General features: G+C 38.7%; 6 protein-coding genes, 6 long non-coding RNA genes and 5 pseudogenes across 43 annotated transcripts in view, besides 26 other annotated features; 6 read left to right on the forward strand and 11 right to left on the reverse strand.

Annotated features, from left to right (window-relative positions):
• PDE4D (phosphodiesterase 4D) overlaps positions 1-202988 on the reverse strand; it is a 1553091-nt gene extending 1350103 nt beyond the window's left edge. For 5 of the 12 annotated variants that reach the window (NM_001165899.2, NM_001349243.2, NM_001349241.2 and 2 more), the window contains exon 1: positions 168802-168925. The gene's annotated coding sequence lies outside the window, so the exon portion shown is untranslated. Of the gene's footprint in view, positions 1-15941; positions 15991-53393; positions 53524-129496; positions 129553-155340; positions 155591-168801; positions 168926-176998; positions 177147-202910 lie in introns of those variants that run through there. The other 7 variants (XM_024446112.2, XM_024446110.2, XM_017009566.1 and 4 more) reach the window with 6 other exon arrangements.
• Positions 42367-42868: an enhancer, noted in NCBI's record as "NANOG hESC enhancer chr5:59657334-59657835 (GRCh37/hg19 assembly coordinates)". NCBI's record gives its function as "activates a minimal SCP1, AML or CMV promoter by ChIP-STARR-seq in naive H9 embryonic stem cells {active_cell/tissue: H9 hESC(naive)}" and the evidence as "EXISTENCE:reporter gene assay evidence [ECO:0000049][PMID:30033119]".
• Positions 51268-52467: an enhancer, noted in NCBI's record as "MED14-independent group 3 enhancer chr5:59666235-59667434 (GRCh37/hg19 assembly coordinates)". NCBI's record gives its function as "activates an origin of replication core promoter dependent on BRD2, BRD4, P300/CBP and CDK7 cofactors, and independent of MED14, by STARR-seq in HCT116 cells {active_cell/tissue: HCT116}" and the evidence as "EXISTENCE:reporter gene assay evidence [ECO:0000049][PMID:35650434]".
• Positions 60808-60857: an enhancer, noted in NCBI's record as "active region_22584". NCBI's record gives its function as "activates an Ori minimal core promoter by ATAC-STARR-seq in GM12878 lymphoblastoid cells {active_cell/tissue: GM12878}" and the evidence as "EXISTENCE:reporter gene assay evidence [ECO:0000049][PMID:35858748]".
• Positions 95741-96399: an enhancer, noted in NCBI's record as "H3K4me1 hESC enhancer chr5:59710708-59711366 (GRCh37/hg19 assembly coordinates)". NCBI's record gives its function as "activates a minimal SCP1, AML or CMV promoter by ChIP-STARR-seq in naive H9 embryonic stem cells {active_cell/tissue: H9 hESC(naive)}" and the evidence as "EXISTENCE:reporter gene assay evidence [ECO:0000049][PMID:30033119]".
• Positions 97399-97508: an enhancer, noted in NCBI's record as "active region_22585". NCBI's record gives its function as "activates an Ori minimal core promoter by ATAC-STARR-seq in GM12878 lymphoblastoid cells {active_cell/tissue: GM12878}" and the evidence as "EXISTENCE:reporter gene assay evidence [ECO:0000049][PMID:35858748]".
• Positions 110792-111162, reverse strand: RPL31P8 (ribosomal protein L31 pseudogene 8; annotated as a pseudogene).
• Positions 140529-141665, reverse strand: SETP21 (SET pseudogene 21; annotated as a pseudogene).
• PART1 (prostate androgen-regulated transcript 1) lies at positions 168573-228517 on the forward strand. Of its 3 annotated transcripts, NR_024617.1 has the most exons (4): positions 168573-169283; positions 210264-210403; positions 214792-214879; positions 226962-228517. It is a non-coding gene; the product is annotated as a prostate androgen-regulated transcript 1 (long non-coding RNA). The 3 variants fall into 3 exon arrangements; NR_028509.1 differs by lacking the exons at positions 210264-210403; positions 214792-214879; positions 226962-228517 and adding an exon at positions 201880-207278 and having other exon boundaries at positions 168792-169283; NR_028508.1 differs by lacking the exons at positions 210264-210403; positions 214792-214879; positions 226962-228517 and adding an exon at positions 170521-172125 and having other exon boundaries at positions 168792-169283.
• Positions 203282-203351: an enhancer, noted in NCBI's record as "active region_22586". NCBI's record gives its function as "activates an Ori minimal core promoter by ATAC-STARR-seq in GM12878 lymphoblastoid cells {active_cell/tissue: GM12878}" and the evidence as "EXISTENCE:reporter gene assay evidence [ECO:0000049][PMID:35858748]".
• Positions 203502-203761: an enhancer, noted in NCBI's record as "active region_22587". NCBI's record gives its function as "activates an Ori minimal core promoter by ATAC-STARR-seq in GM12878 lymphoblastoid cells {active_cell/tissue: GM12878}" and the evidence as "EXISTENCE:reporter gene assay evidence [ECO:0000049][PMID:35858748]".
• Positions 209002-209296: a silencer, noted in NCBI's record as "tiled region #9229; K562 Repressive non-DNase unmatched - State 24:Quies". NCBI's record gives its function as "represses a minimal TATA promoter and a strong SV40 promoter by Sharpr-MPRA in K562 cells {active_cell/tissue: K562}" and the evidence as "EXISTENCE:reporter gene assay evidence [ECO:0000049][PMID:27701403]".
• A 49254-nt stretch (positions 228518-277771) lies between the features above and the next one.
• Positions 277772-381026, reverse strand: DEPDC1B (DEP domain containing 1B). Of its 8 annotated transcripts, none has more exons than NM_018369.3 (11): positions 380906-381026; positions 367822-368087; positions 328258-328393; positions 326352-326479; positions 325605-325735; positions 323672-323719; positions 319610-319750; positions 286550-286716; positions 284251-284427; positions 279935-280120; positions 277772-278774 (listed from the first exon to the last, which is right to left on the reverse strand). In NM_018369.3, exons 1-11 carry the CDS (start codon positions 380951-380953, stop codon positions 278613-278615), a joined length of 1590 nt encoding a protein of 529 aa, NP_060839.2. In that variant the 5' UTR covers positions 380954-381026; the 3' UTR covers positions 277772-278612. The 8 variants fall into 8 exon arrangements, 6 of the variants coding, with proteins under 6 accessions (NP_060839.2, XP_011541811.1, NP_001138680.1 ...); XM_011543509.3 differs by lacking the exon at positions 380906-381026 and adding an exon at positions 368585-368699; NM_001145208.2 differs by lacking the exon at positions 279935-280120.
• On the forward strand, positions 311374-311833 carry CAB39P1 (calcium binding protein 39 pseudogene 1; annotated as a pseudogene).
• Positions 332962-333256: a silencer, noted in NCBI's record as "tiled region #1909; HepG2 Repressive non-DNase unmatched - State 23:Low, and K562 Repressive non-DNase unmatched - State 9:DNaseU". NCBI's record gives its function as "represses a minimal TATA promoter and a strong SV40 promoter by Sharpr-MPRA in HepG2 and K562 cells {active_cell/tissue: HepG2 | K562}" and the evidence as "EXISTENCE:reporter gene assay evidence [ECO:0000049][PMID:27701403]".
• Positions 369194-369323: a silencer, noted in NCBI's record as "silent region_16038". NCBI's record gives its function as "represses an Ori minimal core promoter by ATAC-STARR-seq in GM12878 lymphoblastoid cells {active_cell/tissue: GM12878}" and the evidence as "EXISTENCE:reporter gene assay evidence [ECO:0000049][PMID:35858748]".
• A 73-nt stretch (positions 381027-381099) lies between the features above and the next one.
• Positions 381100-382947, forward strand: LOC124900982 (uncharacterized). The gene is made up of 2 exons (XR_007058779.1): positions 381100-381201; positions 382514-382947. It is a non-coding gene; the product is annotated as an uncharacterized LOC124900982 (long non-coding RNA).
• Positions 424177-425904, reverse strand: KRT8P31 (keratin 8 pseudogene 31; annotated as a pseudogene).
• On the reverse strand, positions 432651-525129 carry ELOVL7 (ELOVL fatty acid elongase 7). Of its 9 annotated transcripts, NM_001297617.2 has the most exons (11): positions 525020-525129; positions 480040-480090; positions 468194-468291; positions 466684-466911; positions 464954-465072; positions 452763-452953; positions 448683-448763; positions 447434-447490; positions 445087-445192; positions 438369-438505; positions 432651-435693 (listed from the first exon to the last, which is right to left on the reverse strand). In NM_001297617.2, the coding sequence occupies exons 5-11, from the start codon at positions 464976-464978 to the stop codon at positions 435484-435486; spliced, it is 807 nt and encodes a 268-aa protein (NP_001284546.1). In that variant the 5' UTR covers positions 464979-465072; positions 466684-466911; positions 468194-468291; positions 480040-480090; positions 525020-525129; the 3' UTR covers positions 432651-435483. The 9 variants fall into 9 exon arrangements, with proteins under 9 accessions (NP_001284546.1, XP_006714758.1, XP_011541953.1 ...); XM_006714695.5 differs by lacking the exons at positions 464954-465072; positions 466684-466911 and adding an exon at positions 483487-483525; XM_011543651.4 differs by lacking the exons at positions 464954-465072; positions 466684-466911; positions 525020-525129 and adding exons at positions 483487-483525; positions 524282-524422.
• Positions 450254-450755: an enhancer, noted in NCBI's record as "NANOG hESC enhancer chr5:60065221-60065722 (GRCh37/hg19 assembly coordinates)". NCBI's record gives its function as "activates a minimal SCP1, AML or CMV promoter by ChIP-STARR-seq in primed H9 embryonic stem cells {active_cell/tissue: H9 hESC(primed)}" and the evidence as "EXISTENCE:reporter gene assay evidence [ECO:0000049][PMID:30033119]".
• Positions 503189-503248: a silencer, noted in NCBI's record as "silent region_16039". NCBI's record gives its function as "represses an Ori minimal core promoter by ATAC-STARR-seq in GM12878 lymphoblastoid cells {active_cell/tissue: GM12878}" and the evidence as "EXISTENCE:reporter gene assay evidence [ECO:0000049][PMID:35858748]".
• Positions 524801-524860: a silencer, noted in NCBI's record as "silent region_16040". NCBI's record gives its function as "represses an Ori minimal core promoter by ATAC-STARR-seq in GM12878 lymphoblastoid cells {active_cell/tissue: GM12878}" and the evidence as "EXISTENCE:reporter gene assay evidence [ECO:0000049][PMID:35858748]".
• Positions 524871-525030: a silencer, noted in NCBI's record as "silent region_16041". NCBI's record gives its function as "represses an Ori minimal core promoter by ATAC-STARR-seq in GM12878 lymphoblastoid cells {active_cell/tissue: GM12878}" and the evidence as "EXISTENCE:reporter gene assay evidence [ECO:0000049][PMID:35858748]".
• Positions 525051-525350: a silencer, noted in NCBI's record as "silent region_16042". NCBI's record gives its function as "represses an Ori minimal core promoter by ATAC-STARR-seq in GM12878 lymphoblastoid cells {active_cell/tissue: GM12878}" and the evidence as "EXISTENCE:reporter gene assay evidence [ECO:0000049][PMID:35858748]".
• ERCC8 (ERCC excision repair 8, CSA ubiquitin ligase complex subunit) lies at positions 547314-625930 on the reverse strand. Of its 4 annotated transcripts, NM_001007233.3 has the most exons (13): positions 625792-625930; positions 609724-609819; positions 605151-605368; positions 602914-603015; positions 599125-599248; positions 585652-585733; positions 584508-584576; positions 583302-583368; positions 580487-580587; positions 579136-579260; positions 571749-571946; positions 568300-568380; positions 547314-555543 (listed from the first exon to the last, which is right to left on the reverse strand). In NM_001007233.3, the coding sequence occupies exons 4-13, from the start codon at positions 603012-603014 to the stop codon at positions 555475-555477; spliced, it is 1017 nt and encodes a 338-aa protein (NP_001007234.1). In that variant the 5' UTR covers position 603015; positions 605151-605368; positions 609724-609819; positions 625792-625930; the 3' UTR covers positions 547314-555474. The 4 variants fall into 4 exon arrangements, with proteins under 4 accessions (NP_001007234.1, NP_000073.1, NP_001277214.1 ...); NM_000082.4 differs by lacking the exon at positions 605151-605368; NM_001290285.2 differs by lacking the exons at positions 585652-585733; positions 605151-605368.
• Positions 572536-574522, reverse strand: GNL3LP1 (G protein nucleolar 3 like pseudogene 1; annotated as a pseudogene).
• On the forward strand, positions 598049-600433 carry ERCC8-AS1 (ERCC8 antisense RNA 1). Its single transcript, NR_183288.1, has 3 exons — positions 598049-598427; positions 599155-599287; positions 600237-600433. It is a non-coding gene; the product is annotated as an ERCC8 antisense RNA 1 (long non-coding RNA).
• Positions 626065-833886, forward strand: NDUFAF2 (NADH:ubiquinone oxidoreductase complex assembly factor 2). The gene is made up of 4 exons (NM_174889.5): positions 626065-626242; positions 753985-754074; positions 779852-779892; positions 833564-833886. Exons 1-4 carry the CDS (start codon positions 626116-626118, stop codon positions 833813-833815), a joined length of 510 nt encoding a protein of 169 aa, NP_777549.1. The 5' UTR covers positions 626065-626115; the 3' UTR covers positions 833816-833886.
• Positions 626701-626830: an enhancer, noted in NCBI's record as "active region_22588". NCBI's record gives its function as "activates an Ori minimal core promoter by ATAC-STARR-seq in GM12878 lymphoblastoid cells {active_cell/tissue: GM12878}" and the evidence as "EXISTENCE:reporter gene assay evidence [ECO:0000049][PMID:35858748]".
• On the reverse strand, positions 838564-843328 carry SMIM15 (small integral membrane protein 15). The gene is made up of 3 exons (NM_001048249.4): positions 843077-843328; positions 841948-842087; positions 838564-841059 (listed from the first exon to the last, which is right to left on the reverse strand). Exon 3 carries the CDS (start codon positions 841029-841031, stop codon positions 840807-840809), a length of 225 nt encoding a protein of 74 aa, NP_001041714.1. The 5' UTR covers positions 841032-841059; positions 841948-842087; positions 843077-843328; the 3' UTR covers positions 838564-840806.
• Positions 842495-843391: an enhancer, noted in NCBI's record as "NANOG-H3K27ac-H3K4me1 hESC enhancer chr5:60457462-60458358 (GRCh37/hg19 assembly coordinates)". NCBI's record gives its function as "activates a minimal SCP1, AML or CMV promoter by ChIP-STARR-seq in naive H9 embryonic stem cells {active_cell/tissue: H9 hESC(naive)}" and the evidence as "EXISTENCE:reporter gene assay evidence [ECO:0000049][PMID:30033119]".
• Positions 842877-842956: an enhancer, noted in NCBI's record as "active region_22589". NCBI's record gives its function as "activates an Ori minimal core promoter by ATAC-STARR-seq in GM12878 lymphoblastoid cells {active_cell/tissue: GM12878}" and the evidence as "EXISTENCE:reporter gene assay evidence [ECO:0000049][PMID:35858748]".
• Positions 843027-843286: an enhancer, noted in NCBI's record as "active region_22590". NCBI's record gives its function as "activates an Ori minimal core promoter by ATAC-STARR-seq in GM12878 lymphoblastoid cells {active_cell/tissue: GM12878}" and the evidence as "EXISTENCE:reporter gene assay evidence [ECO:0000049][PMID:35858748]".
• On the forward strand, positions 843176-912940 carry SMIM15-AS1 (SMIM15 antisense RNA 1). The gene is made up of 4 exons (NR_109908.1): positions 843176-843386; positions 860564-860687; positions 861212-861298; positions 912773-912940. It is a non-coding gene; the product is annotated as an SMIM15 antisense RNA 1 (long non-coding RNA).
• Positions 843467-843576: a silencer, noted in NCBI's record as "silent region_16043". NCBI's record gives its function as "represses an Ori minimal core promoter by ATAC-STARR-seq in GM12878 lymphoblastoid cells {active_cell/tissue: GM12878}" and the evidence as "EXISTENCE:reporter gene assay evidence [ECO:0000049][PMID:35858748]".
• Positions 843817-843916: an enhancer, noted in NCBI's record as "active region_22591". NCBI's record gives its function as "activates an Ori minimal core promoter by ATAC-STARR-seq in GM12878 lymphoblastoid cells {active_cell/tissue: GM12878}" and the evidence as "EXISTENCE:reporter gene assay evidence [ECO:0000049][PMID:35858748]".
• Positions 843957-844016: an enhancer, noted in NCBI's record as "active region_22592". NCBI's record gives its function as "activates an Ori minimal core promoter by ATAC-STARR-seq in GM12878 lymphoblastoid cells {active_cell/tissue: GM12878}" and the evidence as "EXISTENCE:reporter gene assay evidence [ECO:0000049][PMID:35858748]".
• Positions 868560-869075: an enhancer, noted in NCBI's record as "NANOG hESC enhancer chr5:60483527-60484042 (GRCh37/hg19 assembly coordinates)". NCBI's record gives its function as "activates a minimal SCP1, AML or CMV promoter by ChIP-STARR-seq in primed H9 embryonic stem cells {active_cell/tissue: H9 hESC(primed)}" and the evidence as "EXISTENCE:reporter gene assay evidence [ECO:0000049][PMID:30033119]".
• Positions 908568-908768: a silencer, noted in NCBI's record as "peak5262 fragment used in MPRA reporter construct". NCBI's record gives its function as "represses an SCP1 promoter by STARR-seq MPRAs in K562 erythroleukemia cells {active_cell/tissue: K562}" and the evidence as "EXISTENCE:reporter gene assay evidence [ECO:0000049][PMID:32103011]".
• An 18476-nt stretch (positions 912941-931416) lies between the features above and the next one.
• Positions 931417-945789, reverse strand: LINC02057 (long intergenic non-protein coding RNA 2057). The gene is made up of 3 exons (NR_146624.1): positions 945637-945789; positions 933569-933749; positions 931417-931722 (listed from the first exon to the last, which is right to left on the reverse strand). It is a non-coding gene; the product is annotated as a long intergenic non-protein coding RNA 2057 (long non-coding RNA).
• Positions 970059-970595: an enhancer, noted in NCBI's record as "NANOG-H3K27ac hESC enhancer chr5:60585026-60585562 (GRCh37/hg19 assembly coordinates)". NCBI's record gives its function as "activates a minimal SCP1, AML or CMV promoter by ChIP-STARR-seq in primed H9 embryonic stem cells {active_cell/tissue: H9 hESC(primed)}" and the evidence as "EXISTENCE:reporter gene assay evidence [ECO:0000049][PMID:30033119]".
• Positions 970596-971130: an enhancer, noted in NCBI's record as "H3K27ac hESC enhancer chr5:60585563-60586097 (GRCh37/hg19 assembly coordinates)". NCBI's record gives its function as "activates a minimal SCP1, AML or CMV promoter by ChIP-STARR-seq in primed H9 embryonic stem cells {active_cell/tissue: H9 hESC(primed)}" and the evidence as "EXISTENCE:reporter gene assay evidence [ECO:0000049][PMID:30033119]".
• LOC105378993 (uncharacterized) lies at positions 986776-990351 on the reverse strand. The gene is made up of 3 exons (XR_948365.2): positions 990067-990351; positions 989254-989417; positions 986776-986843 (listed from the first exon to the last, which is right to left on the reverse strand). It is a non-coding gene; the product is annotated as an uncharacterized LOC105378993 (long non-coding RNA).
• Positions 990352-1002044: the final 11693 nt, after the last annotated feature.

The raw sequence follows: 1002044 nt of genomic DNA on the forward strand, positions 1-1002044 counted from the left end.
TCTTTTCACATAGTCCCATACTTCTTGGAGGCTTTGTTTGTTTCTGTTTATTCTTTTTTCTCTAAACTTCTCTTCTCACTTCATTTCATTCATTTGATCTTCCATCACTGATACCCTTTCTTCCAGTTGATCAAATCGGCTACTGAGGCTTGTGCATTGGTCACGTAGTTCTCATGCCTTGGTTTTCACCTCCATCAGGTCCTTTAAGGACTTCTCTGCATTGGTTATTCTAGTTAGCCATTCGTCTTATCGTTTTTCAAGGTTTTTAACTTCTTTGCCATGGCTTCGAACTTCCTCCTTTAGCTCAGAGTAGTTTGATTGTCTGAAGCCTTCTTCTCTCAACTCGTCAAAGTCATTCTCCATCCAGCTTTGTTCCGTTGCTGATGAGGAGCTGCGTTCCTTTGGAGAAGGAGAGGTGCTCTGATTTTTAGTTTCCAGTTTTTCTGCTCTGTTTTTTCCCTATCTTTGTGGTTTTATCTACCTTTGGTCTTTGATGATGGTGACGTACACATGAGGTTTTGGTGTGGATGTCCTTTCTGTTTGTTAGTTTTCCTTCTAACAGTTAGGACCCTCAGCTTCAGGTCTGTTGGAGTTTGCTGGAGGTCCACTCCAGACCCTGTTTCCCTGGGTATCAGCAGCAGAGGCTGCAGAACAGTGGATATTGGTGAGCAGCAAATGTTGCTGCCTGATCGTTCCTCTGGAAGTTTTGTCTAAGAGGAGTACCCAGCCGTGTGAGGTGTCAGTCTGCCCCTACTGGGGGGTACCTCCCAGTTAGGCTACTGGGGGTCAGGGACCCAGTTGCGGAGGCAGTCTGTCCGTTCTCAGATCTCCAGCTGCGTGCTGGGAGAACCACTACTCTCTTCAAAGCTGTCAGACAGGGACATTTAAGTCTGCAGAGGATTCTGCTGCCTTTTGTTTGGCTATGCCCTGCCCCCAGAGGTGTAGTCTACAGAGGCAGGCAGGCCTCCTTGAGCTGTAGTGGGCTCCACCCAGTTCGAGCTTCCCAGCCGCTTTGTTTACCTACTCAAGCCTGGGCAATGGCGGGAGCCCCTCCCCCAGCCTTGCTGCCGCCTTGCAGTTTGAACTCAGACTGCTGTGCTGGCAATGAGCAAGGCTCCGTGGGCATAGGACCCTCTGAGCCATGCACGGGATATAATCTCCTGGTGTGCCATTTGCTAAGACTGTTGGAAAAGTGCAGTATTACGGTGGGAGTGACCTGATTTTCCGGATGCCGTCTGTCACCCCTTTCTTTGACTAGGAAAGGGAATTCCCTGACCCCTTATGCTTCCTGGGTGAGGTGATGCCTCGCCCTGCTTTGGCTCACACTCGGTGCACTGCACCCACTGTCCTGCACCCACTTTCCGACACTCCCCAGTGAGATGAACCTGGTACCTCTGTTGGAAATGCAGAAATCACCCATCTTCTGCATCGCTCACGCTGGGAGCTTTAGACTGGAGCTGTTCCTATTCAGCCATCTTGGCTCCACCAGTCAGTATGATTTTATACCTAGAAAACCCCATAGTCTCTGCCCAAAACCTCCTAGATCTGATAAACAACTTCAGCAAAGTTTCAGTATACAAAATCAATATTCAAAAATCGGTAGCATTTCTATGCACCAATAACATCCAAGCTGAGAACCAAATCAAGAACACAATCCTACAATAGCCACAAAATAAATAAAATACTTAGGAATACAGCTAACCAGGGAGGTGAAAAATCTCTACAATGAGAATTACAAAACAATGCTCAAAGAAATCGGAAATAACACAATCCAATAAAAAAAATTCAACCATCATGTGTAGGAAGAATCAATGTTGTTAAAACGGTCATATTGCCCAAAGCAATTTACGGATTCAATGCCATTCCTGTCAAACTACCAATGACATTTTCCAAAAAATTTGAAAAACCCATTTTAAAATTCATATGGAACCAAAAAAGAGCCTGAATAGCTAAGGTAATCCTCAGCAAATGAATAAAGCTAGAGGCATCGTATTATCTGACTTCAAACTATACAAGTCAACAGTAACCAAAACAGCATGATACAGGTACAAAAACAGACATATAGACCAATGGAACAGACTAGAGAGCCCAGAAATAATACCACCCACGTAAAATCATCTGATCTTTGACAAAGTCAACAAAGACAAGCAATGGGGAAAGGATTCCCTGTTCAATAAATGGTGCTAGGATAACTAACTAGCCAAATGCAGATTGATGCTGGACCTCTTTTTTATATCATATACAACAATTAACCCAAGATGAATTAAAGCCTTAAATGTAAAACCTAAAACTATACAAATGCTGGAAGATAACCAACAAAATACCATTCTGGACTTTGGTCTTGGCAAAGATTTCATGACAAAGATGCCAAAAGCAATTGCAACAAAAATAAAACATTGACAAATGGTATCTAATTAAACTAATGAGCTTTTGCACAGCAAAAGAAACTATCAATATACTAAACAGACAACCTGCAGAATGGGAGAAAATATTTGCAAACTATGCATCTGACAAAGGTCTAATATCCAGCATCTATAAGGAACTTATACAAATTAACAAGCAAAAAACAGCCCCATCACAAAGTGAGCAAAGGACATGAACAGACATTTTTCAGAAGAAGACATACACACAACCAACAAATATGTAAAAATGTTCAACATCAGTAATCATTAGGCCAATGCAAATCAAAACCACAATAAGATACTATCTCACACCAGTCAGAATGGCTATGATTAAAAAGTCAAAAAATACTGTTTTTTTTTTTAATTTGCTGGCAAGGTTGCAGATAAAAGGGAACGCTTACACACTGCTTGTGAGAATGTAATTTAGTTCAGCCATTGTGGAAAGCAGTTTGGTAATTTCTCCGAGAAATTAAGTCAGAACTACCATTTAACCCAGCAACCCCATTATTGGGTTTATACCCAAAGGAATATAAATAATTCTACCATAAAGACACATGTATGCATATGTTCATCACAGCACTATTCACAATAGCAAAGACATGGACTCAACCTAAATGTCCATCAGTGGTGGACTGCATAAAGAAAATGTGCTATATATACACCATGGAATACTATGCAGCCATAAAAAATGAGATCATGTCCTTTGCAGCAACATGGTTGAAGCTGGAGGCCATTATGCTAAGTGAACAAATGTAGGAACAGAAAACCAAATGCTGCATGTTCTCACAAGTGGGAGCTAAACATTGAATATATATGGACACACATACACACACACACACACACACACACACACACACACACACACACACACACAAAACCCTAACATATTTCAAACTTTTTCAGCTCTTTTCACACCTTTACCTCTCTTTCTTGTCCCCTCACCTTCAGCCAATAATACTGTCTCCAACCTTACAGGAAGATATAATTCCCAGTAGGTGAATTCTCTTATCTTTCTCATACCAACCATGCAATTAAGGGCACTTCCGCAAATCCCTTTCTGCTTATTCCCCTTCTCATGAGCTAACACTACCCGTTACCTATTTTCTCTCTGAAATAGCTGTCAGAGCCCTGTCAATTAAGTCTTTACCAATGGCTTTTAAGCATACTCAAGTCTCTTCCATCTTATCTAGAAAGTCTTCCCCAAATCCTACATGTCCTGTTCTTCTCTTCTTATAAGTTTTGTCTCTCTGTTCTCATTGCATCCAATTTTCCAGTCCTCACTCACTCTTCACTCCAGTCTACCTTTTTCCTCATAAAATAGCTTTCGCTAAAGTTGCCAATGACTTCCATGTCAATAACTCCAAAGAACTGGTTTAAACCTGTTATTTGAGCAGCATTTTATATTGCTGACCATCCGATCTTTATCAAAATATATCATCCTTTCATTTTTGTAACTCTACCTATCTTTGTGATATTCTTCCATCTCCTCTGTAGGTTGATCTTCGTTCACATAGATGTGAGATTAAGTTCCTTAAAGCTTGGTTCCAGACTCTCCTTTCTTCTCACTCTTTTGTGTATCTCTAGGCAGTGGCATCTATGGCCATGATGTCATGTACCACCTGTACACTTATGATACACACGGGTGTATCTCCAGTGTGGACCTCCACTCTAGGCTCCAGACACAGACTTAAGTGTCTACTTGATGTTTCTTTTCTCCCTCTCAAAGTCACCCTAAACCAAACATATCCAAAATTGAATTCAAAATCTGCCTTCCAAATCTGATCTGCTTCCAATGTCCCTATCCCAGTAAATGGTACCACCAACTGTCAGATAAACTTAGTATCAACCTTACTCTTTTGTTCCCCTGGCTTTTGTTTAATCTATCACTGATTTCTTCCCTTACCTCCCAACTACATCTGATACCCCTCCACTTCCCTCCATCCTTATACCACAGCTCTAGCCAAAGCTCTATCATATCTGGCCTTGTAACTTCAGCAATTCTCTGCTGGTCTTTCCCCAGCATACCTTGGCTTCTCACCAATACTTATGTGCCAAGCTAAAAAGAGCTGTCTAAATAACAAATATGACTTTGTCACTCAGTTATTTTCAGTGACTTTCCTTTGTTCTTGGGATTAAATATCCTTACTACCACCCCAAAGCCTTGCTTTGTCTGGCCTCTGGATGTCTCTTGGGCTTCAATTAGCATGATTACCACCCTCCACCCCCCACCCGCAGCCTCTCTCTCCTGAGGTCTCTCTGGCATTCTTTCAGTTCTCGGAATTTCAGTGCCCTGATCTGCTACAGGGTTTTGTCTCCTCTGCCCCCTGCTCCCATTCTTTACCTAGTTAATGCCTATTTACTTCTGAGCTATTCCCTCTGAGGTAATATGGCCCCAACAAGAACTAACTCTCTCATTAATTTCCTCTGGTAGCACCATGTGTCTGTCTTTGACGGTGCTTGTCAGCTCCAATTTTCTGTTTATTTCTATGAACGTTTGATTAAGTAAATGCCTCACTAAAAGGTAAATAAGCTCTATAAGGGCAGGACCTCATCTGTTTCCTTTACCACTCTATCTCCAAGACTTAGCTTAGCACCCAACATATTGCAAACACTCAAAAGAATTTTTGTTGGGTGAATGAACAAATGAATAAATTGACTATTTACTATTTTGTTCTCAGGGATGTGCTGTCTCTAAAATAGTCTGAATTTGAATATTTTCGAGACTGTAAGAGATTGTTTGTCTAACATTTTATTTTTCACACTGCACCTAACATCTGTCCTTATAATAAACTAGGAGCATCTCTGTTACAGGAATCATGTTCAGTAGTTTTTTATCCATAGGACCCAGCACAGTGCCTAAAAGATGACAGGTCTCAAAAAGTGTCTCTTGAAAGAACAGAACTGTCAATCCCAACTCAAAGATGCTGTATTGTATAAAGAGAGGCTAACTCCAGGCATGGTACTGTGCACCTGTAGTCCCAGCTATCAGGGAGGCTGAGGCGGGAGAATCACTTGAACCCAGGAAGCAGAGGTTGCAGTGAGCAAAGATGGTGCCACTGCACTCCAGCATGGATGACAGAGCGAGACTCCGTCTCAAAACAAAGACAAAAACAAAAATAAAGAGAGGCTAACTGTGTAGACTGTGAAGTTAGCTTTCTGAACTCAAATTCTGGTTCTGTCACATACATGACCAGGGACAAATTACTTAGCTTCCTTAAGTCTGTATAAAATGGAGGTGATAATACCTACGCCTCATATGGTTACTGTGAACCTCATATGGTTTCACCGTAGGATTTGTGAGATAATCCTATGAAACAACAGAAAACAAAGTATAGTCAACTATAGCTCTCAGAAAAATATGATTTCTAAAGAGATCTTATTCAGACTAGAAAACTCAAAGACATGGTAACCCAAAAGCTGGAAGATCCTGTGCACAATGACATAGAAGAGGAAAAAACTAAAAGAACATGGTGAGGCTCCCCAGGCTATAAGTTACAGCATTTCAAAAAGAATTGCATTGGGGCAGTCATGGAACTAGAGAATGGATATTATATTCTAAGCCTTAAAAACAAACCAAAATTCTCAATCACTTTATTCCCACTAAGATTCATTACATTGCCTCTATTATTCCCTAAGCTGATCCCTGAACCACCTAAGCCAAATGAGAACTAAACAATAGCTTAATGACTGGTCTGACAGGTTCTTCTGGGACAGAAGAAAAGCAATTATAGGGGGAAAATAACCTCAACCAACCTCCCACTTATTTAAGCAGCAGTTCAGCTATACTGCTTCTTAAAGATCTAAGATTTGTGCCTGATTGTATATATCCCTACAGGTAAAATAATATGATCTAATGGTCCCCTGAAAGTCTGCATGAAGAATTTCAGAAACTTTGTAGATGTCTTTGATGATTGATATTGTCCTTAATGGAAAGCAGAGGCAGTGGCCTTCCTTTAATAACAATCCATAAGATTTAAGAAACGGATGGGTAACTGTTTAAAAAATAAAAACTGATCTAAGAGAAACTACATAGAACTTTCCCTGACTCTCTTGTACTTTATTTTTTATTTTTTTATTTTGAGATAATTGTAGATTCACATGCAGTTATAAAAAATAATACAAAATCAGTGTATCTTTTACCCAGTTTTCCCCCATGGTAATAATATCACAACCAATATATTGACATTGATATGGTCAAGATATAAAACAGTTCCATTATCAGCAGGATCTCCCATGTTGCCCCTCTAATAGCCACACCCAGTTTCCTCCTATTCCTTCCCTTCTTAATCCCTAGCAACTACTAATCTACACTAATCTGTTTTCCATTTCATAATTTTGTCATTTCAACAATGTTATATAATTTGAATCATATAGTATGCAACCCTTGGGGATTGGCTTTTTCCATTCAGCATAATTCTCTCAAGATTCATCTAGATCATTGTATGTATCAGTAGTTTGTTTCTTTTATTGCTGAGTAGTATTCCGTGGTGTAGATGTACCACAGTTTGTTTAATCATTCACCCACTGAAGGACATCTGTGTTGCTTCCAGTTTTAGGCGATTATAAATAAGACTGCTATAAACACTTACATACAGGTTTTTCTGTGAACACAGAAGTCTTTATTTCTCTGGGATAAATGCCCAGGAGTGCATTTACTGGATAGTGTAGTACTTACATGTTTAGTTTTTTAAGAAACTGCCAAACTCTTTTCCAGAGTGCCTGTACTATTTTACATTCCCATTATCCATGTATGAGTGGCCCAGTTTCTCCACAACCTTGCAAGCATTTGCTCTTGTCATTACTTTTTATTTAACCATTCTGCTAGGTATCTCTGACTCTCCTTTAAAGGTAAAAGATAAGTATAAGGACTTGCCTAAAATCAGGGATAACACTAGACACTTTAATTCAGCAACTTAAATTTTGTCCTGTGTTTTTCCTAAAATATGATCAGCTAAATTCAGAAACTTTCACTCTTAGGCCATCAGAAAATTTTAAGAATTAAGTAAGGATGAACAACCAGTCGAGTGACCCAATTTCACCTGAAACATTCCATCAGGTACATAATGTTTCTTATGACTTTTTATCTCATTTAGAACTACTATTTGTTACTGTGATTCTCTTAAGCAAATGGTTTTGCCCACACAGAGCTATTCGCTCACTGACACAGGTTTAACTGGTTAAAGAACTCACAGATTGTTTCTCACTATTAACAGATATTATATTGTTTTACCATCAGTTATACCTTACTTCTGCTTCTATCTTTAGAACTGCAGGCTTCGGTCATTTTTAAAGTCGTTCAAGTTTAGATTGCATTGACATTAAATCAAATTATAGAGGACAAACAACTATGTATTTTCACTGAGGTAGACACAGTAAAAAGTTCCCAGGCTTTCTCTCCTACTTTTAGATAGGTCTTTTTCAGAAGCTTCCTAACTCCCTAAGAAGTCTGAGAGTTATTACAATTTCTTTATCCCCTGCTTACATATCCCATGCCATAGAAAACCGTTTAATAGAACCTACTGTAGCAGAGGCAAAATTTCACCTCTGCTCTCTTAGAGTCCCAGGTAGACCTGATAATGAAATTGACATAAGATAGATTAATAGGAGAAAAGCACATAACTTTTACATGACACAGGAGCCCTCATAAGGAAATGAAGACCCAAACAAGTGGCCAAACCTAAATGCTGTTATACTTGGTTGAACAAAGAGAGGCAATTGTGGAAAAGTAACTAAATTACGTGTGAAGACTAAAGGAAGATCAATAAGAATATTTTAACAAGGTCTGTGTGTACAGGATTCTTCTGGCTATGACTCCTTGTCAAAGAATGTTTCTTTTCTCTTGGTAGTAGGAGAGCAACTTTCACATGTGAGTTTTTATCTCCTGTTTTCAGGGGGAAGAAAAAGAAAATGATTAGACTGCCCTTTTTGCATCTGCTGTTATTCAAGTGCCCTTAGTTCAAACTAATCCTTATACCAAAATGGCATATTCTGGGGTGCATATTCTGCCATCCTTCAATATTAAATAACAGAACATATGCTTACCTATGTACCAGCTATTTAATTTCTGGTATATGCCAAACAGAAACGTGTATGTGCGAGCCAAAACAAATCTACAAAAATGTTTCTACCAGCATTATTTGTAATAGTCCAAATGGAAAACAGTCCAAGTTTCCATCAACAGAAGAATGCATACCTAAACTGCCATATAGCAAACATATAGTGAAATATTATACAGCAATGAAAATGAAACAGTAGTTTTACTGTTACAGGCAACAATATAGATGAGTATCGCAAACATTTATGTGGAAGTTACATGGATATATTCAGTATATGAAAATTCATCACACTGAGCAAATGATTTTTATGTTTTTTCTACATTTCTATTAAACCTAACATAATAGCTTCTACAAATATAATTTTTAAAAACATGAGTAAAGAAACCAAAATAAGAATTATGATCATGACAATGATGATGACAGAATCTTTCCTCTGACCTCAGATAATTGTCACCAGCCTATTTTCACAAAAGTACAACCCTCCTTATTGGGCATTAGAATTCAGAGTCCTGGTTTTAACAAACTGTTCATATGGCTGGATATCTAGCTCTAGTCACTGGGAGACTAAGGCATTTGACCTCCTTCCATACAATGACTAAAGGGACACAATGGGGTGTGGTTGGCAGCACCTAGGTAAGTAAATAATAATGTTCTGGGGAAAGGAGATTTTATGAAGTTTTGGTCACCTTTCTGAGAAGAGTCCATTCTTCTAGCTCTCCAAGGGAAAAAGACAGGATCCCAGTTATTATCTCCCAAATGGCAATATTATCTGACCAATTTTTGAACTTTATACAAATGGAATCAAGTCATTCAGTATGTACTCTTTTTTAATTGATTTAGTCAACATTATGTTTATTATATTCATCTATATTGTTGCCTATAGCAGTAAAACTACTGTTTCATTTTCATTGCTGTATAATATTTCACTATATATTTGCTATATGGCAGTTTAGGTATGCATTCTTCTGTTGATGGAAACTTGGACTGTTTTCCATTTGGATTATTACAAATAATGCTGGTATAAAGATTTTGTAGATTTTTTTGGGCTCATGCATATATGTTTCTGTTTGGCACATACCAGAAATGAAATAGCTAGTACATAGGTAAGCATATGTTCTGTTATTTAGTAGTGAAGAATGGCAGAATATGTACCCCAGAATATGCCATTTTGGTATAAGGATTAGTTTGAACTAAGGGCACTTGAATAACAGCAGATGCAAAAAGCGCACCCTAATCTTTTCCCTTTTTTCCCTGAAAACAGGAGATAAAATCTCACATGTGAAAGTTGCTGTCTTTCTGCCAGGAGAAAAGAAACATTCTTTGATGGGGAGTCACAACTAAGAGAATTCTGTACACACAGACCTTGTTAAAATAATTCTTATTGATCTTCCTTTAGTCTTCCCACATAATTTAGTTACTTTTTCACAGTCGTCTCTCTTTGTTCAACCAAGTATAAAAGCATTTAGGTTTGGCCACTTGTTTGGGTCTTCATTTCCTTATGAGGGCTCCTGTGTTATGTAAAACTTACATGCTTTTATCCTATTAATGTGGTTTAGTGGTGTCCCCACCCAAATCTCATCTTAAACTGTAGTTCCCATAATCCCCATGTGTCATGAGAGGGACCCAGTAGGAGGTCATTGAATCATGGGTGGGGGGTTACTTCCATGCAGTTCTTATAATGGTGAGTGAGTTCTCATGAGATCTGATGGTTTTACAAAGGGCACTTCCCCTGCTTCGCTCAGCACTTCTCCTTGCTGCCACCATGTAAAGAAGGACATGTTTGCTTCCCCTTCCACCATGATTGTAGGTTTCCTGAGTCCTCCTCAGACCTTCAGAACTGTGAGTCAATTAAACCTCTTTCCTTTATACATTACCCAGTCTCAGGTATGTCTTTATTAGCAGCATGAGAATGGACTAATGTACCTATTAATCTACCTTATGTCAATTTCACCATCAGTTCTACCTGGGACTCTATGAGAGCAGAGGTAAAGTTCTGCCTCTGCTACAATAGATTCTATTAAATGGTTTTCTATGTGATGGGATATGTAAGCAAAGGGTAAAGAAATTGTAATAACTCTCAGACTTCTTAGGGAGATAGGAAGCTTCTGAAAAAGACCTATCTAAAAGTCGGAGAGAAAGCCTGGGAACTCTTTACTGTGCCCACTCTCGGTGAAAATATATAGTTGTTTGTCCTCTATGATTTGATTTAATGTCAATGCAATCTAAACTTGAACGACTTTAAAAATGACCAAAGCCTGCAGTTGTAAAGATAGAAGCAGAAATGAGGTATAACTGATGGTAAAATAACATAATAGCCATTAATGGTGAGAAACAACCTGTGAGTTCTTTAACCAGTTAAGCCTGTGTCAGTGAGCAAACAGCTCTGCGTGGGCAAAACCATTTGCTTAAGAGAATCACAGTAACAAATAGTTCTAAATGAGATAAAAAAAGTCACTCTGGGAGGGTACACAGTGACTACACTCTTGGTGAGTCTCCAAGCAGGTAGATACAATTACAGTATAGAGGAAAATGTAAGATTTTTGTGAAAGGAAACTTTGATCTGATACCTTAATGCTAGAACTTTTTTGAAAAAGTAGTTAATGACTCAATTATGATGGCAGTCCATTGTCATTCTGTAAAAATTCATTAAGTATTCTATGTACCAGGCATTGTGTTAGATGTGATGATATAATGGTAAACAAGAGAGACACAAAGCCTGTGCGCAAATGAGCCTACAGTTTAGCAAGGAAGACAGACAAATAAGCCCAAACAATTAAGTGTACAAATGGGAGCACATGGGGAAAATACCAAATGAGCCTATAGCAGGAATTAGGGAAGTATGTTCCATGGCTTTCTGCCAACAGCAGAGAATGGTCTTGGCATCCATGATAAGTGGGGGTGAGCGGAGGGAAAGACCAAGCCCCAGGACAGCACACTGACCATTCCAGGAGCCAGCATGGGTGGCCCACACACATGGAAGAACTACAGCCCAGACAAGCAGGGCCGCACCAACAGAGGGACCCTGCCAATCAACTCCTGAGAAACAGGCATTCTCACAACTTCTTGAATCACCTTAATACTCAGAGTTTGTGCCATTTTTAAGTAAGAAAAGAAAAACATTTTGGACTACAGAAGCATATATGGTGTTTATTAATATTTTCTTTGAGCAAAAGTTTGTTCTGGGACATTTGAGTCCTTGCTAGCCAGAACATTTGCAGCAATTTACTAAACTGACAAATGGAGAGATAAGCCCAAAAGCTACATGGCCACAGGGAGATCAACACATCCATCCAGTACAGATGGATCAGGAGTGAACTGTCCCTTTCAGTATATTTGACATGAAATTCCTCACCTACACCACTGTTGTATTGTATATACCATTAATAGTAAAGGTGAATAAATACATAAATAATAAATAACTAGTAAAGGTGAATAAATGGTCTGTTTTGTTAGTTACTCAGCAAATATTTATTGCATGTCACCAAGTGCAAGGACCAGGCTAGGTTCTGGAAAGAACTGGGAAATTATAAAAGCAAAGATACTGATCACAGGCAGCATAACAAGGTAGAAAAATACATGCACTTTAGAGCTCAATCACCTAAGGTTTAATCTCAGCTCAACTTCTTACCAAGTCAGTTGCCTTGGGTCTGTTACTTAACTCCCCTGAGCCTCATTTCCCTGTCCCATAATGTGACAGTAGAACACTACCCTGAAGTGTTCTGCAGGATTAAATGAGGTAACATATGCAACGCACCTAAGAAAAGCCCTGCACCAGAATTTACTTATTCAGAAGAAGCTGGCCCCCAGGCTCTCTCCTACCCCTCCTTCTCTTCATGCCAACTTATTCTTTCACTGAGATTTGCAAACTTATGTATGGACGCCATGGTTTCTCATTCATTCACATTCCCTGCCCCTTGGCCTCCCTTTGTGTGGAACGCAAACTTCCCCCTGAAGGATAGACCTGTGTCTTGGTTTTGGACTACCCTGGCAGGAAATTCTAGAGTCCAGATACCCAGACCATGGCTTACATGGGAGGGTTAGGGGATATGATTACTTGGACTTACAGAATGCTCACCCTGTGGGGAAGGGGAAGGCAAGAGGAGGGTTTAATTAGGATCCTCTGAAATGCAGGGCTGGGCAGGGAATATTGTTGCTCAAGTCTAAGGGCAGTATGGTTTAGAAGTAAATTCTATGGGAGTATAAGAATTTTAAGGAATAGTCTTTCTACCAGACTATTTCACTGATTGTGTTTCTACAACAATCATCTTTCCTTAGCTACTCTGCTTCAGTAGCTATTTTATAGGAATGCTACTCATGTTCCTGCCTTTTCTTGCTTTGAAACTCACTCTGAATCTCTAACAAGTCCAAGGTCTTGAGGTGCTTGTTCATTGTTCTGTGCATCTCACTCTAGCTGTTGGATAAAAGAAAATATTACCTAAACCGTATTCACTGTGGTTGCTGTTAGTGTGTGGATTTAAATAACTCTTCCAGCTACTATTAAACATACTTTGTATAATGACAACTTAGAGGTGGAAAAAGTTCTAGAAATTTAAGCCTAAGTCCAAACATTGAATTTTTTTTAAAATTTAAATTTAAAGTTTAGATTCAGCGAGTACATATGCAGGTTTGTTACAGGGATACACTGCATGATGCTAAGGTTTGGGCTTCTATTGATCCTGTTGTCCAGATAGTGAACATAGTATCCAAAAGGAAGTTGTTTAGCCCTTGCCCCCCTCCCTCTCTGTTTTCGGAGTCCCCAGTATCTATTGTTTCCATCTTTATGTCTGTGTGTGTCCAGTTACTTATAAGCAGCTACCACTAATAAGTGAAAAGATGGGACATTTGGTTTTCTGTTTTTCACATTAATTCATTTATGATAATGGGTTCCAGCTGCATCCATGCTGCTACAAAGGACATGATTTTATTGTTTTTATGTCTGCATAGTATTCCACACTGCATATGTACCACAGGGAAATGGAAGTTATAAAATTACAAGAAAAAAATCAACAGTATCCAAATTCTAATAAAGATTATTAGCTATCTTTATAGCCACAACCACATAATTGACCAAAATATATTCACTCAAATTTATAACAACAGAATTATTAATCACTCAATTCAGTGGCCATATGTAGCTATGGCTATGAGTTATTTATCACTCAGTGGTTATATATAGATATGGCTATGAGTCATTTTAAAAAAAAGAGCCTTCTCTCTGTCAAGGAGACATGATTCATCGAAAAGTCAGAAGCAGAAGAGTCAAAATCCCTAACAGAGAAGTCAAAGGGTAGAATATGCTGAGATCAGGAATTATAATTCATGCTCTGTGCCAGGATAATCCAGGTATAGCATCCTGACATCCAAGGGGCATATGCAAAGCTTGGTGCAAGCTGCCCAGGCCAAGGCTGGCTCTAAGGCAGATGCAGGAAGGTCAACCAGCTGGCTGGTTAAAAGGAAACGATGACCTTCCTCTAGGTCTCTTCATTACCCTGATATATTCTCCTTGTTCAGGGATAACTAGATCCACTTAACTCTTCTCCTACAAAGATTCATTCATCTCTTCTCCTAGTTCAGGTATGACTCGCTCCCCTCACTGATTCACTCCAGGGCTCATCTTTAAAATACAGATGCAAACAGGCTGAAATATCCCCAAGGCTAACAGCTTAAAATATATTAAAGATGAATAAGTGCACCTGGGGCTTCAAGGACTAATGCCATAAAACTGTCATCATTTCCCACCAAACGTTATTTCACCCACTCACTTGATGTACATCTGTGGCCTGTTCACACTGCATATGGCTGTGGACAGAAAATGCCTCAGTTCAAAACTGACACAGTGGGTCTGGAAGAGGCTTCTGCTGTGGCTTTCTCTCTCTGGTTTTAGCTCCGAACCTTGTCACCCTAACATAAGGACGATGAACAAGCCCACGTGGAGGCTCAGAAGGTTCCAAATATGGTTCCAACTCTGTGTCTGACTAACTAATGTGTGGCCTGAACAAAGTATTATTTAAAAATCTAAAATGCCAAAAGCAACTACTCTATTTCTGCTACATTTAAACCTGTCAATCACGCCCCAAACTTCTACCAGCTTCCTCAATTCACCACATGCATTATGTGTGAGCTGCATCCATCCACACCTGTTGTTACAACTTTCCATTTGATTGCAAATAATTCCAATTCATCATAACTCACAAATCTCACCCATTTCCACAAGCAAACTTCAGGTTTTTTTTCAACATGAGGTTGAAAGAGAAGAGGGAAAGAGTGGAGGAAAAGGAGAGAAAAGAGAGAAAAAATACGGAAATACACAACGGGTCAATATCAAGTCCAGATAAGCTTTCTTCATGGCTGTCACACACAAAAGCACTGTGGCTCTCAGGGTCACCCTTTCTGTCCTAGCCACAGTGCCCAATCACTGATTCATTCTCACAATATCAATCAACACACAGCTTTGCTGCCATAACTGGATGTAGTCATTCCTTCCCAATGTCAATGTCTATGTGTTTTTTCTTTCTCAATCATAATATGATATCAAGGTCTCTCCACATTTCTGTTATCTGGATGTCTTCCTAATTTTATCTTCTTGAAGACCTGGTTATGTAAACAAGTCCTGTATACATCATGAAAAGGCAAATTCTGGTAGCCCACATTCAATCATTATTGATTACTAGTGCCCTACTGATAACTCCTTCTGATTTGATAACAACTCACCCCAGCCTGACTCCCAATGGACCCACCTAATAATTATCATCTTCCAATTTGAGAAGCTAATAACATTAACTTGTTCATCTTGTCAAGCTAGTGAGTAAGGGAATAGAATAATTATTGTAAATCACATTACAGACCTCAGGCAAAGTTCATCGCAGTGATCCCAGTAGCCACAGGGTAATGTCTCTAAGCATCAGGATTTCTGAGTCATCTCCTGCTCTGACTTCATGCCTAGCCCTTCTGCCAGAATTACACAAGATGTGTCCTCTAATTCCCCAGTTATAGAGTCCCTGTGGGTCCTTTATCCCATTGTGGGTAGTATTTCCTATTTAGGAGACACAAGCCCAGCACACTCAAGCCACTGCCCCCGAGAGCTGCTGAGTCCATTCAGCTGCCAGGATGGAAAGAACTCTGAAAGGGAGGAAACTAGTTTTCTTGTAAACTTGTGTTTTACCCTCCCAGTTGTTCTTAATGAGGCTAAGACTCCCCAAATAAGTATAAAGAGAAAAGAAGGAATAAATACGATTCTAGATTTCCTACCCCTGTTTCCATAAGAGTAATTTTGCCTTCACCTGCTTTATTTTGTGCATTCCATATAATTTTTTAATGGATTCCATTTACAACCTAATGATAGTCTGAAAACAGCTGAACAGGGTGACCTTCTAGTCCCAGTCTCCTATATATAGCAAAATACACCAAAGGCCTGTTCTAGGAGTATGAGCAGAAGAGACAGCCACCTGTATGCAATGTGATTTAAAAAATAAAAGATGCCTACCCCAAATCATCTCCTTCCCATGCTCCTTGCAATTTCCAAATTCTTCACACTGTCAGAGATAAAGGAAGCCAGACACTAGTTAAAGTGGGGAGGACAGATTTGAACCACTAATACGCTATTGCAATAGGGAAGGGAGTGCAGTGTGAACTGAACTCAACCTTGATTTGCACAGAGGAGACTGTGTATTTCAGAAGAGGAATGAGAGAGTAGAAAAGGGAAGGGGTGAGAGCAGGCTCAGTGAAGTCAGAGAGTGAAAAATTACAAAGGGTTGGTCAACATTAAAGTTGATTAGACAATTATGGGAGTTAGGATTCTATCTGCCCAGATACCAAAAGACAGAGGCCCTCTCTCTCCTGATGGTTACTTTTTAGAAGAATGGCTCTTGGGTCCTTGAGAAAGACACTCTTGAGCAGTAGGAAGTGCATATATTTATCAAAGGTTACAGGGCAAGGATTCACAATTGTAAGCCCTTTTTAGTAAATGCTCTAAGAAAGGGTGGTTGGGCCTAGCTCCAGGGTGTTGGCTAGAAGAAATAGTAAACTCTCCTGGCAACCTTGAGCTTCCTCAGGCAGGCATCCTAAGTGGGGTAGGGTAGTCCTAGGGATGTGGCCTTGAGCTGTTAGAAATTATTCTAGTGTTTGTGTAAGTCTTTTAATGTGGGGCACGAGTGGATGAAATCATTGGTGTTGAGAATCTGTAGTTGTGATAGGAAGTTAAGGCCTAGTCAAGAAGGGGGTTCAGAGGAGCATGGCTAAAGTTTGGTAAGTTAGAGAATCTTTGTCAACACCTAGAAACCAAAGATGCTATTTTTAAGTCATTAACTGATAGCACTAATATGTCAAATAATTTTAAACTTGTGTCCCTTTACTGATATTAAACTATTATCAAGCAGCTTAGCAGCATGGTCACTTGGTCAGGGCTCTGGGGTTGGAGACAGCCTCACAGGGTAGGTTATTGGAGAGCGAGGAAAAGAATGAAGAATTCCAGACACAACTGCTACCACTCCGACCAAACACTGACAACTTATTTCCAAGTAACTGTCCTGCCAAGCTTGCTTTAAAACAGAAAGGTAAGACTTATGGTAGTATAAACAGTGGACTTGCCAAAAGTCTTTTAAAATAGTTTATTCTTTTATGTAGAGTAAGAAGAACCCACTTGGAAGTTTCTTTCCTTGGCATTGCTCAGTAAGCCCTTTTGTTCCAATAATATATAGATAAACTAGAGGTCAGTCATTTTAATTGTTACCAACTTGAATTTTACTGTAAATATGTGTTTGTGGCATGGCTATCCTGAGAAATAGCAAGTACTCACTTTGATAACTCAGCAAAGGTTCATTTTCTTAAGGGTAGAACCCTAGTGTGTGCTTCCACCTTTTCCACAGACCACATCCACCTATTTCAGGGTGCCCGTGCTTCCTGAGTCCCATTCCTCCACAACACAATTTGGCTGCAAGCTGCCCAGATAGAACTGGTTTATAAACTGGAAAGCCAAGAACTTCAGTCTTCAAAGCAGGCTAGCATATGCTGTTCATGTACAAACAAGTGAATTCTTACTTCATACAAAAATCTCACTCCCTCCTCTCTTTTTAGGTTGTCACAAAGTGTCTGAATGGCTGAATGATTCTGTTGATAGGATCCATGGTCTCTTCTTGCAGTTTCCTTCTCTGTCTGCCAATTTCACACTTACCCTCAATTCTAACAGTTCCCACACTGGCAATACCCATCCAGTGGGGTTGGGTTGGGTTGCCAGATAAAATACAGGATGCCCAATTACACTGAATTTTATATAAGTAATGGATAATTTTTAGTATAAATACATGTTATTTTAATTTCCTAATTTCAGCAACTCTATTCCTAGACAAAAATCCACTATCCAATTATTTTATCTTCCTGGTGTATAAAACATTATTCTGGAAAGTTGTAGAACTATGATAACTGCTTAAAATATAAATTGATAGGCTGGATGTGGTGGCTTATGCTTGTAATCTCAGCACTTTGGGATGCCAAGGCCGGTGGATCACCTGAGGTCAGGAGTTTGAGACCAGCCTGGCCGACATGGTGAACCCTGTCTCTACTGAAAATACAAAAAAAAAAAAAAAAAATTTAGCTGGGCATGGTGGCAGGCACCTATAATCGTAGCTACTTGGGAGGCTGAGGCAGGAGAATCACTTGAACCCGGGGGGTAGAGGTTGTAGTAAGCTGAGATTGTGCTGCTGCACTCAAGCCTGGGCAACAGAGAGAGACTTTGTCTCAAAAAACAAACAAACAAACTATATATATATATATATATATATATATATATATATATACACACACACACACACACATATATCAATTCATAGATCAGTTGTTTCCAGGAGCTGAAGATGTGGGGAGACACTGGCTATAAGAAGGAGGGAGAGCTTTTGAGGGGAGGTGATCAAACTGTTCTATACATTAATTCTGGTGGTATACACATGACTATATGCATCTGTCAAAACTTATAGAACTCTACAATAAAAGGGATGGATTTTACTGTAAATAAATAATACCTAAATAAACCAGACTTTTTTAAGTGGAAAATAAATGTACACTACTCGGTATCAGACGGCCCTCACACATTTCAGACACCATTTTATTCCTCCCTTAGTATCACCAGAGTAAATGCCTCACAACAGCTATTCTATTTTTTTCATTCTCCATAGGTTCACAATTCCAACACCACATCTCTCCCTGCAAACAGATTTGTTCAGTCACGCAACCAGAGTGTAATCTTAGCTGGATCTGGAACTATAAAGATGAAAATAGAGTTCCTACCAAAAAACATTCCTCATGGGCTAGTAGGCAAACAGAAACAAATAATAATAAAAAAAAAGACATACAATGTAAAAAAAATCTGTATAATGGGCAATTATAAGATGTTGTACTGTACAGAGGAATAGTAAACAGTAAAGTCTCTTCAATAACTCAGGAAAAGTTAAAAATGCTGGAGTTCAGCCTTCAAAGCAGGGAGTTATATAGGTAGATAAAGGAAGGTGAGTAGCCGGAGAAAAAAGGCAGACGATCAGCTGCACAGGTGGGTCAGCACAAACGATGAAAGCCGTTGACACTCAGGTGCTGTGGGAATTCTTGCTTGCCGTAACAGAAACCGGCCTTGGCTAGCTGGAGGAGAAAAAAGTAGACTCCATTGGAAGGACATGCAGGTTCAGACTCAGTAGAAGTCTTCATCACTAAGGACAGAAAATGAGCAAAAACCCAGGCGCGCAAGATGCCAAGGAGCAAGAATCACGACCACTATCCTGTAGCAAGAATTACAGCCAGGACACTGCTGCTGCCGCCGCCACTGAAAGCCAATGGGCGCCACCACTGACACCAACAATAAGTTCTAACAGCCTCTTGACCTTTAACCCATTCGCTCTAGAGTCAGAGTCCCAGCCTGAGTCACATGGCTATCTATGAGCAGTGCCAGGGGCTGCCAGAATGCACAGGGAGGTAAGGACAGCCTCTTTCCAAGGTTCCATACACACGACATGTCCATGTGACTCGCCCGGAGGTCCCTTAGTAGCCGTCTCTTTGGCAGATCCACCTTCGAGGTATGGAAGTGCTTGTGTTCAAGGAACTCTTAGTTTACTTAATAATGGCCCAAAGTGCAGGAGTGGGGATGCTGGCAATTTGAATATCCCTAAAGTGCTTCCTTTAAGCTAAAAGGTGAAAGTTTGAACCTAATAAGGAAAGAACAAAAATTATATGCTGAGGTTGCCCCTTCCCAAAATAGGAGAGGGGCCTGAATCCCTAGCACCATTAGTATCCAGGGGCTCTATACGACAGTCCCCCATTATCTGCAGGGCATATGTTCCAGGACCCCCAGTGTAGGCCTGAAACTGCACTGATAGTACCAAACCTAATTGCGGTCAATCAGAACACATTTCTGTTTATGTCTTCCGCCCACAAATTCAATGCCTTTTTTATCTTAGCTAAGCACTTATTGCACACTGTGGCCATAACCTTTGCAGATCAAGGTGCAACAGCAAAACTGGCATGAATTTCTTTTTCCCTCTTCACATCTTCATGGATAGAAGATTCATTTTTAGCATAAACCTTGGCAACCTCAGCATATAATTTTTGTTTTTTTCCTTATTAGGTTCAAACTTTCACCTTTTAGCTTAAAGGAAGCACTTTAGGGATATTCAAATTGCCAGCATCCCCACTCCTGCACTTTGGGCCATTATTAAGTAAACTAAGAGTTCCTTGAACACAAGCACTTCCATACCTCGAAGGTGGATCTGCTAATGAGACGGCTACTAAGGGACCTCCAGGCGAGTCACATGGACAGCATGGACATGCTGGACAAAGGGATGCTACACACCCCAGGCAGGATGGCATGAAATTTCATCACACTACTCAGAACAGAATGCAAATTAAAACTTACGAATTGTGTATCTCTTAAATGTTCCACTCAATATTTTCGGACACGGTTGACTGCAGGTAACCGAAACCACAAAAAGCCAAACTTGAAATAAAGGGTGCCTCCGGTAATATGGCCTGTCTGGTCTTTCTAACCTGGATTTTCCCCACTGGAAAGAAAATCTCTTCTCCAACTCTGTGGGTCTCATACTAGCACGCTTTCGGGACGTCACATTTTAGGCTGAGTAATATTCTCTGTGTGTCTTCTGGCTCATCCTTCCAACTCGACATGTGCTTTCTGGAAGCAGTTATTTCACGGCAGCCATGTGTCTTTCTATTCCCCCTTGTGCTCAGCACACTGCCTTCCACAAACTAGCTGCCTAATGCATGTCTGTGTTCTGCATGGATGTGTTCCGAGGCAACTCAGCATGTGCAGTTGGAAATGTGCCGCTTTTATTTGGCAGAGTCAAATCTCCTCCAAACCAGACCCTTTTATTTCAGCTCACAGAAGATCCCTGCCCTAAAGGCCTCTGCCTTGAACCAAACCTCAATAAGCCAGATTATAAACCAGCCAAAACCACCGGAGATTATGTCAATGTGCATGTGGCTTTGGAGCGCCTAAAAACTGGCACAAAGCATCAGGGAGGCTGCCAGTGAGCTCTCTGAAGAAAGCAAAACAGGGATCCGGGCCCACGGCGCGATGTTCAGGGAATCCCTGCTTACAGCGCCTTTTCAGACATTGCATAAGCTACAGAAAAGCAAAATCTGTGAATTATCTGTCTTTTAACAAGCCAAAAGAACCTGTACAGCATCCTATTTTTTTTTTTTTATCTAGGGAAAAGAAACAATAAGTTTCACTAGGCTGAGGAAGAAAAGGGATTACATTTGTGGAGTGGATAGTCTTCTCATCCCATTTAAACACAGAAATATTTAAAGAGATTGTAATGGGAATTTTATCTCAGGCCTCAGATGTTACCCTGGTATAATAGTTTCTCCTTTCATCCATGACTAGGACATGGTGATGCCACAATCCTCCCACATCTCCAAGAAATCATAATAGCCTTCTTTCCTGACAAAGTTGTTGAAGAGGAATAGAAGAGAACACAGACTCATTATGTCCCTTCACAAAGCAGTCACATCATTTAAAAAAAAAAAAAAAAAAACCACAAGTACTCTCATTTGCGGCCAAGTTCAGGCCTTAAATAAAATTTACAGAATAAAGTGGCTATTTAAGTGGAGTTTTATTAATATTCCAGCAAAAGAGATATAATGAAAAAGCTACAAAGTTCAGAGAAGAGTTTAAACAATCCAATTACATATAAAGACAAATAATAATAATATGGATTTTCAAGGACATTGTCCTCAGAAAGGGGCATAAACACAAATATCAGCCTTTGTTCCTCTGTATGTAATAGAAAAAAGAAAAAATAATTTCCCAGTCTTCCATTTCTATGAGTTTTTATTCGGAACTTCTGTTATCTCTCAGTAAGTAAATGTAAGAGTATTCTCTAGAGAGCTGTTTTATTATACAACAAGTACACCATAAAGAGCCATGCTGGCCAAAAGTAATGCAAAATGGAAGTCGAGTCAGACTTCCCTTTCACTATGATTTGCCATCCAGTGAGTCAGAGCAATATCTTGAAACTGTTCTGAATGAAAAATGTTTGGTTTTTTTTTCTTCTGTTGAATTAATGTTCATGCTTCAAAGAACAGTAGAAACTACAAAACTCTAGAGCCACAGAGATCATTAAACCCCTATTGCATTACAGGAGAGTCAACTTGGTTTAAAGTAGTCAAGTGGCCTACCCAAGGCATGGCACAGAGCCCAGGCAGGCATCCAGGCCTCCTCTCTCTATCCCTGGGCTCCTCCTGCTGCTCTCCAGTTTTCTATCCATGCCACGGTGACTGTGACCATGCCCTTTCACAGAAGTGGCCACAGGCAGATTCTGAAGCACCTTTGTGTAGAGCCTGAGAGCAGGTTACAGTGGTCAGTTCATGCTAACCCAGAAGTGGAGCTGGAGGGGTAAGGAAGAGCTATGGTCACCACTCCCCAGGTGTGTGACTCAAATCTGAATATCAGGATTAAAATTCCTGAAAGATTGTAGACAAGCCAAATGCCAAGTCCATTTAAAGACTCCAAACACAGCACCTTTCATACTTACTACCTTGTTAATACTTAAAACCAAGAGAAGAAGCCCATACACAGAGCGTTTCCCAAGCAAAAACACTGTGTTGCTATTACCCTGCCTTTAAAAGGGCACCATCCAAGGCCAAAATTAACCTCAAAGAGTGTAGAGCCACATAAGGATGTACAAAACTCAGAACTATGCACCAGATTGAAAATGTAGTAATTATAGGATGCTGGAGTTAGCTTGCCAACCAAACACAGACCCATCAGCCCTCCACCCCACCACTGTCTAATCAACATGAATTTACAGGCAAAGAAGAGCAATAAGCAATCCACTCACTTAAGTTAAGGAGAGAAGACTCCATGAGGCTTAACTTCTGCAAACCTCTTGCAAAGCAAATGCAAGAGAAACAGTTTCAAACTATAAAATGTTTGCTTCCTTGGAACAAGTAAAGGACGAATGTCATTTTCAATCTCTGCTTGAGAGTGACACAGGACATGGTCAGAACTCTGTGATCATGGAAGACAGAGAAGAATAAGTGAGATGACTTGATACTTGTTAGGCAGTCTGCTTTATAATCAAAAGGCTCATTTCTTTTTTCTAGAGATTGGTTTTCTCAGCTGTAAAAGGGGAGACTGAACCAGATGCTCTTTAAAATCATCTCCTGCTTTGACCATTTTTTTGCATTTACTTCTTTCCCTTTACGCTTTATTGTTTAACATTTACAATAAGATGTCAACATTACCATGTATTAATAGTAGTGGAAGGTGCGAGCTCAGTCCAGCAGCATGATTTTGTGACCGTGGGGGAGGTTTATAACCTCTGCGTCAGTATCTTAGTCTTTAAAGTGAAGCACCTGTCTCATAGGGTTGTTACAAGTTCCTATATCACATCAAATGAGAGAATGAAACCAAAGTGCTGGGAACAATAACTGACGTGGAGGAAAGCTCAAAAACTCTTAGCCATTATTATCTTTTATTATTACTTAGTTGGGATCTGGTCTTAAAGGTGAAGAATACAGAACCAGAGAAAACAAGACAATGTTTAACTCCTTGAGATCAATAAATGTTATTTCTGAGAATAGGATAATCGGAAAACCAATGAAAAAAAAAAGACTGACAATATTCCAAAACTTAGAAAAGCTGCTATTTTTCATACTGGTAAAAGTCTCTCAGAAGAGAAATTCCCAAGGGCTCAGCAAAATGCTACAATAAATAGTGCATTCTCAAAAGGGGAGCAATTTAAGAGGGCACTTTGGCAAAGCCTCGTGACTTATCTGGATGGAATTTTTTAATTTTATGTCTATGCTTCAAAATAGGCAACTATGTGATTATTCCTGGTGGGCCTATTAAGGCATCTTGTCAAGCTTCTATTCCTTTAAATTTATTAATTTTAATGCCATGCTACAGAAAATACCAAAAAAATTAAATATGTATTCTTTCAGTTTTGCAGGACAAAGCTAAGCTCAACTCTAAAGGGACTAGGATATGTAAGGAAATCCTAATTTTAAAATCATTAATTTTAAAGTTAACTTCCAAGGGTCATTTCCCACAGGGTTGTGAATTTTTATCATGCTCCTAAAACTGCCTGGATTCTTTAGAACATTGCGTGGCTCAGTTCTTGTCATCAATGAACTAGGTCTGCTGACTCTAAATGTAATCAACGCAGGGTAGATGAGAATGGAAGGTGGAACACCCCTGCCTCACCAAACACTAAAAATGCTGAAATGACTAGCAACCTGACCACAGCAGGGCCCGGAAAAGGGCTGTAATTAGAAACAATCTCATAGCATCCAACCTGTAAAGTACATTCACAAAGAGATGTTGCTACTCTGCAAATGGCACCAATGATGATAACAATGATGATGATGATGACGATGATAATGGTAGTGTCTATTAAGCACATATCTTCCAGGCACTGTTCTAAATGCTTTAGGCATAATACCTCTGAGGTAGGAATTGTTGCCTGTCACACATCCATTCTTCACCTTTCTCCTTCTCTGCTCTGTATTAAAGAGAGGCAATGCAGAGTCCCTTGTCAGTTGACTTCTGGCTGTGTTTGGCTACAAGACTGGAGGGTCGAAAGATGGGAACACCAAGATATTTCTCTCCTCTCTCGGTGCCTTGAGCAGAATCTCTACCATCAAAAAGCTTTCTCCCATGCCTCCTCCAGTTACACCATAATTCCAGTGACCTCAGTCTGTGGACCCAGTAACACTGTCTCCAACATATTGTCCCTTCAAATTAGAATTAGTGGATGCTTCCTGCTATTGCTAATATTCGGGTTGTTTAATGACCCCATTTGGCTTTTCAGCTCTTCCCTCAGCTGCATAGCCAATTAAATTCTCTCTGGTTCAAATACTTAAGATGACTCATCTTTTTTTTTTTTTTGGACCATTATCATCCACATTTTCCAAATTAGAAAATTGGGAGTAGTTTGTCCAGGATTACAGAGTTATAAACTGGCAAATTTTGAGTCCAGTGATTCTTAAGTCATACCTCTTGGCCACTACATTATATTGCCTCTTCTTAATGAGACAACATAACAATAGGTTAGACAATAAAAAAGGTTAGAAGTATATGAAAAGGCTCCTATCTACCCCTGCTTCATGAACAATGATCCTCCACATACTTGCTATCTTGCTGCCAATCCTTCTCCAACGGACATAGCAAGGGGTTTTGTATGGACTGTGAGTTTCGCTTTGCTAAGGGATCTAAGTTTATACTTCAGTCAATAACAATAGAGCTCTCTATTCGTTAGTTTTGGTTCTTGATTTTTTTTTTCTGGGCACCTTAAATTTCCTGTAACAAAGTGAATATATCATGACCTTCCTTAACTAGGTATCAATCTCTTATAGAGTAGAAAGTTATATCAATGGTCTATTAGACAAAGGTATAACAGTGACCAAAATGAAGGACCCATAAAGCCTTTCTGATTCTCTACTAAGTACTCTTTCCACAAAACATTTCTCTTGCATTTTATCCTATAACCTATGCAATAAAATCTTTATGCAAGAATTGTTCAAATTTTCACCAACTACCTCAGTCTTATTACGAAAGCAATACAGGAGCTAAGTAGCACACAAGAGATAAATAGTTTAAACACACACACGCAAACAGATGAATTTACTCAATTTTAATTGATCTTATTATCTATCCAAAGATTTTTTAGAAAAACACTCATCTATATAGTCTTCTGTAAAGAAGTTCAACAAAATTCCAACCGCATTTTGACATAGTTCATTCACTATGTTCATCTGCCAAGATTTAAAATAAATTATATTGATTTTCTGATTATTAAAATAATAGACATATTGTGGAAAAAGTGAAAATACGAAGAGTATAAAGGAGAAAATAGCAATAATTATTCAAATCCTAGAGATAATATTTATTAATACTTTGACTTTTTTTGCAATCTTTTAATTTTTTGTCTTTTTTTATGTAGTTGAGATTATACTATATACGTATTACATACACGTATATATAGTTTTAGGTCTTACTCTCTAAAAAATTAACATTATATTATAAAAAAGGGTGAGTTCATGTCCTTTCTAGGGACATGGATGAAGCTGGAAACCATCATTCTCAGCAAACTATCGCAAGAACAAAAAACCAAACACCACATATTCTCACTCATAGGTGGGAATTGAACAATGAGAACACTTGGACACAGGAAGGGGAACATCACACACTGGGGCCTGTCGTGGGGTGGGGGAAGGGGGAGAGGGAAAACATTAGGAGATATACCTAATGTAAATGACGAGTTAATGGGTGCAGCACACCAACATGGCACATGTATACATATGTAACAAACCTGCATGTTGTGCACATGTACCCTAGAACGTAAAGTATAATAATAAATAAATAAATAAATAAAGGGAGAGAAAAGTAAGAAGCAATGAAAAGAAAATTAACTATTTGATGAGCATCTAAAATGTGTCAGGAATTACTAAATAAAAGAGCTCTTCCCTCTCCAAAAAAAAAAAAAAATTAACATTATATTGAAAGAGTTTTCCTTCATCATTTAAATAATCTTACTTATATTTGTTAAATAGTTGCATAAAACTATAGCAAATGAACCTGCCACAAATTATTTATACCTCTACTTGAATATTAGGTACTATTCAACTTTTTATTATTAATAGTATTTCTGCAACCATCCTTATGCCAAGATGACTGAATTTCAGATTTTTCTCTAGGCTAGATTCCTAAAATAGGATAAATTTCTAAAACTGCAATTACTGGGCCAGGAGAGTAAATATGTTCAAATGCCTGAAACATATTATCAAACTGTTTTCCAGAATAATCCAAATTTCTATTTAAATGATAAAATCACTGAAGCATTTCTAAAATATGTTCATAGTCTCTTAACAAACCTGTTTTCTTTTTTATAAAAAAAACCAAAGCTTATATCCGTTGAGTAAAATTCAAAGCTACTCATTCAGTTAAGAACTTTAAATTTATCACTACTGTTTTCTTCTACTTATTTTATTTGGGTTTGTAAAAATCTTTAAAAATACATATGCAACATGCATGAGTTTGTAATCGATTTTGAATTTGCCAGGATGAACTTTTCCACTTTCACAAGGATTATGGTAATGATGAATAAGTTTTTCGTTTATCTTATTCCTACTGACCTTCTTAAGAGAAATTCAACTGGAAAGTTCTCCTAGTGCTGAGTGGCTCTGACAGTCCAGAGCATGTCAGATGTGGGTCCTGCTGGTGACATTCTAACATAAGCTGAAGAAAGCAATCTGTTGACATTCAGAAAGCAATAGGCAGAAAGGAAAGCTACAATTTTCTATGTTCACCTTGTAGAATTTTAGAAAAAGTATTCAGATGCTGTTCTCTAATACTCAAATTACCATTATTTACTGCCTCTTACAAAAATGACAGGAAAATTTGTTCAATCCATTTCCCATGGTTTTGCAAAATCTCTAGCAAATTGCCAGTCTAATATTCATGGTTGTGCCCAATCTACTGGGCAGTAGCCATGACTCATGGTGAGATATTAAGCAACAGCCATGATGCAGGAATCAGAATGTGCATCCCCTGGCCTCAGCTCTGCCACTAATTGTGGGGTCTGAGCCACTCACAGCAACCCAGAGTCTCGGTTTTTATATCTATAAAATAGAGTCTGGAATAAAGGGGATAAACACTCCTATTTGCTCTTACATTTCATGATTTTGATTCCTTAGTAAAGCATTGTTTTTCAATGCTAATTAAGTATTCTTCCCACATTTCTATAACCCAGTTCCCCTTAAGAACAAAATTCCAATGATGATATTCTGCCAACTTTGGAAATGACACTATATAGGCTAATTATTTAAATCATTAATTCATTCCACAAACAATGCATTGTTCTTAGTAATGGGCTTGAAGTGATGAACTAGAGAGAAGAGTTTCCTGCTCCTACAGAGCTTATATTCTGAATTGTAAACATGTGAACAAATAGACAAACAAAACAATTTAAGGCAGACAATTAAACAGGGTGATGGGTTAGAATGATTGGGTGATAGCAAATTTGCTATTTTCAGTAGGGTGGACAGGGTAGGTCCTTCTGAGGAGGACACTTAAGCTGTGAACTGAATGATGCATAAGAGCCAGTGTGTCCAGGACATGGGCAGAAAGAATGTCAAGTGCAAAGGCCCCAAGCAGGAATGAGCTCCATTAGTTCAAAAAACAGAGAGGGCCAGTGTGGCTGGAAGTTAAGGAGCAGGAGAAAGAGTGGGTAAGAAAGAAGATTCTTAGGAGCCAGATCATGCAGACATTTGTAGAAAACATAAAGGGTTTTGCTTTTAATCTAAGAGCAATGAAAAGCTGTGGAAGGTCTTAAGTAGGGGACTGACATGATCTAAAGTATACTTTAAAAGATCACCCTGACTGTTGTGTAGAGAATAGGTTGCATATTTTATTTCCAGCAATATACTAGAAAGGACTCCCTGTTCTCTCACAGAAATATTGAAAATACTAGTTTTGGGGAAAAACAACAAAAAATGCTGGATAAAATATTCTAAAATATTTAAATGCAGACATGATTTAGAAAGTAAAGGACATGCCCAGACACCAAAATCAATGAGAAAGCACAAGTCTAGACAGCTAAAAGCACTACTGAAGCCAGCTGCTATCCCGATAGCTTCAGCCCACCTCTCATACCCTGGAAGAGTCAGCTACATATAATTCCTTGCACACTGAGAAGTTCACCTGCCATGATGGGAAAAAGTAGAACAGAGGAAAGAAAATACAAAAGCTATCATGGTGCCAAATTGCAAAGCGAAAACTCAGGATTACACAAAACCTCCATAGAACTGTAACCTGGACCTGGTATTCCCTTCTCAGTTGTTTTCTGCCGTTTTTGGAGTAATCACAATCAGCCCAAAAGATTAAAGCTGGCCTTTGAAATTAAATGGGCATGACCTAAATTATTGCCCGCCTACTTTGCTGAGGTATATGCCCATAAGCCCTACAAAGGACACAATAAACACTCAAGTGTTTCTTAATTTGACTTGTCTCAGTGAAACAACAGAAGTCTTGATACTGTCCCTTGGCCATGGGGAGAGAATTCAGGGTGAATATAGGGTGAATAAAAGTGTTCAACATGTCTTCCCTTCAGCCAGCAAATTCCTTTCAGTTAGCAAACAAGAACCTGGGGAGCAACACTCAGCAATGATTCTATGATTCCTTCTTCTTTTTCCATTGTTTCTCCTCACAACTTCTCATCTGATGCTCCAAACACAGAAAAAAAAATCCAGGCAGAGTATTAGGAAACATGGATTTATGGATTGCTCCCTGCAAACTAATATTAAGTTTAAAAAATGTCTCTTGAACCAGTAAATCTACCTCTGAGAACTCAAATTTTAAAAAAAACTCAAGTATGGAAATGGTCTATATATAAAAGTATTCCACACAGTATTAATTAGTCTTAGTAGAAAAAAATATTTGAAACAGCTAAGTGAACTATGACACACTTGGTAGAATCATTATATATACATTAGAGTTGAAAATTCTTATGAAATAATGTGAAGTCCAACTGCTTAAAATTTCATTTTTAATATGATGACTTTCATGGAACTCTAGAATATTTGTTCTTTTTTTGCGGCTTGCCTGTATATTACAAAAATTATTTAAGGAATTGATATTACTTTTATAACTGAACATATATTTTAAAGACAAAATATATAAAAACAGAAAATGCATACTTTAACTTCAGTATCCTAACATTAGATAAGGAATGGAAAGAAATCCCATATACAAATTTTCTTTGAAAACAGAATCTGTAATTTTATTTTGCTAAGAATGAAATTGGGGACCACTAGGAAAAAGAGGTTAATGCTTTTAATATTAATACAAATAGTGTCAATTATCATGTAGATACAAAGCAATATCTTCAAGGAATCACTTTTCCAAGCTGTATGTAAATTACTAAATTAAAACCTAATACCACAAAGTAAATTTGGAATCAAATAGGTAAAATGTGATATACAGTGGAGCATAGCACAATAGGAAAATGTTGAATGCATTAGGATAGAGCAATGACAAATACTAGTGAAAAGCCAATTGCTGTTTTTCTCACATGCAGACTATAGTTAATGCACTGCCCCAGCCACTGAACACATCTGACTTAAGCTGAAGGAACTCTTGCATGGATATTTTCGTATTAAATACATGAAAGAAAAAAATTCTAACTGAAATAAAACTAATGTAATTTATATTACTATTGTTAATTAAAATGTTGAGGCTTTCCTAGTTACGATGAATAAAAACAGATCTTACAATTACAGACCCCCACATCTAAGGAAAATCAAATAGAGACTGAGTGTATTTCTCAAGGTAGCAAATACTTTTTATTTTCCTTTTTCCTATTTGCACCATTCATCAGTAGGGCAAATTTAAAGATCGAATCATGCCACTTTAAACTGTTGGCATTTACTATCTAAGGCAGAATTAAAAGATTTCATTTCAAGCCAAAGTCCATGAATACAAACGTCAATCCAATCACTTACTTGGGCTGGAAGAAGGTAAGAGGACTCTTTCTGAAATTTATAAACACAATCCCAAAATAAAAGTTTCAAATGATGAAAGCAGAGTTTTCTCAAGCCATTCTTTCCAACAGAGCTGATAGACCCTGATTTTTTTTATATAGCAGGTAAGTAAATCCTAAATCCTAAATCTTTTTGAGGTTTTCGTGTCTCTTTTCTACATTAACATTAAAGTAATTACAAAGTGAATTTTTAAGGGTGGCAAAAATATACATGCATGTATCAGTACATGTTTTGAGAGGAGAGTGGATTGGGAAGCAATTGTGTATACTTCTTGTTTAAAACAATGTAATGCCCACTTCATGAATTCAGATAACAACATCAATGAACAGATTGCCAACCAGTTGGAATACAGGCCTAGGTTTTGAACCACTTGAATAAGCCTCCTAAGTAGGTTACAGAGTCATTCATGGAGATTATAGGGAAGGATTTCAAATAGCACCATCTGTTAGAACCAGCACCCTGAAAATATTACCCTAGCCAATTATCACTTCAAAATACCACAGGAGTTCACTCCACCTGTGTTGGAACAACTTGGCTACAACCCATAGTTACATCCTGGTGTCAGCTTTGTAAACCATGGCTCAGGTTCGAGCCTATCAGTCAGTCTTGAGACACCAGCTGCTCCTAGGTGCACTTCCGTGTCTTCCCACAGATGACTCCTGGCAACCTCATACTGGACAAGCCTTCAGGCTTTCCTTGTCAAGATCTTTTCTTCTAGGACCTCAACTTTAACCTACATCCTTTCTCATCTCTCCAGGCTAGGAGTTCTCCACATACTCTGCCCACCCTGATAGCAACTGAGGTAGGCCAGAAACTTCTCATGCACTGGTTACCTCCTGAGCCATCCACAGAAAGGGTCACAGCCTAGATGCTTACAGGTATTCAGCAGGTTACATTCAATGAGTGAAAAGTAGGCCAAACACAAGATATCAGAAATGCGTCGATGGTTGGGGGCCAGCAAATGCAGGCCCCACCTAAGGATGACAACTATTGCTCAGTCCCAGGATGTTGTCAACACGCAGGATGCAGGACAGGTGTGGCCAAATGGCCTAACTATTCAATATATATGAAATAAACTAATTTTCAGATTTGGCTCACTTTTTTCTAAAACTGTTTGGGCCAAACAAAACATCTTATTTTAGATTTTTTATGGTAATCAAAGGGTCTTGATTCGAGTTTGAGTGGCTCTAAAAACACCTAGACTGTGACCCCAAAAAGATCCCTACTCTGTTTCCTCCTCTTAAATTTTTTTCAAGAGCTTCAGCTGCTATAGGCATTTATCTGAGAACATGAGCCAAGGTTCAGAGGCTGTGTGCCAAAGAATTCCAGCTTACACCTGCTATTGTTTCAGTGGATTAAAAACTACAACAAGCAGATAAAAAGGTCTCAGGTGCCGTTGCTGATCTCACAGAGCTGAGCATGTGCTCAGGCATTTTTGGCAGTATTCTCTGAAAACCAGTTTAGTTTCCTGGATCATCCAGAAGTAAATGTGAGAAACTCCGTTTGTGGCCCTAGAAAAGAAAGCCTCAGCACAGAGCCAAAAGGCCACAGTCAACAACAGCATAGTATAATCCCCGTCTAGCTCAGTCTTATGACAGAGATCACCTACTTTATGGCAGAGATTAGAGTTGCCCACTAAATATCCACTCATCTTCTTCTCCTTTCATAACAGAATCCCATTTTTTTGCTAGGTATATTTCTGCTTGGCCAAATAGCCTAAATTTACAGGCTCCCTTGCAGCTTAGTGAGGCCATGTGACAAAATTCTGGCCAAAGAGATGTAAGAGGAAATATTGCATGGGCCTCTGGGGAAGGAGAGTACTTCTCCCTTTTCTGCTGGCTGGAAATCAGAGATGATATCTAGTTCTTTAGCAGCTATCTTGGATCATGAGTTGATCTTGAGAATGTGAGCCATGTGCTTAGAAAATGGATAACAGAACAAGAAGGAAATTGGGTCCATGATGACCTTGCAGAATTGCCATGCCAGCCCCAAACTGCCTACTTTCAGACTTCTTTTAACATAATAAACACGTATGTCTGTATTTAATTCACTATTTGGAAAGGAATCAGTATTATTATAGCTGAATATAATTATGAAGCAATGAATAGTCTCTCACTTTGCTGGGTCATCTTTCTTCCACCTAATTATTTTATTTATTTATTTATTTATTTATTTATTTATTTATTTTTAGAGACAGGGTCTCATTCCATCACCCAGGCTAGAGTGCAGTGGCATGATCACAGCTCACTACAGCCTTGAACTCTTGGGGTCAAGCGATCCTCCCACCTCAGCCTCCTGAGTAGCTAGGACTACAGGCGTGCACCACCACACCCGGCTTTTTTTTTTTTTTCTGTAGACATGTGGTCTCTCTGTGTTGTCCAGGTTGGTTTCAAACTCCTGGCCTCAAGTCAACCCTCCGCTTTGGCCTTCCAAAGTGCTGGGATTACAGGTATGAGCCACAGTACTTGGCCTTTTTTATCTTTTTAAACTCCTATTGTGAACTAAATTCTCCTATATACTCAAAATGTTTCTATCACACCTCCACCTTAACCAATACATACCATTCTCCCTGATAATACAAATTTCCTCCCAAGGCACAGTAGTGAGCCTCCTTTTTGCCTGTCTATTCAGCTTAGCATGGCTCACAGTTACTGGACAGTTTGCATTTCTCTCTTCTCTCTGGAGACTGACTAGGATGCACAGTCCTTCTAGAAGATGATGCTCCTGACCCATCATTACTAAAGAATTTTGAGAAAGTATTTTCTGCCACTTTTCTACACTTTCTCTCTGCTCAAAAGCAGGTAGTATGATGAGGTAAGACCAAGAGCGAAAGCTGAGGCCACAAAAGAGAGTAAAACTAAATGGCTTACCTGGTGATAGGACCCACTGCTTTGGCCTCTAATTGGCCCTGTGCCTTCAGCCATAGAAATAAGCAGCCTTAGACATTAGCTAGAATATTGGTATTTTCAATCTCTAGTTTGAATGACAGGACCCTGAAGGCAAAACATTTCCTGTGGAGATTCTGCATTTCTGCCTGCTCTTGCTTTTATAGCTCAAACAACTCAATTTTGTTGGGCTTCAAAGTACAGTTCAAGGGATATTTTATAAGGAAAATTAATGGGCCTGGGGATATCACCAGTGTAACTCATTGATTAGAGGGAAAATATGGAGTACGTGTAAATATTCTGTGATGGATTTGAAAAAGACACAATTATAATTATATTTGTGATTATTTCTAGTGGTACTCCCACAAATGTCCATGAAATAACATAATGCTCAATGACTTGACATTGAAACAATATGTAGGAAGCATGTGTTCCAATGGGATATTGATTATGGCTCAACTAAAGATAACAGAATCTACTGTAGCTATTTTAAGAAGAAAAACATTTAAGACATATAATTAAATGGCTTAGAGAATCACTGGGGAGGGCTGAATACATCTAAGTTGAGCCTTCAGAAATAGTTCCCAAGCAACACCACAGAAATGGGCTGCTGGAGGAACTGCTGCCTCTTCTGGGATCAGGAAGCTACCTGCCACCTTGGGTCACTGCCAGTTCCATAACCACAGTGCTTTGCCACAGTTAGAAAGCAAACACCAGCAAGGAAGCCAGCGGATCACTAACCACTTTGATCCTGGGACCACCCAATCAGGAAGCTGCTGACCCCACTGCTACTGCTCTCAGCTCCCAAATCATACACTCCTCACTGTGTTCCTCACCAGCACAGGTGATACCTTACATCCTGCCTCTTAACACCCACACTGCTAGCAAATGGGCCCTGGACTTGTGCCAGTGCTGAAAGCAAAGCAACAAGATATCCCCATAACCCTCTGCATGGTAGATGAAATAGCAGAAGTTAGTCTCTGCTTTCCTTCCACCTACTAAATCTCATAAATCAGTACCTCTGAACTCATGTCAACTAAAGGATGCTTCACAAGGGTTCTGGTGAGCAGAATTCCCCCAACAGACTAGCACTTTCATGGATTCAGTACCTTATCTCCAGGGAAGACTAAGAGATGGTTCCAGCTTTCACAGGGCCAGGGGTACACTAGTAAGAAATTGGAATGGATGTTGAGAGATAATCCATAACATATATCACAGAATAGTTTACTTTTAATGTGTCATATTAATATATTAATAAGTATGTGCCAAATACTTTATATGCATACAACACTATATATTGACCAGGCGGCCAATAACATTTGCTGAGAAATTCACTGGGCCAGGGTCTTCAATTTCCATCTCCTAGAGCACATAGTGTCTAATCCACTATGTTTTTTATACCACCATTCACGGGATCATATTTAAGCAGCTACTGCATGAATGCTTACTTATAAGAATGAACATCATGGTAACTATTCTGGAAAGCTTTATAAAAAGATATATACTCTCCCAAGAATCTTAATAACTGATAAGATAATACAGTAGAAATATGAACATCTATGAACTAAGTGACAGAAATATGAAAAATGTTCCAAATCAAACCTTGAAACTTAGTTATAATTACCTTAGAGGTGAATAATTTAGAAAGAAAATGGGGGAAAGGAGGTATATTTGAATCATCACTCTCATTTGACTATTTAAGAAACATTATTTAAGTTATACTGACTACTTTTATTCCAAAGTAGCAGATACAGAAATAGTGCAAAGTAAACAGAAGTTCATACAGGGAACAAAGTGTGTAACAGAAAATGGCAAGGCACACTATCAAATACTGTGAACTGATTTTCAGACCAATGCTGAGATGTGTTAAAGTTAAGTTTGGCACACAGCAGATTCTTTACTTGGTAGTAAAGTTTGGCTCAAAGCAGTCTCCATACATAGCAAGCTGTAATCTAGGAGTATACCCTTGTTACCAAGCAACTGTTTCTCCGCCAATCATAGCAGCCAAATCCTCAGTCAATTCCCAGGCTGAAAGCTGCCAAATTATGCCCACATAAGGCAAACATTGAATTGCACCAACAAGGTAATCTCTATATGTTATTTCCTGTTTTCTGGTTATAAATCTAAGTCACCACAATTGGAGGTTGGGGCATTCTGAACCATTTTTAGTCTGGGATGTTGCCCAGTACTAGGACGTTTTTCTGGCTCAAATAAATTTTTTTCAATGTAATTGGTCTCTGGGTTAGTTTTCATTTTTTAATGTCATTGAAAAAATAGTCCAAGACATTTATTTCATTCTGTTGGACACTGAAATTAATACGCTTGATAATAAATCACTAGAGAAAACAACAATTTGACTACTAATTAGGCTACCCATTTGGCAGAATCCACTCTCCAATATAACCAATTTGCAATAAATCATGTGAGAAGGCAGTGCTGGTGGTAAGGGCTATATACTATGATTGCCATTCCCACAGCAAACTTAATACAGATGAGAATTATGGAAATGCCATGTAACATAGGAGGAATAACTAATAAGTTTCCTGGAAGCTGTTTCTTTGTTACTGTTTATATTTGTTTTTATTTTTACCGTAACAGAAACACACAAGATCAAGAAATTATGTGCCACTACTGCACTGTAAAAATCCTGTAAAAAGTAAAAACAAGTCAAGGTGTAATAGTCAGGAGACCAAACCTAAGGAAGGTCACTGTGACCTTTGGTCACCTGACTATTATACTTTCCCTGCACTTTGCAAATGTATCTTGTTGCACATTAGACTAGTACTCTAGTATTCATAGGTAAATATTCACATTGTCAGCAAGAATATCTGGCTGCACAACTGGACAAGTTGGATGATGATAATCTACTTTCCCTACAGTCTCCTGGCAGAGGGCCATGTACACCTGGATATCAAACCATTAGTACCTTCACTCCTTGGAATTCAGATTGACCTCTAAGTTCCTTGAACCAGTCCAGGAATAGAGAATCTTTCCAGACATGAAAAACCTTTTAATCTACTACAGCTGACCCTTGAACAAGGTGGGGGTTGGGGGCATTAACCCACGTGTAGTCAAAAATTTGAGTATAACTTTTGACTCCCAAAAAACTTAACTACTAATAGGCTACTGTTGAGCAATACTATAAACAGCCAATTAACACGTATTTTGTATATTATATATATATTATATACTGTATTCTTACAATAAAGTAAGCTAGAGGAAAGAAAATGTTATTAAGAAAATCATAAGGAAAAGAAAATATATTTACTATATATTAAGTGGAACCATATCATTCAAAAGGTCTTCATCCTCATCATCTTTGCATTGAGTAGGCTCAGGAGGAAGAAGAAGAGAAGGGGTTGGTCTTACTGTCTCAGGGGTAGCAGAGCCAGAAGAAAATCCAAGTATAAGCAGACCCACACATTCCAGACTTGTGCTGTTCAAAGATCAACTGTACTTCACTTTATCCCTACATCTAGTCTGGTTCTCAATTCAGAGGAATTTGAAAATAAGTTCTCTCTCACATTTAGTAAGAAATGCCTCAGGAGGGGTCCTGGGAATGCTCCCAAGAGAGTGAAAAAAACTGCAGGGGGTCCATAATTAACTGGTCAGGAACCCCCAGAGCCGCGTGTCAGTCTCACAGATCTAGAGCTGCCCTTTTATCAATCCCCAGGAACTTCAGCATTACATTCCCATTAATATTAACAGTGTTCTCACTGACAAAACAGAGTGATTATTATGTTCTCACTGGCTCTGCTTATTGAACAGCCCCAATAATTACCTTGAACATTTTATTATCAAGATGAAAATGTAGCATTTTACCTAACCAAGTTGTCAATGCTTTTCTCCGAATACCATTTGCCTTACTCCTCACGCATTTAAATAGACTGCCTTGGGCTGCAGTTGTTATTTTTATATAATTTATGAATCTGGAGAAATCCAGATAGTAATATTACTATCAGCATATTCACATCTGAATGATAATTTTTATGAATACTGTGTTTTTCTCTGGCTACACCAATATCTACCTATGATTAAAAATGTCTGAATTGAAGCCATTTGACATGGCTTCAACCTTCTTCTAATTTATTTCTTTTGAGAAATTTACTAGTTTTCCTTCTTTTCCCCCCACTTTAAAAAGTTATTTTCTCATCATTTACTATTGGAAAAATAGTACTGAATATTCAAGTGAACCAAAATGAGTGAGTAAATAAATGATGTTGATATTGATGCCACACACTAAATTTGCTTCATTTAGCTTTCATCACACTTGTTTGATTAACGGTATATATCACCAGGGGCCCCATGGCTTGGAAGCACCAGAAGCAAGGAAACTGGCATGTTAGTGCATCATGTCTGGCTGTGCTGGCAGGGCCTCTGTAGCTCTATTACTGCTATTCATCTGGCATGCAGCTATGGAACTGGACACTCACGTCCATCAACACAGCTACTAGCTCCAATGTCATAAATTCACTGGTGATGTTTTTACAGGTTAGGGAAAAAATGAGCTTGATAAAGAAAAATACTGCAACTAGAAACAGAGGTGGAGGAAAGAAAAGCATTTCAATCCCAGTGGAAAGCAGACAGAAAGGGCAAGGAGAGGGTACCAGGAGACAGATGTGTTGCAGCAATACCAAAAAAAAAAAAGCAGGGAATAATTGAAATCAGAGGCCCGAGAGCTGTCCCACAGGTTAGGTGAGGCCCCAAAAATCTAACTTTATCATGTTGCTGCTCCACAGAACCAAGCTCTTCTCATAAGCCTCTGCTACTAAATAATTTTTTGAGCTTCATTGTATTTATGAATGCAGAACCAAGCTGTGCAGTGAATTCACTTTTAAACTCTCTGGCTTATTTTCTGAGTTGTCTTTGTAAAAAAAAAATCACTCTTACTCTTTTAACATCTGTTATGAATAAACCATGCCATGCCTTCTTTCAATTCATTTATCTGTATATTCAACTTTCTATTAGCTACAATTTCAACTCATTAAAAAATTATCTTATCCTGGGACTAGAGCCTGATTTTTATTTTTTATGCCAGACCAACTGCATTTCAAAGACTAAACTTTTATGTCTTTCTACTTGGAATTTTTACTAGATTTCTATCTTTTGGCTTCTGCTACCTCTCAGTAAAGTTGAGAACAAAAACATTTGAAAGACTGAAGCAATGAGAATTAAAAGCTTTGGGTTATATTATTCTCCTCATAAGTGAAGTAGGATCCATAGTGCATATAGAAATATTTTTAACATCTGCTTGGTAATAACATCAGTAGTAATGGTAACAACACAAGTAATAATAATATGTTTTTATTCAACTAGCGTTTCTCATACATCCTCAAATACTGAACTTAGGTGGCCAGTTATACATATTTCACATCTCCACTTACCACATATATGCAGTTGTCCTGACCCTGCCTTTATTAACAAAAGCCATACAATACATAGTAAGTACACAGTATCTCATTTAATCTTCACTACAACCCTATGAGATAACATTTTTATTACTTTCTCTATTTTATAGATCAAAACCCTGTGGCACTGAGGGTTTAGTAACTATCAAGGTAATAAGTGATAGAAAAGGAAGGGGAACCCAGGCAGTCTGGCAACAGAGCCTGCAGATTTGACCACTCTGCTATACTGTGGTGTTCCCTTGACCGCTTCCTAGTGACTGATGTGGTTGAGAATGTGAGGACTCAGGTGCAGTAAGGGAGTAGCCCTTCTGCCTGCAGAGAAGACGGATTATATAGAGATAGATGCTCATACACTGCTGATTCCCAGGGAATGAGATAGAAGCAAAACATGGGTTCCTGGCTGGTTTTTCTTCATCCTTTTGCCTTTTACTTCTTCAGCAGTCTTTTTGATCACTGCATTTGGCTTTTGGTTCTCTTAACCATCTTGGGTAGCTGGCAGAGGCATTGATAAATAATCTTGTTTTGGCTGACTGTATCAGACATGTTATGGTATGGTATGTGAAGCCAATAAAATATCTCATTCTGATAGATATTCCCTGGGTGGTACCAAGCACTGCCTTTGGCTTCACACTCATAAGGCACTTTACAGGACAGCCAGCCATCTTTCCCAACCCATGTCACCCATTGTGACATAGGCCTGTCATCCCAGGGCCTGAGTCTTCCAGACCAGCGACATAATTTACCAAAGCAAAATGCCAAAGCCCCTTAGCAGCAAAATATAATAGTTAATTTTGCGCATTATTTAATAAGGTTTCATTCAAGTTCAGTGTTGAGATATTACAAGAAAAAACTACCTATGTTTTTCCCTGAATTTAAATAACAGACATAAATGAAATCAAATCACTAGCAAACAAGATATGTGTGCTGGTATTATATGTGATATTTAGGAAATCTTTTCACTGTAGAAGGACAAACAGAAGCAAGTTTTTATTCTTTTTCTATCAGGAGTCCTAGGTCTGTCTTCATTCACTAATTAATTCATTTAATTAATCAAAAGACATCAATTGGGCACTTATTATGTGTGGGTGACAAGGGTGAAGATATAACCTCTGTCTTCAGGTGGCTTCCATTCTAAGTGCTTAAGTAAGAATATATGTGGTCTTCCATAGCCTAAACAGAATATTGTTATATTGTTATAGGCAGGGCACTGTGGCTCACGCCTGTAGTCCCAGCACTTTGAGAGGCCAAGGAGGGCTGATTGCTAGAGTTCAGGAGTTCGAGACCAGCCTGGGCAACATGACAAAACCCCATCTCCACCAAAAACACAAAAAATTGGCCGGGCATGGTGGCACAAGCCTGTGATCCCAGCTACTCAGGAAGCTGAGGTGGGAGGATCACTTGAGCCCCGGAGGTAGAGGCTACAGTGAGCTGGGATCGCACCACTGCACTCCAGCCTAGGTGTCAGAGTGAGACCCCATCTCAATAAAATAAATAAATAAACAAACATAGAAGAAAATATTGTTATAAGAACAAGGCACCTTGGAAAAATAATGAGTTTCAAAGGTGGGTCTTATAAAGAAGTAGTAGCCGATTTTCCCCTATAAATATTTGAATAGAACAAATAAAAGGATGGAACTTCCTATTTATGTCTTATTCTTAGAAAGGGCAACAAAAAGGAAAATTGCTTGTTCCCTAAAGACTTCTTAAAATATTTGCTCAAAACCTCTTCACAAGGACAACACTTTCAGTAAAACACATCTTATAAAATGTCTTCTGACCTTTATAGACAGTCAGTTTGCCTTTCCCAAAGCTGTTGTTGCACACTATCTGTGCATTATCTGTGCACTAATATTATGGAATCATTTGGTAAATTGGTGTCTGATCCACCTGTTCTCTTTCTTATCCATCTACCCCCACAAAACACACGCCTTCTCCCATGTTTCTAGTGCCATATTTTCTTACCCAACATGACATGCTCCTTCCTCACATTCATCCTCTCATGCTTTTGTAAATACCTTTTGTTAAGGTATTTCATAATTATGCTGCAAGTTGCAGCACTGTGCCAGTGCTAAGCACTTTGAAAACACAATCTCGAACACCGCCAATACCCTACAAAGTGGGTAAGCCCCAACAAGAACCTTGTTGTTGAAATGTCCCCATAGAGCTAAAGTGGATGTGATTTGTTGCTAGGGCACAAGGTCTCCTCTATCTGTGACCTGGGAGCAGGGGTGAGATCAGACAGGTGGGATTGCTCACACAAAAATCAGGCAAAGCAGACTTGGCTTTTTGAAGTCATGTACCAAAAACATACTCATATTACATTCTTTCTCAGACAAAGCTGTAAAACACTGACCAGAAGCCCTAAATTCCAAGATCTTTGCAGAAGGAAGCATTACCCCATTAACATGATGACAGCATTAATCTGAGAAAATCATCAAGAGTAAATTTTCACATTCAACTAAAATGCAATTGCTTTTGAAAAAAGCTAAAGAAGAATGTGTAACACAAAAATAACTTACAATCCTCATTCAGAATATCTGCCTTTTCACACAGCAATGGCAGAAAACCAGCTTACCACCACACACATCTGCTATTTACTGAAGGGAAAACGTGGGGAACTGTGGTCAGCGAAGAAAATCCCTTCTGTGGCTGGAGACCGAAGAGGCCAACTTCAAAGCACCAGAGAGTAGAATATAGGAGTTAAGGATTTACACCTAATTAAGCTTAAATTTAAGTACCTTCATCCATACCTAATGCTATATGTGGGTCTTCTTTTGTCATTTTATAGGGACAGTGCTGAATCATCAAGTCTTCTCCCAGAAACTATCACATGCATGGTTGGCATCTGTGCTCTTGTTATCATCAGAAATAAATCCTATGTAAGTGTCCCAACTCAGGAGACCACTGTTAGAGAATGAATGGTGAGCTTCACAACGCAGTCTTCACTCCACGACTAATCATCAAGTGAGCAGTGTTTACTTGAATTATTAGTTGAATAAAAATTATTTTAGGAAATGAACTATCAAATCCTAGTCAACTTGCAACATCATTATGAACATCACTATCGCCAGTGCTAAGCACTTTGAAAACACAATCTCAAACGCCACCAACACCCTACAAAGTGAGTAAGCCTCAATAAGAACCTTCTCTGCATGCATTGAGATGTATTCATTTCTGAGCTCAGCTAAGTGAGTGAAGACTTAACAATAATTCAGCAAAGCCATACAATGTAGTATCTAGCATAGTGATCAAGCACATAGTAGATGATCAAGCACATGAGACCCACCTTCCCTATGTCTGATCTGTTCCCATGGACTGGTTCCCAATAAATGTTGGATACATTCAAGGATTGAATTTAGTTTGTAATATTATTTAATTTGTAGAATTTAATAATTGATTAGTAAATCAATAATTAGTTACTTGATGTAGCTGTGAAAATTAATCAATCATTGATGCAAAATATATTAAAGAATGAAATCATGATTCAATAAATCAATGGTAACTACATGAGGAAAATAAGACATTCTTTGATAATCAGCTTACCTTCTCCACTCTAATAAATCAGTCTGTGCCAAAAATCAAGCAGACAAATACTAAGTAAATATCATTAGTTCTGTTCACAATTAGACTTTCTGCCCTCCCTTGTGGATGGTTTTGGTGGGGCCAGGCACACTGAGTTCTGTTCAATGAGTTTTGAGTTGAAGTGTCACATTCCATTTCTACATGAGCTTATTTAACCACCTGGGGTAACATCCTTTAGAGTTTCCTTTCTTCCCAAGCATGGTAATTAACAACGTTTGAGATGGTGGATGCTCCATCAACCCATGCCTGAGTGACAAGAATGAACAGAGCACTCAGCTGACCCACAATGGACAGACAGCATGAGCAAGAAATAAATTGTTGTTGTTTAATCCACATCACAGTCGCACATCTTAGTCCACAGTAATTGATAAAGCAAATAAAACGCCAAGATCCTAAAACTTGTAAAAAAATAATAGTGAGCCAGGACCATGTCACAGCCCAGACTCACAGTTACTGATTTTGCTCACCTAAATTACAGGCTATGTCCTTGTCTCCCCCTAAATACCTTTACTCTTATCTATTTATTAATTCCACAAGAATTTAAAACTCTGCTTTCTGCTGAAGCTTGTAATCAGTGCTGGGAATAGTGAGGAGAGAAGGCAATTTATGTCCTACAGAAATGCAATACACATTCTTGTTGAGGAGATTATACTGAGAGCTCTGCTCAAGAGATGTGAAATAAACCAAAAAGTGTCATGAGACCCACCTTCCCTATGTCTGATCTGTTCCCATGGACTGGTGTTGATGAAATTCTTTTGGCCACAGAAACCCATTTGCTTTCTTTTGTTTCATGTCTTAAAAAGATGAGTAGAAGGTCAGATGAGTCATCTTTTGGGAACCTGAGAATTTCAAGCTTTATTTACAAGGATTTCATATTTTTCCATCAAGATGAAGCATTTAACAGAATTTCACATTTTTCTGCCACATGGTAACAATAAGGATGATGATTGATGAGGATTAAATCTCAATGGATTATTTACTGCATTAGTTAAAATTTCATCAGCTTCATGGGACATCTCCTGTCCAACATGTCTTAGGGTACAGATAAGAAATATTATTTTATTTCTGGCTAGGCACAGTGGCTCACGCCTGTAATCCCAGCACTTTGGGAGACTGAGGTGGGTGGATCACCTAAGGTCAGGAGTTTGAGACCAGCCTGGGCCAACATGGCAAAACTCCATCTCTACTAAAAATACAAAAATTAGCCAGGTATGGCGGCAGGCATTTGTAGTCCCAGCTACTCAGGAGGCTGAGGCAGAAGAATCGCTTGAACCTGGGAAGTGAAAGTTGCAGTGAGCTGAGATCATGCCACTGCACTCCAGCCCCCTGGGTGAAGAACAAGACTCCATCTCAAGAAAAAAAAAAAAAAAGAAATATTATTTTATTTCTGTTTGATGTTTAAAAGATTAATTCTGTTTACCTTGGTTCCCAATGAGCCACTTATAAACAATTATATGAGTAACCACAGAGTTTCAGGGTTTAAAAACTGTCTCTAGCTGTGCTTATCACCGGTTGCTTATCACCTTGAATGCATGTTTTCCCTTCTTTCTATTGGAAAAGCATTTATCAGCCATGCAGATAGGCTCAAAGCAAACTAGAAGTTCACTACATTTATTTAATGGTCTGCAAAAATGTCATCAGCCTTCCCATTCTTATCAGAATTATAGAGGTAAAGCTTTGAGTGTGTATGATTTATATAACTATATCTACCATTAGATTATCATACAGTCTGACTTTCAAGTAGTATATATTTGCTTCTTTTTCTGTTTTAAGGCCGTACTTGGAATTTGCTGCTCAAATCATGTAGCTAATTCCAACAGTACCATCTTTTACTATTTCCTCACTACCCTCGAACCCTATTCTTTCCATCCCTTCCATATAATAAAATTACATACCAATCAAGAGTCAAACAGATTACAAGTAAAGCCACTGAATGTGGGCAAATTGTAATTCGTCCATCTAACAAATACTTTTGAGCACTCACTTCATGCCAGATACTGTCCTTGATTCTGAAAATATAGCAATAAAGTACAACAGAGAAGGTACTGCTTTCACAAGGCTTACATTTTAATGAGAGGCAAATAATAAGTAAGATAAGTTCAAATAAGGGCTATGAAGAAAATAAAACAGAGTGATGGGATACTGTGATAGGAGAAGTGGCATCACCAGAGGAGACCTCTCTAAGAAGGTCATATTTGACTTGAGACCCAAATGAAAAGAAGCCAATGATCTGGAGAAAGAGCCATATAGAAACAGGGACTAGCAGGTTCAACAAAGAGCTTGAAGTGAGAAAGAGCTTAGTCTATTTGAAGAAGAGAAAGAAGGCCAGTGTCACTGGAGATGATGTTGGAGAGAAAGGCAGAGGCCAGCCCGTGTAATTCAAGAGCTTCAGTAGTTCAAGATCTTGTAGCTCAAGATCTTTACCTTATGTGGAATAAAATCCAAGATCTTTACCTTGAACTACATGGGCTGGCCCAAGTAGGTGGAAGTTACTGGTGAGTGTTAAGTAGAAAAGTGATATTAAGTTGTAACTATGCAAATATCACTCCAGAAGCCTGATAAAATTGGTCAAACTTCTCAATATTCATAATAGAAAGCTAGTTCTACCAGCTCTACCAGGAATTCACCCAGGCCTTCCTGAGTTTGAAACAGAGAATACCTGAGTTCCAGGTTCTCCTCAGGCTGCTCACACTTGTCTTTTCAGAAAGACCAGCCAAACTGAGGGATCCTGTTGAGCTATTTTCTGAATTCTTACTCTGCCAGTGTAATGTATTACCCAAGCCAGGATCTATCAGAAGATCATTGTCAACTACTTTAGAGGGTAGACAGTAAGGAAAAATTGAAGATAGGGGAAATTACATGCTTTATCACTGGTCTAGCAATTATGTGGATCTTTACAGAATTTCTTTAGGAAAGCATTAGAAAAATAATCAACTCTATTGTAAAATATTAAGTTATTTGTATTAAATAACTTATTTAATTGTAAATTAATACATTGTAAAATATTAAATACTATCATAAAATATTGAATTCTGATCTTAATAGTCTTTGATAAAAACTTAAAGGTTTTCTTACACAGAATCAGTAAAATGTCATTTTTTTCTCAAGCAAAAAAATAAACTTTATGAACCATGCTTGCACCAGTTCTGTGAAATGCCAGCCCAATTTAAATTTACCTAGATTTGTTTTCAACTTGGCAGAGTGCCATTGGTGCTTAGTCGTTAAAACAGGTGGCATTTCTATCAAGAAGTTTCCTATTTCTTCTTAGAAATGTAGATTAATGTGCCTAAAAGATTAAATATCTGTTTTTAAAACCAAAATATACAGATTACCTCTATCCCAAGAAGCAGAAATGTAAGTGTCCTTCCCATTCTTCTCTTTCTTTTCACTGCCAATCCTAAACCTCCTTGGAAGTCCATGAAGAACCACATTTTAAAAACCTTGATAGACTCGCTTCAGAAAATAAATTTTTTTTAAATAACCCACAACAATGTTTATTTGTATAATCCAAGTGACATAACTAGCCTATCCTCCAAATGATAGAGGGATAAGTAGATGACATCTCTCCTTTAAAACTCATTAAAAGTAGAGAAGCTTCCCACTCAACTTTAAAATAATACAGGAACATATTTCTAAGGGCAAACTTATATACCAGAGCAGAGGTCACAAACTGACACATAAATACCTAACGTGCCCAACATATTTTCTCCATCTTGGCATGCAACAACATGAGGAGAAGTCTTGCAATGTTAGCACAAACATTTGAATTAATTGTCAATATTAAATAATCTGATTTCACATCTTGATTTCCAGCTCCTTTTGAAATGTCAGAAGATATGGACCCCCCTAAAGCTGCATGTTTGCCTTTCTGCAAGACAAGAATCCCAAGATTGACAGTGGCCACTCCCTATAAATAGGGAAATACTCTATTTGTCAAGTCCCTACCACTCCTTACGGTTTTTTAAATCTCTCTCTGCATCATTCATTTACAACACCTGCCCAACCTGTGCAAGCAAGCCTTTTTTGGTACTAAAGAAATAGCACAGATAAATAGATGGATGGATGAATCAATAGATAGATAAATATATCACACCTAAATTATCAAGTTTCCCTGAACAGCAAAGGCTTAGAGCAGGCACTCTTGTACCAAGGGCGCTGAGATTACAACATTTCTTGAACTTTGTATTCCTCAGATTAACCAAATCAAACAACAGACTTACATAGTTCAGGCCATCTAAGAATCTGGCCATTTCGGCCAGGCGTGGTGGCTCACCCCCGTAATCTCAGCATTTTGGGAGGCTGAGGCGGGTGGGTTACCTGAGTTCAGGAGTTAGAGACCAGCCTGGCCAACATGGTGAAACCCCATCTCTACTAAAAATACAAAAATTATTCGTGCATGATGGCACATGCCTATAATCCCAGCTACTCGGGAGGCTGAGGCAGGAGAATTGCTTTAACCCAGGAGGCAGAGGTTGCAGTGAGCCAAGATCATGCCCCTATGCTCCAGCCTGGGTGACAGAGTAAGACTCTGTCTCAAAAAAAAAAAAAAAAAAATCTGGCCATTTCCAGAACTCTAAATCCCAAATCCCACTATTTCTGCTTGTTCTTCAACAAAACAAGAACCAGGACTTGAGGAGCTGAGCAGGAAAGGAATCACAGCATCTTCCATGGACTTCCATCCTGTTCCTGCCTACTGCCTTTCCCCTTGTTTGTGCAGATAGCATGCTTTTTTTCCCCATTTCTCAGGGTTTTTATATCTAAGCTAAGCTCTTTATGTTTATTTGTAGGACACCAAGCAATTTGAGGCCTATTTACCCTCAAGTATAACTGCCCCAAAGATCAAGAGAAGAAGAAAGTCAGATCATACACCAAGTGTCTTCAAAGGCTAAAACACCACTATTGTTTCAAGCATAAGGCACTTGGGGTGAAGTTCTCCCTAAGTAAAACACATATAATGTTCCCACTGAATTGAAATATATGTAGGACCATCATCAAAAGCATTTACCAGATAACAATGTGCATGAAGCACTGTACCAGGCACATCTCAGGGTAGCCATGATGTCAATGAACCTTAGTGGCAATCAAGGCCACTTACTAGCCCTTTGTGTGAAAGAGAAAAAGATATCCCTCCCTCTGGGCTGGCACAGACTCACATCACACTGCATGGCTTGGCCAAGCCAAGTGTGGCTGCCGTTCTGCACTTACTCACCCCCTGCAGCCCAGCCAACTTGTGCAGTGAAGAATCTGCAAAAATAGTTGCAGCCGTACAGCCCTGGGAGAATTTAAACTTCATGCAAATGAAATAAACATGCACATGAAATTCAACCAGGAGATTTACCTGGCAAGTCAAGAGATTAAAAGGGCATGAATATCTGAATTTTTTTATCAGTTACTTGTTTTTTAATCTCTTAAATGAAACAGATTCTAGAACTTTTGAAAAAGGGAAATAAGTGAGTGTCACACCAGACCAAGAGAGGAGAAAATTAAATCCAAGCTCCAACCACTCATCCTAATCTTTGAGATCACTCTGTCCTGGTGAACATGCCTTCCGGGTGGGTGGATACACAGTCTCTTTGGAGAACCAATTTTTTTTTGTTGTTGTTGGGAGATAAAAAGCAATTTACAAGAAGAATTTTTTGTCAATAAAATTTCTACAACGGCCAGGCATGGTGGCTCATGCCTGTAATCTCAGCACTTTGGGAGGGCGAGGTGGGCAGATCACCTGGAGTCAGGAGTTCGAGACCAGCCTGACCAACATGTAGAAACCCCATCTCTACTAAAAATACAAAATTAGCCAGGCATGGTGGTGCATGCCTGTAATCCCAGCTACTCAGGAGACTGAGGCAGGAGAATCACTTGAACCCAGGAGGAGGTGGAGGTTGCAGTGAGCTGAGATCACGCCATTGCACTCCAGCGTGGACAACAAGAGCGAAACTCCATATCAAAAAAAAAAAAAAATTATACACCAAATGGAAACTTTGAAAAAACATTTTCTTTTCTTTTTTTTCATCCTAATAGCCCAAACTAGGTCATCTTTCCTACTCCTTAATAGAATATGAGTTTCCACAAGCTGCCCAGTCATACTAATCTGAAATTTCTCCTGTCCTATCTCACAGTTCAATTTCATGTTTCTCCCTCCTGCTGGGACCTGGCTACTCTGGGCCTTCCAGTGGGAGTCCTGATGCCCTGGCTCAGTATGCTTGTCATTATAGTCTTCTGTACTATTTGAATCTGAAGAATAAGCACTGAATACTAAATTAATTTTTTCTGAGCCCATCAGAAGGACACAGCTCAAGTGCTCCTATGACTCTTTTGGAGGAATCACCAGGGCTAAGTCCCCAGACTCTAACATGATCCCCTGCTTCCCCTTGGACTGAAATAGCTGCCTGTCCTGTCCAGCCCTGACCTGTCCTGTTCTGCCCTGCCCTCTCCAGAGAAAGCACATTCTGTACGTCATTACTGAGCGTTCTTTTTCAGATCTTATAGACAGTGAATATGAAAGAAGCATTATGGAGAAGGAGATTTATTGTGATTCATTGAAATGTTTTTGATGCTCTACAATTCCCTGGTTTTGTCCAAGCTGCAAATATTTCAAAGAACAGATCTCCATTATGCTCATAAACTTACCCATTTTATAAAATAACAACGATAAGTTTTCTTTATTTAAAATAGGAAAAGTCGTACCCTCCTCCTGCAGACAGAAGGCTTGTGTTCTGCAGTTTACAGGTAACAACGATGTGGCTTCACATTCCTCAGCAACAATGTTAGAAAGGCATTGCAGTTGTCTAGGAATGCCATTGCAACCCCTAGGGCACTGTGCATGAAATGGCTGAATAGTAACATTCTGGCAGTCACGATATTAAGTTTCACTGGGAATATCGTGACCTGTGTTCTGGGGCAGGGAGGTTGGCAGGATGTGGGGGTTAGGGGGACCCTTTTCTCCCTCTGGCCACATTTTGCTTTAATGCATGAAACAGGAATTACCATCAACACCTGTTGGTATTGAGAAAGCAGTGCTTTCCTTTGCTCTAGCATTCATTCATTTTCCGTGAGGGCCAGAAGAGGGAATTATTTGATCCTTGAGAAAATTCTGATACGGTTTGGCTCTATGTCCCCACCCAAATCTCATGTTGAATTGTAATCCCCAGTGTTAGAGGAGGGGCCTGGTGGAATGTGATTGCATCATGGGGGCGGGATGTCCCCCTTGCAGTTCTCGTGATAGACTTCTCAGAAGACTTGGTTGTTGAAAGTGTGTACCAGCTCCCCCTTCTCTCTCTCTTCTTCCTGCTCCATCCAAGTGAAGATGTGCCTGCTTCCCCTTGCCTTCCACTATGATTGTAAGTTTCCTGAGGCCTCCCCAGAAGCAGAAGCCTGGACAGCCCGCAGAACCATGAGCCAATTAAACCTCTTTTCTTAATAAAATACCCTGTCTCAGGTATGTCTTTATAGCAGTGTGAGAATGGACTAATATTTCAAATATTTCATTACACACCCATAACCCAGCCATGGTGCTGGCAGCCTCTCTCAGTTTCTTGCTGTCCCACTCCTTCTCTCCTCTGTGTTCTGCTTGTTTGAACCCCACTCTCCCTCACCCTGTCTGTCTTCCTCTCTCCTCTCCTGCTTTCTATGCCTTTTTTTTTCTCTTCTTACCTGTCTTCCTCCCCTTTTCCACTCTCCCTCCACTCTGGCCACCAGCCTGACAGCACAGATGTTTTTCTGTCCTCCTTGTTTGAAGCCACCAGGGCAGGTGCTGCTGCTTTGTTTGTGACTGAAGAGGTGAGTTCAGCACAGAGGGGAATGGTGGGCAGCCCAGGGAAACCGCCACCAGAACAAGGGGTACCATTAGCAGAGAGGACATTTTGATCCTCTTCTGACTTCCACGTCTTTATTTCCCCATGGGTTCAGAACCCACAGAAAGATGAGGCAGGCATTAAGCCTCTTCAATACCCAATAACTCCCACAGCTAGGAACAGAGTGCACAGGACAGAACAGTGAGTCAACTGACCAGAGCACCAAGGCAGAGAGAGGCGGGATGCAGACAGGGGTTGAGTGGGAGTGAAACCTCATGAGCCAGGCCCAGGGACAAGCCACGAGGAGCATGCGCACCATGGTCCATGTCATAGGGACTTCCTTACCTTGCCTTTAGAAAAACCAACAAAAACCTTGTGTTTAATGAGATTGAGGCTTGTCTGCTTCTATTCATAAGACCCCAACATATGAAAGCCACACCCCAGAACAAGGCAGAGTAGGACGAAGACCATATAAGACTAAGTGTGGGGTCTGCAGGAACAAAGCTCACATGAGAAGTCAACATGCACACACAAAAAAAAATCAGACCAGACGTGAATCGAGGTCATTCTGTGAGTGATATTCATTCATGAGTTTTTAACCAGACTCTTAGTAAGAAAGAACTGGTAAATCATATCCAAAACCTTTCATGTAGTATCCACAGATGTCATTTGTAATTAGGCCTTATCATGAGCATTCCTAGCATTAGTTTCATTTTTTTTCAATTAGTGCCTCTGTAAAGTCCTAAATTAGAGAACCCCTGCAGGATTTATCACAGAGAGAAAACCTAGCTGAGTGAACACCTGTGAATTTACTCAGTCCAGAGTGGCTAGGCCAGAAAGCAGCTCCCCTAACAGGACAGAGCCTTCACAAGGCCAGCTCCTGCCCCAGAGGCCTCTGGGTAGAGTACCCATACATCCCAGTTTGCCCAAGTAGTGCTGGTTCACAGCCATTGCCCTGGTGTTCATAGCACCCCCTTTCGTTCTTAAAAGGCCCCAACTTGCATGTTCAATCAGAAGGTCTCTTTGGTATGCGCTATATAATGGACTATTTATAATTCATTAGAGGTGTTGTAACAACATATCATCGACTACATTCAACAGAATCTCTGGAACTAAGGAAAAATTAGAAATGAAACTTACTTAAAAATTATCTTCATGAAATTTGTGGGAAGATAAGCAATATATAAGGAAAGGCAAGAATACAAATCAACCTAGAAGAGAAGGAAGTAATAAGAAGAAAGAAAATGCAAACCTGACCTTAATTTTCCATCATTCTCATTAACGATGACTGCTAAAAGCTGGTCAGCCACGCTATTTGAAAGCAATTTTGGAAATTAATCCTTTAAGAACATTTTTTAACCTTTGATTCATGAGACAAATGGCCTTTCTATTTTAACCAAGATACCCAGATAGTGATTAGTCATTACTAAAACAAGGATCCCAAATCTAGTTTTGTGTATATGTGTGTGTGTGTGTGTGCGTGCGTGCATGCCCACTTGTGTGTAAGAGAGAGGGAGGGAGAGAGAAAATGAGAGAGAGAGAGGGAAGGAGAGAGAAACTGAGAGAGAGAAGGCGATTTTAGTAAATACACAAAATGAGTGAATTGTCCCTTTCCCTTTAAAGCCACCCAGGGAACTTAGCTGTTCACATTATCATCAACCTGCTGCATTTCTCTCCCTAGGAGACCACAAACCAGGAGAAACCATATGTGAGCTCACAACTCTAGCAAAAGCTTTGTTTTCATTGCATATGATTTGATTAAAATGATATTGCAGCCTTAAATTTTTTTGTACAGAGTTCTAGTGCTGAACTAACAGGCAAAAATTAAACAAGGTCAAGAAGTGAGCTATCAGGATCTACTCTGTATCCACCTTAAACAACCAACTCCTTCCCAGGTTGCACTACGCGAATGGCCTTTGCTGACGTCTTCTGAAACAGGATTAGATATAGCCATGCAGCTGATGTAATATTGTATCATCATTCCCATGACAGGTACATGGTGGACTTTGTCACAGCAAGATGCTGCTCCCCGTTCAGTCCGCCATGTGGTGATTCTCTTTCTCCTGTCACCATCGTTGTGTCCCTAATTTCCCCCAGCTCCCTTTACCCAATATAATCGGAGATGCATTAAACAACTCAGCCTTTTTTTCCTAGCTGCACTTGTCAACAATTTCAACACTGCCCTGTCACAATCCTAGACTCCAACCTGGGCCTTATATTTTTTTATCTTAATTCTCTATTGAAATATAATATATGCACAGAAAGTACACAAATCATAAAGGCAGTGGATTTTCACAAAGTGAACACAGTCAGGTAATAAAATTTAAAAAATTAGAACATTGCAGGACCCTAGAAGCCCACTTATGTTCTATCTCAGGCACCTTCTCCCCTGAAATATAACCACCATTCTGACTTCTAACACCAGAGCTCTGATTCTAAGCTTTATGTAAATGAAATCATGGCATGCACTCTTTTGTATCTGGATGCTTTGATCAACATTTTATTTTTTAGATTCATCCATATTGTATGTATTGAAGCTCATTCTTCTTTATTGCTACTGCGTGTTTCATTTTGTCAGTACACCAAACATTAGTGAGTTGTTTGCATTTTTCACCATTATAAATAATGCTACTATATGCATATGTCTTTCAGTACAGAAATGTACACATTTCCACTGGACTATAAAAACGGAATTGCTAGGCTATAGGATATTACATAGGTTCAGCCTTCGTAGATACTGAAAATGGTTTTCATAGATACTGAATCTACCCATTTACACTCTCACCAGCAGTCTAGGAGCATACCAGCTGCCCCACCGTCTCACAACACACAGCATTGTCAGTCTTTTTTATTTTAGCCATCCTGATGGATGTCAGATGGTATTGATGTGGTACTGTAGATTTCATTTGCATTTCCTGCTGGCTAATGAAGTTGAGCCACCCTGCTTTCTTAAGGTTTCAACTTTTACCAAGCCAATGGCCAGTCCTGGCACTCAGCTCCTCTCTGGTTACCACCTGCAAGGAATGCTGAGGAAAGAAGCAAGGGTCTGTACATTCTTTCCACTCAAAGCCTTCCTGTCTGTTGGCCTTTCTCAATGGTCCACCAATTGATTCCAAATCATGTCTCCATCTCCTGTACAGGTCACCCTGGTGGCAGCCTCTTTTCTCCTGCAATATCCAGTCTGACACCTGCTTCCCCCTTATAAACTATTCTTAAGCTTACCAGATAGCCTTACCTCCCACTTGCACCAAGACAGACAAGCTCCTGTAGTGTGAAACCTGCATGTTCCCTTGCAGCCCTTATTTCATTCTTTTCTTCAGGCTCAGAGGAAGCATTGTTCCTCTTCTCTAAAACCTGTAATCACTGAGAAAATGTGTTCTTTTGAGTTTCCTTTGACACGTACTCTCTGTGTGACCAAGTACAAGTTACTTGACCTCTCCCGGACTCAGGTTTCTTCCCTGGAAAATTAGAATATTTCTTACCTCTTAAAATTGTTGTGAGACTTAAAGGATAATGTGCTTAAAATCCCTGGTTCAATGCCTGGTAGATATTTTGTGCTTAGTAAATATTAAACTCTTTCCTTCCATTTCTCCTTTTATCTCTCCATTATTAATCTCCTCCTTTGCCTTAGAGGCAGTGAGATGGAAAAAAACTTGGCGTTCACAATCAGACACACCGCAATTTGAAACCTTATGTTTACCATTGACTAGCTCAATTATTAACTCCCCTACGTCAGTTTCTTCAACTCTAAAGTGGAACTGTGGGTGTTACACTCAGAACCGTGAAAATACAAGTCACTCCGGCTGACTGCAATTCTAGATTAGCTGTCTCAGACTGGTGGCCCACGGGCCATACCCGTCCTGTGTTGAGGTTCATTTGGTTGGTTGTTGGTTTTTACTTAAATTGTCTAGAGTTAAATATTAGGATAATTTACATTACATTTCAAAATGCGGGCATCTTTTGAAAAAACTAGATCTAGCAAAAGTGGTCACATTTCCTCACGGCAACAATCACCATGAGGAGCTGGCCATGTACTCTCTGGTCAGCCACACTCCCCTGCCCCTCTATTCTCTTCCAACCAGGCTAGTCTCCTTCATTTACTCTACGTGTATAGACCTTGATGGGTTTTCTATTATGTTTAGTTGCTACCTCTTTCTCTAGAGTCTTATTGAACTCAATGATGACTTGCCTGAGAGTTGCAAACCACTTCTAAAATGTTTAATATCACTTATTTTACAAATATAGACTACCTGATCTCCAGATTCTTACAGCTTACAACTGTCAGGCTCTTCAGAAAGCTCCTATATTGGTTTCCTGTTGCTATTGTAACTACCTAATGGAAAACCTAGTGAGAAAAGAATAGAAATTTATGATCTTACAGTTATGGATATCAGAGGCCAAGAAGGGATCTTTTTGGCCTAATCAACAGGGCTGCATTAGTTTCTGGGAGGCTCCAGAGGAGAATCTATTTTCCTGCTTTTTCTGGCTTCCAAGGGCCGTCCTTATTCCTTGGCTCATGGCCCCTTCCTCTGTCTTCAAAGCCAGCAATGACTGGGTGATGCTTGACTTTCTCATGCTGCGTCACTCTGACACTTACTCTATTGCCTCATTCTTCCATCTTGAGGACCCTTGTGATTACACTGGGCCCACCCAGATAATCCAGGGTAATCTCCCCATCTCATATTCAGTTGATTGATGAACTTATTCCCCCCTTGTCAAAATATATTCATGGGTTCCAGAGACATTTTTGAGTGGCTGTTATTGTGACTACCACAGCCCTCAACACTGTCACCAAGCCTTCCTTTCCTTGAAAGATACAGGTGAGCCAGGATTGCTGATTTATCCAATAGTGCTGCTACACATTTTCCTTCAGTTCAAAAACAATCCCCCAAAATGACAACTGAGTGTTGGCATCATAATGTTGTATGGGAAAGCAGTTTTCTCCTACATGCCTATAAATTCCAATGGACACTTTTTGCCATCTCTCTCCCCCCAAAAAAACACCATCAACATTTTGAATTGTTAGAAAGAAGGGAGGAGAAAAAGGAGAGCAAAAAAGAATGGCACTAGCTACAGTTTCAGGTGCAAATCCTCTTGGGGATTCTTTAAAAAGAAGAAATACTGAGGAGCATATCAAAGAAACGTTTATATTGCCTAGGGTACTCTAAGCCCTCAGCAAAGCTCCGAAGAATAATTCGGTCTGAGAGTAATCCTGAACTACTGAAGTCGCCCATGAATATTCCACCATGTTCTGTTCTCTATTCAACAGTGCTTTCATAAATTGCTCCAGGGAAGGTCATCTCACTTATCCACAACACCATCAGAATTAAACAGGAAACAGCAAACAGAATAGAGCAAGCACAGGTCACGTAAGATACTATCATATCTCTTCTCCAAATAGATCATCAGGGCATTGTTCCCAGTTCAAAAGGGAAAAAAGATGATAAATTAAATCCAATCCTGAAATATCTGTAATGAGCTAGGATCCAGACTTCATTTGCTACTTCATAATTTTAAGTAAGAAATCTTTCATGTTATATAATATGCTTAAAAATCGGTGAAATATGCACATATACATATATATGTATACGTATATTTTTTTTCTTTATAACCTTTAGGGAATTTTACAGTGCAACAAATAAATGCTAAATATATTATTGCATGTTTTAATTTCTATCCCAGTTCATTTCTTAAGTCATAGACAAAGTTAGCTAGGTAATCTGGTTCTAGCTCTGAAGGTGGGCAACATGGCCAACCTTGCCCTCCTTCTTGAAACCTTTCCAATCTTTCTGGAATCAGCTTCTTTAATCAGAGTCTTGTTCTTTCTACTTCTAAACTTTCTCAAATATTCCTCATTGTCTACATTTCCTAGAATTCATTTTTATAACACATCACAGCTTTAAATCATTATCAGGGTAAATTTTTGTTTACCCTATGAGGACAGGGACATATCTGTCTCTTTCTCCCCAGCTACAGCCCTGTGCTTCTGCATAGCTGGCTCTCAAACATTGTTGAATGAATGAATGCTCCCTACCCCTATTTGTCTTTTTGGCATGCCTTATTTGTACCAGGCACTATTTTAAGTGTTTTGCATATATTAATATAATTCTTATAACCAATTTTATTATGTAGGGATCATTATTTTACAGATAAGAAAATGGGCATAGAAAGGTTCAGTAATTTTCACATACAACAGTTAGTAACAGATATCATTTATTGAGTACTTAATTTGTGCCAGGCAGGGCTGCCATTAGCTACCCAAAGTGACTATGTGTAAATTTGAAAAAGATGCCCCTTTTACATGGATAAATTACAAAAGGAGTCTCTTCCCTAGGCACAGGGCTTATCAGTGAAAGCCAGTTCCTACCTGTACTGGCCCCTCAACCATGAGCATTTTTGGAGGGCACAGGCTACACAAAATACAGTGTATCTAATATCATTTCTTTTATAATATACTACCAGCTGGGCATGGTGGCTCATGCCTGTAATCCCAGCACTTTGGGAGGCTAAGGTGGGCAGATCATGAGGTCAAGAGATTGAGACCATCCTGGCCAACATGGTGAAACCTCATCTCTACTAAAAATACAACAATTAGCTGGGTGTGGTGGTACGCGCCTGTAGTCCCAGCTACTTGGGAGGCTGAGGCAGGAGAATCACTTGAACCTGGGAGGCGGAGGTTGCAGTGAGCTGAGATCGCGCCACTGCACTCCAGCCTGGTGACAAAGCAAGACTCCATCTAAACATACGTATATATATCTCCTGATTCCCAGATTTTTACAGCTTACAACTGTCAGGCCTCGTCAGAAAGTCCTGTATTAGTTTCTTATTGCTGCTTAACAAATTGTCACCAATTTAGTAACTTGAAGCAATACAAATTTATTATCTTATAGTTATGAATATCAGAGTCCCAGAATGGGCCACAAACTGCTCTGAGCACTAAATGGTGATAAACCCACAGCAACCCTATGAGATAAGCATCATTGTTATCATCATCCTTATTTAACAGAAGCAAAAAACAAAGGCCAGAGAAGAAAAGTAATGGCTCAGAGCTTCCCAGCTATTGAGTGACACAGGTAAGACTAAGCCCAAACATTGTGGCCCCAGAGCTCACACTCCCAGCATTACTCTATAGTGAACTGTTTAGCCGGGGTTCCTGTAACAGCCTCCTACTCCCTAGTCTCCAGGCCTCCTAACGCATCCCACACTTCAATCTACTACAGAAGCCACAGCGAATTTCCAAAGATATCAATCTGCTCATATGTCCTTCATGTTTAAAACACTCAGTAGCTCTTCCATTCCCCTCCAGGTAAAGTCAAGACACTTGCCTGTGGTTGAATAGGCTCTGGTGATGTGATCCTGGTCACTCTTCATCGGCATCTCTGGTCCTTCCCTCTGCCTCTACCCCTCACTGCACACAATGACATAACCATAGCAAACATTCTGCTCAATACATTCTCCCATTCCCACTTGTCCCAGGCCTTAGCAAGTGATGTTCTTTCCACCTGGAAACTTTCTCTTCCGCCTCTTTGTTGACTATCTCCAAATGATAAGTCTCAGCCTAAATGTCTCAACCTCTGATCCATGGTCCTTCAACACTCAGTCTAAATTGGAACCCTTGATAGAGCCTTTCATCACAACTTGTGTTTTCCTTTATAGCAACATCGTACGTATGCATGTATGTAATTATTCAGTCAACACTGACTTTCACCAATAGTAAGTTTCACGATGGCAAGGACAGTGTCTATTTTGTTAGTTAACTGTAAACTCAGCTTTTAGCACACTTCCTGGTAAACACAGGCAACCAAATATTGTCCATGTGCCTCCTGTGAGCTCACTGTGCTTCTCGCCTATAGCATTCCTCACAATACAGTTTATTGTCACTGCCTATTTCTGTATTCCCCATTAGATTTCACTATTTTACACACTATGAGGACAAAGACTATATCTGACTTGGACCTCACTACTGAACCCCCAGTATCTAGCACAGAGTCAGCATATCGTGGACACTCAAACATTCCAGAATAAATGAATAAACAAGCATAAACAACTGGCCCATTTGGGGTAACAATCCTCTTTATTACTACTGCCATAAATCAGATCAAGGGATTGAAGGATTGTTCTACTTTAACCACTTTAAAGGAATAGAATCTATTTAGAACATTGAGAGAAAGCTATCAGCTTCAAATTCTGACCAAATATTGTTTATTAGCCAAAACAGACAACAGGGCCAACTCAGGCCTCGATAAGAAACAATCCATGAGTTTAGTCAAAGATCTCATGAGTGACCACTCAGACAGAAAATTTGGCATCTACCTGCCAACTCCTACAGAAACCAAGAGCCAAGAACTGCAAAGAATGATCCCAGAGGTAACTGACTGACTGACTGTACCTACCAGTAGTCATTATATTACTCCCCGTTAAAGGCTTAAAGGGAGGTCTTGAAGACAAAAATTTATAATTAAATGACGTTTCATCATGCTGAAAGGAGAAAAAGATATATTCAAATGGAAAAAAAAGCAAAGGCAAAGTAAAATATATTAACAGGATCTGATGAGACTACAGATGAAAAACAATTCCTGAAAAAGATGATCCATCTTCTCAATGGGAAATACATAGGTCTTTTCTACACATAGTATTTAAATGAAGACAACATTAATGTCTCTTTCTGACCTGGCTCCAGAAAGTCTGCTCACTCTTGGAAGTGATGACTACATCCTTTGAGTGCTAGAATAGAACTATATTGTTTTGTCCAATGGGTGAATCATAATTGCCCAGTTGGATATGAAGGAATTTTAGAGCAATCTTGGAGCGCATAAATATGAAGCAAGAACAGTTCTGTTATGGTAATGATAGTAATCCCAAAATGCCACAAATACACTGGTATTTCAATAAATTAATAAGAATATTTCATGGTGACATGAATGCCCTTGTGTCTTCCCACTAGTAAAGGGGACACATGTTGGGTTGATCAAACTTCATCTTCTCTATAATTTAAAACCCTTTCCAACCACAGTGCAATTAGCTCCATACTCTACTCCTAATACCAGGATTCCGAACATAAGGATCCAAGTTTACCTACTTAATTTACCTTCGTTCAATATCCTCTAATCACCTTTGCCATGTTTTTCAACATCTCATTAGTGCTGAAATTAATACCTTAATATGAGTGACACAAATTTTGCTCTGTTTGGCTTATTCCCTCAGTAATCTAGGAACCAGCCCCCTTGACACAAAATAGAAACATAAGTAAAATACTTTTAAAAGAAAAAAAAGGGCCAGGCATGGTGGCTCATACCTGTAATCCCAGCACTTTGGGAGGCCAAGGTGGGTGGATCACGATGTCAGGAGTTCAAGACCAGCCTGACCAACATGGTGAAACCCCATCTCTACTAAAAATACAAAAATTAGCCAGGGCATGGTGGTGCCCATCTGTAATCCCAGCTACTCAGGAGGCTGAGGCAGGAGAATCACTTGAACCCGGAAGGCAGAGATTGCAGTGAGCCTAGAGAGCACCACTGCACTCCAGCCTGGGCGACAGAGCGACACTCCGACTCAAAAACTAAAAAGAAAAAGAAAGAAAGAAAGAGAGAGAGAGAGAGAAAGAAAGAAAGAAAGAAAGCAGTATGTTGCTGACAACATGCACAGTGGTTCCACTTGCTTTAAAGCTGTTATGCCAAATTTGACTGAGCATTTACTCCCCACACTGAAGCACCTCCCAGGCAGCAATAAAGGTCCTACATACATGGTTACCCTGCCTTGGACAATCAAAGCCCTATTGCATGCCTTTCTGCTCTTAACTATTGTGTGCCTGCTAATAGGCAATGCTCCCTATTGGCACTGAATTTGGAAGAAATTTCTTGTGGAGCAGTTTTTAAAACTGTAACCAGGAAAAGAAAAAAAAAAAAACATTAAAACCAATCAACCAAAGAAGTCGTTTTGGCTATTTGCTGCATTGCCAGGGACTAGTTTTTATTTTTAGAAACACTTTCATGAAACAGAGCTTTAGGTATTTTTACCAAGTATAGCTGATCCAGTTACTTTTCTTCATTCTTATTTCCGGTATATTTTTAGCCGCAAGAGTTACTTTCTCTGGTAAAAGAGGTGCTGTCCCAAAAATAAATAAAACTTGGGTGGACAAAAAGGACATGGTCCACAGGTCTATTCTTGGGAAGTGCAAAGCAGCTCTGAGGACCCAATCTCATGAAGCTGTCCTCAGCCACAGACATCTAAAGGATGCAGAGGAGCTAGTTGACTTGGTAGCCCAGCACTTGAAAATTTCTAGAAAGCAGAACCAAAATAGCATTTTTCTCCTGCTGCCCTACAATAATGTCCATGCATATGATCTTTGTGGGGCCTACAGGTTCTTTGTAGGAAGTCTTTTAGTAAACAAAACCCCAGAAGAAAAGCCCCCACCACACTACTCAGTGCTTTAATGAGATTAGAAAAAGACACCTCTTTCTCCTCATCCCATCTCAGGACTTGGCTTGTGAGCAAAGCATGGACTGGGTTTCAGCCTCCCTTCACCCCCTTGGCCTGACGTCTCACTGTCATTGAATAGCACCTGGATTTCTTTGAAACACTGGGACAATACTTCTTCTTACATTAATTGATTACATGTTTCAGCCATGACCACAGGTAAGGTACCTGGGCTCTGGAGAATTCAAAGGTGAATGAAATGGTAACTATCTTCAAAAAAGAGCCCTCAATCTCAGTGAAAGTATGAGCAAAGGTATAAAAGGTGCTAAGATAAAATGTGCCCGATGCTGGTTAATTTTATGGTTTCACTTGCGTATAGGAAAGTCATGGGTGATTGAGCTTAAAAATGAGCTTACGTGACTAATCAAGAGAAGACCATGATACGGCAGTTATAGAGAACAGAAATGGTTTGTCAACACTGAACTTTGAGGATGTGAACTTAGTGATGGTCAGCAGGATAGATTAGTGTATCCTAGCTGGCCTCTCTGCTTCCAGCCTCTTTAGATACTCTAATGATCATTTAACACAGAGGCTAGCTAGGAAGTTGATAGATTATATTACTGCTCAAACATTCCAAGGGAATAGTATACATCCCTAATCCAATAACCTCAGGCTGGGATGTGTCACTTACTTTAGACAATAAAATGGGAATACATAGTATATGCACCACTTTCAAGCAAAATTTTAAGAGCCATTTTATGGTTCTATAATACGCTCTTTTCTTTTTGCCCCAATGTCCCGATCAGGGCTGTTCCTTCAGTCGGGGTCCCAGAATGATTATACTTTGGAGCAGAGCTGCAGTCAACTCATAATAGACAAACGGCAGCATCAAGAAATAACTCTCTTGTTTTAGCAAGTGATACCAATTTGGAGATTGTTTGTTAGCGCAGCGTAACATCCTAAGTTCACTGATATGGGAAGCTAGTGCACCTTGAAGGTGAACACAATAAGGTCTTAGGCTAAACATAAGAAGTGATATTGGATAGAAAAGGGCAGAGATAATAAAAATCACAACAACGAGAAATCGACATCACTTAGTATTTATGTGTCCAGCAGTATGTTAATCACATCTCATTTAATCGTCTCAAAGGCAGAACTCAAACACATATCTAACACCACAGTATGTGCTCTGAATTTTCCCAGTAACCAACAAAGCTTGGTGATTTTTCGTGCATGTGTAGTAAGATTAACTCAGCAAATCTAGGTGGCTCAAGCCCTGCACATGCCCAAGAAAAACCTCTCTTCAAGACTGAACTTAGGCCAGCTCCTGAGAGTAAGCCTTGAGCCACAGGTATATTCTGCCTGGTAAGAGTGTTGTATGCCTCAGGCCTTGGAGCATGTGGTACCAGTTTGATCAGATAGTTTATGCTAACAATGTGATGCATGATGGCTGCCTGTTCCTTCTCTGAGGAGCTGAAGTCTGAGTAGCTGAGGTAAGTCATACAGGTGCTGCATGACTATGTGGCTGGCCTCCATTAAAAACATCAAAGCTCAAGTGTTTCCCTGGTTGACAACACTTTGCATATGTCACACGGTATTGCTTGCAGAATTAAGTGCATCTGTGCAATTCTACTGGAAAAAAACTTTTAGAAGCTTGCACCTAATTTCTCCTGGACTTTTCCCCACATATCTTTTGCTTTTCAGATTTTAGTCTGTATTCTTTCACTAAGTAAAACATAATTGTGACTATAACAACTTTTCTGAGTCCCATGCATCCTTTTAGCAAGTCTGAGGGTGGCCTTGGGAACCCCTGATACAGTAGTGTACATGAGACAGGTTAATGTCAAAGATGACACCAAATTTCCAAGGCCAGGTGATTCAGAAAATGGTAGTTTAGTGAACAGATACGGGAAAGTCAGAAGGAACTGGTGAGCTGGGAGGGTGGGTAAAGAAAGAAGCCGAGGAAGCAAGTGGAGGATGGAAGGTAAATTTGGTAGCTGACATTCAATTTGACTTCCATATCCAGGTAGGAACATCCAATGGGCAATAGAAAATGTACAACTGGAATCTGTGATGAAAGCCCAGAATGGGAATATAGTTAATGGTTAAAACCATGAGAATGAATAAGGCACTGAGGAAAAGATTAGAGAAAAAAACAGCAAGGAGTTGAACACAAACTGTGAAGGATGAAACTTGGCTGTCTACATATGAAAAAACAATGAGAAGGAAAACAAATTTTACCTATTTTCAATTCATCATGAAAGATTCTGTTTAATTTTATATATTAAGCTAGTTATACTGTATACTTTTCACAGGAAATATTTGCTAAAGAGTTTTTTCTTGATACTAAATAACATTTTAAAATCAGCTGTATTTATTTCCTCATTGAAGCCTCATTTTAAGGGCATTTAGAAGTTTGTCTTATGAGCAAAATATTCAGATGTAATTATGATAAGCATTGAAATATATATATATTTATATATGAAATAGTTTGGAGTTATTTCCAAATAAACTGGGGCAGAGAAAAGCCCCAGTCATTCCTGATGCTACTTCATGTATCTATGTGGCTAACACCAGGTCTATTTCTATATGTTTATTTGCGGTTTTAGCTACCCCAAAAATTAGGGTCAAAAGAAAGATAACAATAAAGTCAGTCAAGGTCCTATGGGGTTTCATTTCACTTAACACATTTCTATTTTTCTGCATTTTCTTTAAATGGCAAACAGAGCTAGACACCAAGAGCATCGGACTCAACTCAAGCCACTCACTTTTGTTTCTGCTTCCTCCAGAGGTGATTTTTTAAAAATATTCTCATGTGCTTTTAGACTTTTATTCTTCTATGGAAGAACATGTTTGATCATTTCAGAAACTCCTTTAAATAATGTTGCTGTCAAAATCAGAGTTTCTGGCTGACTTCCCCCATTTCACCGGAAGAGGCAGCCCCCCAAGTTTATGACCTCAGGTACTTCTTACTGAAGTTTTAGAAAATACTGGATCTGCCTTCACTTTTCGTTTTCATTTTCTTAGCCCTACTCTTTTGTGTGAGAGAATACATGTTTATGGCTATCTTTCAAAGAGATTTATGAATTGGTTCTAGGGCTGCATATGAGACAGTGAGCGCTAGGGAAGTCAGTTCTACAGCCAGTTGCACCCTGCTACACTTCCTTCAATGAAGAGTTCCAGTCCATCATCTTAGGGTCAAGTTGTTGAGAAAGTCTTCAAAGTGTAACATTCAAACTAGTGTCTCAAAAGCTCCCCCATGTGTGCGCATGAAAAATAACTCATCAAGGGAAAGTTTCACTGGAGTACATGCAGAATAAGAACAGGGACCAATTTTCAGATCTAAAAAATGTAAGATACAAGAAAACACCACATTCTATAATTATCATTTTATTTACATGTGTCATGTTTAACATCTAAAAGAATAATTAGGTGGGCTGTTTTGTACAGATTATAACATTAGCAAATGAAATGAATGCACTAAAAACAATTATTTTTCTGTAAAAGGTATGAAAAAACAGGGCAAAAAAATGAAAAACACTTGGAATTTTTCCAACCATAAGTATACTCAAAAAAGAAATGATAAGCCCTCTGAATATAGTAACTGATTTATGTTTTAGCCCAAGAAATGAATTCTATGAAAATAAACCAACCAAAACATTAGTTGTACTTTCCAGAAAGCAATTGCCTAATGGAAATGCCTTCCATTTCTCCTTTTAGCCCATTTATCTTTCCCTTAGGGGAAAACACACTACAGCTAAGACTACTGTGTAAATCAGCTACTTCCAAGCAAAAGGTGTGCTTCCCAGAATATTAAAACTAAGGCTGGCTTGAAAGATGTTCTATTCTAACCTCCCTCTTTTATAGGTGAAGAATGTGAACTCAGAGAGGTGAATGGACTTGTCCCAGTTCAGAGAGTTGGCGGAAAATTTGAGAGCAGAACCCTAATCTGTTTTATAGTTCAATCATTATCACTTTATACTATTCTGCCTCCCAGTTTTTAGTAATAGTAACAAATTATAAATAGAAAAAATACTAACAAATATTTCTAACGCTAAAATGTGCTGATCATTTACTCTGTGCCATTTAAAATGCCTTTAAATACATTATATGAATTAGCTCATTTGGTACTAAGAATTAACTTCTGAAAAAAAGTTGTATTCTCTCCATTTTACAGATGAGGAAATCAAGGCACAGAGAAGCACAGTACCTACCCAGGGATCTTAAAGAGTAAGTGTTGAAGCTACTGTAATAGCTAAGCAGTCTAACTCTACAGACCAGATTCTTAACCACAAATAACTAAATAGTATAAAGAAAATAGAATTGTTATTCAAAATTCAAAGGGGCATCAGCTATGGTATTAAATCTTATCTTTTGGCAACATAAAATTGAAACCTGTGATAATTCAAACAGAAATAGGGACCAACTTGAAACTAAAAAACAGCAACTAGCTTAAAAGAAAAACCCTTACCTAATTAGGTGAACAAACTTGAAGCTTTCCAAGTACTGAACTTCATACAAATCATACAAATAGAGGGGCAGCATTTTTCAGTATGGTAACGCAAATCATGCCACCCTATAATTAGAAATTATTCTTACCTATTCATTAAAGCAATCCCTGTCCTAGGCAATTATTGGTTAGCCTAGTTTTCAAGTAATAAAACTAAATGTCTTAAGTGGAGGTAATCTCTACTACTTTTCTAATTGATCCAAATTAGTATGAACTTCTTAAATAAACAATGACCACTCAACTTCCAAATCCAATGGGAGCCTGAAGTCTGACCTTGCCAAGCCTCTCTGCAGTCTTTGACTCTGTTTGCTTCCTCTCTCCTCCTGACATGATTTCCTTTCTTGGCTTCTACGACATCACTCCCCTGGCCCTTGCCTGGTGCTACAGATCACTCCTTCACTGTAGCAAGTTCCTCCTCATCTATTTGATTGTTAAAGGTTGGTACTCCCAGAAGTTTGTTTCTGTTGGGTTCTTCCTACTCCCCATCCCCACACTCAGCTTGAGTGACCACAGCCACACCCACTTCTTCTACTACTACTCAGGGGCTGATGCTCAGCTTCCAAACTGGGGTGTCGCAACTAGTCCTCTTCCCCAATGCCTACACTGTCCATGGAAATACCTCAAATTCAGCATAATCAAATCCAAATCCCACACATTTCACCAAAAATCCTATTCCTCTTCTTGTATTCCTTATTTTGCTTAATGGATCCCACCAGTCAACAAACCTAAACCTTGAATCATCGAAAAGTCCTTCCCTGTCTCCCAGAATACATACAGCTTGGCCATAATTGCAACGAACTGTGCTTTCTAAATTGAACCAGAGTCTTCCACTCTCTCTTGCATTCTCATGAAAATCATCCAGACTCCGCCTTCATTGCCACTGTTCCTCCACAAGCCAAAAACCTGTCCCAGATTGGATTCCACCAGAAGTAGAGCCTGAGCTAAGAATTTAAGCATGAGTAGTTTTTCGAGAAGGGATTCCAGGAAGCAAAATGTAGGAGGGTATGGAAGAATGGCAAGTATGGGAAGGAACAATACTGGTGTGTAAATGACCAGACAACTGCTGTGATCAGGTGAGACTCAATGTCACCGGGAACCTCCAAGATATTATACAAAACCTGCTGCAGACTCATCCTCACCAGGGGTGAAGAATCTGAGCTATTCATGCATCATTGTCTGAGCGATGCTCTCAAGGATGTTAACTTCTGGTGCTTTGGGCCTGCCTCATTACAGTCTTGCAAACTTGTAGTCTCTGAGACTTGTAGCTGTTGTCTTGTACAGTAACAGTGACTGCCAAGGGAATATGAGAGGGGCACTGGCAACACTTGCCACAGAAACCTTCCAAGGCTCTCATAAAATCCAAGTGCCTCTGGTGCAGCCTGCAAGTCATTCCATGACCTGTGTCCTACTTTCTTCTCCAGCATCATTTCTCAGTCTTTCTGGTCTAATATTTATGTGCTATAATCCTATCAACCTACTAACGGTCCCCAAGTCCATAATGCTATTGCCACCTCTGTTTTGTACTTACTACTCCCCCTTCTCAGAATGTCCACCTCTGTCTCCCAATCCTATTTTCATCTACCTGGAATACACCAACTTTTTAGGAAGATACAGCTCTCAGATCTCTTTCTCTCTCAAGAGCCTTCCCTCAATTCCTTGTACCCTAGCTGGGCACTTCCACCTGTGCCACTGCCCTGCCTTCTGTCTCTCTCATCAAATTGCACAGTAGTTGTTTGTGCACATGGCTACACCAGGCTGCCAGAGTGTGAATTCCCAACAAGAAAGGACTCTGCATAATTTGTCTCTGTTTCCCCAGCACCAAGCCCAATGCAAAAAAAAGAGGAAAAATTAAATAATAATAATTCCTGAGTTATATATTATACAAAATAAATAATAAATCTGTAATTAAAATGGCAAACAACAGCCAGACCAAGGAAACTTTGGAAAAAAATATATAGTAATTTTCCCTTTAGTACGTGCTTTAAAAAAAAATGACTAATTAGGAATTTTGCTTTCTCTACCTATGAGCTATAAATCAATTTTTTTCACTCTGCTTCAGCTTCTCAAGCTGTGTGCCTCTTTATTAGCAGTGATTTCCTTAAAGGGAATCAAATGCTTAAGAGCCCCTAATAAATCCTTATGGATTTAATACATTCATGGATATTTTGTGACCACATTTCAACCTCTCTAACTCAGAGTCTCTTCTATGTGCCTGACAGTGAGCTGCCTTCACATTGAACCCAATTAGATACTCCTAAAAGGAAGAAACACGTGTTGTAATTGCCCTCCTAAGACTCTTTGCAGGCCCCTCTAGGTCACTTGCTTCCGTTCCTCTGCAGGGGGGTTCTGCCAGCTCCAGCACTGATGGGCAGAAAGCCAGTGCAGCATTGGGCAGGGGCAGCCCTGCGCATGAACTTTCACTGGATCCATCACAAGCAATGCATTTATATGCAAATATACCCAAACCTGAATAATGATTAAATTCGGATTCTGGGAACTTCCTGGAGACAAAAGAGGATGAAAAAGGAGAAAGAAGTAATGAACTGTATATCTAAAGGCTTCTAGTTCAAAACTGACTTGATGTACATTGATGTGAAAGCTAAACATATGGTAGATATCTTTGATCTGGGATCTGTGACACAGTTTGTGCTTGGCATCTGTTGTTTGTGATTTTGTGATGCATTGATCACTGTCACCATGTCTGATAGAAACTAAATTGCCTTCAGTCCATGCAGACGTGATTGCTGCTTTTACTCTCCTGCCCATTTGCATCCTTATAGTTTCCCAATGGGAAAGAAAAATAACCACAGTGGATCAGGTTTTAACATTGGGTGTTGCCTCTCATCACCTGTGTTTTGGATTTGCCCTGGCCAACACTAGGATTCTTTCATCTGAGATGATAAAAATCTACCAATGCAGTAACAAGGACAAGGTGATCTGTTACAGAAAAAGCAAAGAAGGAAACTTGGAACGTCCTGCTCATAAGTCAGGTCTGCAGTTCATGTTTTATTTCACATTTGCAGACCCACTGCAGGCAGCCAAGGAGTTGCTATTTGAAATGTTTTGCTGACCTCATAAGAAACAATGTAAATAGACTTTGTATCCCAATGACGTCAATGTTAGAGCCAGTATCCATGTTCTTTTCTATTTTGTGAGACTTTTGTGTATATTGTTTCCAACTCCCTGTGCTCACCAGCAGTGTGTTCTGTTTTGGTGTAAACTGATACCAATCTTTGCGTGTTACCATTTCTCCTAGTTCCCCTACACTGACTATAAAATGAAGGATAACAGAGGGTAAAATGTAACATGGGTGACAGGGGCAGAGATGCCTGTACTGACCCCCTCTTTCCACTCCTATACCCTTTGGTGCTTTTTCCCTGGGGACCTTGTTCTAGGGTTGTTTTATGGACAAAACTTTGCCCTTAAAGGTCTGGGCTTCTGTGTCAGGAAAAGCTCTCTCAAACCGTGTTTTTCCTCTACTCTCACGCCACCACAACAACAGTCATCAACACAGAAGAAGCCTTCTGTTACCCGAAGTGTGGAGTTTTGCCCCCACACATCAAGCAGTGGACACCAACTGGGGGTCCTCTAATTCAATTCTGCCACTATCTACCTGGAGATAGCATCAGATCCCATAGGTTGAGGGCTCAGTCCCAAAGATGCTTCCACCTGTAGACACCAGTCAGAAGTCTGGTGTCTTTTGACCAACCAACTTCAAGTTGGGGTTTCCATGACCCCTTCTTTGGGTTTGATTAACTGGAATTGGAAGCAGCTCACAGAACTCAGGGGAACACTTTTACCCTTACCAGTTTATTATAAAGTATATTACAAAGGATACAGATGTGTAGGGTGAGGTATGAGGGAAGATGCATGAGCTTCTGCGTCCTCCGTAGATGCACCACCCTCCAAGAACCTTCACGTGTTCAGCTATCTGGAAGCTCCCCAAACCCAATCCTCTTGGGTTGTTATGGAGGCTTCATTACATAAACATGATTGACAACCCTGTAGAAATGTGATTGGACAAAAAGTGCATGATCTAAACCCATCAATGCCTATCTACTCAGACTTTTCTTGGCCTCTCTGTGTAGCATTCATTCCTCTTAGGTATAGAGCAGGACTCTTTCTGGAATGAGGGTATTTTGGTTTTTTGGGGTTTTTTCTTTATTTTTTCTAAAAAAAAAATGGGATAAATATGCAGAACGTGCAGGTTTGTTACACAGGTATACATGTGCCATGGTGGTTTGCTGCACCTATTGACCCATCCTCTAAGTTCCCTCCCCTCACTGGTGTATATTGTTCCCCTCTCTGTGTCCATGTGTTCTCAGTGTTCAACTCCCACTTGTGAGTGAGAACATGCGGTGCTTGGTTTTCTGTTTCTGTGTTAGTTTGCTGAGGATGATGGCTTCCAGCTTCATCCATGTGCCTGCATAGGACAGGATCTGGAATGAGGGTATTTTGACCGACAATCAGATTAGAGTCCTGCCTTGGGCAAGTGAAAGGAGGACAGGAGAAGGTTAGAGGGAAAGATTCCGTTTCCTGAGGCCTAAAGTGCCCCAACATTATAACAAGGATTATGGGAGCTAGAAGCCAGGAACCATGGATGAAAACAAGTATCTATATCATAACACCACAGCGACCTAATTAAGTAATCCATTATCAATAACGACAGCTAAAAATTCAACAAATATTCATTGTGTACCTCTTATGGGCAAGTTATGGCTTTTCTAAGCATATTCACTTCTTTTTTCTTTTTTTTAATTTCAACATTCCTTTGAGGAAAGAAAGGACAGAATTTTAATCCACATTTTGCCATCCAAGAAATTATGATATAGAATATCATATAGATATAGAATATGATATAGAGAGGTTTTACACTTTATCTCCAATCAAAGAGCAAATCTATGAAAGGATTGGAATAAAATACAAGTCTAACAATAGAAAGTCCAGTGTCTTCTCCCTCTTCCTTCCCTAAGCTTACACCAAATTGCACTTTATAACACAGTAGTGAGAAGAAATTCTGACCACAGAGGTTCTCAGCTTGGAGTCTATGCCCATGGATGGATGTAGAAGGTATTCAGACTCTTGAAACTGTATTCAAAAGGTTGGCATATGTGCATTTTTCGAAGGAGAGAATAAAAAAACTCTAAATGATTAAAAAATTTTAATCATATGATTTATATTTTATATACTTGAATAACAAAGCAACCTCAATATTGCATGAAACCTGGTATTTCTCTTTCCTAGTCACCTAAAATGCACCCTGTTACAATCGTTCACATATAACAAGCTACCTTAAAACTTAGTAGCTGAAAGTAACAACAGTGATTTCATTTTCTCACAAATCTACAATTTGGGGAAGGCTCAGAAGGCACAGCTCATCTCTGTGCCATGTAATGTCGGCTGGAATTGCTTGACAGGCTGAAGGATCTGCTTCAAAGATGACTCTCACACATGGCTGACTGCAGTTTCCTCTCCATACGGGCCTTTCTATGGGCTTCTTCACAACATGTTGGCTGGGTTCTGGGAGCAAGCCTCTCAGGATACACAAAGTAGAAGCGACCCATTTCTGAAGGTCTGCACCAGAAACTGACACCTCTACCCCATCCCATTGGTCAAGCAGTCACAAGAGGATACAAGGGGAAGAGACATAGACCCCATTTCTTGATGGAAGGAGTGTCAAAGGATTTTGAGGCCATGTTTTAAAGCTGCCATATCCCTCTGGAGGCATCTTATTTCTTCCTTTGGTTTACTCCATTACTATTCTCTCTCGCTCTCATAGATCTTTGCCATGTTAGAAACCAAGCTCTAGCATCCCTCCTATTTCCCACTTCCCGGGGCAAGTGTGTGGCTGTTGCAGCCTACTGCTGCCAATTGGCTGGCCCTTCTACCTACATCTCTCTACTTCTTAGCTCTGGGTGTCCAACCCATGCAACTTCCTCCCTTCCTCCCCTGCTGGAGTCACATGAGGAGCTCTGTGCAGCCTGCTTGTTTAAAGAAATGCTAGCCAATAGCTTTAGGGGGATAGTGGTGGTGACTTCTGTCTAAAGGCAGAGAGATCAAAGTTATTCTGCAGTAGTATATTAAATACGAGCCACGTGCAGCAAGAAAAAGAGGCCAACCTTTGCCAACAGTACTCTGTGACCTCTGGTTGAGTTTAGCGCAACCCCAATTCTGCCTGTTTCCAGTCACTAACCAAATTCCTTACCCTTTGAAAAGTAAGAGGTATTCAACATTCAAGGAAATGCCAACCAGGACTTACATTGTTTGCATCACTTTCCCCCATTCTCCTTATTAATTAAAATGACTGATCCATAAAATTGGTTATCAGCACTGAAACACTCTCTGATACTCTCTGCCTCCAGCTCCCTTAGGCTGCCCTTTGGAAATGGTCTGCTTTTTCTCTGCAGTAGAAATGATAATTTAAAAAAAAAAAAAAAACAAGAACCACCAGCTGAGGAGAAAATCTCCAAGGCTTGGCCTGAGGGGGAATATAAGCTACTATTAAAAAAATCAACCTGGCACCTTGGAAGTTTTACCTACATTCTCACCTATTCACCATCTCCCATCCCTCCCGTGCCAGGAACCCTCTGCCCTCAGAGCCTTTGCATTTCCTTTGCTTGGGATAGAAAGTCACTGGCTGTTTCTTCCTTCCTAAAAGAAGTCCTCGGGTCTTTATTTACATATCACCTTCTCAGTGAACCTGCCCTAGAAGCCCCATCTAAAATTTACAAACCTAATATAAACATGCACACATATACACATGCATATTCACACACACACACTGCTTCCTATCACTGTTACCTCCTCACAGTTTCCTCATCACTTATCGCTATCTAATATATGATGCATTTTACTTATTTATTATCTTTCCCCTTCTACAATGATAGCTTCATGAAGGCAAGATTTTTTATGTCTTGTTTACTGTTTGGCCTAGAACAGTGACTTGTACCAAGTAGATGTGCAATAAATGTTTATTAATAAATAATTGAATAAATGATTGATCTAACCTATAACATCCCCACATGGTGATCACAGGGGGCTCCCAGTCACACTGTCTGCTCTGAAGGTAGATAGCTATAAATCAGGCTCTAACAGCCACCCCGCAGATTAGTTTCCTACTGCTACTTTAACAAATTACCATTAGTGGCATAAAACAACAAAAGTTTATCATGCCACAGTTCCATAGGACAGAAGTCCTATGAGTCTCAGTGGGCTAAAACCAAGAGGTTCATAGGGCTGAGTTTCTTTCTGGATGCTCTAGGGGAAATTCTCTTTCCTCGCCTTTTCCAGCTCTAGAGATCATCCACATTCTGTGGCTTGTGGCCCTTTTTTCCATTTTTAAAGAACGCAATGTTATATCCCTCTGACTACTGCCCCTTAGTTTCCTTAGTCACAATTCCCTCTCTTTTCCTGCCTACCTTTTAAAATATTGAATTGGGCCCACCAGGATAATCCAGGATAATCTCCCTATTATAAGATCATCTGATTAGTAATCTTAATTCCATCCACAATCTTAACTCTCCTTTGTCCTATAACGTATTCAAAGATTCCAGAGATGAGAACATAAACCTCTTTGGGGGCCATTATTCTGCTCACATCATCCTCTTGAGCAACCTAAGAAGTGATAAGGCCTCTCTCATCAATTTGATAGCTGTGATGTTCCATGTTTAGCCCTTACCTTTAGTCCTTGTTGAGGTATAGTACAAACTTCCCTGGATTGAAAGGCAGAAGATATTTCATTCAAGACCCTTCTGAAACTGTTGGTTTTATAACCTGGGATGACTAACTCAATCACAATTACTGAGACTCCATATTTTCAACAGAAAAGTAGAGTTAATAAAACCTACTGACAGGACTATTATAAAATGAATTGTGGAGAAATCTTTTTATAGAACTTTCATACTTCACACAGTGTAAGGAATCATTGTGAATAGAGATCTCTAGGACCAAAGATACCCTGAGTTTGTACTGATGGTTTTTATTGTTTTGCTCCTCAAAATAAAGTACCACATTATCACTTGCAAGTTTGAACAAATTACAAACTGAAATTGGCAATGTCACACTCAGTCCAAGTCCTATAATACCATTACATGATTTACTGATGACAATATTGTACAGACAATCCAACTGTGAATATGATTTTTGTTTTTTCTAGTTGAAGTTTCTTCATTTATTTGTCCTCAGAAAAACGACATTGAGAAACAGGTAAGCCTCACCTCTTTCATTTGGTAGTGTGAGAAACAATGACTGTAGTTAATTGTATATTTCCTTCTAGGCTCCCTCAGGAAGAAAAATGTGCCTCATTCACTTTTGTAACTCTGGTGCCCAGATTCTTGCCTGGCAGAGATACTCAATGAATATTTGTTGAAGTAATTAATAAGCTAATACACCAATATTTAATTAGAGATGCACATTAGGAAATTGTCCATGCTGCTGCTATGTAGCTATAAATCCCTTTCCATCTTCATTTTCTAGCCTTTTGTTAATCCCACCCTGAAATTCCCAATATCAAGGGGAAACTGGCCTTTGCCTGACCTCTGGAAAGCCATTTAAAAAAAAATTTAAGCAAAATTTCTTTAAATGGGGAACACCGTACTCCAGTTCATGCTTCCAGTTACCACTCTCATGATCAAACATTTCTTCCTAGAGTTCCCCTAAGAAGGATACCACAGGGAAGATTGTAAACTTCTTATTCAAGTAAAAGAGGTGAAGATGTGCAACACATTTAAACGGGTTCTTCCCCTAAGGAAGGTGTAACTATTGCTTCTACAGGGAGCCAGGGAAGATTTCCTTGAGGCTGAAAAATATGCCCAGTAAACAAAGCTTTGATTGTGAAACTTCAAGTCTCTGATGGACTTTTTTTGAAGGAAAGCTTATAACAGAGGGGTCAGTCAATGACACACCACCAGATATGTTCAAATAAATCAAATGCTTATACCAATTCCACAACCTGCTTTTGTGAGCCTCAAGACACAACCAACTTAAACCTCCATAAGGTGGATGTGTCACACATCGGAACAACTTCATAGGAAAACAGTGAGAACTGGGCCCTTACTGATTTCACATTGCCTGATTTGCCAAGAGAGGAGAAAGGCTTTTCTAAGCCAAGAGAGTCTTTAAGCATCGCACATTGTGTCCAATACTTGAGGTGTGACAGTAAGGGTCTAAGAGGAAATAAGTTTCTTTTTTCCTTTTTTTCCCCTTGAAGCTGCAAGATTTATGAAGAAGAACCTTCAAGTTTTATGAAAAAGAACTCTATAAGTAGCCTACTACAAATAAAAAACACTACCAATTTAATCAAGAAGTTCAAGGAATAAGATATGTTTGTATTGCATTTCACTTAAAATACTCTTCAATTTAAAAGGAGGACTTGGCAATGTGAATTTTGCCAGCAACAAAAAATTCAAATTCAACAACCAATTCCACAATAATCATTTTGCCACACTCACAGCAAATATCCCTGGATTCACTCAAACTTAATACTGCAAAGGTAGCACTTAAAACTCTTTTCACTTTAGGTACCCACTGAACACTGAGGTGGCCAGAGTAAGTAATAAACTCTTGGTGATAATGAATGGCTAGTCCATTTTTCTTTGCCAACATACAATAGATTCTGGTGTGGAAGAAAATAGTTTCACAGTAAAACACTAATTTAACTCTCTTAGGGTACTAATCTATGTGTTGAAAAAGAGGTTTCATTGAATGTTTTCCTGAGTTATATTCCAATTATCTACAGATTTACCTAAATTTTCTAAATCCATGTGTATTTTCTACTAATATAACCTCTTATTTTTTGCAGCTTAAGTGCTCAATAAAGCTCTAATTAGCAAAAGATGAAATATGTTTCAGTCATCTGGATTTTTATTCAATCTTATTTACATGAATTCAAATCTATATTCTCCCCAAAATTTCGACAAAATTCACCTTTGTCAAGTAGGTCTGTCCTATACTTTTAACATGAAGACTCCAAAATATGCACACAAACTAACACATACAAAGAATTTTTTGGCACAAATGCTAATTTTTCCTACACAAGGTCACCGTTAATGAACTGCTTTCAAGAATATGTAAAAAGAGTGGAGAACAATATATTTTAAATTATAGTGGCAGCTCTTGCCTCCTTTTAAAGTTTTCTCCCCATAACTTGGGTTTGTAGCACTGAAATGGGGATAAGAATGCTCACAGTTATTGTAAAGTTAATTTAGGAATTGTGTTTTTATGAAGAACTTTGAACTCGAGGTTTGATATGTTGAAAATAAAATGTATACATTTCAATTGCCTATCGATTTGTCTATATTTTCTGAATCCATTTGTATTTTCCACTAATATAACATTTTATTTACTGCAGTTTTAAGAGCTAAACAGAACTCTAATCAACAAAAGCTAAGTTTCATCATCTAGACTTTTATCCTATTTTATTGACTTCAACTCAAATCTGTGACCTCCAAAATTTTCCTTAGTAAATTCAGGTAATCACTCAGTACAAATGAAGTAAAGACTTTCAGTTACCAGATACTAAATTACAATTTATAACTTGTCTTGTCTATTTACATATGTTTAAGATCTTTCTTCAGGGATGGAGCAGCAGTAATGACATTACTTTGGCAGAGCTCATGAATCTACATTAATATCCTCTCATCTGGGGTTTTCCACATCTTGCTCCGGTACAAACATTTTCTTGATGGCAAGAACCAAAACTCAGCAACCCAAGGAATTCTTGCAGAGAAATATTAGCTGTCTCACATTTTCGCCTTCAGGGTAGTTCCAAGAGCTAATGTCTAAGGCTATACTAATACTCCTAAAGTGACCCACCCGAGCCTAGATTTTCTTCAAATGGCTCGGTCCCAAGACCTTCCTCATGCTCCATCTTAATGTACAGGTGCGGTGGGATTCTCTTAAACCAAATCCAATTCAACAAAGAGGTGATGCTGAGTTGCATAAACCACCCCCCTCCACCACTGAGTTACAAAAATAATCGTACCAGCAGAAATCTGACAGCCTCCATCTGCTGAATAACTTGTTGAAAACCAATCAACCAGAGACCACTAATTATTCTGAGGTCTTTTTAAAATGTAAGGTTTTTTTTTTAATTTCTGGAAACTTGACTGCTATTATTTAAGATGGCCCATTCAACAACAATGGTTCATAATTATATCTATTTATTTTGACAGTCCATAGCTCCTGATAAAAGGCCATCTGCAACATTTTCAAATTAAGGATTTTTTCCTACAAAGAACATTATTATTAACAATGTGAAATATTGAAGCTTTGGAAGGGAAGTGTAATCAAAGACCACAACATAAAATTCCATTATCACAGTGTCTGGTTTTGCCTCTGCTTTTTCAATTTAAAGAGGAAGAACTAGAAGTAAATGTAATAAGTAGTGAGGCAGAAAGGATGAGGGAAAGGAATTGCTGAGTTAGACTGAAAACATCTCAAAAGCAAAGATTACGCCTTTTATTTCTCTTTCTTTTTCAAAATACAATGCATAATCTACACTGTGTTCTGTTAATAAAGGGTGCCAAGATAGAAGAAAAAAAAAAAAAGCAAACAAGCCAAACTCCCCTTCAGAACTCCTCCCTCCCCGCTCTGCATCTCTCTACCTTGCTTAGGTGCCCATTCCATGAGTTGTTTGAGCCCCCTAACCAATATCACACCGCTTAAGCCTGCCCATTACCACCACCAGGGGACCATGTAGAGTGGTCCAGGTTGTTTACCACACAAAGGTACTCCGCTCAAGCAGGCATGTGATAGCTAAAACCCAGCCCACGGTTACCAAGAGAATCAGCTACTAGTGCCCAGCTGGAACAGCCTCCTTGGTTGTTTTGTGGGCTTCTTTGAGAATACCAAGCTGTGTGCACTGGTACAGGGCTACATCCACCCAAAGGGGGCACTGCTCTTTTCTGTTTTGCATAAAATAACAGCTTTATCCACTGCGCATGTTCCCAAATTTTCACACTCACTCTTCCCACAAAGGAGCAGATATGTTAAAATAGATGATCCTGAGAGTTTATTATTAGACAACATTTTGCAGATGGTGGAGTCTAATGAGAGGAGTAAAAATAAGAAAAGCCTCCTGTGTCTTCCTTTATGAAGTCAGGAAGGTGAACTGGGTTGGGCTGCTGCCACCTGGGAAAGACCCTGCCACATATTTCTTTGGCTTCTTCCCTTATTTTCTTACGGGTCTTCTTCTCATGGGGCTAGAAGGAAAGTCAAACCAGGGATTACCCCATCTGAGAAGACCTGTTCCCTCTCTCTCTGGTTCTATATTAACTTTTAACTCCTTTTTTTTATTCTTTTCTCTTTTTAGAGACAGGGTCTTGCTCTGTTGTCGAGGCTAGAGTGCAGTAGTGTGATCATAGTTCACTGCAGCCTCAAACTCCTGGGCTCAAGGGATCCTGCCTCAAGGGAGCCTGCCTCAGCCTCGTGAGTAGATGGGACTTCAGGTGAAAGCCACCATAACAGGTCTGACTCCTATTCAAGGCTGGAGATTTTGCCCCCAGACAGAGAAGACCCAGAGTTAGGTATCTATGCCAGCTTGGCCTTAGACAACAGGTAGATCTGTGTTTCCTTAGTCTTAGGCTTGCTTCTGCTGACTTGCTGGCCGACTTATCCCAGGCAGACCTTTCCTTTCCTTGAAAATTAAAGCCTTCAACAGCCAAATTCAGACGTGGACCTCAAGGTAGGTTGGGAATTGTATGGAAACAAAGACGAACACTAGGTCATTCTGACTCTTAGCCCATTTTCCGGCCTCACAAAAGAAATTCTTCACGTGGTCCAATGCAAATTTTTAGGATCCCACATTTACTACTAGCACTCACAGTATTTTTAAATGTGCATTTCCCTTACAAATTAAAACTGCAATGAGCTATCACCTCATATCTGTTAAAACAGCTATCATCAAAAGACAAAAGTTAGCAAGTGTTAGCAAGAATATGGAAAAAAGGGAACATCTGCACACTGTTCATGGGAATGTAAATTAGTGCAGCCATTATGGGAAGCAATATGGAGGTTTCTCAAAAAATTAAAAATAGAACTACCATATGATCCAGGAATCCCATGACTAGGTAGATTTCTAAAGGAAATGAAATCATTTTGAAGAGATAGCTACACTCCCATGTTCATTGCAGCATTATTCACAATAGCCAAGATATGGAATCAACCTAAGTTTCCATCAATGGATGAATGGTAAATAAAATATGGTATATATACACAATGGAATCCTGTTCAGCCTTAAAAGAAGGAAATCATGTCATGTGCAACAACATTACTGAATCTGGAGGACATCATATTAAGTGAAATAAGCCAAGCACAGAAAAACAAACACTATACCACATGGTTTCACTCATATGTGAAAATTTTAAAAGTCAAACCTACAAAAGCAGAGAGTAGAATGGTGTTTACTGGGGGCTAGGGACAGAGAGTTGTAAGTGGGAGAGATATTGGTCAAAGGATAGGAAACTTCAGTTAGCTAGGAGAAATAAGTTCAAGGGATCTATTACACAAGGTGTTGACTATAGTTAAGAACAGTGTATTATGTACTTGAAAATCATGAGTAGATCTATAATCTCATCCTTTGTGCTATTCTGCCTGAGCTCTCATGTTGGAAAACCATCAGATAAAATAATTCCTTATAGTATAATTTAATCACATTATAGGCAATAACTTACCCTAATCAATTTGTTCATAGAGTTTAGACCTTGAAATTCTTGCACTGTAGCAAAACTAGGTGAGCACTCTTACAGTTATTCACAGCACAGGCTCTACTGGAATGGACAAGATTTCTCAGGATTACCCCAGAAGATATAATTAGGATAGACCATGAATCCAAGAGGTTTTGCTTTGGGAGGAGAAAATGCCATTCTTTTTTGTTTTTTAATCTTCTATGGTTGAATGCAATAAAAAAAATTGCCCAAGAGAATTAGCTCTTAGTGCCCAGCTGGGAAGACCTCCTATTTTTGAACTGATTTGCAAATGATAGTGGTACCTCACCATTATTGAAGAAGGCCATAGCTGTATTAGCTTCTTCCATCCACCACTCACACAACACATTGGCCAAATCAAGTCAGGGAAAGTGGTCAGAGCTATAATGATGGTGGTAAAAGTGGCTGTCACTTTTACGGATCTGTTACTAGTTGGACAGACCAACAGGCTTCTACCTTGGCCTGGTCAGTTCATTTCCAGATTAGGGTTGACATTGATGGACACTGCCTGAGTGGCTGGTGTTTCACCATCAACATCAGGAGTAGCCCAGCTGAGAGGACTAATCCTTGTCTGAGTTCTCAAGAGAGTTACTGTACCATAGAGTTAGCTATCGAAGGGAACCTGGGACATCCCTCAGTCCACCACACTTACTCCCCAGTGCTAGATCTTCCTCTACAACACCCATTGCATTGTCAACTGACCTCTGCTTGACATTTCCTCCAAAAGCAACCCATTTTTACTTTAAGAGAACCAACTTCTCCTCTATTCTCCTATAACAGGAATTAGAATGAGAATAGCTATTTACTAAATACTTAATATGGGATTTACATATATGAATTTATTCAATTCCCATACCAACTCTGTGAGATAAAGATTACCACTGCCCTTTTTCAAATGAGAAACAGACTCAGAGGGTGAAGAAATGTGCCCCAAGTCACACAGCTGAACAAGGACTTGCACCCAGGTCTGTCCAACCCCAACACCCTGTTTGTAATCACTAAACTCTACTTCCTCATGTTAAGCACCCACCTATCTTTGAATTGCAATGAGGCATACATCCCAAAATTAACATTTTAGGTCCCTGGAGATCTATAATTTGATTATTTATAGAGGAGGAAAAGCCAAGTTTAAGCAACATCTAAGCCCCACTTAAATAATTGCTTTTTATTTCCTTTCATCTGATCCATTCTAGGCCTATTTTATAGTTGCACTCTCAGAAGGTGTGTTCACTTCTCCAATCCAATTTCTTGGGGTGGGGGTGTGACAGAGGCTATATTACCTCTTAGTATTGCTTATAGAAACTTCAAGAAAGCTATAAAGAAAAGGAACTGAAGGATATCTCTTTATATTTTCTTCTCCTACTTGAAATACAGACTATTAATAAGGGGCTTAAAAGAATAAAGATGTCAGCAAGAAGGAAAATTAAAGGTTCAAAAGAATGCCTTTAGATAAAATGAGTTGATTATGTATTGTCAGACTGTGGCCTTCTGGTATCTGAAACCCTTCCTATATTTGATGAATTTCCTGCCATGTGAATCTTAGTGGGAAACAAAGCCCCTTCCATTACAGCAGTCAAGATAGCCAGATTCTTTCTTTTTCAGACTCTCTGGCAGTCATGGCACAGATCATGGTCATAGACAATGATATACATCCATCCTGGGGCTTCAAATCCGGGGCCAGTGGCTCAGAGAACAGAGAAACTTCATCCTGGCAACTGTGGTGGCAGCAGCCAGTTGCCAGGCCAGTAGGTCCAGCAGCACCAAGCAACCGTATCCAAGGCCAACACCAGCAGTGGCCGTGCCGGCCCCATGCCCAGTGTTCAGCAGGAGCAGCAGTGATGGCTCCCCAAGCTGGCTCTCTGGTGTGACTTTTAATTTGGCTCTGGCTTCCCTTTTTCCCCACCCATATTCTAAGTCTGGTTCCTACAACTTTACAGTGAGTCCACCAGATAACCTGGTATCTCTCAAGAAGTTACTTTTATGCCTAAGCCAGCCAAAGTCTGTTTCAATTGCTTGCCTTGAAGATCTCAAGTGGATATATGATATAAAAGGACACATTTGTGCTCAACCAGAGTAACAGCAAGGGCATCAGGCCATATCAGGACCCCTCACTAAATTCACATCAGCATCTGAGGCTTATCCTACCTTTGGATCTGGAAAAACACAAGTATGGCCAGATTCTCTCCTATTTATTTCATGACTGCATCACAAAGTGACCACTGCCTCAGAACCATACTCACTACACAAGAATGTGGAATGGTAAAACAGAAGTGGATGGGACTGGGGTTCGAAAGTTTTCATTAGTTTTCTGCTATATTGAAATATAAATTCTCGCCTGTAATCCCAGCACTTTGGGAGGCTGAGGCGGACGGATCATGAGGTCAGGAGATCGAGACCATCCTGGCTAACATGGTGAAACCCTGTCTCTACTAAAAATACAAAAAATTAGCCAGGCGTGGTGGCAGGCGCCTGTAGTCCCAGCTACTCGGGAGGCTGAGGCAGGAGAATGGCGTGAACCCGGAAGGCAGAGCTTGCAGTGAGCCAAGATCTCACCACTGCACTCCAGCCTGGGTAACAGAGCAAGACTCCATCTCAAAAAAAAAAAAAAAAAAAAAAAGAAATATAAATTCTTATCAATCCCCAAGTATATGTAATGACATATAAATTTCTTGTCCTAACATCCTACTATAAAATCCATTAATTTATAGAATTAAAACTGAGGGGCTGGGTGCGATGGCTCACGCCTGTTATCCTAGCACTTTGGGAGGCCGAGTTGGGTGGATCACTTGAGGTCAGGAGTTCAAGACCAGGCTGACCAACATGGTGAAACTCCATCTCTAACAAAAATACAAAAATTAGCCGGGCGTGGTGGCAGGCACCTGTAATCCTAGCTACTTGGGAGGCTGAGACAGGAGAATTGTTTGAACCTGGGAGGCACAGGTTGCAGTGAGCCGAGATCATGTGGTATTGGGGGATACAGAGGTGAAGTTTGCTTCGTGCACAAATTTCTTCATTTAATTCTGCATCAGAGAATAATCAAAACACAAGCACTTGGGATAAAGGCCATCTAAGCTATTTTAAAACAGAGCCAGTTTTTGCAAACAGGGGTACTGTTTACAAAACCGTGGTACTGGGGTAGTTTTGTAAACTTGGTACTGCTATGGAGTCCACAGGGCTTTATTACACAAAAGCCACATTTTAAATACGGGGAAGATGTTTAGCAAACTATCTTATGTGGTAAAACTGTCCAGAAAAGTCAGGACATGATAAGCCCAAATTTCAAGGAGTGGTTCCAACAAGGAGACTGCACAAAAAGCCGGCTTCATGCTCCATACAGTACAGTGGGCATACTCAAGACTTATTTTATGGTTAGGCTTTTGATGACATGATATAAAGTCTTGAATATATAACACACTTCACAATGAAAAATCTAGAAAAAGGGCAAATGATGATAAAAAGAAAAGTCCACCTTTCACGAACATCTTTCTTCAGTCTACTCAATTGCTGAAGCTGCAAAGAGTAAATGACACACATCTCTGGAGTGTGCACACCCTCCTGCCCTTATGTTAAAAAAGAGGATGGAGCCTCCCTCTCACGGCAAGCCCACGGGGCAGGGGGAGGCTTTGAACTGATAATGATGTACAGGTGAAAGTGATCACACGTCAGTGATCCGCACCAATGTTGATCAGCACTCTGTGGCATCTCCCTCCAGGCCGCATCTCAGGAGTCTACGTGTTAAACGTGAGCACTGGCTAATTCTTCATCTTAATAGGCACTTCCCAGGAAACTCCAACCCTGCTGAGACCCCTCCAGTTTGCCCAGTCCTGATTAATGTGCTACTTATTACAGAACATTGAAATGGTTCCCAGAACATGTTTGCAGCATCTGCGTCAATCAACAGATATGTCTAGCCCAATAAACTGAAACACTCTGTCTTCTTCCCTGCTGCATCTTAATAAGAAACCCAGAGAGTTTCAGGCTTCTTGTTAACCTTTTAAAGCACTATGAAATGAATCTCAATAAAATCTAAATGTGAATACCCAAAAATGGGAAAGAAAACACAGATTATAACTCCAATCAACCAAGAGTAAAGAGAAAAAGATCCAACATAAAACTTAAATTGGAACCCTGACAGCTGGAAAATACGACTGATGACTTCAAACGCTCTCTCTCAGAGTAGATGGGGCCACTGGTGGTGATTGTTTCTTTGTTCCAGCAATGCCTGAAATAGCAATAATGTGAGAACAATAATTCCACCCTAAATGCCCATGGGTAGAGAACATTGAACTATAACAGCAAGTGATATCTGCAGAACATCCTGGAGGTTGTGCGACATACATGGGAAGACATGCGAATTTTGGCATCCAAAAATCTTCTCAAATCTCACCTCTACTTCTTTCCTCTCTGAGTTGCAGTTCCCCATTTGTGTTGTGAAGGCAGTAATGTCTACTACATGGAACAGCTGTGAGTTTACATGAGACAATGTGTGTGAAATGCCCACTATGGTGCCTGGCATGTGGGAGGTGTTCAGTAATTGGCTCTACCCTTGTTCCGTGGGACACCTACAGCCACGAAGAGCTGCTTCATTCCTGCTTTCTATGGGCTAGGCCAGTTGCTCCAGGCCAGTAGCTTCTGGCAGTCCGTGGTTGCACCACCGAGTGGACAGTCACGCTTCAGAATGTCCTGGAGCAGTTTTCCACAATACACACAAGCCTTGCTGCATAAGGGCACCCAGTTTTGAAGATCACGTTTGGAGCAGTCAACTGGCTTCATTCCAGGTGATCTTATGTTGATGCTTAATATCCAGGAAGACTCCTAAGGGATGTTTATAAACCAGGTTGGTATCTAACAAAGCTGTGAAACAGTCCTAAAACTGTCATTGTTGATCCCCTGTTCCTTCATGGTATGTCCCTTATGCTCTTATTATCAGGCACCCTGTAACCACATTGGACAGAAGCTCCCTGTCCTTGCAGGGCTATAATCCCCACATTGCCACCTTCCAAAGCCATCCAACCCAGGCATTGCCCCATGCCTCAACATGAAAACTCACTTGCCTGGTAACCCACTTATAAAACCAGAAACCAAACCATTTACAGAAGATCTAGTCTAATCCTCCATTTAATTAATAGGAAATCTGAGGTCAAGGCCCAGGAAAGGCCAGATGCTAGCACAGCCAGGTCTGGAGGCCAGAATATCCAGCTCCCAGATCAGAGGTGTTTCCACTCCACAGTGCTGTCTTAGGAGGCTCGGCAGGTGGACCAAAACCATGGCACACAATAGCTTAGTGTGTTCCTTCTCTAAAGTAATATTTGCTTTTAACAGGGACATATAACTGAATAGAATGAAGAATACTTAAATTTCAAAATAGCAGCCAGAGCCAGTGGGATGATGTTTGAGGTTGAATAAGAGACTTTTGGCCTCCCCAAATCATTGTACTTAGGCAACCACCTACACTCTCAGGAAATGTTCTGCAGATGAAGAATGTTTTGTAGATGTGACTTCCACCCTTCCATCCACCTATCTATTCAACAAATACTTGCTGAGTGTCCAATATATACAAGGTACAATTCAGTAGGGACAGAAAAGATGACCTCTTCCCCTGTATTCATGTTCTGTGTGCCAGGTCTTGCACCAAGCACTTCCTTTGCCTTGTCTGACTTAATCATCACAACAATCACATGAAGCAGGTATCATGTCCCCCATTTTACAGACAGGGAAACTAGAGCTAATAGAAGTTAAGTAAATGCCCAAAGTCTTGAAGTTTAGTAAGTAACACAGCTGAAATTTAAGCCCAGTCTGCTGTACTCCACAACCTCTGCTTTCCCTCCTTCCTGATGCTGTCTCTCCAGCAGGTAGGTGCACAGCTGACCTTTGTCAAGAAAGTATTGTGAAACCCACATTAGAAAATGCACGTGAAGCAGGCAGCACAATGCTTGGCATATAGTAAATGCCTTCTCTTTTTAAGGTTGGACAGGACAAACTGTTTCATAAAACTTTTGTTTAGTTTGGAACTCAATGACTCTTTGGTTTGCAATATTGCAACAAATGCCAATATTTTATATAAATGACAAGCATTTTAGTGTAAACTGGCCACTTTGTTAAAACTGAGCGATTCTCCTCAGAAAGGAAGATCTAGGAAAAAGGAAGTTCTAGAAAAAAGATCTAGAGAGATTTTCTGATCCTACAGCCTAACCAAGTTATTTTGTGTACCCAGCACCCCGAGTCAGCCAATTCTTTTTTTTTTTTTTTTTTTGTCTCTCTCTCTATTCATTTATCTGGAGACAGAGCCACATTCATTCCTCATTTAACTAGTACACAATTAGTGGGTGGTATTTAATGAAACTATGTTGACTGCTTGGATAAAAAAAATCATCAGAATGGAATGTTGAGCAACTATTATTTTGGTTGGAACAATGGGCTTTGTTAACCTGAATGTAATTGAAACTGGAAGTCTTCCCCAGGGATTGCATTACCTCTGCTCAAGTGACTACAAAAACTCTCTGATGTCAGGTCGCTGAATACAACTTCAGTGGCCTAAAGCTTCTAGAGCAGCACTCTCTACAAGAGTAGAATTTCTGTGATGATGAAAATGTTCTTTCTGTGTCTCCTCTGCCAAGTAGCTACTAGCCACATGTGGCTATTGAGCCCTGGAAATGAGATTGTGTGGCCCAGGAACAGGATATTTTATTTTCTTTTATTTTCATTAATGTGGAAAGCCACATGTACCCTGTGGTCAGCATAGTAGATAACATAGTTACAGAAGAATTGACAACAGGAAAGTTGTTTTATAGAGGAGGGAATAAGGGCTCCGTAACATGACATCATAATTTCTAGACAAACGCTTAACTTCCCTGAAGCAGATTCCGCCAAGAGGGATTGGGCCATGTTGGAAAGAGACCAGTTTGCCTGTAATATTCTTCCTTTCTCTAATCCTGGGCTCCCTTCAGGTAGAACCCAGATCACCATCAGGAACCAGAGAATGAGAAAAAGTAGAGAGATTGTGGAACCTCTAAGCCATCTTCTCACAGAGGAGGAAACTAGAGTTCAAAGATGCAGCCACCTGCCCTACCTCATATAATGAAAGAACAATAGAGCCTTCTGACATACAGACTACCCGCTTTCAACTAAATTTGGCTGACATCTGTCAGTTCTCTTCTCTAATTAACTGTGGGCAAATAAGTTTTCAGGTGTTGCAAGGGCCAGGAAAACAGTGAAAATGTCTAAAGAATGCCAAGAGTAAGGTGAAAGGGATCAGTATCCTATCAGGAGTGGGCATCCCATCAAAACTGGGCAGCTGCCCCTTGCAGCCAATTGCAGCCAGGCAATAATGTGTCATCTGACTGTCCAGTTTTCCCAAGAGGAGCAAGGAATGAGTTTGCAACCTGTAGCTTAACCTATTTCACCTCACTCTCATAACTCTCCTCCATTCTCAACTACCAAGAATACTTGCATTATAATAGAAGATCTGGCATTTTGGAAGTTTGTTCAAAACTCAGGGGACTGAATCTGTAACTGGCGCAATTTTTGGCTCTATGAAGGACAATGAGGTCACTGGCCCTGTCGAGGACTCTTCAAACCATTCCACATAGGTGGGCACCGCTATGCTATATCCAGCCCAAAGCTAGTCAGGAGTTTCACTCCCCCAACTAAGAAAATTTAACAAAAGACAGCAAATAGGTCATTGTGCAGAAACATTCAAATGCTTATGGTATTGCTTATTAATTATAACATAGTGGCCTACATCTATTTGAAAAGGAATATTTGCTGGGTATAAAGCAGATACTTCTACTGAGTATAAGCCAGATACTTTACCAAGGTTATTATAATATGTTAATCTCTAAAACACCATTTCTAGATAGTGATTATTATTCCCAATGTATAGATCATAGATTATTGAAGTTAAGTATCTTGCTCAAGAACACAAAGGAAAAACATAGAACGTGGACTCAAAAACAAGTTGGGCTTCAAAACCCAAGCACTTTCCACCATATCCTGCCCCTTCTTCCTGCCCCAATTACACCCACAGGGGTTCCTTATTCTATCCAACAGATGGGCTCTGGGTGGCTCTCTGTGCAATAGATCATCTTGCACTTTTTTTTTTCTTTCCTAAATCATAGTTTCAGACTTAACTAATTACAACATTTCCATTCTCATCATTGGAAAAAAAATAATAAAGATATTTCCTGCTAAATCAAAACAACAATAAGACAAAATTTCATATCTGCAGTGACATAGAATGGATAAGCATCTCCTATCCAAATTTACCCCATTCCTGATGCCTGTCAGCAGTGGATGAGAAGTATGTGCCCTACATATCTTCTTTTTAAAACTTGCCATGTCTAAATATTTAAAGTACAGGATTCTGAAATGCACAATTAATTTTTAAAACTAAAAGGAGGAACCAGAGACAATACATCTGCTATCCCAAACTCTTTCAACTGTTTTCTCTATCTAAAGTAAAAAACAACTCTCAGTGCACGATTTATAACCGCCATAACTCTCTTCTGTTTGAGATGCCACATCTACAATGATTAATGGGAAGAGTCCAGGGTTTCTAATACTGTCTACTCTGATGGCAAATTGATATATAGTCCTCAGCAAATTCCATTTGAGTCTATGATTTTCCTGTAAATGTGCCCCAGAGTTGCTGCCACATTCCTAAATTCCAGCTAAAATTTATGATCACACTTCCACCTTTGATTATTGTGTAGGAGTTTAATGTAAAACTCCCAAAATAGTAATATTACAATTGTGTTTCTTTATTTTATTCCAGGCTGCCTGGTACTCTCAGTTTTACATTAGCAAGCTTTTTGATGAAAATTTGCCTCATTTTCTATCAGCTGCATTAATAAAAATAAGTATTGCTGAGAAAATAGGACCACGTGGCACAATTAGCTAATACACATTCCTTCTATTTCTTGTAAATTATGTTGAAAAAAAAATGGCAGTAAAAATGAGTGTGGGGAGTTCCATGTGCTTCCCAATGGCTGGTTGAAAAAGTACTATAAATTCAACACAACTAGCCTTCCTTGCTGTAAGCACCAAGAGCAGTGTGTTCACCGAAATGTGACTGAAATTGGAAATAAGGTAGGGATGAGGAATGAAAAAGGCCAGGAGATGAGATGTGACGGAAAAAGCGGAGGCCAAGCAAGATGAGCTGGAGGTGGAAAGGAGAGAGTGTATGTTTGGAGAAGTTCTGATGAGGAGCTGCTTGGTGACAAGAGGGTCGTTGAGTACCTGAGAGTACCTTTACCTATTTTATTATGACCACCAAAGATTTCAAATGATTTTCTGCAGCTCTTAGCTCCCGAGCACACTGGAGCTGAGGAAGGAGACGTTTCTCTCAGAAGATCATCAAAACACTCTAGCTGCAAAAAAAGCAGGGCACATGTGCAGTAAATGTAACCTGGATCCGCGCAGTCACAAGCCTATCTCCCTTTCCAGAATACAAGACCCCTCTCTTCCCCTCTGCTTGCTTCTTTCATCCTTACATTTGTATTACATTTTTTCTTTTTCCTTTTTTTTTTTTTTTTTTTTTTTTTTTGAGACGGAGTCTCACTCTGTCACCCAGGCTGGAGTGCAGTGGCACGATCTCGGCTCACTGCAACCTTCGCCTCCCAGGTTCAAGCGATTCTCCTGCCTCGGCCTCTGAGTAGCTGGGACTGCAGGCGCACGGCACCACACCCAGCTAATTTTTGTATTTTTAGTAGAGATGGGGTTTCACCACATTGGCCAGGCTGGTCATAAACTCCTGACCTCAGGTGATCCATCCACCTCAGCCTCCCAAAGTGCTGAGATTACAGGCGTGAGCCACCACGCTTGGCCCCTTATATTACTTTTAATGGCAAAAACCGCAATTACTTTTGCACCAACCTAATATTAGTTTAAAACATGGCTGCAAAATTCTTAGACCCTCCTCCCATTTAGAAGGGCGGTCTATGTCATCTCCCTTGAACTCGGTGGGTTTTGTGACTATTGCAACCAAGAGAAGACAGTGGAAGTGAGGCCGTGTGATTTCCAAGGTTGGACATGAAAAGCAGTGTAGCTTCCGTCTTCTTTACTGGAACTCGTATGCTTGGAGTCCTGAGCTCCACACCCAGTGTCTGACAACATGCAACCACCAGGCTGTAAGGACACTAAGCCACACGGAGCCATCCTGATCACCAGACATGTGAGGGAAGGTGTCTTTATGTGACCCCATCCTGGCATCCGGTCTCCCCTGCCCTTCAAGTCTGCACAGCTGGAGCAGAGACAACCTATTCCCGCTGTGCCTTCACTGACTTCTTGACCTGTAGCTTCCTGCGTGAGCATAAAAAAAATGGTTGTTCTCAGCTGCTAAGTTCTAAGATAATTTGTTACACAGCAGCAGTCTCTGGAACTATTTCTTGTTTCATTCCCACCTCTGATCTTTCTCTGTGGAGGCTCCAATCCTGAAATAAGTAGTTTCCACTTGGGTGTGGCCCTAAAACTCTCTGTTCAAATGAAAATTTCCACATAAGCCATTGCCAACTGAGGCTCTGAGGCTCCTCAGCACACAACTTGACAATTACTCTTCTTCTAGAAAGTACATATGTGACCTTCCTTCTGTCAATCACATAATTTCTGAAGCACTGCTTTGCCTGGAAAGTCTTGCCAGTTTAATCATATGCAAATGGAGGGCCTGTAATTTTCCCTCACCCACTCCCCACTCCCTCCACCAATGATCACCAACATGTTTGTATTGAGCAGCTAAATATCAAAAAAAGTGTGAAAGAAATACGAGCATGATGTCTTCCTTCAAAGGACTTCTTATCATTTTTAAGAGGCAGTGCTAGCCCACTCTACCACCACCATCACTATAGAACAAAATAATAAAGGGAGAGAGATATTCTCGCCATTACTATGGTTCATAATAAATATAATATAGAAAATCCTTATTTCTGTGCTTATGCAAGGTACTTTTGCTCCATGCACATCCATGTCACCAATGTTAATAATCATAATGATTCTTTTTATCTGAAATAAGATAGCATTCAGTCACTTATCATGTATTCAATAACTATGTATTGAGCTCTTTTTTGTGCCAGGTCCTCTGCCAGCCCAGTGGGGAATAAAGCGGACACAGCCCCTGTCCTCTTGAGGCTTACATTCTAGTGGAGTAGAAAGACAAAAAAATGTGTAAACATAAAATAGTGACTTATGCAGAAAAGAAAAGAAAAAGGAGGATGTGGTATGGAGAGTAACTGGAAGTGGGGATGGCTACTTCGGTTAGGGTGGCCAGAAAAGATCCAGGAAAATCGAGGTGGCAGCTTTTAAGGCAGGGACTGAAAATGAGAAGTCAGTTAAGAAAAGATATGGGAAACAGGGCTTCAGGTGACAGAGTAGTAATTATTACATACCCCAAAGCAGGAAAAATCATTTCATGTTCCAGGAGCAGAAAGTCTTGTGTGGCCAGAGAGATGGGGAGGGGGCAGAGGGGGTGAGAATTGTGAGAGGCGGAGCAATTACGTGTCATGATGCCAAGTGCACAAGTGCTCTGAAGTTATGGTCTCTTCCCTAAAACCAGAAGCTATCCAAGGGTAAAAACAATCTATATAGCAATTATCCTGTGCTAATGGTTACTTTATCATCATCATCATCATCATCATTATAAAGCTTGTATTGATTATGCGCTTACTTTGGATTAATATTTTGGAAAACATCACTGTGCTCTTCCTTGCTTTTCAAATTTATAAAACATTCTTAAGACAGATAAAGGAAGAAGGAGTTAATATTCAGCATCTGGCATTCAAAACAGGCCATTTGCCAAGTCTTACTGACATATTGTCTTGAGGAAGAATGTTTAAATGTCTGTATTGCTTTTCACATATCCAAATGATTTGGCTCAAAGAGTTCTTCCATGGTGAAATGAAGATTTGGCCTAGAAGAGTGTAGAGGAAACTGTCATCTCTCTTTCTCATCCCAGGAGTGTGAGAAGGAAAAGCAGGGAAGAACAAAGCAGTCAGATGTGTGTGCCTTAAAGACTCTTGTGTGGATAGAGGAGAGCCCGAGGGATGAAGGATTTCTGCCCCATTCCTGTTCAGGGCTCTAGAAAGATATGCCCTCTCAGGCTGCCCCATACCAAGGACATTTGGAGGGAGTTAGGCAGAGGGAGGCCTCGATGTTTAGCTTTTCTGAGCAGCTCTTTGTTCCCTATGGCAACCTTTGAGGTAGGGCTGGGAGTCCAGGTGTTTAAGGGGGAAATTAGAAAGTGACTAGCTGAGAGCTAGAACACAAGCCTGGCAAATAATGTGATGGCACCCTAGCAAAGGCTGGGTGTGGAGAGTCCATCCAGAGGCATTGGTCTCTGTTCCTGAAGTGCGATCAGTGGACACCATGACTATGCCTATGGGTCCAGACTTTTCTCTCCCACCAAGAGGCTGCCTAAGCCCCTCCCCTCCCCTACATACCAGACATCATCTTGGAGAGAAACCTGGAAAATCCTGGAACACAGAGATCTGAAAGTCTGAGCACCTTTTCCTAGAGACAGAGCATTATCTAAAATCAATACATCAGACTAAGACAGCTTAGACATTTAATTTATTTTTCCTTCTAATCAGCAGTGGTTTGCTCAGGAGGAAGATCACATTAGTTAAAATCAAAACTAAGAAGCTACCTCTTCTCCGCCCATCTGGATGAGATGTCAGTGAACTTTGTGACTCACCACAAGTCTTGACAAATATCATCTCATTTAATCCTCAGCAACCACACAAAGCAGACACTATGACTGACTTCCATTTTACAATGAGGAGAGCTAGTCTAAGGTTAAGCAACTTTCCAAAGCTCTTACAGCTGTCAAGTAACAGAACTGTCAAAGATTTTCATGCTTGGCCACTGCAGGTATTGCCTCCATGTCCTTGATACAGGCTCTGTGATAATATGATGGCAATGAGCCTCAGACATTTATATTTATTTTAAAAACATAAGGCACTTGCCATGGGAGAGACACTGTTCTTACTGCTTCTAACAGGAATTCATTTAAACTTCTCAATAATCATATGAAGTAGGTACCATTACCCCATTTTACGTATGAGAATAGTGAACTAAAAAAGCTGCATACTTTTCCCCAGGTCAGTTTTGCAGCTAATACATGGAAGAACTGACATTTGAACATAGGCTGACTGGCCCTAGAGAATGGGAGATGAGATATTAACTGCTGCACTGGACAAAGAGGGAGTCAAGCAACTTGGTAAGTTCTAATTTTTTCAAGTCACACTCATTCTAGGTTGTAATAAAGCATGCACTGGTATAATTTTCATTGCTGATAAAAAGGATAACTTCCAGAAGGGTTCATTTTCCATTAACTGTAAAAATCTATGTGAAAATAGTTACAACTGGTAGCTATAACCAAAATAGGTTATGATGTTTAAAGGAAAAACGGACTAAAAGACTAGCTTAAGTATAAAGCAAACTTATGTAAGGGCTAGAACTATCCTGGCCTTTCACGTGTATTATTACCACCACTGTATGACATAACCAGAAGAAATTCAGACATGTCACAAAGGGAAGTATCACATAAGTGTTAGCTAATCTCATTATCATCATCATCATCATTGCAATTATTATATAAAACCAAGGCATCACAATATATGAAAGTAATCACCATGTAAAAAGAATTTTTCAATGCATACATTTATTTTATACTAAAAGCAACGAATTTCACATTTTAACATTATTTCCGAATATTTAAGTCCAATTCAAACCATTTAGCTCTAAAAAAGTAAAATGACAATTTAAAAGATCGGCTCTAAATCAGGGATTAAAAACCAGATCTAAATGAAGGAAAACGTGAGTGAAATTAACCCTAAAGTTAGAAATATATTTTTCTTATTGCTGCAATAACTAAGCTATGATCCAATGGTGTTCCCCAGATATTTTCCACCTTTCCTAGAAATCTCAATTTACATACTAGTTTGTTCCACTGCTACTGACCCAACCACCCGCAAAAAAGGTGGCTAGATAGGTGTTATATTGACCACAATCTTTATCTTCCCAAAGATTCCCCATGCCAAATTATATTCAAAAAGATTAATATTTTAAGTCACTAACTTAATAAAACAGTACAATTCTTAGAGTAACTATCTCTTTTTAGCTGAGGGTTTTTATCCCAGTGAAGGAGCTGTTGGCTTGTTTTTGTTTCTTTCACTTTTCTTGAGGTTTTCTCCATTCATGGCTGGGTTCATCTGTACATTCAGTCTCAGGACAATAGGACTACAATTATACGTGTCTTCAAAAGAACACTAGGAAAATGTTATCTCCACTATTCCATCTTGCAAGTAGATCAACTAAAACACAAAGAAATTAGGGGAAAAAACAGCCAAGGGAGACTGAGACCAATAATTTTGTTGCCGTTACCCAACACTGCATCGTTTTTATAGACATATTTACACATTCACTTGAAAGAGCAATCCAGAAGAGATAGAAAAACCAGTCAATATCTTTTTAGAGAGCCTTACTCCATCTGGAGGTATTTGGGCAGTCTCAAATAATTTAGTGTAGTATTCTACCACATTCCACCTTGTTTTTGTCTTTTTTCTGCATGTCTGGATCACTGATTTGTATTATTCCCAAGGAGACAGAACTTTTTCTCAAATCATCCTCGTTCTTCGATGCTTAGTTCAAACCCTGCATGTTTTGTGTATTCACATAGATACTTATAGCAAAAGGATTCCATCACCCAGAATTATGTTATTGGTTCTAGAAAAGTACAATACTCCTTATGTTTCCAATGATGACTATGAGGCACTCCAAGATCTTAAGTTATTTACTAAATCATTTTGTTAAGTTTTTCTGTTAATTTTATGTCAATTATTTTGGTTATTTAAAAATATGTAACCACTGTAAGGTAATAACAGCCAGCTGATTGTTTTTTATTTGCCAAAGCCTATAGCATTATTTCCTATAACCCTTACAACAAATCCTTAAGGTAGGTTTTAATCAAATACTTTTTATAGATAAGGAAACTAAGGCTAGGCTAGAGGTGGAGTCATTTGCTAATGACTAGGTGAATATTAAGTCATAATACCAGGATTTAGATCCACTTCAGTCTGATTCTAAAATGATGACTTTAACTACAACATTATATAGTTGAAGTCATGGAATATATGTATAATTCATTTAACTAAGCTATTTAATAAATGCAAGCTCCTTCATCCCCTCACTAGCTGAGCTCACAAGCACATAACGTTCATGCTATCAACAGTTTTATTTATCCCAGGACATACTTCCTAGATTATATTCCTACTGACTACTGTAGCTTACTTTCATTACATCATTCACTCAAAAACCCTCAGGATTTTTAGAGAGCAATATACTTTATAACATTACCTCATCAAACCTATAGGCAGAAAAAGGTATATTGTCAGGTCTGTTTTCATTTAAATCCACTTTTTTTCCAATCTGAAGGAGAAGCATCCCTTGCATGCATATTGCTCTATGTTTTACATTGGTCCCAAAGGTACTCACACACAATAGACTTCCAGAGCCTTTCATTTTCTGAAGATGAGAGGAGGAAGGAGGAAGGAGAAGGAGGAAGAAACGAAAGGAGAAATAGATGGGAAGACTACACAGACTCAGGAACGCAGTGGTGCACACTTGGTAAAAGGGCATAAGGTACTTTTAATATTTTGCACTAAGCCTTGTCATTCCTTCCACCTTCATAAAACCAGATTCTAAAAGGGCCAAAGCCTATCCTTATAAATTCAGAATGCCATGGATGTAAGAGAATTTGGGAGTGGTTTGTTTTAATTTTGAATTTCTTTTTTCGTTTATTTTTTTTTTTTTTGGAAAAACAGCTTAGAAACTTCAATCTGGTGAAAGTATCATTGACTTACATTGGGTTGTTTCAGCCCTGCATCAGATCCCAAAGTAACAAATAATCTTAATGTAACTACTATTTCCATCCAACCAGTTATAAGCATCTCCTAACCCAAAGAACACTTCCAGATTTTTCTTGCTGCTTTATCAGAGTTCAGGTTCACTTTGTCAAACTTTTTACAGTTCTAAAATAGAAAACAGAACCGATGCCCTATGTCTTACAATTAATTGCATGCACTTCTGTTTGTTCCACCAAGTTTCTCGACAGATACAATTTCTCCCCTTTCGAAGGTAAGCAGAAGGGGTCATGTATTCCTTAGTACATGCTGTGATAACAGTCCTTGTCTGTCATACACAGTAGGGCCGATGCTAAGACGAATCTCCTCAAATAAACAAACCAAAGCTTCTGTGCACTAGCAGTCCTTGGTTTTGTACTTTATACCAATTATATACCATTTCTGCCATATTATCCATACATTGTTTTTATATTCTTTAGGTAGTTTTTATGTGTTAATCTGCCTCCCTAGAGAATGCAAATAATAGTCATAAAAACAAAAATTGATATTATTGAGTATTTTTATGGGTCATAAAACTCTATTAAGATTTTTTATCTTAACTGTTTTTGATCACACTATTAAGATATGCATTGCCCATCCAGAGATAAAGCTACTTAAAAATAAAATCAAATTAAAAAGTTAAATATACATACACACACAAAGACAGGCAACTATAATTTGGACCTATTATAAAAATTCTCCCTGGCATCATTCCAAGGGACATATATAAGTTAAAGATCAGCAAAGTATTGCTTTCAAGGAGAAAGAAAAGACAGAATATGCAACCTACTTCTGTTGGTACACACAAGGCTACAAAGCAGTTTGCTGGTTAACACTCCAGGTATCTGGAGTAAACCAATCCTAGCTATTTTCTGAACTCTTTCTTTTAAGTGTTATAAATATGGTAATAAGGAATAACCAAGAAACAAAGTTGTGCCTCTTATGTAAACCTACTTGTAATGGAATTACATTAAATCTGGGAGTCATTCCACATGACAGCCTTCACTTACCTATCTAAGGTCATAACATCCCCAAACCAAGAAGCACCTACCCGGACAAATTCAAAGTGCCTCTTCGTCTCTGGTATACGTTTTAAAATCTCTCCTTGGTTAAGACACAGGAAGAAGGGAAATGAAATTTGAGTCTTAGGGTAATCATTTGCCATTGGGCAGACCCACATCAAGCTAGATGCCAGTACCTTGTCACATGGTAGGAATGCCTAAGTGGTTGCACTCAACCTGGGTGAGACAACTGGAAGTCCAAACCTTTAAAGTGCCACTGAAAGGGAGCAATCAATGGTACTCATTAATGTGCATGGGTTCCCTTCTTTCAGCACCTATTTCCTAGACCCTCTGCATCTGATCAGGCTATGAGACAAGTTCTAGCCAATAGAATGTGAATGTAAGTCATATGTACCCCATCCAGACCTGGTTCCTAAAACCTCCAAACCACCTATTAAGAGGTGACAGCATGCTGACAGCCCTCACAGCCCTTGCTGGCTCTCAGCGCCTCCTTGGCCTTGGCGCCCACTCTGGCCGTGCTTGAGGAGCCCTTCAGCCCTCCCCTGCACTGTGGGAGCCCCTTTCTCGGCTGGCCAAGGCCGGAGCCGGCGCCCTCAGCTTGCGGGGAGGTGTGGAGGGAGAGGTGCAGGCGGGAACCGGGGCTGCGCGGCAGGCACTTGAAGGCCAGTGCGAGTTCCGGTGGGCGTGGGCTTGGTGGGCCCGCACTGGGAGCGGCAGGCCGGCCCCGCCACCCCGGGCAGTGAGGGGCTTAGCACCTGGGCCAGCAGCTGCTGCACTCAATTTCTCACCAGGCCTTAGTTGCCTCCCCACGGGGCAGGGCTCGGGACCTGCAGTGCGGCCACGCCTGAGTCTCCCCACACCCCCACCATGGGCTCCTGTGCAGCCCGAGCCTCCCTGACAAGCGCTGCCCCCTGCTCCAGGGCGCCCAGTCCCATCCACTGCCAAAGGGCTGAGGAGTGCAGGCGTAGGGCGCGGGACTGGCAGGAATCTCCACCTGCCGCCCGGTGCGGGACCCACTGGGTGAAGCCATCTGGGCTCCTGAGTCTGGTGGGGACTTGGAGAATCTTTATGTCTAGCTAAGGGATTGTAAATGCACCAATCAGCACTCTGTATGTAGCTCAAGGTTTGTAAACACACCAATCAGCACCCTGTGTCTATCTCAGGGTTTGTGAATGCACCAATCAGCACTCTGTATCTAGCCCAAGGTTTGTAAATGCACCAATCAGCACTCTGTGTCTAGCTCAGGGTTTGTAAATACACCAATCGACACTCTGTATCTAGCTAATCTAGTGTGGACATGGAGAACTTTTGTGTCTAGCTCAAGGATTGTAAATGCACCAATCAGCACACTGTCAAAACAGACCAATCAGCTCTCTGTAAAACAGACCAATCAGCTCTCTGTAAAATGGACCAATCAGCAGGATGTGGGTGGGGCCAGATAAGAGAATAAAAGCAGGCTGCCTGAGCCACCAGTGGCAACCTGCTGGGGTCCCCTTCCACACTGTAGAAGCTTTGTTTTTTCACTCTTTGCAATAAATCTTGCTGCTGCTCACTCTTTGGGTCCACACTGTCTTTATGAGCTGTAACACTCACTGCAAAGGTCTGCAGCTTCACTCCGGAAGCCAGCGAGACCACAAACCCACTGGGAGGAACGAACAACTCCAGACACCCTGACTTAAGAGCTGTAACACTCACCGCGAAGGTCTGCAGCTTCACTCCTGAGCCAGCAAGACCACGAACCCACCAGAAGGAGGAAACTCCGAACACATCCGAACATCAGAAGGAACAAACTCTGGACACACTGCCTTTAAGAACTGTAACACTCACCATGAGCGTCCGCGGCTTCATTCTTGAAGTCAGTGAGACCAAGAGCCCACCAATTCTGGACACACTATCATACACTCTTCCTTCAGAGAAATTAATATCCAAGACTCTGGGGCTTTAGAGGATAATGAACTAGGTAAAAACAGCTTGGGAATCTGAATAACTTTGTGGAACATGCTGTGTCCCACTTTACCCCCAATCCACATTGTAATGTGATACGAACAAGAAATAAATATGTAATATATAAAGCCATTGAGATGTAGGGATTGGCCTGTTAAAGTCTTCATGCTACCATGACTAATCACACTGTGCGATTCCATCTACAAATGGCCTACATGGTTATTAATTAATCAAACATCCAATTTACCTGAAGTAGATGTCCAGACTCATTTGTACTGCCAGAACAGCCAGAACATGAAGTAGTCATGGTAATAGCCACAATGGTGTTTGGGCAACCAGATTTTAAAAACTGATTGACAGCAATTGAAAAGACCACATAAAGCAAGTGTGCCCAGAGAACAGCCTCTCTCAATTCTGGGGCGGATTCTCCCCACAGATTTATCTTGTTTAATCTGTGAGATGAGTACAATTGTATCACGGATGAGAGAACTGAGATTTAGTGTACCTCACCCAAGATCATCCAGCCTACATCTGTCTGCTTGAGTTCAGATCCTACACTCACAACCATTGCACTCCTGGAGGGCAAAAACCAGACTTCTGCATATCTTTGTTCTGTTTTTTGTTTCCCTCACACAGTTCTAAGCCTAGAGCTTAGTAGTGCCAGTAGTACCAGTTAATACATTCTCCAAAGAAGCTAACACACTTGTTTCTCAGAGGAAAAATCAACTACATTCGCAACATCTTTTCAAGCCATTCAGTTACAGTGTTTTATAATAAGTTGGAACAATAGGCCAGGAAGGGTATTTGACAGGAGGACATAGAAGAGTCAAAGGCAGGTGGCAACAGGAATCTCAACATGGGAGGATGGGGCTTGGGGGCTTAGAGCTTTAGAATATAAAGAAGAATTTTTTTTAGAAAGCAGTTACCAAGAAGAAGAAAAAAAACTCTTCTGAATGGGCTCTTTTGAGTGTTGATTCCACAAGTATAGTACAACATCGTGTTGGGACCACACAGTTTAAAGTACTAACAGATTTAGAGAAAGACAAACACATGAGAAATGTCCTTGTCTATAATGTTTAAATGGTCAGGGTTTAAAGGGAATGCAAGAGAGAGGGAAAAAAAAAACACTCTAAGCTAACATTAAAGATAAACACTTCCAAATTTCATAACAATGAGTTCACAATTCACTTTTCAGTATACTGCAGACAAGAACCTGAAAAAGAGACTCCTGAATTACCTAGTGACAATTTAATGTTCCAGGAAGTGGAGAAGATTCCATCAGAGTCACTGTTTCCACAGGAAAACATTGATTCGGAATGTTCATTGAGTAGCTAAGTCTTGTCACAAATATCTTTAGCTCCTCAAATTCAGAAGAGCAAGTGAGGTAAAGGGAAAAAAAACAAGAAAGAAAGAAAAGCTAGAAAGCTCACAGGACATGATTCCATACAGAATTAATAAAGTTAGACTGTGCATTTGAAAGACACGAGTTCAAATTGGGAACAGGCTAGCATATGTTATATCCCTATTTTTAAAGCACAAAAAGGGGAGAATAATTTGAAAATCAGACTGACTAAAATGGAAATAAAATTGCACTTTTAAAATGGATATTATCAGCTGATTCGTGCCCTGGAATATTAGGAAAATCAACCACAGCAACCACAGTAATAATAATAACTCTAATTTATATAAATCGCTGCTGCTTATCTTATTTGTTTTTTTGTTTTGTTTTTTATCCTTCTATAGACTATTTTCCTTTATTTTCTGTGTGACTCTTTTTGTCTTTTTTTGTACTTTAAATTTTTTTATTTTTAATTGTTCTGGGTACATAGTAGGTATAATATATTTATGGGGTACATGAGATGTTTACACAGAGACATGCAATGTGAAATAATCACATCATAGAGAATGGAGTATCCATTCCCTCAAGCATTTATCACTTGTGTTACAAACAATCCAGTTACACTCTCGGTTATTTTTAATTGTAGAAATAAGTTACTAACTCTAGTCACCCTGTTGTGCTATCAAATAGTAGGTCTTATTCATTCTTTCTATTTTTTCCTCATTAACCATCCCCCTCCCCCTTAGCCCCCTTATTTGTTATAACAAGAAACTTGTAAGTTAATCAGGGAAAGATTATTAAAAGATTAAGATAAACATAAGAATAAAAAATAGAAGCCAATTTTGTAGATGTACCATGGAGAAAATGGATACTGCAGGTAAAACAAAAAAGTCAGCATTCCTCCCATACATTTTTAACGAGGCTACAGCCACTAACACAGCTGCTGGAGGGAAATTTGGCAACATTTAACTAAGTAACAAATGTGCATACATTTTCAGGTAGCAATTGCACTTTTATGAATGTATCCTACAGATATACTGGCATATACCAAATGGTTTACCCAAAGTAGTTCATGAAGCATTGTTTATAATAACCAAAAAGTATGAGTAAAAATAGGAATCTGGTGAGATAATTCATGGTATTTCATAAAACTGAGTATCATGTAGCCCAAAAAAGAATGTAGAAATTCTTTATATATTAATATGTATAGCCTCCAAGATATGTCATTAAGTAGAAAAAAGACAAAACACAAAAAAATATAAAGTATGCACATCATGCTATCATTTATGTGAGGAAAATAAGAAGAGGGAGAGGATTTCATATATATCTAAAATATGTCTGAAAGGGAACAAAAAGAACTGGTAATATCTATCACCTCTGAGGAGAAGAATTAGGCTACTAGATTAGAAGAGAGATTTTTTGCTACATATTCTTCTATAGCCTTTGAATTTTATTCATGTGAATCAATAAATACATTCCCTGATCAAAAATAAAATGATTAGAATTACAAATTTTTTAAGATAGGCAGAATGCATTGTAAACTAGAAACAATTGCAAATCAAATTGATACCTATATATTTCTGCTTCCAGCTATGATAGAGTAACTAGTAACAGATTATCTGTCTCACAGAAAATACTTACAAAACTAAGTAAAATATATGAGGCAACCGTTTTCAAACAGTGGCTAACAAGCCAATCCAGAACTGAAATCCCTCTGCCCACGAATGTCCACCTCTGTGAATAAGGATATTTTCCTAAACATGACAAAAAGAGCTGGAGTCTGAGGCAGCTGGCATGGCTGGCATCTATAAAGCAGAGTCTTAGAGAGTAAAGACTTTAACACAGAGAAGTCTCAGAAGTTTTGCAGAGATTTGTCCCAGACATGGGACAAATCTGTGACTGAGATCACCACCATACATTTGCAGAGTGAGAATACTGGAGGCTTAACAGAGAGAAAATGTTATCAGGTTGAGAGAACAGAAATAGTGGAGGTCAAGTAATGCTGGAAGAAGAATAGTACTAGACATCATTGCAGTTCAGGTCCTATGGGTTTGAGAGAGCTCATAAATAAATACTACTTTGACACCCCTGGGATCTACCTGAGAAACAGAAAGTTGGTACCTCTCTACAAGTAAAGACTATGTCCTAAAGTAAGTCCTATGACTCCAGTAAAGTCTAAAACAAAGCCTATCATCAAGAAAAACATCCTCTATCAACACTGAATACTGCCAGGTTGAATAGGTTGGGAAAGCACCTGGGATTTCTCAAAGATTTGGACTAACAAAGCCTAAAACCATGCTTAAACATGTTCAACGTGATCAGCCAATTGAACAGCATGCTAAGATAACAAGCAAAATTCTTCAGAAGAAAATAACACAATCCAGAGGCATGATAACACATTGTCCAAAATGTCCAGTATGCAATAAAAAATCACCAGATAAAGAAATAAGATCTCCATTCCAAGATGGCCAAATAGGAACAACTCCAGTCTGCACCTCCCAGCGTCATCGATGCAGAAGATGGGTGATTTCTGCATTTCCAACTGAGGTACTTGGTTCATCTCATTGGGACTGATTGGACAGTGGGTGCAGCCCATGGAGCGGGAGCCAGCGCAGGGTGGGGCATCGCCTCACCTGGGAAGTGCAAGGGGTTGGGGGATTTCCCTTTTCTAGCAAAGGGAAGCCATGACAAACAGGACACTCCCGCCCAAATACTGCGCTTTTCCCACTGTCTTAGCAACCAGCAGACCAGGAGATTCTCTCCTGTGCCTGGCTTAGCAGGTCCCACACCCATGGAGACTTGCTCATTGCTAGCAGAGCAATCTGAGATTGACCTGCGAGGCAGCAGCCTGGTGGGGGGAGGGGTGTTCACCATTGCTGAGGCTTAAGTAGGTAAACAAAGTGGCCAGGAAGCTGGAACTGGGCAGAGCCCACCACAGCTCAGCAAAGCCTACTGCCTCTATAGACTCCACCTCTGTGGGCAGGGCATAGCTGAACAAAAGGCAGCAGAAGCTTCTGCAGACTTAAACATCCCTGTCTGACAGCTCTGAAGAGAGCAGTGGTTCTCCCAGCATGGCGTTTGAGCTTTGAGAACGGACAGACTGCCTCCTCAAGTGGGTCCCTGACCCCCACATAGCTTAACTGGGAGACACCTCCCAGTAGGGGCTGACAGACATCTCACACAGGCAGGTGCCCCTCTAGCACGAAGCTTATGGAGGAAGGATCAGGCAGCAATATTTGCTGTTCTGCAGCCTCCACTGGTGATACCCAGGCAAATAGGATCTGGAGTGGACCTCCAGCAAAATCCAACAGACCTGCAGCTGAGGGACCTGACTGTTAGGAGGAAAACTAACAAACAGAAAGGAATAGCATCAACATCAACAAAAAGGACATCCACACCAAAACCCCATCTGTAGGTCACCAACATGAAAGACCAAAGGTTGATAAAACCAAAAAGATGGAGAGAAACCAGTGCAGAAAATTTAAAAATTCTAAAAACCAGAGTGCCTCTTCTCTTCCAAAGGATCACAGCTCCTCACGAGCTATGGAACAAAGCTGGACGGAGAATGACTTTGACAAGTTGACAGAAGTAGGCTTCAGAAGGATGGTAATAACAAACTTCTCCAAGCTAAAGGGGCATGTTCTAACCCATTGAAGGAAGCTGAAAATCTTTAAAAAATGTTGGACGAATGGCAAATTAGAATAAACAGTGTAGAGAAGACTTTAAATGACCTGATGGAGCTGAAAACCACGGCACGAGAACTTCGTGATGCATGCACAAGCTTCAATAGCCTGTTAGATCAAGTCGAAGAAAGGATATCACTGACTGAAGATCAAATGAATGAAATAAAGCAAGAAGACAAGTTTAGAGAAAAAAGAGTAAAAAGAAACAAACAAAGCCTCCAAGAAATATGGGACTATGTGAAAAGACCAAATCTACGTCTGATTGATGTACCTGAAAGTGACGGGGAGAATGGAACCAAGTTGGAAAACACTCTGGAGGATATTATCCACAAGAACTTCCCCAAACTAGCAAGGCAGGCCAACATTCAAATTCAGGAAATACAGAGAACATCACAAAGATACTCCTCAAGAAGAGCAACCCCAAGACACATAATTTTCAGATTCACCAAGGTTGAAATGAAGGAAAAAATGTTAAGGGCAGCCAGAGAGAAAGGTCGGGTTGTCCACAAAGGGAAGCCCATCAGACAAACAGCAGCTCTCTCAGCAGAAACCTTATAAGACAGAAAAGAGTGGGGGCCAATATTCGACATTCTTAAAGAAAAAAATTTTCAACCCAGAATTTCATATCCAGCCAAACTAAGCTTTGTAAGTGAAGGAGAAATAAAATCCTTTACAGACAAGCAAATGCTGAGAGATTTTGTCACCACAAGGCCTGCCCTAAAAGAGCTCCTGAGGGAAGCACTAAACATGGAAAGGAACAACTGGTACCAGCCACTGCAAAAACATGCCAAATTGTAAAGACCATCGACACCATGAAGAAACTGCATCAACTAATGGGCAAAATAACCAGCTAACATCATAATGACAGGATCAAATTCACACATAACAATATTAACCTTAAATGTAAATGGGCTAAATGCTCCAATTAAAAGACACAGACTGGCAAATTGGATAAAGAGTCAAGACTCATCAGTGTGCTGTATTCAGGAGACCCATCTCACATGCAGAGAAACATATAGGTTCAAAATAAAGGGATGTAAGAAGATCTACCAAGCAAATGGAAAGCAAAAAGAAGCAGGGGTTGCAATCCTGGTCTCTGACAAAACAGACTTTAAGCCAACAAAGATCAGAAGAGACAAAGAAAGGCATTACATAATGGTAAAGAGATAATTCAACAAGAAGATCTAACTAACCTAAATATATATGTACCCAATACAGGAGCATCCAGATTCATAAAGCAAGTCCTTAGAGACCTAAAAAGAGACTTAGATTCCCACATAATAATAATGGGACACTTTAACACCCCATTGTCAATATTAGACCGATCAACCAGAGAGAAGGTTAACAAGGAAATCCAGGACTTGAACTCAGCTCCGCAACAAGCGGGCCTAATAGACATCTACAGAACTCTCCACCCCAAATCTACAGAATATACATTCTTCTCAGGACCACATCACACTTATTCTAAAATTGACCACATAATTGGAAGTAAAGCACTACTCAGCAAATGTAAAAGAACAGAAATTACAAAAAACTGTCTCTCAGACCACAATGCAATCAAATTAGAACTCAGGATTAAGAAACTCACTCAAAACTGCTCAACTAAATGGAAACTGAACAACCTACTCCTGAATGACTACTGGGTACATAATGAAATGAAGGCAAAAATAAAGATGTTCTTTGAAACCAACGAGAACAAAGACACAACATACCAGAATCTCTGGGACACATTTAAAGCACTGTGTAGAGGGAAATTTATAGCACTAAATGCACACAAGAGAAAGCAGGAAAGATCTAAAATCGACACCTTAACATCACAATTAAAAGAACTAGAGAAGCAAGAGCAAACAAATTCAAAAGCTAGCAGAAGACAAGAAATAACTAAGATCAGAGGAGAACTGAAGGAGATAGAGACACACAAAAAACCCTTCAAAAAATCAATGAATCCAGAAGTTGGTTTTTTGAAAAGATCAAAAAAATAGACTGCTAGCAAGACTAATAAAAAAGAGAGAAGAATCAAATAGATGCAATAAAAAATGATAAAGGTGATATCACCACTGATCCACAGAAATACAAACTACCATCAGAGAATACTATAAACACCTCTACACAAATAAACTAGAAAATCTAGAAGAAATGGATAAATTCCTGGACACATACACCCTCCCAAGAATAAACCAGGAAGAAGTTGAATTCCTGAATAGATCAATAACAGGCTCTGAAATTAAGGCAATAATTAATAGCCTACCAACCAAAAAAAGTCCAGGACCCGATGGATTCACAGCTGAATTCTACCAGAGGTACAAAGAGGAGCTGGTAACATTCCTTCTGAAACTAATCCAATCAAAAGAAAAAGAGGGAATCCTCCCTAACTCATTTTATGAGCATCATTCTGATACCAAAGCCTGGCAGAGACACAACAAAAAAAGAGAATTTTAGACCATTATCCCTGATGAACATCGATGAGAAAATCCTCAATAAAATACTGGCAAACTGAAACCAGCAGCACATCAAAAAGTTTATCTGCCACAATCAAGTCAGCTTCATCCCAGGGATGCAAGGCTGGTTCAACATGCTCAAATCAATAAACCTAATCCATCACGTCAACAGAACCAATGACAAAAACCACATGATTATCTCAATAGATGCAGAAAAGGCCTTCAACAAAATTCGATAGCCCTTCATGCTAAAAACTCTCAATAAACTACATAATGATGGAATGTATCTCCAAATAGTAAGAGCAATTTTTGACAAACCCACAGCCAATATCATACTGAATGGGCAAAAACTAGAAGCATTCCCTTTGAAAACCAGCACAAGACAAGGATGCCCTCTCTCACCACCCCTATGCAACTTAGTGTTGGAAGTTCTGGCTGGGGCAATCAGGCAAGAGAAAGAAATAAAGGGAATTCAATTAGCAAAAGAGGAAGTCAAACTGTCCCTGTTTGCAGATGACATGATTGTATATTTAGAAAACCCCATCATCTCAGCCCAAAATCTCCTTAAGCTGATAAGCAACTTCAGCGAAGTCTCAGGATACAAAATCAATGTGCAAAAATCACAAGCATTCTGATATACAAATAACAGACAAATAGAGAGCCAAATCATGAGTGAACTCTCATTCACAATTGCTACAAAGAGAATAAAATACCTAGGAATCCAACTTACAAGGGATGTGAAGGACCTCTTCAAGAAGAACTACAAACCATTGCTCAACGAAATAAAAGAGGACACAAACAAATGGAAGAACGTTCCATGCTTATGGATGGGAAGAATCAATATTGTGAAAACGGCCACACTGCCCAAGGTAATTTATAGATTCAATGCCATCCCCATCAAGCCACCAATGACTTTCTTCACAGAAATGGAAAAAACTACTTTAAAGTTCATATGGAACCAAAAAAGAGCCCACGTTGCCAAGACAATCCTAAGCCAACAGAAGAAAGCTGGAAGCATCACGCTACCTGACTTCAAACTATACTACAAGGCTACAGTAACCAAAACAGCATGGTACTGGTACCAAAACAGAGATATAGACCAAGAAATAGAACAGAGGCCTCAGAAATAACACCACACATCTACAACCATCTGGTCTTTGACAAACCTGACAAAAACAAGAAATGGGGAAAGGATTCCCTATTTAATAAATGGTGCTGGGAAAACTGGCTAGCCATATGTAGAAAGCTGAAACTGGATCCCTTCCTTACACCTTATACAAAAATTAATTCAAGATGGATTAAAGACTTAAATGTTAGACATAAAACCATAAAAACCCTAGAAGAAACCTAGGCAATACCATTCAGGACACAGGCATGGGCAAGGACTTCATGACTAAAACACCAAAAAGCAATGGCAACAAAAGCCAACATAGACAAATAGTATCTAATCAAACTAAAGAGCTTCGGCATGGCAAAAGAAACTACCATCAGAGTGAACAGGCAACCTACAGAATGGGAGAAAATTTTTGCAATCTACCCATCTGATAAAGTGCTAGTATCCAGAATCTACAAAGAACTTAAACAAGTTTACAAGAAAAAAACAAACAACCCCATCAAAAAGTGGGCGAAGGATATGAACAGACACTTCTCAAAAGAAGACATTTATGCAGCCAACAGACACATGAAAAAATGCTCATCATCACTGGTCATCAGAGAAATGCAAATCAAAACCACAGTGAGATATCATCTCACACCAGTTAGAATGGCAATTATTAAAAAGTCAGGAAACAACAGATGCTGGAGAGGATGTGGAGAAATAGGAATGCCTTTACACTTGGTGGGAGTGTAAATTAGTTCAACCATTGTGGAAGACAGTGTGGCGTTTCCTCAAGGATCTGGAACTAGAAATACCATTTGACCCAGCCATCCCATTACTGGGTATATACCCAAAGGATTATAAATCATTCTACTATAAAGACATGCACACGTATGTCTATTGCGGCACTATTCACAATAGCAAAGACTTGGAACCAACCCAAATGTCCATCATTGATAGGCTGGATTAAGAAAATGTGGCACATATATACCATGGAATACTATGTAGCCATGAAAAAGGATGAGTTCATGTCCTTTTCAGGGACATGGATGAAGCTGGAAACCATCATTCTCAGCAAACTATCACAATGACAGAAAACCAAATACCACATGTTCTCACTCATAGGTGGGAATTGAACAATGAGAACACTTGGACACAGGGTGGCGAACATCACACACCAGGGCCTGTTGGGGGGTGTGGGGGGTGGGGGATGGATAGCATTAGGAGAGATACCTAATGTAAATGATGAGTTGATGGGTGAAGCAAACCAACATGGCACATGTATACATATGTAACAAACCTGCACGCTGTGCGCATGTACCCTAGAACTTAAAGCATAATTTAAAAAAATGAAAATATGATACATAGGCAAGCAAAAAAGCAGTAAATACAAACAAATCTCAAAATTACCCAGATATGTCCAAACAAAGAATCTAAAGCAGCTTTTGTAAATATGTTAAAGAATTTTAAATATATATGTCCAAAGAATGACAGGAAATATGATCTCAAGGAGTGAATAGAGGAGTCTAGGCAGAGAAAATAACCAAATGAAAATTCTAGAACTAAAAAAAAATAAAAATGAACAATTTAGTGGACAGGTCTGAATAGCTGATTAGAGATGGCAGAAGAAAAGAGAACCTAAAACAGATCAGTAGAAATTATTTAATCTTAGAAAGGAAGAGTGGGGAAAATAATCAGGAAGATGAACTAAGATTTAGGAATAGGTAGGACAATACCAAATAGTCTTAACGTAAATGTAATTGGAATCCTAGAAAGAAAAGCGAGTGAGAATGGGCCAGAAAAAAATATTTGAAGGAATAACAGCTGAAAACTTTTCAAAACGATCAAACAGATCCAAGAAGTTTAGCAAACCCCAAGAAGAATAAATATAAAGAAAACCACACCCAGGCACATTGTAGTAAAACTGCAGCACATCCAAGATAAAGAGGAAATATTAAGGGCATCCAGAGGAAAGACACACATTACGTACAGTTGAACAAGGATAAGAATGATCATGGGCTTATGAGAAACAGTGGGGACTGAAAACCCCAATGGCATGGAATTTTTAAATCGCTGAAAGGAAAAACGAAAACAAAGCTGTTAACTCAGAACTCTACAACCAACAAAAATATTCTTCAAAAATGGGAAGAAAATAAAGGCACTTTCAGATAAATAAAAGCTGAGAAAATTAATCACCAGCAGACCTACACTATAAGAAATACAAAAAGTTGAAGATAACTGATACCAGATGGAAATTCAGATCTACAGTAAGAAAGAAAAAGAGCACTGGAAATGTTAAGTAAATTACTAAATATAAAGTAGTATGTTTTCTTTCTTAGAATTTCCTTAAAGACTACTATTTAAGGCAAAAGTGAAAACACTCTAAGGTTGGGGTTATGACATGTTAAAATAATGAATATGACAATAACCATACAAAGAAAGGGAGATGAGGCCAGGTGTTGTGGCTCATGCCTGTGATCCCAGCACTTTGGGAGGCAGAGCAGGGAGGATCATTTGAGCCCAGGAGTTTGAGACCAGCCTGGGCAATATAGTGAGACTTCATGTCTACTAAAAATAAAAATAAAAAATTAACTAGGTGTGGTGGCACATGACTGAGTCCCAGCTACTCAGGAGGCCGAGGCAGGAGGACTGCTTGAGCCCCAGAGTTTGAGGCTACAGTAAGCCATGATTGTGCCATTGCACTCCAGCCTGGGTGAGAGCAAGACCCTGTCTCAAAAAAATAAAAAGAAAATAAAAGAAAGAGGATGACTAAATTGAAATAAAATGTTGTAAGTTTACTACATTTGTCAAATGTTAAGTGTGAAATGTGGAGAGGTACAATACTGAGTATGAATAGATTCTAATGCATAGGGGCTGCATATTTTTAGCCCTTGAGCAATCAAGAAAATTAAATTAAAAAGGAAGATAAATGATAAACAGAGAGATAAGGGGGTATAACTAAAAGCCAATAGAAAAAATAAAATGGCACACTAAAAAATATTCAAATGCTCTGAAAAGAGCAGGAAAGAAACAACAGAGGAACAAAAAACAGAAGAGATAATGAGAAAAAAAAAAAGTTTGATACCTGGTGTTTAGTGGAATTCACTCAATAAATTCATTCATGCAATGAGAGGCTACTATACTGATGCCTGAAGGTATGTAAATGTTCATAAGCCTTGCCTCCTACTCTCAAAAACCTTACAATTATACATGCGACTATGCAACAAAATGGCATATGAAAAATACAAATAAAATTATAGTTATCACTGAGGACTTCCTATATACTGAAAATCCTACTAAATGCTTCACAAATAGTATTTACTTCTCACGATGATATAAAGAATTTTCATAATGTAGGTATCCTTGGCCCCACTTTGTAGATAAAGTTGGATGTAAGCTTCATGACAGCACAAACCATAAATATTATTTACCATTGTGTTACCAATGCCTTACAATTTGCACACATCTAATACAAGCTTAGTAAGAAGCTATAAAAAGAATAAGTGAATGGCAAAGGATATAATAATCTACTCAAAGTCATGCTGAGAACCAGAATTTGGAACCAGACAGACTTCGGTCCAAAGTCCTTGATACTAACAGTTAGGATCCCAAAAGGCAATAACTTGGGTGACAATACATCCAGTTTACACAGGATAGTTCCAGTTTATGATTATTGTCCCAATGTGACTACTAATAGTTCTCCCATTCATTCACCCTCAAAAAATGCCAAATTTGTATGATAAATGTTATGGTTTCTCTAGCTATAAGATTTCAGAGGAGATTCTTCCTATCCATGAGCATGGAATGTTTTTCCATTTGTTTATGTCATCTCTGATTTCTTTCAGCAGTGTTTTGTAATTCTCATTGGAGAGCTCTTTCACTTCACTGGTTAGCTATATTTCTAGATATGTTATTTTTTGTGGCTATTGTGAATAGGATTATGCTCTTGATTTGGCACTCAGCTTGGACATTATCGGTGTAGAGAAATGCTACTGATTTTTGTATCCAGAAACTTTGCTGAAGTTATCTAGGAGCTTTTGGGCAAAACTATGGGGTTTTCTAGGTAGTTTGACAGAGGTAGTTTGATTTTCTCTCTTCCTATTTGGATGCCTCTTATTTCTTTCTCTTCCCTTATTGCTCTGGCTAGGACTTCCAATACTATGTTAAATAGGAGCAGTGAGAGTGGGCATCCTTGTCTTGTTCCAGTTCTCAAGAGGAATACTCCCAGCTTTTGCCCATTCAGTGTGATGTTGGCTGTGGGTTTTGTTGTGGATGGCTTACTATTTTGAGGTATGTCCTTCAATGCCTAGTTTTTTGAAGGTTTTTAACATGAAGGTTGCTGAATTTTATCAAAAGCCTTTTCTGCATCTATTGAGATGATCATGTGTTTTTTGTTTTTATTCCGTTCATGTGGTGAATCACATTTATTGATTTGCATATGTTGAAATCAGTCTTGCATCCTAGGGATAAAGCCTGCTCAATGGTGGTGGATTAGTTTTTTTTTTTTTGTTTTTTTTTTTAAACAATTTTATAACTTTATTTGGTATATTTGATGATTAGCAGTTAGTTCACATTCACACCGACTGTAGATTTTTTTAAAGTGGTAACAGGTACGTAGGCAACCAAAGTATAGAGCTTGTTTGGTAAATCTTTATCTTCATTACATTTTCTGGACAACCGAACATGGATACAGTATGAGACGTTGCTTATTCCTTTGGCCCAGACAGCTTTGTTGAGCCTGGTATCAAAGTGTGCATCTGGAGTTCCCATCTCCTTCAGGGCAAGTTTCCGGAGCTCTTTGAGTGCCTGAGGGGCACGCTTCTTGAAGCCCACTCCATGAATGCACTTATGAATGTTGATGGGATATTCTCGGGTCACCATCTCGTTGATGGCGAATGACCCTTCTTCTTCTCATCACCCTTCTTTGCAGGAGCCATTCTGCCGGGCCCAAGTTGGAAAGGAAACTGGCCACTATTCTTACATCATAATCAGTAGTAAAGCTAGTCTCATCTTCCACTACTTCCCCTCTTCCTCCCTCTACTCCAGCCCCTTGGCCTTGCTTCTTTCCCTGAGGGCCTCGACCCTAGCTTTCCCTTCTGCCTCGCATGCCATTCCCCCAGATATCCTTCTGCTTGACTAATTTCCTTGTCTCCTGCAAGTTCTTAGCTCAAACCTTTCTTTTTTGTTTGTGTTTTGTTTTTTTTTGTTTGTTTTTTTTTTTTATTGATCATTCTTGGGTGTTTCTCGCAGAGGGGGATTTGGCAGGGTCATAGGACAATAGTGGAGGGAAGGTCAGCAGATAAACAAGTGAACAAAGGTCTCTGGTTTTCCTAGGCAGAGGTCCCTGCGGCCTTCCGCAGTGTTTGCGTCCCTGGGTACTTGAGATTAGGGAGTGGTGATGACTCTTAACGAGCATGCCGCCTTCAAGCATCTGTTTAACAAAGCACATCTTGCACCGCCCTTAATCCATTTAACCCTGAGTGGACACAGCACATGTTTCAGAGAGCACAGGGTTGGGGGTAAGGTCACAGATCAACAGGATCCCAAGGCAGAAGAATTTTTCTTAGTACAGAACAAAATGAAAAGTCTCCCATGTCTACCTCTTTCTACACAGACACAGCAACCATCCGATTTCTCAATCTTTTCCCCACCTTTCCCCCCTTTCTATTCCACAAAACCGCCATTGTCATCATGGCCCGTTCTCAATGAGCTGTTGGGTACACCTCCCAGATGGGGTGGTGGCCGGGCAGAGGGGCTCCTCACTTCCCAGTAGGGGCGGCCGGGCAGAGGCACCCCTCCCTCCCGGATGGGGTGGCTGGCCGGGCGGGGGGCTGACCCCCCCACCTCCCTCCCAGACAGGGTGGCTGCTGGGCGGAGACGCTCCTCACTTCCCAGACGGGGTGGCTGCCAGGCGGAGGGGCTCCTCACTTCTCAGACGGGGCAGCTGCCGGGCGGAGGGGCTCCTCACTTCTCAGACGGGGCGGTTGCCAGGCAGAGGGTCTCCTCACTTCTCAGATGGGGCGGCCGGGCAGAGACGCTCCTCACCTCCCAGACGGGTTCGCGGCCGGGTAGAGGCGCTCCTCACATCCCAGACGGGGCGGCGGGGCAGAGGCTCTCCCCACATCTCAGACGATGGGCGGCCGGGCAGAGACGCTCCTCACTTCCTAGATGGGATGGAGGTCGGGAAGAGGCGCTCCTCACTTCCTAGATGGGATGGCGGCCGGGCAGAGACGCTCCTCACTTTCCAGAGTGGGCAGCCAGGCAGAGGGGCTCCTCACGTCCCAGACGATGGGCGGCCAGGCAGAGACGCTCCTCACTTCCCAGACGGGGTGGCAGCCGGGCAGAGGCTGCAATCTCGACACTTTGGGAGGCCAAGGCAGGCGGCTGGGAGGTGGAGGTTGTAGCGAGCCGAGATCACACCGCTGCACTCCAGCCTGGGCACCACTGAGCACTGAGTGAACCAGACTCCATCTGCAATCCCAGCACCTCGGGAGGCCGAGGCTGGCAGATCACTCGCGGTTAGGAGCTGGAGACCAGCCCGGCCAACACAGCGAAACCCCGTCTCCACCAAAAAAATACGAAAACCTGTCAGGTGTGGCGGCGCAGGCCTGCAATCGCAGGCACTCGCAGGCTGAGGCAGGAGAATCAGGCAGGGAGGTTGCAGTGAGCCGAGGTGGCAGCAGTACAGTCCAGCTTCAGCTCGGCATCAGAGGGAGACCGTGGAAAGAGAGGGAGACGGAGACCGTGGGGAGAAGGAGAGGGAGAGGGAGAGGGAGAGGGGATTAGTTTTTTTTATGTGCTGCTGGATTCAGTTTGCTAGTATTTTGTTAAGGATTTTTGCATCTATGTTCATCAAGGATATTGGTCTGAAGTTTTTACGTTGTTGTTATGTCTTTGCTTTGTCTTTGCCAGGATGATGCTGGCCTCATAGAATGAGTTAGGGAAGAGTTCCTCCTCCTCAATTTTTTGGAATAGTTTCAGTAGGAATGGTACCAGCTCTACTTTATATGTCTGGTAGAATTTTGCTGTGAATCTGTGTGGTCCAAGGCTTTTTCTGGCTGGTAGCCTTTTTATTACTGATTCAATTTTGGAACTTGCTATTGGTCTGATCAGGGTTTAAATTTCTTCCTGGTTCAGTCTCGAGAGGTTGAATGTTTTCAGGAATTTATCAATTTACATATGCAATGCTATTCCTGTCAAATGAACAATGATATTCTTTACAGAACTAGAAAAAACTATTCTAAAATTCATATGCAACCCAAAAAGAGCCCAAATGGCCAAAGCAATTCTAAGCAAAAAAGAATAAAGCTGGAGGAATCACATCACTTAACTTCAAACTATACTTCAATGCTACAGTAACCAAGACAGCATGGTATAGGTACAAAAATAGATACATAGACCACTGGAACAGAATAGGGAGCCCAGATATAAACCCACACACTTACAACCATCTGATCTTCAACAAAGTTGACAAAAACAAGCAATGGGGAAAGGACTCCCTATTCGATAAATGGTTCTGGGACAACTGGCTAATCATATGCCAAAGACTGAAACTGGACAGCTTCCTTAGATCATATACAAAAATCAACTCAAGATGGATTAGACACTTAAATGTAAAATGTAAAATTATAAAAACCATTGAAGAAAACCTAGGAAATACCATTCTAAACATAGGCCCTGGCAAAGATTTTATGATGAATATGCCAAAAGCAATTGCAACAAAAACAAAAATTGACAAGTGGGACCTAATTAAACTAAAGAGCTTCTGCACAGCAAAGGAAACTATCAACAAAGTAAATAGACAACCTACAGGATGGGAGAAAATATTTACAAATTGTGCATCTGGCAAAGGTTTAATATCCAGAATCTATAAGGAACTTAGACAAATTGACAAGCAAAAAAACAAACAAGCCCATTAAAAAGTGGGCAAAGACACTTTTCAAAATAAGACATTTACACGGCCAACAAGCATATGAAAAAATACTCATCATCACTAATCATTAGGGAAATGCAAATCAAAACCACAATGAGATATCATCTCACACCAGTCAGAATGGCTATTATTAAGAAGTCAAAAAGTAACAGTTGTTGGTGATACTGCAAAGAAAAGGGAATATTTATACACTGCTAGTGGGAATGTAAATTAGTCCAGCCACTGTGGAAAGCAGTTTGGCAATTTCTCGAAGAACTTAAAACAGAACCACCATTTGACCCAGCAGTCCTATTATTGGGTATGTACCCAAAGGAATATAAATCATTCTACCATAATGATACACACATGCATATGTTCATTGCAGCTCTATTCACAATAACAAAGACAAGGTATCAACCAAAATGGTCAACAACATTAGACTGAATAAAGAAAATGTGGTACATATACATTATGGAATACTATGCAACCATAAAAAAGAATGAGATCATGTCCTTTGCAGCAACATGTATGCGGCTGGAGGCCATTATCCTAAGAGAACTAACACAGGAACAGAAAACCAAATACTGCATGTTCTCATTTATAATTGGGAGCTAAACATTGAGTTACATGGACACAACGAAGAGAAGGACAGACAGCGGGGCCTATTTGAGGGTGGAGGGTAGGAGGAAGGTGATGATCAGAAGACTACATATTGGGTACTATGCTCATTACCTGGGTGACGAAATAATATGTACACCAAACCCCCAAAACACACCATTTATCTATTAGAGCAAACTTAAACATGTGCCCCTGAAACTAATATTTAAAAAAAAAAGATTTCAGAGGAGAAAGCTCTCTTTGATTGACATGATCAGGAATCTTCATTTAAGAGATGACACTTGAATTCAGCTTTTTAAAAAATAAATAGGATTTGCTATGCAGACAAGAGGTTAAGGCTTAAAAATTGAAAAGAGTTCTGTAACTTTAAGAAAACATGACATGAATTTATAAATGGTTGTAAGATTCGGCACTGTAAGAAATCTTTAAATAAAAATTATTGTTCACAGACTTTCATAAGTGATGGGGATTGAAAGCTTTCTAAATTATCAGAAACCAAAGGCTGATAACAAAGACTACTGTGTAACACATCTCACTGGGCTGAGGGGAAGACACCAGAACATGTCTCTTTTTTTTTTAATATTTGTGTGTTTTAAAAGGCAGAGTCAGTAGCATGAATTGTATAGATTACTCTAATTTTAAAGGCAAAAGTAAGAAAGATTTAATGGATTTAAATGGACACAAAAAGAGGTAACATTAACCAAAGTGGTTTTCAATTAGTCGGACACAACTTAGTTTTACTTGTTAAATACAATTTGTAATTCAGATATTATGCAGAAAACAAAGCTCATAGGCATCCTAATGGTTTTTAGTTGTAGAATCTGAATCCATTCCTAAATCTCTCTGATTCCATCTCTCACTCAAACCTCCAGATTTCAATGCACCAACAATGATGAGTTTGAATGGAAAAAATCAAGGTACAAAAAGAAAGGCCAGGGCTTTCCTCTCTCTCCCTTGCTCTCAGGGATGGGTCTGTATGTCAAATTAAGAGTATTGAACCCTGCAAAGAAAATGCTGATGGAGATACAGAAATGAAAAAGGGAGTTAGAGATTAACTGCTTGGAAAAAATAATGATTTATAAATATGTTCAGAGTATACTTTGTCAAGAGCACTGACTTATGGCATGAAATTAAAGGGAAGTAAACATGGGTCAAGAAACTGGAAGGACAATTATGAGATGTGTTTGCCATTAGCCTGTAAACTTCTATAACAGAATTGTTGTCTAAGAGATACAAAAGTAGTTCCTTTATGTCTGCAATGTAAAACCGAACTTGAAAAACTATCTAAGAATATTCAGTACAGATGGTTCCTTTTGAATGATGGGAATTACTAGAACAATGTGTTATGCATTTTTCAACTCTGATTACTAAATCTCTATCCTGAATTTCTTTGGCACAAAAAGCATTTTAAATCAAACAACTAGAGCATATATTTAAATTGTTTAAATCTTCCCTTTTTCTAAAGTACCTGCTTGATAGACACAACTTAACATATAACTTAAATGTTTAAATTTCCAGAGAATCTTTAAGATGTTTTAGAAAGTTCACAGCTTTTCATTTGTTTGGCTTTTTTATTTTTACTCCTAACAAAAAGTTTAGGTTTACATTTGGAAGCTTTATGACAATTGGTGTTAGTTATGAAGATGATTGTCTCTTGACTCTCTTTGCTTAGAAGTCTATGGAGCATGTAGCTTTCAAGATTTTTTTTTGAAACTGAAGCCCAATATTTTATTTCTAATTGGGGAATACCTCTTTCTATTTGCAACTTGAATAAATGAGAGAATTATTTAGGACGTGAAGATTAATGAAGATTCAAGAAGATGAATGTCTCTTGACTCTCTTTGCTTAGAAGTCTATGGAGTATGTAGCTTTCAAGATTTTTTTTTAGAAATTAAAGTCCAATATTTTATTGCAAATTGGGAAATACCTCTTTCTATTTGCAACCTGAATAAATGAGAGAATCATTTAGGACAAGTTGAGTGTTCTTCCATTGCAGACTTTCTTAAGCTAACATTTATTAAACAGAACAAAAAAGACAGATCTTTAATTTTTCAGAGCCTCCAGGGCTGGTTTATAGGTTTCAGGACAATTCAGCTAAGAAGCCTACCAAGGCTAGTAGGGAAAAGGAACACAGCAGAAATGATTGCTATGTAAACAAAAGTTCAGAGTAGATAATGAAACTCTGGAGAAGCCTGCCAGAGAAGCTTTTCAGGTAGCATTTCTTTAGGTAGGCAAATTCATCTGAATTTATCAAAGTGCTGAATATTGATAATTTGTGAATTAGTTTTCTGGTTCTGCTGTTAAAAAATCTTTTGGGGAATGACAACAATCATCCATTGATCCCAAGTAGTACCAATTTATTAGGAACAAGAAATGTGGCCATATTATTTGTTCTGAAATTACTAATAGTGTCTTATATGAAACCAATAGCCCAGAAACAAAGTCAAAAATCAGTTAGACTGTACAGCAAGTTTCTAATATTAATCCTCAATAAAGATTTTTAGAAATCCACCAGCTTTCATTTATTTCCCTGAGCTCTCCTTTGAATGTTTTCAAGACATTCAAATTTTCTCCTACACAAAATCCTATGCTTTCAATACAAGAGCACTGTATTTGTATTTAAAAATTAATAGTAAGCCAAAACAACTCATGATGTGTTCCAAGTAGAGTTCAAAGTAGATTAAGATCAAGAATTCATTTAATCTAGCTTGAGCTTCAAACAGAAAATACTCATCCCTTCCACACCCTTTAGAATTGAAGTATGATTGCCCACTGCCTAAGCTACTTGCAGGTGGCAACCATTATTCATACATGTTTAGAAGCAGTAGGAGTCTTCTCAGGCCACTAGGATGCATTCGGTTCACTGAAGCATACTGAACACTACCCACAGAACTTATGCTGTTTTTAGAAGCATGAAATTAGGCTCAATGAAGTAATGGGCTAAATAACGGGAAAATTCAGCACTGTTTTTAAGTGCTGATATTTGACACTTTTCTGCAAGGAATCTCTGCTAATTATCCCTTTACCTAAAGGGAGCAGGCAACTGGCAGAAAAAATATTATGAACATTGTACAGAGAATAGACTATAGTCATGTTTTAAAAACAAAATTCATAGGTTTGGAGCTAGAGGTCTTGAGTTCACACATATTCTGACTCGACCACTCTAGATGTGTGACCTCAACACAATCACTTTTTCTCCCCCACACAATCACTTTTTCTCCCCCACATCATTTCCTCATCTTCAACAGAATATCTACTCTATCTGGTTGTTGTGATAGTTGAACATATGTGAACCTATTTCAAACTGTTGCTTGGCTCTTTGGAAGGTACTCAATAAACACTGGTTGGGCACAAGCTTTGGAATCAGACAAATCTAAGTTTAAATCCCAATTCCATTTATTAACTGGTTGTTTTGGGCAGGCTATTTGACCGGTCTCTAAGTCTAAGTTTATTCATCTGTAAGGTACAATGAAATTACTACCCTTCAGGCTCACTATGAGGATGAGACAATATATAATGTACTGAGCAAAGTGCCTTATACAAAGTATTAAATAAATAAAGCCTATTGTTTCACATTTGACTCTACAGCACAAGAAAAGCTAAGTGGCCAGCTTGTGGTTTCATTGAAAGTTAGTGGTGGGTATCCTCTCCTATCTTTGGACTCCAAGGTTCTCTCTGTTTCCCAATAACCTACTGGTAGACTTTTCCACTGCAATTTGCATGGCAGGCCTTGAATAGTCTTAATACACTTGGGCTTTGTCTTATTTTACTTTATGTTTATATTAATACCCTTTCTTTGAACATAAATTCAGAAAGAATATGTAAATTGAGGATATTCTTTAGATCTTTGAATCCATTATGGAAATTCAGTTGCCAGTGCTTCCATGGTGAAAGTCTTTCTTTCTAGCTTCAGAAGCATCCAGATAAACAAATTAATAAAAGCTTATGTTTCCATATCAATCCTGCTGTAGACATTTTATGTCTGGCCATAGAAGCTATGATGAATTTTTATTTCTACTTTCCTTCATTAGAACAACTTTTGCAAAAGAAGACTGACTTTGTCTTAAGGAAAAAAGTCATAAACCAGCCTCATTAAGAAGCCATCTCTTTTGTGATTGACAGCAGGCAAATGCAGGACAGTGGGCACTATCTGAGAATGGAGTGAAGTGACCCTTGGTGAGGGCTGGAATATGCCCTATAAATTTAACAGATTTTAAAAAGCCTTTAGATAGCATTCGTCTGTTCTGACATGTCAGATAATTCATAGTGGAGAGAAATCATTTTAATGCAATTATTACGGGAAAGCCATTAACCAAATGCTAACCATGTTCTGCATTAGGGAATTTACACTTGCAAGTAATAATAGGGATCAAACAAGGGAGGGAGAGTAAAACTAGAGCACACAGATGAGAAAGAAGCAGGGAGAAGTACTTGGAAATGCCTTTCCTGTTAACCTCATGTAAAAGAGCAGCTCTCCTATCTTCACCATCTAAACCCTTACTCTGCTTTATTCTTCTGTGTGGTACTATTACCACTTGATATTTATATTTTTAGCTAATTTATTTTTTGTATGCTTCCCCCTTTAAAATGTAAGCTCTATGAGGGTAGAATATTGTGTGTATTTTGTTCATTGACTGTACCCCTTGTGTCTAGTACTGAGCCTGGCATATACATGCTTCAATACGTGTGTTCATCAACAGAAGAGAGGCCATTACCTGAGTAACCCAAGTCAGTCTACACAGACCTGGAAATTAGGACGTCTATTCAGGGCCTTGAAAGATGTCAGAAAAAATGAGCAATTTTTTTTTTGACAGTCATTACTTTCTCATAATTGTAGAGGTTGAAGAATGGTTAAAAGTGAGAAGAGGAAATAAACATATTAATAGGAGGAAGGTGCTTGATTGTACTCCTGACAAAAGAAACATGAATTAAAATTAAAACAAAGTAGCATTTTTTTTCCTATGAGATTAGCACCTGTGTTGGTAGGGTGGTAAGAAAAGCAGTCATTCCCAGACAATCTTCTGGAAAGGAAGATTGGTAAATTTGGTAACTGCTTTTATCTAATAATTCTACCCTTAAGATTTTGTCCTACGGATATACTTGCACAAGCATGCACTGTTGGAGATAGGAAAAGGTTGAGACAACCTAAATGTCCACCAGGAAGGAACTGGCTATGTACATGATATGACATATAAGTAGAACACCGTGTGGCCTTTAAAAAGAACAATGCGTCCCCGATACAATATTTCACCTCTCCAGAAGTTCCCAGTTGATAACCACCAAACATTTGTTTAAATTCCCAAAATACCTTATGGCTTAATTAGGGACCATTGTTTTCACACCAATATCAAAGCTCTTATAACTGCGGAAATACATGTTTTTTACAGGATAATAGACATCCCAGAAAATTGATACAAATGGACTGTGGATAATGAATATAAACTTCATTCCATCCTTAATAATTTTAAATTTAGCTTGATATTCATTCTAGATCCACCTCAAGATATATCTTCTCCATGAAGCTATCCTCCTACACCTCAGTGAGTACTGCATGACAAGCACCCACAATGACTCAGTCTCTGGAAGTCATATAGGAACAATTCATTCTATCCCAAATGGCATCAGAGTTTTGTATTGTCAGGTAAATTGATGCCTAAGAATTGTTGGAAATTATCTGCTATATGAAACCTTCTTTCATCCATAAGTTAAATAAGAAATATGGCCACAACATCCATGTAGATGTTTGAGTGAGAAACTGAGACATCATATCAAATTGCTTTCTTTCTTTTCCCTAACATTTCTTCAGCAAATCCTGTCCATTCTACTTTCAAAATAAATCTCAATTCCACCCACCTCTCTCCATCTCCACTGTTGCCAGTTGAGCCCCGGCCATGCAGTCTCTCACCTACAAGAGTGCCCAACTGTTTTCTCTGCTTTCACTCATCTTCCCACTCTCTGTCTTCCATCCATCCTGGGTGCAATTTTAAAAGTAAAGTATTATCTTTTTATTCCCCAGCTTAAAACCCTTCAAAGGCTTTCCATTGTTTAAAAAAAAAAACAAAAAAAAAAAACCCTAAACTGCATAACTTGGCCTGAAAGTTCCAGTGACCTATCCTATCTCTCTCCAACTCTCTAACTTCAACCCATGGTACTTTCTCCCTCCTTCACTTCACTACAGCATTGATGATCTGTGAGTTTCTAAATGTGCCAAGCTCTTTCCTACTTCAGAGTCTTTGCGAGGTAACAGCCAGAGCCCAGTTAGCAGCAAGCTAACGACAAAAACGTCTTAGTGGGGGATGAGTGAGAGGTACTAATTCTATACTTATGCATCCAAAACAATACTCTTGTCATTTTTGACTAGTTTGATAATGATGATTTCTTATCCAAAACCTACACCCTTCCTTCTATATTCATTCAACAAATACCTATTACATTTATGTTTGGAGAACTTTCCTTGTTACTTTAGAATACAAAAAAAATAAACACAAACCCTGTTTTCAAGGAGTTTACAGTCCATCAGGCAACACAAGATTTCTTCGTGTGTAATTAAACTAAGCCAACATGAATCAAGTAAACAGGAAAAGTATAAGATAGGCTGTGAAATTTCAGAAACATAAACAATCCTGGTATGATAGGTGAAGGATCGTGGAGGAAGTCTATTTGAGGTTCATTTGAAGAACTGATAGAATTTCTAAAGACACAGGAGAGATAGGGCGTAGAAAAGGGTATTACAGGCAGAGGAAGCAAAAGATAGATATTGAAATGCATATATATTGAAAAATGCACAATGTGTTTAGAAATAGTGAGTAAAGAGAAGGTTGGATTTGAGACAAAATATGAAAGCCCACAAATAGCAGACTAATAATAATAGCATAAATTCATTGACTGTTTACTATGTGCAGGATAATCATTTAATTATTACAACAACCCTATAAGGCAGCACTATGATTATCCCCATTTTTCACCGAGGCAACTAAAGCACAAAGGAGTTGAATAATTTTTCCAAGGTTACAAAACTAGGAAGTAGTGGGACCAGGATCAAAATCCTGGCAGTCTAGCTTCAGAGTACATGTTAAACATGTAGGAAATTAACCATTATCACATAGAAATCAAGATTCATTGAAGATCTTTGAGCAAGAATGTGGCATAATTGGACCTTTGATGACTTATTCTGGTTGCGATGTAAAGAATATCCTAGAGAAGAAACAACTAAAGCCAGGAAAAGCATCTTTATGGAACCAAAAAAGAGCCTGTATAGCCAAGACAATCCTAAGCAAAAAGAACAAACTGGAGGCATCACGCTACCTGACTTCAAACTATACTACAAGGCTACAGTAACCAAAATAGCACGGTACTGGCACCAAAACAGATATATAGACCAATGGAACAGAACAGAGGCTCAGAAATAACACCACACATCTACAACCATCTGATCTTTGACAAACCTGACAAAAACAAGCAATGGGGAAAGGATTCCCTATTTAATAAATGGTGTTGGGAAAACTGGCTAGCCATAAGCAGAAAACTGAAACTGGACCCCTTCCTTACCCCTTATCAAAAATTAATTCAAAATGGATTGAAGACCTACACGTAAGACCTAAAACCATAAAAAGCCTAGAAGAAAACCTAGGCAATACCATTGAGGATATAGGCATGGGCAAAGATTTCATGACTAAAACACCAAAAGCAATGGCAACAAAAGCCAAAATAGACAAATGGGATCTAATTAAACTAAAGAGCTTCTGCACAGCAAAAGAAACTATCATCAGAGTGAACAGGCACCCTACAGAGTGGGAGAAAATTTTTGCAATCTATCCATCTGACAAAGGACTAATATTCAGAATCTACAAGGAACTTAAACAAATTTACAAGAAAGAAACCAAACAACCCCATCAAAAAGAGGGTGAAGAATATGAACAGACACTTCTCAAAAGAAGACATTTATGCCCCCTGCAAACGTATGAAAAAAAAGCTCATCATCACTGGTCATTAGAGAAACGCAAATCAAAACCACAATGAGATACCATCTCATGCCAATTAGAATAGCAATCATTAAAAAGTCAGGAAACAGCAGATGCTGGAGAGGATGTGGAGAAATAGGAATGCTTTTACACTGTTGGTGGGAGTGTAAATTAGTTCAATCATTGTGGAAGACAGTGTGGTGATCCCTCAAGGATCTAGAACCAGATACACCATTTGACCCAGCATTCCTATTACTGGGTATATACCCAAAGGACTATAAATCATGCTGCTATAAAGACACATGCACGCGTATGTTTATTGTGGCACTGTTCACAATAGCAAAGACTTGGAACCAACCCAAATGCCCATCAATGATAGACTGGATAAAGAAAATGTGGCACATATATACCATGGAATACTATGCGGTCATAAAAAAGGATGAGTTCATGTCCTTTTCAGGGACACGGATGAAGCTGGACACCATCATTCTCAACAAACTAACATAAGAACAGAAAACCAAACACCACGTGTTTTCACTCATAAGTGGGAGTTGAACGATGAGAACACATGGACACAGGGAGGGGACCATCACACACCAGGGCCTGTCAGGGGGTGGGGGGACTAGGGGAGGGATAGAGGAAATACCTAATGTAGATGACGGTTGATAGGTGCAGCAAACCACCACAACACGTGTATACCTATGTAACAAACCTGCACGTTCTGCACATGTATCCCAGAAATTAAAGTATAATAATAAAATAATAAATAAATAGCCAATACAATATTAAAGGCCAAAAGTAAGGGTTTAGATAAGCACTATAAAAGTGGGAATGTAAAGCAAAGCCTGGGTAACAGTAGAAATCAGAGAACATTGAAATGGTTGGCTATGAGAGAAGAATCAGCAAACAACTCATTCTTAGGTCTCAAGTTTGGGTGGATAGAAAAATGGTTGCATCATTAATGTAAATATTTCAAATTAAACATTTATTTGAAAGAAAATATAGGTGGAATTTTGTTTTAAATTATACGGAATTTCTATTAATGTTGAAGCTTTTGTGGGGCAGATGGTAGAGCTTTCCAGAAACAGTAGATCTGAACATAGGAAAGAGGCCTGACTTGAAGGTTAGGGTTGGGGTGTCATCCCTGCAGACATGGTGCAACTTAATATCCACTCTCAGGACATCAGAAAGAGGACCACGGAAGAAACAGAAAATAAAACAGAAAGATACGAGCAAATAGACAGTTGAGTGTGATAGACATTAAGAAAGAGCCCATTCAAAATAAAGGGGAATTTTAATGGTTTCAAGTGTTATCAAGAGGTGAAGAAAAATGAAAACTGAGAAATTGACTTTTTAATAATTTGGAGACTGAGAGAAGAAACCAGGTAATAAAGATTTCCAGACCTCAGTGTATGAAGAAAAGGTGTAGATAGTGGTCATAGGTCATTCAAGAAGTTTGGAGGTAAAAAGAAAAGTGAACGTTAAGGTATTCAACTAGTAAAGTCAAGCAAAATTTTTGTTTATTGAGCTGTTTCAAGGATGGAGATTCTAATGATGTCTGCAAACAAAGAAAGAGGTAAATGGACAATGAGAGATTAAAAGTTAAAAAGTTGCTTAGGCAATATTTAAGAAGAAGAGAAAGCACACTTAAATGAGGAGGTTCTTTTTCCCCAGGGTAGAGAAAAGAATGCTGATGTAGAAGAATTTGAGGAGTGAAATTGAGCGGCTTATGTCAGATGAACTTAACATTCTCAAAAAAACAAGGTTCATTTGCCCAGAGTAAGACAGTGGGTGACACCACAGGTAATGCGATAAAGAATCCAAGAAGTAAACAAAGCAAGTAATAATAAGAACTAGCTAAAATTAGGCAGTATGAACAGAGGGAACCAAGTAAAACAGTGATGCTACTTTCTCCAGCAAAATTAGCATTGCCATCTCAGAGAGCTGAGAAAGTAGACATGACAGTTAGCTGGCTGTCATACCCCCAGCTACACACTCAGCATTCAATTACTCACAAAATATTTACTCAACATCCACTGGGTGCTAGAATCATGAAAACAATGGCTACACATCAATGTGGACAGCTTTGGTCCAAAACATGGCATATCCCACCTCACCCACCCTACCCACCCACTCACCCAAAGCCATGCTTTCATTACTTGTGATTACTGATAACTCTTGGTGACCAACTCATAATTAGGTATGTGTTAGGACTCTGGTAGCTCAGGAAATAGGTCCTCCATGTTATAAACACCCCAGGAAATTTAGAAAAGTATTTGGTGAAAAGCGCCTTCATTTAAGGATCCTAGAACTTCAAATGTGGTTTCTTAATAAATGGTGATATTTCAAAGTTGACATTATGGCTTCACCCATTCTGTCCTTACTTCTGTTAAACTCAAAGCTGGTCCCTTCACCTCTAACAGCATGCTGTTTTTTTCTTATGCAGTTACTTCACACAAGCCCCTGCCAGTGATTTCACCAGGGCTATGTCCTGCCATACATTCATTGTTTGCATCCATTCTTCTGTTCATCAAGCATTCACTGAGTGCCTATGCTATGCCAGGCAGTGGGCTCTGTGGTTACAAAAACACAGTCCTTATTCCCAAAGATATTATAGTACCAGTAGAGGAGGAAGAGTAGAAGAGTCACGGTAAAATACAGATTAAGTACAGTGGTTAAAAATAAAGGAGAGAGATCAGCATTGCTTAAGGGGATCAGACAAAGTTTCATAGAGGAGGAGGCTCTTTGATTGTTGTTTGAAGGACAAGGAACCATTTTCCAGATGGGCGAGGTATGTGTGGGAGAACACTTTGGCAGAAGGAATAACATGTAAAAAGGCACTGGGGTGTGAAACAGCAGACTGGATAGACAATTGCAAGCAGTCCAGGAGGGGAAGGGTGGGGATGTGGAAGAGTGGTCAGGGAGAGGGCAGGCAGGTAAGAAAGAAATGTCAACCAGGGGAGGACCTGCTACTGACAAGCCGTTCTGGGGGGTCTGACTTTCTTCCTGTGGCACAGAGGTTATTAATGCTTTGGAGTCATGGCTCTTTCAAAATCTATGATGCTATCAATCCTCTACTCAGAAAAAAAAAAAAAAAATCACCGAAATGGTGTCTACAAACACTCTGAAGTTCAGAAATTGCTTGGACTTCAGGTTAAAATCTTGTTATAGGCAAAGGGCTCATTTTTAGTTGATAAAAATAGCTGGAAGTATGTATACACAACAAGCAGGGCGTAACGTGATCCAATTTGTGTTTTAGAACAACAATTCAGCCAACTTTGTTGTGAATGGATTAGAAGCAAGTGAGACCAATGGTAGAATGAGCAATTAAGACATTATGACGACCATCTGGTCAGGAGATGATGAAAGAAACTGCCAAGAAATGTTTGAAAAAGATAAGAATGATTCAAGCTATCAGATGTTTAACTGCATTACAGTAATTAAAACAATGTTATGCTGTCCAACAAAAAGAGAAATCAATGAATTATATTAAAAAACTAGATCCAAAATTTTATATTATGTTTTTTCAAGGTAAAACTTAAAAAGCAAAGGATAGATTATTCAACAAATCATTATTCCACTGGCAAGTGGAAAACTATCTGAGAAAAATATAAAGTTAAATTCTTGCACTCCTATACAACAAAATAAATTCCAGATGGATTAAGATTTGCATGTAAAATAAAGAAACTGGAAGAAAATGTAGGAAAAGTGTGTGTGATCTTGGGATGATGAAGTCATTTCTAAACTAACTCCAAAGGCAGAAACTTTAAAAGGAAAACATCAAAGACTCAACCACTGCCCAGGGGCTGGGGAAGGGGGAAATGGGGATTTGCTATTCAGAGGGTATAAAGTTCCAGTTATGTAAAATGATTAAGTCCTAGAGATTTGCTGGGCAACATTATGCCCATAGTTAATAATACTGTATTATAGACATAAACACATTTTAAAGGGCAAGTCTCATGTTAAATGTTCTTACCACAATTAAAAAAGACTCAATCACATGCACAAAAACTTCTCATGTAAAAATATACCCAAGGGAAAAAGTCAAAAAGTGACTAAGAAACTTGGAAAAAAATATTTACATTATAAACAACCTATAGACACATGGATTACTATCTGTACTATATAAAAATTGTCAGTAAAATTAATTGGAAAATAAGCATCTCAAAAGAAAAATAAGTAAGGAACATTGATAGGCAATTTGCAAAGGATAAAACTACCCAACCTCACTAGTGACTTAACAAACACAGAAAAACCACAGTGAAATGCCATTTTCCCCATATCAGATTGGCAACATTTTTAGAAAACAACACTACTTAAGATACGGGAAAATGTGCCCTCTCATGCACTGCTGGTAGGAGAATAAACTGAAGGGGAAAAAAACTTTCTGGAGAGCAATTTGGCCAAAAAAATCAAACCTTTATGAATAACTATACTCCTTAACATACAAGCTCTGCATCCTAAGGAAATAATCCTGATTTAACTACCAGGAGATACACAATAATTTTTACAGTAGCAAAATATTTTAAATTTCATTGGCTAAGTTAATGTTATTTAACCATTAAAAAACTATAAAAAATTATCTTGGAGAAAAGTGTTTAAAAGGCATGGATAGATGTTCACACTAGTTCGTTAAATGGGGGGGAAAACAGACTTCAAAATCATATTATCATATACTAGCCTGAGACAACACCACTACCACCCCATACTACCTACCATAGCTAGACAAGAAATTCTAGGTTGGTTGAGATATTAATTTGAAGTACAAGTCAGTTGCATTGATACAACAAATGATACCAATATCGTTAGCAGTAACAGAAGTAACAAAGGGAAAAAATACACAACACCGAAAGCAGCAGGCTGATTCACAGTGATGTGTTAATAAGAGAATTCAGATGGAGAGCTAAGTTTCTATAATCCCTTCATTAGTCTAATGTAACACCTCTGGTATAGCACAATGGACCTTGGTATGCCTGCTCATACTGGCCTCTTCAACCTAATTCTGCGCCTGCCCCCTGCCAAGCTTTGGCCCAGAAATTAGAGAGGAAAACTACAGGTAGTTAGACCTGAAAATGTTGAAGGGACAGAAAAAGAGATTTGTGGGGGGCGCTGGAGGCCTCAGCACTGCCCTGGGGGCCTTGGCAAATTCTCCAGGAATGATAAAGATTGAAACAAGAAGGAAAACCCTACCTCAGATGGACGGCCTGATGGCAATGTGGTGATTGTTCTGGTGTCACTTCAGCACAGGAGCACTTGCACACCATACCGTGGCCTCCAGCTCTCTAACATGTGCTGATTGCTAGGAATCAAAGTTTGTATGGAGCAGGGCAAGTGGCATGTTCTCATCCATTGCCAATATAACATTTTCATTTCAAATGGTCCATATGGGGCCTCTGAAAATCTACAACTATCATCATATGGATAAATTTATCAATCAATAAAACCATATCACATGCTTCAGAATAGCATCTCAAGCAACTTACATTTTATTCTGAGATATGTCAGCATAGGGATTACAGCCTATAGTAGTTAAGCATAATTTGCAACGGAAAAACATGTTTCTACTTAGTTTGCCTTTGCAGGTTTATCTTTGTGATTGCTAATTCCTTTGCTTCTCCCCTCCTTTCAAAACTACAGACAAGAGATTCATCAGAAGACTTTACTCTGTGTTGAAAGCAACTGAATATAAAGTAGAAAAGAAGGAATAGCTTTTGAAAAAAAAAAGAAAGAAAACAAATACCCACACAAATCAGTGTGTGTTTAACAAGGGAAGTTATCTCAAAGGTCACAGATCTGCAGAGGAAACGTGCTATTTACCAATGGCGGGGAAGGAAAAATCCCAAAGACACATAAAACTCACTCTAAATATTTGCCACTCTGTTTTATTTAAGACCAGTGTGTATTAGCAGGGGCAAGCTGAGTACACACTGAGGACTTGACAAGGACACCAAGCTACAGGATCCAGTCCCTTCATCGGCAGCGAGAAGTTGCTTTCAACAGTGCCTAATTGGTTTCAGCAGAATTACCGTTACTATACTAGGAGGGTAGCCTCAGAGAGTATCTATCTTACTGGCCACAGTTCTTTGAGGATATATGTTTTTAAATTTACTTTGTTTATAGTATAGTCTAACTCAATTATTTGGGTTGGGTTTTCTCATGATTTTGCTTATTATCATTCATCTGTAATCTCACTCATAAAACTTGCTTGAATCTATTTTGTTGATTCAAAATAGATTCATTTTAAATCTATTTGATTCAAAATTCATTTGAATCCAAAATAGATTGGAACATTTACATCTGTTCCAAATAGAAGAAAATAATGAATGATATTTTGTTAAAATAAAATGCAATCAGTCAATTCTTAAAGTTTTCATTGATGATAAAGGCATCCTCTCCATACATTAAACCATATGTGACTTTATATTTAAAAATTCAAAAAATAATTACTTAAAAGCAAAATCATTCATTTACCAGAATAACTCAGAACAAAATGGTACCGTTAAAGACCTGACAGGATTTCTTGGAACAGAATGTTATTAGTTCATAAATTTAAGGCAGGCACACAGATGTCTGCCCTGCACATAACATAAAGCATTTTGCAACAGAAAAACCTTCATTCATATTTTGGCCATCAACACTACTCAATAATCACACCAGCAGGAGGTTTAGACTGTGTTCAGTGTTCTTCTTTCTCACACATTCAGACAGACAAAGACGTACACTTTCATTCTGAAGATGTCCATTTGGTTTTCCCCCACGTTTCATCAACAAACTCATGCCTCACCGAAATTCCTTTTCTGACTTACCTCAAGCATACAAATCTGGAACAGGAGTGTTGCTTCAGGGAAGCCAGCATCAGAATGGGATGAAGGAAAATGAAATCTCAGTTTCTACCAAGAATACAAATCTCTGACATTTGATAGCATCCCATCTAATCTCAGTGCTTTCATAGCAGATATTTTAATGAAAACAATTCAAGCTCCTGACGCAACAGAGGGTAGCCTTTGCATAATGTTTAGTTTCTAATGCCTCCAAAAGGTATCTGATATTTATTTATGATCCAAATATATTAAGCCTGAAATGGAAACACTTCTAGAATTTCCAAAGAGCTTTCATAAAGCTGCCTGAATAATTATTAGCAAATAAGTTAGTAGAAAATATTTTTAAGTTCCACTATTGTTTCTTTGGTTATTGTTTGTTCTCCCCATATCCCCCTTCACCCACCCCCCCAACTGCCCGCGCACACACACACACACACACACACACACACGATCATGAAAATATGTTTTAAAAGAGTTAAACACAGAAACCATTAATTTGCTAAAATCTCCCTAGATCCCATTTTTAAAGATCACCTGGAAAAATCTTAGGATTTTAAAATGTCCCAAATTCAGAAACCAGAGATTCAAGTGCAAAGGTCCTATAGGATGGCCACTGAGAAAGCTTCATTTGGTGTTCTGAAAGAAACAACCTCCTTCTAAATGGAATTGAAAAGTGAGAAACCATTATTCTCTCTCTTCATAATAATTGGAAATCATCATTCTCAGTAAACTATCGCAAGAACAAAAAACCAAACACCGCATATTCTCACTCATAGGTGGGAATTGAACAATGAGAACACATGGACACAGGAAGGGGAACATCACACTCTGGGGACTGTTGTGGGGTGGGGGGAGGGGGGAGGGATAGCACTGGGAGATATACCTAATGCTAGATGACGAGTTAGTGGGTGCAGCGCACCAGCATGGCACATGTATACATATGTAACTAACCTGCACATTGTGCACATGTACCCTAAAACTTAAAGTATAATAATAATAAATAAAATAAAAAATAAATAAAATAAAAAATAAAATTAGGGATAAGCTCTTGCTATATTGCCAAGCTTGGTCTTAAACTCCTGGGCTCAAGAAATTCTCCTGGCTTTATGGCAGTATGATTTGTAGTCCTTTGGGTATATACCCAGTGACGGGATGGCTGCGTCAAATGGTATGTATACATATGTAACTAACCTGCACATTGTGCACATGTACCCTAAAACTTAAAGTATGATAATAATAAATAAATAAAAAGAAAAAAAAAGAAGTCATATGTGGGAGTTTGAGGGTTTATAAAAGAGTTTTCATATGATTGTGGTGATGGTTATATGAATGTATACATGTGTTAAAATATATAGAACTATATACACCAAAAAACAAGTCAATAAAATTTTTTTTCAGTAAAAAAAAAAAAAGAAACTAAAGTAAAATCCTGTTTAACTGGAATCTAAATAATCAGAAGTTCACATACCATAATTTTATTGTCATTTTTATGAGAAAGAGACAAATAAAATAAAGCAGCTGATTCAGATACTTACCTTTTTAAAAAAATCTGTTAAGATATGATTGGTGGGGATTCAACCCCATATTTAGCTCATATATATCAAAAGACTTCTAAACCTGTGATTGATATTCATGACAATGTTAGTATTAAGTACATTTCACTATCTTCTAGGTATTCAAAAGGTGGTTTTGCCCCAATCTGACATAAATTCTAACCCCATGTTAATCACTATATAATTATTTAATTAACCTATCCCCAGCCTAGTTTGGACAAACTGAATTCACAACAAACTGAAAAATAGGGGTTAGTTGTTTTACTTGGAGAAGGGAGGGACAAAAGGGCTGAGTGAGCCATTTAAAACCATAATTTTAATATGCAGCATTTCTTTGTGGAACAATTAAATAACACAAGGTTAGAGACCAAAAAACTTGTATCTGCAATTTACTTTATATCAAAATAAATTTGGGAAAATCACTTAACCTCAATTTTACCAAAAGTAAATTAGGGCCACTATTATACTTCTTCTATCTCCCATGACACAAGAGTATGACATAAATACAAGTTTCATTGACCTGGCCAAATTGAACTGGATAAAGATAATTGGCCATATACATGGTGATATCTATCTTCAACTGCAGAAAATAGGATGAACCAATGATTTGACTACAAATATATAAATGCTATCTTTATGTCTTTATATGGGTATATTAGAATAAGATGCTTCCCCACCATCAACCTGCAGTTCCCTGTAAGGTTACCAGGCCATTACTATTACTGTCGCCTACATATAAATGACAAAGCAGAAGCAAAAATCATAAAAATAAATGGCCCAACATAGAAGATGGGTCAAAAATAGAACTTATAATCTTCAAAGCATTAAAGATAGTGCTCTGCATTAAGTAAGCACTTAATGTATTCTTGGAGCAGACTCTTGAACTGACACCCCACAGTTCTGGAGATCACTAGGCCTCCTAAGCACCCTATGGTAGACGGAAGCCCAGTGTCTTGTCAAAAATCCTAGATGCTCAAATGCGATGAAAATTACATAAGGAATATATTTCTGCTACTGTTTTTGATCACTTTTTAAACTGTTTTTATTGACATGTAATAGTTGTACATATTTGGGAGGTACATGTGATATTTTAATACCTGTACACAATGTATAATGATCAAGTCAGGAAAATTGGGATATCCATCAGCTCAAACATTTATCTTTTCTTTGTGATGATCATGTCTTTTTGCCCCTGTCTCTTTTTTGGCCTCTTTGCTACTTCTATAATAACACAAGTTTACTCCAAGTGAGTTCACAGCAAGCAATATATTCATAATAGCAGAGGCCCAAGTTATAATTCTAGTCTTGGCCGCTCTCTCAATAACTACAGGCCTTTAGGACGTCATAATAGATGTCTTTATTTTCCCATTCTTAGAAGGGATTAAAGGTGGAATTTGACCAAAAGGCAACTGATATTAAGGATGTTGGAACCACTCCATATCTCCCAAGGAGGAAAACTTGCAGAAGTTTGAATGGAGTTGAGAGATTTTTAAAAGCCAAAGAAGAATTCCCTTTTATCCCTACTTCCATGGGACCCTCTGCTATGCTGCCGAACTCTCTACAGAGACAAAAGGGGGAAACTGGACCAGTTACATTATCGGCTCAATAATGTCTTACAGCACAACTGATACAGGATCTTTACTGACCAGAATGCCTGGATGATGTTTTGCCAGGTTTGTTGAAAAGTTATGCTACGTAAAAGTGAAACAGAAATATTATTATGAACTATGTAATGACAATAATAAAGACCTCTTCTACCTGGACTCTCAAAAAAACAGGAAAAGTGACCAAATAGTTTTTCTCAATAGCCCAAAAGACAGTCCAAACAGTTTTAAGGGATGGTTCAATTAACAGCAAAAATTCATGTTTCTTATTCCTTCTCTTGGAAAGAATTAATAAGCAGTTAAATGAGAAATGATAAGAAGAAAAGCCTCAGGATTTGGATGTCCTATAGGCAAGAATACACAGCCCCTGGAATTTTGTAAATCTCTGAGAAAACACTAAAAGTTTACTTATCCAAAGAACCAAGGGCAAAATCCACAATTGTCTTCAACTAATTTAAGTGTCATCTCATTTCTCAATTATTTTCAATGTAATTGATCACATTGAATTACATTTTGAATAACATTGGGAAAAGGTTGGACTGCAGATGCATGTTTTCACTTCATTTTCCATCAAAGAACCAAATTAATCTGCAGGATATTATGAGCACATTATCCAGCAATAGCCCGCCACATGTCTGCCCACTCTCAGAAGACAATGTATGTCTTATCTTCATTCACCGATTCCACAAACATTTCACCAACCCAGTGAAAAGCCCAGGGTAAAGAAGACAATGATATGAACCCTGTCCTCAAAGAGTTTAAAATTTGGTACAAAAGATATGTTTGCATGCCAAATTACCATAACATGAAGCAAAACGTAATAACTGCCACAAATGAGGATTTAAAAAATGCAAACACCTATGGCATTTCAGAGGCAACAGCTACATTATGGAAAAGGGAACATTTCTTGCCATTTTAAAAATCACTCGAAAAAGTATTCCAGGTGATTAAACAGATCTGAGACAATAAAGCATCATAGCTGAAGGAAGAAAAAACAAAATTAAAAAATTGTTTAAAAGTAGCATCTTCATGTTTTCATTCAACTATACACACCCCAGAAAAACGTAAAATGTGGCCAGATTTCTCCAGTCAAACTTCTTCCATTCTCTGTGAGAAAGCTAGGTTCAAATGCCTCCACAATCCTGAGATTAAAATGGAAAGTGAGAGAACCTTACATCATTGTACATGTGCATTGGTCAAATTACCTTTAGGATTAAAAATCATATTTTTATTTTTTCAATTAACACTGTAAACATGGGCAGTCAGAAGCCTCTTACCTTTGCTGTTTAATTATCCATCTGATTGCAGCTCAGATCAGCTCTTTATAATCCAATTTTGAGAAAATGATACATCTATTTAAAAGCACATATAGCTTGTTTTGTTCAAGTAGAAAGTGACCAAATTCTCCTAGACTGAGAAAAGATTGGCATGTTTGCTTGTGCATATCAGATTGTGTAGTCGCAAACCTGGGAATTATTCCACAGATGTGAATGGATTTCTAATTTATGTCACAAAGGAGAGATTATACTCTTAGGATAAGTTATTTACTTACTCATTTTCCTAATTCGATTTCAACACACATGAGAACTTCAAGTCAGGAAAGCATTGCCAACAATGCTTCAACAGAGACAACCAAAAAGAGATCATAAATGTCTTATTAGCTGTAAATAATGATAAAAATCAAATCTTTGGGAATATAATTACAGCTGGTCTAGCTTAAAGGGTTTTACATTTATATTAGCCCAAGTAAATCACAGTATACTAATTTTAATTTATACATTCAAATAGGTTTGTTGTACTGGTTGCCATAAATTTCAAAACAAGAAAAATCAAGAAGGATCAGCTTCGTTATTTTTTTTTTAATCACATTTTCCAATTGTAAGGTCCATAGCTCCTCCTTTTCTGCCTGTTGACAAGTGTACTTCTCCCGCTTTCTAACTTTAAGTACACTCCTCTCTGCAGTAACTTGTCTGAGCTTGTTTGTCATAGTTCTTACTGGCAATTTCTAAGCTATCCTTTCATGATCTTTTGAAGAAACAATGTATAAGTGCACCTGTGTTATTTTATGTTCATGCCTTCCCCTTGTTTTCTTTCCTTGGCACCATAGAAGCAGACATACATGTCTGTAACTTATGATGGCTTATTTATTATTTTTACCTGCATATATTCAGAAACTATTTTTAAGAAAAGGACTGGACTGATAAATCAGGGCTAGGAAGCCTGGTCATTGTGTGGGCTTGGACAAGTGATATAATTCACTAGAACTATATTTTCAGGTACAAAATGAGGACGACCCTGCCAGAGAATCAATCATCAAAACTGCGACAACTCTGAAACTGTATGACTCTCTAGCTCTTTGACTTCGGACTTCACACTTAGATGTCATTTGTTACTTTAAAAGATGGTTGGTTCCATTGTGGAAGACAGTGTGGTGATTCCTCAAGGATCTAGAACCTGAAATACCATTTGACCCAGCAATCCCATTACTGGGTATATACCCAAAGGATTATAAATCATTCTATTATAAAGATACACGCATGCGTATGTTTATTGCAGCACTATTCACAATAGCAAAGACATGGAATCAACCCAAATGCCGATCAATGATAGACTGAATAAAGAAAATGTGGTACATATATACCATGGAATACTATGCAGCCATAAAAAGGAATGAGATAATGTCCTTTGCAGGGACATGGATGAAGCCAGAAGCCATCATCCTCAGCAAACTAACACAGGAACAGATAACCAAACACCACATGTTTTCACTCGTAAGTGGGAGCTAAACAATGAGAACACATGACACAGGGAAGGGAACAATACACACCAGGGCATGTTGGGAGGCAGTGAGGGGAAGGAGAGCATCAGGATAAATAGCTAACGCATGCGGGGCTTAATACCTAGGTAATGGGCTGATAGGTGCACCAAACCACCATGGCACACATTTACCTATGTAACAAACCTGCACATTCTGCACATGTATCCCAGAACTTAAAGTAAAATAAAATTTAAAAATAAAGATGGTTGGTCTTTCCCCTGGTAGATATAAACACAAAGACGAAGCGGCACATACATGAGCGGGGAGTGTAAACAAGAGAGAAGGGGTGGGGGAAGAAAGTGAGAGAGAAAGAAGGAAAAATGAGGCAAGAGAGACAAAAACCCAGAGACAAGGCAGGGAAAGGGTGGGGAACAGGGTGAGGAATTTAGAGAAAGAGGAGAGAATTTGGGAAAACAGAAGAGTGTATACAGTAAGAGAGCTAAAGAAGAGGTCTAATTAATAGTATACAACCAATTATAGGGTATAAAATTTTAAAATTCTTGCATGCATTTTTTGCATGTCAACAAATACCTACAGGTGTTAGTTTCTCTCCAGAAAAGAAAAAGCAAAATACTTGGATATTGAAGTGCTAATTTTAAATGTCTGTAAAAATTTGTGAGGGAACAAAGTTATTTTCTATTATGAATTTACTAAACACTAGATGACATTTTAAGCCATCATATGTTATCAATAAAAATTAGCACAAGAGAAATTCCAGCACAGGGCACAGGATATAGTAGGCAATAATATACCTTAGAGAGAGAGAAGAAGGAAAATGAGAGACAGAGGAAGGCTCTATTTTAAAATGACATAAATCATTTTCCTGATCTTGAAGACTAATGGAGATAGGGAGAAAGGATAAAATAAGCCCATGTAAAATTGCCTAGACTCTGAACAAGCAACAAGTACAAACTACAGTAAAAAGTTAAATAACCAGAACTCAATTAACTACAATTCTCAATTTGCTAGAACACATCCACACACCTTTACAGTCCAGTATTCAAGGAGACAACTTTACAAAAAAATAAAAGATTTCAATGTTCATGAAATAATAATAGCAATTACCACCACCACCATTAGCAACTCCCTAGGAATGTCTCTGGAGAACAGTCACATCTAGTACCTACAGCATTAGAGTCCAGAGAACAATAACCACTGTTGTTACACATGCAGACCAGGAGGCCATTCAAGGACCTCTGCGATCAAGTCTAGTTACTCAAAGTAGTGCCTGCACTTCGTAGTCAATGTGTTGACTGCTTTAAATGGTTTCCCACTGGAGAGTTAGAAATGTCAGCCCATGCCTAAAATTTTTGGAGCCAGGGTTCTCCAGCCAGTAGCCCACTCCCTTCTCTTCTCTTCCCCACCTTCAGTTCTTTTCTGCAGTGAGGGGCCTTGCACACACCCCCAAGGACATCTCAGCCCAAACATCTAAGATTCATGCACAGCCCCACACTCTTTGGTCCTAGGAGTGCTCAACACAAGTGGTACAGTTCACCTTCGGGAGATGAGAACTCAAGAGAGACCCACGTAGGCCCTGGAAGTCATCTTGGGATCACTTAGGTAGGAATTGTGGGGTACCAAGTGGTTTAGAAGAGGGAATGGGGTGCTTTGGATTGACAATATCCACATGGCTCTGCAGAATCGTCTCCCCATAAGGCATGGCACAGTGGAGGAAGACCAGTAGGGCCCTCTAAAGCAAGTGACACGAGGCAAGAGCCTCTTTCCCCAGGTTTAAGGGTGCTACTGTTAACATGGCATTTCTGCCTTAACCTGGGTTAGCCAGGAAATCTAATTAGCCATATCTCATTCCATGCAGCCAGACTGAATAGTATTTGGTTGTGCTATACAGTGAAAATAAACAACCTAAGCTCTAAAATTACTGTAACTCAGGTGGTCAAATGATTTTGGTTTTAATCCCTTGGAATCCCTGCCCAATTAGCACAAGAGGATGAATTTTCTTCAGCAATAAACCCCTAAATGCCTCATGCATACTGCTTAAGAATAAGCTAGCACAAAGAGAACCTTTACTCTCAGTGACCAAACAGAGAGTAAAGTTTTTGTCTCAACTTCTCCTTCCTTACTCTCAGTCTACAAAACATCATGCAAGGCTGACCCAAGGCCAGAAGCCAAATTTAATGGTGAGCCTCCCCTCTTGTTCTCTCTTCTTGTAATACCTCATCCTGACACGCCCGAGTTATCCTCTGTAGGAACACAAGAAGATCCACTTTCCCAAAACAGTGTCCTATACCTCTGTTCCCCACTCTCTACCACCTGATTTTTTTTCTTGTCTTTTTGGGCTTTAATCTGGTCACGGTCAACTAACTAAGAGAATAAACTACTTACCATATACTAGTGAGCTAGTGAGTGTTATCAGTCGAATAGGTCATCTACCCAACTTAATTAACATTGCAAAAATGAGGTCAGAGCAGTGGAGGCACACAAGCTCCTTGGAACACTTCGAATAAACTGTACAGCCTGCTCGACTGAGAGACCACCACATATAGACACAGTAGAAGGAATACATAAAAGAGACGAGACTTGTCCTAATAGATTTGCAGTACAGCTGAGAGACAGAATCTATATAACATGGAAAGAGCTTTAATAATATTATAAAATAACACAAGGATACAAATCAGTGAGTAATAAGGCCTTTTTCCCTCCTGTTTTCTAATGTACTCCCAAAAGTCTCATCTGCCATAAGCTTTCCCTGAAATTTTGATTTAAGAGATAGAAGGCTTGGCCTGAATAGTAAAAGAAACAGCTTGGAAGAATTTAGACACATTTCCTTCCTTCTCTGCTTCCTCATGTTTCCTGTCCTTAGAAGTTAGGCCTTTTGAAGGATGTTTGGAAGTGTTCCCTGCATGTCCATGTGCTTCTGCTACCTCAGTCTTGTTTTTATTACTATAATATATCAGGGCCCTCAAGAGTTATCTTTATTCTTCCTATGTAAGAGTGAATAGTAATTTCATTTCAGTTTTTCCAGCTGTTCCTTTATATTGTTCTGCCCCATGACTTCAAAAAGATAGGAAACCCTTGAAGTCCTAGAATCCTAGACTCAGAGTCAGAAAGCACACATTCTTATTCTAGTTCTAGTGCTTAGTAGCTGTGAGGAAATTATTTAACTCTTCCGAGTCTCAATGCCGTCTGTAAGATGGGGGCCTGTTTCAGCAAATGCCAAATCAAATCCCTTTCTGCGAGAGCAAACAACATGGTGCTGCTTAATAGGCATGGTTGATGTGAGCACTTGTGGCAGATATTCTCTGCTTTGGAATTTCTCTGAACAAGATCCGATTGATTTGTTTATTCAGTTAACAAATATTTTCTTGAGCACCTAATATGTATCAGACTCTCCACTGAGCGCTTATTAGAACCACTGGAGCTATGAGCCATCCAGTTGCTACTGGACAGTTTCTATTTTCAAATTACCACTTTTCTAGTGTTCTCCCTTTTGGAGAATAGCTAAGAATATGTGTCATGGCCAGGTGCAGTGGCTTACACCTGTAATCCCAGCACTTTGGGAGGCCAAGGCGGGTGGATCACTTGAGGCCAGGATTTTGAGACCAGCCTGGCCAACACAGTGAAACCCCATCTCTACTAAAAGTACAAAAAAATTAGCTGGGCATGGTGTCACATGCTTGTAGTCCCAGCTACTCAGGAGGCTGAGGCAGGAGAATCACTTGAACCCAGGAGGCAGAGATGGCAGTGAGCCGAGATGACACCACTGCACTCCAGCTTGGGCAACAGGGTGAGACTTCATTGCAAAAAAAAAAAAAAAAAAAAAAGCAAAAGAAACAAAGAATGTGTGTCATGTTGCTTGCTTAAATTCTATTCGCAGCATTTTGGAATGACACGTCTCCCTCTCCTGGCTTCATTATACATCAAAATTCCCAAAGTTAAAGTTTTTTCAAGACATAAGTCAGCATAGTCGCTAAGAAATTCTCCCTTGGGCTTGATAGAAGAGAATTAAAATATATCTGGACTTCATCAAGTCTGGTTTTTTAGTCTGTCATGGGAGGCTGGAGTCACTAGGGATAAATTAAATTATTAAGAATGAAAGTTTCCAATAGTGTAAAGGAGAGACGTGGTAGTGAGCAGCACATCAAGATAATGAGTGAGCACACGCACCACACCCGGACTCATGGATACTTATGCTGCAATCCATAAGTGCACCTCCTCAATATGCCACCTCTGAAAACCAAAAATGTAACAAGCAAATATCAGAATAGTCATTCCTGCTCAGTGGAGTCCCTAGCGACAGTCAAATAAAAGAAGACGAGCTTCTTTGAAGCTCGAAAACAAAGAGCACCTTTCCAGTGGACAACTAACTAAAGTGGTGTGATTTTGGTATAAGTTTGTGTGTGTGTGTGTGTGTGTGTTGTGTGTGTGTGTATGTGTATACATTTAGTTTTATTGTAACAAAGCAACTTGTACTTTTCACGTTTAAAACTGAGCATCATCTTTCCTTTACAGTGAAACAAAAAGAAAACTTAAAAATAAGCAGGAACAAAATTACAATAGAGAAAGTCAATTCCAAATAAGATCCTACAGGTTCTTCTGATTCTCCCTTTGAGTGGCAGGGCTCAAGTCATCATTAGGAGATAATTTATTTTAAAAGTGTCATCTTAAACTACAAAGATGCCTGTTAAATATCACAATAAACATGCCAAAGGAGAAGCCATGTTGTCAAAATGCCCACTTAACCTACCCAAACATCTCAGATCCACCCTTTGCTGACCTTCTATAATCCCATTTTGTTTTTTAGTTTTTTTCTTTTTTTAAACAAGAGAAAATAGACAGATACATGTTGGTAAATGCTAACTGTCCATATTCACATAGAGACACCGTGTACTCTCTAAGCCCAAGATACAGAGAAAGGAGGGAAAAAGCTAGAATTCTATGCACTACTACACAGGGGCCTAGCACCCTCCAGCTTCCAGCAGAATGAAAGGAGCAGGTTTTTCTTTTTTCCCACAGAGCTCGGTGGTGTTGATTCCATACAGTTTTTGTTCAGACAGAAAGGGATAAAAATGAATTTCAAACAGAAAGGCGTAGAGACACTTTTCCCATTGTATTCTGCAATAAGTTGAGAACCATGGTGTAGAGCAAAGAGACCTCAACAACAGGGCAACAGAGCACAAGAGGAAAAAGAAAAGACTGGAACTTGCTCCCAGGGACTGGAGAAAAATTTTTAAACAGGAAAGTTGGAACCTATCAGTGTTCTAGTAATCTTTTCCTTCATCCTTCTCTCCTTCCTCCCCTTCATCATCATCTTCATCTTCACCTTCATCTTCATTGTCTTCTTCATTAGTATCTTTTTATCCTTCCTCCTCTTCATCATCATCATCATCTTCTTCTCATTCTGCTTCTTCATCATCCATATCGGGAACCAAGTAGTACTGTAATGAGTTTGACCAAATATCATCTTTGGTGACCTCTCATAACTCATCAGCACCTGCATCAGAATGGTCAGTAAACCAGGTAAAGAAGCTCTCTGGTTCCTCATGCTGCCTCTTCCTGCTGGCTTTATTCTGCATTTGACTTGAACATTTCATCAAATCCTTTCCAGATGAACATTTCATCAAATCCTTTCCAGATTTCCATTTCATTTCAGTGGACTTTGAAGATGGATCACCACTCTCATTCAGATGAAATTCTTTGGATAGAAGTTTATTTTCAAAGTAAAGATTTTCATCAAAATAAAAATCTATTCTGTAACCTGATTTAATATCTTCAAATTCTGTCATTTCAACTCTGCTCAAATAATGCAGTGCCTCTTCATCCTCCTCCAGCAGGGCAGACACTTGTGGATGCTTGACAAATGTTGTTACCCCAAAATTTGGGATTTTGGCGATCAATTCTGACATCTTCTGAAAAAATGGTTGGCAGAGTTTGTCATATTTCTGTTCTACTTTCAAAATCTCCTCACTGGCTTCTTCATTAAGTCTGTCTATTTCATTTTGTACTTCATCAATGCATTCAATTGCTTCTTGCTGTTCTTTTTCTCCCTTCCTCAGCAAGCCTGCAGAGGCCAATGTCTCCTCCGGTCCCAGAGCAGGAGGCATTCTTGGTTTCTTCTTTTGAGGCAGGAGTGGAGACTGGCATTTGGGGGCCATGCTGCTAGGGAAGTCCAAGAACCAGACCACAAGTCTCCTTGCTCATCCGGAAGCAGGCAGAACACTCTGGTATAAGATTTATTGGTTAAAATTGAGCAATAACACATGGGTATTTGAAGGATCCCTTTACACTATTAATTCCATTCTTAATTAATAGCATAAATGTCCATTCTTAATTTTATAAATGCAGAACCATTTATAAAAATGGAAAAGCCATAGCTGTTTGGACCCCCCAAGGAAGCTAATCAACCCACCAAGATAGAACAGGAGTTTGTAAACATACCTTTGGCGTAATTGTTTGATAATTTATTATATAATAGTTAGTTCTTTAACAAATGGCTTTTATTTTCCCTGATCTAAATTAATATTAGAAGGAGAATGAGTGCTCTCAAAAAATGGGAGAAAATGCAGAAAATAACATTATTTTCCCTTCAAACATCCATCTTCTCCATATGCTTATGATGGGTGACAGAAAGAGGAGGAAAATCAGGCCTCCCAGGAAATACACAGTTGGGGGGAATCCCTGCCCCAAACATGCATAGGCAGGGCTACCATTTTGCACAATCCCACTTATACTCTTGGTGAAATTTACCTCCAGGACTATGCGGTGCACAATCTGCCTGCTGTGCACAGGGACTCTATCTACAGGCACCCAATAGTCCACGAAGAGGAAAGTGCACCTAGCCCAGGGAAATAATATTGTGTTGCCCTGCGGGCTAGTTCAATCCAAAGGGAGTCAAGGAAAAGAAAGAGAAAGTGTTCACTGACTTTAATAATTATTCAAGATTCAGAAGTATCTGGGAATTATAAAATATTTGATTCTGTAATCACATCAGAGGAAAGCCTTTCCATTTGACTGATTCTCCAACAAACCAAACCACAGAGGGAATGGCTGAGCAAACAGTTTTCCTACCTTCATGCTCACACACATGGTGGAACATACCAGCAAACAAAAAAACATTCACCAGATTTCAATTGATGAAACACACTGGGAAGAGGTGCCTTCCCTTTGGTTGACTTTAAAAACATTAACTGATACAGTTTAAGTTTTTGTTTCAACCTACAAAATAGAGTTGTTACCTTAAATATATGACATTTAAAGACAAGGGATTTCTATCAGACCAGATGAAGAATACGCTGGACCTCAGTCTGGTGACCAAGCATTATTCACATGAGAAACGTTCTTAACCCAAACACTTCAGAATGGCATAGGAAGCTTGCTTTACTGAGATGCTCAAGGATGTGTTAGAAGCAGGATCTCTGAAAAGCAGGAGTGAAAAGGCCAGGACCACTCTAGGGCCAGGTATCCCTAATCAGGGGGCTGATGCTTCAGAATGCCCTCTCCTGCCCTTCTCCAGCCATGCCTCTCCATGGAACCAGCAGTCTGCAGGGCTGTGATACATACCCACCTGCAGGGACAACTTCCCTTCTAGACTCTTCCCCAAGTACTCATGACCCTTGAATTTCCTGCCCCAAGTGGTCCGAAACCAGCTTCCAGGGCCTGGGTGTGTCTTCACCCTCCCGAAGCAGATCAACTCACAGGTGTGCGCACCCCTAGGCCTGAGGGGTGTTCATGGGCAGCTAGTGGATGTGGGTGTGAATAAAGTTGAATGAGCAGGCTGGCTCACCCACACACATTCTTACAAGGATCCTCCAGTTGCACAGTGGAGCCAGGGCAAGAAGAGAAGGAATAGGTTGTGGAATAGGGGGGTCTTGTCCTGGGCCCTCAAATGTTAGGGGTGAGCCTGGAATGGGATAAATCATATAATGAAATGAGTACTATTCAGTGATCCAAAGAAAAATCTCCTCTCTCTGTTTCCTATCCTCACGGTGACCACATAAACGGAGTATCTCAACCAGGACACTGGGGAGCATGAAAGGTATCTTAACTAGATGGGACACCAGCTCAACAGGTGAGGCCAGGACTGTCTTGCAAACTAGGATATAAAGTCATCCCAGCTACACCGAACTGTAGAATAGTGTCTTCCCTTAAGATGATCATTCACTACCACTGAGCCCAGAGTTCCATAAATCATTGCCATCCATTGGCATCCAGCATTTTCCCCCTCATTGGGTTCTTTTCCTCATTAGAGAGTGTTTGTGTTTGGTGTACCAAGAAGTAAATAAAACCTCATTTTCATCATATACAACAGACTTTGGGCATATAATAGAAAGCATCATATGTGGTTCCAACTTCTGTAGTTTTCCTACAAAGTTTGCTCAATCTTTTAAGTTTGTAGGTTGACATTCCAAATAAAAGGAGTAGAAAATAAGAAGGAAACCCGTGAAACAAGAGAACCATCAGAAACCCCTGCAAACTCACCAAAGAAAGTTGGATCTAGGGATTCCTGCAGGAGGTAGAAAATCAAAGATAAATAGTATATGGAATTTTAAAAGAAAACATTGTGGATGGCCTTTTCTGGAGCCCAGCCTGCACTGAGCCTATGCATACAGGATTTAATCAGGACTAGTCAGTGCAATCCAGACGTGCACACCCTAGATGAGGGAGTTTCTAGGAAAGTCTATGGCCACATCCTTGGCGTCTAGTTAATGTGTCTCCCGTGCTGCTTCTTGGCAAATTCCAGTAGCCTGATCTTATCTCATAGCTCTTGCACAATACACACAGACACACACAGACACACACACACACACAATTTCTACAGTGCTTCCAGCCAGTGCTACTGTTCACCATTATTTACACTAGCAGCTCTTAAACATGACCACACATCACAATTATCCTGGGAGCTTCTCTAACATACAGATTCCCAAGCAGCTCCCCACAGAGACTGAATCGGGAGGTCTTGGGTGAGGCTGGGACCTTTCTACCCTTAGTAAACAAACAATCCAGATGACTATAAAAGCAAAACATTCTAACCCCTGGAGAAGCTCTGCTAGAGCAGTACAGGCTGAATTCCATCTGACCAGCATGCAGTCATGCCCTCTTGCTGTTTTTCTTGGTCTATTCCTACTTTGAGGTCTTCCCAGAAAGAGCTGAAGATGTGCTGCCCAACACCATGGAGACAAGGCCCCACAACAAACAGCTGTCCTTTCCTGCCATGGCCAAACTCCAACCAACTGCCAATTCAAACACGTCCTGAAATGGCTCTCTATCCATTGACTTTCATGAGAAACTACTTGAGCTTTATTAAGAAATAAAATACACACATACAGCAAGTTATGAAAATTTTAGAATGGTTCCTCTTTTTTATGGACAGTCTTTAGTTTCTAATCCAACAATAAAATGATTCCTTAAAATGAAATTTTAACCCATTTCTTTCCTTCTTTCTCTCTCTCCCCCTCCCCATCCCACACACACTCATACAATGATCTGTGGGCTTTTTGTTAAATTAGTGATTCTCAATGGAGGTCCAACCCTTCCAGAAGAACAAATCAATGTCTCCAGGAAGCCATGTAATTTTTCTGTTTGTGAAAATGAACCAAGTGTTTTCAAAGGGAAAGAAACACTGCCAGCCTCATCTTTGATTCATCCAGAATATGGATGGGAGAAAATTATAGCAATCAATCAACTTGAATTTCATGTTTTACAAATGGTATAGTGTGATCAGAAATAAGCCAAAATTTATAAGTAATTGGCATAGAAGAATTAATAAAATAAGTAAAATTAGAGAAATGCTATCAGGTAAAAATCCCTCCTTAACAGTAGAGAAGCAGATTATGAGAATCCAGTCATCACTCTGGATATTATCATCACAGGCAAAAATCAGCTAAGTCAGCTGTTGACAGAGCAGAGGAAGTTAAAAAAACTCTACTCCTCTGGCACTGTTTTGAAGTTCAGCGATACTCAGCTTGGTAAGGCATTCAGTGCACTGATTGTTGCTTCCCCTGGAAGCAGTCAGTGCCTGTCTCCTGTGTTATTCCCACAGATCTCAGGGATGGGGCCATTACAAGACAGTCCCTCTGATCTTGGCTGCCAAAAACTCAACATAGCGTGATAGTGGTGCCTCCTCGCCAAGAGAGAAAATCAGTGCTAAACATGGTACCCAAATTTCCACTCATCATACTGTGGTGGCATTAGAGGATATGGAGCTATAAAAGCTAAAAAATAAAAAAGCAAGGCCAGGCCAGGCATGGCAGCTCACACCTGTAATCCCAGTACTTTCGGAGGTCAAGGTGGGAGGATGGTGGGAAGCCAGGATTTCAATACCAGCCTAGACAATAAAGTGAGATCCCATCTCTATAAACTTTTTTTTGTTTTTTCATTAGCTAGGCATGGTGGCACATGCCTGTAGTCCCAGCTATTTGGGAGGCTGAGGCGGGAGGATTGTTTGAACTCAGGAGTTCAAGGTTGCAGTGAGTTATAATCGCACCACTGCACTCCAGCCTAAGTGACAGCACAACTTCATCTTTAAAAAAATAAATAAATAAAAATAAATAATTAAATAAAAATTTAATTTATTAAATGCACCCGCTTGCTTCCTGAAATATGCCAAGCTAAAGAAATATCTCTTCAATATATTAGTCCTTGGCATTATTTCACTAAACTATTTCATTAAACTAACACCTCATTCCTCTTGCTCTATTGTTCTTTTCACTATGCTTTAGATCATTTTCCTAAGTTAGTTTAAAAGTGAGACTAAATGCTCACCCTCCATAAGTCAAGACTTCCTTAAAACATAAGACATAACATACATATTATTCCACTTGTATAAGCATAAATTTGACATGAAATAGCTTGAAACAAAGTTTGGAAGGATGTGCATGGTGACATTCCCATTGGTTCATTTAAGATGGTCCAAGATTTCTGTTCCTGTTACTTACCTCTTTTCTACTAGAAACATTAATTATTTATTATTTGTATGCTCGTCAAGCTTTTAAAAAAAGAGTGGGAAATATTGAAGTTACTTACCAATGGAAGCTATCAATATCTGATATTATAATTACAGAAGCTCCTCAACTTACAGTGGGATTATGTCCTAATAAACCCATTGTAAGTTGAAATATCATTAATTCAAAAATGCATTTAATATACCTATCCTACCAAGAATCATAGCTTAGCCTAGCCTACCTAAACATGCTCCAAACTCACATTAGCCTACAGTTGGGCAAAATCATCTAACACAAAACCTACTTTATAATAAAGTACTGAATATCTCTTGTAATTTTAAATGCTGCAGTGAAAGTGAAAAAAAAAAAAAGAAAAGGAAGAGCAAAATCAACTGCACCGAACAATGAAGGGACAGAGTAATTCAACAGGAAGGGAACAGTTTCTACTGAATGCATGTAATTTCACACCATCATAAAAATAGTTGAAAAATTCTAAGTCGAACCATCATGAGTTGGGAACTGACTGTATTTCGAAACTCTAGGAACAAATGGCTAACATTAGACTTCTGACTATATCATTTCTTTTGCTATTGTTATCCATTGTTTGGGTGATCTGCCATTGCCAAAATGCATCTACTAGGTTGAATGGAAGTATTTGTCCACAATCTTATTTTAAAACATAGGAACGAGATGGTCATAAATGAGAGGTTACTTACCCTCCTGAAACAGCCACTAATTCCACAAATTGGCTGCTTGTTGTTCAAGACAGAGACCCTCACGGATAAAGTAAATAAGGATTTATCCTATCAATGAATTGAAAGATGCATTCATTTAAAAATTACTTGATATCACAATTGGCATTTCAATTTTATAGTTCTTCTTGCTCTCACTTTTCTTAGAGATTGTACAACAGGAGGCAGATACCAAATATGTTCCCTAAGAAAATTTAGAATGGCTCTATTAATCTCTCTCTGACTTCAAGACAATGTTTAAAAATAAATGTCTGGCTTAACATTTTACAAATGCATCTTTTTAAACATTAATATTTTTTCTGTGCACCACAAGAGAGAAATTTTGTATTGAATCTAAGTCAGGAGCAATTCAATGAGATTGAAATCACCCAAGACAGCCTCCATCTCTTTATCTCCATCACTTGGAAGATTTCTTGATTACACTTTGGAGCTCATTATCAACTAGGATTGTCTCATTTTCAAGATCTGCCAGTCTCAAATTTTTCAACATTTCCTACTCTTTCCCTCCTGTTGAATTTATCCTGCCCCTTCGTTGTTCTCAGTAGTTGATTTTGCCCTTACTTTTCTTTGTTCTTCCAGTCTTCTTAAACTGGGATACAAATTCCCAGCCCACCCCCACCCAGTATAGGCCCTTGTCATGGAAAAATATGGCATATATATTTTAGGTGTCTATTTACTGAGAAATCAATCACCTACTAGCATCTACTACTTTATTTTAACAGATCTGCACTGGAATTTTAAATATTTTTTTATTTTATTTTATTTTATTTTATTTATTTTTGAGATGGATTTTTGCTTTGTTGCCCAGGCTGGAGTGCAGTGGCGTGATCTCTGCTCACTGCAACCTCCACCTCCTGGGTTCAAGCTATTCTCCTGCCTCAGCCTCCCGAGTAGTTGTGATTACAGGCACACACCACCACACCCAGCTAATTTTTGTATTCTTAGTAGAGACGGGGTTTCACCATGTTCGCCAGGCTGGTCTTGAACTCTTTACCTTGTGATCTGCCTGCCTTAGCCTCCCAAAGTGCTGGGATTACAGGCATGAGCCACCAGGCCCAGCCCTGGAATTTTAAATATTTTAAAGTTAAAACTTAAGACTTGAGAATTTTCCAACTTCTAAGAGGCTACTTGGAGCCCCAGAAATGTGCTTTCCTTCTTCTCTGTCATTATGGATATTTCACAGGAACCTTGTTCAGCCTCCTCTTGCCTTCACAGCCTATGGTCAACCATCTCCAACTGAATTCTCTCTGAACTCTGAGATTTCCTAGTATTCTTAACCTTTCACTAAAAGCCATGCTTACACTGGCCCAATCCATTTCTTCTGCCTTAATTCTGGGGTGTCACATTTTCTCTATTAGTCCGTTTTCACACTGCTATAAAGAACTACCTGAGACTGGGTAATTTATGAAGAAAAGAGGTCCGATTAACTCCCAGCTCCCCAGGCTTAACAGGAAGCATGACTTGGGGGTCTCAGGAAACTTATGATTGTGATGGAAGGTGAAGGGGAAGCAAGCACGTCTTGGCATGGCAGAGCAGGAGAGAGAGAAAGGGGATGTGCTACACATTTTTAAATACTCAGATCTCGTGAGAACTCACTCATTATCACAAGAACAACAAGGGGGAAATCCACCCCCAAGATCCAATCACCTCCCACCAGGCTCCTCCTCTGACACATAGGGATTACAATTTGATGTGAGATTTGGGTGGGAACCCAGAGCCAAACCATATCAGTCACTAAGGAAAGTCCTATGATAATACCTTGTAGAACCAAGCCACTCAACCAGTCCAAATGCTGGTCCTCCCTCACTGGACAGTCCCCTTTTTCATCTCTAATACACATCCTAACTTTCTTTCTTTTTTCTTTTTTTTTTGTTTTTTTTGAGACAAGGTCCTGCTCTGTCATCCAGGCTGGAGTGCAATGGTATGATTTCTGCTTACTGCAGCCTCTGCCTCCTGGGCTCAAGAAATTCTCCCACCTCAGCCTCCTGAGTACCTGGAACCACAGGTGAGTGCCACCACACCTGGCTAATTTCTATATTTTTAATAAAGATGGGATTTTACCATGTTGCCCAGGATGGTCTTGAACTCCTGAGTTCAAACAACCCACCTGCCTCAGCATCCCAAAATGCAGGGATTACAGGCATGAGCCACCATGCCCAGTCTACATCCTAACTTTTCAAGCCCTTTCAGATTCTCAAATATACTTCTAACTTTCTCAACAAACAGCTTCATTGCCCACTCAACAAAAATTGAGGCAATTCTAGGTGAATTATCTCAATTTTTCCTTCCTTCATATGAAATGTCATAGGTCATCACACACAGTCTCTTTCTTGCCTTCAGTTTTTTTTTTTAAGAGTCAGGGTTACTTTTTAAGTAGCTGGAAGTATAAACATGTGCCACCATGTCTGGCTAACTTTTTTTTCCTTTTTGCAAAGATGGGGATCTTACTATGTTGCCCAGGCTGATCTTGAACTCCTGGACTCAAGCAATCCTCCTACTTCAGCCTCCAAAATTGCTGGGACTACAGGCATGAGCCACCCACTGTGCCCAGCCTTCCCTCCAATCTTGAAGCAGTGTCTCTATTTCTTCCTGAGACCAATCCCTCCAGCCATGCTCCTGATTCTATCCCTGCCAGCTCTCTCCATCGTCCCCACCATTTCCTGCATCTTCAAGCCTTTGCCTTTACCTCCTGGATGACCAAGACAATTGCCTCTTTTGGAGACAGATCATTTCTTTACCCTGTTTCTTTCAAAGTTTTCCTTCCTTTTATTGCCAATCTGCTTAAGGGAATAGCACACATTTATAAAATCCACGTCTTTCTTCCCATTCTTCCTGAGCCCCATAAATAAGCATCTGTCCTCACCAAGCCAATGAACCATTCTCACTATGGTCACTAAGAAACCCACTCATCACTATCCCAGGTCTCTGCTCTGAATTTGTCTGCCTTGTTTGTGTAAAGAATGGCCAAGTCCTTCTTAAGCCCTTACTTTTCTTCCTTTCCTTCACTCCACCCCCTCCTGTTCTGTCTCCTACCTCTCTGACTGCTCCTACCCAGTCTCAGTCACCAGCTCCCCTTCATCTTCATACCCCATAGGCAACATTCTCCAACACTCAGCTTTTTCTTCTACAGCTTCTCTCTTAGTGACTGCATACATCACATGTCTTCAATGATCATCTCCATGTAGAGGGCTTTCAACTCCAGAGCCTCCAGCCCTTATCTGTTTTATTGCACTTTGCTTTATTGCACTTTGCGGATACTGTGTTTTGTTACACATCACAGGTTTGTGGCAACCCTGGTTGAGCAAGTCTATCAGCACCATTTTTCCAACAATGTGTGCTCATTTCATGTCTCTGTCACATTTTGGTAATTCTTATAATATTTAAAATTTTTCATTGTTATTATATTTGTTAGGGTGATATGTGATCAGTGATCTCAGATGCTACTGTTGTAATTGTTTTGGTATGCCACAAACCATGCCCATATAGGACGGCGAACTTAATCAATGAATAATGTGTATTCTCTAACTGCTTCACTGACTGGCTTTTCCCAGAAATCTCTCCTCTCCTCAGGTCTCCTTCTCCCTGAGACACAACAATATTAAAAGTTAGGCCAATTAATAACCCTACAATTTCCTTGAAGTGTTGAAGTGAAATAAACAGTTACATATCTCACTTTAAATCAAAAGCTCGGAATGAATAAGCTTAGTGAGGAGGGCAGGTTAAAAGCCAAGAACAGCCAAAAGCTCCTGTGCAAGTTAGCCAAGGTGTGAATGTAAGAGAAAAGTTCTGAAAGAAATTAAAAGTGCTACTCCAGTGAATACATGAATGATAAGAAAGCAAAACAGCCTTATTGCTCATATAGGGAAAGTTTGGGCGGTCTGAATAGAAGATCAAACCAGTGACAACATTTCCTTAAACCACAGCTTAATCCAGAGCAAGGCCCTAACTCTTCAATTCTACAAGGGCTGAGAGAGGTAAGGAAGATGTAGAAGAAAAGTTTGAAGCTAACAGAGATTGATTCATGAAGTTTAATAAAATAAACTGTTTCCATAACAGAAAAGTACAAGGTGAAGCAGCAAATGCTGAGGAAGAAGTTGCAGCAGGTGAACTGGATAATATAGCTAAGATAACAAATGAAGGTAGCTACACTGAACAACAGATTTTCAATGAAGGTAGCTACACTAAACAACAGATCTTCAATCTAGACAAAACAGTCTTATATTGGAAGATGCCACCTAGGACTTGCATTGCTAAAGAGAAGTCAATTCCTAGTTTCAAAGCCTCAAAAGACAGGCTAACTCTCTTGTTAAGGACCAATACAGGTGGTAGCTTTAAATTGAAGCCAATTCTCATTTACAATTCCAAAAATCCTTAAGCCCTTAAGAATTACGCTATATCAACTCTGCCTGTGCTCCATAAATAGAGCCACAAGGACTAGATGACAGCACATCTGTTTAATTATGGTTTACCGAATTTTTTAAGCCTTCTGTTGAGATCTACTGCTCCAAAAAAAAAAGATTCCTTTCAAAATATTACTGCTCATTGACAATGCACCTAGTCACTCAAGAGATCTGATGAAGAACTACGAGGAGATTAACATTGTTTTCATGCCTTTAACAAAATATTCATTCTGCAGTTCATAGATCAAGGAGTAATTTTGACTTTCAAGGCTTATTATTTAAGAAATATATTTTTGTAAGGCTGTAGCTGCCATAAACAGTGATTCCTCTAATGGATATGAGCAATGTCAGTTGAAAGCCTTCTGGAAAGAATTCACCATTCTAGATGCCATTAAAAACATTCATGACTCATGGGAGGAGGCCAAAATGCCAATATTAACAGAAGTTTGGAAGAAGTGATTCCACTTCTCATGGATGGCTTTGAGTGGTTCAAGATTTTAGGGGAGGAAGTCACTGCAGATGTGGTGGAAATAGCAAGAGAACTAGAATTAGAAGTGGAGCCTGAAGATGTGATTGAATTTCTGCAATCCCATGATAAAATTTGAAGATTTGAGGAGCTGCTTCTTACACATAAGCCAAGAAAGTGGTTTCCTGAGATGGAATCTACTCCTGGTGAAGATGCTGTGAACATTGTGGAAGTAACAACTAAGGATTTAGAATATTACATTAACTTAGTTGATAAAAAGCAGCAACTGGGTTTGAGAGGACTGACAGCAATTTTGAAAAGTTCTGTGAATAAAATGCTATCAAACAGCACTGCATGTTACATAAAAATATTTCATGAAAGGAAGAGTCGATTGATGTAGCAAATTTCATTGTTGTCTTATTTCATGCAATTGTCACAACCACCCCAACATTCAGAAACCACCATCCTGATCATTCAGCAGCCATCAATGTCAAGGCAAGACTCTCCACCAGCAAAAAAATTACAACTTGCTGCAGGCTCAGTGATCATTAGCATTTTTTAACAACCAGTATTTTTAAATTAAGGTATGTACTTTTTTTAGATATAATGCTATTTGCACACTTAATCAACTACAGTATACTAGAAATGTAACTTACATACATTGGGAAACCAAAATGTTTGCATGGCTTGCCCTATTGCAATATTCACTTTATTGCAGTGGTCTGAAACTGAACCCACAATACTCCCAAAGTATGCCTATGCTGAGACACTAGCCCATTACTATGGCCTATTAGGTATCCCCATGTAGCGAGCCCGGGGATAGTCTGGTAGGTGGAACAGAATGAGCATTTTTACCGATAGTTATATGGTTTTGGGCAAACCATGTAACACCTGAGTCCCAATTAGCAATAATAATAATAGTACCTTCCTCACAGATTTGCTGGTGAGGATTCAGTAATATGGGAAAATAAGTTTATTTATATTGATTCAGCAAACACATACAGTGCTTACTATATGTCAGAATGGCTTATAATACTTTATAAATAATAACACTTTACAAATAATAACTAATCTAATCTTCACAATGATCCTGTGAGGGAAACGATGTTAAAATTCCCATTTCACAGATAAGAAAACTGAGGCACAGCCAACTTAGGTCATTTTTCCCAGGTCACACAGCTAATAAGCAGCAAAGCCTGATTCCAACCCAGACAGTCTAGCACCGGAGTTCCTACTCTTGATCACTGCCATAAGCTGCCTCCAATCATACTGCCTTTCTGCCTTTGAAAGCACTATAGAAATCTAATTATTATTATTAAATGAAAAATCTGAAACATAAGCACACCCTTGCACTTCGATTCTCTTTCCTGAGATCCTTGTTGGTTAAGGACATCAATCCTGTAAACTACAACCTCATTACCAGCTTTACTCCCTCTCTTACCCTAAAGCCCATTGTTGCCAAATCTTATTGTGTTCAACTCTGAAATGGCTGTCTTATTCTCACTGTCAGTGCTTCCACTCAAGCCTATTTCATTGTCACCTAGGCTACAAATGGTCTCTGACTTAGGATGGTTCAACTTAGGATTTTTCAACTTTGTGATGCTGCAAAAGTAAACACATTTGGTAGAAACCATATTTTGGATACTTTTTTCACTTTCAGTACAGTATTCAATAAATTACATGAAATATTTATGTAATTTACTTTATTACATGATTTACATTAGGTGATTTTCCCCAACTGCAAGCTAATGTAAGTGCTCTGAACACATTCGAGGTAGGCTAGGCTAAGCTATGACATTTGATAGGTTAGGCATATTAAATGCATTTTCAACTTATGATTAGTTTATTGGGACATAACCCTATCATAAGCTGAGGAGCATCTGAAGAAAGACAGACAGACAGAAGGAAGGAAGGAAGGAAGGAGGGAGGGAGAGACAGAGAGAGAGAGATGAAAGAAAGAAAGAAAGAGAGAGAGAGAAAGAAAGGAAGGAAGGAAGGAAGGAAGGAAGGAAGGAAGGAAGGAAGGAAGGAAGGAAGGAAAAAGAAAGAAAAAAGAAAGAAAGAAAAGAAAGAGAAAGAAAGAAGGAAAGAAGGAAGGAAGGAAAGGAAGGAAGGAAGGGAAGGAAGGGAGGCAGAGAAGCAAGGGAGGAAGGAAGAAAGAAAGGGAGAAAGAGACCTCCTATATTTTGGGACAACTGGTGAAATTTGAATAAAGTTTGGAGATCAGACTTCAGATATTAGATATTACCACATAGGGGTAATGGGGTATGATGTCTGCAACTTACTTTCAAATGGTTTAGAAAAGTGCTCTTAATAATATGTATATGTTAAAGAACAAGAGAATGATAAAGTAAATGTGGCAAAATGTTAACAATTGGTAAATTCAGATGAAGAATATCCTAAAACTTTTTGACAATTCTTGCAACTTCCTCTAAATTAAAATTATTTCAAAAAGTTTTTTTAAGCTAACAAATCTTGCTGCCCTGGCACACACAGAGCTGATGATGGCCTTCCCCTGCCACTCCACTCCTCAGATCCTCTCACCAAAGTGTCAATGGCTCCCCATGCCAACCCAAAAAGTCCAAAGAGCTCATCTGGCATGCAAACCATACTACCATATGCTTTCACCTCTGTCATTCCAATTTCATGGTGTTCTTCCCAACACTATGCACTCTACACCCTCCCCACTGTTTGATGTACCATGCCCCCTGACCCCACCCCAGCCCCCGCCCGCCGCATTATTCTGCTTCAAAGCCTTTGAAGAGGCTACTTCCTTTACCTAGAGTAAAACAACCTTTTTTTCCTAAAGATAAGCATCAGTCACATCCTTGCCTCAAGGCCTAATTTGAATCCTATTCTTTCCAAGTCATCACTCAGATCCACCCAGTTGGAATTTTTTTATCTTCCCAAGGCAGGTGTTGACCTCTGTGTCTGGCTTACTGTCTCAGTCCCTTTGAGCTGCCATATATATATATATATATATATATATATATATATATATATATATAACAAAAACCTTAGACTGGGCAATTTATAAACAACAGAAATTTATTGCTTATAGTTCTGAGAGCTGTGAAGTTCAAAATCAAGGCACCAGCAGATTAAATGTCTGGTGAGGGCTCATACCTTATAGACAGCACCTTCTATGTGTCCTCACATGATGGAAGGGGCAAACAGGCTCCCTCAAGACTCTTTATAAGGGCACTAATTCATTCATGGAGAGAGAGCCCTCACAACCTAATCACCTCCCAAACCCCCTCTTAATACCACCACTTTGGTGATTAGGTTTCAGCATATGAATTTGAGAGGGATACAAAAATTCAGACTATAGCACTTACCTCCACTCCTTATACTGGAAATTTCATTGATGTGTCCTTCACCCACCAAATTAGGAGTTTGCAGAGGCTGGTAAAAATGTGGTTTTCATCTTTATAACCCTTGTCCCTTTTTAAATAATTTAAAAAACGTGTGCTGCCAGGGCTGATCAGCAGATTCAAGGCAACAGGGGAAGTCGCAGTTCTGGCAATGAGCTTCACTAAACATGCGAAGTCATTCAGACACACTTTCCACTCTCCACAGCTCCCAGCTCTGCAAGGAAAGGCAGAGAGGAGAGACATCCTCCACAGGCTCACCTTACCCCCAACAATGTTCCTGTATGGAGCTCCTCCCCTTTCCAGAAGCCCCTTCATTCAGTCAGGTCAGTTTGTCACACCCTGCCTCAGACCTTCCAGCAAGCTCTGTGCAGCTGCTGCTGGCAGCGAAAGGATGTGTGTGAAGCTGCTCTAGCTGCAGGTTAGAGCTTCTCCAGGACTCTAAATGCTTGAATGGCTTTATTTTCAATACTTTACCTTTTTTTAAGAAAAAATAAATTTAAGCCTTTTGAAAAAACTTATGTAAAAGAGTCTTTTTTTAACTCCTTAGAAAGTTCTAGATAGAAAACAAAATAAGGGTGCTCAAAAGGAATAGAAATTCAATTGTTTGCTTTCTAGGTCTTCTCCCCCCTAATGTTATGCTCCCTAAGCACCCTGTCTTTCTTTCTTCTAGTGCCCATAGGTTTTGTTCAAATCAAGGCTCAGTTTCTTCTTCCATCTCTTCCTTCTACTGACAGAGACTAAGGCTCAAGGGCAATTAAGTCACTTGGCCAAGGTTATGTTGCCCTAAAGTGGCTCTAGGCTTGTTAGTGGGTTTATACATCCTACAACTGGAGCTTAGGATCAAACACTGAGATTTGGGGATTGCACATGTAGTTATAGCCAGAAGAGCCAGGTCCTTCAAGGAGAATAAGGAGAAAAATATAAGGCCAAGGTCTGGACATTGGGAAACCTGCACTTAGGGGACACAGGAAGTCATCCTATGACGAAAATGGCTTTCCATTAAACTCCAAGAGATTACTTCCTAAACCTCATTCTATAATAAGGAAAACAAAATATACCACTCTTGAGTAAGATCTAAATACAAGAACCATTCTTTTTCCTTTCATTCATTTAGCAAGTATTGATTAATGTCTATTATATACTAGAAATGTTTCTATGTTCTAAGGAGACAGTAGTGTACAAAACAGACTAAGTTCCTGTTTGCAGAGAATTTACCAGAGCTAATCTTGTAATATCTGAAAAATCAGAGACTTCCTAAAACAAGCTATTTATTCTCTATGAACTTCACTTCTCTCATCTGTTAAATGAAAAAAAAAAAAAAAAAAAGACAATTACCACCCGCATCACATAGCGTTGCAGGGAAAGCTGAGTGAAATGTCATATAGAAGGTGCCTAACATAGAGTGACATTCAGTAGATAATCAATAAGGGGTAATAACTAAATCTGATTACATACTTACCAGAGTTATCCTTCACTATCCCTCAGGACTCAATCTAACAAATAATCCTGTCAGCATGTTCTAAATCCAATCATTCAGATATAACCCTAGAGATTTTTGCTATTTCTGCATTCAAGTCTGCACTACACTCAATACTTTTTCCTCATTCCAAGTAATAACTGTAAAATCATAGTTTTCACATGCAAGTTTTATATATTTCTAATCCACATTAAAATCATCAGTAACTATTAAAATTTAAAAGTTCATGCATGTGACATAGCACCTAAAAGTAACTGAGATGTCACCGGAAGTCTGTTGGGTCTACTTTGGGAGATACTTCTCCACAGGCTCGACTTGGCAGAACTGATCACAGTATCTAAATTTGGCTTCTTTAAATGAAACACATTTTGGAGAGCTCCACAGTCTGCCATCCTCTCACAATCTCCACTGTTACTCTCCTAACACAGCCCCTGCCATGACTGTCATAGCCTCCCAACTTCCACCCTTGCTCCCTATAGCCTGTGCCCCACGCAGCAGCCAGAATCAGACCATGTCTCTCCCCTGCCCCAAATCCACCAATGGATTGCCATGGCACTTAGAAAGAATGTAACGAGCTTACTGTTGTCTACAAAGGCCTTGCGTGATCTGGTCCCTTGTTGTCTCCCCCACCTCATTTCCTACCCTTCTTTCCATTGGAAGTACAGCTGCTGCAGCACCAAACGTCATTCAGACAGCCTTGCATCCACTAATGCCCCTGCGTGCAGCACACTTTGCCCAGATTGTCATGGCTCACTCCCTCACTTCAGAAGCCTTCCCTCAACACTAATCAAAAAAAGCACCTCCGCCATCATTCCCTTTCTGCTCACCTTGCTTTATTTTCTCAATAACCCTTATCACGGCCAAGCATTAAATTATGTATTCACACATTTGTTTAATGTCTGTCAATCCCCATTAGATTATAAACTCTAGGATGGCCTCCATTTTGTCTACTTTTACACTAGTATATTACTAATGCCTGAAATAGTATGGAAGTCACTCAACAAATATATATTTGTTGGTTGAAGGTATGTGTGACTGGGCAAAGTGGATAACCAGTATTCTTTAAAATACGTCCAGTTTGAAGTTCCTCTATGACATGTAGAATAGGCAGGAAGAAATGCAAACCTGGAGTTAAGGAGAGAGGAAATCAAACAGCAAGAACATATGAAAGCATGATCAAAACCCCACGGACTCACCCAGCAAATGCTATAGTAATAGCGGCTCCAAAATACAGAAATTGATTAGAGGCAGAATAGAGCTCAGGGATAGATATGAATAAAACTGAAAAAGAACCAACTTCATTATTCAACAGTTTGTGGCTTAAACTCAATTTGCTTTAAAAAGGAGGAGTTAGGGGAGAAGTGTGTAAGTAAATAAGCAAAATTTTAATTTTAGCCTGTAATAACAACTTACTCCCTGACCAAGCTTTAAAAACAGTGCTGAAAAGTAACCAGGTAAGTTGAGATTTTTCTGTTTGTTTGGTTTGATTTTACACAGTATGTAAAAGTTAAATTTCCAAAAGGGAGGCTGTTAAGATGGAGGAAAAAAGGTGAAATGACTTCTGGTAGACTGAGTGTATTAATGGCCCAACTCATGGCCTTCCTATGTATGCACACTTTGACTCATAACTTTACAATCCTCCACTCGGACTCGGAGTTCCACCACAAACTGCTTTGGCCAGTGGGGTGTTAGCAAATGTGACACACAAAGAGACTTGAAAAGTGCATGTGTGTTGCCAACTACCATTTTACACAACTGGACTTGCCCATGCTTCGACCCCAGACACCACTGTGAAAACATCCCTGAGCTAGCCTGTTGGAGGGATATGAGAGACATGGGAAGGAGCATTGACTTTACCAAGGAAGGTCATCTTGGCTTGCCAGCTAACTCCTAATGCATGAGTAAGGCTTGCTAAAATAATCAGAATCTGCTTAGATAACCAGAACTCCCCAGCCAACTGGTAGACTCATGAAAATCTTCCATGATTATCCTTTTAATCATTTATCCATTTAATCCAAAACTATGTTTTGGAACTGTTTGTTACACAACAATAGCTAACTGATACAACTTGGATAATTCCCTCCAAATAACAAAGGAGATTAAAAGAGGAGGTTGAAGGAGTCCCTTAAATTCAAATTCAAGGTCATAATTCTAAAATATTTTATCTAAAGCATTTAAAAAACAAATTCAGCAAAAGAATTCTGGATTTTCTGGTTAAATCTTTTTAAAACATTTGAAAACAAGTTTATGAGAAAATACATTTAATGTAATTGCAATCCAAAGCTGAACCGTTAGCATCCCCTTAAATTATAAAAATGGGGTGATTTTTTTTACAAGTATAAATAACTTACACTGAGTAAGCTGTCTGGTTTTCTTTATGGCCTCCAAGAAAAACAAAATGGAGCCACGTACGTTCACTTCATCCTTCAGTAATTCTCCTCTAGCCTCATCACAGGGGACTTCTCATTTCCGTAGCACTAGAGTCTATTTTCATTAAAAGAAACTATTCCTTCCTTCATCTTTAAAACATTAACTACCTTCTTGTATATATACCAGATTCACTTAAAGAACTACAGCTAAAAGAAACCAGCAACTATTTGCTTCTATTCATGCTTTTGTATTGGCATAAGCACTACCTCTTTTCCCCTCCAAGGTTATCTTTTCTTTTTTCTTTGCATATTTCCCAGGAGCTCTGCACTAAAGCATAAACTTTCACATTAGAGAAGTGAATAATAAAGCAGACACCAGAGGAATACATATGCTGTTTGAAGAGGCTTTCTCACCCAGCCTCCTTCATGCTTGCAGACTCATACCCAGTGCAGTTGACAATTTTAGTTCACTCAGAATCCATTGTATATTCTTTTCCATAAACATACACATCTTTGTATGAGGAGAAAGTGAACCAAATCGAGAACATTATTAAAGACACAGGTAATAATATGCGCTGTAGAGCCTTCTAGTATGCTGAGTCTCATTTGGTCCTCCTTTTGTGGCAAGCATAGCCTGGATTCCCACCTCTGTTTTACAGGCAAGGAAACTGAGGCTGGCGGTGGCAATGTAACTTGATGTTTCTCCTTTATAAAGTGACTAAGTCAGGATTCAAACCCAAGTTCAAGATCCTTTTCTGTACACTATGCTTCTGAATCTTACAGCGTTGGGGAGGGGGGAAGTTTTCATGTAAAAGAAAAGGACAACAGACATATTTACATTTACTTTGAATAATTGCATGAAAAAAGGAGCTACCAACTGGTAGTATCTCTAGAACAACATTCTACAGCACACAACAGAAAGCTATATAATTTTGCATCATGTTATGTACTGATCACACTAGAGCAACAAATACTAAAATGAAGATTCCCAAACAACTTGGCTTGACAATCACAGCTTCACCACCTCTTAATATTCACAATGTGCTACTGAGGGCTGTTTGTTCTTTATCCAACATAGCCTACTGCAATAAATTCTTGTTTCTCCAAAATACATTTAAGGGATGTGGTGCTGCAAATAATTGAATAGGCAGGTTAGTGGAGACTACTAAATGTAGTAACATCTCATTTATTTCTGTCTCTGTCCAATTTTAAAGCTCTAGAACAGAGTTTGGTAAACTCTTTTGTAAAAGGTCAGATATTAAATACTTTAGGCTATACAGACCATATGGTCTCTGCGGGAACCACTCAATTCTGCCCTTACAGTGTGTGAAAGCAGCAGTAGATGACATATAAACAAATGAGCATGGCTGTGTTACAATAAAACTTTATTTACAAAAAACAGATTTGGCCTACAGGAAGTAGTAGTTTGCCAACCCTTGCTCTAAAACATAACCCTCACCCAGAAGGAAAAAATGCAGTCACGTCTTATTTACTCTCAGGGGAGAACTGACACCCTGAGTGACACCTATTCTCTCATTTTATACATAGGTTTTAGAAACTAGGCTATTTTCTTGCTTACAGCCTATAGCAAAATAGGAGCAGGAATTTTAAAGCAAGGGTACTAGTATAGGCAGTAGACTGAAGTCCAAACCCTTAGAACATCGCCAGAGGGCTGATGCAGTAGAGCAGTCTGGGCCAGTTAGTGCAGGGGCAAACACTCTTCCTAAATCCCTTCATGTCCTCTTAATTATCTCAGTATCACCTCAATCAGTATCACCAAAGGAAGATTCCATTTAATCTCTCTAAAACAGAAGAAACAAAGATACAGGGATCCTTTTGTAAAGACCCATGAAAACTGGCTATATCTAGAAGTTTTGAAACTGACTGAATAAACTTCAGCTATCTAGAAAATATATTTTGTGAAATAATCAGTTCCCCAAATAATAATAAGATGACAAACATTTATAAAGCACTATGAGATATGCATCATTCGAAGCAATTTTGAAATTAATATACGTAAAATGTAAAGCATTTTACGTATATTAATTTACTTAATCTCTACAACAACCCAACCAGATAGGTACTATTGTTATCCCATTTTCCAGATAATTAAATGGAGGTACATGAAGATTAATTAGTTTGTCCAGAGTAACTCAGGTACTAAGTGGCAGAGCTGGGATCTGAACCCAGGCAGTCTGGCTCCAGAGACCACAGAGTTATGGGTTGATGCAAAAGTAATTGCAGTTCTTGCCATTTTCATGACAAAAACCACAATTACTTTTGCACCAACCTTTTGCACCAATAATTGCTACACTATGCTGAGGCATTACTTTATACCTATATGTGGACTGCCTTAGTTCAAAGACTAGAAATATAATACATATACTTAAAATATCTATTAAATAGAATATAATCTTCAGAATCTTAAAACTGAGACATATCAGTGTTTTCAGTGCCTCAGGGTGAAGAATGCAAGTGCCTATTATTATTGTTCAGTTTCACCAAAATAAAAAGATTGCTAGGATGTCAGATTGAGGATATTTTACTCTTTTGGTGTTGTATTTTAAATTGCTTTTGGAATGAGCTAGGGAAATAAACAACAAGTAAATGGAGTTATGGGAAAATTCTTTTTAGGCATTCCTAGTCTAATCAGATAAATATGAGAATGTGACATGAGTTCGTGCTTCTATTTTTTAGGTCAGGATATGAAGATTAAAACAGTTTCTATTTGTTGTCTTTATTTCTTAAGTAGCTTGATTGTAAATTTGGTTTATAGGAGGAAAATAATTTGGTTGTTAAAATAGCTGAGTTTATTATTGGCTTAACACCCAACAAAAATATTTTAACCTACTATATCCAAGATAAAGGACTAAAATTGGTTTGACAGGCTTATGACTTTTATTGAAACTGATGTTTTATTAACAGAAAATTAACAGATTTGGAGAGATTTTTTAAATAGAATAATCTGAAAAAAAATTGTTTACTGAGAGGTAACTGTGTTTTTTTTTATTTGTGATATAAATACTTTTGTTGATCCCTAGAAGTTCAGAGTGGAGAAAAATCTTCTAGCTTCTGAAAAACAGAAACTATAAACCAAGCTTATGTTAGATGCACCATTTGCTCAACTCCATGCAAGAAAAATTTCTCCAAAACCTACCTGTACACTTACTTTATAGCAGTTTTCCCCAATAAGAAGTTAGCATTTACTGCAAAGTTTATAAAATACCCAAGGAACTATGGAGAATGAATGAATTTTGATTAGCCATTTCATCTTCCTTGACAATTGTTCATTTTCTCCCCACCTTTTTATAAAACTACAAAGCAAGGGATTCAAATACCTGACATAGAAGAGGATGGGTGAGGTAAAGAGAGAAAAATATCCCAGGACTACTTTTTCACTATAAGACATAAGTATTAAATCATAGCAATCTCTATAATCACAATGTTCAGTGATATTTTAATAGCCTTGGAAATTTTTTAACATATGGATCAAGAATTTAAAAGTAAAATCATTTTCCTAATTTCTTCCAGATGGTAAATATTATAATTTTTTTCATTACCTTATTGGTTACAAGGCATAGATTCTACATAGACATACTGAAGAACAGTAAGGAAAGAAAAGAGAAAAGAAAAAAAGGTATGGCAGAAATAGCTTAGTGGATCATTGTTGTGGACTGAATGTTCATATCGTCCCAAAATTCATATGCTGAGATCTAATTCCCAATGTGTTGGTGCTTGGAGATGGTATCTTTGGAAGATAATTAGGTCATGAGAGTGGAGCCATCAGGAATGGGGTTCGTGCCTTTACAAAAAGAAGCCAGAGAGCTAGCTCACCCTCTTTCTGCCATGTGAAGATAATAGGAGAAGTCAGCCACTTGCAACCCAAAAGACAGCCCTCACCAGAACCTGACCAGGCTGGCACACTAATCTCAGAATTCTAGCCTCCAGAACTGTAAAAAAAAAATAAATTTCTGTTGTTTATAAGACACCCAGTTGATGATACTTTGTTACAGCAGCCTGAACTAAGACAATCACCAAACCAACTTTTTATTCTTCCCAGACACAAATAGGACTATAGCCCCAGCTTCCCTTTCACTATATGGGGCCATGTGACCAAGCTCTGGCCAATAGAAGGTGAGCAGACTTCTATGAGTTTTCTCCTTTGCCAAAGCACAGACACCAGGAAGCTGGTCGTGACAACAAGGTGATAAGAGTGGAGTCACAAGAACACTGCTTGAATGAATGAGAAGAATCTGCCCATCAAGAATACTCACTTTAGGCTTTGATTGAGTGAGAAATAAACTTCTCAGTTAAGTCAACAAGATTTCAGATTTTATATGTTATGGCAGTTAACATCACCAAAACTAACATGTAGAATCTAATAAGGATATCTAAAGCTCTGGAAATGTATTTCCTGGAATGGTACAACTTTATTCCTTTCTTGTTGATTTTAGATTTTATAACATAATTGTATATCTCAGATGTTATTACCATATCTTCCATTAAATATCATGTTTGTAGATAATTGTCCTAGCTGCAAAATATATAGATGCTTATAAATTTTGTTTTAGCAATTTTAAGTAGCAATATATATTGTCAGTACATCCTAAACTGAAAGGGCAGAGATCTGGATTCTAGTTCCAGGTACTCTAGGTTCCTGTCACAGTTCTACTGTATATGAAACTTAAACCTGGTAACATCTTGGTTCCACCATTTATTTGTCAAATATGGTAACTGAATTAAATAAGGCTGGAGACTCTAAAAAGTAAAATTTTATAAGAAAATTTTTATGTTTCTTTTCTGGGGGTGGGTGGGGGACAGAGTTTCACTCTGTTGCCTGCCCAGGCTGGAATGCAGTGATATAATCATGACTCAACTGCAGCATGGAACTGACAGGCTTAAGTGATCCTCCCACCTCAGCATCCCAAGTAGCTGGGACCACAGATGTGAGCCACCACACCCAGCCAAGAAAATTAATATATTTCTACCCAGTACTTTTTGCATATACTACAGATTGGTCATTCCTTCATTATTAACATAGAAAATATTTTGAGGAGAAAAGTAGCAACCTCATAATAACCCTTTTTCTTTGAGAATTATCCTAAAAGTTCTGCCAACATGAAATAAATGTCTAGTAGGTTATAAGCTCCTTGAGGAAACCATGTATTGTTCATCTTTGTGTTTCTAGCACCTAACTCCTGATTTTTGCTGAATAAATAAATTCCTATTGAGAAGTTAAAAAAAAACATTATTTCACTATAGTTTTAAATTACTGAAGAAGTGTTCTTATCCAATCACCAAAGGCACAAAAAAGTCAGGTCAATGGCCCTAGATCCAGTTTTCAAATACTACTACAAATGAAATTGTTTCATTCCTAGAAAGTTCTCTCATGAATTTCTGGGTGAGCTGTGTGAGATAAAAGTGGAGATAATCCACTCCATTTTAATACGTTTTACTTATTGTGATTCCTCTATAATTTCTTCTATCTTTTAAAAAGGGTTCAACAGGTGAAATGGGGAACTGCTTTAGCATAACCAATATTGCTGTTAGGAAATCATCAAACTATAACAGCAGTGAGCTGAAACCACTGAAATGTAGGATGCAGCTATGGACATTATTCCAAAAAGCATAATGATTTTCTGAAGCAGAACCACCTAAAAATTTGGGATTCAAAACTGCTAATTGATCTTTCAAATCATTCAGAAGGTCATTTTGACCATTCATTGCATCCCTGAGATGAAAAGACTACTAGGAATAAGCATCACCTCAAAACCTACATAATTATTTCCTTAGCAAAATTTAATAATGAGAGTCAAGACAGGAATTAAAAAAAAAAAAAAAACCCAAGAACATCTGTCAGTCTAAATTTCCTAACCCACTTTTTCCTGTGAGGAAAATATGTCCTCTAAAACTTCGTCATTGGCAGCTCCAAATGTAGGCTGTGAAGGAATGCTTATCTAACTATTGGCTTAGTGCTGTATCTAAGTGGAAAGAAAGCTTAACCAACAGGAACATTCATCCTGTTTGAGGGAAGCAAACATAGCTTAGAAAGTTAGTCAATCCAATCAATAAGAAATATATCTGATACTTTCCATTTTAAAAATTGAAAATTTGCAAAGAATTTTTATTAATATACTGATAATTGTTGCAATATGTAATATTTATACGACTATGGCACATGGAAGTTTACTAAATATGTTTTCACATACAATGCCACATTCGTTTATCACAGTAAACCTATCGGTATTTTTAATACTCAAGTAATAGATGGATCAGCATTGAAGCTCCAATGGGAGCTTCAATGGGAGCTTAAACAAATGTAAGGTCCAAAAGCCTTCATAACATTAGGATCAAACAGTGAAGATTTTCTTTGCTTCAAAAGTTTTGTCCATTACTGGGAATATGTTTTAGAAGTAAAGAGTCCTAACCCTAGCGTGATGAGCTACAGTCATAATAATAGTGTACATGTACAGCACATTACAAATTACACATTACAATGTTCTTTTGACAAGCACTTTCTCATTGTGATGTGGATATTCACCAATCTAGTAAAATACCAGAACATATATCATTATTTTCATTTTAAAGACATAGAGACTGAGGCTTAGAAAACGTTTCATGGCCTGAGCGTGGTCCCGTTGACTCTAAGATTAATTCACCAAAATGTTCTGCTTCTTGAAATCAGATATTAGAGGAACACAGTTATAGTTAAGTTGGAATCACTGATTGTCTTGAAATTAAATGAAAGCTCCTCTTCTACCAGTGTCTAGCTCCACAAAAGGAGGGACTTAAAGAAATGTAGGGCATTTAACTCCTTGGTGGTGTGCTTTTTCTGTGGGAAGAGGGACATTTGTTTCATTCGTTTTGTTCTGCTTTTTTAAAAACATGCTCAAGGTAGACAGCAACTCTTTTGAAAACACAAAGTAAGAATTATTAAATTCTTGGGCAAGCTGAAGAAATCAAATCAGTCCTATATATAACACAGGAAAAACGTTGGAGGGAAGAGCAAATTTTTCCAAAAACAAAATTCACCAAAAAAAAAAAAACCCACTGGAAAATGTAATTCAATCAAAAAATTATATTTTCTTCAATTTGGATTTATGTCTTTGCTTCAGTAGGTAGTGTTAATAGTCTCCAAATGCCAGTGTGTATTCATGAACACTTAGCAAGTTCATGATGTGATACATTCCTTTTTGGATACATCTTTCGTCAAATCCATCTGTCTATGGCAGATATGCATAGTTTTACAGAACCTTATCTGCAAAAGAACTTCCACAGTTAGACAAAAATGGTTTTAGAAAATTGAGAGGAGTGGATAGAAGAAAGATCAACTATTGCTGTTTGGGAGATTTTTTTTGCTTTCCCCACCATGCCTTGCCCCCAGCCCACTGTCCACTGGGCACCTGGCACCTCTAGACTCCATTTCTTAAAGCTCTGTTCTTTCACAAGTAAGAGATATGACTCTGGCATCTCAGGAAGAACTGAAGTGATGGAAGTCCCAGAGGAAAGTACCGATGCAAGACGTAAATACTCCTAGTATACACCCACCAGAATTTCCTTGAGCCTTGGTTTTAAACATCCTCTGAATTATATAGGCAGCTGATTAATGTTTGATAATTAAGCATTTTTATGTGATTCATCTCAATAAGAGCCCAAGCAAGGTAATGTAAACAATGAAGGCATAAAAAGGTGGAAGGAGATGTGAATACTACACCAAGTGGGCCACATGGACCTAAGGAAAAAGAGGAGCTGAGTTGAAGTCAGGAGCTGATTCAGATAAAGCAGCTTCAACTCTACTACTTCTTACTCTTAGATGGGCTCCAGACCACCTTGAGGGATGGGATTATATTTATTTTATAGATGCACTCCTTTCTCCCACTAATACAGTCAGTTAGGAATGTATAGCTAAGAATGAGCCAACCATTACTATTCGTGTCTATGGCTACAGAAACTCAATAAATCAACTCACTATTCTGGGTCAATAAATGAACTCATTATACTGTTTCTTCATGAAGTAAATGTGTTTCTAAAGGAATGTATTAAAATTACATTTTTAAAAATCTATGTATTTTGCATATATTTGATTGATACAGAAAAGGAGTCTACGTTGGCTACTTTTCTTTCTTTCTACAAACTTCATTCATTGGTGTGATCTGAAAGGGGATAATATTTCAGAAAGCAAAAATATTTTTAACAACAAAACTTTGTATTTCCAGTGTGATCTAAACACAAAATTATGCAAAACACAACTAATATTTCTCTCCTACTGGCTAAATCATGCCAGTTGTTTAGGTGCAATCAAAAATAAGCCACTAATGTTATTTTTATAGGAATTGGCAAGTAATTGCCAACTATAGCTATTAAAAGTTTATATTTGCCACAGGAGCCTGTGATTTTAAATACTGTTCAAATGATTTATGCTTGAGAGTTATACATAGCACAAATACATACATTTGTATCTACAGGTCTAAAGAGGAAAAATTAGACAAAAAGCAACTTGAAAAGGAACCCCTTTATTTTTAATGACCTACCTTTGTGCTGTATTGAGAAAAAGTATAAAAATTATTTGGGAGGAAGAAAAATATTTCTAAGCACTAATTTCATAGGCAAAAGCCCTATTATTTTTTATGATAGGCTAGGGGAAATCAATAATGATTTAAAAGCAAACAGTAAACTGCTCACATTTACCAGTCTATACTCAGTATTAATTCTACCCTGCAGTGTATGCTATAGAAGGTAATGAAATGCTGATGTTTTCTGGTTTTCCACTTCAATCTGCTCCAGCTTTATCCTAAACCTTGTCAGCAACAGAAGTTACCCCCCAGCAATCATACAAACCTAATAACGGCTTCCCTGGCTTAATTTGATCTGCTCCAATCACAAATTCCAATCCACATACTTTCTTCTGTTATGGTTGTGTCTGTATGTGTTTAATGTACTTTTTATAAGGCTTTTTTACAACAAGCGCATGGTTTTTCATTCAGCCCTCTACCACATAAACAGAACCACTGAAGAGCATTTTTGTTCATATAAAAATGTTTTAGTTATTCATAGTGTATGTCTTCAATTGGCTGCAGATTACAGTGAACAAAAGTATTGCTGCCATCATTTTACATTTCTCCTGTTACTGTGCCCTATCTGCTGTGTACCCCTGTCCCCAAAGCATTTATTATAATATTTGCTGCTTGCTCTCAGTTTTGGACTGAGATGCTTGGGGGTGGGAAAACTTAAAACTTGCCTGACTCAAGTGCTCTCTAAGCTTTGATCCCAGCATCCTGCTTTAACCTGCTCCTGTTGGACCTCTGCCACTTTACTGACCCCATAAAACAAACAGAGCTAGCAAATGCATCAAACAGCCTCCTTCAAAATGCAGCTTGACTGTGATTCATGGCACAAAGCTGGAATAACCCTGCCAGTTCTTAGAAGCTTTAAGATTCATCGTCTTGAACTTGATACACATAGTATAGCACCTTAAAAACGAATCATCTGCTAGTTCAGTATTTTCTACTTACAATCACTCCCTCCCAGGGCATGTAATTAATTTACTGAGCTTAAAAAAAAAATATCAGGATTACTCACACAGTCTTGAAGATGCAATGTCAGCTATTTAGGACAGAAACATCCAAGGCCGTGTCAGAACTCAATTACGACTACATATGCATTAAGGCAGGAACTGGCAGGCCTCAGGGTACGCCAACTATAGGACTCGTGCTTCTCGTACGCTGGGCTATAATCTATGAAACTGAGCTCCAGAGCCAGCCAATCACTTAGCTCCTCATAACAAGTCTAACTGGCTCTGGAAAGCTGAAAGGGCTGCACTGGAACAACACAGATGAGATATTCTACACATTAATCTACTTATCTGGAATCACTTTGCCTCTAAAGGCCAGAGAAAAATCACAGCTTCCTTGTCGGAGGGGAAAAGGACAGGTGATCTGGGGAAAACGCAGCTACACCTGGAGCAAGGTCTCTTCCCGGCTTGGCAATCTCAGCTGTGCCGGCGCTACGGGACCCGAGCCGTCCCAGAAACCAAAGGGCAGGCACGGCAGCAAACGCCTGAGGTAATTTTCATCTTTCTTTTTATTTTTAGTAGAATAATGCAGACTGAAAGTGATAAGCATAAAGTCGCTGAGGCAACTAGATATGCTTCGATTTTATTTTACATTTTCCTATTCTAATCGTGTGCAGGATCATTTGTTATGAAGTCTGAGGAGGGGGAGAATTAATGTACCTGAAATAAACTTGAAACTAAAACGATCATTTGTGGAGGAAAATACAGGATTTTCCAGAACAGTTTCAGAGCTACCTTTGCAGATGGGTAGGCTTTTCACCCACCCACAGAAAGAAGAGTCAACGGGGCTGAGACAGGACAGGGATGGGTTTCAGGAGCACAATTAAAAGTTTTTCGTATCTTAAAGAAAATATCTATGTTCAGAGAGAAAATTGAGAAGATAAGTTACTGCCCAGTTCCTCTGGTCTTTGACACTTAGACCACATAAGAATGTTCCATGGTAGAAGGGTTGGGACAGAGAATCTTAGGAATCCTAAGAGAGAATCAATACTGCTCCCCTACCCCAGGTTTTTCTTGTTTTCTTTACAATAGTATCCTTATTTCCCATTACATTTTAGTGTTAGTCATACCAATTACTTGTTACACCATACTTCTACATTTGCAGTTATTAAAGGATCTGCAGAAAACATTTTAAAGTCAAAATGATTATAGAGGCAACTAAAATAAGAAAGCAAAAAAATATGTGAAACTGACATACACATAACCAGAACACCACACCCCTTAGATACTTAATGTACTTAACCCAATGACAAATCCTTCCAAATCCTTAGCAAATTGTCTGTTTCTTTAATACATTTTGTAGCAAGTGTAACATTAGCAACGAAGAAAAACTTTGGCAATAAACTTGTACATAACTAAATCAATCCTTATGCTTTCATAGTGACGATAGAATATACATAATATTTTATTTGTTTTGTTGGACTTATAAAATCCTAAGGCAAGAAGCTGAGAAGAAAATTTTGCTTTATTTAGTGGTGACATATAAACAGTAACAGAAGAGACATTTATGCACTTTTTTTGGCTGTAGATAATTGACTGAATTCAACTTGAGATTTGACACCAGAAAGAAAAACGTTGCAATAGACAGAAAACAGAAAAAGTAATCCATTGGCAATTTCCCCCCAGGGTTTGTTCTTTGAATTGTCCAATCTGTGACTAGCCAGGGAAGAATATTTCTGCTCTGTTTAAATAGTTTTTATTTAATTAAACCTTTGTTTATTTGACAGTGCTGCTGCCTTCGGTGACTATATGAGAATGGAAACTTCTAAGGAAGCCAGGTTGTTAGAATTGTTACCCCCTTTACTCAGAGATAACATAGATTATCCAGGCTGAGATGGAAAACAAGCCCTTTATTGAATTTTCAACACAGACTCCCTGCTTCTCATCTCCTTAATAAAATTTCATTAAAATCCCCTTGAACTCCCATGTTCAAATCTCCATTTGTTGACAGACAAAGCCAACAATACTCTAAACTGAGGCCTGCAAGTCATTTCATTTGTATTTTTGTCCAGAAATTTCCCATAGGAAGACTTCACCTCCTACAACTCCGAAGAAAACCCTTACTGTCCAAGACCGTCACCAGCAACCATCCGCAGTCATTCAAGTGGAAGCTTTCACAGCTTTTGTACATTCTCTGTGTCAATATACAACTGAGTTACAGACTGTCCCCTGGCTCCCTGACCCTTACAAACACTAAAAGTTTTGTTTGACTCAACTTCAAGCTGCTCATCTGTTAGTAAGTGATGTTCACTCCAGAACACATTCATGATGAGAACTTTCTAAAAGACCAGCACTGCTCTTCCCCTCCTATAATCATAATAATCATGATAACCTGAAACATGTTACTGGGACTCGACATTTTTCTGGGGATTGAAATCTTTAGTCCTTGGAGCTGTCACATAGCAGGGGCAACCTCACACTGAAACAAAGGAAGTGATGTCCCATTATTATCCACCCTGAGCCACCATAATATGCTGTTTACATTTATTTTCTTCAGCCTGTGCAAAACAAAGCAATGGAAAAGGAAACTAAAAAATATACATACTAGTACCATTATCTTCTTTTGCCTAAAATTACTAATGCACCACGTCAGTCTGCTTCCTTCAGGCATCATTCTCAATTCATCAGGACTTGTATTAGCAGGTTCTGGCTAGAGAGACTATCTCCTGTCATCACGATCAATTAATGTTTTCTGGTGATCACATCAGGCCCTATCTAAGAAGCTCATGGTATACAAGGGTCACCCAAATAGCTGAGTGCAGTCCTTGCTCATATTTCCTTCATCTTAACCCCGCAAACAAGAATTAAGATGATCCCAATAAAAGAAAAATTGCTCAGGAAACTGAACCTTTTTCTGAACCAAGCACTGTCAGCAAATCTCAGGTATTAGAGCAACTATGGTTGATTGAAAAGTGTCTCAAAATCTGGGCCAAGAATGATTGCTAGGTCCATAAGCTAATTTGTCTGGCCTTGCCATTTACGTAAGCCAAAGAAAGTCACTCATGAGTAAACTATAGAAAACGTTCAGACCCATCCTGTTAGTATGTCAAATCAACTAAGACTGGCAGGGTATTAACTCCATTCCAGGTGACATGGATAAAGAGCCCCATTATTTTCACAGTGCCAGCCTCTACCTAAGGAAACCCTAGACCTTGGAACCAGTTTCCTGGTAGGGAACTGCTGACAGTTTCAATGCTGACAGTTGGAGCCAATGCCTCATAGTGTAAACTGAAAGAAAAATAGTTGCTTTTTAAAATGTCAGCAAGAAGGCCTGCCTCATCTTAACAAAGCAAAAAAAAATGCTTTAATTCAAATTAAAAATCATGATACTAGAGATGGGAGTCTGTGGTCACTATAAAGATAAAGTTCATGTTCTTGGTTCAGATAACAAAACACTTTATCTGGATAAATGGACCTCAAAATTTGCTCTTGGCACATGGGGGAAATTTTTTGTTGTATTTTGTTGTTGTTGTTGTTCTTGTTGTTATTGTTTAAATTAATCTTCCTAAGGCCATGAATATGAAATCATATTAATAATGCATGTGACAAAATTCTAAAATATATTACACTTAAAATTAGCATAAACCATCAACTTTTAGTACTCATATATTGCAGTCAAAACTCTTCTAGGTAATGAGACCTGAACAGAAGGATCCATTTATCTGTGGTCTTGCTCTTTGTCTAAGTTTCTCGAAAGCATTAGGACAATGACATATACAAAAACTGGCAATTACATTTAATAAGAAAAATGTGGGGAGTGCATTCTTAATATTTGATGCTAAAACCATATCTTTGCTTTAAACATGTAAAGCAGTATAACATGGTGGTTGGTAGAAACTCTGGAGTCAGGCCACCTGGGTTCACATCCCAGCTCTGACTCTTAATTGTTAGACCCTGAGCAAGCTACTTAACAGCATTATGCCTCAGTTTCCTCCTATATAAAAGGGTGCCACACACAGTAACTACCTCCTAGGCTGGTGTGAAGATTAAATGGGCAAATACATGCTTAGAACTGAGCCTATTATATGGTGACTGCTCATTAAAAGAAAATTGTCGGGAGGGATAGCATTGGGAGATATACCTAATGCTAGATGACGCGTTAGTGGGTGCAGCGCACCAGCATGGCACATGTATACATATGTAACTAACCTGCACAATGTGCACATGTACCCTAAAACTTAAAGTATAATTAAAAAAAAAAAAAAAAGAAAATTGTCAGCTAGAAATGGTGGCTCGCCCCTTTAGTAATCCCAGCCCTTTAGAAGGCCAAGGATCACTTGAATCCAGGAGTTTGAGACCACCCTGAGCAACACAGCAAGACCCCATCTCTGCAAAAAAGAGAAACAAATAAATAAATAGCTGGGCATGGTAGCACACACCTGTAGTCCCAGCTACTTGGGAGGCCAAGGTGGGAGGATCACTTAAGTCCAGGAGTTGGAGGCTGCAGTGAGCTATGGTTGTGCTATTGCACTCCAGCCTCAGTGACAGAGTGAGATCCTGTCTCAAAGAAAAAATTGAAAAAACATAAATAAATAGAAATAAAATTGTTTTTATTAGGATTAAGCTCACTGCAATAAATATACACAATATTGAAAATGAAGGTGAATTCCATGGAATACTATGCAGCCATAAAAAAGGATGAGATCATGTCCTTTGCAGGGAGATGGATGAAGCTGGAAACCATCATTCTCAGCAAACTATCACAAGGACAGAAAACCAAACACCGCATGTTCTCACTCATAGGTGGGAACTGAACAATGAGAACACTTGGACACAGGGCAGGGAACATCACACACGAGGGCCTGTCAGTGGGTAGGGGGCTGAGGGAGGGATAGCATTAGGAGAAATACCTAATATAAATGACGAGTTGATGGGTGCAGCAAACCAACATGGCACATGTATGCCTATGTAACAAATCTGCACATTGTGCACATGTACCCTAGTACTTAAAGTATAAAAAAAAAAGATTAAAAAAAAGAAGAAAAGAAAAAAAAAATGAAGGTGAATTAATGAACTGCCAGATGTGGTGAAATGTGTCTACTAACATCACATATTGCATTTCAACTAATATTTGTAAGTAAGATTTTGCCTTAAGGCCTCTAAGATAACAGCACAGTGAAGTGTGTTGGTCACTATTAATCATCAGTTTTTTGCCTGGTTCTCAATTGACACTTTTAACCCTGCCCTGTATTTTGCTGTGTCATGCAAGGACACTAACCCAGGACATGACACACAAGGGGTAACAGTAGTAGACATGATTCATATGATAGTTGGTACAAAGTTTAGACTAGTTTAAACATTCCTGCATGAGGGAAAAAAAATAATGGAAGTCATTAATCTTCAGTCATGGTAACCTAACCAAAAACGATTTGAAGGAGGAGAAAAAAGAGGGTTACCGATCATGAACAGCTATGCTGATTATCCAAAATACATGAACCATGTCTGGAATTCATGCTGAATTCTCAGCTTAAATATGAGCTATGTTGAAGCGAATTATATTTTCTCCTCCCATTGATGAGAAATTTCTCAGAGCAAGAGAATATCAACTGAGACTTAGACGTGCTCACTAAGAAGCAGCAGAAGAAAGAACAGAGTCTGCTTGGTGAAGGAATAGCCACCCCAGAGAAGGAGTATGGACTTCTATACACAATCATTCATTCATTCATTCATTCATTCATTCATTCATTCATTCACTACTCATGCATGATCTTTGTCCTTATCTTCCTCCACTGTCACATGAATACCCACCCACTGCACCTACCTGCTTCCTATTCCTGAGAACCCAGGCTCACACACAGAGCCATGTTTCTGCAAATGCAGCCCCTCTGACTGCACACCCTTCCCCAGCACCCACCATGAAGACCAAGAAAAATGAATTCCTTCACTAGAAACCCCTTCCTAGCCACCCCTTCTCCATGAAAGGTGGTTACACCCTCCTGAGTAAATTAATGAACCAGTACCACTTACCACATAAATTAGCACTAGAGGACAAACGAACATTGGAAAAATTGAGGGATGTTTTCAGTTTAACAAAAAAAATGCTTTAAAATTGAAACATAGGGTACTTTCTGCAAGATTAAAATTCCAATAAAATCAAATGTGAGGCTTATCGGACCCACAGACAAACTCTTGGCTAAAGTTAGGCATCATCTCTGGTCCTTCTCAACAAATGGATAAAGAAATGCAGGGGATCCCAACATAGTCTCTAGAAATGATCGTATATTTGAAAGTTTGAAAGCTTTGCATGGGGCCTGGCAAGGAGTTGAATGAGCTAAGCTAAGTCTCACTTATTCTAATGATCCTGCTCCTGGCAGAAGAATGCACTGGGGGTAGGGGGATCTCAGACTCAGAGGTGGGTAATTATCTCCCTCTTCCCCCTCTGCTGGTGCAGCTACAGAATCCGACATCAAGATTCCCTCCCAGAGCCACTTGTGCCACTGAGCCTCACCACCTGCAGCACTGCTGCAGTCCAGTCCTGTGACTAAGGGGGCAGTTATTCAGCACTGGACATTCACTGAGAGGAAAATGATGGAAGGGGCTGGAGAATTTCAGGAAAACAATGTATTCTGGAGGACAGCCCTCGGAACTGTGACATAGGTCCAGTTTGTCTTTAGAGCCTTTCCTCCTCACTTCTACCCCCAGAATAGTCTCCCTGGGCTCCCCAGATTCTTCTTTGTGGCCCACAAAGGGGCCTAACCTCCCTCCCATCAACTAAATCTTTTTGTGTGCCATCCCCAGAGTAGCAGATTAAAGCAGTCTGTGAAAATATAAGTAAATGGTCCTGCTATCTTCCAAGTGGCATGTCATTTCAATAGGGGCTTTCTAGAGCTAAAGCTGAGAACCAGAGAAATAACCACCAGTGAACATTTCAGGCCTCATGAAGCATGACAACAAAGGCAGAAGGCAGGCAGGTCTTTCTGGGCCCTAGGGAATCACACCTGCATATCAGCTACCTTCCCCTCTCAGAAATGGGCCAGCCCTATTTGCATAGCCCTGAGCCAAGGAAAAGGTCAAGCTTTCCCTTCTCCATGCAGGGTCACCATCATGATTATACAACCTGTACCACACCTGTAAGTCCCACCTCCATGGCCCCTGTGTCTTCCTCTCTACCTCCAGAGCACAGGCCACCACTAAGCAAGGAAAGAGTTCTCACTTCTTTAACCTTCCCACAATACAGATAAATATCACATATAGTGCCTCAAAAGCAATTTGGCCATGGAGATACATTTGCAATCACCAGCAACTAAAAGAGACATGAGTTGCTCTATATCTAACTTCAGTCCATGGTATTTTGTCTAACTTTTGTCATGAAAATTTACACACAGAAATCAGAGGAGTGGAAAGAAAGCAGATTACACTGAGTCACAGTTGCACTAGGAAATAACACAGTGGCTCTCGAATGTCATGTGCATAAGGATGATGACCCAAGGCACCTGCTAAAATGGTAGATCCCTGGCTCCCACTACAGGATGCTGATCCCATGGATCTAGAGTAGAATCTAGGAATCTGCCTTTTCATTGCCCACACCCACCACCATGCGTCAATGTTTGTAAAGCCAGTGATCTATGGACCACTCCTTAAGAATCATTGAGATAGTGCATGCAGACTACTTAACAGAAAACCTGGTACAAATTTTCAATGCTTGCTAGCTAGCATTATTACCAATCAGAATCAATCCCAACTTCATAGATTCTACTTAGACTTGACCTTTTGCTAAGTGAAAATTGCACATGGGTGCGGAAGTATGGTAGCAAGCCAGGAGTTGTTTTAGTGCAGGAAGAGAAATAAGAAGAGGGATACAGTACGTGTCCTTCTAATGATCCTTTAACCATTAATGAAATCTCTTGAGCCCTAATTATCCCCTATTCCACAGTTTTCAACAGCTCTGAAAAGATTACACAGGGGTATCTGAAATAATTATCTATGGACCAGAAATTCCCAATGTAAAAACACTCAAAATATTGCCATTTTTATTTTTCTGCCTCAGACATGGAAAGCAAAACAGGGCTATTTGTTTTGTTGTGCAAAGCAGGCCCCAAGTGAACAGTGAGTTTCAGAATGGCTGAGTCCACCAACTTTGGCACAGTATCAGAGAAGTGAATCCCAAACCTGACTGGCTGTTGTGCTCCTGTGAGTCTTGGCTATTTCCTTTTGCTGCCAATGTGGGCCCTCTGCAGATGGTTGCAGCTGAGTATGTCTACTTACCTCTTGGACTGACTCCTCACCATAAATGGGATGGCCGTTCAGGAAATCTTCTGTTTGCTTTGCACGCTCCTGAGTATAGGACAAAGCGCTGTTGTTTAAGAACATAAATAACAAAAGCTTTGTTCTTCCAAACCGAGAGGGAAACTGTAGATCTATCCAAAATGACTTGGTCTTAAACTGCCTAAGGATGACAAGAATGAAATATTATTTTAGGCTGCCCATCAGCATCCGTCTCTCAATCTCCTGTCTTGGCTTCAGAAAACAATGACTCAATATGGTCTTTTTCTGACACATTGCAGCCTTAGGAAAATACTGTTCCACATATTTGGAACTAGAGCTTTCCCTGCATTAAAATAAGTGGAAGTTATTCAAAAGCCCACTTAGCTTTCTCTCTTTGAATCTGGGCATAGGAACACAGCTGTTTGTACTCACATAATGAAAGAAAAAAAGGAAACTGTGTATGACAAAAAAAAATCAAAATACATTTTTTACTAGGTGCTTGACATGTATTTTATTGCTTGATTCTCACAACAACCTCTAAGAGTTTGGTATTATCTCCATTTTCACCAAGAGTGAGAAAGGTTAAATAAGTTTCCCTAAGGACATAGAGTTGATAGGTGGGAGAGGAAACAGTTAAATAGCAAAGGAAGTAAAGGTAGCCTGAAATTCTAACTGTTCAGATTTAAATTAACAACTTCCCATATTTCTAGTAATATGACTGTATAGAAATGTGATTGTTGTGTTTCATAACCTGTTTTGTACCATTAAATAATTTTTCACATTAATATATGAAGCTTTACACCATCATTTTATTGACTATGCAGGATTTCACAGTAGGTATTTATCATAATTTACTATACCAGTTCTCTATTGATAAACATTAAAGTTATTTCTCATTTTCCCCATGAATATGCTTTTGCAAACATACTACATAAATGTATTTTTACATTTGTATAGTTGTCTTCTTAGGATAAGTCCTAGACCCAGAATTTCTGGGCAAGAAGATTATACATTTCACATTTCAGTAAGTATCAGCCACCTGCCCTCCAAAAGGTTGTATCAGGTAGTTGTATGAGCACATCCATTTCATCAAACTCACAGGCACACCGAGTTTAACCATCCATTCACATTTCTGCCAAAATGATGTGGGGAAATGATAGCATTGTTATCTTTATAATCACAATGCTAATTGGGGGGTTAGGTGTTAGGCATCTTCTCTTATGTATTGGCCGCTTGCAATTCTTTTTTGTCTTTCTTTTTTTTTGTTTTTGTTTTTGTTTTTGAGGCAGGATCTTGCTCTGTTGTCCAGGCTGGAGTGCAGTGGTGTGAACACGGTTCACTGCAGCCTCAACCTCCCAGTTGCAAGTGATCCTCCCACCTCAACCTCCCAAGCAGCTGGGATCATAGGCACATGCCACTAAGCCTGGCTAATTTTTTTTATTTTTTGTAGAGACAGGGTCTCACTATGTTCCCCAGGCTGATCTCAAACCCCTGGCCTCATGAGACCCTCCCACCTTGGCCTCCCAAAGTATTTAGATTACAGTGTGAGTCATGGGGCACACCAGCCACCTGTAATTCTTTCAGAAGTCAATTAGTCCTATCCTCTTTCTACTTTTCTATCAAAATCTGACTCCAAAATTAATTGCAAGTGCTTTCTCCCACCCCTACCTGTTTTCTCATTGTCTGAGCTCTGCAAAGCTGATGTGCTGGTATATTACAGACTTTGATCTATTGCCAGGAAAACTTTGGCAACATATTGCCAGGGCGATTAGTCAAGTTCCATAACATATGTTCCAAGAAGGAACACTGGTTAAGTCTAAAGAATAGAAATCCATAAATTTCTCCTTGGTCGTCTGCTTCAGAAATAGGTCATCCTCTGACTATCAGCAGTTGTTTAGCCGAAAAGAAACAATGATCCATTCAAACTTAAATCTTGTTCTTCTGCACAGAAAAGTTTGGATAACAGAAAGAAGGCAAGAACAGTTTGGAGGAACATCCCCAGAACCAGTGACTGGAGACACACACATGCACACACACACACACACACACACACACACACAATTTTCCATGCCCCAGACAGAGTCAGACCACAAAGATTGTGCTGTGACTCAGGTTAGAGATGTCTTTGCTCAGAGGAAAATGAGGCCCACAAACATAAAGTAACTTGTCTAAAATCAACCAGCAAACAGCAGTCCACTGACTCCCTGGGCAGAGTCCATTCCACTAAAGGACCCTTGCCAAAGGTGAATCCGAGCACAAGTTGAGTCCCCAGAGTGTAAAACATTGACTCTCTCTCCCAAAAGGCCAGAATTGTGTTAAAAAGGCATTATAACAAGAATACCTTCACCCCAGTCCCAGAACTTGTACAAATGGGGCCTGGGCCACAGGGATGGCCAGCATCCTAGCTGCTAAGGTTGGACATGGATCTGACTGGCTGTGGGCAGAGGGCTTCAGGGACAATGTTAGGCTGCCCTCTTGTTCCTGTACTCAAGAGAGTATGATCAAATCCAAACAGCAACACTGGGCTGGTATCCAGCTCTTATGGTATCTAGCTTTTTCTTTACAATATCACTTGTATAATCAGCTTGTTTTTTTTAATCTTGTCTGTTCAAATTTAGCCAATTCCAGGCTCTGAGCTAAAGAAAACCAAGCCTGGCCAGGTAGTGGTCCTATCCTCCTATAAGGGCTTCTGCCTTAGCCCAGCAGAGACTCAAATGTGACCAAGATCTCTGACAGAAGAACTGTACAAGGGCTACCTATCCCATCTCACCTGCAGAAAAATGCATGGATGAGTGGCCCCACATTCATTCCACCTAGGTGATCAGCCACCCAATGGCATTAGCTCCCTCTCTATAAAATCCTGCATCATGAAACTCTTACCAAACCCAAACAAAGATTCTATTCCACCCAACGCAGATCCTTGATGAAGACTAGAAAAGCGGCTTCCTCCATATTTTATCAATTTGAAAGCATTTTTGTGAACCCTTTAGATATCCACATGGGCCAAACAGAATAAACAGTTCACACTGAGACTTAAAAAACAACTGGATCTGTGTATTTAGGAAACTGGCTTAGAACACAACAGTGGTGATTAGTTTGTGCCAGGAGATGTGCATGCATTATGCCATTTAATCTCACAATGACTTTCCAAGGTGCTTCTTTTTACCCACTCTTTATATATAAGGAAACAGAGGAAACAATAAGGAACAGCTTATTTCTAGACTCAGCTGATTCCTCTACAGAATTTCATGAACTTTCATTGAGATTTCAGCAGTTCTTCCAAAAGACCAAGGGAAAAGTCTGCCTTGAATGTTAAAACTGTCATGAAAGTTGATTCCTGGCTGCTTCACAGACTGACTCCCCTCAGCTTTCTCCTTGGGTTGGGGGCGGTTAAAAAGAAAAAAAAGCAATCTCATGCTGATGGCTCTCTTTGGAAATGGATGTTTTCCACAAGAGAAAATTCTTTCCAAAACTTGGTGCTTATTTTAGGAGAGTTGTGTGGATTCCCAGCCATCTTCACACAGAAAATCTTATACCTCAGAATCAAGAATAAACTCTTCAAGTAAATTTCAGCAACCCGATTGGTCATTAAAGACTCCAAAAAATAAACAACAAAGAGCGAGACAGGGAGAGTTGCACTGCTGGCCCAGACCATTTATAAATACAAGAATTTGAAGCAGAGGTTTGAAAATGCTTATGGTATATTTCTCTCCTCTCCTTCAGTTTTCCTGTTAGCCCTCTTGGCTTCAGAGGTTTTTACTTGCTGATTCTCAAGGTTGGACTACATTTAATTGGTTTTGTTTCTTGAAACATTCACTCAATTTTGATTAGCAAATTTGCTTCTTTTCTTTTTTTCTCCAAATATGATCAAAAAGAAACTAAAACCCAGGCTGGGTGTGGTGGCTCATACCTCTAATCCCAGCACTTAGGGAGATTGAAACAGGATAACTTGAGCCCAGGAGTTTGAGATCAGCCTAGGCAACATAGTGAGACACCATCTCTAGAAAAATAAAAAAATTAGCTGGGTGTGGTGGCCATACCTGTGGTCCCAGCTACTGGAGAGGCTGAGGAGAAAGGATCACTTGAACCCAAAAGGTCGAGGCTGCAGTGAGCCATCCATGATTGTGCCACTGCATCCCAGACTGGGTGACAGAGACCCAGTCTCAAAAAAATAAAAATAAAAAAGAAGAAGAAGGAGAAGAAGGAAGAACCTGGTCCCAAGGATGGAAGAAATTTCCACTTGAAAATATTTAAGATTTATTTATAATGCATCTTATGTAATACTACATTAGAGAAATAACTAATTCCATAGATTGTCCAAAATGAAAACTGACTCAGTGCTAAATATCTATAAGGAACTTGGTAAATAGATGTTAAGTAATTTATATTCATCAGTATGATAATAATAACATGCATTTACAAGGAACTTTGCTATTTTCAAAACACTTTCACACATGTCATTTTAAATAACTCTAAAAATTCCATGGAGGACTAAGCGGGGACTTTGTGAACATACATATGAAGTTTATATCCTGGCTTTGCCACTTAGCTGCATGACTTCAGGCAGCTTACTGAAATAATCTGAGCCTCAGCTTTCTCAGCTGTAAACTGTGAATGACAATTGTTCCTTCCTTGCAGAGTTGATGAGACTTAAAGATAATATGTGCCAAAGACATAGCAAGAACCTGACCCATGGCAGGCATTTGGAAATGGGAATTATTGCTATGATTATAAGGCAGGACTGATATAATTAACTCCTCTAACAGCTGAGGCAACTGAGGCTGAAATAGATTAAATCATTCAACCAGTCACTACAGCCACTATGATACCAGAGCTACAGGTTTTCTTTTTTTTTTTAATTTAATTTTATTATTATTAAACTTTAAGTTTTAGGGTACATGTGCACAATGTGCAGGTTAGTTACATATGTATACATGTGCCATGCTGGTGTGCTGCACCCATTAACTCATCATTTAGCATTAGGTATATCTCCTAATACTATCCCTCCCCGCTTCCCCCACCCCACAACAGTCCCCAGAGTGTGATGTTCCCCTTCCTGTGTCCATGTGTTCTCATTGTTCAATTCCCACCTATGAGTAAGAATATGAGGTGTTTGGTTTTTTGTTCTTGCGATAGTTTACTGAGAATGATGATTTCCAATTTCATCCATGTCCCTACAAAGGACATGAACTCATCATGTTTTATGGCTGCATAGTATTCCATGGTGTATATGTGCCACATTTTCTTAATCCAGTCTATCATTGTTGGACATTTGGGTTGGTTCCAAGTCTTTGCTATTGTGAATAGAGCCGCAATAAACATACGTGTGCATGTGTCTTTATAGCAGCATGATTTATAGTCCTTTGGGTATATACCCAGTAATGGGATGGCTGGGTCAAATGGTATTTCTAGTTCTAGATCCCTGAGGAATCGCCACACTGACTTCCACAATGGTTGAACTGGTTTACAGTCCCACCAACAGTGTAAAAGTGTTCCTATTTCTCCACATCCTCTCCAGCACCTGTTGTTTCCTGACTTTTTAATGATCGCCATTCTAACTGGTGTGAGATGGTATCTCATTGTGGTTTTGATTTGCATTTCTCTGATGGCCAGTGATGGTGAGCATTTTTTCATGTGTTTTTTTGGTGGCATAAATGTCTTCTTTTGAGAAGTGTCTGTTCGTGTCCTTCGCCCACTTTTTGATGGGGTTGTTTGTTTTTTTCTTGTAAATTTGTTCGAGTTCATTGTAGATTCTGGATATTAGCCCTTTGTCAGATGAATAGATTGTGAAAATTTTCTCCCATCCTGTAGGTTGCTTGTTCACTCTGATGGTAGTTTCTTTTGCTGTGCAGAAGCTCTTTAGTTTAATTAGATCCCATTTGTCAATTTTGGCTTTGGTTGCCATTGCTTTTGGTGTTTTAGACATGAAGTCCTTGCCCATGCCTATGTCCTGAATGGTAATGCCTAGGTTTTCTTCTAGGGTTTTTATGGTTTTAGGTCTAACGTTTAAGTCTTTAATCCATCTTGAATTAATTTTTGTATAAGGTGTAAGGAAGGGATCCAGTTTCAGCTTTCTACATATGGCTAGCCAGTTTTCCCAGGACCATTTATTAAATAGGGAATCCTTTCCCCATTGCTTGTTTTTCTCAGATTTGTCAAAGATCAGATAGTTGTAGATATGTGGCATTATTTCTGAGGGCTCTGTTCTGTTCCATTGATCTATATCTCTGTTTTGGTAGCAGTACCATGCTGTTTTGGTTACTGTAGCCTTGTAGTATAGTTTGAAGTCAGGTAGTGTGATGCCTCCAGCTTTGTTCTTTTGGCTTAGGATTGACTTGGCAATGCGGGATCTTTTTTGGTGCCATATGAACTTTAAAGTAGTTTTTTCCAATTCTGTGAAGAAAGTCATTGGTAGCTTGATGGAAGCTGTAGACCAGAGCTGTTCCTATTCGGCCATCTTGGCTGTCCCCCTGCTACAGGTTTTCAATCTGACAAAGGAGAGAGTTTTCTGTGCTGATCCAGAACTGAAAGTATGAAGGTAGAATTATTGCCAAAACAGCAGTGTCAATCTCTAAATCTCTAAAATAGTTGATCCATGCTTTTGGAGGGAGCTTATCCCTTCAAAGCAGTAATAAAAGTGTTTTAGGGATCTCTTGTAGCCTCTAGCACATGACAGGCAGAACTTTTCTATCTGTATTTTTTTCAGTTCTAGATTTAATATCAGTTCTATAACATAGTTGATATGTCTTATTTTCTTAGAATTTCTTTATAATAAGTTACTATATTCAGCATTATAGACAATAATTTTAGACCTGCCTCCTAAGGTTAGGAAATTTTTAGAACCTTACAACAAGGGCAAAATTCACTTATGCTCTCAGCAGCAAGCCTAACTGAGCTTTTGTGAAATCACTGAACTAAGCTACTGAAGTTGAGTATCACTCAAACGTCCATATCTTTTTGATGATGTGGATTGACTATCTGGAGTAAAGATAGCCATACTAGTATCAATATTAACCATCACGAATAAAAATGGAAGAGAAAGAAAGTGAGGGAATCCACGATACTCCTTTCCCTAATAACTCAGCAGAAAACAAGACAAAACATAAACAGGGCAGAATACCCTATAGACAGAATACTCTGTCTATAGAATATCCTAGAGTATTCTGTCTATAGGATATTCTACTCACTACAAGAACACCAACATTGTCAATATTTATTTGATACTCTGCTATGTGTGCTGTTTAGCCAACAACTGTTCCAAGTTATTAGTAAGTTCTCCCTCAATTTCTTTATTCTTGGCTATTATTTTCTTTGTCTTGCTTTGGTCCTCTTGCTTTTTCATGTCTACATTCCTTTGGTATTCCTTGCATTTATATTTACTCCTCCCTTTATCCCTCTGTCCTTTATTATATGAAAGTGCTTTTAGAGGAATCAAGAATCTATGGAAACGTAAGGTTGTTGTATCTTTATTACTGGTATGTTTATTATTCATGTCAAGGCATTATTAAATGCCTTTTACACGCTCACTATTGTATCTACAACTTGTTTCTCCTGCTTTTGTCTTATCTGGTCTTCTACGGGTTTATCAGAATATAGCACATAAATATTAACAATGGAAGCAGAGTTGAAGATCATTCTGTTAACTTTTTTTAAAATCTGGAAGTATCCAGTGAGCCAGGCAACATTTGTTAAACACCATCTGCAAACACAATCAGGGTATCAAAATTACAGAGGAAATTCCAAAGATATGAAAGATGTGTTTCTTGACCTTTGTAAGCTTCAAACCCAGTCAGAATGACAAGTCACATGATAAGCAACTGAAGGGGACAGCTGTAAGATATACAGATAACTAGAGTTCAAACCGAGAACCAAATTTGAGTCAGCCAGGTAGAGTTGATCATGTAACTATTTCCTGAAAGTGAATTTTAAAAAGAAAAGAAAGATGATAAGTCAAAGGGAATAAGGGCTTCCTATCCGACCCATCAATGTTATTAAATCCATTTCAAAGCCTTCTGCAGTCTCCTGGGGACTATGCAATTCTCTGATGACTTTCCCATTTATGTTTTGAATGTATTATCAAAAGCTCCCTTGGAACTTAAGAAAGCTCTAATATGTCTTTATGCATTTTTTTTTTGCTTCCATGATCTTGCATATAGCTTTTGTATAACTACAGCCTGCTTCTCTAGTTCTTTTAAGGTTTTTTTTTTTAGGTCTTTTTAGGTATATATTTTTAGCATGACATGTGAAAGGCAACATTTTTTTAAAAGCAGTTCTGTAACATCTGCTGTTTGAGGTAGGTGGTATAGTACAAGCAGCTCTTGAGACTTTATTTCATCCCTCTCCAGTGCACTGTATTGTCCCTCAGGCAGTTTCATTCTCTCTACAAAAAAAGATCAGGTAACAAAACAGCCTCTGCTACACTAAAATGGGGAAACTAAAGCAAAACCATCTAAGTGCAGTCGGAACTGCAGCAAGCTCCAGGTTGAAGTTGATTGACTTCAGTAAGCTCCAAGCTTAGGTTGTAATCATTTCCACCATCTTTTCAACAGTCTGCATCTTCTTTTTAAAATGTATTTGACATTAAAATTGACGTAATGGCTTTTACTTGAAAATTAAAATTTATTATGGTTAGAAAAATGGGGATATTCTTTTAAATGAGAAGCCAGATTCCCAATCCCAGAAGAGTTTCTGTCTGTTTAATTGATTTCTTCATGCCACGTGGGGTTTAAAGCCGGGTTGCAAATGGGAGAGCTCCCCTAAACCTATCCTCCCCCAACAAAAGCATAAAATGCCTCATCTGTCTGCATGTAGGTGACATTCATTTTGTTCCAAAATAAAGGATACAATGTCAAAATCAAATATCTAAATAGAATGAACATAAATCTTACATTTGCTCAAAGGTGTGCTTGATTGATTATTCCTGAAAGCTAGCATTTCTTGTGAAGGGGGCTTTGGATAACTCCCTAGAGGGAGAAAAAGAGAGGAAACACTGTAAGACTATACAGACAGAATAGAAAAGGTTGACTTTTTCACAATATTTCCAAAGGTCAATGAAGGCAAGGGGCACTGTTAGGACATAAGCATTACTCACTATTCTCCATGCTCGTCAGGGCTCTCTCCTTGCCATTTTGGCACATTTAGGAATCTTGTACAATTTGCATGTTTGTTTCCAATCAGGCAAATTTAATAAAGTCCCATTTTCACCATATCTCTTTGAGTTTTAAACATATAATATTGGGATAAAGCCTTTGTCTTGCTGGTTATCCTTTTCTCTACCCAGCTCTGTCTTCTGGATGAAGAAGGAAGAGCTCTCAAACCCAGAAAGCATATCAACGTACGTTCTTCTCCACTGTGAAACACTGAGCTGAGCACTCTATAATACAGCCACGGGACTTGCACACTGCAAGACAGTGTTATTTGCCTGGTTCTTTTCATCATAGGTTTGATTTAGCAGGCAAATTTACAAGGCTCAGTGCTGACGGATATACCCTGAGGCCACTTCGAAGCCAGACCTTAGGTTTATGGAAATAAAATAAGCATAGTACTTCAATTACAAATACCTACTTTACATTCTAATGTACACTTAAAAATGTTCATCCTATAAATCCTGGCCTTGATTTCTGACTCAGTTAGAGGGTCTCCTGATTTGGTCCTTGGCTTCTCCCTTAGGGTGCCATTTTAATTCAGTCTGCATTCATACATATATAAATCGAGATCCACCATCTTATCTAATACATGTATCTCTTTGCCAGTTGGCAGGCTTTTGGAGAGATTAAAAGTTATGCTGCCTGTCTCTAGCCCAGTCAGGAAGCAGCTGAAAAGCCCACACAGCCAACACAATTTGCATCTTCTTCATCAAAGCTTTCAAAGTACAGATGCCAGCCTGTTGGTACCAGGGTGGATTAGAACATTCCTCTCCTCTGCATACTGTCTGAGATCCAGATGGCAAGCTCTGAAAGGTGGCTATACAGAGACAGGCAAACAGGCAGTCAGCATCATTGCAGTGTCTACTTGCGTAGGGCATATAGGAAAGGACACAGTTCCTGTTCTGGAAGAACTGGAACATGTATTCACTCACAAGTGCACACCAACTTGCACATGTATGCACCAACATGCACACAAACATGAATGCATACATGCACACGTGAATACACTCATTCTCATGCATACCCTATGTATGCACATATACACATGTGTTCCTGATATAATGGGAAAATACTTTGGGAAATCCCAAAAAGAATACATACTTTTTAATTAATGCAAAAGCACTACTGAGGCTCTGAGGTTTGGAACAGACTATTCCATGAATGCTTCCTCTACCTTACAAAATTAAAAACCAGGATAAAGAAACAAAGGGAACAGTGGTAAATATTTGAAAAACTGAATAGCAAAAATTATATTCTGAGCAGAGGAGAAAAAAGGCTAATGCTGTCAAAGAAAAGCAGACAGAATTTAGTATTTTTTTTTAATCAGAGAAAGAACAAAAAGGAATGGAAAGCAAGAGAGGCCAGAGTTGCAAAGGAGGCTGAGTATGAAGGTTTAAGATGAAATGATACTGTGGGAAGAGAAGGGCTTGTAATTGAATTAACGTGAAATAACTGAGATTGCATTTTAACTTTCAGCCAAAATGAATGATGAGACATTTTAAAATGTAGAAACTAAGAAACAAGGATAGGACTTCCCGTAAGTAAATCATAGTTCAACTGGGACAAAATATGGTTGCAATATTTCTTCTGATTATAAAAATATATAGTCTTTTAGACAATTTGAAAAATACAAAAAGAAAAAATAAAAAGGAAAAGAAACACCTCTAGTCCTATTAGCAAAAGATAACCTCTGTTAACATGTTATTCTGTTCACACATAAACAAATTGTGATTATGCTATATATGCCATGATTATTTTCACATCATGTCTTGTCATAAACAGTTTTTCATAATATTAAGTGATTTTTTTTTTTTACATGGAGTTTCACCCTGTCGCCCAGGCTGGAGTGCAGTGGCACAATCTCGGCTCAACCTCTGCCTCCCATGTTGAAGCTATTCTCCTGCCTCAGCCTCCTGAGTAGCTGGGACTACAGGCACCCGCCACTATGCCTAGCTGATTTTTGTATTTTTAGTAGAGACAGGGTTTTGCCATGTTGGCCAGGCTGGTCTCGAACTCCTGACCTCAGGCGATCCACCTGCCTCAGCCTTCCAAAGTGCTGGGATTACAGGCTTGAGCCACCGCACCCGGCCTAAGTGATATTTTAAAACTGTAATTCTTAGACACTTTGATTCCTAGTTTTCATATTATGAACAAAAATGCTATAAATATCTTTATACATAATTTCTAATTACTTCCTTTTTCTTATTGCTTTCTTAGAATATATTATTGAAAGACAAATTTGGTATCTGGTGCAAAAAGTGGAAAATGTCTTTTTAGAAAATTCATACCAATTTATACTGCCACTGACAATATAGGAAGTTTTGTTTCACCACATCCTAGCCAAGAGTGAGCATTTTCTTTATTTAAAAAAAAAAATCTTCTGCTAGATTGATAGGGATACAAAATACAATGTCAAGACACCACCCCAAATAGAATTTAGTATTTGTGGTGCACAGTTAACCTCAGAATAAGCACAGAAGTTCTTAGACTTTTTGGAATCATGAACTCCTTTGAGAATCACATGAAAATTTATGAGCTTCCTTCTATAAAAATATTCATATACAGCAAAACAGACCCCTTGGAGCTCATCCTGGAACAACCTCAGACTGACTTATAAACATCTGACCTAAGTGGAATTTCTGGAACATGAGCTCATTTTAAGCCGGGACTCCAATAACTAGTTCGAGCGCATAGAGCCTGTATGGTTTAGTGGGAAAGGATTCAGTTTCAGCCATGAGGCTTGGTTTTCAGTTCTAGCTCTACATCTAAACATGCTCAGGTCCTTGTCACATACTGGGCCTGTAGGATCCCTTCCATCTATAAATCCCCGAAGCTCTAAGATAATGTCAACCTTCACTAGCATGTTGTAGACACCTACTCTATGGACAATATGTGGTTATTTTGTGAACCTACGTTGGGTTCCTTGTTGTTCAGGACCAGCCAAAACCTTCTTTGACTCTAGTCGATACCTGTTCCAGGAATACAAATTAATGTCAATACTGTTGATTACACACATCTCCTGTCTTCCATGATCAATTGAGAATTCCTTGGGAGCAAAAACTGTGTCTAGGTCAACTTTACCTAACTTACTCAACACATTTGCCAGTAAACACCAGTAAACATCTGCTAAAATAAACCAGAACAAAAGAGGATTTTATTTAGAGTTTTGTTTGAAACAGAAGAGAATAGAGCAACTTCCCAAGTCAAATAAAAGGAGTTCCATTTCACTTGGGTTGACTATAATTCTACAAAATGTCTAAACATGCATATCCATTGACCAACAAAAATGTTTACAGAGTTGATTCTTGTTATTTGTGGCAGTTACATTCTATAAAGTCACTGAGAACACTGAATTAGCAAATACTGAACCATTGCTCCCAGGGGAAATGTAAGATCAGGTTTCTGCAAGTTCTGGTCACAATATTTTCATCACCTAATCAATACATAACTTTGTTTTTTGTGTGTTTCTATTTAAAGATAGCTTATTTTAATATATATTGTTAATTCATTAACACTAAACACCCTGCCAGCAGCTCTATAACTCATGTTTGAACAAAGTTTATCCAACATGCAGATTTCTCTTTTTTTTTCTTTCTTTCTTTTCTTTTATTTATTTATTTATTTATTTATTTTGAGACACAGTCTTGCTCTGTCATCCAGGCTGGAGTGCAGTGGCATGATCTCGGTTCACTGCAACCTCCGCCTCTCGGGTTCAAGCTATTCTCATGCCTCAGCCTCCCGAGTAGCTAGGATTACAGGTGCACACCACCAGGCCCAGCTGATTTTTATGTTTTTAGTAGAGATGGGGTTGCACCATGTTGGCCAGGCTGGTCTCATGCACCAGGGCACCTGGCCAGATTTCTTCTTATTACAGCCTTCTTGTGCTTAGGAGCACTGGAGAGCACTTCAGCACTATGCTTGGAAGCCATTTCACATGACAAAATCACCAGTGAAAAACACAAGAATTCAAAAACACAGCATTAAACGTATCATGGAAAGGACCCTCGCTTACAGCATGAGGGCTGAAACACGATGGCTGAGCATCCCTTGTTCACCCTCAGCTGGAAATACACATGTGGCACTGCTTAAATTTTTCACTGCTTCACGCTCGTCCACAAATGACTGCAGAAGCGCCGCAAGGATTGCTTTTGGGATTACAGATAAATTTTAGCAAGTAGGTGGATTTGCAAACACATAATCTGTGATAATGAAGATTGACCATACATTGATTTTCTCTCCATTCAACTATTATTAGATCATTTCTCGCACCTGAGTTCCCCCTCCAATGCTAAGACTCCTAGGATTTTTTCTCTCATTTCATCTTTCTTTCCCTTCATCCACCTTTGACTTCACCTCCTGCTTCTTGGCTACACTTCTGGCCTTGCATGCCCACAGCTTCTGCATTTTTCTCTCCCAGTTGTACCTGACCTTTTCTTGCAGTCTTCTTTCATACTCTGTCCTGCTCCACCCCTTTCTTTTTTTTGTACTCAGTCTCCTAGAAGGCTACACTCTTTGGAGATATTTCTTTTAAAATTAGGTTATATTTATTAACATTTGTGATGAATACTTGGCCCAGTGAGCCTCCCTGGTCCAAGACAGGACCTTTGGGTATGGAGGACGATGAAAGGGAATTAATCGGGTCAGGGCTGGTGCCAGTGGGACCAGTATAAGGGCTGAGGAACCAACCCATAGGTGAAGCAGGAAGAAGAGAAACATCACAGCTAGTTCCAGCACAACAGATCCCATCAGAAGTCAAACTCTGAGGAGAGATAAGGAGAGGCCAGGCCTTGAGCTAAGGGGAAGACAACGTATAGGGAAGGTCCAGACAATAAATGGCTCTGCAGGAGACCAGGGAATCAAAAAAGAGTGGAGTAAGAGAGCCCTAAGCAGCAGCTGCTGGGAGAACAGTGAGACATTCTCTGGCTTCCTACATGCAATAATTCTCAGCAGCCCATCAGAGAAAGAGAACACAGAAAGGAAGAACCACTTCCAGCTGAAAGACAGGGCAGGCAGCCCACAGAGACAGCATTCTGCAAAAGTTTCTCTGTCCTTGGTTTCCATCTCAAGGTTTCTTTCTATACCTAGTCTCCCTACCTTAGAACACTACAACGCCCACCTCTTGCTTTTAACACTCGAATTCATCCTCTACATCTAGGGAGACTATAGATAAGATGGTGTTTCTCTTATATCTTAAAGAATGAGTACAATTTTGAGAGGCAAGAAATGGCTAAAAAAACATGTCTAGCTAAAATAACAGCTGGGAAGGACACGGTACTAATGGAGATTTGCAATTAGTCCTATGGCCGGAGTATAGGCTGCAGGAAAGGAAACAGGAGGTGATACAGCTGGAAGGGCAAGAGTACGGAGGGCCTTACATCTTAATGAGGCTGAAGTGTTTTCCACAGACAACAGCTGTCTATGAATGTGTGAATGATGATGGCATGATTTTGTTTTAGAAAGATAATTTCTGGAAAAAGTATAAAGGATGGATTGGAGAGACAATAAATGGGAGTTAAGTGGTAAGGCAGCTACTGTGAAAACCCAGACAAGTGATACTGTGTGGGTTCCAGCACTGACAGCAGAGATGGGGAGAGGCAGACACCTGTGATGGAGGCACAATTATCCTTGGTAACAGCTTTCACATGCTTGAAATTCCTCCTGCCGTGGTAGTTTTTTTGTTTTGTTTTGTTTTGTTTTGTTTCTTTGAGACAGTCTTGCACTGTCGCCCAGGCTGGAGTGGAGTGCAGTGGCGAGTTCTTACTGCAACCTCCACCTCCCTGATCCAAGCAATTCTCCTGCCTCAACCTCCCAAGTAGCTGGGATTATAGGTGCTTGCCACCATGCCGAGATAATTTTTGTATTTTCAGTAGAGACGATGCTTTGCTATGTTGACCACACTGGTCTCGAACTCCTGACCTCAAGTGATCCTCCCACCTTGGCCTCCCAAAGTGAGGGATTACAGGCATAAGCCACCATGCCCAGCCCTGCCATGGTGTTTTAAACACTGCTAAGCTTGTTGTTAGAGACTCAATAAATGCTTGTTAAATTAAGAATACAGAATTTATTATAAGCTGTTGACTCCCATGTTCACTAAATATACCTATCTTGGTAAACTCTAAAGAATAAAGTAAGTTACTTTAATTTATTTTATAAGAATAATTCTCCTACTGGAATATTATTTGCCAATACATTATTCTATGAACAAACTTAGGCAATAACATACTATAGAAATTTAATAATAATAATAATAATAATAATAATAATGGCTGCCATATATGAATATGATACTAACTCATTTCCCACTTCGTTTATTCTTAAAACAGCATTGTAAGGTAGAAATTATGGACCCTGTGTTACAGATAAGGAAACTAATGCTTAGAAAGTTGGAGTTGTTTTTCCAAGGATACACAACTAGTAAGGAACAGAGCTACTATTCCAGCCCAGGTTTGTCTTAATCTAAAATCCATATTCATAATTGTCACATTATATTGTAGTGCATTTTAGTACAGAAAAAATATTTTAAAATATCAAATTTTTAAATATCAAAATTTTAAAATATTTTAAAAGTAAAAGCACTAAGTTCATATTTCAAGCACTCTATTAATGCTAAAAGAATTTAATATTGTATCCAAAATATTTTTTAGGTGAAAATATAAGTCGTAAGTCAAATGCACACGTATAGACCCAATATGCTCAGTAGGAAGGTGTCACATTTAGTTGTTTTGCTGAAAACTGATACCCAAAACTGAGAATATTCAATGAAACACAGCTAATCAACATCTATGTAAAAATAAAAGTGTAAATTATCTGGAAAACACATACAAGGCAGGATCTCTTGAATGACTTCACAAATGAGAAAGATATAAAATAATATGACATGAGATTCTTAGAGAATGAACTACTCCAAGTCAGTGGAAATCAAGTTCAAGCAAAATATATGCATATATGCTTTTTGCATTATTTTTAACATACTTTTACATACTTCTTTTAACTTAGGTTTATGTACATTTTATGCTCCCTCTCTCTCTCTTCAAGAGTTAGAAAAATACTTCCTAGAATTGTTTTGATAGTCCTGGACCAACCCTTAGTCTATATGTAAAACAAAGGTCTCTATTTTGAATCATCAAATACTTGATTCCTTTGATCATCTGCATTCAATCTGCAGATGTAAAAATACTTTATACTAAATATCTATAAACTTTAAATCCCATTAAAAAAAGAAGTATGGGTTTGTGGATACATTTTTATTCATCCTTTGAGTTAAATATTTCTACCTACCTACCTAGGGAAGTTTTAGAAGACTTTGGATGGCAATGGAAGCAGAAAACAATGAAACATCTTCAAATGCCTAAGGAAAAGGAAATTCAACCTAGAATTCTATACCAAGTGAAAATGTATTTCAGAAACAAAGCTAAAATAAAGACATTTTCAGAAAAATAAAAGCTGAGAGATTCCTCAGCAGCTTTCACGTACTCAAGGAAGCACTGCAGGTACTCTTCAGGCAGACAGAAATGATCGCAGCTGGGAAACTGAGATACAGAAAAAACGAGGAGTCAAAAAGGGGGCTAACTATGTGGGTATATCTAAATAGATATTGACTGTCTTTGATAATAATGTCCTGAGGGGGTTAATATTGATGCCAAATGAAAACACATAAACAGAAGTGTATAAGTTGGGAGTGGTGGAAGTCAACAGAGCAGGAAAAGTGGAAAATAATAATAAATTTTCTAAACCTCAAGACAAAGAAAGTAAAAAAGATTTTAAAAAAGGGGAAACAAAAGATGAGACAAATGGAGAGCAAATAATAATGATAGATTTAAACAAAACACAAATATAATAATTACATAAATCACAAACATTAAGATTTTATTCAAAAGACGAAATTTGCCAGGCTGTATTAAACAAAGCTATATGTTTCTTACAAGAGACATTTCTTAAATATATAAGATTGAAGGTGAAAAGAATAGAAAGAGGTCGCTATGCAGGCACTACCCCAGAATAAAGCTGAAGTAGCCATGTTCACACCATACAAAGTAGATTTTAAGACAAAACATTAATAGATAAAGAGGAGGAAATACATGGCTGAATTTACTAGGAAGATATAATAATTTTAAAAGTATATGCTCCTAATAACAGAGGCTTAAATTATTTAAAGCAAAAATGAACAGAATTACAAAAACTGATAATCCCACAAATCATAAGACATTTTAACACACCTCTTGTAACAGACTAATAAGTGGGAAAATAGTCACCAGTTATAGAGAAAATGGGAACAACATGATTTTAAAACTTCAACATATATAGAACACAGCCCTAGTAATGGCAGAATTCAAATTCTCTTAAAGTGACCAAAGTGGAATTAAACTAGATATCAATAACAAAAAGACAACTGGAAAATCCCCATATATTTAGAAATTAGGTAATATATTTATAAAGAACATGTAGCTCAAAGAAGAAATCAAAACAGATATTGGAAAACATTTTGAACTGAATAAAAGTGAAAATCCTACAGTAGAAAATTTGTGCCATATAGCTAAATCCAGCCTTTGAGGGAGATGTATAGTCTTAAATGTAAATATTAAGTGAGAATAAAGCCTAAAAATCAATTATCTTAACATATATTTCAATAAATTATATAATTATAATTATATAAGAACAGCAAATTAAGTCCAAAGAAAAAGAAGAAATGAAATGATAATATAAGAATAGAAATCAATGAAAATTTTAAAAACATACAATAAAGAATATCAATAAAAAGCCAACAGATGGTTCTTTGAAATGACTAATAAAACTGATAAGCCCCTAGTGAGACTGACTGATAAAGGAGGAAATAACAAAAGGTACAAATATCCAATATCTGAAATGAAAAAGGGACATTAACTGAAGATCCTTCAGATATATTAAAATTATATTCTGAGTAACCTTAAGCAAATAAACTTGTTTATATGAAATGGACGATTCACTGTTGAATTCTGCCAAACAGATAAGGAAGAATTAACAGTAATCTTACATAAACTCTACAGAGAAGAGAAAAACAGGAACCACTCCCAACTTGTATTATGAAGTCAGCATATCCTTTACACCAAAACCCAACAAAGTTATTAAAAGAAAAGAAAAGTCAAGCCAGAACTCTCTTACATGTGACAGTGCAAAATCTTAAATGTTAACCACCTGAATCCAGTAATGAAACACAGTGTAACTAAATTCAGTTTAGTTACTACAAGGTTGGAGACTAATACAGTTGGTTTAACATTCAAAATATCAATTTAATATAGTTAACCAGATTAACAGAATGAGGGAGAAATTTCTATTATATCAACAGATTCAGAAATGCCATTTGATAAAATTTAACGTCTAACAAGAAAACTCTTAGCAAACTAGAAACAGAAGAAAACTCTTTAAATGTAATAAAAGGTGTTTACAAAAAAAATTGTTAACACCACAAAAAAAATAACTCAATATTGAAATGCTACAAGCTTTTCTTCTGAAATCAGGAATGAGAAAAAAATGCTTACCATCAACATTTCTATTTGACACTGGAAATCTCAGCCAAAGCAATAAAGCAAGGGGGGGAAAACAAGAAAAGGCATAGGATTGAAAAAGAATAAGCAAAATAAAAATATTCTTAGACAATGTGATTGTGTTATTGAAAAGAATCTATAGCTGAAGTGTTTCCATTAACCACAAAGTTTAGCAAGTTTGCTGGATAGAAAAATCAACTGTATTTCTGATACTTGCAACAGGGTAAAAATTACAAAACAATAAAATTTGCAACAGCATCAAAAATATCAAATACATACAAATACATCTAACAAAAGATGTATATGATCACTGCAGTGAACCATTTTTCTTTGTGTCAGTACCACACTTAAGTATTGTACTTTATAGTAAGTATTGATATCAGATAGTTTTAAGTTTTTCCTCCGTGTTCTTTTACTTTAGGGCTATATTGCCTCTTCTTGGCTACTTGCATTTCCATATAAATTTTGGAATAAGATTGTGAGTCTCCATTATAAAATAAAGACTGTTGACCCTTTTATTGAAATATCATTGATTTTATGGGAGAACTGATGTCATTATAATAAATAGTCTTTCTATCCATGCATAATTTAGTCCCCCCATTAATTTACATCTTTACTGTCTTTCAAAAATGGTTTCTAAATTTCTAATACATGGTGTTATAAGTTATTAGAGTGGTTTCTTTTGGACAATCGAAAAAGAATAGTTATTAGGAAAGAGCATAAGGTAAAGGAGAGATTATATGTTTTAAGATAAGGTGTTAGTTCTTGATCTGAGCTTTCTTTCCTTTTCTTTTTCTTTTTTTTTTTTTTTTTTCTGTCAGGATGAGAAGAGGCAGTGCCTCAAAATAAAACTGAGATGGCCACAACCCATTATGTATGATACGGATGATATGTGGATAGTGCGTAAGAACTCAAGAGGCACCCACTGGATGTTCCTCTAGATCAGGGTTTTTCAAACTGTAGGTTATGTGTTTACTGGGTTACAAACCAGACTCATTTTCAATAAAAAAGAAGAGAATACAAATCATGAAAGTACATTGTGTGCAATAGGTTGAACATTGTTTCATGACACTTTTGCTTAAGCTATGCCTACATACATACATATAAATAAATGTACATCTGTATAGACTGTGATGTGAAATCTATCTCTTATTGATTACAGCCAAAATATTTGAAAAACTATGCTCTAAGTGTCTATAAATTCTAAGTGTCATCATGTTATAACACCTAGTACCTACCACTGCCAGGTATTTCGCAGCTATACCATTTCACTTGTGCTCAGATTAAGCCTGTTTTGTGAATATTAAGTTTGCGATGGAATAGAAATGAACAAAAGTTAATGGTGAAAGATTCATAATCAATATATCAATGTAATAAGAAACTGTAGGTTATGAGTGAGTTAACTTGAGAAAAATATGAGAACAACAATGTAATGAAGGTTACCAGGGCTCAGTGTCTTTGAAAGAGGATGTTTGAGAACTACTGGGCTTTAGCTCAGGAAGGGCATTAGAGGCAACATACATTCGCTTTCTGAAGGAGGCAGCAGGAGCTGCAGAGGCAGTGAGTGAATGATAAAGGACAGCTGTCTGGAGGACACCTGTCTCTGTCTGGCTCTCCATCCCTACCCTCAAGAACCACCTTAGCAATTTGCTCTCCCATCTCTCTGGTTCAGGACCACCCTTTCCCATATGATGTCTCTAGCCATCCTTAACTGGAATTTAGGCAAAAGACAGTAGGGTATTGAGAGGTGAGGAGAGCCACTTTACCCTGAGCTATGCCACTCAGAAGAAACCCTGTAGGTCAAAAACCTCCATATGTCACAACAATATGTAAAAGATTCAAATTATAGCAAAAATGATACCAACAATAATGAGAATTAATATTTATTGAGCTTCTATGTTATGCCAGACATTGTTCCCAGCATTTTACATGGATTAACTCATTTAATTTTCACAATAACACTAAGGTAGGTAATGTAATTGATGACAGTGGTGGCCCATCTGGAGTGGCTGCTGAGAAGACGCCAGCTGCAGCAGGCAAGGCGCAGCCAGGGCTGCACATTCCATGGAGCTGTTGGGAGCTGGGAACAGGCAGAAGCCCCACCCACTTCTGAGTGTGAGGGGTGGGAGTCCTGCCCTCCTGGGCACAGCTGCAGCCACCCAGCTGTGGGTGCAGACCCAGGCATCCCTGTACTCTCAGAAGCCCAGGAAACCCCCCTACCCCCACAGGCTCAGAAATGCCTGCTCCCACTGCCCAGCCTCTCCCCACTCCTAGCTCCCACTCCAATTTCAGAGCAAAGTTAAGTGCAAGCTGGGGCACTGTCACGACCCAGCTGTGTATGCCCGTGCTCAGAGTACCACTGACACACCAGCCCCCTGTTGCCTCGGCCCCCTCCAGACTCTGTGCACCAAGGAGCATGGGAGGGGGGCCAAGGGGGAGCTGAGAGTGGCTCAGTATGGGCTGCAGGTGCCCCTTGGCATGAACAGCCTGGGTGCCAGTGCAGCAGGTTGATGGCAGCGGGAGGCAGACGGACTCCTGGACAGAAAGGGGCAGTTTCCGTGAAGCCCCACCGTTAGGCCTGGGATGGCCTGAAGCCTGGGGGCCAGGCTGCTAGTTCCACAGACTGGAGTGAGAACTTACGCTGCCCACAGCTGTCCATAGACCAATTAGCACTCACTTCCCCTTCTCTGAAGCCCATAAAACTCCCTGGACTCAGCCAGACTGGGCAGAGGTTGGAACAACTGGCCTGCAGAGAGGAGCTACCCACTGTAGGTCTTCTCTCTCCTGAGAGCTGCACATTTGAAGGGATGACCTGCCTGCAGAGAGGAGCTACCCACTGTGGGTCTCCTCTCTCTTGAGAGCTGCAGGCTTGACAGGACAACCTGCCTGCAGAGAGGAGCTACCCACTTCAGGTCTCCTGGGAGCTGTACCGTCGCTCAATAAAGTTCCTCTCTGCCTTGCTCACCCTCCAGTTGTCCCTGTACCTCATTCTTCCAGGACACAGGACAAGAACTTGGGACCCACTAAATGGTGGGACTGAAAGAGCTGTAACACAAACAGGGCTGAAACACACCCCTTGCTTGCCATGTTGCAGGTGAGAAGAGGGAGAGAAGAGAGAAGAAGAGAGGAACTGCAGCCCTTCAGGGAGCCCAGACCTGGGAGCTCCCCAAGCCAGGGATGTGACACCCTCTTTGGGGCTCTGTAGTTCCTGGCGTCTCCAAGCTTCCAGGCACCACCACATTCCCGGGTGCCAGCAGTGGAAGCCATCTGTGGTACACCTGGTCCAGCCACAGCCTCACAGGGAGCTAGCACTTGTGTCGGCATCTGGAGCTGCCTGCCCTGCTTCAGCTGGCATGACTGGCTGTGCACAATGGGCAGCTCCCTTGTTCACATACCCCTTGCCTTTTTGTGCCTGGCTCACCCTTGGCAGGCATAAGATCTGGGCCAGTAGCGTGAGCCCAGCACAGCCTGCCCAGGCTGAGTGGGCAGAACCAGCCCAGTGGGCCCGAGCAAAACTCAGGCAAAGGCACCATTAGCCACAAAGGTTTCTGGCTGGCAAAGCAACACCCCAAGGATCCTGTGACATTTTCCCCATTTTGCAAGTGAAGCAGATGAGGCACAGAATTTTTAAGCAACGAATACACAGCCTCACAGCTAAAAATTGTAGGAAATATAGAAAGAGAACAACTAAGAGTGGGCTATAAAGCAACCAGGAAAGAAGAGGATACTGAATTGTCAGCTTGACAAAATGGGACTCTATACAGTTTCCATTTGCCTTTAGTTAGAACTACAAGAGTTCATACACACACTCAAGGTAAACAGATGCGTGAACTCCCACAGCCTTTACCTGACCACTTGTGTATGGTATTTGTGGAAATGCCTGGTGTTATTTTTTTTTCTTCAAGAAAGATACTGCCTTTGAGGCTTCCAAACTAGTCTTCATAATGTTGAAAGTTGCTAGGGGCTCATCAGGACACTAATGCACAACCCAAGAAACTATCATCAGATGACTAAATTTCACCCTGCTTATTTGAGACACATCAGTCTCCTACCTTATTTTGGGAAATACAGCAAAATGGCTGGTAGACAGATGGTATTTTGCAGACCAACAAATTTAATCCATGCATCCACAGTCACTGGGGAGAAAACGTCATCAAAACCCCAAAGCCCAGTGAAATACCCATTCCAGAAACGGGGCTAACGTCAACCAACTGGGTTAAATATTGATCATTACATGGTGGTTTCTCCACAGAGCTGTTAAAGGAACTTAAAAAGTTGCTCAAAGGTGAGAGGAGAAGCAAGAAAGAGACAGAGGGCTAGCTATTACTAACGAACTTGAAGTACTTATTTAAAAGAGAGAGAACATTCAGCCTGACATTTAGACATTGCTTATGTGATGTGCACAGTCGTATTAAAGCCCTGACCTAAATTTAGCAGTTTAAAAAGAACTCAGTTTCTACTTCCACCCTTTTCCAAATGCCAGCTGAGAACTGATTTCTCAGACCCTTTCCATCCATAGGAAATCCCTGAGAACTTTACAAAAAATTTAAGAACAAAAAGGTCAGAAAGTTAAAACACAGTATGCAGTCTCTCTCCTTCCTAAAATGGCCATTTGGTTAAAATCCATTATAATGAAAGAGTTAAAATTCTGCACAGTTTAAGAACAACCAGTTGACCTTTAAATGTGCTGGTTTGAATCCAATCACCTTTCAACAAGCATGAAATCTGGCACAAGGTGTACTAATGCACACCAATTATTTTCATAGTGTACATGACTGATCTCACAGCGTCCTGTTTGGAAAAAAAAGAATAGTGTTCATTTTCCAAAAGCCAAACTTAGAGGCTGAGTGTCTCTGTTGGTGGGTGGGATTTTCCTTTGGTAACTGTCTCCAAAAGTGCCTTTGGAGGAGGCTTTTCCTTGAAAAAGCACAGCAGAATACCTTAAGGAAAATAACTTTTTCATTTTGTTTAAATTCTGTTAAATGAAATAGTTTCCTCCAACTTTTAATACGTCAAAGGTAAAAATAGCTGGGAAATAATTAATTACTATCCTTTGTTAAGAGCTTTCAAGCCATATATGTAGGAGAAAAAACAATCCACTGCCAGTGAAAGAGTGAAATACTGAATCCTACTTGGAGTAAATGGATTTAAAACCCAGAGATTCAAAACCAATCGTTGAGAGACTTTCTATTCCCTAAAATGATTATTTTCTTTTTAAAAAGTAATTCCCATGAGATTCTTCTAAATGATAGGATCCTCTGATATCTTCAAAATATAGTTCAAATTACAATGTACCTTCACAGGACTTTTAAGAACACACTGGATGGTTGTTTTTGTGCAATGTACAGACATAGGTGCCCTGTTATGGGGACTACACCATACAGCCAGATACACTCTGGTCAACTGCCAGACTATGTTCCTTCTCACCTCCTTTCTCTTCTACCTCTATGGTTCCTCCTGTACCCCAACCCACCCCATTTCCATCACAGTGGAATGCTCTCCCATGTCAGACAGTAACATGGACTACTAACCCCACACCTGGACCATATTCAAGCCAGAGTCGGATTTTCCTTTGTTGAATCCTTTGCCTGGGAGTGAGACTTCTGACATTCCCTCCCCAAATCCTTCTCTCAGCTCCTCACTTTGGTGGGAGACTTCTGTTGGCCATGCCTGTGTTTGTCAGCCCCTCCCTGCCACAATATTTGATTTTCCTCCTCATTCACTCTCTTTATCTTGTGAGTCCAGAAAAGAGAAAGGTCAGGATCTCACAGCAATATGGGTAGTGGCCCATGGCTTGTGGCCCCGGGCCAGCACTCAGATCTTCACCCACCCAGCCACTTCTGCTTTGGCACTGAGGAGGAAAGGGCTTGATTCAGGAAAAGAAGGCACCGCCTAGGTTGGGCACTATTCACAGACCATGTTAGGAAGACACCTGCTGGCCCACGGCCCTGGCCCAGGAGGCCCCCTTGGAGATTCCCATCAGGAAAGTCTGGTTATGTGCATAGTCCTAAAGATTCCCCCAAAATCAAAGGCTTCCTCCCAGAGTCCTGGCAGAGCAAGGTCATTCCACAGACATGCCAGGAAAGACAGGCAGCCAGAGTCTCTGTGGGCCTCCCTCACTGCCCCTGTCCTAATCTGCACTCATTCCTAAGCAGACCTCCATCACCAGCTTCTTCTAAACAGCACTAATTCTGTTCCTTTTTCCCTACTCCAGGACTGAGAAGACGTCAAGGTCCAGACACTCGTCATTAACACCTACTCACAACCGATTCCCCCACCCACTTTGGCCTCACCAAGATTTGGCAAGCAGGAGAATTAAATGTCACTTTGCTACCATCCTCTGCTGAACCTCCAACAGAAAAACCCATATTGCCCAAGTACAAAGCATGAAATACTGCTGGCCTACCCTGACTTTTCAGCTATTCTCCTTGCATATAGTAAATGACTCCCCAGGAGACATCATCTTAAAGTCTGAGACACAAAAAAGGACCCAAAGTCCTATATGCTTGAAGAATTGCATGGCAATATATTTAGTTAACATTTTCTATTTTATTAGAAAAAACAGACAATTCAATTGTCGATGTGATCGTTTCAGGCTTCCCAGCCTCTCCTTTCTGACATCATCCTATATACTACAACCTCCACCAGAAAAGCAGTATGGTACTGGGAAAAAGAGATCTAAAGGCAGAACACTAGGGCTTCACTCTCAGCACTGTTAACTGAGTGACTTGACTAAGTCACTGAAATTCACTGAAACTGCAGTTTCCCCTTCTGTCAAAGGGGGATAACAATATCAGCTTCACAGGGTGCTGTGAAGGAAGCAAATGAGAAAATGAAAGTGAGCATCCTTTTAAATTATAAACAGAGAATAAGGGAGAGGGGAGGGGGAAGGGGAGAGGAGGAAGAAAGGAAACAATCTGCCCTCCCTCACCCCTTCACACTAGGTAAAATAAAATGTTTAGACAGAAAAACCTAAAGAAAAGGATCCAAATAAAATATTCTTAGGAACTGTCAAAGGGAGAAGACATTGGAATCTCCAAATCTGGCCAAGAGCTCAGCCTAAGCAGCATGTTTTGAACTCCTGAGTCCTTGGAACCCTGCACTAAAGCTTTGGGACTCTGACCTGCAGGAAAAAAAAAAAAAAAATGCTTCCCTCAGTTCATTCCCTGTAGTTTAAAAACAAGAGCAACTAAAGGGCAAGCTTCGGGGGCAAGGGGAGACAAACACCTCAGACCATTAACTTACTTTATCCCCATTGGAAATCAACTTCTGGAGAACATTTCAGCTTTGTATGCTCTTCTTGGTCCCACTCAAATGGGAAGTTCTGCTCGAGGCCAGAAATAGAAAACAGGAAGTCAACAGAACTGATTTTCCTAACTGCCCAAATGCAAATCACCACACTCCGTTATGGATGAGAATTAGAGTAAAATGTAAACTTCTTTTTAAAAAGAAGTTCACATGCTAACTGTGTACAGAAAACATCCTACTCCAGGGAAGAAAGAAAGAAAGAAAGAAAGGAAAGATCCATCAGCTTCCTTCCTTAATAAAGGAGGATTGACAGAGCTGGACTGACAGTGAAGTAAAGGTTACCGACGGTGTGCTCATCAGAACCATGCTGCCACTAAAAATAATGAAGTGTCCCACTTTGATGCGACACTATTCTCCAAGTTGGTTCCTCTAAAGGTGCTTTTCTTCAAGGGAAGCAGATACTAAAGTGACAACTTTCTCATTACCATTCAGACTATTTTCTTAGAGTCCCAGGTTTGAAACTTTCAAGTTGAAACTCTAAGCTGCACCCACTGCATACAGACTTCTTAGTCAGTTTCTGTCACGTACCATCATATCTACCTTATTTGCATCAGTCATAAATTCTGCTCATTCTTCTATCACAGCTCCTCTGACATTTGCCAGACCTCACCATTTCCTCAGCCATTTCTGGTCTGAATCATCAGCCCCCCATGCCTGCTGCCTGCTCTCTTCTATAAACATACCAGATGAATCTTTCCAGCATGCTGCTTCCCCTGCCCCCAAGTCAGCCACAGTTCCCTACTACCTATTGATCACATCTGAGTTGCCTCAGCCAGTGGTCTTGCCATATCTACCTAGCTTAGGCTGAGTGTTATAGGAGAAAGTGCACTAGCCCGGGCACCAGATGGATCAGGTAAGACTCTAGCTTAGGTAAGCTTTATCACATCATATAGTGGCTGTGTGGATTGAGGAAAATTATGAAACTTCTTTGCACTTCAGTTTTCTCATTTGCAGAATGAAGATAATAACACCTACCTATACAGTTACTAAGGATTAAATAGGATAATATGCACAAAGTGACCCTAGTGAGTTTCAGTAAGAAGAATTAATGCTTATGAAGTGCTTATCACATTCCAGCTTCTGTTCTGTGTGCTGTGCATGTGTTTATGCAGGTATTATTATTAACCTCATTTTGCAGAAGAGGAACTTGAGGCAAGAGAGAGCGTGTAAAGTCACATAACAAATCCACAGAAGAGCTAGCCTTTGAACTCCAACAGCCTGACTCCAGTGCCTGCATATGTAACTCCATGCTCTACTGCCTCCCATTTCCCTTTCCCTCCAACTTTCACCGGCTAACACAGCCCACAGGTCCACCTCAGTCCTTCTCATCCTTCCAGTCTTCCCTCCACATTCCAACTACCTGTGACAAATGCTATCCTGCATTTTCTCTCCAATCTTACCTGACATCTTGAAGGGAGCAGTTCAGTTACAGCATTCTCTCCATACCCAACTATACCATCTCTCTACTCTTTATCTTGCCCTCACATACACATAAGTTTGTCATTGTTCTTCAGTTCTTTGGGTAATCTCTTCCTAGAAACTGCATCTAACAAATAGACCACATCCCCAAATTCCATCATGTCCAAAAAGAAGCACGGTATTTCCATCAACACCCCAGCTGCCATCACCAAGCCAACTCGCCTGACTTCCATTCACTTACTAGCAAACATTTACCAAGTATCTGCCATGTTCATTTTGTCAATGAGAATGACATGGGACTTGTTCCTCTAGGAGATCACAGTCTAATGAGATCAATGTTTATATAGAAAATGTAAATAGGTTGTGATAAGTACTAAATGCACGCTGCTAATGGCATCATCACCTCTGGCTCTTCTCAATCCTGCGTTTCCCATGTTGTGTCATGCAACAGAGCTGTCACACTGCCTCTTCCTCTTCATCTCTGGTGCCACCTGTGATTTACTTGCACACTACCTTGTTTCTGAACTATTGCAGCCCCTCCCAACTTATCTCACTGCCTCATTCACCTGCCTTTCAAAACTGGCCCACCTCCTGCTGCCCAATAACCTGATGTTGTCACTCTCATATTTAAAACCCATAAGTGCTGCCGGGAGCGGTGGCTCACGCCTGTAATCCCAGCACTTTGGGAGGCCGAGGCGGGCGGATCACAAGGTCAAGAGATCGAGACCATCCTGGCCAACGTGGTGAAGCCCAGCCTCTACTAAAAATACAAAAATTAGCTGGGCGGGGTGGCACACACCTGTAGTCCCAGCTACTTGGCAGGCTGAGGCAGGAGAATTGCTTGAACCCGGAGGCAGAGGTTGCAGTGAGCCGAGATTGCACTACTGCACTCCAGACTGGTGACGGAGCGAGACGCTGTCAAAAAAACAAAACAAAACAAAAAACATATCAATGCTGATGAACCAAGTGCAAAGCCCTGAGCTTGGCCAGGCAACATAGCCTGGAAACCTGACTTTTAATCCTTACTTTGCTCTATTCCCCCAACATACACACACTTCATACACCACACCTAAAAGAGACTTCCCACAGTTTTCCAAAAATGACTCACATTTATATTTCCTGTTTTTCCCTTTGCCCACCCTGCCCTCTCTCCCTCTGCCTTCATTTTTTTAATTAACCTCTGGAACTCAGGTGCTCCTGCTCCAAGGTTTAGGTCAAAAGTTACCTCCTCCATGAAGCTTTCTCTCATTCTCCCACAATGTGTGAAAGCCCCATTCTCAGATTTGCTTAGTTGTGCATTTGTATATTCTACCTTGCACTACAGTCATTTGTATATTTATCTTATGGTTTCTGTGCCTTAGGAAAGGTACACTGTCTTAATCATCTTTGTTCAATACAGTGCCTAGCAGAGTGCCTCAAGTATAATATGTGCTCAATAAATAATAGATGCATTTTTCCATGCATATTTTCTACTATATCGAAGTGGAAAATATATCCATGTGATATAGTGAAAAATATCTCATGAAGAGAGATACAGTGAGGAAAATATCTCATGAAGACCAAAAAGCAGAAATCCAAGTTTTTTCTTTTCATTACTATCATCAGTGATTATTAATTTTATGTGTCAACTTGGTTGGGCTTAGGGATGCTCAGATAGCTGGTAAAATATTATTTCTGGATGTGTCTCTCAGGGTGTTTCTGGGGGAAATTAGCATTTGAATCAGTAGACTAAATAAAGAAAATCTGCCCTCACAAATGTGAGCCAGCATCATCCAATTTATTGACAGTTTAGATACAACAATAAGGCAGAAGAAGGTGAACTCTCTTTCCTTGAGCTGGGACATCCATCTTCTCCTGCTCTGACATTGGAGTTTCTAGTTCTTGGGACTTCAGATTCTCCCCTGAAGTTTCTCAGGCCTTTTGGCATCAGACTGGAAGTTATGCCATTGGCTCCCCTGGTTCTCAGACCTTTGGACTCAGACTGAATTATACCACTGGCTTTCCTGGTTCTCCAGCTTCAAGATGACATATTGTGAGACTTTTCAACCTCCATAATTGCATGAGCCAATTTCCACAATATATCTCCTCTTATGTATCTATATATTTCCTATTGGTTTTGTTTCTCTACAGAATCCTAATAGATCATCTAATTGTTTATCTAACAAGTATTTTCCTCCCTAGACAATATGTTGGGCACTAGGGACACAAAAATAAAAACACAGACATCTGCACTCAATAAACTTACATTCAATATCAGAGAGATTGGCACAGAATACAAATAAAATGAGATACATGCAAAATAATATGAATTGCAAAATTACGGCAATTCACCACCAACTAGGTGTGTGACCGTGGGAAAATCACACTGTGAGCTAAATATTAGCAAGTTTAAAATGCAAAATCAGAGGCAGTCTATGAATTGGACTTTGCTAATGGCCTCCTTTGCTGATGGATGGCACATTGGTGTTAGAAAGTGCTTATTTTTGCAAAGGTCCATTATTGATGCTTTAATTCTAAGGAAATTATGTAGGCAGAAACTAAAGAAAGGTTAAAAAAACAGCAGCTAAAATTGATACTTAGACAATAAAAAACTAATTATAAGTGATTTATCAGCACCACTAGATAACTACATTGGTGAAATTTAAGGCCATGAAATGCAGGACAAGCCTCGTAGGAAGCAAGGTCCCAGTGGATGAGATGCTGTCCTCTGGGCTCCTAACCTTCCACCACTAGTATTCACCATATCTGATTGGAAATGTGTGCATGTGAGTCGGCCTCCCCTCTATGATGTGAGTAGGGACCTATTTTTGCTCATCTCTGTATCCTCTACACACGATGCTTGGCACACAGCAAGTATTCAATAAATGTTTATGAATGAAGCAATCAGTCATTGTCACCAAGAATTTACTGGGAATTTCACATGCTAAATCTAGAACAAATGATGTGGTTCCTACCATCAAATAAAATCTGTGAAAACCCTAAGACGTAAACTGCAAACCATGACTTGGTATTAGAGAGGGGTCGTTATCAAATGAAAACAACTCAGCCGCCAGGAAGTCATTTCAAAATAACAAATTCTCTTTCTGTTATTTCTCAAATGCTGTGAAAAGGAATCTCAGTCTGCCGCAACAATTCACAAAGCCCCTTCCTTTCATGTGGTCACGTCACATCACACAAGCCCTGTCATGCGCCTCTCTCCTTCATACCCTCCCACCAAAACTGATCTCCCAGACCTAGTCCTCAAACCTGTGCCCTTCTAACCCTCTACCTTTTCCAGTGATTCTGTATCACAAAAGCCCAAAAGAACTGCTCTGGCAAGATCTAACAGTGTCTGAAATATCGGGAAGTAAAAGAAAATAAATAGGCAAAACTAGAACAATTCTTTGTAGGCAGTAAAACAACATCTCAGATCTACCATATGTTATAAATGTTGGCCTGATGGCATATAAAAAAAAACTTAAAGGTGCCCAAAAAATCAAAAATGGTAAAAAGAAACAAAAGTGTTTAAATGTTTTAAGCATCTACAATGTTTGGGAGATTTGAGATGCTCAATCACAAAATATTTATTAAGAACCTACTCTAAGAATTTGTTTTGAAAGAGATACTGTGTCAGGGGTACCCAAGACCCCTGCCCCCTACATTTGGACATCACTAGAAGGACCCATGGGACTCAGTGTATGGCAGTACTTAAAGCTAAGATTTATTCTAGTGATGTAATAAGGATACACAGCCAGATCATAAGGGAGAGCCACAGGCAGCGTCTGAATGATTTTACGTGCAGATTTCCTTATGCTTCTGCCTACCACGGGAGATCACATAGAGTACAGCAAGGAAAATGTAGCAACTTGTATATGACGTTTCAGCCCACAGAAGCTTCTTTTTAGAAACTCGGTGCCCAAGGTTTTTCATGGAGCTGATCACATAGGCACCCTCTGCCTAGCACATCAAAATATTCCAGACTCCAAACAGGGGAGCAGGTGTTCAAGCATAAACTGTGTTGTTTGCACAAAAGTCTAGGCACAGTGAACCACACTTATCAATTGACTGTTGACTGAGAGCCCTCCAAGGGCTCAGTTCCCAGTTACCAACCAAAGGCTAACCTGGCAAGCAGGCCTTTCTAAGGGTAGCAGTGTCAAGCCTTTGTAGCCTGCACAGATACAAAGGCCCAGTTTTTGTTTCAAGGCAACTAACATAGACAGAAATAAGATTTATACATAAAAATATGCATTGTATACAGTACTATCCTAGATAACACTAAAGAAAAAATTCCCAAAATGTCCTTGAGCACTTTTATCAGCATCATCAGGATGCTCGTCAAGAGGATGCTCGTCAACCTAGTGGCTACAGCCCAAAGCACCCTGAGCAATAGAAGAATGGGGCATCAGTAAGAGCCACAGGCTGAGGGGAGATTACAGAAGACCTTGAATACCACGATGAGACTTTGAATTTGATTTCATCGTCTTAGAAAGCCACTGAAGGTTTTATTTTTTCTTCACCAGATGACAAGATCAAAACAGCATTGTTTGAAGGTGAATCTGATTACCTATGTAGAATATGTTGAAAGAGGCTAAGGCCAGAGGCCAAGAAACCAGAAGCTCAAAAGGAAAGAAAATGATCCTAATATGTAAGGACCACTCATTAGGAATTAGACTCTGCTCAGGGTGCTTCCCGTGAATCCTGTCAGCCTTCTAAGGCAGTTGCTATTGTTCCCATTTTGTAGCTTGCCAGTGTCATGCAAGTCAGGACAATAGGAAAGGAGCAGGGAATAGAAAAGTAAATAGATAAAGAACTGAGAATAGAAAAAGGAGTGGTGGGCCAGTGCCCGAGGCAAGGGAGAGGAAGTCATCACAGGTAACTCCTGAGCATATCTTGTTCTTTTCTTCCTTTGGACCTTTTATTCTAAGAAGACAGGGAGAAAGTCATCTTCCAAAAATGGTGGACCGTAAAAAGGGAGCTAAAAGAAGAAATAGTCAAAATTTTCTAAATGAGGTAATAGAGGTGAAGAAGGAATAGGATGTTCCACCTTCTTCCTGACTCAGACAGTAAGGAGTGGGTAAACTGGTAGCATTCTTTTATCTTCACTATCTCAGAGAAATTTATGCTATTAAAATAGTTTCTTCTTGATTGTTTCCCTGACATGATGCAACCCCAAAATCACTTAATAACTGAGCTACTCTTGAGACTAATTATTAAGGTATCTAAAATGAACACCCAGAAGCATCACAGTCTCATGAGGACACATTTATTAATCACTTGATTCCATAAAAGGTGTTAGTGATGCTACAGTGAGACACTGACCCCAAGGGCTTTAGAGGACACAACACAGAAATCTGCTCGATTGATAAATATCCATCTTAGTTCTTACTTTATAAAACCCAGAACTAAGTAACAAGACATGACAGGCCACTATTTAAGGGGAATTAATCTGTTGCCTCAATTGACATTTAAGCAGGAGGCCAAAGACCATTAGAACAAACTGAAATTAATTAATGTAGCAAAATAACTCAATACCAGGATGCTGATCTTATCTTGTTGAAAATCACTCCAAGATCTTTATTAGTCCTTAACGTAACTTCCAAGTGAGCTGCCTGTATCTTTCTTATTCAGAATCCCTATTAGCCAATTGAAGTGCTGGGCAGTGTGGCCAGGAAACAAGAAGGAGGAACTTGAACAAAATCCTTAAAATAGACCTCACTCCAAAGGCTTATGGAATGTCCCCCGTGATTGGGGAGAATTCATTCTGATTTTGGTAACCAGCTCAGTTACAGCTTGCTTGAGAATTCTTTTCCCCTAAGAGGTAATGCCAGGAAAAAGTTATATGAAAGGATTTGCTCTTCCTCAGTGTAATTTATGTATTTCTTTACATTTCAGCCTGCCTTGTACTTCATGCAGGTTGAACAGAAATGTTTTCTGAGCATGTATTGTTACAGCCCTCTGAGATGGTATAAAAGAATGAAAGAAGACACGACCTGCCTTCCAGGAGTTTCACAAAAAAGATGGGATGAACACAGGTAAAAGCAAGATGAACATATGCAGGTGACTATTTATGAACAGCAACTAAATGCATAGGTTATGGGATGTTGAAGAGCCAAGGTTTAAATCCTCTCTCCACTAGTTACCACTTGGAGCAAGTTGTATATTCTTTATAAGCCTCAGTTTCCCCTTCTGAGAAACTGGGTTGATAGTACCCACCTCATAAGGTCCTTGTCAAGGGTGGTAAGATAATAAACATAAAATGCTTGGCACATAAAAGGAGTTCAACAAATGTTAGCTACTATTATCATAAAAATTATTATTCTTGTTTGTACTGCTATTACTACTACTCCTAATGCCTTGCTACTCTCATCTATATTTTGTCCGATACCTTAAAGACAGGGAGGCTCCCAAGCTGCATGCAGTGGTCCAGGTCAGAGAGACTATAATGCGTCTCAGGCAGGGAGGCCAGGAGGCTCAGGGTCTGTCAAAAATGGCAGGGAAAAGCATTTCTAATGGAGGAGATGGCTGTGGAGAGGAGAGGAGTAAGCAGAGCCTGGATAAAGTAAATAAGTACATTTGCTCTAAATGGCTTTCTGAACTGAGAAAGGGCACATGTTCACAGATCGTATTGAGAGGTGACAGCGTGCTGGCAGCCCTTGCAGCCCTCGCTCACTCTCGGTGCCTCCTCGGCCTTGGCGCCCACTCTGGCCGTGCTTGAGGAGCCCTTCAGCCCGCCACTGCACTGTGGGAGCCCCTTTCTGGGCTGGCCAAGGTCGGAGCCAGCTCCCTCAGCTTGCAGGGAGGTGTGGAGGGAGAGGCGCTGGCGGGAACCAGGGCTGGGCACGGCGCTTGTTCTGGGTGGGCCCGAGTTCTGGGCTGGGCATGAGTTCTGGGTGGGCGTGGGCTCAGCAGGCTCTGCCCACAAGGCCCAGGAAGTGAGGGGTTTAGCACCTGGGCCAGCAGCTGCTGTGCTCAATTTCTCACCAGGCCTTAGCTGCCTCCCCGCAGGGCAGGGCTCGGGACCTGCAGCCTGCCATGCCTGAGCCTCCCCTCCTCCCACCCCCGCCCGCCCGCCCCTGCCATGGGCTCCTGCGCGCCGGAGCCTCCACGAGGAGCGCCACTCCCTGCTACATGGCGCCCAGTCCCATCGACCGCCCAAAGGCTGAGGTGTGCGGGCACACAGCGCAGGACTGGCAGGCAGCTCCACCTGCGGCCCCCGTGCGGGATCCACTGGGTGAAGCCAGCTGGGCTCCTGAGTCTGGTGGGTACTTGGAGAATCTTTATGTCTAGCTAAGGGATTGTAAATACACCAATCAGCACTCTGTATCTAGCTCAAGGTTTGTAAACATACCAATCAGCACTCTGTGTCTAGCTCAGGGTTTGTAAATACACCAATGGATGCTGTTATCTAGCTAATCTGGTGGGGAGGTAGAGAACTTTTGTGTCTAGCTCGGGGATTGTAAACGCACCAATCAGCACCCTGTCAAAACAGACCAATCAGCTCTCTGTAAAACAGACCAATCGGCTCTCTTTAAAATGGACCAATCAGCAGGACGTGGGTGGGGCCAGATAAGAGAATAAAAGCAGGCTGCCCAAGCCAGCAGTGGGAACCTGCTGAGGTTCCCTTTCATGCTGTGGTAGCTTTGTTCTTTCACTCTTTGCAATAAATCTTGTTGTTGCTCACTCTTTGGGTCCACACTGCCTTTATGAGCTGTAACACTCACTATGAAGGTCTGCAGCTTCACCCCTGAAGCTAGCAAAACCGCGAACCCGCCGGGAGGAACGAACAACTCCCGACATGTGGCCTTAAGAGCTGTAACACTCACTGCGAAGGTTTGCAGCTTCATTCCTGAGCCAGCGAGACCGTGAACCCACCAGAAGAAAGAAACTCCGAACACATCCAAACATCAGAAGGAACAAACTCCAGACACGCTGGCTTTAAGAACTGTAACATTCACTGAGAGGGTCTGCGGCTTCATTCTTGAAATCAGTAAGACCAAGAACCCACCAACTCAGGACACAGTGTGATTTTCACAGCCGGAAATTGACTTGGAAATCCTTAAGTTTTTTTTAATGCAGCTTTTGGATAGCCATAAAAATCTTATACCTTCCTTTAATGTTATTTAAATTTTTGAAATAAGTTCAGTAACAAGAAAACAAGATGGACACAACAGTAACTTTAAAACGATTTTCTTTAGATCTTAAAAGATACGTATTTCAGCCAGGCATGGTGGCTCACGCCTGTAATCCCAGCACTTTGGGAGGCTGAGGCGGGCAGATCACGAGGTCAGGAGATTGAGACCATCCTGGCTAACACGGTGAAACCCCGCCTCTAGTAAAAATACAAAAAAAAAAAAAAAAATTAGCCCGGAGTGGGGGCAGGCGCCTGTAGTCCTGGCTACTCGGGAGGCTGAGGCAGGAGAATAGCATGAACCCAGGAGGCGGAGCTTGCAATAAGCCGAGATTGTGCCATTGCACTCCAGCCTGGGTGACAGTGTGAGACTCCATCTCAAAAAAAAAAAGATATGTATTTCTTCCTTTGATTATGTGGCTACAATGTGAGCACTGAATCTGCTTGCTGACGGCCAGCTTTTCACTCCTAAGGAAATGGAGAAAACAGAGCCAGAGGTAGGCTACTCTCCATGTCAAGCTTATCTGCTGCTTTATTTTCAAATACCTTAAGACCCTTTCACCCTGACTCTGATACACCCCATAGCAGGCCAGGACCCTTCTTATTCCAAAACCATAGTTTTACAGACAAAGGGACAGTGAGACTCCAGTGACTTACTCTTAGCCACACAGCTAGTTGGCAAAGAAAGAAAACAGAAATCGTGCTGATGGAGAGGAAGATTCAGAGGAGGAGGAGAAACAGGATAATGCAGGCTTATAATAATTTGCTGTGGGAAATCAAATGATGTGGGCAGCAACAAAGGGACTTAAGCAAAAAGATTTTTTAGGAAAAGAGACATAAGCAAAAAAGGGACTTCAGCAAAAAGAATTTTTAGGAAAAGCATTCTTGCTGCTGTATGCAGAGTGCAATAAATAACCCATGTCATTAACCCATGTCCTTATCTCTGCACCTTTTGCTACCAGAACCTAAAATAATACCAAGAAAATATATTTAAAGGTAAAATCTGGTGGTGGTTTGTTTTCATTTGAGTAAATTTTCTATGTATAATCAGTGATTAACCCATTTTAGGAATGAAGTAGAAATGAAGGGTTTTCTCCCCAGTGGTTATAACAAACTTGAAGGCTCTATGGCTAAAAGTACAAATTCCCTTTTGTTGCTTCTTTGTTGTTGTTGTTGTTTCTGAGATAGGGTCTTTGTGTTGTCCAGGTTGGAGTACAGTGGTGCCATCACGGATCACTGTAGCCTCAATCTCCCAGCCTCAATCAATCCCCTCACCTGAGCCTCCCGAGTAGCTGGCATGCAGGAATGCATCACCACACCTGGCTAATTTTTGTATTTTTAGTGGAGACGGGGTTTCGCCATGTTGCCCAGGCTGATCTTGAATTCCTGGGCTCAAGTGATCCACCCACCTTGGCCTCCCAAAGTGCTGGGATTACAGGTGTAACTGCACCCGCCTATAGTTTTTTCAAGGGCAAAAAATTACAAGTTGAGCACTCATGAGCTTAGAGTCTTTTGAATGTTCTCCAAATCAAAAGTCAAGTTTTAGTCCTACTTCCCCTAAGCAGAGAGTTCTTCCCAGCTTAGAGTTTCATTTCAAAGAACTGATGGCAAAGATTTTTCAGGTACAGTTCTCATATTTGAAAGCTTCATTCCTTCCCAGCACAACTGTGTGCATATTGACCTAATACAGACCTGTGTTTTTGGTAGATTCTCAGAAAATGTTTGATGGTGACCTTGGCCTTTGGGACTTGGCCACCACCCTTAGCTTTCATAGCCTTTTCCCAGAGGGAACCAGATGAAAAAGGAACTTCAAGCCTGGAATTATTCTGTTTAGCCACTTCTGTTGCTTACCAAAGGCTTTGCCAATGATAATACTGATAAAGGGCAACATAAACACATCTATGTGTGAGTTGCCATCTGAAACTGAAGTTAAACACACTTGGTGCTGACCAATAAACTGTAGTGCTTTTTCAGAAGAAAAGAGAATATTCCTTTTCTCTTGGAGCCATGGAAAACAGGCAATAGTATGAGGTAGGGGAAACTCCAGAGTTTCTATATAGGAAGGGACTGAAGCAGGAATCTACCTAGAAGAGAAGCCTAGGGGACTTGACTTTTTTTTTTCTTGATATGATTTGAATGCCCCCTTCAAAACTCATGTGGAAATTTAATTGCTAATGTAATGGTATTGGGAGGTGGGCCCTTTAAGAGGTGATTAGATCACGAGGGCAGAGCCCCATGAGTGGGTTCCTGATAAAAGGATAAGTTCAGCCTCCATTTGCTCTCTGTTTCTAGTGTTCACTTCCACCTTCCACCCTTTCACTATGAAGGACCCTCACCAGATGGTGGCACCATGCTCTCGGACTTCCCAGCCTCCAGAACTGTAAGCCAAATAAACTTCTTTCTGTATAAATTGCCGTTTGTGGTATTCTGTTATAGCAACAGAAAACAGACTAAGACAATACCTAACACGATGTTTTGATATACATATTGTCAAAAGGCAAAACTATAACAAATTTAGTTTTAAGATCTAATTGGCTTCTATTTGTGATTCTAGAATTCAGCAGTATTGTATTCTATAAATAGAATGAATGCTCCACTGGGCATGGCAGAACAATTGGTTTTTGTAAAGTGGGAACAAGGAAACAGAATAATAGAAAAAGGCAGATCGGTTAACATCAGATTACTTCAGGTTACTTTTCTTATAAGGGTTAAAACTGTGGAGATTTCCTTATTATACTGACTTAGGCTGACTGGGCCCTTTCTAATTGGTTTCTGTGAATCTTCTGTTTTCAAAAATATCTGGTCTGTTTGGAAATTTACCTGCTTTCTTAAAATTTCAGTTTAATCATGTGGCACTTAGCGTGTGGGACTCCATTTTGCTTTGGTTTGTTGGGATCTAGAATGAGAGCTTCCATAAATTTTATTTAACAATATGCATAATGACATGATTACCACATCAAGCAAATTAGCATATCTATCATGTTACACAGTTACCTTTTCTGTGTGCGTGTGTGTGTGTGTAGTAGAATTACCTAAAATCCACTCTGTTAGCAAATTCCCTTATGAAATAAAATATTATTAACTACAGTCTTCATGCTATACATTAGATCTCTAGGCTTATTTATTCTACATAAATGAAACTTTATACCCTTTGACCTCCATCTCCCCACTCCCCCACTTTTCCTACCCCTGGTAACCACCTTTTTACTCTGTTTCTACATCTTTGAATTTTGTTTCTTTTTTTTTTTAATTTCGCATATAAGTGAGACCATGTAGTATTTTTCTTTCTGTGTCTGGCTTATTTCACATATTATAATTTTCCTCTTGGTCCATTCATGTTGACACAAATGGCAGGATGTCCTTTTTTAAGACTGAATAATATTCCATTGTGTATGTGTGTACACACACACACACACACACACACACACACACAATTTCTTTATCCATTCATCTATTGACAGCCAAAGGTTGTTTCCATATCTTGGCTATTGTGAATAATGCTTTGAAACATGGGGGCACAGATATCTCTATGAGGTGATTTCATTTTCTTTGGATCTACACTAAGAAACAGGATTGCTGGCTCATATAAGAATTTTATTTTTAATTTTTTGTAGAACCTCCATATTATTTTCCACAATGGCCTCTGTATTCCCACCAACAGTATACAAGGTTCCCTTTTATGCATATTCTGGCTAACACTTGTTATCTCTTGTGTTTTTTATAATAGTCATTCTCACAGGTGTGAGGTAATACTGTGGTTTTGATTTGCATCTGCCTGATTAGTGATATTGAGCACCTTTTTATATACTTGCTGTAGGAGGCTTTTCTTGCAGCTGTGTTTGCAAACACACTGCTTTTACAGAGATTGCATATGTATTGGGAAGCTCCTGGGATCTTTTCAGAAGAACAGCAACAGCTTCAGCTGAATGGAGCTGATGAAGATGGAGGTGGTTAAGCCCCTAAATCCAAGCCATCCCCTGGTCTCTCTACTGAAGACTAAATGAATAAATGAAAGGCCAGAGGGGAAAAAATCTTGAAAAATGAGGAAAATCAAATGTTTGTGAGTCTGATCTGGTATAAATCTCCGAAATCTTACAGTGTTTAGACCCTGGGAGCTTCCAAACACAACCATGTGAATAGTTCAGATGCCTTGCTTGGAGTGATCCAAGCAAATCATTCCATATCCATCCTATGTATTATCTACTTTGTTAATATTCTGTGCTGGGTTTGAAAAAAATAATAAAATAAATTGCCTTTTTAAAGAAATAATACCACAAATAGTGCAAAATTCAAAGGTACACAAAAAATATAGTGAAACATAACACTACTTCCTACCCCATCACCCAACAACTGTTACATTTCTTGAATATACTTCCAAAGCTGTTCTATGTATATGCAAGTATATACGTGCATGTATTTTTATGTAAAATTTACATATGACATACATAGGAAAGTGGTTTTTCAAGCTATTTTTTACTGTGATCTGCAAAAAAAAATGAATTTTCTCCTCTGTTCCATTGATGTAGCTATCTGTGCACCACTACCATAGTGCTGTAACGATTATAACTCTATAATATGTGTTCATCAGAGCATTCATGCTTCTCATTACTATTCTGATTCAAGATGTTTCCTAGCTATTCTTGCTTTTTTCATTTTTCCATATAATCTGTAGAATTAGCTTCTCTGGGCATACAGTCCTTTCTTGCATATCTTAGCACCAATTGTTGTTTATGTGTGTAAAGACTATTCTAGCCACACTACTCAATTCTCTTATTTTTTTTTTCTTTTACTATTGTTGGCAGTGATCTTTCAGTTAATTTTCTTGGGTTTTCAAGGCACAGAGTTACATTATTTGCAAATATGATTATCTTACCTCCTCCTTTCCAACTTGTACATACCACTCTTCTTTATCTTATCTAAAAGTTTGTTAGCACCTCAAGACCAATGTTCAATAATGTTGTGGTAATGGCATCTTTGTCCCAATTTAATGTGAGTGTATGGTTTGCTAGTTAAACATGACCTGGCTTTTGAGGTAAGACAAATATATTTTACTAATGTGATAAATTTAGTTCTATTTGATGAGGTGTTTTTTCATAATCAATAATGGATTTTAATTTTATAGCAAACATTTTCAGCAACCATGAGTGCGGGCATATGGTTTTACTGTTTTTTACATATACTAGGATGTTAAACAATATCAATAGATTTCCTAATATTAAACTATCCTTCCTTTCCTGAAAGGAAGGACATTCTACTGTCCTCCTGGAATATGTTTGCTAGTATTCTATTGAAGATGTTTGTATTGATAGTCACAAGAGACATTAGACTTTCTTTTTATTATTTTTGTTGTTCTGTGGCATACTGACACCAGTGTAACCTCCACTTTATAAAAAGTAACTAGAGTCTTTTCTTCTAGAAGAATTTTAAAAGCTTTAGAGTGATTGAGTCATTAAGGTTATGAAGAGCTCACCTGTAAAAATATCTGTGCCTGGTAGTTTGGAAGACGGATAGCCTGACTTTCCTGTTTTTTCTATTGTAATTGGTCTCTTTAGATTTTCGAACTCTTCTGGGGCCAGCCTTAGAACTTTATCGTTTCTAGAAATTACATATTTTATCCAGGTTTTTACATTTATTTGCTTATGGTACATATAAGTCCTATAATCTCCTTTAATTTTCTCTATCTATAATTATTTCTCAATTCTTGTTTTCTTATATCATCTATTTCTGCTTTTTCCCTTTAAAAAAAAGATGGGTGTTGCACCATTATTCACAATAGCTAAAAGGTAGAACCATCCAAGAGCACATAACAAAATCAATTGTATAAACAGAATGTGGTATGTTATGTACAACAGAATATTATTCATACATAAAAAGGAATGAAGTTCTGATACATGCTAAGTGAAATAAGCCAAACAAAAAATGACAAATATTATATTATTCCACTTATATGAAACATCTAGAATAGGCTTCATAGACACAAAATGTAGACTGAAGGTTACCAGGGGCTAGGGGGTAGGGAGAATGGGGAGTTACTGCTTAGAGGACACAGAGTTGCTGGGGTGATGAAAAAGTTCAGAAATCAGTACTGGTGATGATTGTACAACATTTGCATATAATTAATGCCATTGATTTGTATATTTTTAAATAGCTAAAATAGCAAATTTAGGTTTATATTTTTAACCACAATTAAAAAGTTATCATTTCAAAAAAAGAGCATAGCACACATTTTTACTTAAAAATTTTTCAAACACAACTCATAGACTTTATTTTGGCATTTTTTAAATTTTCCAAATTAATTAATTTCTGTTTTTATCTTTACTAATTTCTATTCTGCCTTGTCTTTATTTTACTTAATACATTCTGATATTGGATGCTTAATTCATTTAATTCTTATTTGTTACAAGTATTTAAAGTTATGAACTTTCCTCTAAGTACTGCTGTAACAAGATCTCATAGTCTCTAATATACAGTGTTTTAATTCGTGTTGCTTTCCAAATATTCTGCATTTTTAGCGATGACTTTCTCTATGAGACTGAAAAATTATATAGAGAGTGTTCTTTAATTTCCAGGAGGTAAAGTTATTTTTTTTTCTCTCTTTAACATTTGAAGTTTTGCGTTGGCATGACATAATGTCTGTACTATTTCTATGTGATCGACTGCATTGCAGTTTTCTTTGTGGCTTCATATGTAGTTAATTTTTGTAACTGCTCCATTAATACTTGAAAGGAAAGTGTAATCTGTCTTCATAGTATATAGTTTGTTGTAAAGCTATTAAAACTATCCTTGCTTTTTTTCCATATGATTTCTCCATAGTTAAAAGATAAGCGTTAAAGTTTTCTACTGCTAAAGGATTTCTGCCTATTCCTATTTTCTGTAGCTTTGACACCATGTTTTCCATGCCAATTTATTTATCATATTGAACTGCATTGTGAGTTACATCCTTTATTATTATCAAGTTCCCCTTTTGTCTTATTTCATGTTTTTTGTTTTGAATGCAACCATAGTTATGACAGCTGCTCTTTTTTTTTTTGCATTTGCTTTGCATGTCTTTGCCTAATTTTTATCTTTATTATCCTTTCTGAGTTTCGTTGTTTTAGATGCATCTCACATATTACAAATAATTTGATTTCCCTTTTTTGTAAATTTGAGTCAATAGGTGAATTAGACAATTTAAACTTTTTATGGTAATATGTTGAAATGTTGTACTCTCATTTATGTTAGGATTCCTTTCTCTTACTTTTGATATTCCACTACATAGTCTATTTTGTTATCATGCCAACTTAATTTTTCACTCTTATTTTTTATTTTTGCCTGGATTCTAAAATTTTTCATTGGCCTTGAGGGCCAGTATGTTTACTTGGATACCTCTCAATGTTGATCATTCTGTATCAATTTTTTCTGAGCTACAGTATGCCCTTTCCATTTGTAGATTCAAGTCTTATTTTATTTCTAAAGAGTTTTACTGAGTAATATCTCCAGACTTCTTCTTAAAAGATACAAATAATGCATATGTTGCAATTCTTTTGTTTTCTGTATCTTTCATGTTCTCTCTAGTTCACTCTAACTTTGTTCATTTCTGGTTATTTTGCTTATATCTTTTGTTTATGTGTCTTAATGTTGCCCTCCTATTCCTCACTGTGATGTCAGCAGTGTTTCTTCTTAGTGTTTATTACAGTATGCTTGCATTTCCATGGTAGCTTTATTTTTCTCTTCTGCTTCCTTCCTGACCTTCAGAAGTTCTTGTTTCATTTCCTCCTGTGGTGGTGCTAGTATTTCCCCTGATCTCTCAATTGCTCTGCTTCCAGCCTCTTCATTGTTTCATTAAATTCATTGTTCATAGACATTTATTTTGTCATAATTTTCTACTTAATGGCAACTTGTTATTGGTGAGGATTCTTTATGTTCCCCTGTCCTCTTCCTCCTTTTGTCTTGTAAGTTATTTGTATAGATCCTGTGCTAGTTGCCTTTTTGTTACTCATCTTTAAATGAAGTGTGTTCTTCCTGATGTTGGAAGTGATCCAGGGTCTTGTTGAGAAGGGGATGAGCAGTTCCAGGCTAGCAAGAATTCTCCCTGGTTCAGGGACAAACTCATGATGACAAGACTATATGTGCGGGTTGTTTGAATTTTTACCTCTCTCCAGCCAACAGGCATTGGCAGCTACAGAGCAGGAGGCAATTCAGCCTCTCTCCTCCACCCTGCCTCACTAGGACACAGACTGATTGCAGCATTTCTGCACATTTTCTGCAGTTCTGCTTGCTCCACTTTCCTGTGAGGTCAAATGCGGTAAAGGGATGCTCCAACCCTACCCTCCATGTACCTGCCTTTCCTGTGATTCCGAAGAAGGGGTGGTTGGTTTTGCCCTCAAAGTGCCATCTACTTAAGAAAACAGTTTCCTGCCAGCTTTATCTGAGACCTGTGTTCCCAAGCACTCCCTCCAGGAGCCTTTGTGCACCCATATTTGATCTTCACTGCATTGAGAGCCTCTCCAAATATTATCTTTTGGGAGTTAGTCTTCAAGGTTTATCAAATATGAAATTCATATTTCTGTCCCTGTTTTCTGGCAAATTCTAAGGAGAAGGGTAGAAGACATATCTTTTGTCTGACCTTTTAAATGGAAATCCCAATATTTACAAGAGGTAAAAGGAATTTTGAAGTAAACATAAAGAGCAGCCTTAAAGTTGGGAAATGTCCTATCAGGGGAACATATATCCTGCCAATTAGTCATGGAAGAAGGTAGAACAATTACTTGACCTTTGCTTCAGTGGTTAGGGACCAGAAGAGCACCATGCAGACTATGTTCTTGCTGTGTATAACTGTTCCCTCCCTGTGAAACTTATTTCCCCCAACCCCTGCTTTCCGTTATGTTTGTCCTTTAGAATCTTTGGTACCAGCAGCATCAGCATCACATGGCAGCTTATTAGAGATGCAGAATTTTAGGCTCCTCCCCAAGCCCCAGAAGCAGCACAGGAATCTGCATTTAACAAGATCCCCAGATATTCATATGCACATAAAATTTGGGAAGCACCACTGTGGATCTCAGTTCAAGCACCAATTTGCTTCACTGATCAATCACATCAGGTTCCTGTTACGCATACTCATAAAATGATCCTTCAGAGCTCTCGCTCTGTAGCTGTGCATTTATTATGATAATTTTTTTCCTATTCCTGTGTATCTCTCTCACTAAACTAGTGTCAGGCTCTATGGCTTATCCCACAACCAATCAATAAATATTTGCCAAATGACTAAATGGATGTGCAAAATTCATATTTGTATCTGAGTATTTTTAAAGCCAGTTGGCACTGCCCATTCTCCTGCTAGTGGTCTCCCTGCCTCAGACTCATCCATGACTGCATCAGCCTTGGACTCCTCAGCCCAGCTCTCAGACTGGCCCTTCCAGAAGTGAGTGAGTAAATGAAGGAAAAAATGACATTGCTGAAAAATCCAAGAAATTTCATCATTCAGACCGCAGTTCCTCAACATCTCACATATCTGTAAATGCCACAGAGAGATTGTTTCCTGAGTGCTATTTTGGAAAATATAATCACGATTTTTGTGTGGGAAGAAAAGACACTCCCCACAGACATCAGAGCAGACACATCCCCCCAGCCCTAGTCCACAGAGGGTATATTGCAGGAAAGTCTTACTGAAAGAAAGAGGGGCTACAACAGGGCTGGATGGGTGCTGAAGATGCTGAACTCAGGCAATGGAATTGCTTTTGTCAGTTGCCCTCACCAGGTGTGGCTGTATGACTGAAATTGCCAGTCTCCCCTGCTGGTGGTAGGGACTGTTTTGATTAACCAAGTAGAAGGTGACGGTTTAAAACTAGTTTCCCAATTTGGGTAATTAAACCTCTGCTAAATATAGTAGGTTTAAAATGAATGTTCACAACATTGAAACAGAACATGCTAATTCTAAAAATACAGACTCCCTTGCTGTGAAAGACCTCTCAGGGGAGAACCGACATTGAAGCAAAACAATGATTTCATCCCTCCCGCCCACCATCCCCCAGCCTGTGAACCAATTTGTTTGAAGAGATGAGGCTCACCACACTACAGCAAAGGAACCAGAGCTGTTACCAGACACTAAGGAAACTAATCACAGAAAGTCAAAGGAAGAAAGGTTACAAGGCTGAAATTTCTTTTTGTGGGATCCTGTCCTGCACCAAAACAGGCCAACCAGCACTTCTTATGTCTACTCCATACAAGGTATATAAAACTCAAGTTAGTGGGGAAAGGAATTTTCATTAAGTCACTTAGAAATGAGAGACATGCAAATGAGAGAAACTGACTTTCTTTGAAGAAAGTGTAAACTTTCTAGGAAGCCTCTTTCCTGAATAATTAAATCACAGAGAACCTTGACTCTCTGTGGACTCAAAAGCAATTACACCCAGTTCTTAAACAGAGCTGTTCCCTCATCATAAAATCCCCTGTGCATTTCCCTCTGTATAACAACAAATGGTCCACAAACCTCCTTCAAAGAGTTGTCCTCACTTGGTGACTCCACTTCTCTCCCTGTTCTCTTTTATCTCATTCCAACCACAGAAAAAGCTTGTATTGAGGTCACATGCCTTCATGTTGCTCAATCCAGTGGTCAGTCCTTTCATATCAGCAGCATGTGACAAGACTAATGACTCCCTGCCTGAAAAATCTTCCCTTTTCATTCATTTGGCGTTTAGCCTACCATCCCCTCTTCTTTGTACTCTGACCTCAGTAGGGACGACTTTGCTGGAAAAGAAATTTAGAATTTGATTATGTGTGACCTAATCTCCAGTACCCATGTATTCTATTTTTGAAAGACTTGAATTTTCAATTATATTTGTAACAAAACCGTGTATGTGGAAATGATGGAATAACAGCCTCTTTTTTTCCAAGATGATATGTGCATCTTCAGACCTTTATACAGATGAGCTCTTTACCTCCATCTTCTAAAACTATTAATTAATCCAGAGAAGTGTGTTGCTATAAAATATTCTGTGAAGCATTTTCACTTATTTTTCTTTTCTTTCAAAGAAAACAATATGGCCCAGTTCCTGGCTTTTGAAGAACTAGAGAAAATCATCATCATTGGTGCCTCCAAGGCTCTTTGGTTGGTTCTGCAATCATAGGAACCCTTACCTGGTCTCCTGAGACATTCTCCTCTCTCCACACCATAGTACAACACCACCCACACACCTGATGGCAGAGCTTTTAGGTGAGCTTCTCCATCTTCTGGCTTAGAGTTACCCAGGAATAAAGAATAGCTCCTGTAGCTCTGAATCCTTCAAATCCCCCGATTGGCCCTTAACTGACTTCCTTAGTGAATCTGCAGACTTTTGGATGGGAGACAAATATGCACAAACTATACCTACAATTCAATGTAGGACAAAGGCTACCTGGTACAATATTAATATGTGCCTGCATTGGAGATTTTGGAATCTTAGGACTTAAAGAAGGGTCTAATTCGATTACCTCAGTTCCAGATGAGAAAATGAAGGCCCAGAAAAGCAAGTGATTTGCCTAAGATCTCACAGTGACCAGTGAAGGACCAGAGCTGGACTAGGCTCTCCCGTCAGCAGTTAGGGCTCTTCCCAGTGTCCTTCCTCTTCCACATGCTACTTGCCCTTCACTTTATAGAGTCCTATCTTCTGCAGGGAAATGCATTGATACAGTCCCCTGTGCTTTGATCTTGGTGTTACAGTTACATCTCTAGAGGATTCTTATATAGCATAGTATGTTTCACAGTTGGTCATCATTGGAACTCTCTGTTTTTCTGTGCTCTTGCCTGGACTTCTTTCAAAAGGAATCCATTCATTAACAAATCTTTCAGAAAAAAAAATGTCTGCAGCATTATCAGAAGTTAATCATTTAAATCTAAAGGAGAGAGTAAAAGGTTAGGTATAGTGGATTAAAGAGTTCTTTTTTCGAATGGGCACGGTGGCTCACGCCTGTAATCCCAGCATTTTGGGAGGCTGCGGTGGGTGGATCATCTGAGGTCAGGAGTTCGAGACCAGCCTGACTAACATGGTGAAAGCCTGTCTCTACTGAAAAATGCAAAAATTAGCCGGGCGTGGTGGTGCACGCCTGTAATCCCAGCCACTCGGGAGGCTGAGGCAGGAGAATTGCCTGAACCCGGGAGGCAGAGGTTGCAGTGAGCTGAGATTGTGCCATTGCACTCCAGGCTGGGCAACAAGAGTGAAACTCCGTCACAGAAAAAAAAAAAAAAAGAGTTCTTTTTTCCAGCTGAAGATAGTCAAGCGGGTTATTTTCTACTGTCTTCCTCGGAAAGGTGAGCATTCATTTGTTTCTCTGGCACATTAACATTCTCAACTAAGGTCAGTTGACTGGTTAGAACTACAGGTCTGATTTTCTTCGAGAGAACCCTCAAGATTTCTGATTTTACTTTCTTCCAAAGGAAATGTGTATTTTTTCTTCAAGTAATGATATTCAGGGGTATATTCCCCCTAAGTAATAGGTTAGCAAATTCTGTGAGCTTCAGGACTGAAGACTAATTCTTTTGCAATGCTGAGGTGGGCCTTCCAGCCCCAGACCTGGCCACACCCATCATAAAGATTTTTACTGATGTAATTAATAATTTGTATATGTATGAATTCTTTGGATTATTTCTGCTTTCTCAAGGGATATGTCACATTTATTTCCTCATACTCCCAGACCTGGCATAGAATAGTTAGTCGGTAAACATTTCTTGTGTTAAATTGTTGACTTTTCTTCACTTTTTATGGAACTTAATCTTCTGGCTCAAATCATACTGGCTTAATCATACTGTTCCATACTATACGTGTAGAGTAGATAAAGGCAGAAGGCAGGGCCTATTTATGCTTTTGAAACAAATGTAGTGAGCATGAATTTGTTTCACAATCCACAGGTACATGAAATAACACATTTCTTTACCTTTTACATATCTAATTCCAACTGAAGGAGCCTCTCCCATTCGAGTTGACAGAAAACCCAATCTCAGTCATTCTCTGGCCACCATCTACCCCACCCACCAACATAAGAAGGCTGAGGCTTGTGAAATCTATTTATGGAAGGGCCGCTGGTGTGTCCCACAATCTTTAATCACAGAACCTTGAAATACATTGTCCACCCCAACCTGATTTATTCCATGGTGGGTGACGCTGTTGCTCACTGAATAACAGACTCCACTGGAGTCTTTGCTCTGCGTCTCAAAGTCACTGTATTTATCTACAGGTACCACATTCAGGGATCTTAGCACTCCAACATCCTCCATGATTCAACTTCTCCCCTTCAACTTTCTAGTCCTCCCTAAACATCAATCCAGTGAAGTAGCTCCAGAAGCACAGATCTAGGTAACAAAAGCATCTCCTGGCACAAGGGACACTCAGACTTCTGCACAAAACCATCTAGCTACCCTTCAGTTGATGTGGATGGAGAATAAAAACAGAAAAAAAAAAGAGAAAATATATTTATTTTTTCATCATTTCATGCCACCACAGATTAAGCTGTTTTCACCAGTTACCACATTCATGCTTAAACATTTGGTAAATACAACTATGAAATTATTTTATAATAGAAAAAAATGTAGGAAGGTTTTTTTTTTCTTTTGTAAGGAATTGGAGACAATTAATGAGGAAGATGTGTGGCCAGGAAAATTATATTTCAGCAGTATGAAAGGTTGGTCTGCTTCTCCCACTCCACAATTCTCAAAACAATGTAAACTATCATCTTTTTTTAGATGGGAAAAAGTCATGTTCACAATAAGCCGACTTCATTTCCTCCTGTTTCAGCGTCTGCTTTCTTGACCTGTCCTCCAATTCTGCATATTTGAACCAGATTGATTGAGGGACACTGGGATGATTTTGAAAGTCCTCCTGCATGTCATCTCACAATTTCTCAGATAAATTACTCAGGAAGTTAGACTTGAAAGAAAACTCTGATTGTTTCAAAAAGCCTTTCACCTTTGTGTATAAATTCTTGAACCTGCCAGTTGCTCTGTTGCCATCTCCAAATGACCATAACTCATTCATAATCTAAAAGTTTATATAACTTGAGGATTTTTCTAGGATAAACTACATAAAGCACATTCTTAACTTCTAAAAATTGATGAGTGTTTTATGCTGTGTTTACTTTTTCCATGGGAGCGAGAAAGAAATCTAGCATGTCTGACACTTTTAAGAGTTGTGCTTGTTCCGTGTTCTGAATCCAATTCAAATGTCGAAAGTTCAAGAGAAAATGCTTAAAAGGAAGTGATTAGGAATGTCTATTTATACCACAGATAATTAGATTTATAGTACATGTGATATATAATAAATATCTCATGTATAACTGCTAGAATGTAATTACTTAGTAAATTTTCAAATAGGCATCATTTTCAATCTTAGCTATTTTAAGTCTATCACTATTTATTAAAAGATGGGAAATGAGTTGTGAGATATATTTTCTTCATTTTTTACTATACTACCCTTTTATAAGCAGAATGCCATCTCTTTGTTTATTGTCTTCAGGGACGGGTAAATTGAAGCAAAAAGCAGACAAGTTCTATGGGATTTGCTGGCATTGATTTCCCAGGATGGCAAAGTGCTAAGAACTAAACCTTTAAAGCTAACAAAATGTACTGATGTCTTTGCAAAGTATCCAAGACCAACAAGAAAGTAATTTCCCACCTCACCCTACCACCACCCAGAAAAGGAGCACAGAGATGGGGAAGAGAGTGGCTGCATCTGGCATCCAGCCAGAGGAGTCCGTGCAGGGATTCTGGATCCCTCTTCCCCCACCCCACTGCCCTTCCCCCTCCACCCCAGCGTTTTGGAGAAGCAAGAAACTGTGATGATGCAGCTCCCTCAAGTATCACATGAAGATAGTGGAAAGAGCCTCCTGAGGTAAATATGCCATGTAGACAGAAACAAGCAATGGCTCAACAGCAATGTATGAGGTCCAAGGACCAGGACCAAAGGGAAAAACAGCCATCTCACCAGACACCTGCCTACGACCAGATGCGTCATCTCCAATATTAGCTAACTCCCTGGAACCTGGACTCAAGGTGTGAAATAAAGGTTAATGGGAAACCGCAGGAGTCAAAAGGAGGGGGCAGGATTATTGAGGATTCAGGCTGTTGAGAAATGAAAGTTTGGATCACTCCCCAGATAAAGAACCTTGACCATTTAAGGGCAATGGAAATACAGAATAGGCAGTAGAAGAAGGAAGCCATAGATACCAACTATGGCCTCTCAATCAATTACAAAACTGAGAATTCTGACAGTTTTGTGTATTTCCTCTTTGCATGTGATGTATATGTGTGTATTTGTATATATTAACCATTTTCCTTTTTCTCTCTTCATTATTTTATGAAAGTTGTTGAATATAAACTCTACAATTTAGCCTTTAGGTAAGAGAATATTCAGTGGGACTTTGATTTGAGGAGTATTTAAGACAGCCAGATGAGACTACGATAACTGTTGGAACTGTGTGTCTCCTCATTTGGGGAAAGGGGTGAGAACTCTGCATTTCTCTGAAGAACAGAGTTGACTTTGTGTTATACAGAGTTCAAATATATATATAAAATGGTGCATGTGGAAGCTAAGAAGCCAAAGGAGTTCACCAAGACAGTTATCAATATATTGCCTCTCCGCTCCAAATCCACCCTTCTTTGCCCTGTTCCACGATACTAATCTGGCTCCTCGGTCAGCCAGTGCAATGTCATCTGTTGCTGGTAGAGTGTAGGGGAGACACTACAAGGTATAGTAAAGGGGTCAGATGCGGTGTCTCATGCCTGTAATCACAGCCCTTTGGGAGGCAGAGGCAGGAGGATCACCTGAGGCCAGGAGTTTGAGACCAGCCTGGACAACATGGTAAAACCCCATCTCTACTGAAAATACAAAATTAGCACGCACCTGTAATCCCAGCTACTCGGGAGGCTGAGGCAGGAGAATCACTTGAACCTGGGAGGTGGAGGTTGCAGTGAGCCAAGATCGCATCATTGCACTCCAGCCAGGGAAAAAAGGCAAAACTCTGTCTCAAAAAAATAAATAAATAAAATAAAATAAAACAAGGTATAGCAAATAAAGGAGCATTCCTTCTTGATTCTTCCTGGTTCTTGTTACCTGTGGCCGCCACCAGTGGTGTATGGGAGAGTCACCCTACAGTGAGTTCCACCAGCACCTAGTGAGGGCTTCCTACTGAGTTTTATTGTCACCCGAGCAGGCAATTTCCTTGCCAGCAGTATGCAGGAGACCCAATGGTGACCACCTTCCAGTGGGTTTTTCCAGCACCCTAGAAGGCACTTTTTTGACCACAGTGCTGATCCACTGGCACCCAACAGCCAGTACCCTACTCACCAGGCCTGGCCTGTGGCACCTCAAAGAACTTTTCTATCCTGCGGGCCACAGCACCACCCTCTCCAACAAGGTCTGAATCTCAGCCTTCAGGTGTGAAAGACCCTTCCATGTTTGTTCTTTTCTTGGGTATCCTCCCTCAGTCCTAGAAGTAGCAGCTCTTCCCTATGTTTGCTATTTCTGTGTTATTTAGCATACAATTTACCCCTTTTGTAGTTTATCACATTTTGCCAGTTAATAATTCTTTATAGTAAATGTTCCCTCTTCAAATTACTATCTCTCACCAAACACTGACTTCTATATCCTCATCAGACACTGAGTGACACAACCTCCTTCAGAAAAGAATCCCTTTCACCCTGCCCTTCATGATGAACACTCTCAACAAATTAGGTATAGCAGGAACATACCTTGACATAATAAAGGCCATATATGACGAGCCCACAGCTAACATCATACTGAATGGGGAATAACTGAAAGCCTTTCCTCTAAGAACTAGAATAAGACAAGGACACCTACTCTAAGCACTCTTATTCGGCATTATACTGGAAGTCCTAGCCAGACTTTCTCTTTCCGGAAAGAGAAAGAAATGAAAGGCATCCAAACTGGAAAACAGGATGCCAGCCAGTTGTGGTGGCTCAAGCCTGTAATCCCAGCACTTCGGGAGGCTGAGGTGGGCAGATTGCTTGAACCCAGGAGTTCAAATCCAGACTAGACAACATGATGAAACCCTGTCTCTATGAAAAATACAAAAATTAGCCAGGTGTGGTGGCACACACCTGTAGTCCCAACTACTCAGGAGGCTGAGGTGGGAGGATCACTTGAGCCTGGGAAATAGAGGATGCAGTGAGTCAAGATCACACCAGAGCACTCCAGCCTGGATGACAGAGAGAGATTCCAATTCAAAAAAAAAAAAAAGGAAGAAGCCAAATTGTCTCTACTTCAGATGACATGATTTTACAAATTCAGTAATGTTACAAGACACAAAATCAATATAAAAAATCGGTTGTGTTTTTATACACCAATAACCAACTATCTGAAAAAGAAACCAAGAAAGCAACCTCATTTATAACTTCAAAAAAGTCTCAGGGATAAATTTAGCCAAGGAGGTGAAAGATTTCTATGAAAGCCAAAACAAAACAAAACAAAAAACACTACACCCTGATGAACAAAATTGAAGAGGATACCAAAAATAGAAAGACATATTATGCTCATGAATTGGAACAATTAATATTGTTAAAAATGACTATACTACCCAAGGTAAGCTATAGATTTAATGCAATTCCTATCAAGATACTAATGACATTCTTTGAATCAATAGAAAAAACAATCCTAGAATTCACATAGAACCATAGAAGAGCCCAAATAGCAGCAATACTCAGCAAAAAGAACAAAGCTGAAGGCAATCACACTAACACATTTCAGAATATACTACAAAGCTATAGCAACCAAAACACTATGCTATTGGTATAAAAACAGATACACAGACCAGTGGAACAGAACAGAGAATCCAGAAATAAATTCACATATTTACAGCCAGCCAATTTTTGACAAAGTTGCCAGGAACATACACTGAGGAAAGGACATTCTTTTCAATAAATTGTGCTAAGAAAACTGGATATTCACATGCAGAAGAATGAAACTAGACCTCTATCTCTCACAATGTATAAAAATCAATTCAAAATGGATTAAAGACTTAAATACAAGACCTGAAACTATAAAACTACTAAAAGAAAACATAGAGGAAATGCTTCAAGATATTGATCTAGGCAAAGATTTTATGGCTAAGATCTCAAAAGCAGGGGCAACCAAAACAAAAATAGACAAATGGAACGACATTAAACTAAAAAGCTTCTGCGCAGGAAAGGAAACAATCAACAGAGTGAAGAGATAACATGAACAATGGAGAAAAAATTGCTAACTATTCATCCAACAAGGGACTAATATCCAGAATATACATAGAACTCAAAACAATTCGACAGCAAAGAATCAAATAATCTCACTAAAAAGTGAGCAAAGGACATGAATAGACATTTCTAAAAAGACAAATGGCTAACAGGTTTAGGAAAAACTGCTCAACATCACGGATCATCAGGAAAATACAGATCAAAACCACAATGAGATACCATCTCACCCCAGTTAGAATGGTTATTATCAAAGTCAAAAAATAACACATGCTGGTGATTATGTGGAGAAAAGGGAACTCTTTATGCATTGTTGGGAATGTAGATTAGTACAACGACTATGGAAAACAGTATGAAAGTGTCTTTAAAAACTAAAAATAGAACTACCATCTGACCCAGCAATCCCACTACTGTCTCTCTGTCCAAAGGAAAGGAAATCAATAAATCAAAGGGACAACTGTACCCCCATATTTATTGCTGCTCTATTCACAACAGCCAAGGTATGAAATCAACCTAAGTGTCCATCAACAGATGAATGAATAAAGAAAATATGGTATATATACACAACAAAATACTATTCAGCCATTAAAAATGAAATCTCATCATATGCGGCAACAGGGATGGAATTGCAAGTCATTATGTTTAGTGAAATAAACCAGGCACAGAAAAACAAGTATCACATGTTCCCACTCATATGTGGGAGCTAAAAAGTTGACCTCATGGAGGTAGGGAATAGAATGATAGATACCAGAGGCTGGGAAAGGGCTGGGGGGATGAGGACAGATTGGTTAATGGGTACAAACATACAGTTATGTGGAAGAAATAAGTTCTAGTGTTTAATAGCACAATAGAGTGTCTATAGTTAACAAAAAATATATTGCATATTTCAAAATAGCTGAAAGAGAAGTTCTGAAATGTTCCAAACACAAAGAAATAAATGCTTGAGGTAATGGATTTTCTAAATATGCTGATTTGATCATTATATACTGTATGCATGTATCAAACTATCACATGTACCTGATACATAGCAATATTATGTATTAATAAAAATTAATAAATAATAAGTAATAAACTTTAAAAATAATGTCCTTTAGAAAAGTTCTAATTTTTTCCACAAAAATTGATAGTGTTAAAAAATTATAGCACCTCAAAAAAGACCTTTCACAAAATAGATGCTCAAAAAATTCATTGAATTTTTGCCAAATAATTATAATTGTAAAATTTTCCTTTTTACAAGGCTGTGAAGAAATTGGAATCCTCATGCCATACTTACTGGTGAGATTGTAAGATGATGCAGTCACTTTGCAAACAGTCTGGGAATTCCTCAAAATATTAAACATAGAGTCACCCTATGACCCAGTAATTCTATTTCTAGATATGTACCCAAAAGAAATGGAAACATAATGCCACACTAAAACTTGTTCACAAATGTTCATGGCAGCATTGTTCATAGTAGCCAAAAAGTGAAAACCATCCAAATATTCATCAAGTGATGAATGGATAAATAAAGATGTGGAATACACATACAATGGAATATTACTCAGCTATAAAAGGGAAAGACACTTACAAATGCTACATGATAAATGTGAAAGCATTATACTAAGTGAAAGAAGCCAGAGCCAGTCACAAAATACCACATATCGTATGATGCCATTTATAGGAAATGTCTAGAATAGACAAGTCTATGAGGACAGAAAGTTGTTTAGTGGTTGCCTAGGACTGAGGGTACAGGGTGGCAAGAGGGAGCTGCCAGGAATGCAACATGCTAATGAATATGAAGTTTCTTTTGGGGTTCTAACATGTTCTAGAATTAGATGGTGGTGATGTTTGCACAACTCTGTGGTTATACTAAATAAATGAACTGTACACTTTAAATATATCTAAATGTATGTAAATTATATCATAATGTCTGGGTTTTATTAATTGCCTTTTAAATGTGGCTTTAGTTCTGTCTGTATACTTCATGAAATGTATCAAAGTAATGCTAAAATAAAACCAATAATTAAACCCAATGAATCACAAAATCTTTATTTTAAAAAGTTTACCTGGCATTTTCTGTTTCATTTTATTAGCTCTTAATACAAATTGTTTTGAGAACATCTGAAAGGATAGTGGATGGTTTTTCTCGGATGTCTTATAATAGACTGTTACATCAGACTGCCTGAAGGGTAGGCCTTGATGAATGCAATGTAATGTGCAATAATTCTAATTCAGTGTTAAAGACAAGCTCATGCCACATAATAAGCAGGAAAATGTGGTGGGAAATGCCAAGGGCTGTCCTGGTTCCATGTCTAGAAACAAGTGCTAGAGCTTTGGAAGGCGTCCTCACCTCTCTGGGCTTCTCTCATCTATGAATGAGGCTGTTGAGGCAGAGGGTCTCAGAGCACCTTCGTGGCTCAAACATTCTGTGAGTGAGATTCTGTTATGTAGATGTTAATATTATCTTATAAGTCATAAGAGGAAAGGTAAATATAGGTGAGTTCTAAGCAAATTTTGCAAATGGAAATAAATCTTTGACATTGAATACTGAAGTATGATGGCTTTGAAGGCCATCAATTATGCCGAGGAGAACAGTCTCTCAGTGGTCAGGAGTGCTACCATTTTTCAGGGAACAAGATAAATAGATATATATTTTTTTTACTATCGCCTTTAAAATCAAGACTTTTGAATGAGTTTATAAAATTATAATTACCGTTATTAACTATATTTACTGCCACTTTTCCTAAGAATAGTAACCATTCCTTTAAAAATAAATAAATAAAAGTTTCTACAGTTATTCCTGCTTGAAAAAAAAAGCAGGCACTAAAAAAACACCCAGGCAATTTGGAAATAATTAAATCCTTTATATAGTTTTCTTTCATATTACTCATGTATTCTCTTTCTTTCTGAGGATGTTGCAAAGCATTTCACTTCTGGAAAAATGCAGAAAAATGCAACTCATTTTTCTTTCTCATGTTTCTCTTGGTGTGCAATAAAAGAGTCCTCACCAGAGTTTTCCATTATACCTCCAAATATATAAGCTAAATCTCATTCTAACTGCTACTTACATTAGCTAATTTCACATTTAAATCATGTTGATGACCTCTTATCAAGGTTTTAAAAACTGCTTAAGCAATTTTTGTTTTCTTCAATGGATTGTATGCACTTAAGAATTTTTAAAACTTAATCTTAGTTCTTCAAATTTCATATTTATTTGACTAGGTATGTAAAATGATCAGGTACTCAGTGAATTAAAATCCTCTACCTGAAAAATAAAAAGGAAACTAGAGATTTAGCCTTTAAGAAATAGAAAAATTAATATAAAATGAATAAAATTATAAATATAATTATATATTCTTACAAATTAAGGTAAAATGGGGCTGGATGTGGTGGCTCATATCTGTAATTCCAGCACTTTGGGAAGCCAAGGGGGGCAGATCACTTGAGGTCAGGAGTTTGAGACCAGCCTGGTCAACATGGCAAAACCCATCTCTACTAAAAATACAAAAATTACCTGGACATGGTAGCGTGTGCCTGTAACCCCAGCTACTCAGGAGGCTGAGGCAGGGTAATTGCTTGAACCCGGGAGGTGGAGGTTGTGGTGAGCCAAGATTGTGCTACTGCACTCCAGCCTGGAAGACAGAGTAAGACTCTGTCTAAAATAAATAAATAAATAAATAAATAAATAAATAAATAAAATAAGATAAAATGAATATGAAGTACATACAGAATATTTGATACAGATATAGAATATTAGATACTATTACATAAAGACACAGAATGATAGATACAAAATGGACATTTATTTAAAAATTTTAAAAGTGACAATAAAATGCAAACTTTTAAAAGGTGATAAAGATGACAAACACTGCAAGATCTTTAGAAAAATAAAATATTGTGTTAATTAGCTGTCTGACACATTTTTAGAATACTTCATTTCTATAGGTTTAGCTGACTACTCTTTGGTTGTCTTGTCACACGACAATGATTTTTTTCCAAAATATCTAATTAAGAAGTATCTCTTTTTTCTATTGTAAGTTCTGTTTGATTCTCAGTAAATATTATGGAGTAATGATTTGGAAAAAAGTCATTAAACACTGTTGAATGAAATATGGCTCATAACAAAAGATGACAGTACTTACCAAAATAAATAATGTGGTAGAAATGCAGCTGTGTTGGCCCTCCTGCCCACCCCCCCGTTGACTGTGTGCAAATTAAGTTCTTCTTCACTGCCATGCACATCTTCTCACTCCTTTTTCACCCCCTGTTTGAAAGGACCCTGGTTCTCATAAACATCTTGATGTCTTCTGTCTTCATTTTTATTAACCATATTTTTTGGTTGTCTTGATTCTTTTTCCTATCTTCATGATTTTGAGCATCAGTTTTTAGTTTATATTGCCACACAGTAAGAGAGTTTTTGATATTTTGAAGCTTCTGCTAGCCTTCTTTCTTTCCATGTTTGTTTTTGGCTTTCCCTAGAGATACTTCTTTTGTATCTACAGTTTGTGGCATAGTGAATAATTCTTAAATATATAACATATTAGATATATATGTGTATATCATATATGTATCATAAATAACATAAGATATAATTAATATGAAATCAAAGCATACACAAGGACAGGAGTTAGCAAACGCTTTTGTAAAGGATCAGATAGTAAATATTTTTGACATTGGGGGTCTTATATTACAGTCTTTTTTTTTTTCTTTTTTTTGGAGATAGGATCTCACTTTGTCACTCAGGCTGGAGTGCAGTGGCATGATCTCAGTTCACTGCAGCCTTACTTGACCTCCCAGGCTCAGGTCATCCTCCCACCTCAGCCTCCCCAGTAGCTGGGACTACAGGTTCACACCACCACTCCCGGCTAATTTTTGTACTTTTTGTAGAAACAGGGTTTCACCATGTGGCCCAGGCTGGTCACTAACACCTGGGCTAAAGTAATCCACCCACTTGAGCCCAAGAGTTAGTGACCAGTTAGTGATCCACCTTGGCCTCCCAAAGTGCTGGGATTATGGTATGAGACATTGTGCCTGGCCACAGTCTTTTTTTCAACTACTCAACTCTGCTTTTCTAGAACAAAAGCAGTGATAAACAGTAAGTTAATAAATGGGTAGGACTGTGTTCAAATGTAATTTTTTACAAATAAAACAGTAGGCTGGATTTGGTTTCCAGGTCAGAATTTGCTAACCCTCACCCATGAGAAATGCAAATGCATTTAAAAGTGATACTTTACTGTGTTAAGCTACAGACTTACTCATATTAATTACTCTTAGCTACTCTTGTAATAACTATTTTACTGCATATATTGACTTATTGGTGAATTTTATGAATCGGGTCACTTGAACACTTTCTTTGGTTGTTTTATCACATTGCTGGAAATAATGTTTGCCATTTCATCTGGAAACACAGGATTTTAGCAGGACACAGTGCCTCTGAAATGCTAAAACATAATCTGATATATAGGAAAGCATAAAACATATGACTTCACACATACATACACACACACACAGAAAGAGAGACGGAGATGTAGGCATATTGTTTCTATTATGACAGCATGTTTCAGCCCTACATGGAAATTCAGATATATTCTATTTTATACATGTTCCAGCAAAAAAGAAAAAAATGGTATAGTGAATTTGTAGCTCATATTAGGCATCATCAAACATGTTGACGACAGGAAAGAATTTCAAATTTGAGTAGAAATCAATGAAAACAATTTTACAAGCTTGAAAATTGGAATTGCTTTCCCCCAGACTGACTTCTGGCTATCTACATTTCAAACTTTGCTACACTGCAGGGTGCAGGACAGTGGGTGCAGTGCACCGAGTGTGAGCTGAAGCAGGGTGAGGCATCGCCTCACCTGCGAAGCACAAGGGGTCAGGGAATTCCCTTTCCTAGCCAAGCGAAGCTGTGACAGACGGCACCTGGAAAATCAGGTCACTCCGACTCTAATACTGCACTTTTCCAATGGTCTTAGCAAACGGCATATCAGGAGATTATATCCCGTGCCTGGCTCGGAGAGTCCCACGCCCACGGAGCCTCGCTCATTGCTAGCACAGCAGTCTGAGATCGAACTGCAAGGCAGCAGCAAGGTTGGGGGAGGGGCGCCCCACCATTGCTGAGGCTTGAGTAGGTAAACAAAGTGGCTGGGAAGCTCGAACTGGGTGGAGCCCATCTCAGCTCAAGGAGGCCTGCCTGCGTCTATAGACTCCAACTCTGGGGGCAGGGCATAGCCAAACAAAAGGCAGCAGAAACCTCTGCAGACTTAAATGTCCCTGTCTGACAGCTTTGAAGAGAGTAGTGGTTCTCCCAGCAAGGAGTCTGAGATCTGAGAACGGACAGACTGCATCCTCAAGTGGGTCCCTGACACCCAAGTAGCCTAACTGGGAGGCACCCCCAAGTAGGGACAGACTGACACCTCACATGGCCAGGTACCCACCTGAGATGAGGCTTCCAGAGGAACTACCAGACAGCAATATTTGCTGTTCAGGAATATTCGCTGTTCAGCAATATTCGCTGTTCTGCAGCCTCTGCTGGTAATATCAGGCAAACAGGGTCCAGAGTGGACCTCCAGCAAACTCCAACAGACCTGCCGCTGAGGGTCCTCACTGTTAAAAGGAAAACTAACAAACAGAAAGGACATCCACAACAAAACCCCCATCTGTACGTAACCATCATCAAAGACCAAAGGTAAATAAAACCACAAAGATGGGGAAAAAACAGAGCAGAAAAGCTGAAAATTCTAAAAATCACAGCACCTCTCCCCCTGCAAAGGAATGCAGCTCCTCACCAGCAATAGAACAAAGCTGGATGGAGATTGACTTTGACAAGTTGAGAGAAGAAGGCTTCACATGATCAAACTTCTCCAAGCTAAAGAAGGAAGTTCGAACACATCGCAAAGAAGCTAAAAACCTTGAAAACAGATTAGACGAATGGCTAACTAGAATAACCAGTGTAGAAAAGTCCTTAAATGAACTGATGGAGCTGAAAACCATGGCACGAGAACTAAGTGATGCATCCACAAGCTTCAGTAGCCGATTCGATCAACTGGAAGAAAGGGTATCAGTAATGGAAGATGAAATGAATGAAATGAATTGAGAAGTTTAGAGAAAAAAGAGTAAAAGGAAATGAACAAAGCCTCCAAGAAATATGAGACTATGTGAAAAGACCAAATCTACGTCTCATTGGTGTACCTGAAAGTGACGGGGAGAATGGAACCAAGTTGGAAAGCACTCTGCAGAATATTATCCAGGAGAACTTCCCCAATCTAGCAAGGCAGGCCAACATTCAAATTCAGGAAATACAGAGAATGCCACAAAGATACTCCTCGAGAAGAGCAACTCCAAGACACATAGTTGTCAGATTCACCAAAGTTGAAATGAAGGAAAAAATGTTAAGGGTAGCCAGAGACAAACATCGGGTTACCCACAAAGGGAAGCCCATCAGACTAATAGCGGATATCTCTGCAGAAACTCTACAACCCAGAAGAGAGTGGGGGCCAATATTGAACATTCTTAAAGAAAAGGATTTTCAACCCAGAATTTCATATCCAGCCAAACTAAGCTTCATAAGTGAAGGAGAAATAAAATACTTTACATATAAGCAAATGCTGAGAGATTTTGTCACCACCAGTCCTGCCCTAAAAGAGCTCCTGAAGGAAGCACTAAACATGGAAAGGAACAACCGGTACCAGCCACTGCAAAAACATGCCAAATTGTAAAGACCATCAAGGCTAGGAAGAAACTGCATCAACTAACGAGCAAAATAACCAGGTGACATCATAATGATAGGATCAAATTCACACATAACAATATTAACCTTAAATGTAAATGGGCTAAGTGCTCCAATTAAAAGACACAGACTGGCAAATTGGAAAAAGAGTCAAGACCCATCAGTGTGCTGTATTCAGGAGACCCATCTCATGTGCAGAGACACACATAGGCTCAAAATAAGGGATGGAGGAAGATCTACCAAGCACATGGAAAACAAAAACAGTCACAGGTTGCAACCCTAGTCTCTGATAAAACAGACTTTAAACCAACAAAGACCAAAAGAGACAAAGAAGGCCATTACATAATGGTAAAGGGATCAATTCAACAAGAAAAGCTAACTATCCTAAATATATATGCACCCAATACAGGAGCACCCAGATTCATAAAACAAGTCCTTAGAGACCTACAAACAGACTAAGACTCCCACACAATAATAATGGGAGACTTTAACACCCCACTGTCAACATTAGACAGATCCATGAGACAGAAAGTTAACAAGGATACCCAGGAAGTGAACTCAGCTCTGCACCAAGCAGACCTAATAGACATCTACAGAACTCTCCACCCCAAATCAAAAGAATATACATTCTTCTCAGCACCACATCACACCTATTCCAAAATTGACCACATAGTTGGAAGTAAAGCTCTCCTCAGCAAATGTAAAAGAACAGAAATTATGACAAACTGTCTCTCAGACCGCAGTGCAATCAAACTAGAACTCAGGATTAAGAAACTCACCCAAAACCGCTCAACTACATGGAAACTGAACAACCTGCTCCTGAATGACTACTGAGTACATAACAAAATGAAGGCAGAAATAAAGATGTTCTTTGAAACCAATAAGAACAAAGACACAACATACCAGAATCTCTGTGACACATTCAAAGCAGTGTGTAGAGGGAAATTTATAGCACTAAATGCCCACAAGAGAAAGCAGGAAAGATCTAAAATTGACACCCTAACATCACAATTAAAAGAACTAGAGAAGCAAGAGCAAACACATTCAAAAGCTAGCAGAAGGCAAGAAATAACTAAGATCAGAGCAGAACTGAAGGAAATAGCGACACAAAAAACCCTTCAAAAAATCAATGAATCCAGAGGCTGGTTTTTTGAAAAGATCAACAAATTGATAGACCGCTAGCAAGACTAATAAAGAAGAAAAGAGAGAAGAATCAAATAGATGCAATAAAAAATGACAAAGGGGATATCACCACCGATCCCACATAAATACAAACTACCATCAGAGAATACTATAAACACCTCTACACAAATAAACTAGAAAATCTAGAAAAAAATGGATAAATTCCTGGACACATACACCCTCCCAAGACTAAATCAGGAAGAAGTTGAATCTCTGAAAAGACCAAAAACAGACTCTGATATTGAGGCAATAATAATAGCTTACCAACCAAAAAAAGTCCAGGACCAGACGCATTCACAGCCGAATTCTACCAGAGGTACAAGGAGGAGCTGGTACCATTCCTTCTGAAAATATTCCAATCAATAGAAAAAGAGGGCATCCTCCCTAACTCATTTTATGAGGCCAGCATCATCCTGATACCAAAGCCTGGCAGAGACACAACAAAAAAAGAGAATTTTACACCAATATCCTTGATGAACACTGATGCAAAAATCCTCAATAAAATGCTGGCAAACCGAATCAAGCAGCACATCAAAAAGCTTATCCACCATGATCAAGTGGGCTTCATCCCTGGGATGCAAGGCTGGTTCAACATATGAAAATCAATAAACGTAATCCAGCATATAAACAGAATCAAAGACAAAAACCACATGATTATCTCAATAGATGCAGAAAAGGCCTTTGACAGAATTCAACAACCCTTCATGCTAAAAACTCTCAATAAATTAGGTATTGATGGGACGTATCTCAAAATAATAAGAGCTATGTATGACAAACCCACAGCCAATATCATACCGAATGGACAAAAACTGGAAGCATTCCCTTTGAAAACTGGCACAAGACAGAGGGATGCCCTCTCTCACCACTCCTATTCAACATAGTGTTGGAAGTTCTAGCCATGGCAATCAGGCAGGAGAAGGAAATAAAGGGCATTCAATTAGGAAAAGAGGAAGTCAAATTGTCCCTGTTAGCAGATGACATGATTGTATATCTAGAAAACCCCATCGTCTCAGACCAAAATCTCCTTAAGCTCATAAACAACTTCAGAAAAGTCTCAGGATACAAAATCAATGTGCAAAAATCACAGGCATTCTTATACACCAATAACAAACGGAGAGCCAAATCATCAGTGAACTCCCATTCACAATTGCTTCAAAGAGAATAAAATACCTAGGAATTCAACTGACAAGGGATGTGAAGGACCTCTTCAAGGAGAACTACAAACCACTGCTCAATGAAATAAAAGAGGATACAAACAAATGGAAGAACATTCCATGCTCATGGGTGGGAAGAATCGATATCGTGAAAACGGCCACACTGCCGAAGGTAATTTATAGATTCAATGCCATCCCCATCGAGCTACCAATGACTTTCCTCACAGAAATGGAAAAAACTACTTTAAAGTTCATATGGAACCAAAAAAGAGCCTGCATCACCAAGTCAATCCTAAGCCAAAAGAACAAAGCTGGAGGCATCATGCTACCTGACTTCAAACTATACTACAAGGCTACAGTAACCAAAATAGCATGGTATTGGTACCAAAACAGAGATATAGACCAATGGAACAGAACAGAGCCCTCAGAAATAATGCTGCATATCTACAACTTTCTGATCTTTGACAAACCTGAGAAAAACAAGAAATGGGGAAAGGATTCCCTATTTAATAAATGGTGCTGGGAAAACGGGCTAGCCATATGTAGAAAGCTGAAACTGGATGCCTTCCTTACACCTTACACATAAATTAATTCAAGATGGATTAAAGACTTAAATGCTAGACCTAAAACCATAAAAGCCCTAGAAGAAAACCTAGGCAATACCATTCAGGACATAGGCATGGGCAAGGACGTCATGTCTAAAACACCAAGAGCAATGGCAACAAAAGCCAAAATAGACAAATGAGATCTAATTAAAGAGCTTCTGCACAGCAAAAGAAACTACCATCAGAGTCAACAGGCAACCTACTGAATGGGAGAAAATTTTTGCAACCCACTCATCTGACAAAGGGCTAATATCCACAATCTACAATGAACTCAAACAAATTTACAAGAAAAAAACAAACAACCCCATCAGAAAGTGGGCGAAGGACATGAACAGACACTTCTCAAAAGAAGACATTTATGCAGCCAAAAAACACATGAAAAAATGCTCACCATCACTGGCCATCAGAGAAATGCAAATCAAAACCACAATGAGATACCATCTCACACCAGTTAGAATGGCAATCATTAAAAAGTCAGGAAACAACAGGTGCTGGAGAGGATGTGGAGAAATAGAAACACTTTCACACTGTTGGTGGGACTGTAAACTAGTTCAACCATTGTGGAAATCAGTGTGGCGATTCCTTAAGGATCTAGAACTAGAAATGCCATTTGACCCAGCCATCCCATTACTGGGTATATACCCAAAGGATTATAAATCATGCTGCTATAAAGACACATGCACACATATGTTTATTGCAGCACTATTCACAATAGCAAAGACTTCGAACCAAGCCAAATGTCCAAAAGTGATAGACTGGATTAAGAAAATGTGGCACATATACACCATGGAATACTATACACCATGGAATACTATACAGCCATAAAAAATGATGAGTTCATGTCCTTTGTAGGGACATGGATGAAGCTGGAAACCATCATTCTCAGCAAACTATTGCAAGGACAAAAAACCAAACACCGCATGTTCTCACTCATAGGTGGGAACTGAACAATGAGAACACATGGACACAGGAAGGGGAACATCACACACCAGGGAGTGTTGTGGCGTAGGGGGAGAGAGGAGGGATAGCATTAGGAGATATACCTAATGCTAAATGACGAGTTAATGGGTGCAGCACACCATCATGGCACATGTATACATATGTAACAAACCTGCACATTGTGCACATGTACCCTAAAACTTAAAGTATAATAATAAAAAATAAATAAATAAAATAAAATAGGAAATCTGCGGCTTAGAGACATCAAATAATCCCCATATGTTTACAATTTAAGAAATATATTTCTATATAATCCATAGGCTCAAGAAATCATAATAAAATTAGAATATATATTTCAAACTGATTTATAATAAAAACACAGCACATCAAAATTTGTTGGAGGCTACTAAAGCTGTGCTAAGGGGAAAATGTATAGCCTTATCATATATATATTATATATATATTAGAATAGACACAATTTTGATAATCAATGATCTAAGCATTTATCTCACAAGCTTCAAAGAAAACTAGCAAATTAAAGTCAAAGAAAACAGAATGAATGAAATAATGCAAATAAATAAAAAACAAATATACATACGTAGATCAACAAAGCCTAAGGCTGGTTCTTTGCAGAAAATAAACAATTTGCCTAAATGACAGAGCTGAGACGCCAGTTCAAAGAGCTGTTTGACTCTCTAGGCTAAGCTCTGAAGCCTTAAAGAGCTGCTTATAACCTCCATCTGGTCCTCAGGTCACTGAGTGTATGATCTTAATAAAAGCAAATCTGAGCATTTTATAGAAGGCAGGACCCAAAATATAAGCAAAGCCTGCTTTCACAAATGGATTTCAACACTGAAATCATTCGTATTATTGCAACATATTTGCAAAGCTTTTTTTGAAGCCCACATCTTTTCTATTTTAAAATAACTTTCCCTTAGATTATAGGGGGAAAATCTGAAAAAATAGCTGCTTGCTGCTTGTGTAAAATAAGATTTCATTTTTATATTAAACAAGAAACTATTAGATTGATATTATATACAAAAAGGAAGAGGATCTACAGGATCATTAAAATTACTTGGAAAACAAAAATACTGTCTTATAGTTACTATGAACATCCTAGGTGGCAAGAGTTATATATACTTACCTAAAATATTCCCCAAAGCCCTTATGTAATACTATGCTCTCTGTGATATTGAACAAATAGTAATTCAATCACTCACTGCACTGGTTTTTCCATTTTCTTTAGGATGTTTACTTCACTATTTGAGCTGTAGATCGCAGGTCAGCTCTTAATCCAAGGCAGTTCTTAATCTCAAAATATAGTCTCAAAACCAGCAACATCAGCATCACCTGGGAACTGGTTAGACATGCACATTCTCAGGCTTCACCCCAGACTTGACTCTGACACCCTGGAGGTGGATCCCAGCAATGTGTGTCTTAACGAGCAATTCCAGGTGATCCTCCAGTGCTGAAGCTTGAGAACCTCTACGCCAAGATAAGTGGGTAAGACTTCAGAAGCATCTGAAAATTTTACTTGCAATAGTAGCTATAGGAAGCTTACGGGGTTCTGCACATCCACAAAGTGTTGGCAGCTTATATGGAGTTCTTAATGGCACTGCCTAAAGCAAGAGACTAATTATCAAATAAGGAACTTCCATGGCTCTCACAAAAGAGAGGTTCTACATTGCAAAAACGGGCCACAAACAGCACTTCCCAGCACACTGCAAGAAATGACAAGAAATTTAATGAGCTTATAACACCAGGATATATTTGCCTAAACATTTGATCGTTCCCCAGGGTAGAGTTGCCCTGCCCCCAAAACAGGATAGTAGCAAGAAAATAGGAGTGAACAAGTACAAGCAATGAGCCACTGTTTCAAGAACATCCAATTAGAAAACGACTTGATAGAATGAAAATAAGATGCACCTGCACTTTATCACCAATTATTCCAAGGTAACAAGGATTATATTTACTCATTTATATTTTTCCATGCCTTATTCCTACCTCTATTTTGAGAAGTAAATGAGGAAAAATGTTTCCCCTGGGTTTCCGTACACTCACAGTTCTCAACCTTGTAACAATGGTCCCAGCGACCAGGAGAGGTTCCTAGAGAGTCAGCCTCCTAATGAAATGGAACAGAACACTTGCCTTCCCAACTTTTGTTTCGTTTTTGCTTTTTAACTTTTTTTAAAAATGTAGTTTGGATGGGCGCGGTGGCTCACGCCTGTAATCCCAGTACTTTGGGAGGCCAAGGAGGGCAGATCACCTTAGGTCAGGAGTTCGTGACCATCCTGGCCAACATGGTGAAATCCCGTCTCTACTAAAAATACAAAAATTAACCGGGTGTGGTGGCGGGCACCTGTAATCCCAGCTACTCAGGAGGCTGAGGCAGGAGAATCACTTGAACCTGGGAGGGAGGATGCAGTGAGCCGAGATCGCACCAGTGCACTCCAGCCTGGGTGACAGAGCAAGACTCCGTCTCAAAACAAAAAAACGTAGTTTTCCCTTTCCAAACCAGAAAAAGGTGAAACTTAAGTTGAGGTAAAGAGTGCCCAATGGAGCATCACTTATGATTGGAGGGGCGGGTGGGGGCGAAGAGGAAATGTGTGGGCATTTTATGGCCATTTCTTTCCTCTTCTTACTTGATTTCTCCTACCAGCTTACACTGCATACAGGTTATTGCACCATTAAGTGGAATGTTCTAAAGGTCAAGGTTCTATGCTCCCTGCTGGGAGAGTGTGGAGCAATGAACTGAGGTGTACAACCCTCTCTAGTGTACCCTATATCGAAGCAAAGAGACTATCTCTGTACCTGAAACTTGAAAGAATAAAAATCTCTCTTTTATAATTATTATGTACTCGACTTAAAATTACAAACGTAATATATGCTCACCTTAACTAATAAAAGAATCCAAAGACACTTCTATAATGTCAGTAATGCTTAATGTAAAAGATTTTTAATGGGCAATTGTGGGGAAATGCTACATTGTGTATATTTTGGTGGCAAACTGTGCTCTGCTACCTAACAGATTCACACACCCCCATCCACTGACATCTGGTGCATGGCACATAAGCTTGGCTTGCACGAACACTCCCACCTGGGATGACTGCATCTAAAGGAAGTGGTACAACACTCCATTGCCAATTGGTGCTAGTGAGGATAAAGTCTAATGGTGGCCATGCCAGTGAGACATGCTACACCAGATTGCTTTGTGGTGTGACCTGAACTGTGTCACCTACTGCCAAGATTCATGCCAAATTTCTGAGCCTAGATCTTCAGTCTCAGTCTTCCAATCAGTTCTGTGATCCCCATTAGGCCCATTCTTTGGAATATTCTCAATTGTGTGAATTTTTTTTTCCTTTAATGGTAGATTTGAGTTTTGAAACAGACAAAAGGCATTTGGAAACAAGCAATGATGCTAATTAATACTTTATGTGGACACATACACACAGAAATAAGACATGATTATAAAGTTTTGACACTGGTTTTCCTGCCTGAAAAAGACAAATAATGCCAAAAATGTTTTGCACAATGGAAACATTGTTAAAATGAGTGCATTTTAACATTTCTTAATCTCACTCTTTAAAATAATGGAATTAATTTGAATGTTTACTTATATATTTACAGATTAAAAGCAGTCTCATTACTGCCTGCCTTGTGTGCCTCATACGTGAGCCCAGACATAACAGGACTTCACAGAGTCCCTGGGAATACTTTATAATTAATAAGAAAAATTATAACTTATAAAAATTATTTGGGCTTGCAGATCCATAATTTAATTACTTTAAACCTAGAAAATACAACTCTATGCTAGACATGGTGGCTCATCCCTCTAACCCCAGCACATTGAGAGGCTGAGATGGGCAGATGGCTTGAGTCAAGGAGTGCAAGGCCAGCCTGGACAACATGATAAAACTCCATCTCTACAAAAAAAAAAAAAAAAAAATTAGCCAGGCATGGTGGTGCATGCCTGTAGTCCCAGCTACTCCGAAGGCTGGGGTGGGAGGAGCCCTTGAGCTCCTTTGGCAAAGGCTGCAATAGGCCATGATCAGGCCATTGCACTACAGCCTGGGTGACAGAGCTGTTTTAGGTTGCTGTGCACTTTTGATTTTGATACTCATATATCTGTCCATTTGTAAGTTTCTAGTACACAGTAGGCACTGAACATCAATTTTTCTTTTTCATTATATACCATTAACTCGGTACGATTTTTTTTCTCCTGTGATTTTCTTGGGGTGTCAGCTTTATTAAGATGTATTTTACATACCATGCAACTCACCCAATTAAGTGCACAATTCAGTGGCTTTTCATATATTCATAGAGCTGTTCAACCAACACAACTGTGATTTAAGAGGCATTGCCAAAGGAAGAAGGGACAGGAGAAGAACTCCTTCCCAAATTATGTACAAACCCATATTGTGGTTATTTTGCCTGACCCATTGTAGATAGCTTTGAGGTGGCAAATTCATTCACCCTACATTAAGGTGGCAGGAGAGAAAAGAGAAGGAAAGACAAAAAAAAAAAAAAAAAGCTAGTTATGTTTGCTAGTCCAAGCTTCTGAGCAAGCCTCTACCCTGCTGGGCAATAAAAAAGTTGAGATTTTTCAATTAACAAAACTTAATACACCAGATGCCTTCTTATCTGATGAAATCAAGACATATTTAATTAAAAAGTCAAAGTGAGAAATAAAGTATATAACACAAATACTATATTTTCATTTAAACTAAATGTATATACATTTAATAAAAATGAGTTCAAGTTGTTAAGATGATAGATTTTTTTCACAGCATAGTCCTTCCACCTTTTTAATTATATTCTTGACAGTTGATTCCATCTGATGTTTAATATATGGTAATATTTAGGTAGTTATTGGCCACTTTTGGCTCTAGATTTGATTATATCTCTTCATTGTTTTCTGTTTTCCAAATTGAGATCAATAAGTTTAATTCAGAGTATATATTATTCTGCATTATTCATAATTTTCTAGTAAATCAAATTAAATATTCTATTGTTTGATGTCTTATAAATCATTAGTGCTGTCAATTTTCTGAGAACGATTAACAAATTATGTTCATGATTAGTCTTAAAATTCAGGATTTCCTATAACAGAATTTAGCAAAATTTTTCTGTAAAAGGCCAGATAATAAATATTTTAGGCCTTATGGGCCATATGATCATAGTTGCAACTACTCAATTCTGCTATAGCAGAACAAAACCCATAGACAAGACATAATCAATGAGTGTGTCTATGTTCCAATAAAACGTTCTTACAAGTGCATTTGACCCATGGGGCCATAGTCTGTCAACTCTTGTTTTATAGTATTATCAGCCCCAGGCCATCCCTTTTTTCAAGATGTAGTACATGTTCACTGAGGACTTTCATTTGTCAAAGTATAATTTTAAAAACCTGACTCTCATATAAAATAAAGTAAGCATGTATCAAAGATTTATTTAACTCATTATTATGGGAACCAATAAAATAGAAAAGGTGAGAAAAAAGAATACAGCAGAAGCAGAAGTATTTATAGTTATTGAAAAAAGATGACTGAATAAAAAATGCTAAAAGAGATATAAAACTGGTTAATGTCTTGCATTAACTATATCCCCTGGAGTGTTCTTTTCTACTGGGAAGAATTTATTTGCACCACTCTCAGTTTTCATAAGTCACCATCTATGCATAGAGTTGTAAATATCCCAATCAATAGCGTTAAATCAAAGTTAACAGCCTTAAATAATTAAATCATCAATGATGGATCTGTTGCACATTTCTCCAATATGGCTATTTCCAAGTTTAGGAAATCTTTTTCTTAACACATTTCACTCCAGTACTGCACTGTGAATAGTGACCTTTGATGTTAGTCTTTTCTTACATTACTATAAAGAACTACCTGAGACTGAGCAATTTACAAGGAAATGAGTTTTTTGTTTGTTTGTTTGATTTCTTCTAAAAAATGGGATACATGTGCAGAATGTCCAGGTTCCTTACATAGGTACACATGTGCCATGGTGGTTTGCTGCACCTATTGACCTATCCTCTAAGTTCCCTCCCCTCACCCCCCACATCCCAACAGGCCTGGATGTGTGTTTTTCCGCTCTCTGTGTCCATGTGTTCTCATTGTTCAACTCCCACTTATGAGTGAGAACATGCGATATTTGGTTTTCTGTTCCTGTGTTAGTTTGGTGAGGATTATGCCTTCTAGCTTCATCCATGTCCCTGCAAAGGACATGATCTCATTCATTTTTATGGCTGCATAGTATTCCATGGTGTATGTGTACCACATTTTCTTTATCCAGTCTATCATTGATGGGCATTTAGGTTGGTTCCATGTCTCTGCTATTGTAAATAGTGTTGCAATAAACATACGTATGCATGTGTCTTTATAGTAGAATGATTTATAATCCTTTGGGTATATACCCAGTAATGAGATTGCTGGATCAAATGGTATAAGAAGAAAGTTTTAATTGACTCACAGTCCTGCAGGCTGTACAGGAAGCATGGCTGGGAGGCCTCAGGAAACTTATAATCATGGCAGAGGTAAAGGGGAAGCAAGCATGTCTTACCATAGTGGAGCAGGAGAGTGAGCAAAGGGGGAAGTGCTACATACTTTTAAACAACCAGGTCTCATGAGAATGGCAAGGGGGAAATCAGCCCCCATGATCTAATTACCTCCCACAAGGCCCCACCTCCAACACTTAAGATCACAATTAAACATGAGATTTGGGTGGGGACACAAAGCCAAACCATATAATTCTGTCCTGGCCCCTCCCAAATCACATATCCTTCTTATATTTCAAAACACAATTATGCCTTCCCAACAGTCTTAACTCATTCTAGCATTAACTCAAAAGTGTAGGTCCAAAGTCTCATCTTTTATGAGAGACAAAGATGAGACTCTTTGAAGAGACAAGGCAAGTCCCTTCTGCCTATAAGCCTGTAAAATCAAAAACAAGTTAGTTACTTCCAAGATACAATGAGAGTACAGGCATTGAGTAAGTTCTCCCATTCCAAAAGAAAGAAATTGACCAAAACAAAGGGGCTACAGGCTCCATGTAAGTCCAAAACCCAGCAGGGGAGTCATTAAATCTCAAAGCTTCAAAATTATCTCCTTTGACTTCATGTCTCACATCCAGGTTATACTGATGCAAGCAGTGGGCTCAAGTCCTTGGGCAGCTCCACCCCTGTGGCTCTGCATAATACAGCCCCCATGGCTGCTTTCACAGGCTGGTGTTGAGTGCCTACAGCTTTTCCAGGCACACAGAGCAAGCTGTCAGTGGATCTGCCATTCTGAGGTCTGAAGTATGGTGGCCCCGTTCTCACAGCTCCATTAGGCAGTGCCCTAGGAGGGACTCTGTGTGGGGGCTCCAACCCCACATTTCCCATTTCCCCTCTGCACTGCCCTAGAAGAGGGTCTCCATGAGGGCTCCACCCCTGCAGCACACTTCTGCCTGGACATCCAGGAGTTTCCATACATCCTCTGAAATCTAGGCAAAGGTTCCCAAACCTCAACGCTTACCTTTTGCACACTCACAGGCCCAATACACTTGGAAGCCACCAAGGCTTGGAGCTTGCACTCTCTGAAGAAACAGCCCAAGCTATACCTTGGCCCCTTTTAGCCACAGCTGGAACTGGAGCAGCTGCGATGCAGGGCACCATGTCCCAAGGCTGCAGAGAGCAGCGGGGTCTTGGGCCTGGTCCATGAAACCATTTTTCCCTGCTAGACCTCCAGGACTATGATTGGAGGGGCTGCCACAAAGGCCTCTGAAATGCCTTGGAGGCATTTTCCCCATTGTTTTTGCTATTAACATTCGACTCCTTGTTACTTATGCTTATTTCTGCAGCCCTGAATTCCTCCCTAGAAAATTGTTTTTCTTTTCTACTGCATGGTCTGGCTGAAAATTTTCCAAACTTTTATGCTCTGCTTCCCTTTTAAATACAAGTTCTAGTTTCAGGTCATTTCTTTGTTTATGCAAATGAATTAGGCTTTTAGAGGCAGTCAGGCCATCTCTTGAATGCTTTGCTGCTTAGAAATTTCTTCCACCAGATACCCTAAATTATCTCTCTCAAGTTCAAAATTCCACAGATCTTTACATATGTATTTATTTTTATATGTAAAACTTCTTTTTTTTTTATTTTACTTTATTATTATACTTTAAGTTTTAGGGTACATGTGCATAATGTGCAGGTTAGTTACATATGTATACATGTGCCATGCTGGTGTGCTGCACCTATTAACTCATCATTTAGCATTAGGTATATCTCCTAAAGCTATCCCTCCCCCATCCCTCCACCCCACAACAGTCCCCAGAGTGTGATGTTCCCCTTTCTGTGTTCATGTGTTCTCATTGTTCAATTCCCACCTATGAGTTAGAATATGCGGTGTTTGGTTTTTCGTTCTTGTGATAGTTTACTGAGAATGATGATTTCCAATTTCATCCATGTCCCTACAAAGGACATGAACTCATCATTTTTTGTGGCTGCATAGTATTCCATGGTATATATGTGCCACGTTTTCTTAATCCAGTCTATCATTGTTGGACATTTGGGTTGGTTCCAAGTCTTTGCTATTGTGAATAGTGCTGCAATAAACATACATGTGCATGTGTCTTTATAGCAGCATGATTTATAATCCTTTGGGTATATACCCAGTAATGGGATGGCTGGGTCAAATGGTATTTCTAGTTCTAGATCCCTGAAGAATCGCCACACTGACTTCCACAATGGTTGAACTAGTTTACAGTGCCACCAACAGTATAAAACTTTTCCTATTTCTCCACATCCTCCCCAGCACCTGTTGTTTCCTGACTTTTTAATGATCGCCATTCTAACTGGTGTGAGATGGTATCTCATTGTGGTTTTGATTTGCATTTCTCTGATGGCCAGTGATGGTGAGCATTTTTTCATGTGTTTTTTGGCTGCATAAATGTCTTCTTTTGAGAAGTGTCTGTTCATGTCCTTCACCCACTTTTTGATGGGGTCGCTTGTTTTTTTCTTGTAAATTTGTTTGAGTTCATTGTAGATACTGGATATTAGCCCTTTGTCAGATGAGTAGGTTGCAAAAATTTTCTCCCATTTTGTAGGTTGCCTGTTGACTCTGATGGTAGTTTCTTTTGCTGTGCAGAAGCTCTTTAGTTTAATTAGATCCCATTTGTCAATTTTGGCTTTTGTTTTTGATGGGGTCGCTTGTTTTTTTCTTGTAAATTTGTTTGAGTTCATTGTAGATTCTGGATATTAGCCCTTTGTCAGATGAGTAGGTTGCAAAAATTTTCTCCCATTTTGTAGGTTGCCTGTTGACTCTGATGGTAGTTTCTTTTGCTGTGCAGAAGCTCTTTAGTTTAATTAGATCCCATTTGTCAATTTTGGCTTTTGTTTTTGATGGGGTCGCTTGTTTTTTTCTTGTAAATTTGTTTGAGTTCATTGTAGATTCTGGATATTAGCCCTTTGTCAGATGAGTAGGTTGCAAAAATTTTCTCCCATTTTGTAGGTTGCCTGTTGACTCTGATGGTAGTTTCTTTTGCTGTGCAGAAGCTCTTTAGTTTAATTAGATCCCATTTGTCAATTTTGGCTTTTGTTGCCATTGCTTTTGGTGTTTTAGACATGAAGTCCTTGCCCATGCCTATGTCCTGAATGGTAATGCCTAGGTTTTCTTCTAGGATTTTTATGGTTTTAGGTCTAGCATTTAAGTCTTTAATCCATCTTGAATTAATTTTTGTATAAGCTGTAAGGAAGGGATCCAGTTTCAGCTTTCTACATATGGTTAGCCAGTTTTCCCAGCACCATTTATTAAATAGGGAATCCTTTCCCCATTGCTTGTTTTTCTCAGGTTTGTCAAAGATCAGATACTTGTAGATATGTGGCATTATTTCTGAGGGCTCTGTTCTGTTCCATTGATCTATATCTCTGTTTTGGTACCAGTACCATGCTGTTTTGGTTACTGTAGCCTTGTAGTATAGTTTGAAGTCAGGTACCGTGATGCCTCCAGCTTTGTTCTTTTGGCTTAGGATTGACTTGGCAATGCGGGCTCTTTTTTGGTTCCACATGAACTTTAAAGTAGTTTTTTCCAATTCTGTGAAGAAAGTCATTGGTAGCTTGATGGGGATGGCACTGAATCTATAAATTACCTTGGGCAGTATAGCCATTTTCATGATATTGATTCTTCCTACCCATGAGCATGGAATGTTCCTCCATTTGTTTGTATCCTCTTTTATTTCATTGAGCAGTGGTTTATAGTTCTCCTTGAAGAGGTCCTTCACGTCCCTTGTAAGTTGGATTCCTAGGTATTTTATTCTCTTTGAAGCAATTGTGAATGGGAGTTCACTCATGATTTGGCTCTCTGTTTGTCTGTTATTTGTGTATAAGAATGCTTGTGACTTTTGTACATTGATTTTGTATCCTGAGACTTTGCTGAAGTTGCTTATGAGCTTAAGGAGATTTTGGGCTGAGACAATGGGGTTTTCTAGATATACAATCATGTCATCTGCAAACAGGGACAATTTGACTTCCTCTTTTCCTAATTGAATACCCTTTATTTCCTTCTCCTGCCTAATTGCCCTGGCCAGAACTTCCAACACTATGTTGACTAGGAGTGGTGAGAGAGGGCATCCCTGTCTTGTGCCAGTTTTCAAAGGGAATGCTTCCAGTTTTTGCCCATTCAGTATGATATTGGCTGTGGGTTTGTCATAGATAGCTCTTATTATTTTGAGATACGTCCCATCAATACCTAATTTATTGAGAGTTTTTAGCATGAAGGGTTGTTGAATTCTATCAAAGGCCTTTTCTGCATCTATTGAGATAATCATGTGGTTTTTGTCTTTGGTTCTGTTTATATGCTGGATTACATTTATTGATTTGCATATATTGAACCAGCCTTGCATCCCAGGGATGAAGCCCACTTGATCATGGTGGATAAGCTTTTTGATGTGCTGCTGGATTTGGTTTGCCAGTACTTTATTGAGGATTTTTGCATCAATGTTCATCAAGGATATTGGTCTAAAATTCTCTTTTTGGTTGTGTCTCTGCCAGGCTTTGGTATCAGGATGATGCTGGCCTCATCAAATGAGTTAGGGAGGATTCCCTCTTTTTCTATTGATTGGAATAGTTTCAGAAGGAATGGTACCAGTTCCTCCTTGTACCTCTGGTAGAATTCGGCTGTGAATTCATCTGGTCCTGGACTTTTTTTGGTTGGTAAGCTATTGATTATCGCCACAATTTCAGATCCTGTTATTGGTCTATTCAGAGAGTCAACTTCTTCCTGGTTTAGTCTTGGGAGGGTGTATGTGTCCAGGAATTTATCCATTTCTTCTAGATTTTCTAGTTTATTTGTGTAGAGGTGTTTGTAGTATCCTCTGATGGTAATTTGTATTTATGTGGGATTGGTGGTGATATCCCCTTTATCATTTTTTATTGCATCTATTTGATACTTCTCTCTTTTCTTCTTTATTAGTCTTGCTAGCGGTCTATCAATTTTGTTGATCTCTTCAAAAAACCAGCTCCTGGATTCATTAATTTTTTGAAGGGTTTTTTGTGTCTCTATTTCCTTCAGGTCTGCTCTGATCTTAGTTATTTCTTGCCTTCTGCTAGCTTTTGAATGTGTTTGCTCTTGCTTTTCTAGTTCTTTTAATTGTGATGTTAGGGTGTAAATTTTGGATCTTTCCTGCTTTCTCTTGTGGGCATTTAGTGCTATAAATTTCCCTCTACACACTGCTTTGAATGTGTCACAGAGATTCTGGTATGTTGTGTCTTTGTTCTCATTGGTATCAAATAACATCTTTATTTCTGCTTTCATTTCGTTATGTACCCAGTAGTCATTCAGGAGCAGGTTGCTCAGTTTCCATGTAGTTGAGCAGTTTTGAGTGAGTTTCTTAATCCTGAGTTCTAGTTTGATTGCACTGTGGTCTGAGAGACAGTTTGTTATAATTTCTGATCTTTTACATTTGCTGAGGAGAGCTTTACTTCCAACTATGTGGTCAATTTTGGAATAGGTGTGGTGTGGTGCTGAAAAAAAAAATGTATATTCTTTTGATTTGGGGTGGAGAGTTCTGTAGATGTCTATTGGGTCCGCTTGGTGCAGAGCTGAGTTCAATTCCTGGACATCCTTGTTAATTTTCTGTCTCATGGATCTGTCTAATGTTGACAGTGGGGTGTTAAAGTCTCCCATTATTATTGTGTGGGAGTCTAAGTCTCTTTGTAGGTCACTCAGGACTTGCTTTATGAATCTGGCTGCTCCTGTATTGGGTGCATATATATTTAGGATAGTTAGCTCTTCTGGTAGAATTGATCCCTTTGACATTATGTAATGGCCTTCTTTGTCTCTTCTGATCTTTGTTGGTTTAAAGTCTGTTTTATCAGAGACTAGGATTGCAACTCTTGCTTTTTTTTGCTTTCCATTTGCTTGGTAGATCTTCCTCCATCCCTTTATTTTGAGCCTACGTGTGTCTTTGCACATGAGATGGGTCTCCTGAATACAGCACACTGATGAGTCTTGACTCTTTATCCAATTTGCCAGTCTGTGTCTTTTAATTGGAGCATTTAGTCCATTTCCATTTAAGGTTAATATTGTTATGTGTGAATTCGATCCTGTCATTATGATGTTAGCTGGTTATTTTGCTTGTTAGTTGATGCAGTTTCTTCCTAGCCTTGATGGTCTTTACAATTTGGCATGATTTTGCAGTGGCTGGTACCGGTTGTTTCTCTCCATGTTTAGTGCTTCCTTCAGGAGCTCTTTTAGGGCAGGCCTGGTGGTGATGAAATCTCTCAGCATTTGCTTGTCTGTAAAGTATTTTATTTCTCCTTCACTTATGAAGCTTAGTTTGGCTGGATATGAAATTCTGGGTTGAAAATTCTTTTCTTTAAGAATGTTGAATATTTGTCCCCACTCTCTTCTGGCTTGTAGAGTTTCTGCCGAGAGATCTGCTGTTAGTCTGATGGGCTTCCCTTTGTGGGTAACCCAACCTTTCTCTCTGGCTGCCGTTAACATTTTCTCCTTCATTTCAACTTTGGTGAATCTGACAATTATGTCTTGGAGTTGCTCTTCTCGAGGAGTATCTTTGTGGCGTTCTCTGCATTTCCCAAATTTGAGTGTTGGCCTGCCTTGCTAGATTGGGGAAGTTCTCCTGGATAATATCCTGCAGAATGTTTTCCAACTTGGTTCCATTCTCCCTGTCACTTTCAGGTACACCAATCAGACGTAGATTTGGTCTTTTCACATAGTCCCATATTTCTTGGAGGCTTTGTTCATTTCTTTTTATTCTTTTTTCTCCAAACTTCCCTTCTCACTTCATTTCATTATTTCATCTTCCATCACTGATACCCTTTCTTCCAGTTGATAGCATAGGCTCCTGAGGCTTCTGCATTCTTCACGTAGTTCTCGAGCCTTGGCTTTCAGCTCCATCAGCTCCTTTAAGCACTTCTCTGTATTGGTTATTCTAGTTATACATTCGTCTAAATTTTTTTCAAAGTTTTCAACTTCTTTGCCTTTGGTTTGAATTTCCTCCTGTAGCTCAGAGTAGTTTGATCGTCTGAAGCCTTCTTCTCTCAACTCGTCAAAGTCATTCTCCATACAGCTTTGTTCCGTTGCTGGTGAGGAGCTGTGTTCCTTTGGAGGAGGAGAGGCGCTCTGCTTTTTAGAGTTTCCTGTTTTTCTGCTCTGTTTTTTCCCCATCTTTGTGGTTTTATCTACTTTTGGTCTTTGATGATGGTGATGTACAGATGGGTTTTTGGTGTGGATGTCCTTTCTGTTTGTTAGTTTTCCTTCTAACAGACAGGACCCTCAGTTGCAGGTCTGTTGGAGTCTGCTAGAGGTCCACTCCAGACCCTGTTTACCTGGGTACCAGCAGTGGTGGCTGCAGAACAGCGGATTTTTGTGAACTGCGAATGCTGCTGTCTGATCGTTCCTCTGGAAGTTTTGTCTCAGAGGAGTACCCGGCCGTGTGAAGTGTCAGTCTGCCCCTGCTGGGGAGTACCTCCCAGTTAGGCTGCTCGGGGGTCAGGGGTCAGGGACCCACTTGAGGAGGCAGTCTGCCCGTTCTCAGATCTCCAGCTGCGTGCTGGGAGAACCACTGCTCTCTTCAAAGCTGTCAGACAGGGACATTTAAGTCTGCAGAGTTACTGCTGTCTTTTTGTTTGTCTGTGCCCTGCCCCCAGAGGTGGAGCCTACAGAGGCAGGCAGGCCTCCTTGAGCTGTGGTGGGCTCCACCCAGTTCGAGCTTCCTGGCTGCTTTGTTTACCTAAGCAAGCCTGGGCAATGGCGGGCTCCCCTCCCCCAGCCTCACTGCCACCTTGCCGTTTGATCTCAGACTGCTGTGCTAGCATTCAGTGAGACTCCATGGGCGTAGGACCCTCCGAGCCAGGTGCGGGATATAATCTCCTGGTGTGCCATTTTTTAAGCCCATCTGAAAAGCACTGTATTGGGGTGGAAGTGACCCGCTTTTCCAGGTGCCATCTGTCACCCCTTTCTTTGACTAGGAAAGGGAACTCCCTGACCCCTTCCACTTCCCAAGTAAGGCAATGCCTCACCCTGCTTCAGCTCGCACACGGTGTGCTGCACCCACTGACCTGCGCCCACTGTCTGGCACTCCCTAGTGAGATGAACCCAGTACCTCAGATGGAAATGCAGAAATCACCTGTCTTCTGCATCGCTCACACTGGGAGCTGTAGACCGGAGCTGTTCCTATTCTGCCATCTTGGCTCCAGCCGCTCCACTGATCTTTAGAGCAGGGGCACAATGCTGCCAGTCTCTTTGCTGAAGCATTGCAAGAGTGACCTTTATTCCAGTTCCCAACAAGTTCATCTCCATCTGAGACCACCTCAGCCTGGACTTCACTGTCCATATCACTATCAGCATTTTGGTCATAACCATTCACCAAGTCCCCAGGAAGTTCCAAACTTTCCCATCTTCCTGTCTTCTTCTGAGCCTTCCAAACTCTTCTAACCTCTGCCCATTACCCAGTTCCAAAGTCACTTCCACATTTTCAGGTATCTTTATAGCAATGCCCCACTTCTCTGGTACCAACTTTCTGTATTAGTTCTCAACTAAACTAAAAAGAACCACCTGAAACTTGGTAATTTATGAAGAAAAGAGGTTTCATTGACTCATAGTTCTTCAGGCTGCACAGGAAGCATGGCTGGGAGGCCTCAGGAAACTTACAGTCATGATAGAAGGCGAAGGGGAAGCAAGCATGACTTACCATGGTGGAGCAGGAGACAGAGAGTGAGAGAATGGGGAAGTGCCACACTTTTAAACAACCAGGTCTCATGAGAACTCACTATCATGAGAACAGCAAGGGGGAAATCTGCCTCCATGATCTAATCACCTCCCACCAAGCCCCTCCTCCAACACTCAGGATCACAATTCAACATGAGATTTGGATGGGCACACAGAGCCAAACCATATCAACGAGGAATTTTATCAATTCTATAAACTCATCTTCTCATATTCCATCTTTTCAAAATGGAACTAAAACACTTTCTCATGATATTCAGTGGTAAAAATATGGCCTTTACATATCTTCATCCTTAAGGTTCATACAGTTAGGAAGTAAGATTGTTCCCAGTGTGTGTGTGTGTGTATGTGCACAGATTGCAGTTTCCAAGACTGCCACAATAGTATTTCCCATCCTGCATGACCATCTTACAGTGTGACTTTGATACCCACCCTCCTATCAAGATGTGGTGTATATGGTCCCTCCACCTGAATCTGAGCAAGATGGAGCCTACAAAGGGAGTAAAGCTGTGAGACTTCCAAAGGCAAGGTCCTAAATGGCAATACAGCTTTCTTCTGGTTTTCTCAGTGATGTTTATTCTTGTAAGGCACCCACCCTGCTGTAAGGAAGCCCAAACAAACACAGAGGTCACATGGAAGAGCCATGTGTATGTGCTTTAGCAAGACCAGCTGGAATTCCAAATGATAAGCAGAATCAACTGCAATACAAGTGAATGTAGATTCCACCAGATGATTCCAGACCCCCAACTGTTGAGTCATTCCCAGCCTACAAGTCTTCCTAGATGAGGCTCTATACACAGTGGGAAAATAACCCATCATCCCTACTGTACTCTGTCTGAATTCCTGACTCACAGAGAGCCCGAGAGATAATAATATGATTGTTGTATAAACCATTTATTTAAACTACTAAATTTTAGGGTGATTTTGGTTAAGCTACAATTGAAAACTGATATAGGCACCATGGCTTGGGTGGTTGTTTTTTGATTTTTTTTTAATCTCTACTGTCATGATAGATGAAAACTTCAGTATTCTTCCAAATTTATTTTTGGTACTGTAGTTAGATTAATAATATATTTTTTATTTCTAAAACCTCTTTTGTCAATTTGCCAATAACAGCAATTTTTTACTCTAGTTGCATTGCTGCAAATATTACTGATTGTTGTAAAATATTATTTATTAAAACCTCATACCTATGCTCTTATTACCATTTTTGTAGATAATAGCTTATGATGTGGTATTGTAGACTTGTTCTTCAATCAAATGTTATCTCTCAAGAATTGACATTAACTTCATTACTCTTTAGAACAGCAAGATAATTTCTCCCTAATGGTGCTTAGTATATGGGTATCATGCTGGGTTGGGTATTTTTTTCCCTTAACATTCAAGCCATTTATTACTCCAAAACTTTTTGCATCACCAATTAATTTCTTTAAAGTGGAATAAAAAAAGTTCATGTCACTTGCAAAGTTACTTGGGAGCAGAATCCATCCAGATTTTTACAAAATATCCTCAATTTCTTAGTTGTCTTAGCCTCATTTTATACAACAGATTTTTTTATACTTTAAGAAGTTTTTTGAAAGCACTTAGTTTTTATAAAAAAATACTTTTATATTCATATTTCAATTGTTTTTATGGTATTTAATTAAATTTTGTGATTACAATAACAGATATTAGTGTGGTAGCCAGTAGCCAAGACAGCTTCCAGTGGCCTCTCCTGGTATTAACACTTTTGTGTGGTCCTCTTCTACATTAAAAAGGGTGAGCTGTGTAACCAACAGGATATTGCAGAAATGACACTTCGTGACTTCTTGAGACTGTTATAAAAGGCATTGTGGCTTCTGCCTCACTATCTTTAAGATCACCCAACTTGGGGTAAGCCAACTGTCATGTCATGAGGGTACTCAGTTAGTGGAGATATCTCCATGGCAACAAACTGACGCTCCTGGCAACAGCCCTCATCAGCTTGTCAACCACATGAGTGAGCCATTTTGGAATTCCTTCCTACAACTGCAGTCAAGTCTTCAGATGACTGCAGGCCCATCCAGTAACTCGAATGCAACATCTGAGAAACCCCCAAGTCAGAACTACCCAGATTATGCAAAACAGAATTCAAGATTTGCAGAAACTGTGGCAGACTAAATGTCCACTGTTGTTATTGTTGTTTTAAGTCACTAAGTTTTCAGATTATCTGTTATAAAATAGAAATAAAAATATGTTAGAAAATAGAAAACTAATACAACTACTATAAATAGACTTGGAATAAATAGATACTTAATACAACTAGTATAAACATATGGAGAATAAACACAGCTCCCAAATGGTATGGAAACATAGGTACAATGGTATACTAGAGCACAGCCAACTGGCTATGAGTCAACACCACACAGTGGACATGAATCTATATACAATTTTATGGAGGATACAGAATGCATTGGTTAATCCAACAACTCTGTTCATTGGAAGCCCATTAAAAGAGTGCCAGCTGTTAGAATTTCTTTTGGATGATTTAGTCTCTTCTGAATAAAGATTTATTGTGCCAGTTATCAACTTACCACCTTTCAGTTCCAAATTCACCATTCAATACATGCTCTGTGATAATGAACAGAATTCCTTTAAGCATTTCTCCTTTATAGTGTGTATGATACTAAACTCTCACAGTTAAAGGTGCTGGAGGGGCAATGCCGGAGGAAATGACTCTTCTGCTGTTTCTTGCTGCTGCACAGTGGGCCAGCGGTGTGGGTGTGAGGACTCCAGTGGTGTTCTGCCTCAGCCATTAGTCCAGAAGGTGCAGTCCCTTGGCCACCTTACAGCGTAGGCCAGGACTCCTGATCACCTTCCCACACCCTCACAATCTGCATACTGCACACTCTAGGCCTCTTGCCTACACTGGTACCCCCAAACCCTCAGCACACTCCTCTTACACAGCCATGGGTAACTGAAAACTGCCACTCCCCAGAGGGTTGCCACCAGCATCCCCATTCTCTCTACATGCGTACCCACCCAGCCACCAGCTGCAGCTCACCTGTGCCCCACCTGCACTCCAGAGGATTACTTCTGCTTGCCCAGTGACTACAGACCAGCTCTGGCATGGGCAAACCAGGGAAACTCCTCTAACATCCAGAGATCTGCATCTCGTGTTCTCCAGTGAGGTCTGAACTCCAGCCTCAAGAAGAGGGCTCTCCTTCCGAGTTTGTCTTTCCTGACTACTCTCATTCAGTCACAGGGTACAATAATGTGTTTTCTTACATCTTATAGCTACTCTTTTATTTTTGTTTAGTAATTATATTTATATTAATAGTTATCTTTATATTAAAATTCCCCTGTTCAGATTACTGTATGTTCTCTATCTTCTGATTGAACCCAAACAGATACACTTGCATTTCAGAGTTCTGTCCCTACCCTCTTCTCCTCCCAAAGATGGCATCTAGGTATGTGAAGACATTTACTTTATTCTTTTTGGAAGGAGACAGAGACAGAGTAAGGGAGAGACAGAGAGAGAGAGAGACAGAGACAGAGAGAGGCAGACCTCAGATTCAAGAGATGTTCTCTGAATCTCCACTGTATTCTACTGCAGGTAGGTAAGTTGCTCAGCTCCCTGGACCAGTTACAATGAGTAAAACTGTTCACACTTGGTTTGGGGTGGAAAATGCTGACAAACACTACTAGAAACTGATCCTGGCCTCTAGTCTTAAAGGCTCCTTCTATTACAGTCTCTTCACTCTGATACAGCCTTTTCTGATCTGTTGGCCTCAGAGGTCCCTGAGGCAGTAGAAAAGCTCCAGGCATGGAAACCCACACAATACCCTGCACACCAAGCGCAGGCCCTGGAGAGCCAGGAGCACATCCTCAGTCTCAATCCTTCTAGCTGTCTCCAAGGTTACCTCCATGTCATTGCTCTCTCACTATTGATTGTGTCCCAGACCTGAAGCCTGAAGTGGAGCCAACTAATGTCTGTGTGCTCCCTCATGCTTTGACAGAGGAGCAGACCACTAGCTCAAATGTTCTCAGACTCCTCCATGCCTTTCCTGATGTTTCTACATTCACCCCATTTGAGACACAGTCCTAAGAAGGGGAAAAGCAAGGACCTTAAGGAAAAAACAGGGACTCTTATTCCATGAGACCAAAAGGGGAGGGCATCTACTTGCTCTAATCCAAATCATTCTTTCTAGATAAACCAGTACCTTGAGACTCTGGAAGAAATTCTAGAAATTTTTCTTTTACTACATATCTGAGCTTTAAAGAAATTTAGAAAATCCTTCCTTCTCCTGACAAAGTCAAGCTTTCCTCATTGCCAGCATTATTAGAAACATCCTACAGTAATTAAAAGCTGAACACTGGTTCTTCTTTGCATTCTTGTTATAAAAGTCCTAATCCCACCACTATTCCCATAATTTCTCCTTCTCCCATCCCCTGCTACACAAAAATTCTTTGGCCTGACCAGGTATAAAGTCATATGCATAGAAATTTAGGAGAGCAGAGTAAAAAAATTTCAAATGTTTTTACCTTCTGTTAAATACTTCTACTAATTGCAGAGAATGAATAAATAAATGAACAAGATAGAAGATAGACTTGCATAGAAAAGATTGGGACAGAAAAGAAGCTCAGAGAATACTCAGGAATGCTTACTCAAAGCATAAACAAATGAACCACCTTCCATTATCTGTCCTTGGAAAATAAAAATAAAATGCCACATTTTATTAAATCTAGGACACAACTAATTTTTCTACCACTACAAAAAAAATGCTTCCAATTAAACTGTGATACATCCTTAATTGAAAGATGCATTCTAGTTTCAGAGATGCTAAAATGTGGAGAAAAAAAATATGTCTTCGAAATAATTTAATATGGTAGTAAAGATGACTGAATCCAGAAAACAAAAATTAACTGATTATTTTAAATTATACTGGAGATATACCCCCCAAAAAAGCCACACAGATAAAAAAATTACTGTAAGAGCTTATTGGGATAATGAAATAATATATTTTTAGCATTTCTTTTTTTGCCATTCCAACTTTTATTTTAGGTTCGGGGGGTACATGTGCAGGTTTGTTTTATGGGTAAACTGCATGTCATAGGAGTTTGGGGTACAGATTACTTCATCACCCAGAAAATGAGCATAGTACTCCATAGGTAGTTTTCAATCCTCACCCTCCTCCCACCCTCCACCCTCAACTAGGTCTCAGTGTCTCTTGTTCCCTTTTTTGTGTCCATGTGTACTCAATGTTTAGCTTCCACTTATGAGAACATGTGGTATTTGGTTTTCTGCTCCCATATTAATTTGCTTAGGTTAATGGCCTCCAGCTCCATCTATCTTCCAGCAGAGGACATGATCTCTCATTCTTTTTTATGGCTGCATAGTATTCTGTGGTATATATGAACCACATTTCCTTTATCTAGTCCATCACTGACGGTCATCTAAGTTGAGTCCATGTCTTTGCTACTGCGAATAGTGCTGCAATGAACATAAGCATGTATGTGTCTATATGGTAGAACAATTTCTATTCCTTTGGGCATATACCCAGTAATGGGATTGCTGGATTGAATGGTAGTTCTGTTTTAAGTTCTTTGAGAAATAGCCAAACTGCTTTCCACTGTGGCTGAACTAATTTACCTCCCACCAGCAGTTGTATAAGCATTCCCTTTTCTCTGCAACCTGACCAGCATGTTATTTTTTTACTTTTATTTAAGAATAGTCATTCTGACTGGTATGAGCGGTATCTCACTGTGGTTTTAATTTAAACTTCTCTAATGATTAGTGATGTGGAGCATTTTTATATGCTTATTGGCCATTCATCCATTCATCTCTCTTCTTTTGATGAGTGTTCATGTCCTTTGCCTACTTTTAATGGGTTGTTTTTTTGCTTGTTGATTTGTTTAAGTTACTTATAGATTCTGGATATTTGACCTTTGTCAGATGCATAGTTTGCAAATATTTTCTCCTATTCTGTTGGTTGTCTGTTTATTCTGTTTAGAGTTTCTTTTGCTGTGCAGAAGCTCTTTTGTTTAATTAGGTCCCTCTTGTCAATTTGTGGTTTTGGTGCAATTGCTTTTAGAATCTTCATCATAAAACCTTTGCCAGGTCTGATGTCCAGAAGGGTATTTCCTGGGTTTCTTCTAGGATTCTTATAGTTTTAGGTTTTATATTTAAATCCTTAATCCATCTTGAGTTGATTTTGCTATATGGTGAAAGAAAGGGGTCCAGTTTCAATGTTCCACATTTAACTACCCAGTTATCCCAGCACCATTTATTTTCAGCATTTCTAACAACCACAAGTTACTATAGAAAAATACCACAAAGATGTGAAGTTTTGAAGTAAATGTTTAAGTGCTCCCAAAATGTCACAATATTTAAGTGGCATAGGTAAGAAACAAAAAAGCATATGCAACTAGAATTATGGAAATAGCACTAATATCTGAAGAGGCCACTGAGCAGTGAAAATGGGTGGCAATAGGAAAGCACAGGCCTCTGTTGCAGCAGAATGACTGGTTCCAGGGGTCTGAGCACACAGAGCTACTTCTGAAAGATATTTTCTGAGAGGCCTTCCACAAGCTAGAAAAAGTTTGATTAGGTTGACCAGTTTGCTTTTGCCTAAAGAACAGCAATACAAGTCCTGCCAGTGATATTCTTCCCAACAATCTGCAAACCAATGACATGCACAGTGATAGGAAAAAATTAACTTATATTAAAAGAATATAAATGAAATATTAAAATAATAATTTTAAAATGACATCATTGTAGACTCTGTTAAAATAAATTGAGCTATCAGAAAGCAATAGCATCTAAGAATGATCAATATGAACTGTATATAACTCAGTTCCCTGTTTATTTCTACTAGGAGCTATACAAGTTTATAACATTGAACTGACTATGAATAGTCAACAATGTAATTGGAATATTTTACATCTTTCAGTGCACAAAAGGGCTATCAAATCAAGAACATTTTAATGAAATTGGGAATAATTTAGAGATGCTTATTTAATACTCTCATTTTATATTGAGGCAATTAAGGAAAAAAACCCATATAACTTTGGTCTTGACTTAATGATAAAGCTTGAAACCAGGCATCATGACATGAGTCATTTGAAAACTTGCAGCTCTGTGCCAACTCTCATACCCAGCTCCCCAAGCTACTGAAAATTGCCATGAACATTGATAATACTATAAAAAGGAAGTCTGGTTTATATAAATGCAAGTCAATACAAATGAGAAAAGGACCATTTATTGTGATGGATGTGTTCACTGAATGCAAAAGCAAATTATTGAAGATAGAGTGAAAGGGAAAAATCTATAAATATCCAGGCTCCCTGCAGTAGTGACATTAACCACATGGAAATTAAAGAAAACCTAAAGGAAAACACTGAGTTCACATGTGGAGAAAATATTAAAAGCATCTCACTGCAGGCAACAAGATTAAGGCAATGCATTTGCAGAGCCACTTCTAACATTCATTAAATGTTATGAAATGGAACAGTATGGACCCAGAGGCATGGAATATCAGGCTGTTGATGGAAAAATAGAAACTGGCAATAAAAGGATCACTCTTTTACATAAAGTGCAAGGAAGGTTCATCAACACCAACAATTATTGCAACCATTGTAAACTCATCAGTACAGACTAATGCAGGAATGCCCTGTGAAAATGTGGAAAGAGAAACCATGGTGTAGCAGCAACCTACTAAGAATCCAAAAATTGCAAAGAGCATTGAGATCTGGATCAACTGACCTGGAATATGTAAAGGAAGCCATCTCGGAGATGTTATTTGACAGGTGCCAAAAAACTCCTTACTTAAAAATAAGTCCGCTGCCTGCCTGGCCACAGTTCATGAAATCCCCTTATTACTCAGTCCTTTACAGAGAGCCATGTCAGACTTTATATTGAAGTATTAGCATTACCTGGACCACATGGAATGGTAAGTCATTTCTAGTTGTCACCAGATCCTATTTCATGCTATTTCCTCTGAGAAAATGCCTCTGCCCTGCCTTCCTCACTAGTGGACACATTCTTCAGGGTTCAGCTTGAATATTAGCTCCTCAGTAACACCTTGCATATCCCTCCACTGCCCTGGAAAAATTATCTCTCCTCTGTGTACCCTGCACACTACAGGGGTCTGATTTCATCATCTAGAGTTACACGTAGACATATTGCTTTCCTCATTGGGCTGAGGCTCCTTCAGAGTTAAAGCCGTCTTTCTCCCTTCATCATTGCCCAGCCTAGCATCTGCAGTATTAAGGCTCTACAATAAACTGAATGAATGAAAGGGCTCTAAGTACTTGCTTAGCTAACTAGTCTTCATGAAGAAACATAATGCAGCCTGGTATAAGCTCTGTGGAGGGCAAATGTCAACATCATAGTGGGGAGCCTGAAAAGAGAGGTGGGGTCTGGGCTGTTTCAGCTCCTGAAATGTGTCGCCTACAAAGCTCATGCTCAGGAAACACCTGAGCACAACTAAGGATGTAGTGGATAAAGAGAAAGGGACCCAAAAAATAAAGAAGGGGCATAGATGGAGGATAAAGGGAACCAAATATAAGCCCTCTCTTTCAGAGATTTGCTTAGATCAAGCCCACACACTCCTGTCAGCGACAAGACTTAGTGTGGCGAAGTGGGAAGAACTCCAGATCATCGGACAGAAGACCAGAGTTGAAGTTTTGCATTTGTAACTGGGCACCTCTCTCCCAGTTTTCTTACCTGCATCTGTCTGCCCACCTCTACATAAAGCATAAGTTTGGCCAACATAGAGCATTCAACACTTTGTTTCTATCAGATACCTTATTGTAAGGTCTGCACACTCCATTTCTCCACTGACCCCTCCATTCTCAGCAACTTCTAATATCTTCCTGTCCTGGAAAACACTGGAGTTTGTTCCTTCCATATCCAATCCCTTCACTTTACTGAGAAAAAGACAAATCTCAGAGAGGTTGTGACTTGCTCAAGGTCACTTGCCCAACTGGCAGTGCCACAAGTTAAAATCCAAATATTCTGATTTCTAACTAATATTGGTGCTACAAATTCTAATAGGAAGGACCGTTGGGTAATAATTTAGTTCGAAAGAAGGAACTAGGAGTCTTGCTTTTAGACTGTATTTGCATAGCAAACACAGTTTACTTAATTATGTTTATTTAAGGTGTGGGAAATTAAAGCCTCCTCAAGCTATCTGGTGGCAGAACCACTGCTGCTAACACACTGCTCTTTCCATCACACCATCTACCTGCAGTAAAGTCATTTATCATCTCAGTAACCTCAAAGATGTTTCCTGGGCTATGCTGGTTTGACTGCTTATTGTATTTTGGCATCAACAACTCCAAAGGCATTACTTGTAAACATATGCTTTATCTCCGATTGCCATCTCCGCATTTATTATAAAATTCTCGGTTTATAGACCAAAACATTAGTCTGAGGAATAAAACAAGATTTATCTGAGGGAAAGAGAACAAGCACAGTTGTCCCCATATTGCAGAGAAGACAGCTAAGGTGAGGGGCTGATGCGTGAAATTATCCTACCTCTGTGTTTCTCTTCTCAAACTGAAATTTGCAAGAAATATTTTCAGTTTCAAATCCAATAATCTGACATTTATCCCAAATTATCTGTTGCTACGTTTAGATAATTGTTCATTTCTACCATTGGTAAGTTCCTTTTAGGGAGTATTTAGCAAGCAGTTAAGCTTTCTGGGGTTTTGAGGAAAACATATGGTAATAAAGGACCCAAAATATTACCCACAGTAATTTTTGTTACAATAAAGATGACCAATCTTTAAGTTTCTTTCTTCCACAATTAATGGCTTACTACCTATATCAAATATACTGGACTTAAACATAAAATCCCTAGTTTTTCCTTTATGATACAATAACTATCAACACAAGACTGACCTCTACTGGGAACATCTGTCCTTGTTAGATGGATTGTGACTTGTGAAAATAGTCAAATATGCTAAATCAGACACCTGTTGTGCCTTAATAGATCATCAAATTAAATTCTCTGTGAAAAGGTAAGAGTGATGAACTTTCTGAAATCAAAACCTTCATCATCTTTAAGCAGTAATTGTGTATAATTATATTTGGCATTTTGATAAGTAGAAAGTAGAAAAAAATTCAGAAATGATGTCACTGCATGTTTTAAATGTTAATTATTGCCTTAGACAATTATTAACTTAGAACACTGATGCATTATTATCCAATCAGATTGTACCATCTTGTATATTCTATTTAGAAAAGTCTTAAATTTTTTTTTCTAAGTATCAAAACGCTTTCAAAAGATGGAAATTTTTAGGACAAATTTGCATATGGACAAAAACCCAAATTTAATTTTTAAAATTATGCAGAATCAGTAGGCAAGAAGGCTGATTTCATTTGTTATATTTCCTCTGTGCTTCTTATCATGGTCTAATAACGCATGTGAATCAGCTACATGATTCTAATCTTCAAAACATCACTCCCATCATTTGACTGAATTTTTAATAACTTCTGAGTCCAAAACACACCTGATTAAAAAATATACAAACATAGATATGGATATTAGTAATTGGAGGTAAACTAGAATCACAGGTTCTCATAAAATTATAGATTGCATTTTATCCTGCATAACTATTTTTAGCAACAAACAGTTCTGCTATCTTGGTAAATTATCACTGAAATGTCTGTTGTCAGGACCCTTCAAAGGTCTTGAGTTCTTAGTGGGAAGAGTGAGCAAAAGGCCTCTACATTCGCATGTTGTATTAGTCTACACTAATCAAAACTGAAGTACTTCAATTTTAAATATTGATGTGGTTGGCTGTGTCCCCACCCAAATCTCATCTTGAGTTGTAGTTCCCATAATTCCCACGTGTCGTGAGAGGAGCCCAGTGGGAGGTAATCAAATCATGGGGGCAGTTATCCCCATGCTGTTCTCATGATAGTGGGTTCTCACAAGATCTGATGGTTATATAAGGGGCTTTTCCCCCTTTGCTCGGCGCTTCTTCTCCTGTCGCCTTGTGAAAAAGGATGTGTTTGCTTCACCTTCCACCATGATTGTAAGTTTCCTAAGGCCTCCCCAGCCATGCAGAACTGTGAGTCAGTTAAACCTCTTCTCTTTATGAATCTCCCAGTCTCAGGTATTTCTTCATAGTACCATGAGAATGGACTAATACAAATATCAATTATATTTTACTTAGTTCTCATGAAAATAATTTTTAGTCCTCTAGTTTTTTTAAAAATTAAGTTTCATTTGCTTTATTAAACATAGAAAGAAATCCATTATAAACTACTCAAGAAGACTACCTTGTTATTATTTTGAAAGATACGCTGGCAGCAAGATGTAAAATTTGTGGGGGCTAGAAGAGGGAGAAAAGCTTTTGTTATATTCCCTAGAAAAGGCTCTAGATACTGTAAGTGTCCTCAGTTCTGACAGAAGAGCCCCAAAAGAGGTATTACAAAGTGAGTAGACCTAGCCACATACATAATTATTTTTTGTTTGGAAATAAGCACTGTTGGTGACATTTTATGGAAAATATAATTTATTCTACATCCTCAAATGAAGCAAACAATTCACTCAACAATTCTCCAAGGTGAAATTTGCAAAAACTGTAAACAGAATTTTAACTTAGATTCACTACTTAATTATGAAACTTACATTGCAACATAAATATGCACTAACAAACTGAAAGTGACTTTTTTTATTGGGTTAGCACCCTGTTGTCCCATTACTGTTCCCAGTTTATTTCTTCAAATTGAAAATTTAAACGTTAAGTTAACTAGACACTGAAAAAATTCATCAGAGGGTACTTAATATATCCTCCACTTATCCCAGGAAGTATATTTGTTCTACAAAATTAAATAAGAAATATATTTCCAAGTTGATACAAAGTAGCAAATTCTGTTCATTAACGTGGTCTTAGATCCCAACTTTCAAATCACTTGAGTACCCATGAGCAAATAATTTCTTTAAGACTCAATAATCATAGTTTATGTTTTACGGCAACTTGTTTGGAAGACCCAGTGATGTCAAGGTATTACACTCTGCAGGTTATATTGTCTTAAGCAAGAAAACGCACGATCGCAAATGCTGTAAAATTGGAATTTCCTATGTTTCATGCTGAAGTGAGTACTTCAAAATACTATGATGATGAATATAAATACAGTTGAATCTCTCCTAAATACTGATTTTTGATAGGTAATAAAACTCTTACTTTTCCCTAGGTCTTTGACATATATAGGGTTTTGTTCTTGAGGGTAAAAGTAATGATTTACCACAGCCACACCCATATAACTAGGGACCATTTTAACTGATTCCTCTTTTAATCATGATTTAAGATTTGTGTGACTTTCCAAACATAAGACATTTTTAGTTTCTTCTTCCTGTACACAAGCAGCTCACAAACATCAGCTTTTTAAAAGTTATATTTCCTATAACAATGTGCAGAAACTCTTCTATATGTGGGAATCAAAACCAAACTCTTGGATAACATAAGTGCTAAGTCGTGACCCATATGTCTATTAAATTTGCTAGACTCCCAGACACGACTTCCCTGAAGGCAGATGCAGGAACACAAAGACGTGTGAGAAATAAAAATGAGAAATGGCTGAATTCCATCACCCTGCTCATACAGAGTGTCTTCAACCTTGAAAATTTGCTGTAGTACTCTTTCAAAATTTTCTGTATGGAACATTCATTTGATAAATTTCTTACCAGAGTCTCTTAGGGCAATGATACTCCCTATGACATTTTTGACTTATCATACCTAAAAATAAAAGCAATTATACATAAAAATGAAAAATACTATAAAAATCATACCTAAAAATAAAACAAATACATGCTTATGTCTATAGAGCATCAAAGAAAGACTTTGTTTTCATCACTGTTGCAGTATCTTTTGTGGGAATTTGTGGAAAATTCGATGAAAAATCTTTAGCATATATTTGTAGAAAGAGACCAAAAGAAATTGGAAATGAATTTGGCAAAGCTGGTTAAGACAATGAAAATGCTGCAAATCAAAAAGAAATTTGAGATCTTAAATTTTTTAAAGTATAGGTTGAAAAATGACAAATGAGCTTATACATAAGTATCCAAAGTAAATGTGCTAAAAACCATAAAACATTGCTCACTGGAAACACATTAGTCAGGAGCCTGGGGTTTGCAGTTAGACAGTGCTTGTTTTGACTGCCATCTATTTTACTTGCAAGCTGAGTAATCTTAGGGATATTACACAACCTGACTGAGCCTCAGTTTCCTGAGCTGTAAAATGGACAGTAAAATGAATGTAAAATCCATAATAGTGGATATATGAATTGAACAGGAGACTAGAAGTGCTGAAATATAAGAACATTCTGAAGAAATTATCCAGAAAGCAGCATAGAAACACCAAAATACAGACATACATTGAGATTAAGAGACAGAGTGAGAGCTAACATATATTTAATTAAAGATTCAAAAGCAGAGGAGAGATTGTGACAAAGGCAATATTTAAACTGACAAAAGACCTCAAACTTCTGATTCAAGAAGCTCAAGAAATCCCAAGCAGGATAATTATTTAAAAAGTACACACCAAGATATAGCAACATCAATGAAAGACCACGAAAGACAGAGAGAAAAGCAGCCTGCCAAGAAAGGGGCACATTATTGATAAAGAAGTGATATCTAGAGTGGCAGCTGACTTTTAAACAGCAGTAATGGAAGCCAGCTAACAAAGGCATAACTGCAGTATATGGAAATAAAATAGCTATCAACCTAGAATTCTATACACAGTGTATTAGTCAGTTCAGGCTGCTATAACAAGTACCATACACTGGGTGGCTTATAAATAGAAATTTATTTCTCATAATCCTGGAGGCTGGAAGTCCAAGATCAAGGTGTGAGCATGGTCCATTTCTGGTGAGGGCTCTCTTCCATGTTGTAGACTACTGACTTCTTATTGTATCCCCACACGATAGAAAGAGGGCAAGAGAGCTCTGTGGGTTCTCTTTTATAAGGGCACTCATTCTATTCATGGTCTACTCTCTTGGCCTAATCACCTCCCAAAGGCCTCATCTCCTAATACCATCACTTTGGGGGTTAGGATTTCAACACATGAGTTTTCTGGGGAGACAAATATTTAGTCCATAACTTACAGTTAAACTATCTTTAAACAATGATGGCATTCTTTACACTAAATTGTACACTGAATGGCTAAAACACAAATTTTCTGCCATATATATTTTACCACAACTTAAAAAAAAAGTAACATACCCCAAATCACTGAATTATACATTGTAAGTGGGTGAATTGTATGGTTATGTGACTTATATCTCAATAAAGCTGTTAAAAAGAATAAGGGCAAAATTTAAAAAGTTTTCAGACAAAAACAAAGCAATCCCTTACTGCAGATAAATTCTAAAGAATTTACTTTAAGAAGAAAAAAAGTGGTAAAATGCATGGGTAAGTCTAGTAAACAAAGACTATATAAAATAACAACAATATATTATGAAGTTTAAAAAGCAATAAAGCATAATACATTATAATAATATCTAATTGGAAGGGTGTTCTTACTGCATTAAGGTCCCTAAATAGTCTGGGATGAGGGAAAAGATACTGACTAACTTTAAACTTTGATATGTTAGTATAAAAGACATAATTCCTAGGGAATCCAACAAGAAGACTGGAAACAGTGCATAAGTTTCAAAATTAGCAGGAGAAACCATGAAATTATTTCCAAAATCCAAACAAAGGCAAGAAAGTGAAGATAATGTTAGAAAGCATCAGTAAAGGTGCTTTTACCCAAAATTAGAGTAGATTTATACCCAAAATTAGAGTAATCGTATTAAATATAAACTGTCTAAATGCTACAATTAAAAATAAAGACTGTGAAGCTGGCTTCTTAAAACATAAACTACATGCTGTTTATAAGAGATACACCTAAAATATAATACAGAAAGACTACAGACAAACACATTACTAATGATAAAGAATGACATTTTATAATGATAAATAAAAAGGTCAGTCCACCAGATAAATATGAAAATTCAAAATGAATTTAATCAGAAATCTATAATAATTCTCTCAATAATAAATATAAATGCAGCCAAGGTGGGAAGATCACTTAGGACTAGGAGTTTGGGACCAGTCTGGGTAACAAGCACAGCAAGACAAAATCTCTAAAAAATTTGAATAAAATTAGCTGAGCATAATTAGTCCTAGCTACTTGGGAGGCTGAGACAGGAGCATCACTTGAGCCCAGGAGGCCAAGGCTGCTGTGAGCTATGACTGCACCACTGCACTCCAGCTTAGGCAACAGAGTGAAACCCTGTCTCTAAAAAGAAAAGGGGGAAAAAAACATACACACACACACACACACACACACACACACACACACACACACACACATATATATGCAGGCAAAATAAATCAGTAAAATTGTAGGAAATTTAAACAAGATTTTATAGAGAGAGAAAAAAACTGTAATCAATGCAAAATTCATATTCTTTTCATGTGTACAGAATATTAACAAAAATTGACCATATACTAGGCTATGCAACAAGTCTCAACAAATTTCAAAGACTTGAAATTATACAAACCATTTTTCTGACTTCGGTGTAATTACATTATTTATTTTTTAAAAGTTAACTAAGTTTCACCCAAGATTCAAGAAAGAAATAATTCCAACCATATATAGAAAAAGAGAGTAATTTTCAGCTTAATTTATAACCTTGATCAGAAAGTCAACAAAGATAGTAAGAGAAGGAAATTTTCAGGCCAATTTTACTCATGAACATAGATACAAGAACTATAAACTAAATATTAGCAACAGAATCTAGATATATATATTCAAATGATAATACATCATAATTAGATTTATGCCACTCCTAGAATGCAAAGTGGCTTAATATTAGTAATCAATTAATGTAATATAACCCCAATGATAGACTAAAAGATAGAACTTATAAAATCCTCAAATGTAGGAAAGGTAGTTGATTAAGATTCAACATCAACTTATGGTTAAAACGAGCAATAAAAATTTTTTGACAATAGAATAGAAATAGAAAATAACTTCTTTTAAAATTATAAAAGGGTATCTACAAATACTCTAATGCTAAAAACCTCCTCTTTGAAATTAGGAGCAAGATGATGCTGCTGCGATCCCCACTCTATTCCACATTAAACAGTAACTCCCCCTTATCTGCTAGGGATATGTCAGACCTCCATAGGTGCCTGAAACCATATAGTTTTGTTTTGTTTTGTTGATACAGGGTCTCACTCTGTCACCCAGGCTGGAGTGCAGTGGTGTGATCTGGGCTCACTGCAACCTCTGCCTCCCAGGTTCAAGTGATTCTCGTGCCTCAGCCTCCAGAGTAGCTGGGACTAGAAGCGCCCGCCACCACACCTGGCTAATTTTTAAATTTTTAGTAGTGACAGAATTTCACCAGGTTGGCCAGGCTGGTCTCAAACTCCTGGCTTCAAGCAGTCTGCCTGCCTTGGCCTCCCAAAGTGTTAGGATTACAGGCATGAGCCACCATGCCTGGCCCTGAAACCATATAGTATTGAACACTATATACACAGGCATATCTGGTTTCATTGCACTTCACAGATTATATTGTATATTGTATCCAGATCACTGCATATTTTACAAATTGAAGGTTTGTGGCAACCCTGCATTGAGAAAGTCTCTTGGTGCCATTTTTCCAACAGTAATGTGCTCACTTCATGTCTTTGAGTCACATTTTGGTAATTCTCACAATACTCAAAGGTTTTTCATTATTATTACATCTGTTACGGTGATCTGTGATCAGTGAACTTGATGTTACTATTGTAATTGTTTGTTGGTGTCACAATCCATGCCCATATAAGGCTGAGAACTTAATCGATAAATGTTGTGTGTTCTGACTGCTCTACCCACCAGCCATTCCCCCATCACTCTCCCTCTCCTTGGGCTTCACTATTCCCAGAGACACAACAATATTGAAGTCAGGCCAATTAATAACCCTACAATGGCCTCTGTTCAGGTGAAACAGAGTTGCACGCCTCTCACTTTAAATCGAAAGCTATAAATGATTGAGCTTAATGAGAAAGGTATGTTGAAAGCCAAGATAGAAGGAAAGTTTAGGTCTCTTGTGCCAAACAGTTAGTCAAGTTGTGAGTGGAAAGGAATAGTTCTTGAAGGAAATTAAAAGCACCACTCCAGTAAACACACACGATACAAAAGCTAAGCAGCCTTATTGCTGAAATGGAGAACATTTGAGTGGTCAGGACAGAAGATAAAACCAGCGACAATATTCCCTTAAGCCAAAGCCTACTATAGAGCAAGGCCCTAACTCCTCAATTCTATAAAGACTGAGAGAGGTGAGGAAACTGCAGAAGAAAAGTTGAAAGCAAGCAAAGCCTGGTTCATGAGGTTTAAGGAAAGAAGCCATCTCCATTAACTGAAAAGTGCAAGGTGAAGCAACAAAGGCTGGAGAAGCTGCAGCAAGTTATCCAGAAAATCTAGCTAAGATCAATGATGAAGGTGGTTGCACTAAACAATAGCTTTTCACTGTAGATAAAACAGCGTTCTATTGGCAGAAGATGTCATCTAGGACTTTCATAGCTATAAAGAAGCCAATGCCTGGCTTCAAAACTTCAAAGGACAAGCTGACTCTCCTGTTAGCAGCTGGTGACCTGAAGCTGAAGCTAATGCTCATCTATCATTCAAAAAATCCTTGGGCCCTTAAAAAATACACTATATCTACTCTGCCTGTGCTCTGCAAAGCCTGGATAACAGTACATCTGTTTACAGCATAGTTTACTCAATATTTTAAGCCCACTATTGAGATCTGCTGCTCAAAAAAAAAAAAAAAAAAAAAAAGATTCCTTTCAAAATATTACTGCTCATTAACAATGTACCTGGTCTACCAGGCATGGATCCATGAAACAAAGGGATAAGTCATTTTCAGAGTGGACAAAGCAGGACAGTCCAAGATTTCATCATGCTATAAGAACAGCACACAATTTAAAACTTGTTTATTTCTGGAAATTTCCATTTAATATTTTCTGACTGTGGTTGAGCGTGGCTTACTGAAACTGTACAAAGTGAAACAGCAGATAAATGGGAACCAGGGAACTGCTGTACTGAAGATCTCCAGTGTCCTGAGACAAAAAAGAAGGAAAGGATGGAGGGAGCCAGGGAAAGGAAGGAAGGAAAGGAAGGAAAGGAAAGAAAAGAAGGAAAGGAAGGGAGGGAAGGGAGGGAAGGGAGGAAAGGAAGGGAAGGGAAGGGAGAGAAGGGAGGGAAGGGACGGAAGGGAAGGGAGGGAAGGGTATGGAGATTGGAAAGTATATTGTATCTAGGTCACTTTATAACAAGTTATTCTTCAACTAAGTGGGTTAAAACAATAAACATTTATTATATCACAGTTTCTGTGAATAAGGAATCCAGGCACAGCTTTGCTAAGTCCTCTGGCTTAGAGTTTCTCAAAAGTCTCCAATCAAGGTGTCAGCTAGGGTAGAGTCACCTCAAGGTTTGACCAAGGGAAGATCCACTTCCAAGATCACTCGTAAAGCTGTTGGCAGGCTTCATGTCCACGCTGGCTGTTGGCCAGAGACATCAGTTCCTTGCCTGGTGGGCCTCTGAAAGGGCAGCTCACAACATGACAGCTGGCTTTCCTCAGAGCAAGCCAGGGAGAGAATAAGAAGGAAGACAAGCAAGATGGAAGCCAGAGTTTTGGAATCTAATCTGAGAAGTGATACCCCATCACTGATGATATATTCTATTATTTAGAAATGTGTCATTTTAGCTCCACCCACACTCAAGGACAGGAAATTACACAAGGCATTAAATACCAGGAGGCAAGGATCACTGAGGACAATATAGATGCTGTCTACCATGGAACGGAAAAGCAAAAGCTGTTTTTTTCCTAATACGTAGACAATGCCAAAGAATCATACTAAATGTTTAGAATTAACAAGTCTAGCAAGGTTCACTGTAAACAAAACTCAGGAAAAATCAGTTTTATACCATACAGAAGCAACAAACACTATAAGGAAATTTACAACACCAGCATTTACAAAAGAATTAAACGTCAACATTGATCAGCTGAGTAACTGTTGAAACAGGAAATGGGTACTACAGTCTTTGAAAATTTTGATACTTTTTTTAAAGTATCAAATACTTGGGAACAAATCTAACAAAAGATTTGTAAATCTTCACAGAAAAAAGCAACTTTTTTTCTCATTTATTTCAAATAAAATGGAAAGGTAAACCATGGTCATGGACTAGAAGACCTAATATTGTAGACAGCAATTCTCTGCAAATTGATTTATACATATAATACAATCAAAATTAAAAAAAAAAACTCAACAGGGTGAGTGTGTGTCTCTGCATGTGTGTGTGTGTGTATGCAGGCTTGACAATCTGATACCAAAATTTGTACAAAGACGAAAAAGTCAAAAAAATGGAAAAAAATGTTCAGCCATATTAATAATCATGGAAATGCAAAATAAAACCATAATCAGACACTATTAATAACCACCACATTGACAACATTTCAAACTCTGACGATAGCAAGTTTCGGTGAGGATATTAAACAAAAGGAGTTCTCATACACTGTTAATGGGAGCGTTAATTGGGACAACCACTTTGGATAACTGCTATTATCTATTCATCAATTTCACACTTAATTGGTGCTTATGTTTTATGATCTCTCCATAAATATGTTATATTTTTTTAAAAAAGTAATCTTAAAAAAAAAAGGAAAGAAAACAACCACATATACTTCCAAAGACAAGCAACAGGAAAAGAGATTCTGAAAAATAAACTCTACCTCGGAGTGAAAATAGAGCAGAAAGAAGAATTATTCTTGGCTCTAAACAGAATGCCAAAGTCTGAGAATGAATCCTGAAACACTAAAAATCTCCCATTACATTATGTATTTGGAATGTAAGGTGGTACCCAAACCAATAGGAATACTTTGGTCCATTTTTAAAAGCAAAATCTGCATCAGATGTAGGAGGTATTTTGCTACAAGAGAACAGGAGCAAATCTTAAGTGCAAGGAAAAATCAGTCCAAGGAGTACTGTAAGCCAATTAGTGGGTGTTGCTCTCAGCTTTCTGGGTAATTGCGCTCAGAGGAAGACTTTCAGATGCTCCATAATCCAAGTGCACCACAATTTTACAAAAGGACAAAGCAATGCTAAAAAATTGGCAAAGTGCTCACCTAAAGACCAGTCAGTACAAAAGCCCAAATCTTACTTTTCATTTTCTCATAGAAATAAATGACTGATGAAGACCATTGGCAAAGGCATTTGAGGATGCTCTCTAACTGATCTAAATAAATGCCAAAAAAGAAACACGAGGTATGGCATTTTTAAAAAAAATAAGTTTATTTACATTTCACTTACTTTCAAAAGGATGAAAATATATTTATAAAGGAAGTAGTCTCATTTTATTTAACCCATTTGCATTTGACTTAGAATCAGAGGTCTAAGGGTACCCAAAGAATTTATCCAGTTCAACTTTCCATTTTTAGCTAAGACTGAAATTATACCATTGCAGGCAGATGAAAATCTACTCCACTTATAGGTAAACATCAACTAATATATATGTTATAAAAACACTAGCTTTAGTAAAATCTGTCATAACATCCAATAAATCTGCAATAAAAGACATAGCTATCACAATATAAGACATTAAAAAATTTATGTGCAGCAATAAAAACTGGAATTTATACAGGAGAAATGATAATTGGCTACTAAGTCAATAGCATCACAGTAACAGTACCCAGTGTCTTTCTTATTCAAGTATACACGCTATTTTTAAGACTTAAAATTAAGTCTTAAGGCTATAATAAAGATATCAGTAGCTAGGATGTATATACACAATTATTTAATAAACACCATGAAAAAGAAAGCACAGAGATAAAAATACCCTTAAATTCTGTAGCAATTACAAACATGTTAACATTATCACTATATATTTGACTCATAAATTTTAACCAATTTATACACTTTAAAACTAGCATTGAGTTTTATAAAAATACTAATGGCCAAACATTTTTAAAAACTAAGGCAATCTTTATCTATATTTCAGTAGTCTTTGTTTTATGCTTTTCTTTCTTCCACCACCAAAGTCTTTCTCCTAACCACCATTCACTCAAAACAACAACAGTGGTCTCTAGCACCTGTTGCTGTGGAAGTATTATTACATTCGAAAACTTCTAGTTCTTTGAAATGGTTGGAAAGGCTTCTTTAGTGCCCACATTAGCAGCTGTGGTTTCGGTTTGGGTTTTTCAGGAAACAGAAGTGCTGCACTTTCTGGTGTAGGAAATCGTTCTTGATAGACTTCAGGATAGGATTTCTGAAACTAAAAAAATGAATGGTCCAAGAAGAGTAAAAAAAGACACATAAAAGCCAATAAAATTTGGCAGCCAAATTTTAAGAGTTTCTGAGCCTGTATTTTCCTGTTTTTGTTTATTTTTGTTAAAACATTTCATTCCAATTTCTATAGAGCTAATCCATCTTTCCTTTGATCTAAGCTTCAAATAAGTTCCCCTTTTAATCATGTTTCTGAAAATTCCCCCCACTGCCAACTATAAATAGACCTCACTTTTTATATATTCACAAGTAACTCTGACTTCAAAATAACTTCTGTTCTACACAGTTAAATAAAATTTTGGCCCAATTACATTTCATCATTTCTCTGTTTCTCCAACTCAGCCCCACCAGCTTCTGCTCAAATGGAAGAGGGAATATTCTGGTGTATATTACTTTGTGAAAAGCTTAAAAGAGAGGCAGTATACTTTCTGTTGATCTTTACCACTAAACTCTCCTCCAAAATTACTCTGAGAATAATATGATCAGAAGCCCAGAACTCTGGTGCTCTGTGTGTAATCCCACATGTACGGTGTTCCCTGAATCCAACTATGTAGAGTTCAGTCTTTAAAAACAAAAACCACTCACCTGATCATGGATCAACCTTTATGAATAGTCAAAAGTAACATATTGTGAGTTAAAAACGATTCGCTGGAACCCTAAGCTGTGTTCCCTAACATAAGAGGAACTAAAAACTTGTACTGATACCTGAGGCAAGAAACTAATTTGATAGTGGCTATCTAAAACCAACGGCTTTTAAACTCTAAACATTTTACACCTGTGAATTCCATCTGATTTGCCTTTTGAAAACATGAAAAGAAATCCACCCTCACTGATAGCTTCTCTGAGATTAAAGCAGATGCTCTGCTAATTCACATCATGCCACATACCAAAACAAAGGACAAATATTAGAGAATAGCTCCAAAAATGAAGAGTTTGGCAATGGTAACAGATTTACACTGAAGAATAAAGATCTAGGATACTGACCACAAGTGTGTAAATCAGTGAGACTTCTAGAATGTATGAACTAATATACTTAGAAAACTGCTATGGCTCAGAAGATGAGATTTACATGAAGCCTATTAAAATAAAAAAAAAAACATAAAAACAGTAGGGAGGAGAAAAAATGGCTTATAAAGAATATCCTTTTACCTGCTTCAGTTTCTTCTTTTTCTCTTTGTTGGAGAGTTTGGCATCTGTTATGACTTCCTCCAACAAGGCTGCCAGAGGTTCCTGAGAGCCATATGATCTTTGATATTCAAATTCCTCTGGACTAATTTGACGGCAAAATGATGGAGCAGATAAAGTGATATCCATATCAGCTCCTGGGTATTTTATCTGAGGCAAAAGGATTAGTAGTGAAAGAATATAGCATATTTTCAAATAAATTATAAGAATTAGTTTAGATCAAATACAGGATATCTCCTTGTACCGTAGCAATGCCATGTTAGTCCTCAAAATTTGATTGGGGGAAACTCTATATTGAAAAGTAAAAGTATTTCCATAACTTCAAAATATTATTATTTAAAGCCACGGTTTTAAATTGGATTTTTACCTTTGTAAACCCAAGAGCCATTTCAATAACAAAAAAAGCTTGTGCCCTCGTTGGGAACAGGCCCCAAAACTGGCCATAAACAAAATCTCTGCAGCACTGTGACATGCTCGTGATGGCCTTGATGCCCATGCTGGAAGGTTGTCCGTTTACAGGAATGAGGGCAAGGAACACCTGGCCCACCCAGGGCGGAAAACCGCTTAAGGCATTCTTAAACCACAAACAATAGCATGAGCGATCTGTGCCTTAAAGACATGTTCATGCTGCAGATAACTAGCCAGAGCTCTTCCCTTTATTTCACCCACCCCTTTATTTCCCATAAGGAATACTTTTAGTAAATCTTATGACTGGCTTGCTGTCAATAAATATGTGGGTAAATCTCTGTTCAAAGCTCTCAGCTCTGAAGGCTGTAAGACCCCTGATTTCCCACTCCACATTCTATATTTGTGTGTGTGTGTGTGTGTGTCTTTAATTCCTCTAGGGCCACTGGGTTAGGGTCTCCACGACCGAGCTGGTCTCGGCATTCCCTCTTTTAACAAGATCTGAAATTCAAGCATAAATTAAACACATTGACTAAAATGATTCAAAACATTGATAATGTTGGATATCCACTGGAACTATCCAGGCGCATTCCCACATCTGAAGAGTGTGATTCTCAATGCCTTGGGGATGGTAGTGGCATGCATTTAGCTAAGCTTTTAGGAAGAGAGGGGTACTACAATCATTTCCTAACATCTTACCCATGAGAATCAAGTAAAACAACAAAGGTGCAGACATTGCAGAAGGGATAAGGGAGAAGAGAGAAATAAGAGGAAAAAGGAAACCAAGGCCTGTGAATAAATGAACATACATTAAAAATATTTAATTTCAGAGCCTGGAGTCCTTTGAAATAGAAGGTTGCAGATGAGGATCATAGAAGGCTTGTGTCAAAAACATTGCCTACCTAATAATGTATCCCAGGGTCAGCCCTGAAACTGTCCTAAAACAATCACTGGAATAATCCAAGCAACACTGCATTTTCAGAGAAGCACTCCCCTAAATGTGATACAGTGTAGAGGCTTAGGAGCCTAATCAAAAGAACAAAGATCTATAGGTTCTGAGGGCTGAATGGAACAGGTGCTTGGCAATTCTAATATGTACTTGCAAGAGAGAAAAGGTAACTGGACAAATGAATCACTACTGATTTTATTCAGAGCACACTGCAGTGTCTCTTAACAAGATCATGTTTACCTGCAGTTAAATTAATCACCATAGCTCAGCCTTCTGAACTTCAAGTAATAGCAAAGGGCTCACAAGGCTAAGTTACTACAATATATGCCTGTGCTATGCATGTGAATACACAAACCTAGCAAGTATACAGGGCAACACAGTTATTGCTTGATATTGTTTGGCTGTGTCCTCACCCAAATCTCATCTTGAAATGTAGTTCCCATAATCCCCTTGCTGTGGGAGATGGGAGGTAACTGAATCACAGGGTGGTTCCCCCCATGCTGTTCTTATGATAGTGAGTGAGTTCTCATGAGATCTGATGGTTTTATGAGGGGCTTTTCTCCCTTTTGCTCGGTGCTTCTCTCTCCTGCTGCCTCATGAAGGATGTGTTTGCTTCCCCTTCTGCCATGATTGTAAGTTTCCTGGGGCCTCCCCAGCCATGCTGAACTCTGAGTCAATGAAACCTCTTTCCTTTACAAATTACCCAGTCTTGGGTATGTCTTTATTAGCAGCATGAGAGCAGACTAATACACTGCTATAACATTTCCTTGCAGAAACTTGGTGAAGTATTTCTGTTCATTTTTATTTTCTTTAGGGTTGGCTCATAAAAATATCAGAGGAAAAAATTAAACTAAAACAGCAGTTAAAATTACACTTTTCACCCATGCAAGTGGCAAAGATATATACAAGTGTTAATGATAATATCCAAAGTAGGCAAAGGGGCAAAGAAATGAACACTCTCTTATACCACTGACAGAAATGTAAATTGAAATGATCATTCTAAATTTGGCAATATGCTATAGATACTTAAAATATGTTCATGGCCTTTGGCCAAGCAATGCTGCCCCTAGGAGTTTATTCTTAAAAAATAATCACAGATTAGCCAAAAAAAATCTACCTTTAAAAATATTTACTGCTATATTGCTTCCAAAATGGGGGAAAGCATGAAAACAATCTAAATACCAACCAAAAAGTATCATTTAAATAAATTATGGTATATCCATATTATGGAATACTATGTTGCCAATAATATTATTATGGAATAATATAACAATAATGATGATACCAACAACAAAGGCAGCTACTAATTGTAGGTTTACAATGTGATAAACATTATTGTGAGCATTTCACATGTATTAAGCCCACATGTATTTTAATCACATGTTTTAATTCCCCAGAAAAACTCTATGAGGTAAATATTAACTACTATTATTCCCATTTTACAGATGAGAAAAAGAAATGTTGGGACAGATGTTGAAGCACAGACATGTTATATAATTTGCCTAAGGTGACACAGCTAACAAAAGGCATGTCATGAATTCAAAGGCTCCTGAGTCTGTGCTCTTGGCCATTCTCATGCCAATCAACAATATTTAATGATGGGGGAATTTTTTTCTCATTGTTAACAGAATGTAAGTGGCAGGAAGGGAGGCAGGCAGGAAGGGAGGCAGGCAAGAAGGAAGCAGGGAAGGTGGGAAGGAGGGAAGGAAGGAAGGGAGGGTGGGGAGGGAAGAGAGAGGGAAGAAAGTAAGGTAGGCATGGACATAGACAGCAGACAGACACAGAAAAAAAAATCTGAAAGACTATATTACTGACTATGAACATTTTAGTGTAACTCTGATACTTTTTGGTGTGTTTTTTCTATATTTCCCAAGTTTCTTCAATGTGTTAGGTTGATAATTGCAAAAAAATAGAAAAAATTTTAATTTTAAAATTGCCTTCTAGAAACAGCTGGACAATTAATTATTTTTGTAATACCTCAGAAGGAGGCAGTTCACTGGTCCTTGATTGTGGTGCCTCAAAAAGATCTCAAATGAGAAGAGGTCCAATCAGTCAGAAGGAGTCAAGTGGACCTTCTGCCTGCCTTTACCAGGTTTCTGCTCCCACAGGCTGACATACAAACCCCACTTTGGGGTCCACACGATAATAATATATTATATTTCTTTTGCATTGTTTTTATATAACCACCATGACAACAGCAGCAGCTACCTTTCAAAGAATACCTGACATATGTCAGAAATTCATCCTAGGAATTGTAAAGTACAGTGTTCTAATCTTCACAACTTTATAAAGAAAGAATAGCCCATTTTAACGCCTGAGGAAAGAAAGTAAAATCCAAAGCGGTTAAGGGACTTGCCCAGAGTCACACGACAGAAAGGATACAGCTAGGAATTTGGCCAGGGATTCATGGCTCTCATGCCAGTGTTCTTCTACTGTACTATGATTTTTAGACAGGCAATATGGAATGATAGTTTAGAGCACTGATTACAGAGGCTGACTGCAACAGTCAGAATTCTGGCTCTGTGGCCTTAAGCGAAGTTATTTAAGTTCTTTGTGCCTTAGCTTTTTCATGCAAAAAGTGGGAATATTAAACTAGGTCACAGGGCAATTATGAATCAAGACACTTACTGCACATAAAATCATTTCCATCAGTAGGTGTATGTAGATTCTAAACAAACTCATTCAAGGAATTAGCAATAAAAAATATGCCACATGGATTGATACACAAAACCAAATGTGCATTCTGTAAACTTTTCAATGATAATACAAACACATGCAGGGGATTACTATGTGCCAAGACCTGTTGTAAGTACTTTATAAACATTAATTCACTTAATCCTCATAATAAAATGCCCCAAGAAGCCTAGCAAGCTTACGTGACTTTATATTGCCAATTTCATAGAACTGATAATATCCTCTCCTTTACCTGGACTCTTCGTAGATGAGCCACACGCTCCTCTATAGAGGTCTGCAAGGCCAAAGGGACTTTCAGAATTTCCTGGTAATTGTCCATCAGAAACGTTACCAATCTAGCAGCTAATAACTCATCCAAGTCCACTTCATCCTTGGAACACAAGATGCAACGGGAAAATGTCTGAACCATCTAAAAAAAGAGCGGGGTGGGGGGTAAACGCAGATGAGTATTTTTCTGAACTGAGTGCAATCTAATTTGCAAAAGGCAAATATGAGAAATGGTCTAAGGCACAGGGTGCATATTCTACCAAGAGTACCCAGCCATCTCAGATGGGTTGACGGTCTCAACAACCAGAACAAACAAAATGTGCATCTTCCTGTTAAGAGACTGCAGAGAGATGCTTATCTGAGCAATTTTTAAACCTCCTTTTACACGATTTTAAATATACATATATATATATATATATATACACACACATACACACATATAAATATATGAAAACAAATTTTGAAAATCATTATCACCATGACTTGAATCATGTAGCACTACTAAGTTCAAAGCACTTTATAGCCATTTAGTCAATTATTATTTATCCTAATTTCATTATTGATTTGTTTTAAACCGCTAACACAGTCCACATGCCTCAACCATTACATCTTTTCCTAGTTAGCTTATTTTCTCTAGGATTTTCGATGTATATTTGACAATCATCTTTGAACAAAGCCATGGGACTTTTCAAGAAGTACATTAAGTGATGAGACTCTCTTTGAGGCAAGCAGAAATGCAAAATATATTATAGCATCAATGTAATAATTTCCATAGAATTGAAATTAACTATTCTTTTTTTTTTTTTTTTTTTTTTTACGGAGTCTCGCTCTGTAACCTATGCTGGAGTGCAATGGTGTGATCTTGGCTCACTGTAACCTCCGCCTCCCAGGTTCAAGCAATTCTCCTGCCCCAGCCTCCCGAGTAGCTGGGATTACAGGCGCCTGCCACCATGCCCAGCTAATTTTTGTAATTTTAATAGAGACGGGGTTTCACCATGTTGGTCAGGCTGGTCTAGAACTCCTGACCTCAGGTGATCCACCTGCCTCGGCCTCCCAAAGTGCTGGGATTACAGGAGTGAGCCACCACGCCCAGCCTAACTACTCCATTCTTAATACTGTTCTTTGGACTGGCTTTTGTTTTGTTTTGTTTTTTCCTACTACTTTTATCGCTGACAATCTTCCTTCAAAATCTTTAAGCAAAAAATCATGTAATTCTGCTTAGTAACACTTCATTAACACACTGCAAATGATCTTCACTTACATTTACATGTACAGAGAGACACACAGGCAGAGAATTTTTTGCCTGGAGACCATGGACCCCAGGGACTCTGTGATCGCCTTGAAACTGCATGCAAAGTTTTGCATGTGTATTTTATATGCAGAATAGATATAAAGTTTTCTTCAGCTTTTCAAAAAGGTCTATTAGCCTCTCTAACCATCCACTCACTCCAAAAAAATATAGAGATCAAGAATCCTACTGGGCACTAAGTGCTCCTCTGATCTCACTCTATTACTTCTAAAACTGGGCCAGTGAATCCCCAGGGAGTACACGGTGTTTTAACAGGATATGGAAAGCACATACATTCCACTGAAGCACCAGTTTTGCTCAAAGACATTTTTTGAGGAAAATCAAGAGATTTTGCTAGTAAGTAAATTCTAAAATAAACTCTCTTTAAAAACATATGCCAATAGAAGCAGAGATTAGATGGTAGGTACCACAGGCTGGGGGATACAGGGACATGGAAATAGATGTTGGTCAAAGGGTACAAAGATCCAGTGAGACAGGAGGATCAAGTCTTAATGCTCTAGTGCACAGCACGGTGACGACAATTATAATAATATATTGTATATTTCAAAATTGAGAAAAGAATAGATTTTTAATGATCTCATTACAAAAAAATGATAAGTTGGTATGGTAATGAATCTGTTAATTAGCTTGATTGACTCTATAATGTATACATGAATTAAAACATCACATATGCAATTATTAGTTGTCAATTAAGAATAAATTTAAAATAATTTTAAGTGGGAGAACAGGATGTAGCAGATCTCTCTACAGAGTCTGCCCCTACTCAAGTCTCCATTTCTCATTATGTTCTTTAAGACACTTAGAACAAAAGCACGACACAAGTCTGGGTGGACACTGACTGTGGCTCTTTTAAGCAAGTCTGCTTTGTACTTCCCTCTGATCACCCAAACTAATACACCTTACTCAGTCGACTTTCATTCCAAAAAGTCATACCTGATGTTAAAAATCAACCTACCAGTGTTCGGGTACCAAAGCCATCACACAGGGGTGGCATCTCTTTGTTTAAGCAAATCCTTGCCATCATCCTCATCAATAGCTGTAACTTTCTCCTATTTTCAGGAGGTAGGAGAAGGCAGCAAATCTGAAATGCTTCAACTGCCACTTTCTCCTTCTGTAACAAACCTGATTTAGAAAAAAAAAAATGTTATCTTTCAACACCTATAGCCTAGTAGATTCTATATGGTTGTATTTTAACAAAATATATATTAGTAAAATTACATAAAATATTTTCACATATTCAACTATACTGGGTCAATTGAATATAGATCCATTGTCACTCACAAATCACTATAGAAAATACAAACCATCAACCAGGCATGACAAATATATAGAACCAAATACAGCCATTTTCTCCTCCCATACACTAGACAGATATATCTCAATTTTCATAGCACTCTTTCCCGAACCAGGAGCAGCCAGGCTAACACTATCATAACCCTCAACACTCACGTTGTTAATAAGTCCAAAATAGCAAGAACGTGAACGTGTCATCACTCCCCTGAATTCTCCCCTCTGTATTATTTCCTCATTATCAGCAGGCTCACCACCTTGCATGACTCTCAGTGACTAAATAAAGGACTGATGCCCACATAGTCAGTCCACTGCCAAATGGCTCCCCTTCTTTCTAAATAATGCCTTTCAAATAACCCTTCTTTCCACTTAGGCTATCTTTCTTAGTTAAGTGTGCTGATTCAATCATGTTATATGCCATCCTTCCTCATCTCAGGTATGATTTTGCTAAAAGTTAGGATATTCTAGCCAGGCACAGTGGCTCACGCCTGTAATCTCAGCACTTTGAGATGCTGAGATGGGAGGATCACTTGAGGCCAGGAATTTGAGACCAGCCTGGGCAACATAGTGAGAACCCATTTCTACAAAAAAAAAAAAAAAAAAAAAAAAAAAAAATTTAATTAGCCGCCATGGTGGCACACACCAGTAGTCCTAGCTATTCAGGAAGCTGAAGGAGGAGAACTGTTTGAGCCCAGGAGTTTGAGGTTACAGTGAGCCATAATGGCACCAGCCTGGGCAACACAGCAAGACCTGTCTCTTTTTTTTTTTTTAAAGGATATTATAATATTGCTCTCTTTTTTACTATATTTGTCCCTGGACATACTTATATCCAAGCCCTCTAATGAGGTAAAACTGCTTCTATCAGTTTATCTGTCCTATATCCAACCATTTCAAGTTACCACTAGTCTTTGGAAGGCAAAAAACATCTTTTACATTGAATAAGTATTTACTGACCATCTACAATATACAAGAACTGCGCTAGATCCCAGAAATACAAAGATATACCAGGCCTCTTCCTTTGAAGAGCTTATGCACTGTGAGGAGAAACCCATAAACAAATAAGTGACAAATGAAAAGCAATGCAAGAAATATCTGCAAGGGCCACAGGAGGGGAACTATAAGCCACTCAGTATGACATGCAGTTATGAGGGGAATGACTTGGTAGAAGTAAAGCTAGAAAGATCAACAGAGATGAGGTCTCAGAAGGCCCTGACTGCCAGAGGAAGGAGATTGGGTTTGATCCCAAAGGCAGTGGATGTGCATGGACGGGAAAGGAGGGCAGAAGACAGATCTTTTCTAGACCAAGTGCTGATCCTAGACGTACTCAGGAATGCTGTTGATTATATCACTATCATCTATGTAGACCTGTTTTCAATTCCACATCATCAAATCATGGAAAGAAAAAAGGTTTATGATAATATTTTAATATATTCTTTCATTTACCCAACAAATATTTATGAACCCCCACCTGTATTCCAGGAACTGTATTAGGAGGGGACATGCAGTGAGGAATAAAGCAAAATCCCTGTGTGATCTCATGGAGCTTGTTTTCCAGAAGATAAAAAGCAAAAAGATATAGAAATACAAGGTCAGGCAGAAAGATGCTATGGAGAAAAATACACTGGAGAGGAGCTGGGGAGTGAGGGGATGTGCTCCAAAAAAAACACTTCTATCATTTTCAGGAAGGCCCTCTCTAAGGAGGTAACATGTGAGCAGAGATCCAAAGGAAATGAGAGCAAGCCAGGGAAATACTGCAGAGACAAACTTTCAAGGTGGAGGGAATGGCAATTACAAACATTGTAATGTGAGAGCATGCTGGGAGTGTGTGACGTACAGGAATGCGTCCAGCATCAAGAGACAGTGTGTGTAAGGAAAACACAAGTCAGAAATCAGGTTAGAGAGGCAGCCAAGGGGGCAGATCATGCAGAACTTTGTAGGCTATATCATTAAAGACTGAGGGGTTCATTATAAATGACCTGAGAAACCACTGGTGGGTTCTGAACAGAGGAGTCACTTGATCTGAATTGCTTTTTACTGTGGCACCTGTATAGCAAATAGATTGCAAGGGGAAAGCAGGGAAAAAGGAAGACACACAGTATGCTGATGGTCTGAATGGGGACGTAGCGGTTGAACTGGTAATAACTAGTTAAATTCTCTTTCTCCACAAAGCCATCTAGTTTTTCTGTAAAGCCTTCTATCTCATTGTCCCACAAATCCCTTCTTTTTCCAAATTAAAAATCCCTTTGCAAAGGCAGATTTCACCTTATCCTTACTGCATTGTATCTACATTGCTTTATGAATGAGACTACAAGCTAACCGAAAGCATAATGCATTTATTTTGGCAAGCCACATTTCCTAGTATAATACAAGGCAAACAGATAAACACTCAAATACCTATTTATCAATAGACTATATATTATATTATATTATATTTATTATATTATATTATGTTAATTATTAGCCAGTATTATATGGCTACTAAATGATAATTTTTGAAGTTATGCAACAATATTAGTAGTACAATATTTTTAAAAAATAAAAGCATGCTGATTATAAAGCCTTTATGAAAAATAATGTATTAAAAAAGAAATATATTTTAAAATTAAGAGTACCTCAGGGCTGTAAAATATCAGAATTCTATAAAAGAAATTTAAAAATTTCTTTGTGAGGATGCTATTAAACAAATATGTAAAAATTATATCCATTATATCTTTTCAAAAAATTATTACTAAACTCTAAACAACCAGTTGCTTGCCAAACTTAGAGTAGATAATAATTTCAGACTTTATGAAAATTAAATGAGGCTAGGCATGGTGGCTTACACCTATAATCTCAGCATTTTGGGAGGCCAAGATGGAAGGATCACCTGAGGCCAGGAGCTTAAGACCAGCCTGGACAACATAGCAAAATCCCATCCCTACAAAAACATTAAAAAATTAGATAGGCATAGTGGTGCATGCTTGTGGTCCTAGCTACTCAGAAGACTGAGGCAAGAGGATCACTTGAGCCTATGAGTTTGAGTCTGCAGTGAGCTATAATTGCACACTGCACTCCAGCCTGGGCAAAAGAGCAATACCCTGGGAAAGGAAAAGGAAAGGGAAAGGGAGAAAGAAAGAAAAAGCAAAAAAGAAATCAAGCAAGAAGGCATAGGTAAATTCATCTCAGGAATTTATCTACAGAAACCTACATACTGGGTGATAAGCGACCATCCTTGACTCATAAACATCCCAATAACTCAACCTTCCTGTGAGACCAGGGCCTCCCTTTTCCTCCCTCCTGTCACTGATCCCAGCTGGGACTCCTCTACGATTTCTTCCAACTGTCAACCTTCCTATTTCCTGTGAAAACAGAAGCCTATGCTACTATCTCTTCCTCCTTTAAATCCATAATCATTCCCCAAGATCATCCTCCTGCTTCTAGCAGTGGAGGAGCCACTATCAGTATCTTTAATGGAAGCAAGTCTCTGCCGCACAATATTGGATAATGTGGAAGGAGAGGGAGTTGCTTACTCCCAAAGCTAAAAGAGCAGCATGAAAGGATGAGGTTCCTGTCACCTGCAGCTGGAGCATGGAATACAGTTTACCAGACTGGGGAGAAAACCCACTGTAAGGACTGGTTAGGTCTATAACACTACTAGATTTGAACCACAGTTGAGCTACATAATGAATTAAGTAGGACTCTGTAAGTTGATCTTGTAATTTAGCTATCTTTTATAGCAATGTTCTGAGTAGTGGGGAGAGAGGAGAAGAGCAGAACACTTGTTCCAGGCTACCTGCTTGGAAAGGCTTGGGACAAAACCTATTATTTTGACATAATTTATGAGATAAAATTGAAAAATTAATTCATATCTCCCTCCAAAGAGGTATAAAATTGGTATGCCCAATTCCATTTACCTGCTTACTTTTTTCCAAGTATACATTACTACCACTTAATATACTACAGAATTTACTTATTATGTTATCTGCCATTGTTTCCCCTCTGCCCTACTGGAATGTAAGCTCCACAGGGTAGGGGTTCTTATCATTTTCATTTGTTGATATGCCTCCCATGGCTAGAAAAATACCTGGTACATCATAGGTACCAACACATTTCTGTGTAAAGAATGAATGAATGAATGATATGAATGAATGAATACATGAATGAAGGATAAGAATGACCCATCTCTTATTGGGATTGTAGCCAGAATATCTGGATTAAATCCCAGCTCTCACCGATTGTGGACAAGTCAACCTTCATAAATCAGAAAATGGTGTCAATAGTCATAAAACCAAATCAATGTACTACACTGGGTATCCATGGGCTATATAGAGGAGTCAAGTGAACTAAAAGTTTCAGTGGCATCAATCATAGCTACTACTATCTTAAAGCATTAAAACTAACATCAGGAGGAAGATACAACATGAATCACATACAACTTTGGCTAGATTTTCTTTAAAATCTGGTTAAGAAATATATTGTGCACTAATAGATAAGATTAAATTTGGCTCCGGGCCTCACAACAATAGCAGGTAAAATTCCACAATGTCCCAACACAAGCATATTATTGAATAATAAATCATTTAATTATACCCTCCTAAACCCTAATTACCTAAACATTTGTAGAACCACATTACATAGTATGGAAGAAGATATAAACTTATGTAAACATCATCCACATATTATGTTTTTGTAAAATTCACCATGTGTAATTCAGAAAGCCTCTGTCACAGTTATTACTCTGTGAGTCACTGGAAGATTTTCAGGCTTGCATTATTATTACATACAAAAAGATATGTCTCATTCCCTGGTGTTAGAATGTCCTATACAACTCAAACTTTTTTGATTTTTCAGCTGAAAGTTTGTAGATGTTTTTGTTAGCTTCAGTGAGAGAACTATCTTTGCAGTTGCCATTTGATAGTTGGCTCCTTGTTATAGATTACCGAAGTCTTTATTGGAGTCACCTATTAATATACAGGTATAACCTCGTTTTACTGCACTTCACTTTAGTTGCTTTGCAGGTATTATGTTTTTTACAAATTGAAGTTTTGTGGCAACCCTGTGTTAATCAAGGCTATCACCACCATTTTTCCAACAACATGGGCTCACACCATGTCTCTGTATCACATTTTGGTAATTCAGAATATTTCAATTTTTTAATTATTATTTTATCTATTATTATGACCTATGATCAATAAGTAATCTTTGCTGTTACTACTGTAAGTGTTTGGGGGAACCACACAATATGCCCATAAGACTGTGAACTTAATCAACCAATGTGTGTGTTCTGACTGCTCCACCAACAGGTGGTTCCCCTGTCTCTCTCCCTCCCTTTGGGCCTCTCTATTCCCTCAGACACAACAATATTGAAATTGGGCCAATTAATAACCCTACAATGGCCTCTAAGTGTTCAAGTGAAAGAAGAGTCACACATCTGTCACCTTAAATCAAAAGAAACTATTGACCTTAGTAAGGGTGGCAGGTCAAAAGCTGAGAGAAGTCACAAGCTAGGCCTCTGGTGCCAAACAGCCAAGTTATGAATGCAAAGAAAAGTTCTTGAAAGAGACTAAAGTGCCACTCCAGTGAGCACACAAATGATAAAGCAGTGAAACAGCTGTGTTGCTGATAGGGAGAAAGTTTGAGTGGCCTAGATAGAAGATCCAACCAATCACAACATTTCTTTAAGCCCCACCCTAACCTAGAGAAAAGTCCTAACTCTTCAATTCTATAAAGGCTGAGGGAGGTGGGGAAACTACAGAAGAAAACCTGGAATCTAGCAGAGGCTGGTTTATGAGGTTTGAGGAAAGAGGCTGTCTTCATAACATAAAAGTGCAAGGTGAAGCAGCAAGGGTTAATGTAGAAGCTGCAGCAAGTTATCTAGAAAATCTAGCTAAGATCATAATGAAAGTGGCTACATTAAACAACAGATTTCCAATGTAGACAAAAACAGCCTTTAATGGGAGAAGATGCCATCTAGGACATTTGTAACTAGAAGGGAGAAGTCGATATTTGGCTTCAAAGCTTGAAAGGACAGCCTGGCTCTCTTGTTAGGGGCTAATACAGCTGGTGACTTGAAGTTGAAACCAGTGCTCCTTTACCATTCCAAAAATCCTAGGGCCCTTAAGAATTATGCTACATCTGGCTGGGTGCAGTGGCTTATGCCTGTAATCCTAGCACTTTGGGAGGCTGAGGTGAGTGGATCACCTGAGGTCTGGAGCTCAAGTCCAGCCTGGCCAACATGGTGAAACCTTATCTCTACTAAAAATACAAAAATTAGCCAGGCATGGTGGCATGTGCCTGTCGTCCCAGCTATTTGGGAGGCTGAGGCAGGAGAATTGCTTGAGCCCAGGAAGTGGAGGTTGCAATGAGCCAAGATTGTGCCGCTGCACTCCAGCCTGGGCAACAGCACAAGACTCCACCTAAAAAAAAAAAAAAAAATAGAATTATGCTACATCTATTCTACCTGTGTTCCAGAAATGACAACACATGGTTTAGTGAAGATTTTAAGCCCACTGTTGAGATCTGCTCAAAAAAAAAAAAAAAAAAAAGAATAGTAAGTAATAGTAAGTAATCAGTGTTACTTTCCTGATTTTTATGCTTGTCTGAGGGTCCTGCAGGGAAGTGACCTAGTTTGTAGGAAAAACACACAGAAGTATTTATAGGTGATAGAACATTTGATTAGCAATTTACTTTCAAATGGTTCAGAAAAAAAAAAAAAAAAAAGGTCTTTGGACTGTGCTATAGCCGTTCTTGTAAACTGGAGATTGTTAGAAAATTTAAAAATTTGTTTAAAAGAGAAATGGTGAAAGGTCTGAGGGAATGCAAGGTCACATGCGAGCTAAGAATAGTGTTATGAATACTCTAAGGATGTCAATCATATTGTTCTGGTTTCCATCATTGCCACAAATAACTGAAGGATATAAAATAAAAGTGTGACAGCTGGGAGATATCGTCACTCTTCTAAGCTTCTCTTGTGCTATACACACACAGGAGCAACATGCTACTTTTTAAATGCATTGCTTTTTTGTAGTCTTCATTATGCTTCTCTTCTCATGAGATATTCATTGCGAGATTTCAATTTCTCTAAATCGATTTGAAGGCCATGATTTGACCCTTACAAAGTCTGCATAACAAAAACACATTTTAAAATAGGGTGCTAAGATAGGGCAACTATGGACAAATAAACTGTGAATCTTCAGCTTTAAGGGGGCCTACTTCAAAAACAGTGGAGCCAGAAGGGGCTGCTGATTTGTCACGGAAGAGAAGCAGTTTGGGTTTGTGAAAGATAGTAGACTCATGGAAATATTCAACAGGAAGATGATGATAGCAGCTCTGGAATTTAGGGGACAGGTCAACACTTGAAATATATACTTGAGAATCATTAATGTATTCATTCAACGAAGGTTTGAAAAGAGCATAAAATGTTCTAGGACTGTGCTAAGATCTGAGAATCCCAAAACAGTGAGACAAAGATCTTGTTATCAAGAAGCTCACAGTCTGGAGAAGAAGATGAACGAACAGAAGCCATCACAAAGCAATGTGGAAGACAACAATAGAGATGTGTCAAGGGGATATCATGGAAACCCCAAGGAGACTGACAGGTAATCGATAATGATCTGCCTCAGGAATATTAAAATATAATAGCCATAAGAGGAAGTTACTTTTTTAAGTCTGTATTTGAATACTTAATACAATGTCACAGAAACACACAGAAGTCATTCAACAACTATTTCCTCAAAATGAGATGAACTAAGACAGTCCATGAAAAAAGGTTGTTACATATGTATTTGTGTGTGTGTGTGTGTGTGTGTGTGTGTGTGTGTGTGTGTATACATAAAAAACAGATGTAGGGTCATTGTTTTGCCATTAATTGGGTCTGAGGTTTTAAGCATTCCTGTATGACCACCCAAGAGATTACTTATTGATATATTTCAATCAGTTAAGTTCTTTGTACCAGTGATACTTAGTCACAAATTGCACCTATGTTGTACTTTCAGTTTTCAAGTCTTACAGGAACCATTCTCTGCTACACCTCTGTGGTCCAGGGGATGAAAGGGATTTACACCTTTGTAAATCTTTCCTTCCTTTCTCTTTCACTCCTATAAAAGAGGGCAACAGAAGTCTGAACTTGTTTGTTTAAACTCCACCAAATCTTTCTGAGCATGGTTCTAAAAGCAGCACCATGCGTTTCCCCATCTGAGCCTTGATTTTATCTTTTCTGACTGTAGAGCGGTCATGCTCATAGTTAACAAATAAACAACCCAACTTTTAAAAATCACTTTAATTTCTGTGAGTTTTGGGGTGTTTTTATTTTTTTACACTTTCTTTCTAGTTTCTGTCTTCCTCCAATTGTCTCTGTTTTGTTTTGTGTTTTGTTTTGTTTAAGAGACAGGGTCTTGCTTTATTGCCTGGGCTAGGTTCAAGGGATCCTTCTGCTTCAGCCTTCCAAGGAGATGGAACTACAAGCATGTGCCCCAACACCCTGCTAATCCATTCAGTTTTGTAAAGTTTGTTTATATTTGTTTATGTTTCTAAGCCCCTGCTTAATCTCTTCTCTTTTTTTTAATTTATCATATGATAGGAATTTTTTAATATTTAGATGTAATATGTTTATTAAATAATGTTGTATTTCCCTTTCAACTGGATATGAGTACTGCATTTATTTATCAAAATATGAAATGTTAGGTTTTTTAAAGTTATTATTAGCAGGCCAGGCATGGTGGCTGATGCCTGTAATCCCAGCACTTTGGGCAGCCAAGGCGGGTGGATCACCTGAGGTCAGGAGTTCGAGACCAGCCTGGCCAACATGGCAAAACCCTGTCTCTACTAAAAATACAAAACATAGCCAGGCATGGTGGCACATGCCTGTAATTCCAGCTACTCAGGAGGCAGAGACAGGAGAATCACTTGAACCTGGGAAGCAGAGGTTGCTGTCAGCCAAGATCATGTCACTGCACTACAGCCTGGGTGACAGAGCAAGACCCTGTCTCAAAAATAAATAAATGAATAAATAAATAAACAAAGCTATTATGAGCAAAGTTATGAAGAACAAAACCACCACTGCAGCTAATACTTCATGCACATACATGACTTTTTACTCAAATTAATACTTGAATAAAATGAATCAAAGGCATCCCAAGTTTAAAATCTCAAAAGTAGGGGGGATGGAACCAAGATGGCCAAATAGGAACAGCTCCAGTCTACAGTGCCCAGCGTGAGCAACGCAGAAGACGGGTGATTTCTGCATTTCCAACTGACATAACGGGTTCATCTCACTGGGGAGTGTCGGACAGTGGGTGCAGGACAGTGGGTGCAGCACACCAAGCGTGAGCCAAAGAATGGTGACGCATCGCCTCACCTGGGAAGCACAAGGGGTCAGGGAATTCCCTTTCCTAGTCAAAGAAAGGGGTGACAGACGGCACCTGGAAAATCGGGTCACTCTCACCCTAATACTGCACTTTTCCAACAGTCTTAGCAAATGGCACACCAGGAGATTATATCCCGTGCCTGGCTCGGAGGGTCCTACGCCCACGGAGCCTTGCTCATTGCTAGCACAGCAGTCTGAGATCAAACTGCAAGGTGGCAGCCAGGCTGGGGGAGGGGCGCCCACCATTGCCCAGGCTTGAGTAGGTAAAGCAGCCGGGAAGCTTGAACTGGGTGGAGCCCACTGCAGCTCAAGGAGGCCTGCCTGCCTCTGTAGACTCCACCTCTGGGGGCAGGGCATAGCCAAACAAAAGGGAGCAATAACCTCTGCAGACTTAAATGTCACTGTCTGACAGCCTTGAAGAGAGTAGTGGTTCTCCCAGCACGCAGCTTGAGATCTGAGAATGGACAGACTGCCTCCTCAAGTGGGTCCCTGACTCCCGAGTAGCTTAACTGGGAGGCACCCCGCAGTAGGGGCTGAATGACACCTCACATGGCCGGGTACTCCTCTGAGAAAAAACTTCCAAAGGAACGATCAGGCAGCAACATTTGCTGTTCACCAATATCTGCTGTTCTGCAGCCTCTGCTGCTGATACCCAGGCAAACAGGGTCTGGAGTGGACCTCCAGCAAACACCAACAGACCTGCAGCTGAGGGTCCTAACTGTTAGAAGGAAAACTAACAAACAGAAAGGACATCCACACCAAAACCCCATCTGTACGTCACCATCATCAAAGACCAAAGGTAAATAAAACCACAAAGATGGGGGAAAAACAGAGCAGAAAAACTGGAAACTCTAAAAATCAGAGCACCTCTCCTCCTCCAAAGGAACGCAGCTCCTCAGCAGCAACAGAACAAAGCTGGATGGAGAATGACTTTGACGAGTTGAGAGCAGAAGGCTTCAGATGATCAAACTACTCTGAGGTAAAGGAGGAAGTTCGAACCCATGGCAAAGAAGTTAAAAACCTTGAAAAAAAATCAGACGAACGGCTAACTAGAATAACCAATGCAGAGAAGTCCTTAAAGGACCAGATGAAGCTGAAAACCACAGCACAAGAACTACATGATGAATGCACAAGCCTCAGTTGCTGATTCGATCAAATGGAAGGAAGGGTATCAGTGATGGAAGATCAAATGAATGAAATGAAGCGAGAAGTTTACAGAAAAAAGAATAAAAAGAAACGAACAAAGCCTCCAAGAAATATGGGACTATGTGAAAAGACCAAATCTATATCTGATTGGTGTACCTGAAAGTGACGGGGAGAATGGAACCAAGTTGGAAAAAACTCTTCAGGATATTATCCAGGAGAACTTCTCCAATCTAGCAAGGCAGGCCAACATTCAAATTCAGGAAATACAGAGAACGCCACAAAGATACTCCTCAAGAAGAGCAACTCCAAGACACATAATTGTCAGATTCACCAAAGTTGAAATGAAGGAAAAAATGTTAAGGGCAGCCAGAGAGAAAGGTCAGGTTACCCACAAAGGGAAGCCCATTAGACTAACAGCTGATCTCTCGGCAGAAACCCTACAAGCCGGAAGAGAGTGGGGACCAATATTCAACATTCCTGAAGGAAAGAATTTTCAACCCAGAATTTCATATCCAGCCAAACTAAGCTTCATAAGTGAAGGAGAAATAAAATCCTTTACAGACAAGCAAATGCTGAGAGATTTTGTCACCACCAGGCCTGCCCTAAAAGAGCTCCTGAAGGAAGCACTAAACATGGAAAGGAACATACGGTACCAGCCACTGCAAAATCATGCCAAATTGTAAAGACCATCGAGGCTAGGAAGAAACTGCATCAACTAACAGGCAAATTAACCAGCTAACATCATAATGACAGGATCAAATTCACACGTAACAATATTAACCTTAAATGTAAATGGGCTAAATGCTCCAATTAAAAGACCCAAACTGGCAAATTGGATAAAGAGTCAAGACTCATCAGTGTGCTGTATTCAGGAAACCCATCTCACATGCAGAGACACACATAGGCTCAAATTAAAGGGATGGAGGAAGATCTGCGAAGCAAATGGAAAACAAAATAAGGCAGGGGTTGCAATCCTAGTCTCTGATAAAACAGACTTTAAACCAACAAAGGTCAAAAGAGACAAAGAAGGCCATTACATAATGATAAAGGGATCAATTCAACAAGAAGAGCTAACTATCCTAAATATATATGCACCCAATACAGGAGCAGCCAGATTCATAAAGCAAGTCCTTAGAGACCTACTAAGAGACGTAGACTCCCACACAATAATAATGGGAGACTTCAACACCCCACTGTCAACATTAGACAGATCCACATGACAGAAAGTTAACAAGGATATCCAGGAACTGAACTCAGCTCTGCACCAAGTGGACCTAATAGACATCTACAGAACTCTCCACCCCAAAGCAACAGAATATACATTCTTCTCAGCACCACACCACTCCTATTCCAAAACTGACCACATAGTTGGAAGTAAAGCACTCCTCAGCAAATGTAAAAGAACAGAAATTATGACAGACTGTCTCTTAGACCACAGTGCAATCAAACTAGAACTCAGGATTAAGAAACTCACTCAAAACCGCTCGACTACATGGAAATTGAACAACCTGCTCCTAAATGACTACTGGGTACATAACAAAATGAAGGCAGAAATAAAGATATTCTTTGAAACCAATGAGAACAAAGACAAAACATACCAGAATCTCTGGGACACATTCAAAGTAGTTTGTAGTGGGAAATTTATTGCACTGAATGTCCACAAGAGAAAGCAGGAAAGATCTAAAATGACACCCTAACATCACAATTAAAAGAACTAGAGAAGCAAGAGCAAACACATTCAAAAGCCAACAGAAGGCAAGAAATAACTAAGATCAGAGCAGAACTGAAGGAAATAGAGACACAAAAAACCCTTCAAAAAATCAATGAATCCAGGAGCTGGTTTCTTGAAAAGATCAACAAAATTGATAGACTGCTAGCAAGACTAATAAAGAAGAAAAGAGAGAAGAATCAAATAGATGCAATAAAAAATGATAAAGGGGATATCACCACCTATCCCACAGAAATACAAACTACCATCAGAGAATACTATAAACACCTCTATGAAAATGAACTAGAAAATCTGGAAGAAATGGATAAATTCCTCGATACATACACTCTCCCAAAACTAAACCAGGAAGAAGTTGAATCTCTGAATAGACCAATAACAGGCTCTGAAATTGAGGCAATAATTAATAGCTTACCAACCAATAAAAGTCCAGGACCAGACGGATTCACAGCCAAATTCTACCACAGGTACAAGGAGGAGCTGGTACCATTCCTTCTGAAACTATTCCAATCAATAGAAAAAGAGGGAATCCTCCCTAACTCATTTGATGAGGCCAGCATCATCCTGATACCAAAGCCTGGCAGAGACACAACAAAAAAAGAGAATTTTACACTAATATCCCTGATGTACATCAATGAACAAATCCTCAATAAAGTACTGGCAAACCGAATCCAGCAGCACATCAAAAAGCTGATCCACCATAATCAAGTGGGCTTCATCCCTGGGATGCAAGGCTGGTTCAACATATGAAAATCAATAAACGTAATCCAGCATATAAACAGAACCAAAGACAAAAACCACATGATTATCTCAATACATGCAGAAAAGGCCTTTGACAAATTTCAACAGCCCTTCATGCTAAAAACTCTCAATAAATTAGGTATTCATGGGATGTATCTCCAAATAATAAGAGCTATTTATGACAAACCCACAGCCAATATCATACTGAATGGGCAAAAACTGGAAGCATTCCCTTTGAAAACTGGCACAAGACAGGGATGTCCTCTCTCACCACTCCTATTCAACATAGTGTTGGAAGTTCTTGCCAAGGCAATCAGGAAGGAGAAGGAAATAAAGGGTATTCGATTAGGAAAAGAGGAAGTCAAATTGTCCCTGTTTGCAGATGACATGATTGTATATCTAGAAAACCCCATCGTCTCAGCCCAAAATCTCCTTAAGCTCATAAGCAACTTCAGCAAAGTCTCAGGATACAAAATCAATGTGCAAAAATCACAAGCATTCTTATACACCAATAACAGACAAACAGAGAGCCAAATCACGAGTGAACTCCCATTCACAATTGCTTCAAACAGAATAAAATACCTAGGAATCCAACTTACAAGGGATGTGAAGGACCTCTTCAAGGAGAACTACAAACCACTGCTCAAGGAAATAAAAGAGGATACAAACAAATGGAGGAACATTCCATGCTCATGGGTAGGAAGAATCAATATTGTGAAAATGGCCATACTGCCCAAGGTAATTTATAGATTCAATGCCATCCCCATCAAGCTACCAATGACTTTCTTTACAGAATTGGAAAAAACTACTTTAAAGTTCATATGGAACCAAACAAGAGCCCGCATTACCAAATCAATCCTAAGCCAAAAGAACAAAGCTGGAGGCATCACGGTACCTGACTTCAAACTATACTACAAGGCTACAGTCACCAAAACAGCATGGTACTGGTACCAAAACAGAGATATAGACCAATGGAACAGAACAGAGCCCTCAGAAATAATGCCACATATCTACAACTACCTGATCTTTGACAAACCTGACAAAAACAAGAAATGGGGAAATGATTCCCTATTTAATAAATGGTGCTGGGAAAACTGGCTAGCCATATGTAGAAAGCTGAAACTAGATCCCTTCCTTACACCTTATACAAAAATTAATTCAAGATGGATTAAAGACTTAAATGCTAGACCTAAAACCATAAAAACCCTAGAAGAAAACCTAGGCAATACCATTCAGGACATAGGCATGGGCAAGGACTTCATGTCTAAAACACCAAAAGCAAGGCAACAAAAGCCAAAATTGACAAACAGGATCTAATTAAACTAAAGAGCTTCTGCACAGCAAAAGCAACTACCATCAGAGTGAACAAGCAACCTACAGGATGGGAGAAAATTTTCACAATCTATTCATCTGACAAAGGGCTAATATCCAGAATCTACAATGAACTCGAACAAATTTACAAGAAAAAAACAAACAACCCCATCAACAAGTAGGCGAAGGATATGAACAGACACTTCTCAAAAGAAGACATTTATGCAGCCAAAAGACACATGAAAAAATGCTCACCATCACTGGCCATCAGAGAAATGCAAATCAAAACCACAATGAGATACCATCTCACACCAGTTAGAATGGCGATCATTAAAAAGTCAGGAAACAACAGGTGCTGGAGAGGATGTGGAGAAATAGGAATGCTTTTACACTGTTGGTGGGACTGTAAACTGGTTCAACCATTGTGGAAGACAGTGTGGCGATTCCTCAAGGATCTAGAACTAGAAATACCATTTGACCCAGCCATCCCATTACTGGGTATATACACAAAGGATTATAAATCATGCTGCTATAAAGACACATGCACACGTATGTTTATTGAGGCACTATTCACAATAGCAAAGACTTGGAACCAACCCAAATGTCCATCAGTGATAGACTGGATTAAGAAAATGTGGCACTATACACCACGGAATACTATGCAGCCATGAAAAATAATGAGTTCATGTGCTTTGTAGGGACATGGATGAAACTGGAAACCATCATTCTCAGCAAACTATCTCAAGGACAAAAAACCAAACACCACATGTTGCCACTCATAGGTGGGAATTGAACAATGAGAACACATTGACACAGGAAGGGGAACATCACACACCGGGGACTGTTGTGGGGTGGGGGTAGGGGGAGGGATAGCATTAGGAGATATATCTAATGTTAAATGACGAGTTAATGGGTGCAGCACACCAACATGGCACATATATACATATGTAACAAACCTGCATGTTGTGCACATGTACACTAACTTAAAGTATAATAATAAAATTTTAAAAATAAAAATAATAAAAATAAAAATAAAATGTGGCACATATACACCATGGAATACTATGCAGCCATAAAAAAGGATGAGTTCATGTCCTTTGTAGGGACATGGATGAAGCTGGAAACCATTATTCTCAGCAAACTATCGCAGGGACAAAAAACCAAACACCTCATATTCTCACTCATTGAACAATGAGAACACTTGAACACAGAAAGGGGAATATAACACACCGGGGCCTGTCCTGGGGTAGGGGGAGTGGGGAGGGATAGCATTAGGAGACACACCTAATGTAAATGTCGACTTAATGGGTGCAGCACACCAACATGGCTCATGTATACATATGTAACAAATCTGCATGTTGTGCACATGTACCCTAGAACTTAAAGTATACCCTAGAACTTAAAGTATTAAAAGAAAAAAAGAAAGAAATGGCTTTCAGGAAAAACAAACATGCATTAAAGAACAGTTTTTGGTTATTACTCATCTTTGTATAATTATATACTACTTTCTTTTCTTAGTAATTCAAGTCTTGAGCCTAAGCTCTTTCAGACAATGAATTCAAATGTTTTCTGAACGTTTTTGGTGAATAGCAACTATGCTTACCGTCATATGATATACTGATTTTCACAAATAGTGCTTTTGACTTCTTTATTACCTTTAGGATATTGGCAATGTAATTTATGAGTTATATTAAATAAAACCCTTGTCTGCAAAAAATAAAAATAAAACATGATGCTTTAAAAAAAAAAGTCCTCAAATAACATGTGTTACTTTTTTGTTCAATTTTGATTTATAATTAAAATACTACAAAAATGTACCCATTTTAAATGTAGAGCTCAGTGAGTTTTGACAAATGCATATCCCCATGTAAACAGCACAACAATGAAAATATAAAACTCTTCCGCCCCCCCAAAGAATCTACTGGTGCTGTTTGGCAGTAAGGCCTCTCGATCCCCTAGACCAAAGCAACCTCTGACCTGCTTTCTGCCTCCATAGATTCCCCTTTCCTAGAATTTCATGTAAATGGAACCAGAATGGCTTTTATCACTCGGCATATTTTTGAGATTCATTTATATTGTTGTATGTACCCATAGTTTATTTTTATTGCTGGGTAATATTTCATTGCATGGATATACTACAAAATATTTTTCCATTCACTTGCTGATAGACATGTAGATTGTTTCCAATGTTTTGATATTATGAATAAAGCTGCTATGAACACCACACAATTTGTGTGAACACATGTGTTCTTATCCCTTAGATAAATACCTAGGAATGAAATTAAGGTATGTGTATGTTTAACTTAGTTAGAAATGATGAACTCATTTTCCAAAGTGGCTGTGTCATTTCACAGTCCTATCAGCAATGTCTGAGGGCTCCAGGAGCCCCACACTCACCAAAAATTTATGTCAGTGTCTTTGGCTTTAGCCATTTTAGTGTGTACATGGTAGTATCTCATTGTGGTTTTAATCTGCATTTCCTGTATGATTAATGATGTTAATAATCTTTTCATGTGCTTATGAGTATTTCATATATATTCTTGTTGTGTCCAGTTTTTTTGTTTTTTTATTGCATTGTCTTAGTATTGAAGTGTTCTCTACATATCCTAGTTATAAGTATTTTGTGAGCTATGTAATGGGAATTTTCTTGTCTTTTCATTTTCTTAACAGTATATTTCAAAGAGCAGAAATTTCCAATTTTGATGAAGTCTATTTGATGTAATTTTTATTTTATGGTTATGTTTTCTAGGAACTAAGATATCTTTGTCTATGCAAAATTGCAAGAATTTTTCTCCTATACTTTCTTTTGGAAGGTTTTTAGATATCTCTATTATATTTGAATCTGTGATCCAGTCCAAAGTAAAATTTGAGTGCATACAGTATACAGTATAAAGGTTCACTTTTTCCATAATAGATATCCAGTTGTTCCAACACTACCCTGAAAAGATGATCCCTTCCCTTGGCTTCTTTGCTGAAAATCACTTGACTACAGATACATGAATCTACTATTGGACCCTCTATTCTATTCCATAGGCCTAAATATCTATCCTTATGCCAACACCACACTAAATATCAATATACTTTACAGGAAGACTTTACAGTAAGATACCAATACCACACCTGAAAGTAAGATTTTATAGTAAGTCTTAAAAACAGGTAATGTAAGTTCTCTAATTTTTTCTCCTTTTCTCCACATTGTTTTGGCTATTCAGATTATTTGTATTTCCAAATAAATTTTACAAAATGCTTGAAAACTCTACAAAAAAAAGCTTGGATTTTTACCAAGCTAAATAATCCATGTATCAATTTTGGAAGAATTGACATCTTATCAATATTGCATATCTTTCAGTCCATGAACATAGTATGTCTCTCCAGTTATTTAAGTCATCCTTAGTTCCTCTCAACAACATTTAATAGTTTTCATTGTCAGGTCTTGCACACACCTTGTTTATCCCTACTTATAATTCATCCCTGAGTATTCCATGTTTTTTGGTGTTATTGGAAACAGATTATTAGGTTGGGTTTTTTGGGGTTTTGTTTTAGTTTTCCAATTGATTTTTATACAGTGGTCTTATATCCTGCTTCCTTGTTAAGTTTAATTATTAATTCATAAGTGCTTTTTGGGGGCAGATTTCTTGGGATTTTTGATATCAGCAAACGTAGTTTTAGTTCTTCTTTCCAATCTTAAATCACTTATTTCATTTTCATGCCTTTAAGGCATGAAAGCACTGCTGACCTCTCATGAAATGTTGTATAGCAGTGATGAGTTTTGTCTTTTTCTGACCATAGGGGAAAGCATTCAGTCTACCACCATTAAGAAAAATGTTATCCATAATTTTCTCACAGGTACCCTTGATAAGGCTGAGGAAGTTTTCTTCTATTGTAATGTATTTAACATTTTTATCATTAATGGGTGTTGAATATTGTCACATACATTTTCTGCAATCGTTGAGATGGTCACATGAGTTTTTTTCCTTCATCCTATCGATATGATGAATTATACTGATTGATTTTAGATGTTAAACCAGTCTTACCTTGCTGGGATAAACCCTACTTGGCCATGATGTATTATTGTCCTTTTTATCTACTGCTGCATTCAATTTGCAAATTTAATGTATTTTTGCATTTGGTTTTATCAGGGATATCATGTGCTACAATTTTTTTGTGTAATGTATTTGTTGGTTTTATTACCCATGTCAATACTGGCCTCATAAAATGGTTCAGGAAATATTCCCTCATCTTCTATTTTCTGAAAGGACTTTCATACAAATGTCATTATTCATTCCAAAGTGTTGGGTAAAATTGATCAGTAAGCCATCTGGACCTGGAGTTCTAGCTTAATTCTAGCGTGGTCAGAAAACTTAGTACAATTTCAATCATTTTAAATTTACTGAGCTTTGCTTAATTACATGTCACCCTTGACATACATGTTATTTTATTATTATTATACTTTAAGTTCTGGGGTACATGTACAGAACGTGCAGGTTTGTAACACAGGTATACATGTGCCATGGTGGTTTGTGGCACCCACAAACCAAAGTAATGTCAAACCAAAGTAATGTCAACTACATTAGGTATTTCTCCTAATGCTATCCCTCCCCCTGCCCCCGACCCCCCACACAGGCCCCGGTGTGTGATGTTCCCTGCCTTGTGTCCATGTGTTCTCATTGTTCAACTGCCACTTATGAGTGAGAAGATGTGGTGTTTGGTTTTCTGTTCTTGTGATAGTTTGCTGAGAATGATGGTTTCCAGCTTCATCCATGTCCCTGCAAAGGACATGAACTCGTCATTTTTTATAGCTGCATAGTATTCCCTGGTGTATATGTGCTACATTGTCTTCATCCAGTCTATCACTGATGGACATTTGGGTTGGTTCCGAGTCTTTGCTATTGTGAACAGTGCCGCAATAAACATACGTGTGCATGTGTCTTTATAGTAGAATGATTTATAATCCTCTGGTTATATACCCAGTAACGGGATGGCTGGGTCAAATGGTATTTCTAGTTCTAGATCCTTGAGGAATTGCCACTGTCTTCCACAATGGCTGAGCTAATTTACACTTCCACCAACAGTGTAAAAGCGTTCCTATTTTTCCACATCCTCTCCAGCATCCGTTGTTTCCTGACTTTTTAATAATCACCATTCTAACTGGTGTGAGATTTTATTGGTTAGAAGCAAGTAACAGGTCCCACATATACTCAAGGGTACAAGGTAGCAGGAAAATTGGGGGCCATCTTAGATTCTGTGCATCCATAAGTACTTTCAAGTATTCTATTTTAGCTCCACCATTGGTTGATAAGCTATACCTCTGTTTAAACAACCACACCAAGATATAATGCAATTCCTAAAAATCAATAATAAAATCTTAACAGCAGTCATAGGGGACAAAAAAAGATACATTCTACCCCCCTCCTCCTTCAGGGATTCCAATTACATGTATATTAGACTGCTAAATATTTCCCATAGGTCATTGAGGCTGTATTTTTGGTTGGCTTTTGTTTTGTTTTGTTGTGGGAGGTTTGTTTTGTTCTTTTTTCTCTCTGTGCTTTGTTTAGACTAGCTTCTATTGTGTGTATTCAAGCTCACTGATCTTTAACTTCTGGAGTGTCTAATCTACCCCTAATCCTATCCAGCAAAATTTTCATTTGAGATACTATATTCTTTTTAACTCCTAAAGTCAAATTTAGTTATTTTTTCTTGCTTGTTCTTTTTTTTATGGGAATATCTTTTTTAAAGTATATGATTCTAGTGATTTTTTTTGTATAGTCACTAAGTTATACCCATCCCTATTATCTAATCCAGAACATTTTGTCACCTTCCCATTCTCTCCTCCCCACAACCCCTGGAAACCACTTATCTTTGTCTCTATAGATTTGCCTATTCTGGACATTTCATAAAAATGGAATCTTTTACTTAGAATAATGTTTCCAAGATTCATCCAAGTTGTTGTAGCATGCAACAACATTGCATTCCTTTTTATGGCTGAATATTTCATTGTACGGATATACTACATTTTACTGCTTCATCACTTGATGGACATTTCAGTTGTTTCCACTTTTTGGCTCTTCTGAGTAATGCTGCTATGAACATTTGTGTACAAGTTGCTGTGTGAACATATGTTCTCAATTCTTTTGGGTGTACATCTAAAAGTGAAATTTCTATATCACATGTTAACTGTATGTTTAACTTTTTGAGGAACTGCCAAACTGTTTTACCAAACGGCAGTGCCATTTTATAGTCCCACCAGTAATGTACAAGAGTTCCAATTTATCCACATCCTCACTAACACTTATCCAAATTAAGAAATACATTTTACACTGCAATAATAAATATATATGTGTTTAATTAAAACAAAAAGTTTACGAAAATACCTACTCTTGCTACATACAATGCACTCTGATATTTTGCATACTATTCTTTCTTTTTTTAATGTTATTCTACAATACAGATTTCACATCCAACATAAAGTTTCAAAAACAATGGTTTAGGGAATACTGAGTTTGAGCTGAGGTTCTTGTATAACATCCAGAAATACACAGTCAGAAGTCAGAAAGATATTCTGATCTTGAGTTCAGGAGATCTAGAATGAACATACAGAACTGAAAGTCTTCAGCACATGGGTGATCTATGAGGTAGGGATGTGATCAAAGAGATACATGGGAAAAGGGCTGAGGTTGGGGGTATCTATAATACTTGTGAAGTCCTTCTTTACATACAGTTCCAAGGATGTTAATTATTTTTCAATTCATTCAAATATCAAAGCAGTATTCCACTTTTAGTTTTGCATCAAATGTTGGAGTGCTACATTTTGTTTTCCATGATTCAAATTCATGCAGAAATGCTTAGATTCTAAAAACTAGTTTAATCTGAGCTCTTTGTTCCTTAACTTCTTCCCCATTGCTGGATGATTACCTAATCTTTTTTATTTCATCACTAAGAGGTTACTGACAAAGGTATAGAAAAAAATGATTACAAGATAACTTAGCTTTTAAATACACAAGAAGACCTACAAATAAATTCAAAAGACATCTTCATCAAATACTTTTAAACCCTTCAAGATCATAAACTATTATGATTTTTTAAAAGCTTCTCTTTTTTTTAAGGTTCTGGTTTAAGAAGTTCTGAAGGACATTAGCATTCTATCTTTTTTTTTTCTCCCAAAGAGATTCAATGTTGTAACTGTTTTATTATTTGGGTTCATTTCATTTTGCTAAACATAAGCTAGAATAACTTTTTCACCTTCATCATTTCTACAATCTCAACATCATCATCAAAATGCTGATGCTTCCTTCTTTTGAGAAAATGACAAGGGCCTCTGTTGCCCCAAAGGTAACTTGTTTCTTGCATTTCCAAATGATATAATAGTGCTTTCTCTAACTACAAATTGTTAAGATCTCTCACAAGTAGTTTCACATAAAAATCTTCCTATCATTTGAGAGAAGAAATGGCTGGATATCAACATATGATTATTCCATCTTAACTAATACATTATGCCAATTTTTTATCTTTTTCAAAATAAAAAAAAGATAGGAGGAAAGTATTACCCAATACTTTAACTTTCATGTTTTTATATCTGTAAGTATGACAGGTTATCACTGCCACTTAATGAGAAAACTGGGTCCAGAAAGGCAGTGATTTGTCAAAGTAGGTACAATCAGGTCAACAAACCAAAGAACTTAGTGATATTTTCATTGGTGAAATAAGAATAAATAATAAAAAGAGCATAAACAATCCAACCAAATAAACTGTGCAATCAATCTGAGACTTTTGCCATCAGGGAAACAATCATTTAGCTGGCTTGAAGTGGAATAAGTGAATAAATAATTTAACACTCAAGGAAACCCAACTGTTCCTATGATACACATAAATGCAATCAAGTACAGAATTATTCAGAATTGTTAAGTGCTTTCGGTGATACCTACCTTCGTCACCTTCTTTCCCAATATCTAATAGTTACATCAGATTTCTATTTTCAAATCACTAGAAACACAAATTTTTCATCTTTGCAAAGTAGTCCTGATCATTCCACTAACATGTACAACGTCAAGAGCAAGCTATTCTTTTTGGGAGCTCTGAAAAGAAATGAAACATGAAGGTTTTTGAGACGGCCTGGAGTTCCCTGAAAGGCCAATGGGACCATTGTTTGTTCAGCCAGAGAAGAAACTCAGAAGAGTTAATTGTAGTTTTTGACCAACAAAAGGAATTAAAAAAAAAGTCACAGTTTCATTTTCACTAAGAACAGGTATAAAAAATAAAAGGTTTATACTTAGCCAGGATTCAGACTACACATCAATTAGTAAAAATTCTTGCCTAAAGAAAGACACAGCAAGAGGAACTATTTCTCCAGAGATTTTCAAAGAAAAGGAAACAGGCACCATTGGAAATTGTTTAAAATTAGATACAGATTCATCCATGCACGTGATGATGCCCTTTCCTGCATAGAGTCTCAAACTGCTATAGCATTTTTATGACTTTTTTTTGCTTTTATGCTTAGAAAGTCCTTTAGACACCTAAACACCAGGCAAATATCAACTGTATTTTATATACAGATATAAATATGTACTTATTTGCATTATTAACATTTCATTTTCTAATCCAGTTGGAATTTATCCTGCTGAAATGGTGGGAGAAAGGTCTTAAACTTCTTTCCCAAAAGTTCTATGGATTATCCTAGTGATCACTGATATAAGTAGCTTGTGTAGGATTCCTCAGGACCCGACTGAGGGGGTGCCATGGCAGCTCTGGGATGACTTGGGGCCGGCCCTGTCCTGGGGTAAAAACAGCTCCGGTACCTGGCCCTGACTGCTGAGGAGGCAGCTTCTGTACAGCTTCTCCGGGGAGCTTTTCTTACATTGTCCACCATGTTGCTGCAATGACATGATTCCGTGAATTTTTTATGGTGAAGAGCATTCCACTGTGTATACACACTGCATTTTCTTTATCTCTTCATCTGTTCCTGGACAGGTAGGTTGATTCCACATCTTGAGTGCTGTGAATAATGTGTCAAGAAATGTAGGATTTCACGTATCTCTTCAATATACTGATTTCATTTTCTTAAAATGTATATTCAGTGGTGGGATTACTACAGCAAATGATAGTTGTATTTTATTTTTTGAGCAAACTCCAACTATTTTTCATAGTGTGTATACTGACTTAAATTCCACCCTACACTGTGTAGTAGTGTAATAGTACCCCTTCATCCAACTCCACACTGATCATTTCATTGTAAAAAATTTGTTTCTTTTTTGTAACATTAATTCCAATTAGAGTGGAGAAGATATCTCAGTGAGTTTTAATGTACATTTTCTTGATGATTAGGTATGTTGAGAACCTTTTCTTTTACCTGGTAGTCAAATTCATGTCTTCTATTCAGAAACATCTATTCAGGTTCTTTGCCCAATTTCCATCTGGTTATTTGTTGTTTTGTGTTGTTGTTTTTCCTACTTAGTAGTGGTAATTTCTTATACATGTTAGATAACAACCCTTTCAGATATATAATCCCCCATAATTTTGTCCCAATCTACTGGATGCCTTCTGTATTGGTTCATTCTTTTCTTTCCTATGCAGAAGCTCATCAGTTTTCTATAGTCCCACACTTGTTTTTGCTTTTGTTAGCAATGATTTTTGTGAAAACAGAAAAATTATTTCCAACTCACTTTATTGGCAGAATCATTTTCCTCTATGTTTTTCTCATATTTTTCTTTTTGCAACCTGTGAACATAAATTTGAGTTTCCCTAAACATACATTCACCCTATGTTTTCTTTTAAAAGTTTCATCATTTCTGATATTAAGTTTAGGTCATTAATTTATTTTGAGTTGATTTTTGTGTATTGTGCAACATAACAGTCCTCTTTATACTTCTTTATATGAATATCCAGTTTTCTCAAAATGGTTTATTAGACAGACTCGCCATTCCCCATTTTGTCTTTCAGATGTTCTTTCAAAAAATGTGTTGACTATCCATTTGTGTTTATTATTTGGTTGCCTCAATTTGTCCACTGCCGAGTCAGCTCCTTGCCCAGAGTAGGAGCTATCAGGAGATGTGCGCTCGGCACGGCTGCAAGGACCAACGGAGCAGCCCAAGCCAGTGACGGCCTTGGACGGGGAAAGGGAGGACATGGAGACCAAGAGCAGGCAACCTGGCCCCACCAAGCAGTGAGGGCTTTGCTTCCTCTTGGGATGCCTTGCACATCTGCAACAGGCACTGTGCAGGCCCTGAAAAGCATGGCTGTTCTGGAAAGAAAGGCATTTCTAACCAAAAACCAAAACAAAACAAAACAAAGAAGCAGAAAAGCCTTTAGAAGTTTCCAAAACTCTGGTTGCCATGAAAGAAATTCTGCAAGCACAAATAAAAACCAGCCACAGACTGAAACTGCACTCAACCCACTCAGGAACTCTGCAACTGTGGGCTCTTTAGCACTTAGGAGCTGATCCACAGCTTGCTGACTTTGAGAATCAAAAAGACATGTTCAAATTTTCAACAATATTCTCAGAAGACAAATGAGCGCAAGAACTCCTACTGCTGAAGACATCTGTACCTAGCAGAATATTGTGCTCCTGTTATTGAAAGGGTGTGAACCTCCAGAAATACCTCTACATTGTGGATAATGTTAGAAGAATGCATCAGACATGAACCACCTACAAAGAACATTTTGTGGTGGGAACAGTTTTATGATTTCTTCAGAATTTTGCCTTGAGAATATGAGAATGTGTCTTCAGTGGTCCAGAAGATCCGCTGCCCACGCCAAGCAGTGGGTGAAAAAAATCCACATCTGGTCACATAACAGAATACACCCTGGGGAACAATTCATTGAAGCTCAGGCTGAAGACCTGGTGGAGGAGCCTCCAGATGACAGGTCAGAGGAGGAGACCTTATTTGAGGTCAAGGTAGACTCAAAAGCAAGTGAAAACCTTCCCATTGAGGAAATATTGGAACAGCTTCCTCATTACTGGGCATTGGAAAAGGTCCCATGAAAGACAATGGCAGCCTCAAGAATCAATGAATATGATTAGCCCCTGGACATCATCTATGAGGGCAGCTGTAACGACGAAGACTCATCAGCTGCTCCTGAGGATCTTCTCAGCAGAAATGAGGAAGATTTCTTCTCAGGGAAATGACATGTTCCCACACGTTGTCAACTTCATGTGACCCAGAGTGGATTCTGGAGAGCATAAGTGATGGGGAGGACTCTCCAGCTCCCTGCAAGGACCATGTGGAAACCAGATCTGAAAAGGAAGAAGGCACTGGCAATATATCATCAACTGCCAGGGAAAGCAAGTGGATTCTGGAAAGGATAAGTGATGAGGAGGACTCTCCAGGTTATTTCTCATCCTGATAAGTCTCATTTGCATCATATGGGTCCTATTAGCACAGATATCTCCAAATGGGCCACTCTTCTATTACATAGAATAAATTGCTCAGTACAGGGCCTCCAATTATAGCTATTTTCCTCCTTGCCATCTACTATAAAATAGTCAATCAACACAGGGTTCTAGGGTCTCACTGAAATTGTGGTCAGCCTTATTCATAGGATCACAGAGTTCATCCACAGAACAGAAAACTGGTTGGTGGCTAGTGGCTGTCCTAAGTTAATAAGTGGGGCACACTATCTGAACTTTGCCATTTTTCTAACCATTCTGGCTATCCTGGGAATCTCCCCATACACTAAACCCATTCCTGGTGTACGTAATGTCAAAACTGTTCAACATGAATGATGTCCTGTGCTGATGAGGATGAAGAGACACCCTCACTCTCCAAAGCTGTTGGAAATAACCTATATAAAGGACCAGTGGAACAATTTGTCTATTTTGTTGCTGTTTCATTAATTCACTATGAGACTGCATGCCTGGGCACTGTGCCCTCTGCCTGAACCTGGGGCACCAGGGGCACTAAAAGGCCATCTGTCGGGGCAGCCCAGGCCACTCAGAGCACACAGGGCCACGGCGATGGCAATGCTTGGCTGGAGCACTCCATGCCCGTGTCCTGGAAGCCACTCCTCACCCCAAATCGGCTGCCAGGCATCATCCCAGGTGCTAGGATCATTGATGCCACCACCACAGGCACGCTGGGGAAAGGCGGCTGCTGCAAACTGAGCAGCAAGCCAGGCCACCTGCCTTGATTGGAGCCTGGTCCCACTCAGCCCCAAATCCTGCAACCTCCACCCATCTGGCCAGAGCGCCCCCTCTGCGAAGTCAGGCCCAGCGGCCACACGGAACTTTGCCCAGAATATCCAGCTCCTGCCTAAGAGCCATGGGTGCATCTGCCCCCACAAGACCAAAGCTGGACAGCAGTGGCTACTCCGACCTGGCCTCTGCCTTCTGCAGTGCCCAGCACAGGCCTTGCTTCAAGGGCCCATGGCCTCCGAAGTGCTCAGCACCCAGGGCCTTGGACATGTGACCACCAGGGACCACTGGCAAACTAGCAGGGGTCCCTCTAGGCTGGGTCCCTGGTACCACTTTATATAAGCCAGCCTGGGGAATGGAGACCTCCACAGCTGTGGGGATAATGCAGCATCCAGGTCTGGGATTTTAGGTGGCTGTGGTGGTGTTGGGGACAGGAGACTGAGGCAAGTTGCCAGTGGACTTCTGGAAGTGAAGAGAAGTCAGGGGAAATGTCTGTCCCTGTCCTTGTCCTGACGCCAGCAGAATAAGCCACAGGCTGGGAGATTCCTTTTAAAACCTGCATTATGCCCTCACCTAAGTACTACCACAATCATTTCCTTGAGTGCCTGCTGTGTGCCAGCTGCTGTGCCAAGCTCTTTGTGTGTATCTGAACTTCACAAAGGCCTTAAGGCAATAGTTAATAGCATTATGCCATTTCACTTCTGAAGAATCTGAGGCTAGGGGATAACTTGCCCACAGTGAGTGCAGAAGCCAGGACTGGAATCCATGTCTGCTTCTCTCTAGAGCCTGGACTCCTTACCCCTGAAGTTACTCTCCTGCCTTCTCTATGGTAGGTACTGTTCAGTTAGTGTTCACACTTTAACAAGAGGAGCTGGCCCTGCTGCCTTCCTTGCCTCTTCTCTCCTTCCTTACTCTGGTGACTTCCTCTGGCCAAGGAGAGGATCTGCAAGACTCTCTCTCTACTCCATGTAAAATGACTGGATTCTTGTGGAGAAACTGTGAAGTAGACTTGGGAAGCACACAAGAAAGCTATGCTGGAGGCTTGGGAAAAAAGAGTAGCTGTAGGCAAGTACTCCAATAGAAGCTCTGCCTTCACCGTGAGAACATGCCAGGGTTGGCCTGCTGGAGGGAGACATGTGGAGCAGAACTGAGTCACCCCAGCCAACCTCCAGACCTGGGAGGCCCCTACCAATAGCCTGCAGTCCTGGGAGTGAGCCCAGCTGAGACCTGAAGAGCTGCCCAGGCTAAATCACCAGCCTGTAGATTTGTGAGCTGAAAAGAGAAATGATAAAGAAAGTGTTCTTGGAATTCATTTCTGGCAGAGACTTGTGAGCTTTGCTTTCATTTGTTAGTGAAATGCTTGACATTTTTCCTTCACTTTACAAACATTATGTGTAAATTACTCAGAATCCTAATTGAAAGTAATTTCACATTAATGCAGGCTATAAAATACCATTTTATTTGAAACTATGCCTCAGAAATAGATAGTACAGGGCACCCCTTTACATTCGCAAATTATACCCACAAATCCAGGAAGCACAATGTTGGGTGTGTGAGACAGAGACTTAAAGCTACTACCAAGGAAAATGCAGAAGAGGCAACCATGGACAGGTATAGGCAAATGGCAGAGAGTGGCATGCAGTAGAGTCTGCAGCAGTGAAAAATCCAATTATGGGACGCTAAACTTTAAAAGCCAACTTTTGCACATCTGCAATCTCTGGGTGACCAGTACCCTTCTAAGAATTTAATCTGCCTAGACACCAAGCAAGGGCCAAGAAGGAGGAAACAGAAGCACTGGCATGCATGGTCTGAATGAGGAAGCCAAAGAACCCACTGTCTTATCAGTGTTTTTTCCTTCCAAGTCAGACACATACAGCAGACTTCCTTTGCAACCACTTGCTGACCATACATTATCTGCAATCGTGAATCTTGGAAATAAATCATTCCAAATGCTCTTAAAAAATAAAAACAAATAGGCCGGGCACAGTGGCTCATGCCTGTAATCCCAGCATTTTGGGAGGCCGAGGCGGGCGGATCACGAGATTAGGAGATCGAGACCATCCTGGCTAACACGGTGAAACCCCGCCTCTACTAAAAATACAAAAAATTAGCTGGGCATGGTGGTGGGTGCCTGTAGTCCCAGCTACTCGAGAGGCTGAGGCAGGAGAATGGTGTGAACCCAGGAGAGGGAGCTTGCAGTGAGCCGAGATCATGCCACTGCACTCCAGCCTGGGCAACACAGTGAGACTCTGTCTCAAAAAAATAAATAAATAAATAAATAAATAAATATAAAAATAAATAAATAAATAGCTTGTGTATTTAGTTACAGCCAGGTAATACCTAGGCATTTCCCTAAATTTCCACCTTTAATGAGTACCTAACTCCACTTTATTCTGACAATCTTGGTAGGCAGCAACAGTCATTATGTTTTGAGGTAATTCAACATCCTTACCTTGGCCCATCTGCATCTTTAAAAGCTCCAGCCAATACAAAATTAGCTGGGCATGGTGGTGCATGCCTGTAATCCCAGCTACTCAGGAGGCTGAGGCAAAAGAATCACTTGAACCCAGAAGATGGAGGTTGCGGTGAGCTGAGATTGCGCCATTGCACTCCAGCCTGGGCAACAAGAGCGAAACTCCATCTCAAGAGAAAAAAAAAAAAAAAAACTCCGGCCATAAGCCCTGGGCTCTGAGAGCAGATAGCACCATTGGCAAGAACTTTGGACTAACATGGGCAAAAGCCCTCTGTCTGGTCAAGCACACAAACTAGGCACTCTCTGCAAAAAAACAAAACAAAAAAAAATTGTTTTCCCTTAAGAATTACCATGGGATAGGGACCCTGACATAACTTGAAGAACATAAGGGCAGAGAGGTAATAAGGCAAAGATTTCACTGCTCCAGAGGGTCTCCTTGAAGTCACTAGACAAAAGAACCAATGAATGGAAACCCTAACCTTAAGGATGTTTCTAGGTTAAAAATCACAGGCGAAGATCTCAACCTATTGAGTTAAATGATCCAGTGCATAATCAATCTAGTGAATGTCTATGGCATTTTCTATATTTAACATTTAGGAGAAAGGGAACAGCAAAGAGCTATTATCTCAGTATTCCAGCCTCCTAACAAATAAACCAGGAGTTGCAAGCTCAACTGCCTACGGGAGCAGACAAATGAAATAAATAAGTGAAGAGAGTCAAGTGAACTTGGCTTCAGAGTCTGAGAAGCATGAGGAGTATTAGAGATTTGGCAAATTGGAGTTCACGCTCCTTGAACACTTGCTGCTTCTAGTGGGAGCACTCACTATGCAGCTGCAGCAGTTTGTATCACCAAAAATTCAAGCCCAGGGCTGCCAGATCTTCTAAATTTTTTTTAAAAAAACAGAAATATGAATTCTGATGTGAATCTCCCATTTCTTAAGGATTGGCAATTTAATTAAATTCTCTTTTTAAAAACACAGGTCAAATCAGACGTTTTCATGGTGAATTTATGTGGGCCATATTTGGCCTACAGATGAACAGTGTGGGTTCTCAGATTATACAGCCTACAAGTCACTCAATTTTCCAAAACAGTCTACCCTGCTCCTGTAGCCTTTTCTGCTTCCTATCTGCCTCCCTCCTTTCCTCAATATGCCAAATTATTGCATGCTACACATCTCAACAGACTCTAGGTTGGGTATGGAGTGTGAGTAAAGAATGCTACTCTATCTCAATCACCACATTCAAGAGTCAGCTGAGCTCTGATCTCACTACAAGGAATTGCTATTTTGGAAATGAAGATCAACTACAATGGAGTCATACTTGCAGGTCAGACAGCTGGGCCAAATTAAATAATTTTTTTAATATAAGTAACAAATAAGTCTTTCATCTCCAAAACTGCCAAGTCTTTTTTAAAGAATCTTTAGATGTCCTATCTCATGTATCAGTGATGACTAACTGCTCTCATACAGCTTTGCCACCAAGCCCAACCGTGCCACAAGCAAAGGAAGAAACCTCAAAAGAAGTTTATTAACTAAGCTGAACATCACTTCCATTGAAAACACTGTAGAATTTTTAGCTTCTCCGCAAAGTAGACTTATTATTTACTTTAAAATACTTTAATGATATCCTATTCCAATCAAAGTAAGTAAAAGGTTTAAAGGATGGGTCAGCCCCACTGGGATCCAACCTACATATGTAGATATTTACCTTTTCCCACAGAATCTAACAGGATTGCTATGTTAGATACTTTGTTAAACAGATAAACTGTGGTCTTCCGTATCTAGAAGGCCTTCTTCTTTCTTCTTCCACTATGAAAGGATCTAAGAAAATAGTTTTCGATGTAAGATATCTCAAATATATTCACTTGAACAGGACTGGATGAGGCAAGGTTAATGTATTACCATCCATATGCATTAGTGCATTCCTGCTGATACCTAAAGGCAATAAATTCCCCCAATCTGCCCATCCTTTTCCACCCTGAAGCCACTAAAGATGATATATTAGAGGGCAGCTGACTCCGATACTAATTTAGAAGCAGCTTTCATGCCTAGCTGAGATCAAAATGAATAATTGTGATAAAATAGAGCAGTGACATCGTAAATATAACTGATACAAATTGGAATTTGTTTTTGAAAAAGTTTCCAAAACAGATACTTTTACTATAGAACATTATAAAAATAGAAAATGAGAATGAAATCTAAGAAGTTATTTTTAATACAATCTTTAAAACTCTTATTTTGCCAGTGGCATAAAGGCAGTAAGTGGCTGGTATGGTTTGGATCTGCATCCCCGCCCAAATCTCATGTTGAAAGGTAATCTCCAGTGTTCGAGGTGGGGCATGGTGGGAGGTGATTGGATCATGGGGGCAGTTTCTAATGGCTTAGCACCATCCCCCTTGGTGACACTGTTGCAACTGTGAGTTCTCCCAAGATCTAGTTATTTTAAAGTGTGTAGCACCTCCCCTAATCCTTTTGGTCCTGCTCCCGCCATGTAAGATGCCTGCTCCCGTTTTGCCTTCTGCCATGAGTAAAAGCTCCCTTAGGACTCCCCAGAGGCAGACACTGCCATGCTTCTTGAACAGTCTGCAGAACCATGAGCCAATTAAACCTCTTTTCTTTATACATTACCAAGTCTCAGGTATTTCTCTATAGCAATGCAATTCCTAATACAGTTGCTGTAATAGGAATCTACCCAATTAGTCCATAAGCATACTAAGCAACAGCAAATATTCATCATTAGCCATGATGCTCACAAGTCCATGGGCCCCCAATTCTCCTCAGTTGGAGCCAAAATACCAAGAAGGTCCAGTAGTCTCAAAACCCAGTAATAGGCCTACTCTTTTAATTTGTTCCAATGTTGTTCTGTGGGAAAACACTGACTCTTATTTACATGATTGATAATTGTTGTATTTTGTTATTATCAGGAAATCTATAAAAGCATAAAATCCAAAGTATTTCTCATGAGATCAAGTAACTTATTTACATATTGCTGATACTTTGTTACAATACAATGGCAGCATCCATAGTTTCCAAAATGAAAGAACGACATAGAGAAGGAGGAGGAGGAAGAGTAAGCAAGTGAAAAGAAGGGAAAGGGAAAGATGGCTAAACCCAACAACAATCAAAAACAAAAGTGTGCTAATTCCTACAACTTTACCTAACAGAATATGATACCCACACAATAATTTCATCCTTAAAGCTCTTTTGACAAGAAAACAATAATACTTAATGAACAATTACAAGAACAAGAAAATCTGATTTCCAAGAAGAAAGGAATATCGGAACGAACTATAACAATATTGTTGATTTTTTTCCTTTCTACCATGTTCCTTTCAGTGTAAATTCTAAAGTATAAATCTATATGAGGAATAGCTACATGTTTTAATTAATGATAAAGTCACTATATTTATTTCATGTCTCAAATTACAAAATACTACAAAAAACCTGTTTCTTCTATAAAAAGAAATTAGATTTCTAAATGAAAATATACCTCCCACACTTGACTATTCATGAAGTCATAGCCAGAATAACAGATTTAACCAGGAATAGTAAATGTCAAACTTACATTCTCCTCTGCCAATAAAGTTATAGTCTTTTGAATAAAAGTGACATACAACATATTATATTCTTTCTTAAGAAACAAAAACTACTGGTCCTTGCTTTGAGTTTCTTAATAGAGCTTAACCACTTTCTTTTACTTCTTCACAGAGCAACAGAGCAAGACTCTAGCTATGCCAAATACTCTATCAGTTTTTATTTTTAAAATGGCATGAGTTTTGGCTAATGGAAGTCTCAAAATAGTGAAAAATGAAACGATTCAATATCAGTGATGTAGATATATGTTCATTATATTCCAACTTACCCAGTACACTGACAAAAGCATCAAAAAGATGAAATGTAAGTAGAGGCTCTTTCAAGTGACCATAGTAATCAGCTATGGTTTTAAAGACATCTTTTTCAAATCCCAAGTACATAGGCTGCTTCAAATCAGAACAGTTGGGCCCTATTTTCAAAAAGAGAGTGAAAGAGAAACATTAATGGAGTAATTACCTCTAAGTATTATTCTCTGTGAATATGTGTGGCGTGTACAGATATTCAGATATTTGACATATACAGAAAAGTTTTTATGGGGAAAATTGACATTAATTAAATAGGCATTCTACACTGATATTAATTAAATAGGCATTTTACATTTTGCCTACACAAATATGCTTTATGTCTAAATTGAAATCTATTATAAAACAATGAAGAAAATCACTGGCTTACTTCCATTTTAAAAGAAACCTTTCTTTAAGAAAAAAACATTCTTCTGAAAGGCATTTTTATTAAATGTAAACAATAATTTTCTTTGAAATACTCAACATTATCCTAGTCTTAATAAAGTTGACCGAGATAACAATTAGCTCACATATGTAACAGACAAGTTATAAAGCAATTTTTAAAGACTTTCATTATTTCATTCTTGTTATATTATAAAATCCTACAGTCATAGAGTTGAGCAAAATAATTTCTGCCTCTATTTCAGACTAATAAATATTTAAACTTAAAAAAATCCTTAAAAGGGGATTTTATATTTTGTCTTAATTCACTCTGATTATAAACTCTTTATTTGATCACTGACCAACCATCAAAAGACAGTTTATCAAGCAAAGTCATACTGCAAAGTTGAAGCAACCACTGAAACCCTGAAACAGCCTGCTCCCAACCATATCCTACTCCATCAACAAGCAAGGAAAACATCCACTTGTGTCTGGCCCAAAGAGGAACAAGAAATGTTCTCTACAGAGTTGGCAACAACTGCTCCACCAATCCATCCACAGACCACAGATTTACACTGCCAAGTTGAGAGATGAACTGGAGCTGCCTGTACCTTGAGGAAAATAGCAAGTCGTCCCATGAGGAACAGTGTAGCCAGCCTTCTCTATTTCCATTACAGCATGGAAGAAAGGACCACATCCTCATTGCCTAGCTCTGGCTCAGCAGAAGACTAAACAACTGTACCCAAATAGACCTCTACCCCCAGAGGATCAAAAGCAGCAGCCAAGATAAATTGAAAGGAAATTCTTCCTACAGAATCTCTATAACTAAAGAAAGGGGATCAAGCTAAAAAGGACATTAAAGCATTCTGGGTCTTTACATTTCAAGGTCACTGTGACATGATCAAATGGCCTTTTCGGCCTCCTTAAAGACTCTCTTACCTTTCAATATTCTGTTCTCTTCTTATAAAATAATTTGATTGGCTAAAATAATGAAAATTGTGAAATATCTATGTGTGTGGTACAGCATGAATCCAGCAGCAAAGGTAGCTGCCATTTTGCTTGCCTCCTGCTCTGACATATCCCAAGCTTAATCAATTAAAATAATTAGGTTGATATGTCTCAGCAAGCAATACACATTGCCTAGAATTACTCCCTGTCAGGATAAGTATACGGTTCATTCTAAGCAGTTGTACCCCTTTGTGAACATCTCATCATCCTTCTTAAAAATATGCAAAAAAATTTTAAAGGTTTCCCTAAAAAAAATCAGTGCATGGTGAGCCCTATGAGAGGAAGCCATATTTTTATGACCTTTTCTTTCTCAGTCATCTTGAACTTTAATAATATTTAAAAATTTTTTTTATAAATGTTATTCCTGACAGATTCTGGAAAAGAAATGCTTTGACTTTTTTGTGTCTATTTTTTATTGAATCCTGGACATGCGCAAAGAAGAAAAACACAGTTAACTTGGTTTTGCATTTATGTAGCCAGCATTGAGGCTGGCCAACAATGAATGTATACAGGCCCATGTGCACACGGGTGTGACAATAAACACAGATGGGCTGAAGAGAAAGAGGTGAGCAGCACCTCCTTCAGAAAAGGAGGCAATAGGCCTTCAAAATACCATACAATCAGCCTATCCTTTCTGTTCCCTTTTAGATGACTGAAACATGAATTGGGACTTATTAAGGATAGGATGGACAAGAAACAGGTTGTGACTTTGGTGGACTCAAAGTAGATTCTGAGGGTCAACAGGAATTTCAGAAAACATTGTGACTTTATAAAGCTACTCAAAAGGTTAATCTTGCCCTTTGGCCACCTTTATTTGTTTGACACATAAATAAACATCTTTACAGATATGCCAGCCACTCATAAAGCATAGTACTTGATACATATGAGACAAGTTCCCTTTTCCCAGCACTTGCCACCTAGTATCATGCCACCTCACACACATGAAGATCATTAGTAATTCACCCCTCACATCTTTGCTCTCCACTGATAAGAAATTCCAGTTATTCTAAGCTTTCTGCAGAAATTTTTTGGCTTTCGGTGCACATGCTGCTTGAGGGAAAATTATGTTCTTTACTACATTTCAGTAATCATTGAAAATTCAACATCATAAACATCTTACTATATATTTTACAACATATTACAGACTAGATTGGTTATACTAGCTTCCTATGTTCATTCCTAGCTGATCAACTTCTTTTTTTTTTTTTTTTTGAGACGGAGTCTTGCTCTGTCACCCAGGCTGGAGTGCAGTGGCACAATCTCGGGTTCATGCCATTCTCCTGCCTCAGCCTCCCAAGTAGCTGGGACTACAGGCGCCCGCCACCAAGCCCAGCTAATTTTTTTTGTATTTTTAGTAGAGACGGAGTTTCACCATGTTAGCCAGGATGGTCTCCATCTCCTGACCTTGTGATCCACCCACCTCGACCTCCCAAAGTGCCGGGATTACAGGCGTGAGCCACCGCACCTGGCCTGATGAACTTCTAAAACCTTGATTTGCCAGTTCAGAAATGGGAAGTTTAACTTCTCATTTATACTCTCTATCTCATCATTGTCAACCCTAGACAAGGATGTAATTTAAATTTCATTGACTTCAAATGCCTGAGCAGGAAGAAAAAAAAGCACTTCCCCAAGCTAAGACCATAGTACTCTGCATCTCAGAGGCTCCAAATTTTAACCAAAAACCAATGAAAATGTTAACAGTTAAACTCAGAGAACCTTGGGCTTCACACAAACCAATGGTTACTATTCATATACAGAAGGATAGTATAGAATGAATGAATAGCATTCATCTTCAAAAGGCTATTCAAAATCATAGGATCATGTTCCATATACTACTACTAAGATTCCCCACATTAAGCTTAAGAGTTATTTTAGTTTCATTCTATAATCAAACAAAACTAATTTCAGTTAAACCCATGTTTTAGGGTTTACTAATTCACGAATTTAAAGGGAATTTTCACCTATATCTGTAGTGCTAGTTCCGTACAAAAGAAATGAAAATGAACTACTACCTTGTGGTATCTGTGAGACTCAAAAGGCACTCCAGACCAAATATCACTATTATCAGTCAGCCAAAATAACTAGAACTCTTTCCATCAAAATTATTTGTTTGGGTTAAGCCATTAATCATTAGAATCCCTTCTTTGGGTTAACCCTTGTGAAAATTCCCAGAAGAATGGTAGTGTTTCTGAGATACTATAACAACTAATGCCTTCACAGTGCCTATGATATTCAATGATATGGAAATCACATGCCTATGAAATGGATTTCATATACCTATAAAAATCCTCACAGGGACCACCCTGGTCCAGGCCCTCTCATCTAACATCCAAATTACTGAAACAGTCTTTCTCATTTCTCTACATGGCAGGTTCTTCTCCTTCCAAACCATCCTTCATCCTGTGATGAAGCAATTAGAACTAGTGTGGATGGATCTACTAGAAAGTAGAAGTACTAAATCCCTTTAAAACTGTTCTAGAATTCAGTCCTTTCACTAAGTCACAAATTTATCACTAAAAGCACAGTAGTCCCAAAATAATTAACTGCCAGTCTCACAGGTGTCACATCAATGTTCAGGCCATTGAGCAGAAATTTTTCCTAATTTAGGGCACTAATTTCTGTTAATTTCACAAAACTGGCAGATAATTAGTACTTACAATTTGCCAAACACTTCATAGCTGACAGCACCCAATGAGGAAGTTCTTCTGAAGGAAAAAGAAAATTTGTACTCAATTCCATATAACTCAAGACATCATATACATACTTGGTATCATAAGAATGTATTACTTGCCCAAGTAATATGAACCATATCTGCTAATCACAAATCACCAATTTATGTTATTAGAACATTTAAAAGATGGAAACCTTTCCTTGTCAGCAGTGTTATAACATGCACTTACATAAATAATGCCTACAGATTTCTCTAAGGACACAATGCACCTTTTTAAAGCTATAGTAAAAAGAAAAAAATGTATAGTTTGCTCCAAACAAACAAACAAACCAAAAGACAAACCAATTATTTTAAGAATTACAAAAAGAAAAAGAAAAGAAAAAATATTAGTCGTCAAACACATTTGTGAAACAAGTTCATCAAACACCACCAGCCCCTCAAAAAGGGTAATTCTGTAGGTCCAATATAAGTATCATTTTACATGTTTCCATTTTCAAAATGCTTTAGGCCAAGAAAGTTCCACTGACATATTAATGTTAGGCTATTAGTATTAGGACAACCTTTAAATAATAGTAACTGAACATTGCTACAAAAAAAATCCCAGCTGAACCATTTGGTACAGAATCTCTTCCCTCCACGCCCTGCCACAGACATCTGATGAGATGGGCTAGCACTCAGGCTGCCACTTCATCTTCTCTATTTCTGTAAAACTGCGAAGACACTTGTTGAATTGTGTTAGATCTAATGAACTGGAGTCTTGTAAAATGCTCTCTTCTTTCTTAAGATCTTACTTAATAAAATGAAAGATGATTGATCATCTAACTGATAACTAAAAATATTAATTTGCTACACTCAGAGAATGTGGAAGAATTTTAGATGTATTTCAAAGGCTGCACTCTTCCCTTCATTCTATGGAACTTAATTTTATATGTTGATATTAACCTCAAAACTCATAAAGTCACCACAAACTTATTTGTCTCTCATTGTCCTCCATTCCTCATATAGTGACTATAAAAGGAGAAGTGTTTCAGGTCTGAAGACAGGTTCTGCTCCTGTCAGGAAACATGGCATAGAAAAATCTCTTCCCCTCTCACCACTGCTCAGGCTATTCTGCTACATTCTGTCTGCTTCCCAGGAGCCTCCAGCCCTAAATTTAATCATATTTTTAAAAAGTCAAGAAGTATTATGCCATCTTCCCACATCCAAAGATCATCAAGTTCCAGCCAATTCCCAGCATCGAGGGTTTGAACTAAAGGAAGAACAAATCAATGAGCCCATCCAAATCTGGTCCTTATCCACAGAAAGATTTAAAATCAGTGTGGGGACTGTGGTCCACTATCAGTACCCTAACCACATTTTTACAAACCAAAAACCATGTTAGGTGGCTGTTATATGGTTCTTTTGTTTGTTTGTTTGTTTGTTTTTTCTGATTTGTAAACTGGTCTAGGGTGGGAAATATAAAAAATCAAAGCAATATCAACATTTCAAAAACTACCTTATTAAAAAGAACCAAGACTATTCCAGAAAATCTAACACAGAGAAGCCAAAACAAAAACGTGAGAATTCTAAATGCAGTCAGACCCCAGGGCCCACCTGAAAACTGACTCTAACTCTTGGTTATGTCTTGAATATTCTCACTTTTCAGAGATTTCCCTGGGAATACGAAACCACTTAATGCCCAAGGTGGCTAACACTGAACTAGCTTCTGGATGGATTTTGCTGAGGCTCTCATTCCTAGATACTCATCTTCCTATGACATTCCCTTATTCCAAACAATTTGTTAAAAGGTATTAGAAAGAATATACGTAATGAAGGAACAAACTTATTCAGGGTTTAGGGAAGGGTCAGAAAGGAGCTGATGGACCTGTGCAGCCAATATATTATGTCAATAAGTAACAAAATTATATTTATGCACTTACTTGACTTGTCATCAAGAATAACAACTCCCTGCTTGCTAACACTATATACATTATGGATGATGAACTTCGAATTGACAAGTTTGACGTCTAAAACTTCTTCTAAGGAATCCAGGCCAAGAATTTTCTGTAAGCTAAAAGATAAGTAATTATATTAATTAGTTCTGTCTTTAATATTATATTTACTCAAAAACCTGGTACTACAAAAAATCAATCTTTATAATGCTTTATTTTCATGCATTGCACCCAATCTTTGCGGGGCAAAAAGGGTAGAAATGGAGTACAATAAAACAAATGTAAAAGATATCCTTTTGCTATTAACATTTTGCTTCACAGATTTAGTAACACACCAAATGACAAGAAAGTAATTTTGTAAGTAAAAATACTACAACATAAAAACTAACTTATCCAATGATAAGAAACTACTATTAGCATATCTTCATGAGGAACAAAATTTTGCTGTATATGATTGTTAACTTTATACATACAGTACATCAGTATCTAGGAGACCAAATTTTCTATTATGTGTCTTATTACTCTTAAGAACTTTTAAACTCCTAACTATTATGTAAATAGCAGGAGATAATCCCCAGAATTCAGTTAAACTATGTTTGCTGATCACAACTGCAAATAATGCAAAGTTGAGATTTTTATACATAATTTCAGAAAATTAAATATGCAGAGAGTGAAGAAGTAGCAAAATAGGAAACAATATCTCTAAAATTTCTCATTAATATCAAATGTACATACTATGATAATGTCATAGACTTCCATATCTCTTCTACATTGGCCTCTGTCAGCTGTCTGCGGTGGACAAGACGGCAAGCTGGCACCTCTCCAATTGCAATACTGTGACGCTTGTACCACATCTCAGAATTCTAATGGAGGGGGGATGTAAGAAGGGAGGGAAGGAGAAACGGTAGAAAGACAGTGAATAAATATTTCAATATAAGGTGGTGGGATTTTTATGAGAAATGTCTTTGATTTGGTTACTTGTAACTTGATTTAAAATAATAATTAGAAATATAAACTAACTTTCTTTACATGGACCTCAGAGAAGTAAAGAGTGATTCTTAAGACTAGGTCATGTTATAAATGAATATTCATGAATTACAAAAGAGCTATGGCAGTAAGTATGGCATTAACTAGCTAATTTTTCCTGTGGACGTTTCAACTAATCAGTGAAATAGCAGTGAAATAAAATGTTATCAATTCAAAATTAAGGAATACATATCTAAATTCATACACTGTACAGACTGATTATTGAAAATGGAATTAAAATGTATTACTTTTGAGGACTGTCTATTTTTTATAAGCAAATATCAAGTAAGTGCAATGTTCGAAAGTAGCCCCCAAATCTTAGCCATCTGCAAAAGGCTCCACAAGGACAGCTGAAGATGGCAAAAGGAACAGAAATTTTTTTGTTGTTTGCTTTTTAGCATTACACCTCAGTCCTGGTGGTCTTCTACTGGGGGTATTTTAAGGAAAAAATGTGAAAAAAAGAGGCAGTCAATTCTACAATGAGCTTCGGTTTTCTAAGACTAGAAGAATCTACCTTTGCTTATATATTTGGTCAGGGGCTAGTACACAATATTCCACATCCTAACCTTCTTACCCTCAACTGGCAATAATAACAGTTTAGGAGGAAGAGACAAAGAGGAAGAAGAGTAGTAAGTTATAGAATGTACAGGAAAAGGGGATTACAAGAGAGTTTTAACAGAAACCTGCTCAGTCTGAACATATAAAAACAGCTGCCATATACAATTGACTCTTTGTATTTATGGGTTCTGCATCTATGGATTCAACCAACCACAGATTGAAAATATTCAGAGGAAAAAAATGGATGGTTGCATCTGTACTGAACATGTAGCATTTTCTTCTTCTTGTTATTCCCTGAACGAGGTGTCCTCAACCCACAGGCCACAGACTGGTATCAGTCCATAGCCTATAAGGAACCAGGCTGCACAGGAGGAGGTAAGCGTTGGGCAAGTGAGTGAAGCTTCATCTGTATTTACAGCAGCTCCCTGTTGTTCACATACTGCCTGAGTTCTACCTCCTGTCAGATCGGCCGCATTAGATTCTCATAGGAGCGTGAACCCTTTTGTGAACTGTGCATCTGGGGGATCTAAGTTGTGTGCTCCTTATGAGAATCTAATGCCTGATGATCTGTCATTGTCTCCCATCATCCCCAGATGGGACCATCTAGTTACAGGAAAACAAGCTCAGGGCTCCCACTGATTCTATATTATGGTGAGTAGCATAATTATCTCATTATATATTAAAATGTAATAATAATATAAATAAAATGCACAATAAATGTAATGCACTTGAATCATCCCGAAACCACCCCCACCCCCACCCCAGCAGCCCTGGTCCATGGAGAAATTGTCTTCCATGAAACCCATCGCTGGTGCCAAAAAGGTTGGGGACTGCTGCCCTAAACAATACAGTACAACAACTATTTACATGCAAGAGTGAAAAACTGCAAGAGTCATTCTTTCCTTGTTACTGGTCTCCCAGCTGTTGGCAGGTACAATTTTGTTTTAAAGTACCTTTAAATTATTGTTCATAAAGGACCACAGAAAGACCAAGCCTAGGAGTTCATGGATGATTCTCCCTGCTGCCAGCCCTTCCATCTTTCAGTCATGGCACTTACCATCACAACTGGCCTCACTGGGATGTTCTCTTGTGAAGTGCCTGGTGGGAGATCATTCCATTCTGGAAATTTAATAACATCCTTTTGGTTTGGGGGCTTCTTTGGATATGGTTTCAGGGGTGAAGAAGGAGGAAATCTAAAACCCAAGAAGAAATTCTCTATTACTGCAGTCAGTGGGAGACACAGATATTTTAACAATAGTCTCCACTTTGGTGTATCTGAAAATTTATACAATAATTTGTACAATATTTATACAATAATTACATAAATTTTAATTTTTTAAACTGCTCTATACCATACCTGATAAAGAAAAGAAAGGTGATTGAATACATATTTTTTATCAGATAATATTTTTCTGCAGTCTTGTTAGAAAAGGATACAATGCATTACATTGCACTGCAAAAGCAATGTAAGAACTCTAGTTCTTAATGTTGACATAAAAGGCAGCGGGTTGTTGACTTTTATTTTGACTTTTTATTTACTTAAGCCAAAAAAACAGCTTAAAAATCTTACCCATGTTATCCACAGAAAAAAATCATACAAATAACTAAAGACCTTATCTCAAAGCAAATGCAGAAATAAAGAATTATAAAATGTCTATAGTGTTCAAGGGAAGTTTATATGAAGGTGAATCTGGAGACTCACCAACGAGAGTACTGAAGGAAACAGAATGTGTCACCTCAAAACATTCCTCTTTGACATAATTTTTTGGGGCTAAAGGCCATTTGAAGCAAATATGGAAAAGTGCTTTGTCTTTCCTCTGTTTGCCTAAGAGCAGAGTATTATTAATATAAATACAAAAAGTCTATCTTTCCCTCTTTCCTGCCTCAAAACAGTAGGTAAATTCTCCTTTACAACCTTTATCAGCTTAGAGACTACACCAGAGGCATCTAAGCAGACTTCATTAGTTTCCCCATAAATTTACCTTCCCACACCTTCCTGCCTTTGGAAGCCTTAAACTGCTTTCATGTGTCCTGACGCTTCTCTAAAATTTATTGCTCTTTGTTGAAGACCATATAAGCTGGGACTCTAAGGCACTGCATCTAGTTATTTTTCTCCCACGGGATGTGCACTGCACACATTAACAAACTTGCTTGTTTTTCTCTTGTTAATCTGTCTTTTCTTGCAGGAATATGTCCCAAGTATGAACTTCTGAAGGTTGAGGAAAACTATGATTTCTCATCTTCAAATAGAGAAACATTTCAAAAACAGTCGCAATAGATTTGAAAAGGAATGACAAGTGGAGAAAAGTTGCATTTCATCTTTTCTGAAAAGAATATCCAATAACTATTTTAAACATCAGTTTTGGGTCAGTTAAAAAAAGAGAGTTCTGGAAATCAGTAAATTAAGTTAAAGATAGTTTAAAGTTTGGTAATCAAGTTACCAAGGCAGGTGTTCCCAAAAGATTCCAAAATATAAACTAAATGAATCTCTATAGCCAAAGCATCTTTCTTTATAAATAAAGGGTGGCTTATAAAAGTCCAATTTTATTTCCTACAAGTCAACAATCCCAACAAATGCCCATTTCCAGACAAAGTACAGCATTTATGCATATGTATGTGCACATATGCTCACATACAGGTAGGATATTGAATGTAATTGCCGGAGTTCACAGATCACCCACTTCTCAGTTCATTCAAAACTAAACGCAATCCCTACTCCCATCCCACCACTAATGCCCTCTGTTTATTCTCCCACTTCATTCCCTCGACTATGGCATAAAAATTTTTGGACCTGAATTCCAGGCTTTCTCACAAACTCTCTATGTGTCTTTTGGAAAGTATAAGTCTCTCTAAATAATAATTTATTTATTTGTCAAATGAAGGAATTAAATTGGATGACCCATAAATTTTCTCCTAAGTTCAAAAAGATGCTTCTTATATTCCCATAACCAGAAAAAAGTAGTATCTTCCAAAGACCAAAACAGAATTTGTTACATGCAAAACTGTGACTGAAGAAATACCAGGAAATCACCTTTTTCCTCCACACTAAGAAGATGAGATCTTTGCTGTCAGTAATATCTGCAGTTACCAATAGAAGGTGTGCTATCTATTTTCACAGCAGTCTGACAACTTTGTCTGAGAAAAAATGCAGAAGAGCTCCCTCCAGTGGAGTACTTCTATTTCGGGCATTGAAAGTTAGCAATTTAATCCTAATATTTTAATAATGTAATATTTCACCTGTTAAAGATGATCCAGTTCAAATGCCACATTTTTCACTCAGAGAAATTAAGGCTCAAAAGAGGAAAGCAACTAATTTAAAAGCCTCACAACTGGCCAAGAGAACAAACCATCTTACACAAAGGATTTGCAAGCCTTTTATTAAGAAAATTATAAAATTTTTACACAAAAAAAAGACAGTGTGCCCCCCTAAAAAGAAAGAAAACTATAAAATTTTATTGAAAGACATTAAAGAAGAACTAAATTGATAGCTATATTATGCTGGTGAATAAGATTCTTTCTTAAACTCAGGTTCAAGCAATCCTCCTGTCCTTCTGTTTCAGCCTCCCAAGTAGCTGGGATTACAAGTAGTTGCCACTGTGCGCAGCTTGGTGAATAAGATTCCATATCATACAATGTTAATTTTCCCCCATGAAGATACATAGTTACAAAGAAAATTTAATAAAAATATTAATATAAAAATTTTTATGAAACATCATAAACTTATTCCAAACCAGGCACGGTGGCTTACACTTGTAGTCCCAGCTACTCGGGAAGCTGAGATGAGAGGATCACTTGAAGCCAGGAGTTCAAGACCAGCCTGGGCAATAAAGCAAGACCCCCATCTCTAAAGTAAAAAAATAAGAAACATGATCAACTGATTCTAAAATTTATATGAAAATGCAAAGGCCCAAAAATAAGACATTCTTAAAGAAGAAAAACAAAGTGAGGTGACTTGTCCTATCAGATATCAAGGCTAACATAATACGGCAATACTGATGGCAGAGACCATAGTTCCTCAAGCTCCGCACTGTTGACATTTAGGGCCGGATAGTTCTTTGTTGTGGGGAGCTGTCCTGTGCACTGGGGGATGCTGCTAAGTGCAAAGCATCCCTGGCCTCTACTCACTGGATGTTAGTAGCACCCTACACACAACACACACACCTGTTGTGACAACAAAACATTTCTCCAGACATTGCCAAATGTCTTCCGCAAAATGGCCCCCAGTTGCGAATCATGGGCCTAAACAAAGACAATTCAAAACAAATACACACTACTCTTTAGAAACATGATTTATGATAGAGCAGACATTACAGATCAGTGGGAAAGTATGGACTGTTCAATAAATAGTACTGAGCCAACTGGTTATCCATTTGGGAAAAATGAAATTGCATCCCGGTTCAGCCTGCCATATTTCCAAAGGTGTTTACAATCATACCTCCTAACCATATGCTCTTTTGCAATATGATCTTGCCACTACTGTATCAAGAGGCAGAATGTCTTTCTCTACCCTCTTCAAGTCTAGGTGAGCCCTGTCTAACTGCTTTGATAAATACAATAAGGAAGAAGCACTAGCCTAACTGGCTAGAACTCTCTTCCTGCCTCTTGAAACTCTCACTCTTGTATAACTCATTATTATGAAGCTCCCTCTTGGAAACCAGCCATCTTATAAGAAGTATGACTACCGTGAGCCCACCATGTTGTCAAATACCTAAGCAACAGGAAGAGGCCCTAGAAGATGAGATACTGCAAGGAAATAAACTGAGGTAAAGGAGCACCAAAATTCCAGATCTGCAAATAAACAAATATTCCTGGAGGTGGATTCTCTAGCCTCAGCAGCCGCAGCTGATGCCCACCTAAGCAACCTTCCAAAATTCCTGATCCACACAATTATGTAAAAACTACAATGGGCCGGCACAGTGGCTCACACCTGTAATCCCAGCACTTTGGGAGACCAGGGTGGGTGGATTGTCTGAGGTCAGGAATTCGAGACCAGCCTGGCCAACATCGTGAAATCTCGTCTCTACTAAAAATACAAAAATTAGCCGTGCATGGTGGCGTGTGCCTGTAATTCCAGCTACTCGGAAGGCAAAGACAGGAGAATTGCCTGAACCCAGGAGGCGGAGGTTGCAGTGAGCTGAAATTGCACCACTGCACCACTTCAGACTGGGCAACAGAGAGAGACTCCACCTAAAAAAAAAACAAAAAAAACAAAAAAAAAACTAAAAAAAACTACAATGGTTATTTTAATCCAGTAAGTTTGACATAGTTTTATTACACAACAGATAACTAGAAAAGAAATGTGTGGTATCTGCAACAGGATCGGGCAGTGAAATGGATGCATGAAGGGCCTCAGATGGACTTCTTAATAGAGGTTGAAAGAACAGTAAGGAAGTTGTTGTGAAACAGTATGGAAGGTGGAGAAAAAAATCTGTGTTGCACAGTGGCATAAATTTCAGTACAACTGTCACCTGTGGTAATAGGGAAACTAGAAAAGGTGGATCTGGTGAACAAATTTCCCAGGATGAATGATGAAAATGACAACTGGTTTCTTTTATAACAGCTGCAATAACCAGGTGTGGATTGTGCCAATTTAAGAATGATGAGGTGGATAAATTTGAAAAGAAGAGCTTTATTTCTCATAAAGGGTTTCAGCCTGTATGCTGGCCATCCCACAGGATGGGAAACAAAGCCTCCAACAGCAGCTGAGAGCAAGCACTTTGAGGGAGGGGTAAAGGGAACAGGAATTTATGCTGAGTGAGGTAGCCAAATATGCATATTTAATAAGCTAAAGGAAGAGTCATGAATATTTATGAAAGAAGAAATATGCACATGTGCAATTGCGCTTCATGCACCTTTCATGGGTTGCATGTTCAAAAAATGGTGGCATTAGCATGATCTGAAAATGGAGTTTTCAGCCCACTGATGTCAAAAGATGAAGCAGAGGACACAAAACCATCACCGTGTATCCTCCACCAGTCAGCCAAAACCGGTCTGGAGATGGTGGTCAGTTTTTAGCAAGGGATGTATTGTGAAATTGCAAAAAAAGTAGGAAGAGTCCAGTCACAGCCTCAGATGATTGGCTTAAGATGATAAAGCAATGAGTCATCTGTTTCTTGTTCTCCAGAGCTGGTTTCTGTTTATTTCTTAGGAAAGAAATCTGGTTAAAGGTTACTAAGGAAGGGACATACTGAGGCTTGTCCAACCCCCTATCCCATCATGGCTAGGAACTCAGTTTATAAGGTTTCTTTTTTGTAGAATCCTTTTTATTTATTTATTATTTCAATAAGTCTTGAGGGACAGGTGGTGTTTGGTTACATGAATAAGTTCTTCAGTGATGATTTCTGAGATTTTGGTGCACCCATCACCCGAGCAGTGTATACTGTAACCAATGTATAGTCTTTTATCCCTCATCACCCTCCCACCCATTCCCCAAGTCCCTAAAGTCTATCATATCATTCTTATGCCTTTGCATCCTCATAGCTTAGCTCCCACTTATAAGTGAGGACACGCAATGTTTGGTTTTTTATTCCTGAGTTACTTCACTTAGAATAATGGTCTCCAATTTCATCCAGATTGCTGCAAATGTCATTATTTTGTTCCTTTTTATGGTGGAGTAGTATTCTATGGTGTATATTTATACACACCATATTTTCTTTATCCACTCATTGATTAATGGGCATTTGGGCTGGTTCCATATTTTTGCAACTGCAAATTGTGCTGCTATAAACATGTGTGTGCAAGTGTCTTTTTCGTATAATGACTTCCTTTCCTCTGGGTCGATACCCAGTTGTGGGATTGCTGGATCAAATGGCAGATTTACTTTAAGTTCTTTAAGGAATCTCCATCCACACTGTTTTCCATAGTTGTACTAGTTTACATTCCCACCAGCAGTCTAAACGTGTTCCTTTTTTGCCACATCCATTTCAACATCTTTTTATTTTTAATGGTCATTCTTGCAGGAGTACAGTGGTATCACATTGCGGTTTTGATTTGCATTTCCCTCATCGTTAGTAATGTTGACCATTTTTTCATGTGTTTGTGGGCCATTCGCATATCTTTTTTTGAGAATTGTCTACTCATGTCCTTAGCCCACTTTTTGAAAGGATTGTTTGTTGTTATCTTGCTGGTTTGATTGAGTTCCTCGTACATTGTGGATATTAGTCCTTTGTCAGGTGCGTACTTTGTGAACATTTTTCTCCTACTCTGTGGGTTATTTGTTTACTCTGCTGATTATTTCTTTTGCTATGCAGAAGCTTTTTAGTTTAATTAAGTCCCATCTATTTATTTATTTGTCTTTGTTTTGTTGCATTTACTTTTGGGTTCTTGGTCATGAAGTCTTTGTCTAAGCCAATATCTAGAAGGGTTTTTCTGATGTTCTGCGATTTTTATGATTTCAGGTCTTATATTTAAGTCTTTAATCCATCTTGAGTTGATTTTTGCATAAGGTGAGAGATGAGGATCCAGATTCACTCTCCTACATGTGGCTTGCCAATTATCCCAGCACCATTTGTTGAATAGGGTGTCCTTTCCCCACTTTATGTTTTTCTTTGCTTTGTTGAAGATCAGTTGGCTGTAAGTATTTCACTTTATTTCTGGGTTCTCTATTCTGTTCCATTGCTCTATGTGCCTATTTTCACAGCAATACCATGCTGTTTTGGTGACTATAGGTTTATAGCATAGCTTGAAGTCAGGCAATGTAATACTTCCAGATTTGTTCTTTTTGCTTAGCCTTGCTTTGGCTATGTGGGCTCTTTTTTGGTTACACATAAATTTTAGGATTGTTTTTACTAGTTCTGTGAAGAATGATGGTGGTATATTAATGGGAATTGCATTGAATTTGTAGATTGCTTTTGGTAGTACAGTCATTTTTACAATGTTAATTCTACCCATCCCTGAGCATGGAATGTGTTCCATTTGTTTGTGTCATCTATGATTTCTTTCAGCAGTGTTTTGTAGTTTTCTTTGTAGAGATCTTTCCCCTTCTTGATTAGGTATATTCCCTAAGTTTTTTGGTGTTTTTTTTTTCTTTTTTTTTGGTGGGGGGTACTATTGTAAAAGGAATTGAGTTATTGATTTGATTCTCAGCTTGGTCACTGTTGGGTTATAGCAGTGCTACTGATTTGTGTACATTAATTTTGTATCCTGAAACTTTACTGAATTCATTGATCAGTTCCAGGAGCTTTTTGGATGAGTCTTTAAGGTTTTCTATGTATACGATCATATCATCAAGAAACAGTGACAGTTTGACTTCCGCTTTACCAATTTGGATGCCTTTATTTCTTTCTCTTCTCTGCTTGCTCCAACTAGGACTTCCAGTACTATGTTGAATAGAAGTGGTGAAAGTCAGCATCCTTGTCTTTTTCCAGTTCTCAGGGGGAATGCTTTCCACTTTTCCCTGTTCAGTATAGTGTTGGCTGTGGGTATGTCATAGATGGCTTTTATTACCTTAAGGTACATCCCCTCTAGGCTGATTTTGCTGAAGATTTCAATCATAAAGTGATGCTGGATTTTGTCAAATGCTCTTTCTGTGTCTATTGGGATGATCATGATTTTTGTTTTTAGTTCTGTTTATGTGGTATATCACATTTATTGACTTGCAGATGTTAAACCATCCCTGCATCCCTGATATGAAACCCAATTGACCATGGTGGATTATCTTTTTGATATGCTGTTGGATTCGGTTAGGTAGTATTTTATTGAGGATTTTTGTATCTATGTTCATCAGGGATATTGGTCTATAGTTTTATTTTTTGTTATATCCTTTCCTGGTTTGATATAAGGGCGATAATGGCTTCATAGAATGATTTAGGGAGGATTCCCTCTTTCTCTATATTTTGAAATAGTGTCAATAGGATTGGTACCAATTCTTCCTTGAATATCTGATAGAATTCAGCTGTGAATCCTTCTGGTCCTAGACTTTTTATTGTTGCTGGCTATTTTTTTCTTACCATTTGAATCTCGCTGCTTGCTATTGGTCTGTTCAGAGTTTCTATTTCTTCCTGGTTTTATCTAGGAGGGTTATATATTTTCAGAAATTTATACATCTCCTCTAGGTTTTCTAGTTTGTGCACATTAAGGTGTTCCTAGTAGCCTTTAATGATCTTTTGTATTTATATGGTATCAGTTGTAATATTTCCCATTTTGTTTCTAATTGAGCTTATTTGGATCGTCTCTCTTTTCTTGGTTAATCTTACTAATGGTCTATTGATTTTGTTTATCTTTCCAAAGAACCAGCTTTTTGTTTCGTTTATCATTTGTATTATTTTTTGTTTCAATTTCATTTAGCTCTGCTCTGATCTTTGTTATTTATTTTCTTCTGCTGGGTTTTGGTTTGTTCTTCTTTCTCTAGTTCCTTGAGGTGTGACCTTAGATTGCCTATTTGTGCTCTTTCAGATTTTTTTATGTAGCCATTCAATACAATGAATTTTCCTCTTAGTACTGCTTTTGCTGTATCCCAGAGATTTTCATAGGTTGGGTCACTACCATAGTTCAGTTCAAATAATTTAATTTCCATCTCGATTTTGTTATTGACCCAACAATAATCCAGGAGCAGGTTATTTAATTTCCATGTCTTTGCATGGCTTTGAGGGTTCCTTTTGGAGTTGATTTCCAATTTTATTCCCCTGTGGTCTAAGAGAGTACTTGATATAATTTCAATTTTCTTAAATTTATTGAGACTTGTTTTGTGGCCTATCATATGGTCTATCTTGGAGAATGTTCCATGTGCTGATGAATAGAATGTATATTCTGCACTCACTGGATAGAATGTTCTGTAAATATCTCTTAAGTCCATTTGTCCTAAGGTATAGTTTAAGTCCATTTTTTTTTTTTTTTTTTTGAGACGGAGTCTCACTCTGCCACCCAGGCTGGAGTACAGTGGTGCGATTTTGGCTCACTACAAGCTCCGCCTCCTGGGTTCACGCCATTCTCCTGCCTCAGCCTCCCGAGTAGCTGAGACTACAGGCACCCACCACTGCACCCAGCTAATTTTTTGTATTTTCAGTAGAGACGGGGTTTCACTGTGGTCTCGATCTCCTGACCTCGTGATCTACCCGCCTCGGCCTCCCAAAGTGCTGGGATTACAGGCATGAGCCACCGTGCCCAGCCCCAGTCCATTGTTTCTTTGTAGATTTTCTGTCTTGATGATTTGTTTAGTGCTGCCAGTGGAGTACTGAAGTCCCCCACTGTATTAGTCTGTTTTCATACTGCTATAAAAACTGCCAGAGACCAGGTAATTTATAAAGAAAAGAAGTTTAATTAAATCATAGTTCTGCATTGCTGGGGAGGCCTTAGGAAACTTACAATCATGGCAGAAGGGGAAGCAAACGTGTCCTTCTTCACAAGGCAGCAGGAGAGAAAGAGCAAACAAGAGCAGAGAAAATTGCCCTATAAAACCATCAGATCTCATGAGAACTCACTCTCAGGGGAACAGCATGAGGAAAACTGTCCCCAGGATCCAATCACCTCCCACCTGGTTCCTCCCTCAACACATGGGGATTGTAGGGATTTCAATTCTAGAAGAGATTTGGGTGAGAACACAGAGCCAAACCATGTCACCCACAATTACTGTGTTGCTGTCTATCTCATTTCTTAGGTCTAGTAGTAATAGTTTTATAAATTTGAAAGCTCCAGTGTTAGGTACATATATATTTAGGATTGTGATATTTTTCTGTTGGAACAGTCCTTTTTATCATTATATAATATTCCTCTTTGTCTTTTTTAACTATTGTTGCTTTAAAGTCTGTTTTGTCTGATATAAGAACAGCTACTCCTGCTCGCTTTTGGCATCCATTTGCATGGAATATCTTTTTCTACCCCGTTACCTTTAGTTTATATGAGTGCTTATGTGTTAGGTGAGTCTCTTGAAAATAACAGATACTTGGTTGGTGAATTCTTATCCATTCTGCCACATTCTGTATCTTTTAAGTGGAGCATTTAGGCCATTTACATTCAATGTTAGTACTGAGAAGTGAGGTACTATTCTATTCATTGTGCTACTTGTTGCCTGAATACCTTGTTGTTTTTTTTCACTGTTTTACTGTTTTATAGGTCCTGTGAGATTTATGCTTTAAAGAGGTTCTATTTTGGTGTATTTCATGCATTTGTTTCAGGATTTAGAGCTCCTTTTAGCAGTTCTTATAGTAGCTTGGTAGTAGCAAATTCTCTCAGCATTTGTCTTTAAAAGACTGTATCTTTGCTTTGTTTATGAAGCTTAGTTTGACTGGATACAAAATTCTTGGCTGATAATTATTTTGTTTAAGGAGGTTAAAGATAGGACCCCAATCCCTTCTAGCTTGCAGGGTTTCTGCTAAAAATCTCCTGTTAATCTGATAGGTTTTCCTTTGTAGGTTACCTGGTGCTTTTGCCTCACAACTCTTAAGATTCCTTCCTTCATCTCGACTTTAGATAATCTGATGACTATGTGCCTAGGTGATTACCTTTTTGCGATGAATTTCCCAGATGTTCTTTGAGCTTCTTGTATTTGGATGTCTAGATCTCTGGCAAGGCCAGGGAAGTTTTCCTTGATTATTCCCTCAAATATGTTTTCCAGACTTTTAGATTTCTCTTCTTCCTCAGGAAGACCAATTACTCTTAGGTTTGGTCATTTAGCATAATCCCAAATTTCTTTGAGGCTTTGTTCACTTTTTTAATTCTTTTTTTCTTTGTCTTTATTGGATTGGGTTAATTCAAAAGCCTTGTCTTCAAGCTCTGAAGTTCTTTCTTCTATTTGTTTGATTCTATCACTGAGACTTTCCAGTGTATTTTGCATTTCTCTAAGTTTGTCCTTTATTTCCAGAAGTTGTGATTGTTTTTTATTTATGCTATCTGTTTCTCTGAAGATTTTTCCATCCATATCCTGTATCATTTTTTAAATTTCTTTAAGTTGAACTTCCCCTTTCTCTGGTGACTCCTTGAGAAGCTTAATAATCTACCTTCACAATTCTTTTTCTGGCAATTCAAGGATTTCTTCTTGGTTTGGATCCGTTGCTGGTGAACTAGTGTAATCTTTTGGGGAGTGTTAAAGAACCTTGTTTTGTTATATTACCAGAATTGTTTTTCTGCTTCCTTTTCATTTGTGTAGATTATGTCAAAGGGAAGATCTGGGGATCAAGGGCTATTGTTCAGATTATTTTGTCCCATGGGGTGATCCCTTTGAGAGACAACACTAGCTGGATTTCCTAGGCCGACTAAGAATTCCTAAGCCTAGCTGAGAAAGGTGACTACATCTACCTTTAAACATGGGCTTGTAACTCAGCTCACACCCAACTAATCAGGTAGTAAAGAGGACTCACTAAAATACAAATTAGGCTAAAGCAGGAGGTAAAGAAATAGTCAAATCATATATCACCTGAGAGCACAGGGGGAGGGACAATGATCAGGATATAAACCCAAGCATTCCAGCAGGGAGCAGCAACCCCCTTAGGGTCCCCTCCCATTGTATGGGAGCTCTGTTTTCACTCTATTAAATCTTGCAACTGCACACTCTTTTGGTCCATGTTTGTTACGGCTCAAGCTGAGCTTTTGCTCACCATCCACCACTGCTGTTTACCACTGTCGCAGACCGGCCACTGACTTCCACCCCTCCGGATCCAGCAGGGTGTCTGCTGTGCTTCTGATCCAGCGAGACACCCATTGCCGCTCCCAATCGGGCTAGAGGCTCACCATTTTCCTGCATGGCTAAGGGCCCAGGGTTCGTCCTAATTGAGCTGAACACTAGTTGCTTGGTTCCACAGTTCTCTTCCATGACCCACAGCTTCTAATAGAGCTATACCACTCATCGCATGGCCCAAGGTTCCATTCCTTGGAATCCATGAGGCCAAGAACCCCTGGTCAGAGAACAAAAGGCTTGCAGCCATCTTGGGAGCAGCCCACCCCCATCTTGAGAGCGGCCCGTCGCATCTTGGGAGCTCTAAGAACAAAGACCCCCTCCACCCCCCGTAACATCTGGTGGCCCATATGGGGATTCTCCAAAGCAGTGAGTAATATCGGACCACTTTCGCTTGCTATTCTGTCCTATACTTCCTTAGAATTGGAGTAAAATACTGGGCACCTGTCAGCCAGTTAAAAACAGTAGCATGGCTGCTGGACTTAAGACTCAGGTGTGAGGCTATCTAGGGAAGGGCTTTCTAACAACCCCCAACCCTTCTGGCTTGGGAGCATTGGTCTGCCTGGAACCAGCTTCCACTTTCACAATTTTCCTGGGGAAGCCAAGGGCTGACTAGTAGCAGAAAGCTGTCATCCCGAACTCCTGGCATTAGCCAGTTGAGATCACGGCACAGCCAGAAGTCTCTATTCAACCAGCCGCCCATGTATGCGCCCCACCTTTCCTTCTGACCCATACCTCCTGGGTCCCAACCATGACTTTCTTGAAAGTGTAGCCCCCAAATTCTCCTTACCTCTGAATCTACTTCCTTTGATCCCTGCCTTCTAGGTACTAATGGTTCAGACTTTCATTCCCTCTAGCAAGTTGTATCTCCAAAGGGATCTAAAGAAGCTCTATGCTGCATCATTAGGCATCTAAGCTATGAACCCAGGGAGTCTTGTCCCCGGTGTCCCTCCAATTTAGGTATACAGCTCTTGACATGGGCAGTTATGTGGGACCTGTTCCCCACCACCCTTGCAGGGCCTTAGAACTGATAACCCAGTACTTTAACAACTGGAACTGGATCTACAACAACATAATAGATCAGGATGAAAATGAATTGAGTAAATTACAGGGAGGCGCGTATTCCTATAGTGGCAAATGGGGGCAACAAGCAAACGTCCTTCCACTGTGTTTCCAAAATCCATCTACAAGGAGATAGAGAGGAGGAGAGAGAGAGAGAAAGAGAGAGAGACAGAGAGGAGAGAGAGAGAGAAAAACAGGAGACAGAAAGCGAGGAGAGAGAGAGACAGACAGAGAGGAGAGACAGAGAGGAGAGAGACAGAGAGAGAGACAGAGAGGAGAGAGAAAGAGACAGGAGAGAGAGACAAAGGGGGGGAGAGAGAGAGAGAGAGAAAGAAAAGAAGTAGTAAAGAAAAAAGTGTACCCTATTCCTTTAAAAGCCAGGGTAAATTTAAAACCTATAATTAATAACTGAAGGTCTTCTCCGGGACCCTATAACACTCCAATACCACTTTGTTGTCAGTATAAACAAGAGCGTAGCCCAAAAGGACTGAGGCCACTGACAACCCACAGCCTTCCTATCAAAAATCCTTAACCCAGTAACCCGTGGATGGCCCAAATGCATTCAATCTGTAGCAGCAACTGCTTTGCTAGCAGAAGAAAGTAAAAAAATAACTTTTAGGGGAAACCTCATTGTAAGCACACCTCACCAGTTCAGAACTATCCTAAGTCAAAAAAAGCAAAAAGGTAGCTTACTAACTCAAAAATCTTAAAGTATGGGGCTATTCTGTTAGAAAAAAGGTGATTTAACACTAACCACTGAAAATTCCCTTAACCCAGCAGACTTCCTAACAGAGGATTTAAATCTTAATTACCATACAAAGGTCCAACCAGACCTAGGAGGAACTCCCTTCAGAAAAGGAGGACAGATGGTTCCTCCCAGGTGATTAAGGAAAAAACACAATGGGTATTCAGTAATTAATAGGGAAACTCTTGTAAAAGCAGAGTTAGGAAAATTGCCTAATAACTGGTCTGCTGAAACGTGCAAGCTGTTTGCACTCAGCCAAGCCTTAAAGCACTTACGGAATAAAAACAAAAAAAACTCTATCTCAATCCTGACTCAAAAGGTTACCTACACCCTCTCTGAAATAAATTTGCATAAGAACTGTTGTTTATGGGAATACATCTTAATGGGGCAGCTGGGTTATGAAATACTCAGGAACCCAGCTCAGCTCTAGGACTCACCCCAGAGCACAAAGGCAATGTTGGGCACGCTGGTAAAGGACCACTAGAATCCAGAAGCCTGGAACCCTTTCTTTGTGGTCAAGAAAAGCAGGAAAAGGGGTGCAGGACTGCTACATTGGTAAATGTAACTAATCTGATAAGCAGAGGTCCATGGGTGGTTACACACCCTGGAAAGGAATAAGCATTAGGACCATAGAGAACACTCTAGGACTATGCTCGTCGGAAAAAGACTAGGGGTCCTGGCATCCCTATGTACTTTTTTCAGACGGGAAACGTTCCCCTCAAGGCAAAAATGCCCTTAAGATGTATTCTGGAGAATTCAGCCCAGTCAGAGTGCATGTACCTTTTTCCCTCTCAGACTTGAAGCAAATTAAAACAGACCTAGGTAAATTATCAGATAACCCTGATGGCTATATTGATGTTTTACAAGGGCTAGGACAATCCTTTGATCTGACATGGAGAGATATAATGTTACTGCTAGATCAGATACTAACCCTAAATAAGAAAAGTGCCGCCATAACTGCAGCCCGAGAGTTTGGCGATCTCTGGTATCTCAGTCAGGTCAATGATAGGATGACAACAGAGAAAAAAGAACAATTCCCCACCAGCCAGCAGGCAGTTCCCAGTGTAGACCCTCATTGTGACACAGAATCAGAACATGGAGATTGGTGCTGCAGACATTTACTAACTTGCGTGCTAGAAGGACTTTAAAAAACTAGGAAAAAGCCTATAAATTATTCAATGATGTCCACCATAATACAGGGAAAGAAAGAAAATCCTATTGCCTTTCTGGAGAGACTAAGGGAGGTACTGAGAAAGCATACCTCTTTGTCACCTAACTCTATTAAAGGCCAACTAATCTTAAAGGATAAGTTTATCACTCAGTCAGCTGCAGACATTAAAAAAAAAACTTCAGGCCGGGCATGGTGATTCACGCCTGTAATCCCAGCACTTTGGGAGGCTGAGGCAGGTGGATCACGAGGTCAGGAGATTGAGACCATCCTGGCTAACACAGTGAAACCCCGTCTCTACTAAAAATACAAAAAATTAGCCGGGCATGGTGGCAGGCGCCTATAGTCCCAGCTACTCCAGAGGCTGAGGCGGGAGAATGGCGTGAACCCGGGAGGCAGAGCTTGCGGTGAGCTGAGATCACGCCACTGCACTCCAGCCTGGGCAACAGAGTGAGACTCCGTCTCAAAAAAAAAAAACTTCCAAAGTCTGCCGTAGGCCCAGAGCAAAACTTAGAAACCCCATTGAACTTGGCAACCTCGGTTTTTTATAATAGAGATCAAGAGGAACAGGTGGAACGGGACAAATAGGATAAAAAGAAGGCCACTGCTTTAGTCATGGCCCTCAGGCAAGCGGACTTTGGAGGCTCTAAAACAGGGAAAGGTTGAGCAAATCGAATGCCTAATAGGGCTTTCTTTCAGTGCAGCCTACAAGGACACCTTAAAAAAGACTGTCCGAATAAAAATAAGCTGCCCCCTCGTCCATGCCCGTGATGTCAAGGGAATCACTGGAAGGCCCACTGCCTCAGGGGACAAAAGTCCTCTGAGTCAGAAGCCACTAACCAGATGATCCAGGAGCAGGATTGAGGATGCCCAGGACAAGTGCCAGCCCATGCCATCACCCTCACAGAGCCCCAGGTATGCTTGACCATTGAGGGACAGGAGGTTAACTGTCTCCTGGACACTGACGTGGCCTTCTCAGTCTTACTCTCCTGTCCCGGCCAACTGTCCTCCAGATCTGTCACTATCCGAGGAGTCCTAGAACAGGCAGTCACTAAATACTTCTCCTAGCCACTAAGTTATGATTGGGGAACTTCACTCTTTTCACATGCCTTTCTAATTATGCCTGAAAGCCCACTCCTTTGTTAGGGAAATACATTCTAGCAAAAGCAGGGGCCATTATACACCTGAACATAGGAAAAGAAACACGTTTTTTTGTCCCCTACTTAAGGAAGGAATTAATCCTGAAGTCTGGGCAACAAAACGACAATATGGATGAGCAAACAATGCCCGTCCCGTTCAAGTTAAACTAAAGGGTTCCACCTCCGTTCCCTACCAAAGGCATTACCTGCTTAGACCCGAGGACCAATAAGGACTCCAAAAGATTGTTAAGGACCTAAAAGCCCAAGGCCTAGTAAAACCAAGCAATAGCTCCTGCAATACTCCAATTTTAGGAGTACAGAAACCCAACGGACAGTGGAGGTTAGTGCAAGATCTCAGGATTATCAATGAGGCCGTTGTCCCTCTATACCCAGCTGTACCTAACCCTTATACTATGCTTTCCCAAATACCAGAGAAAGCAGAGTGGTTTACAGTCCTGGACCTTAAGGATACCTTTTTCTGCATCCCCGTACATTCTGACTCTCAATTCTTATTTGCCTTTAAAGATCCTTCAAACCCAACATCTCAACTCACCTGGACTGTTTTACCCCACAGGGTTCAGGGATAGCCCCCATCTATTTGGCCAGGCATTAGCCCAAGACTTGAGCCAGTTCTCATACTTGGTCACTCTTGTCCTTCGGTATGTGGATGATTTACTTCTAGCCACCCATTCAGAAACCTTGTGCCATCAAGCCACTCAAGCGCTTTTAAACTTCCTCACCACTTGTGGCTACAAGGTTTCCAAACCAAAGGCTCAGCTCTGCTTACAGCAGGTTAAATACTTAGGGCTAAAATTATCCAAAGGCACCAGGGCCCTCAGTGAGGAATGTATCCAGCCTATACTGGCTTATCCTCATCCTAAAACCCTGAAGCAATTAAGAGGTTCCTTGGCATAACAGGCTTCTGCCGAATATGGATTCCCAGGTACGGTGAAATAGCCAGGCCATTATACACACTAATTAAGGAAACTCAGAAAGCCAATACCCATTTAGTAGAATGGACACCTGAAGCAGAAGTGGCTTTTCTGGCCCTAAAGAAGGCCCTAACCTATGCCCCAGTGTTAAGCTTGCCAACGGGGCAAGACTTTTCTTTATATGTCACAGAAAAAACAGGAATAGCTCTAGGAGTCCTTACACATGTCCGAGAGACCAGCTTGCAACCCGTGGCATACCTGAGTAAGGAAATTTATGTAGTGACAAAGGGTTGGCCTCATTGTTTACAGGTAGTGGCAGCAGTAGCAGTCTTAGTATCTAAAGCAGTTAAAATGATACAGGGAAAGAGATCTTACTGTGTGGCCATCTCATAATGTGAACAGCATACTCACTGCTAAAGGAGACTTGTGGCTGTCAGACAACCATTTGCTTAAATATCAGGCTCTATTACTTGAAGGGCCAGTGCTGCGACTGTGCACTTGTGCAACTCTTAACCCAGCCACATTTCTTCCAGACAATGAAGAAAAGATAGAACGTAACTGTCAACAAGTAATTGCTCAAACCTACGCTGCTCGAGGGGACCTTCTAGAGGTTCCCTTGGCTGATCCCGACCTCAACTTGTGTACTGATGGAAGCTCCTTTGTAGAAAAAGGACTTCAAAAGGCGGAGTATGCAGTGGTCAGTGACAATGGAATACTTGAAAGTAATCCCCTCACTCCAGGAACTAGCGCTCAGGTGGCAGAACTAATAGCCCTCATTCAGACACTAGAGTTAGGAGAAGGAAAAAGAGTAAATATATATACAGAATCTAAGTATGCTTACCTAGTCCTCCATGCCCGTGCAACAATATGGAGAGAAAGGGAATTCCTAACTTCCAAGGGAACACCTATCAAACATCAGGAAGCCATTAGGAAATTATTATTGGCTGTACAAAAACCTAAAGAGGTGGCAGTCTTACACTGCCGGGGTCATCAGAAAGGAAAGGGAAATAGAAGGGAACCGCCAAGTGGATATTAAAACCAAAAGAGCCGCAAGGTGGGACCCTCCATTAGAAATGCTTATAGAGGACCCCTAGTATGGAGTAATCCCCTCTGGGAAACCAAACCCCAGTACTCAGCAGAAGAAATAGAAAGGGGAACCTCACGAGGACATAGTTTCCTCCCCTCAGGATGGCTAGCCACCGAAGAAGAAAAAATACTTTTGCCTGCAGCTAACCAATGAAAATTACTTAAAACCCTTCACCAGACCTTTCACTTAGGCATTAATAGCACCCATGATATGGCCAAATCATTATTTATTGGACCAGGCCTTTTCAAAACTATGAAGCAGATAGTCAGGGCCTGTAAAGTGTGCCAAAGAAATAATCCCCTGCACTTCAGGCTATACATTTCAATCTCTGTATCTTTAACCTCCTTGTTAAGTTTGTCTCTTCCAAAATCAAAGCTGTAAAACTACAAATCGTTCTTCAAATGGAGCCCCAGATGCAGTCCATGATGAAGATCTACCGCAGGACCCCTGGACCGGCCTGCTAGCCCATGCTCCGATGTTAATGATATTGAAGGCACCCCTCCCAAGGAAATCTCAACTGCATGACCCCTATTACGCCCCAATTCAGCAGGAAGCAGTTAAGAGTGGTAGTCGGCCAACCTCCCCAACAACACTTGGGTTTTCCTGTTGGAAGCGGGGACCGAGAGACAGGACTAGCTGGATTTCCTAGGCCGACTAAGAATTCCTAAGCCTAGCTGGGAAAGGTGACTGCACCTACCTTTAAACACGGGGCTTGTAACTCAGCTCACACCCAACTAATCACGTAGTAAAGAGGGCTCACTAAAATACAAATTAGGCTAAAGCAGGAGGTAAAGAAATAGTCAAATCATATATCGCCTTAGAGCACAGGGGGAGGGACAATGATTGGGATATAAACCCAGGCATTCCAGCAGGGAGCAGCAACCCCCTTAGGGTCCCTCCCATTGTATGGGAGCTCTGTTTTCACTCTATTAAATCTTGCAACTGCACACTCTTCTGGTCCGCGTTTGTTACAGCTCGAGCTGAGCTTTCGCTCGCCGTCCACCACTGTTGTTTGCCACTGTCGCAGACTCGCCACTGACTTCCACCCCTCCAGATCCGGGAGGGTGTTGGCTGTGCTTCTAACCCAGCGAGGCGCCCATTGCCACTCCTGATAGGGCTAGAGGCCTGCCATTGTTCCTGCATGGCTAAGGGCCCAGGGTTCGTCTAATCGAGCTGAACACTAGTTGCTGGGTTCCACAGTTGTCTTCCGTGATCCACTGCTTCTAATAGAGCTATAACACTCACCGCATGGCCCAAGGTTCCATTCCTTAGAATCCGTGAAGCCAAGAATCCCAGGTCAGAGAACAAAAGGCTTGCTGCCATCTTGGGAGCGAACCGCCACATCTTGGGAGCTCTAAGAACAAAGACCCCCCCCATAACACCTCGATGTGGTACTCTCCCCTTTTCCCTAAGGATGGGCTTTCTGAGACCCAAATTGCAGTGATTATGTTATTTCTCTTCTGGGTCTAGCCACCCAGTGCATACTGGGCTCTGGACTGGTACTGGGGAGTGTCTGCCAAGATTCCTGTGATGTGATCTGTCTTCAGGTCCCTCAGCCATGGATACCAGCATCTGCTCAGGTGAGGGTAGCAGGGGAGTGAAGTGGACTCTGTGAGGGTCCTTGGTTGTAGTTTTGTTTAGTGACTGGTTTTGTGTTGGTTGGCCTCCAGCCCAGAGGTGGCACCGACTACCCTAAGACCATCACGCTACAAGAAGCACAACCCACATGGAGATAACCTAGAGAATGAAACCTCATGTAGAAAGAGAGGTCAAGCAGCACAAAGACACATTTGTGAGCAGAGAAAGAAGCCATCTTAGAAGTAAATCTTCTAGCCCAACTGACACCACCTTTATTGGAAGAGAAAAACTACTAGTTGAGCTCTTTCTAAATGCTTGCCACAAAACCCATGAGTAAAATAAAATGGTTACTTTAAGTCACTAAAGTTTGGGGTAGATTGTTTCTCAGCAATACAAAATCAAAACAATTCCTAACTCACAGCATGAATAAAAAATCATGGGCAAAACCATTAAACATAAGGCACAAAAATATCTCTTATTCTAAGATAAAAGAAAATATATCTCTCTGACTTTGAGTAATGAAGGGACTTGTTTTAAGAAAGGTATTAAGACCACACAACATAAAGGAAAAGACTGATAGATTCAACTACATTAAAATTAAGAACTTTTCTGTTCATCAAGATACCATAAAGTGAAAAAAAGAAAGATCTTTGTAATCCATATAACTGATAAAGTGTAAATATCCAGAATACATATATATATAAAATGGATATTTTACATATATACAAAAAATGGATATTTTACATATATACAAAAAATGGATATTTTACATATATACAAAAAATGGATATTTTACATATATACAAAAAATGGATATTTTACATATATACAAAAAATGGATATTTTACATATATACAAAAAATGGATATTTTACATATATATAAAAAATGGATATTTTACATATATAAAAAAGTGGATATTTTACATATATAAAAATGGATATTTTACATATATATAAAAAATGGATATTTTACATATATGAAAAATGGATATTTTACATGTATATAATGGATATTTTACATGTATATAATGGATATTTTACATGTATATAAAATGGATATTTTACATATATATAAAAAATGGATATTTTACATATATATAAAAAATGGATATTTTACATATATATAAAAAATGGATATTTTACATATATATAAAAAATGGATATTTTACATATATGTAAAAAATGGATATTTTACATATATGTAAAAAATGGATATTTTACATATATGTAAAAAATGGATATTTTATATATATAAAAAATGGATATTTTATATATATATAAAATGGATATTTTATATATATAATGGATATTTTATATATATAAAATGGATATTATATATATAAAATGGATATTTTATATATATATAAAATGGATATTTTATATATATATAAAATGGATATTTTATATATATATAAAATGGATATTTTATATATATATATAAAATGGATATTTTATATATATATATAAAATGGATATTTTATATATATATAAAATGGATATTATATATATATAAAATGGATATTTTATATATATATAAAATGGATATTTTATATATATATATAAAATGGATATTTTATATATATATATAAAATGGATATTATATATATATATATATATATGTATTTTTTTTTTTGAGATGGAGTCTCGCTCTGTCACCCAGGCTAGAGTGCAGTGGTGCAATCTCATCTCACTGCAACCTCCGCCTCCCAGGTTCAAGCAATTGTCCTGCCTCAGCCTCCCAAGTAGCTTGGACTACAGGTGTGTTCCACCACGCCTGGCTAATTTTTGTATTTTTAGCAGAGTCGGGGTTTCATGATGTTGGCAAGGCTGGTCTCGAACTCCTGGCCCTCAGGTGATCCGCCTGCCTCGGCCTCCCAAAATGCTGGGATTACAGGCATGAGCCACCATGCCCGGCCCAGAATATATTTTTTTAAACCACAATGAATCTATAAGAAAAAACTTCTGTGAAGAAAGGCAAAACACATGAACCAGGCATTTCCAGATGTGGAATTAGGAACGGTGAATAAGCATAAAAATATACTCAACCTCATCAGTAATCAAGGAAATTCAAGATAACATCATGAAACAGAATTTCACACACATCAAATTGGCAAAAGTTTAAGTCAACATCAAATATTTTCTGCTACTGAAATAAAAATTAGCATACATTCTTTTATGAAGGATGTCTTTCTCAATAAAACTGACAACATTTAAAAAGAGCAGAGCTCCCTCTAGTGGGCTAAATTTCATTTTGCTTTAAAAACTGTAAATTTAATCCTAACATGATCATGGATTCCAGAATTATAAACTCCCTTAGAAAACATCTAGAACAAATTACACATTTGTACACTGAAGAAATTAAGGCCAGAAAAGTTACTGGCCACAGCTAATTGTCCAACCAAACAAGCAGGTCTCCTAGTGCCACCACCACTGCCAAATATTGGCTGGAGAAAAGCAATTTAAAAATAATTCATACCAGAACTATCCTCTGGTGAATTTACTTGTAAAAAAATTAGGATTTATTACCTAATAAATCAATAAAATTATTCTAAGTCATCTAAACCACAAAGAAACATAGTTATAAATCTTAATAAACTTGATAAATGATAGCTCTCTCAATGATTTAAAGCCCTTTTAAGAGATTAACTATATACTGTGGAAGCATCAGCAGAAATTTGCAACATCAACAGCTTTGGCCAGCCTGCCTCCTTGCCTTACTAACTTACAGACTTTGTACCCAAAAACAAAAAGCAAACAACAATACAAAAAAACACAGCCAGATATTGTTTATTATATGGGCTGATCCTTCTGAGACTACTATTTCCCAGAAATCCATGATTTATGCAAAACCATAGCAATTTGTAGGGTTTTGCTGTGCTCTGTAAACCCATTCAACATATTTCTTGAGCCCATTAGTGGTATATATCACCTAAATGCTGAAAAACTGCTAATGATTACATTTCACAATACTTTCTGAAAGTATGTCAGGAACATAAAGTGTTTGAGGAAAGGAGAATGGGAGATGAAGCTGGAAACCAAACTAAGGAAGGCTTTAAAATCCAAACTCAGAAATCTTTCCTTATTCCACATGAATAAAGATTCCATTGTAAGTAAAGGATCAAGTGAGCATTTTTAAGGAGAGAGGTGAGCTTATCTGAAAGACACTCCTACCTTAAATTAACAATAGTTATTTAGAAAATAAATTCCATTTGCAACAGAAAAAAATCTATAAAATATCTATGACTTAAAAATATATACATATACAAGATTTACAAGAAAAACTACAACCACTTAAAAAAGCACAACCCCACAATAAGTGGGGTGATTATTGCACCAAACCTCACAATAGGTGGGGTGAAAACTGCACCGAAATAATCACCCCAGAAATACGTGGGGTGATTATTGCACCAAAAAACATGAACTACTTAGATATAAATATAACAGGCAGGGCGCAGTGGCTCACGCCTGTAATCCCAGCACTTTGGGAAGCCCAGGCGGGCAGATCGCGAGGTCAGGAGATCAAGACCATCTTGGCTAACTCAGTAAAACCCCGTCTCTACTAAAAATACAAAAAATTAGCCGGGCGTGGTGGCAGGCGCCTGTAGTCCCAGCTACTATGAGGCTAAGGCAGGAGAATGGCATGAACCCAGGAGGCAGTGAGCTGAGATCGCGCCACTGCACTCCAGCCTAGGCAACAGAGCGAGACTCCGTCTCAAAAAAATAAAAAATAACAAAATATGTTCAGGATCTATATACTCAGGAAAGCTACAAAAAAAATGCTGAGAGATTAAGCACCTAAATATATGATTTCACTCAAAATCCCAGCAAGAATTTTTATAGGAATAAACAAGTTGATTCTAAAATGTATATGAAAAAGAAAAAGAACTAGAATAACCCAAACAATCTTGAAAAAGAACAAAGTTGGAGGACTCACATTACCTGATTTCAATGGAGACAAGCTACACATGTAGAATGGAATGGTATATGAATTAAGTCAGAGGACTCTATATGGCATTGTATCCCCCTAGGAAGAATACAGGTACTGGGAACCAGAGGGTGGAAGCAGGAGTGGCCCTACTTACCATCCCTCCCTGTGCTTCCCATCTCTATAACCCTGGGCTCTGCAATTAGCAGTCTTGTTACTCAAAGGGACATATTCTTGACAGGGGACATAGTAAGGGTAATTCGGACTCCTTGTGGCCAGGGAGCAGCAGGTGAGAAGAGAAAAGGAATCACTATCTTGGCAGAGGTCATGGATCCTGATCAGCAGGCAGGAGACTTGCATTTACACAATCGGGGCAGGGAGAAACACCTGTGGCACTTCCTGGAGATCTACATGGCACTTCCTGATACTTCCTTGTCCCACTGTAACTGTGAATGGGTTTGTACAGAAACATTAGCTCAAAAAGTGCATGATTACCATGGGTCCAGATCTTTAGGAATGAAGTTTTGGGTCACACTACCAGGTAAGGCACCCAAGGCCTGCCAAGGTGATGGCTGACAGTAAGGGGATTGAGGATGAAGAGTCAAGGAGGGAGAGAATGAGTACCAGCTGCAGCAATGAGACTAACTGCAACAATAGGGGCTATAGTCTTCCTAGTAATTTCCATCTTCTAGGTTTCCACTCAAGAAGAAAGCACCAACGTGTGGGCAAGCGGATCTGTGAAGCACAAGAAATGGACTGTGCTGGCCACAGGGGTGCACAGCTCACATTTCCCTCCAAGAAGCCAACAGCTCCCAGCTGCTCTACCTTTCACACTTCCCCAGGCTGCTTCCAGCCCACCAAGGAGCACAGCAAGGTAATGAGCCAAGATAATCCTTCCAGAAGACCTAAGACTCCTCTAACAGCATCCTTTGCTTGGGAACTCCCCATCAGCCCGGGGAAATTTTCAGAACTCTGGCATGTGGTCTTAGGCTCTTGCTACCCAATTCTTTCCCCTCTGCTTTCCCTGAGGTCAGGCCTTCATCACAGCCTATAGGCTCACTCCATTGCCTCCTGTTCCCTTCCCCATTTATCCTTTCCTGGTGCCCCACCCCAACCCCTGGCATTAAATCTCTTGCACATCTAGTTCCCTCTTGGCATCTGCTTCTCTTCTCAGAGGACCTGAATTAATGGAGTCTCCTATTAGTTTGTACTTATTTATGTGTAATGAATTCAGATCAGTGCAAACAATGTAAGTACCTGCCACATATCAGACACCAATAGGTAACAAAGATACAAGAATAAACAACAGTCTTTGCCCTCAAGAAACTTAGAGTCTAACAACTATGCCCTGTGAGCCAAATCCCACCACTTGCTTTATTAGATGTAAAGTCTTACTGGTGGAACACAGCCATGTCCATTCATTGACACACCGTGTATGGCTGCTTTCTCCCTACAACTGCAGTTAAGCAATTCTGACAGAGGTTATATGACCTGCAAATATTCACTATCTGGCCCTTTTCAGATCAAGTTTGTTGACCTGGGTCTGGTGGATACAGAGATAAAGGAACACTTATTTGCTTGTTGTATAGCCTTCACCAGGGTAAAAAGTCTGTCTGTCATGTTCCCACTGTATCCCCAACAACTGGCTCATTCAATTTGAGCGCAAGTTACAGTAGACTTGGTAAATACCTTGTATTAGTCCGTTTTCACACTGGTATAAAGAACTACCTGAGACTGGGTAGTTTATAAAGAAAAGAGATTTAATTTACTCACAGTTCCACATGGCTGGGGAGGCCTCGGGAAACTTAAAATCATGGCAGAAGGCAAAGGAGAAGCAAGCACCTTCTTCACAAGGTGGCAGGAGAGAAAGAAAGAGCGCAAAGGGGAAAGTGCCACACTTTTAAACCATCAGATCTCGTGATAACTCACTATCACAAGAACAGAAAGGGGGAAATCCTCCCCCATGATCCAATCACTTCCCACCAGGTCCCTCCCCTGACATGTGGGGATTACAATTCATCATGAGATTTGGGTGGGGACACAGAGGCAAATCATGTCATACCTACATCTATTCTTGGTGACCAGTATATCCTAAAAACAGAAATGTTAGCAGTCTTACTTTGTAGATGAGGTCACAGAGATTCAGAGAGTGTCAGCATTTTGCTTAAGATCACATGAATGGTAGTAACTGAAAGCTGAGATTAGACCCCAGGCCTGCCTCATTCTAAACCTGTGTTTGTTATAGTCCTTCCATACTAAGCTCACATTATACTTAACTGCAGTTCACCTGATATGGGGAGGACTGAGCGACCTTAACTGGGGAACAGAGGTAGGGTGATTATTGTTTAACTCCTTCACAGTAAGAAAGGGAACTCACTGACTAACCTTTGAACTTCTTTGTCAATAAATACTGGGCATTATGCTGGGTGTTGAGGACACAGAGATAAAAGGCAAATTCTTTCACAGCCTTATCTCCCACAACTGCCTGTGTAATAATACCTAACTTGTTTACTGGGTTCCCGCGCCCTTGATCACCCTGACCAACCTGTCTCCCTTCCTTCCCTGACACACACCTGTTGATGCATCAAGACTCAAGTGTCACCTCTACAGCAAACTATTCTCTGACTGATTCAAGCAGAGTTAATTCCTCAGCCCTCCTATAACAATGAATTCACATACATTGCAGCATGTGAAACAATAAATTCGAATTTATCTGTTTGTCTTTCTAACTAAACTATAGATAGGGGCATGCATCAAAAGTGTTTAGCACCATGCCTGGCATACAACAGGAACTCCATGATGCCTGAGAAAGGAGAGGAGGAGGAGCGGGGGGCACTGGAAGAAGCAGCATATGTGAGGATCTAATTAACAGAGACCCAAAAACACAAAACTGAGCTAAGAAGCCGGAAAAGAAGTGTTAATCAAGTGACTGGGGAAATGCTGACTGGGCACTAGCTGCATAAAATGCTTAAGCTGACTGTGCTTCCTTATGTTCACAGGAAACATTTGGTGGGCCTCTCCCATTCCTAGTTTGAGAGCTTGTCAACTCCACAAATTCAGGGAATAGTATACCCCAGCTTTCAACAACTTTTATAAATCTAGTCTTAACAACCAACATCTCAAGGCAAGTTACCACTCTTCTCAGCAAGTTATAGTTTAGAACTGATTAATGCCTATATGATATTTATTATTTTGTTTCTAGGTCAATAATATCTGAGAACTACTCTTGTTCAATCCCTGTTCTCTCCAAAAGAGTGTTCTCTTCTGTGTAAATTGGGAGCTTTCAGTCAGCCGTGCTCCTTTCATATTTCTGGAGTCCTTTATTCCATTTCCCATTTAAACTCATTTATGCCTCCTGTTCCATTATTGGAACGCTAAGCATGTGGGAGTCATCTCTATCCTACTGCTCAAGGTCACCACCAAGGTCTGATTGCAAAAATTCAAAAAATTGCAAACTCAGGAATAAAGAGGTTAAGGACACTAGTGGATAATAACTAGGCATCATGAATTCTCAGCAAAGAAACCTGGGTAAGGATATTAAAAAAAAAAAAATTTCAAGGCCAGTTGGTAAGACCAAGTGTTTAAAACAAATAAATATAAAGGAAAAGGATAAAGAAATCAGCAGGAACTATGACCCCAAATGAAGGATCAGGATAGAAGAATAAGCCAAGGATTTGAAATTATCATGAGTTAATCACCAAAAAGCCTAAAAAAGGACATTATAAAACAAAAGTCTATCAATAACCAGGAATTACCTTTTATGACTCAGGGCAATATATTTCAACATTCTATTTAACACACCTACATGTACTAGTTCTTTTGCAAAGATGGCAGTGATAACATAACCCCAGAATCAGTTTGACTTATCAGCTTAATACATAACTTTGAACCTTGGGTCCACATATAACTGGCCTACTACTTATACTTGGTAGACTCTGCTCCTGTGCTTCAGTGCCTACAAAGGATCCTGAACTCAAATCCATCCCCCATATGTGTGATTGCTACAGATCAATATGATCTGTTGCTTTGCTTTCACATACACCTAATAATCTGTTGCAGTCACAAACACATAATAGTCATTGTGCTATTTCCTAGGCCCAAAAAGCTGCCCCAGTCTTGCTCACTCTACAGCCATTGCTTGTTATATCCATCTGGGTTCTTAGTTGCAACTGTAAGGAACAGAAACAAATTCTGGCTGATTTAACCATAAAGGAATTTGGAGATACCAAATAGAACACAAAATCAATTGGACAGCTGGAGAAACAAGATGGGGGTGGCGGATAAGACAAAGGAGGAAAAGGAGGCCACCCAGCACACACAGAAGGAAGCACAAGTGAGTTCATGCTCCAGGAACAATCTGGTCCTAAAGCCACTGCCAGTAGCTCTGGATGCCTCTGTGTACTTCTGTCCTTGCTCCTGCAGTCCACCACGTCTGTCACAGGAGGATTCTAAGCTGTCCCTTCCCCTTTGCATGCCTCATTCAAGATTCAAAGTCCTAAGGAGGAACATACAAATGACCAAGGAGAAGACATGCCTGAGCCCTCACTGCCAGGGGTAGGAAGCAGGAGTGTCTCACCCCTGTCGGTTTCCACTGTAGGGCACAGGGCCCTGCCTCCCACCAACACCCACACAAATGAGGATTCCTACAAAATAGAAAAGGAGTTTGGCAAGAAACAGAAATAGAAAAGAAATGCCTGGCAGCAACCAAGTTGTCCCTATGTATATTTTCATCATTATCCCACAACAACCTGGGCATTCATTCTTGACCTTTGTGGGAGATGTGGGTACAGACTCTGAGACAGTCACCCAGCTCCAGGGACTCCAAAATCCTTGAGAGATTACCTAGGAACAAACCCATCACAAAGACTTAGACACCCACTAAACACTGCAGGTATGTTTGAAGAACTGTTCATTGGCTTGAAAACAGTTACAGTTACATTCCAAGCCTCTGTAAGCAGATGCTAAACATTAACAAAGATTCTAAATGTAACTAGCAATTTCAGATTAATGAACAATATGTTTAAAACTTTGTTCAAAAATAATCAGACTTCAAACAAAGCTTACGGACTACATACAGAGCAGTTACAGGGTCTAGCCTGAAATTTGCCTATAAAACACAGGCCCTTCCTTCCTTTTCAGCCCCACGGCTAGCATTCTCATCTAGGCAATATCGCTTTCACCAGTTACCTTAAACGCCTCACCAGCTTCTCTGCCTTACAATCTATTCTGTCCCTATTATTCAATTAACTCTGTTCTAGAACAAAGACTCCATCACTGCTCAAAACACTAACAGTAGCTGCCTTCTCTGTTTCTTTTTTCTTTTTTTTTTTTTTGTTTTTTGTTTTTTTGTTTTTTGTTTTGAGAGGGAGTCTTGCTCTGTTGCCCAGGCCTGGAATGCACTGGCACAATCTCGGCTCACTGCAAGCTCTGCTTCCTGGGTTCATGCCATTCTCCTGCCTCAGCCTCCCGAGTAGCTGGGACTACAGGCACCTGCCACCACGCCCAGCTACAATTTTTTTGTATTTTTAGTAAAGACGGGATTTCACTGTGTTAGCCAGGATGGTCTCGATCTCCTGACCTCGTGATCTGCCCACCTCAGCCACCCAAAGTGCTGCGACTACAGGCGTCAGCCACTGTGCCCGGCCTTTTTTTTTTTTTTCTTCTTTAAGAGACAGGGTCTCACTATGTTCCCCAGGCTGGCCTTAAAAATCCTGTAGCACACCAACACGGCACATGTATACATATGTAACAAACCTGCACGTTGTACACATGTACTCTAGAACTTAAAGTATAATAATGAAAAAAAAAAATCCTGAGCTTAAGGAATCCTCTGGCTTCAGCCTCCTAAGTAGCTAAGACTACAGGCGCATGGCACTATGCCTCGCTTTAATAACTTCTCCTTTTGAAATAAAACCCTACTCCATAGTCAGAAATGTAAGAAATTCCACCAAATGTATCCCTCATGATTTCCTGACCTAAGATTTCTGTTCCAGCCGGGTCATCCTCCTCCCTTTTCTCCCAGGAAGCTTATTTGTGTGTTTTTGACTGACAGCCTTGATCTTGCCATCTTTCCTTTTCCTTCCCATCCCTTCTTTTTATCCAGATCCTGCACTGTTTAGCCGACCCAGGCTGAAGTCCTGCTCCTCCTCCGTCTCCTTCCCCTTCTCCTTCTCCTCCCCATCCCCCTCCCGTTCCATAAGGTTCCAAACACTCCAGTCCACACCAACTGGATCACAGACACAATTCCTACAATGGCCAGGCAGATAACATAATCATGATACAGTCTGGTATAATATTATAGGGAAATGGTGGGGAATGTGGCCACTGGAGTGAGTTTGCCCCATCTAAAGACTTTCCGGTTCATAATGTATTAAGACACTGTGCTAGAAGTTAATAATGTTAAGTGTCTATGAGAAAGAGAACTGAGTGGCTGGGGGAGGGATATGTGAGGAAGGCTTTTCATTGCATATGCCCTTTTGCACTTTGTAAATTTCGAACCACATAAATGTATTATCTTCACAAAATATACAAAATTTAAAAATAAAAAGGAGATAGAAAAAACTTGATGACTAAACCACAATACTGGTCAAACAAAATAGATATGTCAACCCAATGACTGCCAGTGTAACTGATTATTTGTTATGGGTTATTTTAGGTAATTAATTAAATACTGTCTTGATTCTGCTAAGTAGCAGAATCTTTTTCATACAGACACACACACACACACACACACACACACACACTCTCTCTCTCTCTCTCTCTCTCTCTCTCTCTCTCTCAAAAGAGATTATAAAGTCAGGCAGATAAAGAATCACATTATATTTCCTTTTTAGATCCTTCACTGCCACGGATTGGAAAACATGTGATAGGTACTCCATACCTGGAAACATAAAAGTTTAGAACTAAAAAGGATCTTAAAGATCTAGTCCTCCCTGTCATTTTTTTCTTTTTTATTTTTTCTTTTTTTTATGAGACAAGGTCTCTCTCTGTCACCCAGGCTGAAGTACAGTGGCATGATCATGGCTCACTGCACCCTTGAACTCTGGGACTCAAGCTATCTGCCCCACTCAGCCTCTGGAGTAGCTTGGTCTATGGTACATGCCACCACTTCACCTAACTAAACTTTTAACTTTTTGTAAAGACAGGGTATCACTTTGTTGCCCTGTCAGTTTATATTTGAGAAAACCAATGCCCAGTAAGGCTAAGAACTTATCCAACTAATCACAGGACAACAACCCATGACGATGAAATGAGTAAAAACAAAAGAAAAATAAAATCACACTAACAAGTTTTGTGCTTTCCTAGAAAAACAAAAGATGTCCACTAGAGGGAGGAAGTAGTCCATTAATTTAAAGGTGAGGTATCTAAAACGGGTCCAAAAGACCTATTGGGTAGTGATGAAAGAATTTTTCCCAGGGCCACAGAAAATGACTTAAGGGCCACCTCCCTCAAACAACTTAAATTTGAGTTTCTTTCACTGGAGGTACAAATACAGGTTTTGCAAATCTCTAGCTTAAGAAAGTTATTAGCATATGGTAAAATAAAATTTTTTTTTTTGGTGTATAGCCCTATCAAGTTTAACACATGTATACACTTGTGTATCTACCACCAAAATCAAGAAACAGAACTATTCCATTACTCCCGAAAACGCTCCTTCCTGCTCTCCCTTTACAGTCGCACCCTTCTGCCACCCAGCGGTGCTACATTGTATGGATGTACAATAGTTATCCATTCACCCATGGAAGAATGTTTAGGTTATTTCCAGTTACTGGCAATCTATAAATATTCACTTAACGAGTTTTTGTGTAAACATTGTTTTTGTCTCTCTAGGATAAATACCCAGGAGTAGGAATGCTGAATCATATAGTCAATGTACTTATTAACTTTAAAAGAAACTAACTTTTCCAAAGTGACTAACAATCTAGGTGTCCAACAGCAATGTATAAGATTTCCAGTGACTGCATCCTCACTAGCACTAGATATCATTAGTATTTTTATTTTAAACATACTAATAGATACATAGTTGTATCTCCCTAGGGCTTTAATTTGCATCACCCTAATGTATACTACATCAAACATCTTTTCAAATGCCCATCTGCTAACTGCATACTTTTGGTGATATGTCTTTTCAAGTCTTTTGCTCATTTTTCAATTGGATTGCTTGTTTACTTACTGTTGAGTTGATGAGCTCTTTACATATTCTTGATAGCACTCCACTGTCACATATGTGGTTTGCAAATATTTTCCCCATCTGTAGCTTGTCCTCTCATCCTCTCATCCAATGTCTTTCACAGAGCAAAAATTGTTCATTTTGATGAAATCCAGTTTATCATATTTTTCCTTTATGTTTGGTGCTTTTAGTGTCATGTCTAAAAACTCTTTGCCTAATACCAAAACAAAGATTTTTCTCCTGTTTTTCTAAAAGTTCTGTAGTTTTATATTTAAATCTATGATCCACTTTGAACTAATATTTGTATGAAGTATAAGGTTTATGTTGAGGTTCTTTTTTTATTTTGGCACATGCATGGATGGATGCCCAATTATTCCAACATAATTTGCTGAAAATACTCATCTTTTCCCATTAAATAGAATTTACATCTTTGTAAAAAAATCTATTGGCATATTTATATGTATCTGTTTCTGGACTCTCTATTCTGTACCACTGATCTATATGTCTTTCACTTCACCAACACCATAGTATTAACTTCTATGGCTTTCTATACTAAGCCATAAAACTGGGTAGTATGATTCCTCTGCTTTTTACATTAAGAACTGTGAAAGTAACATTATTCAATAAATCTGGCGATAGCTACATAACAAACTTTAGTTTCAAATTAAAATCAGTATTTTGAAAATAGGCCAGAAAAGCAAGAAAGTATGAGAGAAAAGGAATAGAAAGAAAGAGGAAGAAAAAGAGAAGTTGAAACATGAGAATGACACACACAGAGGTAGAAACAAAAAAGAAAAAAGAGAAGGAAAGAAAAAAAGGAATGAGACAGGCAGGAAATAAAAAGAAAATGGTCCCTACATGTTAGATCTCAATCCCCACCATCTGAGCTGTGAATTTCTACCTGTAAGCCATGAAAACCTTCCCAGTTCAACCACCCACCAGAGCTAGCACCAGTGATGAGAGCAAGTCAGGAGCCATGTATAGGCTCCATGCCAGAGAAACCTTTCCTGCTAAAGGGCTACAACAGGACAAACACTTTTCTCATTAAATAATCCAAAACAATTATCATAATATACATTTTTATTTGTATAGAACCCACTAAGTTAGGTTTAAATAATATTACGTAATTGTTCACATACACAGATGGGCAGAAGCAGTAAGTACAGAATTTCTTTAATTAGAACATTCTTGGTGTTTTGTTTAGACATTTTAAAGGGGAAAGTGTCTGAGGATTAAATATGTACCCTGTCTACCTCATAGAATTGTCGTAAAGATCAGAGGAGATCATAAAGATTAAATGACATCACAGAAGTAGAAATGTTTCATAAACCAAAATTTCTTATAAACATATAAAGTAGTATAATTCAATCTCCTCATCCATTAGAAGTTTAGGGTCATGAAGCTTTAAGACACAGACAACAGCACCTGGTTCAACCATGAGCACCATTTAGTGAAATCTAAAATTGTTTTCACCAGCAGCAAACCCAGAACTCTTTCTAGTAATTGCTGTTGGTTAACAGGAAAGAAGTATAGTGCTGAGTACATCTCTGTAACATCTCATTATTATTATAGGCATTCAGATATTATGAACTTGCTTTCCTTTCTTATACACTAAAATTCACTCCTCCCTTCAATTTTTCTATACTGAACATCTTGAGTCTTTAAAAAAAAATTACAAATTTAAATGCATTCACAGAACAAATATGACATGCATTTCTTAAATCTAGAAATCATTTTTGACATATTCCAAAATAAGGGCTTTACTAATCATCTTTGTTATAAAATTCTCTAACATATATATGCAAATTCCCTCTCTTCAAAATATACAAAAAGAACCCTTATATTTTAGGTAGCTTTCTCTAACAAATAGATAAAGGAAACCACCTCTCTTTTGCTATATTTATATAAGTATTTAGGTTATGTTTCCCTTGCCTTCTTTATTTGAGAAGAACTTCTTGAAGAAGACAGTTCATCATTTAATACGTATTACATGGTACTTAATGCATTGCAAGAACTTTGTGAATATAAACGTGTTGATTACACCAAATGTTTCTTGCTTATTCTGTGTGTTTACTCTTTCATTCACTAATATATTTGATAAACTAAGTCAACCTCATGTTGTGAAAATAGAGGCAGCCTGGCATAGGCTTCAGAGATGAAGACCTCATTTCAAATCCTGACTCTTCTACCACTACCTGGATTACTTTGGACCAGTTAGTTATTTTGGCTTTATTAATTTCCCAATCTTTACAACTAGGATACTACCATTTCCACCTACAGGTGTTGAGTTAAATAATGAATTATGTGATGAGGATGGAACAACATAGAAGCTCTAGAACATTAGTTCCTTCCTTTCCAGCAAGAACCCTTCAATGTCCATTCCATTATTCTCAGAACTACTTACAAAATGTTTCCCTTCAGACCAGCCCACCCAGGCCCCCCACCACCAATGCCAGCACCTGCATATACCACCCAGGGACCTGAGGACCATCACACCTTGCCCACTACCACCACCCAAGGGCACACATACACCACCCAGAGCGGCAGGACCAGCCTGCCTGGCATCTACATCATCAGAAAAGCCTTGCCACAGCCTCTGCCAACAACCTAAGCCATTGAGGAACTCACAGACACCACTGGCATTGATTACAGCCAAAGAAATAATAGAGACTAAATTACTGTGCATACCCAAAATCAAAGGGAAGGCACTCTAACCAGCCAACACTATAGATAGATCTACAGGAAAAAAGTCTTTACCTACAAAAGCCAATCCATAAAACTAGAAGAAGCAACTGTTCCACCAGATACACAGATAACAACATTGAGACATAAAAACAATGAAAAGGCAAGGAAACATGAAACCTCCAAAGAGACGCAATCATTCCCCATTAACATCTCAAAGAAAAGGAAATCAATGAAATGTCTGAAAAAGAATTTCAAATAATGATTTCAAGGAAGCTCAATAAGATACAAAATAACACAGACAGACAATACAAAGAAATAAGGAAAATAGCTTATGATCTGAATTATAATTTTTTTTTTTAAGAGACAAGGTCTCACTATGCTGCCCTAGCTGGACTCAAACTCCCCTACTCAAGCAATACTCTCACCTCCTGGGTAGCTGGGGCTATAGGTACACACCACCACACCCAGCTCTGAATGAGAAATTTAATAAAAAGATAGTTATAATTAAAAAGAACCAAACAGAAATCCTGAAAATTAAGGATTCAGTAAATGAAATAAAAAAGCATACAACCAACATTTCAATAGGCTAGACCAAGCAGAAGAAAAACTTTCTCGATTTGAAGACAGGTCTTTTGAAATAACCCTGTCTGATAAAAATGAAGAAAAAACCAACCCAAATGTCCAACAATTGATAGACTGGATTAAGAAAATGTGGCACATATACACCATGGAATACTATGCAGCCATAAAAAATGATGAGTTCATGTCCTTTGTAGGGACATGGATGAAGCCGGAAACCACCATTCTCAGCAAACTATCGCAAGGACAAAAAACCAAACACCACATGTTCTCACTCATAGGTGGGAATTGAACAATGAGAACGCATGGACACAGGAAGGGGACCATCACACACTGGGGCCTGTTGTGGGGTGCGGGGAGCAGGGAGGGATAGCATTAGGAGATATACCTAATGTTAAATGACGAGTTAATGGGTGCAGCACACCAACATGACACATGTATACATATGTAACAAACCTGCACGTTGTGCACATGCACCCTAAAACTTAAAGTATAATTAAAAAAATAAAAATTAAAAAATAAAGAAAATAAAGAAAGCCTACATGACATATGGGATTACCATTAAGCAAATAAATATGTGTATCTTGAGCATTTCAGAAAGTGAAAGATGGCAAAAGGCATAGAAAACCTATTTAATGAATAAATATAAGCAACGAATTGGAAAACCTAAAGGAAATGGATATATTCATAGACACATGTAACTTACCATGATTGAACCAGAAATAAATAGAAAATCTGTAATAGATCAATAACAAGTAACAAGATTGAATCACTAATAAAAAGTCTCCTAACAAAGAAAAGTCCAGGACTGGACAACTTTACTAATGAATTCTACCACACCTTTGAAGAGGAATTAATATCAATTCTTATCAAATTATTCCAAAAAAATGGAAGAGAAGGAAATTCTTTCTAACTCATTCTATAAGGCCAGCATTACCCTGATACCAAAACCAGACAAAGATACAACAAAAAAAGAAAAAAAGTGGCCAATGTCCCTGATGAACATAGATACAAAAATCCTCAACAAATTACAAGCAAACCAAATCCAACAACACATCAAAAAGGTAATATACAATAATCACATGGGATATAGCTCAAGGATGAAAGGAAGGATCAGTATACACAAATCTGCCAGGCATGGTGGCTCATGCCTATAATCCCAGCACTTTGGGAAGCTGAGGCCAGCAGATTTCTTGAGCTCAGGGGTTCAAGACCAGCCTGGGGAACATGGCAAAACCCTGTCTCTACAAAATTTTTTAAAAAAATTAGCTGAGCATGTGGCGTGCGCTTGTAGTCCCTGCTATGCAGGAGGCTGAGGTGGGAAGATCACTTGAGCCTGGGAGGTTGAGGCTGCAGTGAGCCAAGATCGCACCACTGCACTCCAGCCTGGGTAACAGAGCAAGACCCTGTCTCAAAAAGAAAGAGAGAATGCAGTGAAAGAAATAAAGATTTACTTATATATATATACATCACAACAACAGAATGAAGGACAAAAACCATATGACCACTCAATAGATGCAGAAAAAAAGCATTAGATAAAATTCAACATCCATTCATAACAAAAACTCTCCATAACTTAGGTACAGAAGGAATATAACACAATAAAAGCCATATATGACAAACTCACAGCTAACATCATTGAACAGAGAAAAGCTGCAAGCCTTTCCTCTAAGAATTAGAACAAGATAAGATGCCCAGTTTCACCACTCTTACTGAAAATAGTACTGGAAGTCCTAACTAGAGCAATTAAGCAAGAGAAAGAAATAAACGACATATAAATTGGAAAACAGGAAGTCAAGTACTCCCTTTTCACAAACGACATAAACTTATATAGAGAAAATCCTAAGATGCCACTAAAAAATTCAGAACTGATAAATTCAATAAAGTTATAGGATACAAAATCAACACACAAAAATCAGTAGCATTTCTATACACCAATAACAAACTAGCTGAAAAGAAATCAAAAAAGCAATCCCATTTATACTAGCTACAAAAAAAAAATACCTAGGAATAAATTTAACAAGGAAGTGAAAAAATCTCTATAAAGAAAACTACAAAACCCTGTTGAAAGAAATTGAAGAGAGACACAAAAAAATGGAAAGACATCCCATGCACATGGCTCAGAAGAATTTAATACTGTTAAAATGACCATACTACCCAAAGCAATCTACAGATTCAACGCAGTCTTTATCAAATTACAAATGACATTCTAGAGAACAGAAAAAAACAATCCTGAAATTTGTATGTATCCACAAAAGACCTTGAATAGCTAAAACAATCCCAAGCCAAAAGAACAAAGCTGACAGCATCACACTACCTGACATCAAAATATACTACAAAGCAATAGTAATGAAACAAAATGGTGTTGGTATAAAAATATACATAAACCAAAGGAACAGAAAAAAGAACTCAGAAATAAATCCATGTGTTTACAACCAAATGATTTTCAACCAAGATGCCAAGAACATATATTGGGGAAAGGATATCCTTTTCAATAAGCTAGAAAAACTGGATATCCTTATGCAGAAGAATGAAACTAGACCTCTATCTCTCACCATGTATAAAAGTCAACTCAAAATGGATTAAACACTAAACTGTAAGACCTGAAACTATAAAACTACTAGAAGAAAACAGGGGAAATGTTTCAAGGACACTGATCTAGGCAAAGACTTTATGGGTAAGACTACAAAAGCACAGGTAACAAAAACAAAAATAGACAAATGGAACTATATCAAACTAAAAAGCTTCTGCATAGCAAACAACACAATGAAGAGTAAACCCGTAGAATGGGAGAAAATATTTGAAAACTATTCATCCAACAAGGGACTAATATCCAGAATATACAAGGAGCTCAACAACAAAACTCAAATAATCCAATTAAAAAATGGGCAAAGGATCTGAATAGATATTTCTCAAAAGAAGACATACAACTGGCTGATAAGTATGTCAAAAAAATGCTCAACATCACTAATCATGAGGGTAATGCAAATGAAAATCACAAGGAGATACCATCTCACTTCAGTTAGAATGGCTATTGTCAAATCTAACCTGCCTCTCGCTCATACTCTCCTCCTCTGTTTTCATAACTTGGCAGTAGTACTCTTTGCCCAAGGAAAGCAGTTAAGACACAGCAGGTAGGACACCAAATGCTCTTTCGTGGAGCACTGTAATAGAAGCCTGCATGTATGCAACGGCCGGCTGTACACTCATTAGCTCACTCTCAATTCAAGGCACGGGCACCTTAACAAATGATTTACATGTCTAAACGGATTTCATCCCAGCTTAATCTAGGTAATTGGCAAAAGTTGGTGGTTAACTTACACAACTTCCACTCAGGAAAATGGAAAGCCATAATGAACTTTCAGGTAGTAAATGGTGAAAAAAAAAAAAATACTGCTCCATTTATGACTCACAAGAATTCTATTAGAGAAACTGGAGGAAAAAATAATTATTTAATGGATGAATTTAATATGTCTTGTGTACTCTATTTTTTAAAGGGGGATACATGGTTAAGTCTTAATATTGAAGTGAAACATGTTCTGGCAGTTAGTGCTGGGTAGTCGGCTCCTATTTTACTCTGCTGGGACTCATAAAGCCTCCTGGGACTCGATGGGAGGTACCCAATTTAAGGTCACAATAGAATAGAATGGAAGTTACTCATCCAGAGAATCTTTCAGAAGTGTTCTAGCTAAATCTTGATAGGGTACAAGCAATTAAAGTTTCCCAAGAGAAATAATCATTTAAGAATTCCCAATAAAGTATGGCATGTAGAATCAGGGCTAAAATTTCCACTGCCTGATGCTATTAAGTACTAAGGTCTCAGAATAGGTCAAGATTATCCAATATCCTAATTAAAAGTGGGATCAGCAACGCCAAAACTAACCACCAAGTGGACAGATGACTAATTGCCCAGATGACAATACTGATATCTGGACTCAAGAGACTGCTGATGAAACTCCATGAGGAAGTTAGATCCTAATGCACAGCAATGTCTGTTCTTCACCCTATGCACTCACGACAGACAGTCTCACCCTGCTCTGCCTTTCTCAGCAGCTAGTCCAAGAGGGAGACAAAGAAATGGTTCAGGTATGAAAGAGCCAGGTTGTCTCTGTGCAAAGCCATGTGTCCCAGTGGAATGCCCTCACTGAATATGCTGCAATCACACTTATTTTTCAGCTGGAGTAAAGGAAAGCACGTAATAAGGGTCCATATTCTCCATTCCTTCTTTTAATCCGTGTAGATAACTCAACAATTCCTTTATGGACCTGTGTGACTTCATTCCTCTTTAGTCTTCTCCCACACCTGATCTGAGGTTGCTCTCCTCCACCTCCAGCAATAAAACTGCCAAGTATGCAGTAAGAAGTGAAGTGCAAGACAAGCAGCCTTTATTTTCCCTTGGATTATCTGGCGGTAAGTGTCCACATGATAAAATAGCACTGAAACATGAGCAAAAATGTTTGCAGAAAAGTGGACTCACATTGTCGGGCTTAATCTGAGACATCAGGGAATTCTAGCATAATTCTTCACATGGGCCCTGAGCTGTTTAAAGATCACACACACTCTGCTACTAACCTCCTGAATATACCAATCCCCATTGCTCAGAAAAGCTGAACCCAGAGCTACTGTTTCACCATTTCAGATTCTCCAGGAGAAGTACTAAGTTATGGCCACCATTTCCCAGGTGAGCAAAAGGCATGAAAAGATTACCTTACTGAAACATCACTGCAACAAAACACAGCTCTGGTATGCTCTAAGAAGCCAAGAAAAATCCCAGCTGGTTTTATTGCAGCAACACATTCAGTTCTCCACTCAACAAATCACAACTAGACCCACTGTTCAGTGAACAAGGTAAATTCTTACACATCAGGAAGCTTCAACAGACTTGGACCAGATTCACTCATCTCCCCAATTCCTCACCTTCCAGGTTTACATGTTGCCATTACCTGTATAAGTGACGATTGTCTTCAAAATCTTCCTCACCCCATTTTCCCTTGATGTCTTCAATAACGTGATTCTTCAGGAATTTTTTTAGCAGCTGGACCGTTTGTTTGCGGGTCACTTCAGGGCCGAAGTTTTGACTGCACCTCAGCAGCTCATGCAGCCAATCCACAGCTTCGGCCGCTGTGAAACAATGCTCATAGCTCTTGAAACGACAGCGATGTTTCCGTAACGGCATCTTAGCACGAAAAAGCTCCACGGTCTCATTCCACTAGGGGAAAGAAAGAGAATGGCATTTAGTAATCAACTGATTTTTTTAAGATTACTACATCTCAAATAATTAAAGCAAAGAATGCAATTTTTCCACTTAAACTGCTTTAATAACAGGTAGAGCCTTGAAAATGTTTTATTTACAGGCTTCAAACTCTAATAAAGAAAAGTTTGGCAGAATGGATGGTGGCAATGGCTGTACAACACTGTGAATGTTCTTAGTGCCATAGAACTATATATATAAAAAACAGTTAAAATAGTTTTATATTATATATATTTTACCATAATTAAAACAAAAATAAAAACTTTTTTTTTTTTGAGATAGAGTCTAGCTTTGTCGCCCAGGCTGGAGTGCAGTGGCGTGTCTCTGCTCACTGCAACCTCCGCCTCCCAGGTTCAAGCAATTCTCCTGCCTCAGCCTCCCGAGTATCTGAGATTACAGGCGCCCACCACCATGCCCAGCTAATTTTTGTATTTTTAGTAGAGATGGAGTTTCACCATGTTGGTCAGGGTGGTCTCGAACTCTTGATCTCAAGTGATCCAGCCGCCTCAGCCTCCCAAAGTGCTGGAATTACAGGAGTGAGCCACTGCACCCGGCCTCAAAAATAGAAACTATTGATAGGAAAAAAAACTGTAAAGAAAATGCAGCTTTTCAAGGGTGGTTCATCATTTATTCATTCAAGAAATATTATTTATTGAGGAGATTGCCATCAAGTTGTCCTATTAATGGATTTTTACATAAACAAAGAACATACAGTAAATAATGATTAAAACTAAGCCCACTGTGCAAACTTTGCTTTTTGGAGTCCCCTGTTTAATGACTTTACCTTCATTCAGCAAATATTTCTAGGTTGCTTATTATGTGAAAGGCATTGTAGGAGGAGGAGGAAAAGAGATGAAAAAGATAATACAGTGCCTGATGTCAAACAGCTCAAGGCCACAAAGATAAACCTTTGAAAAGTGATGAGCCAGTTTTTGCTTACATGCAAAACAAAGCTTTTTGAAAGAATAGCTACTAGATACCTCAAATAATATATATTAGTTTAAAACTACCTCATGGTTCCTTTGAAAGGACCTAGAAGTTTAAGTGTGCATGACATCTTCAGATACCACACTGAAAAGTAGACTGGGTAGAGAGAGCTCAGGCTCTGAAGTCAAACACTGCTGGGTTGAGAGGCCTATTCTACAACAGACCAGCAGGGCAAACTGACTCATTGCTAGACAAGCCTCCATTACTCCCGGTGTAATGCAGTACCCACATGACAGGGTTGTTACAAAGACCAGATGAGATAATGTTGATGCAGCCTATCACAGTGTCTGTCACGAAAGAAGTGCTTAATAAACATTAGCCATTATAGCATCATTGCTGCTGTATTTATTAATATTATCAGGGTGGATGTGGCTGTCAGAGCTGAGTGAGTACGTTGGAAAGACCCCAGAATGGAGTCTCCATTGGCCATTAGTCCAGCCTCTGCCAATAACTATGTGGCTTTGGTGCAGTTAACACTTTTCTCTAGGAATTTGTCCTAAATAAAAATATGGCCCTAGAAGCTCAAAAAATCTCAGATTTTGGGAGTCAAAAATCATGGAAATTAAAATGAGAGGTCTGCTAAGAAACAGCACACCACACACTGATTGGATCCACGTCAGTTAAGTCCAGGGAATATATATCCCATTGCTTCCACTTTATTTAGGAACCTCGTTTTGTCAAATCAAGTACATACTAACTCACTGTAATACACTGCTGGCCATGCTCACCACACAATGATCCTAATCTTCAAGTATAAGAAACACTGGACCACTTCAGGATAACAGAATCAATCCCTGAGGAATGGGGAAAACAAGAGGTATGGAGTCAGACTTGAGTTCAAATCCCAGTTCTGCCATATACTGGTTGCACAGGCCCTGGCACATGGTTGAGAACTAAAAAAAATCCAGTTTCCTTCCACTACAAGATGCCACTAGGCGGCAGGTGAACTGCCATGTCTCATAGCATCCTTGAAGACAAAAACCAGATGTCTCTCTTAAATGTTACTTTCAAATAACTTCATGACAATTCAGCTTCTTTCTCCTTATATCTGTGAAGTTATATCAGTGAGGAGGAAATCAGGAAGCAAATAAATGACTTTTTTGTTCTCATTAGACTATATATAATATGTCCCAAACTTGTGTCCCCATTGTGTCTTTGTATATATGTAATCCTCATAATAACCATCTTTCAGAAGGAATTAAGAAATTTACTCAAATCTACCCAGCTAATAAGTGGTAGAACCAATTTGTATATTCAAATCTGTATCTTGAATTTTAACAAATCTATGTTCTACCTACAGTCTGCTGAAAATACAAAAATGTTAAAGGGAAATAATAGTCTCATCTCCATATTGTTTTAAAGCTAGCTCTAGAAAAGAATCTCATAAGTACTTGTTTAATAAATGCTTATATAAGATGTGATCTCTTTTTTTTTTTCAGCCACTTTACTTTTAGGGATTCACCATGTAGAAGCAGAAATATAACGGATTAAAAAGCATTTACAGGCCAGGTGCAGTGGCTTACACCCCTAATCCCAGCACTTTGAGAGGATGAGGTGGGCAGGTCACTTGAACCAAGGAGTTCGAGACCAGCCTGGGCATCATGGGGAAACCCCATTTCTACAAAAAATTTAAAAATTGGCCAGGTGTAGTGGTGTGTGCCTGTAGCTGCAGCTACTTGGCAGACTGAGCGGGGAGGCTGAAGTGGGAGGATCACTTGAGCCTGGGAGGTCAAGACTGCAGTAAGCCATGATTGCACCACTGCCTTCCAGCCTGAGCGACAGAGTAAGACCCTGTCTCAAAGAAAGATAAAAGTATTTACAAGTTAAATTTTATTTAAACATGTTGAATTATATTTAATAAACCTGAAGTGTTTTTTCAGAGAAAGCATTTATAAGCATTTTATATACTTATAAACATAAGTATATTTATGCTTTATAATCAGAGAAAAATTAGAACTAATTTGCCATTTTATAATCAGAGAAAAACTAGAACTAATTTGAATAAAATTGACTGAAGCGTGGAATAGCCACAAAACAAAATACTATCAATAGTTCCAGACAGAAATAGATACCATAAATATAACAAAGTGGAAGAAAAACGTACAAAACACTATATATAATCTGATCCTATCTGCTTTGGTATATGCATATGAAAAGCTAAATGAATATACAACAAACTTAAAAATAAAGGAAAGTCATCTCTTTTGAAGAAGGAATATAAGGCAACTTTTATTGTGTAACATATTTCTAATTTCTTTCTACATAATTATTTCAACATCTTTTTAGGAACGTAGGCTCCCTGCCAGTCCTCCTAAAGTCCTTAAAATTCATAGTCATATTCTCATTTTCTCTTACTCTTCTCTTTCAAGTCTGTCACTTTATAAACTCCGAATCTTTTGTCTCTCACCTCTCTTCCTATTTAAATCAGATTTTTCTGACGTCATCTTTTTCTTTAAACTGTATTTCTGATCTCAGAGTTGTTTTTTGTTTGTTTTGCTTGTTTGTTTGTTTTTGCCCAACCTTGGGTCATGTTTTCCCTTCTAATCATGACTTTTCTTCCAGATTTCTCTTCATACTCTCTGCTGCCCAACCACCTGAGAAACTATTATCCTATTTCTCTTTTATTTTTGATGGCTAACCTTCTCAGCCACATTCATAATTCCTGAGCATACAACAGCAGGAGCTTGAGGGACAGAAGTGGGGTTTGTGTATGCATGTACCCCGGATGTGTAGCACAGTGTGTGACCCACACTAGGTAGTCAATAAGCAAGTGCTTAATCGATCTTTCACTTTTTCTACTTTTTTTTTTTTTTTTGAGACGGAGTCTCACCGTATAGTCCAGGCTGGAGTGCAATGGCATGATCTCAGCTTAATGCAACCTCCGCCTCCCGGGTTCAAGCGATTCTCCTGCCTCAGTCTCCCAAGTAGCTGGGGTTACAGGCATGCGCCACCACACCCAGCTTATTTTTATATTTTTAGTAGAGATGAGGTTTCACCATGTTAGTCAGGCTAGTCTTGAACTCCTGACCTCAGGTAATGCACCCACCTCAGCCTCCCAAAGTGCTGGGATTACAGGCATGAGCCACCACACCCAGCACTTTTTCTACTTTTTTTAACCAACTTCTCAACCTCAAGAAATTTAATCCCACTAATTGCTAGTCATGTCTTCCTCCTGGCCAAACTGAAATAGCTTTTTATTCTTACGTTAATCTTTCTACTTCTTTTGACACTGTTGTGAGTCATGCTCCAAATTAAGTTAGTCCAAATTTAAAATCTTTTTTAACTTAAAAACACACAGAAACAAGGCAAGCCACTGAGTAGGATAAGATATATCTATCATTTCCAAACAAAACAAAAAAAATCAATAAGAAAAAGACATTCCAATTACAAAATGAAAAAAAAATTTAAACAGGTATATCATAAAAAAAAAGATCTTCAAATGTCCTATAACATATACAAAGATGTTAAACCTCATTAATTATCAGTGCAATGTAAAAGAACTCGACAAGTCAATATCACAACATGGCTGTCAGAATAACTAAAATGAAAGACAGGTGGATCTACTGATCCCACTTTTGGGTATTTGCCCAAAACATTTCAAGTCAAGATGTCAAAGAGATGTCTGCACTCCCATGTCATTTACTATTTACAAGAGCTAAGTTATGGAATCAACCTAAAAGTCCATCAACAGATAAATGAATAAAGAAAATGTGGTATACATATACAATATAATACTATTCAGCCTTTAAAAAAAGAAAGAAATGTTGTCATTTGCAACGACATGGATGGAAGTGGAGAACATTATACCAAGTGAAATAAGCCAGGAACAGAAAAACAAATAATGCCTATTCTCATTTATACGTGGAATCTAAAACAATTGAGTTCAAAGAGGCAAAAAGCAGAATGGTGGTAACCAGAGGCTGAGGGGAGTGGGGAACGGGGAGATAATGGTCAAAAGGTACAAAGCCTCAACTAGACAGGAAATTATCTTTTTTATTTGAGATATCTTGACATCATGGTGAAGATATTAATAATAATGTACTTTCAAAATCTGAGAGTAAATTGCAAGTGTACAACAAAAAAATGTTAAGTATTTGAGGTGATGGATATGGTAATTAGCTTGATTTAATTATTCCATTGAATTCGTAAATCATAACATCATTTTGTACCCTATGAATATATACAACTATAATTTGTCAGTTTACAACTTACAAAACTAAAATTTTTTTTAGAGACCTAAAAAATAAGAAAAAAGGTAGGCAACACTAAGTGCTGGTAAGAATGTGAAAGAACTAGAAATCTCATACACTGCTGTAAGGAATGTAAATTGGTGCGACCAGTTTGGAAAACAGATTGGCAATATCTACAAAAGCTAAATATCTGAACACCTTATAACTCAGCAATTCTACTCCTAAGCATATACCCAACAGAAATCCATATATATGCTCCCCAAAAGACACATTGTTCATAATGGCACTATCCATAATAGGCAGAAACAACCCAAATGTCCATCAACATAATAAGTTATAATATATTCACCAATAGAATGCAGTGAAAATGAACGAACTATTGCTACATGCCATAACATAAATGAATCTCAGAAAATAATATTGAGATGAACAGGCCACATATGAAAAGTAAATACTATATGATTCCATTTACTTGAAGCTCAAAAGCAGGCCAAACGATCCATGATATTTAAAATAATGATAGCAGTTACCTTCATAAGGAGGTAGGGACCAAGTGGGGGAAAGGAGACTTCTGCGGTGCTAGTAATATGATATTCCTTGATCTGAATGTTGGTTACATGGGATGCTCACTTTATGAAAATTTGTTGAGTTGTACACTTTTTATACAACTCAACAAATTTTTTGAGCATTTTTCTGTACATTATGCCTAATTAACACCTAAAAACAAAAACACATACATACACATATGCACATGTTCACATACTAAAATTATTACCCACATGAAAGTTGGCAAATATGAACTGGTTGGTTGGGGTGGTAAACTGGATGTGGAAGAGAGTAGGGAGGTTGGAGAAGAAACCAAGTGAGTGGATGAAGGAGGGAAAGTATGTAAACAGGAAAAGCAGAGCAAAGGCTAAATAATGAATAGTAGAAAGGAAGCCCATAAAGAGTCCAAGAACGCTGATTTAACTTCTCTACCTATCCACCCACTTTACAAGGTTATTGTAAGATCAAATGAGATCATGACTATAAAAGTCCTTTGTTAAAAATGCGTTCCTCAAATTTAAGGATAATATATAAAATGTCCAGGATATCTCTTAAATTATAAGGTTCAATCTATTCTAGAGCTGGAAAAAATCTTTGGGACAAAATCAAGACCTTAGCAGGATACACAACTTAGCAAATGTCATTCAGGTACTTAGTCTGTGAATAAGATCTGGAATCCTGTGCTACGGACTTTTCTTCAAGTAGTCATTTCACTATACCAAGTACCTATGGATATTACCATACCTTTAAACAATTTTCACATATTTTTAATCATTGATTATTGATTTTTTTAATACATGCCCTGATACCTAGCTTTCATTTATCATTAGATTGTTGTACCGAAAAGGCATAATCAAGTATGTAGGGCCGGGGGAAGGGGTAATAAAAAAGATTTTTGTTTATGTTGGTTGAACAATCATAATCATGAACTAAAATTACCTAATGCATAATACCTTATGCATTACATAAACATAATGAAGGCATGGCTCTCTGGGACCCAATATTTCCAAATATCACTAGGTATATCCACTAATTGACCCAGTCTGGTTAGCAGTTCTGTTGTTCTTTTAATTACAGAAGTAATAACACTCATTGAAACAAACAAATTAAATACAGAAGTATACACAAAAGAGTTTGCATGTCTTACTCCATACCTATCACATACAGACACATAGACAGAATTTTTCCTTTGTAGGTGTGTCATTTATTGTTGTTTGCCATTTTAAAAAATGAGATCAATCATGTTGTATATGTTATCCTAAAACACGCTTTTGCACCTAACAGATACCTCCCTGCGTCATACCTGCAGATCTAGCCCATTCTTAAGAATGTGCCATAATTTATTCTGCCATTTTCTAACAAATGGTCATCCAAGTTCTGCCCAGTTCAATTTTTACAAATATGTTACAAGTTATACTTGTTTATATAACCTAAAGTACCAAGGCTTTTGTTTACTTTTGATAGACTTCTAAAAAGTATCAGCATATTTAAATCAGTTGTAGCAATTCACACTTCCACCAACAATGTGGGAGCCTAAAGCCTTACACTTTGGCCTACACTAGATGTTATCATTTCTTTCATTTCTGCCAATCTATGTAAAAGAAATGATAGATCCATATTTTGTTTGCATTTTCATATCTTTACCTTTAGTCATATTCATTTCTTCTTCTGAGATTTGCCATTTTTCTATTGGGTTATCTCTTTTTTAAAATCAATTTTAAGAACTGTTTAATCTGTTAATGTTTAAAGGGCACAGAAGTCAGGAAAGTTAATCGATTTTGTTCAGCTCAATATCCTCACAACAAAGACCAGTGCCTGACATATAGTATACCCATTTAATATGTACTGATGAATATAGAATATTAAACCTTTTTGTTATATGTTACAAATGTTTTATCTTAGCCTATCAATTTCTTTACATAGTCTCTAGCTATACAATGATTTTGTTGTAGATGTTGATGTTTTTATAAGGAAATAATTATCTATTTTCTTTATCAGTTCAGGGTTTATTCTCTTAAGAAAGCTTCCCTATCCTGAGGTATTAAAATATTTATCAAAATTTCCTTTTAATATTTTAGAGGGTATGTTTTTTAATATGTAAACCTTTAACTGAATTTTATATGGTGGGAGGCAGGGGATCTCTATTTTTTTCTGGATGGAGAGTTGTGTTAGTCCATTCTTGCGTTGCTGTAAAGAAATACCTGACACTGGGTAATTTATAAAGGAAAGAGGTTTAATCAGCTTACGGTTCTGCAGAGTGTACAAGAAACATGGTGCCAGCATCTGCTCAGTTTCTGGTGAGGCCTCAGGAAGCTTTTATTCAAGGCAGAAGGTGAAGCGGAAGCAGGCAGAAGGAGGCACATAACACAGCAAGGGGGGAACAAGAGAGAGTGAGGGACAGGGTGCCACACTTTTAAACAATCAGATCGCACATGAACTCAGAGTGAATACTCACTCATTGTCATGAGGACAGCAACAGGCCATTCATGAGTGATCTGCCCCAGTGACCCAAACACCTCCACTAGGCCCCACCTCCAACACTGTGGATTACATTTCAACATGAGATTTGGAGGGGATAAACGTCCAAACCATATCAAGAGTCAATTATGCCATGCTTTTCTAAATGAACAGAAATATTATTAAGTAACCTTACATATCACACTTCTTGATTGTTTCTATCCCACTGAGCGACTATCTGTTCCTGTGTAATACCATACAGTTGTCATTACAGTCAATTAATACCAAGTATAAATCCCTGGTAGGACAAGGCCCCTGTCTTCTTTGTAAGGGAATGTGAAAACTTCTTTCTTTTTTTATTTTTTTTGAGACAGAGTCTCGCTCTGGTGCCCAGGCTGGAGTGCAGTGGCGTGATCTCGGCTGACTGCAACCTCCGACGCCCTGGTTCAAGTGATTCTCCTGCCTCAGCCTCCCAAGTAGCTGGGATTACAGGCATGTGCCACCACACCCAGCTAATTTTTGTATTTTTAGTTGAGACGGGGTTTCACCATGTTGGCCAGGATGGTCTTGATCTCCTGACCTCGTGATCCACCCGCCTCGGCCTCCCAAAGTGCTGAGATCACAGGCATGAGCCACCGCACCCAGCGTGAAAATTTCTTTTTGTGAAGTTCATTTCTTTTTGTGAGGGAAAACTTTTTTCAGTTCTCAGAATTTTACTCTTCAGCATGAGCTTTCAATTCATTGCATTCTCCCACACAGGAAAAAAAAATCCATTAGGATTCAGAATGGATTAACTGCTCTATTGCTACTGACTTTTATTTCATACTAGAAAATGTCTAATAAAACATCTTTATCAAAGTCTCATTGCCCCTTTTAAAAAGAGCATTTATAAATAGACTTTTGAATTTACTCATTTTGATTTTGAATGGCATTTATCATTATGGGTTATATTTCCTTAATATATGAAATACTTTAGATTTTTTAAAGCCTACTGAGGTCACTTTGGTCTCTGTTCCCACTTATTTCCAAATATAACTAAGGGGTTATTTGGCTACTCTGCTCAGAAAGAAAAATAAGTATCTTTAAATAATCTAACAATATACCATTCTCAGTCACTTTTGGAAACAAAATATCCTCTGTCAATAAATAACAAGAAAGAGCTTGAGTTTTTTTTTCATGACATTATATTTGAAGAGAATCTTTACAACAAATGGAACAAAACAGATTTGTTTTATGATTTTAAAACACTTTTTGTTTTGCTCTACTTATTAATTTCAGTCCCCTAGTTTCTCAGGAAAAAATAAAATCACACAATTGTTTTTTCTTAACATGATGAGGCAAACTATAAGACATACACCTACTGCTGTGCATCCTGTTCTTTTCTCCAGGATATTCCATTTCATTTCTTCTTAGTACCAAAAATATTATGATAGCGGTGCTATAAAGAAAACTGACTGGTCTGGGAGTTCAGTGACAACCACTCCTAGATCTACTTGCACTTGCCACAACCTCGTTGTGTGATCTTGCCATTCTAACTCTCAGATTCAATGAAAGCTGTATGTCTTTTAAAATTTATCAGTTGCATCAGACCATATATATAACTCAGAATAAGTTCAAAGATTTAAGCAGTTTCTAGAAAAAAAATTTTTCTCTCTACTTGAATGAACTATTTATACCAAGTTTACAAAGATGAAAGTTATTTCAGTGAAAATGTATAAATGGATAACTAGCTTCACATTTATCATGAGTTGGGGCTGTCATTTGACTTTTGTCATAACATTTTACCTAATCCACAAAATGTTATTTTCAAATAAGACTTTGGTGCTTTAGAAAAAGCACCAAAGAGCTTTTTCTAAAGCTGTACATGCTTTGAGAAAGTAAAGTGAGCCATGAAAGGAGAAAATAAAGGCCTAGTTTTTGTATCCCAATAGATTTTTACCAAGCTTCCCCTGAAGAAAGTTTAGAATGAGCATGATGGGAAAAGGGAGAAATTGTATGCTGCAGATAGAGGGAGGAAAGGCCAACTAGGTCCAACAAGTAAAAAGAGGACTAGTCTCAAACTATTAAATATATGATTTACCTAGCAAAAGCTTTAAGTCACAGCTGAATTACACTGGGGAAACAATTACAGACTTTACAATGGAAAGAAGCATCTTCAATGTTGGCTGCAATCACTGACAGCAGGAATACTCACTTTTGAAAAAAAAAATTGGCTATTGTTTTCTGTTTTCCACATCTTAGTTTAATATTATGTTCCTCAAACACTATGAAGTTGAGAACTGAATTGATTACCTGGGAAATTCTGGTGAAACTGAGGTGTTTGTTTCATTAATTATCCATGTCATTTATCTTCTTAACTTAATCAACCTAAATTTAGCCTGAATATTATTTGTTAGGGACTGAAGACTTCTAGAGAGCAGAGAGCACCTTTTTTTAATTAAACAAATTCCTTTGATAATATTTTAATGTGACTCAAGAATCCAGCACTATCTATATATGGACCCTCTGCATCCATGAAAAGAAGTACCTCATACAATTCTGTGAATATGAGACTAAAATACAATTCCAATTATGAGGTATTTTTTTTTTAGTCTAATGCAGGAAGAATGAAGACTAGTCACGTCAAGAACCACAGCCTTGCTATGTTTTCCTTGTGTAAGTGCTGTAAATAAATTGGTGAAGGGAATGATCAAATGCCTTATTTTCCTCCCTAAAGTTAGACTTATCAATATTCTTGACCCCAGATCATTCTGGTGTCTATACTGTATAGAGTGTTCGCAAAGATGAGTGCAATGATTCTTCCCATCCTCTCCACATGCACCTCTGTGGCTTTGCCACCCTGCCCATCAAGAAGTGGAGTTGAATTTCTAGAATCTGGATTTAGCTGTTTAACTTGCTTTGACCAATGAGATTTGAAGAAAAAGTCACAAGCTGAAACTTCCTTTTAGCTACGTTGGAACCATGAGACCACTACGTGAAGATGCCTCCGATAACCTGTTAGAGATATCTGGCCCAGGTAACAGCCAGGACCAAGTCAAGCAGCCATCTTCCATCATCCAGTAATAGCCAAGTCACATTATTTGTGGCACATGAGTGACCTCCACAAAAGAACCATTGACATGAGTCTAGCCCAGATTACTGATCCAAAGGATGAGCAAATAAAATGCTTGTCTTTATGCCAAATAAAACAATGTCACAGACTCTCCCAATCTCCTTATTATTTTTTTTTTTTTTTGAGATGGAGTTTCGCTCGTTGCCCAGGCTGGAGTGCAATGGCGCGATCTCAGCTCACTGCAACCTCTGCCTCCCAGGTTCAAGAGATTCTCCTGCCTCAGCCTCCTGAGTAGCTGAGACTATAGGCGCATGCCACCATGCCCAGCTAATTTTTGTATTTTTAGTACAGACGGGGTTTTGCTGTGTTGGCCAGGCTGGTCTCGAACTCCTGACCTCAAGCGATCCATCCCCTTAAATCATGTAAAATTTCATGAGTATGTGCCATGTGCAGTTTTCTGTGAAGAAGATCCTTAATCTTCATCAGATTCTCAAAGCGATCTATGAGCCAAATTTAAAAAGTAAAGACCCATCAGCCCCAACTATGATTTCTCTTCCAGAAGCTGGCCTTCTCAGCTCTGGCTTGACTTACTGGTATAGTGTGTGGCTGGCTTTGGAAAGAAAAGGAAACTCTATTTACATTATCTGTATCCCAGCATCCTCACCTCTTCCATGAGTCTAGCTGAGTAAGAGTTTGGATGTTAGTTCCCATCTTTTCCTGTGTATTCATTATAATGCATGGAACTATGAGAGTAATTCCCATGTTAAATGTGGCCAGAGAGGTCGGCAGACCAAGGAGCAAGTTACTGTCCTCCCAAATTACCATTACACTTCCACAGAAAGTCCTCTAAAAACTTGCCACAGACATTACCAAACTGTCACCCTTTATTGTTCCAAGTCAAAGCAGACCAAGTACACCTCAATACCAAAGCTTTTCTCCCAGAAAAAAAAAAAAAAAAAAACAGGAACTCAGAGTCGGCAAAGACTCTCCTAAAACATCTGTCCTGGCCAGCTCTTCATCTGGATCGGTGCTGACAGAAACAGAAACGCCAGGGGCCGGAAATGCGGCCAGCGCGATGCCCCTCTGTTCTGGGCACCGTTTATTCGAATACCCCGTCAGGTATCATCAGGTGTCACTCAGGAAGGAGACACGCCCTGCCTGGACTGCCGCGAACGCTGAGCGTTACGGGGTACGTGGTGGCCCCTCAGGTTACCGACCGGGTCGGTTAGATTCCAGAGGACAAAAGGCAGGGAACAGCCTGGTCTTGGGGTCTTTAAACAGAGAGGCGCCATCTACTGCCGAGAACCCAGTCAACATCTCATGGACAAAGCTGCACTAACCCCCGGCCGGCTGAGCTCTGGGCCCCGTTAGCCTTTCTTTGAGGCTCGTCCACTAAAAGGCAGCCCCAGTAGTCCCAGCTGAAATGCTCCACACCCGAGCCCCGCTGGCCTGCGGAAGCGAAGACTGACAAGCACTCTGTCCGCGCGCTGAGTGGGGGCTCGCGGCACCGGGTGCTCCGCCCAGGCCCCAGCACACTCACTCACCAGCCTGGTAGCTCGGTACGGCCCGGGCCCCACGATGCGATGCTCCATGGCGCGTAGGCAGCAGCGGCCGCAGCCGCGCCAGCGCTGATCCCCGCCAGCCGGAGGAGCAGCAGTTTGAATCCCAAGCCCGCGGGCTGCGGGCGCTGATTGGGCGGCGCGGCAGCACGTCACCGGAAATGCGCGGGGAGGCAGGCGTCTTCTCCGAGACCCGCGGCGCTGGGAGCTCCGCGTGCGAACTTGCCCGGGGCGAAATCTGTTGCCCACCCTGGTCCCACCGTGCGAGCACACCTAGGCAGGTGCGACTAAGGGGCCGGGGGCGTCTCCCCAGCGCTGGAAAACGCTGTGCAGCGCCCTTCCCAGATTTCTGCGTCCGCGCAACACAAACACACGCAACGCTATCTCTACAAAAGGGTCAATAATAGGTGTTATCCAGCGACCGAAACCCAGCTTTGGGCCGCGTGGATAAATACCTGTCCTCCCTACCAAGTGCACTGTGAGCCTGGAGGTGCTGCTAACGCTGGGAGAAGCGGTAGTGAAATGAAGCGAGGCGACAGCTTTTACCAGTGTAGGGACATTTAAAAACGGGATAGAGAGCACAAGGAGCGTAGACAGTGTGTTAAGGGCAATAAAGAGCGGGAAGGGAGCCCCGATTCCTCTTCTGTTTGTTCTCATGATAGTCTTTTCCCCTTTAATTTGAGTTCTATGTTTTGTATTGGGCTGATACTTTTAGTCCTCGGCAATAGGGTTGTGAGTCCTTTTTTGACTGCTTAGAATTTTCCCCCTGGGAATTGCTAGTCCGATTTGCAATCTTTCAGAGGGACAAATGAAGTAACTCCATATACTTAGGACTCTGTACACCTACTCAAATTTGGTCATCTCGGTAAGTACCCAGGACAAGACGTTGAAGGAGTGAAGGTGTGCCATTCCAAAATATGCCTAATTGGTATATTGATTATTTCGAGCGGAAAACATTGGAGAAATGGTAGTTTCAGAAAGGGCAAGCTGACCTGCCTCTTCGATGCAGCAGGCCACAAAGATTTCTCTGGGATGGGCATCCTCTCCCTACCACGGTGAGAAAATAGCCTTTATCACCAAAGGCTTGGAATTGAAGGCTGCAGTGGACCTGAATAAACATTCTTAACGAAGTAACCCTATCTTCCACTAGGAGATATAGGAGATTTTTTACATATATCTTCTAGTGACTCCCTAGAAAATGTTACTGCCTTTGTGAGCTGTGGAAGTTAACTCGAGTCACAGGGCACCAAAATATGTTAGCAGCTGCCCATATCCGAGACACGGCCCCAAAGTATGTTACAGGCAGTGAATTCCTACAGATCTGCAGCAACCTCAATTCTTGACTCCTCAGAAGAAAGAGTTCGACTGAGGGGCATAAGGCAAAAGGAGAGACCAAGGCAAGTATTAGAACAGAAGTGAAGTTTATTAAAAAGCTTTGAATGAAAGGAAGTACACTTGGAAGAGGGCCAAGCCAGTGACTTGAGAGATCTAGTGCGTAGTTTGACCTTTTGACCTGGGGTTTTATACGTTGGCATACTTCTGGGGTCTTGCTTTTGGGGCTTTGCATTACTTCTCTCCTGATTCTTCCCTTAGAGTGAGCTGTCCACAGGCGCATACTTGAGCCCACTTGCCCAACTCCTAAGATCTTATCGGGAAGCTGCTGATCAACAGTTCAAGTGTTTTCTATTAGGAGACTGCCTTTCCCTGGTGCCGGCTGTGACCAACTATTATTTTAGAGAGACAATTAACAACCACCTGACCATCACCTGATGGCTGCCTGACATTCCTGATGTGTGTGTGTATGAGGGGGAGCCCTCTCCTGCCCTGCTCATGCCTGACTAGCTACCTACTGTAACACCTTAACCAGATTTTCTTTGTCATGGCTTTTCTTCTCAAATTTATCTCTCTTTACCTAAAAAAATGAATAAAAGCATCTTACTTTGGCCACTTCTTCAGACTTCACTCTCTTGTGAAGATCCCCATGTGCACATAAAACTAATAAAATGTGTATACTTTTCTCCTGGTAATCTTCCTGGTGTCAGTGTGGTTTCTAGATACAACTGGAGAGCTCATTAAGAGGTAAAAGGGAGCTTGGAGGTGATCTCTGGCTCCCCTATAACATCATAAGAAAGATCTAAGTAAGGGATTGGACCACCTCTTCTCATCCTCAAAACCACACCACTACCACCACCCATTTGCTGCCTTAGGTTTTTATTTAGCCCAAGAAATGTCCTGAGATGATACATATATATTGCTTTTGTAATTAGAAAAAGCAATTTAAAATTTTTTTCTTACTTCCAGTAAGTGAATCCTTATCAGAACTTTTTTTCTTTTAACCTCTAAGCTCCATGGAAGAGATCTTCTTGTCCTTGGCAAGGAATATAAAGAGATACTTGTGTCCTTGACACAAGAAGCAGGAGAAAGGGAATTTTAAAGCCTTGTCTGAGACCTGCCACCACCTATCATGGTGGTGAAACTAGAATCTGATACAAAACATTATGTCCAGCATTATGCAGCTTTCTAGTTCGGTAAGTATCACAGACTGTGAAATTCCATAGATCTGGATTTCAATAATGACTGGTACTGCTTACCAGTGGAGTGACTTCAAGCTAATTATTTAATTTCCATCTACTCACTGGTAAACTGGGAATATTAATGATTATCTTGCAGAGTTGTAAGGATGTATGTAAAGTGCTAAATATAGTGCCCAGCATGTATTTAAAGTGCCCAGCATATAGCAGTAATAAAAAGAACTATATATTTTTTTAAAAAAATCATGCCAGCTTCTTGAGCATTTCCCAAGAGCCTGTTATTAGCCATAGACAAGATGGCTGTTACTAGAAAGGCATACTTCCAAAGGATCTACATATCAGAAGACACAAAGAGTCATTGCACGGGCCAGGGACATCTCCCCAACGCTGGACAATGCTGTGCAGCACCCTTCCCAGACTTCTGCACTCACGCAACACAAACACACACACTATTTCTCTACAAAAGGGTCAATAAAATGGTGTCATCCAGCGATGCCTCATGCCTATAATCCCAGTACTTTGGGAGACCAAGGCAGGTGGATCACTTGAGCCCAGGAGTTCAAGACCAGCCTGGGCAACATGGCAAAACACTGTCTCTACTAAAAATACAAAAATTATCTGGCTGTGGTGGCACGCTCCTGTAGTCCCAGCTACTCAGGAGGCTGAGGTGGGAGAATCGCTTGAACCTGGGAGGTGGAAGTTGCAGTGAGCCAAGATCGCCCCACTACACTCCAGCCTGGGTGACAGAGTGAGATCTTGTCTCTAAATAAATAAATAAATGCCTCAAAGAAATCGAGGTTTTACATTTGTTCATTCACTTATTCAGCAAGTATGTAAGAATACACTACTGTGTGTCAGGTATAATTCCAGTCTGAAATCATGCAATAGATAAAATGCAGCTTCTAGGAGCTGACTCCTAAGTAGAGGAAGGGATGACAAGCCAGCTATAATACATTCAAATATGTATTATATATCAGGTGGTGATTGAGTACTGGGAAGAAAAGTAAAAGACTAAAGTGGAGAGGGTGGTAGGGGGAAGTTGCTGTTTTGGTTCAGGTGGTCAGAGAAGGCATCTTTGATGAAATGACATCTGTGTAGACGATCTGAGTAAAGTAAGGGGTAGTTGTCTGGGGAAGAGCTTCTAAGCCGAAAGAATGAGCAGCCCATGAGAAACTTCCAGGAGACATGGGAAGGAGGTTGGTGCTGACTAAAGTGAGGGAGTAAAAGGGGCAGTGGAGGAGATGGAGTTGAATACAGAGTGGAGTGGGGCTTTCAGACCACATTATGGGCCATGGGATTCTGATCCTCTTCTGAATTAGTGAAAATATATTAGAAAGTTTTGATCAGCAGAGTGATCAAAACAGATCACAATCACTCTATTGATCTTTGGCCAATCATTTTGGCCAAATCACTCTGGCCATTGCGTGGATACTGGACTCGGGTAGGCATTGAGGGTGAGAGAGGAGGCAGGAAAACCAGTTGAGGAAGCTGCTACAATACCTCACTGGAGAAAGTAAACATATTTGCTTGGTATGGTGCTTGGCACATAGTGGCATTCAACAACTATTTACTGAGTGAGTAAATGAGTGAGCAAATGTATTGCTCATGTAGTGTATTCTTACATAAGCTTTAGAAGTTATTCATTTCTTAAAGATCAATTTGATTCATTCATTCTGTTTGCCATTTCTCATATGAATATGGGCAACAAAATAATAGCTAGCTTTTACATTTTTATTTTAATGTATCAAATTTGTTTTTAAAACTCTTACTTTTTATCATTAAAGTCCTCTGAGATTTTGAGTTTGGGAAAATACAATCTGCACATACTCCATGACTTGTGTTATAATTGCCCCTCCACCTCCTGCCGCCTCACACACCATTACAGTACAAAGTTAGCATAATAAAACCTGTGCCAAGGAATATAGCTAAATGGATTTTCATATTTGAGAATAAGCTCAATTTCTGACACATCGCAGCTATGCCATGTAGCACATATGGTGAAGTATAATTCTCTACACCTCAGAAAGAGACGTAATGAAAAAAAATTTTAATTAACATTGATCTGGCCAAGAAATATAGGATGAATTAAAGGAGGAAGATTCTGAAGATAGGAAAGCCATTTGGAAGACAGCTGAAGGAATATAGGCATGGAATTCCATGAGTAATAGAGTGTTATGAGAAAATACCCACATAATCTTGAGCAAGACTCACCTTCTCTGATTATCAGTTTCCTCATCAGTAAAATAGAAATAATAATGGTACTTGCTTCATAGGGTTGTTGAAAGACTTAACTGAGGAAATATATACAAAGCTCTTAGAATTTTGTTTCCCTTATATGGTAGGCAGAATTCTAAGAAGGCCCCTATTTCAGAAAAAGAGAACATATATGTACATAATATACATATATGTACAGACAGAAAGAGACAAAAACAGACAGAGATTTATTAAAAGGAACTGGCTCACATGACTATGGAGCCTGATGAGTCCCAAGATCTGTAGTTGGGAAACTGAAAACCCAGGAGACATGATGGTGTATTTGCAGTCCAAGTTCAAAGATCTGAGAAACAGGGCCAATGGTATAGCTCCAGTTTGAAGTCTGGTAGGCTTGAGACCAGGAAGAGCTGATGTTTGTTTCAGTTTGAGTTTAAAGTCAGGAAAAAAATTGTTCCAGCCTGAAGGCATTCAGGTGAAGAAATTCCCTCTCATACAAGAGAGAAACAGTCTTTTGTTTTATTGAAGCCTTCCACTGATTGGATGAGGCCCACCTATATTAGAGAGGGCAATCTACTTTAGTCTATTGACTTACATGTTAAACTATCAAAAATACCCTCAAGAAATACTCAGAATAATGTTTGACCACATATCTGGGCACCCTGTGGCCCAGTAAAGTTGCACAAAAAATTAACCATTACAGCCCCTGAGATCCCCAGCCCCTGATATACATAAACCTTCTTCCCATTATTCAACCAAACACTAATCTAGACACTGCTGTAATGGGATTTTGCACATGTAATTAAGGTTGTTGATCTTGAGGTAGGACAAATATCTAGATAGGCCTACTTAATCATATGAGCTCCTTAAAAGGAGAGAAATTTCTCCAACTAGTTGTATAAGGGAAGCCAGAACTAAATTCCACCAACCTGAATGAGCTTGGAAGCAAATTTTCCCCTAGAGCCTCTACAGGAGAACTCAGCTGGCTGATGCCTGGATTTCAGCCTCCCAATACCTGATACATTGAACAGAAAGCAGCCACACTGTGCCAGATTTCTCACCTACTGAACTGTGAACTAATAAATAGGTGTTGCTTAAAATCCAGTTAATCTGTAGTAATTTCTTATGTACCAACAGAAAACTGATACACATTTTACATACAAAACTCTGAAATGCTTGTTCTAGTTACTCTATGGCTGGAGTAGGAATGGGAGAAAAAAATCAATATTTAATGAGTAATTATTTACAAGGGATGAGGGAGAAGAAAACGTCAAAGATGGCTCTAAATATATTCTGGAAAGCTGGCAAAAAAAAAAAAATTGTGCCATTAACCATAAGGAAAGAAGAGTTGTCTGGGTAAGCAAGAAGGAACATGGAGAAGGGGTCTCAGACTTTCCTGTGCATAAGAATTGTCAAGGTTCTTATGCATAGTAAAGCGCATAAAACTCAATTTTATGGATTCCACCCACAGAGGTAGCTAGAAGTACCTAGATTCCATAGCTAATTTGCTGTTTGACTATTTGCTAGTAGCTCCAAAGATCCATGACATGTACAGATTTCTAATTTTGATGAATCAAAAACTTGAAATCCCCACCTTGGGGGATGGAGTGTAAGAGAATATCATCCAGCTTGTAATTAAGCCCATCCAGCCACCTGGAATCCTCAGCTCAATATGGCTTTCTACTTTTCTAATAGAGAAAAGTAGAGTTAATCTCTACTTTTCATGCCAATGCATGTTACCGGAAAAAATATTTTGTTATACTGATATTGGATAATTCACACAAGCCATTGGACTTATTCCTTATACATGCCAAAGGCCAAAAGAAGTCGATACTTGGACATGCAGCATTCAAATGAGAATGAAATATCCAAAGAGAAATAACCCATATTTGAAAATACTAGATGAAGAGGTTGGGTACAGTTGGGGAAGTTAGAGGGAGGAAGAATAGAGAGAGGAACAGAGGACCTTACCAATGTCCCATTTCAAGGCTTTTGGTTTATGGCCTTGACTGACCTGTTTCTCTGGCCCTCATACTACTGCCTCACCCCTGTGTCTAGACTTATCTTCCTACACCTGGCTCTTCATGTACCACAATCTCTCAGCCTTCCCTGGGCCCGTGATAAATCTTATGACAGGGGCTTGTCCCATTCTTGGCTCCAACCCTGGAGACTAAAGTTCTGGACATTCATCAAAGACCTTCTCCTCTATTTTACTTTTAAAGGCACAAGATTCAAGTTTCTGCCTCAGCAGAATTACAGATCATTACATATTACTGAACTTTGGGGCAGCTGACAAATAGTCAAACAATATATTGTTTGATATCCAGTATTAGTAGATCAGTTGTCTGGCCCATGGCACCTAAGCTCAGTTTTAAAAGAAATGAAAAAAGTAAGATAAAATTATTGGCATTTTTTAAAGATTCATCACAAATGGTCCCTGAAATAGCAAGTGTACTTAATTTAGCTGGGGGGAAAAAAACTCAATTAAAAGTTTAAAAAGGAAGTTAGGGTAGAAGGGTGGGGAATATATAGAACTTTTGGGAAACACTACTGCCAGATCCTACAGACACTTAGAAGAAGTAAGGTGCTCAAGGCAGAGGGTGCTTCCTTCAGGGCAAGATATTTAACAGGAAATTTCTTACACCTGGAATCAACAGTAGAGCATCCTGTGTGCCTAGGCCCATGGACCACACGCACATGCAAGAACCCAGAATCAGAAGTGGAGAGTAGCCGGGTGCACAATCTCAGTGACTGGAGGATTGCTTGAAGCCATGAGTTTGAGACCAGCCTCAGCAAAATAGCGAGACACTTGTCACTACAAAAAAAAAAATTTTTTTTTAATTAGCCAGACTTGGGGGCACACACCTGTGGTCCCAGTTACTGAGGAGGCTGAGGTGGGAAGACTGTTTAAGTCCAGGAGTTTGAGGCTGAAGTGAGCTATGATCATGCCACTGCACTCCAGCCTGGGCAATAGAGCGAGATTCTGTCTCTAAAAAATAAAAAATAAATTTTAAAAAATGGATAGTGGTCGGCGTCACTAAGCCAGAAACAGGATGAAATTGAGATTGTGAGCAAAAGCAGTTGGGGAACAAGGAAGGTCTGTGAGCTGGGGTTGGGGCAGGGTGTCTGTATGTGTTGGGCTACCTTGAAGGGCTAACAAAGGCAACAATGGTGATTGTGTTCGCCCCCAACACTGCTGCTCTTATTTTCTTGCACAGCCAAGCAACTGAAACTTGAAAGGTTATAAAAATATAAAAAACAAAATCATTTTAAGCTTTTGTCCTTACTGATGATGATTAGATTTTATATTTTTCTTTTATTTATTCTTAAAGGTTTTAATGAGAATTCAAATGTAGGCTTATCATTTAATCATATTCAATGTTTTGAATCTGATAAATCCTCTGTGGTATAAAAATACACATTTTATTAAAAGACTTTTTAGAGTAGTTTTAGGCTCACAGCAAAATTGAGAGGAAGGTTCAGAGATTTCTCATATACCCTTTTACCCACATGTGCATAGCTTCTCTCATTATCAACACCCTCCACCACAGTGGTGCATTTGTTACAACTGATGTTTTAACTTTTCACTGGGTTATAATACATTGATATATATTTCTTTTTTAGTAGGAATCTAAGTCCCTTCCCAAATCTTATGTGAAATTGTAATCCCCAGTGTTGGAGGTGGGGCCTGCTGGGAGGTGACTGGATCATGGGGGTGGTTTTCAATGGTTTAGCATCATCCTCCTAGTGCTATTCTCCTGAGGGAGTTCTCATGAGATCTGGATAAAGGGTATAGCACCTCTCCCCTTTCTCTCTTCTTCCTACTCCCACCATGTAAGATGAGCCTGCTTCCCCTTTGCCTTCTGCCATGATTGTATGTTTCCTGAGGCCTCCCTAGAAGCTGAGCAGATGGCCAGCATCATGCTTCCTGTACAGCTTGTGGAACTGTGAGCCAATTAAACCTCTTCTTTATGAATTATCATCCCAGGTTTTTCTTTATAGCAATGCAAGAATGGACTAATACACACATATGGAGAAAAGTACACAAATCTTCTTTATATTTCTTGGTGAATTTCACAACCTAAACACATCCTGTAACCAGCACTCAGATCAAGAAACAATATATGAAGAGTATCCCTCCTCAAGCAGTTCCACAGTGTAATGGTGAACACTCTGGATTCTGAATCCAGCTGTTCAAGTTCAAGAAACAAAGGATGACCAGCACCTGAGAAGACCCTCTCATGGCACTGCCAGTATCTACTCGCTAAGGGTAACTGACACAGATATTTTACTGTGTAAGAAAAAAGAGAAGCAAAAAAGACTATACAGCAGACCAAAAAGGGAACAGACGCTGAGACACAAGTTACTAGGAATTTAGTCCCTCTATGTTATAACCCAAAAACCAATGTTGGAAACTTAAGGAGAAAAAGATAAAAGGATTTTATTTAATAGACAAAACCCTTATAGTATCCAGTTTCAGACTGGATCTACCATTTGTGAATTTTCCTGTTTCAGTTAAAACTAAAGAGTGACTTTCTAGACATTGAAATCTGTTTGACTGCATTTTCCTGTCTAACTTTCTCTGAAAAGCCTCTGGCTTGCTCCTGGAATTAATTCGCAGGGCAGTGGTGTTATTCCAGCTCCAGCGAGGGATTAGTAGAGAGTGGCTCTGCAGAATTCACTATGAAGTTGCCTCCAAATCTGTCAACAAACCAGAACCCTGGAGAGTATTTTAAAAAGAGTTGCCAAGGCCTGACTTCAGAGCCCTTGAAAGTAGCTGCTTTTAGGAGGGAAGGACCAGAAGAGTTACCACAGAAATGTCTTTTTTTTTCTTTTTTTAAGATAGGGCCTCACTCTGTTGCCCAAACTGGAGTGCAGCGGTGTTATCTCTTGTCTCACTGCAGCCTCTGCTTCCCCGGCTCAAGCAATCCTCCCATCTGAGCCTCCCAAGTAGCTGGAACCACAGGTGCACGCCACCATGCCCAGCTAATTTTTGTATTTTTTGTAGAGATGGGGTTTTGCCATGTTGCCCAGGCTGGTCTTCAACTCCTGGGCTCAAGAGATCTGCCCACCTTGGCCTCTCAAAAGTGCTGGGATTACAGACATGAGCCACCGTGCCCAGGCTTTTTTTTTTTTTTAAGACAGAGTCTCACTGTCACCCAGTGACATCACTGAAATGCAGTGGTACAATCATAGCTCACTGCAACCTCAAACTCCTGAGCTCAATGATCCTCCTTCCCCAGCCTCCTGAGTAGCTAGGACTATCACATCTGGCTAATTTGTTTTCTTAATTTTTGTAGGGAAGGGGTCTTGCTATGTTGTCCAGGCTAGTCTTTAACTCCTGGCCTCAGGCAATCCTCTCAACTCAGTGCTTGGATTACAGTATGAGCCACACTGTCCAGCCAGAAATGCCATTATTATCTGATCTCCTCCTGCAAGCTACCTGAGAGCTGAAAGTGGGGTTCTGCAGGCCTTGCTAGTAAATGTCATGAGGACCTGGGCAGAATCCTAGGAGAGAATAGCTCTTGCTGTTCTTCTGTGCTTGAAGCTCAAGCTATCAGAAGTAGCATCTTAAAGGAATATTAGATAAAAGTCATAAAGAGATTCAAGTCCAGTCTTCAAACTGAACCAGGAAAAATACAGAGCCGAAGGAGATGGAAACAGAGGAGGTACAATCAGAGAGGATGTTGAGGCAGAGCCTGGAGCAGCTACAAGCTGCAGTGCAAATAGCCAGAGCCAAGTTTTGACCGTGAACCTTTAAAGAGATAAGGACCACAGCTCCATCTACTGAGAGTTCTTGCCACAAAATTTGAAGCTAAAGCTGACCATACCTCATCATTGTGATCCAATTACCAATTTACAGGAATGCAGAGGATAGAAGAAAAGAGGGGTGGGGTACAACGAGCAAAGTTTTATAAATGTGGGAAATTCTATACATGATCAGGTGTTTGCAATTGCAGGAAGAGGGAATGTGACTGATGGAGGGAGAACCCATAAAATATTTAAGACAAATTAACTAATCACAGTATGTGGACATTATTTAGATCATTACTCAATGAACTATAAAAATAATGAAAACAAAACATTTTAAAAGCAATTATGAGATAACTGGAAGTTGGAATACTGAATCGCTATTTGAGGATAATCAGAAATTATAGTTTAAATTTTTACACATGATTGTTGTATTGTGGTTATTTAAAAAATAAAAGAAAATAAAAACCTCCTAAATCTTTTAGGGTACTGATTCTAGATCTGGAGCAGGCATCAGAATCACCAGGAGGACTTATTAAAACACAGATGATTGGGCCATATCCCCCAAGAGATTCTGATTCAGTAGGACATTGTTGGCACCTGATAATTTCCATTTCAAACAACTTTCCAGTAGATTGTGATGTGCAAGTCTGGAGATCACATGCTAAAAACAATTGTTTCAGATATATATTTTGAGATATGCATGATTTAAGGATACAATTTCTAAGATGTGCTTAAAAATCATATGGAGGAATGGGCATGGGTGGAGACAGACGAGATTGCCTGCAATTGATAACTGCTGGAGCTGGAAGATGATGGGTATATGAGGGATTATTGTTACTTTTCTGTCTACTTTTATTATGTTTGAAATTTCTGTTTTGAAAAGATTTTTTAAGATAAAGGAACACAAAAACCAATAAAGCATTTGATAAAATTCAACAGCCATTCCTGATTTTAAAAATCAACCGTGGATGCTTGGTATCAAAAAAACCTCTCAACAAACTAAGGAATGGACAGGAATTCCTCAACCTGATAAAAAGTATCTATGAAAATCCTACAGCTAACATTACAATTAATGCTGAAAGACTGAATGCTTTCTCCCTAACATCAGCAACAAGGCAAGGATGTCTGCCTTCATTATTATTTTTTTTATTATATCCATGTAACTTTCTGTATTGTCTTTTAAAATTTAATTTAATTTTTTATTATACTTTAAGTTCTGGGATACATATGGAGAACATGCAGGTTTGTTACATAGCTATACATGTGCCACAGTGGTTTGCTGCACCCCTCAACCCATCATCTACATTAGGTATTTCTCCTAATTCTATCATTCCCCTTGCCCCCCACCCCCCAACGGGCCCTGGTGTGTGATATTCCCCTCCCTGTGCCCATATGTTTTCATTGTTCAACTCCAGCTTATGAGTGAGAACATGCAGTGTTTCGTTTTCTGTTCCTGTGTTAGTTTGCTGAGAATGACGGTTTCCAGCTTCATCCATGTCCCTGCAAAGGACATGGACTCATTCTTTTTTATGGCTGCATAGTATTCCATGGTGTATATATGCCACATTTTATTTATCTAGTCTATCATTGATGGGCATTTGGGTTGGTTCCAAGTCTTTGCTATTGTAAATAGTGCTGCAATAAACATATGTGTGCATGTGTCTTTGTAGTACAATGATTTATAGTCCTTTGGGTATATACACTGTAATGGGATTGCTGGGTCAAATGGTATTTCTGGTTCTAGATCCTTGAGGAATTGCCACACTGTCTTCCACAATGGTTTAAGTAGTTTTTTTTGTTTGTTTTTTTTTTTTTTTTTTAGACGGAGTCTTCCCAGGTTGGAGTGCAGTGGCGTGATCTCAGCTCACTGCAACCTCCACCTCCCAGCTTCAAGCAATTCTTCTGCCTCAGCCTCCCAAGTAGCTGGGATTACAGGCACCTGCCACCACGCCCAGCTAAATTTTTATATTTTTGGTAAAGACGGGGTTTCACTATGTTGGCCAGGCTGGTCTCAAACTCCTAACCTCGTGATCCACCCACCTTGGCCTCCCAAAGTGCTGGGATTACAAACATGAGCCACTGCAGTCAGCCAGTTGAACTAATTTACACTTCCACCAACAGTGGAAAAGCATTCCTATTTCTCCACATCCTCTCCAGCATCTGTTGTTTCCTTTTTAATGATCGCCATTCTAACTGGCATGAGATGATATCTCATTGTCGTTTTGATTTGCTTTTCTCTAATGACCAGTGATGATAACCTTTCTTTCATATGTTTGTTGGCTGCATAAATGTCTTCTTTTGAAAAGTGTCTGTTGATATCCTTTGCCCACTTTTTGATGGGGTTCTTTTTTTCTTATAAATTTGTTTAAGTTCTTTGTAGATTCTGGATATTAGCCCTTTGTCAGATGGATAGATTGCAAAAAAACTATTTTTTTGCTTCCCATTTGCCTGGTAAATCTTCCTCCCTCCCTTTATTTTGAGCCTATGTGAGTCTTTGCATGTGAGGTGGGTCTCTTGAATACAGCACACCGATTGGTCTTCACTCTTTATCCGATTTGCCAGTCTGTGCCTTTTAATTGGGGCATTTAGCCTGTTTACATTTAACGCTAATATTGTTATGTGTGAATTTGACCCTGTCATTATGATGCCAGCTGGTTATTTTGCCCATTAGTTGATGCAGTTTACAGTGTCGATGGTCTTTACATTTTGGTTTCTTTTTGCAGTAGCTGGTACCGGTTTTTCCTTTCCATTTTTAGTGCTCCCTTCAGGAGCTCTTGTAAGGCAGGCCTGGTGGTGAAAAAATCTCTCAGCATTTGCTTGTATGTAAAGGATTTTATTTCTCCTTCACTTATGAAGCTTAGTTTGGCAGGATATGAAATTCTGGGTTGAATCAGAGAAATGCAAATCAAAACCACAATGAGATACCATCTCACACCAGTTAGAATGGCGATCATTAAAAAGTCAGGAAACAACAGGTGCTGGAGAGGATGTGGAGAAATGGAGCACTTTTACACTGTTGGTGGGACTGTAAACTAGTTCAACCATTGTGGAAGACAGTGTGGCAATTCCTCAAGGATCTAGAACTAGAAATACCATTTGACCCAGCCATCCCATTACTGGGTATATACCCATAGGATTATAAATCATGCTGCTATAAAGGCACATGCACACATATGTTTATTGCGGCACTATTCACAATAGCAAAGACTTGGAACCAACCCAAATGTCCATCAATGATAGACTGGATTAAGAAAATGTGGCACATATACACCATGGAATACTATGCAGCCATAAAAAAGGATGAGTTCATGTCCTTTGTAGGGACATGGATGAAGCTGGAAACCATCATTCTCAGCAAACTATCTCAAGGACAGAAAACCAAACACCGCATGTTCTTACTCATAGGTGGGAATTGAACAATGAGAACACTTGGACACAGGGTGGGGAACATCACACACCAGGGCCTGTCATGGGGTTGGGAGAGGGAGGATGGATAGCATTAGGAGATATACCTAATGTAAATGACGAGTTAACAGGTGCAGCACACCAACATGGCACATGTATACATATGTAACAAACCTGCATGTTGTGCACATGTACCCTAGAACTTAAAGTATAATAAAAAGAAAAAAAAAAGAAATTCTGGTTTGAAAATTCTTTTCTTTAAGAATGTCAAATATTGGCCCCCACTCTCTTCTGGCTTGTAGGGTTTCTGCAGAGAGATCTGCTGTTAATCAGATGGGCTTCCCTTTGTGGGCAACCCATCCTTTTTCTTTGGCTGCCCTTAACATTTTTCCCTTCAATTCAACCTTGATGAATCTGACAATTATGTGTCTTGGGGTTGCTCTTCTCGAGGAGTGTTTTTGTGGTGTTCTCTCTATTTCCTGAATTTGAATGTTGGTCTGCCTTGCTAGGTTGGGGAAGTTCTCTTGGATAATATCCTGAAACATGTTTTCCAACTTGGTTCCATTCTCCCTGTCAGTTTCAGGTACACCAATCAAATGTAGGTTTGGTCTCTTCACATAGTCCCATATTTCTTGGAGGCTTTGTTCATTCCTTTCATTCTTTTTTCTCTAATCTTGTCTTCTCACTTTATTTTATTAAGTTGATCTTCAATCTCTGATATCCTTTCTTCCACTTGATTGATTCAGCTATTGATACATGTGTATGTTTCATGAAGTTCTTGTGCTCTGTTTTTCAGCTCCATCAGGTAATTTATGTTCTTCTCTAAATGGGTTATTCTAGTTAGCAATTCCTCTAACCTTTTATCAAGGTTCTTAGCTCCCTTGCATTGGGTTAGAACATGCTCCTTTAGCTGGAAGGAGTTGTTATTACCCACCTTCTGAAGCCCACTTCTTTCAAATGTCACACTCATTCTCCATCCAGTTTTGTCGCCTTGCTGGTGAGGAGTTGTGATCCTTTGGAGGAGAAGAGGCATTCTGGTTTTTGGAATTTTCTTCCTTTTTGCATTGGTGTTTCCTCATCTTCATGGTTTTATCTACCTTTGGTCTTTGGTGTTGGTGACCTTCGGATGGAGTTTCTGTGTGGTGTTCCTTTTTGTTGATGTTGATGCTATTGCTTTCTGTTTGTTATGTTTCCTTCTAACAGTCAGGCCTCTTTTCTGCAGGTCTGCTGGAGTTTGCTGGGGGTCCACTCCAGACCCTGTTTGCCTGGGTATCACCAGCAGATGCTGCAGAACAGCAAAGATTGCTGCCTGCTCCTTCCTCTGGAAGCTTTGTCCCAGAGGGGCACCCACCAGCTGCCAGCTGGAGCTCTCCTCTATGAGGTGTCTGTCAACCCCTGCTGGGAGATGTCTCAAGTCAGGAGGCACAGGAGTCAGGGACCCACTTGAGGAGGCATCTGTCCCTAAGCAGAGCTCAAGTGCTGTGTTGGGAGATCCACTGTTCTCTTCAGAGCTGGCAGGCAGGAATGTTTAAGTCTGCTGTAGCTGCCCCAGTAGCCACCTCTTCCCCCAGGTGCTCTGTTCCAGGGAGATGGGAGTTTTATCTATAAGTTCCTGACTGGGGCTGCTGCCTTTCTTTCAGAGATAGCCTGCCCAGAGAGGGGGAATCTAGAGAGGCAGTCTGGCTGTAGCAGCTTTGCCATGCTGCAGTAGGCTCTGCCCAGTCCGAACTTCCCGGCGGCTTTGTTTACACTGTGAGGAAAAACCACTTACTCAAGCCTCAGTAATGGTGGACACCCCTCCTCCCACCAAGCTCAAGCATCCCAGGTTGGCTTCAGACTGCTATGCTGGCAATGAGAATTTCAAGCCAGTGGATCTTAGCTTGCTAGTCTCAGTGGGGGTGGGATCCACTGAGCAAGAACACTTGGCTCCCTGGCTTCAGCCCCCTTTTCCAGGGGAGTGAAGACTTCTGTCTCACTGGCTTTCCAGGGGCCACTGGAGTATGAAAAAGAAAAAACAAAAACAAAAAACTCCTGCAGCTAGCTCAGTGTCTGCCCAAACGGCCACCCAGTTTTGTGCTTGAAACTCAGGGCCCTGGTGTTGTAGGCACCTGAGGGAATCTCCTGGTCTGTGGGTTGCAAAGGCCATGGGAAAAGCATAGTATTTGGGCCGAATAGCTCCAACTGTCATGGCATGGTCCCTCCTGGCTTCCCTTGGCCAGGGGAGGGAGTTCCCTAACCCCTTGTGCTTCCTGTGTGAGGTGACACCCTCCTGCTGCTTCTGCTCGCCCTCTGTGGGTTGCACCTACTGTCTAACCAGTCCCAATGAGATGAACTGGGTACCTCAGTTGGAAATGCAGACATCACCCGCCTTCTCCATTGGTTTCCCTGGGAGCTGCAGACCAGAGCTGTTCCTATTTGGCCATCTTGCCCCAATCATCTGCCTTCATTATTTTTATTCAACATTGTATTGGTGGTTCTAGCTAGTGCAGTGAGACAAAAAAAGAAAGAAAAATTCTCCAGGTTGGAAAGAATAAGTAAAATTGTCTTTCTTTGCAGAAAACATTATAATCTATGTAGAAAATCTTATGAAGTCTAGAAAATAGCTACTAGAATTAATAAGAAAGCTTTGTCATTTTCAGGATATAAAATCAATAAACAAAAATCAGTTGCACTTCTATATGCTATCAATGAACAATCAAAAATTTGAATTTTTAAAAATGTCATTTGTAATACCATCAAAAACCCAAGGGGTTAAATATCTAGGGATAAATCTTATGAAGGATGCGTAAGACTGCACACTAAAACTATAAAACACTTAAAAAATTAAAGACATAAATCAACAGGGAAATATATAATGTCCATGGATCATAAGACTCATAAAACAAAGATGTCTTGTCTCCAAAAATTGACTTATAGACTTCATGCAATCTCAGTCAAAATCTTATCAGAGATGAGATTTGCCATAGAAAACAGCAAGGTAATATCAAAATTTATAAGGAAATGCAAAGGACTTAGAATAGCCACTTGAAAATGAAGAACAAATTTGGAGGACTAACACTCTCTGATTTCAAACTACAGCAATCAAAAGAATGTGGTGGCATTGGTATAAAGATAGACAGACAAATGGAAAAGAAAAGAGTCCAGATATTAATGTATTATACTCCCAACATTTATTTGTAAATAAATTATTTGAACACAAAACACAAATATTCTATATAAACTGGAAATATTATACATTATAGAAAGATTGCCGACACTGCCAACAAAAGCCTATTGAGCCCTCAATACCCCAAATTTACTGTTCTACTAGTATTACCATTGAATGTCACCACCACACTTAAATATGTTAACAAATTCTCCCATTCTTGGGTCTAATTGGCAAGCCCACCTGCTAGGAAATTGGAGGAGGAATTCTCTCCACTGTACCACTGGGGACCATCCCTGTAGCCAAGGATAGGAACTCTAGCACGGTAGGGGCTAAATAATTGTAGGGCTCTGATATGGTTTGACTCTGTGTCCCCACCAAAATCTTATGTTGAATTGTAATCCTCAATGTTGGGGGAGCCACCTGGTGGGAGGTGACTGGATCATGGGGGTGGATTTTCCCTTTGCTGTTCTTGTCATAGTGAGTGAGTTTGCACGAGATCTGGTTGTTTGAAAGTGTGTAGCACGTCCCCCTTTGTTCTCTCTCTCTCATGCTGGCCATGTGACAATGTGACTGCTTTTCTTTTCCTTCTGCCATGATTGTAAGTTTCCTGAGGCCTCCCCAGAAACAGAAGCCTGGATAGCCCACAGAACCATGTGCCAATTAAACCTCTTTTCTTTATAAATTACCCAGTTTCAGTTTTAGTTTCAGGTAGATCTTTATAGCAGTGTGATAAAGGACTAATATAGGCTCTCTATTGTAAGAGTTCCTAGGAGCATATTTCTTTCTAAATCTGCATTCTATCCCAACTTGGGAGCCCCAGGTGGGTTTCTTTTCTTCCTTAACTAATATTGAGAATAAATACCTATTCTGCTCTTAGTCATATTACCACATGGAGAGACTTCCTTAAAGCAGTAGTTCTCAAGCTTGTCTGCACATTACAATCACCTGGGGAGTTTCAAAACTACTGATGCCTGTGTTCCACCTCCACGGATTGTAATTTAATGGTTCTGGGATCGGGGAGCATAAGATACCCAAGTGATTCAAATGTGCAATCCAGCTTAAGAACCATTGCCCTTGAGGAGTATTTCTAGCCTTGTAACTTGTCTGAACAGGGGGTTTAGGAGGTAAAACTGGAAAGCATGTTTCAGACACTTCTGGGTTATCTGCGGGATCTGACTGCCTGCAAATTCTACCAGTTCTGTACTGCTGTTCTGAGCCATCAATTTTATAAGAACAGGCCTTACGCAAGGGGCAGAGGGAGCAGTAAGTGGGAGAAGTCTACTCTTGCCCAGGAGTGACTATGACAAGATAATTATGTCTAACTTAGGCATGAGGAAGTATCAGCAAGCTTGTTTAGTCATAGACCTAAAGTCATCTAACCACTTACCTGCCCAACTTTTTATTTGAAAAAATTTCAAAGGCACAGAAAAGCTAAAATGATCCAATGACACCTATGTACTCTCCACCTACATACATAAATTGTTAACATTTTGTTCCAGTTGCCATCTCTCTCTCTATCTCACTCACACTCCCTCTGCATGCACATGCATGCACATTTTTAATTTTTATTTATTTATTTATTTATTTATTTATTTATTTATTTATTTATTTATTTTTTTGCTGAACATATACAGCTGACACTTGAACGACATGGGTTTGAACTATGCAGGTCCACTTTGGTGAAATTTTTCAATTGTGCCTGCCTTTCCTGCCTCCCCTTCCACCTTCTCCAACTCTTTCACCTCTGCCACCAGAGACAGCAAAACCAACCTTTCCTCTTCCTCCTCCTGTTCAGCCTATTCAGTGTGAAAACAATGAGGATGAAGACCTTTATGATGATCCATTTCTACTTAATAAATAGTAAATATATTTCCTCTTCCTTATGATTTGCTTGATAACATTTCTCTAGCTTAATTTATTATAAGAACATAATAAATAATACATATAACATACAAAATATGAAAGCTATTCGTAGTCGAGTTTTTGGAGAGCCAAAAGTTATATGTGGATTTTTGACTGCACAGGGGATTGGCACTCCTAACCCCCATGTTGTTCAAGGGTGAACTGTATATGTCCACAGGTATCTGCTAAGAATGAGGGAATCTTCTACTCAACCACAATACCACTTTTACACTTACAGTTTAACACTGATAACATAATATTATCTAATATATGGTTCATATATAAATTTCTTCAATTTACCTCAAAAATTTCTTTATAGCTATTTTAAAGGCCACATACTGCATTTGGTTTGTTTCTTTACTCTCCATAATGTAGAATAATCTCTTTCCTTTTTACTAGACATTGACACTTTTGGAAACTTCAGAACACTTGTGTCATAGAATGCCCTATAATGATTGTTCCTTATGATTTAATTCATGTTGAACCTTGAACAAGAATAGTATGTTGATGATTTTATGCACTTCCTATTGCATCACATCAGGAAGAATGTGGTGTCACTTTGTCCCATTATCTAATGCTAAATTTAATCATTCAGATAGGGTAGTGCCCACCAGATGTCCCCATTGTAAAGATAGCTTTTTCCTTTATACTTAATAAGTAATATGTGGGGTGATATTATGAGACCATACAAATATCCTGTTCCCCAACAAACTTTCACTCAATGTTTTTTGACAATCCTCACATGTATGAGTTAGTACATTGGTGGTTTCAAATAGTGATTTTCTAATTCTACCATTCCTTCTACATTTTTAACAGGTATTCTTCTGTTAAGAGCTTTTCTCACTATTAGAAATGACAAAGGGAACTTTACCACTGACCTCACAGAAATACAAAAAACCTCCAGAGACCATTAGAAATTATGCACATAAACTAGAAAACCTATAAGAAATGGATAAATTGCTGAAAACATACAACCTCCCAAGACTGAATCAGGAAGAAATTGAAACCCTGAACAAACCAATAATGAGTTCTGAAATTGAATCAGAAATAAAAAGCCTACAATCAGAAAAAGCCCTGGACCATACAGACTCACAGCCAAATTCTACCAGACATATGAAGAAGAGCTAGTACCATCGCTACTGAAACTATTCAAAAAAATTGAGGAGGAAGGACTTCTCCCTAACTCATTCTATGAGGCCAGCATCATTCTGATACCAAAAACTGGCAGAGACACAGAAAAAAAAGAAAAAGAAAAAGAAACTTCAGGCCAATATCCTTGATAAACATAGATACAAAAATCTTCAACAAAATACTAGCAAACTGAATCCAGCAGCACATCAAAAAGCTAATCTACTATAATCAAGTAGGTTTATCCCTGGGATGCAAGGTTGGTTTAACATATACAAATCAATAAATGTGAATCACATAAACAGAACTGAAAACACAACCACATGATCATCTCAATAGATGTAGAAAAGGCTTTCAATAAAATTTAACACCCTTTCATGTTAAAAACATGAACAAACTAGGCATTGAAGGAACACACTTCAAAATAATAAAAGCCATCTATGACAAACCCACAGCCAACATTATACTGAATAGGCACAAGCTGGAAGCATTCCTCTTGAGAAGCAGAACAAGACGAGGATGCCCACTCTCACCGCTCCTATTCAACATAGTACTGGAACTCCTAGCCAGAGCAATCAGGCAAGAGAAAGATACAAACAGGAAGATAGAGTGTTAAACTATCTCTGTTTGCGACAATAGAATACCCCATAGTCCTAGAATAGAAAAAGAAACCCCATAGTCTTTGCCCAAAAGTTGCTAGATCTGATAAACTTCAGCAAAGTTTCAGGACAAAATATTAGTGTACAAAAATGAGTAGCATTTCTATACACTAACAACTTCTAAGCCAACAGGCACATTAAGGACACAATTTATTTCACAATAGCCACAAAAAAATAAAATACCTAAGAATACAGCTCACCAGGGAGGTGAATGATCTCTACAACGAGAATTATGAAACATCATTGAAAGAAATCAGAGACCACACAAATGGAAAAACATTCCATGCACACGGATAGGAAGAATCAATATTGTTAAAATGATCATACTGCCCAAAGCAATTTATAGATTCAATGCTATTCCTATCAAACTACCAATGACATTTTTCATAAAATTGGAAAAAAACTATTTTAAAATTCACATGAAACTAAAAAAAGAGCTTGAATCATCAATGCAATCCCAAGCAAACAGAACAAAGCTGGAGACATCAAATTTCCCAACTTCAAACTTTACTACCAGGCTACAGTAACCAAAACAGCATGGTACTGGTACAAAAACAGACACATAGACCAATGGAACAGAATATAGAGCCCAGAAACAAAGCCACACACCTATAACCATCTGATCTTCCACAAAGTTGACAAAAACAAGCAATGAGGAAAGTAATTCCTCAATAAATGGTGCTGGGATAATTGGCCAGCTATATGCAGAAGATTGAAACTGGACCCCTTCTTTCACCATATACAAAAATCAACTCAAGATGGATAAAAACTTAAATGTAAAACCTAAAACTATAAAAACCCTAGAAGAAAACCTAGGAAGTACCATTCTGGACACAGGCCCTGGCAAAGATTTCATGACAAAGATGCCAAAAGCAATTGCAACAAAAACAAAAATTGACAAGTGAGATTTAATTAAAATAAGTAAACTAAAGAACTCTGCACAGCAAAGAAAGAAGAAAGAAAGAAAGAAAGAAAGAAAGAAAGAAAGAAAAGAAAGAAAAAGAAAGAAAGAAAGAAAAAGTAAGAAAGAAAGAAAGAAAGAAAGAAAGAAAGAAAAAAACTATCCACAGAGCAAGCAGACAACCTACAGAATGGGAGAAAATATTTGCAAACTATGCATCCAACAAAGGTCAAATATCCAGAATCCATAAATAACAAAAAAATCAACAAGCAAAAAACAACCCATTAAAAAGTGGGCAAAGGAAATGAACAGATACTTTTCCAAAGAAGATGGATGCATAACTAACAAGCATATGAAAAAATGCTCCACATCACTATTCATTAATGAAATGCAAATCAAAACCAAAAGGAGACACCATCTAACCAGTCAGAATGGCTATTATTAAAAAGTCAAAAAGGTAACAGATGGTGGAGAGGTGCAGAGTAAAGGGAATGCTTACACACAACACAGTTGGTGGGAGTGTAAATTAGTGCAGCCACTGTGGAAAGCAGTTTGGCAATTTCTCAAAGAACTTAAAACAGAACTACAATTCAACCCAGCAATCCCATATATATATATATGGTATATACTCAAAGTAATATAAATCACTCTACCATAAAGACACATATGAGCATGCATATGTTCATCACAGCACTATTCACAATAGCAAAGACATGGAACCTAAATGCCTATCAATGGTAGACTGGATAAAGAAAATGTGATACATATACACCATGGAATACTGTGCAGCTGTAAAACAGAATGAGATCATGTACTTTGCAGCAACGTAGATGGAGCTCGAGGCCATTATCCTAAGTGAACTAACACAGGAACAGAAAACCAAATACCACGTGTTCGCATTTACAAGTGGGAGCTAAACATTGAGTACACATGGACACAATGAAGGGAACAATAGACACCGGGGCCTACTTGAGGGTGGAAGGTTGGGGGAGGGTGGGGATTGAAAAACTATCAGGTACTAGGCTTATTACCTGGGTGATGAAATAATCTGTACCTCAAACCCTGAGGCACCTACCTATATAACAAACCTGCGCATGTGCCCCTGAACCTAAAATAAAAGTTAAAAAAAATAGTTTTTCTCCCCCACTGCCTGTTTTGAGTATAATTATAAACTCAGGAATTCTGTTTACTTAATGAATTATAATCCATTATCGTCATTTTTCTTTTTTAAGCCAGATCTTGTGTCATTTTGATATATCCCCATTCATCTTTGACTAGTGTCTTTATTTTCGCTACAACAAGGTGTTTCAAACTCATCTTGTATATTGCCTGCTCCAGACCTGGAAATAAACATTTCTCTAAGAAGCCCCTCATTCTTTTTAATAGGAAATGGTGTTTCTTTCTTTTCAGTAGTGACAAGGAAGTTCTTATCGGTATCTGCCTGGCTCCTGCATCTCTCTCTAAGTTCATTACAAACTCAGGCAGAGGAAAAATAAGGTGTTATTGATTCACACCTTTTAAAATAAGGCATGAATTGATTCACACCTTTTCTCTTATATTTCTCTATTGATCCAACAAATATTTTTTGAATTATTACATTGTGCAGGGTTATGCTAAGCACAGGAGATAGAATTTTAAGCAAGACACAGACAGTCCTGGTCTTCATGGAGCTTACAGTCTTAGTGGGGAGGACAAATGTGAATCAGGTGATCATACATTTGATTTTTAATCAAATTTTGATCAAATTTTTGATTTAACTAAAAATAGGGTAAGTGCTCCCAAAATAGACTGAGTTCTAGGCATGTAACAAGGAATCTGATATATCCTGGGTAGTTAGGAAGAGACTTCCCTAAAAATATAAACTGAGACTAATGTCTGAAAAATGGGTAGAAGTTACTGAGGCCAAGGGTGAGGGGTTTATGTGCTTGTTAGTGGGGAGATAGAGCCTGGAGGAAGGTAGTCAAGCGAGAAGGTTCCAGAAACAGGCAGATAAACGTGGACTTTTGTTTTTGTTTTTGTTTTTTAGAGACAGCCTGGGTATTAAGATTACAGGTGTCAGCCACTGCACCCAACCCCTAAAACTTGAACATTTGAGAAACCAAAAGAATATTTAGGTCTTTATACAGCAGCTATAGCTAAAAGTCTGGGCAGATGCTGACTCCATAGAGCCTTGAGGGTTTTCTTCTTTTTTTTGTTGATGTGGAGTCTCGCTCTGTCACCCAGGCTGGAGTGCAGTGGTGCAATTTCGGCTCACTGCAACCTCTGCCTCCCAGATTCAAGTGATTCTCCTGCCTCAGCCTCCTGAGTAGCTGGGATTACAGGCATGCGCCACTACACCCAGCTAATTTTTTTTTAGTAGAGACAAGGTTCCACCATGTTAGTCAGGATGATCTTGAACTCCTGACCTCAGGTGATCCACCCACCTCAGCCTCCCAAAGTGCTGAGATTACAGGGTGCACCACTGCACCTGGCCAAGGGTTTTAGTCTTTATTCTCAGTGTAATAGAAAGCTATGAAAGGACTTAAGCAGGATAGAGGCATAACCAGATCTACATTTTAAAAGGAATATTGTCTAATACAAAAAAGATTAGCTGGAGCAAGGCAGGATGTTAGCATTCCAGCTGGAAGTCTCTTTGCAATAGTGTAGAGAGAGCTGACAAGTACTGTGTTCTAGGGTGGTGTCCGTGAAATGTCACTGTCACTTCCCCCCACTGAACAAGCACACACCCTTTTTTTTTTTTTTTTTTTTTTTGGCCCTCTAAGGATTTCTACAGACAATGGGAAATCTGGTTAATGGGCTTCTTGCTAAGCTCTCTGTCCCTCCGCTACTCTCTCTGTTCCCCATTTTTCTTTTATGCCTAGTAGAGAAACACAAAAGCGAGACTGAAATTGATGAATTGATGATGAGACTTTATGAACACAAACTCAGTAAACAAATAGACTCCAAAAGTCTTCTAAAGTAGTGGGGGGGGTCTCTGAGGGAAGGAACAGAAACGGAACAGGAGCTGGCAACTTATGTGAATCTTTGGAAGGGAGAAGGAGAAGGTAGGTGAGAGGGTAAAGGAAGGAAGTGCCTAACAGAGGACTTACTTTCATTCCCCCCTTACTCCAAAGGATCTGCTCCTTTGCCACCATAAGATGTGGCACCACTAAAAATCTGCTCATCCCAGCACTGGAAATGGTTTGAAACAGAGAGCAGTGGTAATGGTTAAGGGTTACCACCAAAAGGATGTTGAGGAAGGTCTGAATTTTAGGAGTGATAGCTGGGAGGACAGCCAGAGACTAAATGGAATGATTCTTCAAAATTATATAAAATTATTATGCTATGTGAAAATATTCTAACAGATTTTTAAAAACTCAAATGTTTCCCAACTCCTTTTACAATGCTAGCGTAACTCTGACATCAAATCTGATGGTCATAATAAATGCAAAGGGGAAGGGATAACACACAAAAGTTATGAGCTTAACTATTTTGAAGTGAACAGTTCAGTAGCGTGAAGTGCATTCACATTGTTGTGCAACCAATTTCCAGAACTCTTTTCAATTTGCAATGTTGAAACTCTGTACCCATGGAACAACTCCCCACTCTGCCTTCTCCCCAGCCCCTGACAACCACCATTCTACTTCCTGTCCCTATGAATTTGAATATACTAGGTACCTCATGTAAGTAGAATCACATAGCATTTGTCTTTTTATAACTGGCTTATTTCATTTAGCATAATGTTCTCAAGGTTCATCCATATTGTAGCATGTGTCAGAATTGTGTTCCTTTTTAAGGCTGAATAGTATGATATTGTATGTCTATACCATATTTTGTTTATCCATTTATCTTTCAATTTGTTGCTTCCACCTTTTGGATATTGTGAATAATCATGCTATGAACATGGGTGTACAAATATCTCTTCAAGACTCTGCTCAGTTCTTTTGGATATATACCCAGAGTGGAACTGTCAGTCAAATGCTAATTCTATTTTTAATTTTTTGAGGGACGATCATATGTTTTTCATAGCAGCTGAACCATTTTATAATCCCACCAACAGTGCACAATGGTTTCAGTTTTCTGCATCCTCTCCAATATTTGCTATTTTCTGTTTTTTTTTTTTTTTTTTTTTTTTTTTTTTTAATAGTAGCCATCCTGGTCAGGCGTGGTGGTTCACGCCTGCAATCCCAGCACTCTGGAAGGCCGAGGTGGGCAGATCACGAGGTCAAGAGATCAAGACCACTTACTCAGGAGGCCGAGGCAGGAGAATCACTTGAACCCGGGAGGCAGAGGTTGTAGTGAGCTGAGATGATACCACTGCACTCCAGCCTAGGCAACAGAGTGAGACTCCATCTCAAAAAAAAAAAAAAAAAATAGTAGCCATCCTAATGGATGTGTGTCTATAAATTTTAACTATGAAATGATGTTCATTTTGTTTATGTAGAAATTAGAGATGTAGAAAAAATAGGCCGGGAGTGGTGGCTCACACCTGTAATCTCAGCACTTTGGGAGGCTGAGGCAGGCGGATCGCCTGAGGTCAGGAGTTCAAGACCAGCCTGACCAACATGGTGAAACCCCATCTCTACCAAAAATACAAAAATTAGCTGAGCGGTAGTGGCACGCGCCTATAATCCCAGCTACTTGGGAGGCTGAGGCAGGAGAATCGCTTGAACCCGGCAGGTGGAGATTGCGATGAGCCAAGATCATGACACTGCACTCCAGTATGGGCAACAGAGTGAGACCATGTCTCAAAAAATAAATAAATAAAAAATAAAGTAAAATCGAGTGTTTTTAAACGTTTTTAAATGTTACATTTTAAAATTAAAAAAGCAAAAGTTTGCTATGTAAATATAAAAAGAGCCATTGTTTTTAAAAATATAAAAACTTTAATAGAAAATTGAGCAAACAACAAGCAAAGGAAGAATGCCAGGGATGAAATAGAAGTAGCTAAGAACTGTATGAAAGAGCTGGTTTTGGGTGATAGAGAGCCAGGGCTGGAGGCTTCTCTAGCTCTCTGGTTGCTTCTAAGGTAGTCATGAGGGTGAAGCAGTCTCATGCCCCTATTGCAGCAGGGAGGTGTCAAGGGCACTTTTGTTCTGCTCTGCAGGGACTATAACTCCAATTGGTTGATCTGTTTAATACAATAAAATAGAGGCCAGACAGCCAGAGGAAATATTTCCTTTTCTAATGCCAAAACCGATATATTGGGAATGCTCCAGGGAAGACAAGGAAAAGAATCGAGTCCTTAAAAAGCTCTACCAACATGTCTGAGATGGCTGAACTACACATTTTCTTTCAGAGAATGAATACTTGGGCTATTTGGGGGTTAAAAAAAAAGGATATTAAAGGACTCTCTTTAGACTGCAATGCTAGACTGAAGTTACCTGCACACACATCATTTATCAAGCTGATAATGCAGCACATCACCTGGAGCATTCTGAAGGTGCAGTAGTGCTGCATGAAATCTAAAACTGCAGTGGTTTGAAAAGATGGCCTCAGAACACTTTGAAATACCTCCCATTAAGAGGCGGGCTCTATGTTTCCTCCTGTGAATCTGGATGAGCCTGTGACTCAGCCAAAAATGTATGACAGAAGTGATGCCATGTGATTTCCAGTTAGGTCCCACAAAGCCCTGCAGCTTCCCCTAATTTTCTTGGACCACTCTCTGTTCAGATGTTCCTTCACTGGATACACATCCTTGGAGCCCAGCCACCATGCTGTAAGGAGCCAAGGTGTGGAAAGGCCAACTACTGGTACCCCACTGACTGTCACAGCAGAGCCCAGCCTTCAAGTCATCTCAGCCCAAGTACCAGATGTAAATCAAGCAGTCATCAGAGGATTCCAGGCCTCAGTCTTTTAAGACACTCCCAGCATTCTGAGTCTTCCCAGTTGAGGCCAAACATATCATAGCATAGAATAGGGATGAGCACATATGCTATGTCCTGTCTGCATTTCTGATCTATGGAATCTGAGAGCATAACAAATGGTATCTCCCATTTTGTTTCTTATCAAGCTTATTTGGATTTTCTCTCTTCTTTTATTGATTAATCTTGCTAATGGTCTATCAATGTTATTTATCTTTTCAAAGAACCAGCTCTTTGTTTTATTTATCTTTTGTATTGTTTTTGTTTGTTTCAATTTCATTAGTTCTGCTCTAATCTTGGTTATTTCCTTTCCTCTGTTGGGTTTGGGTTTTGTTTTTGTTTCTCTAGTACCTTGAGGTGTGACCTTAGATTGTCTGTTTGTGCTCTTTCAGACTTTTTGATATAGGCATTTAGGGCTATGAACTTTCCTCTTGGCACTGCCTTTGTTGTATCCCAGTGGTTTTGATAGGTGGTGTCACTATTGTCATTCAGTTTGAAGAATTTTTTTTTTTTTTTTTCCTGAGACAGAGTCTCGCTCTGTCACCCAGGCTGGAGTGCAGTGGCGTGATCTCCGCTCACTGCAAGCTCCGCCTCCTGGGTTCACACCATTCTCCTGCCTCAGCCTCCCGAGTAGCTGGGACTACAGGTGCCCACCACCGCGCCCGTCTAATTTTTTGTATTTTTAGTAGAGATGGGGTTTCACCGTCTCAGTGATCCACCCACCTCAGCCTCCCAAAGTGCTGGGATTACAGATGTGAGCCACCACGCCTGGCCGAAGAATTTTTTAATTTCCATCTTGAATTCATTTTTTTACCCAACGATCATTCAGGAGCAGGTTATTTAATTTCCATGTATTTTCATGGTTTTGAAGGTTCCTTTTGGAGTTGATTTCCAGTTTCATTCCACTGTGGTCTGAGAGAGTGCTTGATATAATTTCAATTTTCTTAAATTTATTGAGGCTCATTTTGTGGGCTATCATATGGACTATCTTAAAGAAAGTTCCAGCTGGGCATGGTGGCTCATGCCTGTAATTCCAGCACTGTGGGAGGCCGAGGTGGGTGGATCATGAGGTCAGGAGTTCAAGACCAGCCTGACCAAGATGGTGAAACTCCATCTCTACTAAAAATACAAAAAAATTAGCCAGGTGTGGTGGCAGGCACCTGTAATCCCAGCTACTTGGGAGGGTGAAGTAGAGAATCACTTGAACCTGAGAGGCAGAGGTTGCAGTGAGCTGAGATCGCACCACTGCACTCCAATCTGGGTGACAGAGCGAGACTCTGTCTCAAAAAAAAAAAAAACAAAGGTCGCTTCCAAGATGGCCAAATAGGAACCGCTCCAGTCTACAGCTCCCAGTGAGATCGACACAGAAGACGGGTGATTTTTGCATTTCCAACTGAGGTACCTGGTTTATCTCATTGGGACTGGTTGGACAGTGGGTGCAGCCCACGGAGGGCGAGCTGAAGCAGCGTGGGGTGTTGCCTCACCAGGAAGCACAAGGGGTCAGGAGATTTCCCTTTCCTAGCCAAGGGAAGCCGTGAGTGACTGTACCTGGAGGAGCGGTACACTCCTGTCCAAATACTATGCTTTTCCCATGGTCTTCACAACTGGCAGACCAGGAGATTCCCTCCCGTGCCTGGCTCAGCAGGTCCCACGCCCACGGAGCCTTGCTTGCTGCTAGCACAGCAGTCTGAGATTGACCTGGGATGCTGAAGTTGGGCAGGGGGTGGGGCATCCGCCATTACTGAGGCTTCAGTAGGCAGTTCTATGCTCACAGTCTAAACAAAGTGGCAGGGAAGCTTGAACTGGGCAGAGCCTACCACAGCTCAGCAAGGCCTACTGCCTCTCTAGATTCCACCTCTGCGGGCAGGGCATATCTGAACAAAAGGCAGCAGACAGCTTCTCCAGACTTAAACGTCCCTGCCTGATAGCTCTGAAGAGATCAGTGGTTCTCCCAGCATGGCGTTCAAGCTCCAATAATGGACAGACTGCCTCCTCAAGTGGGTCCCTGACCCACCTCCCAGTAGGGGCCAACAGATACCTCATATAGGCTGGTGTCTCATACTGAGACACCTCTCAGTAGGGGCCAACAGATACCTCATATAGGCTGGTGCCCCTCTGGGACAAAGGATCAGGCAGCAATATTTGCTGTTCTGCAGTCTCTGTTGGTGATAGCCGGGCAAACAGGGTCTGGAGTGGACCTCCAGCAAACTCCAACAGATCTGCAGCTGAGGGGCCAGATGGTTAGAAGGAAAACCAACAAACAGAAAGGAATAGCATCAACAGCAACAAAAAGGACATCCACACCAAAACCCCATCCGCAGATCACCAACATCAAAGACCAAAGGTAGATAAAACCACAAAGATGGGGAGAAAACAGAGCAGAAAGGCTGATGATTCCAAAAACCGGAATGCCTCTTCTCCTCCAAGGAACACAACTCCTTGCCAGCAAGAGAGCAAAACTGGAAGGAGAATGAGTTTGATGAGTTGACAGAAGTAGGCTTCAGAAGGTCGGTAGTAACAAACTTCTCCAAGCTAAAGGAGCATGTTCTAATCCATTGCAAGGAAGCTAAAAACCTTGAAAAAAGGTTAGGCGAATTGCTAACTAGAATAACCAGTGTAGAGAACAGCTTAAATGAGCTGATGGAGCTGAAAACCACAGTACGAGAACTTCGTGAAGCATACACAAGCTTCAATACCTGACTCGAACAAGCAGAAAAAAAGATATCAGTGATTGAAGATCAAATTAATGAAATAAAGTGAGAAAACAAGATTAGAGAAAAAAGAGTGAAAACAAGAGAACAAAGCCTCCAAGAAATACGGGATTATGTGAAAAGACCAAATCTGCGTTTGATTGGTGTACTAAAAGTGACAGGGAGAATGAAACCAAGTTAGAAAACACTCTTCAAGATATTATCCAGGAGAACTTCCCCAACCTAGCAAGGCAGGCCAACATTCAAATTCAGGAAATATAGAGAACACCACAAAGACACTCCTCAAGAAGAGCAACCCCAAGATACATAATTGTCCGATTCACCAGGTTGAAATGAAGGAAATAATGTTAAGGGCAGCCAGAAAGAAAGGTCAGGTTACCCACAAAGGAAAACCCATCAAACTAACAGCAGATGTCTTGGCAGAAACCCTACAAGCCAGAAGAGAGTGGGGGTCAATATTCAACATTCTTAAAGAAAAGAATTTTCAACTAAGAATTTCATATCCAGCCAAACTGAGCTTCATAAGTGAAGGAGAAATAAAATCCTTTAAAGACAAGCAAATGCTGAGAGATTTTGTCACCACCAGGCCTGCCTTACAAGAGCTTCTGAAGGAAACACTAAACATGGAAAGAAACAACTGGTACCAGCCACTGCAAAAACATGCCAAATTGTGAAGACCATCAACACTATGAAAAAACTGCATCAATTAACAGGCAAAATAACAAGCTAGCATCATAATGACAGGATCAAATTCACATATAGCAATATTAACCTTAAATGTAAATGGGCTAAATGCCCCAACTAAAAGACACAGACTGGCAAATTGGATAGAGTCAAGACCCATTGGTGTGCTGTATTCAGGAGACCCATCTCACATGCAGAGATGCACATAGGCTCAAAATAAAGGGATGGAGGAAGATCTACCAAGGAAATGGAAAACAAAAAAACAAACAAACAAAACAACAACAACAACAACAACAAAAAAGAGGGTTGCAATCCTGGCCTCTGATAAAACAGACTTTAAAGCAACAAAGATCAAAAGAGACAAAGAAGGCCATTACATAATGGTAAAGGGATCAATGCAACAAGAAGAGCTAACTATCCTAAATATACATGCACCCAATACATGAGCACCCAGATTCAAAAAGCAAGTTCTTAGAGACCTACAAAGAGACTTAGACTCCCACACAATAATAACGGGAGACTTTAACACTCCACTGTCAATATTAGACAGAGCAGCAAGACAGAAAATTAACAAGAATATCCAGGACTTGAACTCAGCTCTGGACGAAGCCGACCTAATAGACATCTATAGAACTCTCCACCCCAAATCAAGAGAATATACATTCTTCTCAGCACCACATCACACGTATTCTAAAACTGACCACATAATTGGAAGTAAAACACTCCTCGGCAAATGTAAAAGAACAGAAATAACAACAAACTGTCACTCAGAACACAGTGCCATCAAATCAGAACTCAGGATTTAAAAACTCACTCAAAACCGCACAACTACATGGAAACTGAACAACCTGCGCCTAAATGACTACTGGATAAATAACAAAATGAAACCAGAAATAAAGATGTTCTTTGAAACCAATGAGAACAAAGACACAATGTACCAGAATCTCTGGGACACAGCAAAACCAGTGTGCAGTGGGAAATTTATAGCAACAAACGCCCATAAGAGAAAGCAGGAGAGAAAGCAAGAGAAAACAAATTCAAAGATCAGAGCAGAACTGAAGGATATAGAGACTCAAAAAACTCTTCAAAAAAAAAAAAAAATCAATGAATCCCAGAGCTGTTTTTTGAAAAGATCAACAAAATAGATAGACTGCTAGCCAGGCACATAAAAAAGGAAAGAGAGAAGAATCAAATAGACACAATAAAAAATGATAAAGGGGATATCACCACTGATCCCACAGAAATACAAACTACCATCAGAGAATACTATAAACACCTGTATGCAAATAAACTAGAAAATCTAGAAGAAATGAATAAATTCCTGGACATATATACCCTCCCAAGACTAAACCAGGAAGAAGTTGAATCTCTGAATAGACCAATAATAGGTTCTGAAATTGAGGCAATAATTAATACCCTACCAATCAAAAAACAGTCCAGGACCAGATGGATTCACAGCCAAATTCTACCAGAGGTACGAAGAGGAGTTGGTACCACTCCTTCTGAAACTATTCTGATCAATAGAAAAAGAGGGAATCCTCCCTAACTCATTTTATGAGTTTTGGCATCATCCTGATACCAAAGACTGGCAGAGACACAACTAAAAATGAGAATTTTAGGTCAATATCCCTGATGAACATCGATGCAAAAATCCTCAGTAAAATACTGGCAAACCGAATCCAGCAGCACATCAAAAAGCTTATCCACCACGATCAAGTCGGCTTCATCCCTGGGATACAAGGCTGGTTCAACATACGCAAGTCAATAAATGTAATCCGTCACATAAACAGAACCAACGGCAAAAACCACATCATTATTTCAATAGATGCAGAAAAGTCCTTCAACAAAATTCAACAGCCTTTCATGCTAAAAACTCTCAATAAACTAGGTATCGATGGAATGTATCTCAAAATAATAAGAGCTATTTATGACAAACCCACAGCCAATATCACACTGAATGGGCAAAAACCAGAAGCATTCTTTTTGAAAACCAGCACAAGATAAGGATGACCTCTCTCACCACTCCTATTCAGCATAATATTGGAAGTTCTGCCCAGGACACTCAGGCAAGAGAAAGCAATAAAGGGTATTCAAATTGGAAGAGAGGAAGTCAAATTGTCTCTGTTAGCAGATGACATGATTGTATATTTTGAAAACCCCATTGTCTCAGCCCAACATCTCCTTAAGCTGATAAACAACTTCAGCAAAGTCTCTGGATAGAAAATCAATGTGCAAAATCACAAGCATTCCTATACACCAATAACAGACAGAGAGCCAAATAATGAGAAAACTCCCATTCAAAATTGCTACTAAGAGAATAAAGTACCTAGGAATCCAACTTACAAGGGATGTGAAGGACCTCTTCAAGGAGAACTACAAACCACTGCTGAAGGAAATAAGAGAGGACCCAAACAAATGGAAAAACATTCCATGCTCATGGATAGGAAGAATTAATATCGTTAAAATGGCCTTACTGCCCAAAGTAATTTATACATTCAATGCTATCCCCATCAAGCTACCATGACTTTCTTCATAGAATTGGAAAAAACTACTTTAAACTTCATGTGGAACCAAAAAAGAGCCCACATAGCCAATGCAATCCTGGGCGAGAAGAACAAAGCTGGAGGCATCACGCTACCTGACTTCAAACTATACTACAAGGTTACAGTAACCAAAAGAGCATGTTACTGGTACCAAAATAGATATACAGACCAACAGAACAGAGGCCTCAGAAATAACACCACACATCTACCACCATCTGATCTTTGACAATCCTGATACACACAAGCAATAGGGAAAAGATTCCCTATTTAATAAATGTTGTTGGGAAAACTGGCTAGCCATATGCAGAAAACTGGACCCCTTCCTTACACCTTATACAAAAATCAACTCAAGATGGATTAAAGACTTAAATGTAAGACCTAGGACCATAAAAATTTTAGAAGAAAACCTGGGCAATACCATTCAGGACATAGGCATGGGCAAAGACTTTATGTCTAAAACACCAAAAGCAATGGCAACAAAAGCCAAAATTGACAAATGGGATCTAATTAAACTAAAGAGCTTCTGCACAGCAAAAGAAACTATCATCAGAGTGAACAGGCCACCTATACAATGGGAGAAAATTTTTGCAATCTATCCATCTGACAAAGTGCTAATAACCAGAATCTACGAATAATTTAAACAAATTTACAAGAAAAAAACAACCCCATCAAAACATAGGCAAAGGATATGAACAGACACTTCTAAAAAGAAGACATTTGTGCAGCCAACAGACATATGAAAAAATGCTCATCATCACTGGTCATTAGAGAAATGCAAATCAAAACCACAATGAGATACCATCTCATGCCAGTTAGAATGGTGATCATTAAAAAGTCAGGAAATGGCTGGGTGCGGTGGCTCACGCCTGTAATCCCAGCACTTTGGGAGGCCGAGGTGGGCAGATCATGAGGTCAAGAAATCGAGACCATCCCGGCCAACATGGTGAAACCCCGTCTCTAATAAAAATACAAAAATTAGCTGGGCATGGTGGTGCATGCCTGTAGTCTCAGCCACTCAGGAAGCTGAGGCAGGAGAATCACTTGAACCAGGGAGGTGGAGGTTGCAGTGAGCTGAGATCGTGCTACTGCACTCCAGCCTGGTGACAGAGTGAGACTCTGTCTCCAAAAAAAAAAAAAAAAAAAAAAAAAAAAAAAAACCAGTCAGGAAACAACAGATGCTGGAGAGATTGTGGAAAAATAGGAACACTTTTACATTGTTGGTGGGACTGTAAACTAGTTCAGCCATTGTGGAAGACAGTGTGGTGATTCCTCAAGGATCTAGAACTAGAAATACCATTTGACCCAGCAATCCCATTACTGGGCATATACTCAAAGGATTATAAATGATTCTACGATAAAGACACATGCTCACGTATGTTTATTGCGGCACTTATCAATGATAGACTGGATTAAGAAAATGTGGCACATATACACCATGGAATACTATGCAGTCATAAAAAAAAGATGAGTTCATGTCCTTTGCTGGGACATGGATGAAGCTGGAAACCATCATTCTCAGCAAACTATCACAATGACAGAAAACCGAACACCGCATGTTCTCACTCATAAGTGGGAGTTGAAGAATGAGAACACATGGACACAGAGAGGGGAACAGCACACACTGGGGCCTGTGGGGGATGGGGGGGGCTAGGGTAGGGATAACATTAGGAGAAATACCTAATGTTGGTGATGGGTTGATGGGTGCAGCAAACCACCATGGCACATGTATACCTATGTAACAAAACTGCATGTTCTGCACATGTAACCCAGAACTTAAAGTATAATAAAAAAAAAAAACACCAAAAATAAATAAATAAAAGAAAGCTCCATGTGCTGTTGAATAGAATGTATGTTCTGCAGTTGTTGGATGAAATGTTCTGTATATATCTGTTAAGTCCATTTGTTCCAGGGTATAGTTTAAATCCACTGTTTCTTTGTTGATTTTCTGTCTTGATGACCGGTCTAGTGCTGTCAGTGGAGTATTGAAGTCCTGCACTACTATTGTGTTGCTGCCTATCTATTTCTTAGGTCTATTAGTAATTGTTTTATAAATCTGAGAGCTCCAGTGTTAGGTGCATATATGTTTAGGATTGTGATATTTTCCTTTTGGACAAGTCTTTCATCATTATATAATGTCCCTCTTTGTCCTTTTAAACTACTGTTGCTTTAAAGTTTGTTTTGTCTGATATAAGAATAGCTACTCCTGCTCGCTTTTGGTGTCCATTTGCATGAAATGTCTTTTTCCACCCCTTTACCTTAAGTTTATGTGAGTCCTTATGTGTTAGGTAAGTCTTTTGAAGGCAGCAGATGGTTGGGGGGTGAATTCTTACACATTCTGCCGTTCTGTATCTTTTAAGTGAAGCATTTAGGCCATTTACATTCAATGTTAGTATGAGATGTGAGTTACCATTCCTTTCATTGTGCTATTTGTTGTCTGTATACCTTGGTTTTTTGTTTTTAAATTGTATTTTTGTTTTATATGTCCTGTGAGATTTATGCTTTAAAGAGGTTCTGTTTTGATGTATTTCCAGGGTTTGTTTCAAGATTTAGAGCTCCTTTTAGTAGTTTCTTGTAGTGGTGGTTTGGTAGTGGTGAATTCTCTCAGCATTTGTTTATCTGAAAAAGACGGTATCTTTCCTTCATATATGAAGCTTTGTTTCGCTGGATACAAAATTTTTGGCTGATAATTGTTTTGTTTGAGGAGGCTGATGATAGGGCCCCAATCCTTCTAGCTTGTAGGATTTCTGCTGAGAAATCTGCTGTTAATCTGATAGGTTTTCCTTTATGGATTACCTGGTGCTTTTGTCTCACAATTCTTCAGATTCTTTCCTTTGTCTTAACTTTAGATAACCTGATGACAATATGCCTAGGCAATGATCTTTTTGTGATACATACCCCAGGCATTCTTTGTGCTTCTTGTATTTGGATGTCTAGGTCTCTAGCAAGGCTGGGGAAGTTTTCTCGATTATTCCCCCAAATATGTTTTCCAAGCTTTCAGATTCTCTTCTTCCTCAGGAATGTTGATTATTCTTAGGTTTGGTCATTTAACATAATCCCAGACTTCTTGGAAGATTTGTTCATATTTTCTTATTCTTTTTTCTTTGTTTTTGTTGGATTGAGTTAATTTGAAGACCTTGTCTTCGAGTTCTGAATTTCTTTCTACTACTTGTTTGATTCTGTTTCTGAGACATTCCAGAGCATTTTGCATTTCTGTGTGTCCAATGTTTCCTGAAGTTTTGATTGTTTTCTTTATGCTATCTATTTCATTGAATATTTCTCCCTTCACTTCTCGTATCATTTTAAAAATTTCCTTACATTGGGCTTCACCTTTCTCTGGTGCCTCCCTGATTAGCTTGATGACTAACCTCCTGAATTTTTTTCAGGTAAATCAGGGATTTCTTCTTGGTTTGCATCTATTGCCGATGAGCTAGTGTGATTTTGGGGGGTATTAAAGAACCTTGTTTTGTCATATTACCAGAGTTGGCTTTCTGGTTCCTTCTCACTTGGAACCAGTGGCTCTGTCAGAGGAAAGGTCTAGGGCTGAAGGCTGTTGTTCAGATTCTTTTGTTTCCCTGTTCCCTTGATGTAGTATTCTCCCCCTTTTCCTATGGATGTGCTTCCTGAGAGCCAAGGTGTAGTGATTTTTATCGCTCTTCTGGATCCAGCCACCCAGCAAGTCTACCAGGCTCTGGGCTGGTACTGGATTGTCTGCGCAGAGTCCTGTGATGTGAACCTTCTGTGGGTCTCTCAGTCGTGAATACCAGAACAGTGTTTGGGGTGTCTCCCAGGTCCTGCAGGAACAATCCACTTCCTTCAGAGGGTTTGTGGGTCCTCTCGGGTTTCCTGATTTATTCCTGCAGTCGTTCTGGTTCCTCCACATGCTGCTCTGTCCGTCCGAGTCAAAGCTGCAATCTAGTCCTGCCACCTATCTGTCACGATCCCTAATGTCGAATGGATTTTAAAATGTAGTATTTATGGCCGGGTGCGGTGGCTCACGTGTGTAATCCCAGAACTTTGGGAGGCTGAGGTGGGTGGATCAGCTGAGGTCAGGAGTTCGAGACCAGCCTGGCCAACATGGTGAAACCCCCGTCTCTACTAAAAATAAAAAAATTAGCCAGGCACGGTGGCAAGCACCTGTAGTCCCAGCTACTCGGGAGACTGAGGCAGGAGAATCGCTTGAACCGGGGAGGCGGAGGTTGCAGTGAGCCGAGATCATGCCACTGCACTCCAGCCTGGGTGACAGAGTGAGACTCCATCTCAAAAAAAAAAAAAAAAAAGTAGTATTTATATACAGTACTATTTGGCCTTACACACACCCACACACACACACACACACACACACACACACACGGAGAGGAAATTCTAGGCCAGGCACAGTGGCTCACACCTATAATGCTCTGGGAGGCTGAGGCAGGAGATCCCGCGAAGCCAAGAGTTCAAGACCAGCCTTGGCAGTACAGCAAGACCTCGTCTCCACCCTCTACTGTCTTTAAACACCTAAACTACATGTTTCTGTCTTATTTTAAAAACAGTTTGTTAATTGTAAAAACAAGAAAAAGACAGACTGTGAAAGATCGATATGTTATTTAATCATCAACTAATTACAGGGAAAAGATTGAAATGTAGCTCTCATAATAGGGAAGAATCCCACCCATCTGTCTACTTTTAAACCATGATAATACTCTGTCCCATTTTCTTATTTCATGTATCACAGTAAAAGTTATTTATCTATACAGCTAAGTTCTTTTTCCATATTAGCTCACATTGCCTTTGATTATAAGTGAGTGTCCATGTTTGCTACCTGGCTCTTTTCAGCCATAAAAACATATCCTGGGGAGGCAGAGCAAGACAGCCAAACAGAAGCCATCGTCCTCCCAACAGGAATACCAAATTTAATAACTATCTACACAAAAAAGCACCTTCATAAGAACAAAAAAGCACCTTCATAAGAACCAAAAATCAGATGAATGGTCACAGTGCTGGTGCTGAAGAGGGTAGAAAAGACAACCGTGAATCACCAACACCACCCCTCCACCATTCCCCAGTAGCAGCCATGTGGTGCAGATAGAGAATCTGTGCACTTTAGGGAGGGAGAACATAGCGATTGTGAAACTTTGCATTGGAACTCAGTGCTGTCAATATTAGGCAGAACTCAGCCAATGTCCACGGCAGAAGCATTCAGACCAGCCCTAGCTAAAGGGGAACCACACATGCCAACAGTCAGAACATGAGTTTCAGCAAGCCTCGCCACTGCAGGTTAAAGTGCTCTAGGGAACTAAATAAACTTGAAGTCTAGGCCACAAGGACTACAACTCCCAGGCAAGTCTGAGTGCTGTGCTAGGTGGGCTCAGAGCCAATGGACTTGGGTAGCATGCAACCTAGTAAGACACTAGCCAGGGCAGTTAGGCAGTTATGCACCACCCCTCTCACAAACTCAGGCACTGTAGCTTACAACTCTTAAAGATGATTTTGTCTTGCAATTGGATACCAGCTCAGCCATATTACAATAGGGCACCGGGCAGAGTTGAGAGGCCCCCCATTCCAGGCCTTAGCTCCCAGATGACATGCCTAGACACACCCTGGGCCAGAAGAGAAACTGCTGCCTTGAAGGAAAAAACCCAGTCCTGGCAGGATTCATGACCTGCTGATGGAAGGCTGCGCCCTGAATAATCAGCAGAGTAACCAAGTAGTACAGGCCATGGGTCTTGGATGAGACTAACATGTGTTAGTGTCACGTGTGACCCATCATATTCCCAGCTGTGATGGCCATAGGGAGAAACTCCTTCTGATTAAGAAAAGGAGATGGAAAAATAAAGGGGACTTTGTCTTGCAGCTTAGGTACTAGCTTGGCCACCCTGGGGTAGAGCACCAAGCAGGGCTGTGGGGTCCCTGATGCCAGGCCTTGGCTCTTGTACAGCATTTCTGGACCTACCCTGGGCCAAAGGGGATGTCATTGCCCTGAAGGATGAGTCCCAGGCCTGGCAGCAGTCACCACAAGCTAACTGAAGAGTCCTTGGGCCTTAAGTGAACATCGTTGGCACCCTGGCAGTACTCCCTGTGGATCTGTGGTGGTGGTGGACACAGGGAGAGATACCTCTGCTTATGGAAAGGGCAGGGAAGAGTGGGAAGAACTTTGTCTTGTGGTTTTGGTACTACCTTAGCCACAGCAGAATAGAGCAGTAGGTTGAGTTCTAAGGTTTCTGACTCCAGGCCCTGGCCTTTAGACAGCATCTCTGGACCTGCTCGGGACCCAGGGGAACTAGCTGCCCTGAAGGGAAGGACACAAGCCTGGCTGGCTTCACCCCTTCTGACTGTAGAGCCCTAGGGGCTTGAGCAAACATAGGTAGTAGCCAGGTAGTAGTCACAGTGGGCCTTGTGCAAGACCTAGGGTTGTGTTGCTTTCAGGTATGGCCCAGTGCAGTCCCAGTCATGGTGGCCACAGGGGTCCATGTGTTACCCCTTTCCCAGCTACAGGCAGCTCAGCACAGGGAAAGAGACTCCATTTGTTTGGGAGAAAGTAAGAGAAGAGAACAAGAGTCTCTACTTGGTAATCCAGAAAATTCTTCCAGATCTTATCCAAGGCCACCAAGGTAGTACCTCTATGAGTCTGCAAGAACCACAGGTGCAGTGACGAAAAACTTAGATCACAACACCCAAGACCTTTCAAATACCTGGAAAGCCTTCCCAAAAAGGATGAGTACAAACAAGCCCAGTCTGTGAAGACTACAATAAATACTTAACTCTTCAATGCTCAGACACTGACAAACATCCACAAACATCAAAACCATCCAGGAAAACATCCCCTCACCAAATAAACTGAATAATACACTGGCGACCAATCCCGGAGAGATAGAGACATGTGACCTTTAGACAGATAATTCAAAATAGCTCTTTGAGGAAACTCAAATAAATTCAAGATAACACAGAAGAGGAATTCATAATCCTATCAGATAAATCTAACAAAGAGATTGAAATAATTTAAAAGAATCAAGCAGAAATACTGGAGTTGAAAAATATAATTGAGACACTGAAGAATGCATCAGAGTCTCTTAATGGCAGAACTGATCAAACAGAAGAAAGAATTACTGACCTTGACAACAAGCTGTTTGAAAACACACATTCACAGGAGACAGAAGAAAAAAGAATAGAAATGAATAAAGCACACCTACAAGATATACACAATAGCGTCAACAGGACAAATTTAAGAGTTATTGGCCTTAAAGAAAAGGTAGAGAGAGGAGTAGAAAATTTAGTCAAAGGAATAATAACAGAGAACTTCCCAAACCTAGAGAAAGATATTAATATTCAAGTACAAAAATATTTGACCCAAAGAAGACTACCTCAAGGCATTTAATAATCAAATTCCCAAAGGTCAAGGATAAAGAAAGGACCCTAAAAGCAACAAAAGGAAAGAAACAAATAACATACAATGGAGCTCCAAAATATCTGGTAGCAGACTCCTCAGTAGAAACCTTACAAGCCAGGAGAGAGTGGCATGACATATTTAAAGTGATGAAGGAAAAAAAAAAAACTTTTATCCTAGAATAGTATATCCAGCAAAAATATCCTTCATGCATGAAGGAGATACAAAGACTTTCCTAGAAAAACAAAAGCCACAGGATTTCACCAATACCAGACCTGTCCTACAATAAATGCTAAAGGGAGTTCATCAATCTTCAAGAAAAGGATGGTAATGAGCAAACAATAAGTCACCTGAAGGCACAAAACTCACTAGTAATAGTAACTACACAGAAAAACACAGAATATTATAATGCTGTAATTGTGATATGTAAAGTACTCATATCTTAAATCGAAAGATGAAAAGATGAACCAATTAAAAATAATAACTACAATAACTTTTCAAGATATACACAGTATAATAAGATATAAATGGAAACAACAAAAAGTTAAAAAGTAGGGAAATGAAGTTAAGTGTAGAATTTTTATTAGTTTTCTTTTTGCTTGTTACTTTGTTTGCTTATGCAATCAGTGCTATCATCAGTTTAAAATAATGGGTTATGGCCGGGCGCAGTGGCTCACGCCAGTTATCCCAGCACTTTGGGAGGCCAAGGCAGGCGGATCACCTGAGGTCAGGAGTTCAAGACCATTCTGGCCAACATGATGAAATCCCATCTTTATTAAAAATACAAAAATTAAGGCTGGGCGCGGTGGCTCACGCCTGTAATCCCAGCACTTTGGGAGGCCGAGGAAGGTGGATCACAATGTCAGGAGTTCAAGACCAGCCTGGCCAATATGGTGAAAGCCTGTCTCTACTAAAACTACAAAAATTAGCCAGGCACAGTGACAGGTGCCTGTAATCCCAGCTACTCAGGAGGCTGAGGCAGGAGAATCGCTTGAACCCAGGCAGCAGAGGTTGCGCCACTGCACTCCAGCCTGGGCAACAGAGTGAGACTTTGTCTCAAAAAAAAAGCTGGTGATGGTGGCAGGCACCTACAATCCCAGCTACTCGGGAGGCTGAGGCAGGAGAATTGCTTGAATCTGGGAAGCAGAGGTTGCAGTGAGCCGAGATCACTCTATTGCACTCCAACCTGGGGGATAAGAGCAACTTTGTCTCAAAAAATAAATAAATAAATAAATAAATAAATAAATAAATAAATAAAACAAAAGGGTTATAAGATAGTATTTGGAAGCCCCGTGGTAGCCTCAAATCTAAAAGTATACAACAGATGCAAAAAAAAAAAAAAAAAAAGAAAAAGAAAGAAATTAAGACATACCACCACAGAAAATAACTTTCACTAATAGGAAGTCAGGAAGGAAGAGAGACTACAAAACAATTAGAAAACAAATAACAAACTGACAGAAGAAAGTCCTTACTTATCAGTAATAACATTGACTGTAAAAGGAATAAACGTTCCAATTAAAAGACATAGAGTGGCTGAATAAATAAAAAAATAATGTCCAACGATCTGTTGCCCACAAGAAATACATTTTGCCTGTAATGACACACACAGACTGAAAATAAAGCGATGAGAAAAGATAATCCATGCAAAGGGAAACCAAAAAAGGGCAGGAGTAGCTATACTTATATCAGACAAAATAGATTTCAAGACAGAATCTATAAGAAGATACAAAGAAGGTCATTATAGAATGATAAAGGAGTCAATTCAGCAAAAGGATATCACAATTGTAAATATATGTGCACTCAACACTGGAGCACCCAGATGTATGAAGCAAATATTATGAGAGCTAAAGAAAGAGATAGACCCCAATACAATATTAGCTGGAGACTTCAACACTCCACTTTCAGGATTGGACAGATCTTCCAAACAGAAAATCAGTGAAGAAATGTTGAACTTAATCTGCCCTACAGAACAAAGGGACCTAATAGATATTTACAGAATATTTCATCCAACGGCTGCAAAATACACATTCTTTTCTTCATCACATGGATCGTTCTCAAGAATAGACCATATGTTATATTACAAAACGCATCTTAAAACATTCGGGAAAAATAACATCAAGCATCTTCTCTGACCACAAACTCACCATTCACCCGGCCCCTCCCATCCCTCCTGGTCCTGCACTCTTAAAGCCGAAACACTGGGCTCACCTTTCACATTTCCCTCAAGCTTAGGCCAGGGTGTTTCTTTCCTTTTCTCATCTGGAATTACCTGTTGGGCACACTCTTCTCCCTCATTTTCTGTCTGGCAAACATCCCCTTATTGTTCATGAGGCAGCTGATATTATCTCCCCTTTAAAGTCTCTGCTTAAGTCCTACCACAGCCCAGATAGAGCTATTTCTCCTTTCTGTCCCTTCATTGTACAGGCTAAAAACTTCTTCCTTCCTTTCTCTCTCTTTCTTTCTTTCTCTTTCTGCAGAGCTAGCTGAGGTTTTATTTTGGACCATAAAAAAAAAAAAGCAATTGAATTGTTTTGTAGCTGGAGACATGGGCATGGGGGATCCCCAGGCAGGAAACTCCCCTGAAGGTGGGCTGAGGGCTAGGGCTGAGCCTCAGGTGGGTCTCCCATTCCCTGTGCTCCCCTGCACAGCCGCCTCCCTCGCGTGCTCTGGGGCAGCCGCAGGACGGACAGGCTGGGAGGGGCTGCCGCCTCCGCTGTTCACTTGAGCAGGACGTCAGAGGACTCGGACACCAGCTTCCCATCGTGGGTCTCAATCTTCTTCACAATCATGGCCCTGATGGAGCAGGTGCGGCTGAAAGCGCAGGAGCCCGCACCAGAGCCAAAACTGGAGCCCAGGCCGTAGCTGAGGCCGGGGCTTGTGAGGCCCCCATAGGTCGAGCTCAGACCACCTGCATAGCCGCTGGTGGTCTTCGTACGGATACTCATGTTCTGCATCCCAGACTCCAGCCGGCTCTCCTCGCCCTCCAGCAGCTGTAGGTGGCGATCTCGATGTCCAGGGCAGCTTGACGTTCATCAGCTCCTGGTACTCACGCAGCTGCCGCCCATGTCCTGCTTGGTCCACTGCAGGGCGGCCTCCAGCTCAGACAGCTTGGCGTTGGCATCCTTATCGGCCAGCTCCCCACGCTACTCGGCATCTCTGATGGCGGCCTCCAGGGAAGCCCTCTGGCCTTTGAGGCCCTCAGTCTCAGCCTGGAGCCGGCTTATGTTCCAGTTCATCTGGGAGATCTCAGTCTTTGTATGCCGCAGGTCATCCCCGTGCTTCCCAGACAGCGTCTGGAGCTCCTCATACTTGATCTGGTACATGCTCTCAACCTCAGCCCAGCTGCGGTTGGCGATCTCCTAGTACTGCGCCTTGACCTCAGCGATGACACTATGTCCAGGGAGCGGCTGTTGTCCATGGACAGCACCACAGACGTGTCCGAGATCTGGGACTGCAGCTCCTGGATCTCCTCTTCATACAGCTGCCTGAGGAAGTTGATCTCCTCAGTCAGCCCTTCCAGAAGAGACTCCAGCTCTACCTTGTCATGTAAGCTTTATCCACATCCTTCTTGATGAGGAAAAATTCATTCTCCATCCCTGTACGCTTATTGATCTCATCCTCATACTTGTTCTTGAAGTCCTCCAGCAGCCCCTGCATGTTGCCAAGTTCCGCCTCCAGCTTCAGCTTCTCCTGGCCCAGAGTTTCCAGCTGCCACCTAAAGTTGTTCATTGATGTAGCTCTCAAACATGTTGTCCATGTTGCTCCGAGCCATCTTCTCCTGCTGCAGGAGGCTCCAGTTGGTCTCCAGCATCTTGTTCTGCTGCTCCAGGAACTGTACCTTGTCTATGAAGGAGGCAAACTTGTTGTTGAGTGTCTTGATCTGGTTCTTCTCCTGGGTGTGGTCTCCTGGATGCTGGAGTCCATCTCCAGTTAAGGGAGTTCAGCAGGCTCTGGTTGACCGTGACAGCGGTGATGCCTTCCATGCCACTGGCCCCATTAAAGCCTCTGCCCAGGCCACCCCGGAAGCTGCTGCTGCCCACTTAAGAGAAGCTCGAGGAGTTGATGCGGGCACCGGGCCCACATGGTGGACACCTTGTAGGACTTCTGGGTCATCCTGATGGACATGGTGGAGGCAGGAGTGGAGGCAGGTGGCCTGAACCAGGCAGAGATTCCAGAAGGAGAGGACAAGCTGCTTCTTGGTATTTATTTATTTATATTTTAAATTCAAGGGAACATGTGCAGGTTTGTTATACAGGTAAACTTGTGCCACGGGGGTGTGTTGCATAGACTGTTTCATCACTCAGGTATTAAGCCTAGACCCTTTCATTATTTTTCCTGATCCTCTCCCTTCTCCCAGACTTCAGCCTTAGACCCCAGTGTCTGTTGTTCCCTCTATATGTCCATGTGTTCTCATCATTTAGCTTTCACTTATAAGTGAGAACATATGTTGTTTGCTAAGGATAATAGCCTCCAGCTCCATCCAGGTTCCTGCAAAGGGCATGATCTTGTTCTTTGTTATGGCTGCATGTATTCCATGGCGTTATCTGTGCCACACTTTCCTTATTCAGTCTACCATTGGTGGGCATTTAGGTTGATTCCATGTCTTTACTACTGTGAATAGTGCTGGAGTGAACATACGTGTGCACGTGTCTTTATGATAGAATGATTTATATTTCTTTCAGTATATACCCTGTAAAGGGATTGCTGGATCAAATGGTAGTTCTGTTTTTAGCTCTTTGAGGAATCACCACATAGCTTTCTACAGTGGTTGAACTAATTTACACTCCCACCAACAGTGTATAAGCATTCTTTTTCTCTGCAACCTTGCCAGCATCTGTTTTATTTCTTGACTTTTTAATAATAGTCATCTGACTGGTGTGACATGAAATCTCACTGTGATTTTGATTTATATTTCTCTAATGATCAGTGATGTTGAGCTTTTTTTCATGTGCTTTCTGGCTTCATGTATGTCTTCTTCTGAAAAGTGTTCATGTCCTTTGCCCACTTTTTAATGTTTTTTTTCTTATAAATTTGTTTAAGTTCCTTATAGATGCTAGATATCAGACCTTTGTTAGATGCATAGTTTCTAAAAATTTTCTCTCATTCTATAAACTGTCTATTTATGTTCTTGATAGTTTCTTTTGCTGTACAGAAGCTCTTTAATTATATCCCATTTGTCAATTTTTGCTTTTGTTGCAATTGCGTTTGGCATCTTTGTCACGAAATCTTTGCCTGTTCCCATGTCCAGAATGGTATTACGTAGGTTGTCCTTCAGGGTTTTTATAGTTTGGGGGTATACATTTTAGTCTTTAGTCCATCGTATGTGGTATAAGGAAAAGGTCCAGTTTCTACTGTCTCTACTAAAAATACAAAAATTAGCCAGGTATGATGGCAGGTGTCTATAATCCCAGCTACTCAGGAGGCTAAGGCAGGAGAATTGCTTGTACCCGGAAGGCAGAGGTTGCTGTGAGCTGAGATTGCGCCTCTGTACTCCAGCCTGGATGACAGAGCGATACTCCGTCTCAAAACAAACAAACAAGCAAACAAACAAAAACTATTTGTTTAACAGCAGAATATCTGACTTGACTTGTTTGCATGTTTGTTGCCCTCTATCCAAGCGAAAATCTCTGTGGGGATTGGTATTATTTGACTTCATTTTTATATTCTAGCACAGCAGTTGGCATATAGTAGGAGTTTAACAAATTGTTGAATGATTGACTAAACCACTAAAGAGTGAGCAGAGGAAGAGAATTTATAACAATAGCACATACTTATTCAGTGCTTCGTTCATTCATTCATTCATTCAACAACAGTTATTGAACTCCCGTAATATGCCAGCCATTGTTCTAGGCACTTGCAGTGAACAAAATAGACAAAATCATCTACCCTTGAAGAGATTACTTTCTCATGAGGAAGACAGTCAATAAATAACATTAATAGTAACTAAATGCATTGTATAGCATGTTAGAAGGTAATAAGTGCTGTATAGGAAAAAGAAAGATGAGGGTGCAGGCTGCAGTACTGAAAAAGTGAGATTTGAACAAAGGAGGGAATTGAAGGGTTTAGCCAAGCAGTTATTTTGGGAACAGTCCCTTAGGCAGAGAAAAATAAATGAAGAACCCTAAGATGGAAATGCACTTACAATGGTCCAGTGACCAGCAAGGAGGCCAGTGTGGCTGGAGCAGAGGGAACAAAGTGGGGATTGGTAGGCGGTGAGGACAGAGAAGCAATGACAGGGTTTTTACGCTCAGTGAAACCAGAAACCACTGTAGGGTTCGGAATAAAAGAGTTACATGATCTGATTTATATTAAGAGATGACTTTGGCTGCTATTTGGACAAGAAGTTTTAGGGAAGCAAAGGCAGAAACAGAGAGTCACACAGGAAGCTATTCCAGGAATCCCGGCATGAGATGATAAGGGCCCAGGATTGGTCAGATTCTGGTTATACTTTGAGAGGAAGCCAGCAGGATTTCTTGTTGGATTTGGCGTTGAGTGAGACAGAAAGGACCTGAGGATGACTCTGAGGTTTTTAGCCTGAATAACTGGAAGGAAAGCACTGCTCTAAAAGTTTTCCCTGTTTTAACTCATCTAATATCCCACAATAACTGGATAAAGAAGTATTGTTTCCATTTTCAGTTGGGACACTAAGAGACAGAGAAGCTGTCCAGGTTATAGCGCTAGCAAGAAACAGAGTCAGGATTTGACCAGGCAGGCTGGTTCCAGAGCCTGTGCTCCCAACCAGTGCACCACGCTTCCTCTCCATGACAGCATCTAGTAGGATGAAAGGCTTTTTATACAGGGATAATATAATAATATTATAATCTAGGCAAATATTATTATAATATAATCTAGACTATATTATAATCTAGGATAATATTATAATCTAGGAAAAATTATTCGGGTCTGAACAAGGAGGGTTGCCACAAGAATAAAAAGAAAGGCATACTTTCATGGGCAAGATAACCCAAAATGGGCAAAAGACACACTGACCAGAATTTGTGCAACTTTTAAGATAGAAGGCACAAGAGGGCTCCTGTCCGTAATCCCAGTGCTTTGAGAGGCTGAAGTGGGAGAATCGTTTGACGCTAGGCGTTCAAGACCAGCCTGGGCTACATAACAAGATCTCGTCTCTACAAAAGATAAAAAAAATTATCCAGGCATGTTGCCACTCCGGAAGCTGAGGCAGGAAGATTGCTTGAGCCCAGTAGTGTGAGGTTACTGTGAGCTATGAAGGTGCCACTGTGCTCCAGCTGGGGCAACAGAGGAAGACCCATCTCTTATAAAAAAAATAAAAGGAACACAGTAGCTCCGAGTTTACATCTCCACATTCAAATACTCAGATGCTTATATCATTCTTATTTAAGTTGTAAGGACTATGTACAGAGTGTCCTTTTGTGTGGCCTGGGCACTTAGAGATACTTACCTCATATCAAGCTTTCTCCCTTTAGTAACCAGAGTACATCCCAAACTAATTGAATCCTGTAGGTCCTAGAATACAAACAAGGTGCAGCAATGTTTTAATAATGCTGTAGTTTGAATATAGGCAAAAATGTTCATATTTAGATTTGAAGAGTGTTATAGTTTGTAACTTTGTTGAGTTATAGGTACATGTGCAGCCTGACCTGATACTGGCTGTCAATAAAAAGTATGAACATGCCCAGCCAGTGCCAGGAAAGTAAGAGCCCTTTGGCCCTCTCTCTGGGGCAGCCTGGTATAAAAGACATGTTTTGTGTCCTGTTATATTGTGGTTGTATCTGCTAGAAACATCTGGAGGAATTTCTATCTCCACCCCGTCCCCAATCATCATGTATCTTATGCTGCCTGAAACAAAGAGAACCATAACCCTTGCTCTCATTTAATCTAGGGACCTACCTTAAACTCCACACTCAAATCTGAGTCTATTTCTCTGTGCAAGGGGCCACTTTCTTAGTGAAAAAATAAAACGGCACTTACTTTCACCTACAGAACTAGTCAATACAAACCAGAACTGTGTGAATTAAAGATAGGCTTTAACTCTTCTAAAGAGAAAAATAAGTATTCCTGTCTATTTTAGGTAATACTTTGTGTGGCAGACTGTATTTTCCAAGTACAATATTTCTCCCATCCTACATGTACTTACGAGGTAGCTTTTACACTCTTCCCATTGAGGGACATGGTCTGTGTCCTCTCCTCTTGAAAATGGGTGGGCTTTTGTACAGGTGAAGTGATATTCCCTGACTTCTATGGCTAGGTTATAAAAGGCAATACTGCTTCCATTTTGTTCACTGGAATGCTTACTCCTGAAGCCTTTGGTCTGACTTCCCTGAGACTGCCATGCTGTGAGGAAGCTCAAAGTAGCCCAAGGGGAAAGACCACACAGAGAGGACTTGAGACTACACAGAGATCTCCAGCCATCCCCCACTGCCTCAACCTCCTGGTTCCTGGTTAAGCCACAGTCTGACTGCAATTGCGCCAGGGACCCCAAACAATAACCACTCGGCTTCTCAAATCATTGATCCTTCAAAGTGGTAAGAGATGTAGCCTTGATGTAGCTGTAAGTCATCAAATTTAGGGGTGATTTGTTAGTCAATAATAGACAAACTGTAACAGCTTGAGAAACAACAATACTATTTATATAAAGATAACAAAGGCTATACAAATAGTATACTGATGGAAAAATATATGCTAAATATATACACTGAATTATAATATATAGACTATATATTTTAAATTATATTAGTGTATCAATCATTTTGAATGAATCTATTATATATAATACATTATATATAACTTATGTGTATATATATTCATCCAGAAGTAATGATTTAATCATTTGCTGATGCCAGGCACAGTGCTGGCCCTAAATAAGAGTGTTCAATCACTTTTCCATTTAGACACTTGAAGAATTATATGTACTTCTGTGCAAAATAATGGCCCATCATGGTGATGGATTCTCAGTGGGTGAGGTTACATCAGGTGCTTACTCAAACGTCATCTTACCTTCTTTCTTACTAATAGAATCTAATTTTGTTGGAGATGACAATGTGCCCATCTAGAAAATTAGTTCACAGCTTCTCCTGCAGCCAGAAATGGCCATGAGGCAGTTTTGACCATTGAGATGTAAGTGGAAGTTGTTGTGTGGGACTCCTGGGAAAGTCCTTTAGAAGGAAACAGACCTAGACTCTATTGTATTTGGTACCCAAGAAGGCATACAAAGACATCTTCTTCCCTGGTGGTATATGGTATATGCAGATTTTCTCTGTATCCCTGCCCTTCCCCAGAGTACTTAGCTACATGGCATGATGCTTTGGAATGACAGACAATAACTACAGTCTATTACACCCAACTGCTTCCTACAAGAAGGAAATACTGGAAAATGCTGGTGACAGGGAGCCTCGGGCTCCATGGAAGGGATTCTTTTCCAGAGGCTCTCATAACCAGGCTGATCATGTTACTCCTCCATCAAACATCTTCAGTGGGTCCTGGTGAACATTATATTTTGTTTCATCAAAGGTAACTACTTAATTTTAGGATAATATATATTGCAAATCTGTAATACACTTTTCACTTGTCAACAGGTATGCCACTTTTGTTTTTATTAAAATTTGATGTAGGCCTGTCTTTTTAAACTGTACTGTAAATTTTTTAAGGGCAGGGACCACATCCAGTACATTTTAAAGTTTCTCATGACACTTAGATGCAGTAAGCACCCTCAATACTGACTGACTACCAGTGAAAATCATGTCAATTCTGTCATTTTGGTTCCTAACTTAAATAACATCTATACAGAACATTATAATACATACATTGCTTTTTAAAAACTGGACAATTTCAAACATACACAAACGTAGACAGAAGAGTATAATAAACTCTTATTAAGTGAACCCATTACCCAACTTTAACAATTATCAACACCCCCTTTTCTTTTTACTAGAGTATGTTAAAACGAAATCAGACAACCTATCATTTTACATATACATACTTCAGTGTATGTATCTCACATATAAGGACTTTAAAATATATACATCTGCAATACAGTAATAATATCTAATATTAATAGTTTGTCTTTTAAAATTTAGTTCATGTTCAGTTATATCTGATTGTTATAAGAATGTCCTTTTATGATTTGGTTTGTTCAAATCAGGATTCAAATGACATTTGGTTAGTATATCTTAAGTCTTTCATCTACAAAAGTTGCCTTCTCTGGTTTTCTTTTTTTTTTTTTAATGTCATTTATTTATTGAAGAAACCAGGTCATTTGTTCTATGGAATTTCCTACATTTTGGACTTGGCTGATGGTATCCTTTTTGTGTCTTTTAACTCTTATATATTGTATTTCCTGTAACTAGTAGTTTAGATACAGAGGATTTATTAGATTCAAGTTCAAAAATTTTTTTGCCACGAATACCTCAGAGTATTATAGTGTATTATGAGACAAAACATCTGGTTGTCCCACTTTGAATGATATTAAGATTGATCACTGGGTTCAGTCATATCAGCACAAGCCATCCCCATCAACCTTTCATCTAATTGTTTTAGCAACCAGTGATCATTAGCTAGTCCCATTTATTAGAGACAGTGGGGATGGCAAAATATTCTTTTTTGTTAATTCTTTCCACTTAAAAAACCTTGCCTACTAACATACCACCAATTTTGAAATTCTGTACAACCTAAACACATAACTCAAATTCAAATTCCTTCATAGAGTCTTCCCTGTCTGCTAAGTGGCAGAACTGTCACTCATCTGGCACCTATCATCTACTGCCCTGTCACATAATTTCATCTGCCAGTTGGTAAGCTCCAGGAGATCCCAATTATGTTCTAAGTATCTTTGTATCCCAAAGATGAACACAGCACGTATACAAGAAATATGTAAAATAACTTTGATTGGTGAGTATTCAAATTAAAAGTCACCAACCCATGCAAATACATGCAGCTAGATTCCAAAATGAAAAATATACACACGTATACATGCAATACCACAAATTTATTATAATACACAGGGAAAAACAAACTCAAACTTTGACAACATCCACAGAATGTTCCAGTCTTTAAAAAGTTAGCAGAAATAAAGGGTAATGGAAAGAATATAATCTCGTAATTTTATACTTAAGGCTGTAAATGGCAAAGTCCCATAGATATTTAAAAATCTATATTTGTATTTATTTATAATATAGATATAGGCCCTCAAGGATTCATAGAGATTTATGTAATAAACTAGATTTTGGAACTATTTATTTTGTTGTTGTTGTTGCTTGTTAGGTAAGCAAACCCAAACAAATTAAGTCCTGAAAAGTGGGATGAAATCCCAAAGGAACTCTATGTGACCACACAGAACTCTTTTAATAAATATGGCCCATACAAATTCCATATCCAGTGAAAATCATTTTGATCCACAATCATGTTGATGTTTCTATGGAGGATACTTCTAGCAGCTGTGATTTCTTTTGTAGCATTCTGGCTCTCCACTTCTATTCATATAATTGAGTATGTGTTTTATTACATGTTAGCTTATAGGCAAGTTAAACATTTTAAAGACTACAGGGAGGTTAGGAGAGGTTGTATGATGAAGGTCGGAAAGTATGCAAGAAATAAACTCTCCTGTTTCATCTCTTTTATTTTTGCCTCATTTTGGTCTCTATACTACTTGGGTTCTTTGGAAATGGTGTGATTTCTAACAGCACCTAGCATACCTTCTCATTTTAGCACAGGTTAGATATGAAGAGCCAAACCTGGAAAACAGTTAAGGAGTCCTGAGACCTTTCCAGTGGAATAAATTAGAGCAGCAGTTTCATTTAGCTGTGCTCTTTTGTCCTTCATTCTTTATTTTCTAAAAATATAAAATTATGGCCGGGCACAGTGGCTCACCCCTGTAATCCCAGAACTTTGGGAGGCCGAGGTGGGAGGATCACCTGAGGTCAGGAGCTCGAGACCAGCCTGGCCAACCCTGTCTCTACTAAAAATACAAAAATTAGCTGAGCATGGTGGCGGGCACCTGTAATCCCAGCTACTTGGGAGGCTGAGACAGGAGAATCACTTGAACCTGGGAGGCAGAGGTTGCAGTGAACCGAGATTGTGCCATTGCACTCTAGCCTGGGCAACAAGAGTAAAACTCTGCTTCAGAAAAAAAAATAATAAATTATATATATATATGTAATTACTCCCATTTATCAACCTTTACCTTCTCATGCTGTAATCAAGTAAAATCACAAAAGATCACTTAAAGGCAAATAACCTTATGAATCTGGTAAGTGTAAACATAAAAATACTTACTGTACACAGAGTACAATAAGTATCTCTGTGTGTTCAAAATTAACTGGGGCTTTAAGTACTAATTGTTTAAAGTCCTACAAACATAAACAGTGCTTCAAAATTGAGTATAAATAAAAGAAGAAAAAAAATAGGGAAAAATTCACAAATGTCCAAATATTATTTCATGGACAAAACTCTACTGACTAATAGTTTTGATTCTCTGACAAGAAAATGTAAAAATAACAGAAAGAAACTAGCAATTTTAAAGAAACAAAGTGTATGCCAAACGAATTTCAGTCCTTCATTACATGGTTTATAGGTCTGGAAACAGAAATCCAGGTTGTTAATTAATTCATAATTCCAGAAAATGTTTTATTGTTCAGTGTATCTATAACATTAATTATATAATATATTACTATTATGTAGTCTGTCTGTCTCTCTCTCAAAGTAGAACAGCCCTTGCTTACATAATCAATTTTCCCCTGGATATTCTCTGTGCCACAATTTGCCTCTAGTTGCTTCACAGCCACTCTAACTCATATCTGGAAACTGTGTACAATGGGTAATATTATTTATGATTTAAGGGTAGTACCTGTAGTGTGCTAATAATATGAACATTTAAGTATCTAACCTATATATTTCACCAAGATAATAATTTAAACCATGACAATGTAAGAAAGTGATGTGATACTATAACAGACAACAGGTTTTTCCCACTGAACTACACAATACTTTTTTCATTGACAAATTCACCTCTTTCCAGAGATATACAAAGTTAATTGTAAAACAGTAATAGCAAAGTATTCATTAACCCATTAAAACAAATCACCTTGTTTTGAAAATAATCAACTGAATGAAACTTGGTATCAAGTGTACTAACCCAAAGGATTGCTACTTTGAAACAGTTTGTACAACAAATGGGTTGTGAGGAAGTCTTATCAGCAAAACTGGTGATGGCTACTGAAAAGATCCATTGAAAATTATCATTAATGATTTTAAATGACAAGTTATCAAAAACTCACTCAATTTTCACCTGTGCTAGCTTGCTAAAATGGGAGTTAACTCTAGAGCAAATATAGTATCTTCTGAATACAGTCAATAAATGACAAAGCCAGGGCCTACAGGTGGTTTCCAGACTTTCCAGACCCAGCAGAAGGAATCTATTTTATCACATGGATCTCCGTCTGTGCTCAAAATACCTAATGATATTTTTCATCTTTATTGGACTTCTTTGAAGAGTACTGTATTGCTTCATATCTTTTTTTCACTGCAACAAAATGTTTTAAACAAAACCTTTGGATTAGGTTTAAAAGCAGCTAAAAAAACAAAAACAAAAACAAAAACAAATTCTGGCTGCTGTAGGCTCTAATTATCAGAAGACTGTTATCTGGAAGCTTCGGGCTCTCAAATATCAGACATCCCAATAACTTACCATAAAAATACAAGCTCTTAGTTTTGAAAAATATACAAAATGCACTGCATAGGTAAATATCTCTTGATTGTCAAGGAAGACAATGTATCAGTTTCGATCATAGACTTATGTTGGGCTTCAATTATCTTTGTTTTTGCAAGTTCCATTTTTCACAGTTTTGGGCAACCTCTGACCTTTGGTGTAAGCACGGTACCAAAAATGGAGAAAGAGCAGCAGAAACATGAAACTGTAACTCATAATGATGCACGCAAAGACTGGAAACTGATACTTGCAATCCTCCATGAAAAAGAACTGGCTTATGTGGATGGCGACAATAACAAACTGGACCTAAGAAATGAAAACGTGAAAAAAAATTATTCAGATATGAAGAGTTAACAATTCTTTACCTACCTATGTTTATGCACTCCCAAAGTGCAGGGAGTGCACTATTGGGCAAAGAAGTCCATCTTTAAATCTAGCCTCCCTGAGAGTGATAATGGGTGGTATAATGTCAAAAGCCAGTTGGAAGTATGGATCCACTATTCAGAACCACAAAATTGCACAACCGCAGGGTCTATATTTAAATGTTCCCTGGAGCTGTGCAGTGCAGCAACCTTTTTACTACTCAGAGAATCAACAGAGCAGGTTTTCTCTAACAGTCTCTGACTTGAGTCCTTGACTATGATGAAATGACCATGCACTACATGTGGCCTATTTTTTCAGTATGATTTCAATTTCAAATATTCTGTCCTGTTATTGGACCAGATATTTTAATTTTTGGAAAATAATAACATTTTACTTAGAGCCCCTGGAATTTTTTAGTAGTTAAAGCATCTCGGAGTCCTTATACCTGCCACTTGTCCTCCACTGTCACAGATAAAAATGTGTCTAGGCCAGACACGGTGGCTCACGCCTGTAATCCCAGCACTTTGGGAGGCTGAGGCGGGTGGATCACGAGGTTAGGAGTTCGAGACCAGCCTGGTCAAGATAGCGAAACCCCATCTCTACTAAAAATACAAAAATTAGCCGGGCGCAGTGGTACGCGCCTGTAGTCCCAGCTACTCAGGAGGCTGAGGCAGGAGAATCGCTTGAACCTGGGAGGCGGAGGTTGCAGTGAGCCGAGATCGTGCCACTGCACTCTAGCCTGGGTGACAGAGCGAGATTCCATCTCAAAAAAAAAAAGTGTCTGAACTGCCAACTGAGGCAGAGAATCTACGAGGTGTGAGAGAGAACTGGTGGCCCTTCTAGTAGTGCTCAAGGGCTCTGTGGGGCAGAACATCTTACACAGTCCCAAGAGGGACCTTTTCTAGGCTAATATTCAGATTTTCTGGTTATCATGTTTTCCCTGATTAAAAAGCAATATGTGTTCTGTGGAAATCTTAGAAAAGTAAAACTCTATAAAGAAATAGACAACAATTACTCACAATCTGTCTAGTTAAAATCATGGTTAAGATTTTCATATAGTTTATTTTATTATCATTTTATCCTTGTCATCATCAACTTTCCTTGCATTATCTTAATGTATATTTATGACATTCCCACAACATAGCCACTTATTCCTCTCATTTTCCAAAAGAGAAAACAAAACTTTAGGAAGGCTAAACGATATCCTTAACATTCTATGCATGTGTATGTTTGTGTATAATAGACATATTTGAGAATATGATGAAAAAATGTCCATCCTATTCTTTCTACATCAGTATTTTTTCACGTTATTAAAAAGTTTGTACATTTAAGAGTATGCTGAGAAAAAAAAGCCTAAATACAAAATACAAAATTATATATGCAATACTATACAAAAAATGTAAAAGGTGTACACATATGCCTGAGAGAAAAACTGGATGAAAACCAAATAAAAATATCAGTGATTATCCCTGGGTGGCAGAATTCCATGTATTTTTTTCTCTTTGCTTAATTAGGTGTTCTCACGTATTTGCAATGAGCATATACTACTTTGAGAAAATAATATTTTTTAAAGAAGCAATGGTGAGTAATTTTCATGACTTCATAGTATTTCAAAGTATGAATTAAAATAATATATTTTACCATATCCTTATGATTGGTCATTTAGTTTGCTGCCAATTTCAAATACAACAAATAACTCTGCAAGGAAATACTCTGATCTTGATTTAGGATCCTTATCCATTAAAATATCAACCTCTCACCTGGAAGAACACATTATATGAATGTGCCAAATTTCATGTAGGAAGTTACAGGATTTTAATAAAAAATTAATCTTCACCACGCCATCTAAACCAAATTCATACTTTCTCATTGGTGTTACTGGCAGAATATGACATCAATTTATTATAGACTGCAAATGTGGAAATGCAAGGGTGGCAGATTTCTCCTTTTAATAGACACCAATAAAATGTAAAGCAAATCATCATCTCAAACCCATAATGAGTCTCCAAAAAAATTAAATATCATATATTTTGAGAATTAATGCTTAGAATGCATTATTAGGTCTAAACTGAGTGCCTCTGGCTCTTTCAAACATTGCTTATATAAGGGCAGTATTCAAATTTAGGTAATACATATATGTTGGTCTAACCCTCTACGTTTTTAATTCTCACAGTGCTTTTTATTGACTGGAGGGAAGATGGACTTATAAATGTTGGGACTATATAGGTAAGCACACAGGAAGGCTCATCGTTCCCTCAAAGTTGCATTCCCTCAAGGTCATTTAGATCTAACGGAATTTCTAATTTCTAATAGGTATTATGCCTATTGAGGGTCACATAACGTTGGAGTTATCTTAATCACAAATGTATTTATTCTTGTATAAATGCATAATATAAAGATGGCACAAAAATACACATGCTTGTTTAACTGTCTGAGCCTCTTGGTTACCAAAGTTCATCTAACATATTAAGAACCATGATGGCATATCATGTAGGGGCCAGACGCTCTACCCCTATTGTTTTGTCTTTCTTCTTTATTTAACCAGTATCCTAATTCACAGTGAAAACAAGTGACTCTAGCTGCTTCATATATGGTTTTAAAGACAATTAATTACTCACAAGCTGTAATGATGTCAAATATTTTTTCCACCACAAATACTTCTGGTAGGCTGGCCCCAATGCAGAAAGTCCATAGTAGGAATACATGACTACATGTACAGCTGTATTTAGAAGGGCATGGAATGTTCCCAAACCACCTGGAAAATAAAATTATTGTAACATGGGGCCATTGTTCCTTAAAATGAACCACATTTTCATCTGAACTGAGATTTTTGTATAATTATTTCTTGCATTTTGGAAAAAAATATATAAAATATCAATCCTGTTAAACAACTATCAAATTAGAGGGGGCTGGATAGTATATTTAGTAAAATATAAGATATGAACCTGAGAAAGTAAATTAGCGTATCTTTATTTTGTTATATCTTAGCTTAAGGTGGTCTTATGATTTGAATTTACTTACACTTAGTTGAGTTACCTTTTAAATATAATATGTTGCTAAATAATAGTAATAATGTTCATATTGTAGTGAGGTTTAACATATAAAAAGTATACAAAGTACATTAATCTTAACTTGATGATTTTTCATGTATGTATACACCCATGTCACTACCAAGATCAAGATACAGAACATTTCCAACACCACATAAGATTCCCATGTGCTCCTTCCAAGAATATACCCCTCCCAAGGTAGCTTTACTCTAACTTCTTATTACCAACTATTACTTTTGTCTGCTATTAAACTTCACATAAATGGAATTACACAGGATGTACTCTTTTGTACCTGGTACATATATTGGTAGTTTGTGTTTTTACTACTGTGTTTATACCATATAAACGCATCACTAATTACCCATTCTCCTATTGACAGACATGTGGGTTGCTTCCAATTTGGGCTATTCTGAATAAAGCTGCTAAGAATATTTTTTTATATGTCATTGTGTGCAATCAAATTTACTTTTCCTACTCTCAATAATCTTCATTAAATAATTTTGGCAGTAAAACCACTGGCTTTCACTAGCAAACTGCTGAATTTAATTAATTATTGTTTTCCCAAAGTAAATATCTACTAACTGTGAAACCATCCTTATTTACGGCTTCCAATTGATTATGCCTTCCTATTTTGGTTTTCTTCTTCTCATTTCGCCACATTTCCTACCCATCACCTTCAATTGAGAATAGAAGCAAAGAACACGTGGGAATGTAAGAAAAAATCATTTCAATTGTCTTTAGCTGGACCAGTAATACAGCAGAAGGGGAAACGGTGTTTAGCTGATAGTGTGGCGGGAGGAACACTCTCCCTGGGGTCCGTTTCCTAAGACGACAATCTGGAAGAATATGTGTTCTTTATGTATAGCCTGACTCAGCTTAGTAATGTTGACCTGGAATTTACATTTTTCTCTAAAACATTCTATTTTCTTAATTCCAGTATTCTTTAATTCTAGAAATAAAGCAAACCCTCATCAATTTAGATTATGGTAGGAGAAGAACTGAATTCATAAACACTATGAATTACAGAAAGTTTAAAGGAAAATACAAATTCATCACTTCTAATATGATCTGGAGAAAATCTAACAAAACTGTTACACAGTAGAAATTGCTTTTAAATAATTATTCCTAATTGCAGCAATTCTAGATATTTCTAGATACTAGCACTGCTGAAGTACTCTGTTAAAATAACCTGTTTTAAATAATTACTTTTAAGCAGTTAAGTATTCTCCCAAAGCCTCATTTATGCTATACTGTTCTACATAAACTTTCTCCTCCTGACAAGAGAAAGCCATATTTTAGCTAATCCCTCAATTACCATAAATTTCAAGTCAGAAGGAACTGAATTAATTAAGCGTATTAACAACTTTCCAGCTTGTATTATTTATATTTGGAATGGTCTTCTTTCCCAAAGGAAATTTGAATAAACACATTATTGTGGTATAAGAACACCTTTTCTAGGTTAATTTAAAAATAGAATAGTTGTCTACTTCTGATAGTTGAGGAGTCAAGGTGCTTAAAAGGAGGATAAGCCAAATACCTCTCAAATTCATTTGTGTTTCATAATAATATACACATAGGACATCTATTTCACCTTTGATATGGAACTATGTCAGAGCTTTTCTAACTAAGACACCTCTCCTGTTATTTAATAGAGGCGTGCCTATTTTCTTTTTTTTTTTAATTTGTCTAAAGTTTTTTTTATTTATTATTATTATACTTTAAGTTTTAGGGTACATGTGCACAATGTGCAGGTTAGTTACATATGTATACATGTGCCACGCTGGTGTGCTGCACCCATTAACTTGTCATTTAGCATTAGGTATATCTCCTAATGCTATCCCTCTCCCGTCCCCCAACCCCACAGCAGTCCCCAGAGTGTGATGTTCCCCCTCCTGTGTCCATGTGTTCTCATTGTTCAATTCCCACCTATGAGTGAGAATATGAGGTGTTTGGTTTTTTGTTCTTGCAATAGTTTACTGAGAATGATGATTTCCAATTTCATCCATGTCCCTACAAAGGACATGAACTCATCAATTTTTATGGCTGCATAGTATTCCATGGTATATATGTGCCACATTTTCCTAATCCAGTCTATCATTGTTGGACATTTGGGTTGGTTCCAAGTCTTTGTTATTGTGAATAGTGCCGCAATAAACATACGTGTGCATGTGTCTTTATAGCAGCATGATTTATAGTCCTTTGGGTACATACCCAGTAATGGGATGGCTGGGTCAAATGGTATTTCTAGTTCTAGATCCCTGAGGAATCGCCACACTGACTTCCACAGTGGTTGAACTAGTTTACAGTCCCACCAACAGTGTGAAAGTGTTCCTATTTCTTCGCATCCTCTCCAGCACCTGTTGTTTCCTGACCTTTTAATGATTGCCATTCTAACTGGTGTGAGACAGTATCTCATTGTGGTTTTGATTTGCATTTCTCTGATGGCTAGTGATGGTGAGCATTTTTTCATGTGTTTTTTGGCTGCATAAATGTCTTCTTTTGAGAAGTGTCTGTTCATGTCCTTCGCCCACTTTTTGATGGGGTTGTTTGTTTTCTTCTTGTAAATTTGTTTGAGTTCATTGTAGATTCTGGATATTAGCCCTTTGTCAGATGGGTAGGTTGTGAATATTTTCTCCCATTTTGTAGGTCGCCTGTTCACTCTGATGGTAGTTTCTTTTGCTGTGCAGAAGCTCTTTAGTTTAATTACATCCCATTTGTCAATTTTGGCTTTTGTTGCCATTGCTTTTGGTGTTGTAGACATGAAGTCCTTGCCCATGCCTATGTCCTGAATGGTAATGCTTAGGTTTTCTTCTAGGGTTTTCATGGTTTTAGATCTAATGTTTAAGTCTTTAATCCATCTTGAATTAATTTTTGTATCAGGTGTAAGGAAGGGATCCAGTTTCAGGAGTGCCTATTTTCTATTTGGATATTTTCACCATTAAATATCCTAAAATGAGGATCTTAGACACAGGGATTTAACAAAGCACTAGTGTAGCCAAGAGTGTTTAGTAAGGTTTACTGATCAAAATAAGCTATCAAATAAAAGTAACATGTTTACTTTCTCTAGTTATGATTATTTTCTGACAAGCTATTTTAATATTTACAAAACAACCATATTTTAATTAATAATGTTTTTTGTATCTTCTTTGGAAGGCTTTCCTAACAAAATATTTTCTAAGCCTGTTTTCTTCTTTATGATAATGGGTCTGTAAACAGACATCTCAGAATGAATTACGATTAGTACCATCACATTTTACTCCTTTGGAAAAAACAAAGGAATCACCTGGGTAATTATCACAATTCTCCATATCTCTGGAAGGGGATATATGCACAATTAATGTAAAAACCTACCACAGAAATATCTTCATCCTATTCAAAAGAATAGCTGGATTGCTATTACCCCATTGAGGAGTACAACAGAAAAATAGGAAATTAAATACTAGATAGAGATCAGCTGTGCTCAAGTTTTTGCAAAAATCAGTTTGGAATGGACAGTTTCATTCTAGGAATGGACCTCAGCGCCAAACAACATTTCTGGGAACAGCTTTTGTTGCTGTGCTTGTCACTGAAATAGGTATCAGGTCTGCTGAATAAACCTCTATTATTTACTCTATCAAAGTAACTCTTTTATCAGACATATTTCTTAGGTTTGGGGGGAATATTGGAGATTGTGACGGGTATTGAAATATACCATATGAAAAATGCCAGTGTGAGTGGCAGACAGTTTTTTCATAAAAGGTATATAAGCTGATCGTAGCAGAATTGGGGGTATGCTGTTTGAATTCATAAAAATAGGGAGGTTAGGAGGACAGTTTTAATAGTAAAATATATCGTATAGAGTTCTGGTGAATAAATAGTGCATAGTGCTCCTAGAAAAATTGTAGCAGTTAGGGCATTTATTATAATAATGTTTATATACTCAGCTATAAAGAAGAGGGCAAATGGGCCTGCGGCATATTCGATATTGAAGCCTGAGACTAATTCTGATTCTCCTTCTGTAAGATCGAAGGGGGCTCGGTTAGTTTCTGCTAGTGTGGAGATAAATCATATTATGGCTAGGGGTCATGATGGTAGGAGTAGTCAGTGTTTACTAGAATTCCACATGTAAGACTGAACAGAAGTGCCAATGCATGGAACATATGAGAGAGAAGAAAACTATCTTCTACTATTCTCATTTTGTAAAGAAGAAGAAGGATTAAGGTGTGGACAAGAAACCCGTTATAAAGTGACTGATGTCCATAAACATAGTACCACTTAAAAACTGAGGTATGTCGCTTGAACCTGGGAAGCGGAGGTTGCAGTGAGCCGAGATCACACCACTGCACTCCACCCTGGACAACAAGAGTGAAACTCTGCCTCAAAAAAAAAAAAAAAAAAAAAAAATTGAAGTATATCATATTTAAATTCTCATTATTGAAAGCACTGCTTGCTTTTGAAATGGAAACTACACTATCAATGAACTCAAACATAGAAGTTAGAAAAATGCTCAATTGTATTCATTAAATAAAATTTATTTCTCCCATTCTTGAACTGTCAGATATTCAATATTTAAAAATTAGAAAATATAGAGAAAGGGACGGAAATAAAGAGGGAGAAAAAAACCACTTTTTGTTTCAATATCTCCAAACCACCTCTGTTTATATTTTGGGATATTGCCTTCCAATCTTTCTTCTATTCACATTTAGTTTTCAGTGTGTATCCTGGCCTCATGGGAGAAATCAGAATAAATAAATTATAAGGATGTGAAAGCACCTTTTCTAGCATACTTTAAAAATAGAATAGTCATCTATTTCTGATAATTTAGGAGTCAAGACGCTTAACAAAGAAGATGAGCTTTGTTAAATCTTTGTGTATAGGATCCTCATTTTAGGACATTTAATACATCTGAATATCATTTTTGTTTCACAGTCATATAGACACAAGTAATAATAACCACTCTATTAGTGAGTGTTTAGGTATTTTCCAGTTTTTCACAAACACCAATAAGTGTCAATGTATATCACTGTAGAAAGAATGGGAAGGGACAATATGCATATAAGGGGAAATAGAAACACAGAAAGTAAGGATAAGTAAAATAATGGAGATTAATACAGTTACTGTTGATTTGACAAATGGACACCACTGAGACTATCTTGTTTTAATGTAAATGAAAGGTTTATACTAACAAACCTCATAAGAAAAAGCAGCTACATTTACTTAAAAACATTCTTCAGTAATAAATGCCAATTCTGAGTAAGGAGGTACTTTACATCCTGGAAAATCCGATGCCCATAAGCCATGGTAGCGACAGCTGTTTACTCATGATTCACAGCCCCTGTGGCTCCTCTGAGTTCTGGCATCCCCTTCCTGACACGGGCTTATCCATGTCCTCCCATGCTCTGAGACATGTAGATATTTTTCCTCCATGTTTAGAGAGTCTAGAACTCAAACAAGAGTTCCTCAATTGTGGTTCCCCCTTTCTTTTAGTCTAGCAGAGTTAGAAAGGCCAATAGAGGCAAGCTATTCACAGAAATGTTATCAGCTATAGGTCTATTTGAAGACTTTTAAAATTTAAGAAACTGGAACAAATAAATCCCCCAACCAAATTTTCCTAAGGTAAGAATATATCCTTGGGGATATCACCTATTTAAAACTGTATAATAGGATAAAATTATTTCTGGTTTCTCCAATGCTTGATGTTCAGAAGCCTAAAACAAAAAAGAAACGACCTGTTTTCCAAACTTTCCATTTAAACTATTTTGGACCTTAAAAACAGTATCAACACATTCTTTAATATGGTAGGATGCTTTAGGAAGTTGGGGTAACCACAATTTGACACATCTTTAAAGAGCTATTAGGGGTTAGAGTGTGTGTCAGCTATTAGAAATTTGAAGGCAAATAAGACATAGAATTTGAGATAAGCATTCTAACTTCCTGGGAGCATACAGGAAATTGTTCTCTATACTCCTATAAAGCCAAAGTTTTTACCATTTGATTTATTTATTATTTATTTATTTAAAGATATTTAATAAACCTCTCTGGGAAAAGAATAAAATACAAACAAAACAACTAAAGAATATGTGTAGAAGGCTGTGCCCAGAAGTTATGTATATCTAAAGAGTGGGGTAAACCTAGTTATTATGAGTCTTATGTTTATTTTTCAAGTAATAATTAATGAAATAAGTATAAACAAAGTGACTCTTTGATTTTTTTGAGTTTCTTATAAATCACATTTTAGAAAAATATTTTGTTTTTAGCATATAGAAATGTTGTTTATAACACATGATCCCAAATTTCCCTTGTCTACCTGCAGCAAATTTGACTCCAAACCACCAGGTCCACGGCATGATGGTATGATGGAATACATGAAGGAAAGTCACTTGGCTATTTTTCTTGCGCAGAACAAAAAAGATCTGAAATAATTTAAAGAATATCAAGTTCACAGAAAATCATTTGATAGTGTATTGAGTATTATAAAAAATATTGGCAAAGTGCAAAGTATTTCATATCATAATTTCCTCTAAAAGTGTTGCCTTATAGAATGCTTACAGAAGCAGCTAATTCCCCAAGGGGCAGCTCAAATCTAATTATTATGAAGTAACTTAGGTACGACGCCTATACATGGAAACACCAATAAAAAGGCAAAAAGAAACTTTATGTAGATTTAAAAATCAAAGATATAAAGTAAGGAATATGGCCAAAATTATTGAAAGAAATTGTATTGATAAAAAAAAATTCCCCTGGATTTTGAAGTGTATGGGAAAGCAGAAGACTTATGATTGAAATATTCTACATTGCTTTCTAATACATCTTACTGATATGGATAAGGGATTAGGCAAACGAAGAGGACTTGCAACAAATCAAAAGTTAGGAAATTATTATTAAAGAAAAATGAAGGGAGAAAAAGTTGAAAAGTTAATTTGAGAAATATGAGGGAAAAGAAAGCAAAACTGCATAGAAAAAAAATGAGAAGGCGAAGGAAGGTAACACTCAGAGTGAACGTTATCCAGTGGTTTGTAAAAACCCTGTCAACAAAATGGTAGAATTTGGGAGAGGGGGAAATTTTCAAAAAATATTCCAAAGTGAAATTAAGAATACGAGTGTTAAGATTTTTAAATACAAGACTAAACAGAATAGCACAAAGAAAAGTATTAAGAGTATTTGAGCAATGTAGTTTAGGGAAGGACACAGAAGCAGTGCAGTTTCCTTACGGAAGCTGGAACTGAGAACATGCAAAGCAACTGAGAATATGGAAATTTTGCACATTTCCAAGTGCAAAATGCGTTTGCTTACGCACATGGAAGAAGGCTGAGTGGTGCAACAGAAAAAGCCATACACTAACACTCTGGGTCCTAGTCCCACTTAGTAGCAGCATTCCTCTGGGTAAGTCATTTAACTCCTTGGCTTCAATTTCTCAGAGTGAAGGTTCTGGACTAATGCTTCTCAACCCTGGATGCATATTACAATATCCAAGAAGCTTTTTAAAAATAGCTATGCTTGGTCTCTGTTCCAGACCATATGGCACCAAATCTCTGGAGGTAGGGCTTGTTTTTGTCGTCGTTGTTTTCCCTAATGCAATTAATTCTATTGCACAATGTGGGCTGGAACCACCAGAATACAGGCTCTCAAAACATGGTCCCTGGACCAATAAGTATTAGCATCATCTGAGAACTTGTTAGAAATGCAAATTTTGAGCCCCATCCAAGGCCTAGTGAATCAGAAACTCTGGGGGTGGGGGTCGAGGCAGCTGTGTTTTAACAAGTCTCAGGTGATTCTAAATGCATGTTAAAGTTCGAGAACCACTGGATTGTATGTTCACACAAGTCCTTTCCAATTCTAACATTATGTGATTAGTCATTTCAAAAGGTGAAGCATATTGAGATTTCCTACAAGAAATATCATGGTATGCATTCCAAAGAAAACACACTTTTCAGTCTGAGCCAAAACTAGCTCCAAATAACTAAGATACACTTGCTGCAAAGATACAACAAATATTCAGCTTTCCTAAGCTCCTCTGGAAACAAAGGTTCATGGCTTTCTCCTCTAAATCACAGACGCTAATTTGTGACACGTGCTTCTCCCAAGACCCGGTCATCCAAGTTCAGAGGCGATCCTCACTAGGATCTGAAGTAGGAAGAGATAGGGCCCAGTAAGCACAGACTTCAGAAAAGCAGCTGAATTACCGACAGCCCAGGGGTAATGCAACATTCTCGTGAAAGTTTATTCATCCTCCTAAAGGAATATGGATGACTGTGCTTTGGGATAAAAAAACAAACAAACAAAGGTAAGATGTTTTCTGCTTTTTACTTCCTGAACTTGATTCATAAAACAACTGTCATCCATCTATATAAAGATGCAGTTTTGGAGTATATGACACAGTCACCATGCTTATCATAATCAACTGATAGCTATGTAACAGAAACTTTATAGAGTTTGCAAAATACTGAAAAAATAAGGTTATCCTATCTATTCTCTAAAGTTACTGATAATAAAAGGTAAAAAAGATAACAGTAGGTCTGCCTGAATAGGAGAAATAACCAAAGTTATCAGACAACTGAAACTACAGCAGTTTATTGGTTTCACTGAAAGATCAAACATTTAAGATCAAACATTTAAGATCAAACATTTACCAAATGTGGTGGCCATATACTCACCGTATCTAATAGCTCAATAAATTTGGAGAAGTAATAAAGCCAGCAGGTACGTGCCATCTGCAGAAGCACAAATAAATCTAAATTTATTTTGTATATGGAAGAAAAGCTTATATTTTTAAATTTTGGTAAAATATGCATACCATAAAATCTGTCATGTCAACCATTTCTTAGTGCACAGTTAAGTGGCATTAAGTACCTTCACACTGTTGTTCAACCATTACCACCATCCATCCATAGAACTTTTTTCATCTTGCAAAATTGAAGCTACACCCACTAAACTACATCCCATTCTCCCTCTCTAACCCCAGCTACAATTCTGCTTTCTGTGTCTATGAATTTGACTATGCTAGGCACCTCATATAAGCCAAATCATGCAGTATATGTCCTTTTGTGACCTAATTATTTCACTTAGCATAGTGTTCTCAGGGTTCATCCCTGTTGTAGCATGAGTTAGAATTCCCTTCCTTTTAAAGGCTGAATCATATTCCATTCTATACATATGCCACATTTTGTTTATCCATTTATCTTTTTCTTTTTTTGAGATGGAGTCTCACTCTGTCATCTAGGTTGGAGTGCAATGGTGCAATCTCGGTTCACTGCAACCTCCACCTTCTGGGTTCAAGCGATTTTCCTGCCTCACCCTCCCGAGTAGCTGGGACTACAGGCCCATGCTGCCATGCCCTGCTAAGTTTTGTATTTTAGTAGAGATGGGGTTTCACCGTGTTGCCCGGGCTGGTCTCAAACTCCTGAGCCCAGGCAATCCACCCGCCTCAGCCTCCCAAAGCGCTAGGATTACAAGCGTAAGCCACTGCACCTGGCCTTGTTTATCCATTTATCTATCCATGGACTCTTGGGTTGCTTCTACCTTTTGGCTGTTATAAATAATGCTGCTGTAAACATGAGTATACAAACATCTCTTCAAGTCTCTGTTTTCAATTCTTTTAGGTATATACCCAGAAGCAGAATTGCTGGATCTTATGGTAATTCTATTTTCAATTTTTTGAGGAACCACATGTGAATTTATTTTTAAATCCAAGAAATTAAAAAAGAAAAGCACCAATTTTCATTTTATAGAAAATTATACATGTGATTTTTTTTATTCTTGTAATTGTTCACTTTCTCCACCACAACACACACAATCTGATAACTGAGTCATCTGCTTATTCTAAGTTTACGTTCAGTGTTACAAACAGTTCACAAAATTTTAACATTGATTTTGAATTTCAAGTTTTTCCAAAGAGAAACTTACCCTCAAAGCTGTGGGTGACCGTGAATAGTCAACAATGTCACATCGAAATGAATAACCTATACCCCAGCCAGACATCACAAACTGCAAGAGAGCACATGCATATTAAGAAAGGAAAGCATTTTCCCAACAGCCACAACAAAGGTAGTTTTGATAGTGTCTCTTCATTACATTTTCAGCTAAGTCAATAGTCAGTGCAGAGGAAAAGGTAGCTGGAACAAATACAAAATGAACATGCTTGATATCAAAGCTTGATATCAAGAATTTTCAAAACCACAAACTCATATATTATTTATATAAACTGTGCTCTGACTAAAATGCTCATCTCTTGGGATGATTATTCTAATATGGTGAAGAATAAAACACTTGGAGTGTTTTGCTTAAACAGCAAATACTGGTAGGTGACTTATCTTAGGTTCATCTATGTATGTGTGAGTGAATGTGTTTGTGTACTCTTAAAGGGAACACTTGGATCTGAATCAGTCATTTCTAGCAATTTCCAGTCTTTCTACTTAGTCAATAACTAAACATGCAAACCAAAATGCCTCAATGTACTCATAAGATAGCTGCGACAACTGGGCTTTTCCCATCATTGGCTGGTGAGTGTGATGTGAGGTGGTAGTCCATGGCTCAGATATTATTAATAGTTTTACTGTGGATTCACAAGACAAGTAAAAGAGGAAAATGCTCGTTAACAATAAAAGTGCAATCTGGCAGGCCTTAATTCCAACACACCCACAAAGTGATCCAAGGCTGATGTGACAAGAAAGAGCCTATTGTTGATAAATCTGAAGTGTAATTCAAAGATTATAAAGATTATACTGACATTCTTTCAGTCTGATGGTGGGAAGGTCTTCTTTTAAAACAGTATCTGAAAAGGAAAAGCCAAGGGCTCTGATTTTAACTTAACACATATATGAAATTGTTGGCTTAATTTAGGGCACTGACAATATGATCAGTTCTTCTCATACATGCCAAATACCCCCTGGGAGATCTTCTCTCTCAGTATAATGGTTATATCCTTTTCTGCCATTGAACCATATTTTAAATTTCTAGTTTTAATTACTATTAAAGCTAAAATTAGAACTTTACAATTAATTAAATTCTAAAAACAAAAGCTTATGAGGCATTGTCAGAATAATATTCTGATTGTGTAAAGAAAAGAAACAAAGGAGAAGAACAATTATTAGACACTATAGTATTATAAAATGCAACATTCTTTTCTGAGACTAGCCTCTAGCTTGACTTATAAGATAACTTAATCACACTGTTAACTTGGTAAGTTATAAAATCTTGAAAATTAAGACTCAGAAAAGCACAAGATATTTCACGAATGAGAAAAATAGTTAACAACAACAAATCAATAGATTTTGCCAAATGAATAAGGGCACGTGACATAGAAATGGCTAATTCTGTTTTATAAAATCCTACTGTCAGTGAGTGTCCTCATATTCTCTTGTGCTCAGACTCATTTTTGACTAATGTAACGCTCTGTGGCCAGGAGCTATTTACTGGAATTGTGATGAATAATTCTCCACCTTACCCTACCCCAAACAAGCACTGTGTCGAATGAAAGTTGTGAGACTTGGCCTTCTGTTGGGTCTTAAGTGGTCTCTGCTAGTGTCTGACTGCTGCCAAGTAACTAGCACTTTCAAACAATCACTACACAAGAAGGCATCTGAGTTTCTTGAGTCTGATGTCCTTCCCTTTCAACTTCTTCAGATTTGGCCTAACATCATTGGTAGAGGTGTTTGCTTTGTAAACCAAATGAAATCATACTCCATACAATAAACCATGTGTTCGGATGTGCCATCAACAGATGGATGGCATGCTGTGTGGCTATCAAAAGCCTTTGTTTAAATAGAGTAGAAAGTTTAAGAACATTCCAACAGCTTGTGGAACTTTTTACATATATGTCTATATTCCAGGCTAGTAATAAGAAAAATTAGGCCAGGCCCAGTGGGTCACACCTGTAATCCTAGCACTTTGGGAGGCTCAGGCAGGTGGATCACTAGAGTCTAGGAGTTTGAGAGCAGTCTGGGAAACATGGCAAAACACCATCTCTACAAAAAATACAAAAAATTAGCTAGACATAGTGGCGCATGCCTGTAGTCTCAGCTACTTGGGAGGCTGAGGTGGGAGGATCACTTGAGCCTGGGAGGTCAAGGCTGCAGTGAGCCAAGATCGTGCCACTGCACTCCAGCTTGGGTGACAGAGCGAGACCCTTTCTGGTGAAAAAAAAAAAAAAAAGAATTCCCTGAATTCAGAAAGTAATAATTTATATTTGGCAGGTAGTTCCTGAAACTGACACATAAGTAACTCAAGTATTAGCAGTAAATGAGAGTCAGAAACTCTCAAATTCAGATATTTTAAAATCTTCTTTTACATTGTAATTGATCAAGTAGGAATCAAAGCTGACTGGCGATGACTGGATTCTTTCCAAGCCTGAGAAATATATTTGGGTACATTACACTCAATGACAAATCAGACATAGACCCTAAGAATATGAGAGCAAGGAGGGATCTGAGAGACTATTTGGTTCAATCCTATCTTTATAAAACGAGAGAACTGAGGCCCAGAGAGGTTAAATAACTTGCTAAAATTCAGGCAGCCAGTCAGTGGCAGAAGCAGAACTAACTAGTTCCTAATCTCCTGGCTTCCAGGTATGTTCTTAACACCTTACTACAACATGCTGTCCCCTAAGACCATGCTAGGACCTTGTGTTTTCTTTGCTCCCATCTCTATCACTCTTTTCCTCTCAGTTGCTCATACTCCTGAAGGGACATTAAGAGTGGCCTGTGAGTTAATTTTCAAAATAAAATAGAAGAAATGGAAAGCAGCAGAGTGAGTCCAGACTATAGGGAGGACTGTGAGAAATAAGGCCAGAGTATTTTTTTTATTTTTATTTTTTGAGACAGGGTCTTGCTCCGTCACTAGACATGATCACGGCTCATTGCAGCCTTGACCTCCCAGGCTCAAGTGATCCTCTCACCTCAGCCTCCCAAGCAGCTGGGACCACGGGCGTGCACCGCCACGCCTGGCTAATTTTTTTGTATTTTTTGTAGACACAAGGTCTCCCTATGTTGTCCAGGCTGGTCTCAAACTCCTGGGCCCAAGCAATCCTCTTACTTCAGCCTACCAAAGTGCTGGGATTACAGGTGTAGGCCACCACACCTGGCCAGCCACAGTAGATTTAAAGTGATCGATATGATGGATCTGTAGCAAGAGTCAGGTCAGAATGCATGTGGAGAAACTATGGTGCCAGGAGAGGTCAGTGGGCCCATATTGGGCCCTCGTGAGCCCTACTTATGATTAAGCACCAGTTATGCTATAGAGGAAGTTAATAAAAAAGGATAATGAAGCCAGCCAGAGTTGGAAAAGAAGGAAGGAATCTCAGAAAAGAACATACATGGGGGTGGCTGAGGCATGTTAATAGCACAGGGGAAGAGAGAGAATTCATGAATCTGTTTTAGGGTCCTGGAAGAGCCCCATCTCTCTTATTAACAATTAAGGGACAGTAATGAATTAATGAGTTAATGGGAAAAAAATTAAGGAACAGGCTCCCTCACCTACTGCTTTATATGAGTCTATGCTCTCTGTCCCCACAAAGCCCAGCTAAACTAACCAAAACAGTCTACCATCCCATAGTTCATCAGAGTATCCAGAAACCAAAGGTGCCTACCATGATGATGACAACTTTTTACTGAGTCAAGATGAACTCTGATGTCAGACAGACCTGGGTTCAAATATCAGCCCTCCACTTACCAGCTATGTTACTTTAAGAGTTTCCTCAAAACTAAAATTTATGGATTAATTCAATAATCCATTAAGGCAATTATGTACAAATCCATGGAATAGATGTTAGTTTTTCTCATTATCTGTGAGACAGATTATACTGAGATCCTCAAATGAGTTTATTATTTGGTCTATACCTAACACTATTTTGGCAAATACCTGCTCTAGTGAGATCAGTTTCTTAATTCCTTAAATTGCAAAGTTTACCCTTATAACAGAAAACATAATGACACATAAACAGAAAAACTCAGGCAAAATTCTCCCATTAGGAATACTGAAGACACTTGCCTCATAACACATATACACAGAAAAGAGTACTATGAAAAAATTGTACGTTATCATTGCTTTCTTGAGTTCAAAGGGCTTGCGATTTTCCATGAGCTTTGGTCCCAAGGAAGTGACAAAATAGACATAGAATCCTAGGAGGATGGTTTGTGGCAGAGGCGAGGACATGAGGAGCCAATCTTCAACTCTTGGATCTAAGAGAAAAACAATATGTGAGTACACACCTGCTTAGCCAAGGGGTAACTAACAGCAACCAACATTTCTTTAACTGAGCACCCAGATCCTACTATTAACTGTGAGCTATTTGGGCAGTGATCACTAGTATCTTTAGAAAGGTGAAAAAGAAATCAACAGGAATAAGGAAGTATCCTGGGGCTAGAAACAGTGGGAGAGGAGCTGTATTATGCACTGATCGCCTGCATGATGGTATTAGTGCCCTTATAAAAGGCACCCCAGGGAGCTCTCCTGCCCTCTTTCCCCATGTAAGGATACAATGAGAAGATGGCAGTCTGCAACCTGGAAGAGGGTCCTCACTAGTACCCGACCGTGCTGGCACCCTGATCTCAGACTTCCACCCTCTGAATGTGAGAAATAAATTTCCACTGCTTATAAACTACCCAGTCTATGATAATTTCTTAAGCATCCTGAGTATGCTAAGACAAGTTTTGACTGTCAGTTGAGGGATTCAGCCAGCCCAAGACAATTCTGTAAGTATGGCGCCAGAGGAATAGATACCCCAACTCCACTCTCCTCCCTCTCTCCACTGGCTGAATCTAACCAGAAAGCATACGGCAGGGGAGCAAACCCAAGGATACAGTCTTCATGGATCGTTCTCCAGGGCCCAGCACAGGGTGCAAAGCTATCTGGAAGAGAGAACACCCAGCAACATCCCACCATGTGTCTATAGTCATTATTAATATCTTGGAGTTTTTCCATCCATACATGCTTTTATATATTAAAAAAAGTTTGTGTTTGCTGCTTAATTTTTTTCCTTCCCCAGGAAAACTGGCACACTTCCACATATACTGTATCACAGGATCACAGAATAGAAAGGCTGAACATCCTCTAAGTAGCTAAAGTATGGGATTTTGGAGTCCATGTGAGCTAACAACTGTGATATTCTGAGCAAAAAAAATGCACGGTCTCACAATTGCAAACAAAAACTTATCTGCTTACTGCCAGCTCCAGGCCAGCAGAGATGGATGAATAAAAAATTACAACTCAGGATGAAATGTGATTAAGTCTATAATTTCTAGTAGTTCAGGTTTAATTTTACTAAATGGCCTCATGAAGCTAGAGTATTATGAAGGAAAGGAAGTAAGGACAAGTTCCCAGAAGGACCTGACTCAAAATTATGCCATGACTAACCTCAGGATGCTAACTACTGTCACTTTTATCAATTGGAAAAGAAGGGTAGGGAGAATGTAGCTCTTGCTCTTTTAAGCTGCTAATGATGTGGCCAAGCACTGACAAATTCTGAATACCCCTGCAAGTGTGACTTCCCACTCAAAATTTCTTCAGTAGGACTCTATGACTGATAACTCACTTGGCCTCAATTTTAGTGCTGGAGTGCTTACATTTGACTATCAGATGTGCATGGGTGATTATTCTGCATTCAAATAAGCCTCCCTCAAAAATACTGGCAGAGGCCCCTCTCAAAAAAAATAAAGAAATAAAGCCAAAGAGTCAAGAGTCAGCTCCAGACTAGATCCCAGGACATTTAAGAATTTAATATATGATTAAGGAAGTCCCAGAAACAAGCAGGGAAGGAAGAGATCTTCAACAAATGTTGATAGGAAAACTGACTGCTTGGGAGAAAAATGAGTTTGTTTCTTATCTTATATCCTATACAAACAAGAATATTCCAAACTATGCATGGAAACAAGCTATTTAAAGACTTTCCACAAAGAATTGGGGAATACTGGAATGCTGGGTTAAACAAACAGGTTGCATTACTGCAGGATTTCTTAATGCTTCATGTTCATCATGAATTGCCACGATGGGAATGGCAGTATGCCATATTCTCCAAACGTATTTGGCCAAAAAACACTATTTTTTTTGTAGAATGTTATTTAACATCTTATGAAACTAATGTTCTGTGGAACACTAAAATAAATTTATAAATTAAATGACTGAAGAGTAGGTGGTCAGACATACAAAGAAGAGCTAGTACCAATCCTACTGAAACTATTCCAAAAAATTGAGGAGGAGAGATTCCTCCCTAACTCATTCTATGAAACCAGTATCATCCTGACACCAAAATCTGGCAAAGACACACCAACAACAACAACAATGACAAAAAAGAAAACTACAGGCCAATATCTCTCATGAACATAGATGCAAAAATCCTCAACAAACTAGCCAGGTGAATCCAGGAACACATCAAAAAGTTAATTCACCACGATTAAGTGGGCTTTATTCCTGAGCTGCAAAGTTGGTTCAACATATTCAAGTCAATAAATGTGACTCACCACATAAACAGAATTAAAAACAAAAACCATATGATTATCCCAATAGATGCAGAAAAAGTTTTCAATAAAATCTAACATCTATTCATGATAAAAACCCTCAACAAACTAGACATTAAAGGAACATACCTCAAATAATAAGGGCCATCTATGACAAACCCACAGCCAACATCATACCTAATGGGCAAACGCTGGAAGTATTATCTTTAAGAGCTGCAACAAGACAAGGATGCCCACTCCTATTCAACATAGTACTAGAAGTCCTAGCCAGAGCAATCAGGCAAGAGAAAGAAATAAAAGGCATCAAAATTGGAAAAGAGGAAGTAAAATTATCCCTGCTTGCTGATGATATGATCTTCTACCTAGAAAAACCTACCAACTCCACCATAAAACTCTCTTTTTTTTTTTTTTTTTTGAGACGGAGTCTTGCTCTTGTCGCCCAGGCTGGAATGCAATGGCATGATCTTGGTTCACTGCAACCTCTGCCTCCTGGGTTCAAGTGAATCTCCTGCCTCAGTCTCCTGAGGAGCTGGGATTACAGGTGCCCGCCACCATGCCCAGCTAATTTTTGTATTTTTAGTAGAGACAGGGTTTCACCTTGTTGGCCAGGCTGGTCTCAAACTCCTGACCTCGTGATCTGCCCACGTTGGCCTCCCAAAGTGCTGGGATTACAGGCATGAGCCACCACACCCAGCCAAAACTCTTATATTTGATAAATGAATTCAGTAAAGTTACAGGATACAAAATCAATGTATGAAAATCAGTAGCATTTCTATGCACCAAAGCATTATCCTTAAGAGCTTGGAACAGCTCTTCAACCCTCAAGCTGACAGCCAAATCAAGAATGCAATCCTATTTACAATAACCACAAGCACAAAAAATAAAACACATAGGAATACATCTAACCAAGGAAGTAAAAGATCTGTACAAGGAGCATTACAAAACACTGCTGAAAGAAATCATGGAAAATACAAATGGAAAAACATTCCATGCTCATGGATTAGAAAAATCAACATTGTTAGATGTCCATACTGTTCAAAACAATCTAAAGATTCAATGCTATTCCTATCAAATTACCAATGTTATTTTTTACAAAATTAGAAAAAACTATTCTCAAATTCATAGAAAACCAAAAATGAGCCCAAATAGCCAAAGCAATCTTAAGCAAAAAGAACAAAGCTGGAGGCATCACATTATCTTACTTCAAACTGTACTACACGGCTACAGTAACCAAAACAGCATGGTATTGATATAAAAATAGACACATCGGCCAATGGAACTGAACAGAAAACCCAGAAATAAAGGAGCATACCTAAAACCAACTGATATTCAACAAAGTCAATGAAAATAAGCAATGGGGAAAGGACTCCCTATTCAATAGATGGTGCTAGGAAAACTGGCTAATCATATGCAGAAGACTGAAACTGGACCACTACCTACCACCATACACAAAAATTAACTTAAGATGGATTAAAGACTTAAATGCAAGACCTAAAACTATAAAAATCCCAGGAGAAAACCTAACCTAGGAAACACTCTTCTGGACACTGGCCTTGGCAAAGGCTTTATGACCAAGTCCTCAAAAGCAATTGCAACACAAATAAAAATCAACAATTAAGACCTAATTAAACTAAAGAGCTTTTGCACAGCAAAAGAAACTAACAGAGTAAACAGACAACCTATGGACTGGGAGAAAACACAAACTATGCATCCAACAGGACTAATATCCAGAATCCACAAGAAACTTAAATCAACAAGAAAAAATAAATAACTTCATTAAAAAGTGGGCAAAGAGCATGAACAGACACTTCACAAAAGAAGACATACAAGCGGCCAACAAACATTAAAAAGTCAAATAATTACAGAAGTTGTTGAGGCTGTGGAGAAAAGGGAATGCTTATACACTGTTGGTGGAAATGCAAATTAGTTCAGCCATTGTGGAAAGCAGTTTGGAGATTTCTCAAAAAACTGCAAATAGAACTATTATTCAACCCAGCAATTCCACTATTAGGTACATACTGAAAGGAAAATGCCAAAAATATACATACACTTGCATGTTCACTGCAGGACTATTCATAACAGCAAAGACATGTAATCAACCTAGGTGCCCATTAATGGTGGATTGGATAAAGAAAATGTGGTACATATATACTGTGGAGTACTATGCAGTCATTAAAAAGAACAAAATCATATCCTTTGCAGCAACATGAACGTAGTTGGAGACCATTATCCTAAGCAAATGAACACAGAAATGCAAAACCAAATGCTACATGTTCTCACTTATAAGTGGGAGCTAAGTCTTGGGTACATGCAGGTATAGATGGGAACAACAGACTGAAGAATCCAAAATGTGGGAGGGAAGGAAGGGGACAAGGGCTGAAAAACATACTTTTAAGTACTATGTTCACTATATTCATGATGCAATCACTAGAAGCCCAAACCTCAGCATCAGACAATATAGCCTAGTTATAAACTTGCACGTGTACCACCTGAATCTAAAATAAAAATTTTAAAAACAGGTAGTGATAGTGACAGATAAATAGGAGATTATTTTGAAATACAGTAAGGAAGAAGAAAATATAAAAATTTATAATTGGTTAAACACAGGGAATGGAAATAGGTAAATGTTAAGAAAAATATTCAGATTTCTCACTTATATGTGGGATGTAAGAATCAAAACAATTAAGTCCATGGAGATAGAGTAGAAGGGTGGTTGCCAGAGGCTAGGAAGGGTACTAGGGGGGTTGGGGGGGAGGTGGGAATAGCTAATGGGTACAAAGAAAATAGAATGAATAAGACCTAGTATTTGGTGGCACGACAGGCTGACTTATAGTCAATAATAATTTAAATGTATGTTTTAAAATATAATTGGATTATTTGTAACCCAAAGGATAAATGCTTGAGGGGATGGATACCCCCATTTTACATGATATAATTATTACATATTGCATGCCTGTATCAAAACATCTTATGTATTCCATAAATATATACACCTACTATTTACCCGCAAAAATTAAAAAAAAAATTTTTAAAAGAAAAATACTCAGATCTTTAAATTCACTTAGATTGGGAACACAGGATTAGGAGCAATATTGGTCAAGCAGAGGTGGCTTATGTTTTAAAACATCTTACACTTAGACTGCCTTTAAAACATTCATATGAAGTCTTTCATAAGCAGCTGGATATATGGATCTAGAATTAGGAGAGAGATCTGTGCCAGAGATATAAGATTGAGGGTTGCCATCACATAAATGATGAACAATAAAAGCAGTGAGATTGGCTTAGGCTAAGTGGGTACAGTAAGGAGAGTAAGTGCTGAAGTCAGGATCCTGAGGACTCAGCATTCACAGAAGGAATTACTGAAGGAAAAAACATAAAAACCAAAAAGGAACAGCTAGAGAAGTAGAGGGAAAACCATAAAAGTGAGATATCCTGAAGCCAGGGAAGAGTGGATTTTCGGAAGGAGTCAAAGCATTAAGTGTGGCAGAAAGGGGAAATAAAATGGGGACAGAAAAATGCCACTACATTTAACAAAAGGACGTCTCTGATGCTCTCAGCAGAATAATTTTAACAAGGTGTCATGCACAAAATAGAAATTAAACAAAAGTTTGATGACAGACACTTTTCAAAACATAAAGTTCTATAATTTCGGAAGTATTTTCTCATATTAAGATTTGTCACAGTTCTAAATCAGGAAAAACTTTGAAATCAGCTACCCAGGTACACATCACTGAAATCTTTTACTGCTTCTATTGGTTCCCCTCCTTGCTTTTAACAATGGCAAGCTTTCTAGGATGTCTCGTTGTTTTGTGCAATTAAAACCACCACAAGGAAGGCTTGCTATGGGTCTGTATGTCACAAAGGAAGTCTCCATAAATAAAAGTTGTCACAGAACCAGGGACCAAGGGAAAAAATTAGAACTGATCAAACTTTGATAGATTTCTTCTATAAGTGGGTAGTGCAAACCTTAAATACATGAACATCATTGTATTAGTCCACTCATGCACTGCTATGAAGAAATACCCGAGACTGGGTAATTTATCAAGGAAAGAGGTTTAATTGACTCACAGTTCTGCATGGCCTGGGAGACGTCAGGAAACTTACAATCACAGCAGAAGGCACCTCTTCATGAAGTGGCAGGAGAGAGAATGAGTGCCAGCAGGGGAAATGCCAGACAATTATAAAACCATCAGCTCTTGTGAGAAACAATCATGAGAACAGCACAGGGAAACTGTACCCATGATTCACTTATCTCCCACTAGGTCCCTCCATAACATGTGGGGATTATAGGAACTATAATTCAAGATGAAATTTGGGTGGGGATACAGTCAAACCATATCATTCTGTCCCTGGGCCCTCCCAAATCTCATGTCCTCACATTTCAAAACACAATCATGCCTTCCGAACAATCCCCAAAAGTCTTAATGCATTCCAGCTTTAACTCAAAGTCCAAATCCAAAGTCTCATCTGAGACAAGGCAAGTCCCTTCTGCCTATGAGCCTGTAAAATCAAAAGCAAGTTAGTTATTTTCCAGATACAATGGGGATACAGGCACTGCATAAATATACCCATTCCAAATGGCAGAAATTGGCCAAAACAAAGGAGCTACAGGCCCCATGCAAGTCCAAAATCCAGTAGGGCAGTCATTAAATCTCAATGCTCCACAATGATCACCTTTGACTCCACGTCTCACATCTAGGTCATACTGGTGCAAGAGGTGGGCTCCCATGGCCTTGGGCAGCTCTGCCTCTGTGGCTTTGCAGGGTACAGCCCCCTTTCCTGCTGCTTTCACTGGCTGGAACTGACTGTCTGTGGCTTCTCCAGGTGCACAGTGCAAGCTGTCAATGGATCTAGCATTTTGGGGTCTGGAGGATGGTGGCCCTCTTCTCACAGCTCCACTAGGCACTGCCCAAGTGGGGACTAGGTGTTTGGGGTCTGACCCCACATTTCTCTTCCACATTGACCTAGTAGAGGCTCTCCATGAGGGCTCTACCTCTGCAGCAAACTTCGGCCTGGACATCCAGGAGTTTCAATACATCCTCTGAAATCTAGGTAGAGGTTCCCAAACCTCAATTCTTGACTTCTGTGCATTCACAGGCTCAACACCATGGAGAAGCTGCCAAAGCTTGGGGCCTGCACCCTCTGAAGCCATGGCCCAAGCTGCACCTTGGCCCTTTTTAGCCATTCCAGGAGCAGCTGGAATGCAGGGCATCAAGTCCCTAGGCTGCACACAGCAGGGAGCCCTGGGCCCAGCCCCAAAAACCATGTTTTCCTCCTAGGCCTCCAGGTCTGTGACGGGAGGGGCTGCTGCCAAGGTCTCTGACATACTCTGGAGACATTTTCCCCATTGTCTTGGTGACTAACATTCAGCTCCTGCTACTTATGCAAATTTCTGCAGCAGGCTTGAATTTCACCCTAGAAAATTGTATTTTCTTTTCTATCGCATCATCAGGCTGCAAATTTTCCAAACTTTTATGGTCCTTCCTCTTGAATGCTTTGCCACTTAGAAATTTCTTCTGCCAGATACCCTAAATTATCTCTCTCAAGTTAAAAGTTTCACAGATCTCTAGGGCAGGGGCAAAATGCTGCCAGTCTTTTTTCTAAAGCATAGTGTTATTTATTCCAGTTCCCAATAAATTCCTCATCTCCATCTGAGACCACCTCAGCCTGACCTTCATTGTCCATATCACTATCAGCATTGTGGTCAAAGTTATTCAACAAGTCTCTAGTAAGTTCCAAACTTTCCCTTTTTTTTTTTTTTTTTTTTTTTAGATGTAGTTTCGTTCTTGTTGCCCAGGCTGGAGTGCAACGGTACGATCTCGGCTCACTGCAACCTCTGCCTCCCGGGTTCAAGTGATTCTCCTGCCTAAGTCTCCCCAGTAGCTGGGATTACAGGCATGCGCCACCACGCCCAGTTAATTTTGTATTTTTTAGTAGAGATGGGGTTTCTCTATGTTGGTCAGGCTGGTTGCGAACTCCCGACCTCAGGTGACTCACCCGCCTCGGCCTCCCAAAGTGCTGGGATTACAGGCATGAGTCACGGCGCCCGGCCAAACTTTCCCATATTTTCCTGTCTTCTTCTCACCCCTCCAAACTGCTCCAACCTCTGCCTTTAGCCCGTTTCAAAGTCACTTCCACATTTTCAGGTATCCTTATAGTAGCGCCCCATTCTGAGATACCAATTTACTGTATTAGTCCATTCTCACACTGCTATGAAGAAATACCCAAGATTGGGTAATTTATAAAGCAAAGAGATTTAAATTTGCTGGGGAGGCCTCAGGAAACTTACAATCATGACATAAGGCACCTCTTCACTGGGCAGCAGGAGAGAGAATGAGTGCCAGCAGGGGAAATGCCAGATGCTTAAAAAACCATCAGATCTTGTGAAAACTCACAATCGTGAGAAGAGCATGGGGGAACTGCGCCCATGATTCAGTTACCTCCCACTGGGTCCCTCCCACGACATGTGGGAATTATGGGAACTACAGTTCAAGATGAGATTCATATTACTATGTCTAGTTGTTATTGCTAATGAAATAAAAAACTAATGAAAACAATACTGGCCAGGCGCCATGGCTCACACCTGTAATCCCAGCACTTTGGGAGGCCAAGGCAGGTGATCGCTTGAGGTCAGGAGTTTGAGACCAGCCTGGCCAACATGGTGAAACCCTGTCTCTACGAAAAATACAAAAATTAGCTAGGCATAGTGGCGCACGCCTGTAATCACAGCTATCTGGGAGACTGAGGCATGAGAAGAGCCTGAACCCGGGAGGTGGAGGTTGCAGTGAACCGGAGATCATGCCATTGCACTCCAGCCTGGGCAACAGAGTAAGACCCTGTCTCAGAAAAAAAAAAAAAAGGAAAGAAAAACAAAATACCAAAAGAAGACCTCTGGAAGGATGTTACATCACCACCTTTGCATGGTGGGAGTTTAGTTGACTTTTGTTTTTTCTTTTGCTTTATAAACAATTTCAAATGATTCTATTATTAACAGTCATCACACATATGGTTAGAAACGAGCTTAAATGTCAGTAAAAGAATTGCTGAATGAGAGATATATTTTATTTTATTCTTTCATTGACTCAGGAGGGGGAAAAATCAAATGACATCATTTCTCTGTTCTTCCTCTGGTAGCAGTAGAAAGAAAACAAGCCAGGAAAAGCATGCTGGGCTGGCTCAGGAAGCAGAATAAAATAATTTTAAAATAAATAATTTTTTCCCGTAATTTAATATTTTCAGCACACACCTTAAGTCCTGTACGTGACTTTCAAGTTCTACAGATAAAAAATAATTATGGGAAACACTGGTTAATTTAATTGGATGTTATCTTCAAAGCAAATAATAAAACAAAATACCAAGCTTTAGAAATTCTATTTCAGCAAAACTCTGGAGTCAGACAGTCTGCATTCTGATCCTGGTTCTCCCACTGGCTCGCTATGTCACCTTGGGCAATTGACTCACCTTCTCTGTATTTAGTTTCCTCATCTGCAAATTGGGCATTAAAAGGCATGTATTTCATAGAGGATTGATTGAGTTACTATATGTAAAGAGCCTAAGTGCTCAATAAGCTTGCTACTGTTATTATAGCAGATCTCAATTCTGTTAGCACAGCCAAATTGACTCTGCAGTATTTAAAAGTCAAATTGCAAAAAACAACCTTGGTCCAATTGAATCAGAATCCTAGGACACGGTTTCTATGCATCCATTTTTTTAAATGTGCAAAGGACCTGAACAGACATTTCTCAAAAGATAACAAATGGCCAACGGATAGATGAAAATAATTCTCAACATCACTAATCATCAGGAAAATGCAAATTAAAAAAACAAAGAGATATAACCTTACATTTGTAAGAATGTCTGTTATCAAAAAGACAAAAGATAACAAGCGTTGGCAAGGATGTGGAGAAAAGAGAACCCTTGTACAATGTTGGTGGGACTGTAAATTACTATAGCTATAAGGAAAACTACATGAAGGCTCTATAAAAAACTAAAAATAGAATTACCATATGATCCTGCAATCTCACTTCCAGATATATATCCAAAGGAAATGAAATCAGCATATTGAAGGGATATCTGCACTCTCATGTTCACTGCAGCATTATTCATAATAGCCAAGATGTGGAATCAACCTAAGTGTCCATCAATGGGTGAATGGATAAAGAAAATGTGATACCTGTCAATCTAAAGTTATGCCTTTCTGAATTACAGACCTGTAGACACATAGATAGAAATAACCAATGGACTATTATTCAGCCTTCAAAAAGAAAATCCTATCATTTGTGACAATATGGATGAACTTGGAAGACATTATGCTAAGTAAGATAAACCAGGCACAAAAAGGCAAGACATGTTATCACTTATAAAGGAGTCTAAAATAATCATATTTATATAAGAAGAGTAGAATGGTGGTTACCAGAGGCCAGGGGGCTGGGGAAATAGGGAGATGTTGATCAAAGGGTACAAAGTTTCAGTTCAACAGAAGAAATATCTTTTTGACATTTATTGCACAGCATGATAACTAGAGCTAATAATACTGTATATTTCAAAATTGTAAAAAGTAAATTTCAAATGTTTTCACCATAAAAAGATAAGTATTTGGTGATGGATATGCTATTTGGATTGATTTAATCATTTTATATTGGATACATATATCACAACATCACTTTGTACCCCATAAATATATGTAATTATAATTTGTCAGCAGCCAACAATTTGTTAATTGGTGACCGTGATGAACTGTCATAGTTAAGAGCTAGGGGTCTGGTGTGAGACCAAGTTTCCTCACCTGTATTTAGGGCTACAGCACCCCTCACTAGGTACTCTTCAATAGTCTTTTATATGGTTTCACTGCCTCCTGATCCAATCTGCTACATTGGTCTTCCACGCAATTGTCAAATTCATTTTCTAAAAATCAAGTCCTAAAATTCTTCCTCTGATAAAATTAGCTCTCCCTTACTGAGAAATAAAATTGCTTAAATTAGCTCTCCCTTACTGAGCAAATAAAATACAAAATCATTAGGATGACACCCATGACTCCGGCCATTGTTCACTTTTCTGGCCTTCTCTCTCAGCAACAGTTATACCTTTCTGAATAGAGAGTCCACTTCCATGTAAGGTAGTGGGCATGTTACAGGGAGTATCAATGCACCTGCTGGGTGACAGTTAAAGTTAATTCTGACTCTGTTTATGATCCCATTTGGGATAGTGAATAGCAAAAGTTGGATAGCAGGGGATCTGTTCTTCCAAACAGCTCTATTTCAAAACACTGCACCCACAGCTACTTGGTTCCTAAGCTCAAATAATGAGAGTTCAGGTAGCAAGGCACACCTCTATTTGAAAAGCAATGAAAATATTAGTATTGAAGTTAAATACTGAATTTATGAGAACTACTATAAACCTTCATAAAAGGATGACCCCTAAAGAAACTTGAATGTTCCCTGTATCATTACATAAGTTGAAAAAGTTAGGGTTAGGCATGAGGTGCTCTGTCTTCCCCAGAAACAAAAGGCTAATGGGGTGGGGGATGTTTCATGTACCTTCTTTTTGGCATCAGATTTGGTTTAAGTGTCATGAGTAGAGCCATGATAGAAGCAGAGGATGGGAAGGCAGGCTGTCTGACAGTCTATACCCCAATGATTACCAAAGTTCTGATTTATTACTAGCTTAATAATTCGTTTCTAAGAGTGTCCCAGGGAGAGAGCATAGGGAAAGTAGAATGCCACATACATAGAATATTAATGGGCTTTTCCATCAGCTGCTTCTAAGAGAGTATTCTCTTCTTAAGTAGCAGGTACTGGCTCAAAGAGTACATCTTTAAGATTCCAAGTACTAATGAAATGAAGAAGCTGGAAGGAAAAGCAAACATGTACCTTAAGTACTTTTTGAAGTATTAAAGTTTCAGAATGGCAGCAATCTTACTCATACTCCATCTTCTTGCAAAAAAAGGATCATGACTAAGTCTGAAAAGTCATCATTTCTAATCAAACGCAAGGAAAGCTGTATTTTAAACATTAAAAACTTTTTCATTTCTCCATTATCCAAAATGCTACCATAGCATTATTTCAAACTCTCACATTTCACATCTAAGAATCCAAATAAATCCTCTTATAGCTAAGTATTAATTAAACCATTTTTTCTTCTGTAGCTGTGGAATTTTTCCACATGAAATAACTATGCATGACCACTACTTCTCTAGCAATCAGAAAACCAATGAATATCAGTAAGTTTCCTTACGCTACTCAGGGTTAGGGCTAAAGCCAAGAATACACTTGAAATTCTTGGCCCTTGATCATAAGTTCAGACATTTCCAGGGTAAGCAGACTAAAACTGGACTAAGATGGCCAAAAATGATTCCTAATGGATCTCAGAGATCAATACTACACTAAGTAGAAGGAAAAAACTTTCCTGTTATGCCTGACAGCGTTTTTTATAAAGCTGTATATCTCAAAACAAAACATTTTAACCCTTTTAGACCATGCCTGGGAAAAAAATTATGTAAAGAAAACAATTTTTAAGTATATGCTATATGAAGAGAATTTTCAGATGAAATCTATCATCTGTAACAACCAGCACCACTCTTTTATGTTGGGATACTTCCGAAACAGCAGAGCACTTTCATGTATGTTATCTGGTAGCTGGTAGATGCTATTCTCACTTATGTTTTGCTAATAAAGAAACAAAGACTCACAGCCAATAAATAACGTGTTCAAGATCATCCAGCTGGGCTACAGCAGTGTCAGACCTTAAATCTAGGTCTTTTCACTCCAAATCCCCATATCCTCTCTCCCCTCCCAAGTCTTCAAATGAGCATAACTTCAAATACAAGTATTCCTTGCCTTCTCCCTGCCTCTCTCCCCTCATCTTCCCTGCACCGTTTGCAATGCTGTTGTCAGGACTCCACTCCACATCTAATCTAATTTTACTCAGCAATTTCAATGTAGGTATTCCTAATAAAAATTAAGGAGTTGATCCATGGATAAAAGTGGAAGTGGAATTCTAAAGAAGTTCATATTAAGGCATTTTTAACTTCTAGGACTACATAGATATTTATTATTATCTACATCTATTCAGCTCTTGAGTTAGCATATTGATTATTTGAGTCTCTTGGATTCTTGTATCTGGGATAGTGACTATCAAGAATTGGATACCAAGAGATCTGTTCTTCCAAATAACTCTATTTCAAAAACCCAATCTACTTGGTTCCTAAGTTCAAATACTGAGAGTTCATGTAGCAAGGCACACCTCTCCTTGAAAAGCAATGAAAATATTAGTATTTAAATTAATACTGACTTTATGAGAACTACTGTAAACCTTCAGAGAAGGATGACCCCTAAAGAAACTTGAATATTCTGTGTATCATATATTGGAAAACTAAGAAAAAAAAGTTAAGAAAAGATAGGCATAGTCACTATGTATCCCCTACCACAGTGAAGCTTCTCTCTCTATGAGATACTTACAAAGAACCTTGGCATTCCTCAAAGGAAAAACTGTTGGGAACACTTTTAGTGAGATAAATTTGGTCTTTAGTAGTCTGCTGAGAAAGCTGCAAATGATGAAACAGTGTATCTTTGCTGAAATCGTTGTAAATTTGACTATAATTTCATCTGTGGTAGGTGCCAAGAGGTGTGCATTTCCTTCCTGAATTTGGTAGACTTGCAATTTCTAGTTGATAGGTAAGAATCAACCTAAAGTAGTGATGGTGGTGAGTATGTATAGCTCAATATCTCAAAAATAAACTCAAATGTTAAATACCAGAGTACTACAACTAATAACCAGAACACATAGGTTCTAGTCTTTTCTGCCATCTTGACTTTGAGGTCACATTTCTTCAACTGTAAAATGAGGCATTAGCTTCGATGATATCTAAGATCCATCTCAGTTCTAAGATGCTCTGATTCTTTTTTTTGAAATTTTACTTTTGTTCTGCTTTTAAAACTTTAAAAAATGGTTATAAAAGCAACACAACATATTTGTTGTGATTTAAAAATATGTAGACAAATATAACTACGGAAATAAAAATTACCCATAATCCTACCCAGAGATAACTGCTAAACCCCATGAAAGAAATGTATGGAGTATTTTATAACCTGCTTTCATTTAACATATTTTAAACTTCTTGCTATGGCATTAATGTCTTCTGAAACATTGACTTTTAAAATAAATGGGCAAGGGTAAAAGGCAGGCATATCAGAATCACTCGGAGGTGTCCCAGGCAGTCATTCCCTGGTTTTCCTGTTCCCTGTTCACTCTGACAGGTTCCTGGGGGCTGCAACTCTTTCATTCAAAAGAGTTGGCAGTGGCCGGGCACAGTGGCTCACACCTGTAATCCCAGCACTTTGGGAGGCCAAGGCGGGCGGATCACGAGGTCAGGAGATCAAGACCATCCTAACACAGTGAAACCCCGTCTCTACTAAAAATACAAAAAATTAGCCAGGCATGGTGGTGGGTGCCTGTAGTCCCAGCTACTTGGGAGGCTCAGGCAGAAGAATGGCGTGAACCAGGGAGGCGGAGGTTGCAGGGAGGCGGAGGTTGCAGTGAGCCGAGATTGCACCACTGCACTCCAGCTTGGGCGACAGAGTGAGACTCTGTCTTAAAAAAAAAAAAAAGAGTTGGCATTAACTGTAATTTCCCTCAGGAGCATTAGGGAAGAATCAGGCTGAAGAGCACTGTCCTTCCAAAATCACTTTTAATGGCTACTAAGTTAGAATGAGTCATCATTTATTGATCAGTTCCCTTCACTGGATATCTAGGCTATTTTCCTTACTGTAAACATTGTAATGAACATCTGTGTAGCTCCATCTTTGTACATATCTGTAATGAAACCTGTGCACTTCCTCTTCGTTAACTAGTAATAAGGGACTGTTAAGTTGCAAAGTCTCTCATTCTGTTCCAGTGAAATCCTATTAAATATGAGAATCTGACATAAAAAGGAAGGATGAACCTCAATTAGGAAATGTGGTTACTCACCAGCATCTTTGATCCAATTATCATAAAGATGCACAGTCCTCGATGTAAGATCACTGAAGGCCATTTTCCACAGGATTTACTGGCTCTTTTAATGGGTTCTTCAGTAAAATAAAACAGAAATGAGTTTATAATCTATAAATGCAAATAAAGTCAAGCTTATAGTAATACATTATTTAAAATGCTAAAAATTTAATATGAATAACTGGCAAGACAACAAACTCCCACTGAAGGCAAATGCATAAGTAAATTACTTTAAACCCTGATGCAGTTGCAGACATTTCGGGTTTTCCATCCTTCTAGAGACACTGCTAACATCACTGAAAAAGACTAATATTCTATGTACAAGACTCAAAAGCAGTAAATGACTCTAAGAACTTTCATAGGAGCAGCTCCCTTTTATGCTGACAACATAATTCAGGAACGGACTGCACTTGAAGTGGCAAAGCTAAAGCAGAAACCCTGGAGAAGAAAGTCAAGAGATACACAAACTTTCAGAGAAGATAAACTGATCCTAGACTTAGAGCTCATCTTCAGGCCTCATAAAGTCATCTATATGCAAATTTTTATAATTTAAGTAGAATAGAGACAGAAAGAGGGAAAGGAAGGTCTATAATATCCAAGGAAAAGCTGCTTAGTTTATCTAGACAGATAGACAAGAATAACTGGAGAAAGAAATCTGAAAAAGAAGACCAGTGAGGAGAAACTAGCCTTATTATGTATTAAAAGATATTATAAATCTGCAATAATTAAGACACTGTGGCACTGGCACATGGAGAAACGAACGTAATAGATTAGAATGTTCAGAAATAAACTAAATACACTTGAAAATTGAGAACTATATTTCAGTAACTAAATATTTTAGTAACTAAAATATACCTAAGATGTATATTTTACCGTATTTTAACATCTGTAAAATCAGGACTCACCTTCCAAATGAATGGTATGCCATAAAATTACTGGTATATTTGATTCAAAGCCATGTGGTGGGAACATGTAAAAGTTCTAGAGATGATGGTGGTGATGGCTGCACAACAATGTAAATGTACTTAATGCCACGGAAATTCACACTTTAAAATGGTTAAAGTGGTAACCATTTAAATGAAAATATATATAAAATGGTGAAAATAATAGGTATATTTTACCATGATTTTTAAAAATTGGCCGGGTGCAGTGGCTCACACCTGTAATCCCAGCACTTTGGGAGACCAAGACAGGCAGATCACCTGAGGTCAGGAGTTGGAGACCAGCCTGACCAACATGGTGAAACCCCATCTCTACTAAAAATACAAAAACCAGCTAGGCGTGGTGACGGGTGCCTGTAATCCCAGCTACTCGGGAGGCTGAGGCAGGAAAATTGCTCGAACCCAGGAGGCAGAGGCTGCAGTGAGCAGATTGTGCCACTGCACTCCAGCCTGGTCCAGCCTGGTCCAGCCTGGGCAACAGAGTGAGACTTGGTCTTAAAAAAAAAAATCTTCTAGGGTTCCCACAAGAAAATTCAGACTTTCCTCTGGATTCTAAAGTAAAGCCATTTTACTTACGTAAGTATAGGTAAAATTATATATGGCATATGCTATATGATAAAGGTGGCATCTCCAATGATTGGGCACTGAATTACCAGACATTAATCACTAAATGGTGTGGCACACCTGGACAGCCATCCGAGAAAAAAAGGTTCAATCCAAGTGTTATAATATAAACCAAGATAAACTCCAAATAAAGCAAATATTTAAGTAAGAACAACAGAACCATGAAATCACTAGATGACATAGTAGAAGACTTTTATAACCTTGTAGTGGGAAAGGCCTTACTAACTAAGACCTAAAATTCAGAAGACATAAGAGAAGGCTAACAAATTTAATCATAAATGTCAAACAGTAAAAAATATGTTCAATTCATATCATAGACAACGGCTACTCTCCCTAATATATGACAAGTTTCTAAAATTGATAAAAGACCTTAAGTCAATAGGAAATGGGCAAAGTTCACAGAAAAGGAAATACAAGTGGCACTCAAACATATGAAAAGTTGCTTAACTAATCATATTTAAATAATCTGCAATATTTTTTGTCTATTGAATAGGCCAAAATTCAAACATTTTTTTTATCAAATGGGCCAAAATCCAGACAACCATTAACTGTGTTGGCAGGAGTGTGGGAAATTCTCTCTCTTCATGCATTACTAGTGGAAGTACAAATTAGTGTAACTCTTATTGAGGACAATTTGCCATTATCAGTCAAAATTATAAATGCATACTTTTAACACAGCATTTCTACTTCTAGAAACTTATCCTGTAGAAATACATACACATATTCAGAAGGGCATATATGCAAGTTTATTCATTGCATCAGTAAGAGCAAAAGACTGGAAACAACCCACATGTCTACTAATGGAGAGCTGGTTAATAAGTGATAACAGATTTAACACCATGAAATATTATGACATTGTAAATAAGAATGAAGAACCTCTCCATGTACTGATATGGAAATATTTCCAAGATAAATCACTATTTGAAAAAAGCAAAGAGCTGGGCGCAGTGGCTCACGTCTGTAATCCCAGCAGTTTGGGAGGCTGAGGTGGGCAGATCATCTGAGGTCAGGAGTTCGAGACTAGCCTGGCCAACACGGTGAAACCCTGTTTCTATAAAAATACAAAAATTAGCCGGGCATGGTGGCAGGCGCCTGTAATTCCAGCTACTCAGGAGGCTGAGGCAGGGGAATCGCTTGAACCTGGGAGGCAGAGGTTGCAGTGAGCCAAGATTGCGCCATTGCACTCCAGCCTGGGCAACAAGAGCGAGACACTACCTCAAAAAGAAAAGAAAAGAAAAAAACAAAGAAAGTACAAAATTTAAAAATGATGACCTTGTATATAAAAGGAGAAAAGTCTTATGAATATAATTTTACATTTACTCATAGTTGTATAAAAGGAACTCTTAAGAGGTAGACACGAAAAAGGGAATGGGGTACAAACTGGGCTGAAGGAATGGAAGAAAGATTTTATACTGTTGTTTTGTGGCTCATATAGATATTTTACCTATCTAAAAATAAAGAATAAAATCAGCTGTACCTTTACTGGAACATTCCTACTTAAAAACCCATATACAAATACACATATGCAGATACACCCAAAATAGAAATTTTGTCTAAATTCTTTAAGAGTTCATCCCCTCCAGAGGATTTCTCCAAGTCCAGGAAGGCATGTCAGCATGGCCTCTGTATTGATACACCCAGTCTTCTCAGCTGAGTTCAGACTCAAGACTGGCTGTGGTGATGCCAGGGTCTTGCCAGAGTCTGTCTGGACTCTTTATTTTCCTAAAAAATCATCTCTCATCTCTATAGCAAAGGTGTAATGTGGGGTTGTGAGCAGGGGCTCTCGGCTCACAACAACCTTAGTTTTTCAATCCCACCATTTAATAGCTGTGTGACTCCAGCAAAATTACAGCTCAATTTCCTAATCTGTAAAATGGGAATTCCATTAATTACCCACCAAGATAAAAGAAACTAACTCATAGAGTTGTTTTGAGAACCATATTAAATAATATATATTTGTAAGGTTTGTAGCACAGAATCTGATTTTTTAAAATGAGCATTCAATCAAACTTATCCTTTTGTTTTAGTTTTAGGGTGGTTGTTTTTGTCTGCTTTTTTGGTTTGGTTTTGTTTTCTGAGACAGGGTCTGGCTCTGTCACCCAGGCTGGAGTGCACTTAGAGAGCTTGACTCACTGCAGCCTCAACTGCCCAGGCTCAAGTGATCCTCCTGTCTCAGCCTCCCAAGTAGCTGGGACTACCAAAGCATGCCACCATGCCTAGCTAATTGTTTTATTTTTTGTAGAGATGGATTTCACTATGTTGCTCAGGCTGGTCTCAAACTCCTTGGGCTCAAGCAGTCCGCCTGCCTCAGCCTCCCAAAGTGCTGGGATTACAGGCGTGAGAAACCGCACCCAGCCAAAATCAGCCATTTATCATTTAGAGAGAGAAATTGTGCCAATTTATGGGTACATACAGACATAAAGATTAGACACTGGGGACTTCAAAATGGGGGAGGAGGAAGAGGAAAGGAGAGAGGAGGATGCAGTCTGTAAAACTTCCTATAGGTACTATGTTCACTATATGGGTGACAAGGGTAATAGAAGCTCAAATCTCAGCATCACACACTATACCCTTGTAAGAAACCTGCACGTGTACCCCCTAAATCTAAAATATATTTTTTTAAGTTGTGCCAATTTAGTAGGAAAACATCTGGCCATCTCATTACCTGGTACAGTTAAATGGCAGTTTATGGAACAAATCTAGAAAAAACTCTACTACTTTTACTTTAAGAGCTAGCATATAACAGATTGTATGATTCTTCCCTTTATGTCTTCCAATTGTCTTAGTATGAGTGTTTGAGACCACACAAAAAGCTACATTTCCCCCTCACCTTAACCACTGATATACCAGCCCTTGACCCATTATTCTCAAAATTAAACTACTGAAATAAGGCTCGTTAAGTTATTCAGAATCAGAGTGAAATATTCTAGTTTTACAAGCCATGTGGCAGGGTTAGAATTCAAAGTATTATTCTGTATCTGTGCGATTTTTTTCCTCTTCTTCTTTCACTGCCTCCACATAGGCCATTTTCCCCTCCCCAGTCCTCACCGAAGCACAAAGACTCAAAGAAACCACACTCTAATGCAGGTCAGAAATATTCACAGGCAGCCAAGAAAGCTGGTTTCTCCAATCCCAAAAACTATACAAGACTGAGACGAAGGAAGGAGGAAAGGCAGAGGAAGAACCCAAACTAGATGAGGCAGGAGTAGATGTCATCAAAGCCAGCAGGAGATGAAGGACTACAGAGTTATGAAAAAGATCCAGTAACCATAGCTTTTTGGAGTGTGGACTCCTCTCTCACTAATCCACTGCTTGTAGATAATCTGTTGTCCTGTCCATAGTCTTTACTATTTGTGGGCCCACCAGAAGAGAAGGAACATCCACAATTGCACAGGGATGGGACACAACAGAAAAACCTGATCCCCCTTACCTTGTTGGAACTGAACACAAACTACTGAGAATTTCCTTATGAGCTGAGAGTGATGGACTGGATGCCAATGTTACATTGTAGGGACTGACTGGTTTAGAAAACTGTTAACAACTGAATTATATTGCAAGTATAATGATACCCCTAGACTAGACCCAGACATATCTTTGCCTTCTTTTACCATGACTCATCATGGGCACTTGATTGCTAGACAATGGGCACATAAAGATAGGAGGCAAGCCTGGCATGGTGGCATGTGCCTGTAGTTCCAGCTACACGAGAGGCTGAGGTGGGAGAACTGCTTGAGCCTGGGCAACACAGCAAGACCCCATCTCTAAAAAAAATTGGAGGGAGCAATTTACTCCATGTGGTATAGGTGTATAGGTGGTAGAGATATCCTTTAGTTAACAGCAGAACCAGGACCCGAAAAGACAATTTAGAATATCTGATGGCAAAGAAGTTCAGACCTGGTGATGGCTTAAAAATCAAGGCTCTTGTATGAATGAAGCTCACCAGACTATTGAGCACAAGAGAACTGGATAGAGAAGACTAAAAATGATCTACAAACCTATCCCCTTGATGCATCCCTGCCTCATCCGAGGTCTGACCATGGCTGGCCTAAGTTTAGTGGAGGTGCCCCATAGTCTCAACATGGTCCACACAAACTTTTCATGGAGCAGAGAGCTGGAGCAGGGAGTTGGTTAACTGCTTGAGCTATTATGAGAAGACTGAAGAGATACTATCAAGAGTTTGAGGAGTGGGAGGCCCTTCAAGATGGGTCACAGGAAGCTTTGGTGTTCAGATTGTTTTTGGACAAGCACCCACTGTACCTCTCAATGCAGTAGTTAAAGAGGTTGGTGTTATGCCACAGAGGTTCAGAAACTCATCTCATATTTGGGTAACATGAACATGCAATTTCTCAAAGGAAGAGTGGTAATTCATAAATAGGATAATACTGCTACAGTTTTTTTTGCCCAGACCTGGAAGCCATGGGGAGAAAAATGGGCTCATGAGACTGAACTGCAGCATCTTCAAAGCGCTAGCTCAACACTGCCCTAAGCTAGCAGGCACCAAATATCAGGATGACATGTTGCTGCTTAAAGTAAAATCAAGTAGAGGAACTAGATTTGGGTTTGGGGGTAGCATACACAGAGCCCTGGAAACATTAAAGTTCAAGAACTTTAATCTGACAGACTCCTGATACCCAAGAAATGAAGCAGAGACTTAAAACTCTAAGCAAGGGTAATGTCTTATCCTGCTGCTAAGGGGATGTGGACCTCCTACAAAGTGAGCAGCAGAGGACAGAAGCAAGAGATCCTTGTCATTTTTCTGGGAGGACTCTCAGAGGACTTGTCTGAAATGATCTACTTGTAAGACTACAATAAAGAGGTGCCAGCTGCATACAATATCCAAGTCCTGGGGCCCATGATGGTGAAAAAGAAGAAAGTACACTAAAAAAAGAAGTATTGTACCATAACACTACCTGACTATATTTTTAGCAGTTGTTAGAGATCAGAGCTCAGCAATGAAGACATTGAGAGGTTGAGAAGAAGGTAATCACAAGAAAGCAGTGGCCCAGAATTTGGAGCTACCTTAGATTATAAGGCAGTAGAAAAATCACCACCCCTCCATTAAGGGTGGAAGAAACAAGAGAGATACTTCAGAGGAATAGCTAAGGCTCACAGTCAGAGCTCAGCCTGCCTCCAAAGGCCTGAAAAATGTATGGCAGGAGTAGAGTAAACAGGAGCTCACTCATGAGTACTGGTGCTGGTGTTTCATTGCCCCACGTCTGCAACTGCCCCATGAATACTGCTCCTTGATTTTGATAGTATCACATGACAACTCGGTCATTTGGTAACGAAGTGACTTAATTTGCCTCTTTAGACCCAAATTAAAGATGTCAGGTTCAAACATGAGAAATGCGCCTTCTTCGTAGAGCAGAAATCCCTTCCCATAGGGCAACCTACCTGGAGACTATTCAGAGCCACAAGCTGCCTACGTTAGCATGATGTAGACCTAATACCAGAACATACACAGTGTGCCTGGGCACCTGGTCACTTTGTCCTTTTTGCCCAAGTCTATCTCAACAGTGATCAGAAGGCAGAACTCTGGGAGAGCATCTGGTTGGAATTCACTCAGATGAGGATGGGACCTCAGATGTGCTTGCAGTGGGAAGCACCAGACAAGAGCCCAGAAATCATGGCCAACCATTTCCAGGTAGACTTTCAAATGTAGAGATTTATTCTAATTCTGCAACAGACATTGGAGACACTGTACCTGAGGGAAAGGAGTGGTAGAACCAGCACATGGCTTTCTAGGGCATACCTTTAATCCAGGAACACAGCTATATGGTTTTCTCTTTCTCTTTTGATGTTTGGGAGGTTCTGGCCTCCCCACTGATCTCTGCTTTAGGAATCAGATATCAGGGACAAACCTGGAAGAACAGAACTGGCTAGCCACAGATGCTGCTCAAGGGACCACACACTGAAATGAACTGCAGGAAGGTACCAACATAGGGATGGAGCTCTGTGGTGGAACTGGGGACTGCAGGGTAAAAACCAAATGCTAACCTTCCTATGGGAAGATTTGTCTGGCCTCATATGGGGGATGGGGTGTTTGAAACTTTACCCTTGTACAGAGTAAGGGAGGAGAAGGGTACAGGGCAAATCAAGCTATTCCGCAGAAATAATAAATCCTTAATAAAGAACGGATCAGAACATGCCTTCAAATGCAGAAGCTGTTGAGCAAAAGCAGTGTGGAGAATAAAAAGGCAAAGGCAGCTAACTGTGACTGATTAGATAGGGACAGGGAAGTCCAGATGTGAGTCAGAATGGGGCAGTGGGATCACAGCCCAGAGGGTGGTGAAAGCCTCCCCGAGAGGAAGGTACTGAGAGACAGGACTAGCTGGACTTCCTAGGCCGACTAAGAATTCCTAAGCCTAGCTGGGGAAGGTGACTGCACCGGCCTTTAAACACGGGGCTTGTAACTCAGCTCACACCCAACGAATCAGGTAGTAAACAGGGCTCACTAAAATACAAATTAACACTAAAAGCAGGAGATAAAGAAATAGTCAAATCATATATATCACCTGAGAGCACGGGGGAGGGACAATGATTGGGATATAAACCCCAGGCATTCCAGCAGGGAGCGGCAACCTCTTTGGGTACCCTCCCATTGTATGGGAGCTCTGTTTTCACTCTATTAAATCTTGCAACTGCACACTCTTCTGGTCCGTGTTTGTTCTGGCTCAAGCTGAACTTTCGCTCACCATCCACCAGGGCTGAATGCCGATGTCGGAGACTCGCCACTGACTTCCAACCCTCCGGATCCGGCAGGGTGTCCACTGTGCTTCTGATCCAGTGAGGCGCCCATTGCCACTCCCAATCGGGCTAGAGGCTCGTCATTGTTCCTGCATGGCTAAGTGCCCAGGTTCATCCTAACCAGGCTGAACACTAGTCGCTAGGTTCCACGGTTCTCTTCCGTGACCCACGGCTTCTAAAAGAGCTGTAACACTCACCGCATGGCCCAAGGTTCCATTCCTTGGAATCTGTGAGGCCAAGAACCCCAGGTCAGAGAACAAAAGGCTTGCCGCCATCTTGGGAGCAGCCCGCCACCATCTTGGGAGCTCTAAGAACAAAGATCCATGCACGGTAACAGTATTGTATAGACAGTCTCTCTCTGGGTTATGACCCTAGAAAATCAGAGGCCCCAAGTCTCTGCTCCTACCATCTTTGGCAGGAAAAATCCCTGAGATAAGTAATAAACTTCTTAGTAAGAATTCAAAGGTTGCTAGGGAAACTTCCACCTAGATATTAATCCACACATTTCCTAGTATTTCCTTCCTCATCTGTTTTCTCACTGGAACTGGTTCCCCACTCTCGTCCCCATCCTTTATACTTTAGCAGAAACAAAATCTCAAAGAGGCTGTGAGGCTGGAGGAAAGTGACCAGCAGCTCTGAAGTATATTAAAACATGGGGGATGACTATAAAGTAATTATTTGTTTAAAGCAGGATTTCTCAACCTCGACAGTATTGATATTTGGGGGCAGACAATTCTTAGTTGTGGGGAAGTGTCCTGATTATTGTAGGATGTTTAGAACCACAACTTGGCTTCCATCCACGAGTGCCAGGAACAAGTCGTCCCCAGTTGAGATGATCAAAAACATTTCCAGAAATTGCCAAACGTCCCCTGTGGGGCAAAATCCTCCCAAGTTGAGAACTATTGTTCTAAAGGAAGCTACCAACATGTATTCATTCAAATAAAAGTTTGCTTCAGCGTAATCACTTTGGCAATTACACATTTGTGTGAGTGATACAGTCATCAAAACAATTTTTGAGCTTTTCTTTAAAAATCAACTTGAGTTTTTCAGAATTTCATTTAAATGGTTTTAAAGGAGGAAAAATCTTTGCCTACTGCTTCTACACAACAAGTTCATAACTAATCAAAAGTTAAGGTTGGTTTAGAGGCAAATGGATCAAGTGGAGCTGTATTTTAATCAATGAAGTGGGAAAGGGTGGGGAATAGAGCTGGGTTTAATGAAAAAGTAATTTACTACGGACATTTTCAGCTTATGGTTTATAAAACAAGAACAATTCCAAAAACAACTTGGGAAATGTTTGGGGCTATGGCAATATTAGTGGAAAAGATATATAGTAGTCTGAAGTGAATATTTTTGAGGAAACACTCATTTAGATGTATATATTCCAGCAGAATAGTTTATCTGCTGGAATTGTCACTTATTATAACTCCAATTAAAAGGAAGCAAACCTAGAATGTGGAACAGCCTCAGTAAAAAATTATTTCAAATGACAAATTTTCAAATTTGCTAATTATAACACATACGCATGTGTGTATGCGGCAATATATACATACTATACACACACACATTACAGAAGCAAAAATACATGTCCATTCCACCTATTACACAGGATTTTGTGTTTTGTTTTGATGGCTCATGTATACTAACCCACATTTCTCCTTGGTATTTTATGTATCACCCTCCATTCTCTTTTTGCCATTTCTCTCCATTGAATAGGTTGTTCACACTGCCTTGGAAGTAAAAGAGAACAGCAGAAAGCAAAGAAAGTTTTGTCTTAGCTTTTGGGTTACAAAAGCTTAGGCACTTAGCCATACAGAACACAGGGCAGAGACAAGAGGTGCCCATGCCTCCTGGCACAGAAAAGCATCCTTCAGGCTTGAGGGAAGGAGAGTCCGAGGAAAGGAGTTAGTACAGATCCCAGAGAGAAAGGTAATAAGCCCTGAGGAAGTGCCAGGTAGGATAACAGGAGGCAAGAGCAGGAGAGGTCAGGCACTATTGCCTGGGCAGAGTTGGGACAAGTGGCCAATGGGACTTTAGGCAGCCAGTGAAAGTTTCTTTTGCTCCAGTCTGGTGCAAGTGCAGTACAAGGACATCTGAGCACCCCCAATAGGCATGGAAATGGGAAAGGAAAATATCTTGGGCCCCCAAAGTCACTAAAGGGAAAAAGCAGCTGGGAACTGCTTAGGGCAAACCTGCCCCCAATTCTTTTCAAAGTTATCCTCTGCTCACTGAGATAAATGCATACCTGATTGCCTCTTTTGAAAAGGTTAATCGGAAACTCAAAAGAATGCAAGCAACCCTTTGTCTCTCACCTACCTGTGACCTGGAAGCCCCCTCCCTGCTTCGAGTCTTCCTGCCTTTGCTTTGAGTTGTCCCGCGTTTCCACACCAAACCAATGTACTTCTTACATACATTGATTGATGTCTCATGTCTCCCTAAAATGTATAAAACTAAGCTGTGCCCCGACCACCTTGGGCACATGTTGTCAGGACCTCCTGAGGCTGTGTCACAGATACGTGTCCTCAACTTTGGCAAATAAAGTTTCAAAATTAACTGAGAAACCTTTCAGATTTTCTGGGTTTACGGAAGTATTGCAGAAGAGCCATAGAAAATGAAGAAGTCATAAAAGTAGAAACAACATACATCTCTTCAGATCTGCAAGCACAAGTGGTCAAAGACGTGATGGGACCCTGGATATCTCAAAGGATGGCAATGTAGACAGAGAACATGGAGGATTAAAGGGCTCCTCCTCCCAATTACCTTGATACTACAGAAGCTTTTTTAACTTGCTGAGGGTGGAGGGGAGGTGCTTAGAGATTAAAGTGGACTAAAATAGTTTTCTACCACCTCAAGGAATAAAAGTTTGAAATAAAAATAAAGCTGTAAAAAAAATTATTTTCTTATATCAGGCCAAATAGACTTTAAGTCAAAAACTGTCACAAGAGATAAGATCATTATATGGTGATAAAGGGGTCAATTCATCAAGAGAATATAACAATTATAAATACATATGTACCCAACATAGTAGCACCAAAAATAATGCAAAGATTAATAGATCTGAAAAGAGAGAGAGACTACAATACAATAATAGTAGGGGACTTTAATGTCCTACTTTCAACATTGCATAAATCATGAAGACATAAAATAAATAAGGAAACATTGAACTTGAAGTACGCGTTAGACTAAATGAACTTAACAGACATGTGCTGAACGTTCTATCCAACAACAGCAAAATACACATTCTTCTTAAGTGTACACAGAACATTCTCCATGACAGATGATATATTGAGCCACAAAACAAGTTTTACCAAATTTAAGATGACTAAAATCATATCAAGCATCTTTTCTTGTCACAATGGTGTGAAACTACAAATCAATAACAGGAAGAAAACTGGAAAATTCACAAATACATGGAAAGTAAGCAACATGCACCTGAACAACTCATGGTCAAAAAAGAAATCAAAAGGGAAATTTAAAAATATTGAGACAAATGAAAATGAAAATACAACTTACCAAAACTTATGGGATGCCACAAAAGCAGTTCTAAGAGGGAAGTTTAAATGCCTATAATAGAAAAGAAAAAAAACTTCAAATAAATAATTAACATTACACTTCAAGAAACTAGAAAAAGAAAAACAAAGTCAGCAGAAGCAAGAAAACAATATAGATTAGAGTAGAAATAAAGGAAATAAAGACTAGAAAAACAATAAAAAGATCACCAAAACTAAGAGCTGGTTATCTAAAAAGTTCAACAAAACTGACAAACCTTTAGCTGCACGAAGGAAAAAAAAGAGTATTCATAAATAAAATTGGAAATGAAAGAAGAGACATTGCAACTGAGACCACAGAAATGCAAAGGATCATAAGAACTACTGTGAAAAATGATACACCGACATATCCCAGAATAAATGGATACACTCCTAGAACATATAACCTTCCAGGATTAAATCATGAAGCGGGAGAAAATCTAAACAGACCAACAAGGGTAAGGAGATCAAGTCAGTAATCAAAAACCTCCCATAAAATAAAAGTCCAGGACCTGATAACTTCACTGTTAAATTCTACCAAACATTTAAAAAATAACTAATAGACCGGGTGTGGTGGCTCATGCCTGTAATCCCAGCACTTTGGGAGGCTGAGGCGGGCGGATCACCTGAGGTCAGGAGTTCGAGACTAGCCTGACCAACATGGAGAAACCCCGTCTCTACTAAAAATACAAAATTAGCCGGGCATGGTGGCGCATGCCTGTAATCCCAGCTACTCGGGAGGCTGAGGCAGGAGAATCACTTGAACCTGGGAGGCGGAGGTTGCAGTGAGCTGAGATCACGCTATTGCACACCAGCCTGGGCTCAAAACTCCATCTCAAAAAAAAAAAAAAAAAAAAAAAAGTATAACTAATAGTGATTCTTCTCAAACTCTTCGAAAAAAAAATGAAGAGGAGGGAATACTTCCTGAACTCATTTCATAAGGTCAGCATTACTCAGATACCAAAACCAGACAAGGACACTACAAAAAAAGAAAACTTCAGGTCAATACCCTTGATGAACATACTGGCAAAAATCCTCAAGATAATACAAGCAAATCAAATTCAGTAGCACATAAAAAGGATCATTCACTATGATCAAGTGGGATTTATCCCTAGGATACAAGGATGGTTCAACAAATGCAAATCAATAAATGTGATATACCACATTAATAAAATGGAAGACCAAAACCACATAATCATTCCAATCGATGCAAAAAGAGCATTTGACAAAATTCAGCATCCTTTTATAATAAAAACTCAATGAATTCAGTTTAGAAGAAACCTCAAAACAATGAAGGCCATATATAAAAAGCTAACATAATACTCAGCAGTAAAGAGTTGAAAGCTTTTCCTCTAAGATCAAGACAAGGATGCCCACTCTCACCACTTTTTTTGTTGTTTGTTTTAAAAAATAGAAATTTATTTCTCACAGTTCTAGAGGCTGGAAGTTCACGATCAAGGTGCCAGCAAGATAAGGTCTCATTCTGAAGTCTCTTCTCTTGGCTTGCAGGTAGCAACCATCTCACTGCGTGTTTGAATGACCTCTTTGTTGTGCCCTCACCACTTCTATTCAACATAGTAGTCTTCCCTCCATATTCATGGGTTCTGCATCCATGGAATCAGAGGGCCAATTGTACATATTTTCAATCCACTGTTGGTGGATGTGGAATCCTCAGTTATGGAAGGTCAACTGTATTACACCATTAAGCATTCTAATTTTTAAAAATGTTTTACCGATTTATGTATTTATTTGGAGACAGGGTCTCATTTTGTCACCAAGGCTAGAGTGCAGTGGCATGGTCATGACTCACTGCAGCCTTGATCTCCTGGGCTAAGGAAATTCTCCCACTATAGCCTCCCGAGTAGCTGGGACTACAGGCATATGCCACAATGCCTGGCTAATTTTTTATTTTTTGTAGAGATGGGTGTCTTACTATGTTGCCCGGGCTGGTCTCAAACTCCTGAGCTCAGGTGATCCTCCCACCTTGTCCTCCCGAAGTGCTCAGATTATAGGCATGAGCCACTATGCCTGGCCTGGACTAGAGGAATCTCGGATTTTGGTACAGGGTCCTGTAACCAATCCCCCACAGATGTGAAGGGCTGACTGGAGGATCTAGCCACAGCAATTATGCAAAAAAGAAATAAAAAGGCATCCAAATCAGAAAGGAAGAAGTTAATGTGTCTCCTTGCAGCCAATAGGGTCTTACAACTAGAAAACCCTAAAGAGTACCAGGTGTGGTGGCTCACATCCGTAATCCCAGCACTTTGGGAGGCCAAGGCAAGGGGATCACTTGAGCCCAGGAGTTGAAGACCAGCATGGGCAACAAAGTGAGCCTCCATCTCTACAAAAAAATTAAAAAATTAGCCAGGCATGGTGGCGCACACCTGTGGATTCAGCTATACAGGAGGCTAAGGCAGGACGATGGCTTGAGCCCGGGAGGTCAAGGCTGCAGTGAGTCATGATCGTGTCACTGCACTCCAGCCTGGGTGACAGAACAAGATCCTGTCTCAAAAAAAAAGAAAAAAAAATGAAGAAACTAGAACAAAGCGAGCAGAAGGAAGGATAAGCAGCTTGCTGAGTCTGTTCAGTCTTTCTTCCCTTGCAGGACGCTTACTCCATCTCCTCCTGCCCTTGAATGTCAGATTCCAGGCTCTTTGGCCTTTGGACTCTGGGAACTTGCACCAGTGGCCTCTCAGGGGCTCTCAGGCCTTTGGCCTCAGACTGAGGGCTGCACTGTTGGCTTCCCTAGTTTTGAGGCTTTTGAACTTGGACTGAGTGACACTACTAGCTTCTCTCTCTTTCTCCAGCTTGCAGATGGCCTATTGTTGAGACTTTGCCCTGTGAGCCAATTCTCCCTAATAAACTCTCATATATATATATATATATATATATATATATATATATATATATATATATATATATATACACACACACACACACACATATATCCTATTGGTTCTGTCCCTCTGGAGGACTCTAATACAGACTTGTGAGTTTGTCAAGTGAGATTTGAAACCATTTACTTTAGGTATGGGATTGGGTCAGTACAATTTTTCTTTTATATCCCTTATGTCAGTGGTTCTTAAACCTGGTTGAAAATCAGAATCACCCAGGGAGAGATTTGGATTCAGTTAATGTTTGGGAAAATTCTGATGGGCCAGGTTTGAGAATCTTTTCTTAATGCTTCATAAATCATTCTCAGACATGACGACACCCATGACAACATGAGCAACAGGCATAAAATACATGACAAAGGATTCAGTTAAAGAAGGTCACTCAGGAACGATAAGGCATCTGGGTCAAGAAGGGCAGGAATAGGAGGTGCAATCAATGCTGGAAAAGATTAATCTAGGATTTCAAAAGAACTCACAAGAGATGTGAAATATGGGGACAGATCTTTGAATCAGCACATATATCCAGGATGTAAACTAACCTTTTATATCTGGGACGACTGCTTGAAGTTCCTAAGTATCTGTGAAAGAGAAAATCACTACTATATCTTATATCTTAGTAAATTACAGAAAATTAGACCATAAGCCTTGTCATTTAGGCAAACAAAATTGATGAAGAAATGTCAAAGATACTAAACACCTAACTTTCTATTTTTCAAATGGCAATGTTACAGAATCAGGGAAGATGCTTTCATTTGCAAGTAACAGAAAACTCATAATGGCTTAACCAGTAAGGGGATGTGTTTTCTCATAGTATAAGAAGTCCAAAGATATGGCAGTTCTCCTGAGTTGGCAAAATTCTCTTTTGTCATTTTTACGGAAAAAGACAGTAGCAACCCTTCCAAATAGCACATTCTCATACACCTTTATTTAGAGCAGTGAAAGGGAACTTCTTTGTGTCTCTTTTTGGGAGCTTCAAAATCCTTCTCAATCCTCCTCCAGAGGCCCTTAAATGTCCCTTCCCAGAATTGCATCACATGCCAACATTTAAACCACGCACTGAAAACAGCAACAACAACAACACTGGGACTGCAGTGATTCCTTGGTTAATCTACATTATATTTACCATTCCATCCCATCCCACAAGTCACAAGGGGAAGCACATGACCTCAGGGAGAAAGGAGAATCCCAGAATAAGGAAGAAGAGTGGGTAGCTCACATGGAAGAAGGAAGGTTGAGAGACAATGTTGGCTGTAGCCATGACACAGAGATTACTCTGCAGTGTCATTTCAAGTATAAACTGAAGCTGACAGCCTGAGCCTATCCAAGTGATCTCTACCTTTCCTGCTGATAGGTGCTCAGGATAAACTAATCTTGATTTTCGTTTAAACAAAGCATGATTAATAAGTGAATATGTTAAGTATGCCTGATAAACATACTTTGCAACACCATATAAGACTTGTTAGTGAATTACATACCTGCTATTTAGAAGTATCTTGTGCCATTGTCTCTCTGATACCCATAACACACTATAAACCTAAACACAGACAGCATAGGGTTGGGCTACTACTTGTAATTGTTGTTATATCACTTCCATGAACTCATGTTGTTCTGATGGGTATACAACATATTTAAATAAAATAGATGTTTCCCATCCCCCAATAACAATGACATAATAGAACATATTACCACATTTTCTATATGAATTAACTCAGGTCTGTCTTTCAATCAAGTTTAAGAGTAGTCATTTCCACGTCAAACAGAACCTCAAAACAAGTATTTTTACCATCCTTTCCACTCCCTACTACTCCATTATTTCATCTCAATTTTCACTTCCTCATTTTCCCTTCATAAAGGGATTAAGACTTAAATGCCTCTAGAAAAGATAATATATGTGCATGACCCACCAAAGTAATTCAGATTCCATTTCTGTTTGGCACAAGCTCTTCAGTATAATCATGACTCTTGAGTTTGAGCAGAGGCAAACAAACTAGATGTTCACTCACCAACCTCAACATGTTAACGTGACAACTTGTAAGAAATGAAGGAGTCCTAGAAGCCAATGATATAGCAACAGGCCCCAGTAGAAAATACAATTCACGTAAAAACCTTAGCACGAGTGCTAAACATTGTGCTACTTAATTGCGCTTATTTTTACTCTTATTGATAATAGAGGGCCTCTGAATCTAAGCAGAGCAATCAGTATCCTTCTGGAGTCTCTGGTCCTAACTCATCATTCTATAATTGGAGAGACAGGGCAAACTTAGAAAAGAGTCAGAGAATCTTTAGGGGAAATAAAGGACCCACTGAAGTTGCCATCACGTATAAGCTCAGTGCTAGGCAGTGCGGAATGGGAGGATAAAGACAAGGGCCCTACTCTCAGGCAGCCTCAACATGTGCAAAGAGTCTAGACTCTGGGATGAATAAATGTGAGTATTAAGAAAAGCATCTTAAAAACTGTACAGATGATAGTGACCACTGGGACCAACTGGGAAGTCTCTCTATCAGAAGAAGTGATAAGTACCCCAAAGGCAGTTTAATTCTTGTTTGTAATTTAAGTGCTAGGACTTCAATAGTCCTAGTCTCGAATAGAACAAGTGCTTAAGAAATATCTGCTGAATGAATTTAAAGATGTTGTAAACTCAGAAAAATAAGGGAAAGCAAGAGGGACAGACCAAATGCTCCATTTCTTAGGCCTTCTTCCCCACTTTTTTGAAACAAATACAAAATACTCCTCTCATTCATTTTCTCCTCAAACACAAATTAACTTTTAGGCATCTATTATTGTGCAAGAAAGTGCTAAGCAAGACACAATATTATTTTTAAAATATGGTTCCTAAATTCAAACAACTGAATCTGGCAGGTAAAAGGCACCTACTCAGATTTCTACAATGCGAAGCAGAATGCAGGGGCATGCAAACAGTTCACACAGACTGCAAAAGTCTTTAGGAATGAAGAGTCACATCTGTATCCACATGTGACCTAGAAGAAAGGCATAATGGAGGAAAGTGTACATGAGCTGAGCCCTGGGAATAAAATTTCAACAGGGCAAAAATGTGCACAGCTGAGAGAAAGGAGAGGCCTGCACTGCAAGTAGAGAAAATTCATTCGCTTATTCAACCAATATTCTGAAGTATATGTTATAGGCCAAACACTTTTTTAGGTGACAATGATACAGTAGGAAACAAAACAAAAATCCTGGCTTCATGAGATTATGAAAAGTTGCAGATGTGTCTCCAAAATGTTTGTTACTACAACTTGGTAACATACAGGGCTAAGGATGGAAACAATAGGAAGATCAAGACAGGAAAGGTAGATTACAGTGGTGGCACCTGATTCTGGAGGAACCAAAGGCCAGCCAGGCTAAATAATTTTTTTAGAGTTAGTTCTGTTGACCATGAGGAGTCATTACAGGTTTCTCAACTGAGAAATGTCTTAATCAATGTGGTGCTTTGAAAAGATTGTCTGGGTGGTGGAATCCAGGGCTGGGTAACTAAGGGTGTGGTTTAAAAGCAGGGAGAGCAATTACACACTATTGCATCTATTGGGAAGGATCCAGCATAAGCCAGTATTGCATCCTACTGGGAAGGATCCAGCATAAGCATCACTTCCTCTGAAATGTCATTCTTGATTCAGCCAGTCAGGGCTAGGTGTGCCACTAAGGTATCCTCAAAAGAATCTCTCATCTATGGGATCACTTCCTGTATATAGTATTGCAAATCTATTCTTATCTTTTCTACTCATGAAGAGGAAAGAGACTGAGCCTCATTATGTCCATATTCCCAGGGCCTAGACCAACGCCTGGCATGTAGCAGGAAACATGTGTGATATGAGTAAATATCCAAGTGTTATGGATTGAACTGTGTCTTCCCAACATTGTATGTTAAAGTCCTAACCTCCAGTTCTTCAGGATGTGACCTTATTTGGAGAAAGAGTCTTTCCAGAAGTCATCAAATTATAATGAGGTCATTAGGTGGTCCCTAATCCACTATGACTGGGGTCTTTATAAAAAGGGGAAATTTAGACACAGACATGCACACAGGAAGAGCACCCACCTATAAGCCAAGGGAGAGGCCTGAACAGATCCTTTCCTCAAAGCCCTCAGAGAGAACCAACCCTAACAACACTTGGATTTCAGATTTCTCATCTTCAGAACCATGAGGTAATAAATATCTGTTGCTTAAACTACCTAGTTTATGGCACTTTATTACAGCAGCTGTAGCAAACTAATACACCAAAGTGAAGATGTTCACTCAACTTGAAGAAAAATCCAGAATTGGAGCCCAGGATTAAAGCCAGGGTTACCTATAAAAAGAGGCAATCATTGTCATGGGAGCAGACTAAATCTCTGTGAGAAATAATATAGAAGGAGACATGGCAAAGGGCAGCACTCAGGGGACACCCATGTTTAGGAATCAGGAAGAGCAGCTGAGACAAATTTAAAGAAGCAACAGCCAGAAAGGTGCAGAAGGAAGCTGCCTGGTAGGAGCTTCAAATACTGCAAAAAAAGAAAAAGAAATGATGAAAAAAAAAGAGTAACAGAAATTTATTGTCTCACAGTTCTGGATGCTAGAAGTCTAAAATCAAGTGTTGGTAGGGTTGGTTCTTTCTGAGGGCTGAAGGAACTGTTTGCGGTCTCTCTCCTTGGCTTGTGAACTGCCATCTTTATGTTCACAGGGAGGCAGCCCCTCAGGGAACACCCATGCTGGGGAAATAGAAAGAGAATCCAGGGACAAACATAAAGAAGCAAGTCAGAGAGCTGCAGAAGGGAGCTTCTACTTTGGTATTGGTAGCAGCTGCAAATACAGAAAAAAGAAAAATAAATGGTCAAAAGAAAAACTGCCCACAGAATTTCACAGAGGCAACCAAATAAGGAAGGGCTACATACAAATGTTCTAAATTGCAAAACGCTGTGGCCCAGGAAAGGGTCGGGAGCAGAGTGGCATCTACAACACGGCAGGGTTCCTAACCCAACATGGCCTCTTCCCCCAGCTGCACTGGGGATGCAAAAGAGCCTGAGAAGCCTCACAAGTAACCTCACATCGGAGGAGAAGCAAACAGACTAACAATCCTAATTTTGTTTTTTTTTTCTCCAGGTGGTGAATGGTACAACAGGATTGATTCTGATTATGGAAACTCCATACACTGGTGAACAGATAAAAATGCCTTAAAGGGAATGGGATGCAACCTATGAGGTGGAATGAATCTTGCTATGAATATTGAACACTACAACTCAGGTTCCTGAATTCTTCTTTTTTTCACTTTCCATGTCCTTGGGCTACAGGAAAAAATGACTATAAACTGAAATTATCAGCCCTCAAACTATTGCTCAGTGAGAAAAAACAAACTGGCTCAAAAACACTGAGGGAAAGAGACAGCAAAGCACCCAAACTGTATCAGACCAAGTATGTGGTCTGACCAGAAGTGCCCTAATATTCATTTGATGAAAAAAAAAAAATCACTAGAAAACTTTACAAATAAACTGTGGGGGGAAAGAAACCAAAGCAAAAAGGACACAGCAGACAAAAAAGAACCCAGAACAACAAAAGGTAACTAAAGGAACAAAAGGAAATTCTCCAGAAGGGTTTTGAGTTAAAAACATGTATTCATAAAATGATAAAAGAATAAAATGGGGCCGGGCGCGGTGGTTCACGCCTGTAATCCCAGCACTTTGGGAGGCCGAGGCAGGTGGATCACAAGGTCAGGAGATCGAGACCACCCTGGCTAACATGGTGAAACCCCGTCTCTACTAAAAATACAAAAAGTTAGCCGGGCATGGTGGTGGGCACCTGTAGTCCCAGCTACTTGGGAGGCTGTGGCAGGAGCATGGTGTGAACCCGGGAGGCAGAGGCTGCAGTGAGCCGAGATCATGCCACTGCACTCCAGCCTGGGCGTGAGACTCCGTCTCAAAAAAAAAAAAAAAAAAAAAAAAAAAAAGAATAAAATGGAATGGGAGACTGTAGGACCAATGAAACAAATTGAGGACCAAAGCTCATTAGCACACTAAAAGATAAATCAGAAACAGCCAGAAACAGAGTATTCACAACCAAACAGTGATTTCTAGGTATAGAAGAAAACCTGAAGTGTTCAAATGAAAATGATAAAGGTTAAACTAATAGAAAAAAAAAAGAAGGGCAAAGATGATCCCATAAAAGGGTAATTGGTCTTTCTAAAGTACACGATTCAACAAAAGAAAAAGTAACATATTCAAATACATGACAAAAAATAATTTCCTACTGACTTTATAGACAGACTGAGAAAACAAGGTTGTAAGATAATCTGATGCATAACAATCAATAGCAAGACAAATCCTGGTTAAATTGATGAACTCAAAGAATAAGAAAAAATTCTTATGCATCTATGCAGAAAAATCAAATTAAAGAAATCAAAGAAAACCTAAATAAATGGTAAGTGATACCATGTTCATGGTTTGGAAAACTTAATATTGTTAAGATATCAATTCTCTTAAATTGGTCAACACAATTCCTATTAAAATCCCATATACTTAGCATATGACCCAGCAATTTTACTCTTAATATTAACCCAAGACAAAGAAATACTTATATTCATTCCAAAACTTGTACATGAATGTTTATAGTGACTTTATTCATAGTCACCCAAAATAATAAACAACTGAAATTTTCTTTGACTAATAAATGGATAAACAAACAGTGGTATATCCATTCAATGAATTACTACTCAGCAATAAAAAGAAAAAGGCTGCTGATACAACATGGATGAATCTGAACTGTATTTCTGTTAAGTGAAATAAGCCAGACTCCAAAGAATACATACTATAAAATTCATCTATGAAATTCTGGAGAAAGCTAAACTATAAAGTTGGAGAACATGTCAGAAGTTGCTGGGGTTGGAGGATGGAGGGGAGTTCATTACAAAGTGCAGCACAAGACAATTCTGGAGGGTGATGGAAATGTTATGAGAACAAAATGGTTTTTTCTTTAAAAAATAATATTAAGAGACTGGTAAAATGTTGACAATTTTTGAGAATGGTTGATGATAGTACATGGGTGTTAATATCTACCTCTGTGTATGTCTGACAACTCTATTTTAAAATGTTTAAAAATGAAAGAAAGAAAAAGAATGTTAAGATGACAACTGGTATTGGTATGTCGAAGAATCTAAGGAAGAAAACTAGTTCTCCAGTGTTGAGTGAATATGGATGAAGAAAAAACCTACTGAATTTTGAAACTAGCTAAATTTATAAACTTCTACAGTATAATACACAGTTGGGTGGCAGAAATCAAACCCAGGCCCCAAGGAGTGAGGAGGCATTGAAAGTAGCTAGTCTTGATAAATATAAATTTATCCCAGAGGAAGGTTTGAATGGAAGGACTTCTAGAGCTTGTCTAGCTGTGACGACTGAGGTTCTGAAGGATTTTCCAATAAAGAGTTGGACCCAACACTCAGCTCAACTGACTTCTGGGATCACTCCCTTTCTATGACCCAGTTACTCAAGATACTTATTTATAGGAGGAAGAAAGAAGATAGTAGAGTGAAGGACAGATTTATTTCAAGGACAAAAACATCTTGAATACATTTGTAAGGCCAAGAAAAGTTGGTGGAAGAGGAGAAGCTGAAATTGCATGAGTGTTTATGTATATGCCTAAGGCAAAAGCTTTGATTTCACAGGAAATCAGAAAAAAAGTAGGAAAATAGAGAAACCATAGCCTCACATTGGAGGAGAAGCAAACAGACTAACAATCCTAATTTTTTTTTCTCCAGGTGGTGAATGGAACAACAGGGTTGATTCTGATTATGGAAACTCCATACACTGGTGAACAGATAAAAATGCCTTAAAGGGAATGGGATGCAACCTATGAGGTGGAATGAATCTTGGTATGAATATTGAACTCTACAACTCAGGTTCCTGAATTCTTCTTTTTTTCACTTTCCATGTCCTTGGGCTACAGGAAAAAATGACTATAAACAAATTATCAGCCCTCAAACTATCGCTCAGTGAGAAAAAACAAACTTTATCTTGCCTGCCTGCTTTGCATTTGTGGCCAGTGGAACTTCACTTGAGGCTTGTTAACACAAATGAATCTTTGAATGTTTTAGGTACTTAAGAAAATGGAGCATTTCTTATAGTATGAAGGAAAACATTTGTGGGCAGAAGAACTAAAAAAGCAGGTTGGCCCAGTTTAAGGCAGTACCCCTAGGATCCTCCTCCTGCTATATTTCAATACTTAACACACACCTTCATTTCCCATTCATGGGTGAGGACATGGACACTGGAATCACATACTGAAGGGAAAGGGAGATGATGAATTCATTCATTTATTAAAGGCTTTTCATGTGGATTTTTCTAAGCCCACTGCTTATCTAAATTTCTGCTTAAAAAGCTTCTACAGAGAATTCATGTTAGAAACATTATTTTATTCAAAACTGATGATAGATTTGCCCATTACCTATACATGATTATTCTGTGGAATCAATTACTAAATTATACAAATATGCAATCCTACAGCACATTATATGTAACCAGTACTGATATTCCACTCTTGTGCTTTAGGACAGGCAGGTCAGTTTTTCAGGGCTGGCATCTGATCTGATTCATTGGACATCCATGCCACACTAGTTATTAATATTTTGGTTCTAACTCCTGCACATACCTCTATATTTGGGAGTCATTATACTGCATTTCATTTGTGGATATGTTTTACCTCACCTAGAATTTTGTAAGTTCTTGTAGGGTAGGGTGGAAGGGCTTCTTAAGCAAATTTGTATTGTGCACAGTACCGACCCAGGGGAGGTGAGTCAAGGACTAAATATCCATGGCATTCGTCAATCAGTAAAGAAATTCTCATAGCTGTACTGGGCAGTAAGAAGGCCCAATTTTCTCAGTTTCAATTTTAACTTAGAAGAGTAAGTAAATAAGGTATATTTATCTGTAAATAATTCACATGACCAGGTCAACCTCTCAACTTTCTGTTGTCTAACTGTATTCTATTTGTGCTTCTGCCCTTTACTGAGAGGCTGTATTTATCTTCTCAAAAGATCTTCTTTACTGAGATTTGATTCTCAAAAACTTGAGGAATGTGTTTTCATTAAGGTCAGTTGTACTTTTTTTAAAAAAAACTTTGCAAATTAGCTGCATTTTATTCATTTGAACTATGAACATTCATACCTAGAAGGAAAAAACCAGTATATAGTATGTGTGTGTTTATGCACATACTATATATATACTACTATATATAGCATAGAAGATAGTATAGTCATTAGCATACTGGGCATTCTAAGTGTTTCTCTTTATTGGCTTCAGTGTCTTTTGCAAGTAGTCCATCTGACTTATTTTCTGATAAGTAGAAGGTGTCTTCCTCTTTCCCACTACATTTTGTTAGACTAATAAATAATGACATATTCCTGAAAGGGGAAATGGAAAAGGTAAAAATAAAAATAAATAAATAATGACATACCAAGAATAAAAGATTAGAAGCTGAAAAACTGGGGCCTGTATAACTCACACAAAGGCCATCAACCTTTGTCTTCATGGATGTATGGATTAACGGGTTATTGAGGGAGTGAGTTATTTACCAGGAGAGTGAGTCTGTTATAAAAGCCAGTCTAGCCAACTCTCATGAGCCCCCTCACCATGTGATGCCCTGTACCACCTCAGGACTTTGTAGAGAGCACCACCAGCAAGAAGGCCCTCACCAGATGTAGCCCCTTGGCCTTGGACTTCCAGCCTCCAGAACTGTAAGAAATAATTTTTTTCTTATACATGACCCATTCTTTAGTATTCTCTTATAGCAACATAAAGGGTAAGACACCTAATCTCAATCTTAATCTAAGATAAATTATAGAAAAAAACATAAATGAGAAATATAATTCCAGGTACAGTCACTCAGACCTTTAACCTCAGCAATTTAGGAGGCCAAGGCAGGAGGATTGCTTGAGGCCAGGAGTTTGAAACCAGCCTGGACAACACAGGGAGACCTCATCTCTACAAAATTGTTTTTAAAAAATTAACTGGGCATGATGGCACACACCTGTTGTCCCAGCTACTCAGGAGACTGAGGCAAGAGGACCACTGAAGCCCAGTAGTTTGAGGTTACAGTGAGCAATGATTGTGCCACTGCACTGCAGCCTAGGCAACATAACAAGATCCTATCTCTCAAAATAAATAAATTAATTAAATAAAGAAAAGGAAATATAAAGAATAAAATGTTATCTTGAGAGAAAATGAAATAGTACAATGTAACAAAGAGTTTCTTGCTGTTAAGTTTGACAATAGAGAACCAAATTTATTGCTTGGTATATATTTAATTTTCATCAGAAAATGTGTTGGAATAGAAAAAAATTTAACTGGTTGTGACCTATGTTGTTCAATAACAATAGTGACAAGCCCTCTCTAGGCTGGAGAGGACAAGCTGCAAAATTTAATTGGAAAAAAAAAGAATAGGCATATGATAATGGAATAAGGGAAAGGAATTGTTCTTGAGTAGATATGACAGACTGTGATTTAGCATGGCAGGGATTCTGGATCACAGCATCTCTAAAGGTATTCCTCATGGAAGGTGTGACTCTTCTCAGATAATCATCTTGCTTGGTTAAAGGTTTCCTCTCTCACTGGAATTGTACACAAAGGTTGAGAACCTCCCTCTTGCTAAACCTAAAGGCTTATCCTAAGTTTTTGTCTACTCTGATCTGCCTGCAGTCCCTCATTGTTGACCTCTCCTTCCTTCTCACAGCCCTGACCTTGGCTTCCACAGTATAGCATTCATCTCACTGGCCTCAAGCCTTTCCATCATTCAGCTCTTGCTTGTTTTGTTTAGCTGGTTATTTTCTTCATACCCCTGCACTGAAGGATTTCTCCCTTCAATCCTTGGTGCTCTCTTTGCTTTCTATCTACTTGTTCCTAAAACAATGGTAATGACTCCTAAGTCTACACTCTGAACCCTAACCTTTCATCCATGCCAGAGTCCATTTTCTCCAACTGCCAATAAACATTATAATTTGGATATTCCACCATCACAGGAAGCCTAACTAATCCCAAAAGGAACTCATCTTGCCCAGCTTCTATCTTCAACCAACAGGTTTATTGATCCGTCACCTTCACAGGCGTTAATGGCTTGACTTTTCTTTTACTCCAAGCCATTAGAATCATCTTTGACTGTGCTCTTTTACCTCCAACCTGTGAGCTGTTACAACCTGACTTTTCTCAAATGAAAATGTTCCCCACAATTCTCACTGCTAACAACCAGAACTTCGGTTGACACGTGTATTACTATAACTGGGCCTGGATAACTCTTGCCTCTACTCATATATCCCTTAAATCTACGCTTAGGGTTAATCTTATTAAGAGAAAAATATAGTCCTAAAATACCACTTTCATCACCTTTTCCCCTTTCCCTATTCTAAATTACATCAAGTCCCAAGTTCTCAGCTCCACTATCTGACTCCACTCTTCTCATTCAACACTCCCTACTGCCCTCCAATGTAAAAATCTCTATTTCCCTTTAGTAAGTTATTTCTCACCTGCCCCCATTCCTCCCTCCCAATCTCAGAAGTCATCAACTCTTTGTTTTTGTTTATATCAATTTTTTTTTTTCAGTTAACAGAAACAGGGATTGTTACTTCAGAGAACACTTGTTAAAAGACCACTAGCCTGGTTGTAGTACAAAAAGGATTTGCAAAGAGGGGAAGCAGGAGATAAACTCGACAGGTAGATTGGGGCTGACTAAGAAGGTCCCTAAGGGCAAGTGCATCACAGTCTTTTCTCTTAGATAGTTAGCTGTCAGGCAAACACACTGAAACAATCATCAAATTATGATAAAGCCCAGACAAGCAAAACAAAATACGAAGGTCTCCCTTGTGACCACCATGTATGAGATTTGTAAGAACAAACATTTCCTGCCATGGGAACTTTGCCACTGTGTGCCTCAGATGAAAGCAGTTCCTCTGCTTTCATACATTAACCAAGAGATTCAAAAGCAAGGTGGCAACAAGAACGAACTCAGCTAAGCTACTTCTCTGACAAAGGTCGGAAAGACTTTTCTCAGTTGCCCAAATCAGCCTGTGCCAACCTGGAATCCTCATTATTGAAATCTTTTGCAAAAAGAAAGCTGTCTTGATTAAAGTTTTAAAAATCGGTGGTTCTGAAAAGAATAAAATTTTCATAATGAGTTATTATGAAATCTGTGAAATGGGTCAAAAATGCATAAGGAAGAAGCAGAACCACAGATGACAATCAGCCTTCTCATCCAGCCTCAGTAGTCATCTTGGAGTATTGCTCAAAAGTCAAAGAGGTGTTAACAGATTCTGTGAGGAGATTGCAGAGTTTTCTTGAAACAAAGGGATCTGACCCAGCATACCACAAGCAGTACAACTAGGCACATCCCCTGAAACCAACTATTGTCTCTACTTCTTGAGGCAAGGGAGTATAGTGAGTTGCTACCCAAGTTATCCAAGAGAATAACAATAACGCCCACTAACTGAAGGTTCTGGGTCATGTACTGTGCTAGGTATTCCACTGACATTATCACATTCAATCTTCCTAGCAGCTCTTATCAGAGAAATACCATTATCTTTATTCTACAGATAAGGAAACTGAAGCTCAGAGAAGTTAAGGAACTTGCCCCAGATCACACAGTTACTAAGCTGTAGAGGAAGTGTTCAAAGTTCAGGGTTCCAGTCTATGCTCGTCATGATAGCACACAGCTTCCCAGTGTGAAGGGCAGTAAGAAGAACAAGATGGTGAAATGAATTTCATCAATCAACCAACATTTATTAACACCACACTAAGCCCTATGCTGGGCTTAATTGTGAATGGTAAGCAGAAAATACAGGGCTGGAGACTCACCTCCACCCCATCCCCATTTACTGCTCCTAAAATCCCTATCCCATGAAAAACATCACATGAACTACATTGCAGCTAATTGCCAGGAAACTATAAGAGGACCCTAACAAAGCATATGAGCTGATAGTCTTAAATTCAAAGCATATACAGAATTTTAAGTGGTAGCCTTTAAACATATGCTACCAAGCTAATGCATAATGAACTGAAATCAATACTACTATTATACAATAATCGGTCCACATTACTTTCTGTAACAAGTGTGATTTTAATTGGATTAAGGAATTTGTAGCATGTTTTCCCTCTAAATAACCCACATGAAAATACTTATCATTCTTTAAATGTTTTTGTTCACTTCCTCCTATATGGGAACATAAAACTATGGAAAATACTAGCAAGAATCACAGCTTGGAAAGAATTTTAGGATTACCTAAATCTAAATAACCTAAATATACACTAAATCTACTACTTACACTCAGGTAATGAAATAAGCAGATGAGTATTTCATTTTCCTTTAGCATCACTCAGAGTGAAATCAGAAAAACCTTGCAGAAGTTATCTACCTTTGCTTAACCCTTTCATTAAAAAGTAGGAAGTAAACATGAACATCACATTGTAAATCTCAAATACACGCAATAAAATTTATTTATTTTATAAATAAATAAAATTTATTTATTTTTTTTTGAGACAGAGTCTCGTTCTGTTACCCAGGCTGGAATGCAATGGCACGATCTCAGCTCACTGCAACCTCTGCCTCCCGGACTCAAGCAATTCTCCTGCCTCAGCTTCAAAAATAGCTGGGATTGCAGGTTTGCGCCACCATGCCTGGCTAATTTTTCTATTTCTTTTTAGTAGAGATGGGGTTTCACCATGGTGTTTAATATTTATTTTAAAAATAAAATAAAAATGGTGAAAGTCTTTAGGTTTGCTAAAGCCAAGATGGAATAGTAGAGTTATGATGTAGCTCACAAGTTATGGCAGTTTTTATCTGAGGTCAATGGAGTGAAAAGACGTCTCAGGCAGATCTGAGGCATGTCCTGGAATGGTGTGGAATAACGCTAGTAATCAAAAGACCAGAACCTGGGCTTGAGCTCTGCCAACTTGCTGTGACTGGATATCGGAACAACTTTAATCCTTGAGTCTCTATTACCTACAAAATGGAGATAATATATGTCATTTAGAAGAGTTTTGGGAAGGGCCAGGTGTGGTGGCTCATGCCTATAATCCCAGCACTTTGGGAGGCCAAGGCAGCTGGATCACTTGAGGTCAAGAGTTTGAGACCAGCCTGGCCAACATGATGAATCCCCATCTCTACTAAAAGTACAAAAATTAGCCGGGCATGGTGGCGGCCCCTGTAGTCCCAGCTACTCAGGTTGAGATAGGAGAATTGCTACCAGGATTCAGAGGAGGCGGAAGTTGCAGTGAGCCGAGATTGCATCACTGCACTCCAGCCTGAGCAACAGAGCGAGACTCCATCTCAAAAAAAAAAAAAAGAGTATAGGGAGGATTAATTGGTTACCCATAAGCACTACATAGTCTAAAGACTTTACCTGAATAGATTGGGATCAATAAGACAAGGTGAACTCCTGGAGGGCAAAGAATAAATGTTATTTACCTATACCCCACCACAACCCACAATACCACACAGTTCTAGCCAAATAGGCCAAATTACACTATAAATGGATTTTTGACACAAAGTCAGCACTGGTTATTTCAACATGTGGCCCTTGGAAAAATGTACAATGATAATGCCATGGCAGCTTCTCTTCCAGTTGATACTTTAAATATTTAAGAAATTAACCAGTAGATGCAGGAATTAGTTCATAGTAGATACACATGCATTTTAAATTATTGGGGAAAATACAGATTATTCAACAAATTATGTGAGGATCAATGGGTAGCCAACTGGAAAAAAAATTAATTGAAATCCATATCTCATATTAAAACAAATTTCAGATAAATACAAAATTCAAATGTAAAAATGAAATTATAAAAATACCCGGTGTTTGGGGAAAACTGAATGAAAATTACACAGATCTCTCTGTAGTAATGTTGCAACTTTTTGCGAATCTATAATTATTTCAAAATTAAAAGTTAAATAATTGGTAAACCTGAGCTAATTATTTTATAATACTGGAATGAGGCAGGATTTTCCAACAATGACACAAAACATAGAAGTCACAGATGTAAAGATTAAATATGACCACTTTAAATATTTATACAGTGAAAAGCTTAAGCACACAAAATCAAAAGAGAAATGAAACTGAAAGGAAAACATAAGTATCTCATATCCCAAAAGGTTACTTTCTCTAATATATAAAGGCTTTCAACAAATTAAAAAAAAAAAATTTCTCAGCAGAGAAATGAAAAAAAGATACAAAAAACAGAGGGTTTACAGAAAAGGAAATACAAATAGCTCTAAAATGTATTCAAAAAGATGTCCAATGTTACTCAACAATGTGACAAGTACAAATTTAAATTAGAGTGAAATATCATTTTACTTATCAGATTGGCCAAGACCATAAAGTCTGATAACACACTTTGTTAGTCAAAGTCTGGAGAAACAGGCACTCTCAGACATTGCTGATGGGAATGTGAACTGGTACAACCTCTATGGGAGTGATTTGGCAATATCAACTATAAAACAAATGGTGTGTGTGTGTATATATATGTGTATATATATATGTATATATATTAGTATATATATTAGTTTATATTTGTATATATGTATATTAGTATATATATTAAGTATATATATACATATATACACATATATACACACACACCATATATATACACACACCATATATATACACATATGTATATACCATATATATACACACACACCATATATATACCATATATAAACACACACACCATATATATACCATATATATACACACCATATATATGTGTGTGTGTATATATATGTGTGTGTGTGTGTGTGTATATATATATATATATATACTTGCATGAAAGATACACACAGGAGATTTTTTTATTGTAGCAATCTTTTAATAGCAAAAGAAGTGGAAACAATCCAAATGTCCACCAATATGAGACTTGTTTAAAAAAACTGGTATATTTGAACAATGGAATGCTATGCCTTAAAAAAAGAATAAAGTTATAAAAAGGGCCAGGTGTGATGGCTCACATCTGGAATCCTGGCACTTTGGGAGGCCGAGGCAGGTGGATCACTTGAGGTCAGGAGTTCGAGACCAGCCTGGCCAACATGATGAAACCCTGTCTGTACTAAAAATATAGAAATTAGCTGGGTGTGGTGGCGGGCGCCTATAATCCCAGCTATTCTGGAGGCTGAGGCAGTAGAATTGCTTGAACCCGGGAGGCGGAAGTGGAAGTGAGTCAAGATTGCACCACTGTGCTCCAGACTGGGCAACAGAGTGAGGTTCCATCTCAGAAAAAAAAAAAAAAAAAAAAAAAAGTTATTAAAAGAATAAAGGAATGAAATAGCTTTACCTATGCTGCTATGGAATAATCACTAAAAATCACACAAGACAAATACTTCCTTGTATGTGCGCAAATCTCTGGAAAGAGTAATAAGCAACTGTAACACTGGTTACTTGAATAAAGTTAAAAATGAAAGCAATGATAAGATACATGTAGTAATGGTTCCTAAATTTTATGGCCATACATAGAAGGAAGTAAACTAAACAGTAATTATAATAATTACTCACATTTACTGAGAACTTGGTACGGGGCTTGAAGCTATAGCTTACTAAAAACAGATAATTCGCTACACAGAGAAGAAAACATCAACACAAGACAAACCTATCAGTAGACAGCATGGATTTAAGAAAACTTGAGGCTGGGCATGGTGGCTCACGCCTGTAATCCCAGCACTTTGGGAGGCTGAGGCGGGTGGATCACGAGGTCAGGAATTCGAGACCAGCCTGGCCAACATGGTGAAACCCCGTCTCTACTAAAAATACAAAAAAATTAGCTGGGCATGGTGGTGGGCACCTGTAATCCCAGCTACTCGGGAGGCTGAGACAGGAGAATCATTTTGAACCTGAGAGGTGGAGGTTGCAGTGGGATGAGATATTGTGCCACTGCACTCCAGCCTGGGCAACAGGGAGAAAGAAAAAGAAGAGAAGAGGAGAGGGGAGGGGAGGGGAGGGGAGGGGAGGGGAGGGGAGGGGAGGGGAGGGGAGGGGAGGGGAGGGGAGGGGAGGGGAGGGGAGAGGAGAGGAGAGGAGAGGAGAGGAGAGGAGAGGAGAGCAGAGCTTGATATAGACCTCAATATACTAAAAATGAACTGACAGAAATCAGGTGTTATCTTTGTATCTCACTTTCTTCCTCATTTCCCAACCTAGCATAGACTCTTTTAAAAAAGCAGCTACTCAAATGTTTATGAATTAATGAATGAATTACTACTAGTTGAATAGATGGGATAGGTGGATAGACAGATGGATGAGATGGACAATGTACTGACGGTTAGAAGAAAGAGTGAAGTTGAAGGGTCGTGATCTATCTCGGTTCCCATTCCCATCTGACACTGGGCAAATTCAGTCTCCTTTTGCTTCCCTGTACAAATGAGAGGTGCTAGAATGCATAAGTGTTTAAGAACCACGATCATAGGCTGGGAACGGTGGCTCATGCCTGTAATCCCAGCACTTAGGGAGGCCGAGGTGGGTGGATCACCTGAGGTCAGGAGTTTGAGACCAGCCTGGCCAACATGGTGAAACCCCGTCCCTACTAAATATACAAAAATTAGCTCGGCGTGGTGGCAGGCGGGCGCCTGTAATCCTGCCTACTCAGGAGGCTGAGGCACGAGAATCATTTGAACCTGGGAGGTGGAGGTTGCAGTGAGCCAAGATCGAGCCACCGCACTCCAGCTTGGGTGACAGTGAGACTCTGTCTCGAGAGAAAAACAAAACAAAACAAAAAAAACCACGATCATAATGCCTACCTGACTTGGTGGATAATTACTATTGTAGTAGACAAAATGATGCTCTCCCCTCCGCGCCTAATATGTCCAAAAGGGTTTCCACAGATGTAATTAAATGTATAGACCTTAAAATAGGGATTTACCCTGGAATATCATGTTGGGCCCGATGTAATCAAATGCATCCTTAAAAGTAGAGAACTGTCTCTGGCTGGAAGAAGGAGGATTTGAAGCATGAATATTCAGTGCAACTTTGCTGGCTCTGGGATGGACTGGCCCACATTCAAGGACTGGGGAGAGGTTCCTAGAAGGTAAGGGTGGCCTCTGACAGACAGCCTGGAAACAGGAACCTCTGTCCTACAGCCACAAAAAAAGTAAATCCTGCCAACAACCTGAATGAGCTTAGAAATGGATTCCAAGCTCCCATTGGAGCTCCAAATGGAGCCTCCTAATAAGAGCCCAATTGACCAACACCTTAATTGGGCCTTGTGAAACACAGAGCAGAAAAACCAGCTGTGCCAACCTGGAATTCTGACCTACAGAACTGTGAGATAATACATTTGTGTTATTTCAATGAACTTAAAAAGTCTGTGGTGGTTTGTTATGGCAGCAATAGAAAACTAATACACTATCTTTCGGTTTAGTTTAAGAACCATTTGTCAAGCCTGTTCCACATGCCAGGCCCTGTGACCAGTGTCTGGGATAGAAAAATGGGTACACATTCTCAAGGAGCTCATAAGTACTTCAGCCCAATGGACAATTCTATGCAAGAAGTTAGCACAAAGCACTACAGGAACACAGAAAGGCACCTAACTGGTACGACATCTTTAGACTCTTGACTTCTCACTTCTCCAACACCCTCCCCTTCTATTATTCGTTCTCCCAATGAGTTGGACCACGAACCTGATCACAAATCAGAAACTGTGAGCCATCCTTAAACTCCACTGACCCCTTAAGACCTGTGGTGTATGCCATCTTTATGATATTTCTCCTAAAAGTCCCTTCCCCTTTCCTTCAACTCCACTTCCTCCCCTCAACCCCTGACTGCTACTTCCTGAGCTTTATCATCTCTTGGCCACACACAGAAGGAAGTGAACTAATAAGTTTGTCTACTGATAAGTCTGTCTTGTGTTGATGTTCTCTTGTCTGCCTAGTGAATTATCTGTTTTTAGTATGCTGTAGCTTTAAGCCCTATACAAAGTTCTCGGTAAATTTGAGTAATAATTATAATTACTGCCTAGTTCACTTCCGTCTTTGTGTGGCCAAGATTACTGAAATCACCTTTCAACTAACTTTCCTAAATGAACAGCCATCCACTGTACACAAGGCCACCAGAGTCATCTTCCCAAGGATTAAAGCAGTCACACCATGCTCTACTTCAAAATCCTTCAAAGTCTGCCTACAGTTACTAAAAAGTCTAACTCTGTGGTGACGCTTAGCACCCTTCTAATCTCTAGCAGAGCAAAACTGTCCCTGCTGGACTTCTAACCCCAATTCCTAGGCAGGGTCTGGCACATGGTTGACTTCCAAACAGTATTCGCTGAACGAATGATCTCAACCCCACGTGACTCTCTAGCTTCATCTCTTGCCTAACAGCAACCTTTTCCACTATGTCCCCTCTATCCTCCAACTCAGCAAGCCCAAGTGCTCCTCCTTCCCCCTCTATCTATGCTCCAGTTTCTCTTCATGACTAAAAATCCTTGTTCGGCTGGCTGGGAAGCCTAGCTCACTTTTCATAATTCTGCCTTCCTCTAACATGCTTTCTGTTCCCCTTACAGCTAAACCACCCAGGCAAACTGTCCAGTCTCTTCTGAGCCCCTGACATAAGCTGTCCCCTCTTCTACCATGGCATCTATAGCAAACACTCTAGGACAGTGGCCTGTGACTGGTGCTGACGCACAAATGGTTTCTTACTAGATTGGTACCAGCTAACTCCAGAAATCAAGTGTAAGCATTTAGAAATGTTTATAGCAATTTGACATTGCTGTGACATCCAAGTATGTGATGCTTGTTGAACAAGGCATAGACCAGTTCAAGTGTTGCTGAATTTGTGAGGTGAGTCACATGTGGTGCAACCTGCATATTCACTATGTGCAATAGGACCATTTACTGATCCACGATAGGGAAAAAAAGAAAAAAACAAATTAAAAACCCAGTTGGTCTATTACCACAGATAGTTTGAGAAGCACTTCTCTAATGCCTTCAGGTGTGTTCTTACCTTCCTCCTTTTGGGAATGTTGTTTGCTGCCTGGGACAATGCAACAATGCAAATGTCTAATAAATATCAGTGAATAAATAAATGAAGGTGTGAATGATAAGAAGGCTTTGTGAAAGATGTGAGACTGAGCTATTTCTTGGTGAACAGTAGGAATTGGGTACTTTGGGGTTGTAGGATAGTCAAATGCACTGAGAAAGGAGTGCAAATGAGGAAGAGTGTGAAAGACACTGCATAGGCAATAGGAAGCGCTGAAAAGGTGAAATATTATTCATAAGCTCGATATGTAAAAGAGCTCAACCACACAGGTCACCAGAGTGCTACCCACTGAAAACCCCAAGCCTGTACCAGAAGAATCCCCTTAGTGCAAGCTTTAGCTATAGGCAAATCAGCTATGCAAAGGATGAATGTGATGGGTGAGCCTAAGAGCAAGAAGACCGAGTGGGGTTTAATTCCATCATCCCAATGAGAAATCATTATAGGCCTGAACAAGGGCAGAGATAGTTTGGTAAAGTAAATCCCAATGTGACAAGCCCAGGGGACATTCAGGTGGAGATGTTTAGCAGGCACTTGGGAGGAAGGTCAAGGCTAAGGATACAGCTTTTGGAACTTCACATCTAGTTGGTGATGAAAACCACAGTAATAGATGCATGAGAACAATAGTGGTCTAAAGACAAACGCCTGGAGAATACCATCACTTAAGGGGAAGGCCAAAAGATGGAATCTCACAAAGGAGACAAAAAAAGAAAGAGTCAAAAAGACATGAGGAGAACTCAGTACGTGCAGGATCATGAAAACAAAAGTGGGAAAAATTCTGAAGAGGGAGGCAGGGATGAATAGGGTCAAATGCATCAGAGAGGTTCAGTGCATAGAGTGGAATGGTCTTCAGCAAATTCAGCCAACCTGGAAGCCTCTGTGACTGGAAGGAAGAAGAAATTAAGCAATGATAAGGCTGAAGCCAAAATGCAAAGGCAGGTGATTAATAGCAGGCATTGAACAGGTCTTGTTCACGAAGCCTGGTGGTGAAGTCTAGAAGAGAAGAAGGAGAGGCAAAATCAAGCTTTATTAGTCTTAAGGTGATAACTGTTGGAGTATTTTTACAGTGAGGGGATGAAGTAATAGAGAGAAACAAGAAGGAACAACCCATGAAGGTCTAGAGGAGAAAATGAGGGGGATGGTCAGAAGCCCTGCAAGGCAGCATTCTCCCTCCACTGGAGCAAGGGTGATACCTCCTCCGAGAAGGAAAACGGGAAAGAAGGGCGTGAAATAGATGAGTTAGTAAAGGGGAGGAAGCCTTCTCCAGAGCCTAAGTCTGGATTAGGGCCCTTCCTACATGCGCCCATAGCATGTACCATGTCCAGTAATTGCCTAATTGACCTGCCTGGATGCAGGGATAGACCATAAGCACCAGGAAGGCACGGACTATAACTGTCCCATTTACCACTCTATGTCCCATGCCTACCACAGTGCCTGGCTTATCTAAGCCCTAATTAAATGTATAGTTGACTAAATGGGGACTAAAAATTAAAGAGGATTCACCAATAGATGCTTCAATTTTTCTAGCAAGTAGGAAGTGGGATCAATTGCCAAGGGTTTATAAAACGGAGTTAGGTAGAGGGTTTTTTAGAGATTAGTGAAAGAATAGAATAGCTTTTCAGGGAAATGGAAACTGAAAATCCTTCAAGAACAAGTTTAAAGTAGTGGTTCTCAATCTTAGTTGCACATTAGAATCACCTAAAGAACATGAGTAACTACTGATGCTTGGGTCCTGCCTCCAAATTTCAGATTTAACTGGTCTCTGTAGCCTGGGCTCCAGGATTTTTTTAAGTTCCCAGATGATTCTAATATGCAGCCAAGATTGAGAGTCACTGAGTGAAAGACTTAAGTAATGCTGGTCAGGATTGAGACAAGACTGGAAACCATGAACTGATCCATTTACCATTTTACCCAGTTTTCCACCACACTGTTCAGCTACCTGGGTATCCCTGCAGAGGATTACTGTAGGATTAATTTGGAATTAGGGCTTTACCAGGTAAATATGGAAGTAGGATAAATAAAAAATTCAGACACTACCTGGGTATCCGTGCAGAGGATTACTGTAGGATTAATTTGGAATTAGGGCTTTGCCAGGTAAATATGGAAGTAGGATAAATAAAAAATTCAGACACCAAGGCAAAATTATAGTCTCTGAGAGAGTGAAGAGAAGGAGGTATAAGAGAGCTGAACAGCCAGAGACCTTTACAGTGCTGTAAAGGTTATCACAGTTGAGTCACACAAGGAACTTTAAGGCCGCTCACAAGTCGGCATTTGAAGGGACGTGGAAGTCTCCCAGAGCAACAGCAGGAGTAACGATGGAGAAACGTCAAAGTCTCTAAGGCATGTGGGATTGAAGCGAAGAACAAGAGACAAAGAAGACTAAGAAAGGCAGAGGCAACAAAGCCCAACAGTGAGATGTTCAAAAAAGGAGAGTTTTGTTTCATTTTCCTATGGAAGTGAAAAAGTAACAGTTAGATTCAAATGTGGCAATGGATAGATAGGGGAATCCTGGCCAGTCCACCCAGATCTTTAAATATGGAAGAAAGCCTCCATTTCTTTCTACATAAAATTCATGAACAAATCCTATCTTCTAAATATATTCTAGAATCCAACTACTTTACTTTAACGGTGGCCCAAGCCACTGTCCTGTCTTATCCGGATTGCTGCAGTAGCCTCTAAGCTGGTCTCCCTGACTTCATCTTTGTCCCTCTTTAATGTCTTCCTCAAGTTAAAAACAACAAAACAAAAACTCAAGTCATGTCCCTTCTCTGTTTAAAATGCACCAATATTTTCCCACCTCACTCACAATAAAAGTCAAAGTTCTTATAATGGGCTCCACGGCCTTACATGATCTGGGCCCTGACTACCTCTCTGACCTCTGACCTTTCCTTCTTCTCACTTCTTTTTTTTTTTTTGAGACAGAGTCTCACTCTGTCACCCAGGCTGGAGTGCAGTGGTGCGATCTCGGCTCATTGCAACCTCCACATCCTGGGTTCAAGTGATTCTCCTGCCTCAGCTTCCCAAGTACCTGGGACTAAAGGCACACACCCAGGCTGGTCTCAAACTCCTGACCTCAAGTGATCCACCCAAAGTGCTGGGATTACAGGTGTGCGCCACCATGCCCAGCCTCACTTCTCATACTTAGCTTCAACTGCATTGATCCCCTTGTCCTTCCCTGAACACACCAAGAATGCCCTGCCTCAAGGCATTGAAAATCACTGTCCCCACAACCTATAGTTCTTTTCCTCCAGATATCTGCCACAGCTTACTCCTTCACTTTCCTCAGATCCCTGCTAAAATGTCACCACTCCAACAACACGCACTTCCCTTACCTTGCTTTATTTTTCTGCATCGTACTTTTCAGTGTTATATATATTTATATGTATTTCACCAATATTCTAAATTTACTTGTTTACCGTCTGGCCCTCTCTGCCCCCAAGAATGCGCTATATTATAAGCTGCTTAGGGGCAGGGATGTTCTTCTGTTTTGTGCACTCTTACCTCTCTGGCACCTGAAACAGTGCTTGACGTGTAACAGACACTGAAATATTTGTTGAATGAATGGATGGATGAACCTTCTCATAAGCAGTGTATGGGCCTGAGGTTGAGGGAAAGAGCTGTGATTCAGTTATATTTGGAAAATGATGAGACTGGGGATACAAGAGAACTGGAACACAATGGAACACCAGTCTCAAAGAATAAAGGACAGAGCTGAAAGTATGGTTAATAGTAACAGGAGCCAATAGAAAGGCTATAATACCCAGTAAAGGGTTTCTCTTTTGGTCAGTAACCAAAAATTACAAGAATGAGAGGAAGGGTGGGAATCCATAGCCTTAAATACCCTGCCTTGAGACAAGCAAGAATTGGCAGTCATAGGTTCAGTCCAAGTAGGGACAGGAATAGGGCATGGAGCCCCATCTGGGGAAGGAATGCCCAGCGGTGGACAGGCAGGGCACATGGACTGATGAATCCTATAGAGAGCAAAAAGCATAATGGTCTTTCCTATTACAAATCTGAATACAGGGGAGGTATTACGGTACATATACACCAAATAGTACGTATCTATAAAATGTACAGGTAAGCCAGAAAGGGAGGAAAAATAAATGGTACTCAAGGAGAGGGGTGGTTAAGAAAAGTAACCAACAGTAAGATCAAATTAATTCATCCTGTTTTGTATTTATGAGTACAGTTCATTTATCCAGCCTCATCTTCTAATGCAGTGTTTCATAAAAGTATTTTAGATAACTGAAATGCTTATCTCTAGGTGTAATCAAAGATACACCTGCCCAGATACACCTGTATCTGTGATTCTGATTTTTTTTTTACTGTAAAACATTTTTTTAAAGATTTCAATCATCTTATAACTGAACTTTTCTGGATGATTCAGGGATACTATTAAGATAACAGTATCATAGCAGTGTCCTCTGGGACTACCCCTATTTATGGCTATGGATCTTTGCCCTGCACTAAAAGTTCCAAATTGCAAGGCATTTCTAATGCCAGTGCCTGTTTTTTAACAAATTTCCTGTCTCCTCCCTATCAGTTTGTTAGCTACTGCTCTTCTTACTGTTTGTTACTAGCATTCCTGTTTCTACAAAATCTCACTCATTCTAATTTGTTTTCCCTAATATGCTATGGGATGGGAAATGAGAAAAACAACAACATTGGAATGTTTAAAATAGTGCTAAGTGGGTGGAGATTAAAAACCAGGGGGTTTCCTTCTGGGTGGAGCACAGATGTACTCAAAAGACTTTGGGACATTGTTTTCTCTGCTTGGGGATAATTTCTCTGCTTACTCATTTCCAGAAACATTTTAGGTACTGAAACTTCATGATAAATGGCCTCTGGGTTAGCAGACTGTATTTGTATCCATACTACTTTCTTCAGTACAGTTAGACTAAAATGATTGTTATTAAGGTGTCTCAATTCTCTTTAACAAATTAAACATGAACACAGATTCAGAACAACAGAGGATCTTCATTTATTCCATGTCTGCAAAAAACATCTCTAATTGAGAACGAAATGTATAATTTAGTTATTTTAACTGAAGAAAACATTTTCCCAGGGAAAGTGTAGTTACACACCTAAGCTAGTAGACAAATTGATTTAATGCATAATCTGTGTATACATTTGCAATACAATATTGCTAAAAATATCATTACTTAATTTTTAGGTTACGTAATTTTGATATGAAGGAAAAGATGCCAGAAAAAACTTAGACTAATATTTCCTTCCACTATTTATCTGGATAATATATAGTTTAATTCAATATTTCCTCAATGTAGGTTCCTCCAACTATGGCCCTTTCAAACAACAGCTGAACATCAACAAACAAAAATTGTAGACAATGTGAAACTAAAACAATGACTACCCTATAAAAGCTGTCATGTCAAATATTTACAAATATCTTTCTAGGTAAACATAGAAAAACATTTTCTTCTAGACAATTTTATACAAGATACTCAAATACCATGGATTTTCTTCCTAGTTAGTTGGGAGTAGGAAAGAAATCCTGGTTATTCTGGCTGGCTTTAGCTACTATAATGAGATTTCATACATTTGATGTTTGAAAAAGCCTAATAATTTCTAGACCTTTAAATGCCCCATCATGAAAGAATTGCCCAGAAGAGTGAAAAGTCTCAAATTCTACAAATGAGCATGTAATTTATTAACTTAACCTGCAATGATTAATAGGGAATAGAAATAAAGGAATTTCCATGATCACAACCAACACATGCCCTTGCCCTAGTTTCCCCAGGTGACCAGTTTTGGTACCACAACCCACCTGTGGTACAGGCCCCAACCTTGGCCTCCCATCCTTCCTGCACACCCAGAATCTCTCCTTCTTCATCTTTCTTTCACTCTTTCTGCCCTTCTCACTCCTTTCCATCCACAGAGGCACACCCCCATCTAGGCTCTGTGCTGGACCAAGTCCTCAATTTCCCACATTTTACACCCCTAGTTCCCTCTCCCCTAACAGTGTGTCGAGGCAGCAATGTGAATCCCCAGCTCAAAGCACCTCTCACCAGGACCTTTGTCTTTTCAGAACCCTCTAGCAATTTGTTAGTGGAGTCTGGAACCAAGCTGGAATTCCTGCTTGTGGGCTTCATTAACAGGACCCCTTTGACCCCTCACCCTCACCTCGCACTCTGATTCCTGATAATCTTTCAGCCAAGTACACTTTTTTGCTGCTCCCTGCATTCTCTCTGTTACATCCTCATATGGTAAAAATTATAATAGGAATAAATTATGCAGAGACATGGAGGATTTAGCACTTTTCATTAAAAATTAACATATATCTTTAAGAGCACAAAAATTATTTCTACTACTGAAATTCTAAGAATAAATGGATTTTCTCTGCTTTATTAATTTAACAAAACATATACCTAACAGCTCATTTTTACTTTACTTCAGGTAAAGTATTTATAGCTTTAGAAAAATATATTAACTGTATCATAGTATAGAACCTTATGGAAACATGTCACACTGCTGACTTTTATGTATCCAGATCATACTTTTTCCCTGCGCTAAGCCCAAAAATGCATAGGAGAGTTTTAAAAAAATCATTAGGCATAGGTGAACACTGCATTTTGAATTTAAACCATGAGAATAAAGAAATAGCAAAGTTATTAAAATATAAAATGACAGATTGTTTACTAATGTATTAATAGTTATCTATAAGCAATAAGCACAGCTAAATAAGTTACTCGTATTGTTTTAAAACTTTTCTTGTGATATTTATATAATTTGCTACTTAGACTCCGTATCATCCTATTACCCAAGAATCTCTCACTACTTTTAGTCATAACAAAGTGGTGGTTTTTAAAAATGTTCAGATTGATTGGCTATTTGATGACATTAAGTTATTATTTTTAACTTCTTAGGCATGATAATGGTATGGCTGTAATTTTTTAAAGTCCTTATTTTTAGAGGTATACTGGAATATTTACAGATGAAATAAGATTAGCCATAATTCTGAGTGATGAGTATATCAGTTCATTACATCATTCTACTTTTATAAATGTTTAGAAATTTCTATAATAAGAGTTTTTTAAGAAAGAAATAAAATGTTCATGTTGGAAAGGTTTATATTTTATGTTTAGAGCTTTCAAAAAAAAAGCATACTAGGAGATGGTTCTTGTTCCTCATCTAAATATTTCCCAATTCTTTTCCTAGAGAAAAACTTTAACAACCTTTTTTAAAAGGCTACAAGAAGCCGCAAAGCAGTTTATCAAAATGTTAGCAATTGTTATTTCTGGTTGGTAAGATTATAAGGGATATCTGTTTTCTTTGATGTTATAAGTTTTTTTATTTGTTATTTTCTGTTAGAAGTTCTCTATATTTCTAAAGTCAGCATATATTATTAATATAGTCAAAAAATGAGTGAATTTTCTCATTACATGGAAGATTTTTGCATGTCAAGTACAGAAAATCTGTCTATATCATAAATCCCTCTATCTTTTATATTTACCATGAAAAATATTAATGAACACATGAACCCAGTTGTCTATAAATCTACCTGTTTGTGACAGCAGGATGGAAAGAGTGAGTTTCGATTGTCACAGGAGAAAGACATACTAGAGAAGAAGATAATTCTGGAATGATGAAAAGGCTGGTAAGATTTTGGTCTCATTCTGGCAAGGCAGACATATTGACTCATACAACTGAGTGCTCATAATGGGCTCTCTAAGGGCAGATGATAAACAGGAGTCAGGTATTTCTGGAAATGTGACATACAATATCTTACATCACTTTCATTTTACATTTGGCTTAGGCAAGGTTCATGAGTGGCTACTGATATATAGTTATACTTTTGTTTTCTCTTGTTTTTATTTTAGATGGGTAGGGAGATAGAAGAGAGAAAAAGTTTATTCTACCCTTGAATAGAGGAAACATTTACTGTAATTTTGGCTCTTTGCCTCCTACATCATCTGCTCCTCTTTCTCCTCCCCCTGATCATTTCATTTTGAGAAATCATTGTCCATTCTCTACGTGAGGCCTGGCTGACAGGTTCTTAAAATCCTTGCTCACAACCACAGCTCAGGGCTCCTGAGACTCAAACAGTATCAGAAACTGTCAGGTCCTTGGGGTTGGGGACCATGTCTCTATTCATTTATTCAACAAATATTTGGCACCTGCTATGTGCCAAGCAGCCTTCTTGACACTAGGGATACAGTGAGATCCCTGCTTTCATGGAGTTTACATTCTTGTGGGAAGACATACAAGTAAACAAACAGACAAACATAAATAAGACAAATAGTGGCAAAAGTGATGAAGAAAATAAAGCACAACAAAGTAAAGTAATAGTAACTGGGGCAGAGGGCTGCAACAGTAGAAGGGTAGTGAGAAAGAGCTAGGATACTGGGGAGGATGTGGCAGCTGAGTGGTCCTGAAGGATAACAGCAGAGGAACAGAAACCAGAGCACAAAGACAGTGATGCTGGATGGCACAGACAGCTGGGCATTGATGGTCTTCTAACCTCAGGTAAGGTACCTGGGTTTTATTCTAGGTACAAGAGGAAACCATCAGAGGCTTTTTTTTTCTTTCTTTCTTTTTTTTTTTTTTTGGTAGTATGACTATTCATTTTTCAATTTTAAAATTTATAGTAAAATACAAATAACTTAAAATTTACCATCTTAACCATTTTTAAAAGTATATTTCAGTATTAATGAAATACATTCAGACTGTTGTGCAACCATCACTACCATTCAATTCTAGAACTCTTCATCTTGTGAAACTGAAACTCTCATCAGAGGCTTTTAAGCAAAGCAGTACATGATCTGTCTTATGTTTTAAAAAATAATTTTTGCTTGGTAGAGAATTGATTATGGGAATACAGCAGGAGTAGAAGTTTACTGAAGTAGATGGTTCAGGATGGATTTTGTTGACACAGCTGACATGATTGCTGCTAATTCACATATGGGCAAGAGAAAGAGAAAAAATGAGGAGAAATGACTTCTATATTTCATATGTCCAGTGTCTAACACATTGCAAATAGCTAATGTTTATTACATAAATGAATGAATACTGATTTAACATTTAAAAAGTAAAAACCTTTCTTCCTAGACAACTAGGACAACAGAAATGAAACTACTATGGACACAGGAGATTACCTTCTTTCTAGTGTCTGTCTATAATAATCATGTCCTTATAACATGGATAAAGTCTGTACAGTTGGTTCATGTTAACCTAATCTGCCTAATTTCAATATTATCATTAAAGGCCAATCCTTTATAATGTATACAGTAAGTTAAATTTTACTAAGCATTTTACATATATTATTTCATCCCTTTCTAAATTAATAGCTTTTAAAATTTGAGACTATGGTGCTATAGGCCACCTCCCCAGAGATTACATGTATACACAAATGTGATGTTTTGGGAGTTTATGGACCTTCTGAAGTCCATCCATAGACCAGCCTCAAGTTTTAAAAGGTTCTTCTCTGTCTAGTGCTAGAGTATTTATTGTATACATCATCAGGAGAATCTTATTAGCGTAGCCCTGGAGGTTTTAGAGAAATGCTTTCAAAGAGTTTACCTTCATTAACATCCACAATTCGTGAGTTATCAAGAACCAATATTAATTTTTAAAATATCTTTGCATCTTTAGCAAAACTGTTAAAGTATTATCCATAAAGCGATTCAAGATCCTCTTTATTAGGGCCAATTTGATAAATTCCTTTTGCACTTTACTTCTAGGACAAAAAGTACCTTATATATTTATGCTTTTAAAGAAGCAAAAAACAAACCATTAGAGTTGTGGTTACTCTTTCAATATAAGCTCCGGGCTAACTGTTAAAATCTAGTGTTCCATTTATCACAACTGCATTACCTAGATTTTCCCCTTCTATGCTTGGATCTTAATATATTTATTGTAAGCATTTCAAGTCTTTCTGGGAAAAAAGTAGAATGTGAATTATATATGATCATATTTAAAATCTGCAATATTACTATTTCATAAGCATATCAGCTGCCTCTCCCAAACCAGCACTTTTTTTCTGAAGATAAGAAAATAAACTCTAAGGCAACGTGTAGTAAGCAGCAGGATGTATAGTCAGAATCTTTGTATTCCAGGAACCCAGGTCTGCCAGCCACCACTCAGGTGACCTTGGGGAAAATCACTTAAATTTCTTGGAGCCTCAGAATTTTTGGTCTCTAAAAGTGAATTTAGAGCACACACAACAGGCAGTGTTGCAATCAGAATTAAGCAGCAACATATATTTGCCTGTTAATAAGTAGATGGCAACTCCTACTTGCTCTGTGCTCTGTCTACTGATGAAATAGTAAAACCTAAGGATTGGGGATTGATAGATTTTTTTTTTTTTTGAGACGGAGTCTCGCTCTGTTGCCCAGGCTGGAGTGCAGTGGCACCATCTTGGCTCACAGCAACCTCTGCCTCCTGGGTTCAAGCAATTCTCTTGCATTAGCCTCCCAAGTTGCTGGGACTACAGGCACCCACCACCACACCTAGCTAATTTTTGTATTTTTAGTAGAGATGGAGTTTCACCATGCTGGCCAGGATGGTCTTGACCTCTTGACCTTGTGATCTGCCCACCTCAGCCTCCCAAAGTGCTGGGATTACAGGCGTGCGCCATCGCGCCCAGCCGGAATTTTTTTTTTTTTGAGAGTGCAGATCAAAGCAATGTGCACTAACTCTCCATTAACCTTCCCCCTTCCCAATTCCAAAAATGCCACTTCCATGAGTGAGATACTCAGGCAGTCACCTAATGGGGATAAACTCAAGTGCTAAGGGCAGAGAATAAGAAAAGGAAGAGGGCTGTTAGATAAAGTCCATGGCTTGGGCTAGGTAATTTAGTCACCTCTGCTAAAATAATACAGTTTTTTCTTTGACACCTTTACTCATAGTTCAGGGTTAGGTTTTATAATACATGGGCCTCAGGACTAGGCACAGCATTGCATTGACTTGAGCTTCAGTTTCTGTACTTGTAACATGGGGGAAGCATAATCCTCGCCCTGCCGTATTCTACAGTAACCTCTGTAGGAGTAATTAATGTTACTTGTAGACAAAGATGGAGGGGGGCAATCCAAGAGCTTCAAAAATTCAGTGTCAAGTCATATTCAGAAATAAGGCTAATGATGAAAATATGATTATCAGCTAGAAAAGCAATTGGGCTCTAGTTGGGAGAACTTGTTTCTGGTCCCAAAATACTAAACAGGACTGTGGTCTTGGCCAAACGAAATGGCCTCGTGTCCTCAACAGTATAAGAGGTCAGCCTGAATGACCTCTCAGGTCCTTTGCAGCTCAAAACACTAATGTTTCTCTGAAAAATGACCAACATGCCCATGACCCAGCAAAGGCTTCAATTCTCAGATCCTTGGGTGGGACAATGCTGAGAGATGTCCTGTGGGACTGAGCGCCAGGTGCCCACAGAGGTAGTAGACTCTTCATTAACACTCCCTGTGTTGGCCGCCTCCTTTTCTTGTCTCACTTCCCCACTCCCCAACTTCTGGTACTATCTAGGATTATCTCCCAAATAAGTTATTTACACTAAAAAAAGAAAAAAAAATTAAACCTACATTAGAAATTAAATTCAGTTTTAAAGTACTAAGTTATGAAGTAGTAAGCACATGAGCACTGGAGTTCAGACTAAACTAGATTAGTGATTCCCAGTGCTATCACTAATCATGTGACCTTGGGCAAGGTTCTTCACTTCTATTTGCACCAGTTTCCTTGCTTATAACATGGGAAGAATACCACCTTCTAGGGCTTCTGTGAGGACTAAATGAGATAAGGCATAAATAGACTTTAGCACAGTGGCTGGAATATAGCCAGTGCTTAATAATTGCTATTATTATAAAATATAATTTTATTTTTCTCATTTTATAAGTTTGGCCTTTTTTCATCAACCTACTAATACTTCAGAAAAGAATAACTATACTTTTATAATTACTATTTGAATCTAAAATAAGTTACACCTTGACCAATTCAACTTGTCAGCTTAATAACACTAATAAATTTTTCAAGTTTAATAAACTCTAGCTAATGATATATTTTTGCTTTCAGTTTTTATGTAAGCCATTAAATGCAGGTAGGAAGCAGCTCTAAGTTCTACATATTGGTTCACATTATTTTTTTTTTTTGAGACGGAGTCTCGCTCTGTCGCCCAGGCTGGAGTGCAGTGGCATGATCTCGGCTAACTGCAAGCTCTGCCTCCCAGGTTCACACCATTCTCCTGCCTCAGCCTCCCAAGTAGCTGGGATTACAGGTGCCCGCCACCACACCTGGCTAATTTTGTTTTCGTATTTTTAGTAGAGACGGGGTTTCACCGTGTTAGCCAGGATGGTCTCCATCTCCTGACCTTGTGATCCGCCCGCCTCGGCCTCCCAAAGTGCTGGGATTACAGGCGTGAGCCACTGCGCCCGACCGGTTCACATTATTAAAATAAACTTAAATGTTATATAGATGTTATTAATGAAAGCCCAATTTAAAATAAGAAGCATGAGCCAGGCAGAGTAGCTTACACCTGTAATCCCAGCTACTTGGGAGGCTGAGATGGGAGGAATGTTTGATGCCAGAAATTTGAGATCAGCTTGGGCAACATGGTGAGATCCTGTCTCTCAAAAAATGATATAAAATAAGAAGTATGAGTTGATTATATACCATTAGTATGGAATGCTAAGTGAAGGTTCTGACTACTTACTACACTATAGCGTAAACTATTACAGTCAGACTAACAGGAGCAGGAATTCTGACTAGTTTTGGTTAGTTGATTTTTAAAAATTTATTTATAGCAAAGAATGAAAAATTTATTTAGATACTATAAACACTTACTTTTTAAAAAAATATATAAATAGGCATTAATTCTCCAATTTTCCAAAGTAGTCCCAAGGGCTGGGCACAGTGGCTCACACCTGTAATTCCAGCACTTTGGGAGGCCAAGGCGGGCAGATCACTTGAGCTCAGGAGTTCAAGACGAGCTTGGGCAACACAGAAAAACCCTGTCTCTACCAAAATACAAAAATTAGCCGGGCGTGGTGGCACACACCCGTAGTCCCAGTTACACGGGAGACTGAAGTGGGAGGATCAATTGAGCCCGGGAGGTGGAGGTTGCAGCGAGCTGAGAGCAAGCCACTGCACTCCAGCCTGGGTGACACAGTGAGATCCCATCTTGAAAAAAAAAAAAAAAAAAGACAGAGTAGTCCCAAGACTGTACTTGAGGAAGAGCTCCTCACCAATATTTTTCTGCTATAAACCATACCTAGAACTTAATCTACAATTTCCAGTTTTAACTTTCTAAGTGAATTAAAAACAAAGCAAAACAAAATAAAACAACTACACACACTTTTAAGGCAAGCTCAGGATATTTTTCAAGTTTTTACAATTTCTGTTTTTATTTTTGAATTTTTTTTTTAGACAGGGTCTCACTCTGTCATCGAGGCTGAAGTACAGTGGTGCAATCACAGCTCACTACAGCCTCGACCTCCTGGACTTAAGGGATCTTCCCACTTCAGCCTCTGGAGTAGCTAGGACTACAGACGCATGCCACCACACCCAGTTATTTTTTAAATTTTTTGTAGAGATGGATGTCTCACTATGTTGCCCAGGCTCGTCTTCAACTCCTGTCCTCAAGTGATCCTCCCACTTAGGCTTCTCAAAGTGGTGGGATTACAGGCGTGAGCCACTGCACCCAGCCATCTTTCTGATTTTTTTAGTTTTCCTGACCCCTTAGTGACTCACTTTTATGGAACCTTTCCAAAGAATTCAACATTCCTTTCACAATAACAATATTCTTTTTTTGCACTTACGTTTCATAAGTTCACGCATATCTAAATTATCTATCACAATAACAAATATAACTGGCACTAACATGTTTGCAATAAATACAATAAATTGTTGTTAAGCCAATAACCCAGCAGTTGGAGAAGGAAGAAGACTACTAGAAGCCACTGTTCATCATGCCTGGGCACCACCCCATGTGCTTATAGGGAAATGAAGAGCATAGGCTCATTGGTCAACTGTTAGATGTCAACGGTATTGTATTTGAATCAGGATGAACCATATGCAAACTGCCAACATCCAACTGTTTATTCACCTACAGAAAGGGCAATTGCATATGTTCAACCATATATATATATACACATTTTATTTAAAAACACTGACTATATTTTATGTTAAATATCACATCCACTACCATTTTTTTCCTTTAGAAGAATGAATAGTGGTTCTCACAGCTTGATTTAAAAAATTCCATTCCACATTGGCTCAGGAACTCACCCTAAGCTACTGAATAATTCGTCATTGGACTCTGGATTCCTAGGAATGCCATTTCTATCTTCTTTCTTTCTTCAAGTTAAAGTCACACCTGTTAGTCACACACGAAGAAGAGGATGAAGGATGAAGCTATCAGCTGTGCTTTCTAGCTAACTGAATGATAAGCAGCAAAGGGATTAAAATGTGGGTCAACATTGTTCGTTGGCTGGTTTATTTCTGAGACATAAATCTTTCTGTCCTACAGGATGCAACACAGCACTGTCTGCCTGAAGAAGGTACAAAAAGACAGGTAAGACTCTGAGGGGCAGAGAAGCCCCTGAACAGACTTAAAATAAGTCACCCTTAAGTAATAAGTGCCCTTTACTTTTGTTCTGCCCTTGTTAGAGCATTTAATTAAAATAAACACACAAACAAATCACAAGCGTGCTATTAGGACAAAACCCAAAAATTTGGGACAGAAAGAAGGAGAAGAGTTGGGGGATGGGGCTGTATTTAGATTAAGGGCTGCTAGTGAAACTCTCTTTGTCTAGATCTCACGTTTCTACCATTGACACTAAAAAATCTAAATTGGGTTTATTTTTATGGTTGCCCTTACGCCCTCACAAAACTATTGTAAGATATCAGAGTCCTAGGGCCTCCTATATTCTCAAAAATATCAACCCAGAGAGTTAGTATTCAGAGTGGGGAGAGCCTAAACCTTGTAATTACACCTAGGTTTAAATCCTGGCTGCATACTTCTACCAGTGTAGCCTGAGCACCCTTTCTGCTTTTTTCACCTTTCTGTACCTGTGCATATGATGAGCCAGACTTTGCTGGCTTCAAAGGATTCATTAGAAAATACAAGTAAAGAGACTCACTGCAGGCTGGGTGCAGTGTCTCACGCCTGTAATCCCAGCACTTTGGGAGGCTGAGGCGGGCAGATCACCTGAGGTCGGGAGTCGAGACCAGCCTGGCCACCACGGTGAAACCCCGTCTCTACTAAAAATACAAAAATTAGCCGGGCAGGCGTGGTAGGGCGGGGGGGTGGGGGGGGAGTGGGGGGTGGGGGTGGCGCTTGTCAGGAGGCTGAACCAGGAGAATTGCTTGAACCTGGGAGGCAGAGGTTGCAGTGAGCCAAGATCACAACATTGCACTTCAAACTGGGTGACACAGTGAGACTCCACCTCAAAAAAAAGAGAGATTCATTGCAACTATTACTTATGCCTAAAAGATGACAAACCTTTCACCCCATAATTTTCAATAAGATGTTTTAAATGTAAATGCAGCCTTGAGTATCCTGTAAGGACAGAGGTACAGATGATGCCCATGAAGTTGATTTTCTGTTTCAAAATTCACATGCAAGCTAAGCATAATCAAGATATCTAATGTAGGCTGGGCGCAGTGGCTCATGCCTGTAATCCCAGCACTTTAGGAGGCCAAGGCAGGTGCATCACCTGAGGTCGGGAGTTTGAGACCAGCCTGACCTAACATGGACAAACCCCGTCTCTACTAAAAATACAAAATTAGCCAGGCATGATGGTGCATGCCTGTAATCCCAGCTACTCGGGAGGCTGAGGCAGGAGAATTGCTTGAACACGGGAGGTTGCAGTAAGCCAAGAGCATGCCATTGCACTCCAGCCTGGGCAACAAGAGCAAAACTCTGTCTCAAAAAAAAGATATCTAATGTAAACAAGGAAGGTAGCTGTCCTTTCCAGATCAGATAGGGAAATGAGATAAAGGCCTGATGGGAGGAGGAGAGGTTTCATAAAGGTGAAATGGCAAGCGCCAGAGAGATTCAAATCTTAACACATCCTTTTCCTTCTTACAGGCTTCCCAGGATTCCCCACTGACATTATGATAAAATCCAAAACCTTTATGGGGTCAAAAAATGCTCTCAGTAAGCCTGGCCTCTGCATGCCTAGGCAACTTCAACTCACACCCTCTTCCTAGTTACTTTAAAGTATCTGCATCTCCCTGATCGCACCTGCACTCTCTCCCTAGATTCTATTTCCCACTCCTCGTCCCATTTCTCAGCTGCCCTAACTCGCACTCTTCCTTCTTTCCTCTCAGAAGGACTTCCTGTCTGCCCGCCTCTGCCTTGCCTCCCCAGGACCTGGTCTGTGTATATCACAGCACAGTTTATCATACTGAACTGTAATTTTGTAACTTACATTTACTTGTCTATAACTCACATGGACCTGGACTGGCTTTAGCAATCTGCCAGCCCCTTTGCCTGACACAAAGCTAACACTCAAATGTTTGTTGAGTGTGCAGCTTCTGAAACTCCCCAGTTTTATCTAGGTTTGGCTCTTTTACCCTACATTAGAAAGTCCAAGAAGCAGGGCTGCTGGTGTTCATGGCTTAAGTAGCTGCTTATCCAGATTGATTAAGATTTGTCTTTAACATGGGGAATTTGTAAGCTATGTGGAAACTTATCTCATTTGAATAATAGTCTGTTTAAAAATATTTATGAGTCAGGTGTGGTGGCTCCTGCCTGTAATCCCAGCACTTTGGGAGGCTGAGGAGGGCAGATCACCTGAGGTCAGGAATTCAAGAGCAGCCTGGCCAACATAGTGAAACCCCGTCTCTACTAAAAATATAAAAATTAGCCATCTTGGTGGTGAGTGTCTGTAATCCCAGCTACTCAGGAGGCTGAGGCTGGAGAATCACTTGAACCCAGGAGGCAGAGGTTGCAGTGAGCAGAGATAGCGCCATTGCACTCCAGCCCAGGCGACAAGAACAAAACAGTGTCAAAAAAAAATATATATATATATATATTTATGATGGGCCAGGCATGATGGCTCACGCCTGTAAGCCCAGCACTTTGGGAGGCTGAGGTGAGCAGATCATCACCTGAGTTCAGGTGTTCGAGAACAGACTGGCCAACATGGTGAAACCCCATCTCTACCAAAAATAAATAAATAAATAATTAGCTGGGCATGGTGGCATGAGCCTGTAGTCCCAGCTACTCAGGAAGCTGAGGCAGGAGAATCACCGAACCTGGGAGGCAGAGGTTGCAGTGAGGCAAGATCGCACAACTTTATTGGTCGACAGAGCAAGATTCCGTCTCAGAAAAAAAAAGAAAGGAAAAGAAATTATGATGGTATGCCAACTTCTATCATTTACAAAAAGAGTGATTTCACTTGCCAATGTAATAATATGTACTTTTAGAAATCAATTAGGAATAATGGAAATTTCAAATTTTTTCAAAGACCAGTGATATAAAATGCCCAACTGGTATTAGTTTTCAACTTTTTGCAACTGTGCATGGTCAAAACTGGATGAGTCACTGAAACACATGTAAGACATATTTCTAAAAGTGTGTTTATGGCATGCTTCTTTCCATGCTACGTGATGTATCTTCTTGAAATTCTGGCTATTCTCAGTTTAACATGCTACCATTTACCATGGCTCCGGAATTCCGTGTTTGGTAAATAGCAACCTTCCAGGCCATGTGCAATGGCTCACATCTGTAATCCTAGCACTTTGGAAGGCTGAGGCAGGAGAATCATTTCAGCCCAGGAGTTCAAGACCAATGTGGGCAACATAGTGAGACTCTGTCTCTATAAAAGATACAAAAAATTAGCCAGGCATGGTGACATGTGTCTGTAGTCTCAGCTACTGGGGACTCTGAAGTGGGAGGATTGCTTGAGTCTGGGGATTGAGGCTGCGGAAAGCCATGACTGTGCCACTGCACTCCCGCCTGGGTGACAGAGAGAGACCCTGTCTCGGGGGGAGAAAAGAGCATCCTTCTGTATCTTAAAACTGATAAGCACAAGTGGCACATCATGGAGAATAAACAAATCTCAAAAATTAGAAAAAATCCTACTTTCTCAATTTGCCTAGAAATTATTTGCAGATAGGCGCTTTCTTTTATGCACATTTGAAAACCCTATGGCAGGTTGAATTGTGTGCCCCAAAGAGGATATGTTGAAATCCTAACCCCCAATACCTCACAGTGTGCTATTATTTGGACATTGAATTTTTGCAGATGTTAAAATGAGGTCATACTGGAGTGGGATGGGCCCTAAATCCAATATGACTGGTGTGTTTATAAGATGGTTATGTGAAGACACAGACACAAAGGGAAAATGCATATGAAGACAGAAGCAGAGATTAGAGTGATGCCAGCACAAGGAATATCAGAGATTGCTGCTGTCACCAGAACCTAGGAGAAGCATGGAACAAATTCTCCCTCAGAGCTTTCAGAAGGGTTCAACACTGCTGACACCCTAATTTTAGACTTGTAGCCTCCAGAACTGTGAGACAATAAATTGCTGTTTTTTCAAGCTACCCAGTTGGTGGTACTTTGTTATGGCAGCCTGAGGAAACTAATACAACATTTAATAATACTGTTCATGTTTAATTGAATTGCTGTTACTTCCTAGAGAGAGAAGTTAGGTAAAATGCATTGATCCTCTTTTTAAAATCGCTTTTAGAAATCTGACAGCATGTATTGAGAACCATAAAAATGACCATACTTGCTGACGAAGTAATTCTACTTCTGGAACAGTATCATTAGGAAATGAGTCCCAACTTGTAAAATGATACAACTGCAAAGATAAGTATTACTATAACTTAGGTTGTTTATAATTTGTTGCTAATATACTTGTCCAACAATAGAGTTTTAGTTAAGTAAATCACATTATAATTACTAGAATACAAACAATATGAGTTCTGAAAATTACATAAGATGAAAAATGCTTACTAGGTATTATATGGAAAACACAGAATACTAAAAAAAATTACTTTCCTTTTTTTTTTTTTTTTTTTTTAAGACAGAGTCTCCTTTGTTGCCCAGGCTGGAGTGCAGTGGCATGATCTCAGCTCACTGCAACCTCTGCCTCCTGGGTTCAAGCGATTCTCCTGCCTCAGCCTCCCAAGTAGCTGGGACTACAGGCATGTGCCAACACACCCAGCTAACTTTTGTATTTTTAGTAGAGATGGGGTTTCACCATTTTGGCCAGGCTGGTCTCAAACTCCTGACCTAAGGTGATCCACCTGCCTCAGCCTCCCAAAGTGCTGGGATTACAGGGGCGAACCACTGTGCCCAGCCTGAGAATACTAAAATACTATATGGAGTATGATGAAGGAAAATATGCATAGAAAAAAAGAGAGAGACAAAGGCAACCTGGTTAAATATTCATTGTGGTAGAATTATGTTCAGTGGGTCTGAACTCTCTTCTTGGCTCCCTGATCTTATCCTTTTGGTACCAATTTCCAGTCTTATTTTCTCTCTCCTCAAGCCTCTCCATGCACAGCCAATTCTTTCTTGGCAATGCCTCTTGGGAGCAGTCCAGGCCCACTTCACCTTATACAGGTTTTTGTGAAAAGATTCCTATTTGGCCTGACTGTAGCCTATCTATGGCCAGAATAACACTGTCGTTCTATTGCTGAATACATCTACTGTGTTAATCTGTCCATTTATGTTTTATGCACTTTTATGTATGTGCTACGTTTTTCAATAAAAAGGTTTTTTTTTAACTTTATGTGTTTTCATATTTTGTTTTGTCAAGATAAGGATAAATGGTTTTCTGCTGATTTGCTTCATTATACCTCTAAATGTAATGTTTCATCAGAACAGCTGGGTACCTGTTTGTGACAATGGAGTGAACACAGGCTTTTCTCCCCTTCATGTACAATGTCTACCAGCTCCTACACGTTTACCAATGCAAACTCCGTAACTTCCTGTAAAACCTGGCTTAAAAATTTCCATCATCAAACCTGCCTGATGTGTGCTACCAAAATTTATACTGTATCATCTTCTACATTTATCAAGCAACTACTAGCTGTAAGGCCTGAAGATTTAATGTCCTAAGCTGTTTGCAATCTTTTTGTGCAAAGCAAACATAAAAGATGATAACAAATAGCAGAGAAGGGCATATGTGTTCAAAGTGGGGAAGAGGGAGAGTGGTGAAGAGAGGATGGGAGTGGGCGAGACTGATAAAGGCTAGAAGACACCATGTAAAAATTGGATAGAAGATATTTAACGAATGGGAGAGGAATGGCACGGCACCTTGGAGACCAGGATAATGGCAGGACCCTTAATGGAAATGAGCATCTGGAGCTGTTTTGGGGAAAAGCCGGGCAAGTCCAAGCGGAATATTATAATGTGCACTGACAGACGTTACACTAAAACTGAAGAAGACATGGAAAGCACAGAATCTTAAGCCAGATAAATACAGGTGATAGATGAAGTAACAAAGTCCCAAAAATCTATTTTTCTTAAAAAAAAAAAAAGCGGGGGCAGGGGGAGGGTGTGGGGATCCTAAACTAGTATAAAGACACATAAGAAGGAAAAGAGGGACCTGAGATTGACAGCCTGGTCAACGATGCCTGAAACAGCACGGGACTTCAGAAAATAAGGACGAGCAAACGAACTCTAGGTGAGGCAGTGTAGGACAGTGGTTAACAGCTCCAGTGCTGGAGACAGAACCCCAGAGCTGGAATCTCCTACCGCTGAGATGGGTGTGGCCTTGGGCAAGTTACTTAACCTCTCCGTGCCTCAGTTACCTCATCATTAAAATGAGAATAATATTAATATCTACTTCCCAGGATCGTTGTGAAGATTAAAAGCTTTTACACAAGAACTGACATCAGTGCCTGGCACCTAAGCACTGATAAATGTCTGCCACGGGGTGAGGGGTGGATTTTATTTAGTTCTCGGTGACCTTGGGGAGACCAATTTCTGATCAGTAGTACGAAGAGAAACTACAAAGAAAGGGAATGAATAAGCGGGTGCGTGGTAAGAACGCAGAGGCAGCCACCAGGTATCGATGACCCTTTCGGAGCACGTAAGCAATAAAAGTGAGGAATGAAATAAAGGGTAATCCGAGAGCACAGGGTTAAGTGAACATGCTTTCCGAGGGGAGATCGTAGCAAGAGGGAAAAGACCACTGGCGAGGAACTCGGGTCGCTAAAACTGTTCTTCAGTCGACGCGGGACTAACTACACTGGGAGCAGGACAGGTGTAAAGACCCGCTCCTTCCCGTCCCGAGTTCCCCAGGGAGCTCCAAAGAGCGCTCTGTCCGCACCGGGTGAAGTTTGAAACAGCTCTGACTTGAAGGGGGAAAGCCCATTTCCCAACGAACCTGGGAAAGCCCATTTCCCAACGAACCTGGGAAAGCCCATTTCCCAAAGAACCAACGATACCTGGGACGACAAAACAACAGGCTTTCCTGTTTCCATCTCCGGCACGACCTGTTCCACGGCTCTGTATTCATCAGCCTCCTCCCGGCCAGCAGCAGCCACCAAGACAGGATGCGGCTCGGGGAGCCGAAGGGACAGCGCCCCAAGTTCATCTGGCCGCGGGAGCAAAAAAAGCGCCCAAAGGGGAAGGAAGGAAACAGAAAGAAAGGGGCTCCGGAATTTGGGGGGGTGGCTAGCGAGGCCAGACCCCGGAGCTGGGAAAATGACCTCCGCGTCCAAGGTCGAGCAGGTCCTTCTCCCTCCCAGTCCCGCCGGCGAGCACCTCTGCCCCTCCCGCTCCGCTCCGCAGGGCCAGCGCCGCGCGGGACCCCAGTCCAGGCTCCGCTCCGCAGCGCGCCCACCGGGCCCGACCTTCCCTTCGGGATGCTGCCGGGTGGGGGCTCCCGAGAAGGCGCAGGTGAGCGCCGCGGCCCCGCGCTCCGGCGAAAAGGGCCTCGGTCCTCCCCACGCGCAGGCAGCGGGGACAGAACTTCCCAAGCGCCTCCCGAGCCCAGGGAGGGCCTGGCCCCGCTCCCGGGGCCCCCGCACCCGGGTCCCACTTCTCGCGCGCCGCGCCCAAGTTCCTCCATCCGGCCACTCCCGACGCCGTTCCCCTCGGCTCTGCCTCCCTCCCCAGTCTCTTCTCCTCCGCGCGCCGGGAAAGTTTGGCCCCTGCCCGCCGGCCTGGAACCCCGCACTCACCGCACAGGGAGCGGAGCCGAAGCGCCGGGCGCGCGCGGGAGAGAGGGCGGCGACTGGCAGCGCGAGCGCGGAGCTCCTCACAGCGGCCCCCGCTGTCCCGGCCGCCGACTGGGTTGGAAAGGGGAGGAGGCCGCCGGGTGTCACCTGCCCGCTATCCCACCCAGCCGCGTGACGCGCGCAGCGCCGCCCCCTGCCCGCCGCCGCCAGGTGCCCGCCGAGGGCCGGAGGGAGGAGCCGGGGCGGCGCGAGGGGGAGCGGCCGGGAGGGCGGAGGCCGCCCCGGCCTCGCCTCCGCCGCGCGCCCTGACTCTCGGGACTGGGGCCCACCGGCCGCTCTGGGTTAGCGGGGCTGGTCGTGGCACCGATGACCTTTCTTTCCGAGAGCAGATGCCATCACTTGGGGGACATCTCCAGGCTGACATAGCAGAGTGGAAATTGTCGTCATGCGTGACTCATTTGGGAATGAGCAGTAGAAAAATCCGAAATGAGGAAAACCTAGCTGAGGCTGGAGGCGGAGAAAAAGGGGACTCCTTGCTTCTGAAAGGGTATTGGGAGGGTTAATTCGCATCTGAAATGGAAGCCAGACCAAGAGGAGAAGGCCCTGGGAGGGGAAGGCCGACTTGGTTCAGCTCCATCCCCTGCTTATAAGGAATAAGAAACTAGAGAATTGAGGCAGCCTGGGGGGCATGGGGAGAGGACTTTTAGAGCAATGAAGATTAGATTGTATATCATCTAACTTTGTTTCTGGTAACAGCAACTGCTGCAGGAAAAAAAGTCTAGAAAATTCATTTCTCGTTACCTACTGTTGGATTGGAAAGTGGGGGTGGGGATGAGCGTTCGGAGTGTGCACCTGCGCTTGGTTTATTTATTTTTTAAACGTACCTGGCCTTGTGTCTGGTAATGATCCTCCTAATCGCTGGTATGATTTGGATCATCAATAGCTGAAAGGCAAAATAGGGGCCTAGAGAAGTTCCCTGCTTCTGAGGCAAAACCAAAGGCTGGTGTTGAACTGTCCAGAAACCTAAAAAACAATAATCATTTTTAGTTGCAGTCCTGACCCAACCACCTCACAAATGTGGGCTTTGAGTTTGTATTGCGAGTTCTCAGCATGGAATCAAGAAACACAAAAAGGGGCTGGGAGCGTCAGGACCACCAGAGAGGATGGGTAGGGAGAAAAAAAAAATTGGGGTGTCGGAAGCATATTTTCCTCACATGTAGGGATTGCCTTCGGCAGCTTAATCCCACTACATTAAACAAGAGGTTTTAATGTTTTTATGTAAAACTTCGAAAGTGTCCATTGAAAGAAAAGCAAAAAAAAAAAAAAAAAAAAAAAAAAAAGCTTAAATTGCAAAGAATCTCGAAGTCAAAAAAACTAAAGATTTCTCCTTTCTTTTAGATAACTTTGCTTTCATATTAAAAACAGATCATTTAGTAGACTTAGGAAGTCTTTTGGGAACGGGAGACAATTGCCTAATGATACTAGCCTTTGAGTCTATCACAATTTACCATTTATATATACTTATGAAATTTCAAATATGCAGAAGCTCAAATGGATTCATTTATTTAACAAATACTGGAGTGCTGCTATGTTCCAGGCCCTGAAGTTTCAATAGATAACAAATTCCCCGTTCTCAGGGACTATACGTTCATTCTAGTTGGAGATGACAGACAATACATGAATAAAGAAGTAAAAAAAATGTAGTGTTCAGCCAGGCGCAGTGGCTCACGCTTGTAATCCCAGCACTTTGGGAGGCCGAGGCGGGCAGATCGTGAGGTCAGGAGTTCGAGACCAGACTGTGCAATACAGTGAAACGCCGTCTCTACTAAAAATACAAAAATTAGCCGAGTGTGGTGGTGCGTGCCTGTAGTCCCAACGACTTGGGAGGCTGAGGCAGGAGAGTCGCTTGAACCTGGGAGACAGAGGTTGCAGTGAGCAGAGATCTCGCCACTGCACTCCTCCAGCCTGGGCGACAGAGCTAGACTCTGTCTCAAAAAAAAAAAAGAGGAAAAAAAAGAAAAAAAATGTGATGTTCAGGGTTTGATAAGTGCTATGAAGAAAAATAAAGAAGGGAAGGGGATGGAGACTTTTGGAGGTGGGGAGTTGTGTTAAATGTTAAAGTGGTTAGGGAAGGCCCCAGTGGAAGCAGGCATTTCAGCCCAGATTTTGAACAGGTAAGGTGACACACCTGTGTGCCTATCCAGTAACAGCATTCCACTCAAAGGGAATGGCAAGGCTAAAAGCTCTGGGGGTGTGGTGTGGGATATTCCATTCATAGACCAGCAAAGGGGAGATGTCAGATGAATTTCAGTGAGTGAGGACAGTAAGAAATGAGGTCAAAGAGTTAAGGAAGCATTTTGAGTAAAAAACTGTCATACTTTGACATTTTCAAGAGTATTTTGGCAACTTTTTTGAGAATAGGGCATGGGGTATGGAGGCAGAGAAGAAGGACAGAAGTAAGACGATGATCAGGAGGCTCTTGGGAAATCCAGATGAGAGATAAAGGTGGCTTTGACCAAGTTGGTAGTAGTGAAAGAAGATTTAAAAAAATACATTCTGAAGGTAATATTAACAGGATTTCCTGAGAATTTGATATGGGCTATGAGAGAGAGAAAAAAGAGGTCAAGGATGACTCCAGGGTGTTTGCCTTGGGTAACTCGAAGAAAAAAAATGCCATTTACTGAAAGAAAAAAAAACTGTGAAAGAAAAATGTAGGGAGAAGGGCAGGTCAGGAGTTGTTTGGCATTGCTTTAATTTGAGATACCTGTTACCTATCTAAATGGGAATGAATGTCAAGTAGGTAGTTGATTACACTAGTCTGGAGGTCAAGAAAGAGAGGTCTGGGCTAGCAATATAAATCTGGATGTAGTCAGTTTCCAGATGACACTGAAAGGCATGAGAATGGCTAAGAGCACCAAGAGTGAGAATAGAGAAGAGATTATCCCTCCTTTCCCCATTTGCTAAATTCTCACACACGGGGTTCTGTGTTTAGGCTCTTGATTCCATTCCACTGTCTATGTGTCCTGCCTTATATTTTCTTTTACTTTTACTATTTTATGTAAATGTGAAAAGAAGCTTTCTTTCTTGTTTTCAATGAAAAGCTATGGCAGGATTTTTATTTTAATTGTCTTAAAGTTATTTAGGGATAACCTGTCATCTTTATGATATTGAGGTGACCCATCCATGAACATATATCTCCATAGTTGGTCTTTCACATATTTTATTATGCTTATTCTTAGGAACCTTATAATTATTGCCACTACTATCAACGTTTTTTTTTTTTAAGACAGGGTCTCACTCTGTTGCCCAGGCTACAGTGCAGTGACACAATCATAGCTCACTGCAGCCTTGAACTTCTGGGCTCAAGCGATCTTCCAGCCTCAGCATCAGAGAAGCTAGGACTACAGGCATGCACCACCATGGGGGGCTAATTTTTTAATTTTTTGTAGAGACGGGATCTTGCTATGTTTCCCAGACTGGTCTCAAACTCCTGGTCTCAAGAACCTCCTTCTTCAGCCTCCCAAAGTGCTGGGATTACAGGTGTAAACCACCGTGCCTGGCCTGGTATATGTATTTTTAAATTACATTTTCTAAATGTAAATATAAGAACGCTAATTTTTGTTTAATGGTTGTAAATCCTTTGTCTTTACTAAATTATTAGTAATTTGTAGAGTGCCTCTGGTATTCTCTTGAGGCAACGATAACCCTTGTGAATAATTACAATTTTTTTCACTATATTTTATTCTTTAAGAGAAAATTGAACCCTGTCAACTTCTTACTCTATGTCAGTATCATATGGATTTAACTTTTACCAGTGATTCTTATACTTTACTGAGAGTCACAATGCTTGGGATGTTATGCAAGTTCCTGAAAATTATTTTGAGATGCTGATTTAGTGAGTCTGGAGAGTGGGCCAAGGAATGTGCATCTTAACACACGCTCTTAACTGATTCTGTTAAGAGTTGCTGAGACACCTTACATGTGACCTATCTTTTCTGATACTTATCATTGCCTCCCCAGCTGTGCTATAAGCCCTAAAGGGAAGATATTTTATCTACTCTCTCTTTATATCTGTGGTGCCTAGGATATTAGCCTACAAACAGTGGGTGCTAAATAAATATGTAGATGGCAAAAAGAAATTTAGAAAAGTTGTGGAATGTACTTTTGTGAGTTTCATATTTAAATGCTTTAAAATGTTTTCCTATTTTTTTATATAGATTTCATAATGATAACTCTGAGAGATAATGATAACTCTGATATCATCAGAGGAAGAACATAATTGCAATATGATAGGTTCATTGAGTAAATGACTATCAACCATTCCCACATCTTGTTTCTTTACCACAAGGTATCTGTAGCCTGCCAGACTTAAAGGCTTCATCCTTTTAATTTTTTTTGGCATTGAAATGCAAACTATGAGTTTCAGAAAAATCATTTTCTTTCTGGTAATCCTGTTCACATATCTAAGATATATGTAAAATTAATATCTCCAAGACAATGTGAGATACAGAATGAGAACATCCCTCAAGTTATTATAACAATCAATATAATTATTTTCCTGTAAACCTCAGTTATTTGAAAATACTCATGATTTTTGACTGTGAAGAATTGCCACTTATTATGATCATGAAATTAACTTTGATCTGACTTCAAATATTATAAAAATGCTTTCTGTGCCAACTATATTATCTGAATGTTTATTCAATCAGTTTATCTTGATATCACAGTTTTGTGAAGGCCAAATCTAACATAATAGTATCTAGTTAAAATTCTCATGTCCTACATTTCATAATAATAAACTGCTCTTCAAAGAGATAAAACTACTATCATAATTTACATTTTATTGCATGGGTAAATAATATACCATCAGGAAAAACTATTTTAGAAATTTAATGGAAACAATAAACAAGAAAACATAAAAAATATTTACACTTTAAAACTCCATTTAACTCTCATGAGTTTTGGGACTTTGTACTAGACACTATATGTTATTTATACTGCATGTTACTCATAACTTTTTTGTGCTATGTGTTACTCTAAGTTTTATGTAATAATAGTTAACTGATGTCTAATGTACCTCATAGGTTTACATAACAATTTATCAAATGGAGGCTCTGTTTTCCTGGAGGAGTTTCATTTATGCTAGGGTGGTGTTTCCCAAATTAGCCTGATTTTAATAATCACTGAGGATAAATGCTAAAAAACACAAATTTTGAGGCCCCTCCAGTACAAGGCCAGCCATACTTTGGATGGCAATGAAATAACCAATGAAAAGAATTTCAATGAGTTTTATCTGTGTCTTTTAACATTGTATATTTTATTTTTATTCCCTGGATATGCCTGCTTTTGGAGAGATAGCCTGTATACTTTATTATCAATCCTGGATGATTACTTTCTTGGATAATCATTACATTTTTAGTGTAGTGATTGAAAGGCTTATCAATTTGGGGTAAGAAAAAAACAAAGAATACTTTTATTAATAGGCTATCACATTTTAGAAGATTTTATAAAAACATTAGGATTTACATATTAGATTTTACATATTCTATGATACTCTGTTAAAAAAAATTTTTTTTAGGGATGGAGTCTCACTATGTTGCCCAGGCTGGAGTGTAGCAGCTATTCACAGATGCAATCATAGTGCACCACAACCTCAAATTCCTGGGCTCAAACAATCCTCCTGCCTCAGCCTCCTGAGTATCTGGGACTAGAGGCATGTGCCGTCATGCCCAGCTCTTAAATTTTTTATAGGTTTTGAATATTTCCAAAAGACTTCTTGTCTTAGTCTGATCAAGCTGCTACCACAACTGAGTAGCTTATAAACAGCAGAAATGGATTTCTCACAGTTCTGGAGGCTAGGAAGCCCAAGATCAAGCAGCTAGCACATTCAGTGTTTGGTGCAGTCCTTCTTGATTTATCAATGGCTCTTTCTTTTCTTTTTCTCCCTCCCTCCCTCCCTCCTTCTCTCCCTTCCTCCCTTTCTTTCTTCCTTTCTTGTCAGGGTCTTACTCTGTCACCTAGGCTGGAGTGCAGTGGCACAATCACAGTTCACTGCAGCCTCAACTTCCTGGGCTTAAGCAACCCTCCCACCTGAGCTTCCCAAGTAGCTGGGACCACAGCATGCACCACCACACCCAGCTAATTTCTGTATTTTTTTGTAGGGATGGGGTTTTGCCATTTTGCCCAGGCTGGCCTCGAACTCCTGGGCTTAAACCATCCTCCCACCCTGGCCTCCCAAAGTGCTGGGATTATAGGAATAAGCCACTGAACCCAGCCCTGATGGCTCTATGAAAGGAGAACCTGGGGCCTCTTTTATAAAGGCACTAATACCATGTGTGAGGGCTCCTATCCTCATGATCTAATCATCTCCAAAAGGCCCTCCCTCCTAATATCATCACATTGGTGATTAGGTTTGAACATATGAATTTAGGAGGACAGAAACATTCAGACCATAGCAATGCTATCCTAATAAAATTGTGGTAAGCAAAACGAGGCACTGGGGATTACACACACACACACACATATATATAATTTATTTTTTTTAAGATGGGAGTCTTGCCCCATCACCCAGGCTGTAGTGGAGTGGCGCAATCTTGGCTCATTGCAACCTCAACCTCCACCTCCCAGGTTCAGGCAATTATCCCACCTCAGCCTCCGAGTAGCTGGGATTACAGGCGCCCACCACCATGCTCGGCTAATTTTTGTATTTTTAGTAGAGACGGGGTTTTGCCATGTTGGCCATGCTGGTCTTGAACTCCTGACATCAGATGACCTACCTGCCTTGGCCTCCCAAAGTGCTGGGATTACAGGCATGAGCCACCGAGCCTGACCTAGGGGATTATATTTATTAGACAATATTTGTGAACCTTGGGTGCATACAAAAATATCAAATTAGTCAAATTATTTTTACTTGTCCAAGGAACATAGTCTTTGATTGAAATGTACATTTTAAACTGTTATTAGAATGTTTTTATTTTACAGTTTAAGGTATGTTTTCAAAATGATTTATCATGGTATAATCTGTAGTCAGTTAATCAGTGTTTACTGTAGTCAGTCAATCAATGTTTACTTTTGGCATAAATGACAGTGGAGGCCAGCTTTTAAAATCAGACTGAGTAGAGATGAGCATATATGTGTTAGTGACTGATTTCCTTTTTTTATTTTGAGACAGAGTTTCGCTCTTGTTGCCCAGGCTGGAGTGCAATGGCATGGTCTCAGCTCACTGCAACCTCCACCTCCCGAGTTCAAGCGATTCTCCTGCGTCAGGCTCCTGAGTAGCTGGGATTACAGGCGCGTGCCACCACGCCCGGCTAATTTTTCTGTATTTTTAGTAGAGACAAGGTTTCACCATGTTGGTCAGGCTGGTCTCAAACTCCTGACCCGTGATCCGCCTGCCTTGGCCTCCCAAAGTGCTGGGATTACAGGCGTGAGCCACTGTGCCTGGCCATGACTGACTTCCTAAGTGAAGAAAAGAAATTGTGAATTGCTTTATATTACTCATGTTTCTTTTTCTTTGGCATAGATCATCAAGACCTGACCCTGCAAATGGATGTGATTTAAAAAATGGTATCTTTTATCTCTGTTGTTCTTGGTTTTATATATCCATTTAATGCATTTAAAATGAGTTCCCTATCTATTTTTAAGCAATTGTGCAGATAAAGCATTCTAAGAAATGAGAGTGAAGGAGCTGTGACATATCCCCCAAAGCAAAGTTTGTGAGTCATTTAGTTACAGCTCATTTGTTTCAGCTGTTTTTTTCTAGATTAGCATGAGGAAAAATTAGACTTGTTCAGAAAGCTTAAGAAAATAGTTATTGTAAGGGAAAACAGTGATGGGCATAGAAATGGCCAGATTCTTTTCTATATTCTATCCTATTTTTAAGAGACAGGGTCTTGCTCTGTCGTCCAGTCTAGAGGGCAGTGCAGTAGTCATAGCTCACTGCAACCTCAAACTCCTGGGCTCAGGTGATCCTCAGGCGAGTAGCTGAGACTACAGGTATGAGGGTATGAGCCACCACACCAACTTGTTGTTGTTGTTGTTTTTGTTGCTTTTAGATAGGGTCTTGCTCTGACACCCAAGCTGCAGTGCAGTGGTATGATCTTAGCTCGTTGCAACCTCTGCCTCCTGAGTAGAAATGAAAAGCATGCCCACTCACAGCTATAGCAGATGATGGCTAGCTATTCACTAGATTTGTTTCCTCTTTCTCCTGGGCACGCAGCTGGATTATATCTCCCAGTCTTCCTTACAGTTTAGCAGTGGCCATGAAAGTGAATTCTGGCCAATGGAATTCGAGCAAAGTGTTGCTTGTCCCTTCCAGGCCTGGCTCATTCACATTTAACAGGTGAAATCCTGTGTGTTCTTTCTCCTGCATCACCCTGAAGGAAGCCTTATATGCTGAATGTGGTGGAGCCACAAGATGGAAGGGATTCTGTGTTCTCAAATTACCCTGTGGAGGGGAAGGATCTTCTAGGAATTATAAACAAATTTATAGTGCATTAAGCCTCTGAAACTTTGTAGTTAATCTGTTACAACTGTTAGCCTGCCTCAAGTGATAAAATACTCAGAGAAGATAGTACTCAGAGAAGGATTTACAGTTTCACCCTGCAGAAAGCAGGAAATGGTTAGCTCTTCCTTTGGCCTTTCCTTGATATTTTGCTAGGTAAGGGCGGACAACCTCTTGATATTCTTCCTTAATGGACTAGTTTTCCTAACTTTACCTTATTACAGTAGCCTCTTAACTAGCTCCCTGCTTCTGTTGTTGTCCTCTGCCCTTAGAGTTTATTATCAAAACAATGACCAGACTGACCTCAGGACGTTCTGCTAAATCCTCCAAGCTTTCCATTTGTTTGAAAAATAAGCCAAAGTCTTTTCAATGACCTACAAGAGCCTTTGTGATCTGCCACCTCTCCCTATTACCTTTTATCCTTATCTCCTTTACTCTCCCTTTCTGCTCAGACAGATACACCCACACAGATTTCCTTGCTATCTCTTGGACCCGGCAGGCATGCTTTAGCCTCAGGGCTTCTGTGCTTGTTCCCTCTGCCTAGAATGCTCTTCTCCCAGATACCCACATGACTTGCTCTTTTAAATCCTCCCGATGTTTGCTCAGAGAGGCATTTTCTGAGCATGCTATTTAAAACTAAAACTCCTCACATTCTCTATTCCTCTCTTCTACATTATTTTTCTACGTAGCACTTATCACCTAACATACTATACACATTTCCTCTGAAATATTGTTTATTGTCTGCCCCTCTCCACACCCCAATTAAAATGAAAGCTTCATGAGAATTTTTGACCTTTTTTTTAAAAACAGTTGCCCATCTAGAGTAGCACTTGGCAAACAATAATACATTTTTTAAAAAATAATTAAATGCTATTATATAGATAAGCAAAGTATGCCAAAGGAACACTAAAGAGAAACTCCTAATTCAAACTGGTTCTGGCAGGGAAGAACTTTCTGGAGAAATTTGCTCCTCTGCCAGGACTAAGGGGTGATGTAGTTGTTGCGAGCATGAGACAGTGGTCACGTCTTAGTCCTCATCTTAGCTGACCTATCATCATCATTTGACACAGTTGATTACGGTTTTCTTGAAATGCTGCCTTCACTTGACATCAGGGATACCACACTTGCCTGGCTCTTCTCCTTTTTCTGGAAATTCTTTTTCAGGTTCTTCACCAATTTTTCCCTCATCTTCCACCCCTAAATTTTGGAGTGCTCCAAGGTTCTGTTCTTAGCTGTCTTCTCTCATCTATCTGCACTCATACTTCACGTGATCTGAGTAAGAAAAGGCTTAAATGCCATCTCTATAGTCATGATTCCCAAATGTGTTTTCTAGACTGTATCTTTTTCTTGAATTCCAGATTTGTATATCTGAGTGCCCACTGGGCCTCACCATTTGATTAATAATTTGTATCTCAAACTTAAATGTCCAAAACAGAGCCACTGATATTTCCCCTTTTTGTAGTCTTCTCTACCTCATTCAATGGCAACTCTATTCTTTTGGTTGCTCAGGCCAAAATCCTTGGAGTCATCTTTGACTCTTCTCTTCCTCTCTGCCAACTCTTCAAAATATATCTAAAACCACTTCCCACCATCTCCACTGCCATCATGTTGGTACCGCCACCGTCATCTCTTGCTTGGAATATTTCAATAGCCTCTTAACTGATTTCTTTGATTCTGCTTATTGTTCCCTTAGTCTCTTTGGGCTGCTATAACAAAATATACTAAGCTGGGTGGCTTCTAAACAACAGAAATTGATTTCTTACAGTTCTGGAGGCTGAGAAGTCCAAGATCAAGACACTAGCAGATTTGGTGCCTGGTCAGGACTAGTTAGCTGTATGGTTCATAGTGGTGCCTTCTTGCTGTGTCTTCATGTGGTGGAAGGGGAAAAGGCAGCACTCCGTTCTCATGACATTATCACCTCCTAAAGTCCCTACCTCCTAATACCTTGGTGATTAGGTTTCAACATATGGATTTAGGGGAGACACAAACAATCAGACCATAGCACTTCCCTTCAGCCAATCCCCACTCTGACACCAGAGTTCCCCTGTTAACACCAAAGTCAGATTATGTCTCTCCTTTGCTCAAAACCTTCCAATGGCTTCCTATCAGCCCTATAGGTACCTACAAGGCCCTTCTTGACCTGAGATAATCTGTAACCACTATCCCCCTAATTATCCTTCTCCATTCAGCTTTCTTGCTGATCCTTGGACATGCCATTGTGCTCTTATCTCAAAGGGCCTTTATACTTGATACTCCCTTTGTCTGGAATGTTCTTTTCTGAGATATCTACATGGGTAAGTCCCTCACTTCCTTGAGGTCATTACTCAAAATTCACCTTTCTCAATGAAGCTTTTCCTGGATACCCCATCTAAAATTTTAATGCTATTCCCTCCTCCCACTTCCCATTCCTTTTCTCTGCCTTTTTTTCCTCCTTTGTAGTTTCAATAATATACCTTATTTTACACATTTACATTGTCTTTTTCCTCCACTTCAGTATAATAAGGCCATATGTGCTCAGTTTTTCAAGCCTGCGTCTTTCTTATATTATGCCTATTTCTGCAGTCACAACTTTAAATTCATGCTAATAAACATCCACTCTCGAGGGGAATGTTTGAGCATAGGTAAGGATTTGGTCTGTTTTATTCACTGGCACTTAGTTGGAGCTCAACTTGTGAATGAATGATTCAATAGATGAATTTGAGCTGGTAAAACTGTTTCCTTAGTGAGTAAGGGTCTTTCCACCCCTAAGATTTATTGGATTTATGAGTTGTTTAGGCTATGAAAATTTTTTGAATTGCTTGTCAACATCTGAAAATTTCACAGTTTCATATAAAAATATGAATTTTTCATTTCTCTTTGAATAATGAGCATTTCTAGCTACAACAGGCCCACATTCCCACATGGTGTAAGTTAGCTGGAGCTGAGTAGTCAAATACCATAGACTGTTGATTACTCCCCAGTCTCTGTTTTCTTTTTTGGGAATAGTAATGGAACTCCCAGGTTTTCACTGAGGACATGGCCACCTGGAATAAAGATAGCTTCCTTTTCAGTTAGCTGTGACCAGGAGTTCTGGCCAATAGGATGTCAGTGAAAATGGTGTGTGAAACCTCTGGGAAGTGTTCCCAAAGCGAGGGAGCATGTCTTCTTCCTTCTTCTCTTTCTTGTGGGGTTGGAATGTGGATATAATGATTAAAGCAATCACCTTGTACCACAAGGAGGAAGCTGTTGAGAGAGGGTGCAAGAGTCATCTGATAGAAAGAGCCTAGGTTCCTGATGATCTTGGAACCAGCATACCAACTGAGGACTACTTTCCTGGATTTTATCAAAATAAACTTATATTCTATTGTACCTATGTTATTTTGGGTTTTCAGATAAACCTACTTCTAATTCATGAGAGCCATTGCCATTGGGCAAGTGTTCTTAAGTTTGTCGTAATTCCCACCACTACCTAATGTCTCCCTAACATTGATGGGGAGCTGCCATTTATCATCACATCACCATACTGTTTTTCTCTTTATTATAAATGGGACAGTGAAAGACTGCATAGCCATGTGTTTCAAAAGAAGAGCACATGTCCTTGTGGAAGTAGAGATTGTTACTACATGACTAATACTGCACACCAACTATTAATGGACTAATTGCACAATTTAGGAAGTTATTTGGAAACAAAATACAGTAAGAAATATGACCAGAATAGTAAAGACATGTAATGAGAAACTTAGCTTAATGAAAAACTCAATGAACTGAAAGCAGGGACTAGAATTACAGCACATTTTTTTTTCATAAAAATACAGTAAGTGGTAATGGTGCAAAATATATTTAATGAAAAAATTTTCTTGGCATGAAAACCTTGTGCCAATGATGGATTTATAAAAAGGTTGACTGTAGCAAAAATTGTGTCCTGAACAGAAACTAATATTTGCAAATAGAAGTTTAACCAGGTATAATATTTCTTAGTATGGTGACGCTGGGGTGAAGGGACTTATACAAAGTTTCATGAAAAGGTTAAATTATTTGTAGCTTTTTTTAAGCTAATAAGAGTAGAGATATAAAATATATAAATACCACCCAGGTAGCTATAGTCATTTGTGGTATCAGAAAGGTTTTAAGTGTTTGAATAACTCTTTTTTTTTTTTTTGAGATGGAGTTTTGCTCTTGTCGCCCAAAATGGAATGCAATGGTACGATCTCGGCTCACTGCAACCTCCACCTCCCAGGTTCAAGTGATTCTCCTGCCTCAGCCTTTTGAGTAACTGGGACTACAGGTGTGCACCACCACGCCCGGCTAATTTTTGTATTTTTAGTAGAGATGGAGTTTCGCCATGTTGGTCAGGCTGGTCGCGAACTCCTGACCTCAGGTGATCCACCCGCCTCAGCCTCCCAAAGTGCTAGGATAACAGGCATGAGCCACCACGCCCGGCCTGAATAACTTTTTAAAAACTTTTTTTTTTTTTTGAGATGGAGTCTCGCTCTGTCGCCTAGGCTGTAGTGCAGTGGTGCGATCTTGGCTCACTGCAAGCTCCGCCTCCTGGGTTCATGCCATTCTTCTGCCTCAGCCTCCCGAGTAGCTCGGACTACAGGCACCCACCACCACGCCCAGCTAATTTTTTTGTATTTTTAGTAGAGACTGGGTTTCACCGTGTTGGCCAGGATGGTCTCCATCTCCTGACTTTGTGATCCGCCCACCTCGGCCTCCCAAAGTGTTGGGATTACAGGCGTGAGCCACTGCGCCCAGCCTAAAAACTTTCTTTAAAACAGGGTCTTGGCCGGGCGCGGTGGCTCACGCCTGTAATCCCAGCACTTTGGGAGGCCGAGGCGGGCGGATCACGAGGTCAGGAAATCGAGACCATCCCGGCTAAAAGGGTGAAACCCCGTCTCTACTAAAAATACAAAAAATTAGCCGGGCGTAGTGGCGGGCGCCTGTAGTCCCAGCTACTTGGGAGGCTGAGGCAGGAGAATGGCATGAACCCGGGAGGCGGAGCTTGCAGTGAGCCGAGATCCCGCCACTGCACTCCAGCCTGGGCGACAGAGCGAGACTCCGTCTCAAAAAAAAAAAAAAAAAAAAAAACAGGGTCTTGCTGTGTTGGCCAGGCTTGTCTCAAATTCTTGGCCTCAAGCAATCCTCCCACCTTGGCCTCTCGGTGTTGGGATTACAGGTGTGAGCCACTGTGACTGGCCTTGAATAACTTTTGAACATTGTGACAGCAGTGGGTACATCAGGAAATCATTTTTGTGTGTTGAGTGAAGTGCTTATAAACAGGACTGCAGGAGGTACTCCAGCAAATCAATGTTAACACTGAACTTGGTTTACAAAATGTAAACCCACAGAGGCAGTTTGCACAAGTCATATGACGTTTGTATCATAATTCAATAGGAGTAAAGTTTAACTGAAAAAGAAAACATGTCATGAATGCAGTAGCTCATCGTATGAAATGGATGTGCTACCATGGTTTGAACCACAGGAGGCATATCCATGCTTTACTTGATAAATTGTGCACAACAGAAGAGGTACGAAACTGAAGAGATATTTTCTTGGATGGTTGTGAGAAATTGGTTTATGTTGTCTAAAGCAAATGTTAAAGATTTAGTCAAAGATTGTGCCTTTGGTTGAGATTATATACACTCTATTTCTCTGCAAGTATGTTTATAACGAGTTACACAAATGAGCGTATGTTCATAACCAGTTACATACACTATTTTTCTGCAACTATGTTCATAACCATTTTATTGATCTAATTTCTAGCCAAACTGTGTCTTTGGGAAGTTCAGCCAGGAAAAATCTGGCCTTTCATATGCAGAAGTTATTTTCCAGAAATTTAAGTGATGTTTACCCCTTGGGGAGCTAATAACTGAATTCCAAAATAGTTATTTGGTTTTAAAATTTATAAAAATGAAGAAACTTGGATCGGTTTGCCTTTTTTCTTTTTCTTTTTCTTTTTTTTTTTTTTTTAGATGGAGTCTTGCTCTGTTGCCCTGGCTGGAGTCAGTGGTGCAATCTCAGCTCATTACAACCTCCGCATTCTGGGTTCAAGTGATTCTCCTGCCTCAGCCTCTGAGTAGCTGGGACTAAAGGTGTGTGCCACCATGCCCAGCTAATTTTTAAAACATTTTTTTATTTTTAGTAGAGATGGAGTTTCACCATGTTGGCCAGACTGGTCTCGAACTCCTGAGCTCAGGTGATCCACCTGCCTCGGCCTCCCAAAGTGCTGGGATTACAGGCGTGAAACCACCATGCCCGGCCCAGGTGGATATTTTAAATGTATATATAAAAAAAAAAACCACAAAAAACAAAACTGAGCAAGGAAATCTATTTTAGAAAAACTGTATCTGTGAAAAACTTTTTTATTTATTTGAATAAAATATTGATCCCAAATAGGGCAGGAGAAACTGTCACATTTCTCTGGTTCAAGGCAAAAATATTTATAGAAGAAAAATATAATCAAAATACCTATTTTTAATTGGATATTTGAATTTTACATCAGAAAATTAAATCTCCAATATAGTTATGTTACATGCTTATACCACAGTACAATACAAATAAAAAATATAATTCTTACATTTGCTACGCCGACTCCTTCATTAATTTACCATGCCCTTTGTGAGGATTTGAGACTGTGAGCCTTCATCTTACCTATCCTGTATTTTTTTCTGGGTACAAAGCAGTGACCTGAAACATATAGACTTTTCAGAATGATTTGTCATTTTTCCATAATGGAGGAAAACAAGAGCAGAAAGTCCAGAACTTTAGAGTCAAGGGCAATGGAGAAATTCAGTTCAACCATAATATTACCAAATGGGAACAGACTAGAAGTGAAGATCTTATAAAAAATCTGAACTCAAGATTTCCTAAAGTTCTTTTACTTTTGTTTAGCTGTTGAGAGTCACAAGGCAAGTCTCAATATAGCCTGTCTACGGGAGAAAATTACTAAGCCCCACAGAGCCCACTAGAAAGATGCAGGGAGGATCTATGCTGGGAGTACAGGCCAATAGCACCTTTGAGAATAGGACCCTCTGCCATACTGTGAGAAGAAAAACTACAAGATTAATGTGATATCCAGCTTATCAACTAGTATTTAATAACACTTAAAAAATTCATACATCATAAATTACAGAAATAATAATTAAGAACTGAATCATTTGTGAATTGTGAAGTAGAACTGTTGGTTCGTAGTTAAGTGCTTGGTAATTGTGTTGTTCACTAATTAATTAAAAAATATATATATTTTTTGGCATCAAGTATCTGCCAAGCAGTGTTCCAGATGCTGGAGAGCAGTGAGAACAAAAATCTCTGCCCTTATGGGGTATACATTTTAGAAGGGAGAGAAAAGACTAAATAAGCAGATCATGTCCTGGAAAAGGTGAAATTTGAGTGAATTTTGACAAGAGCTCAGATCCCAAAAATCCTGAGATTTTTAAGTAAAAAGAGTTCTATTGGCTGGGTGTGGTGGCTTATGCCTGTAATCCCAGCACTTTGGGAGGCCGAGATGGGCGGAACACAAGGTCAGGAGATCGAGACCATCCTGGCTAACATGGTGAAACCCCATCTGTACTAAAAATACAAAAAATTAGCCTGGCATGCTGGCAGGCACCTGTGGTCCCAGCTACTTGGGAGGCTGAGGCAGGAGAATGGCGTGAACCTGGGAGGTGGAGCTTGCAGTGAGCCGAGATCGTGCCACTGCACTCCAGCCTGGGCGACAGAGCAAGACTCCGTCTCAAAAAAAAAAAAAAAAGGAGAGAGGAGCCAAGATGGCCGAATAGGAACAGCTCCGGTCTACAGCTCCCAGCGTGAGCGACACAGAAGATGGGTGATTTCTGCATTTCCATCTGAGGTACCGGGTTCATCTCACTAGGGAGTGCCAGACAGTGGGCGCAGGTCAGTGGGTGTGCACACCGTGCACGAGCCGAAGCAGGGCGAGGCATTGCCTCACTCGGGAAGTACACGGGGTCAGGAAGTTCCCTTTCCTAGTCAAAGAAAGGGGTGACAGACGGCACCTGGAAAATTGGGTCACTCCCACCCGAATACTGCGCTTTTCCGACGGGCTTAAAAAACGGCACACCAGGAGATTATATCCTGCACCTGGCTCGGAGGGTCCTACGCCCGTGGAGTCTCGCTGATGGCTAGCACAACAGTCTGAGATCAAACTCCAAGGCGGCAGTGAGGCTGGGGGAGGGGCGCCCGCCATTGCCCAGGCTTGCTTAGGTAAACAAAGCAGCTGGGAAGCTCGAACTGGGTGGAGCCCACCACAGCTCAAGGAGGCCTGCCTGCCTCTGTAGGCTCCACCTATGGGGCAGGGCACAGACAAACAAAAAGACAGCAGTAACCTCTGCAGACTTAAATGTCCCTGTCTGACAACTTTGAAGAGAGCAGTGGTTCTCCCAGCACCCAGCGGGAGATCTGAGAACGGGCAGACTGCCTCTTCAAGTGGGTCCCTGACCCCTGACCCCCGAGCAGCCTAACTGGGAGGCACCCCCCAGCAGGGGCACACTGACACCTCACATGGCTGGGTACTCCGACAGACCTGCAGCTGAGGGTCCTGTCTGTTAGAAGGAAAACTAACAACCAGAAAGGACATCCACACCAAAAACCCATCTGTACATCACCATCATCAAAGACCAAAAGTAGATAAAACCACAAAGATGGGGAAAAAACAGAGCAGAAAAACTGGAAACTCTAAAAAGCAGAGTGCCTCTCCTCCTCCAAAGGAACACAGTTCCTCACCAGCAACGGAACAAAGCTGGACGGAGAATGACTTTGACGAGCTGAGAGAAGAAGGCTTCAGACGATCAAATTACTCTGAGCAATGGGAGGACATTCAAACCAAAGGCAAAGAAGTTGAAAACTTTGAAAAAAATTTAGAAGAATGTATAACTAGAATAACGAATATAGAGAAGTGCTTAAAGGAGCTGATGGAGCTGAGAACCAAGGCTCAAGAACTATGTGAAGAATGCAGAAGCCTCAGGAGCCAATGCAATCAACTGGAAGAAAGGGTATCAGCGATGGAAGATGAAATGAGTGAAATGAAGCGAGAAGGGAAGTTTAGAGAAAAAATAATAAAAAGAAATGAACAAAGCCTCTGAGAAATATGGGACTATGTGAAAAGACCAAATCTGCGTCTGATTGGTGTACCTTAAAGTGACGGGGAGAATGGAACCAAGTTGGAAAACACTCTACAGGATATTATCCAGGAGAACTTCCCCAATCTAGCAAGGCAGGCCAACATTCAGATTCAGGAAAAACAGAGAACGCCACAAAGATACTCCTCGAGAAGAGCAACTCCAAGACACATAATTGTCAGATTCACCAAAGTTGAAATGAAGGAAAAAATATTAAGGGCAGCCAGAGAGAAAGGTCGGGTTACCCTCAAAGGGAAGCTCATCAGACTAACAGCGGATCTCTTGGCAGAAACCCTACAAGCCAGAAGAGAGTGGGGGCCAATATTCAACATTCTTAAAGAAAAGAATTTTCAACCCAGAATTTCATATCCAGCCAAACTAAGCTTCATAAGTGAAGGAGAAATAAAATACTTTACAGACAAGCAAATGCTGAGAGATTTTGTCACCACCAGGCCTGCCCTAAAAGAGCTCCTGAAGGAAGCACTAAACATGGAAAGGAACAAACAGTACCAGCCACTGCAAAATCATGCCAAAATGTAAAGACCATTGAGACTAGGAAGAAACTGCATCAACTAATGAGCAAAATAACCAGCTAACATCATAATGACAGGATCAAATTCACACATAACAATATTAACTTTAAATGTAAATGGATTAAATGCACCAATTAAAAGACACAGACTGGCAAATTGGATAAAGAGTGAAGACCCATCAGTGTGCTGTATTCAGGAAACCCATCTCACATGCAGAGACACACATAGGCTCAAAATAAAAGGATGGAGGAAGATCTACCAAGCAAATGAAAAACAAAAAAAGGCAGGGGTTGCAATCCTAGTCTCTGATAAAACAGACTTTAAACCAACAAAGATCAAAAGAGACAAAGAAGGCCATTACATAATGGTAAAGGGATCAATTCAACAAGAAGAGCTAACTATCCTAAATATACATGCACCCAATACAGAAGCACCCAGATTCATAAAGCAAGTCCTGAGTGACCTACAAAGAGACTTAGACTCCCACACATTAATAATGGGAGAATTTAACACCCCACTGTCAACATTAGACAGATCGAGACAGAAAGTCAACAAGGATACCCAGGAATTGAACTCAGCTCTGCACCAAGTGGACCTAATAGACATCTACAGAACTCTCCACCCCAAATCAACAGAATATACTTTTTTTCAGCACCACACCACACCTATTCCAAAATTGACCACATAGTTGGAAGTAAAGCTGTCCTCAGCAAATGTAAAAGAACAGAAATTATAACAAACTATCTCTCAGACCACAGTGCAATCAAATTAGAACTCAGGATTAAGAATCTCACTCAAAACCACTCAACTACATGGAAACTGAACAACCTGCTCCTGAATGACTACTGGGTACATAACGAAATGAAGGCAGAAATAAAGATGTTCTTTGAAACCAATGAGAACAAAGACACAACATACCAGAATCTCTGGGACGCATTCAAAGCAGTGTGTAGAGGGAAATTTATAGCACTAAATGCCCAGAAGAGAAAGCAGGAAATATCCAAAATCGACACCCTAACATCACAATTAAAAGAACTAGAAAAGCAAGAGCAAACACATTCAAAAGCTAGAAGAAGGCAAGAAATAACTAAAATCAGAGCAGAACTGAAGGAAATAGAGACACAAAAAAACCCTTCAAAAAATTAATGAATCCAGGAGCTGGTTTTTTGAAAGGATCAACAAAATTGATAGACCGCTAGCAAGACTAATAAAGAAAAAAAGAAGAATCAAATAGACGCAATAAAAAATGTTAAAGGGGATATCACCACCGATCCCACAGAAATACAAACTACCATCAGAGAATACTACAAACATCTCTACGCAAATAAACTAGAAAATCTAGAAGAAATGGATAAATTCCTCGACACACACACTCTCCCAAGACTAAACCGGGAAGCAGTTGAATCTCTGAATAGACCAAAAACAGGATCTGAAATTGTGGCAACAATCAATAGCTTACCAATCAAAAAGAGTCCAGGACCAGATGGATTCACAGCCGAATTCTACCAGAGGTACAAGGAGGAACTGGTACCATTCCTTCTGAAACTATTCCAATCAATAGAAAAAGAGGGAATCCTCCCTAATTCATTTTATGAGGCCAGCATCATCCTGATACCAAAGCCGGGCAGAGACACAACCAAAAAAGAGAATTTTAGACCAATATCCTTGATGAACATTGATGCAAAAATCCTCAATAAAATACTGGCAAACCAAATCCAGCAGCACATCAAAAAGCTTATCCACCATGATCAAGTGGGCTTCATCCCTGGGATGCAAGGCTGGTTCAATATAGGCAAATCAATACATGTAATCCATCAATATAGGCAAATCAATAAATGTAATCCAGCACATAAACAGAACCAAAGACAAAAACCACATGATTATCTCAATAGATGCAGAAAAGGCGTTTGACAAAATTCAACAACCTTCATGCTAAAAACTCTCAGTAAATTTGGTATTGATGGGACGTATCTCAAAATAACAAGAGCTATCTATGACAAACCCACAGCCAATATCATACTGAATGGGCAAAAACTGGAAGCATTCCCTTTGAAAACTGGCACAAGACAGGGATGCCTTCTCTCACCACTCCTAGTCAACATAGTGTTGGAAGTTCTGGCCAGGGCAATTAGGCAGGAGAAGGAAATAAAGGGTATTCAATTAGGAAAACAGGAAGTCAAATTGTCCCTGTTTGCAGATGACATGATTGTATATCTAGAAAACCCCATTGTCTCAGCCCAAAATCTCCTTAAGCTGATAAGCAACTTCAGCAAAGTCTCAGGATACAAAATCAATGTGCAAAAATCACAAGCATTCCTATACACCAACAACAGACAAACAGAGAGCCATATCATGAGTGAACTCCCATTCACAATTGCTTCAAAGAGAATAAAATACCTAGGAATCCAACTTACAAGGGATGTGAAGGACCTCTTCAAGGAGAACTACAAACCACTGCTCAAGGAAATAAAAGAGGATACAAACAAATGGAAGAGTATTCCATGCTCATAGGTAGGAAGAATCAATATCGTGAAAATGGCCATACTGCCCAAGGTAATTTACAGATTCAATGCCATCCCCGTCAAGCTACCAATGACTTTCTTCACAGAATTGGAAAAAACTACTTTAAAGTTCATATGGAACCAAAAAAGAGCCCGCATCACCAAGTCAATCCTAAGCCAAAAGAACAAAGCTGGAGGCATCACACTACCTGACTTCAAACTATACTACAAGGCTACAGTAACCAAAACAGTATGGTACCAGTACCAAAACAGAGATATAGATCAATGGTACAGAACAGAGCCCTCAGAAATAATGCCGCATATCTACAAGTATCTGATCGTTGACAAACCTGAGAAAAACAAGCAATGGGGAAAGGATTCCTTATTTAATAAATGGTGCTGGGAAAACTGGAAAGCCATACTTAGAAAGCTGAAACTGGATCCCTTCCTTACACCTTATACAAAAATCAATTCAAGATGGATTAAGACTTAAATGTTAGACCTAAAACCATAAAAACCCCAGAAGAAAACCTAGGCATTACCATTCAGGACATAGGCATGGGCAAGGACTTCATGTCTAAAACACCAAAAGCAATGGCAACCAAAGCCAAAATTGACAAATGGGATCTAACTAAACTAAAGAGCTTCTGCACAGCAAAAGAAACTACCATCAGAGTGAACAGGCAACCTACAAAATGGTAGAAAATTTTCGCAACCTACTCATCTAAGAAAGGGCTAATATCCAGAATCTACAATGAACTCAAACAAATTTACAAGAAAAAAACAAACAACCCCATCAAAAAGTGGACGAAGGATATGAACAGACACTTCTCAAAAGAAGACATTTATGCAGCCAAAAGACACATGAAAAAATGCTCATCATCACTGGCCATCAGAGAAATGCAAATCAAAACCACAATGAGATACCATCTTACACCAGTTACAATGGCAATCATTGAAAAGTCAGGAAACAACAGGTGCTGGAGAGGATGTGGAGAAATAGGAACAGTTTTACACTGTTGGTGGGACTGTCAACTAGTTCAACCATTGTGGAAGTCAGTGTGGCGATTCCTCAGGGATCTAGAACTAGAATACCATTTGACCCAGCCATCCCATTACTGGGTATATACCCAAAGGACTATAAATCAGGCTGCTATAAAGACACATGCACACGTATGTTTACTGCGGCATTATTCACAACAGGAAAGACTTGGAACCAACCCAAATATCCATCAATGATAGACTGGATTAAGAAAATGTGGCACATATACACCATGGAATACTATGCAGCCATAAAAAATGATGAGTTCATGTCCTTTGTAGGGACATGGATGAAATTGGAAATCATCATTCTCAGTAAACTATCGCAAGAACAAAAAACCAAACACCGCATCTTCTCACTCATAGGTGGGAATTGAACAATGAGAACACATGGACATAGGAAGGGGAGCATCACACTCTGGAAACTGTTGTGGGGTGGGGGGAGGGGGGAGGGATAGCATTGGGAGAGATACCTAATGCTAGATGACGAGTTAGTGGGTGCAGCGCACCAGCATGGCACATGTATACATATGTAATTAACCTGCACATTGTGCACATGTACCCTGAAACTTAAAGTATTAAAAAAAAAAAGTTCTATTGGCTGAGTGATTCTTATATTTCAGAACTTTATTTCATTTATTCTTACAACTTTGTAAGGTGTATTTTATTCCCGTTCTACAAATGAATAAACTTGCAAAATCAAATAGGTAATCAATGATGGCTCCATAATAATTCACATGGAAACTTTGCTTTAAAAGTGTAATTCAGGCAAAATTCATTCCATTAGAATTTGAGTGTTCACTCAGTATTAAGACAATTCATAAAACTTTTATAATGACACTCTACCTCTGCCTTCAATGAACTTTAATTATAATTAGTTTAGAACCTAAGCCTCTAATTATTTATGCATACCATTTTTAAATGCTTTAGAAAATATGATGATTTGTGATTTTAGAGCAGGAATGAACCTTAATAATTTTCTATTCCAGTTTTCTGTCCCCTTCCTTTTTTTTTTGAGATGGAGTCTCGCTCTCTTGTCCAGGCCGGAGTGCAGTGGCGCAATCTCGGCTTACTGCAAGCGCTGCCTCCGGGGTTCACGCCATTCTCCTGCCTCAGCCTCCCAAATAGCTGGGACTACAAGTGCCCGCCTAATTTTTTTTTTGTATTTTTAGTAAAGACGGGGTTTCACCATGTTAGCCAGGATGGTCTCGATCTCCTGACCTCGTGATCCATCCACCTCAGCCTCCCAAAGTGCTGGGATTATAGGCGTGAGCCACCATGCCCAGCCCTTCCTTCATTTTTAACCAATGAAAAAAGAAGGAAAAAAAATATCCAAATGTATATGTTTCCTTGGTAGTGACCTAAGACAGACTCAGGACTTTTGATTTCCAGTCCACTGTTATTTCTTTTTCTTTTCATTTTTTTGAGACAGAGTCTTGCTCTGTCACTCAGGGTGGAGTGCAGTGGGGCGATCTCGGCTCACTGCAACCTCCGCCTTCAGGGTTCAGGCCATTCTCCTGCCTCTGATGCCCAAAGTGCTGGGTTTACAGGTGTGAGCCACTGCGCCTGGCCTTATTTCTTTATAAAGCCATTACAATGAAAAAAATAATCTTACCATTCTTTAATGTCCATAGTGATCATCACTGAGTTATTCTAATAACTTTTTCCATAATACTCTGAATTTTGCATATATATGTAAGAAACCATTAGAATATTACAATAAAAGTTAATAACTCAGTTCTCAAAGACTTATTAGGAATGTTCTTTGTTTTAGCATAAGTTTGAACAGTGTATTTATTTAGAAAATATACAGATTTACACAATAGTGGATGATACCATCATGCAGGGTGTAGAGAAGCTGGAATTAAGTGTTTGAGCCACATGGGAGAAGCAGCTCTCCTGCTCCTGGTGGTGTTTTTACAGAAGGTGTTGACAAGCTCTCATTTAGTACTGTTGCTAATCCTTGCCACAATGGATGAAATGAACAAAAGAAAACTGGCTTGTGCCAGTCACCTGAGCCAATAAATTGTTGCCTTAAAGAGCTGACTACAGGCTGGCCGCGGTGGCTCATGCCTGTAATCCCTGCACTTTGGGAGGTCAAGGCGGGCAGATCACCTGAGGTCAGGAGTTCGAGACCAGCCAGACCAACATGGAGAAACCCTGTCTCTACTAAAAATACAAAATAAGCCAGGCATGGTGGCGCATGCCTGTAATCCCAGCTACTTGGGAGGCTGAGGCAGGAGAATCGCTTGAACCCAGGAGGCGGAGGTTGCGGTGAGCTGAGGTCACACCATTGCCCTCCAGCCTGGGCAACAAGACGAAACTAGTTCTGTAAAACTTATGCAACCACCATTAACAAACTGTCAAGGCATAAAAACACGAGCAGCTTAATGAACTTAGTCTTAACATTGACTTAATTGTGTTTTTAGAGACAGAATAACTAACCAGGTTGGGACAGAGACACCCATTTCTTTCTAGACCTCAGAAGAGCATGAACTCGGAGAGCGGTTATCAATCCACTAGCACAAAGTTTACCAGTATCTTCATGAGGAGTGGTCAGTCAAGAGGACATTGGGCACCTGAAAAGTCCTACACACAGAGAACTAAGAGAGGTCGCAACATAGTTCTTTAATTTTACCCCCTTCCTTTGAAATTTTAATTGTCTAATTATTAGGTTGGTGCAAAAGTAATTGCAGTTTTTGTGATTACTTTTAATAAAAACAAAAAACAAGAAGCCACATGGCAGCAAAAGAAGTATGCCTTCTGTATCTGAGGATGTTGCTGATAGAGCTAGCAAGATAGAAAAATTTGTATTATAATAAATGATTTGTAATAATTCTAAGCACCCAGGAGGTTTACAACAGTGATTCTAGGTAGCACATTAAGAACTACACACATATTCTTTGCAAAGAAGAAAAAATGTTTATGATTAAACTTCGTTAGTTTTCTTCCCTGAATTTAATACTTTTCCAGAATTAAAACAGAAGAACTAGCACTATCCTGAGCCCTAGATTTAACCTTCCGATGTCCAGAAATTCATTACAATAGAAAGCAAAGTGATTGTTTTCCTTTCTGTAATTAGCTTTCCCTGCTATATTTTTCGACAGGCAATATTCTAATTGTGCTAGGCTTGCCATTCCATTTCTGGCATAGTTAGAGTGATTTTAAGTTTACTGCTTTAGTGATAAGTTTTTTAGTTCGGGCTCAATAATTAGCACCTGAACATGGAAAACATTAAATTAAAAAAATGGAAATTTACCAAAGTATTTGTTTATAAAAATTATAGAATTCACAGAAACGTCTTTAGCTTCTCTAGTCTTCAGTAGTTATATCATTTTTATAGAAATAACAAAGTATTAGTATATTACTCAACAGTAATGAAATATTTCTGAATGAAAACTGTGTAGCCCTTATTTAAGTACCTAATTTGAGGTTTTCCTTTCCATTGTGAAATAGTGATTTTGCTTTGAAAAATAATTGAGATTAGTTTGCTGATGCAATATTTTTCTACCACTGTCTCATTTCGATTTTAAATAATAAAGCTAATGGTGTGTCTCTCACCAATACTGAGCTCTACAAACCTATGTGTCTCTTACTGAAGAGCTTCGTTTTGAAATTACTTTATCTATTATTATAATTGGTACAGTTTAAGGTTTTGTCTTTAGAGAATTTTTTAAAGGTTTTAAAATCTATTTTAAATGGGGCTTTTTAGTATAAACTGGACACAAGGAACACTTCAGTTCATGGGATAACTTTTTTTCTCTATTAAGGTGTTCCCTTAATTCTAAAGTAAAGGCATGGTAGCAAGTTTAAAAGAGAGGTCAAGCTGATCTACGATGTGATTTTTTAGGCTTCTGGTTAAAAATAGATTTATGGCTATGTTAATAAAATGTGCATTTATTATTTCTACATATTTTTTTAAAACTAGGCATTTCATAGGTGTACCATAATGACTAGTTAAAAATGGAATCAAAGTGAAGTGAACAAATGGCCTAAGTATTCTTTGAAATATGGCAGAATATAAGTACCTTAGGTGACGAAAGGACAGCCAAGACAGCGTGAAAGGAAAACATATAAAATGTACAAGGCACTGGAGAGAAGTTATACATGATCGCTGCCTTCATAATAGATTCATTGATATACAATGTGAATAAGGGTTGACAAATACCAGTTGAATAAACAATTATTAAAAAGTTTCAAGTGGAAGCCTCCCATATTTCTCCACTATATTTTTGCAAGTGCTTAACAAAACAAAACAAAACAAAACAAGGGTTTAGGGTGGGGAGGGGAATAAAACAATAATCAAAAGTCTCCCCTAATTATCACAGTCAGGCCTGAATTAGTAACCTTGAATATCAAACACAAACTCTCAAAGTATAGGACAGAAACAACAAAACAAGTAATTATTAAGCACCTACTACATGCCAACTACAGTTCTAAGAATTGAAACAAAACAAAACAAAAAGGGCAAGGAGAAACGAAAAGATAAGACAATGAAAGAGAAGTCGAAGTCAGGCCCGGCACGGTGGCTCACGCCTGTAAATCCCAGCACTTTGGGAGGCCGAGGCTGGTGGATCACTAGAGCCCAGGAGTTCAAGACCAGCCTGGCCAACATGGTGAAACCCCACCTCTGCTAAAAAAAAAAAAAAAAAAAAAAAAAAAAAATTAGCCAGGCGTGGTGGTGGGCACCTGTAATCCCAGCTGCTTGGGAGGCTGAGGCAGGAAAATTGCTTGAACCTGGGAAGCGGAGGTTGCAGTGAGCTGAGATGGCGCCACTGCCCTCTAGTCTGGGTGACAGAATGAGATTTTGTCTCAAAAAAAAAAAAGGGAAGAAAGGAAGAAACATAGAGAGGTCAGTTACATGCAATTTTTAGATAATCCAAAAAAGAAGAAGGAAAAAGGAGAAGCAACAATTAGACAAATATTAGAAGAAAATATACCTGAGCTGAGAAAAGGTTTGGACCTTCATTGAAAGAGCTCCCAAGAAGTCTAAGAAGTGACGGAAGAGAATAAAAAAAGACATCAGATTTCTTGACGAGATTAAGAAACTGTAAGTTTTTACTTTTTTCTTTTAAACCTCAGTTTACAAGCTTCCAGCTGTAACGAATGAATTCCCTACAAAGGGAAAAAAAACCAAAGTGGCTTTGGAATTCTCAACTGCAATACCAGAAGCTAGAAAAAAGTGGGCACAATATCTATAGACCAACAAAACAAAAGGACTACAACCCAAAAATCGTATACCCAGCTAAACTATCATTTCAGAGGGGAAAAAAAAGATGATATTCAACAACTAAATTGTACAAATTGTACACCAAAATATACCAAGAAAAATATAGTACAGTTCCAAGTCTTCACTAATAAACATGTAGCCTTGAACAGGGGACCAGCTGAAAACAACTGGGGGACATTCACAAAATGCAGTATGATGCAGTTAACAAAAAGAATAACTTTGTTATAACAAATGACAGAGAGGGATTTATATAAGCTGTAACTGCAAAATATAATTTAAAAACTTTGTATATCCCAGTTCTGCAAAATAAAAATACATCCCCTATATGTCTGCATAGATATATATAGGATTGCAATATGAAAGAACACAGTCTAGGTTAATAACTTGGTTTGTGGCAGCAGGGGTAAGGACTGGGGAATGTGGTACTAATGTGGAAAGAGAGGGGTGTTTATAACAACAGCTTGTTGAACATCCCATTATGTAAAATTATATGTATCATAAGAGATTCATGAAGAATGACCATGAAAATGTTAGTGGTGGTTACCTTATGGTATTATAATTCCAGGTGACCACTACCTTCCTTTTTAGATTTTTATGTTGTTTGAATTATTTATAATGAGCCTATATATCTATATAACTAGAAGTAAGTAAAACAGTTACTTGCAGTTTGGAAGCAGACTTCCTTTTTCTTAAAAATAAATTTCCAATTTTAATAGCTTTTCTTTTCTTTTTCTTTTGGGAGACACAAGGTCTCGCCATGTCACCCAGGCTGGAGTGTAGTGACACGATCTTGGCTCAATGCAGCCGTGACTTTACAGGTTCAAGTGATTCCCCAGCCTGAGTCTCCCAAGTAGCTGGGACTACAGGTGTGCACAACACACTTGGTTAATTTTTGTATTTTTTATTTAGAGACGAGGTTTTGCCATGTTGCCCAGGCTGGTCTTGAACTCCTGAGCTCAAGTGATCTGCCTGTCTCAGCTCACAAAGTGTTAGGATTACAACCACCGTGCCCGGCCAATAGCTTTTTCAAACTAGCTTTTTCAAAGGTCAAATGCATCCTCACCAAGGGGACAAGATTGAAAGTAGAATGGCCTGGGCTTAATAAATCAATGATTTGAAACTATCAGAAGAAAACATGGAGAAAATGCTCCATGACATTGGTCTGGGCAATGATTTTTTTGGATACGATCTCAAAAGCACAGTAACAAAAGCACAAGTACAGAAATGAAATTACATGAAACTAAAAAGCTTCTGCACAGCAAAGGAAACAATTAATAGGGTGAAGAGACAACCTACAGAATGGAGAAAAAATATTAACTATAGATCTGATAGGGGGTTAATATCCAAAATACATAAGGAACTCAATAGCAGGAAAACAACCCATTTAAAAATGGGCAAAGAACCTGAAAAGACAGTTCTCAAAAGAAGACATGCAAATGGCCAGCAGATATATGAAAAAATTATCAACATCAGCAGTCACCAGGGAAATGCAAATTAAAACAACGAGATACCACCTAACACCTGTTAGAATGGCTACTATCAATAACACAAAAGATAACAAGTGTTGGCAAGGATGTGAAGAAAAAGGATTTCTTGCATTATTGTGAAGAAAAAGGAATTCTTGCATATTCTTGGTAGGAATGTAAATTAGTACAGCCATTATGGAAGACAGTATGGAGTTTCTGCAAAAAGTTAAAAATAGAACTACATATGATCCAGCAATCCTAATACTGGGCTTATATCCAAAGGATATGAAATCAGTATGTCAAAGAGATATCTGCACTACCAGGTTCACTGCAGCATTATTCACAATAGCCAGGATATGGTATCAACCTAAGCATCTGTCAATGGTTGAATGGATAAAGAAAATGTAGTACATATACACAAACAGCTGATCTCATAGAAGTAGAGAGTAGAATGGTGGTTACCAGGAGCTAGGGTTGTTGGAGAAACATTGGTCAAAGGATACAAAATTTCAGTTAAAAAGGGGGAATTAGTGCAAGAGACCTATTGCACAACATAGTAACTATAGTTACAATTACAAGATTACTATTAATTTTGAAAAATAAGAGAATGGATGTAAAGTGTTCTTACCACAAAATGGTAACCATGTGAGGCATATGTCAGTTAGCTAGATTTAGTCATTCTATAATGTATATATGCTTCAAAACAGTATGTTGTACATGGTAAATACATACAATTTTATCTGCCAATTGGAAAAAAAAATCAATTGTAAAAGCAAGTGTTTGGAAAACATTTAGCTGGAAAGGTCTGATAGGAGGTCTAACCCTTATACACTTAAAAACTCAACAACTGGCTGGGTGCAGTGGCTCAAGCTTATAATTCCAGCACTTTGAGAGGCCGAGGCGGGTGGATCATTTGAGGTCAGCAGTTCGCAACCAGCCTGGCCAACATGGTGAAACCCCATCTCTACTGAAAATACAAAAAAATTAACCGGGCGCAGTGGCGGGAGCCTGTAATCCCAGCTACTCAGGAGGCTTAGGCAGGAGAATTGCTTGAACCTGGGAGGTGAAGGTTGCAGTGAGCTGAGATCAAAACACTGCACTCCGGCCTGAGCGACAGAGTGAAACTCCATCTCAGGAAAAAAACAAAAAAACAAAAAACCCTCAACAACTGTTTACTTTTGGTATTCAAGCTCATAAAAGCCTCATTTACTAGTCTACTGCTGGTAAGGATCAGGAAGGGAAAATTAAGATTACCTTCATGATAATCACGTGTGGGTTGACACAGACGGAGACAATAACATAGAAATTTTATTACAGCATTTCATGTTTAAGCCAGATTCCCTGCCAGGATATTTTCTGCTTGAATTAATGAGGCAGGATTTGGTCATACCTTAATGAGTTTCACAGAAAAAGAGTTCAAGCATTAGCGCAAACTGCCTTCTGACATTAAAATAAAATAAAGCAAACATGGGATTTTCACAAAGTTAAAAGCCTCCTGTGATGCACATTTTGGATAGTAGGAGACATTGAGCCCCAAAATGTTTAACATAAAGCATGGTTAATTAAATGAAACCACTGAAAAATGTGAATACATGAAGAAGAAAGAATAAAATAATTTTGATGTTACCATTTCAACTACTATTTTTGATATAATCATTCTTGGCAAAATCATTCTTAAAGGTGGAAACGAGCAGGCTGATAGTACAGCAAGTAAGAGAAAGTCAATACTGATGGCCTCCACTTGCTGATCCTCTGAGACTGCATCTTATAGTTCATAAAATCTGCTGAAGGTCACAACTGAGGTACAACGACTTGTGTTACTTGTACTGTAGCAATGAGGGCTTTCCCAGGCCACAACATCTGGGATCAAGGAACACATTTTGACTAAATAAACTATACAGAAGTCTGTTTTAGGATTTTATGCAAATATTAACCTCATTTTAAAACATGAGGAAAAATATTACCCACATTTAGGGCTAATTTAGCTGTCAGGAATAGACCATACAGTTGAAAAAAACACAGTCTCATTTAAAAAGTTTCAGCAGAGACAAAAAGGTACTAAAGATGATATTCATCCTTCTTCATCACTGCTGCTCCAGGCATCTTCAAAGGCCGGATTTAATTGTGATTTTGTTGTAGTCTAAAAAAAAAAAAGATAAAGAAAAAGGAAGATTCTGTTTTTTCTACTTCATAATTTTAGGCTCACAATAAAGTTATGAAATATATCAGATAAATAGCAATTACATTATTTTGGAAGAAAATGTATAACTGTTAATTTCAGAACAAAAATAAGAAACAACCCATATACAATATAAGATAATGTAACTTCATTTGAAACAGACAACACCAGACTTTATCCAAACACCCTGTTTCCTTTAATCACTTCACAAATACATACATACACACATACATACATATACTATGATGCTGCCATTGCTCAAGGTATTTCTCAACAACTCTTTGGAATTACCTGGAGAAAGTGGCACTCTGATATCCATAGGCTAAGACTGGACTCCAGGTGTACAGTCTGACCTGACAGCCCAAAATATCAATGGTGGCAACTCTTTATTGTTTGGATGAAAATAACTTTTATAAATAAACAAATACCAAATATGGAGAATAAGGTATTCAAGCTGAATAATACCATTTTTAGTCCAAAAATAATGTGGGTTATTAAGTAGTGATATTTATGTACTTATTTGTAAGCAGTGATATTTAATTACTTATTTTTATAGGTTGGTAGGGCAGTTCAGTAAAACATGCAAAATACGTCAGAAATGGTAACACGTTTATAGTCAGCACATAGGTTTCCCTCAGGGATTTGTCTGAAGGATAACATGCATCTAGATGATGTTTATTTAAAACAACAAGGTGATTAGCAACTACAGAAATTTTAATCATCTGTGGTATTTCAAATCAGTTCATTTTGGGGAAAACTTCTGAATAGCTACTTCTGATACTCATGCAAATAACTAAAAGGGCTTTAAGATGGTCTCATTGTTAAAGTAATTGGGTATTATGAGCCAGGTTTGCTTCTTTTTGTGCAACTTTTACAACTACTACAATTTTATTCAGATTCCAATTCCAATGCTGTATTAGCATCAAGACTACTCTTAAATTATTTTAGATTTATTGCCTTTTATAACTTAGAGAAATTTTTTTTTTCCTTTTGAGACAGAATCTCACACTGTCGCCCGGGCTGGAGTGCAGTGGCGCGATCTCCGCTCACTGCAAGCTCCGCCTCCCGGGTTCACGCCATTGTCCTGCCTCAGCCTCCCAAGAAGCTGGGACTACAGACGCCTGCCACCACGCCTGGATAATTTTTTATATTTTAATTTATTTATTTTTTCTTTTTTTTATTATACTGTAAGTTTTAGGGTACATGTGCACAACGTGCAGGTTTGTCACATATGTATACATGTGCCATGTTGGTGTGCTGCACCCATTTAACATTAGGTATATCTCCTAATGCTATCCCTCCCCCCTACCCCCACCCCACAACAGGTCCCGGTGTGTGATGTTCCCCTTCCTGTGTCGAAGTGTTCTTACTGTTCAATTCCCACCTATGAGTGAGAACTTGGCGGTGTTTGGGTTTTTGTCCTTGCAATAGTTTGTTGAGAATGATGGTTTCCAGCTTCATCCATGTCCCTGCAGAGGACATGAACTCATCATTTTTTATGGCTGCATAGTATTCCATGGTATATATGTGCCACATTTTCTTAATCCAGTCTATCACTGATGGACATTTGGGTTGGTTCCAAGTCTTTCCTGTTGTGAATAGTGCCGCAATAAACATACGTGTGCATGTGTCTTTATAGCAGCATGTTTTATAATCCTTTGGGTATATACCCAGTAATGGGATGGCTGGGTCAAATGGTATTTCTAGTTCTAGATACCTGGGGAATTCCTACATGGACTTCCACAATGGTTGAACTAGTTGACAGTCCCACCAACAGTGTAAAACTGTTCCTATTTCTCCACATCCTCTCCAGCACCTGTTGTTCCCTGACTTTTTAATGATCACCATTCTAACTGGTGTGAGATGGTATCTCATTGTGGTTTTGATTTGCATTTCTCTGATGGCCAGTGATGATGAGCATTTTTTCATGTGTCTTTTGGCTGCATAAATGTCTTCTTTTGAGAAGTGTTTGTTCATATCCTTCGTCCACTTTTTGATGGGGTTGTTTGTTTTTTTCTTGTAAATTTGTTTGAGTCCATTGTAGGTTCTGGATATTAGCCCTTTGTTAGATGAGTAGATTGCAAAAATTTTCTCCCATTCTGTAGGTTGCTTGTTCACTCTGATGGTAGTTTCTTTTGCTGTGCAGAAGCTCTTTAGTTTAATTAGATCCCATTTGTCAATTTTGGCTTTTGTTGCCATTGCTTTTGGTGTTTTAGACATGAAGTCCTTGCCCATGCCTATGTCCTGAATGGTAATGCCTAGGTTTTCTTCTGGGGTTTTTATGGTTTTAGGTCTAACATTTAAGTCTTAATCCATCTTGAATTGATTTTTGTATAAGGTGTAAGGAAGGGATCCAGTTTCAGCTTTCTAAGTATGGCTAGCCAGTTATCCCAGCACCATTTACTAAATAGGGAATCCTTTCTCCATTTCTTGTTTTTGTCAAGTTTGTCAAAGATCAGATGGTTGTAGATATGCAGCATTACTTCTGAGGGCTCTGCTCTGTTCCATTGGTCTATATCTCTGTTTTGGTACCAGTACCGTGCTGTTTTGGTTACTGTAGCCTTGTAGTATAGTTTGAAGTCAGGTAGTGTGATGCCTCCAGCTTTGTTCTTTTGGCTTAGGATTGACTTGGCAATGCGGGCTCTTTTTTGGTTCCACATGAACTTTAGTTTTTTCCAATTCTGTGAAGAAAGTCATTGGTAGCTTGATGGGGATGGCATTGAATCTATAAATTACCTTGGGCAGCATGGCCATTTTCACAATATTGATTCTTCCTACCCATGAGCATGGAATGTTCTTCCATTTGTTTGTATCCTCTTTTATTTCCTTGAGCAGTGGTTTGTAGATCTCCTTGAAGAGGTCCTTCACATCCCTTGTAAGTTGGATTCCTAGGTATTTTAATCTCTTTGAAGCAATTGTGAATGGAAGTTCACTCGTGATTTGGCTGTTTGTCTGTTATTGGTGTATAAGAATGCTTGTGATTTTTGCACATTGATTTTGTATCCTGAGACTTTGCTGAAGTTGCTTATCAGCTTAAGGAGATTTTGGGCTGAGACAATGGGGTTTTCTAGATATACAGTCATGTCATCTGCAAACAGGGACAATTTGACTTCCTCTTTTCCTAACTGAATACCCTTTATTTCCTTTTCCTGCCTGATTGCCCTGGACAGAACTTCCAACACTATGTTGAATAGGAGTGGTGAGAGAGGGCATCCCTGTCTTGTGCCTGTTTTCAAAGGGAATGCTTCCAGTTTTTGCCCATTCAGTATGATATTGGCTGTGGGTTTGTCATAGATAGCTCTTGTTATTTTGAGATACGTCCCATCAATACCTAATTTATTGAGAGTTTTTAGCATGAAGGTTGTTGAATTTTGTCAAACGCCTTTTCTGCATCTATTGAGATAATCATTTGGTTTTTGTCATTGGTTCTGTTTATATGCTCGATTACGTTTATTGATTTGTGTATGTTGAACTAGCCTTGCATCCCAGGGATGAAGCCCACTTGTTCATGGTGGATAAGCTTTTTGATGTGCTGCTGGATTCAGTTTGCCAGTATTTTATTAAGGATTTTTGCATTGATGCTCATCAGAGATATTGGTGTAAAATTCTCTTTTTTTGTTGTGTCTCTGCCAGGCTTTGGTATCAGGATGATGCTGACCTCATCAAATGAGTTAGGGAGGATTCCCTCTTTTTCTATTGATTGGAATAGTTTCAGAAGGAATGGTACCAGCTCCTCCTTGTACCTCTGGTAGAATTCGGCTGTCAATCCATCTGGTCCTGGACTTTTTTTGGTTGGTAAGCTATCAATGATTGCCTCAATTTCAGAGCCTGTTATTGGTCTATTCAGAGATTCAACTTCTTCCTCGTTTAGTCTTGGGAGGGTGTATGTGTCCAGGAATTTATCCATTTCTTCTAGATTTTCTAGTTTATTTGCATAGAGGTGTTTATAGTATTCTGATGGTAGTTTGTATTTCTGTGGGATTGGTGGTGATATCCCCTTTATCATTTTTTTTGCGTCTATTTGATTCTGCTCTCTTTTCTTCTTTATTACTCTTGCTAGTGGTCTATCAATTTTGTTGATCTTTTACAAAAACCAGCTCCTGGATTCACTGATTTTTTGAAGGGTTTTTTGTGTCTCTATTTCCTTCAGTTCTGCTCTGACCTTAGTTATTTCTTACCTTCTGCTAGCTTTTGAATGTGTTTGCTCTTGCTTCTCTAGTTCTTTTAATTGTGATGTTAGGGTGTCCATTTTAGATCTTTCCTGCTTTCTCTTGTGGGCATTTAGTGCTATAAATTGCCCTCTACACACTGCTTTGAATGTGTCTCAGAGATTCTGGTATGTTGTGTCTTTGGTCTCGTTGGTTTCAAAGAACATCTTTATTTCTGCCTTCATTTCGTTATGTACCCAGTAGTCATTCAGGAGGAGGTTGTTCAGTTTCCATGTAGTTGAGCGGTTTTGAGTGAGTTTCTTAATCCTGAGTTCTAGTTTGATTGCACTGGGGTCTGAAAGACCGTTTGCTATAATTTCTGTTCTTTTACATTTGCTGAGGAGAGCTTTACTTCCAACTATGTGGTCAATTTTGGAATAGGTGTGGTGTGGTGCTGAAAAGAATGTATACTCTGTTGATTTGGGGTGGAGAGTTCTGTAGATGTCTATTAGGTCTGCTTGGTGCAGAGCTGAGTTCAATTCCTGGATATCCTTGTTAACTTTCTGTCTTGTTGATCTGTCTAATGTTGACAGTGGGGTGTTAAAGTCTCCCATTATTATTGTGTGGGAGTCTAAGTCTCTTTTTAGGTCTCTAAGGACTTGTTTTATGAATCTGGGTGCTCCTGTATTGGGTGCATATATATTTAGGATAGTTAGCTCTTCTTGTTGAATTGATCCCTTTACCATTATGTAATGGCCTTGTCTCTTTTGATCTTTGTTGGTTTAAAGTCTGTTTTATCAGAGACTAGGATTACAACCTCTGCCTTTTTTTGTTTTCCATTTGCTTGGTAGATCTTCCTCCATCCCTTTATTTTCAGCCTATGTGTGTCTCTCCACGTGAGATGGGTTTCCTGAATACAGCACACTGATGGGTCTTGACTCTTTATCCAATTTGCCAGTCTGTGTCTTTTAATTGGAGCAGTTAGCCCATTTACATTTAAGGTTAATATTGTTATGTGTGAATTTGATCCTGTCATGATGACATTAGCTGGTTATTTTGCTCGTTAGTTGATGCAGTTTCTTCCTAGCCTTGATGGTCTTTACAATTTGGCATGTTTTTGCAGTGGCTGGTACCGGTTGTTCCTTTCCATGTTTAGTGCTTCCTTCAGGAGCTCTTTTAGGGCAGGCCTGGTGGTGACAAAATCTCTCAGCATTTGCTTGTCTGTGAAGGATTTTATTTCTCCTTCACTTACGAAGCTTAGTTTGGCTGGATATGAAATTCTGGGTTGAAAATTCTTCTCTTTAAGAATGTTGAATATTGGCCCCCACTCTCTTCTGGCTTGTAGAGTTTCTGCCAAGAGATCTGCTGTTAGTCTGATGGGGTTCCGTTTGTGGGTAACCCGACCTTTCTCTCTGGCTGCCCTTAACATTTTTTCCTTCATTTCAGCTTTAGTGAATCTGACAATTATGTGTCTTGGAGTTGCTCTTCTCGAGGAGTATCTTTGTGGCATTCTCTGTTTTTCTGAATTTGAATGTTGGCCTGACTTGCTAGATTGGGGAAGTTCTCCTGGATAATATCCTGCAGAGTGTTTTCCAACTTGGTTCCATTCTCCCCGTCACTTTCAGGTACACCAATCAGATGTAGATTTGGTCTTTTCACATAGTCCCATATTTCTTGGAGGCTTTGTTCATTTCTTTTTATTCTTTTTTCTCTAAACTTCTCTTCTCACTTCATTTCATTCATTTGATCTTCCATCACTGATACCCTTTCTTCCAGTTGATCAAATCAGCTACTGAGGCTTGAACATTCATCACGTAGTTCTCGTGCCATGGTTTTCAGCTCCATCAGGTCGTTAAAGGACTTGTCTGCATTGGTTATTCTAGTTAGCCATTTGTCTAATTTTTTTTCAAGGTTTTTAACTTCTTTGCCATGGGTTCAAACTTCCTCCTTTAGCCCGGAGTAGTTTGATCGTCTGAAGCCCTTTTTTCTCAACTCGTCAATGTCATTCTCCATCCAGTTTGTTCTGTTGCTGGTGAGGAGCTGCGTTCCTTTGGAGGAGGAGAGGTGCTCTGACTTTTAGAGTTTCCAGTTTTTCTGCTCTGTTTTTTCCCCATCTTTGTGGTTTTATCTACCTTTGGTCTTTGATGATGGTGACGTACAGATGGGGTTTTGGTGTGGATGTCCTTTCTGCTTGTTAGTTTTCCTTCTAACAGTCAGGACCCTCAGCAACAGGTCTGTTGAAGTTTGCTGGAGGTCCCCTCCAGACCGTTTGCCTGGCTATCAGCTCAGAGACTGCAGAACAGTGGATATTGGTGAATAGCAAATGTTGCTAGCTGATCGTTCCTCTGGGAGTTTTGTCTCAGAGGTGCACCTGGCTCTGTGAGGTGTCAGTCTGCCCCTACTGGGGGGTGCCTCACAGTTAGGCTACTCGGCATCAGGGACCCACTTGAGGAGGCAGTCTGTCTGTTCTCAGATCTCCAGCTGCGTGCTGGGAGAACCACTATTCTCTTCAAAGCTGTCAGACAGGGACATTTAAGTCTGCAGAGGTTTCTGCTGCCTTTTGTTTGGCTATGCCGTGCCCCCAGAGGTGAAGTCTACAGAGGCCGGCAGGCCTCCTTGAGCTGTGGTGGGCTCCACCCAGTTTGATCTTCCCAGCCGCTTTGTTTACCTACTCAAGCCTCAGCAATGGCGGGCGCCCCTCCCCCAGCCTGGCTGCCGCCTTGCAGTTTGATCTCAGACTGCTGTGCTAGCAATGGGCGAGGCTCTGTGGGCGTCGGACCCTCCGAGCCAGGCGCAGGATATAATCTCCTGGTGTGCTGTTTGCTAAGACCATTGGAAAAGTGCAGTATTAGGGTGGGAGTGACCCGATTTTCCAGGTGCCGTCTGTCACCCCTTTCTGTGACTAAGAAAGGGAATTCCCTGACCCCTTGTGCTTCCCAGGTGAGGCGATGCCTCACCCTGCTTTGGCTCATGCTCAGTGCGCTGCACCCACTGTCCTGCACCCACTGTCCGACACTCCCCAGTGAGATGAACCTGGTACCTCAGTTGGAAATGCATAAATCACCTGTCTTCTGCATTGCTCACGCTGGGAGCTGCAGACTGGAGCTGTTCCTATTCGGCCATCTTGGCTCCACCTAGTTTTTTGTATTTTTAGTAGAGACGGGGTTTCACCGTGTTAGCCAGGATGATCTCGATCTCCTGATCTCGTGATCTGCCTACCTCAGCCTCCCAGAGTGCTGGGATTACAGGCGTGAGCCACTGCGCCCGGCTTAGAAACATTTTTTAATGGTAACCCCTACTGCATGTCTGAGAATGTTCATTTTCCTTTTGATGAATATGATAACTTTGAATCTTAGAATTCAATCAATGAAAACAGTAGAAAAAGTTACGTGTTCCTAGTACATTTTCCAAGTATCAGCTAGAAGAGCTGGAAAACAATATATTAATTTAGGCATTCTTTATTGTTAAACAGATTACATTATTAAACTTAATGTCAGCTATACTCCAAATGTCCAGAAGCGAAACTATTATTATTATTATTTGAGATGGAGTCTTGCTCTGTCACCCAGGCTGGAGTGCAGTGGCATGATCTTGGCTCTCTGCAACCTCTGCCCCCCAGGTTCAAGTGAGTCTTCTGCCTCAGCTTCCTAAGTAGCTGTGACTACAGGCGCATGCCACCGGCGAATTTTTGTATTTTTAGTAGAGATGGGGTTTCACCATATTGGCTAGGCTGGTCTTGAACTCCAGATCTTGTGATCTGCCAGCCTTGGCCTCCCAAAGTGCTGGGATTACAGGCGTGAGCCACCACTCCTGGGCACGAAACTATTATTAAACCTCAGGTAACTACTCACTGATTTCTAGCCACGGTACACTTATTTGCAACAGTTGTATACTGAAGTCTGTTCATTTTGTCTTTCATCCAAATGTTTACTGAATTTCCTGTCTTTTTGGGTTGTCAATTTGACTATTAAATTAGGTTATTTAGTGAGAGTTTATTAAAAGACATCTTGTCATTGGGGGTTAGCTGACTCCTCTTCCCTACTCTGTCTCTAGAAGCCTTTAACTTGCCTTTGATAACTACCAAAAATAGCCCTGGGAAAACACACACACACACACACACACACACACACACACATGTCTGTAGGTGGATAAGCCACATGAGGGCCATGCTTCCTAATCCTACTATGGAAGCCCAGTGTGTAACCTATTAAAAATTTTAATTTCAGTTGAAAACTCAACAGAAAAGCAAAATTATACTTCATCATAAATTATTTTTGTATGGTAAGCAAAGAAACAAAAATAAATGAAAATCATAATCAGTTGCATACAAATTATTTCACTTTTCAGTGAAATAATGATATATGAATGCATTACAGTATTTTAGAAATACATTTTATTGCCAAAACAATCACAAATAAATATTATACTGGTAGTATGATAAAGCAGCAGTAAAAATGTTGTAGATGGATGTGGTACACATTACCATTTGAGACCCACTGATCAAGTGTCACTACTATTATTTCAGTTTTCTCTGCAACATCTCCTCCTAGTGGACATGCAGTCTGTGCTTGAACATATTCATCTATATCTCACCAGGTTGTCAATTCTACTGACAGATAGTGTCAATGTTATAGAAATAATGAAGCATGAGTTTAGAGGGGACCTAGTTATGAGTTTAGAGAAGGAATAGAACCAAACTTAACATCTACAAGGATATTTCTTGATAACTTTCAAATTTCTGACTGGTAATTAGTGGCAACTCTCAGGTTGTCAGCAAGTGATTATACATTGACACAAGTGATATGTAAAACAGTTATGTATTGTGTGAATGTCAAAACAAAGTAAGATTCTTAGTGAGAGGTCAGGTTTAAACTGGAATAAACCTGCCCTATAGATCTCAGGCAGGAAAAAGTAATTAGGAGTTATAGATAGGCTTGTCTTGACCAGACCAGCTTTTAGAAAGGAGGGTCAAAAGGAAGCCAGATTCCTCAAAATATAATAAAACAGTCTGCCAACTAAATAAAAGGATTTATAGTTAAAGACCATAAATCCTGTCCCTATCATCCAGTGTTCTTCCTTTCTTTAGATAGAATTAAATTCATCTTCTACTTTGGATATCAGGAGAAACACCCCTAAGGGATTACATCTTGATTGATGGGGAGGTAACTCTCATCTGAAGAATGCATTTGAAAGGAAACCTAAGAATAACTTTGATTAGACAATTCTGATATTTGGAAATATTATAAGCTTGTCCCAGATCATAAGTAGAATAAATGGCAGAACTGGGATTCAAACCCAGTTTCCTGAAGCTAAAGACTAAGTATGTGGGCTGAGGGTGGTGGCTCAAGCCTGTAATCCCAGGACTTTGGGAGGCCGAGGCGGGTGGATCATGAGGTCAGGAGATCGAGACCATCCTGTGAATTGTGAAACCCCATCTCTACTAAAAATACAAAAAATTAGCTGGGCGTGGTGGTGGGCGCCTGTAGTCCCAGCTACTCGGGAGGCTGAGGCAGGAGAATGGCGTGAACCCAGGAGGCGGAGCTTGCAGTGAACCGAGATTGTGCCACTGCACTCCAGCCTGGGTGACAGAGCCAGACTCCTTCTCAAAAAAAAAAAAAAAAAAAGACTATGTGTATGTATATGTGTGTATGTGTTTTTTTTTTTTTTGTTTTCTAGTGTGGTATACTGCCTCCTTGGGAAATAAATATCAAATAAATATACTTATTTTGTAGTTGGGATAAAAGCACTTTTAAACATGGCTTAAATTATAAACATACATGTAAGGAATAGGATCTTCTGGACAGACTATTCTACTGGGATCTGCATCATGATCACATTCATGTTCTGCCTATATTCACAGGAATGCTTCAAACTAAAATTTTATGGAAATTACTTTAGCACATACCATTTTATATTAATATGAGAATGACTGCTATCTTAAAATATATGAACATGACATTTTAAAAGGTAAGGTTTTATAGCTCTAAAACAAATACAAAACTCAACTTGATATTTGTATATCTCTATGTGATTTTCTAACTTGTTTTGCTTAATTTCTCATATACAAAAGTTTGTTTACACGAAGAGTTCAAACTATCACTATAACGACATAACAAGGAAATAAACCATCAGTCACATATTATCTTTTTTTTTTTCCTTTGAGTCAAGATCTCACTCTGTCACCCAGGCTGGAGTATAGTGGTGCAATTGTGGCTCACTGTAGCCTTGAACTCTTGGGCTCAGTGATCCTCCCACCTCACCCTCTTAAGTAGCTGGAACTATAAGTGTAAAGCCACCAAACCTGGCTAATTTTGTCTATTTTTTGTAGAGATGGGGTCTTTCTATGTTGCGTAGGCTGGTCTTGAACTCCTGGACTCAAGAGATTCTCCCACCTCAGCCTCTCAAAGTGCTGGGATTACAGATGTGAGCCACCACACCTGGCCACATATTATCTTTAAGAATTAAACAATTTAGTATTCTTCTAACATCCTTTTCTATACATAAGTCACTATAGATTTACTTTTCATTTATTTTTACTGTTTTCATTTGGTAAATAAAATGTTATATTTCCTAACATGGCTTACAGTGTTAACTTGGGTTTAATGTATACAGCAATTCCCAAAGAGCAGGACACAATAATTACATAAAGAAATGTAAAATAAATGGCTAAACCTAATTATTTGACCATATTAAGCTTTATACAGAAGAATATTCTGACACCAAAAGCAGCTGTATGCTAAAGTTAATCAAGCCACAATAAACCAAATTAGACGTGATAAAATCTGGAAGTATGCATATGGCATTGGGTAGCTACTTAAAGATTTATCAAAAGGTATTTTTTTCTCTTTATTTGGATTAAGGACAAAAGAAAATAATTCACAGGTTTACACAGCAGTAAACCTTAGCAGTTGAAAATTTAGGTATGAAATATATATTGTCAATAGCTGTGAGATGCTATCAACCACCTCTATACAAATTATATTTTCATGTGGTTTTTGACATAGTCCTTTTTTCATAAAGGAACTAAACACAGTATATGAAAAATGTTTTTTGAATGTCAAACGTGCTCTATCAATAACTTTTCCTCCACCTCCATTTAAGATGCTTTTACTATGACTTGGTTAAGATTACCTTAAGGTGTTTCCAACTACATTATTTATATTTCCAACTTAAAGAACTATATGTATATATATATGTATATATATACAAACATTGTTTTTAGACATTGCTTTTAGACTTTTTATATTGTAGAAATTAAGATAAATGAGGATGATTATTAGGAGAATAAACCTTGGTGGGAGAGAAACCACCTTTAAACAGCCTCTATCTTCCTACTGCTTGATGTGAAAGTTAAAAAAAAATACAGAGGCTATTACTTTAGGTCAGGGACAATGGTCTTGTTCATCTTTGTTTACCTACTGTGTTTTTAAGGTCTTTATTTACACTGTCATGCTTATACTGATTTATGTTCTACGAAAGGCACTGTCAGACTGCTGGTAGGAGTGTAAACTGGTAAAATTTGACGTGAGAACAAAGTCTTAAAAATGTCGGCTAGGGGTAGTGGCTCATGCGTGTAATCCCAGCACTTTGGGAGGCCAAGGCAGGTGGATCACTTGAGGTCAGGAGTTGAAGACCAGCCTGACAAACATGGTGAGACCACGTCTCTACTAAAAATACAAAAATTAGCCAGGCGTGGTGGCGGGTACCTGTAATCCCAACTACTTGGGAGGCTGAGGCAGGATAATTGCTTGAACCCAGGAGGCAAAAGTTGCAGTGAGCCAAGATCACGCCACTGCACTCCAGCCTGGGCGACAGATTGAGACTCCATCTCAAAAAAATAAAAATAAAAATAAAAATAAAAATAAAAATAAAAATAGAAAAAGAAAAGAAAAGAAAAAAAGTGATATATAATAATTTAAGAGATAATTCCACTTTTAGGAATCTATCTAAAGACATAGTCAGAAATATTAACAATTTTTGAACAGATATTTACCTTGATGTTTACAATAATCAACAGAAATGCCTCCAAGTAGGTAAATATTTGAATTGCTTTTATCAATGACAGAATATCATTAGAAATGTTTACACATAGTTATTAATGACATGAAAAAAGGCTTATTGTACAATGTTAATGAGAAAAGTGAGATACCAAGTTGAATGTCCAACCATGATATGAACTATGTTAAAAAACATATGCATAGGAAAAAACAGTTATGAAACAAATCAAAATGTTAATATTGATTAATTTGACTTGAGGAATTTTATGTTCTTCTTTTGATATTTTTCTGAATTTTCCAAATGTATTAAAATAGTCAAATTATTTTTACGGAAATTACCAAGAAATGCTTTTTTGTTGTTGTTGTTCTGAGATGGGGTCTCACTACATTGCCCAGGCTGGTCTTGATTTCTGGGCTCAAGTGATCATCTTGCCTCAGTCTCCCAGGTACCTGGGACTATAGGTGCATGCCACTGGCAAGAAATGCTTTAAAAGTCTCTCTCACATAAAGTAACAAAACATTATTTCTTAAGCTTTAGAAGTCACTGTACCATTTGTGAAAATAATATTTACCTCATCATCATCAGGAACTGGTTCATATAAGGATGGAACCCAAGCCAGAATGTTGCAGTCTCTGCTACCACTATAAAGTTCCTATAACATAGAAGGCAAAGATGATACTGTGGATCAAGAGCTGATATCAAACTGAAATGAATTATATCATTTTTGAAATAATTAGGTCATAATAATTAGATTAATGCTATTTCTACTCCCTAAAGAAACTAGGCCAATGCTGTTTTTCCTTTGTTTCTTTGTTAGTAAAGCTTTGTTTTGTATTTAAAAATAGTATTAGGATTTGTCAGAGCTTACTAATGGTGTGAAAATTTTACAAACACACCCCAAATCCTAGCAGTTTTATCAATTATAGTATCCATATATTTCTAATGTCAGAGAAAGAAAAAAATAGTTTGTCTTTCTGTGTCCAAATAACTGAGCTTCAATAAAGACTTCAGTGAAGAAACCATATGAGCGTCTACTAAAATAGGCCAAGTTCTCAAAAAGTTTTATTTAACTTACAGCTGCCTAACTGGCTGCAATTCAACAGAAGAGCTTGAAGATGTATATCCCATGCCTGTTGAGAAGTTTACTTCATAAGGGGAAGCTTGGGGTGATGCACAGCCTATGTCAATGTCTACAGATATGCTGTTTGCTTATGGCTGAACAATGCTCATGCCCCTCCCCAACAAAACCGAAGAAATATGTTATATTGGCTTTTTTCCTCTGCTGTTTAATACAATTTATTTTTATTATTGTACATCTCAAAAACAATGTGAGGCATGGTATAATTGTGTTTTTTATCTAAGTAAGGATGTGGGAAAAGGGAAAATAAGATTATATAGTAATTTATAGAAAATGTAGATTTAAATAATTATTAGATATACATTATCAAATTTCCTAAATAAAACAAAATTTTGTTGACTGTATTACAAAATCTAGACTATAAAGTTACACTAACTGTGGCTGATGCAAAGATATATATGTTCAGTGCCCTTGAGTAATTTTACTCCCCTGAGAAGGCCAGGTAATGCGCAAGATAACTTGGTCAGATAAGCTTATAGAGCAATTCACAATAAGTACTAACACACCCAGTGAAGACATAAAGGAAATTCTGTAGATGTTCAAGAAAGAGATATTGAAAGCAGCAACATTTAAATTAGAATGACTAACAAAGAACACTTAGATAGAATGATTTACATTAAGCCTTGAAGTATCTGTGATAGATGGAGGAGTTCATTTGGGCAATTAGATTTTCTTAAAAAATAATCTCAAAATGTAAGTTACAAGTGCAGTCCAAAAGACTTCTTTTCCCCCTTGAATCATATGAGAGTAAGTTGCCAACATTAGGCCTTACTACTCTTGAATAATTCAGTGTATTTTTCCTGTGAACAAGGGTACTTCCCCTTATAGTTACAAAGTAACCAACAAAATCATATTATTACCACCATCTAAAGACCACATTCATGTTTCATTATTTGTTCCAATACTGTCCTTTATAGCAAAAGGGACCAGTTAAAAATCACATGCTGCACTTAGTCGTCAAGTCTCTTTAGTTTTCAAGCTGGAACAGTTCTTCAGTCTCTTTGGCTTTTCTGACTTTGATAATTTTGGATATACAGCAGTTACTTTGTAGACTGCCCTTCACATTTGGCTTGTCTTATGTTTCCTCATGATTAAATTTGAGTGATACAATTTGGTCAGGAATATCACAGAAGTGATGTCCCATAACTGGGATGCTAACTTAGATTATTCGATGAAGGTGATATGTGCCAGGCTCCTTCAGGGTAAAATTAATCTTTTTAGTTTGTACTTCATATTTTGTAGGGTGATATGTTGAGATTATATAAATATCTCATTCCTCATCAAATTTTCAATTTATTAATTTACTTACTTATCCCAGCCTAGATTCATGAATTTATATTCTGTTGCCCATGTTGGAGTGCAGTGGTGTGAACACGGCTCACTCAATCTCCTGGACTCAAGCAATTCTCTTGCTTCAGCCTCCTGCACAGCTGGGACTACAGGCATATACCACCACACCTGGCTGATTTTTTGATTTTTTGTAAATACAGGGCCTCATTCTGTCACCTAGGCTGGCCTGGAACTCCTGGGCTCAAGTGATGCTTTCGGCCTCCTAAAGTGCTGGGATTACAGGCATGAGCCACTGTGCGCAGCCATTGTCACGATTTTAATCCATTCTAGGCACACCTATTAGAGAAGCTCCAATTTGGTAGAAAGAAATAATTTGTGGTTAGAGTACCTGGGATGAAATTTCGGCTGTGTCTCTAAGTAACTTTGCAAAGAAAGGAGGGACAATGTTTTAAGAATTTCTTTGAATACAAACACATGCTTTATCAGTAACTACTTGCAGGTTAGGGGCAAGTCACGTCACCTCTCTGGTGCTTTCGTTTTCTTCTCTCAGAACACTAAAAATGTTTAACAAATGGGATATACCTTCTTATTGACTAATAAAAAGAGATACTGGCTATAGGGTTGGAGTAGGGTCTTGTAGGTCCCCTTTTAGTTGCTGCGTTAAGGTGACGTCTAAGAGGTCCCAGGGAAGGGGCTGAGGCTGGAGGTCGCTTGGGGGCTTGGTGCAGCAGCTGTTTACCAGCCAGTAGGATATATAAATATTTATATATTTTAATAATGAATACTGCCATAATGGTATGTACTGGCTGAAAAATCAGGTCTATATATCTTACAGCACAGTGTCAGGCACAAATTAGGCAATCAGTATTAATGAATGAATGAATAGGAGATTCAAAGTGATAGTCTCCTTGAGCTCTAATAATCTGTAATGTTCATTCTATCAGTATTTAACTTACGTGAGTTTCATTTTCCTTACCTACAAAACAGGGAAAATACCAACTATCTTGCAATGTTATACTCATTTAAAGAAGTGCATGAGGTAATTTGTGCAAATGTTCTCTGAAAAAATGAAAAACCATCTGCTCCATTGGTGATATGAAAAGATCTGGATGTAAAACAAACAAACAAAAGCCAGAGTATTTAAGAAATTATATAGGTTGTATTAACTTCAAAACCTCCCTTTACTAGCCATTGGTAGAAAATAAGGAAGAATAGATCATCCACACATACATAAACCAACATATACAAATTATATTTTATGATTAAATGCCTATATTTTATTTCTTACCCAAAAGATTGTTTCAAGAAATTATTTTAATTCACCACAGATTTTCAGTTGTTAAATAAATGAAGGTCATATGCAAAAGAAACAGAATTTATACCAATCAAGTTGCACAGTATTATATTGATTCATTCATACATTGTATGCTGTCTAACAATCTAGGCTGTGCTATTCTCTATTAAATAAATCCTACTACAAATGTGGATTAAAAGCATAACTCCTCAGAATAAAATCATAATTTATTCTTTTACATATAACTGGTCTGGCAAGCTAGCTAGCTGAACATTTTAAATTCCTGTATCACTCTTACCTGGAAATTTGACTGAAATACACAGCAGTCAACAGTTTTATAATGTCCCTTAAGCATAGTTATCTGTTCTCCTGAGTAAACTGTATAAACAGCAATGGTGCTACCATATGGTACAAAAACAAATTCTGAACTGCAGCCACAGGAGACAGTGAATTTCAATCCTTTTTTACTGTTATTACAAACTTTTCCATAGTTCACCTGTAGGATTAAAATAATAAGGTTACTCATCTCTGAAATCTGAATTTAAAACACAACAAAGCCTAGGAGAAATACTTAAAATATTATGCTATAAAAAGGGCTCTTTTAAATTTAAGGAAAATATTCAACGTTGACAGAACAAGGGCCAATGACATGAATGTACATTTAACAAAAGAGGAAATACAAATAGTAAAAAACCACAGGGGTAAATGTTTACTTTTCAATCTTAATAGAAGTAAAATACAGACTTCAACCTTGAAGAATCATTTTAGACCATTTAGCAAAAAATTAAAAAAACGTAAGACATTAGTGATACAAGTGAGGTAAACATGTTGGTGGCAGTGTAATTTGGCTATTCTTTCTAAAAGGGCAAATGGTTTATTAATGCAACCATTCTTTTCAAAAGAATAATATTTTTTGGGGGGTGTATATTATATACTCCCAAAAAACATTATTTTCAAAAGACTACCCCACCAAGAATTTTTTTTGGGGCTAATACCCCCCAAAAACCATTCCTTTCAAAAGAATGGTATTTTTTGGGGAGGGGGTAATGATATTTTTTGGGGGGGCATATTCTTTTTTTTTTTTCCTGCTGATACTTCTTTTATTTCTGTTGTAAAACAGAGTAGGGGTTAAATAAAGGGTATTGGGTTTGTCAGCTCCAGCCTCTTGGGACTCTTTTTCCTGGAGAGAGTGGAGAGAACAGTGGGAGGCAAAGACACATAGTTGGGGAAGGGTTCTTTTAATATGCAGATGCTTCAGGGAGAACCAAACTATTTCACTGGTAATCTCCCGTCCCACTGGAACTGGTGCTTGGATCGGAAGGGAAGTGAGATCAGTCAATTAGTTACCAACACTGCCATCAGCATTGCCAGAGAGGTGGAGGGCAGACATCATGGAATCAGACAGCTCCCTGGGGATTTTATCTGCACATTTCTGTAAATTCTTACTCTTCAGGGAGGATGCTAGAGCCTGGCCCTGTTGTAGGGGGTCCATCTCCATGATCCTCTGCAGTACTGGGCAGCAGTCCACTGGGCACACATCCACCTTACTGTTTTTTTTTAGGGTGGTGGTCTACATTGAGTTTAGCCCACCCCATCTGATGACGATTCGGATTGGTGCAATAACCAGTGAGATCTCCAATCTTATATACAGTAGCTTTATCTTCAATGGCATCTGCTATTTCCATCATCGGAGAATGGAGCAACTTGATCTCCATTTTGAGTGGGTCTGTGTCACCCAATAGCTCATCAGATTCTCCAGTGGCCAAGCATTCCATGGTGTCTTCATTGACTTGCTCGGTATCCTCGATGTCAAAGAACTTGGTCATTTCCTTAATTCTCAGCACTGAGATGGGCAGGCAGAGTGTGAGTGGGTGGTGGTGGTCTATAGAAGCTGATCTTCCCGCTCACCCAGTCAGCTAGGACAGTTTTGGCTGCCTGCTCCTGACTGTGTAAGTCTCTCTTCTTCCCCAAATGGTGGGCCACTGCTGTCAGAAAGTGCTCAGTAGTCTGGTACCCAGAGAGAAGGTAATAGTTGGAAATCTCCTCCAGGTTGCAGCACTGCAAGATGGTCTCCACTGGGGTCATGGGGTCTGCCAGTCTCTAGATGTGGATGCAGTTATGCAGGATGGTGCCCACCTCTGAGCTGGGCCCTGGAACAATGGCTGGAGCATCCAGCAGCCGGATGAACTTGTCCAGGTAGACCTCCTGCATGAATTTCGTGACCCCAGGAATGGCTCCCACACTGCATGCATGGCTGTGCTTCAGGCTTTTAATCAGGCTGCTTTTCCCAATATTGGGAAGGCCTACAATGTCCATATGGATGTGGGTGCGCATTTCACCAAGGCAGCAATAGTTCCCCAGAACCCTCATGAGGTTTTCAGCTCCAAAGCTGACCTGATGCTGGGTCCTGGCCTTGAAAGCCACAGTTGGCAACTCATTCCGAAGGTAATCCAGCCACTTCACAACCTCCTTGGGGTCCAGGTCAATCTTTTTCAAGACCAGGACCAGCTTCTTGTTGCCTTCTGCCCATAGGATAGCCTCCCCCATTTGGAAGCAGCAGCAGCAGCCTAATGGGTCTCTGGCATCCAGGACTTCCAGAATCACATCAGAGTATTCTACCACCTCACGGACTCCTTGTAATAAGCCTTCATAGTGGCCTCGTCATCCAGCTGAGGAAACATATTTAATTCCTGCAAAACTTCTTCCTTACACTGAAACTCCTCCTGGCGTCTTAGGATATCCTCACAGTAGCTCTTGATAGACCTGCGTTTTTGTCTTTCTTGCTCCTGGGCAGCTTGCTGCTTCTCCCTCATCTCCTCAACCCTCTTCTTTATTTCAGCCTCTCGATTGGCATGATCATTGGAGTGAACAAACTGAGGAGCAGAGGGCACTTTGGAGGTTGCTTTCTTCCCATTTTGTTTTGCAGGCTTCTTACAGCCCTTGGAAACTTTACCTGGCTTTTCATTTTTGTTTCTAAGTTTCATCATCATGATCAGCTTGAAAGCAGATAGGTTCGAATCCGCTTGCTCTCTTCCTATACTTCCGGCGGGGATCTGAGAAGAGAGAGTAACAGACGCTCTTGTGCTGCTAGGCTCCGGACTTCTGGCTTCCGGATGCCAGCCTGGCGGCGCCCGACTCCGCCCACTGGGCAGTCTCCACGAGGGGGCGGGGCTTCTCCCTTCCCTTTATAGTTAAACATTTTTTCATACACATAATATAAAATTTACCATCATAACCATTTTTAATGGTACTCAATGGCATTAAGTGCATTCATGTTGTTGTGCAACTCTCATCACTATCCATCTCTAGAACTCTTCATCTTGCAAAATTTTACCCATTAAACAGCAAAGATATTCTTACCCCTTGACCTGGTAATTGCTCCTGGGAATTTATCTTTTTTTTTTTTTTTTTTGAGACAGAGTCTTGCTCTGTCGCCCAGGCTGGAGTGCAGTGGCGCGATCTAGGCTCACTGCAAGCTCCGCCTCCCGGGTTCACGCCATTCTCCTGCCTCAGCCTCCCGAGTAGCTGGGACTACAGGCGACCGCCACCACGCCCGGCTAATTTTTTGTATTTTTAGTAGACACGGGGTTTCACTGTGTGAGCCACGATGGTCTCGATCTCCTGACCTCGTGATCTGCCTGCCTTGATCTCCCAAAGTGCTGGGATTACAGGCGTGAGCCACTGCGCCCGGCTGGGAATTTATCTTAAGGAAATAATTAAATAGCAAAAGCTATATGCCCAGAGGAATTCTATCCAGTATTATTTAGAATGGGGTAATAACTGAGAATAGGTATATATTCCTAATAATGTTACATTAACTTTATGATTTATATAAATCATAATTATGAAAATTATGCAGAAAACAGGGATAAAGGCTAAGTGTAAAAAAGCACAGACCATAAATAGTGTGTACACTGTAGTTTTACCTTTATATAAATAATTATGTATTTGGGACAAAAATTAAAATTCTTTGCTTGTACTCCAAAGGTGTAGTGTGCAGGCTCAGCAGTGTGAGCATCACCTGAAGCAGTCAGACATGCAGACTTCCAGGCCCCACCCCAATCCTACCGAAAATAATCTTCATTTTAACAAGATCCCTAGGTAATCCCTAGGTAAACACTAATGCAAATTTGAGAAGCTTTGGGCTAAATAAGTTGATGGGTTTACTTCCTGATAATAATTTTGATAAGCTTGGGGTGAGTGTAAAACCAGTAACTAATCATTTGGGAATCATGATCATGCATATCAACAAAATCCACTGTCGTCAGGGCTAATATTGAAGTTTAAATAGTGATTTGTCGGCTGGGCGTGGTCTCACTCCCGTAATCCCAGCAGTTTGGGAGGCCGAGGCAGGCGGATCACAAGATCAGGAGTTCAACACCAGCCTGGCCAAGATGGTGAAATCCCATCTCTGCAAAAAACACAAAAATATTAGCCAGGCCTGGTGGCGGGTACCTGTAATCCCAGCTACTCAGGAGGCTGAGAGAGAGAATTGCTTGAACCTGGGAGGTGGAGGCTGCAGTGAGCCAAGATGGCGCCACTGCCCTCCAGCCTGGGCAACAAAGCGAGACTCTACCTCAAAAAAAAAAAAAAAAAAAAGGGATTCACTTTTTTTTCTATAGGTTAGATAAGTGTGTGTGTATGTGTATGTATATATATACATAAATAAAAACACTGAGGTCAAAATGGATACATGCTAATAATCTATGGATACTATACTTGGCTTACTTTCCCTTTAGGCTAACTTGTGCCAGAAATGGGTACATGCATTTAGCTACCTCATGGCAGTAGCAGTATAGTGGGTTAAATATTAAACTCATTTTGGTGGACTTGGGTTTTAAACACTCATCTTTTTTTTGCCCCTTATGAATAATGATTTAACCACTTCGTTTCATTCTTCTTATCTGTTAAACGGAAATAACATCATTTACTTATAGAGTTATGTATCGTGAAAAAGCAAATGAAATAATCCATATGAAAGCACCTGGAACACAAAGGTATTCAGTAAGTTCCTAGATTAATTCCTATACATGTTTAAAAATATAACATTCCCTCATTTGTGTCTTCTGATCCTACATGTGCAACAATTTGCACAATGATATGGGGGTGGGGTGACGAAGAAAAAATACAAAACAGTTTTCAACTAGTATTTCACTGTTCCCCCTGGAAAAATTATAAACTGCTAGACTGTGATGGCCTTATTCACATTTGTTTCTCAGGACACCTAGTTATAAAACTTATGGTCTTTCCAGTATACCACATTCCTTCCCAAATATGAACTGGAAAGTGTTGAATGAGGTATGAATATTGAACCAGGGCATTAACTTTTGTCTTGTCCTTAGGGTTTCTTCCTCCAATCCATCCTACAACTTAATGTCATATTAATATTTCTTTTCTTTTCTTTTCTTTTTTGAGACGGAGTTTTCGCTCTTATTGCCCAGGCTGCAGTGCAATGGCATGCTCTCGGCTCACCGCAACCTCTGCCTCCCAGGTTCAAGTGATTCTCCTGCCTCAGCCCCCAAATAGCTGGAATTACAGGCATGCGCCACCATGCCCGGCTAATTTTGTACTTTTAGTAGAGATGGGGTTTCTCCATGTTGGTCAGGCTGGTCTCGAACTCATATTAATATTTCTTTTTTGTTTGAGACGGAGTTTTGCTCTTGTTGCCCAGGCTGGAGTGCAATGGCGCGATCTCGGCTCACCGCAACCTCCACCTCCCGGGTTCAAGCGATTCTCCTGTGTCAGCCTCCCGAGTAGCTGGGACTACAGGTGCCCACCACTGGCTAATTTTTTGTATTTTTAGTAGAGACGGGGTTTCATCGTGTTAGCCAGGATGGTCTTGATCTCCTGACCTCGTGATCCACCCACCTCCGCCTCCCAAAGTGCTGGGATTACAGGTGTGAGCGACCGTGCCTGGCCTGTCAACTTTAAAATAAAAAAAAGAAGTTACTAAACGGCAGGACTGGTTCTATCTGATAGCCCTTTAAAAATCTGAAGACAGTGTGTTTCCCCTTAAAGTAATCTTTTCTGGTATCAACCGTAAGTATTCTATGTAGGTCAGTTTCTGGGATACCTTAGTTACCTATGCATGAATTACTTTTACTTTGATCAAGTCCACTGTAAAATGTATTATCCATTTTCAATACATTATTTTAGATACGGACTTAATAGAAAAAAATCCAAAGGGCATGAGACTCACCTTCAAGAAGGAAAGAAAAATGGAATAGAACCACATGAACAATTTATATATACATTCAGTACCATTTATATTTATCACATTAAACTTTGACACACATGCCCAGCTACTCTTCCAGAGTGATCCTGTCACTTCTCCACTCACAAGCCTTTAGTGGCTTTCCATCTCACCCAGAGAAAAGCCTGACCCCTTACAAAGGCTTGCAGGGCCCATATGATCTGGCACCCTAGTTCCTTCTGTTCCTCATCTGTTATTCCCTTCATATTCCAACGCAAGAACCTCTTAGCTCTTCCTTGCGTATCCCAAGGAAGTTCTCGCCTCAGGGTCTTTGTACCTTTTTTCTTTCCCTGACTAGAATGATATCCCCCAGCAAACAACTGATGAGCCACTTCCCCATTTCCTTCAGGCCAAATGTCACCTTAGTGAAGCCTACCCTGACTTCCCTATGTGAAACAGCAACTCCAACGTCCCAGTATTTCCTGTGATCCTTTCTTTGCTTTGCTTTTCTTCATAGTCCTTACCTAATCTAATATATAATTTATCCATCTGTCCATCTATTAATTGATTGATGCCTTTCATACTCTTGCTGAAATGTAAGCTCCATGAGGATAGGACTTTTCCATGTTTTGCCAACTGCTGTCTAATACTGCCTGGCAAATTAAATGCTAATTATTATTAGCACAGTATCTGACATACAAGCTCTCAATAAATATTAGCTATTATTATTATCACCAAATTATAAGCTTTTAGTAGTTTGTTCTGAAAATTATTAAACCATAGGCATATCTGATAAGACTATAACCTACATAAAAACAAGTACTAGAAATTAATAGCCACATAAGAATATAGCACCTTCGAAATATATTTATTGCAGTAGTATTAAATAAAGTACTACATATTCTGGTACTATAAAATTCACTGTAAATTTTGTTTATAAGTCATATATAGTACAGGTTAAGTATCCCCATCCAAAATGATTTGGACTAGAAGTATTTTGGATTTTAGAATATTTGCTTTACTGCCTGAACATCCCTAATCTGAATATTCAAAATCTGAAATGTTCCAATGAGCACTTCCTTTGTGTGTCATGCTAGCACTCAAAAAGTTTCAGATTTTGGAACATTTCAGATTTCAGATTTTCAGATTAGGGATACTCAACCTATATAAAATTTGATTACTTAGCTTCATATCTTTAATTTATATCAGTAGTCCTCAGTCTTTTATTTTTCTCTACTACGCTTTGCACTCCCATTGAGAACAGTGGCTCAGTAGAACAGTGATTCTCTGCTAAGTAGGGAGAATGTGGTAGGTAGTGGGTAAGGGTGGGTTGTCCTGAGTTGAGAATTACTAGTCCACATAGTAGAAACACATTTTTAAAAACAGCTGTGATTAAAAGGGAATAAATGAGTTAAATATATAAAAAAATCAAGTGTATGTCACAGATCCATTTCTTAATTTATACCCAAATATATACTTAAAAATCTCTTACAAGTGTGTTTTCTCCATTGGAACTATTCCAGAGCCTCATTCGATTATCTGTACCAACAGTGAGGAGGTGAAGTCCATCACTTGTAAAACATAAGCCATTAACTTTCCCATTATGAGCAGTGTTTGCTGCAATGAAAAACATAGTTCAGTTTATCTGTTCTTGTATTCAGGACATATTTAATGTTTGATGATATAATTAAACATATTAAAGGACAACTACTTGAGTTACTTAAAAAATGTAAGTAGATTATACTTAACCAACCCTTCAGATTATTTGAATAGGATAAGCTATATAAATCAGAACCATAAAAATAGAGGAAAACAAAAAAAAAAGGGAAAAAATTTCTGCCTAACATACTTTTCTTTTCCAGCAAGGAAATTGTGCCATGAAATTCAATTAAATGTGTAGCTTAACACTAAAATTTAAAATTAAATGCCTTTCATCTCTCATATATTTTTATTGCTAACCTAAAAATCATTCTATGGACTATTAAAATCAATAATTCTAGTGTTTTCCATTGAAAAAAAAAACAGGGAAAGGATGACTGTTGTAGTCTCAAAATTTATATCACTTACAAAATTAACAAGTTTGAGAAAGCATAATTCTAAAATAGCCTAATTAATTTAAAAACATATAAAACATGTTTTATATAGTTTACATGTTTCATAAGGTTTTTTAAAAAACTATATAAATTCTAATATATGAAATATATTAGAATGAACTATATAAAACCTATGATTGTTTTATATAGTTTTTAAACTTTGTGATTGTTTTATATAGTTTTATGTAGAAACTACATAAAACTATAGTTGTTAAGAAATTACATAAAACAATTATAGGTTTTATATAGTTCATTCTAATATATTTCTGGTCCAGAATTAATTCTCTATCAAAATTTCTACACAGGAATTAAATTCTACTGTAAAAATGCAGTTTAGGTACTTTGTCACATGGATTGCAGCTGACTCACATTTAACACAATTTTATGTTGATACAATGGCCACAAAATGTTACTATTTCTGTAATTTATTGTGACTTTTTAAATGGCATTGAATATGTATAGTTGGCCTCAATGGAGCAAAAACAAAACAAGTAAAGCAAGTTAATTCACAAAAATTTCTACTTTTGAAAATTTGGGGGCAAATGAAACTGCCATTTTTATTTGTATCTTAAAGAAAGAGAATCATAATTTAGTTTATGTAAATTAAGAAAGTGATATACGATGAATGCCTTTTGAAAAATCATAAAGTTTGCAATTTGTCAATATGCGTTTATTATGTGGCTTCAATTAAAAATTTTCAATGTAAAAAAATACTATCATTGTCATATTTATTAATGCGTTCTTCCTTACCTGATTCAACAGCTTGTGACTTTTTCCCATTATGTTGATCAAGAGTAATCAAACATCCTGATGCTCTTCTCACATCCCATAATTTTACTCTACTGTCAGCACTGAGAAGAAATAAATGTTACATTGACATATGTAGCTAGGACAATGACTGTACCCCTCACCCACCTTTCTAATTTTATGGCACACAGAGGTCTCGTTATATAGGTACATATGTATTCATACATTAGGGTTGTTGAACTTTTGCCTTTTCAGCAAATATTCAATAGTCAACAGTAGCTCAAATAAGTGAGTAAATAGCAAAAAAAAAAAGTAACCTTTCTTTTCCAGATAACAAGAACAAAATTTTGCTGCTTTTTATATTGTTTTAAATTACATGAGCATCTTTTCTCCCAAGGACCAGAAAGGCTTGTAGCTTGTTCCAAGTAAGTTCCTTACCATACCTTTTCTACTGCTTGTTATCCAAATGCTGTCAAGACAAGCAATTAACTAATTTCACTTTGCTCAAGAATCCATTTGGTATGATTTGGTGTTTTTTTCCTTTTTATATAAAAAACGGTAAGTGTAAGGTGAATAATGAGGACAATGCATTTCCATTTGGTTTCCTATACTCAAATCAATCTTTGCCAGATATATGAGAACTATATTTAATGTCTCCTAGAAATTAGACACTTACTTTCATTTTCTTTCAAGTAAGCAAAAAGAAGAAAGGCAAATCTATGATCAGACATCTATTTCAGCTTCTAGATTATTTCTAAAGAAAAATGCCTGGCAATCCGACGTGCTCCTAATCAGTTCAACTGATGCTATCATGTCCTCACAAGGACCTCAACAATATTGTAACCCAGGGGGCTTATCAATGCCATTTTAATAAGAGAGAGCATTACATTTTTATAAGCCTATTTTTTATTTAATTTTTTTAAAAAAATATACACACAAGGTTTACTGGTTTCTATAACCTCGATTCTTTTCACAGATGACCATCAAACCTAGCCAACTGGAATAGTTAGCAAAAAACTAGCATTACCCATTCTTAAGTTGGTTTTCTTTCTTTCCAGGTGAAGGAAATGAAATCAGTATGAGGATTTAAGTCTCTTCTGAAACAGATTAGATTTGAACATATCCAACTTTTAACACTGATTACTAGGTCCATTGTGGTACTGATTCAAATTCCTGGAGTATTCTTATAATTGAAAGCTTCTTAGCTCTCCTCTTATCTGATGAAAACCAAGTTAAGCATGAAAAATGTAAAATCCACCCAAGCATAACCAGCACCTAGCTCCTAACCTTCATACCTCTTCAGCTAGCCTTCTTATGGCTACATTCTAGACCTTGCTGCACTTCAGAAATCATAAATTTCAACATCACATTCTGCCAGTTATTAACAGAAGCTTCTTTGGGGCCTGAACTGTGACAGGGAGACAGGGCTGGCAACTTAAAAAAAAATCCAGACACAGATCTTTATAAAATTAATATGAATAGCTTTCGTAATAATTCTTCTTCTACTTAAAGTTTTATGAAAATATATAAAAATATTTGATTACTACTTCCTATCCCTTCAGTTTTTAAATTTTCTTAGTCTAACTCTCATACTTCTACTTCATTAGATCCTTGATCCCTCCTACAAGCCTTTTTGTGATTTTTTTCCTTTTACCCATGACTTCTACAATTTTCAGGCACCTAGGTACTTTCCTGTAGACACCGAAAATTGTTAAGTCTCTTTCATTTAATGTTTTAATTTCTGTGGCTTAGTACAGCTGTGCTCTACATATTCAACAGGGAGCAAGTGCCCAGTAATCCTATGGGCCCTTAATCAGCTCCCTCACTCTTTCAATCTATTATTCCAGATCCATACTATCTTTCCTCAAAATTGCATCCTCATTCCTATATTTTCAAGAGATGACATCAAGTTCTACTCCACTAAAAACCAAGAGAAGCCGTTAAGTCTGAGTTTCTTGAGCTTCTCTGCCAAAGCTACAAAGTTAACTGTATTCATGTCCACCTTTTCCTCTTTCCATTTAGTCTCACAGTGCTCTTCATGTGCCAAACTAGGTGTACCCTCCACCCTCATCTGGATCCTTGATACTACCCACTTCTGTGTATTCAAGGACCTAATGCACCAATTATTCCCTCCATTTCTTATCTTCACCTGTTTCTCTCTACTGGTACTCTTTCCCCAGCAGATAAATATGCAATACTCTTTTTCTCCAGCAAAAAATAAACCTCCCCACATCTTTTGATCCTCTCAGAGTTAAGTGATCCTGCTTTCTTTTCCTATATTACACCTACCAGAGATGTACCTCTATTAAAGCATTTTTCTGGATGCCCTGTAATCACTGATTTTTGACTATATGCCTCATTAGATCATTAGATTGTTGGTTTTTCAAAGCCTTGGTTACCTCTGTGTCCCTAGCACAATGCTTGGCACGTGGGAGGAAGTCATTAAATATTAGAAAATTGAATCAATGAATGTGTGGATATGTTACATCAAATTCAAAATAACTCCAGGTTAAAGATAATGAATAAAAATGCTCTATTTAAAAATTAGCACTGTGTTATACATTTGTGTGTAAGAATGACACAACACAGTTCCTCTGTGTTCTAAGGTGAAACACCTTGAAGGTGGATAGGATTAGAATTAGAATACAAAGGAAGATTTCTTTTGGTGACATGAATTAAAATTTCTAAGTCAATACTTCATTTTAAAGGAGTGAATTAATAATTAAATATGCTAAAATATATACATTACATAAATGTAGACTTTTCAAAATGCTTATTATTAATTACTAACTTCAAAAGCAAATAAGTTAAATTTTACCTTGCTGTTGCCAAGATATAGTCATAACGTGGAGACCAGGAAACTGCTAATATTTCTTGTCTGTGACCTGCAAATACAACTATATGAAAAGTCTTGCAAGATATCTGAAAAATCAGAAGATAAAGTGCCAATAATTTTGCCTGATTCTGAAGAAAGTGAGGCCAAATATTCAATGTGAATAGATATGACCATTTTTCAGATTTATAATAATCGATGTTTCAATGCTAATGTGAAGTTTACAGGGGTATTTCAAACATATGGTATTTTATTGTAAAAGAACTGGTTTTGCTTTGGAAAAAACAGAGTTAAGTAAGTCTTTCTTTTTAAATACAGTTGTTAGCTTATGTCAGTAAATCCATATAACTCAAGCTCAATTACTGTAATAAAACATATAAGATAAACATTTTAAAGGATAAAAATGTTTTCCAATTTCTCATAAAGTTATAAGAGAAACCTACTTTAACTCATGCTTGTAGAAAAGCATTTATATAAAATGTTTTTTTCTAGAAAGCACAGGTGATAAGTTCAAAGGGTGATTTCAATATTTTAATTCACTTTTAGCTAACTGAACTATTCACATCAGACATTTCCACCTGCCCAGCTTATATTAATAAAAATTCATAATAATGTCAAAAAATGCTATCTATCTCATCAACTTTTCTTAACATATTTGTTATGTGTTTCTTTGAGATCAGTCAAAATATATAAATTATATTCTATCTTTTCATTGTTTAGAATTAGACAATCTAATACTGATAAAAGTAGCAAGAATAATTTAAATACACCTTTACCAAAGAATTACTTCAATATATTTTTCTAAAATATTTTTACTGAGAAAAAATGTACCTAAATATTAAGAACAATGTTTACTCATTAGCCAGAATATTAAATAATACATATGAGACAAGTACACTGATGTGAGTTGCATTAGTCTTTTTAATGTAGAAATAACACAAGGTTTTGAGTTAGAACTATTTTTCATATTGTTTGAGCTTCCCCAATGATCATTGTTCATATAAATGTGTTTTCAATGGTTCAGTTTTATAAGAATAATGCACAGAAGGATCTTTATTTCCCTGCTGAGTCTCAACAACCAGCACAAAGTACATTAGTCATGTCACTTACAAAGAATACACTGTTAGTAACGTTTCTTTTTATTGAATCGTTTACTCAAAGTAGTTGCCGTTTGAAATAAAATAAAAATACCCTGTAGAATGTGAGAACAGGATCCAGACTTCAAGTCACAAAGTTGTACTTTGGGTCCTCTAGTACCAACTGTAAAAACAGAACCGGTTTAAGATAATTTTATCATAAGTCATCATCAAAAGGAAACAAGACATTATCATTAGTAATCATGACATTTTCACTGTATCCATGCAGAAATATGAAGATATATGCCAAAATTACATTGTCATTTTTAATGTTTACATTTAGAAAAGTTATTTTAACTACAGTTATATTTTAGTAGTAAGAGACCTCTATTATTACATTTATTTTTTATTCTGAAATAATTATAGATTTGCAAGCAGTTGCAAAGCTAGTATAAAGAGAACCGTGTACCCTTCACTAAGTTTCCCCAACGATTATGTGTGAGGTAACTAAAACACAGTATCAAACCCAGGAAATTTGTATTGGTAAATGTGTATGTATGTATGTACAGTTCTATTCCATTTTATCACATCAAATCATTGTATTTTAATAGCTTAGTTTTTCCAAGTTAATGATATACTTCCAATCACTAGTAACAGATTCACAGAAACTGGACACAGACTGAAAGGACCTCAAGACAACTTAGTTCCTAGCTCTTCTTCACAGATAAAAGAGGTAGAGACTCACATGGTGCCAAAGAAATAATGAATCACAGGGCCCAGATACCTGATACCAGAAAATCATTTTTTCTTCCTTATATATGAAGATGTTTGTTGCAGGTGCTTTTATATAAATTGATGCTTAATTTGAATCACAATCTTAGAGAAAGAAAGAATTTCCTTGTTTTATTGTGTCAAATTGGGAAAGTTGCCAAATTTTATTCATGTAAAATCTCTGAAACTTTGGTGGTTTAAAAGGAACTCTTTAGACAGAAATACGCTCTTATTCTCTGAATCCTGGCCACAGCATAGTGCTTGCCTTGCAAAATATCTGTTGAATATAAATAGTACAATATCTGTTGAATATATATAGTGTGTGTGTGTGTATATATATATATATATATATATATATATATATATATATATATATATATAAAATTGTGATATTCCTCTGGGTTAAAATGTCTACATCAAAACTAACTACATATAAAAAGGGAGAAAGTTTTCAGTATGTCAAAAGACAAAAGAATACACTTACAAACCTGCTACCAAACAGTGCTTGGTGGAGACTGGAGACATATGATGACTATAAACTGTTTCCTCAAAATTAAATACATCTGCAGTCTGGTAATCAAAAGACATTTAAAAAGTATAAGGTTTAAGTATAAAAACAAAGCAATAAATTTTCTATTTACTTTTTCCTAAATTTTTAGCTATTTTTAAATTGACTGTTAGCAATTCAACTTAAACATAGGAATGTAATACCCCAAAAAACCTTGATAATTTGAAATCCTGTCATTTACAACATTCTTTTCCCTTCTATGAAAAAAAATATGTTTTCCCAATAAATCCCAGAAATTAAGAAAATATAAGCCTGTGGCTCACCATATTCCTCTCCACCCACCCTGGTGGGGAGGGGGCTCAGCATCTACATGGATGATGTAGCCAGCACTGCCTCTCAGTTCCGTATAACCTGAGCTACCACACCCAGGACGCTGTCACTACCTAGAATTGCCCCTTCTTTGAAATCATACATTTCAGTTATCTATGACCACAATCTTCTACCATTTTCAGCTTTTCCCCCTCCAAATACTCTCAAGAAATCTGAATAAACTCTGGAACCCCTAACAGTTCCTTTCATCTACTTCTCTTCCTCTCCAGCTTGGATTTCAAGGTCCAATACCAATACCAAGGTCAACTGCCAATATCTGCAATTCCTTTGCTAACATCCTTCCACTTGTCAAGACTTCACCCTGGGTGACCCCAAATGTCTGCCTTCTCTGTACTTATATCCAAATTGATCTACACCAGGTGTTGGCAAACTTTCTTTAAAAGTCAGATGGTAAATATTTTAGGCTTTCAGGACCAACTACTCATCTCTGTCACTGCAGTGTTAAAGCAGTCATAGACAACAAATGAACATATTGTAACTGCTCACCAGGTTCTTCCTGCCTGCTGCACAAACAAAATCAATTCACAAAAACCATGGCATTGTAGTAAAGAGTTTAACTGATGCAAGGCTGGCCAGGCCAAGTGCGAGATGGGATTTATTAATATTACTCTAATCAACCTCCTTGAAGTCTTGTAGGTTTGGGGTTTTTCAAAGGTAGTTTGGGGGAAGGGGTGGGAGTGGTTAGATGATGAATAGATGCTTGCTATTGATTGGTTGGGGGTGCAATCATAAGGGTGTGGGGAATGGTCCTCTTGTGCACTAAGCCACTTCTGGGTGGGGCCACAGGGGCAGTTGGCAGGTCCAGGTGGAGCCCCTGGTGTCAGACATGAAAAAATCCTGAAAAGATATCTCAAAAGGCCAATCTCAGGTTCTACAGTTGTGATGTTATATGCAGGAGTAATTGGGGAAGTTATATATCTTGTGCCTCCGGAATAATGGCTGGCAATCATTTATGTCTCTTTATTTATTTATTTATGAGACCAGGTTATGAGACTGGCTAATTTTTGTATTTTTGGTAGAGATGGGGTTTTGCCATGTTGCCCAGGCTGGTCTCGAACTCCTGAGCTCAAGCAATCCACCCTCCTTGGCTTCCCAAAGTGTTGGGATTACAGGTGTGAGCCACTGCTGGGCCTATGTTTTAGCAGAATTCAGGCTTGTCTCCTCCTCCTAGTCTGGTGGTCTCTCATTAGCTTTACAAAGGTGGTTGAGTTTTGGAGAAGGGCTATTATCATTTAAACTATAAATGGCTGGGGGCAGTGGCTCACCCCTGTAATCCCAGTACTTTGGGAGGCCGAGGCAGGCGGATCACTTGAGGTCAGGAGTTTGAGACAAGCCTGGCCAACATGGTGAAACTCCGTCTCTACTTAAAATATAAAAATTAGCTGGGCGTGGTGGCAGGCGCCTGTAATCCCAGCTATATGAGAGGCTGAGGCAGGAGAATCGCTTGAACCCGGGAGGCAGAGGTTGCAGTGAGCTAAGATCACGCCACTACACTACAGCCTGGGCAACGGAGCAAAACTCTGTCTCAAAAATAAATAAATAAATAAATAAATAAATAAACAAATACATACATAAAATAAAAAAAATAGAGTATTAACTAAATGTCTTCCAAAGTTAGCTTGGCCAAAGCCCAGCAATAATTAAGGCAGCTTGAAGGCTAAAGGCAAGAGGGGGTGGTGGCTAGATCAGATCTCCCCTACTGCCACAGTTTTCTCACTGATATAAGTTTTGCAAAGGCAGTTTCAATATTTGTGTCCAAAACCTACTTTATTTACAAAAAAAGGCCATGAGCCAGACTTGCCCATGAGCCCAGACTTAGCCAATCCCTTGCTCTCCTCAGGTAAAAAATCTTATAATTAGGGCAGTGTGACATCACCATAAAAGATTATTCATTTCCTCTGGATTTCAGTAATGACTGCCAGTCCCACTATATTTCACTTGTATTCTTCTCTGCAGTATTCCTCAGCTATTTCAAATCTTCTCCACAAATATACCAACTCAGTCACAACAGGTAATTTGATCTTTTATTTCAAGGAGAAAATAGGAGGCAGTCAATCAGAATTTCCTTAATGTCTTACCAACAAACCTACAAACACATTTGCTTCCACTTATCCTTTTTCCTTCTTCACTCCTGTTATCATAGAAACATGATTCTTTTTTTTTTTTTTTTTGAGATGGAGTCGCTCTGTTGCCCAGGCTGGTGTGCAGTGGCACGATCTTGGCTCACTGCAACCTCCGCCTCCCGGGTTCAAGCGATTCTCCTGTGTCAGCCTCCCGAGTAGCTGGGACTACAGGTGCCCGCCACCATGCCCGGCTAATTTTTGTATTTTTAGTAGAGATGAGGTTTCACCATATTGGCCAGGCTGGTCTTGAGATTCCTCCCCATTTTTAATGTCAATCCCCCTACTTGTGTTCAGATTCCCTTCAGCACTGTCAGAAATCTCACCCTATAGATTATCTTCTGGGTATCTATAACCTCTGTCCCCACTGGCTCATTCCCAACAGCACTACAAGTGAAAGTCTTTTTCATCTTAACACCGCTTCCCTAAGACAAAAAAAACAAAGAGCATTTTCGCCCTACATTCTCCCTAATCTTTCCTCCTCTTCAAATCCAAACTTTGGCTATCTCTAATTCCTTATCTCCCACGTATTTCTCAACTAATTGCAATCTTATTTTTATCGCACTACTGTAAATCACACTATTCTTCCAATATTACCAATATGTTCCTCATCTGATTTAATCTGTCAGTAGCATTCAACACAATTGATTACTCCCATCCTCTTTAAAGCAATCTTTTACAGGCTTCCATTGTATCATATATTCCTGATTTTCCTCTTTCTCTCCTTGGCTACATCTTTTCATCACCTTTAGCAGACTTTGCTTTCATTTTTCTGTCCTATTTATCTTTGTCTTCATGGTCTTGTTCTATGTACTCCTTTCAAATGCCACTTGTATGTTATGGGTTAAGTATCCCTTATCCAAAGTAACTGGGACCAGAAATGTTTCAGAGTTCAGATTTTTTTTTTTTTGGTTTGGAAGGTTTGCATTATACTTACAAGGTTGAGCATTACAAATCTAGAACTCAAAAAATTTCAAATTTTGAACTTCTGGATTAGGGACACTCAGTACATAGTGAGGCACAAATCTGTATATTCAGTGTAGACCTCACTCCTGAATTCTGGGTATGTATAGATCGATTCCTGGATTATCTTCATTTGGATTTCCTGTAAATCCCTCAAACTCAACAAATCGAAAATTGAACTCATCATTCCAACCCTTCCCCATCTTACTAAATAACAAAATAACAATATAATCCACCCAATTGTCAAGCCAGAGAACCTGGGGGTCATTCATATAAATACATATATATATATATATATATTTTTTTTTTAAATAATGGCTTTGTCAAGATACAATTCACATTATCATACACCTTGGAACCCATACGAAGTGTCACTAGTGATGCTGCAAGTGGTACCAAGAAGCAGAGAAAAGTCATGACATTATAAAAAAAGGCTGAATTGCTTGACATGTACCATAGACTGAAGTGTGCAGCTGTGGTTGCCCACCATTTCAAGATAAATGAGTCCAGCATAAGAACCATTATGAAAAAAGAAAATTTGTGATGCTGTCACTGCAGCTACGCCAGCAGGTGTGAAAACCTTGTATGTTTTGTGAAATACCTTTGACCTCTTATTGAAAATCCATCTTTTATGTGGGTGCAGGATTGTTAACAGAAAGGCGTATCTATATGTAGACTCTAATATGACTTTTAAAAAGCAAAGTCAGTATAGTCATTATATGACAATGTGAAGCCAAAGGAAGGTGAAGGATCTAAAGCTGGAGAATTGAATGCCAGATAAAGATGGTTTGATAATTTTTGGAAAGTTTTGGCTTTAAAAAAGTCAAGATAATAGGATGAGAAGCTTCTGCCCACCAAAAGGCAGCAGATGAGTTTCCAGATACCATTAAGAAAATCATCGAGGACAAAGGATATCTGCCTGAACAAGTTTTAAATGCAGACAAAAATGCCCTATTCTGAAAAAAAAAAAAAAAAAAAAAAAAAAAAAAAAAAAGCCACAAAGGACTCTTATGACATGGACCCTTCAATGATATGGGCTCTGAAACTAAAGCAAATAGTGGAAGAAGGTTCAGTACTGTAATAGAAACATTTTTAGAGAAATACAGCAGAACACACAAAAATTACGATGTATTTCCATAGTTATACCAAGTGTGGCTGCCTCTCCTTCCAAATCTTACACCTTTTGCTACCCTAGAGACAGCAAGGTCAACTCCTCCTCCTCCTGCTCCTTCTCCTCAGCCTACTCAATGTGAAGATGATGAGGATAAAGACCTTTATGATGATCCACTTCCACTGACTTAGTAGTAAATATATTTCTCTTCCTCATGATTTTCTTAATAACATTTTCTTTTCTCTAGCTTACTTTATTGTAACAACGCAGTATATAGGCCGGGCATGGTGGCTCACGCCTGTAATCCCAACACTTTGAGAGGCCGAGGTGGGTGGATCAACGGAGGTCAGGAGTTCCAGACCAGCCTGGCCAACATGGCGAAACCCTGTCTCTACTAAAAATACAAAAATTAGCCAGGCATGGTGACACACGCCTGTAGTCCCAGATACTCGGGAGGCTGAGGCAGGAGAATCACTTGAACTCAGGACGGGGAGGTTGCAGTGAGCTGAGATTGCGCCACTGGCCACTGCACTCCAGCATGGGTGACAGAGCGAGACTCCGTCTAGAAAAAAAAAAAAATAATAATAATAAAAGAATACAGTATGTATTACATATAACATACAAAGTTGTGTTAATTGACTGTTTATGTAATCCAGAAGGCTACCAATTAACACTAGGCTATTAGTAGTTAAGCTTTTGGGGTAATCAAAAATTATACATAGATTTTCAACTGTGATGGGGGTCAGCTTCCCTAACCTCCACACTATTCAAGGGTTACCTGTATTATCATAAATCAAATTAATGTCATCAACGGGTACATTTCTTGATTATCCAGTTCCACTGTATGGTGTTTTTCTTTTTTACTTACCAATATCACATTGCCTTCACTAGTATAACTTTATAGCAAGTCTTGATATCTGATAGTGAAGTCTTCCAACTTCACTCTTTTGTTTCAAGAGTGCCCTGCTGTTTTGCATTTCCATATGAACATTAGAATTAGCTAGTCAATTTTCAAAAAAAGAAATCTTCTAAGAGTCTGATAGAAAATGCATTGATTCTATAGATCAGTTTGGGTAGAACTGATATTTTTATCACACTGAACCTTTTAATTCTTGAACATGGAATACCCCACATTTATTTAGGTCTTAATTTCTCTCAATAATGTTCTAAAGTTCTCTGTGTATTCGGAATAGTCTTGTATATTTTTCATTAAATATATTACTAGGTATATGATGATTTTTGATGCTATGGTAAACAATGTTGGTTTTGAAATTTCATTTTATAATCGCTTGTGTTTGGAATTCAGAAATATAATTTACCTTGTATCCAGCAAATTTGCTAAATTTACTTATATTAATTCTAATAATTTGGCTATAGATTCTTTTGAATTTTCTACGTTCATAATCATGTCTTCTGTGAATGACAGTTTAAATGCTTCCTGTCCAGTTCCTATCCCTTTTATTTCCTTTGCTTTATTGCACTGACTAGGACATTCAGTACAATGTTGAACAGAGGAAATAATGAGGATAATGCAAAGGGAAAGCTTTCAACATTTTACCACCAAATAAAATGGTTGCTTTAGTTTTTTAAAAAAATAGATACTTTGTATCAAATTAAGGAATTTCTCTTCTATTCCTAGTATGCAGAGAATTTTATTTTTATTTTTATATATTTTTTAATTATACTTTTAAGTTCTAGGGTACATGTGACAACGTGCAGGTTTGTTACATAGGTATATATGTGCCATGTTGGTTTGCTGCACCCATTAACTCATCATTTACATTAGGTATTTCTCCTAATGCTATCCCTCCCCCTACTTCTCCACATTCTCCCCCTATTTCTCCACATACTCTCCAGCATCTGTTGTGTCCTGACTTTTTAATAATCGCCATCCTAACTGGTGTGAGATGGTATCACACTGTGGTTTTGATTTGCATTTCTCTGATGACGAGTGATGACGAGATTTTTTCATGTGTCTGTTGGCTGCATAAATGTCTTCTTTGAGAAGTGTCTCTTCATATGCTTTGCCTACTTTTTGATGGGTTTTTTTTTTTCTTGTAAATTTGTTTAAGTTCTTTGTAGACTCTGGATATTAGCCCTTTGTCAGATGGGTAGATTGCAAAAATTTTCTCCCATTCTGTAGGTTGCATGTTCACTTAATGGTAGTTTCTTTTGCTGTGCAGAAGCTCTTTAGTTTAATTAGATCCCACTTGTCAATTTTGACTTTTGTTGCCATTGCTTTTGGTGTTTTAGACATGAAGTCCTTGCCCATACCTATGTCCTGAATGGTACTGCCTAGGTTTTCTTCTGGGGTTTTTATGGTTTTAGGTCTAACATTTAAGTCTTTAATCCATCTTGAATTAATTTTTGTATAAGGTGTTAAGGAAGGGATCCAGTTTCAGCTTTCTACATATGGCTAGCCAGTTTTCCCAGCACCATTTATTAAATAGGGAATCCTTTCCCCATTTCTTGTTTTTGTCAGGTTTGTCAAAGATTGGATGGTTGTAGATGTGTGGTGTTATTTCTGAGGCCTCTGTTCTGTTCCATAGGTCTATATCTCTGTTTTGGTACCAGTACCATGCTGTTTTGTTTACTGTAGCCTGGTAGTACAGTTTGAAGTCAGGTAGCGTGATGCCTCCAGCTTTGTTCTTTTGGCTTAGGATTGTCTTGGTAATGCGGGCTCTTTTTTGGTTTCATATGAACTTTAAAGTAGTTTTTTCCAATTCTGTGAAGAAAGTCATTGGTAGCTTAATGGGGATGGTATTCAATCTATAAATTACCTTGGGCAGTATGGCCATTTTCACGATATTGATTCTTCCTATCCATAAGCATGGAATGTTCTTCCATTTGTTTGTGTCCTCTTTTATTTCATTGAGCAGTGGTTTGTAGATCTCCTTGAAGAGGTCCTTCACATCCCTTGTAAGTTGGACTTCTAGGTATTTCATTCTCTTTGTAGCAATTGAGAATGTAGTTTACTCATGATTTGGGTCTCTGTTTGTCTGTTATTGGTATATAGGAATGCTTGTGATTTTTGCATGTTGATTTTGTATCCTGAGACTTTGCTGAAGTTGCTTATCAGCTTAAAGAGATTTTGGGCTCAGACGATGGGGTTTTCTAGATATAGAATCATGTCATCTGCAAACAGGGAGAACTTGACTTCCTCTTTTCCTAATTGAATACCCTTTATCTCTTTCTCTTGCCTGATTGCCCTGGCCAGAACTTCCAACGCTATGTTAAATAGGAGTGGTGAGAGAGGGCATCCCTGTCTTGTGCCAGTTTTCAAAGGGAATGCTTCCAGTTTTTGCCCATTCAGTATGATATTGGCTGTGGGTTTGTCATAAATAGCCCTTATTATTTTGAGATACATTCTATCAATACCTAGTTTATTGAGAGTTTTTGGCATGAAGGGCTGTTGCATTTTGTCAAAGGCCTTTTCTGCATCTATTGAGATAATCATGCGGTTTTTGTCATTGGTTCTGTTTATGTGATGGATTACGTGTATTGATTTGCCTATATTGAACCAGCCTTGCATCCCAGGGATGAAGCCCACTTGATCATGGTGGATAAGCTTTTTGATGTGCTGTTGGATTCAGTCTGCCAGTATTTTATTGAGGATTTTCGGATCGATGTTCATTTGGGATATTGGTGTAAATTTCTCTTTTTTTGTTGTGTCTCTGCCAGGCTTTGTTATCAGGATGATGCTGGCCTCATAAAATGAGTTAGGGAGGATTCCTTCTTTTTCTATTGATTGGAATAGTTTCAGAAAGAATGGTACCAGCTCCTCTTTGTACCTCTGGTAGAATTCGGTTGTGAATCCGTCTGGTCCTGGACTTTTTTTGGTTGGTAGGCTATTAATTATTGCCTCTATTTCAGAACCTGTTATTGGTCTATTCAGAGATTCAACTTCTTCCTGGTTTAGTCTTGGGAGGGTGTGTGTGTCGAGGAATTTATCCATTTCTTCTAGATTTTCTAGCTGATTTGCATAGAGGTGTTTATTGTATTCTCTGATGGTAGTTTGTATTTCTGTGGGATTGGTGGTGATATTCCCTTTATCATTTTTTATTGCGTCTATTTGATTCTCCTCTCTTTTCTTCTTCATTAGTCTTGCTAGCAGTCTATCAGTTTTGTGGACCTTTTCAAAAAACCTGCTCCTGGATTCATTGATTTTTTGAAGGGTTTTTGGTGACTCTACTTCCTTCAGTTCTACTCTGATCTTAGTTATTTCTTGGCTTCTGCTAACTTTTGAATTTGTTTGCTCTTGCTTCTCTAGTTCTTTTAATTGGGATGTTAGGGTGTCGATTTTAGATCTTTCCTGCTTTCTCTTCTGGGCATTTAGTGCTATAAATTTCCCTCTATATACTGCTTTAAATGTGTCCCAGAGATTCTGGTACATTGTGTCATTGTTCTCATTGGTTTCAAAGAACATCTTTATTTCTGCCTTCATTTCGTTATGTACCCAGTAGTTATTCAGGAGCAGGTTGTTCAGTTCCCACGCAGTTGTGTGGTTTTGAGTTAGTTTCTTAATCCTGAGTTCTAATTTGATTTCACTGTGGTCTGAGAGAGTTTGTTGTGATTTGTGTTCTTTTACATTTGCTGAGGAGTGCTTTACTTCCAACTATGTGGTCAATTCTGGAATAAGTGCAATGTGGTGCTGGGAAGAATGTATATTCTGTTGATTTGGGGTGGAGAGTTCTGTAGATGTCTATTAGGTCTGCTTAGTTCAGAGCTGACTTCAAGTCCTGGATATCCTTGTTAACCTTCAGTCTCATTGATCTGTCTAATGTTGAGAGTGGGGTGTTAAAGTCTCCCATTATTATTGTGTGGGAGTCTAAGTCTCCTTGTAGGTCTGTATGGACTTGCTTATGAATCTGGGTGCTCCTCTATTGGGTGCATATATATTTAGGATAGGTAGCTCTTCTTGTTGTGATCCCTTTACCATTATGTAATGGCCTTCTTTGTCTCTTTTGATCTTTGTTGGTTTAAAGTCTGTTTTATCAGAGACCAGGATTGCAACCCCTGCTTTTTTTTTGCTTTCCATTTGCTTGGTAGATCTTCCTCCATACTTTTATTTTGAGCCTATGTGTGTCAGTATGCAGAGAATTTTTAAAAATGAGGATGGGCACAGTGGCTCATGCTTGTAATCCCAACACTTTCAGAGGCCAAGGTGGGAGGATCATTTGAGGCCAGATTTTGACACCAGCCTGGGCAAGACAGAGAGACACTGCCTCTACAAAAAGTTAAAAAATTAGCCGGAGATGGTGGTGCACACCTGTAGCCTTCACTACTTTGGAGCCTGAGCTGAGAATCCCTTGAGCCCGGAGTTTGAGGTTATAGTGAGTTATAATTGCGCCACTGCACTCTAGCTTGGGGAACAGGGCAAGACTCTTGTCTCTTAAAAAAAAAAAAAAAAAAAAGGATATTGACTTTTATTTCAAAATGTTCGTATCTATTGAGATGACTAATATGTAGTTTTCCCCCTTCATTCTATTAACATGATGAATTACATTAGTTGATTTATAGATGTTAAAACAACCTTTTTTGTCCACTCATGATATATTATTCTTTTTGTATGTTGCTAGATTCTACATATTAATAGTTGATTTAGGATTTTTGTTATTTATATTTGTAAGAGACACTGGCTTGTAATTTTCCATATAATGTCCTTGTAAATTTTGAAATCATGGATATGCTGGCCCCATAAAAAAAGTTTACAAAAGTTCCTTTTTTTCCTCTTGAAGCATTTGTATAAGATTGGTATTATCTCTTTTTTAAGTGTTTAGAATAACTTACTCGTAAAGGCACCTAGGCCTGGAGATGTCAGTCTTCTTCTATTGTCTGTTTTTACTCCTAAGCTCATTTGTTGGTAAGCTTGGAAGTTTCTGTTTTGAGTGCTAGAAATTATATAGAAAAAATTGGGAGAGATTCTGCGTTATGTTATCCTCCTCTAGAGAAGATCCAATCTCTCTTTTGCAGGTAGGAGAGGGAAGATCATATCAATTCAAACATAAAGCTTGTCTGCTATTGTAGAGTTCTGTAATAATTTTCTACTGATGCAGTAAGGAAAGTACTTACTGTACTTAGTAAGTACCACATACTTAGTAATTTATAACACAAATTTATTATCTGTAATAAATCTGTTCTACAAGTTAAAATTCTCACATAGGTCTCAATGGATTATAATCAAGGTGTTGACAGGCTGCATTCCTTTTTGGAGGCTCTAGGAGAGAATACTTTCTCCATCTTCCAGAGACCACCCACATTTCTTGGCTTGTGATCCCCTTAATCCATCTTCAAAGCTAGCAATTTTACATTTCTCTGGCCATTCTCCCAGTCAAATTTACCCCGTCTCCTTCTGCCTCCCACTTCCATTTTTTAAGATTCTTATGATTACATTGGGCCCACTAGGATAATTCAGTATTATCTCCCTGTCTTGAGGTCAGGTGATTGGCAACCTTAATTCCCCTTCGTATGTTCTAGAGATTAGTACATAGACATCTGGGAGCGGGACATGATGCTGCCTACCACAGGCTCCATCTACCTCCTATTTGTACCCATTATTAGAGTATTCCCCTCTAGGTGCCCTAAGAGCCTGGGTGTTTTCCTAGGCCCCCTTCTACTTAGCAAGTACTGCACTGCAATTCTTCTCTCCAGTACCATGTGACTGGGGAAAATTGCTGTTCTTCAAATGTCTTCTGCTTCATTTCTTAAGTCTATGGTCTCGCATAGCTTGGTCAGCAAATATCTCAAAGAAAAAACCAGTGCAAGATGTTAGGCTGATTTCTCTGCATCTCTCTTCTTTCTGTGATCTTGACCCTTTAATTTCTGGCTGTCTTGGCAGCCCACATTCCAATTTCTGTCTCTCTAGCTTTATGAAATTGACTAAAGTCCCACTCATTTATCTGCCTCTTAGAAGCTATCCAATGCCTGTCTTCTCAGTCTCTTGCCTTACTTTAATGACAAATGTCCAAAGAGAAAAAGAGTGTGTGGAAAGTTGAATGCATTTCTGTAAGTGTTCCCCTCTCTAGGATCTGATTCTCAATTCCTAGATTTCTTGGCAGCTTTATAAAACCCTCAACTAGATGCCTGTTTATGCTTTATCTAGCTTTTCTCAATGGAGGTGCTGGTTTGGCTACAAGATATTCCATTATAGTCAGAAGTGAAAGGTCATGACATTCATTTAATTGTTAAAATATACTCTCATTTTCAATGACATGTATTTTAAATAAATATACTTTATTATAAAAATAAATCTGAAATAATAGGACTATTCTAATGTAGCAAGGTCAAAAAAACACATCTATTTAGTTTGAATTATTAGAAGTATATTAAATTTACATTTATATACACAACACTGTTTTGTTTTGCTCACTAGAATCATAATATACTTCATGATTTTATTACTTTTTAGTATGTGGCCAGTTACATACATTGTTAGTCATCCCTAAAGCATTTACTCAGCAGTTACTGTACATAGCACTGAATTTAGTAATGTATAAGACATAGTACTTTCTTTGGGGAAGTAACAATCTAGAACAACAAATAAGACAAACAAGTATGAAAATGATATTATAAAGTAGTATGAGAATGTATTGAAATAGGAATACAGAAAATAGTGCTATAAAGTAAAATAATGGTTAATATTTACTCCAGAAGCTGAAATCACTAAACTGCATGATAGAACTAAAAGGGACCTTAGACACCATCTAGTCTGACACTTTAATTTTATAGCTGAAGAGACCTTTGCTAACAAATTAAATGACTTATCTAAAGCAACAAATCTCATAAGTGGCAGAATGGAACTAGAACTCTGGCATCTACAGTCTTGGCTCAATGTAATTGTAAAAAAAGATGTGACCTTAGGAGAAGGGAAGAGTTGCAAGGGAAAGGGACTTGAGGTAGGGAATACAACAGATTCAAAACACGATCAGTTTAGTTGCAGCAAAGCATTTGTGTTGAAAACTGGTAGAACATAGGATTGAAGGAACAAGGGTTGATGTCATGGAGAACTTGGAATGCCAGGCTGAGTTTAGACAATGGGAATCCCTAGAGGGTTTGGGTAGTGACATGATGAAACTGCTTTATAATAAGATTAATTCTGGGGTAGAACTTAGTGTAGAAAATGTAGAAGGTAAGGCAGTGATTTTAGTAGTCCAGATGTGCAGTAAAGGCAAGGTAAATAGAAAAGAGAGGTATGAGAGAGTTTGAAGAAAGGATTGCTAAGATTTTATGACTAAATTTAATGAGATGTGATCATGTTCAGTTGGGACCATGTTAAGTTTGAAGGGATGACACTACATTTAAGTATAGAGGTACTGTAGAAAAGTAGAGACATATCAGAGTAGAGCTCAGAGAAAAGATTAGCACTCGGAATGTAAATTTGACCAAATGTCATACAAACTATTATCCATTGCTTGTCTTTACTAAGCTACAGTATTAACAGCTTTCTCCTTCAAGTTTTTAGATCAATCAAAGATAAATCCAATTTTCTACTTTAGATTACTAGATCATAGTATTTTTCACAAAGGGATAATAATATTAGCTAACAGTTTTTGAGCATTTACTATATGCTATGTACTGTACTAGGTACTTTACATATTTTGGCTCATTTAATCCTCACAACCATACTATAATCATTATTCCCATTTACAGATGAGAAAGACACACAGAGGTTTGGACATTTGCCCAATGTCATACAGCTGTCAGCAGCACAGCCAGGATATGAACTCAAGTAGTCTAGCTCTTCTTAACCACTGTACTGCTTTCACATCTAACATATATGACATCTCAGCAAATAATCATACTAAAATGGTTTAGGATTAAATTCTCCTTTATCCTACAAAGCAATCTGCAAATGTTTTAATGTACTTACTTGTAATGTATTTGTATCCCATACTTTCAGAGTTTTATCAAATGAGCTTGATGTGAACATGCCAGTGTCATGAGGATACCACTGTACAGTCTCCACACTGTATCTGTGAACATCAGGATGATCTCTACAAAACAGCAATCAAAATTTACATTAACTGACTTATGTGAGTTTCAAAACTGGTACTATATTAAGAACAAGTAGTAGTCTCAGGTAGGATGATATGAATGGCCAAACCGAGATCACATGCCTGTGTCCAAGCTGTGTAGAAGGCGAGAAAGAATGTCCAGGCATCTCTAGATTCAGGCTCCCACTGTGTGATGTAGAGACATACCTCCTACTAAGGGTCACAATGTGAAAGATTCTCTGTTTTTGTACTATATACAGCCTGGAGGCATCAGCCAACTACACTGGTCTTCTTTCATCTTGAAAGAGTGATTTGGTCTTACTGGAAGAGACAGCTGTTTTGGTTTTGGATTTGCTTTTCCAAAGTCTCATTCTATTAGCACTACTATTCTTAGAATTATTGAATGCCTCACACACCTCCATGGTATTCTATACAATATTGCTTCTTATCAAGGAACTTATTCTATGACCAAAGAATGCAACTGGTGTAGGCCCATGAGATTCACATCTTATGTAACCCACCATCCATAAAAACATAACATGTTGAAGACTCTATGACGTCAGCTACAATACACCACCTTGTGAGGGTGGTATGCTGTCCTGAAGGATGCAGTATATGCTCTGAACCAGTGACCAACATAGTGTGTTACCTAACTGGATCTTGATTCAAACAAACTGGCTTTTAAGAGAGATTTATGAGACGAAGAGGGAAATTTGAACACAGACTGGATATTTAATATAGATAATTTTTGTGTATTTAAGATAGTGGTACTGTAGTTATGCTCATAAAGTCTTTATCTTTTAGAGATATAAATAATTATGAATAAACGATAGGTTGTTCGAGATTTGCTTCAACATAATTATGAGGGTGGATGGGTGGGAGGTAGAGATGAAACAAGATTGGTTATGATGGTTGGTGAAGCTGGGTGATTGATACACAGGTCATTATACAACTCTCCAATCTTGTATATGTTTGAAATTTCCCATAGAAAACAAAAGTTAACAGAAGACTTCTGCAACCCTATGCAGATACAACCGTGATGCTTTTGGATTCCTTAAGATGAAGGTTTGGGACCTTAAAACATTTGTGGTGCTATCTGAAGGAATGAGAACACAAAGAAGGAAAGTCTTAAGTGCCAGCTCTGGCATTAAAACAGCTGCAAAAATACAAGAACTATAGTGCCTACTCATATTTCCTTTTTTTCTCTGTAAATATTCATATATTTTAACTAATTTTCTCTTTCCTCTCTTACCTTTATTATTTTTATAGGTTAACTATATCATTGAGTCCACAAATTGTATAATACTGATATAGGATAAATTAAACTAGTGGAAAAATGAACATGACCTTGAAATGGAGCCAGGTGTGGTAACTAAATCAACTTAGGATCATCACCCTTTGGGGAAGAGGATGATCACCTTTTTGGCTGTATAGTGAAGATTTGCATTAGGTTAGGCTGGAACATTTTTTTAAAAAACAGTAATTATGGGAAGAAAGGTGTATACGCATGCTGGACAGCCAAATGGGTGGATTGTAGGGAACATGTGCCTTTTTTTCTTGGCTGATGAGCATTCAAACTCCTATTTAGAGGAAATGCCCTTTGTTTTACTGAAAATAAGAGCTCTACCTCTTCTTACAGAAAGCAAGGGACTCTAGACATTCTCTTTTCCTAGGAGAGTTAGCCATTATTCAAAGCTGAGGAGTTGAGAGTCTGCGTTGGTGACATATAGCAAAACCCAAACTAATGTTCCTGTGGTGTGACCCTGACTGTGTTCTCTATCCTGACTTCTTTTGTTTTCTGCTCATTTTCTAAGTCTGATTCTCCCATCTTCCTGACAGTTATGTGAGATACTAAATATTCTTCCAATAAATTTCGCTTAAGATAAGCAGATTGATTTCCTTTTGCTCCTAAGAATATTGACTTCTACAGAGATTTTTCCAGTGATACTACTTTTAAATGAAACAAATTTTTAATGTAGTGATAACAAATAAAAGCTCACTTATATTTTAAGTTTAAATTTTAAAATAGGATATTTTATTATGTTACTATATATGTTCTGTTATTTTCATTTATATTTAATAAGAATTTTGGTAGAGGAAAGGAATCTTTTTAGTGCTCAAGGACAAACACATTAAGTATACTAATAGTAAGCATCAGAAAATAGTCTAAGTCACATTAACTTAATAATAGTCTTTATTGAAATTATTTTTAAATTGGATTGTAAATCCTTCAGATGTATAAAATGTTATTATAACTCATTTTGTAAAGATGCATACTATATGTCCATTTTCAAATTCAAAGTCACACTTTTAAATATAGAATCTGAATCCAAGAATAAAATCACAGTAAAACAAGACTGACACATTACGCATTTACTTATGTCACAAACCAAAACAAAGCAAATCACAGTTCCTCACGGAATATTATGTAGCACGTAGAATAGGTGAAAATACTATTTTGCTATGTAACAAAATAAATTTAATGTTAAAATGTTAGCTAGGATAAAAATAAGATAAAAATGAATTTAATTAATTAACATGACTTTTTTTGTTATTGAGGGTGGGAAGAGAGTATATATGGCCTAAGTCTCTAAGTTCTAGAGTATTTGAGGCGATATCTTGTTTTGTACTAAGTATTCCTGTAAGTACATTGCTTTTCACTTATGCAGTGGTTTCGGTTTTCAACACGCTTTTAAAAAGATAGTATTTCATTTAATTCTCATAGAAACGTATAAGAACCACAGGGCATGTATACTGATTTCTAAAATAAAATAATGTGAAGCTGAGATTAACTGATTTTCCCAAATTTGTATTTCTAATGCGAAACACCAGAGCCAACAAACAATAGCAAATCTCCTCCGAAATATTCCATAGCATATATTCTAATGCTTTGGGAAGAGCTGTAATAGATAGTTGATGTTAATGTTTACAAAGTTTTCCCTCTTGAAAGCATTTTCTCAGTGCCCATTCTCCCTGTTAATTCAAAGGTCTGCTCATTATCAGATTGAATGTAGGTGAAGAGAAAGGATTAAATGACCACAATGGAAAAATTACAATGTCACAAAACATTTTATTAGAGACTTAAAAAAAATTATCACAAGATTGGTAAGCCAGTAGAGAACAGTCAGAGAAGACAAGTATTACAGATGTATGTTTTTAAGTTAGACATCTTTGAGTAAGTAGAGAGACAAGACAGGGGTGAGTGGGTATATGTGTATGTGTGTGTTTGGTGAGGGAATACCAATATGTTTAGTATATCTAAACCTTTTTCTTCCATTAGTATCAGGTGAAAATCTAATTTGTGTTTATAATTAGCTGAAGGACTATAAATGAATCTTACACTAAGTGGTACTAAAAACTCTAATTAGTTACTGAGATGTGCTATGTAGGTAAAGAAAAAGAAGGACATAATCACAAGTTTTTTAAAAATAAAATACTAATGAAAATTGATACTGAAGTTGCTTTGGGGAAGACACATGTTAAAAAACTATACCTGAATGTCAGTTACTATTTTCAAGAAAGTGTCAAGGAACAGCCATGCAAATGTGTTATGTGAACCATTCGCTTGACCCATTCACTTGACTGCAATTTTCATGTTTTGCATTCGATGCAAAAAATACTCAACTATTTACAAATTCATAAATTTTTACATTTTAAATACATACCTGCCAATGGAACACACTGCTTTACATGTGTAATAAGATTGTCTGCTGGAGTTCTCAAGGTCATAAAGTACAATCACACCATCTGAACCACCTGATAACATGCTGATAATAAAAAAGTTCACATTAATTTATCATTTTATTTATTATTTAGTCCATTTATTTATGATTGCAAATTTCTAAAAACTGATTTGCAAACACTCAAATGTATTAAGGATACATTAATTTATAATAAGTTAATCCTCAATAACACAGACTTCATAAACTAAAATTTCTTAATATTTAATACAAGAATGAATATAAAAAAATTCATTCTGTGATCATTTCAAGTTTACTTCCATAACTTCAAAAAGAAAGGGTGACAGAAACAAGACGGCAAAAGAGATTTCTTAAGAAAGTAAAATATTACAAAGTTATTTTAAATGTCCTAATTATGACTATGCTAAATAAAAAAGGAATTAGACAAACCAACTATTACTGACACTTGCTATTTGGCTCTGGGCAAGTTATACCACCTGTCTAAGACTCAACATTTGTAAAGGAGGGGGACATTTTTACCTGAATCACAGTGTTGATAATAAAAGTGCAAAATTCTTTTTATAGTACCTGGCAAAAAATAGGGGCTCAATAAATGTTAGATTCCTTCCTTCTCTTATGAATGCATTCACTCAATTCATTCAACTTTAAGTTCCTACAATGTTAGACACTCTGCTAAAACAACTGTCAACAAGGCAGGCATGGTTCCTGTCTTCGCAGAGTTTACAATCCAATAGGGAAAACAAGTAGTATGCATAATCACACAAATTATTAGTTATGATTGGGATCACTGTGACAATAACTTATTTTTATTCTAGTTTGGAAATTCAGGAGCAGTTTCCCTGATTGCAATATTTAAGCTGGTATGTGAAGGATGATTCAAAGTTAGCCAGAAAGGTGTGAAAGTAACAATCCAAGCCCATTCTAGGAACCAAAAGAAGGGATTTGTTGCTGGAGCAGTGTGGAAGGGAAAGAGTGGTGAGAGATGAGAGGCAGGAGCCAAACCACTGAAGCCTTACTTTTGGGAGTAAAAGAGGGTGCTAAAAAATTAGCAGTATCTTTTTTTGGAAACAATTATTGACTCACTCTCAAGCTGGTCTATTATATTGGTAGAACCTACAAAATTATTCTATTCAAAAACTTTGCAAAAATATTTCTAAAAAGTAAAAGTAACAAGCATATATACTAAAGCTATATACATTGATTGAACTTAATAATTTGTAAAATCATTCTTGGTACTTCATATACTTTAATCAGTTTCTTAACCATATTTGTCTCTAATACTGTTACTGTGTTTTTTTAAATGGGATTTTTCAATATGATCTTATTAGTTTTTTTGGCATAAAATTGTCTAAAAATCATCTTTAAATCTGGAGTTGTTGACACCTTTAACTGACTTCCCTAAAAGCCATAATGTTTAATTTAGGAAATAACAATAGTTGATGAGGTATATGATAAGTTCAGAGAAAATTCTGCAAAATGGAGGATATTCTTGAAATGTGCAAATATTTCAGGTTATTTTCACTGTTTTTACCTTAATTCAAAGTACCTTTCTTTAGTATACTTATTTTTTTACAAGACAAAATTCTCCTTGAACAAATTCTTTATGTCTCTTTTGGAAGTTACACCAAATTTAAATATTATAAAATCTTAGACATTGTGAATGTTATTCCATTACAAAATATACATTTATCCCAATTACAAATATACATTTATCCCAATCAAAAATAGGGGAACCATCAAAAATTCTTCACAGAGATCCAAACAATGCAATCTCTCTACATCATCACTCTTTCCTTTTCACCTCAAAGTAACTCATTATCATGATTTTTATCGTAGTCACTGTCTTTCTCTTCTGTATAGTTCATAGTTCATCACCTTAGAGTGTACACATGAATATTAGCTTTGCTTTTTAAAAAAATTTTAATGTCTTTTAACTTTAAGCTATAGGTCTCCTCTACCTTTCTTCCTCCCTCCTGTACTTTTCCCCTCTCTTGTAATTTATTTGTTGCAAAAACCAGATCATTTGTCCTGTAATTTCCAGCCTGGACTTTGGTGACTGCATTCATGTGCTATAATTTAAAATAATTTCTATTTCCCATTGCTCTTTGTTGTGATGTGATATTAGCAGACAAACCAATATCTAGATCCATCAATTTATACATTTATATAAAGTGTTGCTATCTGCTAATATTATTGCTCACCGTCAATCCTTAAGTTGCTGTCTCTCTTGTCATTCTGGTTGAATGATTTCATTCTCTGGTTGATTCCTAAGGAATGGCTAATGAGAACAACAGTCTCTGAATTCTTGTGTTGTTGACAATTTATCCGTCCTTTTTGTATCTGAAATCAGTTTGGCTGGATATAAAATCCTTGACTCACATTTTATTTCCTTGAGCATCTTGGATAAGAAGCTTCATTTCTTCTGCCAGAAAGCCCAAAGTCAAAGTCTAGTGACAATATAAATCCCCCCCTCTTATATAAAGTTCCAGATCTTATTTATCCTAGAAAAGCTTTCTTGAATTATTGTTTTAATATTTATTCTGCTCTTTTGCCTTGGTTTCTTTTTTGGGAACTTCTATCATATGTTATGCTGGATCTTCTTTGCCTATGTTCTATATATACACCTCTTGAATTATTTTCCTCTGTTCATTTCTTTTTGGCTTTTAAAATTTTCCTCCTTTCTAGTTTCTATTTCTAAGGCATTACCTCTTCCATTTATTTGTGTTCTTTAAGTTTTAGTCAGTCTTCATTTCTGAAATATTTTTATTTCTAATTTTCTGAGTTTGAGCATCTCATTTCTGAGGTTTTCTAATAACTTAACATTATTCTCTCATTTATTATATGTTTATAAAACAACTTTTACCTAGTTTTGAAATATTAGGTTAGAGTTCTCATCTGTTTTATAGATACTTCTTTCCGGTGTGACTTCACTATCTGTAGCAGCTTTAGTCCACTTCTTATTCTCTTTGTTTTTATAATGATTTTGTAGGAACTTTGACCTTAATCCTATTCCTTTGCTCATTTTTATGTAAAATTAATTTTCTTAACCTTTTAGAATGGAGGCTTGACTTACAATAATGTTTAAATTTTATATATTAAAACATCCTCTTCTTCCCTTAAAAATTTTTTTTGGGGGGTAAGATTTCAAAATATGGAAGCTTACTTTCAGAGATTTCCTGTTTCTGTTCACCTTTCCAATTTTATCGGGGACATCTTTTTCCTTTGTTTCTATTGTCTCTGTACTGCTCAATTTGGATTCTATTTCCAGCAGTTTTCCTCAGTATATAGTTCTGTACTGGGGGCGCACTTTGACTGGTTAGCTCTTTGGAAAGATATTAGAGTCCAGACTGCTATAGCTCCTTCTGGTCTTACCATGGGCCACTCAAACATATCTACAATTAGAGTATGCCATCTTCTCCCAGTTTGAGCTGCTGTAGTCAAATTTGCTTGCTAAGTTTTCAACCAACCTGTTGGTTACTTTGGACTTATCCAGGTATATCAGATGCCTTATCGCTTTTTACTGCCTCCTCTAGCAAAAATGCTGGTAGTGCACAGATCTTTTAGTTGTCAGTGGTTTGTTCCCACTTATTCACAGTTTGGGGTTTGTAGGGATACTTCATGACCTAGTTTGGTTGTAAGTGTTAATCTGGTTTTTCCTATTTGCCATTTTTAGTCTCTTTATGTGTTTTAATGGAGAACTAGAGGAACATTAAAAACTGCATTGACATTGTCATCTTTCTTTCTTTTTTTCTGAGAAGAAGTCTCGCTCTGTAGCCCAGACTGGAGTACAGTGGCATGATCTCGGCTCACTGCAACCTCTGCCTCCCAGGTTCAAGTGATTCTCCTGCCTCAGCCTCCAGAGTAGCTGGGATTACGGGCACGCGCCACTGCACCTGGCTAATTTTTTCTATTTTTAGTAGAGACGGGGTTTCACCACGTTGGCCAGGCTGGTCTTGAACTCCTGACCTCAGGTAATCCGCCCGCCTCGGCCTCCCAAAGTGCTAGGATTACAGGTGTGAGCCACTGCACCCGGCCTGTCATCTTTCAAGAATGGCACCCAAACTACAGTTTTTGGCACTACATTCACTGAGTATTTTGATTGAAAGATTTTCATCTGATTTTGAACAAAATACAATTAAATGTAGAGGCAGTGCTATTTAACTCTCCAAGATAAGGAGCTTGTACCAGAAACAAACACACGTCTTTCTTCACTGAGAATGTCTTGTTACAAACATGTCTTAGCTCCTTTAAATGGTGTGTGTAATGATGTAGTAGATTTATGTTTTAGCACAAGATCCTTATCTTGTGACCCAGTCACAAATAGTTCATGAACTAGTAGCATGTATTGATTTATAGACTTGTTTTTAAGATAAATTCAATACCAATTTATAAAACAATAGGGTTAATTTAAAAGTAGTTATTTGAAGGCTCAAAAATCCAATTGATGGGCAGTAAAGAAAGACTGCTAATAATGCCCTACTTAGTTATTTTAAAAAATATTCCACATTAGCTTTATTACATTTTGTAGTTCAGTTACTCTAATTGTGTACATAGAGAAATATTTGTAAATTTTAACAACTACAACTTTTATTTAGATTGATAAAATGTTTGGACACAGTTGTGAGTTACATGTATACTACAACCAATTCCCAAAACACTTTTGCTTCGTAATTAATCTTCATGAAACGTTGCTTTTCTTGCCATACAGATGTATTATCAATATAAAACAAAATTATGTTAAAAGTTGAAATTTTAATCTTAATTGATATGGTATTTACAATAATGTCAGATGTTTTGACTCTGTTAAAATGGCTTCCAAAAGCTTTTCTCTGATTCCATTAACTTTCTATTTGAAGTATCTGATGGCACTGACATTAACTATGAGATACTTTTTGCTGATAGAGTATGAAGAGATATGGTTTCATGTTTTTATATAGACAAGAAAACTTAGTATTAAAGATGAATGAAATTAACTTAGAAGAATTTAAAAGGTATAAAAGAAAATTCAAGCTTCACAGAGTGATACGCAAATGCACCCTCTGCAGTTGCACCTGTTAAACTGTAATTTTCAGATACTTTTTGTAAAATAACACCTTACTTTGAAAATCTCTGCCAGATTTGTGTATTCTGTCTGGTTTCCAATCTGATTTTCAGTGACACCTTTACAGCTCTCATGGTGGATGGTAAATATTAACAGGTGTTTTGAACAAGTTATATACACATCGATTTTTTTAGTTTTCCACAGAATGTACGCTTTCCTTTTAATATCTCTTGTTGCTATCAAAAGGGGTTAATGCAAAATACAAGTCTTAGCAAACAATGAAATAGTTGTAGACTTTTACCGTGCAATAAAGCGGAAAATCACTGTAGCAAGAGTCTTCAGACTTTTCTCTATGTGCTGTATTAAAAGATGCCTCATCTGCATTTCTCAAATATATTTCATGCACATATAATCTGTAACTTCCCATATTTCTCACCAACTCTGCCAACTGGTAGTCTACTGGCTTCTCATACATCACAGGCCACACAACTGATTACTACACCAAGTGGCTGGCTGGAGTAACAGTATTGATTACTTTCCTGACCAGCATCCAAACCCAAAAGTCAGCTATCTCCTGCTGCTCATGTCTGCATGTTTCATAAGTGAGTGCCCCCCCAGCTGTCCTTGAATAGAAGGTGTTACACTGAGCCTGGAAAAGGTCAGGAAAAAGAAAAGAATTATTACTCATCTTTTAGATTTAACCACATGCTAAAGTAAGATGTTTCTCATATACTAGTAGATGAGACCATGGTGGAAGCTGGAAGTAAAAAGTGGAAGTTTATCAAATCTGTTCTGACTTGACTTAATGTATTAATAATAATATTTCAGTATAAAATAAAAATTCTGGGGGAAATGCTAAACATACCATAACACCAAAAACTGTTTCCTTTAGTTAATGCTATATGTGGCCTAATTATAGGCCACATGAAACATACCATAACACAAACTGCTTCCTTTAGTTAATGCTATATGTGGCCTAATTGTAGGCCACATGAAAGGTTTTGTACGGTCTTTTAAGAGTAATGCAGTGTTATGACGAATTGTAAGTAGGAGAATATGTTCAGAATTGAGTTTTTCAAAGCATTTTGGCTGCTGTGTAGAGACTGGGCTGAAAGGAGTAAAAGTATATGTAATACTGCTTTTGATTAATAGTGGCAGCAGTGGTGGCAACTGTTTATGACGTGCCAGGTCTTACGTTAATCATGTTGTGCATATTATCTCAATCTTCAAAACAAGCTTGTTAGGTAGGTACTATTGTTCCCATTGTATAGCTAAGGCAACTGATAATTCGAAAGGTTAGGTAAGGGTAAAGCCAGGAAGAACTCAAATATAATTCTTATTTGTTTCTAATCTAATTCTTCAAAAGAGTCTTTCACTTTTTATATTTATTTTACCATTAGACTTTTTTGAGAGTAGCAACTATGTTTTAAAATAGCACCTAAAGACACATTCTAGCACCTAAAAGCCCTCTGCATCCAAAAGAAGTTCAATGTTTGTTAATTTAACAATAAGTAAATATTTATATTAAAGTAGCTTGGAAATGTTTATTTGACAACATTTGGTAGGTTCGATGTTTTGTATTTACTTGAAATTAATAATGCCAGATTCAAAAATGCTACAATTTAGGATTTTCATTAATTTTAATGAAACTTCTACATCATTAATTTGAAAAAGCAGGTTTTACTGCATTTCACTTAGAAAGAAAAATGATTATACAAGTATAATAAACTTACTATCTCCCTTCAACAGGTTCAATGTCAAGGGTGTTAATTCCACCGCCGTGGATTCTTTCAACATCTCTGTCTTTATTTAATTCCAGTCCCAAAACTCTTAAAAATAAAAGGGGGAGAAAGAAATTAACAAGTAATTTAACATTTAAAAATTTCTTATTTAACCAAGATTACTTATGGTACAAAAATCACAAGAAATGTCTAAATCTTCTACCACACATCCTAACGTATTTATAGATTTTTAGACATCTTGTATAAATGTTTAAAATATCAGCAGTAGTAACAATTACATGCAAACTTTTAAAGGTATTTAAAGACGGAAATTTGTACGAAAAAAGTTAAATTCTGATAAATGTAGCTGAGGACATCTAATGGACAAAAGCATAAATTACAGGATTAAAAAAATTCCTTGAAATGTTTCTTAAAGACGGACAGAAATAAAAAATGAGTATGGGCTGGGTGCAGTGGCTCATGCCTGTAATCCTAGCGCTTTGGGAGGCTGAGGTGAGAAGACTCCCTGAGACCAGGAGTTGGAAAGCACCCCAGGCAACATAGCGAGACCCCATCTCTACAAAAAATAAAATAAAAATAAGCTGGGCATGGTGGTGGGCTCCTATGCAGGAGACTGAGGCAGGAGGATTGCTTGAGCCCAGGAGTTCAAGGATGCAGTGAGCCATAATCACTTCATTGCACTCCAGCCTGGGTGACAGAGTGAGATCCTGTCTTAAAAGAAAAGAGACTATGTTCAACTTAACATTTATGTGTATTTAAATAAAGCCACTTAAATATCAATACAAATAATTAACAAGTACTCTCACAAACTAAGACAAATGACATTTCTGATATTTTATAACTGTAAACCATCATTATCCTGGTGAGCATATTATTAAGATTAAATGAGTTTGTATATAAAAGGTGCTAATTACAATGCCTAGTACATTGTAAGTATCTAGCGAATATTAACTATTTGAATCTCTCTTAATCTGTTGGCTGTTATTAGCATCTACACTAATTTAACCAGAATTATTTCTAAATTCATTATTGATTAAAATAATGCTAGTTTAAATATCAAATTATAAATTTTTGGCCTATAAAATTATCAGTTTTTTAAAAAGATAACAATGCACAATGCTGGAAAGGCATAAACTGATACTTTCATTCATTGACATTAGTACAAGTAATTATAAGCATTTTGGAAATCATTTTAGCAGTATAAAGTATCTGATTTGAAGATATACATGGCCCTTTGTCTTCTAGACATTACATATAGTACAACAATGACAAGCAGGCCAGGCGCAGTGGCTCATGCCTGTAATCCTAGCACTCTGGGAGGCTGAGGTGGGCGGATCACCTAAGGTGAGGAGTTCGAGACCAGCCTGGCCAACATGGCTAAACCCTGTCTCTACTAAAAATACAAAAATTAGGCTAGGTGCGGCGGCTCATGCCTGTTATTCCAGGACTTTGGGAGGCCGAGGATCACAAGGTTACAAGATTGAGACCATTCTGGCCAACATGGTGAAACCCCGTCTCTACTAAAAATACAAAAATTAGCTGGGCGTGGTGGCCTGTGCCTGTAATCCCAGCTACTTGGGAGGCTGAGGTAGGAGAATCACTTCAACCTGGGAGGCGGAGGTTGCAGTAAGCCGAGATCACACCACTGCACTCCAGCCTGGGTGATAAGAGCAAGACTCCGTCTAAAAACAAAAACAAAAACAAACTAAAAAATGAGCCAGGCCTAGTGGCGTATGCCTGTAATCCCAGAGGCTGAGGCAGGAGAATCGCTTGAACCCAGGAGGCAGAGGTTGCAGTGAGCCGAGATCGCGCCACTGCACTCCAGCCTGGGTGACATTTATTGCAATACATCTATATACATTGCAATTTAGCCTTAGGTTTAAATATCCAGACAAACAGTAATGAGTTATCTGACTTTGATCAATAACAATAACAGCTAATATAAAAAGCCAGGCCGGGCATGGTGGCTCATGCCTGTAATCCCAGCACTTTGGGAGGCCAAGGAGGCCGGATCACTTGAGGTCAGCGATTCAAGATCAGCCTGGCCAACATGGTGAAACCCCGTCTCTACTAAAAATACAAAAAAATTAGCCAGGTGTGGTGGGGCATGCCTATAATCCCAGCTACTCAGGAGGCTGAGGTGAGAAAATTGCTTGAACTCAGGGGACGGAGGTTGCAGTGAGCTGAGATCATGCCACTGCACTCTATACTCCAACCTGGGTGACAAAGCAAGCAAGACTCCGTCTCAAAAAAAAAAAAAGCCTACTACTCATTGTAATAGGTAGTAATAAGAAGTGTAATAAGTGGTAGTCCCAGGAGTGGTGATTATTATTAAATGCATCTCCTGATTATAAGATTAATAGAAGAGTAATTTGCCCAAGGTCACACAGCTAATATTTGGCTGAGCCGCATTTGAACTTTAACATTAAATTTTTTTTTAAATTTACTTTTAGAGACAGGGTCTTCCTCTGTCACCCAGGCTGGAGTGCAATGGCAAAATCATAGTTCACTATAGCCTCAAACTCCTGGGCTTAAGGGATCCTCTTGCCTCAGCCTCCCAAATAGCTAGGACTACAATTGCATGTTACCACACCTGGCTAAGTTTTGGTATTTTTTTGCAGAGATGAAGTATTGCTATGTTGCCCAGGCTGGTTTGGAACTCCTGGCCTCAAGCAATCCTCTCACCTTCACCTCCCAAAGTACTGGGATTACAGGTGTGAGCCACCACATTCAGCCCTGAACTTTGACATTCTTTCCCCAGACCACTATGCTGTTCTGTCATTTCTGAACTTCAATATTTCATCAAAACTTTTTTTTTCATATTTTTCCATTGAAATTGCCATTTTTCTGAAAATATTTTTCCATATGATCATTTTTCAAATTACAACAGAATATATGCTCTTTGTAACAAGTAAAAACAGTATCATTCAAACATGTATAAAGGTAATCATCTTTTCCTTCAGCTCCCTCTTCCTAACAGTAAGAAGCATGGCTCCCAGTAAGAAGCATGGCTCCCATTACTACCAATATATTTATCAATCCCCTGTATGTAACCAATCTCCCATCTCCACTACCATCCCCTCCCCCAACAGCTTGGGCTCTGATTTCTGTCTCCTCTAAAATCCTTATCACCTAAATTTGTATGTCCCCACAATTAAACTACTTCCTCAACCTGCTCAGGCTCTGAAATTCCACTCTAGGAAACCTAATCCCATACTAAGTGAGAAAGCTTACCTCTGCCCAACATAATGACTTCAGGACTGAATTGTCTGTGAACTAGAAGGAGAGTTTAAGATGAAGGGAAAAGGGCAATAATACTATAAAGGGAAAGAGAGGTGGGGAGTGGCAGGAGACAAGGTGTACAAAACATAGGTTAACATAGCAGGCCTGAGACGGCTACCCTTAAAAAGTTCTGCTTGCAAGATTGGCTCTTGGTTACAGTCTGGGATTTCAGGAGGGTGCCCACCATGACTGGATAAGAATGGCTCACTGTGCCTAAACTATTTGAGAAAATAATGTGCTTTATGATGAATACCTGCTCTACTTTTGGGAGTCTGGAATTTTGGTACATGCTAGATAGAGGGTGCCTTTATGAACGGTACCCAGTAAAAACCTTCAACATTGAGTCTCTAATGAGCTTCCCTGATAGACATTTCACATATGTTGTCACAATTTGTTGCTAAAGGAATAGAGTGTGTCCTGTGTGACTCCACTAGGAAAGGATTCTTGGAAGCCTGTGCCTGGTTTCCTCCACACTTTGCCCATGCACCTATTCCCTTTGCTGAGTTTATCTTGTATCTTTTCACTGTAATAAATCACAGTCATGAGTAATTGAGTCATAATTAAATGCTGAGTTCTCAGCCCTTCTAGAAAATCATAAAACCTGGGGATGGTCTTGAGGACTTCCCCCAACACAATGGCATAGGAGTAGAGGGAAAAGAGAAGGGAAAATGGGCAAGGAGAGAGGAAAGAGTAGACACATAAAGGAGGGAGGGTAAAAAGGGAAAGAGAAGAGGGAAGGCAGAAGAGCCTGGGGTAGAAGGGTAAGGACAAAAAGCAAGCCCTGGTGTCTTTTAAAATCACCTTTCCAATCTCTTTTTTATATAAAAGCATTGCTTACTGGTTATTAATAGCTAGCATTCACTTGGCTTAGTTCGTTTCCATGCCAAACTGATTGTTAAATATTTTATCAGTCTCTTGCTTCTTCTATGGCACATGCTTGCCCAAATTTCCTATTTAATTTCAGTTTTTACCTTTTATTTTTGTTTTAATGTTTTAAATGGCTTTTATAGGATGTATATTATATGTATGTATATCTATGTATGCATTTTTTCCTTTTTTTTCTTTTTTTTTTTTTTTTTTTTGAGACGGAGTCTCACTCTGTCACCCAGGCTGGAGTGCTGTGGTGCAATCTCGGCTCACTGCAACCTCCAACTCCCAGGTTCAAGTGATTCTCCTGCCTCAGCCACCTGAGTAGCTGGGATTATAGGCATCTGCCACCACACCTGGCTAATTTTTGTATTTTTAGTAGAGATGGGGTTTCACCATGTTGGCCAGGCTGGTCTCAAACTCCTGACTGCAGGTGATTCACCTCCTTGGCCTCCCAAAGTGCTGGGATTACAGGTGTGAGCCACCATGCCCAGCCCCTGTATTTTCTATCTACTATATATTACTTAGTTTTTGTTTTACTTTTTTGAATTTTTAGAATTTTTTATTTATCAATAGGTTTTGGGGGGAACAGGTGGTGTTTGGTTACATAAGTTCTTCAGTGGTGATTTCTGAGATTTTGGGGTACCCATCACCCAAGCAGTACATACTGTACCCAATGTGCAGTCTTTTAACCTTCACCCCACTTCCACCCTTTCCCCCGAGTCCCCAAAGTCCACTGTATCATTCTTATGCCTTTGTGTCCTCCATAGCTCAGCTCCCACTTATGAGTGAGAACATACAATATTTGGTTTTCCATTCCTGAGTTTCTTCACTTACAATATGGTCTCCAATTCCACCCAGGTCACTGTAAAAGCCATGATTTCATTCCTTTTTATGGCTGAGTAGTATTCCATGATACACACACACACACACACAACCACATTTTCTTTATCCACTTGTTGATTGATATGCATTTGGGCTGGTTCTATATTTTTGCACTTGCGAATTGTGCTGTTATAAACATGCATGTGTGAGTATCTTTTTTGTATAATGACTTCTCTTCTACTAGGTGGATACCCGGGAGTGGGAATGCTGGATCAAATGGTAGTACTACTTTTAGTTCTTTAAGGAATCTCCACACTGTTTTCCATAGTGGTGGTACTAGTTGACATTCCCACTGGCAGTGGAAAAGTGTTCCCTTTTCACCATATCCATGCCAACATCTACTATATTTTGATTTTTTGATTATGGTCATTCTTGCAGGACTAAGGTAATATCACATTGTGGTTTTGATTTGCACATCTCTAATCACTAGTGATGTTGAGCATTTTGTCATATTTGTTGGCCATTTGTATATCTTCTTTTGAGAACTGTCTATCCATGTCAGCCCACTTTTTGTTGGGATTGTTTATCTTTTTCTTGATTTGAGTTCCTTGAATATTCTGGATATTAGTCCTCTGTTGGATGTATAGGTTGTGAAGATTTTCTTCCACTCTGTGGGTTGTCTGTTTACTCTGCTGATTATTTCTTTTGCTGTGCAGTTTAATTAAGACCTATCTATTTATCTTTGTTTTTGTCGTGTTTGCTTTTCGGTTCTTGGTCATGAAGTCTTTGCCTAGGCCAATGTCTAGAAGGGTTTTATCAATGTTATCTTCTAGAATTTTTATGGCTTCAGGTCTTAGATTTAAGTCTCTGATCCATCTTGAGTTGATTTTTGTAGAAGGTGAGAGATGAAGATCCATTTTCATTTTCCTCCATGTGGCTTGCCAATTGTCCCAGGACTATTTGTTGAATAGGGTGTCCTTTCCCCACTTTAGGTTTTTGTTTGCTTTGCTGAAGATCAGCTAGCTGTAAGTATTTGGCTCTACTTGTGGGTTCTCCACTCTGTTCCGTTGGTCTATATGCCTATTTTTATTACCACTAGCATGCTGTTTTGGTGACTATGGCCTTATAGTATAGTTTGAAGAAGGGTAAGGTGATGCCTCCAGATTTGTTCTTTTTGCTTAGTCTTGTTTTGGCTATGCAGGCTCTTTTTTCCTAGTTCTGTGAAGAATGATGGTGGTATTTGATGGAAGTTGCATTGAATTTGTAGATTGTTTTTGGCAGTATGGTTATTTTCGCAATATTGATTCTACCCATCCAAATGTAGAATTTAGCTGTGTTTCCATTTGTTTGTGTCATCCATGATTTCTTTCAGCAGTGTTTTGTCTTGTAGAGGTCTTTTACCTCCCTGGCTAGGTATATTCCTAAGTATTTTATTTTTCTTTTTTGAAGCTATTATAAAAGGGGTTGAGTTTTTGATTTGATCCTCAGCTTGGTCACTGTTGGTGTATAGCAGAGCTACTGACTTGTGTATGTTAATTTTGTATCCTGAAACTTCGCTGAATTCATTTACCAGTTCTAGGAGCTTTTTGGATGAGTCTTTAGGGTTTTCTAGGTATACAATCATGTTATCAGTAAACAGCAACAGTTTTACTTCCTCTTTACTGATTTGGGTGTCCTTGATTTCTTTCTCTTGTCTGATTGCTCTGGCTGGGACTTCCAGCACTATGTTGAATAGAAGTGGTGAAAGTGGGCATCCTTGTCTTGTTTCAGTTCTCAGGGGGAATGCTTCCCAACTTTTCCCCTTTCAGTATAATGTTGGCTGTGGGTTTGCTATAGATGGCTTTTATTACCTTAAGGTATGTCACTTCTATGCTGATTTTGCTGAGGGTTTTAATCATAATGGGATGCTGGATTTTGTCAGATGCTTTTTCTGCATCTATTGAGATAATCATCTGATTTTTGTTTTTAATTCTGTTTGTGTGGTGTATCACCTTTATGGACTTGCATATGTTAAACCATCCCTGCATTCCTGGTATGAAACCCACTTGATCATGGTGGATTATATTTTTTATATGCTGCTGGATTTGGTTAGCAAGTATTTTGTTGGGGGTTTTTGCATCTATGTTCATCAGGGATGTTGGTCTGCGGTTGTCTTTGTTCTTTCCTGGTTTTGGTATTAGCATGATATTGGCTTCACAGGAGGATTTAGGGAGGAATCCCTCTTTATCTTTTGGAACAGTGTCAATAGGATTGATACAAATTCTTCTTTGAATGTCTGATATAATTCAGCTGTGAGTCTGTACCTAAACTTTTTTTGGTAACTTTTTTATTACCATTTCAATCTCATTGCTTGTTGCTGGTCTGTCCAGGGTTTCTATTTTTTCCTGGTTTAATCTAGGAGGGTTGCGTATTTCCAGGAATTTATTCATCTCCTCTAAGTTTTCTAGTTTATGTGCATAAAGATGTTGATAGTAGCCTTGAATGATCTTTTGTATTTCTGTAGTAAGGGTTGTAATATCTCCCATTTTGTTTCTAATTGAATTTACCAGATCTTCTCTCTTCTTTTGTTGGTTAATCTAGCTAATGGTCTATCAATTTTATTTATCTTTTGAAAGAACCAGCTTTTTGTTGCATTTATCTTTTGTGTTTTGTTGTTGTTGTCCTTTCAATTTCATTTATTTCTGCTCTGATCTTGGTTATTTTTTTTCTTCTGTTGGGTTTGGGTTTGGTTTGCTGTTTCTCCAGTTCCTTGAGGTATGCCCTTAGATTGTCTGTCTGTGCTGTTTCAGACTTCCTGAGGTATGCATTTAATGATATGAACTTTCATCTTAGCACCACTTTTGCTGTATCCCAGAGGTTTTGACAGGTTGTGTCACTATTATCATTCAGTTCAAAGAATTTTTTAATTTCCATCTTGATGTCAGGTATTCTATGTCAATTTTTTGTATTTATGTGAATCCTTTTCCCCTAAGGTGTGTGATCCTTTGGGGGTGTTAAACAACCTTGTTTTATCATATTACCAGAATTGTTTTTCTGATTACTTCTCATTTGGGTAGACTATGTCAGAGGGAAGATCTGGGACTCAAGGGCTGCTCTGCAGATTCTTTTGTCCCACGAGGTGCTCCCTTGATTTGGTGCTCTCCTCCTTCCCCTAAGGTTGGGGCTTCCTGAGAGCCAAACTGCAGTGATTGTTATTTCTCTTTTGGATCTAGCCAACCAGCAGAGCTACTGGGGTCTGGTTGGTACAGGGCAGTTTCTGCAAAGAGTCCTGTGATGTGATCTGTCTTCAGGTCTCTCAGCCGTGGATACCAGCACCGGCAACCGTAGAGGCAGCAGGGGAGTGAAGTGGCCTCTATGAGGGCCCTTGGTTGTATTTTTGTTAAATGTACTGGTTTTGTGTTGGTTGGCCTCCAGCCAGGAGGTGGCACTTTCAAGAGGGCATCAGCTGCAGTAGTATAGAAAGGATACATGCTTGCCCTAGGGTTAGGTGGTGGGCAGGCCGATAGAGCTCCCAGGAGATTATGTCTTTTGTCTTCAGCTACCAGGGCAGGTAGAGAAAAACCATCAGGTGGGAGCAGGGTTAGGCATGTCTGAGCTCAGATCTCCTTGGGTGAGGCTTGCCGCTGCTGCTGTGGTAGATGGGGGCATGGTTCCCAGGCCAATGGAGTTATGTTCCCAGGGGGATTATGGCTGCCTCTGCTGTGTCACACAGGTCACCAAGGAAGTTGGGGAAGGCCGGCAGCCAAAGGCTTCACCCAGCTCCCATGCAACCTACAGCCTAAAGGGCTGGTTTCACTCCCACTGCGCCCCTACAACAGCTCTGAGTTTATTTCCAGCAGGGCTGAGGACTTGCCCCAGGCTTTAAGCCACCCAGCTGAGAAAGCCAGCCAACTCACAGTTCCTTGGCTGTCCCACAGTGCCTGCAGCGGCAATCCACTTCCTTCAAAGGGTCTGTGGATCCTCTCCGCTTTCCTGGAGCGTTCCTGTGGTAGTTCTTATAGCAAAAGTTCACGATATGCATCTCCATACACTGCTCTGTCCATCTGAGTGGGAGCTGCCAAGTTAGTCCTGCCTCCTATACACCATTTCCTCTCATTCTCCTCTGTTTTAGTGTCTTAAGATGGCTACATATTCTTTTTGTTCAATGAGTTAATATGTATGCGTGTGTGTGTGTGTGTATACATACATACATACATACATACATATATATATATATATATATATATATATATATATATATTTTATTTTTTTTTTTTTTAGGTTACGAAGTTTCATTGAATATAAGTTTCTCTGGGTCCCCTAAGTTGTAGAAGTGGTTATTCTCCTTTTCCTTGATTTCCAACTTGTAACTTCAATTTTCATTTCATCTTTGATTCTGGAGTTTTCTGAAATGTAATTATGAATTTCCAAAACATGAGGTGGTGGTGATGTTACCATGAATTATTTCCAGTTTCTATACCTTATGATCAAAGAATGTGGCCTGTAAGATAGCTACCTTTTTGAATTTTTTTTTTTTTTTTTTTTTTGAGACGGAGTCTCGCTCTGTCGCCAGGCTGGAGTGCAGTGACACTATGTCGGCTCACTGCAACCTCTGTCTCCAGAGTTCAAGCGATTCTCCTGCCTCAGCCCCCCGAGTAGCTGGGATTACAGGCGTGTGCCACCACACCCGGCTAATTTTTGTATTTTTAGTAGAGACGGGGTTTCACCATGTTGGCCACGCTGGTCTCGAACTCCTGACCTCAGGTGATCCACCTGTCTCGGCCTCCCAAAGTGCTGGGATTACAGGCGTGAGCCACAGCGCCCGGCTGAATTTGTTAAAGTTTGCTTAGTGGCCAAGAACAATTTTGGTAAATGTACCACTGACTTACAAAAAGTATGTACGTTCTCCACTTAAGGGATGTAAAGTCATGTATCTACTAAATCTAGTTTGTTGTTTCTTCATTTCCTCCATATATATGTAGCTTTATATAATGTCCTTCTTTAAAATGTTTGGTGCTTTTAACCTTAAATCTTACCTTACCTAATATTCGTAGTGATGTCCACATTTTGTTTACAGTTGTCTGATCTCTCTTTATCCTTTAACTTTTTAACTATTCAAGAATTTTGTAAAGTATTTTAAAATATTTTAACTTAATGTATTTATGAGAAACAGCTTTTAGCTTTATTTGTTTTAAAAATTAATCTGATAATATATGCTTCTTAATGGAAGAAATCAGCCTGTTCACCTTTGTTATGACATCTGATATACTTGGTATTATTCCTTCTTTACTTAATGTCATGGTTTCTTCTTTTACCTTTACTTTTGCTAGTTTAATGAAGTTGCTATTCATTTCCATCTTGTCAATTGAGAAGTGTCTAAAAAAAATTTCGCAGCCATATTATATATTTCCAGCTTGTTTATTATTATATATTTACATTTAATCATACACATACTGCAAGGTTCATAGGTTTCCTCTCCTCTTCATCTTTAATGTTCCTTCGGATTTCATTCAAATACATTTGGTTTTTGATTAACGTTCTTTCCTAATTTTTTTCCTGAAGGGAAATTGGGTAAAATATTTCTATGGACCTTAGCACAAAGATATTTCTTCTGATAGACTGGTTTGTTTGGATTCCCCGGTTGCAATACTTCTTTTTTTTAATTTTTAGATAACTTTTAGTTGCTTTTTGAGACAGAGTCTCGCTCTGTCACCCAGGCTGGAGGGTGGCACAGTCTCAGTTCACTGCAACCTCCACCAAGAGATCCTCGTGCCTCAGCCACGTGAGTAGCTGGGATTACAGGCACCTGCCACCGCACCCGGAGCACGCCCGGCTGATTTTTGGATTTTTAGTAGAGATGGGGTTTTGCCATGTTGCCCAGGCTGGTCTCGAACACCTGAGCTCAAGTGATCCACCTGCCTTGGCCTCCCAAAGTGCTGGGATTACAGGCTGCAATACTTCTTTCTTGTTAGTAGGTATCATTCCAGTGTTTTCTAGTCTCTAGAACTACTGATGAGATGTTTTACCTTTATGAATGGTAAATTCTTTACCATTAGAAGCTTTTAATAATATTTTCTTCATTGCTAGATAAATTTACTAGGTATACATACTTTTATGTCTTTTTTATCAATCTTGTCTGGACTTCAGTGAGCCCTTTGAGTCTATGAATCCAGATCTTTTGCAATTCTTTTTCTTTATTACTATTTGTTTTGTTCTCCCTCTGGAACTATTATTGTCTGCTAGATCTTTTGAATCTACCCTCCTAATCTCTTATCATTTTCATTACTGGTCTTTTAATTCTTGTTTTATGAGTTGTGATATTTAATTTGATAATTTCATTCATTATTCAATACTTCAGTTCTGGGTAATACTACTATAAAAACTAAACAAAATGCAGAGACAGCTACTTGAGGACTCTGAAAAGTAAACAGCCACAGACAATCCCATGACAGAAATGGCTATGGCTACGCATAGTGGCCTGCAGAAGCCAGAACTCTGAGGAAGGGAAATTGTTTTCTCTGTTCATCAGAGTCCCGATCCCAAGAGGGTAGGGACAATCCCTGTTGTTTATTGCCTCTCTTCTCACTTCTGAGCCCAGACTTGGGCCTAAACTTGGAAGCGTATGGCAGAACAGGGTAACTGAACCCTAAAGTTTCTGGCTAGATGGCCAAAACAGGGAGTCCCAGAGAACTGGGAAGCATCCAGGAGATCACAGAGAAGAAGGAGCTCAGGAAAGTGATCCCATAAAGTTGTTTATAAACTCCAGAACTCATCCCTGAGTGAGGCATGCATAGATCTAACCCTGAGTCGTATACAAAGGATTTTGAAAATTGAGCTAATCACTCAGGTCACAGTCTGACCATTGAATGGCATACACCTGGGGAAGATCTGAAGAGACTTTGAAAACTGAGCTAACATTAAAACTACAGTCCATAAGTAGGTAGGTTCTTGTAGCCTGAACCTAATCTTGCTAATTAAATGTTAAAACAAAAATATCAACATTCTTCATAGGATCAAAACAAGACCCAGAGTATTCAAAATGTCCAGGATGCAAATCCAAAATTTCCCTGCATATAAAGAACCGTGAAAATTTCAACTTGCATGGGAAAAGACAAACAAAACAAGCCAAAGCTGAGATGACACAAGTGTTGAGATTATCTGATAAAGACTTCAAGGCAACCATTGTAAAATGCTTGAACTTGAGCAACACTGGCATGGTGGCCCGAGCCTGTAATCCCAGTGACTCTTGTGAAGCTGAGGCAGGGGGACTGCTTCAGCCTAGGAGTTCAGGACCAGCCTGGGCAAAACAGTGAGGCCTCATCTCTAAAAATAAAAAAAAAGCTTGAGTAAGCCATTGTGCACACACTTGAAACAGATGTTAAAACAGAAAGTCTCAGCAAAGAAATAGAAGACATAAATAAAAGCCAAATGGAAATTTTAGTTTTCAATATAAAATTATTTTAACTTAATGTATTCACTAACAGATTGGAGATGGCAGAGGAAAAAATCTGTGAACTTGAAGATAGATCCATTAAAATTATACAATCTAACAATATAGAGGAAAAAAGATCGAAGGGAAAAAGAACAAAGCCTTAGGGATCAGAGGAACAATTATAAAAGGACTAACATTTTTGTCATTGGAGGTCTAGAAGGAGAAGAGAAAGAGTGTAGTGTTGAAAAAACATTGGAAAAAATGGCTGGAAAGTTCCCAAGTTTATGGAAAGATATAAGTCTACAAGTTCAAGAAGCAGAATGAACCCTAACTAGGATAAATCCAAAGAGATCTGCAACCAGACACATCATAATTAAACTGCTGAAAACTAAAGACGAAGTCTTCAAAGCAACCAGAGAAAAATGATAAATTACCTATAGGAAAACAATGATTTGAATGGCTGCAGATTCCTTTTCAGAAACCATTAGACCTACTCTAAAAAAATTGATAAACTATATTCTTCAGAGACAAGAAAAAGATATAAGAAGGAAATTTGAGGCATCAGGAATAAAGAGACAGCAACAGAAATAACTATCTGGTTAAATATAATGGCTACTTTTTTCCTTAAAATATGATTGATGGTTGGAAAAAATTATAATGTCTGATAGAGTATATAATGTATGTAAATATAAAATATAAGACAACAATATATATATGGTGCAGGGGAAAGGGTGATAAGGTTTCTATATGCCAAATGAAGCAGTAAAACAATGAAATGATCCGAAGTAGACAACGAAAAGTAAGTATTTTATAATTCCTAGAGCAGCCACTAAAGAATTATACAAAAAGATATAGTCAAAACCATAGTATATAAAATAGAATACTAAATAATGTTCAAACAGTCAAATGAAAGCAGGAAAGGGGAAACATAAATATGGAGCAGCTAGCACTCTCACCTATTAGTGGTGGGACTGGAAAATGCTTTTGGAAAACTGTCAGTTTCTTAAAAAGTAAAGGATTTATCTAGTAGCTCCACTGTTATGCATTAACTTCAGAGAAATAAAAGCATATGTTCATACAATGACTCATACATGAATTTTCAGAGCAGCTGTAAATGTATTAGTCCTGAACTGGAAACAACTCAGATGTCCATCGACAAGTGACTAGATAAACTGTGGTATATCTGCACAGTGGGATACTCCACAGCAAAAAAAAGGAATTGATACATGCAATAACATGGAGAAATTTCAAAATAATGTAATTATGCTGAGTGAAAGAAGCCAGACAAAAAAGATTCCATTTATATAAAATACTAGATATGCAAACTAATCTATAGTGACCTAAAGCAGATTAGTAGTTTCTAGAGAAGGAAGAGGGTAAAGCAGAGAAAGAAGGGAGACAGGGATTATAAATGACCGTCAAAAATTTTTTAGGGTTATGGATGTTCTCTTGATTATGGTAATGGTTTCAAAAGTAAATATATGTCAAAATTCATCAAATTGTATATTCTCATTTAATGTGCAGGGTATTGCATGTCAATTATACCTCAATAAAGTTGTAAAATGTTTTTTTAGAGGGTGTAAACTGTGAACACTGCATATCAGTGTTCATCCTTTTGCTCTTACATGATGACAAGGAAGAACAGTAGACATCTCCTATGAATAAAATGGAACTATATAATTGTTTAAGCAAAAACATCACTTAATGATGGAAATATTTTTAAAAAAATTTTAGGCTGTGTGGTAGCTCGCACATATAATCCCGGCACTTTAGGAGGCAAAGGCAGGAGGATCACTTCAGCCCAGGAGTTCAAGACCAGAATGGGAAACATAGGGAGACCCCATCTCTACGAAAAATTTAAAAATTAGCTAGGTGTGTGGGCACATGTCTGTGGTCCCAGCTACTTAGGAGGATGAGATGGGAGGATCATTTGAGCCTGGAAAGTCGAGGCTGCAGTGAGCTGTAACTGCACCACTGCATTCCAGCCTGGGTGACAGAGCAAGACCCTGCCTCAAAAAAAAAATATTTTTTTAATTTTTAAATACTTTATTTGTCTTAAACGTATAAGCAATCCTCACTTGGCACAGTCTGATATGAATTTCAGTTACCACAGTTTATTAACCGTGAGAAATAGCATAAAAGTTTGCTACTAGCTTTTCAGTTCACAAATCATTACATAAATAACATATGAATCAAAATTGACCAATTTGCAATTTTACTTCTTTCAAAGTCTATGGGTGATTGGTCACTGTGCATCTGTTATTCAGTTCACACACAGGCTGCAAAGCATGGAGGTTTGTTATTAATATTTCTGTGCCCTTGAGATAAACCCACATGGAATTTTACAGATTAAAAGAGGAAATTGGCCAAAAGAATGAAAGTGCACTAAAGAAGAGTGATAATACTAGAAGTGAAACTTGCATTAAACATAAATGGAGCAAATGAAAAAAAAGCTGCCTGTGGGAACATGCTGATTGTGGCAACAATGACACTGCCGCCATTTGAGACATTCTAGATATGCAGACTGAGGAAATCAGTGAAGGTGAACTTATAGACATAAATGAGGAAAAGTGATTGTGATGAAAGGCTGATGATGTGTCAGAGGAAGTGACACTGGCAAAAAAAACACATTAAAGGAACTCTCAGAGATATTTCACAACATTGAAAACGTAATGGATAAAATGTTGGAAACTAATATTTAAATTTCTCCAGAACGCAGAACTCATAAGCAACTGTGTTCTCCAAGTAAATATCTTCACAGGTTCCTCAATTAATGTGGGCAAAATTAAAAGTACAACTTGCTTCTTCCCTTTGGAAAACCCTCTCTCAGAGTATATTACCAACATTCAACTTCTTATACAAGGCATAGATCTGGGAATCATTATTCATTCTTCTCTTTTTGTCATTCACGTATCCACTCAATTTCCATGGCCTGTTGATTCTATTTCTCAGACGTTGTTCAAATCTCTCCACTATCTTTATTCTACTTGGCAACTCTGTGGCCCAGGCTTCCAACAACTCTCTCCCGGACAAGTGTAATCACAACAGTTACCTAACTTGGCTCCCACTCTTGTTCTCAGTTGCAACCCATTCTCCAAGCAGAAAACAAAATGCAATAGCTGTTACCTTATTCTCATCTTCACACCTCTACTCAAGTACACAAGGCTCTTCCTCATCTAGTTTCTGTCTACTTCATCTCTTGTCAATGGTCCCTACCCCAATTCTCCGCTCTAGTCATTCTGAACTTTGTTCAATTCCTGGCCTGTGTCCTCTGCCTTTAATAGGCTGCCTGGCACACTGTAGGAATTCACTAAATATGCAGACTGAATGAATGAACGAGTCCGTGGAGGGCAGTTATTCTTTGGAGTAACTTAAGAGAGAAGGAATACAGTACAACGAAGTATTCTTATTTAGGTTTATAGTGTCTTCACCTGAGCCCGCGGGGGAACCCCCCCCCCACCCCCGGGGAACCCCCCCCACCCCCGCCGCCCCCCGCCTGCAAGTTGTTACCAGTAAATAAAAGGGATCCTATTTTAGCAAGCCACACAGCATTAGAGGGCAAATAATAGTTTGGTGGCAGGAGAGCGATGAGACGGGAAAGTGTGGGGCAAAGCTTACAGTCATTGGTCCAGATTCTAACTGGCCTGTTAGCCAAAAAGTAAGGTTTTCTTTACCTCCGTGTTGACTCTGCTCTCCGAAGGCGAAGAGGGTCCTCCAAACCCGTTTGGCGTGCGGACAAAAACCCCAGCATATCGTGTCCTCACACCGGCTGGAGCACTGGACGTCGCCATGACAGAGCTCAGGGGCGGGACTGGAACAGCAGAGTCTCCCATTGGTCAGTCGGTGATATATCCGGCCAATGGTGAGCGCCGTTACTAGAAGGGCTCCAGGATGGAGGCCGACCTGACTTCTCCGCCTCGGTGGGCTGGGTCGGCGGCTGGAGCATTACCCCTACTGCGGGTCCCGCTGCTGGCAGCGCTGGAAACTGGGTGGACGGCATGGGTTGGTCTCAGGATTTGTTCCGCGCCTTGTGGAGATCGCTGTCAAGGGAAGTGAAGGAGCACGTGGGCACGGACCAATTCGGGAACAAATACTACTACATCCCGCAGTACAAGAACTGGAGAGGTGAGGTGGCGGCGTGGGCAGCGATTGCGTGGTCAGTGATTGCGAGGTCAGTAAAGGAGGGAAAAGTGAGAGCCCCTAGTCAACTAACGCATCATGCGACACTTAGGGTGTCACCGGAGAGAATTTCCCGAGTTCGTTCTCCCCTGTCGACCCCTTCACTCTGGCATCGGAGCCCTACCCGGCCCGGCTCTGGGCGCCTTGGCCCGGCCTCGTGCGTCCGCGGTCCCTACTACCCAGCGCCTTCCCCCGGCGTGCCCCGGGCTGCTTGCGCTGTTAAGGCGCACCACCACTTTCCTCCCAGCCACGCCTGTAGAGGAGCCTCAGTTTTAGCCCTGGACTGGCGACGGAGGCAGGGAAAAGTCCACGGAAATCTTTCACCAAAGGGGCTAGAAGGGCCAGGGGAGGGGTTTTTCGTACGCTGTTCCCCGCCTTGTGACCCAGAGCTGAGTGGTGTAATTGAAGAGGAGTATCTTCAGCGCCTCGGCTGTCTTCTTTCTTGGTGTTTACCCTTTTCGGTGGCACCCTGGCTCCGGCGCTGGCCCCATGCGCCTTCCTTACTACCAAGACTTGTCAGAAGTAGGTCCATATCCCCACAAGGCTCGCTGATTCCTTTCTCGGGAGTTGACATTCCAAGACCCCGTTGAGCTCAATTTAAGAAACGTGGCAATAATCATGGTGTTACTGTGTAGGATTCGTGCCAAGTAGTTGAGCGGGTTGTTTGGGGAGTAAGGAGGCGTTGCTGTCCATTGAAATCACACTGTGTAGCCGCCGTCGTAACCTCTTCTGTGTTGTTCCATCGCCGCATGCAGAAAATGTCAGGTTTTGGGCGAAGAGGCGTGGGTTAGAATCTCAGCTTTGACACCTGATAGCTCGGGAATCACGGAAAAAGTACTTGTCCTCTCCAAGTCTCAACATCCTCACTTGAAAGTTAGAGATAATATAAGATCAGCAATGTTGAGAAGCACTAAGACCTTTCCAAGATTATGTGCCATTCATTTCCCACACATATAAAATGTATTCTGTGATTTATCACTCAATTAATTTATTTTTGCCTGGCCTTTTTCTGTAACTTATTTTAATATTTAGACTTGTTTCCCTAATGAGCTCCTCTGTCAGGCAGGGAATATGTCTCACAAAAAAAGAAAAAAGCCTGCAAAGAACATAGCATGGTGTTAAGTATTTCTTGACAGGTTGCAAGCAGAGAGATGTTTCTTTTCCATAAGTTGTCAGTAAAATTAAAAATATGCAAACTGTCAGACTGAGTTTTTTTAAATTGAAATATAATTTACATACAGTAACATTCACCCTTTATGGTGTACAGTTTTATTGTTTTTGACAAATGAGTAGAGTAACCTCACTGGATTCAAGTAATAGAATAATTCCATCACCATCAGAATTTCCTCCAACTCCTTAGTAGTTCATTCCCACACCCTTTGGCAACTACTGATGTGTTTTATGGGCCTATAGTTTTGTCTTTTCTAGAATATCATATAAATGGAATTATACAGGATTTAGACTTTTGAGTCTGGCTTGCTTCACATAGCATAATGTAGCTGAGATTCATCCATGTGTCAGTAGTTGTTCCTTTTTATTGCTCAGTAGTATTCCATTGTATGGGTTTGCCAGTTTATCTGTTCACAAGCTGAAGGACATTAGGATGTTTCCAGTTTCTGTGATTGTGACAAAAGCTCTACAAACATTCCCATACAGGATTTGTGTGAACGTAAGTTTTCATATCTCTTGGGTAAATATCTAGTAGTGGGATTACTAAGTTGTGTGATCAATGTGTGTTTAACTTTATGAGAAACTACCAAACTGTTTTTCAAAGTGGCTGTACCATTTTGTATTCCTGCCAGCAATGCATTAAAATTCTAGTTGTTTCCACACCCTCACCAGCACTTAGTATTATCTGATTTTTGGGTGTGTTTTTATTTTTATTTTAGCCATTTTGATAGGTATATAGTGGTATCTCATTGTGATTTTAAGTTTCATTTTCCTAATGCCTGAGGATGTTGACAGTCTTTTCATGTGCTTATTTACTATCTACAGATCTTCGGTGAAGTATTGTTCAAACCTTTTGCCCATTAAAAAATCCATTTATGGCTGGGTCCGGTGGCTCATGCCTGTAATCCCACCACTTTGGGAGGCCGAGGTGGGTGGATCACCTGAGATCAGGAGTTCCAGACCAGCCTGGCCAACATGGTGAAACCCCATCTCTACTAAAAATACAAAAATTAGCTGGGCATGGTGGCACGCGCCTGTAATCCCAGCTAGTCGGGAGGCTAAGGCAGGAAAATCACTTGAACCTGGGAGGCGGATGTTGCAGTGAGCCGAGATCACACCACTGCACTCCAGCCTGGGTGACAGAGTGAGACTCCACCTCAAAAAAAAAAAAAAAAAACAAGCCCAAAAAACAACAAACAAATATATTTATACCAGTTTTTGTATCATTCATTTATATAGAGATACAATACCATTAAAGTTTCAAATTAACAGTCATGTCTATTCTACAATAACATGAATATTTTATTTTTACATATTCTCACTAATTTGTATATTTTCTTACATAATTGTAATTGCATTTTGAGAGTTTTATTGAAGTATAATTGACAAAAAAAATTGCCCATGCTTAAAATGTATAATTTGGTAAGTTTTGACATATGTATATATCTGTGAAACCATCAACACAGTCAAGAAAATTAACATATTCAATATCCACAACAATTTGTTGTGCTCCTTTCTAGTCTTGCCTTATGCTTCTGCTTCCATGGATAGGCACTCATCTGATTTCTGACACTATACATTAGTTTGTATTTTTTATAATTTTTATTTAGTTATTTTTATTTGTTTATTTTGAGATGGAGTCTCGCCCTGTCGCCCAGGCTGGAGTGCAGTGGCGCTATCTCGGCTTACTGCAACCTCTGCCTCCCAGGTTCAAGTGATTCTCCTGCGTCAGCCTCCCAAGTAACTGAGATGTGTGCCACCCTGCCCAGTTAACTTTTTGTATCTTTAGTAGAGACGGGGTTTCACCATGTTGGTTAGGCTGGTCTTGAACTCCTGGCTTTGTGATCTGCCTGCCTCGGCCTCCCAAAGTGCTGGGATTACAGATGTGAGACAGTGCGCCTGGCTAGAATTTTATTTAAGTGGAAGCATACAGCACATATTCTGCTTTTTTTTTTTTTTGTTTTTTAGGTTCTTCACTCAGCATAATTATTTTGAGATTCATCCATGTTTTTGTGTTTATCAGTAGTTTATTTCTTTTTAATGCTGAGTAATATTCCATTGTATGTATATACCATAATTTGTTTATCCATTCACCTGTTCATAGATATTTGGGTTGTTTCTAGTTAGGGGTTATTACAAATAAATTATGAACATTCATGTGTAAGTCTTTGTATGGACTTATGTTTTTATTTCTCTTGATGTAATATTTAGAAATGGAATGGCTGAGTCAACTTGTTAGGTGTATGTTTAACTTCTTAAGAAACTGCCTAAGTGGTGGTACCGTTTTACCTTCCCACCAGGAGTGTATGAGATTTCCAGTTGTCCTATATCCTTATCAACACTTGGTATGGTCAGTCTTTTTAATTTTAGCTCTTCTAGTAGGTGTGTTGTGGTATCTCATTTTTTTTCTTTAGTTTTCTGTTTGCTATTAGTTGGTTTTTTTAGATTCTATTTTTAAAATACAGTAAAATTAACTTTTAAAATTGGTGTATAGTTCTATAAATTTGAACACATGTGATTCATGTAACCAACACCAAAATCAGGATACAGAACAGTTCCGTCACCCTGAATAACTCCCTCATGCTACCTTTTTGTAGTTACAATCTCTCCTCATCCCTAACCTCAGCAACCACTGATTTGTTCTCTGCCATTATACTTTTTTCCATTTGAGACTGTCCCACATGTATACTTATACCATATGTAACCTTTTGAACCTGGCTTCTTCTATTCAGCATAATGCCTTTGAGATTCATTACGTATATCAGTAGTTTGCTCCTTTTTACTGCTGATTAGTATTCCATGTTAATGGATGTACCAGTTTGTTCATTTACTCATTAAAGGGCATTTGAGTTTAGTTACTTGCAGTTTTTGGTGATTATGAATACAGCTGCAAGAAACATTCACATATGGGTTTCGTGTGAACATAAGTTTTCATTTTCCATGAGTACATACCTAAGAGTGTGAGTGCTTGGCCATAGCAGCTCCAGCTTACTCTGTAAAACGGAAATAACAGTACCTACTTAGCCTCACAAAGTATTTTTGCTACTCAAGAGAGACAAATTGGATAACGTAGCATTTAAGAGAATGGGATTTAATGTCGAAATCAGTTTGACTTAATTCACAGAGACCTTTTACTTGGTCATTTTTAAAAATTTATCACTGATTTGTAGTTTTCAGCATAGAGATCATGATATGTTTTGTTAAATTTATTATAAAGTATATTATATTGTATTGTTATTATAAATGATGCTTTAAAAAACGTAATTTCTAATTCTTTGTTACTATTATATTGAAGTACAATAGATTTTTCCATGTTGAGCATGTATCTTGCAACCTGTTTTACTCACCTACTAGTTCTTGAATGAAGCCTTTTGCAGATCCTTTGGACATTCTCTGTAGGTAATTATATCAACTGTGGATAGAGACAGTTTTGTTTTTATCCTTTCTAACTTATTTGCATTCTATTTCCTTCTCTTGCCTGGCTGCACTAGATGAGCCTCCAGTATAATGTTGAATAAGAGTGGTGAGCATAGGTATCTTTTTCTTGTTCCATATCTTAGAAGAAAAACATTTAATCTTTCATTTTTTTTTTCCCCAAAGGTGGAATTTCGCTCTCGTTGCCCAGGCTGGAGTGCAATAGCGTGATCTTGGCTCATTGCAACCTCCACCTCCTGGTTTCAAGCGATTTTTCTGCCTCAGCCTCCTGAGTATCTGGGATTACAGGCATGTGCCACTATGCCTGGCTAATTTTTTATTTTTAGGAGAGATGGGGTTCGCCATGTTGGACAGGCTGGTCTCGAACTCCTGACCTCAGATGATCTGCCCACCTTGGCCTCCTAAAGTGCTGGGATTACAGGCATGAGCCACCACGCCTGGCCACTACTCTTTCATTGTTAAGTGTGGTGTTAGCTATAATTTTTTAGATACCTTTTATTAAATTAACAAAGTTCCCTGTCTGTACCTCGTTTGCTGAGCGCTTTCTCTTATGAATCGATGTTGAATTTTGTCAATTTTGTCACATGCTTGCTTGCTGGGTTTTTTTTTTTTTTTTGGTTCTGTTGGAATGATCATGTGGTGAATTTATACTGATTGACTTTTAAAAATTAATAGACTTTATTTTTTAGAGCAATTTTAGGTTTACAGAAAAATTGAATGGAAACTACTCAGATATTCCTGCTCCCCCAATGCAGTTTCTCCCATTGTTAATATCTTGCATTAATGTGTCCTCACTTCCTCCCTTCCTGCTACCAAACCCCTAGCAACCACTGATCTTTTTACTGTCTCTGTAGTTTTGCCTTTTCCAGAATGTCATGTAGTTGCTGTCATATAGTATGTGATCTTTTCAGACTGGCTTCTTTCACTTAGTAATATGCACTTAAGTTTCCTCCATGTTTTTTTGTGGCATAATAGCTCCTTTCTTTTTATTTATTTATTTATTTTTGAGACAGAGTCTCACTCTGTCGCCCAGGCTGGAGTGCAGTAGTGCGATATTGGCTCGGTGCAACCTCTGCCTCTCAGGTTCAAGTGATTCTCCTGCCTCAGCCTCTCGAGTAGCTGGGATTACAGGTGCCCACCACCATGCCCAGCTAATTTTTGTAATTTTAGTAAGAGACAGGGTTTCGCCATATTGGCCAGGATGGTTTTGAACTCCTTACCTCAGATGATCTGCCTGCCTCAGCGTCCCAAAGTGCTGGGATTACAGGAGTAAACCAGATGCCTGGCCATCTACTTTCTTTTTATTGCTAAATAATATTCTGTTGTATGGTTAGAACCACTGTTTATTCGTTTGCATATTGAAGGACATCTTGGTTGCTTCCAAGTTTTGGCGATTATGAATAAAGCTGCTATAAATATTCCTGTGCAGTTTTTTGAGTGGACATAAGCTTTTAACTCATTTGGCATTGATTGATTGTTGAATGTCTTGAATATTGCATTTGTCAGGTAAACTCCACTTGGTCATGATGCATTATCCTTTTTATATATTATTGGATTGATGTGCTTTCATTTTATTGAAGAATTTTGTTTTCTGTTCTTCAGGATCTTAATTTCTTCCTTTTAATGTGTTTTCTAGGTTTGTTTTTAGGTTAATGCTGGCCTTATAAAGTGAGTTAAATTTTGTTTCCTTCTTTTGAATTTTCTGGAAGCGTTTGTGAAGAATTTGTATTACTTATTTCTTACATGTTGGATATAAATTGCCTGTGAAGCCATCTGGTCCTGGAGTTTTCCTTGTTGGAAGGCTGGAATTAAAAATTCAAAGATAATAAATTTTTAACCTACAAATTTAATATCTTTGGCAGGTATAAGACTACTCAGGCTATCTATTTTGTCTTAGGTGAGTTTTGGTAGTTTTTATCTTTTGAGTAGTTTGCCCTTTTTATCTAGTATGTTGAATTTACAGTCATAAAGTTGTAATACCTCTTCATTATCTTTTTAATGTTTGTACAATTTGTAGTGATATCCTCTCTTTCCTGAATTGATAATTTGTGGCTATTGTTTTCTTGGCCTATCTGATGAGTGGTTTGTTAATTTTATTGATCATTTTAGAGAATTAGCTTTGAGTTTCACTGATTTTTCTCTGTAAGTTTTTTCCATTGGTTTCAGAACTTATCGCTTTCTCTTATATCGTCATCGTTTTCTTCTGCTTTCAATTGGTTTTATATGTTCTTCTAGTTTCTTAAGGTGGCCACTGAGATCATAATTTGATCTGTTTATTTTTTAATATACATTTTTAATGTTAAAATTTCTTGTAGGCACTGTTTTGGCCACATTTCACAAATTTTTATCTTAAAATTTTCATGTAACGAATATATTTTCTTATTTATTTTTTCCTATATGACCTATGTATTTATTTAGAAGTATGTTCTTTACAAATATTTGGAGATTTTCTAGATGGAGATTTTCATTGACTTCTAGTTTAATTCTATTATATTCAGAGAACATATTTTATATGATTTCAGTTATTTTAAATGTATTGTAAATTGTTTTATGGCCTAGAGTATGGTGCAATTTGGTAAATCTTCTGTTTGTGCTTGAGAAAAATGTATTATCTATTTTGCTATTTGGGGTTGAATGTTCTGTAAATGTCAGTTAGCCCAAGCTGGTTGATAGAGTTGTTCAAGCTTTGTATATTCACACTGATTTTTTTTGTACTTATTCTATCAATTATTGAAAAAAGTATGTTACAGTCTCTGAATACAAGTTTACATTTGTCTTTTACTCTTTCCAGTTCTATCAGTTTTTGCTTCATGTATTTTCAATACCTATTGTTAGGTCCTTACACATTTATAATTGAAAGATAATAATACAAATTACCCAAAATAAAACACAGAGAGAAAAAAGACCAGAAAAAAAAGAGCAATTAGCAAGCTGTGGGATACCCCCAAGTGGCCTAATATATGTAATTGGATACCATGAGGGGTAAAGGTCATTTTGCAGGTCAAAAATATTTGAAGAAATAATGGCCAAAAATATTCCAAATTTGATGAAAACTATAAACCCACAGACCCCAAATCATCAACAAATTCCAAAAACAAAAAGTGTAGAAAACCACACCAAGGCATATTATTATCAAATTGCTCAAAGCCATTGATAAAGAGAAAATCTTTATAGAGCTAGAGAAAAAGATACATTACTTACAGAGGAAGAAAGACGAAAATGAGTTCAGGGTTTTTTTTAAAACAAACAATATAAGCTGGAAGACAGTGGAACAATATCTTTAAAGTACCAAAAGAGAAAGTCTGCCAACCTATAATTTTGTACACAACAAAAATACCTTGTTAAAACAAAGGCAAATGAAGGTTTTTTCAGACATACTGTACCTGAAAGAATTCATTACACAGAGACCATAATTCCCTTTCCTCTTCCCTCTACTGGATATCTTATTCCCTGGATTCTGGGCCTTTCACCACAGTTTTGTAGCATATATGCTTCAGTAGCCTCCTGAGAAGAGGTTCAAGGCGGATAAAGTTTTTGAGTCTTTGAATGTCTGAAAAGATTTTTATTCTGTCCTCATTTGGTTGATGTATTTGTTGGGTGTAGTTTCTACTGCAGTCATAGTGAGTAAATGTCTAGAGAAAAGCAAGCAGTAAATTCTATACGAGCTTAAAAGGAGTAGCCTATGAATTGAGGAAGAGTATATGCATAATGTAGGCTTTGGTAAATGTTTTTAATGTAACCTAATGCTATGGTTTACTGTATTTATGAATATATATTTTAAAATGCATGATTACATTGAATAACAGTGTTTTGGCTTTAATAGTAAAGCTTTTTTTCAAATTTAGTCGGTATAAAATTATTTGAGATAGTCACACATACTTTGTATGTGCCCTATTGACAACAACCAAAGGAATTTCTCCTTTCCATGCAAATGAGGAACACATAGACACAGATGTAAATGTTCTAAATCATTATTTCTAGTGATATAAGTTAGGATTGTTTTACTGGAAGATTGTGGTGCTTTTTGAGTGTTGGCTGTGTATTTTAGACAAAGTAGCTGGTAACTAGGACTAGTTCCAGCTTTACAGGTCACCATGATACCCATATCCATGTCTCTGGTCCCAAGTCATTAGCTGTAAGATAGCCAAAGACCTATGATGTGGCTAGGTGTGAGAATTCTGCCCCATATAGGCATTCTGTATAGGTTGGTAACAGACCAAACATGGTCAAATTTTTTTCTGTTGAAATTTGAACTCATAGATATATAGAGAGAGGAAAATATGAGAATAATTAGGGATCAGTAGATGTCCATTTCTAAGAAGTTAGGGTGGCAAGCATGTTGAAAGGTTCCTATTAGAGCACAATAGGTATTGTTGTGTCCTAAATCACATTCCAGTTGTCTCTATTTTGCAAATGTTGAGTTTTTCGTCTTTCTTCCTGTATCTTTACAGTATTCCCTGGTTACCTGAGATAACTTGAGCGTAACTGTTCTTTGAAATCTGAGACTAGCTAACATATATACTATGTACTAGATTTTAGAAAATTTTAGGTATCTGAAAATACAACTTTTTCCTTTCATGTGTTAATTTTGTCTCTTAGAAATTCTTCCTGTTAAATATCAAGGAACTCATGACCTCAAGTGATCTGCCCGCCTCAGCCTCCCAAAGTGCTAGGATTACAGGCATGAGCCACCGTGCTCTGCTGTCCTTTTTTTTTTTTTTAAATAGTAGCCATCCTAACAAGTATAAGGTGATAGCTTATTGTGGTTTTAACTTGATTTCCTTGTTGGCTAGTGATATTGAGAACCTTTTCATATACTTGTTGGCTATTTTGTATGTTTTCTTTGGAGAAATGCCTGTTAGTTCCTTTGCCCATTTTAAAATCAATTTATTTGGTTTTTTGCTATTAAGTCATAGAAGTCACTGATACATTTTGGTTTTTAATCATTTATGAGATATGGTTTGCAAATATTTGTCCTATTCCATAGGTTGCCTTTGTATCCTTTGCTTTGCAGAAGTATTTTGGTTTGACGTAATCAGACTTATCTATTTTTGCTTTTGTTGTTTTGTGCTTTTGGTGTCATATCCAAGAAATCATTGCCAAAGCCAATGTCAAGAAGCTTTTTCCCTGTTTTCTTCTAAGAGTTTTGTAGTTTAAGGACTTACATTGAAATCTTTAATTCATATTGAGTTGATTTTTATATACAGTGTGAGATAAGCGTCCAATTTCATTCCTCTGCATGTGGATATCTAGTTTTCCCAATACCATTTATTTGAAGAGATTATCTTTTCTTCACTGTGTGTTCTTGGCATAATTGTCAAAACTCACTTGTCCTCATGTGTGGGTTTATTACTAGGTTCTGTCTTCTGTTCCAATAGTTTATATGTCTGGTTTTATACTGGTACCATACTGTTTTGATTACTGTAGCTTTTAAACGTATTTTGAAATCAGACAGTGTGATGCGTCCAGATTTGTTCTTCCTGCTTAAAATTGTTTTGGCTACTCAGTGTCTTCTTGTAATTCCATATGAATTTTAGGATTGTTGTTTCTATTTCTGGAAAAAAAAAGTCATTGGAGTTTTGTTAGAGATTGTGTTGAATCTGTAGATTGCTTTGGGTAGTATGAGCACTTTAACAATATTAATTCTTCCAGTCCATGAACATATCAGATGTCATTGCATTTATTCCTGTCTGCTTGAAAGCATTTCTTTCATCCATGTTTTATAGTTTTCAGTGAATAAGTCTTTCACTTCCTTAGTTTGTTGCTAAATATTTTACTTTATTGATGTTATTGTAAGTAGGTTGTTTTCTTAATTTCCTTTTCAGATAATTTGTTGATAGTACCTAGACATGCAATAGATTTTTGTATGTTGACTTTGTTTTTTTTTTTTTGAGATAGAGTCTCGCTCTGTCACTCAGGCTGGAGGGCACTGGCGCGATCTCAGCTCACTGCAACCTCTGCCCCTGGGGCCTAAGTGATCCTCCTAAGTACTGGGACTACAGATATGTGCCACCATGCCCAGCTAATTTTTGTATTTTTTGTAGAGATGAGATTTCACCATGTTGCCCAGGCTGGTTTTAAACTCCTGGGCTCAAGTGATCCACCTGCCTCGGCCTCCCAAAGTGTTGGGATTATAGGCATGAGCCACCATGCCTGGCCTCTATGTTGACTTTGTATCCTGCAACTTTGCTGAATTCATTCATTAGTCTGAACAGCTTTTTTTGTGTGTGGAATCTTTGGGGATTTCTATATGTAAGGTCATCATCTGTGGCTTCTTCCGCTCTAATTTGGATGCCATTTATTTGTTTTTCTTGCCTAGTTGCTCTTGCTAGAACTTCTGTTTTTGAATAGGAGTGGTGAGAGTAGGCATCCTTGTCTCATTCCTAACCTTAGAGGAAAAGCTGTCTGTTTTTCACTCTTGAATATAATATTAACTGTGGATTTGTCATATATGGCCTTCATTATGTTGAGGTGCATCCCTTCTATACCTGACACTAAGAATTTTTATCTTAAAAAGGACTGAATTTTGTTAAATGCGTTTCCTGCATCTATTGAGATGGTCATACAGTTTTTGTCCTTCATTTTGTTGATTTGGTATATCACATTGATTTGTATATGTTATCTCAATTTTTTGAAGTGTTACTTATACGTTTATAAAAGTTGTGAGCCAAGAAAAATTTGTGCTGAGGTTTTTATGAAAACATTTACTGCCAAACTATATTTTCTATACTTTCTGTATTTCTGTGTGAGTATATTTAGACACACGTATATTTGGATTATCAGTGTGCCAAACATTATTTATAATATCATCTCCTGAATTTTATATTTTATTTTTTTTAGTTAAAAAGAAAATACTGCCTTTTGAATATGAAGTTCTCAAACACTTTTGAGAAACCAGATCAAAAGAGGTATTAACCAAACTTTGAGAAACCGGATCAAAAGAGGTATTAACCAATTTTAAAGTTGATAATTTAAAATTGAGGTTTGCTAATCAGAAATAGAATTTTGCTTATAACTGAAGGGTGTTTTATACCTTTTGTGCTTCCTTTTTAAGAATATTAGTTGGATTTTACCTTTTGTTCTAACTTGAGAATCACTGTTTTATTTATTTTTAATTATTGAATTAAAATATAGTAGAGAGAATGAGAAAGCAAACCTCCACATACCTGAAGCTTACTTTTTACAGTTATACTTGTGGTTAAATATAATTTTCTTCCTAACCCCCAGTTATCTTTCCTATTTTATTTTGAAGCAGGTAACAAACATCTTGTCAATTTACCTATAAACATTTCAGTATGTATCTTTTAAACACAAGCACTCCTGTTTTTAAATGTAACAATAACACCATCATCATATATAGAAATAAATCCCTTAATATCATCAGATATCCAGCCATTCACATTTTCTTGGTTATCGTATAATGTTATAATGTTCTTGTTTATTGGCTGATCTGTTTACTTTTTTTTTTTTTAACAGTTTATGTCTCTATAGATTCTCCCTTTATCTTTTTAAAAGCTGTTCTTCTGATTCCTGATTACCCTCCTTAGATGTCTTTTGCAGCATAGCCCTCAATTTACTTGAAATTAGCTGTCTGCACCCAGACAGACCCCAGTGAATATTACAGGCCAGTAGCTCCTCATTGTGCTCTGGTAGAATTACTTTGGTAGAACTGTATTCAATACAGAGTTCCTTCACTTTCAGCCCCTGCTAGTGGGAATCTGAAGACTGTCAGTATCAGGTGAAAGTTGTAGTTGCCTGTGAGAAATAGGGAAGGGGCTCATTGGGACACTGACCATGTGTTATTGTTTGGGTTTGTTCTTTTGGTGTTTTCTTTTTGCTGTTTTTTGAAAAACCTGTATTTTGTGTATAACCTGTATTAGTGATAACCAGGACTCCCTGTAGTAGCACTAGTGGCATTTTTGAATTTTTTGGACTTGACTGTTAACATTTGCCACTTGCTCTTAGCCTTGCTCCTCCAATTTTGGGGTTTTCTCAGAACCTATTTTTGGAAAACTATATTGATTCTTTCTAAGCAAGTCTGTTCACTTGTGCTAATTCACAGGCCAGTCAGCACTGCTAAGTTTGCTTTTCATCTCATCCTGTGTCATTTGTTAATTTTCTCATGTGACAGATAGTTATTGACTACTGCTCTAAGCAAAACATCTGTTTTATGTATTTCAGAACTTTTGGCCTTAGTGTCTGACCTTTTAATGGTACCTTTGTTTTCTAGCATAGCTGTATCTCCTCTCATATATTCTTTAATAAATTCAATTGGGTTTTGGGAGATAAAGGAAGTAAACATGAATCATAGGCTATTTTAATCTGAAGTTTTCATATTTAATTTGTAACAAATTGAAAACACATTTTTTTCATTCATTTTGTTCTCAGCTACTTATAATCTTCCAATCTTTTTAGTGATACTTAAAGTAATGATAACTATTATTTATTAGGTGCTAACTCTGATTACTTAACATTTTTATAACAACCATGTAACCAGGGATTATTATCCTCATTTTAAATATGAAGTGATTGTTATGTTTCTGAATACTTAAATGTACTTTATATGCATGTGCCTGGATATAAAGTAGATGCTGAAAAAGCAGCTATTCAGTGAATTCAGATGTTTACGGACCCAGAGGCATAAAGACAAAAACAAAACAAAATATAAGAAAACCACAGAAAATGGTTTTTCTGTTAACTAGTTTTACAAAATCTTGAGACAGATGCTTAAGATATACTTTTCTTTTTATTATGGTAAATTGGCCAAATTATTCTTCAGGGACTAAAATATTCTCATTAGAAATAGGAGTATCTTTTCATAATGTCACGACGCCTCTAGTGTGGTTCAGGTTTGGATTTGGTTTAGTCAGTGTCCTAAATATAGTTTCATTGCCAGCCTCAAACTTGTTAAGATACCCAGTCATAAGGATGAATATATCAAAACCTATGTTATCCACTATTATATGTAATTGTAATCCTGCATTGTTTTAAATTATCTCACCTCATCATATTTGTATTTAGGATTTAAAATATACTAAAAATTATAATGAATTAGTATGCAGTTAAGTAGTTATTAAGGATCAAAACAAATGAAATGGTCAGAATTATAAGTCAAGTCTCTTGTTTTTAGTAGCTATTGGAAGATCATGATATATAGCTCTTTTCAATGTGATATTTTCTCTTTAACATTTGGGAAATTATGAAGACATTTCAGATTTTTCCAGTAGATGGCAGAATTGTTTTAAACATTTTAGATTCACTGTTAAATTTTTTTTGAATTGATTTGAAGGAGTAATCATTTCTCTAAAATAACTGGATGTATTTTTTCTTCCAAATAAGCCCTGCACTACTGTTTTATAAACTAACTTTTAAGATAAAGATTTTTAAATGATAATATGGATCATTCCTAATCAGTAATGCACAATGATAGAAGTGGCAATTATATTTTGAAGAATGGATAAAAAAATTTTAAATCAAACATTTAGTTTTTTCAATAGTAAGTAACATTCTTTCTTTAGTTATCAGAGATCCAGAGGTCACATGATGTAATCATCACCATGGGCATCATCAGATTGATAGAATATCCTAAAATATTTTGATTTTAGCTAAAACATGCCTTCGGTTTAGTGATATCTATAAAAAGTTGAACTTACTTTAAAATACTTTGTTGACTATAAAATAGTAATTTAAAAGTTTTTATACAGGTTGTCTCAGAGTTGTTTGAAGGTTGGATTTTTAATTTTCTGATCTTCATTTTGAAATTTCATGTCTTATGTTTTCTTCTGAGACTATTTCAAATACTTACTGAATTCCCTTAGTTCGTGTGTATATGTGTTCATGTACTTAAATATTTAATTGTATTTTGTTGAGGGGAAACAAAAACCCTTCTCCCTTACTTATACAAATAGTACCACATCTGTGTCACACTTTCAAACAGAAAAACAGGAGGATGAAATGTGTTCACAGTCGTACCTGTCAGTTCTTTATGCTTTATGCTTATGAAGTTAAGGAACCTTAATCTTGAATTCTAGTTTTCCCTGCCATAGAAATATGAAACATTTTAACAGAAATGGAACTAATAATGGATGAGTGACTAAGCTGGGTTATGTTTCTAAGTGAGGTTGAAAATATTTCATGTAAGAGAAAAAGAGTTATTTGTCTCCTTTTGTTTTGAGGGTTTTGTAATTGCTTTATATTAAGAATAGTAGTGTCAATAATAACAATAATGAGAATTAGTATTTCTTAAATACTGTGTATAGGCACTATGCCTAGCATTTGTTGTGACTCGCTGTATTTGTTGAAGAATATAATAAATGAGGGAAAATAATATGTCTAGTGTTGATTTGTCAATATCACGTAGCTATGAAACTCAATTTGCATTCTTTTTGTGTAAAACCCAGTTTCTCTGCATCAGTGTAAATCACATGAAACTATTACTTTTCATACTCCCTCACTTTTCAAAGTACTACTCAGTTCAGCAGTTCCTTTCTGCTGCTGTTTGAAGACTTTGTAAGTGTGACTTACTCTGCAAGAGTTGTAAAAGTGAGTTGACAAGGTTGCTTTTGAGATTTTTCAATTGAATTGGGTTTGGTAGAGATAGTATCTTCAGAACTATATGTCAGACTTCACTGTTTGATTGTTTGAATAAATTTCCATTCTTATAAAATGAATTGGAAATGTACCTGATTTTTTTTAAAATTAGGTTTGTTATTTTTACACTTAAAAGGCTGTTTTTTTGCTTTTATCTTTATTTCCGTTTAGGTGACTGGTGCCTCCATCTTGTGGTCCAACTCACAAATTGCATCCTTTGCTAGAGATTGTGTTTACACTTTTTTTCCCCTCAGCTGAATAAATGACAGAAAATTATTTTCTGTTTTATTTATTAAAAATATAACTCCGATTAAGCATACATTACCTTCAAAGAGGACAGAAAGTGCTCAAAAGGGACCACCTAAAGCAACCTGTTCAAGGATGAAGTCTTGTAAAATAAATTATTATTGTTGATGGTAGTGGTGATGGATGATGGTGGTGGTAGTGGTGGTGGTGGTGGTGAATGAGAGAGAGGATGAAGTTCGATTTGCTCTTTATGTTGAAAAATGAAACTTAAAGTCTTCAGCAAAATTTACTGTATAACTTGGTCAGGCATGGTGGTTCACGCCTGTAATCCTAGCACTTTGGGAGGCCAAGGCGGGTGCATCACCTGAGGTCAGGAGTTCAAGATCAGCCAGGCCAACATGGTGAAACCCTATCTCTATTAAAAATACAAAAATTAGGCCGGGCACGGTGGCTCACGCCTGTAATCCCAGCACTTTGGGAGGCCAAGGCGGGTGGGTCACGAGGTCAGGAGATCGAGACCATCCTGGCTAACACAGTGAAACCCTGTCTCTACTAAAAATACAAAAAATTAGCCGGGCATGGTGGCGGGTGCCTGTAGTCCCAGCTACTCCGGAGGCTGAGGCAGGAGAATGGCGTGAACACGGGAGGCGGAACTTGCAGTGAGCCGAGATTGTGCCACTGCACTCCAGCCTGGGCGACAGAGCAAGACTCTGTCTCAAAAAAAAAAAAAAAAAAAAAATTAGCCAGACATGGTGGCAAATGCCTGTAATTCCAGCTACTCAGGAGGCTGAGACAGGAGAATCGCTTGAACCCAGGAGGCAGAGGTTGCAGTGAGCCGAGATTGTGCCACCACACTCTAGCCTGGGCAACAGAAGGAGACTCTGTCTCAAAAAAAAAAAAAAAAAAATTTACTATGTAATTGCAACCTTAGCTAATTATTAGAATTAAGAATGAATCAGTATCTGTGGTCCTACTTAGGAAGCTTTGGTAGCAGGATCGCTTGAGCTCAGGAGTTTGAGGTTACAGTTAACTATGATTGCATCACTGCACTCCAGCCTGAGTGACACAGCAAGACTCTTTCTCTAAAAAAAAAAAAATCTTAAAAAAGAATGAATTAAGTACTATTTTTTCCTCCAGCTTTATTGAAGTTCAATTTATAAATACAAATTGTATATATTTATATTGTTGAGTATGCTTGAACACCATAAATATATGTATACATTGATATATACTTCGTGATTACCACAATCAAGCTTAGGCAACATATCTTTCACCTCACATAGTTATCTTGGTTTTTTTTTTTTGTAGTGAACAAGTACTGATTTTTTTAACATAGGTTTTCTGACAAAACTATGATAGCACAATATGACATTCTTCTTTTCACATTTGTCTCCATGGAATTAACAAAAGTGACTTTTTTTGCAAAAGTTGAAAGCATCATCAAGTTTTCTAAAGATTTTTATTACTCAGTGATTAATACTGTATTCACTGTCCTTTAAACACCTTTCATGTTCCAATTCTTATTGGTCTAACTACCTTGGCCACGTTTTCAATTAGAAAGTAATAATTTTCTCATGAAGCTATATTATTTTCATAGACTTCATGAAACTTTATCTTTTTGAGATTTGCAATTTTACTTTGCATTCACCTTGTGCTACATTCATAAACATTAGAAAATTGCGTGGTGGCTCACGCCTGTAATCCCAACACTTTGGGAGGCCGAGGTGGGCAGATCACGAGGTCAGGAGATCGAGACCATCCTGGCTAACACGGTGAAACCCCATCTCTACTAAAAAATACAAAAAATTAGCCAGGCCTGGTGGCACGCGCCTGTAGTCCCAGCTACTTTGGAGTCTGAGGCAGGAGAATTGCTTGAACCCGGGAGGCGGAGGTTGCAGTGAGCCAAGATCACACCGCTGCACTCCAGCCAAGTGACAGAGTGAGACTGCATCTTAAAAAAAAAAAAATGGAGAGACTGACTTATAAACAAAGAGATTGTCATTTATTTATTTATTTATTTATTTTTGAGACAGAGTCCTGCTCTATAGCCCAGGCTGGAGTGCAGTGGCGCGATCTCGGCTCACTGCAACCTGCGCCTTCCAGGTTCAAGTCATTCTCCTGCCTCAGCTTCCCGAGTAGTTGGAACTACAGGCACGTGCCACCATGCCTGGCTAATTTTTGTATTTTTAGTAGAGGCAGGGTTTCACCATGTTGGTGAAGCTGGGCTCAAACTCCTGACCTCGTGATCCACCTGCCCTGGCCTCCCAAAGTGCTGAGATTACAGGTGTGAGCCACTGCACCCAGCCAAGATTGCCTTTTAAAGATGAGGTAGAGATTCTAATATTGAGTAGATATCTAAATGTCCCCTGATATAAGTTACATAGTGAAGATTTTTATTTACCTTGAAACTATTGTTTTCCTACACGTACTAGGAACTTCAGTTACTCTGTTAATGAGTACACAGTCAGTGAGGAATTCTTGGATGTAAATAAGTCTGCAACTTGCCTTCCCCTCACTGGCAAGATTTTTGAAAAGGGAGTCAACCTACTGACTTCATCTCTCATCTAGAATTCATCTTTCCATAAGTGTTGTACATTGTACTGCATTTCCCATTTGGATTATAGGCGATTGCTTGTATAGCTAGGTCCCTGACTCTGTGTTCTTCTGGACATTTTCTAGATTGTAGCAGGTATTCAGCAAAACTTGTTCATCCATCTGACTGATATTTATTGTATACCTTGTAGGCCAGGCACAGTTCTAGGCATTTGAGATACTATATTAATAAGCAGAATACTGAAAAATCCGTGGCTTTACTGAGCTTACATTGAAGCTGAAGGAATCAGATGGTTTTAAAAACTGTCATAGTTGTTACAGTGTGGTAAGTGTCAAGAGAAAAGAAAAACTAGGTTAGAGTTGAGATCAGAAGTGTTGGCTGTAGAGAGTGGGTTGAAATCTTAAATGTGATGGTTAGGGTAGATTCATTGAGAAGGTGATATTTGAACAAAGACTTGAAGGGAGTGAGGAAGTTAGCTAAGTGAATATCTGGAGTAAGAGCACACCAATCAGAGGGAATAGCAGTATACATTTTGCTTTCACTGTGAATAAAATGGAGAATTATTCCAGGGTTTTTAGCAAAGGAGTTACATAATCTAATTTATGATTTTAAAAGGATTGCTGAATTTTTTTTTAATTGAGAATAGACTGTAGCAGGCAGAGATTGAAGCAGGGAGATCATTTAAGAGGCTTTTTTGATGTTGTTTTTGTTTTAACTCTTCAACAATTTTAGACTTACAGAAAAGTTGCAAGAATAATACAAAGAATTCTCACATACTTTCCCCAAATCAACCAAATGTTACTGTTATACCACATTTGGTTCATCTTTCCAATTTTTAAGATTTATTTTTTAAATTAACAAATAAGATGTATATATTTATGATGTATAGCATAATGTTTTGATATATGTATATATTGTGGAATGGCTAACTCAAGCTAATTAACATATGTATTACCTCATAATTTTTTTTTGTGGTGAGAACACTTAAAATCTCTCTTAGCACTTACAAAGTGTACAACACTTTTTTTTTTTTTTTGGAGACCGAGTCTCACTCTGTTGCCCCGGCTGGAATACAGTGGTGCTATCTTGGCTCACCGCAACCTCTGCGTCCCAGGTTCAAGCGATTCTCCTGCTTCAGCCTCCTAAGTACCTGGGATTGCAGGCGTGCACCACCATGCCTGGCTAACTTTTATATTCTTTGGTAGAGACAGGGTTTCACCATGTTGGTCAGGCTGGTCTTGAACTCCTGACCTCAAGTGATCTGCCTGCCTTGGCCTACCAAAGCGCTGGGATTACAGGTGTGAACTACCGCGCCCGGCCACATAACGTTGATTACCATTACCATGTTGTACAATGGAACTCTTGAACTTACTCCGTCCTGTCAAAGAATGTTCATATCCTTTGACCAACATTTCCCCAATACCTACCACCCACCAGACTCTGGTAACTCCTCCTGTTCCTGCCCTTTTTTGACCCAGGTGCCTTACCATTTTCAGATGACCTTCATCAACTAAATCCTTTGTCACGTATTTTCTGTCCGTTCCTCATGTTATGGTTGTTGCTATGTCTGAGAATAGTTTAATGCAGTACTAGGAAGAGGTTCCCAAACCTGGCCAATTGTCAGAATTTCCCCAAACACACTAACATAATTAGAATCTCCCCAGGTTTTTCCGATTTTTCAACTAGGTCTAGGAACCACTAACATGACAGATACAGAAGACAGAAAAATTGTACTGACCTGAGCCCATACCTAAAGTAAATGATTTCAAATCTGACTTGACATAGCTGAGAACATAATTTTCCTCCGACTTTATTAAGGTATAATTGACAAAAATTGTATATATTTACAGTGTACAATGTGATGTTTTCATATATGTATACATTGTGAAATGATTAAATCAAGCTGATGAACATATCTACACCTCACAGGCTTATTTTTTTGTGGTGAGAACACTTAAGATCTACCTTAGCAATTTTCAAGTATATAATACATTACTATTAAATATAGTCACCATGCTGTACAATAGATCTCTTTAACTTATTCATCCTGTTTAAGTCAAACTTTGTACTCTTTGACCAGCGTCTCCCCATTTCCCCACCCCAGCCCCTGGCAACCACCATTCTACCCTTTGTTTCTATGAGTTCAGCTTTATAAAGATTCCACATATAAGTGAAATCATGTGGTATATTTGTCTTTTTGTGCCTGTCTTATTTCACTTAGCGTAGTATCTTCCAGGTTCATTCATGTTGTCATAAATGGCAGATTTCCCTCTTTTTAAATGTTTAATAGAGTTCCATTGTGTATATATACCACATTTTCCTTATCTGTTCATCTGTCAATAGACACTTAAGTTAATTCCCTATCTTGATTATTCTAAATAATATTACAGTGAACATGGGAGTGCAGATATCTCTTTGGCATACTGATTTCATTTCCTGTGGATATATACCCAGTAGTGGGATTGCTAGATCATATGGTAGTTCTATTTTTAGTTTTTTGAGAAATCTCCATACTGTTTTTCCATAATGGCTATACTAATTTACATTCCCACCAAGAGTGTGCAAGGTTTTCCTTTTCTCTACATTGTCGACAACACTTGTTACCTTTTGTCTTTTTGATACTAGCCATTCGAATAGGTGCGAAGGTATGTCTTGTTGTGGTTTTAATTTGCGTTTTCCTGATGATGATTGATGTTGAATATTTTCTTCACATGCCTGATGGCCATTTATATGTCTTCTTTTGAGAAATGTCTTCTTAGATCTTTTGCCCAATTATGAATCAGTTATTAGTTTTTTTTCCTGTTGAATTGTTTAAGTTCCTTGTATATTTTGGATATTAACCCTTTATCAGGTGTACAGTTTGCAGATACTTTCTTTCATTCCAAAGGTTGTGTCTTTACTCTGTTGATTATTTTGTTGTGCAGAAGCTTTTTAATTAGAGGTAATCCCACTTGTTTATTTTTGCTTTTCTTGCCTGTGTGTTTGGTGTCATATCCAAGAAATTATTGCCAAGGCCAAAAAGCATTCCCCTCTGTTTTCTTCTAGTTTTACAGTACAAGTCCTGTGTTTTAAGTCTTTAATCTATTTCAAGTTGATTTTTGAATATAGTGTGAGATGAGGGTCTAATTTCATTCTTTTGCATGTGGATATCCAGTTTTCCAAACATTATTTATTGAAGAGACTTTCCTCTTCCCATCTGTGTTCTTGGCATCTTTGTAAAAAATCTATTGATGGTAAATGCATGGCTTTATTTCTGGACATCCTATTCTGTCCCAGTGGTCTTTGCGCTAATACCATGTTGTTTAGCTACTTTAGCCTTATAGTAGATTTTGAAATCAAGTAGTGTGGTGCCTCAGCCTTGTTCCTTCTGCTCAAGATTGCTTTGGCTATTTAGAGTCTTTGGTGGCTTCACTGAAATTTTAGGATTGTTTTTCACTATTTCTGTAAAAAGTGTTATTGGAATTTTGATAGGGATTGCAGTGAATCTGTAGATTGCATAGGGTAGTATGAATATTTAGCCAATATTAATTCTTCCAATGCATGAAACAGAGTATGTTTCCATTCAGTTGTGTACACTGCAGTTTCTTTTGTCAGTGTTTTATAATCTTCAGTGTATGGATTTTTCACCTCCTTGGCGAAATTTATTCCTAAATATTGTATTAATATTATTTTGTAGCTATAGTAAATGGAATTGATTTTTTTATTCTTTTATTGGATAGTTTATCAGTGTATAGAAACACTGATTTTTTGTGTCTTGATTTTTGTACCCTGCAACTTCACTAAATGTATTAGTAACAGTTTTTTAGTGGCATTTTTAGAATTTTTTAAGAATATAACATCTTGTTGTCTGTTAACAGATACAGTGTAACATCTTCCTTTCTGATTCAGATGTCTTTTATTTATTTTTCTTGCTTAATTGCTCTTGCTAGTATTTCTGGTACTATGTTGAATACAAGTGGTGAGAGGTGAGCATCCTTGTCTTGATTCGGATCTTAGAGGAAGAGCTTTCAACTTTTTACTGTTGAGTATGTTAACTATATGTTTATCATATATGGCCTTTATTGCATTGAGATATATTCCTTTTATACCTAATTTGTTGGAAGTTTTTTTTTTATCATGAAAGAGTGTTGAATTTTGTTGAATTCCTTTTCTACATCTATTGAGATGATCATATGGTTTTTGTCCTTCATTCTGTTATTATAGTTTATCACATTTATTGGTGTACATTGGCAAACCATTCTTGCTTTCCAGGGATAAATCTCACTTGATCATGGTGAATGATCTTTTTAATGTACCCTTGAATTAGGTTTGCCAATATTTTGTTGAGAGATTTTATATCTATGCTTATCAGGAATATTGGCATATAATTTTCTTTTCTTGTAATGTCCCTTTCTGGCCTTGGTATCTAGTAATGCTGGCATTATGAAATGAGCTTGGATGTTTCCCTTCTCTTCAGTTGTTTTGGAAGAGTTTGAGAAGGATTGGTATTAGGTCTTCTTTAAATGTTTGGTAGAATTCAGCAGTAAAGCCATCAGGTTATGGGCTTTTCTTTAATGAGAGACTTTATTACTGATCCAGTCTCCTTACTTGTTACTGGTCTGTTCAGATTTTATATTTCTTCATGATTAAGTTCTGTTAATTGTATGTTTCTAGAAATTTATATATTTATTCTAGGTTATACAATTTGTTGGGAAATAAGTGTTCATAGTAGTCTTTTATGATCCTTTGTGTTTCTTTCTGTAGTATCCGTTGTTGCTTCCCCTTTCATTTCTGATATTATTTGTATATTCTCTCTTTTTTCTTAGTCTATCTAAAGGTTTGACCATTTTTAAAAAATCTTTTAGAAAACCAATTTCTTAGTTTCACTGATCATATCTATTGGGTTTCTAGTCTCCATTTCCTTTTTATCTGCTCTGATATTTTTTATTTCTTTTCTTCTATTAACTTTGAGCTAAGTTTAGTTTGTTCTTTTCTACTTCCTGAGGCATAGTGTTAGATTGTATATTTGAGATTTTTTTAATGTAAGTGTTCATTGCCTTAAATTTTCGTCATAGAACTACTTTTGTTACACGCTATAAGTTTTGGTATGTTATGTTTCCATTTTTGTTTTTTGAAAAATTTTTTTATTTAAAAATATTTTTAGTTTTTAATTTTTGTGGGTACATAGTAAATGTATATATGTATAGGTTACATGAGATATTTTGATATAGCTGTGCAATAAATAATAATCAAATCAGGGGTATTCATCACCTCAAGCATTCATCTGTACTGTGAACAATTCAATTACACTCTTCTAGTTATTTTAAAATGTAAAATTAATTTATTTTTGACAATTGTCACCCTGTTGTGCTATCAAATACCAAGTCTTATTCATTCTTTCTATTTTTTTTGTACCACTTAACCATCTCCACTTCCCCACCACCCCTCTACTACCCTCCCTAGCCTCTGGTAACCATCCTTTTCTGCTCTCTATCTTCATGAATTCAGTTGTTTTAATTTTTAGCTTCCACAAATAAGTGAGAACATGTGAAATTTGTCTTTCTGTGCTGGGCTTATTCCACTTTGCATAATGACCTCTGGGCCCATTCATATTGTTGCAAATGACAGGATTGCATTCTTTTTTGTGGCTGAATGGTACTCCACTGTGTATGTGTACCACATTTTCTTTATTCATTTGTCTGTTAACGGACATTTAGGTTGCTTCCAAATCTTCATTATTGTGAATAGTACTACAGTAAACATGGGAGTGGAGATATCTCTTTGATATACTGTTTTCCTGTCTTTTGGGTATGTACCTGGTAGGGGATTGCCAGATGGTATGTTAGCTCAATTTTTAGCTTTCTGAGGAAACTCCAAACTGTTATCCACAGTGATTGTACTAATTTACATTTCTACCAAGAGTATACAAGGGTTCTTTTTTCTCCACATCGTTGCCAACATTTGTTACTGCCTGCCTTTTGTATATAAGCCATTTTAACCAGAGTGAGATGATATCTCATTATAGTTTTGATTTGCATTTCTCTGATGATGAACGATGTTGTGCACCTTTTCATATACCTGTTTGCAATTTGTATGTCTTCTTTTGAAAATGTGTATTCAGATGTTTTGCCCATTTTTATATTGGATTATCAGGTTTTTTTTTACCATAGAGTTGAAAACAATATAGAGCTCCTTCTATATTCTGGTTATTAATCCCTTGTCAGATGGGTAGTGTGCAAATATTTTTCACCCATTCTGTGGATTGTCTCTTCATTTTGTTGATTGTTTTCTTTGCTGTGGAGAAGCTTTTTAACTTAATGTGATCCCATTTATCCATTTTTGCTTTGGTTGCCTGCACCTGTAGGGTATTACTCAAGAAATCTTTCCAAGACCAATGTCCTGGAAAGTTTCCCTACTGTTTTCTTTCAGTAGTTTCATAGCTTGAGGTTGTAGATTTAAGTCTTTAGTCCATTTTGATTTGATTTTTGTATATATTGAGAGATAGGGGTCTAATTTCATTTTTCTGCATATGGATATCCAGTTTTTCCAGCACCATTTATTGAAGAGAATGTCATTTCCCCACTGTGTGTTCTTGGCACTTTTGTTGAAAATGAGTTCACTGTAGGTGTATGGATTTATTTATGGGTTCTCTATTCTGTTCCACTGACCTATGTATCTGTTGTTATGCCAGTACCATGCCATTTTGGTTATTATATCTCTGTAGTATAATTTGAAATCAAGTAACATGATTCCTCCAGTTTTGTTCATCTTGCTTAGAATAGCTTTGGCTATTCAGGGTATTTTATGGTTCTATATACATTTTAGGATTGTTTTTCTGATTTCTGTGAAGAATGTCATTGGTATTTTGATAGGGATTGCATTAAATCTGTAGATTGCTTTGGATAGTATGGACAGTTTAACAGAATTGATTCTTCCCATCTATGAACATGGAATATCATTCTATTTTTTTGCATGTGTGTCCTCTTCAATTTGTTTCATCAGTGTTTTATAGTTTTCATTGTAGACATCTTTCACTTTTTTGGTTAAGGTAATTTTTAGGTATTTTAGTTGTACTTATTAATGGGATTTCTTGATTTCTCTTGAAGATTGTTTGCTACTGATTTTTGTATGTTGATTCTGTATCTCACAACTTAATTTATTTATCAATTTCAATAGTTTTTTAGTGGAGTATTTAGGTTATTCCAAATATAAGATCATATCCTCTGCAAACAAGAATAATTTGACGTCTTCCTTTTCAATTTGGATGCCCTTTCTTTCTCTTGCCTGATTGCTTTAGCTAGGACTTCCAGTACGTGTTAAATAACAGTGGTGACAGTGGGCATCCTTGTTGTATTCCAGATCTTAGAGGAAAGGCTTTTAGTTTTTCTCCATTCTCTCCATTATTGAGATGTAAAGTTCAATATGTAGGCTGTTAAACTCTTCATCATTGATTATGTTATTTGGTTGTTTATATCCTTATATATATATTTTTGTCTACATAATTTGTCTCATATTAAGGAGGATTATTTTAAAGTTTTCTTTTTTTACTGTATTTTTATCTGTGTTCTACCAATATCATTTGTGTTTGCTTCATTGAGTGGTGGTTCTGTTATTTATTGAATAGTTATTTATAATTTGTCTTTATTGTGAACTGTGGCTGAAAATTTTGGGTCATGCTTAATGCTCTCTAATTCTATTTTAATATTTGAATCACAACCTCTATTTCTTTTTTCGTTTTTTTTTTAAATTGTACTTTAAGTTCTAGGGTACATGTGCACAATGTGCAGGTTTGTTACATATGTATACATGTGCCATGTTGGTGTGCTGCACCCATTAACTTGTCATTTACATTAGATATATCTTTTTTCTTTCTTTCTTTTTTTTTTTTCTTTTTTGAGACAGAGTCTGGCTCTTTCGCCCAGGCTGGAGTGCAGTGGCTGATCTCAGCTCACTGCAAGCTCCGCCTCCCGGGTTCACGCCATTCTCCTGCCTCAGCCTCTCGAGTAGCTGGGACTGCAGGCACCCGCCACCGTGCCCGGCTAATTTTTTTGTATTTTTAGTAGAAACAGGGTTTCACCGTGTTAGCCAGGATGGTCTCGATCTCCTGACCTCGTGATCCGCCCGCCTCGGCCTCCCAAAGTGCTGGGATTACAGGCGTGAGCCACCGCGCCCGGCATATCCCCTAATGCTATCCCTCCCCCCTCCCCCAACCCCATGACAGGCCCCGGTGTGTGGTGTTCCCCACCCTGTGTCCAAGTGTTCTCATTGTTCAGTTCCCACCTATGAGTGAGAACATGCGGTGTTTGGTTTTCTGTCCTTGTGTTAGTTTGCTGACAATGATGGTTTCCAGCTTCATCCATGTCCCTACAAAGGACATGAACTCATCCTTTTTTATGGCTGCATAGTATTCCATGGTGTGTATGTGCCACATTTTCTTAATCCAGTCTATCATTGATGGACATTTGGCACAACCTCTATTTCTTAATATTTGGCTGATACAACTTTGCCCATTCTTTTTGCCCCCCTCCCTTTTTTTTTTTTTTTTTTTCTGAGACGGAGTCGTGCTCTGTCACCCAGGCTGGAGTGCAGTGGTGTGATCTAAGCTCACTGCAACTGCCACCTCCCGAGTTCAAGCAATTCTCCTGCCTCAGCCTCCTGAGTAGCTAGGATTACAGGCATACGCCACCGAGCCTGGCTAATTTTTGTATTTTTAGTAGAGATGGGGTTTCACCATGTTGGTCAGGCTGGTTTCAAACTCCTGACCTCGTGATCTGCCTGCCTCGGCCTCCCAAAGTGCTGAGATTACAGGCATGAGCCACTGTGCCTGGCCCATTTTTTTTTTTTTTTAATTCTTAGCATTTGATATGGTTTGGCTCTGTGTCCCCACTCAAATCTCACCTTTAGTTGTAATCTCTAAATCCCCACTTGTCAAGGGCGGGATCAAGTGGAGATAGTTGAATCACGGGGGTGGTTTCCCCAATCCTGCTCTTGTGGTGATGAGTGAGTTCTCATGAGATCTGACAGTTTTGTAAGGGACTTCCCCCTCTTCACTCACCACTCATTCTCTCTCTTGCCACCCTGTGAAGAGGTGCCTTCTGCCATGATTATATCTTTTCTGAGGCCTCCCAGGTATGCGGAACTGTGAGTCAATTCAACCTCTTTTCTTTATAAATTACCCAGTCTTGGGTATTCCTTCATAGCAGTGTGAGAACAGACTAATACAGCATTTTTAAATCACTTGTTTTAGGTGTGTTTCTTGTGTACAGGTTATATTAGAGTCTTGATTTGTCAGCCAAGTTTTTAATCTCTTTTTTTAAAGTAGAAAAACTAAGCACATTCTCATTTACTGATATGTGTATTCTGTTTTTTTTTTTTTTGGTTTTCTTTTTTTTTTTTGCTATGTTTTAAAATTTCTCATGGTATATAGGAAGGTTTGTAGTTTTGTATTTACCTCTGTATTTCTACCTTTTTTAATGCCCGTATTTCTTGGTTTCTTATTCTATTACTATCTCATTTGTTAGTTTCTAATGATATCCTTTAATTCTCACCCATTTTTTTTACCATAACCAAAGAGCTTATACCCCTTTTCTTTCTCCTTTTAACTTTGTCTCCTAATGTTTAGTTGCATTTTTGACTTCTTTTAAAATATATTTAATACATAGTATATAACATATAATTAGGTTGTCTTGCACTCTGATCCTTGCCTTTGTTTTAGACTTAGATCTCTAATTAAAGGTATTGAATGCTCACCATTAGTCTTTTTGCTAAAGTTGCCCCAGTTAACACTTGGTTGGATGCAGCTTACTTTTTGGTAGATTCCTCAAGAAGTGTTCCTGAGTATAGAGTTCCCTGAGTTCATTCATGTCTGTAGTCTTGAATCTTCATGCTTGGATGTAACATCCTTGTCTCATACTTTTTTTCTTGAGTTTTTTGTTTGCTTGCTTGTTTGTTTGTTTAGGAAGCTTACTGTTGCCTTGCTTTCTATGTTGTTGTTGAGACATTTGCCAACATAATTTTTTCCTTTTCACAAAGGGAAAAAAATATAACACAAAGATGTTATATTCAATCACAAAGATTCAAGGCTACAAACATGCGTGAACTGAGGGAAATTCTATACTCAGAAGCACTTCTTGATGAATCTACCAGAAAGTGAGCTTTGCGAACCAAGGGATGCCTGGGGAAACTTTAGCAAAAGGAGTAACGTAAGTTATGCAGTAGTTTTGTTTGGAGGCCTTGAGTATTTTTGTTTTTGGAGTCTTATAATTTTAGTAGAATATGTCTTGGAGTTGATCTTTCTAGGTGTTAAATCACATGCATTCTTAAGTTCTTTATTAAGTCCTCTGGTTTTTCAAGATCCTTTTTAATACTTTTTACAAAAGGATGAACTTTTTCTTCCCGGAGGTTATTTTATTGAGACAAGGTCTCACTCTGTCACCCTAGTTGGAGTAGAGTGGCATGATCCTGGCTCACTGCAACCTTTGCCTCCCAGGCTCAGTGATTCTCCCACCTCAGCCTCCTGAGTAGCTGTGACTACAGGCACATGCCATTTTGCCTGTCTAATTTTTGATATTTTGGGTAGAGACAGGGTGTGATGGTTAATATTGAGTGTTGACTTGATTGAAGGATGCAAGGTATTGTTCTTCAGTATGTCTGTGAGGACATAAGCCAAAGGAGATTAACATTTGAGTCAGTGGACTGGGAGGGACAGACCCACTCTCAGTCCAGGTGGGCACCATCTAATCAGCTGCCAGTGCTGCTAGATTAAAGCAGGCAGAAGAAAGTGGAATGAGCAGACTTGCTGAGTCTTCCAGGCTTCATCTTTCTCCTATGCCGGACGCTTCCTGCCCTCAAACATTAGACTCCAAGTTCTTAAGCTTTTGGATTCTTGGACTTACACCAGTGGTTTGCCAGGGGCTTTTGGGCCTTTGCCACAGACTGAAGGCTACACTGTCAGTTTTTCTGCTTTTAAAGTTTTGGGACTCGACTGGCTTCCTTGCTCCTCAGCTTACAGTTGGCTTATTGTGGGACTTTACCCTGTGATTGTGTGAGTCAGTACTCTTTAACAAACTTTCTTTTATATATACCTCCATCCTATTAGTTCTGTTCCTCTAGAGGACCCTGACAAATTCACAGGGTTTCACCATTTTGGCCAGGCTGCTCTCAAACTCCTGAGCTCAGGTAATCCACCCTCCTCGCATCCCAAAGTGCTGGGATTACAGGCATGAGCCACTGCCCTCTGCCCTGATGGTAATTTTAGATCAATCTTAAGCCTGCTGCTAGCTCCTTCTCTCTTCTGGGAATTTTCTCAGTTTTTCTTGGAATGTCCTTGTTTTTCATGAATGATTGTGACAAGAGCCAGTAGGATAGCTTACTGAGATTTGTGTTTGTTTGTTTGTTTATTTGTTTATTTATTTATTTATTTTGAGACAGGGTCTCACTGTGTTGCCCAGGCTAGAGTGCAGTGGTGTGATCTTGGCTCATTGCAACTTCCTCCTCCCGGGTTCAAGCATTTCTCCTGCCTCAGCCTCCCAAGTAACTGAGATTACAGGTGCACACCACCACATCCAGCTTATTTTTTAGTAGAGACGAGGTTTCACCATGTTGGCCAGGCTGGTCTTGAACTCTTGACCTCAAGTGATCTATCTGCCTTGGCCTCCCAAAGTGCTGGGATTATAGGTGTAAGTCACCATGCCCAGCCTTTTTTTCTATTTGCAGATAATTTGAAGTTTATTTTCCAATTATGTTGAGGGCATGAGTTTTATTTGTTCTTTTTGGTTTTGTGTATGTATGTATAATTTATTTTTTTAAGGATATTGTGTTACGACACTCCAATTTATTTGGCCGTCATTACCTAGGCTTGCTGTTATTTTGAAGTCTCAAGTGAGCGAAAGAAAGGATTTAAGAATGATTCTAAGGATTTTTACCTAAGTAATTGGAAGGATAGAATTGTATCAGCTGAAATGGGGAAGGCTGCAGGAGCAACTAGATATAAAGGTAAGATCAGATATTCAGTCTCGGGTTGTGTTTAAGATTTCTGTTTGATATCTAAACAGAGAGATTCAGAAGGTCAGTTGGATAAATGAGCCTGGAATTTAGGAGAGACATCTGATTTGGAAGGAAAATTTGTGAGTTATTAACAATAGATGGTATTTAAAAGCATGGAACTAGATGAGATCTCCTACAGTCAGTATAGACAACAGAACCAGACCAAACACAGAACACTGGTGTCTTCTGCATTAATTGGTTTGGGATATGAGAAGGAATCAGCAAGGGGTGACTGATCAGCTGCTGATTTCTTGGTCAATCAGTAGCTGACTCCTTGGTCAAAAAAGAATGAGCCATAAAGTAGAAGGAAAACTATGAAAGTCAGGTGCCCTGGAAGCCAAATAATTTTTTTTTTAACAAGAAGGGAGGGAGAATGTTACTGATGCTACTGATAGTTCAAGTACGATATGCCGTTAGAATTAAGAATTGGATTTAGCAACATGTAGGTCATTGATAACATTGACAGGAGCAGTTTGTGGAATTAAATTATAATCAGCGTTGCAATACTTTTAAATTAGTCTTGTCAATTTGGTGCCCTTGGCATATGAGCAGGATGAAGATGATCCAAGTAGCTTGGCCTCTGGCCTTCACTTGTTTTAAAAGAACTGCTAATCTTTGTTCTAATTTTGTATACTGGGTTTCCATGTAATATTTTCTTTGGGATTGGTAGTTATAAGGGTCTACTATAAAGTAAATAAATACACTAACAGTTTCAAAAATAATAAAGAACTTTTTAAAGAACACATTACTAGATGTAAATTTTTAAAAAAATTTAATGGGAATTTTTTGTTTTAATACGTCTCTAATTCTAGTATCAAATGAAGTAGACTTTGATTAGAATGTATGTGCTTTTTTTTTTTTCTTAGCTTCTCTTAATGCGTAAGCTTAAAGCTTTTTTAGGCTTTATGTATGCCCTCAGACTCATTCATTTCTTTAAATTTCTCAGACTCTTCTAAGCTAATATTCACATATTATAGTCTTTCTGTCCTCCGCACTTATGTTGATCCTTAACATATAGCTGATATTTTGTCAGTGTTTTTTAAATTGAAGGAAATGGACCCCAAGGGGGTAGACTTTGGCTTACTTTGTCTCATTTCTTTTCTTGCAGTGCTTCTGCTGGCCTGTCTCTTAAGCAGTAGAATAATAAAAAGTAGTTTCTTTGAGGATATAAAAGCCCTTGAGATAGTTTCACTTTAAGCTTAAAAGATTTTCTTGTCATTTTACCTCTAAAATTTGATTTTCATGTTTCTTTTTAGTATGTATTTTCTGAACCCTCCTCTTGTGCATTTTAAATGAACCTATATTTGGTAACTGTTCCCAGCAATGCCTTTTTCTTTTTCATAAGGAACCTGATACGTTATTCTATGCCTATGTGGTATTTAGGGAGGCAGATGGTATAATAGAAGGAGAAATGAGCAGTACATCAAAACCAGGGCCAGCTTCTGCCACTTGCATTCATCTTTTTAGTAAATAATTATTGAATATCTATCTTCTGTGTGCTAGGTATTTACTAGAAGTTTGTGCTTGTGTTTTAATTAATAGACTTTATTTTCTTAGAAATGCCATTTTCACAAATTACTTTCTCTTAGATACTAAGATCTAGTCTGTAATAAAGTATTAAGTACTAAATGAGCAATATTAAAAATTAATATAATATTAAAATATAGGTGTTATAAAAATTGAAAACACTGGTGGAGTGTGGTGGCTCACAGCTATAATCCCAACACTTTGGGAAGCCGAGCCAAGAGGATTACTTGAGGCCAGGAGATTGAGACCAGTCTGGAAAACAGAGTGAGACCCCATCTCTACAAAAAATACAAAACATTAGCTGGGCAGAGTGGCATACATCTGCAGTCCTGGCTACTCTGGAGGCTGGGGTGTTGGGATTGTTTGAGCCCAGGAGTTCGAGATTACAATGAGCTATGATTGTGCCATTGCAGTCCAGCCTGGGTTATGGAGCTGTCTCCAAAAAAAAAGAAAAAATTGAAACAAACGACTTTTCCTTGGTTGTTGGAGATTGGTATATATTGTCATGGAAGATCAAAAGTAAAATTATGAGCAGAGAGGAGGCAGAGCAAAATGGCTGAATAGAAGCCACCAGGCCAGGTGTGGTGGCTCACACCAGTAATCAGCACTTTGGAAGGCCGAGGTGAGCAGATCACCTGAGGCCAGGAGTTAAAAGATCAGACTGGTCAATATGGTGAAACCCCGTTTCTACTAAAAATACAAAAATTAGCCAGGCATGGTGGCACACGCCTGTAATCCCAGCTACTGGGGAGTCAGAGGCAGGAGAATCGCTTGAACCTGGGAGGTGGAGGTTGCAGTGAGCCAAGATCGTGACACTGCACTCCAGTCTGGGCTACAGAACAAGACTCTGTCTCAAAAAAAAAAAAAAAAGAAAAGAAGCCACCAGCAGTCATCCAGTCACCTCCTTCTGGGAACACCAGATTGAACAACTATGCACATGAAAAAGCACCTTTATGAGAACCAGAAGCAGAGATGAGTGATCATAGTACCTAGTTTTAAAATCATAATAAGGAAAGAGGTACTGAAGAGAGTAGGAAAGACTCGTCCCCCATTCCCTGGTAGCAGCTGTGGGCCACTGAGATCATATCTGTGTGCTTGGGGAAGGGAGAGTGCCGGGATTATCAGACATTGCGTTAGAACTCAGTGCCCTGTCACAGTGGAATGCAACACAGGGTGGAACTCAGCTGGTGCCCATTGAGGGAGCATTAAGACCAGCCCTAGTCAGAAGTGAATCGTCTATCTCAGCAGTGGGAACCTGAGTTGTGGCAAGCCTTGATACTGCGGGTTAAAGTCCTCTGGGGTCCTTGATAAACTTGACAGACAGTTGTATTAGTCTGTTCTCACACTGCTATAAAGAAATACCTGAGACTGGGTAATTTATGGAGAAAAGAGGTTTAACTGGCTCACGGTTCTGCAGGCTGTACAGGAAGCATAGTGGCTTCTACTTCTGGGGAGGCCTCAGGAAACTTACAACCATGGCGGAAGGCAAATGGGAAACAGAAACATCTTACATGTCCAGAGCAGGAGCAAGCAGTTGGGGGAGGTGCCATACACTTGTAAACAAGCAAATCTCATGAGAACTCACTATTGCGATGATAGCACCAAGGGGGATGGCGTTAAACCATGAGAAACTGCTTCCATTATGTAACCACCTTCCACCAGGTCCCATCTCCAACATTGGGGATTACAATTCAACATCATATTTGAGTGAGGACACAGACCCAAATCATATCAGCAGTCTAGGACACAAGGACTACAATTCCTGGCCTAGTTTTGGTGCTGTACTATGCTGGGCTCGGAGATGGTGGACTTGCGGTGCCTATGACCTAGTGAGACACCAGCTGGGATGCCCAAGTGAGTGCCTGTGTCACCCCTCCTTTAACCCTAGGGAGTGCAGCTCGCAATTCTAAGAAAACCTCTTTCTCCCTGCTTGAAGAAAGGAGAAGGGAGCGTAAACACGACTTTGTTCTTCCAACTTGGATACCAACTCAGCCACAGTAGATAGAGGACCAGGCAGAGTTCTGAGACCTCCATTTCAGGTTTTAGCTCCTGGATGACATTTCTAGACACATCCTAGGCCAGAAGGAAATCCAGTTTTGAAGGGAAATACCTGGTCCCTGCAGGATTTATTACTTGCTGACAAAAGTGCCTTGGGCCCTGAATAATCAGCAGTAGTAGCTAAGCAGTACTCACTGCTGGCTTCAGATAAGATTCAGAGCTATTCTGGCTTCAGGTGTGACCCAGCACATTCCAGCTGTGGTGGCTACGGGTAATGACTTTTTCTACTTGAAAGGAGAGAGGAGACTAAGGGGATTTTGTTTTGCAGCTTGTGTAACAGCTCAGCCACAGCAGGGTAGAGCACTAAGTGGGCTCATGGGGCCCCCACTTTTAGGCCCTGGCTCCTGGGTGGCATTTCTGGATCTGCCCTGGGCCAGAGGGAAGCCCAGCATCCTAAAAGGAGAGAGACTCAGGACTGGCAGTATTCAGCATAAGCTGGCCGAAAAGCCCTTGGGCCTTGAGTGAACAATGGTGGTAGCCAGACCATACTCCCTTCAGGGTTCGGGCAGTGGTGGCCATAGGGTGAGACTTCTCTACTTGAGGAAAAGGGAGAGAAGACTGGGAAGAACTTTGTCTTGTGGCTCAGGTGCCGGCTCAGCCACAGTGGAATAGAGCAGCAGGTAGATTCCTAAGGTCCCTAATTCCCAACCCTGGCTCCTGAATGGCATCTCTGGACCTGCCCAAGGCCAGGAGCAACTTGCTCCCCTGAAGCAAACAGGACATAAGCCTGGCTGGATTTGTCACCTGCTGATTGTAGAGCCCTTGGACTTGAGAGAACATAGATGGGGTAGCCAGGCATTGGTCACTGTAGTCCTTAGTGAGACCTCGTGTGTGCTGGCTTTCAATCTAATCCAAAGCAATACAACTAGTGGTGACCACAGGGATGCTTGTTTTACCTCTCCCCCAGCTCCAGGCAGCTCTGCACACAGAGACTCTGTTAAGGGAAGAGGACGAAAATGTCTGCCAGGGAATCCAGGGAATTCTGCATATTACCCAAGACCACCAACGTGTACCTCAATAAGCCAGCAAGCACTACAGCATTACTGGGCTTGGGGTACTTCCTAATGCAGATATTACCGCAATGACCAAAGACCAAAGATCATAACACCCTTTGAATACTTGGAAAGCCTTCCCAAGAATGATGAGTACAAACAAGTCTAGACTGTGAAGACTACAATAAATGCTTAATTCTTCAATGCCCAGGCAGCAGCGAATATCCATAAGCATGAAAACCATCCAGGAATACATGATCTCACCAAACAAACTAAATAAAGCACCAGTGACCAGTACTGGAGAGGCAGAGATATGTAACCTTTCAGAGAATTCAAAATAACTGTATTGAGAAAACCCAAAGACATGATGTAATCCTATTCCTATTCCAGAGAAGGAATTCAGTATTCTATGAGATAATTTTAACAAAGAAATACAAATAATTAAAAAGATCAAGCAGGGCAGGTGCAGTAGCTCATGCCTATAATCCCAGCACTTTGGGAGGCTAAGACAGGTGGATTGCTTGAGGTCAGAAGTTCGAGACCATCCTGGGCAACATGGTAAAACCCTGTCTCTACTAAAAATACAAAAAATTAGCTGGGTGCAGTGGCACATGCCCATAGTCCCAGCTACTCAGAAGGCTGAGGTGGGTGGATCACTTGAGTCTGGGAGACAGATGTTGCAGTGAGCTGAGATTGCACCACTGCACTCAAAATATTTTTTGAAAAGCAGAAATTCTGGAGTTGACAAATGCAGTTGACACACTGAACAATGCATCAGAGTCTATTAACAGCAAAAATGATCAAGCAGAAGAATTAGTGAGCTTGAAGATGGGCTATTTAAAAATATACGGTCAAAGGAGACAAAAGAAATGAGAATAAAGAAGAATGAAGTATGTTTACAAGATCTAGAATGTAGCCTCATAAGGGCAAATCTGAGACTCTGAACTCAAAAAGGAGATAAAGAGAGAGATGGGGTAGAAAGTTTATTCAAAGAGGTAATAGAGAACTTCCCAAAGCTTAGAGAAAGTTATCAGTATTTAAGTACAATAAGGTTATACAACAACTAAGCAGGTTTAACCCAAATAAGACTACCTGAAGACATTTAATAATCAAACTCCCAAAGGTCAAGGATAAAGAAAGGATCCTAAAAGCAGCAAGAGAAAAGAAACAAATAACATACAATGGAGCTCAATACATCTGGCAGCCAACTTTTCAGTAAAAACCTTACAGGTCAGGAGACAGTGGCATGACATATTTAACATGCTGAAAGAAAAAATACATATATTAGAATAGTATATCTGGCAAAAATGTCCTTCAAACATAAAGGAGAAATACTTTCCCAGGCAAAATACCTGAGGGACTTCATTGATCTCAGACCTGTTGTATGAAAAATGCTAAAGGGAGTTTTTAAGTGTGAAAGAAAAGGACATTAATGAACAATAAGAAATCATCTGAAGATACAGAACTTACTGGTAATAATATGTACACAGGAAAACAAAGAATACTGTCACACTGAAGTTATGGTGTGTAAACTACTTATATCTTAAGTAGAAAGACAAAAAGATGAACTGATCAAGAATAATAACTAAAACAATTTTTTAAGACATAGTACAATAAGATATAAATAGAAACAACACAAAGTTAAAAAGTGGGGAGACAGTGTAAAGTTTTTATTAGCAGAGCTATATTAACCAAAACAGCATCATAGTGGCATAAAAATAGACACACAGACCAATGAACACAATAGAGAATCCAGAAGTAAATCTGTACATCCACAGTGAACTCATTTTCAGCAGAGATGCCAAGAACATACAGTGAGGAAAAGACAGTCTCTTTAATAAATGGTGCTGGGAAAACTGGATATCCATATGTAGAAAAATGAAACTGGACCCGTCTCTCACCATATACAAAAATGAAATAAAAATAGACTGAAGACTTAAATATAAGAATTCAGACTGTAAGTACTAAAGGACATCTTTGGAGAAACACTTCAGTACTTTGAACTGGGCAAAAATTTCCCCACAAGCACAAACAGCCAAAGCAAAAATGGACAAATAGGATTACATCATGTTGAAAAGCTTGTGTGTGACAACAAAAGAAGGCACACAAACAGCAAAGAAGTAAATGAAAAGGTACTCACGATCACTGATTATATTAGTCTGTTCTCATGCTGCTGATAAAGACATACCTGAGACAGGGCAATTTTCAAAAGAAAGAGGTTTAATGGACTTAACAGTTCCACATGGCTGCAGAGGCCTCACAATCATGGTGGAAGGCAAGGAGGAGCAAGTCATATCTTACATGGATGGCAGCAGGCAAAAAAGAGAGAGCTTGTGCAGGGAAACTCCCGTTTTTATTTTTTAATTTTTTAAATTTTTTGTTATACTTTAAGTTTTAGGGTACATGTACACAACGTACAGGTTTGTTACATATGTATATATGTGCCATGTTGGTGTGCTGCACCCATTAACTCATCATTTAACATTAGGTATATCTCCTAATGCTATCCCTCCCCCCTCCCCCCACCCCACATCAGGCCCTGGTGTGTGATGTTCCCCTTCCTGTGTCCATGTGTTCTCATTGTTCAGTTCCCACCTATGAGTGGGAACATGCGGTGTTTGGTCTTTTGTCCTTGCGATAGTTTACTGAGAATGATGGTTTCCAGCTTCGTCCATGTCCCTACAAAGGACATGAACTCATCAATTTTTATGGCTGCATAGTATTCCATGGTGTATATGTGCCACATTTTCTTAATCCAGTCTATCATTGTTGGACATTTGGGTTGGTCCCAAGTCTTTGCTATTGTGAATAGTGCCGCAATAAACATACGTGTGCATGTGTCTTTAGAGAAGCATGATTCGTAAACCTTTGGGTATATACCCAGTAATGGGATGGCTGGGTCAAATGGTATTTCTAGTTCTAGATTCCTGAGGAATCGCCACACTGACTTCCACAATGGTTGAACTAGTTTACGGTCCCACCAACAGTGTAAAAGTGTTCCTATTTCTCCACATCCTCTCCAACACCTGTTGTTTCCTGATTTTTTAATGATTGCCATTCTAACTGGTGTGAGATGGTATCTCATTGTGGTTTTGATTTGCATTTCTCTGATGGCCAGTGATGATGAGCATTTTTTCATGTGTCTTTTGGCTGCATAAATGTCTTCTCTTGAGAAGTGTCTGTTCATATCCTTTGCCCACTTGTTGATGGGGTTGTTTGTTTTTTTCTTGTAAATTTGTTTGAGTTCATTGTAGATTGTGGATATTAGCCCTTTGTCAGATGAGTGGGTTGCAAAAATTTTCTCCCATTCAGTAGGTTGCCTGTTGACTCTGATGGTAGTTTCTTTTGCTGTGCAGAAGCTCTTTAGTTTAATTAGATCCCATTTGTCAATTTTGGCTTTTGTTGCCATTGCTTTTGGTGTTTTAGACATGAAGTCCTTGCCCATGCCTATGTCCTGAATGGTATTGCCTAGGTTTTCTTCTGGGGTTTTTATGGTTTTAGGTCTAACATTTAAGTCTTTAATCCATCTTGAATTAATTTTTGTATAAGGTGTAAGGAAGGGATCCAGTTTCAGCTTTCTACGTATGGCTAGCCAGTTTTCCCAGCACCATTTATTAAATAGGGAATCCTTTCCCCATTTCTTGTTTTTGTCAGGTTTGTCAAAGATCAGATAGTTGTAGATATGCGGCATTATTTCTGAGGGCTCTGTTCTGTTCCATTGGTCTATATCTCTGTTTTGGTACCAGTACCATGCTGTTTTGGTTACTGTAGCCTTGTAGTATAGTTTGAAGTCAGGTAGCATGATGCCTCCAGCTTTGTTCTTTTGGCTTAGGATTGTCTTGGCAATGTGGCTCTTTTTTGGTTCCATATGAACTTTAAAGTAGTTTTTTCCAATTCTGTAAAGAAAGTCATTGGTAGCTTGATGGGGATGGCATTGAATCTATAAATTACCTTGGGCAGTATGGCCATTTTCACGATACTGATTCTTCCTACCCATGAGCATGGAATGTTCTTCCATTTGTTTGTATCCTCTTTTATTTCATTGAGCAGTGGTTTGTAGTTCTCCTTGAAGAGGTCCTTCACGTCCCTTTGTAAGTTGGATTCCTAGGTATTTTATTCTCTTTTAAGCAATTGTGAATGGGAGTTCATTCATGATTTGGCTGTTTGTCTGTTATTGGTGTATAAGAATGCCTGTGATTTTTGCCCATTGATTTTGTATCCTGAGACTTTGCTGAAGTTGCCTATCAGCTTAAGGAGATTTTGAGCTGAGACGATGGGGTTTTCTAGATATACAATCATGTCATCTGCAAACAGGGACAATTTGACTTCCTCTTTTCCTAATTGAATGCCCTTTATTTCCTTCTCCTGCCTGATTGCCCTGGCCAGAACTTCCAACACTATGTTGAATAGGAGTGGTGAGAGAGGGCATCCCTGTCTTGTGCCAGTTTTCAAAGGGAATGTTTCCAGTTTTTGTCCATTCAGTATGATATTGGCTGTGGGTGTGTCATAGATAGCTCTTATTATTTTGAGATACGTCCCATCAATACCTAATTTATTGAGAGTTTTTAGCATGAAGGTTGTTGAATGTTGTCAAAGGCCTTTTCTGCATCTATTGAGATAATGTGGTTTTTGTTGTTGGTTCTGTTTATATGCTGGATTACGTGTATTGTTTTTTGTATGTTGAACCAGCCTTGCATCCCAGGGATGAAGCCCACTTGATCATGGTGGATAAGCTTTTTGATGTGCTGCTGGATTCGGTTTGCCAGTATTTTATTGAGGTTTTTTGCATCGATGTTCATCAGGGATGTTGGTGTAAAATTCTCTTTTTTTGTTGTGTCTCTGCCAGGCTTTGTTATCAGGATGATGCTGGCCTCATCAAATGAGTTAGGGAGGATTCCCTCATTTTCTATTGATTGGAATAGTTTCAGAGGAAATGGTACCAGCTCCTCCTTGTACCTCTGGTAGAATTCGGCTGTGAATTCGTCTGGTCCTGGACTGTTTTTGGTTGGTAAGCTGTTAATTATTGCCTCAATTTCAGAGCCTGTTATTGGTCTATTCAGAGATTCAGCTTCTTCATCGTTTAGTCTTGGAAGGATGTATGTGTCAAGGAATTTATCCATTTCTTGTAGATTTTCTAGTTTATTTTCGTAGAGGTGTTTATAGTATTCTATGATGGTAGTTTGTATTTCTGTGGGATTGGTGGTGATATCCCCTTTATCATTTTTTGTTGTGTCTGTTTTATTCTTCTTTGTTTTCTTCTTTGTTAGTCTTGCTAGTGGTCTATCAATTTTGTTGATCTTTTCAGAAAACCAACTCCTGGATTCATTGATTTTTTGAAGGCTTTTTTGTGTCTCTATCTCCTTCAGTTCTGCTCTGATCTTAGTTATTTCTTACCTTCTGCTAGCTTTTGAATGTGTTTGCTCTTGCTTCTCTAGTTCTTTTAATTGTGATGTTAGGGTGTCAATTTTAGATCTTTCTTGCTTTCTCTTGTGGGCATCTAGTGCTATAAATTTCCGTCTACACACTGCTTTAAATGTGTCCTGGAGATTCTGGTATGTTGTGTCTTTGTTCTCTTTGGTTTGAAAGAACATTTTTATTTCTGCCTTCATTTCGTTATGTACCCAGTAGTCATTCAGGAGCAGGTTGTTCAGTTTCCATGTAGTTGAGTGGTTTTGAATGAGTTTCTTAATCCTGGAAACTCCCATTTTTAAAACCATCAGATCTCAGGAGACTCATTCACTATCATGAGATCGGCTCAGGAAGGACCCGCCCCTATAATTCAATCACCTCCCCACTGGGTTCCTCCCACCACATGTGGGAATTGTGGTAGTTACAATTCAAGATGAGATTTGGGTGGGGACACAGCCAAACAGTATCACTGATTATGAGAAACATTAAAATCAGAACTACAAGGAGATATCTCATTCCAGCTAAATGGCTTGTGTCCAAAAGACAGGCAACAACACACTGGTGAGGATGTGAAGAAAAGGGACCCCATGTACCATGCTGATGGGATTGTAAAGTAGTATAATCACTATGGAGGATGGTTTGGAGGTTCTTCAAAAAACTAAAAATAGGGCTACCATGTGCTCCAGCAATATTACTGCTATGTGTATACCCAAAAGGAAGGAAATCAGTATATCAAAGAGATGTCTACACTCTTGTGTTCATTGTAGCACTATTCACAATAGCTAAGATTTGGAAGCAAGCTAAGTGTCCATCAAGAGATGACTGGATAAAATGTGGTACATTGTACAATAAAAATGGAATTTAATTTGGAGAAAATCAGTCAAAACTATACAGTTATATGGCAATTAAACATGCTCCTGAATGACTTCTTAGTAAATAATGAAATTAAGGCAGAAAACAAGAAGTTATTTGAAACTAATGAGAACAAAGATACAACATACTAGAATCTCTGGGGCACAGATATGGCAGCATTAAGAGGGAAATTTCTGGCACTATACACTCACATCAAAAATTAGAAAGTTCTCAACCTAATGTCACAACTAGAAAAACTAGACAGGTAAGGGCAAACCAACCTCAAAGCTAGCAGAAGACAAAAAAAATAACCAAAGTCAGAGCTGAACTGAAGGAGATTGAAACATGAAAAACTGGCCAGGCATGGTGGCTCATGCCTATAATCCCAGCGCTTTGGGAGGCTGAGGTGGGCAGATCACAGGGTCAGGAGTTTAAGACCAGCCTGGCCAACATAGTGAAACCCCATCTGTACTAAAAAAATACAAAAAATAAGCCAGGCGTGGTGGCGGGTGCCTGCAATCCCAGCTATTCAGGAGGCTGAGGCAGGAGAATCGCCTGATTCCAGGAGGTGGAGGTTGCAGTGAGCTGAGATTATGCCATTGCACTCTAGCCCGGGCAATAATAGTGTGAGACTCTTTTGTCTCAAAAAAAAAAAAAAAAAAGAAACATGGAAAACCATACAAGGACCAATGAATCCAGGAGATAGTTTTTTTGAAAGAATTAATAATATAGACTGTTAAGTACACAAAGAAGAAAAGAGAGAAGATCCAAATAAACAAAATTAGAATTGAGAAAGAGAATGTTACCGCTGACCCCACAGAAATACAGATAACCATCAGAGACTACTATGAGTACCTCTATATATACAAACTAGAAACTCCAGAAGAAATGGCTAAATTCCTGGACACATACATTCTCCCAAGACTGAGCCAGGAAGAAATTGAATCCCTGAACAGACCGATAATGAGCTCTAAAACTGAATCAGTAATAAATAGCCTACCAATCCCCCATAAAAGCCCAGGATGAGAAAGATTCTTGGCTGAATTCCACCAGATGTATAAAGAAGAGCTGGTACCATTCCTACTGAAGATATTCCAAAAAATTGAGAAGGGATTTCTTCCCAACTCATTCTATGAAACCAGTGTTATTCTGATACCAAAATTGGCAGAGATACAACAACAACAATAGCAATAAGAGTTCAGGCCAATATCTTTCATGAACATAAATGCAAAAATCCTCAGCAAAATACTAGCAAATCCAATCCAGCAGCATATCAAAATGGTAATCCACCATGATCAAGTAGGCTCTATCCCTGGGATGCAAAGTTGGCTCAAAATACACAAATCAATAAATGTGATTCATTACATAATAGAACTAAAGACAAAAACCATGTGATTATCTCAATAGATGCAGAAAAAGCTTTTGATAAAAATTGAACATCCTTTCATGTTAAAAACTCAATAAATTAGGCATTGAAGGAATGCAAATAATAAGAGCCAACTATGACAAACCCTCAGCCAACATCATACTGAATGGGCAAAGCTGGAAGCATTCTTCTTGAAAACTGGCAAAAGACCAGAATGCCCTCTCCTACCACTCCTATTAAACATAATACTGGAAGTTCCAGCCAGGGCAATCAGGCAAGAAAAAGAAATAAAAGGCACCCAAATAGGCAAAGAGGAAGTCAGACTATCCGTTTGCAGAAAACATGGTTCTATATTTAGAAAACCCCATACTCCTGGCCAAAAAGCAGCTTAAGCAACTTGAGCTGATAAACAACTTTAGCAAAGTTTCAGGATACAAAATCAATGTACAAAAATTAGTAGCATTTCTTTACACCAACATGCAAGTGAAGAGCCGTATCAGGAATGCAATCCCATTCACAATTGCCAGAAAAAGAATAAAATACCTAGGAGTACAGCTAACTAGGGAGGTAAAAGATCTCTACAATGAGAATTACAAACACTGCTCAAAGAAATTAGAGATGATACAAAGAAATGAGAAAACATTTCGTGTTCACTGATAGGAAGAACCCAATATTTTTTAAAATGGCCATACTCCTCAACACAATTTGCGATTCAGTGTGATTCTAATCAAACTACCAATAGCATTATTCACAGAACTAGAAAAAAACTTTTAAAATTCATATGGAACCAAAAAAGAGCTCAAGTTGCCAAAGCAATCCTAAGCTTAAAGAACAAACCTGGAGGCATAATGTTACCCGACTTCAAACTACACCCACAGGGCTGTAGTAACCAAAACAGTATGGTACTGGTACAAAAACAGGCACATAAACCAATGGAACAGAATAGAGAGCCCAGAAATAATGCCACACACCTACAACCATCTGATCTTTGACACAGCTGGCAAAAACAAGCAATGGGGAAAGGACTCCCTATTCTACAAATGATGCTGGGATAACTGGCTAGGTATATGTGGAAGACTGAAACTGGACCCCTTTCTTACATCATATATAAAAGCCAACTCAAGAATATAACGCTGTAAATGCAAAATCTAAAACTATAATACCCTGGAAGATGACCTAGGCAATACCATTCTGGACATAGGAACTGGCAAATATTTTATGACAAAGACACCAAAAGCAATTTCAACCAAAGCAAAAATTGAGAAATGGGATCTAATTAAACTAAAGAGCTTCTGCACAGCAAGAGAAACTATCAACAGAGTAAACAGACAATCTACAAAATATGAGAAAATATTTGCAAACTGTGCTTCTGACAAAGGTCTACTATCCAGAATCTGTAAGGAAAATTAAAATTAAACAAATTTTATAAGCAAAACCCAAACACATGAACAGATGTTTTTCAAAAGAAGACATACATGCAGCCAACAAGCATATGAAAAAATGCTGTACGTCAGTAATAATTAGAGAAATGCAAATCAGAACCACAGCGTGATATCTTATATTAGTCAGAATGGCTATTATTTTAAAAATCAAAAAATTACAGATGCTGGAGGGGTTATAGAGAAGAGGGAACACCTATACACTGCTGGTAGGAGTGTAAATTAGTTCACCCATTGTGGAAATCAGTGTGGCAATTCCTCAAAGAACTTAGAACTACTTTTAAACCCAGCCATCACATTATTGGGTATATACACCAAGGAATATAAATCGTTCTACCATAAAACATATGCACATGTATGTTCATTGCAGCACTATTCACAATAGCAAAGACATGGAGTCAAGCACCCATGAATGGCAGACTGGGTAAAGAAAATGGAGTGTATATACACCATGAAATATTATGCAGTCATAAAAAACAAGATCATGTCCTTTTCAGCAACATGGATGGAACTGAAGACCATTATTCTTAGCAAACTAGCACAGGAACAGAAAACCAAATACTGCATGTGTTCTCTCTTATGAGTGGGAGCTAAGTAACAACGCACGTGGACACAACAAAGGGAACAACAGACACTGGGACAAACTTGAGGTCAGAGGGTGGGAGGAGGAACAGGATCAGAAAAAATACCTATCGGGTACTATGCTTAATATCTGGGTGACAAAATAATCTGTACACCAAACCCCCATGAGCTGAGTTTACCTGTATTCCAAACGTGTATATGCATTCCTGAACCTAAAGTGAAAGTTAAAAGAGAAATTTTTTTAAAAAAGAAAATGTGGTACATATATAAAATGGAGTACTATTAAGCCATAAAAAAGAATGAGATCCTGTCATTTGCAACAACGTAGATGGAACTAGAGGACATTTATTAAGTGAAATAAGCCAGGCACAGAAAGACAAACTTCATATATTCTCACTTATTTGTGGGAGCTAAAAATTAAACAATTGAACTCATGAAGATAGAGAGTAGAGTGATGGTTACCAGAGGTTAGGAAGGGTTCCGGGGAGGAGTGGAGTTGTTAATGGTTGCAAAAATATACAGAATGACTAGGACCTAGTATTTGATAGCAAAATAGCATGACTACAGTCAACTATAATTTATTGTACTTTTCACAATAACTAAAAGAGTATAACTGGATTGTTTATAACACAAAGGATAAATGGTCAGGTGATGGATATCCTATTTATTGTGATGTGATTGTTACATATTATATGCCTGTATCAAAATATGTACCCCATAAATATATACACTTACTATGTACCCCTAAAATTAAAAATTAAAAAGTGAAATTATGAGCAATTCATAAGGTATTAAATGTAGAAGTAGAATATATAAATGTTATGTACATTTTTAAATTATTTTATGTATTTATTAAAATAGCATTTAGCTATGTTGCCCAGGCTGGTCTTGAATTACTTGGCTCAAGTAATCCTCCTGCCTTTATCTTTAATGTTTTCACATGAGAGGATTGACTTTGTACTTGTAGTTTTCTATATAGCAAATTTTTACAAAAAGTCTAAGCATAATTTGTATTAAAAAGTATTTCTAATTTAAATATGTTTTAACTCCAATTTTATTTCAGAAATCACGTAACCACCTTGAAGATGAAAGATAAATCATTATCATTAAAATTTTTAATTTTGTGTATTTCTAGGTGTGTGTGTGTAACTTTAAGACGCTATTATTTCCTCCCAGATATGGATTGTCAATGCAGAGCCTTTTGGATCTGTCCTTTTCTTCATTTATGGATGAGGCAGCTGAGATTTGGAGAGTTTGTGACTAGCCCAAAGCTCCTACGAACTCAGGCTGTATTTTCCTGGTATAGTTGAACAAAAAATTTTCAAAGTGATTTTTTTACTATGCTACTTTTTATTAGTGCATACCACAAAATAGACCAATTAACACTTTTGAACTAATTGAAAATTTTCTTAATGCCATTAATATGTGTTGCAGTCTGATGCATTTATAAAGTTTCACCTGTTTTTCTTTTATTTATTTATTTTAAATTAAAAAAATGTTTTTAAAAATGTTTGTGGGTACATAGTAGGTGTATATATTTATGGGGTACATGAGATTATGTATACAGGCATGCAATGTGAAATAAGCACATCATGGAGAATGGGGTATCCATTTTCTTATACATTTATACTTTGAGTCACAATCAATCAATTACATTCTTTAAGTTATTTAAAAATTATTATTGACTATAGTTGCCCTGTTGTCCTGTCAATAGTAGGTCTTATTTATTCTTTTTAACTCTTTTTTGTACCTATTAACTATCCCTACTTACCCTACTACCCTTCCCAGCCTCTGGTAACTATCCTTCTACTGTCTAGCTCCATGAGTTCAATTGTTTTGATTTTGAGATCCCACAAATAAGTGAGAATATGTGATATTTGTTTTTCTGTGTCTGGCTTATTTCACTTAACATAGCAATCTCCAGTTCCATTCATGTTGTTGCAAATGACAGTATCACCTTTTTTTATGGCTGAATGTATCCATTGTGTATATGTACCACCTTTTTTTATTCATTCATCTGTTAATGTACATTTAGGTGACTTCCAAATCTTGGCTATTGTAAATAATGCTGCAATAAACATGGCAGATATCTGTTCGATACACTGGTTTCATTTCTTTGGGGTATGTACCTAGGGGAGGGATTGCCAGGTCGTATGGTGGCTCAATTTTTAGTTTTTTTGAGGAATCTCCAGACTGTTCTCCATAGTGGTTCTGCTAATTCACATTCCCACCAACAGTATACAAGGGTTCATTCTTCTCCACATCCTTGCCAGCGTTTGTTATTGCCTGTCTTGGATATAAGCCATTTTAACTGGGGTGACATGATGTCTTATTGTAGTTTTGATTTAGATTTCTTTAATGATCAGTGATGTTGAGCACTCTTTCATATGCCTATTTACCATTTGTATGTCTTCTTTTGAGAAATGTCTATTCAAATCTTTGCCCATTTTTTGATCTAATTATTGGATTTTCCCCTGTAGAGCTGTTTGAGCTCTTCATATATACTCTGGTTATTAATCCCTTGTCAGATGGGTAGTTGGCAAATATTTTCTCTTACTCTGTGGGTTGTCTCTTCTCTTTGTTGAGTGTATCCTTTGCTGTGCAGAAGCATTTTGACACTTGACGTGATCCCATTTGTCCATTTTTGCTTTGGATGTCTGTGCTTGTGGGGTATTACTCAAGAAATCTTTGCCCAGTCCAATGTCCTGGAGAGTTTCCCTACTGTTTTCTTTTAGTATAATAGTTTCATAGCTTGAGGTTTAGATGTAAGTTTTTTTAATCCATTTTGATTTGATTTTTATATATGGTGAGACATTATTATTTTTGATTAATTCATCATTTAGTCTTTCTACTTATTTAATTCATTTATCGTTTTGTCTTTCTACACCACAGTTACAGTGTTATAATATTCTGTGTTTTTCTGTGGACTTACTATATCCAGTGAGTTTTGTACCTTCTGGTGATTATTTATTGCTCATTAATGTCCTTTTTGATAGAAGTATTCCCTTTAGCATTTCTTGTAGGAAGCTCTGGTATTGATGAAACCCCTCAGCTTTTTTTTTGTCTGGGAAATTATTTCTTCTTCATGTTTGAAGGATCTTTTCACTAGATATGCTATTCAAGTTTAAAAATTTTTTCCTTTAGTGCTTTAAATATATCAGGCCACTCTCTCCTGTCCTGTAAGGTTTTCACTGAAAAGTTGGCTGCCAGACATCTTCTTGCAGGATCCTTAAGGTGTCACTTTTCTGGCCAGAAACCTCTTTGGCCTGTGGCACCTTTGCCTGAGTTTTTCTTGGGACTGTTGGTCTCGTTCCACACACTGGACCTGCAGGCCGTGCTTGGCTCAGGCTACTGGTCTGGATCCCATGCCTGCCAAGGGTGAACCAGACATGGAGCGGCAAGAGGTATGTGAGCTAGTGAGTGTGAGGTGCAGCCACTGCACACAGTCAGGCACACCAGCTGCTGCAGCAGGGCGGGCAGCTCCAGGTGCAGCATGGGCACTGGCTCTTTGTGAGGCTGCAGCTAGACCACACTGCAGGCAGCTTCCATAGCTGTCACTGGGGAACGTGGTGTCGCCTAGCAGCTTAGATACTCCAGGAACCTCAGGCCCCAAAGAGGGAGTCACAGCCCTGGCTTGGGGCACTCCCAAGTCTGGGCTCCCTGAAGAGTTGCAGCTCTTCTGTTCACCCACAATGTGGTGAGCATGGGGTTTGTTTCAGCCCTGTTTGTGTTACAGCTGTTTCAGTCCTGCCATTTGGCAGGTCCCAAGTTCTCCTGAGTCCAGGAAGAATGAGGTATGTGGACAAGTGGAGGGTGAGCAAGGTGAAGAGGAGCATCACTGAGTGACAGAAAAGCTCAGATGAGACCCTGGAGTGGGTAGCTCCTCTCTGCAACCTGGTCATCATGTTAAGTGTTTAGCCCTCAGCAGATAGGAGGCCCTGGAGTGGGTAGTTCCTCTCTGCGGGTGGTCATCCCAACATCTGCAGCTGTCAACAGAGAGGAGGCCCTGGAATGGATAGCTCCTCTCTGCAGCTGATCACCCCGATGTCTGTAGCTCTCAGCAGAGAGGAGTTCCTGGAGTGGGTAGTTCCTCTTTGCAGCTTGTTGTCCTGGTGTCTGCTCAGCTCTGGCTGAGCCCAGGGCTTTTATGGGCCTCAGAGGGGAGGAAGTGCCTACCAATTTGTCCATGAGCAGGTCCTGAAAAGGCACCATAAATTCCCTCTCTGGTCTGCAAGACTGGCAGCCTGGCCTCCTGCCTTTAGGCCCTGCCTGACCTGAAGGTGGGGCCTCAGTGGGGACCTGCTCCCTTCTGCCCAGGCTATTCATGCCAAGGGGCGCCTGCAGGCCAGTGCTGAGCTGCCCTCAGTCCCCCACGGCTTCCCTCCCATGCTCATTGGTGCCCAAAATCCAGAGGGGGCTGAGGTGGCGGGGGCTGGCATGTCAGCACTGCCCTGATCATGGCACACACCCAGCTAGGCTATGACAGTGCCTGGACTCAGTCCCAAACTTGCTTCAAGATAGGAGCAGGCACTAGGAGCGGGAGCAGACACTTCTGAGCCTGTTGGGGCAGGAGGAGCCTTCTCAGTCTCCCGAGAGTGCACAGATGCCCGGCTCTGTAACTGTGGCTTGGGTGGCTGTAGCTGCACCTGGCAGGGTGTGGCTCCTGCCTGCTCCAGGAGTGGGAGGCCCGGGTCCACAGCCACAACTCTGTCACTTGGGCAGCTGCAGCTGCACCTGGGGAACTCCCGCTCCACCAACGTGGAAAGAGCAGGGCTCCCACTTTTTCCCAGCTTCTGCAGGGTCTGTGGAGTGTGTAGCCCTGGCCGTGCTTCCCTGCTGTGGACTGGGTGATGGCAGCAACCACTCCAGATGGCCGCTGCTACCATTAATATTGGAGCTCCATTGTTGTTTATTTTCTTTTGCTGCTTTTAGGATCCTTTCTTTATCCCTGACCTTTGCAAGTTTTATTATTAAATGTCTTGAAGTAGTCTTCTTTGGGTTAAATCAGCTTGGTGTTCTATAACCTTCTTGTACTTGGATACTGATACCTTTCTCTAGGTTTGAGTAGTTCTCTGTTGTTATCCCTTTGAATAAACTTTCCACTTTTATCTCTTTCTGCCTCCTCATTAAGGCCAGTAACTCTTAAATTTGCCCTTTTCAGGCTATTTTCTAGATCCTGTAGGCATACTTCATTGTTTTTTATTTTTTTTCTTTTGTCTCCTCTGATTGTGTATTTTCAAGTAGCCTGACTTCAAGCTCACTGATTCTTTCTTCTGCTTGATCAGTTCTGCTGTCAAGGGACTCTGCTGCATTCTTCAGTATGCCCATTGCATTTTTCATCTCCAGAATTTTTATTCTTTTTAATTATTTCACTCTCTTTGTGAACTATATCTGATAGAATTTCTTCTCTGAGTTATCTTGCATTTCTTTGAGTTTCCTCAATACAGCAATTTTGAATTCTTCGTCTGAAAGGTCACGTGTCTCTGTTTCTCCCAAATAGTTACCTAGTGCCTCATTTAGTTCATTTAGTGAGATCATGTTTTCCTGGATGGTGTTGATGCAAATAGATGTTCTTCAGTGTCTGGGCATTGAAAGGTTAGGTATTATAGTCATCACTGTTTAGACTTACTTTAGCTGTCCTTTTTGGGAAGGCTTTCTAGATATTTGAAAGGACTTGGTGTTGTGTTCTAAGCTGTATCTGCTTTAAGGGGCACCCCAAGTTCAGTAACGCTGTGGTTCTTGCAGACTCATAGAGGTACTGCCTTGATGGTCTTGGACATGATCTGGGAGAATTCTCTAGATTACCAGGCAGAGACTCTTGTACTCTTCTCTTTCTCCCAAACATACAGAACCTCTCTGTCTCTCTGTTCTAAGCCATCTAAAGCCAGGGGTGAAGTGCAACAAGCATCCCTATGGCCATGAACACTATGACTACACTATGTCAGACCTGAAGCCAACACAGCACTTGATCTTGCCCAAGGCCTGCTGTAACCACTCCCTGGCTACACTACTGCCTATATGTACTCAAGGCCCTGGGGCTCTTCAATCAGCAGGTGAAAGCCAGCCAAGGCTGTGTCCTTCCCTTCAGAGTGGCAAGGTCCAGAAGTACCGTCTGGGAGTCAGGGAATAGAGTGAAAAACCTTAGAAGTCTCCCTGGGGTTCTTTTGTATTGTGGCTGAGCTGGCACTCAAACCACAAGATTCAGTCCTTCCCAATGTCCCTCCCCATTTCAAAGGCCACCGCCACCCCAGGCCACAAGGAAGTACTACAAGACTACCCCTGATGTTTCTTTTAGGCCCAAGGTCTCTTAAGTCTGCTTTTGTTAAATGCTGCCTGGCCTAGGACTCACCCTTCAGGACAGTGGGCTCCCCTCTGGTCCAGGGTAGGTCTAAAAATGCCATCCAAGAGCCAAGTCATAGAACTGGGGACTCTAAGAACCTGCTTGGTGCTGTACCCCACTGTGGCTGTGCTGGTATCTGAAACCAGCAAGTCTCCAAGGCTGACCCAAGGTCCTCGATGTAGTACCTGGGTGTTTCTGCTGGTTACTCAGGGCTCAAGTGCTCTTCAATTAGCAGATTATGAATGCTGCCAGGATGTGTCATTGTCTTCAAGGCAGGGGGTTTCCTTCTGGACCAGGGTGTATCTAGAAATGTCATCTGGGAGCTAGGCCCTGAAACAGGTGCCTGACAACTCTGACCATTGCGCAGTCTTGCCTTGGGTGAACTGATACCTTAGATGTAAGACAGAGTCCTCCCGACTCTTCCCTCTCCTCTCCTTAAACAGAAGGAAGGGGTCTATTTTGGAGCAGGGAGCTGTGTAGCATGGGGTTAGGAGAGAGGTGATGCCAACACTCCCTTGGCAGCCCCACAGTGGACTGTGCCCTTCCAGTCCACTGTCGCTGAGCCTAGTTCAACACCAGGATTCATCCAAGAGTTGCAATCCTTATGGCCTAGACTGCCTTCAAGCTTACTTGGAGACAAGAGTGCTACAGGCCTTGGTGGTGAGGTTTGCAAGTACTTAAGTTCAAACTGCTGGGATTAGTGATTCCCCTCTGGCTAGGGCTGATTTTGATGTTCCCTCTGTAGGCGGGCTTAGCTCAATTTGGTCTGGCTTTCTGGTTCTAACAGAAAAGCACTGAGTTCTGTGCCTTACAATTGCTGAGGTCAGGGAGGGGTGGCACTGGCAATTCAGGACTGATTTTTTGTCTCTTCAGTGCCTCTTTCCGGGATATGAAGTTCAAACCAAGTACTATGAAAGCTCACCTGATTTTTGGTTCTCATGAAGGTATCCTTTTCATGTGTGTAGAAGGTTGTTAAATTGCTGTTCTTGTTGGGGGGACAATTGGTGGAGCTTTCTATTTCTCCATCATGCTCTACCCTCTGTCTCACCTGTTTTTCTTCTAAAAACAATCTTCTATTTATCAGAATAATATCAAGCTCTATAGCTAGTTCACCAAACTGAAAACAGATGGTTTTTATAATAGAGGCATTGATGCATATTAACAGCAGTAGCCCAAATAGTGTGTTATAAATGTGGCTTATGTTTATCAACATAAAGGTTTGGTGATTTCATTATAGTTTCTAGTCAGTCCCTTTTGTAACTCATTAAAAAGGTCTGTCTGACCCCATTGTGGAGTATTCTTACAACTGTATATGACTTCACTAAGATGTTTTCATTAGTAAAATAACTGAGACATTGGAAATATTGTAAAAATAATAAGTTAGCTAGAAGAAAGGAAAATGAGTCAAAGCCAATGTGAGAATTTAGTCACCCATATAAGGGATTGTTTAGATCAAACAGGTATGATAAAGATGCTGCTAACGATGGAATTTAAAAACTTTATTGAGCTCTCTTTGTATAACATACCTTTGATTCATAAACTGGAAGGTTAGTCTTGACAACATTTTGATATGACATTAGATTTTAACTAGAAAATAAAAGAATTGAGCATAATTATTCATAACTAATAAAATTATATTTTTCCTTTTTCAAATTAGTTTAAGGACTGCCATTTTACACCCATAAACAAATAAAAGTTTTCAGGATCTGCTTTTCCGTTCTTCACTTCACTGTGCTTGGATTCCCTCCATTGTGCTTGGATTCCCTCCCTCTTATATTCTTTCTTTATATGCTTATGAGAGAACAAAAATTCTAAGTGTGTAAAATAGCTGACTGTAAATGAGGTATTACCATCTTGGGGAAAGGCTTATCATCCTAGATTTTGGTTCATTGGCCACCTTCCAGGCTTCCTACTAAATTATTGGCAGCAAAGCACTAATGTGCCTCCCAGCCAACAAGTGATACCAACCTATGTCTTTTCTTTTAGGGGTAGAAAATAGTCAAAATTTTAAACTCTAGAATTCTCAAACTATAAATCTGGGTCAGGTTTGTAGCCAGCAAAATGAAATTTGTAGGTACTGTTTAAATTGTCTAAAAGCTAACATGTTCAGGAACATTTTGGGCAATGTAAACTTAAATGAATGAATAAATAAACCAACAAATTTAGATCTTTAATTTTAGTAAGGCTAATTGTTATTGGTAACATTTGATAGTGTCCTTTGAGAAACTGATACTGAAGAAACAAAAAAAATTTAATGATTACTTTCTTCTTTCTAGAATGTATTATTATAGATGATTTTAAATGATATTTGGTTTTTGAAAATTATGAAATAAGGTATGTGAAACCTCCAAATAAATTGTTGTAGCAACAAGAAATTAATGCTATTTTGGAACTATAGTAGCTTGATAACCTTTTATAATGTATTTTAAAAAAATTAATATGTGGAGTAGGCTTATAAAATTGTATTTTTTCCCAACATGATGAAAACCTATTTTTATCCCATTAATAGGCATGAATGTTGGAATCAGAGACTTATTTAACAGAAGTCTTTGGCTATTAATGAATAAACTATAAAATGTGATGGGGTTCGAGTCATGTGCTCTCTTCAGAGTGAAAAATGCTATGACTTAACCCTAATCTCTGTGATCATCCTGTTTTTCCTGTAAAAATTCCATTTTTTTTTTCTCCTTCCAACAGTATTCCACAAAGTAGGTGAAACCTTTCTCTGGCTTCCTTCTCAATGTATGACCTAACTGCATAAAAATTTTTATCAATTGTTCATAACTTTTAAATTTATTTTTTGGCTAGCTAACTTGTTGTTAAGGTGAGATTTTTTTCCATATAGGAGACCCATTATATTCAGAGATTTATTTTTTTTAATTTTTGAGAATTTGAGGACACTGTACCAACTTACACTTTTAGTATGCTATGAAGTATGAAGCTACTTCCTATGGTAGAGAAAATGGAATTGGAGGCTTTCAGGGTAAATGTTTTCAATGTAGTAGATTGTGTATATTTCAAATCCTAGAAGACCAATGAAAGTTGAGTGAAAATAATGACACATTACCCCAGATGCATAAGGAGCATAAAAGTTCTCAAATACGTTTTCCACAGAGCAGTCTTCCCACTAGATATTGATTGTTTGATTGTTCCTCAAGTTAAACATTGAATTACCATGGGAACTAGCAATTCCACTCCTAGGTATATACAAAAATTCAAACAGATACTTAAATGCCTGTACACAAATGTTCGTAGCTTCACTATTTACAATAGCCAAAAGGCAAAAAACAACCCAATCATCTATCAATGGATGAATGAGTAAACAAAATATGGTATATACATACAATGGAACATTGTTCAGCCATAAAAAGGATGAAGTACTAATTTATACTTGCTGCCACATGGATGAACCTGTGAACATGTTATCCTAAGTAAAGAAGCCAGACACAAAAGGGGACGTATTGTATGATTCCATTTATATGAAATATCCAGATCAAGTAAATTCACTGATAGAGAAGCAAATTGCCAGGGTTAGGGGAGGGAAGAAAACAGTGTGGCTGCTTAATAGTTATAGGTTTTTCTGTTGGGGTGGTGAGAATGTTTTGGAACTAGATAGAGGGATTAGTTCTGAACATGCTAAATGCCACTGAATTGTACACTTCAAAATGGTAAATTTTATGTTATGTGGATTTTCCCTCAAGTTTTTAAGAAAGAATAACTAGTTACACTAGTTTGTAGGATGAATGCTGTCAATATCAGTGTCTTTACATACAGTATATTTTTGAAAATGTTTGCTATGGAGTCAGAGTACCTTATTCCAGAATTAGAGAAAGTTCTCCAAAAATTAGATCTCTTACTATTTTGCTTTGTTGCATGATTTGGTTTTTGTTGTTTGTGTTTGTTTTTCACTGTTTGCAAATCAGAAAAACTAACAATGTTTAGAATTCCAGATTGAGAGAAATTTTTTTTGGTCTGGAATTTGCATAATGACTTTTGATGGACAAAATAAAAAAGTTTTAGAAGACCATATGATAAAAGAAAAAATTAAACTTGTTATCATTGATTGCTGAGGAGTTTAATAAAATCTTCATAGTGTTTAAGGATCAGTGGTTGACAGACTATGGAATTTGTCAGTATTAAAAATGTACTAATCATCTGCCCAACAAAAAAGATGAACAAGGGAATTAAAAGAGCTTTAGTATTTGGTGCTCTTTTTTGATAGAAAATGAGTAGATTTAGTGTTCATTTGCCACATATGGTTTCATTAATAGCAATTCAGCTTTTCTCTGTCCCATTTCAGGCTTTACACTTAGAGAGGTAAAACCAGCCCCCATCAGATTTACCATGAGATTTCTGTGTGTACTGTTTGTTCAGAGGTTACCTTTCAACACTTTCTAAGCTGTATTATCTGTGTTAAGAAATGCTTTATTTAGAATTAATTTATTTCATGTTTATGGTAAGTAAATGACATGTTAATATTATGTTTGTTAAGAAAGTATACTATATCCAAATAAGGCTGTTAATTATCTATCTCTAACAACAATGAAATTAACTTAGAGTCAGACTTAACCTGAAGTGAAAACACACTGCATTCTTCAGGTTAACCCTTTTGGCTCTCTTTCGGTTCTCATTTAAGAAGACCTGGAACTCCTACCTGCCTTTTGCCCTGTAGATGAGGAATTTTCACCTGGCTCCTTTGTCTATCAGCCACTTTTGTTAGTCTTATGACCAGTGACTGCTGGAGATAGAGCACCTGGTATATGTAGCATGTTTTCTGAAATATTTTGCTTTAGGTTATCAATTAATGAAATCTCCACTCATGTTAGTATAAGACTAATTACAGAATAACATTGAGAGATACTAATAGAGAATGGGTATATGCCTAGAAACCATAGAACAGCTTAAGTTTAAATAAGAGAGAGCATTGGAATGAGGCAGATACACAAAATATGATTTCTGCTCCACTTCTTTCTCTTATTCATCTGTGAATCATTACCATATTATACCATGGCCTTTTTCTAGCAGCACTCTCTTTGGGAGTCCAGCCACCATATGATACTATTCCTGAAGGTTCTATTCTTATTCTCTTTCTTTGGCAGAAACACCCCAGGGAGGGAGCCAACTTGAGTTCCCCTTTCCCAATTACCTTCTAACTATTTCCCCTATCCCACATCCACAGCAATTCCCCTCAAGGCTTTTCTCTGACTAATAAGTCCAGATGGGCCCAACCTCCTTATACTTTTACTTTTAGGTTATATTTGTCTTCTATATCTTTAATGAGCTCTTCACTATTTCACATTTGCCTGTGTTTAAAAATGATTGGGAGAACGCAATGAATAATTTCCCTGTACAACTTTTATTTCTGAAGGGAAAACCATTGTGAAGATTGTGCACCAATGTATATAGACTCATAGTTCATCACGCTTATGTGCTGTCTGCTCTCCATCAGTATTTTTCTTAGGGTTGCCCTGAAAGTATTTTCCCCACCTATGCTATTCTAATAGTCGAGACATACAGAGTTTGTCTTTAAGATACTGAATCCTTATTAAATGTAGTTTGATTAGAAATCATGTCTCGGAAAATATTTTATGACTTTAGATATTTAGTAAAATCTTATTACCTTGTGATGGATAACTTAATAAATAAAAAGTCAGAATTTTTATTATTAAACTATAAAATATTTTTATATTGAAGACATTTGTTCTCTTGCTCCTTTCTCTTTTAGGTACTAACCTCAGGGTTTGGCATCTCAGGCATCATCCACATCCCGTGATCAAACCTTCTTATATGGTCACCTTATATAACACAGCAATGCTGCTGGCCCAATGCCAACAAATACTACACCTTAAAAATGAAACAAAATGATAAATCCTTCTTATTTGACGTGCCCTCTAAAACTAGTATCGTCATATTTCCTTAGCAGCTGGACTAAGGATTTAATGAGTTGAGAAAGAGAGGAAAGGGTTGGTAGGAAAACTGAGTGGCAGTGTAGGGTGGTGCAAGCTGCCTACATGGATCAGCTCCATCAATAAGCAAGAGATGACGATGAGAGCAGTGCAAAAGGACCAACCAGGACAGCATTGTCAGAAAGTATAGGTGGAACTTCAGAGAATCAAAAGGAGCTCAACTCAACTCTTTCCTTAGTTCACAACTCATAGGATTGCTTATTAACTTTAAATCATCAAACAGGTCTCCTTTCAGTTACCTATTCTGTGAGTCCTCTCTAATACTAGCTTAAGATAAGAATTGTAGTTTTACTTTAATGTATCACTTACTTCTCTGTCAGATCAAGCAAGGAGGGTATTCAGCCTTAACTCCTTTAGGATCTTAAGTAGTCATATTTTTTCTTATTCATTCTGATTTAAGATTATGAAAATCCTGAAAACGTGATTTTATATTTCAGAATAGACTACATGTAATTCAATCTGTAAGTTCAAGGACATTGGAATCAATATAATTTATGGTTCTTTCTTCTCCTCAACATGAATAACTTCAAATTCAGTGAAGTGTTCAGCTTTTCTTACCCAAATGGTATACTTATCCGATTCACTTCAATAGTTGCCTATTTTCCCTTTCAGAAATGTCTGTTCTCTCACCAGGAGACTAAAACATTGTGCAGATGTACAGTTGGATACAATGATGCCAATATAATATATGCACTGTTCAATAATTTATTTTGTATCTGGAGTGATGCATCTGTTTCCTTCTTGTGGGAGGGGGTTTGAGCTTCATTTCAATGTCATTTTAGGTACTGGTCCAATTCTTCCATCCAGTTAACCAAAAATGAAAATTTCCATCTGTTCAATTGGCATTCGGAGGAATGTTTTATCTCTGAAGCACATTATGACAACTAAAATTGACAGCATAATCTGTCTGACTTTTTTCTCTTTTATTCCCTCTTCAGATTCTCTTGAGATTTAACAAGAGAGGATTCTTTTTTACAGCTCCTAAGATTATAGGACTTACTCTTTCTTCTGTCTAGTAACTGTAGACCAATAGAACATGAATGGCTGTCCACTATTCACTGCTTTATTATATATTTTTTTCTGTCCATTTGTGACTCTACAGGAAATATACTTGTTAGCATGCTATTAACAGAACAATGCAAACATAGCATTCTCTTTCCATAAATGTCTGCCAGTACTATTTGGCATTCTGTTGAATGCACAGATTCTCTGCAATCAACGTTTGGAAGGTACAGTTACAGGCTGATTTTTATTGATCGTTCCGTACTTTAGAAAACTGGCTAAGAAGGCCTTTGGAATATACTGCTTCTGAAGTTTTTTAACTCTTATAATTCTAAGAATATTGTCTCAAGTTTTGTTGCTGAAATGGCAAAAATGTTTCTTTTTTATTACTATCAATATTCCAATTTAAAATTTAAATAAGGAGAACTCTTTTTATTTATGAGCCAGGTAAAATTTTTCTGGTACGCTGAATAAAACAAGGTACTATCCATCAAATAAAGGGTTATATCCTTGGGGCATCATGATTAGGATAAGATAACTAATTTTTATGGCAGTCCCCTATGTGAAATGTAAATAGCAATACACCAGAACTTCAGATATGTTGAATCCCAGAAAAATATCCTGGATGGCTGGGTTTCTTTGAAAAAAAATCTATACTTTTTTTTTTTTTTTTTTTTTAAGAGACAGGATCTTGCTCTGTCACCCAGGCTGGAGTGCAGTGGCATGATCGTAGCTCACTGCAACCTCAAACTCCTGGTCTCAAGTGATTCTTCCTTCTCCCATTTCAGCCTCCTGAGTAGTTAGGACTACAGGCATGTGCCACCATGCCTGGCTATTTTTTATTTATTTATTTTTTATTAGGAGATTGAGGTCTTACTCTGTTGCCCAGGTTGGTCCTGAAGCTCTGTCCTCAAGTGATCCTTCCACCTTGGCCTCCCAAAGTGCTGAGATTACAAGCACGAGCTACTGTGCCCAGCCCTAAAATCTGTACTTTTAGTAAACATCTCCGATGCCTGTATCCTTTCTTTTTTTTCTTGAAAACATTGCATGATAGTTTACACTGTAATAACGACCACTGCTTACTTGCCTATCCTGTAAAATATTTGTGCCTTTATAGTCCTTTGAAGTTTATTAGGCTATTTGCATCTATGTTATTTATTTATCCTATGTGGCTGTGTTCACTAAGTTTTCTGTCTTATTTGTTTTTATTTTTTCTCTTTTCCCGTGCTATTGGCTTACAGATATCCCTTCTATGTTCATATATCTCATGTACTTTCTTATAGCAAACATGATTTCCTGTGAATTAAATCAATGAGTTAGTACCATATTCCAATTATATTATGCTACCCAATGTAAAGGATAACACTTAAAAAACTGAAATTGATTTTTTTAATAATACAAGAGTCTGATATAATGGATAACCAACTGTAAACTACTATTGAGGAGTATTTCAAAAGCTTTAATTGTGAAATCTACTGGAGTATCATATAAGGGAATAAAAGAGCATTCTTGAGATTGTTAAACATTAGAACTGAAGGATTTTAGATGTTTCAGACATTTTTTAGCTGGAATAACATGAAAATATGTATATTTGTATATTTTATGGGAGGCTGAGTAAATTTAAGTCTACTATTTTAGGTCTTTGGGATCTCACTGAGAAATTCTCCAGACTAGCATGGTAACTGGCACTTTTACAGGTAAATAAACATTGTGACTCTACCAGTCATAGAGAGAGACATGGAAGGAGCTGTTTCAGATCCAAGACACATACAAAAGAAGTTAAAACTTTTCTGAGATAAAGTGAATTACTCATAGCATTGACCCAAAATAGTCCATTTAAGCCCCTAGAACTCTTAATCCAGCAACTGGAATACTAAATCCTATATGGCTATAAAATGTACTTTCACTTCAACAGGGCTTGTAAATTTATTCTTTTTTATTTATTTATTTATTTTTCTTATTATTATAGTTTAAGTTCTAGGGTACGTGTGCACAATATGCAGGTTTGTTACATGTGTATACATGTGCCATGTTGGTTTGCTGCACCCATTAACTTGTCATTTACATTAGGTAATTCTCCTAATGCTATCCCTCCCTGCTCCCCTCACCCCATGACAGACCCCGGTGTGCGATGTTCCCCACCCTGTGTCCAAGTGTTCTTATTGTTCAGTTCCCACCTATGAGTAAGAAAATGCAGTGATTGGTTTTCTGTCCTTGTGATAGTTGGCTTAGAATGATGGTTTCTAGCTTCATCCATGTCCCTACAAAGGACATGAAATCATCCTTTTTTATGGCTGCATAGTGTTCCATGGTGTATATGTGCCACATTTTCTTAATCCAGTCTATCATTGTTGGACATTTGGGTTGGTTCCAAGTCTTTGCTATTGTGAATGGTGCCGCAGTAAACATACGTGTGCATGTGTCTTTATAGCAGCATGATTTACAGTCCTTTGGGTTTATGCCCAGTAATGGGATGGCTGGGTCAAATGGTATTTCTAGTTCTAGATCCGTGAGGAATTGCCACACTGTCTTCCACAATGGTTGAACTAGTTCACAGTCCCACCAACAGTGTAAAAGCGTTCCTATTTCTCCACATCCTCTGCAGCACCTGTTGTTTCCTGATTTTTTAATGATCACCATTCTAACTGGTGTGAGATGGTATCTCATTGAGGTTTTGATTTGCATTTGTCTGATGGCCCTCAATGATGATGAGCATTTTTTCATGTGTCTGTTGGCTGCATAAATGTCTTCTTTTGAGAAGTGTCTGTTCATATCGTTTGCCCACTTGTTGATGGGGTTGTTTGATTTTTTCTTGTAAATTTGTTTAAGTTCTTTGTAGATTCTGGATATTAGTGCTTTGTGAGATGGGTAGATTGTAAAAATTTTCTCCCATTCTGTAGGTTGCCTGTTCACTCTGATGGTAGTTTCTTTTGCTGTGCAGAAGCTCTTTAGTTTAACTAGATCCCATTTGTCAATTTTGGCTTTTGTTGCCATTGCTTTTGGTGTTTCAGACATGAAGTCCTTGCCCATACCTATGTCCTGAATGGTATTGCCTAGGTTTTCTTGTAGGGTTTTTATGGTTTTAGGTCTAACATTTAAGTCTTTAATCCATCTTGAATTAATTTTTGTATAAGGTGTAAGGAAGGAATCCAGTTTCAGCTTTCTACATATGGCTAGCCAGTTTTCCCAGCACCATTTATTAAATAGGGAATCCTTTCCCCATTTCTTGTTTTTATCAGGTTTGTCAAAGATCAGATGGTTGTAGATGTGTGGTATTATTTCCGAGGGCTCTATTCTGTTCCATTGGTCTATATGTCTGTTTTGGTACCAGTACCATTCTGTTTTGGTTACTGTAGCCTTGTAGTATAGTTTGAAGTCAGGTAGCGTGATGCCTCCAGCTTTGTTCTTTTGGCTTAGGATTGACTTGGCAATGCGATCTCTTTTTTGGTTCCATATGAACTTTAAAGTAGTTTTTTCCAATTCTGTAAAGAAAGTCATTGGTAGCTTGATGGGGATGGCATTGAATCTATAAATTACCTTGGGCAGTGTGGCCATTTTCACGATATTGATTCTTCCTACCCATGAGCATGGAATGTTCTTCCATTTGTTTGTATCCTCTTTTATTTCATTGAGCACTGATTTGTAGTTCTCCTTGAAGAGGTCCTTCACATCCCTTGTAAGTTGGATTCCTAGCTATTTTATTCTTTTTAAGCAATTGTGAATTAGAAAACTGTGTTTAAAACATAGCGTATTGTTACCAGGGATGTGTCTAGAGAATGTATTGCAGTACAGGTATTACCATCTAGTTAGTTAATATTGTAATGAAAACTTGAGCTTTTATTTACTTAAAATTAATGATCATTTTGGTCAAGGCGTTTGAATAACCAGAGCTTCCAAAAATACTAGTGGCACTAAGTCTCTGGTTTTGGAACAATATAGTAGAAAGAAGCTGTCAATATTTATCTCTTAAAGAACGGATTTTTTTTCTTGTAAATTTGTTTGAGTTCATTGTAGATTCCGGATATTAGCCCTTTATCAGATGGGTAGGTTGCAAAAATTTTCTCCCATTTTGTAGATTGCCTGTTCATTCTGATGGTAGTTTCTTTTGCTGTGCAGAAGCTCTTTAGTTTAATTAGATCCCATTTGTCAATTTTGGCTTTTGTTGCCATTGCTTTTGGTGTTTTAGACATGAAGTCCTTGCCCATGCCTATGTCCTGAATGGTAATGCCTAGGTTTTCTTCTAGGGTTTTTATGGTTTTAGGTCTAACGTTTAAGTCTTTAATCCATCTTGAATTAATTTTTGTATAAGGTGTAAGGAAGGGATCCAGTTTCAGCTTTCTACATATGGCTAGCCAGTTTTCCCAGCACCATTTATTAAATAGGGAATCCTTTCCCCATCTCTTGTTTTTGTCAGGTTTCTCAAAGATCAGATAGTTGTAGATATGTGGCGTTATTTCTCAGGGCTCTGTGAAAACAAACAACCCCATTAAAAAGTGGGCAAAGGATATGAACAGACACTTCTCAAAAGAAGACCTTTATGCAGCCAAAAAACATATGAAAAAATGATCGCCATCACTGGCTATCAGAGAAATGCAAATCAAAACCACAACGAGATACCATCTCACACCAGTTAGAATGGCAGTCATTAAAAAGTCAGGAAACAACAGGTGCTGGAGAGGATGTGGAGAAATAGGAACACTTTTACACTGTTGGTGGGACTGTAAACTAGTTCAACCATTGTGGAAGTCAGTGTGGCAATTCCTCAAGGATCTAGAACTAGAAATACCATTTGACCCAGTCATCCCATTACTGGGTATATACCCAAAGGACTATAAGTCATGCTGCTATAAAGACACATGCACACGTATGTTTATTGCGGCACTATTCACAATAGCAAAGAGTTGGAACGAAGCCAAAGGTCCAACAATGATAGACTGGATTAAGAAAATGTGGCACATATACACCATGGAATACTATGCAGCCATAAAAAATGATGATTTCATGTCCTTTGTAGGGACATGCATGAAATTGGAAATCATCATTCTCAGTAAACTATCGCAAGAACAAAAAACCAAACACCGCATCTTCTCACTCACAGGTGGGAATTGAACAATGAGAACACATGGACAGAGGAAGGGGAACATCACACTCTGGGGACTGTTGTGGGGTGGGGGGAGGGGGGAGGGATAGCTTTAGGAGATATACCTAATGCTAATTGACGAGTTAATGGGTGCAGCGCACCAGCATGGCACATGTATACATATGTAACTAACCTGCACATTGTGCACATGTACCCTAAAACTTAAAGTATAATAAAAAAAAAGAATGGATTTTCACATCTCTCAAACCTTGATAATTGATGTTACTACAAAGAATAGTCTTTGTAAGAAAGATTAACAAGCAAGTGTATACAGATAGCAAAGGCATTTATTCACATTCTTAGTTAATAACATCCAAAATTTGTATGGAGCTTTACAGCCTTTAGAATAGTTCATCCACACCTTATTTCTCTCAATGTTCAAAACAATCTCAAGGTCTTAGGAAAATTGCTTAAATGCACTGAGCTTCAATTTCATTCCCTATAAAATGCGGATGATTTCACCTATCTTGATGCATTGTGAGTAGTAAATGAGTATGTAAAGGGCTTGGTGTATCAGTATTATTATTACCACCTTTATCTTTACTTTCATCAACCATTTGTGGCACATATTGGCTGGTTAATTTAGTTAATAAGTGACAGAACCCGAATGTAAACATAGATCCTTCTCATTCCAAATCTTATGTTTGTTTCTTTCTATTATCTCTTCCATAGAGGCAGATCATTTTAAGCTCTGTAGAAGAAATATTGACTAGGGCCTTGAAGGATGAGGTTTGCTTTTGTAGCATCCAAGGCTTTTTATGAACTAACCGCCTTCCTTGTCTGTCTTATCAGTTTTTCTTCTTTTATTATTTATTTTCCCAAGTGTGTCTTCTATTTGAGGTTCTTAATTCCTGCCGTTTTTGTCTTTGTACATTATCATTTCTAGGGGGCATGTAAATCTTTTACTGTGGTCTTTTCTACTAATCCGTATCTATTATTGTTATCTTCATAGTTTACAGTGATTTCCTACATTTTTTTAAAAAATTGAAAATCGAAAGACAACATTCTGATATTTTCTACATTTTGTAAAAACTCTTTAACAGCGTTTTCAGATCACAGAATATTTTAGGTGTTATAAGTTAAATGTATTCTGAAGCCAAATAAGTTGAGGGAACAATTTGTTGAACAGAGTTAAATAGGTTATCTAACAAAATGCAGAACCTATTGGAGCATTTAATTTGCTATTGTGCACTGGAATTCTCCAAGAGGGAAAGTAGAGGTATAGGGGTATAGTAGGCAGGATATGGTATGTAACATCTCCTAATCTCACCAAGGAATCAACCCCCTCCCTCAAGAGCATCTCAAGAGATTAATTCATTGGACTGCCCAGATTTATAGCAATGATACTTAGAATACTCTTGACCTGTGACATCAGAATTAAACTAAATCAATTAAATTTAAAGTTACTTTTTAAATTTCAAGATTCCTTGGACCTACCAGTCCTACTAAAACAGAATCTTTGAGAAGTGAAATAAAATGTCTTGTAGTTTTTCTTTTTCTATCTCTTTAGTAATTGGGCTAATTAGAGCTCTGTTCTCAGCTAATTACTAGTCGTACTGTACTTCTTCAAGTCATGGAATTCACTCTCATGGCTCCAGTGCTGATTGCCCTAAAGCAAATCAGATCCATTCTCCCTATGTTCTGATTCCAGACACTTAAAGACAACAGCTTACAATCAGATATTTAATGGGGCCTCAGAATCATCAGCATGTTAAAACTGAAACTAATTATTCCCTTCCTCTAAAAAAACAAAGCAAAGCAAAACAAAAAACTCCACATCTCCTCTAGTATTTCTTGTCTTAATAAATGATGCCACTTCCAGCTAGATGTCCAAGTCAGAAACCTGAGAGTCAGACTTAACTCTTTCTGACTTACTCCCAATGTTCCTTCAATTGTCTGTCAATTAGACTTTGTAACAGGCTCTTGAATCCTTCCACTTCTCTCTATCCTCAGTACCTCTACCCTGGTCTAGTCATCTGTCACTTTCTCCTGAACTATAACTACCTCTTGATTTTCTACCTCCAACCTTGTTCTCCTGTAATCCAGGCTTCACACTCTGGTCTTGGTGAGATTTCTGAGTTTCAAATCTGATTATATGACTGTAGCTTTAATTCAGTGACTTTGTACCATCCTTAGGATCAAGTCTAAGCTGCTGAATTTAGGAGGCATTATTACAAGGTGTCTGGTCTCTGCCTTTCTGACAAGTATTATCTCACTCTACTCTTCCCTTTGCTCTCTATCCTTCAGCCCGCTACAGCTTCTTCAATTCGTTTTCTGTGTATCATAGGTCTTTACACATGTTTTGCTTGCCTCTAGCTACCTTCTCCTCCTTCTCTCCTTTCTGCATTCAACTCTTCCATTTAGCTAACCTCTCATCCTTTATCTCTCATTTAAATACATCTTCCCTGGGGAGGCCTTCCCTATTTTCTAGACTGGGTTAGAATCCTGTGCTATATGTTCTCATAGTTCTTTTTTGTACTTGTCTTACCACTCTCTGTTATTACATATTTTAGTGGTTGCTTTTCACTGTGGGCTTGCTGTGGCTTATGCAGCTATTTGCCTTGCATTATATATTCATCCCTTCTTCTTTCAGTAATAAGAACTCTAATTTTTAGCTGGACATATTGCCATATAGCAAATCACTACATTCGCTCTTTTCTGTTACAGCTAGGTTGGCTTTAGTATTAAATTTTGGGCAATAAGATATATGTTGAGTATGACTTCTGTAACGTATCACTAAAGGGAAAGGGCATTTTCTTCTTTTCCCCTTCCCTTTTCTCCTGCTGGCTAGAATGTGAATGTGCTGGCTGGCCTTTTGGCTGGCCTTTTAGTAGCCATCCTGGGTCATGAGATGGCGCTGTAAGGACAGCAGAGTAGCCAGATAGAAGGAGCCTGAATCCCTTATGATTATGGATCTGTCACCATTTGAGCCCTGGAGTCTTGTCCTCCATATCTGCTTTATGTGAGAGAAAAATAAATATCTCTCTTAAGTTAGTGTTACATAGTTACTTCCTTATGTATTTTTACTTGCTGATATAGCTGTTCTTCATATGAGGTTTTTCCTGTGTTTTCGTAATTCTGTGCCTTATGAGTATTTTTGTTAGGAGGCAGAGCTCTCCCCGCTGCCTCCCCAGAGGAAGAACTGTGTACTCATGCCTCCAGCTTCCCTTGTAGCCAGGCCATGGACATATGATCTAGACTCAACCAATGAGAAGTGTCTGCCCCACTTTTGAGTTCATGAGTTAGTGATACAAATAAATAAATGGGAGCAGCAGATAATTCTTCCTGGCAGTGGTTTTAGTTGGGTAGAACATTTAGGGGAAGAGGGAAGGACGAGCACTCAAGCTTAGGCATCACCTGTTGTTTAGTGCCAGGGAGATTAGTGGTGCAAATTGTAATATCTGTTGCTGCGTGGTGGCTGCCATAAGGTAGGTCTTCACTGAACTAGTTCTGTGGCATCATTTTCAGTGGTTTCCTTTTTCATTTCATAGCTTCTGAACCTGTTTCTTCAGCCTCCCAACAATTATGTGAGCCATCCAACATCTCCTTTTAGGTTTAAACTAAGCAAACGTTTCTATTGCATGCAGTTAAAATCCTCTACTGATAACGTTATCATTGGTCTTCCCTGGCAGGTTGTAGATGCTGTGAGGGCTGTCTTACTCATCAGTATATCCTCAGTGCCTAGCATCTCGTTATACCCGAACTCAATGCCTGGCACATTAAATAGGTGTTTAGTATGTTCTCTTTTTTAAAAAAAATAAATTAGCAGTCCATGCCTCCAATATGAACTTTCTTACCTGCTCTAGCATGCTTCTAGCTCCATTAATCTACTCATACTGCTTTTGATAAGATTACTACTGGTAACCTGTTTGCTGAATTCAGTGAATATTTTTCACAACTCAATTAACGTCTTTAAAGCTTTGATAATGCTATTTCTTCCTTATTCTCATTTTACCATTCACACTGTTTTGTTTTGTTTTGTTTTTTAGGTTTCTCAAACTATTCCTTATTATCTGTCAGCTCTCACATCTTTATGTTCCTCCAGATTTCTTTCTTCAGCTCACCCATCCCTCTGGCTTCAGTTGCTGTATATGATGATGATTTTCAGACCTTATCTCCACCCAGACCTCTCTCTTGAGCTTTAAATCAGTGTATCCAACTGCCTACTCAGTATTTCCACCAAGATCTTCTACAGAACTCTCAAATTCAACATTTTTTACATGTTTAAAATTAAATGAATTTTGTTGTTTCTTCCCAACAGACAAATATTGAAGACATAGCTATTACCTAAATCATATGGCTTACTCTAATTTTCAGCCGATTCACTGAAATTAAGTAAATATGCATGTGTAAATTCACAATTAAAATTTATTCTGTTATTTTTTCCTTTTCCAATCTAGTACTTTATGATTTTTTAATTAGTGTACAATTAAAACTGCTTATAATTTCCAAAATTCTGCTTAGTGTCAAGACTTTACTATTGAATATAGACATGTTGAATAATAATATATATTAGTATTTCATGTTGAGTAAATGTAAATTGTAGAATACATTTGGATCTATATTTCTCTACTTTGAAAAATCATTTAATTAAATTTTAAACAATTTTATTATTTTTGTTTAATAGAATTTTTAGCTTTTTCTAACTAGAATGAATATTTTAGCTTTCAGAAAAATATAAAACATTTTACAAAGAAATGGGGCAAAGTAAATGAAAAAATAGTCAAACAAAGTCACATTTATTTCTTCTATAGTAGTTTCACCTATAATCTCATTTATTCACTTTGACATTTTCAATTAATTGTTTTGAAAATTGTAACAATAATTTGGTTTAATCAAATTTGTATCTTGCTTGAACTCTCTAAGTAGCAATTGTGTGAATAGCATGACAGGGCAATTTCAGTTAAAAACTTCTCCAACAGTTTGGTTACCTTGGAATAAAAAAAAATTATCTTCATATTGGGGTACTATTAAGTCACATAAACAAATAAAAATGATTGTTAGTGTTGCAAGCATTCAAAGAGAGAAGTTGAGAAAATTATTGAAACTTGGAGAGTAGCTTTTTTAAAAAAAATTAATCAGCCCCAGGGAACAGCTGATAAATAAAAAATATGGTAGTACAATTTTGTTCATTTGAAACCCTCAAGCTTAATTAAATTTTTTTTTCAACACTTAATTTATGGAAGAGCAATTGGAGCTTTTGGATTTTAATTTTGTTTAATGTCTTTTGTTCAAAGGTACATAAAAAGAAATTTTTCCCTTTATAATAATTTCTTTCAACTCTCTTAAGGTATTTTAAGATTTTTTCTGTGTTATATTGATTTAATGCTTTGTGCCTTATTTGGATTATATTAAAGCTAATGGATTTATTTCTAACTAGTTATTCTTTTTTATTGGACATCTGCCTGAATGTTTGAAGATTTTGAATAAAGCCAGTTTTAAAAAATTCACTGCTCTGAATTATATAACATTGAATGTGCTTCTCTAGTCATGTATTCTCTGTACTGTTGGTTGTGCATCACTGGAGACTCAGCCAAGATATCTTTTGGTCCTAATGTTCCTAACTTTATCTCCTTTTTTTTTTTTTGGTAGAGTTAGGAATTCCTAGTTTAGGTGAAAAAGAATGTGTGATAATAAAATAAGCATTCAACATAGTAGTTTAGAGAAAACAAAGATAGAAATTTGGAAATATACTAGGAAATTCCTGAGAAGTAATTTATGTGTAGGTCATGTGCAAAGCACCTTTATAGACACGCTAACTTATATACCTGACCTTGGAGTAATTCCTATTGGAGATTATTGAATTTGATTGTAGGTGTGGTACCATGGGAAATACATATTTAATTTTTGTCTCCAGTTTCTGGCACACAGCTCCTAAAACCCTTGGAATCTCTGGAGTGATGAGAGTGTTTCTTGTATGCTCATGAGATGGCTGGTGGCAAGTGTCCCCTAGATAGTTTAAGAATGGGGCTGGTCCCCAGAAAGACCAAGACATGATTAAGATGGTTGAGATTTACAGCCTTACCCCCTCAATCTCTGGAGAGGGGAGAGGGGCTGGACGTTGAGCTAATCACCAAGGCCAGTGATTTAAGCAATCATGCCTATTTAATGAGACCTCCGTGAAAACCCCTAAATGGCAGAGTTTGGAGAGCTTTCAGGTTTTGACAATAGCCACAAGTTGGTGAACACATCTACATGCCAGGAGGGTGGCACACCTCAGCTCCATGGGGACAGAAGTTCTTGTGCTTGGAACCTTTCCAGATTTCACCCTATATATACCTCTTCATCTGGCTGTTCATTTGTATCCTTTATTGTAAGTAGGTGGTAGTGAATAAATTGTCTTCCTGAGTTCTGTGAGCTGTGCTAGGAAATTATCAGACTTGAGGAGGGAGTCCTGGGAACCCCTAATTTATAACTGGTTGGTAGGAAGTACAGATGGCAACCTGGGACTTGTGACCTGTGTCTGAAGTACCAATAGTCTTGGGACGTAACCTATGGAGTCTGCACTAACTCCTAGGACTTAGTGTCATAATTGAATTAAATTCAATTTTAGGACACCCAGGTGGTGTCTGGAGAGTTGAATAATTGGTTGGTGTGAAGAAAACCCCCACATATTTGATTCCAGAAGTTTAAGTAAAAATAACTCAGAGTAGGCCATTCTAACATTTTTGTTTTGGCATAATTGTTACCCTTATTTGCAGCTTTTTTTGAAACACTAAGACTGATAAACTTTCTATTGTCAGTTATCCATATAACAGATCTTTGGTTTTATAAGTTTTAGAAAGTTGTTAAACTCTTAACTATATATAGGGAGAAGAGAATATCTTTTGCATATGTTTAATATTTATTCAACACCCATGATATAGGCATTAAATAATAATGCAGAATTTTTGTTTCTCCTTTTTCTTGTTTGTTACCTCTTGAGACTAAATTGAAGTCAAAGAACTATCACAAGCAAGGCTGACTTTTGGGACATTGGCTTCGTTTTGAAGTAGGCATGCTTAGGCATGAACTCCTATTAACTCTGAAAGTAGGTCATATCTAATGGTAGAGTCTTTTAAAAATTTCAGTGACTAAAACAATATATACTTATCTGACACACTATTTTTAATTACTTAAAAATGTTACTAAATATAACACCCAATTTTTTAAATTAATTTTTTTAATTTTTCAGACAGGGTCTTGCTCTGTTGCCCAGGCTGAAGTGCAGTGGCATGATCTTGGCTCACTGCAACCTCTGCCTCCTGGGTTCAAGCAATTCTCCTGCCTCAGCCTCCTGAGTAGCTGGGACTACAGGTGCATGCCACCACATCCAGCTAATTTTTGTATTTTTAGTAGAGATGGAGTTTCACTATGTTGGCCAGGCTGGTCTTGAACTCCTGACCTCAAGTGATCCTCTCACCTCGGCCTCCCAAAGTGCTGGGATTACAGGCCTGAGCCACCTCACCTGGCCCAATTTCTTATATTTCTGTATTTAATATGAAAGTCATGAAAACTTAATGATTGTTGAAATATTTCTGGATGTCCTTTAGTACTAAGAAATCTTTCCACATTAGTGCACAGAAAATTCTGCATGTCAGAATAGCAATCAGTACTGTAAATTTCCAAGTTTCTATTTAAAAATGATTAAAAAATCTGAAGCAAAAAGGTTAAAAACCAACAAAAATAATTACAGATTATATATAGTTTCCTTGCCCTGTCTTATGGTGGTGATTATGGATTATATTTTAACAATTAGATGTGTGGCTAACAGATTTGTGTTTTAAAAAAGACTTATGGCTGGGTGCGGTGGCTCACGCCTGTAATCCCAGCACTTTCAGAGGCTGAGGCAGGCAGATCACAAGGTCAAGAGATCGAGACCATCCTGGCCAACATGGTGAAACCCTGTCTCTACAAAAAATACAAAAATTAGCTGGGCGTGGTGGTGCACGCCTTCAATCCCAGCTACTCAGGAGGCTGAGGCAGGAGAATCGCTTGAACCCAGGAGGCAGAGGTTGCAGTAAGCCAAGATCACGCCATTGCATTCCAGCCTGGCAACAGAGCAAGACTCTATCTAAAAAAAAAATATATATATACAGAGGTAAAATGATTTACCTTTGGGATTTAAAAGTATTATAGACACATATATATTTGGCACCCTTTTTATATAAAATTCAAAAAGGACCAAAGGCGGCAGAGGAAGGGAGTGGTATGTTATATAAGATGAAAAAGCAAAAGACTGAAATTACAAAACTATATATTGGGGGACATAAGGCTAGTTTCAAAGAAATCCTGTTGGATGATTGCTTTCATTGTATGCGTATTGAAATTATAATGCATTTCTGGTAGGTGGCAGCCATGTAGCATGAAAGCTGGTAAATAACTATGTGGTTGGAAAACTATGAGATAACTGTCAATAGGGAATTTGAAGCTTTCTTCTTTTTTCACTAATTTTGCCTTCTACCACACTAATATATTGTCTTGACAGAGTATATTTCTTAAGGTGGAGATAAATGCTTGAGTAATTACTATGCTGTCCTCCGCTATTGTGGTAGGAGTCTGTGAAACAGTTCTCTCCCCAAAGCCTGAGGATCCCAGATCAAGTGCCTCTGTTTTTTAATCATCTGAATGTCATGTAAAGTGGTCAAAGCTTGTAGTTTTAGGCATCAACATGGCTTATAAATCTCGATAATAATTGAGTCTCAGTTTAAAGGATTGGTAGGTTGTTCGTGCCTGTGTAACCTTGACCTCTCATTGTACCCTTGATGTATCTGGGATATCCAGCACCTGGTGCCTGGCCACACTTGGTAAGATCAGGCCTATCCCGAAGAAAGTAGTCATCCTTAGTATTCTCAGGGGATTGGTTCCAGGCTTCACAAGGATTCCAAAATCTGAGGATGCTCAAGTCCCTTACTGTACTCGTTTTCTCTTCTTCATTTTTAAACTCAACATTTGCCTCAAATCAAAAGCATATTCCTTTCTCTACTTTTCACTCTTGCTTTTTTCTATTCGAATGAGATAGAGGTAGGCGTCAAACAGCTTACAATAGGTAGTAAGTTCTAAAATAACTGATTATGTCCTAATAAGATGATTTTGGAATAAGACAAATTCATACTGATGTTATGTTGACAGGGTATATTAGGGCAAAATAAACACCTCAGACTCAGAGAATTAAGCATGGGAGTCCTTTCTGTATTAATCTAAATTTAAAAATCTTTGTAGAAGCTTTGAACTAAAAATGTAAACAAATAGATTATTGATTCGGGTTTTCTTTGGGCACACTTTTTTTTTTAATTAATTGACTTTTGCTAAATTAGATAACTTTGTAGAATGTTTGAGACAAAAAAATGAATGTATGATTTTATGTGAAATTTCATTATGTAAAATTTCAGAAAGCAAAAGTGTGGGTTTTCAGTGGTGTGGTGGAGCCAGCTTGCACCAGCCCGTTAGAACTGATTGGAAATTTTGTAAACTAGTTGTTAAATATAAACATTAGTAAAAATTGAAGTAGCTGGGCAGGGTGGTATGTGCCTATAGTCTCAACTCTGTGAAACACACAGGCAGGAGTAGAGGATTGCTTGAGCGCAGGAGTTTGAGTTTAGCCTGGGCAACACAGGGGAGACCCTGTCTCTTTGTATTTATTTATTTATGTTTTTTTTTGCGATGGAGTCTCACTCTGTTGCCCAGGCTGGAATACAGTGGCTTGACCTCGGCTCACTGCAACCTCCACCTCCCAGGTTCAAGAGATTCTTGTGCCTCAGCCTCCCGAGTAACTGGGATGACAGGCATGCGTCACCACACCCAGCTAATTTTTTTGTATTTTTAGTAGAGATGGGGTTTTGCCATGTTGGCCAGGCTGATCTTGAACTCCTGACCTCAAGTGATTCGCCCACCTCGGCCTCCCAGAGTGCTGGGATTACAGGCGTGAGCCACTGCATCCTCATATTAACTTATTTAATTATAAGTACATACAAAGGTAGTAAATACTTAAAACTCAGTACTTTCTAATTAGCTTACTACATTTTACTGTTATCTATGCTCTTGAGGTTATTTATGCCTATCATATTTATATGGTAAAATAATATATAATGGCTGGCTACCGGGTGTGTCTTCCTAACTTCACATTTAGTGACATCATGTTAGAGCCTGAACTTAGCCATAAAAGAGTATTTATTTAAACCACAGGAATTGGCAAATGCTACAAATCAGGGCTTAATTTATTCTTTTGTTGATTGTGCTTAAGGAAGTGATAGAGAAAATGTTAATGCATGTCGTGTCTATAGTCATTATATTCTGAATTTCACAAAAATTAAGGAAACAGTCTTCCAATATTCAAATAAGTTTAATCCAATCAGTATTTATGTTGGAACTGTGCCCAGAAGATTATTAAACATTTATCATTATACCACTGGTTTAAGTTCATCAAATTTTATTAATGTTTTAATTAACAAATTAGAATTTAACATAAGTATTTTAAGCTATATAAATGGCAATAAAATGTATTTTTATTTATTCAATACCAGTTTACCACTTAGAACATGAGATGTATTTATGCATTTATAATAAAATGTAGTTTGTAGTGTTCTTAAATTTGTATATTCTCATTCACCTCTATATGGAGGTTCCCTAAGTGACTGATAAAAGTAATGGAAACTTTAAATAAAAACAGTGACAGCAAAACTGAATTTTATACTAGAGATTATGATTCCATAGGCTTATGGATGGTTTAAGAGCCTGCATTTTATTGCATATCTTATATGGATGTTATTAGAATACCATTAGCAATATAGTGAAAAACTTTTTAGTTCCTAAGAAAATTGTTTCCAAATAAAATATCAATATGCACACACAAAAAATAAGTCTTAAGATTTGTTTTCTTGTACTGACTGTCATTTTAGAGTTCTATTACCTTATGTGGGTAATTCTCATTCTCTTTAAAAGCCTGTATTTCCTCATCTGTAAAATAAAGACATTATGCTAGATAATCTTTGAGGTAGAAATGATGATTATCAAAACGTTACCTTTCATTTATAGGGATTAATTTTTAGTGCTGCTTCTGAATCCACTGAGTATCTTATCCCACAAGAAAATTGAAGGATTGTAATTTTTTTCACTTGTTTCTTTAGTTGTATTATGGGGATAACAATAGTACCCATCATCATAGTGTTATTTTGGAGATTAGGCAAGTAAACCTGTTAGTGTTTAGAAGAATGTCTGGCACATAGTAAGTGCTGTATAAGTATTAGCTGCTATTCTACCTTCTTCTTGTTTTCCCTCTTCTCTCCTTTTCCCTATCTTCACTCCCCTCCCTCATTTTACTCTTCCCCTTTCCTTGGAGGGTTGATACTAAACTACAACTCTTTTTCTTTTGTACAAGTAGAATATTAATAAATATTCTTTTAAAAAATGCAGTACACTTCAATAAGTTCATAACAAATTAAGAAAAATTTTAAAGTTTCTTAGAAAGACTATTTTTTTTCCAGCAACAAGGCAATCTAATGTAGCTAAAAAACCCTCCTGCTATAAAATACCCCGTAGTGCTGGATAAAATATAAATTTTGTTTTTTTCAAACATCCAGCGTGAGCTTTAAGACAATAAGGAAAATACCTGGTTTTTAAAAAATGAATGATTTTTACATATATTCTTATAAATGAGATGGGCCTTACCTTTTTCTTGTACTGGCCTCTTCTGATTTTTGGTATCAGATTATGTTCACCTCTTAAAAAGAGCTGAATCATTTCCTTCTTTTTTTCTATTCTCTGGAACAGATTGTGTAAAACAGAGGTTAGATGTTCCTAAGTGTCCTGGAAAATTTAACAGTTAGATATTCTGGTCTTGGTGTTTTTTACAGAAAGATTTTTGACTACAAATTCAATGTCTTTAATAGTAGCAGATTCTATTTAGTTTCTCTAATTCTTCTTTGATCCATTTTGATAATATATGTATTTTGGAAAATTATACTGTTTAAGTTTTCAAGTTTATTTGTATAACATTATTTATTGCATTCTCTTATGCTTTTTACATATATTTGTAAATTCCTAACACTGCCTTTTAAAACTTGACCAATTAATAAGATGTTTGTCTATAATTATTTTCAAAGAACTAGCTTTTAATTACATCGTTTTTTATTTTGTTTCACTAAGCAATAATTGTCCTCTTTTATCTCATATATTCTACTTTCTCTGTTTCCTTTTCCCACCAACCCCCACTGGTATTATTTTTCTGATTTCTTGAATTAAATTTTAGATAATCAGTTTTTAGTTTCTTTGTTTTCTGTTATAAACAGGGCTGTATATTTTACTATAAATAATAATTTAGATGCATCTCTGAATATTTGATACATTTATGCTAGGCTTCTCTGATAAGTTTTAATTATCTTATAATTTCCATTCTGTCTTCTTTGACCCATGAATTATTTTGAACTGTGTGGGTTTTGTTATGTGTGTGTGTGTGTGTGTGTGTGTGTACACATGCACGCATGTGTGTGTTTAAGAGATGAGGTCTCGCTGTGTTGCCCTGGCAGGCCTCCAACTCCAGGGCTTAAGCAATCCTCCTACTTCAGCCTCCTGAGTAGCTGGGAGTATGATCTTTATTTTTTTGAGACAGAGTCTCAACTCTGTCGCCCAAGCTGGAGTGCAGCAGCACAATCTCTGCTCACTGCTCACTGCAACCTCTGCCTCCTGGTTCAGTGATTCTCCTGCCTCAGCCTCCTGAGTAGCTGGGATTACAGGTGTGTACCACCACGCCCAGCTAATTTTTGTATTTTTAGTAGAGATGGGGTTTCATCATGTTGGTCAGGCTGGTCTCGAACTCCTGACCTCGTGATCCGCCTGCCTCGGCCTCCCAGACTGCTGGGATTACAGGCATGAGCCACTGCGTCCAGCCTTTTTTTTTTTTTTTTTTTGCTATTTAAAGAAGTTTCCAAATATATTAGGAAACTTGATTTGGTGTTACTTTTATTACTCGTTTCTCATTTCTAACTTTGTGGCATAGTATTAGTTTCCTATTGCTGCTGTCAGAAATTACTGCAAATTTAGTGGCTTAAAACAACACAGATTTATTATCTTACAGTTCTAGAGGTCAGATAGCCAAAATTAGTCTCTCTGGGATAAAATCAAGTTGTTGGCAGGGCTGTGTTTCTTCTTGAGGATCTAGAGGATAATCTGTTTTTTTCCCCTGTTCTAGCTTCTAGAGCCTACCTGCATTCCTTGGCTTGTGATCCCTTTGTCCATCTTCAAACAGATCTGTCGCTGACTCTCAGACCTCTGCTCTTCCCTCACATTTTCTGTAACTCTGACCCTTCTATCTCCTTCTATAAGGATTCTTGTGATTACATTGAGTCCACCCAGGTAATTCAGGATAACTTCTTCATCTCAAGGCCCTTAATTTAGTCACATATACAAAGTCATTTTTGCCATGTAAGGTAACAGTCTCAGGTTCCAGGAATTAGTACATAGACATCTTTAGGACGCCCTTATTCTGTCTATTCACATTATTTATATCATTTTCCTTCCCCCACCTTTCCCACTCTGTTGTTTTGGATGTTATACATTCTGTTTCTTTTCCTTGGTATTGATATTATTTATGTGTTTAACAGTATTTAATATTATGCCTTTTTACCTTTGCATACCATGCTCATTTGTACTTTCCTTGCTTGTGTTGTTTAGCATTTTAGTTTCCCTTTGTTTCTAAATGCCTTCTGCATTAATCAGGCTTCTCTAGAGAAACAGAACCAACAAGTGAGAGTGAGATTTATTGTAAGGAATTGTGATTGTAGAAGCTTGGTAAGTCCACAATCTGCAAGATAGGCTGGTGGGCAAGAGACCTAGGGAAAAATTGTGGTTCTAAAGATATTATGTTGGCAAAATTCCTTCTTGTTCAGGAGAGGTTGTCCTGTCTTTGTTCTCTTATGGCCTTCAATTGGTTGGATGAAGCCTGTTCACATTATGGAGGTTAATCTGCTTTACTCAAAGTCTACTAATTAAAATGTCAACCTCATCTAGAAAACAACTTTACAGAAACATCTGAATAACGTTTGTCCAGGAATCTGGGTATCATGGCCCAAACAAATTGACAAAAATGTTAACTATTACTCTTTCCAAGTTACTTAGTTTTTCTGTTACTGTTATTATCAATATTATGTACTTATTTAACTTTCTAATGTGTTTACCAATATCTTTTCTCGTAACATATTCTTGCATTCCATTCTCCTTTCTATGCTCAGTTTTCCTTCTTTACACATATATTTCCCAAGAAACTGGGAGAAATAAATTCTCAGTTTTTATTTGTCTGAGAATGTCTGTTTTCCTCACAGACCTGAATGATGGTTTAATAGGGTATAGAATTCTTGGATAACACTTATATTTCCTTAGCTCTTTGAGGATATTATTCTGTTGTTTCCTAGCATTTGTTATTGCGTATGAGACATCTACCTTTAATTATCTTTTCTTTGTAGATAATCTGACCTGTCCTTTGCTGGTTGTTTTTAAGATCCTTTCTTTGCCATTAGTGTTTTTGTTGTTGGTGGTGGTGATGTTGTTTGTTTGTTCGTTTTGAGACGGAGTCTCGCTCTGTGGCCCAGGCTGGAGTGTAGTGGCGTGATCTCAGCTCACTGCAACCTCTGCCTCCCAGGTTCAAGCGATTCTCCTGCCTCAGCCTCCCAAGCAGCTGGGATTACAGGCGCATGCCACCACACCCAGCTAATTTTTGTATTTTTAGTAGAGACGGAGTTTTGCCATGTTGGCCAGGCTGGTCTTGAACTCCTCACCTCAGGTGATCTGCCTGCCTCAGCTTCCCTAAGTGCTAGGATTACCGGCGTGAACCACCATGCCCGGCCTGCCTTTAGTGTGTTACATTTTCACTGTACTTTATTTAGGTATGAGTTTCTTTTCTTTTAATTTATTTATTCTGATTTTTGTTTTTCCTAGACCCGGGAAGGGATTCATGTGGCTCATCAGTTTTGGAAAATGTCAGCCACTGTCTTTTCAAATAGGTGTTCCCCCCTTCTTCTGTCATTTCCTTCTAGAATGCCTAGTAAAGATACAGATTGTATTCTGTCCTCCATATCAGCTATTCTAATCTGTCATTCCTTGAGGTTTTCTTTTTCTTAAGTGATTTTTTTTTATTGAATTTCTCTTTGGTTCTTTTAAAAATATTTTAGTTCTTTTTTTTGCATAACCAGTGTTGTCATTGTGGCTTTTCTGTCTTTGAAAAATCATTCTAAACATTTTTACTGGTTTAGTCATTTTCAGATTCTATTTATAGTTTTAGATTATTTTATTTGTAGTATTTGAAGGGTAATTTGCCTATTTATTACATCAGCTAAAGCTTTCTCCTCGTGATGGTTTCTTCAATTTATAATTTTTTATTATGAGCTCATCTTTACTAGGGACTATGTATTCTATGGAAGTCCAGTATAGTATGTGAGTATCTTTGTGGGACTATTTACATCTACATCTTTTGGTCCTTAAAAATTTCAAGGGTCCAGTCAGATTTTATGTTACTTTTAAATTTTACACCACGGAATTATGTAAATTTAAAACCCTCACATATATAGGATACTCTTGTAGAGTTTTTTATGTTTTAGTGGTGACTGTTTTCCCTCTCTCATTGAAGGCTTCAAATTAATGACTGGCTTCTTTCCTCTTAGAGTTCATGGGCCACGTTTTTCTAGTTAATTTTTCTTGAGTAGCACACCTCTTTGATTCTGTGAGCTTTAGGTGGATGCTCAGTTCTTGATCCCCCACCTCACATCAGCTATGGGTATGTTTTCACTCCTGCAAGTGATTTAAAGGTGTATGTCCAAGCACTTAGCCCTTAAAGCCTAGAGCTGAGTTTGAAACCCCGGGGATTGCTACAGTGTCTGTTTAAGCTTATGGCTCTGGCTTTGACTTCTATTTGTTTCCAGCACTTGAGGAATTTTTGTTTCTTATTTTTAGCAAAGTATTATTTTGAAAGTATTTTATCCAGTATTTCTCTGTGTTTGGAGCAGGAAGGAAGCCCTTACATATTGGCTTGGACTATACCATGTTATAAGAATTTTCTGTTTTTTTTAACATTGATGTAATTTGATTGACTCTTAATTTCTTTCTATTTTAAGGATATTGGTTGATTCTCTAATAGCTTTTTAAAAATTCTGTTTTGGGATTGTTTTAACTTTTCTTTTCCCTCCAGTGCGTTTTTCAAACATTTTTTGTTTTGTGTGTATCTGGTACCTAATAAATATTCAGTAAATGTTTTCTAAGTGAAAATAAGTCAAATGTTTAGTTTGTGCCAAAGGACGTTCTAGGTGATTTTAATAAGTTTATTTGTTTTAGGCCTCATATATGTTAAGTTAGACTGATAGACCCTACCAAGTTATAAAATGATAATAATAATAGTAATAATAATAGCTTCAAATAATTATAAGACACGTCATTTTCATTCTAACCCTGCAATATGTAGTATTATTATCACTGTTTTACTGTTGAGATAATTGAGAAATAGAGAAAGTAACTTATCCCAAATCACATAGTTAGCACATGGCAGAGCTCTATTTAAAGTAAGTCTGGCTCCAGAGGCTTGTATTCTTAATCATTATACTGTAGCTTTTATATCCTGTTGAGAGATATCCTTGATTATTATTATACCTCTGCTTAAAATATTTTCCCACTGCTTTCTGGATAATGTTTAAATAAACATTTTATTATTTAAAAAATAAATGTTTAAATAAGTATTTAATATTCTAGCCTACCTTATTCTATCATACTACATATCAGCCTTGTTCTCTGTTTCCAATTGCTAACAGTTTTCCAAAGGCCCTCTATTTCATGCTTCCATGTGTTTAATTGTATTCTCCCCTCTGCCTAGAATGTCTCTCCTTCTGCTTCTCTCCTGGCTAACTCCTATACGTCCTTAGAAACTACAGCTCTTTTTGAAAGCTTCTATAACTGCTTATTGATATAGCTGTCCCTCTCTTCAGCGTTCCCCTAAATTTGTCCTCCCATAATGTGTCAGCTTATAGCATTTATTTTACTATGTTTTAATATTTTTTTTTCTTTTTGCCTCTCAACTAAACTGCCTTCTCTGAGGTAAAGGACTGTATTCTGCACATCTCCATAACCCCATGACCTCATAAACATAACTGGCACATAGGAGATGTTCAATATATATTTATTGAATGAATCGATAATTGTGATTTCATTACTTGTTTTACAGATCATCCGTAAGATTTGTCTACTGCATTGTCTTGTTGAATTTTTAAATAGGACTATGAATTATTTTGTTAGTAATATTAATAAAAGATGTTTATAAAAACAAGTTAGTATCTTGGAATACAAGTTACTTAATGAATTTCTTAAGATATCTTTTTTAAACATATAACATTTTTGCTTATTTAGTTGTGAAAGAATATGGTTTCTATAATAGTGTGTTATTTAAAAGCAGTTCTATTTAGCTATTTAGTTGAAAATGATTCTTTGGTGAAAAATTAACTCTGTAAATATGTATTAAGAGGAATGCCTGCTCTGTTTTGATTCTATGTTTTAATATTTTTACTCTTGGCAATATTTAATGAAAATGTGTCTCATTAACCTTGAAGTTACTAGTCATTATTTTGTGACTGCTTTTGATTTATTTACTGTCTTGACTTCATATATAGAAAACACTAATTTTATCAAAGCTTATTGCATTGTTTACCACTAATTACAAAATAAATAAGTAAGTAAATAAAGATCACATAGAAAAAATAAGTCTCTTGGGGTGAAAATTTATTTGTAAAACATATATTAATGGTTTTTATATGCTCATTTTCTTATAATAATATAGAAAATTTAATTGTTCACTTGGGGGCAGATGTTTTATATCATGGCTTTTTAAAAAAGTTAACTCTTTAAATGGAATGAAGGAATAGGAGAAAATTACTTGTTTGAGCCTTATGGGAAATATATCTGAGATAGCACTATTTTGCTGCAACTGAAATTCAAACATGAGGAAATTGCAGAAATTTACAATTCAATATGTGTTTCATCAGGGAGAAATCCACAGATTGTTTTGACACTCAGTTAGAAATTCAGCATGAAGATGGACGTCTCATGAAATTTGCAGCTGCTGATTGAATTTATATTTCCATAAAGGCCATCAACAGTAGCAGCCTGCAGGGGAGGAGGGGGGAGAAATGACAAAAATCGTGAGGCTAGCATTTTTCCTCAGCATTATAGTCACAAATTACTGGTAATAAGGGTTTACACTGACCAGGATTAAAGAAAAATATAGACAGCCAGAGGGAAGGACTTCTCAGTTTAATTGATTTTAACTAAATATGTCCACATTTGATATCTAAATATGTGTTTAGTCATTTGTAGAAAATCTAATATGTGTGTAAAAATCAGTTTATCTTTACTATTTAAACAGAAAGAATAAGATAGCTCTTGAAGTTAAAAAAGGTTGTATAGTACAGGTTTTCATAAGAGCCTTTCAAGATAGAAGATGAGTATTGTAGGAATATAATACGAGCTTGTTTTCTATGTCACTGAAATAATTATTTCATGTTCTTGCAAGTAACCTACAGTTGATGTTTTTGAGAATAACAATTATTATTTTAAAATGTGTTTTAAAAATTTTTTGAATGGATATCCAAATAATAGTGACAGAGAACAAGTTACCTTTTCAAGGAAATTATTTCATTTTCAAGTGTGGTGGGTTTTTTATTTTTAGCAAAATGTACAAAAAGTTCTTTCTTTTGTTTAATGCATATCTTGTGGAGATTTCATATTATACATGATTTTAAAATATTCATGGATTGTAGGTGAACTGAAGGACTTAGGAGTGTGTTCATTGTTCCTGCAGAGTTCTTTGTCTCTGTGGGCAGTGTGTACTTTTAACCATAACAGGATGCCCTCAGATAGCTTTATTTGAAAATTAGAATTTTCACAACTATATGTAAAAATATTATCCTTATTAAGAAAAATTATATTTAATTTAATATTAGTTTATAAAAAGTGAGAACATTACCCAGAAAACATGTAAATTAAATTAAGTGTTGGTCTTTATTTTTTCACATACTCAATTAAGAGTTTAAGAACATAGTGTAACTGATTACAGTTGTTTTGTTATGTTTAATTATATTTGAGACCATCTAATTTATAAACTATTGTAATTGGAAAAGAAGAGTATATATTTCTGCTACCTGTGCTTAAAAGGTACACGTGGACTTTTTTTTTTTTTTTGAGTTTCAGAATTTTCTTTAGGTGTTAAATAAGCATAATCAGGCTAGATTACAAGAATGTGCTTATTCTTCTAGGAGTCTATAAATGCTTGCTTTGTCAACATCACTTCCTATTGTTTTACTTTCTGTATGTTAATACCAAAATCTACCAGTTAAATATATTTTGACTTTTTATACATTGGTTTACAAACCAAAGCAAAACTGTTTTGTGAGAGAAGTACCACTGTGTCCAACAGATAAAGTTTGTAAGTATTTGGAAAAACGATTTTCTCATTTGTGCTTTCCTTTCACAGCATTACTCAGGCATACACATTTTAGGTCATTCATGTAATCCAGACTTCCCTCTCTTTCTTTCTTCCCTCCTTGCCCACCCCACTTGAGAATTTGCTATTTTCAACATTCCAAAATATATTAGCTTAACTATTTAATTTACTACTTATTAAAAGCCTCCTTTTTTTCTTCTTATCAGTTGCTGTCAATTTCATCACCCGATCAAATCAATGTCTTTATTTCTCTTTTAGCTTGTTGTCCCTGCCCATATGTATTTTTTGTTTTTATGTATGAGATATAATTCATTCACTCTTGAATCAACAGATATTTATTGACTGCCATCTTTGTATCAGACATTATTTTAGGTTCTGGGGATATGTTAATAAACAACACAAAGCCTTCTTTCCACCTTCATGGAGTTTGCCTTTTAGTAAGAGACACAAGCAGTAAACAAATGAGTATATAATATGATGTCAAGTAGAAATGTGCAAAACTTACAGTGCCAGGTAAAAGGCTAGAATGTGACAAAATTAGAGTGCAGCAACTACATAATAACTTCCAGAAGGATCTCTCTGAGGATGTGGCATTTGAAAAGAAACCTGAGTGAAATAAGAAAGTGAGTAACATTATAGAGTTCTACATATTTTCCTTTTTCTTTATAGCATGAACATCCCCCCCACCACAATTTGCTATGTGCATATTTGTTTTCGACTTATCCCCTTCTCTTATCACATTCAATATTAGAAGTCTGAAATGATGCTTCTACAGCTCCCATCACTTCTCCATGCTCATAAAATTTCTATATTCATATACAGATACAAATAAGATTTTCTGGAAGGGGTATTATTTGTCTTTTACAAAAATGGTGTTATCCTATTTACCTTCTTCAACACTTGCATTTCTTAGTAAACAGTAAATAATAAACATCACTTAGGTCGGACCTAAAGTATTATTGTTAATAACTGCATATTTTCCATAGTATGGATATACCACAGTTTATTTAACCTTTGATTAATGTATTGATGAACATTTTAGTTGTTTGCAGTTTTTTTCTACTAAAAATGATCCATAAACATCCTGTACAAATATCCTTTTCAACTCATGCTTTTACCTTTTGTAACATGAATTCCCAGAAATGGCATTGCTATGGCAAAGAATATGTGTAACTTTTATTAATAAATATTACCAGAGTACTTTCCAAAAAGACCTTAGCAGTTCACATTCTCACCAACAATGTAGGTGAGTGTCTTTTTCCCCACAGCTTTATTAGCACTAGGTAACTTTGTTTTATATTTTGTGTATTATCTCTGACGGTTTTTAATCCATCTGTCATCTATCTTCCTGATGCTCAGTTTATGTGTACACTAGGCTTACTCTTTGCAGTCTTGTGGCTTACTCTTTGCCGTCTTATGGAACTCTGTGCCCTTATAAAACTGTACAGACCACTTTTCAGCAATCTTAGCATGTTGTATTTTAGTTACACATTTAAGTGTATATCTTTACCCACTCTGACCCCCAACACCTAAATAACATGAGGCCTAGCACAAGGTAGATGGTCTAGGTAAATACTCACTTTCAAAACCAAATGTATCTGGTGGAGAATACTGATAATAGGATAGGCTATACATGTATGGGGGCAGGTGATATATGGAAATGTCTCCACCTTTCTCTCAATTTGGCTGTGAACCTAAAACTGCTCAAAAATATCTTTAAAAATAAAAATAAAAGGTACAAGATTTTTTGATTGCCATGCGTGTTGAATTACTCGTGCAATTGATTTCTCTGTGTGAAAGCAGATGAGCAAGAGTTCACTGCATTTTAAAGTTGTTACCTGAAAGGTCAAATGTATTCCTTTTTTGACACTATTTCCATTTGGGGTTTAAGCAAACATTTATATTAGGTTGCACATTACTGTGTTCAGGATACAGTTATTATATTTATCAGATTGTTGCCAGCTACTCTGCATTTTTTTTCCTGGCTCTGAAAGCACATGCATATTCTAGGCCTGTGCTCTGAAATTTTTTGAAGTACTATTGTTGACATTTAGAGCATTCTGTGCTGCAAGTGTCTTCACCCCAGAATGCGACGTGCACCAGTGAACAGAGGTCAGGCAAGGCGAAAAGTTGTTTGTCATCTGCCAAGCTGTTTGTAACAACCAGATAAAAGTATATTCCTATTTTCAGATTTAAAATGTAAACATACATCTCTAGTCCCAACCAGTCTCTTTATTTTGGAATGTTAATGTAGAAATGTCCCCTTGCCGGCAGCTAGCCCAATCTTCTTTTCACAGTCACCCGTTCCAGAGGTTATGTTTATAGCTAGAACCAGTGTATTTTGGCTTTTGCCTTTATTTATTCTTTATGAGAACTGGGAACTATGGTGACCCAGCAAAAGCCTGGGTGACCATGGAAGTAGTCTGTATTAGCGCCTGGACACCAGAGAAAAGGGAAAATGTGATCCTCATTCAGCCCTGGTTGATAGAGATCATGCCTTTAAATGGTCAGTCTCAAAGACATTCAGTTGTCACAAGTGCAGATTTACCAGTTGGCAGTTCAGATTGTTACTGTACAGTGAGTGTGAGGGTCTTTAGAACTGGTTTTAGTAATGTAGCATATATACAGGAATCTTAGGGGATGTGTCATACTGTTTTCAATAGTCAGGGATAGCATATTGGTTAATCCCAGGCACTTCTGACACATATGGTTCTGATTGTGTAGGCAGAATGGGCATGACAAGGAGGGAACCTTATCAGCTCTTTAAACTAAGTCTGGGTTACATTATACAGACCATCCAATTCTTTGCCCTCCTATTCCCATTTTCTCATTCCCCAGTTTATTCATTCTTACCATTTTAATGAAAATGGTAAGCTCTGCTGTCAACAACAGATCTCAGCTCTTGGATCCTTTTATTGGATCTTACTATTTAGTATGGACCACTTTTCTTTTTGAGGTATCAACTCTTTAATTTAGGTCTTTTATATATAAAACCATTGATTTTGTTTTCAGGTTAGTTTTCTGCCTTAGCTGTTTTCTTTCTTAGCATTTTAAAAGTGTGAAGTCAATCTATTTTATTAAAAGTTCAATACATCTAAATTCACAAGTAAGAGATGTTATGTAATGTCTGGATAGTGTAATGATTATTTGTTTCTGGTTTCCTCTTCTTTCTTCTTTCCTTTCTTTTTAAAAAATACTTAAAAGCATATATGAAGATTACTTACAATTCTTCATATAACTAATGAGGTCTTCTGCAGCAAAAGGCCAACCAGTTTACATAATATAATCTTTTTATTTTAGATGAGAACGTTGCTATTTCCTGAACCTACTTCTGCTCAACACCTATTTCTCTTTTAGTTACCATCATCCTTTGCCTTAGGTATCCCACCTTTCTATTTTGTTAACTTTTTTCTCTGGTCATATCACCAGCATCTCTTCTGGTTAGTTCCTTTGGCTGCTTTTTTAAACTTAGTTTTATATAGACTCCTTGAGAGTATTCGTTATTCTTATCAACCACTTGAACTCAGAGTTATTGATATGGGCGGTAGGCTCTTTACTCTTAGCAGCCATCAAATCACTATTATGTTTTCTTTTTTTAAATTATTATACTTTGAGTTTTGGGATACATGTGCAGAACGTTGCAGGTTTGTTACATAGGTATACACGTGCCATGGTGGTTTGCAACTCATCATCTACATTAGACATTTCTTGTAATGCTATTCCTCTCCTAGTCCCCCACCCCCTGACAGGCCCTGGTGTGTGATGTTCCCCTATCTGTGTCCATGTGTTCTCATTGTTCACCTCTCACTTATGAGTGAGAATATGTGGTGTTTGGTTTTCTGTTTCTGTGTTAGTTTGCTGAGAATGATGGTTTCCAGCTTCATCCATGTCCCTGCAAAGGACATGAACTCATGCTTTTTTATGGCTGCATAGTATTCCATGGTATACTGCATAGTATTCCATGGTATACTGCATAGTATTCCATGGTATACTGCATAGTATTCCATGATATATAAAATGGTACCACATTTTCTTTATCCAGTCTATCATTGATGGGCATTTGGGTTGGTTCCAAGTCTTTGCTATTGTGAATAGTGCTGCAGTAAACATACGTGTGCATGTGTCTTTATAGTAGAATGATTTATAATCCTTTGAGTATATACACAGTAATGGGATTGCTGGGTCAAATGGCATTTCTAGTTCTAGATCCTTGAGGAATTGCCACACTGTCTTCCACAATGGTTGAACTAATTTATACTCTCACCAACAGTGTAAAAGCATTTCTGTTTCTCCACATCCTCTCCAGCATCTGTTGTTTCCTGACTTTTTAATGATTGCCATTCTAACTGGCATGAGATGGTATCTCATTGTGGTTTTGATTTGCATTTCTCTAATGACCAGTGATGATGAACTTTTTTTATATATGTTTGTTGGCTGCATAAATGTCTTCTTTTGAGAAGTGTCTGTTCATATCCTTTGCCCACTTTTTGATGAGGTTTTTGTTTTTTTCTTGTAAATTTGTTTAAGTTCCTTGTAGATTCTGGTTATTAGACCTTTGTCAGATGGATAGATTGGAAAAATTTTCTCCCATTCTGTAGGTTGCCTGTTCATGCTGATGATAGTTTCCTTTGCTGTGCAGAAGCTCTTTAGTTTAATTAGATCCCATTTGTCAATTTTGGCTTGTGTTGCCATTGCCTTTGGTGTTTTAGTCATAAAGTCGTTGCCCATGCCTATGTCTTGAATGGTATTGCCTAGGTTTTCTTCTAGGGTTTTTATGGTTTTAGGTCTTATGCTTAAGTCTAATCCATCTTGAGTTAATTTCTGTACAAGGTGTAAGGAAGGGGTCCAGTTTCAGTTTTCTGCATATGGCTAGCCAGTTTTCCCAACACCATTTATTAAATAGGGAATCCTTTCCCCATTTCTTGTTTTTGTCAAGTTTGTCAAAGATCAGATGGTTGTAGATGTGTGGTATTATTTCTGAGGCCTCTGTTCTGTTCCATTGGTCTATATATCTGTTTTGGTACCAGTACCATGATGTTTTGGTTACTGTAGCCTTGTAATATAGTTTGAAGTCAGGTAGTGTGATGCCTCCAGCTTTGTTCTTTTTGCTTAGGATTGTCTTGGTTATAAGGGCTCTTTTTTGGTTCCATGTGAACTTTAAAGTAGTTTTTTCCAATTCTGTGAAGAAAGTCAATGGTAGCTTGATGGGGATAGCATTGAATCTGTATAAATTTTGGGACACTACTGCCCATTAATGGGATTACTCAGTCAAATGGTATTTCTGGTTCTAGATCCTTGAGGAATTGCCACACTGTCTTCCACAATGGCTGAACTAATTTACGCTCCCACCAACAGTGTAAAAGCATTCCTCTTTCTCCACATCCTCTCCACCATCTCTTTTTTCTCATTATTTTGGGCAGGATGGCCATTTTCATGATATTGAGTCTTCCTATCCATGAGCATGGAATGTTTTTCCATTTGTTTGTGTCCTCTCTTATTTACTCGAGTAGTAGTTTGTAGTTCTCCTTGAAGAGTTCCTTCACATCCCTAGTAAGTTGTATTCCTAGGTATTTTATTCTGTTTATAGCAATTGTGAATGGGAGTTCACTCATGATTTGGCTCTCTGTTTGTCTATTATTGGTGTATAGGAATGCTTGTGATCAAATCACTATTATGTTTTCACATAGATGACTTTAAAAAGTTGGGCTTACATAGGTTTTATTTGAACATTAATTATTACACTATGTGAAGACAGTGATGTGAAATTTTTTATGCCATCTATGTATGGCAATACCTAATTAAGTTAGTACAGTAATAACATAGATGTTAAAGACATCATTTCAAGTAGGGGCTTTATTACATATCATCCCTCATGGTATAAATGTTTCGTCTTATTCCACATGAAACCTATTTTGTGATATAGATTTAATTTTTATTAAAGAATTGTTTACATTTTCATTTAATGGAAGCTGTAATTAGTAAACCTAGAACTACTTAAGACACTAGTTTATGATAAGATTGAAAATATGTATACATACAAATTCATTTATTTCCATGTTTTTTCAGCAAAAATTCATGTTGTTTTGGCTATAGTAACGTTAAACTCTCCTTAGGTAGAATATTTTTTCTTGGAAAGTGTTTTGGTTCAAATATATTTTTAGAAGTCCGAACAGGGATAAACCGAAGCTGTACTAAGATGACTACTTAGAAGGAGTTACAACCTCAAACAAAAAAAAGTTGTAGTGAGAAGTTAGGCAAACAAAAGAGATGCTTTTATAGTTGACTCTCTTGGGAAAAACTATACATAAATAAATACAACCTGTTTCATTTGATAAATTAATAGCTGACGTTATTTTCATATCAGAAGGAGAACTAGACATCTGTGACTTATGGCCTAATTCTGATCATCAAGGAGAAAATTGACTGGTAAAGTAGAATCTTGAGAGAAATCAGTATGTAATTTGTGAGTTTATTACAGCCAAGGAAGGCAGTGCTATAGGGATTTGGATGCATATTCTAATTTAGACATTAGAAGAGGAGCCTTCAGAAAGTTTTGCAGAAAAAAAGTAGGTGTTGTATTTCAAGAGGAATGGAAAGATCTTTTTGTAAACAAATATGGGCAATATACCTGTTAGCAATCTTGATGAGCAGGAGATGGAAAAATGGCTAAAGGGAGTGCTTTGACTAACTAGTACAGTTATGTGTCACTTAATGATGGGGATAAATTCTGAGAAATGTGTTATTAGGAAATTTTGTCAGATTATATTTCCACAAACCAAATGCACCTAGGCTATAGGGTATAGCCTGTTGCCCCTGTACAACGTGATACTGTACAGAATGCTGTAGGCACTTGTAACACAACGGTATTTGTGTATCTAAACATAGAAAAGGTACAGTAAAAATGCAGTATTATAATCTTACAGGACCACTGTCATAGATGTGGTCCGTCATTGACCAAAATGTTGGTGTGTGGTTCATGACTGTATTTTAAGTATACAAAAATGTCTGTAACCATAGCCATAAAGAAATGTGATGGCAGCAAGATAGGGAGCTTGAATCATTACACACACACCATATATTTTTGATACATTATATATGTAATAATTGCCAAAGGAATTTAAAAACAAAATTCAACAAAACAGCATGTTCAAACTATGAAAGGAACACAAAGCCAAGGACAGTTGCTCAAATTAGTAAAATATAATACCAGAAAGACTAAATCTCAGAAAGAGATGAGATATGTAAAAGTCTCAAATGACACAAAATAGCTGTCTGCTTTTATATGTGAATTCATGTATGTGTACATATTTGGGTTTTTTTAGGTAGGCAAATATATATGTGTGTGTGTGTGTGTGTGTGTGTGTGTGTAACAAATATGTTCTCTTTTGTTAACATTCCTCTGTCTAAATATGAATATTAAATATCCACGTGGAGCTAAAACATTGGGAGCATAAACATCTGAAAAGCTTAACCCACTGCTTGAGAAGATAGTGTATTTTTTTTTTTTTTGAGACAGAGTCTCACTCTGTCGCCCAGGCTGGAGTGCAGTGGCGTGATCTCAGCTTACTGCAACCTCTGAACCCCGGGCTCAAGCGATTCTTTCACCTCAGCCTCCCAAGTGGCTGGGATTACAGGCATGCTCCACCATGCCCAGATAATTTTCGTATTTTTAGTAGAGATGGGGTTCACCATGTTGGCCAGGTTGGTCTTGAATTCCTGACCTCAAGTGATCCGTCTGCCTCGGCCTCCCAAAGTGCTGGGATTACAGGCGTGAGCCACTGCACCCAGCCAATAGTGTATTTTTAATGGCTGGCAGAGAATAAGACAACTCTCTTTCTCTCTTGCTCTGTTTTTTTTTTTTTTTTTTTTTTTTTTTTGGTAAAGGGCTTTTAAAACAATATTTAAAAAACAAAACCAAGATGGTATTAAACATAAAGGAAATATCCAGCAAAACTGAAAATGGCCCAAGCTTCCGGAAACACCATTTTTTATACCTTGTTCTTTAAACCACAGAGCAGTCTCTTCTCTCCTTCTCTTCCCCACTACACCAAAAAGGACAAGACACAAATCTGTGCCAGGGGTCTCAATTTAGAGGTAGCACTCCTCCTAATCATCACTTCATTTTATAATTATTTTATTCTTAGACTTACCGAATGCTAAACAAGTAAAAAGAATGTTTTAGTTTTTTCCCAATTTGTCAATAATAAATTATTAAGATATTTATTTTCATTTATAATATAGTCTAGAGCATATGATGAGTCTACATTCTATCTTGAAATAGCAAAAATTTTCATAAGCTGTAATAGCTAAAGAGAAGTTAAAAATCCGTCATACTATTTAAAATGTTAAATTGTTATAGAGGATACTTGCATGCTGTATTAGATAAATAATAAATAAACCACAAAACTCACCGGTTTAACAGAAGTGTGTGTTTGTTTGTTTTTTAATCGAGTAGATCTCATTTATCTTATTGACATCACTTGGAAAAGTTTTCAGCATTGACAAGAGAAGAAAAGAGTCAAAGGCTCACTTGGGATGATGTTAAGGGCAGGCCTGGAAGAAGCATACATCACTTTCACCCTTGTTCCACTGGCCAGACCCTAGCCACTTGACCCCCACCTAACTGCAGGGGAGGCTGGGAAATGTATACGAGCTTGTGCATATTTGGTGAGTGCTGCTTCTATCATAGACTGTTAAATTAGTCAGATGAATGTTTATTGCAAACAGTGTGCATGGGACTTTTCTAGGCACAGGGCTGAATACAAAGATGAATAAGTCATGGCTTCTTCACCCAAGTGGATCATAATCCAGCACTCATTGTAGACTATAGCTTATATTTAGTTTTAGATTCTCAAAACAAATTCATTGCCTATTCCTAGTGTTATGAGACTAATAACTATTTTTTTAAAACAGCCAAGCAATTTATATCTACCATCTGTATCAGTTAAAATTTAGGCAAGAAACAGATGGCACATTCAAATTAGGTAATTTGAAGACTGCTAAATAAAGGGACTATGTAAAGGTGTGGGCTGGGCCTAGGAGGGAAACTACAAGGTATAGGAAACCACCACAAATTCAATACTGGAAGGATGACAGCAGGATGTCTTTACCATTTCCAGTGCTGAAACAGTGAGGGGAAGAAGTGGTTTCTGGGATCTAGAGACAGAGTTGTGACCTTGGGCCAGTGGGAATAGCCTTCTCCCCATTTGACCTTGCAAGAAGAGAGCCAACAAAATAAATTCTCTAATGTTACTGTCCTTCTGGTCTCCTGTTGGTATTGCCTATTAGCTGGATCCCACTGGAAGCCAGAGGGCAAGGGAGGCTGTTGATGTAATTTATGTAGGTTACCTTTCTGGGGCAGGGGTCAGAAGGGTGGATCCTTGATCTGGAGAAGCAAATAGCACACCATCCTAAATTTTTTTTCATCTATTTGGCCAGTATTATTGAGGCCCTGCTAATTGCAAAGCTGTAAATAGTATAAGACCATATACAAAAGACATGACTTTTCTTTCAGGGATCTTGCTCTCTTGTGTGGGAGAAGAGACCACCACCAAAAACAAAATTTAAAGATAAGTCTCTGGAAGATTTGTGTTTAGGCGGTGATTGAGTGCCACATGGACTATAAGATGAAGTGAAAGTGGTATCATTCAAAAAAAGAAGAGATTCATATGCACACAAATTGTTAGGGAAGGCTTTGTAGAGAAAACAAAACTTAAACTTGGTTATAAAGGGTTGACAGTTTTTGTAGATAGGATGGCAGTCACACATGCATATAATTGGCTCAAAGTACAATGAGTGTAGACTCTAGATGAAGGTGGAAACTCATACAAAGTTAATGAGAGATTTTTTAAATAATTTGAGGTCATACTTTAGAAGGTCATAAGGAGAAATCTCAGGGTTCGTGCTTTTTAAAAACTGTCCTAATGTTCTGGGAGAGGTTACAAGGTGCCATGTGGTAAAAGTGTTCTGCAATGAAATAAATGTATAAAATGCATACTTTCCAACCCTTGGATGTATGCAATGTGTATTCAACATATTAAAAGCTCTGAAAAATCTTGCTATAAAGAAACCACTTTTTCCATTTATCTATACTTGGTGAAAGAACCCATCCCCTTTCCCCTACTCGCTTTTAAAAATCAAAACATGGTGAAAATCATATGAAACTTCAGTATTCTATAAAACATATCTTTGGAAATGGTTCTATAAATAATGGGAAGCCTTTGAATAGTTCTGAAGGATTTATGACATGATTAGAGGGGTATTTTTAGGGTATTATTCTGACAAGATGGATTTTAGTGCACATGATCATTTAAGAACAATTGTTATTGCAGTAATACAGGCACATGGTGCAGGTCTGAAGTGAAGGGTAGTAGTTGAGCTGCAAAAAATGCAGACTTCTGAGGGCCATTAGGAAAGACATGACAGCATGACTTGGTGGTTGATTGAATATGGGTGATGGGAGGGACTGAATATGGGTGATGAGACGGGGGGTGGGAGGGAGGGAGGCGGGGGAAGAGAGAGAGAGAGAGAGAGAGAGAGAGGGAGAGAGAGAAAGTCAGCAATGTTACAAACTATAACTTTAAGGCCTAAATCTTCCAGTTCTGTGGGAGTTTGTTAAACTGCAATCTATAATGTACATAGATCATCAAAAATAAAATACTCTAAAAGACATTTGAGAAGACTAAGTGAAAGTATAAAAAAGGCAACATAATGCCTATTCTGCAAATGAGTGTAAAAGAATATATCCTGCAAATAATTGTGCATTATTACCCTGGTATTAAAATTGATTGTGATTCAGAGACTTAGAAGAGCTGTGTTCTGACCAAACAAGGTTTATGGACCAGACCACTGGGACTGTAGCCAGCTCAAACTGTACTCATTGGTCACACCTGTAAATGTAGAACTTTTATTAACCCCACCCCCCAGAAAAAGAATTTTGGCATAGTTTACAGTAAGAGCCAACTCTATCTTGTTTATTTGAGGTATTATTAGGAGTGATAATCTAAAAGCATTGCTAATTTTTATAGTATTTTTCTCTCTTACCTTTTAAACCAAAATCATGTTAGGGACCAAATGCTTGCTTAATGTTTGATTTGAGCCACATACTAAAAGAAACTGATTGGTGTTGGATAAAGAGGTAAATGCTAAGTAAATCTTTTCAAAATTATTTGTTATTAAGTTATTATTAATCATCCAAAAAGGGTGACAAAAACCAATAACTCCATAACATTTGAGGTCATGTTTCTTAATTGATGCTCTCTTTGCAGCTATAACTTTTTTTTTTCATTTCATTTTATATGCTTGCTGTCATTTGCCCATTTCTCTTCTTTGCATGAATGCTTTTTTGTTTATCTTGTTACATGTGTTTTTATTTATAGAAGACAAAGTACAATGTGATACTTCTTCATTATTACTTGCTAAATTCCTTGTTTAAATGGTAAGTCCCTATTTTAATATAGTTTTGGGGATAAATTTACTGAAAATATTCAGTGCTTATATTTTCAGTTTTGAATTTATTCATATTGTGACAGTAATTGGTAGAAAACTGTTTCTCACAGCTGACAGGCCAAAAAAAAAAAAAAAAAAGTCTTGGGGACAAAGCTACCACATGCCAGAGTGCTGAGGACCCATCAGATATTTAAGGAAGTGGCATTTGTACTCGCATTATTTAAGTTACTGTTGAAAAAAAGAGATGGGAAGAGACTATATTTGTAACAAGCATATTATAGAATTCATTTTCTAAAAAATCATGTTTCTGAAGAATAGAACATCTATCAGATGTTTTATAAAGCACATGTAACTAATAGATAATAGTTCTTCTCCAAAAGAACTGGAAACCATGAATGCTATCTTTTTTAGAATCCCAAAATTTAAAGAAATATTTCTGCTTCCTAGAAAATAGTAATTAAGCCCAAATTTCCAACTGAATCTCAATCAATAGTTGTACTATTTTCTACCACAGAAATGCTATTCAGTAAATGGTATAAGTGATGATATAATGTATACTTAACTTCTGTTTTGCCAATTAACTTAGATCATTCTCAAACTGTGATTTAGGGGACGGCTGGTGTCCTTAAGAATCCCTCAGGTGGTGAGATAGCCAGTCATTAGTTTTAATGATTATGGCTGTATTTCTCTTTCTGGCAAGGATGAATAATTATGCTTAGTAAGAACCATAGCATCTCATTGATTTCTCATCAAAGAAAACAAACATTGCCCTTAATTCTGATGAGGTATGCTGGACAAACAGGAATGGGTGGAACAGTCATCCCTACTTTATTTTATTTTTAATAGTTTATGAACTAAATTTTGAGGAGCCATTACTATAGATCAAGATACTATAACTCTTTAGAACTTTGAAGATATTCTGTTAAATCATCTCAGATCCATTACTGAAATGAAGACTTTAAAACCTTCTTAAGAAGTTGCTAAGCTGTTGAACACTTGAACTTGAAGTTTACACAACCTGGCAAGTATTTTTTTGTTCTTTTTCCTCATACATGGTCAATATAGTGGGTTGAATAGTGTCCCCCCAAAAAATGTATATCCATTTGAAACCTCAGAATGTTATCTTATTTGGAAGTAGGGTGTTTGTCTATACAGTTAAGTTAAGATGGGATCAGATTATGGTCGACTCTAAATCTAATGACTGGTATCTTTATAGGAAGAGGAAAGGACACACACACACACACACACACACACACACACACACGCGCGCGCGCGCGCGAAAGTTGAAAGCAGAGATTGGAGTAATGCAGCTACAAGCCAAGGAAGGCCAGGAGCCACTAGAAAAGGCAAAGAAAGATTCTTCCCTAGAGCCTTCAGAGGACCCTCCCTCCCTATACTTTCATTTCAGACTTTAGCCTCCAGAACAGAGACAATGAATTTCTGTTAAGTCACACAATTTGTGATTCTTTGTTATGGCAGCCCTAGGAAACCAAAATAGTCAGTATTCCTGAACATTCTCCCATAAATATATATTTTTTTGCCTTTTTTTTTGTACAAATTTCTATCATTTACTAAGCTATGAAGTACTTGAGAGGAGAACTGTGTCACACTCATTCTATACCTGATTTCAGAACCCCACAAGTATTTATTAGCATATAACTGTGGGATAGTCTTATTTTTTAAGATTCACAAATATATTCTTCATGAGAACACGTTAGTTTTTATTAAGTATGCATATTAGAGAGAGACTGGAGTATAAATAACTGTAAGGATATTTTGTATGAAAAAATAATTGTAGATAATTACCAGGTTTGGGTTTCTATAGTTAGCAAAAGTAGGATAACTGTTGTTATCATGTTTATGTCCCATTCATATGAAAAATAAAATCCAAAGTGGGTTTTAAGTAAATGAAATCCCTAAGGGACTGTCAACCTGAATTATCCAGAGAATATTCAGTTTGTCATAATTTTGCTCCAATATTATAGAGCACAGCTGAAAATAACTGCTTAACTATCAAAATTCTATCCAAAGCACAGATCATTTATAAAGATTAACATTTAGTAAAATGACTTACAAATGTGTTTAAAGTAACATGGTATTTTATGAAGAGCTAATATTCAGAAGTAACATCTAAGAGGATATATACAAATTTAAATTTTTTAAACTTTAAAGGATTGGATTATAGCTTACATTTCTGAGATATGAAAAATTACCATCAAGTAATATTCTTATCTCAATGTAAACATATTCTCCATTTACTAGTATAATTTTTATCTCTCTTTAAATAGAAGTAGTTTTATAAGTATTTGAATATTTTTGATCGAAGAGTTGAAATACTACCAATAGAGGTACTAATGACTATTTGAGGTGGTTGTAGGTTGTTTTTTCACCCGTACCAGTTTTTTTCATGAATTTTAATACACAAAGATTCCCAGTGTTGGTTTTAAATTCTTACAGGCTAAGAGAGACTTAGTCTTAGAGAGATTGTAGGTAAGAAATATAATTAATATTTTAACTCATTACTGAGAATAGACCAATACTTTCGAGTTTAAAACTTGGTAGACTTAACTATGTGACTCTTTCAGTTACTGCAAGTAATAAATTATGAATTATAAGCAACGTTTAGTTTATCCAATCAGGTGAATAAGCATCACTTGTAATGGTTAAATCTTTATGTGTCCATGGGCAGACATTCAAGTTATCTTCTACTAATAAGGAGAAAAGAGTCATTGTTCTTAGTTGGTAGGTGACATTTTTTCCCAGATATTTGTTCACCATGTGTCTTAGAGGAAAGTGAAGATTTTAAGGGCTACTTAAAAATTATTTTCTCTCCGCTTTCCAACGATGCTTTCACATGCCATGAATCAATCTAAAAATCCCCATTGCAGTCATGGGCAAACCAGATGTGCTTCTTGAAGTCTGACAGTTTTCCTGACATATCATGTGAGTGAATCATATGGGTAACATTTTTCATAATAAACTCCAATTTGAAATCCAGGTATGACCACGTAGATTTGTCACTAATACGCTAGAGTCTTTTTTAGACTATATTTGTACTTTTGGACTTAGAACTATTATTTTAAATACCTAAATTAGCACAGTAACTTTGATAGCACTGTTTTAGCCATAGGAGATTATTTAACCTTATTCAAAATTCATTGGTCCTTTATAAACAAATAATTCCATGATTATAATTTAAATTTTTTATAAACTCACATGATCATTATTAGAGGACCAGTTCCATAAATTATGGTACATTTACACAATGGATACAGCTGTTAAAAAAAGATATGTTCTATGTATTAATATGAAAAAATCTTCAACTATATTATTGTATAAAAAGGAAAAGTACAGAACAATTTGTAGAATAAACTATTTGTGGAAAAACAAAAGTGAGGAAATTCTATGTATGTATGTATTTGTGTGTAATATATATATAGAGAGATATACATTTATATTGACTTTATATGCATAAAAATAATCTGAGAAAGGATAAACTAATAAAGAGGGGTTGCCAGTTGTGTGTGTGCATGGGTGGGAACTTACCAGATGGGACTGCATGAGGGAGTTTTTTTATTATATACTATTTTATGCTTTATTCTTGAACCATGTGAATATATTAGTCCAAATTTAGACAGATAGATAATGTTCTGTTTTTAAAACTATGGTAGTGAATTCTGTTTTATGAAAAATCCAGTAAACAGAAACCAACTTTAAAAATGGTTACATTCATTCAGACAATGGGATATTATTCAGTACTAAAAATAAATGAGCTATCAAACCATACAAAAACATGGGGAAACCTAAATGCATATTACCAGAGGAAAGAAGCCAATCTGAAAAGGCTATGATTCCACCTACATGACACTTCTGGTGAAGGCATAATTGTGGAGACAGTGAAAAGATCAGTGGTTGGCTGGGTGCAATGGCTCATGCCTGTAATCCCAGCGCTTTGGGAGGCCAAGGCAGGCGGATCACTTGAGGTGAGGAGTTCAAGACAAGCCTGGCCAAGATGGTGAAACCCCGTCTCTACTAACAATACAAAAATTAGCCAGGCATGGTGGCGCATGCCTCTAATCACAGGTACCCAGGAGGCTGAGGCAGGAGAATTGCTTGAACTTGGGAGGCAGGGGTTGCAGTGAGCTGAGATCACGCCATTGCACTCCAGCCTTGGGGACAAGAGCAAAACTCTGTCTTGGGGGAAAAAAACAAAAATGATCAGTGGTTAGAGGGACAGAGGGATAAATAAGCAAGCCAAAAGTATTTCGAGTGCAGTGAAAATACTCTGTGTAATACTATAATGGTGAGTACATGTCATTATAAATTTATCTGAACCCATAGAAAGTACATCCCCAAGAGTGAACCCTAATATTAATATAAACTAAGTAGTCACCATGATGTATAGTCTCTTGAACTTTTTCCTCCTAACTGGAGCTTTGTGCACTGTGATCAATATCTTCCCAAACCCCTCACCCACAGTTTCTGGTACCCACAATTTAGCTCTGTTTCTATGATTTTGAGCTTTTTACACATCACATGTAAGTGAGATCTTGTGATATTTGTCTTTCTGTGCCTGCTTACTTACCATAATGTCTTCAAGTTTCATCCAAGTTGTTGTAAATGACAGGATTGCCATCTTTTTGAAAGCTGTATATATGTGTGTGTGTGTGTGTGTGTGTATGTGTGTGTGTGTGTGTGTATCTACATCTATATTACATTTTCTTTATTCAACATCCATTGATGGACACTTAGGTTCTATCCATATCTTGGCTATTGTGCTGCAATAAACATGAGAGTGCAGATATCTCTTCAGTACACTGATTTCATGTCCTTTGGATATATAACCAGTAGTGGGACAACTGGATTATTTGGTAGTCTTATTTTTAACTTTTTGAGGAACCACCACACTATTTTCTGTAAAGGCTATACCAATTTACATTCCCACCAACAGTGTGCAAGAGTTCGCTTTTCCCCACATCCTTGCCAACACTTGTTATCTTTTGTCTTTTTGATACTAGTCGTTCTAACAGGTGTAAGGTGATATCTCATTGTGGTTTTAATTTGCATTTCCCTGATTATTAGTGATTTTGAATATGTTTCATATACCTGTTGGCCGTTTATAAGTTTCCTTTTAACAAATGACTATTTAGGTCCTTTGCTTATTTTTTAATCAGGTTATTTTTTTTTTTACTGTTGAATGAGTTCCTTATATATTTTGGATATTAATCTCTTATGAGATGTGTGGGTTTTCAGGTATTTTCTCCCATTCTCTAGGTTGTATCTTCACTCTGTTTTACTTTGTTTGTTTTACTGTGCAGAAGCTTTTTAGTTCAATGTAATTCCACTTGTCTATTTTTGCTTTTATTTCCTGTGCTTTTGGTATCATATCCAAGACATCACTGCCAAAGCCAATAAGCTTTTTCTTGTTGTTTGCCTCTAGGATTTTTACCATTTAGGTCTTACATTTAAGTCTTTATTTGGAGTTGACTTTTGTATATGGTGTGTATTCTTTTTCATGTGTATATCCAGTTTTTCCAACACCAATTTATTGAAGAGACTGTCCTTTCCCCATTGTGGATTTTTGGCATCTTTGTGGAAAAGCAGTTGACTGTAATATGTGGTTTTATTTTGGGGTTCTGTTTTCTGTTTCATTGCTCTTTGTGTCTGTTTTTATGCCAATACCATGCTGTTTTGATTACTATAGCTTTGTAATAGATTTTCAAATCTGATAGTGTGATGCCTCTGGCATTGTTCTTTTTGCTCAAGATTGCCTTGGCTATCTGGGGTCTTTTGTGGTTCCATTCAAATTTTAAGATTGTTTTTTCTATCTCTGTAAAAATTATCCTTGGAATTTTGAAAAGGGTTGCATTGAATCTAGATTGCTTTGGGGAGTATGGACATGTTAGCAATATAATAAATCTTTCAATCCGTGAACATGGGATATCTTCCCATTTATTTGTGTATTTTAAAATTTCTTTTATTAAAATTGTATTAAATTTATTAAATTTTAATTTAATTAACATTTTAATAAAGTAAAATAAAGTTTTATTAAAATTTAATAAAATAAAATAAAGTTTTATTAAAATTTAATAAAATAAAATAAAGTTTTATTAAATTTTAATAAAATAAAATAAAGTTTTATTAAATTTTAATAAAATAAAATAAAGTTTTATTAAATTTTAATAAAATAAAATAAAGTTTTATTAAATTTTAATAAAATAAAATAAAGTTTTATTAAATTTTAATAAAATAAAATAAAATTTTATTAAATTTTAATAAAATAAAATAAAATTTTATTAAATTTTAATAAAATAAAATAAATTTTTATTTTAAAATTTCATTTTAAAATTTCTTTTATAGTCTTCAGTGTGCAGGTTTTTTGCTGCCTTGATTAAATTTATTCCTAAGTATTTTTTGTAGCTATTGTAAGTGGAATTGTTTCCTTGACTTTTTTTCTATTTTTAATTTTATTTAAAAGTTTTTTTACTTTATTTTTTTAGAGACGGGGTCTCGCTATTTTGTCCAGGCTGGTGTTGAACCCCAGGCCTCAAGCTGTCCTCCCACCTTGGCCTACTAAAGTGGTGAGATTACAGGCATGAACTACCTTACTTGGCTGATTTCTTTTTTGAATAGTTTACTGTTAGTGTATTTTTGTATCCCACAACTTTACTGAACTTGTTTGTTCTAACAGTTTTTTGATGGAGTCTTTAGGATTTTTTAGATATAAGACCTTGTCATCTGTAGAGACAATTTAACATCTTCCTTTCTGATTTGGATGCCTTTTATTTATTTTTCTTGTCTACTTGTTCTTTCTAGGACTTCCAGTATTATATTGAATAGAAGTGGTGAGAGTGGGTATTTTTGTCTTGCTCCAGATCTTAGAGGAAAAGCTTTCAACTCTTCACCATTGTGATGTAAACTGCGGGCTTGTCATATATGGCCTTATTGTGTTGAGGTACATTTCTTCTATGTCTAATTTGTTGAGAGTTTTTATCGTGAAAGCATGTTGAATTGTGTCAAATGCTTTTTCTGCATCTACCGAGATGATTATATGGTTTTTAGCCATCATTCTGTTAATATGGAGTATCACATTTATTGATTTGTGTATAATGAACTGTTCTTGAATGCTTGGGATAAATCTCAACTTGATCATGTGAATGATCCTTTTAATATGATGCTGAATTTGGTTTATTAGTATTTTGTTGAGGAATTTTGCATTTGTGTTCATCAGGAATTGGCCTGTGTTTTCTTTTCTTGTAGTATCCTTGTCTGGTTTTTAGTATTAGGGTAATGCTGGCCTCATAAAATGAGTTCAGAAGTTTTTTTGGAAGAGTTTAAGAAGGATTGGTATTAGTTCTTTAATTGTTTGGTAGAATTCAGCAGTAAAGCCATCAGGTCCTGAGCTTTTCTTTGATGGGAGACTTTTTTATTATTGATTTACTCTCCTGACTCATTACTGATCTGTTCATATTTTCTACTTTTTCCATGATTTAGTCTTGGTAGGTTGTGTCTCTTATATTTAACCATAGTCTTAATATCCATTTTGCTATATATTATCTATCATAAAATCTCTTCTGAAGGGCTTAGTGATAACACATCTGAGAAAGAGGGAAAGTTAAGAATTTGCATATGTGTTTTGTGAGGGAACCAGAATTAAAATTCAAGATAACCTTGGGAATAAGCAGTTTTAAAGACCAAAGTAAAGTAAGTATCCCTTCATTTATGCCTGGCAAAGAATTCATGCATACTTATGCTATTCTTTGTGGATCCAAGCTGGGCTACATAATGATATTCTCTACTGTTTTGCACTGTAATTGCACTCCAGATAAGTGAGGGACTCCCCATGCTTGGAAAGTTAATAGTGTTGCCCAAAATCATATTTGTTCCCCACCCACCTACATTTATTTCTCTTTTGATCTTTCTACCAGCTTTTCTGAAAGTTTCTTTGATCCTAAAATCACTACAGCTTTCTAGGCAGAAGAAGTATGGCTGCTCTACAGAGCGCTAGGGCTAATACGAATTTCAAGAGCATCAGGACTTACTCTTGCTCACCCCTCCCCTTCAGCAGCACAATGGCTAGGTCTTAAACATGATTTTAACTTTCTGTGGTCAAAACCTGACTTATGATGATTCTTCTACTTTCCCATCCCGAGAGTATTAATACAAACTGATAGTACAAAGCTAATACATATAATGCTTACTAAGTTCCAGATACTATTCTTGGCACTTTACATATAGTAACTAATTTCATCCTATGATCATATTTTATTATCCCTACTTTTTATATAGGATAACTGAGGCACAGGGAAGTTAAGTAACACTAAAGAATACAAGTTTCAGAGCCAGGTGGTCTGGCTCCAATATCTGCACCTAACCAATTGCCTTGCAGAGAAAAAAAAAAAGTTTAAGTTGATTTGTTTGTCAGCATTTGTCTGTCAGCTTAGCTAGTGTCAAAGCATTCCCAGGAAATATTAGCCATTTCTAGAGACTTGAGAGGCATTTGAGTTAGGGGCTGACCTCAGCAATTTCTGAACCAGCCATGGCTGTTCCCACTAGATGCACATTGCTCTTGGATCTCAGTGTTGTAACATCCATTATCTTCTTTCTGATGTTTCATGTTATTTAAACTGTGATGAGACTCTTGTCTTTATCTGGTAGGATTATAACCTGCCACAGAGCCCAAAAGTGAAAAAAAAAGAATCAACCCAGCTATTTCCAGAATCATATTTCATTCCAGTAAGGTTTCCTACTGAGATATTAAGGTCAGGAAAAGTAAAAAGAGTAAACTAGAGTATTTTGGTGATGCTGTATGTGCCTAGAGTTAAAGTGGCATTTATGCAAGGGTATATACTGTCATTACAGTGAAAGGAAAGCCTTTCTAGCCATTTATCAATGATTTTATAGTCCTTACTTCATGGCAGATGGAATAAAAGAACAAAGAAAGTTTACTTCCAAAGCAATTTAATAAACATGAAGTGAAAAAAATCAAGATAGACTTGTTTCTTTTCGCATTTCCCTCTCACAAGTGCCTTATTGACAAATGAATTCATTTCTTTTTCATATCACAAATTTAAGTGTGTCCCTGAATAACACCCAGCATCTAATACTTTTTTTAAGTTCTAATGTGTACTGGAACTGAGTTTGAAAATTCATTCCCTTGGCTGTTTCTTCCCTTTACAATTTGGAGAGTTTTGAAATTACCTTTGGATGGCTTTCACTGAGGAGATATGTTTGCTTGTTTATCTATTTTAAATCAAGAAAAAACAGATAAATATTCATATTATTTCTCGCTAACTAACTCAGTTGGCAAATTATTTTTTTATCCTGGGGTTAGTGCCTACTCACATTAAACTTTAAAAAGGAGATTGAGTTTAAAATGAGGCCACTCTTTAATCAGGTAGGATGCCTGGAACTATTTCAAAGGCATATATGGTTTTTGTTTTTATAGGAAGTGAAGAATGAGACATTAGAGTTATGAAATTAAGATTCTTGTTGAATAAGTAAATTTGCCTAAGGTTGGGGATAATGGAAGTGTGTAATGATTTGCATTGAGAGGTTAGTGTTGTCAGAAGCTATCTCCCAGGCAGCTTTCTTCAAGCCATTACACCTGGGCCAATAACCTTGTTTCCCAGTCTCAGCAAAGTTGATCTTAATCCTAACATCCAAATAAGAATTCTTCCTGTAACCTTTGTGGTTTTTTTCTTCAAGACATTTGAGTGAAGAACCACCATTCCTCTCTATGACTTAGATGTTACTCATCTTGTTGCTAGAAGGCAGTCAGGCAGTGGAAAATATCATCTTTGAGACCATACAAACATCATGGTTCTGACCTAAGTGGATTAAGATGGGTGATTGGAGAGGGGAGTGGTGGTAGAACCACATTCACAATGGGGCGCACTTTTTCAGGCTGCGTGGTTATGTCTCGTTGTTTTTGACACAAACATGCAAGGTAAACATGCATCTTCATCATCTGTTGGGGCCAAGGTATATTTTAAAAATCAATGTATAATAATGTCCAAAATTCAGTATATTATATTAGAGTTTTGTGTTCTTTTTATATATATAGAATTTTAGTTTGGCAATTTTAAGGATCAATTATATCCTTGTGGATAACAGCTGGTAATTATATACTATTTGAGTCAATATATTGATGTAACCTTTTATTAAAACTGTTATAAATAAGTCCCTAGAGTATGTAGTAATTTTTTATTAACCCAGCCTTACTTGGTACAAAGAGTTTTCTTTATTAAATATCTTTTTAAATCACAGGTAAAAGTTTTTAGTCCAAATAATTTAGGATCTCAAAAAGGACCAAAAAAGCCGTATAAGGAATAAGACACGGATTTTTACCCTCCGAAATTTGAAGAATTATCAGAACAGGGTTACAAAATCTGTAGTTTGTGAATTTTTATTTAGTTGTGGTAAAATACACATAACATAAAATTTACTATCTTAATCATTTCTTAGGCTGTAGTTCAGTGGTATTAAATATATTCACATTATTGTTCAACCAATCTCCAGAACTCTTTTTATCTTGCAAAGCTAAAACTCTGTATCTGTTAAACAACAAGTCTTCATTCTTCTTCTCCCCCACCATTCTGCTTTATGTGTTTATGAATTGAACTACTTTAAGTACCTCATGTAAGTAGAAACATAGTATTTGTCTTTTTTGTGTCTGGCTCATTTCACTTAGCATAATGTCCTCAGGTTCATCCATGTTATAGCATGTGTCAGAATTTCTTTCCTTTTTTAAGGCTGAATAATATTTCATTGTATGTGTATGTGTGTATTTATATACATATATATAAATACACACATACACAATGAAAATTATATATACACAAATTATGCAATTTAAATTATACACACACACACACACACACACACACACACAGTCTGACATGTATAGTCTGATGAGGGACACTTGGGTTGTTTCCATCTTTTGGCCCTCCGAAAGTTGAAGAATTATCACAATTTTGGCCATTGTGAATAATGCTGCAATGCACATGGACATACAAATATCTTTTCGAGACTCTGCTTTCAATTCTTTTGGTTATATACCCAGAAATGGAATTGCTGGATAAAGTGGTAATACTATTATATATATATTTTTTTTGAGGAACTGCCATAATGTTTGCCTTACTACATTATTTTACATTCCCACCAACAGTGCACAAGGGTTCCAGTTTCTTTACAACCTCGACAACACTTGTTATTTTGTTATTCTGGGGTTTTTGTAGAAAGGATAGTAGCCATCTTACTGGTTGTGAGGTGGAGTAGTGTATTTTAAATTCAACTTTAACCTAGAGAAAATTATGATGGAAATGATGATGAAATGTACAATCTCATTTACAGATTATGGCCAAAGTCTAAATTTGAATACTGTGCTGACTGACCCTTTTCTACTCTATTGTTGCGCAAATGATACTCTTCAAGGAAGGATTATGGCAGCCTGAGAAATCAGGAAAGCATGGCTTGGAACTGGCCAAAACAAAATCCAGCAAGATCTCTTTGAAGGTGGTATTTAAAAAAAAAATCATAAAATTTATGCACTTTGAACCTTGTACAGAATACAGCTGTCCTCAGACTAGAACTACTGACTTGGTGTAGTAGGTAAGGTGAAGGATTTAGCAAGTTCAGTTTTCCTTTCATTACCAATTTATTTCCTTAATTTTCTACATGTAAAAGATTGGAAAAGGGCTGACAGACAGTAGTCAGCAGTAACACTAATTGACAATAAGAAATATCTTCATTATTGCAAGGTGGAAGAATCATTTAAAAGTCAAAAAGTCACAGTAGGACACTATTTTAACATAGTGGACTATGTTGTGTTTATAATTAGCATGTGATCCAAAGAGAAAGTGAGTACACAAAGGATGTTTAGTTCACTAAGGCAGGAAAAAAAGAACTCTAAAGTATTTTTAAATTCTTTTCATTAAAACAATCAGACTGAGAATATTTGCTTTTCAAAGGAATTGGCTTCATTTATCTAAAAAATGCTATCATATGGATTAGCTGATTTTCCAGTGACGCAGAAAAGATGACATATGGTACAGAGTAGCATATATTCAAGTGTCCAAAAATATTCTCATAATCTTTCCCATGTAAAATCCAATTGTTCTCTTAATTTTAATTTTCTAGAATGATGCTTCTAATCTCCATTAGCCTCCTCTTTTGCCCACCTAACTGCTATTTGATAGATACCTCTCACAGAAAGTTTCCCATTTCTCTTTACTTCACAATTCTGGGTTCCTTATTTTTCCTGTGTGGTATCACAGCACACAGCATTTTCTTTCTTGTACTTATCGCTCTCTATTGCAGTCAATCTGTGTTCCTAACCATCTGACCCCTGAGACCACCAGTGTGTCCCAGATCAGTAATAGCCAAAGAGACAAAGTTGTTATCATGCTGAGAATTGTATATAGCATACATCTTGGTATGCCTCCAGGAATGTGAGGCCATTAGGTTGTCAGATATGAGTCATAGTGGGAAAAATATTAGGGTCATTGAACCAGAGTGTGAACAACTTGAGCCTTCTTTCTTTTTCTCCCACATATAGCAGTGTTTGACCTAGGCATTAGTATAAACACTAAAGTGAAGAGTTTGGATTTTTGCTGTATTAAAAAAAATGCATTGTAGAATTGAGTTTTGTATAGGGATGGTGTTAGAATTGTGGTACAATAAAACTATTATAAGATCATTCTCTTCCTTCTTCCAGAAAGGATGTAAGATTGAAGACTCAAAGATAGAGGCATAAAATTGCAGTGAAAGGAGGAATGTAAAGTCAGGGTGGGGAAAAAGTAGAACCAGATATGAGGCACTAATATAAACTCTGATTAGCTATGCATTTTCTAAGAGTGGACTCAAATGCAATTCTGACCTTTGTAGCAACCAACTCAAAAAGGAGAAACCTTTAAGTCAGAACCTCACAATGGCTCTGAGGTCAATCAAACAACTACTTAGAGAAGTATAACTATTTTTTCTTTTCCAAAAATAAAGTAGCTTTATTTTGCTTTCATTCGAAAAACAATATGTTACTTATTTTAAAAAAATCAAGCAATAAAGTACAAAATCTTATATAATTACCCCACTAGAGCACTTGTGGTCATACCCCTAAGCTTCTTGGTAGTCAGTCCAGAAAAGGAAACAGTTGGTCGCACAACTCATACTGCTCAATTTATATTCCAAACAGTATGAGAGCTTGTTAATTTTCCTACACTCTTAATAACACTGGGTCTGTGTTGTTAATCTTTCCTGGTCCTATAAGAGAAAAATTATATTTGTTATTTTCTCTTTTTTTCTTTTGAGACGGAGTCTTGCTCTGTCGCCCAGGCTGGAGTGCAGTGGTGCGTTCTCTGCTTACTGCAAGCTCCGCCTCCCGGGTTCTCGCCATTCTCTTGCCTCAGCCTCCCGAGTAGCTGGAACTACAGGCGCCCGCCACCATGCCCGGCTAATTTTTTGTATTTTTAGTAGAGATGGGGTTTCACCGTGTTAGCCAGGATGGTCTCGATCTCCTGACCTCGTGATCCGCCCGCCTCGGCCTCCCAAAGTGCTGGGATTATAGGCGTGAACCACTGCGACTGGCATATTTGTTATTTTCTATTATCCTTAATACTAATGTCTGATGTGACTTTTTCTATGGTTTTTATAAGTAGACACTAATGTAATGAACAAGTATTCTTGATAACATACTTTGATTAATTTGATAAGTTTTTTTCTGGAGTATTATAATAACACTGAATTATGGGTAATGGTATTTCACCAGGTTTTTAATTCAGTAAAACCAGTTTTTCTGGGGCGAATATGATAGTGTTCGTTATTCAACCTTTTTGTTGATTTGGCTTTATTCAGGAACATATTTGTGGTAGAGACCACTAGCTTCCTACCAAAATCACTTTTTCCTTCTTCGTGGATACACAAACTACCTTTAGCAGCTCCATTTGAAATTAAGTGTGCTATGTGACTAAGTTTTCTCTAGTGCATTGTAAATGAAACAGATGTGAGTCACTTCATTGGCATGAGCCATAAAAATCTCCATTATGTGTTCCTGGGTGCTCTTTTTCTTTCTGACTAAATGAAATGGCAGTGTTCAGGGAAGCCTTAGAAGTCATGTGTTGAAAATGACTGAGTAGCCATCAGCCTGGATCTTTGAATGACTGCATGGAAAGAACTGCATGGCCTACCTGAACATTCACCCAGCACTGTTGCATAAGAAACAAATACACTTCTAATTATTTAAACTACGTAGTTTTTTAGAGTCTGTTTGTTACTGCAGCTTAGCCAATCCCAATTAATACAATATTTTAGAAAATATAACTGAACAGAAATTGAGCTAGATTCAAATGATCCATGTCATCAGGATATGCACCATCTCCATAACATGACTCTGAATTGGTTTCATTCATAGATAGATTTTCTCCACATAGTAGAATAGATGGCCCAGCAATCACAGGTCTTACATGGTCTTTATAGCTTATGATCATAGAAGCTGAGAAAGTATCTTTTCCTGGAAGCACCAGCAAAAGTTCTAGGAAGACTCTTCATTGGCCCAGCAGGGGTCATGTACCCATCCCTGAAATAGTTTCTGTGGCTAAAAGGATAGAATACCATGGGTCAAATTTGGTTAACATTCCTACCTCTAAGTAGAAGGGTGATAGTCCCACACAACCCCATGGACAAAGTAGGATCATATGGAATGGAGTAGTTTCCTAAAGAAACAATAAAGAATAGACATCAGAATACAATATGGTTAGGTTTTTAAAATTAATATAGACATGAAATGAGAGGGACCTGGATGAAGGTCTTGGTGTGGATATAAAGGGAAATATTGAAATAAAATATATTTTGTTGAAAGTTTGCATTGTCAGGGAGGGAAATAGTAGAAAAAACAACTGAACTTTAAAAAACAATTAAAAATTTTAATTTTGGTAAAAAATAAAACATATGAGGTGGTAGGATCACTTGAGGCCAGGATCAAGACCAGTCTGGGCAACATCACGAGACCCCATCTCTACAAAAAATTTAAAACTTAGCTGGGCACGTTGGCATGTGCCTGTAGTCCTAGCTACTCCAGAGGCTGAGGTGGGAGGATTTTTAGAGCCCAGGAGTTCAAGGCTGTAGTGAGTCATGATCACACCACTGTACTCATTCCTGGGTGACAGAGTGAGACTATGTCTCTAGAAAAAACAAAAATAAAATAAAAATATAACATCTTAAGCAGTTTGAAGTGTACAGTTCAATATTTTTAAATATATTCACATTGTAAAAACAACTGTAGTTTTTGAATTAGGAAATGAGTAAAGTAATAGTCCTATCAAAATATTTGAGAGATTTGAAAGGAAATGCAGTTCAGGCCTGGGAGAGGTGGGTGTCATAAACACTGATCAAGCAGGCCAGACCATAGGTTTCCAAGTCCTAGGGAGCCAATAGAATAGTCCTGGGCAGGTGATTTGTGAGACAGGAGTAGCTAACAGTGAGGAAAATGGTCTACACCTGGGCAGTTGACGTCACCATTAGACCAAATCTCAGTAGCATTCAGTAACGATTTCTAGAACTGAGATACAGGGCAAAATCCAAGGAACAAAACCCCCTTGCTACTTAATTGGTACCAGCAACAAAAGTGACTTCATATTGACAGACTGACTTGGGATATCTTACATGTTCCTCTGCTTCAATGCAAAATTCCCACAGGTAGGAACTTATAGGCCTTACTCATAAAGATCAGACAATTTCAGGGACTAGATGCTAAGCTCAGTATTACAGGAAGATACAGAACTCTGTGTAGCAGAAGTATAAAGACATACAAGTAGAGAGCATTGCTTTAAACAAAAGTTTATGACTGGAGCTCATTGAGTGGTTAGAGTTATAGATGTAATCCTGTTAGTTTCCATCGCTGAGATAAAGTTAAAATAATGAGAGCTGTTCTCTCATGTGTCATTAGTATAACTTTAAGGGGTCACTGCAAAGTAGGAATGGACCTTATTGTTATCAACAAATATTTGAGTGTTTCATTATATGTAGTGTAAGATTTAAATTTCACAAGACAAGGAGATGTATATTAACTCTTAAGAAGAGGAAAATATATATAGTATTGCTTTGTTTTAGCATTCTATTCCTTTATTTACCATGTATGCCACTACAGAAGACTTTATACTTTTATATGTTTTAATAATATGGCAAGTTTCCCAACTTACAAATCAGTTGAATCCTAAAAATTCCATGTATGTAGCTTGTTGAAATTCAACACATTTTAAAATAGAAATTGTGTTGTAAATTGTAGTTCTGTTTCCAGAATAATTCACAAATTGCTTTTAATTCACAATTCATCTTCATTGCTTCATATTAGCAAACATTGATTAGCAGTGAAATCAAGTGGTAAAGTAACTCTACAGGTTTTTGAAAGGAGATATGAAAGATAAAAAAGGAGTTGTATGTGTATATGAGAAAAACACTTTTTCAGGTGGGTGTGAGTGAGCTGAAATAAAAAAGGCAGAATAAAAAGCCCAAATTATGCATTATCTTTCTAAAGGTAAGAAAGCAGATACTGATTTCAGATTTTTCCAATACCTTTGCCAGCCAATAAGTGGTGCTATTGTCACAGAATAGTTAGGTTGTTCTGCAGCACAAAGCAAAGGGGGAAGATGTGGAAAGTATATGCCAAGTGGTTGTAAAATGGGTTGTGAAAAGGAGGCAGAAATAAAAAAGGGAGGCAGCATGAACCTGACTATATGTGGACACTGTTTTTGTAGTATAGGAGGTGATTATGCTAGTACATTTTCTTAAATTTCCATGTAAAAATTAAACATAATTCAAGACACACCTTTCCTTATCCATTCAATTTTCTTTGAGCTTTAGTTTCCTCAATTATAAAAGTGAAGATTGTTGTGAGAATTAAGAAAATAAAAATAAAGTGTCTATTAATATCATATACATAATGCTCAATAAATATAATTCTGCTCATCTAAATGAGTCAGATAACATTAATAAGCCAAATTAACATAATATTATTGACACGTTGCTAAATTAGCCTAAATTACATGATCTTCAGAACCTGGAAGCTTATAAGAAAGTAGCAAGAAATAGGGAAAAAATGTTGAGCTTTGTCATTTGCTACTAAGAATAAAGAATTGTTCAACTCCAATTATTTTATTCTTTTGTAGGTAAATATCCAGGCATGGGCTATCAGTACATCCTTGAGTAGAGAGGCAGGCTCCATTTTTATATGCACTCTGTTTTTGGAGACCCCCATCTTAAAGTAATACCATGTGGCATATCTTACTATTAGTGACTGTAGTGTTTATCTTTTTGAGCATCATTGAGAAATAATGAATAAGTAGGTAAAAATTGCAAGATTAATGGTCTTTTTGCAGCCTTCACAAGCAAAATGGAATCAACTTTTCTTTTTCATGCTCCTACAGCCTGCCTTTTGGTGCAATCACAGCTTATTAGCATATCTTTCTAACAGCGAACTAAAATAGAGAACAAAGATAAAATTCATGTCATCCAATTTTGTTAGTTATTAGCCAGGGTAAAGTTTGTCATAGGAAGAGTTTAAACGAATGACTAAAATCATATGATGCTATGGCTGGGCACGGTGGCCCACACCTGTAATCCCAGCACTTTGGGATGCCAAAGCAAGAGGATCACCTGAGGTTGGCAGTTCAAAACCAGCCTGGCCAACATGGTGAAACCCCGTCTCTACTAAAAATACAAACATTAGCTGGGCATGGTGGCGCGTGCCTGTAATCCCCAGCTACTCAGGAGGCTGAGGCATGAGAATCGCTTGAACCAAGGAGGCCGAGGTTGCGGTGAGCTGAGATCACGCCATTGCACTCCAGCCTGGGCAACAGAACGACACTCTGTCTCCAAAAAAAAAAAAAAAAAAAAAAAAAAAAAAATATATATATATATATATATATATATATATATATTTATATGGTGCTATATAAAAACTTTTGATGGAATTTTCTATCCTGTCTTTCCTTTTACTGCTGGTAATTGGCCTCAGACTACCTAAATCTTTCCCTTCACAGCAGCCTGCAGTTCTGGGGAGTCAAAGTATTAAAAATGCCTCTCCAGTGAAGGCCTGCTTGCTTGATGACAAGTGAATTGGAGAGTTGTTTTTCCCTCTTGTTGTTCAGACTTCTTTGTCTTTTCCTAAGCACTTCTTATTCCAACATGAGAAAATGACTTCTCACTGAACTCATCCTTTCTGAACACTGGAAGCAAGCCTTAAATCAAGTTCTAGCTTTAAATCATAGATTCACAGCTGAAGTAGGCTTTACATGTTCTTGGAAAACAGGATTGTAGGGAAAATGCTACATTGTCTTACAACCAGTTACTCAGTAGTTTGTGAAAGATTGCTTGACTAACTAAATGAAGAATAGTATAGGGAAAGAAGTAAATGTATGGTGGTCTTTCTGCCCATTGGCAAGATCTTGATTTTGTTTAGTAAATGAATATATGTATTCACAGATGGACTGGGGAATCTCAGAAGTACAGTACTTGGTCTGAATCAATGATTTTCACAGGACTCTTTAGAATCCTAGGAGTGTGAGGAGGTAACTACATGTAAGGGGAGGGGAGAAAAGGTGGGTGGTACTCTGAACCCCTCCCTTAACCAGAGAGGCTCTGCTTGAATAGTTTTGTAAATTGAACCTCTAAAGAGGATATTTTTAAAGACAATAGTTTGAAAATTATTGGCATCCGAGACTTTTACCAACTAAACCCAATTTTTGAGCTTGGGAATCTGGTTCACAAATACTAGTGTAGTTCCTGTTAACTTGATAACTATCACATTTCATTAGATGATTATGTGATCTCCTTCTATATCAGAATGTTTCTATTTATTAGTGATCAGTGGTGCCTGGTGGCTAAATTAAATAGATTAATGAAGGGTATTAGTAATTTCATGGATTAATAAATATAATTTTTTAAAATTGAGAACTAATGTACCACAAAATGCAATCTGTTTATTTTTATTAAATTATTCATATTTAAAACTGCCACATATTCTGTGAATTAGTAACAGTAGATAACAGTACGGTCTTTGACTCTTTTATGGTCTGTGATTAATGACCAAGTATTTGATTTCTATGAAACCATTTGGGTCTAGAAGTCAATCACATAATCAGCTGTATCTGCTACATTTCGAATCTGAAAATAAGTTTGGGCTTGGCCCAAGCTTTTCACATACTATAATTTTATAATTCTCTAAATTCTAGTAATATTTGCCATCATTTTTAATTATTTCCTTCCATCTCTCTTTTTACCTATATATTGAAAGCCCTAGTGTTCAAATTAGATTTTCAAAGTGAAAATTAAATACTTGATTATATTATTTTATACCACACTATGAATATTTACTAATTTTGAAAGAAAATACTCTTTTTATATATATTTTTATATCAAGGGTGTACCAGATTGGAATTTGTTTGCTTGAGTCACTATAAAATAAGATTTCCAATCACATTCATAAATGTCCTCTTATTGTAAAATAGTTTTGTTAAAACTTGAAATTCTTGTATAATGTCTTAAAGCCTATTTAATTTAGCTAAAAAAATTTTCATCCCCGCCTTTTTTCCTTCCTTTTTGTGTGTGTTTAAGACATCTTAACTCATGTTATAATTTAGATATATTCATAGCAGAATCACCTAATATTCATTTTTCTGACATTTTGTTAAATGTTCACATTTTCAATTATGAATATACTTCATACATTGTAGACAATTTAGCTTTACAAAAAAGTATAGAATGTATTAAGTGAGTGAAGTACTTTCAAAAGTTGATTTCTACACATCAATCAAAACCTGAAATGACTACTTCTTTCAGCTCTTCATAGTGAACACATTATTACATGGACTAAATAGTCATGCATTCATCATTTATATTTTTTGTTTGAATGGTTACCTTCTTTTGGAGAGTAGATCAGGTGTAATTGTAACTGCTTTTTCAGCAGATCAAAAATTCCTTTCAGTTTGGAAAATAAATGGTTTTTCAACATAATATTCAAGTGTTATTTCTTTGTTTTTTAAAAACAGTTTTTGATGTGTGATTTCCACAGTAATGGAAGGGAAGTAAATGAAGTAAAGGCATTTCTAAGACTTACATGTTTGATTTGGGAATATAATCAGAAGACCTGCTTAACTTTTAATTATAAATCTTCTTAGATTAATGCAATAGACTATTCAGTGTATATTTGTTGGTTGAATTACAGATGTTTTTAGAACTTTGAAGTTTTGTTTGAATATAATGCTCTCATGGAACCTTTAAAAATTAACGGTCAATAAGAGTTTATTGTCCTTGTGCAAAGCACAAACACAAATTTACAATAGGTTAATCTTTTTTCTTAAATTGTGATATTCTTATGTATTTTCAGATTGAAATTTTATTTGTGGCTTTAAAAAAAATTCATTAATGAAGTCCAGTTTAAACGTAATATTGGTGTGCTATAAACTTGCCACAGGACATTTTCACTAATATAGGAAATAGGTTACTTGGAATTGTTCTGCTGTCTTTCTGGGTGTAGTTTAAGACCTTTTATCTTTTCAGATCTGAAAAGCTAAATCATATTATATAAAGCATTTCAGAATAACCAAGCATTTTGATATAATATTGGATTTTCTGTGATAGAACAAGTTGAGATTCCTTATAGGACACTTGTAAATATGAGGAAGCTAATAAGATTTTAGGTAATTCATTGAACTAGTAGGCAGTCTTAAAAATTCTGAAAGCTTATCTGTAAGACTTCTATAATTGCTTTAAAAATATTATCTGTGGAGATAGTCTTACATGTTCACATAAGTATATGTAGGACATGTCAGATTATAGAATCATCACATTTTCAAGCTGGAGTGCCTCCTTTAATTACTGTGAGGAATAATAGCTTATGATAGTCATGCATAAGATGTTAGTTTTTAATTGGGTATCTGTAATAATACTATATGCAAGCTTTATAAATGCTAATTTTAAAATCTTAAACAGAAAGAGCTTATGCTTGGAGTCATAGAAATGCTTAGGTTCAAATGCTAGCTATACTACTTTAATCAGCTGTGAACATTTGGATAAGTTAACTACCCTATACCTTTTTTTTTCTCATCTGTAGAAGATTGTTTTAAAGATAAAAGATAAAACATGAAAGGAACCTAAACATTGCTTGGTGAACAGCAAGCTCTTAATAAACAGATGCTGCAACTGAGTAACTTTAGTCAAATTACACTTCAAGTCATGTGTAAAAATGGCTTTCAGTATAAGAATTCCTATTTTAGTGCTCTTAATTTGTGTTCATTTTATTTGTAATGGTTCAGAATAACAAAGTTTGAAAGCCCACAAACCTAATATATGTAGCGTGGTGCTTGGCTTTCAGTAGTTCTCACTTTCATACATTGTGCATTGATACTTCTAAACCTCCTTTTGTATGCAGAATTCAGTCTCTTATACATCACCACCAGTCAACAAACTGATTTAGAATTATCACCTGATTGTACTGCTTGCTGCCACTGCTATAAAAGGAGAGACATCAGTCAGACTATAAGGATCTTATTCTGGTTGTCCTACCTATTTGATCACCATTCCTCCAACCCAGGAGCTCGTGTCAGGTTTGCTTATATACAAGGGAACAACTATCTCAGAAGTATGTCACCTCACTCAGCCCAGCCTCTCTTTCAACCCCAAAGTCACCTCCAAATTCCACTTATCTCTCCTCATGCTACCCCATCAATGTAAAATATTGGGCTAGAAGTAGACAACTGGTTGAAAACTATCACCAAGAATTATATATGCTTGTGGGTTACAGCTCTATAGCCCTCTACCTTTGATTTGGTACTAGTGGAAGAAAATCCCTCCTCCACGGTCTTAGATATTTTATGAGCGCTGAAACTCTGAAATGTAAAGATTAAAGGCTGCCCAAATATCTCTCCTGGCCTGTGTGAATGGATTAGGAAAGGAATAGTGGCTCAGGAAAGGAGAGATGCCTGAGTCTGCTGTTTCATTCTTAGGAACCATTGGTGTCTCCTGCCACAGGTACCTTCAAGAGTCATACTCACCTACAGGGTCACTGAAACCCTAGGAAGGCAGTATTTGTAAGTAGTAATATTAGAAATCTTATTTCTAACCATCCTTTAAATAATATCTTGCGCAGCTTTCAAATGTGTGAGAACACTATATGCAGAAGAAAGGGAAACTTTCTAAATAAAAACAATCCCTTTCCATTAATAATTTTTATCAGAACTAGTCATGATAGTTAGAAAATGATGCTTTTCCAACTCTGGTACTTGTTCCACATTTACTATTCATCATCATGGTAAGCAAGAGCCCTTTTATCGCTCCAATTTTTATTTATTCATCTATTTATCTATATTGTTTAGTGCTGTGGCTTTATTAATTCCTGGGTTTTTCTCAGTGTTATATATAGTGCTCAGACATTTTGGTTTCAGAATTCCTTTAGACTCTTCATAATTATTGAGAGAACTTTGTTTATGGAATATGTATTGATATTTTTTATAATAAAACTAAAGGGTCAGAACCATAGCTATATCTCAGCCCCTTGGGCCCAGGATGATAGAGTGTGCCTCAGAGCAATAGACCATGGCTTAGTGAGAGAATTGCATTCACTTGTACCTTTGAGAGTGAACCTATACATCAGGTCCCAGGTGCTATAGTGGTTTTGAAAGACCTTGAGCTGAGGAACCCAACTCTCCAGACACTCTGAGCATCTGTGCTCTGGATCCCAGTGCTGCCTTGGCAGCCTGTGAGCCATGTCAGATCTGACACTGAGAGAGATCCCCTAAGCTAAGACTCACCACTGTGAGGATAACAAGAATGAGAGGATTCCTAAAGCCTGTGCCCTAATAACCTACACTGCTGCAGTCAGTACCACAAACTCCTGAAGCCTAGACCAGGGAGGCACCTGAAGTTATTTCCAACATTGGTCACTGCTGAAGATGCTGCATGGAATCACATTACTGTGGTGACATAGAACCAGAGCCACCACATTCTGCTTATCTGGTGGCATCCTTGGTACCATCTACATGTGAAAGTCTTCACCTATAAAAACCACTCTGTAAAGTTTGGAAGAGGTGACTGTACCAGCAGATGTGCAGATATATCAACACAGATACACAAGAAACATGGAAAAGCAAGGAAATATGACACCACTACAAAACAAAATAATTCTTCAGTAGCTGACCAAAGAAATGGAAGTTTACTAATTGTCTAAAAGAAATTCAAAATAATGAACCTGAGGAAACTCATTAAGAAAGAAGACGGTGCAAATAGGCAATTCAGTGAAGACAGAAAAGAGTTTATGATCTGAATGAGAAATTCAATATAGATAGATATCATAAAAATGAACAAAACAGAAATCTTGGAGCTGAAGAATTCAATCAATGAAATTAAAGATACAATTGTCGGCTTCAACAGCAGGCTAGATCAATCAAGCAGGAGAAAAATATCTGTGAATCTGAAGATAGGTCTGTTGGAATGACTCAGAGGAAAAAAGAATGAAAAAGAGTGAAGACTGCCTATAAGACTTATGAGACACCATTAAGAAAATAAATGTACTATGGGAGAAATGCACTTAGAGGAGAAGAGACAGAGAAGGGGACAAAAAGCTTATTTAATGAAGTAATTGCTGAAAATTTGTCAAGTCTTGGGAGAGATATGGATATCCAGATCCATGAAGCTCAGAGCTCCCCAAATAGATTGAACCCAAAGAGCTCCTGTTTGAAGCACATTATAATCAAACTATCAAAAGTCAAAACCAGAATTGTAAAAGAAGCAAGAAAAAAGCATCAAGTCACATATTAAGAAATCTCCATTAGACTGTCAGCAGATTTCTCAGCAGAAACCTTGCAGGCCAAGAGAGACTGAGAAGATATATTCAAAGATGTATCCAAAGAAATAAACTGACAGTTAAGAATACTATACCCAACAAAGCTGTTCTTCAGAAATGAAGGAGAAACAGTCTTTCACAGAGAAGCAAAAGCCAAGGGAATTCATTACTGCTAGTCCTTCCATACAAGACATACTTAAGGGAATTCTTCAGGCAGAAACAAAAGGATGACAATTACTATCATGAAAACATGTGAAAGTATAAAAACCACTGGTAGAAGCAAATATCCAGAATACTTTAGTATTGTAAAGGTAGTGTGGAAATCATACTAATCTCTAGTATAAAGGCTAAAAGTCAAAACCAGGTTGGGCATGGTGGCTCATGCCTGTAATCTCAGTAGTTTGGGAGGCTAAATGGGAGGATTGCTTGAGTCCAGGAGTTTGGGATCAGCCTGGATAATATGGCAAGATCTTGTATCTTCAAAAAAGTTAAAAAAAAAAAAAAGTTAGCTGGGTGTTGTGGCACACACAAGCTACTCTGGAGGCTGAGGCAGGAGGATCATTTGAGACTCAGGTTGAGTCTGCAGTTAGCCATGTTCATGCCACTGCACTCCAGCCAGGAGTTTGGGTGATAGAGCAAGACCCTGTCTCAAAACAAACAAACAAGTCAAAACCATCAGAAATAATTAAAACTACAATAAGTTGTTAAGGAATACAAAAAGATGTAGACTGTGGTATCAAAAATGTAAATTGGTGGGGAGGGTAGAAGTCCAGAGTTTTTGTATGCATCAATGTTGAGTAATTATCAGCTTAAAATAGTAGATTATAACCATAAAATATGTTATTTAAGCTTCATTCTGACCACAAAACAAAAAACTACAGCAGATAGATGAATGATAAAGAGAAATGAATCAAAGCTCAGCTACAGAAAATTGTGAAATCATAAAGATAGGCAAAAAGAGGAAGAAAAGAACAAAGGAACTACAAAACAACCAGAAAACAAATAGCAAAATGACAGTAGTAAGAACTTATTTATCAGTAATAAACTTGAATGTAAATGGATTAAATTTTCCAATCAAAAGTGATAGAATGGTTAGATGGAGTTAAAAAGAAAAACAAGATCCAACTATATGTTGCCTACAGGAGACCTACAACAGCTTTAAGGACACACATAAGCTGAAAGTAAAAGAATGGAAGAAGATATTCCATTTAATGGTAATCAAAAGAAAGCAAGCGTGGCTGTACTTACATATGATAAAATAGACTTCAAGTGAAAAACTATTGCAAGAAACAAAGAAGGTCATTAGTTAATGATAAAAGGGTCAATTAATGAAGAGGACATAACCATTGTAAATCTATATGTACCCAACATTGGAGCACCTAAATACATTAAGCAAATATTAATGGACATGAAGGGAGAAATAGATAGCAATACTATAAGAGTAGGAGACTTTAGTACCCCCACATTCAAAAATGGGCAGATTAATCAGACAGAGAATTAATAAGGAAATACTGGACTTGAATTGCACTTTTGACCACTTGGAACTAACAGACATCTTCAGAACTTTGCATCCAACAACAACAGAATACACATTTTGCTCTAGCACACATGCATAGAACATTCTTCAGGATAGACCTTGTGTTAGGCCACAAAAGAAGATTGACCATATATCTAGTATTGTTTCAAACTACAGTGATATGAAACTATAAATCAGTAGCAGGAGGAACCTTGGAAAATTAACAAATATGTGGAAATTTAAAAACATGCTCCTGAATGACCAGTGGGTCAAAGAATAAATCAAAAGAGAAATTTCTAAAATGTCTTGAGACAAATGACAGTGGAAGCACAGCATACCAAAACATGGGATGCAGCAAACGCATTTCTAAGAGGGACATTATAGCAATTAATGCCTATGTTAAAAAGAAGAAAGATTTCAAATAAATTGTCTAACATTACACCTCAAGGAACCAGAAAAAGAACAAACTAAACCCCAAAAAAGCAGAAGGAAGGAAATAATAAGATTCAGAACAGAAATAAATCAAATAAGGAACAAAAAAAACATAGAGTCAATAAAACAAAGAGTTGGTTTTTTGAAAAACAAAATTTACAAACCCTTAACCAGTCTAAGAAAAAAAAATTCAAACAAAATAAAAAATGAAAGTGATGAAATTATAGCAGATGCCTCAGAAATAAAAAGGTCATACAGTACTATTATGTACAAGTATATGCCAACAAATTGGATAACCTAGAGGAAATGGATGAATTCCTAGAAAAATACAACCTACCAAGATTTAGTCAGGAAGAAATAGAAAGCATGAATAGACCAATATTAATAAAGACATTAAAGAAGTAATAGAAAACCCCCCAACAAAGAAAAGCCAAACACCAGATGGCTTTGTAGCTGAATTCTACCACACAGTCAAAGAAGAATTAATGCCAATACTTCTTAAACTCTTCTGAAAAATAGAGCTTCAGAGAATACTTCTAAGCATATTTTATGAGGTCAGCATTACCTTGATACCTAAGCCAGACAAAGACATCAAAAGAACTACAGGCCAATTTTTCTGATGAACATTGGTGTAAAAATCTTCAGTAAAATATTAGCAAACCAAATCCAACAACACATCAAAAGGTGTATACACCAGGACCAAGCAGGGAGATTTATTGCTGGCATGCAAGACTGGTTTAACATACACAAATCAATGTGACACTTCACATCAACAGAATGAAAGATAAAAACTACATGATCATCTGAATTAGTGCAGGAAAAGCTTTCGACAAAGTGTGATATTCTTTCTTGTTAAAAATTCTCAACAGTTTAGTTATAGAAGGGAAGTTTCTCAGTGTAATAAAGGCCATTTATTAAAAACGCACAGTTAACATTATAATCCATGGGGAAAAACTGAAAACGTTTCCACTGAGATCTGGTGCAAGGCAAGGACATGCACTCCTGCCACTTCTGTTCAGCGTAGTACTAGAAGTACTAGCAAGATCAATCAGATAAGAAACAGAAATAAAAGGCATCCAAATCAGAAAAGAAGTAGAATTATCTCTATCTGTAGAAAACATGATCCTATATATAAAAAAAATTTTAAGATTTTAGCAAAAATAAAAAACCCGTTAGAACTAATAAATGAATTCAGTAAAGTTACAGGATACAAAAATTAGCATACAAAAAAAATCAAGATACAAAAATTAGCATTTTAATACACAACCTAACTGAAAAAGACGTAAAGAAACCATCCCATTTATGACAGCATTAAATAACATAAGATACTAAGGAATAAATTTAAGCAAGGAGATGAAAAATCTGTACACCAAAAACTATAAAACATTGATGAGAGAAATTAAAGAACACACAGATAAATGCAAGGATATCCCATGCTCATGGATCAGAAGAATTACTATTGTTAGAATGTTCATAGTACCCAAACCAGTGTACATATGTAACACAATCTCTATCAAAATTCCCATAGCATTCTATACAGATATAGGAAAACAATCCTAAAATTTGTATAGAACCATAAAAGGCCTCAAAGAGCCCAAACAATTCTGAGAAAGGAAAACAAATTTGGAAGCAACTTTGATTTAAAATTAATAAACACTTACTTTCTGATTTAAAATTTTATTACAGAGCTATAGTAATCAAAACAGTACGGTACTGGCATAATAATAGGCACATAGATCAGTGGAACAGAATAGAGAGCCTAGAAATCAATCTATACATATATGGTCAACTAATTTTTGATCAAAAAAAATTTGATGAAAAATCTGCGGATGATCAATTCACTTATATAACATGGCATAATATTTGTATATAACCTATCCACATACTTCTGTATACTTTAAATTATCTCTAAATTACTTATAATACCAAATATAGTCTAAATGGTATGTAAATAGTTGTTATACTGTATTTTTTAAATTTGTATTTTATTGTTGTGTTGTTGTTTCATCATTTTTTTCCCCAAGTATTTTCAGTGGTGGTTGACTGAATCTGCAGATGCAGAACCCATGGATACAGAGGACTGATTGTATACAGAGACCAGGAACAAAACAGTGGTTACCTGGGACAGGAAGGGGTGGTTGGGAGAAGTAGGGAGATGTATGTCAAAGGATACAAAGTAGCAGATATGTAAGGTGAACAAATCTAGAGATCTAATGTTCATGAGGACTGTTGGTAATAAAATTGTACTGTGTGTGGGATTCATGCTAAATGAGTAGATTTTAGTTGCTCTTGCGACACACAAAAAGGGATAACTGTGAGATGATGTATATTTTAATTTTTTTTATGACTAGATGTTTCTTTTTTTTAATTATTATGCTTTAAGTTTTAGGGTACATGTGCACAACGTGCAGGTTTGTTACATATGTATACATGTGCCATGATGGTGTGCTGCACCCATTAACTCGTCATTTAGCATTAGGTATATCTCCTAATGCTATCCCTCCCCCCTCCCCCTACCCCACAACAGTCCCCAGTGTGTGGTGTTCCCCTTCCTGTGTCCATATGTTTTCATTGTTCAATTCCCACCTATGAGTGAGAACATGTGGTGTTTGGTTTTTTGTCCTTGCGATAGTTTGCTGAGAATGATGGTTTCCAGCTTCATCCATGTCCCTACAAAGGACATGAACTCATCATTTTTTATGGCTGCATAGTATTCCGTGGTGTATATGTGCCACATTTTCTTAATCCAGTCTATCATTGATGGATATTTGGGTTGGTTCCAAGTCTTTGCTATTGTGAGTAGTGCCACAATAAACATACGTGTGCATGTGTCTTTATAGCAGCATTATTTGTAGTCCTTTGGGTATATACCCAGTAATGGGATGGCTGGGTCAAATGGTATTTCTAGTTCTAGATCCCTGAGGAATTGCCACACTGACTTCCACAGTGGTTGAACTAGTTTACAGTCCCACCAACAGTGTAAAAGTGTTCCTATTTCTCCACATCCTCTCCAGCACCTGTTGTTTCCTGACTTTTTAATGATTGCCATTCTAACTGGTGTGAGATGGTATCTCACTGTGGTTTTGATTTGCATTTCTCTGATGGCCAGTGATGATAAGCATGTTTTCATATTTTAATTTGCTTCACTCTAGTAACCTTTTTACTGTCTATTCATATCCCACAACATCATGTTATATCCCTTAAATATATACAATGAAATTTATTTTAAATACATAAAAGTGAGATTTTTAAGTGTTTATTAATTCATTTTAAAATATCACTAATAAATCCATTACATGTTAACATAAAGAATGTATGGATCACTATACTTTACCTCTTTCTTCCTCCCGGATCTTGAAGTTCTGCCTTAATTTGTAAAACTTCCTTTGTATAGCATATCTGATACATATCTTTAATTGGCATACATTTTCATTTTTAGTATTTTTTAACTTGCTTTACTGCCTATGCTTAACAAGGCAATCTTTTTTACTTTTATCTTCACATTTTAAACACAATTGAACAAAAGAAATGTTATTAACACACTTTTACAAGAAATTTCTTTTTCCTCAGAATGTCAGAGTAAGTTCAGAAACTGAATATTGATTTTCCTTTTTAAGTTATGCAACAATGACATGAAAACCTTTATATTTTCCATGTGGTAGGAAAAAGGATATAGGTACAATTTTAATCTCATAAATACATGCGCACATGTATATGTGTTTGTGTATTTATAATCTATTAGTTACAATAGTCTGAAAGGGAACAATAACATGTTAATATGATATTTTGAGTCACGCGCTTACAGGTCATTTTTATTTTTTTCTACTTTTTGGTATTTTCCAGATTTTCTTCAGTGAAGTTTTAATGAATCTATTATTAGGATTAAGTTAATTGATTTAAGATGTGTCTTCCACATTCTGAAACACCTTAATGAAAGGCAGTGGTTTTTCTTTTTTGGAAAGAAATAGTGATTTTTACTCTTTTACTTTTAGCTTAGCCCTTGTATTTTACCAACCGAAATGTCAGTTTGTAGATGTAACATTTGTAGTCATCTGAAAGTCTGGCAACATATCTTAGTGGTTAAGTGTCTAGGATCTGGAGTCAAAAGACCCATGTTCAAATCCTGATATCTGTTTGCTAGCAAGTAAATGTCTTAAGTTCTCTTAAGCCTCAATCTCTTTATAAATGAAATGTACAAATTGTTTATTTAAATGAAGTAATAATAGTACCTCATAGCATTGTATAGCTTAAATGAAATTACTCATGCAGAGCTAAAACTTAGTTCAATATCTGGCACATGGTAAACATGCCATAAATGTTAGTGCTTTTTTTTTTTTTTTTTCCTGACTCTGGAAATCTAGGACCTCTCCCTTCTTCCTTCAAACCTAACAAAACATTGTTGTGAACTACAGGATTTTTTGAAATCAAGGGTAAATGTAATCCAAGCAAGACTTTGATATTCAACACCCATTACCTGTCCATAGGAGTTTCCTGCTGGTTGTATTGGTTTCTATGCCCTGTAACACCATATGTGTGGCTGGGCCTGTCTCTACAACCCAGTGTGGTCTGCAGTGTGGTTTCCCAACTGTGGTCTATAAGATGACTTTAGATGACACAAAGACAACCCTTTAAATTTTTTAAATCTATTTTTATGGGTGAGCAAAAAACACAACTAGCACATTAAGTCAGTGATTACATGAATATTTTTTAGAGTAAGGTAAAAATGAGTATTGAGGAAAAATGCAAATCACTGTAAAGAAAAATATTAGGTTATAGTACTCTAAAGTATGGCAAAAATTGCAAAGATGGTACTTGAATGGCTGAAGTTTAGGTTTCTGCTCTAGAGGCTCCTTCCCATATCTGTGTCCAGGGTGCTCATACACTGTCCCAGAAGCTCAGTAGTACATGTGAAACCTGTCTTTTACCTAAACCCTTGTCATCTACGATATGCCTTGGGATCTCACCTTTTATTATGTTTTCTTCCTTCCTTTCTTTCTTTTTTTAAAATTAAATGGGCTCCATATATTTCTAAACAAAGAAATAGGAAATCTACCATCCTCCTAAGGCAATTAGCTCAACAGCAGCTAGCTTTTTCTTTTTTTAAAGTTTGGAAAAATATACTGTTATATCTACAGTCTTTAAATACATAGATTATTGACCATTACTACCTTCCTGAATTCAAACCCTGTGTTTCAATTAAATATAATATTGTTTAGTATTAAATAAAACAACTGTGTACTGTTTTATTTAATAATACTCATTGAGTCCACCAATGTCAATTATTTTTGTTGTATTAGGACTTATTGAACCTACACATATATTGGATTAAATGTTTTTGTCACCAAGTTAATTTTTAAATGTAAATTAGAACCTAAAATTTTGATGCTTGAGCAGGTACTTAAATTTGCTGTATTCACTACGATGGAAATTTTTTTGCTGTGATAAATAGAGTTGTCTTTACAAATATTGCATGAAAGCATATTAGTATAAGTAAGTGTACAGTTTGTGCATAATTCCTTACTCAGTGGGAGGCATAAATTCCATTCCCAATTCATAAAAATTGAACAAGTAGTATTTATTCCAAAAAAAGGGAGTAGTTTTACAGTGATTTATTGAGGAGATAAACATATCTGATTACAAAGAATTTATTTAATAAGCTAATAGCTTTATTTTATATTACTAAAGATGTATACTTTTTTAAAAAATCTTTATTTCAACTATTTCTAAATAAAGGTTTATTCAGTGATTGTCCTGAAATTAAACTAGCTCATTAATTACTCTTCCTGTCTTTGCATACACACACACACACACACACACACACACACACGCACTCACATACACACAAATAGGCATAACTTTTGATTTTTTAAATCCTTGGGAGACCTTACATGAAGTTGATCGACCTAAGAGTAGGAATAGAAAGTTATTTTTTTTGTTGCAGATATGCCTGTAGTATATATGCATTTAGTAGTGCTACTGAGAACGATAGACCTGTCTATCCTCTCCCCATGTGCTAAACTTTATGGATGTACATTTAAAAACTTATAGACCATACATGTACTTTGAGGATCCCATGTATTTGCATTTTTATTTTAGACAATAGTTTTCCTTTCTATAACTATTACTCCAAAAAACATTCTTACATTTTGGTAATTAGATAAGGACTACATGAAGACATCGGTATTTGACTAACACATTTTGAAAATTGTCACATAAGCTTACTTTAATATATGCTAAATTATAAATACTAAATTTATAGTAACTTGTTATGATGTATTTATATATGTGAATGTAAATAGCATTTTAGTAAACATACATGTACATATATTGAACCTCTACTGTGAGAGAAATGCAGTTGTCATTGTTATATGCTCCTTGTACCCTAATCCTTGTTCCTACCACTTTTAGTATCAGTCCCTTGTCCTACTGTAAATTTATTGGGTAAGATAAGCAAAAGGTAACTCCTCTTTGTAGAACTTGGGGAACCTCTGCGTTAGGATTAAATCAGCCTGATTAAATGACTTCATAATGAAATGCAGAACTTCCTGACCACATACTTAAGATTTATTAGCCATTAATGGGTTGTCTATGAACTCCCAGCCTTTCACTTAATATTACTAAGATGGAAGAAATAAAACCAGCCATTCAGCTTTCTTAGGCTTTCCTTTTATGTCGTCCTTTCTCCTGCACAGTCACTCCCAGGAGTTTCCTGTCCACACTTAAATGAATTTACAGCTAATAGAATATCAGGTAGTGTAGGAGAGAGATTTGCAGGCATCAAGGTTAATTTCTTTAATTATGTAAGTCAGTATATTTAGCATAGTGTAAGATTGGCTTAGGAGTGGTAAGAGAAAGGAGTATTTTGTAAGGTCCAAATTTCTCTCCCTGACTGGTCTGATCACTGTTAAGCCATGCTGCTCCCTTTATCATTCCTCACTAATGACTTCTCTGTCTCAGCTCACATTCCCTGGAGTAGGCAGGCACACTTGTTAAATAGTAGGAAGTAGAAAGCCTACCTGGTTTCCCCAGGCTCAAAGGTTCAGTGAGAAAGAAACATGTTTTGAAGCAACCATTTTGATAAAGCTGCTTTGAAAGATATAATGAAGACTTTCTGAAAACAGAAGAAAATAACAATTAGTTTTATGCCTTCTGTATAAACTTAAAATATGCACTAATCAACTTTTATTGAGAAATATAAGCATTAGGCATTCTCATTCCATTCTTGACTTCTCACCAACTTTTACTTTACTGTTCTCTCTGTTTCATGTTTCTGCATTGCTACTATTCCACTCCAGATATTAATCTCTCATCTGAAGAACCATAGACTTTGAAATTATGATAAAAGATCAAAGGGAGACAAAACAGCAGCAGCTGGTCTCTCAATGTGGCTCTAACAGTAACATACGAACTTAGTAGCTTGTAAGTGGTCACCATCAGTCTACCATAGCCATAACCAAACCAATGACCAGTTTTGTTAAATTCTCTTAAGAGGAAGTGATTCAGATGGGCCACAGAATTCAACCCATGGCTTGGCTCCCTTGGGTTTGCCAGTGTATTAGGGAGAGGGTGGCTGCAGGGTCTTGTGGTCCATTACATACTTAGTAACAGCAATGAATATCGATTTTCTTGGGTGATTGCAGCAGCCATTGCTTCCTCTAAGATATATACATGTAAGTCAGAAGAAGTTGAACTTGCTGTTGATTATTAAAATATTTTTTATTGGCCATTAGTGCTCTATAGGATTAATTGGTTGCTCTTTTTCTGTACATTAAATCTAGATTTATTTATTTATCTATTTATTTATTTATTTTTTGAGATGGAGTCTCACTCTGTAGCCCAAGCTGGAGTGCAGTGGCTCGATCTCGGTTCACTGCAGCCTCTGCCTCCCGGGCTCAAGTGATTCTCGTGCTTTAGCCTCCTGAGTAGAGTAGCTGGGACTACAGGTGTGTGCCACCATGCCTGGCTAATTTTTTGTATTTTAGTAGAGATGGGGTTTCACCATGTTGCCCAGGTTGATCTTGAACTCCTGAGCTCAGGCGATCCACCCACCTCGGCCTCCCAAAGTGCTGGGATTACAGGCGTGAGCCACTGCGGCTGGCCTACCTTTAATTTTTGTAGGCTGTGGTAAATAATTATAAATTTTTACAGTAGTTTAGAATTTGCCTTTTGTAATATACCTAATTCAAAATGGAAATCTATTCTCGTTTTCCTGTTAATTTAATTCTTTTACTATATAAGGGGTTATGCAATATTCAAAGATTAATTGTAGAACTACTGTATCATAGGTTCATTTAAAAATGTATTAATGACTTTTGTCTTATAGGACAAACTATTCGAGAGAAAAGAATTGTAGAAGCAGCAAATAAAAAAGAAGTAGACTATGAAGCAGGGGATATTCCAACAGAATGGGAAGGTAAGTTTCTGCTTTTAGTAGAATCTCATGGGAGGTAAGTTATATAACAGTATACAAATTCAATAAGAGCATATATAGTTATATACTGTTTCTCTTTGCAAAAAAGTTTTAGTGTCTGAATGTTTGAAACTTTGTTTTTTTAACATTGCATTTCTTTGAAAGTTGTGAAGGTGCTGAATTTTAGTAAGCAGATGCATGTATAGCAAAAAGAACTATTAAGCATTATCAGAGCTGAGACTAAGGTGAGGCAAGCCAAAATCCTAAGATGCAAAATTTAAGCAGGCACTCACTTTCATGTAGTGACCCAGCACTTGCACAATCCTAGGATTTGAATCCTGTTTCTGGCACTCATTACACACATGAACTTGCAAAGTAACTTAAACTTTTAGTTTTTTCTTTTATAAATTATGCATAATACTTGCTGTAGATACCATTTGGAGTATTTTTTCAACTCACAATAACTCTATGATAACTGACTGCCTGTTAAGACAAGGATGGATGCTCGATCCCTTTCCTAAGACTTTGAAGTTAAAATAAAAGATCAAAGGGAGACAAACAGCAGCAGTTGGTCTCTCAGTGTGGCTCTAACAGTAACATATGAACTTAGTAGCTTGTAAGTGGTCACCTTCAGTCTACCATCAAAGTTTTATTGCATAAAAAGCTAATTGATTTTAGAAAAGCTAATATTGCAGAAAAAGCTGATTTACTGAGAAGAAAACGGAAACTAGTTCACAATGAGAAGTACATAGAGAGAATATTTCCTAGTTTTCCAACAGCTTTCTGGTTCCCAGTTCAGTTTCTCTCTGAATGAAGTTCATCTGCAAGACTGAGTTCAAAATGGCACCTCATAACCATGTTATGTATTTCTGTTTTTTGCTTACCAGTTCCTAGCATAGTGCCTGGCACATTGTAAGGCACCTAGTAGGTAGTTAATCAATATGTATTGAATACCTGAGGCCGGGAGTGGTGACTCACGCCTGTAATCCCAGCACTTCGGGAGGTCGAAGTGGGCGGATCATCTGAGGCCAGGAGTTCAAGACCAGCCTGGCTAACATGGTGAAACCCCGTTTCTACTGAAAATATAAAAAATTAGGCCAGGTGTGGTGGCTCATGCCTGTAATCCCAGCACTTTGGGAGGCCAAGGCGGGTGGATCATGAGGTCAAGAGATTAAGATCATCCTGGCCAACATGGTGAAACCCCGTCTCTACTAAAAATACAAAAATTAGCTGGGCATGGTGGCACGTGCCTGTAGTCCCAGCTACTCGGGAGGCTGAGGCAGGAGAATCACTTGAACCCGGGGGGCAGAGGTTGCAGTGAGCCAAGATCACGCCACTGCACTCCAGCCTGGTGACAGAGTGAGACTCCATCTCAGAAAATAACAAAAAATTCAAAAAATTAGCCAGTCGTGGTGGCACAGGCCTGTAATCCCAGCTACTCGGGAGGCTGAGGCAGGAGAATCGCTTGAACCCGGGAGGCAGAGGTTGCAGTGAGCTGAGATTGCGCCATTGCACTCTGGCTTGGGCAACAAGAGCGAAACTCCGTCTCAAAAAAGAAAAGAAAAGAAAAGAAATACCTGAAACTGGGTAATTTATAAAGGAAAAAGGTTTAATTGACTCACAGCTCCGCATAGCTGGGGAGGCCTCAGGAAATTTACAATCATGGCAGAAGGCGAAGGGGAGGCAAGCACCTTCTTTGCGTGGCAGCGGGAGAGAGAATAATGAAGGAGGAACTTCCAAATACTTATAAAGCCATCAGATCTCATGAGAACTCACTCACTTCACAAGAACAGCATGGGGAAACCGCCCCCATGATCTAGTCACCTCCCTCCTTCGACACAAGGGGATTACAATTAGAAATGAGATTTGAGTAGGGACACAGAACCAAACCATATCACCCATTTAATAGATGGAGCACCTAAGGCCTAAAAAGGTTAGTTAATTTACCTGGGTTATATAGCTTCATACGTGGGTAAACAGTAGACTCATTGCTTCTTGGTTGGCATAGCATGATACCTTACATGTGGTAGCTATAGGCATTATGTTACTTTTATGCCAGCATGTGAATGTAAACATCATTTCAGTAAAAATATTTTTCCATTTCTGCTTACTACTAGAACTATGAGGAAAAAAAAAACCATAAAAATAAGTAGATACCAAAGGTTTTTTGAAGAAATACAGAATATAAATTGGCAACTTCTAGGAGGGGTAATTGAGCTTTCTTATTTTAGCAGACTCTCCAGTGTTATAAACTACATTTACAATTCTTGGATAATGCGTGCACCTTCTTAGAATGAGTTTGTTTTTATCATTTTTTCCAATAATAGTATAGAATTAAGATGTTTATAGAAATGTTATAAATAAATGAGTACGTAATGACTCATTTTTCAGCCTTTGAGACTTTCAGAGAGTTTGAATGAAGTTCTAATCTTTTTATGGCTGTCCTGATCTAGTAATTTGGCATAACTCTCCCATGGGACATATGTTTAAAACAAATGTATCAATCAAACACTAAACAAAAATTATTTTTATGGTGGTACACATCAATTAAATGTGAAAAATAACTCAGCACCATGAAAAAGTAAATTAAGTATTTTCAGGTTCAGATGAATATTGTATTTGTCAATTTTACTGGGACCTGCAAGTTGCATATTCTCCCACAATGTAGATTAAACAATGTGCCCTTTTTCTTCGTTTATTTAGTAGGTATCTATTAAGGACCTCTACATTCATAGAGCTTATTTTCTAGGGTGGGAGAAAGACAATACACCAGATAAATAACTAGACTATATTGTATGTTAATGGCCACAGAAAATAAAGCAGGGAAAGGGCATAGGGAGTGTTGGGGAAGGTTTTGCAGTTTTTTTGTTTGTTTTTTAAGATGGAGTCTCGCTCTTTGCCCAGGCTGGAGTGCAGTGGCGCGATCTTGGCTCACTGCAGGCTCCACCTCCCAAGTTCACGCCATTCTCCCGCCTCAGCCTCCTGAGTAGCTGGGACTACAGGTGCCCGCCACCACGCCCGGCTAATTTTGTTTTTGTATTTTTAGTAGAGAGAGGGTTTCACCATGTTAGCTAGGATGGTCGCCATCTCCTGACCTCGTGATCTGCCCGCCTCTGCCTCCCAAAGTGCTGGGATTACAGGCGTGAGCCACCGCGCCCGGCCGTTTTGCAGTTTTAAATAGTGTTCAGAAAAGGCTTTACTGAAATGACTTCTGAATAAAAACAGAAGGAGCTAGTCATGCAGCTAACCAGCTGAAGAGCATTACTGGAGAGCAAGTACAAAAGCCCTGAGGCAGGAACATGCTCAGATGTTTGAAAAACAGCAAGGAAGTCAGTGTGATTGGGATAGAATGAGAGAGAAATTAATAGATAAGGTTAGAGAGTTAATAGGATTGTGAATCTGGGGGGCCTTGTAGGCCATTTTAAAGACTCTGGCTTTTACTGTGAGACTGGAAGCCATTGTAGGGTTTTGAAAAGAGTAGTCATATGTTCTGAGGTATATTTAACAGGATCACTATGGCTGCTGCATTGCAAATAGACTTAGGGGAACATAGGCAAAATATGGAGACAGGAAGCTCTTGTAATAATTTAGGCAAGAGATTAATTGTGACTTGGGCCAGAGTAACAGTGGGAGTGGAAAGAAGAAGTTGCATTCCGGATCTGTGGTAAAAGTAGGACCAACAGGATTTGATGACATATTGGATGTGGAGCATGAGAGGAAAGCAGACAGTAATTACTCTTAAGCTGTTTTGGCCTCACCTGGAAAAAGGAGTTGCTGTTAACTGACATGTGCAGTTAAAGGAGTGCAGTGAAAGGAGCAAGTTAGGGGTGGAAAAATGAAATCAATTTTGGACATGCTAAGTTTGAGATGCCTATTAGACATCCAAGTAGAGATGTTAAATTGTGTATGAGCCAAGAACTTAGTGGACATATCTGTACTGGAGATAAAATTTGGGAGTTGTCAGCAAATAAATGGTGTATAAAGCAATGAGACTGAAGAGATCACACACAGAATGAGTGTAAATACAAAATGAGAAATTCAAACACTGACCCTTAGGCTGCTCCAAAGTTTAGTTAGAGACAATGGAGACCAAAAAGGAGCTGCCAGAAACATAGGAGAAAAAAAAAGTGTCATGTACTAGAAGCCAAATATCAAGGAGGAAGAAGTAATCAAAATGTCAAATGAGGTCTGAAAATTAACTCTGCTTTAAATACAGGAACTATTTTGTCTGACAAAAATAGTTCTGTAGAGTGGTAGGAGCAAATGCATGATAGAAAAAGAAGTATAGCAAGAGAGAATTTGGAGAGTCTGAGAATAGACAGTGTTTATGAGGAGTTTATCTGTAAAGAAAAGGAGAATGATGAAGCAGTACTTGGAGAGGAAAATGGAGTCAAGAAATATTTTCTTTTGTTTTAAAGACAGAAGAGAATTTTGTAATAGTGATGGGAAAGATCCAGTCAGAAAGAAGAATTGCAGGAAAGAGGAAGTCCTTGAGAAGACAAGATGAGGCAGGACCTAGTAAACAGGGGGAAGAGTTGACCTTTGAACAAAAGCTTGGAAAATTCATCAATAGTGATAGCAGAAAAAGAGTCTGTGGGCATATATGCAGGTAGATGGGTAGATGTGGTAATGAGAAATTGTGTAAATTCTCTTCTAATTCTTACTAATGAAGAAGAGTGATTTAAGTAAGTTCCTAAGTATCAATAGCAACTAGAACCCAGATTTGAACCCAAATTATCTGCTTCCAATTTTTTACTCAATATTATACTGCCTACATCATTTATAACTTGGCTAACTCCTATTTATTACTCAAGTTTTGGAGTAGACATTACTTCCCTTTGTAAGCTTTTTCTGACCTGGCCCGTCACCCCCAGTGATAGGTGAGATGTTCCTTTTTTTTGTTTTTATCTCACTTTGGACCTCCTCCAATCATGACATTTAACACACTATAGGGGGTTCCTTGTTTACTTATCTGCATCCTCCGCCCTAAACTGGAAGATTTTTTAGAATAGGATCCTTACCTTATTCATTTTTGTATTCTCAGGGCCTAGCTCAATAGTTAAGTAAATATAAGCTCAGTCAACATTTGTTGAATGAATGCATTTCAAACTGAAAGTATGTTATGTAAGTATGTTTAAGGAAAAGGCATTTTGGGGAGTCTGCTGGCTTGCTGAAAATAGTCTGTTTTAAGAAGAAAGACATGGAACAGTAGACCAGACCAATTTTTTTCAAACATATAGAAGATTTGATCAGGTGCACTGGCTCACACCTGTAATCCCAGCACTTTGGGAGACTGAGGCAAGCAGGTCACTTGAGTCCAGGAGTTCTAGACCAGCCTGTACAACATGTGAAACGCCATCTCTACCAAAAATACAAAAAATTAGCCAAGTGTGATGGCACACACTGGTATTCCCAGCTATTCAGGGGGCTGAGGTGGAAGGATTGCTTAAGCCTGAGAGGCAGAGGTTGCAGTGAGCTGAGATCGCGCCACTGCACTCCAGTCTGGGTGACAGAGTGAGACCCCGTCTCACAAGAAAAAAAAAAATAGGAGATTCTTGGACAAGATTCAGCTGTGGGAGATAGTATAGTACTAACTACTGGGCAATGTTATAAAGTTTCAGTGAACCTTGTAAGTTTAATTCATGGCATTATTTGTAGTTCTTATGTAGAGGCTCTCATATTTGTCTCTCTATAATTCAGATTGTTGTATTTATCTTTCATTTTTGTTATTTTTCTTGTTTTTGGTAAGTTTAAGCTTGTTTCGTGTTAACAGTAATAAACATTTTTTATGAGAACCCTAAAATACATACAAAGCAGAATATAGTTGGAGGAGGCAGAAAGGCCCTGATCCAGTTAAGCTTTACTTATCACATATACTCATTAAAATAGAAGATTAATGCCTCAGAAGAGAAATAAAAATTACTTTTTAGGTATATTAGACCATACCTGTCTATCATTAACACTGTTAATAATTAATATCTCAGTATAAAATGTCATACCCACTTTTATTGCTTTTAAGTTAATAATTGTTCATAATTATTCAACATGTCTTTCTCAGGCCACAGGAACTCCTTATAAAGAATTTTCAAAGTAAGCTTCATAAAATAATAGACCAGGATGTTGCTATCCCTGTTCTAGAATCAAGACTTATGTTATATCCATGTTCTGCAATGGTCATTTACTACCTTGGTCATTTTGGCAAAGGGATTTACCTCCTATTTTTCATCTATAAAATTAAAACGCTGAGTTCATAACCCTTTAAGCCTCCTATCTATCTCTAATGCTCTATGATTCATGACCCAAGAAGTATCTCGAATAAACTCACATTGCGACGCAGAATCTCTGGACTTCCAGAACAATTTGGTTGAACCTCCAGTACACTTGAATAGAAAAGATTAGAGAGAATATTCTTGCATTGTTTCTGACCTTAGCATTCAATCTTTCACCATTAAATATGTTGTTTGTAGGTTTTTCTCATAGATGCCTTTATCAAGTTGCAGAACTTCTTTCCTTGATGGGGCCCTCTGCCAATCCTCTAGGGTTTGTTCTCTATGTAGCTGTCACCCAACTGGTACTCTGAACTGTGAACTTGCGTGACCTTGGTCTCCCTAGACTCCCAGCTCCATCTTCTTAACTTATATAGTCTGCTGGATTTTGACAGGATTCCCTCCCTGGGGCACAACCGAAACTCAAAGTAGTAAACTGGGGCGATCGTGAGGTCAGCCTTCGTTTATTTAACGTTCTCTGAGACCACTGTGTTTCATTATTCAATGTCCATTGTTTTGAAGATTGTTGTTTTATGTAATTTGTCCTTGTTGCTCCATCTTGACTAGAAGCAAAAGGCAGCTTTTTTTTTTAACATACCTTAATACATTTGAGATTTGTTTGTGTACTTGCATGAATCAGTAAGTTTATTCCTTTTTATTGCTGACTAGAATTCTGTCATATTGATATATCTTTTTGCATTAACTAGTTGAAAGACATTTGAGTCCTTTCTACTTTATAGCAATTATGAGTAAAGTTGCTATATTAATTCATATACACATTCACGTACAAATCTGTGAACAGAAATTTTCTTTCAAATAAGTCCTTGGGCAGGATTGGTAGGTTTTATTTTAAGTATAGATTTGATTTTATAAAAAACTGCCAAGATATTTTTCAATGTGGCTGTACCATTTTGTATTTAAGTGTAAGTTTGATTTTATAAAAAACTGCCAAGATATTTTGCAATGTGGCTTTACCATTTTGTATTCCCATTAGTAGTGTATGAGAGTTCAAGTTGTTCATCATCTTCTCCAGCCATTGCTGTTGTCAGTTTCATTACATTTGAGCCATTCTAATTGGTGTGTTTTGATATCTCATTGTGGTTTTAATTTTTATGTCTCTAATGACTAATGACCTAGATCATCTTTTCATGAACTTATTTGCCATCTGTATATCTTCTTTGGTGTACTTTTATATCTTTTTGCCCAGAATTTTTTTAATTAAAAAAATTAGTTTTGAGAATTTCCTATGTATCATAGATATAAGTCCTTTATCAGATATGTGATTAGCAAATATTTTTCACAGTCTATGGCTTGTCTTTTCATTGGCTTGTCTTTTCATTCTCTTGACAGTGCCTTTCAAAGAGCATACATTCTTAATTATAATGAATTCCAGTTTATCATTTTTTTCTTTTATATATCATGGTTTCAATGTTGTATGAAAGAAATCTTTGCCTAACCTGAGGTCAAGAATATTTTGTCCTGTGATTTCTTCTAGAAGTTTGGGGTTCTACAGTTTTGGGTTTTACATTAAAGTCTATGATACATTTTTATCTGTTTCATGTTTTTTATGGCAATCTAATTTTCCAGCACCGTTTTTTTAAATGACCACTATTTTTTCCATTGAATTGCCTTAGCACCTTTGTCAGACATCAATTGACTATGGATGTGTCTATTTCTGCATTTTCTATTCCATCCATGGAGTTATTTATCTTTTTGCTAGTGCTGATTGTCTTGATTACTGAGGCTTTGTAACAAGTCTTGAAATAAATCATTTTGAGTCTGCCAACTTCTTTCCCAAAATTTTTGTCTTGGTTAGTCAGGGCCCATATAATGTTTTTACACTTTAAATATGTGCAGTTTATTGTACATCAGTTATACCTCAATAAAGCTGTAAAAGAATAACATAGTCATCTTGGAAAAATAAGTTACTGAATGAGGATAGTAATAATGATACAAGCAAGGGATACAACAAAAAAGTGTCAGAACTGACTCTTTTCCCAGTCTCAGGATTTGACTTAATCTAGAAGACTATTTGAAATGTGGATTTGCCCCAATCTCTTTAACTGAAGAACGTCACCTTGGGCATAGATTAGTCTTGAGATACTAAGTTATATAATATGAAGTTATCCCAAGTAACAGAGCATGTAAAGATCAAATGCCCAGACAAACCTCTATAGTTTTTCCAGAGATATTTAAAGTTGGTGTCATATTCAATCCAGGACTTTCCAAAGTTTCTTTAAATTTAATGATAAATGTTTTGAAATCTTTTTTGAGGTTTCTTAATAGCGAAAGCAAAAACTTACATACCATTGGGAATCATTTATTTGTTCTTCCTGTTGTGATAAAAATGTCTGTAGTAAAAACTTTAACAGAAATAAAAAGCAATCTGGCAAGGAACTAAAATATATTTCTTCATCAGCATACATTATTGGAAAGCCAGCAGAAAGCATGGCTGAAGGAACATGTATTTGGACAAAGTATGCAGGGCACTGCACTGCCAAATGGATGTTACAAATGTTTTTAGCATGTCTTCTCTTATAACAGAAAGACCATACTTCTTAATTTTTGTTAGTCCCCAAAGCAAAGATAAACTAGAGAAGATATAGCCTCAGCAGTAAATGACCCACTTAATAAAAACAACGATTCACAGGAGAAAAAAAATGTGCATGAGTGTAAGATTGATGGAGCTGCTGCTTTAGGCTACAAGGACCTGTAATGAAGTTCCTGAGATTGTGCAAATAAAATTCATCATTCTTGGGGATGAAATAGAAGCCAAGAGTGTACATATATACTTTATTTTTTAGAGATGGGGATCTTGCTCTGTGGCTCAGGCTGGTCTCAAACTCCTGGCCTCAAGCAATCCTCCTGCCTCAGCCTCTTAAGAAGTTGGGACTACAGACACACATCACCATGCCTATAAGTACACTTTACTTTTTTCTTTCTTTCTTTTTTAAATTTTAGATTCAGGGGTTCCATGTGCATGTTTCTTACATGGATATATTGCATGATTCTGAGGTTTGGACTTCAACTGAACCTGTCACCCAAATAGTGAACATGGTACCCTCCCTAGTTTCTGTTGTTCCCATTTTTATGTTGATGTATACTCAGTATTTAGCTCCCACTTATTAGGGAGAACATGCAGTATTTGGTTTTCTGTTTCTGCATTAATTCACTTCAGATTATGGCCTCCTGATGCATCCATGTTGCTGCAAAGGACATAACTTCATCCTTTCTTATGGCTGCATACTATTCCATGGTGTATATGTACCACATTTTCTTTATCCAGTCTACAATTGATGGGTATCTAAGTTGATTCCACTTTTTTGCTATTGTGAATAGTGCTGCAATAACCGTGCGAATGCATGTGTCTTTATGGTAGAATGATTTATTTTTCTTTGGATATATACTCAGTAATGGGATTGCTGGGTCAAGTGATAGTTCTATTTTTATTAGTAGTTCTTTGAGAATCGCCAAACTGCTTTCCACTTAGGCTGAACTAATTTATAGTCCCACCAACAGTGTATAAGTGTTCCCATTTCTTTGCAACTTCACCAACATCTCTTATTTTTTGACTTTTAATAATAGCCATTCTGACTGGTGTAAGATGGTATCTCATTGTGGTTTTGATTTGCATTTCTCAGATGATTAGTCATATTGAGTATTTTTTCATGTTTGTTGGCCATGTGTATATCTTTTGAGAAGTGTTTGTTCATGCCCTTTCCCCACTTTTAATGTTGTTTTTTTTTTCTTTTTGATTTATTAAAGTTTCTTACAGATTCTGGATATTATACTTTGATGTCTTACATTTAAGTCTTTAAACCATCTTGAGTTCATTTTTGTATACGGCGAAAGGTAGGGGTCAACTTGCATTTGTCTATATATGGCTAGCCAGTTATCCCAGCACCATTTATTGAATAGAGTTTTCATTCCCCATTGTTTATTTTTGTTGCTTACTGCAAACTCTGCCTCCTGGGTTCAAGCAATTCTCCTGCCTCAGCCTCATGAGTAGCTGGATTACAAGCACACACCATCATGTCTGGCTAATTTTCTATTTTTAGTGGAGATGGGATTTCACCATGTTGGCCATCCTGACCATGCTGGCCATCCTTTCACCATGTTGAGATCCTGACCTCAAGTGATCTGCCCACCTCGGCCTCCCAAAAGTGCTGGGATTACAGGTGTGAGCCACCCCTCCGGCCTGTAGTTTTCAACTATAGATCTTGCACATGTTTTATTAAACTAATACCTAAGTGTTTCTTGATTTTTTTGGTGCTATTGCTAGTTGTTTTCTATTTTAATTTCAAATTATTCATTGGTAATACATAGAAATACAATTGATTTTGTATATCAACTGTGTACTTTTAAGTGATATTGTTAAACTCACTTATCAATTGTATCATCTTTACTGTAAACTTCTTGTGGTTGTCTGCATAAACAATCTTTTCCTTCTGTTTCTTCTATTCTCATGCGTAAGCCTTTGTTTTTTCTTGCCTTACTGCACTGGCAAGGAACCTCCACAATAATGATGAGTAGAACTGGTAAAAGTGAACAACTTTGCCTTGTTCTTGATCTTAGCAGGAAAGCATTCAGTTTTTCACTGTTAGGTATGATATTAGCTGTAAGGTTTTTTAGATGCCTGCTGTCAGATTAAAAAGCTGTCTTCTATTCCTCGGTTGCTGGGCATTTTTATCATGAATGCTGTTGGATTTTGTCAAATGTATTTTCTTCATTTATTGAGATTATTTTTATGATTATTTTTTTTCATTCTGTTAATATGATTTATTACATTGATTGATTTTATTTTTAAATTATCCTCCCTTTTCATTGTGGTAAAGTATACATAACATAAAAATTTCCATTTTAGCCATTTTTAAGTATACAGTTCAGTGGCTGTAGGTACATTCACTGTTTGCAACTATCAGCAGCATTCATCGCCAGAACTTTTTTCATCTTCCCAAACTGAAACTTCATGCCCATTGAAAAACAACTCTCCATTTCCTCCTTTCTCCCAGTCTTTGGCAACCACCATTCTACTTTTTGTCCCTATGAATCTGACTACTCTAAGTACGTCATAGAAATTGAATCATACAGTATTTGACCTTTTTATGTCTGGCTGATTTATTTCCCTCAGCATAATGTCTTCATGGTTCATCCATGTTACAGGATATATCAGAATTTCATTCCTTTTTTGGGCTGAATAATATTCCATTGTATATAGATACCACATGTTGTTTATCCATTCATCGAATGATGGACACTGGAGTTGCTTCCCCCTTTTGATTATTGTGAATAGTGCTGCTATGAATATAGGTATACAAATATCTGTAGATTTAAACCTATGTAAATAGGTACAGTAAATTTAAGTGGTCTAGAAATGCCACACAAAAAGCAGAAGTTGTCAGAATGATATATATAGAAGATAGCTACATCAGACAACATGACCCAATTGACATAGGACACTCCACTGAGCAATTGTAAAATGCACATTTTTTTCCATATGCTCATGGAACATTCACCAGGATGGGCCACATATTCTTTCCAGAAATGTGGGAGATAGGAATACTTCTCTACTCATTTTATTAGGCCCTGTTTAACCTGATATCAACCTGACAGAAACAATAAAGAGATACTACAAACCAGTATCCTACATAAACATAGATGTAGAAATCACTAACAAAATATTAGCAACCTGAATCCAGCAATATATAAAAAGGGCAGTATACCATGACCATGTGGAGTTTATCCCAGTAATACAGATTGGTTTAACATTTGAAAATCCATTTATATTCAGCATAATAACAAAAAGGAGAAAAATCATGAGTTAATTCCAGTTGGTACAGAAAAGAATTGACAAAATTCAATATACATTTATGATTAAAAACTCTCCACAAACTTAAAATAGAAAAGAAGCGCCTCAACCTGATAAAGGGCATTAAGGGGGGAAAAAAACCTACAGTTAACCTCACATTCAATGGTGAAAGGCAGAACACTTTCCCCCTAAGATTGGGAACAAGACAAGGATATCTTCTTTGACTATTTACATTTCACATCATCTTGGAAATTCTTGTCAATGCAATAAAGCAATAAAAATAAATGAAATGAATACAGATAAGAAACAGATGACATGATTACATGTAGACAGTCTACAAAAAGTACGTAAAAATTAAGTGAATTTTGTAACTTTTCAAGATACAGGGGAATATAAAATCAATTATATGTCTACATAATAATACCAAACAATTTCTAAGTAAAAATTTAAATTATATTACTTCAAATACTATTAAAAACTTGAAGATTTAGGGATAAATTTACAAAAATATATCCAAGACCTTTACATTGAAAAACATAAAATATCAGCCGGGTGAGGTGGCTCATGGCTATAATCCTAGTACTTTGGGAGGCTAAAGTGGGAGGATCACTTGAGGCCAGGACTTGCAGTCCAACCTGGGCAACATAGTGACACCTTGTCTCTACAAAAAGTAAGCACTTTAGCCAGGTGTGGTGGTGTGCACCTGTAGTCTTTCCAGCCTACTCAAGAGCCTGAGATGGGAGAATCACTTGAGCCCAGAAGTTTGAGGTTATAGTGAGCTGCAATCATTCCACAGCTCTCCAGCCTGCGTGACACAGCAAGATCCTATCTCTTAAAAAAAAAGAAAGGAAGAAAAGAAAAATATGAAATATTGCTGAGAAAAATTAAAGAAGACTTAAATAGAGAGATGTACAATTTTCATAGATCAGAAGAGTTAATATTTAAAAGACAGTATTTCCCTTCAAATTGATCTGTAAATTCATTGCCCTCCAATCAAAATACTAACAGCCTTTTTGGAATTGATATGCTGATTTTAAATTTTGTATTAAAATACAGAGAACCTAGAATACTCAAAACTTTTTTGGAGAAAGAACAAGATTGGAGAATTTAACTTAATATAAATCTACATTTATCAAGGTGGTTTGGTACTGATGTAAGGATAATTATACAATTAATGGAACCAACCTGAATATCCAGGAATTTTCTCACACTTATATGGTCAATTGATTTTTCAATAGCAAGGAAAATTCTTTTCAATAGCTTGTGTTGAATAACTGAATTTCCATATGGAAAAAATATAAACCTTGAACATTACCTTATATAATCCTCCAAGAAATTTAACTTGGGATTTATCACAGACCTAAATATAAAGCTAAAACTAATAAACTTTTAGAAGAAAAAGATGAACAAAAATCTTTCAATTATGAGTAGTCAAAAACTATTAAATAGGACCCTAAAACACAAACTTAAAAAAAATGATAAATTGGACTTCACCAAAATTTTACAGATTCTTATTTTTAACAGATTTATTAGAGCAAAGGAAAATACAAGCCATAGACAGGGAGAAAAATTTGCCATACATGTCTAACATCGAACTTATATTCAGAATATGTAAAGAACTCTCATACCTCAGTGAGAGAAACATTAATTTTAAAATGGACAAAAGGTATAAACAGACACTTTACCAAAGAGGATTTATGGTGTGGACTAAATGTGGTTCCCCCACACTCTTCTACCCCATTCATGTGTTGAAGCCCTAACTCTAAATATGGTGGTATTTAGAAATATGGGACCTTTGAGAGGTAATTAGAGTTAGATGAGGTCATGAGGGTGAGGCCTTAATGATAATATTAGTGCCCGTAGGAGAAGAGGCACCAGAGAGCTGTACTCTCTCCCTGAGCATGCACAAAAAAAGAAGTCATATGGGTACACATTGAGAAGATGGCTGCCTACAAGCCATGAGAAGAAGCCCCAGAAAGAAGCTGATTATACTGGCATCTTGATCTCAGACTTCCAGCCTCCAGAACTGTGAGAAAATAACTTTCTGTTGTTTAAGCCACTCAGTCTGTGGTGGTTTGTTATGGCAGCCGAAGCAGACTAAGACAATACATAAAATCAGTAGTCATCAAGGGATACTAATTAAAACAACAGTGAAGTACCACTACATACAACTAGACTGACTAATATTTTAGAAATTGATAATACCAACAAAACTGACAATACATTCATGAAGATGTAAAGTACCTGAAACTTTCATATATTTCTGACTAGAGTGTAAAATGTTACAACTACTTTGGAAAACAGTTTATTAGTTCTTTATCAGTTTAAACATACACACTTATCCTACAACCTGGACATTTTATGGCTAAGTATTCACCCAGAGACATAAAGACATAAGTCCAAACAAATTCTTGTACCGGAATTTTCCCAGCAGCTTTATTCATAATAGCCAAAAACTGAAAACCACTAAAATGTCCAACAAGTGAGAGGATAAACAAATTGTCATACTTCCATGCAAAGGAATACTACACATCAATAAAAAATAATGAACTGCTGATATGCTCATTATGTTTGTTTTTATTGCTGTATGTCAACATTACCACAATAATAATAGCTTAAAATAAGACACATTTATTATCTTACAGTTTCTGTGCATCAGGAGCCCAAGCACAGCCTAGCTAGGTTCTTTAGTTAAGGGTTTCACTAAGCTGTAATCAACCCAAGGCTGGGTTCTCATCTAGAGACTTGATTAGGAAAAGCTCTACCATCCCACTTGTGTGGTTGTTGGCAGCATTCAGTTCATTGCTGTTGTAAGACTGAGAGCTTCACTTTTTCACTGGTTGTTGGCCAAAGACCACACTGAGTCCTAGAGGTCACTGGCAATTTCTTGCCAATGGTGTTTCCCAATATGGCCACATTTTCCTTACAGCCAGCCAGGGGGAAAAATACTCCAGCCAAGATGAGCACCATAATCTTATATAACGTAATCACATGAGCACATATATCCCATCACCTTTGCCGTGTTCTTATAATTAGAATTCATGGGTCCTACCCTCATTCAAGGAGAAGAGATAATACAAATGTATGAGTACCAGGAGGTGGTGGTTGTGTAGGCTACCTTAAGAGTATCACTCATTGCCTGGGGACTATGGGTAGGATAAGGTGGGTGTTTCCATGTAAACAGACTGGGGAACTTTTATAGGTGATGGAAATGTTCTGTCTGTTGATTGTGGTGCTAATTACAGGATTGTAAATATTTTTGTTAGAAGTTGTGGAATTGCACACTTGAAATGGCTCACAGTATTTTGTAAATTATACCTCAATAAAGTTAAGAGAAAAGACAGTAATAGCCATGAGCACCACAAAATTTGTAACTTAAAGATGCCAACTTAATAATATCCCTAAGATATCCTTAAAAGTCAATAATTGGAAAATGATTTGTTTCATAATATATCCTTTGAAGGATTTTCACAGTAAAAACTGTGGATCTCTTATTTTTATAGTCCTTTATGAAGTGTCAGCACTCAGAACTAGCAAAGATCATTTTTTTAAAGATGAGGCTTTATTACAGTCTCTTCTGTAAGTGAAGTAAGCACATATTTCTAATGCAATATCTTTTGGATGCAGACTATTGATAACCTTTCCGTAATTTTGGTTCTGAATGGTTACCTACTGGATCTGGTGATAGAGTATTTCATTTACTTTAGCCTCTATTGACAACGCTTCTAAAGGTGTACTTGCCATTTTTAGCACCTGTGGAGATTTGAAGAGTGTATGCTTCATGAAGTATTTTCTTGCTTGATTCTTCTAGTCTCTTTAAGTGATTAAAGGGTGCTTTAATTTGCATACTCACCTTTAATCTTATTATAGTGGCTTATATTCTAATAGGAATATTAAAGTTCAGTGAAAATCTCATACATGCTGATGAGAATGCAAATGAATATTGACGAAAGAATGCTAGGATCATAAGGTGTAAACTGTCCAGTTATCTTGCTAAATTCATTTCAAACAATGTTTACATTATAATGAGGACTGATACAGATTTCACCACATAAATATCACTAGCAGTGGCAAAATTATATAATTTATAATTGGATAATGGTTCAGTTTCAGACTGTTTTGAAGTTAACAAAAACAACAAAGTAATGTCTTGATATTAATGCAAACTTCAGCTGGTCATTTGTTGTATGTAGTAGTTGGGAAATTGGGTATGATTTTACAAATAAGTGGTCACGTTGAGCATTTCCGGCTGTAGCCTTTACAGGATGCATAACAAATAGTAGTGGCATCACTCATCATCCCAACAGGACATTTCAAGTATCTGGTTATTGTACAATTATAAATATACAAGCTTATTTCAGTAGTTATGTTTATGTATCTGTGTAAAACCAAGATTCATTAAATGGTCATTGAAAATGAAGCTAAAAGAAGTCCCCTGACAGTAAATAGACTAGGCAATATTTATTATAATACATTCAGTATTTAAGTTCTATTACATTCTTATATTAATGGATGAATTTTATAAACTTATGCAAAACCAGTAAGCTTTAGAAAACATATAACAGAGTTTCTCCAACCTCTTTAACTACTTTGGAATTTTTTTAATGATTTGTATTCAATTGAAGTATTTTTTTTTTCAGCCTTACAAGAGAACTGAAAATGCTGTTTTATAGACTCATCAGTAGGGCAGATTGTTATTTAGAGTTGTTTTTCTCATGGTGACGATAAGTGTGCATTATGCCATTATACTTTTTCAGCATGGTCTTATGCCCACTGGTGTGTCTTCATAGACTCTAGAATACATGGTAATCATTAGTTAAAAGTATAATAATCAATAATGATTTTTATTTTAAATAATATGAAAGTGTTTTTGCATCAAAATATGTATTTTTCGCTAAAGGGATTATACTTAATTGTAGCCCTGGCACAGGAGTTGGCAAACTTTTTCTTTAAAGGTCCGGATGGTAAATATTTTAGGTTTTTTATGGGCCACTTAGTCAGTTACAATTACTCAACTCTAATGTTGTAGCACAGAAGCAGCCACAAATAATATGTAAACAAATGTTTGTCTGTGTTCCAATCAACCTTATTTCTAGACACTGAAATTTTGAATTCTCTATGATTTTCATGTCATGAAATACTGTTCGTCTTTTGATGTTTTTGCAACCATTAAAAAAATGTAAAAAGTGGTAGGCTAAACTTGGCTTGCAGGCTATACTTTGCTGACACCTGTCCTAGAAGTTGATTTTTCTAAAGCTAGAATTAACTTCTACTCTACATTAAAACTGAAGATATATTGCTGAAACCTTTTATAGATATATAGTTCATGTTGAGTTATTTTAAAAGGAAGCTGTTTTCTAGAAAAAAAATCATAATTATACATAAGTAACTTTATTTTTAAAAAAACTTTTATTTTAAGTTCAGGGGTACATATGCAGGTTTGTTACATAAGTAAATGTGTGTCTGGAGATTTTGATGTGCAGATTATTTAATCACCCAAGTATTCAGCCTAGTACCCCATTAGTTATTTTTCCTGATCCTCTCCCTCCTCCCATCCTCCACCCTCCAATAGGCTTCAGTGTGTGTTGTTCCTCTCTAGGTGTCCATGTGTTCTCATAATTTAGCTCCCACTTATAAGTGAGAACATGCATTATTTGGTTTTCTGTTCCTGTGTTAGTTTGCTAAGGATAATGGCTTCTGGCTCCATCCATGTCCCTACAAAGGCATGATCTTGTTCTTTTTTATGGCTGCATGTATTCCATGGTGTATATTTACCACATTTTCTTTATCCAGTGTATCGCTGATGAACATTCAGGTTGATTCCATGTCTTTGCTATTGTGAATAGTGCTGCAATAAACATACACATGCATGTGTGTTTATAATAGAATGATTTATATTCCTCTAGGTTTATACCCAGTAATGGGATTGCTAGGTCAAATGGTATTTCTGTCTTTAGGTCTTTGAGGAATCTCACACTGTCTTCTACAATGGTTGAACCAATTTACACTCCCACCAACAATGTATAGCATTCCTTTTTCTCTGCAACCTTGCTAGTGTCTGTTATTTTTTGACTTTTTAATAATAGCCATTCTGACTGGTGTGAGATGGTGTGATTTGCATTTCTTTAACAATCAGTAATGAGCTTTTTATTTTATGATTGTTGACCACATGTATGTCTTCTTTTGAGAAGCGTCTGTTCATGTCTTTGGCCTACTTTTTAATGGGGTTGTTTATTTTATTTTCTTGTAAATTTGTTTAAGTTTCTTACAGATGCTGAATATTAGACCTTTGTCAGATGCATAGTTGGTAAAAATTGTCTTCCAGTCTGTAGGTTGTCTGTTGACTTTGTTGATAGTTTCTTTTGCTGTGCAAAAGTTCTTCAGTTTAATTATATTCCATTTGTCCATTTTTGCTTTTGTTGCAATTGCAACAAAATTGCAAATTTTGTTTTGAGAATTGGTGTCTTCTCATGAAATTTTTGCCCATTTCTATATGCTCAGTGGTATTGCCTAAGTTGTCTTCCGAGGTTTTGTAGTTTTGGGTTTTACATTTAAGTCTTTAATCCATCTTGAGTTAATTTTTGTGTGTGTATAAGGAAGTGGTCCAGTTCCAATTTTCTGCATATGGCTAGCCAGTTATCCCAGCACCATTTATTGCATAAGAAATTCTTTCCCCATTGCTTGTTTGTGTCAGGTTTGTTGATCAGATAGCTGTAGGTGTGCAGTCCTATTTCTGGACTCTCTATTCTGTTTCATTGGTCTATGTGTCTGTTTTTGTATCAGTACCATGCTGTTTTGGTTACCATAGCTCTGTAGTATAGTTTGAAGTTGGGTAGTGTGATGCCTCCAGCTTTGTTTTGTTTGTTTGTTTTTTGTTTTGTTTGTTTTGTTTAGGATTGCTTTGGCTATTCAGGCTCTTTTTTGGTTCCATATGAATTCTAAAATATTTTTTTCTAGTTCTGTGAAGAACGTCAATGGTAATTTAATGGGAATAGCATTGAATCTGTAAATTGCTTTGGGCAGTATGGCCATTTTAGCAATATTGATTCTTCCAGTCCGTGCGCATTGAGTGTTTTTCCATTTGTTTGTGTCATCTCTGATTTTTGGGCAGTGGTTTGTAGTTCTCCTTATCGAGATCTTTCACCTCCACTGTATTCCTAGGTACTTAATTCTTTTTGTGGCAATTGTGAATGGGAGTTAGTTTGTAATTTGGCTCTCTGCTTGAGTTTTGTTGGTGTATAGGAGTGCTAGCAATTTTTGCACATTGATTTTGTATCCTGAGACTTTGCTGAAGTTGCTTATCAGCTCAAGAAGCTTTTGGGCTGAGGCAGTGGGGTTTTCTAGATACAGGATCATGTCATCTGCAAACAGGGATAATTTGACTTCCTCTCTTCCTATTTGGATGCCCTTTACTTTTTTTCTCTTGCCTGATTTCCCTGGCCAGAACTTCCTATACTATGTTGAATACAAGTAGTGAGAGAGGGCATCCTTGTCTTGTGCCACTTTTCAAGGGAATTGTATTAGTCAGAGTTCTCTAAAGGGACAGAACTAATAGGATATATGAATATAAGAAGGGGAGTTTATTAGGAGAATTGACTCACACGATCACAAGGTGAAGTCCCACAATAGGCCATCTGCAGCTGAGGAGCAAGGAAGCAAGTCTGAGTCCCAAAACCTCAAAAGTAGGGAAGCTGACAATGCAGCCTTCAATCTGCAGCTGAAGGCCCAAGAGTCCCTGGCAAATCACTGGTGTAAGTTCAAGAATCTAAAAACTGAAGGACTTGGAGTCTGAAGTTCGAGAGCAGGAAGCATCCAGCATGGGAGAAAGAGTAAGTCCAGAAGGCTCAGCAAGTCTGCTCATTCCGCTTTCTTCTGCCTGCTTTATTCTAGCCATGCTGGCAGCTGATTAGATGGTACCCACCCAGATTGAAAGTTGTTCTGCCTCTCCCAGTCCACTGACTTAAATGTTAATCTCCTTTGGCAACACCCTCATAGACACACCCAGGAACAATATATTTTATCCTTCAATCCAATCACGCTGACACTGAATATTAACCATCACAGGAATGCTTCTAGCTTTTGCCCATTCCATATATCGGCAGTGGATTTGTCATATATGGCTCTTATTATTTTAAGGTATGTTCCTTCAATGCCTAGTTTATTAAGAGTTTTTAACATGAAGGGATGCTGATTTTAATTGACAGCCTTTTCTGCATCTGTTGAGATAATCATGTGGTTCTTGTCTTTAGTTCTGTTTATGTGATGAATCACATTTATTGATTTGCATATATTGAACCAGCCTTGCGTCCCAGGGATGAAGCCAACTTGATTGTGGTGGATAAGCTTTTTGATGTGCTACTGTATTCAGGTTGCTAGTACTTTGTTGAGGATTTTTGCATTGACATTCATCAAGGATATTGGCCTGAAGTTTTCCTTTTTTGTGGTATCAAACACTGCCAGGTTTTGGTATCATGGTGATTCTGGCCTCATAGAATGAGTTAGGGAGGAGTCCCTCTTTTTTAATTTTTTGGAATAGTTTTAGTAGGAATAGTTCCAGCTCTTCTTTGTACATCTAGTAGAATTCAGCTATGAATCTGTCTGGTCCTGGGCTTTTTTGGTTGGTAGGCTATTTATTACTGCCTCAATTTCAGAACTTGTTATTGGTCTGTTTAGGGATTCAGTTTCCTCCTGGTTCAGTCCTGGGATGGTGTATGTGTCAGGAATTTATCAATTTCTTCTAGACTTTCTAGTTTATGTGGATAAAGGTGTTTATAATATTCTCTGATGGTTTTTCTTTCTATGGGGTCAGCGATACCCCGTATCTTTTAGATACACCAATCAATCAGATTTGGTGTGTTTACATAATCCCATATTTCTCAGAGGTTTTGTTCATTCTTTTTCATTCTTTTTTGACTATTCTTGTCTGCCTGTCTTATTTCAGAAAGACCGTTTTCAAACTCTGAGATCCTTTCCTTAACTTGGTCTATTCTGTTATTAATACTTGTGATTGCATTATGAAATTCTTGTATTATGGTTTTCAGCTCTATCAGGTTGGTTACATTCTTCTCTATACTGGCTGTTTTGTCCGTCAGCCTCTGCAATGTTGTATCACAATTTTTAGCTTCTTCGCATTGGGTTACAACATGCTCCATTAGCTCAGTGAAGTTTGTTTTTATTCATATTCTGAATTCTACTTCGGTCATTTCAGCCATCTCAGCTTAAGCGCAGTTCTGAGCCCTTTCTGGAGAGGTGATGTGGTCATTTGGAGGAAAGAGGCCACTCTGGCTTTTTGAGTTTTCAGTGCTCTTGCACTGATTCTTCCTCATCTTTGTGGACTTATCTACCTTTGATCTTTGAAGTTGCTGACCTTTGGATGGGTTTTTATTTTTTAGTTTGTTTGTTTCTTTTAATAGTCTAGTCAGTTTTCCATAGGGCTACTGCAGTTTTCTGGGGATCCACTCCAGTCCCTAGTCACCTTGAATTTTCCAGTACCTGTAGACATCACCAATGAAGGCTGCGAAACAGCAAAGCTGGCAGCCTGCGCCTTTCTCTGGGAGCTCCTTCCCAGGGAGATACAGACCTGTTGCCGGCCTGAATGCACTTGTAGGAGGGGGCTAGAGACCCCAGTTAGGAGGTCTCACCCATTTAGGAGGAACAGGATCAGAGACCTGCTTAAAGAAGCAGTCTAGCTATGCTTTCATAGAGCAGCTGTGCTGTGCTGGGATACCGCTTCCACCCCTGGTCAACTTGGACTCTCCAAAGCCCGGAGCCTGGAATGGCTATGTCACCGAAACAGCAAAGATGGCGGCCTAACTCTCCCTCTGGGAGCTCTGTCTCAGGAAGTTCTCAAATCTCTGTCAGCCTGAGAACATGGGCAGGGTGGCTGGAGGCCCCAGTGGGGAGCTCCTGCCCGGGGAGGAGGAACAGATCAGGGGGCCACTTTAAAGAAGCAGCCTGGCCACATTTTGGTAGAACAACTGTGCTGTGCTGGGAGATCCCTTTTGTTTCTGGTCGGTTTGGACTCTCCAAAGTTCACAGGTTGGAACTGCAGAGTTATCCAAACAGCAAAGATGGTGGCCCTTCCCTCCCCCAAGGAACTCTGTCCCAGGTAGGGGGCGACACTGTTGCCAGTGGTTGGCTGGAATTCTAAGCCAGTGGGTCTTGTCCTTTGAGGCACTGTGGAAGTGGGGCCTGCGGACCATCACTGCTTAGCCCCCTCGATTCAGCCTTCTTCCTAGGGGTATGTACAGAGGTCCAACCTCCTGCCTTGACAGAGCTGCAGTCACTATTGCCAGGAAGTGTGGAGCCTAAGTATGTAGAGCTGCGCCTCTGTGCGTGCCTGAGTGGCTGCTCTGCCAAGAGTCCACACAGCTCTGTGTCAGACCAAAGGCCCTGGTGGAGTGGGTTTAGGAGGAGATCTCCTGACTCAGGGTTGCAAAGATCCATGGGAGAAGCATGGTTTCCCAGGGTCACACATTTGAATACTCACCACTTCCCTAGGTGGGGGAGGTTCCCCTGGCTCCATGTCGCTCCAGGGTGGGCTGTTGTGCTGTCTTGCTTTTCTTCATTCTCCAGGGGTCGAGTTGTTTCCTTGATTAGTACCAATGCGAGTACCTGGATGTTTCAGTTGAAGGGGCTATATTTACTCGCCCCTTTGGTTGCTCTCCATGAGAGCCACGTACCCTAGCTGTTTCTAGTCGTCCATCTTGGCCTGAATCTAAGTAACTTTAATTTGGGCCATAAAGAGGCAATTGAAAAATTCCCAAAGTCACTTATTTCCTTGACTACACAAAGGAATTGTGGTATTGCTAAGCTGGATTTTCTAATAAAGATCAAAATCCTGATAGAACAAATATTTTTCAAAATATTCATTCAATAATTTTTAAAGTACCACCTCTTTTATAGCATTTAAAAGAGTAAATACCCCAAAAGAGTAGGTACTTAAAATGACAGAAAAATAAATCTCCCATGGGTACCTCCTGCCTTTGACAACCTTACAGACTCACAAGGGAGATTAAAACCTTTGCAAGTTGGCCAGGTGTGGTGGCTCACGCCTGTAATCCCAGGACTTTGGGAGGCTGAGGCGAGCAGATCACGAGGTCAAGAGATCGAGACCATTCTGGCCAACACGGTGAAACCCCGTCTCTACTAAAAATACAAAAATTAGCTGGGCGTGGTGGCGAGTGCCTGTAGTCCCAGCTACTCGGGGGGCTGAGACAGGAGAATTGCTTGAACCAGGGAGTCGGAGGTTGCAGTGAGCCAAGATTGCGTCACTGCACTCCAGCCTGGCAACAGAGTGAGACACCATTGCAAAAAAAAAAAAAAAAAAAAATCTGTACAAGTTTTGGCTAGAAATTGGCCAAATAGGAGTAAAAGCTAATAGAAACAGAATACAGGCTGGGTGCAGTGGCTCACGCCTATAATTCCAGCACTTTGGGAGGCCAAGGTGGGAAGATCACTGAAGGTCAGGAGTTCAAGACCAGCGTGGCCAACATGGTGAAACCCCATCTCTACAAAAAATACAAAAATTAGCTGGGCATGGTAGCGAGCACTTGTAATCTCAGCTACTTGGGAGGCTGATGCCAGAGAATCACTTGAATCCGGGAGACAGAAGTTGCAGTGACCTGAGATCACACCATTGCACTACAGCCTGGGTAACAGAGCGAGACTGTCTCAAAAAAAAAGAAAGAAGGAAACAGAATGCAGAAAGAATAACAAGGGTAGAAATTTAGAAACAGTAGTAGAGAATGGAGAACACTGGAACTGTATTGGAGATACATGTAAGGGATAAGTGCAAGAGAGAATAGAGCAGGGGGAAATGACTGATCCCAAGCCCGCAGTTGAATGTTGCTGTTTCCACCCCCACAAACCATTCAGTGCTGGGCTTTTTATGAAGACAAGTCCTGGTGCTATTACAGATGATCCTTGGTTTGCAGTGAGGTTATGTCCCAATAAGCCTATCATATGTTGAAAATATCATCATGTAGAAAATGCATTTAATACACCTAGACTACTAAACATCATAGCTTAGCCTAGCCTACTTTAAATGTGTTCAGAACACTTACATTAACCTACAGTTGGGCAAAATCATCTAACACAAAGCTTACTTTATAATAAAGTTTTGAATAACTTATGTAATTCATTGAATAAGTACTGAAATGAAAAACAGAATGGTTTCATACCATGGTAAAGTCAAAAATCCTAAGTCAAACTACTGTAAGTCAGTGACAGTCTGTGCCTAAATGAATAAGGCTGGCTGTTAGAGCTGGTCACAAGAGATAGTGGCTGGTGAATGGATAAAGCTAAGACTTTAGAGCCAGTTCAACCAGGGTTTAATTCCCAGTCGCTAATTATATGGCATTAGGAAAGTTTCTTAATCTCTCTGGGCCTCAGTTTCCAAATCTCTAAAATGGGATCAATAATTCTTATTTTTCTAACATGTAGTTAGGGTCACACCTAGCCTGGCTTTCTCTTTCTGGTTTAATATTCTTTGCATGTTGTTCATAAACTTTGAAAGACTGCTTAGTTGAGCGTGGATGGTTTTTAGAGCCAGAGACAGGGTCAGATCTGAATTCAAATACAACCATTACTACTTAATGTATAAATTTGAGGAATTCATTTTATTTCTATTTCTTCAATTTTGTAGTGAAGAGTGAATCAACTGAAATGATAAAACAGTGGCCTTCAAGATCATATTCCCTACAATATATTTTCTCACAGTCTCCTATACAACATTGCAGGCTAAGCAGATATTATTGATCTTTTGTTTTTTGAGTCTTATTTTTAAGAGATTTATTGAATAATAGTAATAATTATACTAATAACTTAGACTTATGTGCCAGGCTTCAAAGTAAACATTTATGTATATTATCTTATATAATTTTCACAACAACCCTGAAGTGTAGATACTTTTATAATTTCCATTTTATAGATGGGAAGCCTGATGCTTAGAAAATTAAATAACTTGCTCCAGGTGACACAGACAGTAAGTGATGAAGCTGGGATTTGAACCCAGAAAATCTGACTTTAGAATCTCATAAGCACTATACTATACTGTCTTCCATGTGATTCTGATAACTTCCCTAAAGGCAGCTGCCCCACTCCCTTCCCATTGCTGCAAAGCATCCAGCACAGTACCCAGGCCCCAGCAGCCACTTAACAAATGTGGGCTCTATCTCTGCAGCCCATCTGCCAAGTGTTAGAGCTAAGGCCTGATGATATTTTTGCTTGCTGGAGCAAATCAGAAAAGAAACCTCTGTAAATGAAAAACTTTTCTAAGTCCCTTCCTTTATAAATTGAACAGTAACTAATTCAAATTTCCAGAATAATATAATTTTGATATTGTCTTGAAGTTTGCTGTATTTTGGTTTGGCTTGTATGCCATAAATATACCCAGTCGAATTTAGATGATTAGGAGGTATGATTTTAAACATATGAAACTGTCCCCTCTTTATCTTCTCTACACTATTATATTCTCTTCATGACACATATCACCACCAACCATATGTTTGTGTGTTTATTTTCTGCAACCCCTTCAGTAGTACATGTGCTACAGTAGAGAAGGGACTTAATCTGTTTTATTCCCTGCTGTATCTCCAGTACCTAAAATAATATGGAGTAGGTACTCAAAAAAATTTGTTTTATGGATAAAAATGTTTGTGTAAATTATGGGAAACTGACATTTAAATATTATTTTTCTTTCTAGCTTGGATTAGAAGAACAAGAAAGACTCCACCTACTATGGAGGTAAGACTACACAAGGAGGATATCATTTAGGAGTATATATTCCCAAGGATATACGAAGCTTCAGAAAAACTATGATGTATTTTCTCAAAGTGTTGATTTTATTCCATCACAGAAAATAACTTAAAACATTTTATAATAAATTAATATATAAACCTATATTATTAATAAAATAATATATGATAAAATAAATGCTCATATTATGGAATATAACAAAATTTGTATAAATTTTAAAGTGAAATAATAAAAATTTAAAACAAAATTAAAACACTCTGTAGAAAGTCTGAACTTGGAGCAGTTTGCACCAGGTTATTTCCCCTGGGCCCTGGGGGTTCTCTGTGCCAATACTCAAGCTTTTGTGGAAAAGTTTGAGAAACACTGAATCTCTTTGTCTTGTCCAAATCATGCTCTTATGTTTCCCTTAATATTATGTATTTAAATCCATCAAGTATCCAAAGAAACTTTAAAATACAGAATTAGCAATTATTTTATAACAGTAATTATTAGTTGACTTTTTATTTAAAACTAAAAAATTTGTAGTCAGTGATAAACAATAAAAAAACATAGAAATGCTATGGTATATATGTTTTACAATATAATTTTTATATAGATTATTTTATAAAAATTATAATTTTAATTTTAAAAATATGTAAAGACCTCTAAAGTTATTTTATAAGAAGTAATTTCATAAAAGGAGAGTCTCTAAATGCATTAGTGTACTGCCTTGTTTACTTTTTGTCTAGAGGCATTCCCTTTCTTCTACTATTTAGGACTTCCCTCCTCTCTTCTGTTGCCTATTCTGTCACTACTACAAGCCCTGATGACAACATAAATGGGCTCCGGTACTCAATCCCCATTTGTTGGGAAGTGGAGTGCTCTAGAGCAGGATAATGATGATACCTCAACTGGCATGCTTATGTTTATTTGCTCCATACATTTGTCATATACTGAACCCATTAATGTTCATTCGGCCAGGGTCTGACTGAGTACATCTCTTGACCCATTTCTAGCTTTGTATGTTGCTTCTGCCTTGGCCTACTTTTCGCAGACCCTTCTTTCCAACATTGATAAAATTTGGAATAAAAGCTGTTTTGGGGGGAAAAAATAAAAGGCAATATGATCCAGGATTCAGAAGTATGCCCAGTAGTTTACAGTGAAGGATGGATTGAAGAGCCTTCTGATTCTCCTTCTCTTGGTCATAATAAGAGCTACTGTTATCATTTGCTTCATCCATCCTCAGAACTTTGAAAGCCTTATTCATAGAAACATTAATATGCAAAGTGATTAATGGAGGCAATTGCAATAGTTGGGCCTCAGGCACAACTTCTGTAAATTTTAGGTAATTTCAGCACCTCAAACAATCTCTAGCCAGAACACACCAAGTCCTTCCATCCCTGAGCTCACTCTTGTTAATTTTGATTATCCAAAATGAGCCCTCTTTTGTTGCCTCCCTTTAAGTGTACTATCAATCACATTGTTCTTTATGCTGCTTCGTACCCTCCCTAATACACACACACACACACACACACACTCTTTTCCTTCCTCTTGGCCCTTTCCATTGTGTTTCAGGAATTTCTGTTTCTTTGTTAGCAAATTACCATTCACCATTAATATTTTCCTGGAAACTTTCTCTACCACAGAACCTCAACTGAAATCCGTCTGTGCCTGCAAGATAGTGAGTTCCTTTTTTTCCTTGAAGTAAGTTGTGCTCGCTTTCCCACGCCCCACATAAAGAAAGTGAGTTCAACTGCTTCTTGCTTCCCCAAATAGTCTTTGTTTGTGGACCCAAGAGAGTGGAGGACCTTTGTAATCCATGTGTATTTCTCTGTACCTGACCATCATTTTTATGTTTGCCAACATCCAAGCCAGTCTACCTTACTGATGGTCGAGATTAGAACCTGGAATATGGTCTTCTCCTTTCAATGCTTTCCCAAATTTTAGCTTTCCAGTTCTTTGACTTCATCCATACTAGTATCCCTGCCTCAAGTGAACAACCACTTCATTAGGCACACTTTAGTTTTTATCAAACACAGTTCTTACCACTGTAACTTTTACACTCTTCAAATCCAAATTCTAGATACATCATATTAAGAGGAAAAAATTTTTCTTAATGTAAAGTAAAACATATATTTATAAACCGTAACAAAAAAATAGCTTATTTAGTTATTAAGCTGTGAAATTATAAGGCAAATTCCACCCAGGTCAAGAAACACAACTTTGCCATCTACTTCAGCCCCATATATCCCATCCTAATCACAACCTTCTCTCTCTTGACAAAAGAAAACCTTAAGCCAACTTTTATAGTAATCATTTCCTCTCATTTTAAATAGTTTTTTCACCTAAATGTACATTATAGTTTAGACTTGTCCATTTCGTAAAAACTTCGTATTTGTTTTAAATCTTTCAGTCTATCCTCTTCCATTTCTTTTACTTCCTTAGAAATTTATGTGTTAAAATACCCAGCCCAGTTGGCCTACAGAATTTGCCACAGTCTAGATTTTGCTGATCTTATGTTCCTGGTGCACTTCATCATGTTCCTCTGTCCACTGTTTTCCTTCCAAGTTGACAACTGGATCCAGAAACTAGATTTTTTTTCCAGATCTTTTAGTGAATACCCAACTCCAAATAAACTTTCTTTCATATCTCCTATATATTATTGCTAAAGGTTAGCCAGCAGCCATTAGAATGTCATTTACAACAGTATTAGAAAACATAGAATACTGTGGAATTTAGTGAGCAAAACATGTGCAAGATCTGTGTACTCAAAACTACAAAATGTTGGTAAGATACATTAAATAAGACCTAAATAAATGGGGAGAAGTATCTGTTCATGGATTGGAATGTACAATATTGCTAATGTATTCATTCTTCCCAAACTGATCCACAGTAGTTCTTATGCTTTTATTTTGCATCTGCATCACCTGAAAGACTTGTTAAAACACAGATTGCTGGACCCCAAGCTTAGAGTTTTTGATCCATTAGTTTTGAGGTAGGGCCTGAATATTTGCATTTATAACATGTTGCTGGATGATGCTGATGCTGATGGTTCATAGCCCATATTTTGTGAACCACTGATTTATAGATTTAATAAAATGAATATCCAGTTAAAACCATGTCAGACTTTTTTGATAGAAATCAACATGCTGATTTGAAAATATATTTGGAAATGTAAAAGACCTAGAATAGCTGAAAGCAGCCATGAAAAAGGAGATGAAAATTAAAGGGCTAATACTGTCTGACTTTAAGAATTACTTTAAAACTATAGTTATCTAGACAGTATGATACTGGCATTAGGATACTGGGTAAATAAATCAATGGAAAAAACAAAAGTCCAAAAAGTAGATACTGTACAACCAGTTGGTTTTTAACAATGACATCAAAACAACACAATTAGGAATGGAAAGTCTTTTTAGCAAATGGTTCTGGAATAACTTAATATCCATATGGGGAAAAATTGATCCCTACCTCACGTCATACACAAATATTAATTTAAGATGGATTATAGACTAGACATAAAAGCCAAACTATTGTGCTTCTAGAAGAAAAAAACAATGGAATATCTTTGCAATTTTGAGGTAGACAGGAGACAGAACAATCTGTAAAGGAAAAATACAGATTAATCAGATTTAATCAGAATTAAATTCTAATGCTCATTATAAGAGAACATTAGGAAATCAAAAGACTAGGAGAAAATAATCATAGTACATATATCTGACAAAGGAATTGTATCTAGGCTATATAAAGAACACCTCAACTCAGTGTTATAAAAAAGAAGCTAACAAATATTGGGCAGAAATCTTGAACAAGCACTCTGTAAGACACGTTTTAAGTATATGAAAATATACTTAGCAACACTAGTAATCAGTGGAACCACAGTGAGATACCACTACACACCCATTAAAATGGCTTAAATTTAAAAGATTGACAACAGCCATCACTGGAGCACCCACAACTTTTATACAGTGCTGGTTGGGGTGAAAATGATACAATCATGTTTGAAAACTGACAGTTTGTTATAAAATCAAACATACATATACCCTGTGATCAAACAGTAATTCTCCCGGCCACCTTGAAAACTGAAGGGATCAATTTTTAGTCACACTTTCTGGGAGCTCTGGCCAACAGTAGGTCTAACACCTTGGCATACTATGCAAGGCTTCCTGATTTGGGCCCAGCCCGACTTTCTAGCTTTGTCTCCTTAGGCTACCCTACTCTTCTGTACCCTACTCTACCCTACTCTTCAAGGAACTCCCTGCTGTTTCTCAAGTTTAATGTCTTCTCCTTCTCCCATCAACTGGCATACTCCTGCTTATGTTTAATTCCTTTTAAAAGGCCCTTTAAAATCCTTGGTTGTTTTCCTCACCTTTTTTTCCCTCAACTTCTTAACTGATAGAGCTAATCACTACTTTCTCGGTATAACTACACTGCTGTGTACTCCTGTATAACTCTTTAAGTTCAATATTAAAATTCTGTGTTTTATTTGTCCATATTTCTAACTATTAGCTGTTTGGCACAGGGATTATAACTTATTCATTTGTGTGTCATAAGCACCTAACACAGAGCCTGATTCATTATTGGTTTCATTGGCCATTATAGACTTAAAAATCTCAATACTATGTAATTACATGGTTTCTGTGAGATGGGTTTGAATTTCTATCAGCCAACTACAAAATAATGTTGTAAAAGTAAACATATTTCCAAATTGATTGTTGTCTGTATTTTGTTCATAGGAATTCACATTTACCTGCAGGTTACCAGTGAAGGCGGTCCCTTACTTAGGATAGTTCAGCTTAGGATTTTTTAACTTCATGATGGTGAAAAAGCAATATGCATTCAGTAGAAACTATACTTCTGAGTACCCATACAGCCATTCTGTTTTTCACTTTCAATACAGTATTCAATAAATTACATGAGATATTTAACACTTTATTATTAAATAGGCTTTGTGTTAAGATAATTTTGCCCAACTGTAAGCTAATGTAAGCGTTCTGAGCATGTTTAAGACAGGTTAGGCTAAGCTATAATGTTTGGTAGGTTAAGTGTATCAAATGCATTTTGACTTAAGATATTTTCAATTTTGTGATGGGTTTATAAGGACATAACCCCATCATAAGTTGAGGAGCATCTGGTAATAGTTCAGCATGTGTTCTTCAGTGTTGTATAAGGTGAATTCACATTTCACAGAGCTAATGAGGTAGACTTTTCCTAGTCCTAACTCTATTCCATTAGAAGCCACTTATAGCAAATACTTTGAAATATTGCTTCTTTTTTTTATACTAACACAATAGGAAAAGTGTAAAGTTTTTTGTTTGAACAAGTGGTTACATTTATTGCCAATTTTTGACAAATTATATGGTTTATTATAGGTTTACAGGCAGTAGAAAAAAGTTACAATATTAGAGTTCAGCCTACTTCATTTTTAATATACATACTCCATAAAAAAGAAAGAGGAGATTCTAGAAACGAATAGAGAATGGAGTTGGAGATGGTGCTGCTGTTGGAGATGATACTGCTGCGGTCTAAAAAAAGGTTGGGATGGCTGGATAGGACAACACATCATAGTATCTTGTTTACTTGACCATATTCTCAAATCTGGGCTGCAGGCTCCAAAGACTTACTTTTGTTCATGTCTAAGGTTGCTTGGCCCTAAAGGACATCACAGTGACTAAATGCATGTGAATTTGAGATGGTGGCCAATCCCCATGTATTAATTTACAGTAAGAAATGAAATTGGCACAGAAAAAAAAAACAGGAGACTGCTTGGTAAATATGACATTGGAATAAGGGGAGTTAAGTAAAATAAATGTTTAATTGCCTCAGGCTTAAAATTTCATGTTGCATTCACCTTACAACAAGGATAGTCTGACCCCTAGCAATGGAAACATTTAAAGAGAATTGGCTACAATTTTCAATTCTATCTCTGTATTAGAAATAGCCTTACGAATTGTAATAGAAAAATTGCCAGGTGCTGGTTAAGCCTCCTTTTCCCATGGACAGTGTTTTTATGGATTGCCAGCATTTGTCTCTGTGATTCTATTTTTTTCTTTGCTTCTCGGTTCTGGTTGACATATTTCCTATGCCATGACAGTAGTTATACTCTGGTCAGATGTTACTGGCCCTGCAGCTATTTTTTTGTTTTATCCTTTTCCTATTTCTGCTCTGGCTTATGATGTGTTGATCTTATAGTTTAACATTCAGAGAGGAATCTTATTTCTGGATTTTTCAGGCCCATTTCAGTGTTGTCTCTAAATAACTGGCATTCATTGAGTAAGTTATCTGTGCCCAATATTACTAGGTTCATTTTATAAGTTACAGAATTAAAATGTCTTAAAATTGCCATTTTATGTATAGAATCCTACTTCCTGATGACTTAAATTGCAAAGAGTGTATGTATGTATTTATGGTTAAATGGACCTCCCACTCCTCACCCCAAACTTCACAATATCACTTTTAGTAACATAGTGGAAATGAATAAGAAAATTGCAGCATGTTCATACCTGTTAAACATCATTCATTAAAATGAATGAAAAAAAAAACTTAAGAATGAACTGGAGCTGTATGTTTTAACATGGATAAATCTCAGAAGCAATGATACTGAGCAAAAAAAAAAAAAAAGCAGCTACAGAAGATGTCATACAATATACCATTTACATAAAGTTTGAAAGCAAGGAAAGTATAAAGGGCTTTCAAGTAAAGATAGTGGGTCAAACATGTAAGTTCACTCTCAAGTCTAATGAAAATGATAGTGAAGGAATTTATTTTAAAAGACATAAACCCACAAGGTCATAGAAACGTGAGTATGCAAACCATCAATAAAGTTTTGGAGGCAGGAAAGCAGATGGACAAGAGGTAATGGATTTAGTGAAACTGAGAAGAATGAATCCTAATCTGGCAAGGGAGAAATCTGAGAAGTAATCCAATTTAAACCATAGAACCACAGAATGCTCAGTAACTGGCAGTGCCAGAAAACTCTGAAAGTGGAGTTTAAGCTCGCACTAAAAACAATGACCTAGTTAAAAATCCGTTTAAGAAGCAATTAGATGCTAACCAATAAATATAGAAGAAATAACAGAGTTGGAAAATCACCACTATTCAAGTGATAATTGGGAAAAAATTACCAGCAGATACTAAAATCATTGAGTCAAACTCTGTTGGGGAGCAGGCTGTTTACATGGTCTAAAGGCATTTCCCTACAGATTACTTATCAATTACAAAAGGGGAAAAGGGACCTTTCTAGTAGACAAATCTGACAGATACCACCTTAACTAGATGGTCAGAAGTTGTACTAAGTAGGGCAGATTTATATTATATGTGCTTCTTTCTATGATGCACTGAGGATTAAACATTATTCACATAGTATTCTTTTTTTAATTTTTGATTTTGTGGGTACTTAGTAGGTGTATATACTTAGAAGGTTCTTGAGATATTTTGATACGTGCATACAATGCGTAATAATCACATCAAGGTAAATGGGGTATTTATCACCTCAAGCATTTATCCTTTCCTTGTATTACAAACAATCTTAATTATACTCTTTTAGTTATTTGAAATATACAATAAATTATTGACTGTAGTCACTCTGTTGTACTATCAAATACTAGATTTTATTCATTCTATCTAATTATATTTTTGTGCCCATTAACCATTCCCACCCCCCCTAACACCCAGACTACCCTTCCCAGCCTCTGGTAATCATCCTTCTACTCTCTATCTCCATAAGTTCAACTCCCACAAATGAGTGAGAACATGTGAAGGTTATCTTTCTATGCCTGCCTTATTTCACTTAAAATAATGACCTCCAGTTCTATCCATGTTGTTGCAAATGGCAGGATCTCATTCTTCTTTATGGCTGAATAGCACTTCACTGTGTGTATATATCACATTTTCTTTATCAGTTGATCTGTTGGTGGACATTTAGGTTGCTTCCAAGTCTGCACTATCCTGAATGGTGCTGCAGTAAACATGGGAGTACAGGTATCTCTTCGATATTCTGATTTCCTTTCCTTTGGATAAATATACACACACACACACACACACACACACACACACACACACACACACATATATGCCTAGCAGTAGAATTGCTAGATCATATGGTAGTTCCATTTTTAGTTTTTTCAGGAACCTCCAAACTCTTCTCCATGGTGGTTGTACTAATTTACATTCCCACCAACAGTGTACAAGGGTTCCCTTTTCTCCACATTTTCACCAGCATTTGTTATTGCCCATCTTTTTGATAGAAGCCATTTTAACTGGGGTGACGTGATATCTCGTTGTAGTTTTGGTTTGCATTTCTATGATGATCAGTGATGTTGGAGCACTTTTTCATATACCTGTTTGCCATTTGCATGTCTTCTTTTGGGAAATGTCTATCCAGATCTTTTGCTCATGTTTTAATCTGTTCATTAGATTTTTCCTATTGAGTTGTTTGAGTTCCTTATATATTCTGATTATTAATCCCTTATCATATGGGTAGTTTGCAAATATGTTCTCCCATTCTGTGAGTTGTCTCTTCACCTTGTTGATTGTTACTTTTGCTATACAGAAGCTTTTTAACTTGATGTGACCCCATTTGTGCGTTTTTGCTTTGATTGCCTATGCTTGTGGGGTATTTCTCTTTTTTTAATTATGATTACTATTATTATTATTATTATACTTTAAGTTTTATGGTACATGTGCACAATGTGCAGGTTAGTTACATATGTATACACGTGCCATGCTGGTGCGCTGCACCCACTAACTCGTCATCTAGCATTAGGTATATCTCCCAATGCTATCCCTCCCCCCTCCCCCCACCCCACAACAGTCCCCAGAGTGTGATGTTGCCCTTCCTGTGTCTATGTGTTCTCATTGTTCAATTCCCACCTATGAGTGAGAAGATGCGGTGTTTGGTTTTTTGTTCTTGCGATAGTTTACTGAGAATGATGATTTCCAATTTCATCCATGTCCCTACAAAGGACATGAACTCATCATTTTTTATGGCTGCATAGTGACATGAACTCATCATTTTTTATGGCTGCATAGTATTCCATGGTGTATATGTGCCACATTTTCTTAATCCAGTCTATCATTGTTGGACATTTGGGTTGGTTCCAAGTCTTTGCTATTGTGAATAGTGCTGCAATAAACATACGTGTGCATGTGTCTTTATAGCAGCATGATTTATAGTCCTTTGGGTATATACCCAGTAATGGGATGGCTGGGTCAAATGGTATTTCTAGTTCTAGATCCCTGAGGAATCGCCACACTGACTTCCACAATGGTTGAACTAGTTTACAGTCCCACCAACAGTGTAAAAGTGTTCCTATTTCTCCACATCCTCTCCAGCACCTGTTGTTTCCTGACTTTTTAATGATTGCCATTGTAACTGGTGTGAGATGGTATTTCATTGTGGTTTTGATTTGCATTTCTCTGATGGCCAGTGATGGTGAGCATTTTTTCATGAACAGACACTTCTCAAAAGAAGACATTTATGCAGCTTATGGGGTATTTCTCAAGAAATCTTTGCTCAGTCCAGTGTCCTAGAGAGTTTCCCCAATGTTTTCCTTTAGAAATTTCATAGTTTGAGGTCTTAAAGTCTTCGATCCATTTTGGTTTGATTGCTGTTTATGGTGAGAGATGGGGGCCTCATTTCATTCTTCCACATATAGATATCCAGTTTTCCCAGCACCATTTATTGAAGAGACTGTCCTTTCCCTAATATATGTTCTTGATACCTTTGTTGAAATTGAGTTCACTGTAGATGTGTGGATTTGTTTCTGGATTCTCTAATCTATTCCATTGGCCTGTGTGTCTGTTTATATGCCAGTACCATACTGTTTTGGTTACTATCACTGTATAGTGTAATTTATGCCAGGTATTGTGATTCCCCCAGTTTTGTTCTTTGTGCTCAGGATAGCTTTAGCAATTCTGGGTCTTCTGTGGTTCCATAATAATTTTAGAATTTTTTTTCTATTTCTGTGAATGTCATTGGTATTTTGATAGGATTTGCATTGAATCTGTAGATTGCTTTGGGTAATATGGACGTTTTTAACAATATTTATTCTTCCAATTCATGAACATATAATATCCTTCCCTTTTGCCTGTGTCCTCTTCATTTTCTTGCATCAATGTTTTATAGGTTTCATTGTACAGATCTTTCACTTCTTGGTTAAGTTAAATCCTAGGCATTTAGTTTTGTTTGTAGCTATTGTAAATGGGATTACTTCCCTGATTTCAGATTGTTTGCTGGTGGCATATAGAAATGCTATTGATTTTGTATGTTGATTTTGTGTACTGCAACCTTACTGAATTTGTTTATCAGTTCTAACAGTTTTTTGGTGAAGCCTTTAGGTTTTTCCAAATACAAGATTATATTGCCTACAAACAAGGATAATTTGACTTCTTCCTTTTCAATTTGGATGACCTTCATTTCTTTCTATTGTCTGATTGCTCTAACTAGGACTTCCAATATTATATTGAATAACAATAGTAAAAGTGGGAATTCTTGTCATGTTTTAGATCTTAGAAGAAAGGCTTTCACTGTTTCTCTATTCAGTATGGTTAGGCTTTGTGTCCCCACCCATATCTCATCTTGAATTGTAATCCCCAGGTGTTTAGGAAAAGACCTAGTAGGAAATAATTGGATTATGGGGGTTGTTTTCCCCATGCTGTTCTCATGATAGTGAGTAAATTCTCATGAGATCTGATGGTTTTATAAGTGGTAACTTTTCCTGTGCTGACACACACCCTCTCTTGCCTGCCACCATGTAAGACATCCCTCTTTCCCTTCCACCATAATTGTAAGTTTCCTGAGGCCTCCCCAGCCGTGCAGAACTGTGAGTCAATTAAACCTCTTCTTTTAATAAATTACCTGGTCTCAAGTATGTCTTTATCGCAGTGTGAAAAATGGACTAATACAAGTATGACACTAGCTGTGGGTCTGTTGTATATGGCTTTTATTGTGTTGAGGTATGTTCCTTCTATACTCAGTGTGTTAAAGGTTTTTATCATGAAAGGATGTTGAATTTTATCAAATGCTTTTCCAGCATCAATTGAATGATCATAGAGTTTTGTCCATCCTTCTGTTGATATGATTTGCATATGTTGAACCATCTTTGCATCCCTAGGATAAATCCTACTTAGTCATGATGAATGATCTTTTTAATATGTTGTTGAATTTGGTTTGCTAGTATTTTGTTGAGGATTTTTGCATCAGTGTTCATCAGGGATATTGGCCTATAGTTTTCTTTTCTTCTTCTTCTTCTTCTTTTTTTTTTTAAATGTATCTTTGTCTGCTTTTGATATCAGACAAAGATTTGGTATATTGACCTACTAGAGTGAGTTTGGAAGTATTCCCTCCTCCATTTTTCGGACTAGTTTGAGGAAGATTAATATGAATTCTTCTTAAAACGTTTGGTAAAGTTCAGCAGGGAAGCCATTGGTTCCTGGGCTTTTCTTTGCTGGGAGACTTTATTATGGTTTCAATCTTATTCTTATTGGTTTGTTCAGGTTTTGGATTTCTTTATGGTTCAATCTCAGTAGGTTGTATGTGTCTAGGAATTTACCCATTTCTTCTAGGTTTTCCAATGTATTGGCTTATAGTTGCTCATAGTAGCCTTCTTATGATCTTTTGAATTTCTGTGTTATTGTAATGTCTCCTTTTTCACGTCTTATTTTTTTGTATTTTGGTCTTCTGTCTTTTTTCTTAATCTGGCTAAAAGTTTGTTGATTATGTGTATCTTTTAAAAATGACTTTTCTTGTTGTTGGTCTTTTGTATTCTTCATATTGTTTTCTTCAAATTTCATTTGTTTCTGCTTTGATTTTTATTATTTCTTTTCTTCTACTAATTTTGGGTTTGGTTTCCTTTTGCTTTTGTAATTCTTTAACTTTCATTGTCAGGTTAGTTGAAGTTTTTCTACTTTTTTGGTGTAGGCTCTTATAGCTATAAATTTTTCTCTTTGTACTGCTTTCTCTGTATCCCATAGGTTTTGGTATGTTGTGTTTCCATTTTCATTTGTTTCAAGAAATTTTTCAATTTCCCTTTTAAATTCTTCATTGACCCACTGATCTTTCAAGGAGCATATTAATTTCCATGTGTTTGTATAGTTTCCAAAATTCCTCTAGCTATTGATTTCTAGTTTTATTCCATTGTGGTCAGAGAAGATACTCGAGATAATTTCAACTGTTTTGAAATTTTTAAGAGCTGTTTTGTGGCCTAACGTATAGTCTGTCCTTGAGAATGATCCATGTGCTTAACGAGAAGCATGTGCATTCTGCAGCTGTTTGATGAAATATTCTGTAAATATCTATTAGGCCCATTTGGTCTGTAGTGCAGATTAAGTCCAGTGTTTCTTTGTTGATTTTCTGTCTGGATGTTCTTTCCAGTACTTAAAGTGGGATGTTGAAGTCTCCAGTTATTTATTTATTATTTATTTATTTATTTAAAATGGGGTCTCACTCTGTCACCCAGGCTGCAGTGCAGTGGCATGATCTTGGCTCACTGCAACCTCCACCTCCTAGGCTTAAGCGATCCTCCCACCTCAGCCCCCCAAGTAGCTGGGACCACAGGTGCTCGCCACTACACACAGCTAGGTTTTTTTTGTTTGTTTTTTTGTCTTTTTTTTTGAGACAGAGTCTCACTCTGTTGCCCAGGCTGGAGTGCAGGGGCATGATCTCAGGTCACTCCAAGCTCTGCCTCCTGGGTTTACACCATTCTCCTGCCTCAGCCTCCTGAGTAGCTGGGACTACAGGCAGGTGCCACCACGCCCGGCTAATTTTTTGTATTTTTAGTAGAGACTGGGTTTCACCGTGTTAGCCAAGATGGTCTCAATCTCCTGACCTCATGATCCGCCCGCCTCGGCCTCCCAAAGTGCTGGGATTACAGGTGTGAGCCACCGTGCCCAGCCTAGTTTTTTTGTATTTTTTGTAGTAGAGACAGCGTTTCTGCATGTTGCCCAGGCTGGTCTTGAACTCTTGAGTTCAAGATGTGCCCACCTTGGCCTCCCAAAGACCTGGGATTACAGGCGTGAGCCATGGCTCCTGTCCTCCAGTTATTTTTGTATTGGGGTCTGTCTCTTTAGCTCTAATAATATTTGCATTATATATGTGAGTGCTCCAGAGTTGGGTGGATATATATTTATAGTTCTTAGATCTTCTTGCTGAATTGATCCCTGTATCATTATATAATGACCTTCTTTATCCCCCCCCCTTTTTTTTTTTTTGAGACAGAGTCTCTCTCTGTCACCAGGCTAGAGTGCTATGGTGCCATCTCGGCTCACTGCAACCTCCAACTCCCTGGTTCAAGCAATTCTCCTGCCTCAGCCTCTCGAGTAGCTGGGATTGCAGGCATGCACCACCATGCCCAGCTAATTTTTGTATTTTTAGTAGAGATGGTGTTTCACCATGTTGGCCGGGATGGTCTCGATCTTCTGACCTCGTGATCCGCCCACTTCAGCCTCCCAAAGTGCTGGGATTACAGGCATGAGCCACTGCACCCAGCCCTTTATCTCTTTTTATAGTTTTTGTCTTAAAATCTATTTTGTCTGATATAAGTATAGCTACTCCTGCTCTTTTTTGATTTCCATTTGCATAAAATATCTTTTTCCATCCTTTTATTTTCAGGCTATATGAGTCTTTATACGTGGTGTGTTTCTTGTAGACAACAGATTGTTGGGTCTTGTTTTTTAATTCATCAGCTAATTTGTCTTTTAATAGAGAATTCATGCTATTTACATTTAATGTTTTTATTGATAAGGACTTACTCTTGACATTTTGTTGTTTCATGGTTGTTTTGTGGGTTTCTCTTCCTTCTTTCCTTTCTTCCTGTCTCCCTTTTAGTGAAGGGGATTTTCTGTGGTGGTTATGTTTTAGTTTATTCTTTTTTTTTTTTTGTATCTGTTGTATGTTTTTACATTTGAGGTTACCATGGAACTTGCAAATACTGTCTTATAACCCATTACTGTAAACTGCCGACAACTTAACACTGATTGCATAAACAAACAGGGGAAGAGAAAACTAATAAAAACTGTACACTTTAACATGTCCCCTCTGTTTCTTAAGTTTTGTTGTTTCAATTTATATCTTACTCTACTGTCTTGAAAGATTATTGTAGTTATTATTTTTGATCAGTTCATCTTTTAGTCTTTCTCCTCATCATATGAATAGTTCACAAATATTACAGCAAAATTGGAGTTTTACAATATTCTATATTATTCTGTTTATTTACTATTACTAGTGAGTTTGTTACCTTCAGATGATTTGTTGTTGCTCATTAACATGCTTTTCTTTCTGATTGAAGAACTCCCTTTTACATTTTTTGTAGGAGAGGTCTGGTGTTGAAATTTCTTAGCTTTGTTTATTTTGTAAAGTCTTTATTTCTCCTTCATGTTTGAAAGCTATTTTCGCTGGGTATTCTATTCTAGGATGATATGGTTTGGCTGTGTCCCCACCCAAATCTCATCTTGCATTGTAGTTCCCATAATCCCCAGGTGTTGTGGGAGGGACCCAGTGGGAGGTAATTGCATCATAGGGGTGGTTACCTCTGTGCTGATCTCATGATAGTAAGTGAGTTCTCACACAATCTGATGGTTTTATAAGGGGTTTTCCTCCTTTTGCTTGTCACTTCTTCCTGCCATCATGTGAAGAAGGACATGTTTGCTTCCCCTTCCGGCATGATTGTAAGTTTTCTGAGGCCTCCCCAGCCATGCTGAACTGTGAGTCAATTAAATCTCTTTCCTTTAGAAATTACCCATTCTCAGGCATGTCTTTATTAGCAACATAAGAACAACTAATACATAGGATTAAAGTTTTTTTTTTTCCCTTCAGTACATTAAATGTGTCATGCCACTCTCTCCTGGCACATAAGATTTCCACTGAAAAGTCTGCTGCCAAGTGTATTGGAGCTCCATTGTATGGTATTTCTTCTTGCTACTTTTAGGATCCTTTCTTTATCCTTAACCTTTGGGAGTTTGATTATTAAATGTCTTGAGGTAATCTTATATTTGGGTTAAATCTGCTTGGTATTCTATAACCTTTTTATACTTGAATATTGATATCTTTCTTTGGGCTTGGGAAGTTCCTTGTTATTTTACCTTTGAATAAACTTTCTTCCCCTATCTTTCTACCTCCTATTTGAGACCAGCAACTCTTAGATTTGTCTTTTTGAGGTTATTTTCTAGATCATGTAGGCATGGTTCCTTGTTTTTTATTCTTTTTTCTCTTGTCTCCTCTGACTGTATATTTTCAAATACCCTGTCTTTAGGCTCACTAATTCTTTCTTCTGCTTATCATTTCTGCTGTTAAGAGACTCTGATGCATTCTTCAGTATGTCAATTGCATTTTTCAACTCAGAATTTCTGTTTGATTCTTTTTAATTATTTTAATGTCCTTGTTAAATTTATCTGATAGAATAGTGAATTCCTCCTCTGTGTTATCTTGAATTTCATTGAGCTTCCTCAAAATAGCTATTTTGAATTCTCTGTCTGAAAGGTCACATATCTCTGTCTCTCTAGGATTCTTTACTGGTGCTTTATTTAGTTCCTTTGATGAGGTTTTGTTTTCCTGGATGGTCTTGATGCTTGTGGACATTCATCGGGTCTGGGCATTGAAGAATTTGGTATTTATTGTAATCTTCACAGTCTAGGCTTGTTTGCACCTGTCCTTCTTGGGAAGGCTTTCCAAGTATTTGAAAGCACTTGAATGTTGTAATCTAAGTTTTTAGTCACTGCATCTGTATCTGCATTAGTGGGGACTCAAAGCCCAGTAATGCTCTGGTTCTTGCAGACTTGTAGAAGTATTGTCTTGGTGGTCTTGGATAAGATTTGGAAGAATTCTCTGGATTACCAGGCAAAGGCTCTTGTTGTCTTCCCTTACTTTCTCTCAAACAGTCTCTCCCTCCATGTTACCACCAGTGATGTTCACTCAAGGCCCTAGGGCTCCACAGTGAGCAGGTGATGAAGCCGGGCAGGCTTGTATTCTTTTCTTCAGGGAGGTGAGTTCCTTGGTTCCAGGTGGATCTAGAGATGCCAAGCAGGAGCCAGGGCCTGGAGTCTAGAACCTTAGGAATCTATCTGTTGCTCTATTCTACTGTGGCTGAGCTGGCACCGGAGCCAGAAGAGGAAGTTCTTCCCACTCTTCTCTCCCCTTTCCACAAGCTAAGGAGTTCTCCCCATGGCCACCACCACCCCAGGCTCATGGCGAGTACTGCCAGGCTACTGCTGATGTTTATTTAAGGCCCAAGAGGGTTCTTCCATCAGTTTGTGGTGGATGCTGCCAGGCCTAGGACTCTCCCTTCAGGGCAGTGGGCTTTCTTCTGGCCCAGGGCAGGTCCAACATTACTTTCCAAGAGCCAAGGCCTAGAATCAAGGACCCCAGGAGACCGCTTGATGCTCTACCTGACTGTGGCTGAACTGCTGCCTAAGATGATTTTTGATTCTTATGAAGGTGCTTTTTTGGTGTGAATAGTTTTTCAATTTGGTGTTCCTGCAGTGAGGATGATTAATGGAGGCTTCTATTTGGACCTCTTGCTCCCCTCTCCTCTTATAGTATTCTTGCTAATAATTCATAACCTTAATCTAACCAGAAGGAAAAAAACCGGAAAGAAACAACTGGAAATCCTAAATTGGGAGACTCTCATTTCATAAAACACCAGGCTTGTCATGTCAGTGACATGAATGATTAAAAAGGACTGATACATGACAGCTAAATGTAACATGTTATCCTAGATTGGAGAAAAAACTTTGCTGTAAGGAAAAGTATTGAGGTAACTGGTGAAGTTTGAAGAGGAACCTTATTAAATAATAGCATTATATCAATTTTAAATCTCCTAGAAAAAAGGAAAAGGATGCTGTTATATTCCCTTTGTGATATCGTACAACGAGACAACTGCCTCTTCTCTATCCATTTCAAAACTAGAAATTTACTCATGGGAAAGAGAAAATAGTCCAGACTATGTAGCACTGCTTTCCTAATTTGAGAGAAGATATACCATTCTGAAAAACAGAGGAATTAAATGAACATGTACATACTGAAAATGAGACCTCTAGATCTTTTTCCCTACTGGGTTTTCAAATGAAGACAAACAGGCCTTTATGCTCCAGGCAGAGTATTAGAAGATTCGTCTTTGCGGACTCTTACCAACCAAGAAAAAGGACCTGAAACCCTTATTAGGTTATAGTGAAACTGAGCTTGCAACAAGCTTCACCTGTGGCATCAAAGTTTCCAGCTAGATTTACCTAGGAACACTAGACATCTGAGAAATGAAAAACAGAGACCCATACAAATAAATAGGGTAAAACACTTGGATAAAACAGACTACTTAAAAACTTAAAATAACTGCTATCCTCAGCGATTCAAGAAGTTACTACAGTCATGAAATGAGAACTTAATGTTCCAAAATAAAAGGAATATTTAACAAAAAGGAGTACTTGGAAAAATAAAAATATAATAGAAATGAAATGTTTAACTGAAGGGTTAGAACCTTCTATTCAATTTCCTGTAACATAGGGCAGAAAGAAACAGAAAATAGAAAAGAAAAATTAGAGGACTAGTAATACTAGAAGCTAGAAGACAGAGAAGTAACGGTGCTTTCAACATTCTGACAGTTCTAGTCTAGAATTCTATACCTAGTTTTATGATTTAAGCTTGAATGTAGGCTAAACACATTTTAGACATGCAAAGTCTCATAGAATTATCTCCTACAAACCCTTTCTCACAAAGTGACTAAAGGAGTAAACAAAGAAAAAGGGAGGGGTGAGATCCAAGAAATAAAACTGCAGCATTGGCAAAGGGTACTAGAGTATGAAAGGCAACCAGTCCAGGCAGAGTGAATGGAGAGATTTTTTTCCCCAAAAACATGAAATACATAGAGTACCTGATACATCTGAACATACCAAGTGGGGCTGAATTATCGATAAGTACATGAGAAATAAACAAAATTCATTTATTTGCGGAAAAAACTTGGGAAGGAAAAGGAAAAATAATCATTTTCTACTACATAACTCACTTGTTGACAGTGTTTACTCATAATATGTGAATCCACAACTATACTAGGGTATTAGGGAACACAAAGAATAAGGCAAACCCTCATTTTCAAAAATGAGAAGTTAATATATAGTGCCTAAAACTGAAAAAATAACTAACAGTTTTAAAATATTAGTTAGCTATTATGGAGTGTTTAAGTGCAGAGCCTGCTTTGTAACTGTCAGACACTTTTAAGGCTCCTTGGTTTGGCCTATACTATGACCATAAACATCAGCTTAAAGAATATAAAGTATTGCTTTTGAGAAGAGGCAACTATTATTTGTCATAACAAGCCTTTTAGAATGAAATGGCCCTACAATAAAAAGATGTATAATTTTTTTAAGAGACAGGGTCTTGCTCTGTTGCCCAAGCTGGAGTGCAGTGGCACTGTCATAGCTTACTGCAGTCTTGAACTCCTGGGCTCAAGAGTTCCTCCCACTTCAGCCTCCCAAGTAGCTGGGGCTGCAAGTGCACACTACCATGCCTGGCTAACTTTTTTTGATTTTGTAGAGATGGGGTTTCACTATGTTGCCTAGGTTTATCTGCAACTGTTAGACTCAAGCGATCTTCCCACCTCAGCCTCCCATAGTGCTGGGATTATAGGCGTGAGCCACTGTGCCCAGCCCAATGCATATGATTGACTTTTTTTTAAAAAAAAAAGAATGTTAAAAAGCACATATACAATGATATGGATGAGCAGTGGCAATTTTTTTCGGCAGGGTATCAGATAGCAAATATTTTAGGGTTTGTGACCCAAATGGTCTCTGTTGAAACTACTAAGCTCTGCCATTGTAGTATGAAAGCAGTTATAGATGGTATGTAAATAAGTAAGTGTGGCTATATCCAATAAAACGTTATTTACAGAAACAGTTGGCAGGTGGATCCTAGTTTGTCAATCCTGGTAATGATCAATGGTTTTCAAATTGGGATGCCTATACCACTGGATACACAAAGACTTCCTATGGGATATACCATTATGAATAGCTTTAAAAAATTAATTTCCTCATTCTCTCTTTCTATATGGAGTCCTTCCTAAAAACTATCTACCTGAGAACTCTTTCTGGTCTGCCAGTTCTCCTTTCTCACTTCTTTCAAAATCATCTGTCTCCCACTTTTCAGAAGAAAAGCTTACCCCTTTTCCGTACTAAATCTTACTATGGTGTCTTGCCTTGCAGTTTAAAAATCTCCCGGGCACCACACAAGGAGACAATTGGAGAGTGAATCTCTCTTGAGGGATAGTCCTTTGAGAGCAAAGCAAAGAAAGCATCAATAAAAATTAGTGAAGGGGTAATACATTATTTCATGCAGGCAACAAACTCATGGCCAGGCTCCGTGCCTTATATTATAGTTTCTCTGTCTACCTAGCTAGCTAGCTGTCCATTTATCTATCTTAAAATTAAAATTCACAAGTGAGAAAGTTGTCATGGGGATGAATAATAACACGTTTATTTGAATTTTAAAATTAAGTCAGACTTTTTCTGACAGATAGTAAGTCAGATTTGGCTGGTTGAGTTTGACAATGAGGACTAGCCTTGCCAATTAAGTTATATTGTTATATTCTCTGTGTATTGAATAAGCTGAACTGCAGCTCCAAGGCTTTGACAAAGATATACTTAAAGCATGCATTCAGTATACAATAAGCTAGAAAATGCATCCTTTGTCATTACTTAAGTGTCAACTGAAATGTGCAAGATGGTGCATAGTTTTTCAAAAGTCTTTGAAGATAAAATGTGCAAAAAACGAAGAAAAAACACTGCTACTATTATTTATGGATATATAGAGATATTGTAAAAGTATGAAAACATTCATGAAAATGATAGATGAGAAACCGGGTAGTTATTATCTCTGGGGAAGGAAAATGTTAGGGTTCACAGTCATGGAGAGCTTTGGTCATGTCTGTAGTGTTTTATTTCTTAAGTTGGATGGTGGGTTATAGGTGTATGTTATTAGTTATGTTTATTTTTAACACATGAAATACTTTATTTTAAAAGAATATACCGAAACCTTATAATTACATATTTTAAAAGAACATATTGGGTCCCTGATAGAAAAACAAGTTACTCAGGATAAACTGAAAAATGGGATACTTGAAATTTGAAAATACCAAAAGCACTTGAGGAATTGTCACAGTAATGTGCATACAGAACGAATCAGTATAGTTTAGTTCTTGAAAGTCCTTTTAAAAGCCTTAAGGCTTATATATTTGCATTACTAATTCAAATACTTATCATCAGGCATCTGGTATATGCTCAAGAGCTAACAATTTCTTTGCATGTAGACTTCTTTTGTACATACCAACCTGCCCTGGACACTACACTAGACATAACAGTTAATATATGTCTATAATTTAGATTCTGTTTTTAGTATTTTTTTTCTATATGAAAATTGCTCTGATACTTTACATTTTCAGGGAAAATACATTCATATATTGTTTTCAGAAATTTGATCTTATTGCAAATTTACACAGAAGCATGTTTTCAACAATAAAGTTATTCTGGGATTTCTGGCTTCCAAAGCTGGAAAGGATATATCCTGAGCTTGGTCAACATCCCATTTTTTTATTTACCTACTAGCATTTCTACCTCCCCAAAGGAAAAGATGTGGTTGAATGGGTTAACCACCATCCACAATGGAAGGTCCCTGTTGGGCAGTTTTATGCCAGTCATTTGACCTACCTCAGGCCTAACCATTTGTTCCTGCCTTTGATCAGGCAAAGAGGTAGGGTTGTCTGCACTCAGAGGTGCCTGAGGCTCTGCAATGCACATCTGCAAGTGTAACTGTTGAGCACTTTTGGGACTCTCTGGCTTAGCCAATACTATGATCTTACTTGATTTATTTTCCTTTATTTTATTAAAAATTTAATATAACAGTACATTTAAAAATTTTTTTAAATAGAAGTAATAGATTACCTGAAATCCTATGTCTGGCTGCTACCTGAAATCCTATGTCTGGCTGCACAACTCTTAATTTTAGCAAGTTAATTTGCCTATGCATACATTGGTACATAATTGTAATTTTTGAAAACTTACTCTTTTGTATTCTGCTGTTTTTACTTAACTACCGTAATAAATAAAGAAAAACAAGCACTTGAAACATAGTAACAAAACACATGGAGACCGCTTTTCTCTATGTACCTTCTTTGATAATGACCTCTACCTCTGTGAAAACTAAGAGAATATAAAATTTATCATACTTCTTTAGATAAATGTGGTAGGCAGTGATCATGAATCATTTGAATGTTTTGAGCTCCTCAGAATCTGTACTCTTACCTGGTAAGCTATTCTGCCTCTCAAACTGTAGATGTTTATTTATTAATTGTACAAGAAATGTTTATGCTAGTTTGTGTTATAAATCTTTTTGGTTTTGAAAACATTTATTTTAGGCAGGTCTTCCTAAGAAGTAGTATCTCCAGTTTCAAGGATCCCACCTTTCTCAGTCTAAAAGGACGGTTTCTTACATACTTCTATACAAAGCTGAGGTCTGAGTTTAAGCTTATTCTTAGCATAATTTTCCCTCTATTTTGACCTTTATCTGACTTTTAAGGGGCAAAATATAAAAGGTTTTTAAAATAAGTTGAATATAAATAAGGTGCTATTATGAATTATTTTTAGATATACTCCTGCTCACGTTCTTTTAAGAGTCATCAAAACTTACTAGGTGCATATTAAAAGTATACAGAATTAGTTCTGAAGAGTTAACCTTCTGAGTCATCATTAGTCACTAAGACAAGTCTCATTTAAGTTTTAAAACTGGGTTTAGATCCAGAGTGAAAAGGGGTTAAAGGAGTTAAAATGAGGTTAGGTGTTTTTTGGTTTATTTTTTTTATCCATACATTTTTTCTCAGTTGTCTCACCAAAACAATTTATGTTTTTCCTCTTATTCTCTCCATGCTGAAGAAGTAATGATTTTCTCAATCTAAATTTTAAATAAATTACTTGCTGATCACTTTTATCAGATAAATTTGACATTTTTTTAATGGGCGGAATAATGGTGTTTAAGAGAATTGTATTGATCACATTGGTGATAACCCCTATAGGATACTAAGCAACAGTTGATTGCCTCTGATCTTATATCTTTAGGCATGCCTGATTTTATTCTCAAATATTTATCATGATGGTGATAAAATACTATGCCCATATGTTAGTCCTATAGTCATAAAGAATTAGGCATTTTATATATTTTTCTTATATACACATGTTCATTATATTTCATGTGTTCAAATGTACTCAATTTCCTTCTCAAATTTATATTCTGGTGTCACCATGATACATTTATTTACCAGTATTCTAAAACATCAGTAAATAGATGTATCTAGAGCAGAGTTTTTGAATCTGTGTAATACATTTGGGGCTGGGAAATCAAATTGATGGGTTACAGCTTGTTTTTCTTTTTAATGAGCTAGAAAAACATGGAATAGAAAGTATCAGTGTACAAAGGCTTACTGGGAGTACTTATTGCTTTCTGAAACTCTTGTTGTAGATACACTTGCACATATGTTTTGTTTGTGAAGTTGTGGTGTCAAATGTATTTCTTACTGTATAGGTTAATTTTGTGTCAACTTGGCTAGACTGTGGTACCCAGATATTTGGTGAAATACTAGCCTAGATTTTGTGTCAAAGTATTTTTTTAAGTGAGATTAATATTTAAATCAGTATACTTTGAGTGAAGCAGCTTACCCTCTATTAAATTAGTAGGCCTCATCCAATCAGTTGAGGACTTTAAGGGAAAAAAACATTCCCTCTAGGAGGAGGGAATTCTGCCTGAAGACTGGTTTCTTTTCTTTTCTTTCCTTTTCTTTTCTTTTTTTTTTCTTTTTTTTTTTGACAGTCTTGCTCTGTTACCAAGGCTGGAATACAGTGGCATGATCTCAGCTCACTGCAACCTCTGCCTCCCAGGTTCAAGCAATTCCCGTGCCTCAGCCTCCCAAAAAGCTGGGATTACAGGCATGTGCCACCACACCCAGCTAATTTTTGTATTTTAGTAGAGATGAGGTTTTACCATATTGGCCAGGCTGGTCTCAAACTCCTGGCCTCAAGCAATCTACCCACCTTGGCCTCACCAAAGTGTTGGGATTACAGGCATGAGCCACTGCGCCCGGCCTGAAGACTGCTTTCTGATTTCAACTCTTTCCTGGGTCTCCAGCCTGCCAGCCTACCCTGCAAATTTGAGCTTGGACTTGCCTTTCTCCATAATCATGAGAGCCAATTCCTTACAGTCACTCTCTGTTTCTCTGGAAAACCTTGACTAATGCACTCACTAAAGGTCATACTCTTAAAAAGTTTGAAAACTTACTAATCTTGAGAGTCATTTTTTAATCTAATGAACTGGTATATAAAGTGTTTAGCCAGTGCATAACAAAATATGATAGGTGCTGTTATTTTACTATCATTTGTACCTGTTATTTAAAGTCAACAAGAATCCTGATTTGATGTGAATTTATACAGAAATAATTCTGAACTCTACACTCATTTAACTATCTTTTGAAAAAGATTAATTTGTGTTTATGAATACTTCTGTGGTATTTTGAAGGTTTGCTTTGCAGAAATTATTGTGAAATTTTCTTCTATGTTTTTGTCTCCCCATTTGTATGGCCTAAGAGCCACCTCTGTTTTCTCATCATAATATTCAGGACAATTTAATATATTTGAATTTTTTAAACTACTTTCTTCTGTAGTCCAAGATGATTGTAAATTCTCAATTTCAGTGGAAAAAGAGACAAGCATATAAAAGTCCTGTGGCAGACACCTCTTGTGCCCTACCTCACATCCTTTTGTATTTTTACTCCAGCCTTGCTGCAGCAACCAGCTGCTAACAGGTGTAACCTCATTACAGCTCTACAGAATATATTTTGCTTTCTTCTCTGACACTGTGGCATGGGATGTCTGTGGGGAATCAACTTGGAAGTGTGAGAGGGTTAACATACCAGATAAACCTTGATACCTGGTATCAAGGGGATAGAAGCTAATGGATAAAAGTTCCTTTCCTGTCCATTGAGCACATAGTCCAGGTATATTCAACATGACTTCTCAGAAGTTCTCAGCAGGGATTGGGTCCCAGCACCCAGAGCAGTGACCAACTCCAGAACACACCTTTTATTTTGGCTTTCCCTCCTTCCCTGTTTCATATTCTCCAGTATCTTGCTCCCCTTCCCTGGATTACTTGTTCAACATAAGCCATAAAAAATTCAGAACTGTTGTCTCTAACAGATATGAACTCAAAATGTAAATAGTACCAAGTACAGTCATGTGTCACTTGATGACAGGTAGGTCATTTCGTCGTCGTGCAAATATCAGAGTGTACTTAGGGAAAACTAGATAGTATAGCCTACTACACACCCTGTCTATATAGTATAGCCCATTACTCCTAGGCTATAAACCTGTACAGCATGCTATTGTACTGAACTGTATGTAGGCAACTGTAACACAATGGTAAATATTTGTGTTTCTAAGTATATCTAAACAGAAAAGGCACAGTGGGACCACCGTCTTATATGCTATTCATTGTTAACTGAAATGTCATTGCATAGCACGTAACTGTAATTAAATCCAACTTACTTTGTAACCGTAGTGCACGTTGATCCTACTGGCATAAAACTGAGAAATGAAAGACTTGTAAATTTACATGTACTTGTAAAATGTAAGTACATTATCGCTTATTGATAAATGCTGCTAGCAAATTAACTCCTGGAGACCTTCTTTTCAAACAAGTTTATTACAATTAGCAATGAAGGTGTAAATGTGAATCTAATTAGTCATTTGGCTTAGCCTGTTTCCAGGCTGATGTCTTCTTTATGTGTTTAACCTTTATAAACATATTGTATGAGAATGAATTTTAAAAAGAAGAAAATTATGAAATATGCCATATGATCTGACCCTGTTATTTTAGGTATTTTTTAAATAAAGGGACTCTTTGTATGTAGAAAAAAGACTGGAAGGAAACATAAATACAAAATTATAATAATTATTTGGGTGGTGAGTTGATTTTTATTTTGTTGTTTATGCGTTTTTGTATTTTATGAATTTGCTACATAAAGGGAACATTTTTCTTTAATCAGAACAATATTTAAGTTTTAAAAAGGAAATTAAGAATGCTAGCTGAATAGTTTCTTTTTCTCAGTAACTGACTGACAGATGGTGCAAAGGACATGACAAAGAAGAGGCCCATCATAATAACTACCTCATTTCAATTCAGCAAATATTTATAAAGTGCTGTTGTGCTCTTTTTATCAGATAATTAATGCTTTTTGTCTTTAACATGATTGTTTATATAAATTCATTTTTACTCTTTACTTTTTTCCATTATTCTTTATATACTTAATTTCTATACCTACTTCTTTGAATGGGTATTGTTTCTAGTTTCTAAAGATTTTTATTCAAATGTCAGATTATGGAAAGATTTCTATTTTGGACATATTACTCTCATGATGGTTCTCAAATTTTATTTTTATTATAACTTATAAATCTTTCATCTTAAAATTTCTCTTAGTTACTAATATTTCTCATCTTTGATCTAGACTGTCTAGTCCTGTGTTTTCCAGTAAAATATCTACTGTATTGTACATGTAGCTATTACAATTTATTTAAAATTAAAATTAAAAATTTAGTTTCTTGGTCACCCTACCACATTGAAATGTTCAGTAGCGATGTAGCTAGTGGCTACCATATTGCACAGTACAAATTAGAACATTTCCATTCATCACTGTGTTCAATTGGATAGTATTCCTTTAGCCTCACAGTACTTTTTAATTCTAAACTTTCTTTTCATTGTACATTAGTTCGTTTTCACATTGCTATAAAGAACTACTGAGACTGGGTAATTTATAAAGAAAAGAGGTTTAATGGACGCACAGTTCCCCATAGCTGGGGAGGCCTCAGGAAACTTAACAATCATGACAGAAGGCAAAGGGGAAATAAGGCACATCTTAGATGGTAGCAGGAGAGAGAGCAAGGAGGGAAGTACTATACTTTTAAACCACCAGATTTTGTGAGAACTCACTCACAATCATGAGAACAGCATGGGGAAATCCATCCCCATGATCCAATCACCTCCTACCAGATCCCTCCCCTGACACCTGAGGATTACAATTGAACATCAGATTTGCATGGGTACACAGTGCCACACACTGTGTCACATTGTTTCTGTATTTCTTTTTTCTACATTCCCTTTCATACTGTATTCAATTTTTTAATGGAAAATGTTAATTTCTACTCAAATAATTGTTACCATTTCCTCTCCTAAATTCTTGGATGCTTTGTAGTTTCCATCACTGAATATTGTCAGCTCTTTTCTTATGCACTGTATTTTTTTTTATCATGGCAAAGAAATTGAAATTGTGGTTCTAATAGCATCTCTAGAAGAATACAGTGGCAGGCTCTGGAAGGGAGAAGTAGGTAGCTGGGCATGTGTAAGGGGGAGTGTTACTTTTTATCTCAAAATCTTTTGCATCATTCACATTTCATGCCATGTGCCTATAGTTCTTATTTTAAAAAGAATAATTTTTTCAAGTCCATCGAATTCAAGGTCCACATCAATAACTTGGCCTTAATGTTTAGGTGGTCCCACAAATAAATTTAAAATAGAATAAAATCTACATTTAAAACTGTGTATTGACAAGGCAGATGGTTTAAAGAAATAGAGATTCCCACATCTTCAGATCAAAGTAATTAAATTCATTCCCCAAAATGAAAGGTAAGCCTGTTGCCAGTTGGATATTAAGTATGACAGTGTTATATATTTAAAATTTAGAAATGACTGCTTTTATTTGTTATAGGCCAAGTCTTTTGATTTTGATTACCTAAATAATCTTGGATAACTTTAAAGCCTGGCTACCATAGTAATAAATAACCTACACAATATAAAACAGTAATACAGCTCAATGTATTCTGCACTAAGTGTGCCCCAAGTCCTATGCATCCAATCATATTGTTAGCATAGAAATTCAATTATACAGAAAGAGAAATAATACAGTAGTACCAAAGGAAAGATCCATTTCTGAGGGAAGGTGTGGAAAGATCTTCTGCTTAAAATAAGTGTCATAAATCTAGGTATTTGCTTAACTTGATTTCTTTTTTATTTAAAAAAATATGTTTTTCTTTCATTCGTTTTCAAAGTATGAAAAACATTTGGGTTAAAAATTGATTGCTTTTCATCTTTAATGTATGAAGTTCTTGCTATGTAGTAATAAAATTAAATGTTTTCTGATTTGCACAACTGGATATAAGGTGAAATGTTGAAAGGAAAATAAAGTTTTTGTGACAGGTCCTGTCTTCAAACTGTTTCTAGCTTTTCTATAATTATCTGTTTTGACAATGTCTCTTCTTAAAACAAGAAAAAGGTTTATTTTAGTGAGGATTAATAAGCATAAGTTTTCAGTAATTGTCTCCTTCACAAAGTCAAACTAATTGTATGACGGATTAGCACCAAGTTACATGGCAGTTTATCATAAAAACATTTCATTATGTATGTGTTCGTTGAAAATAATCTCACTAATAAGATTTTCTGTAGAATGATTTCCACACTTTAATTACCAAATTGATGTTGTTATCAGTAAATTTACATCACATTGTGATTTAAATGTAATAATTTTTAAAAGTCAGTACGTATTTTCACACCAGAATAATACTTGCTAACAAAATTTATTTGCGTATTGGCAAAATACTTACATGTAATAAGTCCAGTGACATATTCAGGGAAGATTAATACATTCCATGGATTCACCTAAGAAAACATCACAGTTGCCTCTGAATTTAAGAAGGAAAAGCACTACTGAAGCAGATAGAGACACAAAAAAACCCTTCAAAAAAATCAATGAATCCAGGAGCTGGTTTTTTGAAAAGATCAACAAAATTGACAGACCACTAGCAAGACTAATGAAGAAAAGAGAGAAGAATCAAATAAACACAATAAAAAATAATAAAGGGGATATCACCACCGATCCCACAGAAATACAAACTACCATCAGAGAATACTATAAACACCTCTACGCAAATAAACTAGAAAATCTAGAAGAAATGGATAAATGCCTCAACACATACACCCTCCCAAGACTAAACCAGGAAGAAGTTGAATCTCTGAATAGACCAATAACAGGCTCTGAAATTGAGGCAATAATTAATAGCTTACCGACCAAAAACAGTCCAGGACCAGACAGATTCACAGCCGAATTCTACCAGAGGTACAAGAAGGAGCTGGTACCATTCCTTCTGAAACTATTCCAATCAATAGAAAAAGAAGGAATCCTCCCTAACTCATTTTATGAGGCCAGCATCATCCTGATACCAAAGCCGGACAGAGACAAAACAAAAAAAGACAATTTTACACCAATATCCCTGATGAACATTGATGCAAAAATCCTCAATAAAATACTGGCAAACTGAATCAAGCAGCACATCAAAAAGCTTATCCACCATGATCAAGTGGGCTTCATCCCTGGGATGCAAGGCTGGTTCAACATAAATCAATACACATAATCCAGCATACAAACAGAACCAATGACAAAACCCACATGATTATCTCAATAGATGCAGAAAAGGCCTTCAACAAAATTCAACAAATTTTGAATTAGGTATTCAATAAATACCTCTCAATACATTAGGTATTGATGGGACGTATCTCAAAATAATAAGAGCTATTTATGACAAACCCACAGCCAATATCATACTGAATGGGCAAAAACTGGAAGCATTCCCTTTGAAAACTGGCACAAGACAGGGATGCCTTCTCTCACCACTCCTATTCAACATAGTGTTGGAAGTTCTGGCCAGGGCAATCAGACAGGAGAAAGAAATAAAGGGTATTCAGTTAGGAAAAGAGGAAGTCAAATTGTCCCTGTTTGCAGATGACATGATTGTATATCTAGAAAACCCCATTGTCTCAGCCCAAAATCTCCTTAAGCTGATAAGCAGCTTCATCAGCAAAGTCTCAGGATATAAAATCAATGTGCGAAAATCACAAGCATTCTTATACACCAATAACAGACAAACAGAGGGCCAAATCATGAGTGAACTCCCATTCGCAATTGCTTCAAAGAGAATAAAATAGCTAGGAATCCAACTTACAAGGGATGTGAAGGACCTCTTCAAGGAGAACTACAAACCACTGCTCAATGAAATAAAAGAAGACACAAACAAATGGAAGAACATTCCATGCTTATGGATAGGAAGAATCAATATCATGAAAATGGCCATACTGCCCAAGGTAATTTATAGATTCAATGCCATCCCCATCAAGCTACCAATGACTTTCTTCACAGAATTGGAAAAAAACTACTTTAAAGTTCATATGGAACCAAAAAAGAGCCCACATTATGAAGTCAATCCTAAGCTAAAAGAACAAAGCTGGAGGCATCACGCTACCTGACTTCAAACTATACTACAAGGCTACAGTAACCAAAACAGCATGGTACTGGTACCAAAACAGAGATATAGACCAACGGAACAGAACAGAGCCCTCAGAAATAATACCACACATCTACAACTATCTGATCTTTGATGAACCTGACAAAAACAAGAAATGGGGAAAGGTTTCCCTATTTAACAAATGGTGCTGGGAAAACTGGCTAGCCATATGTAGAGAGCTGAAACTGGATTCCTTCCTTACACCTTATACAAAAATTAATTCAAGATGGATTAAAGACTTAAATGTTAGACCTAAAACCACAAAAACCCTACAAGAAAACCTAGGCAATACCATTCAGGACATAGGCATGGGCAAGGACCTCATGTCTAAAACACAAAAAGCAATGGCAACAAAAGCCAAAATTGACAAATGGGATCTAATTAAACTAAAGAGCTTCTGCACAGCAAAAGAAACTACCATCAGAGTGAACAGGCAACCTACAGAATGGGAGAAAACTTTTGCAATCTACTCAACTGACAAAGGGCTAGTATCCAGAATGTACAAAGAACTCAAACAAATTTACAAGAAAAAAACAACCCCATCAAAAAGTGGGCAAAGTATATGAACAGACACTTCTCAAAAGAAGACATTTATGCAGCCAACAGACACATGAAAAAGTGCTCATCATCACTGGCCATCAGAGAAATGCAAATCAAAACCACAGTGAGATATTATCACACCAGTTAGAATGGCGATCATTAAAAAGTCAGGAAACAACAGGCGCTGGAGAGGATGTGGAGAAATAGAACAGTTTTACACTGTTGGTGGGACTGTAAACTAGTTCAACCATTGTGGAAGACAGTGTGGGGATTCCTCAGGGATCTAGAACTAGAAATACCATTTGACCCAGCCATCCCATTACTGGTATATACCCAAAGAATTATAAATCATGCTACTATAAAGACACATGGACATGTATGTTTATTGCAGCACTATTCACAATAACAAAGACTTGGAACCAACCCAAATGTCCAACAATGATAGACTGGATTAAGAAAATGTGGCACATATACACCATGGAATACTATGCAGCCATAAAATATGATGAGTTCATGTCCTTTTTAGGGACATGGATGAAACTGGAAGCCATCATTCTCAGCAAACTATTGCAAGGACAAAAAACCAAACACCACATGTTCTCACTCATAGGTGGGAATTGAACAATGAGAACACTTGGACACAGGAAGGGGAACATCACACAATGGGGCCTGTTGTGGGGTAGGGGGAGGGGGGAGGGATAGCATTAGGAGATATACCTAATGTAAATGATGGGTTAATGGGTGCAGCACACCAGCATGGCACATGTATACATATGTAACAAACCTGCACGTTGTACACATGTACCCTAGAACTTAAAGTATAATAAAAAAGGAAAAGTACTTATAAGTAAAAAATAATAGTAGAAAATAAATGCTATTATCATACACTATGCAAATAAAACCCAGCTTTTTGTTCAACCTAGGCATGTTAAAAAGACTTTCTAATTCTAATATTACAAGTATCCTTGAGAAAATTTTCCAGATAAGAGCTGTTCTAATTCCTGCCACACTTAAAAGATAACTTAGTATAAAAGAAAAGAAACATTCTCAAGAATTATTCTAGAAAACATTCATCTAATCTGAATACCACGAAGCTTTTTATTGCCAGAATGCAAAGGAACCAACCTTGATGTCTTTTAAAAAAATGGTTTTACCTAGCAAATGGTAAGACAAACTTTTAGTTTGTATCTTTAACTGGTACTTTTCAAGGAATTGACTATCACTGTTGCTGAAACTTGTACTTAAATATGTAACACAAATATCACTTTCCTTGAAATGAGTTATGAATTGCCATCCCAGAGGATATCAGTAGAACCCAGGGTACAAGTTCCCAACTTTTGGGGTGCTCTGGCATCACAAGACTCTTCCTAAATTTGTTGTATGGCATGTAATTCATTTTGAAAAGGGAACAGTAGATTTTGAAACCATCAAAATTCTTGAGAAACAGGATTTGGATGCACTCTTGGTTATCATGAAAGCAACATTACAGGTTATTGAACCGGAAGAATTTCCCCAGAGATCTTATATAACTTGCCTGACTCACTTGCCATATTGCAGTGTTCAGTCAAGCCCAGTCCAAGATTTTCTGACAAGTCTGGTTCAGCAATGCCTGACTTGATGTGTTTTTTCGGAGAAGGAGTCAATGAGATTTACCTTCCCTCCCTCTAAATTACTTCTTATAGTGAAGGGTTTGTTTGATTCCCTTAATATTCATTTGATCTCTGAGAAGGAACATTGTTCCAGGGAAAACTAGCAGTAGGCCCCAAAAAGGAAGACTCTAAAATTTATTCAACAAATAACTTATAAATGCCTATTCTGTGTTAGATGTTGGAGATATAGAGGAGAATCTGCAGATGGCCAAGGGAGTTTATGCTCCAGTGAGAAAGACAGACACATAACAATACGAAACAGTACCAGAAATGGGACATTACAAATGTGAAAACAGGTTCAACCTTCTTTAGGCTGAAAACTGAAGGATAAAAAAGGAATACACGAGAGAGTAGCATGACACTAAAGCCAGATACTATGATGAAAAGATTGACAAATTTGACAACATAAGAAGTTTCTACTTTTTGATAGTTAAAATCCTAGACAAAGTTAAGCCAAAGACTGAGGGGAAAAGTTTTAAAATACAGAATAAAGACTTCTCTTTTTTGTATTGACAAAGTTGTGGGGAAACAGGTATTCTCATTCACCATAGATACAGGTGTAAGTTGATGTTAACTTTTTTTTCTTTTTTTTTTTTTTGAGGCAGGGTCTCACTTTCTTTCCCAGGCTGGAGTGCAGTGGAAAGATCATAGCTAACAGTAACCTCAAACTCCTAGGCTCAAGCAATTCATCCTCTTCAGCCTGGCACAGGCCACCACGCCCAGCTAATTGTGTTGTTTTTTTGGGGGGTTTTTTGGTTTGTTTTTTATGTTTGTTGTAGAGACAGGGTCTCACTTTGTTGCCCAAAATGGATGTTAACTCTTTAGAGAGCAATTTTCCAAATATATGAGAAACTTTTAATGCAGCAATTCCAGTTCTGAGAAGGTATCCTAAAGAATGAATGGCAAATGTATACAAATTTTATACAAGAATGTTGTTTGTAGTATTGTAAAATATGAACCATTCTAAACATTCATCTATAGGGGATTGAACGAATAAATTACAATGGAATACTAACTAGTATGCAGCCATTATGAAGGATAATGTACACCTATATATATTGACACAAAAAAGATGTCTGAAAAATATTGAGTGAAAAGCAGTTTATGGAATAGTATTCGTAGTATATATTTTATCTATAATTATAAACATGTAAATGGGATACACTATATTTATATTATAAACACATGTATATGCAGGGGGAAGTCTATAATGATTAGACTTTTTAACAGTGGATATGAAATTATGAGATATTTTCTATTTTGTAGATTTCTGTTGTTTACATTTCTGTATTTTTTTCAAGATGTATTACTTTTGCAGCTAAAAGAACAGTGATTTCCATTTTAAGAAAGAGAAAAGAACATTCTGAAGGAGCTTTTAAAAGTTCTGCTTTTCCCCTTGGCAAATATGTACTCCCACACTATTTCAAGTTTCTTGTTTCTTTGCTAAACCAAAATGGCAAGCGGATTAAATGAGAAGTATATGGCAACACAGCCAGTCACCTATTTACTTACATTCACTAGCTGTGTGATTTGTCTATTTATAGTTTGTTTCTTCCTACTAGAATCTAAGCTTCATGAAAGCAGGACTGTGTTTTGGTCCCTGCCATCTCTCGAGGATTTAGAACAGTACCTGGCTCAGAGTTCATGCTCAATAATATTGAGTGATTGTGTACATGAATAAGTGAAAGAAAGAGGGCTTCAGCCTAGGTCTTTTGGTGGGTTCCTTCTTTACCCTTGATTCTCCGTCTCCTTTGTTCTTATTTCCCAGTGATCTTTTTGCTTCCCTCCCCCACCTCCTTTGAGAATTCTCACCTCAATTTGTTTCTTCATATTGCTGTCTCCATCACTGCTGGAACATCGCTGAGCCTCTCTTTTTCTCCTGACACCAAACTTAAAGGAAGCCTGTCTCCTGGGCTACCACTGATACCCACTTGTACTTACACCTGATGGCCCAACCCTTAGAATTCACTCTACAACCCTAATTAGTAGTCTAGCCTTTTCAGTTTCTCTTAGCAGAAGAGATGTTAGTGTGGTTCCTCCCTTTTACCTTTCCTTCCTTCCCATAATGTTATTTCAACTGGTTTCATCAGCTGCTGCTCTGCTTGGGAATTCTACTCCCTTCTCAGTATAGTTGTTTCGAGTAGTAACTGCTTGTTAGTGCTATTCACATTGCCTGAAGTGGATTTTATTGTTATTGCTGCTGTAGTGTTTGTGGTTTATCTGACTGCTGTACTTCTAGTTGGCCACAAGGTCACATTTTCCAAATTCCTGCTACTGTATCACTTTATATCCTAGGTTATCCTCTTAATCCCACCTTCTCCAATCCCATAATAAGAAGGGAAAAGCTTGCACTGTCTTCATAATGGTGGCGGGGGTGGGGGCAATAGAGTCCTGAGATCCATTTTAAGTAAGGGGCACTTGCCTATCTGCCTTCCCACAGTATCCTTGCCTCTTTTGAGAAACAACACCAGTAGTCCTTCTGAGATGTAAGCAACCTCTTTCCAAGTTTTGGTCAGTCACAGGCACTATGGATGATGTATTGTAACCCATCATATTTGTATTTGTTATTGTAGTTGTGCTACGCTGTGGGTAAATTCCTTAATGTGTACTAGACAGGGAATATAACCACCATTATAGCACTATTTCTTTGGGGAAAAAAAAGTGTTTTGGGTCCAAAATAGTTGGTTGACTTTAACTTTCTTACCTTAAGCTATTCCTAAGTTAGGAAGTCCTTATATGAGTGGTGATATATTTTAAGCCACATACTTGGTGATTGATAGGTGGCAGGTACACAAAGAAAAATAGAGAAATATTTTTTCTTACTTAATTTTCAAAAGTAGTAAACCGAGTCATTTTACCACATTGATGTTTTTAAACTAGTATAAATTTCCAAGAATATAAATAAGTTTGTATCTATCTTTTCTCAATTTTCAGCGTTACAAAGGGAAGGGGTATAAGCAATTTAAAAAAAGGACTTCCTTTATTAATGATGGAATATGATATATTCTTGATTAGCTATTTAAGTTTACATTTGGATTTATAATACAACTGCACTATACAAAGTCAGATTATCAGTCAACAGTGATTGCCCTCTCAGATGGTCTACTAAAAAGGAAACCAATTAACAGTGAGTAAACACAGACAGAGCCACATTCATTCATTTCGCAAATATGTGTTAAGCACCGATTATGTGCTAGACATTGTTGTAGGCCCTGAATTGTGGGAGACAGAAAGGCATAAAGGGCAGGCAAAAACCTATTTTCATACAGCCAGCATAATACATACACTTTTACCCTCTGCCCTAGCAATCTAAGTTCTAGTAGAAATCTACTAAAAATTATCTGGTGAAAATACGTAATTTGGCATAATTTATAGGGCTATTTGTAATAGTAGTAGTAAATACGTCATAGTAAAAGAGCAGAAACAACCCAAATATCTATTAGTAAGCCATGATATAGCTACACAATGGAGTCCTATGAGGCTAAAAAGGAGTGATGAAAATATCCTTCTATAGAATGTTCGTGATATATTGTCAAGTAAAAAAAGTAAGATGAAAAACAGTTGATAGTACCTTTTATGTAAGGGTGGAGAAAGAGATGCACATGTATTTGCTTATTTTATAAAGAAAAAATGGGAGGATAAACAGAAAATTAATAAAAATGACAGGTAGAGGGAGGGAACAGAGTAGAAGAGCAAGGATGGAAGCTAGACTTCTTTTATTATATCTGGTATAATTTTGCCTTTGGAACTATATAGATGTTTTACACAATTTCAAAATACATTAATCCCGCCAGGCGCGGTGGCTCACGCCTGTAATCCCAGCACTTTGGGATGCCAAGGCGGACGGGTCACGAGGTCAGGAGATCGAGACCATCCTGGCTAACACAGTGAAACCCCATCTCTACTAAAAATACAAAAAAATTAGCCGGACGTGGTGGCACGTGCCTGTAGTCCCAGCTACTTGGGAGGCTGAGGCAGGAGAATGGCATGAACCCAGGAGGCAGAGCTTGCAGTGAGCTGAGATCGTGCCACTGCACTCCAGCCTGGGTGACAGAGTGAGACTCTGTCTCAAAAAACAAAAACAAAAATTAAAAGAAATTAATTCCCCCCCCAAAATTTTTTTGAATCCCTGAAACAAATAAACGTGTTTATCAAGTAGATAGCAGAATCACACAGGAAAAAATGATTTCACATGACTTTAAGACATTGTACATCAGTGAGTGTATTCATTATTTATCCTTTTTTAAAATTTTAAAAAATGTTTGTCTTACTCTTCTTACTATCATTCCCAATTCAGTGAGTATATTCCAAGGACAAAAAGAAAGGAATACAAAGAAATCCTCAACTATATTTAATAATTTTCTTAGCAGTAATATTGGCATTTTTATTTTACACACATATTTAAAATAAATATATTAATATTCTCAGGAACCAAAGCTTATAGCATAAAAGAAATTAAATAAAAACCTACAATATTAAATTTGAATTGGAAATGTCATTATGAACTAATGACATATTTTTTCTGAAAAAAAAAAAAGCATATTTCCTACTTCGGTCCACTGGAAAGACCTAACAGCAATGACAGTCCAGTAGCAATTAACATCTCATCTCAGACTATGAACTTTTTACCATTTTCTATTCTAAGGAGCCAGGGCTCCTTAGAGAAATAGCTGATGTCAAGTCTCGGGCAGGAAATGTACAAGGAGAGTCTAGGACATCTTTTTACACCAGAGAGCAAAGAAACCAAGAAGATTATGTCAAAAGGATATAGGAGCCAACTGGAAGGGGCTCCCACTGGCCAAAGATGGGTCAAGTTTGAGCATCAAAAATAGAAATACTAACCAAAACAATTGATTGAAACATTCAAATATATAAATATGAGTTCATTATATTAAAACATATTAATTGGTCATGTGTGATCTCTGGACCAGAAGCATCAGAATCACCTAGTAACTTGTTAGATGTGCACATCAGGGGCCCTATCCTCAGTTATTGAATCACAAGGTAGAGCCCATCAATCTGTGTTTTAATAAGTTTCCAGGTGATTCTAAAGCATACCGAAGTTTGAGAACCACTGCTCTGGATATAATTGCCAGTTTACATGAAATACAAGGGTAAAGAAACATGTTAGATGATACCACCAAGGCTGTAATTAGCCAGAATCACGTGGGCAAGGCTACAGAATTAATGACCTTTACTAATAAATCAGTAGGATTGGGGTGGATTGTGTATTTTTAGCTGCTGGCCTTCTCAAACTAAGTGGATATAGGAGCTTGAGGGTCTCACCATTTGGAATGCAGATTTTTACTTAGCCATCTTCCACTATCCCCATTTACAGTGTGGCACTTCAACCTAGCCCTCTTCTTGGTCCCTACATCTAAGCCTGTCTTTATATATATATATATATATATATATATATATATATATCTAGGGTGGATTGCTTTTTTTCTCACCAGTATCCCTGTTTGCAAACATTTAGGATTGTTCCTTTTCTACTCTGCTGAATTATTTGTTGTTCTATTTATTTCCATCTTTTTATGTTGTCATTTGCTATTTTAGATGACACTCTGTTTATCAAAAAAGGGCTTTGAGTTTTTCTAATCTTGGTATCTCTTTTATTTAAGGGGTAGGTTTTCAAAAGGAGTAGGGGAAATTTTGGGACTCTTGAACTGGAAAGTCTGTTTCCCAATTTGATTTGACCATACAACTTTTTGGCATGTCAAGCACCTTTTAATTTCCTGGAAAGCTAGTGTGATCTATGGAAGACTTATTTGGGAAGTGTTTCCTCTCTCTCCAGTACAGTCTGCATCTGCCTCCATAACCTCCTTCAAACTTCTCTCTCAAGGTCACCAAATACCTCTTTAATGCTAAGTCCGTTGAATATGTCTCAATTCTAACCCCACCTGCATTTCATAGAGTTAACTGCCTCCCGTCTTGAATTTCCTTCCCCTTGTGGCTTCTTTACTTAATTTTGTGTTCCCTTCAAACCAGGATCTGAGACAAGGATTTGGATACAAGTAACTTATTTGCAAGGCCACTTCTAAAAGCATTAGAGTTGAACAGTAAGAAAGGGAAAAAAAGAAAGTCACTAAAAGGTGCCTTAATAAGCTGGTTAAATGCTGTGGGCAAACGAGCTCAGTTTTGCCAGCAGCCCTCTGAGAGACTGCGGAACACATCACAGAGTTGTTCCATTGAAGAGCAAGGAAGCTGGGGTATTTATCCACCAATTTCTCACTAAGGCTCACTCCTGGGGAGTGTTAATAACTCCCTGGTATTTTCATCCTGCCCATTATATAAGGTGAATATGGTCCTCAGACCAAGAACTGCAGAAGTTTGAAGTAAGAAACAAGCTTCATCTAAATAAGCTATTTAGAAAGCTACAGAGTAAGCTGAGAGAATATGGATGAGGCATCAATATTTACTACTTTTACCAATGCCGTTTTTATTATCCCCTCACTTTCTAGACCATTCTTTCTCAACATGTTGTTGGTTCCTGTTTTTCCCTTACCTCTTAAATTTTGGTGGTCCACATGAAGTATCTGTTCTTGACCTTTGGCTCTTCTTCTCTACTATTTCTCTGGACAATCTCATCCTTGTCTTGGCTTCAGCCACTACATATACTTCCAGATTTCCAGCACTGGCCTCTCTCTTGAGCTAGACCCATGGAGTCATTTATTCATTCAACAAATTATTTTTCAACACTTACATAATATGCTAAACTTGATGCCTGGAATGTTAACAGTGAACTATACATATTCCTGGCCCTTGGAGTTTATATTCTAGTCAAGCCATATAAACAAATACATAAATAATAAGGATTATGAGATATGATAAGTGCTACAAAGTAAACTGGGTGTTGTTCTTATGTCTGGTTGGAAAGATCACTTTACATAGATTAGCCAGGGAAGTTCTCTTTAAGTTATTGGTCTTCCCTGAAGTATGAGATTTAGCTAGCCATGTGAAGAACTGAAAGAAAAAGACTTTCCAGCAGAGAGCTAAAAGAGGCCAAGTGAAATACAGTGTGTTTAAAGAACAAAGAAGCTAGTGAGGTTGAAGTATAATAACCAAAGCAGAAAATGACATGAAATGAGATTGGAGAGGTCGGCAGCAATTGGGTCATTTGGAGCCTTGTTGTGTTCTTCAGAAGCAGACATTGAGATAAAAGGTATTTATTAGGCATCCTTATGAAAGGAAGAGGAAGAAAATAGGAATGGACAGAGGACAAAGTCGAAATGTGATGTAGGCCCAACAAAGCTTCAGCCAATTTAGTAGGAAGCTCTGGAGCAAGTATTGCCCATCAGAGTCTTTGTACATCTGGTTGAAATAGCTGGGCCTTTATGGCCCTGCCTGCCTGCCTTATTCAGTTACTGGATGTGGGCTGCTCTGGAAAACCATTAGAAAGGTGGCTACAAGCTGTGGCACATGCTAAAATTGTTGACAGCTGCAGACTGTCTGCTCACAGCATTCACTGCAGCTGGGAAGCAAGTCCTTCCTTGAAGAAGGGCTTATCCAAATATCTCCATATTTGCCACAGGCAAGTTTGGATTTTGTTGCAAGGACCCATTTAAAGGGTTGTTAGTGAGAAGTGGCATGAAAGGTCACTCTGATTTCTATGTGGACATTAGATCATAGAGGACCAAGGAGACTTATTAGGAGTCCAAGCAAGAAATGCTATTGGCCATAGAGATAAAGAGAAATGCACAATTCAAGATAAATTTTGAAGGAAGAATTGATAAAATTTAGTGCTAGGTAAATGTAGGAGGTAAAGAAAAATAGGAATCATTTAAGTAAATGTATACAGTTGCGTAAGGGAAGGTGATTTAGCTGCTGCTGGCTAAAGTGCTTCTTCCCACCATGAGGACATCCCAGTAACAGCCTCCTCCCCCCCAGATCGTGCCCACTGGTGTGCATTTGATATGTCACAGAGACTACTTTGAGAGTATAGTAATTAACTTTTAGGACTTCCGGTTAGCTGGAAGGCTCCTCTCTATGTTCATGAAGTAGGGTGTTGCCTTGGAGCTTGCTTTTATCTTAGCATGTGAGGAAAGGGAGACCAGGCCCTATTGAAACAAGGCAAACCTTCTAGGGGTCAGGGAAACACTGTAGTCAGGCAGCAGGATACCTGTATGCAAAGCCATGTGTGTGGCTTGCTGAGAACTGTGCAAAGAGTAATAAGTAGTAGAAGGAAAATATGGTGGAGGCAGAAACTTGTTTCAAGTGTAGTCTAATTGTATGGCCTTAAGTTAGCCCTCTGAGCCTAAGGCATCTTTGGACATATTTAATTTAACATGTTTGTTAGACATCCACCTCCACCCAGATAGTTGGCTATATTATTCTGGAGCTTGGGGAGCAGTCAGGCTTGAAATGAATTTGAGCTTCTTCAGCATATGTAGACAATATTTAAACTTGGGATAAGAAATGATTACTTTGAGAGAGAATACAGATACTCCTTAACTTACCATGAGGTTATATCCCGATAAACCCATTGTTAAATCAAAAATACATTTAATACACCTAACTTACCAAATTCATAGCTTAGCCTAGTCGACCTTAAACCTGCTCAGGACACTTACATTAGCCTGCAGTTGGGCAAAATCATCTAGTAACACAGTACACTGTAGAGTGTGGATTGTCTACCCTTGTGATCAAAGTGATGACTGGGAGCTGCTGCTCAATGCCACCACCTAGCATGATGAGAAGGTATTGTATGGCATATCACTAGCCTGGGAAGAGATCAGAATTCAGAATTTGAAAATACAGTTTCAACTGAAGGCATGTCGCTTTTGCACTGTCATAAGTTGAATCATTGTAAGTCAGGGACCGTCTGTATAGTAAAAAAGAGGGCTAGAATTGAGTCCTTGAAGCATTTCAGTGTTCTGAAGTTTGGCCAAGAAGGAGCTAACAGTTTGATAAAAAGATATTTGGATATTTTACAGACAACTTAAATTTGGTATGTTTAAAGCAGAACTCTTTTTCTGTTTCCTACCATGGTTAATGGCATTATCTGTTGATAGCGACAGGAGGCAGCCAAATGCCTAGGCTAATAGGGGCGGGTCCCTGGTGAAACCCCACCTTCAAGCCAAAAACAGCCTGGAGGCTGAAAGACCAGGCTGCTGGTCCCAGATGAAACCTGCAACCCAGAGTGAGAACTTATGTTCCTGTTTGCCTGCCCTTTCCTGATTAATTTTTTTTGAATAATGCCTTTTAACAATTGAATGTTGCCTTTTCCAATACTCCCTACAGCCTGTCCCTTTCCCATTCTGAGCCCATAAAAGGCTCCTGACTCAGCCATATTAGGGGTACTTTCCCACTTTCGGATAGGGGGACCACCCCTACATCCCCTCTCCACTGAAAGCTGTTTCATCACTCAGGAAAACTCCCTGCCTTGTACACTCTTCGAATGTTAGCACATCCTCATTCTTCTTAGGTGCAGGACAAGAACTCAGGAACCAGTGTGTAAGCCAGACTTGGCCCAAGTGGGCCGAGTAGGTGGGCTGTCTCCTGCAGCAGGTAGCGTGGTCAAGCAAGGCCTGGGCAGGGCATCGCCAGCCAGAGTTCCTCAGCTTGCAAAGTGTCACTGTCATCACTGATTAGAAACAGGGATTGTCCTCATCTCCTTCACCTCTACATATTGGTGACTAAGACCTTTTTCCTATTGAATATCTTAACAATCTTTTTTTGTCTGTCTCAATACCATTGTCTTGGTTCCTGCCCTAATGATTTTCTTACTTGCATTTCTGCAGTGGCCTGCTATCCGATTTCTCTGTTCCAGTCTTGCACCTCTCCAATCTAATTTCTATAGTTGCCAGAGTCATCTTTTTTAAAATATGGGATAAACATATAAGTCTCCTGCTTATGGTTGCCAGATTTAGCAAACAAAAATACAGCATACCCAGTTAAATTTTAATTTCAGATGAACAAGGGATAATTTTACATGTATGTCCCATATAATTTTTAGGACATAAATACTAAATTATTTGATGTTTGTATGAAATTCAAATTTAACTGAGCATCCTGCATTTTATCTGGAAATCTTGCTCTTCCTTCAGAGCCCAAAAATGTTTCACCATCACTTTCAGGGTGAAACCTAAATATCCTAACACTGCATTACAAGATTCAGCATGTTCTAACCCCTGTATACCATATGAACCACTCAGTGTCCTGAATTTGCTTTGCTGCTTTACTCCTTCATACCTCTGATCACATGCTTACTTTTTCCTAGAATGCCCCTCTCTTCTTAGTTCTCTGGTTGATTCTGATTGATTGTTTAATACTGAAGTATCACCTTCTCTAACCCTCCAGTCCACTCTGGATAATAACTGGGACACCAGGGCTGGGTGTGGTGGCTCACGCCTGTAATCCCAGCACTTTGGGAGGCCAAGGCGGGCGGATCACCTGAGATAGGAGTTGGAGACCAGGCTGACCAACATGGAGAAACCCCCTCTCTACTAAAAATACAAAATTAGCCGGACGTGGTGGCACATGCCTGTAATCCCAGCTACTCTGAAGGCTGAGGCAGGAGAATCACTTGAACCTGGGAGGCGGAGGTTAAAGTGAGCCAAGATCACACCATTGCACTCCAGCCTGGGCAAAAACAGCGAAACTCCGTCTCAAAAAAAAAAAAATTAATTAATAATAATAATAATAATTGGGACACTAGCTTTTCTTCTGCATTCTCATAACATTCTTTGTTTTATATGATTGCAGAATTTATCATATTATAATTTAATTTTTTTAAACCTGCCTCTCTTCCTTAGATTGTGAGTTCTTTGAGCACAGGGTAAAAGTTGTGTCTTTTAACTCAATCCTTGGCACTTAGTGGGCTCTCAGTTAATATATGCATGAACCAATCAGTTAGTGAATGGGAAAGTAGGAAAGGACCCATAAGCATTAGCCACATAATTGGCCATTGGAGCTTACCCAGCTCTTCCCTATGGTACCTCCTTTGACCATCCTCTTTGTTCCTCAAAGATGCTTCATAAGAATAGGAACTAGGTTTTAATCTCTGTATCCCTAGGCCCTTAAATTGTAGGTGCTCAGTATATATTAAATGAATGAATGAATGAATGAATGAATGAAAAACACATGAATGAATAAGTATATCTTTCAGGGCCACAGCTCCTGTTGTCCCCTGCAACAAGTCCTAGAGGGTGCTGCCTCTGACCATATTTTTTATTCTCTAGGGCAGGCTCTATATAGCCTAAGTTGTAGCTTCTTTATGTCTTACTTCTTCTCATCCAACTCTTCTTCCCTCTCTCATCCTAGGCCAGAAGAATTCTTTTCCCCCGACAGCAGCTGGCACATAACAGCTCAATGAATGTTAGCAATCATTCACAGATGGAGCCTTTTCTTTCCTCCAGGGCTCTTGCCTTTCTGCCATTTCTTTCTCTCTCTCTGAGGCCAAGCCTGGAAAGCCATGGGGATCTGACATTGCTTTTTCTCCCAGGGATTATGGTCTTTCCTCTTCCCACACAAGGGAGCAAGGTTTTCTTTGTCTCCCACCAGGGTAGTTCAATTAAATAGGACTAGCATTAAGTGACTCTAATTATTTTTTATTAATGTTTAACTGCTAAATTTCTTTTTCAATTAAATAATTGTGTCTTTATGCTTAGAGGCCCTTTTTGCGTATATATGGGAGTTCATTTATTTTAGTAAAGGAAATACCACCTGAAAAACTGTTAATGACTTGAGCTCTGTGATTAGTTCATTTTAGTGACATTTTGAGATTTAATAATTAATCTGGCTCAGGTTCAAAGAAAGAAAACTTAATGCCAGAAATTCCTAGCCAGCAAAGAATATAAACAAACCATACAATTGTCCCCTCAAATAACAGGAATCATTGAGATAGCCTTCTTGCAATTAGAAATGTTTTGAAAAAATGCATGAGGAAGGTTCAAGAAAGCATGTCAAAACAACAAAACTCAGTGTACATTCTCATTATTGTAATTGATCAAAGGATGTTTGCAATAGATTTGAATTTGAATAAATTAAATGTGACATTGATTTGGCAGAGGCGTACTAGTGATTGGCAAGAACATGTAGCAGGAGCAGCTTCTGCTAAAGCATAACTCACTTGCCTCTTGTTTTATTCTAATAGATTTCTTAGCAACCCAGTACTATCATACTAACCTAAGCTCTGTCACTTATTTACTCTTTGGGTTTCTACTCCCATCCAGGCAAGATTAAATTTATTTTTGATTACTGATCTAGCAGGTGTTCTCTTGGGCCTAAATACAGAATACCTTTTGGTGATCTATGCACCTCCCTCTTTTTTCTTCTTTCTTTCGTAGATGAAAAAGGGTGATCTAATAACTTATTTCATCCTGGCAGTTCAACTTGTAGAACTAGAAAATGTAGTTTAATTAAACAACTTGGCAATAAAATTCGAGCTGAGACATCACTATAGCATTTGCTAGGCTTGAATTGTTTCTCAGCATGTTACAAAATTAACACTGTAAAAGAATATTCAACTCTGAACGTTTTGAAACAACAAATTCCCATTATAATTTTATAATTATATTGAGGATTGGGGGCTGTGTGGTATATTCTGGGAGGCTACTTTCTGGGCATGACTATCTAATAGTAAACAAATGTTACTGGTATGGGGTCCCAAAACATACTTCATGCCAAATTTCACTTATAATCTACATAAATCGTTTTGTAGTCTATGAAAAACATTTTAATTGACTCAAAGGCAATGTACTCATACTTTAAAAATTTTAATATTTATTAAAATAAAAATTATTCACTAGTATATATGGTTTAAATTATGGAAAGAAATTAGTGGAGCTGTCAAGGTCAAATTTATGTCTGGTAAGCAGTAAAAAATGTATGCATTTGGGTATATTTAGTAATTGAAATACTTTTACATCTTTATCTTATGTGTACTTTGAAAAGTATGTCTAGCTCCAATAGATATTAAAGATATATGTACATTTAGCTTTTGTCACAAATGTACCGCTAATGTATAATTTTAAATTATAACTTTTTATAAATCCGGTTTCTCATTTTTTATATGTAATATAACTTGAACTTCATAAATAAGCTATGGTTTTGTTCCCACAGAAGACTGAAAAAGAACCCAGTTACATGGGCCTAAGACTGACTCCTGAGCCTTAACTTGCTCTTGAAAATAGTGAACTTTCTAACAATGAAGCACTGTTGAATTTATTTTAAATTATATTTAGATTTTGTCTTGGCATGTGTTTTGAACTTCAGTTTGAACATAGTTATATATGATATACTTGGAATTCACAAGTACTTGAAGCTAAATGGAGACCATTTATAAATACTAAACTTTAGAGGAGCCTGGAGCCAGAACATTAAAGATGAAATGGCATATTTTTGTGTGTGTGTGTGTGTGTGTGTGTGTGTGTGTGTGTGTGTGTGTGTGTTCAACCTGCCTTTTTTCTACCTGGATTCATAACATTTTTAAAGCAAAGTTCTAATTCCCTAATAAAGGGCTGAGCATTAACTCTATTCCATTTCCATGTCTATCAATATAAAAATTATTCAAATACTTTTGAAGTCTATTATTATGGAATTTTATGCTTACCATGAATATTACACCATCAGCATCATATATATGTACATATAAGGTATTACTGAAACACTCCTTCATAGAAGAATTCTCAGTTGACTAGGTTTGAGCCTTTTAAGGAGAAAAATTGGGCTAAGGGATTGAAATCTTGAATGATGGTTTGAAAACAGTTATTCATTTTTATTTATACACACATTACACACAACATAAAAAATACTAGTGACATTTTACATATCTTAAATTAATAAAAATGGGTAATTTATAATTTGCATAATTTGTATTTACCTTTTCTTGTTAAGTATATGTATAATAACAGATAATATTCCTAAAAAATATTTTGTATATATACTTAGATCTGCATCTAAATATTTGATTCCATTTAATAGTATAGACTGAGGAATGTTCACTCCCACACCTCTGGTCTGAGTGTGGCTCCAGAGAAGCAGAATGGTGGATACCTGAGGTTGAAAACTCTTTGGGTAACCTTTGAACCTATTCAGATATCTCTCAGCCCTTCCCTTTCCCCAATACTCATCAAGTAATCTAAACTTATCTTCCAGTCATGATAACTTCATCAGAGAGCACTGGTCATCAGCTCTTAGCCTTCCCTCAGATATTAGAGTGCATTTCCAAAGCCCAGGTTTAAATAGCTTTAGTTTTCTTTCTCTCTCCCAACACATCATTGCAGAGACCTCTAGTATTTTTCTACCATTTGTTTTACCTCCTCTTTATAATTCAAATATCCACGCATGTTATCTAATAACTTCCATAGCAGTAAGTGTATATTAAAGCTGAATTCCTTGCCTTTATGGAAAGTTAATGTATAGTAGGATTTTGCATGAGGGACTGTATGATTGGAGCAGAATAACTACTTATTATATCATGCCTAATATCTGTGAGTGAGCTATAAGTCAGCATGTTAGTAGATTCCATATTTAAGCTTTGTTTTTTAAAAAAACAAACTTTAAATCTCTTTTGTCATTACTACACATAGCAAGTTGCAGCATTGAATGCAACAATAATACAGCTACCAAAAGGGCTCTTAACCAGGGCTCTTAGCAAAGTAACAGCATTGGAAAGGACTTGAGCCACAACCTTTTGGGGGCTTAAGTTCACATCACTGAGTAAATGAATAGTGCACTATAAATAACCATTAACTACATTACAAAAACAATGATGAGCTTGTTAAAGGCATTTAGATCTTTTCGCTTTTTCTCTTTTTTAATCTAATCCTTCACAAACAATGATAATTTATATTAAATTTTGACCAGAAAAATATATAAATTCAAACATTAAATACATGCAAGTTGAGCAGCTCAAATTCGAAATCCAGATTGCTCCAAAATCCAAAACTTTTTGAGCACTATTAAGGCATTCAAAGGATTTGGGGATACTTAACTGGTAAGTAAAAAGCAAATATTCCAAGATCCAAAAAATTCCAAAATCCCAAACACTTCTGTTCCTAAGCATTTCAGATAAGGGATACTTACCCTATAACAACATAAACAACTCAAGCCTAAACTAATTTGCTCCAGCTGAACACCCCTGAAATGAGAGAGATGCTCACAGAACATTGGTCATTCATAACATATACATTTAAGGAAAGTTTTGACACACCGATTTTGATACAGCTCATGCCTTTTTTTAATTTGTCAGTATGGTTTCTTTCTCTTCTTCCCTGAGATTGGTGGAGAATGATATTCTTCAATATTTCACTCCAGGAGACTCTTTAAATGACCCTTTTAGAAGGGGTTGACCTCATGCATGACTCTCAATTGTCAACTCCATGAGGTTCTGCTTCAGGTGGACAAGAAGGCCATTGTTGATACACTGCTCTATATCCCTAGTCAGGGGAGCCAAGACAGTGGTATAAAACATGGAAGCTTTGGTGACTAGAGACTTTTTGTTGATGGGAATAAGGAGGTAATAAGGCAGAGTGTTGCTAATTTGAGGGCTGCACGTGGTAACAACAGCCCTTTTGTCTCAGGCTGTGCGTCTCCTGAACCAGGTTCACAAAGCTTGAGAAGTTTGCTTGGCAGTATAGTCATCACTGGCCTCAAAATCCGTATTGGTATTTTCAATGGACAGTGTAACAATGCTTCTCATGTGCTCAGGGAACTTAGATTTGGTGGACGTAGAGTTTTAGGGTATCCAGCACCTGGCAGAGTGTCCAAACCTCTGGTGTTTTTCCTCTGCAATGAAGTCCTTCATTCTGATCATTTCCAGTGCTATTTATTCTACAAGGTTTCCATCTTGTATCATTTTCCTTCAGTTGAAGTATGTCCTTTAATTTTTCTTATAGTAGATATTTGTGACAAATTCAGCTTTTGTCTGAAAATGTTCTTATAATACCTTCATTTTTAAGATGTTTTCACTGGATATAGGATTCTAAGTTGTTTCTGATGAGAACTCAGTGTTATTTCTTATCTTTGTCTTTTGTATAAGTGTCTTTTTTCCTGTGTCTAGTTTTAAGATTTTATCATTAGTATTTAGCAATTTGATTTGGATGTGCCTTGGTTTTATGATTATCCTGCTTGGGGTTGTTGAGCTTCTTAGATCTGTGAATTTATATTTAGTCATTATTTTCTCTTCTCCTTCCATGACCACATGTATATCAGACTGCATAGTATTGTCCAATAGCTCACTGAGGCTCTGTTCATTTTTTAGCCCTTTTTTAAAACTCTCTCTTGCTTCAGTTTATGTATTTTCCATTGTCTTATATTCAGATTCACTGTTCTTCTACAAAGAAGCACTCAATTTTTTTATTTCATAGGTTGTTTTTCACCTTGAAGTTATATTTGGTTCTTTATAACAGTTCCCATTTCTTTCCTCATGTTGATTTTTTTTCTTTAATTCTTTAGACATTTTTATAGTAATTGTGATAAAGTCCTTGTCTGTTGATTTCATCATTTCTATCATGTGTAGGTCTACTTCTGTTGACTGGTTTTTAGTCATCCTTTCGTCTTCACCTCTTGATTACATGATGAACATTGAAATATTATGTTTAGTATCTCAGTTGTGTTGTCTTCCTTTAAAAAATACTGAGTTTTGTTCTGGAGGGCCATTAATTGACATGTGAACCAGCCCAAACTTTTGGAAGCTTTTTTTTTTGAGACAGGGTCTCACTCTGTTGCCCAGGCTGGAGTGCAGTGGTGTGATCTTGGCTCACTGCAGCTTTGACCTCCTGGGCTCAAGTGATCCTCCCACTTCAGCCTCCCGAGTAGCTGGGACCACAGCTGCATGCCACCAGGCCTGGCTAATTTTTGTATTTTTTTTTCTTTCTTTTTTTTTTTTTTTTTGTAGCAACAGGGTTTCACCATGTTGTCCAGGCTGGTCATGAACTCCTGGACTCAAGAAATCCACCCACCTCAGCCTCCCAACGTGCTAGGATTACAGGCGTGAGCCACCACGTACGGCTAGAATCTTACTTTTAAGTTTTGTTAGAGTAGATCTAGAGCAGTGCAGTCCAATCCAAATTTTTGCAATGATGGAAATGTTTTATAACTGTACTTTCCAATATAGTGGCCATTAGTCATATTTGGCTATGAAATACTTGAAATGTGGCTAGTATAATTCAGTAACTGAATTTTTTATTTAATTTAAATGGTATGTGGCTAGTGCCTACTGTATTGTACAGCATAGGTCTCCAATAAGCTGTACTCTCGTGCCAGTTTAGTCCTACACCTAAGGAGTGACCCTTCCGGGATCTTTACAATGTCTCAGGTGTTCAACGAGCTCTCCCTGGCTGGTTAGAACTTGACTTTTTCCTAGTCCAGTGCAAGCTCCAGCAATTTTCAGCCTATAGTTCCCCAGTATTCTTTAGTGAGAAGTTGTCCTTCCTGCTTTATGGAGTTTCACCGCGCACATGGACAGCTTAATATTCAGCTGAACACTCAAGTGGGTTACTATGCAGATTTCTAAAACTTACTCTGTGTATTCTGGTACTCCGCCTAACATATCCCAGCATATTCCAGCTTTCTCAGGCTCCCTAAACAACCATCTCTATCTCTCCATAAACCACCATCCTCTGGTTGGGTTCCCCCACCCTGTGTAGCAACCAGTAATGTGTCTCCAGCCAGAAAGCTGGGATGATATAGGGTTTATCTAATTTGTTACTCATTGATGCCCTTCAGGGATCACACTACTGTGCTGCCTATTGTCCAGTATCTGAAAAATGTATTTTTGTCCAGTTTTCTAGTGGTGCCATGGCAGGAGGACTAGCCTGGTACCAGTTATTCCATCTTTTGTCTGAAACTAGTAGATTACCTCTTACTAACATCTCTACCCATTTCAGAGAGAGATGTGTACAAGTTTGCTATGTTTATTTTTTAATAGAATGAAATCACTATTTTAAGATATATTTGTACCTTCTGTTGTACTATCACTGCCCAGTAGCCAGTTCTTTCCCAACCTTTACAACAGCCCATTGAAGAAGACAACATTATCTCCATTTCACACAACATGAAAGTGAGACACAGGGAAGTTAAATAATATTCATAGAGTCACACAGCTGGTAAATGGTAAAACTGGGATTTGTATTCAGTGGTCTGGCTTCAGAGCCCAAATTCTATGCCACTATTGAGAAACATTCAGTGAATAACAATGTGAAGAGTATACATATGAGTAATTTGAGGTATAAATATTTATACTTACATAGTCACATATAAACAAGATTCAATTTTTAAATCAATAATGTTTGGCTTACATTAGAATATGGAAAAATCTGTAATCTGCATAAACTTTTCAATCTTTAAGGGAACTCTAGAGGTTACTTAAGGGGAACAAAAGGAAGATACTTCCATTTGGTATTGTTGGTTTATTCATTTATTTTTTGAGACAGAGTCTTGCTCTGTCACCCAGGCTGGAGTGCAGTGGCGTGATCTCAGCTCACTGCAACCTCCACCTCCCAGGTTCAAGCGATTCTCATGCCTCAGCCTCCAGAGTAGCTGGGATTACAGGAGTACACCACCACACCTGGCTAATTTGTGTATTTTTAGTAGAGACAGGGTTTTGCCATGTTGGCCAGGCTGGTATCAAACTCCTGACCTCAAGTGATCTGCCCGCTTTGACCTCCCAGAGCGCTGGGATTACAGTCGTGAGCCACCACACTGGCCCATTTGGCATTGTTTTATAAAAGCTTACTCACCTTGTAATACATAACTATCTTAGGAAACATAATACTGTTATGAGTATAAGCCCCATTTTCAGATAAACTGAGACTAAAAAAGTTAAGTAGCTTTCTTGGTGTCACACGGCTAGCAAATGGTAGATTTGGGATTGGAACCCTGTCTGAGTCAAAGAATTACCCATGTGGATTGTCACCACAGTGTTATTTTTTTTAATGAAGAAGTGAAATATTGGAAGCAACAGTAGAGGTAGTTGTTAAGTAAATCATGGTACAATACTAGTGATAAAATAACATTCAGCCATCTTTTTTTTAAATGTTAAAGAAAAATATTTATTGGCAACAAGATAAATAAGTAAAATGATGAATATTTGTTTTTAAAATACAAACATTTATGTGAAGAAAGATGCCCGTTCCTGCTTTATCCTTACACAAACACTGAAACATACTGTTATTTGATAAACGTATGGAGATATAGGGTGATATTGTTCCAAGGAATTGGAAGGAAAAATACTTGCTTTTTGGTAGTTTGTATTTGCAAATAGACTTTCTTAAAAGTCCTTAAGGTCTACAATTCCTATCCTGTTTTCTCCACCTAACTACTTTCTTATCAATTCCAAATATTTTCATTGTTGTTGTTTGGGGGTTTTTTTGTTTTGTTTTATTTGAGATGGAGTCTTGCTCTGTCACCTAGGTTGGAGTGCCGTGGTACAATCTCAGCTCACTGCAACCTCCACCTCCCAGGTTCAAGTGATTCTCCTGCCTCTCAGCCTCCCGAGTAGCTGGGACTACAGGCATGTGCCACAATGCACAGCTAATTTTTGTATTTTTAGTAGAGACAGGGTTTTCCCATGTTGGCCAGGCTGGTGTTGAACTCTTGGCCTCAAGTGATCTGCCCGCCTCGGCCTCCCAAAGTGCTAGGATTACAGGCATGAGCCACAGAACCTGGCCCTTCAATTCCAAATATTTACAAGACCGTATTTCCTTTCATAAATGATTTATGTTCTGTTTAATTTTGCCTGGTACCAGTTATGTTTTTGGTACCAGTTTTGTTTTTTCAGAAAAACAAAAGGAAATTCTTTTTTAGGAAAAACTATAGTCTCCATATTTTTTAACTCTGAAATCTTTAACCATCTTCATATATAAAAATAATTAATATATTCAGATTGGCTTTTCTTTTGCCTCAATAGCTATTATAAGAAAGTCTTAGAAGAGTAATGTTGAATAAAGAGAAATTATGTGAAGGCAGGAGAAACAAGAACAGATCTTTGCCCTCCATTTTCTTTTCATCAAAAAGCATATGCATGTACCAACTGTAAGACTGCAACTATAGAGGTGACATAAATAAAGTAGGCAGGGGCACAGCTTCAGGTGACATGACTGATCTATTATACAAAATCCAAGCAAGCTCCATACCAATTTCTGAGTATCCTCTTGCTGCTTGAGGTCGGTTACTAGTGGAAGTTTAACCTGGTCCTGAACTTTTCATTCCGCTCCAAAGAACGAACTTCCATTAAGACACAGGGACTTGAATTTTTGTCTACTTCCACTATTTCCAGTATGATATTGAGGAATTTCCTTTGTGATACATCATCACCTTATATAAGAATTCTAGAGGGTATAGGAAGAAGAAAACCTGATTTCTCTACTCTCACCCTCACTTGGAGCAACCATACAGAACTCGCTTACTGTGGTGATTAAACTACTCATGGGGAATTGCTATGTGTTGTGAAAATTACAAGAATATTTATAAATATTGTTCTTTCCTGCACATATTTGCTTTGAGGGAGAAGTTTCATTAGATGGGCCCTTCTTCACATCTAAAACTAAGTCTTAACACTAAAACCACAAAAACTTTTCCCCCTTTAAGTACAAACTATTATTTTAAATGTTACTTTAATATCAGAGCTTACCTTTTTAAAGGACTATACAATCAATATTACTTGAAATTCACTTGAGAAACAGAAAGGTGATATCATACATTTAGATATCCAGATGTTGCCCTTTAAGTGACATTTTTTGAAAGTTTTGAAATTTTAAAAATACTTGACAGAACTTTTTTTTTTTTGGTCAGTGTTGTCAGATATTAGTTACATTAACATTCTAATTTCACATTACAAATAACATATTCTTAAAAATTAGATAATACAGGTAAGCAAAAAGAACATTAAAAAATTTCACACATTTAGAAATGCATTGTAAAATCAGAAGGAATGGACCAGGCGTGGTGGCTCATGCCTGTAATCCCAGCACTTTGGGAGGCTGAGGCGGGCAGATCACCTGAGGTCAGGAGTTCGAGACCAGCCTGACCAACATGGAGAAACCCCGTTTCTACTAAAAATACAAAATTAGCTGGGTGTGGTGGCACATGCCTGTAATCCCAGCTACTCGGGAGGCTGAGGCAGGAGAATCACTTGAACCTGGAAGGTGGAGATTGCGGTGAGCCGAGGTTGCGGTAAGCCGAGATCACACCATTGTACTCCAGCCTGGGCAACAAGAGCAAAACTCCGTCTCAAAAAAACAAAAAAAAACCAAAACAAACAACAACAACAACAAAACACAGAAGGAATGAATAAAGACCAAAGATGTAATTACTGTATTGCATTTATTTTTAAGATACGTATCTTTTCAAATATTAATATCTCTGAAACTATGTGTGGAATTTGCCTTTCTTAATGCTATAGTGATGCTTCTTAAATGTGATGGTCTTTTATTCAAGGAAATACAGTAACAAAGGATTGATTGTAATTTTGGGTATAGATCCTCCTAGATAGAATTCTGAGGAACAGAACTGCATTGTACAATCTGTTTGCACAGATTTGAGAAAGTATTTCCAATAGCAAAGAACCTCTCTGCAACAGTGTCTAGGGCATGCCAAACCCTGATTCCATTCCTATCCTCCTCCTTTCCTGCCATACCACTCCAGAAGAGAAAGGGAAATATTAATAGATGAGGCTTGGTTCTGGTACTACAGAGGGTGACGTTAGCATTCACACATCTGAATGGCAAAGAAAAAAAAAAAAGGGTAGTCAGAGCACTTCTTTCTCACCAGTGGAAAAGTACAGTCACTGAGTTTTAGGGCAGAAATCAGTGTTAAGCTTAGGAAATCTTTCATAGAGTGTCTCAGGCTTCTGTGTAATATTTCACATTTGTTTGTTTCATTTTTTGAGTAGTAAATATTTCTACTGTGGGGTGCTTCATGTCTATTATAGCATAAAATCAGGACAGAACTGTTTATGTAACATTAGTATGTAATCATACAGCTTTTTCAAACTTATATACATATCTGTATATTATTTAAATGCAAAGTATGTATGTATATATTTATATGTATATAATGTATTTTATTTTTATTGGCTATTTTTATAAAAACTTTTTTTAACTAGAAATTTAATAATTTCTTCCATTTATATATACATGCAGGAAATACTAAAGAATGAAAAACACAGAGAAGAAATCAAAATAAAAAGCCAAGATTTTTATGAAAAAGAAAAACTCCTTAGTAAAGAGACCAGTGAGGAACTCCTGCCTCCACCAGTTCAAACTCAAATTAAAGGCCATGCCTCTGCTCCATACTTTGGAAAGGAAGAACCCTCAGTGGCTCCCAGCAGCACTGGTAAAACCTTTCAGCCAGGATCCTGGATGCCACGAGATGGCAAGAGCCACAATCAATGAATGCATTATGGTCAAATCTTTTCATGTATATGGATGTGACTATTTTAACAAATAAAAGAAGTGAAAAGTTATTTACCTTGTATTTTCTGAATGTACAATAGTTTCCTATTCTATTAATCTTGAGTTCATTTTTAGTATGCACAAGAAATGTGAGATTATGTACTGTAGAAACCTAACTTCTTTTAGACTTAAATCCTTCATTTGACTTAGTCATTGTTATTTATGAATTTGCTTAGATTTGTTTTTCCCTCTTTGGATTACTCCCTTGAGAAGGATCCTGTAGCTGTGAATGCTTAGTACATTTTGGATCTTTATGATCATTTGGGAACCACTCATAGATAGAACTGGGTACAAATAATGAGGGTAAATATTTTTCCCTCTTTGGATTACTCCCTTGAGAAGGATCCTGTAGCTGTGAATGCTTAGTACATTTTGGATCTCTATGATCATTTGGGAACCACTCATAGATAGAACTGGGTACAAATAATGAGGGTAAAATAGTGAGCTCTCCCAACTGATCAAATATAGGAGAAAAAAGAATGAAGATTCTTATTTCTGGAGAGGTGACCTGTAAGATTCTAAAAGACTAATCAAAAATGTGAACTTGGATAAAACATGTAGAGGCAAAGAAAACTTAGTTGATAAGTGAAAAAAACCACTAAGACCTTGATGAGAGGATGGGACAAAAGCTAGCTTATGGTGGGACTCTGGTTGGAATTTGAAGAGAGGAATTAGGACCAATAGAAGTATACAATCCATAACAAAGTCTGAAAGGACAGTAGAGAAAGAAATAATGCAATAACTGGAGTTCCATGAGAACGAAAATTACTTTGAAAAAATAGAAAATTGGGGAAAGCTCTCAAAAAGCAGAAATTAATTTCACTAGAAGACAGAAGACAATGTACATGTTAAAACATTACATACAAAAGTACATTAAAGGGCCACACATTTTCTGGAGTGTACAACCAAGTTTTTGTTGTTATTCTAAAAGTTTTTCTCACAATGTTTGGCATACAATAGATGCTCAATATTTGCTGAACGAATGACCCAAATGTGTGTGTGTGTGTGTGTGTGTGTGTGTGTGTGTGTGTGATTACAAATGCTTTTCTTTTGTATTTTTTTATTATTATACTTTAAGTTCTAGGGTACATGTGCACAACATGCAGGTTTGTTACATAGGTATACATGTGCCATGTTGGTTTGCTGCACCCATCAACTCATCATTTACATTAGGTATTTCTCCTAATGCTATCCCTCCTCTAGACCCCCACCCCGCAACAGGCCCCAGTGTGTGATGTTGCCCTCCCTGTGTCCATGTGTTCTCATTGTTCAGCTCCCACTAATCAGAGAGAACACGTGTTGTTTGGTTTTCTGTCTTTGTGATATTTTGCTGAGACTGATGGTTTCCAGCTTCATCCACGTCCCTGCAAAGGACATGAACTCATCCTGTTTTATGGCTGCATAGTATTCCATGGTGTATATGTGCCACATTTTCTTGATCCAGTCTATCATTGATGGACATTTGGGTTGGTTCCAAGTCTTTGTTATTGTGAATAGTGCTGCAATAAACATACGTGTCCATGTGTCTTTATAGTAGCATGATTTATAATCCTTGGGTATATACCCAGTAATGGGATTGCTGAGTCAAATGGTATTTCTAGTTCTAGATCCTTGAGGAATCGTCATACTGTCTTCCACAATGGTTGAACTAATTTACACTCCCACCAACGGTGTAAAACTGTTCTATTTCTCCACATCCTCTCCAGTATCTGTTGTTTCCTGACTTTTTAATGATCACCGTTCTAACTGGCATGAGATGGTATCTCATTGTGGTTTTGATTTGCATTTCTCTGATGACCAGTGATGATGAGCATTTTTTCATGTGTCTGTTGGCTGCATAAATGTCTTCTTTTGAGAAGTGTCTGTTCATATCCTTTGCCCACTTTTTGATGGGGTTGTTTTTTTTCTTGTAAATTTGTTTAAGTTCTTTGTAGACTCTGGATATTAGCCCTTTGTCAGATGGGTAGATTGCAAAATTTTTCTCCCATTCTGTAGATTGCCTGTTCACTCTGATGATAGTTTCTTTTGCTGTGCAGAAGCTCTTTAGTTTAATTAGATCCCATTTGTCAATTTTGGCTTTTGTTGCCATTGCTTTTGGTGTTTTAGTCATGAAGTCATTACCCATGCCTATGTCCTGAATAGTACTGCCTAGGTTTTCTTCTAGGGTTTTTATGGTTTTAGGTCTAACATTTAAGTCTTTAATTTATCTTGAGTTAATTTTTGTATAACGTGTAAGGAAGGGATCCAGTTTCAGCTTTCTACATATGGCTAGCCAGTTTTCCCAGCACTATTTGTTAAATAGGGAATCCTTTCCCCATGTCTTGTTTTTGTCAGGTTTGTCAAAGATCAGATGGTTGTAGATGTGTGGTGTTATTTCTGAGGCTCTGTTCTGTTCCATTGGTCTATATATCTGTTTTGTTACCAGTACCATGCGTTTTGGTTACTGTAGCCTTATAGTTTAAAGTCAGGTGGCGTGATACCTCCTGCTTTATTCTTTTGGCTTAGGATTGTTTTGGCAATGTGGGCAAAAAAAAGATTTTTGGTTCCATATGAAATTTAAAGTAGTTTTTTCCAATTCTGTGAAGAAACTCAGTGGTAGCTTGATGGGGATAGCATTGAATCTATAAATTACCTTGGGCAGTATGACCGTTTTCACGATACTGATTCTTCCTAACCATGAGCATGGAATGTTCTTCCATTTGTTTGTGTCCTCTTTTATTTCGTTGAGCAGTGGTTTGTAGTTCTCCTTGAAGAGGTCCTTCACATCCCTTGTAAGTTGGATTCCTAGGTATTTTATTCTCTTTGTAGTAATTGTGAATGGGAGTTCACTCATGATTTGGCTCTCTGTTTGTCTTTCTTGGTGTGTAGGAATGCTTGTAATTTTTGCACATTGATTTTGTATCCTGAGACTTTGCTGAAGTTGCTTATCAGATTAAGATTTTTGAATGACCCAAATTTTTATGCTCTGAATATCTTGGTTAAGCATTAACAATGAATGCCTAAAAACACATAAATTAAAATTTTTACTTAATAGCAGGTAAAAATTTTAACTGCCTAAGAAATACACTACAGAAACATAAAACTGCATAAAACATTTATACTAAAACAAGTAATCAAATGACAAAATCACCACACTTAATGACAAAAAGCCCAACATTCCAGCAGCCCTGTTATATAATATCAGGTTAAATATTTTATCTTATTACATCATTACAAAGTGATACTACATTTTACCACAGAGGCAAAAAAGGAACTAGTCACTAGGTAATATGAAAGGAGATCTATACAGCCAGCAGGGTTGCTCAGACCTGTAATTCCAGTGCTTTGGGAGGCAAAGATGGGAGGATTGCTTGAGGCCTGGCATTTGAGACCAGCCTGGGCAACATAGCGAGACCCCATCTCTATAAAAAAAATTTTTTTTTTTTTGAGATGGAGTGCAGTGGTGCCATCTCGGCTCACTGCAACCTTCACCTCCAGGGTTCAAGTGATTCTCCTGCCTCAGCCTCCTGACTAGCTGGGATTACAGATGGGTGCAACCACACCCAGCTAATTTTTGTACTTTTAATAGAGACGGAGTTTCATGACCCCATTCGAGACCATGTTGGCCAGGCTGGTCTCGAACTCCTGACCTCAGGTAATCCAGCCGCTTCAGCCTCCCAAAGTGCTTGGATTACAGGCATGAGCCACCACGCCCTGCGGCAAAATTTTTTTTTAATTAGCTGGGCATGATGGTGTGTACCTGCAGTCCCAGCTACTTGGGAGGTTGAGGTGGGAGGATCACTTGAGCCCAGGATTTCAAGGCTGCAGTGAACTATCATCAGGCCACTGTACTCCAGCCTGGTGACAGAGCATGACTCTGTCTCTTAAAAAAAAAAAAAGGAGATACAATTTGTGATATAGTTGGGACTGTGAATTGAGATTAAGATGTTCTTAACTCCTAGACTGGATTGTAGAGAAAACTGTAAATGTTTTAACACACTAGTGTTTCTACTGCCAAATTCCTGTTATCTCATTAATTGCATTCCATATACACCTTTTGCAAATGTTTACCATATAGTCTGTGTTTCCCAAACTTTGGGTATTTGACCATGTGATCCCTTTTAATATGTTTGAGAAATGCAGAATTTGTCCTTAAATATTTATTCCAGATATGAAGTAAATCAGCATGATTCTATAACCAGTAGCAAATATAAAAGCAATCATTCCTAAATAGGATCAAATTGCCTCCAACTTAGAACCATATAAAATATAAGGTCTATTTCAACATTAGGTTTCCAGCCCACAGCTTCCTGTGCTTTTTTTTGAGACAGAGCCTTGCTCTGTCGCCAGGCTGGAGTGCAGTAGCATGATCTTGGCTCACTGCAACCTCTACCTCCTGGGTTCAAGCAATTCTCCTGCCTCAGCCTCCCCAGTAACTGGGATTACAGGTGCACGCCACCATACCCAGCTAATTTTTGTATTTTTAGTAGAGACGGGGTTTCATCATGTTGGCCAGGCTGGTCTTGAACTCCTGACCTTGTGATCTGCCTGCCTTGGCCTCCCAAAGTGATGGGATTACAGACATGAGCCACCGCACCCGGCCTCCTGTGCTTATTTCTAGTTTGCTTATTATAAACAAGTAAAATTTAAAATGTCCTTATATATCTGATAACTAGTAATATGCTGAAAGTTATCATGGATACTATGGCTCAAGTTCTGACATACAAACTTTTATTTATTTGCTGATTTTTGATAAAATGTTTGTTAGAGGCAGCCAGGGGACAGCTTTCTTTCTCCCCCAAGACCAGCTTTAGAATGGTAATTGATTGTACTTAGTTCTCAGAACTTCAGAAACAATGTAATAAGTAAACAATTTCTTAAAAGTATTCTAGATAATAGCAAATGGGATTCTTTAACAACAGTACTCTGTTGCAGTGAGAGGTGATTTTTCTGAAGAATCCCAAACCTCACAATATTCTCTATACTCCAGCCCCTTACACACACACACACACACACACACACACACACACTGTAAAGTATGAATCTCACATATATAGAAAGGCTCTCTAAATGATGGAAAAAAGTGGAAAAAAAAAGCATATGTCAAACAAATACAAAACTGGCATGTGTTAAGACTAATAAATTATAGAAAAACAGACCTTTAAATACCTTTAAGTTGTTACAACAGAACTGATGAAACCATAACTTTAGTAGGTAACTGAGAATTATGACTATATCCTTTGCTTCAATACTTTTACTCTAAAATGTGACCCTAAGTAAAACATGTACATAAATTCTTTCCATGAACAGCTTGATTGCAGAAAACCAAACATATTATAGATATATCTTAACACTGAATAATTTCAGTGCCTTGAGTTATAATGTGTTGCTCACACTGGCACCAAGTAGAGACTGATAATCTAAAAGAATAGCATTAAGTGTTATTCAAACTGGTCCATAAACATTCTCAGTGGTCCTTAGGTTCTGAGAGATACAGTCCTGAAATTTTACAAGTATGCTTAGCTGTAACTGAAATTCTAACTTGCATAACATAATGTAACTTAAAATGTTAGTTCCTCCAAAAAAAAAAAAAAAATCCAGGACCTCTTTATAAAAAATTATCAAATTTATTTTAATGTCTAGTTTCATTTTTAAACTGTAGCTGCTAGACAATTTTTTGTAATTTAAAATTCATTAATGGGTACAGAAAACATTAATAAGCTGACAGTGAATTAAATACTAACAGTGAATAAAATTATTGGACCATGCATTTATAAAAGCCATGTTTAATAGTAAAACGTTCCAGTTCTACTAAACTGAAAGAAACATCCTTTAGCTCCCTACTTCCAATTACAGCACATTCTCATTTTGATATAATTTATCCTTTTCACCCAATCACTACTATGCCCAACAAAATGTTTCCAAATTTTATACCTTTCTTTACCACTTATGAAGTATGGCGTAACTGTTACACTTTAAGAGTTCTTTAAAAGAAATGTGAAATTTAACGTTTTACTTTGAACCTGTTTGATCAGAAAGTATTAAATATCACTACCACATGAGTTAAAACAAAGAATGAAATAAAAAACAAATGGTGTCTTTGTAATCGGCGAATTACTTGATAAGACATTTTAACTATTTTACAGTTCTGCTTAGCACAAGAATAAACTGGGTTCCAAGGTACTACAGTGTTTGGCATTTTTACTGCAAGCTTTAAACCATAGTGTTACTCCTCTCAAGCCATCTCTAAGAAAATGGCAGTGTTTGTGAGTACAAAAATTGTTCTGTCCAGTAGGTGGTATTCTACATAGTCGAGATAAGAGAATTCTTTATAAAATTATGTTTTAAAAAATGGAAAATGACTTATAATTACCAGCTGTCTCAAAGGCTGTAATAAGAAAAATGCAGCAAATAGAAGTACTCATTAATATTATTTTGTTTTGAGAAAGCCAGAAATGATTCTAAGAAATAAACAATAATAATAAAAGATGTAATTAATATACTGTATCCCTTTTAAGCCAAAGCACACTTTTTACCTCAAGACTGTTCTGACTTTTACATTCTTAATTTCCTTTGTCCAAAATAGGACCCCATTTTAAATAGAGTTCATTTGAATTGAGTTCATAATCTAAAGTCACTTTTCCCCACAAGATGTTTTCATTTCAGTATATAAACTGCTAAGCGGCAAATGACTAAGTCAGTTATAAAGAATTTGTACCACAGTAAATGCTAATTTACAATAACTGTCAATAGAAACCTATAAACTTCTACACCCACGCCTAAAAGTTACTATAGTATTGAGGTCAGAACTAACATGATTCTTCCATTTGGTCAAATTTCATTTACTAAATCATACTGTCAAGAAATCCAAAGAAGAAACTTTAGTGGATTCTTCCAAAGCTGTGTAATTTTCCAAATGATTTTCCTCTGGTTGCAAAGCCTGTTCAGTCCTTCAATCCTTTTTTAGTCGTTTAGCTTTTGCAATGTTTTCTTGGCGTTTTTGCTTCTTCTTTTGCTCCTTCTCCCTGGCCTCAATCATCTTGGCCAATTTCCAAGACAGTACAGCACTTGCTAGGAACAGTGGAGTAAGGGCCAAAATAACGGTTGTAAGGAAGCCATAGGGGTCCTTTGCAGCCCATTCCACAACATACTCAGCCCAAGCCTTTATATCAAACATCTTCACAGCAGTCTTATGAAAACTGGGGCTGGGGGAGGCGGGTGGAGAACACAGAGGAAAAAAACAGGAGAAAAGACTATGTGGTTAATCAAATTTTGAAAAAGTTTCCTCACACAACCAGTTAACTCAGGATTCCATTATCACTCAGTTTGCTTTTTTAAAAAGTACAACTTAGTACTATTGTAATAAGGACTAGTATCTCTGGTTAGGAAAAAGTAATTCATCTAGTACAGCCAGAATAGTGACACTTCAAAGAGGTAAAGTTATAGAAGATTTAAAAAAGCCATGTGACTCTGTCATAAGGACTATGCATTCTCACATGCCTCCTATATTCAAGACAAACTTTATTTAGGAGGAGGCTTTTATAAAAATCTTGAGTTTTCTGTGGTCATTCCAGGAAACAGCTGAATACAGTTTGTCATTTTTTGACATATCCTTAGTATTACTAATTAACAAAAATACAAATCAGCAAATTTGGTGTTTGAAAAGGACAAGCAACAGAGCATGTGAAATGCTCGCAGAGAAGGAGAGATGACTATTTCCCCGAATGGGAAGGAGAGGGTAAGGGAGTCATGACATCGCATTAATATGCCAAAGAAGCAAAAAGTACTGTGCTATTTTATGCCCTTTCAGCTTTGAGGACCTCTGTTGGAATAAGCCTAATTTAATAAATGAGAAAGTAGCCTTAACAGATGCCATGTGTTTTGTTCCTTTTTGAGTGTAAGGAAAAGGCAACTGGCAAATGAGGATTATGTGACTTGAGTGACGTTTTCTATTTTGCCCCAGAGGCTTTTCTCCCTTTCATGTTTGTGTCAACCGCTATTCAAAGTGGAGAATTAGAATACCTGGGTAGGGAATGAGTGTATATACATCCACTTACAATTTCAACTGGAATTTTTTTAAAAAAATCATCTACCTTATGCTTGAGTAGTGATCCCTTAACTTTGTCCTGGTGTTATTAGTGACCCAATCACGACTTCAGATGACCCTTGGTAGTCTGTCTTCTTGAGTTCTACTGTACACATCTGAGAGACGGTTTAAATTCTGTACAATTGGCTAGTTGGAAAGAATACAAAAAATAAAACAAAATTTAAGTCACAATTTCAGGATAATTGTAATAAAATTTTAAATGGAAAATTTCTATATTGTATATATGCAACCTATATGACATCTAAAATTGCCTATCCGGTATAGTAACTTAATACGTTTCTTCCTCATTTGAATTTACAATTGCAAATGCCCTGTAAGAAAATCCTAATTACTGGAAATCAAGTATTTTACTAAGTTACTTATTTCAATAATAAAATTTTTTTAGTTCATTGACATACGGGAGACAAGTTGGCTCACTGACTGACTTACACAGCGTATCCGTTCCTAGATTTTCAATTTTTATACTAAAAATGTTGCCACTCATTTATTTACTGGATTAGGTACACCACTACAAAATCAAACAGCTCATCTTACTCTTTATAAAGGTTTTTTTGGGTCCATCATACAATTTGTGTCCTTTACTTAAAAAATTAGAAGACATAACCAAACAAATTATAGTAATTCACCCACAGTCCCATTACCCCAAGAAAACTGTGACTAGTTTTAATTATATCTTCCCCACGATTTTCAACTGAACACACATGAAAGTGCCTAATACGTTAAATATCTTAGCTCCTGGACTTCATACGACCTCACCCATACAGTTAGAATTAGGTACTACTGAGATCGATCTGCCTTCACCTTCTCCAGCCCAGTAGCGAATAAACAATGTAAGTTTCAGAAATAAGCAAAAGAACTTTGCAGTAAAAGAGCCATGGTCCACAGGCCACACATCTCCCTGCAACTCAACTTCGGACCCAAACGCTCGCGCCTCCACACTTTCAGGAATAAATCCTACTCTTCCGCCCAAAACGGATCGACCAGGCTCGATCTCCCAACCAGACCCGCGTGGCCCCTGCGGCTGCAACGGGTAGCACTTGACGGCCGTCCGCACTTCCTCCTTTGTCTTTCCCTTATTCCTTACGTTTCTCCCTTGCTCACTCTTCCCTCCTTACCCTATCGGGGCTGCAGACCCACGGAGGCCACGTTCACTCCTGCCCGTCGGCCTTGGCAAGCGCGGGCCCCTTGTCGCGCAGAGCGGAGGGTCCTGGGAGATCCTGGGTTGGCCCAGCCACACCTTGCGCCGCCGCCGTTTCTGCTGGACACCAGGAGAAAACCACGGCAGCTGCAGCCACCAACTTCCCCTACATAGCCCCACGGGATCGGATCCCACTCCCCACTCACCGCCAGACCGGAAGCAGGAAGGCGGAAGTCGCGGCCTTTGCGTCCCGCCCACAGGCGACCCGAGCCGCCAGCCGGGCGTGAGTAAGTCTAGGGCCCAGTTTCCGGCTGCGCCATTGCTGTGTGGGTCTTGGGACCTCGAGTTGGAGGACGCGGGAGGGTGGGGGCGGGGGCAGGGCAGCGCTGAGATTTCCGGGGAGCGGCAGGTGAGGCCGCGCGGGGCGGGTGACGGCACCCGGGCGGGCTCCTTTCCAGGCTGGAGCCCGAGACTGCCACGTCCTGCGGGGACCAAGTGGTGGGCGAGGAGGCGTGGAGCGGCTTCAGGACTCGAGGAGCGGTTCCGAAGCAGCTAGGGACTTTTGCCTTTGCCCCCCGAGGTCGATCGGAAGACAACCCCCATCCCCTGCTGTAGCGGGACAGTTGGAGGGTCATGGGTGGGTGAAGTGTTTGGCTGAGGGAAACTCAGACCAAAGAGCAGCGGCAAGAAAGCAGTTGGGTCCCCACAAAACGCCCGAAGTCAAGGTGAGGGTCACACAACGACTCTTGACGATTCCGGCGAGTTCATCCTGGTGCACATCCCACTCCATGCCTCTCTCTTCTGGTTGGACAATAGTTACATCCTTACGAAAAGGAGGCAAGCTACTGGGCCTTGGTGGATCCACTCAACCTTGTTACCAAGGGACATGCCGCCATGCTATGTGAAAAGGGGGGTTTTGTTGTTTGTTTTTAATTTAAGTATCTAATTCGTTTCACGAAAGAATGATCAATACCGGCCCAGAGTAAACTTGATAAGTAATTAAACTGTCAGGGCATAGAGTTCCCATAGAGGTGCTTGTTCTTTCAATACACAAATAAAGGGATGCAAAAGTCAACATGCAGAAAGGGTGAGTTAATATTGTCTTCTAATCTACAGGAACTGAAAGATTAGCTAATCTGGTTTGGTTGGTGACCAAATTTTGTGATTGCTTGCACTGTTTGACTACCTCTGACAAATGTTGCAAGACCTCTTCACTGATTCTCCAAAGACTATAGAATGTTCTCTTTCAGGAGCAAGCTGCGACATGTTTAACTAGTTTAGGTAAAACAACAATAACTGTTATTTACCAGGGAACAGGCTTTTGGCAGATAATCTAACGATCTACGATACTGTTCGTTGGGCATATGTTAATGTTTGTAATGTTGTATTACCAGCAGTTGTTTTCTTACTCCTTTTTATTTGAAAACCTGGATGATAGTTTCAAAGCCTATGCTGCTTAGGCCTAGCCTGTACCTTAGTAGCCAGAAAAAGTAGACTCAGTCACTGGATTGTGTGCACTGAATACTTACTTGAGATAACTGATTTTTCTAAAACTTCCCCAAGTCTTGAATCCAAGATGTGGGCAGAATGTATTATTTTAACATCCTTCGTTCCAGAGGCCAATGCGTGTTTTATTTTAATCATGATAGGTGGTTTTCCCAGTTACTGCCTCCGGATACTTGCAGTGCTGCATCCCTAGTTAAAAGCCCAGAAGTCTTGGGCAGGAAGGAAGGGCATATAAAGAGAAAGCCTTTGTAGTTCTTTAGCTGTAATCTAGACCAGGGGTCCCCAACGACGGACTGGTACCTGGTTTGCAGCCTGTTAGGAACGGGGCCGCACAGCAGGAGGTGAGCGATGGGTGAGTGAGCATTTCCGTCTAAGTTCCGCCTCCTGTCAGATCAGCAGCATCATTAGATTCTCATGGTGCGAACCGTAATGTGAACTGCATGTGCGAGGGATCTAGGTTGTGCGCTCCTTATGATAATCTAATGCCTGATGATCTGAGGTGGAACAGCTTCATCCTGAAAGCATCCCCCATCCCCGTCCATGGAAAAATTGTTTTCCACGAAACCAGTCCTGGATGCCATTAAGGTTGGAGACTGCTGATCTAGACCATGCCTTTACAATCTAAGTTTGCTCATCTAGCTTCAAGTTACAGGACAGTCTGCAAGACCAGGAACAGCATAGGGGTTGCCACAGTGGAGCTCCTTACTGCAGTCTGCATTGCCTTAACTAAAGGTGGTGTCAGGATTGATTCAAATACTGTGAACTACTTTCCATAAAGAGAAGTCTGAGCTCGTGAACTGAGATTCACAGTTGTGGTACAGTAATGTTATGTATACTCTGATAAATCACTCTGAGTGTGTTTCCACTTAGATATGTGGAAAGCATACTAGGCAATCTCCAATGCCCTTTCAGCTTTAAAATCTGTAAATTGGACTGGATTTGGTCATTTTTCTTAAATAAATAGCATAGTAAGGTATTTGATAGAAACATTATTGCAAGTTTTCTTAAGGTCTTTTTTTTTTTTTTTTTTTTTAATTTTGAGACGGAGTCTCTGTCACCAGGGCTGGAGTGCAGTGCTGCGATCTTGGCTCACTGCACCCTCCACCTCCCAGGTTCAAGCGATTCTCCTGCCTCAGCCTTCTGAGTACTTGGGACTACAGGCGGGCATCACCACGCCCAGCTAATTTTTGTATTTTTAGTATAGATGGGGTTTCACCATTTGGCCAGGATGGTCTCGATTTCTTGACCTCGTGATCCACCCGCCTCGGCCTCCCAAAGTGCTGGGATTACAGGCGTGAGCCACCACCGCGCCTGGCCTTTTTTTTTTTTTTTTTTTTTAAACACGGTCTTGCTCTGGCCCAGCTGGAATGCAGTGGTGCGATCATAGCCCACTGCCTCTTCGAACTCCTGGGCTCAAGGGATCCTCACTCCTCACCTTCTGAATAGCTGGGACTACAGCCACAAGCCACCATGCCCAGCTTAGCATACTCATTATTTTTTAAACCTATGACCAGTGTTAATTTTCTGCTTAATGTATTCAGTTCTAAGTCAAGCCCAACTAGAGAGAATGAGTTTCAGTGATTTTTTTTTTTTTTTTTTTTGAGACAGGGTCTCACTAAGTCACCCACGCTGGGGTGCAGTGGGTCCATCACTGCTCACTGCAGCCTTGACTGCCTGGGCTCAAGCGATCCTCCCACCTCAGCCTCTAGAGTAGCTGGGACTACAGATGCATGCCACTATGCCCAACTAATTTTTAAAAATTTTTTTCTAGAGGCAGGGTTTCACTCTGTTGCCCAGGCTGGTCCCAAACTCCTTGCCTGAAGTGATCCTCCTGCCTTTGTCTTTCAAAGTGCTGGCACTACAGGTGTGAGCCACTGTTCCAGGACAAGATCTTATTTCTTTGTTTGAAAAGATCCTTAATCAGGTTTTTATTCTCTCAAATGTCTGTCAGAATACGAATTTAGAATAACAAGGAAATAAGGTCTGCTTTATTTACTTTTAAGAAATAAAATATTATTCATGTAAGTTTAGCCAAACTAACTAAACCTGATGCTGTTAATGAAATAGGGCCTGCCTTTGCATAAGATAATTCCTGTGTAGTATATCACACCACCAGCCTCTTCAGCACTAGTGTACTCTATTGCAATTATATTTTATAAGTAGAGCCTTATAAAATTCTTTTGTCTATTGAGAATGGAAGTCCTGTGGCAGTCCCATGCCATTTTTTTTCTTAAAAAGTATTTTTCCCTTGATTGGTGCAAAATTATATCTCATTCTAACCCATGTCAAAGTTGTAAGTAGTGAAACCAGAATAAGATTCAGATAATATTAAGATAATAATATAGTTTAATAATAACAATTGAGTGTGTCTAAAAGACTTTGAGAGTTCTCTTACCTGCATCTTACTTTGATGGAATTGGTTTCTTCCCTAAATTTTATTTTGTGAGGTTTTTTACTTCCATTGAAACATAATGCAAAACATTTCTTAATAGGCACATTTATGTAATATTTATTTATTTTTATTTATTTATTTATTTTGAGGCAGAGTCTCGCTCTCTTGCCCAGGCTAGAGTGCAGTAGTGCGATCTCAGCTCACTGCAGCCTCCACCTCCCAGGTTCAAGTGATTCTCCTGCCTCAGCCTCCCGAGTAGTTGGGACTACAGGCGTGCACCATCATGCCCAGCTAATTTTTGTATTTTTTGTAGGGATGGGTTTTTACCATATTGGACAGGCTGGTCTCAAACTCCTGATGTCGGGTGATTTGCCCGCCTCAGCCTCCCAAAGTGCTGGGATTACAGGCCTGAGCCACTGTGCCCAGGCAGTGATTTTTTTTTTTTTAGCATAATCAGATTTTAGTGATATTTGAAAGTTTATACAGAAGAATAATTTTTTTTAAAGCTACTTATTGTGGCCAGGCACATTGGCTCATGCCTGTAATCCCAGCCCTTTGTGAAGCAGAAGCAGGTGGATCACCTGAGGTCAGGAGTTCGAGACCAGCCTGATGAACTTGGTGAAACCCGTCTCCACTAAAATTAAAAAATTAGCTGGGCGTGGTGGCACATGCCTGTAATCCCAGCTACTTGGCAGGCTGAGGCAGGAGAATTGTTTGAACCCAGGAGGTGGAGGTTGCAGCAAACAGAGATCATGCCATTGCACTCCTGCCTAGGCAACAAGAGCGAAACTCCATCTCAAAAAAAAAAAAAAGCTACTTATTCCAGCTCTTTGGGAGGCCGAGGCTGGTGGATCACCTGAGGTCAGGAGTTCGAGATCAGCCTGACCAACATGGAGAAACCCCGTCTCTACTGAAAATACAAAATTAGCCAGGCATGGTGGCGCATGCCTGTAATCTCAGCTGCCCGGGAGGCTGAGGCAGGAGAATTGCTTGAACCCAGGAGGCAGAGGTTGCCGTGAGCCGAGATCGCGCCACCGCACTCCAGCCTGGCAGCCTGGGCAACAAGAGCAAAACTCCATCTCAAAAAAAAAAAAAAAGTTACTTATTGAGTACTTAGTATGTACCAGGTGCTGGGCTAGGTGCTTCACACTTATTATCACTAATCCTGAAACTAAACAACACCACAGGATTGTATTTTTATACTAATTTTACAGATAGGGAACCAGAGACTTTAAAAATAAAGCAGGAATTTTAAGTATATCTGGCCAAAATCTCTGCTCTTTTTTAATCGAAAAACAAAACCATTGTAGAATCAAAAAACATGCTTTCATTCTATGAAATCAGCGTTTTTTGTCTTTCATTTTTCTTGACAAAAAATGCTGATTTTATAATATGAAAGTATGTTTTTTGATTCTATAATTGTTAACAGATAATAACTAAAATCCCCCCAAACTTCAAAATTGCCTATTGCCCAGGTGGTGGCAGCATGTCTCAGAGAGCCAATGTGCTGGGGAAGGTTTTCTCCAACCTTGCCAGTTGATCGGCTTCTTCATCCCACATACATGACATTATAAACCTCTCAATTCTCTGTTGGGCTCTTTCACTGCTATTAGACCAACCCATCGGTGGTTCATGGTCCCATTAGCCTCATCTTCTGAATGGGTCATACTCTGCCTGTTTCAGCCTATTTTCCCTGCAAAGTGTGACCAAATTGTTTTCTGGAAAACTCATTTAGGCCTATCCTATAAGTTGTTTCAGTTAGTATTTTTCCAACCATTATTAAATGTTGTTTGGCAGAAACACCTCCTAAACTGTTAGTTAATATTATTAAGAAATGCTTGTTTAAATTAGAAGGCATGCGTCTCAAACTTTGGAATACACCAATTAAAGGAGATAATGAAAAGCTTATAAAAGATAGAGGCCGGGTGCGGTGGCTCACGCCTGTAATCCCAGCACTTTGGGAGGCTAAGGTGGGTGGATCAAGAGGTCAGGAGATCGAGACCATCCTGGCTAACATGGTGAAACCCCGTCTCTACTAAAAATACAAAAAAATTAGCCGGGCGTGGACTAAAAACACAAAAAATTAGCCAGGCGTGGTGGTGGGTGCCTGTAGTCCCAGCTACTCAGGAGGCTGAGGCAGGAGAATCACTTGAACCCGGGAGGCGGAGCTTGCAGTGAGCCGAGATCGCGCCACTGCACTTCAGCCTGGGTGACAGGGTGAGACTCCGTCTCAAAAAAAAAAAAAAAAAGGATAGAATTAGTCTTCAAAATAAGAACAATAAAATTCAATAGGGAGCAGTACAAGGTTATATAATTTGGAAGGAATGCATATAAATATATAGCAGATTACTCGTTAAACTTTCATTAGCCAAAAATTGCTTAAAACGTTCTTTTCATATGTTTGCAGGGCTACTGCCTTCCTAGAGGTTTCAAATGAAGTGCTACCTATTACAAAAGGCTTCTCCACCCCCATAACATTTTTTTTCTCCACAGCTTTTACCTCAATCTGATACCTTGTTTACTGGTTCACTGTCTATTTTTTCCACTAGAATGTAAGCTATATGAGGTCGGTTACCCCAATACCTAGAACATTGTTTTAAATAATTGATTTCACGATGTAGCATTGTTGCTTACAAATAAAACTGAGAATGTTTGAAGGAATTATGAAATAATTTAAATCCTGGATATTTGTGAAGCTCATAGTAAAGTGCCAAACTGTTGAAGTATGTTTTGAAAGTGGTGAGATACCCTAGTAGGAAGAGGTCTAAAAGATTAGTAAGATGTTTTGGGAAAGGTTAAAATAATTGTAGTTATCGTGTTAATGAGAGAAGACTAGTTACTTAATGATTTCCAACTTCGTAAAAGTATTTACAGGAAAGTCGTGATTCATCATTTTCATTGATAAAAAGAATTAGTCCTAGGCCGTAGGTGCTACGATTTAAGATAAGAGCAAGCTAGACTAGAGATCTAAATAGAGATCTTTGAAAATGGGATAAGAGTGTATACGCAGACTAGATGCCCTCACTAGATACTTTCCAGCCTGTGATTCCAAACGCAGATTGTGGGAGAAAGATTAGATAGCAGGTGCTTCTGTTGTTGATAATTCCTTGCTACCCATGGCCATTGCCATTTTAAAACCAATTCAGTGTGTTTTTTGAGCGTAGTCAATATAGGTGATTATATATTGCTGTTTTGGGTAGTTTATATTTGTTGACATAATACTGAAAATTGGATGTGTGCTTTTTTAACTCCAAGACTTCATATTTACAATGCTTAATCTCCAGAATGCCACCATACATGTACATGCTGCAAACTAATTCCCTGTAGTTAGCAGCCATCCTTTTGGAGGAGTAAAATGTCCAGTAAATCTGAAGCCTTGGGTTGTAGTCCTGCTAAAATCGTAAGAGACCCTAAACTTTCTGGCTGAAACTAGAGGATCAAATATTAGGCCTGTCCCTATATGATTTTTAGCTATGTCAAGTAACTTTTTATTTCTGTACTGGGTTCTCCTAGCCATTAAATTAGAATTGCTATCCCATTGGGAAGACTAATTCACGTTTAAGAAGCCTTCAGTGTAAAAGCTTTGTATTGCAAAAGCAGCCCCTAGCACGATTGCCTTCACCAAGTAGCATTTTAATTTAGACCTTCTACCTTCACCTAAGCTAACTGCTTAAAGTAACCATGCAAAAATTTTTAACTGCATTTGCAATATGATGTTGTCAAGGGTATTGTCCTCTGTGTCATATTGTGCCCTTTTACTTTTTTATTTTTTAATTTTATTAGAGATGGGGTCTTGCTGTGTTGCCAGGGCTGGTCTCAAACTCCTGGCCTCAAACAATCCTCCTGCCTCAGCCTCCCAAAGTGCTTGGATTACAGGCGTGAGCCACCACACCCAGCCTCAGTGTCCTTTATATAAAGTCCCATGTAAGATATATTAGTAAGTGATTCTTAGAATAGTTTCGGAAGCCACTTTTTGATAGTGAAAATTTTGTCAGGAAGCTCAAGCCAAATTTGAAATGCACGTTTAACGGTCATCCTAACCTGCATACTTGCATTTCTTTTTAAATATGCTTTTCCTAGAACAGATATCCTTTATCATTATTGTATATGTTCACGTAGGAAGACATCGCAATCCTTTGTGAAATAATGTGGGGTACAGGTTGCCTGTAGGTAAAGTGTTTGAATCTCAGAAGTTTACATAGAGACCCCTGATATGTTAACAGGTAGTTACAAGTAAAATTCTCCCATTGATCCAAATTTTTATGTTTATTTTTAAATCTCATAACTATTCAGAACCATTAGTTCTCATTCAGAACTGTGGAACGTAAGAAATCATTTGGAATTGCATCCCAAAGTCTAATTCTAAAAGCTAGTTTGTGTCTTTAAAAAGCTTTCAGAGTATAATGTGTATATTTGGAATCTACTTTAAAAAGTGAACAAAAATTTAATGATACCAGGCTATAAATATAGTTTCCTAAACCATCAGTTACACATCCTGGTCCCTCACTTAAAGACATCCTGGTCCCAAATTTTTAGTTGCATCTGCTGAGTTCAGTTTATGTTTTTAGGCTTCCTGGCTTAAAGTAAGGAAGTAGAGCAATCTGAAATCAGAAACTCCATTCTGTTTCATATATGTCTTCTTGAAGTAGGGTAAGTAATACTGGCAAGTTTGATGAGTTTCTGGAGGCTTTGAATTTGAAGTTTTCCTAAATTTTTAGATTTGCCCTTGACCAACTAATTCTCCACTCTCTGTAATAAGCAGATAATAATAATTCCTGCCTTCAGACAGAAAGTTGGACCAATTTTTTTTTATTTTTTTTTTTATCTCTAGGTTTTAATATTCTGTTGTAGGACTATGCCACAGTTGTAGAGTTGTACTGTTAATGAATATAGGTGTATAGGAATCTGATGTAATCTCTAGTTCTGGGTTCATATTTTATCTCATTATGTGGGTCAAGGAAACTTTATTTTTGTGCCTAGATTCCTATATCCATAAAATAGTATTAATAATACCTGTTTATTGTGATACTAATTAATAAACATGTAACTTCCTTTTGATAATAAAAAGGTTGTATTCTGTAGAATTCATTTGTAAGATGATTGTTGGGAGCTTACACAGATTATCATGTAATTAATACTATAAATAGTAGCTAAGTTCCTCACTTAGCCTGTAAATGCAGATTTGACACACAGCCTAAGTGGAAATAGTGCCTCTGTGTAAAAATGGTAGAAATTTTAATACTGGTAGTAAATAGTGGCCAGACATGGTGGCTCACGCCTGTAGTCTCAGCACCTTGGGAGGCCGAGGCAGGAGGATCCCTTGAACCCAAGAGTTCAAGACCAGCCTAGGAAACAGGGTGAGACTTCCTATCTCAAAACCATAAATAAATAAATTAATGAAATTTTTTAAATAGCAAAAATTCAATGAATTTTTGATTGCCTTGTACCACAGTATGATTTTGTAAAGAGTTATAGAAAATGAATTTGTCTTGGTCCTTTTTTTCAAACTTTTATACCCTGGAAGGTATGAATGCTTTGTCAGCACTTTTTGGACCACTTTACCATATATGTAGCATTGCATATATGCAATACGTATATGCAATCATATATGTAGTACAGGAATCACTTTTTGTTGCATCTGTCTTCAAATCTGCTAATCCTTTTATACCACAGAGAACTCAAAGCTACACATGGGCCTATAAATTATTCATGCATGTATGTAATGCATATGGAATATAGTCCTATACATTAACTGTGATGTGCCCTCACCCTGTATCCCCCACATTATTATCTGTAGAATGAGATACAAACTTCTTAGAGGATCCTAGAGATCCTACTAGTCTGGCCCAGGCTCCTTACAAATCTTCTGCATGATAGATTTATTTCAGACCTCTTGTAATTCCAAGACATGTCTTCTGGTTCGGTGGTTGAGGGTATAGACTCAAACCAAACTACCTGGTTTGAATCCCAGCTCTGCCTCTTGCTAGGATGCTGCTGCTATGAGAATGTACCTCACAGACCCCCAACTACAGGGAGCTTACTTGGCCAAGGGCCCCAGCTGCTTGCTATGCTGTGAAATCCATCACTATGTTTGTGCTAAGACCTTGCTTTTCTCACAGTTCAGCAACTGAGCATCATAGAGATTCTAGGAGACCCAAGACTCTTCTGATAGCCAGCTCAGGCTCAAGGACATCCCCATTGCTTTGCCAAGCCTTCCTTAGGCTACATGGCAGTCTGGTACACTTCCACACAACCTTCTTTCCCGCTCTCTTACATTTGGGGTCAGACTTGCATCCTAGTGTGATAGTCCACCAGTTCTTTCCCAGCTCCTTCCCTATCTTCTCTCACAGGTGTTTTCCCTAATAAAAAGTCTTGTACATTTAGTCCCATCTTGGCATCTACTTCTGGGGTGATAATATTGGAACAGTCCCATCCATTACCTGACTGAGAAGATGCCACCTTAGTTGGTAGATGGAGCATTCATAGTCCCAGACATAACTTTGCAGCTTAATTGCTTAATTTCACCAGTGTTGACTTGGAACCCTGTCCCAATAGAAGGAAATAATGGGGCTAAGTGTGATACAGGCATTTGAAAATGCTTGCAGAGACAGCAGAGTTGGCTGGTTATTGCTAACTTAAACACTACAAGTGGAAAACAAGAAATGGGACTGTTAACAAGCAGTTAATAGCTAAGTATGAGAGGCTCTATGGTAACTTACAAAGAGGTCTTTATCACCTATAGGACAGATTCAGTTGAACCACAGGTTCAAGAGCTAATTGTTAAGAGTCACAGAGCTCCAGAGACATTGGACCATTTAATATTTAGAATAGGCAGGTCTATTAATGTAGAGAAACCTGGGATCCTGAACATGGGATGGGGTCTGGATGGATGCCCCTGCAGCTCCCTCTGGACCTTCTGGTCTAACTAGTATGTCTGCTGTGCTGGAAGATACAGAAGCTTGCTGCCACAAGGCAGTAGCCCTTTCTCCCACCTTCTCCAACTTCCCCTACTTCCTTTCCTGGCTGCCAAGCCAGTAACTAAGATTAAATCCCAACATAACCCAGCTGGGACATGCTGACGTATTTGCAAGAACCAGGGGAGCACTCTTGGGATTGGATTTTAAGGGTGCTTGGGTCTGTGGACTAAGCTGTCTTAGGACAGCCAAGTAAAACACTGAAACTGCCTCCCACTCCTGCCAAGATAGTAAATCAGACACAATATTGTATCCTGGGGGAATGACGGAAATTAGTCCCACTATTTAAAACCTGAAGGATGGAGGAGTGGTGGTCCCAATCGTATCTTTTAATTTGCAGGCTGCTCCTTGAAACTGAATAGATCCTAGATGGTAACTATAGACTTCTACTAACTTAACCAAAGAATAACCCTGCTCTCACCTGCTGTGCTGGACTCATTGCTAGAGCAGATCAGTACAGATACATGGTATGCAATCTTTGATTTGGTAAATGCATTTTATACCATTCCAGTTGGAAAACAGGATCAGAAATAGTTCACATTCATGTAGAACAGACAAAAATATTCAGGCTGAGTTTTGCCTCAGCCTGTGTTAACTCTCACCCTCAGTCATAATATGAAGAACTCTGGACCATCTCATCCCTCAGAACACCACACTGATCCAGTTTATTGACAACATCCTACTTATAGGACAGGATGAGGAAGAGATAGCTAGTATGGTGAAGGCCTTGGTAAGATACCTGAATGCCAGAGGATGGGAGATAAACACTGAAGATTCAGAGAACAGTCACATTAGTAAAGTTTTTAGAGGTCCAGTGCTCAGGGCAGTGTCGAGATATCCTCTCCGAAGTGAAAGACAAATTGCTGCGTCTTACAGCCTCTATACCAATAAGGAAGTATAGCACTTGGTAGACCCCTTTGGGTTCTGGAGGCAACACATTCTACATCTAAGAGTAATGAGCCAGCTCCTCATATACCAAGTGACGTGGAAGGTCGCCAGCTCTGAATGGGGCCCAGAACAGGAAAGGGCTCTGCAACAGTTCCAGGCTTCAGGTGCAAGCAGCCCTGATACTTGGATCATATGACCCAGCAGACCCTAGTGTGTCAGTGGTGGGAAAAGATGCAGTGTGGAATTTATGGCAAGTCCAGTGGAAGAGTCATAACATAGGCCCCTGGGATTCTGGAGCAAGGTGATAACGTCTGCAGCAGAGAATTGTATTCCCATTGAGAAACAGCTCTTCCATGTCACTGGCTGCTATAGAGACTGAATGCTTTACCATGGGACACTTAAACCTCCTCCTCCCTATCCTTGAGTGACTGACTTTCTAACTCAATATTTATTAGTTGACATTCTACTGAAAGAAAGCATTTTCCTTCCTCCCCCATTCATTTTTTCATTTGTTTATAACAGAATGGACTCATGGATTCTTAGTCAACAAATCAAATATTGTTACTGTTGTTACTTATTTTGATGTTCTAACTGTCCCAGTTTTGACCAATGGGAACCCCAGGATGTCTATGTCCTTTACTTGTGTCCTCATCATTCTTTGGGGACTTTCTTGCTTTTTGGTACAAGATGTTCCAGGCTCAACTTGTACTATTCCCACTCTAGCCCTGCAATTGGCTATTTCTCCAAGGAGCTCTGCTTCCTTTCCACGTAGAATGGTATTCAGGAACCAAGATCTACTGAGTGCCAGGTTTGCTCATTGCTACTGGTGTGTCATTGTGTGTAGTCCCTCTCAGCAGACGGATACATACAAAAATACTTATATTTATTTCTAGCTACTAAAAACCATGAATTTGTACTGATACCTTCAACTCTAGTCAAATGCTGCTTTCTAGTTTCCCCCTTTTCCATATTTATAACTCCTTTAACAGGAAGAAACCTGGCTGCCATTATCCTCAAAATATTTATGTATTTGCTCATGAATAGAATACACAGAAAGTAATTTTAGAATTGCTAACTCATACTACTGTGAAAAGAAAGCTTACTAGATTTTGGGGTGACGTGTTTCAATTGTCTTTCAATTTGGCAGCTGAAATGCCATCCTTTAAATAAGGTTAACATATTCAAACTTAAGCCCCAAATAACCCTATCTAGGCCATGAGAACTGGATGGTTCAGAGGCTTATTAAAAGGCCGTAGGGATTCAGCAATCTTTAGGTTACTAGCTTTAATCCTCACATCTACTGTAACTAACAGTGGTTGACACGGAATTGTTTATGTTGGCTAATAGTAGCTGATCATGGCTTTATCTTCCAGGTCTTAGTGATTAAAATCACATCACTGAGAATTGCCACCTCAGCTGAAGGAAAGGGCAGATTTCCCACAACGGTGCTGTTTAATCTTTTTAAAAGCAAACTACAACAGATTGTTCATAAGTAATTTCTGTGCATGCAAAAAGTACTTAAAGCACAATTCTCAGTTACATCTAATAAGTGTGCAATATGATCATATCCTTTTTAAAATCCCATCAGGTTTTACAAGCTACAGATATTTTTGAACAAATATTTAGAAAATGATTCAAGGAAAAAGGTGCTATCAAAGGCAGTACTTTGAATCTGGAAGGCCAGTGCTTTCTCTCTGCACCAAAACCAAATTGATTTTAGGAGATGGCATTTTTTAGTTGGAATATAAATTCAGTTTAGGATTTTGTGTAAATGTCCTGTCAACATCAGGTTTCAAGAGTGCAAGTCATTTGTGCCTTCATAAGGGTTTCTTTTCACTTTTAGTAGTTTGTGTCATTTTGCTAGATGTTGTTAAGCACTTTTAACTTGCATTCTTAGCATTAAATGGTAAGCACTCCACAGATGAATGAATCCTTTAGTATTGACAGGACCTTTGAGGAAGGCTTATAGTTACTAATATCAGTATTCAGTGTTGTTCGGTACATTAGCTTGTCCCTCTAAAATGAGCAGTAAACTTAAAATTTATTACTGTCATCAGCTTAATATCAGTACATCAACTTGCCTATTTTGCTTGATAGTTTACCTTTACATTTACTGTATCTGCTCTTTACTAAAACCAAATTTTGTGTTGAGTCCTTAAAGTGTCTGGCCTATTTTCTATGAACTTGTATAACTAGGAAAATGTTAGGGAAAAGAAGAAGGAGCACTTTCAGTCTTTGGAAAGCACATTGACCTAATTCATAAGGCGATGTAAAGGCTGGAATTATGCAAGCTGGCCTGCCTTGATATTATCTTGTCTAAATGACCTTAAATTAATGCAGCTATAGTTGATTAAACAAAAATATAAATTTATTATTAGAAAGTACACCTGTCAGTTTACTTTTATTTCATCTCTACCAAAGCGTATGACATTTGTTCTTCAAGGAAACCATTGATGTGCATGCTCCTAATTTTAAGACAGTCCAGTTGGGATTCCTTTAAGGTAGATTAGTTTTTAGGTAGAGTATCATCATTAAATGTCTGTGGTAGGCAGTGTCTAAGATGACTCCCAAAGATACTGTCTTCCTTGTATTTGTGCCCTTGTATTATCCCCTCCTGTAGAGTTTGGGTTGGAGTTTTTGATAAACAGAATCTGGCAAAAAGCAATGGATGTCATTTCCAGGTTATAGATAAACTCTGGCTTCCACCTTGCTCACCCCCTTGTTCTCTCACATGCTTACTTTAACGGAAGCCAGTTACCAGACTATGAGCTGCCCTGAAAGGCAGGAGAGCCAAAGAAAGCTTCTGGCCAACAGCCGGTGAGGAGCCCTGTCCTGCCAATAGCCACTCGAGTGAGCTCACATGCAAGCTCTCCTCCTCCCCACACCCAGCCTGGACTGACACCCCATGAATGCAGTCTTCAAGAAACCCTGAGCCAGAGGACCCACTAAGCTGTGCCCAGATTCCTGACCAAGAGACACTCTGAGAGAAGGGCTGGCTGTTTGAAGCTGCTAAATTTTGGGATAATTTGTTACCCAGCCATAGATAACTAACACAATGTCCTTTAAAAAACAAAAAACAAAAGCCCATCAAACTTCCTGTTTTCTTGATAGGGCTTCAACTCACATTTGAGATCAATAGTTTTGCACAGTGATTGTCAACCCCGGCTGTACATTAGAATCACCTGGGCAGTTTTTTAAAACTACAAGTACCTGGGCTTCACGCCAAGCAATTCCACTTGAATTGGTCTGCAGTGGAGTCTGGGCCTCAGTATTTTTTTGAAGTTCCCCAGGTAATTCCAGTAGGCAAATGAGGAATCACTGATTTAACACAAGTGGACTCAGCACTTTCCAAGTCCTGGGTGTATTGAGCAGGATATGGAGCTCCCTGTCGTAAGTAAGGCAAGAAGACTAACATGTAAGAAAGAAATTACAAGGTGATATAAGAAGCACAGAAGAGGAAACACCCAACTCAGCCTGATAAATCAGAAAAGGTTTGACAGAAAATATTAGGCCATTTCTTAAGCTTAAGTGTATCAAAAGCTAGTTAACAAGAACTTGGGAAAATAAACATTCCAGGCAGGGGAAAAGCAAGAGTACAGGCACACAGCTGTCAGAGAATAAGCAGGGAGATGGTATGCTCATGTTTGAGTAATAGGTCAGGAAAAAACTCCAGAGGGGTGAAAGATGAGGACACGACCTGTGGTGGTGGCGACCTGTGGTGGTGGCCAAAGGAATAGAGAGTAGGGGCGAATGAATTTGCTAGTCAGGATCTACGATGGCTAGGATGTGGAGCGAGGCACTGAAACACAGAGGAGCCCGGAATGACTCCCAGTTCTGGTTTGCTGATTGTGTAGGTGGAAGACTAACTTTGGCAGCAAGTACGGGGGAAGCAAAAGCAGAAGACAGAGGGAAATGAACCCTCCATCTGAAACTGAAACAGTTCAGTTTTGGACCTGTTAAGTTTGAAGCCTCAGAATAAACAACTGGTGGCAGTTGGCCCTTGAAATGAAAACCCAGTTGCCATGTCACTTGCCAGAAGAGCACGTTCTTGTGGATGATTTGGTGTATTTGGAAATAATCGACAACTACCTTCTATTTTGGTGCTTTGGTGATTTGCAGTCAGCTTTCAATGAGACTGGGAAGATCTTGAGAATTAGCTGTCTTGACATTTGGAACACATTCCATTGCATTAAACCAAAGAAGCCTTTAAAACTGAACCATGCATGCTGCTTTTCACTATTTTTGTTCACTGGCTACGGTTCATTCCCACCATACTCTTCTCTTAGGTACCATTGCCCCACGTAAGCAGGTAATGCCTTGGTTTGCCCAGCTCTTGGTAGAATTTTGAACTGACAGCGGATTACATTGTGTCATGAGGTGGGAAGGGCTGGGAAGGCAACATCCACATATCCCCATTATGATCTAGTCATTGTTTCCATTTCAAAGGAGCGATATATTCAGCTCAGCACTTCCGTCTATTTAAGATATGTTAGCTCCATGAATCAGAGTGAATCTACATATTCCCATTGTGAACCTGACATTGAAATATACGTTTTCCAGTTTCAATCTACTCACCTGTTATGAGTGAAGCTTACCTTTAAAAAAAAAAAAAAAGGAGCAGAGATATTTAATATTCCCAATATTTGCTTTTGATGAACTGATACTTTTGAACTTTTAAAACTATTTTATGTCTTCTGTACTCACAGCTCGTATACCCCCACAAGAGTGGAGAAGCCACAGGGAAATACAACTGGATCTTACTGTGAAAGGCAGGATTATGAGGTCTCGATATCAAGGCTGCCTAGAGGCTGGTATAAAAAAATGCTGATGTCCACATAACTTGTAACTCTTAAGTAAATCAAACCTGTAATTCAGCTTGGCTGCTTCTAAGTCATTTTGATTCCTGCCAACAGAACATTAATGAACTTAGCTTCTCCGCAAGTTTATTCATGTGTAATACCCAATTCCTTCTTCCTCGTTCCAGCAGTTGCCCCTGGTACATCTGATAAGGTGGAAAGCTAGACTAGGTCATACAAATCCAGGTCATTACTTAAACCCAGATTATTATAGACTGTTCTCTAATTTTTCTGTCTGGTTTTAGAGTGGCAAACAGAAGAAAGTTTCTAGGGCTTGGGTTTGGAAAAAAAATCCATACACTAATAATTCTTGTCTTGAAGAAACATTTTATAAAATTTAGCTTATTCTAATGCCTTTATATTTCCTACTTTTATTCTCCTTTTGACAATGATAAATAATTCAATTATATTGCAGTTTTGCTTTTGGATCTTGGTTTACCTCCATGGATTTACAGTGATGGGAATATTCTAGAACAAGTAGTCATCTAGATTTCCCCAAATGCCCTGAGACTGATATAAGAAGCATACTAAAATGGACATGAACCTAATTTTTCGAAGTATAAAATAATATAAACCAGTTGTGACCAAACTTGCCTACAAATTAGAATTGCCTGGAGATCTCTAAAATGCCAAAGCCCGGGACATATCCCAAACCAATTAAATCACTATTTCTCGAGGTGGGACACAGGCGTCAGGAGCGCTTTAACTCCCAGGATGATTCCTATTTGTAGACAAGCTTAGGAACCACTGACCTAGACAACTGTGTTACTTGAGGATTCTAAGTCGGCACAGCTGTGGCGTGTTCACTACCCAGCCCTGCCCTTGGCATGATGTTCTCTCCTATCCAGCTTCTCCATCATCTTCCTCCACCTGATTCGTAGAGACCTCTGGACATCTGAGCCTAAGCAGGGCCACTAAATGAGAGAGAATCCCATCACTGAAAAGCAACAATGAATATATTAAGGACCACAGGTGGGTGTAAAATAGATTTTTGCAAATTTTGTGAATTGTTATTTGTTATATTTTTCCTGATAACAAAAGTTTTATGTCAAAGATTTTTGTCTTCCAGTTTTAGTTTCTTATGCAGTAGTTTTAGGAAACTCTGGTGTGCCAAGATGATATTTTTTTTTCATGCTTGGGTGATTGTTTTAGAATTCCTTCTTTGAGTTCAAGAACATCTTTAAAATATCTAACTCAGGGGTATTATGTGTGTTGAGTGAGAATTGTCTATTTGCCTTCTTTAAAGAAACACAATTTGACACAAAGATAGGTATTAAAATTTTTATTTTCTGTGTATACACAGCACATTAGTTATTTATTTAAGCAACCACTGGCTGTCCAAAAACTGAGGGAGGCATGATATAACACCGATTGTTTACCATAGCCTTTATCACAACTCAGAGCTCTAGCATTGTACAAATAATCACATATTGTCTTAAAAAATTAAAAAACTAAAGTAATCCAATAAAATAATGATTTTGCTCTCTGTATCTTAGGAGAGATAGAAGAAATATTGCAACTGAAGCTGCTAGATGGTTATGATTATCTGAATAGGTGTGATCTTGACTTTAGCGAATTAACAGGTAAGCTTCTTACTATGAGGTTGGTGCAAAAGTAATTGTGGTTTTTGGTAATTGCACCAACCTAATATAAGTACTTCATTAATTGTAAACCATATTTGATTTAGAAACCATTTATACGTAATTTCTGGACTTGTATTCAATTAAAATAATCTATGCTAATATGTGCAAATTATAATCCCACTCTTGCTTTGATCATCTGTTTTCTGCCACTAACTGCCACTGAGGAGTGGAAAAAGAAGGCACATAGCTGTAATCTAATTTCAAATAATATTTGTCAGGGAAGATGTTTGGTTGGAAAATGCATGGCTTTTTTAACTCAGATTTTATTCTATAAGTGATTATTGGGGGCAGAGGGTAGAAAAAAAGTGAGAATACATGTCTGTCTCATGATAAACAAAAGCCTGAGATGTTACAGTTACTTACTAAAATCACTTTTATCATATGAAGATTTTGGATAAATCATTATTAAGGAAACTAAGGACAGCTGTGGCATGGAATCAGCGGGCTTTCAGTTTGAATCCCAGTTACTCACAAATGTAAAGTGGTATTTTCATTCCTCTTTTGTTAAAATGCTTTTTTTAAATGTAGGAAGTTTACATTTTGTCCTAGATCACATTGGCTTCTGTTCCCACAGGAAATGTTATATGCTATATGTCAGTTTTCATTTCATTAAAAGTGAAAGTAAACATGGTATGCATCAGCCAAACAGTAACTAATCCCGACATAATTTCAGTATTAAATGAGGCTTGGAATATGTATTTGAATGGGCATGATAGTTTGGGAAACTCTAATTCAGAGATGTCCCACTTATAACAGTGATGTTGGAGAATAGGGTTACCAGTTATGGCCTATATTTGCTCTGTCATATCACGTTCTTACAGTATGTAATTATATTTGGAGAAATATCCTTTGAGCCATAGTATTTTGGAGTCAAGTATTAGGCTATAATTTAGACATTGTTTTAGTAGAATAAAGTAACTTTATAAGATTGTTCCAGATCTTTGTTCTATATCTCTGTCTTTTATCCTTCCCCCTTGCAGAAGTCATTCCTATTTACCTTATTTAAAAAACGAGAGAAAGTATAACTCAGGCTGAAATAAAGCACCAGACTAAAAAGAGATGCCCATTTTCATTCAATATTTATATTTGCCAGAATAAAGGGAGACAAATAATTATTTTGCCTTTAAGGCCTTGATTCTGGATGATAGATTAAGTAGACAGACTGTTGACCACATGTGACTTAAGGAATATTGTTAATTATTTTACCAATCTTTGGATCAAGGTTTGCTTGAAGTAAGTAAGCTGTGCTGTGGATAAACCTTTGGATGATAAAGAGTGAGCTGTATTGCCTTCAATATTGTTTGCATCAGAACATTACTAAGTGGTATCGATTTTGAAAAATAAAATTCAACTTTCTGAGAACATAGACCAGATTCAAGTATTTTTATCTTTTTTTCCCCCCTTTTTTCAGAGAATGGAATCTCTCCACGTTGCCCAAGCAGGTCTCGAACTCCTGTACTTGAGCTATTCTCCCACCTCTGCCTCCCTAAGTGCTGGGATTACAAGCGTGAGCCACTGTTCATGGCCTTAGGGACTTTTAAATGTTAAATTGATTTTGACCTACCCAGGAGCTAGAGAATACCAATGATTACAGAGGGGAGAATAAAATTGCCGTATAGATTTTCTGTGCTCCTTTAGAAAATCCATTCTGGAGTAAAGAGATGGGCAATTGGTCAACTGAGTTTCTTTCTTGTATAATATGTCAGAGTTTGATATTGTCAGTCTGTTAACCAAGATTTTTATTGGGATATTTGCTGAAAGAGGCTCTAAGAATATCCCATCACCAGTAATTAGAATTTGTTACAGGTTTCAGTCAGGGTAGTTGAAAGGGAGCTAATTTGGTAACACAATAACCTAGTACCCAACTAATTCAGGAGCATGAAGAAAAATTGGTTGATTAAGGCTTAAGTCAGATAAATAATACTATAGGTTGACATGGCTGGGTTAGCTCAGGTTTGTATATTTGTTTTTTCAAAGAGGCAGACTTTTCCTAAGATTAGAATCCACAGTAATGATGGAAGCAGGAAACTTAGGGGCAGGCCATAGGTGTAAAATCAAAGTTGAGCTGCTTCTGTGTTACAGCTGTAAGCACAGGAAGTTGCCCATTTTTTTCAAGCACTATTTCTGCATAGTCATATATCAGCTAGTGTTGTCAACATAGACACAAGAGACAATAGGAATACGTACATGCAATTCCACCATCAGCTAAAAAACCCACATAAGTCTTTGAAGCTCTCAAATAACACGCATGACACTGAATGGTACATTTTGATGCACTTTGAAACTCTTATCTCTTTAGTTGGTAAGTACATTTGAACACTTAATATGTGCTCAGCAGAAGAGAAGGAGAACAAGGGAAGTCTAATATAAAATCAGGATTTTTTCTTTTCTCTTTGAAGCCAATTAGAATGTGTGTATGTGTGTGTGTGTGTGTGTGTGTGTGTGCGTGTGTGTGTGTGTGTGTGTGTATTATTTAGTGTAGTAATCCTTGGGTTTTTTTTAAAAAAACGTGTTTTACTATGAAGTGTAACATACAAGAAAGTGATAACATATGACATATACAGCTTACAAATGGTTGTAAGAATTAATACACTTTGTAAGTGCCACCCATGGTAAAAATAAGTAGGTGGAGAAGGAGGAGAAGAAAAGAAGAATTTAACTAGCATGTCAGAAGTCTCATGGATCTCTTTCCAGTCACAACCCTCTCACCAAGCTCGATTCCTATTCCCTGAGTAAGTTCTAATCTTACTTTTCTTTTTTTTTTTTTTTTTGAGAGAGAGTCTGACTCTGTCACCCAAGCTAGAGTGGTGCAATCTCGGTTCACTGCAATCTCTGCCTCCTGGGTTCAAGTGATTCTCCTGCCTCAGCCTCCCGAGTAGCTGGGATTACAGGCATGTGCCACCATGCTGTGCTAATTTTTGTATTTTTAGTAGAGATGGGTTTTCGCCATGTTGGCCAGGCTAGTCTTGAACTCCTGACCTTAGGTGATCCGCCCGCCACAGCCTCCCAAAGTGCTAGTATTACAGGCATCAGCCACCGTGCCCAGCCTAATCTTACTTTTAAAGTAATCATTTATTGCTTTTCTTTACAGTTTACCACTTGGATGTGCATCCATATGTACCATATACAACCATAGAGTTTAGTGTTGTGTGTCTGGAAACTTTACAGAATGAGGTCATACTTTATATATTCTTTTGTCTTGTTTCTTTCACTTGTTATCTATGATGTTGAATGTAGATGCAGTCTGTTCATTTTCATTGCTATGTAGTATTCCATTAAATAAACGACAACTTATTTATCCATTCTACTATGTTGGACATCTGGGTTGCTTACAGTTTGCATTACAGATAATGTTCCTGTGAATATAGTTATGCTATCCCTTGGTGCATATAGGCTTGCATTTCTGTTGGACATAGTCCTAGTCAGTAAAAAGGAATATGACAGAAGTCAATGAAACTGTCTTTTTCTGAATGAAAATTTAGTGAGCCAGTAATCTAATGAGGAAAACAGCTGTTCTTTTTGTTATTCTAATGGTAGGTGCTGTCTGGATATAAAGATGACCATTTCATTTGCTTAATATGAATGTCTACAAGTATGTTTCACCAAGAAAATAAAATACATTTTAGTTTTAAACCATATCTGGTATTATTTCTAGAATTCTAAAATTAACAGGATAAAAAGTCCTTAGAGGGCAAGGATTCTTTCATTTTTTAAATGTACTTCACAGTGACCATAGCAATGCTATTAAGATGCTGAATCCCAACCAAATATGCATTCTCTTGACAAATATACTTTGGAGTAAAATTATTTGTACAAATGCATATAACTTTTCAGATGTCCAGAACTTTAATTTTTCCTTTATTCTAAAAAGGGGGAAAAGATGGATTCCTTTAACTTAAAACTGTTTCTGTTTTGAAAGCCTCTATCCTGAAAGATAGAAAATAATAGTTTTGATGAATCCATGTAATATTCTGTGTTCTTCACAATTTTTCTTACAACATTATTCCTCTATACATGTTCTTAGTATAGATAATATTAATGTATTTCTGAGGCCATTAATAATTATAATTTGGGCCTTTTGTTTGCCTTTTGAACCTGGAAGACAAAATAGATAGTATATTAAGATGCAAATGTATATTTTCTAATGGACTTGTGCTTCAAAGCATATGTATTTTAGGGCTTGGCCTGATTTTGCCAGCTAAGGCCAGATCATTGTAAATTGATTTCAATATCTTTCTGCTTTTATAAGCTTTGTTCTAAAGCTTCACAGGAAGAATCAAAATAATGTTTGTCACACTGTTCTAGCTTAGCTGAAATCTTGTTCCTGTTTACACTAAATGACCATTGGCCTAATGCAGTTAACATGAGTACTTTACAACTCATCCAAGAACTATTTCAAGTGTTGAGGAAAAGGCACTTTAATTGAAAAATTACTTATGCAGGATCAGACTGAGCGAGAATGCTGTTTTTTGTACATTCAGCATATTACACATACCACGCTCCATTTTGCTCCTTTGTTATAACAAATGAATTCTTTTTTGCAATGAAAGGATTCTTATGGTTTATCTTCCTTGGGGATTGTAACTTTCAAAAGGTGCTCTTAAATATATTACTACTTTATTTAAACTATTCACTTCCCAGATGTGCAGTGCTTTGCACAAAGAATAATTCACTAATGCCTTGAGCACACAAAAGGAAAATGCTCTGCTGGGTTTCCCTTTTTATTTTACTTTCCAGTGGTAGGTTTATGACTTGATGCCCAGCTTCTTAATAAATTCACCTCTCACAGGACACAGTTCTCTTTAATATGTTTTCCATGCTTATAGAAAGAAACACTGTATTAGCAAACACCAGTAGAAATTTCATTTTCACCACGTTGCTTTCTCTGGGTATATATAGAGAAACCCCTTAAAGGGCTTCTCCAGGACAACTGAAAGTTATCTTTTTCATTGATCTCTTCTGTGGCTTTAAAATATTTTCTTGACAACATATTGTTTTTATTAATCTAAATTAAGCATTTTAGATTCTTTTATGAATTTAAAAGATATTAAAACCAAAGAATTGGAAAAATATCTAAGAAAAGTTACTAATTTCCATGGTGGGGTATAGAGTTGGTGTGTGTAGGAAGTTATACAGGCAGAGGAGCATTGGAAGAAAAGTGGTGTTTAAGGAAGATTACTGTAAACTGGCAGCAGGCAAGAGTCCAGGACGTTTACCCTTCCACCAAGTTTTCCCAGCCTGCTCTAGCCATGCTATTATTTTACAAGCTCCTATACATATTATATAATATATAAGCAAGAATGGATGGATGGGTCAAAATAAAATGCTTCTATCAGCAAGTTCCCTTGATAAGACAGCAATGGTCAAAATTCACATGAAATAAAAAGATCTTGGATATGGTTTCTTCCCGGGACTTAGAACTTTAATATGTTAATGTACGTCTTGAGGTTCCAAAAAGGGCCTTATATTTCAAGGAATGCTGGTGTTTCAAGCAACAGAGTTTGGGAAACAACAAGGTAAATGATAATCTAATGCATTTAGGTAAGAGGTAAGTGAAAGTTAGAATATATGCTTGAGCAACATGTAACCATAATGGCTGTGGAGTCCCAGCTTTGAATATCTTGGAAGAATAGACAATTATCAATGTTCCTCCCTCTCAAATGATCCTTCTCAACACAGGTTGTGCTTGATGAATCTTTAAGAACAGAATCTTAGCAGGATTTTGTCAAATGCCTTTTCTTCATCTGTTGAGATAATCATGTTTTTCTCTTTTAGTGTATTAGCATGATGAATTCCATTGATTGATTTTCTAATGTTAAACCAATCCTACATTTTTCAGATGAACCCCACTTGGTTATGACGTACTATCCTTTTATCCCTTTAATATATTGTATTTGATACTCTAAAATTTTGTTTAGAATTTTTACATCTATGTTCATAAGGGATACTGGTTTGTAGTTTCCTTTGCTGTAATATCTTTGTATTTTCTGCTCTATTTTTGGAAATGTTTGAGTAAAATTGTTATTTATTCATTAAATGTTTGGGAGAATTTACCCTGAAGCCATCTGTGCTTGGAGTTTTCTTTTTGGGAAGATTATAAACTGTGATGTCCATTTCTTTAACAGATACACAGTTCATACCAATACCCTCAATTCCAGTCCAACACCACAAAGTCTATTCTAGTTTTCATCCTTTCCATACCTGTAACTCCCTACCCTGACAATGAGAAACCCCTCTCCCATCATCTTTCACGTACTTCCTTATTTGGTTAATGTCTCTATATATAACCCATCTTCTTTTGCCGCTGCTGCCTCTCCAATACAAGTGCCCTCTTCACCTCCCTTGGGGTCTGAAACTCTGCCAAGGGCAGCAAGTGCTACTTCCCCTTCTACCCCTCAATGCATGCCCTCCTTACACTACCCAGGCTGATACCATATGCCAGACTGCCCCCATTGCATGGTGATATGGCTTGGCTCTGTGTCCCCACCAAAATATCATGTTGAATTGTAATTCCCAATGTTGGGGGAGAGAACTGGTTGGAGGGGATTGGATCATGGGGACAGATTTCCCCCTTTCTGTTCTCATGATAGTGAGTTCTCACAAGATCTAATGGTTTAAAAGTATGTGGCACTTCCCCCTTCATTCTATCTCTCTCCTGCCACCATGTGAAGATATGCTTGCTTTCCTTTCATCCTTCTGCCATGATTGGCAGGAGGACTTCCTGAGGCCTCCCTAGCCATGTCTCCTGTACAGACTGTGGAACTGTGAGTCAATGAAACCTCTTTTCTTTAGAAATTACCTATTCTCAGGTAGTTCTTTATAGCAGTGTGAGAATGGGCTAATGCAGAAAATTGTTACCAGGGAATTGGGGTCTTGCTATAAAGATACCTGAATATGTGGAAACAACTTTGGAACTGGAGAATGGGCAGAGGATAGAACAGTTTAGAGGGATCAGAAGAAGACAGGAAGATGAGGGAAAGTTTGGAATGTCCAGGAGAGTTGTTGAGTGATTGTAACTAAAATGCTGATAGTGTTATGGACAGTGAATTCCAGGCTGAGGTACTCTCAGACAGAGATGAGGAACTTATTGGGAACTGGAGTAAAGGTCACTCATGCTATGCTTTAGCAAAGAGACTAGTGGCATTGTGCCCCTGCTCTAGAGATCTGTGAAACTTTGAACTTGGAAAGATTATTTAGGGTATCTGGTAGAAGAAATTTCTAAGCAGCAAAGCATTCAAGATGTGGCCTGGCTACTTCTAAAAGCTTGTGCTCATTTGCATAAACAAACAAATGACCTGAAACTCAAACTTATATTAAAAGGGGAAGCAGAGCATAAAAGTTTGGAAAATTTGCAGCCTGACCATGAGGTAGAAAAGAAAAATCCATTTTCTGGGGAGGAATTCAAGGCTGCAGAAATTTGCATAAGTAAAGAAGAGCTGAATGTTAATAGCCAAGACAATGGGGAAAATGCTTCCAGGGCATTTCAGAGACCTTCACAGCAGCCCTTCCCATCACAGGCCTGGAGGCTTAGGATGGAAAAATAGTTTCATGGGCCAGGTTGAAGGTCCCGTGCAGCCTTAAGACATGGTGCCCTGCATCCCAGATGCTTCAGCTCTAGCTTTGGCTAAAAGAAGTCAAGGTACAGCTCGGGCCATTGCTTCAGAGGGTGCAAGCCCAAGCCTTGGTGACTTCATGAGCCTGGGCCTGTGGGTGTGCAGAAGACAAGAGTTGAGGTTTGGGAGCCTCTGCCTAGATTTCAAGGGATGTATGGAAATGCCTGGATGCCCAGGCAGAAGTCTTGATATGGTTTGGCTCTGTGTCCCCACAAATCTCATCTCAAATTGTAATCCCCACGTGTTGAGGGAGGGAGGTGATTGCATTATGGAGGCAGTTTCCCTCATGCTATTCTCATGATAGTGAGGGATTCTCATGAGATCTGATGGTTTAAAAAGTGTGGCACGTCCTCACTTGGCACTTCTCTCTCCTGCTGCCATGTGAAGAAGGTCCTTGCTTCTCCACCTTCTATCATGATTGTAAGTTTCCTGAGCCCTCCCAGCCATATGGAACTGTGAGTCAATTCAACCTCTTTCCCTTATAAATTACCCAGTCTTGGATATTTCTTTATAGCAGTGTGAAAAATTGACTAATACAAGCCTGCTGGTATTACTCAATACAAGCAGCAGGGGTGGAGCCTTCATGGAGACCCTCTACTAGGGCAGTGCAGAGGGGTAAATGTGGCATTGGAGCCCTCACATAGAGTCCCCACTGGGACACTGCTTAGTGGAGCTGTGAGAAGGGGCCACCATCCTCCAGACCCCAGAATCAGATCCATCAACAACTTGCACCATGCACCTGGAAAAGCCACAGGCATTCAATGCTGGTCAGTGAAAGCAGCCACAGGGACTGTACCCTGCAGATCCACAGGGGCAGAGCTACTCAACGCCTTGGGAGCCCACCCCTTGCATCAATGTAGCCTGGATGTGAGACATGGAGTCAAAGGAAATCATTTTGGAGCTTTAAGATTTAGTGACTGCCCTGCTGGATTTCAGACTTGCATGGGGCCTGTAGCCCCTTTGTTTTGGCCAATTTCTCCCTTTTGGAATGGGAGCATTTACCCAATGCTTGTCTCCCCAGGAATTAACTAACTTGCTTTTGATTTTATAGGCCGATAGGCAGAAGGAAGTTTCCTTCTCTCAGATGAAACTTTGGACTTGGACTTTTGAGTTAATGCTGGAATGAATTAAAACTTTGAGGGACTATTGGGTAGCCATGATTGTGTTTGGAAATGTGAGAAGGACATGAGATTTGGGAGAGGCCAGGGCAGAATGATATAGTTTGTCTCTGTGTCCCTACCCAAATCTCATGTTGAATTGTAATTCCCAGTGTTGGGGGAGGGATCTGGTGGGAGAGGATTGGATCATGGGGGCAGATTTCCCCCTTGCTGTTCTTATGATAGTGAATTCTCACAATATCTGATGGTTTAAAAGTGAGTGGCACTTCCCCCTTTGCTCTCTCTCTCCTGCTGCCATGTGAAAATGTGCTTGCTTTCTTTTTACCCTTCCACCATGATTGTAAGTTTCCTGAGGAAACTTGTACAGCCTGTGGAACTGAGTCAATGAAACCTCTTTTCTTTATAAATTACCCAGTCTCAGGTAGTCCTTTATAGCAGTGTGAGAATAGACTAATACACATGGACACCCTCCTCACTTTCTCCTCTCTTCCTGCCAACTGAGTCTGTGTTGTTCAATTTAAACTGTTTTATTCAATGTATCTGTACATAACTGGCAAATAATAAATATGTAATCAATGACTTAAAAACTACATTTTTAATGGACATGTTCTATATTGGACTTTGAAGAAGATATTATTGAACTACCTGAGTGTATACTCGAGCTCTGCTGTTGCCTAACTGTGCAGCCATGGAGAAATTAAATCAACTTTTTAATATTTCTGTGTCCTCATCTGTTAAGTGGGATGATAATATAAATAATTATAAGATAATATTAATGAAGATAGATTACACGTGATGCCTACTATGCACCAGGTGCCATACTAAGGACTTGACATATATTAGGTCATATAATCTCCAAAATGGTTTTTTGGAGGACATGCTATTATATTCATATTACAGAAGAGACAGTTGTCGTTTGATGTAGTGCCAGTATCTCATTTTTCAGATGAGGAAACAAAGCACAAAGAAATAATTTATTCAAGATCACATAACTAATAACTGGCATGGCTGTAATCCAGACACTATGCCTCCAGAAAACAATTCTGACACATATGAAAATTCCTAGTACAGTGCTTGCTACACAGTGGGTGCTAGTAAGTAATAATTATGTTAATGGATAAAGTGATTAATTATAATATGTCTGAATCACTATTATCAGGTCTATGACACAGGAAGAATCATGGCACTGTCCAATTGGAGTGGGGAGGATGATCCATTTTTAGCCTGAACACAATTGGCAATAATTTTATTAACTCGTTGGAGGTTAAAGTTCTCTCTATTTATTGCAGGTTGGTAAAGGAGGCATTATTACATAGAAAGAAGACACAGACTCAGAAATAGGTTATGTACTTCAATCTAAAAGGAAAAGATGGGAAAAAATTCTAGTTGATAGAAGATAAGAAAAAGAACTAATGGCACCCTAGAGATATTATAATAAACGAAAGACATCAAAGCTGGACGAAGTAGCCCAGTGGCTTCAAGGAGAACAATAGAAGCTTGAAAAACATCTATCAATCCAGATCAGCATTTAATAAGAGCCAAAAGCCCACAGATCCATTAATTTAATGAACCTGTGAACCTGGAACATTATAGGTGCTCAATATATGTTTGTTGAATTGATCTGACAATCCTTTAAAAAGCTTAAGTCAAATTTCTAGTTAAAGGCACACGTATAATAAAAGGGAGAACAGGAAAGAAGAAAACAGCCTCAAAATTTTGGACTTAGTGTACTGGAGAAAGCAGATTTTTAAACTGTTAGTGAGGAAAGCGGAGCAGAAACTCAATTTACATTATAAAATCCCCCAAGACCCAGGTATTTCTGGAAAGTGAGGGTGAAGATGAGGTTAAGGCTTCAATGACAGTGTGTTAATGAAGCAATTATTCTTTTATCCTTTTCCCACTTTGTACAGCAACTGCCCCTGACCCTCTCAGCTCCTAGACAGCTGGCTGTCAAACCAAAATGCTGCTGGCAGAAAAATAGAAATCTTATTGCAGGGACAGAAAAGAACTCAGACCCTGACATCAGGAACTCCTCAAGGAATAACATGTTGACCTTGGGCATCCCCCAAGGGATGGGCCCAGCTAAATTGCCCTACAGTGAAGACTATAGCCAACAAGCTATATGCACATGCACAGAGTTTCTAATCAGCTTTCTGGTGGACAACTTTTGGTTTCAGCAAAACAGCCAGAGAATACCAGAAGGGCAAGGAAAGCCTCTTGATATGACTGACACCAAACATACTTGGAAGAAATGGAGGCACATCCGGGAGATGTGCACCATCAAGTTCAGAAACATAAGAGAAGTTGTTACCTTCATTAAAAAAGATCAGAGTGCTATGTTTAAAAAAAAAAAAAATCACAGAACCAAAAAAAAAAAAAAAAAAAAGCTTTTGGAAGTTAAAATTGCAGTAGCAAATATAAAGGGAGTTTAGATAAAATAGGAGATACATATTGAAGGCAGAATTTAGTAAATATTGCAGAAGGTAAAATTATAAAAACACAAATATATGGAAAGTAGGAGAGAAAAAATAAGAAAATGGGAAGACCAATCCAGAAGATTTGATACCTAAATAATAGGAGCTCTAGAAAGAGGAAACAGAGAAAATAAAGGCAAGGAAAGTATACAGAGTAATTTAAGAGGATTCCTCAGAGCTGAAAGCCATGTTTACCCAGCACAATGGTCTAAAATAGATCCACATCATTTCATATCATCATGATGTTTCAGAGCATCATGGATGGAAAGGAAATCCCACAATCTCCAGAGATATGGGGAAAAAAGTTTCATAACAGGATCAAGAATCAGAATAGCACCATATTTCTCAAAACACAGCAGTAGAAGTGATAGGACAATGAAAAAGTGCCTTCAAACTTGTGAAGGAAAATGATGTTTCCAATTTCAATTCCATGCCAATCCAAAAGTGTGAGGGCAGAATGAAGATCTCTAAAAGTCTATTTCCCTTGCACTCTTTCTCTAGAAGCTACAGGAGGATGTGCTCCACCAAAACAAGGATGTAAGGCAAGAAAGAGGAAGAACTGGGACCCAAGAAACAGAGACAAGGAGAGTCTCTAGGATGGAGAAAGGAGACCTCAAGGTGACAGCAGTACCTAGAAAACATGCCTGGGATGGAACAGGTCAGAAGTCTCCAGGAAGAATTTCTTCAGGAAGATGAAATTGATCAAACACATATTTTAAATATCTCAAGAGGAAATTTGCACACTTTGGGAAGGATTTCCATTAAATTACCTACAAATTTATTTTAAAAAGTAAGCAAATCTACAAAAAGACCATGATTACATTCAGAGGATTGTATCACCTTAATCTGTTAGAGGACTGAGAAAGTTTCAGGAGAGTTCCAATCTTTGTGAGGGCTAGTCTATTTCCAGTTCACTCTTTATTTCTAGGATTTAGCTTTTAATGATCTCAGTCTAAAACCTGGGGAATATCCTATGCTCTATCCTAGTGGACACTGAACTCCAATTTTGTCCTGTTGGCCTTTTGAGTCCATCAAAGCTTTGCTCAGTTATTCAGCCACCTCTTCTAAAATCAGCAGTAACTAAGGTGAATACAGCCTCAAATTTCCAGCGCACCTCTCTGCGTTTCTTACTTCTTCCTGATCATGATCTTTCTTCACTGTTTTGTTATCTCTCTGATAATTTCAAGCAAATTTTAAAAATATTTTGTCTAGTTTTTCAACTTGTTCTCAGTGAAAGGGTTGGTTCTAATTACAAAGTTTGCCATTCAAGTGAACCCCCAAAACTTACTTAAAACATTTTCAATAGTTTTTGGGGTACAGGTGGTTTTTGGTTAAGTAAGTAAGTTCTTTATTGGTGATTTCTAGAATTTTGGTGCACCTGTCACCTAAGCAGTGTACCCTGTACCAAATGTGTAGTCTTTTATCCCTCACCCTGCTCTCACTCTTATCCTCAAGTCTCCAAGGTCCATTACATTATCCTTATACCTTTGCATCCTCACAGCTTAGCCCCCACTTATACGTGAGAACATGTGATGTTTGGTTTTCCATTCCTGAGTTACTTCACCTAGAATAATGGCCTCTAGCTCCAACCAAGTCACTGCAAATGCCATTATTTCATTCCATTTTATGACTGAGTATGAGTAGTCTATATACCACTTTTTTTTCCTTTTTTTTTGATGGAGTCTTGCTCTGTTGCCCAGGCTGGAGTGCAGTGCCACAATCTTGACTCACTGCAACCTCTGTCTCCCAGGTTCAAGCGATTCTCCTGCTTCAGCCTCTCGAGTAGCTGGTACTACAGGCACGTGCTACCTCGCCTGGCTAATTTTTGTATTTTTAGTGAGATGAGGTTTCACCTTGTTGGCCAGTCTGGTCTTGAACTCCTGACCTCAGGTGATACACCCCCACCTTGGCCTCCCAAAGTGCTAGGATTACAGGCATGAGCCACCGTGCCTGTCCTATATGCCACATTTTTTTAACCACTCATTGGTTGATGGGCATTTAGGTTGGCTCCATATTTTTGCAATTGGTGAATTGTGCTGCTATATATATGTGTGCATGTCTTCTTCATATAATGACTTTTTTGGGGGAGGTCCAAAACATACTTTTCATCTACTAACTCTGTGTATCCCTATATGTAGGAATATATGTAGATGCAATAAAGTTATATAAAAAGGAAAGTAAGGGCCGGGTGCAGTGGCTCACACCTGTAATCCCAGCCTGAGCAAGAGTGATTAAAAAAAAAAAAAAAAAAAAGGTAAGTAAGGACATGATAAAAACAAGATAGGCTGTGTGTGAGGAGAAGATGGTAGATGAAGGTTATTTCCAAGTCTCTAGGTTTCATCTGAGATGTCGGGTCAAGGGAGCTAATTACATTATTTAAATATTTTAGTTAAATATTATAACTAAAAGAAGTTCATACATAAACCAATGATAAGTATATGTTATAAATTATAATTAATCCAAATCTGTGTATCTCAGTTTCAATAAAAAGAAAAAACTTATGCAGGAAAGGAAATATAGTATATTATGTGGCACAGGTGAGGATAGCATTTAAGTAATGTGAATGAATACTGAATGGTGATCTAACTAAAATTGTCCATAGAGCCAAAATTTAAAATTAAAAGTGTGTATTTATGTGGATGAACAGGATGCAAAAGATAAGCAAATCTTCATCTTCTATACTGGGAAATCAGCAGATAATGGCTAAAATGGAAAAGTGAAGAAATCATATAATAATCATTATTTGAAGTAAAAACGTAAAGAAAGAGAATCTGCTACCAGGGTTCAAAATGGTTGCCTGGAGGTACAGTGGTGGAGTTGGGAGTGAGAAAATAAGTTGATATTTATTTATAACAAGATTGTTAAGGTTGTTTGACTCCCTAAACTGCTTATAAAATCGGTAAATTTAGTTAAAATAAAAATTAAAAATAATTTTTAAACAATATCAGAACTAACTAAAAATAAAAGAAATATGTAGTACAAAATAATGAAAACTCATATCTGAGTATACTTTGCCTAAAACTTATCCTATCAATTAATCTATTATTTCAACCAATTGGTTTTCAGCCAATTCCTTTACTCTTTTTCACATGGCAAAAGTATGCTATGCCTGCTTTCAATTAAAAAAAAAAAGCTGAAGAAAGTATGTGCGGTTCATCTGCATGGATTTTTTAATTTTTTTTATTTGAATTTAATTTAATTTAATTTTAGGTTCCAGGATGCATGTGCAGGACATGCAGGTTTGTTACATAGATAAACATGTGCCATGGTGATTTGTTGCACTTATCAACCCATTAGTTAAGTATTAAGCCCTGCATGCATTAACTATTTATCCTGATGCTCTCCACCCCCACCACCAACAGGCCCCAGTGTGTGTTGTTCCCCTCCTTGCGTCCATGTGTTCTCCTTGTTCAGCTCCCACTTATAAGTGAGAACATGTGATGTTTGGTTTTCTGTTCCTGTGTTGGTTTGCTGAACATAATGGCTTCCAACTCCATCCATGTCCCTGCAAAGGACATGATCTTGTTCCGTTTTATGGCTGCATAGTATTCCATTGTGTATATGTACCACATTTTCTTTATCCAGTCTATCATTGATAGGCATTTGGATTGATTCCGTGTCTTTGCTATTGTGATTAGTGCTGCAGTGAACATACACATGCATGTATCTTTACAATAGAATGATTTATATCCCTTTGGGTATATACCCAGTGACGAGATTGCTGTGTCAAATGGTATTTCTGGTTCCAGGTCTTTGAGGAATTGCCATGCCATCTTCCACAATGGTTGAACTAATTTACATTCTCACCAACAGTGTAAAAGCATTCCTGTTTCTCCACAGCCTCACCAGCATCTGTTGTTCCTTGACTTTTTGATAATGGCCATTCTGACTGGTGTGTGATGGTATCTCATTGTGGTTTTGATTTGCATTTCTCTAATGATCAGTGATGTTGAGCTTTTTTTCATGTTTGTGGGATACATAAATGTCTTCCTTTGAGAAATGTCTGTTCATGTCCTTTGCCCACTTTTTAATGCAGTTTTTTTTACTTATAAATTTGTTTAATTTACAAGTAAATTCTGAATATTAGACCTTTGTCAGATGGATAGATTGCAAAAGTTTTCTCCCATTCTGCAGGTTGTCTGTTCAGTCTGATGATAGTTTCTTTTGCTGTGCAGAAGCTCTTTAGTTTAATTAGATCATATTTGTCAAGTTTTGCTTTTGTTGCAATTGCTTTTGATGTTTTCATCCTGAAATCTTTGGCTGTGCCTATCTCCTGAGTGGTATTGCCTAGATTTTCTTCTAGGGTTTTTATAATTTAGGGTTTTACATTGAAGTCTTTAATTCATTTTGAGTTAATGTTTGGATAAAGTGTAAGGAATGGCTTCAGTTTCAGGCTTCTGCATGTGGCTAGCCAGTTCTCCCAGCACCATTTATTAAATAGGGAATCCTTTCTCTATTGCTCATTTTTGTCAGGTTTGTCAAAGATCAGATGGTTGTAGATGTGCAGTCTTATTTCTGAGTTCTGTATTCTGTTCCATTGGTCTATGTGTCTGTTTTTGTACCAGTACCGTGCTGTTTTGTTTGAAGTTGGGTAGCATGATGCTTCCAGCTTTCTTCTTTTTGCTTAGGAGTGTCTTGGCTATATGGGCTCTTTTTTGGTTTCATATGAATTTTAAAGTAGTTTTTGCTAATTCTGTGAAGAATGTCAATGGTAGTTTAATGGGAATAGCAATGAATCTATAAATTACTTTGGGCAGTAAGGCCATTTTCATGATATTGATTTTTCCTATCGATGAGTTTTTCGATTTGTTTGTGTCTTCTCTGATTTCCTTGAGTAGTGGTTTGTAGTTCTCCTTGAAGAGGTCCTTCACTTCCCTTGTTAACTGTATTCTCTTTGTAGCAATTGTGAATGGGAGTTCATTCATGTTTGGGCTCTCTGCTTGTCTGTTGTTGGCATATAGGAATGCTTGTGATTTTTGCACATTGATTTTGTATCCTGAGACTTCGCTGCAGTTGCTTATCAGCTTAAGAATCTTTGGGCTGAGACGATGGGGTTTTCTAGACACAGAATCACGTTATCTGCAAACAGTTTGACTTCCTCTCTTTCTATATGAATACATTTTATCTCTTTCTCCTGCCTGATTGCCCTGGCTAGAACTTCCGATACTATGTTGAGTAGGAGTGGTGAGAGAGGCCATCCTTGTCTTGTGCTGTTTTCAAGGTGAATGCTTCCAGCTATTGCCCATTCAATATGATATTAGCTGTGGGTTTCTCATAAATGGCTCTTATTATTTTGAGGTATGTTCCATCAATACCTAGTTTATTGAGAGTTTTTAACACGAAGGGATTTTGAATTTTATCAAAGGCCTTTTCTGCGCCTATTGAGATAATCATGTGGTTTTTGTCTTTAGTTCTGTTTATGTGATGAATTATGTTTATTGATTTGTGTATGTTGAACCAGCCTTGTATCCTGGGGATGAAGCCGACTTGATCGTGGTGGATCAGCTTTTTGATGTGCTACTGGATTTGGTTTGCTAGTATTTTATTGAGGGTTTTTGCATCAATATTCATTAGGGATATTGGCCTGAAGTTTTCTTTTTTGTTGTATCTCTGCCAGGATTTGGTATCAGGATCATGCTGGCCTCATAAAATGGGTTTTCAGTGGTTTGGAATAGTTTCAGAAAAAAATGGTACCAGCTTCTTTTTGTATCTCTGATAGAACTCAGCTGTAAATCTGTCTGGTCCTGGACTTTTTTTGGTTGGTAGGCTATTTATTACTGCCTGAACTTCAGAACTCATTATTGGGCTATTCAAGAATTCACCTTCTTCCTGGCTCAGTCTTGGGAGGGTGTATATGTCCAGGAATTTCTCCCTTTCTTCTAGATTTTCTAGTTTATTTACATAGAGGTGTTTATAGCATTCTCTGATGATTGTTTGTATTTCTGTGGGGTCAGTGGTGATATCCCCTTTATAATTTTTTATCGTGTCTACTTGATTCTTCTCTTTTCTTCTTTATTAGTCTAGCTAGCAGTCTATCCATTTTATTAATTTTTTCAAAAAAGAGCTCCTGGATTTGTTAATTTTTCAAAGGGTTTTTCATGTCTCTTTCTCCTTCAGTGCCACTCTGATCTTGGTTATTTCTTGTCTTCTGCTAGCTTTGGGGTATGTTTGCTCTTGATTCTCTAGTTCTTTTAATTGTGATGTTAGGGTGTCAATTTGAGATCTTTCTAGTCTTTGATGTGGGCATTTAGTGCTATAAACTTTCCTCTTAACACTGCTTTAGCCATGTCCCAGAGATTCTGGTGGATTGTCTCTTTGTTGTCAGTGGTTTCAAAGAACTTCTTGATTTCTGCTTTAATTTTATTATTTACCCAGGAGTCATTCAGGAGCAGTTGTTCAATTTCCATGTAATTGTGTGGTTTTGAGTGAGTTTCTTAATCTTGAGTTCTAATTTGATTGTGCTGTGTTCTGAGAGACTGTCGTGATTTCAGTTCATCAAAAAAAAGATTATTTTGCTTTTGCTGAGGAGTGTTTTACTTCCAATTATGTGATCGATTTTAGAGTACGTGACATGTGGCACTGAGAGGAATGCATATTCTCTTGTTTTGGGGTGGAGAGTTCTGTGCATATCTATCAGGTCCACTTGATCCAGGGCTGAGTTTAAGACCTGAATATCTTTGTTAATTTTCTATCTCAATAATTTGTCTAATGTTGATAATGGGGTGTTAAAGTCTCCCACTATTATCATGTGGGAGTGTAAGTCTCTTTGTATGTCTCTAATAATTTGTTTTATGAATCTAGGGTCTCCTTTATTGGGTGCATATGTATTTAAAATAGCTCTTCCTGTTGAATTGAACCCTTTACCATTATGTAATGCCCTTCTTTGTCTTTTTCAATCTTTGTCGGTTTAAAATCTGTTTTGTCAGAAACTAAGATTGCAATCCTTGCTTTTATCTGCTTTCCATTTGGTTGGTAAATTATCCTCTATCCCTTTATTTTGAGCCTATGTGTGTCTTTGCACATGTGTCTCTTGAATACAGCACACTAATGGGTCTTGACTGTTTATGCAGCTTGCCGTTCTGTGTCTTCTCATTGGGGCACTTAACCCATTTACATTTAAGGTTAATATTGTTATCTGTGAATTTGATTGTGTCATCATGATTCTAGCTGGTTATTTTGCAGACTTGTTAATGTAGTTCCTTTATAGTGCTATTGGTCTTTGCACTTCAGTGTATTTTTGTGGTGGCTGGTAATGTTTTTTCCTTTCCATATTTAGTGCTTCCTTCAGGAGCTCTTGCAGGGCAGGCCTGGTGGTGATAAATTCCCTCAGCATTTGGCTGTCTGAAAAGGATTTTATTTCTCCTTCACTTATGAAACTTAGTTTGGCCAGATATGAAATTCTGGGTTGGAAATTCTTTTCTTTAAGAATGTTGAATGTTGACCCCCAATCTCTTCTGGCTTGTAGGGTTTCTGCTGAGAGGTCCACTGTTAGTCTGATGGGCTTCCCTTTATAGGTTGCCCGGTCTTTCTCTCTGGCTGCCCTTAGCTTTTTTTTCTTCATTTTAACCTTGGAAAATCTGATGATTATGTGTCTTGGGATTGATCTTCCCATGGAGTATCTTAATGGGGTTCTCTGGATTTTGTAAATTTGAATGTTAACCTGTCTTGCTAGGTTGGGGAAGTTCTCCTGAATGATATCCTGAAGTATGTTTTCCAACTTGGTTTCGTTCTCCCTGTCTCTTTCAGGTACCCCAATCAGTCGTAGTTTCAGTCTTTTTACATAATCCCATAGTTCTCGGAAGTTTTGTTCATTCCTTTTCATTGTTTTCTTGTCTGCTGTCTTATTTCAGTAAGATAGTCTTCAAGCTCTGAAATTCTTTCCTCTGCCTGTTCTATTTGGCTACTGATACTTGCAGTTGCATTGTGAAGTTCTTGTGTCGGGTTTTTCAGCTCCATCAGGTCATTTATATTCCACTCTAAACTGGTTATGCTGGTTAACAGCTTCTGTAATGTTTTATCATGGTTCTCAGCTTCTCTGCATTGGGTTAGGATATGCCCCTTTAGCTTAACAAAGTTCATTATTACACGTCTTCTGAAGCCTACTTCTGTCAATTCATCCATTTCAGCCTCCTCCTAGTTCTGTGCCCTTGCTAGAGAGGTATTGCAATCACTTGGAGAAGAATAAGCACTCTGGCCTTTTGAGTTTTCAGCATTTTTTGTTGTTGTTGTTGATTCTTTCTCATCTTTCTGAGTTTATCTAGCTTTGATCTTTGAGGCTCCTGACCTTTGAGTGGGGTTCTTGTGGGGACTTTTTTGTTGATGCTCTTGTTGCTTTCTGTTTGTTTTTCTTTTAACAGTCAGAATGCTCTTCTGTAGGGCTGCTTCAGTTTGCTGGGAGTCTACTCCAGACCCTGTTTGCCTGGGTCCCTCCCACACCTGGAGGTGTCACCAGTGGAGGCTACAGAACAGCAAAGAAGACTGCCTGCTCCTTCCTCTGGGAGCTCTGTCCCAGAGGGGCACCACCCTGATGCCAGTGGGAATGCCCCTGTATAGGGCGTCTGGCATATCCTGTTGTGGGGGTCTCACCCAGTCAGGAGACATGGGATCAGAGACCCGCTTAACAAAGCACTCTAGCTGCTCCTCAGTGGAGAGGGTGTGCTGTGCTGGGGAAATCCCACTCATCCAGACTGCCCTGACTCCTCAGAGACACCAGGCGGAAAGACTAAGTCTGCTGATCCGCAGAGACCATGGCTGCCCTTCCCCTACGAGGCTCTGTCCCAGGGAGATGTGAGTTCTGACTATAAACCCCTGGCCTGAGTAGCTAAAATTCCCACAAGGAGGCCCCACTGGTTGAGGAGGGACGGGTAAGGGTCTGGCCTAAAGAGTCAGTCTGGCCATGATCTGCCACAGCCACTGTGCTGTGCTGTGGGGAATTCCTCCTGGGTCCAAACCACCCAATCTCCCCAGCATCCACAGGGGAAAACCAGCAGACTGGAGCTGCAGTGGTGGCTGCTGCCCCTCCCACTGGGAGCTCAGTCATCTTAGGCAGCAGGAAGCCACAGTGATAATGGCCACCCTTCCCCCTGGGAGCTCAGTTGGTCTTAGGCAGCAAGCAGCTGCAGTGATGACAGCCGCCCAAGCCCCTGGGAACTTGGTAGTCTTAGTCAGCCTCCAGCCGAAATGTCCGCTGAGAACCTGCACAGCTCTGTGCTGGGAACCAAAGCCCTGGTGGTGTGGGCTCATGAGAGGGGGTATCGTGATCTGTGGGTTGCAGAGATCTGTGGAAAATGTGTGGTTTTCCCAGGCCGTGTAGCACAATCACTCACCGCATCTCTTGGCTGGGGTTGGGAGCTCCCCTTCCCCTGTGCAGCTCCTGAGTGGGCCATCACTCCACCCTGCTTTTCCTTGCTCTCCGTGGGTCACGCCAACTGCCTAGTTAGTCCCAGTGAAAGAACCTGGATACCTCAGTTGCTGGTACAGGATTCACTTGCCATTTTCGTTCTCAGTGGGAGCCTCTGACAGCAGCTGTTTCTGTTTGGCTATCTTGGCCCCTCCCCCAGCACAGATTTTTATAAAACTAATGGCTATAGTGCACAGTCCTAAGATTCCGAAAAGAGGTTAAACTTTTATTTGGGAATAATACACTGAAAAGACAGGTACGATGTTGTTCTGATTGAAAAAGCTCCATAAAATAATTGAACACGTACTATTAGGTAAACTGAAAACTAGAAAAATTATTATCTAAATGATGTAACATTATTAAGCACTGTGACAAGGATTCTAGCAAAACTGCAAAAAATCCTGTTCCGCACTTCTGGTATAAAATATCTTTTTGTTCAGGCATGATGGGGCACTGTGTCTGCTAGCCATAGTCGGCATGTTTTATCTTCTAGTTAACGTATATCAAACCCAGCACTCAAATACAACTTTCCAGATCCTGGATGTGACAGTGAAGCACTGTTCAGAGCCCATTTTCTTTGGCCATTGATCTCAGATGCACCCTGAAACAAAAGTATTTACAACAACAATGAAAGATGAGTTTGCATGGAACATTTAAACTTTATGTTCTTTAGTTTTGCCACCTCTAAAATGAGAATAATCATTTTAGCTTACCTATTAGAGTTGTTCCAAAAAGTACTTAAGATGATTGTGAAAGACAATCACCTTAAAGAAAAAAGGACTACTTGATGGTTACATATTACAATAAGCACAAAAGAAAAGTGGACTTAAGTTTCATATCAGGGTAGGAACAGGATGGTTTCAGCTTTTGAGAGTATCATGAGTAGGTGTCATTTAACTGAATGAATGGAATGAACCATGTGTATTATATAAATAAGCATATACATATTTTATAATCTTGTGATATTTACCAGATACTTGTTATCTACTAGTTCTTTGTAAAATACAAAATATGTGTATATTTTTGTGTTGACCTATACACAAAACTCTAATTCAGGACTTTAGATATAGCCAACGAAACAGCTACTTTCAGCTCCCACAAAAGTAAATGAATATACAACGTATTTTGCCAGTACCATAAGCAATGAGTCAACAGGCCCCATAACATTTTTTGGTTACATGTTTTGAGTGACCACATTTTGAGTTACAGGGATTACAGATCTCATGGCCATAAAAAGTAATAACACTCCCACCCCATCAGTTATTGCATTTATATCTAGCTTATTCATTTCTGCCTCCACATTGGGTAACTAGGGAAACAATGATGTCACTGCTCAGTGTGGTACTTAGAAACTTCTTTAATTAGGCTTATGGTTGGGGAAGCCTACAGTCATTTAATGAGTCTCACCTCTACCACTGCAATAAACTCATAGAACTTTTATTTTTCCGGGCTGCTGATAGGGGAAAGATTATAATTCTATCTAATGCATTGTTTTGGAAAAAATATGTATTCTAAAGCATATTTTTACTGAAAAATCATCTGTGTGTTTGCAACAGGAGTTTTTTGATGTACATTGACAACATTGAGGCAATTATATGACCCAAATTAAATGTTCCTTGTGGGACCGTGGTCCTTTGAGCAGTCATCCTTCCCCTGGCCCTTCCTGGCACCTAGCTTTTGGTCTGAGAGGCTGGGTTTCCATTTTGCTCTTCTTTATTATGATTTTTCCTACTCTGTCATGTTGGTAACAGCAAGTTTTAAAAAATAAACAGTATCTGAATGTAAAAGCCACCTGCCCCCAAAATGGGATAGAAATTAAATATCAGTCTTTCTAGTAAAATAAATAAATGGTCACTCAGTACAGCTCAGCCATCACTTGCTTAATATGTTTGATATAGTTTGGATATTTGTTTCCTCCAAGTCTCATGTTGAAATTTGATCCCCAGTGTTGGAGGTGGGACCTGGTGGGAGGTGTTTGGATCATAACGACAGATACCTCATGAATGGCTCAGTTCCATCCTTGTGATAATGAATGAGTTCCTACTGTATTAGTCTCTGTGAGAACTGATTGTCTAAAAGAGCATGGCACCTTCTCCTCTCTCTCTTTTCTCCTCTCTCACTGTTAGATGCCTGTTCCCCCTACTCTTCCTCCGTGAGTGGAAGCTTCTTGAAGCCCTCACTAAAAGCAGATGCTGACATCATGCTTCTTGTACAGCACCCACAGGGGAAAACCAGCAGTAAAGGCTGCAGAACTATGAGCCAAATAAGCCTTTTTTTTTGATACATTACCCAGCCTTAGGTGTTCCTTTATAGCAATGCAAATGGATTAAGTCAATGTTTGTGTTCTTAATTTCCAAAATTATTTCCGTCATCTTATTTTTTCAAACTTTCTACACTCCCAACTGCCCTCCCTCAGCTGTTGACCTAATAATATAATTTGTTGAGAAAATGGAAGCAACCAGAGATGAATTCCATTATTTTCCCACCATCTAAGCCACACACCTACCTATATCCACACCTGTCTATACTCTACCTTCCCTCTGCCTCTATGAATGAAGGGTCCCTGTTCTGGGCAAAGGCCAACCCCTATCCTTGGGCTCAAGATCCTACCTGCTCTAATTCCCAATTTCCCCTCCCCATCTTGCATGTGTTTCTTCCTCTCTGTTGGGCATGCTTATCATTCCTATGGTCTACTGTCTCCCAACTTTAAAAAACCTTGCCTTGATCCAACCTACAGAATGGGAAAAAATTTTTGCAATCTACCCATCTGACAAAGAGCTAATATCTAAAATCTACAAAGAACTTAAACAAATTTATAAGAAAAAATCAACCCCATCAAAAAGTGGGCAAAGGATATGAACAGACAATTCTCAAAAGGAGACATTTATGCAGCCAATGGACACATGAAAAAATGCTCATCATCACTGGCCATCAGAGAAATGCAAATCAAACCACAATGAGATACTATCTCACACCAGTTAGAATGGCAATCATTTAAAAGTCAGGAAACAACAGATGCTGGAGAGGTTGTGGAGAAATAGGAACACTTTTACACTGTTGGTGGGAGTGTAAACTAGTTCAACCATTGTGGAAGACAGTGTGGTGATTCCTCAAGGATCTAGAACTAGAAATACCATTTGACCTAGCCATCCCATTACTGGGTATATAAAGCATGCTGCTATAAAAACACATGCACATGTATGTTTATTGCAGCACTATTCACAATAGCAAAGACTTGGAACCAACTCAAATGGCCATCAATGATAGACTGGATTAAGAAAATGTGGCACATATACCTCATGGAATACTATGCAGCCATTAAAAAAAGGATGAGTTCATGTCATTTGAAGGGACGTGGATGAAGCTGGAAACGGTTCTGAGCAAACTATTGCAAGGACAGAAAACCAAACACCACATGTTCTCACTCATAGGTGGGAATTGAACAATGAGAACACGTGGACGCAGGGCAGGGAACATCACACACTGGGGCCTGTCGTGGGGTAGGGGGCAGGGGGAAGGATAGCATTAGGAGAAATACCTAATGTAAATGACAAGTTAATGAGTGCAGCAAAGCAACATGGGACATGGATATATATGTAACAAACCTGCACTTTGTGCACATGTTTTCTAGAACTTAAAGTATAAAAATAAATAAATAAATAAATAAATAAAAATAAAAAAACCTTGCCTTGATCCTATGTAGGGTCAAGCTGTTGGCCCATATTTCTCCTCCCCAGTCACTGTCAAGTGCGATATATTTCAAAAGGGAGACAATAGCTGAGAAGTCAAAGGTCCACAGGATTTGGACCCTTGAAAGAATGTCTACCATTTGCTGTCTTCATTTCCCCATTTCCTATTCTCTTCAAACTCCTCATATTGAGTGTCTTCTCCACTGGAACTGCTCTTGTCAGGGTTCCCAGTAATCCAATCTAGTCACATCCTGTGGACCTTGGCCTCTTGGGAGCATTCAACACAAATTAATACTGTCTGGTTCTTGAAATATTGGTTCCCTCCAGCGCCTCTGCCCGGCCACCTCATCTGGGAAGTGAGGTGCCCCTCTGCCCGACTGCCCACCATCTGGCAAGTGAGGAGTGCCTTTGCCCAGCTGCCCACTGTCTGGGAAGTGAGGAGCACCTCTGCCCAGCCACCCCACCTGGGAAGTGAGGAGCACCTCTGTCCGGCCGCTGCCCCATCTGGGAAGTGAGGAGCACCTCTGCCTGGCTGCTGTGCAACTTTCCAAGTGTGAAGTGACAGCCTTGTGTGTGATTTTTCCTGTCTTCCTCAAGTTTGCATTTTTGACATTAAAGTTTACTTTTTAATTAAAAAAAAAAGAAAGAAATATTTGGTTCCCTCCTAAAACAGAGCCTGAGACAAAGACTTGTAGTCAGATGGTTTATTTGGAGAAGGATTCCAGGAAGCTGAAGTGAGAGGTTGTATTAGTCCATTTTCATGCTGCTGATAAAGACAATCTGAGACTTGGCAATTTACAAAAGAAAGAGGTTTAACGGACTTACAGTTCCATGTGGTTGGGGAGGCCTCACAATCATGGTGGAAGGCAAGAAAAAGCAAGTCACATCTTACATGGATGGCAGCAGGAAAAGAGAGAGCTTGTGCAGGGAAACTCCTGTTTTTAAAACCATCAGACCTCATGAGACTTACTTACTGTCATGAGAAGTGCATGGGAAAGACTCACCCCCATGATTCAATTATCTCCCACCAGGTCCCTCCCACAACACATGGAAATTATGGGAGCTACAGGATGAGATTTGTGGGGGACAGAGCCAAACCATATCATTCCACTCCTGGCCCCTCCCAAATCTCAAGTCCTCACATTTCAAAACCAGTCATGCCTTCCCAACAGTCCCCCAAAGTCTTAATTCATTTCAGCATTAACTCAAAAGTCCACCATCCAAAGTCTCATCTGAGACAAGGCAAGTCCCTTCCACCTATGATTCTGTAAAATCAAAGGCAAGTTAGTTACTTCCTAGATACAATGGGAGTACAGGCATTGGGGAACTACAGCCATTCCAAACAGGAGAAATTGGCCAAAACAAAGGGCCTATAGGCCCCATGCAAGTCCAAAATCCAGTGGGGCAGTCAAACCTTGAAGCTGCAAAATGATCTCCTTTGACTCCATGTCTCAAATCCAGGTCATGCTGATGCAAGAGGTGGGTTCCCATGGTCTTGGGCAGCTCTGCCCCTGTGGCTTTGCAGGGTACAGTCTCCCTCCTGCTGCTTTCATGAGCTAGCATTGAGTGTCTGTGGCTTTTCCAGGCATACAGTGCAAGCTGTTTGTGGATCTACCATTCTGGGGTCTGGAGAATGGTAGCCCTCTTCTCACAGCTCCACTAGGCAGTGCCCCAATAGGGACTTTGTGTGGTGGCTCCAACCCCACATTTCCCTTCTGCACTGCCCTAGCAGAGGTCCTCCATGAGAGCCCCCACTCTGCAGCAAACTTCTGCCTGGGCATCCAGGCATTTCCATACATCCTCTGAAATTTAGGCAGAGGTTCCCAAACCTCAATTATTGACTTCTGTGCACCTGCAGGCTCAACACCATGTGGAAAATTCCAAGGCTTGGGGCTTGCACCCTCTGAAGCCACAGCTCGACCTGTACCTTGCCCCTTTGAGTCACGGCTGGAGTGGCTGGGATGCAGGGCACCAAGTCCCTAGGCTGCACACAGCATGGGGACCCTTGGCCCAGCCCATGACCATTTTTTCTTTCTAGGCCTCAGGGCCTGTGATGGGGGATGCTGCTGCGAAGACCTCTGACATGCACTGGAGACATTTTCCCCATTGTCTTGGGAATTAGCATTTGGCTCCTTGTTACTTATGCACATTTCTGCAGCCAGCTTGAATTTCTCCTCAGAAAATGGAATTTTCTTTTCCATTGCATTGTCAGGCTGCAAATTTTCCAAATTTTTATACTCTGTTTCCCTTTTAAAACTAAACACCTTTAACAGCACCCAAGTCACCACTTGAATGCTTTGCTGCCTAGAAATTTCTTCTGCCAGATACCCTAAATCATCTCTCTCAAGTTCAAAGTTCCACAAATCTCTAGGGCAGGGGCAGAATGCTGCCAGTCTCTTTGCTAAAACATAACAAGAGTTATGTTCCCAACAAGTTCATCTCCACCTTAGACTACCTCAGCCTGGATTTCATGGTCCATTTCATTATCAGCATTTTGGTCAAAGCCATTCAACGAGTCTCTAGGAAGTTCCACACTTTCCCACATTTTCCTGTCTTCTGAGCCCTCCACACTGTTCCAACCTCTGCCTGTTACCCAGTTTCAGAGTCACTTCCACATTTTTGGGTATCTTTCAGGAGCACCCTACTCTACTGGTACCAATTTACTGTATCAGTCCATTTTCATGCTGTTGATAAAGACATGCATGAGACTGGGCAATTTACAAAAGAAAGCGGTTTAATGGACTTACAGTTCCACATGGCTGGGGAGGCCTCACAATCATGGTGGAAGGAAAGAAAAAGCAAGTCTTATCTTACGTGGGTGGCAGCAGGTAGAGAGAGAGCTTGTGCAGGGAAACTCCTGTTTTTAAAATCATCAGATCTCATGAGACTTATTTACTATCATGAGAACAGCATGGGAAAGACCCACCCTCATGATTCATTTATCTCCCACCAGATCCCTCCTACAACATGTGGGAATTATAGGAGCTACAGGATGAGATTTGGGTGGGGACACAGCCAACTATATCAGAGGTCATAGAGAAGAAAGGAAAGTCAATAAAAGGTCCTATTACGGAAGTGGCCACAGTTACAGGTGATTGGTGCAAGAAGTGATTAATTCATGAGACCCTGAAGAGTGTGATAAAATGTACCTTAGAACCATCTGCCTGGGGGATAGAAAGGGAAGCATGTATCTACTGGATCTCATTTCCCACAGCTCAGAGGTAGTCTCACAAGTGTTATCTTCTCAGTCTCAGTTCATGCACAAGTGTCAGCAGATTCCTATTTCATGGGTCAGATAAGCCCCAGGGCAGAAAGGGGGAGATGGCTGGTTTCTACCTGAGACAGGCACTTCCCATTTGTACCTGTATGAAGCTGTTAGAGCCTTCATGGGACATGTCACTGCAGCAGTGGCTGGAGACCAGCTTCCTGACACCACACTTATCAAGCACATGTAGAAGCCTTTTGTGCTGACTTCTCTGCTTCTCATCCCAATGTTGGCATTCTCCCATGGCTCTGTGCTGAAGCTGCTGCTTTTAAAAATCCAATCACTCTCACATGTGACCTCATTCTGTTCCATAGATGTAAATGTATCTATTTGACTCCCAAATCTACCCTAATCTCTACTTAGAACTCCAGACTTCAGTATCTACTAATAGTCTGCTTGACAGATGTGCAAATGGAGTCTAAGATGCATCTTAAACTGAATATGGCAAAAACAGATTAGTTGTTCTTCCAACATCACCACCACTGCTGCCACCCAAAACCTTCTCTATCCCCAGTCTTCAGAGGATCAGCATCCATCAAGTGTTGAAAAGCAAATTTAGAAGTTAGCCCTTATTCCTATATTTCCCTCATCCCCATATCAGCAAGTCCTGGGAATGCATCCTAGAAGCCATATCCTCCCCTTCTCCCCATCTCTGCTACCACTGCCTAGCCCAAGCCATCAGCTCTCACCTGACCCTACGATAGCTTCTTAATGCTCCGTTCTTCCCACAAAGCTTTCAGTTACTAAAGAAATATGTTCTAATTACATATTCTTAATGTTTGCTTACAAAGTTATCTCTCTGTCAAACTTTCAAACTTTTTCATTACTGAAATAAAACCATTTATGATGTTTCTTAACGAGAGCATGCTAACATTTGCCTATTTCTATTCCCCCATTTTTTATGCTTGAACTATGTTTACATTGTCAAAGCAAATAACTATTACATATCTTTTAACCTTTATTAGTTCTTAGTACTTATTTAGTCTTAGTTCTACAAGTAACCATGAATCTATTGCTCATCATCAGCCCTTGTGTAATATCTCTGAGTTATTGTTGTCTGAAGTTTATTCTCTAGTACAGCAGTCCCCAACCTTTTTGGCACCAGGGACCAATTTCATGGAAGACAATTTTTCCATGAACAGAGAGATTAGGGGATGGCTTCGGGATGAAACTGTTCCACCTCAGATCATCAGGCATTAGATTCTCATAAGGAACCCACAATCTAGATGCCTCACATGAGCAGTTCACTAAACGGTTCATGCTGCTATGAGAGATTAATGCCACTGCTGATCAGACAGGAGGCGGAGCTCAGGCAGTAATGCTCGCTCACCTGCTGCTCACCTCCTGCTGTGCAGCCTGGTTCCTAACAGGCCATGGACCAGTCCCAGGGTCTGTGGACCCCCAGGTTGGAGATCCCTGCTCTAGTAGATTCCTAAAGAATCACTTATGGGAATGACATTCTTTGAGTTGTCACATATTGATACTAGTTTGTGCCCTTTGTAGTGAAAAATATGTTTTTGCTAGATTTAAATCTTTGGCTTATATTTTCTTTTCTTGTCTTAAATATGTTACTCCATTTTTTCCTGCCACAAAGCATTGCTAGAAATGTTTGATTGATTATGTGTAATCTAATTTTCTTTTTTGGGGAAGAGAGGGTAGATGCTCAAATAATTGTTTCTTTTTATCTGAAGACTACTAAGCTTAAAATGTAGTTTCAAATATTTGTCTGCTTTAGGAATTTTTTTATTTATACTTTTTAGTGTTTGTTCTGTTGCCTTGTTTTTCTTCTTCAAGAATTTCTATTATCCATATATTGGATCTCCTTTGACTGTTTTCAGTATCTGTCATTTTTTCTCAAATACTTTTTATTTCTTTCTTCCTTTTATTTAAAAATAAACTTCCCCTTTCACTTTCTATTCTTTTTAAGGTGTTTTATTTTCTTTTTATTTTCATGCTCCTTTTATTTTATTCTTCATTTCAAAAGTGATTGTTTAATTTCTGTTTCTTTCTCAAGTTTTGTCACCTCATTTTTCTACTTCTGATTTATGTTGCTCTGTTATGTTTTATTTTCTTAATATCTTTTAGATCATTTTGAAGTAATAGGTTGGCCTGGCACAGTGGCTTACACCTGTAATCCCAGCACTTTGGGAAGGCCGAGGCAGGCAGATCACGAGGTCAGGAGATAGAGATCATCCTGACCAACATGGTGAAACCCCGCCTCTACTAAAATACAAAAATTAGCAGGCGTGGTGGTGGGCACCTGTAATCCCAGCTACTTGGGAGGCTGAGGCAGGGTAATCACTTGAACCTAGAGGCGGAGGTTGCAGTGAGCCAAGATTGTGCCACTGCACTCAAGCCTGGGCGACAGAGCAAGACTCCATCTGAAAAAAAAAGAAAAAGAAGAGAAGAGAAGAGAAATAATAGGTTAATGTTTATCTATTTTATGGGCATGTCTTTCTGAAATCCTCTCACTGACTAGGAATGTTATTCTCCTCCTTATTCTATTTTTTTTTTAATAACAGCATGAAATCTGACTTCAGTACTTCAGTGTTTATTTTTATGTGGCATTAGTTTGCCTTAACTTTTAGAAAGAGGCTTGATTCAGGGAGTTTTTCTGATTTCACAGAGCTACCGCTTGTTTTCTTATGGTGTTAACATAATACCGTAGCTTGTGTTCTTAAATTTCCTGATTTTGCTTCCCTCTCCCACTTTTATCTGCACCATTTCTTTCCATGCTCTCTGTTGTCTTGGTCCTTTTGAGGTTTGGTTTACTATCAGCCCTTTTGCTATAGTGTTGGGGCCCTGGCCTGGAAGGGAGCCCTGGCTGATCATTTTCAAAAGTTTATGGACTCTTCAGATTTTACTGTGCACCTTGTAATCACCTACTATTGGAGTAGATGAAACCCTGTTGGTTTCACCTGTTGTCTGCTAATTGGCCTGCTATGCTTTCAGTGAATTCTGAACTCTCCTGCTTTCACATCTGGGAGATGCCCTATAGCTTCTCTCAGCTTCCCTCTGCACAGATGCTAATATGAGGCAAATCTTGTGGCTATTGGTGGGTCGTCCTCACCCACTTGTATTTTGGGCTATCTCCATGAACCAAGTTTCGTTGTAAATGTAGTCCATGGCTTTTGGGTTAAACTCTCTACTTGTTTTCTGTTTTTATGCAGGGATTTGGCTTTTATCACCATTGCCATTCTCTTGTAGCATTCTCAAGGAACTAGCCACTTTAAGCAACAAATCAATCAGCCAAATTTTCTTTGAGTCAACTGTATGGTTATTCTATTTGAAATGATAAAACTACTTGATATGTACCAACATAAACAAATTTTACTTTTATGAAAGTAAAACAAAATGTATGTCTGCTTTTTTGCTAGCCCAAACTTGTCTCTGCTTAGAGCCCTATCAAAAATGGTGTCACAAAATGGAGTATAGTGCTCCTAATGTTAATACTTTTCAGGTGATTTGATCACATAAATGTAAATGTTAGAGAGGTTTATATGGTTCTATTTAGTGCATTAATATTGTAACTGAAGTTCAGTTTCTGACTTCATACACAAGAGTTAATAAATAGGCACATTTACCTACTGATTAAGTAAAAATAGCTTCCCACACTGATGATTGAACTGACAAAGGCTTTAGGGAATTAGAACTTAAAATTTTACTTGACATTCTGCTCACCTTACCATGTGACCTAATTCATGACTGCTTTACCCATTGCTTTAAAATAATATTCACCCAGAACTAGTATTTTTAAAGATAATTTAAGATGTCCCCACCAGGCCAGTCTGGCAAGTGCAGCTTCTTAAGACTATAAGAGATTATGCCTCTAATATTTTTATTGTTGAAGAGATAATACCCAGTATGATTTCTTTTCACTTAGACTTCCGAATATGGAATATTTTCTTGTTCTAAATCAAAGTATGAGATGTCTTTTTTAAAAATAATGAAACCACCATCACTGATGGAGGGAGAGATTGATCGTTAGATGTAACATGATATGAGAAAGCCAGTGTAATATGTAAAACTTTGATGGTAAAATATAGATGATGAGTATGGAGATGTTTACTATAAAATTCTTTCAACTTTGCTGTATGCTTGAGAATTGTTTTAATAATGTATTAGAGAAAATACCACATAAACTTTGAATCTCTGTGAAAGAGAAATGGAAAAAATTCTTGGATTTCATTCTAAAAGTTCCTTATTTAAAACCAAATAAACTTTGTAAGGTTTAGAGGAATTGTATTTTGAAAGTTTTTCCTATGTGTATCTAAGCACATTTTAATAACTTTCATGAACTAAGAGTTTCTCAAAAACAGGTTGTATCTGTTCTTCTTTACAGAAGTTCTCTATCCAAAATAGTTTCAGGAAGGAGGTTTCCGTGATACAGGCTTAAAATAAAAACTGAGTTAAAAAAAATTTGGCTGGCTGAATATGGTGCCAGAAGATGCTGGTGTAGATAAGGCTTCCTCCCCATGCACTCATGCTCACCATGGGCTTTTATTTTTTAGCTGGAATAGGAGGGATGTGTTCGGTTGAGGGCATAGGCTGTAAGAAGATTTTAAGGGGATGCTGTCAGCTTTGCCATCTACCCCTAGAAATGGGATTGATCCCTCAGGATTAGAGAAATAAAAGCCAGAAAGCAGACCTCCTGAAACTCTGGACAAAAGCAGACCTGCTGTGGGGACTCCATGAATGAGTGTCCAGAAAGAAAGAAAAAGGCCATTCTTCCAACTCTGTGTGGAAGTCAGGAGGACTGCAGCATCTTGACCATTGCCAGTTTGGGGAACCTCCAATAACCAGCATCCTTAGCATAAACATTATTGTTCTCAAAATGCAAGCCTTCAGCAGAAATCATGGTGGAGTTCAGTCAACCAGATACCTGGGCAGTGGTAAGGACATCTGCATGGGAGAGGAAACGGTGGAGGACGTAAATGAGGCTGCCATGACAGATTGGTTAGTAGGCACCTAGGAGGCTCCCTCAGTGGCTTACAGAAACAAATGAGGAATACTCAGAGTTAGTTTCTCGTTTGGGGATAGGTTACTTAAAAACTTGCCTGAGGTAGGAATTCTTGCCCAAGTGACTGATTTGAGCACCGTTCTTGGGAGAAGCGCATGAGAGAAGCAGGATAGGGAAGGGGAAGAAAGCTACTCAAGAACGAAGTCTCAGCTGGAAGTTAGCTTCCATCGGACCCCACGCACGGATTCTGGAAAGTGAATCACATCACAGAATTGGCCTTTTGTACTCCATGTCTCAGCCAGTCATTGGCTGATGTTTGCCCCCAAGTCCCAAGTGTAGAGGGCTGGAATAGCCTTCCTAATGAAGAGGTTCCTGAGGGCAATTCTTTGATGAAAAGGAAAGCTGTTCCTTGTTAAAAACCCCAAACTTAGTAGTGAGTGCTTGGTCTCTAAAGGGGAGCTAGGTGGAGCACCAAGAGGTGTCCACTACTGCTATATTCTTCTTTAGCAGGTGGGAGTTTCAGTGTTATTGTAATTAAGGTGCAAGTGTAAATGTGACCTTCATTTTATAGTCCCGGGCTTGTGAATGCAGGCATATTAATCAAACATTGATCTTAAATTAGCTTTAAGCATGTAGACTAACCAAACTGCTCCCGAGATAAGGGCCAAAAATAAGTTAAGTACTTTTTATTTGGGGACGTTACCTGATTTATCTGTAACATTTGTAAGCTCCATACTTATGATTACAGAAACATGGGTACATTTTACAATATCAAAGAGGTAGCTATAATGTATAAAGAGGATTTGATTCAGGGTTTGCTCATAGGGAATTTGGTCTTGTTTCTACCATTTCTGTGGCTTCATTCAAGTCTCTAAAACTCTCTGGGCCTTTGTTAGATGAGGCACAATGACATTTGCTACAACATTATCAATGTTTTCTTTATTGTATCTGTGAGGTAATAGGGAGCCACTGAAAGTCTTCAAACAGAAGACAATTTCCTCAAGTTGGAAAATATCTTTGAGAAAGATGAGCCCAGAAATTCTGTGTGTAACTGCCTGAAGGAACAAGAAGCCTAGTATAATTTTTCAGGCTTGAGGTAGTAAGGCCTGCTTTACCTCCTCCCCAATCAGACTAGGTTAAAGTTCCCTCCAGAATTCTCTGAAAGCACCTTGCAATTATATGTTCAATGTTTATTTTATCCACTAAACTTTACTTTGCATAATGTCAGGAACCATACCTGTCTCATTTACCATTGCATACCCAGAGCTGAACAAATATGTGCTGAATAAATGAAGGATTTGAATAAAATAGAGGAATGCAGCTGAATTCAGTAGATATTGGCTGAGAATAAGTGACAGATCTTGGTATGTGATGAAAGGAAAGAGTCATAGGTAACTTTAAAGCTTTGAGCCCAAGTGGACAGTAAGAAAGCAGTTGGAAAGGTTAAGTCTTCTGTTGCTATAAAACAATTTACCACAACCTATTGAATTTACACAATGCACAATTTCCGTGGGTCTGGAGTCCTGGCACAGCTAAGCTGGGTCCTCTACTTAGAGTTGCGTGGGCAGCCAGGCTGATTTTGTTTGTTTGTTTGTTTTTGAGACGGAGTCTTGCCCTGTCGCTCAGGCTGGAGTGCAGTGGTGCGATCTCGGCTCATTGCAAGCTCTGCCTCCCAGGTTCACACCATTCTCCTGCCTCAGCCTCCCGATTAGCTGGGACTACAGGCATGCACCACCACACCCGGCTAATGTTTTTTTTTGTATTTTTAGTAGAGACGGGTTTCACTGCATTAGCCAGGGTGGTCTCAATCTCCTGACCTCGTGATCCACCCACCTTGGCCTCCCAAAGTGCCGGGATTACAGGTGTGAGCCACCACACCCAGCCCAGGCTGGTGTTCTTATCTGGAGCTTGGGAGCCTTTTCTAGGCTTATTCAGATTATTGGCAGCATTTAGTTCCTTATGATTATAGGACTGAGGCCCTTAGCTCCTAGAGGCTGTCTTCTCCATCAGCAGTTCACAGCATGGCCATTTGCTTCTTCACAGTCAACAGGAGAGTGTCTCTCTTGCTTTGAGAGTCTTCTTTCAGGGAAGGCCTGTACCTGGATTTAAAGATCTCACCTGATTAGGCTGGGTCTACCTAGGATAGTTTCCCTTTTGATAAACTCAAAGTCAACTGATTAGGGACATGAATTACATCTGCTAAGTTCCTTCACCTTTGCCATATTCTGTGAATTAGAAGCAAGTCACAGCTTCTATCCACACTTAAGGGGAGAGGATGCACAAAGGTCTGAATACCAGGGGGCAGAAATCACACAGAGAGCCATCTTAGAATTCTGCACACCACAATAAGTCAGCTCAGTTTTGGTCAGGTTTGAGTGTTAGTGGAAGACAATAAACTAGTCATGGGTAAAAGTCATACTTGTGGATTTGACATAGTAGATGCTATGAGAGAGGGTTCATTACACAGAGAGGAAAACGAAGGGCCAAAAATGCTCTTGGTCTTGGGAAGATGTTTAGTATTTAGGGAAGAAAGAGGACCTAGCAAACTGAATGTAGGAGAGACAGTAATAGTGAAATGTCACATAGGTAGGAAGAAATTTCAAGAGCAGCATGTTTAAGAGTGTCAAATGTAGCAGCAACCAAGGAGGACGTTGGTGCAGTCCACTTGCTTAACTATGGGGTGGCCTTATAGAAAGTTGTTCAGGGCAGTGGTGATGTTAGAGTCAAGGCCGAAGTGAACTAATGGGGCCAGGGATGTCAAAATGGTGGAAGAAGGCTTCTGAGAATTCCCATCCCAGTCCAGGGCAGGGCCAGGCTTGACTTCTAGAAGAAGATGAGCCTGTTCTCAGGCCCTTTCATTCTAGCTCCACCTATGTAGCCCTCGGCTGACTTTCATTCTGGGGGTGTGGGGTGGCAGCACAGTTTGTGTTGGGGCTGCCTCTGGGCTCTTCTGGGAAAGGGAAAATGACACTGTTAGCAGAAAACACAAGTAATCGACCAACTTGGGGAAATCTGAGGTAGGGAGCCTTTCTGCTCTCTGAATTAAAAATGGACTCTTCTATCTCATCCTGTGAGTTGAATTTTTAATGACTAGTACAAATCCTTACTTGGTTTCTTTCTGGCCAGGCCTTATTTCTTTCAAGCCAGGAGCCCAGCTGTCCTTGCTGTTTTGTAGAGATCAAGTAGAATTCGGAGGAAATGAAATAGTAGGAAGGATTAAGCAATTGTTGGACCCCAGACAGACATTCTGAGCCTCTTGAAATACCAGCGTTGAAAGGGGGTATCATTAGTCAAATGTGGTGTTGCCATATAGAAGCTAAATTTAATTCTAATGTAACAAATCCATAAATGAGACTGTTTCTCTTTACTCTGTCTCACCTTTCTCCTTTCATTCAGAAGATCAACCTGAAATAATTTTGTTTTATTATGAGAGCTATATAGATAAAAAAAAATAACACACAGAATATTAGGCATCTGATTCCACCAATATGGCAATAATAATGTCTGGCTTTCTTGTCTCTCACTTTCATTATTAGTTACAAAAATTTACTTCCATCACAGAGTAATTAACATAAGTATTTCACCATCATTTTTTTTCTTTATCATTTATCCCATGTTAAAACTTCCTGGATATAAATACTATGTGTAAAAATATAGGATTAAAACCTACAGCTCTAAGAGTTTATAATCATCTCTGCAGCCTGCAGTGTGTTCATCTAACATTTTAAATAGATTTTTTCCATCATTTAAAACCAACAGGCTAAGTGCTGTGCACACTGTTGTAAAGTGTATTTCATGCCTCACTGGGCTTTTCTGTCTTTAGCTTTCCAATGTATGTAATTTGATTAAAATTTTTGGCTGGTCAGGATAAGGAGGAATAGACAGAAATTGCTCTTAACAGAATCTCCAGTGTGCCTAGTATTATAATTGAAGCCGAAATGAACATCTTTCTCTGTAGGAAGCTAAAGAAAGTCTTTGTTCCGTTTTTACATGGGAGATCATCTGTTATTGTAACCTAGACACCTAAACCCACTCCAGATTCAAAATGTGCCATTTATAAACATGCATGCCAAGTTTCAAATGCCCTTTTTGAATGTTTGCATATAATTTGAAGCTTGCAATGCCATGTAAAATACAGTTTCCATTGTATTGCATCTCCCACACTGCATGTGAGGTGCCTCTTTTCTCTGACATTGCTTGAATAGACGAAGCATAGTTTGACTTTGTTCAAAAAGAGGAATGTTTCTCAGCTCAACTGAAATGATTGCTAGGTATACGCTGCCAGCTTCATTTTCCCCCTTGCAGAAATGTACATTTTTCCCTATTATAAAATGTACTCATAATAGAAATGAGACAGTTCCCAGGAGTGTGATTATCCAAAGGTAATCTCAACCCAATCTGATTAGAGGCAAGTGGCTCATGCCTCAAAATGCTCCAGGGTATGATTATTTTATGATAACCATACTCTGTATCATGTCTTATTGATTAACTAATAAAGCGTCAGCATTGCTATTTAAAAGAAAAGCTGAGAAACCAGGGGGAGGAAAACTGGTTCTGGAAAGGAAGTGATTCTTTCAGAACACTCAAACTACCTCTTTTGCGCCACCCCTTTACAAATTTCAGGTGGCGCGTGAGAAGTCAGCACATGCCTATGTTAGTATCTTTGGTGATGAGCTCATTGATTTGTTAAATATGATGCAGTTAGTTACATTTAAATGTACCCTAAATTGCTACCTCTCCCTGTTGTGAATACTGACTTTGTGAGAGCAGAATGGTATTCCTTTAAATAATGCTATACTCTGTTCTCATCATCCAGATGACTTGATCGCACAGGTCCAGAGAGATACAGATAGAACCTGAAAAACACTGTACCTAGCTTGCCTGTAGTAGCTGTATGCTGGTCAAATCACCTAGCATTGAAGTGAGAAGAGCCTATGACTAGTAGGCAAATATTTTGCAGATACAATAGCTTTGGGGCTCTTACTAGGAGTGTGTCCCCTGGGACAACATTCAGACATCCACGATATTCTTATCATTCCCCAAAACTATGACTACACATCTATAGAAAAAGGTGGGGTGAGGGAATTGAAGCAATTACCTTAGGGGACTCAATTGAACAACGTGTTTTGTCACAATTACTTTATGTTTTCTTTGTAAATATGAGGTTATGGCCTGAATTACCAAGTTCGTTTCTCCAGAATTCCATTTCCTCTTCCTATGTAGACACAGCTAATATATTCAAATTGAAATATGTTCCACAAGTAATAGTGCCCAGCTCTAGTTCTTGATGATGTATCTTTCTGATAAAATTTAACTGTCTGAGAAGTAGAATTTAGTCAGTCCTATTATAATTGGTCAAGAGTTACCAGGTGCTAGTCAGGAGCTCTTTCCCTCCTCAATTCATTTCCTTGGCTATACATTATTGATGTCATCTGAGCAGAATAACACTTTGAGAAGATATACATAAGGTTAGCTTAATTTATACAAGTCTGCTTTAAGTATCCCACTATTCACAGAGCCAGTGGTATTTTTATCTTCAAAATCCAAACCTGCTAGAATGGAATTTCTGCTAATTTCCCAAAGAACATTTCACCAGAACCTCTATCTTTAAGTTCTAAGTTTAGTGTTTGCCTCAGAAGCCATCTGAACTACTTTCAAATGACCCTTAAAACTGATCAAACTGATCACATAACACACATCTTCCTATTAGCCCGATGTGCTTCTCTCCTTTTCTAAAACAGGATTTTACTGCCCATCTCTTTTTTCTTCTGATAGTACCTTCCCCCCACCCCACCATTAGACTTTCTGTTTGTTTGTGTTGTTTGTTTCTGCTGGATAAACACACTTGCTCTAAATTATCTTTGGCACTCTTGCTCAGCAGGACATGAAGACTCTGCCTTCTAGCCCCTAGCAATTAAGGGACCCTGGGAACCTTAAAGACTGATGATGGCATTTGTCCTAAGAAGAGTTGTGCAAGAAGAGCTTCCCTCACTCTTCACTGGAGAGTAGAGAAAAGAGCCAACCACTCTGCTGGTTCTGACCTTCTTCTCAGACATTAGTGCTATTTCCTGCTATTTCCATGCTTTTCAACATGGATGAGACATCTAACATTCTCATGTTTTTCTTTCCTGCTTGCAGTTACTTCAGGTATTTGTTTTTTACAATGAGGAGCAGAAATAACTTAGACAGATGAAGACATGAAAGATGTTGTATGCCCTCCTATCTTATCTTTTCATATCTGTGTTTCTGGCTATCTTTTTGGGCTGTGTAGTTTGGTAAGCCCCCATTCAAGTCAGCATGGGCTAAGTTATGCCACAGTAACAAACAACCATACAATTATAGAGTTTTAAAATAACAAAGACTTTATTGACACTACAGGTCCATAATGAGAGAATAGGATCCACCCCACATGTCTTCACTGTAGACCCAGGTTATCAGGAACACTGCTGTGCACTATAGCAGAGAGAAAGAGAGCTCTGGAGAGTCTTGGATTGGTCAAGTGCTGTGGCCCAGAAATGACACATATCACCTCTGCTTCCATCTCATTGCCAACATCATGCACATCATCCATCCAACAAGGATTACACCAAGGGCAGACAGACAAGACTCCAGTGGATGCCTGAAACTGCTGATAGTACCAAACCCTGTGTTTTTCCCATCTGACAACTGAGATGGCTGCTAACTGGCTAATGAGTGGGAGCATCTAAAGCATGGAGACACCAGACAAAGAGAAGATTCATATCCCTGGTGGGACAGACTGGGAAGGTCAGAGACTTCATCACGATACTCAGAATGGCTCACAATTTAAAACTTATGAAGTGTTTATTTCTGGGATTTTCCATTTGATATTTTTAGACCTCAGTTGACTGCCATTTACTATGGGTAACAGAGCCCTGACAAATGAAACCTCAGATAAGAGGACTCCTGTGCAGGGCTGTCAGCATCTAGAATGGGGGATTGCTGGAAATGCTTGATGAACAGCATGAATGGCGATCACATGCCCTCAACCAAAACAATAGATACATCTTTTTCTATCTTAAAAAGAAGGCCTTTTGTGTCTTCTCTTACATTACGTAATAAATCCTCACAGTACCTCAAAACCTTGGATTAGGCATATTTTTCTCAAATGTTAAGGCTCAGCGATAAATTCATTAGTTTTCTATTGCTGCATTAGAAAGTACCCCAAACATAGTGACTTCAGACAGCATACGTCTATTATCAAAGAGCTTCCCCAGATGGGAAGTCTGGGTATGGGCTAGGTGGGCTTTCTGCTCGGGTTCTCACTTAGCTGGAATAGAGGGTCAGCCAGGGCTGCATGTCCCTTAGAGGCTTCTCATCCTCTGCTAGTCTCACTGGTCCTTGGCAGAATTCAGTTGCTTTGGGTTGCTGGAGTGAAGTCCCAGCTTCTTGCTGGTCGTTGTCTGGGAACTACTCTGGGTTCTGGGGGTGCCCTCAGATTCTTGCCATATGTCCTGTATTAGCAGTTCACAACATGACTGTCTGCCTCTCCAGCATGAGCAGGAGAAATCTCTCTCACTTGAAATATCTGAAGTCTTGTAAGGTCTCCCTGATTAGGTTAGGCCTACTAGGCATAATCTGTCTTTTTATTAACTCAAAGTCAACTACTTAGGGCTCTTAATTACATCTGTTTATACCTTCTGCCATTCATCTTAACATATTGATATAGAGAGTGATATTCCATTATATCCATAAGTGCCTTCACACTCAAGGGAAGGGAATTATTCAGGGCATATACACCAGAGGGCAGGAATCTTGGGGGCCATCTTAATAATTTTGCCAACACAGAGTCACAGAAGGGCCACATGCAATTAGAAGCCAGTCTTGAAAGCTGATTGATTTGGTGTGTTTGGGACCATCTTACTAGCTGGCTTTACAGAATAACTTGTTGTAGTGTTCAATTAATTAACAATTAGAGAGAGAGAGAGAGAGGAGAAAGCTGATATGAAATGGTTTGATTTGGTGCTGCAGGTAGAGAGGGCCATGAGGGCAGTGAGAAGCCAGGTGTGAATCAGATCAGCTTCCCAAGTGCCAAATTTCCAGTGCATACCCAAGCGTCACACTGTCTCTTTAACAATGATACGTGTGGCATTCCTAGTTGGCCCTTGATAGTGTATCTGATTATATCTCCCTTTTGATTTCTTTTTAAGGTTTACTTCTGAAAACAACACTATTATTTTTGCATGATTCTCTTCTTTTCTGGAGTGAACATTTGTTGTTCTGCTTCTTGCCCAACTGCTTAAGATGGCTCATTATTCTATAATATGTGCAGTATTGCCCAGAAGTAATTTTCCTTTTATTTTAGCCCACAAGGTAGAAAATTAAGGATGAAATACAACTTTATTTTTGCTTTTCCCAGAAAAGGTGACAAGGTAGTTTTTTCTGCCTGTTTTTCTATTAGCAGTGAAATATTATTTTGGCTGTAACATTTGCCTACTTCATCCTATTTTGGCAAAAGTTTTATGTAGAGAGACTCCTGCCCTTGTTTATGCCCAGAGGCCCATCCCAGGGTCTTGCAGGGTGGAGGGGATTTCTATGCTCAGAGCTTTGGGGACAGGGTTTCCTGCCCCTCACCATGCTCAGGTATGTCTTTGCCTGTGCTTCTTCTTTCTCTAATTGGGAGGCTTATTCTCAATCTCTCTATAACATTTCTGCTCAGGAAATACAACTTTTTAAACTGAAGAGATGAAGTGCTAATGAAGACTGGAGCATTGATAGTGTTCGCTTCTCTTCGGTGCTGAGTATGGACACACTAGTAGAAACACTGACCAAGGGGAATGCTGTACATTTTAAGAGACTTTCTCTTCCTTTCACTTCTGCCTCCTGCTGGCCTTTTTTATCCATTCCAATGTGATGGAGAATTTCAAGAACTGTAGTAGTAAAGAACTACTAGGATTAATCATTAGGTCCACTTTTATAGACCTTTTCTTCTGTTTACCTTTCACATCATTTTATGACCAATACCTAAAATGAGCTAATTTGATGAGAAAGAAACTTTTTAAGCTAAGGAACATTTAAAGAATCTGTAGAGTCCTGGAGCATCCATTTAGTATTTATTCAACACAAATTCTTGAATAAGTACTATGCATATAGCACTGCCCCAGACACTTGAGGCATATAAGAAAGATCTGGTTTCTGCCTCAAAGAGAATAGTTGGTGGGAAGAACATAAATTCAGAATCAGACAGACCAGGGTTTGAATCCTTGTTCTGCTACCTGCTGGGTGTAAATCTCATGCATATTCCATATTTCCCTACGTCTCAGTTTCCTGTCTGTAAAATGGGTGTTATGAACTCTGTTTCCTTATACTGTGAACATTAAAAGACTCCAGTAAGATAAAAAATATGTTACATCATGACCAAGTTAGGATTATATGAGAAATGGATGAATCATTTAATATTAAAAATTCCATAAATATAATCCACCCATTAACCAATTATTAGAGAAAAGCCATATGATCATCTCAGAAGATACAGAAAGCACATTTGAAAAAATGGTATAGTTTGGCTCTGTGTCCCTACACAAATCTCATCTTGAGTTGTAATCCCCATGTGTCAAGGGAGGGACCTGAAGTCCCCACGTGCCAAGGGAGGGAAGTGATTGGATTATGGGGGCAGTTTCTCTCATGCTGTTCACGTGATAGTGAGTGAGTTCTCACGAGATGCGATGCTTTTAAAAGTGGCAGTTTTTCCTGTGCTCACACTCCCTCTTTCCTGCCCCCTTGTGAAGAAGGTACCTGCTTCCCCTGTCACCTTCTGCCATGACTGTAAGTTTCCTGAACCCTCCCCAGTAATGCAGAACTGTGGGTCAATTAAAACTCTTTCCATTATAAATTACCCAGTCTTGGGTATGTCTTTATAGCAGGTGAAAACAAACTAATACAAAAACTTCAATATTTAATCATGATTAAAAAGAAAACTCTTGGCCAACTCTTATGAACTTCCTTTACTAGATAAAGTACCTACCAAAAACCTGGAGTAAATGTCTTTATTAATGATGAAATATTAGAAGCATCCATTTAAAATCAGTCCTTAGATAATAATGGTCATCTGTCACCAGTTCTTTATTTAACATTATACTGGACTTACTAGCCAACACAGCAAGATGTGAAAAAGAAAGAAAATCATAAGAATTGAAAAGCAAGAAACATGACTCCTAATATTTATGGAGGATATGACCACCTACAAAAAAACCCAGTGCATCTTATATACAAAGAATTGGGGTTTAAAAGAGAGGTTTTTAGGCTGGTTTAATATATGATTAGTCTATAAAAACCAATTTTATTGTATACTCTAGCAACAAACAGTTGGAAAAACATGTTTTAAAAGGTTTTTATTTATAAAGAACCTAGACGTTAATCTAACAGAATTTGCCAGGTCAATATGGAAAAATGTATAAAATGCTTTTCAAGTCCTCACCCAGCTTATATTCCACAGTCAATAATTATAACCACTTGGATTATGGGCATATGCTCAACTCCTTTGCATTTTTCCTGCTTTAACATTATGGCCTGACTAAACCGAATTCTTGGTTCTATCCAACACTTCCTCTAACCTATACTTGCAACTGCGCAATTGAATGTGCTGGAATAAAATAACACAAACTTGCTGACTGGTTTTACTTTAAATTCAGAATTGCCCATCTCAGTTGAGCCCTATGAAAGCCCTGCAATTATACTATCTTCCTTTGGTTCATCCGTGCTTCTCTTCTCTTAGACAAGTGTCTTCAAAATGGATACATGACCATAGAATCACCATATGATCCAGAAATTTCACTTCTGGGTATATATCCAAAAGAATTAAAAGCAGGGGCTTAAATAAATATTTGTATACATCATGTTCACAGAAGCATTATTCAAATTGCCAAAAAGTGGAAACAGCCCAAATGTCCATGGATAGATGGATAAACCAAATCACACACACACACACACACACACACACACACACATGAATATCATTCAGCTTTTAAAAGGAGTGATAGTCTGATACATGCTACAGCATGGATGAATCTTGAAGACACTACGCTAATTGAAATAAGCCAGTCACAAAAAACAAATATTATGTGAGGTACCCAGGATAGTTAGTTTCACAGAGACAAAAATGATAAGACCGGTTGCTAATGGCTGGGGATGGAGGAATGGGGAATTGTTTAATGGGAACAGAGTTTCCATTTGGGATGATGAAAAAGTTCTGGAGACGTGTAGTAGTCACAGTGACACCACAATGTAAATGCACTTAATGCCACTGAATTGCACTTCAAAATGGCTAAAATGTTCAATTTTATGCTATATATATGTTTAATTACAATTTTAAACAAATGGATACATGAAGAATTTCTAAGAGACACGTTGGCAAGGACACTTTTAAGGGAGTCACTTTGCAAATTTACACTTTCCCCAGATTAACTTGCCTGAGAACATCTGGAATTCAGGAGTCTCCTTTCACAATTGCTTTTCTCTTTTTTGTGAAAATAGGAAAAAAACATGCATCTTATCTGTTATGAATCTTAGTATGCTCCATGGCCCAGTGCATAAGGAATTAGATACAGGAACAATCTGAAATACTGGTATTTGTGTTAAGAAAATAAATGAGTATTATTGGGGAATATAACTATTGCAGCCCAGTTTCCTATTCTTTGCTTTTAATTAAACTGAACACAAACTAATTACATTGTAAGTTGATATATCATTAAAAATAATTTTTAATAATAGATATAAAAATATTTGTAAAAACACTTTTTGGAAATAATATTTGTGATTTCTGCTACATAACTCAGAAGAGTTTCAAAAATTCCGTAACTTTGCTTTAACAAAAGTCGTTCTCTTCCCAGCTGGTTATATAAATGAAATTACAGCTTTTGCAATGATTTAAATTTATAATGAAAAATTTTAGTTGCCACTTAAAAAATATATGAGGAAATATCATTTTTCAAAATTATTTTAGGAGGTATGAAAGCAAAAAAATTTCGATGGTTGCTAAACTAGCGGACTGCTTCACATTATTTCCTCTCTTCTCAAAACACCAACTTCTCCCAGATTCTGTTAGCTGATGATCTTGCTTTTTGTTGCACTGCGAAAATGGACACAATCAAAAATGAACCTCCTCACCACACACCACTCATCATATCTACACACCCACAAGCATCTGTACACTCACACTCCACCATCTCATCCCTCCTGTTTGTAGAGATGAACTCTCCAAGCTGTTAACTCAACCCAAGCCCTTTGCTTATGCTCCAGTCACCACCCCTCCTTGCTTGTCCCAGGGCATTGCCCAGCAATTTACTTCTCTTCTGCATCATCCAATTTTTGCCTTTATACTGGGTCATTCTTATTAATATACAAACAGGGTGTTATTTCCTCTCATCTTAAAAACAACAAAGCCTGTCTTGATCTACTTTTCCTTCCAATGACCACCCATGTCCCTCATCTCTTTACATATAATTTTACAATTTTTAGCAGAATTCCTTGAAAGAGTTGTCTATTCTCAAGTCTTTAATTCCTCTCTCAGACCCACTTCAGTGAGGTCCCCCTCCCACTACCATTGCTCTTGTCAAGGTCAACAGAGACCTCTGCTTTGCTATGTCCAGTGGTCAGTTCTTAGGCCTCATCTTCCTGGACCTATCCACAGCAGGTGGCACATTTAACACTCTCTCCGTGAAATCATTTTTTCCTTGGCTTCCCAGACACCATACCTTCCTGGAGTTGCTTCTTCTCAGTCTCCTTTGCTGCTTCCTGCGCGCCTATCCAGCTTCTAGAAACTGGACTAATCCAGAGTTTAGTCCCAGAGCTCTGCAAGATCTTTTCCATCTGCATGCATTCTCCAGTCATTTCATCGTCTCCTGGCTATAAACACCAGCGATACCAGCTTCTCTGCCTGCTCCAGGTAATGTCTCTTTACCTCTGGATCTATTCTCCACTTTTCTCTGCCCTGGTCTCTACCCGGCAGGTTGGCTGGTATGTACTTTATCTGCAGGCCTCTGTGCCTTCTGGATTCTGGCTGGTTGTGACTAATGGTGAGTGGTGGCAAGATATCAAGGGGAAAGAGAAGAGTGATATTGAGCCTTTTTTCCCTCAGCTCCAACTGTGTGAAGACATTTAACCAAAGATAATGTCTCTCATGGGCCTCCTTGGTTTTTATTATTATTATTTTTAAATATAGGGCCTCACTCTGTTGCCCAGGCTGGGGTGCAGTGGCATGACCATAGCTCACTGCATCCCTGACCTCTTAGGCTCAAGTGATCCTCCCGCCTCAGCCTCCCTAGTAGCTGGGATTACAGACTTGAGCCACCATGTCTGGGTAAAGCCTCCTTCTTGATCCAGTTCTCCACCTCCAAGTTCCTGTAACCCCTATCTCCCTTGTTCTTTGATATTTCAAGTAGAACACTGGTGTTCCACCGGCTCTTGTGTTTCCCTGTACCCTCACCTGTAAAAATAGTTCCTTTGTAAATAAATCCTCCTTAAATGTTCCTAATTTGAGTATTCCACTGTTTTCTGTGGCAATCCTGAGTGATACATCCAAATGTCTAGCATCATTTGGAGCCTCCCTTCTGAACTCCAGTCTTCTCTGTCCAGCAGACTGCAGGACACCATTTCTGAGATGTCTCACAGAAACCTCAAACATCATGTCTAGTATTGAGCTCCTTGCATTCCCTGCAGCCTGGTCTGCCTCCCTTCTTCCCATCTCAGCAAAGGCAACAACATCCTTCCTGTGGCTCAGGAATGTCTCTTGGACTAATCAGTCTTTATCGTTTCTCACACCTCACACGGTCCATCAGCAAATCCTGTCAGAGTTGCTATGGTTTGGAGATGTTTTTCTCTTCCAAACCTCATGTTGAAATTTGATCCCCAGTGTTAGAAGTGTGGCCTAATGGGAGGCGTGTGGGTCATGGGGGTGGATCCCTCCTGAATAGATTAATGCCCTAATAGATTTAATGCCTTGATAGAGACTGATAGACTTCTTACTCCATTACTTCCCACAGAGCTGGTTGCTAAAGAGCCTGGCACCTCCCAGCTCTCTCCTGCCTCCTCTCTCACCCTGTGGTCCCTGCACAGGCTGGCTCCTCTTGGCCTTCTGCCTTGATCGGAAGCAGCCTGAGGCCCCCACCAGATGCAGATGCCCAATCTTGAATTTCCCAGCCATCAGAATCATGAGCCAAATAGACCTTTTTTTCCTTTATAAATTACCCAGCCTCAGGTATTCCTTTATAACAACACAGTGCTTCTTTTCACTGGCCACTTCTCACCACCCCATTGCCACTACACTGGTCCAAGCCAAAATCAGTCTTCTCTGGATGAAATGGGCAAAAGCCTTGAATAAGCTTTCACAGAAGCAGAAACACAAATGACCAATGTTCACAATATGTTTAATCTCATTAATATCAGAACAATTCAAGTTCAAATTTGCAATGTAAATCGCTAGATTTAAAAAATATCATAAGTGTCATAAGACAAAGTGTGAGTGAGGATATGGAACAAATGGAAACCCTAATGCCTGCTGTTGGAAATGCCAATTGTGCCATCATGGAGAAGACAATTTGGTATTAACCCCTAAATATGAACTTCACCATGTGTACCAGGAGACCTGTTTTGGAATGTTTACAGCAGCACTGTTTATCATAATAACAAAATCAAACAACCCTTCTCAAAGAAACACAATTTTGAGAAGCTAGAAAGAACTCAGATGTCCATTGACTGAATGAGTAAATGAACTCATGAATATGAATAAATAAATTATAGTATATTCATACTATATAGTTTGGGGCAGTGAAAATGAACGAAGCACAGCTGCACACTGGCTTTCTCTTCAGTCCTGCTGGCCCGTGTTGCTCACACCATACAGTTCAACTCCACAGTGGATCCAGTAACACCGTCCATCCAGTGCCAGTGTGGGCTTTCAGTGCGGCCCCAGCTCCCTTCCTCTTAAATGCCACCTCTGACTCATCCTGCTTCTGGCTTTATCCACCAAATAGTTACTGGACCTCACCTCCAACGCAGGCGCTGTGTGTGTGTGTGTGTGTGTGTGTGTGTGTGTGTGTGTGTGAGAGAGAGAGAGAGAAAGAGAAAGAGAGGTGATTCTTGAGGAGAGAGAAGATTCCAGAACAGTGTTATGATTCTGTTAGGAAGAGGAAGGAGGGAATAGATGCTGGATATGCCTGCACGCAGCCACTGCCCACTACTGCTGGTTTGTTTCTGTGTCTTCTACCATAGTGCAAACTCCTTAAGGGGAGAAACCATGTCAGTCGTCTCTGCATTCCCCTACCACAGTGCCTGGCACATGCCAAGCATTCAAGAAATATTGAACAGAAGCATAGCATGAGAGAGACCTAACTGGTCAGACCTATGGAAATAGACCTAACTGAAACAGAAACCAGGTCAAGAGCCTCTTGCCAGAACCAACACGCTCCCTGGGAGAGCTGCTATCAAAAGATAAGGAAATGGGTGGATGACAAATTAGGAAGTAGAGGCAGTTTAAGGGCTACTCTGAGTGGCAAAACAAAAGCACGGTGGTCAGGTACAATGATCGCCCCTGGGGAAGGGAGCTAAGTTCGCAAGGCTGTGACCACCGTTGCCTTTTAATGAAATCTTCAGAAGTAACCCCATAGGAAGGTGGTATTTTCCTGATCTTAAAAGAAGCACAGCAGGAGTTTTTGTTCTCCAGCCGCGGAGTCGTGGAACATGGCTTGCCATCCAACTGGAACGGCATTTTTGGCAGCAGTGCCTTTTGGTAGCTTTTCCCAGCTTGCCCTCTGCATAAGCCAGCCACTGCCCAGGCAGGCTGTGGTGGCACCACAATGCAGATGCACCAGGCCCTCTGGGCTCACCCACTTGCCTCTGTGTTTGAAATCAGTCCAGTGTTAATGCATCATACACCCCTGGTGATGACTCATTTACAACCCCTGTGTCTGAGAAGGTGCCGGAGAACTCAGAGAAGAGAAGCTCAAAATTGTCCTGACTTACGGTCAAAACACTAAGATCTGGCCAGTGTGTGCAAGTATTTCAGGACCAGAATCGACCCTCCTCCCCCGCTTCACAGCAGGGTCATCACATGTGGTTACGCATGTGGTTGCACGGAAGCTCTGGCTGCGGTATAGGGGGCACTGAATCCAGATTGCACTCTGCTCACCAAGCTTGCAGGTGGGGTGCTTCCTCCATCTGCCTGGACGATGGGGCTCTTTTCTTCTCCTAGACACTTCTGCTTGCCAAGCCAGGGCTGCATCTGCCTAGAGGGGCCCTCTCATCTAACTGTTACAGAGGCACAGTGTTACCTTCCCATCCTATCCTTAGGACAGACCCAGAAGCCTTGGGCTGATTTGAGCTTGCTTTTTGTCCCAGCAGGAAGTATGCAAGTATGCAAGAACCAGCAGCTTTCTTACTGGCAGTGAGACCATCCGAGATGCTTGTCCTCCTTGATCCTGTTCTCTGCCAACTTCCCATTCCCCTTCCTGCAGATGGGCCGTGATCCTGGCCTATCTTCCCAGCTTTGCTCATGGTTATCTGTGTCTTCCTGGTTGCTGTCTGTCTGCAGAGCATCCTCTGACCCATTGATCACCCTGCTGGTGGGGGCCGTGGCTGCTCAGTCTGCTCTCAACCTGCCCCCTGGCTCCTCGCCAGGCTGATTCCTGGCTCATGGCTTAGCCCTCAACTTCCGTTTGTTTGTGCCTAGGCTCCTGCCTGGTTGCTGACACCAGCCCTGAATGCTGCTGGCCTGGGCTTTCGGTCTTGACTCTGGGCTTCAGAACTTATAGGCTTAGCACTGACAGCAACCTCTGATCTGGACAGGAAGGGGTTGTTTCCCACGGATGGAGTGTATCTGTCCACCCCAATTAGACATCTTGGAGCAGCCAGGCCCAGCCTGCTGAGTGTGCTACACATGCCCCTGTTTACAGATGGCCTCCTGGACCCTCTTTCTCTTCCAGCACTCACTCCCCACCCTGTTCTCCTGGTCAGCAACCAGAGTTCATTCCACTGTTATCTGTAACCCTGTGAATCTTTCTAGATTTCAGATGATCTTTCTCAGCATTGTTTAAGCAATTTGCTCACAGACTCCATCATAATATCCTTTATAGCTTTACCCAGCTCCTAAGATCCTCCCAACCTGTGCCTCCCCCAGGAGCCACCCTCTCCCCTCTCCTCTCACCCCCTCACACACAGCCTGCTTTGGGGGTGGGGTCCAGACACCATTTAGTTCTGGGCAGAAGCGGGATGAGTCAGAAGCCGAGTTTAAGGGGAAGGGAGACGGGCTGCCCTGAAAGTGCGCATTGTTGCTGGAACGAGAGTAGCTGTTCCCATTCTGGAGCTGAGCTGCGCAGTGTGTCTGGATATGAACAACATGGGCCAGCAGGGTGACATTAAGCCAGGATTGCAGAGGAATAAGAGACTAGGCATTACGGACTAAATGTGTGTGTTCCTCCCCCCAAATCAATATGTTGAAGTCCTAACCCCCAGAGTGATGGTGTTGGAAGATGGGGCCTTTGGGAGGTGATTAGAATTAGATGAGTGTGGGATCCTCATGATGGGAGTGGAGGCCTCATAGGAGGAGGAAGAGTCTCTCTCCTCGTGTGTGTGTGTAGGGGTGTGCGAGAGTGTGTGACTGTGTTTATGTTTGTGTGGGTGTACGTGTGACAGTGTATGAGTGTGTGTAGTTGTGAGTGTGGGGGCATGTGTGAGTGTATGTGTGAGTGTGTGTGAGTGTGTATATGTGAGTGTGAGTATGTGTGAGTGTGTGTGTTAGTGTATGTGTGTGAGTGTTAGAGTGTGTGTATGTGTGTGAGTGTGTGTGTATGTGAGTATGAGTATGTGTGTGCCCCATGCACCAAGGAAAGGCCATGTGAGGACACTGTAAGGAGGAGGCCATTTGCAAACCAAGGAGAAGTTTCCTCAACAGACACCAACCCTGTTGGTACTTTGATCTTGGACTTTACAGCTTCTAGAACTGTAAGAAAATCAATGCTTAAGCCATCCAGTATATGGTATTTTGTTACGGCAGCCCGAGCTGACTAAGACACTAGAGGAGATAATCCTGTCGAAAGCCTGGGAGAAAACATTACACTTTGAAAAATGAGCTTGGGAGTCATCGTGCCTCCTGCTCCCTTCCCCTGACCCCAGCCCCACTTCTGGCTGGGACCTTTGAAGAGTCCAGTTCCCCTTCCCCCATAATTCATTCTGTCCACCTACTCATTCCAGCACACTTTTTGATCTGATTTCTATGGCTCAGCTCCAAGGTGCTTGCCTCAGTCCCCTGGGCCGCAGGAGCCCACTCTGTACTGCTCCTTTGCTCCCACCTGACCCTCTCCCACGAGATGGTTTTGGCATTCAGGCTCTGCTCCCCTGAACCTGGCTCCAGTGAAGCATGAATGCAGTGAGGGCAGCGGTCCTTTCTTTACACTCCGCAGCACCTAACGTGATTTGGGACACGCGTCATGACTAATCAATGTTTGTTAATTGATTGATGAATAGATTGATTATAAGCACATTTTCCATTACACTTTATAACATGGTATTTTTCTAAGTGTGCTATAAGGACCTGTTGTACCAGAATCTCATTGAATGTCTTCTAAAATGCAGATCTTGGACCCCACCACACTGCTAGCAAACCAGAATTTGTGAGGGGAGAGCTCTGGCATTTGTGTTGTGGTGGATGAAAGATGGTTACAAATTATTTGACATTTTCCCCATCTAGAGGTGGGATCTATTTCTCCACCCCTTGAAATGCCCATGGCTGCTCTGATCAATGGAATGATGCAATGCCAATTCCAGAGCTAGCATAGGTCTCTAGGAGCCCTGGGCCACCAGAGCAATGTGATGAGACCCTAAGACCATGTGGAGACAGAGAAAAACATGGCTAAGCTAGCTTTACAATCACCCTACAATTTTCCAGTCATGTAGGTGAAATTATCTTGGACTCTCCAGACAAGACCAGCCACCAGCTGAATACCAGTGGGTGACCCCAGTCAATCACATGGAACAGAAGAATCACTCAGCTGAGCCCTGCCAGAATTCTTGATCCACAAAATCCTGAAGTGCAATTAAATGATGGTTGTTTTAAGCCCCTAAATTTTAAGGTGGTTTGTTAAATAGTGATAAACAACAAGAATATGCAGGTGTCACAAATTCTACAGGATATACATTTGTATCCTAGAATTTAGGAGTCATTGTTATAAAAGGATCTGACATTAATGAGTAAAATTTTATGTTAAATAATAAAAAGGATAATTCATTTCATAATGTATTATCTACATATCCTAGGGGAAGGAAGATGTGGTAAAACAAAATCTCACAATTTATGTTGTTGGTACTCATTTTATTGGACAGCAGGCCGGATCTGCTCATAGCATAAACAAGAGAGGGCCTCCAGCTCTCCTGAACTTTTCTAGACAATCTGATTGCCACAGACAGTGTTAATAAACAGTGTCACCCCAATGGAATAAAATTTAGCTTTGGATTTAAAATGTAGTGAGCCCTGACAACATTTGGTTTGGACATGTTTCCTTAGTCTATGCTTCCAGGCCAAAACTAAGATGATTTTTTTTTTCTGGTTTGTCTCTTGGGAGTATATTTTAAGACTAAGCTCGTGGGTTTTTTTCAGGTTTTATAATGAAACCTTTAGGCTTGTGAGTCACATGACTGACCACTACTTTTGCCGTAGTTTTGGACAAAAACCACAGACCCTACAAGCCCCACTGGGATTAGGGATTTTTGTTTTGATTTCTCAACAAAGCAGTTTGGACAAATCTGAGAGATTTTTCCAGACTCAGCAGAGATCTGTGTGAAACTCAGCATCTTCCTTGGATGCTTCAGCTAGCTTCCGTGGGTTTGGATGGACCCAGTGCTTAAAATGGAACTCTAAAAGCATAAAACCACATGAGCCAAAAATATTTTCCAAAATGAGTTTAACTAAGCTGAAGCTGCTGGGATGTGTGCCCTCTCTGTGCAGACAAGCAAATGTGTCCCTTCCAACTTGATCTCCAACTTGCCTTCAAGCACATAGCATTTGCAGTGTCACCTGCTGAGTAGAGCTATCCCTTAGAACCGAACTCAGGCCTCTTTAGACACTCATCAGAGGTGACAGCATGTTTCTAAACACTCAATAATTTAAGTTGGGCAAGAAATCCACCTCACCATTTATTTTTATTTTGTTCATCTGAATAACAAAGTGCCCATATGGTGGTATCACTTGAGAAGAGCTGACAAATAAACATAATCATCCTTCGAGCCAGTGGTTCTCAAACAGCAGGCCTGGTGATGGCGGGGCTGCTTCAACACCGCTTGGGGCTCTGGTTACAAATACAGATTCCCAGGCAGCCCCGCCAAATCAGAATTTCTGGGTGGGAGCCCAAGAATCTTTATTTTTAATGAGTTTCTCAGATGATTGTACACATCCAAGTTTAGGAAACACTTTTGTGTTTAAAAAACACCTCTGCTTCTGGCTGAGATGGAGTTACAGGGACTGGGTTTATCCTCCTGCCTGACACAACTGAAAAACTGGGCAAAGTGTGTGAAAGAATGGTTTTCAGACCAGGGACATCAAAAGCCCAGCGTGGTGATCTCTGCGAGGGGAACAAATGAGGTGGACTGTAGGATATTACCCCAGCTCACTGTCTGTGGAGTTTCTGGGCTGCAACACAGAGCATGGTGACCTCCCTGAGTCCAGGGGATAGAGCTGGGAGTCCTGGAAGCCACAGTGGCTAAAGGAGAGCTGGACACCGCTTGCTCTATGACAAAATCTCTTTATCAAAACAGATGATTAGGCCTGGCGTGGTGGCTCATGCCAGTAATCCCAGCATTTTGGGAGGCTGAGGCAGGTGGATCACTTGAGCCCAGGAGTTCGAGACCAGTCTGGGAAATGTAGTGAAACCCAGTCTCTACAAAAATTAGCGGGGCATGGTGGCATGAGCCTGTAATCCCAGCTGCTTAGGTGGGTGAGGTAGAAGGATTGCTTGAACCTGGGAGGTCGTGGCTGCAGTGAGCTGAGATCATACCATTGCACTCCATCCTGGGCGACAGAGATGATTAGAAGGCAATTGTATTTTACTCTCCAAAAGATTTGTCTTCGCTTCATAGAAGAGTCATCCCACGGTAGGGGCCTGGCTGCTGAATTACTGGAGGCCTGTCCTTCCAATATTCTGTGGGAATATTCTGTGGCTTTGGGAGAGGTGTGAGAGGTATGCAGCTGCTAACATGGACGAAGGCCAAGCAAAGAACAAGTTTACTACATGCCCTTGTCTGTGTTTTTAAGATAGAGATATTGACATATTGAGATGTGCAGAATATTTCTGTGGGAAACATAACAAAGTGTTGTGTTAGTTACCTCTGAGGAAAAGGCCTGAGTGCCTGGGATGTAGTGAAAGATTATTTTTACTGTATACTTTCTGTACTGTTTAAATATCTTACAATGCACATGTATTTCTTTTTCAACAAAAAAGCTAGTTAAAATAAAATATTAAAATAAATAAATCGCCTTAAGGATTTCATTAAATTTTTAATAAATTTTCATTTCATTTCCACAAACTCACTCATTATATAACTCTAGGAAATATCTACAATGTAAAGCAATTGTTATAATACGCACCTATGTGATAATTTATTCTATATGTCATTCACAATTTAGTTTATCTTTTATTCATCTGGCATACATAAAACTACACAAAAAATGACAACACATTTCATTGTTATTGTGTTTCAAATTGTTCAAAGGACAGGTTTTTGTCTTTGTTGCCTATTCATTTCCAAAATATGAGTTTAAAAGTGTTTAATTGTTTTGGGGATCTGGCCCAGTCTTACACAATGCCCAGCATCAATTATCTGGCTGTTACATACACATTCCTGTTGTCTCTGAAATCTACAAAATTATTCTATTTGAGACACTTAAGTGTCAGAAAAATAAGATATTTCTAAGGCCTTCTTTGTCTCTATGTCCAGGTTGATTTAAGATAAAGAAAAGCTTCTGGGTGGAATAAATGTTCATGCCTCAGGCCATGGGCAGCACCCCAACATGCTAACACTGAGACCCAGGGTGAGGGCAGCTCTTCCTAAGGGGACACTGTACCGCACTTGCCACTGTGTTTCGTGTTCTTTTCTTAAAGTCAGCATACACATGTTTTTGTTGTTAGGCAAAAAAGATGAGCTCTATGAATCATCTAAAACTTTCGCTTGTTCAGACAACAAAGATTTTTGAAGCTTAAAGAGTTAAGAGGCCCAAAGAATAGGTTTAACCAAAGAACCAAAGTCAAATAAAACGATTCTGGGAATCTAAATAACAGAAATCATTTCCATTCTTCCAAGCTGCTGATATACCATCATACCTTCTCTATTCATGGATTCCCACTACCAGGACAAATAAAGCAAGTTCCTTCTCTCCTAAATTCTTTCTCAAAAACATTGGGAAAGGGAGGAAAATAGGGATATGCTTGTGTTTGCTTGTATCGGCAAAAATCCCGGGATGATACACAAGAAGCTAACGATGTGCTTACCTGCAGGGAGAGGGGGTTGGGGAAGGGGCTGGGCCGGAGCAGATGGGGACAGACTTCTCAACATATACATTTTTATATTGTGTTGATATTCCCCATGTTAATGCATCGCCTAGTTTTATTTTTATTTTTTAAAGACAAGTTCTGTCACCTAGGTTCTAGTGCAGTGGCACGATCCATAGCTCACTGCAGCCTCAAACTCCTAAGCTCCAGTGATCCTCCCACCTTAGCCTCCCAAACAGCTAGGACTACAGTCATGTACCACCGTGCTTGGCTAAATTTTTTATTTTTTGTAGAGACAGGGTCTCTCTATGTAGCCCAGGCTTATCTCAAATTCCTGGCCTCAAGCAGTCCTCCTACCTCAGCCTCCCAAAGTGCTGGGATTACGGGCGTGACTCATTGTGCCATTTTTAAAATTAAAGTTAAAAAATATTTCTCAAAGTTTATCTCTTTTCATAAAACCTTTATATAATATGCCTGTGCCTGGGTCAAATGGATTGAAGTTGCACAAACTGACTAAAAACAACAGGCAGCTGGAGCCTAACCCTGCCTCCCTCCTCTAGTTATCAATTTGAATGAAAAGGGATCTCAAGAAATTGTCATTTCTTATGCAGCCAACAGACACATGAAAAAATGTTCATCATCACTGGTCATCAGAGAAATGCAAATCAAAACCACAGTGAGATACCATCTCACACCAGTTAGAATGGCGATCATTAAAAAGTCAGGAAACAACAGATGCTGGAAAGGATGTGGAGAAATAGGAACACTTTCACACTGTTGGTGGGAGTGTAAACTAGTTCAACCATTGTGGAAGACAGTGTGGCGATTCCTCAAGGATCTAGAACTAGAAATACCATTTGACTCAGCCATCCCATTACTGGGTACATACCCAAAGGATTATAAATCATTCTACTGTAAAGACACATGCACACGTATGTTTATTGCGGCACTATTCACAATAGCAAAGACTTGGAACCGACCCAAATGTCCAACAATGATAGACTGGATTAAGAAAATGTGGCACATATACACCATGGAACACTATGCAGCCAATAAAAAAGAAGGAGTTCATGTCCTTTGCAGGGACATGGATGAAGCTGGAAACCATCATTCTGAGCAAACTATCACAAGGACAGAAAACCAAACACAGCATGTTCTCACTCATAGGTGGGAATTGAACAATGAGAATGCTGGGACCCAGGGTGGGGAACATCACACACTGGGGTCTGTCGTGGGGTGGGGGCATGGGGGAGGGATAGCATTAGGAGATATACATAATGTAAATGACAAGTTAATCGGTGCAGCAAACAAACACGGCACATGTATACATATGTAACAAACCTGCACATTGTGCACATGTACCCTAGAACTTAAAGTATAATAAATAAATAAATAAATAAATAAATAAATAAATAAATACCAGACACCAATTTAAAAAAAGAAATTGTCTAATTGATTTCTTTTGGCTGCCCCTTTTCACAATCTTATGTCAGATGAATCTATAGGTTCTTAGAACATTTTGAAAACTAAGAGGCAAAATTTTACTTTGTGTAGTTTTTCCTTTTACAGGCATTTTGGGCACTTCACTACAGAATAACCTGTGTACACATTAGGAAAACAGAGGTGAACTAAACAAAGAGGAGCTAAAAAGTCTAAGAGATTGTGTGTGTGTGTGTGTGTGTGTGTGTGTGTGTGTGCAGAGGCTGGGGGACATTGGGAGAGGGTAAAGAAGGACTGGAGGTATTTCCCAGTGTAAACATTAGAGGTTTAATTTTTGCAAAGCAGCTTTTCTGGTGAAATATTGCTGACTGAATTTGGAAGTTGATGATATAATTCAGTTGTCCTCTGGGCATTGTGGGTACCCTATTATTTTCTTGGTTGAAATGCTTTCTCCCCATCTCAGAATAGTAGAGAAAAACTGAATAATTTCATATTGCACACTTTCCCTGTTGGGGAATAATTTAAGCACTACCATATGTCTTCTTATTTTGTCCTTCTACTGTCTCTCATGAACCACTGGGCTTTGAAAATACACATAGAAAACAAACACAAAGAAACACTAGAGAAGTGTGTGCGTGCGTGTGTGTGTGTGTGTGTGTGTGTGTGTGTTTAAAATCACTCTGGTGATTCCTCAATCACTGGGCCATGGTAATTATCCAGGAAGGTGTTTGAAGATATGCTCCACTGAAGGGGAGTTATAACAACCTTTAGAAACTGTTTAAGCCCCAGGAACTAAAATCAGCCTGATAGTGGCTGCACACGATAGGAAGAAATCATCATTGAAATTAGACCCAAGGAAGAGCACATGAAGTGTGTTTGCCATCAGCCACGAGCATCAGAACACTTCAGGCCCCGGTAGCAGGCGTTTTACCTGCGATGAATAGCTTGCTCTGAGGCACTCCTGTTGAGTTGGTGTCTCTTTCCCAGTATTGTGTGGCATTATTGCCCCACGTTCACAATGGGCTGTCAGATTTGCCAGAGCAGAGGCCAATTTCTGAAGCATCCTAATCAGCCTAGAAATAATAGTCCAGTTACCTGATTTTTTACACAGTTCTTTACCTTTTCCCAGCACCAAGGAGTTTTGTAGCTAACATTATTCACATCAAACAACTGTGGAGGTTAAAGTTATCTCAGATTTGGAGCCATATAATTTGCTTGAAAGGTGCAGTGATTTTTCAAGTACATTTAAAGGACTCAGCAAACCGATTATTCAGAAGGCCTCTTGTCTCTGAAAGCTGATTAAATCATATAAATTATCAAGACACTTATTTCAAAGATACTGAGAAAATCAGAGTGTCCTTGGAAGGTGGCTGTGGCCTCAACATGCCTTCACGTCCCCTCAAGAAGAAGGGTCCCCATCTCCTAGCTGAATCAGGATGGGCTGGTGACAGTGAAGGATGGTAGAAGTGTCGCTGGTGTGACTTCCAGTGCTGGGTTAGAAAAGGCCACGCCACTGGGAGGCAGAGCTTGCAGTGAGCTGAGATCACGCCATTGCACTCCAGCCTGGGCGACAGAGCGAGACTCCATCTCAAAAAAAAAGAAAAGAAAAGGCCATGCTGCTTCTGCTTTGCCATCTTGGCCCACTTATTCTGGGGGAAGCCAGCCAGCATGTAAGAAGCCCAACTCCACTGAGAAAGCCACATTGGGAAGCCCTTCTGGTTACAACCCCACTGGGCTTCCAGAATAGCCAGCATCCCCTGCCAGCCATGTGGATGGGCATCTTGGGCATGCAGCCCATGTGAGCCATCAGGTGATTGCAGTCTCGTCAATATCTGACAACAGCTTTATGAAAAACCACATGTGGCAAGAGAGCAGCCAAGCCCTTCTTGAGTTCATGACCTGCAAAATCACCTTTTTAAAAAATTAACCGGGGGGTGGAGCCAAGATGGCCGAATAGGAACAGCTCCAGTCTACAGCTCCCAGCGTGAGCGACGCAGAAGATGAATGATTTCTGCATTTCCAGCTGAGGTACTGGGTTCATCTCACTGGGGATTGTCAGACAGTGGGTACAGGACAGTGGGTGCAGTGCACCGAGCGTGATCCAAAGCAGGGTGAGGCATCGCCTCACCTGGGAAGCGCAAGGGGTCAGGGAATTCCCTTTCCTAGCCAAGAAAAGGGGTGACAGACGGCACCTGGAAAATCGGGTCACTCCCACCCTAATACTGCACTTTTCCAATGGTCTTAGCAAACGGCACACCAGGAGATTATATCCCGTGCCTGGCTCAGAGGGTCCCACGCCCAAGGAGCCTCGCTCATTGCTAGCACAGCAGTCTGAGATCAAACTGCAAGGTGACAGTGAGGCTGAGGGAGGGGTGCCTGCCATTGCTGAGGCTTGAGTAGGTAAACAAAGTGGCCGGGAAGCTCGAACTGGGTGGAGCCCACCGCAGCTCAGGGAGGCCTGCCTGCCTCTGTAGACTCCACCTCTGGGGGCAGGGCATAGCCAAACAAAAGGCAGCAGAAACCTCTGCAGACTTAAATGTCCCTGTCTGACAGCTTTGAAGAGAGTAGTTGTTCTCCCAGCAAGCAGCTGGAGATCTGAGAACGGACAGACTGCCTCCTCAAGTGGGTCCTTGACCCCCGAGTAGCCTAACTGGGAGGCACCCCCCAATAGGGGCAGACTGACACTTCACATGGCCAGGCACTCCTCTGAGACAAAACTTCCAGAGGAACGATCAGCCAGCAACATTTGTTGTTCACCAATATCTGCTGTTTTGCAGCCTCTGCTGCTGATACCCAGGAAAAGTAGGGTCTGGAGTGGACCTCTGGCAAACTCCAACAGACCTGCAGCTGAGGGTCCTGACTGTTAGAAGGAAAACTAACAAACAGAAAGGACATCCACACCAAAACCCCATCTGTGCGTCACCATCATCAAAGACCAAAGGTAGATAAAACCACAAAGATGGGGAAAAAACAGCAGAAAAACTGAAAATTCTAAAAATCAGAGCACCTCTCCTTCTCCAAAGGAACAGAGCTCCTCACCAGCAATGGAACAAAGCTGGACAGAGAATGACTTTGATGAGAGAAGAAGCCTTCAGACGATCAAATTACTCTGAGCTAAAGGAGGAAGTTCGAACCCATGGCAAAAAAGTTAAAAACCTTGAAAAAAGATTAGACGAATGGCTAACTAGAATAACCAATGCAGAGAAGTCCTTAAAGGACCTGATGGAGCTGAAAACCATGGCACAAGAACTACATGATGAATGCACAAGCCTCAGTAGCTGATTCGATCAACTGGAAGAAAGGGTATCAGTGATGGGAGATCAAATGAATGAAATGAAGTGAGAAGAGAAGTTGAGAGAAAAAAGAATAAAAAGAAACAAACAAAGCCTCCAAGAAATATGGGACTATGTGAAAAGACCAAATCTACATCTGATTGGTGTACCAGAAAGTGATGGGGAGAAGGGATCCAAGCTGGAAAACACTCTGCAGGATATTATCCAAGAAAACTTCCCCAATCTAGCAAGGCAGGCCAACATTGAAATTCAGGAAATACAGAGAATGCCACAAAGATACTCCTCAAGAAGAGCAACTCCAAGACACATAATTGTCAGATTCACCAAAGTTGAAATGAAGGAAAAAATGTTAAGGGCAGCCAGAAAGAAAGGTCGGGTTACCCACAAATGGAAGCCCATCAGACTAACAGCTGATCTCTCAGCAGAAACTCTATAAGCCAGAAGAGAGTGGGGGCCAATATTCAACATTCTTAAAGAAAAGAATTTTCAACCCAGAATTTCATATCCAGCCAAACTAAGCTTCATAAGTGAAGGAGAAATAAAATACTTTACAGACAAGCAAATGCTAAGAGATTTTGTCACCACCAGGCCTGCCCTAAAAGAGCTCCTGAAGGAAGCACTAAACATGGAAAGGAACAACCGGCACCAGCCACTGCAAAAACATGCCAAATTGTAAAGACCATCGAGGCTAGGAAGAAACTGCATCAACTAACGAGCAAAATAACCAGCTAACATCATAATGACAGGATCAAATTCACACATAACAATATTAACCTTAAATGTAAATGGGCTAAATGCTCCAATTAAAAGACACAGACTGGCAAATTGGATAAAGAGTGAAGACCCATCAGTGTGCTATATTCAGGAAACCCATCTCACATGCAGAGACACATATAGGCTCAAAATAAAGGGATGGAGGAAGATCTACCAAGCAAATGGAAAACAAAAAAAAGGCAGGGAGTTGCAATCCTAGTCTCTGATAAAACAGATTTTAAACCAACAAAGATCAAAAGAGACAAAGAAGGCCATTACATAATGGTAAAGGGATCAATTCAACAAGAAGAGCTAACTATCCTAAATATATATGCACCCAATACAGGAGCACCCAGATTCATAAAGCAAGTCCTTAGAGACCTAAAAAGAGACTTAGACTCCCACACAATAATAATGGGAGACTTTAATACCCCACTGTCAACATTAGACAGATCAACGAGACAGAAAGTTAACAAGGATATCCAGGAATTGAACTCAGCTCTGCACCAAGTGCACCTAATAGACATCTACAGAACTCTCCACCCCAAATCAACATAACATACATTCTTTTCAGAACCACACCACACTTATTCCAAAATTGACCACATAGTTGGAAGTAAAGCACTCCTCAGCAAATGTAAAAGAACAGAAATTATAACAAACTGTCTCTCAGACCACAGTGCAATCAAACTAGAAATCAGGATTAAGAAACTCACTCAAAACTGCTCAACTACATGGACACTGAACAACCTCCTCCTGAATGACTACTGGGTACATAACGAAATGAAGGCAGAAATAAAGATGTTCTTTGAAAGAAACAAGAACAAAGACACAACATACCAGTTTCTCTGGGACACATTTAAAGCAGTGTGTAGAGGGAAATTTATAGCACTAAATGCCCACAAGAGAAAGCAGGAAAGATCTAAAATTGACACCCTAACATCACAATTAAAAGAACTAGAGAAGCAAAAGCAAACACATTCAAAAGCTAGCAGAAGGCAAGAAATAACTAAGATCAGAGCAGAACTGAAGGAGATAGAGACAAAAAAACCCTTCAAAAAATCAATGAATCCAGGAGCTGGTTTTTTGAAAAGATCAATAAAATTGATAGACCACTAGCAAGACTAATAAAGAAGAGAGAAGAATCAAATAGAGGCAATAAAAAATGTAAAGGGGATATCACCACCAATCCCACAGAAATACAAACTACCATCAGAGAATACTACAAACACCTCTACACAAATAAACTAGAAAATCTAGCAGAAATGGATAAATTCCTCGACACATACACCCTCCCAAGACTAAACCAGGAAGAAGTTGAATCTCTGAATAGACCAATACCAGGCTCTGAAATAGAGGCAATAATTAATAGCTTACCAACCAAAAAAAGTCCAGGACCAGATGGATTCACAGCCGAATTCTACCAGAGGTACAAGGAGGAGCTGGTACCATTCCTCCTGAAACTATTCCACTCAATACAAAAAGAGGGAATCCTCCCTAACTCATTTGATGAGGCCAGCATCATCCTGATACCAAAGCCTGGCAGAGACACAACAAAAAAAGAGAATTTTACACCAATATCCCTGATGAACATCGATGCAAAAATCCTCAATAAAATACTGGCAGCAGCACATCAAAAAGCTTATCCACCATGATCAAGTTGGTTTCATCCCTGGGATGCAAGGCTGGTTCAACATATGCAAATCAATACACATGATCCAGCATATAAACAGAACCAAAGACAAAAACCACATGATTATCTCAACAGATGCAGAAAAGGCCTTTGAAAAGATTCAACAACCCTTCATGCTAAAAACTCTCAATAAATTAGGTATTGAGGGGACATATCTCAAAATAATAAGAGCTATCTATGACAAACCCACAGCCAATATCATACTGAATGGGCAAAAACTGGAAGCATTCCCTTTGAAAACTGGCACAAGACAGGGATGCCTTCTCTCACCACTCCTATTCAACATAGTGTTGGAAGTTCTGGCCAGGGCAATTAGGCAGGAGAAGGAAATAAAGGGTATTCAATTAGGAAAAGAGGGAGTCAAATTGTCCCTGTTTGCAGATGACATGATTGTATATCTAGAAAACCTCATTGTCTCAGCCCAAAATCTCCTTAAGCTCATAAGCAACTTCAGCAAAGTCTCAGGATACAAAATCAATGTGCAAAAATCACAAGCATTCTTATACACCAATAACAGACAAACAGAGAGCCAAATCATGAGTGAACTCCCATTCACAATTGCTTCAAAGAGAATAAAATACCTAGGAATCCAACTTACAAGGGATGTAAAGGACCTCTTCAAGGAGAATTACAAACCATTGCTCAACGAAATAAAAGAGGATACAAACAAATGGAAGAACATTCCATGCTCATGGGTAGGAAGAATCAATATCGTGAAGATGACCATACTGCCCAAGGTAATTTATAGATTCAATGCCATCCCCATCAAGCTACCAAAGACTTTTTTCACAGAATTGGAAAAAACTACTTTAAAGTTCATATAGAACCAAAAAAGAGCCCACATTGCCAAGTCAATCCTAAGCCAAAAGAACAAAGCTGGAGGCATCATGCTACCTGATTTCAAACTATACTACAAGGCTACAGTAACCAAAACAGCATGGTACTGGTACCAAAACAGAGATATAGACCAATGGAACAGAACAGAGTCCTCAAAAAATAATGCCACATATCTACAACTATCTGATCTTTGACAAACCTGACAAAAACAAGAAATGGGGAAAGGATTCCCTATTTAATAAATGGTGCTGGGAAAACTGGCTAGCCATGTGTAGAAAGCTGAAACTGGATCCCTTCTTTATACCTTATACAAAAATTAATTCAGGATGGATTAAAGACTTAAATGTTAGACCTAAAACCATAAAAACCCTAGAAGAAAACCTAGGCAATACCACTCAGGACATAGGCATGGACAAGGACTTCATGTCTAAAACACCAAAAGCAATGGCAACAAAAGCCAAAATTGACAAATGGAATCTAGTTAAACTAAAGAGCTTCTGCACAGCAAAAAAACTACCATCAGAGTGAACAGGCAACCTACAAAATAGGAGAAAATTTTTGCAATCTACTCATCTGACAAAGAGCTAATATCCAGAATCTACAATGAAGTCAAACAAATTTACAAGAAGAAAACAAACAACCCCATCAACAAGTGGGCTAAGGATATGAACAGACACTTCTCAAAAGAAGACATTTATGCAGCCAAAAGACACATGAAAAAATGCTCATCATGACTGGCCATCAGAGAAATGCAAATCAAAACCACATGAGATATCATCTCACACCAGTTAGAATGGTGATCATTAAAAAGTCAGGAAACAACAGGTGCTGGAGAGGATGTGGAGAAATAGGAACACTTTCACACCATTGGTGGGACTGTAAACTAGTTCAACCATTGTGGAAGTCAGTGTGGCGATTCCTCAGGGATCTAGAACTAGAAATACCATTTGACCCAGCAATCCCATTACTGGGTATATACCCAAAGGATTATAAATCATGCTGCTATAAAGGCATATGCACATGTATGTTTACTGCAGCACTATTCACAATAACAAAGACTTGGAACCAAGCCAAATGTCCAACAATGATAGACTGGATTAAGAAAATGTGGCACATATACACCATGGAATACTAAGCAGCCATAAAAAATGGTGAGTTCATGTCCTTTGTAGGGACATGGATGAAGCTGGAAATCATCATTCTGAGCAAACTATTGCAAGGACAAAAAAACAAACACCGCCAAGTTCTCACTCATAGGTGGGAATTGAATAATGAGAACACATGGACACAGGGCAGGGAACATCACACACCGGGGACTGTTGTGGGATCGGGGGACGGGGGTGGGATAGAATTAGGAAATATAGCTAATGTTAAATGATGAGTTAACGGGTGCAGCACACCAACATGGCACATGTATACATATGTAACAAACCTGCACGTTGTGCACATGTACCCTAAAACTTAAAGTATAATAAAAAAAATTAACCAATTGGTTTTTGGTTTATACCACTCCATTTTGGGGTCACTTGTTCCACAGTGCCAATGGTAAAGACCTTTCTCTCCTTAGATCTTCTGATCATTCCAGCTGCTCACTTTCACTTCTGGGTCTTTATATCATGGGTACTTTTGTCCATTTTTCCTTGGGTTTATCTTTTCATACTCCACACATAGACACACAGACACATACACAGCTGCACATGGACAGCCACCCGCATGTACACAAAATCCATCACTTGGCTCAGTTTTATTCCCTAGGTCACTTAGTTCAACCCTCATTTTTCAGCTGAGGAGACCTGGGTCTAGAGATTAAGTTTCTCACCCGAGGTCACTTGGCTACGTAGTGGCATAGCTGAAAGCACACCCAGGTCTTCTGATGCCTAGTCCAGTCTTTTTCCCATTTAATTACTTTAATTTCCCACTGACCTCATAAAATATAATGGATCAGTTATTTTCTAGTCCAGAGACCATAAACTCTGAAAGTGCCAAACAAGATCCTGGTTGCAGCCCCTCCTTTGGCCCCCTAGGAGTGTCCAGTGGACCCCAGGTAGCTGCCTGTAGGTCTGTCTGATTGGGAAGAGGCGGCGAGTGAGGAAAGGAAAAAGGGAAGTGCCAGGAGGACCTAGCCTACTCCCTGCCTTTTTCCTCCTAGGCCTGCATTCTGAAGGCACCACACTAATTATGGTTAGAGTGCAGGCGGGGATTCCCGAATGTGATGGAAAAATGCCAAACTCCTCCCTCAAGCTTCTATGTTGGACACTTCTTCTAAAAGCAAAAGCATTTTAAAATGGCACATTGCATATTTTGGAATCAAGCTTTAAAAAGATGAGTGACTGGGACAGAAGACTGAGAAATTCTCTGGTAACCAGGACTGGGGCTGCTTAACCGTGGGCAGTGTGTATCTGTGTGCTTTATCTGCCGCTCAAAGGCCTAGGCAGGTCGTCATTAATACATTCTCAGCCGCCCACTGCCCCAGAGTTGCCCCAATTTTTCTAAGCCCTACAGCGTTGTCATTTCGTACGTCTGGCGAGGGAATTACAGCCGGTGAATAAGAAGGCCACTCCCCCTCTGTAATGCTAGATTTCTATTCCCTTCAGCTATCCTGCCCACAGTCAGATCTCCCTCCTCCACCCCACGCCTACCACCATTCTCCTACACCAAAGAGTGAAGGATGATTACAAGTCTTTTACAGGAGGTGTGGTTTAGTTCAATATGTACTGTTGGTTCTGCAAATATGCTGGTGGGAGGTTGACTATGCATGTTATGTGCCATATGCCACCCTGTTGGCTGGCATGCAGTGGGAAGCCTGAAAAGCAAGGGCAGAGAAATAGATACTCTTTCTGCTTTTGAAGCACAGGCTTTAATAATAATAATTTTAAAAACAAGAGTTTTTGAAAAAAAATTCACGTAACTACAGTTGTGTTAATTCTTCATGGATTGCTTACATTGAGCACAATTTGCCTCTCAAAAAAGCAGCAGCAGATTAAATCGACCTCTTCAGATCCATAAAATCATGTTCAACTAGATATATCTCACTTTGTGTGCTTGATATGTTCTGGAAAAGTTATGTGTAAATTGAATTTTGCAAATCTGGTCATATTTCAGATAATTCTCAAGGTGCTTTCAATTTAAATTGGTTCCATTTTGTAAAGCAAATAATAACTTTGTAATGCAAATAGTTACTCCCTAGCTTATTTGTTTTGTAAGTTTGGGCTCTGGTATTTACACTTTTATTTTTCTAAAAGCAAGGTACATCTATAGATAAGAAGCAGTAGGACTTTAATTTATAAGTAATACAATGTAAAAATATAAAATATAAACTAAAATCATTTTAGAAATGTAATCTAGGAATTTAGATGTTTGCTTTTTAGAACTTTAATGTAAGAACTTGTGCCTGTCCCAAAGGTAGACCTTGTAGCATCATAGAGAAGTGCACGGTAGACTTTTCTTAAGGCAGTCTGGCAACACATAGCAAAATACGGAATCTAATTGTGAAAAGATGTATGTACCAAGAAGTTCATTGCAACATTGTTTACATTAACAAAAAATTGGAAGGAACCCAAAACATAATCAATAGAGAGATCATTTAAATAAAAACATTGTTTTAGGCCAGGAGCAGTGGCTCATGCTTGTAACTCTAGCACTTTGGGAGGCCAAGGTAGGCGGATCACTTGAAGTCAAGAGTTCGAGACCAGCCTGGCCAACATGGTAAAACCCAATCTCCACTAAAAATACAAAAATTAGGCCGGTGTGGTGGCGCACACCTGTAATCCCAGCTACTCAGGAGGCTGAGGCAGGAGAATCACTTAAACCCAGGAGGCAGAGGTTGCAGTGAGCCAAGATCATGCCACTGCACTCCAGCCTGGGTGACAGAATGAAACTCTGTCTCAAAAAGCAAGCAAACAAACAAAACCAAAAACATTATTTTTCTCTCATGCAATGAAATATTATGCTGCTGTTTAAAAGGGTAAAGTAATAAAGAACCACAATGAGATAATCATTTTCTTGCCTACCACATTGGCATTTGAAAGTTTGATCATCTACTAGTGAATGTGAAATAATAAGGTCAGGAGTGGTATGAACAAGTACTATAAAACACTCACTGTGTGGTTTTCACTGGGAGCTGTTGGTAAGGTTGGGTACCATCACGTTTGCTCATCCACAAATATTCAGGAGACTGAGATGCCGTACTCAATGTGATATGAACTTGAAATATTTACTTACAAAGTCCCCAAAAGTCAATTTTATATATTTTAAGAGATTCAAAAAGTGATGTTAAAGAATCATGTAATTTAATGAGCAAATATTAAAGTTTAATCTTCCTGAGATATTTTTACTGGAAACATCATTTACTGCTTTTTTAAGAGGAAAATAGGTATCCAGCTCTTCCAGAGCAGATTCTACATAAGATTATTTTATATATTTTCAAGTCGGGTAGTGCTTTTACTACACTTGAGTAGTGGTTTTACTGCATTTATAATACTCAGTGTTACCCACTTTGAGGTCTTTTTCAATCTATACTTCCTTTCTGGATTTACTTGGTTGAAATAAGTTATGAATTACTTGACACTCCAGTTTATGTAAATGAACCATTATTTAAGATGTGGTCCTAAAGACACCTTTAGTTACCAACATTAAATTTTTTCCACATATAGTACAGAAAAATGGGGGCAAGGAATGCTCGCCAATAATCTCGCCATCCTAACTTAATGTTCTTTGTTTTTTTGTTTTCTTCCAGGAGTACTTCTTAGAATTGTTATTTTTACAAATATGAAACAATTCAAACAACAAGTAACAGAATAGGACTCCTGTTTACTTCAGTATGGCAATAGATACTCTGAACAGCCCTCCACTGGAAACAACTAAAAATGCTAAATAAAATGTCAGAATTCAAAATTATTTTTGGGCTGGGAGCGGTGGCTCATGCTTGCAATCCCAGCACTTTGGGAGGCCGAGGTGGGTTTGAGGTCAGGAGTTCGAGACTAGCCTGGCCAACATGGTGAAACTTCGTCTCTACTAAAATTACAAAAATTAGCCAGGCATGGTGGAGGGTGCCTGTAATCTCAGCTTCTCAGGAGGCTGAGGCTGGAGAATCGCTTGAATCCCAGAAGCAGAGTTTGCAGTGAGCCGAGATAAGGCCGCTGCACTCCAGCCTGGGCAATGGAGTGAGATCCCGTCTCAAAAAAAAAAATTTTTTTTTTGAATGTACCATTGAGCTGATAGAAGAGTAAAAAATATCAGAGGCAAATAAAATAAAAGCAGGAATCCTGAAAGGTGAGAGTGCTTACCTGAATGTAGCCTTTTCCATGGAGGCATCTGTAGATCCTTGCTGACAATGATCTTAGGTTTTGATGTTGGCATGGGGTGAAAGGGACAGGAGAACAACCCCAGGGCCCAACCACGGTGAAGTCTAATACGAGATCCCCATGTAAAGCCAGGACCCCAAAAGGAAGCACCTTCAGTGTGAGGGTGAACAAGAGATAAGCCCACTCCATAGATAGAGATAGCAAGGAAACTTGCTTGTCTTGACCATTGTGCTGAGTGGAAAGGAAAAAAAGTCTTCCCTGAAAATGTATAACCACAAGCAAACCTGCACAGAAACTTGAGGTCCAAAATGTATACTATCTGTGAGGACCAAAAACACCTCAAGCTGAAATGCTTATTTTAAGTTGGTTTCAAGTTTTAGTTGCTTTCAGGTACCTGGCAGAAACAAACACAATCTTCTCTGGAGGAATCCACTTTCAAATCAGGCCTCAAAAAATTCCCACAATTGAGCACCAAAGGTTATGGTCCAACCTTCAAAACTCATAAGACACACAAGCAATCAAGACACCATGGGGGATAGCCAAGAAACCAAATAGAAGAATCAAACCCATAATGATATTAGATATTATAATTACCATCACACATAAAATATGTGAGACATTTTTTCATAATCACGTTTTTTTATTTTATTTTTTGATTTTAAGTTCCAGGATACATGTGCAGGATGTGCAGGCTTGTTACATAGGTAAACATGTGCCATGGTGGTTTGCTGCACCTATCAACCCATCACCTACGTATTAAGGCCCGCATGCATTAGCTATTTATCCTGATGCTCTCCCTCTCCCAGCCCCCCCGATAGGCCGCAGTGTATGTTGTTCCCCTCCCTGTGTCCATGTGTTCTCATTGTTCAGCTCCCACTTATAAGTGAGAACATGTGGTGTTTGTTTTTTTGTTCCTGTGTTAGTTTGCTGAGAATAATGGCTTTCAGCTTCATCCATGTCCCTGCAAAGAACATGATCACATTCCTTTTTATGGTTGCATAGAATTCCATGGTGTATATGCACCACATTTTCTTTATCCAGTCTATTATTGATGGGCATTTAGGTTGGTTCCATGTCTGCTATTGTGAATAGTGCTGCAATGAACACACGCATGCATGTATCTTTTAGTAGAATGATTTCTATTCCTTTGGTTATATACCCAGTAATGGGATTGCTGGGTCAAATGGTATTTCTGGTTCTAGGTCTTTGAGGAATCATCACACTGTCTTCCACAATGGTTGAACTAGTGTATATTTGCAACAACAGTATAGAAAGCGTTCCCATTTCTCCATAGCCTTGCCAGCATCTGTTGTTTCTTTACTTTTTATTTTTATTTATTTACTTATTTATTTATTGAGACAAGAGTTTCACTCTGTCACCCAGGTTGGAGTGTAGTGGCACAATCTCAACTCGCTGCAACCTCTGCCTCCTGAGTTCAAGTGATTCTCCTGCCTCAGCAGGTCCCAAGTAGCTAGGACCACAGGCATGCACCACCATGCCCAGCTAATTTTTGCATTTTTAGTGGACACAGGGTTTTACCACATTGGCCAGGCTGGTCTTGAACTCCTGACCTCAAGTGATCTGCTCACCTCGGCCTCTCAAAGTGTTGGGATTACAGGCATTAGCCACTGCACTTGGCCTCTTGACTTTTTAATAGTTGCCATTCTGACTGGTATCTCGTTGTTTTGATTTGCGTTTCTCTAATGATCAGTGACGCTGAGCTTTTTATCGTGTTTTTTGGATGCATAAATGTCTTCTTTTGAGAAGTGTCTGTTCATGTTTTTTGCCCACTGTTTAATGGGGTAGTTTGTTTTTTTCTTGTAAATTTGTTTAAGTTCCTTGTAGACTCTGGATATTAGACCTTTGTCAGATGGATAGATTGCAAAAGTGTTCTCCCGTTCTATAGGTTGTGTCTGTTCACTCTGATGATGGTTTCTTTTGCTGTGCAGAAGCTCTTTTGTTTAATTAAATCATATTTGTCAATTTTTGCTTTTGTTGCAATTGCTTTTGATGTTTCGTCATGAAATCTTTGCCCACGCCTATGTCCCAAATGAAATATGTGAGTTTAATTGGCAAAAAGTAATAACAGAGGGGATTAAAATTATATAAGGAGAAAGGACTAAAACTAATAATCTTACAAATTTCAAAACAAATAGAATTTATAGAATAAAAAAAGTTGTAATTGAAATAAAAATTCTAATAGAATGGTTAAACAGATTAGGCACAGTCAAAAATGAAGAAGGAAGAAGAAGAAAAGAAGAAGAAGAAGAAGAGGAAGAAGAAGAAGAAGAAGAGGAAGAAGAAGAAGAAGAAAAAGAAGATAGGCGAAGTGGCTTATGTCTCATGCCTGTAAGTCCAGTAATTTGGGAAAGTTAGGTGTGGGGATTGCTTGAAGCCAGGAGTTCGAGACCAGCCTGAGTAACAAAGGGAGACCTGGTCTCTACAAAATATTTTTTTTAACAAATTAGCGGGATATGGTGATGCACACCTGTGGTCCCAGCTACTTAGAAGGTTGAGGCAGGATGATTGCTTGAGCCCAGGAGTTTAAGGCTGCAGTGAGCTATGACTGCGCTGCTGAAATCTAGCCTGGGCAACAGAGTGAGACCTTGTCTCTTAAAAAAATAAAAAAACTGGTAAAAATTATTCATAAGGTTGAACAGGGAAGCAATTGAAAAGTATAAAAGGGAAACCAAGACAGTTTATAAGATCTTACATAGATCTAATAGGAGCTTTGGGGAAAAGACTCAACTTTGATAGTAATCACGGAAGGTTTCTTGGGGAAAAAAAAGAATAAATATAGAAGTGACTGGATGACTTAAGCAAAAATTGGGAACTGGATGACTTAAGCAAAAAATTGGCCCCTTGTCTTTGTTGCAGGACCCTAACTCTGAGGTTATTTTACATGTAACTGGAAATCCACAGAGAAGAACTGGCAAATGCAATCAAAATTTATCAAGCTATATATAGCTAAAACCTGGGTAGACGTATTGGAGAGAAGCTTACCCTATAGCTATGAAGTCTGATATTTATCTTCTTTATGATTCTATATAATTAGCTGCATTTAAGGAAACAAGAAAACAGTGTCTCCTGAGTCTGCGTATCCATACACTTGAATACACTCCCAAATAAGCCCATTCAAAGCATTTTTAAAACGGTAATTTTGCAGTATCAGATCTTGTTTTTAATTAAGGTTTAACTTCCACCCTCCCTTGCATTGCATTGAAGGATTAGGCCAGGCCACATCACATCTGGCTGGGCCTGTGATGTCTCAGGGATTTATGAATGACAAGCTGTATTAGAACTGTGGTCGCATGCAGTCATCCTGAAATCAGAAGCTGAGTCCTCCCTTCCCAGCGGCGCTGGGTTTGGGGTAAACAGGTAATCAAAGGCAACACTATCTCTGCACTCTCTTTCTTTTTCCAGAATCTTGCTTCATGAAAATTCAGAACCTGAATCTTGTGGCCTTCTCTAATGAGTAAACCATCATCAAAGTCAAGTGATTTATTTCTTAATGTTGGCTATGAAGAGGGCAAGGGAAGAAAGAGGCTGGAATCAGTGTGAGAGAGAATCAGAACAAGACAGGAGGGCACTGCAAGTTCACCAGCAGGAGAGGCTGCCCTTGCACCCCGGCCAAGAGGTCCGTGGAAAAGCAAGGTCATGGGCTTTGTCTATCGGAGTTCTCGCTAATAAGCTGAAAAATATGCAAACTAGCGAGTTCACACAGAAGTTCAGACATTCTTGGGGCATTACTGAGAATTATTTTGAAAACATACAATAAGATTATTGAGGGGCTGATTTGTCAGTGAGCCGCAGCAGAGGCTCTGGGAATGTGGGAGCCTTTCCTGAAGCCGCCGTGGTGGCCGCGGGTTGTGCAGAGACACTTACCTCCCTGTGAACAGGGCTGTCTGTGTATGGTCTGTCAGACTGGCTGGGCAGCTGTCTTCCTTTCTTCAATGACTGCTGCCACCGAGGCCACCTCCGGCAAATCACTTGAGGTCATGCCTTGGTTTCTTAAAGCCCCGGCATCTTGAAGCCCTAGGCTTTTGCCTCTTCCAGGAACAATATGCTGGAAAACAGCAAGGAGAAAAGCTGTTATACCAAAAGACTGATCTGGGAGAAACAGAGACCTAGAGATAGACACTAAATGGGACTGGGATAATAGCATGTGGAAGTGTTTTGAAAAGTTCCAAGTGCGACATAAACAAAGCTAATACTATTTCTATATAACAGCATGGCTTAATGGATCCACAAACTGTAAGCACTGGGCCATGGACAAACTGGTCCTTAAGAATAGAACCAATAGTACCACCTTTCCTCACTGCGCCTAATCCATAATTCAGCCTTGTGGAAATTCCACTAGACTTTGCGGTGTACCATACATATTTGGTAGCATGTGAGTAGAGTCAGAAACTTAGCATCAGTTATGGTCAGATAAGACAGATAAGACAGGAGGGAATAGAAAGTGGCATCTAATCGTTCACATTAATATGCATTACAATTGTCAAAGCACTTTTGCTTTGTAGCCTCACAACTGTGTGAAATAGTTAGGAGCTGTCATCTCTATTTTCCAGGCAAGGAAACCGAGACTCAGCCAGGTGCCCCAGTTCACCCCAGGTCACAGGGCTGGTGAGCAGGTCCCTCACAGCTGTGTAGTCAGTGGCCTCTAGGATACTCTGCAGAAACGTGGCAGGATAGCATTCTAAATCCAGGAATTTAACCAGTTGAACTGCAGGCAAAGCAGTAGAGACATGAAGCTCTTTCCTTTTCTGGGGCTCTCAATATTGCTGAAAAGCTGAGGTATGCCTGGGGAGAGGGTATGTTTGACTCTCCTAAATTATACCTCACCTGCTATACCTTCTCTTTCAGAGCCCCGTGTGCTCGACAAAGGAGAGCTTGCTCCAGAAATTGCAACCTGGTAATATTTGGCACATTCAGCACTTTCCATCTAGATGTTATCTCATTAACCTTCCTGGTGTCCCAGGGAGGCATGTGCTACATGCAATGTTGCTGAGCCTCTATCGCTCTAGGAAAAGGTAGTCCATTCTCCAGTCACCTCAGGATGAAGGCCTTTGGCTCTGCAGCTATTTTGCCAGGTCCCAGGTGCTTTTAAAGGAAATAACTTGGGTGCAGGTGGCAAATGCTTTCTTTTGCTATTTTCTGAATACAGGTATTTAGAAGTCAATTATTGCTATAAAAAGGGGGCATTTACTTCTCTATAATGTTACTGAGTAATGTATAGATGCTTTCTTTATGTCTGGCATTTAACCCTTATAACAATGTGGGAAGTAGGTATTTTTACTCTTATTTTATAGGAAACAGTCACTTAGAGATGAAATACCTTGCTCAAAGACACACTGGTATTAGGTGGCAGCATAGGGTCTGTTATGAGGTCTGGGTGACTTCTAAGCCAAGACTTGAGGTGCCAGCATCCAACTTACAGGGTTGTTCTATGCTGCGACCTCATGAGCTAAGGGAAGGAATGAGGACCCAAATAACACAGCCTCACTGGCACCACCTAAATCCACAGGCTTCCCCACTGCCCACTGCAAGCCTCAAAGCAGGTAGGGGGCGGGGGTTGTAAAGGGAAGGCATGGGCAGCCTGAGACCCCAGACTCAGCTTCCCTAAGGTTGCTCATCCAATGTGGAGAAGGTCTTTTGAGTGCCTCTAATGTGGAGAGGTGTTTCAAGGCTCTTTGTGCTGTCAGGGCAGGGAGCCTGTGCCCTTGTGCTCCAGAGAATCAGGTGGGATTCTCAGAAACAAGGCGAAAGAAAAAGAGAGGACAGGAGCTGGAGAATCCATGCTAAAGAAGAGGAGCAGGGGACTGGAGAGGGCCAGCTCACACTGTTCAGTAAACGCTGTGATAGAAATGTGCCTGGTGTGGCTAAAAGAGGACTTGTTGATTTGTGAAAGAGTGCTATGTTTCAATATGTGGGGGCTGCATTTTAAGAGCTGTCCTACAAATTTTAGAAGGAAAAGAAATGTCCCACGGGCAATCTCAATCAAATGAAGTGGTGTATGCTTAATCAAATCAACAAGAATGGAACTTTTCAGAGGTTTTAAGATGCCTTTATTGTATTTATATTAGCCTCTGGGGTTAATGAGAAAGTCTTGCTAATAATGGTTTTTATATAAAATTGGTTGTAACATAAATTAAAAAGAAAAAATTTGGTTGTAAGAGGAGAGGTAGTTATCACTCAGGTTAATGATGACCCAGTGCCATAATTTCACAGCTGGTAAAATCAACTTGCAGTAGCATTTGAGTTGTTCCTTTAATCCAGGTCTTGGACACAGGAACCAGTGGCCATGAAGCAGAGCTGCTCCACACCGGGCTGCCTGGTGACTTGCATACCTTGTATAGAGCTTTTACATGGTCAGAGAGACTGACCATATCCAATACTCATTTTTACATTCTTCCATGGAAAAGTGGATTCAGATTAGGATCAGCCCTACTAATAAGCACCCCAGACATAATCAGCCACCTTCCCTGAGGCTACATTTCTCATACAGTGTCCTTGTTCTGGGTATGTGACTAATCACAGAGCTCTGATAAAGTAGTGTGTGTTTAGCGTAAATTATAAACTGGATGTTGGGCTGACATTTTGGCCTGATAGAGCTAAAACAGGTATTTCCAGCTTTGTCAGATCAAACTTATCACCTAATGGATACTTTCGGAAGTCTGTAGCTGATTCCTCATCTACTTAAGTTTCAGTAGCTTCTCTTCTCCAGATGAACATAAGATTACAAACTTCAAGTAGCCATTTGGTTAGTACCATTGCCATTAAGTAGGTGAATAATAAACTGCTCAAGGACTCACACTTGCCCTTTCTTGTCCTCTTCCAAAGGGACAGACTCTTACTCTCAGTAGCCCATATCAGTATTTGAGCATTCTTACAGGCAAATTCTCCCTTAAATCCAGCCAGAGTCTCTCCTGCTTTAATTCCATTTCCTCTTTCACTTAGGTCTTCAGAAGTCTTGTAGAATAACAGTTTGACACCCCTCCCATAAAACTCTCCAGGAGCTTGGAAACAGCAACCAAGTTCTTTCATAGGCTTCTCTACCGTAAGGTAAAACTTCTGATTCCTTTTTTTTTTTTTTTTTTTTTGACAGAGTCTCATTCTGTTACCCAAGCTGAGTGTAGTGGCATGATTTTCTGTTTCATCAGCTTTAGATAAGTCATAAGAATACTGCAGCCTTCACCTCCCCAGTTCAAGCAATCCTCCCACTTCAGCCTCCCAAGTAGCTGGTACTAGAGACACATGCCACCACGCCAGGCTAATTTTTTTATTTATTAAAAAAAATTTTTGGTAGAGACGGAGTCTAGCTATGTTGCCCAGGCTACTGTCTAACTCCTGGACTCAAGTGATCCTCCCTGCTCAGCTTCCCAAAGTGCTGGGATTACAAGCATGAACCACTGCACCCAGCAACCTCTGATTCCTTTTAACTTTCTAGTTTCATTCTGTTCCTCCTAGTAGAGGACTCCTGAATCTTCTCTGGGTTTCCCCCATCTTTATTAAAGTGTATAGGATTCAACTAAGGATTAATTATCTCTCAAAATGGAAGTCTCAGGCAGAGTGGCTCCAGCCCAAGCAAACAACCAAGGCTCTCTCTACAGTTTCTAGTAGGTTGGGGATGTCCCCCACTCATGTTGCAAGATGTCTGTCTGCAACAGTTCCAGACATCCCATGCAATACAACAATGCCCAGTGAAAAGAGAGGGTCTCCTCCTATGAGTCTCTCTGTACTATAAGAAAAGCCTTTTCCCAAAGCTCCCTAGGTGGCTTACAGTCAGACCTCCTTGGCTAAGATTGGGCCACAGGCCAAGGGCATGAGCCTGCCAAGACTGCCTGGACTAATAACCCTTCATGTCCCCACCCAGCCTGGCAAGGGGAGTTGTTTCCTGAGCACATGACCTTCAAACAAAATCAAGGCTCCACAAGCAAGGTGGAGAAGGGTGAGAAGGGGCAGTGTGGCTAAGTGGCAATCAGCTGTCTTTGTCACAGGGGAGCAAAAACGGGGCCCAAATGATTCTCCATATAGTTCAAAATAGTAATAATAACACAACAAAACAAGCAATTACTGAGAGCCCACTAAATACCAGTTATTGTGAGATCTAGCAGGTTCACAAAGATAAACAAGATGTGGTCTTTGACCTGCAGAGTTAGCAATCAAGTTTGGGAGAAGATACATCCCATATAATTCCAAAACTGTATAGTAAATGATAAAAGAGGCATGCATAGCATGTTCTGGAAACACAGTGAATGGAGGCTGGCTGGACTGGCTGTAAGTGCTGAGAATGAGTTAGCTTAAGAAAAACAAGACTTGGGAAGAACTATGAGTTATGTGACTTCTGATTTTCTAATCTTTGTGTAGTATTTTATGGTTTTTTTTTTTTTTTTTTTTGAGACACAGTCTCACTCTGTCGCCCAGGCTGGAGTGCAGTGGCGCAATCTCGGCTCACTGCAAGCTCTGCCTCCTGGGTTCACGCCATTCTCCTGCCTCAGCCTCCTGAGTAGCTGGGACTACAGGTGCCCGACACCAGCCTGGCTAATTTTTTGTATTTTTAGTAGAGACGGGGTTTCACCGTGTTAGCCAGGATGGTCTCGATCTCCTGACCTCATGATCCACACGCCTCAGCTTCCCAAAGTGCTGGGATTACAGGCAGTATTTTATGTTTTATTATTATGGCTCATCTAAAGTTGATGAAATAGAAAATCCTTTCAAGCCTTGAGGGTGGTGTGAATTTCAAGGGTCATTTCCTATGAGTTCATTTTTTCATATTTCGTGTCTGGATGAAATCCATTTTATGATGAGTGAATTCCATGTTTAAACAAGGAAGCCACTCATCCAGTAGGAAAATGTGTGAAGGAGAAAATGAATGCAGTCTTGATCATCATGATGTCACTGGTTCTGAAAATGGGCTTGTTTAAGTATTATGAGAAAACTTCAGTAATTTGGACTGAGGAGGAATTGGTCAGAATGAGTGAAAGTCATTTGGAATTATTAAAACACAGTTTTTATTACTTTTATTTAAGTCTAGCTTAAGTTTAAAATTGGATGACAGAGTTGCTAATGAGGAATGTGTATTAAATTGTTAAGAATGATTTCCTTAGCAAATTCACCATCTCCCTAAAAGTGCTCCTCAGATGGTAAGGGACACTAGAAAACAAGTTATTCTTTTCTCCTGTGTCTTTCTTTTTTCAAGTTTTTACGAGATTTACACTTCACTAGGAAAATTTGCTTTAACAAATATAAACTTTAGCCTGGTCTCTGTGGAGTTTATTATAGAATTAGGAAAATGTAAAACGTAATTGCTTTTTAAAATCTTAGTTACAGAACTGGAGTTGTGTGTCCATGCTCTCACATAAGAATACAAACTTTTTTTATAAATCAATAAGAAAAAGATAAACATTGCAATAGACACACAGGCGAAAGTCATGAACAGGCAATTCAAGGCAACAAATCATATAAAATAGATTTCTTAATAATCACATAAATGAAAGTTAAAACAAAGTATCACCTATCAAATTGGCAAAGGTTTTTGTACAACATAAATAAAGTGCTTGTGCCCACGGCTGACGAGAGTATGGAGGAATGAACACCAAAGTTTTATTCTGTATACAGAGATGTATATATAAGGATGTTTGTTCTAGCACAAAAGTTTAAAATAAAATGTCCATTAATAGACAACTGGTTAAATAATGGTGTAGTCACATAAGGGAATACTACACATCCATTAAAAAGAATTAGGTATGTCTCGATTCTTTAAAATTTTAAGATGTATTACATAAACAAACCAAGGGACAGAGCAGAATAAAAGTTATCTGTGAGTTCATATTCAGAGATATTAGTAATTATGTTTTCTGGAAGGACATATGATAAACTATTACGGGAGTTACAGTGATTACTTCAAGAAAAGAACTAGAAGTAAATGGTGGAAGATTTCTACTTTTCATTTTAAACCTTTCTGTATGATTTGATTCTGTGCAAGGACTGCTTTATTTTAAAATGTGAAATGTTTTTATAAAAAAGAAAAATAGGTTACATCTTTGTAGTTAGTTGACATGGAAAATATCTACAATATAAAAAGAGAAAGATCTGGTGCAGAATGACCAGAGTGTTATGACATTCCATTATGTTAACGATTTCATTTATATATAAATATAGATGTAGACAAATATAATGTTTGTATTAAAAAACCTGGAAGGGCTGGGTGCGGTGGCTCACGCCTGTAATCCCAGCACTTTGGGAGGCCAAGGCAGGTGGATCACTTGAGGTCAGGAGTTCGAGACCAGCCTGGCTAACATGGTGAAACCCTGTCTCTACTGAAAATACAAATATTAGCCTGGCATGGTGGCATGTGCCTGTAATTCCAGCTATTCGGGAGGCTGAGGCATGAGAATCGCTTGGACCCAGGAGGCAGAGATTACAGTGGGCCGAGATTGAGCCACTGAACTCCAGCCTGGGTGACAGAGCAAGACTCTGTCTCAAAACAAAACAAAACAAAACAAAACAAAACAAAACAAAACAAAACAAGAAAAGCCTGGAAGGATATATCTAAACTCTCATTGCAGCTGACCCTTAGACAGAGGTGGAAAAGTGTTGAGATTGCAGAAACATTTACTTTCTCTGTACTCATTAATTTTGTATAGTGGGCTGGGCACTGTGGCTCAGGTATAAAATGAAAAGTAGAAATCTTCCATCATTTACTTCTAGTTCTTTTCTTGAAGTAATCACTGTCACTCCCGTAATAGTTTATCATATGTCCTTCCAGAAAACATAATTACTAATATCTCTGAATATGTACACACAGATAACTTTTATTCTGCTCTGTTCCTTGGTTTGTTTATGTAATACATCTTAAAATTTTAAAGAATCGAGACATACCTAATTCTTTTTAACAGATGCGTAGTATTCCCTTACGTGACTACACCGTTATTTAACCAGTTCTTTATTAATCCCAGCCCTTTGGGAGGCTGAGGCAGGTGGATCGCTTGAGCTCAGGAGTTCGAGGCCAGCCTGGGCAACATAGTGAAACCCTGTTTCAATTAAAAAAAAAAATGACTGAGCTAATTTTCTACACTGCTAGTAAATTATCAGAAAGGAAAACATAAATTTTTCTGATTGGGAGGAAAACTCAGAGAAGAAAGACTACCCAGCCCTCCCGTGCATGCTCCCATTTGCATGAAGCACTCCTGTCTGCCCTATGCAAAAACAAGGCTCGGTCTCCATCTCTCACCTGGCTCTTCCAGGCTTACTCTCACTCATTTCCCTTTTAAATCCCACCTACAGGGAAGCCTTTACAGTTCAGAGTGGGATAGGTAAGAAATCTCTCCTAGGATCCAGTTTACCTACCCGAGTCTTACCCAACTAGAAAAACTTGAAAATAAAAATCAAAAACAGAATGTTCAAACAGGACACTGAAAACTAGCCTAACCTGTAAATGAAATCAGCACCTTTTAGAGCACCATGGATTGGTAAGAGGAGCCAGCAGCCAGCTGAAATGAAAGGAACCCTGGGCTGGAGAAACAGGCCCTGGCACTCCCAGGGACCATCTGTGAGGTCCCTCCACTCTTTGAGCCTCCTCATTTTTCTCATTTGCTCATCATATCTATTTCTCTTAACCGTAGAGGCTGCTATGAGAATCTGTGGGAGCAGAAGGTATGCTATGAAAATGAAAGATGATTAAGCAATGCGTAAGCCCTGGAGGGTAAGGCTTGAATCGTGGGTTCGTTATGAATATTGCCTAGGAAATCAGGAGAACCCAAGATGTTCATTAACCCTAATACGCTCCGACATTATTAAGAAACTGCTGGCCGGGCGCGGTGGCTCACGCCTGTAATCCCAGCACTTTGGGGGGCCGAGGCGGGCGGATCACGAGGTCAGGAGATCGAGACCATCCTGGCTAACACGGTGAAACCCCGTCTCTACTAAAAATACAAAAAATTAGCCGGGCGTGGTGGCAGGTGCCTGTAGTCCCAGCTACTCGGGAGGCTGAGGCAGGAGAATGGCGTGAACCCGGGAGGCGGAGCTTGCAGTGAGCCGAGATCGCGCCACTGCACTCCAGCCTGGGCGACAGAGCGAGACTCCGTCTCAAAAAAAAAAAAAAAAAAAAGAAACTGCTATGACAACCCAATTCTAAAAATTCTTTTCAATTACTTTTCATATCAAGATCTCAAAAACCCTTAAATGTCACTTTAAGGTTTACATCATGACTGTACAATAATAGGTGTGAATACTACTGGGCAACAAATGTATCCCTATTGACATATTAATACATGCTCCAGCATCTCCCCTCCTTCATAGATAATGAAAAGTTGTTGGGTTTTTTTTGTTGTTGTTGTTACTGGTGAGAGCCACTATTACAGTAAAAAATAAAATAAAATAAAATCAATTTTTTAAAGGCAGCTCAGATGTGTCCCAGTGCTGAAATCTCAGTTGAAAGTATAAATCAGATTCCCAGTTTGCTGGGGAAACCAGAAGAAGAGGCTTGAGCAGACACACACCAGGGGAAGTGGCTGAGCAGAAGTTCCTAAAGCTCAGGCCACTATTAACCTCTCAAGCAGTTCTTCTTTGCCATTTGTTTGAATCTCATTCATTATTACTCTAGTTACCAAACATTCCTTGTGCTGATTCACAAAACAAGATAATTTTTTGTTAAGTTGAGAAAATATTTAAATGACAAGGTAGATGATGGTTATTTGCAGAATTGTGTTCCCCCAAAAAGGATATATTGCAGTCCTAACTCCCATCAGTCCTAACTCCCATACCTCAGAATGTGGTCTTATTTGGAAACAGGGTCTTTGCACATTTAACCGAGTTCAAGTGAGGTCATTAGGATGGGCCCTACTCCAATAAGACTGGTGTCCTTACGAAAAGGGAAAATTTGGATACAAAGACAGACTCACACAGAAGGAAGAAGATACAAAGAAACAGGAAGAAGGCCATGTGAAGAAGGAGGATTTGAGGGAGGCAGCTAAGCCCAGGAGCCCCTGAGGCTGCAGGAAGCTAGGGGGGTCTAATGGCCTCCTCCCCAGCACCTTCGGCGGGAACGTGGCTGTGACAACATCTTCATTTTGGACCTCTGGTCTCCAGAACTGTGAGACAATACATTTTTATCACATAGGTCTGCACCCATTTTGTGAGACTTTCTTATGGCAGTCCTAGGGAACTAATACATCTACTAAAGTCACAGTTCTTAACAATGGTCAGAAAGTGGAGTAAGAGTAAAACCTCAGCTGATTTCAGTGCGGGATGTTTGTGTGACGACATACATAACAGGAGCTCATGGCTTCTCCATTGCAGGGGTGGGTTTTTACTGAAAACCCTCAGCCTGGAGGTGGTTCCCTTCCTGCAGAGTGCAGAAAGCCAGTTAAACCCCTCCTTCAGCGGCAGGGCGGAGGGGAGAGGCCCAGAGCCCTGCCCATGCCAGCAGGGAGGGTGCTATCCTAAGCTAGACCAGTGCTTGGCTCTGTGCAGGAGCTAACACTGTGCACAGCTGCTCAAGCCCTATCTGTCACCCAGTAGAGACAAAGACAGTGACACAGCTCCTCAAAGGGGATGAGAGTCCTAAGCCCAGCAGCCAGGCAGTGACTCTTCTACACCAGCCCTAGAAGGTACGAATCAGAGGCCAGTGACGTCTCAAACCAACAGAAACAGAAAAACTCAGGAATATCAGTACCTGGACCCCATCTGGCCGTGGATTTTTTTCTTGTGTTTTATTTTTGTTATACTTCAAAACTTCTTTAGAGAGTAAAAATGAGCACTAAAACTAGAGCCCCAGCACATAATTTTTGCTTATATTTGTCGGAATATAATTTACTCCTAACTCTGTGTGTGTGTATCATTCTATTATATGGAATCGGTTTTTAGCTCATCCTTTTGTTATCTGTTGGAAGCCAGGAAATAAAAACAAAAATAAGCAGATATTGTTGAAGAGAGGACCCACGTGGACCAAGAAGTCCCCACATGACGGCAGCCCTGAGTGGGCAGAGCGAGACCTGGAAGCTGCCGTAGCAGGAAGGTGCAGCCCTCACTCAGACCCACCCTCAATCAGTGCAGGGTCAGACACAAGCCTCAGGACCTAGCCTTTGTTGTCCTTCCTTCAGCGACTCCTAAGACCCAGCTCCGCTCCCTTTCATCTAAAGAGTAGGCCGGGGTAGGAGGGGAGGGATGACTGACATCACACAGGATGCTAGAAAATAATGTCATAAATTTGAGGTAATTTCCCCCGTTCACGTCACCTTAGAAAAAGGCCTTCTTTTGTCAAAATTAAAACCATTTACAAAAGTGCTGGTTTGTTGTTGTTTTGAAGAATGTGAACAGCTAGGTGTTTTCCCTGGGACTCAGTTTCAAAATGAACAAACGGACACCTGCCTGAAAAAGGAAAAAACGGAGTCAGCGATGTCATCATCCTTCCTCAGCAGCACTCCAGGTGAGAGGAGCCGCTCCTGGGTCCCACTGTCCTCAAACAGGGACTGCATGGTGCTTCAGAAGCCGCCCAGGCACGGGAGGGAAAGGAGGAAAGGTCAAGTTGTTTGTACATTTGGTCTTACTATGACTGGGCTGGTAAAATTGTTATTCTGAGAGCTCCTTGTTCATCTGGCTTTTAAATACTTATTATGCTTTTTTTTTTTTTTTTTCTGAAGGGTGAGAGAGAAGCAAAATTTCCACATTGTGAACTGTCACGGATTTTTCCTGTGCAGTACAGAGTGACAGCAAGGTGGTTCTAAAACATGTGATTTATTTATAAACATATATGGAAATATTTTTAAAATTAAAAAATGCCAAGGGTGAGGCTGGGTCATAGGCAACCATGAGAAGTAAGATGTTTGTTCTGGAGGCCGGTGTTAGCACTCTTCCACGAGTAGTTTTAGAGCAATCTAGGGTCAAGTGGAAACGTTCTGACTATACTGCCCTGCAGTTTTGTTTCAAGAGCATCTGGATCCCAGTTCCGGGGAAGCTGATTTGAGTTGCTCTGTGCTTGAAATACAACCTTGTTCTGTAGAGTTCCCAAGACGAACGCTGAGTGGGTAGTATTTAAAGAACAGCTTGGCAGTCCCTGTGCCCTGAGCCCTCACCTTCATTTCCTCCTGATCCTTTCCTTTGTGCTGCGTCTTTCCCTTGCAAGGACGCACGCATGCAGACAGAGGAGGAGGCCAGCAGAGGATGGGGAAGTAGTTAATGCAACTAGCACACCCTTCCCAGGTTCACTCTGCCACCTTTCTATTCTTTCCAGTCTATTCTCACTACTCCATTCTAGTTGGGAGTGTTTCTTCAGTTGCTTTAAGTAGCGATGGGGAGAGGATGTTTGGTCAAAGGGCATCGAGATGGGAACAGGAGAATCAAGGAGAGGAAGTAAGGGGCCAGAGATAAAGAAATAAGAGCTAGGAGGAGGGAAGTAAATAGAAGCAAAGATGATGAATAATACCAGGTACACAATAGACAGGGAGCGAAATGAAAAAGGAGCAGTACATAGAGGTTGTGATGCAGAAAGGAACAATTCAAAATAGAAAAATGTAAGAAACCTGAAAACAAACAAACTTAGAAGCCCATACAGGAAAGCAAAGAACCAAATGGAAGTAAGAAACAGAACCCCAAACAGGAAGGACGTCTGAATGAGAAATGTGATTGAGGGAAGGAACAGAGGAGCCTTTGTGGTGTGTTTGTAGATTAGAGGGAAAACGACAGAACAGAGAGAATCCAAGAGTGTTTATTCCTTGCACCTGGCAAACAAAAAATTCATTATTTTTTAATCATGGAAGAAGTATCTCTAAGAGCACTGGGCCTTTCATGCTACCGGCCTGTCTCTTACTCATCTCAATCCCTTAGGATTCTTTTAAAAGCGTAAGGAAACCCAGCACAAGGAAAACCAAATTTCCACCCAGATGCTATTTATATGAAGCTTATTTTATAGAGGTGAGTCCTCATGGCCCTTAGAGTTCAAGCTGGGTTACCTGTTCCCAGTGGTGAATGATGTCCAGCTTTTTGGTCCCTGTAAATCCCAGGTAAATGACAAAGATATCTCAGTCCCTTAAAAACACGGGTAAAAAATGAAATCATTATTTGCATGATTCTCATTTCCGAAGCCTGCCTTACCATTAATAAGTTAGAGGTTGCCTTGTAAGTTTAAATAATTTAGGAAATGGAGTAATAAAAAAAAGTAAGTAAAGCATAAGCCGAAAAATATAACACATACCCAGGAGAAGGAAAGATTAGTTATTTCATTACTGCAAATTGCTGTTACTAAACATTATGATAAATTACCAAAAAGATGCCTCTTCACCCCCTTCTATAATTTCAGGTTATTAATTGTATTCACATACAAGTGATTCTTTCCTTCTATGCCTCTCTTGCCCTGTTTCTCTAATGAGGAAACAGGAAAAAAAATGCAGTAGATAAAATGCTTAAATTGAGGCTGAGGCAAATGAAAAAAGATATCAGAAACAAATAACATTATCAGCTTTTAGCTCCATAATAAGCTCTTGTTTATTTAGACCCTATTAATTTGGAATTTATAATAACTTGATGGGGACCTGGGCAGAAATTTTCCTTCCATTTAGCAAACTCTGTCTTGCTAAGTAGTGCAGAAGAATGATGTAAATGAGATTACAGGAGGAATGTTTGAAATACATCTTTGAGCACTTCAGGCAATCCCTTATATATGAATAATTAATATAAGAATACATATCATTCTTATCCAATAATTATCTGGCAGTTCAGAAGGAATTTGTTAGGTCACCCTGCAGAGTAACAAGATGTGTGTTTGTCACTAAATAGTTCTATGACCATAGGCAAGGCACTTAACTTTTTCAGCCCTTATTTTTCTTACCTAAAATTGGATTGATAATATCAACTCTGCCTAGTTTGGGAGGTTGTTATGATCATGAAATGAGAGAATAGATGGAAATCCATTTTGAAATCCATAAGGGATTAGGAAAATCTGTATTATGTAAATGAGTTTAAAATTCATACTTTCTACTAATTCAATCCAACCCTCCCTCCGATGGTCTATACCGGTGAAGCTTTTATGCTTTAAACAGCTGTTACATAGCGACATGTTTAGCACCTTCAGCCATCACTGAATCTCTTTTATTAGGGCAACTGCCTAATGCATTGGTGTGTGTGTGTTTGTGTGTGTGTGTATGTGTGACACTACTCCTCCTCCGGCCCCTAACAGATCCTTGGAGTCATTCTTTGTGTTCTGAGTACACTAAATATACTTCACGTGACACAACGGGAGAAAGTTATTGTACTTGAAAGAGTCTAAGCTTTGGAGTCTGACAGTCTTGGGTTCAAATTCAAGATCTTCCACACAGATGAGTTAGCTGGAACAATTATTTCTCTGAGCCCCAGTTTTTTAATACAATTTTTTATGAAGCCTAAAAGAGAAAATGTACATAGCACAGTGTCTGGCACAGAGTAGGCACTTCAAAAGGATGATGATTACATGAAAGATAAGTTATCTTGAGGTGGTATTTGCATTGGAGAAAATATCTAAGACTCCCCCCTTCAAATCTCTGGCCCCTTATTGCAGTTTAGTTCCCAAATTACAAAGCCAAATAGGCAGTCACCCTTACAATATCCAGTTTTTTTACACATAGATAACCTGTGTTGCTTTTGGTCAAATGTATGTCGCAAAGTATTAAAATAATGTCTTCTTAATTCTAAGAATCCTGTTTTTTCACATTTGGATGTTTTGGAAATCAGAATGAATTTTACAATCATTGTCAAAATAAACATGTCAACTGCTAGGTGGAAGAGTTGCTAAGAGGAATTGTCATTTGTTTGTAACAGGTGAAATCAGCCAAAGCTTTCAGAATAAAGGGTTTTCAAAGCCAGGAGATGTTGGTGTTTATGCTTCATAAACAGATGTTTATGCAAAACATCTGTCTGTCAAGTGCTTTCAAAGAAGCTATTGAACTTCCTGCAAGAGGTAATCAATTAAGGGAAAAAAAATTAAGATCCCAGATCAGGGGTGCTAAAGAGGTCAAACTCCCAGGCACTTTTATCAGTGTCACCACCTCTTCTTTGCAGCAACTGCCAATGTCCTGGTGATTCCAAGGAATCTTTGGAGTGTAGTTAAGATGGAGTAATTACATTAATAAAATGCATGCTGTTTTTTGCTAAAAAATGTGTATATTTAATGTAGCATTTCTTTTTTTAATATCTAATGATAAGCTTTGGCTGTGCCCCCACCCAAATCTCATCTTGAATGATAGTTCCCATAATCCCCAAATGTTGCGGGAGGGACCTCATGGGAGGTGATTAGATTATTGGGCAGAGGGTGTTTCCCCCATACTGTTCTCATGATAGTGAGTGAGTTCTTATGAGATCTGATGGTTTTATAAGATTTTATCCTGAGATCTGATGGTTTTATAAGGGGCTCTTTCCCCCCCTTTGCTCTGCGGTTTTATAAGGGGCTTTTCCCCCTCTTTGCTCTGCACTTCTCTCTTCTGCTGCCATGTGAGGCAGGATGTGTTTGCTTCCCCTTCTGCCATGATTGTAAGTTTCCTGAGGCCTCCCCAGCCACGTGGAGCTGTGAGTCGATTAAACCTGTTTCCTCTGTAGATTACCCAGTCTTGGGTATTTCTTCATGGCAGTGTGAGAACAGACTAATACATCTGAATAAAACTATATTTTAATTCAATAAATTAATCTCCTTTCTTCTAATCGACAGACTCATTAGAGAAAGTGTCTAGCTTTTTAAAATCATCTAAAAACAAGGTTAAATATAATTAAATTTATACTTAAGACATCTGCAGATTGCTGTATGTGTTATACTTTAATAAAACATTAAAAAATTAGAGATATGTGTATTTGTGTATTTAGCTTGAATAGTTGAAGATTTGTCAAAATATACACAGTTATAGCTTTCAAACTAATAGGTGTAACCATTTATAGAACACACTTTCTCGATCAAGTCTTGGGCACTTTACTCTTGTTATTTAATATTAATAATAACAGCTAATATTTATTAAGCACTTACTATGTGCCAAACATTTTCAAGGGGTGTTTCATCTCCTTTAACTTTTAAAAGACTAATTGAGGTGAGTATTATTATTGCTGACTATATCAGATGGGTATTAGTTTTACAAAGATGGAAATTCATATATAAGGCACATATAAGTTACTTACTTCATGAAATCACACAGCTAGAAAGTGGTTGGGGAAAAACTAGAATCCAGAAGCTTGCATTTATGTATTTCTTCACAGGCACCCTAAAAAGTACATGACGGGTCATACTGTCCTTATTTCACAGACAAGCACCCTGAACCTCAGAGAGGTTAAGTGATTTGACCGTACCACACAGCTTACAAGTGGGAGAGCCAGGATTCTTAACTGAGCCGGTCTCCAAATAGACAATGCAATGCTTTTTTTGGAGATCATGTTCTTCAGACATAGGTTTCTTAATATCACCTCCAAATAAGCCAAAGAGTGAGAACCCAGGGGTGGGGAAAAGTGGGGGAGAGAAGAGAGCTGAGGAAGCAACTCTTAGAACTTCCAGGGAGCTGTCACTGATGTCTTTAATCCAGTCTGTCCAGAAACTGCAATTTTCCTCCTTTTTCAGTTACTATGACTATGGGTGCAGTTGCCAATGAAATTTAATTCACATTCATTGAGATATTAAGTCACAAATTTTCTCTAACTCAGAAGTGTATTTTCCTTTCTCCCTTTTTCCTTTCTGGTTAGCGCCAATACATCTGCTCCCCTTAAGAAAACAAAAGAGCAATAGTGGACTTTAGGAAGCATACTCCTCAAACATAGGAACCCACACAGGCAGCCACTGTTGTCTTGTTTAAAGAAGGGGGTGGCTGAGTCCTGCCCCTCAGTGCCAACCTGGAAGGTTAGGCTTCTTTTAGCTTCCTCTATGTCTTGTTATTTGTAAATTAGTACCACCCTTTTAGTTTCCAACTACACACACACAAAAAAGCTAGCTTCAACAATAATTAATTTGGGGCCATTTTAATTGGCTGCAATTTTCCTTATTAGGAACTGAAAATTATGATTGGGGTCAGTTCCACTGTCTGTGAAAGAAAAGCTTCATTCTTCATTCATTCTCACTCTCCAGGCCCCCTCCAAGACAGTCACAATATTGGCTTAGGAACTTACAGTGGAGGAGACGGCATTGAAATTCAGGGTACTATTTTGGTATTTTTAGCATTTTAGAAACCATCTACTACATTGTAGCTTGAGAAATTTTGAAAGACTTCTCTAAAAGTTGGTTTCTAGAGACAAAGAGGAAAATAGATATGAAACAATTTTACAAAATTGCTGATGTTTTGGAGAAGTTAATAGACTACAGTAATTTTTATCAGTAGAAGTATATTCTCATTTCCACGTGGTTCACTCTATAAATGTCTCAGGAAATAGTTTATGTTGTAAAGAAAGATAGTACTTTAATGTCAGCATCTACCTAAACAATACAAGTTAAAATAGAAAGAAGGAAGGAAGGGAGGGAGAGACAGAGAGAGAGAGAGAGACAGAGAGAGAGAGAGAGAAAGAGAAAGAAAGAAAGAAGGAGAGAAAGAAAGAAAGAAGAAAGAAAAAGAGAAAGAAGAAAGAAAAGAAAGAAAGAGAAAAGAAAGAAAGAAAGAAAGAATTCAGTTAGACCTCTTATTAATCTTTATGAAAAAAACAAGGTTAAAAAAAAACTTGCCACAGTCCATGGTTTTTGAATGTTTGAATGTTGTAAATAGTGGGTTATTGGGTGTGTCATTTTTCTCTTTGTGTTCAATTTCCTTTTCAGCTGTGACATAGTGATATGTTTACCACCTTCAGCCATCAAGGCAGCTGAAAAATAAAATAATCTGCCTCTCTGAACTTTAGTTTTGGGTCTGTACCCCAGTACCTGTCAATGTCAAACCTCCACGGATGCCAGATTCCAAGCTTAAGCCTCCACTCAAAAATGAAGGAGTTGGGTAGGAGGTGGGGACAAGAAATTTAAAAAAAATTAAGCCAGTGGAATCTAAAAGCAGTGGTTATGAAAGTTTAGTTGGAAAATGCTAGATGGACCAATGCATTTGAGTATCAGGAGTGGTAATGTTAATGCCTCCTTCAATAATGATTTCTGTAGTTTAAGCCATCACCCACCCATGGAAACTCCATAGACAAAAGAGTCGCTCAGCTGGTCTAAGGTAAGGGCCCTGCTTAATAAGGCAAGGTGGGTCTGTTTTTGTCTAGAACTCCTAGACAGGCCTCTTTTTCAGGAAAAGACGAATCTTCAAAGTATCAAGAAACATGAAGCTACTTGCTGAGTCTGTAAGATCTTCTTTAGCCACAGCTACATTCATGCAGTGGGTACATGGATGCATAGAGTGATAGCCTTAGACAGTGCTAGGTTCCAATGCCTGCCTTGCCACTTTCTAGCCCTGTAATTTAAAGAAAGTTACTTAAATGACCCAAGCCTCCCTTTTGTCATCTGCAAAGTGGGGATAATAATGGTCACTACTTATCAGGTATGGTAAGGGCCAAATGTCACGTGCACCTGGCATGTCTCCTGTGCTAATAAATGCTTGAAATGTGTTTCTGTCCTTTCACTTCTTAGGTCATTTTTAACTGTATGATTTGTATGTTGTGATAAGATCATTTACAAAACAGCTCACATCTCTTTGACATTTCATATGTAACAGAAGCTCCAAGTTCTGCCCTGAGATAAGGTACTTTCTTGGCTTCCTATTGAGGAGTTTAGGGTATAACATGGCTTCCAGGCCCTGAACCTTCTCTGTGGAACTGTGGGAAATGCCACAGGTGGGAGCCAGTTACCTGCTGAGAACAAGGATGCTGCAGCCCCACCCTGCTTCCTCACCCTCCGGCCCTCTGGCCCTTTGGCCCAGGGTTAGGTGCGGACCAGGAGAGTGGCTGGCAGGGGGCGATCCCAGTGGTGACAGTCCGTGTGAGAAGGTGCCCAGCTTGGGGCAGGTAGGCATCAAGAACTGCATCCAGAATGACCAAATAGAGTAGACCAGAGATGGGCTGGTCCACTCGAGGTCTGGAAGGCCACACCATGTAGATCAAGTAGAGGACACTTGTGCCCACAAGTAAACACCAAGATCCAGCAAGGAGGCTCTGAAATCCCTTCCCCAGGGCAGCCAGGTGTTGAGGTCTGAGCTGACTCAGAGCTTCAGGGAGCTTCACCCACTGCCAGGGACTGTTTCTATCCAGATACCTGCTCCTCCACAGGCTTCTCCCCACCGTCTCACAGGCCAACAATGCAGACTCCGAGAATGGGGATTTCCTTCCTTCCCCTTCTGCCTTGCAGGCCTCATGGAGCTGTAAACCTCTTGGAGAAAGAAATCACAGGCCAAGGCTGCAGACATCAGTTCAACTAAGAGATGTTCAATTCAAAAAGAACCTACAGGGCTCTGTCTGCAGCTCCTCTGCAGAAATGGGGGACCCTGGTGGGTGCCCTGGAGGCCCAGCACTCTTCAACCTTTTCCTCTTATCCACTTCAATCTTCTCCATTTTTAAAAATCAATAGGAAAAAGACCAATGACCCAAAAGAAAAACGGGCCGGGACATGAGCAGGCAGTTCACACACACACACACACACACACACACACACACACACACACAAGGAGACAAAATTGGCCAGTAAATATTTTTAAAATTCTCTTCCTCTCAATTTAAAAAACCCAAAGCAAAATAAGATTTCATTTTCTACTTGTCAGGCTGAGTAAAATAAAAAAGATATTTACTAATACTTTGCATTGTTTATGATCAGGAGGAGCATAACACAATGTAAATAGCTACAGTCTCTTCAGAGGGAAATTTCAAGGCTACATATTTTTCCTATGTATACACTCTTACCTGTGAGCCCAAAAGTATGCACAAAGAACCAGTTAAAGAAAGCATGGTTCATAATGGAGTAGATTTATTTGTGCTCATGTGGCACTATCTCCAAGACATGATATTAAGTGAAAAGGAGTGGGTCAGAGCAGGGCATAAAATATCTCTGAAAGAAGATACAAGAACCAACAGGCCATGGTGGTTGCCTCCAGAGAGAGGGCTGGAGGGCTGGGCCGCTAGGGTGGAGCACAGACTTACATTTCACTATACTCTTCTGGATTTTTTTTAAACCATAGGTATGTATTTCTATTTTAATTAAAAATATACTACTTTTTTTTTAAAGAAAACTTTCTCCATTCTCTTCTATCCCTCTATCCTGTCCTACAAACTTCTCCCTTAGTCTCTTTTCTTCTCTCTCTTTTTTTTTTTTTTTTTTTTTTTTTGGAGACAGGGTCATCTTACTCTATCACCCAGGCTAGAGTGCAGGGACATGATTGTAGCTCACTGCAGCCTTGACCTCCTGGGCTTAAGCAATCCTCCCACCTCAAACTCCAGAGTAGCTAGGACTTCAGATGTGTGCCACCATGCCCAGATAATTTTTTAAATTTTTCATGGAGTCGAGGTCTCACTATTTAGTCCAATTTGGTCTCAAACTCCTGGTCTCAAGCAATCCTCCAGCTTCAGCCTCCTACAGTGCTGAGATTACAGGCGTGAGCCACTGCACCTGGCCTCCCCTTCATTCTTTTTTTTTTTTTTTTTTTTGAGACAAGTTCTCCCTCTGTTGCCCAGGCTGGAGAGCAGTGATGTGTGATCACTGTTTACTGCAGCCTTGATATCCTGGTCTCAAACAATCCTCTTGCCTCAGCCTCATGAGTAGCTGAGACTACAGGCATGTACCACCAGAGATGGGGTTTCACCACATGCCCAGGCTGGTCTTGAACTCCTGAGCTCAAGAGATCCACCCGTCTCAGCCTCCAAAAGTGCTGGGATTATAGGCAGAAGCCACTGAACCTGGCCTCTCCCTCTCATTCCTGACAGATTATCTTGCTTTGCATTGACATAGAAAATGAAAACATCAGTGAGAACATCTTCAACTCAGTGCACAGCCAAGACTGTACTCTAACTGCACCACATCCATCCTTTCCACTTTATTTTCTTCTCCCAGTCCCTGGATGCCATCCATAGCAGGACTTTGTCCCTCTTTGGTGAACCCTCAGCCCCTCTCTTTATTCTGGATTTTTTCATTGATATTCAAATTCACCAGTCTCCCAGTTCCTAAACCACCTGTCGCTGCTGCTCCTGGACTCTTTAGTCCCTTTTGTGGTTAATCTTCTCGAAAGAGTTGTCTACATTGCCTATTATTTGCTCCTCTTCCTTTGCTCATTCTGCAGTCTGGCTTCTGACTCCATCCCCACCCATCTTACATCTCCAAAATCACATGTGACCTGCATATTACTATTATAAAATCACTGGACACCTCTTCTTGAACACTCTCTTCCACTCCTTTAACTAGCTTCAGTTACCACATCTATATTTTTAGTGCAGATTCATCAACTAACTCACTCTACACTGGTCATCTGCTTTAGACGCCCCATAGACACATCAGCCTCAGCACCTGTGTTCTCTCTTTCAGTGAATGGTGTTGTCATCCAAGCCAAAGAGTTGGGAGTCTTTCTCTCATCTTCCCCTTCCCCTGCTCTCTATAGCCAGCCTTCCAATTGTCATTTGAATCTGCCTTCTCAGCTACTATCCTAGTCCTTGCCACCAGTTTCTCTGTGTCTTTACAACAGCTGATCTCTCTGCCTCCAGCCTTCCCCTCCCCCATCAATTCTCTACACTCTTTGCTTTGACCCTTTCAATGGCTTCCTCTACCCTCAGGATAAATCCCAAGTTCCTTAACATGGTTACAAGACCCTGCATGACCTCATCTTATTCACCAACCATCTTTTGCATTCTAAGATCCAGCCTTACTGCTTTCATTCTTTAAATACTCTATATTCTTCCATACTCTGAATCTCAGAATGCAATGATCCTTCTGCCTAGAAAGCTCTTTTCTTTTCTCTTCTCCTGGATAGGTTTTCTTCATTTTTCATGTCTCAGCTTTCATCTGTCTTCCTCCAGAAACCCTGGTTTGATGAGCTTCACCCTGGGTTAGATGTTTCTCCCATAGCATCTTGTGCTTCCTCTTTCATAACTATCATTGCCCTGTAATGAATTGCTTCTTTAGTTCTGATTCTTCCACAAGATTAAGTTTAAAATGGAGCTTATGGCTGGGTGCTATGGCTCACACCTGTAATCCCCAGCGCTTTGGGAGGCTGAGGTGGGCAGATCACTTGAGCTCAGGAATTCAAAACCAGTCTGGGGAACATGGAGAAAACCTGTGTCTACAAAGAATGCAAAAAGTTAGCCAAGCATGATGGTCTGCACCTGAAGTCCCAGCTACTTGGGAGGCTGAGGTGGGAGGATCACTTGAGCCTGGGAGGTGGAGGTTGCAATGAACCCAGATTGTGCCACTATACTCCAGCCTAGGCAGCAGAGATAGAACCTGTATTAGAAAAAAAAAAAAAAAGGAGCATAGCCCTCCTGATACACCACTCTGGCACATAGTAAATGCCAAATAATCATTGTATGAACTGATGAATGCACGACCAACCCCCATTTCACAGTGTATTTTAACAAAGAAACATACACAGAGCCTTGCTGCCTTTGTGGAATCACCAAGGGAAAATAGCTCAGCCAAAGGTACTCTACATAGTTATAATTCTAATTCTGACTAACTTGTTAGGGTTCTCCCTCTGGTGATATATTGTAGAATTTAAAACATGTTTGCAATAATGCATGCCTTCATCTTCCCTTTAAAAACTGTGTGTGTGTGCATGTCCACGTCATTGTGTCAGAGAATGGGTTTGCCAAATAGGCCTTTGTAGTCCAGTAGTTTGAACTATTAGATTACTAATAGAAATCTATGAGAAGATTGTTCTTCAGCAAGTTTTCCAGTAAATTATCTCTAGGCAAGAATGTAGCAACTGGGTATTTTAAAATGTATTTTTGTAGCAGCTATTGACAAAGTACAGCCTGTATTGCTTAAGAAATTTTAACATGTAGACATCTAAAGTGCATTGTTGAAATAAAATGATACATACATTCCAAGGGTCAAGGCTGACCAATGTCAGATTTAAGAATGTCAGTTGGCAGAAGTGGAGGAATTTGGGAACTAGAAAACATGGCTATTTGCTCAGGTTAATTCTGAAATGGGTGGAGGGAGAATCAATGAGCATGTGAATCCAAGCAGTCTTCAGACAGAATTTTTAGCAGTGCACTCACAGTGAAAGTAAAACCTTTAGAAACTAAAAAAATTAAACATCAAGCTGAACAAATAAATAAAGCAGGAACAAAACTGGCATAGGTCTGGTTTTTTAAAGAAGAGAACCAAAGCAGGCAGTTCTTAGCTGATCTCCTGGAATTCCTAGTAAAAGAAAGAAAGAAAATAAGGGTGCCCACACTGGATTATCAAATCTGTTTTCTTTTCCTTAGCTCTAGGGCTGTACAGAAGCCTCCATGCTCTTGGATATGTGTGCCACCTCAAACCCAGCCCCTCCCAGACGCTTCAGCCCCTGAGCTGCACCCCCACCTGGCTCTCCTTCCTCTCTCCGCTACCTGGCTCTCCCTCCCCTCTCTCCTACCTGGCTCTCACTCTCCCCTCCCGTACTGCTGGTCTGGGTGTTGTCAGTTCTTTCCATTATTATGGGTCTGTCCATGCCACCACCCTGATGCAAGCCCCTACTGTCTGCTGCCCAGCCTGTGGGCAGGAAGGAGCCCCTGGGATGTAGTAACTAAGCTTCAGGCTCTAGCCAGGGACTACCAGGGTCTCAGCTTGGTTCTAGCACTTACAAGCCAACCAACGCTGGTCCAGTGATTCTGTGTCTCAATCTCCTCTTTGTTAAAAGGAGAGGGATGATAGTCCCTGGCCCACAGGGCTGTGTGAGGACTGAAGGAGGCGATGTGTATAAAGGTCACAGACCAGTACGTGGCCCAAAGTAGCATGCTCTGTACACACCAGCTACTGTTATTTCTTATTATTTCCTTGCTCCCTTTCTTGCCTCCATTGAATCCATTTTCCTGCAGTTATCACTTTCAAATAAACTCTGATCATAACACCTTCCTGCTGAAAACACTTGCAAAATTTGCCCGTGATTTTTAGGAACAGCCTAAATCCGTAAAAAGGCCTCCAAAACTGGGTGTGGCCTGGGCCCTACCTCCTTCTCCAGCCCCATCTTGCACCCTCTCCCCTTTGTTCTCAGAGCTCCAGATGCCTGGCTGTCTTTCAGTTCTTCAAACTAGAGGAGCTTCCCTCCACCTCAGGGCTTTACACAAGCTGCTTCCTCTGCCCGGAACGCCGACTCATCCTTCCCGTCTCGGTGCGAGCCTCATCACTTCCTCAGGGAGATCTTGCCCAGCCTCCCTCACTAGGTCAAAGCAGGCTGTGGCACCAATCATACTTCTCCTTCAATGGCGTTCCTCAGGGTCACCATCTAACACATTTGTGTGGTTACTAGATCAACACCGCTCTCACTGCTACAGTGAAAACTCTGTGAAGGCAGGGAGCATGACTATTTTTTATTTATTCCAACCCTCAGAGCCTAGAGTAGTTCCTGAAATGCAACAAAGTAGGTGCTTTGAAATGAGGAAGGGGCTGGGTGAGGTGGCTAACACCTGTTACCCCAGCACTTTGGAAGCCGTGGTGGGAGGATCATTTGAGGCCAGGAGTTTGAGACCAGCCTGGGCAATGTAGCAAGACTCCATCTCTACAAAGAATTTTATTTTTATTTATTTATTTTTGAGACAGGGTCTGGCTCTGTCACCCAGGCTAGAGTGCAGCAACACAGTCACAGCTCACTGCAGCCTCAACTTCCCAGGATCAAGCAAGCCTCCCACCTCAGTCTCCCAAGGAGCTACGACTATGGGTGTGCACCACCACGCCCAGCTATTTTTTTTTATTTTTCTTTAGGGACAGGGTGTCCCTATATTGCCCAGGCTGGTCTTGAACTCCTGGACTCAAGCAATCCTCTGGACTTAGCCTCCCAAAGTGCTGGGATCACAGGTGTGAGCCACTGCACCTGGCCTGCTATAAAACATTAAAAAATTTCCTAGGCATGGTAGTGCATATCTGTAGTCCTAGATGATCCCTTGAGCCCAGGAGGTTGAGGCTGTAGTGAGCTGTCATTGTGCCACTGCACTCCAGCCTGGGTGACAGAGTGAGACCGTGTCTCAAAGAAAAGAATTAAGATAGAAGGGAGGGAAGAAAAGAAGGAGAGGGAAGAAAAATGCATGCTGGTACCCTTGCCTGTTCTGGAGGCCACATTGCCCTGAGGATTTCTGTCAGTCTCCAGGAACCATCTCATTCCATAAGCCTTGTGTGCTTTTCTCACTTCCTACTGCCTTTGACTCATTAAGGTGTTGATTCTCAATTCAATTCGAATGTTTGTTCTTAGGAAAAATGGTCCTTACATTGGCATGATGGTGTGACCTCTGAATGCAGTTTATGGCTTTTTTGTGTGTTTGTTTTATGTACAGACATTTTGTGATTTCAAGAAAGGATAAAGTGATAGGTATGAAGTTGCAGGGAAAAAAAATTCCATCAACCCAAATCCAAAAGGGTTCCTTGCCCAGCACAGCACAGCAGCTCACTCTCTGGTATTTCTGCCCCCACACTGAGGAGAGACCCACAGGAGGAGCTCCAGCACAAGCCGATGGCAAAGGAAGGGAAACAATAGGAGGGGAGAACAGCCTCCCACATCCACCATTTCAACCTCTCAGAGAAAGTACTGAAAGTGAAAGGAGCATGAATAAAGAAGCCATTTCTCTGAACTAAAAGCAGAGGAGAGGGCTCTTCCTCCTGCTGCACATGAGTGAACAAAGATGGGCTCCAGAAGAACCAGAGGAGAAAGAATGCCAGCGTTGAGAGGAGGTTTTCCCCTTAATCCAACTCCGTTCTTGCATGAGGGAGGCAATGAAAGGCCAGAGAAGTGAAGGGATTTGCAGAGGACACACAGAGGCGAGCTAGAGGAAAGGAAGTGGGGTTTATTGAGTGACTACTGCTTTGGGCTCCTCCCTGTAGTTTAGGTATTTTGCTCTGATTGAATCTTACATAACTATATGAAGTAGATTTCATTACCACATTTTACAGAAAAAAAAAAAAAAAAAAAAACCATGGATACTCCAAAAGGCCCAGGACGAAGATATAAAGCTGCCCAGTGGAAACACGCTGTGGCTGACACTGCAAAGAATCCCGGCTCAGCCACGTCCTTGTTCTTGTGCAAGCCAGCGCCCTGCACCTGAAGGCCCTTATGTGGAGGGTGACTACATGCTCTGCCTTGCCTGAGTCAGACCTGGTTTACACCTGTTGTTCGAGTGTCATTAGTAATAGCACCTCCTCTCTCAAAAGTGCCTTATTTGAGGCTGGGCGTGGTGACTCACACCCATAATCCCAGCACTTTGGGAGGCCAGGGTGGGAGGATCACTTGAATCCAGGAGTTTGAGACCAGCCTGCGCAACTCAGTGAGACCTCATCTCTACTAAAAAAAATTTTTTTAAATGTAAAAGGTGCCCTGTTTGGGATAACGAATTTATTGTGTGATCACCCTACTGTCTATAAAATGGGGATATTAATGTTACCTAGGTCGTGGAGTGGCTGCAAGGACTCAATGAGATGTCGCACATAAAATACATGGCATCTAGTCAGTGCTCAATAAATGTTAGCTGCTATTATTATTATTAGGGTGGCATCTAGAGAGGCGGCAGCAAGGAGTGAAGCCAAGCTTCCCACTTGACATTCCCACCTTGGTCTCTGTGAATGATGCTCCCTGTAGTTGTGCAGTGCCAGCCTTTGTGGCTTCAGACTGACCCGGCATGGGCAGCACTAGCTACTCTAGATTAGAGACCATATGGGGGCACCACACTTGCCACTTCTACCTCTGCACCAATCAGATTCACCACCTTCTCCTTCTTGGGTTACATTGTTGGGACTGAATTTTTTTTCTTTTACTGAAAAGTTTAGAGCCCAGATTTCTTAAAGGGGAAGAATGTCAAGCAGCGAATCCTGCAGAGCATCCCTACCCCTGGCCCCAGCCCATGCTAATTAAGTGACTGACTTAAGGAAGTTGCCTCCTCTTAGAAATTAAGAGGTGGATTGAGTATTTTCCTCTGGCCTCCTTAAATGTTCTTGGTTACAGTGATAAAAATGCTGAGCTCTATTGCCTACTATTGGAGTGAAGGCTGCTGGAAACTCCTCGTTCCCTGAAGAACCTAATTGTCGATGCTAGTGCATCTAAACAGGTGTTCTTTAGATTACTTTTGCTAATGCCTTTTCACTGGAAAGATCAATTTAAATGTTGCTTTGAGCTAATTAGTTATTGCTTCTGTGTCCATCCAAATTTATATATTTGATTCTGTGTGCTGGATGAGGCATTACCTTCAAAATCTATAAGCTTACACAAGGTAGGTCATTTTAAATTTAGTTATCTGTCCTCTTCTATATTTTATACAAATATGCATATATTTCTTTTATTATTTAAAATGCCACCAGGTGTTGTGGCTCATGCCTGTAATCCTAACACTTTGGGAGGCTGAGGTGGGTGGGTTGCTTGAGCCCAGGAGTTCGAGACCTGCTTGGGCAACATGGCGAGACCACATCTCTACCAAAAAGAATACAAAAATTAGCTGGGCATGGTGGTGCATGCCTATAGTCCCAGCTACTTGGGAGGCTGGGGTGGGAGGATCACTTGAGCCCAGGAGGTTAAGACTGCAGTAAGCCTAGATTGCGCCACTGCACTCCAGCCTGGGTGACAGAGCTGGATTCTGTCCCCAAAAAAATAAAGAAAACAAAAACAAAATGAAATGCCTAGTTTAAACATATATTAGAATGTCCAGCATCATCTTTGGATGTCCTCTATCACCAAGAATGGTGTGTTATACAGAGTATGTGTTGAATGACTATTTGTGGAACAGATAAACTAATACCCTAACTTAAATGGCAAACAGATTAGATTTGTTGTCTCTAGGTGTTTTCGTTTGGGAATCCTTTAAATGTTGCCTAAACTTTCTGTGTTTATTCTGTTCTCTGCCTAGAATTTCCTCCATTTCATCTCTATCTCTGGAAATCTTGCCATTCATTCAAGATTCTCTTCAAATGCCAGTTTCTCCATGAAACCCAGCTTGCAGTCTCCAACCAGATATCATGGAGTCATTCTTAGAACAAAGGATCTGGAAAGGGCCACGTCTAGTTTTCCAGATTCCACATTACTCCAGGTCTCTGTTACCTTATCTGGTGGGTATGTGGAGAATGTGAACTGCTTAAAATGAGACAGATGGTATACTCTGCTGAACCCAGTATATTACCTAACTGATAGTAAGTGCTTAATGAACGGTAAGTTTATAGTTTGGAAGAAGGATGTTTAAAAAATAGGGTACACTTGAACCTATTAATAAAAGTAATTAATGTGGCTCTTCAATCAAGCCCCCAAAACATAGAGCTTTAGAACCTAGAAGTTGTCTGTTCAGACTCTCCTTTTAGAGTCTTAGGATCTTGTTTAAGGTCACCTGGCTGAGGAGGAGCAGAGTCCAGCCAACAGGTCTCCTGAGTGCTGTTCCAGACATTTCTTCAGGCATAATTTAACATGTATCAGTTTATCCTTGAGTGTAAAGTACACTTCATGATTGAATGCAGGTAACTGGCTATTCATACTTCCCCCACCCCCTTTCTTTTAGTGCCTGTTTCTAAGCAGCAGAGTTGTGGTTCAGTGACTCTGTCTGTATAATATGAAAACAGGGCACCCAGCCAATTCTGATGAGCTAATTATTTCCCTAAATTATCATGCCTAAGCAAAGGGCCCTCAACTCTGCTGTTCAACACTTATCATTGTATTTGGGGGGTGAGCTGTACATAAGGCATATCATCAGATAGCTAGAATTTTCTATTTCAGATTGTCAAGCAGTGAAAATTGTCGTTCTTAGAAATGACTGACAATCCCCCTTCCTCATTTCTGCTACATTGAGTTAGGTAAAGAAAAAAAAAAAAGACTTCAGTCTTTTTACAGATCTCTTGCTGAAAACACGTGACAGAACTATACATTTTCACTAGAAATTGATGGAAAAATGAGCACTTCCAAATGCCTGAAAAACTTTGCAAAGGTCCCACTTAACAGAATGTGGCTAACACCTCAAAAAATAAAGCAAAATAAATGTTGCAGTGGGCATGAATCTTGCTTCAAGTGCTGGGTTGTTGGCTGGTTGCCTGGGGAGAGTGGGGCCAGGGCTTGCCAGCTGGCAGAGCCACATGCCTATAAAGGATGCAGTCAGCTTACACCTTGGCAAACTATGATTTTGATGGAAATCTTAGAGGTCAGCAGACGTTCTCCCTAGTAGAGTTACGTTAGCTCAGGTCATTGCTTTTATTTGAGTGAAGAAAACATCTTGATGGTCATAATTCATAGGACCAAGTCATTGCCCTGATCTAAACCAGAGTTTGTTACTGGATCTGAATAGATAGACATACCCTAAAGAAGGCACAGGATGTAATTGAAGGTGGCACTTTCAATTACTAATCCCCAAGTTCAACTAGTCATGCCACTGAAGCACACCAACTGGCTCATGAGCAAGCACACATCTGCCCCAAAGTCCCACTCAGCAGCCATTGTTTTCAAACTCTGAGCTCCAAAGCTACTACCATCCTATTCTCTGATGCTCATTCATATTCTGCTTTGTGTAGTTGTTGTTTTGTTTCTCTTTCATAGATCTGAAGGCAGTATCTCCAAAATAGCTAGCTTAGTGCTTTTTAGCAAAGGAAAGAACTGCAGAGGGAGATTCTAGATTTCAGAGTCCATGTTGAAAATTATAGCCATTAATATTTTTAATTGACAAAATACCCATCAGTCTCCCAATGGATTTGTTGGGGTTTTTTTGAAATGGTCTAAACTGATTCTAATATTTATTTTTCTAAATATTAGAATCAATATTGGCATGCAAAATAGCCAGAAGAAATACTGTGAAAAAATTCAAAAGACAAATATAGATTCGGAAAAACATTTGCAATACTGTATATGCAACCAGCAAAGGGTCAATATCCTTACTACATAAAAGTGGACAAAGAAAATGATCTAAGAACTTACAGAGGAAGAAATAACTATTTAACATACAAAAGCATTTTGACCTTACTAGTAATCAAAAACTACAAATGACAGCCAAATGCCTCTTATCTGTCATACAAGGAAAAATCAGAGTTGTACTGAGTGGTCATTTGACACTTTGATATACTACCCATGACAATGAAAAATGATACCACCTTTTGGGGGAACAAATTGTCTTTCTTTCTCTGTCTCGCTCTCTCTCTATCTATATAGATTCAGGATCACTATATATATCTATATATAAATATATATATAAATATATATAAATATATATATAAATATAAATGTATATATAAATATATAAATATATATAAATATATATAAAATATATAAATATATATAAATATATGCAAATATATATATAAATATATAAATATATATAAATATATATATAAATATATATAAATATATATAAATATATATAAATATATATAAATATATATATGTATAAATATATATGAATGTATATAAATATGTATAAATATATATGAATATATATATAAATATATGTAAATATATATAAATATATATATAAATATATATGAATATATATATAAATATATATAAATATATATGAATATATATATAAATATATATATAAATATATATGAATATATATATAAATATATATGAATATATATGAATATATATATAAATATATATGAATATATATATAAATATATACAAATATATATGAATATATATATAAATATATACAAATATATATGAATATATATATAAATATATATAAATATATATGAATATCTATATAAATATATATAAATATATATGAATATCTATATAAATATATATAAATATATATAAATGTATATGATTATCTATATAAATATATATAAATATATATGAATATCTATATAAATATATATAAATATATATGAATATATATATAAATATATATGAATATATATAAATATATATAAATATATATGAATATACATATAAATATATATAAATATATATGAATATATATATAAATATATATAAATATATATGAATATATAAATATATATAAATATATATATATAAATATATATAAATATATATATATAAATATATATAAATATATATAAATATACATAAATATACATGAATATATATATAAATATATATAAATATATAAATATATATATAAATATATATGAATATATATAAATATATATATATAAATATATATAAATATATATAAATATATATACATATAAATATATATAAATATATATACATATAAATATATATAAATATATATAAATATATAAATAAATAAATATATAAATACATATAAATATATATATAAATATATATATAGAGAGAGAGACTGTCATATAATATGTATATATGACCTCTATGTATGCAGGTCTATATATATCTATATCTATATCTGTATAGATATAGATATAGATATAGATATAGATATAGATATAGATATAGATATAGATATAGATATAGATATAGATATCCTGCAGAAACTCTTCCGAAGGGAACAATCAGATGAGTGTGTAATGGTTTATGTGCAAACAAATTGGAAAGAGCCTAAATCCTGGCCAACAGAGGACTAATCAAATGAGGTAAACTACATCCATATTATTATGCAGCCATTGTATTTGTAAGAGTATGATCATTTTTTGGAAAAATATACGTATATATACATATATGTTTACATATTTTTATACATATACACATATGCGTACACACATATATGTTTACATCTTCATGATAGCCATGATTTATGCCCTTCCAGAGTGGCTTTCATATGAATGGATTGATAGAGCTTAGTTTTCTGATAATAAATATGAGGGTTTTGTTCAAACGTGCTTAATTTTTTTTAGAGACTGGTCTCAGTCTATTGCCCAGGCTAGAGTGAAATGGTGCAATCAACAGCTCACTGCAACCTGGAACTCTTCGGCTCAAGCAATCCTCCCATCTCTGCCTCCTGAATAGATGGGACTATAGGTGCATGCCACCATGCCTGACTAATTTTTGTTTTGTTTTGTTTTGTTTTGAAGAAACAAGGGTCTCCCTATATTGCCCAGGCTGATTTTGAACTCCTAGCCTCAGGCAATCCTCCTGCCTTGGCCTCCCAAACTCCTAGGATTACGAGCATGAGCCACCATGCCCAGCCTAAACAGACGTATAAAATTTTTAACAGTAAAGACTTAATGGAGCTGACATATTTGGATATGGGGACTAGAACAGAGGACTTGAAAGAGAACTCTTATTGATGCTTATGTGAATACTGCAATGATGAATGCATTTTTTTCTTGCCAGATATCAACCTGGATAAGGTCTTTAGATTTAAATATTAGTCAGTTGAGAAATGGATATACACATACTAATAAGGAAGTTGAATTAGATGAAAACTAACAAGTTTTCCATGCTTTAGGCTGCCTGCATTACGAGTATATACAGGTGACCCTTGACTGACTTACCCCTCAGTTGGATATTGAGGGATCATTAGAATTCTAGAACTGATTGTATAATTTCAGATATGTGGAGGAGGGAAAATTGATGAAGTGAAGAATAATAAGAGAGTAGGTTAAAAAGAAACTGTAAAGAAGTAAAGAAAAAAATACTGTTTTAATGCTATAAAAATTAGTTGGTGGAGGATAGTTTAAAATTATTAAAGTTGAATATAGTAAATCAAATTACCATTAATATTCGTGAGCACGTGGTTGTGAAAAGATGGATGAAATGACTAGCTAACTGTCTTTTTAATAAGACTATTGGTAATAGAATCAGTTGTGGCTCATTATTAACTGTATTAACAGAAAATTAGCCTACATGAGCACTTAAAAATATGAGGTTGTTTTAATAGACTGTGGTCCCTTATCAACATATGTAAAACTTAAAGGTTTATAAACCATTTCTCTTCCCAGAACTAAACTAGATTAGATGATCAATTAATGGCTAAAATGTTATTATATCTCTTTTTAATATTTCTTGTTAAAAACTTAAATATTCCTGATTCAACTTGTGCTTCTATTTGCCTGATATAATTTGGTCATAATTGGTTTCATTTTGATTGTCTTTACATTTGGGGTACTTATTATCTTTTCTCTCATCCACTGGGAATGCCAAGCACCAATTTTTGCTACTTAGCAAGTCAGTGAGGAGCTTCCCACTGAGTGCCTTAATTATTGTTAATTGAATATTGTAAATGATTTTTCAGGATCACCATCCTGGCAATCCACATAGCATTTTTCTCAGTTAGCAAAAGTTAAAGCACCAAGTGTCCCTTCTACCCCTTACCATACAGTCATCAAATCCAGTACCAGCAGTAACCAGTTCCTGTATAAACGAGCCTTCTCTTTTCAAATGTCACATCATGTATATGCTTCATACGACACTTAGAACATGGTGGCTGCTCAATGAATATTAAACGACAGCTGTCCTTTTATATAGAAGGAGTCCCAGTTCCAGTCTGAGAGGAAACATTCAATTTCCCTTTCCAGAGCTCTCACGGTTCATCTCATGTAGCATGGCATGCCCGGTACCCCAGGGTAGCACTCTCCCATTTACAGGCTCCAGGACAAAGCTTTCTAGAACTTTTTGCTGCTGTATCATCAAAAGGAAGCAAAAAAGTAGTAAATAAAGAGCTTCAGAAGATCCGAGAGTATTGGAAATGCTACAGGCAACAAACTGGAGTGACTGAGCCAGCCTTCTTATGTACTTCTTGCCTTACAATACACAATAAAAAAGAAATGAGAAATGTATGACCTGCCTTTTCAGCTTTTCAACTGTGTCTTCAACTTTGGAGGGGGCTGGGGGCTAAGGCTTCAATGGAATGAAGTTGTGTTGGAGGTTGGTTTTAGCTACATAAAATTTTGCCTTCTTAATGATTTGTTTTCTGGCCCAGTCAATGAAATTTCAACCACTGTTATGAAATCAAGACCAGAAGAAGCCTTGAGACATAATTTAGAGTCTTCTTCCCTATCAAGGCAGCCCACAGATCAACACAGAAAGAAGAGAATCTGTCTTAGAGAGACAGGCTTCCACAGGCTGTGATTGTAACCTATTCTATAAATGACATTTTCTGCCTGGACTTTCCTCTTATATGTAGCCACTTGCTATTAAGTTTGGCAGGTCTTAGATTTAGAAACAAATTCAAGGCCCACTGTCTTAGTCCCTTCCCACTGTTTATAACAATATACCTTAGACTAGATAATTTGTAAACAACAGAAATGTATTGCTCACTGTTCTAGAGGCTGGGAAGTCCAAGATCAAGGCACCAGCAGAGTCAGTATCTGGTGAGGGCTGCTCTCTCTGCTTCAAAGATGGTTCCTCCTTGCTGCATCCTCATGTGGTGGAAGGGGAGAACAAGCTGCCTTTGTCTTCTTTTATAAGGGCACTAATCCCATTCATGAGGGCTCTGCCCTTATGTCCTAATCACCTCCTAAAGGCCCCACTGCTTAACACTGGTGCACTGGGGATCAGGTTTTAACATCTGAATTTGGGGAGTGGTGGGGCATACAAACATTCAGACAATACCACCCACTTTTAGCAAGTTTCTAGTGTTGAGTGTTACAGACTACGTGGTACTAATTTTGTCCCTGTGAAATAGGGACAAATTCTCTTTTTTTCCCCATTTGCCTACATTTCTCAACTGTTTGATCCTTTTATATTGTACATAGTTGTGTAAATCACCTCAAATCTTTTGTTATAGAGACAGGTAAGAATTAATACATGATTGAATAAATAAAACAATAAAACATGCCCTCAGGCCGCAGTTTAAGGGCATTTTTGCTGGTTCTGAAGGAAAGCTGGTCCTCATTAGTAATCAGAGCCTGCCTGTGCCTCAGCCCTTTCTGATGAGCAATGCTCTGACCACACCCTTTTACCTCCCACCCATCATCTGCTTTGGTGAATTGGACCAGTGGTGGGCACCTGACCTAAGGGCCACCGTTGCATTGGCCAGACAATGGTCTAAAATGCAACCTGACTCCAGTAGGTGAACTGGGCCAATCACAGTCATGCTCCTGAGAGCTTAAGTGCAGCAAGAATATGCTAGGTAGTAGTGGTGAGCTGAAACTGAAGGGTCTTGGTTGGAGAGGGGCCCGAGAGGCTGTAATGAATGCCATGTGTAAGCTGGTTATGAGGGAGCAGAAGCCATGAGGAAGCCAAGAAACTAGTCAGAAAGGAGAGGAGGATGAGTCAGGGTGGCCCCAGAGACAGACGGGAGAACAGCCAGACCCAGAGCTGCCACTGTTTCTGGAGGCTTCCACATCTGCCCAGTCCACAAATTCTCCGGTAAATCTCCCAGTAAATCTCTCATTTTTCCAAGGTGACCTGAGAGAGTCTATATTGTTTGCAGTCAGGAGTCTTGGTATGTATCAAAATATTTTCTTTTCTTCCTGTTTTCTCTCAATTATAAAGTTTTTACCTGCTCACTTAGGGCTTTTCTGTTTTTCCAATAAGATATAAAAATTATTGTCTCGTAGAATGATGTTTGGGAACAGAGGTTTAGTAGAAACCAAACAGAAAAGAATAATTATTCCCATCTACTTGTCTCCAAATAAATACTGGATTAAAAATTCTAAATATTTATGGAAGGAGATTCCCTAACTTTCTTCAATGTCTTGTTCAATCTTCTTACAAGTAGTAGAACTTATCTGCCCTGAGGCTCCACTGTCTAATATTTGCAGATACTGAGCTTTTCCCCCTCCTTTTCTACTTGCTTTGGGTAGAATATCTGGCTTTTGACTTCAATGCAATTCTTGAGCAAGTGACTTCCTTCTCTGGGGCTCAGTGCCATAGACTGGAGGCCTATTTGTCTGGAAGGAATGGGAGGGGACCATCAGCCTGTTTTAATATGTGAGGTAGCTGAACTTTAAACTTTGCACACGGTCAAACTGACACACAGTGCCAGAGAGATCCAGAATTTTTGGTCATTCCACCTCCTACAAGGGAAGACCGGTGACTAGTGTGACGAAAATATAGATCTCATGAGGGTTTTGCCATGATGACATGTCTTATGTCACCATATTAGCCACTGTCCCTCATTTATTGGTGTTTCCTTGAGCCTTTAGAAATATGTAAACATATAAACCCCTAGAAATATGTAACACTCCTATGTTTTCATTACTTTCACATTCTTTGGGCCTAGAATACCCACCTGCTACAAAGAGTTCATAACTTTAAATAATTCATGAATTTGTCAGTGTCTAGTTTCTTTTGTAATCATCCTAATGACAAAATTCACTATACAGCAAATCAAATCAGCTGTGCATCATCCAATTTGGTCACCAGCTGAAAATATCAGAACTTTTCCCTTTGAATATGTGTGGATGCTGATGTTTCAAGAAATATTATTCAGAATCACTGTGTGATATACTTGGACTATAGATAATGCCTATTAATGGTGGCTAGATTTGCCTGCTCATTCTTAGCTTTATGAACAGTTAAGGCCTGCTCTGCTGAGGAGTTCGTGGTGTTAACATCTCACTTACTTTCCATGGGAGAACCCTAGCTGCTTAATGGCACTCATGTATAGAAACATCCTGGATATTCATGCCTCTAACTGTCCCATGGTGCTTTCATTCATCTTAGCTGAAATATCCTCCCTTTTCTGTGCACCTTTCAAGGCCCAGCTTACGTCTCCCCTCCTTCCTGAATTCTTTTCTGACCTTTCCAGCCCTCCCTGATCGCCAATTCTTTCAAATTTCAACAGCCTGAGCCATCCATACCAGCTTACCTCTTTATGATAAGCTGCAATGGATAGCTTCCTGCTGTTTAGCAGGTCAGCCCCTCAGCCAAATCACATCCTTTGAAATGGGCAGAGACCACGGCCTTTACTATGGCTTTGTGCTCTACACACCTTGCATGACCACATTCATCTTGATTCAAAAAAATATTGTTTGGTTGATTCACTTCAATTCTATTTTCTTTGCGTGTGGAAAAGCAATATGAGGCCCAGTCACCATCATTTCTATAGGAAAATCTAGAGGGGCCACGAACATTTCAATAGTTCTGTAAAAGAACCCTTATTCACCCAGGACTATATTGCAGTAGGGCAGCCTGGAGAGAGGGCAGGCAGTTTCCCAATTCTTCCTAAACTTGCTTCATTAAGTCATTCTAAGGGAATGTTCAGATGCTCTGACATCTTCATATTTAAACATAAGTATAAAACCCCCTCCGAAATAAAACCAAAATGATTTTTTTCCATTATCCTTCTGAGTGTGGCCAAGTGAGCACTGACCACAGTGAAACTGGCTAATACTAATACTGTGGTGTCATCATCGCTCCCCTCCTTCCTAACTCACAGGAGGAAATCGCAGTCACATTTAAAAAGTGCTCTATCATGATTTGAGTTGAATTATAACTAGAAGATCTTCTTATAATTTTTACATATTCTGAATGTCAAAGATGGAAAATTACTCTTACCGTGCCATTCAACGGCTCCATGATTTTTGACAATTAAAGTTACTGTGGCATTGCTTACAACCGGTAGGCTTGAGTTTGTAAAGCAAGCCCTGTTAAGACTGGCTAATTTAAAAAAAAAAAAAAAGGAAAAAAAGACTGGCTAATTTCCCCTAAGCCCCAGGACTGCAAATTAGGTTGCTGCCACCAGGGTTTTCACATGACTCAACTGTTCTCCAAGCTCTCTCTGCTGAGGCAAAGCATTTAGCACACAATGCAGTCAATACCTTCAAATGAGATAATGAGTGTGAATGGGCTTGGAAGTGTCCCCCTCACTGCAGGGGACCTAGCTCTGACAGCCATGATCAGAGAATAGCAAAGACTGTTGTAGTCCTCAGCCAGGCTGAAGGACTCCAAGGCAGAGGAAAAGAACTCTAAGACCATCCGTTTCTGTATTTCTGCCCCAATGGCTATTCCACATAGTGGTCCAGGAGGCAGGGCAGAGAACCTGGAAGTAGGGGGCACCAGGAAGTAGTCACATCCAAGTAGGGAGCACAGCAAATGCTCAAGTCCCAGCAGCACTTCCTGCCCGGGGTGGGCATCAGTGAGGTCAGGCTGGAGAAATGCAAACTCTGGACTGGCTTGGTCACTGCTGTTCTGTTCTGATGAACTCTCCTTTGAAGGCCTCTTGCACCACTGGCCCTGGGGCACATTTGCAATCGTTAAGACAGCACAATTCAGAACTGCCTTACACCAAACTGCTGGAGCATAAAAATGAGAAGAACTGATGAAAGGGAATCAGAAGCCTTGGATGACCGCTCCATGCCATGGGATACCACAGCTGGCTTGTGAGAACAAGATATTGCTTCCCAACTCTGTGTTCAATGATGTCAGGTTGATACCCTGAGATCAGACCTTGTTGGGATAGTTACGCCACAGAAGTTGGCAAAGAATACAAATCAGTGTTGTGGGTTTTAACCCCCAAGAGAGCCACCACTACGTATCTGCCACATCAGCCACGAGAGTCTGGGTTAATTTTTTAACTTCCCCAAATCTTACACGATACTTATTTCACAGGGTTACTGGTGTAAGTAAGATAATTAATTTGGAATTTATCTGTAAAATGACAGTTTGCACTGGTTGAAGTAAAAGTTAAAGTATTAATATTTATAAAAGTAAAACATATAATAATAATCTTTTTTTTCTTAAAGCATTTTTTTCAAATTTCCATAGATTTTTGGGGAAGAGATGGTATTTGGTTACCTGAGTCAGTTCTTTTGTGGTGATTTGTGAGATTTTGGTGCACCCATCACCCGAGTCGTATACGCTGAACCCAATTTGTAGCATTTTATCCCTCACTCCCCCTCCCACCCTTTCTCCCTGAGTCCCCAAAGTCCATTGTTACGCCTTTGCATTCTCATAGCTTAGCTCACACTTATGAGTGAAAACATACGAAAAACATACAATAATAATCTTTAATTACAAACTTCCGATATGATGTAGGACAAGATTTTAGAAAGTGCAACACTTAGGAAGCAGCATATTTGTGTAAGTTAAAGCTTTACATACAAGTTACAATACTCTTAACTCAAACTGGTTTCAACAATGAAGTGAGTTCATTGTTACCGAGATTAAAAAGGCCAAATAGAGTGCTAGCTGAATCCAGCCAGCTGAATTGAGAGTCAAGGCTTAATCTAGCAGCTCAGACAGTGTCATCGTAGAGTGGATGACTGTGTGTCCCTGTTTGCCCAGAACAGTTCTGTTTATGCCTACTGTTCCGGCATCCTGTCTGGTTTAGCATTTGTCCTGCCCTTTTTCATTCTCAGAATTGTCCTGGTTTAGAAGATAAATGATATGTTTACTTAACCCAGGTTTGCTTTCTCTGCCCAGTAGTTTTGTGTTGGCAAGCTTCACCCGCAGGCATCACATGATACATTTTCCCCACCCACTTCCTGTAGCTCCAGCCTCTTTCCATATTGGTAGCAAAATAATATGTAGCAGCTCCAGACCTCACACCCTTACAACAGCCAATCTAGTAGGACTGAAAATCTCTTCCAACAGCTCCCATCCAAGTGCTGGGGTTCACTGTATCTTACTGGTCCAGTTTAGGTCATGTGGCCATTCCATTCAGGAAAATTGATGGACTTAATCAATCATGCTCATGTCGAGAGTGAGTTTGAGATCATTCTACACAAATCACAGAGCTGAGTGTTAGGAAGGGGTGAATATCCCCAAGGAAGAGTCAGAGATCACTGGCAGTAGAAGAAGTGAATGAATCCCGGGAGGTAAGGAGAGTGCTCCAGGCCAGGGCAGAACGGTGACAGTGCTGGAGGAGGAACCGGCTGACCTGGCTTGTAGCCTTTCCACTAACTGGTGTTGGGATGGTGGACAAACCTTTACATGTCTTGGGACTCAGTTTCCTGATGGCTAAAGTGGAAAGGTAGACTAGAGGACTCCGAAGGTTCCAGTTTGCTCTGAATGTTTCAGTTTCATGTATGGCTATGTTCTGTCATTAGTCTTCAGGGTTATCAACTGCAGGTTTATTTTCTTACCTGATTTTCTCAGTAGGCCTAAATAGAACTTGCCTTGGCTTTGTTTCTAATGCTAGAAAACTTCCAACTCTGGTGGAGATTTGAAATATGCCATCTTCTATTAACTAAGTCATATTCTTTAACTAGCCAACTTTCCCCTACAGTTTACAACTTGTGTCAGACACACGGAAGATTTGCTTTTGGTTTTTCCCTTGTGAACAAAACAAGTCATAAAAAAAATTATATCATGGTTTCCTTACAGTTGCATTTCATCCTGCATTTCTTAAATCAAGAAATTGACTAACATAATGGCTGAATGAATAAGACACCACAGCAATGAATGACTGCCTTTAGCAAACTGAGAGGGAGTCTCATTATTTAAATGTTCCTGGTTATATTAAGTGGAGCAAAAGGCTTGGAATCAAAAGTGAGAGAAATAGGCAGCCAAGTCAAAAATGCCACCAAGCTGTAAATAAAATATGAAACTAGCTTAGAAAGGGAGCATTACTTCGAAGTCCAACACTGATATATGGTCCATAATTGTGGGACGTTTGTAAAAGGTGACATGACACCTGTCAATTATCCACAGCAGCCAGGAAATGTAGATTACATGAATAATTCACCAACCCAGTGCCCTTTGTTGCTAAGCTGTCTCAGCCCAGTTCCATAAAATAACTGCTGATATGAAAGAAGAAAAAAATACGTTTAAGTTGCAAAAGCCTTATGTTACACGCGGAAATGTTTTCAAGGCAGCTTCATCATATGACTATGTTCCAGTTAGCACCGTTGGCTAAATAATTAACATGAGCCTTTATCAGGTGTAACAAAGGAGGGGGCTAGGACTCTGGAAACTTTATATGTTCCCTTTGTGGCAGGTGGAAGCAGGGGGTGCCGCATAAGAGAATCTTCAGTATCAGAAACACATCACTACATATGTCATAATTTTCTCATCCTCCCAAACAGCACACGATCCTTTAAAAAGTCTAAGTCTGTGTTTTTGTTTTGGAATCATGGAATTACAGAATAATCAATTTCATAGGTCACTTACAGATCGCCTAGTCCAGTGGTTTTTAGAAGCCAACAAAAGTTTTTCTTCTGAGAAGGTTTTATGTGAAAATACAAAATACAAGACAGATGAAGGTGGAGTTGTTTTTGTTGCCCTCGGGGTGGTGGTGAGCAGGATTATAGAGGATGGCAGGAAACTGCCTGGTCAGCAGCCCCTACTCTGCACCCCACTCCCCACCCTTTCCCAAGCACTTACAAGGATCCAACAGTGCCATTTCGTAGATGAGAAAACTGAGGCTCCTTGAAGTGGCAAAGGGGCTCTCTGAAGTCCCAGAATGAGGCAGAGGCAGAGCTGGGACTGGAAGCAGGACTGCTGATTTCCATGCAACACACATACACGTGTACCACTGTAAGTACAGCTTGTCTACACAGCCATGTGAGCCACCAGGATTTGGAGAAATACCAGTTCTGCAGCTCCCGGGACGGCACAATAGAGCATGAGGCATGGAAACAACTGACTCTTTCATTTGTAGCCTGGGCCCAGGCAGCCTGATACCTATACCCACCCCGCTCTTTCCCCACACCCTTGCTGGCTACAGGGCCTGGGTCAGAGGTCATGGGCCAGGTGGAAGGTGGGGCCTTGGAATGCCCAGGGGACTGGGCAGGCAGCCATAGGTAACCAGAGCCAGCCATCTAATCCATCTGCTTCCCTGGACTGCTGTGAGAAAAAGCCTCATTGGAGAGACCTACCAAAGTGGCTGCTTCCAGGAGCAAATCCAGCCACACTGTGGAGAAAGATTTTCTTGCCCTTACAAGGTGGTTCATTCCTTGTAACTTCCTTCCTTCAAAATGAAGTTCCAGCAGACAAAGAGAACAAAAAAGAGGTCTGTTTCTCATGGTTTATAAGGAAAAGAACACCTTGTAGATAAAGTACAGCCTTTCCCATTTTTCAGAAGCAAATGAGTGTTTCTTTCTCATTTGAGGCTTATTTGCAGCCAAGGTTTGGCTTTGTTTTTGAAAGTTTGGAGGAGGTTACATTCTTGTGTATACCCACTGGGTGCAAGTGCTTTGGCACAGGTTTTCTAATATTTGCTGTTTTTCTCCAACTGTCCCAAATGGTAGTTTATAGTATTTCAGCTCTTTCAGAGGCCAACCTACAGGGAAATGCAATGAAAAGGGAACTGAGTTTCTGATTCAGGTGAAAGGCAACTGTAATTTCAGGCTTTCTGCATGTATCTCTTTGCAATCAGTCATTACTTTTGAAATGAACATTATATTTAGTCATATGCAGAAATAATAACAAACTGCTGGTTTCATCGTGAAGATCTGAAGTTGAAAACTTCATGTTTTAACATTGACCATTCCAACAAGCGTAAAACAGGAGACATCGAACATCTTGACATTACAGCTGCGCTGAGACTATTTCTCCAGTGCATATGTCACAGGATCCCTTTGACAGCGTGGCTGAGAGGGTTTCTTTCAACAAATGGAGGTAATTGTTAAATGAATCAATGATTGCCTAAGCCAATTAATGCCTTTTCTAATAATGCTGAAATGTTTCTCAAGAATAGTCTGGAAAACTCTTTCATAGTAAGAGACTGGTGGAGCTGGAGCAGCAGAGTGTGAGTCCTGGCAAACGGATGGATATCCCTGAACCTTGGCCTTCTTATTTGTAATGTGGGTGCCATGCTGACAGCAGCAGTCCCCACCTCACAGGAAAGCTGGGAGCATTACAGCTACCTTGTCTGCCTGGAAAAACCCTTGCCCAGTTGGGTCGTAGCCTGGGTTCCCAGAAAGCTGGGGCCAAGGCAAAGGCCTACCTGTTCTTTATTGTGGATGTGACCCCCAGGAGCTGGATGAGAAACAGGGAGCCAAGCAGGGAAGGAAGGAAAGCCTGTGCCATGCCATACTGGCAAGTTGGCTACTGCTTAGGGTTTTCCTGTTTAGCAAATACAACTACCAAACACCCAGTTAACTTTGAATTTTGGATACATGACAAAGAATTTTTCACTCTTCCTATGGACCAGACAGTATTTGGGGCATACTAATACTTAAAAATCACTTGTTCTTTGTCTGGTGTCTAAAGTTAACTGGGCATCCTGGATTTTATCTGGCAACGCTGCCAGGGCAACTTGTGATGGGTTGCTGGACCTTATGGGGCTGTCTGAGATGCCAAGCGAAATCAGTCTTGGGATCCATCCATTTGTTCTAGGACATTAACTTCTCGAAGCACTTGTGGATTGCTCATGGCAGGGCGATGAGTGGGCTCCTGTTCCACTCTTCAGTGCCCAGTGAGAAGCCTGCGGTGAGGCGTTGTCAGGTTGCTCCTGTGTGAGGCTGCTCAGAGGCAGGCGCAAGACAGCAGAGGGTGTGTAAGAAGCATCCACAAGTAGTGAAGTGTAGTGATTGAGAGCACAGATCTTAGATCCAGAATGCTTGTGTTCAAATCCTAGCTCTGCTGCTTATTAAGGCAGATCATCAAAAGTCTCCAGGTCTCAGTTTCCTCATTTTTAAAATGGGCATCAAAATAATGCTCACATAGTAGGATTGTGATGAGGATTATAAACACATATATATCTCTTAGAATGGTCCTTGGGACATTCTAAGTGTTTGCAGTTATTATTCTGAGAGTAGCAGATATCAACCACTGTAGCTTGGCAGGCTGGTGTATCTTGAACACCTGACAACTAAGTGTGTTGCCAGATTTTGATCAATGTCTAGAATATATTTTTCCCACAAAGGAGGCTAAACATTATCATCCCCTTGTGGGTTTGGTTGTTCTTCAGCACTGAGAAGAATTATGTTGGTTCCTAGCTGCAGTCTTTCATGTAATCAAGAGGAAAAGCTTTTCATGCCCCATTGAACACGTGGTCTTCCTTTGGAACCAGCTCGATGCCCTGAACTTCCCACATCTCCCTCTCAGCCAGTCCCACATCTCCCTCTCAGCCAGTACCCTCTGTCCTGAGCCAAAAGGTACTTAGCTTGACACTATTGGCTAACATTGAGGTGACCATATGTATCCAGTTGTAGCAAAAATACATCTTACATATTGATCAGAAGACAAAAACCACATATATCTCCATATACCAAAATTAACAGCAAGTTTCTTCAATTCTCTGAAACTTGCTTCTTTGGCCCAGTGTTCTTAATTTGTTAATTTATCAAGAAATTATAAAATTTGAAAGTGGGCCTCAAACACAAAATTGCTGAAAAATGCTGGCTTAAACAGCCACTTGAGCAATGCTCCTTTCACAAAGCTGTCCTCCCACTGTCTGTAGAGTTAGGAGCTGACCCCTCCATGCTCTTGTAGAACCAGTAACAGACTTTAGTCATAGCCCTGATTGCCAGCCACCAAATGGCTTGCTTGCAGGTCTGCTTCCCTGAGACTGCTGAGCTCTTTAGGGTCAGGGCTGCATATACTCATCTTTGTGTCTCTAACCCATAGCCCATACTTGGCCCCTCCAAGAAATACAGTAAGCATAGTGCCTGGGCTCACAGTGCTTTTTAGGGGCCCAAGAAAATGTTTTCCTTTGTTTTGTTTTCATGTGTGTGTGTGGGTGGTTTTTGTGTGTGTGTGTGAGACAGGGTCTCTATCTGTTGTCCACGTTGGAGCACAGTAGTCCAGTCTCAGCTCACAGCAGCCTTGACCTCCTCAGCTAAGGCAATCCTCCTACCTCAGCCTCCTGAGTAGCTGGGACTACAGGTGTGCATCACCACCCCTAGCTAAAGAAAATGTTTTAATTTATTTTAAAATCAAAAGAAAAAAATGAACTGTCAGGACAGAAGAAAATGTTTCAATTTTTCCTCGCATTAGAAAAAAATGAAATTTTTAGGACCCACAAAATCTATTAAGCTATTTTAATTTTTCTAATGGAGGAAGGGGCCCAAGAAGGCAAAGGTCCTAGGACCCACAAAAGTCACAGTATGGTCCTGGTGTTGAAGGAATAAGTAAACAAACAAATGAGTATGTAATAGCTGTTTAAAATGCACTGCAAATGATAAAGTACCATGGAAACATGGCTGGTTATTAAAAGCTGACAATTTTATTGCTGTTTTAGACTTCTCCTGCCCTTTAGGACATTATGCTCCAAGGAGTTTACATTTTTTTAATTGAAAAATTTTCTTAGTCATATCTATATTTTCTTCCTCTGACATAAAATCTTCCAGTGACTTTTTATGAAGATATTTGGGTGTTGATAGGAAGAGGGCAGTTAATGCACATAATATGAAGTCTCCACTAGCCAGAAGACACATCCTGATAGCTCAGTATTCCAAACTTAAAATGAACCCACTGCATGAAAGCTCAATTCCTACAGAAGGTAGACCAAGGGAACTGTTTTTGTTTTGTTTTGGTTGTTTTTTTTTTTCATTTTTGAGACAGAGTCTTGCTCTGTTGCCCAGGCTGGAGTGCAGTGGCGTGCTCTCTGAGTGCAGTGGCACAGTCTTGGCTCACTGCAACCTCCGCCTCTCAGGTTCAAGCTATTCTCCTGCCTCAGCCTCCCAAATAGTAGCTGGGATTATAGGCATGCACCACCATTAATGGATTTTTTTTTTTCAGAGTCTTACTCTGTCACCCAGGCTGGAGTGCAGTGGCACAATCTTGGCAGAGACGGGGTTTCACCATGTTGGCCAGGCTGGTTTTGAACTCCTGACCTCAGGTGATCCACACGCCTTGGTCTCCCGAAGTGCTGGGATTACAGGCATGAGCCACTGTGCCCAGCTGGGGACTGTTATTTTTTTACAAAAAAGGGATCTATAAGCCTTAACTGTCATGTGTGTATTATTAACACTCTGCAGCCATGGTTCTCCTCTGAAAAAAAAAAAAAAAAAAAGAACTAGAGCATTTCTGAGGGGATCTGGTGCTATAGTCTATCCTTTGAGTTGATTGATGACAAATGAATCCTCGCACCTTCTGTTTTGGAAAATACAAATGCTGGGGATGCTCCAGCTCAGGAGATCTTCCAAGGGATTTTGAGGCTGTTCTGACCTGGACAATGCTAGAGGAGAGGATACCCTGGGCTTCCTCACTTTACCAAAGAGAATCCAGGCACATCCTTTTCTGGCAGTCTTGAAGGGCCTAACTATCTAAGAAAGAATCTTCACTCCCTGAAATGATTCTCAGTGGAATTCTTTAAAATATGAGTTATCATAGTACATTAAAACATGAGAGTACAAAATGACAACAAGTGTGGACTTAAGGAAAGGATTTATTTTTCCTTTTCTTTCTCTTCTATGTTTTCTATATGTGGCTAGAGTGGTCTTACATAAATAAATGAACAAGACAATTTATGGAGCCCCAAGCCCTGCTCGAAGCATGCTATATATGTTATTTCCTTTAAGGAGAGAAATTAAATGTGATTTCCAAAAGTTGTTTTGTGGAATAATTGAGGAAGACATTATTGTTCTACCTGCAACATTAGGATGAAAGCACAGTGAGCTATAATAGAAAACCTGCCACGTTATTTCCTTCCTGTTTCAATTCTTGACTTGTATGTTCCTAGGCCAGACTTCCTGGAGGTGAGCAGCCAGAGTGGACAGCGAGAGCAGCAAAGGGTAACTACCACCTTGTGAGTGCCTCCAGGCAAGCTGCATTCTAGGCATCTTTTATCACGAACAAATATCATGATGGCCAACTTTTGGGGAAAGCTCCTGTATGCCATTTATTATTCCAGGTGCTTTTATGTTTATTCACTGATGTAATCTTCCCAGTACACTAATATAGTAGGTCCTATTATTATCACTCTCACTTTAGAAGTGAGGACACTTGCTCAGAGAGAAGGTCAGTATCTTGGTCAAGACCATCCAACTAGTAAGGCATATACAAGTCTGGAACCCTGGAACCGAAACCCCAACCCCAGGGTTATGGAGCATAATATAAGGCTCACAACAATTCTAAGAAGTAGAGTTTTTCATTATCCCCATTTGACTTGAGGGGAACATGAGATTTAGACTGGCTAAGTAACTTTCTCAAGGTTATCTCGTTAGTAAATAGCAGTGCTGGGAAGTTTACCCAAGCAGCAGGCCACTGAGTCAATGTGTTGAATCATTTCAACACACAGAGTCTCCACATTCAGAATGGCACCTGCAGCCTGTTTGCTGAAAACGGATACAGTAGTGACAGAGAGCCTGGAGAGCAGAGAAAGGAGAGGAAATGATGCATGTGGGACAGGGCCGGGAACAGAGAAGAGGCTCTGCGGAAGACAGGAGAAAGGGAAAGGGGAACGGCGCTGTGCTTTGTGGAGCAATAGTGGAGATAGTGCAGCTTTCCAGGACACAAGGAGAGAAAACAAATCAGAAAATGGGTAAGGCAGAGAGATTTAACAGAAGCTTGGGGCTAGGGGAGAAGGCACTGGAAGGGGAAAGAAGGAGAAGGTGAACAAATGATAGAGGCTACAGTACAAATGTCTGGGTGAGTCCCATACCACCAGCTTATGGAAGGCCAGCGTTGGGTGGGTGAGGTGAGAGCTCACCATGCACCCAGATATCCTGCTGTTGCGTGCAGAAGACCACACACTGCAGCACCAGGCAGCCCTCTCTTCATGAGGGTCACACACATGTGAGGATTGTAAGACGAGGCCCTTGGGGCTCTGTTCACAACAAAAACATTGTACGAGCCTTTTACACATGACTCAGTGTGTATTGTGTGTCTGACTGAAAAAAGATCAGCTTTACCTACAAGTGCTAACGTGTTGGCCGAGTTGAAAGGAGTGCACAATTACATAAGAAATAAAAATACCAGGGGAGCAAGCAGTTTACCACCTTGTATGGGACACGCTGAATCTCCAGAGGAAAAGTGCCAGGTGACTCCTTTGCCAACTGTGAGAATAGCTGTGGTTGGAACTGGGTGTTTTGTTTTGTTTTGTTTTGTTTTTACCCCAGTGTTTGGCACAGAGTCCTGAACACCAAGTGAGGCCCCTGAACCCTGCTTGACACCAGATTGCATTTTCTAATGTCATTCCTGTTTCACTTCATTTGAGAAGGACTGGATAACAACAAAAGAAAAAGCGAAAGAGTAATTAAATTTTGTTGTATGGGAAAAGTTTATGTGCTAAGCCTGCAAAAAATAGAGTGTAATGTTTAAAAGTAAGGATTCTACGACTAGACATAGGTTGAAGCCTTAGCTCCATCATGTCTCAGCTGTGGGGCCTTTGGCTAGTTACTCAAAGTCTCTGAGTCTTAATTTTTTTCATCTATAAAATGGGCATGACAATAGTACCAACTCAGAAAGTTCATGTGAGAACATGTGAGAGAATGTAGGCAAATAGCTTGGCTTAGAACCCGGCACATGGTGCCCAGCCAGTGTTGGCTAGTATTATCTTTAAAACGGGAAAGATCCCTTCCCCCAGTTTGCTCAAGGGAGGTGATATGGTTTGGCTGTGTCCCCACCCAAATCTCATCTTGAATTCCCACATGTTGTGGGAGGGACTTGGTGGGAGGTAATTGAATCATGGGGGTAGGTCTTTCCTGTGCTGTTCTCATGATAGTACATAAGTTGCATGAGAGCTGATGGTTCTATAAGGGGAGCTTTCCTGCACAAACTCTTTCTTTGCCTGCTGCCATCCATCTAAGATGTGACTTGCCTCTCCTTGTCTTCCACCATGATTGTGAGGCTTTCCCAGTCACATGGAACTGTAAGTCCATTAAACCTCTTTCTTTTGTAAATTGACCAGTTTCGGGTATGTCTTTATCAGCAGCACAAAAACAGCTAAGGAGGATAAGGCTGAAACAAAAGGTTGGCAAGGTGGAAGCTCTTTGAAAAGCACTTATTAATATCTGTTTTATACTGTATGCAGTGTGGCATAGTAAAAACTATATTAGATGAGGAATTAGAAGATGTGGATTCTGGTCTCTGGACCCTCATTTTTTCATCATTTAATAAGGGGGCTAAATTAAGCCCCATTTAATATTCCTTTCAGCTCTGGCATCTGTGACTCCAGTGCCCATTCATTCCCTTGCCTACCTGCAGCAGGAAGGCCGGAGAATCTCCCATTCCCTGCTGGCCTCCCAGAGATCTAGCTGATAGACTTAAAAAAGAAAAGAAAGAAACCACTCACACATACCTGGGAATATATCCCAGGTACTTTAAGTGAAAAAAAAAGATAAGTTGAAGTACTATGTGTAATTCTAATATATAAACATTCCATAATATTTTTGGAAATATAGATTTGGTAGAAACTATCTCTTAGGCAGGATTGAAGGAAATTTTACTTTAGATCTTACACATTTCTATATTGTTTGAATCTCATACTGTGAGCAAGTTTCATTTGATAATCAAGATAATAATAAAGATGTAAAAAATAAAGTTAAAACATGTTCATTATAGAAAATTTGGAAGAAAAAAGAGAAACATCACTTACAGTCCATCCCAACTTAGAAATATTGCCATTAACATTTTAATTGATATCCTTTCAGTCTTTTTTTCTATATGTGTGTATCACCTGGAACTATACATATATATTCATAAAATATAATCATATTGTCCATGCTATTTTAAAACTTTCTTCACTTAACAATATATTGTTTATATTTTTCCACATCATTAAAGTTTCTTCTACAGTCTACAGCACGATTTTAATGATGGCTTGTTTTCCCATCATCTATGTGGCCAACCTTTTATGCTGCACATTTTGGCTGTTCCCAGTTTCCCCTTTGTAGTATTGACAGGCTTTTGGAGAATAATGAAACGCTGAAATGTTTGGCTTGGTTTCCCTCTTGGGTAGAGTCTGCTGCTCAGTCTTTTCTTCTGCCTCTTTGTATCCTTTAGCTTTTGGGTGGAGGCCCAGAGAGCTCCACAAGGGGTGATGTGTGTTTAAGAAACTCAGCTAAAGGAAACAAACTGATTGCAAAGAACTCTGAACCTAGGGTGTTGGGGGAAATGCTGAGCATTGTAATTGGCCTAATGCTGCTCCTGTGAGAGATGCCATCTCCCTAGGCCTCCAAAGTTCTGGCAGGGATTTTAACTCTTCTCATCCAGCTGATGACAGACAAATATTCATCACTTCAACAGTTAGGTGCAACCCCCAAAATGTTTCCTCAAGTCCTTCCTCACTGCAAATGCCTACCAGCTCATCTCTGAAGATGGAAAAGCAAGCGTGGTGACATCTGCAAATCTGGACAGTGGGCTTTAGGATTCATCTGAAAAGAAAGGCTCTTGGACAGTGCTGGACCTTGCTCCCTGAGCCAGGCTGTGGGTCCAGTGGTGACTCAGGAAGGAATGCCACTGACAAGCCACAGGCATGCCAGAGAATTACTCAGCACAAGCCAACAAGTAACCTCATACGAGAATCAAACGCCAGCCAATCTGCGAACGCTTTGCGTAACAGCATATTTGGATTTGGGGCTTAGCTTTCAGGCTTGAGTTTCACGTTTGCCTGAGCATACTCCCAGCCTCCCAGGGCCCCTTCTGTGTGCCCTGCCTCTGATTGCAAGTGCAGAGAGCAGTTCTCCCAAGAGCCAGGGCTCAGCTCACCCCTGCAGGTAACGCAGACCTCTGCTAGGGATCAGCTGTCTATCATCTGGTGGCGCCCCTCTTTCCAGCCAGCGCTACATCTTCATATGCCTTTTCTTACCAACAGGTCAGCAATGTGGGTGACAGATACTTCTTTTTGCTGTTGGAACACTTCATATTCATCTCTGGTATTGTCATGGCCTTTGACATACCTTACCAACAAGAGAGGTTTGTTGACTGATGACAGCAGGTATAACAAAATCTAACTAGTGACAGTTGTAAGAATTGGCAAAGTATTACTGCATCAACAGGTATGTGGACTGTCTAAGAGCCTCAGAAAGGACAAAGAAAGAAGCTTACAGATTCCGATGCCCCTTACTACTGTATCTGGCCTTTCTCCTGCCGGTATAGTGAGAGTTGACAGTTTGATGGATTTAATTTAGGATCTATGTTAGGATGAGATGCACTCTGTTTTCCTAAACAAATTTGCTGCAGAATGGCAGCCACAGTCTAGGGCCTCCTTGAGCTTGAGGCTAAATGACCTGATGGCCCACCCACTTCATCTATACTGCCTTTAATATGTCAGCATTTCCTCAAGGCCTGGGTTTCGTGCACTCAGGGTGATATTGAACATGAAGTTTTCAAACAGCAATACCTTGGGTAACAGACAAGGGCTAGTTAATGATCTCATTCATAATTCATCCCGTGAAGGAACCATTTACACTCAAACTCCAAGCAGGAAGAAAATATTCCCATTAGGTAGGGCTTTTTAAATGCCTCTGCCTTTGCCACAGTGCTGAGAGAGAACTGTGGTCTTCAGTAGTAAGGGCATATGGCTGCAAACAGAGTGCCCAGGTTAGAGACACCAAGAGCTGCAGCATCACTCAGTAATAGCTATTTCAGAGGGATGTAAAGCCTTCCCTGGGAAAAAGTTGAATAGGACTCAGTGCCTAAACACAGCACTTTCAAAAAGAAATGAATCTCTAATTAAACATCCTGAAGACAGAAGCTGACATGTCATTGCAGAGCTAATAATAAGACCTCATGAAATGTTCAAAAGTTCTCCAGAGTAAGTGTGAACAATTACATTTCCCTCTCTCCATCAGTGAAGGGTTACCACCAGTTCTTTAAGAAAGAGAAAATGAAGGTTAGTATCTGAAAGTATTATATAATGTGCTTATTACTATGCGTGGGTTGAGATATTCTCCAAAAAAAAGTTCCTTTTCCTTCCAGAATTAAAAAGAACCCCTCTAACTTTTGTTAACTGTAGATAGAATCTTTTCTTTTTTTTTTAAGGAAGAATCCTTACTGCATGTCTAAAACTCGTGGCTGAGAAAAAGTAGAGGATGTCCAGCCTAAGGAGCTATCAGCATTTTTTTGTAGCACTCGATATAGCTGCAAGCCAAGGTCCTCACGAAAGTGAAAGTTTTCATTCAAAGTTAAAAACATACTACTTGCATTTTACAAGCTCAAGAGTAAAGCACAATAATTATCAGTGCTTTATTGGTAGTTCCAAGCCTCCAAAAATGTCAGTAAGTTGAATCTACACTATCTTTGTACAAGAACATAAAACATAGCCTCGTGATAAAAATTAAAGGAAAGGATAAATTTGGTGAATTCCCTGCATAGTTCATAATAGAGATTAGTCAACCCAAGTTACAAAGATAATTTTTGAGATGAGGTATCACTCTGTTGCCCAGGCTGGAGGGCAGTGGTGCCATCATAGCTCACTGCATCCTGGCACTCCTGGGCTCAAGGGATCCTTCCTACTCTGTCTCCCGAGTAGCTGGGATTACAGGAAAGAGCCACCTTATCCGTTTGATTTTTTAAAAAAGAAATTTTTGTAGACACAGGTCTTGCTATGCTGCCCAAGCTGATCTCAAACTCCTGGACTCAAACAAGCCCCCAAGTTACAAAGACAATTTTTAAAGGTTTAAGAGGTTTGCTTCAAAGAGCTATTTCTTTTCTTTTCTTTCTTTCTTTTCAGAGACAGGATCTCACTCTGTCACCCAGGCAGGAGTGCAGTTGGTTCGATCATAGCTCCCTGAAGCTTTGAACTCCTGGGCTCAAAGGATCCTTCCGCTTCAGCCTCCCAAGTGGCTGGGACACTAAGCACACACCATCACACTCGGCTACTTAAAAAACATTTTTTTTTAGAGACAAGGGTCTCACTATGTTGCCCAAGTTGGTCTCCAACTCCTGGGCTCAAGCAATCCTCCTGCCTCAGCCTCTCCAGTAGGTGGAATTACAGGCATGAGCCACCACACTGGCTAAAGAGCTATTTCTTTTATATAAATTATATGAAGATTGCTAAAAGGTTTTAAGTCACACTACATGTAAAAACCCCTTAGGCTCAAACTCACCAGGAGGATCGTGGAGCTTGGAGCTAAATAAAGCCCAGGTGCTTTGCCCTCTGCTGCTGACTTCGGGTGCTGGCTGGGAAGGATCTATTTCCAGGAGGGACCCAGCAGAACCTCGGCGTCCCACGGCCCTAATAGGCAAATATGAGCCGGCCTCCGCCCCTTAAGGATGGAGCTGCTTAGCTTCGCCACTGCTGCCTGGAGTTCCTTGTCTGAGATAGGCAGGGCGTGGTGCCCCAGGTCATCTCCCAGGCATGCTTGCCCCACGAGCAGCGCTGTGAGGGTGTACTCAAGGCAATCCAAGTTTCAACGTCATACCATTGTCTTTAACAAAACCCTGCAAACATGTAGTGACCGAGGCATGATGCATCCTGCCTCTTGCTCTGCTATTTATCTGCTTTTCTTTTTTTAACTTTAACTTGTTCTCCTCCTATTTATTGGGCAATCACCTAGATTCTAGGAAACAAATATATTTAATTTTTCTAATCTAAAGGTTAATAAGGACTCTATCTTCTCTAGTCAGAGCCACAGGATGAACTTTCTCAACCCATCCTCTTTAAGGAAAAGAAGTTGTTGGCTGAGTCACGTGAGTGTCTGTTTACACACGTCTTATAACAGCATACAGGGTACATACACAGAGCAGCACACCTCCCCACCAGGAAGGCTGTGCTCCATATTCATGTGTCAAGTGATGTAAAGGTTGCCATGGTTATAATCTCTGTTTAGTCAATAGTGTGTGTGGGGGGGGGGGCGGGGAATCACCCCAATGGGCGTATTGCAATTTAGAGGAATCCCTGGGTACTTTTAAAGTATTGAATCACAATTTACATTTTAAAAAGTGTTGTCAATGACAGCATATTGGTTGCCATTTCTTGAAAACTCTTCTTTGTAGGAGGACCTTATGTATGCCAAGAACATCGTTTTTGCCTCCTTAGGTGAAACTTTATTTCCCACATTTAGGATTCATTAGGATTATCTAAGGTAAGTGGCAAGAGGGGAGAAGGATGAAAATCATGAGGGTGAATGTGGGAAAGGGATGAGGGAAGGTGAGCTTAATTATTTCAAAGATAATAATGAGTGAGGCTCCCAACCCCTGAAATTTGGGAGGCCAAGGTGGGAGGATTGTTTGAGTCCAGGAGTCTGAGATCAGCTTGGGCAACATAGCGAGACCTGCGTCTACAAAAATTTCTTTTTAAAAATATCAAACAGGCATGGTGGCTCTTTCCTGTAATCCCAGCTACTCAAGAGACAGAGTAGGAAGGATCCCTTGAGTCCAGAAGTTCAAGGCTGCAGTGAGCTATGATGGCAGTACTGCCCTCCAGCTGGGGAAACAGAGTGATACCTTGTCTCAAAAAAAAAAAAAAAAAAAAAAAGGAATAAAAATAAAAGTGTCAGTAATTCTTACTCTTCTTCTTGGTCTGCCACCTTCTTGCCTTGGTGACTTTTGGATCCCCCATCCCTCTGTTTTCTCATCTGTAAAATTGGAAGGATAACAGGGAGTTGCAGGGTCTACTGGGTTGCTCATAGGCATTTAGAGCACTCGCTGGCATACAGTGAGCACTCTTTAAATGCACCCAATCTTATTCATATTCTAGTCAATACACAAAGAATCTGCTGTGCTTTTGGATAGAGAGAAATGCTTCATAACAACACCATCACACATTATTGAAAAGATTTTGGTGTGATTAGGGCCGACTGACATCCAAACTTCCCTCCCACCTTTCTGGTCATATCTCCTCCTTTTCCCACACTCAGTATCTTTCCTTTATCTACTCTAAGCAGTAACATGATAAGTTATATAAATTATATGAAGATCATTAAAAGGTTTTAAAGTCACACTACATGTATGACTTCGTATTTGAAAAAGGCTCAAAACAGTAAGTGAAAAAAGTGACAGTTGGTGGAATTTTAGAAGTTGAGGGTGGAAGGTGTTTCCAAAACCCCTCAAATCACACACCCTAGATGTGGCTGCTTCCTGGATCCACTAGTGAAGCTGACTCTGGCAGGGAGTCACTTGCATTTTTCACTAACTGAGGTCCTGCTCTCTCAAATTTCACAATCTAAGGGAGAGAATCTTGATCCAGAGTGATAACAAAACAAGTAATGCAAGCTCAGCGATGTGGGATAACTCCCCTGTCCCTGGTATTAGCATGGAGGTGCTGGCCACCCTCTGGTGGAACAAGACCCATTCTTTGGCTTCAGGAACTTCACAGCTTAGTGGAAGGGACAAAACACATCAGATAGTGATAAGAAAATGTGTATGAGTAAAAGGAAGAGATAGGTATGTTGACAGAAGACAGCCTGAGGAGTTTAGAGAATAGAAACATTTCTCAAGAACTTGAAAGCGAAAGAGTCTCTTGAAAGGGTTTGTTGCACACTGCCTGAAGGCTGAGGTATGGACTGGAAAGTGACTTAGTCCAGCCCCTTCTAGCTGGGTGAGTAACTGAACACTCCAGCGTGCGGATCTTCACTGGAGAGAAATGGGAGCATGATTCATCTCTTTGACATCATCTTTAGATTTTTGGTTTAACTTTTCCTTTCCACATCAGACGCCCCTGTTGTTGGGTGGTCTGCCATGCCACTTCCTCCAAGTCCCAGCTACTTTACTCTAGGTAGAGGGCTGAGGGTAATGGATCTTATTTCAAAAGGAGAGGGGAAATTGAAACCAGAACAGCTTTGTGATGAACTGTAGGGGAATCCTTTTTTCTCTAGCAAAGGTTTCCCAAGGCTGGTGTCTCCAGCTTGGAGCTTGATCGTGTGTGGTGTGTGTGTGTGTGTGTGTGTGTGCATGTGTGTGTGTGTGTGTGTGTTTGTATTTGGTGAGAGTTAACCATTCAAAATGGAAATCCTTTCATAATTTGATCTAGTTATGCAAACACAGCCCATTGATGTTAACAAATAGAGACCAGATGCAAATAACCCACTCGGGCATAACATGGAATAACTAGCAGAAGTTAAAGCAAACCGTCTCCTCCCCACTGCCCTATTACCTCATAAGAATTCCTTCCATTTGGAAATAAGCAAGAGGAAAAGAAAAAAAATGGGACTATTAAGATGTCTCAGTCTTAAAATGATAGCAATAATAGAGTAGCCTGGATCACACAAGATTGCCGTGTAAACAACTGAAGAATTTCAGAATTATGTGGAATTAGACATGCATCCCTAAAAAAGGTTAGGTGCTCATGAATGTGCATAACACAAGGAAAAATTAATTACAACAGGAAAACAACTCCAAATGGAAGTCTGCAATTCAATGATTCATAGCCAGGGTGTTCAGAAGAAAACTTGGTTCTCTACAACTCATTGAATAGGGTGTCACTGGATATGGTAAAATTTTATGACATTCCCTGGGGCTCTGAGTGTTTTAACTGTTCTGCATAGACAGCCAAGCCATTACAGGGTGAGGCCTAACACAGGGAATCCTAGAATGGTAATGGTATTGCCATTTTCTGTAGAAAACAAGGTTTTAGTTGAATAAAAAGAGGTAGTTGATATAAATAAGCTCACAGGAAGTCTCCAAACCTTTGAGGTGACTACCATTGCTGCCACTTTTCCCAGAATGCCATTGCTTTATGAATGGCTTTTTGACCAAGAGGCTAAAGAACTCTTGACTTGTGTAGATTTTCTACTTTTTGAATAATGCTTAATTTTTAAAGCTTGTGTGTGTGTGTGTGTGTGTGTGTGTGTGTGTGTGTGTGTGTGTGTGTATGGCAGGCTCTAGGACTTGTGGGCCCAGGGAAAATTCATAGGTGGCTGAGAATAAAAAGAAGAGTTAAGTTTGAAAAAAGAGATAGCAACACTTCAGTTTAGGAAAATCAGACTCTGGAAAAGCATTTGGGTGAAATCTTCCCGATTTAGTTGTAGGACAGAATTAGACACAAACCAGGAAATCTCCAGAAGGTGCTCAGGAGATGCTGATAGAACGAAACCCTGAAGCTCCTTCTGTGAGGTTCTCCAGCACTTCAATATTATTAGCAGGAAATTCTTCCGAAAGTCAACACCAAATTCCTTCTGCAGCGATTTTAGCACATTCTCTCCCTTCCGACTCTAAAGAGAAACAGGAAAGATGCTGATATTGCTGTTCTCACATTTCTATTAAACTTGCCCTCAATCTTCCATTTTGTGAACTAAATAATTTTTTAAGCTTTTCCCTCAAAAAGGTAATTTCACAAACATTTTCATGTGCCAGTCTTGAGTCACAAAGGTTTAGAAATAACTTACTTATTACCATACAGACAGAGCTATACTGAGATAAATACTGTGCTTAGTTCATAAAGGGGCTGCTTCGTGTTGAAATTCCTGCATCCTGGGCAGCCACTGCCAGCACTGTAGGTTTCTTTCTGTGGTCTCCCTTGAGCCTGAATGAAGGTGATGGCTGATGAGCCAGACTAATAAAATGTACCCTTGCACTGATTAAACATCCATTTTCTTGGGGAGATGGCTGACAAGAGCAGGAGAAAGCTGTGAGGAAGCTTGTAGCAATTTCACAAATCTACCCCTAGCAGTGAGCTTTATCTGAGTGCTTAGAGCCACTCTGAGCAAAACAATGGGTGTTGAAAATGGACCAGGGAGAAAATTAAGAAATGACAAGCTTGTTTTCTTAAAGTAAGAGGAAAGCTTCTCTTGTTAGGTTTTTCTAGAGTGTTCTCATGAAGGGAAACAGAACGTTTCACTTTAACAAGATGCATCGTCTAACCATGAGGCACAGGGAAACAGGGCAAGCAGGTTGCAAGCAGGCAGGGTGAGCTCCAGTTATCTGCTTGAGGGCTTTGATCTCAGTTGCAATGGACAAGGCAGAAGCAGGAGCCGGGAACCTTCTAGGAGGGAAGAGAAAGAAGAATTGAGCACCGCAACATAGTGACCGCCTTAAAATCCTCAAGCCACCTGTGAATGATGGTGTAGGTGCTGATGGGGGTGAGGGAGTCCCCAGGATAGAGGTGGTAAGTGGAGAGAGTTGTTGTTCTTGTTTTTAAAAGGTAACACAAAAGACTTTGACTAGGGCTGTGCTGTTTACAGTAGCCACTAGCCACATGTAGCTACTGGGCACTTAAAATGTGCTGTATTTGTAAAAACACACACCAAAATTCAAAGACATATTTTTAAAAAGTAAAATATATTATTAATCCTTTTTTTACTATATGTTAAAATGATAATACTTTGGGTTGATTGGGTTAAATAAAATACACGACTAAAATGAATGCTATAACATGGATGAACTTTGAAAACATTGTGCTAAGGGAAAGAAGCCAGACACAAAAGGCTACCCATTGCATGATTCCATTTATATGAAATGGCCAATAGGCAAATCCGTAGAGACAAAAGGTAGATTAGTGGTTGCCTAGGGCTGGGGAGATTTGGAGGGAAATGGAAAGTGGGTGCAATGGTATGGGGTTTCTTTATGGGGTGAAAAAAAATTCTAATATTGATCATGAGGCCATGCCTGTAATCCTAGCACTTTGGGAGGCCAAAATGGGAAGATCAGTTGAGGCCAGGAGTTCGAGACCAGCCTGGCCAACATAGTGAGAAACTATCTCTACAAAATAGAAAAAGTTAGCAGGGCATGGTGGTGCGCACCTGTGTTCCCACCTACTTGGGAAGCTGAGGTGAGAGGATGGCTTGAGTCTAGGAGTTCAAGGCTGCAGTGAGCTATGATCACACTACTGCACTCCAACCTGAACAGAGCAAGACCCTGACACCAAAAAAAAGAAAAAAAAATTGACTGTGGTGTGATTGTAGAACTCTATGAACACAGACTGGGCACGGTGGCTCATGCCTGTAATCCCAACATTTTGGGAGGCTGAGGTGGGCGGATCACTTGAGGTCAAGAGTTAGAGACCAGCCTGGCCAAAATGGCAAAACCCCGTCTCTACTAAAAATACAAAAAATTAGCCAGTCGTGGTGGGACGTGCCTGTAGTCCCAGCTACTCGGGAGGCTGAGGCAGGAGAATCACTTGAACCCAGGAGGTGGAGGTTGCAGTGAGCCGAGATCACGCCACTGCACCCCAGCCTGGGTGACAGAGTGAGACTCTGTCTCGATATAATAATAATAATAATAATAATAAGAAGAAGAAGAAGAAGAAGAAGAAGAAGAAGAAGAAGAAGAAGAAGAAGAAGAAGAAGAAGAACTCTGTGAACATACTAAACGGCACACTTTAAATGGGTGACTCGTATGGTGTGTGTATTATATCTGGACAATGCTGTTTAAATAAATAAGTAAATTGGGATGCAAAAATCTCTAATATTACCTGTTTTAAAACCTTTTAAAATATGGCTAATAGGAAACTTAAAATTACATAACTGGCATTATATTTCTATTGGACCTGCTAGGCTGAGGGGACCGAGGATGAAGACTCTGGGCCAACCTGGGGCTAGTGGTACCCAAAGCGAAGGTCATAAACACAGGGCAGAAGAGCAGCCAGAAATGCTCAGCTGTGGTGCAGAGCAAGAAGGAATGAAGGATTGGGGAGAGGGGCTTGAGACTAAGGATGAAACTCCTGGACTGGGGCTGGCCTCTGCACTGAGGGCCAGCAATGGGACTGATGGCTGACTAGAATTTCTTGCCCCTAGGCAAACAGAGGGAGCTATCTTCAGTCATCTCTCCAGAGCTCTTATCAGCTCAGATGATAAAAGGTGGGGCATTTCCCTTTAGGTAACATTGATTTAAAAAAAAAATGGTGGGGCAGAGCTGCCCTACCTTTCCGCAGGTGGCTGCTCTAATTGCCTCAGGCCCTGGCCGGCAGCCCCCAGGGCCAAGAGGATCCCTATCTTAACCCATCTGTAATGTATTTGCATACCTGTAACCCAGGCTTGCTAAACTGCTGCAGGCAAGCCGGGAAGCTCTGGCCTTGTCCTGGGGGATGTAAACTTTTTCAGGAAGTATTAGCCAGGAGAGCTGTCAGACCTATTTATGAAATGCCATAAACAAACCCTAGTGCTTGTCCGAGGTTTGGGTGACACAGCATAAGGGAAAGCCTTGGGTGCCTTCTTGGCATCCTCTCTCCAGCCCAGGTTTCCTTCCAGTTCAGTTCCCCTCTTCACACGCCCCCCACCCAAAACACAACAGTATTTCAAAGGAGATACTGGCTCACTGGATGATGGATGAGGAACCTACACTTAGGGTCCCCACTGCCCCCCGTCACCAAAAGAAAGGACCTCATGGCTTGCTTCTGGAGACAGAAAAGTGACTGGACTGAAGGACAGAATGGGTGAATTAAGCCAGATGAGCTGTAACCCCGAAGGCCTAGTTCTGGAGGAGGGGTCAGTAGCCTAGAAAGGAGACAAAATCAAGAACACTATACTTGGCAGTGGCTGTTTCAATCTTACAATTACAAAGTGAATATCTGACATTATTCTGTATTTTATCTGAGCTATGTCCTGAAATTTTCTCCCATTGCAGTAAACATTAATTTTTCTCTTGACTGTGTCTCATGCTTCAGGGACAGGGTGGATAGCAAGCATAGACAATGGAGTAGGTACAGTTTATGAACCTAAGGGCACTGTCTGGGGCAAAGCCACATCCCCTGCTGTCCTGTCCAGGCGTAGCAACAGTAGAAAGTTAACTGTGTTCAATGAAGGTATACACAGGAGACACAAAAGACAGCATCATCTGCATGCCTGCAAGCTTCTGGAGGACAAGGCTTGCAAATTGTTCCTCTCCATATCTCCACCATAGGGTCATAGGCACATGCTAAGTACTCAAGAAATACTCGTGGATGGATGTGCAGATGGATGGATGTGACACATAGTAGTTACTTAATGTAGGTGTTATGTAATGATATCATATTTTGAGTAGTTGATGATGAAGAGAAAGGATGAAAGCTTTCATTTTTGCAACAGGAAAATAAATTCTGGATATATTAAACTAAAACAAATATAATAGCATATAGCATATTCAGTTTCGTCATCCAATTTTTTTCCAAACAGTGCTTAGATATGTTAGGTAAGGGTGGAAAGGGAAAAAAGTGCCCAGTACAGCTCATGAAGCCTCTTTCTCACCGGATCTTGTAAAATGCAAGCTACTTAGGAGTGGACGAATGACTTAACGATGATGTTGTCAGGGCCCTCTGAATAAATATTGCCTTTTCCATTCCCACCGTGGGTACTACAAGTACCACTGGCACCTTGTCAAGAGGTTGAGATCTCCTCATTCTTATCTTCTGAGTCAGGCAGCACAAGATGGTATAAACACTCGTTCAAAATGCACTTGAATATTCCATCCCTTGTCCTTGCATTTACACTGTTTTCTTGCAGCTGAAAGCCTAACAGCTAGTAAGTAGAAAAGGAGAGGACAGAACCATCCAAAAGTCAGCCTTTCCTTCTTAAGGAGAGCCCTCGGTGGGGTTTGTCCATCAAATGGTAGCCTCCCTAACTGCGTCTTCACTCTTTTTTCCTTTGCCACCCAGTATCGAGACACTTCTCATTTCTCAGAAGCAAGGAACTTCAGAATTGGTTTCGGCTTTACGATTCTCTTTCAGCAGCCATCCCGACAATCTATAAGACGAAATAATCACTCAGGACAGCAGGGACTTTAGAACTGATTGAAAGTCATTGATGACCAGGCACGATGGCTCATGACTGTAATCCCAGCATTTTGGGAGGCCGAGGTGGGCAGATTACTTGAGGTTAGGAGTTGGAGACCAGCCTGGCCAACATGGTGAAACCCCGTCTTTACAAAAAATAAAATGAAAAAATTAGCTGGGCATGGTGGCACACACCTGTAGTCCCAGCTACTTGGGAGGCTGAGGCAGGACAATTGCTTGAACCCGGGAGGTTGCAGCACCAAGATCGTGCCACTGCACTCCAGCCTGGGCGATAAAGTGAGACTCCATCTCAAAAACAAAAAAAAAAGAAAAAGAAAAAAAAAGAAAGAAAGTAAGAAAAGAAAAGGAAAAGAAAGTCACTGATTGTTGTCAGTAGCCAGGGCAGTAGTAGGTTATAGAATAGAGAATGAGGCAATTCTTTCTGGCCAAGGATCCTGTTCCATAAGTGAGTTGGCTTTTTGGCAGTTAAGAATCCATATTTGGTTGGGCGCGGTGGCTCACGTCTACAATCCCAGGACTTTGGGATGCCGAGGCAGATGGATTACTGGAGGTCAGGAGTTCAAGACCAGCCTGGTCAACATGGCGAAACCCCAACTCTACTAAAAGTACAAAAATTAGCAGGGCGTGGTGGTGCACGCCTGTACTCCCAACTACTGGGGCAGCTGAGGCGGGAGGATTGCTTGAATCCAGGAGGTGGAGGTTTCAGTGAGCTGAGATTGTGCTACTGCACTCCAGTCTGGGCGACAGAGCAAGACTCTGTCTCAAAAAAAAAAAAAAAAAAACAGTCAGGATACAGAAAAAATTTCTATCTCCGTATACTTTTATGAGGGAGCTTACAAGGCTCATCTGGATTATTTGAAGGCAGGATACTTCAAAGGAAGCAAAAATATGCTATTTTCAGATTTAACTTAGATTTCTAAAAATTCTGTGCAACTCTCTTATGTGGGTATGTGACACACCAGTAAATAGGGTGCATGTGACCCTGGCAGGGTGAGCTAAGAAAGTTGGATTCCTTGAAGGAAATAACTTTCTGTGATATCATGACTGGCGGGGGACTGCTGGTGGGGGATGACTGGCAGAGGATGTGCAGGTGCAGCTGGATGGAAGCCCTTGGCATTGGGGCTCCTGTCATGCATCCAAATCCCCAGTGCCCCTATTCCTCCACCCAGGTCATTCCTGCTCATGATATCAGTACTCTGACTCACAAGTAGCCTGCAGCAGCTGAAAGGAAATGATGTGGCAACTGTGTCTGAAGTCTGGTTAAATGCTGGAGACAGAAAAGAAAATCCATTTGAAAATATGTTGCTGTATTTTACAAAAAGGCTGTGCAAGATTTAAAAAGTATGTTTAGCATTCCAAGTATTTTCCCTTCTGTGTCTTCAGAGACCATCTCTGAGAGTGATGTTTTGTTTATTTAACATTTAATCAAAAGAGATGTGGACCCCACCAGCTTTTGAACAACAGATTCAGTAGCACTGCCTCTTGCATTAAGTTTGAAGAGAAACTTCAACCACACAGAGAATTTGATGTCTGTAATATGCACTAAAAGATCAGCTGGTCTAACTTTACAGGGCTAATAAAAGGGAAAAGTTTTCCTGTGCTCAGGTCTTTTATGAATTATAAATAACCATTCACTTTGGAAGATAGCACATCATAAAATTTTTTTACAAATATGCACAAATCCATTTTAAGATCCAAGGAAAAAGATGTTCAAAAGTCTCAGATGTACTCAGTTTTGATTTCGTAGGGAAACATGTTCTTTTACCATATGGATGCTTTTAAGGGGGCCTTCAGCTGGGGCTCAATAATGACACCCCAGTGGCTAAATAAGGGATTTCTTTCCTTCTAACATTATTTCTCTGTTATTAAAGGTGGAAAAACCTTCCACAAATAGCATACTATTAGAGTGCTTTAGGGGGTATCCTGGGAATCAAGGTTATGTGTCTGCTCCAGAAGTACTGTCTGTAATTATCATTCCTCCGTGGTTCTGAGGATGCAGTCTTGGTGTTTTCATTAATTTTTTCATTCTACAAGTCTGGAGTGTGTGTCTGCTCTTGATATTCAATATTTCACAGTAGGAATTTTGTTATTGTTGCTGTTTTTAGGGTCACAGATCTCTCCCCTCTCTTTTCCTCTCATAATAACCATTTCCTGGCTTCTTTTGCCCACTAAAATAAAAAGGTATGAAAGGCCAGATTTGAAAAGAAAAAGAATTCAGATATGACATTTTTCCAATTCCAGCCTTCATCTTCCCTCTTTATAATCTGCTAGTATGAGCATTAAAAAATAGAGCATTCAGATCTACCAAACACCTGAAGAGGGTTCATGGGTCAGAAGAGCACATAGATTTCCTCCCAGCACTTTGTTATCAGTATTTTCAAATATGCACCACATTAAAAGAATTTTACAGTGAACACCTATATGCCCATGATCTAGTTGTAGATTCTGCTATTAATACTTGACTCTTCTTGCTTTATCACATATTTATACAGCCCTCCTCCATTAATTCATCTTATTTTTTCATGTGTTTAAAAGTAAATTATAGGCATCCACCAATTTCTACTTAAAAACTTCAGTTTGATATTTACTTTTTTCATTTGATATGAAATTTACAGATTTTAAACTGTAAACACTAAGTGTCCAGTTTCGGAGTTTTGACAAATATATCCCTGTGTGCCCAAACCCTTACTGAGATATAAAATATTGTCATCACCTGGGAAGGTCCCTCATTTATCTTTCCTGTCAATCCCTGTTCCTAATCCCTTTCCCAAACCCAGAGGCAACCACTGTTTTGATTTTTTTCACCACAGATTAGCTTTGTCTATTCCATAATTTCATATGAATGGGTCAAATAGGATGAATTCTTTGTGTAAGACTTCTTTCACTCAGCATAATCTTTTTGAGATTTGTTGACGTTATTGTGTGAACAGTAGTAGCTCATTCTTTTATACTGCTAAGTAGTATTCCATTGTATGACTAAACCACAGTTTGCACACTTATTTTCTCTCTCTCTCTCTCTCTCTCTCTCTATCTTTGAGATGGAGCTTCACTCTGTTGCCCAGGGTGGAGTGCAGTGGCGTGATCTCAGGTCACTGCAAGCGGGTTCAAGCGATTCTCTTGCCTCAGCCTCTTGAGTAGCTGGGATTACGGGCACTCACCACCACACTCGGCTATTTTCTGCATTTTTAGTAGAGACAGGGTTTTCACCAGGTTGGCCAGGCTGGTCTTGAACTCCTGACTTCAAGTGATCCGCCTGCATTGGCCTCCCAAAGTGCTGGGATTACAGCAGTGAGCCACCGTGCCCGGCCCCTGTGCATTCGTTCTCTTCTTGATGGATACCTGGGCTGTATTCAGTTTTTGACTATTACTTATAGAGCTGCTATGAACACTCTTATACAAGTATTTTGATAAACATATGTTTTCATTTCCCTTAGGAAAAGACCTACTTATGTAATTGCAGGATCACAGCTAGTATATATTTAGTTTCTGAAGAAAATGCTATTTATTTTTCCAAAGTTGATGTACCATTTTATGTTCATATCAACAATGTATGGGAGTCCCAGTTGCTCCCCATCTTTGCTGACATTTAGTGTATTCAGTCTTTATATTTTAAGCCATCCTGGCAGTAGTGATACTTCAGGTTTTAATTTGCATTTTCCTAATGACTAAAGATATTGAGCACGTTGTCATGTGCTTATCTGCCATTTATATATCTTCTTTGGTAGAGTGTCTTCCATCCATTCAAAAAATGTTTTCTCTTTATTAATAAGTGGGAGTCCTTTACATATCCTGGATATCAGTCCTCTGTCAAGTTTATGTTTTGTAAATAATTTCTTCCAGTCTATGTCTTGACTATTCATTTTTTAATGGTCTCTTTTCATGAGAGGTTTTTTATTTTGCTTAAATCTAATTTATCAATTTTTTTGTGGTTATTGCTCTAGGTGGCCTAAACAAAGCACATTGATATTAATAAATGGTGTTCACAAAATGTGTTGTAGGCTCAAGATAATCCAAAGCTTCACTGTGGTCACTGTAACAGAAGTATTTCCCTAAAGAAACTTCCATGTCCGTACATACTGGGAACAACTGAGGAAAACCTGGTGATCTGTTTACACTCTCAAGAGCATCCCAGAGAATGAATACAACTCTAGACCTCCCTTTTCACTTTGTTTTATAGTAAGAAGCTTTCTGTTTTGACGGCTGGAAGGAGTCGCCACAGGCAAAACTACCTGGTCATGGCCTTGTTCTGGAATCAAGTCAGCCTTTGTGCTTATAAGCAGGATAAAGTAGATTATTTTAATAATTCATTTTTAATCCATATTTTAATAAGCATATGTTATTGAGATCATACTTAAAATAGTTTAATATATGGCATGAATGAATAAAAATAGACTCCCCAGAAGCTTTAAAAACATTCAAAGAAAGAAATCCACAGAGAGACCCAGGTGTCAGTGATGACATGGGGCAAAATTAAGAGCAGATTGAAAGTGGGAATCGTCTGCTATGAAGAAAGTAGGACTTGGGAAAATAGAGCTCTACTGAAGGAATACAACGATTCTTTAGTGTTGTTTTTAGGCTACACATTGAAGGGTTTCCCAAGATTTTACCCTGGTCTCTTTGCCAACTGCTCTGCTTGTCAGTGAAGCTGTTTGATTTCTCTCTTTGTTTCTTGTTCGAACCAAAAGGACACTCAATACAGACATGACATTTTGAAAACTAAACTCACATCTTTTTCACCCTAACTTCATTGTTGTTTTGGCCTACTTTCTCTTAGACACTTTCTTGAGGGTTCAGGCTGAATGTGGTCTTTCAAACTTTCAAACTCCCTTGAGTACCTCTTTCTGTGATTCCATTCCTAGTGATCATTAATGGTCTGCAACTGCTTCTTTATTTGTGGGGTATCTCGGGCCTTTTGCTTCTTCGGTTTTCTACTTTTTATCATTAAAAATCCCCCCCCCCCTTTATTCGAGACTGATTTAGGAAAAGAAAGGGATGAAACTTAAATGAATGAACTGCTGTTTGATTGCAGGTTAAAATTAGTGGCCAAGTTTTTGTTTGTTGTTGATCTAGTAGACTTTTATAAACCAAAACTAACTGTATGATTCTCATTGGAAGTTATGTTGAAATATGAGATATGAAGAGAGTACCAATTCACAAAGCCCTGGACTGTTCTAACCCTAGGGAATACTTGATGGTGGCTGTGTGGGTGTGCCTGCCAGGCTGGGAAAGGATCTAGCGTAATGGTGAGTTTTGTAACACACCAGCCCAGGTCCAACTGCTTGAGTAGGAAGAGTAGAGGTAGGTGGTTAGTTTTGTGGCCTCCCGGATCTGTTCCTGAAGAAAGCAGATAAGTTCAGGAAGGGAGAAGTCTAGGTTCTAAGTTAGAAATGTCAAGTAGGACTTCGAGGCCTCTGAAATAAAGATGTGTCCTAAGTAACTAACACACAAACATGATGGAAGTAATCATACGGGAGAAACGAGTGGGGTTAAAATCACAGGGCCACATGACAAATTATGTCTGGCTATGCCAGTGGGTTAAATCACTTCCTAAGATGTTGCCAACAGCACAAATATCTGTATTTAGCATCACATGCAACCAAAGAATTAACCAAACATACTCTCCAAGTTTCTTCCCCTTTGGAATAGTAATTCCTGCTATTACAGTGTTTCCACTAAGGCACTGGAGGATCCAGGGCAAAGTCTAATTGTGGTGGGTTCCACTGGCCTGCAGTGTGGGCAGCATTAAGCGGGTACCCGAATGTGGTGGGGGAGGACTGTGAAGCTCTATTTTCTGTGCAGCTCTTCGGGAAGTCCTGTTGCCAGCCCTCCTCAAACATCATTTTCTGCTCATGAATATTATCTTTTATACCAATAGAGGTGGGAGGGGGAACTACCCAGAATTCAGTCTCAAAATCTTTTATCCTTTTCTCTCATTTACTTCAAAATGTATATAAAGTAAAATGCAGCACCCACCAAAAACCATTTCAGCCTGAAACTAAACGCAAGCTCTTTAGCTTGACTATGGGGTCCTTCATGGGCAGAAGGGTTGGATAGAGGAAATGAATTATAGGGGGATGCTTTGCTTTGATTACTACCAGAGTTTAGCAGGAACATCTGGCTTATTTGCAGTTAGATTTTCTGCAGGGAGGGTTCAGCCATTGCTACCATAGCTCTTAGTACCATAAGGTTTATCTGAATCTCTGAATATCTATGCTCTTGCAAGATCCAAATTTCCCTTAAAGTTGATATTTGTCTTTCATTTGTTTCCTAATTAGCATTCAGATTTCAGCCCAAGAGTGCACTGCCAGAGGCATAACACCTCCCTTGGTGGGGACCTTTGTTGGCAGCATTCTAAAATGAATTCATAGGACTGTTCTCTGATTTTCAACTTTGCTTTTGATACAAGGTCTGTGAATGTTTAGTTGACAATACGTGTGCGCCTCTCTCATTTCCTGTTTTTAAGGGCTGCACTTAATTTATTTGAAAGGGTGGAATATTTTAAATTACAATTCAGCAGTTTTACTAAGGAAGGCTGTAAAACACAATGAGCAAGGAGTTTTACTTCCTCCTTCCAACTGCTACTCCCTGTTTTGAAATCTTGATGTCCTCCAATCAATGGGAATGACTTTAACTTACACTGTAACATTTTTAACAGCAACCACGCCATGGCTGGAGCTGCAGAGGGGCATGGGATTCCTGCACACTGTAATTCCATTTTTCCAGACGCCTTATTAGTACACGGAATGCGTCTGCCTGTGCTTGATATTGTTCTATCTTGTTAAGTCCCCTCCCCCAGGCAGAGCATTTGGATTGGTTAAGGAATACAGTCGCTTAGCCAATCAAGTGAAACCTTTCTCCTGCAACCCTAGCAACACCTGTCATTGACAAATGTTAAGAGAAAACCCCTGACAAACCCAACCAGCCCTTGAAAATGGTCCCTGTCAAGGGCAAGTAGGGCTACTCCTACCCACAGAGCACTTTCTGTGGCCAGAGGAGTTAGTGGTTTGTATCAGACCTGCAAAAACAGAACCTGGATGTGGCTGCAGGTGCTTGAGTCTAGGGCCCTATTCCGATCTGCTGTCAATTTCAGCGAAACTGACTTTTGTTAGCCAAAGCCGGTGTTGGAGCTTGGGGTTGTGGGGGGTGGGTGGTTGTCTATGGTGGGGTGGCAGCCGGGTAGTGTGCTCATATTCTCCCATACCAACCAGACCCCCATACCCACCAGAATATTTTCAGTGGCTGGAGGAAGAGTTCACATACAACTTCGGCTCCAGGGTCACACTTCTGTCACTGATGCTAATTTGTTTTGCAGGGCATGGCAAGAGGAGAATTTTCTGAGGGCAGCAAGATACCTGGCTATGTCCCCAGTGGCGCCTTTCCAAGACTTCTGGCTACACATCTTTCACCTCCCAGCCTCGTGCTGAACACTGTTGGGGTGCAGTTGGCCTGCCTGCCTCACCCGTGGGCATATTGGGACACTCCTGTCAGGGTGTAGTTAGACCTAAAAGAGCTCTCACCCCTCTCAGGGAGGCTTCATGACTGAGGAATCTGAAGGCAGATCTGGCAGAAGCTGGGAAGGGGAAGGGAATGGAGAGTAAGAAGGGGGACCTGCCAAAAACATGCACAGACAGTTCGTAGGCAAATGCATGTTCCCACAAAAGACATAATAGCTGTGTGTGTATGATACCCTGCTGAAGTCCCCTTATATGATCATTCCAGTTAGTCTAGCCACCTTGAAAACATATTTCAAACCCTGGTTGAGTAATCCATTGTGCCATGATTAGCTGTTAATGAAGCTGAAAATATCTAAATCATCCAACAAGTAATCTGAATTAATTTTTTATGATTACCACTTCTAGACAAGCTGGTGTCAGGACAAAGAAAGACCTGGGCATACAGACAGAGACATTCACACATGCAGATAAAACGTGTACACACAAGCATGCACACAGATAAACTTAGGCCAGAGGAGCAAAGGAGGAACAAGGGGGAAAAAGTAAAAGGGGAACTTTAAAGACAGTCCATGAATTGAACAGTGTGAAATCTTGTGTCAGACCTGTAAAAACAGAACCTGGATGTGGATGCTAGGGCTTGAGTCTAGGGCCCTACTCTGATCTGCCACCATTTCAGTGAA

The sequence above is a fragment of the Homo sapiens genome, chromosome 5 (genome assembly GCF_000001405.40).
Source record: "Homo sapiens chromosome 5, GRCh38.p14 Primary Assembly".
In the NCBI taxonomy this organism is placed as follows: domain Eukaryota; kingdom Metazoa; phylum Chordata; class Mammalia; order Primates; family Hominidae; genus Homo; species Homo sapiens.

Bases quoted from the DNA above. Each gene is read 5' to 3' on its own strand.
- DEPDC1B (NM_018369.3), bottom strand. From the start codon at position 380,953: ATGGAGCATCGCATCGTGGGGCCCGGGCCGTACCGAGCTACCAGGCTG. The intron at 323,720-325,604 runs GTAAGTGCATAA...TTTTTCCTTCAG, and splicing joins TATTCTTGATGACAAGTCAA to AAGAACTTCCTCATTGGGTG. The intron at 319,751-323,671 runs GTAAGTACTAAT...TTTTGAAAATAG, and splicing joins TATGAAGTGTTTGGCAAATT to GGCCCAACTGTTCTGATTTG.
- ELOVL7 (NM_001104558.2), bottom strand. From the start codon at position 468,257: ATGGCCTTCAGTGATCTTACATCGAGGACTGTGCATCTTTATGATAAT. The intron at 452,954-468,193 runs GTGAGTAACCAC...TTTTTCTCTTAG, and splicing joins TAATTGGATCAAAGATGCTG to ATCCAAGAGTTGAAGATTGG. The intron at 435,694-438,368 runs GTGAGTAATTAA...TTCATTTCTTAG, and splicing joins ATTTGACATCATTACAGCTT to GTCCAGTTTGTTATTGTCGC.
- ERCC8 (NM_000082.4), bottom strand. From the start codon at position 625,868: ATGCTGGGGTTTTTGTCCGCACGCCAAACGGGTTTGGAGGACCCTCTT. The intron at 584,577-585,651 runs GTTTGTAAGTGT...CTGTTTTTACAG, and splicing joins CAAGCACTGTTTGGTAGCAG to TTGGTACTAGAGGACCCAAA. The intron at 568,381-571,748 runs GTAAGAGTGATA...TCTATGTTATAG, and splicing joins TATTTCAGTCAAATTTCCAG to GAACTTTATAGTGGTAGCAG.
- NDUFAF2 (NM_174889.5), top strand. From the start codon at position 626,116: ATGGGTTGGTCTCAGGATTTGTTCCGCGCCTTGTGGAGATCGCTGTCA. The intron at 754,075-779,851 runs GTAAGTTTCTGC...TTTTCTTTCTAG, and splicing joins TATTCCAACAGAATGGGAAG to CTTGGATTAGAAGAACAAGA. The intron at 779,893-833,563 runs GTAAGACTACAC...ATATACATGCAG, and splicing joins AGACTCCACCTACTATGGAG to GAAATACTAAAGAATGAAAA.
- SMIM15 (NM_001048249.4), bottom strand. From the start codon at position 841,031: ATGTTTGATATAAAGGCTTGGGCTGAGTATGTTGTGGAATGGGCTGCA.